The 1017067-nt window shown below is 49.1% G+C and overlaps 1 protein-coding gene across 1 annotated transcript; it reads left to right on the top strand.

Annotated features, from left to right (window-relative positions):
• The first annotated feature begins 52538 nt into the window (after positions 1 to 52538).
• On the top strand, positions 52539 to 939535 carry LOC139264152 (MAM and LDL-receptor class A domain-containing protein 1-like). The gene is made up of 40 exons (XM_070880238.1): positions 52539 to 52704; positions 79204 to 79341; positions 257944 to 258035; positions 258177 to 258338; positions 264085 to 264181; positions 282513 to 282656; positions 291149 to 291306; positions 292214 to 292306; positions 302206 to 302413; positions 314953 to 315099; positions 341221 to 341327; positions 357991 to 358158; positions 367148 to 367271; positions 401453 to 401605; positions 405981 to 406086; positions 406508 to 406875; positions 407840 to 408258; positions 510835 to 510922; positions 519421 to 519600; positions 521192 to 521348; positions 534439 to 534595; positions 535835 to 535945; positions 540549 to 540762; positions 543093 to 543340; positions 580041 to 580332; positions 635448 to 635693; positions 654768 to 654925; positions 765979 to 766159; positions 787260 to 787388; positions 806644 to 806808; positions 816067 to 816224; positions 828266 to 828467; positions 851509 to 851787; positions 870881 to 871006; positions 871142 to 871208; positions 914880 to 914974; positions 915058 to 915169; positions 932094 to 932172; positions 937264 to 937329; positions 939413 to 939535. The coding sequence occupies exons 1-40, from the start codon at positions 52539 to 52541 to the stop codon at positions 939533 to 939535; spliced, it is 6483 nt and encodes a 2160-aa protein (XP_070736339.1).
• Positions 939536 to 1017067: the final 77532 nt, after the last annotated feature.

Consider the following 1017067-nt stretch of genomic DNA (forward strand, 5'->3'; position numbering starts at 1 on the left):
GATGTTATCGAAACGTATAAGATTATGAGGGGGCTTGACAAGGTAGATGCAGAGAGGATGTTTCCACTGATGGGGGAGACTAGAATGAGAAGGCATGATCTTAGAATAAGGGGCCGCCCATGTAAAATAGAGATGAGGAGAAATTTCTTCTCTCAGAGGGTTGTAAATCTGTGGAATTTGCTGCCTCAGAGAGCTGTGGAAGCTGGGACATTGAATAAATTTAAGACAGAAATAGACAATTTCTTAAACGATAAGGGGTAAGGGATTTTCGGAGTGGGCGGGGAAATGGAGCTGAGTCCATGATCAGATCAGCCGTGATCTTATTAAATGGCGGAGCAGGCTCGAGGGGCCTTATGGCCTACTCCTGTTCCTATTTCTTATGTTCTTATGTTCTTATAAGGTTTAATGAGCTTGGGGGTAATATATTAGTAATAATAATAACTTTTATTTATATAGTGCCTTTAACATAGTAAAATGTCCCAAGGTGCTTCACAACAATTTTACACGTTTAAATATTGACCATTGAGAGAAAGAGAGAAAAAGCGGGAGACGGAAGTGTAAAAAGAGGTTAAAGGCTCGGGTCCGAAGATGCTGCCAAAATGCGCACACTGATAAACATAGGCGAAAAAAACGAAAAAAAATAAATTCAAATGTCATTGTAAATAATACAATAAGGAGTATACAATAGTAAAATCAGTATAATAACGATTAATTATAATTAAACAAAATAAATTATATATATCATAATTATAAATTAAGTTAAAATTAGAAAATCAGCAATTGAATCACATTAAATCAGTTATTAGCTGTCGTTAAGATTCATTCCCTGTCCAATGACTCAATTAATACGGAAGAACCGTTGTCAGGGAGACGCTGATGTTTAAATCTCCCTCCAGCTGCTCCAGGCTCATGCTGCCTCCATTGTCAGGGAGCCGGCGCCTCACAACTTGAGCCGCCTCGGGGAAATCCCCTCCGTGCCTTTCAGTTCCGCGCGGAGGGGTTTCCTGTACGGGCTGCTCCTGCACACTCTCAACTTTGCCATCCTCGCCGGCCGTCCGGACAAGCAATGGCGTACCATCTTGCCGTCCGGAGGAGGCGGGGGTCCCCGATGGAGGGCACTCTACGCAGGGGTCCTCCCACTATTCGTCGGGGACTTGGCCTGGAGGGTGGTGCACGGAGCAGTGCCGTGCAACAAATTTTTAAGCCGGTTCACGGACTCCCAGGCCGCCTGCAATTTCTGCGGTCTGGAGGAGTCCGTGTTCCATGTTTTTATGGAATGCACGAGGTTGCAGCCCCTGTTCCATTATTTGAAGGGGCTGCTCCTGAAATTCTGGCTGCACTTCAGTCCCACTCTCCTGATCTTTGGGCACCCTGTGCGGAGGGGAGCGGGTAGGTCCGAAGGCCTCCTCGTAGGACTGCTCCTGGGCACGGCCAAGGGTGCCATCAGCCGGTCCAGGCAGCGGGCGGTCGAGGGGGTCGTTCAACCTGACAGCCTGCCTCTCTTCCGCTCTTACATCCGGTCCAGGGTGTCCTTGGAGATGGAGCACGCGGTGTCCACCGGTACGCTCGTGGCCTTCCGCGAGAGGTGGGCACCGGAGGGACTGGAGTGCATCATCACGCCCGGCAACCACATTTTAATTTGATTTTACGTTTTTTAAGTTTAATTTGTTTTAATTGCCGGTGCTTTTAGTGTCCCCCTTCCCTTTTATAGGGGGCACTGGGGAAAATTGTGATTTTAGTGCCCAAAAAAAAACCAAAAAAAGAAAAACACAAAAAAAAACAAACAAAAGGGGGGAAAAAAAAAAGGGCCTTGTAAATGTCTGGAGTGTCGCCCAGGTCGTGTGGCACCATTTAATGTTTTATGTTTTGCAGGTGAACTCCAAAAAGAGTTCCATTGTCAGGGAGCCGGCGCCTCACAACTTGAGCCGCCTCGGGGAAATCCCCTCCGTGCCTTTCAGTTCCGCGCGGAGGGGTTTCCTGTACGGGCTGCTCCTGCACACTCTCAACTTTGCCATCCTCGCCTGCTGTCCGGACACGCCATGGCGTACCATCTTGCCATCCGGAGGAGGCGGGGGTCCCCGATGGAGGGCACTCTACGCAGGGGTCCTCCCACTATTCGTCGGGGACTTGGCCTGGAGGGTGGTGCACGGAGCAGTGCCGTGCAACAAATTTTTAAGCCGGTTCACGGACTCCCAGGCCGCCTGCAATTTCTGCGGTCTGGAGGAGTCCGTGTTCCATGTTTTTATTGAGTGCACGAGGTTGCAGCCCCTGTTCCATTATTTGAAGGGGCTGCTCCTGAAATTCTGGCTGCACTTCAGTCCCACTCTCCTGATCTTTGGGCACCCTGTGCGGAGGGGAGCGGGTAGGTCCGAAGGCCTCCTCGTAGGACTGCTCCTGGGCACGGCCAAGGGTGCCATCAGCCGGTCCAGGCAGCGGGCGGTCGAGGGGGTCGTTCAACCTGACTGCCTGCCTCTCTTCCGCTCTTACATCCGGTCCAGGGTGTCCTTGGAGATGGAGCACGCGGTGTCCACCGGTACGCTCGCGGCCTTCCGCGAGAGGTGGGCACCGGAGGGACTGGAGTGCATCATCACGCCCGGCAACCAAATTTTAATTGATTTTACGTTTTAAAGTTTAATTTGTTTTAATTGCCGGTGTTTTTAGTGTCCCCTTCCCTTTTATAGGGGGCACTGGGGAAAAATTGTGATTTTAGTGCCCAAAAAAAAAACCAAAAAAAGAAGGGGGAAAAAAAAAAAAGGGCCTTGTAAATGTCTGGTGTGTCACCCAGGTCGGATGGCACGGTTTAATGTGTTTTGTTTTGCAGATAAACTCCAAAAAGAGTTCCATTGTCAGGGAGCCGGCGCCTCACAACTTGAGCCGCCTCGGGGAAATCCGCTCCGTGCCTTTCAGTTCCGCGCGGAGGGGTTTCCTGTACGGGCTGCTCCTGCACACTCTCAACTTTGCCATCCTCGCCGGCCGTCCGGACACGCCGTGGCGTACCATCTTGCTGTCCAGAGGAGGCGGGGGTCCCCGATGGAGGGCACTCTACGCAGGGGTCCTCCCACTATTCGTCGGGGACTTGGCCTGGAGGGTGGTGCACGGAGCAGTGCCGTGCAACAAATTTTTAAGCCGGTTCACGGACTCCCAGGCCGCCTGCAATTTCTGCGGTCTGGAGGAGTCCATGTTCCATGTTTTTATTGAGTGCACGAGGTTGCAGCCCCTGTTTCATTATTTAAAGGGGCTGCTCCTGAAATCCTGGCTGCACTTCAGTCCCACTCTCCTGATCTTTGGGCACCCTGTGCGGAGGGGAGCGGGTAGGTCCGAGGGCCTCCTCGTAGGACTGCTCCTGGGCACGGCCAAGGGCGCCATCAGCTGGTCCAGGCAGCGGATGGTCGAGGGGGTCGTTCAACCTGACTGCCTGCCTCTCTTCCGCTCTTACATCCGGTCCAGGGTGTCCTTGGAGGTGGAGCACGCGGTGTCCACCGGTACGCTCGCGGCCTTCCGCGAGAGGTGGGCACCGGAGGGACTGGAGTGCATCATCACGCCCGGCAACCAAATTTTAATTTGATTTTACGTTTTAAAGTTTAATTTGTTTTAATTGCCAGTGCTTTTAGTGTCCCCCTCCCCTTTTATAGGGGGCACTGGAGGAAAAAATTTGATTTTAGTGCCCAAAAAAAAAAGAAAAACACAAAAAAAAACCACAAAAAAGAAAAAAAAGGGCCTTGTAAATGTCTGGTGTGTCATCCAGGTCGGGTGGCATGGATTCATGTTTTATGTTTTTCAGATAAACTCCAAAAAGAGTTTCCATTGTCAGGGAGACGCTGATGTTTTGGATAGTATGGATAGAGGATTGGTTAATGGACAGAAAACAGAGAGTCACGATAAATGGGACATTTAGAGTTTGTCAGGCTGTAACTCGTGGGGTGCTGCAAGGATCAATGCTTGGGCCTCAGCTATTTACAATTTATATGAATGACTTAGATGAAGGGATCAAGTGTAATGTATCCAAGTTTGCCGATGGTACAAAATTAGGTGAGAAAGTAAGCTGTGGGGAGGACACAAAGAGCCTAGAAAAGGATATAGACAGGTTAAGTGAGTGGGCAATAAGGTGGCAGATAGAGTATAATGTGGGGAAATGTGAGGTTATTCACTTTGGTTGGAAGAATAACAAAACAGAATATTTTTTAAATGGTGAGAAACTATTAAATATTGGTTTTCAGAGAAATTTAGGTGTCCTCGTACAGGAGAAACAGTGAGTTAGCATGCAGGTACAGCAAGCAATTAGGAAAGCAAATGGCATGTTGGCCTTTAGTGCAAGGGGGTTAGAGTATAAGAGTATGGGAATCTCGCTACAATAATACAGGGCTTTGATGAGACCACACCTGGAGTACTGTGCACAATTTTGGTCTTATCTGAGGAAGGATATATTTGCCTTAGAGGCAGTGCAACAAAGGTTCACTAGATTTGTCATGTATTTCACCATCTTGCAATGACAATAGTTATGTAACTGTAACTCATGCACACTGTACCTGTACCCTTGAAATGCACACCCTGACCACAGCTTGCGGGAGACACTCCTCAGCTGGGTTTCCAGGAATAAATGGGAGGTCCCACCCAGGGTCAGCACTCCTTGGTCCTGGGAATAAAGTGAAGGTCACAGAGCGACCATGTCTGATATATTCAAAAAAGAGTTAGATGTAGTCCTTACTACTAGGGGGATCAAGGGGTATGGCGAGAAAGCAGGAATGGGGTACCGAAGTTGCATGTTCAGCCATGAACTAATTGAATGACGGTACAGGCTCGAAGGGCCAAATGGCCTACTCCTGCACCTATTTTCTATGGTTCTATGTTTTTCTATGCCTCATGTGAGTTTGTAACAAGGTGCAGAGACACTACATTTGGCAACGAGGCTGGTTATTCACCGAACCACGAGGATGGCCACCGGTGGCACAGAGGAACGCTACTGTGTGGGTGAGGACTGGGACGACTTTGTGGAAAGACTCCAGCAGAGCTTTGTCACAAAGGACTGGCTGGAAGAGACAGCGGCTGACAAGCGGAGGGCGCATCTACTGACTAGCTGTGGTCCACAGATGTATGCGCTGATGAAAGACCTGCTCGCACCCCAAAAGCCAGCGGACAAGTCCTTCGAAGAGCTCAGCCAGCTGATCAGTGAGCATCTCAAGCCGGCAAATAGTGTACACATGGCCCGGCACCGGTTCTACTCTCACCGGCGTCGGGAGGGTCAAAACATCTCGGACTTTGTGGCGGAACTGCGGCGTTTGGCCAGTCTCTGTAAGTTCTCCGATACCTGCAGGGGGGAGATGTTAAGGGACTTTTTCATCGAGGTCATTAATTTTGCCAGAATTTTCAGGAAGCTCATAAAGACCAAGGACCTGACTTTAGAAGGGGCGGCATTGATAGCTCAGACCTTTACGGCAGGGGAAGAGGAGACCAAGCTAATTTATGCACGCAACCCTGGTTTTAACATTGCGATGAACCAGGGAGTTAATGTCGTAAAAGTGATACAGAACCTCACAGGCAGGCAAAGGCAATTCGACACTGCCCAGGTAGGCAGGCAACGGCAATTCGACACCGCGCAGGCAGCAACAAGCTCCAGGGTGGGCCCGCAACAGGGACAATGGAAAGGGGATCGGCAATTCATGCCATCACGAGGAGCAATGCATCACGTGATGGGACCATTAACACCCCCCATCAGAGTGCTTAGAAACAGCCAAACGGGCCATCAGAGAGGAATGTCTGGGAATAGTCCTTTTGTTAACAGCAATCTCAGCTCATGTTGGAGGTGTGGGGGTAGACACACTGCCAAAAGCTGCAGGTTCCAGCTTTATAACTGTAGGATTTGTAATGTCAGTGGACACTTGGCCAGGATGTGCAAAAAGGCAGTAGCGAGGCTAGTGTGTGAGACAGAGGAACCAGACGAGGGGTCTGCAATGCAGGATGAGGCCTGGGGAACAACCATGGATGCTGAAGTTCAGAGAGTTCATATGGCTGACATCCACAGCTCATACACTAAAACGCCATCCATGATGATGAAAGTCATACTGAATGGCACATGGAGCTGGATACAGGAGCCAGCCAGTCACTCATGAGTGCCCAACAATTTGAGAGACTATGGCCACACAGAGCTAGCAGACCCAAACTGGAACGCATTGAGACGCAGCTACGTACGTACATCAAAGAGATCATCCCAGTGCAAACTTGGTGGTAACACATAATGGATTACAGAACCGGCTGCCACTCTGGATCGTTCCGGGAAATGGCCCCGCGCTTTTTGGGAGGAGTTGGCTAGCTGAGATGAATTGGAAATGGGGGGATGTGCACGCCATTTCATCCGTGGAGCGAAGTTCCGAAGTTCATGCTCGCAGGTATTGCAAAAATTCGGGTCACTCTTTCAACCCGGTGTCTGAACGTTCAAGGGTACTAAAGTAGTGATACGCATCACTCCGGACGCCAGACCAGTGCACCACAAAACCAGAGCGGTGCCGTACGTGATGCGTGAAAAAATTGAAAGTGAACTGAGCAGGCTGCTCAGAAAGGGCATAATTTCGGCCGTTGAATTCAGCGACTGGGCAAGTCTCATCGTTCCCATCCTCAAAGCAGATGGCTCGGTTAGGATTTGTGGCGACTACAAAGCCACCATCAACCGAGTATCGCTGCAAGACCAATACCCGTTTCCGAGAGCGGAGGACCTCTTTGTCATGTTGGCAGGTGGAAAGCTGTTCACGAAGCTGGACCTCACTTCGGCCTACATGACTCAGGAACTGGCTGAAGAATCCAAGCTTCTGACCACCATCACGACACACAAGGGATTATTTGTCTACAACAGGTGTCCGTTCGGCATTCGTTCGGCAGCAGCTATCTTTCAGAGAAACATGGAAAGCTTGCTCAAGTCCATCCCTGGAACGGTCGTATTCCAAGACGACATCCTTATAACGGGTCGAGACACCGAGGAACACCTCCGCAACCTGGAGGAGGTGCTACGCCGATTGGATCAGGTAGGCTTGCGGCTGAAAAAGGCCAAGTGCGTGTTTTTGGCCCCAGAGGTCGAGTTCCTGGGCAGGAGGGTTTCCGCAGACGGGATCTGGCCCACTGAATCAAAAACTGAGGCGATTCGCCGGGCGCCCAGGCCTGGCAACACATCGGAGTTGCGATCAGTCATGGGACTTTTGAACTATTTTGGGAACTTACTGCCAAACTTAAGCACATTGTTGGAGCCGTTACACATGCTCCTCCATAAAGGGTGTGAATGGTTTTGGGGGGATTGTCAAGAACGGGCTTTCAATAAGGCGAGGAACCTGCTGTGTTCCAACAAACTGTTGACTTTGTATGACCCCTGTAAAAAACTGGTTTTAACATGCGATGCGTCATCCTACGGGTTTGGGTGTGTGTTGCAGCAGGGTAACGATGACGGCCGACTCCAACCGGTGGCTTACGCCTCCAGGTCGCTCTCTCAGGCAGAGCGTGGATACGGGATGGTCGAGAAGGAGGCACTCGCTTGTGTGTACGGTGTGAAAAAGATGCACCAGTACCTTTTCGGTAGACAGTTCGAGCTAGAGACGGACCACAAGTCATTAACATCCCTGTTGTCTGACAGCAAGGCTGTCAGTGCTAACACGTCAGTTCGCATACAGCGATGGGCCCTCACGCTGGCTGCGTATGACTACACCATACGGCACTGGCCAGGCACCGAAAATTGCGTTGACGCACTCAGCAGGCCACCACCGAGGGGGCGTCGGAGCAGAGCGCCGAGATGGTCATGGCCGTTGAGGCTTTTGACACTGCAGGCTCCCCCATCACAGCCCGACAGATCAAACTCTGGACCAACAGGGACCCCCTCCTATCCATAATAAAGAAATGTGTCCTGACTGGGAATTGGGCGCCCGCATACAGGGCGTGCCCCGAGGAAGTCAGGCCGTTTCAGAGACGGATGGATGAACTCTCCATCCAAGCCGACTGCCTGTTATGGGGCAGCCGGGTAGTCATGCCCCAGAAAGGAAGGGAAGTGTTCATCAGGGAACTCCACAGCGAGCACCCTGGCATCGTGTTAATGAAGGCCATTGCCCGGTCACATGTATGGTGGCCGGGGATTGACTCAGACCTGGAACACTGGGTTCGCAGGTGCACGACGTGTGCCCAGCTGGGCAATGCCCCCAGGGAGGCTCCACTCAGCCCGTGGCCCTGGCCCACCAGGCCATAGTCACATATTCACGTAGACTATCCGGGCCCGTTCATGGGGAAAATGTTCCTGATCGTTGTCGATGTATACTCGAAGTGGATCGAGTGCATCATATTGAACTCGTGCACGACATCCATCACTGTGGAGAGTCTGCGCACGATTTTCGCGACCCACGGCTTGCTGGACATCCTGGTCAGCAACAACGGCCCGTGTTTTACCAGCCATGAATTCCAGGAGTTTATGTTGGGCAATGGGATCAAGCACGTCCAGATAGCGCCGTTCAAGCCAGCATCCAATGGCCAGGCGAAACGGGCGGTCCAAGTCATAAAGCAGGGCATGCTACGCATCCAAGGACCCTCCCTTCTGTACCACCTATCGCGCCTCCTACTGGCCTACAGGTCCCGGCCGCACTCGCTCACGGGAGTCCCGCCAGCGAACTCCTCATGAAACGTACGCTCAAGACGTGGCTGTCCCTCATTCATCCAGACCTGGCAGACATTGTTGAGGGCAAGCGCCAGTCCCAAACTGAGCTCCATGATCGAGGCTCAAGGGGGAGGTGTATAGAAATAGATGACCCGGTATTTGTTCTTAACCATACTTTGGGACCTAAATGGCTTGAGGGCACCTTAATTGGCAAAGAAGGAAACAAGGTCATGGTGGTCAGACTAAACAATGGACTGATATGTCGCAAACACTTGGACCAAGTAAAGACAAGGTTCAGCATAGACACGGAGGAACCGGAAGAAGAGCGTGATGAGATAGCACCCACACCACTGCCAGCGTACGAGCAACAAAGACAGCCCTCAGCATGCACAGTCCCACAGTCCCTGCGGCCAGCCCGGACAGGCCGGAATCACCTCAAGTGACAGAGACGCATGCTGAGGCTCAGCCACCAGAGCCACAACTGCAGCGCTCCACGAGAGAGCGTCGACCACCTGACAGATTTAACCTCTGAAACAAAAAGACTTAAGGGGGGAGGTGATGTCATGTATTTCACCATCTTGCAATGACAATAGTTATGTAACTGTAACTCATGCACACTGTACCTGTACCCTTGAAATGCACACCCTGACCACAGGGGGTGAGCTTGCGGGGGATACTCCTCACCTGGGTTTCCAGGTATAAAAGGGGAGGTCCCACCCAGGGTCAGGTCCTGGGAATAAAGTGAAGGTCACAGAGTGACCGTGTCTGATATATACATGCTTTATGTGAGTTTGTAACAAGGTGCATAGACACTACAAGATTGATTCCCGGGATGAGAGGGTTGTCCGATGAGGAGAGATTATGTAGCATGGGTCTATATTCTCTGGTGTTTAAAGGAATGAGAGGTGATCTCATTGAAACATACAAGAATCTGAAGGCGATTGACAGGGTAGATGCTGAGAGGTTGTTTCCCATGGCTGGGGAGTCTAGAACTAGGGGCATAGTCTCAGGATAAGGGGTAGGCCATTTACGACTGAGATGAGGAGAAATGGCTTCACTCAGAGGGTGGTGAATCTTTGGAATTCTCTACCCCAGAGGGCTGTGGGAGCTCAGTTGTTAAGAATGTTCAAGGCTTAGATTGATAGATGTTTGGATATTAAGGGAATCATGGGATATAGGGATAGTGCAGGAAAGTGGAGTTGAGGTCGAAGATCAGCCATGATCTTATTGAATGGCGGAGCAGGCTCGAGGGGTGGGAAAAGTTCCTGACACGCCAGCTTCAATTTCCTTCAGATACATCCATGGGGGCCATGCAAATGCAGGGATGCCCCAAAAGGTTCGCAGTGGGGCTCACACATGACCACCCTAAGACTGGAGCATCTAAGAGCACCCTGGGAGCAAGTCGGAGACACCAAAACCAATTACTCACTTTTTCATACAACGACACATTCTTCACAACTTGAAGCTTTCTGGCTGCTGGTCTCCAAGGCTTCAGGACTGTAGTTAGATGAGTTTCTGGTTCCATCTCCAGTCCTTAGCCCTTCTAGAGGGCAGTCCTGCACTAGGGGGTTGCTTGGGCCATGCTAATGGCTTGGGACACCACAATGGGGTGCAGTGACTTCTTGACCATCACAATGCACTTTGATTGTTCTGTACCTGTACAATGAGGGCGGGGGATGGGGGGGGGGGGGGTGGGGGGGTTAAGAAAATCAGCCCCATATTTTTCTAGAGACCCAACCAGTCCCCATCCATCACCACCCTCCTTCGCTTGGCTGAACTTGTTCTCACTTTGAGCAACTTCTCCTTTGACTCCACTCACTTCCTCCAAATAAAATATATTGCTATGGGAACCTGAATGGGTCCTAGCTAAGCCTGCCTTTTCATGGGATGTGTGGAACATTCTTTGTTCTATTCTAGTCCGGGCCTCTCCCTCACCTCTTTTTCTGGTATATTGATGACTGTATTGGTGCTGTTTTCTGCTCCCACCCTGAACTGGAAAATTTCATTCACTTTGCTTCCATTTTCCACCCATCCCTCACCTTCATATAGTCCATCTCCAACTCTATCCTTTCCTTCCTCGGCTTCTTTGTCTCCATTTCTGAGGATAGACTATCGACCAATATCCACTAAAAGCCCACTGACTCCCACAGCTACCTTTACTATCCTTCCTGCCACCCCACTTGCTGTAAGAACTCTATTCCATTCTCCCAGTTTCTCTGTCTCCGTCGTATCTGTTCGGACGATGCCATCTTCCATACCAGTGCTTCCAATGGGGCCAAACTTCAGCTCCCAAAAAGGACACTTACCGTCAGAAAGTGGCAGCCAAACAGCAGAGTCGAGCGGCCGGCGACTTCTGGGCCAATGACCGCCACCAGTGATATTCAGCTTGGGGGGGGTTTTCTGGCGGTCCCCACATTCGTTCCACTGCTGCCGACCATCCTAAATGTGTCATCAAAAGGCGCACCACCGATCTCTCACACCCTCCATGAAATTTAGCTGCAAAAATCATAAATCTGCCGCGCAGTGCTCCTGACAGCTTTTTCTGTTGGTGCATCTTGCTTCCTTCCTATCTGAGCCATGCCAGAGGGGCGGCTGCCATGTTTTATTTTGCCGGCCGACTTTCCGATCAGCCGGACAATTATGTTCCCGGGTTCAGCCGGGCCACCTACAAGCAGCCTGGCACCCTCGCTTCCCTTTAAATGAGGGCAGAGACGTGGTGACCCACATGCGAACTGACATAATCACCGCTGTGCTGCTGGTTGACAGCGACCCTCTAGAGTACTTACCACTGCATTCCCCCCCCCCCCCCCCTGCCCCTATTATGACTGACTTCCAGTCCGCCTGAAAAAAAACACCAAAGAGCTGAATTTCACGAAAGAGGCCACCTCATCGGAAGCTGCGGTAAAAACACTTTAAAAGCGATAGGTGCGACCCGTTACGTGTGGGGCTGAATTTCAGCCCCCGTATGTCCTCCTTTTAACTCAACCAAGGATTCCCCATTACTGTGATTGACGTGGCCCTCGACCATGTCAATTCCATTTCCCATATTTCTGCTCTCACCCCTTCCACTCCCTTCCAGAACTATGTTAAGGTTCCCCTTGTCCTCACCTTTCACCCCACCAGCCTCCACATTCAACGGATCATCTTCCGTCATTTCCGCCACCTCCCGTGTGATCCCACCACTAATCACATCTTCCTCCCCCCTCCTCTTTCAGTATTCCGAAGGAGCCGCTCCTTCCGTGGCACCATGGTCCACTCCTTAATCACTCCCAATAACTCCTTCCTTTCCCACAGCACCTTTCCATTGAAACAGAGATATACAGGTGAAACAGAGATATACTTGTACTTCTTTCAATTTAGTATACTGTATTCGCTGCTCACGATGCAGTCTCCTCTACATTGGGGAGACCAAATATAGATTGGGTGACCACTTTGCGGAACACCACTGTTTAGTCGGCAAGCGTGACACCGAGCTTCCGGTTGCCTGTCACTTTAATTCTCCGCTCCATTCCCACTCTGACCTCTCTGACCTCAGCCTCCAACACTGTTCCAATGAAGCTTAACACAAGCTCGAGAAACAGCACCTCATCTTTCAATTAAGCAGTTTACAGCCTTCCGAACGCAACATCAAGTTCAGCAATTTCAGATCAAAACTTCTGCCCCCATTTTTTCAGACAGCACATTCTGCGATTCCTATTTACATCTCTTCTTGACTCTTTTATTTCTTTACGTGTCCCATTCCCATCCATTTTTGCTTTGTACTAATCATTCCTTTTGTCATTTAATCTCTCCTGTCTTCCACCCTGTCACAGACCTTCTGTTTTGTTCTTTCCTCCCTCCCCTCCCCCTTTCCCTGTCCCTGCACTTGCTTAAAACCTATGATATCTCTAACTTTTTCCAGTTCTGACGAAAGGTCATTGACCTGAAACATTTGCGCCGAAATTTAGCTTCCCACAAAGGCCATGAACCGCCAGAAAGCGCCAGCCAGGCAGTGGAGTCGAACGGCCGCCGACTTCCGGTCCAATGGCCGCCGCCAGCGAAATTCAGCTTGGGGGCTTTTCTGGCAATCCCCACTTCCGCCCCACTGCTGCCAACCATCCTAAGTGCGTCATTAAAGGGTGCACCGCCGATCTCCCGCACCTCCATCGCACCTCCTGCGAAATTTAGAGGCAAAAATCTTTAACACGCCACGCGGTGCTGCCGACAGCTTTTTCTGTTGGTACACCTTGCTTTCACTCTGTGAGCCATGGCAGTGTGGCGGCCCCTCAAGGGGAGGGCGCACTGCTGCAGCCGCCATCTTTTTTTTTGTGGGCCAACTGCCAGGTTGGGCCAACAATTATGTCCGCGGGTTCGGCCGAGTCGCCAACAGGCAGCCTGGCACTCTCTCTTAGGTGCTAGACTACTGGCCCGGCCGAAACCCTCCCTTGTGGCCCAGCGGACCGAAGTTTCAAAGTGCCAAAGGCTCTCCCCTTTAAATGAAGGGGAGGGCGTGGTGACGCACATGCGTCATGACGTCATCTCCGCTTCACTGCTGACTGACAACTCTGTCCCGCCTCCACTTACCGCCCCCATTATGACCAACTTCCCGTCTGCTGCAAAAAAAAGGGCAAAGAGCTGAACAAAAGAGGCCACCTCATCCAGAGTGGTGGAAAAAACACTTCAGGAGTGGAAGGTGCAACCCGTTTCTGGCAAAGGTAAATTTCGGCCTCATTAACTCTGTTTCTCTCTCCACACATGCTGTCTGACCTGCTGAGTACTTCCATCAGTTTTTGCTTTAATTTCAGACTTCCAGCATCTGCAGTATTTTGCTTTTGTACCCAAATTTTTCTACATGTGTTCAAAGAAAAATTGTTGAACTAAACTGTGACTTAATTATAGAAACATAGAAATATAGAAATTTACAGCGCAGAAGAAGGCCATTTCGGCCCATCGTGTCTGCGCCGGACGACAAAGAGCTCTTGGTCAGTAGCCCTAAAGGTTACATATAAACCTATGAACAATGACGGAGAGCACCCAGCCAACCAGTCCGCCTCACACAACTGTGACACCCCTTATACTGAAACATTCCACACTCCACCCCAACAAGAGCCTTGTGATCTCCTGGGAGAGGCAAAAAACAGATAAAAACCCAGGCCAATTTAGGGAGAAAAAATCTGGGAAAATTCCTCTCCGACCCATCCAGGCGATCGAAACTAATCCCGGAGATCACCCTGGCGGTATTCTATTCCCTGCAGTACTTACCATTAAACCTGTGCCGTCTAACAAGAGGTCATCCAGTCTAATCCCAATTACTAGCTCTAGGTCCATAACCCTGCAGGTTACGGCACTTTAAGTGTCCATCCAACCATCTCTTAAAAGTGGTGAGGGTTTCTGCATCCACCACTCTTCCAGCCAACGAGTTCCAGATCCCCACAACACTCTGCGTAAAGAAGCCCCCTCCTCAAATCCCCTCTAAACCTTCCACTAACCACCTTAAAACTAAGCCCCCTCATTATTGACCTCTCCACCAATGAAAATAGACCCTTACTATCCACTATGTCCAGGCCCCTCAATATTTTGTACACCTCGATGAGGTCTCCTCTCAACCTCCTCTGTTCCAATGAGAACAAACCCAGCCTATCCAATCTGTCCTCATAACTAAGATTCTCCATTCCAGGCAGCATCCTAGTAAATCTCCTTTGCATCCTCTCTAGTGCAATCACGTCCTTCCTATAATCCGGCGACCAGAACTGCATGCAGTACTCCAGCTGTGGCCTAACCAAAGTATTATACAATTTAAGCATAACCTCCCTGCTCTTATATTCTATGCATCGACCAATAAAGCGAAGCATTCCGCATGCCTTCTTAACCACCTTATCCACTTGGCCTGCTACTTTCAGGGATCTGTGGACAAGCACTCCAAGGTCCCTTTGTTCATCTACACAATTAAGTGGCCTACTGCTTAATGTTTATACCCTTTCCTTATTATCCCTCCCAAAGTGCAGCACCTCACACTTCTCTGAATTAAATTACATTTGCCACTGCTCTGCCCACCTGACCAGTAGATTGATATCCTCCTGCAGCCCATGACTTTCCTCTTCATTATCAACCACACAGCCAATTTTAGTATTGTCTGCAAACTTCTTAATCATACTCCCTATATTCAAATCTAAATCATTGATATATACCACAACAAGCAAGGGACCCAGTACTGAGCCCTGCAGAACCCCACTGGAAACATCCTTCCAGTCACAAAAACATCCATCAATCATTATCCATTGCTTCCTACCTCCAAGCCAATTTTGGATTCAACTTGCCACTTTGCTCTGGATCCCATGGGCTTTAACCTTCATGACCAGTCTACCATGTGGGACCTAATCAAAAGCCTTGCTAAAGTCCATATATACTACATCGTACGCACCACCCTCATCGACCCTCTTGGTTACCTCCTCAAAAAATTCAATTAGGTTAGTCAAAAACGATCTTCCCTTAACAAATCCGTGCTGATTGTCCCTAATTAATTCTTGCCTTTCCAAATGCAGATTTATCCTGTCTTTCAGGATTTTTCCCAATAATTTTCCCACCACTGAGGTTAGACTAACAGGCTTGTAATTACTCGGCCTATCCCTTTCTCCCTTCTTAAACAAGGGTACTACATTAGCAGTCCTCCAATCCTCCAGCAGCATGCCCAGATCCAAAGAGGACTGGAAAATGATGGTCAAGGCCTCTGCTATTTCCTCTTTTACTTCGCTCAACAGCCTGGGATGCATTTCATCTGGGCCTGGGGACTTATCTACTTTCAAAGCTGCTAAACCCCTTAATACTTCCTCTCTCACTATATTTATTTCATCCAGAATATCACACTCCTCCTTGATAGCAGAATCTGCATTGCTTCTTTCCTTTGTGAAAACAGATGCAAAGTATTCATTAAGAACCTTACCAACATCTTCCACCTCCTCACAAAGATTACCCTCATGGTCTCGAATAGGCCTTACCATTTCTTTAGTTACCCCCTTATTCTTAATATATTTATAGATAATCTTAGGGTTTTCCTTAATTTTACTGGCCAAGAATTTCTCGTGCTCTCTCTTAGCCTTCCTAATATCCTTTTTAATTTTGTCTCTTAACTTTCTATATTCCTCTAAAGATTCTATAGTATTTAGCTGTTGGTATATGACATAATCGTCCCTTTTTTTCTTAATCCTCCCCTGTAAGTCCCTAGACATCCAGGGGGCTTTAGAATTATTTTTCCCAGCCTTTTTCTTTAAGGGCACATGTTTGGCCTGAGCCTTCCGGATCTCCTCCTTGAATGCCTCCCACTGTTCTGACACTGATTTACCCACAAGTAGCTATTTCCAGTCCACTATGACAAATCACTCTTTAGCTTAGCAAAATTAGCTTTTCTCCAATTCGGAACTTTTATTCCAGGCCTATTTTTATCCTCATCCATAACCAACTTGAATCTTATGGTCACTGGCACCCAAGTGCTCTCCCACTAATACCCCTTCAACCTGTCAAGCTTCATTTCCCAAAACTATAAAAATTATTTTCTTTAATGTTACACATAGAATAAAATACGCATCATGTACGTCAGCATTTCTGTCCAAAATTCCTGTCAGTTGTCACTAGGTAGCAACATTATTTTATTTGAATTATTTCTAAGTTGAGGAAAGCATCAATTGCTACTATGCAAAGAAAAATGTTCAGAAAGAATATTCCTGACATTTAAATAATTAACAGGTCTTTGGCAATGGGCCTAAAATTCTGATCGGAGGCTTCCTTTGGACAAACGCCTCTGACCCGAAAGTTTTTTACAAAAATACCTGGTGGTCCCGGAGGCACCTTTGATTCCGGTCGGAGGCCTTCATTCCACGCGTATCACAAAAAAGCTGGAGTCACGTGGGCCTGGACCACCCATTACTCTGCAGTATTCTCATTGATAATAATGGGAACTCCGTTTTTACGAGTTCCCATTATTATCAATGAGAATAAACCCCTAAAACAAGGAACATAACACAATAAATAAATAAAACACCTCACATATTTAAAATCAATAGAAATTAAATTTAATTAAATGTTTTAGAAAATTTTTTTTTAATGTGTTTTAATACATTAACTTATCTTAATGAACAGGGTCTTTACTATAAAAACGTGTACTTAAATTACATTTTTATGTTTTAAAACTCTTACACTGGTAAAAGTAAGCTATGTGCCTGCTTTCACCAGGCGTGAGAGTTTGAAGGATATTTGCTGGGCAAGAGTTGGGCAAATAGTCCAATCTCACCCGCGCGATCGTCCTTCTCCCGGGGATGCGGAGGATCTGTTAAGAGTAATCTTGACAAATTAGAAAAGCCGGTTTTCAGCGCATGTGCATCGCACTCCAAATAACGGCTTTTGTAAGGCCTCGCTGGGTCCGTGCGCACGTTGTACAGACCAGTGTGGCTGGAATTATAGCTCCATTATGTCCTGCCTTCAATATTTACATATCAATACTTTATGTGCGGAAGCAAATTACCTTTCGTCGATAATAAAGCAGTTTTAGGGAATTTATGAAACTCTGAGCAGATTTCCTCACCAGTTTACATCCTGCATCTCTTTTCTAATGGTTTACAGGATGAGGAAAATGTAGACCGTGAGTTCAACCAGCCAAATCAATCTAGTTTTATATCTCCCTCAACAATTTGATTCTGGAGAATTTAATAGCTCAGTTGGCATTGTAGATTGAGTTTACTAGAAGTGGTTGCACTCAATCAAGCAACTTGCTAGTTTGTATTTAATTTAGCTTCAGGGCAAACCTGTCATGCTTTTAATAACTTGGCGGATGTCATGAAAAGTGATGGAATTATTTTTTTGCTGATGACACCACAATCTATAGTGAATACTCCATTGAGCCAACAATTTGCACTGAATCACTACAAACAAACATTGCTCGAATCAGAAAGGGGACAGATTAATCTTCATCTGACAATAGTTTTAGGGAGTAGTCTGACTGTAATGGTGCCTGCTCTCGTCTCTTTCGTAAAAGTTCCAAGGTCACTTCGGTTACAATCTGTCAGATCCTTCCTTTATTGAAATTACATTAGGCAAAGCAGGCAATGAAGGCAGCTGGAAACACTGATAAGAGAGAGGGAGTCCATGAAAAAATGCTGTGCTATTTTCTACAGGTGACGGTATTAGCCTTCTACAAGGTCTTTATATTAGGCGCAGTAGCCTTCAGGGTCAGCTATTAAAGGTGGAAGTGAGGAGTTGCTGACAAAGAAGGTTATTATATAATATCGTCTAATATTGCCTCTTCCTTTGAAGACCCCTTAATCATTTGGGTCCTGCGACAGTGCATTGTTACTTGCATAAACATGTTTTCTCTCTTGTTACTCCAAATTTATCCCCAGTAAATTGAAGTCTTCCAAGGCCAATGTGTTTAATCTCCATACTTTCATAATTTGAGTATAAAGTGGGAGAAATTGAGGAGCACCCATCGGGCCGCTAACTTTTAAAAGTAGGAAAAATTAGCGCCAGGCACTACTCTTTTTCTACTTTAAAAAAATTTTGGGGTAGCACGGGAGGAAGGAAGTGGAGCGCTAAATCAAGTGCTCCACTTTCTTCCTGGATCGTAAGAGACAGCAGGCGGGGCGGTAAGTCGAGCAACACTGCACACTGGGCCATGCAGCACTGCCACATTGAAAGGGTCCTTCCCTCCCTTAAAAGGAAGGGCCATCGCTGCAGGCTCTGCAAAATAATAACTTACCTTCTGTTAAGTATGGAAGAACTCCACAAGACTGAGTACTGGGAGCTAAAACTGATGTGACCTCAGTCTCTTTAATACAACTCCAGAGTGTCGAAGCAGCATGGCAGACAACCTTTTATACTCCCTTGCACAGGGGGATCAAGGGGTATGGTACATGTTTTGCCGTGACGCCGGGTTTCCACATGATTATTTAGATCCAGGTGGACTAGGGAGAGCCTGGTTCTGAGTGCTCTCTTTATTAACATAGAAACATAGAAACATAGAAAATAGGTGCAGGGGTAGGCCATTCGGCCGAACGAGCCTGCACCGCCATTCCATGAGTTCATGGCTGAACATGCAACTTCAGTACCCCATTCCTGTTTTCTCACCATACCCCTTGATCCCCCTAGTAGTAAGGACTTCATCTAACTCCTTTTTGAATATATTTAGTGAATAGGCCTCAACTACTTTCTGTGGTAGAGAATTCCACAGGTTCACCACTCTCTGGGTGAAGAAGTTTCTCCTCATCTCGGTCCTAAATGGCTTACCCCTTATCCTTAGACTGTGTCCCCTGGTTCTGGACTTCCCCAACATTGGGAACATTCTTCCTGCATCCAACCTGTCCAAACCCGTCAAAATTTTAAACGTTTCTATGAGGTCCCCTCTCATTCTTCTGAACTCCAGTGAATACAAGCCCAGTTGATCCAATCTTTCTTGATAGGTCAGTCCCACCATCCCGGGAATCAGTCTGGTGAATCTTCGCTGCACTCCCTCAATAGCAAGAATGTCCTTCCTCAAGTTAGGAGACCAAAACTGTACACAATACTCCAGGTGTGGCCTCACCAAGGCCCTGTACAACTGTAGCAACACCTCCCTGCCCCTGTACTCAAATCCCCTCGCTATGAAGGCCAACATGCCATTTGCTTTCTTAACTGCCTGCTGTACCTGCATGCCAACCTTCAATGACCAATGTACCATGACACCCAGGTCTCGTTGCACCTTCCCTTTTCCTAATCTGTCACCATTCAGATAATAGTCTGTCTCTCTGTTTTTACCACCAAAGTGGATAATCTCACATTTATCCACATTATACTTCATCTGCCATGCATTTGCCCACTCACCTAACCTATCCAAGTCACTCTGCAGCCTCATAGCATCCTCCTCGCAGCTCACACTGCCACCCAACTTAGTGTCACCCGCAAATTTGGAGATACTACATTTAATCCCTTCGTCTAAATCATTAATGTACAATGTAAACAGCTGGGGCCCCAGCACAGAACCTTGCGGTACCCCACTAATCACTGCCTGCCATTCTGAAAAGTACCCATTTACTCCTACTCTTTGCTTCCTGTCTGACAACCAGTTCGCAATCCACGTCAGCACACTACCCCCAATCCCATGTGCTTTAACTTTGCACATTAATCTCTTGTGTGGGACCTTGTCGAAAGCCTTCTGAAAGTCCAAATACACCACATCAACTGGTTCTCCTTTGTCCACTTTACTGGAAACATCCTCAAAAAATTCCAGAAGATTGGTCAAGCATGATTTCCCTTTCACAAATCCATGCTGACTTGGACCTATCATGTCACCATTTTCCAAATGCGCTGCTATGACATCCTTAATAATTGATTCCATAATTTTACCCACTACTGAGGTCAGGCTGACCGGTCTATAATTCCCTGCTTTCTCTCTCCCTCCTTTTTTAAAAAGTGGGGTTACATTGGCTACCCTCCACTCGATAGGAACTGATCCAGAGTCAATAGAATGTTGGAAAATGACTTTCAATGCATCTGCTATTTCCAAGGCCACCTCCTTAAGTACTCTGGGATGCAGTCCATCAGGCCCTGGGGATTTATCGGCCTTCAATCCCATCAATTTCCCCAACACAATTTCCCAACTAGTAAAGATTTCCCTCAGTTCCTCCTCCTTACTAGACCCTCCGACCCCTTTTATATCCGGAAGGCTGTCTGTGTCCTCCTTAGTGAATACTGAACCAAAGTACTTGTCAATTGGTCTGCCATTTCATTTTTCCCCGTTATGACTTCCCCTGATTCTGACTGCAGGGGACCTACGTTTGTCTTTACTAACCTTTTTCTCTTTACATACCTATAGAAACTTTTGCAATCTGCCTTCATGTTCCCTGCAAGCTTCTTCTCGTACTACATTTTCCCTGCCCTAATCAAACCCTTTGTCCTCCTCTGCTGAGTTCTAAATTTCTCCCAGTCCCCAGGTTCGCTGCTATTTCTGGCCAATTTGTATGCCACTTCCTTGGCTTTAATGCTATCCCTGATTTCCCTTGATAGCCACGGTTGAGCCACCTTCCCTTTTTTATTTTTACGCCAGACAGGAATATACAATTGTTGTAATTCATCCATGCGGTCTCTAAATGTCTGCCATTGCCCATCCACAGTCAACCCCTTAAGTATCATTCGCCAATCTATCCTAGTCAATTCACGCCTCATACCTTCAAAGTTACCCTTCTTTAAGTTCTGGACCATGGTCTCTGAATTAACTGTTTCATTCTCCATCCTAATGCAAAATTCCACCATATTATGGTCACTCTTCCCCAAGGGGCCTCGCATAATGAGATTGCTAATTAATCCTCTCTCATTACACAACACCCAGTCTAAGATGGCCTCCCCCCTAGTTGGTTCCTCGACATATTGGTCTAGAAAACCATCCCTTATGCACTCCAGGAAATCCTCCTCCACAGTATTGTTAGCCCAATCTATGTGCATATTAAAGTCACCCATTATAACTGCTGCACCTTTATTGCATGCACCCCTAATTTCCTGTTTGATGCCCTCCCCAACATCACTACTACTGTTTGGAGGTCTGTACACAACTCCCACTAACGATTTTTGTCCTTTGGTGTTCTGCAGCTCTACCCATATAGATTCCACATAATCCAAGCTAATGTCCTTCCTAACTATTGCATTAATCTCCTCTTTAACCAGCAATGCTACCCCACCTCCTTTTCCTTTTATTCTATCCTTCCTGAATGTTGAATACCCCTGGATGTTGAGTTCCTAGCCCTGATCATCCTGGAGCCACGTCTCTGTAATCCCAATCACATCATATTTGTTAACATCTATTTGCACAGTTAATTCATCCACCTTATTACGGATACTCCTTGCATTAAGACACAAAGCCTTCAGGCTTGTTTTTTTTAACACCCTTTGTCCTTTTAGAATTTTGCTGTACAGTGGCCCTTTTTGTTCTTTGCCTTGGACAATTCTGCAGGGGGAATCCCAGTGAGCGAGTGGGGTCGCATCCGGTAGCAAAGCAGAAACCGAGATAAGCGGGTCTGCAAGGAGCCTTCTGTCACGTATTTCAAGCTCTGCTTGATCATTTGGACTGCCTGTTCCGCTTGGATGCAGGCTTAAACGGGGCAGACCTGATATGCTTGATGCCATTGCGGGTCATAAGCTCATTGAATTCCGAGCTCGTGAAACACGGTCCATTGTCACTGACAAGGACGCCGGGCAAGCCATGGGTGGCAAATATAGCCCGGAGGCTTTCAATGGTGGCAGTGGATGTGCTGGATGACATGATTACGCATTCAATCTATTTAAAGTAAGCGTCCACTACAACTAAAAATATCTTTCCGAGAAAGGAGCCAGCAAAATTTACGTGGATCCTGGACACGGTTTGGAGAGGCATGACCACAGACTCAATGGAGCCTCCCTTGGTGCATTGCTCAATTGTGAGCATGTGTTACACTGGTGTACGCATGACTCTAAGTCCGAGTAAATTCCGGGCCACCAAACATGTGACCTGGCTATAGCCTTCATCATGACTATACCTGGGTGGGTATTGTGTAGGTCGCATATAAACGTTTCCCTGCTTTTTTTTGGCAAAACCACACAATCAGCCCATAAGAGACAATCCGACTGGATGGACATTTCAACTTTGCATCGGTGAAACGGCTGAATTTCATCTTGCATTTCCCCGGGAACGGCCGACCAGCTCTCATTGAGGACGCAACTTTTTACACATGATAGCACAGGATCCTGGCTGGTCCAGGTCCTGATCTGGCAAGCAGTGACAGGTGACCCCTCGATCTCAAAAGCATCCATGACCAGAAGCAAGTCTGCGGGCTGCGCCATTTCCACCCCGGTAGTGGGCAATGGTAGCCAACTGAGGGCATCGGCACAGTTCTTCGTGCCTGGTCTGTGGTGGATAACAATGTTAGGCCCATCTTTGGATGCGGGACGAAGCATTGGTGTTTATACCTTTGCTTTCTGAAAACAGCGAAATGAGCGGTTTGCGGTCGGTTTCAAGCTCAACTCAAAGTCCAAATAGGTATTGGTGCATTTTCTTAACCCCATATACACATGCTAATGCCTCTTTCTTGACCATACTGTCGGCTCTTTCAGCCTTAGACAGACTTCTAGACGTGTATGTAGTTTGAAGTTTGCCCGATACATTGGTTTGCTGTAACACACAGCCAACCCCGAACGAAGATGCATCACAAGCTAGCACTAATAATTTACACGGGTCATACAGTATAAGTAACTTATTTGAACAAAGTAGGATTCTGGCCTTCTCAAAGGCTGTTGCTTGAAATTTACCTCAAACCCAGTCATCACCTGTACATAGCAACATGTGCAATGATTCCAGCAAAGTGCTTAACCCGGGTAGAAAGTTACCAAAATAGTTGAGGAGTCCCAGGGACGAACTCAGCTCCATCACATTCTGTGATGTGGGTGCATTCTTGATGACCTCTGTCTTTGAGTCCGTGGGTCTGATGCCGTCTGCCGCCATCTTTCTCTCCCAAAATTCGACTTCTGGCGCCAGGAAAACACACTTGAAGCATTTCAGCCTGAGTCCCACTCTGTCTCGTCGACTTAGAACCTCTTCCAGGTTGTGCAGGTGTTCGGTGGTGACACAACCAGTGATCAGGATGTCGTCTTGAAACACAACGGTGCACGGAACCGATTTCAGCAGACTCTCCATGTTCCTCTGGAAGATGGCAACAACCGAGCGAAACCCAAAAGTGCACCTGTGGTATATAAACAGTCCTTTGTGCGTGTTGATGCATGTCAATCTTTTCGAAGATTCAGCCAGCTCCTGTGTCATGTAGGCGGAGGTTAGGTCCAACTTAGTGAATGACTTCCCCCCTGCTAACGTTGCGAACAGGTCATCTGCCTTGGGTAGCGGGTACTGGTCCTGTAACGAGACTCTGTTGATCGTTACCTTGCAGTCTCCACAGATTCTGACCATGCCATTGCTTTTCAACACCAGAACAATCGACTGGCCCACTCGTTGAACTCGACTGGCGATATGATTCCCTCTCATTGAAGTCTGTCCAGCTCGATCTCAACATTCTCTCGCATTATATATGGACCTGCTCGGGCCTTGTGATGAACGGGCCTTGCATCGGGGACTAGATGGATCTGCACCTTGGTGCCTGCGAATTTGCCGATGCCTGGTTCAAACAGTGACTGAAACTTGCTCAGCACTTGGGCGCATGAGGCATCATCTACTGAAGATAGTGCTTTGATGTCGTCCCAGTTCCATTGAATCTTTTCCAGCCAGCTTTTGCCGAATAGCGTTGGGCCATCACTTGGTACAATCCACAGTGATAAATCATGCACAGCTCCATCGTACAATACCTTAACTGCCGCAATGACTGATATGAACTCTTTGGTGTAGTTGTGCAGCTTTATGTGAATCGGGCTCAGTTTGGGCCTTTGTGTCTTGTTGCCCCACAATTTCTCAAAAACCTTCTGGCTCATAATTGACTGACTCGCCCCCGTGTCCAACTCCATTGATACCAGAATACCATTCAATTTGACTTTCAGCATAATAGGAGGGCTCTTGGTGGTGAAGATGTGTACCCAATACACTTCTTCATTAGGTTCAATTGTCTCTCTTGTTTGTTCTGCGTAACCCATGCTGGATCGATCATCCTCTGCCGACTCTGCCACCTGGTGAGTCACAGCACTCTTGCACATTCACTGGAGGTGCCCCATTGTTTCGCAGCCTTTGCACACGTCGTGCTTGAATCAACATTGATGGGCTTGGTGATTACCCCGCAGTGCCAACATGGTGCTAATGGATTCGCATTCACGCCCGATGGTGGACTCTGAGTCATCCTAGGTCTTGCAGTTGCAGACGTGTAGGCCCTGCCATATGTAGTTCTGCCTACTAGCGATGTTATTTTATGCACAGTACTTGCTGGTGAGCTTCAATGCTGGGAAGATAGCTGTCTGGTATTATCGCTCGTGGATATGAATGCCTGGGCTATCGTGATGGCCTTGCTCAGGTCTAGGGATTCGGCGGACAGCAGCTTGCGAAGAATGAACTTGTGGCCGATGCTAAGCACAAAAAAGTTCCGCAGCATTTCCCCCAAAAATCCAGCAAATTCACAAGTTCCCGCAAGGCGTCTCAGGTCGGCGACATAACTCGCTATGTCCTGGCCCTCGGAGCGGTGGTGCGTGTAGAAGCGATACCTGGCCATTAAGATGCTCTCCTTCGGCTTGAGGTGTTCCCAAACCAGCGTACACAACCCTGTGTATGTCTTCTCCGCTGGTTTCTCCGGTACTAGCAAATTCTTGATGAGGCCGTATATTGTGGACTCACATACGGTGAGGAGAATCGCTTGTATGTATGTAACCATTGTAACTGTGTCAGACTTGCCACCAGAGGGCGCAACTGTTGGAGGCCCAAGGGTCACCTGCACACCTCGTGCAAGGGAGCATAAAAGGATGTCTGCCTTTTCGCTTTATTGTCCCCATCCAGGTCGTTGGCCATGAACTACTGGTCGAGCTGCTCAGTGAAAGCTTCCCAATCATCACCCTTTACAAATCTCTCTAAAATACCAACGGCAGCCATGACTGTTCATAATCTGTTACTCGTCGCCAATTGTTAAGTATGGGAGAACTCACAAGACTGAGTACTGTGAGCTAAACAGATGTGACCTTAGTCTCTTTAATAAAACTCCAGAGTGCCTAAGCAGCATGGCAGACATCCTTTTATGCTCCCTTGCACGAGGTGTGCAGGTGACCCTTGGGCCTCCAACAGTTGCGCCCTCTGGTAGCAAGTCTTACACAGTTACAATAGTTACATACATAACACCTTCTCCCCGAAGGCAGCTGCAATCTGGCCCGATCAGTCCGATGCACTGAAGCACCGTGCCGGGCTGATCGATTGCAGGTAAAGAAGAGTGGCAACAAACCTGAAAGAGGGCAGTTACATTTTTTTTAAAAACTTACCTCGGCCACCTGGCCTTTAAGCATCACCCCCGAAGTATCCGGCCACCTGATCAATGGCTCCTGCAGCTGTCGGTGTTTTCGTCTGCCGATGCTGCAGGGGGCGGAACCCAAGAACGTGTCCCGGGCGTTACCGAGGTGATGCACACGGTGATGACGTCACGATTTCCAAAGGAGATCAGGGTGCAATGTTGTACCGCCGCCACATACTTCCCATCCAATATGGCGAAAGTTGATGTTGTCGCCGTGGCCGGTCGGAATTTGGTTCGCACCTCGTATTGTCCCCAAAGGCGATAACTGGAGGCGCTAAGCAGGCTAATTTCTAAGCCAAAGTTTTGGGTCTAATGTCTCTTGCTAATCTAGTGACCTGTAACAAAATCTAATTATTAGTTTCTAATTATTTAATTCAGTCCACAATGCTTCCAACTCATCCGCAGCCAATTCTAATGTGTCCTCTTTTTGGTCACAGTATCCTCTTTAATATAAAGAATCATCCCCTGTTTGAGGTGGTCACGGCTCTTAAAGAAAGGGTGAATTTTGGCCCCCCAAATTTTTAATTTCTCAATTTTAAATCTGTTCCAAACAGACTGCGATTTTCCATATAATGTGTGAAACACCCTCTGTCTCAGAAACCTCTCCCAGTGGGATAACTTGGAGCTTGCCTTATTCAGTGAAAAGAACACGCTGCATCATACTGATCTGAGGTAAAGTAAATCCACTCACCCACCAGCTCGCACCACGCCCTCGGCTTCTCCTGTGCATTTTAAAGGTTCTGCCCTCTGGTCAGTCTCTATTAGCTGAAACATGGGGTCAGGTGACTCATTCTCCCAGTGTGCAGTGCAGCTCGAGCTATCGATGAGGCCTTTTTTTCCACCGTGCTGCATTGTGGGAAGGCGGGGCCTCCATCGTCACCTCCATTCAACCGGCTCCTGGAATCTGTTCCTGAGCTCAATCCAGGCAGGAACAGGTGAGAAGTTCCCCCCTGGGTTGCTGTAAATGCGTGTTTAACAAGCAAAGATTGAATTTTTCCAGTTAATCCAAAGAAATAGTTAAAATCCAACTCCTGCCGACCAGCGGACCAATGAATATGGCTCTATTTGAGGACGAGTTTACTGAACCGGGAACTCTCCCGGGGATGTTGTTTGCCTGGGGACATAATACCTCATCTGGGGTCATAGGGTCAGCCTAACCTAAAATGAACTTCAATTGACATTATCTGAACATCTGGAAATCTGGGTTCAGGACATTAGAATGGGCCCGATGTTCCACAAACTCAGCGCCCTCCTTTGGAAGGGCCTGGGACAAGATTAGGTTGGAAATCCAACTCCTTTAACTCAACTTTCAGGTTCAATTCAGATTGAAGGTCAGCCATTCCTACTGGTAAGTGAAAAAGAAAGAAGTTGCATTTCATTACATCCTCAAGGTGCTCTAAAACACATCACATCCGAAGAATGATTTTCAACTGCAGTTGTTAAAATCCCACAAACAACAAATGAGATCAATTATGTTCATCAGTTTTTCTTTTGATTGAGGGAGGTATGTCGGCCAGGGTACCAGGAGAGCTCCCTTTTTCAATAGAGTCAAGGGATCTTTATGTTTACCTAAGCAAGCAGGTGGGATCTCAGTTTAATATCTCAAAAATGCTACCATCAACAGAGCAGCCCTCCTTCAGTGCTGCGCTTAAGCATAAGTCTAGATTATGTGCTCAAGTCTTGGCATGGGACTTGAACCCACAATTATGTGACTCAGTTCAATATTCTGATTTCCTGTGTTGTTTTATTTGACAGTCAGCCAGTAATATTTAGGATCACTAACTGCCACTATGTCACTGAAAAACATCTGTAGCTATTGTCTACCTGTATAAAATAATTGCATTATTTTGGAGGAAGACAATGGGTCTACTTTTGTGGTTGAGCAGACAGGGACACAGAGTAGACAATCAAGACTGCCACATTCAAAAATCTGCTGGGAGCCAAGTTTTATGAGAGTGCAGTTAATTGTCGAGGAGAGACGGAAAATAGAGCAATGGGGTATGTGAATGGGGGCTGGAGGAGAGAGGAAGACTGGGGAATAGAGGTCAGGGGATGCGAGTACAGTTAAATGTGGTTATTAGTTATTGAAAATTGGACTGTCAGGAATATACTTTTAGTCATGTATCCATAATTCTGTAACACTCCTAGTTTGGAGTTGTTTAGACTGCAAAACATTTGGCCGATGTGCTATAATTTCTCCCACTGAAGAAACTGAACTGAAACTACTACTGGATTGTTACTCCTCCAAAATACTGGCCCCAAAGTTTTTTTAAATTTTGTAGACAGTACATGCATATTATCCATAACGTAAATTTAAATCATAAATTAAGACCGAGCCCAAGTTACAGTCCATATTTTAGGAGGAAACTGGGACCTCCAGATTTCAACTTTGAACAGTGTATGATGCACCAGACAACAGATCAGTTCTTCATGGCAGGATTCATCACTGGATTACAATGTCAAACTCAGCTGTGTTAGGATTTCCGATTGGTCCCTATAAAAAGCACTGGGTTAAAACTTTGATTGTGTAGTGCCCGTTGTTTGGGTGCTACGGGGGCCATTTTTGGTCGAATGTGCAGTTGGTGTGTGATCATGCTCAGCATGTCATGATGGTGAATGCCCGGTATCCTGGCAACAGTCATCATGCTTTTCTTCTGTGCCAGTCCTCTTTCCCTTCAGTCTCTGAGCCACCAAGACAAACCAGAAGCTGGCCTCTGGGCGACAAGGGCAATCCACTGACCAATATGAGCCATGCTGCCACATGAAATCTGATAGGGAAGATCACTGGCAACCTTAAGCAACGTTTCTGCTGCTGGACCGCTCTGAAGGAGCCCTGTAGTACTTACCAGAGAGTGTCTCAAGATTCATCATGGTCTGCTGCATGCTCCACAACCTCACCATCATGAGGGCACAGCCTTTGCCACCCAGTTAAGGGGGAGAAGGAAACGGAAGAGGACAAGGAAGCAGAGGAGGAGGAAGCTGAAGGGAAGAGGCATCCCAGACAGCCCTTTTCTGCCGAACTGTCCGTGATCAACTCATCCGACTGTGGTGAGTGAACGCAACGCCAATTCCCCATTGAACAATAGTCCTACAACTTACCATCCCACTGTCACTGACCATCAAGGTGTCCTCTTGGCCATAATTCTGAAATAAAAGCTACCACAAAAGAAACATTCCAATCCGACTTTATCAATTAATCCATCCAATATAATCAATGGGAATGAGAGGAAAACTCTCCACTGGTTGGAGTCATACCTCGCACAAAGGAAGATGGTTGTGGTTGTAGGAGGTCAATCATCTCAGCCCCAGGACTTCACTGCAGGAGTTCCTCAGGGCAGTGTCCTAGGCGCAACCATCTTCAGCGCTTCATTAATTACTTTCCCTCCATCATAAGGTCAGAAGTGGGATGTTCGCTGATGACTGCACAGAGTTCAGTTCCATTCGCAACATCTCAAATAATGAAGTAGTCCATGCCCGCATGCAGCAAGACCTGGACGACATTCAGGCTTGGGCTGATAAGTGGCAAGTAACATTTGTGTCACATAAGCACCAGGCAATGAACATCTCCAACAAGCTAGAGTCTAGCCACCGCCCCATGACACTCACCAACATTACCATCGCCGAGCAGTGTGTGAGGCTTGTGGTGCAGTTTGTGGGATATGGCATATGAAGATGAATTCACCAACCTTAATTACTCCTGTGAGGTCATTAAATTTCTTCCTGCACTGCGTCAAGGTCCTCGGGAAGGCACTGCTGGCATTCACCACAATAGCTATCTGCACCCACTGTATTTGCTCTGTTGCCTGGAGGGCCTCCTGGCTCCCTGTGAAAAGAGGACCTCTCTCCTCCTATTGATCTCCTGCACTAAGGCCTCCAGTGTTGCATCAGAGAACCTTGGTGGACACTCTCTGCCATGTTGTAGCATCATTAAAATGAGCAGGCGGCACAAAGTTTGCGTCCTGCCTGCAGTCCTCCGAACGAGTGCGGATTGCTAGTGCATCATGATCCCCGCCCCTGATTTCAGGGGTAAACACATTTCTAGGCCACTGGCACTTCAGAAACTGTCTGATCAATTCAAACATTACTTGCTGCTTCGAGAAGAAAAGGTTTCCAACAGTTGACCGAGAGCGTTAACCAAAGGCTTTCAAGGCCGTTGTGCTGGAAACCAGATGATGAGTCTGAAGCAGACTTTTTAACAACACAAAACTGGAACTTCCTGTGACAATATTAGTAGATGATTCAAATTTAAGAAAGTAAGAATTCTTTTAGGAACAGTGAAAGGCCAATTGGCTCAAACAAGTTGTCAAATGAGATCATTTGCATGATTAGCATAGCTGTAATTTCATTGATACAAGTTGCAGCAAACTGGAGTCACAAAGGTTGTTGCATATACGTTTGCCATCCACCATCATCCCTTTTGTCATTTAATCACTCCTGGCTTGAACCCTATCACAGGTCTTCCCTTTTATTCTTTCCTCCCCTCCTGCCCTGCCTCACTTTCCCTGCCTCTGTACTTGTTACGTCTGTAACGTTTTCCAGTTCTGATGAAAGGCTATCGACCCGAAACGTTAACTCTGTTTCTCTCTCCACAGATGATGATTGACCTTCTGAGAATGTTCTCTTTTTATTTGTTGCATATAAGTACTTGAGAATGGGAGAGATCACTTGGGCTCTGACTCTTCTGTCACATAGAAAATGAGGGTGCTAAGGCTCAGGCTCCCATCAGATTGGGCATAGAGGCTCTCAGCCCATTCTTCACTCTACGCAATAAGCACATGGAAATGCAGAAGAGCCAAGGGCACAAGTAGCCTGCGAACCAAATGTGTGCAAGGTGGAGCAAGAACCCACATTTAATGCAAGTTAGCACGTCTTTTCATAATGTGACTGAAGCAGCTGAGCAGCACGCAACATGACTCGCAAACATGGCCTCCAACAGCCAATCCCTGAAAACAGACTGAAGTCACCACTGCGTAACATTAAGTTTCTCATATACTGTATTCCAAAATATTATTTTCTGAATGAAATCTACCTAATTTTTTCTCTCTGATTTGACATTGAATCCACCGCCTTTAATTCACCCTCCATCTTAGCCCTTCCTGTGTTTATTTCCAAATCCTTACATCTCATTTGTTAAGGTGATGCCCTGTTGGTTGCCTTGTTCACTCAGGTCCCAGGTGCCCTGTTTCCCTCACTGCACCGTTATCTCCTCACACTTTCAGCAACATTGTGGGCAAAATCTTTTGAGCTGAAGGGTGCAGGAACTAGACACAGTTAAATGCTCTGCTGCAGCAAAATCTGGCCCATTATTTTCGCAGATTGCTTTTGAATTTACTCCCCCCCACCACCCCTCCCTACCAGCGCAGGCACTGTCCTCTGGTTCTACTGTTCTGGACAAGGTGAGACAGCTTGTCATGGTCTACATTATCTAGTTCTTTAGAATCCACAAACGGCAATCATATCACCTCTCAATCTTCTCCTTTCCAGTGAGAACATGCCCAATTTAAATAACCACTCCTTATAATCCAATCCCTCCAGCTCCTCAACCATTCCGGTTGCTTTCTTCTGCATCCTTTGAATGGCTGTACTATCCTTTTTGTACTGTAGTGACCGGACCTGCACAGTGCTCCAAGTGTAGTCGCACCAGTGATTTATAAAGTGTCAGGATTACATCACTAATTCAGCCAAATATTGACCTTTTAATATTCTCAACATCTGACATCTTTTCGGCAACAAGGCAGGCATTGAGTACAAATCAATTCACTGTGACAGCAGGAAATTCAATGCCGCCGTGCCTATTTTCAGGAGCTGTGCTTCAGATATGATGGCAGGAAGTTCGCGCTCATTCGGAGCCGGAAGTATGCCACCCACCATTTTGATACAGGCAAAAAAATAGGCATCCAGGGCCTGTGCCTGAAACAGACATTGGATATTTTACATTTACAAATAAGGGGCGTAACTCCAGTGCGATGCCCCCTGTGCAAAATAGGGTTGCCCTGAACGTAGTCGGTGAGAGGCTAGCACCGTTCAGGAAATCCAGGTCTACATGTGACTGAAGCGTAGGTCCTTACAGTGAGTGCTGTAGGCCACCATTAAAAAGGTACATTTAAAAGAAAATACTTACCTGAATGTGGAGCAGTGCTCCTCCCAGCTTCACATTAAAACCATTGGCTGCTGCCAGCCACTACTTGCCGCTCCCTCCTGAATTACCTTCCTGTGCCGATGACCCAACAGCCCCGGTCGCCACCCCCTCTCTCAATCGACCAATTGACCCTCGACCGGTTTGCCACCCCATTTTCTGGTTGCCCCCTCCCTCCCAAATTGCTTCCTTCCCACCCAACCCCCATCCTCACCATTGAAGACCTACGTGAGCGGCCCGAAACTCAAGAGACCTTCACTGGCAAGTTGCCTGGGGACAACCTGCAGGTGTCCCAGTCGGATGTTAAGGAGGCCAGAGGCCCAATATCAGCTCCACAACCAAGGGATGGGGAGTAGAAAAGGCTTAATTGTGCAAACGCAAAGGTGGGGTCCTGCAGCACTGTGTTTCTTCCTATCATGATTCACCCCATCATAAGCTGCCTCACACACATTGCAAATTGAAAGCCTTTGCCCAGGTCACATATTTGCCCACTTCCAATCCACATAGGATAAGCTTGCACACAATAGGAGGGAGATGACCAGCACAGGAGAAGGTCCTGCTACTCTACAAACATTCCCCTGTGGAAGAGGCTGCCTTTGACAATATAGGAAAGAGCCAGCAATGGAGCTAGCAAAGGTGGAGGCCTAGATTTAGAAATTAATTCACACTGGCCTGCTTTCAATCTGTACTGTGTATGAGCCATGCTACCATGGTGTGGATGATGATAGGTAGAAGCAGCAAGTGAGGCCAAGATGGAGAAGTATTGTGAAGGCAGTACAGGTAGCAGCCTTTGAGGGAGTGAATGAAAGCAGAAGAGAGATTCAGTGGAGGCTTCTTGCTGACTTCTGGACAACCAAGGCAAGTGAAGAAGGCAAGGATTAAATTGTGCAGATATAAAGGTAGGGTCCTGTTGAACTGTGCCTTAATTGGAGATCATTAGTTTGCTTACTGCAGCCAGATTCTGCTATAAATGCTGCACTCATTTCAAATGCTGTGACACCTCTTGCTATGCCCATTCATCAATTTGCTTTGCCACCTGCCAGTCAACGCAGAGGAGGAGGCCTTCTTTCCAGTCAAAAACTTGTTCCAGACTGAATTTAATACCTCATGGCTTTATTGGAACTCTTCTTGACCCCAAACATTTTCCTGGAGCTCACTGACATGCTTTTCTTGTTTGGCTGCAATACAAAAAAATCACCTTCACTTAAGAATCTCTTAATTTAAGATTTCTCACCTCCTGAACAACATTCATCTCCCCCCTTGGAGATGAAGTTCAAAAGCAGTCGCTCTGCGGGAGGCGGGGAAGAAACCATTGTTGAAAGGATTATCTGCAGAGAGTTTGATGAGCAATTTACTAAACAACACATAATTAGATAGAAACTTCAGAAGCTTGTTTTTTTTCATGGTATTGAATCATTCATTCTCTCTCTCTGTTCTACTCTTTCTGTCTCTCCCTTCAAGCAAGCCCTGGAGGGATAGGCTTCAATGAATTCCCATTACAGTAGCACATCTTCTCCTTTGATTTCCTTACCATTTGGAAAGCTCTGGTTCATTCACATGAAATTTGTGTAATACTTTAATTTGCTGAATTTAGGGAGCTTGGAGTTAAATTTAAAAGTAGGACCTCAAAGGTAATAATCCCAGGATTGCTACCAGTGCCACGTGCTAGTCAGAGTAGAAATAGCAGGATAGTTAAGATGAATATGGCTTGAGGAATGGTGCAGAAGGGAGGGATTCAAATTCCTGGGACATTGGAACTGATTCTGGGGGAGGTGGGACCAGTACAAACCGGACGGTCTGCACCTAGGCAGGACCGGAACTGATGTCCTAGGGGGAGTGTTTGCTAGTGCTGTTGGGGAGGGTTTAAACTAATATGGCAGGAGGATGGGAATCTATGCAGGGAGACAGATGGGGGCAGAAGCAAAAGGTAGAAAGGAGATAAGGAAAGGTGGAGGGCAGAGAAACCAAAAAGGGCCACATTACAACATAATTCTAAAAAGACAAAGTGTGTTAAAAAACAAGCCTGAAGGCTCTGTGTCTCAGTGCGAGGAGCATTCGTAATAAGGTGGATGAATTAACTGCTCAGGTAGCTGTTAATGGATATGATGTAATTGGGATTACGGAGACATGGCTCCAGGGTGACCAAGACTGAGATCTCAACATCCAGGGGTATTCAATATTCAGGAAGGATAGACAGAAAGGAAAAGGAGGTGGGGTAGCGTTGCTGGTTAAAGAAGAGATTAACGCAATAGTAAGGAAGGACATTAGCTTGGATGATGTGGAATCTGTATGGGTGGAGCTGCGGAATGCCAAAATGCAGAACACGCTAGTGGGAGTTGTGTACAGACCACCAAACAGTAGTAGTGAGGTTGGGGATGGCATCAAACAGGAAATTAGGGATGCATGTAATAAAGGTACAGCAGTTATCATGGGTGACTTTAATTTACACATAGATTGGGCTAATCAAACTGGTAGCAACATGGTGGAGCACGATTTCCTGGAGTGTATAACAGATGGTTTTCTAGACCAATATGTCGAGGAACCAATTAGAGAGCAGGCCATCCTAGACTGGTTCCTGTGTAATGAGAGAGGATTAATTAGCAATCTGGTCATGCGAGGCCCCTTGGGGAAGAGTAACGATAATATGGTAGAATTCTTCATTAAGATGAAGAGTGACACAGTTAATTCAGAGACTCGGGTCCTGAACTTAAAGAAAAGTTACCTCGATGGTATGAGACGTGAATTGGCTAGGATAGACTGGTGAATGTTACTTAAAGGGTCGACGGTGGATAAGCAATGGCAAACATTTAAAGATCACATAGATGAACTTCAACAATTGTACATCCCTGTCTGGCATAAGAATAAAAAAGGGAGGGTGGCTCAACTGTGGCTAACAAGGGAAATTAGGGATAGTGCTAAATCCAAGGAAGAGGCATATAAATTGGCCAGAAAAAGCAGCAAACCTGAGGACTGGGAGAAATTTAGAATTCAGCAGAGGAGGACTAAGGGTTTAATTAGGAGGGGGGAAATAGAGTATGAGAGGAAGCTTACAGGGAACATAAAAACTGATTACAAAAGCTTCTATAGATATGTGAAGAGAAAAAGATTAGTGAAGACAAATCTAGGTCCCTTGCAGTCAGAATCGGGTGAATTCATAATGGGGAACAAAGAAATGGCAGACCAATTGAAAAATACTTTGGTTCTGTCTTCACTAAGGAAGACACAAATAACCTTCCCGATGTACTAGGGGTCCGAAGGTCTTACGAGAAGGAGGAACTGTAGGAAATCCTTATTAGTCAGGAAATTGTGTTATGATAATTAATGGGATTGAAGGCCAATAAATCCCCAGGGCCTGATAGTCTGCATCCCAGTGTACTTAAGGAAGTGGCCCTAGAACTAGTGGATGCATTGGTGATCATTTTCCAACAGTCTATAGACTCTGGATCAGTTCCTATGGATTAGAGGGTAGCTAATGTAACCCCACTTTTTAAAAAAGGAGGGAGAGAGAAAACAGTGAATTATAGACCGGTTAGCCTGACATCGGTAGTGGGGAAAATGTTGGAATCAATTATTAAAGACGTAATAGCAGCGCATTTGGAAAGCAGTGACAGGATCGGTCCAAATCGGCATGGATGTATGAAAGGGAAATCATGTTTGACAAATCTAAAATTTTTTGAGGATGTAACTAGTAGAGTGGACAAGGGAGAACCAGTGGATGTGGTGTATTTGGACTTTCAAAAGACTTTTGACAAGGTCCTACACAAAAGATTAGTGTGCAAAATTAAAGCACATGGTATTGGGGGTAATGTATTGATGTGGATAGAGAACTGGTTGCCAGACAGGAAGCAAAGAGTAGGAATAAACAGGTCTTTTTCAGAATGGCAGGCAGTGACTAGTGGTGTACCGCAAGGTTCAGTGCTGGGACCCCAGTTATTTACAATATACATTAATGATTTGGATGAAGGAATTGAGTGTAATATCTCCAAGTTTGCAGATGACACTAAGCTGGGCGGCAGTGTGAGCTGTGAGGAGGATGCTAAGAGGCTGCAGGGTGATTTGGACAGGTTAGGTGAGTGGGCAAATGCATGGCAAATGCAGTACAATGTAGATAAATGTGAGGTTATCCACTTTGGTGGCAAAAACAGGGAGGCAGAATATTATCTGAATGGTGACAGATTAGGAAAAGGGGAGGTGCAACGGGACCTGGGTGTCATGGTACATCAGCCATTGAAAGTTGGCATGCAGGTACAGCAGGCGGTGAAGATGGCAAGTAGCATGTTGGCCTTATAGCGAGAGGATTTGCGTATAGGAGCAGGGAAGTGTTTCTGCAGTTGTACAGGGCCTTGTTGAGGCCACATCTTGAACATTGTGTACAGTTTTTGTCTCCTAATCTGAGGAAGGACATTTTTGCTATTGAGGGATGCAGCGAAGGTTCACTAGACTGATTTCCGGAATGACAGAACTAACATATGAAGAAAGACTGGATCGACTCGGCTTATATTCACTGGAATTTAGAAGAATGAGAGGGGATCTCATAGAAACATATACAATTCTGACGGGATTGGACAGGTTAGATGCAGGAAGAATGTTCCCGATGTTGGGGAGGTCCAGAAGCAGAGGTCACAGTCGAAGGATAAGGGGTAAGTCATTTAGGACTGAGATGAGGAGAAACTTCTTCACTCGGAGAGTTTTGAACCTGTGGAATTCTCTACCGCAGAAAGTTGTTAAGGCTAGTTCGTTGGATATATTTAAAAGTGTGTTAGATGTAGCCCTTATGGCTAAAGTGATCAAGAGGTACGGAGAGAAAGCAGGAATGAGGTACTGAAGTTGCATGATCAGCCATGGTGGTGTAGGCTCGAAGGGCCGAATGGCCCACTCCTGCACCTATTTTCTATGTTTCTATGTTTCTATTTTTAAGTGAGCGGGCAACATAACTGGAGAACGTCAAATAACACTGTCATGCTATTTTGAACAGCAAGACATACATGCCCTTGATTGGTTTCTCAGTAGCTAAGTGCACCCTGCTGATACTTAAAAGTCGTGGGGGCAAATTTTCAGCAAGGCCTCTGCCTGCCCAAGTGCCGCCCAAAGTGCTGCCGATGACCGCCGAGGTACCGGACGGTACTTTGGGCGGGATATTCATCACTGAGGTCTCTCGAAGGTCGGCGGGCGGCAAATGGAAGACGTATGCTGCCAATCTGGGCGACAGCAGGTGGGAGGTCACATTCTCGGCGGCAGAGGCGCTTGCCGCTCAAGTGCCGCCGAGGATGTAGTTGGGCCCACGGCGGGTCGAAAACCTGAAAAAAACATTGCAGAAAATAAAAAAAAGACCTTCAGGGGACCCCATCCAGGTAAATCGCTGTTGAAAAAAATTATTAAAATATTTACTTACCTTTTTTTCAGGTTCTTCATACTTACCGTCGGGGACAGACAAGCCTCCAGTCAACGGTCCACCCTTGTTCTACCACCGAGTCCTACCGACTCCCGCCCTAGGAATCTGGGAGCTCGGCAAGCGGGAGCTCAGTTGCGCCACGCGGCCGTCCGCTAACGTCAGCGGGCGGTTCCCGGTGGCTCTCCCCTCCTGCCTGCTCCAGGCCACTCCGGAAATGGCACTGAGTGGATCTTCAGGAGGAATGTCGGCAGCAGTGGGCGGCAGCAGGCGGTGAGGTGCTGAAAATTGGCCCCATGATCTATTTCTCGTTAAATATTTTTCTAATGACCTTATATTCATGTCATTATTTCTGTGGCATGAATTAGCCACCTAGGTAAGAAACAAAAAACTTACATTTTTAAGCATTATTTACGACATCCGAATGCCCAAAGTGCTTCGCAACCAATGAATTGTTTATGAAGTGTTGTCGCTGTTGTAATTTAGCGAAATGCGGCAGCCAATTTCTGCACAGCAAGATCCCATTAACAATAATGAGATAAATGACCAATTAAACTGTTTTAGTGTTTTTGGTTGAGAGCCAAATGTTGGCCAGCATATTTGGAGAATTTCTAAGTAGCAATCAGGAAAGGGTTAAATGGCAGACGTGATATGAACATGAGATAATATGAGGCAGAATGAGAGAAATAGACATATACAAGACACAGAGAGTGTGTGGATAGCTAAATGGAGAGGGAATCGGCAGGTGAAAGAGAAGCATGAAAAACCTGCTGAGCAGAGCAGTCTCTATTGGCCCAGGAGCCAGCTAGAAGAATAAAGCAGGTCAACACCAACGGTGCTGGGGGAATAGAGGCTGGATGAGTAGAATAATAATACAATATTTATTTTTGAGGTTAGTTGAAACACTCAAGCGCTGTTGAATAACAACAGATAATAGTCTGTGCACAGACTTGCCAAATATGCTAAATGATTAATGGACTCAACCTTTAATCTTATGCTTCCAGTTTGGATTTAGCAAGAAAAAAAGAAAGACTTGAATTTATATCGCACCTTTAATGACCTCAAGACACCCCGAAGTGCTTTACAGCTAATTAAGTGCTTGTCGTACAGTCACCTTTTGTAATATCGGAAATGCGGCAGCCAATTTACAAACAGCAATGAGATAAATGACAAATTAGACTCCTCTGCTATTCTTCAAATTGTGCCATGGGACCTTTTATGTCCATGAGGGCAGGCAGGATTTTCCGTTTAACAACTGATCTGAAAAACGGCACCTCCGACGGTGTAGCACTCCCTCAGTACTGCACTGTCAGCCTAGATTATGTGCTCAGGTCCTGGAGTGGAACTTGAACCCATAACCTTCTGATTTAGAGGTGAGAGTGCTACCACTGAGTCAAGATTGATAATTAATCTAAAACAGATGTTAATTTCCAGAGCAAACAATGGGAATGGAAGAAGTTAATAAACGCAATGCAAGGTGCAGCTTCTCTGCTCAATCAAACAAATCATTTCTCAAAAATTAACAAGAAGCAATAAAGAATGCACACTGTAAGCTGAATTTCCAATTGTGATCTGCTAAGTGTGGAATATATTTGTCTCATATGATAAAATCACTCATTAATTTTTCTTACATATTCGAAGGATGAGTGCTAAACATTCTCTGTCAGTTCACTTAAATAAGTTCAATATTATCAGCCTGGCACAGGGAAAAAGCCCATGAGGGACCTCTTCATTGACATCTGTGCCAATTTACTCAACGTCAACATCTGTCATTTCCAAGCAGAAAGAGTATTTTACTAAAATACTTTAATTAGAAGATGGGAATAGTATAAGGCAAGCTTTCTGAAAATAAATTATATGTTTGCTTGAATCTCCTAAGTGTTAGTGATGAGACTAATTAAACACACCTGACCATGATTTGCACAATGTTAAAAAATTCTTCATTACTTTTTTCTTAATTATGGAGAAGAGGAATTTATAACTCATTAAGGTGAAAGATGTAATTAATCACCAGATAATTAGAATTAACACAAATTAAATGTCCTTGATGTTCAGCGCAAGGACATTGTAGCATATTTTTACTCGGTTAAGAATGTATAAATTATAAACGAGAAGTGCCTTACTTATTTCAGTTATAGAACAATGGACTCTCAACCAATGGATTGTAAGGTCAAATCAACCTTTATTAAAACTCAAGTTTGCCCCTACTCATTGGGAGAGTATGAGATATTCCGGTAAAGAGTGTATGGTGTAGATTCCTCCATATTATAATGAATGAAAAGCTGGCAGGGATCGCCTAAGAGCTTAGCTTAGTTGATAGCACTCTATCCTCTGAGTGAGAATATTATGGGTTCAAGCTTCACTCCAGATCTTGAGCTCCAGGTACTGGAGATGCCATCCTTTGATAAGTTTTCTGACTTCACACTCCTGACGTGGATCCTCACTGGAAATTTGGTTGACACTGTCCATAATTTTTCAACCATTAATTTGAAGTGGTTGAGACATTGTAAGCAGCGTGTGTTTGCATTTCTGATATTTGCTGCAGTGAGAGAAGCTTCCCGCAAGGTGCATGAAGTCAGGTAATTATCCCAGAGATATTTAGCCGAGGTGCACTGTGACTGTTCTGTTGGTTCAGGTGGGTGTACTATATAAATGTAAGCATTTTTCTTTAAATGTTAATAATATCCCTTGTAGCAATTCCATGGGCTAGACCACTTGACTAATAGTGGAAGCAAAAGTTTCCTTAATTAGTGCCTTCTCCAACCGAACTCAACATCTATCCCAACCATCATTAAAGTACTGTTCCTGCAGTATGACCTAGCTATAGGATATACCGCAACATTTTACCAAGGTTATTATGCCAGCATCTCCTAGGATCTCTACCACCAAAAAGGACAAGAGCAACAATGTCATTGGAACTTCATTAATTCTGCGTTCCCCATCAAAGCACACACCATCTTGTCTTGGACATGTGTTGTCATTTATTCATCATCATTGGGTCAATATTCTGGAATTCCCTATTTGGTACCAGGTATGATACTGATGCATCCTGGAAACACACTGCACAATCCGAATTAAACTCAACAAATCACTGCTCCGGGCAAAAATATTAACTTTTTGGGAAAGGCTGAGGCCTTCAAGTAAAACTTTCAATGAAAGCATTGAAAGGAGCAGAACACAACTCAATTAGTAAATTTAATCATGCTATTGAGAAAAATGAAATTCAAAACATTTGTTTAAACCGTTATTTTGGACATTATGACGTCTATGTCATGAGGAAAAAAATCAGATAGTATTTTGAGTGATTTTTTTGAATCTGGTCACCCAATCACTGGACTTCAACTCATATCATCATAAGCAGTCCCTCGGAATCGAGGAAGACTTACTTTCATTCTTAAAATGAGTTCTTAGGTGGCTGAAAAGTCCAATATGAGAACCACAGTCTCTGTCACAGGTGGGACAGATAGTCGTTGAGGGAAAGGGTGGGCGGGACTGGCTTGCCGCATGCTCTTTCTGCTGCCTGCGCTTGATTTCTGCATGCTCTCGGCGATGAGACTCGAGATGCCCAGCGCCCTCCCGGATGCACTTCCTCCACTTAGCACAGTCTTTGGCCAGGGACTCCCAGGTGTCAGTGGGGATGTTGCATTTTATCAGGGTGGCTTTGAGGGTGTCCTTGTAACGTTTCTGCTGCCCACCTTTGGCTTGTTTGCCGTGACGGAGTTCCGAGTAGAGCGCTTGCTTTGGGAGTCTCATGTCTGGCATGCAAACTATGTGGCCTGCCCAGCGGAGCTGATCAAGTGCGGTCAATGCTTCAATGCTGGGGATGTTGGCCTGGTCGAAGACACTAACGTTGGTGCGTCTGTCCTCCCAGGGGATTTGTAGGATCTTGCGGAGACATCGTTGGTGGTATTTCTCCAGCGACTTGAGGTGTCTACTGTACATGGTCCATGTCTCTGAGCCATACAGGAGGGTGAGTATTACTACATCCCTGTAGACCATGAACAGTTTTGAGGGCCTGGTCTTCAAACACTCTTTTCCTCAGGCGGCCGAAGGCTGCACTGGCGCACTGGAGGTGATGTACTGCACCCCAGTTATCAAGATACATGGCACGGCCTGGACACTGTGGACTACTTCCCATACCTCGGGAGCCTGTTATCAACAAGACTTCAACTATAAAATAGCAGCTATTGCTTATCCCAGGTGTCACAGGCAGCTGTGTCTCTGCGACTTTTTCTTATAGTCTTCTTTCCTTTAAGAAGAGAGGTGATATGATGTGGTGAGGTAGAGAAAACAACCACCAATAACTGCAGGCTGCATTTGGGGTGAGGTTGTGGGGAAAATGGGGTCTGTGTCCAGTCACTTCCCATCCCCCCCAGTCATTTTTGATTCCAAAACTCCTTCACACCCATCGTGCCCCCTACTCTTACGCTTTTCCACTTCCCCGTTCCTTGCCTACTGCTCCCTCACTTCTATCACTACCTCTGCCATTTCCCCTTTGCACTCAACCATTGTACCTGCCAATCCCCTTGTTCCTCGCTTCACCCACAATTCTTCATGCATTCCCCCTCCCACATGCTCACTGCAATGGATTAGGCCAGAGCTCCCTTCACCATCAACCATTTATCTCCTCACCTCTACCCTCTCTTTCTATCTGTTCCCCTCATTGATTTTGCTTACTTTCAAAATTCAACTTAAAAAAAAATCAATTACAATGAGAAAATAAACTATTTATCTGCCTTACTTTCTCTTTGTGTCTTTCTCTCTGTCTCTCGAGTGCTAGCAATCAGAATCTCGGTTCCACACGAGTATACAATTATAATGATCTTTTCGGTCAACAAAACTGAGGTGGAGATAATTAGTTGGCTTCAGAATTGAGTTATGTTTTTTTTTGAAAATTGAAGTAATACAAGTTTAACAATGCTTTGTATTTTTATAAATCCCCATTAATGTAGCAAAACATCTCAAAGTGCTTCCCAGAACTATAGTGAAAACTAGAAACTGAGCAAAGGGAGGAGATATTTAGAAGGGGTCCAAAGGTTTGAGCCAATAGGATGGAGTATAAAAGTAGGGAAGCCCTGCTATAACTGAGGCGAGACCACACCTGGAGTGCTGCAAACAGTTTAGTCTCCTTATTTAAGGAGGGATATAGTTGCATTGGAGGCAGTTCAGAGAAGGTTCACAAGGTTGATTCCCGAGATGAGGGGGTTGATTTATGAAGAAAGGTTGAGCAGGTTAGGCCTATAATCATTGGAGTTTAGAAGAATGAGAGGAGATCCTATGGAAACGTGTAAGATTCTGAGGGGGCTTGACACGGTAGATGCAGAGAAGATGTTTCCCCTTGTGGAGAAAGCTAGAACTAGGCTGTTTGAGAACATTGGAAAAATCGGAGCCGCAATACAAGATGCAATGTGATGCAAGGACCAAGAATTTCTTACAGGATGAAGTGGAGGCACTTGTGATTGAGGCCAGATGGCAGGAGCTGGACACCAGCAGATGTCACATAAAAGTACTACCCAAAGAAATGAAGAAACTTGCAGAAGATTTCTGTGCAATGCTGACCACCCCGAGATCTGGAGGCCAGTGCAAAGAGAAGTGGCAGGACCTTGGTCAAATAGTTAGTGTAAGTAATATTTTCATTTATTCAATGCAATTGCAATTGTAATGTAAATGTGACCAGCTGTATATGTCCCACCCAGCTGAAAGACACCCTCTCTAAAAAGTTGTATTTTCTTCTTTGCAGAGGAAAGTGGCATATAACAAAAGGGAAAGAACTTGAACAGGAGGAGGCCCAGCAAATCTGCACCCACTGACACACTTGGAAGACAGGGTCACTGCTTTGATGGATCCTGCCTGGAGAAAAGCAACCACCACTGCACAAGCTGGGCCCACACTCGAGGGAGAGGGTAAGTCCTGCAAATTTCACAGTCTGGCTTTGCTAAATGTTAAGTACTGCGCAGGCTAGCCATGCTTCGGTTCATGGGGATGTCTCCGCCAGCTACATTTGGGTTGATGCAATGTTCTATCATTCATTGTGGTCCTTCAAATGAACCTGCTGCCTGTGCTGTGTGAGCCTACTCATGCCACTCTCCCTGCCCCCTCCTCTGCTGCTAATCATTTGTCTGTTCTGTTATTTTTGCAGAACTTGAGACCAACCCTGACGATGTAGAAGAAGATTCAGATGAGGACGAGCCTAAAGAGGAGGACATCTTCCAATCCCACCTTCCAGACCAAGAGCAAGGGGGTGAGGGGGAGGGGACGGATGAAGCCCCCACTGTTGTACTCACTTTTGAGGAGGTCCAGGTGCTGCCCATTAAGGTGCCAGCCGCTTCCCTGACTAATGGTTTGAGTGTTGGTGGGACATTCCATGGTTTCCCAGGGTCCGAGGCTGGGGATTCCAGTGGGGTGCAGCGAGGCACAACCAGGGTCCCACCGTCCGAGGCTGTGGGTTCCAGTGGGTTTCAGTGAGGCACACTCAGGACCCCATCATCCCAGACTGCGGGTCCCAGTGGAATGCAGCAAGGCACACCCAGGACCCTACCTCCAAGGCTGCAGATCCCACTTGGATGCTGCGAGCCACAGTCAGGCTGAGGAGAGATCACTTTCCTCGACCGCGCTCTCCTGAGGTACAGGATCTAACAGATGCAGTTCACATGATGGCAATGAGTGCGGGGAGCATTGACTTTATGCGATCACTCCTGGACACCATCAGTGGGGTGGCTGATGAGGTATCGGGACTGTTGGGAGAAGTAACAACACTCTCATGAGAAATGGTAACGATATCCAGGACCATGTGAGGGAATATCTCAGTCAGCTGAAACCATGTCAGTGACCATGACGGAGGGAATGTCACTCTCAGTGAACATGAGGGAGGGAATGTCACAGGTAGTTCAGACACTCTCAGTGAACATAAGGGAGGGAATGTTGCAGGTAGTTGAGACACTTTTGCTTAACATGAGGGAAGGAATGTTGGAAGTCGTTGAGACTATTTCAGGGCACATGAGGGAGGGCATGTTGGAGTTAGCTGCTGCAACAAGGGAACACGCCCATTGACAGAATCAACAGCCACTCCCACTCCAATGCCCAAGCCGGGCCCTCCACATTGCCACCTGCCCCCACCTCCCCCCCATCCCTCAACAGGTGCGCATTACCCGAGATGTTAGAATGAATAAGCTTGGTAGTAACCGCAGAAACACTGCGGGCAAGGATAGTGGAGTCACCAAGACCAAGCACGGCAGGCGGTCTTAGAATAAGGTGAGGACAGATGGGTGCAGCCTTTCTTTGTTGCTGTTGTTGTTGTTATTATTATTGTTGTTATTGTTGTAACTATTGTTCTCAACTTAAAAGTTTTTGTAAGTTATGTAAATTCACAAGTTTAAAGTTAGAAACGTGAAAACACAGAAACAAGAAATTTACAGCACAGAAGGAGGCCATTTCGGCCCATCGTGTCTGCACCGGTCGACAAAGAGCCACACGGCCCTTGGTCAGCAACCCTAAAGGTTAAATATAAACCCATGAACAATGACGGAAAGGCAAAGAGCACCCAGCCCAACCAGTCCGCTTCACACAACTGTGACACCCCTTATACTGAAACATACTACACTCCACCCCAACCAGAGCCATGTGATCTCCTGAGAGATGCAAAAACCAGATAAAAAACCAGGCCAATTTAGGGAGAAGAAATCTGGGAAAATTCCTCTCCGACCCATCCAGGCGATCGAAACTAGTCCAGGAGATTACCCTGGCCGTATTCTATTCCTTGCAGTACTTACCCTTATATCTGCGCCATCCAACAAAAGGTCATCCAGTCTCATCCCAATTACTAGCTCTAGGTCCGTAACCCCGCTGGTTACTGCACTTTAAGTGCCCATCCAACCATCTCTTAAAAGTGGTGAGGGTTTCTGCATCCACCACTCTTCCAGGCAGCCAGTTCCAGATCCCCACAACCCTCTGTGTAAAGAAGCGCCCCCCCTCAAATCCCCTCTAAACCTTCCATCAACCACCTTAAAACTAAGCCCCCTCATTATAGACCCTTCCACCAATGCAAATAGCCCTTTACTATCAACTATGTCCAGGCCCCTCAATATTTTGTACACCTCGATGAGGTCTCCTCTCAACCTCCTCTGTTCCAATGAGAACAAACCCAGCCTATCCAATCTGTCCTCATAACTAAGATTCTCCATTCCAGGCAGCATCCTAGTAAATCTCCTCTGCATCCTCTCTAGTGCAATCACGTCCTTCCTATAATATGGCAACCAGAACTGCACGCAGTACTCCAGCTGTGGCCTAACCAAAGTATTATACAATTTAAGCATAACCTCCCTGCTGTTGTATTCTATGCCTTGGCCAATAAAGACAAACATTCCTTATGCCTTCTTAACCACCTTATCCACCTGGCCTGCTACTTTCAGGGATCTGTGGACAAGCACTCCAAGGTCCCTTTGTTCATCTATACTATTAAGTGGCCTACCATTTAATGTGTATACCCTTTCCTTATGTGCATCACCTCACACTTCTCTGAATTAAATTCCATTTGCCATTGCTCTGCCCACCTGACCTGTAGATTGATATCCTCCTGCAGCCCATGACTTTCCTCTTTATTATCAACCTCAAGCCAATTTTAGTGGCATCTGCAAATTTCTTAACCATACTCCCTATATTCAAATCTAAATCATTGATATATACTACAAAAAGCAAGGGACCCAGTACTGAGCCCTGCAGATCCCCTCTAGAAACATCCTCCCAGTCACAAAAACATCCATCAATCATTATCCTTTGCTTCCTACCTCCAAGCCAATTTTGGATCCAACTTGCCACTTTGCCCTGTATCCCATGGGCTTTAACCTTCATGACCAGTCTACCATGTGGGACCTTATCAAAAGCCTTGATAAAGTCCATATATACTACATTGTACACACTACCCTCATCGAACCTCTTGGGTCCTTCTCAAAAAATTCAATCAGGTTAGTCAAACACGATCTTCCCTGAACAAATCCGTGCTGACTGTCCCTAATTAATCTTTTCCTTTCCAAATGCAGATTTATCCTGCCTTTCAGGATTTTTCCAATAATTTTCCCATCACTGAGGTTAGGCTGACAGGCCTGTAATTACTCGGCTTGTCCCTTTCTCCCTTCTTAAACAAGGGTACTACATTAGCAATCCTCCAATCCTCCGGCACCATGCCCATATCCAAAGAGGACTGGAAAATGATAGTCAAGGCCTTTGCTATTTCCTCTTTTACTTCGCTCAACAGTCTGGGATGCATTTCATCTGGGCCTGGGGACTTATCTACTTTCAAAGCTGTTAAACCCCTTAATACTTCCTCTCTCACTATATTTATTTCATCCAGAATATCACACTCCTCCTCGATAGCAGTATCTGCATTACCCCTTTCCTTTGTGAAAACAGATGCAAAGTGTTCGTTAAGAATCCGACCAACATCTTCCGCCTCCACATTACCCTCATGGTCTCTAATATGCCCTACCCTTTCTTTAGTTACCCTCTTACTCTTATTTCTCGTGCTCTCTCTTAGCATTCCTAATATCCTTTTTAATTTTACCTCTTAACTTCTTATATTCCTCTAAAGATTCTAAAGTATAGTAAGTGATCTTAACTGAAAACTTTAAAGTTTGATACAAGAATATTTTTATTTAAGTTAAGTACAAATGTTTATTAAACTTTTGTATAAAATATATTTTAAATTATAATTAAATCATTTACATTATTTGTTCCATTATTAGCACAACTTTTGAAGTAAACAAGAATAATTTCCATCATTTGTTCCATTAACACAACACTACATTATGGAACAAGTCCAAACGGTAAACATGGACCATGGGGAATAGTTGCCGCTGAGCCTTCAGGCAGCAAAGCGTTCATGGATGAGCTGCTGGTGCAAGGCTTAAGCAATCATTAAAGGGGCATGATGGCCTGCCCTCCTCCGCCATCGTGCTCCGGGTTCAGGCGCTTGCATGGCTTCCTCATCCTCATCCTCCTCCTCCTCCTGCAGCTCATCATCATTAGCCACTCTCACCACAGGTGGGTCTTCTACTATCATCTGCTGCTGCCTCATGATGGCTAAGTTATGCTGCATGCAGCACACAACAGTGAACTGAATGACAATCTCAGAGGAGTATAGCAAGTAGCCTCCAGAATGGTCCAGGCATAGTAAATGCTGTTTCAAGATGCCAATGGTCCTCACTATGATGCTGCATGTCGCAATGTGCGACACATGTTGTATTCCCGGTCTGCTTCTGTCCGGGTTACGTGTAGGGGCATCATGAGACAGGTGGTGAGGCTGAACGTTTGACTCCCCTTCTGGCTGCTGTTGAAACGTGGCAGATATAATGCTCTTGCGTAGGATGAATGTATCATGGGTGCTCCCCAGGTATCTTGCATCAACTGACATGATGCGATGCATGTCGTCACACACGAGCTGCACATTAATTGAGTGGAAGCCTTTTCTGTTCCTGTACATCTCGGAATCCTCCAAAGGTGCTCGCAAGGTGATGTGGGTATAATCAATGTAGTCCTCTACCTTTGGGAAGCCAGGAATCCTGGAGAAGTCCACAGCCCTTTCACGCATTGCCTGGGTGGACATGAGGAACTTTATGTAGTCATTCCTCCAGGCATATAGTGCAGCAGGCTCCTGCTGAATGCAGACATGTACTGCATGTTGAGAAATGGTGCACACATCCCCAGTTGCAGCTTGGAATGATCTGGATGCATAGAATGAAAATGCAGATGTAACCTTCACTTTAACTGACAAAGCAGTCCTCCTGACACTTCTAGGTTGCAGGTCTGCTTTCACCAACTCACAGATCTCAGTTACAACTTCTTTGTGGAAACGCAGCCTTCTGACACAGTCTGCATCACTCAGGTGCAGGTACGAACGCCTGTCTCAATATATCCAACGTGGGTAAGGCCTCCTGCCCAGCACCCTACAAGCTCTGAGGTTCGTCATGTGGTGACGTTGAATCAATTGTCTCCTCCGCAGCACCATGATGTAGAAGGCTCACAAAAGGTGTGGCATTGTCAGTATTGCCCCCTTGCTTAAATTTTACCTTTGCAAGAAGCTCAAAATGGCAGGAAGGCAGGACAGATTCATTGTTCTCTCTCCCCAAGGTCTGTATGGACCACACCCAGGTCTGAGCAAGTGCAGTGATCAGGATCCCCCTTCCCCGGGCTTAGGACAGTTTTGTGACATCTTACAATCGCGTTCAACAGCACCTCCACAGCCCTCCCCCCCCAACCATGCGGGCTCATTGCAGTCTTGTGATTTCTTCTGATCGCTTTCAACAGCACCTTCCAACCCTCCGCCTCGCAAACCCCCCCTGGATCATTTGATGCCTAGTACAGTCTTCTGATCGCTATTTCCCCCCCATCCCCGAACTTGTTTTGCAGCTGAGCCCCGAGCCCCTGTGTCCGGGCGCAGGGCTGATTCTGCCGGCCAAAGCTCCGATACTCCAGCGCTGTTTGAAGATGTTCGGTGGTGGCGTGTGAGTAAAAAAAAATGAAAAGTTCAGAATTCCATCGAACTTCCATCTACTCCATAGTAAGGTAAAAAAAAAAATCTTTATTATGCAGATTTAAAGTGTTCTTATCTCCCTCCAAAACTTGGATGAAAAACGATGGTATCTTTCTGCGCCGATTTTTCAACGTATGCTGCTTTCTCTTAACTTACCAAAAGGTTTTTTGGGAGTGGCCAGATATGGTGACCTAGGATAATTTTTTAGGGGGGCAAGCTTTGAAAAATGATAAAAGCTGGTCCAGACACGAGGTAACGCCCCCTATGACATCAAAAAAAATGAACCTAAAAAAAATTGTAACTGACTCAGTTACGCTGGCACAGATTCCTTGGGGAAACTTTAATTTAAAAACTTACGCCAAAAAAAGCGGTGCGCGCCAAAAAAACGGCGCAAATGACCAAGGAAAATTGAGCCCATGGACAGCAAGGTTTGGGATGAGCTGAAGTTTATGAAGTGTGAAGGATGGGAGGCCTTCTAGCATTGGCCATATAGAGAGTATTGGAATAGTTGAATCTGGAGCCAACAAAAGCATGAGTGAGGCTTTCAGCAGCAAATTGGCTGATAGAGAGGGGCAAAGGTGAGCAGCAGTAAATAAATAAAGCAACCTCTCACTCTGTTCCTCTCATCCTCCCAATTCCTCTCATCCTCCCCTCTTATTTGGACTTTAGTGTCTCCACCTCTCACTCAGTTCACACACTTTTTAAGGTTTATAGAATACAAAAAAGAAGCTACAACAGATATTTTATCAGAACACTAATATTTCTCTTTCTCTTTGAAACACAAGCCCAGAGTTGCTCGGTTTCTTATTTTTAAAAGCACTAAATATAAGTATTACAACAACAACAGTGCCTTTAATGTAGCAAAAGGTCCCAGGGCGCTCTTTAGAGCATTACCACTTCAAATTGGACACTGAGCCACAGGATGAAATATCAGGACAGAAAAGAGGTGGTTTTTAAGGAGCATCTTAAAGGAGGATAATCATAGAAATTTACAGCACAGAAGGAGGCCATTTCAGCCGATCATGTCCGCGCCGGCCAACAAAGAGTTATCCTGCCTAATCCCACTTCCCAGCTCTTGATCTGTAGTCCTGTAGGCTACGGCACTTCAAGTGCATATCCAAGCACTTTTTAAATGTGGTGAGGGTTTCTACCTTCAGACAGTGAGTTCCAGACCACCACTACCCTCTGGGTGAAGAAGTTTCTTCTCAAATCCCCTTTAAATCTCCTGCCTATTACTTTAAATCTATGCACCCTGGTTCTTGAACCCTCTGCTAAGGGAAATAAGTCCATCCTACTAATTTTATTCACCTCAATAAGGTCTCCCCTCAGCCTCCTCTGTTCCAAAGAAACCAAAACCAGCCTATCCAAACTTTCCTCATAGCTAAAATTCTCCAGTCCAGGCAACATCCTCGTAAATCTCTTTTGCACCCTCTCTAGTGCAGTCACATATTTCCAGTAATGTGGTGACCAGAACTGCATGCAGTGCTCTCCTGTGGCCCAACTAGTGTTTTATACAGTTCAAGCCTCCCTGCTCTTGTATTCAATGCCTTGGTTAATAAAATCAAGTATTGCATACGCCTTCTTAACCACCTTATCTATCTGGCCTGTTACTTTCAGGGATCTATGGACCTGCATTCCAAGGTCCCTCTCTCCCTCTACCCTTCTCAGTGTCCTACCATTTAATGTTTAATCCTTTGCCTTGTTAGCCCTCCCCAAATGCATGATCTCACACTTCACCTGATTGAATTCCATTCGCTAATGTTCTGCCTACCTGACCAGTTCATGATATCGTCCTGCAGTCTACAGCTTTCTTATTCATTATCAACCACACAGCCGATTTTAGTATTATCTGCAAACTTCTTAATCATAGCCCTTACATTCAAGTCTAAATCATTGATACATACCACAAAAAGCAAGGGACCTAGTACTGAGCCCTGCGGAACCTCACTGGAAACAGCATTCGAATCAGAAAATCACCCTCTGTTCCTGCCTCTGAGCCAATTTTGGATCCAAATTGCCACTTTGCCCTGGACCCCATGGGCTTTTACTTTCATTCTCAGTCAGCCATGCGGGGAAGTGGAGCTGAGTCCATGATCAGATCAGCCATGATCTTATTGAATGGTGGAGCAGGCTCGAGGGGCAGTATGGCCTACTCCTGTTCTTATGTTCTTATGTTCTTCTCAAAAGCCTTGCTAAAATCCATATACACTACATCAAACATACTACCCGCATCGAAACTGCTTGTTACCTCCTCAAAAAATTCAATCAAGTTAGTCAGACACGACCTATCCTTAACAAATCCACGCTGACTCTCCTTGATTAATCCGTGTCTTTCTAAATGAAGATTTATCCTGTCCTTCAGAATTTTTTCCAATAATTTTCCCACCACGAGGTTAGGCTGACTGGCCTGTAATTCAGTTTATCCCTTTCCTCCTGGAGGTAGAGAGGTGGAGAGGTTTAGGGAGGGAATTCTAGAGCTTCGGGCCAAGGCAGCTGAAAGCACGGCCACCAATGGTGGAGCGATTACAATCAGGGATATGCAAGAGGCCAGAATTGGAGGAGCACAGAGATCTCAAAGGTTTGTAGGGCTGCAGGAGGTTACAGAGATAGGGAGGGGCGAGGCCATGGAGGGATTCGAAAACAAGCATGAGGATTTCAAAATTGAGCCATTGTTGGACACAAAAAGTCAGCTGGTAAATATTAGTCATATGTCATTTTCTGGACTTTTGAAAAATTTTGCTCCAACTCTTATTTCACACATTCAAAATTTCAGTTAATGAGATAAAAATAGAGCATGGAAAAATTCAGAAAACATTTTGAACAATTTGTGGGAACCCAGTGGTTGGATTGAGGAATCACAGGGTATATACACTTACTACAAACTAACAGCTGATGGGCCAGAATTTGCAGTGGGTAATAATGGCAAACTAACAGCGTTTTTACCTCTTTGAAACTGACTGCAATTTCAGGATGTACCACATGCGCATCTAAACGCAGAAATCTATTTTGGACTGTCGCCGAAGCCCTTCAGCCTTGATGGCGAAATGCTGGGAAGAACTGCGACATACCAAATGGATTACTTATAGAGGGCCCCTTGAAGGATCAAACCTTCCTCGCAAACAGTGGACAATCATCAACCACCTCAGAACCAGTCATGGTAGACGCTGCCACCTTCTCCATAGATGGAAGATTAAAGCATCTCCATCATGCGACTGTGGAGCCCCTAATCAGACCCTGGAGCATGTCATTGAGCACTGCCCTCAGAGGAAATTTGCAGGCATCCTACAAGATATCCACGCTGTTACACCGGAAACTTTGGCCTCAATATCTGACTTAAATATTGATATTTAATTTGTTTTTTGCTACTATCATATGAAAGAAGAAGATAACTAAGTTGAAATCAGAGCTTAGACTGGTATTTGGATCCACGATGATGTGGATGTGAATCTGATGCTGTACAGGAGAACTATCAGGCCAGCACTACATTTACAACTGTAAGATTTGAATTACCTTTTCCAATAGTTCACCTGGAGCAGTTACTGAAATAAAATACACAATATATTTTATTAAGATGGCAACGTCATAAACAATTGCATTTGAGTGATGATCTAATGCAAATTCAATTATTTTGAAATCCAGTACTATGGTTATGCTATAATTGGCATGACTCATTCGGTGATAACAGAAAAGATAAAGATCCCTGGTTAAATATTTCTTGAGGCAGATATTGTGAAGTCAGGTGAAGTTTATAATCCTTCCCAGAACAGCAGGATACTGTGCAATGAATGTTCTATGCAGTGCTTATATATCATGCTTACTTCTGGATGTTTGTTGTTATTCATAAAGGAGATAGCTGTTTAGTGGAAGAAGTCTTTCTAAAAATACACGGAGAGGATTGCAGATACTTCATTGCATATCCAATGAACAGACGCTGGAAAATACTGTTTGGACTAACTTCTGTGATTTTCTTATTGGTGAGACCATGCACAGGAGCTGAATTCCAATGCACTAGAGGATCTTATGTGCCTCCTGATAATGTGTGCGATTTTACAGATCAGTGCGGAGACAACAGTGACGAAAAAGAATGTAAGTACTTGTAGTGTGTTTCCTGATAGTAATACATAGTTCCCGGTCTTTGATTTATAATTTCTCTTAAATTCTAATTTCTTTAAGTACAGGTATAATGAATATAGCCTCATAGTATTTCTGTTTTGAGAAGACATATTTAAAAAACAACTTAGAACTTGTTTGGATGGTTGAAAGGCTGATTAGATCACGAGGGGAAAAAATTTCTCCAACTGTTACGTTTATTCCATGCACAACCTGAGTGTTAATATGTCAGAGTTTGTGGATTTTATCTTAATGAGGTAAGTACTATGGAGCCATGTAGGCTCCGAGATGAAACACATGGGCTCAATTTTGCCCAAGCCCATTTTCTGGTATATTGCCAGGGTTTCGGCGGGTTTTTAGATCCAGAAATGCGCAATAAATAATTGTACAAACTTTCCCCGATCTGTAAATGGAATCCAGAGCCACGCAGCATGTCCAGTTGCCTCAGGGGGTGGAGCCTGCTGTTTGCGCCGAAAAACGAAGCCGGGCCTTCTGCGCATGCGTGGGAACAAAAACTTATGCTTTTGACGTCGCTGCAATGGACGCACATGCTCAGTACAGCTGGAATTTGGCAATCGGCCATTTTTAATGCTCTGACAACAGTGAGGGAGATCAGCGAGGCCTTTGCTGGCTAACGCATTGAAGGTTTCTTATTGGTGTCACAAGCTCTGGAAATCTCTGCGTAGTTACTCGCAAAGTGGCATCAATATCGGGAGATAGCACAGTTCCCCCTGGCAGGAAAACAGAGCCAATCCTGCAGTGAGCGTATATTGCATTGGAGGGGCACCACTGTAAACGCAGTTTATTGCGAAGCACAAAGAGATCAAGAAATAATGTTACGACTTCATGTTCAGTCTAAATAAATAGTTATCACCACTCATTTTCATTGCATACGGATCAATTTGTGCTGTTTGGTAAAGCTAATACTTCTTGCTATGTGCTGGGGGCCTGTTACATCAACCAGCTTGCTGATGTCCAGCAGAGCAGCAAATTTGTTTGGCTTGCTTGTTAAGCAATAAAGAAGCAACAGTTGCCAACTCAGTTGTTCTGAGAGGTTTCTGTTTTCCATTACCATTTGTATTTTTGAAAATGAAGCTAATCACATACACACTCCTGATGATAATATTTTGCTCTAACTTACTTTATTACCATTCTATCCTTTGTCCCCATCAATTCTCCCTGTGCCTTGCACTATTTCCGAATGTGTTGATCATCTGGAGACCTTCTGCTAGGCTTCTGACAATGTTGCTCTGCAGAAAGCCACCAAGAGATGCATGAGATCATCCCGAGGACTGTGCCCCAAGTGCTCTCCCGATCCGCTGCTCGACCCTAACCCAGGCCGAAGTGATTAACAATCTGATCCGCTCTCTCCCCCGCCGACCCTGGCCTCGAGTATCTTCCCGGTCCGCTCCCCGCCCTTAGCCCAGGCCGAAGGGCTTGCTGATCCACTTCCCCTGTCCGACCCTAGCCCGAGTGCACTACCAGTGTGCTCCCTGCCCCTAGCCTAGGTCGAATGGCCTCCTCCGATTTACTTAACTGTGCCGATTTCTTTAACTCTCCGCAAGGGTTTTCTGGAGAGGCCATGTACGCAGGCCTAAGCAGAAATGGAGTAACTATCAGCTGGCCAAAGTTCCCTAAACGACCAGAATTGGCGTAAGCGGTTGGTTACGCCCCCTTTGGCTGAAAATAAAACTTACCTAAAAGAATCATAACTTATTGAATTACGCTGGTGCAAATTGTAGATTTTTAACTTAGGCCAAAAAAAGCAGCCTGCTCCAAAAAGATGGCACAAATACTGGGGAAAATTGAGTCCACAGTTTCCAGACTTCGTAACCCAATTTCAACAGCAGGCAGATTTGCAGTTTTCCAAGGCACTGCTGATGGTTGGCCAGCGAGCCGGGCTCATTAATGGAACCTGGTAAGGTAGACCTATCACAGGGGGCTGGATTCTATCTATGCGGTTCAAGATAACCATGTAAGCTGCTACCCTATTGGCTACTTGGACAAGCAGCACAAAACTGACCAGTGGTCTGTGCTGGTGAGCTGTGTGGTTTTAGCTCGTGAATTTCTTAGGAGTCCCTATGCTTTGACTCTCAGCATCTAAGCTTGCTTGACTTGGGTGAGGGATAGAATGTGCAGTCTGTATCAGGCAAATAGGGTTCTTAGTCATTTTATTTGGTGATTCTTAAACATTATGAAGGGTTTTTGCGTGTCATACATCTGGCTGGCTAAAAGAAAGCACTCACAAAATATTGGTTAACTTGAAACACTTCTAAAATTCTTCCCTTGCATAATGTGATGTAACGAACTGTAATGGAAATTCCTGGCAAGTAATGTTTTGTCGTTTAAGCTCTTATATAAGGCATCTCGTGCAAATTTCCATGTCAGAGAAAGAAGATCAAGGGAGGTTGTCTAAAGCATCATAATCTAGCAATAGTTCATGCAGTGGATAAACTACAACAAAGGGAGCTAACCAGGCTTCACAGGCAATCAAAACATGAAAAGGCTGTTGCTGGTCTCCACCATCTAATAGAACAAGACTAATGATACATAAATCACATTGTAGTAAAATCTCCCCCCACCCCCACCCCCATAAACATCACCATAATGGCATTCAATTTATATTCTGCACAGTTCTTTCAATCATACGTAGGAGATAGCTCTCGGGTCACTCACATTTCAGGATTCTTTGTCCATTTTTTCACAGAACCTAGGTGTGAATTATTTTTAAAAGTGTTTAATTTAAAACTTGCTTTAAAGGAGTTTGTTTCTCAGAACAGCCCAGGTAAGTCAGGTTGTTAATATGCTAATTCTAATCTATTTTTCACAGAGACCAATAGGTCTTTTAGTGTGTTTGGAAAGGCACCTCTCATAATTGTGCTGGAAAAAAAATGTGATTTCTGTTGGTGAGGTGGGAAGTAGAAGAGGGACATGGAGTGGAGAAATTTGGTTGAGTAGTGCTCCTCGCGATGGGCACTACAAGGGCATTAAAGGGTTTATAGCCGCGAGCGCCGGCATTAGCGCCGCTCGGCAAATTCAGTGTGCCGGTACCGGCGGCGCTGAGCAGTATTGCCCGGGAGCGCAGCGCTGGTGCGCAATGCCCTGGTATTGATATGGATGCAAAATTTGGTTTGCACTGCACACGTAGCGCCCCGTAATAACACCATCAGAGAAAGCTGGCATGCAATGCTGTCCTGGGGCACTATGGGAAGGAATGACTGCATGAGGTAAGTGTGATTGATATTTTTTTTTGATGATTTAACTTTATATAAGGTGAGTAATGTAGAGGGAATGTTTTTTGTGTTTTTTGTTCCGATTCTTTTTCTTGTAGGGAGACCTCTCTTAGGGCGCTACAAAGCCGGCTCTTTAGCACGGGATATTCAGTTGCTCACCCGGCCTAGCACCCTAAGAGAAGTGTGGAATGCTCCCCTTAGCGCTCCACTCCACTGTCACAGTTTTTGACACAATGCAAGAGGCCTTTAAACATCAGAACACGGGTAATAAAAAGGCAGTTTGACTTTGGGGAAGTGGGATGCAGCAGAGGCAGTCAGGCAGCAAAAGACTTTGAAGATAGAAGGTTCTGCTCCAGAACTGTAGTTCAGAAAGTTGATGAATTATTCTGTTTAAGTTAAGTAAGATAAGCCCACTAAAGCGAGATAGTATTGCGTATTCATTATTATTATATAATTACACAAATCCAAGTTGTATCAATTGATCTAAGCTTTGTACATTTCATCTTACTGTGGAATAAAGCAGCTAATGATTCAAACCAAACTTCGGTTCATCTTGTGTTAACTCAGTCCTCCTTCAAAGCGATTGAAAAGATAAATGTGCAAAAGGTACAAGTATCTCGTCCAGATCACATGGGGATGCTATTATTACATCAAAGGATTATATAATCATTTAAGTAAATGTAGAACATAAGAACGCAAGAAATAGGAGCAGGAGTAGGTCATATTGTCCCTCGAGCCTGCTCCGCCATTCAATAAGATCATGGCTGATCTGATCATGGACTCAGCTCCACTTCCCCGACCAGTCCCCATAACCCCTTATCCCCTTATCGTTTAAGAAATTGTCTATTTCTGTTTTAAATTTATTCAATGTCCTAGCTTCCACAGCTCTCTGAGGCAGTGAATTCCACAGATTAACAACCCTCAGAGAAGAAATTTCTCCTCATCTCTGTTTTAAATGGGCGGGCCCTTATTCTAAGATCATGCCCTCTAGTTCTAGTCTCCCCCATCAGTGGAAACATCCTCTCTGCATCCACCTTGTCAAGCCCCCTCATAATCTTATACGTTTCGATACGATTACCTCTCATTCTTCTGAATTCCAATGAGTAGAGGCTCAACCTACTCAACCTTTCCTCATAAGTCAATCCCCTCATCCCCGGAATCAACCTAGTGAACCTTCTCTGAACTGCCTCCAAAGCAAGTATATCCTTTCGTAAATATGGAAACCAAAACTGCACGCAGTATTCCAGGTGTGGCCTCACCAATACCTTATATAGCTGCAGCAGGACTTCCCTGCTTTTATACTCCATCCTCTTTGCAATAAAGGCCAAGATACCATTGGCCTTCCTGATCACTTGCTGTACCTGCATACTATCCTTTTGCGTTTCATGCCCAAGTACCCCCAGGTCCCGCTGTACTGCAGCACTTTGCAATCTTTCTCCATTTAAATAATAACTTGCTCTTTGATTTTTTTTCTGCCAAAGTGTATGATCTCACACTTTCCAACATTATACACCATCTGCCAAATTTTTGTTCACTCACTTAGCCTGTCTATGTCCTTTTGCAGATTTTTTGTGTCCTCCTCACACATTGCTTTTCCTCCCATCTTTGTATCGTCAGCAAACTTGGCTATGTTACACTCGGTCCCTTCTTCCAAGTTGTTAATTTAGATTGTAAATAGTTGGGGTCCCAGCACTGATCCCAGCGGCACCCCACTAGTTACTGGTTGCCAACCAGAGAATGAAGCATTTATCCTGACTCTTGGTTTTCTGTTAGTTAGCCAATTCTCTGTCCATGCTAATATATTACCCCCAACCCCGTTAACTTTTATCTTGTGCAGTAACCTTTTAACCTGCTGCACTGAACTTCAGCAACAAAAAAGATAAAAGCATACAAGGCATTATTGGCTGTTTACATATAGCTACATGCACAAGACAATTTTGTAACTCGACAGGAAAGATTTTTCTCTATGAATGTGAAAATCATGCATGCTACATGGAGGGACACTCCTGACACCTGCACTCTCAGACACTCTTACAAGTTGCACTTCCTCCAAGGGGAAAGAAGGTGACAAGATTTCAGGAAGACCTTTGTTACATGATACCAATGGCTGATTGCACTGCTTTGACATGCTCAATCCACACTTGGGATATTTGGAGTGCTCAAGGAAGACCTGTAATATAGCCCGGAGAAGGTTTCCAGTGGTAGTATGCAATGTACTGAAAATACTCTGTAAAATATTACTGTTAACCGAGGCTTCGTTGTGAAATTTGCTGAGAAGCAGCAAAAAAAAATCCAAGAACAAGAGTTGATAAAGCACAAGAGTCACCAGTAGCAGCGCAATCAAGATGTAAGACTGGTACATTATGATTTAAATCAGAGGTGGGCAAAATACGGCCTGCTGGATGGGACAGAAATAGAATGTGAGCCGGAGCTCGATCTGCACATTAGTCTATCCACTTTCACTTCTTGTGGGCCAGAGACAGATCCAAACTGCAGCCCAGCAACACTGCAATAATTCAATTTATCAATTCGCAAAAGCAATTCTCCCCGGCCCGATCTTAAAAGGATCCGACATTAATGATTTAATGGGCACAAAGGTATTTCTGATGACATCATTGCCTGATAGGAGCAGCGTCTTCTGAATGGGTCTTTGTTTTAGCCTCTTAATGGAGGTGTGCAACTCTGAAAGTCAGTCACACGAGAAATGAAATCCACTTTTATTCCCATTGCTTATTTAATCGCAACCAATTCTGACCATCGCTTCGTAACAAATCGGGTGTATTGCCAGGCATCAGCTCACAGAGAGAAAAAAATGATTTTTCTTGTCAGTTGTGGTTGAAATGTAAGTATCGTGTAAACACGATTCCAAAGATAGAATCCAATCCCTCTATTTCTTTTTTCCTTTTTTTAAAAGTAAAGGTATTTTCTCCCCTTCCACGTTTGGTCTTTGTGGTCTATACTATTTGTTCAAGTTATAAAGCAAATGATTTGCAAATAATCCACCCACGCATCAGAAGGAGCAATAAATCCTCATCAAACTGGTATGATGACTTGGTCAAAGAGAGCACAGATTGACATTTAATGAGTTCAAATTAAGAGCCTGTTTATTCGATGAATAAACCCATCCCCTTAAGCTAACACTGCTCCACAGTTAAACTTGTCCTAGTTCAAACCTTTTATGTACCCCATTTCCCAAAAAACAAGTATGCTCACTCATTCTTGCTTTTTTTCATTTTCACTTGAGCACACAAGGGGAAGCCCTAATGCTGAGGTTCCTGGTATTTCGTCACACCAGAATGGGGAGCCCTTGATAAATGTAGCTCATGCAAAGGCAGAGAAACATTGCAAAAAGGAGAGAATTTAAAAAAAACTACCTGCTCTGAGAAATTGTACACCAAAGCATTATATATTTTGCAATGAAGACAGGAACTTAAAAATAAGTGATCAAGTAAAGTTTAAATGGGATCAAGTACTCCAGACAAATCTAGTTGGTATTGCTGCTGGACTTCAAAATAAGAGATGAGGCTCTCTGCAAATAATTTGCAAAAGTAAAAATCTCTTCCAGCGCCAGGAGCAGGAATTATCTGTCCTAGAGAGCTATGGAGGCTGGGTCATTGAATATATTTAAGGCGGAGATAGACAGATTTTTGAATGATAAGGGCGTCAAGGGTTATGGGGAGCGGGCAGGGAAGTGGAGCTGAGTCCATGATCAGATCAACCATGATCTTACTGAATGGCGGAGCAGGCTCGAGGGATCAAATGGTCTACTCCTGCTCCTATTTCTTATGTTCTTATGAGCTGGTGAGAGGCCTACATGGGACCTCGCGATTGGTGTGTGGCTGCGCACCTTAGGGGGAACATTGGTATGCTGCTCTCAACAACTCACCAAAATTTGGTAATTGGCCCTCCAGACCAAATACTTGCCCACCCCTGATTTAAATGCTGGTTTCTTCACTTGAGCCCTGTACATTATGATTACAGCATTTGTCTTCACGGATTTCCTAACTTTGAAGTTCTAGTTGCTCATTTTGCTCTGCCATTTATGTATGCTATGTTAACATTTCTAATGCAGTTGACTACCTTACTGATAAGTCTACGAAAAGGACGATTCGCATCTTATATTGGAAGTGCATCGTTATATTTGTGTAATAATGCATACAGTGACTGCTTGTACACCTGAACAATCAGGAAATAAGCCCACTACCTTCTCAGGGCAACCTGGGATGGGCAATACATTTTACCTTGTCAGTGTTGTTGACATCCCCCCTAAAATGCATACTCCTAAGTGATTTTCTGATTGAAGGAGTAAGTATGGTGGGTGGATAAGGTCTCCTTGTGAGCCATTGTTATTCCATAGCTCCATGTGCCAGTGACTCAGAAGGCCTTGTCTCTGTGTCAGGAATGACTGATGCTGTCCTCACTGTGGGTGGCTCTTGTACTTGTACAAACATGTGTCGCCATGACAGCCAAACAGCTGTTTCTGTTCTGCTGCATGTGTGCAACTGACAGAGTCATACACTCAAACACTGGTCTCTGCAATTGTATAACTATTGAATACCCACAAGGTCTCTTGAGTCCCTTGTTTCTATTATCATGTATTGGTTATCACAGAAAAATACTAGCACAAGGAAGGAGAACATTCATGAAAAATGCATCTACTGTGCTTCTCATCTGCATGCCTGAGGTTTCTACTGCAGATGCCACTGATGTAATGACATGCTTAATGTGTACTGCAGCATTACAATTCCACTCAGGTTAGATTTGCAGTATCAGCTCAGTTTTGTTTTTACTTGTTCATGGGATGTGGGTGTCACTGGACCCATCTTAATTGCCCTTGAATCACTGCTGACTTTGTCATAGCAATTTTGTGCAACTGAGTGGCTTGTTCAGCCATTTCAGAGGGCAGTTAAGAGTCAACCACATTGCTGGGGTCTGGAGTCATATATAGGGAATGTTTTCTTCATTAGTGAACCAGTTGTTTTTTTTAAGAAACATTCCAGTCATTTCATATTAGCATTTTAATTCCAAATTTATTTAATGAACCCAATTTAAATTGTGTTGGGATTTGAACTCACATTTCCAAATTATTAGTGCCGGCCTCTAGATTACGAGACCAGTAACATAACCACCACACTATCATATCCCTGTTGCTAACACACCTCTGGGTCAGAAGGCCTACATGTTGTTGTGCAGCAGGCGGAGGATGGTGCCGAACTTTTGGGGGCATCCAAAACGGAGGAGGACGCTCCATAGACCCTCGCCTCCAGTGCGCCAGTGCAGCCTTCGGCCACCTGAGGAAAAGAGTGTTTGAAGACCAGGCTCTCAAAACTGCCACCAAGCTCATGGTCTACAGGGCTGTAGTAATACCTGCCCTCCTGTATGGCTCAGAGACATGGACCATGTACAGTAGACACCTCAAGTTGCTGGAGAAATATCACCAGCGATGTCTCCGCAAGATCCTACAAATCCCCTGGGAGGACAGGCGCACCAACATCAGCGTCCTCATGCGGGCTAACATCCCCAGCATTGAAGCACTGACCACACTTGATCAGCTTCACTGGGCAGGCCACATAGTCCGCATGCCAGACACGAGGCTCCCAAAGCAAGTGCTCTACTCGGAGCTCCTTCACGGCAAACGAGCCAAAGGTGGGCAGCGGAAACGCTACAAGGACACCCTCAAAGCCTCCCTGATAAAGTGCAACATCCCCACTGACACCTGGGAGACCCTGGCCCAAGACCACCCTAAGTGGAGGAAGTGCATCTGAGAGGGCGCTGAACACCTTGAGTCTCAATGCTGAGAGCATGCAGAAATCAAGCGCAGACAGAGGAAAGAGCGTGTGGCAAACCAGTCCCACGCACCCCTTCCCTCAACGGCTATCTGTCCCACCTGTGACAGAGTCTGTGGCTCTCGTATTGGACTGTTCAGCCACCAAAGAACTCATTTCAGGAATGGAAGCAAGTCTTCCTCGATTCCGAGGGACTGTCTATGGTGATGATGGGTCAGAATGTTGTGGTTCAAGTCCCACAGCTGAATATTAAAACACCTGGGTGGTTGACTCCCCACTATATCCAGGGCACTTTGCAGCATGTGATGCACGGAGACACATGACTTGCTTAGACATTCATGCAAATATACCTGTCCTGTATTTGAAATTTAGCCTCATGAACTCTGAATCAAAATGCAATGCAGCAGAACCTGCTAACCTTACACCGGGTGACCAGCTTCAGGTTCTTGCAGTTTATGAAAAGAGGAAATTGCACTTTTTGAGTACATAGTCACTCTTATTCATTTGCTGAAGTATGTTCAGTATTATCAGGACGCTTGCAAATGTTACAGTATGTAAATGTAATGGTAATAAGTCGGGTCCTTGGCTACATCCTCCAACTTCCTTTTCTTTCATCCCCTCTAAGACCCCCTTGCCAATAATCTCCACTACAGACTCCTTGAAAAGGTTAAGACTGTCCTATGGGGCACGTTCACCAGTTTGCAGCTGCTTGAATCTTCAGACAACCACCCGCTCCTGCAAGAGCAGTGTATATTGATTTGTGTTCACTGGCACTGGAAGCCTGTAGTATAATTTCTCTGACATTGCGGATGGCCTTGCTAGCAATACTTATATAATGTGACTGCCTACATTTGTATTGCCAGTATGCACAAATATTTAGACATAGACAGGAACCATCCTGGCAATTTCCTATCATGTTTATATATGTCATAGGGACAGGATTAGGCCATTCAGCCCCTCGTACCTGTTCTACCATCCAGGTAGATCATGGCTGATCTGTACCTCAACTCCATTTACTTGCCTTCGTTCCATATCACTTGATACCCATGCCGAACAAAACTCTACCACTCTCAGTCCTGAATTCTGATGAAGGGTCATCGACCTGAAACGTTATCTCTGCTTTTCTCTGCACAGATTCTGCCTGACCTGTTGAGTCTTTCCAGCATTTTCTGCTTTTATTTCAGATTTCCAGTGTCTGCAGTATTTTGCTTTTGTACAAATCTATCACTCTCAGTTTTGAAAGCTTCAACTGAGCTCGCATCCACAGCCTTTTGGGCGGAGGATTTCAGATTTCCATTGATTCCAGCCATTGTGTGAAAAAATGCTTCCTGATTGCACTCCTAAATGGCCGAGCTCTCTTGTTCTGGATTCCCCACCAGAGGAAATAGTTTATCTGTACCTACTCTATTGAACCCCTTAGTTATTTTAAATAACTCAATTAGATCAACCTTCTAAACTCAAGGGAAGACAAGGCAAGTTTATGCAAAATGCCTTCGTAATTTTATCCTTTAATAACTGGTATAATTCTGGTGAATCTGCACTGTACCCCTTCCAAGGCCAATATACCTTTCCTAAAGTTCGATGTCCAAAACATAATGCAATACTCCAGATGGGATCTGGCCATGGCTCTGTATAACTAAGACATCACTTCACTATTCTGATACCTCATGTTAATCATCTTTAGTAAATTTTGGGCTGGAAATTTGGTTGAAGATTTTTAAGGCGCTAATGTCAGGCGGGTGCTAAATTTAGCGCTGGAAAATGGTTTGCAATGGCAGGCAAAATATTCAGTGGTTGAAATGGAGGTCTAAGGGGAGCGTTCCACACTTCTCTTAGGGTGCTAGGCCTGGTGAGCAACTGAATATCCCGTGCTAAAGAGCTGGCTTCATAGCACCCTAAACATTCCCTGTACATTACTCACCCCAAATAAAGTTAAATCGCAAAAAAACTATATCAATCATACTCACCTCATGCAGTCATTCCTTCCTTTAGCTCCCCGGGACAGCTCTACACACCAGCTTTCTCTGGCGGTGTCACTATGGGGCGCTACGGGTGCAGCACAAACCAAATGTTGCATCCGTGTCGATATCGGGGGCATTGCACACCGGCGCTACGCTCCCGGGCGATACTCCTCAGCGCCGCCAGTACCGGCCACTGAATTTTCCGATTGCCGCAAATGTCGAGGCTCGCGGCTGCAAATCCTTTAGTGCCCCTGTTCCAACCCTCGCAAGGGGCGCTGTCTAAATGAATTTCTAGCCCTTAGTGCTTCATTTCACTTGAAAAATTCTTAACAGTCTCTTTGTAAAGCTACTCAACCAAATATGTTTTCACCTGCTGCATCCTGACATCTATATATAACCTTTTCAAATACATTTAAAAAAGTAATCAAGAAGGCGACTGGAATGTTGGCCTTTATCTCAAAAGGATTGGAATGTAAAAGTGAGGAAGTGATGCTTCCTCATTTAGTTTATTTCCTACTATGCCTACTGAATAAGTAACAGTGTTCACCTTTACTGTTGCTGACTGCCATACCTGATGTGCCCTTTGACTTTTGGTGGGAGGCACTGCTGCCACGAAGAGGACTTTTCACTACTCCATCATGCTGTCCATAAGAACTTGAAAGGCCTCTTCATCAAAACTATTGGCCCCATCTGCTCCTTTCACAAACGCCTTCTCTGCTGCCTCAATGCACACCATTATGGACTTCACAGCTGGATTTGGGAACTATGAGCCTTTTATCCTTTTATCTTCGATAAGTGGCTCATTTGATATTTAACCCAGTGCGCAGCAGTATTATTGCAGGTGCTCCTGGCTGGTTCACTAGTTGTATGTACATTTTAGCAACACCAATTTCCTGGAATCACACTGTCCAAAATAACACATGAATATAAGGTCCATGACAATACCAAAGGAAAAAATACACTTTTTCACCCCGAGATGAGTTCGTAGTAAACATTAAAGAAAAATCCTTAGAAGATTGGAGTAGTGTTTGTGGATCAAACTATATAACAAAATATTAGCAATTTTCAATCTTCTAGTTTATTCCAAGAATATTCCAAATTCAGAAACATTTTACAGTGCGTTTCCATGCGTCCATAAAGCACACTGTATCATCATCATAGGCGGTATCTAGAACGAGGATGACTTGCTTCCACATGAGTTCACAAATATTTCAATGAAGGACCCAATATTCCAATCCTGAACTCGATTTGAAGGGGTGGATTTTTTAACGTGTGGTGACTGTTGCACCTCAGCCACCACACGGGCTTGACGGTGCTAGGTCTCTATCCAGTGGCAAGAGTTAACCAGGACGACTGCAGACCTGCTCTGCTGCACAGACCTAGAGCGCGCACATATCACAGTGTAGGCTGGCCCGTGCTACCTCTGGGCCCTCGGCTCTTCTGGGCCCTGTACCTTCATTTGCCGCACCTCCGCCACGATCTCTCGCCGCTCCTCAGCCACAAACATTCGCTGCACCTCCGCCCCGATCTCCCACCGCACCTCCATACCAAACATTTGCCGAACCTCCGCCACAATCACCCACCGAATCTCAACCACGATCCCTCAACACTCCTCCGCCTCGATCACTCACCGTACCTCCACCACTACTTTCGCGCTCCTCTGCTTTACCAAGGCCCCGCCGATGCTCCTGCCCACACTCCAAACAGCAACCTGGGTCCTGATGACGTCACCCAGTCGTCTACCTCGAAGCTGTTGCACACTTGGAGCAGCTCACGGTATACCTCTCGGTGAATGCCAGCACGGGAAGCCAAACAAGGGGTTTAAGTGTTGTCAAAAACAGCAGCAGCAAAACGAGAAATTATTATATGTGTTTTCTGAACCGTGAGATTGAATTATGTCTTAAATTCACTAATGTGTATCTGGCATCATTTATAATCTACAGCTATTTTTGGTGAGTGTTTTTTAATTGTAAAACATTTTTACTTGAAGGCGGAGAGGGAGCGAGGGAGGATGGGAAGACCGGGTTTCCCTCAGGTTCTGCTGAATTTAACAGCGGGACCTGATTAACATTTCCGCCCCCCCAACCCCCCCGCACCCCTCCCTCCCTGCGCCCCCCATTTCCCGGCGGCAGTCAGCCACAAATTGAGAGGCTGGCTGGTTGTCGGACGGGATGGCCTCTAGCACAAGGTCGCAGCCGGGGAATGGAGAGGAGAGAGGGTGGAATCAAAGGCTGGGGAGAGGTGGGAGATCGGAGGCCAGGCCGGGGGTGGGGGGGGAGATCGGAGGTCAGGGTGAGGGGCAATATTCCATCGAATATATTTTCATGCGCAGTCCCTTTAATGTTGCACGGTCAAGCATGCGAGGTGCTGGTGAGCGGCCTGCGTGAGACCTCGCCATTGATGCGGGCCATTGGGGGAAAATGGAGAGGGGATGAAGTTACAGCAGACGATCAAGAGAAACTCTGAGGACATTCCTGGCATACAGACACTGATTGTATGTGTCATTACTATCAGTTATTGACACTGAAGGAAGGTTAACAATATCAATTGTAATCATTTAAAGTATGTGTCATCAACATCAGATATCGTGTGTCATCAATATCAGTAATGCTCATTGAAGATAGGTTATCAATATCAGTTATAGACACTGAAGATAGGTTATCAATATCAGTTATAGACACTGAGGTATTTTTTCATCTATATCAGTTATAGGGCTAGATTTTACACTTTTGTGCAGATCGCCCAAAAATGGGCGTTATTTCCGGCATGGGTGGTAAAAATGGGTTTTCACATTGCCGGCTTCTCGCCCATTCTCAAAGCCCCTAGTCTCCATTTTTGAAATTGGGCGCTGCCATGAGCGATATGAAATGGGCGTTAGCATTAAATCTCTCTGGCTTTCTACCATAAAGTGTCGTCGTCCTTAGCAATGGCATGGCAACACGCGATTCCCGTGATTCAGGAGGTCAAGGACCATCAGGACATGCGCCGAAGAGGAGACAGAGAGAGAGGGAGCTGAGAGGGACTGAAAGCGTGTGTGCATGTGGTGTGTGCTTGTTTGGCTGTTGTGGGAGGCACGAGGGAGATTCACCAATAGCAAAAAGCCTACTAAGCACCAAGAACACAGTTGGCACCGAGTTTTTGTCCAACAATCTCATTGTGCGAGGCCCCTTGGGGAAGAGTGACCATAATATGGTGGAATTCTGCATTAGGATGGAGAATGAAACAGTAAATTCAGAGACCATGGTCCAGAACTTAAAGAAGGGTAACTTTGAAGGTATGAGGCGTGAATTGGCTAGGATAGATTGGCGAATGATACTTAGGGGGTTGACTGTGGATGGGCAATGGCAGACATTTAGAGACCGCATGGATGAATTACAACAATTGTACATTCCTGTCTGGCGTAAAAATAAAAAAGGGAAGGTGGCTCAACCGTGGCTATCTAGGGAAATCATGGATAGTATTAAAGCCAAGGAAGTGGCATACAAATTGTCCAGAAATAGCAGCGAACCTGGGGACTGGCAGAAATTTAGAACTCAGCAGAGGAGGACAAAGGGTTTGATTAGGGCAGGGGAAATGGAGTACGAGAAGAAGCTTGCAGGGAACATTAAGGTGGATTGCAAAAGTTTCTATAGGTATGTAAAGAGAAAAAGGTTAGTAAAGACAAACGTAGGTCCCCTGCAGTCAGAATCAGGGGAAGTCATAACGGGGAACAAAGAAATGGCAGACCAATTGAACAAGTACTTTGGTTCGGTATTCACTAAGGAGGATACAAACAACCTTCCGGATATAAAAGGGGTCAGAGGGTCTAGTAAGGAGGGGGAACTGAATGAAATCTTTATTAGTCGGGAAATTGTGTTGGGGAAATTGATGGGATTGAAGGCCGATAAATCCCCAGGGCCTGATGGACTGCATCCCAGAGTACTTAAGGAGGTGGCCTTGGAAATAGCGGATGCATTGACAGTCATTTTCCAACATTCCATTGACTCTGGATCAGTTCCTATGGAGTGGAGGGTAGCCAATGTAACCCCACTTTTTAAAAAAGGAGGGAGAGAGAAAACAGGGAATTATAGACCGGTCAGCCTGACCTCAGTAGTGGGTAAAATGACGGAATCAATTATTAAGGATGTCATAGCAGTGCATCTGGAAAATGGTGACATGATAGGTCCAAGTCAGCATGGATTTGTGAAAGGGAAATCATGCTTGACAAATCTTCTGGAATTTTTTGAGGATGTTTCCAGTAAAGTGGACAAAGGAGAACCAGTTGATGTGGTATATTTGGACTTTCAGAAGGCTTTCGACAAGGTCCCACACAAGAGATTAATGTGCAAAGTTAAAGCACATGGGATTGGGGGTAGTGTGCTGACGTGGATTGAGAACTTGTTGTCAGACAGGAAGCAAAGAGTAGGAGTAAACGGGTACTTTTCAGAATGGCAGGCAGTGACTAGTGGGGTGCGCAAGGTTCTGTGCTGGGGCCCCAGCTGTTTACATTGTACATTAATGATTTAGACGAGGGGATTAAATGCAGTATCTCCAAATTTGCGGATGACACTAAGTTGGGTGGCAGTGTGAGCTGCGAGGAGGATGCTATTAGGCTGCAGAGTGACTTGGATAGGTTAGGTGAGTGGGCAAATGCATGGCAGATGAAGTATAATGTGGATAAATGTGAGGTTATCCACTTTGGTGGTAAAAACAGAGAGACAGACTATTATCTGAATGGTGACAGATTAGGAAAAGGGAAGGTGCAACGAGACCTGGGTGTCATGGTACATCAGTCATTGAAGGTTAGCATGCAGGTACAGCAGGCGGTTAAGAAAGCAAATGGCATGTTGGCCTTCATAGTGAGGGGATTTGAATACAGGGGCAGGGAGGTGTTGCTACAGTTGTACAGGGCCTTGGTGAGGCCACATCTGGAGTATTGTGTACAGTTTTGGTCTCCTAACTTGAGGAAGGACATTCTTGCTATTGAGGGAGTGCAGCGAAGATTCACCAGACTGATTCCCGGGATGGTGGGACTGACCTATCAAGAAAGAATGGATCAACTGGGCTTGTATTCACTGGAGTTCAGAAGAATGAGAGGGGACCTCATAGAAACGTTTAAAATTCTGACGGGTTTAGACAGGTTAGATGCAGGAAGAATGTTCCCAATGTTGGGGAAGTCCAGAACCAGGGGTCACAGTCTGAGGATAAGGGGTAAGCCATTTAGGACCGAGATGAGGAGAAACTTCTTCACCCAGAGAGTGGTGAACCTGTGGAATTCTCTACCACAGAAAGTAGTTGAGGCCAATTCACTAAATATATTCAAAAGGGAGTTAGATGAAGTCCTTACTACTCGGGGGATCAAGGGTTATGGCGAGAAAGCAGGAAGGGGGTACTGAAGTTTCATGTTCAGCCATGAACTCATTGAATGGCGGTGCAGGCTAGAAGGGCTGAATGGCCTACTCCTGCACCTATTTTCTATGTTTCTATGTTTCTATGTAAATAATATATAACATGGAAAGGATGGAGGAGGACCTGGAGCTGGTGGCAGAAGGCTCCCAGTGGTGCCAGAGCGTGACACTGCACCCCAAGGTGCCGCACCGCCATTGCCAACAACACATGAGAGCCAGGAGCAACAGCTTGCTTCTGGCTCGGAGCACGTTCCCACTCGGAACGTGAGACCGTCCTCTCCCGCATCTGTCCAAGCAGTGGTTCGGCCGTTTTCCACCCCTCCACCCCTCCCAATGAAGCATCACCTGAGCAGCTCCTCGGCCAGGTGGCTTGGTCTCAGGAGGGGAAGGGGAAGGGGTAGAGGTGGGGAGGAGAAGCTGGGGGGGGGGTGGGGGGAAGGTTTGGTTTTTACAGATATACTTATGTTTTCAGACAAATGTTCGGTTTAAGTGTTTTTTATTGAACAAAACCTTGTTATGCATTGGCTCAGATAGCTGCACCATTACATACTGGTGATTCCTTGACATGAAAGGGTATAAGAACATAAGGACATAAGAAATAGGAACAGGAGTTGGCCATACGGCCGCTCGGGCCTGCTCCACCATTCAATAAGATCATGGCTGATCTGATCATGGACTCAGGTCCACTTCCCTACCCACTCCCCATAACCCCTTGAGAAACTGTGTATTTCTGTCTTAAATTTATTCAATGTCCCAGCTTCCACAGCTCTCTGAGGCAATGAATTCCAGAGATTTACAACCCTCTGAGAGAAGAAATTTTTAAATGGGCGGCCCCTTATTCTAAGATCATGCCCTCTAGTTCTTGTCTCCCCCATCAATGGAAACATCCTCTCTACATCGACCTTGTCAAGCAACCATAATCTTATACGTTTCGATAACATCGCCTCTCATTCTTCTGAATTCCAATGAGTAGAGGCCCAACCTACTCAACCTTTCTTCATAAGTCAACCCCCTCAACTCCGAATCAACCTAGTGAGCCTTCTCTGAACTGCCTCCAAAGCAAGTATATCGTTTCATAAATATGGAAACCAAAACTGCATGCAGTATTTCAGGTTGGCCTCACCAATATCTTGTATAGCTGTAGAAAGACTTCCCTGCTTTTATACTCCATCCCCTTTGCAATACAGGCCAAGAAACCATTGGCCTTCCTGAACACTTGCTGTACCTGCATACTACCCTTTTGCATTTCATGCACAAGTACCCCCAGGTCCCGCTGTACTGTGGCACTTTGCAATCTTTCTCCATTTAAATAATAACTTGCTCTTTGATTTTTTTCTGCCAAAGTGCATGACCTCACACTTTCCAACATTATACTCCATCTGCCAAATATTTGCCCACTCACTTAGCCTGTCTATGTCCTTTTTCAGATTTTTGTGTCCTCCTCACACATTGTTTTTCCTCCCATCTTTGTAGCATCAGCAAACTTGGCTACATTACACTCAGTCCCTTCTTCCAAGTCGTTAATATAGATTGTAAATAGTTGGGGTCCCAGTACTGATCCCTGCTGCACTCCACTAGTTACTGGTTGCCAACCAGAGAATGAAGCATTTATCCTGACTCTTGGTTTTCTGTTAGTTAGCCAATTCTCTATCCATGCTAATATATTACCCCCAACCCCATGAACTTTTATTTTGTGCAGTAACCTTTTATGTGGCACGTTGTCAAATGCCTTCTGGAAGTCCAAATACACCACAGCCACTAACATAAGAACATAAGAACATAAGAATTAGGAACAGGAGTAGGCCATCTAGCCCCTCGAGCCTGCTCCGCCATTCAACAAGATCATGGCTGATCTGGTCGTGGACTCAGCTCCACTTACCCACCCGCTCCCCATAACCCTTAATTCCCTCATTGGTTAAAAATCTATCGATCTGTGACTTGAATACATTCAATGAGCTAGCCTCAACTGCTTCCTTGGGCGGAGAATTCCACAGATTCACAACCCTCTGGAGAATAAATTCCTTCTCAACTTGGTATTAAATTGGCTCCCCCATATTTTGAGGCTGTGCCCCCGAGTTCTAGTCTCCCCGACCAGTGGAAACAACCTCTCTGCCTCTATCTTGTCTATCCCTTTCATTATTTTAAATGTTTCTATAAGATCACCCCTCATCCTTCTGAACTCCAACGAGTAAAGACCCAGTCTACTCAATCTATTATCATAAGGTAACCCCCTCATCTCCGGAATCAGCCTAGTGAATCGTCTCTGTACCCCCTCCAAAGCTAGTATATCCTTCCTTAAGTAAGGCAACCAAAACTGCACGCAGTACTCCAGGTGCGGCCTCACCAATACCCTATACAGTTGCAGCAGGACCTCCCTGCTTTTGTACTCCATCCCTCTCGCAATGAAGGCCAACATTCCATTCGCCTTCCTGATTACCTGCTGCACCTGCAAACTAACTTTTTGAGATTCATGCACAAGGACCCCCAGGTCCCTCTGCACCACAGCATATTGTAATTTCTCCCCATTCAAATAGTATTCCCTTTATCTGTTTTTTTTTCCCAAGGTGGATGACCTCACACTTTCCGACATTGTATTCCATCTGCCAAACCTGAGCCCATTCGCTTAACCTATCTAAATCTCTTTGCAGCCTCTCTGTGTCCTCTACACAACCCGCTTTCCCACTAATCTTTGTGTCATCTGCAAATTTTGTTACACTACACTCTGTCCCCTCTTCCAGGTCATCTATGTATATTGTAAACAGTTGTGGTCCCAGCACCGATCCCTGTGGCACACCACTAACCACCGATTTCCAACCCATAAAGAACCCATTTATCCCGACTCTCTGCTTTCTGTTAGCCAGCCAATTCTCTATCCATGCTAATACATTTCCACTGACCCCGCGTGCCTTTATCTTCTGCAGTAACCTTTTGTGTGGCACCTTATCGAATGCCTTTTGGAAATATAAATACACCACATCCATCGGTACACCTCTATCCACCCTGCTCATTATATCCTCAAAGAATTCCAGTAAATTAGTTAAACATGATTTCCCCTTCATGAATCCATGCTGCGTCTGCGTGATTGCACTATTCCTATCTAGATGTCCTGCTATTTCTTCCTTAATGATAGTTTCAAGCATTTTCCCCACTACAGATGTTAAACTAACCGGCCTATAAGTTACCTGCCTTTTGTCTGCCCCCTTTTTTAAACAGAGGCATTACATTAGCTGCTTTCCAATCCGCTGGTACCTCCCCAGAGTCCAGAGAATTTTGGTAGATTATAACGAATGCATCTGCTATAACTTCCGCCATCTCTTTTAATACCCTGGGATGCATTTCATCAGGACCAGGGGACTTGTCTACCTTGAGTCCCATTAGCCTGTCCAGCACTACCCCCCTAGTGATTGTCTCAAGGTCCTCCCTTCGCACATTCCTGTGACCAGCAATTTCTGGCATGGTTTCTGTGTCTTCCACTGTGAAGACCGAAGCAAAATAATTGTTTAAGGTCTCAGCCATTTCCACATTTCCCATTATTAAATCCCCCTTCTCATCTTCTAAGGGACCAACTTTAGTCACTCTTTTCCGTTTTATACATCTGTAAAAGCTTTTACTATCCGTTTTTATGTTTTGCGCAAGTTTACCTTCGTAATCTATCTTTCCTTTCTTTATTGCTTTCTTAGTCATTCTTTGCTGCCGTTTAAAATTTTCCCAATCTTCTATTTTCCCACTAACCTTGGCCACCTTATACGCATTGGTTTTTAATTTGATACTCTCCTTAATTTCCTTGGTTATCCATGACTGGTTATCCCTTCTCTTACCGCCCTTCTTTTTCATTGGAATATATTTTTGTTGAGCACTATGAAAGAGCTCCTTAAAAGTCCTCCACTGTTCCTCAATTGTGCCACCGTTTAGTCTGTGTTTCCAGTCTACTTTAGCTAACTCTGCCCTCATCCCACTGTAGTCCTCTTTGTTTAAGCATAGTATGCTCGTTTGAGACACTACTTCCTCACCCTCAATCTGTATTACAAATTCAACCATACTGTGATCACTCATTTTGAGAGGATCTTTTACGAGGAGATCGTTTATTATTCCTGTCTCATTACAGAGGACCAGATCTAAGATAGTTTGCTCCCTTGTAGGTTCTGTAACATACTGTTCTAAGAAACAATCCCGTATGCATTCTATGAATTCCTCCTCAAGGCTACCCCGTGCGATTTGATTTGACCAATCGATATGTAGGTTAAAATCCCCCATGGTTACTCCCATTCCTTTTTCACATGCCTCCATTATTCCCTTGATTATTGCCCGCCCCACCATGAAGTTATTATTTGGGGGCCTATAAACTACGCCCACCAGTGACTTTTTCCCCTTACTATCTCTAATCTCCACCCACAATGATTCAACATTTTGTTCATTAGAGCCAATATCGTCTCTCACAACTGCCCTGATATCATCCTTTATTAACAGAGCTACCCCACCTCCTTTCCCTTCTTGTCTATCTTTCTGAATCGTCAGATACCCCTGTATGTTTAATTCCCAGTCTTGGCCACCCTGCAACCACGTTTCTGTAATGGCCACCAAATCATACCCATTTGTAATGATTTGTGCCGTCAACTCATTTACTTTATTTCGAATGCTGCGTGGTTCCCCTTTATCTACCCTGTTCATTACATCCTCGAAGAACTCCAGCAAATTTGTGAAACATGACTTCCCCTTCATAAATCCATGCTGACACTGCCTGACCGAATTTTGCTTTTCCAAATGTCCTGCTACTGCTTCTTTAATAATGGACTCCAACATTTTCCCAACCACAGATGTTACGCTAACTGGTCTATCGTTTGCTGCTTTTTGTCTGCTGCCTTTTTAAAAAAGGGGCGTTACATTTGCAGTTTTCCAATCTGCTGGGACCTCCACAAAATCCAGGAAATTTTGGTAAATTACAACCAATGCATCCACAATCCCTGCTGCTACTTCTCTTAAGACCCTAGGATGCAAGCCATCAGGTCCAGGGGATTTATCTGCCTTTAGTCCCATTATCTTACTGAGTACCACCTCCTTAGTGATTGTGATTGTGTTAAGTTCCTCCCTCGCTATAGCCCCTTGACTATCCACTGTTGGAATATTGTTAGTGTCCACTACCGTAAAGACTCAATCAGCTCCGCTGGCCAGACACAAGAATCCCAAAGTGAGTGCTCTACTCGGAGCTCCCTCATGGAAAACGAGCCAAAGGTGGTCAGCGGAAACGCTACAAGGACACCCTCAAAGCCTCCAGTAAAGTGCGACATCCCCACTGACACCTGGAAGTCTCTGGCCCAAGACCGCCCTAAGTGGAGGAAGTGCATCCGAGCGAGCACTGAGCACCTCGAGTCTCAACGCCAAGAGCATGCAGCAATCAAGCACAGACAGAGGAAAGAGCGTGCAGCAAACCAGTCCCACCCAACCCTTCCCTCAACGACTATCTGTTCCACTTGTGACAGAGTCTGTGGCTCTTGTATTAAACTGTTCAGCCACCAAAGAACTCACTTCAGGAATGGAAGCAAGCCTTCCTTGATTTCGAGGGACTGCCTATGATGATGATGATGATAGGATGAAAGACTGATATAAAATATTTGTTCAGAGTTTCTGCCATCTCCATGTTCCCCATTACTAATTCCCCAGTCTCATCCTCTAAGGGACCAACATTTATTTTGGCCACTCTTTTCCTTTTTATATACCTATAGAAATTCTTGCTATCTGTTTTTATATTTTGCGCTACTTTACTTTCATAGTCTATCTTCCCTTTCTTAATCATTTTTTTAGTCGTTCTTTGCTGGCTTTTAAAAGCTTCCCAATCTTCTGTCCTCCCGCTAGTTTTGGCCACTTTGTGTCCCCTTGTTTTTAATTGGATACCTTCCTTAATTTCCTTAGTTAGCCACCGATGGCTATCTTTTCTCTTACACCCTTTCCTCTTCACTGGAATATATTTTTCTTATGAGTTGTGAAATATTTCCTTAAGTGTACACCACTGTTCATCAACCGTCCTACACTTTAATCTATTTTCCCAGTCCACTTTAACCAACTCTGCCCTCATACCTTCATAGTTACACCTAACTTCAATCAACTGAAACTTTAACTGTCACCAAGGTGATGCCCACCATTGATGTATGACCTGCACACCCAGCAGTGTGCTAGCCTTATAAATACCACCAACGTACTTTCAGGCAAAGCGCTCATTGATGAGTTCCTGACATAAGAGTCTTGCAGCTATCATGCCACCACGGGCCTTTTCATGCAGTCTACAGGAGGGCAGGGGCATGGCTTCCCCAATAACTCCTCCTCTTCCTTTTCCTCTTTCTGGTGAGATGGACTGTCAGACTCTTCTGGCAATTCTTGTCCCCTCCTGATAGCCAAGTTGTGCAGCATGGAGCACACCACCACAAATTGAGGTACCTGCTCAGGGTGGTATTGGAGCTCGCCGCCTGAGTGGTCCAGGCATCTAAAGTGCTGCTTAAGCACTCCGATGGTTTTCTCCACGATATTGCGAGTGGCTCTGTGGCTCTCATTGTATCGCCTCTCGGCTTCGGTGTGGGTGTCATGCAAGGTGGTCATCAGCCAGGTGGTGAGGCCCTATCCTTTGTCACCAAGCAACCAGCATTGACCTTGTGGCTGATTGTTAAACAAGTCAGATACAGTGTTCTCACGCAGGATGTGAGCATCATGGATGTTGCCCGGAAATTTAGCATTCACTACCAGTAGAATTTGCTGGTGGTCGACAACGAGTTGCACATTCAGGGAGTGGAATCCCTTGCGGTTCCTGAAAACCGCTGCATCCTGAAAAGGTGCCCGCATCGCGATGTGCGTACAGTCTATTGCTCCCTGCACCTTCGGGAAGTTAGCAATTCGGTAGAATCCTAGAGCCCTCTCAGTCTGAGCCTCCCTGGTCATAGGGAAGATGATAAGGTCCATCCTGCCTGTATACAGGGCCTCAGTGACCTGTCTAATGCAGCAATGTGTGGCATGCTGAGAGAGATGCAAATGTCGCCAGCTGAGGCCTGAAAAGAAGCCAACGCATAGAACGACAGTGCCGCGGTGACTTTGACCTCGACGGACAGTGCAGTACTGATGGTATTGGCAAGCTGCAGATCTCCCTTATGAGCTGGCATACCTCAGTGATAACCTCTTGGTGGAAGCGCAGTCTCCGAAGGCAGGTGGTGTCAGATAAGTTGAAGTTAGACCGCTTCTCCCTGTACTTGTGGGGGTGTAACGTCTGGCCCTCCTCATCAGTCTGGCACGTCTTACATTGGGCACATAATGCTGTGGAGCGTACCTTCGGCCATCTCGAGTCTGTAGCATGTAATTGGTCATCAAGAGAGGGTGAGAAAGGACAGGCCCCATTGCAATAGCTCTCTGTTTTCCACCGATTGGTCACAAAGAATGAATGTCCCGACGAAGACAACTATTAAATTCCAATCCTTCACAGTATGATAAAGATGTTTGCACAGATGTTTACATCACCTCCAAAGACCACCAGAGTACATCCAAACTCCCCAAGGTTGAAGCAGAGTAGCCTTTTAAACGATGCAACATGTGATGTAGCACATGGCGTCCATAATGCTGTGATTAGTTCCGGTTAGTTCCACTTTTTCCAGGTGGAGTTTTGGGCGAGCGATATCGTGGGCGATATGTGTGCGAGGTGGTGAACGTGACCCTGGGCGATCTGCTGGGCGTTAGTTTCGGCAAATGTGATCTTTACGACAAGAAAAAGTGGGCGGTCAGTATTATTGAATCTCAGCGTTAATTACGTGTGGAAACTAACGCTGGCCGATATTATGGGCATTGATTTTCCCCATTCTGATGATTCCGCCCAAAAAAGGAGGGCGGGCGGTATTATTTTTTCCCGGCGTTACGCACATGGGGAAAGTAACGCTCGGCGATAAGTGTCCGAAAAATGCCCGCCAGTTTCCATATTGTGGCTAAATGGCGCTATCTTGGCGTTATATGTCATTTCAGCGGTAAAATGGACGTTAAGTGGGCGGTAAGCATGCAAAAAAAGTGGAAAATCTAGCCCCATAGTCACTGAAGGTATGCGTTATGAATAGCGGCCATAGTCTGCGTCATCAATATCAGGTATAGTCACTGACAATATGTGTCATGCACGTCAGTTCGTAGCAGAATACAAGAAAATATACTACACATGGTGGGGCCGAAATTCACCGTCCCCGAAGGTCGGGTGATTTTCCCTCCCCGAGCCATATTCAGCTCAGCGGGGGATTTGAGCTGTGCGCACTTCCATCAGAAATGGCGGGGTGAAGCGGGTGTAAAGGTAACCTTCCAGCGGTGAGCTCTGCTGAAAAGTGGCAAGGATAGGGATTTTCAGCTGCACAAAGGTGAGACTTTTCCCGGCGGTGCCCCTGCGAGGTATTCGATGTGATGCTCCAATGCAACACCGCTGGAGTGTTGCCATGATCGGGGACCTTTGTTAGGGAAATCATTTTATTAATTTTAATGTTTTTATTTCAGATTCCAGCATCCACTGGATTTATCTTTTCATACAATTTTATTAATTATTGGTGTTTTTATGTGAGATTACATCATGCACTGTATTTATATTTTCATATAGTTTTATTAATTATTAGTGTTTTATGTGAGATTATATCATCCACCCTATTTATCTTTTCATATAGTTTTGTGAACTTGCTGAGTGCTGCTCAGAGGTTTGCACATACTTTTGTACAACTTTCAGGTCTGACTCTTTAGTGGAGGCCTGTGGGCTGCAGAGACCTGCTTGGCAGGGTTCACCCTGAGGATGGGAGGAGTGTTGGGATGATGACACCTGGTACATCTGCTCAGAAGCAGGGCGGCACACAGGAGAAGGCATCAGTGTCTGCACCGTGCAGAGAGGCAGTGGGCAAGGGAGGCAGCAGCCTTGATTCATTCATTCTGTGCCAGACCAGTGTACCCGCAGTCTTAACCGGCCAGAATCAGGATTGCGGTTGGCTGCTTGGGGACAAGGGATATCCCCCATCACCCTTGGCTACTCACTCCACTGTGGAACTCAAGAACAGTGCCAGAGCATGCTTACAATGACGCTCATTGTGCCACCAGGTGTATCATCGAACAGTGCATAGACATCCTTAAGCAGAGGTTCCGGTGCCTGGACCACTCTGGTGGCACCTTGCAGTACTCTCCTCAACGGGTTTCCCTCATCGTCATGGTCTGCTGCATGCTGCACAACCTGGCCATCATGAGGGGACAGCCGCTGGAGGTCAAGCCAACAGTACCACCTGAGGAGGAGGAGGAGGCACAGGATGAGAAGGAGGATCCCCGTCGCCCCAGAGCTAGGAGGCGTCGACCCATCCTCACCCTGGAAGAGTCGGGTGCAGACTGGCCAGCACCCTCCTGGGAGGGTGCGTCCTGACATACATGGAGATGCCTGACACCTCCCCTGCAATCTCCCTCCATGCATTATGTACTGGCGGTCTGCCAGGTCTCCCACCGTCAGCGAACAGTATTCTTCTTCTGTCCTCCACACCATCCATCAGTGTCTCCAGCTCCATATCAGTGAACCTGTTGGCTCTCCTTGCACCTCTTCCACCAGTCATCCTTCCAAACTCCTTCCAAACTCATTCCAAACTCCTTCGAAACTCCTTCCCCCCTCAGGGCTTTGCTGCAAACACTGGCCTTTAAAAAGGCCAGGGAGCAGCTGGCTCATTAGAAACCTTTACCTGCATGCTGAATTTCTCAGTGGTGATATCGCTCAAATTAAGAGAGCCACACCGCTGAAAAATCCACTTTGGAAGGGTTCATTAGCACTGGAACCCATTTGTTCACTTTTGGAGCTGAATATGGGGTGGCTAGCCATGAAAAGATTTTGGCGCTAATGGCCCCAAAAAGGTGCCGGGGGGGGGGGGCACCAGCTTTCCAGCGGTACTGAATTTCTGGCCCTATATTTCTTCATAATTGGCAGCATTACAAAGTTACAGGAATATTAAATGATTGGAAATGTGTGAAAGTGGCATTCAGTACCCATGAAGCTTATAACTGTTAATAATGAACAATGATCTGTTTTTAATGGAAGTTAAGCTGTTGTTAAGTAAACATATCTTTTTCATTTGCATTTTTTGAAAAGGCTCTTCATATGAAAGATGTGATTTTGAGACCGGTTTCTGTAACTGGTCTAATGATTGGGAGTCACGGACGAGATGGACCTGGAGGAATAGTGAGAGCGGCATTGGGCCAATGAGAGACCACGTAGGCAATCAGTCTGGTATGGAATTGTAAAGATTTGCCACTATCTTGTTTTCAACTAGCATTTAAAACAAGTTTAAGTAGTCAAAAAACATTACACAGATAGTTTAAAAAAAAAGCTGGGATATTGATAAGATTATACCTGTTATTTGTGTTAAGTTATAGAAAAACAAAATGATTGTCTTATTCTAAGGCTTCTAGTCTTATTTTTTAAAACAATTGTATATTTAGTTCTGGGACATTATGCCTCAAATTAATTCCTGTTTATTTGACCAATACCTTAAAATATGTTTTTTGCTGAAGTCCCCACTGAACTGTCTGCTTTGCAATTTCTTTTGGAAATTAGATTGTAGGAACAGTGCCCTGTAAATTGCCGAAGGTTGAGTTTGTGGGGGAATTGCCCTAAAAGGAGTTTTAACTCGAAAACTGACCCCAAAAAATGAAGTTCATCTGTTGAACTGAATGCTGGCAATAAAGACTTTTAGCTAATGAAAGTTCTCAGCTTGTTGAAACCATCTCCCAGGCTTTAGGCCATGGAGTTTCCTAGAAAGTGTGGACATTAATTTTCCTAAACTAAAGGTCATGCACTAAATAAAACCATAAAACATCTAGGTACATTTTTTTTTAATTCGTTGTGGGATGTGGGTGTCGCTGGCAAGGCCAGCATTTATTGCCCATCTGTAATTACCCTTGAGAAGGTGGTGGTGAGCCGTCGCCTTGAACCGCTGCAGTCCTTGTGGTGAAGGTACTTCCACAATGCTCTTAGGGAGGGAGTTGCAGGATTTTGATTAGCGACGATGAAGGAACGGCAATATATTTCCAAGTCAGGATGATGTGTAACATGGACGGTAACTTGCAGGTGATGGTGCTCCCATGCGCCTGTTGCCCTTGTCCTTCTAGCTGGTAGAGATTGCGGGTTTGGGAGGTGCTGCTAAACAAGTCATGGCGAGTTGCTGCAGTGCATCTTATAGATGGTACACACTGCAGGCATGATGCAGCGGTGGTGGAGGGAGTGAATGTTGAAGGTGGTGGATGGGGTGCCTATCAAGTGGATTGCATTGTCCTGGATGGTGTTGAGCTTCTTGAGTGTTGAAGGAGCTGCACTCATCCAGGCAAGTGGAGAGTATTCCATCACATTCCCGACTTGTGCCTTGTCAATGGTGGAAAGGTTTTGGGGAATCAGGAAATGAGACACTCGCCACAGAATACCCAGCCTCTGACCCGCTCTTCTTGCCACAGTATTTATGTGACTGGTCCAGTTAAACTTCTGGTTAATGGTGACCCCCAAGATGTTGATGGTGGGGGATTCGGTGATGGTAATGCCGTTGAATATCAAGGGGAGATGGTTAGACTCTCGTTTGTTGGAGATGGTCATTGCCTTTTGTGGCGCGAATGTAACTTGCCAGTTATCAGCCCAAGTCTGAATGTCATCCAGGTCTTGCTGCATGTGGGCATGGACTGCTTCATTTTCTGAGGAGTTGCAAATGGAACTGAACACTGTGCAATCATTAGCGAACATCCGCAACCTCTGACCTTATGATGGAGGGAAAGTCATTGATGAAGCAGCTGAAGATGGTTGGGCCTAGGACACTGCCCTGAGGAACTCCTGCAGTGATGTCCTGGGGCTGTGATGATTGACCTCCAATCACCACAACCATCTTCCTTTGTGCTAGGTATGACTCCAGCTAGTGGAGAGTTTTCCCCCTGATTCCCATTGACTTCAGTTTTATGAGGGCTCCTTGATGCCACACTGAGTCAAATGCTGCCTTGATGTCAAGGGCAGTCACCTATATACTAGACCAGGTAAGGACAGCAGATTTCCTTCCTTCCCTAAAGGACATGAGTGAACCAGATGGGTTTTTACGACGATCCGGTAGTTTAATGGTCACCGTTATCAGCTGTGTGGTCGTGGAGATTAGTGGGAACATTGATTATCTGTTTCTGTGGATTTTGGACACGTTGGCCAGTCATTTATGTATATAAAACAGGTCGGTTTGTATTCCTCTATTGAACGGAATCACTTTGGGATTGATCTGGCTGTAAGATTTGGTGATGCGGGATAGGAACCAAGCTTTGAAGTTACAACACAGAAACTGGCCATTCGGCTCAAGAATCTATGCTGGTGCTTATGCTCCACATGAGCTTCTTCCCACTCTATTTACTTCATCTAACACTATCAGCATATCCTTCTATTCCTTTCTTCTGCATGTACTTATCTAGATTCCTTTTAAATGCATCCATGTCATTCATCACAGCCACTTCATGTGGGAGATAATTTCATATTCTAACCACTTTCTGGGTAAAGAGGTTCCTGCGAAGTTCCCTATTGGATTTATGGCCCCTAGTTTTGGACACCTCCACGAGTGGAAATGTCTTCTCTGTGCCCAACCTGTTTAATACCTTCATAATTTTAAAGACCTCTATGAGGTCACCCCTCAGCCTTTTTTTTTAGTGAAAGAGTCCATTCACTGGTGCCCTCCCCAATCACCCCATTCACTGGTGCCCTCCCCAATCACCCCATTCACTGGTGCCCTCCCCAATCACCCCATTCACTGGTGCCCTTCCCAATCACCCTATTCACTGGTGCCCTCCCCAATCACCCCATTCACTGGTGCCCTTCCCAATCACCCCATTCACTGGTGCCCTCCCCAATCACCCCATTCACTGGTGCCCTTCCCAATCACCCCATTCACTGGTGCCCTCCCCAATCACCCCATTCACTGGTGCCCTTCCCAATCACCCCATTCACTGGTGCCCTCCCCAATCACCCCATTCACTGGTGCCCTCCCCAATCACCCCATTCACTGGTGCGCTCCCCAATCACCCCATTCACTAGTGCCCTCCCCAATCACCCCATTCACTGGTGCCCTCCTCATGAGTAAGCGATATTTAATTTTTAATTATGTTCCCTATTATTGAACATTTTCTGATTGAGAAGAAACTATATATTTCCTCATTATTGGCAGTAGGTGACCTATCCTCCACTTGCTATTGTTGAGCATTTATTGTGAACAACACAGATTGAAGTTTGAGGTTACAGTAATACAATACAGTCAGCTCCACAATGCACAAGAGCACTGTTAATGATGGACCAACAAGGGTGGTTCAACAGTAGGATCTGGAGAGAAGGTCTTGGCGCAGTGGAGGTGGGATCCTCCCCAGTCGGCTCCAGATAACCCTGCAATCCAGCGACATAATGAGTCGGGTGGTCCTATCTCGATAAGAAACAGGAAGCTGTGTGTTGCTCTATAAGCTGGCACTGGTCAACCAGAAAGGGTATCAAACATGTGGCACTCTGGTCAACTAGAGAGGGTATCAAACATCTGGCAGTCTGGTCAACCAGAGAGGATATCAAACATCTGGCAGTCTGGTCAACCAGAGAGGGTATCAAACATCTGGTACTCTGGGCAGAGACTTTGCTGGTGAGTGTCGAGTATGTGATGTACACAATGGCTGTGGTCACGATGACCTCTCTGACCTCTCCTCCTTCCTCAAAATGGACCTGTGACCTTCCCAATGCCTGCTCTCAGCCAGGTCGCGGATCGCTTACAATCTCACCTAAGGGCGCTGCTCAATGCCGAGCTTTCGGCCCGCATCTTGCCGTAAGCAATAGGCTCAGGCAGCAGTGCCTGGTTTCCAGTCGTCTTGGACCCCCTTGCCACTGGACCAAGACCTTGCTCAGCTAAGCCCGTGTGGTAGCTGGTGTGCAACGGCCACCCCACATTAAAATAACTCATGAACAGGCACCTTCCACCCTTCAAACTGAAGTTTGGGACCTGGAATGTCAGGACCCTCATGGACAACTCCAACAGCGACAGACCAGAGTGCCACACCGCCATAGTTGCCCGGGAACTTAAGACGCTTCAATGTCAACATCGCCGCCCTAAGCGAGACCTGGTGGGCAGGGGAAGGCCAGTTCAAGGAACAAGGTGGAGGTTACACCTTCTTCTGGAAAGGCAAACCAGAGGAAGAACGCTGCCTCCAAGGAGTCGGTTTCACTAACAAGAATGAGCTGGTCAACCGCCTCAGAGACTCCACCTGCGGGATTAGCGAACGTTTCATGACTCTCCGACTCACCCTATCTTGGAACTAGTGCACCACAGTTATCAGTGTGTACGCCCCAACACTCGACGCATCATCATCATAGGCAGTCCCTCGGAATTGAGGAAGACTTGCTTTCACTCTTAGAATGAGTCCTTAGGTGGCTGAACAGTCCAATACGAGAGCTGCAGTCCCTGTCACAGGTGGGACAGGCAGCCGTTGAGGGTAAGGTAGGGTGGAACAGGTTTGCCCCATGTTCTCTCTGCTGTCTGCGCTTATTTTCTGCATGCAGTCGGCAATGAGACTCGAGGTGCTCAGCGTCCTCCTGGATATTCTTCCTCCACTTAGGGCGGTCTTTGGCCAGGGACTCCCAGGTGTCAGTGGAGATGTTGCACTTTATCAGCGACGCTTTGCAATGCAACAGATGAGACCAAAGAGGGCTTTTACTTCAGCCTCGAACAATCCCTGTCCCACGTCTCTACGAACAACAAACTGATCCTTCTCGGCGACTTCAATGCAAGGGTTGGTAAGGACACGGACCTCTGGGAAGGTGTGATCGGAAGAGAGGGGGTCGGTAAAACCAATTCCAGCGGTACCCTGCCCCTGACAAAATGCCTAGAACATGACCTTGTCATCACTAACACCTTGTTCCACCAGAGGGACAAGTACAAGGCATCATGACAACACCCTCACTCCAAACACTGGCACCTGCTCGACTATGTCATCGTTCAAGTCAGGGATGGCAAGGATGTGCGCATCACCCACGCCATGACAGGAACTGATGACTGCTGGATGGACCACCGCCTAATCCGTTCCATCATCAACATCAACATAGCCCCAAAGCAGCAACGGCAGCAGAAGCAGTGCCGCAAAAAAATCACCACCGGGGCACTCAAAAACCCAGCTAAGAGAGCCCTATACAGCCAGCGCCTCACAGCTAACCTGGTGTGCCTTGACGACCCCAAGATGCAGAATGCCCACAGCGATCGGCGTGCCCTCCAGGCCACCATAACCAGTGCCTGCAAAGAGACGCTCGGTCACTCAACCAAGAAACACCAGGACTGGTTTGATGAGAATGACCAGGAGATCCAAGAGCTAATAAATCACAAGCGCAGGGCATTTCTGAACCTAAAACAACAACCCAACTCGGAAGCAGCAAAGTAGCTTTTCAGACGGCTTAAGGCCGAGGTCCAACAAAAAACCCGCGACCTAAAGAATAGATGGTGGGTGGAGAAACCACAGGAGATTCAGCAGCTGGCCAAGAGCCATGATGTGCGAGGATTCTTCACCGCAATCAAGGTCACCTACGTCCCAAGCACACAAGGCCCCATCCCACTGTTGGCCAAGAACGGGGAGACACTCAACAAAGACACTGAGGCAGCCAGGACCCACTGGAAGGAGCACTTCAAAGATTTCCTTAACCGAGACTCTGCCTTTGACTTGAGTGTCCTCGACTTCATCCCACAGCATGCTACCCACCACCATCTCAGCAAAACACCAGCCCTGCACGAGGTAGAAAAGGCAATCCACCAGCTCAAGAACAACAAGACAATGGGAGTGGATGGAATCCCTGCTGAGGCACTAAAGTATGGCAGAGAGGCACTATTGGCACAAATGCATGACCTCATTTCTCTCATCTGGAAGGAGGCGAGTGTTATGACTGTAATGCACTTATGAATGCCAGTTGTTATGTCTGTAATGCAATTATGAATGACTCCATGAGGAGTCATCTGTTGTACTTAAACTGTAGTGACCTTGGTCCTTTATTCGTAACTCCAGAGTGAGGCACAAGCATGGTGGGCAGCCTTTTATACTGGGCCCTGAGCACCTATACAGGTGACCCTCAGGTCTTCCCTCTGGTGAACAGCCTCTGCCACAGGGGCAGGAAACCCCGGTCTCCAACAGTTGCACCCTGTAGTGGTGCCAGCATAGTATCTACACAGTATAAATCTTATTGATAGTACATCAGGTAACAAGTGTCGATATAATGAAACTATACAGTAACTACACAGAGAGTATATCTATAGTCTGCATATATAACAGAGAGCATGCCGGGAGATCTCAGAGATGCGGTAATCGTGACCATCTTTGAAAAAGGGGACAAGTCCAACTGCGGCAACTGCAGAGGAATTTCCCTGTTTTCAGCCACTGGGAAAGTCATTGCTAGAATCCTCCTCAACCATCTTCTTTCTGCGGCTGAGGAGCTCCTCCCGGAGTCACAGTGCATATTTCGTCCACTACGGGGTACAACGGACATGATCTTTATGGCGCAACAACTGCAAGAGAAATGCAGGGAACAGCACCAATCATTGTACATGACCTGCTTTGACCTTACTGTTGCATTTGTGGACTTGTATTTACTCCGTACAGCCACCAGAGGGCTCATCCCCTGGAGTCCCAAGGGATCCCATAATCCCTTGGGAGCACAGGTATTTAAGGAGGCTTCACAGGTTGGAGAGGCACTCTGGAGACCTGCAATAAAAGACTAAGGTCACACTTTACTTTGAGCTCACAGTGTTCAATCTGACTCTTTCTCCATACACAACACTTATAAAGGCCTTTGACACTGTCAACCATGAGGGATTATGGAGCGTCCTCCTCCGTTTCAGCTGCCCCCAAAAGTTTGTCACCATCCTCCGCCTGCTCCACGATGACATACAAGCCGTGATCCTGACCAACGGACCCTTCACAGACCCAATCCATGTCTGAACCGGGGTCAAGCAGAGGTGTGTCATCATGCCAACCCTCTTCTCGATCTTCCTCGCTGCAATGCTCCACCTCACACTCAACAAGCTCCCCGGCTGGAGTGGAACTAAACTATAGAACCAGTGGGAACCTGTTCAACCATCGTCTTCTCCAGGCCAGATCCAAGACCGTCCCAACCTCTGTCGTCGAGCTACAGTATGCGGACGACGCTTGCGTCTGCGCACATTCAGAGACTGAACTCCAAGTCATAGTCAACATCTTCACTGAGGTATACGAAACCAGGGGCCTTACACTAAACATCTGTAAGACAAGGTTCCTCCACCAATCTGACCCCGCCACACAGCACTGCCCCCCAGTTCCATGGCGCGGCCCTGAACAACGTGACCACTTTCCATACCTCGGGAGCTCAACGACAAGGTTTAACACTGCCTCCAGTGCGCCAGCGCAGCCTTCGGCCACCTGAGGATAAGAGTGTTTGAAGACCAGGCTTTACATCTGGCACTAAGCTCATGGTTTACAAGGCTGCCCTCCTGTATGGCTCAAAGATGTGGACCATATACAGTAGACACCTCAAATCTCTGGAGAAATACCACCAATGCTGTCTCCGCAAGATCCTGCAAATCCCCATGGAAGATAAATGCACCAACATTAGCATCCTCGATCAGGCCAACATCCTCTGCATCGAAGCACTGACCACATTCGACCAGCTCTGTTGGGCGGGCCACATTGTTCGCATGCGTGACACAAGACTCCCAAAGCAAGCGTTCTATTCGGAACAGCAAGCGAGCCCCAGGTGGGCAGAGGAAATGTTTCAAGGACACCTTCAAAGTCTCCTTGATAAAATGTAACATCCCCACTGACACCAGGGAGTCCTTGGCCCAAGACTGCCCTAAGTGGACGGCGTTGGACACCTCGAGTTTCGTTGCCGAGAGCATGCAAAAAGCAAACGCAGGCAGCGGAAGGAGCGTGCGGCAAACCAGTCTTCCCACCCACCATTTCCTTGAACGATTGTCTGTCCCACCTGTGACAGAGACTGTAATTCCCATATTGGACTGTACAATCATCTGAGAACTCACTTTTAGAGTGGAAACAAGTCTTTCTCGATTTCAAGGGACTGCCTATGATGATGATGACTCTGGGCAACCAGAGAGGGAATCAAACATTGGGATTGGGATTGGGAATACATCTGCACCTGACTTTTTCAAATAAAGTTGCTGGCTGCTTGGTCATCCAGCAGTTAAACTTTGTGTTTCACTACGAGGTGAAGGAGGGAACGAGTTTTCAAAAAAGAATCTTTACAAAACATTCAACCAACGTTTCAAAGCATTAAACTAGTTCAAGACCATCGAATTAGGAATCTACAAAGAAAAGTCTGCATAGGACAGACATCAGTGTGTGTGAGAACATCCATTCACAGGAGAGAAGGAACCCATTAGGGTGGAGACAATTAAACATCAAAACATCAAATCCACAACATAACACCAGCATCTGTGAGTAAAAGCAGAGATCTCTGTGTTCTAACACATTGTGTGTTTATCACCAGGGCTCATTGTCCAAAACAATTGGTTTCAAACAGATTATTTTCACACTGAGCTGAATTTATAAAGAATTCAGGAACAACAAATTTACTCTGTATTTCGAAAATGAATTGACAATTCAAAGGCTACTTTTGGAGATTTAAAGAATTACAGGCTGGTAAGGGGAGAAAGGAGATATAGAAAGTAAACCGATAGCAAGAATAAAAGTAAAAATCTATCAGTAAGCAGCCTGAGACTCTGAACCAATAGTGTGTTAACCATAAACAAATACATTTAGTCTCAAAGGAGAAGAGAAGCATTTGAATTCAGGTAAAATGGTGACCGAGACAATGGAACGTTTGATGGGCATGATTATGAACTTACTTTTTGTTGAAGATGAATTTGTTAAAATTAGACTATCTGAGTCACAGCGAAAATTAGGAATTAGCAATCATGAAATCGTACTTACATTCTGTCGTAGGTATCTTACCAAAAACAAATGGCCAATGGTACAATGCTCTACCTTACTAATGGCTATGACATTGATAGTTGGCTAATGAGCCAAAGGTGAACAGAGGAAACGTTACAAGGACACCCTCAAAGCTTCTCTGATAAAATGCAACATCCCCACCAACACCTGGGAGTCCCTGACCAAAGATCACCCTAAGTGGAGGAAGTGCATCCAGGAGGGCGCTGAACTCCTCGAGTCTCATCGCCGACTGCATGCAGAAGACAAGCGCAGGCAGCGGAAAGAACATGCGGCAAACCTGTCCCACCCTCCCTTACCCTCAACGGCTATCTGTCCGACCTTTGGCAGGGTATGTGGCTCTCGTATTGGAGTGTTCAGCCATTCTAAGAGTGGAAGCAAATCTTCCTCGATTCCAAGGGACTGCCTATGATGATGATGATGATGATGAGTAAAGGACAACCTTGAACATTTACGCCAATCATTGGCAAAAAAACTAAACAAATTAGCTTTGATGGACATGACCAGATTGGAGAATATGACTATTCAACATCAGGAAGCAGCAAGTAGACTCCTGGTTAGTCTGGGTCGCAGGTTTCCCATTCCTATTTTCAAGCATATACATTCAGTGTGCCAACCATGGACCCAAACACATGTCCACGTAGTGCTGAGCAAACGTGCAATGCACGGTACCTCGATTTAAGCCTGTCTTGAAAACCATGCTCACTATGTTTCATAAAGTAACAGATGGGGAAATAACAAGGACTCTCTGTGTTGCATGGGGTCTTTTTAGTGACAGCATTCTAGAATACCTGACAAACACACACAGAACCTCAAAACCTACACTGAAGAAGAAGACATTCTTCTATGAGATTTATGTGTGTAGGGAGAGCAGAGAGAGATGAGTGGTTGGTGAAAGCAACCACAGTTTGTCACGCAGAGTGTGTCAGGTGATATCACGTTACCTGTTGCCCTGGCCATGACTCTCCCCTGCCCGTGATGACCAGCACGTTTTCTTTGAGGGGGGAGAGTGTATGCAGGTGGGCTCAGCTTTCTCCAATGGCAGCCACCTCTCCTGCGAGCTTCTCCTGCACAAAAGGAGTGTGGTAGTGATATCCTTATGCATTGTTCAGAGAATGTGCCTATCACAGTGGAATAGCTGGTAAGCAACTTTAAAAAAGACTTGCATTTATATAGTGCCTTTCAGGACCACTGGGCATCCCAGAGCGCTTTACAGCCAATTAAGTACCTTTTAAAGTGTATTCATTGTTGTAATGTAGGAAACACGGCAGCCAATTTTTACACAGCAAGCTCCCAAAAACAGCAATATGATAATGACCAGATAATCTGTTTTAGATTTGATTGAGGGATAAACATTGGCTAGGACACTGGGGATAACTCCCCTGCTCTTCTTCAAATAGTGCCTTGAGATTTTTTTATGTCCACCTGAGAGAGCAGACTGAGTCTCTGTTTAACATCTCATCTGAAATGGTACTTGAACTGACAAACTTCAGAGACAAGAGTGCTACCAACTGAGCCACAGTGTAAGATGTGAACTGCAGGGAAGTGAGATTTGCAATAGTAGCGAGTGTGAGAGTCTGAGGAGAAGGAGATGGACTGAAGTGTCGCACAGCGATCATAAGAACATAGGAACATAAGAAATAGGAGCAAGAGTAGGCCATTTGGCCCCTCGAGCCTGCTCCGCCATTCAATAAGATCATGGCTGATCATGGATTCAGCTCTACTTCCCTTCCCATTCCCATAACCCTTTACTCCCTTATCACTCAAAAATCTGTCTAACTCCGCCTTAAATATATTCAATGAGCCAGTCTCCACAGCTTGGGGCAGAGAATTCTATAGATTACAACACTTTGAGAAAATAACTTTGTCCTCATCTCAGTTTTAAATGGGCGGCCCCTTATTGTGAGACTATGTCCCCTAGTTTTAGTTTCCCCTACGAGTGGAAATATCTTCTCTGCATCCACCTTGTCGAGCCCTCTCATTATCTTACAATTTTCAATAAGATCACTTCTCATTCTTTTGAAGTCCAATATGTATAGGCCCAACCTACTCAACCTATCCTCATAAGTCAACCCCCTCATCTCCAGAATCAACTAGTGAACCTTCACTGAACAGCCTCCAATGCAAGTAAATCCTTCCTCAAATACGGAGACCAAAACTGTATGCAATACTCCAGGTGTGGCCTCACCAATACCCTGTGCAGTTGTAGCAGGACTTCTCTGCTTTTATACTCTATCCCCCTTGCATTAAAAGCCAACATTCCATTTGCCTTCCTGATTATTTGCTGTACCTGCATACCAACTTTTTGGTGTTTCATGCACAAGGGTCCCCAGGTCCCTCTGTACTGCAGCACTTTGCAATTTTTCTCCATTTAAATTATAATTTGCTTTTCTATTATTTCTGCCAAAGTGGATAACCTCACATTTTCCCACATTATACTCCATCTGCCAAATTTTTGCCCACTCACTTAGCCTGTCTATATTCCTTTGCATATTTTTTGTGTCCTCCTCACAATTTGCTTTCCTACCCATCTTTGTATCATCAGCAAACTTGGCTACATTACACTCGGTCCCTTCATCCAAGTCATTAATATAGATGTAAATAGTTGAGGACCCAGCACTGATCCCTGCGGCACCCCATTAGTTACTGTTTGCCAACCGGAAAATGAACCTGTTTTCTATTAGTTAGCCAATCCTCTGTCCATGCTAATATATTACCCCCAATCCCATGAGCTTTTATCTTATATGGCACCTTATCGAATACCTTTTGGAAATCCAAATACACCACATCCACTGGTTCCCCCTTATCCACCCTGCTCGCTACATCCTCAAAGAACTCCAACAAATTTGTCACACATGATTTCCCTTTCATAAAACCATGCTGACTCTGCTTGATTGAATCATGCTTTTCCAAATGTCCCGCTACTGCTTCCTTAATAATGGGCTCCGGCATTTTCCAAAGGACAGATATTAGGCTAATTGGTTTATATTTTGATGCTACAAAATGAAAGAAAGCTGGGGAGGGAAATATTGAATAGTGAGGCTGCAGATGGTGGAGGTGTGAGGAAAGAGTACCTTGACAAGTTGTGACTTGGAATCGTGTTTAATGCATGACTTGTGGTATGGCTTCTTCCTTGATGATTTGGCAAGAGTTAATGACCTCACTCAGCAGCTTAAGGGTAACCTAACCGAGGGTTAGTATATTAAATTAATTTTGATCCAAACTGGGTTAAATGTCAAACAGTTTGGGAACCAAGTCAAGGATCATTCATCCCTAAACCTAGGCTGGGAGGTAAAATCCCAGACAGATCCTTGGTGTCGAGTTAAAGGTTGAAATTAAGATTTGTGTGCTCCCTCGGCATGTATTTGTGTGGAGGAGCGGCAAGAGATCGGGGTGGAGGAGCGGCGGGAGATCGGGGCGGAGGAGCGGTGAGAGATCGGGGTGGAGGAGCAGTGAGAGATCGGGGCGGAGGAGCAGCGAGAGATTAGGGTGGAGGAGCGGTGAGATATTGGGGCGGAGGTGCGGTGAGAGATCGGGGTGGAGGAGCAGTGAGAGATCAGGGCAGAGGAGTGGCGAGAGATCGGGGTGGAGGAGCGGCGAGAGATCGGGGCGGAGGAGCGGCGAGAGATCGGGGCGGAGGAGCGGTGAGAGATCGGGGCGGAGGAGCGGTGAGAGATCGGGGCGGAGATGCGGCGAGAGATCAGGGCGGAGGAACGGCGAGGAATTGGGGCGGAGGAGCGGCGGGAGATCGTGGTGGAGGAGCGGCGAGAGATCGTGGTGGAGGAGCGGCGAGAGATCGTGGTGGAGGAGCGGCGAGAGATCAGGTGGCGAGAGATCGGGGCGGTGAGATATTGGGGCGGACGTGCGGTGAGAGATCGGGGTGGAGGAGTAGTGAGAGATCAGGGCAGAGGAGCCGCGAGAGATCGGGGCGGAGGAGCGGCGAGAGATCGGGGCGGAGGAGCGGCGAGAGATCGGGGCGGAGGAGCGGGGAGAGATCGGGGCGGAGTAGCGGCGAGAGATCGGGGCGGAGTAGCGGCGAGAGATCGGGGCGGAGGAGCGGCGAGAGATCGGGGCGGAGGAGCGGCGAGAGATCGGGGCGGAGGAGCGGCGAGAGATCGGGGCAGGGGAGGGGTGAGAAATCGGGGCGGAGGAGCCGGGAGAGATCGGGGCGGAGGAGCGGCGGGAGATCGGGGCGGAGGAGCGGCGAGAGATCGGGGCGGAGGAGCGGCGAGAGATCGGGGCGGAGGAGCGGCGAGAGATCGGGGCGGAGGAGCGGTGAGAGATCGGGGCGGAGGAGCGGTGAGAGATCGGGGCGGAGGAGGGTTGAGAGATCGGGGCGGAGGAGGGATGAGAGATCGGGGCGGAGGAGCGGTGAGAGATCGGGGCGGAGGAGCGGCGAGAGATCGGGGCGGAGGAGCGGCGAGAGATCGGGGCGGAGGAGCGGCGAGAGATCGGGGCGGAGGAGCGGTAAATGAGGGTACGGGGCCCAGAACAGCCAAGGGCCCAGGGGCAGCACGGGCCAGCCCACACTACGATATGTGTGCGCACGAGGTCCATGCAGCAGAGCAGGTCTCCAGTCATCCTGGTTAACCCTTTGCACTGGATAAAGGCCGAGCTCTGTCAAGCCTGTGTGGTGGCTGGTGTGCAATGGTCACGACACGTTAAAAAAATTCACGCACAGGCATTTTCCACCCCTTCAATTGAAGTTCAGGACTGGAACAACGGGTCCTTCATTGAAACATCTGTGAACTCATGTGGAAGCAAGTCATCCTCGTTCGAGGGACCGCCTATGATGAAGATGATGATTCATCAGCATACCAAAGCCAAGCTTTCTTGGAACACTGCGATGTGAAATTTTATTTCGAGAATTAAAATTGAAATTAAATGAGTTACAGATAAGAATATAAGCTTACATCACCTAGATACTAGTGGGAGCTTATGTCAATGAAAGGATTAAAATGGAAGTTCATGTAGTACTCTGAATAAGATTTATTAGAAGGAATTGACTGGCTGGTTTGGACATTACCGAGAAAAATGTACTGCACAGAGTACAGAGCAGTTGCATGTACACAGGCAGGCACCAAATGAAAGATCAAAGTCTGTGCTTGTGATTCATGGTGTGCTTTGTTTGCAGAACTCACTGATAACACATTTCTTCACTCCTGAAACTTTTACTTATGAAACATTGCCTAACGACTGAACTTACCTAATAATTCAAGCAAGGGCATGGGCAGATTGTAAGTAGTAATACTTAAACTACTAGGAAAGCTAAAGCACCTCTTGTGGCAAGGTGGCTCCATACTAGTTATGCTCAGTGAAGCACCTTGGGATGTTTTCCTACGTTAAAGGCATTATATAAATGCAAGTTGATATTCATCTGAAAATTTTTAACAGCATTCTTCCAATGAAATGCCTCAAATTATTTACTCGGAATTGTTGGAAGGTATAGACAAAAACAGCAGCAAATCCTGAACAGAGCAAAGATTCCAAAGGTCGATCAGAATCTATTTTTGATTTTCCCCTTGAATGCAGGTCCCTTTAAAAATGGTACAACGTGTATTCAGAAAACATTATGTTGACTTTTATTCCTCTTCTGCATATGCATTGTCATCCTCAAAGTTTCAACTGATGTTTATGCATTTGTCTGTTTAATGAGCTGATTTTGGGAACAACACTTAGCAGTGAGTAGCTGACAGCTTTTAAAACAAAACGTAACAGGCCCAAAATTGCCGAAGAGTTACTCTGTTTTTTTTGGAGCACTTGATTTTTCTCGAGTATATTAAAAATCCTCATTTTGCACATTCAATTTGCGGCAGTGTAAGTGAGTTGTTAGGATTTTTTTTCGTTTAGTTTAGTTTTTTTCAAAAGGGGGCGTTACCAGCCACATATGCCAGTTTTGGCCATTTAAGCCACTTTGGACAGCTAATAGTTGCTCCAAACTAACTTAGGCCAACATATGTGGCTGCACAGAAAACCCTTGCAGAGAGTTAAGAAATCAGCGCAGGTAGCCAGAAACGGAGAGGACCTTGCAAAGCACTAAACACCTTTACAACAACATTCTAGAAGCATAAAAAACATCAATAATAAATAAAAAATAAAACTTAAGACTGACCGTCCGAACTCGGCCCGGGAAATCAGCAGGCCACCTAGGACTCTCCCACCGACTCACCCTCCGACTCACCCTCCGTCTCTCCCTCCGTCTCTCCCTCCGTCTCTCCCTCCGACTCTCCCTCCGACTCTCCCTCCGACTCTCCCTCCGATTTTCCCTCCGACTATCTCTCAGACTCCCTCTCCGACTCTACCTCCGTCTCTGATTCTCCCTCTGACTCTCACTCCGACTCTCCCTCCGACTCTCCCTCCGACTCTCTCTCTGACTCTCTCTCCGACTCTCCCTCCGACTCTCCCTCCGACTCTCTCTCCGACTCTCTCTCCGACTCTCCCTCCGACACTCCCTCCGACTCTCTCTCCGACTCTCCCTCCGAATCTCTCTCCGACTCTCTCCGTTCTCTCTCCGACTCTCTCTCCGACCCTCCCTCCGTCTCTGAATCTCCCTCTGACTCTCCCTCCGACTCTCCCTTCGTCTCTGAATCTCTCTCCGACTCTCCCTCCGACTCTCCCTCCGAATCTCTCCGACTCTCCCTCCGACTCTCTCTCAGACTCTCCCACCGACTCTCTCTCCGACCCTCTCTCCGACCCTCTCTCCGATTCTCTCTCCGACTCTCCCTCCGACTCTCCCTCCGACTCTGAATCTCCCTCCGACTCTCCCTCCGAATCTGAATCTCCCTCCGACTCTCCCTCCGACTCTCTCCCCGACTCTCTCTCCGACACTCCCTCCGACTCTGAATCTCCGACTCTCCCTCCGAATCTCTCTCCGACTCTCCCTCCGACTCTCCCTCCGAATCTCCCTCCGACTTTCACTCCGACTCTCCCTCTGACTCTCTCTCCGACTCTCTCTCCGACAATCCTTCCGACTCTCTCTCCGACTTTCACACCGACTCTCACTCCGACTCTCCCTCCGACTCTGATTCTCCCTCCGACTCTCACTCCGACTCTCACTCCGACTCTCACTCCGACTCTCACTCCGACTCTCTCTCCGACTCTCTCCGACTCTCCCTCCGACTCTCCCTCCGACTCTCACTCCGTCTCTGATTGTCCCTCCGACACTCCCTCCGCCTCTCCCTCCGACTCTTTCTGACTCTCCCTCCGACTCTCCCTCCGACTCTCCCTCCGACTCTCCCTCCGGCTCTCTCTCCGACTCCCCCTCCGACTCTCCCTCCGACTCTCCCTCAGGCTCCCCGTCAGGCTCTCTCTCCGACTCTCCCTCCGACACTCCCACCGGACTCTCCCTCCGACTCTCCCTGAGACTCTCCCTCAGACTCTCCCTCCGACTCTCCCTCCGATTCTCCCTCCGACTCTCTCTCAGACTCTCTCCCCGACTCTCTCTCCCCGACTCTCCCTCCGACTCTCCCTCCGACTCTCCCTCCGACTCTTCCTCCGACTCGCTCTCTGACTCTCCCTCCGACCCTCTCTCCGCATCACCCTCCGTCTCTGACTCTCCCTCCGACTCTCTCTCCGACTCCCCCTCCGACTCTCCCTCCGACTCTCCCTCCGACTCTCCCTCCGACTCTCTCTCTGACACTCCCTCCGACTCTCCGTCCGACTCTCTATCCGACTCTCTCTCCGACTCTCCCTCCGACTCTCTCTCCGACTCTTTCTCCGACTCTCTCTCCGACTCTCCCTCCGAATCTCTCTCCGACTCTCTCTCCGTTCTATCTCCGACTCTCTCTCCGATCCTCCCTCCGTCTCTGAGTCTCCCTCCGACTCTCCCTCCGCATCTCTCCCCGACTCTCTCTTCGACACTCCCTCCGACTCTGAATCTCCGACTCTCTCTCCGACTCTCCCTCCGAATCTCTCTCCGACTCTCTCTCTGTTCTATCTCCGACTCTCTCTCCGATCCTCCCTCCGTCTCTGAGTCTCCCTCCGACTCTCCCTCCGACTCTCTCCCCGACTCTCTCTTCGACACTCCCTCCGACTCTGAATCTCCGACTCTCCCTCCGACTCTCCCTCCGACTCTCCCTCCGAATCTCTCCGACTCTCCCTCCGACTCTCCCTCCGACTTTCACTCCGACTCTCCCTCCGACTCCGACTCTCCCTCCGACTCTCCCTCCGACTCTCCCTCCGACTCTCACTCCGACTCTCACTCCGACTCTCTCTCCGACTCTCTCTCCGACTCTCCATCCGACACTCCCTCCGACTCTCTCTCCGACTCTCCCTCCGAATCTCTCTCCGACTCTCTCCGTTCTCTCTCCGACTCTCTCTCCGACCCTCCCTCCGTCTCTGAATCTCCCTCTGACTCTCCCTCCGACTCTCCCTTCGTCTCTGAATCTCTCTCCGACTCTCCCCCCGACTCTCCCTCCGAATCTCTCCGACTCTCCCTCCGACTCTCTCTCAGACTCTCCCACCGACTCTCTCTCCGACCCTCTCTCCGACCCTCTCTCCGATTCTCTCTCCGACTCTCCCTCCGACTCTCTCTCCGACTCTGAATCTCCCTCCGACTCTCCCTCCGAATCTGAATCTCCCTCCGACTCTCCCTCCGACTCTCTCCCCGACTCTCTCTCCGACACTCCCTCCGACTCTGAATCTCCGACTCTCCCTCCGAATCTCTCTCCGACTCTCCCTCCGACTCTCCCTCCGAATCTCCCTCCGACTTTCACTCCGACTCTCCCTCTGACTCTCTCTCCGACTCTCTCTCCGACAATCCTTCCGACTCTCTCTCCGACTTTCACACCGACTCTCACTCCGACTCTCCCTCCGACTCTGATTCTCCCTCCGACTCTCACTCCGACTCTCACTCCGACTCTCACTCCGACTCTCACTCCGACTTTCTCTCCGACTCTCTCCGACTCTCCCTCCGACTCTCCCTCCGACTCTCACTCCGTCTCTGATTGTCCCTCCGACACTCCCTCCGCCTCTCCCTCCGACTCTTTCTGACTCTCCCTCCGACTCTCCCTCCGACTCTCCCTCCGGCTCTCTCTCCGACTCCCCCTCCGACTCTCCCTCCGACTCTCCCTCAGGCTCCCCGTCAGGCTCTCTCTCCGACTCTCCCTCCGACACTCCCACCGGACTCTCCCTCCGACTCTCCCTGAGACTCTCCCTCAGACTCTCCCTCCGACTCTCCCTCCGACTCTCCCTCCGACTCTCCCTCCGACTCTCCCTCAGACTCTCTCCCCGACTCTCTCTCCCCGACTCTCCCTCCGACTCTCCCTCCGACTCTCCCTCCGACTCTCCCTCCGACTCTTCCTCCGACTCGCTCTCTGACTCTCCCTCCGACCCTCTCTCCGCATCACCCTCCGTCTCTGACTCTCCCTCCGACTCTCTCTCCGACTCCCCCTCCGACTCTCCGTCCGACTCTCCCTCCGACTCTCCCTCCGACTCTCCCTCCGACTCTCTCTCTGACACTCCCTCCGACTCTCCGTCCGACTCTCTATCCGACTCTCTCTCCGACTCTCCCTCCGACTCTCTCTCCGACTCTTTCTCCGACTCTCTCTCCGACTCTCCCTCCGAATCTCTCTCCGACTCTCTCTCCGTTCTATCTCCGACTCTCTCTCCGATCCTCCCTCCGTCTCTGAGTCTCCCTCCGACTCTCCCTCCGCATCTCTCCCCGACTCTCTCTTCGACACTCCCTCCGACTCTGAATCTCCGACTCTCCCTCCGAATCTCTCTCCGACTCTCCCTCCGACTCTCTCTCCGACCCTCCCTCCGTCTCTGACTCTCCCTCCGACTCTCCCACCGAATCTCTCCGACTCTCCCTCCGACTCTCCCTCCGACTTTCACTCCGACTCTCCCTCCGACTCCGACTCTCCCTCCGACTCTCCCTCCGACTCTCACTCCGACTCTCACTCCGACTCTTTCCGACTCTCCCTCCGTCACTCCCTCCGACTCTCCCTCCGACTCTCCCTCCGACTCTCTCTCCGACACTCCTTCCGACTCTCTCTCCGACTTTCACTCCGACTCTCGCTCCGACTCTGATTCTCCCTCCGACTCTCACTCTGACTCTCACTCCGACTCTCACTCCGACTCTCCCTCCGACTCTCCCTCCGATTCTCCCTCCGACTCTCCCTCCGACTCTCTCTCCAACTCTCCCTCCGCCTCTCCCTCCAACTCTTTCTGACTCTCGCTCCGACTCTCCCTCCGGCTCTCCCTCCGGCTCTCTCTCCGACTCTCCCTCCGACTCTCACTCCGACTCTCCCTCCAACTCTCTCTCCGAATCTCCCTCCGACTCTCCCTCCGACTCTCCCTCCACCTCCGACTCTCACTCCATCTTCGACTCTCCCTCCGACTCTCCCTCCTACTCTCCCTCTGACTCTCCCTCCGACTCTCTGTCAGACTCTCGCCGACTCTCCCTCCGACTCTCCCTCCGACTCTCCCTTCGTCTCTGAATCTCCCTCCGACTCTCCCTCCGACTCTCCCTCCGAATCTCCCTCCGACTCTCCCTCTGACTCTCTCTCCGACTCTCCCTCCGACTCTCCCTCCGACTCCCTCTCCGACCCTCTCTCCGACTCTCCCTCCGACTCTCCCTCCGACTCTGAATCTCCCTCCGACTCTCCCTCCGACACTCCCTCCGACTCTGAATCTCCGACTCTCCCTCCGAATCTCTCTCCGACTCTCCCTCCGACTCTCTCTCCGACCCTACCTCCGTCTCTGACTCTTCCTCCGACTCTCCCTCCGACTCTCCCTCCGACTCTCCCTCCGAATCTGATTCTCCCTCCGACTCTCCCTCTGATTCTCCCTCCAACTCTCACTCCGACTCTCACTCCGACTCCCTCCGACTCTCACTGACTGTCCCTCTGACTCTCCCTCCGACTCTCCCGCCGACTCTCCCTCCGACTCTCACTCCGACTCTCTCGCCAACTCTCCCTCTGACTCTCACTCCGTCTCTGATTGTCCCTCCGACTCTCCCTCCGCCTATCCCTCCGGCTCTCTCTCCGACTCTCCCACCGACTCTCCCTCCGACTCTGTCTCCGAATTTCCCTCCGACTCTCCCTCCGACTCTCCCTCCATCTCCGACTCTCCCTCCGACTCTCCCTCCGAATCTCTCTCCGACTCTCCCTTCGTCTCTGAATCTCCCTCCGACTCTCCCTCCGACTCTCCCTCCGACTCTCCCTCCGACTCTCTCTCCGACTCTCCCTCCGACTCTCCCTCCGACACTCCCTCCGACTCTGAATCCCCGACTCTCCCTCCGAATCTCTCTCCGACTCTCCCTCCGACTCTCTCTCCGACCCTCCCTCCGTCTCTGACTCTTCCTCCGACTCTCCCTCCGACTCTCCCTCCGACTCTCCCTCCGACTCTCCCTCCGACTCTCTCGCCAACTCTCCCTCTGACTCTCACTCCGTCTCTGATTGTCCCTCCGACTCTCCCTCCGCCTCTCCCTCCGGCTCTCTCTCCAACTCTCCCACCGACTCTCCCTCCGACTCTGTCTCCGAATCTCCCTCCGACTCTCCCTCCGACTCTCCCTCCATTTCCGACTCTCTCTCCGACTCTCCCTCCGACTCTCTCTCTGACTCTCTCTCCGACTCTCCCACCGACTTTCCCTCCATCTCCGACTCTCCCTCCGACTCTCCCTCCGAATCTCTCTCCGACTCTCTCTCCGACTCTCCCTCCGACTCTCCCTCCGACTCTCTGTCAGACTCTCTCTGACTCTCCCTCCGACACTCTCTCCGACTCTCTCTCCGACTCTCTCTCCATCTCTGAATCTCCCTCCGACTCTCCCTCCGACTCCCTCTACGACGCTCTCTCCGACTCTCCCTCCGACTCTGAATCTCCCTCCGACTCTCCCTCCGACACTCCCTCCGACTCTGAATCTCCGACTCTCCCTCCGAATCTCTCTCCGACTCTCCCTCCGACTCACTCTCCGACCCTTCCTCCGTCTCTGACTCTCCCTCCGACTCTCCCTCCGAATCTGATTCTCCCTCCGACTCTCCCTCTGATTCTCCCTCCAACTCTCACTCCGACTCTCACTGACTGTCCCTCTGACTCTCCCTCCGACTCTCCCTCCGACTCTCCCTCCGACTCTCACTCCGACTCTCTCGCCAACTCTCCCTCTGACTCTCACTCCGTCTCTGATTGTCCCTCCGACTCTCCCTCCGCCTCTCCCTCCGGCTCTCTCTCCGACTCTCCCACCGACTCTCCCTCCGACTCTGTCTCCGAATTTCCCTCCGACTCTCCCTCCGACTCTCCCTCCATCTCCGACTCTCCCTCCGACTCTCCCTCCGAATCTCTCTCCGACTCTCCCTTCGTCTCTGAATCTCCCTCCGACTCTCCCTCCGACTCTCCCTCCGACTCTCCCTCCGACTCTCCCTCCGACTCTCCCTCCGACTCTCTCTCCGACTCTCCCTCCGACTCTCCCTCCGACACTCCCTCCGACTCTGAATCCCCGACTCTCCCTCCGAATCTCTCTCCGACTCTCCCTCCGACTCTCTCTCCGACCCTCCCTCCGTCTCTGACTCTTCCTCCGACTCTCCCTCCGACTCTCCCTCCGACTCTCCCTCCGACTCTGATTCTCTCTCCGACTCTCCCTCCGATTCTCCCTCCGACTCTCACTCCGACTCTCACTCCGACTCCCTCCGACTCTCCCTCTGACTCTCCCTCTGACTCTCCGTCCGACTCTCCCTCCGACTCTCCCTCCGACTCTCTCGCCAACTCTCCCTCTGACTCTCACTCCGTCTCTGATTGTCCCTCCGACTCTCCCTCCGCCTCTCCCTCCGGCTCTCTCTCCAACTCTCCCACCGACTCTCCCTCCGACTCTGTCTCCGAATCTCCCTCCGACTCTCCCTCCGACTCTCCCTCCATTTCCGACTCTCCCTCCGACTCTCCCTCCGACTCTCTGTCAGAATCTCTCCGACTCTCTCTCCGACTCTCCCTCCGACTCTCTCTCTGACTCTCTCTCCGACTCTCCCTCCGACTTTCCCTCCATCTCCGACTCTCCCTCCGACTCTCCCTCCGACTCTCCCTCCGAATCTCTCTCCGACTCTCTCTCCGACTCTCCCTCCGACTCTCCCTCCGATTCTCTGTCAGACTCTCTCTGACTCTCCCTCCGACACTCTCTCCGACTCTCTCTCCGACTCTCTCTCCATCTCTGAATCTCCCTCCGACTCTCCCTCCGACTCCCTCTACGACGCTCTCTCCGACTCTCCCTCCGACTCTGAATCTCCCTCCGACTCTCCCTCCGACACTCCCTCCGACTCTGAATCTCCGACTCTCCCTCCGAATCTCTCTCCGACTCTCCCTCCGACTCACTCTCCGACCCTTCCTCCGTCTCTGACTCTCCCTCCGACTCTCCCTCCGAATCTCTCCGACTCTCCCTCCGACTCTCCCTCCGACTTTCAATCCGACTCTCCCTCCGACTCTGATTCTCCCTCCGACTCTGATTCTCCCTCCGACTCTCCCTCCGACTCTCCCTTCGTCTCTGAATCTCCCTCCGACTCTCCCTCCGACTCTCCCTCCGAATCTCCCTCCGACTCTCCCTCCGACTCTCTCTCCGACTCTCCCTCCGACTCTCCCTCCGACTCCCTCTCCGACCCTCTCTCCGACTCTCCCTCCGACTCTCCCTCCGACTCTGAATCTCCCTCCGACTCTCCCTCCGACACTCCCTCCGACTCTGAATCTCCGACTCTCCCTCCGAATCTCTCTCCGACTCTCCCTCCGACTCTCTCTCCGACCCTACCTCCGTCTCTGACTCTTCCTCCGACTCTCCCTCCGACTCTCCCTCCGACTCTCCCTCCGAATCTGATTCTCCCTCCGACTCTCCCTCTGATTCTCCCTCCAACTCTCACTCCGACTCTCACTCCGACTCCCTCCGACTCTCACTGACTGTCCCTCTGACTCTCCCTCCGACTCTCCCGCCGACTCTCCCTCCGACTCTCACTCCGACTCTCTCGCCAACTCTCCCTCTGACTCTCACTCCGTCTCTGATTGTCCCTCCGACTCTCCCTCCGCCTCTCCCTCCGGCTCTCTCTCCGACTCTCCCACCGACTCTCCCTCCGACTCTGTCTCCGAATTTCCCTCCGACTCTCCCTCCGACTCTCCCTCCATCTCCGACTCTCCCTCCGACTCTCCCTCCGAATCTCTCTCTGACTCTCCCTTCGTCTCTGAATCTCCCTCCGACTCTCCCTCCGACTCTCCCTCCGACTCTCCCTCCGACTCTCCCTCCGACTCTCTCTCCGACTCTCCCTCCGACTCTCCCTCCGACACTCCCTCCGACTCTGAATCCCCGACTCTCCCTCCGAATCTCTCTCCGACTCTCCCTCCGACTCTCTCTCCGACCCTCCCTCCGTCTCTGACTCTTCCTCCGACTCTCCCTCCGACTCTCCCTCCGACTCTCCCTCCGACTCTCCCTCCGACTCTGATTCTCCCTCCGACTCTCCCTCCGATTCTCCCTCCAACTCTCACTCCGACTCTCCCTCCGACTCTCCCTCCGACTCTCTCGCCAACTCTCCCTCTGACTCTCACTCCGTCTCTGATTGTCCCTCCGACTCTCCCTCCGCCTCTCCCTCCGGCTCTCTCTCCAACTCTCCCACCGACTCTCCCTCCGACTCTGTCTCCGAATCTCCCTCCGACTCTCCCTCCGACTCTCCCTCCATTTCCGACTCTCTCTCCGACTCTCCCTCCGACTCTCTCTCTGACTCTCTCTCCGACTCTCCCTCCGACTTTCCCTCCATCTCCGACTCTCCCTCCGACTCTCCCTCCGAATCTCTCTCCGACTCTCTCTCCGACTCTCCCTCCGACTCTCTCTCCGACTCTCCCTCCGACTCTTCCTCCGACTCTCTGTCAGACTCTCTCTGACTCTCCCTCCGACACTCTCTCCGACTCTCTCTCCGACTCTCTCTCCATCTCTGAATCTCCCTCCGACTCTCCCTCCGACTCCCTCTACGACGCTCTCTCCGACTCTCCCTCCGACTCTGAATCTCCCTCCGACTCTCCCTCCGACACTCCCTCCGACTCTGAATCTCCGACTCTCCCTCCGAATCTCTCTCCGACTCTCCCTCCGACTCACTCTCCGACCCTTCCTCCGTCTCTGACTCTCCCTCCGACTCTCCCTCCGAATCTGATTCTCCCTCCGACTCTCCCTCTGATTCTCCCTCCAACTCTCACTCCGACTCTCACTCCGACTCCCTCCGACTCTCACTGACTGTCCCTCTGACTCTCCCTCCGACTCTCCCTCCGACTCTCCCTCCGACTCTCACTCCGACTCTCTCGCCAACTCTCCCTCTGACTCTCACTCCGTCTCTGATTGTCCATCCGACTCTCCCTCCGCCTCTCCCTCCGGCTCTCTCTCCGACTCTCCCACCGACTCTCCCTCCGACTCTGTCTCCGAATTTCCCTCCGACTCTCCCTCCGACTCTCCCTCCATCTCCGACTCTCCCTCCGACTCTCCCTCCGAATCTCTCTCCGACTCTCCCTTCGTCTCTGAATCTCCCTCCGACTCTCCCTCCGACTCTCCCTCCGACTCTCCCTCCGACTCTCCCTCCGACTCTCTCTCCGACTCTCCCTCCGACTCTCCCTCCGACACTCCCTCCGACTCTGAATCCCCGACTCTCCCTCCGAATCTCTCTCCGACTCTCCCTCCGACTCTCTCTCCGACCCTCCCTCCGTCTCTGACTCTTCCTCCGACTCTCCCTCCGACTCTCCCTCCGACTCTCCCTCCGACTCTCCCTCCGACTCTGATTCTCCCTCCGACTCTCCCTCCGATTCTCCCACCAACTCTCACTCCGACTCTCACTCCGACTCCCTCCGACTCTCCCTCTGACTCTCCCTCTGACTCTCCGTCCGACTCTCCCTCCGACTCTCCCTCCGACTCTCTCGCCAACTCTCCCTCTGACTCTCACTCCGTCTCTGATTGTCCCTCCGACTCTCCCTCCGCCTCTCCCTCCGGCTCTCTCTCCAACTCTCCCACCGACTCTCCCTCCGACTCTGTCTCCGAATCTCCCTCCGACTCTCCCTCCGACTCTCCCTCCATTTCCGACTCTCCCTCCGACTCTCCCTCCGACTCTCTGTCAGAATCTCTCCGACTCTCTCTCCGACTCTCCATCCGACTCTCTCTCTGACTCTCTCTCCGACTCTCCCTCCGACTTTCCCTCCATCTCCGACTCTCCCTCCGACTCTCCCTCCGACTCTCCCTCCGAATCTCTCTCCGACTCTCTCTCCGACTCTCCCTCCGACTCTCCCTCCGACTCTCTGTCAGACTCTCTCTGACTCTCTCTCCGACACTCTCTCCGACTCTCTCTCCGACTCTCTCTCCATCTCTGAATCTCCCTCCGACTCTCCCTCCGACTCCCTCTACGACGCTCTCTCCGACTCTCCCTCCGACTCTGAATCTCCCTCCGACTCTCCCTCCGACACTCCCTCCGACTCTGAATCTCCGACTCTCCCTCCGAATCTCTCTCCGACTCTCCCTCCGACTCACTCTCCGACCCTTCCTCCGTCTCTGACTCTCCCTCCGACTCTCCCTCCGAATCTCTCCGACTCTCCATCCGACTCTCCCTCCGACTTTCAATCCGACTCTCCCTCCGACTCTGATTCTCCCTCCGACTCTGATTCTCCCTCCGACTCTCCCTCCGACTCTCTGTCTGACTCTCCCTCCGACTCTCCCTCCGACTCTCCCTCCGACTCTCCATCCGACTCTCTCTCCGACTCTCCCTCCGACTCTCCCTCCGACTCTCTCTACGTCTCTCTCTCCGAATCTCTCTCCGACTCTCTCTCCGTTCTCTCTCCGACTCTCTCTCCGTTCTCTCTCCGACTCTCCCTCCGACCCTCCCTCCGTCTCTGAGTCTCCCTCCGACTCTCCCTCCGACTCTCTCCCCGACTCTCTCTCCGACACTCCCTCCGACTCTGAATCTCCGACTCTCCCTCCGAATCTCTCTCCGACTCTCCCTCCGACTCTCTCTCCGACCCTTCCTCTGTCTCTGACTCTCCCTCCGACTCTCCCTCCGAATCTCTCCGACTCTCCCTCCGACTCTCCCTCCGACTTTCAATCCGACTCTCCCTCCGACTCTCCCTCCGACTCTCCCTCCGACTTTCACTCCGACTCTCCCTCCGACTCTGATTCTCCCTCCGACTCTCCCTTCGACTCACACTCCAACTCTCACTCCGACTCTCACTCCGACTCCCTCCGACTCTCACTCTGACTCTCCCTCCGACTCTCCCTCCGACTCTCCCTCCGACTCTCACTCCGTCTCTGATTGTCCCTCCGACTCTCCCTCCGCCTCTCCCTCAGGCTCTCTCTCAAACTCTCCCACCGACTCTCCCTCCGACTCTGTCTCCGAATCTCCCTCCGACTCTCCCTCCGACTCTCCCTCCATTTCCGACTCTCCCTCCGACTCTCCCTCCGACTCTCTGTCAGAATCTCTCCGACTCTCTCTCTGACTCTCTCTCCGACTCTCCCTCCGACTCTCTCTGACTCTCTCTCCGACTCTCCCTCCGACTTTCCCTCCATCTCCGACTCTCCCTCCGACTCTCCCTCCAAATCTCTCTCCGACTCTCTCTCCGACTCTCCCTCCGACTCTCCCTCCGACTCTCTATCAGACTCTCTCTGACTCTCCCTCCCACACTCTCTCCGACTCCCTCTCCGACTCTCTCTCCGACTCTCTCTCCATCTCTGAATCTCCCTCCGACTCTCCCTCCGACTCCCTCTCCGACCCTCCCTCCGACTCTCCCTCCGACTCTGAATCTCCCTCCGACTCTCCCTCCGACACTCCCTCCGACTCTGAATCTCCGACTCTCCCTCCGAATCTCTCTCCGACTCTCCCTCCGACTCTCTCTCCGACCCTTCCTCCGTCTCTGACGCTCCCTCCGACTCTCCCTCCGAATCTCTCCGACTCTCCCTCCGACTCTCCCTCCGACTCTGATTCTCCCTCCGACTCTGATTCTCCCTCCGACTCTGATTCTCCCTCCGACTCTCCCTCCGACTCTCTCTCTGACTCTCCCTCCGACTCTCCCTCCGACTCTCCATCCGACTCTCTCTCCGACTCTCCCTCCGACTCTCCCTCCGACTCTCCCTCCGACTCTCTCTGCGACTCTCTCTCCGAATCTCTCTCCGACTCTCTCTCCGTTCTCTCTCCGACTCTCTCTCCGACCCTCCCTCCGTCTCTGAGTCTCCCTCCGACTCTCCCTCCGACTCTCTCCCCGACTCTCTCTCCGACACTCCCTCCGACTCTGAATCTCCGACTCTCCCTCCGAATCTCTCTCCGACTCTCCCTCCGACTCTCTCTTCGACCCTTCCTCCGTCTCTGACTCTCCCTCCGACTCTCCCTCCGAATCTCTGCGACTCTCCCTCCGACTCTCCCTCCGACTCTCCCTCCGACTCTCCCTCCGACTTTCACTCCGACTCTCCCTCCGACTCTGATTCTCCCTCCGACTCTCACTCCGACTCTCACTCCGACTCTCACTCCGACTCTCTCTCCGACTCTCCCTCCGACTTTCCCTCCGACTCTCCCTCCGACTCTCCCTCCGAATCTCTCTCCGACTCTCTCTCCGACTCTCCCTCCGACTCTCCCTCCGACTTTCTGTCAGACTCTCTCTGACTCTCCCTCCGACTATCTCTCCGACTCTCCCTCCGTCACTCCCTCCGACTCTCCCTCCGACTCTCCCTCCGACTCTCTCTCCGACACTCCTTCCGACTCTCTCTCCGACTTTCACTCCGACTCTCCCTCCGACTCTGATTCTCCCTCCGACTCTCACTCTGACTCTCACTCCGACTCTCACTCCGACTCTCCCTCCGACTCTTCCTCCGATTCTCCCTCCGACTCTCCCTCCGACTCTCTCTCCAACTCTCCCTCCGCCTCTCCCTCCAACTCTTTCTGACTCTCGCTCCGACTCTCCCTCCGGCTCTCCCTCCGGCTCTCTCTCCGACTCTCCCTCCGACTCTCACTCCGACTCTCCCTCCGACTCTCTCTCCGAATCTCCCTCCGACTCTCCCTCCGACTCTCCCTCCACCTCCGACTCTCACTCCATCTTCGACTCTCCCTCCGACTCTCCCTCCTACTCTCCCTCTGACTCTCCCTCCGACTCTCTGTCAGACTCTCGCCGACTCTCCCTCCGACTCTCCCTCCGACTCTCCCTTCGTCTCTGAATCTCCCTCCGACTCTCCCTCCGACTCTCCCTCCGAATCTCCCTCCGACTCTCCCTCCGACTCTCTCTCCGACTCTCCCTCCGACTCTCCCTCCGACTCCCTCTCCGACCCTCTCTCCGACTCTCCCTCCGACTCTCCCTCCGACTCTGAATCTCCCTCCGACTCTCCCTCCGACACTCCCTCCGACTCTGAATCTCCGACTCTCCCTCCGAATCTCTCTCCGACTCTCCCTCCGACTCTCTCTCCGACCCTCCCTCCGTCTCTGACTCTTCCTCCGACTCTCCCTCCGACTCTCCCTCCGACTCTCCCTCCGACTCTCCCTCCGAATCTGATTCTCCCTCCGACTCTCCCTCTGATTCTCCCTCCAACTCTCACTCCGACTCTCACTCCGACTCCCTCCGACTCTCACTGACTGTCCCTCTGACTCTCCCTCCGACTCTCCCTCCGACTCTCCCTCCGACTCTCACTCCGACTCTCTCGCCAACTCTCCCTCTGACTCTCACTCCGTCTCTGATTGTCCCTCCGACTCTCCCTCCGCCTATCCCTCCGGCTCTCTCTCCGACTCTCCCACCGACTCTCCCTCCGACTCTGTCTCCGAATTTCCCTCCGACTCTCCCTCCGACTCTCCCTCCATCTCCGACTCTCCCTCCGACTCTCCCTCCGAATCTCTCTCCGACTCTCCCTTCGTCTCTGAATCTCCCTCCGACTCTCCCTCCGACTCTCCCTCCGACTCTCCCTCCGACTCTCTCTCCGACTCTCCCTCCGACTCTCACTCCGACACTCCCTCCGACTCTGAATCCCCGACTCTCCCTCCGAATCTCTCTCCGACTCTCCCACCGACTCTCTCTCCGACCCTCCCTCCGTCTCTGACTCTTCCTCCGACTCTCCCTCCGACTCTCCCTCCGACTCTCCCTCCGACTCCCTCCGACTCTGATTCTCCCTCCGACTCTCCCTCCGATTCTCCCTCCAACTCTCACTCCGACTCTCTCTCCGTTCTCTCTCCGACTCTCTCTCCGTTCTCTCTCCGACTCTCCCTCCGACCCTCCCTCCGTCTCTGAGTCTCCCTCCGACTCTCCCTCCGACTCTCTCCCCGACTCTCTCTCCGACACTCCCTCCGACTCTGAATCTCCGACTCTCCCTCCGAATCTCTCTCCGACTCTCCCTCCGACTCTCTCTCCGACCCTTCCTCTGTCTCTGACTCTCCCTCCGACTCTCCCTCCGAATCTCTCCGACTCTCCCTCCGACTCTCCCTCCGACTTTCAATCCGACTCTCCCTCCGACTCTCCCTCCGACTCTCCCTCCGACTTTCACTCCGACTCTCCCTCCGACTCTGATTCTCCCTCCGACTCTCCCTTCGACTCACACTCCAACTCTCACTCCGACTCTCACTCCGACTCCCTCCGACTCTCACTCTGACTCTCCCTCCGACTCTCCCTCCGACTCTCCCTCCGACTCTCACTCCGTCTCTGATTGTCCCTCCGACTCTCCCTCCGCCTCTCCCTCAGGCTCTCTCTCAAACTCTCCCACCGACTCTCCCTCCGACTCTGTCTCCGAATCTCCCTCCGACTCTCCCTCCGACTCTCCCTCCATTTCCGACTCTCCCTCCGACTCTCCCTCCGACTCTCTGTCAGAATCTCTCCGACTCTCTCTCCGACTCTCTCTCCGACTCTCCCTCCGACTCTCTCTGACTCTCTCTCCGACTCTCCCTCCGACTTTCCCTCCATCTCCGACTCTCCCTCCGACTCTCCCTCCAAATCTCTCTCCGACTCTCCCTCCGACTCTCCCTCCGACTCTCTATCAGACTCTCTCTGACTCTCCCTCCCACACTCTCTCCGACTCCCTCTCCGACTCTCTCTCCGACTCTCTCTCCATCTCTGAATCTCCCTCCGACTCTCCCTCCGACTCCCTCTCCGACCCTCCCTCCGACTCTCCCTCTGACTCTGAATCTCCCTCCGACTCTCCCTCCGACACTCCCTCCGACTCTGAATCTCCGACTCTCCCTCCGAATCTCTCTCCGACTCTCCCTCCGACTCTCTCTCCGACCCTTCCTCCGTCTCTGACGCTCCCTCCGACTCTCCCTCCGAATCTCTCCGACTCTCCCTCCGACTCTCCCTCCGACTCTGATTCTCCCTCCGACTCTGATTCTCCCTCCGACTCTGATTCTCCCTCCGACTCTCCCTCCGACTCTCTCTCTGACTCTCCCTCCGACTCTCTCTCCGACTCTCCATCCGACTCTCTCTCCGACTCTCCCTCCGACTCTCCCTCCGACTCTCCCTCCGACTCTCTCTGCGACTCTCTCTCCGAATCTCTCTCCGACTCTCCGTTCTCTCTCCGACTCTCTCTCCGACCCTCCCTCCGTCTCTGAGTCTCCCTCCGACTCTCCCTCCGACTCTCTCCCCGACTCTCTCTCCGACACTCCCTCCGACTCTGAATCTCCGACTCTCCCTCCGAATCTCTCTCCGACTCTCCCTCCGACTCTCTCTTCGACCCTTCCTCCGTCTCTGACTCTCCCTCCGACTCTCCCTCCGAATCTCTGCGACTCTCCCTCCGACTCTCCCTCCGACTCTCCCTCCGACTCTCCCTCCGACTTTCACTCCGACTCTCCCTCCGACTCTGATTCTCCCTCCGACTCTCACTCCGACTCTCACTCCGACTCTCACTCCGACTCTCTCTCCGACTCTCCCTCCGACTTTCCCTCCGACTCTCCCTCCGACTCTCCCTCCGAATCTCTCTCCGAATCTCTCTCCGACTCTCCCTCCGACTCTCCCTCCGACTTTCTGTCAGACTCTCTCTGACTCTCCCTCCGACTATCTCTCCGACTCTCCCTCCGTCACTCCCTCCGACTCTCCCTCCGACTCTCCCTCCGACTCTCTCTCCGACACTCCTTCCGACTCTCTCTCCGACTTTCACTCCGACTCTCCCTCCGACTCTGATTCTCCCTCCGACTCTCACTCTGACTCTCACTCCGACTCTCACTCCGACTCTCCCTCCGACTCTTCCTCCGATTCTCCCTCCGACTCTCCCTCCGACTCTCTCTCCAACTCTCCCTCCGCCTCTCCCTCCAACTCTTTCTGACTCTCGCTCCGACTCTCCCTCCGGCTCTCCCTCCGGCTCTCTCTCCGACTCTCCCTCCGACTCTCACTCCGACTCTCCCTCCGACTCTCTCTCCGAATCTCCCTCCGACTCTCCCTCCGACTCTCCCTCCACCTCCGACTCTCACTCCATCTTCGACTCTCCCTCCGACTCTCCCTCCTACTCTCCCTCTGACTCTCCCTCCGACTCTCTGTCAGACTCTCGCCGACTCTCCCTCCGACTCTCCCTCCGACTCTCCCTTCGTCTCTGAATCTCCCTCCGACTCTCCCTCCGACTCTCCCTCCGAATCTCCCTCCGACTCTCCCTCCGACTCTCTCTCCGACTCTCCCTCCGACTCTCCCTCCGACTCCCTCTCCGACCCTCTCTCCGACTCTCCCTCCGACTCTCCCTCCGACTCTGAATCTCCCTCCGACTCTCCCTCCGACACTCCCTCCGACTCTGAATCTCCGACTCTCCCTCCGAATCTCTCTCCGACTCTCCCTCCGACTCTCTCTCCGACCCTCCCTCCGTCTCTGACTCTTCCTCCGACTCTCCCTCCGACTCTCCCTCCGACTCTCCCTCCGACTCTCCCTCCGAATCTGATTCTCCCTCCGACTCTCCCTCTGATTCTCCCTCCAACTCTCACTCCGACTCTCACTCCGACTCCCTCCGACTCTCACTGACTGTCCCTCTGACTCTCCCTCCGACTCTCCCTCCGACTCTCCCTCCGACTCTCACTCCGACTCTCTCGCCAACTCTCCCTCTGACTCTCACTCCGTCTCTGATTGTCCCTCCGACTCTCCCTCCGCCTATCCCTCCGGCTCTCTCTCCGACTCTCCCACCGACTCTCCCTCCGACTCTGTCTCCGAATTTCCCTCCGACTCTCCCTCCGACTCTCCCTCCATCTCCGACTCTCCCTCCGACTCTCCCTCCGAATCTCTCTCCGACTCTCCCTTCGTCTCTGAATCTCCCTCCGACTCTCCCTCCGACTCTCCCTCCGACTCTCCCTCCGACTCTCTCTCCGACTCTCCCTCCGACTCTCACTCCGACACTCCCTCCGACTCTGAATCCCCGACTCTCCCTCCGAATCTCTCTCCGACTCTCCCACCGACTCTCTCTCCGACCCTCCCTCCGTCTCTGACTCTTCCTCCGACTCTCCCTCCGACTCTCCCTCCGACTCCCTCCGACTCTGATTCTCCCTCCGACTCTCCCTCCGATTCTCCCTCCAACTCTCACTCCGACTCTCACTCCGACTCCCTCCGACTCTCCCTCTGACTCTCCCTCTGACTCTCCCTCCGACTCTCCCTCCGACTCTCCCTCCGACTGTCTCGCCAACTCTCCCTCTGACTCTCACTCCGTCTCTGATTGTCCCTCCGACTCTCCCTCCGCCTCTCCCTCCGGCTCTCTCTCCGACTCTCCCACCGACTCTCCCTCGGACTCTGTCTCCGAATTTCCCTCCGACTCTCCCTCCGACTCTCCCTCCGACTCTCCCTCCATTTCCAACTCTCCCTCCGACTCTCCCTCCGACTCTCTGTCAGAATCTCTCCGACTCTCTCTCCGACTCTCCCTCCGACTCTCTTTCCGACTCTCTCTCCGACTCTCCCTCCGACTTTCCCTCCATCTCCGACTCTCCCTCCGACTCTCCCTCCGAATCTCTCTCCGACTCTCTCTCCGACTCTCCCTCCGACTCTCCCTCCGACTCTCCCTCCACCTCCGACTCTCACTCCATCTTCGACTCTCCCTCCGACTCTCCCTCCTACTCTCCCTCTGACTCTCCCTCCGACTCTCTGTCAGACTCTCGCCGACTCTCCCTCTGACTCTCCCTCCGACTCTCCCTTCGTCTCTGAATCTCCCTCCGACTCTCCCTCCGACTCTCCCTCCGAATCTCCCTCCGACTCTCCCTCCGACTCTCTCTCCGACTCTCCCTCCGACTCTCCCTCCGACTCCCTCTCCGACCCTCTCTCCGACTCTCCCTCCGACTCTGAATCTCCCTCCGAATCTCTCTCCGACTCTCCCTCCGACTCTCTCTCCGACCCTCCCTCCGTCTCTGACTCTTCCTCCGACTCTCCCTCCGACTCTCCCTCCGACTCTCCCTCCGACTCTCCCTCCGAATCTGATTCTCCCTCCGACTCTCCCTCTGATTCTCCCTCCAACTCTCACTCCGACTCTCACTCCGACTCCCTCCGACTCTCACTGACTGTCCCTCTGACTCTCCCTCCGACTCTCCCTCCGACTCTCCCTCCGACTCTCACTCCGACTCTCTCGCCAACTCTCCCTCTGACTCTCACTCCGTCTCTGATTGTCCCTCCGACTCTCCCTCCGCCTATCCCTCCGGCTCTCTCTCCGACTCTCCCACCGACTCTCCCTCCGACTCTGTCTCCGAATTTCCCTCCGACTCTCCCTCCGACTCTCCCTCCATCTCCGACTCTCCCTCCGACTCTCCCTCCGAATCTCTCTCCGACTCTCCCTTCGTCTCTGAATCTCCCTCCGACTCTCCCTCCGACTCTCCCTCCGACTCTCCCTCCGACTCTCTCTCCGACTCTCCCTCCGACTCTCACTCCGACACTCCCTCCGACTCTGAATCCCCGACTCTCCCTCCGAATCTCTCTCCGACTCTCCCACCGACTCTCTCTCCGACCCTCCCTCCGTCTCTGACTCTTCCTCCGACTCTCCCTCCGACTCTCCCTCCGACTCTCCCTCCGACTCCCTCCGACTCTGATTCTCCCTCCGACTCTCCCTCCGATTCTCCCTCCAACTCTCACTCCGACTCTCACTCCGACTCCCTCCGACTCTCCCTCTGACTCTCCCTCTGACTCTCCCTCCGACTCTCCCTCCGACTCTCCCTCCGACTCTCTCGCCAACTCTCCCTCTGACTCTCACTCCGTCTCTGATTGTCCCTCCGACTCTCCCTCCGCCTCTCCCTCCGGCTCTCTCTCCGACTCTCCCACCGACTCTCCCTCCGACTCTGTCTCCGAATTTCCCTCCGACTCTCCCTCCGACTCTGTCTCCGAATTTCCCTCCGACTCTCCCTCCGACTCTCCCTCCATTTCCAACTCTCCCTCCGACTCTCCCTCCGACTCTCTGTCAGAATCTCTCCGACTCTCTCTCCGACTCTCCCTCCGACTCTCTTTCCGACTCTCTCTCCGACTCTCCCTCCGACTTTCCCTCCATCTCCGACTCTCCCTCCGACTCTCCCTCCGAATCTCTCTCCGACTCTCTCTCCGACTCTCCCTCCGACTCTCCCTCCGACTCTCCCTCCACCTCCGACTCTCACTCCATCTTCGACTCTCCCTCCGACTCTCCCTCCTACTCTCCCTCTGACTCTCCCTCCGACTCTCTGTCAGACTCTCGCCGACTCTCCCTCCGACTCTCCCTCCGACTCTCCCTTCGTCTCTGAATCTCCCTCCGACTCTCCCTCCGACTCTCCCTCCGAATCTCCCTCCGACTCTCCCTCCGACTCTCTCTCCGACTCTCCCTCCGACTCTCCCTCCGACTCCCTCTCCGACCCTCTCTCCGACTCTCCCTCCGACTCTCCCTCCGACTCTGAATCTCTCTCCGAATCTCTCTCCGACTCTCCCTCCGACTCTCTCTCCGACCCTCCCTCCGTCTCTGACTCTTCCTCCGACTCTCCCTCCGACTCTCCCTCCGACTCTCCCTCCGACTCTCCCTCCGAATCTGATTCTCCCTCCGACTCTCCCTCTGATTCTCCCTCCAACTCTCACTCCGACTCTCACTCCGACTCCCTCCGACTCTCACTGACTGTCCCTCTGACTCTCCCTCCGACTCTCCCTCCGACTCTCCCTCCGACTCTCACTCCGACTCTCTCGCCAACTCTCCCTCTGACTCTCACTCCGTCTCTGATTGTCCCTCCGACTCTCCCTCCGCCTATCCCTCCGGCTCTCTCTCCGACTCTCCCACCGACTCTCCCTCCGACTCTGTCTCCGAATTTCCCTCCGACTCTCCCTCCGACTCTCCCTCCATCTCCGACTCTCCCTCCGACTCTCCCTCCGAATCTCTCTCCGACTCTCCCTTCGTCTCTGAATCTCCCTCCGACTCTCCCTCCGACTCTCCCTCCGACTCTCCCTCCGACTCTCTCTCCGAATCTCTCTCCGACTCTCCCACCGACTCTCTCTCCGACCCTCCCTCCGTCTCTGACTCTTCCTCCGACTCTCCCTCCGACTCTCCCTCCGACTCTCCCTCCGACTCCCTCCGACTCTGATTCTCCCTCCGACTCTCCCTCCGATTCTCCCTCCAACTCTAACTCCGACTCTCACTCCGACTCCCTCCGACTCTCCCTCTGACTCTCCCTCTGACTCTCCCTCCGACTCTCCCTCCGACTCTCCCTCCGACTCTCTCGCCAACTCTCCCTCTGACTCTCACTCCGTCTCTGATTGTCCCTCCGACTCTCCCTCCGCCTCTCCCTCCGGCTCTCTCTCCGACTCTCCCACCGACTCTCCCTCCGACTCTGTCTCCGAATTTCCCTCCGACTCTCCCTCCGACTCTCCCTCCATTTCCAACTCTCCCTCCGACTCTCCCTCCGACTCTCTGTCAGAATCTCTCCGACTCTCCCTCCGACTCTCTTTCCGACTCTCTCTCCGACTCTCCCTCCGACTTTCCCTCCATCTCCGACTCTCCCTCCGACTCTCCCTCCGAATCTCTCTCCGACTCTCTCTCCGACTCTCCCTCCGACTCTCCCTCCGACTCTCCCTCCACCTCCGACTCTCACTCCATCTTCGACTCTCCCTCCGACTCTCCCTCCTACTCTCCCTCTGACTCTCCCTCCGACTCTCTGTCAGACTCTCGCCGACTCTCCCTCCGACTCTCCCTCCGACTCTCCCTTCGTCTCTGAATCTCCCTCCGACTCTCCCTCCGACTCTCCCTCCGAATCTCCCTCCGACTCTCCCTCCGACTCTCTCTCCGACTCTCCCTCCGACTCTCCCTCCGACTCCCTCTCCGACCCTCTCTCCGACTCTCCCTCCGACTCTCCCTCCGACTCTGAATCTCCCTCCGACTCTCCCTCCGACACTCCCTCCGACTCTGAATCTCCGACTCTCCCTCCGAATCTCTCTCCGACTCTCCCTCCGACTCTCTCTCCGACCCTCCCTCCGTCTCTGACACTTCCTCCGACTCTCCCTCCGACTCTCCCTCCGACTCTCCCTCCGACTCTCCCTCCGAATCTGATTCTCCCTCCGACTCTCCCTCTGATTCTCCCTCCAACTCTCACTCCGACTCTCACTCCGACTCCCTCCGACTCTCACTGACTGTCCCTCTGACTCTCCCTCCGACTCTCCCTCCGACTCTCCCTCCGACTCTCCCTCCGACTCTCACTCCGACTCTCTCGCCAACTCTCCCTCTGACTCTCACTCCGTCTCTGATTGTCCCTCCGACTCTCCCTCCGCCTATCCCTCCGGCTCTCTCTCCGACTCTCCCACCGACTCTCCCTCCGACTCTGTCTCCGAATTTCCCTCCGACTCTCCCTCCGAATCTCCCTCCGACTCTCCCTCCGACTCTCACTCCGACTCTCTCGCCAACTCTCCCTCTGACTCTCACTCCGTCTCTGATTGTCCCTCCGACTCTCCCTCCGCCTATCCCACCGACTCTCCCTCCGAATCTGTCTCCGAATTTCCCTCCGACTCTCCCTCCGACTCTCCCTCCATCTCCGACTCTCCCTCCGACTCTCCCTCCGAATCTCTCTCCGACTCTCCCTTCGTCTCTGAATCTCCCTCCGACTCTCCCTCCGACTCTCCCTCCGACTCTCCCTCCGACTCTCTCTCCGACTCTCCCTCCGACTCTCACTCCGACACTCCCTCCGACTCTGAATCCCCGACTCTCCCTCCGAATCTCTCTCCGACTCTCCCACCGACTCTCTCTCCGACCCTCCCTCCGTCTCTGACTCTTCCTCCGACTCTCCCTCCGACTCTCCCTCCGACTCTCCCTCCGACTCCCTCCGACTCTGATTCTCCCTCCGACTCTCCCTCCGATTCTCCCTCCAACTCTCACTCCGACTCTCACTCCGACTCCCTCCGACTCTCCCTCTGACTCTCCCTCTGACTCTCCCTCCGACTCTCCCTCCGACTCTCCCTCCGACTCTCTCGCCAACTCTCCCTCTGACTCTCACTCCGTCTCTGATTGTCCCTCCGACTCTCCCTCCGCCTCTCCCTCCGGCTCTCTCTCCGACTCTCCCACCGACTCTCCCTCCGACTCTGTCTCCGAATTTCCCTCCGACTCTCCCTCCGAATTTCCCTCCGACTCTCCCTCCGACTCTCCCTCCATTTCCGACTCTCCCTCCGACTCTCCCTCCGACTCTCTGTCAGAATCTCTCCGACTCTCTCTCCGACTCTCCCTCCGACTCTCTTTCCGACTCTCTCTCCGACTCTCCCTCCGACTTTCCCTCCATCTCCGACTCTCCCTCCGACTCTCCCTCCGAATCTCTCTCCGACTCTCTCTCCGACTCTCTCTCCGACTCTCCCTCCGACTCTCCCTCCGACTCTCTGTCAGAATCTCTCCGACTCTCTCTCCGACTCTCCCTCCGACTCTCTTTCCGACTCTCTCTCCGACTCTCTCTCCGACTCTCTCTCCATCTCTGAATCTCCCTCCGACTCTCCCTCCGACTCCCTCTCCGACCCTCTCTCCGACTCTCCCTCCAACTCTGAATCTCCCTCCGACTCTCACTCCGACACTCCCTCCGACTCTGAATCTCCGACTCTCCCTCCGAATCTCTCTCCGACCCTCCCTCCGACTCTCTCTCCGACCCTTCCTCCGTCTCTGACTGTCCCTCCGACTCTCCCTCCGAATCTCTCCGACTCTCCCTCCACTCTCCCTCCGACTTTCAATCCGACTCTCCCTCCGACTCTCCCTCCGACTCTCCCTCCGACTTTCACTCCGACTCTCCCTCCGACTCTGATTCTCCCTCCGACTCTCCCTTCGACTCACACTCCAACTCTCACTCCGACTCTCACTCCGACTCCCTCCGACTTTCACTCTGACTCTCCCTCCGACTCTCCCTCCGACTCTCACTCCGTCTCTGATTGTCCCTCCGACTCTCCCTCCGCCTCTCCCTCCGGCTCTCTCTCCAACTCTCCCACCGACTCTCCCTCCGACTCTGTCTCCGAATCTCCCTCCGACTCTCCCTCCGACTCTCCCTCCATTTCCGACTCTCCCTCCAACTCTCCCTCCGACTCTCTGTCAGAATCTCTCCGACTCTCTCTCCGACTCTCCCTCCGACTCTCTCTCTGACTCTCTCTCCGACTCTCCCTCCGACTTTCCCTCCATCTCCGACTCTCCCTCCGACTCTCCCTCCGAATCTCTCTCCGACTCTCTCTCCGACTCTCCCTCCGACTCTCCCTCCGACTCTCTGTCAGACTCTCTCTGACTCTCCCTCCGACACTCTCTCCGACTCTCTCTCCGACTCTCTCTCCATCTCTGAATCTCCCTCCGACTCTCCCTCCGACTCCCTCTACGATGCTCTCTCCGACTCTCCCTCCGACTCTGAATCTCCCTCCGACTCTCCCTCCGACACTCCCTCCGACTCTGAATCTCCGACTCTCCCTCCGAATCTCTCTCCGACTCTCCCTCCGACTCACTCTCCGACCCTTCCTCCGTCTCTGACTCTCCCTCCGACTCTCCCTCCGAATCTCTCCGACTCTCCCTCCGACTCTCCCTCCGACTTTCAATCCGACTCTCCCTCCGACTCTGATTCTCCCTCCGACTCTGATTCTCCCTCCGACTCTCCCTCCGACTCTCTCTCTGACTCTCCCTCCGACTCTCCCTCCGACTCTCCCTCCGACTCTCCATCCGACTCTCTCTCCGACTCTCTCTCCGACTCTCCCTCCGACTCTCCCTCCGACTCTCCCTCCGACTCTCTCTACGTCTCTCTCTCCGAATCTCTCTCCGACTCTCTCTCCATTCTCTCTCCGACTCTCTCCGTTCTCTCTCCGACTCTCTCTCCGACCCTCCCTCCATCTCTGAGTCTCCCTCCGACTCTCCCTCCGACTCTCTCCCCGACTCTCTCTCCGACACTCCCTCCGACTCTGAATCTCCGACTCTCCCTCCGAATCTCTCTCCGACTCTCCCTCCGACTCTCTCTCCGACCCTTCCTCCGTCTCTGACTCTCCCTCCGACTCTCCCTCCGAATCTCTCCGACTCTCCCTCCGACTCTCCCTCCGACTTTCAATCCGACTCTCCCTCCGACTCTCCCTCCGACTCTCCCTCCGACTTTCACTCTGACTCTCCCTCCGACTCTGATTCTCCCTCCGACTCTCCCTTCGACTCACATTCCAACTCTCACTCCGACTCTCACTCCGACTCCCTCCGACTCTCACTCTGACTCTCCCTCCGAGTCTCCCTCCGACTCTCCCTCCGACTCTCACTCCGTCTCTGATTGTCCCTCCGACTCTCCCTCCGCCTCTCCCTCAGGCTCTCTCTCAAACTCTCCCACCGACTCTCCCTCCGACTCTGTCTCCGAATCTCCCTCCGACTCTCCCTCCGACTCTCCCTCCATTTCCGACTCTCCCTCCGACTCTCCCTCCGACTCTCTGTCAGAATCTCTCCGACTCTCTCTCCGACTCTCTCTCCGACTCTCCCTCCGACTCTCTCTGACTCTCTCTCCGACTCTCCCTCCGACTTTCCCTCCATCTCCGACTCTCCCTCCGACTCTCCCTCCAAATCTCTCTCCGACTCTCTCTCCGACTCTCCCTCCGACTCTCCCTCCGACTCTCTATCAGACTCTCTCTGACTCTCCCTCCCACACTCTCTCCGACTCCCTCTCCGACTCTCTCTCCGACTCTCTCTCCATCTCTGAATCTCCCTCCGACTCTCCCTCCGACTCCCTCTCCGACCCTCCCTCCGACTCTCCCTCCGACTCTGAATCTCCCTCCGACACTCCCTCCGACTCTGAATCTCCGACTCTCCCTCCGAATCTCTCTCCGACTCTCCCTCCGACTCTCTCTCCGACCCTTCCTCCGTCTCTGACTCTCCCTCAGACTCTCCCTCCGAATCTCTCCGACTCTCCCTCCGACTCTCCCTCCGACTCTGATTCTCCCTCCGACTCTGATTCTCCCTCCGACTCTCCCACCGACTCTCCCTCCGACTCTCTCTCTGACTCTCCCTCCGACTCTCCCTCCGACTCTCCATCCGACTCTCTCTCCGACTCTCCCTCCGACTCTCCCTCCGACTCTCCCTCCGACTCTCCCTCCGACTCTCTCTGCGACTCTCTCTCCGAATCTCTCTCCGACTCTCTCTCCGTTCTCTCTCAGACTCTCTCTCCGTTCTCTCTCCGACTCTCTCTCCGACCCTCCCTCCGTCTCTGAGTCTCCCTCCGACTCTCCCTCCGACTCTCTCTCCGACACTCCCTCCGACTCTGAATCTCCGACTCTCCCTCCGAATCTCTCTCCGACTCTCCCTCCGACTCTCTCTCCGACCCTTCCTCCGTCTCTGACTCTCCCTCCGACTCTCCCTCCGAATCTCTGCGACTCTCCCTCCGACTCTCCCTCCGACTCTCCCTCCGACTTTCACTCCGACTCTCCCTCCGACTCTGATTCTCCCTCCGACTCTCACTCCGACTCTCACTCCGACTCTCACTCCGACTCTCTCTCCGACTCTCCCTCCGACTTTCCCTCCGACTCTCCCTCCGACTCTCCCTCCGAATCTCTCTCCGACTCTCTCTCCGACTCTCCCTCCGACTCTCCCTCCGACTTTCTGTCAGACTCTCTCTGACTCTCCCTCCGACTATCTCTCCGACTCTCTCTCCGACTCTCTCTCCGACTCTCTCTCCATCTCTGAATCTCCCTCCGACTCTCCCTCCGACTCCCTCTCCGACCCTCTCTCCGACCCTCCATCCGACTCTGAATCTCCCTCCGACTCTCCCTCCGACACTCCCTCCGACTCTGAATCTCCGACTCTCCCTCCGAATCTCTCTCCGACTCTCCCTCCGACTCTCTCTCCGACCCTTCCACCGTCTCTGACTCTCCCTCCGAATCTCCCTCTGAATCTCTCCGACTCTCCCTCCGACTCTCCCTCCGACTTTCAATCCGACTCTCCCTCCGACTCTCCCTCCGACTCTCCCTCCGACTTTCACTCCGACTCTCCCTCCGACTCTCATTCTCCCTCCGACTCTCCCTTCGACTCACACTCCAACTCTCACTCCGACTCTCACTCCGACTCCCTCCGACTCTCACTCTGACTCTCCCTCCGACTCTCCCTCCGACTCTCCCTCCGACTCTCCCTCCGACTCTCACTCCGTCTCTGATTGTCCCTCCGACTCTTCCTCCGCCTCTCCCTCCGGCTCTCTCTCCAACTCTCCCACCGACTCTCCCTCCGACTCTGTCTCCGAATCTCCCTCCGACTCTCCCTCCGACTCTCCCTCCATTTCCGACTCTCCCTCCGACTCTCTGTCAGAATCTCTCCGACTCTCTCTCCGACTCTCCCTCCGACTCTCTCTCTGACTCTCTCTCCGACTCTCCCTCCGACTTTCCCTCCATCTCAAACTCTCCCTCCGACTCTCCCTCCGAATCTCTCTCCGACTCTCTCTCCGACTCTCCCTCCGACTCTCCCTCCGACTCTCTGTCAGACTCTCTCTGACTCTCCCTCCGACACTCTCTCCGACTCTCTCTCCGACTCTCTCTCCATCTCTGAATCTCCCTCCGACTCTCCCTCCGACTCCCTCTCCGACCCTCTCTCCGACTCTCCCTCCGACTCTGAATCTCCCTCCGACTCTCCCTCCGACACTCCCTCCGACTCTGAATCTCCGACTCTCCCTCCGAATCTCTCTCCGACTCTCCCTCCGACTCTCTCTCCGACCCTTCCTCCGTCTCTGACTCTCCCTCCGACTCACCATCCGAATCTCTCCGACTCTCCCTCCGACTCTCCCTCCGACTTTCAATCCGACTCTCCCTCCGACTCTGATTCTCCCTCCGACTCTGATTCTCCCTCCGACTCTCCCTCCGACTCTCCCTCCGACTCGCTCTCTGACTCTCCCTCCGACTCTCCCTCCGACTCTCCATCCGACTCTCTCTCCGACTCTCCCTCCGACTCTCCCTCCGACTCTCCCTCCGACTCTCACTACGACTCTCTCTCCGAATCTCTCTCCGACTCTCTCTCCGTTCTCTCTCAGACTCTCTCTCCGTTCTCTCTCCGACTCTCTCTCCGACCCTCCCTCCGTCTCTGCGTGTCCCTCCGACTCTCCCTCCGAATCTCTCTCCGACTCTCCCTCCGACTCTCTCTCCGACCCTTCCTCCGTCTCTGACTCTCACTCCGACTCTCCCTCCGAATCTCTCCGACTCTCCCTCCGACTCTCCCTCCGACTCTCCCTCCGACTCTCCCTCCGAATCTCCCTCCGACTCTCCCTCCAACTCCGACTCTCCCTCCATCTCGGACTCTCCCTCCGTCACTCCCTCCGACTCTCCCTCCGACTCTCCCTCCGACTCTCTCTCCGACTCTCCCTCCGACTCTGAATCTCCGACTCTCCCTCCGAATCTCTCTCCGACTCTCCCTCCGACTCTCTCTCCGACCCTTCCTCCGTCTCTGACTCTCCCTCCGACTCTCCCTCCGAATCTCTCCGACTCTCCCTCCGACTCTCCCTCCGACTCTCCCTCCGACTCTCCCTCCGACTCTCCCTCGGACTTTCCCACCGACTCTCCCTCCGACTCTCCCTCCGACTCTCCCTCCGACTCTCTGTCAGACTCTCACTCCGACTCTCTCTCCGACCCTCCCTCCGTCTCTGAGTCTCCCTCCGACTCTCCCTCCGACTCTCTCCCCGACTCTCTCTCCGACATTCCCTCCGACTCTGAATCTCGGACTCTCCCTCCGAATCTCTCTCCGACTCTCCCTCCGACTCTCTCTCCGACTCTGATTCTCCCTCCGACTCTGATTCTCCCTCCGACTCTCCCTCCGACTCTCCCTCCGACTCGCTCTCTGACTCTCCCTCCGACTCTCCCTCCGACTCTCCATCCGACTCTCTCTCCGACTCTCCCTCCGACTCTCCCTCCGACTCTCCCTCCGACTCTCACTACGACTCTCTCTCCGAATCTCTCTCCGACTCTCTCTCCGTTCTCTCTCAGACTCTCTCTCCGTTCTCTCTCCGACTCTCTCTCCGACCCTCCCTCCGTCTCTGCGTTTCCCTCCGACTCTCCCTCCGACTCTCTCCCCGACTCTCTCTCCGACATTCCCTCCGACTCTGAATCTCCGACTCTCCCTCCGAATCTCTCTCCGACTCTCCCTCCGACTCTCTCTCCGACCCTTCCTCCGTCTCTGACTCTCCCTCCGAATCTCTCCGACTCTCCCTCCGACTCTCCCTCCGACTCTCCCTCCGACTCTCCCTCCGACTCTCCCTCCGAATCTCCCTCCGACTCTCCCTCCAACTCCGACTCTCCCTCCATCTCGGACTCTCCCTCCGATTCTCCCTCCGACTTTCCCACCGACTCTCCCTCCGACTCTCCCTCCGACTCTCCCTCCGACTCTCTGTCAGACTCTCACTCCGACTCTTTCCGACTCTCCCTCCGTCACTCCCTCCGACTCTCCCTCCGACTCTCCCTCCGACTCTCTCTCCGACTCTCCCTCCGACTCTGAATCTCCGACTCTCCCTCCGAATCTCTCTCCGACTCTCCCTCCGACTCTCTCTCCGACCCTTCCTCCGTCTCTGACTCTCCCTCCGACTCTCCCTCCGAATCTCTCCGACTCTCCCTCTGACTCTCCCTCTGACTCTCCCTCCGACTCTCCCTCGGACTCTCCCACCGACTCTCCCTCCGACTCTCCCTCCGACTCTCCCTCCGACTCTCTGTCAGACTCTCACTCCGACTCTCTCTCCGACCCTCCCTCCGTCTCTGAGTCTCCCTCCGACTCTCCCTCCGACTCTCTCCCCGACTCTCTCTCCGACATTCCCTCCGACTCTGAATCTCCGACTCTCCCTCCGAATCTCTCTCCGACTCTCCCTCCGACTCTCTCTCCGACCCTTCCTCCGTCTCTGACTCTCCCTCCGACTCTCCCTCCGAATCTCTCCGACTCTCCCTCCACTCTCCCTCCGACTCTCCCTCCGACTCTCCCTCCGACTCTCCCTCCGAATCTCCCTCCGACCCTCCTTCCAACTCCGACTCTCCCTCCATCTCCGACTCTCCCTCCGATTCTCCCTCCGACTTTCCCACCGACTCTCCCTCCGACTCTCCCTCCGGCTCTCCCTCCGACTCTCCCTCCGACTCTCTGTCAGACTCTCTGTCAGACTCTCACTCCGACTCTTTCCGACTCTCCCTCCGTCACTCCCTCCGACTCTCCCTCCGACTCTCCCTCCGACTCTCTCTCCGACTCTTCCTCCGACTCTGATTCTCCCTCCGACTCTCCCTCCGACTCTCACTCCGACTCTCACTCCGACTCTCACTCCGACTCTCCCTCCGACTCTCCCTCGGACTTTCCCACCGACTCTCCCTCCGACTCTCCCTCCGACTCTCCCTCCGACTCTCTGTCAGACTCTCACTCCGACTCTCTCTCCGACCCTCCCTCCGTCTCTGAGTCTCCCTCCGACTCTCCCTCCGACTCTCTCCCCGACTCTCTCTCCGACATTCCCTCCGACTCTGAATCTCCGACTCTCCCTCCGAATCTCTCTCCGACTCTCCCTCCGACTCTCTCTCCGACCCTTCCTCCGTCTCTGACTCTCCCTCCGACTCTCCCTCCGAATCTCTCCGACTCTCCCTCCACTCTCCCTCCGACTCTCCCTCCGACTCTCCCTCCGACTCTCCCTCCGAATCTCCCTCCGACCCTCCTTCCAACTCCGACTCTCCCTCCATCTCCGACTCTCCCTCCGATTCTCCCTCCGACTTTCCCACCGACTCTCCCTCCGACTCTCCCTCCGACTCTCCCTCCGACTCTCTGTCAGACTCTCACTCCGACTCTTTCCGACTCTCCCTCCGTCACTCCCTCCGACACTCCCTCCGAATCTCCCTCCGACTCTCCCTCCAATTCCGACTCTCCCTCCATCTCCGACTCTCCCTCCGATTCTCCCTCCGACTTTCCCACCGACTCTCCCTCCGACTCTCCCTCCGACTCTCCCTCCGACTCTCTGTCAGACTCTCACTCCGACTCTTTCCGACTCTCCCTCCGTCACTCCCTCCGACTCTCCCTCCGACTCTCCCTCCGACTCTCTCTCCGACTCTTCCTCCGACTCTGATTCTCCCTCCGACTCTCCCTCCGACTCTCACTCCGACTCTCACTCCGACTCTCCCTCCGACTCTCTCTCCGAATCTCCCTCCGACTCTCCCTCCGACGCTCCCTCCACGTCCGACTCTCCCTCCATCTCCGACTCTCCCTCCGATTCTCCCTCCGACTTTCCCACCGACTCTCCCTCCGACTCTCCCTCCGACTCTCCCTCCGACTCTCTGTCAGACTCTCACTCCGACTCTTTCCGACTCACCCTCTGTCACTCCCTCCGACTCTCCCTCCGACTCTCCCTCCGACTCTCTCTCCGACACTCCTTCCGACTCTCTCTCCGACTTTCACTCCGACTCTGACTCCGACTCTCCCTCCGACTCTGATTCTCCCTCCGACTCTCACTCCGACTCTCACTCCGACTCTCACTCCGACTCTCCCTCCGACTCTCCCTCCGACTCTCCCTCTGACTCTCTCTCCAACTCTCCCTCCGCCTCTCCCTCCGACTCTTTCTGACTCTCCCTCCGACTCTCCCTCCGGCTCTCCCTCCGGCTCTCTCTCCGACTCTCCCTCCGACTCTCTCTCCGAATCTCCCTCCGACTCTCCCTCCGACTCTCCCTCCACCTCCGACTCTCCCTCCGACTCTCCCTCCGACTCTCCCTCCGAATCTCCCTCCGACTCTCCCTCCAACTCCGACTCTCCCTCCATCTCGGACTCTCCCTCCGATTCTCCCTCCGACTTTCCCACCGACTCTCCCTCCGACTCTCCCTCCGACTCTCCCTCCGACTCTCTGTCAGACTCTCACTCCGACTCTTTCCGACTCTCCCTCCGTCACTCCCTCCGACTCTCCCTCCGACTCTCCCTCCGACTCTCTCTCCGACTCTCCCTCCGACTCTGAATCTCCGACTCTCCCTCCGAATCTCTCTCCGACTCTCCCTCCGACTCTCTCTCCGACCCTTCCTCCGTCTCTGACTCTCCCTCCGACTCTCCCTCCGAATCTCTCCGACTCTCCCTCCGACTCTCCCTCCGACTCTCCCTCCGACTCTCCCTCGGACTTTCCCACCGACTCTCCCTCCGACTCTCCCTCCGACTCTCCCTCCGACTCTCTGTCAGACTCTCACTCCGACTCTCTCTCCGACCCTCCCTCCGTCTCTGAGTCTCCCTCCGACTCTCCCTCCGACTCTCTCCCCGACTCTCTCTCCGACATTCCCTCCGACTCTGAATCTCGGACTCTCCCTCCGAATCTCTCTCCGACTCTCCCTCCGACTCTCTCTCCGACTCTGATTCTCCCTCCGACTCTGATTCTCCCTCCGACTCTCCCTCCGACTCTCCCTCCGACTCGCTCTCTGACTCTCCCTCCGACTCTCCCTCCGACTCTCCATCTGACTCTCTCTCCGACTCTCCCTCCGACTCTCCCTCCGACTCTCCCTCCGACTCTCACTACGACTCTCTCTCCGAATCTCTCTCCGACTCTCTCTCCGTTCTCTCTCAGACTCTCTCTCCGTTCTCTCTCCGACTCTCTCTCCGACCCTCCCTCCGTCTCTGCGTTTCCCTCCGACTCTCCCTCCGACTCTCTCCCCGACTCTCTCTCCGACATTCCCTCCGACTCTGAATCTCCGACTCTCCCTCCGAATCTCTCTCCGACTCTCCCTCCGACTCTCTCTCCGACCCTTCCTCCGTCTCTGACTCTCACTCCGACTCTCCCTCCGAATCTCTCCGACTCTCCCTCCGACTCTCCCTCCGACTCTCCCTCCGACTCTCCCTCCGAATCTCCCTCCGACTCTCCCTCCAACTCCGACTCTCCCTCCATCTCGGACTCTCCCTCCGATTCTCCCTCCGACTTTCCCACCGACTCTCCCTCCGACTCTCCCTCCGACTCTCCCTCCGACTCTCTGTCAGACTCTCACTCCGACTCTTTCCGACTCTCCCTCCGTCACTCCCTCCGACTCTCCCTCCGACTCTCCCTCCGACTCTCTCTCCGACTCTCCCTCCGACTCTGAATCTCCGACTCTCCCTCCGAATCTCTCTCCGACTCTCCCTCCGACTCTCTCTCCGACTCTCCCTCCGACTCTCCCTCGGACTTTCCCACCGACTCTCCCTCCGACTCTCCCTCCGACTCTCCCTCCGACTCTCTGTCAGACTCTCACTCCGACTCTCTCTCCGACCCTCCCTCCGTCTCTGAGTCTCCCTCCGACTCTCCCTCCGACTCTCTCCCCGACTCTCTCTCCGACATTCCCTCCGACTCTGAATCTCCGACTCTCCCTCCGAATCTCTCTCCGACTCTCCCTCCGACTCTCTCTCCGACCCTTCCTCCGTCTCTGACTCTCCCTCCGACTCTCCCTCCGAATCTCTCCGACTCTCCCTCCACTCTCCCTCCGACTCTCCCTCCGACTCTCCCTCCGACTCTCCCTCCGAATCTCCCTCCGACCCTCCTTCCAACTCCGACTCTCCCTCCATCTCCGACTCTCCCTCCGATTCTCCCTCCGACTTTCCCACCGACTCTCCCTCCAACTCTCCCTCCGACTCTCCCTCCGACTCTCTGTCAGACTCTCACTCCGACTCTTTCCGACTCTCCCTCCGTCACTCCCTCCGACACTCCCTCCGAATCTCCCTCCGACTCTCCCTCCAATTCCGACTCTCCCTCCATCTCCGACTCTCCCTCCGATTCTCCCTCCGACTTTCCCACCGACTCTCCCTCCGACTCTCCCTCCGACTCTCCCTCCGACTCTCTGTCAGACTCTCACTCCGACTCTTTCTGACTCTCCCTCCGTCACTCCCTCCGACTCTCCCTCCGACTCTCCCTCCGACTCTCTCTCCGACTCTTCCTCCGACTCTGATTCTCCCTCCGACTCTCCCTCCGACTCTCCCTCCGACTCTCACTCCGACTCTCACTCCGACTCTCCCTCCGACTCTCTCTCCGAATCTCCCTCCGACTCTCCCTCCGACGCTCCCTCCACCTCCGACTCTCCCTCCATCTCCGACTCTCCCTCCGATTCTCCCTCCGACTTTCCCACCGACTCTCCCTCCGACTCTCCCTCCGACTCTCCCTCCGACTCTCTGTCAGACTCTCACTCCGACTCTTTCTGACTCTCCCTCTGTCACTCCCTCCGACTCTCCCTCCGACTCTCCCTCCGACTCTCTCTCCGACACTCCTTCCGACTCTCTCTCCGACTTTCACTCCGACTCTGACTCCGACTCTCCCTCCGACTCTGATTCTCCCTCCGACTCTCACTCCGACTCTCACTCCGACTCTCACTCCGACTCTCCCTCCGACTCTCCCTCCGATTCTCCCTCCGACTCTCCTTCTGACTCTCTCTCCAACACTCCCTCCGCCTCTCCCTCCGACTCTTTCTGACTCTCCCTCCGACTCTCCCTCCGGCTCTCCCTCCGGCTCTCTCTCCGACTCTCCCTCCGACTCTCACTCCGACTCTCCCTCCGACTCTCTCTCCGAATCTCCCTCCGACTCTCCCTCCGACTCTCCCTCCACCTCCGACTCTCCCTCCGACTCTCCCTCCGACTCTGAATCTCCCTCCGACTCTCCCTCCGACACTCCCTCCGACTCTGAATCTCCGACTCTCCCTCCGAATCTCTCTTCGACTCTCCCTCCGACTCTCTCTCCGACCCTCCCTCCGTCTCTGACTCTTCCTCCGACTCTCCCTCCGACTCTCCCTCCGACTCTCCCTCCGACTTTCACTCCGACTCTCCCTCCGACTCTGATTCTCCCTCCGACTCTCCCTCCGACTCACACTCCAACTCTCACTCCGACTCTCACTCCGACTCCCTCCGACTCTCACTCTGACTCTCCCTCCGACTCTCCCTCCGACTCTCCCTCCGACTCTCCCTCCGACTCTCACTCCTTCTCTGATTGTCCCTCCGACTCTCCCTCCGCCTCTCCCTCCGGCTCTCTCTCCGACTCTCCCACCGACTCTCCCTCCGACTCTGTCTCCGAATCTCCCTCCGACTCTCCCTCCGACTCTCCCTCCATTTCCGACTCTCCCTCCGACTCTCCCTCCGACTCTCCCTCCGACTCTCCCTCCGACTCTCCCTCCGACTGTCTGTCAGAATCTCTCCGACTCTCACTCCGACTCTCCCTCCGACTCTCTCTCTGAATCTCTCTCCGACTCTCCCTCCGACTTTCCCTCCATCTCCGACTCTCCCTCCGACTCTCCCTCCGACTCTCCCTCCGAATCTCACTCCGATTCTCCCTCCGAATCTCCCTCAGACTCTCTGTCAGACTCTCTCTGACTCTCTCTCCGACTCTCTCTCCGACTCTCTACATCTCTGAATCTCCCTCCGACTCTCCCTCCGACTCCCTCTCCGACCCTCTCTCCAACACTCCCTCCGACTCTGAATCTCCGACTCTCCCTCCGAATCTCTCTCCGACTCTCCCTCCGACTCTCTCTCCGACCCTTCCTCCGTCTCTGACTCTCCCTCCGACTCTCCCTCCGACTCTCTCTCTGACTCTCCCTCCGACTCTCTATCCGACTCTCTATCCGGCTCTCTCTCCGACTCTCCCTCCGACTCTCCCTCCGACTCTCCCTCCGACTCTCCCTCCATTTCCGACTCTCCCTCCGACTCTCCCTCCGACTCTCCCTCCGACTCTCCCTCCGACTCTCCCTCCGACTGTCTGTCAGAATCTCTCCGACTCTCCCTCCGACTCTCTATCCGACTCTCTATCCGGCTCTCTCTCCGACTCTCCCTCCGACTCTCACTCCGACTCTCCCTCCGACTCTCTCTCCGAATCTCCCTCCGACTCTCCCTCCGACTCTGAATCTCCGACTCTCCCTCCGAATCTCTCTCCGACTCTCCCTCCGACTCTCTCTCCGACCCTTCCTCCGTCTCTGACTCTCCCTCCGACTCTCCCTCCGACTCTCTCTCTGATTCTCCCTCCGACTCTCTATCCGACTCTCTATCCGGCTCTCTCTCCGACTCTCCCTCCGACTCTCACTCCGACTCTCCATCCGACTCTCTCTCCGAATCTCCCTCCGACTCTCCCTCCGACTCTCCCTCCACCTCCGACTCTCCCTCCGACTCTCCCTCCGACTCTGAATCTCCCTCCGACTCTCCCTCCGACACTCCCTCCGACTCTGAATCTCCGACTCTCCCTCCGAATCTCTCTTCGACTCTCCCTCCGACTCTCTCTCCGACCCTCCCTCCGTCTCTGACTCTTCCTCCGACTCTCCCTCCGACTCTCCCTCCGACTCTCCCTCCAACTTTCACTCCGACTCTCCCTCCGACTCTGATTCTCCCTCCGACTCTCCCTCCGACTCACACTCCAACTCTCACTCCGACTCTCACTCCGACTTCCTCCGACTCTCACTCTGACTCTCCCTCCGACTCTCCCTCCGACTCTCCCTCCGACTCTCACTCCGTCTCTGATTGTCCCTCCGACTCTCCCTCCGCCTCTCCCTCCGGCTCTCTCTCCGACTCTCCCACCGACACTCCCTCCGACTCTGTCTCCGAATCTCCCTCCGACTCTCCCTCCGACTCTCCCTCCGACTCTCCCTCCGACTCTCTCTCTGACTCTCTCTCCGACTCTCCCTTCTACTTTCCCTCCATCTCCGACTCTCCCTCCGACTCTCCCTCCGACTCTCCCTCCGAATCTCTCACCGACTCTCCCTCCGACTCTCCCTCCGACTCTCACTCCTTCTCTGATTGTCCCTCCGACTCTCCCTCCGCCTCTCCCTCCGGCTCTCTCTCCGACTCTCCCACCGACTCTCCCTCCGACTCTGTCTCCGAATCTCCCTCCGACTCTCCCTCCGACTCTCCCTCCATTTCCGACTCTCCCTCCGACTCTCCCTCCGACTCTCCCTCCGACTCTCCCTCCGACTCTCTGTCAGAATCTCTCCGACTCTCACTCCGACTCTCCCTCCGACTCTCTCTCTGACTCTCTCTCCGACTCTCCCTCCGACTTTCCCTCCATCTCCGACTCTCCCTCCGACTCTCCCTCCGACTCTCCCTCCGAATCTCACTCCGACTCTCCCTCCGAATCTCCCTCCGACTCTCTGTCAGACTCTCTCTGACTCTCTCTCCGACTCTCTCTCCGACTCTCTACATCTCTGAATCTCCCTCCGACTCTCCCTCCGACTCCCTCTCCGACCCTCTCTCCAACACTCCCTCCGACTCTGAATCTCCGACTCTCCCTCCGAATCTCTCTCCGACTCTCCCTCCGACTCTCTCTCCGACCCTTCCTCCGTCTCTGACTCTCCCTCCGACTCTCCCTCCGACTCTCTCTCTGACTCTCCCTCCGACTCTCTATCCGGCTCTCTCTCCGACTCTCCCTCCGACTCTCACTCCGACTCTCCCTCCGACTCTCTCTCCGAATCTCCCTCCGACTCTCCCTCCGACTCTCCCTCCACCTCCGACTCTCCCTCCGACTCTCCCTCCGACTCTGAATCTCCCTCCGACTCTCCCTCCGACACTCCCTCCGACTCTGAATCTCCGACTCTCCCTCTGAATCTCTCTTCGACTCTCCCTCCGACTCTCTCTCCGACCCTCCCTCCGTCTCTGACTCTTCCTCCGACTCTCCCTCCGACTCTCCCTCCGACTCTCCCTCCGACTCTCCCTCCGACTTTCACTCCGACTCTCCCTCCGACTCTGATTCTCCCTCCGACTCTCCCTCCGACTCACACTCCAACTCTCACTCCGACTCTCACTCCGACTCCCTCCGACTCTCACTCTGACTCTCCCTCCGACTCTCCCTCCGACTCTCCCTCCGACTCTCCCTCCGACTCTCACTCCGTCTCTGATTGTCCCTCCGACTCTCCCTCCGCCTCTCCCTCCGGCTCTCTCTCCGACTCTCCCACCGACACTCCCTCCGACTCTGTCTCCGAATCTCCCTCCGACTCTCCCTCCGACTCTCCCTCCATTTCCGACTCTCCCTCCGACTCTCCCTCCGACTCTCCCTCCGACTCTCCCTCCGACTCTCTGTCAGAATCTCTCCGACTCTCACTCCGACTCTCCCTCCGACTCTCTCTCTGACTCTCTCTCCGACTCTCCCTTCTACTTTCCCTCCATCTCCGACTCTCCCTCCGACTCTCCCTCCGACTCTCCCTCCGAATCTCTCTCCGACTCTCCCTCCGACTCTCCCTCCGACTCTCTGTCAGACTCTCTCTGACTCTCTCTCCGACTCTCTCTCCGACTCTCTACATCTCTGAATCTCCCTCCGACTCTCCCTCCGACTCCCTCTCCGACCCTCTCTCCGACTCTCCCTCTGACTCTGAATCTCCCTCCGACTCTCCCTCCAACACTCCCTCCGACTCTGAATCTCCGACTCTCCCTCCGAATCTCTCTCCGACTCTCCCTCCGACTCTCTCTCCGACCCTTCCTCCGTCTCTGACTGTCCCTCCGACTCTCCCTCCGAATGTCTCCGACTCTCCCTCCACTCTCCCTCCGACTTTCAATCCGACTCTCCCTCCGACTCTCCCTCCGACTCTCCCTCCGACTTTCACTCCGACTCTCCCTCCGACTCTGATTCTCCCTCCGACTCTCCCTTCGACTCACACTCCAACTCTCACTCCGACTCCCTCCGACTCTCACTCTGACTCTCCCTCCGACTCTCCCTCCGACTCTCCCTCCGACTCTCCCTCCGACTCTCACTCCGTCTCTGATTGTCCCTCCGACTCTCCCTCCGCCTCTCCCTCCGGCTCTCTCTCCGACTCTCCCACCGACACTCCCTCCGACTCTGTCTCCGAATCTCCCTGCGACTCTCCCTCCGACTCTCCCTCCATTTCCGACTCTCCCTCCGACTCTCCCTCCGACTCTCCCTCCGACTCTCCCTCCGACTCTCTGTCAGAATCTCTCCGACTCTCACTCCGACTCTCCCTCCGACTCTCTCTCTGACTCTCTCTCCGACTCTCCCTTCTACTTTCCCTCCATCTCCGACTCTCCCTCCGACTCTCCCTCCGACTCTCCCTCCGAATCTCTCTCCGACTCTCCCTCCGACTCTCCCTCCGACTCTCTGTCAGACTCTCTCTGACTCTCTCTCCGACTCTCTCTCCGACTCTCTACATCTCTGAATCTCCCTCCGACTCTCCCTCCGACTCCCTCTCCGACCCTCTCTCCGACTCTCCCTCTGACTCTGAATCTCCCTCCGACTCTCCCTCCAACACTCCCTCCGACTCTGAATCTCCGACTCTCCCTCCGAATCTCTCTCCGACTCTCCCTCCGACTCTCTCTCCGACCCTTCCTCCGTCTCTGACTGTCCCTCCGACTCTCCCTCCGAATGTCTCCGACTCTCCCTCCACTCTCCCTCCGACTTTCAATCCGACTCTCCCTCCGACTCTCCCTCCGACTCTCCCTCCGACTTTCACTCCGACTCTCCCTCCGACTCTGATTCTCCCTCCGACTCTCCCTTCGACTCACACTCCAACTCTCACTCCGACTCTCACTCCGACTCCCTCCGACTCTCACTCTGACTCTCCCTCCGACTCTCCCTCCGACTCTCCCTCCGACTCTCACTCCGTCTCTGATTGTCCCTCCGACTCTCCCTCCGCCTCTCCCTCCGGCTCTCTCTCCAACTCTCCCACCGACTCTCCCTCCGACTCTGTCTCCGAATCTCCCTCCGACTCTCCCTCCGACTCTCCCTCCATTTCTGACTCTCCCTCCGACTCTCCCTCCGACTCTCTGTCAGAATCTCTCCGACTCTCTCTCCGACTCTCCCTCCGACTCTCTCTCTGACTCTCTCTCCGACTCTCCCTCCGACTTTCCCTCCATCTCCGACTCTCCCTCCGACTCTCCCTCCGAATCTCTCTCCGACTCTCTCTCCGACTCTCCCTCCGACTCTCCCTCCGACTCTCTGTCAGACTCTCTCTGACTCTCCCTCCGACACTCTCTCCGACTCTCTCTCCGACTCTCTCTCCATCTCTGAATCTCCCTCCGACTCTCCCTCCGACTCCCTCTACGACGCTCTCTCCGACTCTCCCTCCGACTCTGAATCTCCCTCCGACACTCCCTCCGACTCTGAATCTCCGACTCTCCCTCCGAATCTCTCTCCGACTCTCCCTCCGACTCACTCTCCGACCCTTCCTCCGTCTCTGACTCTCCCTCCGACTCTCCCTCCGAATCTCTCCGACTCTCCCTCCGACTCTCCCTCCGACTTTCAATCCGACTCTCCCTCCGACTCTGATTCTCCCTCCGACTCTCCCTCCGACTCTCCCTCCGACTCTCTCTCTGACTCTCCCTCCGACTCTCCCTCCGACTCTCCCTCCGACTCTCCATCCGACTCTCCCTCCGACTCTCCCTCCGACTCTCCCTCCGACTCTCTCTCCGACCCTCCCTCCGTCTCTGAGTCTCCCTCCGACTCTCCCTCCGACTCTCTCCCCGACTCTCTCTCCGACACTCCCTCCGACTCTGAATCTCCGACTCTCCCTCCGAATCTCTCTCCGACTCTCCCTCCGACTCTCTCTCCGACCCTTCCTCCGTCTCTGACTCTCCCTCCGACTCTCCCTCCGAATCTCTCCGACTCTCCCTCCGACTCTCCCTCCGACTTTCAATCCGACTCTCCCTCCGACTCTCCCTCCGAGTCTCCCTCCGACTCTCCCTCCGACTCTCACTCCGTCTCTGATTGTCCCTCCGACTCTCCCTCCGCCTCTCCCTCAGGCTCTCTCTCAAACTCTCCCACCGACTCTCCCTCCGACTCTGTCTCCGAATCTCCCTCCGACTCTCCCTCCGACTCTCCCTCCATTTCCGACTCTCCCTCCGACTCTCCCTCCGACTCTCTGTCAGAATCTCTCCGACTCTCTCTCCGACTCTCTCTCCGACTCTCCCTCCGACTCTCTCTGACTCTCTCTCCGACTCTCCCTCCGACTTTCCCTCCATCTCCGACTCTCCCTCCGACTCTCCCTCCAAATCTCTCTCCGACTCTCTCTCCGACTCTGTCTCCGACTCTCCCTCCGACTCTCCCTCCGACTCTCTATCAGACTCTCTCTGACTCTCCCTCCCACACTCTCTCCGACTCCCTCTCCGACTCTCTCTCCGACTCTCTCTCCATCTCTGAATCTCCCTCCGACTCTCCCTCCGACTCCCTCTCCGACCCTCCCTCCGACTCTCCCTCCGACTCTGAATCTCCCTCCGACTCTCCCTCCGACACTCCCTCCGACTCTGAATCTCCGACTCTCCCTCCGAATCTCTCTCCGACTCTCCCTCCGACTCTCTCTCCGACCCTTCCTCTGTCTCTGACTCTCCCTCCGACTCTCCCTCCGAATCTCTCCGACTCTCCCTCCGACTCTCCCTCCGACTCTGATTCTCCCTCCGACTCTGATTCTCCCTCCGACTCTCCCTCCGACTCTCCCTCCGACTCTCTCTCTGACTCTCCCTCCGACTCTCCCTCCGACTCTCCATCCGACTCTCTCTCCGACTCTCCCTCCGACTCTCCCTCCGACTCTCCCTCCGACTCTCCCTCCGACTCTCTCTGCGACTCTCTCTCCGAATCTCTCTCCGACTCTCTCTCCGTTCTCTCTCAGACTCTCTCTCCGTTCTCTCTCCGACTCTCTCTCCGACCCTCCCTCCGTCTCTGAGTCTCCCTCCGACTCTCCCTCCGACTCTCTCCCCGACTCTCTCTCCGACACTCCCTCCGACTCTGAATCTCCGACTCTCCCTCCGAATCTCTCTCCGACTCTCCCTCCGACTCTCTCTCCGACCCTTCCTCCGTCTCTGACTCTCCCTCCGACTCTCCCTCCGAATCTCTGCGACTCTCCCTCCGACTCTCCCTCCGACTCTCCCTCCGACTTTCACTCCGACTCTCCCTCCGACTCTGATTCTCCCTCCGACTCTCACTCCGACTCTCACTCCGACTCTCACTCCGACTCTCTCTCCGACTCTCCCTCCGACTTTCCCTCCGACTCTCCCTCCGACTCTCCCTCCGAATCTCTCTCCGACTCTCTCTCCGACTCTCCCTCCGACTCTCCCTCCGACTTTCTGTCAGACTCTCTCTGACTCTCCCTCCGACTATCTCTCCGACTATCTCTCCGACTCTCTCTCCGACTCTCTCTCCATCTCTGAATCTCCCTCCGACTCTCCCTCCGACTCCCTCTCCGACCCTCTCTCCGACCCTCCCTCCGACTCTGAATCTCCCTCCAACTCTCCCTCCGACACTCCCTCCGACTCTGAATCTCCGACTCTCCCTCCGAATCTCTCTCCGACTCTCCCTCCGACTCTCTCTCCGACCCTTCCACCGTCTCTGACTCTCCCTCCGAATCTCCCTCTGAATCTCTCCGACTCTCCCTCCGACTCTCCCTCCGACTTTCAATCCGACTCTCCCTCCGACTCTCCCTCCGACTCTCCCTCCGACTTTCACTTCGACTCTCCCTCCGACTCTCATTCTCCCTCCGACTCTCCCTTCGACTCACATTCCAACTCTCACTTCGACTCTCACTCCGACTCCCTCCGACTCTCACTCTGACTCTCCCTCCGACTCTCCCTCCGACTCTCCCTCCGACTCTCCCTCCGACTCTCACTCCGTCTCTGATTGTCCCTCCGACTCTTCCTCCGCCTCTCCCTCCGGCTCTCTCTCCAACTCTCCCACCGACTCTCCCTCCGACTCTGTCTCCGAATCTCCCTCCGACTCTCCCTCCGACTCTCCCTCCATTTCCGACTCTCCCTCCGACTCTCTGTCAGAATCTCTCCGACTCTCTCTCCGACTCTCCCTCCGACTCTCTCTCTGACTCTCTCTCCGACTCTCCCTCCGACTTTCCCTCCATCTCAAACTCTCCCTCCGACTCTCCCTCCGACTCTGAATCTCCCTCCGACACTCCCTCCGACTCTGAATCTCCGACTCTCCCTCCGAATCTCTCTCCGACTCTCCCTCCGACTCACTCTCCGACCCTTCCTCCGTCTCTGACTCTCCCTCCGACTCTCCCTCCGAATCTCTCCGACTCTCCCTCCGACTCTCCCTCCGACTTTCAATCCGACTCTCCCTCCGACTCTGATTCTCCCTCCGACTCTCCCTCCGACTCTCCCTCCGACTCTCTCTCTGACTCTCCCTCCGACTCTCCCTCCGACTCTCCCTCCGACTCTCCATCCGACTCTCCCTCCGACTCTCCCTCCGACTCTCCCTCCGACTCTCTCTCCGACCCTCCCTCCGTCTCTGAGTCTCCCTCCGACTCTCCCTCCGACTCTCTCCCCGACTCTCTCTCCGACACTCCCTCCGACTCTGAATCTCCGACTCTCCCTCCGAATCTCTCTCCGACTCTCCCTCCGACTCTCTCTCCGACCCTTCCTCCGTCTCTGACTCTCCCTCCGACTCTCCCTCCGAATCTCTCCGACTCTCCCTCCGACTCTCCCTCCGACTTTCAATCCGACTCTCCCTCCGACTCTCCCTCCGAGTCTCCCTCCGACTCTCCCTCCGACTCTCACTCCGTCTCTGATTGTCCCTCCGACTCTCCCTCCGCCTCTCCCTCAGGCTCTCTCTCAAACTCTCCCACCGACTCTCCCTCCGACTCTGTCTCCGAATCTCCCTCCGACTCTCCCTCCGACTCTCCCTCCATTTCCGACTCTCCCTCCGACTCTCCCTCCGACTCTCTGTCAGAATCTCTCCGACTCTCTCTCCGACTCTCTCTCCGACTCTCCCTCCGACTCTCTCTGACTCTCTCTCCGACTCTCCCTCCGACTTTCCCTCCATCTCCGACTCTCCCTCCGACTCTCCCTCCAAATCTCTCTCCGACTCTCTCTCCGACTCTGTCTCCGACTCTCCCTCCGACTCTCCCTCCGACTCTCTATCAGACTCTCTCTGACTCTCCCTCCCACACTCTCTCCGACTCCCTCTCCGACTCTCTCTCCGACTCTCTCTCCATCTCTGAATCTCCCTCCGACTCTCCCTCCGACTCCCTCTCCGACCCTCCCTCCGACTCTCCCTCCGACTCTGAATCTCCCTCCGACTCTCCCTCCGACACTCCCTCCGACTCTGAATCTCCGACTCTCCCTCCGAATCTCTCTCCGACTCTCCCTCCGACTCTCTCTCCGACCCTTCCTCTGTCTCTGACTCTCCCTCCGACTCTCCCTCCGAATCTCTCCGACTCTCCCTCCGACTCTCCCTCCGACTCTGATTCTCCCTCCGACTCTGATTCTCCCTCCGACTCTCCCTCCGACTCTCCCTCCGACTCTCTCTCTGACTCTCCCTCCGACTCTCCCTCCGACTCTCCATCCGACTCTCTCTCCGACTCTCCCTCCGACTCTCCCTCCGACTCTCCCTCCGACTCTCCCTCCGACTCTCTCTGCGACTCTCTCTCCGAATCTCTCTCCGACTCTCTCTCCGTTCTCTCTCAGACTCTCTCTCCGTTCTCTCTCCGACTCTCTCTCCGACCCTCCCTCCGTCTCTGAGTCTCCCTCCGACTCTCCCTCCGACTCTCTCCCCGACTCTCTCTCCGACACTCCCTCCGACTCTGAATCTCCGACTCTCCCTCCGAATCTCTCTCCGACTCTCCCTCCGACTCTCTCTCCGACCCTTCCTCCGTCTCTGACTCTCCCTCCGACTCTCCCTCCGAATCTCTGCGACTCTCCCTCCGACTCTCCCTCCGACTCTCCCTCCGACTTTCACTCCGACTCTCCCTCCGACTCTGATTCTCCCTCCGACTCTCACTCCGACTCTCACTCCGACTCTCACTCCGACTCTCTCTCCGACTCTCCCTCCGACTTTCCCTCCGACTCTCCCTCCGACTCTCCCTCCGAATCTCTCTCCGACTCTCTCTCCGACTCTCCCTCCGACTCTCCCTCCGACTTTCTGTCAGACTCTCTCTGACTCTCCCTCCGACTATCTCTCCGACTATCTCTCCGACTCTCTCTCCGACTCTCTCTCCATCTCTGAATCTCCCTCCGACTCTCCCTCCGACTCCCTCTCCGACCCTCTCTCCGACCCTCCCTCCGACTCTGAATCTCCCTCCAACTCTCCCTCCGACACTCCCTCCGACTCTGAATCTCCGACTCTCCCTCCGAATCTCTCTCCGACTCTCCCTCCGACTCTCTCTCCGACCCTTCCACCGTCTCTGACTCTCCCTCCGAATCTCCCTCTGAATCTCTCCGACTCTCCCTCCGACTCTCCCTCCGACTTTCAATCCGACTCTCCCTCCGACTCTCCCTCCGACTCTCCCTCCGACTTTCACTTCGACTCTCCCTCCGACTCTCATTCTCCCTCCGACTCTCCCTTCGACTCACATTCCAACTCTCACTTCGACTCTCACTCCGACTCCCTCCGACTCTCACTCTGACTCTCCCTCCGACTCTCCCTCCGACTCTCCCTCCGACTCTCCCTCCGACTCTCACTCCGTCTCTGATTGTCCCTCCGACTCTTCCTCCGCCTCTCCCTCCGGCTCTCTCTCCAACTCTCCCACCGACTCTCCCTCCGACTCTGTCTCCGAATCTCCCTCCGACTCTCCCTCCGACTCTCCCTCCATTTCCGACTCTCCCTCCGACTCTCTGTCAGAATCTCTCCGACTCTCTCTCCGACTCTCCCTCCGACTCTCTCTCTGACTCTCTCTCCGACTCTCCCTCCGACTTTCCCTCCATCTCAAACTCTCCCTCCGACTCTCCCTCCGAATCTCTCTCCGACTCTCTCTCCGACTCTCCCTCCGACTCTCCCTCCGACTCTCTGTCAGACTCTCTCTGACTCTCCCTCCGACACTCTCTCCGACTCTCTCTCCGACTCTCTCTCCATCTCTGAATCTCCCTCCGACTCTCCCTCCGACTCCCTCTCCGACCCTCTCTCCGACTCTCCCTCCGACTCTGAATCTCTCTCCGACTCTCCCTCCGACTCTCTCTCCGACCCTTCCTCCGTCTCTGACTCTCCCTCCGACTCACCATCCGAATCTCTCCGACTCTCCCTCCGACTCTCCCTCCGACTTTCAATCCGACTCTCCCTCCGACTCTGATTCTCCCTCCGACTCTGATTCTCCCTCCGACTCTCCCTCCGACTCTCCCTCCGACTCGCTCTCTGACTCTCCCTCCGACTCTCCCTCCGACTCTCCATCCGACTCTCTCTCCGACTCTCCCTCCGACTCTCCCTCCGACTCTCCCTCCGACTCTCACTACGACTCTCTCTCCGAATCTCTCTCCGACTCTCTCTCCGTTCTCTCTCAGACTCTCTCTCCGTTCTCTCTCCGACTCTCTCTCCGACCCTCCCTCCGTCTCTGCGTCTCCCTCCGACTCTCCCTCCGACTCTCTCCCCGACTCTCTCTCCGACATTCCCTCCGACTCTGAATCTCCGACTCTCCCTCCGAATCTCTCTCCGACTCTCCCTCCGACTCTCTCTCCGACCCTTCCTCCGTCTCTGACTCTCCCTCCGACTCTCCCTCCGAATCTCTCCGACTCTCCCTCCGACTCTCCCTCCGACTCTCCCTCCGACTCTCCCTCCGACTCTCGCTCCGAATCTCCCTCCGACTCTCCCTCCAACTCCGACTCTCCCTCCATCTCGGACTCTCCCTCCGATTCTCCCTCCGACTTTCCCACCGACTCTCCCTCCGACTCTCCCTCCGACTCTCCCTCCGACTCTCTGTCAGACTCTCACTCCGACTCTTTCCGACTCTCCCTCCGTCACTCCCTCCGACTCTCCCTCCGACTCTCCCTCCGACTCTCTCTCCGACTCTCCCTCCGACTCTGAATCTCCGACTCTCCCTCCGAATCTCTCTCCGACTCTCCCTCCGACTCTCTCTCCGACCCTTCCTCCGTCTCTGACTCTCCCTCCGACTCTCCCTCCGAATCCCTCCGACTCTCCCTCCGACTCTCCCTCCGACTCTCCCTCGGACTTTCCCACCGACTCTCCCTCCGACTCTCCCTCCGACTCTCCCTCCGACTCTCTGTCAGACTCTCACTCCGACTCTCTCTCCGACCCTCCCTCCGTCTCTGAGTCTCCCTCCGACTCTCCCTCCGACTCTCTCCCCGACTCTCTCTCCGACATTCCCTCCGACTCTGAATCTCCGACTCTCCCTCCGAATCTCTCTCCGACTCTCCCTCCGACTCTCTCTCCGACCCTTCCTCCGTCTCTGACTCTCCCTCCGACTCTCCCTCCGAATCTCTCCGACTCTCCCTCCACTCTCCCTCCGACTCTCCCTCCGACTCTCCCTCCGACTCTCCCTCCGAATCTCCCTCCGACCCTCCTTCCAACTCCGACTCTCCCTCCATCTCCGACTCTCCCTCCGATTCTCCCTCCGACTTTCCCACCGACTCTCCCTCCGACTCTCCCTCCGACTCTCCCTCCGACTCTCTGACAGACTCTCACTCCGACTCTTTCCGACTCTCCCTCCGTCACTCCCTCCGACACTCCCTCCGAATCTCCCTCCGACTCTCCCTCCAATTCCGACTCTCCCTCCATCTCCGACTCTCCCTCCGATTCTCCCTCCGACTTTCCCACCGACTCTCCCTCCGACTCTCCCTCCGACTCTCCCTCCGACTCTCTGTCAGACTCTCACTCCGACTCTTTCCGACTCTCCCTCCGTCACTCCCTCCGTCACTCCCTCCGACTCTCCCTCCGACTCTCCCTCCGACTCTCTCTCCGACTCTTCCTCCGACTCTGATTCTCCCTCCGACTCTCCCTCCGACTCTCACTCCGACTCTCACTCCGACTCTCCCTCCGACTCTCTCTCCGAATCTCCCTCCAACTCTCCCTCCGATGCTCCCTCCACCTCCGACTCTCCCTCCATCTCCGACTCTCCCTCCGATTCTCCCTCCGACTTTCCCACCGACTCTCCCTCCGACTCTCCCTCCGACTCTCCCTCCGACTCTCTGTCAGACTCTCACTCCGACTCTTTCCGACTCTCCCTCTGTCACTCCCTCCGACTCTCCCTCCGACTCTCCCTCCGACTCTCTCTCCGACACTCCTTCCGACTCTCTCTCCGACTTTCACTCCGACTCTGACTCCGACTCTCCCTCCGACTCTGATTCTCCCTCCGACTCTCACTCCGACTCTCACTCCGACTCTCACTCCGACTCTCCCTCCGACTCTCCCTCCGATTCTCCCTCCGACTCTCCCTCTGACTCTCTCTCCAACTCTCCCTCCGCCTCTCCCTCCGACTCTTTCTGACTCTCCCTCCGACTCTCCCTCCGGCTCTCCCTCCGGCTCTCTCTCCGACTCTCCCTCCGACTCTCACTCCGACTCTCCCTCCGACTCTCTCTCCGAATCTCCCTCCGACTCTCCCTCCGACTCTCCCTCCACCTCCGACTCTCCCTCCGACTCTCCCTCCGACTCTGAATCTCCCTCCGACTCTCCCTCCGACACTCCCTCCGACTCTGAATCTCCGACTCTCCCTCCGAATCTCTCTTCGACTCTCCCTCCGACTCTCTCTCCGACCCTCCCTCCGTCTCTGACTCTTCCTCCGACTCTCCCTCCGACTCTCCCTCCGACTCTCCCTCCGACTTTCACTCCGACTCTCCCTCCGACTCTGATTCTCCCTCCCACTCTCCCTCCGACTCACACTCCAACTCTCACTCCGACTCTCACTCCGACTCCCTCCGACTCTCACTCTGACTCTCCCTCCGACTCTCCCTCCGACTCTCCCTCCGACTCTCCCTCCGACTCTCACTCCTTCTCTGATTGTCCCTCCGACTCTCCCTCCGCCTCTCCCTCCGGCTCTCTCTCCGACTCTCCCACCGACTCTCCCTCCGACTCTGTCTCCGAATCTCCCTCCGACTCTCCCTCCGACTCTCCCTCCATTTCCGACTCTCCCTCCGACTCTCCCTCCGACTCTCCCTCCGACTCTCCCTCCGACTGTCTGTCAGAATCTCTCCGACTCTCACTCCGACTCTCCCTCCGACTCTCTCTCTGAATCTCTCTCCGACTCTCCCTCCGACTTTCCCTCCATCTCCGACTCTCCCTCCGACTCTCCCTCCGACTCTCCCTCCGAATCTCACTCCGATTCTCCCTCCGAATCTCCCTCCGACTCTCTGTCAGACTCTCTCTGACTCTCTCTCCGATTCTCTCTCCGACTCTACATCTCTGAATCTCCCTCCGACTCTCCCTCCGACTCCCTCTCCGAACCTCTCTCCAACACTCCCTCCGACTCTGAATCTCCGACTCTCCCTCCGAATCTCTCTCCGACTCTCCCTCCGACTCTCTCTCCGACCCTTCCTCCGTCTCTGACTCTCCCTCCGACTCTCCCTCCGACTCTCTCTCTGACTCTCCCTCCGACTCTCTATCCGACTCTCTATCCGGCTCTCTCTCCGACTCTCCCTCCGACTCTCACTCCGACTCTCCCTCCGACTCTCTCTCCGAATCTCCCTCCGACTCTCCCTCCGACTCTGAATCTCCGACTCTCCCTCCGAATCTCTCTCCGACTCTCCCTCCGACTCTCTCTCCGACCCTTCCTCCGTCTCTGACTCTCCCTCCGACTCCCTCCGACTCTCTCTCTGACTCTCCCTCCGACTCTCTATCCGACTCTCTATCCGGCTCTCTCTCCGACTCTCCCTCCGACTCTCACTCCGACACTCCCTCCGACTCTGAATCTCCGACTCTCCCTCCGAATCTCTCTTCGACTCTCCCTCCGACTCTCTCTCCGACCCTCCCTCCGTCTCTGACTCTTCCTCCGACTCTCCCTCCGACTCTCCCTCCGACTCTCCCTCCGACTTTCACTCCGACTCTCCCTCCGACTCTGATTCTCCCTCCGACTCTCCCTCCGACTCACACTCCAACTCTCACTCCGACTCTCACTCCGACTCCCTCCGACTCTCACTCTGACTCTCCCTCCGACTCTCCCTCCGACTCTCCCTCCGACTCTCCCTCCGACTCTCACTCCGTCTCTGATTGTCCCTCCGACTCTCCCTCCGCCTCTCCCTCCGGCTCTCTCTCCGACTCTCCCACCGACACTCCCTCCGACTCTGTCTCCGAATCTCCCTCCGACTCTCCCTCCGACTCTCCCTCCGACTCTCCCTCCGACTCTCCCTCCGACTCTCTCTCTGACTCTCTCTCCGACTCTCCCTTCTACTTTCCCTCCATCTCCGACTCTCCCTCCGACTCTCCCTCCGACTCTCCCTCCGAATCTCTCACCGACTCTCCCTCCGACTCTCCCTCCGACTCTCACTCCTTCTCTGATTGTCCCTCCGACTCTCCCTCCGCCTCTCCCTCCGGCTCTCTCTCCGACTCTCCCACCGACTCTCCCTCCGACTCTGTCTCCGAATCTCCCTCCGACTCTCCCTCCGACTCTCCCTCCATTTCCGACTCTCCCTCCGACTCTCCCTCCGACTCTCCCTCCGACTCTCTGTCAGAATCTCTCCGACTTTCACTCCGACTCTCCCTCCGACTCTCTCTCTGACTCTCTCTCCGACTCTCCCTCCGACTTTCCCTCCATCTCCGACTCTCCCTCCGACTCTCCCTCCGACTCTCCCTCCGAATCTCACTCCGACTCTCCCTCCGAATCTCCCTCCGACTCTCTGTCAGACTCTCTCTGACTCTCTCTCCGACTCTCTCTCCGACTCTCTACATCTCTGAATCTCCCTCCGACTCTCCCTCCGACTCCCTCTCCGACCCTCTCTCCAACACTCCCTCCGACTCTGAATCTCCGACTCTCCCTCCGAATCTCTCTCCGACTCTCCCTCCGACTCTCTCTCCGACCCTTCCTCCGTCTCTGACTCTCCCTCCGACTCTCCCTCCGACTCTCTCTCTGACTCTCCCTCCGACTCTCTATCCGACTCTCTATCCGGCTCTCTCTCCGACTCTCCCTCCGACTCTCACTCCGACTCTCCCTCCGACTCTCTCTCCGAATCTCCCTCCGACTCTCCCTCCGACTCTCCCTCCACCTCCGACTCTCCCTCCGACTCTCCCTCCGACTCTGAATCTCCCTCCGACTCTCCCTCCGACACTCCCTCCGACTCTGAATCTCCGACTCTCCCTCCGAATCTCTCTTCGACTCTCCCTCCGACTCTCTCTCCGACCCTCCCTCCGTCTCTGACTCTTCCTCCGACTCTCCCTCCGACTCTCCCTCCGACTCTCCCTCCGACTCTCCCTCCGACTTTCACTCCGACTCTCCCTCCGACTCTGATTCTCCCTCCGACTCTCCCTCCGACTCACACTCCAACTCTCCCTCCGACTCTCACTCCGACTCCCTCCGACTCTCACTCTGACTCTCCCTCCGACTCTCCCTCCGACTCTCCCTCCGACTCTCCCTCCGACTCTCACTCCGTCTCTGATTGTCCCTCCGACTCTCCCTCCGCCTCTCCCTCCGGCTCTCTCTCCGACTCTCCCACCGACACTCCCTCCGACTCTGACTCCGAATCTCCCTGCGACTCTCCCTCCGACTCTCCCTCCATTTCCGACTCTCCCTCCGACTCTCCCTCCGACTCTCCCTCCGACTCTCTGTCAGAATCTCTCCGACTCTCTCTCCGACTCTCCCTCCGACTCTCTCTCTGACTCTCTCTCCGACTCTCCCTTCTACTTTCCCTCCATCTCCGACTCTCCCTCCGACTCTCCCTCCGACTCTCCCTCCGAATCTCTCTCCGACTCTCCCTCCGACTCTCCCTCCGACTCTCTGTCAGACTCTCTCTGACTCTCTCTCCGACTCTCTCTCCGACTCTCTACATCTCTGAATCTCCCTCCGACTCTCCCTCCGACTCCCTCTCCGACCCTCTCTCCGACTCTCCCTCTGACTCTGAATCTCCCTCCGACTCTCCCTCCAACACTCCCTCCGACTCTGAATCTCCGACTCTCCCTCCGAATCTCTCTCCGACTCTCCCTCTGACTCTCTCTCCGACCCTTCCTCCGTCTCTGACTCTCCCTCCGACTCACCCTCCGACTCTCTCTCTGACTCTCCCTCCGACTCTCTATCCGACTCTCTATCCGGCTCTCTCTCCGACTCTCCCTCCGACTCTCACTCCGACTCTCCCTCCGACTCTCTCTCCGAATCTCCCTCCGACTCTCCCTCCGACTCTCCCTCCACCTCCGACTCTCCCTCCGACTCTCCCTCCGACTCTGAATCTCCCTCCGACTCTCCCTCCGACACTCCCTCCGACTCTGAATCTCCGACTCTCCCTCCGAATCTCTCTTCGACTCTCCCTCCGACTCTCTCTCCGACCCTCCCTCCGTCTCTGACTCTTCCTCCGACTCTCCCTCCGACTCTCCCTCCGACTCTCCCTCCGACTCTCCCTCCGACTTTCACTCCGACTCTCCCTCCAACTCTGATTCTCCCTCCGACTCTCCCTCCGACTCTCACTCCGACTCTCACTCCGACTCCCTCCGACTCTCCCTCCGACTCTCCCTCCGACTCTCCCTCTGACTCTCACTCCGTCTCTGATTGTCCCTCCGACTCTCCCTCCGCCTCTCCCTCCGGCTCTCTCTCCGACTCTCCCACCGACACTCCCTCCGACTCTGTCTCCGAATCTCCCTTCGACTCTCCCTCCGACTCTCCCTCCATTTCCGACTCTCCCTCCGACTCTCCCTCCGACTCTCCCTCCGACTCTCTGTCAGAATCTCTCCGACTCTCACTCCGACTCTCCCTCCGACTCTCTCTCTGACTCTCTCTCCGACTCTCCCTCCTACTTTCCCTCCATCTCCGACTCTCCCTCCGACTCTCCCTCCGACTCTCCCTCCGAATCTCTCTCCGACTCTCCCTCCGACTCTCCCTCCGACTCTCTGTCAGACTCTCTCTGACTCTCCCTCCGACTCTCCCTCCGAATCTCTCTCCGACTCTCTCTCCGACTCTCTACATCTCTGAATCTCCCTCCGACTCTCCCTCCGACTCCCTCTCCGACCCTCTCTCCGACTCTCCCTCCGACTCTGAATCTCCCTCCGACTCTCCCTCCAACACTCCCTCCGACTCTGAATCTCCGACTCTCCCTCCGAATCTCTCTCCGACTCTCCCTCCGACTCTCTCTCCGACCCTTCCTCCGTCTCTGACTCTCCCTCCGACTCTCCCTCCGAATCTCTCCGACTCGCCCTCCGACTCTCCCTCCGACTTTCAATCCGACTCTCCCTCCGACTCTGATTCTCCCTCCGACTCTCCCTCCGACTCTCCCTCCGACTCTCCCTCCGACTCTCTCTCTGACTCTCCCTCCGACTCTCTATCAGACTCTCTATCCGACTCTCTCTCCGACTCTCCCTCTGACTCTCCCTCCGACTCTCCCTCCGACTCTCTCTACGACACTCTCTCCGAATCTCTCTCCGACTCTCTCTCCGTTCTCTCTCCGACTCTCTCTCCGACCTTCCCTCCGTCTCTGAGTCTCCCTCCGACTCTCTCCCCGACTCTCTCTCCGACACTCCCTCCGACTCTGAATCTCCGACTCTCCCTCCGAATCTCTCTCCGACTCTCCCTCCGACTCTCTCTCCGACCCTTCCTCCGTCTCTGACTCTCCCTCCGACTCTCCCTCCGAATCTCTCCGACTCTCCCTCCGACTCTCACTCCGACTTTCACTCCGACTCTCCCTCCGACTCTGATTCTCCCTCCGACTCTCCCTCCGACTCTCACTCCGACTCTCCCTCCGACTCTCCCTCCGACTCTCCCTCCGACTTTCACTCCGACTCTCCCTCCGACTCTGATTCTCCCTCCGACTCTCACTCCGAATCTCTCTCCGACTCTCTCTCCGACTCTCCCTCCGACTCTCCCTCCGACTTTCTGTCAGACTCTCTCTGACTCTCCCTCTGACTCTCCCTCCGACTATCTCTCCGACTCTCTCTCCGACTCTCTCTCCATCTCTGAATCTCCCTCCGACTCTCCCTCCGACTCCCTCTCCGACTTTCACTCCGACTCTCCCTCCGACTCTGATTCTCCCTCCGACTCTCCCTCCAACACTCCCTCCGACTCTGAATCTCCGACTCTCCCTCCGAATCTCTCTCCGACTCTCCCTCCGACTCTCTCTCCGACCCTTCCTCCGTCTCTGACTCTCCCTCCGACTCTCCCTCCGACTCTCACTCCGACTCTCACTCCGACTCTCACTCCGACTCTTTCCGACTCTCCCTCCGTCACTCCCTCCGACTCTCCCTCCGACTCTCCCTCCGACTCTCCTTCCGACTCTCTCTCCGACTTTCACTCCAACTCTCACTCCGACTCTCCCTCCGACTGTGATTCTCCCTCCGACTCTCACTCTGACTCTCACTCCGACTCTCCCTCCGACTCTCCCTCCGATTCTCGCTCCGACTCTCCCTCCGACTCTCTCTCCAACTCTCCCTCCGCCTCTCCCTCCGACTCTTTCTGACCCTCCCTCCGACTCTCCCTCCGACTCTCCCTCCGACTCTCCCTCCCACTCTCTCTCCAACTCTCCCTCCGCCTCTCCCTCCGACTCTTTCTGACGCTCCCTCCGACTCTCCCTCCGACTCTCCCGCCGACTCTCCCTCCGACTTTCACTCCGACTCTCCCTCCGACTCTGATGCTCCCTCCGACTCTCACTCCGACTCTCACTCCGACTCTCACTCCGACTCTCTCTCCGACACTCCCTCCGACTTTCCCTCCGACTCTCCCTCCGACTCTCCCTCCGAATCTCTCTCCGACTCTCTCTCCGACTCTCCCTCCGACTCTCCCTCCGACTTTCTGTCAGACTCTCTCTGACTCTCCCTCTGACTCTCCCTCCGACTATATCTCCGACTATCTCTCCGACTCTCTCTCCGACTCTCTCTCCATCTCTGAATCTCCCTCCGACTCTCCCTCCGACTCCCTCTCCGACTTTCACTCCGACTCTCCCTCCGACTCTGATTCTCCCTCCGACTCTCCCTCCAACACTCCCTCCGACTCTGAATCTCCGACTCTCCCTCCGAATCGCTCTCCGACTCTCCCTCCGACTCTCTCTCCGACCCTTCCTCCGTCTCTGACTCTCCCTCCGAATCTCCCTCTGAATCTCTCCGACTCACCCTCCGACTCTCCCTCCGACTTTCAATCCGACTCTCCCTCCGACTCTCCCTCCGACTCTCCCTCCGACTTTCAATCCGACTCTCCCTCCGACTCTGATTCTCCCTCCGACTCTCCCTTCGACTCACACTCCAACTCTCACTCCGACTCTCACTCCGACTCCCTCCGACTCTCACTCTGACTCTCCCTCCGACTCTCCCTCCGACTCTCCCTCCGACTCTCCCTCCGACTCTCCCTCTGACTCTCACTCCGTCTCTGATTGTCCCTCCGACTCTCCCTCCGCCTCTCCCTCCGGCTCTCTCTCCAACTCTCCCACCGACTCTCCCTCCGACTCTGTCTCCGAATCTCCCTCCGACTCTCCCTCCGACTCTCCCTCCATTTCCGACTCTCCCTCCGACTCTCCCTCCGACTCTCTGTCAGAATCTCTCCGATACTCTCTCCAACTCTCCCTCCGACTCTCTCTCTGACTCTCTCTCCGACTCTCCCTCCGACTTTCCCTCCATCTCCGACTCTCCCTCCGACTCTCCCTCCGAATCTCTCTCCGACTCTCTCTCCGACTCTCCCTCCGACTCTCCCTCCGACTCTCTGTCAGACTCTCTCTGACTCTCCCTCCGACACTCTCTCCGACTCTCTCTCCGACTCTCTCTCCATCTCTGAATCTCCCTCCGACTCTCCCTCCGACTCCCTCTCCGACCCTCTCCGACTCTCCCTCCGACTCTGAATCTCCCTCCGACTCTCCCTCCGACACTCCCTCCGACTCTGAATCTCCGACTCTCCCTCCGAATCTCTCTCCGACTCTCCCTCCGACTCTCTCTCCGACCCTTCCTCCGTCTCTGACTCTCCCTCCGACTCTCCCTCCGAATCTCTCCGACTCTCCCTCCGACTCTCCCTCCGACTTTCAATCCGACTCTCCCTCCGACTCTGATTCTCCCTCCGACTCTGATTCTCCCTCCGACTCTCCCTCCGACTCTCCCTCCGACTCGCTCTCTGACTCTCACTCCGACTCTCCCTCCGACTCTCCCTCCGACTCTCCCTCCGACTCTCCCTCCGACTTTCACTCCGCTCTCCCTCCGACTCTGATTCTCCCTCCGACTCTCCCTCCGACTCACACTCCAACTCTCACTCCGACTCTCCCTCCGACTCTCCCTCCGACTCTCCCTCCGACTCTCCCTCCGACTCTCACTCCGTCTCTGATTGTCCCTCCGACTCTCCCTCCGCCTCTCCCTCCGGCTCTCTCTCAGACTCTCCCACCGACTCTCCCTCCGACTCTGTCTCCGAATCTCCCTCCGACTCTCCCTCCGACTCTCCCTCCATTTCCGACTCTCCCTCCGACTCTCCCTCCGACTCTCCCTCCGACTCTCCCTCCGACTCTCCCTCCGACTCTCTGTCAGAATCTCTCCGACTCTCACTCCGACTCTCCTTCCGACTCTCCCTCCGACTTTCACTCCGACTCTCCCTCCGACTCTGATTCTCCCTCCGACTCTCCCTCCGACTCTCACTCCGACTCTCACTCCGACTCTTTCCGACTCTCCCTCCGTCACTCCCTCCGACTCTCCATCCGACTCTCCCTCCGACTCTCCCACCGACTCTCTCTCCGACTTTCACTCCGACTCTCACTCCGACTCTCCCTCCGACTCTGATTCTCCCTCCGACTCTCACTCCGACTCTCACTCCGACTCTCCCTGCGACTCTCCCTCCGATTCTCCCTCCGACTCTCCCTCCGACTCTCTCTCCAACTCTCCATCCGCCTCTCCCTCCGACTCTTTCTGACTCTCCCTCCGACTCTCCCTCCGACTCTCCCTCCAACTCTCCCTCCGACTTTCACTCCGACTCTCCCTCCGACTCTGATTCTCCCTCCGACTCTCCCTCCGACTCTCACTCCGACTCTCACTCCGACTCTTTCCGACTCTCCCTCCGTCACTCCCTCCGACTCTCCCTCCGACTCTCCCTCCGACTCTCTCTCCGACAATCCTTCCGACTCTCTCTCCGACTTTCACTTCGACTCTCACTCTGACTCTCCCTCCGACTCTGATTCTCCCTCCGACTCTCACTCTGACTCTCACTCCGACTCTCCCTCCGACTCTCCCTCCGACTCTCCCTCCGACTCTCCCTCCGACTCTCTCTCCAACTCTCCCTCCGACTCTCCCTCCGACTCTCCCTCCTACTCTCTCTCCAACTCTCCCTCCGCCTCTCCATCCGACTCTTTCTGACTCTCCCTCCGGCTCTCCCTCCGGCTAATCTCTCCGACTCTCCCTCCGACTCTCCCTCCAACTCTCCCTCCGACTCTCTCTCCGAATCTCCCTCCGACTCTCCCTCCGACTCTCCCTCCACCTCCGACTCTCCCTCCATCTCCGACTCTCCCTCCGATTCTCCCTCCGACTTTCCCGCCGACTCTCCCTCCGACTCTCCCTCCAACTCTCCCTCCGACTCTCCATCCGACTCTCTGTCAGACTGTCTCCGACTCTCCCTCCGAGTCTCCCTCCGAATCTCTCTTCGACTCTCCTTCCGACTCTCTCTCCGACTTTCACTCCGACTCTCACTCCGACTCTCCCTCCGACTCTGATTCTCCCTCCGACTCTCCCTCCGACTCTCACTCCGACTCTCACTCCGACTCTTTCCGACTCTCCCTCCGTCACTCCCTCCGACTCTCCCTCCGACTCTCCCTCCGACTCTCTGTCAGACTCTCTCCGACTCTCCCTCCGACTCTCCCTCCGACTCTCTCTCCGACACTCCTTCCGACTCTCTCTCCGATTTTCACTCCGACTCTCACTCCGACTCTCCCTCCGACTTTGATTCTCCCTCCGACTCTCACTCTGACTCTCACTCCGACTCTCCCTCCGACTCTCCCTCCGACTCTCCCTCCGACTCTCTCTCCAACTCACCCTCCGCCTCTCCCTCCGACTCTTTCTGACTCTCCCTCCGACTCTCCCTCCGGCTCTCCCTCCGGCTCTCTCTCCGACTCTCCCTCCGACTCTCACTCCGACTCTCCCTCCGACTCTCCCTCCGAATCTCCCTCCGACTCTCCCTCCGACTCTCCCTCCACATCCGACTCTCCCTCCATCTTTGACTCTCCCTCCGACTCTCCCTCCGACTCTCCATCCGACTCTCCCTCCGACTCTCTGTCAGACTCTCTCCGACTCTCCCTCCGACTCTCCCTCCGAATCTCTCTCCGACTCTCCTTCCGACTCTCTCTCCGACTTTCACTCCGACTCTCACTCCGACTCTCCCTCCGACTCTGATTCTCCCTCCCACTCTCCCTCCGACTCTCACTCCGACTCTCACTCCGACTCTCACTCCGACTCTCCCTCCGATTCTCCCTCCGATTCTCCCTCCGACTCTCCCTCCGACTCTCTCTCCAACTCTCCCTCCGCCTCTCCCTCCGACTCTTTCTGACTCTCCCTCCGACTCTCCCTCCGGCTCTCCCTCCGGCTCTCTCTCCGACTCTCCCTCCGACTCTCACTCCGACTCTCCCTCCGACTCTCTCTCCGAATCTCCCTCCGACTCTCCCTCCGACTCTCCCTCCACCTCCGACTCTCCCTCCGACTCTCCCTCCGACTCTGAATCTCCCTCCGACGCTCCCTCCGACACTCCCGCCGACTCTGAATCGCCGACTCTCCCTCCGAATCTCTCTCCGACTCTCCCTCCGACTCTCTCTCCGACCCTCCCTCCGTCTCTGACTCTTCCTCCGACTCTCCCTCCGACTCTCCCTCCGAGTCTCCCTCCGAATCTCTCTTCGACTCTCCTTCCGACTCTCTCTCCGACTTTCACTCCGACTCTCACTCCGACTCTCCCTCCGACTCTGATTCTCCCTCCGACTCTCCCTCCGACTCTCACTCCGACTCTCACTCCGACTCTTTCCGACTCTCCCTCCGTCACTCCCTCCGACTCTCCCTCCGACTCTCCCTCCGACTCTCTGTCAGACTCTCTCCGACTCTCCCTCCGACTCTCCCTCCGACTCTCTCTCCGACACTCCTTCCGACTCTCTCTCCGATTTTCACTCCGACTCTCACTCCGACTCTCCCTCCGACTTTGATTCTCCCTCTGACTCTCACTCTGACTCTCACTCCGACTCTCCCTCCGACTCTCCCTCCGACTCTCCCTCCGACTCTCCCTCCGACTCTCTCTCCAACTCACCCTCCGCCTCTCCCTCCGACTCTTTCTGACTCTCCCTCCGACTCTCCCTCCGGCTCTCCCTCCGGCTCTCTCTCCGACTCTCCCTCCGACTCTCACTCCGACTCTCCCTCCGACTCTCCCTCCGACTCTCCCTCCGAATCTCCCTCCGACTCTCCCTCCGACTCTCCCTCCACATCCGACTCTCCCTCCATCTTTGACTCTCCCTCCGACTCTCCCTCCGACTCTCCATCCGACTCTCCCTCCGACTCTCTGTCAGACTCTCTCCGACTCTCCCTCCGACTCTCCCTCCGAATCTCTCTCCGACTCTCCTTCCGACTCTCTCTCCGACTTTCACTCCGACTCTCACTCCGACTCTCCCTCCGACTCTGATTCTCCCTCCCACTCTCCCTCCGACTCTCACTCCGACTCTCACTCCGACTCTCACTCCGACTCTCCCTCCGATTCTCCCTCCGATTCTCCCTCCGACTCTCCCTCCGACTCTCTCTCCAACTCTCCCTCCGCCTCTCCCTCCGACTCTTTCTGACTCTCCCTCCGACTCTCCCTCCGGCTCTCCCTCCGGCTCTCTCTCCGACTCTCCCTCCGACTCTCACTCCGACTCTCCCTCCGACTCTCTCTCCGAATCTCCCTCCGACTCTCCCTCCGACTCTCCCTCCACCTCCGACTCTCCCTCCGACTCTCCCTCCGACTCTCCTTCCGACTCTCTCTCCGACTTTCACTCCAACTCTCACTCCGACTCTCCCTCCGACTGTGATTCTCCCTCCGACTCTCACTCTGACTCTCACTCCGACTCTCCCTCCGACTCTCCCTCCGATTCTCGCTCCGACTCTCCCTCCGACTCTCTCTCCAACTCTCCCTCCGCCTCTCCCTCCGACTCTTTCTGACCCTCCCTCCGACTCTCCCTCCGACTCTCCCTCCGACTCTCCCTCCGACTCTCTCTCCAACTCTCCCTCCGCCTCTCCCTCCGACTCTTTCTGACGCTCCCTCCGACTCTCCCTCCGACTCTCCCGCCGACTCTCCCTCCGACTTTCACTCCGACTCTCCCTCCGACTCTGATGCTCCCTCCGACTCTCACTCCGACTCTCACTCCGACTCTCACTCCGACTCTCTCTCCGACACTCCCTCCGACTTTCCCTCCGACTCTCCCTCCGACTCTCCCTCCGAATCTCTCTCCGACTCTCTCTCCGACTCTCCCTCCGACTCTCCCTCCGACTTTCTGTCAGACTCTCTCTGACTCTCCCTCTGACTCTCCCTCCGACTATATCTCCGACTATCTCTCCGACTCTCTCTCCGACTCTCTCTCCATCTCTGAATCTCCCTCCGACTCTCCCTCCGACTCCCTCTCCGACTTTCACTCCGACTCTCCCTCCGACTCTGATTCTCCCTCCGACTCTCCCTCCAACACTCCCTCCGACTCTGAATCTCCGACTCTCCCTCCGAATCTCTCTCCGACTCTCCCTCCGACTCTCTCTCCGACCCTTCCTCCGTCTCTGACTCTCCCTCCGAATCTCCCTCTGAATCTCTCCGACTCACCCTCCGACTCTCCCTCCGACTTTCAATCCGACTCTCCCTCCGACTCTCCCTCCGACTCTCCCTCCGACTTTCAATCCGACTCTCCCTCCGACTCTGATTCTCCCTCCGACTCTCCCTTCGACTCACACTCCAACTCTCACTCCGACTCTCACTCCGACTCCCTCCGACTCTCACTCTGACTCTCCCTCCGACTCTCCCTCCGACTCTCCCTCCGACTCTCCCTCCGACTCTCCCTCTGACTCTCACTCCGTCTCTGATTGTCCCTCCGACTCTCCCTCCGCCTCTCCCTCCGGCTCTCTCTCCAACTCTCCCACCGACTCTCCCTCCGACTCTGTCTCCGAATCTCCCTCCGACTCTCCCTCCGACTCTCCCTCCATTTCCGACTCTCCCTCCGACTCTCCCTCCGACTCTCTGTCAGAATCTCTCCGATACTCTCTCCAACTCTCCCTCCGACTCTCTCTCTGACTCTCTCTCCGACTCTCCCTCCGACTTTCCCTCCATCTCCGACTCTCCCTCCGACTCTCCCTCCGAATCTCTCTCCGACTCTCTCTCCGACTCTCCCTCCGACTCTCCCTCCGACTCTCTGTCAGACTCTCTCTGACTCTCCCTCCGACACTCTCTCCGACTCTCTCTCCGACTCTCTCTCCATCTCTGAATCTCCCTCCGACTCTCCCTCCGACTCCCTCTCCGACCCTCTCCGACTCTCCCTCCGACTCTGAATCTCCCTCCGACTCTCCCTCCGACACTCCCTCCGACTCTGAATCTCCGACTCTCCCTCCGAATCTCTCTCCGACTCTCCCTCCGACTCTCTCTCCGACCCTTCCTCCGTCTCTGACTCTCCCTCCGACTCTCCCTCCGAATCTCTCCGACTCTCCCTCCGACTCTCCCTCCGACTTTCAATCCGACTCTCCCTCCGACTCTGATTCTCCCTCCGACTCTGATTCTCCCTCCGACTCTCCCTCCGACTCTCCCTCCGACTCGCTCTCTGACTCTCCCTCCGACTCTCCCTCCGACTCTCCCTCCGACTCTCCCTCCGACTCTCCCTCCGACTTTCACTCCGCTCTCCCTCCGACTCTGATTCTCCCTCCGACTCTCCCTCCGACTCACACTCCAACTCTCACTCCGACTCTCCCTCCGACTCTCCCTCCGACTCTCCCTCCGACTCTCCCTCCGACTCTCACTCCGTCTCTGATTGTCCCTCCGACTCTCCCTCCGCCTCTCCCTCCGGCTCTCTCTCAGACTCTCCCACCGACTCTCCCTCCGACTCTGTCTCCGAATCTCCCTCCGACTCTCCCTCCGACTCTCCCTCCATTTCCGACTCTCCCTCCGACTCTCCCTCCGACTCTCCCTCCGACTCTCCCTCCGACTCTCCCTCCGACTCTCTGTCAGAATCTCTCCGACTCTCACTCCGACTCTCCTTCCGACTCTCCCTCCGACTTTCACTCCGACTCTCCCTCCGACTCTGATTCTCCCTCCGACTCTCCCTCCGACTCTCACTCCGACTCTCACTCCGACTCTTTCCGACTCTCCCTCCGTCACTCCCTCCGACTCTCCATCCGACTCTCCCTCCGACTCTCCCACCGACTCTCTCTCCGACTTTCACTCCGACTCTCACTCCGACTCTCCCTCCGACTCTGATTCTCCCTCCGACTCTCACTCCGACTCTCACTCCGACTCTCCCTGCGACTCTCCCTCCGATTCTCCCTCCGACTCTCCCTCCGACTCTCTCTCCAACTCTCCATCCGCCTCTCCCTCCGACTCTTTCTGACTCTCCCTCCGACTCTCCCTCCGACTCTCCCTCCAACTCTCCCTCCGACTTTCACTCCGACTCTCCCTCCGACTCTGATTCTCCCTCCGACTCTCCCTCCGACTCTCACTCCGACTCTCACTCCGACTCTTTCCGACTCTCCCTCCGTCACTCCCTCCGACTCTCCCTCCGACTCTCCCTCCGACTCTCTCTCCGACACTCCTTCCGACTCTCTCTCCGACTTTCACTTCGACTCTCACTCTGACTCTCCCTCCGACTCTGATTCTCCCTCCGACTCTCACTCTGACTCTCACTCCGACTCTCCCTCCGACTCTCCCTCCGACTCTCCCTCCGACTCTCCCTCCGACTCTCTCTCCAACTCTCCCTCCGACTCTCCCTCCGACTCTCCCTCCTACTCTCTCTCCAACTCTCCCTCCGCCTCTCCATCCGACTCTTTCTGACTCTCCCTCCGGCTCTCCCTCCGGCTAATCTCTCCGACTCTCCCTCCGACTCTCCCTCCAACTCTCCCTCCGACTCTCTCTCCGAATCTCCCTCCGACTCTCCCTCCGACTCTCCCTCCACCTCCGACTCTCCCTCCATCTCCGACTCTCCCTCCGATTCTCCCTCCGACTTTCCCGCCGACTCTCCCTCCGACTCTCCCTCCAACTCTCCCTCCGACTCTCCATCCGACTCTCTGTCAGACTGTCTCCGACTCTCCCTCCGAGTCTCCCTCCGAATCTCTCTTCGACTCTCCTTCCGACTCTCTCTCCGACTTTCACTCCGACTCTCACTCCGACTCTCCCTCCGACTCTGATTCTCCCTCCGACTCTCCCTCCGACTCTCACTCCGACTCTCACTCCGACTCTTTCCGACTCTCCCTCCGTCACTCCCTCCGACTCTCCCTCCGACTCTCCCTCCGACTCTCTGTCAGACTCTCTCCGACTCTCCCTCCGACTCTCCCTCCGACTCTCTCTCCGACACTCCTTCCGACTCTCTCTCCGATTTTCACTCCGACTCTCACTCCGACTCTCCCTCCGACTTTGATTCTCCCTCCGACTCTCACTCTGACTCTCACTCCGACTCTCCCTCCGACTCTCCCTCCGACTCTCCCTCCGACTCTCTCTCCAACTCACCCTCCGCCTCTCCCTCCGACTCTTTCTGACTCTCCCTCCGACTCTCCCTCCGGCTCTCCCTCCGGCTCTCTCTCCGACTCTCCCTCCGACTCTCACTCCGACTCTCCCTCCGACTCTCCCTCCGAATCTCCCTCCGACTCTCCCTCCGACTCTCCCTCCACATCCGACTCTCCCTCCATCTTTGACTCTCCCTCCGACTCTCCCTCCGACTCTCCATCCGACTCTCCCTCCGACTCTCTGTCAGACTCTCTCCGACTCTCCCTCCGACTCTCCCTCCGAATCTCTCTCCGACTCTCCTTCCGACTCTCTCTCCGACTTTCACTCCGACTCTCACTCCGACTCTCCCTCCGACTCTGATTCTCCCTCCCACTCTCCCTCCGACTCTCACTCCGACTCTCACTCCGACTCTCACTCCGACTCTCCCTCCGATTCTCCCTCCGATTCTCCCTCCGACTCTCCCTCCGACTCTCTCTCCAACTCTCCCTCCGCCTCTCCCTCCGACTCTTTCTGACTCTCCCTCCGACTCTCCCTCCGGCTCTCCCTCCGGCTCTCTCTCCGACTCTCCCTCCGACTCTCACTCCGACTCTCCCTCCGACTCTCTCTCCGAATCTCCCTCCGACTCTCCCTCCGACTCTCCCTCCACCTCCGACTCTCCCTCCGACTCTCCCTCCGACTCTGAATCTCCCTCCGACGCTCCCTCCGACACTCCCGCCGACTCTGAATCGCCGACTCTCCCTCCGAATCTCTCTCCGACTCTCCCTCCGACTCTCTCTCCGACCCTCCCTCCGTCTCTGACTCTTCCTCCGACTCTCCCTCCGACTCTCCCTCCGAGTCTCCCTCCGAATCTCTCTTCGACTCTCCTTCCGACTCTCTCTCCGACTTTCACTCCGACTCTCACTCCGACTCTCCCTCCGACTCTGATTCTCCCTCCGACTCTCCCTCCGACTCTCACTCCGACTCTCACTCCGACTCTTTCCGACTCTCCCTCCGTCACTCCCTCCGACTCTCCCTCCGACTCTCCCTCCGACTCTCTGTCAGACTCTCTCCGACTCTCCCTCCGACTCTCCCTCCGACTCTCTCTCCGACACTCCTTCCGACTCTCTCTCCGATTTTCACTCCGACTCTCACTCCGACTCTCCCTCCGACTTTGATTCTCCCTCTGACTCTCACTCTGACTCTCACTCCGACTCTCCCTCCGACTCTCCCTCCGACTCTCCCTCCGACTCTCCCTCCGACTCTCTCTCCAACTCACCCTCCGCCTCTCCCTCCGACTCTTTCTGACTCTCCCTCCGACTCTCCCTCCGGCTCTCCCTCCGGCTCTCTCTCCGACTCTCCCTCCGACTCTCACTCCGACTCTCCCTCCGACTCTCCCTCCGAATCTCCCTCCGACTCTCCCTCCGACTCTCCCTCCACATCCGACTCTCCCTCCATCTTTGACTCTCCCTCCGACTCTCCCTCCGACTCTCCATCCGACTCTCCTTCCGACTCTCTCTCCGACTTTCACTCCGACTCTCACTCCGACTCTCCCTCCGACTCTGATTCTCCCTCCCACTCTCCCTCCGACTCTCACTCCGACTCTCACTCCGACTCTCACTCCGACTCTCCCTCCGATTCTCCCTCCGATTCTCCCTCCGACTCTCCCTCCGACTCTCTCTCCAACTCTCCCTCCGCCTCTCCCTCCGACTCTTTCTGACTCTCCCTCCGACTCTCCCTCCGGCTCTCCCTCCGGCTCTCTCTCCGACTCTCCCTCCGACTCTCACTCCGACTCTCCCTCCGACTCTCTCTCCGAATCTCCCTCCGACTCTCCCTCCGACTCTCCCTCCACCTCCGACTCTCCCTCCGACTCTCCCTCCGACTCTGAATCTCCCTCCGACGCTCCCTCCGACACTCCCGCCGACTCTGAATCGCCGACTCTCCCTCCGAATCTCTCTCCGACTCTCCCTCCGACTCTCTCTCCGACCCTCCCTCCGTCTCTGACTCTCCCTCCGACTCTCCCTCCGACTCTCCCTCCGACTCTCCCTCCGACTTTCACTCCGACTCTCCCTCCGACTCTGATTCTCCCTCCGACTCTCCCTCCGACTCACACTCCAACTCTCACTCCGATTCTCACTCCGACTCCCTCCGACTCTCACTCTGACTCTCCCTCCGACTCTCCCTCCGACTCTCCCTCCGACTCTCCCTCCGACTCTCCCTCCGACTCTCACTCCGTCTCTGATTGTCCCTCCGACTCTCCCTCCGCCTCTCCCTCTGGCTCTCTCTCCGACTCTCCCACCGACTCTCCCTCCGACTCTGTCTCCGAATCTCCCTCCGACTCTCCCTCCGACTCTCCCTCCATTTCCGACTCTCCCTCCGACTCTCTCTCCGACTCTCTCTCCGACTCTCTCTCTGACTCTCTCTCCGCCTCTCCCTCCGACATTCCCTCCATCTCCGACTCTCCCTCCGACTCTCCCTCCGAATCTCTCTCCGACTCTCTCTCCGACTCTCCCTCCGACTCTCCCTCCGACTCTCTGTCAGACTCTCTCTGACTCTCCCTCCGACACTCTCTCCGACTCTCTCTCCGACTCTCTCTCCGACTCTCTCTCCATCTCTGAATCTCCCTCCGACTCTCCCTCCGTCTCCCTCTCCGAACCTCTCTCCGACTCTCCCTCCGACTCTGAATCTCCCTCCGACTCTCCCTCCGACACTCCCTCCGACTCTGAATCTCCGACTCTCCCTCCGAATCTCTCTCCGACTCTCCCTCCGACTCTCTCTCCGACCCTTCCTCCGTCTCTGACTCTCCCTCCGACTCTCCCTCCGAATCTCTCCGACTCTCCCTCCGACTTTCACTCCGACTCTCCCTCCGACTCTGATTCTCGCTCCGACTCTCCCTCCGACTCTCACTCCGACTCTCTCTCCGACTCTCTCTCCGACTCTCCCTCCGACTCTCTCTCTGACTCTCTCTCCGACTCTCCCTCCGACTTTCCCTCCATCTCCGACTCTCCCTCCGACTCTCCCTCCGACTCTCTCTCCGACACTCCTTCCGACTCTCTCTCCGACTTTCACTCCGACTCTCACTCCGACTCTCCCTCCGACTCTGATTCTCCCTCCGACTCTCCCTCCGACTCACACTCCAACTCTCACTCCGACTCTCACTCCGACTCCCTCCGACTCTCACTCTGACTCTCCCTCCGACTCTCCCTCCGACTCTCCCTCCGACTCTCCCTCCGACTCTCACTCCGTCTCTGATTGTCCCTCCGACTCTCCCTCCGCCTCTCCCTCTGGCTCTCTCTCCGACTCTCCCACCGACTCTCCCTCCGACTCTGTCTCCGAATCTCCCTCCGACTCTCCCTCCGACTCTCCCTCCATTTCCGACTCTCCCTCCGACTCTCCCTCCGACTCTCCCTCCGACTCTCTGTCAGAATCTCTCCGACTCTCTCTCCGACTCTCCCTCCGACTCTCTCTCTGACTCTCTCTCCGCCTCTCCCTCCGACATTCCCTCCATCTCCGACTCTCCCTCCGACTCTCCCTCCGAATCTCTCTCCGACTCTCTCTCCGACTCTCCCTCCGACTCTCCCTCCGACTCTCTGTCAGACTCTCTCTGACTCTCCCTCCGACACTCTCTCCGACTCTCTCTCCGACTCTCTCTCCGACTCTCTCTCCATCTCTGAATCTCCCTCCGACTCTCCCTCCGTCTCCCTCTCCGAACCTCTCTCCGACTCTCCCTCCGACTCTGAATCTCCCTCCGACTCTCCCTCCGACACTCCCTCCGACTCTGAATCTCTGACTCTCCCTCCGAATCTCTCTCCGACTCTCCCTCCGACTCTCTCTCCGACCCTTCCTCCGTCTCTGACTCTCCCTCCGACTCTCCCTCCGAATCTCTCCGACTCTCCCTCCGACTTTCACTCCGACTCTCCCTCCGACTCTGATTCTCGCTCCGACTCTCCCTCCGACTCTCACTCCGACTCTCTCTCCGACTCTCTCTCCGACTCTCTCTCCGACTCTCCCTCCGACTCTCTCTCTGACTCTCTCTCCGACTCTCCCTCCGACTTTCCCTCCATCTCCGACTCTCCCTCCGACTCTCCCTCCGAAACTCTCTCCGACTCTCTCTCCGACTCTCCCTCCGACTCTCCCTCCGACTCTCTGTCAGACTCTCTCTGACTCTCCCTCCGACACTCTCTCCGACACTCTCTCCGACTCTCTCTCCGACTCTCTCTCCATCTCTGAATCTCCCTCCGACTCTCCCTCCGACTCCCTCTCCGACCCTCTCTCCGACTCTCCCTCCGACTCTGAATCTCCCTCCGACTCTCCCTCCGCCACTCCCTCCGACTCTGAATCTCGGACTCTCCCTCCGAATCTCTCTCCGACTCTCCCTCCGACTCTCTCTCCGACCCTTACTCTGTCTCTGACTCTCCCTCCGACTCTCCCTCCGAATCTCTCCGACTCTCCCTCCGACTCTCCCTCCGACTTTCAATCCGACTCTCCCTCCGACTCTGATTCTCCCTCCGACTCTGATTCTCCCTCCGACTCTACCTCCGACTCTCCCTCCGACTCTCCCTTCGACTCTCTCTCTGACTCTCCCTCCGACTCTCCCTCCGACTCTCCATCCGACTCTCTCTCCGACTCTCCCTCCGACTCTCCCTCCGACTCTCCCTCCGACTCTCTCTACGACTCTCTCTCCGAATCTCTCTCCGACTCTCTCTCCGTTCTCTCTCCGACTCTCTCTCCGACCCTCCCTCCGTCTCTGAGTCTCCCTCCGACTCTCCCTCCGACTCTCTCTCCGACTCTCTCTCCGACTCTCCCTCCGACTCTCTGTCAGACTCTCTCTGACTTTCCCTCCGACTCTCTCTCCGACTCTCTCTCCGACGCTCTCTCCGACTCTCTCCATCTCTGAATCTCCATCCGACTCCCTCTCCGACCCTCTCTCCGACTCTCCCTCCGACTCTGAATCTCCCTCCGACTCTCCCTCCGAATCTCTCCGACTCTCCCTCCGACTTTCACTCCGACTCTCCCTCCGACTCTGATTCTCGCTCCGACTCTCCCTCCGACTCTCACTCCGACTCTCTCTCCGACTCTCTCTCCGACTCTCCCTCCGACTCTCTCTCTGACTCTCTCTCCGACTCTCCCTCCGACTTTCCCTCCATCTCCGACTCTCCCTCCGACTCTCCCTCCGACTCTCTCTCCGACACTCCTTCCGACTCTCTCTCCGACTTTCACTCCGACTCTCACTCCGACTCTCCCTCCGACTCTGATTCTCCCTCCGACTCTCCCTCCGACTCACACTCCAACTCTCACTCCGACTCTCACTCCGACTCCCTCCGACTCTCACTCTGACTCTCCCTCCGACTCTCCCTCCGACTCTCCCTCCGACTCTCCCTCCGACTCTCACTCCGTCTCTGATTGTCCCTCCGACTCTCCCTCCGCCTCTCCCTCTGGCTCTCTCTCCGACTCTCCCACCGACTCTCCCTCCGACTCTGTCTCCGAATCTCCCTCCGACTCTCCCTCCGACTCTCCCTCCATTTCCGACTCTCCCTCCGACTCTCCCTCCGACTCTCCCTCCGACTCTCTGTCAGAATCTCTCCGACTCTCTCTCCGACTCTCCCTCCGACTCTCTCTCTGACTCTCTCTCCGCCTCTCCCTCCGACATTCCCTCCATCTCCGACTCTCCCTCCGACTCTCCCTCCGAATCTCTCTCCGACTCTCTCTCCGACTCTCCCTCCGACTCTCCCTCCGACTCTCTGTCAGACTCTCTCTGACTCTCCCTCCGACACTCTCTCCGACTCTCTCTCCGACTCTCTCTCCGACTCTCTCTCCATCTCTGAATCTCCCTCCGACTCTCCCTCCGTCTCCCTCTCCGAACCTCTCTCCGACTCTCCCTCCGACTCTGAATCTCCCTCCGACTCTCCCTCCGACACTCCCTCCGACTCTGAATCTCTGACTCTCCCTCCGAATCTCTCTCCGACTCTCCCTCCGACTCTCTCTCCGACCCTTCCTCCGTCTCTGACTCTCCCTCCGACTCTCCCTCCGAATCTCTCCGACTCTCCCTCCGACTTTCACTCCGACTCTCCCTCCGACTCTGATTCTCGCTCCGACTCTCCCTCCGACTCTCACTCCGACTCTCTCTCCGACTCTCTCTCCGACTCTCTCTCCGACTCTCCCTCCGACTCTCTCTCTGACTCTCTCTCCGACTCTCCCTCCGACTTTCCCTCCATCTCCGACTCTCCCTCCGACTCTCCCTCCGAAACTCTCTCCGACTCTCTCTCCGACTCTCCCTCCGACTCTCCCTCCGACTCTCTGTCAGACTCTCTCTGACTCTCCCTCCGACACTCTCTCCGACACTCTCTCCGACTCTCTCTCCGACTCTCTCTCCATCTCTGAATCTCCCTCCGACTCTCCCTCCGACTCCCTCTCCGACCCTCTCTCCGACTCTCCCTCCGACTCTGAATCTCCCTCCGACTCTCCCTCCGCCACTCCCTCCGACTCTGAATCTCGGACTCTCCCTCCGAATCTCTCTCCGACTCTCCCTCCGACTCTCTCTCCGACCCTTACTCTGTCTCTGACTCTCCCTCCGACTCTCCCTCCGAATCTCTCCGACTCTCCCTCCGACTCTCCCTCCGACTTTCAATCCGACTCTCCCTCCGACTCTGATTCTCCCTCCGACTCTGATTCTCCCTCCGACTCTACCTCCGACTCTCCCTCCGACTCTCCCTTCGACTCTCTCTCTGACTCTCCCTCCGACTCTCCCTCCGACTCTCCATCCGACTCTCTCTCCGACTCTCCCTCCGACTCTCCCTCCGACTCTCCCTCCGACTCTCTCTACGACTCTCTCTCCGAATCTCTCTCCGACTCTCTCTCCGTTCTCTCTCCGACTCTCTCTCCGACCCTCCCTCCGTCTCTGAGTCTCCCTCCGACTCTCCCTCCGACTCTCTCTCCGACTCTCTCTCCGACTCTCCCTCCGACTCTCTGTCAGACTCTCTCTGACTTTCCCTCCGACTCTCTCTCCGACTCTCTCTCCGACGCTCTCTCCGACTCTCTCCATCTCTGAATCTCCATCCGACTCCCTCTCCGACCCTCTCTCCGACTCTCCCTCCGACTCTGAATCTCCCTCCGACTCTCCCTCCGACACTCCCTCCGACTCTGAATCTGCGACTCTCCCTCCGAATCTCTCTCCGACTCTCCCTCCGACTCTCTCTCTGACCCTTCCTCCGTCTCTGACTCTCCCTCCGACTCTCCCTCCGAATCTCTCTGACTCTCCCTCCGACTCTCCCTCCGACTTTCAATCCGACTCTCCCTCCGACTCTAATTCTCCCTCCGACTCTGATTCTCCCTCCGACTCTCCCTCCGACTCTCCCTCCGAATCTCCCTCCGACTCTCTCTCTGACTCTCCCTCCGACTCTCCCTCCGACTCTCTATCCGACTCTCCCTCCGACTCTCCCTCCGACTCTCCCTCCGACTCTCTCTCCGACTCTCTCTCCGACTCTCTCTCCGTTCTCTCTCCGACTCTCTCTCCGACCCTCCCTCCGTCTCTGAGTCTCCCTCCGACTCTCCCTCCGACTCTCTCCCCGACTCTCTCCGACACTCCCTCCGACTCCGAATCTCCGACTCTCCCTCCGAATCTCTCTCCGACTCTCCCTCCGACTCTCTCTCCGACCCTCCCTCCGTCTCTGACTCTCCCTCCGACTCTCCCTCCGAATCTCTCCGACTTTCCCTCCGACTCTCCCTCCGACTCTCCCTCCGACTTTCACTCCGACTCTCCCTCCGACTTTCACTCCGACTCTCCCTCCGACTCTGATTCTCGCTCCGACTCTCCCTCCGACTCTCACTCCGACTCTCACTCCGACTCTTTCCGACTCTACCTCCGTCACTCCCTCCGACTCTCCCTCCGACTCTCCCTCCGACTCTCTCTCCAACACTACTTCCGACTCTCTCTCCGACTTTCACTCCGACTCTCACTCCGACTCTCCCTCCGACTCTGATTCTCCCTCCGACTCTCACTCCGACTCTCACTCCGACTCTCACTCCGACTCTCCCTCCGACTCTCCCTCCGACTCTCACTCCGACTCTATCTCCAACTCTCCCTCCGCCTCTCCCTCCGACTCTTTATGACTCTCCCTCCGACTCTCCCTCCGACTCTCCCTCCGACTTTCACTCCGACTCTCCCTCCGACTCTGATTCTCCCTCCGACTCTCCCTCCGACTCTCACTCCGACTCTTTCCGACTCTCCCTCCGTGACTCTCTCCGACTCTCCCTCCGACTCTCCCTCCGAATCTCTCTCCGACTCTCTCTCCGACTCTCCCTCCGACTCTCCCTCCGACTCACTGTCAGACTCTCTCTGACTCTCCCTCCGACTCTCCCTCCGACTCTCTCTCCGACTCTCTCTCCGACTCTCCCTCCGACTCTCCCTCCGACTCTCTCTCCGACTCTCTCTCCGTTCTCTCTCCGACTCTCTCTCCGACCCTCCCTCCGTCTCTGAGTCTCCATCCGTCTCTCCCTCCGACTCTCTCCCCGACTCTCTCTGACACTCCCTCCGACTCTGAATCTCCGACTCTCCCTCCGAATCTCTCTCCGACTCTCCCTCCGACTCTCTCTCCGACCCTCCCTCCGTCTCTGACTCTCCCTCCGACTCTCCCTCCGAATCTCTCCGACTCTCCCTCCGACTCTCCCTCCGACTCTCCCTCCGACTTTCACTCCGACTCTCCCTCCGACTCTGATTCTCCCTCCGACTCTCCCTCCGACTCTCACTCCGACTCTCACTCCGACTCTTTCCGACTCTCCCTCCGTCACTCCCTCCGACTCTCCCTCCGACTCTCCCTCCGACTCTCTCTCCGACACTCCTTCCGACTCTCTCTCCGACTTTCACTCCGACTCTCACTCCGACTCTCCCTCCGACTCTGTTTCTCCCTCCGACTCTCACTCTGACTCTCACTCCGACTCTCACTCTGACTCTCCCTCCGACTCTCCCTCCGATTCTCCCTCCGACTCTCCCTCCGACTCTCTCACCAACTCTCCCTCCGCCTCTCCATCCGACTCTTTCTGACTCTCCCTCCGACTTTCACTCCGACTCTCCCTCCGACTCTGATTCTCCCTCCGACTCTCCCTCCGACTCACAATCCAACTCTCACTCCGACTCTCACTCCGACTCCCTCCGACTCTCACTCTGACTCTCCCTCCGACTCTCCCTCCGACTCTCCCTCCGACTCTCTCGCCAACTCTCCCTCCGACTCTCACTCCGTCTCTGATTGTCCCTCCGACTCTCCCTCCGCCTCTCCCTCCGGCACTCTCTCCGACTCTCCCACCGACTCTCCCTCCGACTCTCCCTCCGACTCTCTGTCAGAATCTCTCCGACTCTCTCTCCGACTCTCCCTCCGACTCTCCCTCCGACTCTCCCTCCGACTCTCTCTCCGACTCTCTCTCCGACTCTCCCTTCGACTTTCCCTCCATGTCCGACTCTCCCTCCGACTCTCCCTCCGACTCTCCCTCCGAATCTCTCTCCGACTCTCTCTCCGACTCTCCCTCCGTCTCTCACTCCGACTCTCAGTCAGACTCTCTCTGACTCTCCCTCCGACTCTCTCTCCGACTCTCTCTCCGACTCTCTCTCCGACTCTCTCTCCATCTCTGAATCTCCCTCCGACTATCCCTCCGACTCCCTCTCCGACCCTCTCTCCGACTCTCCCTCCGACTCTGAATCTCCCTCCGAATCTCTCTCCGACTCTCCCTCCGACTCTCTCTCCGACCCTTCCTCCGTCTCTGACTCTCCCTCCGACTCTCCCTCCGAATCTCTCCGACTCTCCCTCCGACTCACCCTCCGACTTTCAATCCGACTTTCCCTCCGACTCTGATTCTCCCTCCGACTCTGATTCTCCCTCCGACTCTCCCTCCGACTCTCCCTCCGACTCTCCCTCCGACTCTCTCTCTGACTCTCCCTCCGACTCTCCCTCTGACTCTCTATCCGACTCTCTCGCCGACTCTCCCTCCGACTCTCCCTCCGACTTTCCCTCCGACTCTCTCTCCGACTCTCTCTCCGACTCTCTCTCCGTTCTCTCTCCGACTCTCTCTCCGACTCTCTCTCCATCTCTGAATCTCCCTCCGACTCTCCCTCCGACTCCCTCTCCGACCCTCTCTCCGACTCTCCCTCCGACTCTGAGTCTCCCTCCGACTCTCCCTCCGACTCTCTCCCCGACTCTCTCTCCGACACTCCCTCCGACTCTGAATCTCCGACTCTCCCTCCGAATCTCTCTCCGACTCTCCCTCCGACTCTCTCTCCGACCCTCCCTCCGTCTCTGACTCTCCCTCCGACTCTTCCTTATAATCTCTCCGACTCTCCCTCCGACTCTCCCTCCGACTCTCCCTCCGACTTTCACTCCGACTCTCCCTCCGACTCTGATTCTCCCTCCGACTCTCCCTCCGACTCTCACTCCGACTCTCACTCCGACTCTTTCCGACTCTCCCTCCGTCACTCCCTCCGACTCTCCCTCCGACTCTCTCTCCGACACTCCTTCTGACTCTCTCTCCGACTTTCACTCCGACTCTCACTCCGACTCTCCCTCCGACTCTGATTCTCCCTCCGACTCTCACTCTGACTCTCACTCCGACTCTCCCTCCGACTCTCCCTCCGATTCTCCCTCCGACTCTCCCTCCGACTCTCTCACCAACTCTCCCTCCGACTCTCCATCCGACTCTTTCTGACTCTCCCTCCGACTTTCACTCCGACTCTCCCTCCGACTCTGATTCTCCCTCCGACTCTCCCTCCGACTCACAATCCAACTCTCACTCCGACTCTCACTCCGACTCCCTCCGACTCTCACTCTGACTCTCCCTCCGACTCTCCCTCCGACTCTCCCTCCGACTCTCTCGCCAACTCTCCCTCCGACTCTCACTCCGTCTCTGATTGTCCCTCCGACTCTCCCTCCGCCTCTCCCTCCGGCTCTCTCTCCGACTCTCCCACCGACTCTCCCTCCGACTCTCCCTCCGACTCTCTGTCAGAATCTCTCCGACTCTCCCTCCGACTCTCCCTCCGACTCTCCCTCCGACTCTCTCTCCGACTCTCTCTCCGACTCTCCCTCCGACTTTCCCTCCATGTCCGACTCTCCCTCCGACTCTCCCTCCGACTCTCCCACGAATCTCTCTCCGACTCTCTCTCCGACTCTCCCTCCGACTCTCCCTCCGACTCTCTGTCAGACTCTCTCTGACTCTCCCTCCGACTCTCTCTCCGACTCTCTCTCCGACTCTCTCTCCATCTCTGAATCTCGCTCCGACTATCCCTCCGACTCCCTCTCCGACCCTCTCTCCGACTCTCCCTCCGACTCTGAATCTCCCTCCGACTCTCCCTCCGACTCTCCCTCCGACTCTCTCTCCGACTCTCTCTCCGACTCTCTCTCCGTTCTCTCTCCGACTCTCTCTCCGACCCTCCCTCCGTCTCTGAATCTCCCTCCGACTCTCCCTCCGTCTCTCTCCCCGAATCTCTCTCCGACACTCCCTCCGACTCTGAATCTCCGACTCTCCCTCCGAATCTCTCTCCGACTCTCCCTCCGACTCTCTCTCCGACCCTCCCTCCGTCTCTGGCTCTCCCTCCGACTCTTCCTTATAATCTCTCCGACTCTCCCTCCGACTCTCCCTCCGACTCTCCCTCCGACTTTCACTCCGACTCTCCCTCCGACTCTGACTCTCCCTCCGACTCTCCCTCCGACACTCCCTCCGACTCTGAATCTCCGACTCTCCCTCCGAATCTCTCTCCGACTCTCCCTCCGACTCTCTCTCCGACCCTCCCTCCGTCTCTGACTCTTCCTCCGACTCTTCCTCCAACTCTCCCTCCGACTCTCCCTCCGACTTTCACTCCGACTCTCCCTCCGACTCTCCCTCCGACTCACACTCCAACTCTCACTCCGACTCCCACCGACTCTCACTCTGACTCTCCCTCCGACTCTCCCTCCGACTCTCCCTCCGACTCTCCCTCCGACTCTCCCTCCGACTCTCTCGCCAACTCTCCCTCCGACTCTCACTCCGTCTCTGATTGTCCCTCCGACTCTCCCTCCGGCTCTTTCTCCGACTCTCCCTCCGACTCTCCCTCCGACTCTCCCTCCGAATCTCTCTCCGACTCTCTCTCCGACTCTCCCTCCGACTCTCCCTCCGACTCTCTGTCAGACTCTCTCTGACTCTCCCTCCGACTCTCTCTCCGACTCTCTCTCCGACTCTCTCTCCGACTCTCTCTCCATCTCTGAATCTCGCTCCGACTATCCCTCCGACTCCCTCTCCGACCCTCTCTCCGACTCTCCCTCCGACTCTGAATCTCCCTCCGACTCTCCCTCCGACTCTCCCTCCGACTCTCTCTCCGACTCTCTCTCCGACTCTCTCTCCGTTCTCTCTCCGACTCTCTCTCCGACCCTCCCTCCGTCTCTGAATCTCCCTCCGACTCTCCCTCCGACTCTGTCCCCGAATCTCTCTCCGACACTCCCTCCGACTCTGAATCTCCGACTCTCCCTCCGAATCTCTCTCCGACTCTCCCTCCGACTCTCTCTCCGACCCTCGCTCCGTCTCTGGCTCTCCCTCCGACTCTTCCTTATAATCTCTCCGACTGTCCCTCCGACTCTCCCTCCGACTCTCCCTCCGACTTTCACTCCGACTCTCCCTCCGACTCTGACTCTCCCTCCGACTCTCCCTCCGACACTCCCTCCGACTCTGAATCTCCGACTCTCCCTCCGAATCTCTCTCCGACTCTCCCTCTGACTCTCTCTCCGACCCTCCCTCCGTCTCTGACTCTTCCTCCGACTCTCCCTCCAACTCTCCCTCCGACTCTCCCTCCGACTTTCACTCCGACTCTCCCTCCGACTCTCCCTCCGACTCACACTCCAACTCTCACTCCGACTCCCACCGACTCTCACTCTGACTCTCCCTCCGACTCTCCCTCCGACTCTCCCTCCGACTCTCTCGCCGACTCTCCCTCCGACTCTCACTCCGTCTCTGATTGTCCCTCCGACTCTCCCTCCGGCTCTTTCACCGACTCTCCCACCGACTCTCCCTCCGACTCTATCTCCGAATCTCCCTCCGACTCTCCCTCCGACTCTCCCTCCATTTCCGACTCTCCCTCTGACTCTCCCTCTCACATTCCCTCCGACTCTCTGTCAGAATCTCTCCGACTCTCTCTCCGACTCTCCCTCCGACTCTCTCTCCGACTCTCTCTCCGACTCTCTCTCCGACTCTCCCTCCGACTTTCCCTCCATCTCCGACTCTCCCTCCGACTCTCCCTCCGAATCTCTCTCCGACTCTCTCTCCGACTCTCCCTCCGACTCTCCCTCCGACTCTCTGTCAGACTCTCTCTGACTCTCCCTCCGACTCTCTCTCCGACTCTCTCTCCGACTCTCTCTCCATCTCTGAATCTCCCTCCGACTCTCCCTCCGACTCCCTCTCCGACCCTCTCTCCGACTCTCCCTCCTACTCTGAATCTCACTCCGACTCTCCCTCCGACACTCCCTCCGACTCTGAATCTCCGACTCTCCCTCCGAATCTCTCTCCGACTCTCTCTCCGACTCTCTCTCCGACCCTTCCTCCGTCTCTGACTCTCCCTCCGACTCTCCCTCCGAATCTCTCCGACTCTCCCTCCGACTCTCCCTCCGACTTTCAATCCGACTCTCCCTCCGACTCTGATTCTCCCTCCGACTCTCCCTCCGACTCTCCCTCCGACTCTCTCTCTGACTCTCCCTCCGACTCTCCCTCCGACTCTCCCTCCGACTTTCACTCCGACTCTCCCTCCGACTCTGATTCTCCCTCCGACTCTCCCTCCGACTCTCCCTCCGACTCTCTCTCCGACACTCCTTCCGACTCTCTCTCCGACTTTCACTCCGACTCTCACTCCGACTCTCCCTCCGACTCTGATTCTCCCTCCGACTCTCACTCTGACTCTCACTCCGACTCTCACTCCGACTCTCCCTCCGACTCTCCCTCCGATTCTCCCTCCGACTCTCCCTCCGACTCTCTCACCAACTCTCCCTCCGCCTCTCCATCCGACTCTTTCTGACTCTCCCTCAGACTTTCACTCCTACTCTCCCTCCGACTCTGATTCTCCCTCATACTCTCCCTCCGACTCACACTCCAACTCTCACTCCGACTCTCACTCCGACTCCCTCCGACTCTCACTCTGACTCTCCCTCCGACTCTCCCTCCGACTCTCCCTCCGACTCTCTCGCCAACTCTCCCTCCGACTCTCACTCCGTCTCTGATTGTCCCTCCGACTCTCCCTCCGCCTCTCCCTCCGGCTCTCTCTCCGACTCTCCCACCGACTCTCCCTCCGACTCTCCCTCCGACTCTCTGTCAGAATCTCTCCGACTCTCTCTCCGACTCTCCCTCCGACTCTCCCTCCGACTCTCTCTCCGACTCTCTCTCCGACTCTCCCTCCGACTTTCCCTCCATGTCCGACTCTCCCTCCGACTCTCCCTCCGAATCTCTCTCCGACTCTCCCTCCGACTCTCCCTCCGACTCTCTGTCAGACTCTCTCTGACTCTCCCTCCGACTCTCTCTCCGACTCTCTCTCCGACTCTCTCTCCGACTCTCTCTCCATCTCTGAATCTCCCTCCGACTATCCCTCCGACTCCCTCTCCAACCCTCTCTCCGACTCTCCCTCCGACTCTGAATCTCCCTCCGACTCTCCCTCCGACACTGAATCTCCGACTCTCCCTCCGAATCTCTCTCCGACTCTCCCTCCGACTCTCTCCGACCCTTCCTCCGTCTCTGACTCTCCCTCCGACTCTCCCTCCGAATCTCTCCGACTCTCCCTCCGACTCACCCTCCGACTTTCAATCCGACTCTCCCTCCGACTCTGATTCTCCCTCCGACTCTGATTCTCCCTCCGAATCTCCCTCCGACTCTCCCTCCGACTCTCCCTCCCACTCTCCCTCCGACTCTCTCTCTGACTCTCCCTCTGACTCTCTATCCGACTCTCTCGCCGACTCTCCCTCCGAATCTCCCTCCGACTCTCTCTCCGACTCTCTCTCCGACTCTCTCTCCGACTCTCTCTCCGTTCTCTCTCCGACTCTCTCTCCGACCCTCCCTCCGTCTCTGAGTCTCCCTCCGACTCTCCCTCCGACTCTCTCCCCGACTCTCTCTCCGACACTCCCTCCGACTCTGAATCTCCGACTCTCCCTCCGAATCTCTCTCCGACTCTCCCTCCGACTCTCTCTCCGACCCTCCCTCTGTCTCTGACTCTCCCTCCGACTCTCCCTCCGAATCTCTCCGACTCTCCCTCCGACTCTCCCTCCGACTCTCCCTCCGACTCTCCCTCCGACTCTCCCTCCGACTTTCACTCCGACTCTCCCTCCGACTCTGATTCTCCCTCCGACTCTCCCTCCGACTCTCACTCCGACTCTCACTCCGACTCTTTCCGACTCTCCCTCCGTCACTCCCTCCGACTCTCCCTCCGACTCTCTCTCCGACACTCCTTCTGACTCTCTCTCCGACTTTCACTCCGACTCTCACTCCGACTCTCCCTCCGACTCTGATTCTTCCTCCGACTCTCACTCTGAATCTCACTCCAACTCTCACTCCGACTCTCCCTCCGACTCTCCCTCCGATTCTCCCTCCGACTCTCCCTCCGACTCTCTCTCCAACTCTCCCTCCGCCTCTCCCTCCGGCTCTTTCTGACTCTCTCTCCGACTCTCCCTCTCGCTCTCCCTCCGGCTCTCTCTCCGAATCTCCCTCCGACTCTCCCTCCGACTCTCCCTCCGACTCTCCCTCCGACTCTCTGTCAGACTCTCTCTCCGACTCTCTCTCCGTCTCTGAATCTCCCTCCGACTCTCCCTCCGACTCTCCCTTCGTCTCTGAATCTCCCTCCGACTCTCCCTCCGACTCACCCTCCGACTCTCCCTCCTAATCTCCCTCCGACTCTTCCTCCGACTCTCTCTCCGACTCTCCCTCCGACTCTCGCTCCGACTCCCTCTCCGACCCTCTCTCCGACTCTCCCTCCGACTCTCCCTCCGACTCTGAATCTCCCTCCGACTCTCCCTCCGACACTCCCTCCGACTCTGAATCTCCGACTCTCCCTCCGAATCTCTCTCCGACTCTCCCTCCGACTCTCTCTCCGACCCTCCCTCCGTCTCTGACTCTTCCTCCGACTCTCCCTCCGACTCTCCCTCCGACTCTCCCTCCGACTTTCACTCCGACTCTCCCTCCGACTCTCCCTCCGACTCACACTCCAACTCTCACTCCGACTCCCTCCCACTCTCACTCTGACTCTCTATCCGACTCTCCCTCCGACTCTCCCTCCGACTCTCCCTCCGACTCTCTCGCCAACTCTCCCTCCGACTCTCACTCCGTCTCTGATTGTCCCTCCGACTCTCCCTCCGCCTCTCCCTCCGGCTCTCTCTCCGACTCTCCCACCGACTCTCCCTCCGACTCTGTCTCCGAATCTCCCTCCGACTCTCCCTCCGACTCTCCCTCCATTTCCGACTCTCCCTCTGACTCTCCCTCCGACTCTCTGTCAGAATCTCTCCGACTCTCTCTCCGACTCTCCCTCCGACTCTCTCTCCGACTCTCTCTCCGACTCTCTCTCCGACTCTCTCTCCGACTCTCCCTCCGACTTTCCCTCCATCTCCGACTCTCCCTCCGACTCTCCCTCCGAATCTCTCTCCGACTCTCTCTCCGACTCTCCCTCCGACTCTCCCTCCGACTCTCTGTCAGACTCTCTCTGACTCTCTCTCCGACTCTCTCTCCGACTCTCTCTCCGACTCTCCCTCCGACTTTCCCTCCATCTCCGACTCTCCCTCCGACTTTCCCTCCGAATCTCTCTCCGACTCTCTCTCCGACTCTCCCTCCGACTCTCCCTCCGACTCTCTGTCAGACTCTCTCTGACTCTCCCTCCGACTCTCTCTCCGACTCTCTCTCCGACTCTCTCTCCATCTCTGAATCTCCCTCCGACTCTCCCTCCGACTCCCTCTCCGACCCTCTCTCCGACTCTCCCTCCTACTCTGAATCTCACTCCGACTCTCCCTCCGACACTCCCTCCGACTCTGAATCTCCGACTCTCCCTCCGAATCTCTCTCCGACTCTCCCTCCGACTCTCTCTCCGACCCTTCCTCCGTCTCTGACTCTCCCTCCGACTCTCCCTCCGACTTTCAATCCGACTCTCCCTCCGACTCTGATTCTCCCTCCGACTCTGATTCTCCCTCCGACTCTCCCTCCGACTCTCCCTCCGACTCTCCCTCCGACTCTCCCTCCGACTCTCTCTCTGACTCTCCCTCTGACTCTCCCTCCGACTCTCTCTCCGACACTCCCTCCGACTCTGAATCTCCGACTCTCCCTCCGAATCTCTCTCCGACTCTCCCTCCGACTCTCTCTCCGACCCTCCCTCCGTCTCTGACTCTCTCTCCGACTCTCCCTCTGACTCTCCCTCCGACTCCCTCTCCGACCCTCTCTCCGACTCTCCCTCCGACTCTCCCTCCGACTCTCCCTCCGACTTTCACTCCGACTCTCCCTCCGACTCTGATTCTCCCTCCGACTCTCCCTCCGACTCTCACTCCGACTCTTACTCCGACTCTTTCCGACTCTCCCTCCGTCACTCCCTCCGACTCTCCCTCCGACTCTCTCTCCGACACTCCTTCTAACTCTCTCTCCGACTTTCACTCCGACTCTCACTCCGACTCTCCCTCCGACTCTGATTCTCCCTCCGACTCTCACTCTGAATCTCACTCCAACTCTCACTCCGACTCTCCCTCCGACTCTCCCTCCGATTCTCCCTCCGACTCTCCCTCCGACTCTCTCTCCAACTCTCCCTCCGCCTCTCCCTCCGGCTCTTTCTGACTCTCTCTCCGACTCTCCCTCCGGCTCTCCCTCCGGCTCTCTCTCCGAATCTCCCTCCGACTCTCCCTCCGACTCTCCCTCCGACTCTCCCTCCGACTCTCTGTCAGACTCTCTCCGACTCTCCCTCGAATCTCTCTCCGACTCTCTCTCCGACTCTCTCTCCGACTCTCTCTCCGTCTCTGAATCTCCCTCCGACTCTCCCTCCGACTCTCCCTTCGTCTCTGAATCTCCCTCCGATTCTCCCTCCGACTCACCCTCCGACTCTCCCTCCGAATCTCCCTCCGACTCTTCCTCCGACTCTCTCTCCAACTCTCCCTCTGACTCTCCCTCCGACTCCCTCTCCGACCCTCTCTCCGACTCTCCCTCCGACTCTCCCTCCGACTCTGAATCTCCCTCCGACTCTCCCTCCGACACTCCCTCCGACTCTGAATCTCCGACTCTCCCTCCGACTCTCTCTCCAACTCTCCCTCCGACTCTCTCTCCGACCCTCCCTCCGTCTCTGACTCTTCCTCCGACTCTCCCTCCGACTCTCCCTCCGACTCTCCCTCCGACTTTCACTCCGACTCTCCCTCCGACTCTCCCTCCGACTCACACTCCAACTCTCACTCCGACTCCCTCCCACTCTCACTCTGACTCTCCCTCCGACTCTCCCTCCGACTCTCTCTCCGACTCTCCCTCCGACTCTCTCGCCAACTCAGTCTCCGACTCTCACTCCGTCTCTGATTGTCCCTCCGACTCTCCCTCCGCCTCTCCCTCCGGCTCTCTCTCCGACTCTCCCACCGACTCTCCCTCCGACTCTGTCTCCGAATCTCCCTCCGACTCTCCCTCCGACTCTCCCTCCATTTCCGACTCTCCCTCTGACTCTCCCTCTGACTCTCCCTCCGACTCTCTGTCAGAATCTCTCCGACTCTCTCTCCGACTCTCCCTCCGACTCTCTCTCCGACTCTCTCTCCGACTCTCTCTCCGACTCTCCCTCCGACTTTCCCTCCATCTCCGACTCTCCCTCCGACTCTCCCTCCGAATCTCTCTCCGACTCTCTCTCCGACTCTCCCTCCGATTCTCCCTCCGACTCTCTGTCAGACTCTCTCTGACTCTCTCTCCGACTCTCTCTCCGACTCTCCCTCCGACTTTCCCTCCATCTCCGACTCTCCCTCCGACTTTCCCTCCGAATCTCTCTCCAACTCTCTCTCCGACTCTCTCTCCGACTCTCCCTCCGGCTCTCCCTCCGGCTCTCTCTCCGAATCTCCCTCCGACTCTCCCTCCGACTCTCCCTCCGACTCTCCCTCCGACTCTCTGTCAGACTCTCTCCGACTCTCCCTCCGAATCTCTCTCCGACTCTCTCTCCGACTCTCTCTCCGACTCTCTCTCCGTCTCTGAATCTCCCTCCGACTCTCCCTCCGACTCTCCCTTCGTCTCTGAATCTCCCTCCGATTCTCCCTCCGACTCACCCTCCGACTCTCCCTCCGAATCTCCCTCCGACTCTTCCTCCGACTCTTTCTCCGACTCTCCCTCTGACTCTCCCTCCGACTCCCTCTCCGACCCTCTCTCCGACTCTCCCTCCGACTCTCCCTCCGACTCTGAATCTCCCTCCGACTCTCCCTCCGACACTCCCTCCGACTCTGAATCTCCGACTCTCCCTCCGAATCTCTCTCCGACTCTCCCTCCGACTCTCTCTCCGACCCTCCCTCCGTCTCTGACTCTTCCTCCGACTCTCCCTCCGACTCTCCCTCCGACTCTCCCTCCGACTTTCACTCCGACTCTCCCTCCGACTCTCCCTCCGACTCACACTCCAACACTCACTCCGACTCCCTCCCACTCTCACTCTGACTCTCCCTCCGACTCTCCCTCCGACTCTCTCTCCGACTCTCCCTCCGACTCTCTCGCCAACTCTCCCTCCGACTCTCACTCCGTCTCTGATTGTCCCTCCGACTCTCCCTCCGCCTCTCCCTCCGGCTCTCTCTCCGACTCTCCCACCGACTCTCCCTCCGACTCTCCCTCCGAATCTCCCTCCGACTCTCCCTCCGACTCTCCCTCCATTTCCGACTCTCCCTCTGACTCTCCCTCTGACTCTCCCTCCGACTCTCTGTCAGAATCTCTCCGACTCTCTCTCCGACTCTCCCTCCGACTCTCTCTCCGACTCTCTCTCCGACTCTCTCTCCGACTCTCCCTCCGACTTTCCCTCCATCTCCGACTCTCCCTCCGACTCTCCCTCCGAATCTCTCTCCGACTCTCTCTCCGACTCTCCCTCCGACTCTCCCTCCGACTCTCTGTCAGACTCTCTCTGACTCTCCCTCCGACTCTCTCTCCGACTCTCTCTCCGACTCTCTCTCCATCTCTGAATCTCCCTCCGACTCTCCCTCCGACTCCCTCTCCGACCCTCTCTCCGACTCTCCCTCCTACTCTGAATCTCACTCCGACTCTCCCTCCGACACTCCCTCCGACTCTGAATCTCCGACTCTCCCTCCGAATCTCTCTCCGACTCTCCCTCCGACTCTCTCTCCGACCCTTCCTCCGTCTCTGACTCTCCCTCCGACTCTCCCTCCGAATCTCTCCGACTCTCCCTCCGACTATCAATCCGACTCTCCCTCCGACTCTGATTCTCCCTCCGACTCTGATTCTCCCTCCGACTCTCCCTCCGACTCTCCCTCCGACTCTCCCTCCGACTCTCCCTCCGGCTCTCTCTCTGACTCTCCCTCTGACTCTCTATCCGACTCTCCCTCCGACTCTCCCTCCGACTCTCCCTCCGACTCTCCCTCCGACTCTCCCTCCGACTCTCTCTCCGACTCTCTCTCCGTTCTCTCTCCGACTCTCTCTCCGACCCTCCCTCCGTCTCTGAGTCTCCCTCCGACTCTCCCTCCGACTCTCTCCCCGACTCTCTCTCCGACACTCCTTCCGACTCTGAATCTCCGACTCTCCCTCCGAATCTCTCTCCGACTCTCTCTCCGACTCTCCCTCCGACTCTCCCTCCGACTCTCTGTCAGACTCTCTCTGACTCTCTCTCCGACTCTCTCTCCGACTCTCTCTCCGACTCTCCCTCCGACTTTCCCTCCATCTCCGACTCTCCCTCCGACTTTCCCTCCGAATCTCTCTCCGACTCTCTCTCCGACTCTCCCTCCGACTCTCCCTCCGACTCTCTGTCAGACTCTCTCTGATTCTCCCTCCGACTCTCTCTCCGACTCTCTCTCCGACTCTCTCTCCATCTCTGAATCTCCCTCCGACTCTCCCTCCGACTCCCTCTCCGACCCTCTCTCCGACTCTCCCTCCTACTCTGAATCTCACTCCGACTCTCCCTCCGACACTCCCTCCGACTCTGAATCTCCGACTCTCCCTCCGAATCTCTCTCCGACTCTCCCTCCGACTCTCTCTCCGACCCTTCCTCCGTCTCTGACTCTCCCTCCGACTCTCCCTCCGAATCTCTCCGACTCACCCTCCGACTTTCAATCCGACTCTCCCTCCGACTCTGATTCTCCCTCCGACTCTGATTCTCCCTCCGACTCTCCCTCCGACTCTCCCTCCGACTCTCCCTCCGACTCTCCCTCCGACTCTCCCTCCGACTCTCTCTCTGACTCTCCCTCTGACTCTCTATCCGACTCTCCCGCCGACTCTCCCTCCGACTCTCCCTCCGACTCTCCCTCCGACTCTCTCTCCGACTCTCTCTCCGACTCTCTCTCCGTTCTCTCTCCGACTCTCTCTCCGACCCTCCCTCCGTCTCTGAGTCTCCCTCCGACTCTCCCTCCGACTCTCTCCCCGACTCTCTCTCCGACACTCCCTCCGACTCTGAATCTCCGACTCTCCCTCCGAATCTCTCTCCGACTCTCCCTCCGACTCTCTCTCTGACCCTCCCTCCGTCTCTGACTCTCCCTCCGACTCTCCCTCCGAATCTCTCCGACTCTCCCTCCGACTCTCCATCCGACTCTCCCTCCGACTTTCACTCGGACTCTCCCTCCGACTCTGATTCTCCCTCCGACTCTCCCTCCGACTCTCTCTCCAACTCTCCCTCCGCCTCTCCCTCCGGCTCTTTCTGACTCTCTCTCCGACTCTCCCTCCAGCTCTCCCTCCGGCTCTCTCTCCGAATCTCCCTCCGACTCTCCCTCCGACTCTCCCTCCGACTCTCCCTCCGACTCTCCCTCCGACTTTCACTCCGACTCTCCCTCCGACTCTGATTCTCCCTCCGACTCTCCCTCCGACTCTCACTCCAACTCTCCCTCCGACTCTTTCCGACTCTCCCTCCGTCACTCCCTCCGACTCTCCCTCCGACTCTCTCTCCGACACTCCTTCTGACTCTCTCTCCGACTTTCACTCCGACTCTCACTCCGACTCTCCCTCCGACTCTGATTCTCCCTCCGACTCTCACTCTGAATCTCACTCCAACTCTCACTCCGACTCTCCCTCCGACTCTCCCTCCGATTCTCCCTCCGACTCTCCCTCCGACTCTCTCTCCAACTCTCCCTCCGCCTCTCCCTCCGGCTCTTTCTGACTCTCTCTCCGACTCTCCCTCCGGCTCTCTCTCCGAATCTCCCTCCGAATCTCCCTCCGACTCTCCCTCCGACTCTCCCTCCGACTCTCTATCAGACTCTCTCCGACTCTCCCTCCGAATCTCTCTCCGACTCTCTCTCCGACTCTCTCTCCGACTCTCTCTCCGTCTCTGAATCTCTCTCCGACTCTCCCTCCGACTCTCCCTTCGTCTCTGAATCTCCCTCCGACTCTCCCTCCGACTCACCCTCCGACTCTCCCTCCGAATCTCCCTCCGACTCTCCCTCCGACTCTCTCTTCGACTCTCCCTCCGACTCTCCCTCCGACTCTCCCTCCGACTCCCTCTCCGACCCTCTATCCGACTCTCCCTCCGACTCCCCCTCCGACTCTGAATCTCCCTCCGACTCTCCCTCCGACACTCCCTCCGACTCTGAATCTCCGACTCTCCCTCCGAATCTCTCTCCGACTCTCCCTCCGACTCTCTCTCCGACCCTCCCTCCGTCTCTGACTCTTCCTCCGACTCTCCCTCCGACTCTCCCTCCGACTCTCCCTCCGACTTTCACTCCGACTCTCCCTCCGACTCACACTCCAACTCTCACTCCGACTCCCTCCCACTCTCACTCTGACTCTCCCTCCGACTCTCCCTCCGACTCTCCCTCCGACTCTCCCTCCGACTCTCTCGCCAACTCTCCCTCCGACTCTCACTCCGTCTCTGATTGTCCCTCCGACTCTCCCTCCGCCTCTCCCTCCGGCTCTCTCTCCGACACTCCCACCGACTCTCCCTCCGACTCTGTCTCCGAATCTCCCTCCGACTCTCCCTCCGACTCTCCCTCCATTTCCGACTCTCCCTCTGACTCTCCCTCTGACTCTCCCTCCGACTCTCTGTCAGAATCTCTCCGACTCTCTCTCCGACTCTCCCTCCGACTCTCTCTCCGACTCTCTCTCCGACTCTCTCTCCGACTCTCCCTCCGACTTTCCCTGCATCTCCGACTCTCCCTCCGACTCTCCCTCCGAATCTCTCTCCGACTCTCCCTCCGACTCTCCCTCCGACTCTCTGTCAGACTCTCTCTGACTCTCTCTCCGACTCTCTCTCCGACTCTCTCTCCGACTCTCCCTCCGACTTTCCCTCCATCTCCGACTCTCCCTCCGACTCTCCCTCCGACTCTCCCTCCGAATCTCTCTCCGACTCTCTCTCCGACTCTCCCTCCGACTCTCCCTCCGACTCTCTGTCAGACTCTCTCTGACTCTCCCTCCGACTCTCTCTCCGACTCTCTCTCCGACTCTCTCTCCATCTCTGAATCTCCCTCCGACTCTCCCTCCGACTCCCTCTCCGACCCTCTCTCCGACTCTCCCTCCTACTCTGAATCTCACTCCGACTCTCCCTCCGACACTCCCTCCGATTCTGAATCTCCGACTCTCCCTCCGAATCTCTCTCCGACTCTCCCTCCGACTCTCACTCCGACCCTTCCTCCGTCTCTGACTCTCCCTCCGACTCTCCCTCCGAATCTCTCCGACTCTCCCTCCGACTCTCCCTCCGACTTTCAATCCGACTCTCCCTCCGACTCTGATTCTCCCTCCGACTCTGATTCTCCCTCCGACTCTCCCTCCGACTCTCCCTCCGACTCTCCCTCCGACTCTCTCTCTGACTCTCCCTCCGACTCTCCCTCCGACTCTCTATCTGACTCTCTCTCCGACTCTCCCTCCGACTCTCCCTCCGACTCTGTCTCCGACTCTCTCTCCGACTCTCTCTCCGACTCTCTCTCCGACTCTCTCTCCGACTCTCTCTCCGTTCTCTCTCCGACTCTCTCTCCGACTCTCCCTCCGACTCTCCCTCCGACTCTCTGTCAGACTCTCTCTGACTCTCCCTCCGACTCTCCCTCCGTCTCTCCCTCCGACTCTCTCCCTGATTCTCTCCGACACTCCCTCCGACTCTGAATCTCCGACTCTCCCTCCGAATCTCTCTCCGACTCTCCCTCCGACTCTCTCTCCGACCCTGGCTCCGTCTCTGACTCTCCCTCCGACTCTCCCTCCGAATCTCTCCGACTCTCCCTCCGACTCTCCCTCCGACTCTCCCTCCGACTTTCACTCCGACTCTCCCTCCGACTCTGATTCTCCCTCCGACTCTCCCTCCGACTCTCACTCCGACTCTCACTCCGACTCTTTCCGACTCTCCCTCCGTCACTCCCTCCGACTCTCCCTCCGACTCTCCCTCCGACACTCTGTCAGACTCTCTCCGACTCTCCCTCCGAATCTCTCTCCGAATCTCTCTCCGACTCTCTCTCCGACTCTCTCTCCGACTCTCTCTCCGACTCTCTCTCCGTCTCTGAATCTCCCTCCGACTCTCCCTCCGACTCTCCCTTCGTCTCTGAATCTCCCTCCGACTCTCCCTCCGAATCTCTCCGACTCTCCCTCCGACTCTCCCTCCGACTCTCCCTCCGACTTTCACTCCGACTCTCCCTCCGACTCTGATTCTCCCTCCGACTCTCCCTCCGACTCTCACTCCGACTCTTTCCGACTCTCCCTCCGTCACTCCCTCCGACTCTCCCTCCGACTCTCTCTCCGACACTCCTTCTGACTCTCTCTCCGACTTTCACTCCGACTCTCCCTCCGACTCTGATTCTCCCTCCGACTCTCACTCTGAATCTCACTCCAACTCTCACTCCGACTCTCCCTCCGACTCTCCCTCCGATTCTCCCTCCGACTCTCCCTCCGACTCTCTCTCCAACTCTCCCTCCGCCTCTCCCTCCGGCTCTTTCTGACTCTCTCTCCGACTCTCCCTCCGGCTCTCTCTCCGAATCTCCCTCCGAATCTCCCTCCGACTCTCCCTCCGACTCTCCCTCCGACTCTCTATCAGACTCTCTCCGACTCTCCCTCCGAATCTCTCTCCGACTCTCTCTCCGACTCTCTCTCCGACTCTCTCTCCGTCTCTGAATCTCTCTCCGACTCTCCCTCCGACTCTCCCTTCGTCTCTGAATCTCCCTCCGACTCTCCCTCCGACTCACCCTCCGACTCTCCCTCCGAATCTCCCTCCGACTCTCCCTCCGACTCTCTCTTCGACTCTCCCTCCGACTCTCCCTCCGACTCCCTCTCCGACCCTCTATCCGACTCTCCCTCCGACTCCCCCTCCGACTCTGAATCTCCCTCCGACTCTCCCTCCGACACTCCCTCCGACTCTGAATCTCCGACTCTCCCTCCGAATCTCTCTCCGACTCTCCCTCCGACTCTCTCTCCGACCCTCCCTCCGTCTCTGACTCTTCCTCCGACTCTCCCTCCGACTCTCCCTCCGACTCTCCCTCCGACTTTCACTCCGACTCTCCCTCCGACTCACACTCCAACTCTCACTCCGACTCCCTCCCACTCTCACTCTGACTCTCCCTCCGACTCTCCCTCCGACTCTCCCTCCGACTCTCCCTCCGACTCTCTCGCCAACTCTCCCTCCGACTCTCACTCCGTCTCTGATTGTCCCTCCGACTCTCCCTCCGCCTCTCCCTCCGGCTCTCTCTCCGACTCTCCCACCGACTCTCCCTCCGACTCTGTCTCCGAATCTCCCTCCGACTCTCCCTCCGACTCTCCCTCCATTTCTGACTCTCCCTCTGACTCTCCCTCTGACTCTCCCTCCGACTCTCTGTCAGAATCTCTCCGACTCTCTCTCCGACTCTCCCTCCGACTCTCTCTCCGACTCTCTCTCCGACTCTCTCTCCGACTCTCCCTCCGACTTTCCCTCCATCTCCGACTCTCCCTCCGACTCTCCCTCCGAATCTCTCTCCGACTCTCCCTCCGACTCTCCCTCCGACTCTCTGTCAGACTCTCTCTGACTCTCTCTCCGACTCTCTCTCCGACTCTCTCTCCGACTCTCCCTCCGACTTTCCCTCCATCTCCGACTCTCCCTCCGACTCTCCCTCCGACTCTCCCTCCGAATCTCTCTCCGACTCTCTCTCCGACTCTCCCTCCGACTCTCCCTCCGACTCTCTGTCAGACTCTCTCTGACTCTCCCTCCGACTCTCTCTCCGACTCTCTCTCCGACTCTCTCTCCATCTCTGAATCTCCCTCCGACTCTCCCTCCGACTCCCTCTCCGACCCTCTCTCCGACTCTCCCTCCTACTCTGAATCTCACTCCGACTCTCCCTCCGACACTCCCTCCGATTCTGAATCTCCGACTCTCCCTCCGAATCTCTCTCCGACTCTCCCTCCGACTCTCACTCCGACCCTTCCTCCGTCTCTGACTCTCCCTCCGACTCTCCCTCCGAATCTCTCCGACTCTCCCTCCGACTCTCCCTCCGACTTTCAATCCGACTCTCCCTCCGACTCTGATTCTCCCTCCGACTCTGATTCTCCCTCCGACTCTCCCTCCGACTCTCCCTCCGACTCTCCCTCCGACTCTCTCTCTGACTCTCCCTCCGACTCTCCCTCCGACTCTCTATCTGACTCTCTCTCCGACTCTCCCTCCGACTCTCCCTCCGACTCTGTCTCCGACTCTGTCTCCGACTCTCTCTCCGACTCTCTCGCCGACTCTCTCTCCGACTCTCTCTCCGTTCTCTCTCCGACTCTCTCTCCGACTCTCCCTCCGACTCTCCCTCCGACTCTCTGTCAGACTCTCTCTGACTCTCCCTCCGACTCTCCCTCCGTCTCTCACTCCGACTCTCTCCCCGACTCTCTCCGACACTCCCTCCGACTCTGAATCTCCGACTCTCCCTCCGAATCTCTCTCCGACTCTCCCTCCGACTCTCTCTCCGACCCTGGCTCCGTCTCTGACTCTCCCTCCGACTCTCCCTCCGAATCTCTCCGACTCTCCCTCCGACTCTCCCTCCGACTCTCCCTCCGACTTTCACTCCGACTCTCCATCCGACTCTGATTCTCCCTCCGACTCTCCCTCCGACTCTCACTCCGACTCTCACTCCGACTCTTTCCGACTCTCCCTCCGTCACTCCCTCCGACTCTCCCTCCGACTCTCCCTCCGACACTCTGTCAGACTCTCTCCGACTCTCCCTCCGAATCTCTCTCCGAATCTCTCTCCGACTCTCTCTCCGACTCTCTCTCCGACTCTCTCTCCGACTCTCTCTCCGTCTCTGAATCTCCCTCCGACTCTCCCTCCGACTCTCCCTTCGTCTCTGAATCTCCCTCCGACTCTCCCTCCGAATCTCTCCGACTCTCCCTCCGACTCTCCCTCCGACTCTCCCTCCGACTTTCACTCCGACTCTCCCTCCGACTCTGATTCTCCCTCCGACTCTCCCTCCGACTCTCACTCCGACTCTTTCCGACTCTCCCTCCGTCACTCCCTCCGACTCTCCCTCCGACTCTCTCTCCGACACTCCTTCTGACTCTCTCTCCGACTTTCACTCCGACTCTCACTCCGACTCTCCCTCCGACTCTGATTCTCCCTCCGACTCTCACTCTGAATCTCACTCCAACTCTCACTCCGACTCTCCCTCCGACTCTCCCTCCGATTCTCCCTCCGACTCTCCCTCCAACTCTCCGTCCGCCTCTCCCTCCGACTCTTTCTGACTCTCTCTCCGACTCTCCCTCCGGCTCTCCCTCCGGCTCTCTCTCCGAATGTCCCACCGACTCTCCCTCCGACTCTCCCTCCGACTCTCCCTCCGACTCTCTGTCAGACTCTCTCCGACTCTCCCTCCGAATCTCTCTCCGACTCTCTCTCCGACTCTCTCTCCGTCTCTGAATCTCCCTCCGACTCTCCCTCCGACTCTCCCTTCGTCTCTGAATCTCCCTCCGACTCTCCCTCCGACTCACCCTCCGACTCTCCCTCCGAATCTCCCTCCGACTCTCCCTCCGACTCTCTCTTCGACTCTCCCTCCGACTCTCCCTCCGACTCCCTCTCCGACCCTCTATCCGACTCTCCCTCCGACTCCCCCTCCGACTCTGAATCTCCCTCCGACTCTCCCTCCGACACTCCCTCCGCCTCTGAATCTCCGACTCTCCCTCCGAATCTCTCTCCGACTCTCCCTCCGACTCTCTCTCCGACCCTCCCTCCGTCTCTGACTCTTCCTCCGACTCTCCCTCCGACTCTCCCTCCGACTCTCCCTCCGACTTTCACTCCGACTCTCCCTCCGACTCACACTCCAACTCTCACTCCGACTCCCTCCCACTCTCACTCCGACTCTTTCCGACTCTCCCTCCGTCACTCCCTCCGACTCTCCCTCCGACTCTCTCTCCGACACTCCTTCTGACTCTCTCTCCGACTTTCACTCCGACTCTCACTCCGACTCTCCCTCCGACTCTGATTCTCCCTCCGACTCTCACTCTGACTCTCACTCCGACTCTCCCTCCGACTCTCCCTCCGATTCTCCCTCCGACTCTCCCTCCGACTCTCTCACCAACTCTCCCTCCGACTCTCCATCCGACTCTTTCTGACTCTCCCTCCGACTTTCACTCCGACTCTCCCTCCGACTCTGATTCTCCCTCCGATTCTCCCTCCGATTCTCCCTCCAACTCTCACTCCGACTCTCACTCCGACTCCCTCCGACTCTCCCTCTGACTCTCCCTCTGACTCTCCCTCCGACTCTCCCTCCGACTCTCCCTCCGACTCTCTCGCCAACTCTCCCTCTGACTCTCACTCCGTCTCTGATTGTCCCTCCGACTCTCCCTCCGCCTCTCCCTCCGGCTCTCTCTCCGACTCTCCCACCGACTCTCCCTCCGACTCTGTCTCCGAATCTCCCTCCGACTCTCCCTCCGACTCTCCCTCCATTTCCGACTCTCCCTCTGACTCTCCCTCTGACTCTCCCTCCGACTCTCTCTCCGACTCTCTCTCCGACTTTCCCTCCATCTCCGACTCTCCCTCCGACTCTCCCTCCGAATCTCTCTCCGACTCTCTCTCCGACTCTCTCTCCGACTCTCCCTCCGACTTTCCCTCCATCTCCGACTCTCCCTCCGACTCTCCCTCCGAATCTCTCTCCGACTCTCCCTCCGACTCTCCCTCCGACTCTCTGTCAGACTCTCTCTGACTCTCTCTCCGACTCTCTCTCCGACTCTCTCTCCGACTCTCCCTCCGACTTTCCCTCCATCTCCGACTCTCCCTCCGACTCTCCCTCCGAATCTCTCTCCGACTCTCTCTCCGACTCTCCCTCCGACTCTCCCTCCGACTCTCTGTCAGACTCTCTCTGACTCTCCCTCCGACTCTCTCTCCGACTCTCTCTCCGACTCTCTCTCCATCTCTGAATCTCCCTCCGACTCTCCCTCCGACTCCCTCTCCGACCCTCTCTCCGACTCTCCCTCCTACTCTGAATCTCACTCCGACTCTCCCTCCGACACTCCCTCCGATTCTGAATCTCCGACTCTCCCTCCGAATCTCTCTCCGACTCTCCCTCCGACTCTCACTCCGACCCTTCCTCCGTCTCTGACTCTCCCTCCGACTCTCCCTCCGAATCTCTCCGACTCTCCCTCCGACTCTCCCTCCGACTTTCAATCCGACTCTCCCTCCGACTCTGATTCTCCCTCCGACTCTGATTCTCCCTCCGACTCTCCCTCCGACTCTCCCTCCGACTCTCCCTCCGACTCTCTCTCTGACTCTCCCTCCGACTCTCCCTCCGACTCTCTATCTGACTCTCTCTCCGACTCTCACTCCGACTCTCCCTCCGACTCTGTCTCCGACTCTCTCTCCGACTCTCTCTCCGACTCTCTCTCCGACTCTCTCTCCGTTCTCTCTCCGACTCTCTCTCCGACTCTCCCTCCGACTCTCCCTCCGACTCTCTGTCAGACTCTCTCTGACTCTCCCTCCGACTCTCCCTCCGTCTCTCCCTCCGACTCTCTCCCCGACTCTCTCCGACACTCCCTCCGACTCTGAATCTCCGACTCTCCCTCCGAATCTCTCTCCGACTCTCCCTCCGACTCTCTCTCCGACCCTGGCTCCGTCTCTGACTCTCCCTCCGACTCTCCCTCCGAATCTCTCCGACTCTCCCTCCGACTCTCCCTCCGACTCTCCCTCCGACTTTCACTCCGACTCTCCCTCCGACTCTGATTCTCCCTCCGACTCTCCCTCCGACTCTCCCTCCGACTCTCACTCCGACTCTCACTCCGACTCTTTCCGACTCTCCCTCCGTCACTCCCTCCGACTCTCCCTCCGACTCTCCCTCCGTCACTCTGTCAGACTCTCTCCGACTCTCCCTCCGAATCTCTCTCCGACTCTCTCTCCGACTCTCTCTCCGACTCTCTCTCCGACTCTCTCTCCGTCTCTGAATCTCCCTCCGACTCTCCCTCCGACTCTCCCTTCGTCTCTGAATCTCCCTCCGACTCTCCCTCCGAATCTCTCCGACTCTCCCTCCGACTCTCCCTCCGACTCTCCCTCCGACTTTCACTCCGACTCTCCCTCCGACTCTGATTCTCCCTCCGACTCTCCCTCCGACTCTCACTCCGACTCTCACTCCGACTCTTTCCGACTCTCCCTCCGTCACTCCCTCCGACTCTCCCTCCGACTCTCTCTCCGACACTCCTTCTGACTCTCTCTCCGACTTTCACTCCGACTCTCACTCCGACTCTCCCTCCGACTCTGATTCTCCCTCCGACTCTCACTCTGAATCTCACTCCAACTCTCACTCCGACTCTCCCTCCGACTCTCCCTCCGACTCTCCCTCCGATTCTCCCTCCGACTCTCCCTCCGACTCTCTCTCCAACTCTCCGTCCGCCTCTCCCTCCGACTCTTTCTGACTCTCTCTCCGACTCTCCCTCCGGCTCTCCCTCCGGCTCTCTCTCCGAATGTCCCACCGACTCTCCCTCCGACTCTCCCTCCGACTCTCCCTCCGACTCTCTGTCAGACTCTCTCCGGCTCTCCCTCCGAATCTCTCTCCGACTCTCTCTCCGACTCTCTCTCCGTCTCTGAATCTCCCTCCGACTCTCCCTCCGACTCTCCCTTCTTCTCTGAATCTCCCTCCTACTCTCCCTCCGACTCTCCCTCCGACTCTCCCTCCGAATCTCCCTCCGACTCTCCCTCCGACTCTCTCTCCGACTCTCCCTCCGACTCTCCCTCCGACTCCCTCTCCGACCCTCTCTCCGACTCTCCCTCCGACTCTCCCTCCGACTCTGAATCTCCCTCCGACTCTCCCTCCGACACTCCCTCCGACTCTGAATCTCCGACTCTCCCTCCGAATCTCTCTCCGACTCTCCCTCCGACTCTCTCTCCGACCCTCCCTCCATCTCTGACTCTTCCTCCGACTCTCCCTCCGACTCTCCCTCCGACTTTCACTCCGACTCTCCCTCCGACTCTCCCTCCGACTCACACTCCAACTCTCACTCCGACTCCCTCCGACTCTCACTCTGACTCTCACTCTGACTCTCCCTCCGACTCTCCCTCCGACTCTCCCTCCGACTCTCCCTCCGACTCTCTCGCCAACTCTCCCTCCGACTCTCACTCCGTCTCTGATTGTCCCTCCGACTCTCCCTCCGCCTCTCCCTCCGGCTCTCTCTCCGACTCTCCCACCAACTCTCCCTCCGACTCTGTCTCCGAATCTCCCTCCGACTCTCCCTCCGACTCTCCCTCCATTTCCGACTCTCCCTCTGACTCTCCCTCTGACTCTCCCTCCGACTCTCTGTCAGAATCTCTCCGACTCTCTCCCCGACTCTCCCTCCGACTCTCTCTCTGACTCTCTCTCCGACTCTCCCTCCGACTTTCCCTCCATCTCCGACTCTCCCTCCGACTCTCCCTCCGAATCTCTCTCCGACTCTCTCTCCGACTCTCCCTCCGACTCTCCCTCCGACTCTCTGTCAGACTCTCTCTGACTCTCTCTCCGACTCTCTCTCCGACTCTCTCTCCGACTCTCCCTCCGACTTTCCCTCCATCTCCGACTCTCCCTCCGACTCTCCCTCCGAATCTCTCTCCGACTCTCTCTCCAACTCTCCCTCCGACTCTCCCTCCGACTCTCTGTCAGACTCTCTCTGACTCTCCCTCCGACTCTCTCTCCGACTCTCCGACTCTCTCTCCATCTCTGAATCTCCCTCCGACTCTCCCTCCGACTCCCTCTCCGACCCTCTCTCCGACTCTCCCTCCTACTCTGAATCTCGCTCCGACTCTCCCTCCGACACTCCCTCCGACTCTGAATCTCCGACTCTCCCTCCGAATCTCTCTCCGGCTCTCCCTCCGACTCTCTCTCCGACCCTTCCTCCGTCTCTGACTCTCCCTCCGACTCTCCCTCCGAATCTCTCCGACTCTCCCTCCGACTCTCCCTCCGACTTTCAATCCGACTCTCCCTCCGACTCTGATTCTCCCTCCGACTCTGATTCTCCCTCCGACTCTCCCTCCGACTCTCCCTCCGACTCTCCCTCCGACTCTCTCTCTGACTCTCCCTCCGACTCTCCCTCCGACTCTCTATCCGACTCTCTCTCCGACTCTCCCTCCGACTCTCCCTCCGACTCTCCCTCTGACTCTCTCTCCGACTCTCTCTCCGTTCTCTCTCCGACTCTCTCACCGACCCTCCCTCCGTCTCTGAGTCTCCCTCCGTCTCTCCCTCCGACTCTCTCCCCGACTCTCTCCGACACTCCCTCCGACTCTGAATCTCGGACTCTCCCTCCGAATCTCTCTCCGACTCTCCCTCCGACTCTCTCTCCGACCCTCCCTCCATCTCTGACTCTCCCTCCGACTCTCCCTCCGAATCTCTCCGACTCTCCCTCCGACTCTCCCTCCGACTCTCACTCCGACTCTCACTCCGACTCTTTCCGACTCTTCCTCCGTCACTCCCTCCGACTCTCCCTCCGACTCTCCCTCCGACTCTCCCTCCGACGCTCTGTCAGACTCTCTCCGACTCTCCCTCCGAATCTCTCTCCGACTCTCTCTCCGACTCTCTCTCCGACTCTCTCTCCGTCTCTGAATCTCCCTCCGACTCTCCCTCCGACTCTCCCTTCGTCTCTGAATCTCCCTCCGACTCTCCCTCCGAATCTCCCTCCGACTCTCCCTCCGAATCTCCCTCCGACTCTCCCTCCGACTCTCTCTCCGACTCTCCCCCCGACTCTCCCTCCGACTCCCTCTCCGACCCTCTCTCCGACTCTCCCTCCGACTCTCCCTCCGACTCTGAATCTCCCTCCGACTCTCCCTCCGACAATCCCTCCGACTCTGAATCTCCGACTCTCCCTCCGACTCTCCCTTCGTCTCTGAATCTCCCTCCGACTCTCCCTCCGACTCTCCCTCCGACTCTCCCTCCGAATCTCCCTCCGACTCTCCCTCCGATTCTCCCTCCGACTCTCCCTCCGACTCTCCCTCCGACTCTCTCTCCGACTCTCCCTCCGACTCTCCCTCCGACTCTGCCTCTGACTCTCTCTCCGACTCTCTCTCCGTTCTCTCTCCGACTCTCTCTCCGACCCTCCCTCCGTCTCTGAGTCTCCCTCCGTCTCTCCCTCCGACTCTCTCCCCGACTCTCTCCGACACTCCCTCCGACTCTGAATCTCCGACTCTCCCTCCGAATCTCTCTCCGACTCTCCCTCCGACTCTCTCTCCGACCCTCCCTCCGTCTCTGACTCTCCCTCCGACTCTCCCTCCGAATCTCTCCGACTCTCCCTCCGACTCTCCCTCCGACTCTCCATCCGACTCTCCCTCCGACTTTCACTCCGACTCTCCCTCCGACTCTGATTCTCCCTCCGACTCTCCCTCCGACTCTCACTCCGACTCTCACTCCGACTCTTTCCGACTCTCCCTCCGTCACTCCCTCCGACTCTCCCTCCGACTCTCCCTCCGACTCTCCCTCCGACGCTCTGTCAGACTCTCTCCGACTCTCCCTCAGAATCTCTCTCCGACTCTCTCTCCGACTCTCTCTCCGACTCTCTCTCCGTCTCTGAATCTCCCTCCGACTCTCCCTCCGACTCTCCCTTCGTCTCTGAATCTCCCTCCGACTCTCCCTCCGACTCACCCTCCGACTCTCCCTCCGAATCTCCCTCCGACTCTCCCTCTGACTCTCTCTCCGACTCTCCCTCCGACTCTCCCTCCGACTCCCTCTCCGACCCTCTCTCCGACTCTCCCTCCGACTCTCCCTCCGACTCTGAATCTCCCTCCGACTCTCCCTCCGACAATCCCTCCGACTCTGAATCTCCGACTCTCCCTCCGACTCTCCCTCCGACTCACACTCCAACTCTCACTCCGACTCCCTCCGACTCTCACTCTGACTCTCCCTCCGCCTCTCCCTCCGTCTCTCTCTCCGACTCTCCCACCGACTCTCCCTCCGACTCTGTCTCCGAATCTCCCTCCGACTCTCCCTCCGACTCTCCCTCCATTTCCGACTCTCCCTCTGACTCTCCCTCTGACTCTCCCTCCTACTCTCTGTCAGAATCTCTCCGACTCTCTCTCCGACTCTCCCTCCGACTCTCTCTCCGACTCTCTCTCCGACTCTCCCTCCGACTTTCCCTCCATCTCCGACTCTCCCTCCGACTCTCCCTCCGAATCTCTCTCCGACTCTCTCTCCGACTCTCCCTCCGACTCTCCCTCCGACTCTCTGTCAGACTCTCTCTGACTCTCCCTCCGACTCACCCTCCGACTCTCTCTCCGACTCTCTCTCCGACTCTCCCTCCGACTCTCCCTCCGACTCTCCCTCCGACTCTCCCTCCGACTCTCTCTCCGACTCTCTCTCCGTTCTCTCTCCGACTCTCTCTCCGACCCTCCCTCCGTCTCTGAGTCTCCATCCGTCTCTCCCTCCGACTCTCTCCCCGACTCTCTCCGACACTCCCTCCGACTCTGAATCTCCGACTCTCCCTCCGAAGCTCTCTCCGACTCTCCCTCCGACTCTCTCTCCGACCCTCCCTCCGTCTCTGACTCTCCCTCCGACTCTCCCTCCGAATCTCTCCGACTCTCCCTCCGACTCTCCCTCCGACTCTCCCTCCGACTTTCCCTCCGACTCTCCCTCCGACTCTGATTCTCCCTCCGTCACTCCCTCCGACTCTCCCTCCGACTCTCCCTCCGACTCTCTCTCCGACACTCCTTCCGACTCTCTCTCCGACTTTCACTCCGACTCTCACTCCGACTCTCCCTCCGACTCTGATTCTCCCTCCGACTCTCACTCCGACTCTCACTCCGACTCTCACTCCGACTCTCCCTCCGACTCTCCGTCCGATTCTCCCTTCGACTCTCCCTCCGACTCTCTCACCAACTCTCCCTCCGCCTCTCCATCCGACTCTTTCTGACTCTCCCTCCGACTTTCACTCCGACTCTCCCTCCGACTCTGATTCTCCCTCCGACTCTCCCTCCGACTCTCACTCTGACTCTCCCTCCGACTCTCCCTCCGACTCTCCCTCCGACTCTCCCTCCGACTCTCTCGCCAACTCTCCCTCCGACTCTCACTCCGTCTCTGATTGTCCCTCCGACTCTCCCTCCGCCTCTCCCTCCGGCTCTCTCTCCGACTCTCCCACCGACTCTCCCTCCGACTCTCCCTGCGACTCTCTGTCAGAATCTCTCCGACTCTCTCTCCGACTCTCCCTCCGACTCTCCCTCCGACTCTCCCTCCGACTCTCTCTCCGACCCTGGCTCCGTCTCTGACTCTCCCTCCGACTCTCCCTCCGAATCTCTCCGACTCTCCCTCCGACTCTCCCTCCGACTCTCCCTCCGACTTTCACTCCGACTCTCCCTCCGACTCTGATTCTCCCTCCGACTCTCCCTCCGACTCTCCCTCCGACTCTGAATCTCCGACTCTCCCTCCGACACTCTGTCAGACTCTCTCCGACTCTCCCTCCGAATCTCTCTCCGACTCTCTCTCCGACTCTCTCTCCGACTCTCTCTCCGACTCTCTCTCCGTCTCTGAATCTCCCTCCGACTCTCCCTCCGACTCTCCCTTCGTCTCTGAATCTCCCTCCGACTCTCCCTCCGAATCTCTCCGACTCTCCCTCCGACTCTCCCTCCGACTCTCCCTCCGACTTTCACTCCGACTCTCCCTCCGTCACTCCCTCCGACTCTCCCTCCGACTCTCCCTCCGACACTCTGTCAGACTCTCTCCGACTCTCCCTCCGAATCTCTCTCCGACTCTCTCTCCGACTCTCTCTCCGACTCTCTCTCCGACTCTCTCTCCGTCTCTGAATCTCCCTCCGACTCTCCCTCCGACTCTCCCTTCGTCTCTGAATCTCCCTCCGACTCTCCCTCCGAATCTCTCCGACTCTCCCTCCGACTCTCCCTCCGACTCTCCCTCCGACTTTCACTCCGACTCTCCCTCCGACTTGATTCTCCCTCCGACTCTCCCTCCGACTCTCACTCCGACTCTCACTCCGACTCTTTCCGACTCTCCCTCCGTCACTCCCTCCGACTCTCCCTCCGACTCTCTCTCCGACACTCCTTCTGACTCTCTCTCCGACTTTCACTCCGACTCTCACTCCGACTCTCCCTCCGACTCTGATTCTCCCTCCGACTCTCACTCTGAATCTCACTCCAACTCTCACTCCGACTCTCCCTCCGACTCTCCCTCCGATTCTCCCTCCGACTCTCCCTCCGACTCTCTCTCCAACTCTCCGTCCGCCTCTCCCTCCGACTCTTTCTGACTCTCTCTCCGACTCTCCCTCCGGCTCTCCCTCCGGCTCTCTCTCCGAATGTCCCACCGACTCTCCCTCCGACTCTCCCTCCGACTCTCCCTCCGACTCTCTGTCAGACTCTCTCCGACTCTCCCTCCGAATCTCTCTCCGACTCTCTCTCCGACTCTCTCTCCGTCTCTGAATCTCCCTCCGACTCTCCCTCCGACTCTCCCTTCATCTCTGAATCTCCCTCCTACTCTCCCTCCGACTCTCCCTCCGACTCTCCCTCCGAATCTCCCTCCGACTCTCCCTCCGACTCTCTCTCCGACTCTCTCTCCGACTCTCCCTCCGACTCTCCCTCCGACTCCCTCTCCGACCCTCTCTCCGACTCTCCCTCCGACTCTCCCTCCGACTCTGAATCTCCCTCCGACTCTCCCTCCGACACTCCCACCGACTCTGAATCTCCGACTTTCCTCCGAATCTCTCTCCGACTCTCCCTCCGACTCTCTCTCCGACCCTCCCTCCATCTCTGACTCTTCCTCCGACTCTCCCTCCGACTCTCCCTCCGACTTTCACTCCGACTCTCCCTCCGACTCTCCCTCCGACTCACACTCCAACTCTCACTCCGACTCCCTCCGACTCTCACTCTGACTCTCACTCTGACTCTCCCTCCGACTCTCCCTCCGACTCTCCCTCCGACTCTCCCTCCGACTCTCTCGCCAACTCTCCCTCCGACTCTCACTCCGTCTCTGATTGTCCCTCCGACTCTCCCTCCGCCTCTCCCTCCGGCTCTCTCTCCGACTCTCCCACCAACTCTCCCTCCGACTCTGTCTCCGAATCTCCCTCCGACTCTCCCTCCGACTCTCCCTCCATTTCCGACTCTCCCTCTGACTCTCCCTCCGACTCTCTGTCAGAATCTCTCCGACTCTCTCCCCGACTCTCCCTCCGACTCTCTCTCTGACTCTCTCTCCGACTCTCCCTCCGACTTTCCCTCCATCTCCGACTCTCCCTCCGACTCTCCCTCCGAATCTCTCTCCGACTCTCTCTCCGACTCTCCCTCCGACTCTCCCTCCGACTCTCTGTCAGACTCTCTCTGACTCTCTCTCCGACTCTCTCTCCGACTCTCTCTCCGACTCTCCCTCCGACTTTCCCTCCATCTCCGACTCTCCCTCCGACTCTCCCTCCGAATCTCTCTCCGACTCTCTCTCCAACTCTCCCTCCGACTCTCCCTCCGACTCTCTGTCAGACTCTCTCTGACTCTCCCTCCGACTCTCTCTCCGACTCTCCGACTCTCTCTCCATCTCTGAATCTCCCTCCGACTCTCCCTCCGACTCCCTCTCCGACCCTCTCTCCGACTCTCCCTCCTACTCTGAATCTCGCTCCGACTCTCCCTCCGACACTCCCTCCGACTCTGAATCTCCGACTCTCCCTCCGAATCTCTCTCCGGCTCTCCCTCCGACTCTCTCTCCGACCCTTCCTCCGTCTCTGACTCTCCCTCCGACTCTCCCTCCGAATCTCTCCGACTCTCCCTCCGACTCTCCCTCCGACTTTCAATCCGACTCTCCCTCCGACTCTGATTCTCCCTCCGACTCTGATTCTCCCTCCGACTCTCCCTCCGACTCTCCCTCCGACTCTCCCTCCGACTCTCTCTCTGACTCTCCCTCCGACTCTCCCTCCGACTCTCTATCCGACTCTCTCTCCGACTCTCCCTCCGACTCTCCCTCCGACTCTCCCTCTGACTCTCTCTCCGACTCTCTCTCCGTTCTCTCTCCGACTCTCTCTCCGACCCTCCCTCCGTCTCTGAGTCTCCCTCCGTCTCTCCCTCCGACTCTCTCCCCGACTCTCTCCGACACTCCCTCCGACTCTGAATCTCGGACTCTCCCTCCGAATCTCTCTCCGACTCTCCCTCCGACTCTCTCTCCGACCCTCCCTCCATCTCTGACTCTCCCTCCGACTCTCCCTCCGAATCTCTCCGACTCTCCCTCCGACTCTCCATCCGACTCTCCCTCCGACTTTCATTCCGACTCTCCCTCCGACTCTGATTCTCCCTCCGACTCTCCCTCCGACTCTCACTCCGACTCTCACTCCGACTCTTTCCGACTCTCCCTCCGTCACTCCCTCCGACTCTCCCTCCGACTCTCCCTCCGACTCTCCCTCCGACGCTCTGTCAGACTCTCTCCGACTCTCCCTCCGAATCTCTCTCCGACTCTCTCTCCGACTCTCTCTCCGACTCTCTCTCCGTCTCTGAATCTCCCTCCGACTCTCCCTCCGACTCTCCCTTCGTCTCTGAATCTCCCTCCGACTCTCCCTCCGAATCTCCCTCCGACTCTCCCTCCGAATCTCCCTCCGACTCTCCCTCCGACTCTCTCTCCGACTCTCCCCCCGACTCTCCCTCCGACTCCCTCTCCGACCCTCTCTCCGACTCTCCCTCCGACTCTCCTTCCGACTCTGAATCTCCCTCCGACTCTCCCTCCGACAATCCCTCCGACTCTGAATCTCCGACTCTCCCTCCGACTCTCCCTTCGTCTCTGAATCTCCCTCCGACTCTCCCTCCGACTCTCCCTCCGACTCTCCCTCCGAATCTCCCTCCGACTCTCCCTCCGATTCTCACTCCGACTCTCACTCCGACTCTTTCCGACTCTCCCTCTGTCACTCCCTCCGACTCTCCCTCCGACTCTCTCTCCGACACTCCTTCTGACTCTCTCTCCGACTTTCACTCCGACTCTCACTCCGACTCTCCCTCCGACTCTGATTCTCCCTCCGACTCTCACTCTGAATCTCACTCCAACTCTCACTCCGACTCTCCCTCCGACTCTCCCTCCGATTCTCCCTCCGACTCTCCCTCCGACTCTCTCTCCAACTCTCCGTCCGCCTCTCCCTCCGACTCTTTCTGACTCTCTCTCCGACTCTCCCTCCGGCTCTCCCTCCGGCTCTCTCTCCGAATGTCCCACCGACTCTCCCTCCGACTCTCCCTCCGACTCTCCCTCCGACTCTCTGTCAGACTCTCTCCGACTCTCCCTCCGAATCTCTCTCCGACTCTCTCTCCGACTCTCTCTCCGTCTCTGAATCTCCCTCCGACTCTCCCTCCGACTCTCCCTTCATCTCTGAATCTCCCTCCTACTCTCCCTCCGACTCTCCCTCCGACTCTCCCTCCGAATCTCCCTCCGACTCTCCCTCCGACTCTCTCTCCGACTCTCCCTCCGACTCTCCCTCCGACTCCCTCTCCGACCCTCTCTCCGACTCTCCCTCCGACTCTCCCTCCGACTCTGAATCTCCCTCCGACTCTCCCTCCGACACTCCCACCGACTCTGAATCTCCGACTTTCCTCCGAATCTCTCTCCGACTCTCCCTCCGACTCTCTCTCCGACCCTCCCTCCATCTCTGACTCTTCCTCCGACTCTCCCTCCGACTCTCCCTCCGACTTTCACTCCGACTCTCCCTCCGACTCTCCCTCCGACTCACACTCCAACTCTCACTCCGACTCCCTCCGACTCTCACTCTGACTCTCACTCTGACTCTCCCTCCGACTCTCCCTCCGACTCTCCCTCCGACTCTCCCTCCGACTCTCTCGCCAACTCTCCCTCCGACTCTCACTCCGTCTCTGATTGTCCCTCCGACTCTCCCTCCGCCTCTCCCTCCGGCTCTCTCTCCGACTCTCCCACCAACTCTCCCTCCGACTCTGTCTCCGAATCTCCCTCCGACTCTCCCTCCGACTCTCCCTCCATTTCCGACTCTCCCTCTGACTCTCCCTCTGACTCTCCCTCCGACTCTCTGTCAGAATCTCTCCGACTCTCTCCCCGACTCTCCCTCCGACTCTCTCTCTGACTCTCTCTCCGACTCTCCCTCCGACTTTCCCTCCATCTCCGACTCTCCCTCCGACTCTCCCTCCGAATCTCTCTCCGACTCTCTCTCCGACTCTCCCTCCGACTCTCCCTCCGACTCTCTGTCAGACTCTCTCTGACTCTCTCTCCGACTCTCTCTCCGACTCTCTCTCCGACTCTCCCTCCGACTTTCCCTCCATCTCCGACTCTCCCTCCGACTCTCCCTCCGAATCTCTCTCCGACTCTCTCTCCAACTCTCCCTCCGACTCTCCCTCCGACTCTCTGTCAGACTCTCTCTGACTCTCCCTCCGACTCTCTCTCCGACTCTCCGACTCTCTCTCCATCTCTGAATCTCCCTCCGACTCTCCCTCCGACTCCCTCTCCGACCCTCTCTCCGACTCTCCCTCCTACTCTGAATCTCGCTCCGACTCTCCCTCCGACACTCCCTCCGACTCTGAATCTCCGACTCTCCCTCCGAATCTCTCTCCGGCTCTCCCTCCGACTCTCTCTCCGACCCTTCCTCCGTCTCTGACTCTCCCTCCGACTCTCCCTCCGAATCTCTCCGACTCTCCCTCCGACTCTCCCTCCGACTTTCAATCCGACTCTCCCTCCGACTCTGATTCTCCCTCCGACTCTGATTCTCCCTCCGACTCTCCCTCCGACTCTCCCTCCGACTCTCCCTCCGACTCTCTCTCTGACTCTCCCTCCGACTCTCCCTCCGACTCTCTATCCGACTCTCTCTCCGACTCTCCCTCCGACTCTCCCTCCGACTCTCCCTCTGACTCTCTCTCTGACTCTCTCTCCGTTCTCTCTCCGACTCTCTCTCCGACCCTCCCTCCGTCTCTGAGTCTCCCTCCGTCTCTCCCTCCGACTCTCTCCCCGACTCTCTCCGACACTCCCTCCGACTCTGAATCTCGGACTCTCCCTCCGAATCTCTCTCCGACTCTCCCTCCGACTTTCACTCCGACTCTCCCTCCGACTCTGATTCTCCCTCCGACTCTCCCTCCGACTCTCACTCCGACTCTCACTCCGACTCTTTCCGACTCTCCCTCCGTCACTCCCTCCGACTCTCCCTCCGACTCTCCCTCCGACTCTCCCTCCGACGCTCTGTCAGACTCTCTCCGACTCTCCCTCCGAATCTCTCTCCGACTCTCTCTCCGACTCTCTCTCCGACTCTCTCTCCGTCTCTGAATCTCCCTCCGACTCTCCCTCCGACTCTCCCTTCGTCTCTGAATCTCCCTCCGACTCTCCCTCCGAATCTCCCTCCGACTCTCCCTCCGAATCTCCCTCCGACTCTCCCTCCGACTCTCTCTCCGACTCTCCCCCCGACTCTCCCTCCGACTCCCTCTCCGACCCTCTCTCCGACTCTCCCTCCGACTCTCCCTTCGTCTCTGAATCTCCCTCCGACTCTCTCTCCGACTCTCCCTCCGACTCTCCCTCCGAATCTCCCTCCGACTCTCCCTCCGATTCTCCCTCCGACTCTCCCTCCGACTCTCCCTCCGACTCTCTCTCCGACTCTCCCTCCGACTCTCCCTCCGACTCTCCCTCTGACTCTCTCTCCGACTCTCTCTCCGTTCTCTCTCCGACTCTCTCTCCGACCCTCCCTCCGTCTCTGAGTCTCCCTCCGTCTCTCCCTCCGACTCTCTCCCCGACTCTCTCCGACACTCCCTCCGACTCTGAATCTCCGACTCTCCCTCCGAATCTCTCTCCGACTCTCCCTCCGACTCTCTCTCCGACCCTCCCTCCGTCTCTGACTCTCCCTCCGACTCTCCCTCCGAATCTCTCCGACTCTCCCTCCGACTCTCCCTCCGACTCTCCATCCGACTCTCCCTCCGACTTTCACTCCGACTCTCCCTCCGACTCTGATTCTCCCTCCGACTCTCCCTCCGACTCTCACTCCGACTCTCACTCCGACTCTTTCCGACTCTCCCTCCGTCACTCCCTCCGACTCTCCCTCCGACTCTCCCTCCGACTCTCCCTCCGACGCTCTGTCAGACTCTCTCCGACTCTCCCTCCGAATCTCTCTCCGACTCTCTCTCCGACTCTCTCTCCGACTCTCTCTCCGTCTCTGAATCTCCCTCCGACTCTCCCTCCGACTCTCCCTTCGTCTCTGAATCTCCCTCCGACTCTCCCTCCGACTCACCCTCCGACTCTCCCTCCGAATCTCCCTCCGACTCTCCCTCCGACTCTCTCTCCGACTCTCCCTCCGACTCTCCCTCCGACTCCCTCTCCGACCCTCTCTCCGACTCTCCCTCCGACTCTCCCTCCGACTCTGAATCTCCCTCCGACTCTCCCTCCGACAATCCCTCCGACTCTGAATCTCCGACTCTCCCTCCGACTCTCCCTCCGACTCACACTCCAACTCTCACTCCGACTCCCTCCGACTCTCACTCTGACTCTCCCTCCGCCTCTCCCTCCGTCTCTCTCTCCGACTCTCCCACCGACTCTCCCTCCGACTCTGTCTCCGAATCTCCCTCCGACTCTCCCTCCGACTCTCCCTCCATTTCCGACTCTCCCTCTGACTCTCCCTCTGACTCTCCCTCCTACTCTCTGTCAGAATCTCTCCGACTCTCTCTCCGACTCTCCCTCCGACTCTCTCTCCGACTCTCTCTCCGACTCTCCCTCCGACTTTCCCTCCATCTCCGACTCTCCCTCCGACTCTCCCTCCGAATCTCTCTCCGACTCTCTCTCCGACTCTCCCTCCGACTCTCCCTCCGACTCTCTGTCAGACTCTCTCTGACTCTCCCTCCGACTCACCCTCCGACTCTCTCTCCGACTCTCTATCCGACTCTCCCTCCGACTCTCCCTCCGACTCTCCCTCCGACTCTCCCTCCGACTCTCTCTCCGACTCTCTCTCCGTTCTCTCTCCGACTCTCTCTCCGACCCTCCCTCCGTCTCTGAGTCTCCCTCCGTCTCTCCCTCCGACTCTCTCCCCGACTCTCTCCGACACTCCCTCCGACTCTGAATCTCCGACTCTCCCTCCGAAGCTCTCTCCGACTCTCCCTCCGACTCTCTCTCCGACCCTCCCTCCGTCTCTGACTCTCCCTCCGACTCTCCCTCCGAATCTCTCCGACTCTCCCTCCGACTCTCCCTCCGACTCTCCCTCCGACTTTCCCTCCGACTCTCCCTCCGACTCTGATTCTCCCTCCGTCACTCCCTCCGACTCTCCCTCCGACTCTCCCTCCGACTCTCTCTCCGACACTCCTTCCGACTCTCTCTCCGACTTTCACTCCGACTCTCACTCCGACTCTCCCTCCGACTCTGATTCTCCCTCCGACTCTCACTCCGACTCTCACTCCGACTCTCACTCCGACTCTCCCTCCGACTCTCCGTCCGATTCTCCCTCCGACTCTCCCTCCGACTCTCTCACCAACTCTCCCTCCGCCTCTCCATCCGACTCTTTCTGACTCTCCCTCCGACTTTCACTCCGACTCTCCCTCCGACTCTGATTCTCCCTCCGACTCTCCCTCCGACTCTCACTCTGACTCTCCCTCCGACTCTCCCTCCGACTCTCCCTCCGACTCTCCCTCCGACTCTCTCGCCAACTCTCCCTCCGACTCTCACTCCGTCTCTGATTGTCCCTCCGACTCTCCCTCCGCCTCTCCCTCCGGCTCTCTCTCCGACTCTCCCACCGACTCTCCCTCCGACTCTCCCTGCGACTCTCTGTCAGAATCTCTCCGACTCTCTCTCCGACTCTCCCTCCGACTCTCCCTCCGACTCTCTCTCCGACTCTCTCTCCGACTCTCCCTCCGACTTTCCCTCCATGTCCGACTCTCCCTCCGAATCTCTCTCCGACTCTCTCTCCGACTCTCCCTCCGACTCTCCCTCCGACTCTCTGTCAGACTTTCTCTGACTCTCCCTCCGACTCTCTCTCCGACTCTCTCTCCGACTCTCTCTCCATCTCTGAATCTCCCTCCGACTATCCCTCCGACTCCCTCTCCGACCCTCTCTCCGACTCTCCCTCCGACTCTGAATCTCCCTCCGACTCTCCCTCCGACACTCCCTCCGACTCTGAATCTCCGACTCTCCCTCCGAATCTCTCTCCGACTCTCCCTCCGACTCTCTCTCCGACCCTTCCTCCGTCTCTGACTCTCCCTCCGACTCTCCCTCCGAATCTCTCCGACTCTCCCTCCGACTCACCCTCCGACTTTCAATCCGACTCTCCCTCCGACTCTGATTCTCCCTCCGACTCTGATTCTCCCTCCGACTCTCCCTCCGACTCTCCCTCCGACTCTCCCTCCGACTCTCCCTCTGACTCTCCCTCTGACTCTCTATCCGACTCTCTCGCCGACTCTCCCTCCGACTCTCCCTCCGACTCTCCCTCCGACTCTCTCTCCGACTCTCTCTCCGTTCTCTCTCCGACTCTCTCTCCGACCCTCCCTCCGTCTCTGAGTCTCCCTCCGACTCTCCCTCCGACTCTCTCCCCGACTCTCTCTCCGACACTCCCTCCGACTCTGAATCTCGGACTCTCCCTCCGAATCTCTCTCCGACTCTCCCTCCGACTCTCTCTCCGACCCTCCCTCCGTCTCTGACTCTCCCTCCGACTCTGATTCTCCCTCCGACTCTCCCTCCGACTCTCCCTCCGACTCTCACTCCGACTCTTTCCGACTCTCCCTCCGTCACTCCCTCCGACTCTCCCTCCGACTCTCTCTCCGACACTCCTTCTGACTCTCTCTCCGACTTTCACTCCGACTCTCACTCCGACTCTCCCTCCGACTCTGATTCTCCCTCCGACTCTCACTCTGAATCTCACTCCGACTCTCCCTCCGACTCTCCCTCCGCCTCTCCCTCCGGCTCTTTCTGACTCTTTCTCCGACTCTCCCTCCGGCTCTCCCTCCGGCTCTCTCTCCGAATCTCCCTCCGACTCTCCCTCCGACTCTCCCTCCGACTCTCTGTCAGACTCTCTCCGACTCTCCCTCCGACTCCCTCTCCGACCCTCTCTCCGACTCTCTCTCCGACTCTCTCTCCGTCTCTGAATCTCCCTCCGACTCTCCCTCCGACTCTCCCTTCGTCTCTGAATCTCCCTCCGACACTCCCTCCGACTCACCCTCCGACTCTCCCTCCGAATCTCCCTCCGAATCTCTCTCCGACTCTCCCTCCGACTCTCTCTCTGACCCTCCCTCCGTCTCTGACTCTTCCTCCGACTCTCCCTCCGACTCTCCCTCCGACTTTCACTCCGACTCTCCCTCCGACTCTCCCTTCGACTCACACTCCAACTCTCACTCCGACTCCCTCCCACTCTCACTCTGACTCTCCCTCCGACTCTCCCTCCGACTCTCCCTCCGACTCTCCCTCCGACTCTCTCGCCAACTCTCCCTCCGACCCACCCTCCATTTCCGACTCTCCCTCTGACTCTCCCTCTGACTCTCCCTCCGACTCTCTGTCAGAATCTCTCCGACTCTCTCTCCGACTCTCCCTCCGACTCTCTCTCCGACTCTCTCTCCGACTCTCTCTCCGACTCTCCCTCCGACTTTCCCTCCATCTCCGACTCTCCCTCCGACTCTCCCTCCGAATCTCTCTCCGACTCTCTCTCCGACTCTCCCTCCGACTCTCCCTCCGACTCTCTGTCAGACTCTCTCTGACTCTCTCTCTGACTCTCTCTCCGACTCTCTCTCCGACTCTCTCTCCGACTCTCCCACCGACTTTACCTCCATCTCCGACTCTCCCTCCGAATCTCTCTCCGACTCTCTCTCTGACTCTCCCTCCGACTCTCTCTCCGACTCTCTCTCCGACTCTCTCTCCATCTCTGAATCTCCCTCCGACTCTCCCTCCGACTCCCTCTCCGACCCTCTCTCCGACTCTCCCTCCTACTCTGAATCTCACTCCGACTCTCCCTCCGACACTCCCTCCGACTCTGAATCTCCGACTCTCCCTCCGAATCTCTCTCCGACTCTCCCTCCGACTCTCTCTCCAACCCTTCCTCCGTCTCTGACTCTCCCTCCGACTCTCCCTCCGAATCTCTCCGACTCTCCCTCCGACTCTCCCTCCGACTTTCAATCCGACTCTCCCTCCGACTCTGATTCTCCCTCCGACTCTGATTCTCCCTCCGACTCTCCCTCCGACTCTCCCTCCGACTCTCCCTCCGACTCTCTCTCTGACTCTCCCTCCGACTCTCCCTCCGACTCTCTATCCGACTCTCCCTCCGACTCTCCCTCCGACTCTCCCTCCGACTCTCTCTCCGACTCTCTCTCCGACTCTCTCTCCGTTCTCTCTCCGACTCTCTCTCCGACCCTCCCTCCGTCTCTGAGTCTCCCTCCGTCTCTCCCTCCGACTCTCTCCCCGACTCTCTCCGACACTCCCTCCGACTCTGAATCTCCGACTCTCCCTCCGAATCTCTCTCCGACTTTCCCTCCGACTCTCTCTCCGACCCTCCCTCCGTCTCTGACTCTCCCTCCGACTCTCCCTCCGAATCTCTCCGACTCTCCCTCCGACTCTCCCTCCGACTCTCCCTCCGACTTTCACTCCGACTCTCCCTCCGACTCTGATTCTCCCTCTGACTCTCCCTCCGACTCTCACTCCGACTCTCACTCCGACTCTTTCCGACTCTCCCTCCGTCACTCCCTCCGAATCTCCCTCCGACTCTCCCTCCGACTCTCCCTCCGACTCTCTGTCAGACTCTCTCCGACTCTCCCTCCGACTCTCTCTCCGACTCTCTCTCCGACTCTCTCTCCGTCTCTGAATCTCCCTCCGACTCTCCCTTCGTCTCTGAATCTCCCTCCGACTCTCCCTCCGAATCTCTCCGACTCTCCCTCCGACTCTCCCTCCGACTCTCCCTCCGACTCTCCCTCCGACTCTGATTCTCCCTCCGACTCTCCCTCCGACTCTCCCTCCGACTCTCACTCCGACTCTCACTCCGACTCTTTCCGACTCTCCCTCCGTCACTCCCACCGACTCTCCCTCCGACTCTCTCTCCGACTCTCTCTCCGACTTTCACTCCGACTCTCACTCCGACTCTCCCTCCGAATCTCTCCGACTCTCCCTCCGACTCTCCCTCCGACTCTCCCTCCGACTTTCACTCCGACTCTCCCTCCGACTCTGATTCTCCCTCCGACTCTCCCTCCGACTCTCACTCCGACTCTCACTCCGACTCTTTCCGACTCTCCCTCCGTCACTCCCTCCGCCTCTCCCTCCGACTCTCCCTCCGACTCTCTCTCCGACACTCCTTCCGACTCTCTCTCCGACTTTCACTCCGACTCTCACTCCGACTCTCCCTCCGACTCTGATTCTCCCTCCGACTCTCACTGACTCTCACTCCGTCTCTCACTCCGACTCTCCCTCCGACTCTCCCTCTGATTCTCCCTCCGACTCTCCCTCCGACTCTCTCACCAACTCTCCCTCCGCCTCTCCATCCGACTCTTTCTGACTCTCCCTCCGACTTTCACTCCGACTCTCCCTCCGACTCTGATTCTCCCTCCGACTCTCTCTCCGACTCACACTCCAACTCTCACTCCGACTCTCACTCCGACTCCCTCCGACTCTCACTCTGACTCTCCCTCTGACTCTCCCTCCGACTCTCCCTCCGACTCTCTCGCCAACTCTCCCTCCGACTCTCACTCCGTCTCTGATTGTCCCTCCGACTCTCCCTCCGCCTCTCCCTCCGGCTCTCTCTCCGACTCTCCCACCGACTCTCCCTCCGACTCTCCCTCCGACTCTCTGTCAGAATCTCTCCGACTCTCTCTCCGACTCTCCCTCCGACTCTCCCTCCGACTCTCTCTCCGACTCTCTCTCCGACTCTCCCTCCGACTTTCCCTCCATGTCCGACTCTCCCTCCGACTCTCCCTCCGAATCTCTCTCCGACTCTCTCTCCGACTCTCCCTCCGACTCTCCCTCCGACTCTCTGTCAGACTCTCTCTGACTCTCCCTCCGACTCTCTCTCCGACTCTCTCTCCGACTCTCTCTCCATCTCTGAATCTCCCTCCGACTATCCCTCCGACTCCCTCTCCGACCCTCTCTCCGACTCTCCCTCCGACTCTGAATCTCCCTCCGACTCTCCCTCCGACACTCCCTCCGACTCTGAATCTCCGACTCTCCCTCCGAATCTCTCTCCGACTCTCCCTCCGACTCTCTCTCCGACCCTTCCTCCGTCTCTGACTCTCCCTCCGACTCTCCCTCCGAATCTCTCCGACTCTCCCTCCGACTCACCCTCCGACTTTCAATCCGACTCTCCCTCCGACTCTGATTCTCCCTCCGACTCTGATTCTCCCTCCGACTCTCCCTCCGACTCTCCCTCCGACTCTCCCTCCGACTCTCCCTCCGACTCTCTCTCTGACTCTCTATCCGACTCTCTCGCCGACTCTCTCTCCGTTCTCTCTCCGACTCTCTCTCCGACCCTCCCTCCGTCTCTGAGTCTCCCTCCGACTCTCCCTCCGACTCTCTCCCCGACTCTCTCTCCGACACTCCCTCCGACTCTGAATCTCGGACTCTCCCTCCGAATCTCTCTCCGACTCTCCCTCCGACTCTCTCTCCGACCCTCCCTCCGTCTCTGACTCTCCCTCCGACTCTCCCTCCGAATCTCTCCGACTCTCCCTCCGACTCTCCCTCCGACTCTCCCTCCGACTTTCACTCCGACTCTCCCTCCGACTCTGATTCTCCCTCCGACTCTCCCTCCGACTCTCCCTCCGACTCTCCCTCCGACTCTCCCTCCGACTCTCACTCCGACTCTCACTCCGACTCTTTCCGACTCTCCCTCCGTCACTCCCTCCGACTCTCCCTCCGACTCTCTCTCCGACACTCCTTCTGACTCTCTCTCCGACTTTCACTCCGACTCTCACTCCGACTCTCCCACCGACTCTGATTCTCCCTCCGACTCACTCTGAATCTCACTCCAACTCTCACTCCGACTCTCCCTCCGACTCTCCCTCCGATTCTCCCTCCGACTCTCCCTCCGACTCTCTCTCCAACTCTCACTCCGACTCTCCCTCCGACTCTCACTCCGACTCTCCCTCCGATTCTCCCTCCGACTCTCCCTCCGACTCTCTCTCCAACTCTCTCTCCGCCTCTCCCTCCGGCTCTTTCTGACTCTCTCTCCGACTCTCCCTCCGGCTCTCCTTCCGGCTCTCTCTCCGAATCTCCCTCCGACTCTCCCTCCGACTCTCCCTCCGACTCTCTGTCAGACTCTCTCCGACTCTCCCTCCGAATCTCTCTCCGACTCTCTCTCCGACTCTCTCTCCGACTCTCTCTCCGTCTCTGAATCTCCCTCCGACTCTCCCTCCGACTCTCCCTTCGTCTCTGAATCTCCCTCCGACTCTCCCTCCGACTCACCCTCCGACTCTCCCTCCGAATCTCCCTCCGACTCTCCCTCCGACTCTCTCTCCGACTCTCCCTCCGACTCTCCCTCCGACTCCCTCTCCGACCCTCTCTCCGACCCTCTCTCCGACCCTCTCTCCGACTCTCCCTCCGACTCTCCCTCCGACTCTGAATCTCCCTCCGACTCTCCCTCCGACACTCCCACCGACTCTGAATCTCCGACTCTCCCTCCGAATCTCTCTCCGACTCTCCCTCCGACTCTCTCTCCGACCCTCCCTCCGTCTCTGACTCTTCCTCCGACTCTCCCTCCGACTCTCCCTCCGACTCTCCCTCCGACTTTCACTCCGACTCTCCCTCCGACTCTCCCTCCGACTCACACTCCAACTCTCGATGCGACTCCCTCCCACTCTCACTCTGACTCTCCCTCCGACTCTCCTTCCGACTCTCCCTCCGACTCTCCCTCCGACTCTCTCGCCAACTCTCCCTCCGACTCTCACTCCGTCTCTGATTGTCCCTCCGACTCTCCCTCCGCCTCTCCCTCCGGCTCTCTCTCCGACTCTCCCACCGACTCTCCCTCCGACTCTGTCTCCGAATCTCCCTCCGACTCTCCCTCCGACCCACCCTCCATTTCCGACTCTCCCTCTGACTCTCCCTCTGACTCTCCCTCTGACTCTCTGTCAGAATCTCTCCGACTCTCTCTCCGACTCTCCCTCCGACTCTCTCTCCGACTCTCTCTCCGACTCTCTCTCCGACTCTCCCTCCGACTTTCCCTCCATCTCCGACTCTCCCTCCGACTCTCCCTCCGACTCTCCCTCCGAATCTCTCTCCGACTCTCTCTCCGACTCTCCCTCCGACTCTCCCTCCGACTCTCTGTCAGACTCTCTCTGACTCTCTCTACGACTCTCTCTCCGACTCTCCCTCCGACTCTCCCTCCGAATCTCTCTCCGACTCTCTCTCCGACTCTCCCTCCAACTCTCCCTCCGACTCTCTGTCAGACTCTCTCTGACTCTCTCTCCGACTCTCCCTCTGACTCTCTCTCCGACTCTCTCTCCGACTCTCCCTCCGACTTTCCCTCCATCTCCGACTCTCCCTCCGACTCTCCCTCCGAATCTCTCTCCGACTCTCTCTCCGACTCTCCCTCCGACTCTCCCTCCGACTCTCTGTCAGACTCTCTCTGACTCTCCCTCCGAATCTCCCTCCGACTCTCTCTCCGACTCTCTCTCCGACTCTCCCTCCGACTCTCCCTCCGACTCTCCCTCCGACTCTCTCTCCGACTCTCTCTCCGTTCTCTCTCCGACTCTCTCTCCGACCCTCCCTCCGTCTCTGAGTCTCCATCCGTCTCTCCCTCCGACTCTCTCCCCGACTCTCTCCGACACTCCCTCCGACTCTGAATCTCCGACTCTCCCTCCGAAGCTCTCTCCGACTCTCCCTCCGACTCTCTCTCCGACCCTCCCCCCGTCTCTGACTCTCCCTCCGACTCTCCCTCCGAATCTCTCCGACTCTCCCTCCGACTCTCCCTCCGACTCTCCCTCCGACTTTCACTCCGACTCTCCCTCCGACTCTGATTCTCCCTCCGACTCTCCATCCGACTCTCACTCCGACTCTCCCTCCGACTCTCCCTCCGATTCTCCCTCCGACTCTCCCTCCGACTCACTCACCAACTCTCCCTCCGCCTCTCCATCCGACTCTTTCTGACTCTCCCTCCGACTTTCAGTCCGACTCTCCCTCCGACTCTGATTCTCCCTCCGACTCACACTCCAACTCTCACTCCGACTCTCACTCCAACTCCCTCCGACTCTCACTCTGACTCTCCCTCCGACTCTCCCTCCGACTCTCCCTCCGACTCTCTCGCCAACTCTCCCTCCGACTCTCACTCCGTCTCTGATTGTCCCTCCGACTCTCCCTCCGCCTCTCCCTCCGGCTCTCTCTCCGACTCTCCCACCGACTCTCCCTCCGACTCTCCCTCCGACTCTCTGTCAGAATCTCTCCGACTCTCTCTCCGACTCTCCCTCCGACTCTCCCTCCGACTCCTCTCTCCGACTCTCCCTCCGACTTTCCCTCCATGTCCGACTCTCCCTCCGACTCTCCCTCCGAATCTCTCTCCGACTCTCTCTCCGACTCTCCCTCCGACTCTCCCTCCGACTCTCTGTCAGACTCTCTCTGACTCTCCCTCCGACTCTCTCTCCGACTCTCTCTCCGACTCTCTCTCCATCTCTGAATGTCCCTCCGACTATCCCTCCGACTCCCTCTCCGACCCTCTCTCCGACTCTCCCTCCGACTCTGAATCTCCCTCCGACTCTCCCTCCGACACTCCCTCCGACTCTGAATCTCCGACTCTCCCTCCGAATCTCTAACCGACTCTCCCTCCGACTCTCTCTCCGACCCTTCCTCCGTCTCTGACTCTCCCTCCGACTCTCCCTCCGAATCTCTCCGACTCTCCCTCCGACTCACCCTCCGACTTTCAATCCGACTCTCCCTCCGACTCTGATTCTCCCTCCGACTCTGATTCTCCCTCCAACTCTCCCTCCGACTCTCCCTCCGACTCTCCCTCCGACTCTCCCTCCGACTCTCTCTCTGACTCTCCCTCTGACTCTCCCTCTGACTCTCTATCCGACTCTCTCGCCGACTCTCACTCCGACTCTCCCTCCGACTCTCCCTCCGACTCTCTCTCCGACTCTCTCTCCGACTCTCTCTCCGTTCTCTCTCCGACTCTCTCTCCGACCCTCCCTCCGTCTCTGAGTCTCCCTCCGACTCTCCCTCCGACTCTCTCCCCGACTCTCTCTCCGACACTCCCTCCGACTCTGAATCTCGGACTCTCCCTCCGAATCTCTCTCCGACTCTCCCTCCGACTCTCTCTCCGACCCTCGCTCCGTCTCTGACTCTCCCTCCGGCTCTCCCTCCGAATCTCTCCGACTCTCCCTCCGACTCTCCCTCCGACTCTCCCTCCGACTTTCACTCCGTCTCTCCCTCCGACTCTGATTCTCCCTCCGACTCTCCCTCCGACTCTCACTCCGACTCTCCCTCCGACTCTGATTCTCCCTCCGACTCTCACTCGGAATCTCACTCCAACTCTCACTCCGACTCTCCCTCCGACTCTCCCTCCGATTCTCCCTCCGACTCTCCCTCCGACTCTCTCTCCAACTCTCCCTCCGCCTCTCCCTCCGGCTCTTTCTGACTCTCTCTCCGACTCTCCCTCCGGCTCTCCCTCCGGCTCTCTCTCCGAATCTCCCTCCGACTCTCCCTCCGACTCTCCCTCCGACTCTCTGTCAGACTCTCTCCAACTCTCCCTCCGAATCTCTCTCCGACTCTCTCCCCGACTCTCTCTCCGACTCTCTCTCCGTCTCTGAATCTCCCTCCGACTCTCCCTCCGACACTCCCTTCGTCTCTGAATCTCCCTCCGACTCTCCCTCCGACTCACCCTCCGACTCTCCCTCCGAATCTCCCTCCGACTCTCCCTCCGACTCTCTCTCCGACTCTCCCTCCGACTCTCCCTCCGACTCCCTCTCCGACCCTCTCTCCGATTCTCCCTCCGACTCTCCCTCCGACTCTGAATCTCCCTCCGACTCTCCCTCCGACACTCCCACCGACTCTGAATCTCCGACTCTCCCTCCGAATCTCTCTCCGACTCTCCCTCCGACTCTCTCTCCGACCCTCCCTCCGTCTCTGACTCTTCCTCCGACTCTCCCTCCGACTCTCCCTCCGACTCTCCCTCCGACTTTCACTCCGACTCTCCCTCCGACTCTCCCTCCGACTCACACTCCAACTCTCACTCCGACTCCCTCCCACTCTCACTCTGACTCTCCCTCCGACTCTCCCTCCGACTCTCCCTCCGACTCTCCCTCCGACTCTCTCGCCAACTCTCCCTCCGACTCTCACTCCGTCTCTGATTGTCCCTCCGACTCTCCCTCCGCCTCTCCCTCCGGCTCTCTCTCCGACTTTCCCACCGACTCTCCCTCCGACTCTGTCTCCGAATCTCCCTCCGACTCTCCCTCCGACCCACCCTCCATTTCCGACTCTCCCTCTGACTCTCCCTCTGACTCTCCCTCTGACTCTCTGTCAGAATCTCTCCGACTCTCTCTCCGACTCTCCCTCCGACTCTCTCTCCGACTCTCTCTCCGACTCTCTCTCCGACTCTCCCTCCGACTTTCCCTCCATCTCCGACTCTCCCTCCGACTCTCCCTCCAAATCTCTCTCTGACTCTCTCTCCGACTCTCCCTCCGACTCTCTGTCAGACTCTCTCTGACTCTCTCTCCGACTCTCTCTCCGACTCTCTCTCCGACTCTCCCTCCGACTTTCCCTCCATCTCCAACTCTCCCTCCGACTCTCCCTCCGAATCTCTCTCCGACTCTCCCTCCGACTCGCCCTCCGACTCTCTGTCAGACTCTCTCTGACTCTCCCTCCGACTCTCTTCCGACTCTCTCTCCGACTCTCTCTCCATCTCTGAATCTCCCTCCGACTCTCCCTCCGACTCCCTCTCCGACCCTCTCTCCGACTCTCCCTCCTACTCTGAATCTCACTCCGACTCTCCCTCCGACACTCCCTCCGACTCTGAATCTCCGACTCTCCCTCCGAATCTCTCTCCGACTCTCCCTCCGACTCTCTCTCCGACCCTTCAACCGTCTCTGACTCTCCCTCCGACTCTCCCTCCGAATCTCTCCGACTCTCCCTCCGACTCTCCCTCCGACTTTCAATCCGACTCTCCCTCCGACTCTGATTCTCCCTCCGACTCTGATTCTCCCTCCGACTCTGATTCTCCCTCCGACTCTCCCTCCGACTCTCCCTCCGACTCTCCCTCCGACTCTCTCTCTGACTCTCCCTCCGACTCTCCCTCCGACTCTCTCTCCGACTCTCTCTCCGACTCTCCCTCCGACTCTCCCTCCGACTCTCTCTCCGACTCTCTCTCCGACTCTCTCTCCGTTTTCTCTCCGACTCTCTCTCCGACCCTCCCTCCGTCTCTGAGTCTCCCTCCGTCTCTCCCTCCGACTCTCTCCCCGACTCTCTCCGACACTCCCTCCGACTCTGAATCTCCGACTCTCCCTCCGAATCTCTCTCCGACTCTCCCTCCGACTCTCTCTCCGACCCTCCCTCCGTCTCTGACTCTCCCTCCGACTCTCCCTCCGAATCTCTCCGACTCTCCCTCCGACTCTCCCTCCGACTCTCCCTCCGACTCTCCCTCCGACTCTCCCTCCGACTTTCACTCCGACTCTCCCTCCGACTCTTATTCTCCCTCCGACTCTCCCTCCGACTCTCACTCCGACTCTCCCTCCGACTCTGATTCTCCCTCCGACTCTCACTCGGAATCTCACTCCAACTCTCACTCCGACTCTCCCTCCGACTCTCCCTCCGATTCTCCCTCCGACTCTCCATCCGACTCTCTCTCCAACTCTCCCTCCGCCTCTCCCTCCGGCTCTTTCTGACTCTCTCTCCGACTCTCCCTCCGGCTCTCCCTCCGGCTCTCTCTCCGAATCTCCCTCCGACTCTCCCTCCGACTCTCCCTCCGACTCTCTGTCAGACTCTCTCCAACTCTCCCTCCGAATCTCTCTCCGACTCTCTCCCCGACTCTCTCTCCGACTCTCTCTCCGTCTCTGAATCTCCCTCCGACTCTCCCTCCGACACTCCCTTCGTCTCTGAATCTCCCTCCGACTCTCCCTCCGACTCACCCTCCGACTCTCCCTCCGAATCTCCCTCCGACTCTCCCTCCGACTCTCTCTCCGACTCTCCCTCCGACTCTCCCTCCGACTCCCTCTCCGACCCTCTCTCCGATTCTCCCTCCGACTCTCCCTCCGACTCTGAATCTCCCTCCGACTCTCCCTCCGACACTCCCACCGACTCTGAATCTCCGACTCTCCCTCCGAATCTCTCTCCGACTCTCCCTCCGACTCTCTCTCCGACCCTCCCTCCGTCTCTGACTCTTCCTCCGACTCTCCCTCCGACTCTCCCTCCGACTCTCCCTCCGACTTTCACTCCGACTCTCCCTCCGACTCTCCCCCCGACTCACACTCCAACTCTCACTCCGACTCCCTCCCACTCTCACTCTGACTCTCCCTCCGACTCTCCCTCCGACTCTCCCTCCGACTCTCCCTCCGACTCTCTCGCCAACTCTCCCTCCGACTCTCACTCCGTCTCTGATTGTCCCTCCGACTCTCCCTCCGCCTCTCCCTCCGGCTCTCTCTCCGACTCTCCCACCGACTCTCCCTCCGACTCTGTCTCCGAATCTCCCTCCGACTCTCCCTCCGACCCACCCTCCATTTCCGACTCTCCCTCTGACTCTCCCTCTGACTCTCCCTCTGACTCTCTGTCAGAATCTCTCCGACTCTCTCTCCGACTCTCCCTCCGACTCTCTCTCCGACTCTCTCTCCGACTCTCTCTCCGACTCTCCCTCCGACTTTCCCTCCATCTCCGACTCTCCCTCCGACTCTCCCTCCAAATCTCTCTCTGACTCTCTCTCCGACTCTCCCTCCGACTCTCTGTCAGACTCTCTCTGACTCTCTCTCCGACTCTCTCTCCGACTCTCTCTCCGACTCTCCCTCCGACTTTCCCTCCATCTCCAACTCTCCCTCCGACTCTCCCTCCGAATCTCTCTCCGACTCTCCCTCCGACTCGCCCTCCGACTCTCTGTCAGACTCTCTCTGACTCTCCCTCCGACTCTCTTCCGACTCTCTCTCCGACTCTCTCTCCATCTCTGAATCTCCCTCCGACTCTCCCTCCGACTCCCTCTCCGACCCTCTCTCCGACTCTCCCTCCTACTCTGAATCTCACTCCGACTCTCCCTCCGACACTCCCTCCGACTCTGAATCTCCGACTCTCCCTCCGAATCTCTCTCCGACTCTCCCTCCGACTCTCTCTCCGACCCTTCAACCGTCTCTGACTCTCCCTCCGACTCTCCCTCCGAATCTCTCCGACTCTCCCTCCGACTCTCCCTCCGACTTTCAATCCGACTCTCCCTCCGACTCTGATTCTCCCTCCGACTCTGATTCTCCCTCCGACTCTGATTCTCCCTCCGACTCTCCCTCCGACTCTCCCTCCGACTCTCCCTCCGACTCTCTCTCTGACTCTCCCTCCGACTCTCCCTCCGACTCTCTCTCCGACTCTCTCTCCGACTCTCCCTCCGACTCTCCCTCCGACTCTCTCTCCGACTCTCTCTCCGACTCTCTCTCCGTTTTCTCTCCGACTCTCTCTCCGACCCTCCCTCCGTCTCTGAGTCTCCCTCCGTCTCTCCCTCCGACTCTCTCCCCGACGCTCTCCGACACTCCCTCCGACTCTGAATCTCCGACTCTCCCTCCGAATCTCTCTCCGACTCTCCCTCCGACTCTCTCTCCGACCCTCCCTCCGTCTCTGACTCTCCCTCCGACTCTCCCTCCGAATCTCTCCGACTCTCCCTCCGACTCTCCCTCCGACTCTCCCTCCGACTTTCACTCCGACTCTCCCTCCGACTCTGATTCTCGTTCTGACTCTCCCTCCGACTCTCACTCCGACTCTCACTCCGACTCTCTCCGACTCTCCCTCCGTCACTCCCTCCGTCACTCCCTCCGACTCTCCCTCCGACTCTCCCTCCGACTCTCCCTCCGACTCTCTGTCAGACTCTCTCCGACTCTCCCTCCGACTCTCTCTCCGACTCTCTCTCCGACTCTCTCTCCGTCTCTGAATCTCCCTCCGACTCTCCCTCCGACTCTCCCTTCGTCTCTGAATCTCCCTCCGACTCTCCCTCCGAATCTCTCCGACTCTCCCTCCGACTCTCCCTCCGACTCTCCCTCCGACTCTCCCTCCGACTTTCACTCCGACTCTCCCTCCGACTCTGATTCTCCCTCCGACTCTCCCTCCTACTCTCACTCCGACTCTCACTCCGACTCTTTCCGACTCTCCCTCCGTCACTCCCACCGACTCTCCCTCCGACTCTCTCTCCGACACTCCTTCTGACTCTCTCTCCGACTTTCACTCCGACTCTCACTCCGACTCTCCCTCCGACTCTGATTCTCCCTCCGACTCTCACTCTGAATCTCACTCCAACTCTCACTCCGACTCTCCCTCCGACTCTCCCTCCGATTCTCCCTCCGACTCTCCCTCCGACTCTCTCTCCAACTCTCCCTCCGCCTCTCCCTCCGACTCTTTCTGACTCTCTCTCCGACTCTCCCTCCGGCTCTCCCTCCGGCTCTCTCTCCGAATCTCCCTCCGACTCTCCCTCCGACTCTCCCTCCGACTCTCCCTCCGACTCTCTGTCAGACTCTCTCCGACTCTCCCTCCGAATCTCTCTCCGACTCTCTCTCCGACTCTCTCTCCGACTCTCTCTCCGTCTCTGAATCTCCCTCCGACTCTCCCACCGACTCTCCCTTCGTCTCTGAATCTCCCTCCGACTCTCCCTCCGACTCTCCCTCCGACTCTCCCTCCGAATCTCCCTCCGACTCTCCCTTCGACTCTCTCTCCGACTCTCCCTCCGACTCTCCCTCCGACTCCATCTCCGACCCTCTCTCCGACTCTCCCTCCGAATCTCTCTCCGGCTCTCCCTCCGACTCTCTCTCCGACCCTTCCTCCGTCTCTGACTCTCCCTCCGACTCTCCCTCCGAATCTCTCCGACTCTCCCTCCGACTCTCCCTCCGACTCTCCCTCCGACTCTCCCTCCGACTTTCACTCCGACTCTCCCTCCGACTCTGATTCTCCCTCCGACTCTCCCTCCTACTCTCACTCCGACTCTCACTCCGACTCTTTCCGACTCTCCCTCCGTCACTCCCACCGACTCTCCCTCCGACTCTCTCTCCGACACTCCTTCTGACTCTCTCTCCGACTTTCACTCCGACTCTCCCTCCGACTCTCCCTCCGACTCACACTCCAACTCTCACTCCGACTCCCTCCCACTCTCACTCTGACTCTCCCTCCGACTCTCCCTCCGACTCTCCCTCCGACTCTCCCTCCGACTCTCTCGCCAACTCTCCCTCCGACTCTCACTCCGTCTCTGATTGTCCCTCCGACTCTCCCTCCGCCTCTCCCTCCGGCTCTCTCTCCGACTCTCCCACCGACTCTCCCTCCGACTCTGTCTCCGAATCTCCCTCCGACTCTCCCTCCGACCCACCCTCCATTTCCGACTCTCCCTCTGACTCTCCCTCTGACTCTCCCTCTGACTCTCTGTCAGAATCTCTCCGACTCTCTCTCCGACTCTCCCTCCGACTCTCTCTCCGACTCTCTCTCCGACTCTCTCTCCGACTCTCCCTCCGACTTTCCCTCCATCTCCGACTCTCCCTCCGACTCTCCCTCCAAATCTCTCTCTGACTCTCTCTCCGACTCTCCCTCCGACTCTCTGTCAGACTCTCTCTGACTCTCTCTCCGACTCTCTCTCCGACTCTCTCTCCGACTCTCCCTCCGACTTTCCCTCCATCTCCAACTCTCCCTCCGACTCTCCCTCCGAATCTCTCTCCGACTCTCCCTCCGACTCGCCCTCCGACTCTCTGTCAGACTCTCTCTGACTCTCCCTCCGACTCTCTTCCGACTCTCTCTCCGACTCTCTCTCCATCTCTGAATCTCCCTCCGACTCTCCCTCCGACTCCCTCTCCGACCCTCTCTCCGACTCTCCCTCCTACTCTGAATCTCACTCCGACTCTCCCTCCGACACTCCCTCCGACTCTGAATCTCCGACTCTCCCTCCGAATCTCTCTCCGACTCTCCCTCCGACTCTCTCTCCGACCCTTCAACCGTCTCTGACTCTCCCTCCGACTCTCCCTCCGAATCTCTCCGACTCTCCCTCCGACTCTCCCTCCGACTTTCAATCCGACTCTCCCTCCGACTCTGATTCTCCCTCCGACTCTGATTCTCCCTCCGACTCTGATTCTCCCTCCGACTCTCCCTCCGACTCTCCCTCCGACTCTCCCTCCGACTCTCTCTCTGACTCTCCCTCCGACTCTCCCTCCGACTCTCTCTCCGACTCTCTCTCCGACTCTCCCTCCGACTCTCCCTCCGACTCTCTCTCCGACTCTCTCTCCGACTCTCTCTCCGTTTTCTCTCCGACTCTCTCTCCGACCCTCCCTCCGTCTCTGAGTCTCCCTCCGTCTCTCCCTCCGACTCTCTCCCCGACGCTCTCCGACACTCCCTCCGACTCTGAATCTCCGACTCTCCCTCCGAATCTCTCTCCGACTCTCCCTCCGACTCTCTCTCCGACCCTCCCTCCGTCTCTGACTCTCCCTCCGACTCTCCCTCCGAATCTCTCCGACTCTCCCTCCGACTCTCCCTCCGACTCTCCCTCCGACTTTCACTCCGACTCTCCCTCCGACTCTGATTCTCGTTCTGACTCTCCCTCCGACTCTCACTCCGACTCTCACTCCGACTCTTTCCGACTCTCCCTCCGTCACTCCCTCCGTCACTCCCTCCAACTCTCCCTCCGACTCTCCCTCCGACTCTCCCTCCGACTCTCTGTCAGACTCTCTCCGACTCTCCCTCCGACTCTCTCTCCGACTCTCTCTCCGACTCTCTCTCCGTCTCTGAATCTCCCTCCGACTCTCCCTCCGACTCTCCCTTCGTCTCTGAATCTCCCTCCGACTCTCCCTCCGAATCTCTCCGACTCTCCCTCCGACTCTCCCTCCGACTCTCCCTCCGACTCTCCCTCCGACTTTCACTCCGACTCTCCCTCCGACTCTGATTCTCCCTCCGACTCTCCCTCCTACTCTCACTCCGACTCTCACTCCGACTCTTTCCGACTCTCCCTCCGTCACTCCCACCGACTCTCCCTCCGACTCTCTCTCCGACACTCCTTCTGACTCTCTCTCCGACTTTCACTCCGACTCTCACTCCGACTCTCCCTCCGACTCTGATTCTCCCTCCGACTCTCACTCTGAATCTCACTCCAACTCTCACTCCGACTCTCCCTCCGACTCTCCCTCCGATTCTCCCTCCGACTCTCCCTCCGACTCTCTCTCCAACTCTCCCTCCGCCTCTCCCTCCGACTCTTTCTGACTCTCTCTCCGACTCTCCCTCCGGCTCTCCCTCCGGCTCTCTCTCCGAATCTCCCTCCGACTCTCCCTCCGACTCTCCCTCCGACTCTCCCTCCGACTCTCTGTCAGACTCTCTCCGACTCTCCCTCCGAATCTCTCTCCGACTCTCTCTCCGACTCTCTCTCCGACTCTCTCTCCGTCTCTGAATCTCCCTCCGACTCTCCCACCGACTCTCCCTTCGTCTCTGAATCTCCCTCCGACTCTCCCTCCGACTCTCCCTCCGACTCTCCCTCCGAATCTCCCTCCGACTCTCCCTTCGACTCTCTCTCCGACTCTCCCTCCGACTCTCCCTCCGACTCCATCTCCGACCCTCTCTCCGACTCTCCCTCCGAATCTCTCTCCGGCTCTCCCTCCGACTCTCTCTCCGACCCTTCCTCCGTCTCTGACTCTCCCTCCGACTCTCCCTCCGAATCTCTCCGACTCTCCCTCCGACTCTCCCTCCGACTCTCCCTCCGACTCTCCCTCCGACTTTCACTCCGACTCTCCCTCCGACTCTGATTCTCCCTCCGACTCTCCCTCCTACTCTCACTCCGACTCTCACTCCGACTCTTTCCGACTCTCCCTCCGTCACTCCCACCGACTCTCCCTCCGACTCTCTCTCCGACACTCCTTCTGACTCTCTCTCCGACTTTCACTCCGACTCTCACTCCGACTCTCCCTCCGACTCTGATTCTCCCTCCGACTCTCACTCTGAATCTCACTCCAACTCTCACTCCGACTCTTCCTCCGACTCTCCCTCCGATTCTCCCTCCGACTCTCCCTCCGACTCTCTCTCCAACTCTCCCTCCGCCTCTCCCTCCGACTCTTTCTGACTCTCTCTCCGACTCTCCCTCCGGCTCTCCCTCCGGCTCTCTCTCCGAATCTCCCTCCGACTCTCCCTCCGACTCTCCCTCCGACTCTCCCTCCGACTCTCTGTCAGACTCTCTCCGACTCTCCCTCCGAATCTCTCTCCGACTCTCTCTCCGACTCTCTCTCCGACTCTCTCTCCGTCTCTGAATCTCCCTCCGACTCTCCCACCGACTCTCCCTTCGTCTCTGAATCTCCCTCCGACTCTCCCTCCGACTCTCCCTCCGACTCTCCCTCCGAATCTCCCTCCGACTCTCCCTTCGACTCTCTCTCCGACTCTCCCTCCGACTCTCCCTCCGACTCTCCCTCCGACACTCCCTCCGACTCTGAATCTCCGAATCTCCCTCCGAATCTCTCTCCGACTCTCCCTCCGACTCTCTCTCCGACCCTCCCTCCGTCTCTGACTCTTCCTCCGACTCTCTCTCCGACTCTCACTCCGACTCCCTCCGACTCTCCCTCCGGCTCTCCCTCCGACTCTCCCTCCGACTCTCCCTCCGACTCTCCCTCCGACTCTCTCGCCAACTCTCCCTCCGACTCTCACTCCGTCTCTGATTGTCCCTCCGACTCTCCCTCCGACTCTCCCACCGACTCTCCCTCCGACTCTGTCTCCGAATCTCCCTCCGACTCTCCCTCCGACTCTCCCTCCATTTCCGACTCTCCCTCTGACTCTCCCTCTGACTCTCCCTCCGACTCTCTGTCAGAATCTCTCCGACTCTCTCTCCGACTCTCCCTCCGACTCTCTCTCCGACTCTCTCTCCGACTCTCCCTCCGACTTTCCCTCCATCTCCGACTCTCCCACCGACTCTCCCTCCGACTCTGTCTCTGAATCTCCCTCCGACTCTCTCTCCGATTCTCCCTCCATTTCCGACTCTCCCTCTGACTATCCCTCCGACTCTCTCTCCGATTCTCTCTCCGACTCTCTCTCCGACTCTCTCTCCGACTTTCCCTCCATCTCCGACTCTCCCTCCGACTCTCCCTCCGAATCTCTCTCCGACTCTCTCTCCGACTCTCCCTCCGACTCTCCCTCCGACTCTCTGTCAGACTCTCTCTGACTCTCCCTCCGACTCTCCCTCCGACTCCCTCTCCGACCCTCTCTCCGACTCTCCCTCCGACTCTGAATCTCCCTCCGACTCTCCCTCCGACACTCCCTCCGACTCTGAATCTCCGACTCTCCCTCCAAATCTCTCTCCGACTCTCCCTCCGACTCTCTCTCCGACCCTTCCTCCGTCTCTGACTCTCCCTCCGACTCTCCCTCCGAATCTCTCCGACTCTCCCTCCGACTCTCCCTCCGACTTTCAACCCGACTCTCCCTCCGACTCTGATTCTCCCTCCGACTCTGATTCTCCCTCCAACTCTCCCTCCAACTCTCCCTCCGACTCTCCCTCCGACTCTCCCTCCGACTCTCTCTCTCACTCTCCCTCTGACTCTCCCTCTGACTCTCTATCCGACTCTCTCGCCGACTCTCACTCCGACTCTCCCTCCGACTCTCCCTCCGACTCTCTCTCCGACTCTCTCTCCGACTCTCTCTCCGTTCTCTCTCCGACTCTCTCTCCGACCCTCCCTCCGTCTCTGAGTCTCCCTCCGACTCTCCCTCCGACTCTCTCCCCGACTCTCTCTCCGACACTCCCTCCGACTCTGAATCTCGGACTCTCCCCCCGAATCTCTCTCCGACTCTCCCTCCGACTCTCTCTCCGACCCTCGCTCCGTCTCTGACTCTCCCTCCGGCTCTCCCTCCGAATCTCTCCGACTCTCCCTCCGACTCTCCCTCCGACTCTCCCTCCGACTTTCACTCCGACTCTCCCTCCGACTCTGATTCTCCCTCCGACTCTCCCTCCGACTCTCACTCCGACTCTCCCTCCGACTCTGATTCTCCCTCCGACTCTCACTCGGAATCTCACTCCAACTCTCACTCCGACTCTCCCTCCGACTCTCCCTCCGATTCTCCCTCCGACTCTCCCTCCGACACTCTCTCCAACTCTCCCTCCGCCTCTCCCTCCGGCTCTTTCTGACTCTCTCTCCGACTCTCCCTCCGGCTCTCCCTCCGGCTCTCTCTCCGAATCTCCCTCCGACTCTCCCTCCGACTCTCCCTCCGACTCTCTGTCAGACTCTCTCCAACTCTCCCTCCGAATCTCTCTCCGACTCTCTCCCCGACTCTCTCTCCGAATCTCTCTCCGTCTCTGAATCTCCCTCCGACTCTCCCTCCGACTCTCCCTTCGTCTCTGAATCTCCCTCCGACTCTCCCTCCGACTCACCCTCCGACTCTCCCTCCGAATCTCCCTCCGACTCTCCCTCCGACTCTCCCTCCGACTCCCTCTCCGACCCTCTCTCCGATTCTCCCTCCGACTCTCCCTCCGACTCTGAATCTCCCTCCGACTCTCCCTCCGACACTCCCACCGACTCTGAATCTCCGACTCTCCCTCCGAATCTCTCTCCGACTCTCCCTCCGACTCTCTCTCCGACCCTCCCTCCGTCTCTGACTCTTCCTCTGACTCTCCCTCCGACTCTCCCTCCGACTCTCCCTCCGACTTTCACTCCGAGTCTCCCTCCGACTCTCCCTCCGACTCACACTCCAACTCTCACTCCGACTCCCTCCCACTCTCACTCTGACTCTCCCTCCGACTCTCCCTCCGACTCTCCCTCCGACTCTCTCGCCAACTCTCCCTCCGACTCTCACTCCGTCTCTGATTGTCCCTCCGACTCTCCCTCCGCCTCTCCCTCCGGCTCTCTCTCCGACTCTCCCACCGACTCTCCCTCCGACTCTGTCTCCGAATCTCCCTCCGACTCTCCCTCCGACCCACCCTCCATTTCCGACTCTCCCTCTGACTCTCCCTCTGACTCTCCCTCTGACTCTCCCTCTGATTCTCTGTCAGAATCTCTCCGACTCTCTCTCCGACTCTCCCTCCGACTCTCTCTCCGACTCTCTCTCCGACTCTCTCTCCGACTCTCTCTCCGACTCTCCCTCCGACTTTCCCTCCATCTCCGACTCTCCCTCCGACTCTCCCTCCGAATCTTTCTCCGACTCTCTCTCCGACTCTCCCTCCGACTCGCCCTCCGACTCTCTCTCCGACTCTCTCTCCGACTCTCCCTCCTACTCTGAATCTCACTCCGACTCTCCCTCCGACACTCCCTCCGACTCTGAATCTCCGACTCTCCCTCCGAATCTCTCTCCGACTCTCCCTCCGACACTCTCTCCGACCCTTCAACCGTCTCTGACTCTCCCTCCGACTCTCCCTCCGAATCTCTCCGACTCTCCCTCCGACTCTCCCTCCGACTTTCAATCCGACTCTCCCTCCGACTCTGATTCTCCCTCCGACTCTGATTCTCCCTCCGACTCTCCCTCCGACTCTCCCTCCGACTCTCCCTCCGACTCTCTCTCTGACTCTCCCTCCGACTCTCCCTCCGACTCTCTCTCCGACTCTCTCTCCGACTCTCCCTCCGACTCTCTCTCCGACTCTCTCTCCGACTCTCTCTCCGACTCTCTCTCCGTTCTCTCTCCGACTCTCTCTCCGACCCTCCCTCCGTCTCTGAGTCTCCCTCCGTCTCTCCCTCCGACTCTCTCCCCGACTCTCTCCGACACTCCCTCCGACTCTGAATCTCCGACTCTCCCTCCGAATCTCTCTCCGACTCTCCCTCCGACTCTCTCTCCGACCCTCCCTCCGTCTCTGACTCTCCCTCCGACTCTCCCTCCGAATCTCTCCGACTCTCCCTCCGACTCTCCCTCCGACTTTCACTCCGACTCTCCCTCCGACTCTGATTCTCCCTCTGACTCTCCCTCCGACTCTCACTCCGACTCTCACTCCGACTCTTTCCGACTCTCCCTCCGTCACTCCCTCCGTCACTCCCTCCGACTCTCCCTCCGACTCTCCCTCCGACTCTCCCTCCGACTCTCTGTCAGACTCTCTCCGACTCTCCCTCCGACTCTCTCTCCGACTCTCTCTCCGACTCTCTCTCCGTCTCTGAATCTCCCTCCGACTCTCCCTCCGACTCTCCCTTCGTCTCTGAATCTCCCTCCGACTCTCCCTCCGAATCTCTCCGACTCTCCCTCCGACTCTCCCTCCGACTCTCCCTTCGACTCTCCCTCCGACTTTCACTCCGACTCTCCCTCCGACTCTGATTCTCCCTCCGACTCTCCCTCCGACTCTCACTCCGACTCTCACTCCGACTCTTTCCGACTCTCCCTCCGTCACTCCCACCGACTCTCCCTCCGACTCTCTCTCCGACACTCCTTCTGACTCTCTCTCCGACTTTCACTCCGACTCTCACTCCGACTCTCCCTCCGACTCTGATTCTCCCTCCGACTCTCACTCTGAATCTCACTCCAACTCTCACTCCGACTCTCCCTCCGACTCTCCCTCCGATTCTCCCTCCGACTCTCCCTCCGACTCTCTCTCCAACTCTCCCTCCGCCTCTCCCTCCGACTCTTTCTGACTCTCTCTCCGACTCTCCCTCCGGCTCTCCCTCCGGCTCTCTCTCCGAATCTCCCTCCGACTCTCCCTCCGACTCTCCCGCCGACTCTCCCTCCGACTCTCTGTCAGACTCTCTCCGACTCTCCCTCCGAATCTCTCTCCGACTCTCTCTCCGACTCTCTCTCCGACTCTCTCTCCGTCTCTGAATCTCCCTCCGACTCTCCCACCGACTCTCCCTTCGTCTCTGAATCTCCCTCCGACTCTCCCTCCGACTCTCCCTCCGACTCTCCCTCCGAATCTCCCTCCGACTCTCCCTTCGACTCTCTCTCCGACTCTCCCTCCGACTCTCCCTCCGACTCCATCTCCGACCCTCTCTCCGACTCTCCCTCCGACTCTCCCTCCGACTCTGAATCTCCCTCCGACTCCCTCTCCGACCCTCTCTCCGACTCTCCCTCCTACTCTGAATCTCACTCCGACTCTCCCTCCGACACTCCCTCCGACTCTGAATCTCCGACTCTCCCTCCGAATCTCTCTCCGACTCTCCCTCCGACACTCTCTCCGACCCTTCAACCGTCTCTGACTCTCCCTCCGACTCTCCCTCCGAATCTCTCCGACTCTCCCTCCGACTCTCCCTCCGACTTTCAATCCGACTCTCCCTCCGACTCTGATTCTCCCTCCGACTCTGATTCTCCCTCCGACTCTCCCTCCGACTCTCCCTCCGACTCTCCCTCCGACTCTCTCTCTGACTCTCCCTCCGACTCTCCCTCCGACTCTCTCTCCGACTCTCTCTCCGACTCTCCCTCCGACTCTCTCTCCGACTCTCTCTCCGACTCTCTCTCCGACTCTCTCTCCGTTCTCTCTCCGACTCTCTCTCCGACCCTCCCTCCGTCTCTGAGTCTCCCTCCGTCACTCCCTCCGACTCTCTCCCCGACTCTCTCCGACACTCCCTCCGACTCTGAATCTCCGACTCTCCCTCCGAATCTCTCTCCGACTCTCCCTCCGACTCTCTCTCCGACCCTCCCTCCGTCTCTGACTCTCCCTCCGACTCTCCCTCCGAATCTCTCCGACTCTCCCTCCGACTCTCCCTCCGACTTTCACTCCGACTCTCCCTCCGACTCTGATTCTCCCTCTGACTCTCCCTCCGACTCTCACTCCGAATCTCCCTCCGACTCTCCCTTCGACTCTCTCTCCGACTCTCCCTCCGACTCAACCTCCGACTCCATCTCCGACCCTCTCTCCGACTCTCCCTCCGACTCTCCCTCCGACTCTGAATCTCCCTCCGACTCTCCCTCCGACACTCCCTCCGACTCTGAATCTCCGACTCTCCCTCCGAATCTCTCTCCGACTCTCCCTCCGACTCTCTCTCCGACCCTCCCTCCGTCTCTGACTCTTCCACCGACTCTCCCTCCGACTCTCACTCCGACTCCCTCCGACTCTCACTCTGACTCTCCCTCCGACTCTCCCTCCGACTCTCCCTCCGACTCTCCCTCCGACTCTCCCTCCGACTCTCTCGCCAACTCTCCCTCCGACTCTCACTCCGTCTCTGATTGTCCCTCCGACTCTCCCTCCGACTCTCCCACCGACTCTCCCTCCGACTCTGTCTCCGAATCTACCTCCGACTCTCCCTCCGACTCTCCCTCCATTTCCGACTCTCCCTCTGACTCTCCCTCTGACTCTCCCTCCGACTCTCTGTCAGAATCTCTCCGACTCTCTCTCCGACTCTCCCTCCGACTCTCTCTCCGACTCTCTCTCCGACTCTCCCTCCGACTTTCCCTCCATCTCCGACTCTCCCACCGACTCTCCCTCCGACTCTCTCTCCGACTCTCTCTCCGACTCTCCCTCCGACTCTCCCTCCGACTCTCTGTCAGACTCTCTCTGACTCTCCCTCCGACTCTCTCTCCGACTCTCTCTCCGACTCTCTCTCCATCTCTGAATCTCCCTCCGACTCTCCCTCCGACTCCCTCTCCGACCCTCTCTCCGACTCTCCCTCCGACTCTGAATCTCCCTCCGACTCTCCCTCCGACTCTCCCTCCGACACTCCCTCCGACTCTGAATCTCCGACTCTCCCTCCGAATCTCTCTCCGACTCTCCCTCCGACTCTCTCTCCGACCCTTCCTCCGTCTCTGACTCTCCCTCCGACTCTCCCTCCAAATCTCTCCGACTCTCCCTCCGACTCTCCCTCCGACTTTCAACCCGACTCTCCCTCCGACTCTGAATCTCCCTCCGACTCTCCCTCCGACACTCCCTCCGACTCTGAATCTCCGACTCTCCCTCCGAATCTCTCTCCGACTCTCCCTCCGACTCTCTCTCCGACCCTTCCTCCGTCTCTGACACTCCCTCCGACTCTCCCTCTGAATCTCTCCGACTCTCCCTCCGACTCTCCCTCCGACTTTCAATCCGACTCTGATTCTCCCTCCGACTCTGATTCTCCCTCCGACTCTCCCTCCGACTCTCCCTCCGACTCTCCCTCCAACTCTCTCTCTGACTCTCCCTCCGACTCTCCCTCCGACTCTCTCTCCGACTCTCTCTCCGACTCTCTCTCCGACTCTCTCTCCGTTCTCTCTCCGACTCTCTCTCCGACCCTCCCTCCGTCTCTGAGTCTCCCTCCGTCTCTCCCTCCGACTCTCTCCCCGACTCTCTCCGACACTCCCTCCGACTCTGAATTTCCGACTCTCCCTCCGAATCTCTCTCCGACTCTCCCTCCGACTCTCTCTCCGACCCTCCCTCCGTCTCTGACTCTCCCTCCGACTCTCCCTCCGAATCTCTCCGACTCTCCCTCCGACTCTCCCTCCGACTCTCCCTCCGACTCTCACTCCGACTCTCCCTCCGACTCTCTCTCCGAATCTCCCGCCGACTCTCCCTCCGACTCCCCCTCCACCTCCGACTCTCCCTCCATCTCCGACTCTCCCTCCGATTCTCCCTCCGACTTTCCCTCCGACTCTACCTCCGACTCACCCTCCGACTCTCCCTCCGACCCTCTGTCAGACTCTCCCTCCGACTCTCGCTCCGAATCTCTCTCCGACTCTCCTTCCGACTCTCTATCCGACTTTCACTCCGACTCTCCCTCCGACTCTGATTCTCCCTCCGACTCTCCCTCAGACTCTCACTCCGACTCTCTCTCCGACACTCCTTCCGACTCTCTCTCTGACTTTCACTCCGACTCTCACTCCGACTCTCCCTCCGACTCTGATTCTCCATCCGACTCTCCCACCGACTCTCCCTCCGACTCTCCCTCCGACTCTCCCTCCGACTCTCTGTCAGACTCTCTCCGACTCTCCCTCCGACTCTCCCTCCGAATCACTCTCCGACTCTCTCTCCGACTCTCTCTCCGACTCTCTCTCCGTCTCTGAATCTCCCTCCGACTCTCCCTCCGACTCTGAATCTCCCTCCGACTCTCCCACCGACACTCCCTCTGAATCTCCCTCCGACTCTCCCTCCGACTCTCCCTCCGAATCACTCTCCGACTCTCTCTCCGACTCTCTCTCCGACTCTCTCTCCGTCTCTGAATCTCCCTCCGACTCTCCCTTCATCTCTGAATCTCCCTCCGACTCTCCCTCCGACTCTCCCTCTGAATCTCCCTCCGACTCTCCCTCCGACTCTCTCTCCGACTCTCCCTCCGATTCTCCCTCCGACTCCCTCTCCGACCCTCTCTCCGACTCTCCCTCCGACTCTCCCTCCGACTCTGAATCTCCCTCCGACTCTCCCACCGACACTCCCTCCGACTCTCCCTCCGATTCTCCCTACGACTCTCCCTCCGATTCTCCCTCCGACTCTCCCTCCGACTCTCCCTCCGACTCTGATTCTCCCTCCCACTCTGATTCTCACTCCGACTCTGCCTCCGACTGTCTCTCCGACTCTCTCTCAGACTGTCTCTCTGACTCTCCCTCCATCTCCGACTCTTCCTCCCTCCATCTCCGACTCTCCCTCCGACTCTCCCTCCGACTCCTCCTCTGACTCTCCCTCCGATTCTCCCTCCGATTCTCCCTCCGACTCTACCTCCGACTCTCTCTCAGAATCTCTCTCACACTCTCCCTCCATCTCCGACTCTCCCTCCGACTCTCTCTCCGACTCTCTCTCCGACTCTCCCTCCGACTGTCTCTCCGACTCTCCCTCCGACTCTCTCTCTCACTCTCCCTCCGTCTCCGACTCTCTCGCCGACTCTCTCTCCGACTCTCCCTCCATCTCCGACTCTCTCTTCGACTCTCCCTCTCCCTCTGACTCTCCCTCTGACTCTCCCTCCGACTCTCTCTCCGACTCTCTCTCTGACTCTCCCTCCGTCTCCGACTCTCCCTCGACCCTCTCTCAGACTCTCTCTCAGACTCTCCCTCCATCTCCAACTCTCCCGCCGACTCTCCCTCCGACTCTCTCTCCGACTCTCCCTCCGACTGTCTCTCCGACTCTCCCTCCGACTCTCTCTCTCTCTCTCTCTCTCCCTCCGTCTCCAACTCTCCCTCCGACTCTCTCGCCGACTCTCTCTCCAACTCTCCCTCCATCTCCGACTCTCTCTCCGACTCTCCCTCTGTCTCTGACTCTCCCTCTGACTCTCCCTCCGACTCTCTCTCCGACTCTCTCTCCGACTCTCTCCCCGACTCTCCCTCCGTCTCCGACTCTCCCTCGACCCTCTCTCAGACTCTCTCTCAGACTCTCCCTCCATCTCCGACTCTCTCCCCGACTCTCCCTCCGTCTCCGACTCTCCCTCGACCCTCTCTCAGACTCTCTCTCAGACTCTCCCTCCATCTCCGACTCTCCCGCCGACTCTCCCTCCAACTCTCCCTCCGACTCTACCTCCGACTCTACCTCCGACTCTCCCTCCGACTCTCCCTCCGTCTCCGACTCTCTTTCCGACTCTCCCTCCGACTCTCCCTCCGACTCACCCTCCGACTCTCCCTCCATCTCCGACTCTCCCGCCGACTCTCCCTCCGACTCTCCCTCCGACTCTCCCTCCGATTCAAACTCCGACTCTATCCGACTCTCCCTACAACTCTACTTCCGACTCTCCCTCTCCCACCGACTCTCCCACCGACTCTCCCTCCGACTCTCCCTCTGACTCTCTCTCCGACTCTCCCTCCGACTCTGACTCTCCCTCCGACTCTCTCTCCGACTTTCTCACCGACTCTCCCTCCGACTCTCCCTCCGATTCAACCAGCGACTCTCCCTCCGACTCTTGCTCCGACTCTCCCTCCATCTTCGACTCTCCCTCCGACTCTCCCTCCGACTCTCCTTCCGACTCTCTGTCAGACTCTCTCCGACTCTCCCTCCGACTCTCCCTCCGAATCACTCTCCGACTCTCTCTCCGACTCTCTCTCCGACTCTCTCTCCGTCTCTGAATCTCCCTCCGACTCTCTCTCCGACTCTCCCTCCATCTCCGACTCTCCCGCCGACTCTCCCTTCGACTCTCCCTCCGACTCTCCCTCCGATTCAAACTCCGACTCTATCCGACTCTCCCTACAACTCTACTTCCGACTTTCCCTCCGTCACCGACTCTCCCACCAACTCTCCCTCCGACTCTCCCTCTGACTCTCTCTCCGACTCTAACTCTCCCTCCGACTCTCCCTCCGACTCTCTCTCCGACTCTCCCTCCGACTCTCTCTCCGAATTTCTCTCTGACTCTCCCACCGACTCTCCCACCGACTCTCCCTCCGACTCTGACTCTCTCTCCGACTCTCTCTCCGACTTTCTCTCCGACTCTCCCTCCGACTCTCCCTCCGATTCAACCAGCGACTCTCCCTCCGACTCTTGCTCCGACTCTCCCTCCATCTTCGACTCTCCCTCCGACTCTCCCTCCGACTCTCCCTCCGACTCTGTCAGACTCTCTCCGACTCTCCCTCCGACTCTCCCTCCGAATCACTCTCCGACACTCTCTCCGACTCTCTCTCCGACTCTCTCTCCGTCTCTGAATCTCCCTCCGACTCTCCCTCCGACTCTCCCTTCGTCTCTGAATCTCCCTCCGACTCTCCCTCCGACTCTCCCTCCGAATCTCCCTCCGACTCTCCCTCCGACTCTCTCTCCGACTCTCCCTCCGACTCTCCCTCCGAATCCCTCTCCGACCCTCTCTCCGACTCTCCCTCCGACTCTCCCTCCGACTCTGAATCTCCCTCCGACTCTCCCACCGACACTCCCTCCGACTCTCCCTCCGATTCTCCCTACGACTCTCCCTCCGATTCTCCCTCCGACTCTCCCTCCGACTCTCCCTCCGACTCTGATTCTCCCTCCGACTCTGATTCTCACTCCGACTCTGCCTCCGACTGTCTCTCCGACTCTCCCTCAGACTGTCTCTCTGACTCTCCCTCCATCTCCGACTCTTCCTCCCTCCATCTCCGACTCTCCCTCCGACTCTCCCTCCGACTCTCCCTCCGACTCCTCCCCTGACTCTCCCTCCGATTCTCCCTCCGATTCTCCCTCCGACTCTACCTCCGACTCTCTCTCAGAATCTCTCTCAGACTCTCCCTCCATCTCCGACTCTCCCTCCGACTCTCTCTCCGAATCTCTCTCCGACTCTCCCTCCGACTGTCTCTCCGACTCTCCCTCCGACTCTCTCTCTCACTCTCCCTCCATCTCCGACTCTCCCTCCGACTCTCCCTCCGACTCTCTCGCCGACTCTCTCTCCGACTCTCCCTCCATCTCCGACTCTCGCTTCGACTCTCCCTCTCCCTCTGACTCTCCCTCTGACTCTCCCTCCGACTCTCTCTCCGACTCTCTCTCTGACTCTCCCTCCGTCTCCGACTCTCCCTCGACCCTCTCTCAGACTCTCTCTCAGACTCTCCCTCCATCTCCAACTCTCCCGCCGACTCTCCCTCCGACTCTCTCTCCGACTCTCCCTCCGACTGTCTCTCCGACTCTCCCTCCGACTCTCTCTCTCTCTCTCTCCCTCCGTCTCCAACTCTCCCTCCGACTCTCTCGCCGACTCTCTCTCCAACTCTCCCTCCATCTCCGACTCTCTCTCCGACTCTCCCTCTGTCTCTGACTCTCCCTCTGACTCTCCCTCCGACTCTCCCTCCGATTCAAACTCCGACTCTATCCGACTCTCCCTACAACTCTCCCACCGACTCTCCCTCCGACTCTCCCTCTGACTCTCTCTCCGACTCTAACTCTCCCTCCGACTCTCCCTCCGACTCTCTCTCCGACTCTCCCTCCGACTCTCTCTCCGACTTTCTCTCCGACTCTCCCACCGACTCTCCCACCGACTCTCCCACTGACTCTCCCTCCGACTCTAACTCTCTCTCCGACTCTCCCTCCGACTCTGACTCTCCCTCCGACTCTCTCTCCGACTTTCTCTCCGACTCTCCCTCCGACTCTCCCTCCGATTCAACCAGCGACTCTCCCTCCGACTCTTGCTCCGACTCTCCCTCCGACTCTGATTCTCCCTCCGACTCTCCCTCCGACTCTCTCTCCGACTCTCCCTCCGACTCTCCCTCCGACTCTCCCTCCGACTCTCCGACTCTCCCTCCGATTCTACCAGCGACTCTCCATCTGACTCTCCCTCCGACTCTCTCCGTCCGACTCTCCCTCCGACTCTACCTCCATCTCTGATTCTCCCTCCGACTTTCCTTCCGACACTCTCTCTGTCTCTGATTCCCCCTCCGACTCTCCCTCCGACTCTCCCTTTGACTCGGACTCTCCCTCCGACTCTCCCTCCGACTCTCACTCAGACTCTCTCTCCGACTCTCTCTCCGACTCTCCCTCCGACTCTCCCTCCGACTCTCCCTCCGACTCTCTCTCCGACACTCCCTCCAACTCTCCCTCCGACTCTCCCTCCGTCTCCGACTCTCCCTCCGACTCTCTCTCAGACTCTCCATCCGACTCTCCCTCCGACTCTCCCTCCGACTCTCTCTCCGACTCCCTCTCCGACTCTCCCTCTGACTCTCCCTCCGACTCTCCCTCCGACTCTCTCTCCGACACTCCCTCCGACTCTCCCTCCGACTTTCCCTCCGTCTCTGAATCTCCCACAGACTCTCCCTCCGACTCCCTCTCCGACTCTCCTTCCGTCTCTCCCTCCGACTCTCCCTCCGACTCTCCCTCCGTCTCTGAATCTCCCTCCGACTCTCCCTCCGACTCCCTCTCCGACTCCCTCTCCGACTCTCTCTCTGACTCTCTCTCTGACACTCCCTCCGACTCTCTCTCCGACTCGCCCTCCGCCTCTCCCTCCGACTCTCCCTCCGACTCTCCCTCCAACTCCCTCTCCGACTCCCTCTCCGACTCTCTCTCCGACTCCCTCTCCGACTCCCTCTCCGACTCTCTCTCCGACTCTCCCTCCGACTCTCCCTCCGACTCTCTCCCTCCGACTCTCTCCCTCCGACTCTACCTCCGACTCTACCTCCGAATCTACCTCCGACTCTCTCTCTGACTCTCTCTCCGACTCTCTCTCCGACTCTCCCTCCGACTCTCCCTCCGACTCTCCCTCCGACTCTCTCCGACTCTCCCTCCGACTCTCCCTCCGACTCCCCTTCGACTCTCTCTCCGACTCTCCCTCCGACTCTCCCGCAGACTCTATCTCAAACTTTCTCTCAGACTCTCCCTCCATCTCCGAATCTCTTTCCGACTCTCCCTCCGACTCTCCCTCCGACTCTTCCTCCGACTCTCCCTCCGACTCTCCCTCCGACTCTCTCCCTCCGACTCTCCCTCCGACTCTCCCTCCGACTCTCCCTCCGACTCTACCTCCGACTCTCCCTCCATCTCCGACTCTCTTTCCGACACTCTCTCCGACTCTCCCTCCGACTCTCCCTCCGACTCTCCCTCCATCTCCGACACTCTCTCCGACTCTCGCTCGGACTCTCAATCCGACTCTCAATCCGACTCTCTCTCCGACTCTCTCCGACTCCCTCTGACTCTCCCTCCGACTCTCACTCCGACTCTCACTCCGACTCTGCCTCCGACTCTCTCTCCGACTCTCTCTCCGACTCTCTCTCCGACTCTCCCTCCGTCTCCGACTCTCCCTCCGACTCTCTCTCCGACTCTCTCCGACTCTTCCTCCGACTGTTTCCGACTCTCTCTCCGACTCTCTCTCCGACTCTCTCTCCGACTCTTCCTTCGTCTCCGACTCTCCCTCCGACTCTCCCTCCGACACTCTCCGACTCTCCCTCAGACTCTCTCTCAGACTCTCCCTGCGACTCTCTCTCTCCGACTCTCCCTCCGACTCTCCCGCAGACTCTATCTCAAACTTTCTCTCAGACTCTCCCTCCATCTCCGAATCTCTTTCCGACTCTCCCTCCGACTCTCCCTCCGACTCTTCCTCCGACTCTCCCTCCGACTCTCCCTCCGACTGTCTCTCCGACTCTCCCTCCGACTCTCTCTCTCTCTCTCTCCCTCCGTCTCCAACTCTCCCTCCGACTCTCTCGCCGACTCTCTCTCCAACTCTCCCTCCATCTCCGACTCTCTCTCTGACTCTCCCTCTGTCTCTGACTCTCCCTCTGACTCTCCCTCCGACTCTCCCTCCGATTCAAACTCCGACTCTATCCGACTCTCCCTACAACTCTACTTCCGACTCTCCCTCTGACTCTCCCTCCGACTCTCCCTCCGACTCTCTCTCCGACACTCCCTCCGACTCTCCCTCCGACTTTCCCTCCGTCTCTGAATCTCCCACAGACTCTCCCTCCGACTCCCTCTCCGACTCTCCTTCCGTCTCTCCCTCCGACTCTCCCTCCGACTCTCCCTCCGTCTCTGAATCTCCCTCCGACTCTCCCTCCGACTCCCTCTCCGACTCCCTCTCCGACTCTCTCTCTGACTCTCTCTCTGACACTCCCTCCGACTCTCTCTCCGACTCGCCCTCCGCCTCTCCCTCCGACTCTCCCTCCGACTCTCCCTCCAACTCCCTCTCCGACTCCCTCTCCGACTCTCTCTCCGACTCCCTCTCCGACTCCCTCTCCGACTCTCTCTCCGACTCTCCCTCCGACTCTCCCTCCGACTCTCTCCCTCCGACTCTCTCCCTCCGACTCTACCTCCGACTCTACCTCCGAATCTACCTCCGACTCTCTCTCTGACTCTCTCTCCGACTCTCTCTCCGACTCTCCCTCCGACTCTCCCTCCGACTCTCCCTCCGACTCTCTCCGACTCTCCCTCCGACTCTCCCTCCGACTCCCCTTCGACTCTCTCTCCGACTCTCCCTCCGACTCTCCCGCAGACTCTATCTCAAACTTTCTCTCAGACTCTCCCTCCATCTCCGAATCTCTTTCCGACTCTCCCTCCGACTCTCCCTCCGACTCTTCCTCCGACTCTCCCTCCGACTCTCCCTCCGACTCTCTCCCTCCGACTCTCCCTCCGACTCTCCCTCCGACTCTCCCTCCGACTCTACCTCCGACTCTCCCTCCATCTCCGACTCTCTTTCCGACACTCTCTCCGACTCTCCCTCCGACTCTCCCTCCGACTCTCCCTCCATCTCCGACACTCTCTCCGACTCTCGCTCGGACTCTCAATCCGACTCTCAATCCGACTCTCTCTCCGACTCTCTCCGACTCCCTCTGACTCTCCCTCCGACTCTCACTCCGACTCTCACTCCGACTCTGCCTCCGACTCTCTCTCCGACTCTCTCTCCGACTCTCTCTCCGACTCTCCCTCCGTCTCCGACTCTCCCTCCGACTCTCTCTCCGACTCTCTCCGACTCTTCCTCCGACTGTTTCCGACTCTCTCTCCGACTCTCTCTCCGACTCTCTCTCCGACTCTTCCTTCGTCTCCGACTCTCCCTCCGACTCTCCCTCCGACACTCTCCGACTCTCCCTCAGACTCTCTCTCAGACTCTCCCTGCGACTCTCTCTCTCCGACTCTCCCTCCGACTCTCCCGCAGACTCTATCTCAAACTTTCTCTCAGACTCTCCCTCCATCTCCGAATCTCTTTCCGACTCTCCCTCCGACTCTCCCTCCGACTCTTCCTCCGACTCTCCCTCCGACTCTCCCTCCGACTGTCTCTCCGACTCTCCCTCCGACTCTCTCTCTCTCTCTCTCCCTCCGTCTCCAACTCTCCCTCCGACTCTCTCGCCGACTCTCTCTCCAACTCTCCCTCCATCTCCGACTCTCTCTCTGACTCTCCCTCTGTCTCTGACTCTCCCTCTGACTCTCCCTCCGACTCTCCCTCCGATTCAAACTCCGACTCTATCCGACTCTCCCTACAACTCTACTTCCGACTCTCCCTCCGTCACCGACTCTCCCACCGACTCTCCCTCCGACTCTCCCTCTGACTCTCTCTCCGACTCTAACTCTCCCTCCGACTCTCCCTCCGACTCTCTCTCCGACTCTCCCTCCGACTCTCTCTCCGACTTTCTCTCCGACTCTCCCACCGACTCTCCCACCGACTCTCCCACTGACTCTCCCTCCGACTCTAACTCTCTCTCCGACTCTCCCTCCGACTCTGACTCTCCCTCCGACTCTCTCTCCGACTTTCTCTCCGACTCTCCCTCCGACTCTCCCTCCGATTCAACCAGCGACTCTCCCTCCGACTCTTGCTCCGACTCTCCCTCCGACTCTGATTCTCCCTCCGACTCTCCCTCCGACTCTCTCTCCGACTCTCCCTCCGACTCTCCCTCCGACTCTCCCTCCGACTCTCCGACTCTCCCTCCGATTCTACCAGCGACTCTCCATCCGACTCTCCCTCCGACTCTCTCCGTCCGACTCTCCCTCCGACTCTACCTCCATCTCTGATTCTCCCTCCGACTTTCCTTCCGACACTCTCTCTGTCTCTGATTCCCCCTCCGACTCTCCCTCCGACTCTCCCTTTGACTCCGACTCTCCCTCCGACTCTCCCTCCGACTCTCACTCAGACTCTCTCTCCGACTCTCTCTCCGACTCTCCCTCCGACTCTCCCTCCGACTCTCCCTCCGACTCTCCCTCCGTCTCCGACTCTCCCTCCGACTCTCTCTCAGACTCTCCATCCGACTCTCCCTCCGACTCTCCCTCCGACTCTCCCTCCGACTCTCTCTCCGACTCCCTCTCCGACTCTCCCTCCGACTCTCCCTCCGACTCTCCCTCCGACTCTCTCTCCGACACTCCCTCCGACTTTCCCTCCGTCTCTGAATCTCCCACAGACTCTCCCTCCGACTCCCTCTCCGACTCTCCTTCCGTCTCTCCCTCCGACTCTCCCTCCGACTCTCCCTCCGACTCTCCCTCCAACTCTCTCTCCGACACTCCCTCCGACTCTCCCTCCGACTCTCCCTCCGTCTCCGATTCTCCCTCCGACTCTCTCTCAGACTCTCCATCCGACTCTCCCTCCGACTCTCCCTCCGACTCTCCCTCCGACTCTCTCTCCGACTCCCTCTCCGACTCTCCCTCCGACTCTCCCTCCGACTCTCCCTCCGACTCTCTCTCCGACACTCCCTCCGAATCTCCCTCCGACTTTCCCTCCGTCTCTGAATCTCCCTCCGACTCTCCCTCCGACTCCCTCTCCGACTCCCTCTCCGACTCTCTCTCTGACTCTCTCTCTGACACTCCCTCCGACTCTCTCTCCGACTCGCCCTCCGCCTCTCCCTCCGACTCTCCCTCCGACTCTCCCTCCAACTTCCTCTCCGACTCCCTCTCCGACTCTCTCTCCGACTCTCCCTCCGACTCTCCCTCCGACTCTCTCCCTCCGACTCTCTCCCTCTGACTCTCTCCCTCCGACTCTACCTCCGACTCTACCTCCGAATCTACCTCCGACTCTCTCTCCGACTCTCTCTCCGACTCTCCCTCCGACTCTCCCTCCGACTCTCTCCGACTCTCCCTCCGACTCTCCCTCCGACTCCCCTTCGACTCTCTCTCCGACTCTCCCTCCGACTCTCCCGCAGACTCTATCTCAAACTTTCTCTCAGACTCTCCCTCCATCTCCGAATCTCTTTCCGACTCTCCCTCCGACTCTCCCTCCGACTCTTCCTCCGACTCTCCCTCCGACTCTCCCTCCAACTCTCTCCCTCCGACTCTCCCTCCGACTCTCCCTCCGACTCTCCCTCCGACTCTACCTCCGACTCTCCCTCCATCTCCGACTCTCTTTCCGACACTCTCTCCGACTCTCCCTCCGACTCTCCCTCCGACTCTCCCTCCATCTCCGACACTCTCTCCGACTCTCGCTCGGACTCTCAATCCGACTCTCAATCCGACTCTCTCTCCGACTCTCTCCGACTCCCTCTGACTCTCCCTCCGACTCTCACTCCGACTCTGCCTCCGACTCTCTCTCCGACTCTCTCTCCGACTCTCTCTCCGACTCTCCCTCCGACTCTCCCTCCGTCTCCGATTCTCCCTCCGACTCTCTCCATCCGACTCTCCATCCGACTCTCCCTCCGACTCTCCCTCCGACTCTCCCTCCGACTCTCTCTCCGACACTCCCTCCGAATCTCCCTCCGACTTTCCCTCCGTCTCTGAGTCTCACTCCGACTCTCCCTCCGACTCCCTCTCCGACTCCCTCTCCGACTCTCTCTCTGACTCTCTCTCTGACACTCCCTCCGACTCTCTCTCCGACTCGCCCTCCGCCTCTCCCTCCGACTCTCCCTCCGACTCTCCCTCCAACTCCCTCTCCGACTCCCTCTCCGACTCTCTCTCCGACTCTCCCTCCGACTCTCCCTCCGACTCTCTCCCTCCGGCTCTCTCCCTCCGACTCTCTCCCTCCGACTCTACCTCCGACTCTACCTCCGAATCTACCTCCGACTCTCTCTCTGACTCTCTCTCCGACTCTCTCTCCGACTCTCCCTCCGACTCTCCCTCCGACTCTCTCCGACTCTCCCTCCGACTCTCCCTCCGACTCCCCTTCGACTCTCTCTCCGACTCTCCCTCCGACTCTCCCGCAGACTCTATCTCAAACTTTCTCTCAGACTCTCCCTCCATCTCCGAATCTCTTTCCGACTCTCCCTCCGACTCTTCCTCCGACTCTCCCTCCGACTCTCCCTCCGACTCTCTCCCTCCGACTCTCCCTCCGACTCTCCCTCCGACTCTACCTCCGACTCTCCCTCCATCTCCGACTCTCTTTCCGACACTCTCTCCGACTCTCCCTCCGACTCTCCCTCCGACTCTCCCTCCATCTCCGACACTCTCTCCGACTCTCGCTCGGACTCTCAATCCGACTCTCAATCCGACTCTCTCTCCGACTCTCTCCGACTCCCTCTGACTCTCCCTCCGACTCTCACTCCGACTCTCTCTCCGACTCTCTCTCCGACTCTCTCTCCGACTCTCTCTCCGACTCTCCCTCCGTCTCCAACTCTCCCTCCGACTCTCTCTCCGACTCTCTCCGACTCTTCCTCTGACTGTTTCCGACTCTCTCTCCGACTCTCTCTCCGACTCTCTCTCCGACTCTTCCTTCGTCTCCGACTCTCCCTCCGACTCTCCCTCCGACACTCTCCGACTCTCCCTCAGGCTCTCTCTCAGACTCTCCCTGCGACTCTCTCTCTCCGACTCTCCCTCCGACTCTCCCGCAGACTCTATCTCAAACTTTCTCTCAGACTCTCCCTCCATCTCCGAATCTCTTTCCGACTCTCCCTCCGACTCTCCCTCCGACTCTTCCTCCGACTCTCCCTCCGACTCTCCCGCAGACTCTATCTCAAACTTTCTCTCAGACTCTCCCTCCATCTCCGAATATCTTTCCGACTCTCCCTCCGACTCTCTCCCTCCGACTCTCCCTCCGACTCGCCCTCCGACTCTACCTCCGACTCTACCTCCGACTCTCCCTCCATCTCCGACTCTCTTTCCGACACTCTCTCCGACTCTCCCTCCGACTCTCCCTCCGACTCTCTCTCCGACTCTCTCTCCGACTCTCTCTCCGACTCTCCCTCCGTCTCCGACTCTCCCTCCGACTCTCTCTCCGACTCTCTCCGACTCTTCCTCCGACTGTCTCCGACTCTCTCTCCGACTCTCTCTCCGACTCTTTCTCAGACTCACTCTCCGACTCTCCCTCCTTCTCTGATTCTCCCTCCGACTCTCCCTCCGACTCTCCCTCCGACCCTCGCTCAGACTCTGCCTCCGACTCTCTCTCCGACTCTCCCTCCGACTCTCCCTCCGTCTCCGACTCTCCCTCCGACTCTCTCTCTGACTCTCTCCGACTCTTCCTCCGACTCTCTCCGACTCTCTCTCCGACTCTCTCTCCGACTCTTCCTTCGTCTCCGACTCTCTCGCGGACTCTCCCTCCGTCTCCGACTCTCCCTCCGACTCTCTCTCAGACTCTCCATCCGACTCTCCCTCCGACTCTCCCTCCGTCTCTCTCTCCGACACCCTCTCCGACTCTCCCTCCGACTCTCCCTCCGACTCTCTCCGACTCTCTCTCCGATTCTCTCTCAGACTCTCTCTCCGACTCTCCCTCCGACTCTCTCCGACTCTCTCTCCGACTCTCTCTCAGACTCTCTCTCTGACTCTCACTCTGACTCTCTCTCTGACTCTCTCTCTGACTCTTTCTCAGACTTTCTCTCCGACTCTCCTTCCTTCTCTGATTCTCCCTCCGACTCTCTCTCCGACTCTCTCTTCGACTCTCTCTCCGACTCTCTCTCCGACCCTCTCTCCGCATCTCCCTCCGTCTCTGACTCTCCCTCTGAATCTCTCTCCGACTCTCTCTCCGACTCTCTCTCCGACTCTTCCTCCGAAGCTCCCTCCAAAGCTCCCTCCGAATCTCTCTCCGACTCTCTCCCCTACTATCTCTCCGACTCCCTCTCTGTCTCTCCCTCCGACTCTCCCTCCGACTCTCCCTCCGTCTCTCCCTCCAACTCTCCCTCCGACTCTCCCTCCGTCTCTCCCTCCGATTCTCCCTCCGACTCTCCCTCCGACTCTCCCTCCGTCTCTCCCTCCGATTCTCCCTCCGATTCTCCCTCCGACTCTCGCTCCGACTCTCTCTCCGACTCTCTGTCTGACTCTCCCTCCGACTCTCCCTCCGATTCTCGCTCCGACTCACTCTCCGACTCTCTCTCCGACTCTCTGTCTGACTCTCCCTCCGACTCTCCCTTCGACTCTCCCTCCGACTCTCCCTCCGACTCTCCCTCCACCTCCGACTCTCTTTCCGACTCTCCCTCCGACTCTACCTCCGACTCTCTCTCTTACTCTCTCTCCGACTCTCCCTCCGACTCTCCCTCCGACTCTCCCTCCGACTCTCCCTCCGACTATCTCTCCGACTGTCTCTCCGACTCTCCCTCCGACTCTCCCTCCGTCTCTGATTCTCCCTCCGACTCTCCCGCAGACTCTCTTTCAAACTTTCTCTCAGACTCTCCCTCCATCTCCAAATCTCTTTTCGACTCTCCCTCCGACTCTCCATCCGTCTCGGACTCTCTTTCCGACTCTCCCTCCGACTCTCCATTCATCTCTGACTCTCCCTCCGACTCTCCCTCCGACTCTCCCTCCGACTCTCCCTCCGACTCTGATTCTCCCTCCGACACTACCTCCGAATCTCCCTCCATCTCCGACTCTCCCTCTGACTCTCCCTCCGACTCTCCCTCCGACTCTTTCTCCGACTCTCCCTCCGACTCTCCCTCCGACTCTCCGACTCTCCCTCCGATTCAACCTGCGACTCTCCATCCGACTTTCTCTCTGATTCTCCTCCGACTCTCCCTCCGACTCTCCCTCCGACTCTGACTCTCCCTCCGACTCTCCCTCCGACTCTCCCTCCCACTCTCTCCCTCCCACTCTCTCCCTCCGAATCTCTCCCTCCGACTCTCTCCCTCCGACTCTCCCTGCATCTCTGATTCTCCCTCCAACTTTCCCTCCGACTCTCTCTCTGTCTGTGATTCTCACTCCGACTCTCCCTCCGACTCTCCCTCCGCTTCTCCCTCCGACTCTCCCTTTGACTCTGACTCTCCCTCCGACTCTCCTCCGACTCTCCTCCGACTCTCCCTCCGACTCTCCCTCCGTCTCTGAATCTCCCTCCGACTCTCCCTCTGACTCTCCCTCTGACTCCCTCTCCGACTCTCCCTCCGACTCTCGCTCCGACTCTCTCTCCGACACTCACTCCGACTCTCCCTCCGACTCTGAATCTCCCACCGACTCTCTCTCCGACTCCCTCTCCGACTCTCCCTCCGAATCTCCCTCCGACTCTCCCTCCGACTCTCCCTCCGACTCTCCCTCCGTCTCTGAATCTCCCTCCGACTCTCCCTCCGACTCTCCCTCCGATTCTCCCTCCGACTCTCCCTCCGATTCTCCCTCCGAATCTCCCTCCGACTCTCTCTCCGACTCTCCCCCCGATTCTCCCTCCGACTCTCTCTCCGACTCTCCGTCTGACTCTCCCTCCGACTCTCCCTCCGACTCTGATTCTCCCTCCGACTCTGATTCTCACTCTGACTCTACCTCCGACTCTCCCTCCATCTCCGACTCTCTTTCCGACTCTCCCTCCGACTCTCTCCCTCCGACTCTCTCCCTCCGACTCTCCCTCCGACTCTACCTCCGACTCTACCTCCGACTCTACCTCCGACTCTACCTCCGACTCTCCCTCCGTCTCTGATTCTCCCTCCGACTCTCCCGCAGACTCTCTCTCAAACTTTCTCTCAGACTCTCCCTCCATCTCCGAATCTCTTTCCAACTCTCCCTCCGACTCTCCCTCCGTCTCCGACTCTCTTTCCGACTCTCCCTCCGACTCTCCCTCCGACTCTACCTCCGACTCTCCCTCCGTCTCCGACTCTCTTTCCGACTCTCCCTCCGACTCTCCCTCCGACTCTCCATTCATCTCTGACTCTCCCTCCGACTCTCCCTCTGACTCTCCCTCCGACTCGGATTCTCCCTCCGACACTACCTCCGAATCTCCCTCCATCTCCGATTCCCCCTCCGACTCAACCTCCGACTCTACCTCCGACTCTACCTCCGTCTCCGACTCTCTTTCCAACTCTCCCTCCGACTCTCCCTCCGACTCTGATTTTCCCTTCGAATCTCCCACCGACTCTCCCTCCGACTCTCCCTCCGACTTTCTGATTCTCCTCCGACTCTCCCTCTGACTCTCCCTCCGACTCTGACTCTCCCTCCGACTCTCCCTCTGATTCTCCCTCTGATTCTCCCTCTGACTCTCCCTCCGACTCTCCCTTCGACTCTCCCTCCGACTCTCCGACTCTCCCTCTGATTCAACCTGCGACTCTCCATCCGACTCTCCCTCCGACTCTCCCTCCGACTCTCCCTCCGACTCTCTCTCCCTCCGACTCTCTCCCTCCGACTCTCTCCCTCCGACTCTCCCTGCATCTCTGATACTCCCTCCAACTTTCCCTCCGACTCTCTCTCTGTCTCTGATTCTCACTCCGACTCTCTCTCCGACTCTCCCTTTGACTCTGACTCTCCCTCCGACTCTCCTCCGACTCTCCTCCGACTCTCCTCCGACTCTCCCTCCGACTCTCCCTCCGTCTCTGACTCTCTCTCCGACTCTCTCTCCGACCCTCTCTCCGCATCTCCCTCTGTCTCCGACTCCTCCCTCTGACTCCCTCTCCGACTCTCTCTCCAACTCTCTCTCCTTCTCTCATTCTCCCCCCGACTCTCCCTCCGACTCTCCCTCCGACTCTCTCTCCGACTCTCTCTCCGACTCTCTCTCCGACTCTCCCTCCGTCTCTGACTCTCTCTCCGACTCTCTCTCCGACCCTCTCTCCGCATCTCCCTCTGTCTCCGACTCCTCCCTCCGACTCCCTCTCCGACTCTCTCTCCAACTCTCTCTCCGTCTCTCATTCTCCCTCCGACTCTCCCTCCGACTCTCCCTCCAATTCTCCCTCCGACTCGACCTCCGACACGACCTCCGACTTTCTCTCAGACTCTCTCTCAGACTCTCCCTCCATCTCCGACTCTGCCTCCGACTGTCTCTCCGACTCTCCCTCCAACTGTCTCTCTTACTCTCCCTCCATCTCCGACTCTTCCTCCCTCCATCTCCGACTCTCCCTCCGACTCTCCCTTCGACTCCTCCTCTGACTCTCCCTCCGATTCTCTCTCCGACTCTACCTCCGACTCTCTCTCAGAATCTCTCTCAGACTCTCCCTCCATCTCCGACTCTCCCTCTGACTCTCGCTCCGACTCTCTCTCCGACTCTCCCTCCGACTGTCTCTCCGACTCTCCCTCCGACACTCTCTCTCACTCTCCCTCCGTCTCCGACTCTCCCTCCGACTCTCCCTCCGACTCTCTCTCCGACTCTCCCTCTCCCTCTGACTCTCCCTCTGACTCTCCCTCCAACTCTCTCTCCGACTCTCTCTCTGACTCTCCCTCCGTCTCCGACTCTCCCTCGACCCTCTCTCAGACTCTCTCTCAGACTCTCCCTCCATCTCCAACTATCCCGCCGACTCTCCCTCCGACTGTCTCTCCGACTCTCCCTCCGACTCTCTCTGTCTCTCTCTCCCTCCGTCTCCGACTCTCCCTCCGACTCTCTCGCCGACTCTCTCTCCGACTCTCCCTCCATCTCCGACTCTCTCTCCGACTCTCCCTCTGTCTCTGACTCTCCCTCTGACTCTCCCTCCGACTCTCTCTCTGACTCTCTCTCCGACTCTCTCTCCGACTCTCCCTCCGTCTCCGACTCTCCCTCGACCCTCTCTCAGACTCTCTCTCAGACTCTCCCTCCATCTCCGACTCTCCCTCCAACTCTCCCTCCAACTCTCCCTCCGACTCTACCTCCGACTCTACCTCCGACTCTACCTCCGACTCTCCCTCCGTCTCCGACTCTCTTTCCGACTCTCCCTCCGACTCTCCCTCCGACTCACCCTCCGACTCTCCCTCCATCTCCAACTCTCCCGCCGACTCTCCCTCCGACTCTCCCTCCGACTCTCCCTCCGATTCAAACTCCGACTCTACCTCCGACTCTCCCTACAACTCTACTTCCGACTCTCCCTCCGTCTCTGACTCTCCCACCGACTCTCCCACCGACTCTCCCTCTGACTCTCCCTCTGACTCTCTCTCCGACTCTCCCTCCGACTCTGACTCTCCCTCCGACTCTCCCTCCGACTCTCCCTCCGACTCTCTCTCCGACTCTCCCTCCGACTCTCTCTCCGACTTTCTCTCCGACTCTCCCACCGACTCTACCTCTGAGTCTCTCTCCGACTCTCCCTCCGACTCTGACTCTCCCTCCGACTCTCTCTCCGACTTTCTCTCCGACTCTCCCTCCGGCTCTCCCTCCCATTCAACCAGCGACTCTCCCTCCGACTCTTGCTCCGACTCTCCCTCCGACTCTTATTCTCCCTCCGACTCTCCCTCCGACTCTCCCTCCGACTCTCCCTCCGACTCTCTCTCCGACTCTCCCTCCGACTCTCCCTCCGACTCTCCCTCCGACTCTCTCTCCGACTCTCCCTCCGACTCTCCCTCCGACTCTCCGACTCTCCCTCCGATTCTACCAGCGACTCTCCCTCCGACTCTCCCTCCGACTCTCCCACCGACTCTCCCTCCGACTCTACCTCCGACTCTACCTCCGACTCTACCTCCGACTCTCTCCGTCCGACTCTCCCTCCGACTCTACCTCCATCTCTGATTCCCACTCCGACTCTCCCTCCGACTCTCCCTTTGACTCCGACTCTCCCTCCGACTCTCCCTCCGACTCTCTCTCCGACTCTCTCTCCGACTCTCTCTCCGACTCTCCCTCCGTCTCTGACTCTCTCTCCGACTCTCTCTCCGACCCTCTCTCCGCATCTCCCTCCGTCTCCGACTCTCCCTCCGACTCCTTCTCCGACTCTCTCTCCGACTCTCTCTCCGTCTCTGATTCTCCCTCCTACTCTCCCTTCGACTCTTCCTCTGACTCTGACTCTCCCTCCGACTCTCCCCGACTCTCCCTCCGTCTCTGACTCTCTCTCCGACTCTCTCTCCGACCCCCTCTCCGCATCTCCCTCCGTCTCCGACTCTCCCTCCGACTGCCCCTCTGACTCTCCCTCCGACTCTCCCTCCGACACGACCTCCGACTTTCTCTCAGACTCTCTCTCAGACTCTCCCTCCATCTCCGACTCTCCCTCCGACTCTCCCTCCGACTCTCTCTCAGAATCTCTCTCAGACTCTCCCTCCATCTCCGACTCTCCCTCCGACTCTCCCTCCGACTGTCTCTCCGACTCTCCCTCCGTCTCCGACTCTCCCTCCGACTCTCTCTCCGACTCTCCCTCCATCTCCGACTTTCTCTCCGACTCTCCCTCCGTCTCTGACTCTCCCTCTGACTCTCCCTCTGACTCTCCCTCCAACTCTTACTCCGACTCTCTCTCCGACTCTCCCTCCATCTCCGACTCTCCCACCGACTCTCCCTCCGACTCTCCCTCCGACTTTGATTCTCCCTCTGACTCTCTCTCCGATTCTCCCTCCGACTCTCTCTCCGACCATCTCTCTGCATCTCTGACTCTCCCTCCGATTCTCCCTCCGACTCTCGCTCCGACTGTCTCTCCGACTCTCTGTCTGACTCTCCCTCCGACTCTCCCTCCGATTCTCGCTCCGACTCTCTCTCCGACTCTCTCTCCGACTCTCTGTCTGACTCTCCCTCCGACTCTCCCTTCGACTCTCCCTCCGACTCTCCCTCCGACTCTCCCTCCACCTCCGACTCTCTTTCCGACTCTCCCTCCGACTCTATCCCTCCGACTCTACCTCCGACTCTACCTCCGACTCTCTCTCTTACTCTCTCTCCGACTCTCCCTCCGACTCTCCCTCCGACTCTTCCTCCGACTCTCCCTCCGACTCCCCTTTGACTCTCTCTCCGACTGTCTCTCCGACTCTCCCTCCGACTCTCCCTCCGTCTCTGATTCTCCCTCCGACTCTCCCGCAGACTCTCTTTCAAACTTTCTCTCAGACTCTCCCTCCATCTCCAAATCTCTTTCCGACTCTCCCTCCGACTCTCCATCCGTCTCGGACTCTCTTTCCGACTCTCCCTCCGACTCTCCATTCATCTCTGACTCTCCCTCCGACTCTCCCTCCGACTCTCCCTCCGACTCTCCCTCCGACTCTGATTCTCCCTCCGACACTACCTCCGAATCTCCCTCCATCTCCGACTCTCCCTCTGACTCTCCCTCCGACTCTCCCTCCGACTCTTTCTCCGACTCTCCCTCCGACTCTCCCTCCGACTCTCCGACTCTCCCTCCGATTCAACCTGCGACTCTCCATCCGACTTTCTCTCTGATTCTCCTCCGACTCTCCCTCCGACTCTCCCTCCGACTCTGACTCTCCCTCCGACTCTCCCTCCGACTCTCCCTCCCACTCTCTCCCTCCCACCCTCTCCCTCCGAATCTCTCCCTCCGACTCTCTCCCTCCGACTCTCCCTGCATCTCTGATTCTCCCTCCAACTTTCCCTCCGACTCTCTCTCTGTCTGTGATTCTCACTCCGACTCTCCCTCCGACTCTCCCTCCGACTCTCCCTCCGACTCTCCCTTTGACTCTGACTCTCCCTCCGACTCTCCTCCGACTCTCCTCCGACTCTCCCTCCGACTCTCCCTCCGTCTCTGAATCTCCCTCCGACTCTCCCTCTGACTCTCCCTCTGACTCCCTCTCCGACTCTCCCTCCGACTCTCGCTCCGACTCTCTCTCCGACACTCCCTCCGACTCTCTCTCCGACTCGCTCTCCGACTCTCTCTCCGCCTCTCCCTCCGACTCTCCCTCCGACTCTGAATCTCCCACCGACTCTCTCTCCGACTCCCTCTCCGACTCTCCCTCCGAATCTCCCTCCGACTCTCCCTCCGACTCTCCCTCCGACTCTCCCTCCGACTCTCCCTCCGTCTCTGAATCTCCCTCCGACTCTCCCTCCGACTCTCCCTCCGATTCTCCCTCCGACTCTCCCTCCGATTCTCCCTCCGAATCTCCCTCCGACACTCTCTCCGACTCTCCCCCCGATTCTCCCTCCGACTCTCTCTCCGACTCTCCGTCTGACTCTCCCTCCGACTCTCCCTCCGACTCTGATTCTCCCTCCGACTCTGATTCTCACTCTGACTCTACCTCCGACTCTCCCTCCATCTCCGACTCTCTTTCCGACTCTCCCTCCGACTCTCTCCCTCCGACTCTCTCCCTCCGACTCTCCCTCCGACTCTCCCTCCGACTCTACCTCCGACTCTACCTCCGACTCTACCTCCGACTCTATCTCCGACTCTCCCTCCGTCTCTGATTCTCCCTCCGACTCTCCCGCAGACTCTCTCTCAAACTTTCTCTCAGACTCTCCCTCCATCTCCGAATCTCTTTCCGACTCTCCCTCCGACTCTCCCTCCGTCTCCGACTCTCTTTCCGACTCTCCCTCCGACTCTCCCTCCGACTCTACCTCCGACTCTCCCTCCGTCTCCGACTCTCTTTCCGACTCTCCCTCCGACTCTCCCTCCGACTCTCCCTTCATCTCTGACTCTCCCTCCGACTCTCTCTCTGACTCTCCCTCCGACTCTCCCTCCGATTCTCCCTCCGACTCTCCCTCCGACTCCCCCTCTGACTCTCCCTCCAACTCTCCCTCCGATTCACTCTCCGACTATCTCTCCGACTCTCCCTCTGCCTCCGACTCTCCCTCCGACTCTCCCTCCGACTCTCCCTCCGACTCTCTCTCCGACTCTCTCTCCGACTCTCTCTCCGACTCTCCCTCCGAATCTACCTCCGACTCTACTTCCGACTCTCCCTCCGACTCTCTCTCCAACTCTCTCTCCGACTCTCCCTCCATTTCCGACTCTCCCTCCGTCTCCGACTCTCCCTCCGACTCTCTTTCCAACTCTCCCTCCGACTCTCCCTCAGACTCTCTCTCCGACTCTCCCTCCGACTCTCCCTCCGACTCTCTCTCTCTGACTGCCTAGCATGCATCGTGAGGTCACTTGGCCTGACATAGGGGCAGAACGCATCGGGTCCCACGCTGCAGCATGGCTGGGAGCAGGAGCTACGGCACATGTGCGAAACCACCAGTGCGCCTGCGTTGAGCTGTCAACACTGTTTTTCACGCAGATCCCTAGCTCCGCCCCCAATGGACAGCCCACACCGCGCCAAGCCATGGGAGAGGCCACAGAGTGGCCAGAATCCGGGGAGATCTTTTCGGCACCGTTTCCACCCTAGGAAGTCGCCGCATCTCCGGTGAGTGCGCCGAAAAAATGGGAGTGCCAAATTTAGGCCCAATGGATGAAATTTATCTTGGGTGTCGTGCAACACGGGCAATAATATGTCTGCAGCCTGTTTTTATCTCCATTCTTTCCTATTGAAGTGAATGAAATGGAAAAATGTGCTGCGGGTAATTCAGACCTCTAATGCACGATGGCCCATTTTGCGCTTCGGCTCAAGTCGAATTTCACCTCAGCCATTTTCATCGAATGATAGTTTCTGCCATCCATCCAGCAAAGTTGTTGGGCTAGTGAGGGGAGTCAATCCACAATCCCTCGTGGATCAGTGAGGGTATATCTCCGTTTTCTAGTGCTTTAGTGTTTATGCATGCCGCTGATTCAGGATGAAGATGGCACTCTCTGTGCGGTATTGAATGCAGATTCCCATCACAGCTATTGATTGCTTCGAGCAGTCATGCTGAACAGGAATGGGGCAAGAACACAACCTTGTTTAACACCATTAGTGACGACAAATTGCGATGACATGTGATCTTGGTCAATTACTTGGGTCAAGTTGCTAACTGACCAAGCAGAAATCTTGGAATGCTGGGCCAGCTATTTTAACCAAGTTTTCAACTGTCCTCTGTGGTGTCTACATAGAAACATAGAAACATAGAAAATATGTGCAGGAGTAGGCCATTCAGCCCTTCGAGCCTGCACCGCCATTCAATAAGATCATGGCTGATCATGACTTCAGTACCTCTTTCCCGCCTTCTCTCCATACCCCTTGATCCCCTTAACCGAAAGGGCCATATCTAACTCCCTCTTGAATATATCCAACGCACTGGCATCAACAACTCTCTGTGGCAGGGAATTCCATAGGTTAACAACTCTCTGAGTGAAGAAGTTTCTCCTCATCTCACTCCTAAATGGCCTACCCCTTATCCTAAGACTATGTCCCCTGGTTCTAGACTTCCCCAACATCGGGAACATTCTTCCCGCATCTAACTTGTCCAGTCCCGTCAGAATCTTATATGTTTCGATCAGATCCCCTCTCATCCTTCTAAAGGCCAGTGAATAAAGGCCCAGTTGATCCAGTCTCTCCTCATATGACAGCCCAGCCATCCCAGGAATCAGTCTGGTGAACCTTCACTGCAACCCTCAATAGCAAGAATGTCCTTCTTCAGACTAGGAGACCAAAACTGAACACAATATTCCAGGTGAAGCCTCACTAAAGCCGTGTACAACTACAGTAAGATCTCCCTGCTCCTATACTCAAATCCCCTAGCTATGAAGACCAACATACCTTTGCCATCTTCACCGCCTGCTGTACCTGCATGGCAACTTTCAATGACTGATGAACCATGACACCCAGGTTTCATTGCACCTCCCCTTTTCCTAATCTGCCGCCATTCAGATAATATTCTGCCTTCGTGTTTTTGCCCCCAAAATGGATAACCTCACATTTATCCACATTATACTGCATCTGCCATGCATTTGCCCACTCACCTAACCTGTCCAAGTCATCCTGCAGCCTCTTAGTGTCTTCCTCACAGCTCATACCACCACCCAGTTTAGTGTCATCCTCAAACTTGGAGATATTACACTCTATTCCTTCATCTAAATCGTTAATGTATATTGTAAAGAGCTGGGGTCCCAGCACTGAGCCCTGTGGCACTCCACTAGTCACTGCCTGCTATTCTGAAAAGGACCCGTTTATCCCGACTCTCTGCTTCCTGTCTGCCAACCAGTTCTCTAACCACGCCAGTACATTACCCCCAATACCATGTGCTTTGATTTTGCACACCAATCTCTTGTGCGGGACCTTGTCAAAAGCCTTTTGAAAGTCCAAATACACCACATCTACTGGGTCTCCCTTGTCCACTCTGTCTCCCTTGTCCACCCTTCTCAAAAAATTCCAGAAGATTCATCAAGCATGATTTCCCTTTCATAAATCCATGCTGACTTGGTCCGATCCTGTCACTGCTTTCCAAATGCGCTGCTATCTCATCCTTAGGTTGTTTCCACTGGTAGGGGAGACTAGAACTAGGGGGCACAGCCTCAAAATACGGGGGAGCCAATTTAAAACCGAGTTGAGAAGGAATTTCTTCTCCTAGAGTGTTGTGAATCTGTGGAATTCTCTGCCCAAGGAAGCAGTTGTGGCTAGCTCATTGAATGTATTCAAGTCACAGATAGATAGATTTTTAACCAATAAGGTAATTAAGGGTTACGGGGAGAGGGCGGGTAAGTGGAGCTGAGTCCACGGCCAGATCAGCCATGATCTTATTGAATTGCGGAGCAGACTTGAGGGGCTAGATGGCCTACTCCTGTTTCTAATTCTTATGTTCTTATGTTCTTATTAATGATTGATTCCAACATTTTCCCCACTACTGATGACAGGCTAACCGGTCTATAATTACCCGTTTTCTCTCTGCCTCCTTTTTTAAAAAGTGGTGTTACATTAGCTACCCTCCAGTACATAGGAACTGATCCAGAGTCGATAGACTGTCGGAAAATGATCACCAATGCATCCACAATTTCTATGGCCACTTCCTTAAGTGCTCTGGGATGCAGACTATCAGGTCCTAGGGATTTATCGGCCTTCAATCCCATCAATTCTCGAACACAATTTCCCGCCTAGTAAGGATATCCTTCAGTTCCTCCTTCCCACTAGACCCTCGGTCCCCTAGTACATTTGGAACATTATTTGTATCGTCCTTCGTGAAGACAGAACCAAAGTATTGGTTCGATTGGTCTGCCATTTCTTTGTTCCCCATTATAAATTCACCTGAATCCGACTGCAAGGGACATATGTTTGTCTTTACTAATCTTTTTCTCTTCACATATTTATAGAAGTTTTTGCAGTCAGTTTTTATGTCCCCTGCAAGCTTCCTCTCGTACTCTATTTTCCCCCTCTTAATTAAACCCTTAGTCCTTCACTGTTGAATTCTAAATTTCTCCCAGTCCTCAGGTTTGTTGCTTTTTCTAGCCAATTTTTATTGACATGTTAAGCAACATCAATGGATTTGGACACCCTGGCAGATTTGTTACATTGTTCAACAATTACATGTTTTTGTGATTTCCCGAGTAATAAGTTATAAATGCTTAACACAGTCATATCAAGTTCCTGTCTCCTCTATTTTAACAAAGATTATTTTTTTGAAATGCGAAATGAGAGAGGAAGCTTGCAGGGAACATTAAGACAGACTGCAAAAGTTTCTATCGATATGTAAAGAGAAAAAGGTTAGTAAAAACAAACGTAGGTCCCCTGCAGTCAGAATCAGGGGAAGTCATAATGGGGAACAAAGAAATGGCAGACCAATTGAACAAGTACTTTGGTTCGGTATTCACTAAGGAGGACACAAACAACCTTCCGGATATAAAAGGGGTCAGAGGGTCTAGTAAGAAGGAGGAACTGAGGGAAATCCTTATTAGTCGGGAAATTGTGTTGGGGAAAGTGATGGGATTGAAGGCCGATAAATCCCCAGGGCCTGATGGACTGCATCCCAGAGTACTTAAGGAGGTGGCCTTGGAAATAGCGGATGCATTGACAGTCATTTTCCAACATTCCATAGACTCTGGATCAGTTCCTATCGAGTGGAGGGTAGCCAATGTAACCCCACTTTTTTAAAAAGGAGGGAGAGAGAAAACAGGGAATTATAGACCGGTCAGTCTGACATCAGTAGTGGGTAAAAAGATGGAATCAATTATTAAGGATGTCATAGCAGTGCATTTGGAAAGAGGTGACATGATAAGTCCAAGTCAGCATGGATTTGTGAAAGGGAAATGATGCTTGACAAATCTTCTGGAATTTTTTGAGGATGTTTCCAGTAGAGTGGACAAGGGAGAATCAGTTGATGTGGTATATTTGGACTTTCAGAAGGCTTTCAACAAGGTCCCACACAAGAGATTAATGTGCAAAGTTAAAGCACATGGGATTGGGGGTAGTGTGCTGACAAGGATTGAGAACTGGTTGTCAGACAGGAAGCAAAGAGTAGGAGTAAATGGGTTCTTTTCAGAATGGCAGGCAGTGACTAGTGGGGTACCGCAAGGTTCTGTGCTGGGGCCCCAGCTGTTTACACTGTACATTAATGATTTGGACGAGGGGATTAAATATAGTATCTCCAAATTTGCGGATGACACTAAGTTGGGTGGCAGTGTGAGCTGCGAGGAGGATGCTATGCAGCTGCAGAGTGACTTGGATAGGTTAGGTGAGTGGGCAAATGCATGGCAGATGAAGTATAATGTGGATAAATGTGAGGTTATCCACTTTGGTGGTAAAAACAGAGAGACAGACTATTATCTGAATGGTGACAGATTAGGAAAAGGGGAGGTGCAACGAGACCTGGGTGTCATGGTACATCAGTCATTGAAGGTTGGCATGCAGGTACAGCAGGTGGTTAAGAAAGCAAATGGCATGTTGGCTTTCATAGCGAGGAGATTTGAGTACAGGGGCAGGGAGGTATTGCTACAGTTGTACAGGGCCTTGGTGAGGCCACATCTGGAGTATTGTGTACAGTTTTGGTCTCCTAACTTGAGGAAGGACATTCTTGCTATTGAGGGAGTGCAGCGAAGGTTCACCAGACTGATTCCTGGGATGGCGGGACTGACATATCAAGAAAGCCTGGATCATCTGGGCTTGTATTCACTGGAGTTCAGAAGAATGAGAGGGGATCTCATAGAAACGTTTAAAATTCTGACGGGGTTAGACAGGTTAGATGCAGGAAGAATGTTCCCAATGTTGGGGAAGTCCAGAACCAGGGGTCACAGTCTAAGGATAAGGGGTAAGCCATTTAGGACTGAGATGAGGAGAAACTTCTTCACCCAGAGAGTGGTGAACCTGTGGAATTCTCTACCACAAAGTAGTTGAGGCCAATTCACAAAATATATTCAAAAAGGAGTTAGATATAGTCCTTACTACTAGGGGGATCAAGGGGTATGGTGAGAAAGCAGGAATGGGGTACTGAGGTTGCATGTTCAGCCATGAACTCATTGAATGGCGGTGCAGGCTCGAAGGGCCGAATGGCCTACTCTTGCACCTATTTTCTATGTTTCTATGTTTATATGCTTCCATCAAAATAGCATAAATTAGAATTAAGCACTTACATGATAACATTGCCCATTGTAATTTTGAAACTTTTTCCCTCCTTGTTGACATTTAAGACATATTTCAGGAAGTAATTGTATATATCCATGATTTGGGTGGTCTGTATATAAACTGCATGATGGTGTAGCTGAATACATTGGATGCACTGTTAGTTTGGTTTTGCGGACTTGGCAGGGAGCAGTGCATACTAAAGGATGAGGCCATTTGTTTGATCGCAACTCCTGCCAATCAGTTGTGTCAGAGGGCATGAGAGTGTTGCCTATGTTGATTAGTAGTCAAAAATAGGAGCTGCATCTTTGGAGAGAGCAGACCAGTTCATGTTTTGAGTGTGCAAACTCTTCATCAGAACTGGAAAATTATCACAAATAAACAGCATTTAAAAAGGAACAGGACAAGTAGAGGGGCAAGAATTTATAAAAAGCCACACAAACAGAGAAATAAATAGAATAAAGTCTATAAAGTGCTTAAGTAGAAAACAGGAGATGGTTAAATAGTAGAAGTAATATGAGACAATATGAGGCATAATGAGAGAAATAGACATATACAAGACACAGAGAGTGTGTGAATAGCTGAAAGGAGAGGGAATAGGCAGGTGAGTGGGAAGCATGAGAAACTTGCCAAGCAGAGCAGTCTCTATTGGCCGGTAGAGCCAGGTACAAGAATACATTGGACACCCCCAGAATAAAGCGGGTCCAAGTGCACTGGGGGAATGAGGGTTGGATGTGTAGTACAATAATACAATATTTAATTTAGTGGCTAGTTAAAACACTCAAGCGCTGTTGAATAGCAATAAATAATGGACTATGCACGCAGTCTTGTCAGATTGAGAATAAGTTAAATGATTAATGGATTCGACCTTTGATCTCACCCTTCCAGTTTGGACTTTGTAAGAAAGTATACTTACATGTCTCTTGCTTTTGTAACATCAGGTTATTTACACATTTTGTCTTCAACTTGCCATGGCAGTTCCAAGATTGGTGAAAGCTGTGAGAAAGATGAAATATCAGCCAACGATTGCTAAATTCTGACCAAGGGATGATTCGGGCCAGAGATGATCTTCAACAATAAGGCATTAAGAAACAAAATTACAGCTTAAGTTGAAATTCTGACTGCTGGCTGATTTCATGAACAAACTGTGACAAGAATAGATATCATTCTATAACCCTGTGGTCGCCATGGAGACGCAGTGAAAAGTGACGAAATGTAATCCAAATTTATCATCAGTTTGCATGCAGGAAACGGTGCAGTTATTAGTTTTGAAGGGACGGTAAAACCAGGGAAAGAATAAGGTGGAAATTAAATACAACAAGCCAGCGAATGCTGGAAGTGATTGTGTCATTAGAAATCCACAACTGTGAATTTTTTCCCAAAAATGTGTTTTTCCCCAAGTCCCTGGATTTTTTGGAAGATTTTTACAAAGTGCAGATACCAAACCTCGATTTATTTTGTTGCTGTTGCCAACTGTCTTCAATTTATGCTGAAAAAATGACCCGACTGCATGGGTCAATTCGAAATGAGGATGGATGGCTCACATCCTAACAGACGAGAAAAGGCAGTGTGTTAACCATCGAGTTTGCCTGTGTGTCCACTCTATTCCAGTTGCAGTTGGCTCCACTTATTGGGGCCAAGTTTCGGCCTGAGTTGCTCCTGTTTTTTTGGAGCAACTGGAGAAATTGCAATTCTCGGCATTTAGTTTGTTCCAGTTCAAGACAGTTAGAACAGTTTCAGTTCGGAACAGATTTTTCTTTTCAAAAGGGGGCGTGTCCGGCCACTTACACCCGTTTTGAAAGTTTAGGCAGTGAAAACTTACTCCAAATTATCTTAGAATGGAGTAAGTGTAGATTTTTGTACACTCAGAAAAACCTTGCCTAAGCTTAGAAAATCAGGAATGGGGGGGGGGGGGGGTTTAAAGGGAAGTTTACAAACAGTAAACACTTCAGTTTTAAAAATAAAGAGCCATCATCAATAATAAATGATAAATACATCAATAAATCAACCAATAAATCAATCAAAAAAAATAATTAAAAATTAAAAAAATTTAAAAATCAATAAATAAAACATTTTCTACTCACCGACTGCAGCACCGAGAGCCCTCCAACAGCGTGCTGACAGCGAGGGGAGGTGGGGGGGAGGGAGTGTAGGAGGAGGAGGGGGAGGAGGGGGGTAGGGGGGAAGGAGGACGACAGGTGGAGGAGGATGGGGAGAGGAGTGGGTGGGGAGGAAGGGAGAGGAGGGAGGGGCAGAGGAGGAGGGGGGAGGAAGGGAGAAGTGGGGAGGAGGAGGGGGGATGAGGAGGGGGGTAGGAGGAGGGGGGTGGGGAGGGAGAGGGAGGGATGGGGAGAGGGAGGGAGAAGGAGGGATGGGGAGAGGGAGGGAAGGGAGAGGGAGGGAGAGGGAGGGAGGGAAGGGGAGAGGAGAGGGAGGGAGGGAGGGGGAGCGGAGAGAGAGGGAGAGCGGGGAGAGGAGAGGGAGGGAGAGAGGGAGGAGAGGGAGGGAGGGGGAGAGGAGAAGGAGGAGGCTGAACTGGCCCGGCCGATGTGAAGAAGCCGGGCCCAAGACTTCGGGCGGGGTCCGCCCCCAGCAAGATGCCGGGCGGGCAGGCCCCGCCGAAGGAAGAGGGAGCGGAGCGCAGGTAAAGGAAGGTGGCCGGGGGAAGCTGGAGCTAGGGGGTGGGGGGGTCATCGGAGCTGGGTGGGGGGGGTCGTCGGAGCGGGAGCTCGGGGGGGTCATCGGAGCGGGAGTTGGGGGGGAGCGGAGCGGGAGCTGGGTGGGGGAGCGGAGTGGGAGCTGGGGGGGGCTCAAAGCGGGAGCTGGGAGGGAAGCGGAGTGGGAGCTGGGGGGGGCTCAAAGCGGGAGCTGGGGGGGAAGCGGAGTGGGAGCTGGGGGGGGGAGCGGAGCGGGAGCTGGCGGGGGGTCGGAGCAGGAGCTGGGGGGGGTCTGAGCGGGAGCTGGAGGTGGAGCGGAGCGGGAGCTGGGGAAGGGTCGGAGTGGGAGCTGGGGGGGTGGGGTGGGGGGGTTGAGAGAGCCAGCTGAACAGGGGAGGAAGCTGGAGCCAGAGCAGGAGCTGGACGAGGGAGGTGCAGCCTGATCTTCGCCGCCCCAGTGAGCGGCGTGCTTCGGGCCCCTCCCACACAGTTTCAGGCGCCTGGAGCTACTGCACGTGCGCGCCCACTGTAGCGCCTGTGCAGAGGTCCCGGCACTGATTTCAGCGCAGGGACCTGGCTCCGCCCCCCACAGCTCGTGCTGTGCTGCGCCAAGCTCCAAAGGACCTGCAGGGAGCCGGAGAATCTGCAGGTATTTTTTAGGAGCTCTTTCGGGCGCGAAAAACGAGCGTCCAGGTCGGGTCTGCGCCGTTCTAGGCGCGGCCCGAAACTTGGGCCCATAAGAGGCACACTTATAGCAGGCAATTGCATTTAGGCAATTGTACATCAGTCAAATCCTGAGAATCCAGTTGTGGTAATGTTAAATCCTCATATAAATTATCAGAACATAAGAGCATAAGAAATAGGAGCAGGAATAGGCCATTTGGCCCCTCAAGCCAGCTCTGTCATTTAATAAGATCATGGCTGATCTGATCACGGACTCAGCTCCACTTCCCTGCCCACTCCCCATAACCCTTTATTCACTTATCGCTCAAAAATTTGTCTATCTCCACGTTAAATATATTCAATGACCCAGCCTTCACAGCACTCTGGGGCAGAGGATTCCACAGATTTACAACCCTCTGAGAGAAGAAATTCCTCCTCATCTCAGTCTTAAATGGGCAGCCCGTTATTCTGAGACTATGTCCCCTAGTTTTAGTTTCCCCTATGAGTGGAAATATCTTCTGCCTCCACCTTGTCGAGCCCCCTCATTATCTTATATGTTTCGATAAGATCACCTCTCATTCTTCTGAATTCCAATGTATCAGCCCAACCTACTCAACCTATCCTCATAAGTCAACCCCATCATCTCCAGAATCAACCTAGTGAACCTTCTCTGAACAGCCTCCAATGCAAGTATATCCTTCCTTAAATACGGAGACCAAAACTGTACGCAGTACTCTAGGTGTGGCCTCACCAATACCCTGTACAGGTGTAGCAGGATTTCTCTGCTTTTATACTCCATCCCCCTTGCAATAAAGGCCAACATTCCATTTGTCTTCCTGATTACTTGCTGTAGAATTTCTTCTCTCAGAGGATTGTGAATTTACGGAATTCTCTGCCCCAGAGAGCTGTGGAGGCTGGGTCTTTGAATATATTTAAGGTGAAGATAGACAGATTTTTGAGCGATAAGGGAGTAAAGGGTTATGGGGAGCGGGCAGGGAAGTGGAGCTGGCTCCATGATCAGATCAACGATGATCTTATTGAATGGCAGAGTAGGCTTGAGGGGCCAAATGGCCTACTCCTGCTCCTATTTCTTAAATTACTTGCTGTACCTGCATATTTACTTTTTGTGTTTTTTGCACAAGGACCCCCAGGTCCCTCTGTACTACAGCACTTTGCAATTTTTCTCCATTTAAATTATAATTTGCTTTTCTATTTCTTCTGCCAACCTCACATTTTCCCACATTATTCTCCATCTGCCAATTTTTTGCCCACTCACTTAGCCTGTCTATATCCATTTGCAGATTCCTTGTGTCCTCCTCATAATTTGCTCTCCCAGCCATCTTTGTATCATCAACAAACTTGGCTACATTACACTCGGTCCCTTCATCCAAGTCATTAATATAGATTGTAAATAATTGAGGCCCCAGCACCGAGCCCTGCAGCACCCCACTAGTTGCTGTTTGCCAACCGGAAGATGACCCATTTATCCCGACTCTCTGTTTTCTGTTAGTTAGTCAATCCTCTATCCATGTTAATATATTATTCCCAACCCCGTGAACTTTAACTTGTACAGTAACCTTTTATGTGGCATATTATCGAGTGCCTTCTGGAAATTCAAATACACCCCATCCACTGGTTCCCCCTTATCCACCCTGCTCATTACATCCTCAAAGAACTCCAACAAATTTGTCAAACATGATTACCCTTTCATAAAACCATGTTGACTCTGCTTGATTGAATCATGCTTTTCCAAATGTCTTCCTTAATAATGGACTCCAGCATTTCCCAATGACAGATGTTAGGCTAATTGGTTTATAGTTTCCTGCTTTCTGTCTGCCTCCTTTTTTAAATAGGGGTGTTACATTTGCGGTTTTCCAATCTGCTGGGACCTCCCCAGAATCCAGGGAATTTTGGTAGATTACAACCAATGCATCCACTATCTCTGCAGCCACTTCTTTTAAGACCCTAGGATGCAAGTCATCAGGTCCACGGGACTTGTCCACCTTTCATCGTCAAAATCAATGTCAAAAACAGTCAAATTCTGATCATTGCTCCTCATTATTAACTCTAAATGGAATCAGGGACAAGTATTTTTAATCTTTCCATCACAAAAGTTTATGTGTACTTGATACAAAATATCAATGTCAACCGGAGATTGACATTGTTCGAAATGATCATTATCTGGTACTTATATATGTAAGTTTGATCTATGTGCTCTTTTGATCAATAAATGTAATTTATTTTAAGTCAAGCAAAAAATATTAGGCTAGATTACTGTTGTGTTACAAACAGTTAACACTGTGCCCCAGGGAGAGGAGACAGAGAAATAAGGTAGACACAGTTTTGGATATTAATGGAATCAAGGGATATAAAGACAGTGCAGGAAAATGGAGTTGAGGTAGAAGATCAGCCATGATCTTATTGAATGGTGGAGCAGGTTCGATTGCCCAAATGGGCTACTGCTGCTCCTATTCCTTATGTTATGTAGTTGGAAAGGCAGGAGGGAGAGGAAGACAGCCCTTGAGGGGAATGCGCAAGTCCAGTTGAGGAAAGGAAGAGAATGGCATCCTACTTAGGGTGTAGGGAGGGGGGAGAGAAGGAGAGAAACCATTGTAGCCATCCCGTTGAGGAGGGACAGAAAGTGACAGAGATAAATCCAATTAGGGAAGAGATAGAAAGAGACAGAGGGAGAGAGAGAGAGAGAGAGAATCTCTGTTCAGCAAAGTGGTGAAGGAGCAAGAAGAGAGAGGGAGAGATGCCATGTTACGGGGGTGGATGGAGAAAGAGATGCTGTTGAGTGGGGAATACTCCATAGAAGAAGAGGCAGAGAGACCCAATTGAATTACGGGAGGGTAAAATATTATAGAAGAACCCTATTCTTGGCCAAGACCCATTGCTGGCTCTCCTGGGAGTGAGAGGGATGATTGCTGTCAGGACTTAGAAATTCCATTTTATTAAACAGTGTATCTTCCAGCTCACTGGGAGAAATTCACTGGGAGAACTGCCAATATTATAAAACATTTCTTGTGTAAAGTAGCGATGAATAATCTCTTTCTATTTTTCTACAGCTTATTATCTATCAGTATTACGCGAAGATGATCCAAAGCATTTTGCAACCCTACGCAGTGTTGTTTTCTTCCCATCAACAGATAATTGCCAGGTAGTTTGTTATAAGTTTTTTCTTTTGAAGAAAATTAGAGGAAAATATCCAAAAAAGTTAATTATTCAATTACTGTATTGAATTTAATTGTCTCTTCAAAATTAATAGAAAAATAAATGAATGTTGCCTTTTTCTTGATAGATGAGGTTTTATTATCATTTTGGACAAGTGAGTGGAATACTAAAAGTCGGATTGCAGCAGCAGTACAATGGACCTTTAATTGAAATTTGGAAGCAGTCAGTTGCACAAGAAAGCCAATGGAACAGAAAAGTTATCACAATCAACAGCATAAGCAAATTTCAGGTTTGTGTTTCCAACGGCATTTTAGAAAACCTTTCTGATTGATCCTCTTATAGAAGAGGTTGAGGGGGTCAGGGGTCAGGGTGCGGGGACCTGAGCCTTTCCCCCAAAGCCAGATTTTCCATCCAGATGTGGTAGGCGGGATCACCCCATGCAGATTGGGGTGCCCTCCCCACTGACCCTGCAATCTCATGTCCTGAGGAACTTCAAAGTCAGAACAGGATAAGGCCTTGGGGATATGAGTAATGGGAGAGTGCCACTTGGTGTGGGATAGGGATACGGGCCACAGAGATTAAGCTCTGGATTGGGAGGGTGAAGGATGGAAGGCTGGCCAGGAGAACCTGGGAATAGTCGAGTCTGGAAGTAACTAAGGCATGGATGAGGGTTTCAGCAGCAGGTGGGCTAAGGTTGGGTGGAAGTGGAGATGGAAACAGGTGGTCTTTGTGATGGAGAGTATATGGGGCTCTTATAGTTGCAAACAGTCTGATTCATCCTGAGACAGTGGGTGGGGCTGGAGATTGGAATCAATGGCAAGAGCATAGGTTTGTGTCAGTGGCCATAGCTCTGGTTTTTTCCATATTTAGCTGGAAGTAATTGTGACTAATCTGAGATTGGATGTTGGACAAGCATTCTGATAGCACAGAAGGACGTAGGACCAGGAGTAGGGCATTTGGCCCTTCACTCCTGTTCCACCATTCTATTAGATTATGGCTGATCTGTATTTCAATTCCATTTAATCTGCTTTGATCCATATCCCTTGATACCCTTATCAAACAAGAACCTATTGTTCTCAGTCTTGAAAGTTCCAATTATTCTAACGTCCTCAGCCTTTTGGAGATGGGAGTTTCAGATTTCCACTACCTTTTGGTGCTCCTCTGGGCCCCAAAAGAATGTTTGGGCCACCGCCAACCAGGTTCCTCCCACCTTGCAAAACCCTTCCAACCACCAACTTACTGTCGGGCTGTCGGGCTGGGCTGCCTCTCCAACAGGGAACGGCCTCCGGATGCCCATTTTGGGCAGACAGTTGGCCGGCAAAATTCAAATGATGTCTGACTGTTAAAACGGATCAGGCCTCCCGCTATAGGGAGACTGCAACAACTTGTCGGCTTTCTTCCCAGGAGTTAAAATCCCCCCTTTAGAGTCAGTTTTGTGGACGGAGTGAGTCCAGGAAACATCAAAAGCCACCATGCAGGACAGGGGCGAAGCTGAGATAAACATATGGAGTATCAAAAAGATAGGGAACACCTCAAGTTGTCCTGCTGAGAAAATGATTCACATGCTACAAATATCACCATCATCTGCTGCTCCTCTCCAGCTTCATGCTGCTCCTCAATTTATTCCTCTGGGCGGCCTCTGACTATGACTAAGTGATGTAACATACAACGCACTACTACACCATGTCTGGCTACGACTGTAATGTGTTCCTGACCGATCTAAGTATCTGAAACATTGCCTCATTACCCCACAATCTACTGAGTCAATTAATATGCTGTAATTTTAATCTCCAGAATAGGAATTAGAGAAGACATTCAGGAATGTGATGGGTTTCCTTTTCTCGTGGCTCGCAATTTTTTTGAGTGACAGTGAAATAAGTGCTTAAATGTTGCCTGGGTTCATTGCTTTTTATTGAATGTTAAGTTTAGCCAATCAGCATATTTCATAGCCTATGGACACATGGGACATTTGCCTAAACCCTTCTGAGCATATCATCCAAACAGATGCAAAACGTGTCACTTTTATGGATAGGGGTATGCTAGTAGAAAGCAGCTTTTAAGTGTGCATATATTAACTATAAAACAAATGGCAGACAGTGAGCTGAAACTGGAATAGAATTTTAGTATTGTAATGATATAAACTGCCTGAGCTTCACTTGCCTGGATTTTGATATTATTTGAACCTTTCATTAAATTTACAGGCTTCGAACTCACTGCAGATATCATTTATCCTGCATTTATTTAATACAATATAATTGACAGTGATTATCACTATGACATATTGGAGGCCGAAGACAGAGGTTGTGAGGCTTCACTGCCAACTTGGAGCTTTGCTACACATGAGCATGGGGACAGGGGATAGAATTGGGACCATGGTATTGTGGACATATCTCTGACCTGCACTCACACCTAGTGTAGCGTCACATCATCAGCAGAGCCTAACAACCTCTGCCCTCCAGTATCAGTGTGGTTGATTTATTCAGTCGCTATGAATCATAGAATCATAGAAATTTATAGCACAGAAGGAGTCCATTTGGCCCATCGTGTCCATGCTAGCCGACAAAGAGCTATCCAGCCTAATCCCACTTTCAAGCTCTTGGTCCGTAGCCCTATAGGTTATGGCAATTCTGGCACTTTTTAAATGCTATGAGGATTTCTACCACCCTTTCAGGCAGTGATTTCCAGACTCCCACCACCCTCTGGTGAACATATTTCTCCTCGAATCCCCTCTAAACCTTGGGTACCAATTACTTTAAATCTATGACCCTGGTTATTGACCCCTCTGCCAATGGAAACAGGTCCTTCCTATCCACTCTATCTAGACCTCTCATCATTTTATACACCTCAGTTAGGTCTCCCCTCAGCCTCCTCTGTTCCAGAGAAAACAATCCCAGCCTATCCAATCTTTCCTCCTAGCTAAAATTCTCCAGTTCAGGCAACATCCTTGCAAACCTCCTCTGTACCCTCTCTAGTGCAATCACATATTTCCTGTAATGTGGTGATCAGAACTGCACACAATACTCTAGCTGTGGCCTAACTAGTGTTAGAAACATAGAAACATAGAAAATAGGTGCAGGAGTAGGCCATTCGGTCCTTCAAGCCTGCACCACCATTCAATAAGATCATGGCTGATCATTCACCTCAATACCCCTTTCCTGCTTTCTCTCCATACCCCTTGATCCCTTTAGCCATAAGGGCCATATCTAACTCCCTCTTGAATATATCCAATGAACTGGCATCAACAACTCTCTGCGGTAGGGAATTCCACAGGTTAACAACTTTCTGAGTGAAGAAGTTTCTCCTCATCTCAATCTTAAATGGCTTACCCCTTAACCTTAGAACTGTTTTATACAGTTCAAGCATAACCTCATTGCTCTTATATTCTATGCCTCAGCTAATAAAGGCAATTATCCCGAATGCCTTCTTAACCACCTTATCTACCTGTCCTGGAACCTTCAGGGATCTATGGACATGTATTCCAAAGTCCCTTTGTTCCTCTACATTTTTCAGTGTCCTACCGTTTATTGTGTATTCTCTTGCCTTGTTAGCCCTCCTCAAATGCATTATCTCACACTTATCCGGATGAATTCCATTTGCCACATTTCTGCCTACCTGACCAGCCCATTGATGTCTTTCTGCAGTCCACAGCTTTCTTCTTCATTATCATCCACACAGCCAATTTTTGTATCATCTGCAAACTTCTTAATCATAACCCCTACTTTCACGTCTAAATCATTGATATACACCACAAAATGCAAGGGACCTAGTCCTGAGCCCTGTGGAACCCTACTGATAACAGCCTTCCTGTCATAAAAACACCCATCGACCAGTACCCTTTGCTTCCTGCTTCTGAGCTAATTTTGGATCCAACTTGCCACTTTGCCTTGGATCCCATGGTCTTTTACTTTTGTGACTAGTCTGCCGTGTGGGACCTTATCAAAAGCCTTGCTAAAATCCATATGCACTACATCAAATGCACTACCTTCATTGACCCTCCTTGTTACCTCCTCAAAAAATTCAATCAAGTTAGTCAGACACAACCTTCCTGTAGCAAATCAATGCTGACTGTCCTTGATTAATCCGTGTGTTTTTAAATGAAGATTTATCCTGTCCCTCAGAATTTTTTCCAATAATTTTCCAAGCACCGAGGTTAGGTGGACTGGCCTATGATTACTTGGTCTATCCTTTTCTCCCTTTTTAAACAATGGTACAATATTCGCAGTCCTCCAGTCCTCTGGCACCACACTTGTAGCCAGGGAGGATTGGAAAATGATGGTCAGAGCCTCTGCTATTTCCTCTCTTGCTTCTCTTAACAGCCTGAAATATATTTCATCCAGGCCTGGGGGTTTATCCACTTTTAAAGCTGCTAAATCTCTTAATACTTCCTCTCTGATATGGGTATTTGACATTGTAAACAAAGGTGAGAAGATAGTCTCTGGTCGGTGATCTGGTGAAATTATAAAAATTCATGATTTTGCTAGAGATATCAACCAGAGCAAATATTCTAGTCACTGGAAGAAATTATCCCCGCACTGTTTTAGACCTTATCTCTGAGTGTATGACAAACCCTAATAAACAAAACTAACATGGCTGATAATATGATGGCAGCTGACCCAGGGAATGGGGCACGGAAACCTGAAAACTGAAGCACATCCAAGGGGCCTCTTGTACTCCCCAGTCACTTACTGGTTGCTAACACCCGATACTGTGACCCTAGCTTTCTTAGCGTGTTATGAGCGAGGCACCATTGATAAATAAGGAAATTTGACTGATCTTGCATCATCCACTGATTTGTACCCACGTGAGCATTATTGGCTTCAACATGGAGGGAAGACTTTCAATGTTCACTATTAATATGAACATCACAAATGTGTTCTTTATACACTTTTATGATTTCATTATGAATAGCAAACAGCGGAAATCTTCCCCATAAATATCTGTTTACATAAAGCATTTCTTTAAAAAAAATAAACAATTTTATTGCATATATTCTGTGAAGTAAATGAGAGTCAGTGAGTTCCAGGTACTGAAATTTTAGGGTTCAGAAGACACAAGATGCTTTATATATTTTTTGGATCATGATTCCAGTAGAAACCCTTGATTGATCACAAGTTTGTAACTTGTTCAGAGCCTGTTGTTTTAGCAATTGTAATGCAATTGCAGAATCATCACAGTTTAATTGTTAACATTTTTTTTGGAAAGCTACTCACCCATTCAAACTTGTAAAGCTCACGTTGAACATTTCATGGAACCATTTCCGAGTTCTCTTCACCAGACTAGTCTGTTCTCTGGTTTTTGAAATGCAGTGAAAATATTAAACAAAAGTTCTCCCGTTACGTTCAGTTCAACTGGCTTTATGAGAGGCAAGTGATTTTGAGGGGGAAAAAAAGCTTACAGAAAATTAAACTCTACTTCTTTACTTTTGAGCGGATGCATCTTACACTGTCAGATCAGCCTGTCTGTAAATGGGGTGGAGGTGGGATGAGCGCAGGCCCGAGCAAGTCACCTCCTGCATTCAAATGAAAGTTGTTGAACAATTGGTGAGTGGAGGAACTAGACCTCAGCGTCCTTTCCATGCCATTACGTATCCTTACCATACCAAGCAACCATGGTCATAATTTAGTAATGATGTCCCACCTGTCAGAACTTCAGGAAATGCTGTGGAGGTCAATCCCCCACCCACAAATTAATATTTAAATAAAGGACCCACCTGTTTGAGGCGGGGGCTTCTTATATCTGGGAATTCCACAGGAAACTGCACATGACGCAAAATGGGTGACTATCCAGATCTATACCCACCCGATCAGAAAGACCTGCTCAGACAGTCTAGGTGCACAGATATACGAAGTCCCAGAATTATTCAACCTGAATTCAGTTTAATATTTGTTGCGTTTGACACTCCATGACTATTTTAACATTTTGATACAGTTTTACAAAGCAGATCTTCAATAAGTATATATTTTTTGTATTTGCTGTGTCTTTGATTTTTCAGGTATACTAGTTTCTAACTTTGTATTTGCTATGTAAATGCACAGGTTATACTTCAGGGCAGTATTTTTGCCAATAGTCAGCCGAGTGAAGTGCTTGCTGTTGATGACATTTCCTTCAGTGATGGCTGTCTCCCAGCAACAGGTAAGATTATAACCATTTTAACCATCATGTAAATGATCGTTGAAGTTTAGAATCCAAAGCTGTTGCTAGTTGCTTTCCAATTGTAACATTTATTGTACAGTTACTATTTATACAGTCAGGTACAAATAAGATAACCTTGTGTCTTAGTTAAAAACATTAAGAATGCTAGCAATATATACAAATTGATGGGTAAATTCACTGACCCTACACTCCCAGTGCGAAGTTCTATTTGAGCGGAACACGGGTCTGAAAATCGAAGTTGGTGTTGTAGCTCGGCCCCGATCAGCGCTCATTGAATGTGTGTTCCCACTAGGAGTGGATGATTGTCTAATTCATCCATAAATGTGAATTGGATTTGTATCCAGCACAATTACAACTCCAATGGTAATGATCAGCTGTGGCCTGAAACATGGCTCCACCTCCTTGTAGACATGCTGCAATGCTGGTGCTGTAGAGTGGCACAGCGCCTCATGCAGCATCATCTCCACTTCAGTAGCCATCAAGCAGAGGGTCAGTTGTTGGTCTGCTCTGTACCTTGCCTGCAGACACATGACTGCATCTTAGCTTTCCTTGTGCTTCATTTTTGCCTGTCGCCTTTTAGTCCTCTCTACTTACAAATTTGAGTTGCATACGGCCAGATCTAGGTTAGATGTCAGGAGGTGGTCCTTTTCCCAGAGAATAATAGACCTCTGGAACAGGCTTCTGCCTCGTGTGGTGGATGCAGACTCGTTGAATTCCCTCAAGCGAGAGCTGGACCTGTTTCTGGCTAGGGTGGAGGTCACCTCTGACAGAAGGTAGGTACTGTGATATATTCTTTATGACATCACAAACACACACATGCACAAGATGGCTCTGCAGGAACTTGTCATGTGACCTTGTATTTACATCAGCAGTTGCATTACCACAGTAGTCCACTAGGTGGAGCTCTATATTACACTTCTCCCTCCTTAATGAAAAAGTAAGCATAAAATAATCATTATACATAACGCATAGTTATACACAACAAAAAATATGGACTTACTTTGCCATATTTACAAATCAAACTTAACAACTTGTTTTCTGTTTCAAAGAGGATGTCTTCACTCTTGAACAGAACTTTCTAAACATGGTGTCGAACTTAGGCTCATTCTAGGCTGAGCCTGAGGAGAGTTTTTCTCCAAGGGCAACCCGTGATCTACATTTTGACTCTCTACAACTTCAGACTGTTTGTCTGCCTGACTCGGACTCAGACTTAAATTCTGACTTTCTCTTGGACTTGTTTCTGATACATCTGATGTAGGATTTGCTACTGGTACTCTACTTGTATCAAGACTATCTAACTCATCAGAAATAATCGAATCATTCAAACTTTCTACTCGTTCTACATCTGTAGGTAAAATATGATCAAACCTAACCTTTCCATGATCAAACATCTTGACCAAATATGTGCGAGGACCACATATCTTCAGTACTCTTCCTGGTACCCGCTTTAACCATTTATGATGATGGCTCTTCACTCTAACCTTCTGATTCAATCGCACATTTCTCTCTCTGACTTTACCTCTATCATAATTCTCTTTCTGTCTTAATTGTTTCTCTTCTATTGACTGTGCCAAGTTCGGCTTTAAAAACAAGAACCTAGTTCATGGCTGTTGTTTGAGAAACAACTCTGCTGGTGTTCTACCAGTAATTGTATGAGGAGTATTACGATAAGTAATTCGAATATTTACCAATTTGTGGTCCAATGACAACTGCCGTTTCTTTGGATTTGGATCCAATATTTACTTGATGAGGGTATGTTTTACAATTTGTACTGTGCGTTCTGCTACACCATTTGAAGCAGGGTGCTACGTTGGAACATTGGTATGTTTCATACCATTTCTGCTCATGAACTATGCAAATTCTTCTGAACAAAATTGTGGCCCATTATCAGACACAATTTCTTCTTGGAGGCCATAGGAAGAAAACATTCTTTGCAAATTGTCTAGTGTTTTACCTGTTGTTATTTTCCATATCAGAAACACTTCTACCACTTCGAATGGCTATCATTCACAATGAACAATTGCTGTCCATCTCGCTCAGCAAAATCTACATCTAACCTTTGTCACACCCTGGGAGGCCATTTCTTTGTCTGCAATGGTACTGATGGTGCTTTATTGTTTATCGATTGACATGTTGTACATTGACTAATGATGTACTCTATTGGCCTAAACTTGGTGGCCTTACTGCCCGATGCCACCGGCTACTGCCGAATTGTTTCGGCGGTCTCCCCTCAGTGCCAGTTTCCACTAGGCCTCCTGTCGACAGGAGGGAAGGAACGCTGGGAACCGCCCACTGACGGCCGCTAGCGTGCAAGGCGAGTAAGTGACCTCCCGCCCATCGAACTGCCAGATTACCCCGAGCGGGAGTCGGCGGCAGCAGGGGGAAAGATGGCTATGTGGAGGCATGTCTAACCCCAACAGTAAGTATGAAGACCTGCAAACAAGGGTTAGTGAACTTCTTTAATTTTTTTTTTTCAGCAATTTATGTGGATAAGGTTCCCTGAAGGTCTTCCAGTGGGCTTTTTTTATTTTTATGTGCTCCCCCCTCCCTGTGCCTGACTCAATCCTCGGCTGTCCAGATTCATGGTGTAAGTCCCTTTTTTGCCTTCGGGCAATCTTTCAAGGGCTTTTTCACAAAACTCCTGACCAAAGTACCATCAGGTATCTAGGCGGTCCTTTGGGTGGCATTTGGGCAGAACTTACCTTCCACCAAGTTCGGGCCCTATATCTTTATCTAGACCTGGACACCATAAGTAACTGCATACACAACTCTTGGTCAAGCACATTCCCAGGTGCTGGTTATGTAGATCTCCTATTAATTTGGACCTGAACTACTCTTGCACCCCACATTATACGATCTTTATCCACTAATAATTCATTCCTACAAATGAAGTATGGATGAATATCTTTCTCTGATACCTGGTTTGGACAGCTATTTGCTATGTAATCTTACACATTTGACATAACTGGGTCACATTAGGTTGCTCTACCCATATCTTCAGCTGTGACTGGTAGCTCATCCAGGTATGAAAACTAGAATGCTTCTTCCCTATTGTGTGTAACTTGTTATGGGGATGACAACCTGGACATAGCATTAGCATTACTGTGATCAACATTACTTAGATCTACCTTAGAGTTAATGTTCTCAGTTTCTCGTCTTTTAAGTTCTTGCTCAACTTCCTCCTTGTCTCCTGCCGCTATTATGAGAGTCAAGCTCTGAAACTGATCTTTGTATTTCACCAGTACGGTGATACGTCCTACCACAGGCATTTGCTCTCCTGAATAGCCTCACAGTTCTATCTTTGACTTCTCCAGTGGGAACTCACTCAAATTGTCGAGATATAGTGATTCCGGTACTATGCTCATGGATGCATGAGTGTCGATTTCCATGGGTATCCTGGTTCCTGCAATGTCTACTTGGATGATGATACATTGCAAATCTTTGTTAGCTACCCTCGTGCTCCTGCTGACATGTATCTCCAGAACCTCCTCGTCCTGTTGCTTCTCTTCAATGCTATGCAGTCTCTAGTGATTGCTGCTTTTAGCATTGAACATCGGTTTATTCTTCAGTCAGCATGGCTTCACAAGATATCCAGTTTTCTTGCAGAAGAAACACTCTGCCTTCACATACGGACAGTTTTGAGCAATGTGTTGTCCCAGGCACTGATAGCATGACTTAAATATACTGTTACCTTGGCCAGTTGCTGAGGCTTTGGGGCCCAACTGCCTTTTACTTTTAACCTGCAGGTGATTCACCTCGGTTGTCCGACGACAAGAAATGACACTAAATTCTCGGGAGTATTCGTAGGCCATATCCATTGACATAGCTATCTGACAAGCTAAATCAAAAGTCAAGTTAGGGGATGTCAACAACTTTCTTCTGATCGCTTCATTTTTCATCCCACAAACAAAGCGGTCACACAACGCTTGGTCCTGAAAGCTTCTGAAATAACAGTGAATGGATAGCTTTTTTAAAGCTACAATGTACTGATACTTTCTTCATGTAATTGATTTCCTATTCCAAAACGATAACTTTCAGCAATTTCCAGACACTCAGGACTGTAGTGCTGTTCTAACTTGGTTAGAATCTCTGTCAGCGGCATGTCCTTTGGCTTGATGGGAACAAGCAAATTTTTTAGGATTTCATACACCTCAGGGCCTGCTTCAGTCAGGAAAATAGCCTGTTTTCTTTCTAACACCACCCGATAATGGTTTTTATCATCCGGGACTTCGACGATAGTATTTGTGGTGAAAAACATTTCTAGCCGCTCCACATACACTCCGAAAGTCTCTCAGTCGTGATGAAACTCACCCAAACACCCAATTATTCCCATATGCACGCAATTGTAATTGTAAAACATGTAATTTTGTACATGGATAGCTGGTAAACTAGAGACAGTGCATAAACAGCTCTCTGTCACTCTTATACTGAAAGGGAGAGAAGCTGGAAAAGTTACTTTGACGTCTATGCACAGTACACACAGCATGTGCATGGAAACAGCAATAATAATGAAATTATCATGATAGAGAAAAGAAAAGAGAAACTAAACAATGAAGAGAATGAGTAAAACTGAAAGAAAAAATTGAATCTTGCCATCCTAAATAGGGAAGGCTAAAGAGAAACTAAAGTTCTCGTTTTTAATAAGATTTATGCCACTGGAAGGTTTATCTGCATCTATCTGACACCTCATCCAACCTCTCGATTCAGTCAGCTTTTTTTCCTCCCTGTTCTGTGCCTGGGAATAAAAGGGTGATGAATCTTTGGGGGCTAGGATTGATTAGATTCGGGGATTGACTGCCTCTGTGGAGGCATTACATTTATCATCACCTCAGAGCCAATAAAAATGGAAGACTTCAGTAAAAACCTTGAGAGATATGTTCAGATTAAATTCTGTTTGTAATTAATCTTTTCACCAGTAAATAAAATCAATCTTCCCAAGGTACCACTGTCATTCTTAAATCAGGTCTAGAAATGTTCAAATCCAAATTAAGGTCAGCTCCATTTTGTGAAACTTGCAGTTTTTTTTACATGCTATAAATATGATTTTTCGTTTGTATTTTTAAGTTGCAAAGTCCTGATTTTGCAAGGTCCTGCTGGTCATGTGAGGCCCTTACATGCAACAGACACGGGTTGAAAAATTGGGTACCTGACATTGTGTGACTGATTTGTGCGGCAATATTCCAAAGGCCATGTGGGGGAAATTATGAAGCAGTACTTTCTTCATGTGAGGTTTATTTTACCATGTAAATACCATGATAAAGGCTCCCACAATATACTTTACATTTTCAGTTGAGGAACTGTGCACAGTGTGAATCTTGCGCATAAGAAGGAGAGTCTTAGGACATAGGAACAGGAGTAGACCTTTCAGCCCATCGAGCCTGTTCTGCCATTCAATTAGATCATGGCTGATCTGTATGGTAACTTTGTTTACCCACCATTGTTCCATATCCCTTAATACGCTTGCCTAACAAAATATATCAATCTCAGTTTCGAAGAAAGTTTGAGATTTCCAATATCCTTTGGGGAAGAAGTGCTTTCTGACATCACTCCTGAATGACCTAGCTCTAATATTAAGGTTATGCCCCCTTGTTCTGGACTCCCCCACAGGAAATAGTTTATCTCCATCAATTCCTTTAATCATCTTAAACACCCCTTAATCTTCCATATTCAGGTGACCATTAACCTAGTTTATGTAACAAATGTACCTTGTCTGCTAAAGCAAGTGGCAGAAAGTGGGTTTTACATGATTTAAAAGAAAATGTTTTTTTATAGATTTTACTACATGTAGCATTTTGTCTTTGTTGCTTTGGCTGAGCAGGTTTCTATTATTTCCACTATTGCATTTTTACCCTACTAATATTGACATTAAAACTGCAATTGGGATCCTACAACCAGTGTAGGACTACGATATTTAAACAGCCTCCCATCTGTTTTGCATGCGATTGCTGGCCATTCATGTAAAAGCCTGCCTGAAAATTCAATCAGGCCAGCAAATGGGGGAACATAGTTTTCCACCAGATTCTCCCCTGTTGCTCGCTTGTTTTTCAGGCGAGAAATGGATGGCCAGTAGTTACTGGGTGAATGGCTCTTAGGAGGACAGTACTGTATTCTGCATCTGAAGCTGCTGACCTTGCTGAGAAAGCCCTTAACAGCAGGGGAGCACCTTTGCCTGGGAAACCTCTGCACCTGTTCACCGTTCCTTGGCTGCCACTCCCAGCTTCAAGAAAAGTTTATCATGCAACTTTGGCACAATGAATGAGTGGGTGCAAGGTGGCAATGGCTATGCCCAATACTTAAAATGGTACCTACCAGAGAGTATGGCCATTCCCAGCTTAGGTTTTATGCCTTGATACATGAACAACAACAACAACTAAGGATGTTATGATTGATGGGCTGCACAAGAAATATAAAAGTGAGGAAGGAGCACACACACGAATAGTCTGTTGTTACCAACACACCTCTTCTTCACTTTCAGCCAGGTTCAAGAGAACTAGGTGATTGACCCAGGTGCTGCCCTCCCACCATGCAGCCTGCAGATGTGCTTTCACTGGAGCCTCCTTCAGCCTCCACCTTTGGTGTGCCTCCTGTAGCAGCACTGTTGTGGAATATTTCAAAATACTCGACACAAGTCTGATATCGAGAGTTCAAACAGTCTTTAATCTTTAATCGCACACGTGGGGCGACAACATGCTTTCTGTCCTTAGCCAAGTCTCTCCGAATTGATACAGAAATTTACAGATATTTATAGTCATAAATGACACATTGTACAATGTCCTCGCCTACTTTCTAGATTACATCATTAGTCTTAATTCTTGTTTACTACCAGATGTTCACCTTAGTTTCGATAACAGTAAGACAATAGGCAGTTACATTATAGAAAACTTAGACAGTTACTTTATAAACAGTTGTGGTCAGCAGTTAGTCTGACCTATGACACATATTGTTGCAACTGATTTACTACTGGCAGTTGGGGTCAGCAGATTTAGCTTAAACACATTTTGCTTTATCTTGTTTAGCCTTGTCTATTGTTTTACCATTCAAGCTATTGTCCAAAATATCCTTGGTTTTCCTGCCACCCAAGCTATTCCCAGGCTCCCCTTTCAAGCACCTTTCCAGCATCCAAGGAAACATTGTAGCTCATGGCCTAGAAATTGAATGGCGCTGTACCCATTTGTCGGATGCTTCAATTGATGCCTAAGCATTCAATATGGTGGGTTGGAAGTGCACGCTCATTACGAGCCAGAAGTGTGCCGCCCGACATATTGGCGTAGGCAAAAAAGTAGATAGCCAGGCCTAATCTGCAATAGTTCGCTGTACTAAATTTAACTAGCGTTGGTCTGACTATGTTTAGGAACCAAGTCTACTTGTGGCGTAACAAGTGTCATCCATGCCTCAGTTGGTAGCACTCTTGCTTCTGAGTCCAAAGTTTGTGGGTTCACGTCCCACTCCAGGGACTTGTGCACAAAAATCTAGTCTGACACTCCAGTGCAGTACTGAAGGAGTGCTGCACTGTCGGAGGTGCAGTCTTTCAGATGAGATGTTAAATCGAGGCCCTGTCTACTCTCTCAGGTGGACGTAAAAGATCCCATGACACTATTTCAAAGAAGAGCAGGGGAGTTATCCCCAGTGTCCTGGCCAATATTTATTCCTCAATCAACATAACAAAAACAGATTATCTGGTCATTATCACATTGCTGTTTGTGGGAGCTTGCTGTGTGCAAATTGGCTGCCATGCTTCCTACATTACAACAGTGACTACACCCCAAAAATATTTCATTGGCTGTAAAGTGCTTTGGGAAATCCGATGGTCGTGAAAGGCGCTATATAAATGTAAGTCATTGTCTTCTTTCTTCCACAAGGAGTCCTTAAAGGGACTACTGCAGGCTGCAACCAACAAAGTAAGCATTTACAATATACTTACCTGAATGTGGAGCCGGGAGGAGTAGGAGTGCTCTTCCAAGCCCTACATTCAAGCCAAGTGTACGGCTGGGGTGTCGATCAAGCTGGCTGCTTTGAGTTTGGTTGCAGCTGTACTCATTAATCCAGGCCTCTGGACCTGGGGAGGAACAGTAATCATGGAGTTTGCCATTGAAATTATGGTCTATGCTGATAAATTATCAGCAGCATGAAAAACATATAATTAACAAATAATTTGGTAATAAAGCGAAAACAAATGCAGAAAAATAATTTAAGAAAATGAAAACAATCCAATTTGTTTAAAGCTGGCAGTAAGAATTTATCTTGCAGTTAAATGGTTATTGAATAATCTTGAGAGATTCCTTGTGAGCCCTGAGGTGCACCACAAAAATAGCTTGGACTGCCCCTGCTCGGGCTTTCCAACCTTCCCCACCACTCCACCGAGCCCCCCACCACCCCATCCTAAGTTCTTATTACCATGCCAGGGACCGTTTCCATGGGTCCACAGAGGCTGGTCCCTTAACAATTTTGATCCCATCCACTGGCAGTGATGTCATTCTTAATGGCTGCAGAAACATAGAAACATAGAAAATAGGTGCAGGAGTAGGTCATTCAGTCCTTCGAGCCTGCACCACCATTCAATAGGATCATGGATGATCATTCCCTCAGTAACCCTTTCCTGCTTTCTCTCCATATCCCTTGATCCCTTTAGCCGTAAGAGCCTTTAGCGGTAAGGGTCATATCTAACTCCCTCTTGAATATATCCAATGAACTGGCATCAACAACTCTCTGCAGTCGGGAATTCCACAGGTTAACAACTCTCTGAGTGAAGAAGTTTCTTCTCATCTCAGTCCTAAATGGCCTACCCTTTATCCTAAGACTGTGTACCCTGGTTCCGTACTTCCCCAATATTCTTCCTGCATCTAACCTGTCCAATCCCGTCAGAATCTTATAAGTTTCTATGAGATCCCCTCTCATCCTTCTAAACTCCAGTGTATAAAGGCCCAGTTGATCCAGTCTCTCCTCATATGTCAGTCCCGCCATCCCGGGAATCAGTTTGGTGGACCTTTGTTGCACTCCCTCAATAGCAAGAATGTCCTTCCTCAGATTAGGAGACCAAAACTGAACACAATATTCCAGGTGAGGCCTCATCAAGGCCCTGTACATCCGCAATAAGACCTCCCTGCTCCTATACTCAAATCCCCTAGCTATGAAGGCCAACATACCATTTCCCTTCTTCACCGCCTGCTGTACCTGCATGGCAACTTTCAACGACTGATGAACCATGACACCCAGATCTCATTGCACCTCCCCTTTTCCTAATCTTCCGCCATTCTGCCTTCGTGTTTTTGCCCCCAAAGTGGATAACCTCACATTTATCCACATTATACTGCATCTACTGTGCATTTGCCCACTCACCTAACCTGTCCAAGTCACCCTGCAGCCTCTTAGCGTTCTCCTCACAGCTCACACCGCCACCCAGTTTAGTGTTATCTGCAAACTTGGATATATTACACTCAATTCCTCATCTAAATCATTAATGTATATTGTAAAGAGCTGGGGTCCCAGCACTGAGCCCTGTGGCACTCCAGTAGTCACTGCCTGCCATTCTGAAAAGGACCCGTTTATCCCGACTCTCTGCCTCCTGTCTGCCAACCAGTTCTTTATCCACGTCAGTAGATCACTCCCAATACCATGTGCTTTGAGTTTGCACACCAATCTCTTGTGTGGAAACTTGTCAAAAGTCTTTTGAAAGTCAAAATACACACATCCACTGGTTCTCCCTTGTCCACTCTACTAGTTACATTCTCAAAAAATTCCAGAAGATTTGTCAAGCATGATTTTCCTTTCATAAATCCATGCTGACTTGGACCGATCCTGTCACTGCTTTCCAAATGCGCTGCTATTTCATCTTTAATAATTGATTCCAACATTTTCACCACTAATGATGTCAGGCTAATCGGTTTGTAATTAGCCATTTTCTCTCTCCCTGTTTTTTTAAACTGTGGTGTTACATTAGCTACCCTCCAGTCCATAGGAAGTGATCCAGAGTCGATTGACTGTTGGAAAATGATCACCAATGCATCCACTATTTCTAGGGCCACTTCCTTAATTACTCTGGGATGCAGACTATCAGGCCCCGGGGACTTATCGGCCTTCAATCCCATCAATTTCCCTAACACAATTTCCCGCTTTATAAGGATATCCTTCAGTTCCTCCTTCTCACTAGACCCTCGGTCCCCTAGTATTTCCGAAGGTTATTTGTGTCTTCCATCGTGAAAACAGAACCAAAGTATTTGTTTAACTGGTCCGCCATTTCTTTGTTCCCAATTATAAATTCACCTAAATCTGAACGTACGTTTGTTTTCACTAATCTTTTCAGGCAGGAATCAATGCTGGGACATGGACACTCTCCCGGGCCTCAATCTCAGGGGGCAGACAGTTCGCTCATGTCCCTGATTCCCAGTTAAAATGTGCCTTGTGTTTCTACTGATGTTAATACAGTGTTCACATATGGTTAGGATCGGTAACTCCTTTCAACCACTTCTCCATATAATGTGATGAGTGCTCACCATTTAATTAAAACAACTCAGGGCAATAGACAGGGGAAATATATTTAAATTTATTCTACTTCTTTGTAACTTTGATCTTTTTGATGATGAGATTTGCCCAAAGGAGATTAATTATTTGAACATCAGTCTTTATCAAAAATGTTATGTAAAATTCTCCCTTCTCCTCATTATAATCCAAATCCTCACACATGGGCCATGCATCAGTCAAAAAAAATGGATGATTTTCTCTCTTTGGGTTTTCAAAGAACTGTGATTTGGCTCAAAGTCAGCCTTTTTAATTCTAACGACAATGAGGGTCAAGTTTATCAGAGAAATAAAAGGTTTGCCCTTAATTGAAGGTTGCTTAATGTCTCTACTGGTGATACAATGTTACTTAGAACTCAAAAGAACATACAAATTCCTTTAATGAAGGTCAGACTATTGAACCCTTTGAGCCCTTGTACCATCTACCCTCTTCAAGGCTTTACGCCACCTCTTCAATCTCCTCAGTGGAAGCATTGTGTACTTAATCCTTGGTCCCAAAGTTAAACAAGTAAAACTCCAGGCTATCCACCTTACCACCCTGGCTAGCTGGCTGTCTTTCACAGATGATTACCGACCTCCTCCTCCTACAGCCACTGTCCTAGCAGTATAAGGATCATAATCCAAAATACAGTATTTCATCTCAAAAGTTCTTTAAAACTCAAATCCATTCATAGGAATATAGAACCAGAACTGCTTTATTCAACCCACCCAGCTTGCTGCAACATCTTAAATAAAAACAGAAAATGCTGGAAATACTCAGCAGGTCAGGCAGCATCTGTGGAGAGAGAAACCGAGTTAGTGTTTCAGGTCGATGACCTTTCATCAGAACTCTGCTGGGTCATCCCACAAAGCTTTTCTTCCTCCATATGGTTTAATACCCTTGGTTTCCATGTAAGGATCAATCTCTCTTTTAAAACCCTCAATTGACTCTACATCAATGGATTTCTGGGAATGTACATTTCAATCCCACAAACTTTTTGTGAATTTGCTTTTCCTGGGATTAATTTAAGTCGGCTTGCATTGAATTCTGGAAATTTTCAATTCGAGATGTTGCCAGACCAGGAGCCAATGTAGGTCAGCGAGCACAGGAATGATGAGTGAACAGGACTTGGAGCGAGGTAGGACACAGGCAGCAGAGTTTTGGATGAGATCAAGTTTACAGAATGTGGAAAGTGAGAGGCCGGCCAGGAGAGTGTTGGAGCAGTCGGGTTTGGAGCTAACAAAGCATGGATGAGGGTTTCAGCAGAAGATGGGCTGAGGCAGAGGCAGAGGCAGAAGCAGAGATGGGGACAGGCTATATTACTGGACACCAACAGCCAGCCTTTTACATAGAGACTGCAATTCCAGTGGCAGCCAAATTCACCACTGCCCTCAACCTTTCAGCCTCCAGCTCCTGCTAAGCTAGCAGAGGGATCATCTGCAGTATCAGCCAATGTACTGCCCATCCTTCTATCAAATAGATGACTGATGCATTGGTCAGCATGGCCAGCATTTTCATTCCCTTTCCAAAGACATTTCTCATAACACTTAGGATGGAAACCTTCTTGGCCTAGAGATGTATTTGCCTTCAATTCCATTGTTGATCTATTAAAATTTTTCTGCTTAGAATATTCCCTGTAAATGTTTTCCCTCTCATCTTCCTGGCACCATATTCCACCCACTATTCCACTGCAAAGTCCAAAGCAATATCTGACCTAATATGAAAAAAAAAATTCATAGCAGCGAAGCAGAAATTTAATTCAGAAACAGGGGAGAAAAACTTTTTTGTCCCTGTAGTGTGGGTGGAAGAGGTCTCAATAAGGAACAGCGATCTATTCTATTCTTTGACAAGCCGGTCGCAGTCTGCTGCCATCACATTGATCATCTCTTACAGTCGGGACAGCAGCTTAGTTATGGTTGACCTGCTGGTCCCTGATAGACTTCCTGTTTGAACAGAAATAAATAACAAAGTCCAGTGAAGCAAAAACACATTTTATTACCCTGTCACGATGCCGAGTTTGTCACAATCCTATTAAAAATTAAATATAATTTTTTTTACATCAAAACAAATACAGATAGTGGACAACCTTTGCAAGTTAACAAAATAGTTTGACAATGTGTCTTAATAATTGCTCCTTCAATGAAGTATTTTTCTGAGACATAGATTGTGAAAAATAACAGGAACAATAAAGCAATCCATGCTTCATCAAACAAATGTAGTAGGTTGTGACTGTAGGAGGGCTCAATTCCAATCCGAGGTCAGGGCAAAGAACATAACGGAACGAAAGCCACATTAAAGGCTGCATTGGTGATAATAAGTTCAGACTGTTGAAACTGTTACTTCGGAGCTGTAAGAAGGAACAGTTGATCTCAGTCAATCAGATGGCAGTGCCTCCCCGTATTTCCATGATGCATGTTGTGTGCCTCCCACGACGCCACACTGTACCCCTCTAATGTTTCATTAATACTCTGTGCCCTTGGTCATAAAATCATATAGAAAATTACGACACAGAAAGAGGCCATTTGGCCCATCGTGTCCGTGCCGGTCACAAAAGAGCTACCCAGTCTAATCCCACCTTCCAGCACAAGGTCTGTAGCTCTGTAGGTCATGGCTCTTCAAGTGCACAGCCAAGTACTTTTTAAATGTGATGAGGGTTTAAAGCCTCTACCACCCTTTTAGGTAGTGAGTTCCAGATCCCTACCACCCCCTGGGTGAAATTTCTTTCCTTATCTCCCCTTTAATCCTTCTATCAACTACTTTAAATCTATGCCCCTGGTTATTGACCCCTCTGCTAAGGGAAACAAGTCCTTCCTATCCACTCTATCTAGGCCCCTCATAATTTTATACACCTCAATGAAATCTCCCCTCAACCTCCTCTGTTCCAAAGAAAACCCCAGCCTCTTCAATCTTTCCTCATAACTAAAATTTTCCAGTCCTGGCAACAGCCTCATAAATCTTCTCTGTACCCTTTCTAGAGCAATCACATCCTTCCTGTAATGTGGTGACCAGAATTGCCCGCAGTACTCAAGCTGTGGCCTAACTAGTGTTGTATACAGTTCTAGCATAATTTCCTTGCTCTTATATTCTATGCTTCGGCTAATAAAGAAAAGCATTCCATATGTCCTTTTAGCTCCCTTATCGACCTGCCCTGCTACCTTTAAGGATCTGTGGACATATATTCCAAGGTCCCTCTGTTCCTCCACCGTATCCTTCCATTTATTGTGTATTCCCTTGACTTGTTGCCCCTCCCCAAATGCATTACCTCATATTTTTCCGGATTGAATTCCATTTTCTACTTCTCTGCCCAACTGACCAGTTGATTGATATCTTCCTGCAGTCTAAAGCTTTCCTCCTTGTTCTCAACCACACGGCCAATTTTTGTATCATCTGCAAATTTCTTCATCATGCCCCTTACATTTACGTCTAAATCATTAATATATACTACAAAAAGCAAGTGACCGAGTAATGAGCTCTGTGGAACCCCACTGGAAACAGCCTTCCAGTCGCAAAATCAACTGTCAACCATTACCTTTGCTTACTGCCACTGAGCTAGTTTTGGAACCAATTTGCCACTTTGCCCTGGATCCCATGGGCTTTTACTTTTTTGATCAGCCTGCCATGTGGGATCTTGTCAAAAGTCTTGCTAAAATCCATGTAGACTACATCAAACGCACTGCCCTCGTCGACCCTGCTTGTTATCTCCTCAAAAAATTCAATCAATTTAGTCAAACATGACCATCAAATCCATACAGACTGTCCTTGATTAATCTGTGTCTTTCTAAATGAAGGTTTATACTGTCCTTCAGAATTGATTCCAATAATTTTCCCACCACTGAGGTAAAACTAACTAGCCTGTAATTACTCGGTTTATCCCTTCCTCCCTTTTTAAACAATGGTACAATGTTATCAGTTCTCCAATTCTTTGGCACCACTCCTGCAACTAGGGAGGATTGGAAAATGATGGTCAGAACCTTCACAATTTCCTCCCTTGCTTCTTTTAATAACGTAGGTAATTTATCTACTTTCAAAGATGCTAAACCCCTTAATACTTCCTCTCTTACTATCCTTATCCCAATCAATATTTCACAGTCTTCCTTCTTAACTTCAACGTCGGCATCCTTCCCATCTTTGTGAAGACAGCCGCAAAGTATTCAGTAAGTACCATACCCACATCCTCCGCCTCCACACATAATTCACCATTTTGGTCCCTAATAGGCCCCACTTTTTCCTTAGTTATCCTCTTGCTCTTTATGTAATTATAAAACACCTTTGGGTTTTCTTTGATTCTACTTGCCAATATTTTTTCATGCCCTCTCTTTGCTTTCCTAATTTCCTTCTTAATTTCATCCCTACACTTTCTATACTCTTCCAGGCTTTCTGCAGTATTGAGCTCTCGATATCTGATATAAGCTTCTCATTTTGCCTTATCTTACCCTGTATGCACCTTGTCATCCAGGGAGCCCCAAATTTGATAGTTCTACCTTTTTTCTTTGTGGGAATATATTTACTCTGAATGCCAGGTATCTCCCTTTTGAATGCCTCCCACTGCTCTGGCACGGATTTACCTTCAACCAGCTCTTTCCAGTCCACTTTTGCTAAATCGTCTCAACCTTGTAAATTGGCCTTCCCCCAATTTAAAACCTTTACTCCTGTTTTATCTTTGTCCTTATCCATAATTATGCTAAAACAAACTGAATTATGATCATTACCACAAAAATGCTCTCCCACTGATACTCCCTCCACCTGCCCAGCTTCATTCCCAATTCCAGAACAGCCCCCCCCGCTCTTGTTGGGCTTATTACATACTGGCTAAAAAAGTTCTCCAGAATGCAATTTAGGAATTCTGTGCCTTCTATACCTTTTACTCTGATAATATCCCAGTTAATATTGGGTTACTTGAAATCCCCCACTATTACTGCCCTATTGTTTTTACACTTGTTAGAAATTTGCTGACAAATTTGGTCTTCTATCTCCTTCGGACTGGGGGTCTATAATACACTCCCAGCAGTGTGATTGCCCCTTTTTTGTTCTTTAGTTCAACCCATATAGACTTATTTGATGATCCTTCTAACATATCATTCCTTCTCACAGCTGTAATTGCTTCTTTAACCAATACTGCCACCCCTTCCTTTTTTAACCCCCTCTCTATCTCGTCTGAAAACCCTGTTGAGCTGCCATACCTGCCTTTTCAGCCATATCTAATAGCAACAATATCATTCTGCCATGTGTCTATCTGTGCCCTTGGCTCAGCTCCTTATTTCCTAGACTCCTTGCTTTAAAGTGTATACCATTTAACATTGTCAAACTTCCTAGTTTTCTATTTTCTAGCCTTTGTTTCCTCTGCCTTCCAAACTCGCTTACTATTTGCCTGCTTTCTTTTGTTCTCCAAGTGACAGTACTACACTTACTGAGCAGCACTGATTAGATGTAATAATCACTTACCCTGGTATAAAAATGTGGGCCGTGATTTCCCATAGAAGTTCTGGTGCACTCCTATCACAAGGTGGGTGGAACTGCAGTGGAAGTCTCAGGTAATAGGCCTTCCTTCCACCCCAAGCAAGGTCATCCACAACAGGATGTGACTGAGGGAAGAAAACGCCCAGGCCAGGTTTTCGCCCAACCCGCTGTATCCACTCTTACCTACCCTGCCCCCTACGTTTCCGCCATCAGGAGTCATTCCAGCACATGCGAGGTCGTTGAGGGACTTTAACCGGGCTGAAAATCGGAATAAAAGCTCCCACTGAAGGCCTCAGCTGAGACCAGAGTTTACAGCAGGTAAGTGTTTGGAGTTGACTGGCAGGAGGGGAAATGCCCTTTGCCTCCACTGGGGGAAGCACAGGGCCTTTACCACTGCTCCCCAGAGCCTACCACTGCCTTTCACATGGCAGCCTCGAGAAGCGGCGGTAACTGAGGCGGAAGGGGGAAAAATCCACCAGAAATCTGGGTCCTGCCTCTCTCACCGCCACTTGCATGCAGTAGGTTCTATAAATGCAAGTTGTTGTTGTAGGTGGGGAAGGAGCGGTCAGCAGCTGTCTCGATTTTGGGTGGGATCATAGAGGAAAATTCCCTCCCCTCCATGTCTCATTTATTGTGGGCAACTTTAACTTTTATCGCTGGGGTATGATGGGTGATAGCAAAACGGCAGCTTGTTTTACACCACAGCTCATTTTTCCACCTGGCAATAATAGTTAAAATCGGCATTTTGTGATGCTCAGAGAACTGTTGCCTTTACCCCTCATGTTGTATATTTAAAATGCTGCCAGATGCAGGCGCTATCAGAGAGAAACCTATCTCAGACAATGGAGGATCCCTTTGGCCTCCTGTGCACCCTCCTTCCTCTATTCTACTATTGGTGGGAAAACTTCCTGCCATCTCCACTCTACTCCTTGAACCTCCCTTCCTTAACCCCTGAACCTTGATATTTTCTCTCCTCGCCATTTAAAGGCCTTCTCAAACCTTTCTTTCTCACCATGCTTTCAGTCGTCTTCCTAAACTTTTCTATTACCACTCAGCATGCATTCCTGCTCTGTCAAGTGTCTTCGGATGTTTACTATGTTAGAAAAATGCAAGTTGTTAAGCAAATAAAAGCAGCTGTAAGGGCTGAACTTCTGTAAACAGCTCTCAAATGTTTGTATTTTGAGTTGAAACTCAAGAGCAAGTCTATTTTAGGACCTTATCCTGAAGTATGTATTTCATTAAATACCCTTAAATCATTAGCACGTTTTGGTGGTGCATGCAATAAAGAGTGATAATCCTGTGTGAAATAAGCCAACATGAGTTTACTAGCTCAAATTTAAAAATTACACATTGGCTCAAAATTTGCTGTCAAAATAATGGTGAGGCTAATAGCACTCCCCATTATTTATGAGCAAATACCACAGCAATTTTAGGCGAGGACAGATGCGTGATTAAATTGCTGTCTGAGATGCAGGACTCCGCTGTTTGCTTTGTGAAAACGGCATCTCACTGTTTGGTTCCCCATTCACATGCATTGGCGTGAAGTTCCTGCATTTGCGCAATAGCTATGAAGTAAACTCGCCACAGAAAATTAAGTCAAGTCATTTCAAAGCTAAGCACAGTTTTAAAGATGTGATCAATGTTAATTACTACCACTCAACCTCTCTAGCACTGAAAATTACAACTATTACAATTGTGGAATTTCATTTCTTCAGGTTTTAATTGTTGTTGGAGACTATTTTTAAAATTAAAATTCGAGTTTCTTTTTACTTTCTTTCTGTCTGCTTTTTAATCTCTCTCCCTTTTAATCCAATCTTTCTTTCATTCTTTATTTCTCTTTCTGTACCTGATTTGACATTGAATTCATCCGCTCTCATGTAGACTTCCTTCTCAGTCCTTGCGCTGTTAATTTCACAAACCTTCAATCTGATTGGTTAAGGAGATATACAGTTGCCTGCCCTGTTCACTCAGGTCCCAGATGCCTTGTAGAGGGTGCCACACCATTTCCATCTTGCACTTCCAGTAATGTGCAACGCAAAACATTGTCGAAAATATACAGGCAAGGGCAAATCTAACTATTCATTGGTCTGCCACAGAAAACTTTGGGTCATTTCTGTTTACTTAAATGAATTAAAGTTACAGATTTGGAGTGGTGGATAAGTCTGTCTATGATTTCATATGCATGTACATATAAAAATAATAAAACTGGTTTGCAAGCTCGCAGATAGCAAGTTACCCACAAGATAATAATTTCAGGTAAGGAAGCTGACTGTTATCTCAATTGCTACCTCTTGATTAGAACTTCATGTGCTGACTTGATGAACTTTAATTGTTTCCTCTATTTTTGTTCCTATTTTAGCTCCAACTTGTGATTTTGAATCTGATTTATGTGGATGGCACACTGAAGGGACACAAAATGCTGTTGCATGGCTGCACATTCGAGCTGGTAATCCTGCAAGTGGTACAGCTCCACTGAAGGATCACAGCACTGACTCTTCACTGGGTAAAGTCAAAAAATTTAATAAACTGCAGGTTATACATAGAATTGTTAATGAGACTGTAAACATGTAACTAATAAAAATTTATGCATCGAGATCTCCTGATAAATCAGTTGGTAATTTAACTACACAGTGTGGAGGTGAGACACATAGAGCAAGAAAGACCTAATTTTGAGCTTCAGTGTGCACTGAGACAACTGGTCTCGGCCATGACAGGACACTAAACCTGCCTCAGTGACCCAGATGTAGGGAATTAAAACAAATATCAATCAGAGGTAACTTCTCCTCATATGTAAGTCTAAAGCTGGAGTTTCATCAAGTTGCTGTATCATGTTTAGTATCACAGGCTGACTTTCTCGGCGAGATCATTGATTTTTAAGCTCCCTAGACCAGTGTTACTTAACCAAGTTATCACACCCCAGGAAGCAGCAAATTTAACACCGGGCAGAAGCAACTTCCTGGATGGAATGGCTCAGCACCACACCATGCAACATATTTACCCACTGAACCAGCGTCAAGGTGTTTTTAAGAGCAAGCTTGGTACTTCGAACACGCTACTGTAAAAACTGCTGACTGATGACCCTGTTGCCCACTGGGACATGTTTGTGGTGTGGTAGATGCTGTCTCTGCTGCAGCTCAGACTTTTGTAATACAGGGGGAGGTTTTCCTGCTCTGCACCCATGTGCGTTGGATTTCCTCGGCTCAGTCAATATCAGGTTGGAGTGCATGCCTCTAAAAGAACTCGTCCAAACTTCCTTCCATTTGAATTAGACCCAGGTGTAGGCCCAGGATAATCTCCCCTACAGTGTTTCAATTCTGACCTTTAAGTTAAAACAGTTATATCACAGTGTCCTGGTACAGCTCCTTCCATATAAATGCTGCAACATGTGAAGCCATTTTTATCAGATGTTTCGATACTTTAAGCTATGGTAGCCTCCACTGTAAATTTGTCACAAACACTATAGCCGCTAACATAATATACATTGTTCGGCGAGGAGCGGGAGGAGCGGAGGTCGACGAGGTGCGGCAGGCCCGGAGGTCAGCGAGGAGCGGAGTTTGGGACCAGCGAGGCCTGGAGGTGGGAAGCGGTGAGGTACGGAGGATGGGGCCGGTGATGTCGGGGCCCAGGAGTGGTGCAGCATGGAGCAGCAGTGGGGTCGGCACCCAGGGAAGGAGCAGCACGGGTCAACAGCGAGGTTGTGAGGCCACCACTGCGTCTTATGAATCCCAGGGAGAGAGGACCTGCGGGAAAAAGAAAGGAGGACAGTAGGAGTATGTGTGTGTGTACATACTAGGCCCATGCAGCGGAGCCTGGTCATCAGTCATCTTGGATCCCCTTGCCAATGGACCAAGACCTTGCTCTGCCAAGCCCATGTGGTGGCTGGTGTGCAACGGCCACCGCACATTAAAAGAATTCACGCACAGGCATCTTCCACCCTTTAAAATGAAGTTCATGACCTAGAATGTCAGGACTCTCATGAACAACCCCAACAGCAACAGACCGGAACGTCACACTGCTATAGTTACCCGGGAATTCAGGTGTTTCGACGTAGATATCGCCGCTCGAAGCAAGACCCAGCAGGCAGGAGAAGGCCAGCTCAAAGAACAAGGTAGTGGTTACACCTTCTTCTGGAAAGGTGAACCAGAAGAACACCACCTCGATGGGGTTGGATTTGCTACAAAAAATGAGCTAGTGGGCCGTGTTAGAGACTGCCCTTGTGGGATAAACGAACGCTTCATGAATCTTCGGCTCACCCTAGCCCGGAACCAGTGCGCTACGGTCTTCTGTGCGTATGCCCCAACACTGGAAGCTACAGACGAGACCAAAATGGAATTCTACTCTAGCCTTGAACAATCCTTGTCTCGAGACTCAACAGGTGACAAGCTGATCCTCCTTGGCGACTTCAATGCCAGAGTTGTAAAGGACAGAGATCTCTGGGAAGGTGTGATTGATAGAGAGGGGTAGGGAAAACCAACACCAATGGCACCCTCCTCCTGACAAAATGCTTAGAAGATGGCCAACACCTTGTTTTGTCAGAAAGACAAATATAAGGCATCATGGCAGCACCCCCGCTCCAAGCACTGACATCTGCTAGACTACGTCATCATCCGAGCGAGGGACCACAAGGACGTACGCATCACCTGAGCCATGACAGGAGTTGACGACTGCTGGACGGACCACTGTCTAATCTTCTCATCATCACCATCACCTTAGCCCCAAAACAATGATGGCAACAGAAACAATGCCACAGAAAAATCAATGCTAGAGCACTCAAAGACCCTCCTAAGAAAGCTCTATTCAGACAGCGCCTCAGTGCCAATCTGACGACTTTCAGTGACCCAGAGACATAGAGTGTCCACAGCACCTGGTCTGCCCTCAAGGCCTCCATAATTAGCACCTGTGAAGAGACACTTGGTCACTCGACTAGGAAACACCAAGACTGGTCCAAAGAGAACGATCAGGAGATCCAGGAGCTAATAAGTCGCAAGCGCAAGGCATTTTTGAACTGGAAACAGCAACACAACTTGAGAGCAAGAAAGCAGCTCTACAGATGTCTGAAAGCCGAGGCTCAACAAAAATACTCGCGACCTAAAGAACAGATGGTGGGTGGAGAAAGCGCAGGAGATCCAGCAACTAGCTGACAACCACAATGTGCGAGGATTCTTTAGCGCAGTCAAGATGACCTACGCCCCAAGCACCCAAGGCCCTATCCCACTACTGCCCAAGAACGGAGAGGTGCTCATCAAGGACACCGAGGTAGTCAGTGCCCACTGGAAGGAGCATTTCAAAGATCTCCTCAATCGAGACTTTGTCTTCGACGTATGTGTCCTCGACTCCATCCCGCAGCATGCTACCCGCCACCACCTCAGCACAACCCCAGCCCGGCATGAGGTGGAAAAGGCCAACTGACAACTGAAGAACAACAAGGCCTCAGGAGCAGATGGAATCCCCGCTGAAGCACTAAAACATGACGGAGAATCACTATTGTTGCGAATACATGATCTAATTTCTCTTATTTGGAAGGAGGAGAGCATGCCAGGGGATCTCAGAGATGCTGTAATCGTGTCCATCTTCAAGAAAGGCGGAAAGTTCGATTGCAGTAACTACAGAGGAGTTGCCTTGCTGTCTGCCACAAGGAAAGTCATTGCAAGAAACCTCCTCAATCACCTTCTCCCAGTGGCTGAAGAGCTCCTCCCAGAGTCGCACCACTAAGGGGGGTACAATGGACATTATCTTCACCATGCCGCAAATCCAAGAGAAATTCAGGGAACAGCACCAACCCCTGTACATGACCTTCTTTGACCTCACAAAGGCCTTCGACACTGTCAACCATGAGGTATTGTGGAGCATCCTCCTCAAATTCGGCTGCCCTCAAAAGTTTGTCACCATGCTTCGCCTTCTTCGCGATGACCTGCAAGCCGTGATCCTGACCAACGGATCCACCACAGGCACAATTCACGTTCAGACCGGGGTCAAGCAAGGCTGTGTCATCAATGCTCTTCTCGATCTTCCTTGCTACAATGCTCCATCTCACCCTCAGTAAGCTCCCTGCTGGAGTGGAGCTAATCTACAGAACAAACAGGAAACTGTTCAACCTCCGCCACCTCCAAGCCAGATCCAAGGTCATCCCAACCTCCATCATTGAATTACAGTATGCAGATGACACTTGCGTCTGCGCACACTCGGAGGCAGAACTCCAAGCCATCATAAACACCTTCACTGAAGCTTATGAGAGCACGGGCCTTCCACTAAACATCCGTAAGACAAAGGTCCTCTACCAACCTGCTTCCGCCACGCAGCACTGCTCCCCGATTATCAAAATCCACGACGAGGCCTTGGACAATGTGGACCATTTTCCATACCTTGGGAGCCTACTGTCAACAAGGGTAGACATCGATGACGAAGTCCAACACTGTCTTCAGTGTGCCAGTGTAGCCTTTGGTCCCCTGAGGAAGAGAGTGTTCGAAGACTAGGACCTCAAACCCGGCACCAAGCTCATGGTCTACAGAGCAGTAGTGATACCTACCCTCCTTTATGGCTCAGGGACATAGACTATGTACAGCAGGCACCTCAAAGCACTGGAGAAGTACCACCAACGCTGACCCGCAAAATCCTGCAAATCCATTGGCAGGATAGGCGCACCAACGTCAGTGTTCTCGCTCAGGCCAGCATCCCCAGCATCGAAGCATTGACCACACTCGATCGCTCCGCTGGATGGGCCACATCGTCTGCATACCCGACATGAGATTCCCAAAACAAATGCTATACTCGGAGCTTTGACATGGCAAGTGAGCGCCAGGTGGACAGAGAAAACACTTCAAGGACACCCTCAAAGCCTCCTTGAAAAAGTGCAACATTTCCACCTTCCCCTGGGAATCCCTGGCCCAAGACCGTTCAAAGTGGAGGAAAAGCATCTGGGGAGGTGCCGAACACGTCGAATCTCTTCGCCGGGAGCAAGCTGAAGCCAAGCGTCGACCGTGGAAGGATCGCACGGTAACCCAAGCCCCTCATCCACCCGTTCCTTCAATCACCGTCTACCCCACCTGTGACAGAGACTGTAGGTCCTGCATCGGACACATCAGACACCTGAGAACTCATATTAGTGTTGTAGCAAGTCATCCTCAACTCCGAGGGACTGCCTAAGAAGGAAGATACATTGTTTGTGGCTCCTTACACGATGCACCTTAAAATACAATTTCAGTTTTTTACTTTTGTTTTCTAATGCTGGTATTTTTTGTGTAAGTTCACCATTTCCTCGATAGTTTTATATTTTTTCCTGTCCACTTGACCAGACACCTGCAGGGGTCAACCAGGTGACCAAGCCCCTTGATATTGTCATGCTCAATGCTGGAAAGCTCCCATCAGCTCCACACTGTGGCTCTCTGCTCAATCTAACTTGGATTTCAAATTGAGTAGATAGAATAGTCTGCATCATCCTACACTATGGCACTGGGCATTACCGTGCTCACACTCAGTCCCAGTGTGTCAATGTCTAATGAATAATTTCAATAGGCGAGATTACACAAACTAGGGTTGTATTCCCTGGAACTTAGAAGGTTAAAAGATGATTTGATTGAAGTTTTCAAGCTATTAAGGGGAACTGATAGGCCTAGATAGAGAGAAACTATTGCTGCTGCTTGGGGAGTCTAGGACTTGGGGACATAGCCTAAAAATTAGAGCCAGCAAAGGGTGTTAGATGCTTGGAACTCTCTTCCGCAAACGGCAATCGATGCCAGGTCAATTGTTCATTTTAAATCCAAGATTGATAGATTTTTGTTAACCAAAGGTATTAAGAGACATAAGACAAAGGCGGGTATATGGAGTTAGGTCACGGATCAGTCATGATTTCATTGAATCGTGGAACAGGCTCGAGGGGCTAAATGGCCTACTCCTGTTCCTATGTTCCAGCGACCCAGAAAAGCATTTGAGAGAGTGTCACAAATTACACCTAGAGATTGCAGAATGTCAGGAGAAGGTGAGAGTTCTGCAAAGGGTGAGAAAATCTAATTGAGGAACAAGGTTTGCAGGAAAGATTTGTTATTTGCTTATAGACATTAGCCTAGAAATTGTTAATACATGTTTCACGGATACACAGTGAGTTAGTAAAAGTTTTTGGGAGAATTTACACTTGCTAGTTTATACAAGATGTTGGCCCTGAAATTCCAAAGTCCCAGGCCCATACGAAGTTTCTACAAACCCGGGAAGACATCGGAAAAGCTGGTTTTCCGCACACAATGCGCATGCGCTGAAAACCGGCTTTTCCGACCTGTCAAGCTGGAGCTTGACAGGTCTTCCCCATGCGTTAGGGAACTATGAGTTCTCGAGAAAAATTCCGAATTTTAGAGATCTTCCGCCCAGGATTAGGGCACGAAAGTTCTGCACGAGATAAAGCGGGCGTACAGCCTGCATTCTGTGTGCATCTGCATCACCTGAAACTTTGCTTCAAACAGCTCAATAGCCTTCAGCATAAGCAGCAGTTGATGCTGAAGAGTTCTGTAAAGTAAAAGCTTAACACAAACTAAATAAACAGCAGGAAATGGAAACAATCAGCTTCCTCTCAAAGTAATGAGAGATTCAAATCTTCCAACTTTTATAACATTTGAGGTACCGTGTTGTCTATTGCAGCTTGCTTGTAAAATATAATCAACTTTATGCAAGTGTGCACGGGTGTCAACAGTAAATTGGGTGAAATCGATACTCTATACTAAACTATTTCAACTTTATTTATGCTGATCAACTAGTTTTTTTAAATATGGAGATGGGAAACCTGCACGAATTGTTTAGCTCTTCTACTTTTGTGGATTTGTAACGTGTTGCTCCGCCCTGTGCTCAGACCCGATACCTTAGATCGGGAGCGTGGCCTATGTAAATGAGCTCCTTTTGGCAGCTCCTGTGGGCGGGGACAGACTCCGAAAGAAGCCACAGGCTTCGCGTGCGCTGCGTTCCCGCGCGGCGTGAAGTCATACGCTGCCCGGGAATCTTCATCACAGAATCGGAAGTTCAAGAGGGCGCAGGAGAGAAAGGTAAGTGCGCATTTATTTTCTTTATTTTACCAGATTGCTCACGGGAATGGTGTTACAGGAATTTCTGGGCCATTGTTGTTTTCAATCAGTGGTCAAAAACTGGTCAATTCTCCCACACAAGTAGCTCAGCAATAAGGCATAGCAACACTAAATCAGTTGTGACTTGGAATAAACCACGAGACAAAGTTATTAAACCTAAAATAAATAAAGGAACAGCACTCTGTGGCATATTTACAGAAATTATAAACTTTTCGTAATCTCCTCAAATTGTCAAAAACAAAAAAGATGCAGAAAAATAAACTGAGTAACTATAGACCAATGAGCCTAAAGTTAGTTGCAGGAGAACTCCAAGAATTTGAGATTAAGTTAGTGAGCATTTATAAATGCATGGATTAATCAAGGGCAGCCAGCATGTAATTGTTAAAGGTAAATTGTATTTGGAAAAAGGTAACAGTTTTTTTAAGAACTGACCAATTGGATGGATAAAAGCACTGCAATAGATATTTATAGATTTTCAGAAGACATTTGATAAGATGCTTCACAGGCGACTTGTTATTAACCCCCTCATGAATTATAGCAAGGACAGAATGCTATAAATAATCCATCACAGACAAAAATACTTCATCTTTGTCACAGTTGGTATCAATATACTTAATAGCTTTTCACCAGTGTTATGCCCTTTAGTTCAAAGAATCATTCCTCCATTTCCAGGTTATGGATTGGAGCAGTCAGCGATCAGAAATGATATGCTAAGCCAGTGTCTTGATTTTTCTGACTAGTCTCTTCTGATTATCATCAGTAGCAGCCCATTATTATGACATTAAAGTGTTGTTGGTTAACAAAGGTGCCGGTGGGGATGTTGCACTTTATCAAGGAGGCTTTGAGGGTATCCTTTAAACGTTTCCTCTGCCCACCTGGGGCTCGCTTGCTGTGTAGGAGTTCCGAGTAGAGCGCTTGCTTTTTGGAGTCTCGTGTTGGGCATGCGAACGATGTGGCCCGCCCAACGGAGCTGGTCGAGTGTGGTCAGTGCTTCGATGCTGGGGATGTTGGCCTGATCGAGAACACTGATATTGGTGCGTCTATCATCCCAGTGGATTGCAGGATCTTGCGGAGGCAACCCTGGTGGTATTTCTCCAGCGCTTTGAGAGGTCTACTGTATATGGTCCACATCTCTGAGCTATACAGGAGGGCGGGTATCACTACAGCCCTGTAGACCATAAGCTTGGTGCCAGGTCTTCAAACACTCTCTTCCTCAGGCGACCAAAGGCTGCACTGGCGCACTGGAGGCAGTGTTGGACCTTCCTGGTACCTGGGAATCCCTGGCCAAAGATCAGCCTAAGCGGAGGTAGAGCATCCAGGAGGGCGCTGAGCATCTTGGGTCTCGTCGCCGAGAGCATGCAGAAACCAAGCGCAGACAGCGGAAGGAGCGTGCGGCAAACCAGACTCCCCACCCACCCTTTCCTTCAATGACTGTCTGTCCCACCTGTGACAGAGACTGTAATTTTACCCGTATTGGACTTTACAGTCACCTGAGAACTCACTTTTAGAGTAGAAGCAAGTCTTCCTCGATTTTGAGGGACTGCCTATGATGATGATGACGATGGTTAGCAAAGGGCTTGACAGGGTAGATGCTGAGAGGCTGTTTCCCCTGGCTGGAGGATCCAGAACTAGGGGTCATTGTCTCAGGATAAGAGGTCAGCCTGAGATGAGGAGACATTTCTTTACTCAGAGGGTTGTGAATCTTTGGAATTCTCTACCTCAGCGGGCTGTGGATGCGGAGTCATTGAGTATATTCAAGACTAAGATAGATAGATTTTTGAGCACTAAGGGAATCAAGGGATATGGGAATAGGGCAGAAAAGTGGAGCTAATGTAGAAGTTCAGCCATGATCTTATTGAATGACGGTGCAGCCTCGAAGGGTCATATATTCTACTCCTGCTCTTATGTAACTCTGTCTCATTTTATTTCACAGGCCATTATGTCTGGATAGAGGCCAATAACATCACATTCTCCCGTACTGCTCTCTTTAATAGTTCTGTGCACCACAACTCGGGGCGGAACTGCCATTTTGAATTCTTCTATCAAATCAGTGGGAGAAATGTACTCACAGTAATATTACAAACCCAAGAGGTAAGTCAAAACAATGGTTATTTTACTAGTGAACAACAATGAATCTTTCATCGGAAATTTGAGTAACAAGAAGCTCAAATCCATTCATTTCTGACTGATATCAATCACCATCCCTTTCACCTTCTCACAATATCTTTGAATCCCAACTTTCTCCAGAAACACAGATTGGGCAATATTCTCCCCTTTTTCAAAAAGGGTGTTAAACTCCCTTTTTTCATAGATTTTACAGACCCACTATTAAAATGACAAAGGCTATGATTTCATGAGAGATCATTCAATGCCACTCTATTCTGATAGCAGAACAGCAGAAAACTGACCAATCATCATATACCTGTAATAATGATCCTTTAACATTTCTGAATAAGGATATGACCCCTCGTAGGCATCATCATCATAGGCAGTCCCTCGAAGCGAGGATGACTTGCTTCCACACCAAAAAGGGATGAGTTCACAGGTGTTTCAATGAAGGATCTAATACTCCAGGTCCCGAACTACATCTTGAAGGGCAGAAGATGCCTGTGCGTGGATTTTTTTAACGTGTGGTGGCCATTGCACCCCAGCAATGACCCACATAATCAGTAAAAAAAGCAGGTTAATAATTATGTTAAAACAGCACAAATAGGAATTGATATGAAGGTGTTAACCAGTGCATTGAAAAGTTCCAAGCAGCATATCCACATAGCAACTGTGTCCAGTGGAATTGGCTTTTTCCTCTGTCCTGTAGAATTCCTGTTAACCCTGATGCTGATTGTCATAAGATTTCTGCATGTAGATATAATAAAACTGATTGGCATAATAAAACTGATTGGCAAGCTAGCAGCGCAAGGCTAAAGAAAATATACATTAACCTCCTGTTTAATAATATGCCATTACTTCACTTTCAAATATTTTCATGCTGTAACTCCAGGGAGAAATGATGCTGTGGGAAGAACAGACACCAACTGGAAACCAGTGGATCAAAGGGGAAGTGCGGCTGCTTACTTGCCTGAGTCAATTTCAGGTAGTCTAATTTATTGACAGAAACATTTGCACCGTGGTAAAAGTTTGATATTGCTGCTTGATGGTGTGGCACTTAATGCATTCTGCTATGCATTTCTAAAAGAGATGCTCATACACTTTCCTTTCCATTGTAACTCACTTCTGTTAACATTTTAGCATTGACATGAAACTTAAAATGACTGGAAACCCAACATCTCAAAGAGGGCTGGAATACAAAGGAGTGGATGTTATGTTACAGTTATATAAAGCTCTGGTTAGACCCCATTTAGAGTACTGTGTTCAATTCTGGGCATTGCATATTGGCTTTGGAGGGGGTGCAGTGTAGATTTATCAGAATGATGCCTGGGCGAAAAGGGTTACGTTAGGAGAACATAGATCAGGCTTGTATTCCCCTCGAGTATAGTGTAGAAGATTAAGGGGTGATCTAATTGAGGTGTTTAAGATGATTAAAGAAATTGATAGGGTAGATAGAGAGATACTATTTCCTCTGATGGGGGACTCCCGAACGAGAGGGCATAACCTTAAAATTAGAGCTTGAGGAGCTGAATGGCCTATTCCTGTTCCTACCTTCCTATTATTTCCTTCTGCTACTACAGAGTGAAACTACACCAAATTTCTGAAGATCTGTGTAGTATAGATACATATGTTATATGAATATTCAAAGGAAATTTTATGATACCGATCTTGTTACACTGGTTACAATGCAGCACATTGTGAAATCTAAGGCACGGATAAATAGGCCCAGAAAATCTATTGGCCTTTCCAGTGCACTCGTGTAAGTCTTCCGGGAGTGTGACAGTAAACCTGGCTACTAGGCTGGTACCTGCATTACCTAGGTGCTGGCCTGTGCTGGAAGATTCCTGGTGTGGCATGTTTGGGGCGGAACCTCTGTCCACTCCTGATACTCATTGGCAGAGGTTCCTGGGGGCGCCAATCCTGATGCTTCTGCCTGGATCAAAGGCCCACAGATATTTGGGGCCAGTAAGGTATACCTCAGCTGCTCTTGTGATATCAGTTAAGTGGATTGATTGCAGTAGAAGCAGTGGAGGGCATGAACTCACAGGCTTGAGAGCTGCTCTCGAGTTATCTGACCATGGGAAATCATGGGGCTAATTGTTACCTAATCGGCCCATGGGAAACCGATGGGATCGGATCCGTAGCCCATTTTACACACTGCCCAATTTTACTTTCCATTGACTTCAGCCAAGATGACAGCTCTGACAGCTTCCATAACAGCTGACACTGGTGTCATGGAAGCTCAAATGGCTGCCACCTTGGCTCTGAGGGTCAAAGTTGACGGCGACTTCCAGAGTGTCACATCACCCCTGCATTCAGTTCTCTAGCAGTGCCACAGGAGTGGTGCTGAGTCACAATCCCAGGAGAGTGGCCTTGGCTCCATGGGAGAGGCACCTGGTGTTCTCCCTCAGGACGACAGCATGCTTGCTCCACCACCGTCCATTCTGTCAGTGCCCTTGTTAGTGCTACATAGGCAGCTGGGCTGGACTGTCCTGGCCCACACTGAGATGCTGCAGTCTGCAGCCGGGCCCTCAAGGTCCAGAACTGTTCGAGGTTGGCCACCACGGGCATCTGAAATGTCCTCAGTGGAAGTTTAGCATTCTTCTAGCTCCCAAACTATAGCCATGGGCGAAACGCTTTGTAGGAGCACTAGGATAGGTTAACAAGCACCCAAGGCAGGCACTAAGAGCTGTGATTCTTAATTATTTAAAAAAATATTATACACAGATGGCACTGAGTTGTTGAATTAATATATATATTTTCTAAATTTGGTGTTGGTTTTAATATTTGTAGTAAAGTGAGGGCAAGACTGAACTGAAGTGAGGCTGGACTGAAGAAAAGCAATGGGATGGTGGTAGGAAGGATGGTTGTGCTGAGGATTGCAGGATTGTTGGTATATTGAGGATGGGAGGGATGATTTATACGAAGCACTCTTGGATGAGCTTCTCTCTGAGACCTCTGGCAGCTACTGGCACTGGCCGATGCTGCTCATGCTCTTCTTACTCTTCATGTTGCTTTTCCTCCCAGTCCTGCTCTTGCTCCTCCTCCTGCACTTCTTGCTGCCCAGGTGGTGTTAGGGGCTGCCCAGGGCTGTACTGCAAAGCTCTTCTCCAATGGTCCAGGCATCAAAAGCGTTGCTTGAGCACAGCAATTGTCTGCTTACTGACATTTCTGATGCTGGCATGGCTCTCGTCTGCCAGCTAGGCAACTGTGCCCACATTCCTGACCGGAGTAGTGAGCCATGCCTGAAGGGGACACCCCTCGTCAGCCAATACCCAGCCTGTGACCTGATGGCCTGGTTGAAATAAAGACGGTATGGAAGACTGTGCAGGATAAATGCATCAATGACCACTGCCGGGAAACTAGGCACAGACCGGCATGATGCGTTGCCTTTAGTTGTAAACTAGCTGGATATTGAGGGAGTGGAATCCATTTCTACTCGGAAAGCTGCAAAGATGGTGACCTGGAGCATGCAAGGTGATGTGGGTGCAGGCCTGGGCCTGGGGAAAACCTGCAGTGCAAGTGAAGCCTAGTGCTCTCTTGTCTTTTCTACTGGGAAAGTGATCCAGGTGTTCCTCCTAGCGTAGAGAGCTTCGAAGACCTCCCGGATACAGTGGTGGCGTGTAAACTGGGAGATGTCACTCATATCACTTGCTGTTGTCTGGAAGGAGCCCGTTGCCTAAAGGCTGAGAGCCAAGGTGTGCTTGATAGCTACAGGCAGTGCAGTCCATACCTTGGTTGCAGGTTTCCACCAAGAGAGCCAGCAGAGCTGGTCTCCGGTCATCTTGGTTAGTCCTTGCCACTGGACCAAGACCTAGCTCTGTCGAGTCCATGTGGTGGCTGGTGTGCAACGGCCACCACACATTAAGAAAATCCACGCACAAACATCTTCCACCATTCAACATGTAGTTCGGAACCAGGAATGTTAAGTCCTTCATTGAAACACCTGTGAACTCATTGCTTTTTTGCGTGGAATCAAGTCATCCTCAACACAAGGGACCACCTATGATGATGATGATGATGGCGGTTCCAGTTGCAGCAGGTGACACAGCTCGGGGACTGGCTCCTTTATGAAGCCATGATGCCTGACACATTGCTCCTCAGTGAAGTTGAGGTACAAGAAGTGCTGCCTGAAGACACACTGTGGTATTGTGGCCTTCTGCATTCCTCCCTCTTCTCCAGCCCCAAAGACAGGCCTGCCAGACCACCCATGACTGCAATAAAACTGTTTTGAAGACAGATGATAGCAGTCCATCACCAGCAAAAGCTTGATAACAGAAGTCGGAATTCAGTTGCGGAAGGCAGAAAATAAGCAACAACAAAAAACTGCGCTTAAGTTAAAAGGGCAATTCAGCAACTAAGCTACATGACAGCGACAAGGCTTTTAAATAGCGCTGCTGCAGGGTTTTGCTGCCTGTTAGCGCCACGATTTGCTGAGCGGGTTTATCACGCGACGTCAGGCGCTGGGGCAAACCAATTTTACAATTCCTGCAACAAGGACTTTTATTTAAATATTATAATGAGCGTTTTTAATCCTGGACACCGATGGAGGAGCCTGATCCGATATCGGGGCGTAGCACTTCCGGTGCGGAATGAGCGTGTGGCTGCTGACCCCCCATATTGAATCCTTTGGTACACATTTTGCACCTATAAAATGGGCCCAGCGCAATTGAATTTCGAGGCCATTATTTAAATTCAAGTTGCGTTTTGTTGTAGTAATGTGCTGTTTACCAAATTTGCGATGTTCCCGATAATGAAGCAAAGGACTCGACTCCACCCCATAGCACAGCAACACTTATACAGCCTTGGCTTCATTAGCACTTGGAAACCCCACAATCGGCTTTCTCCAATGGATGGTCATTTTGCCATTATGTTGTAATGGAGATCCTAATCAGTGAAATGTAGTGTGTTTATGCTAAGAGAAGCAGCTAATTTGCAATTTCAAATATATTTGATTTGGCTTGTATTCAGTTCTGGTGTGATTAGTACAAAAGGCAAAACAGAATTAAAGGGATTGCAAGAAATTGAGTTTGTCAGATCTTTTATTCCATTTGGGAGAAGAAGCCAGAAGAATTATGAATATTTTTCATCATGATATTACTGCTCTTTGAATTCATTGTTTATGTGACATGTAAAATCCAATCGTGGCATTTTGATCAAAGTTAATCCCTTCAAATAGTAGAAATGGTTGGAATATTCTCGGGGGATCTGGCCCAAATCTTCGACCGATGTGTTCTCTGCACAGTTGCTGACTGACCTGTTGTGTGTTTGAAGAATTTTCTGTATTTGTTACAGATTTCCCGCCTTTGCAGTGTTGTGCTTTCTATTTCTAACATTGTTGATTTATCACGTGTAGAGGGATAGTTACCGACAAACTTTCCATGTTAGGGAATGAGTGTGGGCCTTCGGAAAACTTTTCATTTGAAAGCAGATGGGGATGAATTTGTCTGTTATTTTGGAGAAACATTGGGAAAAGTTCTGTTAAGCAGGACTGTCGGAAAATATATTCAAGCATCTGTGTAATTTGGCACTCATCCAACTTGTTAAATGTATGTGGAGCAGCTAATGCAATATTAATCAAAAGAATTACAATAATGTAATTCAGCAACATTAACTCTTAATGGAGTTGATTAAAGCTGTAGGAAAAAGCTTAAACCTCTGCAAAATAATTATTGGGGCAAATATATGTTTGAGTTTGGGCTGAATTACATTGTGATGCAATCATAGGTTGTTTAGCATTAGAAACATAGAAACATAGAAAATAGGTGCAGGAGTAGGCCATTCGGCCCTTCGAGCCTACGCCACCATTCAATGAGATCATGGCTGATCATTCCCTCAGTACCCCATTCCCGCTTTCTCTCCATATCCCTTGATCCCTTTAGCCATAAGGGCCATATCGAACTCCCTCTTGAATATATCCAATGAACTGGCATCAACAACTCTCTGCAGCAGGGAATTCCACAGGTTAACAACTCTCTGAGTGAAGAAGTTTCTCCTCATCTCAGTCTTAAATGGCCTACTCCTTATCCTAAGACTATGTCCCCTGCTTCTGGCCTTCCCCAACATCGGGAACATTCTTCCCGCATCTAACCTGTCCAGTCCCGTCAGAATCTTATAAGTTTCTATGAGATCCCCTCTCATCCTTCAAAACTCCAGTGTATAAAGGCTCAGTTGACCCAGTCTCTCCTCATATGTCTGGAATCAGTCTGGTGAACCTTCGCTGCACTCCCTCAATAGCAAGAACGTCTTTCCTCAGATTAGGAGACCAAATCTGAGCACAATATTCCAGGTGAGGTCTCACCAAGGCCCTGTACAACTGCAGTAAGACCTCCCTGCTCCTATACTCAAATCAACTAGTTATGAAGGCCAACATACCATTTGCCTTCTTCACCGCCTGCTGTACCTGCATGCCAACTTTCAATGACTGATGAACCATGTCACCCAGGTCTCGTTGCACCTCCCCTTTTCCTAATCTGCCGCCATTCAGATAATATTCTGCCTTCGTGTTTTTGCCCCCAAAGTGGATAACCTCACATTTATCCACATTATACTGCATCTGCCATGCATTTGCCCACTCACCTAACCTGTCCAAGTCACCCTGCAGCCTCTTAGCATCCTCCTCACAGCTCACACTGCTACCCAGTTAAGTGTCATCTGCAAACTTGGAGATATTACACTCAATTCCTTCATCTAAATCATTAATGTATATTGTAAAGAGCTGGGGTCCCAGCACTGAGCCCTGCAGCACTCCACTAGTCACTGCCTGCCATTCTGAAAAGGACCCGTTTATCCCGACTCTCTGCTTCCTATCTGCCAACCAGTTCTCTATCCACATCAGTACATTACCCCCAGTACCATGTGCTTTGATTTTGCACACCGATCTCTTGTGTGGGACCTTGTCAAATGCCTTTTGAGAGTCCAAATACACCACATCCACTGGTTCTCCCTTGTCCACTCTGCTAGTCACATCCTCAAAAAATTCCTGAAGATTCGTCAAGCATGATTTCCCTTTCATAAATCCATGCTGACTTGGACTGATCCTGTCACTGCTTTCCAAATGCGCTGCTATTTCATTCTTAATGATTGATTCCAACATTTTCCCCACTATTGATGTCAGGCTAACCGGTCTATAATTACCTATTTTCTCTCTCCCTCCTTTTTTAAAAAGTGGTGTTACATTAGCTACAATACATAGGAACTGATCCAGAGTGGATAGACTGTTGGAAAATGATCACCAATGCATCCACTATTTCTAGGGCCACTTCCTTAAATATTCTGGGATGCAGACTATCAGGCCCCGGGGATTTATCGGCCTTCAATCCTATCAATTTCCCTAACACAATTTCCCACCTAATAAGGATATCCTTCAGTTCCTCCTTCTCACTAGATCCTCGGTCCCTAGTACATCCGGAAGGTTATTTGTGTCTTCCTTCGTGAAGACAGAACCAAAGTATTTGTTCAATTGGTCTGCCATTCTTTGTTCCCCATTATAAATTCATCTGAATCCGACTGTAAGGCTTTTGTCTTCACTAATCTTTTTCTCTTCACATATCTATAGAAGCTTTTGCAGTCAGTTTTTATGTTCCCAGCAAGCTTCCTCTTGTACTCTACTTTCCCCCTCTTAATTAAACCTCCTTTGCTGAATTCTAAATTTCTCCCAGTCCTCAGGTTTGCTGCTTTTTCTGGCCAATTTACATGCCTCTTCCTTGGATTTAACACTATCCTTAATTTCCCTTGTTAGCCACGGTTGAGCCACCTTCCCCGTTTTATTTTTATTCCAGACAGGGACGTACAATTTTTGAAGTTCATCCATGTGATCTTTAAATGTTTGCCATTGCCTATCCACCGTCAACCCTTCAAGTATCATTTGCCAGTCTATTCTAGCCAATTCACGTCTGATACCGTCAAAGTTACCTTTCCTAAGTTCAGGACCCTAGTCTCTGAATTAACTGTGTCACTCTCCATCTTAATAAAGAATTCTACCATATTATGGTCACTCTTCCCCAAGGGGCCTCGCACAACAAGATTGCTAATTAGTCCCTTCTCATTACACATCACCCAGTCTAGGATGTCCAGCTCTCTAGTTGGTTCCTCGACATATTGGTATAGAAAACCATTCCTGATACACTTCAGGAAATCTTCCTCCACTGCATTGCTACCAGTTTGGTAGCCCAATCAATATGTAGATTAAAGTCGCCCATGATAACTGCTGTACCTTAATTGTACACTTCCCTTATTTCTTGTTTAATGCTGTCCCCAACCTCACTACTACCGTTTAGTGGTCTGTCCACAACTCCCACTAGCGTTTTCTGCCCTTTGGAATTCCACAGCTCCACCCATACCGATTCCACATCATACAGGCTAATATCCCTCCTTACTATTGCATTAATTTCCTCTTTAACCAGCAATGTCATCCCGCCTGCTTTTCCTTTCTGTCTATCCTTCCTAAATGTTGAAAACCCCTGAATGTTGATTTCCCAACCTTGGTCACTCTGGAGCCTTTTCTCCTTGATGCCAATCACATCATATCTGTTAACTACTATCTGCACAGTTAATTCGTCCACCTTATTCAGAATACTCCTTGCATTGAGGCACAGAGCCTTCAGGCTTGTCTTTCTAACACACTTTGCCCCTTTAGAATTTTGCTGTAATGTGGCCCTTTTTGTTTTTTGCCTTGGGTTTCTCTGCCCTCCACGTTTACTATTCTCCTTTCTATCTTTTGCCTCTGTCTCCATTTTATTCCCTCTGTCTCCCTGCATAGGTTCCCATCCCCCTGCCATATTAATTTAACTCCTCTCCAATAGCACTAGCAAGCACTCCCTCTTGGACATTGGTTCCGGTCCTGCCCAGGTGCAGACCGTCCGGTTTGTACTGGTCCCATCTCCCCCAGAACCGGTTCCAATGACCCAGGAATTTGAATCCCTCCCTTCTGCACCACTGCTCAAGCCACATATTCATCTGAGCTGTCCTGCGATTCCTACTCTGACTAGCACGTGTCACTGGTAGCAATCCTGAGATTACTACTTTTGAAGTCCTACTTTTTAATTTAGCTCCTAGCTACCTAAATTAGTCTCGTAGGACCTTATCCCGTTTTTTACCTATATTTTTGGTTCTTATATGCACCACGACAACTGGCTGCTCACCCTCCCTTTTCAGAATGTTCTGCACCCCCTCCGAGACATCCTTGACCCTTGCACCATGGAGGCAACATACCATCCTGGAGTCTCGGTTGTGGCCGCAGAAATGCCTATCTATTCCCCTTACAATCTAACCCCCTATCACTATAGCTCTCCCACTTTTTTCCTGCCCTCCTGTGCAGCAGAACCACCCATGGTGCCATGAACTTGGCTGCTGCTGCTCTCCCCTGATGAGTCATCCCCCTCAACAGTACCCAAAGCGGTGTATCTGTTTTGCAGGGGGATGACCGCAGGGGACCCCTGCACTACCTTCCTTGCACTGCTCTTTCTGTTGGTCACCCATTCCCTATCTGGCTGTGTACCCTTTACCTGCGGTAAGACCAACTCGCTAAACGTGCTATTCACGTCATCCTCAGTATCGTGGATGCTCCAGAGTAAATCCACCTACAGCTCCAGTGCCGCAATGCGGTCTGTCAGGTGCTGCAGGCGGATGCACTTCCCACATATGTAGTTGTCAGGGACACTTCCTTCCCACATATTACAGGAGGAGCATAACACGTGTCCGAGCTCTCCTGCCATGACTTAACCCTTAGATTAACTTAATTTGGCAACAACAATGCTAAAGGTTACTTACTGATAAAGGAAAAGGAAAAGAAAAACTACTCACCAATTACCAGCCAATCACTTACCCCTTTGGCTGTGACGTCACCTTTCGATTTCTTTCTACTACTTTTTACCTCCCTGCTGCAGCTGCACCAGCTGGCCTTTATAGGCCTCTCGACGCTCCCTGGACTGCCCGAACTTCTCCGACTGCCGCCTCTCCGACGCGCTGGGCCTTTATAGGTCTCTCGACGCTTCCTGGACTGCCCGAACTCCTCCGACTGCCGCCTCTCCAACACGCTGGGCCTTTATAGGCCTCTCGACGCTCCCCGGACTGCCCGAACTCATCCGACTGGTGCCTCTCCGACGCGCTGGACCTTTATAGCATTGCTTCTGCCCTCCACTGCACTTCTTTTAAGAGATGATTGGGAAGCAAGCTCAAGTTGCTTGCTTGAAAGGCAGTTATGGTCATTATTATATCATCACCTCAGGTGTGCCATTGTATCTAATCCAAATTCACTTTCTACTATGTTCAGAGACAAAATAAAATAATAGTTATATTTTAGTATTTGTTATTGGGAAATGGGCGTCGCCAGCAAGGCCACATTTATTGCCCATCCCCAGTTCCTTGACAAAGTCCATGAACCGTTGCAGTCCTTGTGGTGATGGTGATCCCATGATTATGTTGGGTAGGAAATTCCAAGATTTCCACCCAGCGATAATGAAGGAACAGCAGGAGATATCCAAGTCAGGACGGTGTGTGACTGAAGATGATAGTGTTCCCATTATCTTGCTACTCTTGTCCTTCTAGCTGGTAGAGACCTCAGGAGCGGGGAAGTATGTATAATACATTTTAGAAGTTAACAAAGGAAGAAATTAAATTCGGAAAACATACCCAAAAAGAGTTTGCCCCAAACAAGGCCCAGTGGAAACTGATGGGGAAGGCGAGGACCCAGATATCCTGTTTCTTGGCCTAATTTCCAAGCATTTAGCCATACGTCTATTGGACTTACAGTGGGAGTGCATTGGATAGGCTGTGGATTTTCATTCCCTCAGTCACTGAAAACGAATTATGTTCGTATGCTTCAATGTAAAGCAATTGTCATGTTTTACTCAGTTTCTGATGAATGCCCCTATGTTTCTACAGGTTACATTTGTCGGTGCTATTAAAAGCAAAGCAGGGTTCTTGGCTCTGGATAGTTTGCAATTAAACGACTGTGAAGAGACAATTTTACCAGAATCCTGCCCATCTTCAACATTCACTTGTGGAACAGGTCACTGCATTCCTATGAGTTCAGTCTGCAACTTCCAGGCTGACTGCTGTGATGATGCAGATGAAGAAGAAGCTGTCTGCTGTAGGTTACTCATTTTTCTTTGGTCAGATATTAAATTTTTGCTTTTTGTTGGTTTTAATATTTCACCCCATGAAAGTGTGCTTGAATAATTTTCCAGGATTTATAGGATTAATGTAGGAAAAATCTTAAAATGTACTGATTACATTTCCATCCCTGAATCATGCAGCCCTCAATCCATGGAAGCATTTGGAGGCAAATATTCTCCACGAGCACATAAATAGTGAACATTATATACAGCCATTTCCTGATTTTTCTTCTATACTTTCATCCATTCAGAAATGTGTTGCTCATAAATGCTTTTTATGAATTTGTTAAAAGTAATGTACAGAGAAAAGTATAGGGGATTAAATTAATTACTGAAAATTCATTACCATTATATTAATGTCGGGGTATGGTTGATGCAATGGGTATTATCCTTTCATCTATAGAGTCTATGTTCAAATTGAATTTGGATTGCTGGAAGGCCTACTCCTATGATGGCTACAAGGGTCCTAAGGAAATACGTTTTGTCTACCAGGCTTCTTTGTCCCTTGTTATGTTGTGATTTTCACATTGAATACACACCTCTGCTGTTGTAAATTCACTGTGCATATTTGAATGGAAAATAGCTGAACTGCAGCTAAATCAGTTGCTCCACCTCTAGTGTAACCCATCCAGCAGGTGTGGAACTGCGCTAGCACTCTGTCAACCCCAGTACAACACGTGAAGCCAATGTATATCATAATGCTGTTAGTGCATTGAAATTGCAACATCAACTGCGCATATGTAAGTAGGTACACACTAATATCTGCCTGTGTATATACAGAAGTGAATATAGGAAAATAGAACTTAGAGGACAGCAAAAGGCTACACAGCCCATCTGACCAGTCCCAAAATCATTCATCCCCATCAAATAGCTACTTCATTCCCCTTAATTTTCCACCCCCACCTCCCTGGACACTCCATTCCACATGTTCACCACCCTCTGCTTAAAGTAACGGAATTTATTAACTGCGCACTATTCCCTCTTCCAAGTTTGAGTCTGTGTAACCTGGTTCTAGAATTTGTGGTGATCTGTGATCTATAATATCTCCCCCAAATTTTCTCTCTGGAGTAAACAATCCTAGGCTCTTTACCCTCTTCTTCTAACCACATGTTTTAAGCATGGTATCAGTCGGTTGCCCCTTTTTACACTGCCTTGAACAGCTGGATATTCTTGTTGTAAAACAGTGATTATCATTCTATACATTACTCCAGCTGTGGCTGTACCAGTCCCTTTTACAGATTCATTAGCCTCGTTTATAATTCAGGGCGGAATTTAGGTGGGTCGGGACTGAGGTAGGTGGCAAACAGTCTTGATTTTGGCAGTGTGATGCCCAAGAGATTTTAAATCCCAGGCCTCATCGGCATGTCCTTGACCTGTTCCCATCCTAAACCAGTGGGAGCAGGAGGGCACCACCAGAGATTGACAGATTGGTCCTTTGCACACAGATAAGTCATGGGGAGGGTGTGTCAGGAAGGATTCACAATCAAAGGATGGGGGCGGGGAGGGGAGGTGGGGTGGGGAGCCTGGAGCAGAGGAGACCTCAATTTTCCTTGTGGGACACTCATGCTCCTTCGGCTCACACACAGAACGTCAAAAAAAGTAAAAACACTTACCTTTTTGGAACTCTTCTGGCTCCAACTAGCAAGCGCGTCCTGATGATGTAATTGGAGTGGAATTTGCATATTTAAAGAATGATTCCATGAGTTTCTGGTGGGTGACTTGCCTGCTGCTCATAAGAGAACGTTAAATCATGGTTTTTCAGGATTGGTGTGGGACGTTGGCGGCGAGTCTTGTCGACGATTTTAGCAGATGGTTTCCACTGAGTGAGCATGATTAAAATCGCCGCATTATCTGCTTTAAAAATTGTACCGTTTTCCCTCCAAGTTTTGTCCCTCTAACTGTCTATTCCTGTCCGGCTTCATTAACTACTTTCTCGTTCCCCCAAAGTCCAACTTCCTAAAATTGAGAATCTGTATTTTATTTCCCACCAAACCCATTTATGTTTCCATCTCTGTTTCCATGATGTTCCCTAACCTTAACTTGCTCAATCATTTCCGATTTGTAGCAGAAAATCAGATCTAGAATTGCCTCCCCCTCCTCACGTGCTCCTTAACCATCTGGAAAAAAGCAGTCCATGGCAAGAAGGTGAATCTCTGCTTCTGCTCCCACTATAACTGGAAAAATTACCAACACATAGATATCACAAAAAAATAAGGACAAGGATTATTAATGTGCCCATCTTTATAATTTTGCATGCACAGCCAGATTTATTGTCAGTGGTATACCTCATTAACTCCAGTGTTAGGTATGTGCACCTGTAATCCAAGTACATGCATATCTTAGATAGTACAATAAGGACAATTCATTGTGTTGCTGCCAAGTTTGACTACATGCGTAATATAAGATAGATGTATTCGAAAGATCATCTTTGTTTTTAGCATTTCTGATTGTTCATGGCCTGATACTCATTTTGCTATTGGTCATACTTTTCATTTTGTAATATTTTTTGTAGAATTGGTTTTTGTGTCTTTTAAAACCATCAGTAAAGTTTTACTTGAAGGTCTCAGCCTCTTCCCCAAAGGCCTGGGCTTGGCTTTGATATTTTTGCTCAGCGAGGTGACTTCAAGCTGAAAGCAAGTCCTGCAGTCTGAGCACGTGCAGTGTGTGCAATTTCCCAGCATATATCAATAGCATTTAAGCAAGCCAAATGAAAGACTGCATCTCTGTGACAAAACGTATCGAGTTGCTTTTCAAAATTATTTGAAGACAAGCTAGAGGAGATATTTAAAAGCTTCTTTCAAGTGAATTTATATTGAATTTTTTTTAAACAGAGAAGGTGTCTGTGTCTCAGTGAAAGAAACAAGCACAGCAGACTTACATAGGAGTACATAGGATTACATCGGATATACGGCACAGAAACAGGCCATTCAGCCCAACCCGTCCATACCGGCGGTTAAGCTCCACTCGAGCCTCATCCAAATCTATCCGCATAACCCTCCATTTCCTTCTCCCTCATATGTTTGTCTAGCCTCCCCTTAAATGCATCTATACTATTTGCTTCAACCACTCCCTGTGGTAGCAAGTTCCACATTCTCACCACTCTTTGGGTAAAGAATTTTCTTCTGAATTCACTATTGGATTTCTTGGTGACTATCTTATATTGATGGCCTCTAATTATGGCTCTTCTCTACAAGTGGAAACATTCTCTCTCTATCCACTCTATCAAAACCTTTCATAACTTTAAAGACCTCTATTAGGTCAGCCCTCAATCTTCTTTTTACAAGAGAAAATAGACCCACCCTGTTCATCCCTTTCTGATATGTATACCCTCGCATTTCTGATATCATCCTTGTAAATCTTCTCTGCACTCTTTCCAGTGCCTCTATATCCTTTTAATAATGTGGACATACTTCCCTATGTCTACCTATTACTTCCTTTGAGGACTGGTGATCAGCCCATACACGAACATTGAAGTAGCCCATGATAATGAGCTTGTTCATTCTAGGAAACCATGAGATGATAGGTTCTAGATCTTCATATAACTCACTTTTGGTTTCATCGGAGTTTCCCATGGTTGGTACATAGCTGCTAGTAATGGTGACATAATTCATATGAGATAGTGAAAGCCTCTTTGTCATCAGGTGGTCACTGACTCCTGCAGGAAGACTTCCAAGCTTAGATAACATGTTGGATTTCACAGCAAAGCCAACCCCAGCTTCTCACCGCTCCTCTTTGATGTGCCATATCCAGAAGAAGGTGTATGCCGCACCGTCATCTTTCAACTGAACTTCTTCAGCTAAACGGGTTTCACTGAAAGCAGCAAAGTCGATATTATAGCATCTTATTTCCCTACCAGTCAGCGCATATCTCCTTTCAGGTCTATCTGTTGACTCAGTGTCTGAGCTACTATATTTAGGTGTTTGGTTCGAATATTGTTTTGACCACTTATGTGGGATTTCTGTCAGCTGCAGTAAGTGCAGGAGTTAGTGAAGCAGGTATTGTTTAGTGCACCTTTTATAGACTCTCACGTTAAGGAGGTGAGCAGCGCGATCCTAAATTGGACTAAAAATCAGCCATGATCTTATTGAATGGCAGAGGAGGGTTGAAGGGTCCTATGGCCTACTCCTGCTCCTAATTCTTATGTTCTTAGCAGAGTTTAGGGCCTCAGTCACCGAAGGTACGGTTGCCAATGGTGGAGCGATTAAAATCGGGGACGCGCAAGAGGCCAGAATTGGAGGAGTGCAGACATCTCGTGGGCTGTAGTTTACAGAGATCGAGGGGGCGAGGCCATGGAAAGATTTGAAAACAAGGATGAGAAGTTTAAAATCAAGGTGTTGCTCAACCAGAAGCCAATGTAAGTCAGTGAGCGCAGGGGTGATGGGTGAACGCAATGATGAGCTTAAGGTTATGGAGGATGGAAGATAAAAATGGATCGTAAAGACCTGTGATGAAGGGGTAGTGGTGAATCAGATTTACTGGAAGCTGTAGTTGTGAAATCTGCACACTGGCAGCCCAGGGCATAGGGTCACTGCCCATTGGAGTTCAGCAGTCCCGAGTGACTGAACAGTCATAGGAACATAAGAATTAGGAGCAGGAGTAGTCCATAGGACTGTCGACCCTCCTCTGCCATTCAATAAGATCATGGCTGATTTTTAGTCCTATTTGGGATCGTACTGCTCACCTCCATAACATGAGGGTCTATAAAAGGTGCACTAAACAATACCTGCTTCACTAACTCCTGCACTTACTGCAGCTGACAGAAATCCCACATAAGTGGTCAAAACAATATTCGAACACCTAAATATAGTAGCTCAGATTCTGAGTCAACAGATAGACCTGAAAGGAGATATGCGCTGACTGGTAGGGAAATAAGATGCTATAATATCGACTTTGCTGCTTTCAGTGAAACCCGTTTAGCTGAAGAAGTTCAGTTGAAAGATGACGGTGCTGCATACACCTTCTTCTGGATAGGGCACATCAAAGAGGAGCGGTGAGAAGCTGGGGTTGGCTTTGCTGTGAAATCCAACATGTTATCTAAGCTTGGAAGTCTTCCTGCAGGAGTCAGTGACCGCCTGATGACAAAGAGGCTTTCACTATCTCATATGAATTATGTCACCATTACTAGCAGCTATGTACCAACCATGGGAAACTTCGATGAAACCAAAAATGAGTTATATGAAGATCTAGAGCATGTCATCTCATGGTTTCCTAGAATGAACAAGCTCATTATCATGGGCTACTTCAATGCTCATGTATGGGCTGATCACCAGTCCTCAAAGGAAGTAATAGGTAGACATAGGGAAGTATAACAGTAATAGAACACTGCTCTGTAGGATGTGTACAGAACATAATTTGACCATCACCAACACACTCCAGGCAAAGCTTACACGGATGTCATCTCAAACATCGGCACCTTATTGACATCTCTCTGGTGTGCCATTATGTAGCCAAAGACCTTAAGATAATGCAAGTAATGAGGACAGCTGAGTGTTGGATGGACTACAGACTCATCCAAGTGAAACTTGATCTCCATACCACAGAGTGAAAAGTCCCTGACCAGATTAAATGTCAGCAAACTTAAAATAACAGGAGTAGAAGATTAGCTCTGTCAAACGGTGGAAGATTATATCAGCACTGTCAACACAGATTCTGGCATCATCTCAATGGACTGGAGCAACTTAAGTGAAGCCTTATACTATGCAACCAATAAGACCCTTGGGCTAAAAATTATAGAAGCACCAAGACTGGTTTGATGAGGACGACACGGAGATCATTGAATTGGACAGTAGTTCTGTTACTGGACTAGTAATCCAGAGGCCTGGACTAATGATCCAGAGACGTGATTTCAAATCCCACCACGGCAGCTGGGGAATTCAGATTCAAATAATTAAATAAATCTGGAATAAAGAACTAGTATCAGTAATGGTGACCATGAAAACTACTGGATTGTTGTAAAAACACAACTGATTCACTATTGGTTGTGACATGAAAAAGCGGCAAAAGATGATTCCCAATGACTCGACAAAGCTTGAAGCAAATCGTATCCAGCTGGCTGAAGAAAAGTGGGCCCAAAGAAAATCAAGGAACGATCAGCTCTTAGGTCAACCTGACATCCGATGTCCTGTGTGTGGGAAAACATTCTTTACAAATATCCTTCTAAATCCTTTCAGTAGAGACCTGGGGATGAAATTCCACATGGGCTTCTCCTGATTGACTGCCCTCACTTTGACAGAAGAGCTGCAGGAACCCCAGGAAAATGGCATTTGTGGAAATTATGAATAACGTGTATAAAACACTGGTTTGGCCTCAACTGGAGTATTGTGTCTAATTCTGGGCACCGCACTTTAGGAAGGATGTGAAGGCTTTAAAGAGAGTGCCGAAAAGATTTACGATTGATTCCATGGATGAGGGACGTCAGTTACGTGGATGGACTGGAGAAGCTGGGGTTGTTAACCTTAGAGCAGAGAGGAGATCTGATAGAGGTGTTCAAAATCATGAGGGGTCTGGACAGAGTAGATAGAGAGAAACTGTTCCCATTGGCAGAAGGGTTGAGAACCAGAGGACACAGATTTAAGGTGATTAGCAAAATAACCAAAGGCGACATAAGAAAAACTTTTTTACGCAGCGAAGGGTTAGGATCTGGAATTTACTGCCTGGAAGGGTGAAGGGTGATTGGGGAAGATTAAATCATGGCTTTCAAAGGGGAGTTGGATAAATACCTGAAAGAAAAAAATTTGCAGTGCTACAGGAAAAGGCTGAGGGAGTGGGACTAGCTGAAGCACTTTCGCAGAGAGCCGGTACGGGTTCAATGGGTCGAATGGCCTTCCGTGCTGTAACCATTTTATGATTCTATGGTATAAACACCTCTTACATAATTTTTCCCATGTTTTTGCGACTCATCCACTGTAGTTGCAGTGGAAAATGGGGAGAACCTCCCTTGGAAGTTCACTCGCCATGAACACCACCCTCCTCCCCTCCTTCCAACAACATAACTGTCACGTTTGTAACCTTCATGTAACTGTAACCTTCATGTAACAACACTGCATAGTGTATACACCTAAGAAATGCACACCTTGACCACAGGGGGTGAACTTGTGGGAGACACTCCTCACCTGGTCATTCAGGTATATAAAGGGAGGTCCCACGCAGGGTCATCACTTCTTGGTCCTGTGAATAAAGGTTAGGGTCACAGAGTGTCCTTGTCTGCAGAATGTGCCTCGTGTGAATTTATAGTAGTGTGTAAGGACACAACATTTGGCGACGAGAAACGGGAATCAACGACTAATGAGAATGGCCACTGGTAACACAGAGGAATGGTACTGTGTTGGTGAGGACTGCGATGATTTCGTTGACAGGCTCCAGCAGAGCTTTGTCATGAAGGATTGGCTGGGAGAGGCAGCGGCTGATCAGCTGTGGACCTAAGATGTACGCGCTGATGAAAGTCCTGCTTGCACCCGAGAAGCCGGCAGACAAAACCTTTGAGGAGCTCAGCAAACTGATCGGTGAGCACCTCAAACCAGTGAGCAGTATACACATGGCCCGACACTGATTCTATACGCACCGACGTTGGGAAGGACAGAGCCTACCGGACTTTGTTGTGGACCTTTGGAGCTTGGCCAGCCTCTGTAAGTTCACAGTCGCCTGCAGTGGGGAGATGTTATGGGATTTCTTCATTGAGGGTATTGGTCATGCTGGGATTTTCAGAAAGCTAATTGAGACCAAGGACTTGACCTTGGAAGCAGTGGCGTTGATGGCTCAAACCTTCATGGCGGGGGAGGAGGAAACCAAGATAATATACGTGTGCAACTCTGCTTCCAACGTGGTGATGGAGCAGGGAGTTAACATTGTAAACGCGACTCAGAACCCCGCAGGCAGCCAAGGACAATTCGACACCAACCAGGCAGTAACAGACTCTAGAGTGGGTCCTCAACAGAGACAATGGCAGGTTGAACGGACATTTATACCATCACAAGGGGCACTACGTCCCGGGATGGGGCCATTGGCACCCACTAATAGAGTGCTCAAGAGTAATCAAAGAGACAATCAGAGAGGAATGCCTGGTAACAGCTCTTTTGTTCACAACAATCTCAGCTCATGCTGGAGGTGCGGGGGCAGACATGCTGCAAAAACCTGCAGGTTTCAACAATTCATCTGTAGAAATTGTAACTTCAGTGAACATTTAGCCAGAATGTGCAGGAAGCCCGCAGTGAGGCTAATTTACGAGGTAGATGAACCACAAGAGGGGTCTGCAAGGCAGGGTTATGCTTGGGACGCAGCAATGGACGCTGAAGTTCAGCGGGTTCAGGTGGAAAACATCACAGGGCATATACAAAAACGCCATCTATGATGATGAAAGTACTATTAAACGCATAGAGCTGGACATAGGGGCCAGCCAGTCACTTATGAGTGTCCAACAATTCGAGAAACTATGGCCACTCAGAGCTAGCAGACCCAAACTAGAACGCATTGACACGCAATTACGGACGTACACCAAAGAGATCATCCCAGTGCTAGGCAGTGCAATGTTGGTGGTCACACATAATGGATCAGAGAACCGGCTGCCACTCTGGATTGTCCCAGGAAATGGTCCCGTGCTTTTGGGGAGGAGCTGGCTAGCCGAGGTAAACTGGAAATGAGGGGATGTGCACGCCATTTCATCTGTGGAGCGAAGTTCATGCTCACAGGTCCTACAGAAATTTGAGTTACTATTTCAACCTGGTGTCGGGACTTTCAAAAGTAACAAAGTAGTGATACGCATCGCCCCGGACGCCAGACCCATGCACCATAAAGCCAGAGCTGTGCCGTATGTGATGCGGGAGAAAATTGAGAACGAGTTAGACAAATTGCTAAGAGAGGGCATAATTTTGCCCATTGAATTCAGCGACTGGGCAAGCCCTATCGTCCCTGTCCTAAAAACGGATGGCTCAGTCAGGATCTGTGGCGACTACAAGGCCACTATCAACCGAGTGTCACTACGAGACCAATACCCGCTTCAGAGAGCGGAGGATCTTTTTGCCACGCTGGCAGGCGGCAAGCTGTTCACCAAGTTGGACCTCACTTCAGCCTACATGACCCAGGAACTGGCTGAAGAATCCAAGCTACTGGCCACCATCACCACGCACAAGGGGCTGTTTATCTACAACAGGTGTCCGTTTGGCATTCGTTCAGCAGCCGCTATCTTTCAAAGGAAATGGAAAGCCTACTCAAATCCATCCCTGGAACAATCGTATTTCAGGACGATATCCTTATCACGGGTCGAGACACCGAGGAACACCTCCACAACCTGGAGGAGGTGCTACGCCAACTGCACCGGGTAGGCCTGCAACTAAAGAAGTCCAAGTGTGTGTTTTTGGCCCCAGAAGTCGAGTTTTTGGGCAGGAGGTTTTGCCGCAGACGGGATCCGGCCTACCGAATCCAAAACGGAGGCGATTCGTCGTGCGCCCAGGCCCGACAACACATCGGTATTGCGTTCATTTCTGGGACTCTTGAACTATTTCGGGAATTTCTGCCGAACTTAAGCACATTGTTGGAGCCTCTACACACATCCTGCATAAGGGTTGTGAATGGTTTTGGGGAGACTGTCAGGAACGGGCTTTCAATCGGGCGTGGAACCTGCTTTGTTCTAATAAGCTATTGACCCTGTACAACCCCTGTAAGAAATTGGTTTTGACATGTGATGCATCATCCTATGGGGTTGGGTGCGTGTTGCAGCAGAGTAATGATGAGGGCCAACTCCAAGCTGTGGCTTATGCCTCCAGGTCACTCTCCAAAGCAGAAAAGGGATATGGGATGGTTGAAAAGGAAGCACTCGCACGTGTCTACAGGGTGAAAAAGATGCACCAGTACCTTTTTGGCAGAAAGTTCGAGTTAGAAATCGACCACAAGCCATTAACATCCCTGTTGTCAGACAGCAAAGCTGTCAATGTCAATGCGTCAGCTCGCATACAGCGATGGGCTCTCACGCTGGCTGCATATGACTACACCATACGGCACCGGTCAGGCACCAAAAATTGCACTGACGCGCTCAGCAGGCTTCCACTGGCCACCACTGAGGGGGCAGCAGAGCAAAGCACTGAGCTGGTCATGGCTGTCGATGCTTTTGACAGCGCAGGCTCCCCCATCACAGCCAAAATCTGGACCAACAGAGATCCCCTCCTATCCTTGATTAAGAAATGTGTCCTGACTGGGGATTGGGCACCCGCACACGGAGCATGCCCCGAGGAGGTCAGACCGTTTCACAGACAATGGATGAACTCTCTGTCCAAGCCGACTGCCTACTATGGGGTAGCCGGGTAGTTATGCCCCAGAAGGGAAGGGAAGCATTCATCACAGAACTCCACAGCGAGCACCAAGATATTGTGCTAATGAAGGCCATTGCCCAGTCACATGTATGGTGGCCAGGGATTGACTCAGACTTGGGACACTGTGTTCGCAGGTGCACGACGTGTGCCCAGCTGGGCAGTGTCCCCAGGGAGGCCCCACTCAGCCCATGGCTCTGGCCCACCAAGCCATGGTCACGTATTCACGTAGACTACACGGGCCCGTTCTTGGGAAAAATGTTCCTCATTGTTGTTGATGCGTATTTGAAATGGATCGAGTGCATCATATTGAACTCGTGCATGGCATCCACAACTGTGGAGAGTCTGCGTGCGGTCTTTGCGACCCACGGCTTGCCGGACATCCTGGTTAGCGACAACGGCCCGTGCTTCACTAACTATGAATTCCAAGAGTTCATGTCGGTAATGGCATCAAACATGTCAGGACAGCACCGTTCAAGCCGGCTTCCAATGGCCAGGCGGAACGTGCAGTCCAAATCATAAAACAAGCCATGCTCCGGATTCAAGGACCCTCCCTTCAATGTTGCCTATCGCGCCTCCTGCTGGCCTATCGGTCCCGACCGCATTAACTCATGGGAGTCCCGCCCGCGGAACTACTCATGAAACATGCACTTAAAACTCGGCTGTCCCTCATTCATCCAGTCCTGTCAGACATTATTGAGGGCAAGCGCTAGTCCCAAAATGAGTGCCATGACCGTAACTCAAAGGGGAGATGTATAGAAATCGATGACCCTGTATTTGTTCTTAATCACGCTTTGGGGCCCAGGTGGCTTGAGGGTACTGTAATTGGCAAAGAGGGGAATAGGCTCATAGTGGTCAGACTTAACAATGGACAAATATGCCGCAAGCATCTAGACCAAATAAAGAAAAGGTTCAGCATGGACACTGAGGAACCCGAGGAAGATCATGAGATGCTACCCACACCTCCGCCAGTGAACGAGCAACAAGAACCTTCAGCAGCATGCACCGTCCCTGCGGTCAGCCCGGACGAGCCGGAATCACCACAGGTGACAAAGACGCATGCCAAGGCTCAACAACCAGAGCCCCAACTGCGGCGCTCCACAAGAGAACGTCGACCGCCCGAAAGACTTATCTTTGACCCCATAAGACGTTGGGGGGGAGGTGATGTCATGTTTGTAACCTTCATGTAACTGTAACCTTCATGTAACAACACTGCATACTGTATACACCTAAGAAATGCACACCTTGACCACTGGGGGTGAACTTGTGGGAGACACCCTTCACCTGGTCATCCAGGTATATAAAGGGAGGTCCCACGCAGGATCATCACTTCTTGGTCCTGTGAATAAAGGTACAGGTCACAGAATGACCTTGTCTGCAGAATGTGCCTCGTGTAAATTCATAGTAGTGTGTAAGGACACAACAATAACCTCTGACTTAGCATGAACAATGTTAAATCCACAAGTGTTTTATTACACTATTAAAAGACATTAAAGTTTTAATGCCTTGTTACATTTCACATTTCTTACTTGGCTGGGTTTAAACTTCAACCAATTTTAGCTTGAGCACTGAAACATATGTGCCACAAATGAGTGAAGAGCAGTTATGCAAACAGATTTCAAGGCAGTAATTCAGTTTAGCTGTTCTAACCTTGTCAGAACCCTACGACTAAATTACTACCTGAAATACATTGCCAACTATTAGTTCATTATATTACAGTCCATAGTTTATTCATCATTAGATAACACATGTTTTGTGTTTAACTTTGTACTGCAGAGCCTGGCACCACCAGTGCAATATTGGTTAATGGGTAATGATGTGGCATCATTTCACTGCTCATATATTATGAGGACCTTATTTTGGCAAAGAGTTGCCAAAGAGTAAACTACGCCCTCTATATGATCCAACGGTACTGGCGTGTACACAGTACACAAGTCTAACACAGTATGTAACATGAATAACATTTAGATCTCTCATTAAAAAATAAAAGGTAACATTTTGTTGCATTTGTTTCCTGGCAGAATTGTGTTTGTGCCCGATTTTAAGGATCAAATGCTAAAATAGATGTAATTTTAACTGTTCCTTCCTTTTATTTCCCGTAGTCCATCATTTTTACAGTGTACCATAAAAGGGAGATGGGGACCACCTCGGCGCAATGTTGAGAAGCTCTCTGAATGTGTTATCGTTGTCCCATTCTCTTGCTTTTTGTTTTGCAGCAAATTATAGCTTGTGCAGCTTTGAGTCCAGTTTCTGTGAGTGGAAGCAGCTGAACGCAGATGGCTCTGTATGGGTTAGAGGACAGGGACAAACATCCTCAGGGTCAGGATTACCTATTACAGACCACACCACTAATACCAACCAAGGTGAGTACTCACTGCTATCACTTTGTTACTCACTGACATGTCATGGGAAACTGAGCATTCCAAAAGCTTGCCAGTCATATTAATGTGATGACAGGTAAATGTCTGATCTACCAGTATTGTCGAATGTTTCAGAGTACTTTCAAAGGAAGAGAGAAGAATGGAAAGCTGGAAATGGAGTGGGGAGGTGTTGGAAATGGGAACTAAGAGCATGGTTGAGGGGTTAGATTTTCAAGAGACTTTTATAAGAACATAAGAAATAGGAGCAGGAGTAGACCATACGGCCCCTCAAACTTGCTCCACCATTCAATAAGATCATGGCCGATCTTCTACCTCAAATCCATTTTCCCGCCCTTTGCTCATATCCCTTGAATCTCAGTGTCCAAAAATCCATCAATCTCCAATTTGAATATACTCAATGACTGAGCATCCAGAGCCCTCTGAGGTAGAGCATTCCAAAGATTCACAACATTACAGAAATTTCTCCTCATCTTAGTCTTAAATGGCCAACCCTTTATCCTGAGACTATGCCTCCTAGTTGTAGACTCTTGTGACAGGGGAAACACCCTCTCAGCATCTACCCTATCAAACCTGCAAAGAATTTTAATACGTTTCAATGAAATCACTTCTGATTCTTCTAAACTCCAGAGGATATAGGCTCATTCTGTTCTCATAGGACAACCCTCTTATTCCAGGAATCAATCTAGTGAACAACAACAACAACTTGTATTTATATAATGCCTTTAACATAGTAAAACGTCCCAAGGTGCTTCACAGGAACATTATATAACAAAATTTGACATCGAGCCACCTAAGGTGATATTAGAGCAGATGATCAAAAGCTTGGTCAAAGAGGTAGGTTTTAAGGAGCATCTTAAAGGAGGAAAGCAAGCATAAACTTCCTTAGGTAAGGAGACTAAAAATACATAGTACTCCAGATGTGATCTCACCGAAGCCCTATATAATTGCAGCTGAGGAGAGCTGAGGTAATATGACAAACATGATGTAATTTTGTCTAAGTTTTGGTTTAATGACTGCCCCTTTAAAGCTCAGTCATTTATGCAGTTTGACAGCTCGCTGAAGACAAAGTCTTGCATCAAGCTGATCCCAGTCCAATGCTGCAAAATTTGTTACATAGGGACTAACACACAAAATTGTCAAATATATACAGACTTCATAATGTTCAATTTGTATTTTACTGGCAGTTTCTTTTTAATTTGAGAGGCAAGTTTTCTAAATCCATGAAGTCCCAATTGCTTTTTTTCTGGATATAAAAGTAAGAAAAATTCTCATTAAAAAACATAAACAGTTGGCAATTAGAAACATTTTCAAAGAAGAACAGTTTGAAAATCTCACAGAACCAAGAAACTGTTTGTAAATCTAAGATGAAGCAGGCTAATCTTCTTCAAAGAGAAATATTGGGCTCGATTTTTCCTACTGGGTCAGGAGAGAGGTGGGCATCGTCCGGGACGGGCTGCGACCCCGCTCCTGGCTCCATGTCGGCCCCCCCCACGACTTTCGCCTGACTGGCCTTGTTAAGCCCGCCTTGCGACATTCCCAGCCAATTAAAAGGAAGTGGGTCCAATTTCCTTAAAGGGACCACGCCCACATTCATTTTGACAGTTGTGCTGTCAGTGTTCTACAACATTGAGGTGCTGCAAACATTGACAAGCACTGCACAGAGGTGCATGGCTGCACCTAGGTGGTCCCATGATTCCCTCCATTTGCTTATGGAAGAAGTCACAGCACGCATGGAGGTCCTCTTCCCTTCCTATGGGCAGAAGAGACCTCCCAGGACACCAACGCAGCTTGGTTGCACATTTTACAGGAGGGCACAAGCAGCGATGTCGTCAGGAAGACCTGGCTGCAGTGGTGCAAATCTTTCAATGATCTTAGTTGGATCATGAAACATTACTGAAAAGCCACACTCAACCTCATCCTGCTGTGTCACTCATCACATCCCCTTAACTTTGCCTTCCCTACCCTACCCATCCTTACTCACACCAACTTAACTTGCACCTCCACCCATCCCTTTGACACTATCTACATTATCACTAGCCACCACTCATACTCACCCTCATCCTTGTCCAATCATACCAACTAACAACCCACAAGGGTTGGCACTTGGATGTTATTGCTCATGCTGATGTAAAGTTGTTGCTGATGCGTTGTCAAACATTGAAATCTTTATTTTCAACACTTTGCCTTCTTGGACAGATCTGTGCACCTTTGGAAGTGGCTCAGTGAGTTGCTGTGAATGGTGAGACATAACGGTAACCATCCCCCCCACCCCCCAATAGTGATGAATGTGAAAGGAATGACTTGGAAATAATACGAATGCTTTATGGTCTTGTTGTGGGATGGTGCCAACCTGATGCATCATGTGACAGTCAGGATGTACAGCAGCAAGTGAAGCAAATGTGACAATGGTGAGGCCATCATTGGTCTCCCGGGCAGAAATGTGGTTGGGTGCTGATACCCTGTGTCCTGTGCAGCATCAGGTGATTGTGGAGAAGGTTGGTGTTGTTGTTGGTGATGCTGGTGTGCCTGGTGATGTTGATGTTGGGGCTGATCATGATGGGATTCTGAGGACCAAGGTGAGTTTTTTTCAACGCTCCTGATGCTGCTGGAATAGATGGCATCTGAAGTTGAGATGACAGAAGCAATCTGTCAATTGTGAGATCGGTTGCTCCAAGGAGGTGACACTGGATATAGAGTTCACTGCAAACACTTCAAACCTCCATAAAGCTGAATAGTGTATTCCAATCCTGAAGGCTCCAGCTTCTAAGATTGGAAAGTGAACAGCTGTGAAATGGTAGCTTTTATATGGTATGTGGGATGGTTTCTTGGAACAATACATTGTGGAACCAACCAGGGAGCAAACTATTTTAGATCTGGTAATGTGTAAAGAGTCTGGTCTAATTAATGATCTTGTAGTGAAGGATCCTCTTGGGAAGTGATCATAACATAGTCAAATTCAAATTCAGTTTGAGGATGAGAAAGCTAGGTCTCAAACTAGTGTCCTGAACTTAAATAAAGGTAATTACAAAAGTATGAAGGCAGAACTGGTTAAAGTGGACTGGGAAAATATTTTAAAAGGTAGGACTAGAAAAGCAGTGTCAAATATTTAAGGAGATATTCCATAACTCTCAGCAAAGATTTATTTCAGTGAGAAATAAAGATGCTAAGAGAAGGATGAACCATCCGTGGCTAACTAAGGGAGTAAAGGATGGTATCAAATTGAAAATAAAGGCACACAATGTTGCAAAGAACAGTGGAAGGCCAGAGGATTGGGACATTTTTAGAAACCAGCAAAGGATGACTAAAAAAATGATAAAGACAGAGAAGATAGCATTTAAGATTAAACTAGCAAGAAATATAAAAACGGACAGTAAGAGCTTCTAAAGGTATATAAGGAAACGAGTAGCTGAAGTAAACATTGGACCCTTAGAGGATGGGACTGGAGAATTAATTATGGGAAACAGGGCAATGCCAGAAACTTTGAACACATATTTTGTATCGGTCTTCATGGTAGAGGACACTAAAAACATCCCAATAATTGATAATCAAGGAGCTATTGCGGCGGGGTTGTGGGGGGGGACTTAACACAATCATTTTCACTTGAGATAAAGTACTAGGCAAACTAATGGGACTAAAGGTGGACAAGTCCCCTGGACCTGATAGCATGCATCCTAGGGTCTTAAAAGAAGTGACTGCTGAGATAGTGGATGCATTGGTTGTAAGCTACCAAAATTCCCTGAACTCTGGAGAGGTCGCCACAGACTGGAAAACTGCAAATGTAACATCCCTGTTTAAGAAAAGAGCGAGACAGAAAGCAGGAAACTATAGACCAGTGAGCCTAAAATCTGTCATTGGGAAAATGCTGGAGTCCATTATTAAGGAAGCAGTAGCAGGACATTTGGAAAAGCATAATTCAATCCAGCAGAGTCAGCATTGTTTTATGAAAGGGAAAACATGTTTGACAAATTTGCTGGAGCTCTTTGAGGATGTAACGAGCAGGGTGGATAAGGGGGAACCAGTGGATGTGATGCATTTGGATTTCCAGAAAGCATTCAATAAGGTGCCACACAAAAGATTACTGCACAAGATAAGAGCTCATTGGGTTGGGGGTAATATATTAGCCTGGATAGAGGATTGGCTAACTACAGAAAACAAAGAGTCGGGGTAAATGGGTCATTTTCAGGTTGCATTTGGCATCTCAGCAAAGCAGTAGTGATTTAGGGCAATCTAGTTTTACAGGGTTGTTGACTATCCCAAGGTCAAGGGTGCACCACATCGCCTCGTGAATTCCTACAGAAAAGTCCCTCAACTACTTCAACAAGAAGGGCTTCCACTCCTGAATATATAGATTGCATGCAACAACATGCAAAGGAACCTGCATGCCAATAGAAGATGTACCAGAAGTTGTCACAGTGCATTTATGCTTCAAAATTTGGCTCGATCTGACCTCTTCAGGGAAGAAAATTATGTCAACAGATGGTTTGCAGTGCCAAAGCCTACCCCCTGCTCTCAGGATAATACCTCATTAAGTGGCCTAAACAGCAGCAGAGGAGAGCTGCAAGGAAGCACATTGGCTCGACTAGATCAATCACTGAGAGCACGTAAAGGCATGCTTTCACCGCTTAGTCAGGTTTGGGAGTGTCTCTACAATATGCTTCAGATCGTGTCACATATACTTATAATCTGATGTGTCCTGCACAACATCACCACACATAAAGATTTAGACTTGTATTTGGTATGAAGATGGCCGTAGCTGCGTGAGAGCCAGAACTACATGGAGAAGCGCATTAGAATGATCTGCATTCAGAGGACCCTCAATGACTGCAACAAGGGGTATTAGAACATATCTCATCACTGAAGTCTTCTCTTCTGTATAACACTGTCAACCTTAGGCAACTGTGTCTTACGTTCTCTCCCACCTTCAAATAAAAGAAAATTCCCTCAGTCTTAGAACATGACATCACATCAGGTTGGGGGTGGTAACCTCTCCCTGGCTGGAAATTCTGTGCCCGGTGCAGAAGTCCTGCCCTGGAAGCAAAATTTGGGTTATTGCCTCTCTTGGGGCGGGATCGGGGGCGCTATCCAGGCAAATTGTGGGGCGCTATGCAGCCTTTCCACGTAGCGTTGATGGGTTTCAACACCACTCCCCTTCCATTAAAGGGAAGGGATGCTGCAAGCCCTGTGGGTCCTTTGATGGCTTCCACTGGACTACCAGGGATGTGGGGTGCCGTGACCACAGCCCAGAACCGAAATGGAGTGCGGGGCCTGGACTTCGCAAAAACATCGCACAACGGCCCGACCGCTGAGTCGGGGAAGAAAAAAAATGGTGGTGCGCAGTGCACCTCCACTTTAAGTTTCAGCCCGCGATGGTTGTGTGGCCTGGTTCATGACCCACGAGGCTGGCACTGACTTCGCCCATGGTGGCCTCATGGTGATGACGTTATCGCATTACTACTACATTTGCGCCTCCGCTAACTCCTGCACAATTTTGCAGGAGCCAGGAGCCGACGGCGACCCCGCCCCCCCCACCCTCCCCCCACCATTAGTGTCTCTAGAGGCTCCAACAGGAGGCGCACAACAGGGGAATTTCGGCCCCCATCTCTTTTTGTCCTGATATGAGCTTGCCAATGATCATCACCTGATTGATTAATTCAGCACCAAATAAGTACACCCTTTCCGGTATAACTAAACTCGATGACTAATAAAGCATGATAAAAGTGCACTTTCTATTTTATTACAACAAAGTCCAAAGTATACACAGCCCAACCTAAGGTGTCAGCCTTGACTCATTGGTAGCACTATTGCCTCTGAGTCAGAGGTTGTGGGTACAAACCGATACGTGCTTACTATACAGTATAAATGCACACGAGGCCCATGCTTGAGAGAAGGTCAGTCTGTGACCTGTCCTTTATTCCATAGCACTCAAGTGATGGAAGTGGGTGGAGCTTCCCCTTTTATACCTGAAGGTCTAGGTTAGGCGTGTCTCCCACAAATTCACCACCTCGTGGTCATTGTTCTCACAGTGTACAACTTAGGTCAGATTATACATGGGTTACAATGCTGGTTGAATATATGACATCACCCCGCCCCCTGCCCCCCTAAAGTCTTATTGGGATCACAGGTTGAGTCTCTCTGGTGGTTTACACTCTCTTGTAGAGCGCCTGAGTTGGGGCTCCGGTTGTTGGGCGTTGGCCTGAGTGTCTGCTGTTTGCGGTGCCTCAGGCCTGTCCGGACTGCCCACAGTGACTGGGCTCTCCTCCCTTTGGTTCCTGTGTTCGGTCACCTGTGGAGGAGTGAACTCTATATCGTGTTCTTCCTCTGCTTCTTCTATGGGGTTGTTGAACCTCCTTTTTGTTTGATCCACATGTTTGCAGCAGATTTGTCCATTGGTAAGTTTAACTACCAGAATCCTATTTCCCTCTTTGGCAACCACAGTGCCTGCAAGCCATTTGGGTACTGCAGCGTAGTTGAGGACAAAAACAGAGTCGTTTACATCAATACATCGCGCCCTCGCATTCCTGTCATAGTAGTCATATTGTGACTGGCGCCTGCTCTCAACAATTTCTTTCATGGTGGGGTGTATAAGGGATAACCGGGTTTTGAGCATCCTTTTCATTAGCAGCTCTGCGGGTGGAACCCCTGTGAGCGAGTGTGGTCGGGATCTGTAGGCCAACAGGAGGCGTGATAAGCGGCATTGTAGGGAACCCCCTTGGATTCTGAGCATCCCCTGTTTGATTATCTGCACTGCTCGTTCTGCCTGGCCGTTTGAGGCCGACTTGATCGATGCCGTTCTGACATGGTTAATTCTATTGCCTGCCATGAAGTCCTGGAATTCGGTGCTTGTGAAGCACGAGCCATTGTCGCTGACCAAGATGTCCGGTAGACTTTGGGCGACGAACATTGCCCGTAGACTTTCTACCGTGGTAGAGGATGTGCTTGAATTTAAAATGTCACACTCGATCCATTTGGAGTAGGCGTCTACTACAACCAAAAACATTTTTCCCATGAAAGGACCTGCGTAGTCCACATGGATGTGTGACCAAGGCTTGGCGGGCCATGGCCAGGAGCTAAGGGGGGCTTCCCTGGGCGCATTGCCCAGCTGGGCACACGTGTTGTACCTGCGAACACAAAGTTCCAGATCTGCGTCTAACCCTGGCCACCAAACGTGTGACCTGGCAATTGCCTTCATCGTGACAATGCCCGGGTGCTCATTGTGGAGATCTCTGATGAACACCTCTCTGCCCATCTGGGGCATGACTATGCGGTTTCCCCACATTAGGCAATCGGCCTGAATCGAGAGTTCATCCCTGTGAAATGGTTTAAATTCCTGAGGGCATGCCCTGTACATGGCTGCCCAGTCCCCTTTCAGGACACATTTCTTGACTAGAGACAATAGCGGGTCTCTATTTGTCCAGATTTTAATCTGACGGGCTGTCAAGGGTGAGCCTTCGCTTCCGAAAGCTTCAATAGCCATGACCATCTCAGCAGCATGCTCGGTAGCCTTCTCAGTGGTGGCTAGTGGGAGCCTGCTGAGTGCATCGGTGCAGTTTTCGGTGCCCGGTCTGTGCCGAATTGTATAGTCATAGGCGGCTAACGTGAGTGCCCTTCTCTGTATGCGGGCCGATGCATTTGCATTTATGGCCTTGTTGTCAGCCAAAAGGGACGTTAGGGCTTTGTGATCTGTCTCCAGCTCAAATTTCCTGCCAAACAGGTACTGGTGAATTTTCTTTACTGCATATACACATGCGAGCGCCTCCTTTTCTACCATCCCGTAACCCCTTTCTGCCTGGGACAGACTTCTGGAGGCATAAGCTACCGGCTGTAACTGACCCTTGGCATTGACATGCTGCAACACTGACCCGACACCATAGGACGACGCATCGCACGTTAACACAAGTTTCTTACATGAGTCATATAGCGTTAACAGATTGTTGGAACATAACAAATTGCATGCTCTATTAAAAGCCCTTTCCTGGCTGTCCCCCCAGACTCATTCGCGACCTTTGCGTAGGAGCACGTGTAGCAGCTCGAGCAGCGTGCTCAATTTGGGAAGAAAGTTACCAAAATAGTTCAGGAGCCCCAGGAATGAACGCAGCTCCATCGTGTTATGGGGTCTGGGTGCTCTCTGGATTGCTTCCGTCTTGGACGCAGTAGGGCTGATCCCGTCTGCTGCTACCCTCATCCCCAGGAATTCTACCTCTGAAGCTAGGAAGACGCACTTCGCCTTTTTCAGTTGCAGCCCTACCCGGTCCAGTCTGCGTAGCACCTCCTCCAGGTTGTGGAGGTGTTCTTCAGTATTGTAATCCGTGATGAGGATGTCGTCCTGAAAAACCATCATCCTTGGAATCGACTTGAGGAGGCTTTCCATATTTCGGCGGCCGAGCGAATCCCGAACGGACATCTGTTGTACTCAAACAACCCCTTGTGTGTCGTGATGGTGGTCAGCTTCTTTGACTCACTTGCCAGCTCCTGGGTCATGTAAGCTGAGGTCAGGTCCAATTTTGAAAAAAGTTTGCCACCGGATAGCGTCGCAAAGAGGTCCTCCGCTCTCGGTAGCGGATACTGGTCTTGGAGTGACACCCAATTGATGGTGGCCTTGTAATTGCCACATATCCTGACCGACCCATCCGCCTTGAGCACCGGCACAATCGGCCTCGCCCAGTCACTGAATTCGACTGGCGAGATGATGCCTTCCCTCAGCAGGCGGTCCAATTCGCCTTCCATCTTTTCCCACATCACATATGGCATCGCTCTGGCCTTGTGGTGTACTGCCCTGGCGTCCGGGTTTATGTGAATCACTACCTTGGCCCCCATGAAAGTGCCAATGCCAGGTTGAAATAATGAGTCAAATTTGTCCAGGATCTGTGAGCATGATACTCGCTCCACAGAGGAAATTGCATTGACATCGCCCCATTTCCAGTTCATGACAGCAAGCCAACTCCTCCCCAGTAGTGCGGGACCATCCCCCGGGACAACCTAGAGTGACAACCTGTTCTCCGAATCTTTGTGGGTCATGACTACCGTGGCGCTGCCTAGCACCGGAATGATCTCCTTTGTGTATGTCCGTAGCTGTGCGTCAATCGGCGATAATTTTGGCCTCCTGGCCTTGGACGCCCACAACTTTTTGAACTGTTTGTTACCCATCAGGGTCTGGCTGGCCCCTGTGTCGAGCTCCATTGATACTGGGATGCCATTGAGGAGCACTTTCATCATTATCGGTGGCGTCCTGGTGTATGAACTGTATACGTGCTCCACATGAACTCGCTGAACTTCAGCTTCCAGCAATTTCCCCCAGCGTTCATTTCTGCAATTTCTGCAGGTATTTTGCTCATCTCTGCAAACTCCGGCTGAGTGTGTGCCTCCACGCCTCCAACATGAGCTGCTGTTTGAAACAAAAGATTCCCTTGCCAGTTGATCGTCCCTGACTGCCCCTGTTATTGTCCTTGAGTGCGCCATTAACAGGTGTTGATGGCCCCATTACTGGTCGCATTGTCCCTTGCAATGGCGTGAATCGCCGTTCAGCTTGCCATTGTCTCTGTCGAACTCCCTCTCTGGGTTCGACTACATGTTGGGGCATGCCCGATTGACCTTGTCTGCCTGGAGAACTGTGTCTGCTTTAACAATGTTGAATCTCTGTCCCAACCATTCCTTAACACAGTACCTCTCGTCTGTTCTGCTCGTGGCCATGCTCGCATGGTTTAAATCCCAGTTTCTTGTCGCCATTGATACGTCCTTACTATACAGTATAAATGCACACGAGGCCCATGCTTGAGAGAAGGTCAGTCTGTGACCTGTCCTTTATTCCATAGCACTCAAGTAATGGAAGTGGGTGGAGCTTCCCCTTTTATATCTGAAGATCTAGGTTAGGAGTGTCTCCCACAAGTTCACCACCTAGTGGTCATTGTTCTCACAGTGTACAACTTAGGTCAGATTGTACATGGGTTACAATGCTGGTTGAATACATGACACAAACCCCACTCCAAAGGCTTGAGCACATAATCTTGGTTGACGCTCCTATGCAAAAATGAGGTGTGCTGTACCATTGGAGGAGCCATCTTTTCGATGAAATGTTAAACCGAGGTCCCATCTGTCCACTCAGGTTAATGTAAAAGATCTCATGGTACTATTCGAAGAAGAGCAAGGGGTGGCTTGGCCAACATTTATCCCTCAACCAGCATCACAAAAATAAAAGTTTAATTGGTCATTCATTTCATTGCTGTTTGTGGGATCTTGTTGTGCACAAATTGGCTGCCACATTTGTCTACGTTACAACAGTGACTCCTCTTCAAAAATACTTCATTGGCTCTGAAGTGCTTTTGAGATGCCCTGAGATCATGAAAGGTATAAATGCAAGTTATTCCTTTCCGAGCACCATGCTCCCCCTGAGTGGCTACATGTGGCTTTCTGTCACCTATTATAGTGCTTCTTCCAAGTACAACCCGAGGACCAGTATTACCAGAGCTGGTTGGCTGATTATGCTGTGCAAGAGGGTCCTGGGACTGAGGTGGCCCTTCTATCATAGAAGCTGTCTCCTGGTGGGGAGCTGCTGCTTGCTGCATCTCTGGAGATTGTTGTTGGGCAACCAACTGTTGCCTTCTAAATTCCAGTGACATGGGCCGGAATTACATAGGATTATGTTGTGTATGCAAATAAACAGACTAACTGAACCAGGAGTAAAGTAACTTAACTGTGTCCTTTATAGCAACACCCAAAATGATGTCCTAATACCAGCATGAACCAGAATGTTTACTGTTGTGTATGCAATAACTCAATCGACTGAATACTGTAAACTCTGAACAGGTACAAACCTGGCTCTACTTTATTCGGGCCCAAAGTGATTACATTACAAGATGGCTGGCCTTTTATACCTGGGCCTCACACACGTGCACATAGCCAAATGACCTCCGACAGTGGCGCTACCTGGTGACTAGTAAACTCAAGCATGCATACATGATGATATCCCCCTTTAAGATATTAGTAACGGTCTTTTTACAAATTGAGATGGTCCGGAGCTTTCTGCACCCGAGTTGAACGTCTCAGTTCAACTCCAGCCTTGGGCATGTGTTCTGAGTCTGTTATGACTAGGGGCTGGGTAGCCAATCTGATGAGAGTGGCAATGACCACGTCAGGGATTGAAAGTTCAGATTCAATGATGACAGCGGAGTCCTCTGATGACTGAGGGTAGGTTGGTTGGTCACTGATTGTGTCTTCCTCAGACTGTGCCGGTTCATCCGTGTGCCGCAGCTTTATCTGATTGACATGTTTCCTGCATATCTGCCCATTCTTGAGCTTAACGATAAACACTCTGTTACCCTCCTTGGCCGTAACAGTACCAGCGATCCATTTGGGACCTTGACCATAATTCAGTACATACACAGGATCATTAACAGAAATGTCGCGTGACACAGTAGCGCGATCATGACACCCTTGCTGACTCTGACACGATTATTCAAGTCAAGGTGGACAAGAGAGAGCCTGGTCTTGAGACGTCTCTTCATCAATAGTTCAGCAGGGGAGACCCCGGTAAGCGTATGGGGCCTTATCCTGTAACGAAGCAATATGCCTGACAAGCGAGTTTGCAGTGAACCTTGAGTTACACGTTTCATACTCTGCTTGATGGTTTAGATCACATGCTCTGCTTGTCCATTGAATGTGGGTTTGAATGGTGCTGACCTCACATGTTTGGTACCATTGAGTTTCATGAACTCTTGAAACTCCATACTGGTGAAGCAAGATCCGTTGTCACTTACAACGATGTCAGGCAGACCATGCATAGCAAACATGACACGAAGGCTCTCAATGGTAGCTGTGGATGTGCTGGATGACATGATTGTACACTCTATCCACTTGGAATAAACATCCACCATAACTAAGAACATTTTTCCCAGGAAGGGACCTGCAAAGTCGATGTGGATCCTGGACCATAGCTTAGATGGCCACGACCACAGACTCAGAGATGATTCCGCTGGTGCTTTACTAAGCTGCATGCAAGTGTTGCACTGATGCACACATGATTCCAAATCAGAGTCAATTCCAGGCCACCATACATGAGACCTGGCAATGGTTTTCATCATGATGATACCGGGATGCATGCTACGTAGATCATGCACAAATTTCTCTCTGTCTTTCTTGGGCATAACAACACGATTAACCCACAGTATACAATCTGATTGAATGGATAGTTCGTCTTTGCGACGGATGTTAGGTTTGGTCTCCTCACACATTTGGTTGGGTATGGCAGACCAATCACCACTAAGGATACAACATTTCACAACCGATAATATCCAGGTCTTAACTTGTTAGGCCATGACAGGGGTTCCTTCACTTTCAAAAGCATCCATGATTAACAGTTGGTCTGCCGGTTGCGGCGTTTCCACCTCCGGTGTGGGCAACGGCAGACGGCTCAATGCACCGGCACACTTCTTGGTGCCAGGTCTATGGCGAATTACATAATCATAGGCAGATAATGTCAGCGCCCACCTCTGGATGCGGGACGGTGCATTGGTATTGATACCTTTGTTTTCCAAAAACAATGAAATGAGTGGCTTGTGATCTGTTTCCAGTTCAGACCGAAGACCAAACAGGTACTGATGCATCTTTGTAACCCCATACACACAGGCTAGTGCTTCTTTCGCTACCACGCTGTAGGCTCTTTCCGCCTTTGACAAACTTTTTGAAGCATATGCAACAGGTTGTAATTTGCCCGTCTCATTAACCTGTTGGAGCACGCAACCAACTCCACATGATGAAGCATCACAGGCCAATACTAGACGCTTACACGGATCATAATGTATCAGCAACTTGTTAGAGCAAAGCAGATTGGTAGCGTTCTCAAAAGCTCTATCTTGAGCTGCACCCCAAACCCAGTTGTCGCCGTTTCTTAGCAGCATGTGCAGTGGTTCTAATAAGGTGTTCAATCTAGGTAGGAAATTACTGAAGTAGTTGAGTAGACCAAGGAACGAATGCAGCTCCAACACATTCTGAGGCTTGGGTGCATTTTTGATGGCCTTGGTTTTCGAGTCTGTAGGCCTGATACCGTCAGCAGCAATTTTCTTCCCCAGGAATTCGACTTCCGGTGCCATGAAGACACACTTCGAACATTTCAGTCTGAGTCCCACTTTGTCCAGACGATGTAGAACCTCTTCCAGGTTATTCAGATGTTCACTAGCATCACGACCTGTGACCAGTGTGTCATCTTGGAACACGATGATCCTGGGGACGGAATTCTGCATATTCTCTATCTTCCTCTGAAATATGGCTGCAGCCAAGCGAATTCCACAAGGGCACCTGTTGTAGATGAACAGTCCTTTATGAGTGTTGATGCATGTAAGTTTCTTCGATGTATCGACCAGCTCCTGTGTCATGTAGGCCAACGTCAGATCCAGTTTTGTGACCGATTTCCCCCTGGCTAGCATTGCAAACAGGTCATCAGCCTTCGGTAATGGGTATTGATCCTGGTTCAAAACTCGGTTGATCTTAACCTTGTAGTCTCCACAAATCCTGACAGTGCCATCACCTTTCAACACTGGAACAGTGGGGCTGGCCTATTCGTTAAATTCGACTGGTGATATGATCTCTTCACACTGGGGTCTGTCCAGTTCGATTTCGACATTCTCCCTCATCATGTACGGAACTGCCCGAGCTTTATGATGGACGGGTCTTGCATCCGAGTCCACGTGGATGTGTATCTTGGCTCCCATGAAATTGCCGATGCCTGATTCAAACAGCAAGGGGAACTTACTCAGCACTTGAGCACATGGAGTATCCTCCTCCGACGACAATGCTTTGATCTTGTTCCAGTTCCATTTGATTTTTTTCTTAACAATTCCTGCCAACACTGTTTGGCAGGAATTGGTTAGAAAAAATCAAATGGAACTGGAACGAGATCAAAGCATTGTCATTGGAGGAGGATACTCCATGTGCTCAAGTGCCAAACAGTGTTGGACGATTGCCTGGAACAATTCATAACGGTAAATCGTGAACCACACCATCATACTGCACCTTGATTACTGCACTACCAATCACCATTATGAGTTCTTTAGTGTACGTACGCAACTTGGCATTGACTGGACTCAGCTTAGGCCTCATAGCCTTAGTATCCCACAGCCTGTCGAATGTCCTCTGGCTCATTATTGATTGACTCGCACCCGTGTCCAATTCCATAGATACGGGCACACCATTAAGTTTTACATTAATCATTATCAGTTGGCTCTTTGTTAGGAATGAATACAGTCCATACACTTCCTCTTCTGGTATCTTGGATTGCATATCCAGATCCACGCTAGACTGGTCATCATCCTCCATGGTGATGTGTCACAGCACGCTTGCTCAGTTGCAGACCCATGCGCTGGAGATGCCCAACTCTCGAACAACCTTTACAAATATACTGTTTAAACCAACACTGATGATGCCAATGAATTGCCCCCACAACGCCAACACAGTGATATCGGATTCATTCCCATTGGTGGACTTTGAGCAGCCACGGGTTTTGCGTACGCAGTCGGGTAGGCCCTGCCATATGCAGCTCTGCCAAACGACGATACTATCTTGTTTACAGTACTTTCTGAGTTCTGATTTTTCAATTATATCTGCTTTAAGCTTTTGTCCGTTATCATGCATGCCTGGGCAATCGTGATGGCCTTGCGCAAATCCAGCTTCTCCGCCGCCAGTAGCTTATGCAGGATCACCTCGTGGTTGATGCTGATTACAAAGAAGTCCATAGCATGTCTGACAATGCAGTTTTGAACTTTCACGGTCCAGCTAGACGTCTTAGGTCGGCAACGAATTCCGATAAATCCTGGTCCTCAGAACTAATGTGTTTTTTGAATCGATATCTTGAGATGATAATGCCTTCATCTGGTTTGAGGTGGTCACGTAACAGAGCACACAATGTTTCATAGCCCTTGTCCATTGGACTTAAGGGCGAGAGGAGATTCTTTATGAGTCCATAGATTTTCAGACCGCAAACCGTGAGGAGGACCGCACAGCGCCGAACTACATCTGCTTCTTTCTCCATTTTGTTGGCCACGAAGTACTGGTTCAAGTGGGCTACAAAGTCTGCCCAATCTTCTCCCTCCACGAATCGCTCCAGAATTCCAATTGTGCTCATTTTTGCATGCGAAGGTTCTTGTTTCCTTGTCGCCAAATGTTGTGTATGCAATAACTCAATAGACTGAATACTGTAAACTCCGAACAGGTACAAACCTGGCTCTGCTTTATTAGGGTCTAAAGTGATTACATTACAAGATGGCTGGCCTTTTATACCTGGGCCACACACACGTGCGCACAGCCCAATGACCTCCGACAGTGGCGCCAGCTGGTGGCTAGTAAACCCAAGTATAAATACATGGCATTTACAGCAATTGTGAATAGCTCCCGCAGTGTCCTAATGCCTGTCCAGTGACCGGTAACAAACAAATAGAGTATGAACACAACAGATTACATAGGATATACGACACAGAAACAGGCCATTCAGCCCAACGTTTAAATGTAGCATTTATGCTCCGCCTGAGCCTCCTCCTGTGTTTCCTCATCTAAATATATCAGCATAACTCTCTAGTCCCTTATCCCTCAAATGCTTGTCTAGCCTCCCCTTAAATGCATCTATACTGTTCGCGACAACCATTCCCTGTGATAGCGAGTTCCACATTCGCATCACTCTTTGGGTAAAGAAGCTTCTTTTGAATTCCCTATTGGATTTCTTAGTGACTATCTTATATTGATGATATCTAGTTATGGTTTATCCCCACAAGTGGAAACATCCTCTCTGTATCCATTCTAACAATATCTTTCATAATTTAAAAGACTTCTATTAGAGCACCCTTCAGCCTTTTTTCAAGAGAAAAGAGACCCAGCCTGTTCATCCTTTCCTGATATGTATACCCTCGCACTTCTGATATCATTCTTGAAAATCTTCTCTGCACCCTCTCCAGTGCCTGTATATCCTTTTTATAATATGGCGACTAGAACTGTACGCAGTTCGATAGGTTCGATAGGACCACTGCACATGTGGAGAGATGCCTCCCTGTAAGTTCTGGTGAGTAAGGGCACACAGGGAGATCCTCTTTCCTGGCGATCGATGAAGACGACCATCCAAAGACACAAAAATGGCATTGCTGGAGATGGCAGAGGAGGTCAGTAGCAGGGATGTGGTCAGGAGGACGTAGATCCAATGCCGGAAAAGATTCAAAGATCTAATGAGGTCAGGAAAGGTGAGTGCAATGCCACACTCACCCACAAGCTGATGTGCCTGTCACTAAAACCCCATCACTGTGCTTTCCCAAGCTTACATCTGCACATCATTCCTCACACCAACAAAACCGCCCATCCCTCTCTGTCTATGTACTTATTCACATCCCCATCTGACGAACCACCCCTGACACTCACCCTCATCCTAATGCAATCCTAGCCATAACACCACAGAAGGAGACAATTTGGCAATGTCACACCACTCCCTCATAGTCACCCTCTACAGATGTAGCCCATCCATTCCTTACACTCGTTCCATTACCCTCACTCAAAGTTCTCTTCTTTCCCTCCATGCAGGAGAAGAGAGCCCAGAACAATAGGGAGAGGGAGAGAAGCGCAGGTGGCCCTCCGGTCTTCACTCAATTGACTCCAGCAGAGGAGGCGGCCCTGGAGATCTCTGGAGTTACAGAGCTGCTGACAGTGGGGGACATCCCAACAACCTGGCGACAGAATTACATCTCATACAGTCACATGGCATACAGCAGTCACTCATATGGTGACTGATGTCAGCAGCCAGTGAAATGTCATCATGTGCATAATGGTAACATTAGCCATTCTCAATATAACACTTCTAATTAATCTCTTTACTCTCCCATAGGTCCATCAAGAGCCCCTCCCCCAACCCCCCACTGTCCAGCTGAAGGAGGCAGACGACTCCTCAGAGGAAGCTCCATTCTCTGAGGGCGCAGTGTAAGCAGACCCAAGCCCAGCCAGCACCACACAGATACACATATTTCAGTGAGTCCTGTGAGAGATAGAGTAGTGTTGTCACCTGGTTTCTCTCATATCACAAGTGAGCAAGAGAAGATGGTGTGGACAGGGACAGCAGTGGAGACTTCTCGCCGGAGGGTGCAGGGTGCTCTAAGTTCTGCGGATCTTCTACAGATGCTGAGCCTCGGAGGCCATCGAGAAAGAGGGCGATCCTGGAGGGGCAGCAACAATTGCATGAGGCTCTGGCAGCTTTTGCAGTTGCGATGTCTGCAAATGTCCAGAGAATGGAGGAGTCCATCTTCAACATGAGCACCACCACCTTGTAGGTGATGGTGATGATGTGCTGTTCCATGGAAAGGGTGGACACCTGCACAGAGCAGCAAATGTGCCAGTCACATGAGAATATGCTTGCAGAAATTCATAGATCTCATCTCGAGGAGGGATATAAATGTAGCCTTGGGCCTGCATCGCCCCACTGATATGCAGCAAGATGCTCTCCAGCTCCTTGCCAGCAGGGAAGTGTGGGTAGCTCATGAGAGAGATGAAGGTGAGAGGTGAGAGGGGACATGGAAGGGTGGGGGTCTTCTCAAAGCACTCCCACTTCTACCCCCTTGCCTCCTCCTCAGTCAGAGCCCCACATGCTTCCTCGGATGTCGATGGCTGAGTCAGCCCCTGTGCAGTTGCATGAGGAGCAGGCTTTGGCGGGGACCTCACAGGCTCCAAAACCCAAAGGACATCAGAAAAAGTGTCTCACCAGTCGCAGGGAAGTGAGCAGCCTGCCTCTACCTCTGCTGAAGCCACAGGAGTGGAACCTCATAGAAGCACTCGGAAAAAAAAAGACACAATCCGAGATGCACAAAGGTATGCACATGAGTGCATAAAAAAATGTTAGTGATAAGTTTCAGTTATATTTATGGCACAGATAAATGTATTTCTTTGCACCATTTCCCAGTCTTGTCCAGTTGTGCCTTCTACCTGGGAAGAGGCTTTTTCACTTGGAGTGAATGGTGAGACATTATTAACCTTGAGCTATGGGGTTTGGGTGAGAGGAGTGGCATGGTCATTATAGGGCTGCTTTATGGTGTTGTTGGGGGTGGGAACTTAGTACAGCATGTAACAGCCATATGGGTGCATTGGAGCAAGTTAAGTAAATCTGGCCATTATAAGGCCATCCTAGGCTTCCCGGGCAGCAATGCACTGGTGCCATCCCCCCCAAAGTCTTATTGGGATCACAGGTTGAGTCTCTCTGGTGGTTTATGCTCTCTTCTGGAGCGCCTGAGTTGGGGCTCCGATTGTTGGGCGCTGGCCTGAGTGTCTGCTGTTTGCGGTGCCTCAGGCCTGTCCGGACTGCCCACAGTGACTGGGCTCTCCTCCCTTTGGTTCCTGTCTTCATTTACATGTGGAGGAGTGAACTCTATATCGTGTTCTTCCTCTGCTTCTTCTGTGGGGTTGCTGAACCTCCTATTTGTTTAATCCACATGTTTGCGGCAGATTTGTCCATTGGTAAGTTTAACTACCAGAATCCTATTTCCCTCTTTGGCAACCACAGTGCCTGCGAGCCATTTGGGCCCTGCAGCATAGTTGAGGACAAAAACAGGGTCATTTACATCAATACATCGCATCCTTGCATTCCTCTCATGGTAGTCATATTGTGACTGTCGCCTGCTCTCGACAATTTCTTTCATGGTGGGGTGTATAAGGGATAACCGGGTTTTGAGCGTCCTTTTCATTAGCAGCTCTGCGGGTGGAACCCCTGTGAGCGAGTGTGGTCGGGATCTATAGGCCAACAGGAGGCGTGATAAGCGGCATTGTAGGGAACACCCTTGGATTCTGAGCATCCCCTGTTTGGTTATCTGCACTGCTCGTTCTGCCTGGCCGTTTGAGGTCGGCTTGAACGATGCCGTTCTGACATGGTTAATTCTATTGCCTGCCATGAAGTCCTGGAATTCAGTGCTTGTGAAGCACAAGTCATTGTCGCTGACCAAGATGTCTGGTAGACCTTGGGCGGCGAACATTGCCCGTAGACTTTCTACCGTGGCAGAGGATGTGCTTGAATTTAAAATGTCACACTCGATCCATTTGGAGTAGGCGTCTACTGCAACCAAAAACATTTTTCCCATGAAAGGACCTGCGTAGTCCACATGGATGTGTGACCAAGGCTTGGCGGGCCATGGCCAGGGGCTAAGGGGGGCTTCCCTGGGCGCATTGCCCAGCTGGGCACACGTGTTGCACCTGCGAACACAAAGTTCCAGATCTACGTCTAACCCTGGCCACCAAACGTGTGACCTGGCAATCGCCTTCATCGTGACAATGCCCGGGTGCTCATTGTGGAGATCTCTGATGAACACCTCTCTGCCCATCTGGGGCATGACTATGCGGTTTCCCCACAGTAGGCAATCGCTGCGCCTGTGAAATGGTTTAAATTCCTCAGGGCATGCCCTGTACGTGGCTGCCCAGTCCCCATTCAGGACACATTTCTTGACTAGAGACAATAGCGGGTCTCTATTTGTCCAGATTTTAATCTGACGGGCTATCAAGGGTGAGCCTTCGTTTCCGAAAGCTTCAATAGCCATGACCATCTCAGCAGCATGCTCGGTAGCCCCCTCAGTGGTGGCTAGTGGGAGCCTGCTGAGTGCATCGGTGCAGTTTTCGGTGCCCGGTCTGTGCCGAATTGTATAGTCATAGGCGGCTAACGTGAGTGCCCACCTCTGTATGCGGGCCGATGCGTTTGCATTTATGGCCTTGTTGTTGGCCAAAAGGGACGTTAGGGCTTTGTGATCTGTCTCCAGCTCAAATTTCCTGCCAAACAAGTACTGGTACATTTTCTTTACCGCATATACACATGCGAGCGCCTCCTTTTCTATCATCCCGTAGCCCCTTTCTGCCTGGGACAGACTTCTGTAGGCATAAGCTACTGGCTGTAACTGACCCTTGGCATTGACATGCTGCAACACACACCCGACACCATAGGAAGACGCATCGCAGGTTAACACAAGTTTCTTACATGGGTCATATAGCGTTAACAGATTGTTGGAACATAACAAAATGCGTGCTCTATTAAAAGCCCTTTCCTGGCTGTCCCCCCAGACCCATTCGTGACTTTTGCATAAGAGCACGTGTAGCGGCTCGAGCAGCGTGCTCAATTTGGGAAGAAAGTTACCAAAATAGTTCAGGAGCCCCAGGAATGAACGCAGCTCCGTCGTGTTATGGGGTCTGGGTGCTCTCTGGATCGCTTCTGTCTTGGACGCAGTAGGGCTGATTCCGTCTGCTGCTGCCCTCATCCCCAGGAATTCTACCTCTGGAGCCAGGAAGACGCACTTCGCCTTTTTCAGTCGCAGCCCTACCCGATCCAGTCTGCGTAGCACCTCCTCCAGGTTGTGGAGGTGTTCTTCAGTATCGTAACCCGTGATTTCGTCCTGAAAAAACACCGTCCCTGTAATCGACTTGAGGAGGCTTTCCATAATTCGTTGGAAGATCGCGGCGGTCAAGCGAATCCCAAACGGACATCTGTTGTACTCAAACAACCCCTTGTGTGTCGTGATGGTGGTCAGCTTCTTTGACTCACTCGCCAGCTCCTGGGTCATGTAAGCTGAGGTCAGGTCCAATTTTGAAAAAGGTTTGCCACCGGATAGCGTCGCCCAAGAGGTCCCGCTTTCGGTAGCGGGTACTGGTCTTGGAGTGACACCCAATTGATGGTAGCCTTGTAATCGCCACATATCCTGACCGACCCATCCGCCTTGAGCATCGGCACAATCGGCCTCGCCCAGTGACTGAATTCGACTGGCGAGATGATGTCATCCCTCAGCAGGCGGTCCAATTCGCTTTCTATCTTTTCCCACATCACGTACGGTACCGCTCTGGCCTTGTGGTGTACCTGCCTGGTGTCCGGGTTTATGTGAATCACTACCTTGGCCCCCATGAAAGTGGCAATGCCGGGTTGAAATAATGAGTCAAATTTGTCCAGGATCTGTGAGCATGATACTCGCTCCACAGAGGAAATTGCATTGACATCGCCCCATTTCCAGTTCATGACAGCAAGCCAACTCCTCCCCAGTAGTGCGGGACCGTCCCCTGGGACAATCCAGAGTGGCGACCTGTTCTCCGAATCTTTGTGGGTCACGACGACCGTGGCGCTGCCTAGCACCGGAATGATCTCCTTTGTGTATGTCCGTAGCTGTGCGGCAATCGGCGATAATTTTGGCCTCCTGGCCTTGGACGCCCACAACTTTTTGAACTGTTTGATACCCATCAGGGACTGGCTGGCCCCCGTGTCTAGCTCCATTGATACTGGGATGCCATTGAGGAGCACTTTCATCATTATCGGTGGCGTCCTGGTGTATGAACTGTATACGTGCTCCACATGAACTCGCTGAACTTCACCTTCCAGCGATTTCCCCCAGCATTCATTTCTGCAATTTCTGCAGGTATTTTACTCATCTCTGCAAACTCCGGCTGAGTGTGTGCCTCCACGCCTCCAACATGAGCTGCTGTTTGAAACAAAAGGTCCCTTGCCTGTCGATCGTCCCTGACTGCCCCTGTTATTGTCCTTGAGTGCGCCATTAACAGGTGTTGATGGCCCCATTACTGGCCGCATTGTCCCTTGCAATGGCGTGAATCGCCGTTCAGCTTGCCATTGTCTCTGTCGAACTCCCCCTCTGGGTTCGACTACATGTTGGGGCATGGCCGATTGCCCTTGTCTGCCTGGAGAACTGTGTGCTGCTTTAACAATGTTGAATCTCTGTCCCAACCATTCCTTAACACAGTACCTCTCATCTGTTCTGCTCGTGGCCATGCTCGCGTGGTTTAAATCCTAGTTTCTCGTCGCCATTGATACGTCCTTACTATACAGTATAAATGCACATGAGGCCCATGCTTGAGAGAAGGTCAGTCTGTGACCTATCCTTTATTCCATAGCACTCAAGTGATGGAAGTGGGTGGAGCTTCCCCTTTTATATCTGAAGGTCTAGATTAGGAGTGTCTCCCACAAGTTCACCACCTCGTGGTCATTGTTCTCACAGTGTACAACTTAGATCAGATTATACATGGGTTACAATGCTGGTTGGATACATGACACAAAGGGACTTCAAAGTCACAGGAAGAGGAATAAGAGATAGCTGGGATTATTATGAGGCAATAATCTCATCACAGGGTTCATATTGAGGAATAGATGTTTTAATTACTGCTGTTGGCACAGAGCTTCAAGCAAAATAAATGGACAGAAAGTCATGCGGGACAGCTGAACTCCACGCTCAAGTTCCCAATATGTGCTCCCATTGTGCGAAGCTATGTGCCAGAAGATCTCATTCGTAAAATCTACCCCCAGTGTTTACACTGAAAATGTGATGACCTTTAATTTTTTTACCATAACATTAGGGCATGGGGCAACTGTGCCTATATTAGGAGTACGGTAGCATAGTGGTTATGTTATTGGACTAGTAATCCAGAGGCCTGGACTTCTGATCCAGATGTGAGTTCAAATCCCACCACAACAGCTGGGGATATTTCAGTTAATTAAATAAATCTGGAATCATAAAGCTAGTATCAGGAATAGTGACCATGAAACTATTGGATTGTTGTAAAAACCCATCTGGTTCACAAAGGCATTCCTTTAGGAATGGAATGTCTTTAGCCAGTCTACATGTGACTCCAGACCCACAGCAATGTAGTTGACTCTTAAGTGCCCTCCTAAATTACTACGACAAAGTTAGCACTGTGGGAGTACCTTCACCACACAGACTGCAGCGGTTCAAAAAGGCGACACCACCACCTTCTCAAGGGCAATTAGGAATGGTCAATAAATGCCGGCCTTGCCAGCAATGTCCACATCCTGTGAACGAATTTAAAAAAATTAAAGTCTATGCGACCAGACTGACTCTTATCCGATTAGACGTTGTGTAATCGTGATGGATGTTCTATTTATTTTATCTGCTGTGGGAGCCAGTTTAGGATAAACTACTTGAACAGTGTATCTTCTTTCCTAGTCTCAGCAACTTAAAACTGAACAAAAGTTTCAGTCGACACTGCTGAAAAGTTGAAAAGCTGACACTGCTTTCTCAACACACTGCTGGAAGAAGGTTTTATTCAGTCTGAAAGACATCTTTTTAGCAATATCATGACTGAATAAGTCAAGGTCCATTTTTATGACATGGAATTATGATATTTGTATTCCATAATTCTGCCCATTTATCATTATAGCCACTAGTTACGGTGACTGAATCAGTTAAGCTCTATTTCAATTTCATGGGATTTTCCAGATTTCGATTAAAATTTTGGGGAATTGTATTCTCCAATTCCATCCAATTTTCTATGAAAACTGCAAATCAATTACCTTGGATAGCTTCAGTGGTTGTGGCTGCTTTAATGAACGAGTTGATGAAATGCTGAGTACTATTAGGAGTAAAATTTAACTTTGGGGATGCAAAGCAGGCAGTAGCGGATTGGCTGCTCGTTATACACACCAGCTCATTTTCCTTTGAAATGCGGACAGGTAGGCGGGGCCTGGGCTCCTCCATTTCCCTCCCATTCGCCACACCGATATCCAGGCCACCTTACGATAGTCCCTGGAGTAACAACGGGAAAGTCCCAAATTCGCCATTTCAGCCCAATCTCTCCCTTGCTGAGGACCTATGTCCTAAAAAAAATTAGATGTAGCCTTTGGGGATCTTCTGTCCATTTAAGTGGTCCCCCCTCCTATTTGGGTGCTGTAGTAGTGCTTCCACTGCAGCATAGCAGAATTATTTGCTGTGGCACTGTCAGGCTCCCACTTGCTGTCAGGGATCCCGCTGGGAGCCCCCCTGCATATGTCCCCCAAGGACTATTCTTGGCCCCCTTCTATTTCTCATCTACATGTTGCCCTTTGCCGACATCATCCGACAACACAGCATCAGTTTCCACATGTACGCTGATGACACCCAGCTCTACCTCACTACCACTTTTCTCGACCCCTCCTCGGTCTCTAAATTGTCAGACTGCTGGTCCGACATCCGGTTCTGGATGAGCAGAAATTTTCTCCAATTGAATATTGGGAAGATCAAAGCCATTGTTTTCGGTCCCCATCACAAACTCCGTCCCCTAGCCACTGGCTCCATCCCTTTCCCAACTTCTGTCTGAGGCTGAACCAGACTGTTTGCAACCTTGGTGTCATATTTAAGCTTGAATTGAACTTTTGAGCCCATATCCACAGCATAACCAACACCGCCTATTTCCATCTCCGTACCATCGCCCGTCTTTGCCCTTGCCTCAGCTCATCCGCAGCTGATTCCCTCATTCATGCCTTTGTTACCTCTAGACTTAAGTATTCCAACACATTCCTGGCTGGACTCCCACATGCTACCCTACGTAAGCTAGAGGTGATCCAAAACCTGGCTGCCTGTGTCCCAACTCGCACTAAATCCCGCTCACCCATTACCCCTGTGCTCGCTGACTTACATTGGCTCCCAGTTAAGCAACGCCTCGATTTCAAAATTCTCATCCATGTTTTCAACTCCCTCCATGGCCTCGTTCCCAATTATCTCTGAAATGTCCTCCAGCCCCACAACCCCCCGAGATGTCTGCGCTCCTCTAATTCTGCCTGCTTGAGCATCCCTGATTATAATCGCTCAACCATTGGTGGCCATGCCTTCTGTTACCTAGGCCCTAAGCTCTGGAACTTCCTGCCTAAACCTCTCTGCCTCTCTTTCTCTCTTTCCTCCTTCAAGGCGCTCCTTAAAACATACCTTTTTGACCAAGCTGCCCTAATTTCTCCTTATGTGGCTCGGTGTCAAATTTTTTGTCTCCTTGTTCTGCTGTGAAGCGCCTTGGGATGTTTCACTATGTTAAAGGCGCTATATAAATACAAGTTGTTGTTGCTGTTGACCCAGGAAGATAGGTTGGGTTCCTGTTAGAGTCAGGATGGCAGGCGGAAGTCCCTGGGGCCCAAAATTCACAAAGCGTTTTTTGGAGCTAACTTAATTTTGCAAGTTTCGCCAATGGTATAATGCCGTCCTTAACAGATAACGGACGTTTTTTCTAAGTATCATTTTTCTGACGTCACTCGAGGTCACAGCCACCCATAATGCCATTTTTGCCCATTTTTGTAAATTTCGTCAATAAGGATATTTTTAAGGACAGCGCTAAGGACCACGTTTTAAAACCTTACCTTGCCAAGTCGGAGTTTGATCGCAATTGGCATTAAACAGGGCTTATGATTGATTAGTTGTGTTGATCTGTATTTATTATGTTCTTATTGAATGCAGTGATGCAATATTATCTTTGAATTACTTCATTATAAAAGAAAGTTATTTTATTTTTAAGGACTTAATATTTACTGTGATAAAACACTCGGCGGGCCATTTGGCCAGGGATAGGGTCGGCCGCGGTGGACCATTTGCGAGCCGTTGGCAGAGTCCGGTAGCTCGGAAGGGGAGTTCACGTTTCAGCAACAAAACAGTCCCAGGGCAGGTACAGCACTGGTTAGCTACAGAGTAAAGTTCCCGCTACACAATGATATAAAAGCAGCCCTCAGCCCTCAGTTCCTTCCTCCCACGGGAACCGAAGAGAGACAGCTCATTCCCTCCCATTGTGCCTTGCGTTACCCTGGAAACCTAAATGCTTAGGCATGCGCAGAACAGGTCTCACTTTTTCGGCGCAAAAAATGAGCTCCACCCTCAAAACCAGAGGTGTTTCTGCGCTGCGCCAAAAATGACAAATTATTTTGCCAAAATGTTGGACTTTTTTTTAGCATTATTTCGGACTAAAAAAACAGCCGTTAAACTGAAATAATGTCAAAAAACGGCAATGTGGGATTTTGGGCCCCTGGTCCTGGTGCCTAGAACAGTTTGGTACAGCTACCCTGGTGGTGCGGGAAACTTGATGAAAATTCACATGTCTGTGTACAAGTCGAACAAATTGTACAGCATTTGGAAACCCAAACTTTAATATTAGATACTATTTTATTCTGGTATTATCGCTTGGTATTTGGTTCCAGATAGTGGGTGAAAACATCATGTTAGCTCACTCACTAAATAGCAAATAGTTAGCAATGGTCCTGCGGCACTGCAAACCGAGGATTAGCGAACATTATTTTTTGAAATGTATGTTGTACGAATCAGATGGCTTTAAAATGACATAAGTAAATAGTTGTTTTTGCATTCTCTTATATGGTAGGAATGTTCATCTATTTCAAAACGACTTCACAACATCAAGCAACGAATACAATTCAACTTGGCAGTCCTGTTTTAAAGAATCAATTAATCAAGGGTTTTCCATGTCAGGTAATTATGTATCAGTCATTTCTAAAATGCAATTTGTTTAACTATGAAACATGACATGAAGAAAATAAAACAAATTACACATTCAACTAAGGTGCAACCTAAACACTCAAAGGCTCCAACAATTAATAAGCCAAATCACTGCAGCATGTAAATATTGAAGATTTTGTTGGCTTGAGCTAGTCCTCAAAGGTTTTGCAGCAGATGGTGGTGGGAATCTACCTCTCGTATCACTTGCCATCCCTGTTATCTGGTATCCAGGTCTTGTTCCCACCCCTATTTATGTTGGATATGGGGGTGAATTCCCTTGGGACTACTCAGGTACAGCTGCCGTAACGTTGATGGAAGTTCGTCCATAAACGGAGATTCCGCTTACTTTCTGCAAAAGTTACAAGGCAGTGCCGGGAGAACCCCGAAGAACTTTACACCCGATGTGCTTTTCTCCTGGAGATAAATGTGTTCCATGGGATGAAGACATGTCTACCATGATCTGTCATGAAATAAAGTTAGTCATACCAACAAACATGTTGTACAAATTCAGTCTTCCTCCAGCATTCTGTAGAACAAATTTAAAATGGCTGTGTGTATTAGGGCAATGCTCCTCAAACTTTTTCAGGTTGAGCTTCACCGAATAATGTTCATTGCTTTTCAGGCCCCTCTAGATATCAGTAAGTCTGCAAACAAATACATCTGCAATGCTCACCTTGTCATTACGTTTACTCTTCTCCGTTACTTCCTTTCTCACTGTTCTCGTTCATTTCTATTTTAATTTCTTCTTTTCTCAGCCGCTACTGTTTTTAGCTCTTACTCTTGTTTATGTGCAAAAATTTCCCTCTATTTCTTTTACATTTGTGCAGCCACATGGGAAGAATGCAGAGTTCGGAAAGGACAGGATGTTGAAGGTTGTTAGAGACCCAGGTGGAGGAGGTGAAAGTCAGCAGTGGCCATCTAAAATTAAAAAATAACAGCCTTGAAACCATGCCAAGTGATACTAACCTATAAGTATTTAGTGTGTTTGTCTGAAATTCCTCTCTTTGCTGTTTTAGCAGAGGGTTCAACCCAATGAGAAGATTTTGAGACAGAAGTGATAAGTGCTTGTGCACCATTATCCTTCAGCACAATTTAAGAACATAAGAAATAGGAGCAGAAGAAGGCCATACGTCCCGTCGAGCCTGCCCTGCCATTCAATAAGATCATGGCTGATCTTTTACCTCCATTCCACTTTCCCGCCCTATCCCCATTTCATGGCCAACTTTTTACTTGAACACAGTGCATCAAGTAAGTCATTCAAGGCTTCTAGATAAAACATCTGTTGGGATGTCAAATGTCTGAAGATTATTTAAATATAGGAATAGTAGAGCCTCTGCACATTGAAGAACTTTAGCTACTTTAAAATAAAGAAGCAGGCAGTTTGGGTGAGTACTTGCTGCACAAAAGGATTGCTGAACATGTACAATAAGGATAGTTGTCTGTCTTGCCACTGGTGTCCTCAGTAATGCATTACAGACATCCTTCCACATGATTGTTAGCACTATTGCTTAGATTAAGTACAGGAGGCTAGAAATTGTGTAGTGTTATGTATGTAACTATGTAATACTTGCCACCAGAGGGCGCAACTGTTGGAGTCCTAATCGTCACCTGCACACACATGCAGGGCCAGTATAAAAGGTTAGCTGCAATGTTGTTTAGGCACTCTGGAGTTGTAATAAAGAAGACTAAGGTCACACTAAGTTTAGCTCACAGTACTCAGCCTCGTGGAGTTCTTCTATACACAATAATTGGTGACGAGTAACAGAATACAAACCTTCACGCAACCATGACTGCCGTTGGAAAGACTGGATCGATTAGGCTTATATTCACTGGAATTTAGAAAAATGAGAGGGGATCTCATAGAAACATATAAAATTCTACGGGATTGGACAGGTTGGATGCAGGAAGAATGTTCCCGATGTTGGGGAAGTCCAGAACCAGGGGTCACAGTCTAAGGATAAGGGGTAAGCCATTTAGGACTGAGATGAGGAGAAACTTCTTCACTCAGAGAATTGTGAACCTGTGGAATTCTCTACCACAGAAAGTTGTTGAGGCCAGTTCGTTAGATATATTCAAAAGCGAGTTAGATGTGGCCCTTACGGCTAAAGGAATCAAGGGGTATGGAGAGAAAGCAGGAATGGGGTACTGAAGTTGCACAATTAACCATGATCATATTGAATGGTGGTGCAGGCTCGAAAGGCCGAATGGCCTACTCCTGCACCTACTTTATATGTTTCTATTAGAGAGATTCGTAGAGGGTGATGATTGGGAAGCCTTCGTCGAGCGTCTCGGATAGTACTTCGTGGCCAACGAGCTGGAAGGAGACACTAACGCGGCCAAGCGCAGGGCGGTTCTTCTCACCGTCTGTGGGCCTAAAATATATGGCCTCATCAAGAATGTGCTTGCACCGACAAAAGCAACGGAGAAGGAATATACAGAGTTGTGCATGATGGTTCGGGACCACCTCAAGCCGAAGGAGAGTATCCTCATGGCCAGATATCGTTTTTACATGCACCATTGCTCCGGGGCCAGGACATGGCGGATTATGTTGCTGACATGATACGCCTCGCAGGACATTGCAATTTTGGAGCTGCGTTGGGGAAAATGCTGCGGGACGACAAAACCAAACAGATATCTTCTCAACATCAAAGCTGACCGGCAAGTACTGTGCATAAAATGACATCGCTAGCAGACTGAACTGCATATGGTAGGCCCTATATGTCTGCGGCTGCAAGACCTGTGATGTTCGCCATTAGGGGTGAATGTGAATCCATTTACACCGTGTTGGCGCTGTGGGGGTAATCACTGGGCCCATCAATGTCAATTCATGCACTACATGTGCAAAGGCTGCGCAACAATGGGGCACCTCCAGTGAATGTGCAAATGTGCTGCGACATACCATGTGGCAGAGGATGATCGATCCGGCGCGGATCACGCAGCACAGGCAACTCAACCCGAAAAAGAAGTGTATGGGGTACATACCTTCACCACCAAGAGCCATCCTGTAATGCTGAAAGTCAAATTAAATGGAGTTCCAGTATCCATGGAGTTGGACACGGGTGCGAGTCAGTCAATAATGAGCCAGAAGGCTTTCGAGAAACTGTGGGGCAATAAAGCAAAAAAGCCCAAACTGAGCCCGATTAATGCAAAGCTGCGTACCTACACCAAAGAACTCATACCAGTCATTGGAAGTGCGGCAGTGAAGGTATTGTATGATGGAGCTGTGCATGACCTATCATTGTGGATTGTTCCAGACAATGGCCCAGCGCTGTTCGGCAGAAGCTGGCTAGAAAAGATTAGATGGAATTGGAATGACACCAAAGCACTATCTTCAGTAGATGACACCTCATGTGCTCAAGTGCTGAGCAAGTTTCCCTTGCTATTCGAACCAGGCGTCGGCAACTTCACAAGCACCAAGGTAAAGATCCATCTCGGCCCCGATGCACGGCCCTTCCATCACAAGGCTCGGGCAGTTCCATACATGATGAGGGAGAAAGTCGAGATCGAACTGGACAGACTCCAACACGAAGGAATCATATCGTCAGTCGAGTTCAACGAGTGGGCCAGTCCAATTGTTCCGGTGCTGAAAAGCGATAGCACAGTCAGAATCTGCGGAGACTACAAGGTAACAATTAACTGAGTCTCACGACAGGACCAGTACCCGTTACCCAAGGCGGATGACCTATTCGCAACGTTAGCGGGGGGGGTGGGGGGGGGGAAGTCGTTCACCAAGTTGGAACTAACCTCCGCCTACATGACACAGGAGCTGGCTGAATCTTCGAAAAGACTGACATGCATCAACACACACAAAGGGTTGTTTATATACCACAGGTGCCCTTTCAGGATTCACTCGGCTGCAGCCATTTTCCAGAGAAACATGGAGAGTTTGCTGAAATCTGTTCCGCGCACCGTTGTGTTTCAAGACGACATCCTGATCACTGGTCGTGACACCATCGAACAGCAACACAACCTGGAAGAGGTTCTAAGTCGCCTAGACAGAGTGGGACTCAGGCTGAAACACTCCAAGTGTGTTTTCCTGGCACCAGAAGTTGAATTTTTAGGGAGAAAGATTGCGGCAGACGGCATCAGGCCCACGGACTCAAAGACAGAGGCCATCAAGAATGCACCCAGACCACAGAATGTGACGGAACTGCGTTTGTTCCTGGGACTCCTCAACTATTTTGGTAACTTTCTACCCGGGTTGAGCACATTGTTAGAGCCTTTGCACATGTTGCTATGTAAGGGTGACGACTGGGTTTGGGGCAAATCTCATGACGCAGCCTTTAACAAGGCCAGAAACCTGCTATGTTCAAACAAATTACACTATGACCCATGTAAGCGTTTAGTGATAGCTTGTGACGCCTCATCGTATGGGGTCGGCTGTGTGTTACAGCAAGCCAATGTATTGGGCAACCTCCAATCAGTTGCATATGCATCTAGAAGTCTGTCTAAGGCTGAGAGAGGCTATAGTATGGTCGAGAAAGTGGCGTTAGCATGTGTATATGGGGTTAAGAAAATACACCAATATCTATTTGGATTTTGGTTTGAGCTTGAAACTGACCACATGCCGCTCATTTCACTGTTTTCAGAGAGTAGATGGGCACTAACATTATCCGCCTATGACTATGTTATCTGCCACAGACCAGGCACTGAAAACTGTGCCGATGCTCTCAGCCGGCTATCATTACCCACCACTAGGGTTGAAATAGTGCAGCCCGCAGACTAGCTACTGGTCATGGATGCTTTTTGAGAGCGAGGGGTCACCCGTCACAGCTCGCCAGATCAGGACCTGGACCAGCCAGGATCCTGTGCGATCATTAGTAACGAGTTGCGTCCTAAATGGGAACAGGTCGGCCATTCCCGGGGAAATGCAAGATGAAATTAAGCCGTTTCACAGACGCAAAGATGAAGTGTCCATCCAGTCGGATTGTCTCTTATGGGTTAATCGCGTGGTTTTGCCAAAAATAGGCAGGGAAACGTTTATACGCGACCTATGCAGTACCCACCCAGGCATTGTCATGATGAAGGCAATTGTCAAGTCACATGTTTGGTGGCCTGGCATTGACTCGGACTTGGAGTCATGCGTGCATCAGTGCCACACTTGCTCGCAACTGAGCAATGCACCAAGGGAGGCTTCACTGAGTATATGGTCATGGCCCTCCAAACTGTGGTCCAGGATCCACGTAGATTTTGCTGGCCCCTTTCTAGGAAAGATGTTTTTAGTAGTTGTGGACACTTACTCCAAATGGATTGAATGTGTAATCATGTCATCCAGCACGTCCACAGCCACCAGTAAAAGCCTCCGGGCCATGTTCGCCACCCATGGCTTGCCCGACGTCCTTGTCAGCGACAATGGACTGTGTTTCACCAGCTCAGAATTCAACGAGTTTATGACCTGCAATGCTATCAAGCATGTCAGGTCTGCTCCGTTTAAGCCCGCGTCGAACGGTCAAGCGGAGCGGGCAGTCCAAATAATCAAGCAAAGCATAAAACACGTGACGGACGGCTCCTTGCAGACCCGCTTGTCTCGCATTCTGCTCAGTTACCGGATACAACCCCACTCGCTCACCGGAGTTCTCCCGGCAGAATTGTTAATGAAAAGAGCCCTCAAAACCAGGCTCTCCCTAGTCCATCCGGATTGTAATGATCACGTGGAAACCTGGCGACACCGGCTGACATGTACTACGATCACGTGGCTGTTTCACGTGACATTGATGTTAACGACCCTGTGTTTGTCCTGATTTATGGTCATGGTCCCAAGTGGGTTGCTGGAACAGTTTTGGCCAAGGAAGGGAATAGGATGTTTATAATCAAACTGTTAAATGGCCAAACGTGCAGAAAGCATTTAGATCAGACCAAATTGCGATTTACTGACAACCAGGAATGACTTGAAGAGGACATCACCATCGACGATCCACCAACACACACCCAACTTGCAATTGACCTCGCTGTCAATCACAAGGACGGACCCATCGTTCCTGACATTCCGGTCAGACCAGCCACAGTGCAATGCAGCAATCGTCCGGCCAACTCACACATGCTAGGGTTTGAACTTAGACGATCAACCAGGCAGTGAAGGGCTCAGGATTGCCTCAACTTGTAAATGATTTGTACCGAAGACTTTGGGGGGTGGGGAGTGATGTTATTTATGTAACTATGTAATACTTGCCACCAGAGGGCGCAACTGTTGGAGTCCGAATGGTCACTTGCACACACGTGCAAGGCCAGTATAAAAGGATGGCTGCCATGTTGTTTAGGCACACTGGAGTTGTAATAAAGAAGACTATGGTCATACTAAGTTTACCTCACAGTACTCAGCCTCGTGGAGTTCTTCTATACACAACATGTAGCGTCCCATTTGGGGTGATAACTTTTGAAGGAGTGCAAAATTATCGCCAGGCGAAAACGATTTGCTGCTTCCTGGAACTTCTGGTTTAACGCTCCCTGAGGGAAGTGGAGTGCTAAATCAAGCGCTACCACTTCCCTTTGAGCGCTAAAGTGTGTGAGAGGGGTGATAGCAGCAGAGCACTGAGCAATGTTCAGTGCAGCATTGCCTTCCTTACAGGCTTCTTCCCTTGCTTAAAGGGGAGGGCCAATGGTAGGTTCAATCAATCTTCATGCTCTGTCTGTGGGGTCACGGGACCTGCGCTAAGTGGATAGCAGCCCCAAGTACTCTAAGACAGTGCAGGGCTGAGGAATCATGGGTGTCAAAATAAATCAGAAGGCACCAGACTAGGGAGAGTAATAAAGTTTGCACTACCTGACCACCACTCACTTTAAATATCGCTCCCCAAGCGGCCAGCTGAGGTGACCAGGCCTCCTGCTTCTGCCGTTGTTGACGCCCAGCGATGCTGCAGGTGGCAGAACCGAATATCACATCCGGGTTTCTAACGGGCGCTGTGCACCGGGTGACGTCACGATCTATGGAGCGCAAGATAGCGAGACGGTAAGTGTTAGTGCCAGCGCAAAATCGCCAGCGAAGTACGTGGGCGTTGGTAAATTCACCATGTCAAGTCAGTAAACCCTTAGCGCCCAGTTACCATCCCCGCAGGTGCAAACCAGGCAAATTTCTCCCCTATGGACTGCACATGCACCATACACTCTAGTATCAGTATTTAGGAATATGAACTAGAATGCCCAGAAAGTGATAGACCTGGCCACATGGCACCACCAGCTTTGAGCTGCGTTTTTTAAACTTGTCCAGAATTCTTTTTGCTTCATATTTTGTCTTAGTATATGTACAGCCAGGGATCGTTATGTTCTAAACCTTGGTTTTATTGGACCCCACCCATAATCCTCCTTCAAGCATTAGCCTGGAATGGGAATGTTCTCTGTTATCATGTGCAGGAACGTCATTCTTTGCAAAATTAGGCCTGAAGCACAGTAAAAGTGTGTAACAAAACATGAGAGAAAGGAACTCTTATTAGAATTGAAAGTTAAAGTTGTGCAATCTGATATATATTGTGCATGAATTGCTCCCTTCTTCAATTACACCTTATTAACAGGACGGTTTTGAATAACATTGGCTGTAAGAATTTTATAAGTTTTTACTATAGAGTTTTGAGTATTCTCAAACATCAAAAGCTTCCTGTTAAATAAAGTGGTGTGTTTCATTTGAAACTGATGAAACATGAAATTGATAAAATAAGAACATTCCATGGCATACGCTAGCTAATATTTTTGTGACTAGTTTCTAAGTGTATTGTCGTGTATTCAATTATCATTGTAACCCATGTATAAGCTGACCTAAGTTGTAGACCTTGAGAACATTGACCACAAGGGGGTGAACTTGTGGGAGACACTCCTAACCTGGACTTTCAGGTATAAAAGGGGAAGCTCCACCCACCTTCATCACTTGAGGTCTTGGTAATAAAGGTAACTGGTCACAGAGTGATCTTCTCTCAAGTATGGGCCTCGTGTGCATTTATACTGTATAGTAAGGACATATCATTGGCGACGAGAAACTGGGATTTAAACCAGGCGAGCATGGCCACTAGCAGCACAGAAGAGAGGTATGCGTTGGTGATGATTGGGATGATGTTATTGAGAGACTACAGCAAAGTTTTGTCACTAAGGAATGGTTGGGACAGGATTTGGCTGACAAACGCAGGGCTCATCTGCTGACGGTTTGTGGATCCAGAACGTACTCCCTGATGAAGGACCTTCTAGCGCCAGTTAAGCCGGCAGATAAGACATTCAAAGAGCTCAGTAAGTTGATCGTGGAACACCTTAAACCAGCGAGCAGCATGCACATGGCGAGACACCGGTTTTACACGCACCGACGGCGAGAAGGGCAAAGCGTTCCAGTTTTCGTGGCAGATCTCCGGCGACTGGCGAGCCTATGTAAGTTCCCAGATGCATGCAGAACAGAGATGCTGCAAGACTTTTTTATTGAGGGCATCGGGCACACTGGGGTTTTCAGGAAACTGATTGAGATCAAAGACTTAACCTTGGAAGCGACGGCTCTGATAGCCAAGACATTTATCTCACGGGAGGAAGAGACCAGAATGATGTATGACAAAAATCTTGGCTCAAATGCAGCAATCGACCAGGGAGTCAACATTGTTAACGTGACACACAGTTCTCTAGGCAGACAAGGGCAATTGGACGTGCCCCAGCATGCAGTCAAACCCAAAGGGGGAATTCAACAGAGACAATGGCTAGCTGAACGGTGACTCATGCCATCGCAATGGACAATGCGGCTAGTAATGGGGCATCAACACCTGTTAATGGTGCGCTTAAGGACAGTTACAGAGACAAAGACGATCGACTGGTAATGGACCTTTTGTTTCCAACAATGGGGCCTCCAGCTCATGCTGGAGGTGTGGAGGCAAACACCCAGCCAGAGCTTGCAGGTATCAGCAATATACCTGCAGAAATTGCAACGTCAGCGGTCACTTGGCGCGTATGTGCAGGAAGCCTGCAGCCAGGTTGATGTACGAGGAGCACGGGCCCGATATAAGCCCTATGAGGCCAAATGAATACTGGGGGAAATTGCCGGAAGCTGAAGTTCAGCGAGTTCATGTGGAGCACATATACAGTTCATATACCAGGACGACACCGATAATAATGAAAGTGCTCCTCAATGGCATCCCAGTATTAATGGAGCTAGACACGGGGGCCAGCGAGTCCCTGATGAGTATCAAACAGTTTGAAAGGTTGTGGGTGTCCAAGGCCAGGAGGCCAAAATTATTGCCGATTGACGCACAGCTACGGACATATACAAAGGAGATCATTCCGGTGCGAGGCAGCGCCACGGGAGTCATGACCCACAAAGATTCAGAGAACAGGTTGCCACTCTGGATTGTCCCGGGGGATGGTCCCGCACAACAGGGGAGGAGTTGGCTTGCTGTCATGAACTGGAAATGGGGTGATGTCAATGCAATTTCTTCTCTGGAGCGAGTATCATGCTCACAAGTCCTGGATAAATTTGACTTATTATTTCAACCCGGCATCGGCACTTTCATGAGGGCCAAGGTAGTGATTCACATAAACCCGGACTCCAGGCCGGTACACCACGGTGCCGTACGTGATGCGGGAAAAGATAGAATGCGAATTGGACCGTCTGCTGAGGGAAGGCATCATCTCACCAGTCGAATTCAGTGACTGGGCGAGCCCGATTGTGCCGGTGCTCAAGGCGGATGGGTCGATCAGGATATGTGGCGATTACAAGGCCACCATCAATCGGGTGTCACTCGAAGACCAGTACCCGCTACTGAGAGCGGAGGACCTCTTTGCGACGCTATCCGGTGGCAAACTTTTTTCAAAATTAGACCTGACCTCAGTTTACATGACCCAGGAGCTGGCGAGTGAGCCGAAGAAGCTGACCACCATCACAACATACAAGGGGTTGTTTGAGTATAACAGATGTCCATTCGGGATTCGTTCGGCCGCCGCGATCTTTCAGCGAAATATGGAAAGCCATCACAAGTCGATTCCAAGGACGGTGGTTTTTCAAGACGATATCCACATCACGGGTCACGATACTGAAGAACACCTCCACAACCTGGAGGAGGTGCTACGCAGACTGGACTGGGTAGGGCTGCGATTGAAAAAGGTGAAGTGCGTCTTACATAAGAACATAAGAATTAGGAACAGGAATAGGCCATCTAGCCCCTCGAGCCTGCTCCATCATTCAACAAGATCATGGCTGATCTGGCCGTGGACTCAGCTCCACTTACCTGCCCGCTCCCCATAACCCTTAATTCCCTTATTGGTTAAAAATCTATCCATCTGTGATTTGAATACATTCAATGAGCTAGCCTCAACTGCTTCCTTGGGCAGAGAATTCCACAGATTCACAACCCTCTGGGAGAAGAAATTCCTTCTCAACTCGGTTTTAAATTGGCTCCCCGTATTTTGAGGCTGTGCCCCCTAGTTCTAGTCTCCCCGACCAGTGGAAACAACCTCTTTGCCTCTATCTTGTCTATCCCTTTCATTGTTTTAAATGGTTCTATAAGATCACCCCTCATCCTTCTGAACTCCATCGAGTAAAGACCCAGTCTACTCAATCTACCATCATAAGGTAACCCCCTCATCTCCTGAATCAGCCAAGTGAATTGTCTCTGTACCCCCTCCAAAGCCAGTATATCCTTCCTTAAGTAAGGTGACCAAAACTGCACACAGTACTCTAGGTGCGGCCTCACCAATACCCTGTACAGTTGCAGCAGGACCTCCCTGCTTTTGTACTCCATCCCTCTCACAATGAAGGCCAACATTCCATTCGCCTTCCTGATTACCTGCTGCACCTGCAAACTAACTTTTTGGGATTCATGCACAAAGACCCCCAGGTCCCTCTGCACCGCAGCATGTTGTAATTTCTCCCCATTCAAATAATATTCCCTTTTACTGTTTTTTTTTCCAAGGTGGATGACCTCACATTTTCCGACATTTTATTCCATTAGCCCATTCGCTTAACCTATCTAAATCTCTTTGCAGCCTCTCTGTGTCCTCTACAAACCCGCTTTCCCACTAATCTTAGTGTCATCTGCAAATTTTGTTACACTACACTCTGTCCCCTCTTCCAGGTCATCTATGTATATTGTAAACAGTTGTGGTCCCAGCACCGATCCCTGTGGCACACCACTCACCATCGATTTCCAACCCGAAAAGGACCCATTTATCCCGACTCTCTGCTTTCTGTTAGCCAGCCAATTCTCGATCCATGCTAATACATTTGCTCTGATTCCGCGTACCTTTATCATCTGCAGTAACCTTTTGTGTGGCACCTTATCGAATGCCTTTTGGAAATCTAATTACACCACATTCATCGGTACACCTCTATCCACCATGCTCGTTATATCCTCAAAGAATTCCAGTAAATTAGTTAAACATGATTTCCCCTTCATGAATCCATGTTGCGTCTGCTTGATTGCACTATTCCTATCTAGATGTCCCGCTATTTCTTCCTTAATGATAGCTTCAAGCATTTTCCCCATTACAGATGTTAAACTAACTGGCCTCTAGTTACCTGCCTTTTGTCTGCCCCGGATGTAGCTCTTAGCTCTTAGCTCCAGAGGTAGAATTCCTGGGGAGGAGGATAGCAGCAGACGAAATCAGACCTACTGCATCCAAAACGGAAGTGATCCAGAGAGCACCCAGACCCCGTAACACAACGGAGCTGCATTTATTCCTGGGGCTCCTGAACTATTTTGGTAACTTTCTTCCCAAATTGAGCATGCTGTTAGAGCCGCTACACGTGCTCCTACGCAAGGGTTGCAATTGGGTGTGGGGGGACAGCCAGGAAAGGGCTTTTGATAGAGCACGCAATTTGTTATGCTCCAACAAACTGTTAACATTATATGACCCGTGTAAGAAACTTGTTTTAACGTGCAATGCATCATCCTATGGGGTTGGGTGTGTGTTGCAGGATGTGAATGCCAATGGTCAGTTACAGCCGGTAGTTTATGCCTCCAAAGTCTGTCCCAGGCAGAAAGGGGCTACGGGATGGTAGAAAAAGAAGCGCTAGCATGTGTATATGCAGTAAAAAAAATGCACCAGTACCTGTTTGGCAGGAAATTTGAGCTGGAGAAGATCACAAACCCCGAACGTCCCTTTTGGCCGACAACAAGGCCAGAAATGCGAATGCATCGATTAGCATACAGAGGTGGGCACTCACGTTAGCCACCTATGACTACACAATTTGGCACAGACCGGGCACTGAAAACTGCGCCGATGCACTCAGCAGGCTCCCACTAGCCACCACTGAGAGGGCAACCGAGCATGATGCTGAGATGGTCATGGCTGTTGAAGCTTTCGAAAGCGAAGGCTCACCTGTGACAGCCCGTCAGATTAAAGTCTGGACAAATACAGACCCGCTACTGTCTTTAGTTAAGAAATGTGTCCTGAATGGAGACTGGGCAGCCACGTATGGGGCTTGCCCTGAGGAATTTAAACCGTTTCTAAGGCGCAAGGATGAACTCTCGATTCAGGCCGATTGCCTACTGTGGGGAAACCGAATAGTCATGCCCCAGAGGGGCAGAGAGGTGTTTATCAGAGAACTTCACAATGAGCACCCGGGCATTGTCATGATGAAGACAATTGCCAGGCCACACGTTTGGTGGCTAGTGATAGATGCAGACCTGGAACTTTGTGTTCGCAGATGCAACACGTGTGCTCAGCTGGGCAACGCACCCAGGGAAGCCCCCCTTAGCCCCTGGTCCTGGCCCGCCAAGCCGTGGTCATGCATCCATGTGGATACACAGGTCCTTTCATTGGAAAAACGTTTTTGGTTGTAGTAGACGCCTACTCCAAATGGATTTCGTGTGCCATTTTAAATTCAAGCACATCCTCTGCCACGTTAGAAAGTCTACGGGCAATGTTCGCCGCCCATGGTTTACCGGATGTCTTGGTCAGCGACAATGGCCCGTGCTTCACAAGCACTGAATTCCAGGACTTCATGGCAGGCAATGGAATCAACCATGTCAGAACGGCACCATTCAAGCCGGCCTCAAACGGCCAGGTGGAACGAGCAGTGCAGATAATCAAACGGGATGCTCAGAATCCAAGGGGGTTCTCTACAATGCCACTTATCATGCCTCCTGTCGGCCTACAGATCCCAGCACACTCGCTCACAGAGGTTCCACCCGCAGAGCTGTTAATGAAAATGACGCTCAAAACCAGGTTATCCCTTATACACCAGACTATGAAAGAAATTGTTGAGAGCAAACGTCAGTCACAATGTGACTACCATGACAGGAATGCGAGGGCGCGATGTATTGATGTCAATGACCCTGTTTTTGTCCTTAATTACGCTGCAGGCCCAAATGGCTTGCAGGCACTGTGATTGCCAAAGAGGGGAATAGGGTTTTGGATGTTAAACTTACCAATGGACAAATCTGCTGCAAACATGTGGATCAAATTAAAAGGAGGTTCAGCAGCCCCATAGAAGAAGCAGAGGAAGAACACGACGTAGCGTTTACTCCACCACAGGTGACCGAACACCAGAACCAAATGGAGGAGAGCCCAGTCACTGTGGGCAGTCCGGACAGGCCTGATGCACCGCAAACAGCAGACACTCAGGCCAGCGCCCAACAACCGGAGCCCTAACTCAGGCGCTCTACAAGGGAGCATAAACCACCAAAGAGACTTAACCTGTGATCCCAATAAGACTTTGGCGGGGAGGTGATGTCATGCATTCAGCTATCATTGTAACCCATGTATAAGCTGACCTAAGGTGTACACCTTGAGAACATTGACCACTAGGTGGTGAACTTGTGGAAGACACTCCTAACCTGGACTTTCAGGTATAAAAGGGAAAGCTATACCCACCTTCATCACTTGAGGTCTTGGTAATAAAGGTAACTGGTCACAGAGTGACCTTCTCTCAAGTATGGGCCTCGTGTGCATTTATGGTGTATATTAAGGACATATCATGTATCTTATGATATTTGAAATAATTTTCAATCAAAACTTGAAATTTTTTTTCTTGGTTTTGCTGTTGTTCCCAGTCCAATTTCACAATGAATTGCATGTGTTCAATTGTCTATGTTAATTCTCTCCAGCTCAATCTTGTACAGCAGTAAAAATGTAATGTGTACTTCATTGACATCCAACAAAAAAGGACTTTTGTACATAAGAAAATCCAAATGAAAAGTTAGTTTGTATGCTGCGCATGTACAATTGTAAGAAAGATTGTAAAGCGAGTTCATTTTAGTTTTACAAAATAAAATTAGGGTTAGCAAGAGTAGATTTACAATGTAAGCCAATTACTCCGTCTCCATAGAAACATAGAAACATAGAAAATAGGTGCAGGAGTAGGCCATTCGGCCCTTCTAGCCTGCACCGCCATTCAATGAGTTAATGGCTGAACATTCAACTTCAGTACCCCATTCCTGCTTTCTCGCCATACCCCTTGATCCCCCTAGTAGTAAGGACCTCATCTAACTCCTTTTTAAATATATTTAGTGAATTGGCCTCAACAACTTTCTGTGGTAGAGAATTCCACAGGTTCACCACTCTCTGGGTGAAGAAGTTCCTCCGCATCTCGGTCCTAAATGGCTTACCCCTTATCCTTAGACTGTGACCTCATGATGATGATATAAAATCTTCATTTCCATATTATCACATACTTCCTGAAATATATTATTTAGCTCTCCCTCCCAGAATCTAATACTTGATCCATAAATTTCTGAACATAATGAAGCTAATTGTTTAATCTCAGTCGGTCAAAGCAAACTTTGATCCCAATCTCTTTCAAATGGTGGAATGATTGTATAATTAATAGCTAGAGAGGTACATCTAAAACGTTCAAGTCTTGGAAGGAACATTATTCAGTGATCTAGTGTAGTTTGCTCAGGTTCACAAGTAAGGACATTCCTTTATGGATGCGTTTATTTGTATTACTGAATTGCAGCCATTTCGCTGATTGGCTCTTCATTATCACTTGACCTATTGCTGATTGGTCTCCTTGGAGGATAAGCCGCACCGTGAAGTTTCTTTGGAATGTGTAAATGGAACCGCCCAGCCTAACTTTGCGCATTGTAACATGATCCATTTGGACTTCGGAAGTCAGAAAGGACACATCCCTCCCCAAGCCAAAGTTCCTTACCCCAGCATAATTGCTGCCTCCCCCAGCCGGTTCCTCCTTAATCTAGTGCAAGTGCATCCCCCTTACCCCAGTGCAAGTGCATCCCTCCCCCAGCCTAAGTCCCTTACCCAAGCATAAATGCATGAACGTACGCCCCCCCTCCACCCGCCCCTCTGCCATCCCACCTGCCCCCCCACCATAGATGGGGCATTGTGTGTGGATTGTTAACAGGTTTATTGGGTATGGAGTGTCAGTGTCGTGACTTCTGGATTTCATCCACTCCAATGATGTCGGGTGTAAAAGGGGTTGGAAGAACGTAGTTTGTCTTCCCTGTGTTCCCTCTCTCCCAAGCTCCCCCCCACCCCATTCTCTCTCTCTCCCACCCCCACCCCCACCCCCAAAACCAGGCTCTCTCTCTCTCTCTTTTCCCCCCCTCCCCCCGGTCGCCCGCTGACTCTGCCCATTGCTCTCCCCCAGCTCAGGGCTCAGTGGCGGCTGGCCCAGTGGGGGGCTCAGGAACCAGCTGGGGGCTCGGGGCTCAGAGGCCCAGCGGGGGGCTCAGGAACCCAGTGGGGAACTCGGGTCTCGGGGCCCAGCTGGGAGCTCGGTGCTCAGAGGCCCAGCGGGGAGCTCGGGGCTCAGAGGCATAGCGAGGAGCTTGGGGCTCAGCGGGGAGCTCGGGACTCGGGGCCCAGCGGGGAGCTCGGGGCTCAGAGGCCCAGCGGGGAGCTCGGGGCTCAGAGGCCCAGTGGGGAGCTCGGTGCTCAGAGGCCCAGCGGGGAGCTCGGGGCTCAGAGGCATGGCGGGGAGCTCGGGGCTCAGCGGGGAACTCGGTGCTCAGAGACCCAGCGGGGAGTTCGGGGCTCAGAGGCATAGCAAGGAGCTCGGGGCTCAGCGGGGAGCTCGGGACTCGGGACCCAGAGGGAAGCTCGGGGCTCAGAGGCCCAGCAGGAGCTTGGGGCTCAGTGGGGAACTCAGGGCTCAGAGACCCAGTGAGGAGCTCGGGGCTCAGCGGGGAGCTCGGGACTCGGGGCCCAGCGGGGAGCTCGGGGCTCGGCGGCCCAGCGGGGAGCTCGGGGCTCAGAGACTCAGCGGGGAGCTCGGGTTCCAGCGAGGAACTCAGGGCTCAGAGGCCCAGCGGGGAGCTTGGGGCACGGGGTTGGAGACCCAGTGGGGAGCTCGGGGCTCGGCAGCCCAGCGGGGAGCTCGGGGTCGGAGGCCCAGCGGGGAGCTTGAGGCTCAGAGGCCCAGTGGGGAGCTCAGGGCTTGGCGGCCGGCGGCTCAGCAGGCAATGTGGTGTTCCGTCACATGCACAGAAAAGGGTTAGTGTAAATTGCGCTGCGGGAGCGGAGTCAGAGACTATTTGTCCTAACTCTCGCATCTGCACATGTGTCGGGAGACTCATGCGCAGAAGTACAAGTTAGGACAAATGGTCACTCCGTTCCTTTATACTAGATATTCCCAACATATTAATTCGTGAAGCAATTACTCCATAGATTCAGAAGAACATGTGTTATGTCGATCAGGAATTTTTCGACACTACAATACATGATTGATTTTTTAGAAATTCTGTTATTATTCTAAGAATTCTTTTTCATTTTGAATCAGATAAGGTTCTGGTACCAGATGTCAGAAGGAGCGAACCTGTCAGTATATACTAGGACCGCAGCTGGCGGGCATATGAGAAGAGTTACTGACCTCACTACGCCTACAAGCAGAAGTTGGACTATCGTGGAGATTCCTGTGGAGCCAAGTGTGGCAGAGACCACTTTCCAGGTGAGGAGATAACTTTCCAGGTGAGGAGATCAAGGTGGTGATAAACAAAAATGCCAGTAGCTGGAATATGCTATTAGTTTTCACTGCTGCTGTGTTTAATGTACTGGACAATCTGAACTTTGCTTTGTTTATACAAGTCAAAAGTGAGGCAGTTGAGAGTAACAAAGGAAGTCAGGTGGAATGATTTTTGACATATAATATAATTAAGCTGTAGAATAAGGTACCAAACAAGGCCATTGAAGCAGACCATAAAATGCGTTTTACAGACAACTGTAAGTGTTCCTGAAGAGAAGAAAGATTGAGGGGTATGATGAAATTGACTTCTTGAACCAAATTGCTTTTCCTGTTTTTATATATATATTTTCTTAATTTTTTAATAACGTGTTACAGCTAACAAAATTCTCAAGTTCATGTTTCTATTGGCGAGAAAGCAGGAAGGGGGTACTGAAGTTTCATGTTCAGCCATGAACTCATTGAATGGCGGTGCAGGCTAGAAGGGCCGAATGGCCTACTCCTGCACCTATTTTCTATGTTTCTATGTTTCTAACCTTCATGTATATGTCTGCATGTGTTTTTAAGTATCTGTATTGAGTATCAGCTCGGCTCAGTTAATAGTATTCTAGCTTCTAGGTTCAAACCCCATTTCAAGGTTTGAGCTCATAATCTAAGGTGAAAGTGCTGAATTGTTAGAAATACTCTCTAGTGAATGAGACATTAAACTTGTTCCAGCTCGAGTGGGTGTTAAAGGTTCTCTGGCACTATTGGAAGAGGTGTTGTGGCCAAATATCCCTCCCTCAACCATTGTCACTAAAACATAATAACTGATCCTTCACCTCATAGCTGTTTAAGGAATGTTGTTAGTACAGATTGGTTGCATTTATTTACATAACAATAGTTGTTGAACTCCAAATCATTGATTGTACAAAGCTTTTTGAGATGTGATAAGATGGCATATAAAGGCAAGTATTAATTTATTTTCTTCTCTTATTTAGTTTCTGCCATCTAGCGATCTTCTCTCCAATGTGAAAAGAACTTCAGTAACTATAGAGATTTTTAGCAGCACCCAAACACTTCTATGTTTGTAGAAGTAACATTCCACTGTATTTGTTGTAAAGAGAGGCCATAAGAACATAATTATTTTTTAGAAACAGAGAAAAGGCCATTAGGTGCAAACAAGCTAGTTTCCCTTTGATAGATCATAACTCCCACCTACCTGACATGTCACCATATCCCACAGTCTCTTCTCTCTCCAGAGATGGATCCAAATGCTATTAAATTGCTTAATTTGCCTCTCCTCAGAAATTATTCCAAGGTCTGTTATCCTTTTGATATAAGAAATAGTTTTGCTACTTACTCCCTAATGTTTAACTTGTGGCCCCTGGTATTTAGGACATAATTATCATCATAGGCAGTCCCTCGGAATCGAGGAAGACTTGTTTCCACTCTTAAAATGAGTCCTTTGGTGGCTGAACAGTCCAATACAAGAGACACAATCCCTGTCACAGGTGGGGCAGATAGTCGTTGAGGGTAAGGGAGGGTGGAACAGGTTTGCCGCACGCTCTTTCCGCTGCCTGCGCTTGATTTCTGCATGCTCTCGGCGATGAGACTCGAAGTGCTCAGCGCCCTCCTGGATGCACTTCCTCCACTTAGGGCGGTCTTTGGCCAGGGACTTCCAGGTGTCAGTGGGGATGTTGCACTTTATCAGAGAGACTTTGAGGATGTCCTTGTAACGTTTCCTCTGCCCACCTTTGGCTCGTTTTCCGTGAAGGAGTTCCGAGTAGAACGCTTGCTTTGGGAGTCTCGTGTCTGGCATGTGGACAATATGGCCTGCCCAATGGAGCTGGTCAAGTATGGTCAGTGCTTCAATGCTGGGGATGTTGGCCTGGTCGAGGACGCTAATGTTGGTGCATCTGTCCTCCCAGGAGATTAGTAGGATCTTGCGGAGACATCATTGGTGGTATTTCTCCAGTGACTTGAGGTGTCTACTGTACATGGTCCATGTTTCTGAGCCATACAGGAGGGCATAAGAGCAATACATGAGAGCATAAGACATAGGAGCAGGAGTAGGTCATACAGCCCCTTGAGCCTGCTCCGTCATTCAATATCATGGCTGATCTGATCTTGGCCTCAACTCCACTTTCCCGTCTGTTCCCCATAACCCTTGATTCCACTATAGTTCAAGAATCTGCCTATCTCCGCCTTGAATGTATTCAATTTCTCAGCTTCCACAGCTCTCTGGGGCAGAGAATTCTAAAGACTCATGACCCACTGAGAGAAGAAATTCCTCCTCATCTCCTTCGTAAATGGGCGACCCCTCATTCTGAAACTATGCCCCCTAGTTCTAGATTCCCCCATGAGGGGAAACATCCTCTCTGCATCTACCCTGTCAAACCTTCTCAGAATCTTATATGTTTCAATATGATCACCTCTCATTCTTCTAAACTCTACGAGTACAGGCCCAACCTGCTCAAACTTTCCTCATAGGGCAACCCCTTCAACCCAGTAATCAACCTAGTAAACCTTCTCTGAACTGCCTCCAAAGCAACTGTATCCTTTCTTAGTAAGGAGACCTAAACTGTATGCAGTACTCTAGATGTGGTCTCACCAACACCCTGAACGGTTGTAGCAAGATGTCCGTTCTTATATACTCCATTCCCCCTTGCAATAAAGGCCAACATTCCATTTGCCTTCCTAATTACTTGCTGTACCTGCATACTAACTTTTTGTGTTTCATGTATGAGGACGTACAGATCCCTCTGTACTGCAGCATTTTGTACTCTCTCCCCATTTAAATAATTTGTTTTTTATGTTTCCTACCAAAGTGGATAACCTCACATTTTCCCACATTATACTCCATCTGCCAAATTTTTGCATATTCACTTAGCCTATCTATATCCCTTTGCAGACTTTTTGTGTTCTCCTCACAACTTGCTTTCCCACCTATCTTTGTGTCATCAGCAACTTTGGTTTAATACACTTGGTCCCTTCATCCAAGTCATTCATATAGCTTGTAAATAGTTGAGGCCCCAGCACTGATCCTCGTGGCACCCCACTAGTTACAGTTTGCCAACCGAAAAATTATCCATTTATCCCGACTCTCTGTTTTCTGTTAGTTAGCCAATCCCCAACACCATGAGCTCTTATCTTGTGTAGTAACCTTTTATTTGCACCTTTCACCACAGTAAGCCATTTGTCTCGATCAACTTTGATAATCCTATTTGTGCAAGGAAGCAGGAATCCTGTCTTGAATTTTTTTGAGTTGAATGTGTGACTGGAACTGGCAAAAGGCCAAATGGATTGGGAATAGCATTTGAACCTTTGTGAATTGTGATGTGGGAGAATATTAAATGCTTGAATTGTTGCTACTGAGCCTGAAAATTTTTTATTTTTTTATTCATTCATGGGATGTGGGCGTCACTGGCAAGGCCAGCATTTTATTGGCCACCTTAATTGCCCTTGAGCAGACGATGGTGATCCATCTTCTTGAACCACTGCAGTCCATGTGGCGATACTGCTTTGTAGTTGTTTGGTACAACTGAGTGGCTTGCTGGGTCATTTCAGAGGACAGTTAAGAGTCAATCACATTGCTGTGGGTCTGGGGTCACATATAGGCCTTTCTAGGTAAGGACAGCAGATTTCCTTCCCTAAAGGACATTAGCGAACCAGATGGGTTTTTTACGACATTCCAGTAGTTTCATGGTTACCATTACTGATACTATCTTTTTATTCCAGATTGATTTAATTAACTGAATTTAAATACCCCAGCTGTCATTATGCGATTTGAACTCATGGCATTCAGATTATTTGTCCAGGTCTCTGGATTACTAGTCCAGTAACATAGTCCAGTTCTTCTCTCAGAGGGTTGTAAATCATTGGAATCCTCTACCCCAGAGAGCTGTGGAGGCTGGGTCATTGAATATATTTAAGGTGGAGATAGACAGATTTTTGAACGATAAGGGAGTAAAGGGTTATGGGGAGCGGGCAGGGAAGTGGACCTGAGTCCAAGATCAGATCAGCCATGATCTTATTGAATGGCGAAGCAGGCTCGAGGGGCCAAATGGCCTACACCTGCTCCTATTTCTTATGTTCTTATAACCACTATGTTATCATGCTGTATTACTGCACACAAAAAAATAGAAATGGATGACTCAGTGGACCAGGGCTCCTGCTTGCAATGTTTACTGGGTTTCCAATCTCAGTTGCATCATTCTGAAGTAGTGAGCAGTGCATCCACACAAAAGGTGCATGAAAATCAGAGAGAGGCATCTCTACGTCATTCTGGAACACCTCCTCCTACTGGTTGGTCCAGAGAAGTAGAGGCAGGCACCCCGGGAGTAGGTCACTTACTCACTCTTTCAACTGTAATTGGTGTGTGATCTTGAAGGCTGGGGAATGGGAAGAAAAATCGAGGCAGTTCTACAATCAAATTAAAGAGAAAGATAATAATTGAAGAACAAAAAACAAAATAACTAAGAAAGACAGAAGTAGAGTCACTACAAAATACCCTGAATTCTGGAAAGATCCAGGCTACTGGAAAACCGTAAATGTAACGCCTCTATTTAAGAAAGGAGGGAGACAGAAAACAGGAAACTATAGACCAGTTAGCCTAACATCTGTCAATGGGAAAATGCTGGAGTCCATCATTAAGGAAGTAGTAGCAGGATATTTAGAAAATCATAATGCAGTCAAGCAGAGTCAGCATGGTTTTATGAAAGGGAAATCATGTTTGACAAATTTGCTAGAGTTCTTTGAGGATCTAACAAGCAGAGTGGATAAAGGGGAACCAGTAGATTTGGTGCATTTGGATTTCCAGAAAGCATTCGACAAGGTGCCACACAAAAGGTTACTGCACAAGATAAGATCTCACGAGGTTGGGGGTAATATATTAGCGTGAATAGAGGATTGGCTAACTAACAGATAACAGAGAGTTAGAATAAATGGGTCATTTTCAGTTTGGCAAACAGTAACTAGTGGGGTACCACAGGGATCAGTGCTGGGGCCTCAATTATTTACAATTTATGTTAATGACTTGGATGAAGGGACCGAGTGTAACGTAACCAAATTTGCTGATGATACAAAAATAGGTGGGAAAGCAAGTTGTGAGGAGGATGCAAATAAACTACAAAGGGATATAGACAGGCTCAGTGAGTGGGCAACAATTTGGCAGATGGAGTATAATGTGGGAAAATGTTAGGTTATCCACTTTGTAGGAAAAATAAAAAAGCAAATTATTATTTAACTGGGGAGCGATTACAAAATGCTGTAGTAAAGAGGAATCTGGGGGTTCTTGAACATGCAATGCAAAAGGTTAGCATGGAGGTACAGCAATAATCAGGAACGCAAATGGATTGTTGGCCTTTATTGCAAGGAGGATGAAGTATAAAAGTAAGGAAGGCCTCCTCCAACTGTACAGGGCATTGGAAATACCACACCTGGAGTACTGTGTACAGTTTTGGTCTCCTTATTTAAGGAAGTACTTTCATTGAAGGCAGTTCAGTGAAGGTTCACGAAGTTGATTCCTGAGATGAAGAGGAAATTAATGCAATAGTAAGGAAGGACATTAGCTTGGATGATATGGAATCGGTATGGGTGGAGCTACGGAATACTAAAGGACAGAAAACACTAGTGGGAGTTGTGTACAGACCACCAAACAGTAGTAGTGAGGTTGGGGACAGCATCAAACAAGAAAGTAGGGATGCGTGCAATAAAGGTACAGTGATAATCATGGGTGACTTTAATCTATATATTGATTGGGCTAACCAAACTGCGAGCAATGCGGTGGAGAAGGATTTCCTGGAGTGTATTAGGGATGGTTTTCTTGACCAATATGTCGAGGAACCAACTAGGGAGCTAGCCATCCTAGACTGGGTGATGTGTAATGAGAAAGGACAAATTAGCAATCTTGTTGTGCGAGGCCTCTTGGGGAAGAGTGACCATTATATGGTAGAATTCTTTATTAAGATGAGGAGTGATACAGTTAATTCAGAGACTAGGGTCCTGAACTTGGGGAAAGGTAACTTCGATGATATGAGACGTGAATTGGCTAGAATAGACTGGCGAATGATACTCAAAGGGTTGATGGTGGATAGGCAATGGCAAACATTTAAAGATCACATGGATGAACTTCAACAATTGTACATCCCTGTCTGGACTAAAAATAAAACGGAGAAGGTGCTCAACCGTGGCTAACAAGAGAAATTAAGGATTATGTTAAATCCAAGGAAGAGGCATATAAATTGGCCAGAAAAAGCAGCAAACCTGAGGACTGGGAGAATTTTGTAATACTGCAGAGGAGGACAAAGGGTTTAATCAGGATGGGGAAAATAGAGTATGAGAGGAAGCTTGCTGGGAACATAAAAACTGACTGCAAAAGCTTCTATAGATATGTGAAGAGAAAAAGATTAGTGAAAACAAACGTAGATCCCTTGCAGTCAGATTCAGGTGAATCTATAACGGGGAACAAAGAAATGGCGGACCAGTTAAACAAATACTTTGGTTCTGTCTTCACGAAGGAAGACACAAATAACCTTCCGGAAATACTAGGGAACCGAGGGTCTAGTGAGAAGGAGGAACCGAAGGAAATCCTTATTAGGCGGGAAATTGTGTTAGGGTAATTGATGGGATTGAAGGCTGATAAATCCCCAGGGCCTGATAGTCTGTATCCCAGAATACTTAAGGAAGTAGCCCTAGAAATAGTGGATGCATTGGTGATCATTTTCCAACAGTCTATCAACTCTGGATCGGTTCCTATGGACTGGAGGGTAGCTAATGTAACACCACTTTTTAAGAAAGGAGGGAGAGAGAAAACAGGGAATTATAGACCAGTTAGCCTGACATCAGTAGTGGGTAAAATGTTGAAATCAAGTATTAAAGATGAAACAGCAGCACATTTGGAAAACAGTGATGGGATCGGTCCAAGTTTGCATGGATTTATGAAAGGGAAATCATTCTTGACAAATCTTCTGGAATCTTTTGAGGATGTAACTGGTAGAGTGGACAAGGGAGAACCAGTGGATGTGGTGTATTTGGACTTTCAAAAGGTCCCACACAAGAGATTGGTGTGCTAAATTAAAGCATATGCATTGGGATAATGTACTGACGTGGATAGAGAACTGGTTGGCAGACAGGAAGCAGAGAGTCGGGATCAACAGATCCTTTTCAGAATGGCAGGCAGTGACTAGTGGGGTGCCGCAGGACTCAGTGCTGGGACCCCAGCTATTTACAATATACATTAATGATTTGGATGAGGGAATTGAGTGTAATATCTCCAAGTTTGCAGATGACACTAAGCTGGGTGGCAGTGTGAGCTGTGAGGAGGACGCTAAAAGGCTGCAGGGTGACTTGGACAGGTTAGGTGAGTGGGCAAACACGTGGCAGATGCAGTATAATGTGGATAAATGTGAGATTATCCACTTTGATGGCAAAAACGCGAAGGCAGAATATTATCTGAATGGCGGCATATTAGGAAAAGGGAAGGTGCAACGAGACCTGGGTGTCATGTTACATCAGTCAGTGAAAGTTGGCATGTAGGTACAGCAGGCGGTGAAGAAGGCAAATGGTATGTTGGCCTTCATAGCTAGGGGAGTTGAATATAGGAGCAGGGAGGTCTTACTGCAGTTGTACAAGGCCTTAGTGAGGCCTCACCTGGAATATTGTGTTCAGTTTTGGTCTCCTAATCTGAGGAAGGACATTCTTGTTATTGAGGGAGTGCAGCGAAGGTTCACCAGACTGATTCCCGGGATGGCAGGACTGACATATGAGGAGAGACTGGATCGACTGGGCCTGTATTCACTGGAGTTTAGAAGGATGAGAGGGGATCTCATAGAAACATATAAAATTCTGACAGGACTCGACAGGTTGGATACAGGAAGAATGTTCCCGATGTTGGGAAAGTCCAGAACTAGGGGACATAGTCTAAGGATAAGGGGTAAGCCATTTAGGACTGAGATGAGGAGAAACTTCTTCACTCAGAGAGTTGTTAATCTGTGGAATTCCCTACCGCAGAGAGTTGTTGATGCCAGTTCATTGGATATATTCAAGAGGGAGTTAGATATAGGCCTTAAGGCTAAAGAGATCAAGGGATATGGAGAGAAAGCAGGAAAGGGGTACTGAGGTGAATGATCAGCCATGATCTTCTTGAATGGTGGTGCAGGCTCGAAAGGCTAAATGGCCTACTCCTGCACCTATTTTCTATGTTTCTATGAAGGGGTTATCATATGAAGATAGGTTGAGCTGTTTGGGCCTATACTCATTGGAGTTTAGAAGAATGAGAAGTGATTTTATTGAAACATATAAGATTCTGAGCGAGCTTGACAGGGTAGATGCAGAGAGGATGTTTTCCCTCATAGGGGAATCTAGAATTAAGGGGGTATAGTTTCAGAATAACGTTTCGCCCATTTATAACAGAAATGAGGAGGAATTTCTTCTCTCAGAAGATCATGACTCTTTGGAATTCTCTACCCCAGAGAGCTGTAGAGGTTGGGTCTTTGAATATATTTAAGGTGGAGGCAGACAGATTTTTGAATGATAAGGTAGTCAAGGGTTATGGGGAACAGGCGGCGAAATGGAGTTGAGGTCAGGATCAGATCAGGCATGATCTTACTGAATGCGGAGCAGGCTCGAGGGGACAAATGGCCTACTTCTGCTCCTATTTCTTATGTTCTTATGTTCTTTTGAACTCTCATACAACTCTAAGTGGCTTAAGTGTTGACATTGACAGACACCTCAAAGCAGATTGCCCATAGAACTTCTCAACCACACTCAGTTAATTGGTCAAGGGTGGTAGAGAATAAAAGGGGTAAAAGAGAAGTGTAAAGAATAGAATAACTGAAATTTAACTGAGATGCACCTTATTACTTTAAAGGTACCATATAAATGCAAGTTGTTGCATAAGGTGCAGTACTGTAAAATTGGTGACTTTGCAATTTACAGTGCTTCATAGTTAGAAATATTGGTTTGACCAACTGTTTCTCATGTTCTTTTATTATAGATTATTCTACAGGGCAATGTCTCGACAATACCCAATGCATTTTTTGCTATTGATGACATCAGTTTAACTCCAGAGTGTGCAGTATCTAACACAATGCTCCCTACTTCCATCACAGAACGCAAAGGCAAGTATTTAAAGATCATTCATTTTAAGTATTGAATTAACTATCAAGTCAAAAAAAAGCAGTTAAAGCAATCATGTTTCTTTTGTTCAGACAGATTATGGCAAGTTTCTTTTTCTTGCCAAGAGCCTGCCCACTATTCAAAATTAGATGTCAACAATAAGGCATTAAGGAAAACATGGGATATGGGGATCGGGCAGGAAGGTGGAGTTGATGTAGACGATCAGCCATGAATTTATTGAATGGCGGAGCAGGCTGAAGGCGTCGTATGGAGTACACCTGCTCCTATTTCTTATGATCTTATTTTTGAGTCGTCATTGTTGACCCTTCTGTTGTTTTTATACTTTACTCACCTGGCGTATCCGAATATTACAGAAACAACCTTTCTTAAATCCACTTTAAAGAGTGACTTTTATTTATTCCATTCTCTCTCAGACAGACTCATCCACTGAAATAGAATTATTGGTCAAGCAAGCACTATTCAGTAATACAGATACAATTCAAGCCACATTTTAGGTATTGAAAAATAAATATTTGGTGGGGTATGATGCCCTAGAAGCAGGTAGCCTTCCAAGTCATTACAGCCGATCAACACTTATTAGCAGAGGATGATGGGTCAGAGAGATTCAGAGAGGAGTCCAGCTGGAAAATACAACCAGGATCAGTTTTAAATTGTTTTTTTCTTTCTGAATTAGTTTCATTTGTTTTAATTTTCTATGTCACTTAATATACTTTCACATGGTAACATATAGAAGCCATTTGCTGCGTATTAATCGAGGCCTTTGAGTGATCCTGTGCCTATGCAGATTGCCACCTTGTATATGATCTGTTAAATTCTCTGGTTATCTGCACAGAATTCCTAGATGGTTAATCAATAGAATAGTGAATCTTTGGAGAAGCATTGAACATATGAATTGGATTGCAAAATACTTTGTTCTTTGACATTTAAAAAGACAATAGGGTAGACTTTCCTTTGGAGCTAGGCCCAGTGTAGCAAACGGGTGGGGGTGGGGAGGAGGGGGGGAGCGGGGTGGGTGGGGGGGGGGGATGGGGGGACTGGAAGAGAACTTGTGCAGGGAGCTATTCTGCATCTCCTTATCACTTGATCCCACTTGTCAGTGTGGGCTGACATATTGCAATGAGATGCAAATGCCAGGAATATGTCGTACAACGTATTTCCCATGATTTGCGCCGTAGTAACACTGGGCGCGAGGAATACCATCGCCGTCAATTCATCGCCCTGGCTTTCCAATTTTAATTTTCGGGGGGAGACCCCGCCTCCACCTCACCCCGCCCCCCCCCCCCCCCCCCATTGCCGGGGAATAGTGGCCATGAAACACTGCGGCAGCCGAATGCAGAAAGTCCGGGGGTGAGTGGGAACCCCCAGAAAAAAAATTTAAGTGCCCCTGAGAAAATTAATTCTTTTAATCACAAATGTCTCCTTATTTCCCTCTTGTATTTATTAGTAACTCTCTTGTATTTATGGCTCCTAGTTTTGGATTCTCCCACAAGTGGAAACATTCTCTCCACATCTACCCTGTTTAACTTTTCATAATTCTAAAGTCATCAGTTCGCCCCTCAGTCTGCTCTTTTCTAGAGAAAAGAACCCCAGCCCGTTCAATCTTTACTGATAGTTATAGCCTCTCAGTTCTGGTATTATTCTCGAAAATCTTTCTTGCATCTTCTCAAGTGCCTCAATATTCTTTTTATAATATGGAGACCAGAACTATTCACAGTACATCAAGTGTGGTCTAACCAAGGTTCTACACACATTTATCACAACTTCTCTTCTTTTCAATTCGATCCTTCCAGAAATGGACCGTGGTGCTTTGTTTGCTTTTTAAAAATTGACCGATTAACCTGCGCCGCTGCTTTTAGTGATTTATGATTGCTTGGGATCAAACACATGTCTGCAATGTATGCACCTGTGTGTATGCTCACAGGGTTAGTTGTAGAGCCGTTGAGGGGTCTGTGTTCCATGTTTTTATTGAATGTGTGAGGTTGCAGCCCCTCTTCCAATATCTGAAGGGGCTGCTCATCAAATTCTGGTTGAACTTCAGTCCCACACTCCTGATCTTTGGGCACCCTGTGCGGAGGGGAGCGTTGGTCGGAAGGCCTCCTCGTAGGACTGCTCCTGGGCACGGCCAAGGGGGCCAGCAGCCGGTCCAGGCAGCGGGCGGTCGAGGGGATCATTCAGCCCGACTGTCTGCCTCCCTTCCGCGGTTACATCCAAGCCAGGGTGCCCCTGGAGATGGAGCACGCGGTGTCCACCGGTACTCTCGCAGCCTTCCGCGAGAGGTGGGCACCGGAGGGACTGGAGTGCATCATCACCCCCGGCAAGCAAATTTTAATTTGATGTTTTTTGTCTAAAGTTTTATTTGTTTATTGTGCCGGTCTTAGTGCCCCCCACTCTTTTAGCCAGGTGGCACTTGTATAATTTGTGTTTTTAGTGCACCCCAAAAAAAAAAACCACAAAAAAAAACAAGGGGGCACTTGTTTGAAAGTGTTTGGTGTGTTCACCCCACCCCCTCCCCCACCCTTTAATCAGGGGGCACTTGACTTTGATTTAATGATTTTTATTGTTCACAACAAAATAATTGTAGAGCCGTTGAGGGGTCTGTGTTCTATGTTTTTGTTGAATGTGCGAGGTTGCAGCCCCTCTTCCAACATCTGAAGGGGCTGCTCCTCAAATTCTGGTTGCACTTCAGTCCCACGCTCCTGATCTTTGGGCACCCTGTGCGGAGGGGAGCGGGCAGGTCGGAAGGCCTCCTCATAGGACTGCTCCTGGGCATGGCCAAGGGGGCCAGCAGCCGGTCCAGGCAGCGGGAGGTCGAGGGGATCATTTAGCCCGACTGCCTGCCTCTCTTCCGCGGTTATATCTGAGCCAGGGTGTCCCTGGAGATGGAGCACGCAGTGTCCACCGGTACTCTCGCGGCCTTCCGCGAGAAGTGGGCGTCAGAGGGACTGGAGTGCATCATCATCCCCGGCAACCAAATTTAAATTTGATTTAAGTTATGGTAAAAAGTTAATTTGTTCAATTGTCGGTTTTAGTGCCCCGCGTTAATAAGGGGGCACTTGATTTATGGATTTTACAGAATAGTTGTAGAGCTGTTGAGTTGTGAGTGGCTTAGCCAGTCACGTATTGTTCACAAGACTCCATAAAACCCCAGCCAGTTGGGTTCAGGGGATCCACGATGAGGTATGTGGTTGTGAGCCCGGTGGATGAACTGGAAATGTAATTGTTAAACATTTGCTAATAAACCAAGTAGTTCTTAGGAGCAATGTGTTGCTATGAATTCTTAAGCAAAGAACCCATGAAGCAAATACATTACAATGTCTATTCACCTTATAAATATCAGGGTTCTTACTATGCAAAACAGAAGACCTTATTGGGTTCAGGTGGGTACATAAGTGTACGTGTTTTTATGCGGTGGAAAGGGGATCTAGTTGCACCCATTTTACAGAGATAAGAGGGGCACAGTAGGGCCTAATTTTGAGGTGAAACATCCTGTGCTCCAAGGAGGCCTGAAAAATATCTGACCCATAATTGAGTCGTCCATTTTTCAGTCATCTGAATTGACCATTACGTTCATTGCATATGTTAACAAGGGGTCTAACATTTGCTTTAGGACACCTCTGCCAAATTGATGTGCTCCTGAGTGCAGCAGACTTTGGGCCTGCTCCACTCAGGTTTTCTGGAGCAAGCATGCTCCTCCCAGCACTCCAGCACTTCTGTCCTCCCCCACCCCTCCCCACCATCAACCCTACCTCCGCTGTTCACCCTACTCCACCTACACCCGCGCTTGCCTGAGAGCTGCTGGCAGCCATGCATGCAAACCAAAATTCTTCAGGCAGGTGAGCTGCCTGTGGAGAGACGACAGGCACCGGCAGCTCGCCGCAATTGTGTGGATGAGGCCCGGGGAACAATTTGTTGTGATCCTCGGGCTTCCATCTTTGAGAGCAGGAATAATTTCCTGTAACCATTTGCCGCTTTAAATCTGTCCGAAACTAATTTCTAAGTCAATGTGTCCATGCGACGAGAGGCTGGCAGTATTCCCTGTGATCTTCTCTAACTTCTGGTCCTCATGTTCCAACAGTATGGAAATAGCCTAGAAACTGGATCATACTGTGCCCATTTTACAGGCATAAAACAGGCACCTAAGCATTAAATATAGCGGCGGCCTGCATGTGCTCATTCCTAGATAGAAGTATACCACCTACCATATTGATAAAGACTCCTCTCTAGACGTCATGGGTATGTGCCTAAAACGGGCATTGGGCCTTTCACCTATGCAAATAGGGGGTTTGAGGCCCCTGTTGCAAAATTCAAGTGTGCATGACCGTGTCATGTGAGTTTCTTCAGGCGCTTGGCAGCCAAATAAGGGGGCCTTAAAGGGACCGCTGGAGACTGGGATCGGAAATGTAAATTTAAACTTTTTTACTTATCTGATTGTGGTCCAGAGAGGCGCAGGAATGTTCCTTTTGGCTCCACATTAAATCTGTGGGCCGCTGCTTGCCTTCACCCAATTGCCTCATTCCTGGGCTCAGACACCAGCCAATCTTGCTGCCACGGTCAGATTAGGTTAACATCAAATATTCACTGTGCTCCCAGTATTGGATTTGGGCTATCTTTAAAAAGAAATATTGATGTCCTCCCACACAAGGAATGATTTAACGAATTTGCGCTAACAGTGAAGAGCCTTGCCCACCTCGCACTTCTTGGGAGATCATGGGCATGCTGCCAACTATTTTCTGTCTATTAAAAATGAAGGACAGAAAATTATAGACCGCACTTAGGATCTCCTGATCTTCACAGCCGGCAATTAATTCTCCACAGCCAACAACACACATTCATAAAATTAGTCCGAGGCAACAAAATATTTATTGTTGCATGTAAAGCAACAATCTCTATTATCCATCACAAGTTTCCCCACTATCTTAATGGATGGCAGGCCAGCTGGTAGTATGCAGTTGGACTTAGACTGATTTAGGTAGGCATCTTTTAAAACAAGTTTTACTTGTCTTTTCCTTTATTCGTTCATGGGATGTGGGCGTCGCTGGCAAGGCCAGCATCTATTGCCCATCCCTAATTGTCCTTGAGAAGGTGTTGAGCCACCTTCTTGAAGCGCTGCAGGCCATGTGGTGAAGGTAATCCCACAGTACTGGTATGGAGGGAGTGCTCGGATTTTGACCCAGTGATGATGAAGGAACGGCAATATATATTTACAAGTCAGGATGGGGTGTGACTTGGAGGTGGTGGTGTTCCCATGCGCCTGCTGCCCTTGTCCTTCCAGGTGGTACAAGTCGCGAGTGTGGGAGGTGCTATGGAAGAAGCCTCAGAGAATTGCTGCAGTGCATCATATAGATGGTGCACACTGCAGCCATGGTGCACCTGTGGTGTAGGGAGTGAATGTTTAAGGTGGTGGATGGGGTGTCAATCCAGTGGGCTGCTTTGTCCTGGATGGTGTCAAACTTCTTGAGTGTTGTTGGAGCTGCACTCATCCAGGCAAGTGGAGAGTATTGCATCACACTCCCGACTTGTAGATGGTGGAAAGGCTTTGGGGAGGCAGGAGTGAGTCACTCAGCACAGAATACCCAGCCTCTGACCTGTTCTTGTAGCCACGGTATTTATGTGGCTAGTACAATTATCTTTTTGGTCAATGGTGACCCCCCAAGATGTTGATGGTGGGGGATTCGACAGTGGTAATGCTGTTGAATGTCAATCGGAGGTGCTACTTGCGACTTATCAACCAAGCCTGAACATCTTGCTGCATGTGGGCATGGACTGCTTCATTATCCGAGGAGTTATGAATGGAACTGAACACTGTAGTCATCAGTGAAAATCCCCACTTCTGACCTTATGTTGGAGGGAAGGTCATTGATGAAGCAGCTGAAGATGGATGGGCTTAAGACACTGCCCTGAGGAACTCCTGCAGCGATGTCCTGGGGCTGAGATAATTGACCTCCAACAACCACAATCATTTTCCTTTGTGCTAGGTATACTCCAGCCAATGGAGAGTTTTTTTCCCTGATTCCCATTGACTTCAGTTGTACTCGGGCTCCTTGATGCCACACTCGGTCAAATGCTGCCTCTTTTGTCAAGGGCTGTCACTCGCACCTCACCTTTGGAATTCAGCTCTTTTGTCCATGTTTTGACCAAGGCTGTAATGAGGACTGAAGCCGAGTAGTCCTGGTAGAGCCCAATCTGAGCATCGGTGAGCAGGTTATTAGAACACAAGAACATAAGAAATAGGAGCAGGAGTAGGCCATTTGGCCCCTCGAGTCTGCTCCGCCATTCAATAAGATCATGGCTGATCTGATCATGGACTCAGCTCCACCCCCCTGCCCGCTTCCCATAATCCTTTATTCCCTTATCACTCAAAAATCTGTCAATCTTCAACTTAAATATATTCAATGACCCAGCCTCCACAAATCTCTGGAGCAGAGAATTCCATAGATTCACAACCCTCTCAGAGAAGAAATGTCTCCTCATCTCAGTTTTAAATGGGCGGCCCCTTATTCTCAGACTATGTCCCCTAGTTTTAGTTTCCTCTATGAGTGGCAATATCCTCTCTGCATCCACCTTGTCGAGCCCCCTCATTATCTTATATGTTTCGATGAGATCACCTCTCATTCTTCTGAACTTCAATATGTATAGGCCCAACCTATTCAACCTATCCTCATAAGTCAACCCCCTCATCTCCAGAATCAACCGAGTGAACCTTTTCTGAACAGCCTCCAATGCAAGTTTATCCTTTCTTAAATACAGAGACCAAAACTACGCAGTACTCCAGGTGTGGCCTCACCAATACTCTGTACAGTTGTGACAGGACTTCTCTGCTTTTATACACTATCCCCCTTGCAATAAAGGCCAACATTCCATTTACCTTCCTGATTACTTGCTGTACTTGCATACTATTTTTTTGTGTTTCATGCACAAGGACCCCAAGGTCTCTCTGTACTGTACTTTGCAATTTTTCTCAATTTAAATTAAAATTTGCTTTCTATTATTTCTGCCAAAGTGGATAACCTCATATTTTCCCACATTATACTACATCTGCCATATTTTTGCCCAGTCACTTAGCCTGTCTATATCCCTTTACAGATTTTTTGTGTCCACCTCACAATTTGCTTTCCCACCCATCTGGTGAATAAGTGCTGCTTGATAGCACTGTCATAGAAACATAGAAACATAGAAAATAGGTGCAGGAGTAGGCCATTCGGCCCTTCTAGCCTGCACCGCCATTCAATGAGTTCATGGCTGAACATGCAACTTCAGTACCCCATTCCTGCTTTCTCACCATACCCCTTGATTCCCCTAGTAGTAAGGACTTCATCTAACTCCTTTTTGAATATATTTAGTGAATTGGCCTCAACAACTTTCTGTGGTAGAGAATTCCACAGGTTCACCACTCTCTGGGTGAAGAAATTCCTCCTCATCTCGGTCCTAAATGGCTTCCCCCTTATCCTTAGACTGTGTCCCCTGGTTCTGGACTTCCCCAACATTGGGAACATTCTTCCTGCATCTAACCTGTCTAACCCCGTCAGAATTTTAAACGTTTCTATGAGGTCCCCTCTCATTCTTCTGAACTCCAGTGAATACAAGTCCAGTTGTTCCAGTCTTTCTTGATAGGTCAGTCCCGCCATCCCGGGAATCAGTCTGGTGAACCTTCGCTGCACTCCCTCAATAGCAAGAATGTCCTTCCTCAGGTTAGGAGACCAAAACTGTACACAATACTCCAGGTGTGGCCTCACCAAGGCCCTGTACAATTGTAGCAACACCTCCCTGCCCCTGTACTCAAATCCCCTCGCTATGAAGGCCAACATGCCATTTGCTTTCTTAACCGCCTGCTGTACCTGCATGCCAACCTTCAATGACTGATGTACCATGACACCCAGGTCTCTTTGCACCTCCCCTTTTTCTAATCTGTCACCATTTAGATAATAGTCTGTCTCTCTGTTTTTACCACCAAAGTGGATAACCTCACATTTATCCACATTATACTTCATCTGCCATGCATTTGCCCACTCACCTAACCTATCCAAGTCGCTCTGCAGCCTCATAGCATCCTCCTCGCAGCTCACACTGCCACCCAACTTAGTGTCATCCGCAAATTTGGAGATACTACATTTAATCCCCTCGTCTAAATCATTAATGTACAGTGTAAACAGCTGGGGCCCCAGCACAGAACTTTGCGGTACACCACTAGTCACTGCCTGCCATTCTGAAAAGAACCCATTTACTCCTACTCTTTGCTTCCTGTCTGACAACCAGTTCTCAATCCATGTCAGCACACTACCCCCAATCCCATGTGCTTTAACTTTGCACATTAATCTCTTGTGTGGGACCTTGTCGAAAGCCTTCTGAAAGTCCAAATATACCACATCAACTGGTTCTCCCTTGTCCACTCTACTGGAAACATCCTCAAAAAATTCCAGAAGATTTGTCAAGCATGATCTCCCTTTCACAAATCCATGCTGACTTGGACCTATCATATTACCTCTTTCCAAATGCACTGCTATGACATCCTTAATAATTGATTCCATCATTTTACCCACTACCGATGTCAGGCTGACCGGTCTATAATTCCCTGTTTTCTCTCTCCCTCCTTTTTTAAAAAGTGGGGTTACATTGGCTACCCTCCACTCCATAGGAACTGATCCAGAGTCAATGAAATGTTGGAAAATGACTGTCAATTCATCCACTATTTCCAAGGCTACCTCCTTAAGTACTCTGGGATGCAGTCCATCAGGTCCTGGGGATTTATCGGCCTTCAATCGCATCAATTTCCCCAACACAATTTCCCGACTAATAAGGATTTCCCTCAGTTCCTCCTCCTTACTAGACCCTCCGACCCCTTTTATATCCGGAAGGTTGTTTGTGTCCTCCTTAGTGAATACCGAACCAAAGTACTTGTTCAATTGGTCCGCCATTTCTTTGTTCCCAGTTATGACTTCCCCTGATTCTGACTGCAGGGGACCTACGTTTGTCTTTACTAACCTTTTTCTCTTTACATATCTATAGAAACTTTTGCAATCCGTCTTAATGTTCCCTGCAAGCTTTTTCTCGTACTCCATTTTCCCTGCCCTAATCAAACCCTTTGTCCTCCTCTGCTGAGTTCTAAATTTCTCCCAGTCCCCGGGTTCGCTGCTATTTCTGGCCAATTTGTATGCCACTTCCTTGGCTTTAATGCTATCCCTGATTTCCCTTGATAGCCACGGTTGAGCCACCTTCCCTTTTTTATTTTTACGCCAGACAGGAATGTACAATTGTTGTAGTTCATCCATGCGGTCTCTAAATGTCTGCCATTGCCCATCCACAGTCAACCCCTTCAGTATCATTCGCCAATCTATCCTAGCCAATTCACGCCTCATACCTTCAAAGTTACCCTTCTTTAAGTTCTGGACCATGGTCTCTGAATTAACTGTTTCATTCTCCATCCTAATGCAGAATTCCACCATATTATGGTCACTCTTCCCCAAGGGGCCTCGCACAACGAGATTGCTAATTAATCCTCTCTCATTACACAACACCCAGTCTAAGATGGCCTCCACCCTAGTTGGTTCCTCGACATATTGGTCTAAAAAACCATCCCTTATGCACTCCAGGAAATCCTCCTCCACCGTATTGCTTCCAGTTTGGTTAACCCAATCGATGACCCTTTCCATTTCTTTGCTGATAATTAAGAGTAGGCTGATGGGGCAGTAATTGACCGGACCAGATTGGATTTGTCCTGCTTTTTGTGGACAGGACAGACCTGGGCAGTTTTTCACTTTGTTAGGTAGATGCCAGTGTTGTAGCTGGCTCGAGGCATTGCTAGTTCTGGATCACACGTCTTCAGCATTACAGCCGGGATGTTGTCGGGACCCATAGCCTTTCTGTATCCTGTGCGCTCAGCCATTTCTTGATACCACATGGAGTGAATCAAATTGGCTGAAGACTGACTTCTGTGATGGTGGGGACCTCAGGAGGAGGCTGAGATGGATCATCCACTTGGCACTTCTGACTGAAGATTGTTGCAAACGCTTCAGTCTTCTATTTTGAACTCACCGTGCTGGGCTCCACCATCTTTGAGGCTGGGGATGTTCATGGAGCCTCCTCCTCCCATTAGTTGTTTAATTGTCCACCACCATTCATGATAGGATGTGATAGGATCTTTGATCTGATCCGTTGGTTATGGGATCGCTTAGGTTAGTCTGTAGCATGCTGCTTCCACTTTTTAGCATGCATGTGTTGCAGCTTCCCCAGGTTGGCACCTCATTTTTAGGTATGCCTGATGCTGCTCAAGGCATGCTCTTCTACATTCCTCATTGAACCTAGGTCCTTTGGCTTGATGGTAATGGTAGAGTGAGTGATATACCGGGCAATGAGGTTACAGATTGTGGTGCTATACAATTCTGCTGCTGATGATGGCCCACAGCGCTTCATGGACACCGAGTTTTGAGCTGCTAGATATGTTCTGAATCTATCCCATTTAGCATGGTGGTAGTGCCACACAACACGATGGCCGGTGTCCTCAGTGTGAAGACAGGATTTTCTCTCTACAAGGACTGTGCAATGGTCACTGCTACCAATACTGTCATGGACAGATGTATCTGCACCAGGTAGGTTGGTGAGGACGAGGTCTAGTAGGTTTCTCCCTCCTTTTGATTCTCTCAAAACCTGCTGCAGTCCCAGTTTGGCAGCTATGTCCTTCAGGACTCAACCAGCTCGGTCAATAGTAGTGTTGCCGGGCCACTCTTGGTGATGGACATTGAAGTCCCCCACCCAGAGTACATTTTGGCCCTTGCTACTCTCAGTGCTGCTTCCAAGTGGTGTTCAACACAGAGAAGTACTGATTCATCAGCTGAGGGAAGGCAGTGGATAGTAATCAGCAGGAGGTTTCCTTGTCCATATTTGACCTGAAGCCATGAGACCTCATGGGGTCTGGAGTCAATGTTGAGGCCTCCCTGGGCCAGTCCCTCCCGACTGTATATCATTGTGCCGCCACCTCTGGTGGGTCTGTCCTGCCGGTGGGACAGGTTATATCCAGGGATGGTGATGGACATTCGCTGATAGATATAATTCTGTGAGTATGACTATATCAGACTGTTGCTTGATTAGTTTGTGGGACAGTTCTCCCAATTAGAAACATAGAAACATCGAAAATAGGTGCAGGAGAAGGCCATCTGACCCTTCGAGCCTGCACCACCATTCAATAAGATCATGGCTGATCATTCCTTCAGTACCCCATTCCTGCTTTCTCTCCATGCCCCTTGATCCCTTTAGCCGCAAGGGCCATATCTAACTCCCTCTTGAATATATCCAATGAACTGGCATCAACAACTGTCTGCGGTAGGGAATTCCACAGGTGAACAACTCTCTGAGTGAAGAAGTTCCTCCTCATCTCAGCCCTAAATGGCTTACCCCTTATCCTAAGACTATGTCCCCTGGTTCTGGACTTCCCCAACATCGGGAACATTCTTCCTGCTTCTAACCTGTCGAGTCCAGTCAGAATTTTATATGTTTCTATGAGATCCCCTCTCAACCTTCTAAACTCCAGTGAATACAGGCCCAGTCGATCCATTCTCTCCTCATATGTCAGTCCTGCCATCCCAGGAATCAGTCTGTGAATCTTCGCTGCACTCCCTCAATAGCAAGAATGTCCTTCCTCAGATTAGGAGACCAAAACTGGACACAATATTCCAGGTGGGGCCTCACCAAGGCCCTGTACAACTGTAGTAAGACCTCCCTGCTCCTATACTCAAATCTCCTAGCTATGAAGTCCAACATACCATTTGCCTTCTTCACCGCCTGCTGTACTTGCATGCCAACCTTCAATGACTGATGAATCATGACACCCAGGTCTCGCTGCACCTCCCCTTTTCCTAATCTGCCGCCATTCAGACAATATTCTGCCTTTGTGTTTTTGCCACCAAAGTGGATAATCTCACATTTATCCACATTATACTGCAACTGCCATGTATTTGCCCACTTGTCTAACCTGTCCAAATCACTCTGCAGCCTCTTAGCATCCTCCTCACAGCTCACACCGCCACCCAGTTTAGTGTCATCTGCAAACTTGGAGATATTACACTCAATTCCATCATCCAAATCATTAATATATATTGTAAAGAGCTGGGGTCCCAGCACTAAGCCTTGCAGCACTCCACTAGTCACTGCCTGCCATTCTGAAAAGGACCCGTTAATCCCGACTCTCTGCTTCCTGTCTGCCAACCAGTTCTCTATCCAAGTCAGTACATTACCCCCAATACCATGTGCTTTGATTTTGCACACCAATCTCTTGTGTGTGACCTTGTCAAAAGCCTTTTGAAAATCCAAATACACCACATCCACTGATTCTCCCCTGTCCACTCTACTAGTTACATCCTCAAAAAATTCTAGAAGATTTGTCAAGCATGATTTCCCCTTCATAAATCCATGCTGACTTTGACCAATCCTATTACTGCTTTCCAAATGTGCTGCTATTTCATCCTTAATGATTGATTCCAACATTTTCCCCACTACTGATGTCAGGCTAACTGGTCTATAATTACCCGTTTTCTCTCTACCTCCTTTTTTAAAAAGTGGTGTTACATTATCAACCCTCCAGTCCATAGGGACTGATCCAGAGTCGATAGACTGTTGGAAAATTATCACCAATGCATCCACTATTTCTAGGGCCACTTCCTTAAGTACTCTGGGATGTAGACTATCCGGCCCTGGGGATTTATCGGCCTTCAATCCCATCAATTTTCCTAACACAATTTCCCGACTGATAAGGATATCCTTCAGTTCCTCCTTCTCACTAGACCTTCGGACCCCTAGTACATTGCGAAGGTTATTTGTGTCTTCCTTTGTGAAGATAGAACCAAAGTACTTGTTCAATTGGTCTGCCATTTCTTTGTTCCCCATTATAAATTCACCCGAATCCGACTGCAAGGGACCAACGTTTGTCTTCACTAATCTTTTTCTCTTCACATATCTAGAGAAGCTTTAGCAGTCATTTTTTATCTTTCCGGCAAACTTCCTCTCGTACTCTATTTTCCCCCTCTTAATTAAACCCTTTGTCCTCCTCTGCTGTATTCTAAATTTCTCCCAGTCCTCCGGCTTGCTACTTTTTTTGTCTAATTTGTATGCCTCTTCCTTGGAATTTAACACTATCCTTAATTTCCCTTGTTAGCCACGGTTGAGCCACCTTCTCCGTTTTATTTTTACTCCAGACAGGGATTCTTGAAGTTTGTCCATATGATCTTTAAAGGTATGCCATTGCCAATCCACCATCAACCCTTTAAGTATCATTTGCCAGTCTAATCGAGCCAATTCGCGCCTCATAACATCAAAGTTACCTTTCATTAAGTTCAGGACCCTAGTTTCTGAATTAACTGTGTCACTCTCCACCTTAATAAAGAATTCTACCATATTATGGTCACTCTTCCCCAAGGGGCCTCGCACAACAAGATTGCTAATTAGTCCTTTCTCATTACACATCACCCAGTCTAGGATGGCCAGCTCTCTGGTTGGTTCCTCGACATATTGGTCTAGAAATCCATCCCTAATACACGCCAGGAATTCCTCCTCCACCACATTGCTACCAGTTAGGTTAGCCCAATCAATATGTAGATTAAAGTCGCCCATGATTACTGCTGTACCTTGATTGCACACATCCCTTATTTCCTGTTTGATGCTGTCCCCAACCTCACTACTACTATTTGGTAGCGTTTTCTGCCCTTTAGTATTCCGCAGCTCCACCCATACCGATTCCATATCATCCAAGCTAATGTCCTTCCTTACTATTGCATTAATTTCCTCTTTAACCAACAACGCCACCCCGCCTCCTTTACCTTTCTGTCTATCCTTCCTAAATATTGAATACCCCTGGAAGTTGAGTTCCCAGCCTTGGTCACCCTGGAACCATGTCTCCGTGATGCCAATCACATCATACTCGTTAACTGCTATCTGTGCAGTTAATTCGTCCACTTTATTCCGAATACTCCTCGCATTGAGGCACAGAGCCTTCAGGCTTGTCTTTTTAACACACTTTGACCCTTTAGAATTCTGCTGTAAAGTGGCCCTTTTTGTTTTTTGCCTTGGGTTTCTCTGCCCTCCACTTTTACTATTCTCCTTTCTATCTTTTGCTTCTGTCTCCATTTTATTCCCCTCTGTCTCCCTGCATAGGTTCACAACCCCCTGCCATATTAGTTTAACTCCTCCCAAACAGCACTAGCAAACACTCCCCCTTGGACATTGGTTCTGGTCCTGCCCAGGTGCAGACCGTCCGGTTTGTACTGGTCCCACCTCCCCCAGAACCGTTTCCAATGTCCCAGGAATTTGAATCCCTCCCTTCTGCACCACTGCTCAAGCCACGTATTCATCTGAGCTATCCTGCGATTTCTACTCTGACTAGCACGTGGCACTGGTAGCAATCCTGAGATTACTACTTTTGGCACAAGTCCCCCGGTATTAGTAAGGAGGACTGTGCAGGGTCGACTGGACTGGGTGTGCTATTGTCGCGTCCGTAGCCGGTGCTGAGGTCAAGGTACAACTGAGTGGCTTGCTAGGCCATTTCAGAGAGCAGTTAAGAGTCAACCACATCGCTGCGGGTCTGGCGTCACATATCGGCCATTCCGGATGGCAGATTTCCTTCCCTAAAGGACGTTATGAACCAGATGGGTTTTTACGACAATCTGGTAGTTTCATGGTCACCATTACTGATATTAGTTTTTTCTTCCAAATGTATCTAATTAACTGATTTCAATTAATTTAATCTGTTGGAATCTAATAAGGACACTCAGTTCCTGGTGGCATCAGTGTATACTCAGTCCCTTTTTGGACTTCATTGTTAATTCTTTAAAACATTCACCTGAGTGCTGTTGTGCACTTTACTTACCGGCTGAGGGTGGCAGATGGTCTATCATTTGGTCTTCTGCCAAAACTGCTCTGCTGCTGTTAGGTTTCATTGCCTTTGTTCTTATGTCCGAACTTAATTGGTTTGCCCAAGTGAAAGTACTAAGTGTAAATGCCTCGTTCTGTATTCAGCAGCTGGTAATCTGGTCTCCAGAGATTGGTCCCAGCCTTTCATTTCAGAACCAGCAATTGTTTATACAAATTTCTGTTGTACTGTCAGACTCAGTTGTGTGTCGTGGTGGAAGTTAAACTGACAAACTGGAGCCAGTGAAAGTGGTGGGTTCTGCCTTAAATCAGCAAATTATTACCCATTGTATTTTTATTTGGCAATGTCTTTAAAAAGAGACTGCTTTTCTGAAAGAAATTAAGGGGTTGAATTTAGTTTGTGGTTCTCCCAATCAATCACCATAGCTTCGGCAGAAGATCTCCATGAAAACTAATTGTTCAAGTAACTAAAATGTGGGTTTATCTGTCGATCAGTTGGAGGTGAAATGGGACCTCTATGCGCTGGTATGCAATAACTCAAAAGGCTTAGTACCGTGAACTCATTCAGGTGTGACCTGACTCTACTTTATTAGCTCTCAAAGTGGTGATTAAACATGGAGGCTTTCTTTATATACAAAGACTGCACATGTGTGTCTGTGGCCCAATGACTTCCGACGGTCGTTCCCCCTGGTGGCAGATAAACCCAGGCATACATACATTACATCATTCCCCCCAAAATCTTGCTGAAGTTGCATCATCAGCCATGATCATATTGAATGGTGGTGCAGGCTCAAAGGACTAAATGGCCTACTCCTGCACCTATTTTCTATGTTTCTATGCTTCTATGTATCAGTCCAATTTACAAATTGAGACGGTCCGGGGCTTTCCGCTCCCTAGTTGATCGTCTCAGTTCAATTCCAGATCTAGGTGAGCTCTCCAAGTTATTCATGACTTGAGGCTGGGTAGCTGATCTAATGGGAGTGGCAGTGTCCATGTTGGGGATGAAGGTCCAGATTCATTGGCAACAGCAGGGCCTTCTGATGGTTGAAATGATCGTTTGGTCATTGATGGTGTCTTCTTCAAGCTGTTCCGGTTCGTCTGTGTGCCGCAATTTCGTCTGATCAATATGTCTCCCGCATGTTTGCCCATTAGTGAGCCTGACAATAAGCACCCTGTTATCGTCCTTGGCCGTAACAGTGCCAGTGACCCACTTGCTGCCTTGACCATAATTTAGCACATACACAGGATCATTAATAGAGATGTCGCGTGACACGACAGTGCGATCATAATACCACTGCTGATGTTGACGTCTGTTTTCGACGTGATCGTTAAGATAAGGGTGGCCAAGCGAGAGCCTGGTCTTGAGACCCCTCTTCATCAACAGTTCAGCAGGGGGGACCCTGGTACGCGTGTGGGGTCTCGTCCTGTAACTAAGCAGTATGCATGACAAGCGAGTCTGCAAAGAACCGTGAGTTACGTGTTTCAGGCTCTACTTGATGGTTTGGACGGCCCATTCCGCTTGACCATTGGACACGGGTTTGAATGGTGCTGACCTTACGTGCTTGATACCATTGAGTCTCATAAACTCTTGAAACTCCAAACTCGTGAAGCATGATCCGTTATCGCTTACAACAATGTCGGGCAGACCATGAGTGGCGAACATGCATGAAGGCTCTCAATGGTGGCTGTGGATGTGCTGGAATACATGATTACACATTCTATCCATTTGGAATACGCATCCACCACCACCAAAAACATTTTGCCCAGGAAAGGACCTGCATAGTCGATGTGGATCCTCGACCAAGGTTTGGATGACCACGACCACAGACTTAGCGGAGATTCCACTGGTGCATTGCATAATTGCATGCAAGTGTTGCACTGATACACACATGACTCCAAATCAGAGTCAATGCCAGGCCACCAAACATGAGACCTGGCAATGGTCTTCATCATCAAAATACCAGGATGGGTACTGTATAAATCTCGTACAAATATCTCCCTGCCTTTCTTGGGCATAACAACACGATTACCCCATAGCACACAATCAGATTGAATGGATAGTTCATCTTTGTGATGGTTGTAAGGTTTGGTCTCATCACACTTCCCTGGGAATGGCCAACCAATCACCACTAAGAACACAATGTTTTACAACTGATAAGAACGGATCCTGGCTGGTCCAGGTCCTAACTTGTTGAGCAGTGACAGGCGACCCTTCACTCTCAAAGGCATCCATGACCAACAGTAGATCTGTGGGCTGTGGCATTTCCACCTCTGGGGTGGGCAACGGTAAATGGCTCAATGCACCAGCACAATTCCTGGTGCCAGGTCTATGGCGAATGACATAATCATAGGCAGATAATGTCAGCGCCCACCTCTGGATGTGGGACGACGCGTTGGTATTGATACCTCTATGCTCTGAAAACAAAGATATGAGCGGCTTGTGATTGGTTTCAAGCTCGAAACGAAGCCCAAACAGATACTGGTGCATCTTTTTAACCCCATATACGCAGGCTAAAGCTTCTTTCTCTACCATGCCATAGGCTCTTTCTGCTTTAGACATGCTTCTCGACGCGTACGCAACGGGTTGTATTTTGCCCGACTCATTGGATTGTTGGAGCACGCAACTATCCCCATGTGATGAAGCATCACAGGCCAATACTAAACGCTTGCACGGGTCATAATGTACCAGCAATTTGTTGGAACAAAGCAGATTTCTAGCCTTCTCAAAGGCCCTGTCTTGTGATACACCCCAAACCCAGTTGTCGCCTTTTCTGAGCAGCATGTGCAGTGGCTCTAATAATGTGCTCAATTTAGGTAAGAAATTACCGAAGTAGTTGAGAAGAGCAAGGAACGAACGCAGCTCCATCACATTCTGGGGTCTGAGTGCATTTTTGATGGCCTCTGTTTTCGAGTCCGTAGGCCTGATGCCGTCTGCAGCAATCTTCTTTCCCAGGAATTCGACTTCCAGTGCCATAAAGACGCACTTTGAATGTTTCAGCCTGAGCCCCACTTTGTCCAGACGATGTAGAACTTCTTCCAGGTTGTGAAGGTGTTCAGCAGTGTCACGACCTGTGACCAGAATGTTGTCTTGGAACACCACAGTTCTGGGGACGGACTTCAGTAAACTCTCCATGTTTCTCTGAAATATGGCTGCAGCCAAGCGAATTCCGAAAGGACACCTGTTGTAAATGAACAGCCCTTTATGCGCATTGATGCATGTAAGTTTCTTCGATGATTCGACAAGCTCCTGTGTCATATAGGCCAACGTCAGATCCAATTTGGTGAACGACTTTCCCCCGGCGAGCATTGCAAACAGGTTATCAGTCTTTGGTAACGGGTACTGATTGTGTTTCGAAACTCGGTTGATCGTAACCTTGTAGTCTCCATAAATCCTGACAGTACCATCACTCTTCAGCACAGGAATAATGGGACTAGCCCATTCGTTAAATTCGACCGGTGAAATTACCCTTGCACGTTGGAGTCTGTCCAGTTCGATTTCGACCATCTCCGTTATCATGTATGGGACCACCCAGGCTTTGTGATGGAGGGGTCTTGCATCCGAGTCCAGGTGGATCTGCACCTTGGCTCCCGTGAAGTTGCCGATGCCTGGTTCAAACAGTGAGGGAAATTTGCTCAGCACTTGAGCACACAAAACGTCATCCACCAATGACAAAGCTTTAATATCGTTCCTGTGACAGTTGGAACTGGTGCTCTCCACTCTCCCATCCTGTGACAGTTGGAACTGGTGCTCTCCACTCTCCCATCCTGCGACAGTTGGAACTGGTGCTCTCCACTCTCCCGTCCTGCAACAGATGGAACTGGTGCTCTCCACTCTCCCATCCTGCAACAAATGGAACTGGTGCTCTCCACTCTCTCTCCTGCGACAGTTGAAACTGGTGTTCTCCACTTTCCCGTCCAGATATAAATCAATAATTAACTTTTAGCATTGTTGTTGCCAATTTAAGTGTATCTAAGGGTTAAGTCATGGTAGGAGAGCTCGGACACGTGTTATGCACCTCCTGTACTATGTGGGAAGTCAGGAGCACTTCCGGTGGCCCTGACGACTACGTGTGCGGGAAGTGTATCCGCCTCCAGCTCCTGACGGGCCGCGTTGCGGAGCTGGAGCTGCAGGTGGATTCACTCTGGAGCATGTACAATGCTGAGAATGACGTGAATAGCACGTTTAGTGAGTTGGTCTTTCCACAGGTAAAGGGTCCACAGCCAGATAGGAAATGGAAGACCAACAAGAAGAGCAGTGCAGGGAAGGTAGTGCAAGGGTCCCCTGTGGTCATCCCCCTGCAAAACAGATACACTGCTTTGGGTACTGTTGAGGGCGATGACTCATCAGGAGCGGGCAGCAGCAGCCAAGTTCATGGCACCTTGGCTGGCTCTGCTACACAGGAGGGCAGGAAAAAGAGTGGGAGAGCGATAGTGATAGGGGATTCAATTGTAAGGGGAATAGATAGGCGTTTTTGCGGGCCGCAACCGAGACTCCAGGATGGTATGTTGTCTCCCTGGTGCAAGGGTCAAGGATGTCTCGGAGTAGGTGCAGGACATTCTGAAAAGGGAGGGTGAACAGCCAGTTGTCATGATGCATATAGGTACCAACGATATAGGTAAAAAACGGGATGAGGTCTTACGAGACGAATTTAGGGAGCTAGGAGTTAAATTAAAAAGTAGGACCTCAAAGTATTAATCTCGGGATTGCTACCAGTGCCACGTGCTACGCAGGATAGCTCAGATGAATATGTGGCTTGAGAAATGGTGCAGAAAGGAGGGATTCAAATTCCTGGGACATTGAAACCGGTTCTGGGGGAGGTGGGACCAGTACAAACTGGACGGTCGGCACCTGGGCAGGACCGGAACGAATGTCCTGGGGGATTGGTTGCTCGTACTGTTGGAGATGAGTTAAACTAATATGGCAGGGGGATGGGAACCTATGCAGGGAGACAGAGGGAAATAGAAGTGAGGCAGAAGCAAAAGATAAAAAGGAGAATAGTAAAAGTGGAGGGCAGAGAAACCCAAGGCAAAAAGCAAAAAGGGCCACATTAGAGCAAGATTCAAAAGGGGCAAAGTGTGTTAAAAAGACAAGCCTGAAGGCTCTGTGCCTCAATGCGAGGATTATTCGGAATAAGGTGGATGAATTAACTGCGCAGATAGCAGTTAACGGGTACGATGTGATTGGCATCACGGAGACATGACTCCAGGGTGACCAAGGCTAGGAACTCAACATCCAAGGGTATTCAGCATTTAGGAAGGATAGACAGAAAGGAAAAGGAGGCGGGGTGGCGCTGTTGGTTAAAGAGGAAATCAATGCAATTATAAGGAAGGACATTAGCTTGGATGATGTGGAATCGGTATGGGTGGAGCTGCGGAATTCCAAAGGGCAGAAAACGCTAGTGGGAGTTGTGTATAGACCACCAAATAGTAGTAGTGAGGTTGGGGACAGCATCAAACAAGAAATAAGGGATGTGTGCAATCAAGGTACAGCAGTAATCATGGGCGACTTTAATCTACATATAGATTGGGCTAACCTAACTGGTAGCAATGCGGTGGAGGTGGATTTCCTGGAGTGTATTCGGGATGGTTTACTCGACCAATATGTCGAGGAACCAACCAGGGAGTTGGCCATCCTAGAGTGGGTGATGTGTAATGAGAAGGGACTAATTAGCAATCTTGTTGTGCGAGGCCCTTTGGGGAAAAGCGACCATAATATGGTAGAATTCCTTATTAAGATGGAGAGTGACAAAGTTAATTCGGAAACTAGGGTCCTGAACTTAAGGAAAGGTAACTTCGACGGTATGAGGTGTGAATTGGCTAGAATATACTGGCAGAGGATACTTAAAGGGTTGATGGTGGATAAACAATGGCAAACATTTAAAGATCACATGGATGAACTTCAGCAATTGTACATCCCTGTCTGGAGTAAAAATAAAACTGGGAAGGTGGCTCAACCATGGCTAACAAGGGAAATTAAGGATAGTGTTAAAACCAAGGAAGAGGCATATAAATTAGCTAGACAAAGCAACAAACCTGAGGACTGGGAGACATTTTGAATTCAATAGAGGACTAAGGATTTAATTAAGAAGGGGAAAATAGAATACGAGAGGAAGCTTGCAGGGAACATAAAAACTGACTGCAAAAGCTTCTATAAATATGTGAAGAGAAAAAGATTAGTAAAGACAAACATAGGTCCCTTGCAGTCAGATTCAGGTGAATTTATAATGGAGAACAAAGAAATGGCAGACCAATTTAACCAATACTTAGGTTCTGTCTTCACAAAGGAAGATACAAATAACCTTCCGAATGTACGAGGGGACAGTGGGTCTAGTGAGAAAGAGGAACTGAAAGATATCCTTATTAGGCGGGAAATTGTGTTAGGGAAATTGATGGGATTAAAGGCCGATAAATCCCCGGGTCCTGATAGTCTGCATTCCAGAGTACTTAAGGAAGTGGCCCTAGAAATAGTGGATGCATTGATGATCATTTTCCAACAGTCTATCGACTCTGAATCAGTTCCTATGGACTGGAGGGGAGCTAATATAACGCCACTTTTTAAAAAAGGAGGGAGAGAAAAAGCAGGTAATTATGGACCGGTTAGCCTGACATCAGTAGTGGGAAAAATGTTGGAATCAATCATTAAGGATGAAATAGCAGCCCATTTGGAAGGCAGTGACAGACCGAGTCAGCATGGATTTATGAAGGGGAAATCATGCTTGACGAATCTTCTGGAATTTTTTGAGGATGTAACTAGTAGAGTGGACAAGAGAGAACCAGTGGGTGTGGTGTATTTGGATTTTCAAAAGGCTTTTGACAAGGTCACACATAAGAGATTGGTGTACAAAATCAAAGCGCATGGTATTGGGGTAATGTACTGAAATGCTTAGAGAACTGGTTGGCAGACAGGAAGAAAGAGTCAGGATAAACGGGTCCTTTTCAGAAAGCAGGCAGTGACTAGTGGAGCGCCGCAGGGCTCAGTGCTGGGACCCCAGCTCTTTACAATATACATTAACAATTTGGATGAAGGAATAGAGTGTAATATCTCCAAGTTTGCAGATGAGACTAAACTGGGTGGCGGTGTGGACTGTGAGGAGGATGCTAAGAGGCTGCAGGGTGACTTGGACAGATTAGGTGAGTGGGCAAATACATGGCAGATGCAGTATAATGTGGATAAATGTGAGGATATGCATTTTGGGGAAAAAAAAAACGAAGGCAGAGTATTATCTGAATGGCGGCAGACTAGAAAAAGGGGAGGTGCAACGAGACCTGGCTGTCATGGTTTATCAGTCACTGAAAGTGGGCACGCAGGTACAGCAGGCGGTAAGGAAGGCAAATGGTATGTTGGCCTTCATAGCTAGGGGATTTGAATATAGGAGCAGGGGAGGTCTTACTGCAGTTGTACAGGGCCTTGGTGAGGCCCCACCTGGAATATTGTGTTCAGTTTTGGTCTCCTAATCTGAGGAAAGACGTTCTTGCTATTGAGGGAGTGCAGCGGAGGTTCACCAGACTGATTCCAGGGATGGCTGGGCTGTCATATGAGGAGAGACTGGATCAACTGGGCCTTTATTCACTGGCCTTTAGAAGGATGAAAGGGGATCTCATAGAAACATATAAGATTCTGACGGGACTGGACAGGTTAGATGCGGGAAGAATGTTCTCGATGTTGGGGAAGTCCAGAACCAGGGGACATAGTCTTAGGATAAGGAGTAGGCCATTTAGGACTGAGATGAGGAGAATCTTCTTCACTCAGAGAGTTGTTAACCTGTGTAATTCCCTGCCGCAGAGAGTTGTTAATGCCAGTTCATTGGATATATTCAAGAGGGAGTAAGATATGGCCCTTACGGTCACGGGGATCAAGGGGTATGGAGAGAAAGCAGGAAAGGCGTACTGAAGGAATGATCAGCCATGATCTTATTGAATGGCGGTGCAGGCTCGAAGGGCCGAATGGCCTACTCCTGCACCTATTTTCGATGTTTTTATGTGCCCAAGTTTCCATATGATTTGCGCCTGATTTTTAGGAGCAACTGGTGGAGAACGGACTATCTTAGAAATCGCAATTCTCCACATTTTTTTTTCTGCAGTTCTAGTCAGGTAGAACAGTTCTACTTTGGAACAGAATTTTTTCTTCAAAAGGGGGCGTGTCCGGCCACTGACGCCTGATTTGAAAGTTTCCACAGTGAAAACGTACTCCAAACTAAAGTAGAATGGAGCAAGTGAAGATTTTTGTATAACTGAAAAAACCTGTTCTACACATTAAAAAATCAGGCACAGGTTACAAATTAGGTGTCCAGAACGAGGTGGTGCGGTGGGGGGGGAAGGGAAGTCATTAAATTCTATAATAAATCCTTATTTACACTTCTACAAATATTATACAAATAAATCCAACCTGAATAAACATTTATAAGCAAAGAAAAGATTAAATAAACCATCTTCCTACCTGTGTGAAAGTGCTTCGGGCAGGCCTTTCGGGACCGAAGGCTGAACGGGCCGGCCCGAGACTTCGGGCAGGGCCTGTCCCCAGCACCAGATTTACAGGTAGGTGGTGTTGGGTTGGGTCGGGCCGGGGAGGTTCGGTTCGGTTCGGTTCAGTTCGGGTCGGGGGGCGGGGAGGGAGAGAGAGGGGGGGGTGAGGGAGGGAGAGAGAGGGGGGGGGCGGAGGGAGAGAGAGGCGGGGGGGGAGGGAGAGAGAGAGAGGGGGGGATGGAGAGAGAGGGAGGGGGGGAGGGAGGGAGAGAGAGGGGGGGAGATGGAGAGAGGGGGGGGAGGAAGAGAGAGAGAGGGGGGGAGCGAGGGGGAGAGGGAGGGAGGGAGGGAGGGAGGGGGGAGGTCAGGTCGGATCCAGTCCGGGAGCGGGAGTCGGATCGGGTCCAGTGGGGGGGGGTCGGGTCGGGTCGGGGGACGGGAGCGCGGGTCGGGTCGGGTCCAGTCGGGGAGGCGGGGAGCGGGAACAGGAGCACGGGTCGGGTCGGGTCCAGTCGGGGGGGCGGGGAGCGGGAACAGGAGCTTGAGTCGGGTCAGGTCAGGTCCAGTCGGGGAGCGGGAACAGGAGCGCGGGTTGGGTTGGGTCGGGTCGGGTCGGGTCCAGTCGGGGAGGCGGGGAGCGGGAACAGGAGCATGGGTCGGGTCGGGTCGGGTCCAGTCGGGGGGGCGGAGCGGGAACAGGAGCGCGGGTCGGGTCGGGTCCATTCGGGGAGGCGGGGAGCGGGAACAGGAGCGCGGGTCGGGTTGGGTCCAGTCGGGGAGGCGGGGAGCGGGAACAGGAGCGCGGGTCGGGTCGGGTCAGTCGGGGGGGGGGCGGAAGCAGGTGTCGGGTCTGGTCCGGAGGCAGGGGGGGGGGCAGGGAGCGTGTGTCGGGCCTGGTCGGCGAGGGGTGGAGCAGGAGCTGGCCGTGGGAGGAGCCTTATTCACACAGCCCCAGTGAGGCCATTGGGCCAGGGCTTGGGGCTGTGTGCTTCGGGCCCCTCCCACACAGTTCGGCGCCTGGAGCTACTGCACTTGCGTGCCCACTGTAGCGCGCATGTGCAGAGGTCCCGGCACTGTTTTCAGCGCAGGGACCTGGCTCCGCCCCCCCACAGCTCGTGCTGGCTGCGCCGAGGGCCAGAGGACCGACAGGTAGGTGGAGAATACCGAGGATTTTTTTAGGTGCACTTTGTGGCGCGAAAAACAGGCGTCCAGATCGGGACTGCGCCGTTCTAGGCGCGTGTGGAAACTTGGGCCCTATGTTTCTATGTTTCCAGTTCCACTTTTTTTTTCGAGCCAACTCCTGCCAAACAGCATTGGACCATCGCCTGGAACATTCCACAGCGATAGATCTTGAACCGCCCCATCTTGACTGCTGCACTGCCAAATACTGGTATGAGCTCTTTGGTGTAGGTACGCAATTTTGCTTTTACTGGACTCAGCTTGGGTTTCACGGCCTTGGTGTCCCACAGCTTTTTGAAAGTCCTGTGACTCACAATTGACTGACTCGCACTCGTGTCTAATTCCATAGATACCGGCACGCCGTTCAATTTTACTTCAATCATTAGTGGTTGGTTCTTTGTCAGAAACGAATATACACCATACACTTCCTCCTCGGGTATCTCGGGTTGCATTGCCAGATCCGCTCCGGATCAGTCACCATCATCCATGTGGTGTATCGCAGCACGCTTGCTGAGCTGCGGACACATTCGCTGAAGGTGCCCCATTTTTGCACAGCCTCTGCAAATATACTGCCCGAAATGGCACTGAAGAGACCAATGATTGCCTTCACAACGCCAACAAGGTGAAATCGGATTCGTGCCCAATGGCGGACTTCAAGCAGCTGCAGGTTTCACAAACACAGTCGGGTAGGCCCTGCCAGCTGCAGCTCTGCCAACCGACAACACAATCTGGTGCACAGTACTTGCCGTGGAGTTCCAACTCTGCGAGGATATCTGCTTTGTGCTATCGACTGTGGTCAGGCAAGCCTGGACGATCGTGATGGCCCTGCTCAGATCCAGTATCTCCGCAGCCAGCAGCTTCCGCAGGATCACCTCATGGTTTATGTCTATTACAAAGACGTCGCGCAGCATGTCTTCCAACACGATTCCAAACTTACACGGCCCAGCGAGACGTCTCAGGTCGGCAACAAATTCTGCCACATCCTGGCCCTCAGAATGAACATGCTTGTAAAAGCGATATCTCGAGATAATGATGCCTTCTTTAGGTTTGAGATGGTCCTGAATCAGAGCACACAATTCCTCATAGGTCTTTTCTGTTGGACGTGCAGGTGAGAGCAGATTCTTTATGAGGCCATAGATTTTTGGACCTCAAACGGTGAGGAAACTGCGTCAGCGTCTTCATCCATCTTGTTGGCCACGAAGTACTGGTCAAGGCAATCTGTAAAATCCTCCAGTCTTCTCCCTCCACGAATTGCTCCAGGATTCCAACGGTGCTCTTGTTTTTGTGCGTGAAAGTTCATATAGTGCCTTGTCGCCAAATGTTGTGTATGCAATAACTCAATGGGCTTAGTACTGTGAACTCAATCAGGTGCAACCTGACTCTACTTTATTAGCTCTCAAAGTGGTGATTATGCATGGAGGCTTTCTTTATATACAAGGGCTGCACGTGTGTGTCTGTGCACCAATGATCTCTGATGGTCGATCCCCCTGGTGGCAGGTAAACCCAGGCATACATACATTACAATTTTCCAGGCAGAAAATGAGGACACAGAAGTCCAGTTTAGAGAGCCAACCTCCTGCCCCACCCAAGAAAATGAACATCAGTGTTTAAGAAGCAAAAATGCAAGTGAACTCTGAACTATAACACATTTTCACCTGTACGAAAAGCCATCAACGAGAATTACCATTAAATTCAAATTACCTTCACGCTGAGAGTTCGCGAATCTCAGTTTAAGACTCTTTGAAGCCAGATCTGAAATTGTCATCCGAAGTAATCTCAGCATTTATTTCTACTTGAAAGAATTCTTTAATCTCCTTGATGTCTGTATTGGTTCAAAAGGGTTCTACAACTTCAAAGAGAAATTTCTCTTTGCATTTGAGTTTCAGAATGAAAATTCTGTGCTGCAGTGTCTTACCAACGCTGAGTTTGTTGGGAAGGATCAAGAAAAAAGGATAAATGTGAGAGATCATGAAATATTAAGGTGAGTTATTGTCAATTGCACAAATATGCTGTGCAGCAAATTACAGCTCAGTGTTGCTAAGTTTGTTTTTGAGGCATGGCCAGTGCATTTTCCATTTCCATTAATTGGTGCTTAGGACGTTCTATTGCACCACTTTCTGTGATACGGTTAAGTTCAGCTGTAACAAATTTTTTTAAAAACGTATAGCTGTAATGAAAAAATATTGGGCAATGTACTTTTTAATAGTTTATAAACATATGAAGCAATTATATACATCCCAGAAATACTGCATCTTCATTTATTTGATATAGTCAATAAAACTGTGCTCATGACATGACATGTGGATGATTTGGGGCCTAAATTGCAACAACTTGTATTGATAGCACACTTTTAACAAACAAAAACATATCAAAGCATTTCAGAGACATAATCAGAACAACTGACACTGAGCCAAAAAAAAGAGAGTTTAAAAGGGGTGATCAAAAGCTTGGTCAAAGAGGTGGGTTTTAAGGAAGGTCTTATGGGAAGAGGGGGAGGTGGAGAGGCAAACTGCTTCAAGAGCATTGGGCTTCACTGGCCGGAGGCACAGCTGCCAATGGTGGGGCGAAAGGAGGGAATGTCAGAAGAGTGGAGAGTTTTGGAGGGAAGGCAGTGGAACTGCAAGAGGTTACAGAGATAGGAAGGGGTGAAGTCATGAAGGGATTTAAACATGAGGATGAGAAATTTTAAATTGGAGATGTTGGAGGACCACGAGCCAATGTGGATCAGCGAGGACAGGTGTGATGGGCAAGTGGGGCTCGATACATGATAGCATATGGACATGATAGCAGAGTTTTGGATAAGCTGAAGTTTACGAAGGGTGGAAGATGGGTGGCCATCCAAGAGTCCAGTCTGGAGATGAAAATGGTGTAGCTGAGGGTTTCAATGCAGGTGGACTGAGGAGGGGGCATTGCAAAAGAGGTGGAAATAAGTGGTTGTAGTAATGGAGAAGATACGGGGTCAGAAACTCAGCTCAGGATCAATTAGGATGCCGATGTTGCAAATAGTCTGGTTCAAGCTGGGAAAGTGCCTGGGGGAGGGAATTATTTCTTGTGCAAGACTGGATGTTAGACAAGCAGCCTGACAGCACAGGGACAGTGGAGAGTGGTGTGGGCAGCTCGAGCTGGATGTCATCAGCATAAATGTAGAAGCTGACTTAATATCTGCGGATGATGTCAAAAAGGGATAGCATATAAAGAAGAGGAAGCGTATGGGACTAAGGATAGATCTTTGGGGGACTCCTTCACAATGTTCCCTCTAATTATTTTTTTGTGTGTGGTCCTTTTAACTGGCTGCACGGCCCATTCAAAATTTTGCATGTGTGCAGTTCCTTCCTTATAAAAGCCGGTGAGTAGCCTGCGCGGGACCTCCAGGCTGGTGTGCAGCCCCACAGCTTAACGGGAACGTTGCTCCTAAGGTAACAGTGCAGGGGCAGAAAGAGAAGATTTGTCAGTTCCTAATCCTCACCGATGTCTCACAGCAGCCTAGACATGACAGCAATTAATACAGCTAATTTACTGAAGCAATTTCTTACATGACCGAGACATGCTAGACATGTTACTGATCCTGAAAGGTTCAGGGGGTTAAATTCGATAGCCTCCGAAAACAGGTGCAGAGTTCGCGATGCATGATTAACCCGTGCTCATTGGTTCCAATGCAGGCAGCCCACAAACTTTATGCTGCCCGCTAATTTAAATGATTACAGCTTGCATCCCAGTGCTAAACGCACTGGAGTGGCTGCATGCCTCAACACGGGGCCCATATTCGTAAGAGGCTAGCGCCACGTATAGCTAGCCTGCACTACTTAAAGCAACCCTGCACCTCTTAAAGGGGAGGTGCATTCTGGCTGGATGAGGCTCGGGAAGAGAGTCTGAGCTGGAAGAAGAGTGACTAATGGTGCAACAGGGAGAGACCATGCTCCAAGGTTCTCAGACGCTGCACTGGATGTCTTGGTGGAGGAGGTGGACAGAAGAAGAGATGTGCTGTATCCATCGGGGGCCAGGTGGCCCTCTAAACAAACTTTGTGAAGGCAGTGGGAACAGGTAGCCGTGATGGTCAATGCCAGGACTCAAGTCCCAAGAACCTGGATGCAGTGCCGCACCTCACTTGAGTGGTCAAGCTCAGTGAATTCATCTTCAAATGCCATAGCACGCCAACTACACCACTAATCTCACACATTGCTCAATGCATCACATCCCCATCACTCACCTACCAACAATCTCTTTCAAACAGGACTCATACCTCACATTCATAGATTCATCTCATCCTCACACAACTGTTGCATCCCTCACACCCACATCTAACATTTTGCACAAACTGCCAGTTATTCAACCATGGCAGCCACATTACCTAACACATTGCACCACATTCACTGAAACACTTCCATCTCTCTTGCAAGACAAGTTGGTACACAATCGGAGGCAGCAGGAGTTAACGGTGGGGGAGAGGCAAGCTTGCATCACCTTACCCTGACTGGGGAGACAACGGTATCCATCATTGGAGCAGCCATCACTCAACCCATGGCCAGCGGCGGGGCTGAAACTATTGAAGGTGGCAGTATTCTCATACCTAATCCTCCTTCTCATATCCCACTCATCCCACAATGCCTTTTGATTTAAAAGCTGCAGCTGCAGCTGGTGTAAGCACACACCTCTTCTCCCATCACCGCCCGCCCGCACTGCAACCTATTCTTGTGCCTTTCTCTGATCAGATACCCAAGAGCTGCCACCTGACCAGGCCATGGTGGAACAGCAACAGGTGGAAGAGGAAGAAGGCACTGATGATGAAAACACCGCACTATCGCTCGATTTCACACACGCCGCCATTAGCTGAAATACAGACACTCCATGTGATTTAGAGGATAGGTTAGAGGCGGGATCTGCACAGAGTGAGTCACTGGGCACGAGTGACCTGCAGCCAGAGCAGGAGGAAAGGGTAGCGCAGGTGCCAGCGCCCTGGAGGGTGAGGTTGCACTCAGTTCTACTGCAAAGGACTCAGATCAGGACTTCGATAGAGCAGCCCACAGAAGAAGGCTGATGAGTATGCACAATGAAATGCTTGGTACATTGGCAGGTCTGTCAGAAAGCCTGAGTGCAATGTCAAGGAGCATGGAAGAGTCTGGCACCAACTTGGCACAAGAGTTTGTGCAGAGCTTAGAGCCCATCCTTTCCAAAGTGGAATTGTTGGCCAACTCCTTAGCACAGTTGTGGACCCAACCAGGGTGCAGCATCTGATGGCCAATGTCACAGCATCCATTGCAGCACAAGTAGAAGCCAGCCAACATCTAGTGGCTGCAGTGAAAGCTCAGACTGCTCTCATGCAAGCTCAGACTGCTGCCTTCATGGCTGCGATTTCCAGTGTTCAAAGGGGCTTGCAGAGTTTCACAGCAGACCAGAATCTGTCCTCCAACAGATTACTAGGATTCCTGAGGCGCCGCCCCGGAGGAGTGCCAGTGGCTCCATAGAAGACGAACAAGCTCTCCTCTCTCAGGATGACAGCATTCGTCCTCCCACCACTGCCACTCCACCAGTCCCCTTGTTGTTGCTGTCAGCCAGCCAGCCCGGACTGCTGCTGCCCATGCTAAGGTGGTGCAGTCTGCTTTCGGGCCTTCTTGGTCCAGAGCTGCTCAAGGTTGTCCTCCAAGGTCATCTGCAGTCTTCCCCACTGAAAGTCAGCAGCCTTCCACCAGCCATGTGCAGCCACTGGGTTAGCACTGTATAGGAACACTAGGTCAGGCAAAGGCCTACAGAAGACAGGCACGAAAGGAATGCACAAGGATGATGAGTTGACATTTGTATGCAATATGGCATGGTTTGATTTATAAGTTTGTTTTGGAATGTTTATTTTGTGTTGGCTTTTATTTTTGCGTTGTGACCAAGCAGACGCTGTGTTGGTCAGTGACACAGGGAAGGTGTGGGACTGTTGGTGAATGGGGAATTGGGTTGTATTTACTGGTATCGCAGCCGGATGAGTCAGTTACAGACAGATCGACCAGAAAGGGGCTGTCTGGGTTGCTTGCTCCCTTCCTCCTCCTCCTCCTGGGCTGGATACCGTATAGCTGGTGGCATGGTCTGTGCCATCATGATGAGTTTGTGCAGCACGCAGCAGACCAGGAATCTCGCCACCTGCTCTGCCGAGTATTCTCTCTGGCCAGAGAGCAGCAGGCGGAATCCTGGCAGCAGTCACAAGTATCACAGGGCTCCCCCAGAGCAGTCCAGGCAGCAGAAGCATTGCATCAGCACGCCAATGATCTGCTCGATGATATTGCGTGTGGCAACATGGCTTTCCTGGTGTGAATTTTCAGTTTCTATTATGGCTAAAGGGATCAAGGGGTATGAAGAGAAGGCTGGGGTGGGATACTGAGGTTGAATGGTCAGCCATGATCATATTGAATGGCGGTGCAGACTCGAAGGTCCGAATGGCCTACTCCTGCACCAATTTTCTATGTTTCTATGTTTCTATGTTTCTAAAGCTGCCCACATGTGTGTGGTTTGTGCAGAGGAGTCATGTTGTGAACGGATAGCCCTCGTCACCCAGTAGCCACCCTCTGGTTTGTCGTAGTGGCTCAATTGCAGATGGCACAGTGGACTGCCACATAATGAAGGCATCGTGACTGCTGCCAGGATACCAGGCATTGACCTGCATCAGTCTCAACGCAGCTGAACATTGAGGGAGTGGGGAAGCCTGCAGTCTGCGTGAAGCCATGTGCACATTCCGCCTGCTGCTCTCTGGCCAGAGAGATTGAAATGTATTCAGCTCTCTTGGGATACCTTATGCAACAGTGAATGGCAAACTGGGTGATGTTGCAAATATCTCCTGCTCCAGCCTGCAAGGAGCACGACGCATAAAAGTTCATGGCCAGCGTGACCTTCACAGCCACTGGCAATGTGGTCCTTGCCCCGCTCTGAGGTTACCGTTGTGACTGCAACACGTGGCAGATTTCAGTGATGATGTTCTTAGTGACGTGCAGACGACTGATGCACTGTTCCTCACTGAGGTTCAGGTAGGAGTCTTGCTCCCTGAACATCCTGGGCAGATAAGGCCTCCTGCTGAGAGCCCGTCTCCCCCTCCTCCTTCATCTTCCAGCTCTGTGTTGCCTCTGCTCATTCTCCCAGTTACGCTATAGGCCATGGAATTTCTACTAGTGCATCCATGCCTTGGAGCAAGTGGACTGTGCAGAGTCCTTGAAGTCAGGACAATGTCTGTCAGCAGCTGCCACACCTCTTCCAGTAACTTTAAATAACTCTAGGAACCACCAAATACTTCAACAAACACGGCAAGAGCCAGTAGAAATCAATCAGCAACTAACCTGTAAGTAGTCGATAATTCCTTTAAATAGTGCTCGTAGGGGGATCTTCCTGTTGCTGAACGTTTGTTCAGCTGTGCGAGCTTAACAGTGGGTGTTAACTGGAGCGTTGAGCTCCAAAATGGCAGGGCTGGCATCAATTCAGTATTACACAATCTGCCTACTCTGCATACTTCCAGCACATGCTCACTGCACCCACGTTAATGCCCTACCCAAGATGGCGTCCAGCACACCCTGCACCAGAAGTATGTGCGCGCGGCACGGGCGCCATTTTGGAACCATGACGGCACTTGTAGCGTCGAATGGGCTCTAAGAAGCCGAATTTTGTGGCCTCACAGTCTTACAGGTACAAGGGTACATTTTCTTCTTCATTCACCCGGGGAAAGGAAAGCTCAGTTGCTGGGTGCAGTGAAGCAGAAATGACGACAGTGAATTGTTGTGTCAGGTTTCTGTTAGCGCAAAGCTGCCTTGAGATTTCTGGAAATTCTGAAAATGAGCGGGATTGGGCCTGCGTTTATTAGAATGCTAATTAAGCAGGACAATACTTTTCTGTCTCTCCCACCTCACCTTCCTCTCACTGTGTCCCCGGGATACACAAAGGATGGATGCTCTAAAAATAACTGGCGGTAAGATTTGCAATAGGACTCACCATGTAACCAAAGGGAGGCCAGGGGTCCCGGGAATCCCCCCCCCCACAAAGATCAAAGGAGACAGCAGGGGTATTTTCTGTTATGTTTTTGGTACATCATTGATTTTCTTGGCTATTTTCTCCAATCCACAAGTGAGTTCTGCCTTCAATGACATCTTCCCACTGGTGGAGTAGTCATTTCAAACGTCTTGCAGCTGTCTGAAGCCGCAGTGCACCTTCCCATTAAGAGCTACAGGCTGCCTTTAAGTGATGTCAGAGAAACCCAATTTCCTGTCCCCATAAACAGGCATGCAGCCAGTAAACAGCACAGGTAGCAATGGCTGCACACCCGATACAGGGCAATGAGCTGCCAGCACCAGTTTCATGGTCTCTGTGCCGTTATGAACAGGCGTGTGCGGTGGGCATCCTGACCCGCGTGTGCTCGATTTTCAGATGCAATCAAATTTCTTGGCCAAGATGTCATGGAAGGTAACACATATTGAAATAAAAATATCTACCTAATCCAGATTCAAAGGTGAATCATATTAAAATGTTTTAAATTGTGATAATTAAGACATTAATCAAAATAAATCCAGGTAATTATGGTATATATTTCCTTTTGTGGCTCATTCCCAGCTCCAGTACTAATAGTTCTGTATTGTACGCTTTTGGTCCTTAAAGCAAGGTTCCCATTCTGTCCACATTGTACTCCCACATGGAGTAAATCAAAATGAAAAAGAATGAACCAAGTACAATACAGTGAATACAGAGTACAATACTGGTGCAGCTCTGAAGAAACACCTTGCTACAGTTGTACAGGGCCTTGGTGAGGCCACACCTGGAGTATTGTGTACAGTTTTGCTCTCCTAACTTGAGGAACGACATTCTTGCTATTGAGGGAGTGCAGCGAAGGTTCGCCAGACTGATTCCCAGGATGGTGGGACTGACATATCAAGAAAAACTGGATCAACTGGGCTTGTATTCACTGGAGTTCAGAAGAATGAGAGGGGATCTCATAGAAACGTTTAAAATTCTGACGGGTTTAGACAGGTTAGATGCAGGAAGAATGTTCCCAATGTTGGGGAAGTCCAGAACCAGGGGTCACAGTCTAAGGATAAGGGGTAAGCCATTTAGGACCGAGATGAGGAGAAACTTCTTCACCCAGAGAGTGGAGAACCTGTGGAATTCTCTACCACAGAAAGTTGTTGAGACCAATTCACTAAATATATTCAAAAAGGAGTTAGATGAGGTCCTTACTACTAGGGGGATCAAGGGATATGGCGAGAAAGCAGGAATGGGGTACTGAAGTTGCATGTTCAGCCATGAACTCATTGAATGGTGGTGCAGGCTCGAAGGGCCAAATGGCCTACTCCTGCAACTATTTTCTATGTTTCTATGTTTCCTGTTAATCGAATGTGTAATATTAAGTCGGGTCTGTGGCCCACAATAACCCTCCTCCTTGGAGATTGGAGGAAACAAATCTGCCAAGGGTAGAAAAGAAAAGAGGTTAATGGAAACAATCCTGTCAGGTAACCACCTCTGCAGGGTTTCAACCTGAAGTGATATGGGTATGGAAGAATGCGTTGAACCCCTCTGTTACAATTTTTCTCTTGAATTTAGCAATTGTGATGGGGTATTGCTTGTTGAAGAAGGACTTGAAGGAACTGGAAATATATAATAAACTGCAATAGTAGTTTGCACAAGAATATAACATTCTTCAACTGTTTGTGTGTTGCAGCTTCGACATGTACCTTTGAAGAGAATAGCTGTGGTTGGTCTGAGAATGTATTGAACGATAACTTTGATTGGATCAGAAGCTCCAGCAGTGTTTTACCTTCAAATATCAAGGATCAGGCCCCAGCTCTTGATCACACCACTAACACAGCTGATGGTAGGTGGCTGGAATTCATTGTGTGAGATCTCTGAACTTTACAGCTTTTTTGCTTTGCGATAATCCAATTGCCTCATATCCACCACCCCCATCCCATAGACATACAGCAGTCTCTCAGAGCACCCACTGGTCAATTCTCTGTCACTTCTCAACAATTGTCTTCATTATTTTCATTGTTTTTTTCTAATTGCAGCTGAACGATAGTAAAGCACATGAAAGAGCCTGCCAAATTATATTCAGTTAACGATCCTATAAAAGGGTAAATGCTGAGATTGTTTCACTTGTTTTCTAACCATGTTATTTTGCCTGGTTTTGGAAGCCAGGATATATGTGGCGGCTGCTTCCAAGAGTTTTGAGTTTGTATAACAGTAAAAATTGGAAACATAAACCCTTTCCAAGTCTTGACAAATGGCTGAAGCAATTTCTACCATATTTCTTTGAACATTTTACTGTTTCTTCCATATTGCTTTTGCAGCACAGGCAGAGGGTAGCTACAGAGGCAATTCTCACAGCGCTCCTCTGAGTATCAGTTGCAGTTGGAGACACAGGTCCCTCTGCTACGCTGTGGTCCCACAGTTCTGATGAAGAGCCACACTCGAAACATAAATATCTTTTCTCTACAAATACTAACTTTTGTGTTGTGGATTTCCAGCACTTTTGTTATTGATTCTAAAATTTGTCTGTTTCTATTGGGCAACTCCAAGGGACACACATTTGAATGTGTATGCCGCATAACTGGTTTAACCTTTCATCGCCGGATGTGACTGGACCACATCAAGCACTACTAGACCCTGCTTGTTATGTATTTAACCCCTTGTAACCTGCATCACACCTGTCCACCAGAGGGCCTACCTGTTGGAGTCCCAAGGGATGCTAGGATCCCTTGGGAGCACAGTATATAAGCAGGCCACCCACGAGGAACCTGCAATATAGGATCTAAGGTCACACTTGCGCGTTACACACAGTACTCGGTCTGATCATTTATTATGAGTGTAACACTGCCAGAAATGCTCACTATTCCAGGATCACCCTGGAGTGCAAAGATAATCTCCAGCCTCTATTCTCCACAGCCAACCATCTCCTTAGACCGCTCTTCCTTGCCCCCTTCACCTTCGCCTCCAACAATGAGGAGCGTGTGGACTTCTTTGTCACCAAATTGTCAGCTGTGGCTCAGTGGGTAGCACACCTGCCTCTGAGTCAGAAGGTTCTGGGTTCACGTCCCACTTGAGCACATAAATCTAGGCTACTTCTGCAGTGCAATACCAAGGGAGTGCTGCACTGTCAGCAATGCTGTCTTTTGGATGAGATGTTAAATCGAGGCCCTGTCTGCTCTCTCAGGTGGACATAAAAGATCCTGTGGCATTATTTGAAGAAGAGCAGGGGAGTTATCCCCGGTGTCCTGGCCAATATTGATCCCTCAATTCACATAACAAAAACAGATTATCTGGTCATTATCATATTTCTGCTTGTGGGAGCTTGTTGTGCACTGAGCGCAAATTGGCTGCTGCATTTCCCACATTACAACAGTGACTACACTCCAAACCGCTTTGAGAAGTCCAGTGGTCGTGAACGACGCAATATAACATCCAAGCCTTTCTTTCTTTCTAAGTCTGAGACTATTCGTTCAGCTGCCTCTGCTGCATGACTCTCCTCTGCTGCCCAGCTGGGTGGGACTGTTAACATCTGGTTCCACTCTCACCTATACAGTGATTGCCAGAGACTCTCCTGCAATGCCTTCTCTCTCACCCCAGATCAGTTACCTCTGGAGTCCCCTAAGGATCTATCCTTGGCCCCCTCCTTTTTCTCATCTACATGCTTAAGTGGAGATAGACATATTTTTGAATGATAAGGGAGTCAGGGTCATGGGAAGCGGGCAGAGAAGTGGAGTTGAGGCCAAGATCCGATCAGCCATGATCTTGACTTGACAGGCTCGCGGGGCCAAATGGCCTATTCCTGCTCCTATTTCTTATGTTCTTATGTTTTTATGGTGTCCCTCAGTAACATCATCCAAAAACACGTCAGGTTTCCATATGTACGCTGGTGACACCCATCTCTACCTAACCACCACCTCTCTTGACTCCTCCACTGCCTCTGTTTTGTCTGTTTGTTTGTCTGACCCCTGGTCCTGGCTCTGCCAAAATTTTCTCCAATTACACATTGGGAAGACCGAAGACATTGTCTTCAGCCTGCGCCACAAATTCAACTCCCTAGCCATCAAATCTATCCCCTCCTTGGCCACTGCCTCAGGCTGAAACAGACTGTTTGCAATTTCAGCCTCCTATTTGACCCTGAGCTAAGCTGAGCATCCGCCCCCATATCTTCTCCATCATTGAGACCGCCTACCTCTACCTCCATGACATCACTTGTCTCTGCCCCTGTCTCAACTCATCTGCTGCTAAAACAGTTGTTCATGCTTTTGTTACCTCCAGACTCGACTATTCCAATGCTTTCCTACTTGGCCACCCATCTTCCACCCTCCAGAAACTTGAGCTCATCAGAAACTTTGCTACACATATCCTAACTCTCACAAAGTCCCGCGCACCCACATCTCGCTAAACTACATTGGCTTGCAGTTCACCATTACCTCGACTTTAAAATTCTCATCCTCATGTTCTAATCCCTCCATAGTCTCAGCCCTCCCTATCTCTGTAACGTCCTACATTCTTCCGCGAACTTTACGTTGCTGCAATTCTGACTTCTTGTGAATCCCCTCTATTGGTGGTCCTGCCTTCAGCTGTCTACACCCTAAGCTCTGAACTCCCTCACTAAACTTATCTGCCTCTCTACCCCGCTCTCTTCTGTCAAGATGCTCTTTCTACCCTACCTCTATGAGCAAGCTTTTACTCACCTATAGAATCATAGAATGATACAGCACAGAAGGAGGACATTCAGCCCACTGTGCCTGTGCTGACTCTTTGAAAGAGCTATTCAACTATTCCCACTCCCCTGCCCTTTCCCTATGGCCTTGCAAATTTTCCCAATCAAGTGTTTATCCAATTTCTTTTTGCAAGTTATTATTGAAACTGATTCCACCACGTGCTCAGGAAGTACATTCCAGATTATAACAACTCGCTGCATAAACATGTTTCTCCTCATGTCGACTCTGGTTCTTTTGCCAATTACCAATATTTCTGCCATTGTAAACAGTTTCTCCTTATTGACTCGATCAAAAAAAAAATTATTAAATTCACAGGATGTGGTCATCGCTGGCAAGGCCAGCATTTATTGTCCAGACCTAATTTCCCTATGAGAAGATAGTGGTGAACCGCCTTATACAACTGACTTGGTTTGCTGGGCCATTTCAGAGGGTAATTAAGAGTCAACCACATTGCTGTGGGTCTGGAGTTACATATAGGCCAGACTGGGTAAGGACGGCAGATTTCCTTCCCTAAAAGACATTAGTGAACCAAATGGGTTTTTACAACAATCCAATGGTTTTCATGGTCACCATTGCTGATAGTATTTTTTTTAAATTCTGGATTTATTTACTTAATTGAATTAAAATTCCCCAGTTGTCATGGTGGGATTTGAACATGTCTCTGCATTATTAGACAAGATCTCTGGATTACTAGTCGAGTATGCTACCGATCCCTGATTTTGAACACATCTATTAAATCTCTCCTTAATCTTCTCTGCTCTAAGCTTCTCTTGTCTCACCATGTAACTGAAGTTCCACATCCCTGGTACCATTCTAGTAAATCTCCTCTGCACCCTCTCCAAACCTTGACATCCTTCCTAAAATGGAATTGGACACAATACCCCAGCTAGGGCCTAACCAGTGATTTATAAAGATTTAGGATGACCTCCTTGCTTCGGCCCGAATTATAACACCAGGTGGATTCCCCACTCAGGCCTGAGTTAAAATTACAGTCAGGTCTCAATTATGTCATCGGACTGCAACATGCATATGTAAAGAAGGACCCTGTTGGCTCTGAGCACGTGTTGTTGCTGCCTGCTCGGGAGAGCCGGTTAAAATTGCAGATGTTGCGATCGTGGTGCCTTTCGGACACCCCCTACCCACCTGCCAGGTTTCTGCTGAGCAAGTAAGGTTAAAATCGTGACTCTGTTTATAAAGCCAAGGATGCCGTATGCTGTTTTTAACAGTCTGCTCTGCTTGTCTTGCCACCTTCAAAGATTTGTGTTCATACACCCTCAGGTCTCTCTGTTCCTGCTCCCCCTTTAACATTATCCAATTATCTCCTTTGTTGGCTCAGTGTCAACTTTAAAAAAATTTGATTAAGCTCCTGTGGAGTACCTTGGGACATTTTACTGCGCTAAATGCTTTATATAAATGCAAGTTGTTGTTATATTGCGTGGTCATATAAATTATTTTTTTCAAAAATGCAGCTTTGGAATTATCTGCCTTTTTTTGCAGGACACTTCATGTTTATTCTGAACAACAGAAGCAGTTTTTTTCAGAGTGCAGAACTGAACAGCCCTCAATTCAGTCAGTCGGGAACCGGATGTACAATGTCCTTTTGGTAGGAAATAATTTCTTGACAGAATGTGGAGATGATTTTGTGGAAAGTATCAGATCCCTCTACCACACATTAAACTCATTTTTTAAAGTTGCTGGTACTCATACTAAAGTCCTATACAGTTTGAGCTTATTTTATACACATCATTAACAAATCTGTAGTAGGAAGGAAAAGCTTTAAGGGTAGTTTTGTCCCTTGCACACTCCCAGCTTCACCTGAAAAATGTACCCTTTTATTCACTGGAACAAAATTTAGGCTAAAATTGCATGGTAATTACTATAATTTTAAACAGCTATTTCACTCAAGCCAGCTTTTTTTTAGCTGATTTTAATCCCAATGTGATACTTTAGTCACAACTGAGTTGTTATTTTTTGAACATATTTAATATCTGAACAAATTATCTGCCATTTTATATCTCCTACAGGTATTATAATTACGGGCAGGCTGTAGGGGCAGCGAAAATGTACCTGGAGGTCGAGGGGTTCCAAAGTCGTACTGTGGTTTGGTGGACTTACAACACTCAAAACAATCAGTGGTTGCGAGGCTCTGTGCAGCTTGGGCGGCTAACACGACCCTTTCACCTTACACTGGTCAAAGTCAGCCTGGGTGTTTATGATGGTGTGGCAGCAATGGATGACATCATGTTTGACAACTGCTCCCTCCCACAAGCTGTAGGGAACTGCGAAGGCACAAAGCGGTTTTGGTGTGAAGTAACCAGAGCTTGCATTGACCGTTTACAAGTATGTGACCTCGTGGATGACTGCGGTGATGGTTCTGATGAAGACAACTGTGGTAAGTGGATGTTGTTCGCTCATCCAAGAAGTTTATGTTTAACCTGAAAAGAATAGTTGAATGAATTATTTTACAGACACATACATAAATGTCCAGATTTATCATTCTTTAGCTTAATCACTATTTGCTTACAATGATAATTAATATTGTGTGAAGTGTGACTTGCCCAAAATTCTGTAAATCAGGCAGCAGTGCGGCCCATGGGTTGGGAATTAGGCCAGGACCCAGATATGATATGCTGGGTCCTGGACTTGCTCACCAATTTCTGCAGGACCTTGTTTAGGGCAGAGCCTTCAACCACCCTCCAACACCACCCATCCCCTCAATAAAAAAGTCCCCCATATCAGAGGTGGGAGAAGACTCCCAGACCAGGAGTTTCCTCAGCCCAGCCTGGTGGCTGGTATGCTGAGCAGATGAAGGCGGACCAGCCTTGCCCATGGTGGAAGCAGGGCCCATCTGTAGATGCAAACTTTGGTCTGAACTTCCAAACACCCTGGCTGTCAGATTTCACAAATTTCACCATTCCCCGCGCCCCCCCCCCCCCCCACACATTTTTTACAAGGGGGCTGATGGGCATCAATCACAAAGCTTCTGGGGCTGGAGCTGCATGAGTCCTTAGAAGCATTGGGCATCTGCCTTTATTTCTTCACCTATACTATGGCACTCGTTGCACCCCTGGTACCCTGGGTACCCACTGGATATTTTGTAGTTGGGGACCCTCCTTTTGACTCCAAATACTCTGGTGGGGTCAATGGAAATGAAAATCCAAAGAGAAGTATAACCATCACCCAAAGTCAAAATTATGCATTTACCGATCGGAGGGCGGGAAGACACTTGGAGAACGTTTGCAGCCGCCTCCTCTTAAGTTGGCTGATATTAGAAAACAATTTCCAACTTATAAATGGCTGCAGATGATTATACATTTCAGTAATTAATCGAATATTTTTTTTCCCGCCTTTGACAGCACAAGATCTGCTCTGTAATTTTGAAAATGGGTCGTGTAACTGGCAGCAAGCTAAGGGAGATGATTTTGACTGGACAAGAAACAAGGGACAGACGTCAACAGTCAACACAGGACCATCAAAAGACCACACATTCGGAACAGCAGAAGGCTGCTACCTTTACATAGAGGCTTCTGACCAACAATTTGGCAATGCAGCTGTTCTCCTCAGTCCAATCCTGGATGCCACAGTCAATCATGTCAACAAGACCTGCATCTTCCGTTTTCATTATCACATGTTTGGCAAACAGATTTTTAGGCTGGCAGTGCACAAAAGAACATACCGGAATACAAAGGGGGAGCAACTTTGGGCAAAATATGGTAACCGTGGCGACGTATGGCTGAGAGAGACTCTATTTATTAATAGTTCTCAACCATTCCAGGTAAGCATAGTTTAATAATACAGTATCCTTCGGCGTTAAAAAAAGAAGAATGGATCACGTATAATCAAGTGACTAGCTATTGGGTAGTTTTAAGAATCAGTTATGAGCGATGCAGTTTTGTTATATTATGGAGTTTTGTGGCTGGAGCATTTGTATTTTATACAATGTTCTTTCAATTGCATCATTATCTCAGTAGAAAATCACTACCTCAAGAAATATATTAAAATTCTTATTAAATTAAATAACAAGTTAATGTATACATGCTGCAGTGGTATCACTAGCTTTTTTTGTTTTTTTAATTGTTTAATTGGTGTATGTGTATAGGAGAAGAGGTGGAATATTTCAGAGCTGTCCTTATCCAGTCCTATGTCATTTGTAAGATCCAACAACAACTTACATTTATATAGCGTTTTTAACATGGCAAACTATCCCTAGACGCTTCATAGTAGCATAATCAGACAAAAATTGACATGGAGTCAAATAAGGATACATTAGGACAGGTGATTAAAAGTTTGGCCAAAGAAGTGGGTTTTAAGGAGCATCATGGCCATCAACGGTGGGGCAAAGGAAGTGGAGTTGCATAACAGGCCAGAGTTGGAAGAAGGCAGAGTTCTCGGAGGGTTGTAGGGCTGGAGGTTACAGGGATAGGGAGTGAGTTCATAGAGGGATTTGAACATGAGGATGAGACTTTTAACTTCGGGACTGTATTGTATTTACTTTATGGGTTCTTTGCTTAAGAATTTCTAGCAACATATTGCTATTAAGAACTAGTTGGTTAATTAGCAAAGGTTTAACAATCACACTACACATTACCAGTTCGTCCACCAGGCTCACAACCACCTACCTCATTGTGGAACCCCTGAACCCAACTGGTTGGGGTTTTATTGAGTCTTGTGAACATCACGAGACTGGCTAAGCCATTCCCAACTCAATAGCTCTATAACTATTTTGTTGTAAACATTAATCAAGTGGTCCCTGATTAAAGGGGGGGGGGGGGGGTGGCGGGGGCACACTCCAAAACCTTTTCAAGTGCCCCCTTGGTTTTTTTTGAGGGCACCAAAACACAAATTATACAAGTACCCCCTGGCTAAAAAGGAGGGCACTAAAACCGACAAACTTAGACAAATTAAACTTTGAACATGTGGTTCAAATTAAAATTTGGTTGCCGGGGTTGATGATGCACTCCAGTCCCTCTGGCGCCCAATAGCTCGACAACTCTTTTGTTGCAAAAACAAAATCAATTAAATCAAGTGCCCCCTGATGAAAAGGGGGAGACATTCCAAACAGTTTTCAAGTGCCCTTTTTTGGGGGGATTTTTTTGTGCTTTTTTTGTGTTTTTTTGGGGGCACTAAAACCACAAATTATACAAGTGCCCCCTGGCTAAAAGGGAGGGGACACTAAAACCCAGCACTATTGTGTTCCTAACACAGATGAGGCTGCACACAGGGAGGTTAAAGTAACAGTGACCTCAGTCTTTAATAAGACACTCCAGAGTGAGGAACAGGCCTCAGGGGTCGGCTTATATTCAGTGCTCCCAAGGGATTCTGGGATCCCTTGGGACTTCAGGGGATGAGCTCCCTGGTGGCGGAACATGGGAGTGCATGCTTTACAACATCACTCTCCCCCATCAAAGTAAAAGTGAGGCGGTCGGGAGCCTTTCTTTCCCTGCTGGACCGCCTCGGTACAAATGCTATTTCCGTCTTTAGCTATCGCTGTGCCCACGATCCACTTGGGACCATGTCCATAGTTTAGCACATACACAGGGTCATTCAGATCAATTTCCCGTGACACAGTGGCGCGACCATCGTTGACATTTTGTTGCTGCCGCCTGCTCTCTACCTGATCATGCAGGTTGGGGTGAACCAGCGAGAGTCTGGTTTTAAGTGTCCTTTTCATGAGTAGCTCAGCTGGGGGCACCCCTGTGAGCGAGTGGGGTCTCGTGCGGTAGCTGAGCAGTACTCAGGGCAGGCGGGTTTGAAGTGAGCCTTCTGTGACTCGTTTAAGGCTCTGTTTGATGGTTTGTACTGCCCGCTCTGCCTGCCCATTGGAGGCTGGTTTAAACGGGGCCGAGGGGACATGTTTGATCCCATTGCGGGTCATGAATTCTTTAGATTCGGCACTGGTGAAACATGGCTCGTTGTCACTGACCAGTATGTCAGGCAGGCCGTGGGTGGCAAACATGGCCCTCAGGCTTTCAATGGTGGCGGTGGCGGTGCTTCCCAAAATTATTTCACATTCAATCCATTTTGAAAAAGCATCCATCACCACCAGGAACATTTTACCAAGAAACGGGCCCGGATAGTCGACATGGATCCTCGACCATGGTCTGGAGGGCCAGGACCACAAACTTAGTAGTGCCTCTCTGAGCATACACGCTGCATTGCTGTACACAGGACTCTAAGTCAGAGTCGATACCGGGCCACCACATGTGGGATCTGGCTATCGCTGTCATCATTACTATACCCGGATGTGTGCTGTGGAGATCCGAGATGAACGTCTCCCTGCCCTTTTTGGGTAGCACTATGCGGTTACCCCACAACAGGCAGTCTGCCTGAATGGACAGCTCGTCCTTTCGCCGCTGGAATGGCTTGATTGGCTCTTGCATTTCAACGGGGTTGCTGGCCCAATTCCAAGCAGTACACAGTTTTTTACTAGGGACAGCAGAGGACCTTGGCTGGTCCAAGTCCTAATCTGGTGGGCCATGACAGGTGATTTATCATTTTCAAACGCTCCCATGACCATCAACAAGTCTGCGGGCTGCGCCACCATCAACAAGCTTGCAGGCTGCGCCATTTCCAACCCCTTGGTGGGCAATGGTAGCCAACTGAGAGCATCTGCACAGTTCTCGGTGCCTGGCCTGTGGCGGATGGTATAGTTATATGCTGATAGCGTGAGTGCCCACCTTTGTATGCGGGTTGGGGCATTAATATTTATCCCCTTGTTTTCAGCGAACAGGGATGCGAGGGGCTTGTGATCGGTTTCCAGCTCAAATTTGAGGCCAAACAGGTACTGATGCATTTTCTTTACCTCGAACAAACACGCTAATGCCTCTTTCTCAATCATGCTGTAGGCCCTCTCGGCTTTAGACAAGCTCCTAGAAGCATAGGCGACATGTTGCTACTTCCCCGCAACATTAGCTTGTTGTAATACACACCCGACTCCATACGACGACGCGTCACATGCTAGCACAAGTCTTTTACACAGATTATACAATACAAGCAGCTTGTTGGAGCCTCTGTCTTGGCGTCTATGGGCCGAATGCGGTCCGCCGCTATCTTTCACCCCAAAAACTCCATTTCTGTTGCCATGAAGACGTATTTCGACCTCTTCTGCCGTAGCCCTATGCAATCCAGTCGCTAAAGAACCTCCTCCAGGTTTTGTAGGTGCTCAGCGGTGTCCCGACCCGTGACCAATATGTCGTTCTGAAAGACCACCGTGTGTGGTACTGACTTGAGTAGGCTCTCCATGTTTCTCTGGAAGATCACTGCAGCTGACCGCATTCCAAACGGGTATCTGTTGTAGATGAACAGTCCCTTGTGCATGTTGATGCAGGTGAGGCCCTTCGAAGACTCCTCCAGCTCCTGCGCCATGTAGGCCGAAGTCAGGTCGAGCTTGGAGAACATCTTGCCTCCTGCCAGCGGCGCAAATAGGTCGTCTGCCTTAGGTAGCGGGTATTGGTCCTGTAGCGAGAAACGATTAATAGTTACTTTATAATTGGCGCAAATCCTGACCGTGCCATCACTTTTGAGTACTGGAACAATCGGGCTGGCCCACTCGCTGAATTCCACTGGGGAGATGATGCCCTCGCGTTGCAGCCTGTCCAGCTCAATTTCCACTCTCTCCCTATCATGTGAGGTACCGCTCGCGCCTTGTGGTGAATGGATCATGCCTCTGGGACCAAGTGGATCTGCACCTTCGCCCCGGAAAAGTTTCCAATGCCTGGCTCAAAAAGGGAAGGAAATTTGTTAAGAATCTGGGTACATGAGGCCTCATTGACATGTGATAGCGCTCGGATGTCATCCCAGTTCCAGCGGATTTTGCCCAGCCAGCTCCTTCCAAGCAGTGTGGGGCCATCGCCTGGGACAATCCAGAGTGGCAGTTCATGCACCTTGCCCTCGTGTGGATGGGGCTCAGGGCTGTTCTGAATGCCTTGTTGCACCACAGTCTCTCAAACATCTTTTTACTCATGATGGATTGGTTAGCACCCCTGTCTAGTTCCATGGCTACGGGTAAGTCATTCAATTTTACGTTTAGCATTATAGGTGGACATTTCATCGAAAATGTGTGCACTCCGTGTACTTCAGCATCTGCCTCCTCTCTCTGAGACTCGAAATTGCTTTGATCCACCATGGATCAATCTTCCTCTGCCACGTGGTGGTTAGCAGGTTTTGCAGAGCTTGCAGCTCGTCTGCAAGCTCGTTGGAGGTGCCCCATTGTTCCACAGCTCTTGCAAACATACCCTTTGAAGCGGCATGAGTAGGCTGAATGGAAGCCTCCACAACGCCAACAAGGTGTGAATTGCCTTGCATTCATCCTTTGTTGGGGACTCTGAGCCATCTGGGTCACCTGAGGCCTGCTGGCAGTTGCAGACTCGTGGGTTCTGCCCTGTGCATTTCTGCTCGCAAACACAGTTCCAGTTAATTTATGAACATTGCTAGCACTTGTGTGCTGAGATTTGTTTGGTGTTATCACTGGTGGACATAAACGCCTGTTCTATCGCAATGACCCTACTGAGGGTCGGTGTCTCTACAGTCAAAAGTTTTCATAGGATGGTCTCGTGGCCAATGCCCAGTACAAAAAAGTCTCTGAGCATTTGCTCCAGGTAGCCATCAAACTCACATTGTCCTGCAAGTCGCCTTAGATTGGCGACGTAGCTCGTCACTTCTTGACTTTCAGATCGCTGGCACGTGTGGAACCGATACCTCGCCATCAGCACGCTCTCCCACAGATTAAGATGTTCCCGAACCAGTGTACACAGCTCCTCATACGACTTATCTGTGGGTTTCACCGGAGCCAGAAGATTCTTTCATGAGGCTGTAGGTCGGTGCCCTGCAGACCGTGATGAGGACCACTCTCCTTTTTGCAGCGCTTCCTTCTCTGTCCAGCTCGTTGGCTACAAAGTACTGGTCTAGCCGTTCAACATAAGCTTCCCAGTCCTCACCTTCCGAGAACTTCTCCAGGATGCCCACAGTTTGCTGCATCTTTGCGTTGGATTCGTATTCTCGTCGGCAGTTATTGTGCTCCTTACACAGATGAGGCTGCCCACAGGAGGTTAAAGTAACAGTGATCTCAGTCTTTAATAAGACACTCCAGAGTGACGAACAAGCTTATATGCAGTGCTCACAAGGGATGCTGGGATCCCTTGGGACATCAGGGGATGAGCCCACTGGTGGCGGAACATGGGAGTGTATGCTTTACAGATACACAACAGGCACAATAAAACAAATTAAACTTTAAAACATATAAAATCAAATGAAAATTTGGTTGTCGGGGGTGACAATGCACTCCAGTCCCTCTGGCGCCCAATAGCTCTACAACTCTTTTGATTGGAGACAAAATTAACCAGTTAAGTCAAATGCCCCCCAATCTGGGGGACACTGCAAACATTTTTCAACTGTCCTTTTTTTGGTTTTATTTTGTGATTTTTTTTGGGCAATAAAATCATATAATTTACAAGTGCCCCCTATAAAAGGGGAGGGGGACACTAAAACCCAGCAATTAAAACAAATTTAACATTAAAACAAATAAAATCAAATTAAAATTTGGTTGCCGGGGGTGACAATGCACTCCAGTCCCTCCGGCGCCCAATAGCTCTACAATTCTTTTCGGGTGGGGGGGACAAAATAAACATTACAGCTCCACAACTCTTTTGGAGTAAAACATAATTATCATTAAATCAAGTGCCCCCTAATCTGGGGAACACTCCAGCCACTTTTCAACTGCCCTTTTGTCCAATAGCTCTACAAACCTGTGAGCATATTCACAGGTGCATACATTACAAAGACATTGTTGGACCAGGAGCCAATGTAGGTCAGCAAGTGCAGGGGTGTCGGGTGAATAGGACTTGGTGCGGGTTAAAATATGGGAAGCAGAGTTTTGGATGAGCTCAAGTTCATGGAAAGGGTGGAAGATGAGAGGCCAGCAAAGAGAACATTGGAATAGTCAAGTCTAAAGGTAATAAAAGCATGGATGAGGGTTTCAGCAGCAGATGGACTGAGGCAAGGGCACAGACAAACGATATTACGGAGGTGGAAGCAGGCAGTCTTGATGATCGAGATGCAATTTTATATGATTGAAAGTCTCACAGCTGTTGCGAATTTACATGGAGAAGTTGCTTAATGTTCATGAATAGAATTAATTTTCTAAATATTTAGCTTCATCACGATGTATTGACACTGGTACATTAACACTATTACATCACACTGTTTGAGCCTGATACTTGCTTTAGAATGGTGAAAGTAGGCAGCACTGAGTTATACTGTTTTATTAGTTCTTGTGATGGGGTCAACACTGGCAAGGTAGTATTTATTGCCCATGTCCTGGTTGCCCTAAGAGCCAATCACATTGGGGGAAATTTTAACATGGGCGAGCATCTGGATTAGGTGCGAGCGGGGGCTTAAATGGGGAAGAATTCCGAGTGCAGTGGGACGTTGGCTCCAACCCGCCTCCTTCCGGGTTTTACCGAGATGGAACAAGGGTCAACCTGCTCCCAGGAGATGGGCTGGCAATTTAAATATGTTAATGAGGCTAGGAGCCTCTGATTTAACCTGCTTTGCATATTAAATATTTAATAATAATGTTTAAAAGCTAAACTACAGTTGGATAAAGCCTATTTAGTGTGGTTACCTTCTTGAGGTTAGCTCACCTGAGATGGAAACTCAGTTTGGCTTCAGTTAATTTGTTACTGCTGTGAAGTGAAAACTGATACAAAATGTGCTCGAAAAGACAATATGGTGCATCAGGGTCACAAAGAACTGAAAGTTTATGGAGTTAGTTTATTTAACCATATCAAGGGCTCTATTTTCCCCAAAGCTGCTTTTTGGCATACTTGGAAGAGTTACGCCTGTTCTTTGGGGCCCAAGTACGGCAAAAAAAAATTCATCCAAGTTTCCCCGTTTGAATTCTTCATTTTGGCGCCGCCCAGCCAATCGTTTAGTTTTGGGGGTGGAGCCTAAGATTTGCAGCAAATAAATCAGGTTGCCATGGTAACCAGGGACACAATGTGGGCTGAGGCTGGAAAATGAAACATACAGCCAGCTCACAGTAACCTGCACAAGTACATTGCAGCAACTTACCAAGCACATTAAATATTGCTGCAACTTATCTCCATTAAATTATTAAAATCATCACCCCCCCCCCAATGCTAGTCACGGTCCCCGCTCCTATACCTGGCTGAATGGCCTCCCCCTCCCAGTCCCCCGTTCCTATCCCTGGCCGAATGGCCCAACCCCCGGTCCCGTCCCGGTCCCACCTATCCCTGGCCAAATGGCCTCCCCCTCCGGTCCCCGCACCTATCACAGGCCGAGTGACCAACTCCCTCCCAGTCCCCGCAACTATCCCTGGCTGAATGGCCACCCCCCTCCCAGTCCTCGTTCCTAACTATGCCCAAAAGGCTTCCCCCGCCCCCTCTCACCCACTCCTCTCTTATCTCTCCTGCTGCTGCTATCCAGGCATCTGCTGCGCTGATTTGCTTACCTGCGCCGATTTTCTTAACTCACAGAAGGTTTTTCTACAAAGGCCACATACGCCGACCTAAGAAGAATTGGAGTAAATCGGAGCTGGCCAAACTTGCCTAAATGACCAGAATTGGCACAGGTGGCAGGTTACTATGACTCAAAAAAAAAAATGAATCTAAATAAACTAGTAATTGACTGAGTTACGCTGGTACACATTGTTTGGAGAAACTTGTATTTTTTGACAGGCCAAAAAAAAGTGGGATGTGCCAAAAAAATGGCGGAAATCACTGGGGAAAATTGAGCCCCAAGAGTTGTACACACATCAGGGTGACCCTCCATCTAATACTGAGAGGTCCACTATTGATTTTTTTTGTTCTGCATAGTCTCATAGAAATTAAAACAAAAAAGGTGGCTGTTTAGCCCATTGTATCTGTGTTGCTGTTAGCTCTCTCAACCATAGTTATCTGTTCAATTGTTATTTCTCTGTATCCTTTTATTTCCTGGAAATTAATTTTAATGGCAAAAAAATAGGGAGCGCAGTGAATCTGGCTCACTGACATCTTTGCTTGATTCTCCTATTAGCGCTCCTGTTGAACAAGAATCCACACCAGGAGCAAAATCTTGGTGCTTTAAGACTATTATATGAATCTCCTTTTGATCAGCGAAGCAGTTCACTGACAGTTATCCAGTGTAATGTCACAAAACCCATTTACATAAAGAAAGCATTTTGTGAAGGACTTGGGTACTTAACACAAGATGTTAATGTGTGCAGATGTTTGCAATGTTCAATCCATTTTGTGAGCATGTTACAAAGGCCCATTGAAACACTTTATTGCAGTGGGATTACAACATGAGTCTTTTCAAATTTGATATTAATAACGGGAATATGTCCTGCAATTAATAACACTCAAACGGATCATTGGTGTTGTCTCAGTCGTGCTTAGATTCAAATAACATAAAAAGGTTGAGACTGGTTAGCTCGCCTTTTGTAGCTTGCATGCTGTTTGTATTCGAAAGCATTGATTACTTGCTATATATGTTTGTCATTTATACATAGCTCAAGAAATTGTGGTACAGTGCAATAATATATCTCACAGAGCAATAGCAGTACAAATTGCTACTCTTGCAATGAGCACTCTTACTCCATTTTGACTGCAGTAGAAAATCAATTACAGAAAAATTTCTGTTCATCGGAGGAACAAACTCAGCTTTAATGTTTCTCTGAACTGAGTCATTCTGCTCCCGATTAGAAGTATTTGAAATTGCCTTTGTTCCAGTAATAGCAAATTGCGGCTCAATGTCTTCGAAAAAAATACATCAAGGATAAAGGGCACCCACAGTAATGACAAGTTAAACCTGAGTAAATTCGATTAATCTTTCTGATCTAACTAATTCTGTAATTTTCTGCTCTAACCATATCTTTAATTTTCAAATCTCTGCACATTATTAATATGCTTTTAAAATACATCTTACATGGAATATACCTGCAAACTTCAGTTTACCAGTAGTTTGTTGTACTGTCCAATTGGCGGGCAATTCAATCTTGTAATCTATCTTTTGCTGTCTGTAGGACCTTGTTGTGTGCAAAATCACTGCATTGCTTGCCCATGTAACAACGACAAAAGTAATTAGTTGATTGCGAAGCACTTTGGGCATCCTGATGCCATGATAAGGTGCTACAAAAATGCAAATCTTTCTTACCTAACCACAATCAAAAATCCCCAGGTACACACATTTTCAGATCAATTGCATTTTACATTCCCTCTTTAATCTTGCCTAAAGTGAATAGAATTGAGATCTGTAGTGTCATTTACAAAGTGCCATCTTAAACAAAGAAAAGAAAATTGCTTCATTCATTAGTAATTTGGTAAGTGTATCAGGAAATCTTTCCATGGTCGGTTGCTCAAATGCTACCTGATCTTAATCTATCATTATTGATCCCTTTCTAACAATTTCTGACAGTGTCCTGTAATGGTGTATCGCATACATGATTATCTGCCTAGATTTGATCAAATGATTCAATGCACATAAGGTTGGATTTTTGGCTGATTTGCGCCCCATTTAGCGCCTCAGTGTTAAATCCAAGGAAGAGGCATATAAATTGGCCAGGAAAAGCAGCAAACCTGAGGACTGGGAGAAATTTAGAATGCAGCAGAGGAGGACAAAGGGTTTAATTAGGAGGGGGAAAATAGAGCATGAGAGGAAGCTTGCTGGCAACATAAAAACTGACTGCAAAAGCTTCTATAGATATGTGAAGAGAAAAAGATTAATGAAAACATACGTAGATCCCTTGCAGTCAGATTCAGGTGAATTTATAATGGGGAACAAAGAAATGGCGGACCAGTTAAACAAATACTTTGGTTCTGTCTTCACGAAGGAAGACATGAATAACCTTCCGGAAATAATAGGGGACCGAGGGTCTAGTGAGAAGGAGGAACTGAAGGAAATCCTTATTAGGCGGGAAATTGTGTTTGGGAAATTGATGGGATTGAAGGCTGATAAATCCCCAGGGCATGATAGTCTGCATCCCAGAATATTTAAGGAAGTAGCCCTAGAAATGGTGGATGCATTGGTGATCATTTTCCAACAGTCTATCGATTCTGGATCGGTTCCTATGGACTGGAGGGTAGCTAATGTAACACCACTTTTTAAGAAAGGAGGGAGATAGAAAACGGGTAATTATAGACCGGTTAGCCTGACATCAGTAGTGGGGAAAATGTTGGAATCAATTATTAAAGATGAAATAGCAGCACATTTGGAAAGCAGTGACGGGATCGGTCCAAGTCAGTATGGATTTATGAAAGGGAAATCATGCTTGACAAATCTTCTAGAATTTTTTGAGGGTGTAACTGGTAGAGTGGACAAGGGAGAACCAGTGGATGTGGTGTATTTGGACTTTCAAAAGGCTTTTGACAAAGTCCCACACAAGAGATTGGTGTGCAAAATTAAAGCACATGGTATTGGGGGTAATGTACAGACGTGGATAGAGAACTGGTTGGCAGACAGGAAGCAGAGAATCGGGATAAATGGGTCCTTTTCAGAGTAGTGGGGTGCCGCAGGGCTCAGTGCTGGGACCCCAGCTATTTACAATATACATTAATGATTTGGATGAGGGAATTGAGTGTAATATCTCCAAGTTTGCAGATGACACTAAACTGGGAGGCAGTGTGAGCTGTGAGGAGGACGCTAAGAGGCTGCAGGGTGACTTGGACAGGTTAGGTGAGTGGGCAAACGCGTGGCAGATGCAGTATAATGTGGATAAATGTGAGGATATCCACTTTGGTGGCAAAAATACGAAGGCAGACTATTATCTGAATGGCGGCAAATTAGGAAAAGGGGAGGTGCAACGAGACCTGGGTGTCATGGTATATCAGTCATTGAAAGTTGGCATGCAGGTACAGCAGGCGGTGAAGAAGGCAAATGTTATGTTGGCCTTCATAGCTTGGGGGTTTGAGTATAGGAGCAGGGAGGTCTTACTGCATTTGTACAGGGCCTTGGTGAGGCCACACCTGGAATATTGTGTTCAGTTTTGGTCTCCTAATCTAAGGAAGGACGTTCTTGCTATTGAGGGAGTGCAGCGAAGGTTCACCAGACTGATTCCTGGGATGGCAGGACTGACATATGAGGAGAGACTGGATCGACTGGGCCTGTATTCACTGGAGTTTAGAAGGATGAGAGGAGATCTCATAGAAACATATAACATTCTGACGGGACTGGACAGGTTAGATGCAGGAAGAATGTTCCCGATGTTAGGGAAGTCCAGAACCAGGGGACACATTCTAAGGATAAGGGGTAAGCCATTTAGGACTGAGATGAGGAGAAACTTCTTCACTCAGAGAGTTGTTAACCTGTGGAATTCCCTACCGCAGAGAGTTGTTGATGCCAGTTCATTGGATATATTCAAGAGGGATCAAGGGTTATGGAGAGAAAGCAGGAAAGGGGTACTGAGGTGAATGATCAGCCATGATCTTATTGAATGGTGGTGCAGGCTCGAAGGGCCAAATGGCCTTCTCCTGCACCTAGTTTCTATGTTTCTATGTTTCTATGTTTCAGCGGGCACAAAAATGATTTTTTTGGGTGAGAAACGAGGTGCACAAGATTTTGCGCCCGGATGGAACTTTCGCCAATGATTTTGCGGCGGCCCTAAAGCATACCGTCCCAACCCTGTGTTGACCGTTGGGATGGCGTAAATCGTTGTGCATCGCCCCAGGTGGAACTGTCGTGCATTTCATCCGATTTAGCGTCTGCCCGAGGACCCGCCCAGAAAAACCAGACGACCCAGGGCGCACCAGGCACTAATGGCGCCACGTTGAAAGCAGAGGAGAAAGTCACAGTTATGAGTGATTAAAAGGATTAGGAGAAGAACGCTGTGTTACTGCATACTTTGTGAAGTTTATGTGAGTTTCTGGTTTGTTTTATAAAGGACATTTAAGGACATTTTATAAGATGGGGGCCATGCTAGGTCGGGAGCCAGTAATCCTGGCTGCTATTGCCATACAGCTTCAAGCTGGAAGAAAACTTATTGTTGATCATTTGCAACGTAATTGAAAAGGTCGCAGACGTATAGAGAGGAGGCCTTTGCCCCCCCCACCCCCCCGACGAGTTTACAGGGAACATCACTCATGTAAGGGGAGCTTGGGGTGTGGGTTCGAATCCACACTCCCCTTGGGTTCTGTACGTGCGATTTATGAGGGTGGGTGAGTAATGAGGCACCAGACACAGTGGGTAAGAGTACAAAATGGCTAATGTTATTTATTTAGAATAGCAAACACAAAGATAGAGGGCATAGGAAGAGGTCATAAAATAGCAGTAATGGCAAAATCTCATTCAGCAACCCGAAAAATCTCGCAACAGGGAAGGGGAAAAACAAGAGGTTAAAACATCCCACTCACACACAACCACACCTCCCACTCCCACCCTTCCTACCAATTCCTATCCTAAATTGAGTCTGTGAGGGGGTTTGGGCTATACTTACAATCTTATCAACTCCGGGGTTCTGGGGGCACTTATTTCAGCTCAGGGTCCCTCTGGGGTGGGTTTTACGTTGTTGTTCGGTTTTCCTCTTCGATGTTGCGTCGGTTTCTTCTATCTGCCTCTCGGTTATTGTCAGACTACAGCTGTGAATCCAGGTTATTGAACCAGGTGTCCAGGTCTGCACAGCTCTGCATGCCCCAGCCTGATGCTTCGGCTATTCTCACCCTGTCCAGTGTGTTCAGGGCTAACAGCAGCATCTGCTGCCACTTACTAACCAGGTTAGCTCGTGGGTTTTTAGTCTCGACCAAAATCAAAGTTTGCAAAACTCTCTCAGCTCCTTTCCGCCAGCAGCCAGCAGCCCTTTCAAGAACTGACCCCAAACTGTTTTTCTCCACAACTCCTGCAAGTCTTTTCCTCTCCACACCTTTCCTCCCCTGTGAACTCTGCCCAGCTCCTTTTTGGTCCACAACTCCCTTTTTCCACAACTTCTTTTCTCCACAACTGCTTTTCTCCACAACTGCTTTTTGGTGGTTCTGTGTCCTATATTTGTATTCAATTCAGTTCTGGTCTTTTCACGCTCAAACCCAGTAGGTGGTCCATTGTGTAAGTTTGGGCGGGGAGATAGCTTTGAATATTTAATCAGAAGATGTCACAGGTACACGCAGGTGTGAGGACCAGGGTATTGTTTCAGTGCACATAGGTGCCTGAAAGTCTGTGGGTCCTTTGTTATAGTCCTGAGAGTCAGTGGGCCATTCCTGCAGTGATTCATAGTTTTGATTTAGAGCTATTGTCCATATTAATTAGGTAGATAATGGCCCACATTCGTAGTTTGATTTGGGGGGGGAGGGAGGAGTCATTTTCAAACTGGGCCGGGGAGTCCTTATTGGTTGAAGATTTCCTCACTTCAGGCCCGACTCGAACCCTGATTGGCCTGCCAGAATGCACTATTCCCCCATTGGCCAGTGCCTTGGTCTCGCTTGTGAGCCAGACTCCACAATGTCTGTATCCGCCCACACGTTTTCCCAGCCTGCTTTTACTTGGCCAAAAATGTTCATTTAGTGTATGGAACGATCCCATGTTAGTTTTCTTGTCCTTACAGTGTTTCAAATGCGGCCGTGGATTTTCGAACCTTACACTCATACCTCCAACTCTCTGAGGTACAGTGCGTTAGAAAGCTATGCTTCCAAAAAGAAGAGCTGACAGAGATATGCCAGCTCCTACAGGCAGACCTACAGACTACCAGCGGCAACAGGATTTCACTGCCCGTAGAGGTGAAGGTGACTGTGACACTTGCCTTCTATGCCTCCGGCTGCTTTCAGGCATCAGATGGAGACATTTGCTCCATGTCGCAGCACGCCACACATTGCTGTATTCGCCAGGTGACTAATGCACTGTACGCATGCAGAATGGACTTCAGAACCTTCCCAATGACCAGGGAGATCCAAACTGAGAGGGCTGGAGGTTTTGGACGATTTGTTGACTTCCCCAAGGTTCAGGGTGCCCTTGACTGTACGCACATCGCCCTGCGAGTACCTTTACAGGAGCCAGAGGTTTACCGAAACTGAAAGGGAGTCCACTCCCTGAATGTACAGATTGTCTGTGACCATACTCAGCGCATCATGGCAGTCAATGCCCAATATCCAAGGAGCATCCATGATGTTTTCATCTTGCGTGAGAGCACTGTCTCATACATGTTTGAGCGTCAGCCACAAGGCCAAAGCTGGATGCTGGGGGACAAAGGTTACGGCCTCGCCAACAGGCTCATGACCCTCCTCCGGAACCCTCAGACAGAAGCCGAGCATCACTATAATGTGAGTCATGCAGCCACACGCAACATCATTGAACAGGTAATTGGAATGTTCAAGCAGCGCTTCCGATGCCTGGACCACTGGTGTCTGCCTGCAATACTCCCCTCAGCAGGTCTCTGAGTTCATTGTGGTGTGCTGCATGCTACACAACTTAGCCATCATGAGGGGACAGGAATTGGCAATGGGGATTGCAGAACCACCTCAGGAGAAAAAGGAGGAGGAGGAGCGGAAGACCAGCAAGAGGAGCCTGGCGAGGAACTCATGCCACCACCACCACTACTACAACCACAGGGGAGGCATCATGGAGCTTTCGCCACTGCAAAAGCCTTATGTCGGCAGCTCATAATTGAACGCTTTGCTTGAAGTGTGAATGGCACGTTTGAGTGTTGCCTGGCCACTCTATCCCGCCATGTTGACTATTCCCCCTCTTATTCTGCAAATGAGACACTACCCAGGAATGATTAAGGTGAACAAAAAAATGTATTAAACATTGTAATATTGTAAACTTTGTAACATTATTTATTGTGAAGTAAATTTAAAAAAATGAGATGCATCCAGCAATGTGATAATTGAACACCATTATCAGAACATAATTCAGTGCGATACTGTAACTTAATCTGTAACATAATCATCATCATAGGCTGTCCCTCGGAATCGAGGAAGACTTGCTTCCACTCTAAAAATGAGTCCTTAGTTGGCTGAACAGTCCAATACGAGAGCCACAGTCCCTGTCACAGGTGGGACAGATAGTCATTGAGGGAAAGGGTGGGTGGGACAGATTTGCCACATGCTCTTTCCGCTGCCTGCACTTGTTTCAGCATGCTCTCACCGATGAGACTCGAGATGTTCAGCTCCCTCTCGGATGCACTTCTTCCACTTAGGGCGGTCTTTGGCCAGGGATTCCCAGGTGTCAGTGCGATGTTGCACTTTATCAGGGAGGCTTTGAGGGTGTCCTTGTAATGTTTCTGCTGCCCACCTTTGGCTCGTTTGCCACGAAGGAGTTCCGAGTAGAGCACTTGCTTTGGGAGTCTCGTGTCTGGCATGTGAACTATGTGGTCAGTGCTTCAATGCTGGGGATGTTGGCATGGTCGTGGATACTAACGTTGGTGCGTCTGTCTTCCCAGGAATTTGTAGGATCTTGCGGAGACATCATTGGAGATATTTCTCCTGCGACTTGAGGTGTCTACTGTACATGGTCCATGTCTCTGAGCCATACAGAAGGGCAGGTATTACTACAGCCCTGGAGACCCATTAGCTTGGTGGCAGATTTGAGGGCTTGGTCTTCAAACACTCTTTTCCTCAGGTGGCCGAAGGTTGCACTGGCACACTGGAGGCGGTGTTGAATCTCGTCATCAATGTCTGCTCTTGTTGATAAAAGGCTCCCGAGGTATGGTAAATGGTCCATGGTGTCCAGGGCCGCACCATGGATCTTGATGATTGGGAGGTAGTGCTGTGCAGCGAGGACAGGCTGGTGGGGGACCTTTGTCTTACGGATGTTTAGCGTAAGGCCCATGTTTCGTATGCCTCAGTAAATACATTGACTATGACTTGGAGTTCAGCCTCTGTATGTGCACAGACGCAGGCATCATCCGCGTACTGTAGTTCGATGACAGAGGTTGGGGTGGTCTTGGACCTGGCCCGGAGATAACGAAGTTTGAACAGGTTCCCACTGGTTCTGTAGTTTAGTTCCACTCCAACGGGGTGCTTGATGACTGTGAGGTCGAGCATGGCAGTGAGGAAGATTGAGAAGAGGGTGAAAAAGCATAATAATACTGTAACATAAAACAAGTTTTACCCTTGCCCCTATGAAGCAAGATTTGCTACCTAAGCACCAGAGTTTTAGAAAAAGATGGCTGCAAGCTAAGTCCTGAGGAAATCACTAATGATTCATGGGGTATTGAAAATGTAATTGTGTAGCAGATTTATTGGTCAAGACAAAAATAGTTTTGTGTGCTGTGCCATAAACTGCAGTGATGGTCAACTTGTATGATCCTTCAAAATTATGTCTGAGGGGACAAATAGAATCAAACCAAATGGAAGGTTTTTGCTAATGAAACTAATAAATTGTCAGTGCATCAGCAGAAAATCCTCAATGAGTCAGCTGGTGAAGCAATACATTTTGTAAATTTAGTGGAAAAGCTACCCAATAAATACAATCCACAACTGTAATGTATTTGCTTCATGGGTTCTTTGCTATTAAGAACTAGTTGGTTTATTAGCAAAGGTTTAACAATCACACTACACATTACCAGTTCATCCACCAGGCTCACAACCACCTGCCTCACCGTGGAACCCCTGAACCCAACTGGTTGGGGTTTTATTGAGTCTTGTGAACATCACGTGACTGGCAAAGCCACTCCCAACTCAACAGCTCTACCACTACTTTGTTGTGAACAATTAAACCATTAAATCAAGTGCCCCCTGATTAAAAGGACGGGGGGGCACTAAAACAGAAACTTTTGTAGAATTTACCAATATCTCGCAAAGATTCCAGGTACCTTTCCCCTACAGAGGAGAAAAATCCCTTTCTGGGCTTTTAAAATGAGTTTAAATGGGCAGACGAAGCCTGCGGGGGATAAAAGGGGATGCATTCATGGAGACCCCCCCAGTATTTGGACTCATAAGAAAGGAAATTCAAAATGGACCTAAATTACAGAAGCTTGAGGTCCCCTAAACATCTATGGGAAGGAGCATATCAATTTTAAGATTCTACAACATTTTGGCTGCGAAAAAGAGTTACCAAATACAGGAGGTGGAGCCAACATCTGAAGCAAATTCGTGTATTAAAGACCCCAGACTGTCTGGGGGAACTATTCACCCTCTAAGAGATAATCGAATTACCCAATCAAGCACAATGGAAATCATGGTCAAGAAACTGGACAATCCTAAAACAATGCAAAACCAGTGATAGCACATTCTCACACCCTAATCGAGTTACTGCTGACAAAGGAGACATTTGAAAATCAATGGACAGTACAGTTTAAACAGAGCCCAAGAGATTTGATGGGAGATAACGGAGCCTTTTTTTGGGATATATCTATCCCCCAGTTTTTACAAGGAGAGTAGCAGCATGCAGACTGGCAGAACACAGGAAAACTAGCAGAACTCAAAGCTAGCAGAACACAGAGACTGGAACTCGCACAGACTCGAAAGGAACACAGACAGACACAAGCAGCTTGCTTGCTCTACAGTGAAGAAATGGAATAGTGAAGGAAACTACCAGAACTCATCAGGAACCGACCGAGCACGAGGCCCACGAAACGGAAGGTTTTCAGCAACCAAATTGACAACCTGGGCCACCACAACCAGCGAAACGACCAACCGAAACCAACTCAGCAAAAACCGAAGAATCGACCTTTACTTCCACTCTACAATCTACTTCTGAATGACCCAGCGGGTGAGAAATTACCAAAAGGGACTAGCTAAAACTATTCCTAACCAACGAAAGTGGGTACTTATCCCAAACATCCAAAACGCAACTTACCGCATCAACGGACGCACCCCAACCGAAGACTACGCAGTCCGAAGTCCTCTCCTCCAGGGTACGGCTCGCCTAGAAGGCCAAGTGCAGCGAACCCCGAAACCGTGATTTACCGGCAACTGTCTAAAGGGATTGGTGAGCATAGCCCCTGAATCCTCAGAGCTATAACTTAGTTAGTTAGGGGAATTGGGAGGGGGGAGGCTGGGATAACTTGTGTAAATGTATCTGCATTCTCCTATTTACCCCATTTAGAGTTTAAGCTGTATTCTTTTCCCCACAGGTTGTAATTTGACATTTTATTCAATGTGTTGTACCCTTCAGTGTGTATTGGTCTGTGTGTGTGTGTTATTAAAGGTGGGCTTTTTATTTCTTTTTAAACACAATAAAGCCGTACCTGCTTCCTACCTTGAAACCGATTGTCTGTCCAAGTCTGTCACAGTCCCTTCATAATTCCAGTGTCTAGAACCAAGGGTGTGGGAGCGATTCGGAACCGCTCATATAAGGTCAGAAGGGAAAGCTGACCCCCTGCAAACCACCCCTTACACTTTCAATTAAGTGCCCCCTTGTTTTTTGATGGGCTTTTTTTTTGAGAGCTTCAAAATACAACTTATGCAACTGCACCCTGATTAAAAAGTGGGGGTTGGGGGGGGGGGGGGAACACTAAAATTGGCAAATTAAACAAATTGAATTTTAAATTTTAATGATCAAATTAAAATTTGGTTGCCGGGGCTGATGATGCACTCCAGTCCCTCTGGCGCCCACCTCTTGTGGAAGGCCGCGAGCGTACCGGTGGACACCGCGTGCTCCATCTCCAGGGACACCCTGGCTCAGATGTAACCGCAGAAGAGAGGCAGGCAGTCGGGCTGAACGACCCCCTTGACTGCCCGCTGCCTGATCCGGCCGATGGCCTCCTTGACCATGTCCCCGAGCAGTCCTACGAGGAGGCCTTCTGACCTGCCCGCTCCCCTCCGCACAGGGTGCCCAAAGATCAGGAGTGTGGGACTGAAGTGCAACCAGAATTTGAGGAGCAAATATTAGAAGAGGGGCTGCAACCTCACACATTCAACAAAAACATGGAACACGGACTCCTCTAGACCGCAGAAATTACAGGCAGCCTGGGAGCCCGTGAACCGACTTAAAAACTTATTGCACGGGACTGCTCCGTGCAACAACCTTCAGGCCAAGTCCCCAATAAATAGAGGGAGGACTCCCACATGGACTGCACTCCATTGGGGACCCCCACCTCCTCCGAATGGCAAGTTGGTGCGCCATGGCTTGTCCAGACGGCAGACGCGGATGGCAATGTGGAGAGTGTGCAAGAGCAGCCCGTGGAGGAATCCCCTCCGCGCAGAACTGAAAGGCACAGAGGGGATTTTCAACAGCTCTACAACTATTTTGAGTCGTATCAGTAATCAAGTGCCCCCTGATTAAAATCTTTCTTTCTTTTCCTGTTAGTTTACAGGATTCACAGCAGGCAAGCGATTATAATTGTTGTAACGTATGCACCTGTAAGTATGCTCACAGGTTTGTAGAGCTGTTGACCTCTCCGTGCCTTTAAGTTCCCCATGGAGAGGATTCCTGTATGGGCTGCTCTTGCATACTCTCCACTTTGCCATCCTCATCATCCATGAAAAAGATGGTTCATTTTTTCAATGTGTGAATGAGTGTGCAACTATATTTATACTAATTGGTGTCTCTGGTTCTCATATTGGACTGCCTATGATGATGAATTGGATTTCAGTTGCTCAAAGGAAGTAATGCTACAAAACCTAGTCCATCCAACAAGTTTATTCAGATAAGCTATTTTAGAAGTGAAACATAGAAACATAGAAACATAGAAAATAGGTGCAGGAGTAGGCCATTCGGCCCTTCGAGCCTGCACCACCATTCAATATGATCATGGCTGATCATGCAACTTCAGTAACCTATTCCAGCTTTCTCTCCATACCCCTTGATCCCTTTAGCTGTAAGTGCCTCATTTAATGCACTTTTGAATATATCTAATGAACTGACCTCAACAACTTTCTGTGGTAGAGAATTCCACTGGTTCACAATTCTCTGAGTGAAGAAGTTTCTCCTCATCTCAGCCCTAAATGGCTTACCCCTTATCTTTAGACTGTAACCCCTGGTTCTGGACTTCCACAACATCGGGAACATTCTTCCTGCATCTAACCTGTCTAATCCCGTCAGAATTTTATATGTTTCTATGAGATCCCCTCTCTTTCTTCTAAATTCCATGAATATAAGCCTAATCGATCCAGTCTTTCTTCATATGTCAGTCCCGGGAATCAGTCTGGTGAACCTTCGCTGCACTCCCTCAATAGCAAGAATGTCTTTCCTCAGATTAGGAGACCAAAACTGCACACATTACTCAAGATGTGGTCTCACCAAGGCTCTGTACAACTGCAGTAAGACCTCCCCGCTCCAATACTCAAATCCCCTCGCTACGAAGGCCATAATGCCATTTGTTTTCTTTACTGCCTGCTGCACCTGCATGCCTACCTTCAATGACTGATGAACCCTGACACCTAGGTTTCATTGCACCTCCCCTTTTACTAATCTGTCTGCATTCAGTTAATAATCTGCCTTCCTGTTTTTGCCACCAAAGTGGATAACCTCTCACTCATCCACATTATATTGCATCTGCCATGCATTTGCCCATTCACCTAACCTGTCCAAGTGCCCCTGCAGCCTCCTAGCATCCTCCTCGCAGCTCGCACTGCCACCCAGCTTAGTGTCATCTGTAAACTTGGAGATATTACTTTCAATTCCTTCGTCTAAATCATTATCGTATATTGTAAATAGCTGGGGTCCCAGCCTGAACCCTGCGGCACCCCACTAGTCACTGCCTGCCATTCTGAAAAGGACCCGTTTATTCCTATTCTTTGCTTCCTGTCTGCCAACCAGTTTTCTACCACGTCAATATATTACCCCCCAATAACATGTGCCTTAATTTTGCACACTAATCTCCTTTGTGGGACCTTGTCAAAAGGCTTTTGAAAGTTCAAATACACCACATCCACTGGTTCTCCCTCATCCACTCTACTAGCTACATCCTCAAAAAACTAGAAGATTTGTGAAGCATGATTTCCCTTTCATAAATCCATGCTGACTTGGACTGATCCTGTCACTGCTTTCCAAATGCAACTGCTATTACATCTTTAATAATTGATTCCAGCATTTTCCCCACTACTGATGTCAGGCTAACTGGTCTATGATTCCCTGTTTTCTCTCTCCCTCCTTTTTTAAAAAGTGGGGTTACATTAGCTATCCTCCAATCCATAGGAATTGAACCAGAGTCCATGGTATGTTGGAAAATGACCACCAATGCATCTACTATTTCTAGGGCCACTTCTTACTCTAGGATGCAGACTATCAGGCCCTGGGGATTTATCGACTTTCAGTCCCTTCAATTTCCCTAACACCATTTCCTGACTGCTGAGGATTTCCCTCAGTTCCCCCTTCTCGCTTGACCCTCGGTCCCCTAGTATTTTCGGGAGGTTATTCGTATTTTCCTTAGTGAAGACAGAAACAATGTATTTGTTCAATTGGTCTGTCATTTCCTTGTTCCCCATTATGAATTCACCTGATTCTGACTGCAAGGGACCTACATTAGTCTTCATTAATCTTTTTCTCTTCACATATCTATAGAAGCTTTTGCAGTCAGTTTTTATGTTCCCTGCAAACTTACTCTCATACTCTATTTTCCCCCTCCTAATTAAACCCTTAGTCCTCCTCTGCTGAATTCTAAATTTCTCCCAGTCCTCAGGTTTGCTGCTTTTTCTAACCAATTTATATGCCTCTTCCTTGGATTTAAGACTTTCCCTAATTTCCCTTGTTAGCCATGGTTGAGCCACCTTCCTTTTTTATTCTTACGCTACACAGGGATGTACAATTGTTGTAGTTCATCCATGTGATCTTTAACTGTCTGCCATTGCCTATCCACTGTCAACCCTTTAAGTATCATTCACCAGTCTATCCTAGCCAATTCATGTCTCATACCGTTGAAGTTTCCTTTCTTTAATTTCGGGACCCTAGTCTCTGAATTAACTGTGTCACTCTCCATCTTAATGAAGAATTCTACCATATTATGGTCACTCTTCCTCAAAGGCCCTGCACGACCAGATTGCTAATTAATCCTTTCATTACACAAGACCCAGTCTAGGATGGCCTGCTCTCTAGTTGGCTCCTCGACATATTGGTCTAGAAAACCATCTCTTATACACTCCAGGAAATCCTCTTCCACAGTATTCCACCAGTTTGGTTAGCCCAATCAATATGTAGATTAAAGTCACCCATGATAACTGCTGTACCCTTATTGCACGCGTCCCTAATTTCCTGTTTGATGTCATCCCCAACCTCCCTACTACTGTTTGGTGGTTTGTACACAACTCCCACTAACAGTTTCTGCCCTTTGGTGTTTTGCAGCTCTACCCATATAGATTCCACATCATCCACGCTCGTGTCCTTCCTTACTATTGCATTAATCTCCTCTTTAACCAGTAATGCTACCCCACCTCCTTTTCCTTCCTGTCTATCATTCCTGAATATTGAATACCCCTGGACGTTGAGTTCCCAGCCTTGATTACCTTGGAGCCAGGTCTCCGTAATCCAAATTACATCATATCCGTTAACAGCTATCTGCGCAGTCAATTCATCCACCTTATTACGAATGCTCCTCACGTTGAGACTCAGAGCCGTCAGGCTTGTTTTTCTAACACTCTTTGTTCTTTTAGAATTAAGTTGTAATGTGGCCCTTTTTGATTTTTACCCTTGATTTCTCTGCCCTCCAATCTTGCTTTTCTCCTTCCTACCTTTTGCTTTTGCCACCATTTTACTTCCCTCTGTCTCCCTGCATAGATTCCCATCCCCCTGCCATTTTAATTTAAACCCTCCCCAACAGCACTAGCAAACACTCCGCCTAGGACATCGGTTCCGGTCCTGCCCATCTGGTTTGTACTGGTCCCACCTCCCCCAGAACCGTTTCCAATGTCCCAGGAATTTGAATCCCTCCCTTCTGCACCACTCCTCAAGCCACGTATTCACCTTAGCTATCCTGCAATTCCAACTCTGACTAGCACGTGGCACTGGTAGCAATCCTGAGATAACTACCTTTGGGGAGGGTTTAAATTAAAATGGCAGGGGGATGGGAATCTATGCTGGGAGACAGAGGGAAATAAAATGGGGGCAAAAACAAAAGGTAGGAAAGAGAAAAGCAAGAGTGGAGGGCAGAGAGATCAAGGGCAAAAATCAAAAAGGGCCACATTACAACTTAATTTAACTCCTAGCTCCCTAAATTCAGCTTGTAGGACCTCATCCCATTTTTTACCTATATCGTTGATACCTATATGTGTTATGTATTGTCCATGTACATTAAATGTATAGTTACAATGGTGCGCCACAAGGGGCACTGTGGTGGGAGACCTGAAAGTACCTGCGAGGACAGAGTATAAAAGGCTGCCCACCACACCTGAGAGGCACTCTGGAGTTACACAATAAAGGACCAAGGTCACAGCAGTTACTACAACATCAGACTGTGTGGAGTCAGCGATTTGAGTGCTACATACATCACAAATTGGCGACGAGAACACGGACGAGCTCTTCACGCAACCATGGCTACTTTGGGCACGCTAAAGGATTTCACAGAGGGTAATGACTGGGATGCCTATACGGAAAGGCTCGAGTACTATTTTATAGCAAATGACCTGACAGGGAACACGAACGCACTGATAGAGGAGCGTAAGGCGATATTGCTGTCCAGTTGTGGCAATGAGGTTTACCGTCTCGTCAGGGATTTGCTGGCACCCGCGAGCGCCAAGGACAAGTCATATGAGCAGCTGATTGAACTCATTCGTAACCAACTGAAACCGAAGGAAAGCATCCTCACAGCCAAGCACAAATTCTACCACCACTGCAGACCTGAGGGCCAGGATGTCACTAAATATGCTGCAGACATCAGGAGACTTGCGGCGCCGTGCGATTTTGGCACACACCTTAACGAGGCGTTGCGAGATGTCTTTGTTATGGGGATTTTCCATAAGGGTCTCCTTCACAAGCTGCTATCTACTGAACCTACAGTCAGCCTGCAGCAAGCCATCAACATCAGTCGGGCATTTATGACCTCGACTTGCAGCACCAAGCAGATGATCCACACAGTCTCGAACCCGGCAGGTACTATTCACAGGATAGCGTCCGTCACGGACAAAACTGCAGAACGTGGCTCTGCCCAGGGCAGAGAGCATGGACCTCAGGGTCCTGGAATTCAGAGTCTGCTGAGGTGGGCCAATCAAGCAGCACCATGCTGGCACTGCGGAGGAAGCCATGGGGCTCACTGGTGCAGGTTTGCGGAGTATACGTGCAATACCTGCCACACGAAAGGCCACCTTCTGCGTATGTGCAAAAGAAACACGACTCACCGTGTGGCTGAGGACATGGTAGATGATCTGCTGTCCAGCGAGGAGCATTGCGGTTTGGCTCGACGGGCATCCCAGCCCCAGGTAGAAGAAGAGGATGCGTTTGGACTGTATATGTGTACCGATGATTCTGCCCCAGTGATTATGGAAGTCAAGATTAACGGAGTCCCAGTGAGTATGGAAGTGGACACGGGGTCGAGTCAGTCGCCGATGAGTCAGGAAACTTTTGATAAACTGTGGATCAGCCCAGCTGCATGACCCAAGCTGGTCCCGGTCATGGCGAAGCTGTGCACCATACCAAGGAACTGATACCTGTTCTTGGCAGAGCGGATGTGCAGGTATCTCACGGTGACGAGACGCACGGTTTACCTTTGTGGGTCATTGCAGGTGATAGGCCGACGCTACTCGGCCGGAGATGGATGGGGAAGGTCCATGGGAGTTGGGAAGACTTCATTCCTCCACAGACTGCTGTCCCCCGTGTTCACAGGCAGAGCAGGCCTCCACCTTCGGATCGGATGGCAGTGAAGGAAGCGTGTGTGGGGTTGGGCAGAGCAACAGTGGCCGTCGACTCTCCCCTGCAAAGTCTGAGAGTGAGAAAGAGGCACTGGAACCAGCAGCGGCGCCGACCGAGCTGGAGAAGAGAGAAGGGTTTTGACAGGCTGCTCCAGCAGGCAGAGGCGGCTGTTCACGGGGCTTGCAGCGGGAGGAGCGGTGAATCGGCAGTTTCGGGAGCGGGACTCGCTCAGCGACGTCGCGAGGGCTGGTGCTCCGAGGTGCGGGACTCGTCCAGGATTGGCTGTGGCAGTGAGGAGGTCGGCTCCGGAGGACGTGTGTGTGTGTGGCGGCTCCCGGGCAAAAAGGTCAGCTGCGTGGGATGCTCCGGAGAATGCGGCGGTGCGGGGGCCGGTGCATTGTGGCTCCCGGGTGCATTCAGAGTGTGGCAGCTCTCTCTCTCTCTCTCTCTCTCTCTCTCTCTCTCTCTCTCTCTCGAGAGAGAGAGAGAGAGAGAGAGGGAGAGCAGGCAGCAGCACAGCAAGTTCAAGATGGCGGCAAGCCTGGTGGCAGCAGAGTTCTGCAGAGAGAGGCAGGCAGGCACCAGCAGAGCACCTAAAATGGCGGCGCCCAGTAGAAACCTCGTGGGAAAAACAAAATGGCGTCTTAAAAGGGAAATGTACCCGGGAGTCTTAAAGGGGCCTTACACTGTTGGCAGTCCCCACAAAGACTTTTGTAAGGGCAAGAGTGAGTCACAATGATTACTGTGATTTGTATGATGACGTGATTTATGATAAGAGTTAATATTTTGATGCTAAAATGATTAGTGATTAAAATGATTGAGATGATTGGTGAAAAGAGTTAATATCACAATGCACAGTTAAAAGGGTTAATGGATCTGTGACTAACATGACTAATGGATTAATGTGATTTCTGATTTTATGTGATTTATGCAATTGTTCAGCGGTTGCAGACAAGCCGCAAAGGCAACCAATTTCTGAGAACAGAGGCAACGCACTAGTTGCCATACCCTGTCTCAGCGCAGCCCATTACCTCGGGCAAAAAGGAGCAGTATGCCGCCACCATGCCTCACCCAGTGGAGCTGGGATTTAATAACTTTTCAGTGTAACTGCAACCTTTTGATATAAATCTTCAACGCATCTATATGTATCATACAAATGTACTGTCTATGTGTACCTGCTTTCTACTGGAGATTATGTTTGTGTACTCACCCTTGCAAGGACTGCAAATACCACATGCTTGCACTGGATCGCAAGCATAATCTCGACATGGGGGGGAATAGGGAAATGGATGGTCATGGACTTACACTCACAAATCAACCAGGACGAACAAGGCCGGGATTACCGGCAATTTGCTTTTTGAATTGGGGGGGGGGGTGAGATGTTATGTATTGTCCATGTACATTAAATGTATAGTTACAATGGTGCGTCACAAGGGACACTGTGGTGGGAGACCCGAAAGTACCTGCGAGACATAGAAACTTAGAAAATAGGTGTAGGAGTAGGCCATTCGGCCCTTCGAGCCTGCACCGCCATTCAATGAGTTCATGGCTGAACATGCAACTTCAGTACCCCATTCCTGCTTTCTCGCCATACTCCTTGATCCCCCTAATAGTAAGGACTACATCTAACTCCTTCTTGAATATATTTAGTGAATTGGCCTCAACAACTTCCTGTGGTAGAGAATTCCACAGGTTCACCACTCTCTGGGTGAAGAAGTTTCTCCTCATCTCGGTCCTAAATGGCTTACCCCTTATCCTTAGACTGTGTCCCCTGGTTCTGGACTTCCCCAACATTGGAAACATTCTTCCTGCATCTAACCTGTCTAAACCCGTCAAAATTTTAAACGTTTCTATGAGATCCCCTCTCATTCTTCTGAACTCCAGTGAATACAAGCCCAGTTGATCCAGTCTTTCTTGATATGTCAGTCCCGCCATCCCGGGAATCAGTCTGGTGAACCTTTGCTGCACTCCCTCAATAGCAAGAATGTCCTTCCTCAAGTTAGGAGACCAAAACTGTACACAATACTCCAGGTGTGGCCTCACCAAGGCCCTGTACAACTGTAGTAACACCTCCCTGCTCCTGTACTCAAATCCCCTCGCTATGAAGGCCAACATGCCATTTGCTTTCTTAACCGCCTGCTGTACCTGCATGCCAACCTTCAATGACTGATGTACCATGAAGGTTGCCCACCACACCTGAGGGGCACTCTGGAGTTACACAATAAAGGACCAAGGTCACAGCAGTTACTACAACATCAGACTGTGTGGAGTCAGTGATTTGAGTGCTACATGCATCACAATATGTAGCACAACAGCTGGCTGTTCACCCTCCCCCTCCAGAATGTGCTGCAGCTGCTCCGAGACATCCTTGACCCTTGCACCAGGGAGGCAAAATACCATCCTGAAGTCTCATTTGAGGCCGCAGAAACATCTATCTATTCCCCTTACAATATAATCCCCTATCACTATAGCTCTCCCATTCTTTTTCCTGCCCTCCTGTGCAGCAGAGCCACCCTTGGTGCCCTGGACTTGGCTGCTGCTGCCTTCCCCTGATGAGTCATCCCCCCCAACAGTACCCAAGGTGGTGTATCTGTTTTGGAGGGAGATGACCGCAGGAGATCCCTGCACTACCTTCCTTCCACTGCTCTGCCTGGTTACCCATTCCCTATCTGGTTGTGTAACCTTTACCTGCAGTGTGACCAACTCACTAAACGTGCTATTCACGACATCCTCGGCATTGCGGATGAACCACAGTGAATCCATCCGCAGCTCCAGTGCCGCAATGTGGTCTGTCAGGAGTTGCAGCTGGATACACTTCCTGCACATGTAGTCGTCAGGGACACTGGAAGCGTCCTTGACTTCCCACATAGCACAGGAAGAGCATGACACAGGCCTGGGCTCTCCTGCCATGACTTAACCCTTAAATTAACCTAATTGGTAACAACGCCAAAGATTTCTTACTAATAAGAAAAGAAAAAGAAAAAGATTAAATACTCACCAATCCATCAGGCAATCACTTACCCGCTTGGCTGTGACATCACACTTCAATTTCTTTTTGCTTCTTTGTTTACCTTCTGCCCCTGCACCAGCAGATTCTCCCGCCTTCTGGGCCCCTTTTATGGGCCTCGCTGTCCCGACCTGCTCCGCTGCGACCTCCGCTGTGAAGTAACAATTGAAAGCATGGTTATGTTATATGAGGGTCAATTAATGTGATGGTAAGCACATGATGTGCAGAAGTACATCAGGCAGCCACTCCAAGTATTACTGGGTTTGAAGCAATGTCCCATTTTCTTTTGTTGTGCGGGTCCTTTAACTGACTGCATGGCCCTTTCAATTTTTCATGCATGCGCGGTTATTCACTGAAAAGCCCATGAGCGGCCTATCCGGGACCGCCAGACCACTGCGCAGCTTAGCAGGAACGTTGGCTTGAAGCTCAGAAACCTTCATTGCCCTTAGGACTCTGTGCTACCAATGTAGATGGCTTGCTCAAAGGCTGCTAGGAGCCAGCACATAAAACCCTGGGCACAGCTCATTCAGACCGTGAAAAATATTAAAATGCATCTCCCTCATGCGCATGGAGTGTCAGAGCAGTGTCCAGGTGTATTACCGGGAGGCCACACCTTTCTCTCCTTCCTCATGGTTCATTCCCAGTTCTTTACAGGCAGCCAATAGCCCTTCACTGGCTGTCTCCGCCATCTGTGTTTCACAAGACAGAGTCGTGCCATCTGTTGCACTATGGCCTGCACGCGACATCTGGACAGCTCACCCATCGAAACTAAGTTTACTACAGTGTGAAGCTTTCATAAGAAATTGGAGCAGGAGTAGGCCATTTGGCCCCTCGAGCCTGCTCTGCCATTCAATGGCCTCAACTACACTTCCCTGCCCGCTCCCCATAACCCTTGACTCCCTTACCCTTCAAAAATCTGTCTATCTCCACCTTAAATATATTCAATGACCCCACATCCACAGCTCTCTGGGGTAGAGAATTCCAAAGATTCACGACCCTCTGAGAGAAGAAATTCTTCCTAATTTCCATTTTAAATGGGCGACCCCTTATTCTGAGACTATGCCCCCTAGTTCTAGATTCCCCCACAAGGGGAAACATCCTCTCTGCATCTACCCTGTCAAGCCCCTTCAGAATCTTATACTGTTTCATGCTGCTAGACCTTTCCAAGCCACCCCATGCGGCACCTACATTAGGCGATATTCCAGATCCAGTTTCCTCATGCTCCCAACTCATTCTCAGCAATGTGCTGAGCCTGCCAGAAAGATATTCGCTGGCAAGATCAGTTCCGTGTATATAGGCGCAAATAATGCCAGAAGGGAAACAGCCCCAGTAAATGTCCACTTTTGCTATCAATCCCCAAAAATGTATCTGGAAGCTGTAGCACAGATACACGCTAGAAATTGTATCTCACTATCTTATTGAGTTTCTTTAGGTGATAGTGATAAATCTGGGCAGAAGTATAAACTTATGGCTCAGTTTTCTCAAATAGCCAAAGGTCTATGACAAAGGCATTTCTTTCACAGGCACTGCTACCGAATAGCTAGGTTTAATCACTTTCTTGTAAATGTTGGAATTTTTATATCTTTATTATGTTGTGGATCGTGGGGTTGGTAAAAAGAGCCCTGCGCTACACTGACACTAAGATCTGACCTTCGAAGCATAGTGTCTGTCCATGTCCCAGGCACGTCCCTGCCTGATGCGGTGGATACTTCATGGAGTGGCTTGGAAGGATCCAGCAGTTTAAAAGCTCCATACTCCAGTAACTTTCTTTGCCAGATGTAGGCTGCAGGTCACTGTGCAGCAGATCACACGACTCTATGGCATCGTAATGTGGAGGTGACAAAGACAGAGCTGCTCTGAAATGTTAAAGTAGAAGTCCCGAAGTAGTGACAGGTGTGGCCAAAACATCTTTCTGGTCATTGCAGTTTCATTTATTGGCACCTCACAAACTCCTGTTCCTCATCTCAATTGTGCAATGCATTCTGAAACCCCAAAGGAATACCCTTCTTCACCACTTTGGAAGAAGTGACATCATACAACCTGAACCCAGTGTGGAAAATTGGAGCTTTATTGCTTTCTCCTGTAGAATGGTGCCTCTAATAGACATCCGCCATTCTCATGCTGTGTGAACTACAGGAAGAGCGCCCGATTAGGCTTCCATTTTGAACTTGTGTCCACAGCTATCTTGTGACAAATATATAATTTAATGCAACTTTGCTGCACCATTTCTTATTTTTCTTTCATTCTGCTTCCAGCCTCTTAAAATGGCTTTACTGACACTTTTGGGACAAGGTGCGGAGGCGGGAGGGAGAGGGGGTGGGGTGGGGTGGAGATTTTAACCATCAGGACAGATGGGAGAGGGGCAGCGGGGAATGGTGTTAAAAATTCAACAGTGGGAATCCAGGCCTAACCCGCTTCCAACACAGCCACTTCGGGTTTTAACCAAGACGGGTTGGAGGGTAGGCGACTGACTTGCTCTCCAGACGCGGGCCTGTCATTTAACATTTTTAATGACGTTGCATACATCCAATTTTAGATTGTTTAAAAATTTCAGCCGGTCTGGGTTTCCCAGGGCTCGGGAAAACCTGTCAGCTAAAGGGAAGTGAGAACAGCTGGACCGCGATCAATCCACAGCCCCCCCCCGATCTATCCACCCCCCCGATCTATCCACACCCCCCCCCGATCTATCCACACCCCCCCCCGATCTATCCACACCCCCCCCCCGATCTATCCACCCCCCCGATCTATCCACACACCCCCGATCTATCCACAACCCCCCCGCGATCAATCCACAACCCGCGATCTATCCACACCCCCGATCTATCCACACCCCCCCGATCTATCCACACCCCCCCCCGATCTATCCACAACCCGCGATCTATCCACATCCCCGATCTATCCACACCCCCGATCTATCCACACCCCCCCGATCTATCCACACCCCCCCGATCTATCCACAACCCGCGATCTATCCACATCCCCGATCTATCCACACCCCCCCCGATCTATCCACACACCCGATCTATCCACACCCCCCCGATCTATCCACACCCCCCCGATCTATCCACACCCCCCCCCGATCTATCCACACTCCCCCGATCTATCCACACCCCCGATCTATCCACACCCCCCCCCGATCTATCAACACCCCCCCCCCCCGATCTATCCACACCCCCCCGATCTATCCACATCCCCTCCCGATCTATCCACCCACCGATCTATCCACACCCTCCCCCAATCTATCCACACCCCCCCGATCTATCCACATCCCCTCCCGATCTATCCACCCACCGATCTATCCACACCCTCCCCCAATCTATCCACACCCCCCCCGATCTATCCACGCCCCCCCCGATCTATCCACCCCCCCGATCTATCCACACACCCCCCCGATCTATCCAGCCCCCCCGATCTATCCACACCCTCGATCTATCCACACCCCCGATCTATCCACACCTCCCCGATCTATCCACACCCCCCCAATCTATCCACACCCCCCCGATCGATGCACACCCCCGATCTATCCACACCCCCCCGATCTATCCACACCCTCCCCCCCGATCTATCCACACCCACCCCGATCTATCCACACCCCCCCCGATCTATCCACCCCCCGATCTATCCACACCCTCCCCCAATCTATCCACACCCCACCGATCTATCCACACCAACCCCGAACTATCCACACCCCCCCCCGATCTATCCACACACCCGCGATCTATCCACCCCCCCCGATCTATCCACACCCCCCGATCTATCCACAACCCCCCGATCTATCCACCTCCCCGATCTATCCACACCCCCCCCGATCTATCCACACCCCCCCAATCTATCCACACCCCCCTGATCGATCCACACCCCCGATCTATCCACACTCCCCCGATCTATCCACCCCCCCCAATCTATCCACACCCCCCCGATCTATCCACACCCCCCCCGATCTATCCACACCCCCCCCCGATCTATCCACCCCCCGATCTATCCACACCATCCCCCAATCTATCCACACCCCCCCGATCTATCCACACCCCCGATCTATCCACACCCCACCGATCTATCCACACCCCCCCGATCTATCCACAACCCCCCGATCTATCCACCCCCCCGATCTATCCACACCCCCCCCGGATCTATCCACCCCCCGATCTATCCACACCATCCCCCAATCTATCCACACCCCCACGATCTATCCACAACCCCCCGATCTATCCACCCCCCCGATCTATCCACACCCCCCCCCGATCTATCCACCCCCCGATCTATCCACACCATCCCCCAATCTATCCACACCCCCCCGATCTATCCACACCCCCGATCTATCCACACCCCCCCCCATCTATCCACACCCCCGATCTATCCACACCCCCGATCTATCCACACCCCCCCGATCTATCCACAGCCCCCCCCGATCTATCCACACCCCCCCGATCTATCCACACCCCCGATCTATCCACACCCCCCCGATCTATCCACAGCCCCCCCCCGATCTATCCACACCCCCCCGATCTATCCACACCCCCTCCCGATCTATCCACCCCTCGATCTAGCCATACCCTCCCCCAATCTATCCACACCCCACCGATCTATCCACACCCCCACCGATCTATCCACATCCCCCCCCGATCTATCCACCCCCCCGATCTATCCACACCCCCCCGATCTATCCACACCCCCCGATCTATCCACCCCCCCGATCTATCCACACCCCCCCCCCCGATCTATCCACACACCCCCGATCTATCCACACCCCCGATCTATCCACACCCCCGATCTATCCACACCTCCCCGATCTATCCACACCCCCCCAATCTATCCACACCCCCCCGATCGATCCACACCCCCGATCTATCCACACCCCCCCGATCTATCCACACCCACCCCCCCCGATCTATCCACACCACCCCCGATCTATCCACACCCCCCCCGATCTATCCACACCCCCCCCCCGATCTATCCACCCCCCGATCTATCCACACCCTCCCCAAATCTATCCACACCCCACCGATCTATCCACACCCCCCCGATCTATCCACAACCCCCCCCGATCTATCCACAACCCCCCGATCTATCCACACCCCCGATCTATCCACACCCCCCAGATCGATCCACACCCCCGATCTATCCACACCCCCACGATCTATCCACACCCCCCCCCGATCTATCCACACCCCCCCGATCTATCCACACCCCCCCGATCTATCCACAACCCCCCCGATCTATCCAAACCCCCCCGATCTATCCACACCCCCCGATCTATCCACCCCCCCGATCTATCCACACCCCCCCGATCTATCCACACACCCCCGATCTATGCACCCCCCCGATCTATCCACACCCCCCGATCTATCCACAACCCCCCGATCTATCCACCCCCCCGATCTATCCACACCCCCCCGATCTATCCACACCCCCCCCGCGATCTATCCACCCCCCCGATCTATCCACATCCCCCCCCGATCTATCCAGCCCCCCCGATCTATCCACACCCCCGATCTATCCACACCCCCGATCTATCCACACCTCCCCGATCTATCCACAACCCCCCGATCTATCCACTCCCCCGATCTATCCACATCCCCCCCGATCTATCCACACCCCCCCCGATCTATCCACACCCCCCCCAATCTATCCACACCCCCCCCCGATCGATCCACACCCCCGATCTATCCACACCCCCCCGATCTATCCACACCTCCCCCCGATCTATCCACACCCCCCCCGATCTATCCACACCCCGCCCCGATCTATCCACCCCCCGATCTATCCACACCCTCCCCCAATCTATCCACAGCCCCCGATCTATCCACACCCCCGATCTATCCACACCCCCCCGATCTATCCACAACCCCCCCCGATCTATCCACAACCCCCCCGATCTATCCAAACCCCCGATCTATCCACACCCCCGATCTATCCACACCCCCCCGATCTATCCACACCGCCCCCCCCGATCTATCCACACTCCCCCGATCTATCCACACCCCCGATCTATCAACACCTCCCCGATCTATCCACAACCCCCCGATCTATCCACCCCCCCGATCTATCCACATCCCCCCCGATCTATCCACACCCCCCCCGATCTATCCACACCCCCCCCCAATCTATCCACACCCCCCCCGATCGATCCACACCCCCGATCTATCCACACCCCCCCGATCTATCCACACCCCCCCCCCGATCTATCCACACCCCCCCCGATCTATCCACACCCCACCCCGATCTATCCACCCCCCGATCTATCCACACCCTCCCCCAATCTATCCACATCCCCGATCTATCCACAACCCCGATCTATCCACACCCCCCCGATCTATCCACACCCCCGATCTATCCACACCCCCCCGATCGATCCACACCCCCGATCTATCCACACCCCCACGATCTATCCACACCCCCCCCCGATCTATCCACACCCCCCCGATCTATCCACACCCCCCCCGATCTATCCACACCCCCCCGATCTATCCACAACCCCCCCCGATCTATCCACACCCCCCAGATCTATCCACACCCCCCCCGATCTATCCACACACCCCCGATCTATCCACCCCCCCGATCTATCCACACCCCCCGATCTATCCACAACCCCCCGATCTATCCACCCCCCCGATCTATCCACACCCCCCCCGATCTATCCACACCCCCCCGCGATCTATCCACCCCCCCGATCTATCCACACCCCCCTCCCCCCGATCTATCCAGCCCCCCCGATCTATCCACACCCCCGATCTATCCACACCCCCGATCTATCCACACCTCCCCGATCTATCCACAACCCCCCGATCTATCCACCCCCCCGATCTATCCACATCCCCCCCGATCTATCCACACCCCCCCCGATTTATCCACACCCCCCCCCCAATCTATCCACACCCCCCCCGATCGATCCACACCCCCGATCTATCCACACCCCCCCGATCTATCCACACCCCCCCCCCCGATCTATCCACACCCCCCCCGATCTATCCACACCCCTCCCCGATCTATCCACCCCCCGATCTATCCACACCCTCCCCCAATCTATACACAGCCCCCGATCTATCCACACCCCCGATCTATCCACACCCCCCCGATCTATTCACAACCCCCCCCCGATCTATCCACAACCCCCCCGATCTATCCACAGCCCCCCCGATCTATCCACACCCCCGATCTATCCACACCCCCCCCGATCTATCCACATCCCCGATCTATCCACACCCCCCGATCTATCCACCCGCCCGATCTACCCACAACCCCCCCGATCTATCTACACCCCCCCCCCCCCGATCTATCCACCCCCCCGATCTATCCACACACCCCCGATCTATCCACATCCCCCCGATATATCCACACTCCCCCGATCTATCCACACCCCCAGATCTATCCACACCCCCGATCTATCCACACCCCCCCGATCTATCCACACCCCCCCCCCGATCTATCCACACCCCCTCCCGATCTATCCACACCCCCTCCCGATCTATCCACCCCCCGATCTAGCCACACCCTCCCCCAACGTATCCACACCCCACCGATCTATCCACACCCCCCCCGATCTATCTACACCCCCCCCCCCCGATCTATCCACCCCCCCGATCTATCCACACCCCCCCGATCTATCCACACCCCCCGATCTATCCACCCGCCCGATCTACCCACAACCCCCCCGATCTATCTACACCCCCCCCCCCCCGATCTATCCACCCCCCCGATCTATCCACACACCCCCGATCTATCTACACCCCCGATCTATCCACACCCCCCCGATCTATCCACAACCCCCGGATCTATCCACCCCCCCGATCTATCCACACCCCCCCCGATCTATCCACACCCCCCCCGATCTATCTACACCCCCCCCCGATCTATCCACCCCCCCGATCTATCCACACCCCCCCGATCTATCCACACCCCCCCGATCTATCCACACCCCCCGATCTATCCACCCCCCCGATCTATCCACACCCCCCCAGATCTATCCACACACCCCCGATCTATCCACGCCCCCTATCTATCCACACCCCCCGATCTATCCACAACCCCCCGATCTATCCACCCCCCCGATCTATCCACACCCCCCCCGATCTATCCACACCCCCCCCCGCGATCTATCCACCCCCCCGATCTATCCACATCCCCCCCCCGATCTATCCAGCCCCCCCGATCTATCCACACCCCCGATCTATCCACACCCCCGATCTATCCACACCTCCCCGATCTATCCACAACCCCCCGATCTATCCACTCCCCCGATCTATCCACATCCCCCCCGATCTATCCACACCCCCCCCGATCTATCCACACCCCCCCCGATCTATCCACACCCCCCCCAATCTATCCACACCCCCCCCGATCGATCCACACCCCCGATCTATCCACACCCCCCCGATCTATCCACACCCCCCCCCGATCTATCCACAGCCCCCCCGATCTATCCACACCCCACCCCGATCTATCCACCCCCCGATCTATCCACACCCTCCCCCAATCTATCCACAGCCCCCGATCTATCCACACCCCCGATCTATCCACACCCCCCCGATCTATCCACAACCCCCCCCCGATCTATCCACAACCCCCCCGATCTATCCAAACCCCCGATCTATCCACACCCCCGATCTATCCACACCCCCCCGATCTATCCACACCGCCCCCCCCGATCTATCCACACTCCCCCGATCTATCCACACCCCCGATCTATCAACACCTCCCCGATCTATCCACAACCCCCCGATCTATCCACCCCCCCGATCTATCCACATCCCCCCCGATCTATCCACACCCCCCCCGATCTATCCACACCCCCCCCAATCTATCCACACCCCCCCCGATCGATCCACACCCCCGATCTATCCACACCCCCCCGATCTATCCACACCCCCCCCCGATCTATCCACACCCCCCCCGATCTATCCACACCCTACCCCGATCTATCCACACCCCCCCGATCGATCCACACCCCCGATCTATCCACACCCCCCCGATCTATCCACACCCCCCCGATCGATCCACACCCCCGATCTATCCACACCCCCACGATCTATCCACACCCCCCCCCGATCTATCCACACCCCCCCCGATCTATCCACACCCCCCCCCGATCTATCCACACCCCCCCGATCTATCCACAACCCCCCCCGATCTATCCACACCCCCCCGATCTATCCACACCCACCCCGATCTATCCACACACCCCCGATCTATCCACCCCCCCGATCTATCCACACCCCCCGATCTATCCACAACCCCCCGATCTATCCACCCCCCCGATCTATCCACACCCCCCCCGATCTATCCACACCCCCCCGCGATCTATCCACCCCCCCGATCTATCCACACCCCCCCCCCCGATCTATCCAGCCCCCCCGATCTATCCACACCCCCGATCTATCCACACCCCCGATCTATCCACACCTCCCCGATCTATCCACAACCCCCCGATCTATCCACCCCCCCGATCTATCCACATCCCCCCCGATCTATCCACACCCCCCCCGATTTATCCACACCCCCCCCCAATCTATCCACACCCCCCCCGATCGATCCACACCCCCGATCTATCCACACCCCCCCCCCCGATCTATCCACACCCCCCCCCCCGATCTATCCACACCCCCCCCGATCTATCCACACCCCTCCCCGATCTAACCAACCCCCCGATCTATCCACACCCTCCCCCAATCTATACACAGCCCCCGATCTATCCACACCCCCGATCTATCCACACCCCCCCGATCTATCCACAACCCCCCCCCGATCTATCCACAACCCCCCCGATCTATCCACAGCCCCCCCGATCTATCCACACCCCCGATCTATCCACACCCCCCCCGATCTATCCACATCCCCGATCTATCCACACCCCCCCCGATCTATCCACACCCCCGATCTATCCACACCCCCGATCTATCCACACCCCCCCGATCTATCCACACTCCCCCGATCTATCCACACCCCCCGATCTATCCACACCCCCGATCTATCCACACCCCCCCGATCTATCCACACCCCCCCCCCGATCTATCCACACCCCCTCCCGATCTATCCACACCCCCTCCCGATCTATCCACCCCCCGATCTAGCCACACCCTCCCCCAATCTATCCACACCCCACCGATCTATCCACACCCCCCCCGATCTATCTACACCCCCCCCCCGATCTATCCACCCCCCCCGATCTATCCACACCCCCCCGATCTATCCACACCCCCCGATCTATCCACCCGCCCGATCTATCCACACCCCCCCGATCTATCTACACCCCCCCCCCCCCGATCTATCCACCCCCCCGATCTATCCACACACCCCCGATCTATCCACACCCCCGATCTATCCACACCCCCCCGATCTATCCACAACCCCCGGATCTATCCACCCCCCCGATCTATCCACACCCCCCCCGATCTATCCACACCCCCCCCGATCTATCTACACCCCCCCCCGATCTATCCACCCCCCCGATCTATCCACACCCCCCCGATCTATCCACACCCCCCGATCTATCCACCCCCCCCGATCTATCCACACCCCCATCCGATCTATCCACACACCCCCGATCTATCCACACACCCCCGATCTATCCACACCCCCCCCATCTATCCACAACCCCCGGATCTATCCACCCCCCCGATCTATCCACACCCCCCTGATCTATCCACACCCCCCCCGATCTATCCACACCCCCCCCCGATCTATCCGCCCCCCCGATCTATCCACACACCCCCCTGATCTATCCACACCCCCCCGATCTATCCACACCCCCCCCGATCTATCCACCCCCCCGATCTATCCACACCCCCATCCGATCTATCCACACACCCCCGATCTATCCACACCCCCGATCTATCCACACCCCCCCGATCTATCCACAACCCCCGGATCTATCCACCCCCCCGATCTATCCACACCCCCCCCGATCTATCCACACCCCCCCCGATCTATTCACACCCCCCCCGATCTATCCACCCCCCCGATCTATCCACACACCCCCCCGATCTATCCACACCCCCCCCGATCTATCCACCCCCCCGATCTATCCACACACCCCCCCGATCTATCCACACCCCCCACGATCTATCCACACCCCCCCCGATCTATCCACCCCCCCGATCTATCCACACACACCCCCGATCTATCCACACACCCCCCCGATCTATCCACACCCCCCCCGATCTATCCACACCCCCCCCGATCTATCCGCCCCCCCGATCTATCCACACACCCCCCGATCTATCCACACCCTCGATCTATCCACACCCCCGATCTATCCACACCTCCCCGATCTATCCACACCCCCCCAATCTATCCACACACCCCCGATCGATCCACACCCCCGATCGATCCACACCCCCCCGATCTATCCACAACCCCCGGATCTATCCATCCCCCCGATCTATCCACACCCCCCCCGATCTATCCACACCCCCCCCGATCTATCCACACCCCCCCCCGATCTATCCACCCCGCCGATCAATCCACACCCCCCCGATCTATCCACACCCCCCGATCTATCCACCCCCCCGATCTATCCACACCCCCCCCCCGATCTATCCACACACCCCCGATCTATCCACCCCCCCGATCTATCCACACCCCCCGATCTATCCACAACCCCCCGATCTATCCATCCCCCTGATCTATCCGCACCCCCCCGATCTATCCACACCCCCCCGATCTATCCACACCCCCCCCCCGATCTATCCAGCCCCCCCGATCTATCCACACCCCCGATCTATCCACACCCCCGATCTATCCACACCTCCCCGATCTATCCACACCCCCCCAATCTATCCACACCCCCCCGATCTATCCACACCCCCGATCTATCCACACCCCCGATCTATCCACACCACCCCGATCTATCCACACCCCCCCCCGATCTATCCACACCCCCCCCGATCTATCCACACCCACCCCCGATCTATCCACACCCCCCCCGATCTATCCACCCCCCCAATCTATCCACACCCCCCCGACCTATCCACAACCCCCCCCGATCTATCCACACACCCCCCCGATCTATCCACCCCCCCGATATATCCACACCCCCCCGATCTATCCACACCCCCCCGATCTATCCACACACCCCCCCGATCTATCCACCCCCCCCCGATCTATCCACCCCCCCGATATATCCACACCCCCCCGATCTATCCACACCCCCCGATCTATTCACCCCCCCGATCTATCCACAGCCCCCCCACCGATCTATCCACAGCCCCCCCATCGATCTATCCACACCCCCCCCCGCCGAACTATCCACCTCCCACAATCTATCCACAGCCCCTCCGATCTATCCCACACCCCCCCCCGAACTATCCACAGACCCCCGATCTGTCCACAGCCCCGCCGATCTATCCACAACCCCCGATCTATCCACCCCACCCCCGATCTATCCACAACCCCCCGATCTATCCACACAACCCCCGATCTATCCACCCCCCCCGATCTATCCACACAACCCCCGATCTATCCACCCCCCCAATCTATCCACACCCTCCCCCGATCTATCCACACCCCCCCGATCTATCCACACCCCCCCCCGATCTATCTACACCCCCCCGATCTATCCACACCCCCCCCCGATCTATCCACCCCCCCCCCGATCTATCCACCCCCCCCCCCGATCTATCCACACCCCCGATATATCCACACCCCCCCGATCAATCCACACCCCCCGATCTATCCACCCCCCCGATCTATCCACAGCCCCCCCACCGATCTATCCACAGCCCCCCCATCGATCTATCCACACCCCCCCCCCCCGGCGAACTATCCACCTCCCACAATCTATCCACAGCCCCTCCGATCTATCCCACACCCCCCCAGAACTATCCACAGACCCCCGATCAATCCACAGCCCCCCCGATCTATCCACAACCCCCGATCTATCCACCCCACCCCCGATCTATCCACACCCCCCCGATCTATCCAACCCCCCCCGATCTATCCACCCCCCCGATATATCCACACCCCCCCGATCAATCCACACCCCCCGATCTATCCACCCCCCCGATCTATCCACAGCCCCCCCACCGATCTATCCACAGCCCCCCCATCGATCTATCCACACCCCCCCCCCGGCGAACTATCCACCTCCCACAATCTATCCACAGCCCCTCCGATCTATCCCACACCCCCCCCCGAACTATCCACAGACCCCCGATCAATCCACAGCCCCCCCGATCTATCCACAAACCCGATCTATCCACCCCACCCCCGATCTATCCACACCCCCCCGATCTATCCACACCCCCCGATCTATCCACCCCCCCGATCTATCCACACCCCCCTGATCTATCCACCCCCCCGATCTATCCATACCCCCATCCGATCTATCCACACACCCCCGATCTATCCACACCCCCGATCTATCCACACCCCCCCGATCTATCCACAACCCCCGGATCTATCCACCCCCCCGATCTATCCACACCCCCCCCGATCTATCCACACCCCCCCCCGATCTATCCACACCCCCCCCCGATCTATCCACCCCCCCGATCTATCCACACACCCCCCCGATCTATCCAGCCCCCCCGATCTATCCACACCCTCGATCTATCCACACCCCCGATCTATCCACACCCCCCCGATCTATCCAACCCCCCCCGATCTATCCACCCCCCCGATATATCCACACCCCCCCGATCAATCCACACCCCCCGATCTATCCACCCCCCCGATCTATCCACAGCCCCCCCACCGATCTATCCACAGCCCCCCCATCGATCTATCCACACCCCCCCCCCGGCGAACTATCCACCTCCCACAATCTATCCACAGCCCCTCCGATCTATCCCACACCCCCCCCCGAACTATCCACAGACCCCCGATCAATCCACAGCCCCCCCGATCTATCCACAACCCCCGATCTATCCACCCCACCCCCGATCTATCCACACCCCCCCGATCTATCCACACCCCCCGATCTATCCACCCCCCCCTGATCTATCCACCCCCCCGATCTATCCATACCCCCATCCGATCTATCCACACACCCCCGATCTATCCACACCCCCGATCTATCCACACCCCCCCGATCTATCCACAACCCCCGGATCTATCCACCCCCCCGATCTATCCACACCCCCCCCGATCTATCCACACCCCCCCCCCCGATCTATCCACACCCCCCCCGATCTATCCACCCCCCCGATCTATCCACACACCCCCCCGATCTATCCAGCCCCCCCGATCTATCCACCCCCCCGATCTATCCACACCCCCCCCGATCTATCCACACCCCCCCCGATCTATCCACACCCCCCCCCGATCTATCCACCCCCCCGATCTATCCACACCCCCCCGATCTATCCACACCCCCACCCCGATCTATCCACACACCCCCGATCTATCCACCCCCCCCGATCTATCCACACCCCCCGATCTATCCACAACCCCCCGATCTATCCATCCCCCTGATCTATCCGCACCCCCCCGATCTATCCACACCCCCCCGATCTATCCACACCCCCCCCCCGATCTATCCAGCCCCCCCGATCTATCCACACCCCCGATCTATCCACACCCCCGATCTATCCACACCTCCCCGATCTATCCACACCCCCCCAATCTATCCACACCCCCCCGATCTATCCACACCCCCGATCTATCCACACCCCCGATCTATCCACACCACCCCGATCTATCCACACCCCCCCCCGATCTATCCACACCCCCCCCGATCTATCCACACCCACCCCCGATCTATCCACACCCCCCCCGATCTATCCACCCCCCCAATCTATCCACACCCCCCCGACCTATCCACACCCCCCCCCGATCTATCCACACACCCCCCCGATCTATCCACCCCCCCGATATATCCACACCCCCCCGATCTATCCACACCCCCCCGATCTATCCACACACCCCCCCGATCTATCCACCCCCCCCCCGATCTATCCACCCCCCCGATATATCCACACCCCCCCGATCTATCCACACCCCCCGATCTATTCACCCCCCCGATCTATCCACAGCCCCCCCACCGATCTATCCACAGCCCCCCCATCGATCTATCCACACCCCCCCCCGCCGAACTATCCACCTCCCACAATCTATCCACAGCCCCTCCGATCTATCTACACCCCCCCGATCTATCCACACCCCCCCCCGATCTATCCACCCCCCCCCCCGATCTATCCACCCCCCCGATATATCCACACCCCCCCGATCAATCCACACCCCCCGATCTATCCACCCCCCCGATCTATCCAGAGCCCCCCCACCGATCTATCCACAGCCCCCCCATCGATCTATCCACACCCCCCCCCGGCGAACTATCCACCTCCCACAATCTATCCACAGCCCCTCCGATCTATCCCACACCCCCCCAGAACTATCCACAGACCCCCGATCAATCCACAGCCCCCCCGATCTATCCACAACCCCCGATCTATCCACCCCACCCCCGATCTATCCACACCCCCCCGATCTATCCAACCCCCCCCGATCTATCCACCCCCCCGATATATCCACACCCCCCCGATCAATCCACACCCCCCGATCTATCCACCCCCCCGATCTATCCACAGCCCCCCCACCGATCTATCCACAGCCCCCCCATCGATCTATCCACACCCCCCCCCCGGCGAACTATCCACCTCCCACAATCTATCCACAGCCCCTCCGATCTATCCCACACCCCCCCCCGAACTATCCACAGACCCCCGATCAATCCACAGCCCCCCCGATCTATCCACAACCCCCGATCTATCCACCCCACCCCCGATCTATCCACACCCCCTCGATCTATCCACACCCCCCGATCTATCCACCCCCCCGATCTATCCACCCCCCCCTGATCTATCCACCCCCCCGATCTATCCATACCCCCATCCGATCTATCCACACACCCCCGATCTATCCACACCCCCGATCTATCCACACCCCCCCGATCTATCCACAACCCCCGGATCTATCCACCCCCCCGATCTATCCACACCCCCCCCGATCTATCCACACCCCCCCCCGATCTATCCACACCCACCCCCGATCTATCCACCCCCCCGATCTATCCACACACCCCCCCGATCTATCCAGCCCCCCCGATCTATCCACACCCTCGATCTATCCACACCCCCGATCTATCCACACCTCCCCGATCTATCCACACCCCCCCAATCTATCCACACACCCCCGATCGATCCACACCCCCGATCTATCCAAACCCCACCGATCTATCCACACCCCCCCCCCGATCTATCCACACCCCCCCCGATCTATCCACACCCCCCCCCGATCTATCCACCCCCCGATCTATCCACACCCTCCCCAATCTATCCACACCCCACCGATCTATCCACACCCCCCCGATCTATCCACAACCCCCCCCGATCTATCCACCCCCCCGATCTATCCACACCCCCCCGATCTATCCACACCCCCCGATCTATCCACCCCCCCGATCTATCCACACCCCCCCCGATCTATCCACACACCCCCGATCTATCCACCCCCCCAATCTATCCACACCCCACCGATCTATCCACACCCCCCCGATCTATCCACAACCCCCCCCGATCTATCCACACCCCCCGATCTATCCACCCCCCCGATCTATCCACACCCCCCCGATCTATCCACACACCCCCGATCTATCCACCCCCCCGATCTATCCACACCCCCCGATCTATCCACAACCCCCCGATCTATTCACCCCCCTGATCTATCCGCACCCGCCCCCGATCTATCCACACCCCCCCCCGATCTATCCAGCCCCCCCGATCTATCCACACCCCCGATCTATCCACACCCCCGATCTATCCACACCTCCCCGATCTATCCACACCCCCCCAATCTATCCACACCCCCCCGATCGATCGACACCCCCGATCTATCCACACCCCCCCGATCTATCCACACCCCCCCCCGATCTATCCACACCCCCCCCGATCTATCCACACCCACCCTCGATCTATCCACACCCCCCACCGATCTATCCACCCCCCCAATCTATCCACACCCTCCCCCGATCTATCCACACCCCCCCGATCTATCCACCCCCCCCCGATCTATCCACACCCCCCCCCGATCTATCCACCCCCCCGATATATCCACACCCCCCCGATCTATCCACACCCCCCCGATCTATCCACACCCCCCCCCCGATCTATCCACCCCCCCGATCTATCCACCCCCCCGATATATCCACACCCCCCCGATCGATCCACACCCCCCGATCTATCCACCCCCCCGATCTATCCACAGCCCCCCCCACCGATCTATCCACAGCCCCCCCATCGATCTATCCACACCCCCCCCCGCCGAACTATCCACCTCCCACAATCTATCCACAGCCCCTCCGATCTATCCCACACCCCCCCCCGAACTATCCACAGACCCCCGATCTATCCACAGCCCCCCCGATCTATCCACAACCCCCCGATCTATCCACACAACCCCCGATCTATCCACCCCCCCCCCGATCTATCCACACAACCCCCGATCTATCCACCCCCCCCGATCTATCCACAACCCCCCGATCTATCCACAACCCCCGATCTATCCACCCCCCCCGATCTATCCACCCCCCCTGATCTATCCACATTCCCCCCCGATCTATCCACACAGCCCCCCCCGATCTATCCACATTCCCCCCCGATCTATCCACACCCCCCCCGATCTATCCACACCATTCCCCCGATCTATCCACGCACCCCCGGTCTATCCACAGCCACCCCCCCGATCTATCCACACAACCCCCGATCTATCCACACCTGCCCCCGATCTATCCACACCCCCCCCCGATCTATCCACCCCCCCGATCTATCCACCCCTCCCCCGATCTATCCACCCCCCTCCGATCTATCCACACAACCCCCGATCTATCCACCCCTCCACGATCTATCCACAACCCCCCGATCTATCCACACAACCACCGATCTATCCACCCCCCCCGATCTATCCACCCCCCCCCCCCGATCTATCCACACCCACCCCCGATCTATCCACACTCCCCTGATCTATCCACACCCCCCCCAATCTATCCACAGCTCCCCACCGATCTATTCCCCACCCCGATCTATCCACCCCCCCGATCTATCCACACCCCCCCCAATCTATCCACACCCCCCCCGATCTATCCACAACCCCCCCCCCCGATCTATCCACCGCCCGATCTATCCACACCTCCTCTGATCTATCCACCTCCCACCGATCTATCCACCCCCCCGATCTATCCACAGCCCCCCCGATCTATCCACAGCCCCCCCTCCGATCTATCCACAGCCCCCCCACCGATCTATCCACACCCCCCCGATCTATCCACACCCCCCCCCGATCTATCCACCCCCCGATCTATCCACACCCCCCCCCGATCTATCCACCCCCCGATCTATCCACACCCCCGATCTATCCACACCCCCGATCTATCCACACCCCCCCGATCTATCCACAACCCCCCCCCGATCTATCCACACTCCCCCGATCTATCCACACCCCCCCGATCTATCCACACCCCCCCCCGATCTATCCACACCCCCTCCCGATCTATCCACACCCCCTCCCGATCTATCCACCGCCCGATCTAGCCACACCCTCCCACAATCTATCCACACCCCACCGATCTATCCACACCCCCCCGATCTATCCACACCCCCGATCTATCCACACCCCCCCGATCTATACACACCCCCCGATCTATCCACCCCCCCGATCTATCCACACCCCTCCCCCGATCTATCCACACACCCCCGATCTATCCACACCCCCGATCTATCCACACCCCCCCGATCTATCCACAACCCCCGGATCTATCCACCCCCCCGATCTATCCACACCCGCCCCCGATCTATCCACACCCCCCCCGATCTATCTACACCACCCCCCCCGATCTATCCACCCCCCCGATCTATCCACACCCCCCCGATCTATCCACACCCCCCGATCTATCCACCCCCCCGATCTATCCACACCCCCATCCGATCTATCCACACACCCCCGATCTATCCACACCCCCGATCTATCCACCCCCCCGATCTATCCACACCCCCCCCGATCTATCCACACCCCCCCCCGATCTATCCACCCCCCCGATCTATCCACACCCCCCCGATCTATCCACACACCCCCGATCTATCCACACCCCCCCGATCTATCCACACACCCCCGATCTATCCACACCCCCGATCTATCCACACCCCCCCGATCTATCCACAACCCCCGGATCTATCCACTCCCCCGATCTATCCACACCCCCCCCCGATCTATCCACACCCCCGATCTATCCACACCCCCCCGATCTATCCACACCCCCCCCGATCTATCCACACCCCCCCCGATCTATCTACACCCCCCCCCCCGATCTATCCACCCCCCCGATCTATCCACACCCCCCCGATCTATCCACACACCCCCGATCTATCCACAACCCCCGGATCTATCCACCCCCCTGATCTATCCACACCCCCCCCGATCTATCCACACCCCCCCCGATCTATCCACACCCCCCCCGATCTATCCACCCCCCCGATCTATCCACACACCCCCCTGATCTATCCACACCCCCCGATCTATCCACACCCTCGATCTATCCACACCCCCGATCTATCCACACCTCCCCGATCTATCCACACCCCCCCAATCTATCCACACACCCCCGATCGATCCACACCCCCGATCTATCCACACCCCCCCGATCTATCCACAACCCCCGGATCTATCCACCCCCCCGATCTATCCACACCCCCCCCGATCTATCCACACCCCCCCCGATCTATCCACACCCCCCCCAATCTATCCACCCCCCCGATCTATCCACCCCCCCGATCTATCCACACCCCCCGATCTATCCACAACCCCCCGATCTATCCACCCCCCTGATCTATCCGCACCCCCCCCGATCTATCCACACCCCCCCCGATCTATCCACACCCCCCCCCGATCTATCCAGCCCCCCCGATCTATCCACACCCCCGATCTATCCACACCCCCGATCTATCCACACCCCCCCGATCTATCCACACCCACCCCCGATCTATCCACACTCCCCCGATCTATCCACACCCCCCCCAATCTATCCACAGCCCCCCACCGATCTATTCCCCACCCCGATCTATCCACCCCCCCGATCTATCCACACCCCCCCCAATGTATCCATACCCCCCCCGATCTATCCACAACCCCCCCCCCCCGATCTATCCACCCCCCGATCTATCCACACCTCCTCCGATCTATCCACCTCCCACCGATCTATCCACCCCCCCCGATCTATCCACAGCCACCCCGATCTATCCACAGCCCCCCCTCCGATCTATCCACAGCCCCCCCACCGATCTATCCACACCCCCCCCGATCTATCCACACCCCCCCCGATCTATCCACCCCCCGATCTATCCACACACCCCCCCGATCTATCCACCCCCCGATCTATCCACACCCTCCCCCAATCTATACACAGCCCCCGATCTATCCACACCCCCGATCTATCCACACCCCCCCGATCTATCCACCACCCCCCCCCGATCTATCCACAACCCCCCCGATCTATCCACAACCCCCCCGATCTATCCACAGCCCCCCCGATCTATCCACACCCCCGATCTATCCACCCCCCCCCGATCTATCCACACCCCCGATCTATCCACACCCCCGATCTATCCACCCCCCCCCGATCTATCCACACCCCCCCCCCGATCTATCCACACCCCCTCCCGATCTATCCACACCCCCTCCCGATCTATCCACCGCCCGATCTAGCCACACCCTCCCACAATCTATCCACACCCCCCCGATCTATCCACACCCCCCCCGATCTATCCAGCCCCCCCGATCTATCCACACCCCCGATCTATCCACACCCCCGATCTATCCACACCTCCCCGATCTATCCACACACCCCCAATCTATCCACACCCCCCCGATCGATCGACACCCCCGATCTATCCACACCCCCCCGATCTATCCACACCCCCCCCCGATCTATCCACACCCCCCCCGATCTATCCACACCCACCCTCGATCTATCCACACCCCCCACCGATCTATCCACCCCCCCAATCTATCCACACCCTCCCCCGATCTATCCACACCCCCCCGATCTATCCACCCCCCCCGATCTATCCACACCCCCCCCCGATCTATCCACCCCCCCGATATATCCACACCCCCCCGATCTATCCACACCCCCCCGATCTCTCCACACCCCCCCCCGATCTATCCACCCCCCCGATCTATCCACCCCCCCGATATATCCACACCCCCCCGATCTATCCACACCCCCCGATCTATCCACCCCCCCGATCTATCCACAGCCCCCCCCACCGATCTATCCACAGCCCCCCCATCGATCTATCCACACCCCCCCCCGCCGAACTATCCACCTCCCACAATCTATCCACAGCCCCTCCGATCTATCCCACAGCCCCCCCCGAACTATCCACAGACCCCCGATCTATCCACAGCCCCCCGATCTATCCACAACCCCCGATCTATCCACCCCACCCCCGATCTATCCACAACCCCCCGATCTATCCACACAACCCCCGATCTATCCACCCACCCCCCGATCTATCCACACAACCCCCGATCTATCCACCCCCCCCGATCTATCCACAACCCCCCGATCTATCCACAACCCCCGATCTATCCACCCCCCCCGATCTATCCACCCCCCCTGATCTATCCACATTCCCCCCCGATCTATCCACACAGCCCCCCCCGATCTATCCACATTCCCCCCCGATCTATCCACACCCCCCCCGATCTATCCACACCATTCCCCCGATCTATCCACGCACCCCCGGTCTATCCACAGCCACCCCCCCGATCTATCCACACAACCCCCGATCTATCCACACCTGCCCCCGATCTATCCACACCCCCCCCCCCGATCTATCCACCCCCCCGATCTATCCACCCCCCCCCCGATCTATCCACCCCCCCCGATCTATCCACACAACCCCCGATCTATCCACCCCTCCACGATCTATCCACAACCCCCCGATCTATCCACACAACCACCGATCTATCCACCCCCCCCGATCTATCCACCCCCCCCCCGATCTATCCACACCCACCCCCGATCTATCCACACTCCCCTGATCTATCCACACCCCCCCCAATCTATTAACAGCTCCCCACCGATCTATTCCCCACCCCGATCTATCCACCCCCCCGATCTATCCACACCCCCCCCAATCTATCCACACCCCCCCCGATCTATCAACAACCCCCCCCCCCGATCTATCCAGCGCCCGATCTATCCACACCTCCTCTGATCTATCCACCTCCCACCGATCTATCCACCCCCCCCGATCTATCCACAGCCCCCCCGATCTATCCACAGCCCCCCCTCCGATCTATCCACAGCCCCCCCACCGATCTATCCACACCCCCCCGATCTATCCACACCCCCCCCCGATCTATCCACCCCCCGATCTATCCACACCCCCCCCCGATCTATCCACCCCCCGATCTATCCACACCCCCGATCTATCCACACCCCCCCGATCTATCCACAACCCCCCCCCGATCTATCCACACTCCCCCGATCTATCCACACCCCCGATCTATCCACACCCCCCCGATCTATCCACACCCCCCCCCGATCTATCCACACCCCCTCCCGATCTATCCACACCCCCTCCCGATCTATCCACCGCCCGATCTATCCACACCCCCCCGATCTATACACACCCCCCGATCTATCCACCCCCCCCGATCTATCCACACCCCCCCCCCCGATCTATCCACACACCCCCGATCTATCCACACCCCCGATCTATCCACACCCCCCCGATCTATCCACAACCCCCGGATCTATCCACCCCCTCGATCTATCCACACCACCCCCCCGATCTATCCACACCCCCCCCGATCTATCTACACCCCCCCCCCCCGATCTATCCACCCCCCCGATCTATCCACACCCCCCCGATCTATCCACACCCCCCGATCTATCCACCCCCCCGATCTATCCACACCCCCATCCGATCTATCCACACACCCCCGATCTATCCACACCCCCGATCTATCCACCACCCCGATCTATCCACAGCCCCCCCGATCTATCCACACCCCCCCCCGATCTATCCACCCCCCCGATCTATCCACACCCCCCCGATCTATCCACACACCCCCGATCTATCCACACCCCCGATCTATCCACACCCCCCCGATCTATCCACACACCCCCGATCTATCCACACCCCCGATCTATCCACACCCCCCCGATCTATCCACAACCCCCGGATCTATCCACCCCCCCGATCTATCCACACCCCCCCCCCGATCTATCCACACCCCCGATCTATCCACACCCCCCCGATCTATCCACACCCCCCCCGATCTATCCACACCCCACCCGATCTATCTACACCCCCCCCCCGATCTATCCACCCCCCCGATCTATCCACACCCCCCCGATCTATCCACACACCCCCGATCTATCCACAACCCCCGGATCTATCCACCCCCCTGATCTATCCACACCCCCCCCGATCTATCCACACCCCCCCCGATCTATCCACACCCCCCCCGATCTATCCACCCCCCCGATCTATCCACACACCCCCCTGATCTATCCACACCCCCCGATCTATCCACACCCTCGATCTATCCACACCCCCGATCTATCCACACCTCCCCGATCTATCCACACCCCCCCAATCTATCCACACACCCCCGATCGATCCACTCCCCCGATCTATCCACACCCCCCCGATCTATCCACAACCCCCGGATCTATCCACCCCCCCGATCTATCCACACCCCCCCCGATCTATCCACACCCCCCCCGATCTATCCACACCCCCCCCCAATCTATCCACCCCCCCGATCTATCCACCCCCCCGATCTATCCACACCCCCCGATCTATCCACAACCCCCCGATCTATCCACCCCCCTGATCTATCCGCACCCCCCCCGATCTATCCACACCCCTCCCGATCTATCCACACCCCCCCCCGATCTATCCAGCCCCCCCGATCTATCCACACCCCCGATCTATCCACACCCCCGATCTATCCACACCCCCCCGATCTATCCACACCCACCCCCGATCTATCCACACTCCCCCGATCTATCCACACCCCCCCCAATCTATCCACAGCCCCCCCCCGATCTATCCACACACCCCCGATCTATCCACACCCCCGATCTATCCACACCCCCCCGATCTATCCACAACCCCCGGATCTATCCACCCCCTCGATCTATCCACACCACCCCCCCGATCTATCTACACCCCCCCCCCCCGATCTATCCACCCCCCCGATCTATCCACACCCCCCCGATCTATCCACACCCCCCGATCTATCCACCCCCCCGATCTATCCACACCCCCATCCGATCTATCCACACACCCCCGATCTATCCACACCCCCGATCTATCCACCACCCCGATCTATCCACACCCCCCCGATCTATCCACACCCCCCCCCGATCTATCCACCCCCCCGATCTATCCACACCCCCCCGATCTATCCACACACCCCCGATCTATCCACACCCCCGATCTATCCACACCCCCCCGATCTATCCACACACCCCCGATCTATCCACACCCCCGATCTATCCACACCCCCCCGATCTATCCACAACCCCCGGATCTATCCACCCCCCCGATCTATCCACACCCCCCCCCCGATCTATCCACACCCCCGATCTATCCACACCCCCCCGATCTATCCACACCCCCCCCGATCTATCCACACCCCACCCGATCTATCTACACCCCCCCCCCGATCTATCCACCCCCCCGATCTATCCACACCCCCCCGATCTATCCACACACCCCCGATCTATCCACAACCCCCGGATCTATCCACCCCCCTGATCTATCCACACCCCCCCCGATCTATCCACACCCCCCCCGATCTATCCACACCCCCCCCGATCTATCCACCCCCCCGATCTATCCACACACCCCCCTGATCTATCCACACCCCCCGATCTATCCACACCCTCGATCTATCCACACCCCCGATCTATCCACACCTCCCCGATCTATCCACACCCCCCCAATCTATCCACACACCCCCGATCGATCCACTCCCCCGATCTATCCACACCCCCCCGATCTATCCACAACCCCCGGATCTATCCACCCCCCCGATCTATCCACACCCCCCCCGATCTATCCACACCCCCCCCGATCTATCCACACCCCCCCCCAATCTATCCACCCCCCCGATCTATCCACCCCCCCGATCTATCCACACCCCCCGATCTATCCACAACCCCCCGATCTATCCACCCCCCTGATCTATCCGCACCCCCCCCGATCTATCCACACCCCTCCCGATCTATCCACACCCCCCCCCGATCTATCCAGCCCCCCCGATCTATCCACACCCCCGATCTATCCACACCCCCGATCTATCCACACCCCCCCGATCTATCCACACCCACCCCCGATCTATCCACACTCCCCCGATCTATCCACACCCCCCCCAATCTATCCACAGCCCCCCACCGATCTATTCCCCACCCCGATCTATCCACCCCCCCGATCTATCCACACCCCCCCCAATCTATCCACACCCCCCCCGATCTATCCACAACCCCCCCCCCCCGATCTATCCACCCCCCGATCTATCCACACCTCCTCCGATCTATCCACCTCCCACCGATCTATCCACCCCCCCCGATCTATCCACAGCCACCCCGATCTATCCACAGCCCCCCCTCCGATCTATCCACAGCCCCCCCACCGATCTATCCACACCCCCCCCGATCTATCCACACCCCCCTCCGATCTATCCACCCCCCGATCTATCCACACCCCCCCCCGATCTATCCACCCCCCGATCTATCCACACCCTCCCCCAATCTATACACAGCCCCCGATCTATCCACACCCCCGATCTATCCACACCCCCCCGATCTATCCACCACCCCCCCCCGATCTATCCACAACCCCCCCGATCTATCCACAGCCCCCCCGATCTATCCACACCCCCGATCTATCCACCCCCCCCCGATCTATCCACACCCCCGATCTATCCACACCCCCGATCTATCCACACCCCCCCGATCTATCCACACCCCCCCCCCGATCTATCCACACTCCCCCGATCTATCCACACCCCCGATCTATCCACACCCCCCCGATCTATCCACACCCCCCCCCCCGATCTATCCACAACCCCTCCCGATCTATCCACACCCCCTCCCGATCTATCCACCGCCCGATCTAGCCACACCCTCCCACAATCTATCCACACCCCACCGATCGATCCACACCCCCCCCGATCTATCTACACCCCCCCCCCCCGATCTATCCACCCCCCCGATCTATCCACACCCCCCCGATCTATCCACACCCCCGATCTATCCACACCCCCCCGATCTATCCACACCCCCCGATCTATCCACCCCCCCGATCTATCCACACCCCCCCCCCCGATCTATCCACACACCCCCGATCTATCCACACCCCCGATCTATCCACACCCCCCCGATCTATCCACAACCCCCGGATCTATCCACCCCCCCGATCTATCCACACCCCCCCCCCGATCTATCCACACCCCCCCGATCTATCTACACCCCCCCCCCCGATCTATCCACCCCCCCGATCTATCCACACCCCCCCGATCTATCCACACCCCCCGACCGATCTATCCACCCCCCCGATCTATCCACACCCCCCCGATCTATCCACACCCCCCGATCTATCCACCCCCCCGATCTATCCACACCCCCATCCGATCTATCCACACACCCCCGATCTATCCACACCCCCGATCTATCCACCCCCCCGATCTATCCACACCCCCCCCGATCTATCCACACCCCCCCCCGATCTATCCACCCCCCCGATGTATCCACACCCCCCCGATCTATCCACACACCCCCGATCTATCCACACCCCCGATCTATCCACACCCCCCCGATCTATCCACACACCCCCGATCTATCCACACCCCCGATCTATCCACACCCCCCCGATCTATCCACAACCCCCGGATCTATCCACCCCCCCGATCTATCCACACCCCCCCCCGATCTATCCACACCCCCGATCTATCCACACCCCCCCGATCTATCCACACCCCCCCCGATCTATCCACACCCCCCCCGATCTATCTACACCCCCCCCCGATCTATCCACCCCCCCGATCTATCCACACCCCCCCGATCTATCCACACACCCCCGATCTATCCACAACCCCCGGATCTATCCACCCCCCTGATCTATCCACGCCCCCCCCCGATCTATCCACACCCCCCCCGTTCTATCCACACCCCCCCGATCTATCCACCCCCCCGATCTATCCACACACCCCCCTGATCTATCCACACCCCCCGATCTATCCACACCCTCGATCTATCCACACCCCCGATCTATCCACACCTCCCCGATCTATCCACACCCCCCCAATCTATCCACACACCCCCGATCTATCCACACCCCCCCGATCTATCCACAACCCCCGGATCTATCCACACCCCCGATCTATCCACACCCCCCCCGATCTATCCACACCCCCCCCGATCTATCCACACCCCCCCCGATCTATCCACCCCCCCGATCTATCCACCCCCCGATCTATCCACACCCCCCGATCTATCCACAACCCCCCGATCTATCCACCCCCCTGATCTATCCGCACCCCCCCCCGATCTATCCACACCCCCCCCGATCTATCCACACCCCCGATCTATCCACACCCCCCCGATCTATCCACACCCACCCCCGATCTATCCACACTCCCCCGATCTATCCACACCCCCCCCAATCTATCCACAGCCCCCCACCGATCTATTCCCCACCCCGATCTATCCACCCCCCCAATCTATCCACACCCTCCCCGATCTATCCACAACCCCCCCCCCCCCGATCTATCCACCCCCCGATCTATCCACATCTCCTCCGATCTATCCACCTCCCACCGATCTATCCACCCCCCCCGATCTATCCACAGCCCCCCCGATCTATCCACAGCCCCCCCTCCGATCTATCCACAGCCCCCCCACCGATCTATCCACACCCCCCCCGATCTATCCACACCCCCCCCCGATCTATCCACCCCCCGATCTATCCACACCCCCCCCCGATCTATCCACCCCCCGATCTATCCACACCCTCCCCCAATCTATACACAGCCCCCGATCTATCCACACCCCCGATCTATCCACACCCCCCCGATCTATCCACCACCCCCCCCGATCTATCCACAACCCCCCCGATCTATCCACAGCCCCCCCGATCTATCCACACCCCCGATCTATCCAACCCCCCCGATCTATCCACACCCCCGATCTATCCACACCCCCGATCTATCCACACCCCCCCGATCTATCCACACCCCCCCCCGATCTATCCACACTCCCCCGATCTATCCACACCCCCGATCTATCCACACCCCCCCGATCTATCCACACCCCCCCCCCCGATCTATCCACACCCCCTCCCGATCTATCCACACCCCCTCCCGATCTATCCACCGCCCGATCTAGCCACACCCTCCCACAATCTATCCACACCCCACCAATCTATCCACACCCCCCCCGATCTATCTACACCCCCCCCCCGATCTATCCACCCCCCGATCTATCCACACCCCCCCGATCTATCCACACCCCCGATCTATCCACACCCCCCCGATCTATCCACACCCCCCGATCTATCCACCCCCCCGATCTATCCACACCCCCCCCCCGATCTATCCACACACCCCCGATCTATCCACACCCCCGATCTATCCACACCCCCCCGATCTATCCACAACCCCCGGATCTATCCACCCCCCCGATCTATCCACACCCCCCCCCCGATCTATCCACACCCCCCCGATCTATCTACACCCCCCCCCGATCTATCCACCCCCCCGATCTATCCACACCCCCCCGATCTATCCACACCCCCAGATCTATCCACCCCCCCGATCTATCCACACCCCCATCCGATCTATCCACACACCCCCGATCTATCCACACCCCCGATCTATCCACCCCCCCGATCTATCCACACCCCCCCCGATCTATCCACACCCCCCCCGATCTATCCACACACCCCCGATCTATCCACACCCCCGATCTATCCACACCCCCCCGATCTATCCACACACCCCCGATCTATCCACACCCCCGATCTATCCACACCACCCCGATCTATCCACAACCCCCGGATCTATCCACCCCCCCGATCTATCCACACCCCCCCCCGATCTATCCACACCCCCGATCTATCCACACCCCCCCGATCTATCCACACCCCCCCCCGATCTATCCACACCCCCCCCGATCTATCTACACCCCCCCCCCCGATCTATCCACCCCCCCGATCTATCCACACCCCCCCGATCTATCCACACACCCCCGATCTATCCACAACCCCCGGATCTATCCACCCCCCTGATCTATCCACACCCCCCCCGATCTATCCACACCCCCCCCGATCTATCCACACCCCCCCCGATCTATCCACCCCCCCGATCTATCCACACACCCCCCTGATCTATCCACACCCCCCGATCTATCCACACCCTCGATCTATCCACACCCCCGATCTATCCACACCCCCCCGATCTATCCACACCCCCCGATCTATCCACCCCCCCGATCTATCCACACCCCCCCCCCGATCTATCCACACCCCCCCCAATCTATCCACAGCCCCCCACCGATCTATTCCCCACCCCGATCTATCCACCCCCCCAATCTATCCACACCCTCCCCGATCTATCCACAACCCCCCCCCCCCCGATCTATCCACCCCCCGATCTATCCACATCTCCTCCGATCTATCCACCTCCCACCGATCTATCCACCCCCCCCGATCTATCCACAGCCCCCCCGATCTATCCACAGCCCCCCCTCCGATCTATCCACAGCCCCCCCACCGATCTATCCACACCCCCCCCGATCTATCCACACCCCCCCCCGATCTATCCACCCCCCGATCTATCCACACCCCCCCCCGATCTATCCACCCCCCGATCTATCCACACCCTCCCCCAATCTATACACAGCCCCCGATCTATCCACACCCCCGATCTATCCACACCCCCCCGATCTATCCACCACCCCCCCCGATCTATCCACAACCCCCCCGATCTATCCACAGCCCCCCCGATCTATCCACACCCCCGATCTATCCAACCCCCCCGATCTATCCACACCCCCGATCTATCCACACCCCCGATCTATCCACACCCCCCCGATCTATCCACACCCCCCCCCGATCTATCCACACTCCCCCGATCTATCCACACCCCCGATCTATCCACACCCCCCCGATCTATCCACACCCCCCCCCCCGATCTATCCACACCCCCTCCCGATCTATCCACACCCCCTCCCGATCTATCCACCGCCCGATCTAGCCACACCCTCCCACAATCTATCCACACCCCACCAATCTATCCACACCCCCCCCGATCTATCTACACCCCCCCCCCGATCTATCCACCCCCCGATCTATCCACACCCCCCCGATCTATCCACACCCCCGATCTATCCACACCCCCCCGATCTATCCACACCCCCCGATCTATCCACCCCCCCGATCTATCCACACCCCCCCCCCGATCTATCCACACACCCCCGATCTATCCACACCCCCGATCTATCCACACCCCCCCGATCTATCCACAACCCCCGGATCTATCCACCCCCCCGATCTATCCACACCCCCCCCCCGATCTATCCACACCCCCCCGATCTATCTACACCCCCCCCCGATCTATCCACCCCCCCGATCTATCCACACCCCCCCGATCTATCCACACCCCCAGATCTATCCACCCCCCCGATCTATCCACACCCCCATCCGATCTATCCACACACCCCCGATCTATCCACACCCCCGATCTATCCACCCCCCCGATCTATCCACACCCCCCCCGATCTATCCACACCCCCCCCGATCTATCCACACACCCCCGATCTATCCACACCCCCGATCTATCCACACCCCCCCGATCTATCCACACACCCCCGATCTATCCACACCCCCGATCTATCCACACCACCCCGATCTATCCACAACCCCCGGATCTATCCACCCCCCCGATCTATCCACACCCCCCCCCGATCTATCCACACCCCCGATCTATCCACACCCCCCCGATCTATCCACACCCCCCCCCGATCTATCCACACCCCCCCCGATCTATCTACACCCCCCCCCCCGATCTATCCACCCCCCCGATCTATCCACACCCCCCCGATCTATCCACACACCCCCGATCTATCCACAACCCCCGGATCTATCCACCCCCCTGATCTATCCACACCCCCCCCGATCTATCCACACCCCCCCCGATCTATCCACACCCCCCCCGATCTATCCACCCCCCCGATCTATCCACACACCCCCCTGATCTATCCACACCCCCCGATCTATCCACACCCTCGATCTATCCACACCCCCGATCTATCCACACCTCCCCGATCTATCCACACCCCCCCAATCTATCCACACACCCCCGATCGATCCACACCCCCCCGATCTATCCACAACCCCCGGATCTATCCACCCCCCCGATCTATCCACACCCCCCCCGATCTATCCACACCCCCCCCGATCTATCCACACCCCCCCCGATCTATCCACACCCCCCCCCGATCTATCCACCCCCCCGATCTATCCACCCCCCCGATCTATCCACACCCCCCGATCTATCCACAACCCCCCGATCTATCCACCCCCCTGATCTATCCGCACCCCCCCCGATCTATCCACACCCCCCCCGATCTATCCACACCCCCCCCCGATCTATCCAGCCCCCCCGATCTATCCACACCCCCGATCTATCCACACCCCCGATCTATCCACACCCCCGATCTATCCACACCCCCCCGATCTATCCACACCCCCCCCCCGATCTATCCACACCCCCCCCGATCTATCCACACCCACCCCCGATCTATCCACACCCCCCCCGATCTATCCACCCCCCCAATCTATCCACACCCTCCCCCGATCTATCCACACCCCCCCGACCTATCCACACCCCCCCCCCGATCTATCCACCCCCCCCCCCGATCTATCCACCCCCCCGATATATCCACACCCCCCCGATCTATCCACACCCCCCGATCTATTCACCCCCCCGATCTATCCACAGCCCCCCCACCGATCTATCCACAGCCCCCCCATCGATCTATCCACACCCCCCCCCCCGCCGAACTATCCACCTCCCACAATCTATCCACAGTCCCTCCGATCTATCCCACACCCCCCCCCGAACTATCCACAGACCCCCGATCTATCCACAGCCCTCCCGATCTATCCACAACCCCCGATCTATCCACCCCACCCCCGATCTATCCACAACCCCCCGATCTATCCACACAACCCCCGATCTATCCACCCCCCCCGATCTATCCACCCCCCCCGATCTATCCACAACCCCCCGATCTATCCACACAACCCCCGATCTATCCACCCCCCCCGATCTATCCACAACCCCCGATCTAATCCACCCCCCCCGATCTATCCACCCCCCTGATCTATCCACATTCCCCCCCGATCTATCCACACACCCCCCCCCGATCTATCCACATTCCCCCCCGATCTATCCACAACATTCCCCCGATCTATCCACACCATTCCCCCGATCTATCCACGCACCCCCGGTCTATCCACAGCCACCCCCCCGAGCTATCCACGCAACCCCCGATCTATCCACACCTGCCCCCGATCTATCCACAACCCCCGGATCTATCCACCCCCCCGATCTATCCACACCCCCCCGATCTATCCACACCCCCGATCTATCCACACCTCCCCGATCTATCCACACCCCCCCAATCTATCCACACACCCCCGATCGATCCACACCCCCCCGATCTATCCACAACCCCCGGATCTATCCACCCCCCCGATCTATCCACACCCCCCCCGATCTATCCACACCCCCCCCGATCTATCCACACCCCCCCCCGATCTATCCACCCCCCGATCTATCCACCCCCCCGATCTATCCACACCCCCCGATCTATCCACAACCCCCCGATCTATCCACCCCCCTGATCTATCCGCACCCCCCCCGATCTATCCACACCCCCCCCCGATCTATCCAGCCCCCCCGATCTATCCACACCCCCGATCTATCCACACCCCCGATCTATCCACACCTCCCCGATCTATCCACACCCCCCCAATCTATCCACACCCCCCCGATCTATCCACACCCCCGATCTATCCACACCCCCGATCTATCCACACCCCCCCGATCTATCCACACCCCCCCCCCCGATCTATCCACACCCCCCCCGATCTATCCACACCCACCCCCGATCTATCCACACCCCCCCCGATCTATCCACCCCCCCAATCTATCCACACCCTCCCCCGATCTATCCACACCCCCCCGACCTATCCACACCCCCCCCCCGATCTATCCACACCCCCCCCCGATCTATCCACCCCCCCGATATATCCACACCCCCCCGATCTATCCACACCCCCCGATCTATTCACCCCCCCGATCTATCCACAGCCCCCCCACCGATCTATCCACAGCCCCCCCATCGATCTATCCACACCCCCCCCCCGCCGAACTATCCACCTCCCACAATCTATCCACAGTCCCTCCGATCTATCCCACACCCCCCCCCGAACTATCCACAGACCCCCGATCTATCCACAGCCCCCCCGATCTATCCACAACCTCCGATCTATCCACCCCACCCCCGATCTATCCACAACCCCCCGATCTATCCACACAACCCCCGATCTATCCACCCCTCCCCGATCTATCCACAACCCCCCGATCTATCCACACAACCCCCGATCTATCCACCCCCCCCGATCTATCCACAACCCCCGATCTAATCCACCCCCCCCGATCTATCCACCCCCCTGATCTATCCACACACCCCCCCCCGATCTATCCACATTCCCCCCCGATCTATCCACACCATTCCCCCGATCTATCCACACCATTCCCCCGATCTATCCACACCATTCCCCCGATCTATCCACGCACCCCCGGTCTATCCACAGCCACCCCCCCGATCTATCCACACAACCCCCGATCTATCCACACCTACCCCCGATCTATCCACAACCCCCGGATCTATCCACCCCCCCGATCTATCCACACCCCCCCGATCTATCCACACCCCCCGATCTATCCACCCCCCCGATCTATCCACACCCCCCCCGATCTATCCACACCCCCCCCCCGATCTATCCACACAACCCCCGATCTATCCACACCTGCCCCCGATCTATCCACAACCCCCGGATCTATCCACCCCCCCGATCTATCCACACACCCCCGATCTATCCACACCCCCGATCTATCCACACCCCCCCGATCTATCCACACCCCCCCGATCTATCCACAACCCCCGGATCTATCCACCCCCCCGATCTATCCACACCCCCCCGATCTATCCACAACCCCCGGATCTATCCACCCCCCCGATCTATCCACACCCCCCCCGATCTATCCACACCCCCCCCGATCTATCCACACCCCCCCCCGATCTATCCACCCCCCCGATCTATCCACACCCCCGATCTATCCACACCTCCCCGATCTATCCACACCCCCCCAATCTATCCACACCCCCCCGATCGATCCACACCCCCGATCTATCCACACCCCCCCGATCTATCCACACCCCCCCCGATCTATCCACACCCCCCCCGATCTATCCACACCCACCCCCGATCTATCCACACCCCCCCCCCGATCTATCCACCCCCCCAATCTATCCACACCCTCCCCCGATCTATCCACAACCCCCCGATCTATCCACACCCCCCCCCCGATCTATCCACACCCCCCCCGATCTATCCACCCCCCCGATATATCCACACACCCCCGATCTATCCACACCCCCCCGATCTATCCACACCCCCCCCCGATCTATCCACCCCCCCCCGATCTATCCACCCCCCCGATATATCCACACCCCCCCGATCTATCCACACCCCCCGATCTATCCACCCCCCCGATCTATCCACAGCCCCCCCACCGATCTATCCACAGCCCCCCCATCGATCTATACACAACCCCCCCCCGGCGAACTATCCACCTCCCACAATCTATCCACAGCCCCTCCGATCTATCCCACACCCCCCGCCGAACTATCCACAGACCCCCGATCAATCCACAGCCCCCCCGATCTATCCACAACCCCCGATCTATCCACCCCACCCCCGATCTATCCACACCCCCCCGATCTATCCACACCCCCCGATCTATCCACCCCCCCGATCTATCCACACCCCCATCCGATCTATCCACACCCCCCCGATCTATCCACACCCCCCGATCTATCCACCCCCCCGATCTATCCACACCCCCCCCGATCTATCCACACCCCCCCCCCGATCTATCCACACAACCCCCGATCTATCCACACCTGCCCCCGATCTATCCACAACCCCCGGATCTATCCACCCCCCCGATCTATCCACACACCCCCGATCTATCCACACCCCCGATCTATCCACACCCCCCCGATCTATCCACAACCCCCGGATCTATCCACCCCCCCGATCTATCCACACCCCCCCGATCTATCCACAACCCCCGGATCTATCCACCCCCCCGATCTATCCACACCCCCCCCGATCTATCCACACCCCCCCCGATCTATCCACACCCCCCCCCCCGATCTATCCACCCCCCCGATCTATCCACACCCCCGATCTATCCACACCTCCCCGATCTATCCACACCCCCCCAATCTATCCACACCCCCCCGATCGATCCACACCCCCGATCTATCCACACCCCCCCGATCTATCCACACCCCCCCCGATCTATCCACACCCCCCCCGATCTATCCACACCCACCCCCGATCTATCCACACCCCCCCCCGATCTATCCACCCCCCCAATCTATCCACACCCTCCCCCGATCTATCCACAACCCCCCGATCTATCCACACCACCCCCCCGATCTATCCACACCCCCCCCGATCTATCCACCCCCCCGATATATCCACACACCCCCGATCTATCCACACCCCCCCGATCTATCCACACCCCCCTCCGATCTATCCACCCCCCCCCGATCTATCCACCCCCCCGATATATCCACACCCCCCCGATCTATCCACACCCCCCGATCTATCCACCCCCCCCGATCTATCCACAGCCCCCCCACCGATCTATCCACAGCCCCCCCATCGATCTATACACAACCCCCCCCGGCGAACTATCCACCTCCCACAATCTATCCACAGCCCCTCCGATCTATCCCACACCCCCCGCCGAACTATCCACAGACCCCCGATCAATCCACAGCCCCCCCGATCTATCCACAACCCCCGATCTATCCACCCCACCCCCGATCTATCCACACCCCCCCGATCTATCCACACCCCCCAATCTATCCACCCCCCCGATCTATCCACACCCCCATCCGATCTATCCACACACCCCCGATCTATCCACACCCCCGATCTATCCACACCCCCCCGATCTATCCACAACCCCCGGATCTATCCACCCCCCCGATCTATCCACACCCCTCCCGATCTATCCACACCCCCCCCCGATCTATCCACACCCCCCCCGATCTATCCACCCCCCCGCTCTATCCACACAGCCCCCCGATCTATCCAGCCCCCCCGATCTATCCACACCCTCGATCTATCCACACCCCCGATCTATCCACACCTCCCCGATCTATCCACACCCCCCCAATCTATCCACACACCCCCGATCGATCCACACCCCCGATCTATCCACACCCCCATCCGATCTATCCACACACCCCCGATCTATCCACACCCCCGATCTATCCACACCCCCTCGATCTATCCACAACCCCCGGATCTATCCACCCCCCCGATCTATCCACACCCCCCCCGATCTATCCACACCCCCCCCGATCTATCCACACCCACCCCCGATCTATCCACACCCCCCCCCGATCTATCCACCCCCCCAATCTATCCACACCCTCCCCCGATCTATCCACACCCCCCCGATCTATCCACACCCCCCCCGATCTATCCACACCCCCCCCCGATCTATCCAGCCCCCCGATATATCCACACAACCCCGATCTATCCACACCCCCCCGATCTATACACACCCCCCCCCCGATCTATCCACCCCCCCCCGATCTATCCACCCCCCCGATATATCCACACCCCCCCCGATCTATCCACACCCCCCGATCTATCCACCCCCCCGATCTATCCACAGCCCCCCCACCGATCTATCCACAGCCCCCCCATCGATCTATACACAACCCCCCCCCCCGGCGAACTATCCACCTCCCACAATCTATCCACAGCCCCTCCGATCTATCCCACACCCCCCCCCCGAACTATCCACAGACCCCCGATCAATCCACAGCCCCCCCGATCTATCCACAACCCCCGATCTATCCACCCTACCCCCGATCTATCCACACCCCCCCGATCTATCCACACCCCCCGATCTATCCACCCCCCCGATCTATCCACACCCCCATCCGATCTATCCACACACCCCCGATCTATCCACACCCCCGATCTAACCACACCCCCCCGATCTATCCACAACCCCCGGATCTATCCACCCCCCCGATCTATCCACACCCCCCCCGATCTATCCACACCCCCCCCGATCTATCCACACCCCCCCCGATCTATCCACCCCCCCGATCTATCCACACATCCCCCCGATCTATCCAGCCCCCCCGATCTATCCACACCCTCGATCTATCCACACCCCCGATCTATACACACCTCCCCGATCTATCCACACCCCCCCAATCTATCCACACACCCCCGATCGATCCACACCCCCGATCTATCCACACCCCCATCCGATCTATCCACACACCCCCGATCTATCCACACCCCCGATCTATCCACACCCCCCCGATCTATCCACAACCCCCGGATCTATCCACCCCCCCGATCTATCCACACCCCCCCCCGATCTATCCACACCCCCCCCCGATCTATCCACACCCCCCCCGATCTATCCACCCCCCCGATCTATCCACACACCCCCCCGATCTATCCAGCCCCCCCGATCTATCCACACCCTCGATCTATCCACACCCCCGATCTATCCACACCTCCCCGATCTATCCACACCCCCACAATCTATCCACACACCCCCGATCGATCCACACCCCCGATCTATCCACACCCTCCCCAATCTATCCACACCCCACCGATCTATCCACACCCCCCCGATCTATCCACAACCCCCCCTGATCTATCCACCCCCCCGATCTATCCACACCCCCCCGATCTATCCACACCCCCCGATCTATCCACCCCCCCGATCTATCCACACCCCCCCCGATCTATCCACACACCCCCGATCTATCCACCCCCCCGATCTATCCACACCCCCCGATCTATCCACAACCCCCCGATCTATTCACCCCCCTGATCTATCCGCACCCCCCCCCGATCTATCCACACCCCCCCGATCTATCCACCCCCCCACCCGATCTATCCAGCCCCCCCGATCTATCCACACCCCCCCCCGATCTATCCAGCCCCCCCGATCTATCCACACCCCCGATCTATCCACACCCCCGATCTATCCACACCTCCCCGATCTATCCACACCCCCCCAATCTATCCACACCCCCCCGATCGATCCACACCCCCGATCTATCCACACCCCCCCGATCTATCCACACCCCCCCCCCGATCTATCCACACCCCCCCCGATCTATCCACACCCACCCCCGATCTATCCACACCCCCCCCCGATCTATCCACCCCCCGAATCTATCCACACCCTCCCCCGATCTATCCACACCCCCCCGATCTATCCACCCCCCCCCGATCTATCCACACCCCCCCCCGATCTATCCACCCCCCCGATATATCCACACCCCCCCGATCTATCCACACCCCCCCCGATCTATCCACACCCCCCCCGATCTATCCACCCCCCCCCCAATCTATCCACCCCCCCGATATATCCACACCCCCCCGATCTATCCACACCCCCCGATCTATCCACCCCCCCGATCTATCCACAGCCCCCCCCACCGATCTATCCACAGCCCCCCCATCGATCTATCCACACCCCCCCCCGCCGAACTATCCACCTCCCACAATCTATCCACAGCCCCTCCGATCTATCCCACACCCCCCCCCGAACTATCCACAGACCCCCGATCTATCCACAGCCCCCCCGATCTATCCACAACCCCCGATCTATCCACCCCACCCTCGATCTATCCACAACCCCCCGATCTATCCACACAACCCCCGATCTATCCACCCCCCCCCCGATCTATCCACACAACCCCCGATCTATCCACCCCCCCCCCGATCTATCCACAACCCCCCGATCTATCCACACAACCCCCGATCTATCCACCCCCCCCGATCTATCCACAACCCCCCGATCTATCCACAACCCCCGATCTATCCACCCCCCCCGATCTATCCACCCCCCCTGATCTATCCACATTCCCCCCCGATCTATCCACACACCCCCCCCCCGATCTATCCACATTCCCCCCCGATCTATCCACACCCCCCCCGATCTATCCACAGCCACCCCCCCGATCTATCCACACAACCCCCGATCTATCCACACCTGCCCCCGATCTATCCACACCCCCCCGATCTATCCACAACCCCCGATCTATCCACCCCCCCCCGATCTATCCACCCCCCCCGATCTATCCACACAACCCCCGATCTATCCACCCCCCCCGATCTATCCACCCCTCCACGATCTATCCACAACCCCCCGATCTATCCACACAACCACCGATCTATCCACCCCCCCCGATCTATCCACCCCCCCCCCGATCTATCCACACAACCCCCGATCTATCCACCCTCCCCCGATCTATCCACCCCTCCACGATCTATCCACAACCCCCCGATCTATCCACACAACCACCGATCTATCCACCCCCCCCCGATCTATCCACCCCCCCCCCGATCTATCCACACCCACCCCCGATCTATCCACACTCCCCCGATCTATCCACACCCCCCCCAATCTATCCACAGCCCCCCACCGATCTATTCCCCACCCCGATCTATCCACCCCCCCGATCTATCCACACCCCCCCCAATCTATCCACACCCCCCCCGATCTATCCACAACCCCCCCCCCCCGATCTATCCACCCCCCGATCTATCCACACCTCCTCCGATCTATCCACCTCCCACCGATCTATCCACCCCCCCCGATCTATCCACAGCCCCCCCGATCTATCCACAGCCCCCCCTCCGATCTATCCACAGCCCCCCCACTGATCTATCCAAAGTCCCCCCCGATCTATCCACAGCCCCCCCACCGATCTATCCACAGCCCCCCCACCAATCTATCCACAGCCACCTCACCGATCTATCCACAGCCCCCCCATCGATTTATCCACAGCCACCTCACCGATCTATCCACAGCCCCCCCATCGATCTATCCACACCCCCCCCCCCGAACTATCCACCTCCCACAATCTATCCACAGCCCCTCCGATCTATCCCACACCCCCCCCCGAACTATCCACAGCCCCCCCCCCCGATCTATCCACAGCCCCCCCCGATCTATCCACAACCCCCGATCTATCCACCCCACCCCCGATCTATCCACAACCCCCCGATCTATCCACACAACCCCCGATCTATCCACCCCCCCCGATCTATCCACAACCCCCGATCTATCCACACAACCCCCGATCTATCCACAACCCCCGATCTATCCACCCCCCCCCCCCCCGATCTATCCACAACCCCCCGATCTATCCACACAACCCCCGATCTATCCACCCCCCCCGATCTATCCACAACCCCCGATCTATCCACCCCCCCCCCCCCCCGATCTATCCACATTCCCCACCGATCTATCCACACACCCCCCCCCCGATCTATCCACATTCCCCCCCGATCCATCCACACCCCCCCCGATCTATCCACACCCCCCCCGATCTATCCACACACCCCCGATCTATCCACACCTGCCCCCGATCTATCCACACCCCCCCACCCGATCTATCCACACAACCCCCGATCTATCCACACCTGCCCCCGATCTATCCACACCCCCCCACCCGATCTATCCACACAACCCCCGGTCTATCCACAGTCCCCCCGATCTATCCACCCCCCCGATCTATCCAACCCCCCGGTCTATCCACAGCCCCCCCGATCTATCCACACCCCCCCACCGATCTATCCACCCCCACCGATCTATCCACCTCCACCGATCTATCCGCACCCCCACAGATCTATCCAACCCCCCCCCCCGATCTATCCACACTCCCCCCGATCTATCCACACCCCCCCCCGATCTATCCACACCCCCCCCCAATCTATCCACACCCCCCCGATCGATCCACACCCCCCCGATCTATCCACACCCCCCCCCCGATCTATCCACACCCCCCCCCGATCTATCCACACCCCCCCCCGATCTATCCACACCCCCCCCCGATCTATCCACACTCCCCCCGAACTATCCACACCCCCCCCGATCTATCCACAGCCCCCCGATCTATCCACACACCCCCAGATCTCTCCACATCCCCCCGATCTATCCACAGCCCCCCCGATCTATCCACGCCCCCCCAACGATCTATCCACAGCCCCCCCCCCGATCTATCCACACCCCCCCGATCTATCCACACCCCCCCCCGATCTATCCACACCCCCCCCCCCGATCTATCCACACCCGCCCCCGATCTATCCACCCCCCCCGATCTATCCACACACCCCCAGATCTCTCCACATCCCCCCGATCTATCCACAGCCCCCCCCGATCTATCCACGCCCCCCCACCGATCTATCCACAGCCCCCCCCCCGATCTATCCACAGCCCCCCCCCCGATCTATCCACACCCCCCCGATCTATCCACACCCCCTCCCCGATCTATCCACACCCCCCCCGATCTATCCACACTCCCCCCGATCTATCCACACCCCCCACGATCTATCCACACCCCCCCCGATCTATCCACACCCGCCCCCGATCTATCCACCCCCCCCGATCTATCCACACACCCCCAGATCTCTCCACATCCCCCCGATCTATCCACAGCCCCCCCCCGATCTATCCACGCCCCCCCCACCGATCTATCCACAGCACCCCCAACCCGATCTATCCACACCCCCCCCGATCTATCCACACCCCCCCCGATCTATCCACACCCCCTCCCCGATCTATCCACACCCCCCCCGATCTATCCACACTCCCCCCGATCTATCCACACCCCCCCCCGATCTATCCACACCCCCCCCCGATCTATCCACACCCCCCCCGATCTATCCACACCTGCCCCCGATCTATCCACCCCCCCCGATCTATCCACACACCCCCAGATCTATCCACACCCCCCCCGATCTATCCACAGCCCCCCCCCCGATCTATCCACGCCCCCCCACTGATCTATCCACAGCCCCCCCGATCTATTCACCGCCCCCTCCCCGAGATATCCACGCCCCCCCCCCCACCCGCCACCATCTATCCATGCCCCCCACCCCCCTCCCCCATCTCCCTTCTTTCTCTCCTGTGGCCTGGTTCCATCAGACAGCAGCTTCTCAAGCTGGCTGGCTGCCGGCCGAGAAATGGATTAAACATTTTTAAATGAGATCCTGTTGTTAAAATTCAGCAGGACCTCCGGGATCCCCGGGATCCCCAGCCGCTACACCTCAGCCATGTTTCCCCTCCGCTTCCCCCGTAACTATCGGAGCATTTATTCAATTATCCATTATGACCCTCACTGAGTCTCCTAAGTGCCTCCAGCCTTGTCACAAACAAAGCTGCCTTTCTCTCCTGTTGCCATCCATGTAAGAATACATGCCTAGAATTGCCAGTCCTGATTGCTATTCACTATCTTCTACCGAAAATAGTGAGGACATGGTTAAGCTTAACTGTGATGCCAACATAGTCAAATAGCATGTTGACACCCATCGTTTGTTTGAACATTAAGAATGGCCATGAGTGGGTTTGCAGCAGGTTGTCATTGTCACTGTCCATGGAACCAAATGCTAGCATGAGTCAGTTTCCTCAAGAGAAAAAGACAGATTATTCAAAGGGGGAAATAACAACAAAAGAAAATTGAAGAAATAGAAAAAACGCTTAAAAGAAAAAGCATTAGTATTGATCTGGTGCCTTATCATAATCATACCAAGTATCCCACATAAAGTCATTATCTTTTGAAGCACGGTCACATTTCTAAGGTAGGTAAACCTTTGTTCTGATCTTTCTACAAATCAAACGCAACATTCATTCTTCGTGAGGACTCAAACCATTCCCACTGAAATCCATTCTCTGATATCCTAAATGTTCTTAGAGTGATGTAGCAAGGTATGTGTTTGTGCATTTTCACTTTTCAGAGCATTAGAAATGTAGGCCAGGATTTTCCTTACCTCGGCGGGCAATGTCGGTGGCAGGTCACAGCCCCATTGCTAGCTCTATCCCTCTTATCACATTCCCATCCCTACCCTACACATCCTTACTCACACCAACTTACCTTGCACCCCTGCAAACTCACTCATGGCCACTCTTAGGGGTCAAGTTTCGGCCTGAGTTGCTCCAATTTTTTTGGAGCAACTGGTTTAGAATGGAGTATCTTAGAAATTGCAATTCTCGGCATTTAGTTTGCTCCAGTTCTAGTCAGTTAGAACAGTTTAATTTTGGAACAGATTTTTTGTTCAAAAGCGGGTATGTCCAGCCACTTACGCCTGTTTTGGAAGTTTAGGCAGTAAAAACTTACTCCAAATTAGCTTAGAATGGAGTAAAGCTGGATTTTTGTACGCTCAGAAAAACCTTGCCTACACTTTAGAAATCAGGCGTAGGTTACAAATCAGGCATAGGGAAATGGGCGGGGGTGGGGGGGGAAAGGGAAGTAATTAAATTTTACAAGCATTCAACAGTCTTAATTATACAAATAAAGAGCCATCCTGAATAAAAAATTATAAACAAAGCAAAGACAAAATATTGAATATTCCTACCCGTGTGAAGCAGCAGCAGCCTTCGAGCTGCGGTGCTTCAGGCAGGCCTTCCTTCCATGTAGGAGACAGGGGCGGTGCCAGTGACTCGATGGCAGCCAAAGACACAGCAAGCAGCCTTCGAGCTGCGAGGGAAGCTGAGGCCATTCGGCCACGGGATAGGGAGAGGCAGCCAGATAGCCAGTTTGAAACTTAAATTTGTAATTGCAGAATGGGTGCTGCATTATCAACACCACGGATTATGCAATAGTTCTCCATCAATTCACTGCATTGGAGAGAATTGATTAGAGCTCACCGCACCAGGAACGTCATAGCCCGTAGGCTGAAGGGCAGGAGGCCTTACCCACGTTGGCAATATCGAGCCAGGCGCTCGTACCTGGACATGAGCAAGGCTGATTGTGTCAAAAGGCTGTGTTTCCGCAGAGAAGTTGTCGTTGAGATCTGTGATATGCTGAGAGCAGATTTGCAGCCAAGAAGCAGAACGCCAACTGCCTTGTCTGTTGAAGTGAAGGTAACAGCTGCACTTGCCTTCTATGCCTCGGGATCATTTCCGTCTATAACTGGAGAATGACTTCATCAATTTCCCAATGACCGCACAAGCGATCCATGAGAGAGCTGTGGGCTTCTTCAGGATTGCTGGCTTCCCAAAGGTACAGGACTGCATTGATTGTACCCACATAGCCTTGCGAGCACCTGTGGAGGATTCCAAGCATTACAGGAATAGAAAAGGTTTCCACTCCATCAATGTGCACCACGTGTGTGACGACAAGCAGCGCATCATGTCAGTCGATGCGTGATACCCTGACATCACCCATGATGCGTTCAGCCTACGCGACAGCGTTATATCTGACGTGTTTGAGCAGCAGCCAGAAGGGCAGAGCTGGCTACTGGGAGACAAAGGGTACGGCCTGACCAGCTGGCTCATGATGCCCCTACGCGTGACACGGACAGCAGCTGATCGTCAATACAACATTGCGCACATTGCGATGCGCAGGATCATTGAGAGGACCATTGGCATATTGAAACAGCGATTCCGATGCCTGGACCATTCCGGAAGCCACTTGCAATGCTCTCCTCAGATTGTCGGGCACTTCACTGTTCTGTGCTGCATGCTCCATAACTTAGCCATCATGAGGCAGCAGGAGTTGGTAGTGGAACCAGAAGACCTACGTTAGGGTCCAGTGCATGATGATAGTATTTTGGAAGAGCAGGATGAGGATGATGACGACGACCAGGAAAGCATGCAAGTGCCTGATGCCGGAGCACGAGGTCGGAGGAGGTCCTTCCATTGTGCTCCTTTAACGATTGTTCGAGCCTTGCGCCAGCAGCTCACCCGTGAACGCTTCAACTACTGATGCCTGAGGGCTCTGCGACCACTGTTGTGCATGAACATGTTTATTCTTTGGAGTTATTCCTATGTTGTGTTGTGTTAATGGAAGATGATTCAGTTTTAATGAAAAAATATTTTATTGAAAAGTTAACGTCACTGTAATAAAATATTTGTTGTATCAAACTTTAATTTTTAATATGACTCTTGAAGATCACTTAAAAACTTGTAAAGTTACAGAACAATTTCAGTGTGAAAAATCTTACACTCTGCAGATCACTTAAACTTCAAGATCACTTTTAGGTGCAAAATTAAATAAGATAGAAAATGTGAGAGCATTTACACTTTAAGATCACTTAAAAACCCTAAGATCACTTATAAGTTGTAAAGTTACAAAACTTACAAAACGATTTCAATTTGAAAAATGCAACTACATCTACATCAAGAACAAGAACAAAAGCAGCAAAGAAAGGCTGCAACCATCTCTCATCTATATCTCAGTGAATGTTCACTTCTTCATGGGGGTGTCATTTGATTGGCCGGGCTGTGTGCCCTTATTGCATCAGCTACCTCCACGAGGGCCTGTGCCGTCACTTACATGCCCTCCCTGATGGTCTGCGCCGTCGATTTCACTCCCTCGGACATTCCCTCCCTAAGTTCCCATGTCATTACTGCTATTTCTTCCGTCAGGACCACCACCTCTTCACCCACTGCACTGACGCCACCGATGAGTGATCGGGTAAGCTCATTGGTCTCCATACCCAATGCCACAACCTGAGCCGCATCTGTTGCACGCTGCATTTCAGGAGAGCATGTCTCCAATCTCCTTCTCCTCTGCCTGGGTCTGCCTCGCGGCACCACTACACTGGGAGGCGTGGGCTGGGATGGTGGGGTGCTCGGTGTTCCAGACAACAGCACTCGAGTGTGAGCCATGGGCTGGGATGGTGGGTGGATGGGTGTAAACTGCTCCAAAGAAATGGCAGACCAATTGAAAAAGTACTTTGGTTTGGTATTCACTAAGGAGGACAAAAACAACCTTCCGGATATAAAAGGGGTCAGAGGGTCTCATAAGAAGGAGGAACTGAGGGAAATCCTTATTAGTCGGGAAATTGTGTTGGGGAAATTGATGGGATTGAAGGCCGATAAATCCCCAAGGCCTGATGGACTGCATCCCAGAGTACTTAAGGAGGTGGCCTTGGAAATAGCGGATGCATTGACAGTCATTTTCCAACATTCCATTGACTCTGGATCAGTTCCTATGGAGTGGACAGTAGCCAATGTAACCCCACTTTTTAAAAAAGGAGGGAGAGAGAAAACAGGGAATTATAGACCGGTCAGCCTGATATCGGTAGTGGGTAAAATGCTGGAATCAATTATTAAAGATATCATAGCAGCGCATTTGGAAAGAGGTGACATGATAGGTCCAAGTCAGCATGGATTTGTGAAAGGGAAATCATGCTTGACAAATCTTCTGGAATTTTTTGAGGATGTTTCCAGTAGAGTGGACAAGGGAGAACCAGTTGATGTGGTATATTTGGACTTTCAGAAGGCTTTCGACAAGGTCCCACACAAGAGATTAATGTGCAAAGTTAAAGCACATGGGATTGTGTGCTGATGTGGATTGAGAACTGTTTGGCAGACAGGAAGCAAAGAGTAGGAGTAAATGGGTACTTTTCAGAATGGCAGGCAGTGACTAGTGGGGTACCGCAAGGTTCTGTGCTGGGGCCCCAGCTGTTTACATTGTACATTAATGATTTAGATGAGGGGATTAAATGTAGTATCTCCAAATTTGTGGATGACACTAAGTTGAGTGGCAGTGTGAGCTGCAAGGAGGATGCTGTGAGGCTGCAGAGTGACTTGGATAGGTTAGGTGAGTGGGCAAATGCATGGCAGATAAAGTATAATGTGGATAAATGTGAGGTTATCCACTTTGGTGGTAAAAACAGAGTGACAAACTATTATCTGAATGGTGACAGATTAGGAAAAGGGGAGGTGCAACGAGATCTGGGTGTCATGGTACATCAGTCATTGAAGGTTGGCATGCAGGTACAACAGGCGGTTAAGAAAGCAAATGGCATGTTGGCCTTCATAGCGAGGGGATTTGTGTACAGGGGCAGGGAGATGTTACTACAGTTGTACAGGGCCTTGGTGAGGCCACACCTGGAGTATTGTGTACAGTTTTGGTCTCCTAACTTGAGGAAGGACATTCTTGCTATTGAGGGAGTGCAGCGAAGGTTCACCAGACTGATTCCCGGGATGGTGGGACTGACATATCAAGAAAGACTGGATCAACTGGGCTTGTATTCACTGGAGTTCAGAAGAATGAGAGGGGATCTCATCGAAACATTTAAAATTCTGACGGGTTTAGACAGGTTAGATGCAGGAAGAATGTTCCCAATGTTGGGGAAGTCCAGAACCAGTAGACACAGTCTAAGGATAAGGGATAAGCCATTTAAGACCAAGATGAGGAGAAACTTCTTCACCCAGAGAGTGGAGAACCTGTAGAATTCTCTCGCACAGAAAGTTGTTGAGGTCAATTCACTTAATATATTCAAAAAGGAGTTAGATGAAGTCCTTACTACTAGGGGGATCAAGGGGTATGGCGAGAAAGCAGGAATGGGGTACTGAAGTTGCATGTTCAGCCATGAACTCATTGAATGGTGGTGCAGGCTCGAAGGGCCGAATGGCCTACTCCTGAACCTATTTTCTATGTTTCTATGTTTCTATATCACCAGCACCACTGGGACCCGCAACGACGGAATTAAAACCATGGAAGATGGAACCAGAACCTATGTGAGTGGGAAGTGCAGGCTCGGACGGTGGTGCACTGGCTGTGAACTACTGCATTACACCAGCAGCACCACTGGGACCCGCAACATCGGCATCAAAACCATGGAAGGTGGAATCAGAACCTCTGCAAGGGGTTGAAACTCTGATGCCCCTTAATGGGGGCTCAAAAACATTAATTTGGAATTTCAGTCATCGCCGCCATTATCCAGTCTGGATCGTCCGCATCTGGTTGCATTGGTTCTTGTTCTGTATCTTCAGGATCCTCAGGATTGGCAGCATCATCATCATCATCATCATCATCATGTTCTGCAAAATACATCAGAACAGTCAAATGTTTAACAGCAAGGGAGGGGGCCGGATGTGTGGTATGAGTACTCTCACACATAGCAGGCCAGGCAGCAGGTTGATTTGAAGGGCCATGATGCATTTTCAGGACTTACCCTCTTCCTCGCGTGCGGGCCCAGCTTGTGCTGTACTGATTGCTTTTCTCCATGTACGACTCATCATAGCAGCTACCCTCTGTTCCAAGGGTGTCAGTGGATGCAGATTGGGCGTGCCTCCTCCTGTCCAAGTTGCTTCTCTTTTGTTGTGGGCCAATTTCTACTACAAAGAGTAAAATATAACTTTTTACAGAGTGTGTCTTTCTGCAGGGTGGGACATACAGATAGTCATGTTACAATTACGATTACATTAAAAATTGAAAATATTACTTACACTAACTACTTGACCAAGGTCCTGCCATTTCTTTTTACACTGGCTTCCAAATCTCATGGTATGCAGCACTGCGCAGTAATCTTTTGCAACTTGGTTCCAACGTTTCTTCATTTCTTTAGGTGGCACTTTTATGCGACCTCTGTTGCTGGTATCTAGCTCCTGCCATCTCTGCTCAATGACGTTGACTAATATCTCCACTTCCTGATGCAAGAAATTTTTTGTTCTTGGTGGACGTTGTTCCATTGCTGTATTGAATTGACACTCTTATTTTTCAAAATACACAGTCCTTACTTTGCATGCACCTTTGCAGCACTTGTTCTGGAAGTTTAGCAGTAAAAAGCAGCACTCACTGATTTCAGCAGGTGATTTCTTCAACAGTGCTGCTAAAAGCACTCCTTCACACATCAAAAAAATCACCAAAATCCAATCCCAAGCCTTTCCAGGGGTCCACGAGACAAATCAGCACTTTTCTTTAAGTTCTTTAAACATGGCCGAGTGTTAATGTTTCTGGACTACTGCGCGTGCAGAGCTGTCGGCATGACGTTCCCTCATTTGACTTAGCCCCGCCCCCCTCCACTTGCAGAATCGGCGCGCCTCTGTGGCTCCGCCCCCCCGGTGTTGTTTGCGTGCCGCGCCGAGCTCCCAGGGACCAGCAAGGAGCCCAAGAATTACGAGAGAGATTTTTGTCGCGCTTTTATGCCCGAAAAACGGGCGTCCATGTCGGGGCTGTGCCGTTCTAGGCACAGCCCGAAACTTTACCCCTCAATGTGTCAATCAAACGAGTGGGTGTCAGCATGCTATTTGAATATGTTACCATCCCTCTATCTACATTATCACATCCCCATCTCACTAGCCACCCCTCACACATACACCATCATCCTTGTGCAATCATACCAATTATCAACACACAAGGGTAGCCATTTGGGTATTTTATCTAATGTGTATGTAAAATTTCTAATAATGTGCTGTAAAACATTGAAATTTTTATTTGCAACACTTTACGGTCACAGACAGATTTGTGCGCAATTTTGGAAGTGGCTTAGTGAGTTGCAGTGAATGGTGAGACATAACGGTATCCCCTGCAATGGTGATGAGTGTGAAAGGAATGGCTTGGGCATTGTCGGGATGCTTTATGATGTTGGTGTGGGGTGCTACCAACCTGGGTACATTATGTGACATTAAGTGAAGTAAAGTTAGTCATGGTGAGGCCATCCCTAGCCTCCCGGGCAGCAATGTGCTCAGGCGCTGATGCCTTGTGCAACATTAGATGATTGCGGAGAAGGTTGGTGTTGTTGTTGGTGCTGCTGCTGTGTCTGGTCATGTTGGTGTTGGGGCTTATTGTGGTCCGATTCCGAAGACCAAGGTGAGACTGTGTAAATGGTACCCATTCTGATGGAATAGATGGCAGGTGAAGTACAGATGACAGAAGCATTCTGTCAAAGGTGAGGGAGGTAATAGGTGAGATTGGATGGAGACTTGTGGAAAGAATTGCAACATGCTAAATATGTTGTAGAAATGCAGTGTGGAACAGCTTGTGGCTGAGGAAAGTGATCTCTGTCAGGTGGGAGCTTTTACTGTACATTTGAAGCTGTCATGTAATCAGCTGGAGCAATGGCCACTGAACTCACACCTCACATTGACACTCGTGTTCACCGAACAGCGTGGTTCTCATGGCCATGAAGTTAAAGTTTAAAAAGTAAGGTAAAAAGGCCTGCTAAGGGTCTGCTAAGTATATTACAATGAGTTTAATTGGATCGCCCACTGCTTCCTGTCGGGTCTGCTCAGACCTGACAGACCTGACATTCCTGGTCAAATAACGCCTCGATTTCAAAATTCTCATCATTGTTTTCAAATCCTTCCATGGCCTCACCCTTTCCTATCCCTATAATCTCCTCCAGCCCCACAACCCAGCAAGATGTCTGCACTCCTTTATTTCTGCTCTCTTGAGCATCCCTGATTATAATCGCTCAACTCCCTGCCTAAACCTCTCCGCCACTCTACTCTCTTTCCTCCTTTAAGACGCTCCTTAAATCCTATCTCTTTGACCAAGCTTTTGGTCATCTGCCCTAATGTGGCTCAGTATCAAATGTTTTCTCTTATAATACTCCTGAGGAGCGCCTTGGGATGTTTCACTATGTTAAAGGCACTATATAAATACAAGTTGCTGTTGTTGAAAGGCGCATTGTGGTGGGTTGACAGCGGGTTCCTGAACCACTGCCAAAAAATATTACTTTCCCACCCGATCTGCCACTGATCCCGCCTGCTGACACCCCGGAAAATTCCAACCGTAATAGCAACTATTGGCCATAGGAAATCTAAATTTGTTCCCATTCAAACTATGTGGGCTTTCAGTGCATGGAAATAATTAACTTAGTAAAAGGGACTAATGAATTCCGAAAGTTTTGTCCTTGATACGAGCAATTTATTATGCAACCCCTGACTTTCATAATCTTTAAAAAATAAGCTTCTATTATGCATTCAGTATAATGTTTCATCCTTAGATATACAAAATGCATCTTCAAAATTAATCTTTTCAATTCTACACCATATAAAACCTTTTATGAACTTGAGATATTGCAGTTTCCTTTTGAGGTTAATGAAAAGTCACAATCAGCGGAGTGGTAAGTCTAACTACATAATACATTTTGAAGAGGCAGCCTTATGATTAAGTCAATAGCACTAAACTAAACTGTTGAGAACAATAAATTGCTTGTATTATGAGTAAGTGTACCCAGTAAAAGGTTATCACCAATTTCCATTGTAATTACATTTTGTAAAAGTTTTTCCTATTGCTATCCACATCTATTAATTACAGTAATTAAAATCTGTAGCACTAGTTAACATGACCTTGGCAAGAGATGCCTCAAGATACATAGTTATATAATTGCATTGCACCGGCCGGCCCGCTGACTTCCTGGGCCAAATTTTTATTTATTATTGATGGTTGTGCTTTATTTAGTGAGGAGAGTTTTGATGGCGGGGTGGGGGGGGCAGAGGAGAAGAGTTTTGATTATGAGGGGGGAAGAGTTTTGATCCGGGGGAGAGTTTTGATGGGGGTGGGGGGGAATTTTGATGGGGGGGGGGAGAAGAGTTTTGATGGGGGGGGGGAGTTTTGATGGAGGGGGGAGTTTTGATGGGGGGGGTGGAGTTTTGATGGCAGGGGGGTGGGGTGTGATAACTGTGTAGCCAGTAATTTTAATGAGATTAGTTAAGACTTTCCTTAATCCTGTTGATGAAAATACTTTCCTATGTAAAAACGTAAGAAATACGAGCAGGGGGTACTTCTATTTTTTATTTGGATATTTTGAAAAAAATTATGTAAATATGTTTTGTCTCTTTACTTCTTTTATTTTTGTAGTTTGAGCTTCCATGAATGCTTCTGTTGTATAGTAAATTAACGTTGCGAAGTTTGTCATAGGTTCTGTATAGCTGTTTGATCCTATTCACATCTTTTTGTGAAGTCATTAAGTACCTACCTGCGCTGATTTCTTAACTCTCCGCAAGGGTTTACTGTGTGGCCACAAGTGGCCACATACGCTGGCCTAAGTTAATTTGGAGCAACTATTAGCTGTGCAAAGTGGCTTAAATGGCCAAAACGGGCGTAGGTGGCTGGTAACGCCCCCTTTTGAACAAAACTATAAACTAAACGAAAAAAATTCTAACTAACTCACTTACACTGGCGCAAATTGAATGTGCAAAATGGGGATTTTTAAGATACTCCAGAAAAATCAAGTTGCTCCAAAAGAAACGGAGCAACTCCTGGCCAAATTTGTGCCCACGTGTACATTTACTTAAGAACATAAGAAATAGGAGCAGGAGTAGGTCACCTGGACCTTTGAGCCTGCTCCGCCATTTAATAAGATCATGGCTGATCTGATCATGGACTCAGCTCCACTTCCCTGACCACTCCCCATAACACTTTATTCCCTTATTGTCTATCTCTGCCTTAAATATATTCAATGACCCAGCCTCCACAGCTCTCTGGGGCAGAGAATTCCATAGATTTACAACCCTCTGAGAGAAGAAATTCTTCCTCATCTCAGTTTTAAATGTACGGCCCCTTATTCTGAGACTATGGGTTAGAAGCTCCACTTTTCTTACATGCTTAATGCCCACTTAATGCCCATTTTACCACTGAAATGACATATAACGCACATATATCGCCCATTTTGGCACAAAATGGAAACCGACGGGCATTTTTAGAAAACGTATCGCAGAGCGTTACTTTCTCCATGTGGTTAACGCCGGGAAAAAATATTAGTGCCCGCCCACTTTTTTGGGCGGAATGATCAGAATGGGCGAAATCAACGCCCATAATATCGCTCAGCGTTACTTTCCGCACGGAATTAACGCCGAAATTCAATAATACCGCCCGCCCACTTTTTTTTGTCGTAAAGAGCACATTTGGCGAAACTAATGCCCAGGAGATCACCCACCATCATTTTCGCCATCTCGCACACATATCGGCCACAATATCGCTCGCCCAAAAAAATGCCCACAAAAAGTGGAACTGTTCTGAACGAACACCAGCAGTGTGGCTGGCATTTTTAAAATCCCACTCTTATGTGAGGAGCTGAAATCTGAACGATTTGCCTGAATGAGCGCTGATGTGAGTGACAACGCTGACACACTGATGTGTGCGCGCAGCTAAGATATCAATGGTGCCCATCAACTTGGTGCCAGTTAAAGTTTACGTTGATTGATGTTAAGTTATATTTAACCTTTTCATGTTAAGGCATCAACAGTGTGTAATGGTACAGCTATCTGAGACATTGCGCAACGAGGTTATGTTCAGTAACAACAATTTTATACCAATATTGATCTGAAATCATAAGAATCACAGGCAATAACACCCAACCCCCGCCCACACCCAACCCCCGCCCACACCCCACATGTTCAACATGTCCAGCAAGACAGAATACAAACGCAAAGCAGGAGCGTGGTCTCCAGCCTCCATACATTGCAATAAATTGCATACACCCAGATGGAGATATAACACAGCCATCACCTGCGGACATGCACCTCACTTTCCTTCCCCCCTCCCCTTCTTCTCCCCACCTCTACCTCTTCCCCTCCTCGCTCCATGGCGCCTGGCCGAGGAGTTCCACAGGAGGTGCCTCCTTGTGGGGGATGAAGGCAGATGCGATCGTTGCACGGGTACGGGAGCGGGGAGTGCCGAGGGGGAAACATTCTCTGATGCAGAAACAGGATCTTGGTCCTTGCCCTCATCTGTCATTCGCAGTGGTGGTGCGGAACCTAGGGGTGGAGTGCTGCGCTCAGGGACCACAGGGAGGCTTGTGGCAGCAGTGTTCCTGGCTATCGCATCCAGGGCCTCTGCCATCCATGGTGGCCAGCTGTCGGGATATGCCCCCCAATGCTTCGATGAGCTGGTCGCCAATGTCTACAGTCCTCCTGGACAACTGTAGCATCTCTCTGCTGTCATGTGGTGCTCGTGGAACAGACCTGCCGCATCCACGGGCCCTCCGCAGGGTCGGCACCTTCCTGGGGACAAATGGGGTGCCCTGTGGGGAGGTGCTTGGGGCCGGTACCTCCAGAGTGGAGGAGGGAATGACCGGAGGACCACTAGATGGCCTTGGGGTGGAATGGCTTCTGGAGCGTGGCGATTCAGGTTCCTCGAAATCCACGCTCTCATCTGTGAACAGACCCAGTGGATTGACGGGCGGCAATCAGAGCTCCTCAGCACCAGATGTTGGATCGTCTGCCGACTCCTGCCCCACACCCCCACCTTCTGGCCTCTGTGGCCTTGCCTGGGGCCGTGCTGCTGGCTGAGCTGAAAAACATAAATGAGCTTATTAGGCGAGAAGTGGTTGCTAGGGTCACAAGGTGAGTCCAGCGCTACACACAGCATATGCACGACAAAAGCACCACCTCTATCAAAATCATCGCAGACATCGCTTTTCATGACCATCAACACATTTGCATTCCAATGATTTTCATTAGGCTATCATTATTTCTATGACAATTTAAGAAATCATCCATCATATATCATTGTTTGTATATGAGTGGGTGTGGCATTTATTGACTTTACATTATGCAATGGTGTAAGCTTTACTCGCATGGCATCACTTCAGGGTCTGCAGATGCGTCCATGGCTGTCCGAGGATGCTTCACCATGAGTGTGAGCACACGCTCCTCCATCTCAGTGATGTCGCTGGGGACTGGTGGCCCCCCACCTGTTCGCCTCTGCATGGAACTCATCGTCGATAGCTTCTTCTGTAAAAGGTGACAGGACGACATGGCATGAGATCATTGCTAGGTACTGTCACAGAGACTGATACAACACATAACTGACAGATGTAATCATCATTATAATGAAAATTATCCTTCTTTACCGAAAGACATACACCGTGACCGCAGGCTTTGAGTAAAACATTCCCGGTTAAAGTGAAAGACCTCACATCTGATGATAGTCACTCATGACTGTTACAAATCAAATTATATAAATACATAAGTACATGTAAATCAGTGTAATACTTACTCTTGCATAGAAATATAGAAATTAGGTGCAGGAGCAGGCCATTTGGCCCTTCGAGTCTGCACTGCCATTCAATTAGATCTTGGCTGATCATTCAACCTCAGTAGCCCTTTCCTGCTTTCTCTCCATACCCCTTGATCCCTTTGGCCTAAAGGGCCATATCTAACTCCCTTTTGAATATATCTAATGAACTGGCCTCAACAACTTTCTGCGGTAGAGAATTCCACAGGTTAACCACTCTCTGAGTGAAGAAGTTTCTCATCATATCGGTCCTAAATGGCTTATCCCTTATTCGTAGACTGTGACCTCTGGTTCTGGAACTCCTCAGCAATGGGAACATTCTTCCTGCCTCTAACCTGTCCAATCCCATCAGAATTTTATATGTTTCTATGAGATCTCTCTCATTCTTCTAAACTCCAGTGGATACAAGCCCAGTTTGATCCAGTCTCTCCTCATATGTCAGTCCTGCCATACGGGAATCAGTCTGGTGAACCTTCGCTGTACTCCCTCAATACCAAGAACGTCCTTCCTCAGATTAGGAGACCAAAACTGAACACAATATTCAAAGTGTGGCCTCACCAAGGCCCTGTACAACTGCAGTAAGACTTCCCTGCTCCTGTACTCAAAACCTCTAGCTATGAAGGCCAACATGCCAGTTGCCTTCTTCATCGCCTGCTGTACCTGCATGCCAACCTTCAATGACTGATGTATCATGACACCCAGGTCTCGTTGCATCTCCCCTTTTCCTAATCTGTCACCATTCAGATAATATTCTGTCTTCCTGTTTTTGCCACCAAGGTGGATAACCTCACATTTATCCACATTATACTGCATCTGCCATGCATTTGCCCACTCACCTAACCTGTCCAAGTCAACCTGCAGCCTCTTAGCATCTTTCTCACAGCTCACACCGCCTCCCAGTTTAGTGTCATCTGCAAACTTGGAGATATTACACTCAATTCCTTCATCTAAATCATTGATGTATATTGTAAATAGCTGGGGTCCCAGCACAGAACCCTGCGGCACCCCACTAGTTACTGCCTGCCATTCTGAAAAGGACCTGTTTATCCCGACTCTGCTTCCTGTCTGCCAACCAGTTCTCTATCCACGTCAGTACATTACCCCCTATACCATGTGCTTTAATTTTGCACACTAATCTCTTGTGTAGGACCTTATCAAAAGCCTTTTGAAAGTCCAAATACACCACATCCACTGGTTCTCCCTTGTCCACTCTACTAGTTACATCCTCAAAAAATTCTAGAAGATTTGTCAAGCATGATTTCCCTTTCATAAATCCATGCTGACTTGGACCAATCCTGTCATTGCTTTCCAAATGCGCTGCTATTTCATCTTTAATAATTGATTCCAACATTTTCCCCACTACCGATGTCAGGCTAACCAGTCTATAATTCCCTGTTTTCTCTCTCCCTCCTTTTTTAAAAAGTGGTGTTACATTGGCTATCCTCCAGTCCATAGCAACTGATCCAGAGTCAATAGAATGTTGGAAAATGATAACCAATGCATCCACTATTTCTAGGGCCACTTCCTTAAGTACTCTGGAATGCAGCCTATCAGGCCCTGGGAATTTATCAGCCTTCAATCCCATCAATTTCCCGAACACAATTTTCTGACTAATAGGATTTCCTTCAGTTTCTCCATTTTGCTAGACCCTCGAACCCCCAGTATTTCAGGAAGGTTATTTGTGTCTTCCTTAGTGAAGACAGATCCAAAGTATTTATTCAATTGGTCTACCATTTCTTTGTTCCCCATTTTAAATTCACCTGATTCTGACTGAAAAGGATCTACATTGGTCTTCACTAATCTTTTTCTCTTCACATATCTATTGAAGCTATTGCAGTCAGTTTTTATGTTCCCTGCAAGCTTCCTCTCATATTCTATTTTCCCCCTCCTAATTAGACCTTGCGGATCCCACAAGGTTCTTCCATCGTTTGCGGCATTGGTTGCCCTCACGCACCTCATTGGTCGCTGACGAGACCACCTCTGCTATCTCGATCCATATCTTCTGGTATGTCTTTGGGGTGGGTTTCCCATGCACTCCCTGTGTCAAATCACCCCTTCGTAACTCGACCTCATGCATTCGCCTCATCCGAGAACCTCCTGGCTCTTTTGCGCCCTCCAAAGTGCTCCTCTCCCAGCTCACTGCTCTCTCCAGTGCCAGTTTCCACAGCATGCTGTGATGCCTCCTCCTCTCTATGTGGCTGGTAACAGCTACTTTTTGTTTGCCTACTTGCTGTGACCCTCCCAAAGCAACCACACCACACCCAGCTATGCCTTCAGTCCCTCTGAGCTCCTTCTCTCTCTGTCTCCTCTTCTACGCATGTCATAATGACCCTTGACATCCAGAATAGTGGGAATCGAGCATTGCCATGCCATTGGATAGAGGTGTACCGATGGATGTGGTGTATTTAGATTTCCAAAAGGCATTCGATAAGGTGCCACACAAAAGGTTACTGCAGAAGATAGAGGTACGCGGAGTCAGAGGAAATGTATTAGCATAGATAGAGAATTGGCTGGCGAACAGAAAGCAGAGAGTCGGGATAAATGGGTCCTTTTCGGGTTGGAAATCGGTGGTTAGTGGTGTGCCACAGGGATCGGTGCTGGGACCACAACTGTTTACAATATACATAGATGACCTGGAAGAGGGGACAGAGTGTAGTGTAACAAAATTTGCAGATGACACAAAGATTAGTGGGAAAGCGGGTTGTGTAGAGGACACAGAGAGGCTGCAACGAGATTTGGATAGGTTAAGCGAATGGGCTAAGGTTTGGCAGATGGAGTACAATGTTGGAAAGTGTGAGGTCATCCACCTTGGGAAAAAAAACAGTAAAAGGGAATATTATTTGAATGGGGAGAGATTGCAACATGCTGAGGTGCAGAGGGACCTGGGGGTCCTTGTGCATGAAACTCTTTTGGAGTTTACCTGAATAAACATTAACATTAAACCATGCCACCCGCCCTGGATGACACACCAGACATTTACAAGGCCCTTTTTTTCTTTTTTGTGGTTTTTTTTTTGAGTTTTTCTTTTTTTTTTGGGCACTAAAATCAAATTTTTCCTCCAGTGCCCCCTATAAAAGGGGAGGGGGACACTAAAGGCACCGGCAATTAAAACAAATTAAACTTTAAAACATAAAATCAAATTAAAATTTGGTTGCCGGGCGTGACGATGCACTCCAGTCCCTCCGGTGCCTACCTCTCGCGGAAGGCCGCGAGCGTACCGGTGGACACCGCGTGCTCCATCTCCAAGGACACCCTGGCGCAGATGTACGTGCGGAAGAGAGGCAGGCAGTCAGGTTGAACGACCCCCTCGACCGCCCGCTGCCTGGACCGGCTGATGGCACCCTTGGCCGTGCCCAGGAGCAGTCCTACGAGGAGGCCCTCGGACCTACCCGCTCCCCTCCGCACAGGGTGCCCAAAGATCAGGAGAGTGGAACTGAAGTGCAGCCAGAATTTCAGGAGCAGCCCCTTCAAATAATAAAACAGGGGCTGCAACCTCGTGCATTCCATAAAAACATGGAACACGGATTCTTCCAGACCGCAGAAATTGCAGGCGGCCTGGTTGTCCGTGAACCAGCTTAAAAATTTGTTGCACGGCACTGCTCCGTGCACCACCCTCCAGGCCAAGTCCCCGATGAATAATGGGAGGACTCCCGCATAGAGTGCCCTCCATCGGGGACCCCCGCCTCCTCCGGATGGCAAGATGGTACGCCATGGCGTGTCCGGAAGGCCGGCGAGGATGGCAAAGTTGAGAGTGTGCAGGAGCAGCCCGTACAGGAAACCCCTCCGCGCGGAACTGAAAGGCACGGAGGGGATTTCCTCGAGGCGGCTCAAGTTGTGAGGCGCCGGCTCCCGAGGGAGGTTCCGGGGTTTGGCGCCGATGAGGAATTCCGTCCGGACGGGGGTCAGTTCGGACGGGATCTCCCCACGTGCTTGAGCCTCCTCGATGCACCTAACGGAGTCAGGGCCCAAAGCTGTTTTTAGCGACTCGATGGCTTCAGCCGCGCGGCAGACGTTGGCTGAATTTAGGCGCCGCGCCAGCGTGCCTGGCGCCATCCAGCCCGCTCCTCCACCATCGAGCAGGTCGCTGACCCTGGTCACCTCACCAGCCACAGCCCTCTCTTCCGACCGCCACATAAAACCTCGGTCGTGGAGGTACGGATTCCCGAGCAGCGGCTCCTGCAGGACAGCCGCCACTCCAGCCGGCGGAGAGCTGCGCTTGGTGGAGACTTTGTTCCAGACCCTGATGAGTTCCTTGTAAAAGACAGGCAGCTCCTGGAGGGCGGTCCTGACACCCCCTAAGTTCACAAACAGGAGCTGCGTGTCGTAATTGAGGTCGCGCTGCTGGCAGAAGAAATACGTCGCCAGAGCACACCACCTAGGAGGGGGCTCGACGTAAAGGTATCTCTGCAGGGTCTGAAGACGGAAAGTCGCGAGCTGGGCGCTGACGCACACCAACGACTGACCGCCTTCCTCAAGCGGGAGACTCAAGACCGCGGCAGAGTCCCAGTGCTTCCTGTTGTTCCAGAAGAAGTCCACCAGCTTCTTCTGTATCTTGGCGACAAACGCAGGGGGAGGGGTCAAAGTGACCAGCCGGCACCACAACATTGCGGCCTCCTGCTGGTTTATGACTAGCGCTCGACCCCTGTAGGACAGCACTCGGAGCAGTCCTGTCCAGCGCCCTAGGCGAGCGGCGACCTTGGCCTCCAGCTCCTGCCAGTTCGCCGGCCAGGCTTCCTCGTCGGGGCTAAGGTAGACTCCCAGATAGAGGAGATGGGTCGTGCTCCAGGCAAAAGGCCTGAGCTCCTCCGGCAGGGAGTCCACCCGCCACTGACCCACCAGGAGTCCGGAACATTTTTCCCAGTTGATTCTGGCGGAGGATGCGGCCGAGTAAATCTCCTGGCACTCACGCATTCTCCGCAGGTCAGCGGGATCCTCTACCGCGAGGAGCACGTCATCGGCGTAAGCCGAGAGGACGACCTCCACGCCCGGCCCTTGCAGAGCCAGTCCCGTCAACCTCGTCCGCAGAAGGCGCAGGAAAGGCTCCACGCAGATGGCATATAACTGGCCGGACATGGGGCATCCCTGGCGCACCCCTCTCCTAAAGCGAAGGGGCGCCGTCAAGGACCCGTTAACCTTAATCAGACACTCCGCGGCGGCATACAAAAGTCGGATCCGGGCGACGAAATGCGTCCCGAACCCGAAAGCGCGCAGAGTTCCGAGCAGATAGTCGTGATCCACCCTGTCGAACGCCTTCTCTTGGTCGAGGGATAGGAAGGCGACCGACAGACCAGCCTCCTGGGAATGATGGATGAGGTCCCGGACCAGATGGATGTTATCGTGGATTGTCCGGCCCGGGACCGTGTAGGACTGGCCGGGGTGGATCATGTGGTCCAGCACGGTGCCAAGGCGAGCAGACATCGCCCTGGCGAAGATTTTGTAGTCCGTGCTGAGGAGGGAGACCGGGCGCCAGTTCTTAAGAAGGCGGAGATCGCCCTTCTTAGGCAGCAGGACGATGACTGCCCTGCGCCAAGAGAGGGGCATCTCCCCGGTCGCCAGACTTTCCCCCAGGACCCGCACGTAGTCGCTCCCCAGGACGTCCCAGAACGCCCTGTGGAACTCCACGGTCAGCCCGTCCAGCCCCGGGGATTTTCCCCTCGAGAGCCGGTCGAGGGCACCGGTCAGCTCCGCCAGGCTTAGCGGAGCTTCCAAAATTTCACCGCCCTCCGGGTGACTTTCGGCAGGTCCTCCCACAAAACTCTACGCGCTTCCTCGCTGGACGGATCCGGAGAGAACAGAGCCCCGTAATATTCACGGGCCCTGTTGTTGACGCCCTCCGGATCCGAGACGAGAGAGCCGTCGTCGGCCAGCAGCATCAAGAGCTGCTTACGGACACTCTGCCTTTTTTCCAGCGAGTAGAAGAAGGGGGAGCCGCGGTCCAGATCCCGCAGGAACCGGATCCGCGACCTCACGAACGCGCCTCGGGACCCGACGAGCTGCAGGTCCTTCAGCGCGGCCTTCTTAGCTTCGTACACCGTCCGCAGGGCCGGGTCCTCGACGACTTGACCGAGACGGGATTCCAGGTCGAGCACCTCTTTTTCTAGGCGCCCGACCCTGGCCGCCCGCCTCTTGGTCGACCCGCTCGCGTACTCTTGACAGAAGACGCGGACGTGAGCCTTGCCCACGTCCCACCATAGCCTCAAGGAGGGGAAGCCCCCCTTCTTCCTTCTCCAGTCGGCCCAGAATCGACGGAACGAGTCCTGGAACCGCACATCCTCCAGCAGCCGGTTGTTAAAGTGCCAGTACGCGGACCCCGTCCTCGCGCGGAGCGAAGCGAGCTCCGCCCACACCAGGTGGTGGTCCGAACACGGCACCGGCCGCATGGAGGCCGCCGGGACGCAGGAAACGTACGCCCGAGACACGTAAAGGCGTTCGACTCTGGACCATCCTCCTCCAGGCCTCACCCAAGTAAAGGCGCTGGAGTCGGGGTGGAGATTTCGCCAGATGTCCACCAAGTCGAAGAACCCGACCAGGTCCCTCAACTTCTCCATCGCCGTCATGCTCTGCGGGGCACCAGAGCAGTCCCTCGCCTCGAGGGTGCAGTTAAAATCCCCCCCGAGGACAATGCAGTCGCCGATGTCGACGGAGCCAAAAAGAGCGGACACTTCTTCGAAGAAGCGCGCCTGCTGCGGGCCGGGCTGAGGGGCGTACAAGTTCACGAGATGGAGCGGCACGTCCTCCAGGTGAACCGTTACGTGCAGCAAGCGGCCTGGCACGGGCTCCTCGACCCCCAAGATCTCCGGCTGAAAATGCGGGCCCAGCAAGATGGCCACCCCACTAGAAGTGGCGGTGAGGTGGCTCATGCGGACCTCTCCTTGCCATTCCAGGAGCCACGTGGCTTCGTCTCCCAGAACGGTGTGGGTTTCTTGCAGGAAGCACACCGCATCTTTCCCCTCCCGCAGGAGCGAAAAATTGTCAAATCTACGGCGTGCCCCTCTGCCGCCGTTGATGTTGAGGCTGGCTATGGTTATCTTCATGGCAAAAGCATAGTGCAACCTCTACCTTAACCTATTGCGGGGGAGGGAGCGGAGTCTTTTGTTGACCTCCACTCCTTCAGCAGCCCAGCGAGGAACTTTTTGAGCCGGCGCAGCTCAAGGCCTTGCGCCCTTGATAAGGGCCCGCCCGCGGCCATGGTTTTAGCGGCGACGCGGACGGAAGCGATGAGCAGCCCCGGCTCGGACCATCTTTCCCGGGCCAGATGGGCTCGGTTGCGGCGACCCTGGCTCTCGACCAAAAAGTCCCGGAGATCCTCTACGGGAATGAGGGGGGACTCAGCGGCGGGAACGAGGAGATCCACCGCCTCACTGGCGATGGACTCGAGATCTTCACCCACGTCCTCCACTGAGTCCCCGTCCTCCTCCGGGAGGTCGCCGCTAGCAGCCGGCCCGTCGACCGCACGAGGTACGGCAAACGGCCCGGCCGCTCCATCAGGCCCTGTCTCTGCCCCGATCCCACCCCCAGGATCGTAGGCAGAGGAGTCCCCACTGGGCTCTTTTAGAATTGGTGCTGGGTCGGGAAGCGACAGCGGAAGGGGTTCCTCCTCCGCCCCAGGAACCGGGGAACAAGGAGAGACCCAGCCATAGAAAATCCCCAGGCCCTCCAAGCGCTCCAGCTCCAAAGTAGGGGGCGAGGGTGGGTGTTCCTCCCCCTCCCCGCCGCCACCCCCCGGCCCAGCATCTACAGTGTCATTAAAAGTGTTAATATTTTGTATTTCTGCCGAGTCGAGCAAATCCCGGGGGAAGTTGGATATTGGCTGGGCGGGCTCAGGTTCGGCCTTTTCGGCCCCGCCCGCCTCAGTCCCCGGGACGCCCGACCCGGCGGCTATGCATTCTTCCGCTGGCCCCACGCCCCCCACGACAGGCAGATCTTTCACGCCATCCCCGGGAGGCAGCGGCTGGGCAGCCTCGACTGCCTCACCCTCCCCGGGGACAGACTCCTCTCGCCTACAGCGCAGTTTGGGGGCGACGGTGGGGGACGCGGGACACGCGGCGGGCACCGACTCCTCCGCGGAGGGATGTTGTTCCCCCCCCGCCTCATTGGAGCGGCGCCTCCTTTTTTTCCTGGGGGGGCACGGAGACAGGGAGACACCCGTGTCTGCCGGGGCCTCCCGCTCCACTCCCCCCTTTTTCTTATCTTGCCCGCGCCCGAACCCCTCTGCGGTATTAGTCAAGGGCACGGGCTCAGGGCACCCCGCGCTCGCCGGTGACGGGGTTGGGCCGAGCGCGGTGAACAGCTTGTCTGGTGCACTAAGGGGACCCGCTTCTAGGTGTTTCGCCTTCTTCCGCGCCTTCTTTCCGGCCGGACGCTCTCCCTCCCCCCCGCCGGAGGCCGTGAAAACAAAGGCCCCCGACGATGCCCGCGCACCCACAGCTCCCGGCATGCGGACGCTACTAGGGGGAGGGGTGGCGGCGGCGCCAGCCTTGTCCGCCCTCGGTGGTTTGGCGGCTTTGGAGGCGGAGCAGTTCTTGCGAACGTGCCCCACCTCCCTGCAGGCATGGCACCGCACGCCATCCGACGTCCAGAAGACGCGGTAGGCAGTCCCCTCGTGCACCACATTAAAATTGCCCTCTGTCGTCTCTTCCCGCGCCAGCCGGACAAAGAGCTGGCAGCGGAAGGAGAACACATGGTGCAGGCTGTTCTTCCTGAGGCCAAGCGGTATGGGGTTGATCCCCGACCTTACCTCCCCCGGTTGGTGTAGGTGAGGGAGGAGAAGTTCAGCGGGAACAAAGGTCGGGACGTTTGATAGAATGACCCTCTGTGCGGTGGCCTCGAGAGGGTCCACCGGCAGGAACGCCCCGCCCACCGTGAGCCCCTTTTCAATGGCCAGGGACACCGCCCGCTCCGACCCCAGGAAGAACATGGCCTTCCCAGACATCTTGGAGGCTGCGACAATGGCCGAGGGGCCGACTACCCCAGCCATCGCCCGCACGCACTCCTCAATGCTCATTGTGGGGTGAGTGTAGCTCTTGACCCCGTGTTTCGTAGTTATAAGTCTGAATGGTGGCAGGGCAGCAGGTGGCGCAGGAGGTGCCGTGGATGTGGATGCCGCCTGTGCATAAGTCCTAGCTGGCCCTGCCACCGGCGTAGATGGGTTCCCTTTAAGGGCTACACCCACCCCAAAGTCACAGGCCTTAATGGTCTTTAAATGGCCTCGTTTAATAGACTGAGCAGAGGAGCTCTTAACGAGGCACACCTCTCCCCTAGTTGACAATTGGGGAGGGGCCTTGCTCCCTCTGCTCAGTTGTCTTAAATGTTTTATATTTTTCCAATCAATTTGGGAGGAAAAGGGCTCTCAGAGAGAGAGGGGAGAGACAGAGAGTAACAGAGAAAGAGAGAGGGGGTTGGGAAGGGGGAAAACTGCGAGGGCAGGTCTCCCCTCGCAGCTGTGGGTGGGTGCAATCCCCAGATGGCAAACAAAAATAGTCTTTGGGGTGGTCTTCGGGTGAGGGGAGAAGATGTCTTCACCTGGTGCAGCTGGAGCCACACAGGCACACACTCCCAACGATGTTTAATTAGGGTGGATTAATTGTTTCTTCAGCCTGGTAGCTCCAGCTATCCCAGGCTATACAATGGGGGAGGGGTGCTTCAAAGGTGTGTGGGGCCTAGTTGTAAGCAAGGCCCCCACACACACTTCCACACACACACCCCCCGCGATGTTCCGGCCCCCGACTGGTCTTCTTTCCTCCCCCCACTGATACACAAAGTCTTTTAGGGACTGCACTAATACACCCACCTGTAGAATGGTAGAGTCTCCCTCCTTCCACACTGGATGTTGTTGTTGGTCTTTCCCCCTCTCTCCAACTCTTTGTAGAAATGGTGAAGTTGTTCAAGTTTTCTGCTTTCTCCTCATCTCCCTCTGGGTGAAAGTTGGTGGTGAAGCCCCTTCCTTCCTTCCTTCTCTTCCTGGGCTGATTCACAGGCCCAGCCAGGAGCAAAAGCAGCAGCTCCTTCTCTCACTGCTCACAGCTCCAACTGTTTAGGCCACGCCTCCACTGCTCCACAATTGGCCCTTGTGCATGAAGTTAGTTTGCAGGTGCAGCAGGTACTCAGGAAGGCGAATGGAATGTTGGCCTTCATTGCGAGAGGGATGGAGTACAAAAGCAGGGAGGTCCTGCTGCAACTGTATAGGGTATTAGTAAGGCCGCACCTGGAGTACTGTGTGCAGTTTTGGTCACCTTACTTAAGGAAGGATGTACTGGCTTTGGAGGGGGTACAGAGACGATTCACTAGGCTGATTCCGGAGATGAGGGGGTTACCTTATGATGATAGATTGAGTAGACTGGGTCTTTACTTGTTGGAGTTCAGAAGGATGAGGGGTGATCTTATAGAAACATTTAAAATCATGAAAGGGATAAACAAGATAAAGGCAGAGAGGTTGTTTCCACTGGTAGGGGAGACTAGAACTAGGGGACACAGCCTCAAAATACGGGGGAGCCAATTTAATACCAAGTTGAGAAGGAATTTCTTCTCCCGGAGGGTTGTGAATCTGTGGAATTCTCTGCCCAAGGAAGCAGTTGAGGCTAGCTCAGTGAATGTATTCAAGTCACAGATAGATAGATTTTTAACCAATAAGGGAATTAAGGGTTACGGGGAGAGGGCGGGTAAGTGGAGCTGAGTCCACGGCCAGATCAGCCATGATCTTATTGAATGGCGGAGCAGGCTCGAGGGGCTAGATGGCCTACTCCTGTTCCTAATTCTTATGTTCTTATGTTCTTATGTTCATTGCTAAGGACCGCCACACTTTACGGCAGAAGGTCTAAAACTTTTAACGCTACCGCCCATTTGATATCGCTCGTGGTAATGCCCATTTTCAAAAGTGGAGATGAGGTGGTTTGAGAATAGGCGAGAAGATGGCGATCTAAAAATCCTTTTTTAACGCCCACGCCGGAAATATCGCCCAAAAAAGTGGAGGTTCTAGGCCATGGTCCCCTAGTTTTAGTTTCCCCTATGAGTGGAAATATCCTCTCTGCATCCACCTTGCGAAGCCTCCTCATTATCTTATATTTTTCGATTAGATCACCTCTCATTCAATTGAGTATAGTATAGCAATGAGTATAGACCCAACCTACTCAACCTATCTTCACAAGTCAAGCCCTTCATCTCATGAATCAACCTAGTGATCCTTCTCTGAACAGAATGTAATGCAAGTATATCCTTCCTTAAATACGGAGACTAAAACTGTACGCAGCACTCCAGGTGTGGCCTTACCAATACCCTGTACTGTTGTAGCAGGACTTCTCTGCTTTTATACTCTATCCCTCTTGTAATAAAGGCCAACATTCCATTTGCCTTCCTGATTGCTTGCTGTACCTGCATACTAACTTTTTGTGTTTCATGCACAAGGACCCCCAGGTCCCTCTGTATTGCAGCAGTTTGCAATTTTTCTTCACTTAAATAATAATTTGCTTTTCAATTTTCTCTGCCAAAGTGGATAACCTCACATTTACCAACATTATACACCAAATGCCAAATTTTTGCAAACTTACTTAGCCTGTCTATATCCCTTTGCAGATTTTTTGTGCCTCTTCATAATTTGCTTTCCCAGCTATCTTTGTATCATCAGCAAACTTGGCTACATTGCACTCAGTCCCTTCATCCAAGTCATTAATATAGATTGTAAACAATTGAGAACCCAGCACCGATCCCTGCGGCACCCCATTAGTTATGGTTTGCCAACCGGAAAATGGCCCATTTAACCTGACTCTGTTTTCTGTTCGTTAGCCAATCCTCTATCCATGAACATTTATCTTGTGCAGTAATCTTTTATATAGCACCTTATCAAATGCCTTCTGGAAATCCAAATACCCATCCACATCCACTGGTTCCCCCTTATCCACCGTGCTTGTTACTTCCTCAACGAACTCCAACAAATTTGTCAAACATGATTTCCTTTTCATAAAACCATATTGACTCTGCTTGATTGAATTATACTTTTCCAAATGTCCTGCTACTGCTTCCTTAATAATGATCTCCAGCATTTTCCCAATCACAGATGTTAGGCTAACTGGTCTATAGTTTCCTGCTTTTTGTCTGCCTCCTTTTTTAAATAGGGGCGTTACATTTGCGGTTTTCCAATCCACTGGGACCGCTCCAGAATCCAGGGAATTTTGGTAGATTACAATCAATGCATCCACAATCCCTGCAGCCACTTCTTTTAAGACCCTAAGACCCTAAGATGTAAACCATCAGGTTAGGGGACTTGTCTGCCTTTAGTCTCATAGAATTTTAGATAGGATCACTGCCTAGAATTTCTTGGAAAGCAGTGACAGGATCGGTCCAAGTCAGCATGGATTTATGAAAGAGAAATCATGCTTGACAAATCTTCTGGAATTTTTTGAGGATGTTACTAGTAGAGTGGACAAGGGAGAACCAGTGGATGTGGTGTATTTGGACTTTCAAAAGGCTTTTGACAAGGTCCCACACAAGAGATTAGTGTGTAAAATTAAAGCACATGGTATAGGGGGTAATGTACTGACGTGGATAGAGAACTGGTTGGCAGACAGGAAGCAGAGAGTCGGGATAAACAGGTCCTTTTCAGAATAGCAGGCAGTGACTAGTGGGGTGCCGCAGGGTTCAGTGCTAGAACCCCAGCTATTTACAATATACATTAATGATTTAGATGAGGGAATTGAGTGTAATATCTCCAAGTTTGCAGATGACACTAAACTAGACGGAGGTGTGAGCTGTGAGGAGGACGCTAAAAGGCTACAGGTTGACTTGGACAGGTTAGGTGAGTGGGCAAATGCATGGCAGATGCAGTATAATGTGGATAACTGTGAGGTTATCCACTTTGGTGGCAAAAACACGAAGGCAGAATATTATCTGAATGGTGGCAGATTAGGTGCAATGAGACCTGGGTGTCATGGTACATCAGTCATTGAACATTGGCATGCAGGTACAGCAGGTGGTGAAGAAGGCAAATGGTATGTTGGCCTTCATAGCTAGGGGATTTGAATATAGGGGCAGGGAGGTCTTACTGCAGTTGTACAAGGCCTTGGTGAGACCTCACCTGGAATATTGTGTTCAGTTTTGGTCTCCTAATCTGAGAAAGGACATTCTTAGTATTGAGGGAGTGCAGTGAAGGTTCACCAGATTGATTCCCGGGATGGCTGAACTGAGATATGAGGAGAGACTGGATTGACTGGGTCTGTATTCACTGGAGTTTCGAAGGATGAGAGGTGATCTCATAGAAACACATAAGATTCTGACGGGACTGGACAGGTTAGATGCACGAAGAATGTTCCTGATGTTGGGGAAGTCCAGAACCAGGGTACATAGTCTAAGGATAAGGGGTAAGCCGTTTAGGACTGAGATGAGGAGAAACTTCTTCACTCAGAGAGTTGTTAACCTGTGGAATTCCCTACCGCAGAGAATTGTTGATGCCAGTTCATTGGATATATTCAAGATGGAGTTAGATATTGCCCTTACGGCTAAAGGCCCTTACGGCTAAAGGGATCAAGGGTTATGGAGAGAAAGCAGGACAGGGGTACTGAGGAAATGATCGTCCATGATCCTATTGAATGGTGGTGAAGGCTCCAAGGGCCGAATGGCCTACTCCTGCACCTATTTTCTATGTTTCTATATTTCTTCAGAGCTGCTCCTGCTCTGTTGTCGTACCTTCGCCAGTAAGGTGGTAGAAATCCCATTTGCACACATCAGTGGAGTTTCTGCTGTACTTCAGGCAAAGTTACAGTGCTAGAATGCCAGACATTATCAGGAAATTGCAGGCCATGGAATGTTACAGCACAGTAAGAGGCCATTTAGCTTATTGCGGCAACTCTCTGTAAGAGCCACCACTTCCTCCCATCCCCTGCTCATTGTTCAGATGCTTTTAAGTTTTTATCTTTCAGAAATGTTATCCACTTACCTTTTAAAAGCTGTTATGGATTATGTTTCTGGTAGCTGTTTCCATGTTCTAACAAACCACTATGTAAAACATTTTTCTTATCCTCTCTCTTCATTCTTTTGATGATGATCTTAAATGCTGGTGGCATGGGGCTTTTCGAAATATACTTTTTATTGTCTATACATTAGGTGGATAAACAGGATTCCTGCCGCTCAAGGAAATTTCTGCCCTAGAAAAAAGGGCAGAGGTATAAGGGTTAGCACATAAAGAAAAGGGTAAGCAGCAGCAGATGAGTGGCAGTGCAATGCAGCAGCAGGTTGTTATGCTGAGAGTGCATGTGCTGTGTATGAGTTACATTGCAATAGAAAAGGAAGGGAAGCTCCAAAACACAAAATGCTGTCTACCAATGAAGTTGATGGCCACCTCCTCCATTGGTGTCTATTTTTATCAGTACAACTCACAAACACACTCACAACCTTAAGATGGCAGAACTCTTCGGAACTCTAGTCAGGTGACCTGTTCCCTCTTTATTTGTACACAGCACTGGCTGCAGTGCCACAGGAGTCCACAGGTGGAGCTATATATATTATACTTCACCCTCCTTAATGAAAAAGTAATTATAACAAAACAATCATCATACATAACTTGCATGGTTATACATAACAAAAGATATGGACTTATTTTGCCATATTTAAAAATCAAGCTTAACCACTTGTTTTCTGTTTCGAAGAGGATACCTTCACTCTCAAACAGGACATTCCAAACATGGTGCCGAATTTAAACTCATTCGAGGCTGACCCTGAGGAAAGTTTTCCTCCAAGGGATGCCCTTGATTTCCATTTGAGCTCTCTCTAACTTCAAACTGTTCATCTGCCTGACTCGGACTCAGACTTAAATTCTGACTTTCTCTTGGATTTGTTTCCAGTACATTGGATGTAGGATATGCTACTGGTATATCAAAACTATCTAATGTCAGAAATAATTGAATCATTCAACTACTTTCACATAGGTAAAATATGGTCAATGTGAACAAATCTAACCTGTCCATGATCAAACACTTGAACAAATATGTGCGAGGACCACATATCTTCACCACACTTACTGGTAAACACTTTAACCATTTATGGTGATGGTTCTTCACTTTCACCTTCTGATTTAATTTCACACTTCTCTCTTTTACTCTACCTCTATCATGATTCTCTTTCTGTCTTAATTGTTTCTCTTCTACGGACTGTGCCAAGTTTGGTTTTAATGAGAATCTGGTTCCGACTGTCGTTTGAGAAACAACTCTGCTGGTGTTCTACCAGTAGTTGTATGAGGAGTATTATGATATGTATTAGAAAATTAGCCATTTTGTGGTCCAATGACAACTGTCATTTCTTTGGATTTGGATCCAACTTCTGTTTAATGAGCGCACTCTGCTGCATCATTTGAAGCAGGATGGTACGGTGGAACCTTGGTATGTTTCACACCATTTTTGCTCGTGAACTGTGCAAATTCTTCTGAACGAAATTGTGGTCCATTATCAGAAACAATTTCTTCTGGGAGGCCAAATGAAGAAAATAATCTTCGTAAAATGTCTAATGTTTTACTTGTTATTTTCCACATTGGAAACACCTCGATCCACTTCAAATGGCTATCAATCACAATGTACATTTCTGTTGTCCTTCTAGCTCAGCAAAATCAATATGTTAACTTTACCACACTTGGGAGGCCATTTATGGTTACTTTATAATCACCACACAATCTTACCTTACCATCGGACTTTGGTACAACAACAATGGGTATAGCCTAATTACATAGATCTATCTTTGAAATAATGTTCTCAATCTCTAGTCTATTGAGTTCTTGCTCAACTTTCTCTTTGAGTGCATATGGTACGGAACATGGCTTGAAGTAAACCGATCTAGCTTCCTTCTGTATCCTTGCACTCGCCTTGAAGCCTTGGATCGGACTGCCCGTTTCGCAGAACACCTTCGGATAATTCTTGATGACATCATCCTTTGATGCAAATCTCATTTCAACACAAAAAAATCTCACTCCAATCCAGCTTCAGTGATCCCAATCAATTTCTTCTTGAATGGCGGAGTAGGCTGCTCCTATTTCTTATGTTCTTATATTCTTCCTAGTAAGGCAGGCTTGTCTCCTGCCACTACTAATAGAGGCAAGCTCTGAAATTGATCCTTGTATTTTACCAGTACGGTGATACGACCTACTACAGGAATGTTCTTTCCCAAGTAGCCTCGCAGCTCTATCTTGGATTCCTCCAGTGGGAAATCACACAATTTGTCGAAGTATAGCGACTCCGGTACAACACTCATGGACGCATCAGTGTCGATTTCCATGGGCATCTTGGTTCCTGCAACATCTATGTGGATTATGATACTTTTCGAATCATTGTTAGTTAATCTCATGCTCCTAATGATGTGTAGCTCTCATCATCATCATAGGCAGTCCCTCGAAACGAGGATGACTTGCTTCCATGCCAAAAAAGGATGAGTTTACAGGTGTTTCAATGAAGGACCTAATATGCCAGATCCAGAACTATATCTTGAAGGGTGGAAGATGCCTGTGCGTGGATTTTTTTAACGTGTGGTGGCCGTTGTACACCAGCTACCACACGGGCTTGACAGAGCTAGGTCTTGGTCCAGTGGCAAAGGTTATGCAAGATGACTGGAGACCTGCTCTGCTGCACGGGTCAGGTGCTCACACATATCGCAGTGTGGGCTGTTGTTTTTCTTCCAAGCTATGTAGTCTCTGGGGATTTCTACTTATAACTTTGAAAGCTGGTTTACCCTTCATTCGGCATGCCTTCGCAAGATGCCCAGTTTTTCTGTAAATGAAACACTCTGCCTTCACATATGGACAACTTTGAGCACTGTTTTGTCCCAGGCACCCAGGCAGGACTTCAATGCTCTGTTAGCATTGCCAGTTTCTGAGATCTTGGGGCCCAACTGCCTTTTACTTTTAACCTGCAGGCGATTCACCTCGGTTGTCTAATGACTGGAAATAGTATGCAATTCTCGGGAATATTGGTCAGCCATGTCCATTGACATCGCTGCCTGACAAGCTAAATCAAAAGTCAAGTTAGGTGTTGTAAATAACTTCCTTCTGATCGCATAATTTTTCACCCCACAAACAAAGCGGTCATGCAATGCTCAGTCTTGAAAGTTTCCAAAATTACAATGAATAGATAGCTTTTTTAATGCTACAATGTACTCACTGATATTTTCTTTGGTTAACTGATCTCGTATTCTGAAAGGATAACTTTCAGCAATTTCCAGGGGTTATGAGTTCTGTCCTTTGGCTTGACAGGCACAAGCAGTTTTTTTAGGGTTTCTTACACTTCGGGCCCTGCTTCAGTTAAGAAAATTGCCCATTGTCTTTCCAACACCACCCAGTTATGGTTTTCATCATTGGGGACTTTGATGGTATTATTTGCGGTGAAAAACATTTCTAGCCACTCCACATACGCTCTGAAACTTTCACGGTCACATTGAAACTCCCCCAAGCACCCTATTATTCCCATAGGTGCGGCTATCTGGACTCTGGCAGTTCAGACAAGTGTGCTTGTAATTTCCCTTGGATTTGTAGCTGTTAATCAAAACAGAGAAGCTCTCAAAGTCTTTCTGTTGGTTGGCTGAATCCTCCACCAAAACAAATTGCAGCGTTTTTTTTCCCCTTTATCTTATCTTCATTGCCATTGTTATAACTTCAGTGCAACTCACAAACATACTCACAACTTTAAGATGGCAGAACACTCCGGAACGCTAGTCAGGTGACCTGTTCCCTCTTTATTTGTACACAGCACTGGCTGTAATGCCACAGTAGTGCACAGGTGAAGCTATATATATTACAGTGTCAGAGTTTGCAGTATATTGAGACCTCCTCTTGTTCTTGTACTCACCCTTCGGTGTTGTGTCAGCTTGTCCTGCAAGAAGAGTAGAGCATGTCACGTTAAAGGGATTTGAAAATGTGTCGGGCATCTTGACATCATGTACATACTGAGAGCAAGAAACAAGTGTGGGCAATGTCGGGGGCGCGGGGAGGGTTGCAGTTGAGAGGGCAGATCCTGAGTTTGTGAGTGCAAGCAGAAGCAGATGTTGTGAAGTGCCTTGTGATTGGAGGTGAGGCATGGGAAGTAGTGGAGGGAAGGATTGATCATTTTGGGGCTAAGCTGGGATGATGCAGGGCTGTTGAAAAAGTAAGAGTTGTTTAATCGCTCCACCATTGCCGGCTGTACTTTCAGCTGCGTAGGCCCTAAGCTCTGAAATTCCCTCCCTAAACCTCTGCATCTCTCTATCTCTCTCTCCTTCTTTAAGACACTCCTTAAAAACTATCTCTTTGACTTAGCTTTTGGACATCTGTCTTTATTCTGTTTATGTGGCTCGGTGTCGAATTTTGTTTGATAACGCTCCTGTGAAGCATCTTGGAATGTTTTACTAAATTAAAGGAGCTATATAAATGCAAGTTGTTGTTGAGAGATGGGAGCCATACCATGGCAGCCCTTGTCAAGTGTTCCTTTTGCACTGCAGCCAGGTCCTTGGAACAATGCTGCTGGCAGTGACCTGCATTACCACCTATTACTGCTGGCGAATTTCACAAAGCAGCCATCGCTCATTGCAGGAGAAGAGATCCTCCTTCCTATTGCTCACTTGCTTTATGAACATCTCCATGACTACATCAGAGATACATGGGGCCTTGGAAAATGTCATGTTGTCTTCCCTTCAGACACTTTCTCTCCATTGATCACCTTTGAAAAGGTCACTAACCCTTGAAGGGGATGCCGACTGCTTTTAATTAGCGGCTGTCTTGGCATATTTCCTGAGCCACTCAATCGGCGAGCTTCCTATAAGGAGCACAATTAGCGCCAGAAACTGGCTTGTTCAATGTGAATGATGCTTGACAGTGAAAATTGATTGGGATTTCTCAATCAGATGGGCAGAGTGGACGATCTGCTCACCACTCGCCAAATATGTGCTAGAAACGCAAATCGCCCCCGAGTAATCACGTAACCATTGAGTAAAAGTCAATTAATCTGACATTAATGAAAATGGATTTACTATGGCTCCCTGCTTGTTATTTGGAGGAATTTCAGTACCAATATTATAACTGGTTTGTGCTATCTCAAGTGCATGTGAGTACTCTAGATGCTTACCAACTGACGAGGATTTCAGAAGTTAACCATTTATGAGCCATCTATTTCCATCTTTTTTTAAATGAAACACTTAAATGAAGTGCTAAAGGGTTGAAAAGAATAGGAGACAAGAGAAAATAAATCAAGTAGTGGTTAGGTGCTGCCAAGCTTGTATGTAAAAGCTTGTAGATGTTGAAGGAAGTGAAGACTGATGAAGGTTAGGATTTACACAATTGAAGGTTTATGTTGACACTATAGCTGTAGCAGAGGAAATCATCTGCCTCCATTGTTGTGAAAATTGTCAAATTTGGCAAAATGAAATAATATGGGTCACAGCCAGTAGGAAAAGTAAAATTTGTAGAGATCTCTTTTTTCAAGTGATTAGTGAATGTAATGCAATCCGCCTTTAAAGTAGGATTTGGTAGTTGTAAATGAACAATGCATTCCAATGACTGATATAATAACACAGAAAAGTTGGTATCTGGATTAGTATGATGATGATGTTTCTGTTTGTATGTTTTGTAACAGATATTAGTGGAAGGTACTGTGGGAGATAACTTAGGAGGAGACATTGGAATTGATGACCTGTCCTTCATGGATTGTGCTCTCTATAATGGTGAGTGTATTATTTATTGTTCAATTTTAAAAGTAGTTTCAGAGGCATTTATTAACATTGAGGATTTGACCTCCTTTAAGTGCCCCTTGCACTGTTACACTTTGAACTGAAAGGTACTGTTGGAAAGAATATAACTGCAGTGTGGCTAAAGGGAGCAGGCAATTTGTCATCATTCATTGTATGGTTAACAGTCAAGGAATTTATAACCCGAATAGAGACAGTTGGTAGTAAGATTGTATTTAATGCCACATAAACCTAAAGCAAGTGTTAAGCATGGACCTTGCACAATATTTCAAAAAGTAGCATTGATAGACGATAATATATATCGATCGAAGAATCAAAACCAGATAACACAACAACAATTTTCATTTATATAGCGTCTTTATTGTAATTAAATGTCCCAAGGCACGTCACAGATGAATAATCAAACAAAAATTTACACCCAGCCAAAGAAGGAGGAATTAGGACCGATGACTAAAAACATAGTCAAAGAAGTAGGTTTTAAGGAACATCTTAAAGGAGGATGCAGGGGAAAGAGGTGGAGAGGTTTCGGGAGGGAATTCCAGAGCTTAGAGCCAAGACAGCTGAAGAAATTGGAAGAAGCAGTGTTCCCCAGATGCCAGAGTTGGAGGAATGCAGAGTTCTTGGAGGGTTGTAGGGCTGAAAAAGGTTACAGAGATAGGGAGGGGCGAAGCCATGGAAAGATTTGAACACCAGGATGAGAATTTTATAATTGAGGCATTGATGGTCTGGGAGACATTGTAGGTTAGTGAGCACAGGGCTGATGGGGAATGGGACTTTGTGCGATATGGACAGAAACAGCATAACAATTAGACATCTAAGAAAGGGAAGATTGAAAACCACTTTCAAAATAATTTCTACAAAAGTATTTTTACGTAGATTAATTTTGTATAAGCCATACTAATTGCATTATCTGCTAGTAATGATCTGACGATTATTAATGGATGAAGCTTCAGTGATTACTTTCTATCATTAATTCTTCAGTGTGGATGTTGTGATGGATCAATGACATAATGACATTGAACACATTGGCCATCACAGGCCTGCCATGACCATTGCTTCCAGCTAAGAATATTATAATAATACCCCTATAGTGAATTTCACAACATATACTACAAGGTATTCCTGCCTTAACTTCGCTCCACTTCAGGTTTTCCTAACCACATGCCAATCGAATAGGTTGAGTGCAGGATCTATTCTTGGACCTCTTCCATTAACTGACTCTTAGCAGGTACACAACTGCAGTCTAGAGCCATCCTCTGGTATCCATCACCCATTTCCCCAGGAGGAGAAATAGGGAAGTGTTCTCTGCTCTTTCCACAACATTGTTCCTGAGACGGAAATCATTTGGCTACGAGGATTAAATGCTTGCTATGGTGAAGTTGTATGTCATCACACTGCCACACCCTGGAGTCATTTCATGACTGAGACACATCTTGATGTGACAGTCCTTATTGTCTATTTATCAGCTGTCATTTATCCTTCATTAACCTATTGCCATTCAATACTGTATTGTAACCCATAAAGTTACAGATCCAATCTGTACATTTGGTGCCTGATTGTTACTTGACTCTCACTGAATTTTTAAAAAATCACAATTAAAAAAACTCATGAACCAATTTACCACTTAATTAATGATGATTGGAGGCATCATCCTTGTGTGTTCTATATTATCGCATTTTAAAATTACTTGGCTCTTTCATAATATTTTTTAAAACACAAATTTAAATCATTTACTAATCTCTCATTAAACAAAAAAGGTCTCAAGGAAATCTTTCCCACTTCTACAATGTTTGCAAATGATTTTTAGTTTCAGACTTTTCTCGGAAATGACATTAAGGGTTGTGTTTTATATCGCTTCACCTGTCAGTCATTGTAAAGCGTCTGGAACAGGTGCTTCAAACATGACTGTGAGTGTCAGAATGAAAATCAAGGTTTTAGCCTTCAGTGTGGAAGTAATAAAATGAGTATAGTATTAAATGTAAAGAACTGAGATGGCAGCAGAGAAAGAGAAGATCACTGAATTTAACACTATTCAGAGGCAGTTTGCAGACCTCTGAAGAGCCTACGCTATTCCATCAACCGCCTTGAGCGATTGGGTAATGTCTGGAACAGGCTGGAATGAGAAGAAGACCAACAACTGCATTTATAAAGCATATTTAATGAACAAAAGAATCCCAATGCGCTTCACAGAGGCGTAAAGAAAGTATGCACTGAGCCAAAAAGAAAAGATTAGGAGGGCATCCAGAATTCTGGGGTTACTGTATTAAAATAAGTGGAGCAATTTTCAGAGTGAGCCAGGTTTTCAGCCCCATATGTACCAAAACATCCAATGCCATGATACATTATAAATAAAAATGCTTCATTTCTGTCACAAGCAATCCCTGTTGCATCTGTCAGTTTTCTTACAGCTCTCATCTTCTGGTATCAATGGAACAGCGTTCTGTTGAAAGTTAATGGGCTTAATTTTCCCCAGTGATTGGCGCCGTTTTTTTGGCGTACGCAGCTTTTTTTGGCGTAAGTTGAAAAATGTAAGTTTCCTCAAGGAATGTACACCAGTGTAACTTATGGAAGTTTTCCAAAAAAGATGTCTCCTTGGTCGGCGTATGTGACCACTCCCGAGAAATCTTCTGGTGAGTTAAGAAAAAGCAGCGTACCATTGAAAAATTGGCACGCCTTTGTTTTTCAGCGAAGTTTTGGAGGGAGTCAAGAAGACTTAAATATGCAAAATAAAGATTAATATTTTTTTACCTTAAAACGCAGTAAATGGAAGTTTGATGGAATTCTGTAAGTTTTCATATTTTCTGAACTCACACACCACCACCGAATGTCTGCAAACGGGGCTGGAGGGTCGGAGCGTCAGACGGCAGAATCAGTCCCGCGCCCAGACATGGGGTCGGCTGCAAAAGAAGCCAGGGGATGAGGTGGGGGGCTGTGGAAGGCAATTGGAAGGCATCAGAAGACTACACTATGCATCAAATGTAGCCTGGGAGGTTGGGTAGTGGGGGGCGTTGGGCTTCCCTAACACTGCGCCTGCTCAGACCTAGGCGTGGTCTATACCAACCTGTGTGGAGAGAGAACAAAGAACCTTATCCTGCCTGCCTGCCGTTTTGAGCTTCTTGCAAAGGTAAAATTTAAGCATGGGGGCAACACTAACAATGTCATACCTTGTGCAAGCCTTTTGTATGATGGTGCTGCGGAGGAGACAATTGATTCGACGTCATCACATGACGAACTTCAGAGCACAGAGGGTGATGGGCAGGAGGCCTTACCCACATCGGGTATATCGAGACAGGCATTCGTACCTGCACCTGAGTGATGCAGTCTGTGTCAGAAGGCTGCGTTTCCGCAAAGAAGTTGTAACAGAGATCTGTGAGTTGGTAAAAGCAGATCTGCAACCTCGAAGCATCAGGAGGACTGCTTTGTCAGTTGAGATGAAGGCTACAGCTGCACTTTCATTCTATGCATCCAGATCGTTCCAAGCTACAATTGTGAATGTGTGCGCCATTTCTCAACATGCAACACATATCTGCATTCGACAGGTGACTGCTGCACCATATGCCCGGAGGAATGACTGCATAAAGTTCCCCATGACCGCCCAGGCAATGCGTGACAGGGTTGTGGGCTTCTCCAGGATTGCTGGCTTCCCAATGGTACAGGGCTAAATTGATTGTATCCATATTGAAGTTGCATGTTCAGCCATGAACTCATTGAATGGTGGTGTAGGCTCGAAGGGCCAAATGGCCTACTCCTGCACCTATTTTCTATGTTTCTATGTTTCTATCTATATCACCTTGTGAGCACCTTTGGAGGATTCTGAGATGTGCAGGAACAGAAAAAGCTTCATTATTGTGCAGCTCGTGTGTGACGACATGCATCGCATCATGTCAGTCGATGCAAGATACCCCGGGAGTACTCATGCTGTTCATCCTACACGAGAGCGTTATATCTGCCATGTTTCTGCAGCAGCCAGAAGGGCAGAGTTGGCTGCTGGGTGACAAAGGGTACAGCCTCGCCACCTGGCTCATGATGCCCCAATGCATAACCTGGATGGAAGCTGACCGGGATTACAACATGTGGCACATGGCGATGCACAGCATAATAGAGAGGACCATTAGCATCTTGAAACAGCATTTCCGCTGCCTGGACCATTCCGGAGACCACTTGCAATGTTCCTCTGAGATTGTCGGTCAGTTCACTGTTGTATGCTGCATGTTGCATAACTTAGCCATCATGTGGCAACAGCAGCTGGTAGTAGAAGACTCACCTAAGGTGAGAGTGACTGATGATAATGATGAGGAAGATGCAGATGACGAGGAGGAGGAGGAGAATGAGGATGAGGAAGCCATGCAACTACCTGAACCCGGAGCATGATGGCGGAGGAGGGCGGGCTGTCATGCTCCTTTAACGATTGCTTGAGCCCTGCGCCAGCAGCTCATCCGTGAACGCTTTGCTGCCTGAAGGCTCAGCGGCAACTATTCCACATGGACCATGTTTACTGTTTGGACCTGTTCCATAATGTAGTGTTGTGTTAATGGAACAAATGATGGAAATGATTCTTGTTTACTTCACAAGTTGTGTTAATAATCAAACAAATGATGGAAATGATTCAGTGATAATTTAAAATATATTTTATTCAAAAGTTTAACAAATATTTGTTTGTACTTAGCTTAACTTTAATAAACATATTCTTGCATCAAACTTTAAAGTTTTCACTCAAGATCACTTACAAACTTTAAGATCACTTACTAACTTTTAAACTTGTAAATTTACGTAACTTACAAAAAACTTTTAATTTGAGAACAGTTACAACAGTAACAACAATAATAATAACAACAACAACAGCAGCAGCAAAGAAAGGCTGCACCCATCTCTCCTCCTCCTTATTCTAAGACCGCCCGATACGCTTGGTCTTGGTGACTCCACCCTTGCCCACAGGTGATGGTGCAGCATTTCTTGGGTTGGTACCAAACTTACTCTTTCGAACATTTCAGGTAATGTGCACTTCTTGATGGGGGTCGGGGTGGGCGGCAGCCGGTAATGTGGAAGGCCAGCCTGGGGATTGGAGTGGGAGTGGCAGTTGATTCTGTCAATGACCACGGGGTCTGGGCTTGTTACCTTATTGCAGCAGCTAACTCTGACATTCCCTCTCTCATGTGTCCTGACAGTGTCTCAACTACCTCCAATATTTCTTCCCGCATGTTTGCTGCCAGTGCCTCAGCTACCTGCGACATTCCCTCCCTCATGTTCATCAACTGTGTCTCAATTACCTGCGACATTCCCTCCCTCATGTTCCCGGACAGTGTTCCCATTTCCCTTGAGAGTGTTGTTACTTCTCCCGACAGTCCCGATACCTCATCACCCACCCACTGATGGTATCCAGGAGTGATCGTGTAAGGTCAATGCTCTTCACACTCATTGTCATCATCTGAACCATATCTGTTAGATTCTGCACCTCAGGAGAGCAGTGTCGATCTCTCCTTCCCCTCCTCACGCTGGGTGAGGCTCGCTGCATCCCACTGGGACCCGCAGCCTCGGATGGTGGGGCCCTGGGTGTGTCACGCTCCGCCCCACTGGAATCCCCAGCCTTGGACTGTGGGAAACCATGGAATGTCTCACCAACACTCAAACCATTAATCAGGGAAGGGGCTGGCACCTCCACAAAATTGAGTACAACAGTGGGAACTTCATCCATTCCCTCCCCCTCCCCCTCCCCCTCCCCTTCACTCCCATGCTCTTGTTCTGGAAGGTGGGATTGGAGGATGTTTCCTCTTTAGGCTCGTCCTCGTCTGAATCATCTTCTGCATCATCAGGGTTGGCCTCAGCTTCTGCAAAATATAACAGAACAGACAACTGGTTAGCAACAGAGGAGGGGGCAGGGTGGGTTCCATGAGTAGGCTCACACAGCACAGGCAGCAGGCTCATTTGAAGGACCACAATGAATGATAGCACATTGCATCAACGGAAGCGTAGCTGACAGACATCCCCATGAACCGAAGCATGGCTAGCCCACGCAGTACCTAACATTTGGCAAAGCCAGACTGTGGAATTTGAAAAACTTACCCTCTCCCTCGAGTGGGGGCCCAGTTTGTGCAGTGGTGGTTGCTTTTTTCCATCAAAGCGTGACCCTCTCTTCCAAGGGTGTCAGTGGGTGCAGATTTGCCAGGCCTTCTCCTGTTTGAGTTCTTTCCTGTTTGTTGTGTGCCACTTTCCTTTGCACAGATGAAAATATAACTTTTTAGAGAAGGTGTCTTTCTGCTGGGTGGGACATACAGATGGTCATATTTACAATTGCAATGCCAGTGAATAAATGAAAATATTACTTACACTAACTACTTAACCAAGGTCCTGCCACTTCTTTTTGCAGTGGCTTCCAGACCTCGGGGTGGTCACCATTGCATAATAATCTTCTGCAAGTTGGTTCCTGCATTTCTTCATTTTTCACTCTACTCTGATTCTTAAACCTCAGAACTTATAGTGGGAAAGGACAACACATGGCATAAAATTTAGGCTTAACCCAGTGTCAGTTTTATTACACACAAAAACTGCCTAAAACTACAGGACTAGACTTCTGAGAGAAATCAACTGAAAACATACAATCACCTTCCTGGCTGTAGCTATTGTAGGTTCGTGGCCATTGGTTCCATGACCAGTTGATTCTTCTTGTGGAACTATTATGTGACCTCTGCTGGTGTCCAGCTCCTGCCATCTGCCCTCAATCACAGTAACCAGTGCCTCCACTTCATCCTGTAAGAAATTCTTGGTCCTTGCGCCGCGTTGCATCTTGTACTGCAGCTCCGATTTTTCCAATGATAATTAAAGTTCTCACACATGTAAGGTTATGAACCTTCAGAAAAGCACAAAAAGAGACCATGAACTAAAAATTGATTAATACAAACTTTTGGAATTTAATTTAAGCTTTTGCAATTAAGTTGGACAATTAATGACATTCTATGGTCAGGAACCAAAACTGACTTCATGCATAACAACAATAGAGTTGTTACATGAGGCCCTGAACTTGATTGACCAGGATGGGGAAAAACAAGCTCACTGGAGACACCAAGTCTGTAAAAAAGACTGGACAACAAAGGAATCACACCAGGTGCACATTTTTTGGGAACGAGGTGTTAAGATGAGAAATCAACTTGAGCCTTGCAGACTCAGTGTGCAGATGGGAAAACAGACGAGTCTATTACTGCAGTCAATCAACCAAGGGGACCACCAAACAATGTATCGATGCAAACACATTATCAAAACCGCAGTGGCGGGAGATCAGTCATAACGTGGATATGAATATGCGAGCTAGAAGCAGCTCAGGAGACCACAAGGGGACCAGTTCCATCAGTCGGGCTAGAAGCAGTCCAGAGCCACCAGTTCCATCAGTCGAGCTAGAAGCAGTCCAGAGCCACCAGTTCCATCAGTCGAGCCAGAAATAGCTCAGAGGTTACTCCATCAGTCGTCCAGCATCGTTCAGTGGGAAACGGAAGAGAGGTACCAAAGCGAAGTGAGGTACGGAACATACACGGAAGGAACAACACTGCAGAGAACAGCCAGAAGAAGAACCAACTGGTCACGGAACCAATGACCACGAACCTACAATAGCTACAGCCAGGAAGGTGATCGCATGTTTTCAGTTGATTTCTCTCAGAAGTCTAATCCTATAGTTTTAGGCGTTTTTGTGTGTAATAAAACTGACACTGGGTTAAGCCTAAATTTTGTGCCACGTGTTGTCCTTTCCCACTATAAGTTCCAAGGTCTAAGAATCAGAGTAGAGTGAAAAACAAACACCCTACACATATCACTCAAAGTTCTCACATGCACAACTGGCTCTTTAAAAATGGCTGATTGCAGACCGGGAGCTGTACTGCGCATGCGCGCCCATAGGAATCTTGTCAAAAATGTCCTTTTTTTTGCGCATGCGCAGAAGGGGTGGCATCATTTTTTCGGCGCAATCAGTTGGCTCCACCCCCCCCCCCCCCTCCTCGAGGCGACAGGACAGGCTGTGTGGTGTCAATTTTGAAAAATAGAGCGGGGAAACTTGTAACATTTATTTTTGGTGTAGTTCTGGTCTAGAAAAATGGGCAATACGCCAAAAAACGGCTTGGGGCAAAATTGAGCCCAATGTGAGCTTCCAACTAAGATAGGTCAACAGTCTGTTGAAGAAGAACTCTAAGGGGATCATGGTTTTGCATGTATTACCGTGGTTCTCTTTCCATCTGCCATTGTCCAGTGACAGCTCAGAAAGTTTAACGGTGCTATTTATTCCAGAGCTTGAATTCTAAGATGTGGAAACAGAGATAACAGAAACAGTAGTTCACAGATTTCCAGTGTATGTCCAGAATAGGGAAGGGATTCAGAGGGCGGCGGGGGGGGGGCTGATGGGGGTGGATAGAGAGGGAGCTTCTTTCTTCTTCTGCAGTTTATACAAAAATCCATTTCAGAACCAGAATAACTCTATAATTATTGATCTTGTTCAGGTGATTTACCAGCAACAGTTCCAACAACACCATCAGGACCACCAAGACCTTCCACACTTCCACCCAATAACTGCACGGTGAATGAATTCATTTGTAAAACAACCGGGGAGTGTGTTGACATCATCAAAAAGTGTGATTTCAGGGAAGATTGTTCTGACAAGACAGATGAATTGCCCTGTAGTAAGCATCCAGTTTTTTTTCGATACATAAATTATATATTGAAAGATAACATGGGAGAATTGAACAGTAAAATGTTAACCTCAGAAAATGCGTTTAACATGGAGAATTACAAAAATACAAATGATAGCAAAATAATATTTTGAAACAGAAATCAGATGATGTCAATATCGCCACTTAGATTAATATTATTGGAATCTCCTGTCTAGATCAGCTTACTATTTTTCACTGTTATGAAAATTTGAATGCAAACAGGTTTTCCATATGATTTTTATTCTCTCCTCTTTTCCTTAGTCTCACACTGATTTTTATCTTTTTCCTTGTCTGTTCTTTTTACTCTATTTCTCTTTATATGCCTAAATTGTTATTTTATTTAACTTTCTTTTCCCCACTCCATTTTTTAAAACTTATTTTACATTATCAGTCCCCTTTCTTCTTCCATTTATTTTATTGTCTCCATACACTTCTAATCTCTGTGATCTGCTTTCCCCATCAAATAGCTATCCCCGTATTCTCCCAGCAGTGTGAAAATTGGCTTCGATGGGGTAGAGAGTGCTATGCATTGCACCCGTTTTCAGGTGTACAATGGGTGCAAAACATACCAATTTAGCAATGGGAAGGCCTGAGGTAAATCTGCGCAGGCATTGGTCCAACTGCTAAATTCATGGGTCCCTATTATTTTAGGCGTCCCAAGCAGGTGCCTATAGCAAGCATTATGCCCCTTAAATATGAACGTTAGAGACCTCACACCTGTTGAAGGACCCAGTCAAGAAATTTGTTGTCACTGAGTGGAGCAGGCCTCGGGCCCGCCTCACTCAGGATTCTTCAGTGGTCTCCGCACCACCAATGAAAGATAGGTTTAAAGCAAAAAAATCTTTTTTTAAAAAGTTCGATTAGAGCTAGGAGGAGCAGGAGCTTCTCTGATTCCACATTAGTTGCAATGCCCCCCCCTCCCCCCACCCTCCAGTAGGCCTCCAGGGACTTGCCTGACATTGACCTCTTTGCTCGGGTGAGCTGCCTGTGGAAACACGGCTAGCACCTGAACTCTCACCCAGTATGCTGACCAGGCCCGAGGACCAATTAACATTGAACCTTCGCCCTCTCGGTTCAGGCACCCGCTGATTCTGGGCCCGAAAATCTACTCCTACATGTCTTTACTGCCCCTGTGGTACCACAGGTATCTGCTTAATGGTGGTGCTTACGTTTAAAAGTGTGGCAAGCCTATAACATGGAGTTGGACTGATGGTTTTGCACATATGCAAAGCTCCACTCACCAGCAACCCAACTGCTGTAACCTTTTTATTATGGAAAAGTCAATTCTTTGCTAACATTACCAAGTTTAAAAATAAAGTTTAATATACACTTCACAGTGAAATCAAAACAGTGGGAGACTGCTTACTCGAGGTAGTTTCACACTGCTTTTGCTAAAGTGAATCATACAGAGATTGTTCCACAATTCGACTCAATTTATTCCAAAATCTACAATAGGATTCTGCAGAGTGTTTTGTGTAGATTTATTAGAAATATTTCTGTAAGCAACAGTAGTAACGAGCCACAAGCTACAATGGAAAATTCTGCTATTTTCTCTCTACAGTTAGTAAGGTCTGTGATTTCGATAATGGGATCTCATGTGGTTGGAAACAGCAGATAGATTCATCAGCAACTGAAACTATCTTTCAATGGTTCACAGGACAAGGTTGTGCTATACATCCAGGCGAAGAGGGTAACAGACCAGCTACAGATCACACAATGTATGGGCTATATTTTGGTTTGGCTTAACGTTGATATGAACCCTATCCCCTGCTTTGATATTTTTATTTTACTCTGAACCCTAAGCAAAGACCAAGGCCAATAGTGCACCAGGGTTATAAAGAATAGGAGAGGACACAAGGTACCATCAACACTTATATGGTATGTAGGAAACGGTTTTAGACTATTTTACAGAGGAGTTGAAGGAGGACTCAAGCAGGCGATGGAGAATATTGGGATTGCTAGGTTCCTGGACTCTGTCAGAGATAATTTAGATTTACTGGAATTTGTGAAGCAAAATGGAGGGGATACAGCCCAGAAAAACATTGGAGAAATCAATTCTTGAGGCAATGAAGACACGCATGAGAGCTTCAATTGTAGAAGGAGACATATATTGGCACAGGCAGATGATGTTGCAAAGATGGAAAACTGGAGTCCGTCTAAATGTCCAGACATGTCAGCGCACCAAGCTCAATGTTTTGCACTACTAAACTCTCAACTAAGAAGTTTTCTAGAGTTGGAGTTGGAACCAGATACCTGTATTGGTTGGGATTGAAGAAGATGATATCAGCTTTCTGCTACTTAATGTAAGAACATTTAAACTCATCCAAAATTTGACAGAGGCAATTTTCAACTGCTGACTACCCGTTTCTTGCCTGTAAAGTGGAGGGCCAACAATTGAAGATCGGGGGGCAGGGTGGGCAGCTTGGCCACCCCATTAATGCCCAAGGCCTGCCCATTGTAAATGTACAAGCAGCCCACCTGAAAAGTTGGAAGACCGCAGACGTACACCAGTTGTAGCACCCCGATTGCAATTTTCGAGTACAAATGGGAAGATAATTTTTACTGTGTACATTTTGGCCATTTGTATCAGATGGTGAGCGGCCTAATTAGCGATCCATAAAGAGATGACTAAGGCCCACACAAAACACAGCCCAGGAAACCTATAATTTTGTTTGTTGGTTGGCCCAGGAGAAGCAGGACGGCTCATCCTGAGCCTCCAAAATGAAACCCAGCCTACTGCCCATTCAAGGCCCACAAAAGATTTGCCTCTCCCCTCCCTCCCTCTCCCCGTCTGACCTGCCGACTCAGCGTATGAGCAGGACAAGTTCCCGTGCTCCCAGAACCAGAACTGTGGTGGAGCAGTTGTTTGGCACCCACAGCTTGCTGGCGTCATACCACTGAGGCCTGGGCCTCAAAATGGCTCAGACATCAAGTCGGCACAAATGGAGGGGCGGAGCAGCTGCTCCACTGACTTGCAGCCCATTTCAGGTGCTACTTTCAATTCGCCTTGATATCTGGCTGACAGCTGGATAATATGGCAACAGCCTTGGAATTAATGGTGGTGGCAAAGAGTTATAGTTGGGTGTTATCTGATAATGTTTCTGGACAATGTCCATGAAGGATAGCATGTAGTGGATATATAAAAGGGAGGGGAAAGGATGGAACGCTGGAGAATGATGCAGGTGATTGTATGGGTGTAGCATGAGAAACCAATCCAAGAAATGCAAAAGCAATATTGGGACAGATAGACAGGAAAGAAGTATTGATTGTAAGATGAAGAGAAGACTTGAGAAAGGTAAGGAGTTTAACAGTTTTGAGGTCCTAAGAAAGGATGGGGTAGAGTAGAGTCGTTGTAAAAGATAATAATAGCAATGTGGATTGAAAATATCAACCACCATGGTTCTGGTTATTTCCCATCACCAATAATCCGGTAAATAAAAGCTTGGTTACGAAGAAACAGTCATTTTCTAAATTCTGGAATGGCCTGTTCCAATAAGATAAGGAGTGAGTCTACTGCAGCACACTTGGCAAAGGCCCAGATGCTATCAAGTTACCAGCAAATTTACAAAAAATCTATTTCCCAATTATTTGACTCGAGTCTAGAGGTTCTCAATTTGAAATGATTTTTTCAGTCGGTAATTGCTTCATAGCTTCCTTTTGTCTGCTGCAGCAATTCCAGTAGCCACAAAACCTCCATGAATATAAATGTTAGTGAGCTTATCGTGATCAGCACATTGAAGGGTAATTTCAGGTAGTGTACGTCCTGCATTTCTCTAATTGAAGAAACCTGTTGTTGTTTTCTGAGACTCGGTATGACGAAATGAACTGACTTGCCAGCCTGCAAGTAACACATTTAAAAGGGCTATACTCAGAGGCCTTTTGGGCTCCCAAGGTGGATCCTCCACTATGATAGTTACTTTGGAAGTATCTTGCTATGAGTTCTATTTAGTTTTGAGCTATGGCAAACTAACATTCATAATTTATCACTAAAGTAGCAGGCTGAAAAGTTGAAGCTGTCCCAGCTCGCGAACCTTTACATATGTCAAAGGAAAATGAGGTATCTTTGAAAAAGTTGTAATTCTCTTGATTCCATCAGGATGCTTTGCATAAGGCGATTTTAATTATGTCAAAAATTTATAAAGCATCTTTGAAACTGTTGACACTGAAATTAATGTAACAGTTCAAAGACTAAGCGTTTTTAATGTAGTGGCTGGGTTTTTAAGGTTTTACATCCAATAGACACTGTCACAGTTTCCTTTGTGTCACAGAACCGTAGCTTCCTCATCAAAGCTATCGATTCTAATCTCGTTTCCTTGCCATTACTAAAAAGATAGTACAGAGCCTAACTAACTGTTGGAGCCATTAGGTCAATATGACCATCGAATGACCTCTCCTTGGGTCCAGGCGTATTGGGAAATAGATGACATCGATGAAGCCAAACTATTCCAAACCAAAGCATTCAGTAGGCTGCTCTCTCTTCCTTCATGAAATTTATATTAAAAAAACATAGCTATATAAGCATTCTAACTGATAGCACCAATGCAAATTCTTAAGTTCAATTCCTGGAGTAATTGTGGCCCCACCAACCCGACGATGGGTATATTTTGGGATTACTGCTGAGATGCATCTGTTGCAAAATTCCACCATTCACCCTGGGGCACTTTCCAGATCAAGTAGAGGTTCCTGATTTGGGTCTCAGTAGTGAGCACCTATACCACTAGGGGTACATTTGGGAAGCATCCCCCCCCCCCCCCGCCCCCGCAAAGAGGCTGGGAAGATGTGGACCAAACGTGGTGTGGCTTTGAGGGGAGAGGGGGGGGAGCAGTTAACATTTTTTAAGAATTCGCTTTGTTCTTCTGTGGAGCAGGAATAAATCATAACCTAGACTTCCAAGTGGTCCCCACATCCCAGACTGTGAAGGCTCGAGATGTGAGACCTCCTGACATAAGGAGTCCCCACCTCAACCCCACCACCCATGAGGATGTCCAATGTTTGAGGCAGAAGAAGCTTCCTCCCCAACAAGCCATAGAGGAATCCCCAATGTAAGCTGGAAACCTGGCATAACCAGCTCCCTGCCTAGTTGCAGCCAATCCAGCAAGCTCCTGCTGCAGTTACTGTAAGGATACATTAAAACCACCACGGATTTACAGGGTTTCAATTCAAGTTTTTAAAGTAGCCCTGTAGAGTTAATTTGGAGCAGCATCTACATGGTTGTAAGTAAAGGTATGTTTATGTACCAGGTCAAAGATTAATAGACACATTGCACATGTCCTTATTTTATGACACTGGGAAAATAGAGAAATTCAGGACTTTATTCTTTTGGGTGCTTTGCAAATATACGCCTGCAGACTTCCTGTGAATTAGCAACGATTGATTTTTATGCTAATGAAAACATGGGAATATACAAACTGGAACCATGCAATTCCTGTGAGAAAGATTTTGTGAATGGTAATGAACTAATATTAGCCATTCACGATACTCCTGCACTAATGATCCTTTAGCACTTCTCAAGCATGAGTCACTTAAGTGAACGGACTCCCTCCAATTTGTTAATTCAGCTGCGAAGTAGTCAATTATGTCACAAAATGGTTCAAGTGCAAGTAAAAATAAATGATATTTCACTGACAATGTGCGGCAAGCTCTCATGAGCAGTGTAATAGAGCAGCACAATGACATTTTGTTGGAAAAAAAGGGTTCCAAATATGCAGAAGATATGGGAAAGAAGAAGGGAAAAAAAATGTACTCAGCTATTGCTGGGGGCCCTATTAGGGTGGAATGCAACTTGGACTGCAGAAATACTAGCCCCGATATTAACACGGGGGACAGGAATGGGGCAAAGTGGGAGGCAATAGCATTTATTTTTACTTGCACTTGAACCATTTTGTGACAATAATTGACTACTTCGCAACTGGATTAGCAAATTGGAGGGAATCCGTTCACTTAAGTGACTCATGCTTGAGAAGTGCTAAAGGATCATTAGTGCAGGAGTATTGTAAATGGCTAATATTAGTTCATTACCATTCATAAAATCTTTCTCACAGGAATCTCACAGTTCTACTTTGTATATTCCCATGTTTTAATTAGCTTAAAAATCAACCGCAGCAATGATATATTCACAGGAAGCCTGTAGGCGTATATTTGCAATGCACCCAAAAGAATAAAGTTCTGAATTTCTCTATTTTCCCAGTGTCATAAAATAAGGACATGTGCATTTAAAAAAGGAGGGAGAGAGAAAACAGGGAATTATAGACCGGTCAGCCTGACCTCAGTAGTGGGTAAAATGATGGAATCAATTATTAAGGATATCATAGCAGTGCATTTGGAAAGAGGTGACATAATAGGTCCAAGTCAGCATGGATTTGTGAAAGGGAAATCATGCTTGACAAATCTTCTGGAATTTTTTGAGGATGTTTCCAGTAGAGTGGACAAGGGAGAACCAGTTGATGTGGTATATTTGGACTTTCAGAAGGCTTTCGACAAGGTCCCACACAAGAGATTAATGTGCAAAGTTAAAGCACATGGGATTGGGGGTAGTGTGCTGACATGGATTGAGAACTGGTTGTCAGACAGGAAGCAAAGAGTAGGAGTAAATGGGGACTTTTCAGAATGGCAGGCAGTGACTAGTGGGGTACCGCAAGGTTCTGTGCTGGGGCCCCAGCAGTTTACACTGTACATTAATGATTTGGACGAGGGGATTAAATGTAGTATCTCCAAATTTGCGGATGACACTAAGTTGGGTGGCAGTGTGAGCTGCGAGGAGGATGCTATGAGGCTGCAGAGTGACTTGGATAGGTTAGGTGAGTGGGCAAATGCATGGCAGATGAAGTATAATGTGGATAAATGTGAGGTTATCAACTTTGGTGGTAAAAACAGAGAGACAGACTATTATCTGAATGGTGACAGATTCGGAAAAGGGGAGGTGCAACGAGACCTGGGTGTCATGGTACATCAGTCATTGAAGGTTGGCATTCAGGTACAGCAGGCGGTTAAGAAAGCAAATGGCATGTTGGCCTTCATAGCGAGGGGATTTGAGTACAGGGGCAGGGAGGTGTTGCTACAGTTGTACAGGGCCTTGGTGAGGCCACACCTGGAATATTGTGTACAGTTTTGGTCTCCTAACCTGAGGAAGGACATTCTTGCTATTGAGGGAGTGCAGCGAAGGTTCACGAGACTGATTCCTGGGATGGCGGGACTGACCTATCAAGAAAGACTGGATCAACTGGGCTTGTATTCACTGGAGTTCAGAAGAATGAGAGGGGACCTCATAGAAACGTTTAAAATTCTGATGGGGTTAGACAGGTTAGATGCAGGAAGAATGTTCCCAATGTTGGGGAAGTCCAGAATCAGTGGACACAGTCTAAGGATAAGGGGTAAGCCATTTAGGACCGAGATGAGGAGAAACCTCTTCACCCAGAGAGTGGTGAACCTGTGGAATTCTCTACCACAGAAAGTTGTTGAGGCCAATTCACTAAATATATTCAAAAAGGAGTTAGATGATGTCCTTACTACTAGGGGGATCAAGGGGTATGGCGAGAAAGCAGAAATGGGGTACTGAAGTTGCATGTTCAGCCATGAACTCATTGAATGGCGGTGCAGGCTAGAAGGGCCGAATGGCCTACTCCTGCACCTATTTTCTATGTTTCTATGTTTCTATGTTTCTATGCAATGCGTCTATTAATCTTTGACCTGGTGCATAAACATACCTTTACTTACAACCATGTAGATGCTGCTCCAAATTAACTCTGGGGCTACTTTAAAAACTTGGATTGAAGCCCTGTAAATCCATGGTGATTTTTATGTACGCACAACACGTGAGCAATTTCAAGGGGGATGTCTTATCATAATTTTACCTCCGGGTTTCACGCCTCCAATGCGCGTGAGCAGACGTGACGTGGACCTGCATAAAGCAATTTCACCTCGACTATTTAAAGGACCAGTTGACAGATGCAATGGAGGAGGAGGTTTGAAGGTTGGAAGGTTGTCACTTTGGATTTGAGGGACAAATGTAAGAGTCATGGATGGAAAGAGAGCAACAGTTGTGTCCATGTTTAATGAGTTGCCCCTGGATGTTCTGCTGTGTGCTATCCTACCAATGGGAAAAAGAAACCTCTGACCATCACAAAGAAGGTATGGCTGGAGGCGGTCCAAGAAGTGAACAGCAAGAGGGTGATTATGAGGACCTAGATCCAGTAGAGGAAGCATTTTAATGACCTAACCAGGTTTGGAAAGGTGTGCATAGTTGCTGATTCACCTATAACCTGTAGTGCATCCTTCTCACTCTGTCTTGTCAAATGTATTTCATTCACATCACTCCTCACACCCATATCACTTTCAACACCACCCATCGTTCCATTTCAATGCACATCTTCACCTCCCCCTTCCTCCATCCACCACGGGGAGCCGCTCCAATCCTCAGGTAATGTGATACCACCTCTATCAGCTCCCCTGATTCTCAGCACACGTTCTCAAATGACCCCATCAGCACGTTCCTCAAATGCATGCCAGTCTGACTCGTGACGCATCTGCTGGATTGTTACCCTCACCGAAGGCACGACATCCATCGGATGCACATGCTAGCAGGAGAAGAGAACACAGAATTCCAGGGAAAGGCCATGAAGCTGAGGCGAACCATCACAGATCATGGAGCTGAACCCAGCCAAAGAAGCAGCATTGGAAACAAGTGGCATTAGAGATGGTGAGATTGGTTGTGCGTTGCAGCAGGGTGACAGCATTAATCTCTCAGACCATAAGGTAAAGTTGCCTTGATTGTCTTCAACACTTAATGAAATATGATCACCTTAATCATGTGCATTTCAACATTTATACTGTCCCATATCTAAATCATATCCTTTCTCTCTCCTTTCATGTGCCCGTTCATGTGCCTATCATCAATCCGATGACACACCTACATTATTCTAACAATGTAAATGATGTGCTTTTTCTGTCAGAAATAATGCTTGTCAATGTACATTTCCCGCGAGTGCTCTTCATGCTTTCATCATGTGAAGAAAATGAGCCCCACAGATGAAGAGGACTCCTCAGAGGAGCTCATTCCTGCGGTGCACCATCACAGGACTCGTGCATTGCAGGCACCAGCGCAGATACGAGCACATTGGTGGGTCCCCTTAGACAGTTAGGTAGGATGTTACCAGGTGAATCGCCATCAAGCAGAGAGTAGTGATGGGGACAGCTGTGGAGAGTCTGCATCGGAGGGCACAGTGCTCAGCTGGACACAGATGCTGAACCCAGAGGGCGATCAATGGAAAGGAAAATGATGGTGGGCCAGCAGCAGCTGTGCGAGGTACTGGGCAATCCTAAAGGCCACACTCTCTGTTATGTAAACCTCACCAAAATGTAAGACTTGCCACTAGAGGGCACACCTGTAGGAGACCTAAGGGGCCACCTGTGCACCCTGGGGCAAGCAGGTATAAAAGGTGATTCACTATGCTGCTTCCCCACTCTGGATCTGAATAAAGAGACTAAGGTCACAACAGTTTGAGCTTGCGATATAGTCCTGTGGATTTATTCTGAACATAACAAATTGGCAACGAGTAACGGATCACGAACTCTCACGCGGCAGTGGCTGCCGTTGGTATTCTTGAGAGAGTTGTTGAGGATGATGATTGGGAAGCCTTCGCTGAGCGCCTCGACCAGTACTTTGTGGCCAACGAATTGGACATGGCTGAAACAGAGATCAAGCACAGGACGATTCTCCTCACCGTATGTGGGTCATCGGTATATGGCCTCCTTAAAAATTTGCTGGCACCAGCCAAACTAACAGACAAATCTTACGCACAGCTGTGTACGCTGGTCAGGGAACATCTCAAGGCAAAGGAGAGCATCCTGTACCGCTTTTATACGCACCATTGCTCCGAGGGCCAGAACCTGGCGAGTTTTGTCGCCGACCTAAGACATCTTGCGGGACAGTGCGACTATGCAGGATCCTTGGGGGAAATGTTGCGGGACTTTTTCATGCTTGGAATTGGCCATGAGGTCATGCTTTGCAAACTGTTGTCTGTCAAATCCCTAGCTCTGAGCAAGACCATCACAATAGCCCAAGCCTTCATATCCACGAGCGATAACACGAAACAGATAGTCGAAGCTCACCGGCAAGCACCGTGCACAAAATAATGTTTTCAGCAGGCAGAACGGCACAGGGCAGGATCCACACGATTGCAGAGGCCAGACCTAGGCCTAGAGTGACTCAGAATCCGCCGTGGGGCGTGAATGCGTATCCATTTGCACCATGTTGGCGCTGCAGGGGTAGCCATAGAGCTCATCAATGTTGATTCAAGCCCTATGTGTGCAAGGGCTGTGGAACAATGGGGCACCTCCAGAGAATGTACAAATGATCTCTGCCTCACCATGTGAGAGGACGATTGATCCAGCAAGGATCATGATGAATGAGCAGGAGAGGCAACTGAGGATGAAGAGGAAGTATATGGGATACACACCTTCACCACCAAAAGCCCTCCTATAATGTTAAAAGTTGAACTTAACGGCACTCCAGTCTCCATGGAACTTGACTCGCCCCCGTGTCTATCAGTTATGAGCCAGAAGGCATTCGAGAGGCTGTGGAGCGACAAAGCACAGCAACCCAAGCTGATCCTGATTCAGGCAAAGCTGCACACCTACACCAAGGAACTGATACCAGTTATTGGTAGTGCGGACATAAGAGTATTCCATGAGGGAGCGGTGCACGATTTACCACTATGGATTGTTTCAGATGATGGGCCAACGCTGCTTGGTAGAAGGTAGATGGGAAAGATTCGATGGAAGTGGGAAGACCTCTGCGTACCTTCTCCGGCGAACGATGTCTCCCTTGCTCAAAGGCTGAGCGAACTCCCACCTTCAGCTGAACCAGGCATCGAAGTGCAGATCCATTTGCAGATCCCTGAGGCACAGGCCACTCATCACGACCACGAAGAGGTAAAAATCAACCAAGCAGTGGACAGGCGCCGTACCCACCACCTGATGCCGACGACCTCTTTGCGACGATGGAAGAGGCTCCAGGTCGACTATGTGGAATGGGACTCCGGCCGAAATGATCTGACTGCGTCTTCCTGATGCCAGAGGCAAAATACCTGGGGAGGAAGATCAAGGCAGTCGGCATCACTGACACGTATGAGAGGGCACCCAGACCACGGGACGAGAGAGCATCCAGACCATGGGATGAGAGACCGTCCAGACCATGGGAGGTCGCCACAATGGAACGGAGGAATGCGTCGCCCAGCAAGGAAGATGACTGGGTTTGGGGCAAAGGTAAAGGGGCGGCCGCTGTGAAGGCCAGGACCCACAACGCTCCAATAAATTGTATGCACTATGTAACCCTTGTAAGCAGGTTTTCGTGGCCAATGATGTACCATTATATGGGGTTGGAGGTACCATACAGCAAGCCAAAGTAGCGGGCGAACACCAACCGGTCTTATATGTATCTGACAAAGCATTTGTAACAAGTGATATGTTATCACATAGGGTCGGGTGTGTTGTACAGCAAGCCAAAGTAGTGGGCGAACCCTAACCAGTTGTATATGTATCTAATGAAGTATTCGTAGCAAGTGAGATGTTCCCACACGGGGTCGGGAGTGTTGTGCAGCAAGCAAAAGTAGCAGGCAAGCCCCAAACATGTATCCAATAAGTTAAACAAAGCAGCATCCAGTGTTCACGGGACTATAGAGACGTATCAAAGAGTGTCCCAAAATGTGCTCGAGTCAGACAAGCTGCTCATCCCACAAGCTTGGGAGAGCAGAGGCACCATTATCGATGCGTTGTTTCGAGAAGGCCTAACACTGTCTGTGCACTGTAACATGTCCCGCTATGGGCCAGGCACTGAGAACGGCACTAATGCTCTCAGTTGGCCACTGTTGCCCACCACAGGGGTGGAAACGGTGCAGCCTGCAGACCCACTCGTGGTCGTGGAAATGTTTGAAAGCAAGGGGTCAACCATAACAGCCCCCCAGCTTAGCACCTGGGCCTGCCAGGATCCCACGTTAACACCTGGCAAAGGTGAACTGCTAGACAGCATGTGGCAACCTATCCGTCGCAGAGACAAAAGACCCATCTCAATGTTGCAAAGTAAGGCAGGGTGGCTACACACAGTCGGTGGTCCGGGGCCCCCATACTATGGCCCAGGGTCCATGAGGACCACTAGGCCTCCCGCCACTACCGAAAGTCTCAAGGCCATTGCGGCCATCCGGGGCTTGCTAGACCTCAGGGTCAGCGACAATAGCCCGGAGCAGGCAGCCCAAATCACTAATCCTAGTACCACTAGTGTCACGGTAAACTCCCTACAGACCCAGCTATCCTGGGTGCTACGCAGTCACCAGACGGAATCACTCAGAACCGAGCCTTCCATATGCCATCAGCAGAGAATGCACTATAAATGCACGGTCCCTCCACGTGACATCAGAATAAGTGATGTAGACCATGTTCAGGGCCCCAGTTGGCTGCTAGCACCACATTAGCCAAGGGGGGAATGGAGTGTATATGATGAAAATGGAGTGTTTATTTGTGAAACCACAGATAACCAGGAATCACCGTGAAAGGACCTGGCCCCCAGCGACCCACCAGCACGATCAATCTCGCCATCGACCACAAGGATGAACCCACCATGCCAGGACTTCAACCCAGGCGATCGATCTGGGAACGCAGGGTGCCAGATCACCTCAACTTACAAATAACTTGCACATAAGACTTTGGGGGGGAGTGATGCTATGTATGTATGTAAACCTTATCAAAATGTAAGACTTGCCAATAGGGGGCACACCTGTGGGAGACCTAAGGGTTGCCTGTGCACCCTGGGGAAAGCAGGTATAAAAGGTGATTCACCATGTTGCTTCTCCACTCTGTAGTCTGAATAAAGAGACCAAGGTCACAACAGTTTGAGCTTGCGATACAGTTCTGTGGATTTATTCTGAACATAACACTCTCCACAATGGCAGAGGATAGAGGAGCGAGCTCAAACATCTGTGGAGTGATGTCCCAGGGCCTTTCAAAGATACAATGTTCCATTGAGAGTCTGGCCACCTCGAAGGAACTTGAATCATGGCTCACAAATGGGTCTTTGCAGGCCCGACGGCAGCCTTGCGACCTTTGACCACCGACATGTCTAACAGTTTCTACATGCTGGCAGATAGATCAGACATGGGCTTTCAAGACATCACTGATCTCCTCCATTTTCTTTTCTCTCTTTATTCAATTTTTTGGAGATACTTCTGCTCCCAGCAATATTGTGAAGCATACAGCATACTATAATTTTGCTGAGCTCCACAGCCTGGGCCTCGCTAAGCAAATCATGTCTCTGATAACTAAGACCCCTGGTTCACATACGGGCATAATGGTATCTGTTCTCCACTGTCCTTTAGGGGGCTGTGCAGATATGTCATTACCCGTGGTTGCATTACAAAGCACATATCACCATGGAGATGGGCATTCATCCCTCTTTCATCCTTGAAAAGCTCTGTTACATCTGTTTGCCTGACAGCGTCAGAGTGAAAGCATGAAGTGCACCCCCGGGACCTTGACATGCATTATTTTCTAACAGATAAAGCACATAATTTACATTGATGGAATAATGTAGGTTTGTCACTGGATGGATGATAGGCACATGAACGGTTACATTGATACAGCCAATGATGCTGTGTGGTACACTCATAATAAAGGATAAAACTGAGTACTGTGTACAATGAACAAGTGTGACCTTAGCTCCTTTAATAAGACTCCAGAGTGCAGGTACCTCGTGGGTGACCTGCTTATATACTGTGCTCCCAAGGGATGCTGGGATCCGTTGGGACTCCAACAAGTGGGCCCTCTGGTGGTCAGGTGTCATACAGGTTACAAGGGGTTAAATACATAACATCGTGTACCTTGGTTCAATCCTTGCCACTGGACCAAGACCTAGCTCTGTCAAGCCCGTGTGGTGGCTGGTGTGCAACGGTCACCACACGTTAAAAAAGTCCACACACAGGCATCTTCTATGCTTCAACATATAGTTCGGGACCTGGAATATTCGGTCCTTCATTGAACCACCTGTGAACTCATCCCTTTTTGGCGTGGAAGCAAGTCATCCTCGATACGAGCGACCACCTATGATGATGCTGATGATGTACCTTGGTGAAGTCAACAAATTAGAACAGTTGCTGGGGTGGCCGCATGGCGCAATACACAGAAAACTGGTCAGGAGCAAACACAGAAAAATCCTTCTTGCTGTACTATTCCATAACATCTGTGATGACACTTTAAAGATCTCCACTAACTTCCTTCGTAAAATCCACAATGTTATGTAATTGTGCAGAAACTTTTCATTATTGGCCGTTAGGGAGGCTTTAATAAGAACAAAACTTTTTTTTCCAAATTTTTCACTAATATTTTATTAATCCATTTTTGAAAGGGATTGTATCCCTCACAAATGTTTTAAAACAATGTCCAAATGGTCTTTGAACTCTTTCTTTGCAGATTCCACCACTCCTCACTCGTGCCTACATTTTCATGTTCAACAAAGTCCCAAAGTACTTCATGTAATATTATCTGCAGTTAGTTATATGGTCAGGTTTTCAGTTTATCTAAATCCTTATATATATAAAATATTGTGCAATTGTATTGTTTTACAGCTCAAGGCCAAAAGTTATTCATTGAGCCATTGGACAATAATGGGGAATTATAAAGCAGCATCTGTATTGTATACTAGAACCATTGATCAATTTATATGTTACATGAAAATGCACTTACATCATAGAAAAAGCACTTTAAAATGCATGACAGTGGAAAATTTGAACAAACTGGCTTTAAACATTTAACTTACACCTGCAGGGGGACGGAAAAAGGCTGGTACCTTTACGCTGATAGTTCAAATGGAGAATTTGGTCACTCAGCTGACATTCTCACTCCAACAATATCCCTTACTGGTCCACAGTGCAAATTGGTCTTTTGGTACCACATGAGTGGAGTTACCATTGGGTCATTGCAGGTATTACTTTTCTTACTGAAATAAATCAATATTTTTCTTCAATATTGTTTCCAGATTACATCTCAGCTGATGAAGAATTAAATTCCTAAATGCACAGATCTAAATTGTGATTTAATAGTTTCTGGTTTATATTTATTAAAAGAGCAAAAGGGTTGGGATTTATTTGATTAAACTGGAGAAATTCAGCAAAAATCAAATCACTGACTTCCAACAGTGTGTATATTTTGGATACCTTGGGGCCGAAATTTGGCCTCCCAATAAGGCCTGTTACCGCCGGAAAGCGGATTTTTTGTCAAATGTCCACTACTCGTGAAATTCTCCTCGGTGGCTTTTACGGTGGTCCCCACTTCCGTCCCACTGCTGCCAAACCCTCCCAAGTGCATCATGACAGCATGCATCGCCGATCTCCCGCCCCTCAAGCAAAAGTCACGTAAAAAAAAATCTTTTGGCCGGCAAAAGATTTTAGAAACACAGATGTCTCTTGCAGGACATAATGAAGAGACTGGCTGTGATTAAAACTATGGTTTCTGATCATGGTGGGCCACCCTGACCTGTGAGAGAACACTACTGCAGCTTTTTCTGTCGGTGGACTGTGTTTGCAGTGTGTGCAAAATGGCGGTGCAGTCGCCATTAAAGGGGAGGGCGCACTGCCGCGGCCACCTTCTTTTTTTTTTTGTCGGCCGACTGCCAGGTCGACCCGACAATTATGCCCCTGGGTTCGGCCGGGCCACCAACAGGCAGCCTGGCACCCCCTCTTGGGTGCCAGACCGCTGACCCAGCTGAAACCCTCCCTGTGGCCCAGTGGATCAAACTAAAATAATCGCAGAGCTCACAGCGGCTCTCCCCTTTAAGTGAAGGGGAGAGACATGGTGACATGCCAGCGTGATGACGTCATCAGCGCCACACTAACAGCGGCGGACACTCCGCCTGCCCCCACTTCCGCCCCTCTTTTGACCGACTTCCGCTCCGCTCTAAAAAAAAGACAAAGAGTTGAATTTTACACAAGAAGCCACCGGGCCGGTAAAAACATAGGGAAAATGGTAGGTGCAACCCATTTCCAGCGGGGGTGAATTTCTTCCTCCTTAAATGTTCAGTTTTGGAAGAATTACCTATCTGCAGTTTCTCAATATACAGACAGCCTAAATGATGCAAAACAATAAGGAGTTGTTGATTTTGGTTATAAAAAAACCATCAAAATCAGACCATAGTGCCAATGGTTACAATTTTGTTTCCCTTAAGGTCTTCAGTAAATATGGAAATTCAACACAGTTGCTCTGGTCACAAAGTGGTAGCCAAGGTAACCATTGGAGGCGGGGAGAAGTATTTCTTGGCGTTCAGTCTCATTCTCAGGTGATGGATTTATTTTTCTAACCATCGAATTAAATCAATGAGGTACAGTAAAAGAATCATGCCATTCTTCAGAGATTTGCTTGTTAATTGGCCAGAAATGTAATCTTGTTCTGTTTCAGGAAATCCCACAAGAATCCACATTTGTGTAACACATTTGCTTATCAACAATATTGTTCTATTTAACTAAAAGGCCAAAATGCCAGAAAATCATAAATAATTTATTTAACTTTCACTTTGTTTGCCAAATTAGAAACACAGATGTCTCTTGCAGGACATAATGAAGAGACTGGCTGTGATTAAAACTATGGTTTCTAATCATGGTGGGCCACCCTGACCTGTGAGAGAACACTACCGCAGGTCGGGAGTTTAAAGAGCTGGAGCATGCCACTGCAGCTTCCCGCGCAAGTCGTCCCAAGTGTGCGATGACTTTGAGATGGGCAACTGGGTGACATCATCAAGGCCCAGGTCGCCGGTTAGAGCATGGGCTGGAACATTGGCAGGGCCCAGGCACAGTGGAGGAGTGGGAAGATCGTAGCGGAGGTGTGGCAAATGAGGGGATGGGGCCCAGAAGAGCCGAGGGCCCAGGGGCAGCACGTGCCAGCCCACACTGCAATTTGTGTGCGCTCTAGGTCCGGGCAGCAGAGCAGGTCTCCAGTCGTCCTGGTGAACCCTTGCCACTGGATAAAGGCCTAGCTCTGTCAAGCCCATGTAATGGCTGATGCGCAATGGTCACCACACATTAAAATAAATCCACGCACAGGCATCTTCCACCTCTGGATTTCAGGACTGGACTATCGGGTCCTTCATTGAAACATCTATGAACTCATCCCTTTTGGTGTGGAAGCAAGTCATCCTCGTTCGACGGACCGTCTATGATGGGTTTCTAAAATATTCATATGTGCAACTGTTCAAAAAGATTGGCCCAGAAATTCCAGTCGAAGGTTTCCTTCGGACAAACACCTCGGACCCAAAACTTCTCCACGAAAATACCTAGTGGTCCTGCAAGCGCCTTCGATTCCGGTCGGGGGTCTTCCTTTCCCGTGCTTCACAGTGCGTCCACGTCTTGGGGATACGGATGGAGCAGCTGGAGTCACGTGGGACTGGACAACCAATCATGGTACAGTATTCTCATTGATAGTAATGGGAACTCCGTATCTCTGAGTTCCTATTGCTGTCAATGAGAAAAAAACACCTAAAACACCCAAACACAACATAATAAAAAAAAACACATATTTAAAATTAATTGAAACTAAAGTTTTGGAAAGAAAATATATTTGGGGAATTTTTTTTAATGTGTTTTAATAGGATTTAAAATAAACTTACCTTAGTGGACACGGTTTTTACTATAAAAATATGTATTTAAATTTTATTTTTATATGTGTTAAAACTCTTACGCCAGTAAAAGTAAGCTATGCGCTTGCTTTTACCTGACGTAAGAGTTTGAAGGACATTCGCTGGGCAAGAGCCCACTCTCACCCACGCGGATGTCCTTCTCCCGGGGATGAGGAGGATCTGTCAAGAGAAATTGCGTGAAAACCGGCTTTTGTGAGGCCTCGCCGGGTCCATACGCATTCCGTACGGATCCGGCAAGGCCAGGATTTCAGGGCCAATATGTTAGACAATTAAGAAGAATGAATGAATGGGATATCTTAAATTGTATTCAAGTAATCAAATGATTATTAGTTAGAATCATAGCATCGAAGGGGGCCATTCGGCCTATCGAGTCAGCACCAACTCAGTCGAAGAGCAATCTAGTTAGTCCCACTTCCCATATCCCTACAATTTTAAGTATTTATCCAATTACCTTTCGAAGTCTACTAGTAAATCTGTATCCACCACCCTCTCAGACAGTGCATTCCAAATCCTAGCCACTCGTTGCGTAAATTATTTTTCCTTATGTTGCCTCTGGTTCTTTTGCCAATCACCTTAAATCTGTGCCCTCTGGTTATCGACCCTTCAGCCATTGGAAACATTTACTCTTATCTAAACCCTTCATGATTTTGAACACCTCTATCAAATCTCCTCCTAGCCTTCTCTGAACTAAGGGAACAACCCCAGCTTCTTTAGTCTATCCATAAAACTGTAAGCCCTCATCCCTATAGCCATTCTAGTAAATCTCTTCTGCATCCTCTCCAAAGCCTTCATGTCCTTCCTAAAGTGCGGTGCCCAGAATTGGACACAGTACTCCAGTTGGGGCTGAACTAATGTTTTATAAGGTTTGGCATAAATTTGTAGCTTTTATACTCTATGCCTCTATTTAGAAACTTAATGTGCTTTGTTAACAGTCCCAGGTCTCTTGCACCCCCTTTAAAATTGTACCATTTAGCATGTATTGTCTCTTCTCCAGCTTCTTACTAAAATGTATCAACTCACACTTTTTGCATTGAATTTCATCTGCCATGTGTCTGCCCATTCCACCGCCATGTGATCTAACAGATTCTTTCACCTAATCTGGCAGCTGAAAGAAAGCACTGTGCAAAATATAGTTGAGCATTTAAGGGCTAATATAATTATTTTATTAAACTCAAATGAACCTTCCTCGATGATTTGGGGAGTTTATCCCTTGTTCCTCACCTGAAGGTGTTGGCTCCTTCCTGCAGTTATGGATCCCTGGGTGCTGTATGATCTCCAAACACTTGCCCCAGAGATCAGTCCTCATGGCTGTGCCTTGGTAATGCTATTCTACCAAAGGGGCTTCACAGCTGATCACAGTAGTGTCCTCACCAGATGCACATACAAACACTCTCTCAGCAGGGATTCTGGATTGTAATCACGGGGCAGGAAGCATGGATGATTTACTCTTCCATAATCCAGAGGCAGTAAGCCCATTGTAGCACCACTACCACTGTGTTAGTAGAGATCAGCAGTATCCTGTGATTGGCACAGGGACCCTCCTCATCTGTACGACTCAGCTGCTAACTGCTTTAACCTACTGAGCTGCCAGGAATGGACAGATTTATTTTCTTGAAATAGCAGAATAGCAATTTAGAGCTGAATAACTCTTTAAAGTAATCAATGATCAAACATCGCTTCATAGCATTCAGATTGAATCTTAGAGAAAGTTTGACAAACTAAAATACATTAGATGGAAAGGCTGTGAAATATCATTTTGATTTCTAATGGATAATGATTGGTTAGTTAATACATAGTTAATCCACACGGAAGTTTATCAGAATGCAATTATCATCGCCTAATGAAAATACAAATGTTGATAGTTTGGTGGAACCAAGTTAAAATTATGTGCTTGGACACAGACTTGGATAGGCCCAAAATGCCTTCTTTAGCTACTTTTTTATGCACATTTTCTTCACATCCCCTCTCCCAAAGCTGGGGTACAGTCCCAGGGGTGAAAGTGTTCTGTGGTACCTTGATCACCAGGCCATTCTTCTTGCGCAGGCCACGATAATAAAGGCCCCATTCCTCTTGCCACTCTTTTAAAATCCTTATTGTCTACTACCTACCAAGCCCCACACTGAGTTTCTCCTTGGCTTTTTTGCCATCCTCAGCCTCTCCACTGAGCAACTCCTCATCTCAGCTCTTTCCTTCGAATTCACTGCCCTCTTCTTCCTAATCCACTCCTCCCATTTAAAACACATCAATCCATATTCATGACCACTTCCTTGATCCCGCCATCTCTCTATTCTCGTGCTCTCAATGAATGACAAGGCCAGCTTTGACCAGTATCTTTCACCACCTACATCCTCCTACCCCCTTCTAATCCCACTTCCTTCTGTGTCTTTCCCTGGAAAAAAAGCTGCCCTCCATGTAATTTACAACTGCACATTCAACTTCCCAATTGCACAGCCCTTGGCCCTCTGTTTGCCCAATAGTTGATTTACAGAACCGCTCTCTGAGCTCCACTTTCGATGTCTGTGTTCTGGCAAAACCTTCACTTTCTCCCATCACAGTTGTTCTTGCAATACAGCTGTCATCTTCACAACCTCAAGTCGAAGGGGAGCAGACTTGATGGTATCTGACTGAGACATCCATCGCCAGATCTGGCTGAAGCACATGAAGCTTTGCCAGGTCACACTCTCCCCTGCCAAAACCACCCACTTCCCACTTCTCTAGGATCACAGCTAACCCCAGACTTCTTTTCTCCACCATCAAATACCTCCTTTAATGCCCCCCTCCTGCTCCCTCCACCCTGACCCCTAACAGCAAGTGCAAAGAGCTCAGGAATTATTTGTCACCAAGTTGATTTAGCTGTCTCTGCTGCTTCCCTTTGTCCTGCCCCCCACCCCCCCCACCGCTCCACCGCATACTCCACCGCATATACCTGAACACTCATCTTTCCCTAGTTTTTCTGCCATATCACCCCCTCCCCATTTCCTCACTCAGCCTTCTTTCTGAACCCCATTCCCATTAAACTTCTGACCACCCAACTTCCCAATGAACGCCCGAGGTTGCCCGCACTTGCTGAAGATGAAGAAGAGGCAAATACTGGGGAAGAAAAGTGCACAAGTGCGGTTGCCAATAGTAAACATAGCCTATGCATTTTGAAAGCAAGAAAACAAAATGAATTTAATTTAGGCTTCTTATATGTCATCATGAATAAGCAATGGATTCAAATTATATTTGACTGCTTGTTCAATCTTTACAGGTTTTCTTAAGAGCCAAGCGGGGTGTGAGTTACATGGGTGATATTGCGGTGGATGACATTTCTTTTGAAAATTGTGCTCCTCTTCTGATCCCAGACCGACAGTGCAGCTCTGATGAGTATGCATGTGCCAACAAGTTTTGTATCCCTAAAGACCGACTCTGTGACTTCACCAATGACTGTGCTGATCATTCTGATGAGCATCCAGTCATCTGCAGTAAGTAATTCTTCAAGCTTGGGTGAACCATGCAGATTTAATCTTCAGTCAATTGTAAAAAGCCGTTCATTACATTTCCAGATACTATTATTTTGATAACTGTGATACAGAGAAGATTTATTGTTTTGTTTTATGTCTTGAGAATAGAACAAAAAGAGACTCTGCCAAATGACATTGATCTGTTCACAATGAATATTGGCCGGATGACAAGACCAGTGATTACTCTGCATGAATTTACCTGACATTTACTCCTTCAGCTATAGTTTGATGATTTTGTTCAGTGTTCAGCTCTTGTGTGTATAACTAAGCCAACCTTGATTTATATTCAGATCAGTTCAGTTCAATCCAAACTAATCCAAGTCTATTGTATCCAGAGCCCAACAGAAACTATTACTAACATTGGTGTTTAAATCAATAGGACAAGTAAACAACCTAGCTAACTTGGATTGGAATTTTTATAGATTGGGTAATTTCACTAGTCCATACAAAGCTGAGTCCGAAACAAACACAATAGGGATCTGGGACTGAATGATGAAACTGAGTATGCTGGGGTTAGTTTAGTTGAAGTTTAAGTTTGTGTTCACCCTCATTCAGCTGCTTGGTGGCATGGGACACAAGAACATAAGAACTAGGATCAGGAGTAGGCCATACGGCCCCTCGGGCTTGCTCCACCATTTAATATGATCATGGCTGATCCGATCATGGACTCAGGTCCACTTCCCCGCCCGCTCCCCATAATCCCCTATAACCACTTACATCTTGAGTGGAGACACAGGAAGATGTGCTCACACCTTCCTTTGTTTGAGCACCGTGTTGATACTATGAAGTAAACATCTCATTTCACTTCTACCGCTGAAGAAGGTTACCTGCAGACGAAAATCCTTGAGATACAAAAATCACACTCAAATATAACAAACCAAGAGTGACCATGTTATTGAGTTCTGTTGAAGTATAACACTCATTGGAGCTTCTATTTTAACAATTCATCTGGTTTGTTTCAAATCAAGACAAAAACTCATTTTGAACCTTATTATTAGTAATTTATATAATTAAATAATTAATTACCTGACATTAGTAACAAACAAGTAATAATTATCACAAATGTCTCAGGTTCAAGGTGATGTCTAAATGTGGTTCAGTTCTTTTAAGAATTTTTTTAGGTGCAGACTGGGAAATGCACGTAACAACTGAGCTTTCGAGAGATCTTAGAAGATCTTTTTAAAGCAACAATAAAGTAGACTGATGACATTTTAAAGCATTTTCATTGCTGACTCTGCAGCCATAAACTGCTTGTACTGCAAAAAGAAAGAAAGACTTGCATTGATATAGCACCTTTCCCAACCTCAGGATGTCCCAAAGCATTTAATGTCCGACATCCCAAAGTAGGTGCCACGATGTGCCTACTGGAAATATCTGCCACTAACCTTGCCAGACATACAGGGTTCAGAGCTTATTCCCTCATTAGAAATTCAATGGTGGGCATCTATACTTTTAAGTGCACATCTTTTGCATCCTTCAGAAAAGAAAGGAAAGTGCAGTACTAGCCAACTGTTCCCCACCCTGCCAGCCTCATTGGTGCAGAAGACGGCAAAGATTAGTAACCGCATAGGTCAAGCCAGGAGTGTGACGGAGTGGCCTGCAAATCGGCCAGGACCCAAATATGTTGGGTCTCGGTCATCGCTGCCAGTCTCTGCAGGACCCTGGCCTGGTTGGAACAAAAGAGATGTGAGGATGGGTGAGTATCCTGGAATTCCATGATTAGCTTTGAGGATCACGGAGTTCTTATGCAGCATTTTGCCTCGGAAGATTAAAGTGGTGTTTTCCTACTTTGCAATTCTGGTAGAGAGCAGAGACTAGAAATTTGGACGCATGCCACTTGTGATTTTCCACCCATTTATTTAAATATCGGAATGATTGGAAATTTGGACATACTCTGCACCAACCCTTCGTTAGATAGTAAGAATCAACAATAAACGCCTTCAGTGGGTAAGGTGCCCTTCAGAATCATGAAGACAGAATATCAGCTCTTGAATGTGCGTGATTGAATCCATAACCAGGTAAATTGTAGATGGTCTGTGGAAGAAATGGGCTTAATGCAATAAATGGCTTTTTCTTCATTTAAGCATTTTTATGTTCTATGATTAAGAACATAAACATATAGATTTCAATTAAATAGAATCTATAGTGATGCTTAACTCGTATTGTAAAAGCCAGTCATAAAGGATATTATAATGCACAGATTGAATTAATAACATAATATTAAAAATGGCACATTCAGTAAAAACAATGAAATTATTACAAAAATGTAATTGGACTTATTTCATTCACAGGTACAATTTTGGGGCACTGTGATTTTGAATTTGACCTGTGCTCCTGGAGGCAGTGGAGAAATGATAACTTTGACTGGATCCTTAAACTAGGGAATACACCAACATTGGGTACAGCTCCAGCTACTGACCACACACTGAGAAATCCAGCTGGCCATTACATTTATATCGAAAGTCCATTCCCACAGCTACCTGGACATGTAGCAAGGATTTCTGGCCCATCCATTAGCAAGAGAAGCAAAGACTGTAAGGTACTAAAGATTTTATTGGCTGATCTTCTTGGGGTATCACCCTTATGTAATAGAGATCTTCAGCAATATTGTAACATAAGGCATTGCATTTAGAAAATCTAACTTCTGCCATTAGTTTTGTGACAGTTGATGAATGGTGGGTATCATAATACTTGTGGAAATATGTTTATGGTTAATGAGTAACAATAGAAATTACAGAATGATTGTGGATTTGTTTTAATGGATCTTGGCCCCCTCCACCGCCCTCCCGCCCCCACCCCCCACCACCAAAGACCAACTCACACCCACACCGCCTATAGTTAGATAATTCAATGGTTGCCAATACAGAAACCAGTTGCTCAGCTCACCAGGAGGTGTGATTCATTTTCCCAGATGATGCTTCTTGTCTGTGGAGAGCCTGAGAACAAATATCAGTTGAGGCTGGGACTCAAAGTATTTCAGTTGTGAGACATGCACTAGCTTTGTAACTACTGGGCTGCCTATGAAAACAAAGCCTGTGGTATAGACAGCAATGAAGACATCAACCCTCAGGCCTCCACAATAGAGGCTTATGAACTCGTATATAGCCACTATACTATTATTATTATCAGTCGAAACCCTGCTTCTAAAAGTATTTGCATGTTGGACATGAATACCACTGTTACATCAAGGATCCAGCTGTGACATTGTAAAAAAAACCTCCAGAGATCTGCTTTGTGTGTGTCTGCACATGCGGTGTGTGGTTTGAATGTTTATGTAGGTCTGGAAATAGTTTATTTTGACGGGCTGTAAATTTATTTTGACTTTCCCCTTACAAGAAGGAAGAAAATAAGAATACTACATCCAAAGAGTATCCAGAGATGAAAAAGTGCTAACAGGAGGGAATAGATACTACTGAAATAACTCAGATTTATATAGCACCTTTAATGCAGAAAACCATCCCAACGCACTACACAGAAGTGTAATCAGACATAAATTGATGCTGATCAAAAGGAGATAAGAGGAGGGGTGACTAAAAGCTTGGTCAAAAAAGATGGGTTTTAAGCAAGTTCTTAAAAGAGAAGAGGGGGTGGAAAGGCAGAGAGGGAATTGCAAAGCATAAGCATAGGGCCTAGCCTGTTAGATGTAAAGCCACAATTGGTGGAACAAAGAAAGTGGGAGATGTGCACCTGGTCAGAGTTGGAAGAACACAACAAAACCCTGCAGTATTGCCCACCTAGAGTCTATTCCACCCGAATGTAAATGGAGGTAGGTAGGTGAGGCCAAGGTCCTCCATGCAATTTCTCCCGATTGTCACCAAAATATGGCATCACGGAAGATGTTTGCTTCCAACATGTTTATAGCAGGGTTTACAGAACTAGATGGTCTTTGAATTCTCTGCCAGTTAGTGCTTCAGAAGGCTGCACTTGCCCGCTGGAGGCTGTTGGGGAGTTATGTTAGCTGTTGACTAAAGACTGTCAGCCCACTTCAGTCAGGAGAATAGCACTGTCTGTATCAGTTAAAGTCACCATTCCCTTGAATTTCTTGACACTGTATTTTTACAGGCAGCATCAGATAACCATTGTCACATCAGCTCACTATTTCGGTAAGAAATCCCGCCTCACCACTAACCCAAGAATCTGAGGGTCAGTGCACATGGGAGAGGAAACAAGTAGCAATGGCAGAGGAGGAGTGGGATCCAGCAGTTCTGTACATTTTTAACAATTACTGAACTTTTCTGACACCTCAACTTACCCTTTAGTTGCAGGCTGTGGGCTTTGAAGAGTTGCTGGATTTTCCACTCCCCGGTCAAGTGTGCTAAAGGCATAACTCTCAGTTCAAGGTTTTCATGTGTTAATATCCTATTCAAATTAGAGGCAAAGACTCCCAACAGGCTACTCAGTCCCGGCCACAGTGAACCTGCACCATGAGCCAGCTCAAGCCCATTTTGCTCAAGGACAGTTAGGGCTATGGAGCTTTCCTTAGACCACTCCCAAGGGGGCAAAGCGTTGTTCAGTACGATCCCATCAAATATGGATGGATAACTGCACTATACTGAATTTAAATGTATTATAAGGCTAGTTTTGTACTCTCATGCTCCCAATGGGGGAGCTGCTGGGCAGGGAATGGAACATTACGAGTTGCGCACCATTCTTTCTTACTATGTGCTCTCTGTGAGCGACCAAACCCAATCGCAGAATCCATCCTTATATTGAAATGCCCATATTAGGCCATCCTAAAAGGCTGGCTGGAAGATTGCACTCAGCACCAATGGTATAAATCCAGCCATTTAAATGTGTAGCTTGGTTTTTAGCCTCTGATTGCTTAATTCTGCTCCTGCTCCAAAGGCCATGGCAACCAGAAAATACATGCTTAATTCGCTTCAGGTTAAAAAGGTGAGGGAAGACACTGGGTATTAAAATGTTCTTTTAAAGATGTACAACTTTAGGTCAGATATTTTTTCAATAAAGTTTTGAATGTTTGCTGCCCTTCCTCAAGCAATTTGATAGCCTTGCTTTGAGAAAAGGCTAAAACTGAAAAAAAATAGATGAAACAACAATATATTAAAAAAGTGCTGCTTCTGGTATTTGGTGAAAGATTGTTTTTTCTGCAATGGACAGTGATTGATTATACCCGACAGTGATTGAGTACAACTGAAAAATGTACTTGCATGGCAGATCCAGATCTTTGTTAATGCGTCAAATGAACAAAATATGTAATAGCTCTTGTTTAACTGATGCAGCAATCTTTTCCTGAATTCGAAGTATGGTCAGGTTTACAACAGGCAGCTTCCACCCCTTTTCAATAGATTGCAGATAGAGTGCAGAAGGTCTTCAAATACCTATTCAATGTGAGACGTACAGTTGTTCTGGGTCATGGGTCTGTTTATAGCATCGTGAACTCGCTGTTAAAGGTGCATTGTGAACTTGTTTGTCAACAGTGCTTTGCGGAGAAAACAAATGACAGCATTAACAGCATGTAATGCTTTGTTCTGAAAGTAATGAGGGTTTCGACCATATATTTAATGGTTTTGCTTAGCAGCAAGCAGGACAAACTTTAGTTATCTGTGAATTTTGTGGTCGTAGAGGAACCCGAACTCAAGAGGAGCCCGAGCAGAGGTTAAAGTGCACACGGTCTAATTCCTGGCCAATCTTTGGTAGGGAATGGGAGCAAATTGAGGCAAGTCTCCCCATAGGTGGAAACACTCGGGTGAGGAATTAGTAAGATATATTTCCTCCTCCCCGCAAATGTTTTCCTCATTGGTTATTCCCTCAGTCAATGGTAATCACAAAGATAATTACAAATGAGGGATGCAATTCAATCCATCTTGCTCACTTGTCCCTGGACACCTGGCTGCCCCACGATGCATCAGGTTGGCACCACCTCACACCAGCATCATAAAGCATCCCTGCAATGCCCAGGCCATTTCTTTCACACTCATCACCATTGTGGTGGGTACTGTTATGTCTCACCATTCACTGCAACTCACCAAGTCACCTCCAAAGGTCCACACAAATCTGTCCAAGAACGCAAAGTGTTGAAAATAAAGATTTCAATGTTTGACAGCACATTTACAGAAACTTTACATGGACATTGGTGAATACATCCACATGCCTGCCCTTGTGTGTTGTTAGTTAGTATGCTTGCACTAGGATGATTGTGAGTGTGAGGGATGGTTAGTGAGATGGGGAAGTGATAATGTAGATAGGGTGAGAGGGATGGGTGGAGGTGCAAGGTAAGTTGGTGTGAGTAAGGATGTGCAGGAGTATGGTAGGAAAGGAAGAATGTTCGGGATATGATGAGTGGCTCAGCAGGATAAGGTTGAGTGTGGCTTTGCAGTTACATTTCGTGATCTACTGAGATCATTGAAAGGTTTGTGCCACTGCAGCCAGCTCCTCCTGACAACATCCCTGCTTGTGCCCTCCTGTACAATGTGCAATCAGGCTGCGTTGGTCACCTGAGGAGATCTCTTCCACCCACTGGAAGGGAAGAGAACCTCCCTGCATGCTGTGACTCCCTCCACAAGCATGGGAGTCATGGGCGAGCCTGGGTGCAGCCATATACCTTTGTGCATTACTTATCAGTGTTTGCAGCACCTCAATGCTGACACCTCGATGTAGAACACTAACAGCACAACTGTCAAACTAAAATTGTGCATGGTCCCTTTAAGGAAACTGGTTGATGACACGTCATAAAATGACATCATCAGACCCACTTCCTTTCAATTGGCGGGAACCTCGCTGGGTGGGCTAAACAAGCCCAATCAGGGGACAGTTGTGTGGAGACAGTAGCAGGTTCACAGCTTGACCGCGTTTTGACATTCACATTTAACCTCATCGCCAAATTCCCCTTTTGCTGTGTCACCCAGGTCGGGTGGCATGGTTTTAATGTTTTATGTTTTTGCAGGTTAACTCAAAAGAGTTTCAGACCCCGTGCCGAGAGCTCCTGCCTGGAGAGCCCTGAGACCAGCCCAGGAAGAGAAGGAAGGAAGGGGCTTCACCACCAACTTTCACCCAGAGGGAGAGGAGGAAGCAGAAAACATTTCCAACATTTTTACCATTCTGCAAAGTGTTGGAGAGAGGGGGAAAAGACCAACAACATCCAGTGTGGAAGGAGGGAGACTCTACATTTCTACAGGTGGGTGTTGGTGCAGTCCCAAAAAAGACTTTGTTGAATCGGTGGGGGGAGGAAAGAAGACCACCGAGGGCCGGAACATCGCGGGGGGTGTGTGTGTGTGGAAGTGTGTGTGGGGGCTTTGCTTCCAACTAGGCCCCACACACAACTGAACCCCCCCCCCCCTCCAATTGCCTAGCCTGGGATAGCTGGAGCTACCAGGCTGAAGATTTCTTTTCCTTAAATACCCTATTAAACATCATTAGGAGTGTGTGCCTGGTGGCTCGAGCTGCCCCAGGTGAAGACATCTTCTCCCCTCACCTGAAGACCACCCCAAAGACTTTGTGTTTTGCCATCTGGGATTGCACCCACCCACAGCTGCGAGGGGAGACCTGCCCTCGCAGTCCCCCCCCCCCTTCCCACCCCCCTCTCTCTTTCTCTGTTACTCTGTTTCTCCCCTCTCTCTCTGAGGCCCCTTTCTCCCAAATTAATAAAAAAAAAACAATTAAGACAACTGAGCAGAGGGAGCAAGGCCCCTCCCCAATTGCCAACTAGGGGAGAGGTGCCTCATTAAGAGCTCCTCTGCTCAGTCAAATCAAACGAGGCCAATCAAGACCATTAAGGCCTGTGACTTTGGGGTGGGTGTAGCCCTTAAAGGGACCCCGTGATGGCGACCCCATCCACGCCGGTGGCAGAGCCAGCGAAGACGTATGCGCAGGTGGCAACCGCTTCCACGGCACCTCCTGCGCCACCCGCTGCCCTGCCACCATTCAGATTAATCACCAGAAAACACGGGGTCAAGAGCTACACTCACCCCACAATGACCATCGAGGAGTGCGTGCGGGCGATGGCTGGGGTAGTCGGCCCCTCGGCCATTGTCGCGGCCTCCAAGATGTCTGGGAAGGCTGTTTTCTTCCTGGGGTCGGAGCGGGCGGTGTCCCTGGCCCTCGAAAAGGGGCTCACGGTGGGCGGGACGTTCCTGCCGGTGGACCCTCTCGAGGCCACCGCGCAGAGGGTCATCGTTTCAAACGTCCCGCCCTTTGTTCCCGCTGAGCTCCTCCTCCCTCACCTACACCAACTGGGGGAGGTAAGGTCGGGGATCAACCCCATACCGCTCGGCCTCAGGGAGAGCAGCCTGTGCCACGTGTTCTCCTTCCGCCGCCAGCTCTTTGTCCGGCTGGCGCGGGAGGAGACGACGGAGGGGAACTTTAATGTGGTGCACGAGGGGACTGCCTACCGCGTCTTTTGGACGTCGGACGGCGTGCGGTGCCATGCCTGCAGGGAGGTGGGGCACGTTCGCAAGAACTGCCCCGCCTCCAAGGCCGCCAAACCACCGAAGGCGGCCAAGGCTGGCGCCGCCGCCACCCCTCCCCCTAGTTGCGTTCGCGTGCCGGGTGCCGTAGGTGCGCGGGCATCGTCGGAGGCCTTTGTTTTCGGGGCCTCCGGCGGGGGGGAGGGAGAGCGTCCGAACGGAAAGAAGGCGCGGAACAAGAAGAAACATCTAGAGGCGGGTCCCCTCGGTGCGCCAGAAAGATTGACCACCGCGCTCAGCCCAACCCAGTCACCGGCGAGCGCGGGGTGCCCTGAGCCCGTGCCCGAGCCCTTGACCAATACCGCAGAGGGGCCCGGGCGCGGGCAAGAAAAGAAAAAGGGGGGGCGGAGCGGGAGGCCTCGGCAGACATGGAGGTCTCCCTGCCTCAGCGCACCTCCAGTAACAAAAGGAGGCGCCGCTCCGTTGAGGCGGAGGGGGAACAACATCCCTCCGCGGAGGAGTCGGTGCCCGCTGCGTGTCCCGCGTCCCCCACCAGCGCCCCCAAGCAGCGCCGTAGGCGGGAGGAGTCTGTCCCCGGGGAGGGTGAGACAGTCGAGGCTGCCCAGCCTCTGCCTCCCGGGGATGGTGTGGAAGATCTGCCTGTCGTGGGGGGCGTGGGGACCGCGGAGGAATGCATTGCCGCCGGGCCGGGCGTCCCGGGGACTGAGGCGGGCGGGGCCGAAAAGGCCGAACCTGAGCCCGCCCAGCCAATACCCAACTTCCCCCGGGAGTCGCTCGACCCGGCAGAAACACAATATATTGATTTTAATGAAACTGTAGATGCTGGGCCGGGGGGTGGCAGCGGGGAGGGGGAGGAACACCCACCCTCGCCCCTTACTTTGGAGCTGGTGCACTTGGGGAGCCTGGGGATTTCCTATGGCCGGGTCTCTCCTTGTTCCCCAGTTCCTGGGGCGGAGGGGGAACCCCTTCCGCTGTCATTTCCCGACCCAGCACCATTTTTAAAAGAGCCCAGTGGGGACTCCTCTGCCGACGATCCTGGGGGTGGGATCGGGGCAGAGCCAGGGCCGGTTGGAGCGGCCGGTTCATTTGCCGTACCTTCTGCGGTCGATGGGCCGGCTGCTGGCGGCCACCTCCCGGAGGAGGACGGGGACTCGGTGGGGGACGCGGGTGAAGACCTAGAGACCACCGCCAGCGAGGCGGTGGATCTGCTCGCGGCCGCCGCCGAGACCATCCTCATTCCTGCAAAGGAACTCCGGGACTTTTTGGCCCAGAGCCGGGGTCGCTGCAACCAAGCCCGACTGGCCCTGGAAAAATGGTCCGAGCCAGAGCTGATCAAGGGGTCCGTCCGCGCCGCCGTCAAAACCTTGGCCGCGGGCGGGCCCTTGACAAAGGCGCAACACCTTGAGCTGCGCGAGCTCGAGGGACTCATCGCTGGGCTGCGGAGGGAGCGGAGTTCAACAAAAGACTCCGCTCCCTCCCCCACAATAGGTTAAGGTAGAGGTTGCACTATGCTTTTGCCATGAAGATAACCATAGCCAGCCTCAACATCAACGGCGGCAGAGGGGCACGCCGTAGATTTGACAATTTTTCGCTCCTGCGGGAGGGGAAATATGCGATGTGCTTCCTGCAAGAAACCCACACCGTTCCGGGAGACGAAGCCACGTGGCTCCTGGAATGGCAAGGAGAGGTCCGCATGAGCCACCTCACCGCCATTTCTAGTGGGGTGGCCATCTTGTTGGGCCCGCATTTTCAGCCGGAGATCTTGGGGGTCGAGGAGCCCGTGCCAGGCTGCTTGCTGCACATAACGGTTCGCCTGGGGGACGTGCCGCTCCATCTCGTGAACGTGTACGCCCCTCAGCCCGGCCCGCAGCAAACGCGCTTCTTTGAAGAGGTGTCCGCTCTTCTTGGCTCCGTCGACGTCGGCGACTGCATTGTCCTCGGGGGGGGATTTTAACTGCACCCTCGAGGCGAGGGACCGCTCCGGTGCCCCGCAGTGCATGACGGCGATGGAGAAGTTGAGGGACCTGGTCGGGTCCTTCGACTTGGTGGACGTCTGGCGAAATCTCCACCCCGACTCCAGCGCCTTTACTTGGGTGAGGCCTGGAGTAGGATGGTCTAGAGTTTACGTGTCTCGGGCGTACGTTTCCTGCGTCCCGGCGGCCTGCATGCGGCCGGTGCCGTGTTCGGACCACCACCTGGTGTGGGCGGAGCTCGCTTCGCTCCGCGCGAGGACGGGGTCCGCGTACTGGCACTTTAACAACCGGCTGCTGGAGGACGTGCGGTTCCAGGACTCGTTCCGTCGATTCTGGTCCGACTGGAGAAGGAAGCAGGGGGGCTTCCCCTCCTTGAGGCTATGGTGGGACGTGGGCAAGGCTCACGTCCGCGCCTTCTGTCAAGAGTACGCGAGGGGGTCGACCAAGAGGCGGGCGGCCAGAGTCGGGCGCCTAGAAAAAGAGGTGCTCGACCTGGAAGCCCGTCTCGGTCAAGTCGTCCAGGACCCGGCCCTGCGGACGGTGTACGAAGTGAAGAAGGCCGCGCTGAAGGACCTGCAGCTCGTCGGGTCCCGAGGCGCGTTCGTGAGGTCGCGGATCCGGTTCCTGCGGGATCTGGACCGCGGCTCCCCCTTCTTCTACTCGCTGGAAAAAAGACAGAGTGTCCGTAAGCAGCTCTTGACGCTGCTGGCCGACGACGGCTCTCTCGTCTCGGATCCGGAGGGCGTCAACAACAGGGCCCGTGAATATTACGGGGCTCTGTTCTCTCCGGATCCGTCCAACGAGGAAGCGCGTAGAGTTTTGTGGGAGGACCTGCCGAAGGTCAGCCCGGAGGGCGCCGAAAATCTGGAAGCTCCGCTAAGCCTGGCGGAGCTGACCGGTGCCCTCGCCCGGCTCTCGAGGGGAAAATCCCCGGGGCTGGACGGGCTGACCATGGAGTTCCACAGGGCGTTCTGGGACGTCCTGGGGAGCGACTACGCGCGGGTCCTGGGGGAAAGTCTGGCGACCGGGGAGATGCCCCTCTCGGCGCAGGGCAGTCATCGTCCTGCTGCCTAAGAAGGGCGATCTCCGCCTCCTTAAGAACTGGCGCCCGGTCTCCCTCCTCAGCACAGACTACAAAATCTTCGCCAGGGCGATGTCTGCTCGCCTTGGTGCCGTGCTGGACCACATGATCCACCCCGACCAGTCCTACACGGTCCCGGGCCGGACAATCCACGATAACATCCATCTGGTCCGGGACCTCATCCATTGTTCCCAGGAGGCTGGTCTGTCGGTCGCCTTCCTATCCCTCGACCAAGAGAAGGCGTTCGACAGGGTGGATCACGACTATCTGGTCGGAACTCTGCGCGCTTTCGGGTTCGGGACGCATTTCGTCGCCCGGATCCGACTTTTGTACGCCGCCGCGGAGTGTCTGATTAAGGTTAACGGGTCCTTGACGGCGCCCCTTCGCTTTAGGAGAGGGGTGCGCCAGGGATGCCCCATGTCCGGCCAGTTATACGCCGTTTGCGTGGAGCCTTTCCTGCGCCTCTTGCGGACGAGGTTGACGGGACTGGCTCTGCAAGGGCCGGGCGTGGAGGTCGTCCTCTCGGCTTACGCCGATGACGTGCTCCTCGCGGTAGAGGATCCCGCTGACCTGCGGAGGATGCGTGAGTGCCAGGAGATTTACTCGGCCGCGTCCTCCGCCAGGATCAACTGGGAGAAATGTTCCGGACTCCTGGTGGGTCAGTGGCGGGTGGACTCCCTGCCGGAGGAGCTCAGGCCTTTTGCCTGGAGCACGACCCATCTCCTCTATCTGGGAGTCTACCTTAGCCCCGACGAGGGAGCCTGGCCGGCGAACTGGCAGGAGCTGGAGGCCAAGGTCGCTGCTCGCCTAGGGCGCTGGACAGGACTGCTCCGAGTGCTGTCCTACAGGGGTCGAGCGCTAGTCATAAACCAGCTGGTGGCCGCAATGTTGTGGTACCGGCTGGTCACTTTGACCCCTCCCCCTGCGTTTGTCGCCAAGATACAGAAGAAGCTGGTGGACTTCTTCTGGAACAACAGGAAGCACTGGGTCTCTGCCGCGGTCCTGAGTCTCCCACTTGAGGAGGGCGGTCAGTCGTTGGTGTGCGTCAGCGCCCAGCTCGCGACTTTCCGTCTTCAGACCCTGCAGAGATACCTTTACGTCGAGCCCCCTCCTAGGTGGTGTGCTCTGGCGAGGTATTTCTTCCGCCAGCAGCGCGACCTCAATTATGACACGCAGCTCCTATTTGTGAACTTGGGGGGTGCCAGGACCGCCCTCCGGGAGCTGCCTGTCTTTTACAGGGAACTCATCAGGGTCTGGAACAAAGTCTCCACCAAGCGCAGCTCTCCGCCGGCTGGAGTGGCGGCCGTCCTGCAGGAGCCGCTGCTCGGGAATCCGTACCTCCACGGCCGAGGTTTTATGTGGCGGTCGGAAGAGAGGGCTGTGGCTGGTGAGGTGACCAGGGTCAGGGACCTGCTCGATGGCGGAGGAGCGGGCTGGATGGCGCCAGACACGCTGGCGCGGCGCCTAAATTCTGCCAACGTCCGCCACGCGGCCGATGCCATCGAGTCGCTAAAAACAGCTCTGGGCCCTGACTCCGTTAGGTGCATCGAGGAGGCTCAAGCACGTGGGGAGATCCCGTCCGAACTGACCCCCGTCCGGACGGAATTCCTCATCGGCGCCAAACCCCGGAACCTCCCTCGGGGGCCGGCGCCTCACAACTTGAGCCGCCTCGGGGAAATCCCCTCTGTGCCTTTCAGTTCCGCGCGGAGGGGTTTCCTGTACGGGCTGCTCCTGCACACCCTCAACTTTGCCATCCTCGCCGGCCGTCCGGACACGCCATGGCGTACCATTTTGCCATCCGGAGGAGGCGGGGGTCCCCGATGGAGGGCACTCTACGCAGGGGTCCTCCCACTATTCATCGGGGACTTGGCCTGGAGGGTGGTGCACGGAGCAGTGCCGTGCAATAAATTTTTAAGCCGGTTCACGGACTCCCAGGCCGCCTGCAATTTCTGCGGTCTGGAAGAGTCCGTGTTCCATGTTTTTATTGAGTGCACGAGGTTGCAGCCCCTGTTTTATTATTTGAAAGGGCTGCTCCTGAAATTCTGGCTGCACTTCAGTCCCACTCTCCTGATCTTTGGGCACCCTGTGCGGAGGGGAGCGGGTAGGTCCGAAGGCCTCCTCGTAGGACTGCTCCTGGGCACGGCCAAGGGTGCCATCAGCCGGTCCAGGCAGCGAGCGATTGAGGGGGTCGTTCAACCTGACTGCCTGCCTCTCTTCCGCTCTTACATCCGGTCCAGGGTGTCCTTGGAGATGGAGCACGCGGTGTCCACCGGTACGCTCGCGGCCTTCCGCGAAAGGTGGGCACCGGAGGGACTGGAGTGCATCATCACGCCCGGCAACCAAATTTTAATTTGATTTTACGTTTTAAAGTTTAATTTGTTTTAATTGCCGGTGCTTTTAATGTCCCCCTCCCCTTTTATAGGGGGCACTGGAAAAAATTTTATTTTAGCGCCCCAAAAAAAAAAAAAAAAAAGGAAAAAAAAAAGGGGCCTTGAAAATGTCTGCTGTGTCACCCAGGCGGGTGGCACGGTTTAATGTTTGTGTTTATTTTCAGATGAACTCAAAAGAGTTTCAGACCCCGTGCCGAGATCTCCCGCCTTGCCCCACCTCGGTAGACGAAATCGCAGTCAGTGGCTTGACTTGCCTTGGCCACCCTTGTGAGGTTATTGAACTTCTTCCTGCACTGTCTGGCAGTTCTTGGGGTGGTGGAGATTACATTGACTACTTTAACAACTTCCGCCCATATGCAACCTCCTGCCCTCAATCCCCCAAAGTCTTTCGCTTCTAGCCATTACTTCAGCAGGAAAACATCATTAGATGAATCTGGGAGTCCTTCCCACTGCTGACCCCTCCTCTCCCCCGAGACTGCTGCTCTCCAAAAGGACATGTCCCCCTTTAATTAGCTGCTGCACCAACACTCTATTTCCCTCAACCCCAGTGGTGCTAACCCAAATAAGGAATGGTATTACTGTTCCTAGCACATGCCAAAGGACTAATTTAGGAATCCCACAGGAAGAAAGCTAGCAAGTTAACAACATAGTCCTGTGAGCTGGCAAAGTCTCTCCTCCCACTAGTCTGCCAGCGAGAGGAGAATCACGGCCACCATATCAAAGGGCTTTCCAGCTTCCACTAGGGATGCCTTCCTTAATAATGGCAAAGAGGTTGGTTGGGCATGATCTATCATTATGAAACCATGTAGGCTGTCACTTATCAGGTTATTTTCATGCAGGTAATTCTAAATATTCTTTCTAATTCTCAATTCCATTAATTTGTCAGGTATTGATGCAAGATTATTGGGCCTGTTGCTACCCAGGTTAACTTTATTGCCTTTCTTCAAAATAGTTACAACATTAACTTGTTTCCAATCCAGTGGGACCTCCCCTATATAGTCTCATGATATGTTCCCTGTACATATTTTTCCCCAGTCTCACTTGGCACCCTTGGGTATATATCATCTGTCCATGGGGGAGTCACTGGTTTTAAGCTCTTTGAGACTATTTAGGCTGTTCATGTAAGTGGCATCAAAGTCATTTAGTTTAGTTACATAACCTCCTATGATTGGTGGCATGCTAATAGCCAGCTAATATTCTCGAGTGAATATCTCAAGGAACTAATTGTTTGGTATATATCTGTTGACTATTTTTGGTCAGTTTCAACCCCGTATGCATCCTTAAAGGATCTCAATCCTCCTTCAATAACCCTCTTGCTGTTAATACAGAAATATTTCTTACTGTCATGGTTGGCTTCCGCAGCGATGCTCATTTCTAGGGCCCTCTTTGCCCTTCTGCCTTTTGTACTATATTTTAAAGGTCCTAGTAGTTTCCCACAATTTTCTCTCGAAAAAATAAGTTGTTTTTCTTACTTGCTTTGCTTTTTGCCTTGTCTTACTTTTACTGCCCTATATCGACTTCTAGGATTCAGAAAGTCAGGGATTTAACAATAGCATCTCCTTGTGATAAGGAATAGATATTGATGTCTCTTGCATATGTACTTCTTGAATTTTTCCAAAAGCAGACTGAGGAAACACTTGGTGAGGCGAGGCTTAAATTATGAAGGGATGGAACAGACTGTGATTATAGGGACATTTTGATGAAAGGGTGAAAACAGGTGCTGTGCTAATAAGACATGCCTGTTTGAAGGTCTGGTGTTAGCACAGTTTTTGGACCTAATTGCTAATTACCTGCTGAACTTGCCTGGAGGTGCTACAGCAGACACCGATAGTTTTAGCATTCAAGCTCTGATTAGACACAATATTTGTGCAGCAGTATATGTGGGCTCCATGCACCTACTTTCACTGAAGGTGTGGAGTGCACTAGCTGACAAACAATGGCTCAGGGACTGAGTGAGAGGGTGCACAGGTTCTCGAAAATGGCACTTGAGGTACTGATGGATGAGGTCCAGAGGAAGGTTCTTAATGAATACTTTGCATCTGTTTTTACAAAAGAAAGGGACAATGCAGATATTGCTATCGAGGAGATGTGTGATATTCTGCATTAAATAGATAGAGTGAGAGAGGAAGTGTTAAGGGGTTTAGCAGCTTTGAAAGTAGCTAAGTTCCCAGGCCTGGATGTAATGCATCCCAGGCTGTTGAATGAAGTAACAGAGGAAATTGCAAGAGGCCGTGACCATCATTTTCTAGTTCTCTTTGGATTGGGCACGGTGCTGGAGGATTGGAGGACTGCTAATGTAGTACCCTTGTTTAAGAAGGGAGAAAGGGACAGGCCGAGTAATTACAGGCCTTCAGCCTAACCTCAATGGTGGGAAAATTATTGTAAAAATTCCTGAAAGACAGGATACATCTACATTTGGAAAGGTAAGGATTAATTAGGGACAGTCAGCACGGATTTGTTCAGGGAAGATCGTGTTTAACTAACATGATTGAATTTTTTTAGAAGGTAACCAAGAGGGTCGATGAGGGTAGTCCGTACGATGCAGTGTATATGAACTTTAGCAAAGCTTTTGATAAGGTCCCACATGGTAGACGAGTCATGAAAGTCATGGGATCCAGGGCAAAGTGACAAGTTGGATCCAAAATTGGCTTAGAGGTAGGTAGCAAAGGGTACTGGTTGATGGATGTTTTTGTGACTGGAAGGATGTTTCCAGTGGGATTCCGCAGGGCTCAGTATTGGGTCTCTTGCTTGTTGTGGTATATATCAACGATTTAGATTTGAATATAGGAAGTATGATTAAGAAGTTTGCAGACGACACTGAAATTGGCTGTGTGGTTGATAATGGAGAGGAAAGTCATGGGCTGCAGGAGGATGTCAATCTACTGGTCAGGTGGGCAGAGCAGTGGCAAATGGAATTTAATTCAGAGAAGTGTGAGGTGATGCACTTTGGGAGAGCTAATAAGGAAAGGGTAAACATATTAAGCAGTAGGCCACTTAATAGTGTAGATGAACAAAGGGGCCTTGGAGTGCTTATCCACAGATCCCTGAAAGTAGCAGGCCAGGTGGATAAGGTGGTTAAGAAGGCATACGGAATGCTTGCCTTTATTGGTCGATGCATAGAATATAAGAGCAGAGAGGTTATGCTTAAATTGTATAATGCTTTGGTTATGCCACAGCTGGAGTATTGCGTGCAGTTCTGGTTGTTGTATTATAGTAAGGATGTGATTGCACTCGAGTGGGTGCAGAGGAGATTTACCAGGATGCTGCCGAGAATGGAGAATCTTAGTCATGAGGACAGATTGGATAGGCTGGGTTTGTTCTCTTTGAAACACAGGTGGTTGAGAGGGGACCTCATTGAGGTGTACAAAATATTGAGGGGCCTGGACATAGTAGATAGTAAGGGCCTATTTCCATTGGTGATTGGGTCTATTATGAGGGGGCATAGTTTTAACGTGGTTGGTGAAAGGTTTAGAGCGGATTTGAGGGGGGGGCTTCTTTACGCAGAGGATTGTGGGGATCTGGAACTCATTGGCTGGAATAGTGGTGGATGCAGAACCCTCACCATGTTTAAGAGATGGTTGGATGCGCACTTAAAGTGCCGTAACCTGCAGGGTTACAGACCTAGAGCTGGTAATTGGGATTAGACTGGATAACCTTTGTTGGCCAGCGCAGATATAATGATAAGTACTGCAGGGAATCAAATAAGGCAAGGGTGATCTCCTAGAAACATAGAAACATAGAAAATAGATGCAGGAGTAGACCATTCGGCCCTTCGAGCCTGCACCACCATTCAATATGATCATGGCTGATCATTTTTGCAACTTTAGTACCCCATTCCTGCTTTCTCTCCATACCCCTTGATCTCTTTAGCCATAAGGGTCACATCTAACTCCCTTTTGAATATATTTAACAAACTGGCCTCAACAACTTTCTGTGGTAGAAAATTCCACAGGTTCACAGTCCTCTGAGTGAAGAAGTTTCTCCTCATCTTGGTCCTAAATGGCTTACCCCTTACCTTTAGACGGTGACCCCTGGTTCTGGACTTCCCCAACATCAGGAACATTCTTCCTGCATCTAACCTGTCCAATCCCGTCAGAATTTTATATGTTTCAATGAGATCCCCTCTCATTCTTTTAAATTCCAGTGAATATAAGCCTAGTTGCTCCAATATTTCTTCATATATCAGTCCTGCCATCCTGGGAATCAGTCTGGTGAACCTTTGCTGCACTCCCTCAATAGCAAGAATGTCCTTCCTCAGATTAGGAGACCAAAACTGTCATGTATCTTACATTATTATACATAACTGTACCCAACATGCTATACATGACTGTAATAAGATATGACCTGTAACCACCAGCATACTTTACCACCGGGGGTGCACTTGCAAGAGACAGGTATATAAGCACAGGTCTCAAGCAAGTACAGCATTCCAGAGCTGTGAAATAAAAGGTGCAGGTCCAGAGTGACCTTGACTTCACTACATGCCTCGTGTGAATCTGTACTGAGGGGACAGGACTTTACAGTGGCGACGGGTTACGGGATTACAGAATTCACAGAACAGCGAACAACGGATCAGATGAAAAGTACAATGTGGGAGACAATTGGGAGGACTTTAAAGAAAGGCTCCAGCAAAGCTTTGTAACGAAAGACTGGTTAGGCGACGATACAGCAGACAAGAGAAGAGCCCATCTCTTGACCAGCTGTGGCTGGAAAACATACGCTTTAATGAAGGATCTGTTGGTACCTGAGAAACCAGCAAGCAAGTCGTTTGAAGAATTGAGCACACTGGTAAGAGACCACCTGAAGCCAGCGAGCAGCCTACACATGGCCAGACACAGGTTCTATAACTACAGACGCTGTGTGGGCCAGAGCATACCCGACTTCGTGGCGGAACTTCGGAGGTTGGCTAGTTTATGTGAATTCTCCGATGAACAGAGGAGAGAAGTACTGAGCGACTTTTTCATTGAAGGAATAGGCCACGCAGGCATATTCCAAAAGCTCATAGAGACCAAGAACCTGACCTTAGAGGCAGCAGCACTGGTTGTACAGACATTCTTGGTAGGGGAAGAAAAAACGAGGTTGATTTACAATGCAGGTACGACAACTAACGAAATAATGGAACAAGGAGTTCACAGCATTAGAAAAGCTGCTACCCCCACACACAGACAAAACCGGCAGAACAGGCTTTCGACAGCAAGCAGTGGCAACAGAAGCCATCAAGAGCCACAGGAACGGCCGTTCACACCTCATCAACCCACAATGCGAGCAATCAACTACAAACTGAGAGAAGCTCAAGAGAGATCAGCCAGACGCAGCTCATTCTTTGCAAGCAGTCTGTGCTGGAGGTGTGGGGATGGGCACTCGTCAAGAGAATGTCGATTTCAGCAGGCTGTTTGCAGGAACTGTGAATATACAGGGCATTTGGCCCGCATGTGCAAAAAAACGGCAGCTCGGCTGGTATACGAATCGGATGGGTCGGAAAGCGGACCAGAAGATGGTGGGGACAGTACCCGGGACACCGATGTACAGCGGGTCAACACGATCAATGGCCGCTGCTCCTACGACAGGACGCCTCCTATAATGATGAGGGTCCTACTCAACGGGATATCTGTCAACATGGAGCTGGATACAGGAGCGAGTCAATCTCTCATGGGCGCTCAACAATTTGAACAACTGTGGCCGCATAAAAGAGACAGATCAAAACTCACAAGGGTCGACACCAAACTAAGGACCTATACCAAAGAAATCGTACCAGTCCTTGGCAGCGCCATGCTCTCTGTCACACACAAAGGGACAGTGAACCGACTTCCCCTGTGGATTGTCCCCAGAGACCCCCCAGCACTGCTGGGGAGAAGCTGGCTGGCAAAACTAAACTGGAAATGGGATGATGCCCATGCCATGTCATTAGAGGAATGGACCTCCTGCTCAACAGTTATAAAGCGATTTGAACATCTCTTTCAGCCAGGTGTGGGCACTTTCAAAGGGGCCAAAGTCAAAATCTACATCACACAGGATGTTAGACCGGTCCATCACAAGGCCAGACCTGTACCCTATGTGATGAGGGAAAAGATTGAACACGAACTAGAAAGGCTTCTGCGGGAAGGCATTATATTACCTGTGGAATTTAGCGACTGGGCAAGTCCCATCGTCCCAGTCATGAAGCCTGATGGATCCGTACGAATCTGTGGGGACTACAAATCTGCCATAAACAGAGTCTCCCTACAGGACCAGTACCCGCTGCCCAGAGCGGAGGACTTATTTGCCACATTGGCTGGAGGTAAACGTTTCTCAAAATTAGACCTCATATCTGCATATATGACGCAAGAATTGACCGAGGAATCCAAGCTACTCACCACCATCAACACACAACGAGGCCTTTTCATGTACAATCGATGCCCATTCGGCATCAAGTCGGCAGCTGCCATATTCCAACGCAACATGGAGAGTCTGCTCAAGTCCATCCCGGGGACGGTTGGATTTCAAGACGACATACTTATCACGGGCAGGGACAGCGACTCCCATCTCCGTAATTTGGAGGAAGTACTAAAGCGGTTGGATCGGGTAGGCCTACGAGTCAAGAAATCCAAGTGCCTGTTTCTCGCACCCGAGGTTGAATTTTTGGGCAGAAGGATTGCCGCTGATGGAATCTGCCCAACAGAGTCCAAAACAGAAGCAATTCGCCTGGCACCCAGGCCCCGGAATGTCTCAGAACTGCGCGCCTTTCTCGGGCTACTCAATTACTTTGGGAACTTTATGCAGAACTTAAGCACGCTGCTGGAGCCTCTCCACGTGCTACTCAGGAAGGGGTGCAATTGGTTTTGGGGGGACGCCCAGGAACGCGCCTTCAATAAGGCACGCAACCTTCTGTGTTCCAACAGTGCTTTGACTTTCTTTGACCCAGGTAAAAAGCTAGTTCTCACATGCGATGCGTCAGCGTATGAGGTCGGGTGCGTTTTGCAACATGTCAATAGTGCGGGCAAATTACAACCCATAGCTTATGCCTCCAGGTCACTTTCGTGGGCGGAGCGCGGGTATGGAATGGTAGAGAAGGAGGCGCTCGCGTGCGCGTACGGTGTCAAAAAGATGCACCAATACCTTTTCGGGGCCAAGCTCGCATTAGAAACCGACCACAAGCCCCTCACGTCCCTCCTATCCGAGAGCAAGGCAATAAATGCCAACGCCTCGGCGCGAATTCAACGGTGGGCACTCATGCTGGCGTCCTACGGCTATACCATAAGGCACAGACCAGGCACAGACAACTGTACCGACGCTCTCAGCAGGCTACCCCTGGCGACCACGGAAGGGTCTGACGAACAGGACTTTGAGATAGTTATGGCAATCAATGCCTTTGAGTCTACAGGTTCGCCCATGATGGCTCGCCAAATCAGAGCCTGGACGGCCAGCGACCCCATGTTATCCTTGGTAAAAAGATGTGTCCTAACCGGTGACTGGGCAGAGGCTCGCGATGCCTGCCCCGAGGAATTAAAACCCTTTCACAGGCGCATGCATGAGCTATCACTACAAGCAGACTGCCTGATGTGGGGCAGCCGAATAGTCATGCCTCTGCGAGGCAGAGAGGCATTTGTCCGGGAGCTCCACCGCGAGCACCCGGGGATCGTTCTCATGAAGGCCATAGCCAGATCCCACGTCTGGTGGCCTGGTATTGACGCAGACTTGGAGCTCTGCGTCCGAAGGGGCACCATTTGTGCCCAACTCAGCTATGCCCCCAGGGAGGCTCCACTGAGCCCCTGGCCCTGGCCTACCAAATCATGGTCGCGGGTGCACGTAGACTATGCGGGCCCATTCATGGGCAAAATGTTCCTCGTAGTTGTCGATGCATTTTCAAAGTGGATCGAATGCATCATTTTAAACTCGAGCACAACCTCCACCACTGTGGAGAGCCTCGCAACCATGTTTGCAATGCACGGAATCCCTGACATATTAGTCAGTGACAATGGTCTGTGCTTCACCAGCGCAGAATTCCAAGACTTTATAATTGGCCACGGCATAAATCACGTCAAGACGGCACCGTTCAAGCCGGCCTCCAACGGCCAGGTGGAGAGAGCAGTGCAAATCATTAAACAAGGCATGCTTAAAATCCAAGATCCCACGCTGCAGGGTCACCTGTCACGACTGCTGTTGGCATACAGATCTTGTCTGCACTCACTGACTGGGATCCCCCCCCGCGCAACTGTTGATGAAAAGGACTTTAAAAACAAGGCTCTCATTAATCCTCCCAGACATGCATGAAATTGTTGAGGCAAAGCGCAGTAAGCTGACTGAGTACCATGACAGAAATTCGAGGGGGAGATGGAATGAGATAGGGGACAAAGTGTTTGTACTAAATTATGGCAGGGGTTCCAAATGGCTTGCAAGGAAGGAAACAGGCTACTGGTAGTACAAATGGACAATGGCAAAACCTGCCAGAGGCATGTAGACCAAGTCAAAAGCAGATTTACCAACAGCACTGCGGAACCAGAGGCAGACTACAATGTGCAACTCGCACCACAGCTGGTGGACAGACAGAGGGAACAACCTGAGGAAAGGGCAATCCCAACAGACAGCCCAGGCGAGTCAACAACAATCACACCAATCGAAACAGACAGCCCAGGCGAGATACCAGCAACCACACCCAAAGAAAAACAGACACCAAGGCAAACAACTGAACCACAACTCAGACGCTCCACGCGAGAATGTAGACCACCTGAGAGACTGAACTTATAAAGACAATAAGACCTTGGGGGAGGGTGATGTCATGTATCTTACATTATTATATATAACTGTATCCCAACATGCTATACATGACTGTAATAAGATATGACCTATAATCACCAGCATACCTTACCACCGGGGGTGCACTTGCATGAGACAGGTATATAAGCACAGGTCTCAGGCAAGTGCAGCATTCCAGAGCTGTGAAATAAAGGTGCAGGTCCAGAGTGACCTTGACTTCATTACATGCCTCATGTGAATCTGTACTGAGGGGACAGGACTTTACAAAAACTATACACAGTATTCAAGGTATACAGTTTTGATTGCCTGGATGGGTCAGAGAGGAATTTTCCCAGATTTTTTTCCCTAAATTGGCCTGGGTTTTTATCTGTTTTTTCCCTCTCTCAGAAGATCACCTGTTTGGGGTGGAGTGTAGAATGTTTCCTTGTAAGGAGTGTCACAGTTGTGTGGGGTGGACTGGTTGGGCTGGGTGCTCTTTACCTTTCCGCAATTGTTCATTGTTCATAGGTTGATATGTAACCTCTAGGGCTGCTGACCGAGGGCCGTGTGGCTCTTTGTCGGCTGGTGCGGACACAATGGGCTGAAATGGCCTCCTTCTGCACTGTAAACTTCTATGTTTCTATGAAGAGGGATGTCCTGTACCCACAGGGAGGAAAGAGTCCACCTCGCCCTCCTGTCCCTCTTTGCTGCAGCAACTGGTGCTGCTCTGCCTGGTCTCATGTCCTCCTCCCATTCCTCCTGCAGTCCAAGGGAAATCCCTCACAAGATGTCAATGACCAAGCATTCCCTTTCTCCTGGTGACTCCTTAAACAACTCCAATAAGGTACAGTAGCACAGCGCATACTCTTTTTTGGTGAAGTCCTCAGAGAATTTCCAGAATAAATGTTGATAGAGTGTTGGTGAAGTCTTGACAAAGTGTCCAGAAAGTCTTGTGATGTATTTCAAATGTCCTCTTCAAACCTCCAGCAGCAAGTGAACAGTAAAAGGTGATATACCTTTAAGTAGTGCTTGAAAACCTCTGCAACGATTTGTTTACTTCCAATTAGCTGGTTGCTGTTTGGAGAGGGCATTGGTTCAAGTGCTTGCCACCAAAATGCCATGCAGTCTCCTTAATGAGCGCGAGCAGGCAATTTAAATGGCAATCAGCTCCTTAATGTTATTCCAAGCCGTTGTTCCTAGCACTTTCTTCAACTCCTTTCCCAAGATGGTGTCTTGCACTAAATGCGGGCTGAACTGGTGCTTCAACTTAAGACCCCATCTTAGCTACCTCAGAAGCTGTTTAACACTAAAAGTGTCTGAGGAAAATCACCCCCAAAAGATTAAATATAAGAGATTTGGAATTGAGAGCAGGAGAAATCTTTTTACACAGAGTTGTGAGGCTGTGGAATACATTAGCAGAGTTAGTGATTGAAGCAAAGATTAAGATAGGTGGTTGAAGGAAAGGGGAGTAATAAAATATGTGAACAGGGTAGGCATATGACTACTACTCATGTGAAGCATAAACATTAACACGGATTGGTTGGGCCGCATAGCCTGTTTCTGTGCTGCAACTTCTATCTAAGTAGAAGATAGGAGGAGATAGACCACGTGGGAGATAGTCAAACAGATGACCAAAAGCTTGGTCAAAGAGGTAGGTTTTAAGGAGTGTCTTAAAGGAGGAAAGAGAGGAAGAGAGGTTTAGGGAGGAAATTTCCGAGCTTAGGGCCTAGGCAGCTAAAGGAATGTAGTGGAGTGGTTAAAATTAGGGATGCACAAGAGGCTAGAATTGCAAGAGTGCAGATATCTCAGAGGGGTCTGGACTGGAGGAAGTTACAGAGGTGGGGAGGGACGAGGCCATGGAAGGATTTGAAAACAAGGATAAGAATTTTTAAATCGAGGCGTTGCTGGATTGGGAGCTAATGTCGGTCAGTGAGCATGTGGCGGTGGGTGAATGGGACTTGGTGTGAGTTTGGACACAGGCAGCAGAATTTTGGATGAGCTCAAGTTTATGTAGGGTGCAATGTAGGGCCGTCCAGGAGAGCATTGGAATAGTCAAGTCTGGAGGTAACAAAGGCTTGGATGAGGATTTCAGTAAATGAGCTGAGGCAGCATATCTAACTTTTTTGTCTCAACAACAGCTTTTCCTTTAACAAACCTGACTGTTCACATGTGGGACTTTGTTTCCCTCCAACTTTTCCCCATAGGAAGTTGGATTTGGTTCCGACCCTTTCCCTTGTTTGTCATCCTGGCTTCAATATCTGGCTTTAATACACATTCAGCAAATGCCTGAAGCATGTGACCGTCCTGTTTGAAGCCTGTATAAATCTACTTTGTTTGAAAACCAATCTTAAAAGTAACTCTTTGGGGGAGAAATTCACTATCGCCCCGTTTAGGGAGCTAATTATTAAAAGTTTGAAAAGTTAGCTTCAGGTGCTAACGATTTCAAACTTAAAAAAAATTTGCCGTTTGCATTCCAAAAAGGAAGTGCAGTGCTTGCTCCACTTCCTGCTTGGAGTGCAGTCAGCAGCAGGTGGGGCGGAGACTTCAGCAGCACTGCACGCTGGGCCATGCAGCGCTGCCGCGTTCAAAGGCTCCTTCCCTCCCATAAAGGGAAGGGCCATCGCTGCAGGCTCTGCAAAATAAAAAGTACTTACCTGGACCACTACGGTAGCCGCAATCCCATGCAATGTGCCCAGCATTCAAGCAGCGTGCCAGGCTGATCAATAGCAGGAAAGAACTTGGGGGGAAAATAACTTGAATAAAAATGGTAAGTTTTTTTTTCACATACCTCGGCCACCTCATGTTTGAGCCCCGCCACGACTTTAATCTACATATAGATTGGGCTAGCCTAACTGGTAGCAATGCGGGGGAGGAGGATTTGCTGGAGTGTATTCGGGATGGTTTTCTAGACCAATATGTCGAGGAACCAACCAGGGAGCTGGCCATCCTAGACTGGGTGATGTGTAATGAGAAGGGACTAATTAGCAAGCTTGTTGTGCGAGGCCCCTTGGGGAAAAGTGACCATAATATGGTAGAATTCCTTATTAAGATGGAGAGTGACAAAGTTAATTTGGAAACGAGGGTCCTGAACTTAAGGAAAGGTAACTTCGACGGTATGAGGCGTCAATTGGCTAGAATAGACTGGCAAACGATACTAAAAGGGTTGACGGTGGATAAGCAATGGCAAACATTTAAAGATCACATGGATGAACTTCAGCAAATGTACATCCCTGTCTGGAGTAAAAATAAAACTGGGAAGGTGGCTCAACTGTGGCTAACAAGGGAAATTAACGATAGTGTTAAAGCCAATGAAGAGGCATATAAATTGGCTAGAAAAAGCAACAAACCTGTGGACTGGGAGAAATTTAGAATTCAACAGAGGAGGACTAAGGGTTTAATTAAGAGGGGGAAAGTAGAGTATGAGAGGAAGCTTGCAGGGAATATAAAAACTGACTGCAAAAGCTTCATAAATTTGTGAAGAGAAAAAGATTAGTAAAGACAAACGTAGGTCCCTTGCAGTCAGATTCAGGTGAAATTATAATGGGGAACAAAGAAATGGCAGACCAATTGAACCAATACTTCGGTTCTGTCTTCACGAAGGAAGATACAAATAAACTTCCGAAGGTACTAGGGGACAGTGGGTCTATTGAGAAGGAGGAACTGAAGGATATCCTTCATAGGCGGGAAATTTTGTTAGGGAAATTGATGGGATTGAAGACCGATAAATCCCTGGGGCCTGATAGTCTGCATCCCAGAGTGCTCAAGGAAGTGGCCCTAGAAATAGTGGATGCATTGGTGATCATTTTCCAACAATCAATCGACTCTGGATCAATTCCTATGGACTGGAGGGTAGCTAATGTAACACCACTTTTTAAAAAAGGAGGGAGAGAGAAAACGGGTAATTATAGAATGGTTAGCTTGACATCAGTAGTGGGAAAAATGTTGGAATCGATCATGAAGGACGAAATAGCAGCGCATTTGGAAAGCGGTGACAGGATCGGACAAAGTCAGCATGGATTTATGAAAGGGAAATCATGCTTGACAAATCTTCTGGAATTTTTTGAGGATGTAATCAGCAGAGTGGACAAGGGAGAACCAGTGGATGTGGTGTATTTGGACTTTCAGAAGGCTTTTGACTAGGTCCCGCACAAGAGATTGTTGTGCAAAATCAAAGCACATGGTATTGGGGGTAATATACTGATGTGGATAGGGAACTGGTTGGCAGACAGGAAGCAGAGAGTCGTGATAAACGGGTCCTTTTCACAATGGCAGGCAGTGACTAGTGGGGTGCCGCAGGGCTCAGTGCTGGGACCCCAGCTCTTTACAATATACATTAACGATTTGGATGAAGGAATTGAGTGTAATATCTCCAAGTTTGCAGATGACACTAAACTGGGTGGCGGTGTGAGCTGTGAGGAGGACGCTAAGAGACTGCAGGGTGACTTGGACAGGTTAGGTGAGTGGGCAAATGCATGGCAGATGCAGTATAATGTGGATAAATGTGAGGTTATCCATTTTGGGGGCAAAAACATGAAGGCAGAATATTATCTGAATGGCGGCAGACTAGGAAAAGGGGAGGTGCAACGAGACCTCGGTGTCATGGTTCATCAGTCACTGAAAGTGGGCACGCAGGTACAACAGGCGGTAAAGAAGGCAAATGGTATGTTGGCCTTCATAGTAGGTGATTTGAGTATAGAAGCAGGGAGGTCTTACTGCAGTTATACAGGGCCTTAGTGAGGCCTCACCTGGAATATTGTGTTCAGTTTTGGTCTCCTAGTCTGAGGAAGGACGTTCTTGATATTGAGGGAGTGCAGCGAAGGTTCACCAGACTGATTCCAGGGATGGCTGGGCTGTCATATGAGGAGAGACTGGATCAACTGGGCCTTTATTCACTGGAGTTTAGAAGGATGAGAGGGGATCTCATAGAAACATATAAGGTTCTGACGGGACTGGACAGGTTAGATGCGGGAAGAATGTTCCCGATGTTGGGGAAGTCCAGAACCAGGGGACATAGTCTTAGGATAAGGGGTAGGCCATTTAGGACTGAGATGAGGAGAAACTTCTTCAATCAGAGAGTTGTTAACCTGTGGAATTCCCTGCCGCAGAGAGTTGTTGATGCCAGTTCATTGGATATCTGCAAGAGGGAGTTAGATATGGCTCTTACGGTTAAGGGGATCAAGGGGTATGGAGAGAAAGCAGGAAAGGGGTTCTGAGAGAATGATCAGCCATGATCTTATTAAATGGCGGTGCAGGCTCGAAGGGCCGAATGGCCTACTCCTGCACCTATTTTCTATGTTGCTATGAAGCGGCTGGCCCCCCGATCCACACCGCTGTTTTTGCCCGGCGCTGCTGCAGAGGCGGAAGTCAATTTTGTGTCCGGGCCGCCATTGGGGCGATGTGCAAAGCGATGATGTCACGATCTCTGGGCGCGGGGCGCAACACCGTAGTGCTGCCGCAAAACTCCCGCCTAATATGACAGGAGTCGATGTCATCACTGCGCCCGGTCACAGGGGGCGCTAGCGGGAGAAGCAAATGCACCCAATTTCACCCCATTTATTTCCAATCCTTTCTGTAGAGAATTGGTTCAAAAATCCTGGCATGTGGTATTCGCAATCTTTTACTTGTGCTCACCAGTCCTTTCTATGGGGTCAAGTTTCAGCCACACGCTAGAACGGTGCACATCGCAGAGGCCCGCCTAATTTATAGAACAAAAATTGCACCGACTACTTAGCTCGAGATTCTCAGATAGCTGTAGGCCCAATTCCACCTCGGTGCAGCGCAGCTGGAGCTGCTGGGGGCGGAGCTACAGCCCTGCGCCGAAAACAATGCTGGCAACTGCGCGTGTGCAGTAGCTGCCAGCGTCCTGTCTCTGAGGCAATGACCCTATCCCAGGCCGAAGGGACGTCGCCCCTATCCCCGGCCGAGTGGCCTGCGCATCTTACCTCGGCGGCGGGGCCCGCCCGCTTGGCCGCTCGCTGGGGCGGGTCCTGCCCGCTTGACCGCTCGCTGAGGCGGGTCCTGCCCGCTTGGCCGCTCGCTGGGGCGGGTCCTGCCCGCTTGGCCGCTCGCTGGGGGCGGGTCCCGCCCGCTTGGCCGCTCGCTGGGGGCGGGTCCTGCCCGCTTCGCCGCTCGCTGGGGCGGGTCCTGCCCGCTTGGCCGCTCGCTGGGGCGGGTCCTGCCCGCTTGGCCGCTCGCTGGGGCGGGTCCTGCCCGCTTGGCCGCTCGCTGGAGCGGGTCCCGCCCGCTTGGCCGCTCGCTGGGGCGGGTCCTGCCCGCTTGGCCGCTCGCTGGGGCGGGTCCTGCCCGCTTGGCCGCTCGCTGGGGGCGGGTCCCGCCCGCTTGGTCGCTCGCTGGGGCGGGTCCTGCCCGCTTGGCCGCTCGCTGGGGGCGGGTCCCGCCCGCTTGGTCGCTCGCTGGGGCGGGTCCTGCCCGCTTGGCCGCTCGCTGGGGGCGGGTCCCGCCCGCTTGGCCGCTCGCTGGGGGCGGGTCCTGCCCGCTTGGCCGCTCGCTGGGGCGGGTCCTGCCCGCTTGGCCGCTCGCTGGGGCGGGTCCTGCCCGCTTGGCCGCTCGCTGGGGCGGGTCCTGCCCGCTTGGCCGCTCGCTGGGGCGGGTCCTGCCCGCTTGGTCGCTCGCTGGGGCGGGTCTCGCCCGCTTGGTCGCTCGCTGGGGCGGGTCCCGCCCGCTTGGTCGCTCGCTGGGGCGGGTCCCGCCCGCTTGGTCGCTCGCTGGGGCGGGTCCCGCTCGCTTGGTCGCTCGCTGGGGCGGGTCCCGCCCGCTTGGTCGCTCGCTGGGGCGGGTCCCGCCCGCTTGGCCGCTCGCTGGGGGCGGGTCCCGCCCGCTTGGTCGCTCGCTGGGGCGGGTCCCGCCCGCTTGGTCGCTCGCTGGGGCGGGTCCCGCCCGCTTGGTCGCTCGCTGGGGCGGGTCCCGCTCGCTTGGTCGCTCGCTGGGGCGGGTCCCGCCCGCTTGGTCGCTCGCTGGGGCGGGTCCCGCCCGCTTGGCCGCTCGCTGGGGGCGGGTCCCGCCCGCTTGGTCGCTCGCTGGGGCGGGTCCTGCTCGCTTGGCCGCTCGCTGGGGGCGGGTCCCGCCCGCTTGGTCGCTCGCTGGGGCGGGTCCCGCCCGCTTGGCCGCTCGCTGGGGGCGGGTCCCGCCCGCTTGGCCGCTCGCTGGGGGCGGGTCCCGCCCGAAGAGTCGGCGGCGGCAGTGGCCTGGCATCGGCTGCGTCATCTTCTCTCTACCCCCCATCTTCCTCTCTTCTCCACCCCCCCAATCATCTGCTCTTCCCCCACCCCCATCTTCTTCTCTTCCCACCCTCATCTTCTTCTCTTCACCCCCTTCCCCCCCTCTTCTCCCCCCTTCCCCCCCCTTCCCCCCCTCTTCTCCCCCCTCTCTTCTTCCCCCCCACCCCCTCTTCTCCCTGGTGCTGCAGTAGGTGAGTAGAAATACTTTTTTATTTATTAAGTGATTTTTAATTTTTAATTTTTTAATTTATTTGGATTGATTTATTGGTTTATTTATTGATTTATTCATCATTTATTATTGATGATGGCTCTTTATTTGTAAAAGTGAAGTGTTTAACCCCCCCACCCCCTCGTTCCCTACGCCCGACTTGTAACCTACGCCTGATTTTCTAAGTGTAGGCAAGGTTTTTCTGAGCGTACAAAAATCTACACTTACTCCATTCTAAGTTAGTTTGGAGTAAGTTTTTGCTGCCTAAACTTGCAAAACAGGCGTAAGTGGCCGGACATGCCCCCTTTTAAAAAAAAAATCTGTTCTAAAATGAAACTGTTCTAACTCACTATAACTGGAGCAAACTAAAGGCTGAGAATTGCAATTTCTAAGATACTCCATTCTAAACTAGTTGCTCTAAAAAAAATAGGAGCAACTCAAGCCGAAACTTGACCCCTATGTGTATATGTATTCTGCACACTGAGTAGAATGTCCTTAAAGGCATTATGTTTGTTCTTAACTGAAATTTCCTTGAGTATTTCCTCCAGTTGATTTGTTTAAGCTCCTCTGGCATCCCTTGAAGTTGGCCCTTTTAAAGTTATATGCCTGAGTATTAGTTTACAAAATTGGTGTATTGCAGACTATGTTAAATTTGAAGCTTGTTATGGTTACTGTTATGCACTGATGCCATTACTTTCAGTCTCAGTATGCTAACTGGGTCACTTGCCATTACCAGATCAACGTGTAAGCTACCATTTGTCCAATGCAGTCGATCAGAATAAAGTCATGCATTACATTCACTCGCTCAGTTGCTAGGATGCTTCGCATTCCCAATTTATATTAGGTCTATTATAGTCCTCCAATAGTCTGACCTTTCTGTTCACATAGGCCTTTCTTATCTCCTCTTAGAGTAACCTGCCTTTATATTTATTTTGACCTAATGCTCCCTTTGCACATCAAACTTGAAGTCAAGAAATCTTGCTCGAAACCTTTCCCTGCACCATGGAAGTAATACCTGTTGTATACGTAAATAAACAGACTAACTGAAACAGGAGTAAAGTAACTTAACTGTGTACTTTATAGCAGCAACCCAAAACTGGTGTCCCAAACCAGCATGAACCAGAATGATGACAATAATTGTGAATAGCTTCCGCAGGGTCCTAATGCCTGTCCAGTGAGCTGTAACAAACAAATAGAGTATGAACACAACATATTTCCTCCCTTTTGAAAAAACAGTCTATAAATAGACAAAGTCCATCGGGTTCGCCCAGTTACCGCCCATTTTAACCGCTGAGATTGAGTTTAACACCCATATTTGATTAAAAATGGAAACTAACGCCCAATTATCGCCATCGTAACTTTCAGCATACAGGTAACGCCGAGAATTAGCTGAACTGCCTGCCCAAATTTTTTTTAATTCCGAGGTCATCACTTGTGCACCACCCAGAAGACTATTTATAATGGAAACAAACGCCCAAATACCGCCCAGAAAATCGGCATGCGTTACTTTCGGCATCTTGCCCATATACCACCCAAATGATCGCTCGCTCGCTTTTCGTTGATGTTCCGAAATCTGGGATGCAAGTGTGGTTATCTTTAGCTGGATGTTTGAGAATGTCCAGGAGCCAGTGAAGATTCCACCCAATCATGAGCTCAGCAGGTGTCTTCCCCGTTAGCGAGTGCTTTGTCAAACGATATGTGCGGAGAATGGTTTGAACCGCTTTGTCGAATGTTTGGCCTGCTGCGAGGTTGGCTTTCAAACCTTCTTTGATGATGCAGTTAAATCGCTCAATACCTCCGTTGCTTTGAGGATTGTACCGAGCAGTAAGGCGATGCTCGATAGCATGATGAGTGAGGAAATCTGCAAACTGTGGTCCATTGTCAGTGATTATGACCTCTGGGAGGCCCCACTTCGTGAACATACACGACTGAATAGTGATGACTGTTGATGAAGTCACTGAACTTGTAGCGATTTCTGGCCATTTGGAATGCAGGTCACGTACTACAACAAGAAAACGCTGGTGCTGTGGAGCTGCTTCAATTGGACTGAAAATATCCAACTGAAGTTGTTGCCATGGTCTTTGTGGCCATGGAATGGGCTTCATTGGCACTGGTTGGATGTTTGTGGTCTTTTCGCTCAGACTGCGTGCTTCGCAATGTGAGACAAACTCCTCAATGCGAGTGTCAATCCCAGGCCACCAAACTGAATCACGACATCTCTGCTTCATGCAGACAATGTCAGGGTGTCCATCATGTGCCAATGAGAGAAGGTGCTGTTGAAGTGACTTGGGAATTACTGCCCTCTGACCATGAGTTAGGCAGCCATCGTTCCAAACGGAAAATTCATTGCGAAGTCTGAGGAATGTTTTCAGCTCTCCCGGAATTTGCTTAGGCCACTCAGTCTGGAGGAAGTGGCACATGTGTTGGAGCATAGCATCACTCTGTGATTCGGTTTTGAGTTCGTTGCAGGAGACAAGGTTTCTGATGGACTGAGTGATGATCGACGTGACATATTTGTCATCATCTGTCAACAAGTCAGCACCAGAGTCCAAAGCAGGTGTTGAGTGGCTAAGCATGGCAGCTACATGGTTGCGACTGCCATCGCTTTAATGTACATCAAAGTTATACTGATGAAGGCGATCTGACCATCGGTTGATTCTTAGTGGTCTGTACCCAGATCCAGTTGTAGTTAGTGTAGTTAGAGCTTGATGATCCGTATGGAGGGTAAATTTCCTGCCGAAGTGGTAGATGTGCCAGCGTTCACATGCGTAGATGCAAGCGAGTGCTTCGCGTTCCCCTGTAGAGTATTTACGTTTTGCAGCTGAGAGCGTGTGAGAGGTGAAGGCTACTGGGCATTCCAGGCCATCAATCCATTGCGAGAGCACAGCATCCATGGCAGTGCCTGATGCATCAGTGGTGACATACGTAGTGGCATTCGGATCAAAGTGCATGAGGATAGGAGGGGATGTGATTTTCTCCTTAAGCATGGTGAATGCCTGAGCCTGGGAATCTGTCCATTCCCAAGGGACATCCTTGCGCAGCAACTTGTGAAGTAGTTCGGCAATGTGTGAGTAGTGCAGGACCAACTTCAGATAGAAGTTGCAAGTGCCGAAGAATGATGAAAGTTCATTGACGTATCTAACCTTTTACCTGTTTGATCCAGCACACAGCTCCAGGAGAAATCCTGAGATTACTACCTTTGAGGTCTGACACTTGAACCGAGAATTTAACTCCTCAAATTCCCTCTGCAAAACTTCCCTGCTACTATTTTCTATATCATTGTTTCCTAAATGAACTGGATTTAGGCTTTCCTTTTTATCCACTTGATATCAGGAAGGCAACACATTTAGGACTCCTAATCATGGCTGAAAATCAGGTTATTCTGATTTGCAGCAATGACCAGGTGTCAGCCTTGGGTCAGTGGTAGCACATGTCTCTGAGTCAGAACATTTTGGGTTCAAGGTCTACTCCAGAGATTTGAGCACATAATCTAAGCTGGCATTTCAAGCGATAAGAATTTGATATTTGGGGGGTCTAACAGTGTGGCTAACTAATGTATTGCTCTATTGCTGTAGACTTGTCTGCAAAATTAAAGCAATGGGATTAAAAGGACAGTGGCAGCATGGATACGAAATTGGCTACGGGACAGAAAGTAGAGCGTCATGGTGAACGATTGTTTTTCAGACTGGAGGGAAGTCTTCTTCTTAGGCGGTCCCTTGTATCGAAGATGACTTGTTTCCACACCAAAAAGGAATGAGTTCACAGGTGTTTCAATGAAGGACCTGATATTCCAGGTCCCGAACTATTTTGAAGGGTGGAAGATACCTGTGCGTGGATTTTTTTAACGTGTGCTGGCCGTTGCACATCAGTCACCACATGGGCTTGACAGAACTAGGTCTTGGTCCAGTGGCAAGGATTAACCAAGATGACTAGAGACCAGCTTGGCTGCACGGACCTAGTGCATACACATAATGAAGCGTGGGCTGGCATGTGCTGCCCCTGGGCCCTCGCCTCAGCTGGGCCCTGAACGCACGCCTCTCCTGGGCCCCGATCACGTCGCTCTGCAATCTCTCGCCGCTCCTGCGTCCTGACCTCGCCACTCCTGCTGTACCTGACGGCACTCCAATCACCGACCTGGGTTATGGTGACATCCAATCCAATCGCCTTCCTCCAAGATGTCACTCTCCTGCAGGATCTTGCGGCGATTTCGTTGGTGGTATCCCCTGCGAGGACAGACGCACCAACGTTAGCGTCCTCAACTTGGCCAACATCCCAAGCATTGAAGCACTGACCACACTTGATTAGCTCCGCTGGGCAGGCCACATTGTTCTCATGCTAGACACGAGACGCCCAAAGCAAGCACTCTACTCGGAACTCCTTCACGGCAAACGAGCCAAAGGTGGGCAGAGGAAACTTTACAAGGACACCCTCAAACCCTCCCTGATAAAGTGCAGCATCCCCACTGACACCTGAGAGTCCCTGGCCAAAGACTGCCCTAAGTGGAGGAAGTGCATCCAGGAGGGCGCTGAACACCTCGAATCTCATTGCCAAGAGCATGCAGGAATCAAGTACAGGCAGCGGAAAGAGCGTGTGGCAAACCAGTCCCACCCTCCCTTTCCCTCAATGACGATCTGTCCCACATGTGACAGGGACTGTGGTTCTCGTATTGGACTGTTCAGCCACCTAAGGACTCATTTTTAGAGTGGAAGCAAGTCTTCCTCGATTCTGAGGGACTGCCTATGATGATGAGGACTCTTCTGCACCAACTCGCACTGCTCCCTGAGGTGGTACGCCACCACACTGCTTCCAGGGCCCGCTGCTCCACTCCGCGATAAAGTGGTTTTCCCCAGATTTCAAAGATATGCTCAAAATCATGAAGAATTTTGATAGAGTAAATAAGTAGAAACAGTTACCAGTGGCAGAAGGGTCAGTAACTGGAGGACACAGTTCAGGTAATTGTCCAAAGAACCAGAGGTGACATGAAGAATTTGTTTTTTGCAGTGATTTGTTGTGATCTGGAATGCTTCACCTTAAAGGGTGGAGAAGCAGATTAACGTAAGAAATAGGAGCAGGAGTAGGCCATTTGGCCCCTCGAGCCTGCTCCACCATTCAATAAGATCATGGCTGATCTGATCATGGACTCAGCTCCACTTCCTTGCCCATAACCCTTTACTCCCTTATCGCTCAAAAATCTGTCTCTATCCGCCTTAAATATATTCAATGACCCAGCCTCCACAGCTCTCTGGGGCAGAGAATTCCATAGATTTACAACCCGCTGAGAAGAAATTCCTCCTCATCTCAGTTTTAAATGGGCGACCCCTTATTCTGAGACTACGTCCCCTAGTTTTAGTTTCCCTGATCAGTGGAAATATCCTCTCTGCATCCACCTTATCAAGCCCCCTCATTATCTTATATGTATCGATAAGATCCCCTCTCATTCTTCTGAACTCCAGTCAGTATATACCCAACCTACTCAACCTATCTTCATAAGTCACCCCCCACATCTCCAGAATCAACCGAGTGAACCTTCTCTGAACAGTCTCCAATGCAAGTATATCCTTCCTTAAATACGGAGACCAAAACTGTATGCAGTACTCCAGGTGTGGCTTACCAATACCCTGTACAGTTGTAGCAGGACTTTTCTGCTTTTATACTCTATCCCCCTTGCAATAAAGGCCAACATTCCATTTGCCTTCCTGATTACTTGCTGTACCTGCATACTAACATTTTGTGTTTCATGCACAAAGACCCCCAGGTCCCTATGTACTGGATCACTTTGAAATTTTTCTCCATTTAAATTATAATTTGCGTTTCTATTTTTTCTGCCAAAGTGGATAACCTCACATTTTCCCACATTATACTCCATCTGCCAAATTTTTGCCCACTCATTTAGCCTGTCTATATCCCTTTGTAGATTTTTTGTGTCCTCCTCACACATTACTTTTCTTCCCATCTTTGTGTCATCAGCAAACTTAGCTACATTACACTCGGTCCCTTCATCCAAGTCATTAATATAAATTGTAAATAGTTGAGGACCCAGCACCGATCCCTGCGGCACTCCACTAGTCACTGTTTGCCAACCGGAAAATGACCCATTTATCCTGACTCTCTGTTTTCTGTTCGTGAGCCAATCCTCTATCCATGCTAATATATTACCCCCAACCCCATGAACTTTTATCTTGTGCAATAACCTTTTATGTGGCACCTTGTCAAATGCCTGCTGGAAGTCCAAATACACCACATCCACTGGTTCCCTTATCCACCCTGCTCGTTACTTCCTCAAAGAACTCCAGCAAATTTGTCAAACATAATTTTACTTTCATAAAACCATGCTGACTTTACTTGATTGAATTATGCTTTTCCGAATGTCCCGCTATTGCTTCCTTAATAATGGACTCCAGCATTTTCCAACAACAGATGTTAGACTAACCGGTCTATAGTTTCCTGCTTTATGTCTGCTTCCTTTTTTAAATCGAGGCTTTACATTTGCGGTTTTCCAAACCGCTGGGACCGCCCCAGAATCCAGGGAATTTTGGTAGATTACAACCAATGCATCCACTATCACTGCAGCCACCTCTTTTAGGTCCAGGTGATTTGTCCGCCTTTAGTCCCATTATTTTACCGAGTACACTTCATTAGTGATAGTGATTGTATTAAGTTCCTCCCTCCCTACAGCCCCTTGATTATCCACTATTGGGATGTTTTTAGTTTCTACCGTGAAGACCGATACAAAATATTTGTTCGTCTCTGCCATTTCCCTGTTCTCCATTATTAATTCCCCAATCTCATCCTCTCAGGGTTTTTCCCTTTTATGTACCTGTTGAAACCTTTACTGGCTGTTTTTATATTTTGTGCTAGTTTACTTTCATAATCTGTCTTCCCTCTCTTTATCATTTTTTTTAGTAGTTCTTTGCTGGCTTTTAAAAGTTTCCCATAATTCCCAATAACATCTTTCAAAAGGGAATTGGATAAACACTTGAAGGGAATTGTTTTTATAGTGCTGTGGTGAAAGCAGGGGATAGGGACTAATGGATAGCTCTTTCAAAGAGCTGGCACAGGCACGATTGGCTGACTGGCCTCCTTTTGTGCTGTAGCATTCTATTATGGGCTAGAAATTGCGCAGCGCCCAGTTTGGGGCAATAACTTTTGCGGGAGCGCAAAACTTCCGGTTTAGTGCTCCAGGAGGGAAGTAGAGCAGTAAATCAAGTGCTACCACTTCCCTTGGAACGCTAAACCAGGCAAGAGAGGCGGTAGCAGCACAGCGCTGCACAATGTCCCGTGCAGTGGTGTTGGGATCGGTGGCTCCTTCCCTCCCTTAAAGGGAAGGACCATTGCTGCAGGCTCTGCAATAAATGGAATCCCTGCTCGTTGACGGCACCTGTACACTGCGACGATCAGCCCCAAGCTCTCTAACAGAGTGCACGGCTGATTAATTGCAGTAAAAGTCAATGTTAAAAAAATGCCCTATGGGCTAAATAAAACTTTTTCCCCTACCTCACCGGCTATACCTTTAAATACCGCTCCCCAAGCAGCCGGCCTACCTTACAATGCCTCCTGCAGCTGCTGGTGTTGTCGCCTGATGATACTGCAGGGGGTGGAACCAAAGTTCGCATCCGAGGTGGTACTGGGGAGCTGCGCACCGAATGACGTCACAATCTCCAGGGCGCAAGAGATCGTGGCGTTAGGGATTACCAACGCCGCTAACCTGCAAAGCAAGTTAGCGGGTGTCGGTACTCTTGTCACGCCCGGTCGCAGAGCCTGTATGCCACATTAATGCCCCCCGGAGGTGCTAATGGGAGGCATTCCTTTGTAAAAGTGATGTCATTAAGCAAAGGAGGCCAATTTCTCCCTCTATGATTCTATGGGGCTGAAATTGCCCCTTTCTGTAAGAGCCGTGACGAGCTCAAAGAGGTGGCCATGGGTCGCTAAGCACTCACCCCTCGGTCGGCACGGAGAGGCTGTCATTTTGAAAATTTCCCTCGTGGATTTTCCCGGTAGAGAACATCTCCACTGCGCCCATGTTGTCGACCCGTCGACCCCTTGCCGACCAGCAGCGACACCCCATCCACCCCGTGCGGGAAATTGCCCCGCGGGATCGGATCGGCCACCGGTCGGTGCCACAGACAGCTTTTACCGGCGGGAAGCTTTTTGTGGCTGGGCGGCACTTCCGCCAATAAAGGGGAGTGTGCACTGCCGCGGCCGGCATTTAATATTAATTGTCGGCCGACTGCCAGGTTGGCTCGACCTGACAATGACGGCTACAGGTTCGGCTGGGCCGCCAACAGGCAGCCCAACACCCCCTCTTGGGTATCAGACCGCTGGCCTGACGAAACCCTCCCTGTTGGCCCAGTGTTTTCCACTAAAGTGGCTGCAGAGGTCGCAGCGGACCTCCTCTTTAACTGAACGGGAGGTACGTTGTGACGCATCAGCGACGCGCTGACATCATCAGTGCGGCACTGATTACTTGAGCGACGGCCGTTCCAAACTGCTCGCACTTCCACCCCACTGATGACACCACATCCGTCCCGCTCTAAAAGAAAAACAAAGAGCTGAATTTCCCCAGATTGTCCTCCCCATGCATTGGGGTCATTGGAGCACTTAAAAATTGGTGGCTGCGCCCCATTTCGGGCAATTTCGGCCCCGATGATTCTATGGTGACCTTTCTACACATTAAATATGGAAACTGTAGCACTATATTAAAAAAATGCGTGCGAGTCAGTGTCAGAATTTTGTGTGTGAGAATACGTAAGTGAGAAAGTGTGTTAAATAAGAGCGTATAAAAAGATTTTGATCGAATATGTAAGAGAATTGTAATTGTGTCAGAGTGAGTTTGCAAGAGTAGGGAACATGGCTGAATCGCTCGGCCATAAGATCGAACGCCACCTGTTCCTTCCAAGCGTGCTACACTTACCGCATGTCAGGTCTCAAATTACTCAGATACTGTGTTGTTTTCGGCAAGAAATCTATCGAATTTGAATTTGAATGAATCAATGCTAACTGCTTCCATCTCTCTAGGCAGCCTGTTCCATAGATTGACCACTCGCTCACTGAAATATTGTTTCTGCAGATTAGTTTTGAATTTACCCCCTCTCAAGCACAGGCTGTGACAGTTGGTTTTACTGTTCTGGACAATAATTGCAATATGTAAATTGTGCTGCTGTTACACATATTGCTTTATTAACCATTATGCAAGTACTCAAACTCATTGTTCACAAAGTTCTCCAATTGACAATGCCATTGTTTTATCTTACAGATTTTTTTCCATTACCATATGGCAGGAGATATTATTGGATCATTAGTGGTATACCAAGTAACCTTATCTGATTATCGCGCATTACCTTTCAACTTAACTGGGGACCAAGGCCATTACTGGCAGCGAGCACAAATCACTTTCAGTGCTGATGAAGACTTTGAGATAATGTTTGAAGGACGGGTCGGGAAGGGGTCAAAAGGAGTCATAGCACTTGATGACATCACCTTCACAAAGGAATGCATCAGTTCCTCCATTGCATTTCATAAGGAACCCACTCCACTTCCTCTAACAGGTACGTGATAGTCAATTAATTAAACTATGTTTCATTGAGATTTCCATGTTAATTTAAACAAGTAAGCTAGCATAGGCATTCAGCATATCTGGTGCATATTAAAATTGGACTGTGGGACCAATGGACTGCCCAGTGCTTTCAGTGCAAAGGACTGGATTTCAAAAAGTTTTTGTTGCTTCATATATTGTGAAACTTTGTTGTTGTTGGAGTTGTAGAAGCCATACAAATATATTAAAGTCTTGAGAAACACATAAATATTAATCGCACAAAAAATAAAAATATTTATTTATTTGATTTTGACCATTTGCCTCTTGATGTTTTAGTACCTTTGACCCTGATTTTCAAGTTTCTGGATTGAGTAGGATGGCTGTGCTCCTCGGTGAAGGTGCAGACATGCCAGCACAACTAAAAGCTTAAATATTCATATTGCAGCTTTAAAGCATTCTTGCAAACCTACCCCATACTGAGCCAAAAAATACAATGTCATGATATGAAGCCATCACTCTATGTAGCACAATATATTTTTTACAAAAGATGCATACCAAGAGATGTGCAATCCCATAGATCTGAAGCATGCTTTATAATAAAGCAGCATCAGTGGGTAGCGTGCAGAAAATGCAGATTTTATTGAAGTGCAAGAGCACAAACAATTAAATGTTGTAATTATCTAGAATTTCAAAAGTGTCCTGCCATAATCCATCCTGTGACCTGATTTATTCTGGTTTAAATAACTTTGGGGCTAACTTTCTACCCTCTGCTCAATTTAGCGGAAAAGTGGATGAGTTACAAAGTGGTGTACAATCAGGAGGAAGCGTCAGCAGACCACCGTCTGTGTTCAGTGCTGCGCTGAGGATTCTTCCCCCTCCAAGAAAGGAATAAAAAGATTAAATATAAAGTGCAAAAAGACCTGATTTCTTTTTATCCATGTTAAAGTCAGAAATTATGAACTCATACAGCATTTCATAGCGGAAGTCAAATTGAAAAGCGGATGTTTTACTGCAGGTCAGACTGCCAGTTAGTGAGATTAACAAAGAGGTAACAAGGTCCAATTTTTACCACGTGCTGTGTTCGAGAACCAGAATTTGTCTTTGGTATCACTGGGGAATAGTTCTGACATTTGCGGTACCAGGATGGGGTTCTGCAGCAGTGGACTGGGGGTTCTGGGGCTTGGCAGTATGGTGAGCTGTTGGGCAACACGGTGGATGTGGCATAACTGGGGGTTGAACATTAGGTTGATTCATTCATTGACGGGTTCATGGAGGGTGATTTTCAATAGTCAGCCATCACATTTACAATTGTGTGGCAGGTGAAAATGGTAGGGAAGCCGTGGCCACACCTTGGATGCCCATAGTCTACTTGGTGCAATTTGCAGGCGGGCCTGTAGATGGACACAAAGATGAGAGGCCTGGAAACTCTCAGTGATGAAATTATATGGGAGTGGCCTGCCTCTGACCTGTGACCAATAAGACAGAGGAAAACTCGTTCTAGGTCGCAGTGATGTCTCTTGATTCCTCATTTGCATGGAAACACCTCTCAGAAGCACAAAGAAACAAGCTCCCAGCATCAAAGCATTGCCCAATCTTTCCTCTGGTGTATGTCCAAAAAATAGTCGTAATTGGGACATCCAGAGTAGGACAATCAATTGTAATAGCTTTTATATGAAGCCTACTCAAATTTATCATTCAATGTATCAAAATCATTTTAAAAAAAAACTTAAATATTTTATGCATTGTTTGCTGTTAATACCCTTTCTCCCTCCAAATGACTCACTGTCTCCCACCTTTATCATTCCCCAGCACAGTCTCCACATTCTTTCCGTCAAGTCAAAGGGCCATAATTGAGCATTCGTGGCACTACTGGTCAAGTCATTCATCATGATATTTGGCTTAGCCATGTCATGTATTATTGTGTCATGTTCTCTTCAACCAAAACCATCTAATAAGAACATCGGAACATAACAAATAGGAGCAGGAGTAGGCCATACGGCCCCTTGAGCCTGCTCCACCATTCAATAAGGTCATGGCTGATCATTGACCTCAACTCGACTTTCCCGCCCGATCTCCATAATCCGTTGATTCCCCAAGACTCCAAAAATCTACCTATCTCCGCCTTAAATATATTCAAAGACTCAGCATCCACAGCCCTCTGGGGAAGAGAATTCCAAAGATTCACAACCCTCTGAGTGAAGAAATTCCTCCCCATCTCTGTCCTAAATGGCCAACCCCTTATCCTGAGACTGTGCCCCCTAGTGCTAGACACTCCAGCCAGGGAGAAACAACCTCTCTGCATCTACCCTGTCAATCCCTTTCAGAATCTTCTATGTTTCAATGAGATCACTTCTTATTTTACTAAACTCCAGAGAGTATAGGTCCACTCTACACAATCTATCATCATAAGACAGCCCTCTCATCCCTGAAATCAATCTACTAAACCTTCGTTGTACCACCTGCAAGGCAAGTATATCCTTCCTTAGATAAGGAGACCAAAACTGTGCTCAGTACTCCAGGTGTGGTCTCACCAAGGCCCTGTACGATTGTAGTAAGACTTCCTTACTCTTATACTCCAACCCGTTTGCAATAAAGGACAACATGCCATTTGCCTTCTTTATTGCTTGCTGTACCTGCATGCTAGCTTTCTGTGTTTCTTGCACAAGGACACCCAAATCTCTCTGAACACCAACATTTAAAAGTTTCTCCCCATTTAAAAAATATTCTGTTTTTTTCTGTTCTTCCTTCCAAAGTGAATAACCTCACATTTCCCCACATTTTACTCCATCTGCCACCTTACTGCCCACTCACTTAGTCTATCTATATCCCTTTGTAGATGCTTTGTGTTCTCCTCACAGCTTTCTGTCCCACCTAGCATTGTATCATCAGCAAACTTGGATACATTACACTCGGTCCCTTCATCTATGTTATTAATATAGATTGTAAATAGCTGAGGCCCCAGCACTGATCCTTGCAGCACCCCATTAGTTACTGCCTGCCAACCTGAAAAACACCCTCTTATCCCTACTCTCTGTTTTCTATCCATTAATCAATCCTCTATCCATGCTAATACATTACCTCCAATCCCATGAGCCCTTATCTTGTGTAATAATCTTTTTTGTGGCACCTTATCGAATGGATTTTGGAATTCCAAATATACTACATCCACTGGTTCCCCTTTATCTACCCTGCTAGTTACATCCTCAAAAAACTTTAATAAATTTTTCAAACACGATTTCCCTTTCATAAAACCATGTTGACTCTGCCCAACCAAGTTATGATTTTCTAATTGCTTTGAATAGTGATGTTACATTTGCTACATTCCAATCCACTGGGACAGTTCTAGAATCTAGGGATTCTAGATGCATCCACTATCTCTGTAGCCACCTCTTTTAGAACCCAGGATGTAGGCCGTCAGGCCCAGGGGATTTGTTGGCTTTTAGTCCCATTAGTTTCTCCAGTACTTTTTCTCTACTTATATTAATTACATTAAGTCCTTCACCCTCATTAGACCCTTGATTCCCCACCATTTTAGGTAAGTTTTTGCATCTTCTACTGTGAGGACAGATACAAAATATGTGTTTAACGTTTCTGCCATTTTCTTATTCCCCATAATAATTTCTCCTGCCTCAGTCTCTAAGGGACCAATGTTTACTTGTACTACCCTCTTCCTTTTTACATATTTGTAGCTCTTACAATCTGTCTTTATATTTCTTGCTCGTTTTCTCTCATAGGCCTAGGCTTTCCACCTTTTTTGCATCGATACCGCTCACTTAACGTCCATTTTAACGCTGAGATGAGTTCTAACGCCCAGATATTGCCCATTTAGCAACAAAATGGAAACTAACGCCCATGTATCGCTCACTTATCAGCTAGCGCTACTTTCGGCATGTAGTTAACACCGAGATTTTATAATACTGCCCGCCCACTTTTTTTTGCCGTAAAGATCAGAATAGCCGTAACTAACACCCATAATATCGCCGAGCGCTACTTTCGGCACCTCGCCCACATATCCCCGAAAATATCACTTGCTGAAAAAAACGCTGAGAAAAAATTGCTCTCACCTGAACTAAACCCAGTGCTATGGACGCCATTTTGTAAATCGGAGGTCGGTTCATATAGAAAGCTGCTTCAACTTCTGGGGAATTTTGATGTATTGTGGAGGACTTTTAAGGTGATTTGAACATCTGAACAAACATCTTATCATACTGTGGACGATTTGAATTTATTTTAGGTGTTTTAGTCGGTAAATTTATTGTTTGTGAATAATAGGTGTAATACAGATTGTTATTGTAATGGGGCCTGTAATTTCTCAGCCTGTCTTGATGACTACACACATGCTGCAGACTAGAGATGGCAGAAGGTATATTCAAGAGCATTATGTGCCCAATCAAAGAGGTGGCAGACTGCTGAGGAGAACGAGAACTTACACCCCACGCACTTACAGGGAGAAGCGGTCTTACCTGAACTTGTCCGATAACATGAGCCTTAGGAGACCGCGCTTCCGGAAAGAGGTTATCAGTGAGATATGCCAGCCTGCCAGCACCATCAGGACCGCACTGTCCGTTGAGGTCAAGGTCACTGCGGCACTTGCCTTCTACGCATCGGGTTCCTTTCAGGCCTCAGCTGGCGACATTTGCTATATCTCAGCATGCCACACATTGCTGCATTCGACAGGTGACTGAAGCCCTTTACACACGCAGGATGGATTTTATCAGCTTCCCTATGACCAGGGAGGCACAGACTGAGTGGGCTCTAGGATTCTGCAGAATTTCTAACTTCCCCTAGGTGCAGGGAGCAATAGACTGTATGTATATCACCATGCGGGCACCTTTTCAGGATGCAGAGATTTTTCAGAACCGAAAGGGATTCCACTCCCTGAATGTGCAACTCGTTGTCGACCACCAGAAAATTATAATGGCAGTAAATGCAAAATTTCTGAGCAGCATCCATGATGCTCACATCCTGCGTGAGAGCGCTGTCTCTGACATGTTTACCAGTCAGCCACAAGGTCAATGCTGGATGCTTGGTGACAAAGGATATGGCCTCGCCACCTGGCTGATGACCCCCCTCCGGAACACCCACACAGAAGCCGAGAAGCGATACAACGAGAGCCACATAGCCACACGCAATGACGTTGAGAATACCATTGGCGTGCTTAAGCAACATTTTAGATGCCTGGACCACTCAGGAGGCGAGTTACAATACCACCCTGAGCAGGCGGTGGTGTGCTCCATGCTGCACAACTTGGCTGTCAGGAGGGGACAAGAATTGCCAGAAGGGACTGCCGGTCCACCTCAGGAGAGAGAGGAAGAGGAGGACGAGGAAGTGGACTCTGACCTCGGGGCAGACAAACAGGCTGATGATGAAACCATGCCACTGCCGCCCCCCCCCCCGCCCCCTCTAGACTGCAGGAAAGGGCCCATGGTAGCTACATAGTTGCAAGACTCTTACGTCAGCAGCTCATAAATGAGCGCTTTGCTTGAAATAACGTTGGTGGTATTTACAAAACTGCAAGACTGCTGTGTCCGCAGCTCATACACGAATGGTGTGCATTACCTTGGTGACAGTTAAAGTTTGAGTTGATTCAAGTGACATTGAATTATCCCCTTTCATGTTAAGGAATCATCAGTGTGTAATGGTGCAGCTATCTGAGACAATGCGCAACAAGGTTATGTGAAATAAAAAACATTTAAGAACATTTGTATAAAATCATAACTATAACTGTAAAAAACACCCCACCCCACTCCCACCCCACCCCACAACAAATTGATGACATTTATATCATTCATAAAAGTGTTCACATTTCAAATAAAACTTCACAATCAAAGAACATAAATGCAAAAAAACAAGGTACCCCTCTGCCCTTCCCCCAAACTGTCCAACAAAATAGCAACCACAACATAAAAATACTGTGACCAATATAACTCCTGCGGCTATGCACCTCACTTTCCTCCCCCCCCCCCCCACTTCTCCTCCCCACCTCTACCCCTTCCCTTTCCCCTCCTGACTCCAAGCCACCTGGCCGAGGAGCTGCTTCATTGCGGGGGATGACGGCAGAACCGCCGGTTGGCCCGATACGGGAGAGGACATCCTCCAGGCCAGAAGCAAGATCTTCCTCCTGGCTCTCATGTGTCATTGGCAATTGCGGTGCGGCACCTTGGGGTGCAGTGCCACATTCCGGGGCCACTGGGAGCCCTCTGCCACCAGTGTTCCTGGCTATCATCTCCAGGGCCTCCGTCACACGCAGCACGTACTCGTTCATGGTGGTGGACATGCTGGCCAGCTATTGGGATATGTCCTCCATTGTAGGATCTGCTGACCTATGTCATCACTCCTCCTGGACAAGCGTATCATGTCCCCGCTCAGATCTGCCGCTCATGGAGTAGACCTGCTGCGTCGAACCAACCTGCGCGGGGTCGGCGCCATCATGGAGACACCTGGGGTGCCTTGCGGCAAAGTGCTTGGGCCAATACCTCCACGGTGGAGGAGGGAATGGCCGCAGGAGCACTAGATGTAATCGGTGTCGAATGCATTATGGAGCGTGGCGATGCACGCTCCTCGAAGTCAGCACTGTCATCAGTGGAGAAGGCACCCTGCAGCTCCACGGGCGATAATCGGGGCTCCTTAGCACCAGATGTCCGGCAACTCCGACCCCGGACCCCCAGCTCCTGGGCTGCATAAGGCCGCGCTGCCGGCTGAGCTACAAAAGATAAATGATGTTATTAGAGGGGAAGTGGGTGCTAGGGTCACAAGGTGATTCAAACTCCACACACAGCATATGCACGACAAAAACACTATCACTATCAAAATCATCACAGACATCACATTTCATGACCATGTCAAAATTCTGCATTGCAATGATTCTCATGAGGCCATCATTATTTATATAACACTTTTATCAATCATCTATCATATATTATTGGTCTGATATGAGTGGGTGTGGCATCTATTGACTTTACATCACGCATTGGTGTATACTTTACGCACGTGGCATCACATCAGGTTCTGCTGCTGTATGCGTGGCCGAGCGGGGGTGGCTCCCCACTAGTGCCAGCGCCTGCTCCTCGATGTCGGTGAGTTCGATGATGACTGCTGGCCCGCCACCCGTTCGCCTCTGCTTCTTCAAAGCTTCTTCTGTAAAAGGTAACACCAGCATGACATGGCATGAGATCATTGCGTGAGATCATTGCTAGGTACTGTCAGAGAGGCTCATACAACACATAGTATAGTATAGTATTATGCAGTCCCTTGTATTGAGGATGACTTGCTTCCACACCAAAAAGGGATGAGTTTACAGGTGTTTCAATGAGGGACCTGATATCTCGAACTACAGACTGAAGGGTGGAAGATGCCTGTACATGGATTCTTTTAACGTGGGTGGCCGTTGCACACCAGCCACCACAAAGACTTGACAGAGCTAGGTCTTGGCAAGGGTTAACCAAGACGACTGGAGACCAAGCTCTGCTGCACGGACCTAGTGTGCACGCATGCTCCTACTATCCATAGATCGCAGTGTGGGCTATTCCATGCTGTCCCTGGGCCCTTGCCTCATAACCAACAGATGTAATCATGATTATTACAAAAATTATCATTATTTACCTAAAGACGTACACCATCAAGTCAGGCTTTGAATAAAACATTCCCGGTATAAGGGCAAGGCATCACATTTGATTTGAATCACTATTACACTTACAATTCAAATGATATAAGTATATAAGTACATGTAAATAAATGTAATACTTACTTTGGCGGATGCGACCAGGTCGTTCCAGCGCTTGCAGCACTGGTTGCCCTCACACACCTCGTTCGTCACCGACGAGACCACCTCAGCTATGTCGGCCCATATCTTCTGATAGACCTTTGGGGTGGGCTTCCCACCCACAATTAACTCAAGTGTGACTCCACCTCCTGCAGGAGGGAGGCATTTGCCTCATTGGAGAATCTCCGAGCTTGTTTTCGTCCTCCCAATAGTTCCTGTCCCACCTCACTGCTTTTGCCAGCGTCCTTAGTCTCCACAGCGTGCTGTGTCGTCTCCTCCATGCCTTCCATCGTAATTATATTTTTTTTGCCAAAATCTCCGTGCACGCAACGTTATTTGTGCTCTGAATTCTTTTTGCTGCTGGTAAATCTCCCTCCCACCTTCCACAACAGCCAAACAACCACACAACACACCCATACAGGCTTTCAGTTCCTCTCTGCTCCTATCTCTCTCTCTCCTCTTCTGCGCATGTATTGATGACCCCTGACCTCTTGAAATGTGGGAAACGACCATTGCCATGGCATTGCTATGGATGCCGGCACTTTACGGCAAGTCAAAAAATTTTACACTAATGCCCATTTCAGATCGCTCGCTGTAATGGCCATTTTATATAATGGAAAGTTGGGGTTTTGAAAATGGGCGATAATCCGGCGATCCCAAATCCCATATTTACCGCCAACGCTGGAAATAACGCCCATTTTTGGGTGATCTGCACAAAAGTGCAAAGTCTGGCACATAGTCTATTTTTTTCCTTTTTATCCATTTTTTGGTCATCCTTTGCTGGTTTCTGAAATTCTCCCAATCTTCAGGCTTACAACATTATAAACTTCTTCTTTCAATCTAATACTATCCTTAACGTTTTTAGTTAGCCATGGATGGATCACTTTTCCTTTGGCGTTTTTGTTCAGGAAGGCGAATGGAATGTTGGCCTTCATTGCAAGAGGGATGGAGTACAAAAGCAGGGAGGTCCTTCTGCAACTGTACAGGGTATTGGTGAGGCCGTACCTGGAGTACTGCGTGCAGTTTTGGTCACCTTACTTAAGGAAGGATATACTAGCTTTGGAGGGGGTACAGAGACGATTCACGAGGCTGATTCCGGAGATGAGGGGGTTACCTTATGATGATAGATTGAGTAGACTGGGTCTTTACTCGTTGGAGTTCAGAATGATGAGGGGTGATCTTATAGAAACATTTAAAATAATGAAAGGGACAGACAAGATAGAGGCAGAGAGGTTGTTTCCACTGGTCGGGGAGACTAGAACTAGGGGGCACAACCTCAAAATACGGGGGAGCCAATTTAAAACCGAGTTGAGAAGGAATTTCTTCTCCCAGAGGGTTGTGAATCTGTGGAATTCTCTGCCCAAGGAAGCAGTTGAGGCTAGCTCATTGAATATATTCAAGTCACAGATAGATAGATTTTTAACCAATAAGGGAATTAAGGATTTTGGGGAGCGGGCGGGTAAGTGGAGCTGAGTCCACGGCCAGATCAGCCATGATCTTGTTGAATGGCGGAGCAGGCTCGAGGGGCTAGATGGCCTACTCCTGTTCCTAATTCTTATGTTCTTATGTTCTTATCTTTCTCAATGGAATATACTTTTGTTGAGAATTATGAAATATTTCTTTAAATGCTAGCCACTGCTTATCTACTGCCATATATTTTAATCTATTTTTCAAATCTACCTTAGTCAACTCGCCCTTCCTACCTATATAATTGGCTTTAAGTTTAAGACTCTAGTTTCGGAATTAGGCAAGTCATTCTCAAACGCAATGTGGAATTCTATCGTATTCTGATCACACTGCTGCAGCAGATCCTTTACTATGAGATTGCTGATTAACCATGTCTCATTGCACAATACAAGATCTAAAATAGCCTGTTCCCTGGTTGGTTCCATGACGTATTGTTCTAGGAAACTGTCCCAAATGCATTCCATTAATTCGACCTCCTGACTACCTTTACCAATTTGATTTGTCCAGTCTATATGAAGATTGAAGTCCCCCACAATTATTGCATTACCTTCGTTACAAGCTCCTAATACTCCAGGATCAGCCTGGAGGACAAGGACAAACCTAAGCTCCTTCTCTCTCAATTAGCCAACAATCTGAAACTCTTTTCCTCCACAGTCATATCTGAAACTAATTGCAAAGGGCTCTTTATCTCAATACTGAGACCAGCAGTGCAGAGAAGGCCAGTACCTGGTATATTTAGGTCCTGAATAAATTTACGTCCTATCCATTGCATTCTCGAATGATATGCACTAGAGTGCAGCACTAGGGTGTTGATTTCCAGAGGCCAATTTTTTTTCCCATTAATTAAATAATACAATGTTTGTGAGTTCAATATAAACCAGAGTTGTAAACATTGTGTCATATTTGTCATAATTGAAGTCTCGTCTGTGTCTGTTTATCTCTTTCTCTTTTTCACACACATACGTACACACATACATGCTTGGACACAAAGGGCTCAAGTTTCGGCTCGAGTTGCTCCTAGTTTTTTAGATCAGCTAGTTTAGTAAGGAGTATCTTAGAAATTGCAATTCTCGGCATTTAGTTTGCTCCAATTCTAGTTAGTTAGAATAGTTTTGTTTTAGAACAGTTTTTTTTTCAAAAGGGGGCGTTACCAGCCACTTACGTCTGTTTTGCAAGTTTAGGCAGCGAAAACTTATTCCAAACTAACTTAGAATGGAGTAAGTGTAGATTTTTGTACGCTCAAAAAAACTTTGCCTACATTTTAGGAATTAGGCGCAGGGAACGAGAGATATGGCGGGGGGGAAGGGAAGTTAGAGGGAAGTTAAGGGATTTTACAAGCATTAAACATTTCACTTTTACCAATAAAGAGCCATCATGAAATGATAAATAAATTAATTAAAAAATAAATTAAATGTTCCTACCTCTCCAAAGCAGCGGCAGCAGGCACCGAGCTGCGATATTTCGGCCGTTCGGCCAGGGGTTAGGGGAGGCCTGAAAAACACCGGGAGGGAGAGAGAGCCAGCCAGCCAGCCAGAACCTTTGAAAATGTAATTTTTACTTCAAGTATGGGTGCTGCAATATCAACACCACGGATTATGCAATAGTTCTCCATCAATTTGCTGCATAGGAGAGAATTGATTAGAGCTCACCGCACCAGGAATGTCATAGCCCGTAGGCTGATGGGCAGAAGGCCTTACCCACATTGGCAATATCGAGCCAGGTGTTCGTACCTGGACATGAGCGAGGCTGATTGTGTCAAAAGGCTGTGTTTCCGCAGAGAAGTTGTCGTTGAAATCTGTGATATGCTGAGAGCAGATTTACAGCTGAGAAGCAGAACGCCGATTGCCTTGTCTGTTGAAGTGAAGGTTACAGCTGCACTTTCCTTCTGTGCCTCTGGATCGTTTCAAGCTACAACTGAAGATGTATGCACCATCTCTCAACGTGCAATACATGTCTGCGTTTACCAGATCATGGCTGCACTGTATGCGCGGAGGAATGACTTCATCAAGTTCCCAATGACCGGCCAAGCAATGCATGACAGGGCTGTGGGCTTCTCCAGGATTGCTGGCTTCCTAAAGGTACAGGGCTGCATTGATTGTACCCACATCGCCTTGCGAGCGCCTTTGGAGATGCTGAGCAGTACAGGAATAGAAAAGGTTTCCATTCCATTAATGTGCGGCTCGTGTGTAACGACAAGCAGTGCATCATGTCAGTTGATGCAAGATACCCTGGCAGTACCCATAATGCGTTCATCCTTCGCGATAGTGTTATATCTGACATGTTTGAGCAGCAGCCAGAAGGGCAGAGCTGGCTACTGGGAGACAAAGAGTACAGCCTGGCCACCTGCCTCATGATGCCCCTACATGTAACACGGATGGAAGCTGACCATCAATACAACATGGCGCACATTGCGACGCGCAGCATCATAGAGAGGACCATTGGCACATTGAAACAGCGTTTCCGATGCCTGGACCATTCCGGAGGCCACTTGCAATACTCCCCTGAGATTGTTGGTCAGTTCACTGTTGTGTGCTGCATGCTGAATAACTTAGCCATCATGAGGCAGCAGGAGCTTGTAGTGGAACCAGAAGCCCCACATGAGGGGCCAGTGCCTGATGATAGTAATTTGGAAGAGCAGGATGAGGATGATGACGACGATCAGGAAAGCATGCAAGTGCCGGAACATGAGGTCGGTGGAGGGCTGTCCATCATGCTCCTTTAACGATTGCTCGAGCCATGCGCCAGCAGTTCATCCATGAACGCTTCAATTACTGTTGCCTGAGAGCTCAGCGACAACTGTTCCGCATGGACATGTTTGTTTTTTGGAGTTGTTTCCATGTTGTGTTGTGTTAATGGAACATGATTCAGTTTTAAGGTAAAAATATTTTATTGAAAAGTTCACATTAGTGTAATAAAATATTTCTTGTATCAAACTTTACTTTACTATGACGCTTTACTTATAAACTTGTAAAGTTACAAAAGTTGCAAAACAATTTCAATGTGAAAAATCTTCCACTCTTAAGATCATTGAAACTTCAAGATTACTTTTTAGGTGCAAAATTAAATAACTTACAAAATGTGAGAACATTTACACTATAAGATCACTTATAAGTTGTAAAGTTACAAAACTTACAAAACAATTTCAATTTGAAAAAAGTTACTATAGTTACATCAAGAACAACAACAAAAGCAGCAAAGAAAGGCTGCAACCATCTCAGTAAATGTTCACTTCTTCATGGGGGTGTAATCTGATTGGCCGGGCTGTGTGCCCTTATTGCAGCAGCTACCTCACCCAGGCCCTCCCTGACGGCCTGTGTCGTCCCTTGCACTCCCTCTGACATTCCCTCCCTCATTTCCCGTGTCATTACTGCTATTTCTCCCATCAGTACCGTTACCTCTTCACCCACTGCACTAACGCTGCCCACGAGTGATCGGGTAAGGTCATTGGTCTCCACACCCAATGCCACAACCTGAGCCGTATCTGTTGCACGCTGCATCTCAGGAGAGCATGTTTCGATTCTCCTTCTCCTCTGCCTGGGTCTGCCTCGTGGCACCACTCCAGTAGGAGGCGCAGGCTGGGACGGTGGGGCCCTGGGTGTTGCTGCCGGCACCTCTCCAGTGGGAGCCACGGGCTGGAATGGTGGGGCCCTGGGTGTAAACTGCTGCACGACAATAGCAGCACCACTGGGAGCTGTCGGAATCTGTGAAACCATAGAATGTCGGACCAGAAGCTATGTGTTACACTCATAATAAATGGTGAGACTGAGTACTGTGTGTAATGAGCAAGTGTGACCTTAGCTCCTTTATTAAGGTTCCAGAGTGCAGGTACCTCGTGGGTGGCCTGCTTATATACCGTGCTCCCAAGGGATGCTGGGATCCCTTGGGACTCCAACAGGTGGGCCCTCTGGTGATCAGGTTACAAAGGGTTAAATATGTAACATCACTCCCCCGTGAAGTCAACCGTACATTATTTACAAGGTGAGACAATCTGGGGCTTTGCACCCCCTTGTCAATCGTCTCAGTACAAATGCGGGTGTGGGTGGGTTGGTCAGTTCTTCACTGGGCTGTTGGGCAGCCGGCCTTGCCGGGCTGCTGGGGATGGAGAGTTTGGTTTCGTGGTCAACTATGATGTCAGTTGCCACTTGTGTGTATGTTGGAAGGTCAAAGTTGGTGGTGTCCTCTTCAGGTTGTTCGTAGCTGTTGGTGAGCCGCAATTTGATTTGGTCCAAATGTTTTCTGTGCGTTTGTCCATTGGTCAGTTTGACCTGAAACACCCTACTTCCCTCTTTGGCTGTGACCGTACCAGCGAGCCATTTGGGACCATGTCCATAATTGAGCACAAACATAGGATCAGTGATCTCAATATCGCGTCACAAATTTGCGCGGTCATGGTACATACTTTGTTGATGCCGCTTATCCTCCACATGATCATGTAGAGCGGGGTGGACCAGAGAGAGCCTTGTTTTAAGCGCCCTTTTCATGAGCAGCTCAGCTGGGGGAATCCCTGTGAGTGAGTGGGATCTGGTGCGGTAGCTGAGCAGGACTCGGGATAGGCGGGTCTGCAAGGAGCCTTCCGAAATGCGTTTCAAGCTTTGCTTGATAGTCTGAACTGCCCGTTCTGCCTGGCCTTTGGATGCGGGCTTGAACGGGGCAGATGTGACATGTTTGATCCCATTGCGGGTCATGAGTTCCTTGAATTCAGCACTGGTGAAGCACGGTTCATTGTCGCTGACTAGGACATCAGGCAAGCCGTGCGTGGCAATAATGGCTCATAGGCTTTCAATGGCGGCCGTGGATGTACTTACAGACATTATAGTACATTCAGTCCATTTTGAGAAAGCGTCCACGACAACCAAAAACATTTTGCGTAGGAATGGGCCCGCATAACATAGAAAACATAGAAAACATAGAAAATAGGTGCAGGAGCAGGCCATTCAGCCCTTCTAGCCTGCACCGCCATTCAATGAGTTCATGGCTGAACATGAAACTTCAGTACCCCCTTCCTGCTTTCTCACCATACCCCTTGATCCCCCGAGTAGTAAGGACTTCATCTAACTCCCTTTTGAATATATTTAGTGAATTGGCCTCAACTACTTTCTGTGGTAGAGAATTCCACAGGTTCACCACTCTCTGGGTGAAGAAGTTTCTCCTCATTTCGGTCCTAAATGGCTTACCCCTTATCCTCAGACTGTGACCCCTGGTTCTGGAATTCCCCAATATTGGGAACATTCTTCCTGCATCTAACCTGTCTAAACCCGTCAGAATTTTAAACGTTTCTATGAGGTCCCCTCTCATTCTTCTGAACTCCAGTGAATACAAGCCCAGTTGATCCAGTCTTTCTTGATAGGTCAGTCCCACCATCCCGGGAATCAGTCTGGTGAACCTTCGCTGCACTCCCTCAATAGCAAGAATGTCCTTCCTCAAGTTAGGAGACCAAAACTGTACACAATACTCCAGGTGTGGCCTCACCAAGGCCCTGTACAACTGTAGCAACACCTCCCTGCCCCTGTACTCAAATCCCCTCGCTATGAAGGCCAACATGCCATTTGCTTTCTTAACCGCCTGCTGTACCTACATGCCAACCTTCAATGACTGATGTACCATGACATCCAGGTCTCGTTGCACCTTCCCTTTTCCTAATCTGTCACCATTCAGATAATAGTCTGTCACTCTGTTTTTACCACGAAAGTGGATAACCTCACATTTATCCACATTATACTTCATCTGTCATTCATTTGCCCACTCACCGAACCTATCCAAGTCACTCTGCAGCCTCATAGCATCCTCCTCGCAGCTCACACTGCCACCCAACTTAATGTCATCCGCAAATTTGGAGATACTACATTTAATCCCCTCGTCTAAATCATTAATGTACAATGTAAACAGCTGGGGCCCCAGCACAGAACCTTGCGGTACCCCACTAGTCACTGCCTGCCATTCTGAAAAGTACCCATTTACTCCTACTCTTTGCTTCCTGTATGACAACCAGTTCTCAATCCACGTCAGCACACTACCCCCAATACCATGTGCTTTAACTTTGCACATTAATCTCTTGTGTGGGACCTTGTCGAAAGCCTTCTGAAAGTCCAAATATACCACATCAACTGGTTCTCCTTTGTCCACTTTACTGGAAACATCCTCAAAAAATTCCAGAAGATTTGTCAAGCATGATTTCCCTTTCACAAATCCATGCTGACTTGGACCTATCATGTCACCATTTTCCAACTGCACTGCTATGACATCCTTAATAATTGATTCCATCATTTTACCCACTACTGAGGTCAGGCTGACCGGTCTATAATTCCGTTTTCTCTCGCCCTCCTTTTTTAAAAAGTGGGCTTACATTGGCTACCCTCCACTCGATAGGAACTGATCCAGAGACAATGGAATGTTGGAAAATGAATGTCAATGCATCTGCTATTTCCAAGGCCACCTCCTTAAGTACTCTGGGATGCAGTCCATCAGGCCCTGGGGATTTATCGGCCTTCAATCCCATCAATTTCCCCAACACAATTTCCCGACTAATAAAGATTTCCCTCAGTTCCTCCTCCTTATGAGACCCTCTGACCCCTTTTATATCTGGAAGGTTGTTTGTGTCCTCCTTAGTGAATACCGAACCAAAGTACTAGTTCAATTGGTCTGCCATTTCTTTGTTCCCCGTTATGACTTCCCCTGATTCTGACTGCAGGGGACCTGCATTTGTCTTTACTAACCTTTTTCTCTTTACATACCTATAGAAACTTTTGCAATCCGCCTTAATGTTCCCTGCAAGCTTCTTCTCGTACTCCATTTTCCCTGCCCTAATCAAACCCTTTGTCCTCCTCTGCTGAGTTCTAAATTTCTCCCAGTCCCCGGGTTCGCTGCTATTTCTGGCCAATTTGTATGCCACTTCCTTGGCTTTAATACAATACCTGATTTCCCTAGATAGCCACGGTTGAGCCACCTTCCTTTTTTATTTTTACGCCAGACTGGAATGTACAATTGTTCTAATACATCCATGCGGTCTCTAAATGTCTGCCATTGCCCATCCACAGTCAACCCCTTAAGTATCATTCGCCAATCTATCCTAGCCAATTCACGCCTCATAACTTCAAAGTTACCCTTCTTTAAGTTCTGGACCATGGTCTCTGAATTAACTGTTTCATTCTCCATCCTAATGCAGAATTCCACCATATTATGATCACTCTTCCCCAAGGGGCCTCGCACAATGAGATTGCTAATTAATCCTCTCTCATTACACAACACCCAGTCTAAGATGGCCTCCCCCCTAGTTGGTTCCTCGACATATTGGTCTAGAAAACCATCCCTTATGCACTCCAGGAAATCCTCCTCCACCGTATTGCTTCCAGTTTGGCTAGCCCAATCTATGTGCACATTAAAGTCACCCATTATAACTGCTGCACCTTTATTGATGCACCCCTAATTTCCAGTTTGATGCCCTCCCCAACATCACTACTACTGTTTGGAGGTCTGTACACAACTCCCACTAACGTTTTTTGCCCTTTGGTGTTCTGCAGCTCTACCCATATAGATTCCACATCATCCAAGCTAATATCTTTCCTAACTATTGCATTAATCTACATGGATGCTCGACGACGGTTTGGATAGCCACGACCACAAATTTAGCGGTGCCTCTCTGGGTGCACAAGAACATAAGAACATAAGAATTAGGAACAGGAGTAGGCCATCTAGCCCCTCGAGCCTGCTCCGCCATTCAACAAGATCATGGCTGATCTGGCCGTGGACTCAGCTCCACTTACCCGCCCGCTCCCCGTAACCCTTAATTCCCTTATTGGTTAAAAATCTATCTATCTGTGATTTGAATACATTCAATGAGCTAGCCTCAACAGCTTCCTTGGGCAGAGAATTCCACAGATTCACAACCCTCTGGGAGAAGAAATTTCTTCTCAACTCGGTTTTAAATTGGCTCCCCCGTATTTTGAGGCTGTGCCCCCTAGTTCTAGTCTCGCCGACCAGTGGAAACAACCTCTCTGCCTTTATCTTGTCTATCCCTTTCATGATTTTAAATGTTTCTATAAGATCCCCCCTCATCCTTCTGAACTCCAACGAGTAAAGACCCAGTCTACTCAATCTATCATCATAAGGTAACCCCCTCATCTCCAGAATCAACCGAGTGAATCATCTCTTTACCCCCTCCAAAACTAGTATAACTTTCCTGAAGAAAGGTGACCAAAACTGCACGCAGTACTCCAGATGCGGCCTCACCAATACCCTATACAGTTGCAGCAGGACCGCAATGCTTTTGTACTCCATCCCTCTCGCAATGAAGGCCAACATTCCATTCGCCTTCCTGATTACCTGCTGCACCTGCAAACTAACTTTTTGGGATTCATGCACAAGGAAGAGGTGGGCACCGGAGGGACTGGAGTGCATCATCACGCCCGGCAACCAAATTTAATTTGATTTTACGTTTTAAAGTTTAATTTGATTTAATTGCCAGTGCTTTTAGTGTCCCCCTTCCCTTTTATAGGGGGCACTGGGGAAAAATTGTGATTTTAGTGCCCAAAAAAAAACCAAAAAAAGAAAAACACAAAAAAAAAAAGGAGAAAAAAAAAAAAGGGGCCTTGTAAATGTCTGGTGTGTCACCCAGGTCGGGTGGCACGGTTTAATGTCTTATGTTTTATAGGTAGACTCTAAAAAAGAGTTTCATGCACAAGGACCCCCTGATCCCTCTGCACCGCAGCATGTTGTAATTTCTCCCTATTCAAATAATATTCCCTTTTACTGTTTTTTTTCCCAAGGTGCATGACCTCACCTTTTCCGACATTGTATTGCATCTGCCAAACCTTAGCCCATTCGCTTAACCTATCTAAATCTCTTTGCAGCCTCTCTGTGTCCTCTACACAACCCGCTTTCCCACTAATCTTTGTGTCATCTGCAAATTTTGTTACACTACACTCTGTCCCCTCTTCCAGGTCATCTATGTGTATTGTAAACAGTTGTGGTCCCAGCAGCGATCCCTGTGGCACACCACTAACCACCGATTTCCAACCCGAAAAGGACCCATTTATCCCGACTCTCTGCTTTCTGTTAGCTAGCCAATTCTCTATCCATGCTAATACATTTTCTCTGACTCCACGTACCTTTATCTTCTGCAGTAACCTTTTGTGTGGCATCTTATCGAATGCCTTTTGGAAATCTAAATACACCACATTCATCGGTACACCTCTATCCACCATGCTCGTTATATCCTCAAAGAATTCCAGTAAATTAGTTAAACATAATTTCCCCTTCATGAATCCATGTTGCGTCTGCTTGATTGCACTATTCCTATCTTGATGTCCTGCTATTTCTTCCTTAATGATAGCTTCAAGCATTTTCCCCACTACAGATGTTAAACTAACTGGCCTATAGTTACCTGCCTTTTGTCTGCCCCCTTTTTTAAACAGAGGCGTTACATTAGCTGCTTTCCAATCCGCTGGCACCTCCCCAGAATCCAGAGAATTTTGGTAGATTATAACGAATGCATCTGCTATAACTTCCGCCATCTCTTTTAATACCCTGGGATGCATTTCATCAGGACCAGGGGATTTGTCTACCTTGCGTCCCATTAGCCTATCCAGCACTACCCCCTCATAGCGATAGTGATTATCTCAAGGTCCTCCCTTCCCACATTCCCGTGACCAGCAATTTTTGGCATGGTTTTTGTGTCTTCCACTGTGAAGACCGAAGCAAAATAATTGTTTAAGGTCTCAGCCATTTCCACAGTTCCCATTATTAAATCCCCCTTCTCATCTTCTAAGGGACCAACATTTACTTTAGTCACTCTTTTCCGTTTTATATATCGGTAAAAGCTTTTATTACCTGTTTTTATGTTTTGCGCAAGCTTACTTTCGTAATCTATCTTTCCTTTCTTTATTGCTTTTTTAGTCATTCTTTGCTGTCGTTTAAAATTTTCCCAATCTGCTAGTTTCCCACGAACCTTGGCCACCTTATACGCATTGGTTTTTAATTTGATACTCTCCTTTATTTCCTTGGTTATCCATGGCTGGTTATCCCTTCTCTTACCGCCCTTCTTTTTCACTGGAATATATTTTTGTTGAGCACTATGAAAGAGCTCCTTAAAAGTCCTCCACTGTTCCTCAATTGTGCCACCGTTTAGTCTGTGTTTCCAGTCTACTTTAGCCAACTCTGCCCTCATCCCACTGTAGTCCCCTTTGTTTCAGCATAGTATGCTCGTTTGCGACACTACTTCCTCACCCTCAATCTGTATTACAAATTCAACCATACTGTGATCACTCATTCAGAGAGGATCTTTTACGAGGAGATCGTTTATTATTCCTGTCTCATTACACAGGACCAGATCTAAGATAGCTTGCTCCCTTGTAGGTTCTGTAACAAACTGTTCTAAGAAACAATCCCGTATGCATTCTATGAATTCCTCCTCAAGGCTACCCCGTGCGATTTGATTTGACCAATTGATATGTAGGTTAAAATCCCCCATGATTACTGCCGTTTATTTTTCACATGCCTTCATTATTCCCATGATTATTCCCTGCCCCACTGTGAAATTATTATTTGTGGGCCAATAAACTACACCCACCAGTGACTTTTCCCCCTTACTATCTCTAATCTCCACCCACAATGATTCAACATTTTGTTCATTAGAGCCAATATCGTCTCTCACAACTGCCCTGATATCATCCTTCATTAACAGAGCTACCCCACCTCCTTTCCCTTCTTGTCTATCTTTCCGAATTGTCAGATACCCCTGTATGTTTAATTCCCAGTCTTGGCCACCCTGCAACCACGTTTCTGTAATGGCCACCAAATTATACCCATTTGTAATGATTTGTGCCGTCAACTCATTTACTTTATTTTGAATGCTGCGTGCGTTTAGGTGCAGTGTTTTAATACTAGTTTTTAAACCATGATTTTTAGTTTTGACCCCTCCTGCAGCCCCTTTATATTCATACATATTGTCCCTTCCTATCACCTAGTGGTTTACACTTACCCCAGTGCGTTGCTCAACTAAGAGCAAGTGTTGCACTGGCGCACGCATGACTCTAAATCTGAGTCGATGCCAGGCCACCACACGTGAGGCCTGGCTATGGCTTTCATCATTACGATACCTGGGTGGGTGTTGTGCAGTTCGCAAATAAATGTGTCTCTGCCTTTCTTGGGCAAGACCACGCGATTGCCCCACAAAAGACAGTCCGCCTACAGGGACAACTCGTCCTTGCGTCTGTGGAACGGCTTAATTGCTTCCTGCATCTCCACTGGGACACAGGACCAGCTCCCATGGAGGACACAGTTTTTTACCAAGGACAGTAAAGATCCTGACTGGTCCAGGTCCTGATCTGGCGAGCCGTAACGGGGGACTTCTCGTTCTCAAATGCCTCCATGATCATGAGCAAGTCCGCTGGCTGTGCCATTTCCACCCCTGTGGTGGGCAATGGTAGCCGACTGAGAGCATATGCACAGTTCTCTGTGCCCGGTCTATGGCGGATTACATAGTTGTATGCCGTCAGCGTGAGAGCCCATCTTTGGATGCGGGCAGAGGCATTGGTATTAATCCCTTTGCTCTCAGAGAACAGCGATATGAGCGGCTTGTGGTCAATTTCAAGCTCGAACTTGAGACCAAATAAGTACTGGTACATTTTTTTTTTACCCCGAAAAAACACGCCAGAGCCTCTTTTTCAACCATGCTGTAGGTCTTTTCGGCCTTGGACAAACTCCTGGATGCATACGCAACCGGTTGCAAAATCCCCTAATCATTAACCTGTTGTAACACACATCCGACCCCGTATGACGACGCATCGCAAGCTAACACTAATCCTTTACATGGATTATACAGGACAAGCAGTTTGTTAGAACACAATAAATTTCTGGCTTTCTTAAAGGCAGCCTCTTGTGAATTCCCCCATTACCCAGTCGTCTTCCTTGCGCAGTAGCGCATGTAGGGGTTCTAGCAAGGTGCTTAACCCAGGTAGGAAATTACCGAAATAGTTAAGGAATCACAGGAACGACCGCAGCTCCATCATGTTCTGTGGTCGCGGCGCGTTCTTGATGGCCTCCGTCTTGGCGTCGGTGGGTCTGATGTCATCTGCTGCGATTCTCCTTCCTAAGAATTCAACGTCCTGTGCCAGGAAAACAGACTGAGCGTTTCAGCCTGAGCCCCACGCGATCCAACCGACTAAGAACTTCCTCCAGATTCTTCAATGCTCCATGGTGTCCCGACCTGTAATCAGTATGTCGTCCTGGAAGACCACTGTGCAAGCAACCGACTTTAGCAGGCTCTCCATGTTCTGCTGGAAGATCGCCGCGGCAGACCGAATCCTGAACGGCCACCGGTAGTAGATAAACAAACCTATGTGCGTGCCGATGCAGGTGAGGCCTTTCGAAGACTCCTCTGTCATGTATGTAACCTTCATGTAACAACACTGCAATACTGTATATACTTGAGAAATGCACACATTGACCACAGGGGGTGAACTTGTGGGAGACACTCCTCACCTGGTCATCCAGGTATATAAAGGGAGGTCCCACGCAGGGTCATCAGTTCGTGGTCCTGTGAATAGAATGTGCCTCGTGTGGATTTGTGGTATTGTGTAAGGATTTTACAGTGGCGACGAGAAACGGGAATCAACGACCCACGAGAATGGCCACCGGTAACACAGAGGAATGGTACTGTGTGGTGAGGACTGGGCTGATTTCATTGAGAGGCTTCAGCAGAGCTTTGTCACGAAGGACTGGCTGGGAGATGCAGCGGCCGACAAGCGAAGGGCTCATCTGCTGACCAGCTGTGGATCTAAGACTTACGCGCTCATGAAAGACCTGCTAGCACCCGAGAAGCCGGCGGACAAAACCTTTGAAGAGCTCAGCAATGCTATTCAGTGAGCACCTCAAACCGATGAGCAGCATACACATGGCCCGACACAGATTTTATACCCACCGACGTTGGGAAGGACAGAGCATACCGGACTTCGTTGCGGATCTCCAGCGCTTGGCCAGCCTCTGTAAGTTCACAGACGCCTGCAGGGGGGAGATGCTAAGGGATTTCTTTATTGAGGGCATCGGTCATGCCGGGATTTTCAGAAAGTTAATCGAGACCGAGGACTTGACCTTGGAAGTGGCGATGTTGCTGGCTCAGACCTTTATGGCGGGGGAGGAGGAAACCAAGATAATATACGCGCGCAACTCTGACTCCAGATGGATCACGGGGTCAATATCATAAATGTGACTCAGAGCCCCGCAGGCAGGCAAGGGCAGTTCGAGACACCCCAGGCAGCAATAGACCCCAGAACAGGTTTTCAGCACAGACAATGGCAGGCTGAATGGACATTTATGCCATCCCAGTGGACAATGCGTTCCGGGATGGGTCCATTGACACGCACTAACAGGGTGCTCAAGAGCAGTTAAAGGGGCAATCAGCGAGGATACTCCCCACCTGGTCATCCAGGTATATAAAGGGAGGTCCCATGCAGGGTCATCACTTCTTGGTCCTGTGAATAAAGGTGCAGGTCACAGAGTGACCTTGTCCATAGAATGTGCCTCGTGTGGATTTGTGGTATTATGTAAGGACTTTACATCCCCCAGCTCCTGCGTCATGTAGGCCGAGGTCAGGTCCAGCTTAGTGAATGTCTTCCCTCCAGCCAGGGTCGCAAATTGGTTGTCTACCTTGGGTAGCAGGTACTGGTCCTGCAGCAAAAAACGGTTAATCGTTACTTTATAGTCCCGCAAATTCTAACCGTACCATTCTCCTTGAGTATCGGGACAATCGGACTGGCCCAGTCGTTAAATTCCACCGGCGCGATGATGCCTTCACGATGCAGCCTGTCCAGCTCAATTTCCACTTTTGCACGCATCATGTACAGTACCGCCCGTGCCTTGTGGTGGATGGGTCACGTACTGGGAACCAAATGGATCTGCACTTTCGCCCCTGAGAAGCTTCCAATGCTTGGCTCGAATAACGATGGGAACCTGCTCAGAACCTGGGTACATGAAGTGCTGTCGACGGACGAGAGCGCTCGAATGTCGTCCCAGTTCTAGCGGATTTTCTCCAGCCAGCTTCTGCCAAACAACGTGGGGCCATCCCGTGGCACAATCCACAGCGGGAGTTCGTGTACTGCTCCATCATAGGAGACTTTGACTTCTGCACTGCCAATTACAGGGATTAATTCCTTGGTGTAAGTCCTTAGTTTAGTGTGAATGGGGCTGAGCTTGGGCCTGTGTGCCTTCTTTCCCCACAGCCTGTCGAAGGCCTTTTCTCTCATTATGGACTGACTTGCCCTCGTGTCCAGTTCCATAGATACTGGAATACCGTTGAGTTCAACTTTCAACATTACTGGTGGGCATTTCATCATGAATGTGTCTGCCTCCTCAGTACGAGTCTCCAATTCAGCCTGATCCACTGTGGATTGATCTTCCTCTGCAACATAGTGGTTTGCAGGGTTTGCAGGGTTTGCAGCTCGCCTGCACATTCCTTGGCGGTGTCCCATTATTCTGCAACCATCACACGCATAGTGCTTAAAGCTGCATTGATGGGGCCTAAGATCACCCCCGCAGCGCCAACAGGGTGTTAACTGCCTCACATTAACAGATGATGGCGGACTCTGGGTCAATTGAGGTCGGGTTACAGCAGCCGGCGCGTATGTTCTGCCATGTACATTTCTGCTTTAAACCGTTACTTTCTGCACAGTACTGGCCGAAACTTCTTTGTTCTGCAAAATCTGCTTGGTGTTGTCGCTGGTGGACATGAATGCCTGGGCTATCGTTATGGCTTTACTCAGATTCGGAGTTTCTACAGTCAACAGTTTGCGAAGGATTGTCTCATGTCCGATGCCCAGTACAAAAAAGTCTCTGAGCATTTGTTCTAGGAATCCCTCAAACTCACAATGTCCTGCAAGGCGCCTTAGTTCGGCGACGTAGCTCGCCACTTCCTAGTCCTCTGATCGTTGACACGTGTAGAACTGATATCTCACCATCAAACGCTTTCCTTAGGATTTAGGTGCTCCCAGACCAGCGTACACAATTCTTCATAGGATTTCTCTGTTGGTTTTGCCGGGGCCAGGAGATTCTTCATGAGGCCATAGGTTGTTGCCCCATAGAGAGTTAGGAGGATCGCCCTTCGTTTGGTGGCATTCTCGTCACCTTCCAGCTCATTGGCCACAAAGTATTGGTCGAGTCTCTCCATGAAGGCCTCCCAATCGTCCCCTTCTGAGAACTTCTCCAGTATGCCGACTGTTCTTTGCATTTTTGCGCGGCTGTTCATTACCTCGTCGCCAATTGGTACACTCATAATAAATGGTAAGACTGAGTACTGTGTGTAATGAGCTCCTTTATTAAGGTTCCAGAGTGCAGGTACCTCATGGGTGGCCTGCTTATATACTATGCTCCCAAGGGATGCTGGGATCCCTTGGGACTCCAACAGGTGGGCCCTCTGGTGGTCAGGTGTAATGCAAATTACAAAGGGTTAAATACATAACACTGTGGAAGTGGGAAGTGCAGGCTGGGATGGTGGGGCACTGGGTGTAAACTGCTGCATTGCACTATCAGCACCACTGGGACCTGCAACGTCGGAATCTGTGAAACCATAGAATGTGGGACCAGAACCTACGCAAGGGTTTGAAACATTGATGTCCGTTGATGTGGGCTCATAAATATTAAGTTCTAAGGTTTCCTCGGAAGATATTTCAGTCAACCCCTGCAGTCACCCTTGGTCTGGATCGTCCGCATCTGGTTCTTCTGGTTCTTCTTCTGTATGTTCAGGATCTTCAGGATTGGCATCATCATCATCATCTTCTGCAAAATATATCAGAACAGTCAAATGGTTAGCAGCACAGGAGAGGGCAGGATGGGTGGCATGAATACTCTCACACATAGCAGGTTGATGTGAAGGGTCACGATGCATTTTCAGGACTTACCCTCTTCCTCGCGTGCGGGCCCAGCTTGTGCTGTACTGATTGCTTTCCTCCATGTACGACTCATCATAGCAGCTACCCTCTGTTCCAAGGGTGTCAGTGGATGCAGATTTGGTGGGCCTCCTCCTGTTCGAGTTCTTTCCTTTTTGTTGTGGGCCAATTTCTTCTGCAAAGATTAAAATATAACTTTTTACAGAGTGCGTCTTTCTGCAGGGTGGGACATATACAGATGATCACCTTTACAATTTAGATTCCATTGAAAAATGAAAATATTACATACACTGACTACTTGACCAAGGCTGTGCCATTTCTTTTTACACTGGCTTCCAGATCTCATGGTATGCATCACTGCGCAGTAATCTTCTGCAACTTGGTTCCAACGTTTCTTCATTTCTTTGGATGGCACTTTTATGCGACTTCTGTTGCTGGTATCTAGCTCCAGCCATCTCTGCTCAATGACATTAACTAGTGTCTCCACTTCCTCATGCAAGAAATTCTTCATTCTTGCTGGATGTTGTTCCATTGCTGCATTGAATTGACACTCAGTGATTTTTCAAAACACACAGTCCTTATTTTGCATGCACCTATGCAGCTAGAGTACTGCGTGCAGTTCTGGTCACCACATTACAGGGAGGATGTGATTGCACTAGAGAGGGTACAGAGGAGATTTACAAGGATGTTGCCAGGACTAGAGGATTTTAGCTATGAGGAAACATTAGACAGGCTGGGCTGTGTTTTTTTCCTTCAGAGGAGGCTGAGAGGAGATTTAATTGAGGTGTATAAAATTATGGGAGGCCTAGATGGATAGTAAGTGAATACGAAGGACCTGTTTCTCTTAGCCAGGTGGCCAATAACCGTGGGGGAATGAGGGGCGTTGAGAATAATTATTTTCACCCAGAGGATGGTTGGGGTCTGTAACTCACTGCCTGAAAGGGTGGGTATAGGCAGAAACACTCATCACATTTAAAAAGTACTTGGATATGCACTTGAAGTGCCGTAAGGCTACAGACCAAGAGCTGGAACGTGGGATTAGGCTGGATGGTTCCTTTTCGACTCGCACGGACATGATGGGCCAAATGGCCTCCTTCTGTGCCGCACACTTTTATTCTATGATTAAGATGTTTATTTTGGTGGATGATGATGAAAGAGCAGGGAGAGGGAACTATTTACAGTGTCAATTAGCATGGGAGCCAGGAAAGGAAATTGGATGATCAGTTTGGAAATGGGGATGAGGGAGAAGAAGATGAATCCCATGACTTTTAATAGATAATATAAATAGATGTAGTTGTAAGAATATGGGATGAAATCCTGTAGATCTTCACCTGATTGTCTGCCATAACTTTGGTGAAAAAGCCCCAGAAACTGCGGAAAAGAAGAGTACATACTATTTCCTCTGTTTTTCTGGGGTATCCATGACTCATCCACTGGGATTACGATGGACCAATGGGAGAACTCCCACAGAAATTTAACCCCCATAATTAACTAACTTAAAAATAATTTAGTTATGGCTTAATTTAAGCATAGTCAGGTTAATAAACACACAAAACCAGTAGAACCATTGAGGTTTAACATTAGCTGTTTTTCTGACAGTTGAACGAGGAGAAATGTGTTGCAATGAATACTATCATAGTGTTTTCTTGACATTTTGCATTACCATTGCATTACTATATCACAATGGTAATATTTTTCCACATATTCTGGTACATCTAACTCATAGAAAACCAAACTGTATTTTACTGACATTACTCCCAGTTCCGTTTACACTGGTAGTGTTGTTCTAATTTTGTGGGTTAACTGTTTTACTAAGGATGTTAGTAAAGCAGAATCAGTGTGAGTTGAGAGGTTAGTGCTGCTTTAAATGACCACCTGGGCACTCCAACACATTGAGAACTGTGATAAACTAAATGTTAATAATCAGAATGAATAAAACCCAGATGCAGGCTGAGAAGGGTTAAGGTCTCAGGAGACCTTCGCAGTAGTCAGCCAATTAATCTGTTCTCAAAAGAACAAGATTTCATTCTGTTGCCCATAGAAACATGTGTGTAAAAATAAGCGGGTTTGATAGACTCCTGTGCAAAGTGTGTTACTGTCGTTAATGGCTATTCGATTGCAAAAAAGCAAATTCCATAGTGGCTTCCGTCTTATTCTTTGTAAAACATTCTAAGGAAAGGCTGAATAATTATTGATATGGGGGAATATTAAAAGAGGCATTTTTCAGGTTATACTGAGCTCTAGCAGATTTGTAAACCCAAACTAAAATGAAGTACGACAACAACAGCAAACCGCCTTGGTGGAGAGCTTGATTGAGATTGACATTGACCATGTAAGATCATGGGTCAGATCTGATAGGTCAAATACCTTTCATGAATAAGCTATTAGAACTCTGTTACTGGGAAGAGCAGTCAATTCAAACAGTGAAACAAGCTAAGTGTGACAAAACTGCAGCATTTGTAACTCTCCAAAGGCATTGGCAATTTTAGCACATTGTATGGAGGAGGTTTTGGTTAGATGTACCTCTATTGCTTCTTGTTTAGTTGTAGTATCGGTTATGTCTCAAATGAAGCAATGTGACTGAGCACTTTGAGTAAGTGTGACCTTAGTCTCTTTATTCTGACTCCAGAGTGCTGGCACAGCATGGGAGGCCTGCTTATTTGCAGTGCTCCCAAGGGATGCTGGGATCCCTTGGGACTCCAACAGATGCGCCCTCTGGTGGCAGTAGAATGCTGGTTACAAGATGTTGTATACATAACATCGCTTCCCCCCAAAGTTAATAGTACACTTATTTACAGGGTGAGATGATCTGGGTCTTTACACTCCCTAATCGATCGTCTCGGTACAAACACAGGTACGGGTGAGTTGGTTGGGCCTTCGCTGGGCTGCTGCACAGCTGGCCTTGCTGGGCTGCTGGGGATGATGAGTTCAGCTTCATGGTCAACCGTGATGTTGGTTGCCACTTGTGTGTGTATCAGAGGGACGAAGTTGGTGATATCCTCTTCAGGTTGCTCGCAGTTTGGTCCAAATGCTTTCTGCAAGTTAGTCCATTAGCCAGCGCCAGCAAGCCATTTGGGACGATGTCCATAGTTGAATACAAATACAGGGTCATTGACTTTAATATCGCGTGATAAATTTGCGCGATCATGGTAAATGCTTTGTTGATGCCACCTGCCCTTGACATGATCATGGAGGTCAGAGTGGACTAGAGAGAGCCGTGTTTTGAATGCCCTTTTTATCAGTAGTTCGGCAGGGGGAACCCCGGTGAGCGAGTGGGGTCTTGTGCGGTAGCTGAGCAGGACTCGGGACAGGCGGGACTGCAGGGAGCCTTCCGACATGCGTTTCAAGCTTTGCTTGATGGCTTGGACTGCCCGTTCTGCCTGGCCATTAGATGCGGGCGTGAACAGGACAGATGTGACGTGCTTGATCCCATTGCGGGTCATGAATTCCTTGAATTCAGCGCTGGTGAAGCATGGCCCATTGTCGCTGACAAGGACATCAGGCAGGCCAAGCGCAGCAAACATGGCTCATAGGCTTTCGATGGTGGCAGTGGACGTACTTACAGACATTATTACACACTCAATCCATTTTGAATAAGCATCCATAACAACCAAAAACATTTTGCCTAGAAACGGACCAGCGAAGTCAAGGTGGATCCTAGGCCACGATTTGGAGGGCCATGACCACAAACTTAGCGGTGCCTCCCTGGGTGCATTGCTCAGTTGAGAGCAAGTGTTGCATTGGCGCACGCAAGAATCCAAATATGAGTTGATGCCGGGCCACCACATGTGGGATCTGGCTATAGCTTTCATCATTACTGTTGTGTCCGGCTCGTCCAGGCTGACCGCAGGGACTGTGCATGCTGCTGATGGTTCTTGTTGCTCGTTCACTGGCGGAGGTGTGGGTAGCATCTCATGATCTTCCTCAGGTTCCTCAGTGTCCATGCTGAACCTTTTTTTTACTTGGTCCAGATGCTTGCGGCATACCTGTCCATTGTTAAGTCTGACCACTATGAACCTATTCCCCTCTTTACCAATTACAGTAACCTCAAGCCACTTGGGCCCCAAAGCGTGATTAAGAACGATTTCTATACATCTCCCCTTTGAGTTAAAGTCATGGCACTCATTTTGGGACTGGTGCTTGCCCTCAACAATGTCTGACATGACTGGGTGAATGAGGGACAGCCGAGTTTTAAGTGTGCGTTTCATGAGTAGTTCCGCTGGCGGGACTCCCATGAGTGAATGCGGTTGGGACCTGTAGGCCAGCAGGAGGCGCGATAGGCGGCATTGAAGGGAGGGTCCTTGAATCCGGAGCATGCCTTGTTTTATGATTTGGACTGCACGTTCCGCCTGGCCATTGGAAGCCGGCTTGAACGGTGCTGTCCTGACAAGTTTGATGCCATTACTCGACATGAACTCCCGGAATTTATAGTTAGTGAAGCACGGGCCGTGGGTCGCAAAGACTGCATGCAGACTCTCCACTGTGGTGGATGTCATGCACGAATTCAATATGATGCACTCGATCCATTTCGAGTACGCATCAACAACAATGAGGAACATTTTCCCCATGAACGGGCCCGTGTAGTCTACGTGAACACGTGACCATGGCTTGGTGGGCCAGGGCCACGGGCTGAGTGGGGCCTCCCTGTGAGCATTGCCCAGCTGGGCACATGTCGTGCACCTGCAAACACAGTGTTCCAGGAATGCATCAATTCCTGGACACTATACATGTGACCGGGCAATGGCCTTCATTAGCACAATGCCTGGGTGCTCGCTGTGGAGTTCCCTGATGAATGCTTCCCGTCCCTTCTGGGGCATGACTACCGGGCCGCCCCAAAGTAGGCAGTCGGTTTGGATGGCGAGTTCATCCATCCATCTGTGAAACGGTCTGACCTCTTCAGGGCATGCTCCATGTGCAGGCGCCCAATCCCCAGTCAGGACACATTTCTTAATCAAGGATAGGAGGGGATCTCTGTTTGTCCATGTTTTGATCTGGTGGGCTGTGATGGAGGAGCCTGCGCTGTCGAAAGCATCGACTGCCATGACCATCTCAGCGCTTTGCTCTGCTGCCCCCGCAGTGGTGGCCAGTGGAAGCCTGCTGAGCGCATCAGCGCAATTTTCGGTGCCTGGCTGGTGCTGTATGGTGTAGTCATAGGCAGCCAGCGTGAGAGCCCATCGCTGTATGCGAGCTGATGCACTGGCATTGACAGCTTTGCTGTCGGACAGCAGGGATGTTAACGGCTTGTGGTCCGTTTCTAACTCGAACCTTCTGCCAAAAAGGTACTGGTGCATCTTTTTCACCCCGTAGACAGCGAGTGAATCCTTTTCAACCATCCCATACCCCCTTTCTGCTTGGCAGAGCGACCTGGAGGCATAAGCCACAGGTTGGAATTGGCCCTCATCATCACTCTGCTGCAACACGCACCCAACCCCATAGGATGATGCATCACATGTCAAAACCAATTTCTTACAGGGATTGTACAGGGTCAATAGCTTATTGGAACAAAGCAGGTTCCGCGCCCGATTGAAAGCCCGTTCCTGACAGTCTCCCCAAAACCAATCGCAACCCTTATGCAGGAGCACGTGTAGCAGCTCCAACAATGTGCTTAAGTTCGGCAGAAAGTTCCCGAAATAGTTCAATAGTCCCAGAAATGAACGCAACTCCGATGTGTTGCCGGGCCTGGGCGCGCGATGGATCGCCTCCGTTTTGGATTCGGTAGGCCGGGTCCCATCTGCAGCAACCCTCCTGCCCAAAAACTCAACCTCTGGGGCCAAAAACACACACTTAGACTTCTTTACTCGCAGGCCTACCCGGTCCAGTCGGCGTAGCACCTCCTCCAGGTTGTGGAGGTGTTCCTCGTTGTCCCGACCCATGATAAAGATGTCGTCCTGAAATACGATTGTTCCAGGGATGGATTTGAGCAGGCTTTCCATGTTCCTTTGAAAGATAGCGGCTGCTGAACGAATGCCAAACCGACACCTGTTGTAGACAAACAGCCCCTTGTGCGTGGTGATGGTGGTCAGTAGCTTGGATTCTTCGGCCAGTTCCTGGGTCATGGAGGCTGAAGTGAGGTCCAACTTGGTGAACAGCTTGCCGCCTGCCAGCGTGGCAAAAAGATCCTCCTCTCTCCGAAGCGGGTATTGGTCTTGTAGTGACACGCTGTTGATAGTGACCTTGTAGTCGCCACAGATCCTGACCGAGCCATCCGTTTTTAGGACGGGGACGATGGGGCTTGCCCAGTTGCTGAATTCGACGGATGAAATTATGCCCTCTCTTAGCAACCTGTCCAACTCACTCTCAATTTTCTCCCGCATCACATACGGTACAGCTCTGGCTTTATGATGCACTGGTCTGGTGTCTGGGGTGATGCGTATCACTACTTTGGGACCTTTGAAAGTCCCGACACCAGGTTGAAATAGTGGCTCAAATTTCTGTCGGACCTGTGAGCATGAACTTCGCTCCACAGATGAAATGGCGTGCACATCCCCCCATTTCCAGTTCATCTTGGCTAGCCAGCTCCTCCCCAAAAGTGCAGGACCATTTCCCGGGACAATCCAGAGTGGCAGCCGGTTCTCTGATCCATTATGTGTGACCACCAACATTGCACTGCCTAGCACTGGGATGATCTCTTTGGTATACGTCCGTAATTGCGTGTCAATGCGTTCTAGTTTGGGTCTGCTAGCTCTGAGTGGCCATAGTTTCTCGAATTGTTGGACACTCATAAGTGACTGGCTGGCTCCTGTGTCCAGCTCCATGAATACCGGGATGCCATTTAACAATACTCTCATCATCATAGGTGGCGTTTTTGTATATGAGCTGTGGATGTTTGCCACCTGAACCCGCTGAACTTCAGCGTCCATTGCTGTGTCCCAAGCATAACCCTGCCTTGCAGATCCCTCTTGGGGTTCATCTGCTTCGTAAACCAGCCTCACTGCGGACTTCCTGCACATTCTGGCTAAATGTCCACTGAAGTTACAATTTCTGCAGATAAATTGTTGAAACCTGCAGGTTTTCGCAGCATGTCTGCCCCCGCACTTCCAGCAGGAGCTGAAATTGTTGTGAACAAAAGAGCTGTTACCAGGCATTCCTCTCTGATTGTCTCTTTGATTACTCTTGAGCACTCTGTTAGTGGGTGTCAATGGCCCCATCCCGGGACGTATTGTCCCTTGTGATGGTGTAAATGTCCGTTCAACCTGCCATTGTCTGTTTTGAGGACCCACCCTAGAGTTTGTTACTGCCTGCTTGTTGTCGAATTGCCCTTGCCTGCCTGCGGGGTTCTGAGTTGCGTTTACTATGTTAACTCCCTGCTCCATCGCCACATTGGGAACAGGGTTGCACATGTATATGATCTTGGTTTCCTCCTCCCCCGCCATGAATGTTTGAGCCATCAACGCCGCTGCTTTCAAGGTCAAGTCCTTGGTCTCAATTAGCTTCCTAAAAATCCCGGCATGACCAATGCCCTCAATGAAAAAATCCCGTAACATCTCCCCCCTGCAGGTGTCTGTGAACTTACAGAGGCTGGCCAAGCGCCGAAGGTCCGCAACAAAGTTTGGTATGCTCTGCCCTTCTCGACGTCGGTGCATATGGAATCGGTGTCGGGCCATGTGTATACTGCTTGCCGGTTTGAGGTGCTCACTGATCAGTTTGCTGGGCTCCTCAAAGGTCTTGTCCGCCGGCTTCTCGGGTGCGAGCAGGTCTTTCATCAGCGCATATGTCTTAGGTCCACAGCTGATCAGTAGATGCGCCCTTCGCTTGTTGGCCACTGCCGCTCCCAGCCAGTCCTTCGTGACAAAGCTCTGCTGGAGCCTCTCAATGAAATCATCCCAGTCCTCACCCACACAGTACCGTTCCTCTGTGCTACCGGTGGCCATTCTCGTGAGTCGTTGATTCCCATTTCTCATCGCCAAATGTGTCCTTACACTCTACTGTAAATCAACACAAGGCACATACTGGAGACAAGGTCACTCTGTGACCTGTACCTTTATTCACAGGACCAAGAAGTGATGACCCTGCATGGAACCTCCCTTTATATACCTGGATGACCAGGTGAGGATTGTCACCCACAAGTTCATCCCCTGGGGTCAAGGTGTGCATTTCTTAGGTGTATACAGTATACAGTGTTGTTACATTTACAATTACATGAAGGTTACATACATGACAATTACTATGCCTGGGTGGGTACTGTGTAGGTCGCGTATGAACGTTTCCCTGCCTTTCTTAGGCAAAACCACGCGATTACCCCACAAAAGACAGTCCGCCTGTATGGACATTTCATCTTCGCGTCGCTGGAACGGCTTGATCTCTTCATGCATCTCCGGTGTGATGCTGGACCACCTCCCATGGGGGAGAAAGTTTTTTACAAGGGACAGTAAAGGATCCTGGCTGGTCCAGGTCCTGATCTGGTGGGCCGTAACGGGTGACTTTTCGTTTTCAAATGCATCTATCACCAAGAGCAAGTCGACAGGTTGTGCCATTTCCACCCCGATGGTCGGGCAATGGCAGCTGACATAGAAACATAGAAACATAGAAAATAGGTGCAGGAGTAGGCCATTCGGCCCTTCGAGCCTGGACCGCCATTCAATGAGTTCATGGCTGAACATGCAACTTCAGTATCCCATTCCTGCTTTCTCGCCATACCCCTTGATTCCCCCTAGTAGTAAGGACTACATCTAACTCCTTTTTGAATATATTTAGTGAATTGGCCTCAACAGCTTTCTGTGGTAGAGAATTCCACAGGTTCACCACTCTCTGGGTGAAGAAGTTTCTCCTCATCTCGGTCCTAAATGGCTTGCCCCTTATCCTTAGACTGTGACCCCTGGTTCTGACTTCCCCAACATTGGGAACATTCTTCCTGCATCTAACCTGTCTAAACCCGTCAGAATTTTAAACATTTCTATGAGATCTCCTCTCATTCTTCTGAACTCCAGTGAATACAAGCCCAGTTGATCCAGTCTTTCTTGATATGTCTGTCCCGCCATCCCGGGAATCAGTCTGGTGAACCTTCGCTGCACTCCCTCAATAGCAAGAATGTCCTTCCTCAAGTTAGGAGACCAAACTGTACACAATACTCCAGGTGTGGCCTCACCAAGGCCCTGTACAACTGTAGTAACAGCTCCCTGCCCCTGTACTCAAATCCCCTTGCTATGAAGGCCAACATGCCATTTGCTTTCTTAACCGCCTGCTGTACCTGCATGCCAACCTTCAATGACTGATGTACCATGACACCCAGGCCTCGTTGCACCTCCCCTTTTCCTAATCTGTCACCATTCAGATAATAGTCTGTCTCTACGTTTTTACCACCAAAGTGGATAACCTCACATTTATCTACATTATACCTCATCTGCCATGCATTTTCCCACTCACCTAACCTATCCAAGTCACTCTGCAGCCTCATAGCATCCTCCTCGCAGCTCACACTGCCACCCAACTTAGTGTCGTCTGCAAATTTGGAGATACTACATTTAATCCCCTCGTCTAAATCATTAATATACAATGTAAACAGCTGGTGCCCCAGCACAGAACCTTGCGCCCCAGCACAGAACCTTGCGGTACCCCACTAGTCACTGCCTGCCATTCTGAAAAGTACCCAATTACTCCTACTCTTTGCTTCCTGTCTGACAACCAGTTCTCAATCCATGTCAGCACACTACCCCCAGTCCCATGTGCTTTAACTTTGCACATTAATCTCTTGTGCGGGACCTTGTCGAAAGCCTTCTGAAAGTCTAAATACACCACATCAACTGGTTCTCCCTTGTCCACTCTACTGGAAACATCCTCAAAAAATTCCAGAAGATTTGTCAAGCATGATTTCCCTTTCACAAATCCATGCTGACTTGGACCTATCATGTCACCTCTTTCCAAATGTGCTGCTATGACACCCTTAAAAATTGATTCCAGCATTTTACCCACGACCGATATCAGGCTGACCAGTCTATAATTCTCTGTTTTCTCTCTCCCTCCTTTTTTAAAAAGTGGGGTTACATTGGCTACCCTCCACTCCATAGGAACTGATCCAGAGTCTATGGAATGTTGGAAAATGACTGTCAATGCATCCGTTATTTCCAAGGTCACCTCCTTAAGTACTCTGGGATGCAGACCATCAGGCCTTGGGGATTTATCGGCCTTCAATCCCATCAATTTCCCCAACACAATTTCCCGACTAATAAGGATTTCCATCAGTTCCTCCTTCTTACTAGACCCTCTGACGCCTTTTATATCCGGAAGGTTGTTTGTGTCCTCCTTAGTGAATACCGAACCAAAGTACTTGTTCAATTGGTCTGCCATTTCTTTGTTCCCCATTATGACTTCTCCTGATTCTGACTGAGAGCATCAGCACAGTTCTCTGTGCCTGGCCTGTGGCGAATTACATAGTTACATAGAATTACATAGCCCTCTTGTATGGCTCAGAGACATGGACCATGTACAGTAGACATCTCAAGTTGCTGGAGAAATATCACCAGCGATGTCTCCGCAAGATCCTACAAATCCCCTGGGAGGACAGGCTAACCAACATCAGTGTCCTCATTCAGGCTAACATCCCCAGCATTGAAGCACTGACCACACTCGATCAGCTACGCTGGGCAGGCCACGTAGTCCGCTTGCCAGACACGAGTCTCCCAAAGCAAGTTATCTACTCGGAGCTCCTTCACGGCAAACGAGCCAAAGGTGGGCATCGGAAACGCTACAAGGACACCATCAAAGCCTCCCTGATAAAGTGCAACATCCCCACTGACACCTGGGAGACCCTGGCCCAAGACCGCCCTAAGTGGAGGAAGTACATCCGAGAGGGCGCTGAGCACCTCGAGTCTCAACGTCGAGAGCATGCAGAAATCAAGCGCAGGCAGCGGAAAGAGTGTGCGGCAAACCAGTCCCACCCACCCCTTCCCTCAACGACTATCTGTCCCACCTGTGACAAAATCTGTGGCTCTTGTATTGGACTGTTCAGCCACCAAAGAACTCACTTCAGGAATGGAAGCAAGTCTTCCTCGATTCCGAGGGACTGCCTATGATGATGATATATGCAGACAGCGTGAGCGCCCATCTTTGGATGCGAGCAGAGGCATTGGTATTAATACCTTTGCTCTCAGAGAATAGCGATATGAGCGGCTTATGGTCAGTTTCTAACTCAAACTTAAACTCAAACAAATACTGGTGCATTTTTTTCACCCCGTAAATGCATGCAAGAGCTTCTTTTTCAATCATGCTGTAGGCCCTTTCGGCCTTGGACAAACTCCTGGACGCATAAGCGACCGGTTGCAATGTTCCTGATTAGTTTGCTTGTTGTAACACGAACCTGCCCCTGTACGAAGACGCATCGCAAGCTAGCACTGAACATTGACATGGGTCATACGGTACAAGCAGTTTGTTGGAACATAACAGATTTCTGGCTTTCTCAAAAGCAGTCTCTTGTGATCTCCCCCATACCCAGCCATCTCCCTTGCGTAGCAACACATGTAGAGGTTGTAGCAAGGTGCTTAACCCAGGTAGGAAATTACCAAAATAATTGAGGAGTCCCAGGAACGACCGCAGCTCCGTCACATTCTGTAGTCTCGGCGTGTTCTTGATGGCCTCCGTCTTGGCGTCGGTGGGTCTGATGCCGTCTTCCGTGATTCTTCTCCCTAAGAACTCGACCTCTGGCGCCAGGAAAACACACTTCGAGTGTTTCAACCTGAGTCCCACACGATGAAAAAGACTGTCCGCAACCTAGGTGTCATATTTGACCCTGAAATGATTTTCAAGCCACATATTCGCGGCATAACTAAAACCGCCTTTTTCCATCACCGTAACATTGCCTGCCTCTGCTGCTGCCTCAGCTCTTCTGCTGCTGAAACCCTCAATCATGCCTTTGTTACTATTGTGCTCCTAACACAGATGAGACTGCACACAGGGACATTACAGTAACAGTGACCTCAGTCTTTATTAAGACACTCCAGAGTGAGGAACAGGCCTTAGGGGCCTGCTTATATACAGTGCTCCCAAGGGATGCTGGGATCCCTTGGGACTTCAGGGGATGAGCTCCCTGGTGGCGGAACATGGGAGTGCATGCTTTACAGATACACATCACTCCCCGCCAAAGTCAAAGTGAAAATTATTTACAAGGTGAGGCGGTCGGGAGCCTTTCTTTCCCTGGTGGACCGCCTCGGTACAAATGTCTGTTCTGGTGTGTTGGCTGTGCCCTCGCTGGGCTGGCGTGTTGTTGGCCCTGCAGGACTGCTGGGTGAGCCTGGCCTTGCTGGGCTGTTGGGCGTAATGGGTTCAATGTCCAGGTCCGGGGTGGTGTTGTTGATCCTTTGGGTGTGTGTTGTGGACTCGAGAAAGGTGGTGTCTGCTGTGGGTTGTTCAGGGCAGTCTGTGAACCGCAGCCTCGTTTGGTCCAGATGCTTTCTGCAAATTTGTCCATTGTCTAGTTTGACTACAAACACCCTACTCCCTTCTTTAGCTATCACCGTGCCCACGATCCACTTGGGACCATGTCCATAGTTTAGCACATACACAGGGTCATTCAGATCAATTTCCCGTGACACAATGGCGCGACCATCGTTTACATTTTGTTGCTGCCGCCTGCTCTCTACCTGATCATGCAGGTTGGGGTGAACCAGCGAGAGTCTTGTTTTAAGTGTCCTTTTCATGAGTAGCTCAGCCGGGGGTACCCCTGTGAGCGAGTGGGGTCTTGTGCAGCAGCTGAGTAGTACTCAGGACAGGCGGGTTTGGAGTGAACCTTCTGTGACTCGTTTAACGCTCTGTTTGATTGTTTGTACTGCCCACTCTGCCTGCCCATTGGAGGCTGGTTTAAACGGGGCCGAGGTAACATGTTTGATCCCATTGTGGGTCATGAATTCTTTAGATTCGGCACTGGCACGTTGTCACTGACCAGTATGTTAGGCAGGCCGTGGGTGGCAAACATGGCCCTCAGGCTTTCAATGGTGGTGGTGGCGGTGCTTCCCGACATTATTTCATGTTCAATCCATTTTGAAAAAGCATCCACCACCACCAGGAACATTTTACCGAGAAATGGGCCCGCATAGTCGACATGGATCCTCGACCATGCTCAACTGAGCACACACGCTGCGTTGCCGTACACAGGACTCTAAGTCAGAGTCAATACCAAGCCACCACATGTGGGATCTGGCTATCGCTTTCATCATTACTATACCCGCGTGTGTGCTGTGGAGGTCCGAGATGAACGTCTCCTTGCCCTTTTTGGGTAGCACTACATGGTTACCCCACAACAGTTTGCCTGAATGGACAGCTCGTCCTTTCGCCGCTGGAATGGCTTGATTAGCTCTTGCATTTCAACGGGGATGCTGGCCCAGCTCCCATGCAGTATACAGTTTTTTACTAGGGACAGCAGAGGATCTTGGCTGGTCCAAGTCCTAATCTGGCAGGCCATGACAGGTGATTTATCATTCTCAAACGCTTCCATGACCATCAACAAGTCTGCGGGCTGCACCACCACCAACAAGTTTGCAGGCTGTGCCATTTCCACCCCCGTGGTGGGCAATGGTGGCCGATTGAGAGAATACGCACAGTTCTCGGTGCCTGGCCTGTGGCTGATAGCGCGAGTGCCCAACTTTGTATGCAGGCTAAGGCATTAGTATGTATCCCCTTGTTTTCAGTGAACAGGGATATGAGGAGCTTGTTGATCGGTTTCCAGCTCAAATTTGAGGCCAAACAGGTACTGATGCATTTTCATTACCACGAACACACACGCTAATGCCTCTTTCTCAATCATGCTGTAGGCACTCTTGGCCTTAGACAAGCTCCTGGAGGCATAGGCGACAGGTTGCAACTTCCCCGCAACGTTAGCTTGTTGTAATACACACCCAACTCCGTACGGCAATGCGTCACATGCTAGCACAAGTCTTTTACACGGGTTATACAATACAAGCAGCTTGTTGGAGCATAAAATGTTTCTGGCTTTCTCAAAAGCAATTACTTGTTTTTTTTCCCCATACCCAGTTCTCACCTTTACGCAATAACACATGTAGGGGTTCTAAGAGGGTGCTTAACCCAATAGGAAGTTACCAAAATAGTTGAGGAGTCCCAGGAACGACCGCAGCTCATGACGTTCTGTGGCCTGGGCGCGTTCCTGATAGCTTCTGTCTTGGCGTCTGTGGGCCGAATGCCGTCCGCTGCGATCTTTCTCCCCAAAAACTCCACTTCTGTTGCCATGAAGACGCATTTCGACCTCGTCACCCGCAGCCCTACACGATCCAGTCGTTGGAGGACCTCCTCCAGGTTTTGTAGGTGCTCGGCGGTGTCCCCACCCGTGACCAATATGTTGTCCTGAAAAACCACCGTGCGTGGTACCGACTTGAGTAGGCTCTCCATGTTTTTCTGGAAGATCGCTGCAGCCGACCGATTTCCAAACGGGCATCTGTTGTAGATGAACAGTCCCTTGTGCGTGTTGATGCAGTTGAGGCCCTTCGAAGACTCCTCCAGCTCCTGCGTCATGTAGGCTGAAGTCAGGTCGAGCTTGGTGAACGTCTTGCCTCCTGCCAGTGTCGCAAATAGGTCGTCTGCCTTAGGTAGTGGGTATTGGTCCTGTAGCGAGAAACAATCAATAGTTACTTTATAATCGCCGCAAATCCTGACCGTGCCATCACTTTTGAGTACTGGAACAATCAGACTGGCCCACTTGCTGAATTCCACTGGGGAGATGATGCCCTCGCATTGCAGCCTGTCCAGTTCGATTTCCACTCTTTCCATCATCATGTGATGTACCGCTCGCGCCTTGATGTGAATGGGTCGTGCCTCTGGGACCAAGTGGATCCGCACCTTCGCCCCGGAAAAGTTTCCAATGCCTGGCTCGAAAAGGGAAGGAAACTTGTTAAGAACCTGGGTACGTGAGGTCTCATCGACATGTGATAGCGCTCGGATGTCATCCCAGTTCCAGTGGATTTTGCCCAGCCAGCTCCTTCCAAACAGTGTGGGGCCATCGCCCGGGACAATCCAGAGTGGCAGTTCATGCACCGTGCCCTTGTAGGTGACCTTGACCATGGCGCTGCCCAGGACAGTGATGAGCTCTTTGGTGTACGTTCTCAGTTTCGTGTGGATGGGGCTCAGGCTGGTCTGAGTGCCTTGTTGCACCACAGTCTCTCAAACATCTGTTTACCCATGATGGATCGGCTAGCGCCAGTGTCCAGTTCCATGGCTACGGGTAGGCCATTCAATTATACATATAGCATTATAGGTGGACATTTCGTCGAAAATGTGTGCACCCCGTGTACTTCAGCATCTGCCTCCTCTCTCTGAGGCTCAAAATTGCTTTGATCCACCATGGATCGATTTTCCTCTGCCACGTGGTGGTTAGCAGGTTTTGCAGAGCTTGCAGCTCGTCTGCAAGCTCATTGGAGGTGCCCCATTGTTCCACAGCTCTTGCAAACATACCCTTTGAAGTGGCATGAATAGGCTGAATGGAAGCCTCCACAATGCCAACAAGGTGTGAATTGCCTTGCATTCATCCTTTGTTGTAGACTCTGAGTCATCTGGGTCACCTGAGACTTGCTGGCAGTTGCAGACTCGTGGTTTCTGCCCTGTACATTTCTGCTCGCAAATACAGTTCCAGTTAATTTATGAACATTGCTAGCACTTGTGTGCTGAGAGATTTGTTTGGTGTTATCACTGGTGGACATAAATGCCTGTGCTATAGCAATGGCTTTACTGAGGGTCGGTGTCTCTACAGTCAAAAGTTTTCGTAGGATGGTCTCATGGCCAATGCCCAGTACAAAAAAGTCTCTGAGCATCTGCTCCAGGTAGCCATCAAACTCACATTGTCCTGCAAGTTGCCTTAGCTCAGCGACGTAGCTCGCTACTTCCTGACCTTCAGATCACTGGCACGTGTAGAACTGATACCTCGCCATCAGCACGCTCTCCCTCAAGTTAAGATGCTCCCGAACCAGTGTACACAGCTCCTCATATGACTTATCTGTGGGTTTCACCGGAGCCAGAAGATTCTTCATGAGGCTGTAGGTCGGTGCCCCGCAGACCGCGAGGAGGACTGCTCTCCTTTTTGCAGCGCTTCCTTCTCTGTGCAGCTTGTTGGCTACAAAGTACTGGTCTAGCCGTTCGACATAGGCTTCCCAGTCCTCACCCTCCGAGAACTTCTCCAGAATGCCCACAGTTTGCTGCACCTTTGTGTTGGATTCGTATTCTTGTCGCCAGTTATTGTGTTCCTAACACAGATGAGACTGCACACAGGGAGGTTAAAATAACAGTGACCTCAGTCTTTATTAAGACACTCCAGAGTGAGGAACAGGCCTTAGGGGCTGGCTTCTATACAGTGCTCCCAAGGGATGCTGGGATCCCTTGGGACTTCAGAGGATGCGCTCCCTGGTGGTGGAACATGGGAGGTCATGCTTTACAGATACACAACAGTTCCCTCTAGACTTGACTACTCCAATTCACTCCTGGCCTGCCTCCCACATTCTACACTATGTAAACTTGAGGTCATCCAAAACTCAACAGCCCATGTCCTAACTCGCACCAAGTCACGATCACCCATCACCCCTGTGCCGCCTGACCTACATTGGCTCCCATTTAAACAATGCCTCGATTTGAAAATTCTCATCCTTGTTTTCAAATCACTCCATGGCCTCGCCCCTCCCTATCTCTGTGATCTTTTTCAGCCTCACAACCCCACAAAATGTCTGCGATCTTCAAATTCTAGCCTCATGAACATCCTCACTATAACTGCTCAACCATCAGTGGCCGTGCCTTCAGCTGTTTGGGTCCTAAGCTCTGGAACTCCCTCCCTAAACCTCTCCGCCTCTCTACTTCTCTTTCCTTCTTTAAAATGCTCCTTAAAACCTACCTTTTGAAATAAGCTTTTGGTCAGCTGCTTTCTTCTTTTAATTTCTTCTTTTGTGGCTCGATGTCACATTTATCTGTTTTGTTTTGCAACACTGCTGTGAAACACCTTGGGGCGTTTTACTACATTAAAGACGCTATATAAATAAAAGTTATTATTATTATCAATAAAGATGGGGAGATAAACATTATAGTAATGCTTAGAAACTCTAAACTGTAATATGACAACAATATGCACATTGATAGTGGAATGAGAAATCCACCACTTTATCATATGTTTATACAGAAGCTTCTAGATCATGCTTAAGGCTCAAATTATTGGATTGTGGATGATGTCAGAAAATCATATTCAAAAGCAATTTTGATCAATGTTCATATGGTTATGGATGATGGACAGTGCTGATTATGTCCTACTATGTAGATTTAATTGCTGGTATTATGTGGTAGAGTGCCCAATTGTAAAATTACAGCTAAAATTTGCAAGCCTCATTTTAAACCAATTATGAAGCTTTGGATCATTGTTTTAAACTAGATTTTCCATATTTTTGCATGCATACCGCCCACTTAACTTCCATTTTAAAGCTGAAATGAGATATAACGCCCATATATCGCCCATTTAGCCACAAAATGGAAACTAACGACCAATTTTCGGTCACTTATTGCCGAGCGTTACTTTCGGCATGTATGTAACACCGATAAACAATAATACCGCCCGCCCACTTGTTTTAGGTGGAAAGATCAGAATGAGCGAAACCAACGCTCATAATATCACCCAGCATTACTTTCGGCATATAATTAATGCCGAGATTTAATAATACTGCCAGTACACTGTTTTTTGTCATAAAGGTCACATTTGCCGAAACTAACGCCCAGAAAATCGCCCAGCATTACTTTCAGCACCTCGCACACATCTCACCGACAGTATCGTTCACCGAAAAAACGGCTGTGAAAAAGTTGCTCTCACCTGAACTAATCACAGCGGTATGGACGCCATTTTCTAAATCGCAGGTCGCTTCATTTAAAAGGCTGCTCTGCTTCAACTTCGGGGGAGTTTGGATGTACTCTGGAGGTCTTTTAAGGTGATGTGAACATCTGAACAAACATCTTATCATACTGTGGATGATTGGAATTTACTTTAGGTGTCTTAGTGGGGACATTTATTGTTTGTGAACAATCGATGTAATACTGATAGTTATTGGAATGGGGCCTGTCATTTCGCAGCCTGTCTTGATGAATACGCACATGCTGCAGACTAGAGATGGCAGAAGATATATTCAACAGCATTATGTGCCCAATCTAAGATGTGCCAGACTGATGAGGAGGACCAGACCTTACACCCCCACACTTACAGGGAGAAACAGTCTTACCTCAACTTGACCAATAACACCTGCCTTAGGAGACTGCGCTTCCACAAGGAGGTTATCAGTGAGATATGCCAGCTCATCAGGGGAGATGCGCAGCCTGCCAGCTCTATCAGGACCGCACTGTCCGTCGAGGTCAAGGTCACCGCGGCACTTTCGTTCTACCTGTCGGGTTCCTTTCAGGCCTCAGCTGGCGACATTTGCGCTATATCTCAGCATGCCACGCTGCTGCATTAGACAGGTCACTGAAGCCCTTTACGCATGCAGGATGGACTTTATCAGCTTCCCCATGACCAGGGAGGCTCAGACTGAGAGGGCTTTATGATTCTACCGAATTGCTAACTTCCCCAAAATGCAGGGAGCAATAGACTGTATGCACATCGCGATGCGGGCACTTTTTCAGGATGCAGAGGTTTTCAAGAACCACAAGGGATTCCACTCCCTCAATGTCCAACTCATTGTCGACCACCAGAAAATTATTATGGCAGTGAATGCTAAATTTCTGGGCAGCACCCATGATGCTCATATGCTGTGTGAGAGCACTGCATCTGACATGTTTACCAGTCAGCCACAAGGCCAATGCTGGATGCTTGGTGACAAAGGATATGGCCTCGCCACCTGGCTGATGACCCCCCTGTGTGACACCCACACCAAAGCCGAGAAGCGATACAACGAGAGCCACAGAGCCACTCGCAATATCGTCGAGAAAACCATTGGAGTGCTTAAGCAGCGCTTTAGATGCCTGGACCACTCAGGAGGAGAGCTCCAATACCACCCTGAGCAGGTAGTTCAATTCGTGGTGGAGTGCTCTATGCTGCACAACTTGGCTATCAGGAGGGGACAAGAATTGCCAGAAGGGTGTGACGGTCCACCTCAGGAGAGAGAGGAAGAGGAGGACAAGGAGGTGGACGCTGATCTAAGGCCAGACAATCAGGCTGATGCTGAAACCATGACCCACTCTAGACGGCAGGAAAGGGCCCGTGGTGGCTACATAGCTGCAAGACTCTTACGTCAGCAGCTCATAAATGAGCGCTTTGCTTGAAAGAACATTGTTGTTATTTACAAAGTTGCAACACTGCTGGGTGTGCAGGTCATACATCAATGGTGTGCATCACCTTGGTGACAGTTAAAGTTTAAGTTGATTCAAGTTAAGTGTAATTATACCCTTTGATGTTAAGGAATCACCAATGTGTAACGGTGCAGCTATCTGAGACAATGCGCAACAAGGTTATGTTAAATAAAAAACATTTAATCCGACCATTTGTGTGAAATCATAATTATAACTGTAAAAAACACCCCACCCCACAAAAAATGTATCACATTTACATCATTCGATTAGTCACCATTTTCAGCAACACAGAACACAAATGCAAACCAGCAAGGTCGCCCCCTTGACCCTTCCCCCGACCCTCCCACCAAAATAGCACCAACAACATAAAAATATGCCCAAGACAACACCTGCGGCCATGCACCTCACTTTCCTTCCCCCCACCGCTTCTCCTCCCCACCTTTAACCCTTCACCTTCCTCTCCTGACTCCAAGTTGCCTGGCCGAGGAGCTCCTCAGGCGCTGCTTCATTGGGGGGGATGACAGCAGAACCGTTGCTTGGACGGATACGGGGAGAGGACAGTCCTGAGGCGGGAACGTCCTCTGGGCCAGAAGCAAGATCTTCCTCCTGGCTCTCATGTGTCATTGGCAATGGGGGTGCGGCACCTTGGGGTGCAGTGCCGTGCTCCGGGACCACTGGAAGGTCTCTGCCATCAGTGTTCCTGGCTATCAACTCCAGGGCCTCCGCCATCTGCAGCACGTACTCCATCATGGTGGCGGCCATGCTGGCCAGCTGGAGGGATATGCTCCCCATTGTCTGCTGGATCAGCTGACCTATGTCAACACACCTCCTGGACAAGTGTACCATGTCCCCACTCAGATCTGCTGCTCGTGGAGCAGACCTGCCACGTCGAACCAACCTCCGCTTCGTCGGCGCCGTCCTGGAGACACTGGGGTGCCCTGCGGCAAGGTGCTTGGGCCCGGTACCTCCACGGTGGATGTGGGAATGTCGCAGGAGCACTCAATGTCATCGATGTTGAATGGATTATGGAGGTTGGGGATGCAGGCTCCTTGAAGTCGGCACTGTCATCCATTGAGAAGGGACCCAGCAGATGCACAGGTGAGAATCGGTGCTTGTCAGCACCAGATGGAGGAGAGTCCGGCGAGTCCTTCCCCGCGCCCCCACCTTCTGCGCTCGGTGTTCTTGCATGGGGCCGCGCTGCTGGCTGAGCTGCAGAACATAAATTAGGTTATTAGAGGAGAAGGGGATGCTAGGGTCACAAGGTGAGTCCAGTGCTACACACAGCATATGCACAACAAAAACAACACCATTATCAAGATCATCAAAGACACCACATTTCATGACCATCACAAAATTCTTCATTGCAATGATTCTCATGAGGACATCATTATTTAGAGAAGAATTTTATGATTCATCTATCTTATAATATTGGTCAGATATGAGTGGGTGTGGCATCTATTGACTTTACATCACACAATGGTGTATACTTTACTCAAGTGGCATCACATCAGGCTCTGCTGCTGCTTGCGTGGCCGACTGGGGGTGGGTCCCCACTAGTGCCAGCACCCGCTCCTCGATGTCGGTGAGGTCGATGATGATTGGTGGCCCCCCATCCATTCGCCTCTGCTCGGCACTATTGCTCGAAAGCTTCTTCTGTAAAAGGTAACAACAGCACGACATGGCATGAGATCATTGCGTGATATCATTGCTAAGTACTGTCAAAGAGACTGATACAACACATAACCTGTCATGTATTCAACCAGCATTGTAACCCATGTATAATCTGACCTAAGTTGTACACTGTGAGAACAATGACCACTAGGTGGTGAACTTGTGGGAGACACTTCTAACCTGGACCTTCAGGTATAAAAGGGGAAGCTCCAGCCACTTCCATCACTTGAGTGCTAAGGAATAAAGGACAGGTCACAGACTGACCTTCTCTCAAGCATGGGCCTCGTGTGCATTTATACTGTATAGTAAGGACATATCAATGGCGACAAGAAACTGGGATTTAAACCACGCGAGCATGGCCACTAGCAGAACAGACTAGAGGTACTGTGTTATGGAATGGTTGGGACAGAGATTCAACATTGTTAAAGCAGCACACAGCTCTCCAGGCAGACAAGGGCAATCGGGCATGCCCCAACATGTAGTCAAACCCAGAGGGGGAGTTCGACAGAGACAATGGCAAGCTGAACGGCGATTCACGCCATTGCAAGGGACAATGCGGCCAGTAATGGGGCCATCAACACCTGTTAATAACGCACTCAAGGACAGTCACAGGGGCAGTCAGGGACGATCGACTGGCAAGGGACATTTTGTTTCCAACAACAGCTCATATTGGAGGCGTGGAGGCACACACTCAGCCGCAGTTTGCAGAGATGAGCAAAATACCTGCAGAAATTGCAGAAATGAACGCTGGGGGAAATGGCTGGAAGCTGAAGTTCAGCGAGTTCATGTGGAGCACGTATACAGTTCATACACCAGGACGCCACTGATAATGATGAAAGTGCTCCTCAATGGCATCCCAGTATCAATGGAGTTAGACATGGGGGCCAGCCAGTCCCTGATGGGTATCAAACAGTTTGAAAAGTTGTGGACATCCAAGGCCAGGAGGCCAAAATTATTGCCGATTGACGCACAGCTATGGACATACACAAAGGAGATCATTCCGGTGCTAGGCAGCGCCACGGTAGTCGTGACCCACAAAGATTCGAAGAACAGGTTGCCACTCTGGGTTGTCCCGGGGGACGGTCCCGCACTACTGGGGAGGAGTTGGCTTGCTGTCATGAACTGGAAATGGGGCGATGTCAATGCAATTTTCTCTGTGGAGCGAGTATCATGCTCACAGATCCTGGACACATTTGACTCATTATTTCAACCCGGCATTGGCACTTTCATGGGTCCAAGGTAGTGATTCACATAAACCCAGACGCCAGGCCAGTACACCACAAGGCCAGAGCATTGCCGTACGTGATGCGGGAAAAGATAGAATGCGAATTGGACCGCCTGCTGAGGGAAGGCATCATCTCGCCAGTCGAATTCAGTGACTGGGCGAGCCCGATCATGCCGGTGCTCAAGGCGGATGGGTCGGTCAGGATATGTGATGATTACAAGGCCACCTCAATCAGGTGTCACTCCAAGACCAGTATCCGCTACCGAGAGTGAAGGACCTCTTTGCGACGCTATCCGGTGGCAAACTTTTTTCAAAATTGGACCTGACCTCAGCTTACATGACCCAGGAGCTGGCGAGTGAGTCGAAGAAGCTGACCACCATCACGACACACAAGGGGTTGGTTAAGTACAGCAGATGTCCGTTCGGGATTCGCTCGGCCGCCGCGATCTTCCAACGAAATATGGAAAGCCTCCTCAAGTCGATTCCAGGGACGGTGATTTTTCGGACAACATCCTCATCACAGGTTACGATACTGAAGAACACCTCCACAACCTGGAGGAGGTGCTACGCAGACTGGACCAGGTAAGGCTGCCACTGAAAAAGGCGAAGTGCATCTTCCTAGCTCCAGAGTTAGAATTCCTGTGGATGAGGGTAGCAGCAGACGGGATCAGCCCTACTACGTCCAAGATGGAAGTGATCCAGAGAGCACCCAGACCCCGTAACACGACGGAGCTGCGTTCGTTCCTGGGGCTCCTGAACTATTTTGGTAACTTTCTTCCCAAATTGAGCACGCTGCTAGAGCGCTACACATGCTCCTATGCAAAGGTCGCGAATGGGCCTGGAGGGACAGCCAGGAAAGGGCTTTTAATAGAGCACGCAATTTGTTATGTTCCAACAATCTGTTAACGCTATATGACCCATGTAAGAAATTTGTGTTAACGTGCGATGCGTCGTCCTATGGTGTCGGGTGTGTGTTGCAGCATGTCAATGCCAAGGGTTGCTTATGCCTCCAGAAGTCTGTCCCAGGCAGAAAGGGGCTACGGGATGGTAGAAAAGGAGGCGCTCGCATGTGTATATGCGGTAAAGAAAATGCACCAGTACCTGTTTGGCAGGAAATTTGAGCTGGAGACAGATCACAAACCCTAACGTCCCTTTTGGCCAACAACAGGGCCATAAATGCAAACGCATCGGCCCGCATACGATTTGGGCACTCACGTTAGCCGCCTATGACTATACAATTTGGCACAGACCGGGCACCGAAAACTGCGCCGATGCACTCAGCAGGCTCCCACTAGCCACCACTGAGGGGGCTACCGAGCATGCTGCTGAGATGGTCATGGCTGTTGAAGCTTTCGGAAGCGAAGGCTCACCTGTGACAGCCCGTCAGATTAAAGTTTGGACAAATAGAGACCCGCTATTGTCTCTAGTCAAGAAATGTGTCCTGAATGGGGACTGGGCAGCCATGTACAGGGCATGCCCTGAGGAATTTAAACCATTTCACAGGCGCAGGGATGAACTCTCGATTCAGGCCGATTGCCTACTGTGGGGAAACCGCGTAGTCATGCCCTAGATGGGCAGAGAGGTGTTCATCAGAGATCTCCACAATGAGCACCCGGGCATTGTCATGAAGAAGGCAATTGCCAGGTCACACGTTTGGTGGCCAGGGATAGACGCAGATCTGGAACTTTATGTTCGCAGGTGCAACACGTGTGCCCAGCTGGGCAATGCGCCCAGGGAAGCCCCCCTTAGCCCCTGGCCATGGCCCGCCAAGCCTTGGTCACGCATCCATGTGGACTACGCAGGCCTTTCATGGGAAAAATGTTTTTGGTTGTAGTAGACGCCTACTCCAAATGGATCGAGTGTGACATTTTAAATTCAAACATATCCTCTGCCACGGTAGAAAGTCTACGGGCAATGTTCGCCGCCCACGGTCTACCGGACATCTTGGTCAGCGACAATGGCCCGTGCTTCACAAGCACTGAATTCCAGGACGTCATGGCAGGCAATGGAATTAACCATGTCAGAACGGCACCGTTCAAGCTGGCCTCAAACAACCAGGCAGAACGAGCAGTGTAGATAATCAAACAGGGGATGCTCAGAATCCAAGAGGGTTCCCTACAAAGCCGCTTATCACGTTTCCTGTTAGCCTACAGATCCCGACCACACTCGCTCACAGGGGTTCCACCTGCAGAGCTGCTAATGAAAAGGATGCTCAAAACCCGGTTATCCCTTATACACCCCACCATGAAAGAAATTGTTGAGAGCAGGCGCCAGTCACAATATGACTACCATGACAGGAATGCGAGGGCGCGATGTATTGATGTAAATGGCCCTGTTTTTGTCCTCAACTATGCTGCAGGGCCCAAATGGCTCGCAGGCACTGTGATTGCCGCAAACACGTGGATCAAACAAAAAGGAGGTTCAGCAACCCCATAGAAGAAGCAGAGGAAGAACATGATATAGAGTTCACTCCACCACTGGTGACCGAACACCGGAACCAAAGGGAGGAGAGCCCAGCCACTGTGGGCAGTCCGGATAGGCCTGAGGCACTGCAAACAGCAGACACTCAGACCAGCGCCCAACAACCGGAGCCCCAACTCAGGCGCTCTACAAGAGGGCGTAAACCACCAGATAGACTCAACCTGTGATCCCAATAAGGCTTTGGGGGGGAGGTGATGTCATGTATTCAACCAGCATTGTAACCCATGTGTAATCTGACCTAAGTTGTACACTGTGAGAACAATGACCACTAGGTGGTGAACTTGTGAGAGACACTCCTAACCTGGACCTTCAGGTATAAAAGGGGAAGCTCCACCCACTTCCATCACTTGAGTGCTAAGGAATAAAGGACAGGTCACAGACTGACCTTCTCTCAAGCATGGGCCTCATGTGCATTTATACTGTATAGTCAGGACATATCATAACCGACAGAAGTAATCATGATTATCATGAAAATTATCATTCTTTACCGAAAGATGTACACCGTGAACGCATGCTTTGAGTATAACATTCCCGGTATAATTGCAAGACATCACATCTGATTTTAATCACTCATTACACTTACAATTCAAATTATATAAATGTATAAGTACACGTAAATAAATGTAATACTTACTCTGGCGGATCTGACAAGGTCGTTCCAGCGCTTGCGGCATTGGTTGCCCTCACACACCTCGTTGGTCGCCGACGAGACCACCTCGGCTATCTCAGCCCATATCTTTTGGTAGGCCTTTGGGGTGGGCTTCCCACGCCCTCCCTGGGTCAATTGACCCCAGCTTGACTTGACCTCCTGCATGAGGGAGGCATTTGCCTCATCAGAGAACCTCCTTGCTCTTTTGCGTTCTCCCAATTGTTCCTCTCCCAGCTCACTGCTTTTGCCAGCGTCCTCAATCTCCACAGCATGCTGGGTCGCCTCCATCCCTTCCATGTTAAATATTATTTTTTCCACAAAAACTCAGTGCCAACTACCTTATTTGTGCTTAGTAGGCTTTTTGTTGCTGGTGAATCTCCCTCATGCCTTCCACAACATCCAAAGAAGCACACACCGTACCCACACGCGCGTTCAGTCCCTCTCTGCTCCCTCTCTCTCTGTCTCCTCTTATGCGCATATAATGATAACCCAATACCTCCTGAAGCATGGGAAATGAGCATTGCCATGCCATTGCTATGGTCGGTGACACTTTATGGCAGAAGGTCAAAAAAATGTAATGATAACTCCCATTTCAGATCGCTCGCGGTAACACCCATTTTCAAAAATGGAAAGTTAGGGTTTCTCAAAACAATCTCAAAACCCATTTTTACAGCCCACATTGGAAATAATGCCCATTTTTGACCGATCTGCACAAAAGTGGAAAGTCTCGCCCCATCTCTTTAATTGATAGAAACACAGGATTTTCAGAATAGATATCAGTATGAATTTACTTAAATTTGTGCAGCAAAAGTAGGATATTTTTATGTTTTTTTGTATAATCATTATGCAATAAAACATTGTACAAAGTAAAACTGGAGAGCAGATTTAGAAAATGGGAATGTCAAATGACCTGTTATACTTGGTGTGCTATTGGGCATGAAAAACCTCAATTAAAAAGATCAAAAATATTGAAATGTTCAAGAACACGAAGAAATGATCCATGATTTTTATTTTAAAAGTGCATATAACATAATGGGAAAGATTCCCCTTTGTTGAGGCTAGATGGCAAAGAGCTATTATCGGAGAGCCTGGCATTGGGGCCCAGACTGGGGCTTTCCATGGACCTGAGGGTCTGTGGGGATCCCGGGGGCAACCTGAAGACACCTAGAGGCCGAATGCAATTTCAAGATGCCCCTCCCCCAGGATGAGGAGCTCAGAGTCTCAAAAAAAATGTGCATGAAACTTATTTGATCCTTCTCCAGAGAGCACTATAAAAACATGTAAATATAAAGTAACACTTGTGAATAAGTGAACAACATGGTATTGCCTTACAGATGAGGAAGGTCCCAGGTTTGATATGTAGTATATTCTGAGTTACTGGATTTCAGCTGGGATGCCAGTAGGGACACTAAGATTAGTCTCTGTGTCCCAAGGCGACAAACCATTAAAATTGACTAAGGACCCAACATCGATGCCTGCTGGAAAGTATCAGCAGTAGATGAGGACAGGATCAGGCTCGGCTGGATTTACTCCGTCGTCAAATAGCCTGACATTGCTTGCTGCCAAGGAAAAATGCTTACGTTGGTGAGGTACCAGAAGTTTGATATTAAACCTTCAAATCATCCAAACTACTTCTCTAATAGAGCAGAGGGTCCTGCCATTTTAGGCATTGCCGAGGAGGGCAGTTTAGTCATATTGCAAGTGTGTGGGTGGCAAGCAGAATTTCCTCCAGCTGCTGTGCCTTTAATTTCTATGGGCTAGAGCCTCCACCTTTTTTGCATGTTTAACGCCTGGCGACTGTTTTTTGTCATATAGAGCATATTTACCCAAATTAGTGGCCTTGGAGATCAGCCATCGTCAATTTCAAGACCGGGCGTACGTATCGCCCACAATATCGCTCACTCAAAAAACCGGCCATAAAAAGTGGAACTAACCATAACGAACGCCAGTGGTGTAGCTGGCATTTGTTAAATTCCACTCTTGCGTGAGGAGCTGATATTGGAAAGATTTGCCTGAAAGAGCACTGATGTGAGTGACAATGCTGACACATTGCTGTGTGTGTGCAGCTCAGACATCAATGGTGCCCATCACCTTGGTGCCAGTTAAAGTTTACATTGATTGATGTTAAGTTGTATTTAACCCTTTCATGGTAAGGAAGCACGAGTGTGTAACGGTCCAGCTATCTGAGACAATGCGTAACAAGGTTATGTTCAATAACAAAATTTTAGTATCAACATTGGTCTAAAATCATAAGTATCAGGGCCAATAACACCCAACCCCCGCCTAGACTCCACTTTTTCCACCATTGACATAAATCACATGTTCAACATGTCCAACAGCACAGAATACAAAGGCAAAACAGGAGCATAGTCCCCAGCCCACATTCCAAGAAATTGCATACACCCAGATGGAGATATAACACAGCCATCACCTGCGCACATGCACCTCACTTCCTTTCCCCCGTCTCCTTCTTCTTCCCATCTCTACCTCTTCCCCTCCTCACTCCACGGCGCCTAGCCGAGGAGCTCCTCAGGCGGTGCCTCATTGGGGGGATGAATGCAGATGCGGTCATTGCACGGGTACGGGAGCGGGGAGTGCCGAGGGGGCAACATTCTCTGATGCAGAAGCAGGATCTTGGTCCTTGCTCTCATCTGTCATTCGCAGTGGTGGTGCGTAACCCAGGGGTGGACTGCCGCGCACTCAGGGACCACTGGGAGACCTGTGGCAGCAGTGTTCCTGACTATCGCACCCAGGGCTCTGCCATGGCGGCCAGCTGTCGGGATATGCCTCCCAGTGCTTCGATGAGCTGGTCACCAATGTCTACAGTCCTCCTGGACAACTGTAACATCTCTCCACTCTCATGTTGCGCTGGTGGAACAGACCTGTTGTGCCCATGAGGCCTCCGTGGGGTCGGCGCCATCCTGGGGACAAATGGGGTGTCCTGTGGAGAGGTGCTTGGGGCCGGCACCTCCAAGCCACTCTCTCTTTCACTTTCTCTCTCTCAATCTCTCTCTCTTTCTCTCTCTCTCTCTCTCTACGCATCATAGACATCACATTTCATGACCATCAACACATTGTGCATTGAAATGATTTTCATTAGGCCAGCATTATTTCTATGACACTTTTAGAAATCATCTATCATATATGATTGGTCGGATATGAGTAGGTGTGGCATCTATAGACTTTATATGACGCAATGTTGTAAGCTTTACTCACATGGCATCACTTCAGGGTCTGCAGATGCATCTGTGGCTGTCCGAGGATGCTTCCCCACGAGTGCGAGCACTCGCTCCTCCATCTCAGTGATGTCGCTGGGGACTGGTGGCCCCCCACCCGTTCGCCTCTGCACAGACCTCATCGTCGATAGCTTCTTCTGTAAAAGGTACCAGGACGACATGGAATGATATCATTGCTAGGTACTGTCACAGAGATTGATACAACACATAACCGACAGATGTAATCATGATTATTATGATAATTATCATTCTTTACCTAAAGACGTACACCATGACCGCAGGCTTGAGTAAAACATTCCTGGTAAAAGTGCAAGACCTCACATCTGCTGATAGTCACTCATTTGTTACAAATCAAATTATATAAATATATAAGTATATGTAAATCAATGTAATACTTACTGTTGCGGATCCCACAAGGTCGTTCCATTGTTTGTGGCATTGGTTGCCCTCACGCATCTCGCTGGTCGCCGACGAGACCACCTCTGCTATCTCAGTCCATATCTTCTGGCATGCCTTTGGGGTGGGCTTCCCATGCCCATCCTGTGTCAAATCACCCCAGCATAACTCAACCTCCTGCAGGAGGGAGGCATTTGCCTCGTCCAACAACCTCCCCGCTCTTTTGCAGCCTCCAATGTGCTCCTCTCCCACCTCACTGCTCTCTCCAGCATCAGTCTCCACAGCGAGCTGTGATGCCTCCTCCTCTCTCTCCATTATTAGGCAAATTCAGTCAAATATGTGGCTGGTAACAGCTAATTTTTGTTTGCCTACTCGCTGTGAAGCTCTGAAGTCTCCCTCCTTCCTTTCAAAGTAGCCACACCACACCCAGCCACGCCTTCAGTCCCTCTGAGCTCCCTCTCTCTCTGTCTCCTCTTCTGCATATGTCATGATGACCCTTGACCTCCTGACTCGCAGAAATCGAGTGTTGCCATGCCGTTGCTAAGGACGGCCACACTTTACGGCAGAAGGTCAAACAATTTTTACGCTACTGCCCATTTGATATTGCTCGCGTTAACGCCCATTTTCAAAAATGTAAACTAGGTGTTTTGAGAATGGGCGAGAAGCCGACGATCTGAAAACTCTTTTTTAAACACTCACACCGGAAATAACGCCCATTTTTGGGCAATAAGCACAAAAGTTAAGGTTCTAGCCCTATGAAATTAAAAATTCCGAGCTATGATTGTTTAATCTAAATGGGTCATTATAACATTTCATCATAAAGTGAAATAATTGCTGGAATTTTACATTTTTTAAGTCACAATACCGTTTTTTAAGTCGTTATATGTGAACACAATAAAGAAGATTCTGTGGTAAGAAGTTTTAAAGATAACACTGTGAATAAGAATTTTCCTTTGGAGATTCCCCTTTGTTGAAGGCATTCAATGGAATAAAGAGCCCTGAACTATAATAGATGTTTCAGTGGAACGAACTTCCACTGAAGGCTACCACAGATCAACATCTATTGTCGGTGACTCTTCAGTGATTCTTTCATATCCTTATTCATGGGAATTCCTTTTTTTTTGCAGGTTCCTGCCCACATGGTTATTTGGAATGCCAGAATGGAAATTGTTACCAACCAGAACAGAGTTGTGATTTTGTCAATGATTGCAGTGACAATACAGACGAGAAAGAATGTGGAACATCGTGCACCTTTGAGGCAGGCCAATGTGGTTGGAAAAATTCCTTGGCAGATAATTTTGATTGGATCTTGGGACAGGGTTCATTTCAGAGTCTACGACCTGCAAGTGATCAGAGTCTAGGAAATGAGAATGGTAATTCAGTAACTTATGTGGAATTCTAATATACTATACTAGTATAAAGGAAGGAAATAACTGTTTGAACCCTGTCATTATTGGCTATGCTTGGCAAACCTTCTGCATTTGTTTGCCAAGCACTTGATGTGATGGCACAATTTATGCCAAATCTTGTGTCACAATTATATGAGAGCTATTCGTGTGGAATGTCAGTGTAACAAAAAGTGATATCTGACTATTCTTCCTCTCAACAATGACAATAACCATTTGAATATTCACCTGCATACATTTTATCATATCACAACATGATAGTTAATGAAACAAAAACATTTAAATACAGCATAGAAGGTTGGGTTTAATATGATAACTAGTGATGGGAATCGCAAATCAACAGCCAAGCTCAAGGATATGTTTTGGTAAACAAAACTAGATATGATTCTCGTATTGTTATTACCTCCACTATTAAACAAAGAAACTTTCGCCCCATGTTTTCAGTAAATCACCATAACCAAAATGGTAATTATTTCAATTTAAATATGGCCAAATTAATTCTCATCCCACCAAATTTTCATAAAAATCTCTAAAGCCAGTAATCATGACCTAGAAATTTGATGGTGTTGCACCCATTTTCGCAGGCACTAGCTGGTGCCTAACCCTCTAACATGACAGGCACAAAGCACATGGTTATTACGATCTGGAAGTGCGCCATCTGCCATATTGGTACAGGCAAAACATAGAAACATAGAAAATAGGTGCAGGAGCAGGCCATTCGACCCTTTGAGCCTGCACCACCATTCAATAAGATCATGGCTGATCAGTCACCTCAGTACCCCTTTCCTGCTTTCTCTCCATATCCCTTGATCCCTTTAGCCATAAGGGCCATATCTAACTTCCTCTTGAATATATCCAATGAACTGGCATCAACAACTCTCTGTAGTAGGGAATTCTACAGGTTAACAACTCTCTGAGTGAAAAAGTTTCTCCTCATCTCAGTCCTACAAAGCTTACCCCTTATCCTTAGATTATGTCCCTGGGTTCTGGACTTCCCCAACATCGAGAACATTCTTCTTGCATCTAACCTATCCAGTCCCGTCAGAATTTTATATGTTTCTATGAGATCCCCTCATCCTTCTAAACTCCAGTGAATACAGGCCCAGTCGATCCAGTCTCTCCTCATATGTCAGTCCTGCCATCCCGGGAATCAGTCTGGTGAACCTTCGCTGCACTCCCTCAATAACAAGCACATCCTTCCTCAGATTAGGAGACCAAAACTGAATACAATATTCCAGGTGAAGCCTCACCAAGGCCCTGTACAACTACAGTAAGATCTCCCTGCTCCTATACTCAAATCCCCTTGCTATGAAGGCCAACATACTATTTGCCTTCTTCACCACCTGCTGTACCTGCATGCCAACTTTCAATGACTGATGTACCATGACACCCAGGTCTCATTGCACCTCCCCTTTTCCTAATCTACCGCCATTCAGATAATATTCTGCCTTCGTGTTTTTGCCACCAAAGTGGATAACCTCACATTTATCCACATTATACTGCATCTGCCATGCGTTTGCCCACTCACCTAACCTGTCCAAGTCACCCTGCAGCCTTTTAGCATCCTCCTCACAGCTCACACCACCACCCAGCTTAGTGTCATCTGCAAACTTGGAGATATTATTCTCAATTCCCTCATCCAAATCATTGTAAATAGCTGGGGTCCCAGAACTGAGCCCTGCGGCACCCCACTAGTCACTGCCTGCTATTCTGAAAAGGATCCATTTATCCCGACTCTCTGCTTCCTGTCTGCCAACCAGTTTTCTATCCACGTCACTACTCTACCCCCAATACCATATGCTTTAATTTTGCACATTAATCTCTTGTGTGGGACCTTGTCAAAAGCCTTTTGAAAGTCCAAATACACTACATCCACTGGTTCTCCCTTGTCCACTCTACTAGTTACATCCTCAAAAAATTTTAGAAGATTTGTCAAGCTGGATTTCCCTTTCATAAATCCATGCTGACTTGGACCGATCCTGTCATTGCTTTCCCAATGCACTGCTATTTCATCTTTAATAATTGATTCCAACATTTTCCCCACCACCGATGTCAGGCTAACCGGTCTATAATTACCCGTTTTCTCTCCCTCCTTTCTTAAAAAGTGGTGTTGCATTAGCTACCCTCCAAAATAGGTGTCCAGGGTCCATGCCTGAAACAGGCATTAGGCCCTGTCCATATGCAAATAAGAGGCCTAACACCTGCTTGAGGCCCTCTCTGCCATAGTGGTTTGCTCTGAGGCAGTCAGCATTGGTGCTGTCCTGCATTCGAAAAAATGAGGTCCATATACATCCTAACAGGTGATTCTTAAAGAAACCGCTGCATACCACCATCAAATACATACGTTTGTTAAAATACTTACCTGAATGTGGAGCTGGGAGCTGCAGCAGTGCTCCATCTGGCTACACATATGGTTTACAGCTAGCTACTGCTCCTCCCCGCCACCCCCCCCCACTCTTTCCCGATTGCTGGCGCTGTCACCCCACCCGATCTTGGACACCTCTAATCTCCCTTCCAGTCCCCCCACCCCATTCCCATTCATCCCTCTTCACTTTAAGAACTTACTTTTGGCGATAATGAGGCTCAATACATGCACCTTGGGCCTATCCATTCAGGCGCAGGGAACGATCTCTGCGCCCTCCGTGTGCCCATTTTGGGTGTGAACAAATTTTTTCCCTATGTCTCAAACCAAAAGAAATTGGCGTAATATTGATTTTTACTACTCTGGCAAGCCTCATCATTCTTCTCCCATAAACTCCATCAAATGATCAATTAGCAGCTGAACAACATACTGAATTCTAGACCTGCTCTTTTAGACGCAATGTAAACCATTTATAGCAAACTGAGTTGTGCATAGGTGTTACGTGTGATAGAAACAGCCGTTTGAAATATCCCCCTGGGGAGTGTGATAATTAGAATAAGAAAGATGATTAGATGTTCCTTGCCTAACGCAAAGCAGAGGTTTCTAACGCAGTTGCAAGCTGCCCCTTGAAATATGCTTCTGTGTCAGTGAGAAGAGTGCATGCTGACACAAGAGCATGTTTCAATAGGCAGGTCATGGCGGCCTTCGCAAGCTCTGTGTTGCTTAGGTTCCTGCTGGAGCTGTCCACTTCCAACTGTTAAAGCCACAAATCGATGGGGCGTGATGTGTGTCCATGCTTTGGTCAGGAGGATGGCAGCAGTGCTCTGTGCTGTTCAGCTATAAGGTGTTAGCTGGTTAAACTCTGTTTGTACTCGTGCTGTCACTTGAGGATTCCTAATCCTTGGCTGTACCAGTCTATGCGTAAGCTCTCTGGACTTGGGTAAGTTGTGTTTTCTATGCAGGGAGGGGGCAAAGAGGAACTAGTTTTGAAGATTCTTAAACAATTGTATGGTTTCTGCATATATCAGACATGTGGCTAATCAAAATATAAAAATAACATCTTGTAGATTAGAAAACCTTCCATTACAGCCATGATCCACCCATTTTGAGTACTGAGGAGAGAGCAGTTTGTGTGCTGAATGTAAAAGCAACTGATGACTGTGCTAGCTGTTTAGCAAACGCTGCACTCACCAACACAGCACAGGAGCAGGCTTCAACAGGCAGGTGCTGAATGCAGCGAGATGCTGTGCCTTACATTTAAAATCCAGAGCTAGGTACAATCAACTGCTTTCTGCTTTCAGTCAACTCCATTACTTTTCTCCATTTAAATTTATTAACGTCTGGTAAAAACAACATGGCAGCATGGTTAAGGCTCCAGTTAAGGTTTTGGCGACTTCTCTGAATAACTGATCATTTACTGTGAATGCAGCCAAGTATAGTTATGCTTTCTCTTTGCATCTTTTCTTCACAATTCTGTCACATGATCAGCGGGGCAGGTGGAGCATCTCACGTTTAATTGTGAGATTGACTGTCACTCGCAAGCCTCTCACAATCCTGCTCTGTGAATGTGTGCAGCAATGGCCCAAGATAGCTCTCCTGAATTTCTGCCCCTTCCTTTATGGAAGTTGCCTGACTTATTGGCTGATTCTTAACCATTCACAGGTCCAGAGAAAGTGCTGCTTCAGGCTGTGAGCTAGGCCTTTGCATGGACCTCGATCTATTTTCTGCATTGGATGGTGATTGTGAGATGGACTGCTACTATCTGCAGCTGTAAAAGATTGTATACTTATACAAAGCTTAATTAAAAGAATCAGTCATTGCACAGACAATGTGTGCCATATGACTGACAGCACATTCTCATTGACCTGTGAAGTGCTCTTTACGTGCTGAAAAATGGAACAAAGTAATGAGTGGGTAATAGCTTCACAACACAAGTATCATTCAGGTGTATAGCCTCGGAATTGAGATATTGGACATATTGATTATAAATAGTTTCACTACATCGGAATTCACCTCAGCAGATTCCTCTGTATATAAGGAAGGATAAAGTAAGCTTTTGAATTTGTACTATGCTCCTGATAATTTGTTCAGATAAATTAGATTGTCTGGAAGTATGGTACAGTTTTCTAGACTATAATCTTGCATCTTGGGACAATTGTTGTTATCGTTGTAGAGTCTGAACACAGGACTGGAAGACATAAGTTTGACAAATCTAATATCTGTCCTATTTAATACCATGGGAGTCTTTGTACTATTGTACTATTATCTCTTCCCGCTCTTTGGGAATACAGCGGGCAAGCAGATAAAATGGTGCAGGTTCATTTCCTGCTGATTTCCGATTTTAATTCCTCTAGTTGTATCTGCAGAAGAGGCTCCTGACAGACTTGGGTAGGAGCTTTGTGCATAAATACTAATTAGGGTCCATCAGACCACGCTGGCATTTATCTTCGTCCTGACAATGGAGTTTATTTGGACTTCCAGATGCCTTTGACAAGCTCCACACAGAAAAATACTAATCAAGCTAAAATGAATGGGACTATCTAAAGGTTATCATCACAGGTGTGTGAAAACTCGGGAGCAGCAAAGCAGCATTAAAGGCTAAGGTCCAACAAAAAACCCGGGACCTAAAGAACAGGTGGTGGATGGAGAAAGCACAGGAGATACAGCAGCTGGCCGACAGCCATGATGTGCGAGGATTCTTCATTGCAGTCAAGGCCACCTACGGTCCAAACACCAAAGGCCCCACCCCGCTGCTGGCCAAGAATGGGGAAACACTCATCAAGGACACCAAGGCAGTCAGGGCCCACTGGAAGGAGCACTTCGAAGATCTCCTCAATCAAGACTTTGCCTCTGACTCGAGTGATCTCGACTCCATTCCGCAGCATGCTACCCGCCACCACCGCAGTGAGATGCCAACACTGTACGAGGTAGAAAAAGCCATACGACAGCTAAAAAAAACAAGGCTACGGGAGTGGAATCCCTGCTGAAGCACTGAAGTATGGCGGAGAGGCATTGCTGGCGCAAATACACAATCTCATCTCTCTCATCTGGAGGGAAGAGAGCATGCTGGGTGATCTTAGAGATGCAGTGATCATGACCATCTTTAAAAAAGGGGACAAGTCCGACTGTGGCAACTACAGAGGAATCTCCCTGCTATCAGCCACTGGGAAAGTCGTCGCGAGAGTCCTCCTCAACTGTCTTCTCCCCATGGCCGAGGAGCTTCTCCTGGAGTCACAGTGCAGATTTCGTCCCCTCCGGGGCACAATGGACATGATTTTTGCAGCGCGACATATACAGGAAAAATGCAGGGAACAGCGCCAGCCCTTATACATGGCCTTCTTCAACCTTACAAAGGCCTTTGACACTGTCAACCGCGAGGGTCTGTGGAGCGTCCTCCGTTTCGGATGCCCCAAAAGTACGTCACCATCCTCCGCCTGCTCCACGACGACATGCAGGCCGTGATCCTTACCAATGGTTCAATTACAGACCAAATCCACGTCGGGACCAGGGTCAAGCAGGGCTGCTTCATCGCCCCAACCCTCTTCTCAATCTTCCTCGCCGCCATGCTCCACCTCACAATCAACAAACTCCCCGCTGGAGTGGAACTAAACTACAGAACCAGTGGGAAGCTGTTTAACCTTCGCCGTCTCCAGGCCAGGTCCAAGACCACTCCAACCTCTGTTGTCGAGCTACAGTACGCGGATGACGCCTGCGTCTGTGCACACACAGAGGCTGAACTCCAGAACATAGTCAACGTATTTACCGAGGCGTATGAACGCATGGGCCTTACGGTAAACATCAGTAAGACAAAGGTTCTCCATCAGCCTGTCCTCACCGCACAGCACTGCTCCCCAGACATCAAGATCCATGTCACTGCCCTGGACAACGTGGACCACTTCCCTTATCTCGGGAGCATAGAAACATAGAAAATAGGTGCAGGAGTAGACCATTCGGCCCTTCGAGCCTGAACCGCCATTCAATGAGTTCATGGCTGAACATGCAACTTCAGTACCCCATTCCTGCTTTCTCACCATACCCCTTGATCCCTCTAGTAGTAAGGACTACATCTAACTCCTTTTTGAATACATTTAGTGACTTGGCCTCAACAACTTTCTGTGGCAGAGAATTCCACAGGTTCACCACTCTCTGGGTGAAGAAGTTTCTGCTCATCTCGGTCCTAAATGGCTTACCCCTTATCCTTCTATCAACAAGAGCAGGCATTGACGACGAGATCCAACTCCGCCTCCAGTGTGCCAGTGCAGCCTTCGGCCGCCTGAGGAAAAGAGTGTTTGAAGACCGGGCCCTCAAAACTGTCACCAAGCTCATGGTCTATATTGTGTTCCTAACACAGATGAGGCTGCACAAAGGGAGATTAAAGTAACAGTGACTTCAGTCTTTAATAAGACACTCCAGAGTGAGAAACAGGCCTTAGGAGCCGGCTTATATATAGTGCTCCTAAGGGATGCTGGGATACCTTGGGATTTCAGGGGATGAGCTCCCTGGTGGCAGAACATGGGAGTGCATGCTTTACAGATACACAACATCACTCCCCGCTGCAAAGTCAAAGTGAAAACTATTTACAAGGTGAGGAGGTCAGGAGCCTTTCTTTCCCTGGTAGACCGCCTCGGTACAAATGTCTGTTCTGGTGTTGGCTGTGCCTTCGCTGGTCTGGCGTGTTGTTGGCCCTGCAGGACTGCTGGGTGAGCCTGGCCTTGCTGGGCTGTTGGGCGTGATGGGTTTGATTTCCTGGTCCGGTGTGGTGTCGTTGATCCTTTGGGTGTGGGCTCGAAAAAGGTGGTGTCTGCTGTGGGTTGTTCAGGGCAGTCTGTGAACCACAGCCTTGTTTGGTCCAGGTGCTTTCTGCAAATTTGTCCATTGTCCAGTTTGACTACAAACACCCTATTCCCTTCTTTAGCTATTAACCTGCCCGCGATCCACTTGGGACCATGTCCATAGTTTAGCACATACACCAGGTCATTCAGATCATAAGAACATAAGAACATAAGAATTAGGAACAGGAGTAGGCCATCTAGCCCCTCGAGCCTGCTCCGCCATTCAACAAGATTATGGCTGATCTGGCTGTGGACTCAGCTCCACTTACCCGCCCGCTCCCCGTAACCCTTAATTCCCTTATTGGTTAAAAATCTATCCATCTGTGATTTGAATACATTCAATGAGCTAGTCTCAACTGCTTCCTTGGGCAGAGAATTCCACAGATTCACAACCCTCTGGGAGAAGAAATTCCTTCTCAACTCGGTTTTAAATTGGCTCCCTCGTATTTTGAGGCTGTGCCCCCTAGTTCTAGTCTCCCCGACCAGTGGAAACAACCTCTCTGCCTCTATCTTTCATTATTTTAAATGTTTCTATAAGATCACCCCTCATCCTTCTGAACTCCAACAAGTAAAGACCCAATCTACTCAATCTATCATCATAAGGTAATCCCCTCATATCCGGAATCAGCCGAGTGAATCGTCTCTGTACCCCCTCCAAAGCTAGTATATCCTTCCTTAAGTAAGGTGACCAAAACTGCATACAGTACTCCAGGTGCCGCCTCACCAATACCCTGTACAGTTGCAGAAGGACCTCCCTGCTTTTGTACTCCATCCCTCTCGCAATGAAGGCCAACATTCCATTCGCATTCCTGATTACCTGCTGCACCTGCAAACTAACTTTTTGGGATTCATGCACAAGGACCCCCAGGTCCCTCTGCACCACAGAATGTTGTAACTTCTCCCCGTTCAAATAATATTCCCTTTTACTGTTTTTTTTCCCAAGGTGGATGACCTCACATTTTCCGACATTGTATTCCATCTGCCAAACCTTAGCCCATTCGCTTAACCTATCTAAATCTCTTTGCAGCTTCTCTGTGTCCTCTACACAACCCGCTTTCCCACTAATCTTTGTGTCATCTGCAAATTTTGTTACACTACACTCTGTCCGCTCTTCCAGGTCATCGATGTATATTGTAAACAGTTGTGGTCCCAGCACCGATCCCTGTGGCACACCAATCACCACCGATTTCCAACCCGAAAAGGACCCATTTATCCCGACTCACTGCATTCTGTTAGCCAGCCAATTCTCTATCCATACTAATACATTTCCTCTGACTCCGCGCACCTTTATCTTCTGCAGTAATCTTTTGTGTGGCACCTTATCGAATGCCTTTTGGAAATCTAAATACACCACATCCATCGTTACACCTCTATCCACCATGCTCGTTATATCCTCAAAGAATTCTAGTAAATTAGTTAATCATGATTTCCCCTTCATGAATCCATGTTGCATCTGCTTGATTGCACTATTCCTATCAATTTCCTGTGACACAGTGGGGCGACCATCATTTACATTTTGTTGCTGCCGCCTGCTCTCTACCTGATCATGTAGATTGGGGTGAACCAGCGAGAGTCTGGTTTGAATTGTCCTTTTCATGAGTAGCTCAGCCGGGGGCACCCCTGTGAACGAGTGGGGTCTCGTGCGGCAGCTGAGCGGTACTCAGGACATGCGGGTTTGAAGTGAGCCTTCTGTGACTCGTTTAAGGCTCTGTTTGATTGTTTGTACTGTCTGCTCTGCCTGCTCATTGGAGGCTGGTTTAAACGGGGCCGAGGTGACATGTTTGATCCCATTGCGGGTCATAAATCTTTAAATTCGGCACTGGTGAAACATGGCCCGTTGTCACTGACCAGTATGTCCGGTAGGCCGTGGGTAGCAAACATGGCCCTCAGGCTTTCAATGGTGGCGGTGGCGGTGCTTCCCGACATTATTTCACATTCAATCCATTTTGAAAAAGCATCGACCACCACAAGGAACATTTTACCGAGAAACAAGCCCATAGTCGACATGGATCCTCGACCATGGTCTGGAGGGCCAGGACCACAAACTTAGTGGTGCCTCTCTGGGCGCGTTGCTCAACTGAGCACACACGTGGCATTGCCGTACACAGGACTCTAAGTCAGAGTCGATACCGGGCCACCACACGTGGGATCTGGCTATCGCTTTCATCATTACTATACCCGGGTGTGTGCTGTGGAGATCCGAGATGAACGTCTCCCTGCCCTTTTTTTGGTAGCACTACGCAGTTACCCCACAACAGGCAGTCTGCCTGAATGAACAGTTCGTCCTTTCACCGCTGGAACGGCTTGATTGGCTCTTGCATTTCAACGGGAATGCTGGCCCAGCTCCCATGCAGTACAGTTTTTTACTAGGGACAGCAGAGGATCTTGGCTGGTCCATGTCCTAATCTGGCAGGCCGTGACAGGTGATTTATCATTTTCAAACGCTTCCATGACCATCAACAAGCCTGTGGGCTGCGCCACCAACAACAGGTTTGCAGGCTGCGCCATTTCCACTCGCGTGGTGGGCAATGGTAGTCGACTGAGAGCATCCACACAGTTCTCGGTGCCTGGCCTGTGGCAGATGGTATAGTTACACGCTGATAGCGCAAGTGCCCACCTTTGTATGCGGGCTGAGGCATTAGTATTTATCCCCTTGTTTTCAGCGAACAGGGATGTGAGGGGCTTGTGATCGGTTTCCAGCTCAAATTTGAGGCCAAACAGGTACTGATGCATTTTCATTACCACGAACACACACGCTAATGCCTCGTTCTCAATCATGCTGTAGGCCCTCTCGGCCTTAGACAAGCTCCTGGAAGCATAGGCGACAGGTTACAACTTCCCCGTAATGTTAGCTTGTTGTAATACACACCTGACTACATACGACGATGCGTCACATGCTAGCACAAGTCTTTTACATGGGTTATACAATACAAGCAGCTTGTTGGAGCATAAACTGTTTTTGGCTTTCTCAAAAGCAATTACTTTGTTTTTTCCCCAGACCCAGTTCTTACCTTTGCGCAATAACACATGTAGGGGCTCTCAAAGGGTGCTTAACGCTCGCAGGAAGTTACCAAAATAGTTGAGGAGTCCCAGGAACAACCGCAGCTCTGTGACGTTCTGTGGCCTGGGCGCGTTCCTGATAGCCTCTGTCTTGGAGTCTGTGGGCCGAATGCCGTCCGCCGCGATCTTTCTCCCCAAAAACTCCACTTCTGTTGCCATGAAGATACATTTCGACCTCGTCACCCGCAGCCCTACACGATCCAGTCGTTGGAGGACCTCCTCCAGGTTTTGTAGGTGCTCGGCGGTGTCCTGACCTGTGACCAATATGTCGTCCTGAAAGACCACTGTGTGTGGTACCGACTTGAGTAGGCTCTCCATGTTTCTCTGGAAGATCGCTGCAGCCGACCGAATTCCAAACGGGCATCTGTTGTAGATGAACAGTCCCTTGTGCGTGTTGATGCAGGTGAGACCCTTCGAAGACTCCTCCAGCTCCTGCGTCATGTAGGCCGAAGTCAGGTCGAGCTTGGTGAACGTCTTGCCTCCTGCCAGCGTCGCAATTAGGTCGTCTGCCTTAGGTAGCGGGTATTGGTCCTGTAGTGAGAAATGATTAATAATTACTTTATAATCGCCACAAATCCTGACCGTGCCATCACTTTTGAGTACTGAAACAATCGGGCTGGCCCACTTGCTGAATTCCACTAGGGAGATGATGCCCTCGCGTTGCAGTCTGTCCAGTTCGATTTCCACTCTCTCTCTCATCATGTGAGGTACCGCTCGCACGTTGTGGTGAATGGGTCGTGCCTCTGGGACCAAGTGGATCCATGCCTTTGCCCCGGAAAAGTTTCCAGTGCCTGGCTCAAAAAGGGAAGGAAATTTGTTTAGAACCTGGGTACATGAGGCCTCATCGACATGTGATAGTGCTCGGATGTCATCTCAGTTCCAGCGGATTTTGCCCAGCAGTGTGGGGCCATCGCCCGGGACAATCCAGAGTGGCAGTTCGTGCACCGTGCCCTCGTAGGTGACCTTGACCATGGTTCTGCCCAGGACAGTGATAAGCTCTTTGGTGTACCTTCTCAGTTTCGTGTGGATGGGGCTCAGGGCTGGTCTGAATGCCTTGTTGCACCACAGTCTCTCAAACATCGTTTTACTCATGATGGATTGGCTAGCGCCAGTTTCCAGTTCCACGGCCATGGGTAAGCCATTCAATTTTACATTTAGCCTTATAGATGGACCTTTTATCGAAAATGTGTGCACCCCGTGTACTTCAGCATCTGCCTCCTCTCTCTGAGGCTCGAAATTGCAGGTAGCAGTTAACGGGTATGATGTAATTGGAATCACGGACACATGGCTCCAGGGTGACCAAGGCTGGGAACTCAACATCCAAGGGTATTCAGCATTTAGCAAGGATAGACAGAAAGGAAATGGAGGTTGGCTGGCGTTGCTGGTTAAAGAGGAAATTAATGCAAAAGTAAGGAGGGACATTAGCCTGGATGATGTAGAATCAGTATGGGTGGAGCTGCGGAAATCCAAAGGGCAGAAAACTCTAGTGGGAGTTGTGTACAGACCACCAAACTGTAGTAGTGAGGTTGGGGACAGCATCAAACAAGAAATAAGGGATGTGTGCAATAAAGGTACAGCAGTTATCATGGGCGACTTTAATCTACATATTGATTGGGCTAACCAAACTGGTTGCAATGCGATGGAGTAGGATTTCCTGGAGTGTATTAGGGGTGGTTTTCTCGACCAATATGTCGAGGAACCAACTAGAAAGCTGGCCATCCTAGACTGGGTGATGTGTAATGAAAAGGGACTAATTAGCAATCTTGTTGTGCGAGGCCCCTTGGGGAAGAGTGACCATAATATGGTAGAATTCTTTATTAAGATGGAGAGTGACACAGTTAATTCGGAACTAGGGTCCTGAACTTAAGGAAAGATAACTTCGACAGTATGAGACGTGAATCGGCTAGAATAGACTGGCAAAGGATACTTAAAGAATTGACGGTGGATAAGCAATAGCAAATATTTAAAGATCACATGGATGAACTTCAACAATTGTACATCCCTATCTGGAGTAAAAATAAAACGGGGAAGGTGGGTCAACCGTGGCTAACAAGGAAAGTCAAGGATAGTGTTAAAGCCAAGGAAGAGGCATATAATTTGACTAGAAAAAGCAGAAAACCTGTGAACTGGGAGAAATTTAGAATTCAACAGAGGAAGACTAAGGGTTTAATTAAGAGGGGGAAAATAGAGTACGAGAGGAAGTTTGCAGGGAACATAAAAACTAACTGCAAAAGCTTCTATAAATCTGCGAAGAGAAAAAGATTAGTGAAGACAAACGTAGGTCCCTTGCAGTCGGATTCAGGTGAATTTATAATGGGGAACAAAGAAATGGCAGATCATTTGAACAAATGCTTCGGTTCTGTCTTCACGAAGGTAGACATAAATAACCTTCCGAATGTACTAGGAGATAGTAGTCTAGTGAGAAGGAGGAACTGAAGGATATCCTTATTCGGCGGGAAATTGTGTTCGGGAAATTGACGTGATTGAAGGCCGATAAATCCCCGGGGCCTGATAGTCTGCATCCCAGAGTACTTAAGGAAGTGGCCCTAGAAATAGTGGATGCATTGGTGATCATTTTCCAACAATCTATTGACTCTGGAACAGTTCCTATGGACTGGAGGGTAGCTAATGTAACACCACTTTTTAAAAAAGGAGTAAGAGAGAAAATGGGTAATTATAGATCGGTTAGCCTGACATCAGTAGTGGGGAAAATGTTGGAATCAATCATTAAGGATGAAATAGCAGCACATTTGGAAAGCATTGACAGGATTGGACCAAGTCAGCATGGATTTTTGAAAGGGAAATCATGCTTGACGAATCTTCTGGAATTGTTTGAGGATGTAACTAGCAGAGTGGACAAGGGAAAACCAGTGGATGTGATGTATTTGGACTTTCAAAAGACTTTTGACAAGGTCCCATACAAGAGATTGGTGTGCAAAATCAAAGTGCATGGTATTGGGGGTAATGTACTGACGTGGATAGAGGACTGGTTGGCAGACAGGAAGCAGAGAGTCGGGATAATTGGATCCTTTTCAGAATGACAGGCAGTGACTAGTGGAGTGCCGCTGGGCTCAGTGCTGGGACCTCAGCTCTTTACAATATACATTAACGATTTAGATGAAGGAATTGAGTGTAATATCTCCAAGTTTGCAGATGACACTAAACTGGGTGGCGGTGTGAGCTGTGAGGAGGACGCTAAGAGGCTGCAGGGTGACTTGGACAGGTTAGGTGAGTGGGCAAATGCATTGCAGATGCAGTACAATGTGGATAAATGTGAGGTTATCCATTTTGGGGGCAAAAACTCGAAGGCAGATGCCTGCACCGCCATTCAATGAGATCATGGCTGATCATTCCCTCAGTACCCCTTACCCCTTGATCCCCTTAGCCGTAAGGGCCATATCTAACTCCCTCTTGAATATATCCAATGAACTGGCATCAACAACTCTCTGCGACAGGGAATTCGATGAGTGAAGAAGTTTTTCCTCATCTCAGTCCTAAATGGTCTACCCCTTATCCTAAGACTATGTCCCCTGGTTGTGGACTTCCCCAACAAGCTCGTTGGCTACAAAGTACTGGTCTAGCTGTTCGACATAGGATTCCCAGTCCTCACCCTTCGAGAACTTCTCCAGGATGCCCACAGTTTGCTGCATCTTTGCATTGGATTCGTATTCTCGTCACCAGTTATTGTGTTCCTAACACAGATGAGGCTGCACACAGGGAGGTTAAAGTAACAGTGACCTCAGTCTTTAATAAGACACTTCAGAGTGAGGAACAGGCCTTAAGGGCCGGCTTATATACTTGCTACCAAGCGATGCTGGGATCCATTGGGACTTCAGGGGATGAACTCCCTGGTGGCGGAACATGGGAGTGCATGCTTTACAGATACACAACAGTCTACAGGGCCGCACCCTCCTGTATGGCTCAGAGACGTGGATCACGTACACCTCAAGTCGCTGGATAAATATCACCAAAGATGTCTCCGCAAGGTCCTACAAATCCCCTGGGAGGATAGACGCACCAACATTAGCGCCCTCGTGCAGGCCAACATCCCCAGCATTGAAGCACTGACCACACTCGATCAGCTCCGCTAGGCAGGCCATATAGTTTGCATCCCAAAGCAAGAGCTCTACTCGGAACTGGTCCACGACAAACGAGCCAAAGGTGGGCAGAGGAAATGTTACAAGGACACCCTCAAAGCCTCCCTGATAAAGTGCGACATCCCCACTGACACCTGGTAGTCCCTGGCCAAAGACCGCCCTAAGAGGAGGAAGTGCATCCGGGAGGGCGCTGAGCTCCTCGAGTATCATCGGCGAGAGCATGCAGAAATCAAACGCAGGCAGCGGAAGGAGCGTGCGGCAAACCAGGCTCCCCGCCTACCCTTCCCTTCAACCACTCTCTGTCCCACCTGTGACAGAGACTGTGGTTCTCGTATTGGACTGTACAGCCACCTAAGAACTTATGCTAAGAGTAGAAGCACGTCTTCCTCGATTCCGAGGGATTGCCTATGATGATGATGTGAAAAATATTCTTCCACAGCAGAAATATCGAGTAGCATTAGGGGGAAAAGCTAGCCCAGGAATGCTTGTAGTTTAGCTCGTCAACAAATGCCCATATTCTCATCTCTGTGAGATATTTAATGGAGGAAGAAGTATGGGTAAATTGGTGAGGAAGGCTTTGAGTTAGTGCTAATGAAGCTTCCATTATCAACCCGTGTGCCTTCTGTGCTTAAAAATTATTGGAAACATAAATAAAAAAGATTTTTGCCTTGTTGATCTTCATAGAAATATTGAAGATTTCTCAGCTTGTGGCAACACAAATAAGTTAATCGATTTACTTACAGCAGGCTTATAAGTAATGTTTGGATGGGCAAGCTGTAGAAGTTTCAACGCTACATCTAACAGAATAGTGGCAGTTTCAAGATGAATATATTGGATATGGCAGCATCTCGCCCCTGTTAACCTACCTCACAAAAAAACGCAGTGTAATTGAGCCAGAAAAACAATAATGCTTCTGAGTTCCTCCTTTCTTGTATAATGTTATACTGAAGGAATAGCTGCAATTTGGCCAAGGTACAGAATGGCCAATTAAGGGAAATGCAAAAGCATCGAAGGGCATTTGAAAGGCATCTAGTAGTTTAAAAAAATAATAACCACTTAAAATATCAATCCAGAACAATTTTTATTGTGATTGCAACAGTATGACAGTAATCACATATTTTTCATTAATGAAGCAGTAGAACAACAGACAATCTCAGCCATGTGGTGTAGTAGCACTAATACATCGCCAGCATTGATGTCAAAGGCAAGAGTGTGTCTCATAGAATTGCAACACAGTCAATGCACGGGATGAAATAATGAATACAACCTCCTAGAAGGTCCTGTACTGGGTACACTGCAAAGTGGTAATCCAGGACAAATGTATCAATTATAAATCTGCTTTGGTTTTTTTTGAAATAACAAAATGATTCTCTTTTGCAAAAAAACACACAATACAAATTTAAAATCAAACCTGTTAAAGCTAATTTTATAAAATGCAAAATGAATGGAAAGAAACAGTGAGATTGTATGCCTGAATTCCCAATATATGATCCCATAAGAACATAAGAAATAGGAGCAGGAGTAGCCCCAACGGCCCCTCCAGCCTGCTCCGCCATTCAATAAGATCATGGCTGATCATCGACCTCAACTCCACTTTCCCGCTCCATATTCCTTGATTCACCTGGACTCCAAAAATCTATATATCTCAGCCTTGAATATATTCAGAGACTCAGCATCCACAGCCCTCTGGGGCAGAGAATTCCAAAGATTCACAACCCTCTGAGTGAAGAAATTCCTCCACATCTCTGTCTTAAATGTCCGACACCTTATCCTGAGACTGTGTCCCCTAGTTATAGATTCTCCAGCCAGGGGAAACAATCTCTCAGCATCTACCCTGTCAATCCCCTTCAGAATCTTGTATGTTTCAATGAGATCACCTCTCATTCTTCTAAACTCCAGAGAGTATCGGCCCAATCTACACAATCTCTCATCATAAGACAGCCCTCTCATCCCAAGAATCAATCTATTGAACCTTTGCTGCACCGCCTCCAAGGCAAGTAGATCCTTCCTTAGATAAGGAGACCAACACTGTGCACAGTATTCCAGATGTGGTCTCACCAAGGCCCTGTACAATTGTAGCAAAACTTCCTTACTGTTATCCTCCAACCCCCTTGCAATAAAGGACAACATGCCATTGCCTGCCTTCTTGCTTGCTAGCGTTCTGTGTTCCTTGCACAAGGACCCCAAATCTCTCTGAACACCAGCATTTAAAAGTTTCTCACCATTTAAAAAATATTCTGTTTTAAATTGCTCCCTGACTGAAAGTTGGCGCAGATACCGTTTTTGAAGATTTTTCTCCACCCCAATCCATGGGATGGAGAGTAGAGCGAAATTGAGGACTGTAAAAAAATGTTCATCCCCGGGTGATGTTCAGGTTGGCCGTGGTGCGGAAGTGCGTGTGGAGCGGGTCGGTGTCAGCACGGCGCAGACATACCATGGTGGGCTGACGTGTCACAACGTTCCTCCCCTTCAGTTAAATGTGAGAACCGCTGTAAGCTCTGCATGGTGTTTAATTAGGCCCACTGGGCCACCAGGGACAGTTTCGGCCGGGCCAGAGGTCCGGTACCCAAGAGGGAGTGCCGGGCTGCCTGTTGGCGGCCCAGCTAAACCCGTGGCCACCATTGTCGGGCCGACCTCGGAGTCGGCCAACAATTAAAATAAAATGGAAGCATCAGCAGCACGCCCTCCTCTTTAAGGACGGACACGCCACCCAGGCACACACAGCTTCCCGCAGGGAAAAGCTGTCAGTGACACCGACTGGCGGCCGATCCACTCCCGCGGGGCAATTTCCCATGGGACAATCTGTGCCAGGCGTGACAGGAGATCGACAACGCCCAAATATGGGCGGACATGTTGTCATGATATGCAAATGATGAGAATACATTCGGAAATATATTTTTGTCGTTTGAGCCATAGCAATGCTGCTTACTACGAATGGCGCTGTGTTCCAGATTTGCAACAGCGGTAGGAGGAATTTATAAATTAATGGCTGCCGCAGTTTCTGATCGCATAGGCAAAAGTTTTATTTTTTTTAATAAATTCTTCATTTGGGGGCTATGTTGAGGCAAGTGCCTGAGGCCTGCTGCAGTCATTCTGTAACTATTCTCAGTTTACCACACCACCTAAAATATGGAAAATACCCTAACCCTGGAAAATAGGTTGTTGTCAACAGCAGGTCATTGCGGTCCCAAATAAGATGTGTACCAAAGCAGAAAATCTCACCAATGAGTTTACAAAATTGGTTCGCAACATTTCCTAGCCGACCTCTATGATGTAGCTTTTGGTCACTTGTCCTAATGTCTCCTCCTTTGGGTCGGTTTTTGTCTGATTCCGCTCCTGTGAAACATCTTGCGACATTTTACTGTGTCAAAGGTACTGTATAAATGTAAGTTGTTGCTGCTGCAGTATATCTGCAACGTGTTCAAATCAAAAGTCAGCACATCATCTTCTACTTTATCTGCTTCTTTCCTCGAACTTCAAAACTACAACTCCTTCCCTCTCAGTCTTCACTTCCCCCGATGATCAACAGGCTTTTAAAGCACAAGCCTGTTGTTACCGAGGTACTATTTCTTAATTTATCTTACTCGTTTTCCTCCTTGGTGCTGAATTTCTTTATGTGCTTTTATTATTCACTTTAGTGCTTCAAAAAGAAGCAATCCTGAATGTAAAGTATCAAGAGTCATTGTGTTATGATTGAAGTTAATTTTCATTTCTTTTTCTCAATTAAAAGTTCATTTTTCTTTCTTTCTTCCCCAACTGAAATAAATTCAACGTCTACCTAACGATACCTGTTTCTTTGTATCATTTATTCTCATAGATCTATTTGAAATCTCTGACATACACTTAAAAATATAGCAAAAACCATTTACAATGCATTTGGAGTAGAGAAGCTCCATTGATAGAAAGACAAAAATCCAATGTCCCAATCAATAATTAAAGTGAAAGGAATTATTCCAGAATGATATGAAAATGTGCCAAAAAAAATCAATGACTTAAAAAGCGATACAGATTTAAATGCTTATGACATCCTGAGTGCTCCCTCTTGATATTATAAAGCAGGTTTATGCTGAGAAAGGAGTTTAACATCATTGCTCAGTATGTTCGAATGGTACAGGGCATTGATAGGCACTCATTTTTTCTTGTTTTCTTATAATGCAGCTGGAAGCTGGGCTGGGTGATCAAGTTGTCTTTTCTCATTCATGAAATTCATATATTTTTTATGTATAATACAGACATTCAGAGTTGCCAAATTAATGTTGAATTCCCTACAATCTGGTGTTGTGCCACCATTGTGTGGCATAGATTACTAACTGCAGTTCTGAGATGCTAGTTCCCTAACCTTGGCCAGGTTACTAAAATGAGGTCCAGAATGGAAGCTGGACACTTCGTGGAGAGGTAAAAATTCAGTTGGAGTGACTGTTAGACATCCTCACTTATCAGCTAGTTAAAGAGTGACCCTTGCAGAAGTCTGAGCACAAGATTCCTAACTGTCCTGTGGGTCAAGAATTTGTAAGCGGTGATGTGAAAGTACCAAATGGTGGAAGGAGAGAAAAATGAGGGAGGGGTCGAAAGCTGAATTGTGCTGTTTGCTGTTTTATATCACACCGCTACTACTGGAAGATAACTGTAGTTGTAATATTTTACTGACAACTTCTCAATCTCCTAATTATTAAAAATGTATTCTTTACAGGTCACTTTATATATCTTGAAGCTATTCCTGGAGGTTTGAGGGGTGACAAAGCCCATATGAGGAGTTCAATGTGGAAGGAATCAAGTGCCAAATGCACTCTGTCATTCTGGTATTATATGTCACGAAAAGCTACAGGCCTTATAAGAGTTCTTATTCAGGTAAGGGTTTGGCCATAGTAATGTATGAAAGTGGACATGGAATTTAACCAATACCGTTTAGATTGCAGTGTCTCAAGGGAATCAGATAGATATTGAGCATCACACCTAATCATGATTCATTCAACATTGCAATCCCATAAATGTATTTCAGTTCCACAGTACAACTTGTAGTTCTCTAACAGATTAGGGCCTTCAATGGAGCCTCGCCTGTTTCTCAGGCATAACATGGGTGCCTAAGCATCCAAAATGGAGGGTGGGGCTCAATATGCGCGGAAAGTGCATGACACTCCCGATCCCTACCTCACTCCCTCTCCCGATCACTGCCTCACTCTCTCATCAATCATTGTCTCACTCTCTCTCCCGATCTCTGCCTCAGTCCCTCTCCCGATCGCTGCCTCACTCTCTCTCCCGATCACTGCCTCATTCCCTCTCCCGATCACTGTCTCACTCTCTCACCAATCGTTGTCTCACTCTCTCTCCCGATCGCTGTCTCACTCCCTCTTCCGATCACTGCCTCACTCGCTCTCCCGATCACTGCCTCACTCCCTCTCCCGATCGCTGCCTCACTCTCTCTCCCAATATCTGCCTCACTCCCTCTCCCGATCGCTGCCTCACTCTCTCTCCCGATCACTGCCTCACTCTCTCACCAATCGTTGTCTCACTCTCTCTCCCGATCGCTGCCTCACTCCCTCTTCGGATCACTGCCTCACTCGCTCTCCCGATCACTGCCTCACTCCCTTTCCCGATCACTGCCTCACTCTCTCACCAATCGTTGTCTCACTCTCTCTCCCAATCTCTGCCTCACTCCCTCTCCCGATCGCTGCCTCACTCTCTCTCCCGATCACTGCCTCACTCCCTCTCCCGATCACTACCTCACTCTCTCTCCCGATCACTGCCTCACTCTCTCTCCCGATCGCTGTCTCACTCCCTCTCCCGATCACTGTCTCACTCTCTCTCCCGATCACTGCCTCACTCCCTCTCCCGATCGCTGCCTCACTCCCTCTCCCGATCACTGCCTCACTCCCTCTCCCGATCGCTGCCTCACTCCCTCACCCGATCACTGTCTCACTCTCTCTCCCGATCTCTGCCTCACTCCCTCTCCCGATCGCTGCCTCACTCCCTCTCCCGATCACTGTCTCACTCTCTCTCCCGATCGCTGCCTCACTCCCTCACCCGATTACTGTCTCACTCTCTCTCCCGATCTCTGCCTCACTCCCTCTCCCGATCACTGTCTCACTCTCTCTCCCGATCGCTGCCTCACTCCCTCTCCCGATCACTGTCTCACTCTCTCTCCCGATCACTGCCTCACTCTCTCTCCCGATCACTGCCTCACTCACTCTCCCGATCACTGCCTCACTCCCTCTCCCGATCGCTGCCTCACTCTCTCACCAATCGTTGTCTCACTCTCTCTCCCGATCTCTGCCTCACTCCCTCTCCCGATCACTGTCTCACTCCCTCTCCCGATCACTGCCTCACTCGCTCTCCCGATCGCTGCCTCACTCCCTCTTCGGATCACTGCCTCACTCGCTCTCCCGATCACTGCCTCACTCCCTTTCCCGATCACTGCCTCACTCTCTCACCAATCGTTGTCTCACTCTCTCTCCCAATCTCTGCCTCACTCCCTCTCCCGATCGCTGCCTCACTCTCTCTCCCGATCACTGCCTCATTCCCTCTCCCGATCACTGCCTCACTCTCTCACCAATCGTTGTCTCACTCTCTCTCCCGATCACTGCCTCACTCCCTCTCCCGATCACTACCTCACTCTCTCTCCCGATCACTGCCTCACTCTCTCTCCCGATCGCTGCCTCACTCCCTCTCCCGATCACTGTCTCACTCTCTCTCCCGATCACTGCCTCACTCCCTCTCCCGATCGCTGCCTCACTCCCTCTCCCGATCACTGTCTCACTCTCTCTCCCGATCGCTGCCTCACTCCCTCACCCGATCACTGTCTCACTCTCTCTCCCGATCTCTGCCTCACTCCCTCTCCCGATCGCTGCCTCACTCCCTCTCCCGATCACTGTCTCACTCTCTCTCCCGATCGCTGCCTCACTCCCTCACCCGATTACTGTCTCACTCTCTCTCCCGATCTCTGCCTCACTCCCTCTCCCGATCACTGTCTCACTCTCTCTCCCGATCGCTGCCTCATTCTCTCTCTCGATCACTGTCTCACTCTCTCTCCCGATCACTGCCTCACTCCCTCTCCCGATCGCTGCCTCACTCCCTCTCCCGATCACTGTCTCACTCTCTCTCCCGATCACTGCCTCACTCTCTCTCCCGATCACTGCCTCACTCACTCTCCCGATCACTGCCTCACTCCCTCTCCCGATCGCTGCCTCACTCTCTCACCAATCGTTCTCTCACTCTCTCTCCCGATCTCTGCCTCACTCCCTCTCCCGATCACTGTCTCACTCCCTCTCCCGATCACTGCCTCACTCGCTCTCCCGATCGCTGCCTCACTCCCTCTCCCGATCACTGTCTCACTCTCTCTCCCGATCACTGCCTCACTCGCTCTCCCGATCGCTGCCTCACTCCCTCTCCCGATCACTGTCTCACTCTCTCTCCCGATCACTGCCTCACTCGCTCTCCCGATCGCTGCCTCACTCCCTCTCCCGATCACTGCCTCACTCGCTCTCCCGATCGCTGCCTCACTCCCTCTCCCGATCACTGCCTCATTCGCTCTCCCGATCACTGCCTCACTCCCTCTCCCGATCACTGCCTCACTTGCTCTCCCGATCGCTGCCTTACTCCCTCTCGCGATCACTGCCTCACTCCCTCTCACAATCACTGCCTCACTCGCTCTCCCGATCGCTGCCTCACTCCCTCTCCCGATCACTGTCTCACTCTCTCACCAATTGTTGTCTCACTCTCTCTCCCGATCGCTGCCTCACTCCCTCTCCCGATCGCTGCCTCACTCCCTCTCCCGATCACTGCCTCACTCTCTCACCAATCGTTGTCTCACTCTCTCTCCCGATCGCTGCCTCACTCCCTCTCCCGATCACTGCCTCACTCCCTCTCCCGATCACTGTCTCACTCTCTCACCAATTGTTGTCTCACTCTCTCTCCCGATCGCTGCCTCACTCCCTCTCCCGATCACTGTCTCACTCTCTCACCAATTGTTGTCTCACTCTCTCTCCCGATCGCTGCCTCACTCCCTCTCCCGATCGCTGCCTCACTCTCTCTCCCGATCACTGCCTCATTCCCTCTCCCGATCACTGCCTCACTCTCTCACCAATCGTTGTCTCACTCTCCCGATCGCTGCCTCACTCCCTCTCCCGATCGCTGCCTCACTCCCTCTCCCGATCGCTGCCTCACTCTCTCTCCCGATCACTGCCTCACTCCCTCTCCCGATCACTGTCTCACTCTCTCACCAATTGTTGTCTCACTCTCTCTCCCGATCGCTGCCTCACTCCCTCTCCCGATCACTGTCTCACTCTCTCACCAATTGTTGTCTCACTCTCTCTCCCGATCACTACCTCAGTCCCTCTCCCGATCACTGCCTCACTCTCTCTCCCGATCGCTGCCTCACTCCCTCTCCCGATCACTGTCTCACTCTCTCTCCCGATCACTGCCTCACTCCCTCTCCCGATCGCTGCCTCACTCCCTCTCCCGATCACTGTCTCACTCTCTCTCCCGATCGCTGCCTCACTCCCTCTCCCGATCGCTGCCTCACTCCCTCTCCCGATCACTGTCTCACTCTCTCTCCCGATCGCTGCCTCACTCCCTCTCCCGATCACTGTCTCACTCTCTCTCCCGATCTCTGCCTCACTCGCTCTCCCGATCACTGTCTCACTCTCTCTCCCGATCGCTGCCTCACTCTCTCTCTCGATCACTGTCTCACTCTCTCTCCCGATCATTGCCTCACTCCCTCTCCCGATCGCTGCCTCACTCCCTCTCCCGATCACTGTCTCACTCTCTCTCCCGATCACTGCCTCACTCCCTCTCTCGATCACTGCCTCACTCCCTCTCCCGATCGCTGCCTCACTCTCTCACCAATCGTTGTCTCACTCTCTCTCCCGATCTCTGCCTCACTCCCTCTCCCGATCACTGTCTCACTCCCTCTCCCGATCACTGCCTCACTCGCTCTCCCGATCGCTGCCTCACTCCCTCTCCCGATCACTGCCTCAGTTGCTCTCCCGATCGCTGCCTTACTCCCTCTCCCGATCACTGTCTCACTCCCTGTCCCGATCACTGCCTCACTCCCTCTCCCGATCACTGCCTCACTCGCTCTCCCGATCGCTGCCTCACTCCCTCTCCCGATCACTGCCTCACTCCCTCTCCCGATCACTGTCTCACTCTCTCACCAATTGTTGTCTCACTCTCTCTCCCGATCGCTGCCTCACTCCCTCTCCCGATCACTGTCTCACTCTCTCACCAATTGTTGTCTCACTCTCTCTCCCGATCACTACCTCACTCCCTCTCCCGATCACTGCCTCACTCTCTCTCCCGATCGCTGCCTCACTCCCTCTCCCGATCACTGTCTCACTCTCTCTCCCGATCACTGCCTCACTCCCTCTCCCGATCGCTGCCTCACTCCCTCTCCCGATCACTGTCTCACTCTCTCTCCCGATCGCTGCCTCACTCCCTCTCCCGATCGCTGCCTCACTCCCTCTCCCGATCACTGTCTCACTCTCTCTCCCGATCGCTGCCTCACTCCCTCTCCCGATCACTGTCTCACTCTCTCTCCCGATCTCTGCCTCACTCGCTCTCCCGATCACTGTCTCACTCTCTCTCCCGATCGCTGCCTCACTCTCTCTCTCGATCACTGTCTCACTCTCTCTCCCGATCATTGCCTCACTCCCTCTCCCGATCGCTGCCTCACTCCCTCTCCCGATCACTGTCTCACTCTCTCTCCCGATCACTGCCTCACTCCCTCTCTCGATCACTGCCTCACTCCCTCTCCCGATCGCTGCCTCACTCTCTCACCAATCGTTGTCTCACTCTCTCTCCCGATCTCTGCCTCACTCCCTCTCCCGATCACTGCCTCACTCGCTCTCCCGATCGCTGCCTCACTCCCTCTCCCGATCACTGCCTCAGTTGCTCTCCCGATCGCTGCCTTACTCCCTCTCCCGATCACTGTCTCACTCCCTCTCCCGATCACTGCCTCACTCCCTCTCCCGATCACTGTCTCACTCTCTCACCAATTGTTGTCTCACTCTCTCTCCCGATCGCTGCCTCACTCCCTCTCCCGATCGCTGCCTCACTCCCTCTCCCGATCACTGTCTCACTCTCTCACCAATTGTTGTCTCACTCTCTCTCCCGATCGCTGCCTCACTCCCTCTCCCGATCGCTGCCTCACTCCCTCTCCCGATCACTGCCTCACTCTCTCATCAATCGTTGTCTCACTCTCTCTCCCGATTGCTGCCTCACTCCCTCTCCCGATCACTGCCTCACTCCCTCTCCCGATCACTGCCTCACTCCCTCTCCCGATCACTGTCTCACTCGCTCTCCCGATCGCTGCCTCAATCCCTCTCCCGATCGCTGCCTCACTCCCTCTCCCGATTACTGCCTCACTCTCTCTCCCGATCACTGCCTCATTCCCTCTCTCAATCACTTTACCTCCGTTCCGGTCGCCCCCTCCCGTCAATGGCTCTATCAATGTCCCTTTCACTCCCAATCATCCCCCTCCTGCCCAATCACTTTAGAATCGCTCCCACTCATTCCTTTACTTCTGATCACTCCCTCTGTCTCCCAGTACTTACCTGAGAGCTGCTATCCGCGACAGCGATCTGAAATTCAAATCCTTTTCGCTGGCGAGTCACCTGGGGCCACCCAGTGGCTGTCTGCAGTTGGCCGGCCATATGTAACTGAAGCCCAAAGTCCTATCTCTGGTATGCCTCGGGTCTACTTGTTCCGGCCAAGTTTGTTTCTGAAAGCCGACACATACCAATTCTAGGCCCGAATTCTCAGTGAAATTCTACTTCAGCTTATTTTATGGGAAATATTTAGGGGGCGGAATTACCCTGCACCCCGATTGAGAGGTGATAACCTGCTGGTGCCGGGACTTCCTGCGCAGAACTCCCGCCCCACCGCTGAATTAGGCTAACCACCCCTCAAAGGAAGTGAAGCGCAATATCGCACGCTCCACTTCCTTTAGCGGCAGGTCCCGGGGGAGTACTGGGGCAAGTACTGCAGTGCTACATGGATGCTCCTTTAGCACTGACACGTTTCAATGCCCCGCCCCTTCACTTAATGCTGTGCACTCTTCAAGGCCTCTGAAGGCCTCCACGAGGCTACCAAGGCACTGTGAGACTGGGACCGCAGCCCGGCACCCAAAACAGAGTGCATGGTGGTGGCCCGGACCAAGCTAGGAACCAGTTACTGCAGCCGAGCCGAGAGGCGACAAAGCACTTAAATGGCAGTACAGGCGACCTACCCTCTAACTTCCGCCCCGCGAGTGGATCTCAGCCAGTTTCGCAACCCATGAGGCTAGCGTTGACATCCGCTCGCAACAGCCTCATGGGCCGCAGGGTGGTTTCCCGTGTGGGGCGGAAAGGGGTCGGTGCGCGGCGATGACGTCACGGCAGTTGCGCGGTGGCTCAGGGCGCCTCCGCAAGTTCCTGGGCAATTTCCCAACAGCAGGTAGCGCCCCCTGCCCCCTCCCCCCACCCCACACCCAGGCGAAAAGTGTTTTCCGTCTCGTTCGTGCCTCCTGGCGGGGCTAACAAGCCTCTGAAAAAGGAGCAATTTCTCCCCCTCAGTGTTTTGGCTCCTGTACTGAACTCTGAACCTGCCTTCTAATTGGAACCAATTCTTAAAACTGACAGTCATCTGTGATCTGACCTGCTTCAATGCTCCACCCCTTCAGAACATAAGTATTTTTCTCTGCATACGTTCTAGTATGCAGTAACTTGATTGGTATCTTACAAATACTGGTAGGTTGCAGAAAGAAGGATAGAAAAATATGCATTTCTAAGGCGGAGTGTGCATAATTAAAATCATTTTGAGTACAAAGATTACCCATTGATCACCAACAGACCTGAAAAATTACTAAAGTGCCAAACAGCAAAATCATAATTTAAAAAAATGTATTAAAGTACACCAGAATCTTCAACTTCCCACCAATCATCAGGCACACTTGTATCTCTTTGTGAAAATGATTAAAATATTGTGAAAAATGATGCTGCTGGGTATAATTTTTATGTGATGAATCAGTTAATTTGATTTGCTGGCAGTGAGCTGATAATAAACTGATATAATGATCCTCGAAATCCTTGCTTCTGTTCTAATCTCTACATTTAATCAGCACCTGGGTGTTTATTTTCTGATTAAAGCATCTTCCCTTTTAATATCCAACAAAATGAGATCTATTGGATGTTTTTTATGCCAAACAATATTTGCTTTTTATTGCAGTAAAGTTTTATTTACTCTGATTGCTAAAAGTTGCTTTATTCGGTGAAATGTTAGAGAAGTAATAAAAAGTGGAAATGAATAATACAATTCTTCTGTGGTACCCCATAACATCGACTGATGCTGTACAATATCAGCCAGGAAGCTTAAGCATCAAGATATTGTTATAGTAAAATGAATCGAGTTATTGGCTGAGAAATTTGACTTTTTATTTATTCTCGGGATGTGGGTATCGTTGGAGAAGTTGGCATTTATTGCCCACCCCGAGTTACCCTGAGAATAATCGCAGCAGTTTGATACAAATGAGTGGCTTGCTCGACCATTTTAGAGGGCAATTAAGAGCCAACCTCGTTGGTGTGAGACTGGAGACACATAATAGGCCGGATGGGGTATGAACAGCAGGTTTTCTTCCCCAAATGAGCTCGTTGGGTTTTGACAGCAATCCGACTGTTTCGTGGTGACAAGACGGACACAAAGCAGGCGGAGGGGCAGGTCAGTCACATCAGGCTTCAGTTAAATGCCACCGGCGAGCTGGAGGCAGCGAATGGGCATCCCGCTGCAGCTCGCCAATCAGGAAGGGCAGGAAATCATCTGGCTCCGGTGATGCGGCGACCAACAGGCAGGTCGGGTCAGGAGGGCAGGGACAGCAATCCGGGGGAGGCCACGAACATGTTGGCAGTGGGCTGGACGGAGTCTTTATCTTGCCCCAGGAGGAACACTCCTGCAGCTCCTGTGTTAATTGTATTCAGGTGGTGTGGGGATTGTATTGGGGACTCTCTTGTGTGCATCTATATATATATATATATATGAGAGCAGGCCCGAGCAAAAAGGAAGCTTATCGTGGGGGTACACGGTACGTAATGTGCGTCTCTGTAAATAAAGGCTTATAAGCGACTAAAGACTGAGCACTAGTATTCTATACTTCACCACTTGGCTATCCTGGGTCCGCAACAATATAACCTCAAAATTTCATGGGTCCTGTTTTTTGAGTGGTATCCAGCAGTCCCTTTAACGATCGCTGGTTTGGCCACACAACTCCTGGCACAACTAGACAGAGTGCGTGACGCAAGCTCTTCCTATTTGTAACTGAATTTCATATTCAGGGTCCTACAATCGGCGTAGGAACTCTAACTCTAAATATTTGCATATTTATGGAATTTAATGTCAGTTAGGTGGCTGGCCTGGATATTAAGAGTCACCTGAACCAATATGGTCTCCGGCGCACTTTGACCATAGCAGGTGCTTACATAAAATTGGCTGTTAAAAAGAAAGACTTGGATTTATTTAGCACCTGTCACGACCACCGGACATTCAAAGTGCTTTACTGCCAATAAAGTACTTTTGGAGTGTAGTCACTGTTGTAATGTGGGAAATGCGGCAGCCAATTTGCACACAGCAAGCTCCCACAAACAGCAATGTGATAATGACCAGATAATCTGCTTTTGTTACGTTGATTGAGGGATAAATATTGTCCAGGACACCGGAGATAACTCCCCTGCTCTTCTTTAAAATAGTGCAATGGGATCTTTTACATCCACCTGAGAGAGCAGACAGGGTCTTGGTTTAACATCTCATCTGAAAGTCAGCACCTCCAACAATGCAGCACTTCCTCAGCACTGCACTGGAGTGTCAGCCTAGATTTTGGTGCTCAAGTCCCTGGAGTGGGGCTATGAACCTACAACCTTCCGACTCAGAGGTGAGTGTGCTACCCACTCAGCCACAGCTGACAAACTGTTAAGGCTAGTTTTGCTGGGAAAATGGCAGCTGTATCGGTTCCGGCATGGACCGGGGCAGCTGCCATTTTAGGCAGATCGGCAGTGCTGCTGTTGCCTGCGCTCATAGCCCGCATTTAAATGATGCAGATCATGATGTCAATCGTGTGCAATGCCTGAATTGACGCACAACTGTGATTTTGGATGTCGCTGCTCTTGATACCGCCCTTTCCAAACCACGCACGGAAGAACATGCCTGCAGCAGCACTGCAGAGATGCTGCCAGCACTCCTTAAAGGCACACACACATCTTTCAGGTAAGTTTTGATTTTTGATTCTGGACTCGTTTTTTTTGAACATTTTATTGGTGTTGTGGCTCGGTGCAATATATATGTTGTTAAAGCATGCAGGGAGTCCTACTGGATGTTTGCAAGACTTTGGCTGTTAAAGGAAGGCCTCTGAGAACATCATTTGCTCCAGGCCTGGGGGCTCTAGTTGCAGGTTCCCTTGGGCTGCAACATCACATGGCGATGAAGCAGAGACAGCAAAGGAGACAAGTTGCTCACAGAGGGCAGAGGAGGAAGCAGTAGAGGAAAAAGAAGAGCGTTAAGCAGAAAGTGGAAGGTAGGAGTCATCCCAGGCAGCCCCTTTCAGGCCGGAATATCCAGGATCGAATCATCCGTCTCAGTAACCACAACCCCAATTCCCCTTTCAAACTTAGCCCCACACCATACCTTCCCTCTGTCACTGACCATCATCATCATAGGCAGTCCCTCGGAGTCAAGCATGACTTCACTGACCACCTTGTCCTCTTGGCCACAATGCTGAAATAAAATCCAGTGCAAAGCAAACTTTCCAATCCAACTTAGCCATATATGCATCCAATATTACATCAAAAAATCAACTAATCTCTCTTGTGCATTCCCTTAGAGACTGTCTTGAATGTGCCTTTGACTATCCTACTGATGTCACGCAGTGCTACCCAGAGGCTGCAGCATGGCTGTGGAAGGCTGCTGACCTTCAGTGGGGGACACTGCAAATGGCCTTGCAGGATAACCTCGAGGAGCTGGTGGCTGGGAGTGTGAAATTGAGGGACAGTGTGTCTTCATCTTCACTCTCCTCTCCCTCTTCTTGGTCACCCATTGGCTGGGAAGGCTGAATTTCTTGCGTGTCTAAAATGAGGAAGTCACAAGGGTAGGGTTGTGGTGAGGGAAGTGGGTAAGCAAGAGGTGCATGCGAACACCATGTGCAGCTTGTACATCAGAAGAGATTGTAGGATGAGGATTAAGTGGGATATGAGAAGGAGGATAATGTCTGAGGATACCAGTATCTTGTACTCTTTCAGCCCTGCTGAAGAACTCAGCCATGCCCCTGTCAAAATTGGTCAGCACCGTCTCCTCCAAAGGGATGAGCTGAAACTCGGAATCTGAGGTGTGCCTCGTGTTTGGTGGCGATTGTTGCTTGCTGTGTCAGAGCGATTGTTTTGGGAGTCTAGTATTGGGCATGCAGACAATGTGACCCGTCCATCGGAGCTGATCAAGTGTGATCAATGCTTCGATGCTGAGGATGTTGGCCTGAGCGAGAACACTGGCGTTGGTACACCTATCCTGCCAATGGATTTGCAGGATCTTGTGGAGGCAGCATTGGTGGTGCTTCTCCAGTGCTTTGAGGTGCCTGCTGTACATAGTCCATGTCTCTGAAGCATACAGGAGGGCGGGTATCACTACTGCCCTGTAGACCATGAGCTTGGTGCCAGGTTTGAGGGTCTGGTCTTCAAACACCCTCTTCCTCAGGCAACCGAAGGCTGCACTGGCACACTGGAGGCGGTGTTGGATAGAGATGGGCAGAGGAAACGCTTCAAGGACACCCTCAAAGCCTCCTTGAAAAAGTGCAACATCCCCACCCGACACTTGGGAATCCCTGGCTCAAGATGGCTCAAAATGGAGGAGAAGCATCCAGCAAGGCTCCGAACACCTCGAATCTCTTCGCCAGGAACACGCGGAAGCCAAGCACAAACAACGGAAGGAGCGTACGGTCACCCAAGCACCCCACCCACCCGTCCCTCCAACCACCATCTGCCCCACCTGTGACAGAGACTGTAGGTCCCGCATTGATCTCATCAGTCACCTGAAAACTCATATTAGTGTGAAAGGAACTCATCCTCGACTCCGAGGAGCTGCCTAAGAATAATAATAATAATAACTTTTATTTATATAGCGCCTTTAACATAGTAAAACATCCCAAGGCGCTTCACAACAATTTTACAGCACATTAGATATTGACCATTGCGGGAAAGAGAGAAAAAGCGTGGGAAGGAAGTGTAAAAAGAGGTTAAAGGCTCGGGTCTGAAGCGGCAGCCAAAATGTGCACACAGATAGACACAGGTGAAAAAACTAAAAAAAAGAAATTCAAATTACATTGTAAATAATACAATGAGGAGTATACAATAGTAACATCAGTATAATAATGATTAACTATAATTAAACAACAGTAAATAATATATACCATAATTATAAATTAGTAAATCAGCAATTGAATCAAATCAAATCAAAAGGAAGAGGTTGTTGGTAGATGGGGCAGGGTCGTGCATTGATCAGTGTATGAGGCTAGTGGTGTAGTTGGTAGGAGACGGCTTTTTATGATAAGTTTTTTAAAATTAGTTCCTGGGATATAGGCGTCGCTGGCAAGGCCAGCATTTATTGCCCATCCCAAATTGCCTTTGAGAAGGTGGTGGTGAGCCGCCATCTTGAACCGCTGCAGTCCGTGTGGTGAAGGTACTCCCACGGTGCTATCAGGGAGGGAGTTCCAGGATTTTGACTCAGCGACGATGAAGGAACTCTGCTGCCCTACCCTTCTAGGTGGTAGAGGTTGTGGGTTCGAGAGGTGCTATTGACGAAGCCTTGGCAAGTAGCTGCAGTGCATCATGTAGATGGTACGCACTGCAGCCATGGTGCGCTAGTGATGGACCGATTAAATGTTTAAGTTGGTGGATGGAGTGCCAATCAAGCGGGCTGCTTTGTCCTGGATGTTGTTGAGCTTCTTGAGTGTTGTTGGAGCTGCACTCATCCAGGCAAGTGGAGAGTATTCCATCACACTCCTGACTTGTGCCTTGTAGAGGGTGGAAAGGATTTGGGGAGTCAGGAGGTGAGACGCTCACCACAGAATACCTAGCCACTGACCTGCTCTTGTTGCCATAGTATTTATGTGGTTGGTCCAATTAAGTATCTGGTCAATGGTGACTCCCAGGATGTTGATGGTGGGGGATTTGGCGATGGTAATGCTGTTGAATGTCATGGGGAGGTGGTTAGACCCTCTCTTGTTGAAGATAGTCATTGGCCGTCACTTGTGTGGTGCGAATGTTACTTGCCATTTATCAGTCCAAGCATGAATGTCGTCCAGGTCTTGAACTGCTTCATTATCTGAGGAGTTGCAAATTGCACTGAACACTGTGCAATCATCGGCAAACATCCCCACTGTTGACCTTGTGATGGAGGGAAGATCATGGATGAAGCAACTGAAAATGGTTGGGCCTAGGAAACTGCCCTGAGGAACTCCTGCAGCGATGTCCTAGGGCTGAGATGATTGACCTCCAACAGTCACTACAATCTTCATTTGAGGTAGGTATGACTCCAGCCAGTATAGAATTTTCCCCCTGATTCTAATTGACTTCAGTTTTACTAGGACTCCTTGATGCCACACTCGGTCAAATGCTGCTTTGATGTCAAGAACAATCACTCTCACGTCACTTCCGGAATTCAGCTCTGGACCATTCGTCTGAGATTATGAGACTTCTTTACGCACTGGGGCCAGGTCCTGGGCTATTGCTGGCATTGATGGCGTAGGCAATCTGATCCCACATCCTTCTTTCTGGAGGGCCTCCTGATCCCCTATAGAGTATCTGTCTTTAAGTGTTTATCCCCTGCACAAAGCTGGAGTGCTGCATCCGAGACCCTGGGTGCCCTTTTCCTGGCCTGTCATGCAATTTAAGTTAGTACAGAAGGCAGTTTTGCTTTAAGAGCTGCAGACTGCCTAGTTTTAAAGGATTATCATTTTTTTGCAAATGGCAGTTCTGCTTTAAGAGCTAGAGACTGCCTTGAAAAGGAGCAGGGTAGCTTTAAGTAAAGCCAGCCACGCTCCAGCGATGCGAACTTGGGCCCCCTGCCGAGCACTCAACCATGATAATTAGCAGGCAGCACCAAATTAATGTGCTGCCTGCTAATTATCATGATAGCAGTGCACAGCCTAGCAACTAACACACTGCTTTCTCACCAGGCGCGAGCATATCTCGCAACGCAATGCCCGTGCCCATTTGTTGAGGCCTTAATGAATTTCACCCTCTCAGTGCTCTGACGATGAGAAAATAGATGACAGTGAGTTGAAGTTCTCCCCCACTATGTTCTGACTTTAGATTTGTAAATGTAACAGTTTATTTGATTGCATCCAGAAATACATTACACAAAATGATTGGTCTTTTTGTAAGTTTTTTGATTGCATTGAAATGAAAAGAAATCCCAATGCCATGTTCAATTTTGGTATAACTCTGATAAAGAGCCATTTATATCTTGCCACCCAGATGTCTGTGGTGGAGAAATAGAACCCACCTGGTGCCAAGTAAGGTTTTTTCTTTGGTTTTGTTTGAACTGTTTAGCCATTTTGGGACTATTTATATTTACTTTAGATTTCTACTGCAGTAGCTACAACCTAGAATCTGACTGGTGTATTGATGCCTCCATAGATTGTATAATCACATCACGATTAATACTCTTGTCACTGCTTTTTTGACTTGAAAGGATGGAACTCTGTCCGTCGATCAATACGAGGTTACTGAAACACTGTGACATAGGATTAAAGAACATCAAAGATTACTGACCTGGAACCAGTAAAACTAACCTTCTTTAGCTCCTGTAGCCAAAACACATTTTAACTGCTGTCAATATTAGCTCCATAGACCTGGTTTGACAGTGAAGGGTATTTCTGCCTTAACTTTTCCTCCACACACATATCAAAAGGAACCCAGTGTCATTGGCAAGATTTCAGCTATCTCCCAATGCGGGCAATTTTCGCCCCCATTGGGCGCCGTTTTTCTGACCAACCCAGCGATTTTTTTGGAGTAATCGGTATTTTTGAAATTTTACACAAAGTTTTGACGCCGACGCCGACTGTCAGTGTCAGATTTTTAAGCCTTTACAAGGGATTCGTGCTGTTTCTGGCCATTTATGCCAGTTTCCCCAACAACGATTTTCTTTCAAAACGGCGCAGAGTGATCTTAGTACCGTTCTAAAAAAAAAACAACTTAACTTAAGGAAATCGGTGCTCAGGCCCACTGCAATCCCGGGCCGAATGGCCTCCCCGTTCCCGGCCTGATGCAAAATGTAACTTCACTCCTCGCAGAGCGATGGGAATTGGGAGGGTAAATATTACCAGCACAGGCTTTTAGCTGGTGCCTGGAGAAAGTGTTCTAATTTCAAAACATGTGCGCATATGTTTGTGTGGAGATTCCACAAAAGCTCCCCTGCCTATGTGAAGAAACCTTTGTTTCTTCCATAATTCTCCCTTTTATGTGTCGCTGCATCGATTTTGTGTTCATCATCATAGGCAGTCCCTCGGAATGGAGAAAGACTTGCTTCCGCTCCCAAAGTGAGTTCTTTGATGGCTGAACAGTTCAATACGAGAACCACAGACCCTGTTGCAGGTGGGACAGACATTCGTCGGGGGAGGGGGTCGGTGGGGCTGGTTTGCCGTGCGCTCCTTCCGCTGCCTGTGCTTGGCCTCTTCACGCTCTTTGCGTTGAGACTCGAAGAGCTCAACGCCCTCCCGGATGGACTTTTTCCACCTCGGGCGGTCTGCGGCCAGGGTCTCCCAGGTGTCAGTGGTGATGTCGCACTTTACCAGAGAGGCTTTGAGGGTGTCCTTATAACGTTTCCGCTGTCCTCCTTTGGCTCGTTTACCATGAAGGAGCTCCGCATAGAGCAATTGCTTAGGGAGTCTCAGATCTGGCATGTGAACTATGTGGCCTGCCCAGGGAAGCTGATCGAGTGTGGTCAGTGCTTCAATACTGGGGATGTTAGCCTGGTCGAGGACACTGATGTTGGTGCACCTGTCCTCTCAGGGGATTTGCAGGATCTTGTGGAGACAGAATGGGAGATGGGTGATTCGTTGGCGCTGAACCCGTGGTCACTCTACAAAATTGCCCCTTCACATCCTGGCACCAGACTTAAACCTATAAACTAAAACATTCTTATTCACTCACGCCTGGTTAACAAAAAAGAAATCCTGGCCTCCCTAGTCATTTTTCGGAGAGTTATTTTGGTGAAAGCACAAAAGAAAATCCTTGTCTAACTCCCTGAAGGGAGAGAATTGTTCTGGGTGCTGCATGTTATGTTCCAGTGAATTTGCGTCCTTTTTTTCCAGCACATGCGCAGAGATTTTTCGGCGCGCACTACAAGCTCCGCCCCCAGAATTGACTTTGGGTAACGCGGTGCTAAAATTAACTTTTGCTTTGTGGGGGGGGCGCAAACGGGGTGAAAAAAAGTACATTATCGTACGTGGGCGCCAAAAATCAAAAAGGTGGAAAATAGGGGCCCAAGTCAGGTAAATCTGATTCTTGAGGTGGTTCTGGTGCTAACACACTAACACCAGATTCAAATCTGAATAGCATTTTGTAATTGTATTTGAAAATCTTGCGCAATATGGCAATGAAAATGTTTCTAATTTCCTGTCATCATCAGAGCAAACATGTAATATTAATATTTTGAAACTTGTGTTTCATAGAAAGCAACTAGATATTTTTATGATGTAATTGTGCATTGGTTTTTGGAAGTTGGAGAGACATGGTTAATCTGAAGTTGCAATTTGTTTTACAGTAATACAGAATCTGATCAAGAAATGCTGTATCACCAACATTTTGGGGGATTTTTTGACCACCTTGACTGAAAGGATTTGGAAAAAAGTTACATTTAAATGTTTTATTTTAAAGAAAATTGTATTCACACAAATTTAAAAGATAGCACTGAGACAAAAGTTGGTTAAAATTCTAATGGACTATATATTGAAGTTGTTTCCCCAAATACCAAAAGCAATACACAGTTCATTAGACTATCTCAGTAGTCGATAAACACCTCACACCCGTTGTGTTGGGAAGTTTCTCTTCCTCAACAGGGGTTGGCTGGTGTCGGCTCTCTGGTTGTGACCACAGGGAGATAAAATAAGGACAGTAACAGAGACTGACAGCCATCTTTTCTGCCTCCTAGCAATGCCCAGCTCCCATCTTTGGATGCCTCTGCCTGTTCCTTCACTTGAAGATATGTTTCAAATGTGCCACAATATCACTCATGAGCCAGTCATTATAGCTCCTCAACAGTCAACACACTGTGCCAAACATGCCCATACTAACCATTGCTCCCTCAGCTTGCTGCTGCACCGTTTAGCCATTCTTAGCTTTTTAAAGTCTACATTCCCGCTGTTATTTCTAAGCCCTATTCCACCCCCTCCCCCATGTATTGTACCTGTGTCACACAAGAGTTGCACTAAACCACCAATGACTAGTTAAAAGAGCCAATCCTCTACTGGAGACAATTGACAGGTGGGAGTTCTATTCCACAGCAATGAAGTGGACCCCTAAAATTTGCAGGCCAAGGTTTAGGCACCCACACGAAGAATAGTCACTTGGTGAGGTAGCTAAGACCCAGGGAACCACACCTCAGTATTTGAGAAGGGTGGGGAGAAATCCATATTGGTGATCTTCATGGGTCAAGTTTGCACCAGTAATGGTGTGAATCTGTGCCATTTCACACACACATGTTCACTGTCTTTTCCTGTATATACAACAAACATGCTTATATTTAACATTTATAGCATACATTTAGCCATAATAACATTTTTCATTTGAGTCACAATATAAGACTCAAGATGCTTTCTAAGCTTAACAACTTAACTAAGCAATATATCCAGGTTTTTCAACATCCCTTATAACTAGCCTTAAGCTCAATATCAGATTGGTTGCTCTTTTCTGCACACCTTCTATTGCTTTGATATTCTTGCTAGACTACGATGAATAAATGTATACACAGTAGTCCAGGAATGGCCACACCGTGCCTTGTACAGGCTCATTATCGATTCCTGGGATTTGTGCTGCAGCCGTCTAGCTTTCCCGAGTGCTGCTGTACCCTGCGCTGTTGGTTTCAGTGAGCTATCCATTAATACCCACAGACCCAATTCCCATTTTGTGATCTGTAGTCTAGAGCCATTTTATTTATCCTTGGAAGTATTGGAATATATAAACAAAACAAACTGAATTTCAGTTCTCAAAGTCAATGTTGTGCCATTTTGACCTTAATAATATGATTACAAATAGCAGGGTAGATTTTCTGATCAGCTTCACCAGTTGTGTTAGTTTGCATTGGGCAGACAGGGATCAGGAAACCGGGCAAACATACTGTAATGTATTTGATTCATGGGTTTTTTGCTTATGAATTTATAGCAACATTTTGCAATGAAGAAATAGCTGGTTTAATAAGGTGGATGAATTAACTGTGCAAATAGATGTTAACAAATATGATGTGATTGGGATTACGGAGACGTGGCTCCAGGATGATCAGGGCTGGGAACTCAATATCCAGGGGTATTCAACATTCAGGAAGGATAGAATAAAAGGAAAAGGAGGTGGGGTAGCATTGCTGGTTAAAGAGGAGATTAATGCAATAGTTAGGAAAGACATTAGCTTGGATGATGTGGAATCTATATGGGTAGAGCTGCAGAACACCAAAGGGCAAAAAACGTTAGTGGAAGTTGTGTACAGACCTCCAAACAGTAGTAGCGATGTTGGGGAGGGCATCAAACAGGAAATTAGGGGTGCATGCAATAAAGGTGCAGCAGTTATAATGGGTGACTTTAATATGCACATAGATTGGGCTAACCAAACTGGAAGCAATACTGTGGAGGAGGATTTCCTGGAGTGCATAAGGGATGGTTTTCTAGACCAATATGTCGAGGAACCAACTAGGGGGGAGGCCATCTTAGACTGGGTGTTGTGTAATGAGAGAGGATTAATTAGCAATCTCGTTGTGCGAGGCCCCTTGGGGAAGAGTGACCATAATATGGTGGAATTCTGCATTAGGATGGAGAATGAAACAGTTAATTCAGAGACCATGGTCCAGAACTTAAAGAAGGGTAACTTTGAAGGTATGAGGCATGAATTGGCTAGGATAGATTGGCGAATGATACTTAAGGGGTTGACTGTGGATGGGCAATGGCAGACATTTAGAGACCGCAGGGATGAACTACAACAATTGTACATTCCTGTCTGACGTAAAAATAAAAAAGGGAAGGTGGCTCAACCGTGGCTATCAAGGGAAATCAGGGATAGTATTAAAGCCAAGGAAGTGGCATACAAATTGACCAGAAATAGCAGCGAACCTGGGGACTGGGAGAAATTTAGAACTCAGCAGAGGAGGACAAAGGGTTTGATTAGGGCAGTGAAAATGGAGTACGAGAAGAAGCTTGCAGGGAACATTAAGACGGATTGCAAAAGTTTCTATAGATATGTAAAGAGAAAAAGGTTAGTAAAGACAAACGTAGGTCCCCTGCAGTCAGAATCAGGGGAAGTCATAACGGGGAACAAAGAAATGGCAGACCAATTGAACAAGTACTTTGGTTCGGTATTCACTAAGGAGGACACAAACAAGCTTCCGGATATAAAAGGGGTCAGAGGGTCTAGTAAGGAGGAGGAACTGAGGGAAATCTTTATTAGTCGGGAAATTGTGTTGGGGAAATTAATGGGATTGAAGGCCGATAAATCCCCAGGGCCTGATGGACTGCATCCCAGAGTACTTAAGGAGGTGACCTTGGAAATAGCGGATGCATTGACAGTCATTTTCCAACATTCCATTGACTATCGAGTGGAGGGTAGCCAATGTAACCCCACTTTTTAAAAAAGGAGGGAGAGAGAAAACGGGGAAGTATAGACCGGTAAGCCTGACCTCAGTAGTGGGTAAAATGATGGAATCAATTATTCAGGATGTCATAGCAGCGCATTTGGAAAGAGGTGACATGATAGGTCCAAGTCAGCATGGATTTGTGAAAGTGAAATCATGCTTGACAAATCTTCTGGAATTTTTTGAGGATGTTTCCAGTAGAGTGGACAAGGGAGAACCAGTTGATGTGGTATATTTGAACTTTCAGAAGGCTTTCGACAAGGTCCCACACAAGAGATTAATGTGCAAAGTTAAAGCACATGTTATTGGGGGTAGTGTGCTGACGTGGATTGAGAACTGGTTGTCAGACAGGAAGCAAAGAGTAGGAGTAAATGGGGACTTTTCAGAATGGCAGGCAGTGACCAGTGGGGTACCGCAAGGTTCTGTGCTGGGGCCCCAGCTGTTTACACTGTACATTAATGATTTGGGCGAGAGGATTAAATGTAGTATCTCCAAATTTGCGGATGACACTAAGTTGGGTGGCAGTGTGAGCTGCGAGGAGGATGATATGAGGCTGCGGAGCGACTTGGATAGGTTAGGTGAGTGGGCAAATGCATGGCAGATGAAGTATAATCTGGATAAATGTGAGGTTATCCACTTTGTTGGTAAAAACAGAGAGACAGACTATTATCTGAATGGTGACAGATTAGGAAAAGGGGAGGAGCAACGAGACCTGGGTGTCATGGTACATCAGTCATTGAAGGTTGGCATGCAGGTACAGCAGGCGGTTAAGAAGCACGTGTAGTGAGTTGGTCATACCGCAGAGAAAGGGTCCACAGTCAGATAGGGAATGGAAGACCAACAGGAAGAGCAGTGCAAGGAAGGTAGTGCAGGGGTCCCCTGTGGTCATCCCCCTGCAAAACAGATACACTGCTTTGGGTACTGTTGAGGGGGATGACTCATCAGGGGAGGGCAGCAGCAGCCAAGTTCATGGCACCGTGGCTGGCTCTGTTGCACAGGAGGGCCGGAAAAAGAGTGGGAGAGCGATAGTGATAGGGGATTCAATTGTAAGGGGAATAGATAGGCGTTTCTGCAGCCGCAACCGAGATTCCAGGATGGTATGTTGCCTCCCTGATGCAAGGGTCAAGGATGTCTCGGAGCGGGTGCAGGACATTCTAAAAATGGAGGGAGATCAGCCAGTTGTCGTGGTGCACAGTGGTACCAACGACATAGGTAAAAAAAGCGATGAGGTCCTACGAAACGAATTTAAGGAGCTTGGAGCTAAATTAAAAAGTAGGACCTCAAAAGTAGTAATCTCGGGATTGCTACCAGTGCCACGTGCTAGTCAGAGTAGGAATCGCAGGATAGCGCAGATGAATACATGGCTTGAGCAGTGGTGCAGCACGGAGGGATTCAAATTCCTGGGGTATTGGAACCGGTTCTGGGGGAGATGGGACCAGTACAAACCGGACGGACTGCACCTGGGCAGGACCGGAACCAATGTCTGAGGGGGAGTGTTTGCTTGTGCTGTTGGGGAGGAGTTAAACTAATATGGCAGGGGGATGGGAACCAATGCAGGGAGACAGAGGGAAACAAAAAGGAGACAAAAGCAAAAGACAGAAACGAGATGAGCAAAAGTGGAGGGCAGAGAAACCCAAGGCAAAGAACAAAAAGGGCCACTGTACAGCAAAATTCTAAAAGGACAAAGGGTGTTAAAAAAACAAGCCTGAAGGCGTTGTGTCTTAATGCAAGGAGTATCCGTAATAAGGTGGATGAATTAACTGTGCAAATAGATGTTAACAAATATGATGTGATTGGGATTACAGAGATGTGGCTCCAGGATGATCAGGGCTGGGAACTCAACATCCAGGGGTATTCAACATTCAGGAAGTATAGAATAAAAGGAAAAGGAGGTGGGGTAGCATTGCTGGTTAAAGAGGAGATTAATGCAATAGTTAGGAAAGACATTAGCTTGGATGATGTGGAATCTATATGGGTGGAGCTGCAGAACACCAAAGGGCAAAAAACGTTAGTGGGAGTTGTGTACAGACCTCCAAACAGTAGTAGTGATGTTGAGGAGGTCATCAAACAGGAAATTAGGGGTGCATGCAATAAAGGTGCAGCAGTTATAATGGGTGACTTTAATACACACATAGATTGGGCTAACCAAACTGGAAGCAATACGGTGGAGGAGGATTTCCTGGAGTGCATAAGGGATGGTTTTCTTGACCAATATGTCGAGGAACCAACTAGGGGGGAGGCCATCTTAGACTGGGTGTTGTGTAATGAGAGAGGATTAATTAGCAAACTCGTTGTGCGAGGCCCCTTGGGGAAGAGTGACCATAATATGGTGGAATTCTGCATGAGGATGGAGAATGAAACAGTTAATTCAGAGACCATGGTCCAGAACTTAAAGAAGGCTAACTTTGAAGGTATGAGGCGTGAATTGGCTAGGATGGATTGGCGAATGATACTTAAGGGGTTGACTGTGGATGGGCAATGGCAGACATTTAGAGACTGCATGGATGAACTACAACAATTGTACACTCCTGTCTGGCGTAAAAATAAAAAAGGGAAGGTGGCTCAACTGTGGCTATCAAGGGAAATCAGGGATAGTATTCAAGCCAAGGAAGTGGCATACAAATTGGCCAGAAATAGCAGCGAACCCGGGGACTGGGAGAAATTTAGAACTCAGCAGAGAAGGACAAAGAGTTTGATTCGGGCAGGGAAAATGGAGTACGAGAAGAAGCTTGCAGGGAACATTAAGACGGATTGCAAAAGTTTCTATAGATATGTAAAGAGAAAAAGGTTAGTAAAGACAAACGTAGGTCCCCTGCAGTCAGAATCAGGGGAACTCATAACGGGGAACAAAGAAATGGCGGACCAATTGAACACGTACTTTGGTTCGGTATTCACTAAGGAGGACACAAACAACCTTCCGGATATAAAAGAGGTCGGAAGGTCTAGTAAGGAGGAGGAACTGAGGGAAATCCTTTTTAGTCGGGAAATTGTGTTGGCGAAATTGATGGGATTGAAGACCGATAAATCCCCAGGGCCTGATGGACTGCATCCCAGAGTACTTAAGGAGCTGGCCTTGGAAATAGCGGATGCATTGACAGTCATTTTCCAACATTCCATAGACTCTGGATCAGTTCCTATGGAGTGGAGGGTAGCCAATGTAACCCCACATTTTAAAAAAGGAGGGAGAGAGATAACAGGGGATTATAGACCGGTCAGCCTGACATTGGTAGTGGATAAAATGATGGAATCAATTATTAAGGATGTCATAGCAGTGCATTTGGAAAGAGGTGACATGATAGGTCCAAGTCAGCATGGATTTGTGAAAGGGAAATCATGCTTGACAAATCTTCTGGAATTTATTGAGGATGTTTCCAGTAGAGTGGACAATGGAGAACCAGTTGTTGTGGTATATTTGGACTTTCAGAAGGCTTTCGACAAGGTCCCACACAAGAGATTAATGTGCAAAGTTAAAGCACATGGGATTGGCGGTAGTGTGCTGACATGGATTGAGAACTGGTTGTCAGACAGGAAGCAAAGAGTTGGAGTAAATGGGGACTTTTAAGAATGGCAGACAGTGACTAGTGGGGTACTGCAAGGTTCTGTGCTGGGGCCCCAGCTGTTTCCACTGTACATTAATGATTTAGACAAGGGGATTAAATGTAGTATCTCCAAATTTGCGGATGACACTAAGTTGGGTGGCAGTGTGAGCTGCGAGGAGGATTCTATGAGGCTGCAGAGCGACTTGGATAGGTTAGGTGAGTGGGCAAATGCATGGCAGATGAAGTATAATGTGGATAAATGTGAGGTTATCCACTTTGGTGGTAAAAACAGAGAGACAGACTATTATCTGAATGGTGACAGATTAGGAAAAGGAGAGGTGCAACGAGACCTGGGTGTCATGGTACATCAGTCATTGAAGGTTGGCATGCAGGTACAGCAGGCGGTTAAGAAAGCAAATGGCATGTTGGCCTTCATAGCGAGGGGATTTGAGTACAGGGGCAGGGAAACATAGAAACATAGAAAATAGGTGCAGGAGTAGGCCATTCGGTCCTTCTAGCCTGCACCGCCATTCAATGAGTTCATGGCTGAACATGCAACTTCAGTACCCCATTCCTGCTTTCTCACCATACCCCTTGATTCCCCTAGTAGTAAGGACTTCATCTCACTCCTTTTTGAATATATTTAGTGAATTGGCCTCAACAACTTTCTGTGGTAGAGAATTGCACAGGTTCATCACTCTCTGGGTGAAGAAATTCCTCCTCATCTCGGTCCTAAATGGCTTCCCCCTTATCCTTAGACTGTGTCCCCTGGTTCTGGACTTCCCCAACATTGGGAACATTCTTCCTGCATCTAACCTGTCTAACCCCGTCAGACTTTTAAACGTTTCTATGAGGTCCCCTCTCATTCTTCTGAACTCCAGTGAATACAAGCCCAGTTGATCCAGTCTTTCTTGATAGGTCAGTCCCGCCATCCCGGGAATCAGTCTGGTGAACCTTCGCTGCACTCCCTAATAGCAAGAATGTCCTTCCTCAGGTTAGGAGACCAAAACTGTACACAATACTCCAGGTGTGGCCTCACCAAGGCCCTGTACAATTGTAGCAACACCTCCCTGCCCTTGTACTCAAATCCCCTCGCTATGAAGGCCAACATGCCATTTGCTTTCTTAACCGCCTGCTGTACCTGCATGCCAACCTTCAATGATTGATGTACCATGACACCCAGGTCTCTTTGCACCTCCCCTTTTCCTAATCTGTCACCATTCAGATAATAGTCTGTCTCTCTGTTTTTACCACCAAAGTGGATAACCTCACATTTATCCACATTATACTTCATCTGGCATGCATTTGCCCACGCACCTAACCTATCCAAGTCGCTCTGCAGCCTCATAGAATCCTCCTTGCAGCTCACACTGACACCCAACTTAGTGTCATCCGCAAATTTGGAGATACTACATTTAATCCCCTCGTCTAAATCATTAATGTACAGTGGAAACAGCTGGGGCCCCAGCACAGAACCTTGCGGTACCCCACTAGTCACTGCCTGCCATTCTGAAAAGTCCCCATTTACTCCTACTCTTTGCTTCCTGTCTGACAACCAGTTCTCAATCCATGTCAGCACACTACCCCCAATCCCATGTGCTTTAACTTTGCACATTAATCTCTTGTGTGGGACCTTGTCGAAAGCCTTCTGAAAGTTCAAATATACCACATCAACTGGTTCTCCCTTGTCCACTCTACTGGAAACATCCTCAAAAAATTCCAGAAGATTTGTCAAGCATGATTTCCCTTTCACAAATCCATGCTGACTTGGACCTATCATATTACCTCTTTCCAAATGCACTGCCAGGACATCCTTAATAATTGATTCCATCATTTTACCCACTACCGATGTCAGGCTGACCGGTCTGTAATTCCCTGTTTTCTCTCTCCCTCCTTTTTTAAAAAGTGGGGTTACATTGACTACCCTCCACTCCATAGGAACTGATCCAGAGTCAATGGAATGTTGGAAAATGACTGTCAATGCATCCACTATTTCCAAGGCCACCTCCTTAAGTACTCTGGGATGCAGTCCATCAGGCCCTGGGGATTTATCGGCCTTCAATCCCATCAATTTCCCCAACACAATTTCCCGACTAATAAGGATTTCCCTCAGTTCCTCCTCCTTACTAGACCCTCCGACCCCTTTTATATCCGGAAGGTTGTTTGTGTCCTCCTCAGTGAATACCGAACCAAAGTACTTGTTCAATTGGTCCGCCATTTCTTTGTTCCCCGTTATGACTTCCCCTGATTCTGACTGCAGGGGACCTACGTTTGTCTTTACTAACCTTTTTCTCTTTACATATCTATAGAAACTTTTGCAATCCGTCTTAATGTTCCCTGCAAGCTTCTTCTCGTACTCCATTTTCCCTGCCCTAATCAAACCCTTTGTCCTCCTCTGCTGAGTTCTAAATTTCTCCCAGTCCTCGGGTTCGCTGCTATTTCTGGCCAATTTGTATGCCACTTCCTTGGCTTTAATGCTATCCCTGATTTCCCTTGATAGCCACGGTTGAGCCACCTTCCCTTTTTTATTTTTACGACAGACAGGAATGTACAATTGTTGTAGTTCATCCATGCGGTCTCTAAATGTCTGCCATTACCCATCCACAGTCAACCCCTTCAGTATCATTCGCCAATCTATCCTAGCCAATTCATGCCTCATACCTTCAAAGTTACCCTTCTTTAAGTTCTGGACCATGGTCTCTGAATTAACTGTTTCATTCTCCATCCTAATGCAGAATTCCACCATATTATGGTCACTCTTCCCCAAGGGGCCTTGCACAACGAGATTGCTAATTAATCCTCTCTCATTACACAACACCCAGTCTAAGATGGCCTCCCCCTTCGTTGGTTCCTCGACATATTGGTCTAAAAAACCATCCCTTATGCACTCCAGGAAATCCTCCTCTACCGTATTGCTTCCAGTTTGGTTAACCCAATCTATGTGCATATTAAAGTCACCCATTATAACTGCTGCACCTTTATTGCACGCACCCCTAATTTCATGTTTGATGCCCTCCCCAACATCACTACTACTGTTTGGAGGTCTGTACACAACTCCCAGTTACGTTTTTTGTCCTTTGGTATTCTGCAGCTCTACCCATATAGATTCCACATCATCCAAGCTAATGTCCTTCCGAACTATTGCCTTAATTTGCTCCTTAACCAGCAATGCTACCCCACCTTCTTTTCCTTTTATTCTATCTTTCCTGAATGTTGAATACCCCTGGATGTTGAGTTCCCAGCCCTGATCATCCTGGAGCCACGTCTCCGTAATCCCAATCACATCATATTTGTTAACATCTATTTGCACAGTTAATTCATCCACTTTATTGCGGATACTCCTTGCATTAAGACACAAAGCCTTCAGGCTTGTTCTTTTAACACCCTTTGTCCTTTTAGAATTTTGCTGTACAGTGGCCCTTTTTGTTCTTTGCCTTGGGTTTCTCTGCCCTCCACTTTTCCTCATCTCCTTTCTGTCTTTTGCTTTTGCCTCCTTTTTGTTTCCCTCTGTCTCCCTGCATTGGTTCCCATCCCCCTGCCATATCAGTTTAAATCCTCCCCAACAGCACTAGCAAACACTCCCCCTAGGACATTGGTTCCGGTCCTGCCCAGGTGCAGACCGTCCGGTTTGTACTGGTCCCACCTCCCCCAGAACCGGTTCCAATGCCCCAGGAATTTGAATCCCTCCCTGTTGCACCACTGCTCAAGCCACATATTCATCTGCGCTATCCTGCGATTCCTACTCTGACTATCACGTGGCACTGGTAGCAATCCCGAGATTACTACTTTTGAGGTCCTACTTTTTAATTTAGCTCCTAGCTCCTTAAATTCGTTTCGTAGGACCTCATCCCTTTTTTTACCTATGTCGTTGGTACCAATGTGCACCACGACAACTGGCTGTTCTCCCTCCCTTTTTAGAATGTCCTGCACCCGCTCCGAGACATCCTTGACCCTTGCACCAGGGAGGCAACATACCATCCTGGAGTCTCGGTTGCGGCCGCAGAAACGCCTATCTATTCCCCTCACCATTGAATCCCCTATCACTATTGCTCTCCCACTCTTTTTCCTGCCCTCCTGTGCAGCAGAGCCAGCCATGGTGCCATGAACTTGGCTGCTGCTGCCCTCCCCTGATGAGTCATCCCCCTCAACAGTACCCAAAGCAGTGTATCTGTTTTGCAGGGGGATGACCACAGGGGACTCCTGCACTACCTTCCTTGCACTGCTCTTCCTGTTGGTCTTCCATTCCCTATCTGGCTGTGGACCCTTTCCCTGCGGTACGACCAACTCGCTACACGTGATACTCACGTCATTCTCAGCATCGTGGATGCTCCAGAGTGAATCCACCCTCAGCTCCAACTCCGCAACGCGGCCCGTCAGGAGCTTGAGGTGGACACACTTCCTGCAAATATAGTCGTCAGGGACACTGGTGTCGTCCCTGAGTTCCCACATGGTACAGGAGGAGCATAACACCCGACCGAGCTCTCCTGCCATGACTTAACCCTTAGATACACTTAAATTGGCAACAACAATGTTAAAAGTTACTCACTGATATAGAAGAGAAAAAAGAAAAACTACTCACCAATCACCAGCCAATCACTTACCCTCTTGGCTGTGACGTCACCTTTTGATTTCTTTCTACTTCTTTTTTGCCTTCTCCCTGTAGCTGCACAAGTCACGCCTTTTATAAACCTCACCACGCACCTCCGACGCTGCTCCCGACTGCCGCCGACACTGGGCCCCGGACTCCCTGCTGTGCCTTTTATCGGCCTCACCACGCACCTCCTCGACGCTGCTCCCGACTGCCGCCGACACTGGGCCCCGGACTCCCTGCTGTGCCTTTTATAGGCTTCACCACGCACCTCCTCGACGCTGCTCCCGACTGCCGCCGACACTGGGCCCCGGACTCCCTGCTGTGCCTTTTATAGGCCTCACCACGCACCTCCTCAACGCTGCTCCCGACTGCCGCCGACACTGGGCCCCGGACTCCCTGCTACAGTTGTACAGGGCCTTGGTGAGGCCACACCTGGAGTATTGTGCACAGTTTTGGTCTCCTAACTTGAGGAAGGACATTCTTGCTATTGAGGGAGTGCAGCGAAGGTTCACCAGACTGATTCCCGGGATGGTGGGACTGACCTCTCAAGAAAGACTGGATCAACTGGGCTTGTATTCACTGGAGTTCAGAAGAATGAGAGGGGATCTCATAGAAACGTTTAAAATTCTGACGGGTTTAGACAGGGTAGATGCAGGAAGAATGTTCGCAATGTTGGGGAAGTCCACAACCAGGGGTCACAGTCTAAGGATAAGGGGTAAGCCATTTAGGACCGAGATAAGGAGAAACTTCTTCACCCAGAGAGTGGTGAACCTGTGGAATTCTCTACCACAGAAAGTTGTTGAGGCCAATTCGCTAAATATATTCAAAAGGGAGTTAGATGAAGTCCTTACTACTAGGGGGATCAAGGGGTATGGCGAGAAAGCAGGAAGCGGGTACTGAAGTTGCATGTTCAGCCATGAACTCATTGAATGGCGGTGCAGGCTAGAAGGGCCGAATGACCTACTCCTGCACCTATTTTCTATGTTTCAATGTTTATTAACAAAGATTTAACAATCACACTACACATAATCAGTTCATCTACTAGGCTCACAACATAGACCCAACCGACTGGGGTTTTATTGTGTCTTGTGAACATCATGTGACTGGCTAAGCCACTCATAATGCAACAGCTCTACAACTATTTTGTTACAAGACTATAAATCAAGTGCACCCCTACTAGAGGGGCACTAGAACTGATAAATTAACAAATTAAACTTTGGACCATTGAACAAATCAAATTAGAATTTTGTTTGCCAGGGATGATGATGCACTCCAGTCTTCCGGTGCCCACCTCTCATGGAAGGCCGCGAGCGTACCAATGGACATCGCATGCTCCATCTCCAGGGACACCCTGGCGCGAACGTAAACGAGGCCGGCAGTCGGGTTGAACAACCCCTTGATCGCCCTCTACCTGGACCTGTTAATGGCCTCCTTGGCCAGGCCCAGGAGCAGTCCTTTGAGGAGGCCCTCCGAACTGCCTGCTTCCCTCCGCACAGGATGCCCAAAGATCAGGAGTGTGGGACTGAAGTGCAGCCAAAATTTGAGGAGCAGCCTTTTCAAATAATGGAATAGGGGCTGCAACCTCACACATTCTATATCTACATGGAACACTGACTCTTCCAGACTGCAGAAATTGCAGGCAACCTGGGAGTCCGTGAACCGACATAAAAACTGATTGCATGCAACTGCCTCCAGGCCAAATCCCCAATAAATAAAGGGAGGGCTCCCGCACAGAGAGCACTCCACTGGGGACCTCCGCTCCTCCTGACGGCAAGATGGTGCGCCATGGCGTATCTGGACGGCAGACGAGGATGGCAAAGTGGAGAGTATGCAAGAACAGCCCGTACAGGAATCCCCTCCGTGCACACTGAAAGGCTAGGAGAGGATTTCCCGGAAGAGACTCAAGTTGTGAGGTGCCGGCTCCCATGTGAGGTTTTGGGGCTTGGGAAACAGCTCTACAACTATTTTTAGCTGTATCAGTAATCAAGTGCCCCCCTGATTAAAGGGGGGACACACACTCCAAAAAGTTTCCATGTGCCCCTTTGTTTTTTTTTTGAGGGCACTAGAAACACAAATTATACAAGTGCTCCCTGGCTAAAAGCTGGGGGGGCACTAAAACCAACAAACTTAAACAAATTAAACTGTGGACATGGTTCAAATTAAAATTTGGTTGATTGGGGTGATGATGCACTCCAGTCCCTTCGGCGCCCACCTCTCACAGAAGGCCGTGAGCGTACCGGTGAACACCACGTGCTCCATCTCCAGGGACACCCTGGCTCGGATGTAACCGCGGAAGAGAGGCAGGCAGTTGGGCTGGATGACTCCCTTGACTGCCCGCAGCCTGTACTAGCTGATGACAACCTTGGCCATGCCCAGAATCAGTCCTATGAGGAGGCCTTCCGACCTGCCCGCTCCCCTCCGCACAGGATGCCCAAAGATCAGGAGTGTGGGACTGAAGTGCAACCAGAATTTGAGGAGCAGCCCATTCAGATATTGGAAGAGGGGCTGCAACCTCGCACATTCAATAAAAACGTGGAACACGGACTCCTCCAGACCGCAGAAATTACAGACGGCCTGGGAACTGACTTAAAAACTTTTTGCACGGGACTGCTCCAGGCCAAGTCCTCAATAAATAAAGGGAGGACTCCCGCGTGGAGAGCACTCCATTGGGGACCTCCGCCTCCTCCAGGTGGCAAGATGATGTGCCATGGCGAGTCCGGATGGCAGACGAGGATGGCAACATGGAGAGTGTGCAAGATCAGCCCGTACAGGAATCCCCTCTGTGCAGAACTGAAAGTTACAGAGGGGATTTCTCAGAGGAGGTTCAAGTTGTGAGGTGCCGGCTCCCGAGGGAGGTTTCGGGGCTTGGGCAACAGCTCTACAAACCTGTGAGCATACTCACAGGTTCATACAATACACATACCTTCTTCAATTTTTTGCCCAATTCTCAGAAAGTGTGATTATCCTGTTGACAGGCTTTGGAATCTAAGAGGCTCACGAGCTCTTTTGTTTTTAGTTTCTGCAGTTTGTGTGAGAGAGCGGTGAAGAAATTTGCCTGTTTTTTCCATCTCAATATTTCCGAGAGTTGCAATTGTTTGTTGCAGCAACCTAAATCTGAAAATGATAATTGCTCTGGGAGTTCCCTTTCTAACTCAAGCAATTTGGATGGGGAAAGAGATTATGTTAGGAGAGCTCAGTAGTAGAATTGCTTACATTAGATCTAGTCTACCTTCTGTTGCCCAAAGAGCAAGGCACAGGTATCTGGGTATACCAGGGGAGATCTTCTTTCATAGTCTATGTCTCCTGCAGTTGGACCTTGAGAGAACTTCTAGGATGGTGACTCTTGCTAGTGGATATAAATATGATTACGTCTTTGAACCTTTATAGCACCAGATCATTTCATACCACCTGATATACTACCTGCCAAATGAGTCAATCAGCAGTGCATCAATGCGATCAACAGGGGACAGGTAATGTTGTCAGGGAAATGTCTTTCATCACTTCCCCCACGAAAGCCACCAGAAGAAACTACAAAGACTTCAGACTACCTTTTCTTGTTTTGAAACGGACAGACTAGTCCATGGGGTAAAGATTCATCCTCACTGCCTGGGCAGTAAGCTGATGGAGTGGAGCACTCATGTGTTGTAGGAGCCACTAGATTTCCATTCCATTGATTTTCCTGTCTCTTTAGAAAAAAAAACAACTTCTGCAATGAGCTTACGGAACAGGTTACCACCCAGCATAGTGAATATTGATTCAGTTCAAATATTTATAAAAGGAAAAGTCTTGAATCAATATGGAGGCGAGGAATAGAGGATTGGTGCCAAAACAGGAGAGAGAGTGAGGTTTATGCATGTCCTGAGCATGGACTTAAGCAATGGGCAAGTGAAATGACCTATCGAATCTTGGTTAGACCACACTTAATTATTATAAAAAGAATATGCAGGCACTGCAGAGGGTGCAGAGATGATTTACAAGGATGTTACCAGAAATGTGAGAGTATACATATCAGGAAAGGATGAACAGGCTGGGTTTCTTTTCTCTTGAAAAAAGAAGGCCGAGGGGGTAACCTAATAGAGGTCTTTAAAATTATAAAAGGTTTTGATAGAGTGGATACAGAGAGAATGTTTCCACTTGTGGGGAACAGCATAACTAGAGGCCATCAATATAAGATAGTCACCAAGAAATCCAATAGGAAGTTCAGAAGAAACTTATTTCCCCAAAGAGTGGTGAGAATGTGGAACTCACTACCACAGGGAGTGGTTGAAGCGAATAGTATAGATGCATTTAAGGAGAGGCTAGACAAGCATATGAGGGAGAAAGGAATAGAGGGTTCTGCTGATAGATTTAGATGAGGAAAAACAGGAGGAGGCTCGAATGGAGAATAAATGGCGGCATGGACTGGTTGGGCCGAATGGCCTTTTTCTGTGCCATATATCCCATGTAATCCTATGGCCTTAGCGGCCATTTCACACTTCTACATTCTTTTTTTCCTCTTTTAATTTTTCACTAACAAAATGAGCCTTGACAGACCATATGTAAAGCAAAATGTGATGTAGGACCACTGTCTGTTTCTAGCAGACTGTGACTTTCTATGCAAAGCATTTAGTATAGATATCTTGCATGGATTTGCTGGAATTCTTTGAGGATGTAACGAACAAGGTGGATTCTGGACTCTGGGGAGGTACCAGCGGATTGGAAAGCAGCTAATGTAACGCCTCTGTTTAAAAAAGGGGGCAGACAAAAGACAGATAACTATAGGCCGGTTAGTTTAACATCTGTAGTGGGGAAAATGCTTGAAGCTATCATTAAGGAAGAAATAGCAGGACATCTAGATAGGAATAGTGCAATCAAGCAGACGCAACATGGATTCATGAAGGGGAAATCATGTGTAACTAATTTACTGAAATTCTTTGAGGATATAACGAGCATGGTGGATAGAGGTGTACCGATGGATGTGGTATCTTTAGATTTCCAAAAGGCATTCGATAAGGTGCCACACAAAAGGTTACTGCAGAAGATAAAGGTACGCGGAGTCAGAGGAAATGTATTAGCATGGATAGAAAATTGGCTGGCGAACAGAAAGCAGAGAGTCGGGATAAATGTGTCCTTTTCAGGTTGGAAATCGGTGGTTAGTGGTGTGCCACAAGGATTGGTGCTGGGACCACAACTGTTTACAATATACATAGATGACCTGGAAGAGGGGACAGAGTGTAGTGTAACAAAATTTGCAGATGACACAAAGATTAGTGGGAAAGCGGGTTGTGTAGAGGACACAGAGAGGCTGCAAAGAGATTTAGATAGGTTAAGCGAATGGGCTAAGGTTTGGCAGATGGAATACAATGTCGGAAAATGTGAGGTCATCCACCTTGGGAAAAAAAACAGTGAAAGGGAATATTATTTGAATGGGGAGAAATGACATCATGCTGCAGTGCAGAGGGACCTGGGGGTCCTTGTGCATGAATCCCAAAAAGTTAGTTTGCAGGTGCAGCAGGTAATCAGGAAGGCGAATGGAATGTTGGCCTTCATTGCGAGAGGGATGGAGTACAAAAGCAGGGAGGTCCTGCTGCAACTGTACAGGGTATTGGTGAGGCCGCACCTGGAGTACTGCGTGCAGTTTTGGTCACCTTACTTAAGGAAGGATATACTAGCTTTGGAAGGGGTCCAGAGACGATTCACTAGTCTGATTCCGGAGATGAGCGGGTTACCTTATGATGATAGATTGAGTAGACTGGGTCTTTACTCGTTGGGATTCAGAAGGATGAGGGGTGATCTTATAGAAACATTTAAAATAATGAAGGGGATAGACAGGATAGAGGCAGAGAGGTTGTTTCTACTGGTCAGGGAGACTAGAACTAGGGGGCACAGTCTCAAAATACGGGGGAGCCAATTTAAAACCGAGTTGAGAAGGAATTTCTTCTCCCAGAGGGTTGTGAATCTGTGGAATTCTCTGCCCAAGGAAGCAGTTGAGGCTAGCTCATTGAATATATTCAAATCACAGATAGATAGATTTTTAACCAATAAGGGAAATAAGGGTTATGGGGAGCGGGTGGGTAAATGGAGCTGAGTCCACGGCCAGATCAGCCGTGATCTTGTTGGGTGGCGGAGCAGGCTCGAGGGGCTAGATGACCTACTCCTGTTCCTAATTCTTATGTTCTTATGTTCTTATTAATGTTGGGGAAGTCCAGAACCAGGGGTCACGGTCTAAGGATAAGGGGTAAGCCATTTAGGACCGAAATGAGGAGAAACTTCTTCACCCAGAGAGTGGTGAACCTGTGGAATTCTCTACCACAGAAAGTTGTTGAGGCCAATTCACTAAATATATTCAAAAAGGAGTTAGATGTAGTCCTTACTACTAGGGGGATCAAGGGGTATGGCGAGAAAGCAGGAATGGGGTATTGAAGTTGCATGTTCAGCCATGAACTCATTGAATGGCGGTGCAGGCTCGAAGGGCTGAATGGCCTACTCCTGCACCTATTTTCTGTGTTTCTATGTTTCTATAAAGGGGAACCAGTGGATGTGGTATATTTGGACTTCCAGAAGGCATTTGACAAGGTGCCACATAAAAGGTTACTGCACAGATACAAGTTCACAGGGTTGTGGGTAATATATTAGCATGGATAGAGGATTGGCTAACTTACAGAAAACAGAGAGTCGGGATAAATGATTCATTCTATGGTTGGCAATCAGTAACTAGTGGGGTGCCGTAGAGATCAGTGCCGGAACCCCAACTATTTACAATCTATATTAACGACTTGGAAGACGGGATTGAGTGTAACGTAGCCAAGTTTGTTGACGATACAAAAATGGGAGGAAAAACAATGTGTGAAGAGGACACAAAAAATCTGCAATAGGACATAGACAGGCTAAGTGAATGGGCAAAAATTTGCCAGATGGAGTATAATGTTGGAAAGTGTGAGGTCATGCACTTTGGCAGAAAAAATCAAAAGCAAGTTATTATTTAAATGGAGAAAGATTGCAAAGTGCTGCAGTATAGTGGGGTACTTGTGCATGAAACACAAAAAGATAGTATGCAGGTACAGCAAGTGATCAGGAAGGCCAATGGAATCTTGGCCTTTATTGCAAAGGGGATGAAATATAAAAGCAGGGAAGTCTTGCTACAGCTATACAAGGTATTGGTGAGGCCACACCTGGAATACTGCGTGCAGTTTTGACTTCCATATTTACGAAAGGATATACTTGCTTTGGAGGCAGTTCAGAGAAGGTTCACTAGGTTGATTCCGGAGATGACGGGGTTGACTTATGAGGAAAGGTTGAGTAGGTTGGGCCTGGAATTCAGAAGAATGAGAAGTGATCTTATTGAAACGTATAAGATTATGAGGGGACTTGACAAGGTGGATGCAGAGAGGATGTTTCCACTGAGGGGGAGACTAGAACTAGAGAGCATGATATTAGAATAAGGGATCGCTCATTTAAAACTGAGATAAGGAGAAATTTCTTCTCTCAGAGGGTTGTAAATCTGTGAAATTCGCTGCCTCAGAGAGCTGTAGAAGGTGGACATTGAATAAATTTAAGACAGAAATAGACAGTTTCTTAAACGATAAGGAAATAAGGGGTTATGGGGAGCGGACGCGGAAGTGGAGCTAAGTCCATGATCAGATCAGCCATGATGTTATTGAATGGCGGAGCAGGCTCGAGGGGCCGTATGGCCGACTCCTCTTCCTATTTCTTATGTTCTTATGATATAAAATATGGACATATTAAATGCAGAGCATATTCTTGTACATGCAATAAAGGAAACTGATCGGCTGCAAGAGTGACTGTGTAATTTGAGACCCATTGTCATTTCTATTAATGGTGTCGACTCATGCTGAAAGGATTGTAGTGCAGATGTATCATGCTGTGAATAACAAAAATAAGCACATTTTTTGTTCCACACAATGATGTTTAACACAATCTCAAGTGCCGTGGCACTAAAAACCTATTTTACTCACTGTTAAAATGTTGGAGGTCAGCAGAGTGGCCTCACACATCACAAGAAATTTATGGAGCCACTTCTTCCTTCTGACCATGGGATCAATGCCTTGAAAGGACTGTCAGTGTGAAGCATTACACTGGGAACACTGAACTACAGGGGGCAGCATTGTCAGCATCTGATGCAATGCTCATTCACCGCATACTTCCCGACACAAAGTCACAAAAATGAACTGCGAGCACTGTTGCATTCAAATTGCGTGGAACATCAATTAAGGGGCCAGAGTAGATATTAAAGGTAATCAAAACAGAAAATGCTGAAATCTCGGCGGGTCAGGCAGCATCTGTGGAGAGAAAAACAGAGTTAACATTTCAGGTCGATGAATCTTCATCAGAACGTTTGATACCGTTCTGTCTGATAAAATTCACAAATTGCGTGGACCAAAATTGCAGCCCATTATCTGACACCATTTCTTCTGGCAGGCCATGGCATGCAAAAATATCCCATAATTCATCCAATGTACGCTCTGTAATCATAGATGACCCCATATGCCGTACTTCCAGCCACTTCGAATGGCTATCGATTAGAACTAGAAAATTATCACTGCCCCTCTCGCAAAAATCAATTTCCACACTGATTTAATGCTGAGATTCAATAATACCGCCTGCCCACTTTGTTTTGTCTTAAAGAGCATATTTACCGAAACTAGCGGCCATGAGCTCACCCAGCGTCACTTTCACCACCTCGCACACATATCGCCCACAATATCGCTCGCCAAAAAACGCCCAGAAAAAGTGGAACTAACCGGAATTAATTACAGCGTAATGGACGCCATGTTCGACATCACATGTCGCATCCTTTAAAAGACTGCTGTACTCCAATCTCGGAGGAGTTCGGATGTACTCTGGAGGTCATTGGCGTTGATGTGAACATCTCTACAAACATCTTGACCATACTGTGACCGATTGGAATTGAATAGGTGTCTTCGTCGGGACATTCATTGTTTGTGACCAATCGGTGGAAAACAGAGAGCTACTGCAATGGGGCCTGTCCTTTCTCACCCTCTCGTGATGGCCAATTACATGCAGCAGACTCAAAATCACCGAAGTTACGCTCCACAGCATTATGTGCCCAATGTAAGACGTACCAGACTGATGAGGAGGACCAGATGTTACACCGCAAGTACAGGGAGAAGCAGTCTTAACTCAACTTGCCCAACACCACCTGCCTTCAGAGACTGCGCTTCCACAAAAAAGTTATCACTGAGGTATGCCAGCTGATAAGGGGAGATCTGCAGCCTGCCAGCACTCTCAGTACTGCATTGTCCGTCGAGGTCAAAGTCACCGCGGCACTGTCGTTCTATTTTCAGGCCACAGCTGGCAACATTTGCGGACTTTCTCAGCATGTCACACATTTCTGCATTAGACAGGTCACTGAAGCCCTGTACGCACACAGGAGGGACTTGATCAGCTTCCCTATGACCAGGAAGGCACAGAGTGAGAGGGCTCTAGTATTCTCCAGAATTGCAAACTTCCCCAAGGTGCAGGAAGCAATAGACTGTACGCACAGCGCGATGCGGGCACCTTTTCAGAATGCAGAGGTTTTCAGAAACCGCAATGGATTCCACTCCCTGAATGTCCAACTCGTTGTCGACCACCAGCAAATTATACTGGCAGTGAACGCTCAATTTCCGGGCCTGCGTGAGAGCACTGTATCTGACTTGTTTAACAATCAGCCACAAGTTCAATGCTGGATGCTTGGTGACAAAGGATATGACCTCGCCACCTGGCTGATGACCCACCTGCATGATACCCATACCAAAGCTGAGAGGCGATACAACGAGAGTCACAAAGCCACTCGCAATATCATGGAGAAAACTATTGGCATGCTTAAACAGCGCTTTAGATGCCTGGACCACTCAGGAGGCGACCTCCAATACCACCCTGAGCAGGTAGCTCAATTCGTGGTGGTGTGCTCCATGCTGCACAACTTGGCTATCAGGAGGGGGCAAGAATTGCCTGATGAGTCTGACAGTCCACCTCAGCAGAGAGAGGAAGAGGAGGACGAGGAGGCGGACGCTGACATCGGCCCACACAATCAGGCTGACGCTGAAGCCATGCCTCCACCCCACTTGTAGACCGCATGAAAGGGCCCATGATGGCATGATAGCTGCAAGAGCTTTATGTCAGGAGCTCATCAATGATTGCTTTGCCTGAAAGAACGGTGTTATTTACAAGGCTGACACACTGCTGGGTGTACAGGTTATACATCAGTGGTGGGCATCACCTTGGTGCAGTTAAAGTTTAAGTTGATTGAAGTTCAGTGTAATTATACCCTTTGATAAGGAATCACCAGCGTGTAACAGTGCAGCTATCTAAGCCAATGCGCAACAAGGTGTTGTTAAATAAAAAATATTTAAACTGAACATTTGTCTGAAATCATTAGTATTTCTGTAAAAAACAACCCTTCCCCCCTCCCACCCCCCACCTCCCCCCCCCGCTTCTCCTCCCCACCTCTTCCTCTTCCCCTCCTGACTCCAAGCCACCTGGCAGAGGAGCACCTCAGACGATGCTTCATTGGAGGGGGAAGGATCACAGCTGAAATGCTGCTTGGACGGATACAGGAGAGGACGGTACCGAGGTGGGAACGTGCTCCAAGCCAGAAGCAAGATGTTGCTGTCAGCTCTCATGTGGTTGGCAATTGGGGTGCAGTGCCGTGCTCCGGGACCACGGGGAGCCTTCTGCCACCAGTGTTCCTGGCTACCAGCTCCAGGGCCTCCACCATCCCTTCCATGTTGTATCTTATTTGTTGGACAAAAACACGGTGCCAACTATGTTCTTGGTGCTTAGTAGGCTTTTTGCTGCTGGTGAATCTCCCTCGTGGCTTCCACAACAGACAAACAAGCACACCCCACAGCCACACACATCTTCAGTCCCTCTCAGCTCCTCTCTCTCTGTCTCCTCTTCTGCGCATGTCATGATGAACCTTGACATCCTGAATCGCGGGAATCGAATCTTGTCATGCTGTGCTAAGGACGGCGACACTTTACGGCAGAAGGTCAGCGAGATTTAACGTTATCACTCATTTCATATCACCCATGGTAACGCCCATTTAAAAAAATGGAGACGAGGTGCTTTGAGAATGGGCGAGAAGCCGGTGATCTGAAAACCCTTTTTTACCGCCCACACCGGAAATAACGCCCATTTTTGGGCGATAAGCACAAAAGTGGAAAATCTAGCCCCATGTTTTTATCCAACCCAGGCCAATGAACAAAACTTCGGGCCACTGCTTTCATGCCTATGATGCCAGTATGTTTACTGTGAAGTTCCATCGACCTGAAACGTTAACTCTGTTTTTCTCTCCAGAAGGCTACCTGACCCGCTGAGATTTCCAGCATTTTCTGTTTTTATTTCAGATTCCAGCATCCACAGTATTTTGCTGTTGTATTAGCTACTAAAGGGAGTGGCTCACATTGCTTCAGTAACACATTGTTGGCGTGATGTGTTAATCTTGCCCAGATAGAACAGACATAAGTGGGGAGGATGCACAGAGAAACCGAGCTTATACACATTGGAGTTTGGAAGAATGAGAGGTGATCTTATTGAAACTTATAAGATTCTGAGAAGGCTTGACAGGGTAGATGCTGAGAGATTGATTCCCTTGGCTGGAGAGTCTAGAACTAGGGGGCATAGTCTCAGGATAAGGGGTTAGCCATTTAGGACTGAGATGAAGAGTAATTTCTTCACTCAGGGTTGTGAATCTTTGGAATTCTCTACCCCAGAGGACTCAGTTAGTGAGCATATTCAAGGCTGAGATTGATAAATTTTTGGATACTAGGAAATCAAGGGATATGGGGATCGACCAGGAAAGTGGAGTTGAGGTCAAAGATCAGCCATGATCTTATTGAGTGGCAGAGCAGGCTCGAAGGGCAGTATGGCCTATTCCTGCTGCTATTCCTTATGTTCTTACTATCTTGTGTGTTAAGTATGGAAGGAATCCACAAGACTGAGTACTGTGAGCTAAAACTGATGTGATCTTAGTCTCTTTTACACAACTCCAGAGTGCCTAAGCAGCATGGCAGACAACCTTTTATATTCCCTTGCATGAGGTGTGCAGGTGACCCTTGGGCCTCTGGTGGCAAGTCTTACACATTTACAATGTTTACATACATAACATCACCCCTCCCAAAAGTCTTTGATACAAATTATTTACAAGTTGAGACGATCTGGAGCCCTACACTCCCTGATTGATCGTCTGAGTTCAAACTCTGGCATTGATGAGTTGCTTGGACCATTGCTGCACTGCGGCGCGGCTGATCTGACAGGACTATTGGGAATGGTGGGTTCATCCTCTTGATTGACAGCGAGGTCTATTGCTGGTTGGGTGTGTGTTGGTGGATCGATGATGATGATGTCCTCTTCAGGTTGTTCCTGGTTGTCGCTGAACCGCAGTTTGGTCTGATCCAAATGCTTTCTGCACGTTTGTCCATTCAATAGTTTGACTATAAAAACTCAGTGCCATTTAGGACCATGACCATAATTAAGGACAAACACAGGGTTGTTAACATCAATGTCACGAGATACAGCCGCGCGATCGTGGTACATGTTTTGCCGGTGACACCGGGTTTCCACATGATCATTTAGATCTGGTGGACTAGGGAGAGCCTGGTTTTGAGTGCTCTCTTCATTAACAGTTCTGCAGGGGGAACCCCGGTAAGTGAGTGGGGTCGCATCCAGTAGCTGAGCAGAACCCAAAATAAGCAAGTCTGCAAGGAGTCTTCCATCACACGTTTCAAGCTCTGCTTGATAGTTTGGACTGCCCGTTCCGCTTGACCATTGGATGCGGGCTTAAACGGGCAGACCTGACATGCTTAATGCCATTGCGGGTCATAAACTCATTGAATTCCGAGCTGATGAAACACGGTCCATTGTCACTGACAAGGATGTCGGGCAAGCCATAGGTGGCAAACATAGCCCGGAGGCTTTCAATGGTGGCAGTGGATGTGCTGGATGACCAGATTTCGCATTCAATCCATTTAGAGTAAACATCCACTACAACTAAAAACACCTTTCCGAGAAAGGGGCCAGCAAAATCTATGTGGATCCTGGACACGGTTTGGAGAGCCAAGACCACAGACTCAGTGAAGCCTCCCTTGGTGCATTGCTCAATTGTGAGCACGTGTTGCACTGGTGTACGCATGACTCTCAGTCCGAGTCAATGCCGGGCCACCAAACATGCGACCTGGCTATAGCCTTCATCATGACTATGCCTGGGTGGGTATTGTGTCGGTCGCGTTAAACGTTTCCCTGCCTTTTTTTGGCAAAACCACACGATTACCCCATAAGAGACAATCCGACTGGATGGACATTTCCTCTTTGCGTCGGTGAAACGGCTTAATTTCATTTTGCATTTCCCCGGGAATGGCTGACCAGCTCCCATTGAGGACGCAACTTTTTACAAGTGATAGCACAGGATCCTGGCTGGTCCAGGTCCTGATCTGGCGAGCAGTGATGGGTGACCCCTTGCTCTCAAAAGCATCCATGACCAGAAGCAAGTCTGCAGACTGCACCATTTCCACCCTGGTAGTGGGCAATAGTAGCCGACTGAGGACATCAGCACAGTTCTCCGTGCCTGGTCTGTGGCGGATAACATAGTCATATGCGAACAATGTTAGGCCCATCTTTGGATGCGGGACGAAGCATTGGTGTCTATACCTTTGCTTTCTGAAAACAGTGAAATGAACGGTTTGTGGTCGGTTTCAAGCTCAAACCGAAGTCCAAATAGGTATTGGTGCATTTTCTTAACCCCATATTCACATGCTAACGCCTCTTTCTCAACCATACGGTAGGCTCTTTCAGCCTTAGACAGACTCCTAGACGCGTATGCAACCGATTGAAGTTTGCCCAATACATTGGTTTGCTGTAACACACAGCCGATCCCGTACGAAGATGCATCACAAGCTAGCACTAATCGTTTACACAGGTCATACAGTACAAGTAACTTATTAGAACAAAGTAGGTTTCTGGCCTTCTCAAAGGCTGTCGCTTGAAATTTACCTCAAACCCATTCGTCACCCTTACGTAGCAACATGTGCAACGGTTCCAGCAAAGTGCTTAAACTGGGTAGAAAGTTATCAAAATAGTTGAGGAGTCCCAGGAATGAACGCAGCTCCATCACATTCTGTCGTCTGGGTGTATTCTTGATGGCCTCTGTCTTTAAGTCCATGGGTCTGATGCCGTCTGCCGCAATCTTTCTCCCCAAAAATTCGACCTCTGGCACCAGGAAAACACACTTGGAGCGTTTCAACCTGAGTCCCTCTCTGTCTAGTCGACTTAGAACCTCATCCAGGTTGTGCAGGTGTTCGGTGTTGTCACAACCGGTGATCACGATGTCGTCTTGAAACACAACAGTGCCCGGAACCGATTTCAGCAGACTCACCTGGAAGATAGCAGCAGCCGAGCGAATCCCAAAAGGGCACCTGTGGTATATAAACAGTCTTTTGTGCATGTTGATGCACGTCAATCTTTTCGAAGATTCAGCCAGCTCCTGTGTCATGTAGGCGGTGGTTAGGTCCAACTTGGTGAATGACTTCTCCCCCGCTAACGTTGCGAACAGGTCATCTGCTTTGGGTAGCGGGTCTTGTAACGAGACTCGGTTGATCGTGACCTTGTAGTCTCTGCAAATTCTGACCATGCCATTGCTTTTCAACACCGGAACAATCGGACTGGCCCACTCGTTGAACTCGACTGCCAATATAATCCCCTCTTGTTGAAGTCTGTCCAGTTCGATCTTGACTTTCTCCCTCATCACATATAGAACCGCTTGAGCCTTGTGATGAACGAGCCTTGCATCGGGGAACTGATGGATCTGCACCTTGGCACCTGTGAAGTTGCCAATGCCTGGTTGAAATAGCGACGGAAACTTGCTCAGCACTTGGGCGCATGAGGCATCATCCACTGAAGATAGTGCTTTGATGTCGTCCCAGTTCCATCGAATCTTTCCCAGTCAGCTTCTGCCGAATAGCGTTGGGCCATCGCCTGGTACAATCCACAGTGATAAATCATGCACAGCTTCATCGTACGATACCTTAACTACGCACTGCCAATGACTGGTATGAGCTCTTTGGTGTAGGTGTGCAGCTTTGTATGAATCGGGCTCAATTTGGGCCTTTGTTCCTTGTTGCCCCACAGTTTCTCAAAAACCTTCTGGCTCATAATTGACTGACTCGCCCCCGTGTCCAACTCCATCGATACCAGAATACCGTTCAGTTTAACTTTCAGCATGATAGGAGGGCTCTTGGTGGTGAAGGTTTGTACCCCATATACTTCTTCCTCGGGTTGAGTTGCCTCTCTTGTTGGTTCTGCATGATCTGCGCCGGATCGATCATCGTCTGCCGACTCTGCCATGTGGTGAGTCGCAGTACTCTTGCACATTCGCTGGAGGTGCCCCATTGTTTCGCAGCCTTTGCACACGGAGTGCTTGAATCGACATTGATGGGCTCGATGATTACCTCCGCAGCGCCAACATGGTGCTAATGGATTCACATTCACGCCCGATGGCGGACTCTGAGTCATCCTAAGTCGTGCAGCTGCAGACATGTAGGCCCTGCCATTTGCAGTTCTGCCTGCTAGCGATGTTATTTTATTCACAGTACTTGCCGGTGAGCTTCGATGCTGGGAAGATATCTGTCTGGTATTATCGCTTGTGGATGTGAATGCCTGGGCTATCGTGACGTCCTTGCTCAGGTCTAAGGATTCGGTGGACAGCAGCTTGCAAAGAATGAACTTGTGGCCGATGCCAAGCACAAAAAAGTCCCGCAGATTCTTGAAGAGGCCGTATGGTGAGGAGAATCATCCTACGCTTGATCGCTTTATCGTCCCCATCCAGCTCGTTGGCCACGAAGTACTGGTCGAGACGATCAACGAAGGCTTCCCTGTATCACCCTCTACAAATCTCTCTAAAATACCAACGGCAGCCATGACCGCGTGAAAGTTCGTAATCTGTTACTCATCGCCAATTGTTAAGTATGGAAGAACTCCACAAGACTGAGTACAGTGAGCTAAAACTGATGTGACCTGAGTCTCTTTAATACAATTCTAGAGTGCCTATGCAGCATGGCAGACAACCTTTTATACTCCCTTGCACGAGGTGTGCAGGTGACCCTTGGGCCTCCAACAGTTGCACCCTCTGGTGGCAAGTCTTACACAGTTACAATGTTTACATACATAACATTGTGTACTTTCATAAGATCGCCTCTCAGACATCTCCTTTCCAGGCTAAAAAGCCTGAGTTACCAGTTTTCCTCATAACTCAGGCCCCTGATGACAGAGATCAGACTTGCGGTTCTTCTTTGCAGTATGGCCAGTGATTAGTGACCAAAATGGGACACAATGTTTGACACAAGGGGCTGGATTTTCGGAATTGTGGGATTTTGCCTGTTTTTGGATGCAACTCATGGAGAAATACATTTTTTAGTACCGGGTTAGTATTAGTACTAGAGCACGCAACTTTCACCAAACACCAATGAGCATTAGTGTTAGGCTAACTCCGGCATTGCACAACAGAAATTGTCCGCCGGAGCCGAAAGTTCCACCGTGGAAAAAAAAAATCGAACCTTCTGTGCGCGCTCCAATTTTTTTTTTCTTTTTCTTCCCGCACTTCTGCTCAGCTGTCCAATCACAAACGCTAATGCAGGCAGGGAGCGCTCGCGTGCATGCGCAGTACACCCGGGGCTCAATCAGCCATTTGAGTTTTGATTTCGACCATGGAGCAGCACAGAGACATCGAGGAAGATAGGCAACAGGCCAGGAGGTTCACTATGGAGGCAAACGCGACACTGGTTACTACTGTGGAGAGCAGATGTGGAGATCTACGTAGGAGGGGTGGAAGTAGGCCCCTCCCAGCAATGTTTTGAACAATCTGGGTGGAGATTGCATAGGAGGTCTCTTCCTCCGGAACTGTAGCAAGAACGGTGGACCAATGTAGAAAAAATGTTAAAGATCTCACAAGGGTTGTCAGAGTGAGTACCATTTTCATTTATGCACTCCTTCATTACTGACATTATAAATCTGACACACTTTTGTTCTGATTCTGTTGCTGGGTCTCAGCACTCTGTGGGTTGCCTCCTAAAATGCATGACACATAGGTAGGCTTAGTTTGGCACCCTATTTGCCATGAATCACAATGATCTTTACACATTATTAAGATTGCTTTCTGAGATCTCGTAAGGTGTTTCCGTACTTCAATGTCCTCCTGATGAACCACGTGCAACTTCCAAGGCAATTAAACAGAGGATTGTATTACATGCACACAGTATGGTATAAGTGCTTCGGTGGCTATCTGTGTGTGCCACAAGAGCAGATGAACATTCCCATTTTCATCTTCACAGGCAAAGAAGTCGCACAATAGGTGGGAGCAGCAGCGCACAGGCGGTGGTCGGGTTCGCACCCTGCCACTCACCGACATGCAAGAGCAAGTGGCAGGTCTCATCGGTGCCGACAGTCGGGCAACTGCCTGTGGGGGTGCTGATCCCTGACTGGAAAATTATGGTAAGTCCTACACACATCCTGGGCTGGGTTGGGGCAATGTGATGCAGTGTCTCTGCACTAGGGTTGGGGAAATGTGATGCAGTGTCTGTGGACTAGGGTCGGGGCAATGTGATGCAGTGTCTGTGGACTAGGGTTGGGGCAATGTGATACAGTATCTGTGGACTAGGGTTGGGGTAATGTGATACAGTGTCTGTGGACTTGGGTCGGGGCAATGTGATGCAGTGTCTGTGGACTTGGGTCGGGGCAATGTGATGCAGTGTCTGTGGACTAGGGTTGGGGCAATGTGATGCAGTGTTTGTGGACTAAAGTTGAGGCAATGTGATGCAGTGTCTGTGGACTAGGGTTGGGGCAATGTGATGCAGTGTCTGTGGACTAGGGTTGGGGCAATGTGATGCAGTGTTTGTGGACTAGGGTTGGGGCAATGTGATGCAGTGTCTGTGGACTCGGGTTGGGGCAATGTGATGCAGTGTTTGTGGACTAGGGTTGGGGCAATGTGATGCAGTGTTTGTGGACTAGGGTTGGGGCAATGTGATGCAGTGTGTGTGGACCAGGGTTGAGGCAATGTGATGCAGTGTCTGTGGATTACGGTTGGGGCAATGTGATGCAGTGTCTGTGGACTAGGGTTGGGGCAATGTGATGCAGTGTTTGTGGACTAAAGTTGAGGCAATGTGATGCAGTGTCTGTGGACTAGGGTTGGGGCAATGTGATGCAGTGTCTGTGGACTAGGGTTGGGGCAATGTGATGCAGTGTTTGTGGACTAGGGTTGGGGCAATGTGATGCAGTGTCTGTGGACTCGGGTTGGGGCAATGTGATGCAGTGTTTGTGGACTAGGGTTGGGGCAATGTGATGCAGTGTTTGTGGACTAGGGTTGGGGCAATGTGATGCAGTGTGTGTGGACCAGGGTTGAGGCAATCTGATGCAATATCTGTGGACTAGGCTTGGGGCAATGTGATGCAGTGTTTGTGGACCAGGGTTGGGGCAATGTGATGCAGGGTCTGTGGACTAGGGTTGAGGCAATGTGATGCAATATCTGTGGACTAGGGTTGGGGTAATGTGATGCAGTATTTGTGGACTAGGGTTGGGGCAATGTGATGCAGTGTCTGTGGACTAGGGTTGGGGCAATGTGATGCAGTGTCTGTGGACTAGGGTTGGGGCAATGTGATGCAGTGTCTGTGGACTCGGGTTGGGGCAATGTGATGCAGTGTCTGTGGACTAGGGTTGGGGTAATGTGATGCAGTGTCTGTGGACTAGGGTTGGGGCAATGTGATGCAGTGTTTGTGGACTAGGGTTGGGGCAATGTGACGCAGTGTCTGTGGACGAGGGTTGAGGCAATGTGATGCAGTGTTTGTGGACTAGGGTTGGGGTAATGTGATGCAGTGTCTGTGGACTTGGGTCGGGGCAATGTGATGCAGTGTCTGTGGACTAGGGTTGGGGCAATGTGATGCAGTGTCTGTGGACTAGGGTTGGGGCAATGTGATGCAGTGTTTGTGGACTAGGGTTGGGGTAATGTGATGCAGTGTCTGTGGACTTGGGTCGGGGCAATGTGATGCAGTGTCTGTGGACTAGGGTTGGGGCAATGTGATGCAGTGTCTGTGGACTAGGGTTGGGGCAATGTGATGCAGTGTCTTTGGACTAGGGTTGGGGCAATGTGATGCAGTGTCTGTGGACTAGGGTTGGGGCAATGTGATACAGTGTCTGTGGACTAGGGTTGGGGCAATGTGATACAGTGTCTGTGGACTAGGGTTGGGGCAATGTGATGCAGTGTTAGTGGACTAGGCTTGGGGCAATGTGATGCAGTGTCTCTGGACTAGGGTTGGGGCAATGTGATGCAGTGTTTGTGGACCAGGGTTGGGGCAATGTGATGCAGTGTCTGTGGACTTGGGTTAGGGCAATATGATGCAGTGTCTGTGGACTAGGGTTGGGGCACTGTAATGCAGGGTCTGTGGACTAGGGTTGAGGCAATGTGATGCAGTGTTTGTGGACTAGGGTTGGGGCAATGTGATGCAGTGTCTGTGGACTAGGGTTGAGGCAATGTGATGCAATATCTGTGGACTAGGGTTGGGGCAATGTGATGCAGTGTCTGTGGACTAGGGTAGGGGCAATGTGATGCAGTGTCTGTGGACTAGGGTTGGGGCAATGTGATGCAGTGTTTATGGACTAGGGTTGGGGTAATATGATGCAGTGTCTGTGGACTAGGGTTGAGGCAATGTGATGAAATATCTGTGGACTAGGCTTGGGGCAATGTGATGCAGTGTCTCTGGACTTGGGTTGGGGCAATGTGATGCAGTGTTTGTGGACCAGGGTTGGGGCACTGTAATGCAGTGTTTGTGGACTAGGGTTGAGGCAATGTGATGCAGGGTCTGTGAACTAGGGTTGAGGCAATGTGATGCAGTGTTTGTGGACTAGGGTTGGGGCAATGTGATGCAGTGTCTGTGGACTAGGGTTGGGGCAATGTGATGCAATATCTGTGGACTAGGGTTGGGGCAATGTGATGCAGTGTTTGTGGACTAGGGTTGGGGCAATGTGATGCAGTGTCTGTGGACTAGGGTTGAGGCAATGTGATGTAGTGTCTGTGGACTAGGGTTGGGGCAATGTGATGCAGTGTCTGTGGACTAGGGTTGGGGCAATGTGATGCAGTGTCTGTGGACTAGGGTTGAGGCAATGTGATGCAGTGTCTGTGGACTAGGGTTGGGGCAATGTGATGCAGTGTCTGTGGACTAGGGTTGGGGCAATGCGATGCAGTGTTTGTGGACAAGGGTTGGGGCAATATGACGCAGTGTCTGTGGACTATGGTTGAGGCAATGTGATGCAGTGTCTGTGGACTCGGGTTGAGGCAATGTGATGCAGTGTCTGTGGACTAGGGTTGGGGCAATGTGATGCAGTGTCTGTGGACTAGGGTCGGGGCAATGTGATGCAGTGTCTGTGGACTAGGGTCGGGGCAATGTGATGCAGTGTCTGTGGACTAGGGTTGGGGCAATGTGATACAGTGTCTGTGGACTTGGGTCAGGGCAATGTGATGCAGTGTTTGTGGACTCGGGTTGAGGCAATGTGATACAGTATCTGTGGACTAGGGTTGGGGCAATGTGATACAGTGTCTGTGGACTTGGGTCAGGGCAATGTGATGCAGTGTTTGTGGACTCGGGTTGAGGCAATGTGATGAAATATCTGTGGACTAGGCTTGGGGCAATGTGATGCAGTGTCTCTGGACTAGGGTTGGGGCAATGTGATGCAGTGTTTGTGGACCAGGGTTGGGGCACTGTAATGCAGTGTTTGTGGACTAGGGTTGAGGCAATGTGATGCAGGGTCTGTGAACTAGGGTTGAGGCAATGTGATGCAGTGTTTGTGGACTAGGGTTGGGGCAATGTGATGCAGTGTCTGTGGACTAGGGTTGAGGCAATGTGATGCAATATCTGTGGACTAGGGTTGGGGCAATGTGATGCAGTGTTTGTGGACTAGGGTTGGGGCAATGTGATGCAGTGTCTGTGGACTAGGGTTGAGGCAATGTGATGCAGTGTCTGTGGACTAGGGTTGGGGCAATGTGATGCAGTGTCTGTGGACTAGGGTTGGGGCAATGTGATGCAGTGTCTGTGGACTAGGGTTGAGGCAATGTGATGCAGTGTTTGTGGTCTAGGGTTGAGGCAATGTGATGCAGTGTCTGTGGACTAGGGTTGGGGCAATGTGATGCAGTGTCTGTGGACTAGGGTTGGGGCAATGTGATGCAGTGTTTGTGGACTAGGGTTGAGGCAATGTGATGCAGTGTCTGTGGACTAGGGTTGGGGCAATGTGATGCAGTGTCTGTGGACTAGGGTTGGGGCAATGTGATGCAGTGTTTGTGGACTAGGGTTGAGGCAATGTGATGCAGTGTCTGTGGACTAGGGTTGGGGCAATGTGATGCAGTGTCTGTGGACTAGGGTTGGGGCAATGTGATGCAGTGTTTGTGGACTAGGGTTGGGGCAATGTGATGCAGTGTCTGTGGACTAGGGTTGAGGCAATGTGATGCAATATCTGTGGACTAGGGTTGGGGCAATGTGATGCAGTGTCTGTGGACTAGGGTAGGGGCAATGTGATGCAGTGTCTGTGGACTAGGGTTGGGGCAATGTGATACAGTGTCTGTGGACTTGGGTCAGGGCAATGTGATGCAGTGTTTATGGACTAGGGTTGGGGTAATGTGATGCAGTGTCTGTGGACTAGGGTTGAGGCAATGTGATGAAATATCTGTGGACTAGGCTTGGGGCAATGTGATGCAGTGTCTCTGGACTTGGGTTGGGGCAATGTGATGCAGTGTTTGTGGACCAGGGTTGGGGCACTGTAATGCAGTGTTTGTGGACTAGGGTTGAGGCAATGTGATGCAGGGTCTGTGAACTAGGGTTGAGGCAATGTGATGCAGTGTTTGTGGACTAGGGTTGGGGCAATGTGATGCAGTGTCTGTGGACTAGGGTTGAGGCAATGTGATGCAATATCTGTGGACTAGGGTTGGGGCAATGTGATGCAGTGTTTGTGGACTAGGGTTGGGGCAATGTGATGCAGTGTCTGTGGACTAGGGTTGAGGCAATGTGATGCAGTGTCTGTGGACTAGGGTTGGGGCAATGTGATGCAGTGTCTGTGGACTAGGGTTGGGGCAATGTGATGCAGTGTCTGTGGACTAGGGTTGGGGCAATGCGATGCAGTGTTTGTGGACTAGGGTTGAGGCAATGTGATGCAATATCTGTGGACTAGGGTTGGGGCAATGTGATGCAGTGTTTGTGGACAAGGGTTGGGGCAATGTGACGCAGTGTCTGTGGACTATGGTTGAGGCAATGTGATGCAGTGTCTGTGGACTCGGGTTGAGGCAATGTGATGCAGTGTCTGTGGACTAGGGTTGGGGCAATGTGATACAGTATCTGTGGACTAGGGTTGGGGCAATGTGATGCAGTATTTGTGGACTAGGGTTGAGGCAATGTGATGAAATATCTGTGGACTAGGCTTGGGGCAATGTGATGCAGTGTCTGTGGACTAGGGTTGGGGCAATGTGATGCAGTGTCTGTGGACTAGGGTTGGGGCAATGTGATACAGTATCTGTGGACTAGGGTTGGGGCAATGTGATACAGTGTCTGTGGACTTGGGTCAGGGCAATGTGATGCAGTGTTTGTGGACTAGGGTTGAGGCAATGTGATGAAATATCTGTGGACTAGGCTTGGGGCAATGTGATGCAGTGTTTGTGGACTAGGGTTGGGGCAATGTGATGCAGTGTCTGTGGACTAGGGTTGGGGCAATGTGATGCAGTGTTTGTGGACTAGGGTTGGGGCAATGTGATGCAGTGTGTGTGGACTAGGGTTGAGGCAATGTGATGAAATATCTGTGGACTAGGCTTGGGGCAATGTGATGCAGTGTTTGTGGACTAGGGTTGGGGCAATGTGATGCAGTGTCTGTGGACTAGGGTTGGGGCAATGTGATGCAGTGTTTGTGGACTAGGGTTGGGGCAATGTGATGCAGTGTGTGTGGACTAGGGTTGAGGCAATGTGATGAAATATCTGTGGACTAGGCTTGGGGCAATGTGATGCAGTGTCTGTGGACTAGGGTTGGGGCAATGTGATGCAGTGTTTGTGGACCAGTGTTGGGGCACTGTAATGCAGTGTTTGTGGACTAGTTTTGAGGCAATGTGATGCAGGGTCTGTGAACTGGGGTTGAGGCAATGTGATGCAGTGTTTGTGGACTAGGGTTGGGGCAATGTGATGCAGTGTCTGTGGACTAGGGTTGAGGCAATGTGATGCAATATCTGTGGACTAGGGTTGGGGCAATGTGATGCAGTGTTTGTGGACTAGGGTTGGGGCAATGTGATGCAGTGTCTGTGGACTAGGGTTGAGGCAATGTGATGCAGTGTCTGTGGACTAGGGTTGGGGCAATGTGATGCAGTGTCTGTGGACTAGGGTTGGGGCAATGTGATGCAGTGTCTGTGGACTAGGGTTGGGGCAATGCGATGCAGTGTTTGTGGACAAGGGTTGGGGCAATGTGACGCAGTGTCTGTGGACTATGGTTGAGACAATGTGATACAGTGTCTGTGGACTCGGGTTGGGGCAATGTGATGCAGTGTTTGTGGACTCGGGTTGGGGCAATGTGATGCAGTGTCTGTGGACTAGGGTTGGGGCAATGTGATGCAGTGTCTGTGGACTAGGGTTGGGGCAATGTGATGCAGGGTCTGTGGACTCGGGTTGGGGCAATGTGATGCAGTGTCTGTGGACTAGGGTTGGGGCAATGTGATGCAGTGTCTGTGGACTAGGGTTGGGGCAATGTGATGCAGTGTTTGTGGACTAGGGTTGGGGCAATGTGATGCAGTGTGTGTGGACTACGGTTGAGGCAATGTGATGAAATATCTGTGGACTAGGCTTGGGGCAATGTGATGCAGTGTCTCTGGACTAGGGTTGGGGCAATGTGATGCAGTGTTTGTGGACTAGGGTTGGGGCAATGTGATGCAGTGTCTGTGGACTAGGGTTGGGGCAATGTGATGCAGTGTCTCTGGACTAGGGTTGGGGCAATGTGATGCAGTGTTTGTGGACTAGGGTTGGGGCAATGTGATGCAGTGTGTGTGGACTAGGGTTGGGGCAATGTGATGCAGTGTGTGTGGACTAGGGTTGGGGCAATGTGATGCAGTGTCTGTGGACTAGGGTTGGGGCAATGTGATGCAGTGTTTGTGGACTAGGGTTGGGGCAATGTGATGCAGTGTTTGTGGACTACATATAATGGAGTCGCTGCGGTCCTTCAAATGAGCCTGTGCTATGTGACCTTACTCATGTCACCCTGCCCCCTCCCGTGCTGCTAACCACTCGTCTGTTGTTTTCTACTTCCAGATGAAGAGCCACAGGCGCCGCATGCGTCCTATGAACCCTCCACATAAGGCAACATGTGAGGGGGGGCGGGGGTGCAGCGAGGAGGAGGAAGGAGCCGACTGCGTAGATGCACTCCACACCTCGTTTGGCACTGGGAAACATGTCGTCCGAGAATGAGCAAACTTTCTCAGGCTTTGACAGATCCGAGGCTCCTGGGATTAGTAGCATGCAGCAACACAGTTCTGGGATCGAATCCCATGCACCGTCTCTCTGGAGGGTGAGTCGGCAAAGTCGGTCTGTTCACACACAGGCAGTCGTCCAACTGGACATGGTGTCACTGTCGAAGGAAAGTGTCCAGCTCACCCGACAGCTCCTTGAGTTCCTGGGTAGGATTCCCGTGAGCATCGCAACATTCACTGTGACTATTATGGAGGTGGGGTTGCAGATTGTCCATGCGGGCCACGAAACGTGCGAGGCTGTCAATGCCCACGCGCTATTGATGGCCTTCACCAGTGACACTACATTAGAGTCGCCAGTGTGACACCCAGACCCATACCACCTGTGACTGGCAATGCCGAGCAAGAGGCTCATCACTCAGAAGCCTGGCCTTCCATACCCCGAGCATCTCCAGTTGATCTCCACGGTGCCTCCAAGGTCTCTCCCACCATATCAGCAGCACTCTGGTCACCTTGCTGCACGAACTGCTGCCACTTTGGGAAGTGGAAGCAGGCGAGGGAGGAATCAAGGGGTTAGGGTGAGGGGGGGGAAACACCCAATGCTAAAAGATGTTGGGGTAAGGGTTGTTGTGTTGTTATTGTTGTTCTTCTTGTTGTTGTTCCTGTTGTTATTTTATTAAGGTTTTAAAAGTTTTCAAATTATGTTAATGTTAAGTTAGAAATGTTTTCAATGTTTATTAAAGTTAGGTTATAACATATACAAAGTTGGAAAAGTTTATATTTTTGAGAAAATCTGGTGTTTACCTTAATGACTCCTGTGTAATGACTCATTTGCAGAATAAGAGGTGGAATAGTCAACATGCTGGGATAGAGTGGACAGGCAATGGTGAAACATGCCATTCAATCTTCAAGCAAAGCGCTCAATCAGCTGCTGACGTAAGGCTTTTGCAGCGGCCTCCCCTGTTGTTGTGGTGGGGGTGGTGGTGGCATGGGTTCCTCGCCAGGCTCCTCTTCCTCGTCCTCGTCCTCCTCCTCCTCAACCTCCCGCCCCCCCCCCTCGCTCTCCTGAGGTGGTCCTGCAACCCCCATTGGCAATTCCTATCTCCTCATGATGGCCAAGTTATATAGCATGCAGCACACCACAATGAACTCAGAGACCTGCTGAGGGGAGTATTGCAGGCAACCTCCAGAGTGGTCCAGGCATCAGAAGCGCTGCTTGAGCACTCCAATTGTCCGTTCGATGATGTTGCATGTGGCTGCATGGCTCTCATTATCGTGATGCTATGCTTCTGTTAGAGGGTTCCGGAGGGGGGTCATGAGCCAAGTGGCAAGGCCATAACCTTTGTCCCCCAGCATCCAACTCTGGCCTTGTGGTTGATGCTGCAACAGGCCTGAGACAGTGTTCTCACACAAGTAGAAAGCATCATGGATGCTTCCTGGATATTGGGCATTGATTGCCATGATGCGCTGAGTATGGTCGCAGACGATCTGAACATTCATGGAGTGGAATCCCTTTCGGTTTTGGTAAACTTCTTGATTGTGTAAAGGTGCTTGCAGGGCGATGTGCATACAGTCAAGGGCATCCTGAACCTTGGGTAAGCCAGCAAATTGTCCAAAACCTACAGCCCTCTCATTCTGGGCCTCCTTGGTCATTGAGAAGTTTATGAATTCCATCCTGCATGCATACAGTGCAGTAGTCACCTGGCGAATGCTGCAATGTGTAGCGTGCTGCAAGATGATGCCTGAAAGGAGCCGGAGACATAGAAGGCAAGTGCCGCAGTCACCTTCACCTCGATGGGCAGTGCAGTCCTGTTGCTGCTGCTAGGCTGTAGGCCTGCATTTATGAGCTGGCATATCTCTGTCAGCACTTCTTTTCGTAAATGCAGCCTTCGAACGCACGAAGAGCTGCAGGTATGAGCGCTGTTCCCTGTAAACTCGTGGGGGTAAGGACTCCTCGCTATATGTCTGCGACCTCTTCGATTACGTTGAAAATGATCATCAATAAGCCTTCTTGCATCTCGATGCTATATAAATGTAGCAGCCAGGAATAATGGCTAACATAGTAGAGCCCCCATCTTTTAAAATATCCTTAAATGTCCTTTACAGCAAACCATAAACTGACAATTGTAAACTATAAATTATTCACTTCACTATGATAAACGTAGCCTCCTTCTCCGAATCCTTTTTGATACTGAGTTAGTCAAGACAGCAATGGCCACTATATAATTGGCTTATGTCCCAAGACAATGACAGATGGTTTAGTGAACCTTCTAGAAATTGCACACGTATGGATGATGAGTGACAACAGGATGCACCTGGCCTCCCACTCACTTTCACTAGATGAAGAAAATGGAACATTATAAACGGGTCTGCAGATCATAAAGGTCTCAGGCTTAACCCACTTACCTGAGCGAAGTTTGCTGATCTCAGCCATGACAGTGGTGAGTCTTTATTGGCTTTGAAGAGAAGAAAATAGGCCAGTAATGCCAATGAAGTGAGCAATATCTGTTTGTCAGAGTGATCCATAAACACAAGAAAAAATTTGCTCAGAACAGAAAATTTAACAACCTATCATTAGTCACTAAATGATTAGGTCCGTGCAGCAGAGCTGGTCTCCAGTCATCTTGGTTCAATCCTTGCCACTGGACCAAGACCTCGCTCTGTCAAGCCCGTGTAGTGGCTGGTGTGCAACAGCCACCACACGTTGAAAAAAATCCATGCACAGGCATCTTCCATCCTTCAATATGTAGTTTGGGACCTGGAATTTTAGGTCCTTCATTGAAACAGCTGTGTACTCATCCCTTATGGGCATGGAAGCAAGTCATCCTCAATACAAGAGATTGCCTATGAAAAAAGTGACATTATCTATTCCTTCCAAATACCAAGGATATACTCAGGTATTGAGTTACAGAAAAAAATATCAGCCCTGTAGTAAAATTCAAATTTTTATTAACTTCAACAATTTTATATCCTTAGAAAACAGCATTAAACTTATCTATCCTCGGTTTTCAAGAAGCACCGGGTACAACCTGGTTGCAACTACTGTTTGCCGGCGGGTTCCTGGGCGGACGCTAAATCAGGGGATATGCTCGAAAATTCCACCCGGGGCACTAGCACAGCGTTGTATGACGATTGACATCATCAAAACGGTGAAAACATCGGGCGGGCACTAAGTTTTAGCACTGCTGCAAAACCACTGCCGAAAGTTCCGCCCCATCGCTAAATTTTGTTTGCCTCATTTTAGCACTTCACTCAAGCGCTAAAATGGTCACAGACTCCTCGAATATCCAGCCCAAGGTGTGAACTGACTGAGTATTGTACAGTTTAATCACAATTTCATCAGACTTAAATTATTTTGTTTTAGCACTGTTTAACATTCTATTGGCTTTGTTAATTGCTGCTCTGCACATGTTGGGTATGTTTAGTGTCAACTCCATTAAGACCCCTGGGTCATTTTCCACTTCATCCGTAGCTATTTTGACACAATTAATGGAGTATTTCTGCAGGTTATTTCTCCTTCCTACGTGCAATACTCTGCACATGTCTGCAATAAATGTCATCTGCCATTGATCGGCCCACATTGTTTGTGACTCTATAATTTCAGAGCTGCTTCACTTAAATCCACTGCCTCTCTCAGTTTAGTTTCATCAGCAAGATTGATAATTTCTTTATTGAGTTTCTGGACCCATGTAAATGGGAAACAGCAGTGCTTCCACTAAGCCTGAAATAACTCCTGTAACAAGTACCTTCAGTTAGTTTCTTATCCATTCTCAGGGTTGTCCTGAGTCCCCACAACTTTGAATTTGACTTCTAGCCTTTCATAGGCCTATATTCTCTGGTGTTTAGAAGAATGTGAGATTATCTCATTGAAATGTAAAACATTCTTAGAGGGCATAACAGGGTAGATGCTGAGAGGTTGTTTCCCCTGGCTGGAGAGTTTAGATCTAGGGGTCATAGTCTCAGGGTAAGGGGTTGGCCATTTAGGACTGAGTTGAGAAGAAATGTCTTCACTCAGAGGGTTGTGAATGTTTGGAATTCTCTACCCTAGAGGGCTGTGGAGGCTCAGTCATTGAATATATTCAAGACTGAGGTTGATCGATTTTTGGACACTAATGGAATCAAGGGATATAGGGATAGAGCAGGAAAGTGAATTTGTGGTAGAAGATCAGCCATGATCTTATCGAACGCTGTAGCAGACGTGAGGGGCCGTATGGCCTACTCCTACCCCAATTTCTTATGTGGGGCTTTGTCAAATGCTGTTTGGAAATCTGGGTACACTAAGTCATAGAGTTTTCCATAGCCTGCTTGGATTGATACTTTCTCAAAAAAGTCAAGGAGCTTGGTCACACCTTCTCCCTCTGAATCCATATAGTCTGTCACTTTCATTTTTTTTAAATTTGTTCTCATGATGTGGGAGATGCTTACAAAGTTGAATTTATTGCCCATCCCTACTTGCCCTGACAGTGGGCCTTCTCCTTTGAACTACTGCAGTTCTTGCTGTGATGATGCTCCCACAATGGTATTGAGTAAGAAAATCCACAATATTGACTCAATGACATTGAAGGAACAATGATAATTGTCCAAGTTAGGATGGTGTGTGACTTGGAGGTGGTGGTGTTGTGATGATATTGCTGCTGTAGTCCTGCTCAGTGGTGGAGGTCGCAGGGAAGGGAGGTATTGTTGAAGTAACCTTGGTGAGTTTTTACAGTGCCTTCTATAGATGATACATGCTGCAGCAACAGTGCACTGCTGATGTAGAGGATGTATATTGCATGCAGTGGCAGTGTCATTGATCAAGAAACTGCTCTGTTCTGGATTGGCATTGAGATTCTGGAGTGTTGTTGCAGCTGCACCCATTCAGGTGAGCGTTGAGTATTCCATCACATTCCTGACTTGAACATTGTGGATGTTGGAGAAGCTTTGAGGGGTCAAGAGGTGAGCCACTCGCCACAGTCTCCAGCCACTGCCCTTTCCTTGTAGCCTCGGTGTTGATATGACTGGTCCCAGTTCAGCTTCTGCTCAATGGCGATCCCCAAGATGTTGATGATGGGGGACTCAATGATAGTGGTGCATTTGAAGGTCAAGGGTAGACGTCTGGGATTTCTCTTGTTCACGATGGTCATTACCTAAAATGATGTGGCATGAATGTTACCTGCCATTTGTCAATCGAAGCCTGGATGTTACCCAGGTCCTGCTGTAGGCTGCTACATTAACAGAGGAGTTATGAATGGAACTGAACACTCCACAATTGCCAGCAAACAGCCCCAGTCCTGACTTTATGACAAATAAAGCTCATTGATTAAGCAATCGAAAGTAGTGGGAAAGACACTAGAGAACCCCTGTTATAATGACTGGCCTCATACAAAGCCAACTATCTATTTTACCCTTTCACCCCCATTGTTTTCAGTTTTGCTAGTACTCGTTGGTACATTACTTGGTTGAATGGTGCTTTGATGTCGAGGGCATCACTTTTCTGAGATTCATATTTTGAATCCATGTCTGTATCAAGGCTTTAATGAGCTGCTAGTGGTTCTAGCAGAACCCAAATAGAGTGTCAGTGAGCAGGTTTTTGTGATTAAGTATTGCTTGATGGCACTATTGATGACTCATTCATCACTTTATTGATGAGTGAGAGGATAGGCAAGTAATTAATGAGATTAGATTCATCTTGATTTTTGTAAAAAGGACATATTTGGGCAATTTTCCACATTGTTGGGTTGATAGCATCTTTGCTGTACTGAATTCCTTGGAGCAGTACTACAGTACTACAACTATTTTAGTTGCATCCGTAAATCAAATGCCCCCTTATTACAGAGGTAAATTAGATGGTAAATTTTAATACAAGTGCCCCCTGGCTAAAAGAGGGGGGCACTAAAACCGATAAACTTAAACAAATTAAACTGGAGACATGGTTCAAATTTATATTTGGTTGCCGGGGAAGATGATGCACTCCAGTCCCTCCGGCACCTTTTCAGTACTACAGCCAGGATGTTGTCAGAGCCATGGCCTTTGCTGTGTCCAGTGCTTCTTAATGCTGTGTGGAGTGAACCAAATTGTGGGACTCTGGTGCAGCTTGGTTCTGCGCAGCCTGTTTCTTTTAATGCAAGGTCCCTTTAAATTTCTGCACATGTGCGGTATTTATAAATACAAAAGCAAAGTAATGCGGATGCTGGAATCTGGAATAAAAGCAGAAAATGCTGGAAATCTCAGCAGGTCAGGCAGCATCTGTGGAGAGGAAGCAGAGTTAACGTTTCGGGTCGATGATTCGGTTCTGATGAAGGGTCATCGACCCGAAACGTTAACTCTGCTTCCTCTCCACAGATGCTGCCTGACCTGCTGAGATTTCCAGCATTTTCTGTTTTTATTTACAATGTAAAGGCCAGTAAGAGGCCTGTGCGGGACCTATCACAGCTTAAAGGGAACATTGCTCTGGTATCTATGATGGTGGGGACCGTGGGAGGAAGCTAGCATTGCACGCTGATTTGACGCCAGTGGTGCCATTTTGGAGGTCAACACTCCAGCCGATGCCCTCTCTCAACCTCACACAGGTGAACATGTGTTAAGCAGCAGGAAGGATCCCCCACCAGCACTATTTAAAGGGATCATCAACTACTTACAGGTTAGTTGCTTGTTGATTTCCTCTCGCTGTTGCTATGATTCTTCAAGTGTTTGGTGCTTTCCATAATTTTATCAAGTTGAGTGGTGTGGCAGGTGCTGAATGACTTTTTGCTGACTTCAAGGCTTCTGCACAAACCAGTTGCCTCCAGACATGGGTGCACATGTAGGAATTCCCCTTGGACAATAGCATGACTGGGAGAATGAGCAGAAGCCATGCTAGAAGCTAGAAGAGGGAGGAGGGGGAGAAGGGCTCTCAGCAGGAGGCCATATCTGCCCAGGATGTTCAGGGAGCAATTCTCCTGCCTAAACCTCAGTGAGGAACAGTGCGTGAGATGTCTGTGCTTCACTAAGGACTTCCTCGCTGAAATCTGCCTCCTGCTGCAGCCATAATTGTAACCTCCGAGCAGGGCAAGAACCGCATCACCATTGGCTGTGAAGCTGATTGTGCGATTAACCTTTATGCATCTAGCTCCTTCCAGGCTGGAGCTGGACACAGTTCGCAGCTTGCCATCCACTGTTGCATATGGGAGGTCACTGAGGCTTTCTATTCAAAGAGAGCAGACGGAGCAAGCACACGGCTTTGCCAGGATTGCAGGCTTCACCATGGTGCAGGGTGTCATTGATTGCACCACATCGCTTTGTGGGCGCCGCATGTCAACTCTGCCCTATACCGGAACTGAAAAGGATTCCACTTCCTCAACGTCCAGCTGGAGTGCGACCACAGGCAGCGAATCATGCCGGTCAATGCCCAGCAGTCATGATCCCTTCATTATACAGCAGTCCGCTGTGCCATCTGCATTTGAGCCACCAGGGCAAACCAAAGGGTGGGTATTGGGCGACAAGGGCTATTCACTGATGACATGGCCCATGACTCGGGTGCACAAGCACCTATGCGCAGCATCGATACAATGAAAGCCAGGCTGCCACAAGAAATTTAATAGTGCAGACCACTGGAGTGCTGGAACAACACGCCTGCAGCCTGGACCATTCTGGAGGAGCCCTGCAGTACTTGGCAGAACAGGTGTCAAGATTCATGGTCCTCTGCTGCATGATTCGCAACCTCGCCATCATGAGAAGTCAGCCCTTGCCACCAGCTTTACGGTGACCAGCTGAAGAGCAATAGGAGGCGGAGGAAGAAGAGGAAGGGAGGAAGCAACCTCGACGGCCCCTTCCTGCCCGGGCTGTCGGTGAAGAACTAAGTCGAGTGCGATAACAGTAACCGCAGTCGTATTTCCCCATTCACCGACTATCCCACACTTTACCTTCCCTCTGTCACTAACATCACAGCGTCCACTTGGCCACATTGCAACAATATAAGCCACCACAAAAGAAGCATTCCAAACCAATATATAAATAAAATCGTGCCATATTGCATACAAATGTAAACTAATCACCCTTATGCATTCCCTTAGTTCATATACAGTAGACACCTCAAATCGCTGGAGAAATACCACCAGCGTTGTCTCCACAAGATCCTGCAAATCCCCTGGGAGGACAGATGCACCAGCATCAGTGTTCTCGATCAGGCCAACATCCCCAGTATTGAAGCACTGACCACACTTGACCAGCTCCGTTGGGCGGGCCACATTGTTCACATGCCTGACACAAGACTCCCAAAGCAAGCGCTCTACTCGGAACTCCAACACGGGAAGCGAGCCCCAGGTGGGCAGAGGAAACATTTCAAGGACACCCTCAAAGCCTCCTTGATAAAATGCAACAACTCCACCGACACCTGGGAGTCCCTGGCCAAAGACCGCCCTAAGTGGAGGAAGAGCATCCGATGGGCATTGAGCACCTCGAGTCTTGTCGCCAAGAGCATGCAGAAACCAAGCGCAGACAGCGGAAGGAGCGTGCGGCAAACCAGACACCCGACCCACCCTTTCCTTCAATGACTGTCTGTCCCACCTGTGACAGAGACTGTAATTCCCGTATTGGACTGTTCAGTCACCTAAGAACTCACTTTTAGAGTGGAAGCAAGTCGATTTCGAGGGACTGTTTATGATGATGACATGATGATTGTCTGTCTCCATGATGGCAGCAGTCTGAGCTTGCATGGCAGTAAGCTGAGCTTGCAATACAACAGTTTGAGCTTCTTCTGCAGTACTCAGATGTTGGGTGACTGCTGCTTGTGCTGCAATGGCAGTTGCGACTTCAGCCATCAGACGCTGCATCCTCAAGTGTGCTAATGGAGTTGGCCACTACATCCATGCTGGAACACATGGGCTCCAAGCTCTGCGCAAAGCTCTGTGCCAAGTTGGTTCCAGACTCCTCCATGCTCCTTGACATCGAATGCTGGCTTTCTGGCAGGCTTCACAATGCACCAAGCATTTTGTTGTGCATACCCATCAGCCTTCTTCTCTCGGCTGCCCCATCAAAGTCCTCATCTGAGTCCTCTGCAACAGAACCCATCTGCGACCTTGCCCTCCGGCGAGCTGGCACCTGCGCTATCCATGCCCCCTGCCCTGGCTGCAGTTCACTTGCGCCCGGTGTCTCACCACGTGCAGATCCCGCCTCTAATCTATCCTCTCAGCTATGCATAGTGTCAGTATCTGAGCTGGTGGCTGCAAGTGTGAAATCGAGTGTCTATATCATCACTCTCCTCTTCGTCTTCCTCCGCTGCTGGGCCAGGTCGCAGTTCTTGGGTATCTGAAAGGAAAAAGGCACAAGGGTAAGATTGTGGTGAGGGGAGGGGGGAATGTAAATTACACCATCTGCAGTTTGTAAATCAGAAGAGATTGTGGGATGAGGGGGAAGTGGTAAGTGCGAAGGAGGATTAGGTATGAAGATACCATCATATTTAAGAGTCAGAAGGTTGTGGGATCAAGCCTCACCATTGGCCACGGCCTCAGCAATGATCATTCCAATAATGGCCAACACTGTCTCCTCCATGGGCATTAGGAAATGCAAGCGAGACTTTCCCTTCAGCTCCTGTTGCCTCCAGTTGTGTGATCTATTGGGTGATGTGGCTGTCATGGTTGAATAGCTGGCAGGGTATGCAAGCTGTGAATTGTGGGTGTGAGACTTGCAGCTGTGCTAAGTGTGTCAGTGTGCGGTGGAGCATATGAATGTTATGTATGAGTTTTAATTGATAGAGATTGTGGGTAGGTGAGTGATAGGGGAGTGTGAATTGGACAGTGGCTGAGGCTAGTGGTGCAGTTGGTAGGACATGGCATTTGAAGAAGCATTCATTGACCTTGACCAATCATGTGAGGTCATTGAACTTCTTGCGGCACCTCATTCAAGTCCTCTTAGCTGGACTCCTGCATTGGCCTCCATGACTATCTATTCCCATGACTATCTGTCAGCCATGGCTCAGTTGCTACCAATCTTGCCTCTGAGTCAGAAAGTTGTGGGATCAAGTCCCACTTGAGTACAAAAATCTAGGCTGACACTCCAGTGCAGTACTGAGGGAATGCTGCACTGTCAGATGTGCCGTCTTTTGGATGAGATGTTAAAGCGAGGCCCTGTCTGCCCTCACAGTAACGATCCCATAGCACTATTTTGAAGAAGAGCAGAGCAGTTATCGCCAGTGTCCTGGCCAATATTTATCCCTCAATCAACATCACACAAGAAGATTACCTACTCATTATCACATTGCTGTTTGTTGTGGCTTGCTGTGTACAAATTGGATGCTGCATTTCACACATTGCAATGGTGACTATACTTCAAAAGTACTTCATTGGCTGTAAAGTGCTTTGGGATGTTGTGAGGTCATGAAAGGTGCTATATAAATGCAAGTATTTCTTTTTTTTCTTTCACTGCCTTTTGACCATGTGTCAGGAGGGCCTCTTGCTCCCCTGTGAATACAGGATATATTTCCTCCTTTCCACCTCCTCCAACAAGACCTGTAGTGCAGCATCCAAAAGCCTTGTTGTGACTTTCCTCATTGTTTCCCAGGACAGATTCCTGCATGACTCCCAGCACTGCTCCAGCCACAATGCATCTCTTCTTTAAGATGTGCAGGCTGGCTTTAAGTGGTGACAGGAAGTTACAATTTTGGGCTCCTGCTGGTGCATGCAACAGCACGGTTAGCGCTGGCTGTACGCTGAAATCATTTCAATCAACAGGCATAGGTTCATCATGCACTGCAATCCTCATGCCCCTTTTTGAGAGCTATCCAATTTAGCCCCCAATAATAATTACATAGCTGAACACATTCAATATTTCAACCACTATTGTACCATTTATAATAAAACAGGATAATTCAATGTAACAATTTTTAAAGTGGTTGTAACACAGAATCTACCATGTTATGTGCATATTTCTGTTTATTCAGCAGATACAAATATATATCTATTGTCATTTACAATGCTTCAATGGGCAAAAAAACATCACTTTTCTCTCCAGAGAGCATTGACACTTTTTTGATACTTTATCCAAGGGCCCTCTCTTCACATGTTGGCCAAGACAATGACTGGTCATGGGTTATTCAACCAAATAAGGCACAGAGCGGAACCTGATTCTGCCCTCCTACAGCATCCACGCACATTCACTTTTCATAGGATAGGATTTAGGAGTTAGAGCCCCAGCAGTTTTTCCCCTCCGTAGCTGAGATACACTGAAGCCATTGAAGGGTCCTTGCTGCCACCCAGTTGAGTTTAATTCCAAAGACTGGAAGTACATTTCATCATAATCATCATAGGCAGTCCCTCAAAATTGAGGAAGACTTGCTTCCACACTAAAAGTGAGTTCTCAGGTGACTGAACAGTCCAATACAGGAATTACAGTCTCTGTCGCAGGTGGGACAGACAGTCATTGAAGGAAAGGGTGGGTGGGGAGTCTGGTTTGCCGTACACTCCTTCCGCTGTCTGCGTTTGGTTTCTGCATGCTCTCGGCGACGAGACTCGAAGTGCTCAGCGACCTCCCGGATGCTCTTCCTCCACTTAGGGCGGTCTTTGGCCAAGGACTCCCAGGTGTCGGTGGGGATGTTGCACTTTATCAAGGAGGCTTTGAGGGTGTCATTGAAACATTTCCTCTGCCCATCTGGGGCTCGCTTCCCGTGTAGGAGTTCTGAGTAGAGCGCTTGCTTTGGGAGTCTTGTGTCGTGCATGCGAACAATGTGGCCCACCCAACGGAGCTGGTCGAGTGTGGTCAGTGCTTTGATGCTGGGGATGTTGGCCTGATCGAGAACACTGACGTTGGTGCGTCTGTCCTCCCAGGAGATTTGAAGGATCTTGTGGAGACATAGTTGGTAGTATTTCTCCAGCGATTTGAGGTGTCTACTGTATATGGTCCACAGCCCTGTAGACCATAAGCTTGGTGCCAGACTTGAGGGCCTGATCTTCAAACACTCTCTTCCTCAGGCGACCGAAGGCTGCATTGAACCTCGTCGTCGATGTCTGCCCTTGCTGATAATTTGCCACCTCACGCTCAACAAGCTCCCCGCTGGAGTGGAACTAAACTATAGAACCAGTGGAAACCTGTTCAAACTTCCTCACCTCCAGGCCAGATCCAAGCCCGTCCCATTCTCTGTCGTCGAACTACAGTACGCGGATGACGCTTGCGTCTGCGCACATTGAGGCTGAACTCCAAGCCGTCATCAACACCTTCATCGAGGCGTACGAAAGCATGGGCCTTACAATAAACATCTATAAGACAAAGGTCCTCCACCAACCTGACACCGCCACACAGCATTGCCCCCCAGTCATCAAGATCCACGGCGTGGCCTTGTACAACATGGACCACTTTCCATACCTCGGGAGCCTATTATCAGCAGTATAGTTAATTACTAAACCACTATGGAAGTCATCAGTGTTCCGAATGCAAAAGACAAGAGAACAAATGAGAGCTGATTCTGAGTGCTCCCTGTACATGGTACATGGCCGCTTGCCCTTCCTGTTGACCATTTCCTTGTAGTCTCCATTTTCAAAGCTTTTCAATGAGCTGGGAAAAGAAATCTCACTTTGGGATAGGAGGTATTTTGCAGTTTGAAAAGGGAGCTAACTCTATTTTTGAATGCAGTTAAACTTCTTGTTGAATACTGCATGTAACTAATTAGCTGAGCTATACAATGAGAGCTATCAAAAGGCCCCTTGCTGTATAAAAGTGGTTTGCGTCATAATTATGAATAAAAAAAAGTGAATGCTGTGTTATACCCTAAGAAGTCCTGCAATTCTTTTAAAGGCTTTCCAAAGCCTATTATTGTGAAATCACCATGCTCCTATTGGTGAATATGATCAGATATTAAAGAATTGGGGGTGAATTTCCAACAGTTTCTATTCTCTCCTTTGTCGCAGTATGATGGATCGCAGGCTGGAAAAAGGACAGCCTTTGAGGACAAATAGTTCCTCAGCAGGCTTGCAATTAGTTTTGTTACTATGGTGGGCTGACACGATTGGATATTCTGAAGGCATTTCAAACGGAGAGCAGCAGAGCAGGCTTTCCCCCCCATTGCCCATTAAAAGAATCACTTTGTTATATTCATGATTAAACCATTTGAAAATCCCCTGCAGTATTTAATCACTTCACAACTCATCAGTTATGGATTAAAGATCATACTCAGGTCATCACACATACCTAGTCACGTGCTAGATTGCAGCAGTGACACATCACGTGCAGAAGCTGAGGTAGAGGCTCGGCTCCAGACACTCAAATACAATTTATTTTTTTCGTAATGTTCACTTTTGTTGCTGAATTTCAGAGGTATCCTGTGACAATCTGTCACCCAGGAACCACACAGCTGCTGTAACTGTCATTTCACTGCTGTACATTATCTGTGCAGATTTACTTAAGGGATTACGCAAAGGTTCCAAGACTGACCTTTTTTCCTTCACAGATAAAAATCGAGTTAATAGGAGCCTAGGTAACTGGGTCAGCCACTGGTTTGCCTTTCACATCACTCTTTTTATAGTGCTTCAGATTTTAGAAACTGCTTGACTTCAATACAAAATCTACTGAGAAATACAAAAAATTGAACTGTAATTTCAAATGTCTATGTGCTTAACTTCCTACAAAACAATTGGATATTCCTGACTTCCTGTAACAAATGAATAGGGCTTTACAAAAGCTTGGGTTGAGAAATCTGAAGTACCAGAGCATAGAACACACTTTCTTCTGAGGTTAAAGATAAATTGTCAGGCTGTTTCTGTGTCCTATAAATAGTAAAGTAGAGGCTTACATGAGAAACCCTCTACAATTCATGTTTATTGTTGCTGGTGTGAATAATAATTGGACAATTAAAGAGGATATCCATTTGATAACCATGACCCACAGTGCACGGAAAATTTATAGATAGGGCATTTACCTTTGTTTCTGTATTTCAGCTATTTTACCAAATTTGTTCAGATAACAAACAGATCTCCTGTTGAATTGTGGATCATGAATTTTCCTCCAGTGGACGGATGTAAACATGTGGATTTGACTTTATTCCTGCTTCACAGATGTAACAAAGACTAAGGGGGAGAAATTGGGTGCATTTGTGCCTCCCATAAGTGCCCCTAGGGGGCGCTAATGGGGCGTAAATTACTTTGCGATCGGGTGCAGCGCCACTAGCGAGAGTTTAACAGTGGCGCTACGGCATTGCACCCTGATCTACCATGCCCGGAGATTGTGACATCTGCGCCTGGCGCGTTAGCCTCCCGGCCCCTAAATGGGGTGTCGCCCCCTGAAGCTGATAACAGCGGCAACTTCAGAGGATGCGTATCGGGTGGCCGGACGAAATTGAAAGGGGAGGTGGCTGGCTGCTTTGGGAAAAAGTCTGCCGTTTTCCTTGCCGCTCCAGTCGCGCTTTGTTCACGGAGGGTCGGTGCCACAATCGCTCAGCTCGGTGCTCTGCTTGAAGCCGAACTGATCGATGCAGCACCCCTGCTCCCCGATGGTCTAGGTAGGTGGGTTCTTATAATGCAGAGTATGCAGCTGGGCCCTTCCCTTTAATTGAGGGGAGCCCCTCGTACGCAGCAGTGCTATGTGATCCAGTGCGAAGCATCGCTGAGGCCAGCGGCCCGTTATTGCCCCAGGAAGGAAGTGGAGCACTTGATTTAGTGCTTCCGGGGGCGGTAACCCGACTTTAGCGAGCAGGGCACGATTAACGCACCTGCCATAAATGTCCCGCCTCCCGGATGTTACCGGCCCCAAATGGGACGATAATGAATTTCTAGGCCTCAGAATGTTTCCCTCTGTTCTAGTCTCCACAGCATCTCTCACCAAGTTTATCTCAGTACCAGCTCTCGAACCTGCTGGGAATTTGGGTTCGTAAACCTTCGGTTCTTAGAATCATAGAATCATAGAAATTTACAGCACGGAAGGAGGCCATTTCGGTCTATCGTGTCCGCGCCAGCCGACAAAGAGCTATCCAGCCTAATCCCACTTTCCAGCTCTTGGTCCATGGCCTTGTAGGTTACCGCACTTCAAGTGCCCATCCAAGTGCTTTTTAAAAGTGGTGAGGATTTCTGCCTCTACCACCCTTTCAGGCAGTGAGTCCAGACCCCCACCACCCTCTGGGTGAAACAATTTCCCCTCAAATCCCCTCTAAACCTTCTACCAATTACTTTAAATCTATGACCCCTGGTTTTTGACCTCTCTGCTACGGGAAATCATTATCATCATCATAGACGGTCTCTCGTATCAAGGATGACTTGCTTCCACGCCAAAAAGGGATGAGTTCACAGGTGTTTCAATGAAGGACTTAATATTCCAGGTCTCGAACTACATTTTGAAGGGTGGAAGATGCCTGTGCGTGGATTTTTTTAATGTGTGGTGGCCGTTGCACACCAGCCACCACACGGGCTTGACAGAACTAGGTCTTGGTCCAGTGGCAAGGTTTAACGAAGATGACTGGAGACCAGCTCTGCTGCACGGACCTAGTGCGCACACACATATCGCAGTGTGGGCTGGCCCGTGCTGCCCCTGGGCCCTCGCCTCTTCTGCTTCACCTGCGCCCCGATCAAGTCGCTCCACGATCACTCGTCGCTCCTGCGCCCCAACCTTGCCGTTCCTGCTGTACCTGCCCACGCTCCAATCAACGACCTGGCTTATGGTGACGTCCAATCCAGTCGCCCTCTTCACAGCCGTTGCTCTCCAGCATGCGCTGTACCTTGAAATAGTATGCTCCTTTAAAGGCCCCGACCTGCTGATGGTCCTTGCAAGGATATGTTGCCTGTTTCGTACAGAAACTCAATTCAACTCAATCAATCTCTCATAATTTTACAGGCCTCAATAAGGTCTCCATTCATCCTCCTCTGTTCCGAAGGAAACAAACCCAACCGATCCAATCTTTCCTCGTAGCTAAAATTCTCCAGTCCAGGCAACATCCTTGTAAATCTCCTCTGTATCCTCTCTAGTGCAATCACATCTTTCCTGTAATGTGCCATACCCACTTCTTTCGCCTCCACACACAGATTACCTTTAAGTTCTCTAATAAGCCCTACTCTTTCTTTAGTTATCCTCTTGCTCCTAATGTATTTATAAAACATCTGTGGATTTTCCTTGATTTTATTTGCCAGTAAATTTTCCTGCTCTCTCTTTGCTTTCCTAATGTCCTTTCGAATTTTACCGCTGACTTTCTATATTCCTCTATGGTTTCTGCAGTAGTGAGCCCTCGGTATCTGTCATAAGCCTCCTTTTTGTTTCTTTATCCTACCTTATATGCCCCTTGACATCCAGGGGGCTCTAGATTTGCTAGTCCCACACCTTTTCTTTAAGGGGACATACTTACTCTGAACCCTCAGAATTTACCTTCCAGTAGCTGTTTCCAGTCCACCTTGGCTAAATCACAAGCCAGTAAAATTGGCTTTCCCACAATTGAGAATTTTATTCTTGGTCTATCTTTGTCCTTTTCCAGAATTACCCTAAATCTAACTGAATTATGATCAATAGCACTAAAATCCCACTGATACCCCTTCCACCTGCCCAGCTTCATTCCCCAAAACCAAGTCCAGTACCGCCCCCTCCCATGTTGGGCTTGTTATGTGCTGGCTTAAAAGTTCTCCTGAATGCCGGTTAGGAATTCTGCACACTCTGTACCTTTCACACTAATTCTATTCCAGTTAATATTAATGTAGTTGAAATCCCCTACTATTACTTCCCTATAGTTTTTGCACTTCTCAGAAATGTTCCTATATATTTGCTCTTCTATCTCCCTCTAACTATTTGGGGATCTATAGTACACTCCCAGCAGTGTGATCGCCCCTTTTTTGTTCTTCAACCCATATGGCCTCATTTGATGATCGTTCTAACATATCATCCCTCCTCACAGTTGCAATTGTTTCTTTAATTTCTATTGCGACTCCGCCTCCTTTTTACTCCCCTCTCTATCCCGTCTGAAAATCCTGTAACCAGGAATGTTGAGTTGCCATACCTGTCCTTCTTTCAGCCATGTCTCAGTAATAGCTATAATATCGTACTCCCAAGTGTCAATCTGTGCTCTCAGTTCATCTCTCTTATTCCCTAGACTCCTTGCATTGAAGTATATACCATTTAGCACTGCCAAACACCCTTGTTGTCTATTTTCTGTCTGTTTCCTCTGCCTTCCAAATTCACTTTCTAGTTTCCTGCTTTTCAATTCCGGCTTTGCTTCTCTCCCTTATGAATCTACTCCCAGGTGCCCATCCCCCTGCCAAGTTAGTTTAAACCCTCCCTAACAGCACTAGCAAACCCTCCCACGAGAATATTGGTCCCGGCTCTGTTGAGATGCAACCCGTCCGGCTTGTACAGATCTCACCTCCCCCAGAAATAGTCCCAATGCCTCAGGAATCTAAAGCCCTCCCTCCTGCACCATCTCTCCAGCCACGTATTCATCTGCTCTATCCTATTTCTGTACTCATTAGCACATGGCACCCGTGCTTTGTAAATGTAATTCAGAATGTCAAAATCAGAGATGAAGCACTTTGGTGCTCAAGGTTTCAGCAATTAATTTGCAAAGCTACAAAAATATATTGGAATGCTTGTGCAGATCAGCTCTCCTGTAGTTTACCTCGGGACCAGCTCTTCATCCTGTTGGGGATTAATACATCTCTGCTTTGCATGCCTGACTTGTATATTAAGCAAGAATTTTTTGTTACCAAGTAAGGTGTAGGTACCATGTTGTACATCCTTTGCTTGTATCAGGTATTGTGTTATTGCTGTTAAATACCCTTCGTTGATGATGGACATTTCTTCTTCTGACGTAGTTCTTATATCATTAGTGAATAGCAGGAGCCTGCCTAGTCAGCCAGGGGAATGGATTCTTCTGTGAGCAGTCCTGCTGCAGACATGTACAGAAACACCACTTATCATGCAGTGTAATACATTAAACACAGAGTCTTAGCACTCAAGGTTACAGAAGTTCAGTTAGATTGTTATGAAATCATACTGAATGCTTGGGCAAATCACTGAAGTATATCTGGAATATTGAATAAATAATGTCAATATTTAAATAATAGCAATAGCAAAGTAAGACATAACAGTTTCTGCTTTGGGCACAGTCGATGATCCTGGCCCAAAATTGCACCTGCTTTCAGGAGTTTTTGTTCTCTCTCGAGTTTCAGCTCAAACTCATTTGCATACTAATGCTAAATCACCCATGTATCAGAACAATCGGGCAGCATTTTAAAATGTGGCTTTTTTTTTCAAGAATTTTGCTTTAAAAAATATTCCTTGATATATTTTAAAATGGTAACTTGGTGCAGTTTGACTAATACAGCTGAAAATGGGTTTATCATAAAACATAAGCATTCTAAGCACACTGTCAATCCACACCTGTGAGTAACCTGATTTTAAATTACTGAAAATGACTTTATAACAAAATATACACAACCATTTCCTAGTTCTATTGGGGTAGAGTAGTCAATTTCTTAGTAACTTAAAAAAAAATTAAATCCAAAACCTTTTAAAAGGTACCTAATAGTGTTCTTGCACCCAAAAAAACAGCCTAATTTTTGAGAGCCTCCTCCAAGGCCTGCAAACGAATGCAATTAGCAGAAATTCCCAATGGTGATTAATTTATCCTGGGGGCGTGGCCAATTTTGTAGACATGGCCGGCTTCTTGCGCAATATTTTTAAAACTAACGCTAAAGATTGCAGAAACTCGATTTGCGCTGAACGTAATTTACACTTTTCCTTGATGGAATCGGAGGTAAGGTTTGGGGATCGGGTCCTCGCTGAATAGCATTCATTACCTCTCCCACTACAACGGGTGGAGAGGCTATCGCATCAAGTCCTTCCTCTTGCAGTACCAAAGGTTGGGGGTGGGGTGGATCAGTTTCCTTGCCCCAAGAAATCTGTTGTCGGTGTACCATGCTCATGCTCCGAGGTTGCTTATCTGTAGGCTTGAAAAGCTTCATTTAGAAACATAGAACCATAGAAAATAGGTGCAGGAGTGGGCCATTCGGCCCTTCGAACCTGCACCACCATTCAATAAGATCATGGCTGATCATTCACCTCAGTACCCCTTTCCTGCTTTCTCTCCATACCCCTTGATCCCTTTAGCCATAAGGGCCATTTCTAACTCCCTCTTGAATATATCTAACGAATTGGCATCAACAACTCTCTGTGGTAGAGAATCCACAGGTTCACAATTCTGAAGTTTCTCCTCATCTCGGTCCTAAATGGCTTACCACTTATCCTTAGACTGTGACCCCTGGTTCTGGACTTCCCCAACATCAGGAACACTCTTCCTGCATCTAACCTGTCCAGTCCTGTCAGAATTTTATATGTTTCTATGAGATCCCCTCTCATTCTTCTAAACTCCAGTGAATACAGGCCCAATTGATCCAGTCTCTCCTCATACATCAGTCCCACCATCCCGGGAATCAGTCTGGTGAACCTTTGCTGCACTCCCTCAATAGCAAGAACGTCCTTCCTCAGATTTGGTTAATCTGGATCCACTTAATCTGTTTTTCCAACCGGACGGCATATATCATTGGATTAGCTTTTCCACAATATCACACGGCTCCCTATACAGAGGTTGGAACACTCCTACCCTTGTATAATTCCGGACCATCACTTGGCTCCCGATTTCCCATTCCTGGGGTTGATCCCAATTCATTAAAATACATGGTTTGGACGGGTCCCACTTTGAATCATAAGGATTTTGCTACAGCGCCAATCACTCATTTTCCCGTAAAACGCCCTAGTGGCCCCAATTACAGGACCATGGGGACATCTTAGGAGAGTGAGAGAGTGTATAACGGTGCTTGAGAACACTGTGTCAACTAGGTAGTCTCCCCAAACTCCTTCAATTATGAAGTCTATGCATGGTCTCCCCAATTGTCGTACCTGAGTGGGCACAGGTACCCGGGCTTGGCACGGTGCCTTCAATCATGACCTAATGGTTCTTCCCCCTTTCCTGACCAAATATTTCCATCCTTTTGTTTTAAATACTCTGATAGTAATCTCATTACAGGCTGGAGCAGTGGGGGTCTCTTCTTTAGTTTGTTCTGGTTGCACCACCCCCCCCCCCCCTCACCCCAGCAAAATGTCCTTTCCCCCCACAATTATAACATCCCAAAATTCTGGGTTTATAATTTCCTTCCTGTTGCCAACTCTTGGTCATCCCGAGTCTTATTTTGCACACTTTCCCTTTACCTTTGTGCACAGTGCTTGTATTCTTTTTCTCATTTTGTCAGACCTCAAATCTCAACATCATTTTCCTCAGTACCCAGTATTAGTCTCATCTTCAGGGTCAAAATCGAGCATGCCACTTGGAGGTACGTGAGACTACGGGATATTAAGACGCATAATCTGTGGTTTCGCAGACCCCCCCCCTACTGGATTCAGTCTAACAAGCACTCCTCTCCTCCCATGGCCACATTATATATTGGCCATAATCTGTCCGCGAATGCCACTGGGCCTTAGTTGGGGTTTTGCTTCATCTCGGCCATCACTTTAAACAGGTCCCCTTTCTCTTGACCCAGCATCTGGCCAATCCTGAGCTTTAAGGCCTCATAATTTCCTCCCCCTCTTTTGCTTTCTATCAGAAGATCTGTATAAATTCCTGGACTCAAGATGAAAAATAGTAATCTTTTCTTTTCTTCTTCGTCCAGGTTATTCAAACCTGCTGATTTTTCGATGTCTAACACGTGACCCTGAAGATCACCGCCTATTTCGAGTTTTTCTAATTGTTTGGATATTTTTCCCAATTGTTCGGAATTGAATGGGGTCTCGTACTCAGCGATAAGTGCTCCCGGCCTCCCAACCCTGACAGCAGGAGCGTTATACCTTCTGGTACATAGAGGATTCATGGGCAGGACAGGGTTTGTGGGTGGGGGTTGTCCCATTTCCTTGGGATGCTCTCTGCATTCCTCCTGTGTTATATCATCTTCCTCATCTCCATCACCTACCCAGGACCGCTCGTGTCCAGAGGGCCTTCACTTCCCCTCAACATACAGACTACGCTTTTCTGGACCTGCAATTTATCTTGTAAGTCTTTAATTGTTCTTCTACACTCAGTATGATCTCCCCTGTCCTCACCTTCCATACATCTTTCCTCTGTACAACTCTATCGACTGCCTTTAATTCCTCATTATCCTTCTCAGCCTTGTCAGCTTTGTCTCTCTGTTCTTCTTCCCTTCTGGACCACATATCACACTGATTTTGGTGATTTAAACACTGACTTTCCAAAAATGTTCCTTATTGTGCCACCTTTCCTTTTCCTTTTCCAACCTGGCTCGTAACGTTTTATTCTCATCCCTTTCTACTTGCAACTGTTCCTGTAGCCTATCGACTACTAAACATTTTTCTTCTAACATTTTTCTTTGTAACATATTTTTTGTTTCCCCATTTTTAAACTGTTGTTGATATGCCATCAGCCAAATGGCTTCCATAAGGAGGTGGCCTTGGAAATAGCGGATGCATTGACAGTCATTTTCCAACATTCCATTGACTCTGGATCAGTTCCTATCGAGTGGAGGGTTGCCAATGTAACCCCACTTTTTAAAAAAGGAGGGAGAGAGAAAGCAGGGAATTATAGACCGGTCAGCCTGACCTCAGTAGTGGGTAAAATGATGGAATCAATTATTAAGGATGTCATAGCAGCGCATTTGGAAAATGGTGACATGATAGGTCCAAGTCAGCATGGATTTGTGAAAGGGAGATCATGCTTGACAAATCTTCTGGAATTTTTTGAGGATGTTTCCAATAAAGTGGACAAAGGAGTACCAGTTGATGTGGTATATTTGGACTTTCAGAAGGCTTTCGACAAGGTCCCACACAGGAGATTAATGTGCAAAGTTAAAGCACATGGGATTGGGGGTAGTGTGCTGACGTGGATTGAGAACTGGTTGTCAGACAGGAAGCAAAGAGTAGGAGTAAAAGGGTACTTTTCGGAATGGCAGGCAGTGACTAGTGGGGTACCGCAGGGTTCTGTGCTGGGGCCCCAGTTGTTTACATTGTATATTAATGATTTAGACGAGGGGATTAAATGTAGTATCTCCAAATTTGCGGATGACACTAAGTTGGGTGGCAGTGTGAGCTGCGAGGAGGATGCTAAGAGGTTGCAGAGTGACTTCGATAGGTTAGGTGAGTGGGCAAATGCGTGGCAGCTGAAGTATAATGTGGATAAATGTGAGGTTATCCACTTTGGTGGTAAAAACAGAGAGACAGACTATTATCTGAATGGTGACAGATTAGGAAAAGGGAAGGTGCAACGAGACCTGGGTGTCATGGTACATCAGTCATTGAAGGTTGGCATGCAGGTACAGCAGGCGGTTAAGAAAGCAAATGGCATGTTGGCCTTCATAGCGAGGGGATTTGAGTACAGGGGCAGGGAGGTGTTGCTACAGTTGTACAGGGCCTTGGTGAGGCCACATCTGGAGTATTGTGTACAGTTTTGGTCTCCTAACTTGAGGAAGGACATTCTTGCTATTGAGGGAGTGCAGCGAAGATTCACCAGACTGATTCCCGGGATGGTGGGACTGACCTATCAAGAAAGACTGGATCAACTGGGCTTGTATTCACTGGAGTTCAGAAGAGTGAGAGGGGACCTCATAGAAACGTTTAAAATTCTGACGGGTTTGGTTGCAGGAAGAATGTTCCCAATGTTGGGGAAGTCCAGAACCAGAGGTCACAGTCTAAGGATAAGGGGTAAGTCATTTAGGACTGAGATAAGGAGAAACTTCTTCACCCAGAGAGTGGTGAACCTGTGGAATTCTCTACCACAGAAAGTAGTTGAGGCCAATTCACTAAATATATTCAAAAGGGAGTTAGATGAAGTCCTTACTACTCGGGGGATCAAGGGGTATGGCGTGAAAGCAGGAATGGGGTACTGAAGTTGCATGTTCAGCCATGAACTCATTGAATGGCGGTGCAGGCTAGAAGGGCTGAATGGCCTGCTCCTGCACCTATTTTCTATGTTTCTATGTTTCTATAATACCAGGCCTACATGTGGATTCTATCATCCACTGTTCTGCCTCATATACCAGATCATTATGACCCATCTATAATGACCCAGATCCAACCCTCCTTCAAGGGTAGTTTCCTTGCCACATACTTAATGACGAATTCATCCATAGTTTTCTCTGTTTTGTTCGAAGGTGCCATTACTTTCACTTGCCTTGGCTCCCTGTATGGGCGCCAAATCTGTAAAACGTTTCACTTCGGGACATCACAGGTTTAAGATTCTGACCCGAGAGTTATAAGTGAATAATTGACACAAACGCGGATTCCAACTTAACTTTATTGAGACGTCAGAGATCAAGGGTTACAATACAATGTCAAAACTAAACTTATTGCAATACAATGCACGTCACCATTAACAAGTGTTGCAGATAGGATATACATACAATCACCCACGGATGGTTAATTTATGTTGATTGTAGGTTCTTTGGGCCAACCGACCAAGTCACATTCCTCTTCTGACTGCAGCTCTATCCACCGAAAAGATTTCATCACTGCAGTCGGAGGGGGTGGCCTGGCCAGTCATCTCGCCTACTAGCCAGGCCACCTCCTCCGACTGCAGTGATGAAATCTTTTCGGTCCTTGTCTTTTATTCTTCTCAGGAAGTCACTCTGTGTGCTGCAAAGGAGCGGTCCCTCTTTTCTCCGGTATATGGAAGGAGTTGGTCGAGTTGGCATTCTTTCATTGAGTCCTGTGTTTACTGGCTATTTTGTCAGCTATTAACGTTTTTATCTCTTATCAGACTTGAGGTCACTTAAACAATGTCTGAGAGGGTTGCAAAGTTTGCAGAGGTGATCAGCAACACAATATGCATTGTGCAAAGGTCATTGAAGTGTCCTGTCTTGCTGGTCTCCTTTCAGCTGCATATGTCTTGATTGTCATCATCACAGGCAGTCCCTCGAAATCGAGAACATAATAAGAACATAAGAATTAGGAACAGGAGTAGGCCATCTAGCCCCTCGAGCCTGCTCCGCCATTCAACAAGATCAAGGCTGATCTGGCCGTGGACTCAGCTCCACTTACCCACCCGCTCCCCGTAACCCTTAATTCCCTTATTGATTAAAAATCAATCTATCCGTGGCTTGAATACATTCAATGAGCTAGCCTCAACTGCTTCCTTGGGCAGAGAATTCCACAGATTCACAACCCTCTGGGAGAAGAAATTCCTTCTCAACTCGGTTTTAAATTGGCTCCCCCGTATTTTGAGGTTGTGCCCCCTAGTTCTAGTCTCCCCGACCAGTGGAAACAACCACTCTGCCTCTATCTTGTCTATCCCTTTCATTATTTTAAATGTTTCCATAAGATCACCCCTCATCCTTCTGAACTCCAACAAGTAAAGACCCAGTCTACTCAATCTATCATCATAAGGTAACCCCCTCAACTCCGGAATCAGCCTAGTGAATCGTCTCTGTACCCCCTCCAAAGCTAGTATATCCTTCCTTAAGTAAGGTGACCAAAACTGCACACAGTATTCCAGGTGCGGCCTCACCAATACCCTATACAGTTGCAGAAGGACCTCCCTGCTTTTGTATTCCATCCCTCTCGCAATGAAGACCAACATTCCATTCGCCTTCCTGATTACCTGCCGCACCTGCAAACTAACTTTTCGGGATTCATGCACAAGGACCCCCAGGTCCCTCTGCATCGCAGCATGTTGTAATTTCTCCCCATTCAAATAATATTCCCTTTTACTGTTTTTTTTCTCAAGGTGGATGACCTCACACTTTCCAACATTGTACTCCATCTGCCAAACCTTAGCCCATTCGCTTAACCTATCTAAATCTCTTTGCAGCCTCTCTGTGTCCTCTACACAACCCGCTTTCCCACTAATCTTTGTGACATCTGCAAATTTTGTTACACTACGCTCTGTCCCCTCTTCCAGGTCATCTATATATATTGTAAACAGTTGTGGTCCCAGCACCGATCCCTGTGGCACACCACTAACCACCGATTCCCAACCCGTGGAACTTGCTTCCACTCTAAAAGTGAGTTCTCAGGTGACTGAACAGGCCAATACAGGAATTACAGTCTCTGTCACAGGCGGGGCAGACAATGGTTGAAGGAAAGGGTGGGTGGGGAGTCTGGTTTGCCGTATGCTCCTTCCACTGTCTGCGTTTGGTTTCTGCATTCTCTTGGCGACGAGACTCGAGGTACTCAGTGCCCTCCTGGATAATCTTCCTCCACTTCGGGTGGTCTTGGGCCAGGGATTCATTCCCAGGTGCTAGCTGGGTTGTTGCACTTTATCAAGGAGGCTTTGAGGGTATCCTTGAAACATTTTCTCTGCCCACCTGGGGCTCGCTTGCCATGTCGGAGTTCCAAATAGAGCACTTGCTTTGGGAGTCTTGTGTCGGACATGCAGATGATGTGGCCCATCCAATGGAGCTAGTTGAGTGTGATCAGTCCTTCGATGCTGGGGATGTTGGCCTGATCGAGAACACTGACATTGGTGCATCTACCTTCCCAGTGGATTTGCAGGATCTTGCAGAGGCAGCGCTGGTGATATTTCGCCATCGATTTGAGGTGTAGTACTGTGGTCCCACCCAGTCTGATCTCAGTATCTGGTAACAAGATTATTCTCAGAATGTTTCAGACCAGCAGGTTTACCCATGAACATGGCTTTCAGTCTCTTAAGGCACACTGGTCCATTACAATTCGGTCAAGCATTTTTACAGCCAACCTAAATCAGCAAAAGACATTTTGCTACAATCTTATGTGCCAGTTATACTGATTTTGGGCGAATGGCGCCAAAGAGAACCCACCACCTCTCTCCCCCGGCCACTTCTCTCCTCCGGCCACCTCTCTTTTCCCCCCTCCCCGCTGGCTTTCTCCCCCGGGCCACCTCTCTTTCCCCCCCTCCCCGCTGCCTTTCACCCCAGCCAACTCTCTCCCCCCCGCCGCCCGCAGGCTCGGAGGAACAATGTGATCAATTGCCGAGCCCCACTTCCGGTTCCGGTTTTGGGTGGGGACGGAGTCCAGAGGACACAGGCACAGAAGGAACAGAAAAGGATTAGTACAAATGATGTTACCTTTCAATTTTCAATGTTTTTACATTACATTCTTTGCAGTTTTTAATCTTTTTTCTTATTTCATATCTTTCATACACAATACATTTAGCTGACATACTTAATCATGCCTCTGCCATTTCCAGTTTGTAAATAAACTAATCTGTGGTACAAAAACAAAAGGAGCGTATAGCTGAACCTTTGTCTGGTTGTTTTAAGGACCAAAAGTTAAATTAAATCGGAAATAGGACCTCCAGCAACTCTTGGCAATTTTTTACATTGGGTGCGACCTTGCGACCTTACCTTATCAATATGTTCCAATTATGATAATTATGAACCACTCCTAACAAGCAATTACATTTTCTAAGACTATGTAATGCTGTTGTTCTATGAATGTTCAACCAAAGTACTAGATCCAGGCTGTCTGAGAGTGGGGCATCTCCAGCGCAAGTGTCCGCAGATGAGCAAGCGTGGTGCGACACACCACGTGGAGGATGAGAGTCAGACTAGCGCGGATCCAGATACGCAATCCGAGATGTCAGAGGAGGAAGTGTATGGACTGTACTCCTTCATAACCAAGAGTCAACCAATTTTGATCAATGTGAAGTTTAACGGGATATCGGTATTGATGGAACTGGAGACGGGGGGCGAGTCAATCAATCATGAACGAGAGGGCATTTTATAAGCTGTGGGATACTAAGACTGTGAGGCCCAGGTTGAGCCCTGTTAACGCCAAGCTGTGCACGTACACCAAAGAACTGATAAAGGTGATTGGCAGTGCACAAATTAACGTGTCATATAACGGTGCGGTTCATGAGTTACCGCTGTGGATTGTTCCAGGCAATGGCCCAACGCTGCTCAGCAGGAGCTGGTTGCAGAAAATCAGATGCGACTGGAACGACATAAAGGTCTTGTCATCAGAGGAAGATACATGTGCCCAAGTATTGAGCAAGTTCCCCTCACTGTTCGGCAACTTCACGGGAGCCAAGGTGCAGATCCACGTGGACTCAGATGCAAAACTTGTCCATCATAAAGCTCGGGCAGTGCCATATGATGAAAGAGAAGGTTGAAATTGAATCTGGACAGACTCCAGGTTGAAGGGATCATATCACCAGTCGAATTTAATGAATGGGCCAGCCCCATTGTTCCTGTGCTGAAAAGTGATGGCACAGTCAGAATCGGTGGAGACTACAAGGCTACGATCAACAGGGTTTCGAAACAAGATCAGTTCCCATTACCGAAGGCTGATGACTTGTTTGTGATGCTAGCCGGAGGGAAGTCGTTCATAAAACTGGACAACGTCAAAACATTGCGTACTATCCCACTGTGCCTCTTTAGTGCCCCAGTAGTGCTGTCTAAAGCAACAAATGATGGCCTTGGCTGTTGGTGCCTCAATTGTTGGTGCTGTTACTGTATAAATCCGATTATGTCATATTGACCTGCAATCTCTTTGTTTACACTTCCATGGGTCATAGGTCAGGTGCTGCTTGCCCCCTAGATAAATTGAATGGTACGAGGCAAGAACATTAGCCTTTTAGTCACCAACATTCAGGAAGCCACTGTGGTTTGAAACTTCATCATTTTGAGGCAAATTTAAGCCAAATCTTTACTTAAAAGGCTGTTGAGGTCTCAGTTACCTTCCAACCTTACATGTCACCAATCAGAAACTGCTTAATGGCTGTGCCATTAAGGGTAGCACCATACTTGTGCCACCTGGAGAAGAGAGGAAGGAGGAAGATGACAGGGAAGCCATGGTTGATGCAAGGGACGAGAGGTAGCACCAGAGGAGGAGGTTAAAACAGGATGTACAGGCCCTGGCGGATATTCTTATAGCTGTCAGAGGGACAATGAATCTGTAGACCAGAGAAATGATGACAGAGGGAGGATCTGCAGCCTCAGTGCAGTACTGGTACCATTCTTCCTGTCGCTGTGGAAGTTTACTATGAACTTCTTTGCTGCAGGAACTTTTCAGGAGCTGACATGGGACACGGCCTTCTCCCAGTCAGTGGTGCACTCATGTTTTGGCCAGGTCACAGATGCACTGTTTCAAAGAGCACACAGGTGTTTCACCTTCAACATGGATGCCCAGGGACAACAAGCCAGAAACTTTGGGCTTTTGCTAAATGTTTGGAATCCCAAGGGTCAGGTGCAGTAGAACACACCAATGTCACACTGATGTCCATGTTGGGGGCTAAGAAAGGGTTTCTTACTATAAAAAATCTACAGTGCGAAAACACCACCACAAGATTGAGAAGGGCAGCTCACCCGATGCCTTCATCCTGAAACAATCCACCCATCCCCCCTTATTCCAGTGCAGGGATGAAGAGTTGTATGCTGGGAAACCAGGCGTTTCCACTCATACCCACCTTTGTAATTCCACTTCCACTGCAAGAGAAAGTACAATGAAGTGCATGCATCAACCAGGTTATGTATTGAGAATACAGGTTGAGCGTTTGAAATCCGTAGTTCTGAAATTCAGAATGTTTCGGAATCCGGACACCGGGCCGATCCACGGCGGGGCCGTCCAGAATCCGGAAAATGCTCCGACATCTGGTCCCCTGCCAAACCGATCACCGCCGTGAGCCAGGACCAGGGAAATTCCAAAAAACAAACACTCACAAAACACTCACGAAAATCAAAACACAAAATCTCCAACCCACCTCTTCTTGCAGGTCTTCACACCCACAGGCACCGCTGCTCCTGGGTCCGTAACGCAGGTCCCGCCAGGTGTCTTCCCTCGGCCAGAACACGGGTATGCCAAAACTCCAAAGCACGGCGACTGCGGCACCACCAGCCTTTGCATGCCGGCCGGCCGGCCGCCTAAAACCGCCAGCGCAAAACCCCGGTGAAACTCCGCAAATGGCACTTCCCAAATGGCACAACAAAACAGCCATCCGAAAATCAGACACACACAGCGCCATCGTGCAGGATCGGCTCCTCAAACCAGCCAGCCCCTGCCCCCAAATCAAATCATGCATATAGGAAGCTATGATCAGATCGCAACACCCCATGGCCCCAAACCGAGCCGACCCAACCTCACCTGACCCAAGTAGATCAGACTAGCTTCAAACAGATTCAGGAGACTCTGGATTAACAAAAACACAAGTGAAGGAGAGCAGCAAAGGACTACAGAAAGACATTCCGAAATCTAGAAATACCCGAACCTCGGCCCAGGCATTTCCGGATTCGGGACATCAGAAAGACGTTCCGAAATCAAGAAATACCCGAAATCCGGAATGGCTTCGGGATCCTTAAGCAGAAATTTCCATGCCTTGACTGAACTGGAGGAGTTTTACAATATTGTCTCATTATTGAGGCATGCTGCGTCCTCCATGCTATTACCATTGACAAAAGCCCCAACTCAGAAGAACCATTAATAGAGTAGCTGGAAGAAGACCATGAAAATTCAAAGCTGAGCAAAGAGAGAGCCCCCATACAATCAGAAATAACAACCAGGCAGACAGCTATCACAAACATCTTTTCCTGAATATCTCCATCCAGTTATTAACATTCCAATTTCCCACAAAATAAATAGAGTCATGCAATTGAAAACTGCAGAAAATCAATTAACAGAACAGAATAAACTCACACAAGTAATTCCAATGCATGAATGCTATTTATTAACCACAAAACCTATCAGTGAGCCTGCATCTATGTCCTCTTTCCCCGGGACCTAACCTTCCGATCATTTTATGGTTGATGTGCTCTACTATCTATAATAATGCTCCTTCTTTCTGCATCCCCTGTGAGAGGAGCAGAGCAAGAGGCAGGCAACCTCTGTTATAAAAAATTAGATAGGCTGGTGTTGTTTTCTCTGGAACAGAGGAGGCTGAGGGGAAACTTAATTGAGGTGTATAAAATTATGAGGGGCCGAGGGGAAATAAAGTGCTGAAGTGATTGGGAGAGGCTGTGAGCATTAACGTAAGATATAATAAGGTATTAGGTGGGGTCAAACTAAGAGAGAATATAAGATGGTCTAAGATGGGTTTGCAGTGTATATATGTGAACGCATGAACCATAGTAAATAAGACAAGTGAGCTGCAGGAACAAATAGTCACATGGGAATGATGCTGTGACAATAACTGAGACCTGGCTCAAAAAAGGGCAAGATTGGATATTAAATATTCCTGGTTATATGGTGTTCAGGAAAGATAGGGAAGGAAATGTAGGAGTTGGTGGGGCAGTATTGGTTAAAGAGAATGTTACAGTGCTGGAGAGGGAGGATGTCCTGGAGGGGTCAAGGACAGAATCTATATGGCTAGAGTTAAGAAATAATAGAGGGGCCATTGCAGTACAAGGGGGTCAAAATTCGGTTGCTAACACCTGATAACGCTGGTGTTAGGTGTTAACTGGACATTAGGCGATTCAGACTGGCACTGGGTGCTGTTAACGCCTACTGCGAAATTCAGCGTTCATTTTTTAAGGGTGCTAAAACGTAACATTTAGCTAACATCATGGAAATCATGACATCAATACATGTACAACGCCTCCTTAGAGCCGTTTTCGACACATTCACTTTTGCCATCTCACTTAATGGCTGGTGTCGATGACACCTGAAAAAGTTGGACAGCACAAGGCGGAGAAAGTAATCCGGGGCGTTATTTAAAGGGAGTTGCAGCCGGGGCTTAGAGGTCTCGGTCAGTGCTGCGTTTGATGCTCGCACAGAGAGTAAGATTTTGGCATTGTACTGCTGTTGACTCATCAGATTGATTACTCGTATCTGGGACACATTGTCGGGTTCAATATCGGAAAAATGTGAAAGTTGCATTTCGCTGTGACCTCTGCAAAGTTATGGGGCAGTGATCGCAAACCACGTTGTCCTGCGGCGATGAATTGAAAGGTCCCAGCTGCAGAAACAGCTTAGGGCAAACGTGGATCCTTCCCAGAGGAGGCACCCCAGACAGAGAGGAAGGAGGCCGTACGGACGCAGGGTTTACCGCGTGCATTACTCTTATCTTGAGATGTCCGAGGAGCAGAGCTTAAGAAGGCTGAGGCTCTTCAAGGAGGTGGTCACGGAGCTTTTCAATCTTCAGCAGACAGATGACATCGGCACCAGGACTTCGCTGTCAGTGGCAGTGAAAGTGACAGCAGCACTCAACCTCTATGCTACCGGCTCCTTCCAGTCTCCTGTATGCAACATCTTGCAGTATGCAGTACATTGCTGCATTTGCCAGATTATCGGCGCTCTCTACAGCAAATGAATGGATTACATCAAGTTCAGCATGTCCAGGGAAGACCTGGATGAGCGCTCCGGTGACTTCGCCAGGATAGCGTGCTTCCCCATAGGTTCAGGGGGCCATTGATTGTACGCATGTGGCGTTGAGGGCCCCGCCTCACCTGGCCAGCCTCTTCACTTGGCCATTTGCTGAAGACATTCCATCTCATCCTCCAAGCCTCCGTGCATACAAACGGCAACACAAGATTGTGACAAATGAAACAAATTTTTATTTACAGAAAACACCATAGTGTGTTGTAAAGAAGCATTAAAGGATGCCATCATTCACAGCAAACAATAATTGAAACCTGTCCCCTTGAAACATTATCACCCACATGCGCATGCAACTATTCACATTACTTCATCATGGAATAAGGACAGCATCTCTCATCAGCATCACACAATTCTTTATTGGCTCGTCCAACTGCAACTATTTACCTTAGTTCACATTCGAGCAAGATCACCATTTCTGGCCATAAGCACACACATATTTATTGGCTCTTTCTCAGTGCTTTCCCACCCCTTCCCTTCTCCCCCCTCCCAGGCCTACTGCTCCTCCTCAATGGGGTCTCAGTGACTGCAGCAAGGCTGGTAAAAGGTTGGTGTGTTGGCGCTGCTGCCACAGCTGATGACCTAGTAGGATGTTCCACACCACCTCGGGCCCTGGAAGGCCGGCTGTGGACTGCATCACCGCAGCATGGGTGGCAGCACTCTGTGGGATGGGTTGCAGAGAGCGGCAGGGGCAAGGGCAGAATGATGTCATCCTGAGAGAGGACATCACACTCCAACAGGCCCGACACAGTGCTATTCCCCTGGGGCACAGCCCCAGCATCAGAAGCTATCTGGCTGAGCACAGATTGCTGCCGTGCTTCTCCAACGTTAGTTCCCGTGCAACTGATGGGGCCCCAGACACGATGGCAGCGGTCAGTGCCTGCATGGGTTCAAGTTGGCTCTGCATCAGGACAGTCTGCGACTGCAGAACACCACAGAGCTGATTGATGCCACCATGCACTGTGGACATGACAGTCTGCAGGCCTACCATAGCGTCGGCCTGGTGCTCAATGGCTACCGCCACATCAGCCATAGCCCGTGCCACCCATGGGACCCCATGGTCACTTGAAGCATCCAACATCCATTGGTATCTATCATGGATCAGCTTGATGGGCTGCTGAGATACAAATACAATGATTGAGGTGGCCTCCACCACACCCAAAGCAAGTGCATCGACACTCTCGGGCACCCTTGACAAAACACCCAGCAGATTGCGAAGCATCTGCAATGACTGTCTTGCAAAATCCTCTAATTGGGCCTCATCATTAGAGTGCTGCTGAGCATCACTTAGGCACGCACTCACCCTCCGGGGAGCTGGCCCCCTGATCTCCCTGTTGCTGCAGGTCACTGGGTCCCGGAGCATCACGCATCTCCATCTCTCCAACCACGCCTTCTGACAAATAGTTGTTGGCTCCACTCTGTGAGGATGCTGGACCCTCTGTCCCATCCAGAGAGGTGTCCTCCGCCACCTCATCCTCTCCGCCGTCACCCGCAGTGGAAGGCTGACGTGCAGGTCCCTGGCCGTCTGAGTCAACATCTGAAAGCACAAAGCCAGAGAAGAGTGGTTACCTCCAGAGGAGGGCGCCAGGAGCGGGAAACGCATTCGAGAATTCCAGTCTCATGGAAAGAGTTGAAGGATTGTGGTGTCAGGCCTAAGTGTCCTGGCAGATGCTGCAAAGGAACTCAACATGCTGCCACTTTCCCCAGGGGTGTCGGCCACACCCACCACCATGGTAACAACTTGAACGGCTATCGAACGAAGTCAGGTCATGGAGTTCAGACTCCCCTCCTGCAGTCCGCGTCTGCTCCCTGCAGTTGTGGGCAAGCTTGTTGTGTGAGATTAAAGAGAACGTCTGAGTTGGAGCCCTTCTATCATTGTGTCCCAAGTGCCTTACATAGTTTAGTAGATGTAACTATATAAGATTCTTCACATTTCGATGTAACTTCCATTTGCTGCATGATCTTGCTGCAGCAATGCTTGAATTAGGACCTAACAGTAATAGGGAGGCTACCGCCTTCGAGACACATATGATGGCTGAGGAGTCACCAACATCAGGGGTGTGTCTGCACAACCGAGTAGCAAGGTTAATAGCGCATGCAGGCCCTTGCAGTGGGTGAGGCTGCAAATGGGAACCTTGTATCTGGCCTCACGCATATAGAGCATGTTTGCCAATATACTACATTGAGCAGAGAGTGCACATTGAGCTCAGAGCTTAGCAAGTTGATGGTTCAAATTTAAGATAGTCACCCATACCAGTTGCATCATCTCATTCCACTTGCGTAGGCATTGAGTGGCTGTCCTGGCCACCGTGTCACTCGCAGAAACTTGTTGTGAAATTTCCCTCCATAGGCCTCTGTGAGTTGTTCCATGCCGCCTCCCCAGGGCATCAAGGAGTGCATCCAGGGCAGCGTCAGAGAATCGACGGGCACGCTGAGGAGTTGCTGCTGCTTGGTCTGCCATGCTCACCGTCTGAGTGAGTGCGTAGGAAGTGAATATACCCACGAGGCATTAAGGCAGCCAATCAACGCCTCAATGGAATCCAGGTGGCGTCATTATGTCTGTGGCATAGCTCCAAATGTTGCCTAACTCCCGGATATTGAGCCCATGCTCAATGGCCCACTTAGCGCTGCGTAGCGCCTCCAGGTAAGTATGCAACTCCATGATTTAATGCTGCAGGTCGTACTGCAGTTGTACAGGGCCTTGGTGAGGCCTCACCAGGAATATTGTGTTCAGTTTTGGTCTCCTAATCTGAGGAAGGACGTTCTTGTTATTGAGGGAGTGCAGCAAAGGTTCACCAGACTGATTCCCAGGATGGTAGGACTGACATATGAGGAGAGACTGGATCAACTGGGCTTTTATACACTGGAGTTTAGAAGGATGAGAGGGGATCTCATAGAAACATATAAAATTCTGACGGGACTGGACAGGTTAGATGCAGGAAGAATGTTCCCGATGTTGGTGAAGTCCAGAACCAGGGGTCACAGTCTTAGGATAAGGGGTAAGCCATTTAGGACCGAGATGAGGAGAAATTCTTCACTCAGAGAGTTGTTAACCTGTGGAATTCCACACCGCAGAGAGTTGTTGATGCCAACTCGTTAGATATATTCAAGAGGGAGTTAGATAAGGCCCTGATGGCTAAAGGGATCAAGGGGTGTGGAGAGAAAGCAGGAAAGGGGTACTGAGGTGAATGATCAGCCATGATCTTATTGAATGGTGGTGCAGGCTCGAAGGGCTGAATGGCCTACTCCTGCACCTATTTTCTATGTTTCTATGTTTCTATGTTTCCACTCTTTAGGCGGCAAAACTTACTTTCTCATTTGGGGACTGCGCCTGATGCCTGGTGTTAAAAATTCTCTCAGCCGGTGACAACGCCTCAAAAATGATGGTACCGAATTTCGATCCTTAGGTGTATTCTCTCGACCACCAAATAGTGGGAAACATATGGAGGAGCAAATTTACAGAGAAATTACAGAGCAATGCAAGAACTATCGAATATTAATAATGGGCGACTTCAACTATCCTAATATAGACTGGGATTGTAATAGTGTTAAGGGCAGAGAAGGAGAAGAATTTCTGAAGTATGTTCAGGAGAACTTTCTTGATCAGTATGTTTCTGGCCCGATGAGGGAGGACGCATTGCTGGATCGTATTCTGGGAATAAAGTAGGTCAAGTGGAACAAGTGTCAGTCGGTGAACATTTAGGGAACAGTGATCTTAGTATCATAAGGTTTAGATTAGCTATGGAAAAGGACAGAGAGCAATCTAGAGTAAAAATGTTTAACTGGGGGAAGGCCAATTTCAGTGGAATGAGAATGGATCTGGCCTGGATAAAGTGGAATCAAAGATTGGCAGGCAAAACTGTAATGGAACAATGGGCTGTCTTTAAAAGGGAAATAGTTCAGATACAGTTGAAATACATTCCCACTAGAGGGAAAGGTAGGGCAACTAAAGTCAGGGGTCCTTGGATGATGAAACAGATAGAGAATATGATGAAGCAGAAAAAGTGTGCGTATGACAGATGTGCGGTTGAAAATACATTATACAGAATCAGACTATATATAGAAAGGTCAGAGGAGAAGTGAAAAAGAAAATAAGAGGGGCAAAGAGAGGGTATGAGAATAGAATGGCAGCTAACATAAAAGGTCATCCAAAAGTCTTCTCTATGCATATAAATAGTAAAAGGGTGGTAAGAGGGGTGGGGCCGATTAGGGACCAAAAAGGAGACCTATGCATGGAGACAGAGGGTATGGCTGAGGTACTAAACGAGTACTTTGCATCTGTCTTCACCAAGGAAGAAGATGCTGCCATAGACATACTGAAGGTGGAGTTAGTGGAGACACTTGATAGGATAAAAATTGATAAAGAAGAGGTATTAGAAAGGCTAGCTGTACTTAAAGTAGATAAATCACCAGGCGCAGATGGGACAGAAATCGTGGAGGTACTGTCCATAATATTCCAATCCTCCATAGATACGGGAGTAGTGCCAGAGAATTGCAAATGTTACACCATTGTTCAAAAAAGAGTGTAAAGATAAACTCAGCAACTACAGGCCAGTCAGTTTAACCTTGGTAGTGGGGAAGCTCTTAGAAACAGTGATCAGGGATAAAATTAACAGTATTTGTTAAAGGCAAATCATTTTGAACCAACTTGATCGAGTTTTTTGATGGGGTAACAGAGAGGGTTGATGAGGGTAATGCGGTTGACGTAGTGTATATGGATTTCCAAAAGGCGTTCAATAAAGTGCCACAAAAATTTTAGACTATGCCTTCTAGTCTTAGAATCCCCAACTAATCATCAACCTGCCCACCTACCTATTCTATTATCCTGCTACCACCCCGTTTTTAAGCTCAAACAGAGCAGTAAGGACACAAAAATTGTCCTTAGATTTTGTATCATTCATGTATTTTATGTAAAGTAAACCAGAACACAAAACTTGGAAGTATAGTGAACGGTGAGGAGGATAGTGATAGACTTCAAGATGACATAGATAGGCCAGTAGAATGGGCAGACACGTGGCAGAGGAAATTTAACACAGAAAAGTGTGAAGTGATACATTTTGGTAGAGGGAGAATGAGGAGAGGAAATATAAACTAAAGGGTACAATCCTAAAAAGGGTGCATAAACAGAGAGACACAGGGTATATGTGCACAAACCGTTGAAGGTGGCAGGGCAGGTTGAGAAAGCGGTTAAAAAAAGCTTACGAAATCCTGGGCTTCATGTATAGAGGTATAGAGAATGGAAGCGTAGAAATTATGAGGAACCTGTATAAAACACTGGTTCGACCTCAAGTGGAGTTTTGGGCCTGAAATCGCACTCTCTATGGGTGCGTACAAGATGCGCACACGCCCCTGGAGTCCCTGCAAGTTCTGGGTTTAGGTATGCGAAGCGCATGCGCCTAAACCCGGCACAAATCTGTCAAAAATTCTGTTGCCAGATCGCACGCAAGTGAAACTAAAGGCCTCCCCGGGCGGAGAGTTGGGATATTTGCCCAACTCATGCCCAGCGAATGTCCTTCAAATTCTTATGACTGACAAAAGCATTAAATTTTTAAAGTACAGAAAAATACATGTTTTTTAAATAATTTAAGCATTTTAAATCCTGTTAAGTAGGTAAGTTTATTTTTAGACCCTTTAAAAATGTAAAAAAAAATTTTTTGATTAAATTTTTGTTTTAAATAATTAATTCAATTCCATTTTTATTCATTTGAAATATGTGTGAGGGTTTATTTTTTAGTATTTTTCAGTGTTTCTGTGTTTTTGGAGGTATTCCCATTCATACTTATACGGAATCACCATAAGTATGAATGGGGATCCCCCTGCTCTGATAGGTTGGGCTGGCCCATGTGATCCCATTGATGCGTATGAAACCCTTACTATCCTGGGATACATGTACGTCTACGAAGGCCTTCGCATAGAGGGCCAGGACCAGAAGTCTCCGAACCTCCGGGACCTCCAGATAGATTCATAAAGATTTTTCAGGTCAGAGGCATCTGCCCATGGGAAGCCTCCGACTGCAATTTCTGGGCCATTGTGTCCAATTCTGGGCACCGCACTTTAGGAAGGATGTGAAGGCCTTAGAGAGGGTACAGAAAACATTTATGAGAGTGATTCTAACGATGAGGGACTTCAGTTACATGGATAGACTAGAGAACCTGGGGTTGTTCTCCTTGGAGCAGAGAAGATTGAGAGGAGATTTGATAGAAGTGTTCAAAATCATGAGGGGTCTGAACAGAGTAGATAGAGAGAAATTGTTCCCATTGGCAGAAGGGTCGAGAACCAGTGGACACAGATTTAAGGTGATTAGTAAAATAACCAAAAGCAACATAAGAAAAAAAGTTTTACACAGCGAGTGGTTAGGATATGGACAGGGTGGTGGAGACAGACTCAATCACTGCTTTTAAAAGTGGAGTTGGATAAGCACCTGAAAGAAAAAAATTTGCAGGGCTATGGGGAAAAGGCGGGGGAGTGGGACTAGCTGAAGTGCTCTTGCAGAGAGCCAGCACGGGCCTAATGGCCTTCTTCCGAGCTGTAAACATTCTAGGATCTATGATTCTAGATCAAGTAGATAGGAAGGACCTATTTCCCCTAGCAGAGATGTCAATAACCAAGGGTCATAGATTTAACGTAATTGGTAGAAGGATTAGAGGGGAGTTGAGGAGAACGTTTTTCACCCTGAGGGTAGTGGGGATCTGGAACTTACTGCCTGAAAGGGTGGTAGAGGCAGAAACCCTCATCACATTTAAAAAGTACTTGGACATGCATTTGAAGTGCTGTAACCTACAGGGCTACGGACTAAGAACTGGAAAGTGGGATTAGGCTGGATAGCTCTTTTTCAGCCAGCACAAATACGATGGGCTGAATGGCCTCCTACTGTGCCGTAAATTTCTATGATTCTATGACGACATATTTGTAGAGTAGCAAGACATCCTAAAGCATTTCATGGAGTTATGGGGAAAAATGGACACCGAGTGAAAGAAGAAAGATAAAGCCGACTATCAGAAGAGGGCTCCTGGGAGAGAAGTGGCTCTCAATTTACCTGTGCTTGGGACCTAGACAGGCCTGTTTCAGGCTGCAGTTACTCAAAGCGAAAAAATGTTGTCTGCAGCAGTGTTGCCAGCTGGAGAGCATTCAGTGTTCGCCATGGAACCCTTGTCTCATTCCAATTGCAGCCTCCATGCTACATTGCATTGTATCTGTCTGAGTATTCATAAGAGATACGCAGAGATGGCGTTAATACATCAGAAGCCATCGGCTGTGCTAGAGATGGATCCAGGAGCTGAATGCCTTGAATGACCTGAATGCCTTGAAGTAGACCCCCACACATTTAGCTGGTAGATTCCTCCACACTTGTCCGCCCTGTGTTGAAAACTGTGAGAAACATCCTTCAAAGACTGCAGCAATCTGTTGTGCTCTAAGAGCACTCTTCATTTGAGAGTGCTCAAGATCTGGAGCCCGACATATCCGGATTTTGGCCTAAATTCCAACCCTGCTGGCAAAATCCTTATAGTGAGAGTGCACTGGGAGGGCTGTGGATATGTCTTTAACCTACATTGTCAAAAATCTATTGAAAATAACTTCTACAGCAAGGGAGCCTATAAACATCTCTTTCATGAAATAAATGCACATCAGACAAATTTTCAATTTCTAGACTTTCAGAGTCCCACCATTACTCACCCACACTGTGCTGATAAGGCAGGGCTGCTGATGGTTCATCGGCACACACAACAGCTTAATCCCAAGTAAGCTGCTTGCTGCCACTGAGACTTATCAATAATTTGAGGAGTGATGTAAACATTCACTAAATGAAGTTCTATATTGATTCTTAGTATGAATGTGTAATGTACCCCTGTGTCTCTGCAGGGTAAGTTTTGAAAAATTATTATTTGTTAATATAAACAGAGAACATCAGACGTACACAGCTGTCAATAGCTGAAATGAGAAAAAGATCATGGGGGTAATTTTGTTTAGTTATTTCATACTTGTGCTAACTTACATTCTAAACCCTGACAGTCCTCCACTTTATCTTCAGGCCAACCAGAACAATTAAGGGATAGTGAGCCTATAGGACATGATTTTCATTGAATGCTTTAGGCACTAAAGAGCCTCTGATGTGGCCAAGCTGGGGTCTTGAGCTAAAGCATCGGTCTATCTCTCCTTTAGCGCAAGACGCCATCTTGGTAAAGGAGCTGAAGCCAGTATTAGGAATGGCCATCCAGAGGCTCATTAAACAGCATGTCTGCCACTTAAAATGCTTGCTAGATCTCATTAAAGAGGCTGCACAGCAATTTAGTGGCTAGTGCTTCAACTAACGCCCTCCCCTAACAGCGATCAACTATTTGGGAATAAAAAAGCCTTTTATGTCAATTTCACCTGCTACTTAAATGGATACACACCATTTCATGTTCATTGCTGCTGGAGCTGTGAAGAGAACCTCTGAAACACATCGGGAGAAGTTCTGGAACACTTTGTCAAGACTTCACCAACACTTGAGCAACATTTATTCTGCAAATTCTCTGAGGACGTCATCACAAATGTGGAATCGCTGAGCTACTCCACCCCGCTAGTTAAGAAAGGTGGGAGAGAGAAAATGGGGAACTACAGAACAGGTAGTCTGACATCAGAAGGGAAAATGCTAGAATCAAATTCAGTTTTTGGTGATATCGGTGTTTTTCCGTTATTTACGGAAAAAGTACCACGAAAAACTTCGCCATTTTTTAAGTGGATAAAATTGGCAAAAAAATGCACCCAACTGTAAAAATCAGCGTTGCACGAGGATTTGCGGTCCTCGTCAACTTTAGCCCGATGCATATCACCACCAAAAATACAGGCCCTGGGAGGGGAAAAAACACAAAAAATAAATTGCAAAAATAAAAAAATAAAAAATCAGACAATATTCACTATACACTTAACTAAAGAATCGCTGAAAAAGAATTTAAAAATAAAAACTTCAACTTAGCTTTTTTGTAGATCATACTGACCGCTGTTTCTGGGGCTTCAATGCAGGCGTATTTTCTCAGGCGTATTTTTTCCACTCTGAGTACAGGTTTGCCGAACGGCCAATTTTAAGCAGTGCGGGGTTTTTTTGGCGTTGCACGTGGTCAAACTGCTTTTCGGCAATATTTTAAAACCACCATTCATTAACTTTGGCCAATATAGGTGAGTACTGGCAAAAAAGGCGAAATATCGCCGAAAAAATGTGCACAAGGCAGGCCAATTTCTCTCCCGTGGTAATAGGGCACTTAGAAAATAATAATAGGATTGGGCAGAGTCAACATGGATTCATTAAAGGGAAATCATGTTTGGCAAATCTGTTAGAGTTTTTTGAGGTTGTGACGAACAGAATAAATTAGGGGAGACCAGTGGATGTGGTGTATTTGGTTTTTCAGAAGGCATTCGATAAGGTGCCACACAAGAGGTTCTAAACAAAATTAGGGCTCATGGGATTGGGACTAATATACTAGCATGGATTGAGGATTGGAAAACAGAGAGTAGGAATAAACGGGTCATTTTCGGATTGGCAGGCTGTAACTCGTGGAGTGCCGTAAGGATCGGTGCTTGGGCCCCAGTTATTCACAAACTATATCAATGATTTAGATGAGGAGACCAAATGTAATATATCTAAGTTTGTTGATGATACAAAGTTAAGTGGGAATGTAAGTTGTGAGGAGAATGCAAAGAGATTTCAAGGGGATATAAACAGGCTAAGTGAATGGGCAAGAACATGGCAAATGGAATATGATGTGGAGGAATGTGACATTATCCACTTTGGTAGGAAAAATAGAAAAGCAGAGTATTTTTTAAATGGTGAGAGATTAGGAAATATTGGTGTTCAGAGAGACCTGGGTGTCCTTGTACACAAATCACTGAAAGTTAACATGCAGGTACAGCAAGCAATTAAGAAATCAAATGGTATGTTGGCCATTATTACAAGAGGATTTGAGTATAAGAGTAAAGACATCTTACTACAATTATACAAGGCCCTGGTGAGACTGCAGCTGGAGTATTGTGTACAGTTTTGGTCACCTTACCTAAGGAAGGATTTACTTGCCATTCAGGGAGTGCAACGAAGGTTCATCAGACTGATTCATAGAAACATAGAAACATAGAAATTAGGTACAGGAGCAGGTCACTTGGCCCTTCGAGCCTGCACCGCCATTCAATAAGATCATGGCTGATCATTCAACCTCAGTACCCCTTTCCTGCTTACTCTCCATACCCCTTGATCCCTTTGGCCGTAAGGGCCATATCTAACTCCCTTTTGAATATATCTAATGAACTGGCCTCAATAACTCTCTGCGGTAGAGAATTCCACAGGTTAACCACTCTCTGAGTGAAGAAGTTTCTCCTCATCTCGGTCCTAAATGGCTTACCCCTTATTCTTAGACTGTGACCCCTGGGATGGGGGGATTGTCCTATGAGAGATTGAGTAGACTAGGCCTATATTCTTTAGAATTTAGAAGAATGAGAGGTGATCTCATTGAAACATACAAAATTCTTACAGGGCTTGACAGGGTAGATGCAGGGAGGATGTTTCCTGTGTCTGGAGAGTCTAGAACCAGGGGGGTCACAGTCTCAGAATAAGGGATTGGCCATTTCAGACTTAGATGAGGAGAAAATTCTTCACTCAGAGAGTGGGGAATCTTTGGAATTCTCTACCCCAGAGGGCTGTGGAAGCTCAAGTCTTTGAGTATATTCAAGACAGAGATCAATAGATTTTTGGATATTAAGGGATCCAGGGATATGGGGACAGTGCAGGAAAGTGGAATTGAGATAGAAGATCAGCCATGATCTCATTGAATGGCGGAACAGGCTCGAGGGGCCAAATGGCCTACTCCTGCTACTAATTCTTATGTTCCTATTGGAGACCTTATAGGGGTCAACAGGAGAAAAGGAGTGCGTGGTCATGGGAGTCCCCCTTGGTCTGCAGGAGGAATAGGATGAGGCCATGAGGCCAGGAAAAGCAGCACCAGCTGCTGCAGGAGAGAGAGAGAGGAGGGTAAACTGGCTTCCTCCAGATGACCTCCACCTGAATTTCCAGTGCCGTATCCGATAATCCATGTGCCCTCTCCCTTGGTCCTTAAGCCACCCTGCAACATGCCGCTGCGTGTCAGCCAGAGCCCTCCACACCTTCAGTGGAAGTGGGTGCGAGGAGCACATGCATAATGCTCCACGGAAATTGCACCTAATCAGCACTTGAGTGCTAAACCTACAGGTTTCTTGTTTGGTACCTCCAGGCTAGTTCAAATGATGGTAATCAGCAATTAGGACTAAAATTGTGTGCTAAATACAGACTTTCAAACAGGCTAGTCTTATTAGCGTTGTGCCCATTTAGCGTCTGTTTAAACTTTTGGCCTGGAACTTAGTCTAGTTGTTCAGGCACAGAACAAGCAGCTCAAAAACACACTAGTTGATGTATACAAAAAATAATTCCACTTCTAACTAAAATAGTCCATTAGAGGGACGTTGTTGATGGTGGCCTAGACCATTATCGGTGTTTTGGAGCGTGGGCAGGAACATCGGCAGGACCCAGGTTACAGAGGAGTGGGAAGGTCGGGGCGGATGACGGGTGAGTGTTTGTGGCAAGATGCAGTGAATGTTTATGGCGGAGGAGCGGCAAGAGATCGTGGCAGAGGTACGACAGATGAGGGTATGGGGCCCAGAAAAGCTGAGGGCCCAGGGGCAGCACGGGCCAGCCCACTCTGCGATATGTGTGCGCACTAGGTCCGTGCAGCAGATCAGGTCTCCAGTCGTCTTGGTTAATCCTTGCCACTGGACCAAGTCCTAGCTCTGTCAAGCCCGTGGTGGCTGGTGTGCAACGGTCACCACACGTTAAAAAAAATCCACGCACAGACATCTTCCACCCCCTCAATTGGAGTTCAGGACTGGAACATCGGGTCCTTCATCGAAACACCTGTGAACTCGTGGAAGCAAGTCATCCTCGTTCGAGGGACCGCCTATGATGATAAAACCCTTTGGCCATCACTATGCACTGGTAGATAAACAGTATCTGGCTGCAAACAATCAGAAGTATGCAGCTCTTGTTCCATGAGCCCAGCCACGTGCGCATTGTGGCCAAAGCTGGGAGCAGGATCCATTTGCCATGATGCTTTGTGACCAACTTGATCTGACAACAGTGACAAATAAAAGTATAGTACTCCTTTAAATTGTATAGGTGCATACAGATTAATATGTTTCCTAATGACGATACTATAAATGTTTCTGAGAATTGCTAGTTCCATGGCATTGATTCCTGTGTATTTATTTCTCCCCATTATCTACACTCTACTATCCTTTTCTTTTGAACGTGACTCATGCATGAGCACAGCTCTACGGGCATCAATAATCATCCAAATGAACTTAGGCATTGAGTGTTACATGGAAACTATGGCCTCAAGTTTCCACACGCGGTGAAAAAAGCGCACCTCAGAGCTGGACGCCTGTTTCTCGCGCCGAAAACGGCGCCTGAAAAAAAGTGCGGTATTCTCGAGCTCCTTGGAGCTCGATGTCTGCTTGGCGCGGCGCAAAGGGGGCGGAGCCTACCACTCGCGCCGATTTTGTAAGTAGGAGGGGGCGGGTTCAATTTAAATGAGGCTTCTTGGTGCCGGCAACCCTGCGCGTGCGGGTTGGAGCGTTCGCGCACGCGCAGTCTGAAGTAAACATTGGCACTCGGCCATTTTAAAAAGTGCTGCAGAAAAAGTGAAAATTTGTTTCTTGGACCCCTGCAAAGGCTTGTATTTTAATTTTCTTGATATTTCTGTGTGTGAGGGAGTGCTTTTAGCAGCACTGCTGCATAAATCACCTGCTGAAATCAGTGAGTTCAGCTTTTCACTGCTAAACTTGCAGAACCGGTGCCTGCAAATTAAGAACTGTGTGTTTGGAGAAATAAAAGTGCCAATTCAACTTTGCAATGGATCAACTTCCACCAAGAACAAAGAATTTCTTGCATAAGGAAGCAAACCATTGCATAATATGTGGTGCACCCATTCTGCAAATTTAAATATAAAGATGTCGATGTGGCTGCCTCTCCCTGTCCAAATGGCCTCAGTCCCCCTCACAGCTCGAAGGCTGCTGCTTCTCCCGGCCAGCCACTGATGCCGCTGCAATCCCATGGCCGAATGGCCTCAAGTCCATCCGGGTGCTGCATCTTCGCGGGGAATGAAGGCCTGCCTCAAGCACCACAGCTCAGCTTGAAGGCTGCTTGCTACCTGCCCCTGCCGTTGAGACACTGACACCACACCGCTGCCTGAAAGGCCTGCCTGAAGCACTTTCACACAGGTAGGAACATGGTTTATTTAATCTTTTATTTGCTTATAAATTTTTATTCAGGTTGGATTTATTTGTATAATATTTGTATAAGTGTAACTAAGGATTGATTGTAGAATTTAATGACTTTCTTTCCCCCCCCTCCCTCCCCCGCCCCCCACCTCGTTCCCTACGCCTAATTTGTAACCTGCGCCTGATTTTTTAAAGTGTAGACAAGGTTTTTTCAAGCGTACAAAAATCTTCACTTGCTCCATTCTAAGTTAGTTTGGAGTACATTTTCACTGTGGAAACTTTCAAATCAGGCGTCAGTGGCCGGACACGCCCACTTTTGAAAAAAAAAATTCTGTTCCAAAGTGAAACTGTTCTACCTGACTAGAATTGCAGAAAACTAAATGTGGAGAATTCCGATTTCTAAGATACTCCGTTCTACACCAGTTGCTCCTAAAAATCAGGAGCAAATCATGTGGAAACTTGGGGCCATAGAAACATAGAAAATAGGTGCAGGAGTAGGCCATTCGGCCCTTCGAGCCTGCACCACCATTCAATAAGATCATGGCTGATCATTCCTTCAGTACCCCTTTCCTGCTTTCTCTCCATACCTCCCATGATTTGGATGAAGGAATTGAGTGTAATATCTCCAAGTTTGCAGGTGACACTAAACTGGGTGGCGGTGTAAGCTGTGAGGGGGACGCTAAGAGGCTGCAGGGTGACTTAGACAGCTTAGGTGAGTGGGCAAATGCATGGCAGATGCAGTATAATGTGGGTAAATGTGAGGTTATCAATTTTGGGGGCGAAAATGCGAAGACAGAATATTATCTGAATGGTGGCAGATTAGGAAAGGGGGAGGTGCAAACAGACCTGGGTGTCATGGTTCATCAGTCATTGAAAGTTGGTATGCAGGTACAGCAGGCAGTGAAGAAGGCAAATGGTATGTTGGCCTTCATAGCTAGGGGATTTGAGTATAGGAGCAGGGAGGTCTTACTGCAGTTATGCAGGGCCTTGGTGAGGCCTCACCTGGAATATTGTGTATAGTTTTAGTCTCCTAATCTGAAGAAGGACATTCTTGCTATTGAGGGAGTGCAGCAAAGGTTCACCAGACTGAGTCCTGGGATGGCGGGACTGACATATGAGGAGAGGCTGGATCAACTGGGCCTTTATACACTGGAGTTTAGAAGGATGAGAGGGGATCTCATAGAAATGTATAAGATTCTGACGGGACTGGACAGGTTAGATGCAGGAAGAATGTTCCCAATGATAGGGAAGTCCAGAACCAGGGGACACAATCTTAGGATAAGGGGTAGGCCATTTAGGACTGAGATGAGGAGAAACCTCTTCACTCAGAGAGTTGTTAACCTGTGGAATTCCCTACCGCAGAGAGTTGTTGATGCCAGTTCATTGGATATATTCAAGAGTGAGCTAGATATGGCCCTTACGGCTAAAGGGATCAAGGGATATGGAGAGAAAACAGGAAAGGGGTACCAAGGGAATGATCAGCCATGATCTTATTGAATGGTGGTATAGACTCGAAGGGCCGAATGGCCTACTCCTGCACCTATTTTCTAGGTTTCTATGTTTCTATTTCAAGGCACTTCACAGGAGCGTTATAAAACTAAATTTGACACTGAGCCACATGAGGAGATAATAGGACGGATGTCCAGAAGCTTGGTCAAAGAGGTAGGTTTTAAGGAGTGTCTTAAAGGAGGAAAGAGAGGTAGGGAGGTGGAGAGGTTTAGGGAGGGAATTCCAGTGCTTAGGGCCTAGACAGCTGAAGGGACAGCCACCAAACGTGGAGCAATTAAAATTGGGGATGCTCAACAGGCCAGAATTTGAGGAACACAGATATCTCAGAGAGTTTTGAGGCTGGAGGAGATTAAAGAGATAGGGAGGGATGAGGTCATGGAGCCATATCTAACTTCCTCTTGAATATATCCAATGAACTGGTATCAACAGCTTTCTGCGGCAGGGAATTCCACAGGTTAACAACTCTCTGAGTGAAGAAGTTTCTCCTCATCTCAGTCCAAAATGGCCTACCCCTTATCCTAAGACTGTGTCCCCTGGTTCTGGACTTCCCCAACATTGGGAACAATCTACCCGCATCTAACCTGTCCCGTCCCGTCAGAATCTTGTATGTTTCTATGAGATCCCTCTCATCCTTCTAAACTCCAATGTATAAAGGCCCAGTTGATCCAGTCTCTCCTCATATGTCAATCCGGCCATCCCGGGAATCAGTCTAGTGAACCTTCGCTGCACTCTCTCAATAGCAAGAACGTCCTTCCTCAGATTAGGAGACCAAAACTGAACACAATATTCCAGGTGAGGCCTCACCAAGGCCCTGTACAACTGAGTAAGACCTCCCTGCTCCTATACTCAAATCCCCTAGCTATGAAGGCCAACATACCATTTGCCTTCTTCACTGCCTGCTGTACCTGCATACCAACTTTCAATGACTGATGAACCATGACACCCAGGTCTGTTTGCACCTCCCCCTTTTCCTAATCTGCCACCATTCAGATAATATTCTGTCTTTGCGTTTTCGCCCCCAAAATTGATAACCTCACATTTACCCACATTATACTGCATCTGCCATGCATTTGCCCACTCACCTAACCTGTCTAAGTCACCCTGCAGCCTCTTAGCGTCCCCCTCACAGCTTACACCGCCACCCAGTTTAGTGTCATCTGCAAACTTGGAGATATTACACTCAATTCCTTCATCCAAATCATTGCAGCCATGCTTAGCATTGCCCTCACCCAGGCTACAAATGAACCACTTATCACTGGGTAGTGAAGTGGAGTGGTCACCCTGGATAATTTCATTTCCACCTCTTTATCCTGAGAAAACTGACACCACTTAGAGTGCCGTGTTCCCTCCCATTGCCCAGCTGAGATCAGGAATTCAGCAATCAAATGTAAGGGCCGAGAAATGTCATTAGTCCAGAAAACAGTTGGGACCACAGCGGGCTGAGGTTGGCGGCCGCCCGTAAAAAGAGTGCAGGCAGCTCCGGTATTTTGGGTTTGCCTGCTGATTTACATGAGCGTAGCCCAGAATCTCCTGTGCAACATGCTCTTTATGGCATTGACCTCAGCAGGAGGCCAGAGGTCGCGTCTCATGGATCGGTGCCGCATTCTCAGGCATTGTCCGGTTTGGGTGACGGCTCCTGGGTTTTGCTGGGTCAGGAGGTATCAAGTCCGCTGATGGCCCTTGTAGGGTTGGAGCATTGTCCGTCGTGGCACATTGGGAGGCTTTTGTTTGTCCATGACTCCCCGCTTACTTTGTCAGACATTTTCTCTGGGTCTTGTGTGGGGACCACAAATGGGTGCCAGACTGCCTGGTAGTCCCAACTTCGCTGGCTGCCATACATCCACAGATGTTTCCCCAGATGTTTGCGAAGTAGAGGTTTGTGTTTCACCATGGTGATTGAGGGGGAGGGGGATGTACCATCTTGCAGCTAGCAGTGACAGTGCACTAGCCTGCATATCACACAAGGGATTAAATCCATGGCCAGTAGCCCTTAAAGCACAGGCTCAGATCTGGAAGGACTGTGACTGGAAACACCACATAAAGACTGGCATAGATGTCCTTAAAGAGTTGCATGAGAAATCAATTAAAATATATATTTTTTAAAGGGGCAACATGAACCTCTTGGTCAGACGTTTACTGGTGTAAATGTTTAACAACTGCAAACGTTTGAAGAACTCTTTGTAAGAATATGGCGTTAAGACTTCCAGAGGACAAAATTGCCCCTTTTCCAGAGGTCCGTTAGTGTCTCTGGGGGGCACTAACGGGCGCAAGACACTTTTCGCTCGGGGGGGCTGGGGAATGGGGGGGGGCACTGCCGGCTCCCGTTAAATTGCCCGTGGGTTTGTGAAGGCGCTGCCACGGCAGTCCCGCACCCCGCAGGTAGCACCCCGGGCCACCGCGCAACCAGCGACTACGTCATCGCCATACGCGGTGACCCCTCAGCGCCACGCACTGACTCTTTTCCGGGCCCACAAGGCTGACGCGAGCAGATGTCAACGCCATCTTTGCGAGTCGTGAAGCTGGCCGACAGCCACTCGCAGGGCGGATGTTAAAGGTGAGGTCGGCTGCGCCCCCCCGCCAGCATCTTTAAACTTGAATGTGCATCCCGCCATTGTGCAGCCCAGCACTCCGGTTTGTGTGCAGGTGCAGGCCCCGTACCAGGCTGCCTTGGTGGTGCAGTGGAGGCCATCAGAGGCCTTGCAGAGTGCGCAACGTCCCTCCCCTTCAAGGAAAGGCATTGAAGCGCACAACTCGCCCCAGCACTGCCCCGGGACCTGCCACTAAAGCAAGTGGAGCGCTTGTGATTGCACTCCACTTTTTTTGAGGGGTGGTAAGCTCCATTTAGAAGCTGGGATGGGACTTCTGCATCAGGCGTAGGAAGTCCTGGCCCCAGCAGGTTACCGCCCCCAATTGGGGCGCAGGGCAATTTCGCTCCCACCCCCCCGAAACTTTGCATCTTATTTTATCAGTTCGTAGTCTAGAAAACCTGATGTATAAAGTTTTATAGAAATGCAGCTTTGATTTTTTTCCTGAGATTCTTACAACTGATGTACAGTATAGTTTATTTTAAAAGTATTTACCTCATGTAATGTTTGACTGACCAGGGGGGAGATTGGATGCATGTCTTTGGAAGCAGTGTTCACTCCAATGACACAGACTGATCTCTCCATAGTTACCCGCTGTTAATGGCTGCATGCATGGGCGTGCTTTGGAGTAGGCGGTAAGAGAAGCGGCAAGCTCCAAAATGGATGAGCGTGCATCAATTCAGCACTGCACGGCGAATAACGTCACGCTCCTGGTAATTAAAATATGGCGGCGACCGCAGGCAGCAGCAGCGCTGCCGACCTGCCAAATATGGCGCACGCCACATTCTGTGCCAGGAGTGAGGTGGCAGCCATTTTTTTCTACAAAACCGACCTTAATGGCTGATGTTAAAGCATCGAATTTAGGCCAGGACATTTCTGTACTGTGTTGCTCAGTAACACAAGGAGCTTCATGTTTTTTTAATAGATTTCAATTGCTGGCTTTCTTAGCTTGGGGGCATGCAATGTATAAAATACTGAAGTTCTGGCATTATACACTTTGACTATAAATGCATGTGCAGACCCTGTCAATTTACTGCTAGTCTTGTCCAGTCTAGACCCCAGATGGCTGAAAGAAAAGTATGCACAACTTTAAAAGTCAACAGCAGTGATGGAATTTGGGTTTGGAATTGATTTAGAAAGGAGGCTATGTACAATTTACTGAAAGAACTGTCTTTCTATGGCATGTGCTCCAAGTTTTAAATATCTATGGGATGAACAAGTGTTCAAACCATACAGATCAAGCATTTCAACCTGGGAATCATTAAACTGTACAGAAATAAAATTAAATTGCTTGGCAATGAGTTGCAACAGGATTAATGAACTGAGCAGTCGGTTGCCCAAGCCTTAATTATTTTCTTAAACTTAAAGGGGGCGACATTTGTGTGTTTAGCGCCACACATTAGTGCCATGAGATGGTGCTAAAATGCCGGTCAGTGTTCTACCGCCAGCTGATGACAGTTCTTGCGGTGCGTAGTGCAAGCATGGAGATCGTATCGTCAGTGAATGTGCAACACTCACATGATGCCCAATCTCCCAATTTCATTTTGCCCATTGCAGTTACCAGCTGGAGAAAGCATCGACATGTAGAGGTGGCGGCAGCAGCAGGAAGCTGGCTCCAGCGACGATAGTTAAAAGAATCATCACCAATCGTTTTGCACTTTGAGTGGCTGTGTGCTACTTCCTGCAACTGCAAGAGTTTTCTTTAGTCATTTCAAAGTTAGTTGGTATCAGGGAGTGTTTTGGCAACGCTTTGAAATGCTTCAAACTACAACACTTGCTAAAAGTCATGGGTGCTGTACTGGCAGTCGACCTGGCCCTCCAGGATCTACGTTGCCACATAAGTAGAAATTAATGCAGGTGAAAGGTCTGAAAGAGGCAAGGGGTTCCAGAGCTTGGGGCCTAGGTAACAGAAGGCACGGCCACCAATGGTTAAGCGATTATAACCAGGGATGCTTAAGAGGGCAGAATTAGAGGAGCACAAACATCTCGGGGGGTTGTGAGGCTGGAGGAGATTACAGAGATAGGAAGGGGTGAGGCCATGTAGCATTTTGAAAATAAGGATGAGAATTTTGAAATCAAGGCGTTGCTTAACCGGGAGCCAATGTAGGTCAGCGAGCACAAGGGTGATGAGTGAGCAGGACTTAGTGCGAGTTAGTACACAGGCAGCCGAGTTTTGAATCACCTCTAGTTTACGTAGGGTAGAATGTGGGAGACCAGCCAGGAGTGTGTTGGAATAGTCAATTCTAGAGGTAACTAAAGCATGGATGAGGGCTTCAGCAGCAGATGAGCTGAGGCAAGGGCGGAGATAGGCGATGTTACAGAGGTGAAAATAGGCAGTCTTAGTTATGCTGCGCTTATGTGGTCGAATTCCTCCTCAAGATGAGGTCAAAGAGAGTCTGTTGTTCACAGCGAGCGTGTTCTCATATGACTGGCACTTTTGCAACTCCATGCAGGTGGCCATCCTTTCCATGGAACATAATAACATCACCATCGCCTACGAAATGGTGGTGCTCATGTTGGAGATGGACCCCTCCATTCTCTGGACATTTGCAGACATTGTGACTGCAAAAGATGCCAGAGCCTCATGCAATTGTTGCTGCCCCTCCAGGATCACCCTCTTTCTCAATGGCCCCCGAAGCTCTGCACCTGCAGTAGCTCCACAGAGCTTGGAGCACCCTGCACTCTCCTGCAAGGAGTCTCCACTGCTGTCCCTGTCCACACCATCCACATCATTGACAGTGAGGAGGGAAGCTTTAGACTGCAGGAAGATATCGATGGACTAGTCAGTTGGGCAGAAAAGTGGACAATGGAATTCAATCCAGAGAAGTGTGAGGTAATGCATTTGGGGAGGTGCACAAGGCAAGGGAATACACACTAAATGGGAGTATACTGAGAGGTGTGGAGGAACAGAAAGACCTTGGAATGTATGTCCACAAATCCTTAAAGGTAGCAGGACATGTCGATAAGGTGGTACAAAGACATACGGAATGCTTTCCTTTATTAGCCGAGATCTAGGGCCTGAGTTTGGTGAAAGCTAAGTTCCACCCAAGTACCGTCCAAAGGATCGCTAAGATCCTGATGGTACTCTTGGCGGAAGTTTCATGAAAAAATGTGGGAAAGACTGCCCGGCAGCAAAAATGAGCCTTTCACGACGATTTTGGGTGGCAGCAGACGGTAGGTCCCATTCTGGGCGTCAAATGCGATCCTCGGCAAAGTACCGCCGAGTATAGAGTCGGGCCCAGGCAAGGGGGGAAGGGGACTGATAAAATAAGAAGTTTTCAAACCAATAAAAAACCCACCAGAAATCGTTCAACGGACCCTATCATCCTAAATCCCTGCAAAAGAAATAAAGAAAAGAAGTGCACTAACCTTTTTTTGCAGGTCTTCATACTTACCGTTGAGGTAAGACCTGCCTCCATGCGGCAGTCTCTTCTGTTGCTGGAGCGGGGGACCGCCCGGACCAAACTGGGGACTCAGCAGGCGGGAGGGCTTTTGTGGGCGTTGCACACCGGCACATGCCAGCGGACGCCCCCACAGTGGTCTTATCTCCCAGCCGGCGTGTGGACCCGATGAAGCTTGCTCGGAGGAGCGAGCGCCCAAAAACCATTGAGACCACCAAGAAAAATCGGCTGCAGCCAACGGTCAGTCAACCAAATTCAGGCCCATAGAATATAAGAGCAGGGAGGTTATGCTAGAACTGTATAAAACACTCGTTAGGCCACAGCTTGTGTAATGCGTACAGTTCTGGTCACCACATTACAGGAAAAATATGACTGCACTAGAAAGAGTACCAAGGAGATTTACGAGGATGTTGCCAGGACTGGGGAATTTTAGCTATGAGGAAAGATTGGATAGGCTGGGGTTGTTTTCCTTGAAACAGAGGAGGCCGAAGGGAGACCTCATTGAGGTGTATAAAATTCTGTGCAGTCTAGATACAGGAAGGATCTATTTCCCTTAGCAGAGGGGTCAATAACCAGGGAACACAGATTTAAAGTAGTTTGTAGAAGGATTAGAGGGGAGATGAGGAAAGAAATTTTCACCCAGAGTGTGGTGGGAATCTGGAACTCACTGCCTGAAAGGGTGGTAGAGGCCGAAAACCTCATCACTTTTAAAAAGTACTTGGATGTGCTCTTGAAGTGCCATAAACTACAGGGCTACGCACCTTGTGTTTGAAGGTGGGATTAGGCTGGGTAGCTCTTTATCGTCCGGCACGAACACGACGTAAATTTATATCAGGGTAGTTGAAATCGCCCATGTGTTGTAAATTTTTCTATGATTCTATTCTATGATCTTCTCTTGCTCACTTGTGATGTGAGAGACACCAGGTGACAACACTACTCTATCTTGCACAGGATCCACCGAGATGTACATTTCTGCACTGGTGCTGGCTGCGCTTGGGTCTTCTGATGCTGCCCCTCAGAGAATGGAGCTTTCTCTGAGGTTGTCTTCCTCCTTTGGCTGGACAGTGGTGGGATGGGGTGGGGTGGGAGGAGTATCTCTTGATGGACCTAAGGGGTGTAAACAGATTAATTAGAAGTGTTATATTGAGAATGGGTAACGTTACCATTCTGCACATGATGAACATTCACTGGCTGCTAACATCAGTCACCATATGAATGACTGCTATATGCCATGTGGCTGTATGAGATATAATTCTGTCAGCAGGTTTCTGGGATGTCCCCCTCTCTCTATCTCCCACCGTCAGCAGCTCTGCAACTCTAGAGATCTCCAGGGCCGCCTCCTCAGCTGGAGCCAATTGAGTGAAGACCGGAGGGCCACCCGCACTTCTCTCCCTCTCCCTATTGTTCTGGGCTCTCTCCTCCTGCATGGAGGGAAAGAAGTGAACTTTGAGTGAGGGTGATTGAATGAGGGTAAGGAATGGATGGGTAACATCTGTAGAGGGTGACTATGAGGGAGTGGCATGGCTTTGCTAAATGGCCTCCTTTTGTGGTGTTACGGCTAGGATTGCATTAGGATGAGGGTGGTTATTCAGATAGGGATGTGAGTATGTACATAGACAGAGACGGATGGTGGACCTGCAAGGTTCATTGGTGTGAGGAATGATGTGCTGGAGCAGGCTTGGGAAGGCAGAGTGATGAGGATGTGGTGACAGGTTGTGGGTGAGTGTGGCATTGCACTCACCTTTCCTGACCTCATTAGATCATTGAATCTTTTCCGGAACTGGATCTATGTCCTCCTGACCACATCCCTGCTACTGACCTCCTGTGCCATCTTCAGCCATGCCCTTTTGGTGTCTTTGGATGGTCGCTTTCATCGATCGTCAGGGAAGAGGATCTCCCTGCGTGCTCTTCATGGCCGCACCAGAACTTACAGGGAGGCATCATTGAATCTTGGTGCGGCCCTCCGCCTTGTCTCCATGTCCCCCAGTTTTATGTTTTATGATGCTACTCAGACTTCTGGAAACCACCTTATGCACTTCAAATGAGATGTATGCAAGGCTGCTTTAAAAATCCACTTTGAAAATGAGTCATCGATAACGTCATCAGACTTGTTCCATTTAATTGGGCCGGGACTGGTTTAATGGGGCCATTAAGCAAAAGTCACACTGCAGAATGCGCTGTTCACATCTTCGGGTTCCTGACCCGCGACACGGCCCGCACGCACGCAACCCAACCCGTAGGTAAAGATTCAGAGAAATCAGGACTGGGTATAACATACTTAGAAAAGATAGAGAGGGAAAAAAGGAAGGTGGAGTAGCTGTACTTATTAGGGATAACAATGGTAGTAGAAAAAAGTGACGCAGCTATCAGCAAGACAAAAATAGAATTCATATGGATCGAGATAAAAGATAATAAAGGATCAGTCACACTAATAGGTGTAGTCTACAGACCACCTAATAGTGGAAAGGAGGTGGAGGAAGAAATATGCAGATAAATTAGAGAAATGAGTAAAAATCATAGAATAATAATCATGGGCGATTTCAACTACCCTGATATTAATTGGACAGAAGAGGTAGGTAATGGGGATAAGGGAATGGAGTTCCTACAATATGTACAGGACTTCTTTCCAACCCAATATATAAAAAGCCCAACAAGGGAGGATTTTTTGTGTTACGGAGGGAGGATTTGCTATTGGATCTAGTAAGGGGGAGTGAACCGGAGCAGATAATCTATGCAGCATCTCTCAATTTGCTGCACATCGCTGCAATGTGACACACACTTGTACAGACGGAGAATGGCCTTCAATACTGCCCTCGACAAGTGTCGCTCTTCATTGTGGTGTGCTGTATGCTGCACAACTTGGCCATCATGAGGGCCCAGGTATTGCCAGTAAAGATTGTAGCCCCACCTCAGGAGGAGGAAGAAAAGGAGCCTGGCGTGGCCCCAAATGGCCAGCCACACCAGGAGGAGGAGCAGCGGCAGCAACCACGGAGAAGGCACCGTGCCAATAATGCCGGTACAAAGGCCACACGTCAGCGGCTTATCTTGAATGGAGGAAGCTGACGGATGTAGATGATATTGGCCGGACTATGTGCTATGATATTACTCTTATACTCCAAACCCCTTGCAATGAAGGACAAGATGCCATTTGCTTTCCTTATTGCTTGCTGTACCTAGCTCTCCCACCTAACTTTGTTTCATCAGCAAGCTTGGCTACATTGCACTCAGTCCCTTCATCTAAGTCATTAATATAGATTGTAAATAGTTCAGGCCCCAGCACTGATCCTTGTGGCACCCCATTAGTTACAGCCTGCCAACCTGAAAAAGACCCGTTTATCCCTACTCTCTGTTTTCTGTCCGTTAACCAATCCTCTATCAATGCTCATGCATTACCTCCAATCCCATGAGCCTTATCTTGTGTCATAATCTTTCATGTCGCACCTTATTGAATGCCTTTTCGAAATCCAAAATATACTGTACCAATAGCAGGCGTCAAACAACAGCAACAAGATATTTACAATGATATTTGCAGAATGAAGGCATGACTCCATGGTGGGCAAAGCCTTTATTGAGACTCGCTCAGCAATTTGCCACCCCTTCCCACGCCTACTGCTTCTCCTTAATGGGGTCACAGTGCCTGCAGCAAGGCTGCTTGAGGACTGCTGTGTCTGTAAGGCAGACACTACAGATGGCTTAGCAGGATGCCCTGGACCAGCTCTGGGCCTGGAAGGCCCGGCTGCAGACTGCACTACCTTAGCATCGGTGGCAGCAGTCTCGGATGGCTCGGGTGTAGACCGCGGTTGGTGCAAAGGCGGAGTGGCAGTGGTGGGAACCGGAATGCTGTCATCTTGAGCAAAGACAGCCCCTTCCATTTCCAGCGACCCGCTGCCACTCTCCCGGGGCAGAGCCTCAGCATCCGGAGCAATCTGTGGGAAGACAGATTGTTGGGCTGCTTCGGCAGCAGTCTGAGAACTGATGCCAGCAATCAATGACTGCATCACACCACCAAGGCCTTGCATGGCTTCGGCCTGTGATGCGATAGCTGCTGCCACGTCAACCATGGCATGTGCCATTACCTCTGGGACTCCACTGCCGCTTGTTGAGTTCATCTCGCTCTGTAATCGAGCAAGGTTGGGCTCGGTGGGCTGCTAAGTAGCTCGGGCAATGCTTGAGTTGACCTACACCAACCTCAGAGCAAGTGCATCCATGCTCTGTGGGACCCTTTTCAATGCACCCATAAACTCACGGTGCATTACCATGAACTCTCTCAACATAACCTCCAAGTCCTGGTCCACATCTAAGTGTTTCTGAGCAGGACCCATGGGCCGACTCACCCTCCGGGGAGCTGGCCCCCAAGCTTCACCTCGCGCTGGGTGTTGCTATAGGTCACTGGGGCTGGGAGCCTCAGGATCTTCGAAGCCCAGGAATGGCATGTCTTCCACCGAGGTGGTGTCCCCACTCGGTGCAGCTGATGTAGGGCCCCGCTCTGTCACTAGACTTTGGTCCCCTTCCTCCTCGTCTCCCCTGTCGTTCGATGTGGAGGGCTCACGGGCAGGCTGCTGTGCTTCTGGCTCAGCATCTGTAACCACAAAGCAACAGAACTGTGGTTAGCAGCAGGGGAGGGGGCAGAAAAGGAAGAAGGAAATGGCATTGGACATTTATATGTGTAGTGGATAAGGCATGTGGTAACAAGGTAAAGGGTCTCACATAAAACGCAAATGGCATTAACATACCGTCGCTGTCGCCAATGGGCTCATCTTGGCCGACCGCTACCACACCGACTGGTGTGCCCATGAGGGTGGATACTCGCTCCTCCACCTCTGTGAGGTCCTGGAAGTCAGGCTCCCCTCCTCCGGTGAGCCTCTGTTCGCGCCTGTTGTGCGTCAGTTTCGACTGCACTAACAAACACAAGGAGGTGTCAGTAAATGAACAGCTCATCATGTGCCGCATGTGTCTTCCATAGTTCAATAACTGCTACTGTCTGGAAGTGTCAGATCTCCATCTGAATCTGCGTGGATGCGCAGAGTGGATGTGTGAATGGTGGGATTAGGTGAGAACCACCTGAGATGAAGGATGAACGAACACATAACAAGAGTGAAAGTTTAGTGCGAGGAGGGGTCAGGCTGAGTAGGGAAGAAGAAGCTCATCATCATAGGAAGTCCCTCGAAACGAGGATGACTTGCTTCCATGCCAAAAAACAGGGTGAGTTTATAGGTGTTTCGAATGAAGAACCCGAACTACATCCTCAAGGATGGAAGATGCCTCTGTGTGGATTTTTTTAACATGTGGTGGCCGTTGCACACCAGTCACCACACAGGCTTGACAGAGCTAGGTCTTGGTCCAGTGGCAAGGATTACCCAAGACAACTGAAGATCTGTTCTGCTGCGCGGACCTAGTGCGCACACATATCGCAGTGTGGACTGGCCCTGAGCCTCTGGCCCCGAACTCACGCCTCCCCTGGGCCCCGATCACCTCCCTCCACAGTCTCTCACAGCTCCTTCACCCCGATCTCCTGCTGCATCTGCCCACGTTCCAATCACCGACCTGGACCTTGCTGATGTCACTCTTCGCTATCGTTGCCCAGCTCGTGCTGTACCTTAAAGTGTATGCCTCCACGCTGTCCTGGGGCCGCACACCGCTCCTTTTATGGCCCTGACCTGCCACTGATGGTTCCTCGCAGGTCGAGGCCTCCACGCTGTCCAGGGGCCGCACGCCATTCCTTTTATCGCCCCGATCCCCCGCTGATGGTTTCTCGCAGGTCAGGGCCTCCACGTTATCCAAGGGCCAGGGTAATATAAACAGAGACTGGGTCCAACTTTGCAGAGGCCATCCTCACCCTTCCATCTCTGCCATTACACACAATGAAGAAGTTGGTAAGCGCCGCTTGAATGGTCTCCAGTTGAATGGCCAGGGCATGGCTGCTGAACTACGTCTGAACTTTTATGGTGTCTTCACCAATGAAGACCATGGCCTTATACACATAGTGAAGGAGCAGGTGCTGCAAAGACTTGACATTGTGTGAGACAGTGAGGTTCACATTATGGCATTGCAACGTTAATATAAAGGGGACTCACCCTCATGGACCTAGTGAGGTCATTGAACTTCTTGTGACATTGTGTTGCAGTTGTGGCCACTGTGTTCTTGGCAGAGACTTGCTGGGCCACCTCCCTCCATAGCTTCCTGAAGATTCTAGGAGTGGGCCTCCTTCCAGGGGAAGGTTGGAGCACGTTCCAGCGCCTCTCCACTCCCGCTCAGCCGAGAATAGTGACCTCCTTCCTCCTCCATTTTCCTGCTCTGAGCAGCCTGAGAAGTTGGAGCTGCGCATGCGCATACTTATCTTACCAAGTATTGAAGATTCGGCTGTCCACGGGATGTATAGCGGCGTTCGCAACAAGTGCATTCGTTCTGCAAATTTACCACCGGGATTTTTGGTTTCACTATCCTAAGAGAATTGTGCAATGACTGATTTAGCGCTCCCTTTGCCTCTTGGGACGCAGAAACCTAATTTTGCAGCAGGCGCGCAAACTTTCAAGGGACGCTATATTTACCCCCCTGACAGGATTAACGCCTCAAAATGGGCAATACCGAATTTCTAGCCTTTATTGTCTGGCATTTCATCTAATCATCCCTCCGTCCGAATAGGAACCTATGAACAGGAGTAGTTGATTCAGCCCCTCTAGATTGCCCCATTCAATGAGATCAAAGCTGATTTGTTACCTAACTCCATATACGCACCTTTGGCACATATCCCTGAATACCTTTGATTTAAAATTAACAATTGATGTGGTATCAATTGCCGTTTGCAGAAGAGAGTTCCAAATTTCTACCACCCTTTGCGTGTAGAAATGTTTCCTAATTTCATTCCTGAAAGTTCTGGCTCTAATTTTTAGACTATGCTCCCTAGTCCTAGAATCCCCAACTAATCATCAAACTGCCTACTGACTTATTCTATTATCCTGCTACCACCCCGTTTTTCAGCTCAAACTAAGTGGTAGGGACACAAACATTGCCCTTATATTTTGTATCATTCATTTATTTTATGTAAACTAAACCAGGTTATAAATTAATAATTGTGTCTTGTCTCATTGAAGTGCTTTACAATCTCTCTTCTGTAAAGACAGGAGAATGCACATGATGGCATGTGCATGATTACAATAGGTAGTACACACAACGGTTCTATATTATGATCCCTGGGTCACACTATTGCAGCAAAGATTCAGTATGGATTGTAGGTTAAAATATCCCGGGCCTCATTTCAGGAGCAGCGGATGTGTTGCTAACTCCCACCTGTAGCTCACCCGCCAAAAACCAGCCCAGAGTTAGAATTGGAGCCCTAGTGTTTATTACAAGGAGCTTTTAAAAAAAAACTCCTTTTCATATTGTAACTTTATGACAAGTTAAATTGGATGGATATCAGTGTGCGGCAGGAGTGCATGATACCAGGGCTTTTGAAATTGTTTATCGCACTATTAATTTGATGCTTTATAATAACTTTTTTTTTTGCAGACAGATAAAGACCTTACTGAAGTATGGAATAAAACTGGGAACCAGGGTGATAGGTGGAACAAGGCAGTGATACATTTGAGGAGGATGCGTAACTTTAAAATCACATTTGAAGGAATCCGGACCAAGAATTTTGGAGGTGGAGCAGCTATTGATGACATTCAGTTTAAAAACTGTGCCCCAGGTCTGTAACAGAACTCTCTATAAGCTCTAAAGTTTTAGTCCCAATTTAAGTTAAAAATAAGGATATGAGCCTGTTCATCGAGCAGGATCTAAACAGTTCATGTTGTATCCCACTGAAAAATGTTGCTTTGGACAAAAAACCCTGCAATCTTTCAAATAGTACTTTACTGTTTAATTTTGTGAGTTGTATATGAGAAATACAACATGAACGAAAATACTTTTGTATATGATATACTTTGGAGGGCCTTTTGTATAATTCTAGCACAGGGGACTGGAATTTGGGGTGTATGTCAGGTGTACCAGACTTATTCCATTTCTGATTCACCAGAATAACACTAGGGCTTAAAAGGTTAAATTCTGAGGACAGGTTTCATAAACTTGATTTGTATTCCCTTCAGTTTAGACGGTATAGCAGTTATCTAATAGAGGTTTATAAAATGATAAAGGGATTCGATATGGTGGAAACAGAGAAACTCTGTCTGGAATCCAGAAGAAGGGGGCATAATCTGAAAATTAAAGCCTGGCCAATTAAGAGTGAAATCTGGTTGCACATTTTTCACACAAAGGGTAGTGGAAATCATGACCTCGCTCCCCCAAAAGCCTGTGGATACTGGGTCAATTAAAAATGCCAAGACTTTAATCAATTGATTTTTGTTAGGTAACGTTATCATGGGATATGGAGTGAAGGCAGTTAAATGGAGTTGAGGTACAAATCAGCCATGATCTAATTGAATGGCAGACCAGGCTCAAGGGGCACAATGGCCTACTCCTATTCCTATGAAATACACTGTAATTTCCGATAAAGTTGGCTGCGGACCCCTAAAGTAGCGCATGTATTCTAATGGCAGGATAATGAGGTCCAAAGCTGCTGTCCCAGAAATTCTTTCATTTAACACCAATATTGCACCTGACTTAAGATAAGAGTGTAGAAAAGTGTTACACATCTGACTTGTCAAACCAGAAAAATTGATTTGAGATCATAAGCTTTGAATGTCTCCAAATTTTGAAACATCAGCTGAAACTGAAGCAATTAGAAAAATCTTGAAGGTGAAATTGGTCTTTGGCATTCGCACAAAATGGGTGTGAATGAATCAGCAGACCATTTTACACCCCGGCTGATTTACTTTTCCATTAAAAGATGGCATTGGACTTCACGATGACTCCTGTCATTTGTCTTTGGTCCTGCAAGATGGTCTTCAGTGCTTCCATTTGAGTGTGATTCTCAACCTTTTTAGAGCAATAGCCCAGAGATCTGATTCTGCAGGCTCGGGAGCCAGAAGCTGACTTCTATAGAGCGTCCACAACCCCTCCCCCACCTCAATGTCAGATTCTGCTTTCACCTTTGACTCCTCTGGCTCTGTGAAGGTATTGAATGATGGAATTCCACACATATACAGATTCTACAAGTAAGGGCCAGGGGGAGCATGGAGCTTACCTTAGCTGCTCTGGTGAGGTTGCTAAACTTCTTCCTGCATTGCAAAAGAGTTCTTGGATTAAGGAGATGACACTCACTGCCACAGCCACATCTCTCCTCAAAATGCACACCACATTCTTGGTAGATTTTTAGCGCCCCCCCCAACCCCAAACTTCTCTCCTGCTCCATACCATCATTAGGAGGACATGCAGGTCTGGCTACTTGAAGTTGTCCACTTATTTCTTCGTGTTGGCTGCCATCCTTGTCTTCCTCCAGTTCTGCCATTTCCTATTTAAGTAGCAGCAGGTTTTGTAACCTAGTTATGCACCAGAACTCTGCTTGTCCTGCAGGTAATTACACAGCCTTCATGCCTCTGGTTATCTAAATTGTCTGACTCTACAACTTACAGTGGGATCAGTACCACAATCACAAGGCAGATGGAAGTCCCTCAGCAATGAAGCCTGAAACCTTCAGAATTTCACCACAACAATTTGCTTTTACGTAATATCATTACTGTAAAATAAAAATCCCAAAGTGCTTCACAGGGACATAATCAGAAAGCAAATGAACACTAAGACAAAAAAGGAGATATTAAGAGGGATGAACGAAAGTTTGATCAAAGAAGTGGGTTTTAAAGGAGGGTCTTAAAATAGGAGAAGGAGGTGGAAAGACGACTGGGTTTGGGGAGGGAATTCCAGTGTGTGGGGCCTAGGTGGTTGAAGGCACGGCCACCAATGGTGGAGCGAAGGGAGGGGATATACACAAGGAGCCAATTAATCTTGTGTCTGTTCATTTTATATTCATGCCTTTAGTTATGCACTTACAGTCTGTGTTAAATAATGGGGTAGATTTTTGTCTACACTGCCACAATAGTAATCTGGCAGAGCTGATTGCTCATTCTTTATAGAATTAGTTGATTTTCATGCCATTATACACAGCAGGAGGCTTGTACACTGATATTTATTTATTACAAAATTACTTTAAATAGTTGGTTACGCACATCCTATTCTCCCTGCTCCATTTTCCTTAATGCCCACACAATCTTTTACACACAAGTGCATTAAGAGGAATATCTGACCCATTGTGTGAGAGAACTGTCAAGATACCAGGATGTATTTTCCTCATTTGCAGAGGAAGGAAGAAAACCTTTATTTGATAGATTTAAATAATTGCCGATTATGATAGCTTTTGAGTGCGACCTTCCTGCAGGCAATGTTGTGAAATACCAATTCATTATTATGAATAACAGAAAAATAGCCAATCAGCTGTAATGGTCCATAAAAATATTCCTTTCAAATATCTGAAACAACTAAATTGCCAATAGCTAAATAACAATTTCTGTACTCCAGTTTTGCAGCGCTCAATATTTTAGCATAATGCTCAAAAAATTGAGAAAATCCCAATTTACCAAAAACATTCACTATTCAGTGATGCAACCACCAACAATTATGATTGGGACACCGAGTGCTGCTTGTGAGGAAAGGGCATTAGCACAAAGGTGGTTGATGAACTCCCCAACAACTTTGCCATTCTGCTGCACCCATGGATTAATATCTTAGTACAATAATCTACTCACCGATGGATAAATGAATTCCAATGCACAGTAACCCTGGTTTGTTTCAATCTCTGAATTTGTTTATTGGTGAGGGGCTTGAAGAAGTTTAAGGTGGGGTAATTAACAGCAGAGTAGGGAGAATGCAGAGATTGAGTGGATAGTTAAAGAGAAGAGGTAAGAGTAGTAATAGGAATGCAGGGGTGATAGGAAAGAGAATGGGAAATGGGAAGTTGGAAGGGTACACCACTGAAGGGGCATCTAGGATAGGCCAGAAAGTCCAGTAATAGTACCCGGGTGGCCGGGTTGTTGGGATCCTGCTGGAAACAAGTTATAGCTGTCCCTGTGGCTCCTTAAAACTGTTCCAAAATATTCGGGGTCCAGGATGCAATCCAAATCTGAAACTATCCCTTGTGGTTAGAGAGGGATATCTGGATTGACAATGTGCACCTCTGCCTACTATTGCCAGGGACGAATGAACTCCCAACATAGGGAGACCCCTCTACAATGATGGTAAAATTTGGGGTAACAGAAGCTCTGCCTCCGACAGGCTATCACACAAACCCAGGACCCGGCATATCCAGGTCGTGGCCGTGTTTCTGGCCATACTAGCCTGAATGGATGTAAATGAATAATTCAAAGTTAGGGCTGATTCGAGATGAAAAAGGATCCTCCATGGATGCAGGATGAAGGAATGACGAATATTTTAATGAATACCTGCCTTTGCTTTCACAGAAGAGTGTGATAGTGGAAATGAAAAGATGTAAGAGGAGGAGATGGAACAATTAAACAGAATAGCAATAGATAAAGAAATAGTACTGAAAAAGCTGGTGCAACAGAGAGGAGACTAGAACTAGAGGGCATGATCTTAGAATAAGGGGCCGCCCATTTAAAACAGAAATGAGGAGGAATTTCTTCTCTGAGAGGGTTGTAAATTTGTGGAATTCGCTGCCTCGGAGAGCTGTGGAAGCTGGAACATTGAATACATTTAAGACAAAAATAGACAGTTTCTTGAGCGATAAGGGGTTATGGGGAGCGGGTGGGGAAGTGGAGCTGAGTCCATGATCAGATCAGCCATGATCTTATTGAATGGCGGAGCAGGCTCGAGGGGCCGTATGGCCTACACCTGTTCCTATTTCTTATGTTCTTATTAACTCAAAGAAAAAACACTGATCTCTGACAACATGCATAGAATCACAGAATAGTACAGCACAGAAGGAGGCCATTGGCCCATCGATTCTGTGCCGGCTCTTTCAAAGAACAATCCAGTTAGTCCCACTGCCCCCCACCCCCCTCCCACTCTTTCCCCTTATCCCTGCGCATTTTTTTCCTTCAAATATTTATCCAATTCCCTTTTAAAAGCTACTATTGACTCTGTTTCCACATCCCTATCAGGCAATGCATTCCAAATCTTAACTGAGAAATGTTTTTCCTCATGTCGCCTCTGGTACTTTTGACAATCGCCTTGAATTTGTGCTCCCTCGTTATCGACTCTTCAGCAATTGGAAACAGGTTTTCTTTATTTATCTAAACCCTTCATGATTTTGAACACCTCATGGACATGCCAGGTCCTGGGTTTGCGTGCAAATATCCATGATAGCGTGTCCTCTTAGCCTTCTCTGCTCTAAGGAGAACAACTCCAGCTTCTCCAGTCTATCCACGTAACTGTAATCCCTTATCCTGGAACCATTCTAGTAAATCTCTTCTGTACCCTCTCCAAAACCTTCACGTCCTTCCTAAAGTGTGGTGCCCCGAATTGGACACAATCGGACATGGTTCTGATGAAAGGTCATTGACCTGAAACATTAACTTTGTTTTTCTCTCCACAGATGCTGCCTGATCTGCTGAGTATTTCCAGCATTTTCTGTTTTTATTTCAGATTTCCAGCATCTGCAGCATTTTGTTTTTGTATTGGACATAATATTCCAGCTCGGGCAGAACAAGTCTTTTATATAGGTTTAGCATAACTATTTGGCTTTCCTACTCTATGGGCTGAATTTTAACAGCCAAAAAATGGGTGAGTTGGGGGTCAGGACAGATGTTTAAATTTAAAAAATCTCAAATCCAACCCCAACCATTTTCCAACCTGTCCACTTCTGGGTTTAACAGAGGTGGGACAAGAGGCGGGCAGCCAACCCACTCCCAGGAGGCACGTTGTCAATTTAAATATGTTAATGAGGCTGGCAGCCTCTAATTTAACCTGCTTTGCAGGTTTTACTGATCAGGTTTCCCAGGCTTTGGGAAACCCGACCAGCTGAAGGGAGGCGAGGACAACATTGGGGAGAAAGTAAGTGACTTTATAGCATTGCTGGTGGGCTAAGAGGAGCAGGGGTGCTACCCCCAATCCCCCAAGCTCCTTCCATCTACCATCCCCCATACAAATACCCCCAGGGTCAGACCCCCAGGGTTAAGGATCAAATCTTCCTCCGGGGTTCTGCACTGGACCTATCTGCTCCTGCAGTCTGCTCTGGAGTCCTTCCTGCCTGACTAGAATCAAAGCTTGTCAATCAGGCAGAATTCTGGGCAGAGAACCTGTCAATGACAAAAGACGCATGCTGTGGTATTCCGGACTTCCGGGTATTCCGTCTGAAACTCCGTCCCCCTGCCTGCATAATCTGTCCAGGCCTATGCCTCTATTTGAAAAGCACAGAATCCCATGTTTTATCAACTGCTTTGTTAACCTGTCTTGCCACCTTCAAAACACCTCAGGTCTCTCTGTTTTTGCATCCCCTTTAAAATTGTACCATTTAGATTGTATTGTCTCTCCTCATTTTTCCTACCAAAGTGTATCACCTCACACTTTTCTGTATTGACTTTCATCTGCCATATGTCCACCCATCCAACTAGCCTGTCTACATCCTCTTGAAGCATATTACTATCTTTCTCACTGTTTACTACACTTCCAAGTTTTGTGTCATCTGCAAATTTTGAAATTGTGCATTTATCCCCAAGTCCAAGTCATTAATGGATATCAAAAACAGCACTGGTCCTAGTACTGAATCCTGGGCAACACCACGGTGTACCCCCATTCACCACAACTCTCTGTTTTCCATCTCTTAGCCAATTTTGTATCCATGCTGCTACTGCCCACTTTATCCCATGGGCTGCAATTTTGCTAACAACCCTAATATGTGCTACTTTATCAAACGCCTTTCGAAAGTCCATATAGTGGCGTTGGATCCAAAATTGGCTCAGAGGCAGGAAGCAAAGGGTTATGGTTACTGGGTGTTTTTGTGACTGGAAGGCTGTATCCAGTGGGGTTCGCAGGGTTCAGTGCTGGATCCCTTGCTTTTTGTGGTATATATCAATGACTTAGACTTAAATGTTGGGGGGGTGACTAAGAAGTTTGCAGATGACATTAAAATAGGCTGTGTGGTTGATAATGAAGAAGAAAGCTGCAGACTGCAGGAAGATATCAATGTACTGGTCAGGTGGGCAGAATAGTGGCAAATGGAATTCAATCCAGATAAGTGTGAGGTAATGCATTTGGGAAGGTCTAACAAGGCAAGGGAATACACATTAAATGGTACGACACTGAAATGTGTCGAGGAACAAAGGACCTTGGAGTGCAGGTCCACAGATCCCTGAAGGTAGCAGGCCAGGTAGATAAGGTGGTTAAAAAGGCATATGGAATACTTGCCTTTATTAATCGAGGCATAGAATACAAGAGCAGGGTGGTTATGCTTGACTTGTATAAAACGTGGTTAGGCCGCAGCTGGAGTACTGTGTGCAGTTCTGGTCTCCACATTACAGGAAAGATGTGATTGCACTAGAAAGGATGCAGAGGAGATTTAAAAGAATGCTGCCTGGACTGGAGAATTTTGAGTACGAGGAAAGATTGGAGATGCTGGGTCTATTTTGTTTGGAACAGAGGAGGCTGAGAAGAGACCTGATTGAGATGTATGAAATTATGAGGGGCTTGGATAAAGTGGATAGGTAGGGCCTGTTTCCCTTGGCTGAGGGCTCAACAACCAGGGGGCATAGATTTAAAGTAATTGGGGAGAGGTTTAGAGGAGATATGAGAGGAAATTTCATCACCCAGAGGGTGGTGGGGATCTGGAACTTACTGCCTGAAAGGATGGTAGAGGCAGAAAGCGTCCCAAGTTCCACCCAAATTCCATTACCCCAGCGCAAATGCATCCCTCCCTCAGCCAAAGTCCTTTACCCCAGCGCAAGTGCATGAACTTACCACCCCTACCATAGATGGGGCATTGTGTGTGGGTCACGGATTGTTAACAGGTTTATTGGGTATGAAGTGTATAGTCTCCAAGCTTTCTGAGAAATCTGGTGTGGGTGTAAAAGGGGTTGGAAGAACGTGATCTGTCTTCCCTGAGTACCATCTCTCCCCTCCAATCGCCTCTCTTTCAACCCCCCCATGTCTCTCTCTCTTTCCCTCCTGTGTGACTCTCTCTCTCTCCCCCGCCCCGTATCTCTCTCTCCCCCCGTGTCTCTCTCACTCTCTCTGCCCCCCGTGTCTTCCTCTCTCTTCCCCTCCATGTCTCTCTTTCTCTCTCTCTCTCCCTCCTCGTGTCTCTCCCTCCCCGCCGCCTCTCTCCCCGCTGCCCGTGGGCTCGGTCAAACAACATGGGCAATTGCGGGGCCACACTTCCAGTTCGGACCCCACTTCCAGTTCCGGTTTCAGGCGGCAGGCATTGGGGGCGGAGTACAGAGGATGCAGGCACAGAAGGACAGAAAAAGGACAATACTAATAGTTACTCTATACTTTTATACTCCATCCCCCTCGCAATAAAGGCCAACATTCCATTTGCCTTCCTAATTACCTGCTGTACCTGCATACTAACTTTTTGTGTTTCATGTACAAGGAGCCCCAGATCCCTCTGTACCTCAGCATTTTGTAATTTCTCCCCATTTAAATAATAATTTGTTTTTTTATGGTTTCCTACCAAAGTGGATAACCTCACATTTTCCTATATTATACTCCATCTGCCAAATTTTTGCACACTCACTTAGCCTGTCTATATCCCTTTGCAGATTCTTTGCGTCCTCCTCACAACTTGCTTTCCCACCTTATCTTTTTTATCATTAGCAAATTTGGCTACATTGCACTCAGTTCCTTCATCCAAGTCATTAATATAGTTTGTAAATAGTTGAGGCCCCAGCACTGATCCCTGTGATACACCACTAGTCAACGTTTGCCAACCTGAAAATGACCCATTTATCCCAACTCTCTGTTTTCTGTTAGTTAGTCAATCCTCTATCCATGCTAATATAATACCCCCAATCCTGTATTATGGTCACTAGAAGCTTAGCCATACTGATGTTAGGCTCACTGGTTTATAGGTAACTCTTTCTCCTATGTTGAACAACGTGCTACATTGGCAACCATCCAGTCATTTGGTACAACTTTCATATGCAAAGGATGTTTGGTCAAAGTCTGTACAATTTTTTCCCTGAATTCCCTTAGCATTCTAGGTTGCTGAAGGGAGTTAAAGGTAGAAATTGCAACGGTGCTGGCCATAATTTTCCATTCCTCCTCAGATAGAGGGATGGTGCCAGAGGACTGCAGGATTGCAAATGTTCAAAAAAGGGCAGAAGGATAAACCTGGCAATTACAGGCCAGTTTAACATCAGTGATGGAGCAACAATAATGCAGGAGAATATTAGCAGCCACTTGGACAAACATGGACTAATAAAAGAGAGTCAGCAGGGATTTGTTGAGGGGAATTCATGTTTGACTAACTTGTTTGAGTTTTTTGATGAGGTAACAGAGAGGGTAGATGAGGGCAATGCGGTTGATGTTGTGTATATTATAGAATGATAGAAATTTACAGCACGGAAGGAGGCCATTTCGGCCCATCATATCCACGTTGGCCGACTAAGAGCTATCCAGCCTAATCTCACTTTCTGGCTCTTGGTCCGTAACCCTGTAGGTTACGGCACTTTAAGTGCACATCCAAGTATTTTTTAAATGTGCTGGGGTAATGGACTTCGGCTGGGGGAGGGATGCACTTGCGCTTGAGTAATGGCCTTCAGCTGGAACTTGGGAGGCTTTTGCTGGGTTGGTGGAGATTTATCCTCTCTGGCTTCTGAAGTCAAAATGGATCGAATTACAATTTGCAAAATCAGTCAGAAATTGGGCTGGATGATTCCAGTTACACATTCCAGAGAAACTTCAGGTGTGGCTTATCCTCCAGGGGACCAATCAGCAATAGGTCATGTGATAATGAAGAGCCAATCAGAGACAATGCGACCATTTTGGCAGTACAAATAAACACGTCCATAAAATTAGGGAAGTCCTGCTACAACTGTACAAGGCGTTGGCTGGAGTACTACATTCAGTATTGGTCTCCTTATTTAAGGAGGGATACACTTGCATTGGAGGCAGTTCAGAGAAGATTCACAAGGTTGATTCCTGAAATGAAGGGGTTGTCTCATAAAGAAAGGATGAGCAGGTTGGGCCTATACCAATTGGAGTTTAGAAGAATGAGTGGTGATCTTATTGAAACATATAAGAGACTGAGGGGGTTCGACAGGGTAAATGCAGAGAGGATGTTTCCCCTCGTGGGGGAATCTAGAACTAGGAGGCATAGTTTCAGAATAAGTGATCACCCATTTAAAATGGAAATGAGGAGCAATTTCTTCTCACAGAGGGTCGTGAATCAATGGAATTCTCTACCCCAGAGAGCTGTGGAGGCTGGATCATTGAATATATTTAAGGTGGAGATGGACAGATTTTTGAACGATAAGGGAGTCGAGGGTTATGGGGAGCGGGCGGGGAAATGGAGTTAAGGCCAAGATCAGATCAACCATGATCTTATTGAATGGCAGAGCAGGCTCGAGAGGCCAAATGGCCTACTCCTGCTCCTATTTCTTATGTTCTTATGTAGAACAAATTTAATGCAGAATTAGAAAGACACCAGTTCATTAAGAACAGCCTATGCAGATTTACAAATACCAAGTTAAATCTTAGACAAAGATGTTTCATTTTATCACAGATTAATCCTATTATATTCAATTGGTTATAGGCACAGAATTGTGTATAAGGGATGGCCATATCACTATTTAAAACACCATTCTTTGCTTCTTGGGGGTTTTCGATGATCTCAGCTCCTGCAGCAGCCTGTTTTAAGAAAAAAAAAGACCTTGCATTTATATAGCACCATTCATGCCCTCAGTATGTCCCAAAATTCTTGAAATCATTTTCATTCCCAACACTGTTATTGTGTAGGAAAATACAATGGCAAGGTCCTACAAAGAACAACAAGATAAATGATCAGTTAATTTATTTCAGGTATGTTGGTTGAGGAGTAAGCACTGGCTAGAATATTGGGAGAACTCCTCTGCCCTTCTTCAAATCATGCCATGGAATTTGTAATGTTTACTTAAGTTGAGAGGGTCTTGGTTTAAGGTCCCATCCCAACAGTACCACCAACAGGACAGCACTGAAGTGTTATCCTTGATTATGTACTTGAGTCACTGGAAAGGAGCTTGAACCATTGACATCCGACTCAGAGAAAAGAATGCTACCACTAAGCCAAGGCTGACACTTTGCTGTCAACCTCGACATATTATTAGCAAGGCAGTCAACTTTAAAGAATAAACTCATTGATCCCACTCCCCCAGCAGAGTATGTCACTCAAAGGATCAGCAGGAAGGCAGGAATGAGTTAGGGCTCCACACCATAGCACCAATTCCCTGATCTGCAATGGTTGGGAGTGCTTTTCTAGGAATTAAATACACATGCAGCACAAATCTTTAATAAATCGTTTATCTCGGCTTTTATGGGAAAATGCTGCAATCCATTGTTATTAAGTGGTAACAGGGCATTTAGAAAATCATAATATGATTAGGCAGAGTCAAAATAGTTTCATGAAAGGGAAATCATGTTTAACAAATTAATTAGAGTGGTTTTGAGGATGTAACCAGCAGGTTAGATAAAGGGGAACCAGTGGATAGAAACATAGAAACGTAGAAAATAGGTGCACGGGAAGGCCATTCGGCCCTTCGAGCCTGCACCGCCATTCAATGAGTTCATGGCTGAACATGAAACTTCAGTATCCCATTCCTGCTCTTAGCGCGAATGTTTTCCTGCAAGAATCACTCGACACTCTGGGTCAGTTCCAACGCCAAAGTGGCCTTTATTATGCCGGCAGGGAGAGAGCCTCTGGTCAACTCCAGGCACTCCACTCTCCACCGAACAAAGAAATTCATCGATATTTATATGTTTTACAATAGTTCATTACAGTTACTCAACCCACTTCAGCTGGACACAATCCAATCATAACGATTATAGATTACATATAGGTTTCTTTTACCCAATAGAATTCCCCCGATACCTCAGGGGCTGTATGTTCGGTTCTTGTCAGCTCGGGCTGATTAATGACCTCGTTATGTGAGGTAGGCCCCCCCTTATCTCTGTTCCTCGGGGCTCTGCTGTACAAAGTTCTTGATTAAGGACATTCCATACCAGGTACTATAATGGTTTGTTATAGTTATCTTGACTCAAGCGGATGATCCAAGGCATTCCCGGTAGTGGGCCTCACTAGGTCATTGCTCGGTCAGCCTCAGTCAACAGTTCATTGCTTGACTAACTGAATTCCCATCATGCTTGGGCAGCCATTTTATATGTGGCCACTTTAAACCCATATGAGTTTAGATATATTCAGCAGGTGCCTAATGCCTAGTGTTTTGATATATTCAGCAGGTGCCTAATGCCTACAACACTACTTTCTCGCCATACCCCTTGATCCCCCTAGTAGTAAGGACTACATCTAACTCCTTTTTGAATATATTTAGTGAATTGGCCTCAACAACTTTCTGTGGTAGGGAATTCCACAGGGTCTCCACTCTCTGGGTGAAGAAGTTTCTCCTCATCTCGGTCCTAAATGGCTTGGCCCTTATCCTTAGGCTGTGAGCCCTGGTTCTGGACTTCCCCAACATTGGAAACATTCTTCCTGCATCTAACCTGTCTAAACCTGTCAGAATTTTAAACTTTTCTATGAGATCCCCTCTCATTCTTCTGAATTCCAGTGAATACAAGCCCAGTTGATCCAGTCTTTCTTGATATGTCAGTCCCGCCATCCCGGGAATTAGTCTGGTGAACCTTCGCTGCACTCCCTCAATAGCAAAAATGTCCTTCCTCATGTAATATACTTGGATTTCCAAAAGGCATTTAATAAGGTTCCACATAAAAGGTTGCCAGACAAGATAAGGCTCATGGGGTTGGGTGTAATATATTAGCATGGATAGAGGATTGGTTAACAGACAGAATACAGGGGTCGAGTTTCGGTCTGAGTTGCTCCTATTTTCTTGGAGCAACTGGTTTAGAATGGAGTATCTTAGAAATTGCAAATCTTGGCATTTAGTTTGCTCCAGTTCTAGTCAGTTAGAATAGTTTCATTTTGGAACAGATTTTTTTTTTCAAAAGGGGGCGTGTCCGGCCACTTACGCCTGATTTAGAAGTTCAGGCAGCGAAAACTTACTCCAAACTAACTTAGAATGGAGTAAGTGTAGATTTTTGTACGCTCAGAAATACCTTGCCTACACTTTAGAAATCAGGCGTAGGTTACAAATCAGGCGTAGGGAATGGTGGGGGGAGCGGGTGGGAGGGGGGGAAGGGAAGTAATTAAATTCTACAAGCATTCAACAGTCTTACTTAGACAAATAAAGAGCCAATCTGAATAAAAAAATTATATACAAAGCAAATAAAAAATATTGAATATTCCTACCTGTGTGAAGCAGCAGCAGCCTTCGAGCTGTGGTGCTTCAGGCAGGCCTTCCATGTAGGAGACAGGGGCAGCGTCAGTGGCTCTACGGCAGGCGAAGAAACAGCAAGCAACCTTTGACCTGCGGTGGAGGCTGAGGCTGAGGCCACAGGATAGGGGCAACGTCAGTAGCTCGACAGCAGCCGAAGAAACAGGAAGCAGCCTTCGAGCTGAGAAGGAGGCTGAGGCCATTCGGCCAGGGGACAGGGTAGGTGTGCAAAGCACTGGGAGGGAGAGCCAGCCAGCTAGCCAGTTTAAAACTTAAATTTGTAATTGCAGTATGGGTGCTGTATTGTCAACACCACGGATTATGCAATGGTTCGCCAGCAATTCACTGCATAGAAGAGAATTGATTAGAGCTCACCGCACCAGGAACATCATAGCCCGTAGACTGATGGGCAGGAGACCTTACCCATGTCGGCAATATCGAGCCAGGCGCTCGTACCTGGACATGAACGAGGCTGATTGTATCAAAAGGCTGCGTTTTCGCAGAGAAGTTGTCGTTGAGATCTGTGATATGCTGAGAACAGATTTGCAGCCCAGAAGCAGAATGCCAACTGCCTTGTCTGTTGAAGTGAAGGTAACAACTGCACTTGCCTTCTATGCCTCGGGATCGTTGCAGGCTGCAACTGGAGATGTGTGCGCCATCTCTCAACGTGCAATACATGCCTGCGTTTACCAGGTCACAGCTGCACTGTATGCGTGGGGGAATGACTTCATCAAGTTCCCAATGACCGCACAAGCAATCCATGAGAGGGCTGTGGGCTTCTTCAGGATTGCTGGCTTCCCAAAGGTACAGGGTTGCATTGATTGTACCCACATAGCCTTGCGAGCACCTGTGGAGGATTCCGAGCAGTACAGGAATAGAAAAGGTTTCCACTCCATCAACGTGCAGCTCGTGTGTGACGACAAGCAGCACATCATGTCAGTCGATGCAAGATACCCTGGCAGCACTCATGATGTGTTCATCCTACGCGACAGCGTTATATCTGACATGTTTGAGCAGCAGCCAGCAGGGCAGAGCTGGCTACTGGGAGACAAAGGGTACGGCCTGACCACCTGGCTCATGACGCCCCTACGCGTGACACGGACAGAAGCTGACCGTCAATACAACATGGTGCCGATTGCGATGCGCAGCATCATTGAGAGGACCATTGGCACATTGAAACAGCGATTCCGATGCCTGGAGCATTCCGGAGGCCACTTGCAATACTCTCCTCAGATTGTTGGTCACTTTACTGTTTTGTGTTGCATGCTGCATAACTTAGCCATCATGAGACAGCAGGAGCTGGTAGTGGAACCAGAAGCTCCACATGAGGGGCCAGTGCCTGATGATAGTAATTTGGAAGAGCAGATGAGGATGATGACGACGATTAGGAAAGCATGCAAGTGCCTGATGCCAGAGCACGAGGTCGGAGGAGGGCCGTCCATCGTGCTCCTTTAACGATTGCTCGAGCCCTGCGCCAGCAGCTCATCCGTGAATACTTCAATTACTGATGCCTGAGGGCTCTGCTACAACTGTTGCGCATGGACATGTTTATTTTTTGGAGTTGTTCCTATGTTGTGTTGTGTTAATGGAAGATGATTCAGTTTTAATGAAAAAATATTTTATTGTAAAGTTAACGTCACTGTAATAAAATATTTGTTGTATCAAACTTTACTTTTTAATATGACTCTTGAAGATCACTTAAAAACTTTAAGATCACTTATAAACTTGTAAAGTTACAAAAGTTACAAAACAATTTCAATGTGAAAAATCTTACACTCTTAAAATCACTTAAACTTCAGGATCACTTTTTAGGTGCAAAATTAAATAAGCTACAAAATGTGAGAGCATTTACACTATAAGATCACTTAAAAACACTAACATCACTTATAAGTTGTAAAGTTATAAAACTTACAAAACAATTTCAATTTGAAAAACGCTACTACAGCTACATCAAGAACAAGAACAAAAGCAGCAAAGAAAGGCTGCAACCATCTCTCATCCACATCTCAGTGAATGTTCACTTCTTCATGGGGGTGTCATTTGATTGGCGGGGCTGTGTGCCTTTATTGCAGCAGCTACCTCCATGAGGGCCTGTGCCATCGCTTGCATGCCCTCCCTGACGGCCTGTGCCATCGCTTGCACTCCCTCGGACATTCCCTCCCTAAGTTCCCGTGTCATTACTGCTATTACCCACTGCACTGACGCTACTGATGAGTGATCGGGTAAGCTCATTGGTCTCCACACCCAATGCCACAACCTGAGCTGCATCTGCTGCATGCTGCATCTCAGGAGAGCGTGTCTCCAATCTCCTTCTCCTCTGCCTGGGTCTGCCTCACGGCACCACTACACTGGGAGGTGTGGGCTGGGATGGTGGGACGCTCGGTGTTCCAAACGGCAGCACTAGAGTGAGAGGTGTGGGTTGGGACGGTGGGACGCTCGGTGTTCCAGACGGCAGTACTAGAGTGGGAGGCGTGGGCTGGGATGGTGTGGCCCTGGGCCTTGCATCCGGCAGCACTCGAGTGCGAACCGTGGGCTGGAATGGTGGGTGAATGGCTGTAAACTGTTCCATTATATCACCAGCACCACTGGGACCCGCAACATCGGAATCAAAGCCATGGAAGGTGGAACCAGAACCTATGCAAGGAGTTGAAACTCTGATGCCCCTTAATGTTGGCTCATAAACATTAATTTGGAAGGTCTCCCCTGTAGACATTTCAGTCATCGCCGCCTACATCCAGTCTGGATCGTCCGCATCTGGTTGTATTGGTTCTTGTTCTGTATCTTCAGGATGTTCAGGGTTGGCATCATCATCATCATCATCATGTTCTGCAAAATATATCAGAACAGACAAATGTTTAACAGCAAGGGAGGGGGCAGGATGTGTGGCATGAGTACTCTCACATATAGCAGGTTAGGCAGCAGGTTGATTTGAAGGGCCACGATGCATTTTCAGGACTTACCCTCTTCCTCGCGTGCGGGCCCAGCTTGTGCTGTACTGATTGCTTTTCTCCATATACGACTCATCATAGCAGCTACCCTTTGTTCCAAGGGTGTCAGTGGATGCAGATTGGGCGTGCCTCCTCCTGTCAGAGTTGCTTCCCTTTTGTTGTGGCCCAATTTCTTCTGCAAAGAGTAAAATATAAAGAGTGCGTCTTTCTGCAGGGTGGGACATACAGATAGTCACATGACAATTACGATTACATTAAAAAATGAAAATATTACTTACACTAACTACTTGAATGGTCATGCCATTTCTTTTTACACTGGCCTCCAGATCTCATGGTATGCACCATTGCACAGTAATCTTCTGCAACTTGGTTCCAGCGTTTCTTCATTTCTTTAGGTGGCACTTTTATGCGACCTCTGTTGCTGGTATCCAGCTCCTGCCATCTCTGCTCAATGACGTTTACTAATATCTCCACTTCCTCATGCAAGAAATTTTTTGTTCTTGTTGAACGTTGTTCCATTGCTGTATTAAATTGACACTCTTATTTTTCAAAGCACACAGTCCTTATTTTGCATGCACCTATGCAGCACTTGTTCTGGAAGTTTAGCAGCAAACAGATTAGCGAGGATGTCGTGCCGGCAGCCCTGCGCGTGCGCTCCAACGCGCACGCGCAGGGCTGCCGGCACGACATCCTCGCATCTAAGTTAGCCCCGCCCCCCTGCACTTCCAGAATCAGTGCGATGCTGTGGCTCCGCCCCCCGCTGATCTCTGCGTGCCGCACCGAGGGATCTGCAGGGAGGCCGAGAATTCCAAGGTAAGTTTTTGTCGCACTTTTGGGCGCGAAAAACGGGCATCGATTTCAGGGCTGCGCCGTTCTAGGCATGGCCTGAAACTTGATCCCACAGAGAGTAGGGAAGAATAGGTAATTTTCCGGTTGGCAGGCTGTAACTAGTGGGGTGCCGCAAGGATCAGTACTGGGGCCTCAGCTATTTACAATCTATATTAATGACTTAGATGAAGGGACTGAGTGTAATGTATCCAAGCTTGCTGATGATACAAAGCTAGGTGGGAAAGTAAGCTGTGAGGAGAACATAAAGAGCCTGCAAAGGGATATAAATAGGTTAAGTGAGTGGGATATAATGTGGGGAAATGTGAGGTTATTCATTTTGGTAGGAAGAATGGGGAAATAGAATATTTTTTAAATGGTGAGAAACTATTAAATGTTGCTGTTAACAGATATTTAGATGTCCTCATACAGGAAACTCAGAAAGTTAGCATGCAGATACAGTAAACAATTAGGAAGGCAAATAGTATGTTGATCTTTATTGCAATGGGGTTGGAGTAAACGCATAAGGAAGTCTTGTACAATTGCACAAGGCATTGGTGAGACCACACCTGGAGCACTGTCCTTATTTGAGATAAGATATACATGCCTTAGAGGTGGTGCAACGAAGATTCAATAGATTGATTCCTGGGTGAGAGGGTTGTCCTATGAGGAGAGATTGGGCCTATTCTCTATGAATAGTGAGGGGTGATCTATTTGAAACATATAGGATTCTGAGGGGAATTGACAAGGTAGATGGTGAGAGGTTGTTTCCCCTGTCTGGAGGGTCGAGAACTAAGGGGCATAATCTCAGGATAAGGGGTTTTAAGACAGAGATGAGGAGGAATTTCTTCACTCAGAGGATTGTGGATCTTTGGAATTCTCTGCCCCAGTGGGCTATGGATGCTGAGTTATTGAGTATATTCAAGGCTGAGTTGGATAGATATTTGGAATCTAGGGGAATCAAGGGATATGGGGATCGCCAGGAAAGTGGAGTTGAGGTTGAAGATCAGCCATGATCTTATTGAATGGCGGAGCAGACTTGAAGGGCCATATGGCCTAATCCTGCTCCTAATTCTTATGTTCTTATTAAAAGTAAAATCAAACATTAATTTGTCGTGGAAGGCATGACTGATGATACAATGGAGTTATTGTTCAGGTAATCATTTCTTCTTGCATCCATCTGTTTACATATAAGATAAAAGGAGTGATTTTCCTCACAGCCTCTACGATGGTGTGATTCTCTTAGGGCGGGAATTCCGCCCGCCACAGGGCTGATTTCCTGGGATCAGGCTCATTTGAATATTTTCATTGGAATTACAAAGGGTTGGCAGTCTCTGGGGAGACGGGAAACAAATTCTACAAGCCTTGGGAGACTGCAGCTACGTAACTTCGGGCAGAGGAAGTGTATTGACAGCACTGTGATTGACTACATTCCCTGGGAGCCCAAGAATTTAAACCACTCCTCCGCATGCCATAGTAACGCTATTGTTATGTAATGATGTGTGTATCGTCCTAGTACCTTAAATGTAATGTAAGTACTATGCCACACCACAGAGGGCGCTGAGGTGGGAAACCCTGGTAGCACCTGTAACAAGGACTATATAAGGCTGACCACCACACCTGGGAGGCACTCTGGAGCTGAACAATAAAGGATGAAGGTCACAGCAGTTAGACTTACACCAGACCGTGTGGAGTCAGTGATTTGTGTGCTACATACACCACATTGGCAATGAGGAAGCGGACGAACTCCACGCAACCATGGCTACTCTGGGCTCGCTAAAGGATTTTACCGTGGGCAATGATTGGGAGGCCTTTATGAAAAGGCTCGAGTACTACTTCACAGCAATTGACCTGACGGAGGACACATACGCAATGAGAGAGAAGCATAAGGCGATATTGCTCTGCAGTTGTGGAGATGAGGTTTACTGTCTCATCAGGAATTTGTTGGCACCTGGGAGCGCCAGGGACAAGTCATACGAGGAGCTGACTGAACTCATTCGTGACCAGTTGAAACCGAAGGAGAGCATCCTCACGGCCAGATACAAATTTTACCATCACTGCAGACCTGAGGGCCAGGATGTCACCAAATATGCTGCGGACCTCAGGAGACTCGCGGCGCCGTGTGATTTTGGGGCACACCTTAACGAGGCTTTGCGGGACGTTTTCGTTATGGGGATTGGCCACGAGGGCCTCCTTCACAAGCTGCTGGCCACGGAACCCACAGTCACTCTGACAAAGGCCATCGCCATCAGCTGAGCATATATGACCTCGACTTGCAGCACCAAGCAAATAATCCACACAGTCTCGAACCCGGCAGGCACTGTCCACAGGATAGCGCCCACCACGGACAAAACTGCAGAATGTGGCTCTGCCCGGGGCAGAGAGCACGGACCTCGGGATCCTGGAGCTCAGAGTCCGCCGAGGGGGGCCAATCACGCAGCACCATGCTGGCGCTGTGGAGGAAGCCATGGGGCTCACTAGTGCAGGTTTGCGGAGTACACGTGCAATACCTGCCATGTTAAAGGCCACCTTCAGCGTATGTGTAAAAGAAATTGGACTCACCATGTGGCTGAGGAGATGGGGGATGATCCACTGTTCAGCGAGGAGCAGGTAGAAGAAGATGAGGTGCTTGGACTGTATACGTGCACCGACGATTCGCCCCCAGTGATAAGTGAAGTAAAAATCAACGCAGTCCCAGTGAGTATGGAAGTGGACACGGGCTCGGGTCCGTCGTTGATGAGTCGGAGAACTTTTGATAAACTGTGGATTAACCCAGCTACACGACCCAATCTGGTCCCAGTCACTGCGAAGCTGCGTACCTACACCAGGGAACTAATACTTGTTCTTGGCAGAGCGATGGTGCAGGTATCCCACGGGAATGAGATGCACACTTTACCTTTGTGGGTCGTTGCAGGTGATGGGCCGACACTCCTCGGCCGGAGGTGGATGGGGACGGTCCGTGGGAGCTGGGAAGACTTCATCACTCCACAGGCTGCTGCTCCCCGGGGTGCTGCCGTGCCCCGGGTCCCCAGAGAGCAGCGCCGACCGAGCTGGAGCTGCAGCCTCAATCCCCCCACAGGCAAGTCCCAGGCCCGGACCTCACACAGAGACCCTGCAGCCTCAGTCCCCACAGGCAAGTCCCAGCCCCGGATCTCACACAGAGACCCTGCAGCCTTAATCCCCACAGGCAAGTCCCAGGCCTGGATCTCACACAGAGACCCTGCAGCCTCAGTCCCCACAGGCAAGCAGCCCTGCACAGAGGGGCCTAGTGGGGGGAAGGTGAACCGGCGGGGCGCTCCAGGCGGGGTGCTGAGGGATCCAGGGGCCGGCGGTTCGGAAGAGCCGCGCAGAAGAAGAGGCAGTTGGGCGGGCCCTTCCGAGAAGCTGGTAGCGTCGGGCGGCCATGGCAGCCGCAGGGGAGGCCGCTACGGAGTTCGCGGGGGACGCGGCAAGTGCGGCCGCTGGAGAGGCCACAACGGCCGCAGGAGAAGCGGCAAGTCAGGTGGCAGCGGAGGGGAGCGGAGGCTGCGATGGCGAAGGGCATTCGGAGCGGCGGAGAAGAAGATGGCGGTGGCATCGTGTCGGAGCTGCAGAGCATCAAAAATGGCGGCGCCCAAGGAGAAGCCTCGTGGAATCCTCCTGCATCAAAGATGTCGCCATAAAAAGGAAATGCACCTGGGAGCCTTAAACGGGCCTTACAAAGAGGTGGTCCCCACAAAGGACTTCTGTTTGGCAGAGCAAGTTTAAAATGAGCTATGTTAATGTGAGATAGTGAATTTATAATAAGAATTACTTTTTTTATGCTGAATGGCCACTGTATTTGTGTAAAATAATGGATGAAGTACAATTAATGATAACGGCTAACAAGGAAATCAAGGTTCCGCTACCAGTCAATAACCAGTTAATGTACCAGATAATATGTACCATACTAACGCACTGTCTATGCCCACCTGCCTTCCATTGGACAAGTGTGATGTTATGTAATGATGTGTGTATCGTTGTCCTGCTTCCAGGTGGGGGGGGGGGGGAAGCTGATGTTATGTAATGATGTGTGTATCGTCCCAGTACCTTAAATGTATTGTAAGTACTATGCCACACCACAGAGGGCGCTGCGGTGGGAAACCCTGGTAGTACCTGTAACAAAGGCTATATAAGGCTGACCACCACACCTGGGAGGCACTCTGGAGCTGAACAATAAAAGACGAAGGTCACAGCAGTTAGACTTACACCAGACCGTGTGGAGTCAGTGATTTGTGTGCTACATACACCACAGCTATATACAGGAATAAACAGCATTTTGACCAAGTAGCATTGCTGTGATGCAAATAACAGGAAACACATCATATAACATATACCAGTGATTTGCACCTTGTCAATACATCCACTCATGTTTGGGTAGATGAATTGGAAGCTTGTTGTTACTTTTGGTGGGAAATCCAGGAATGGGACCTTAAAGAATAATTCCTCATCCAATTTCTCCCCCCATCAACATAACTGTAGGAAATTCAGTCCCTTTGTGTCTTTCCAGAAGCATTAGTTTTAAGACTAAACCCTTTTAAGCGAGAGTAGGTAGGATTTGGTTACAATTTGCAGGCACATTCAAGTTTGCTGAATCTTGATTTAACTGTGTTTATTTACAATGTTTCAGATGGCAGTTTATCAGGCTTTTGTCCAGCTATCACAGATTACATCTGTCAAAATGCCAAGTGTATTGAGTCTGACCTGGTTTGTGACTACAAATCAGACTGTGAAGATGGATCAGATGAACTTGACTGCTGTAAGTAGGTTTACTTATTCTCAGTTAATTTTCAATGTAACCCATTACTTAGTCAAGACAGAAAACATGATGTGCACATATCAATTATTTTGGGCACGAATGGCAGATGTCTTGCCCCCCCACCCCCCGCCCTTTGCTCTTCAATCAATCTTCCTAGTTTTCTGTAATATGAATTCTGAGCTATAATGTCAAAACTCTTCTAAATAAACTTGCTACACTTTGAAGAAAGGATAGCCATGTAATAAATTGTGATCGTTGTCTGGTTCTGAAGTTTTCATTAGTGGGTCTAAGTTTTGATTTTCAGATGATTTTTCAACCTCACACTCCATTGACTCTACATTTGAACATGTACATATGACAATGATGTGAAAAATATGTAAAGACAGTTTCAATTTTTGTGCATTAGGATCAATTATATTCAGGTATTATTGATGACAACTTTGATGAAACCTCATCTCATATACTTAAATTATTAAAATGGGAGCAATTTGGCTGATTCTATTAAATGAAAAGCTTTCCTCTCTGACTTTATCAGATATATGATACTATGTAATATATTCCTCTGCCACTTTAAAGCCTTGGTGCAAAATGATATAGTATTTCACCATTGCACAGACGTGCCTTCCAATATCTGAGTGAAGAATCTTTGCAACAGTCTGATTGAATGCATGCGTACATTTATTGGCAATTACTCATTTGCAGCACTACGACACCAAGAAGAGGAGAGGCCCTACTGGCAGGTTATAGGAATTCTCCCTTGCTGTTTACCTGTTCCTGTTTATACCTTCTGTGACAAAAATGGTTGAGACATTGGAATGAACTTTGACCTTCAGCATTAATTTTGTTTTGTTTTAAATCATTGACACGTAAGATGGCAGGTCATTTAATGAAAAAACATGGGCATTGTGGTTTTACCATTGTATAAAATACTTTATCAAAGGGTGTACTAAATTGCATTTTGTGTCAAAATTGGCCCCAAACTGCATCCCTTTTTGCCAGTTATTGAACCTTGTAGAACTAGTGCAATGATCAAATCAGTTATCGACCCTACCGTGGAGGTTTACACACTGATGGTAACGTGAACTTTAAGTGATGGTGTAAAACAGGTGATATCGGATGCAAATTAATGGAAAGAAAAATCAGGCGGAGTGTATTATGGGCAGCCCATCCAATCTCACCTGTTTTACTATCACTGAAAGTTAAACTGACCCCCACAATATTGACAGTGACTAGGACCCTTTATAATTTCTGTATTAGCTCTCTGTATTCACTTTTACAAATTTCTATTGTTTTCATTAGGAGCATTTTGAGTTGGTATTTGTGCAATCTGCTGCCCCCAAAGAACACAGGTCAGAGAATTGGGGTACAAATTTGTAGCTCAATCCATGACTCTTGCTACTTCTGAGTGCAGTTTCCTACTGGCAGCTCAGGATCAGAGCGGCATAGGCTTTGAGCATGTAAAACGTCATCATCCTTTGCCATGGTTACGGGGAGGGTGTGTAGAAGAAATACCAGGTACAAATGAACCAAAAGGAAGTCCAATTGGGGGACTAAAATGGTGTCTTGTACCTTAACCTCTGCTTGATGGTTGGCAAAGTGGACACACTACTGTATAAGGTGGGTCTGGGGAAGGTAATTTGGCAAACAGGGCACCCTGCCAGAGAATAGCAATGTACCTTGCCTGGCATAGGATGACAGTCAGGCTCAACAATTCATACAGTACATGAGTGCCTTGTACAATGTTCTGCACTCTTATGATCCCTGAAACCGGGCAAAAGCTCTGGGCCATGTCGAGCTGATGCCTCCTTTCCACAAGGAAAGTGATAAATATGTTGCCCTGCGTTGACAGAATCTGTGTCGCGTGATGCTTCTGGACACTGATTTGTCATATATCACCAATTTCATGCAGTCATGGCCTTTGCGCACATGGGGAAAATGGTCCTTGTAGTACAAGTTATCTTCAGGTTGGCCTCCAAGAGATGGATTAGTATGTAGCAGCTTACTTGGCAATTGGAAGTGCTAAAGTCAGGTATCCTATTATATGTCTGGGAAGAACTGTCTGGAGCAATAATTGCAGGTCCTCGTGTAAGGATTAGTTTGTCGCTAAAACATGAGATGTAATCACTTCTGCATTTCTGGAAGCTCAGCTTTGTTCTTCCTCATCTACAGATACACGGGAGGGATTTTAACCTAAAAGAACGGGTGAGGGGTAATGATTTTGTTACAAATCAGAATCCCGACCTGAACTTCCATCCAACCCGCCCATTTTAACGGAGGCGGGAAAGGGTGACGAGATGGGGACGGGCAGCCAACCTGCTGCCAGGAAGCGGATGTCAATTTAAATATTACAATGAGGCTGAAAACCTCTTCTTTAACCTCCCTTTTGTTTTTATCTGTAGCTGGTCGGGTTTTACACACGTCTTAAAACCCGACAGTTACAGCAAGGCGAGGACTGCTGCCTCCCTTCACTGTGTGGCCTGGAGCCAGCCAGCCTCTCCCGCTGACTGGCTGCGGGCGGGAAACAGAGGCTTCAGATGCAAATCAGGCCCTGTCGTTCTCCCGGGTTTCCTGCCCGCATCAATGACCCCCGGCTCAAACCTGCCTTCCCTATAAAAATCCAGCCCATGGATTCAACCCTTATGGGGCTGGCTTATAAAAGAAAGTTATTATCTGAGTATGATCAAATCATAGACTAATTTAAGGCTGACCAAAGCATTGCCGATGGAAGACTCCACTTGCTACAGCTGTGAAGTCATATAGAAAGACCTATGGATACTGCAGTCTTCTGGCGGTGCAGGATAAGGTAGCAGCTGATCCAAAGATGGGCTTTCATCATGCTTGAAGTAGTACAGAGAACACTATTAGGGATTATTATGTATAGAATGACTCCATGAGTCTGTGTACTGTGAGTTAAAACTACTGTGACCTTGGTCTACTTTATTACAACTCAGAGTGCAAAACACCATGGCAGCAAACCTTTTATACTGGCCCTGCACGTGTGTGCAGGTGACCACGAGGACTCCAACAGTCACGCCCTCTGGTGGCAAGTATTCACGATTACATACATAACATCACTCCACCTCCAAAGTCTTCGGTACAAGTTATTTACAGGTTGAGGCGATCCAGACCCCTTCGCTCCCTGGTTGATCGTGGAGGAGTCGGTCGAACCATTGCTGCACTGCACCACAGCTGGTCTGACCGGCCTGTCAGGAACGGTGGGTTCATCTTCATGATTGGCAGCAGGGTCAATTGCTGTGTGTGTGTATGGATTATCGATGGTGAGGTCCTCTTCACATTGTTCCTGGTTGTCCGTAAAACGCAATTTTGTCTGATCGATATGCTTTCTGCACTTCTGGCCATTTAACAGTTTGACAATAAACACTCTATTCCCCTCCTTGGCCAAAATCGTGCCAGCAACCCATTTGGGACCATGACCGTAATTCAGGATAAACACAGGGTCCTTAACATTAATGTCATGTGATACAGCCGCGCGATCGTGGTACATGTTCTGTCGGTGTCGCCGGGTTTCCACATGATCATTGAGATCTGGGTGGACTAGGGAGAGCCTGGTTTTGAGGGCTGTCTTCATTAACAATCCTGCCGGGGCACTCCGGTGAGCGAGTGGGGTCGCGTCTGGTAACTGAGCAAAATGCGAGACAAACGGGTCTGCAGGGAGCCGTCCGTTACGCGTTTCAGGCTCTGTTTGAATGTTTGGACTGCTCACTCTGCTTGACCGTTGGATGCGGGCTTAAATGGGGCAGACCTGACATGCTTGATGCCATTGCGGGTCATAAACTCATTGAATTCCGAACTGGTGAAACACGGTCCATTGTCACTGACAAGGATGTTGGGCAGGCCATGGGTGGCGAACATAGCCCGGAGGCTTTCAATGGTGGCTGTGGATGTGCTGGATAACATGATTACACATTCAATCCATTTGGAGTAAGCATCCACAGAAAGGGGCCAGCAAAATCCAAGTGGATCCTGGACCACAGTTTGGAGGGCCATGACCACAGACTCAGTGGAGCTTCTCTCGGTGCATTGCTCAGTTGCGAGCAAGTGTTGCACTGCTGCACGCATGACTCCAAGTCCGAGTCAATGCCAGGCCAACAGACATGCGACCTGGCTATAGCCTTCATCATGACGATGCCTGGGTGGGTATTGTATAGGTCACGTATAAACGTTTCCCTGCCTTTTTTTGGTAAAACCACGCGATTACTCCATAAAAGACAATACAACGGGATGGACATTTCAGCTTTGCGTTGGTGAAACGACTTAATTTCATCTTGCATTTTGGTGGGAACTGCCGACCAGTTTCCATTAAGGACGTAGCTTTTTACTAGTGATAGCCCAGGATTCTGGCTGTTCTTGCGAGCCATGACGGGTGACCCCTCGCTCTCAAAAGCATCCATGACCAGAAACAAGTCTGCGGGCTGCGCCATTTCAACCCCGGTAGTGGGTAATGGTAGCCAGCTGACAGCATCGGCACAATTTTCGGTGCCTGGTCTGTGGCGGATAAGAGAGTCATAAGCGGACAATGTTAGGCCCATCTTTGGATGCGGGACGAAGCATTGGTGTTTATACCTTTGCTTTCTGAAAACAGCGAAATGAGCGGCTTGTGGTCCATTTCAAGCTCAAGCCACAGTCGAAATAGATATTGGTGCATTTTCTTGACATCAAATAAACATGCTAACGCCTCTTTCTCAACCATGCTATAGGCTCTTTCAGCCTTAGAGAGACTTCTAGATGCGTATACAACCGGCTGGAGTTTGACCAATATATTGGTTTGCTCTAACACACAGCCAACCCCATACAAAGATGCATCACAAGCTAGCACTAATCGTTTACACGGGTCATACACTATGTAACTTATTAGAACAAAGTAGGTTTCTGGTCTTCTCAAAGGCTGCAAAAGGTCAAAATTCACGAGAATCACCCCCAGTGTTTAGCCTCATTGGAAAGGAAATTTAATTTGGGACTATCTACTGGAAAATTTGAAATCCTAACGTGCTTATGGAAGAAACTACAAACTTTAATCAAATTTTGGACTTTTACAAGACAAATTCAAGTCGGTGGGCGGGCCTAAAGAACTAAAGGAGCCAACTTGATTATTGGAACTGTCTGGGTGTTGGGACGAAGGTAAATTGTCTGGAGAAATGGATACTCGAAAACCCTCTCCACAAGAGACATTAACATTACAACAATAACTCAGAGATGGCCAGCCATCGAACTGAACCGAGAAAAGCCATCTTCAGCATGAATAAGATCAAAGGGCCCACTACAGCTTGTATGCAAAAGAACATTGCAATTACCAAGCTAATATTTCCATCAGGAAACAGATTTAGAAGAGCAACCCACCCAAGACATATTAACTTTTAACAAGCCTGCCAAAATATTACAAAGAAATGTCAAGCCCGCCAAATTTAAACAAAGAATCCTGGACTGATTTGGCACAAAGATTAGGACAACATAAACCGTATAACTGGCCCCCTGTTTTAACAGAGGATATGCCATACTTCGTCTGTGCCATACTGTGACTATGCCATCAAGAAGGGAGAGAAACCAACGCAACAGTTGAAAACAAACTTATCCAGCCTCGAAGTCCTGAAGTCCAAAAGGGAGGAAAGAACATCACCATTGCGGCAGCAACCAAACACAGCCAACGAGGTACCACTAAAACCACCGCGATCGACCAAACTCGAAACAAAACTCCAACAGAAAGAAACCGAAGAATCTAAAGGTTCCACTCGACAAGCTGTTCCTGAGTTACCAATGGGTAAAACATTACCTAAAGAACTGTAAAAACCTACTTTTAACGAAAGAAAATGGGCACTTATCCCACAACTCCAAAACGCGCCTTACCGCATCAGCGGACTCAACCCAACTGAAGATTGCCCAGTAAAAAGTCTCCTCCGACGTTCGGGGTACGGCAAGCAGAACCAACAGAATTCAACAAACCCCGAAATCGCAAACTACCGCTATTTGACTAGAAAGGATTGGTAAGCATAGTCCCTGCCTACCCTGGAGTCTAACCTAGCTAGGATTAGGTATTGGGAGGTGGCAGGTGTAATTTTTACTGTAACCCCCTTTGAATGTTCTTTATTAGAGTGCTTATAAGTTTGACATTGTATTTCCTTGTCTGTAATAAAATCAAAGTTCCTTGCATCAAACCAGTTGTCCTTTGCACTTTACCACACCCCCCAGAGTCTAGAACCCAAGGGAGTGGGAGCGATTCGTACTGTTCAAGTAGGTAAGAGGTGAACCAGACCCCCGGGACTACAACTTACAGCTGTCTCTTGAAATTTCCCCCAAACCCAGTCGTCACCCTTACGTAGCAACATGTGGAAAGGTTCCAGCAAAGTGCTCAACCCGGGTAAAAAGTTACCGAAGTAGTTGAGGAGTCCCAGGAACAAACGCAGCTCCGTCACATTCTGGGGTCTGGGTGCACGCTTGATGGCCTCTGTCTTTGAGTCCGTAAGCCTGATGCCGTCTGCTGCAATCTTTCTTCCCAAAAATTCGACTTCTGGCACCAGGAAAACATACTTGGAGCGTTTCAACCTGAGTCCCATTCTATCTAAGCGACTTAGAATCTCGTCCAGGTTGTGTAGATGTTCGATGGTGTCACAACCGGTGATCAGGATGTCGTCTTGAAACACAACGGTGCGCGGAATGGATTTCAACAAACTCTCCATGTTTCTCTGGAAAATGGCTGCAGCCGAGCGAATCCCAAAAGGGCATCTGTGGTGTATAAACAGTCCTTTGTGTGTGTTGATGCACGTCAGTCTTTTCGAAGATTCAGCCAGCTCCTGTGTTATGTAGGCAGAGGTTAGATCCAGCTTAGTGAACGACCTTCCCCACAGTAACGTTGCAAACAGGTTATCCGCCTTGGTGGCGGGTACTGGTCCTGTAACAAAACTCGATTGATCGTTACCTTGTAGTCTCCACAGATTCTGACCGTGCCATCGCTTTTCAACACCGGAACAATTGGACTGGCCCATTCCTTGAACTTGACTGACGATATGATTCCTTCATGTTGGAGTCTGTCCAGTTCGATCTCGACTTTCTCCCTGTTCATGTACGGAACTGCCTGAGCTTTGTGATGGACGGGCCGTGCATCGGGGCCTAGATGGATCTGCACCTTGGCGCCTGTGAAGTTGCCGATGCCTGGTTCGAATAGCGAGGGAAACTTGCTCAGCACTTGAGCACACGAGGTGTCATCCACTGAAGATAGTGCTTTGATGTCATTCCAGTTCCATCAAATCCTTTCTAGTCAGCTTCTGCCAAACAGCGTTGGGCCATTGCCTGGAATAATCCACAATAAGACATGCACAGCTCCATCGTATATACCTTCACTGCCGCACTTCCAATGACTGGTATGAGCTCTTTGGTGTAGGTTCGCAGCTTTGCATTAATCGGGCTCAGTTTGGGCCTTTGTGCCTTGTTGCCCCACAGTTCCTCGAAAGCCTTCTGGCTCATTATTGACTGAGTCGCACCCGTGTCCAACTCCATGGATACTGGAACTCCATTTAATTTGACTTTCAGCATTATAGGAGGGCTATTGGTGGTGAAGGTATGTACCCATATACTTCTTTCTCGGGTTGAGTTGCCTGTGCTGCGTGATCCACGACAGATTGATCATTCTCTGCCACGTGGTGTGTCATAGCATGTCTGCACATTCGCTGGAGGTGCCCCATTGTCGCGCAGCCTTTGCACATGTAGTGCTTGAATCGACATTAATGGGCCCGATGATTACCCCCGCAGCGCCACCGCGGTGCTAATGGATTCACATTCGCCCCCGATGGCAGACTCTGAGTCATCACAGGTCTTGCAGCAGCAGATGTATAAGCGTTGCTATATGTAGTTCTGCCTGCTAGCGTCAATATTTTATGCATAGTACTTGCCGGTGAGCTTCAATGCTGAGTGAATATCTGTTTGGTGTTATCATCCGTGGACATGCATGCCTGGGCGACCGCGATGGCCCTGCTCAGGTCTAGGGTTTCGGCAGCCAGCAGCTTCTGAAGAATGGCCTCGTGGCTGATGCCCAACACGAAAAAGTCCCGCAGCATTTCCCCCAACGCAGCTCCAAAATTGCAAGGTCCGGCGAGACGTCTCAGGTTGGTGACATCGCTATGTCCTGGCCCCCGGAGCGATGGTGCGTGTAGAAATGATACCTGGCTATGAGGAGGCTCTCCTTCAGCTTGAGGGGGTCCCGAAGCAGCGTACACAACTCTGGGTATTCCTTCTCCATTGGTTTTGTTGGTGCGAGCAGATTCTTGATGAGGCCGTATATTTCAGATCCACAAACGGTGAGGAGGATCGCCCTATGCTTGACTGTGTTGGCAGTTCCTTCAGATCTTTGGCCCGAAGTACTGGTCGAGGCCAAATCGTCACCCTCTACAAATCTCTCCAATATTCCAATGGCAGCCATGGTTGCATGAAAGTTCATATTCTGTTACTCGTCGCTAATTATTATGTATAGAATGACTCCACGAGTCTGTGTACTGTGAGCTAAAACTACTGTGACCTTAGTCTACTTTATTACAATTCAGAGTGCAAAACAACATGGCAGCAAACCTTTTATACAGGCCCTGCACGTGTGTGCAGGTGACCACTAGGACTCCAACAGTCGCACCCTCTGGTGGCAAGTGTTACATACAAAATAGTGATCATGTAATGGGCCACTTCATAGTGCACAGGTGGATAGGTCTGCTATTAAAATGAGTGGGAAAGGTATTTAGGTCAGTCAGATCATGGCTAATCTGTATTATAACTCCAGTTATCCATCTCTGATCCATATCCCTTGATACCCTTACAACAACAACAACAACTTGCATTTATATAGCGCCGTTAATGTAGTAAAACATCCTACAGGGCTTCACAGGAGCGTTAACAAACAACATTTGACACCGTGCCACATAAGAAGATATTAGGGCAGAAGAAGTAGGAGTGTCTAAAAGGAGGAAAGAGAGGCGAAGAGGTTCAGGGAAGGAATTCCAGAGTTTAGTTCCTTGGCAGCGCCACCAATGGTGGAGCGATTAAAATCGGGGATGCGCAAGAGGCCAGAATTGGAAGAATGCAAACATCTCGGAGGGTTTTGGGCTGAAGGATGTTACAGAGATAGGAAGGGGTGAGGCCAAGAAGGGATTTGAAGACAAGCATGAGAATTTTAAAATTAAGGAATGGCTTAATCGGGAGCCAATGTAGGTCAGCGAGCATAGGGGTGATGGGCGAGCGGGACTTGGTGCGAGTTAGGATTCGGACGCAGAAAGCTGCGGAACCTATGAGTTTTTAGATGTTACTCACCTGGAACTCTTGGTGCGGTGAGTCGATCCATTTTCAGGACTTTTAATTTTTATCCTACCGGAAATGGATCATAATGGCGGTGGACCTTAGACTCAAAGCCAGGCTGACTGACTGAAAATGGGTCGTAAGGCCCGCCCGCCGCTGTCAATCAGCATGGTGACGTCACAGCGTGTGTGCGTCACCACGCTCTCTCCCCTCAATTAAAGGGGAGAGATGCGATCATTTTTTAACTTTTGCCACTGGGCCACCAGGGAGGGTTTCGGCCGGGCCAGCGGCCTGGCACCCAAACCTGGAGCGCGTATTTTGCCAGCCAATCGGCAAGTCGGCCAGCAAAAATTCTTGCAATGCAGTCGAAGCAGTGGCCATCCCCTTTATGGGCGGCCGCGTTGCCAGCCCGCAGTCACTCTGCAGAGGTGCACCGACAGAGAAATTGTCGGGGGCACCGCGCGGCAAGGCATCCACGGAGTGAGGTGAAAATCTCTGGGTAAGTATTTTTATTGTTTTTTTTATTGATTTTATTGGCAGTGATACCACTTGGGCGGTATGGGGTCCAGGCCGAAAAATCCCCGACCTGAATTTAGGTCGGGTCAGCCAGTTGACCCCAAAGAGACGGCCATTCGATTTTTGGAATGACCACTGCAAACGGGCACTAACGGGTATCTGTGAGACCCTGAATTTTGGCTCCCTGGTATAATTCTGCTCAATCTGTGATGCACTCCTTCTAAGGCCAATATATCTTTCTTGAGGTTTGGTGCCCAAAGCTAAGCGGTTATGGAAACATAGAAAACATAGAAATTTACAGTGCCATTTCGGCCCATCGTAATGGGCCGGCTGACAAAAAGCTGCACGGACCTCGGTCAGCAGCCCTGAAGGTTACATACAAACCTATGAACAATGAACAATGGCGGAAAGGCAAAGAGCACCCAGCCCAACCAGTCCGCCCCACACAACTGCGATACCCCTTATGCTGAAAAATTCTACACTCCATTCCAACCGGAGCCATGTGATCTCCTGGGAGAGGCTAATTACCAGCTCTAGGTCCATATGCCTGCAGGTCACGGCACTTTAAGTGCCCATCCAAACACCTTTTAAATGTGATGAGAGTTTCTGCATCCACCACTCTTCCAGGCAGCGAGTTCCAGACCCCCACAACCCTCTGCATGAAGAAGCCCCCCCTCAAATCCCCTCTGAGCCTTCCACCAACCACCTTAAAACTATGCCCCTTCATAATTGACCCCTCCACCAATGGAAATATGCCCTTGCTATCCACTATATCCAGGTCCCTCAAAATTTTGTACACCTCAATGAGGTCTCCTCTCAACCTCCTCTATTCCAATGAGAACAAACCCAGCCTATCCAATCTGTCCTCATAGCTAAGATTCTCCATTCCAGGCAGCATCCTAGTAAATCTCCTCTGCACCCTCTCTAGTGCAATCACGTCCTTCCTATAATACGGCGCCCAGAACTGCAAGCAGTACTCCAGCTGTGGCCTAACCAGAGTATTAAACAATTTAAGCATAACCTCCCTACTCTTGTATTCTATGCCTCAGCCAATAAGGGCAAGCTTTCCGTATGCCTTCTTAACCACCTTATCCATCTGTCTTGCTACTTTCAGGGATCTATGGACAAGCACTCCAAGGTCCCTTTGTTCATCTCCACTATTAAGTGGCTTACCGCTTAATGCGTATACCCTTTTTTTATTAGCTCTCCCCAAGTGCATTACCTCACACTTCTCGGAATTAAATCTATTTGCCACTGGTCTGTCCACCTAACCAACAGATTGATATCCTCCTGCATTCCATGACTTTCCTCTTCATTATCAACCACACAGCCAATTTTAGTGTCATCTGCAAACTTCTTAATCATACTCCCTATATTCAAATCTAAATCATTGATATATACCATAAAAAGCAAGGAACCCAATACTGAGCTCTGCGGAACCCCACTGGAAACAGCCTTCCAGTCATAAAAACATCAATCAACCATTAGCCTTGCTTCCTACCTCTAAGGCAATTTTGGATCCAACTAGCCACATTGCCCTGGATCCCATGGGCTTTAACCTTCATGACCAGTCTACCATGTGGGACCTTATCAAAAGCTTTTCTAAAGTCCATATACACTACATCGTATGCACTACCCTCATCGACCCTCTTGGTTACCTTCTCAAAAAATTCAATCAGGTTAGTCAAACATGATCTTCCCTTAACAAATCTATGCTAACGATCCCTAATTAATTCCTGCCTTTCCAAGTGTAGATTTATCCTGTCTTTCAGGATTTTTTTCCAATAATTTTCCCACCACTGAGGTTAGGCTGACAGGCCTGAAATTACTCAGCCTATCCCTTTCTCCCTTCTTAAACAAGGATACCACATTAGCAGTCCTCTAATCCTCCAGCACCATTCTGAGGAATGTCGGCCAGGACACTGGGAGAATTTCCCACTCTTCAAATAATGCTAGAAATCTTTTATATCCACCTGAAACAACAAGATATAGGTTTGACATCCTATTTGAAGGACAGCACTCCTGACAATGCAACATTTCCTCAGTACTGCATTAAAATATCAAACTAGATTGTAGAAACATTTCCGCTAATGGATTCCCAGAACATTGCATGCCAAGGGCATATATCAGAATATTAGATGCATCCATAACACAACCCAGCCGTTTAGTCCTGGATCACCTGGAGCAAAAGATTTTGGAAAATCGGATGGATTGGAGAGCATACCTATAAAGCAGGGGTCGCAATCTTTTTGCTTTTGAGGCCCCCCTCCCATGTTATAAAAATTCCACGGACCCTCTGCAACAAAACATGTCATTTTTTTCTGTATAAAAATTAGTTATACAATTAAACTTATGTATTTATTATTATTTTTCTTTTATTCACAGCTTGACCGTTATCTTCTAGTCTTTCCCCTTCTGGCCTGAGATTTTCTCCAACTGACCAGAGACATTTCATAATTATCCTTCTAATTTGCAAGTTCTTTGTACCTTAAGCAAACTTTTTTTTAAATGCATATACTGTATAAATATGGTACTGGATACAATTCTAAGTCGCAATGGTACAGCAGACAGTAACTCAATTGCAACTTTCCCACTCTTGTAAATTCACTCATAGAATTACAAAATCATAATATACATATACGGCCCGGATTTTATGGGACCAATATGTGTACACCGTAGTAAGCCCTCAGAATGGCCCCGCAAGTTCTAGGTTTCCACATGCATGAAAACCCAGAACTTGCGATCTGTCAAGGTTAAAATAAATGTTGAATTAAAATTTTTAAAATGATTAAAACATACAAACGCATTTAAAATGAGTTTATGTAAATTTTGGACCGGTTTAAAATGTTCAAAATTATTTTTCAAAAAATTACACTTTTATTTTAAATGCTTAATTAAAGGGGCTTTTAATTAATTTTGAACATGCAAACATTATTTTTATTTCAGTTGTGCTAATTATTTATTTATTTGGGGATTTTCATAAGCTTATGGGGATTCCATTCCGAACCATCTGCGTCCCAGGGATCCGTGGGTCATTATGCAGGTGTATGCCTGCAGGCCCAGGACCGAAGAATCCGAAGCCCGGGAGCCAGCAGATACGTTTGTATTTTTGTTCGGGTCGGAGGCGTAGTACAGAAGTATGCTTCCGACCGCAGATTTCGGCCCAATAACTACATTAATGATTTAGTTTAATACAATTCAGTTGCACAGAATTGTAACAAGCCCGCTCTTAACCAATGTTTTTCCATTCAAATGGCACATGCCTATACTGACACCAAAGACATATAAACACTTCTTCAAATGTTGGATCTCCTAGTAAAGGATCCTATAGGAATGAGTGACCATAATATGATTGAATTTCAAATTCAGTTGGAGGGAGAGAAAATTGGATCTCAAACCAGTGTCCTAAGCTTAAATAAAGGAGACTACAAAGGTATGAAGGCAGAGTTGGCTAAAGTGGACTGGGAAAATAGACTAAAATATGGGACAGTTGGTGAGTAATGGCAAACATTTAAGTTGATATTTCATAACTCACAACAAAAATATATCCCAATGAGAAGGGATAACCATCCGTGGTTAACTAAGGAAATAAGGGACGGTATCAAATTGAAAACAAGGGCATACAATGTGGCCAAGACTAGTGGGAGGCCAGTGGATTGGGAAACTTTTATAAGCCAGCAAAGAACTACTAAAAAAATAATAAACCGAGGGAAGTAGATTATTGGGTCAAAATTGGTGGAGGTCCCGCCCGCAGCCTCCAAGTTTGCACCAGAAATCAAGTTTTTTCGACGATTCCTCTGTGCCGCCCATGTTCTGCCCACCGCTAGATTGGTCGCGTAGCATAGGTTCTGCCGGCGCGCCGTCCTGCCGCCCGTCCATGCCGGGGACTGCAAATCCAGCATTTTCCTCATCAACGACCATGTAAGATCGCCCTGCCGCCCGCCAAAAGGACCGCTGGGAAAGAGCTGGTCTGAGCTGGTTGTGAGTCGGGCGGCAGCACTGCACTTCCCAGATTTAATGCTACCACCCATTTTATATCGCTCGCGGTAACGCCCTTTTTCAAAAGTGGAGACTAGGTGCTTTGAGAATGGGCGAGAAGCCAGCGATCTGAAAACCCTTTTTAACGCCCACGCTGGAAATAATGCCCATTTTTGAGCGATAACCGCAAAAGTGGAGGTTCTAGCCCCTAATCTTTATCTAAATCTGGCCACCATTAGTAACTGCATGCAAAACTCTTGGTTTAGCACATTCCCAGGTCCTGGTCATGAAGATCTCCTAACAATTTGGACCTGAACTTATTTGCACCCCACATGATACAATCTTTATCCACTGACAATTCATTCCTATGAACGAAGTATGGATGAATATCTTTCTCTGATAACTGGTTTGGCCTGCCATTTGCTATGTAATCATACATCTTTGACATAACTGGGTCATGTTTGGTTGCTCTACCAATCTCTTCAGCTCATCAATGTAAGAAACATAGAAATATAGAAACATAGAAAATAGGTGCAGGAGTAGGCCATTCGGTCCTTCGAGCCTGCACCACCATTCAATATGATCATGGCTGATCATGCACTTCAGTACCCCATTCCTGCTTTCTCTCCATACCCCCTGATCCCTTTAGCTGTAAGGGTCACATCTAACTCCCTTTTGAATATATCTAATGAACTGGCCTCAACAACTTTCTGTGGTAGAGAATTTCACAGGTGCACAACTCTCTGAGTGAAGAAGTTTCTCCTCATCTCGGTCCTAAATGGCTTCCCCTTATCCTTAGACTGTGACCCCTGGTTCTGGACTTCCCCAACAGCGGGAACATTCTTCCTGCATCTAACCTGTCCAATCCCGTCAGAATTTTCTATGTTTTTATGAGATCCCCTCTTATTCTTCTAAATTTTAGTGAGTATAAGCCTAGTTAATCCAGTCTTTCTTCATATGTCAGTCCTGCCATTCCGGGAAACAGTCTGGTGAACCTTCGCTGCACTCCCTCAAAAGCAAGAATGTCCTTCCTCAGATTAGGAGACCAAAACTGTACACAATATTCAAGGTGTGGCCTCACCAAGGCCCTGTACAACTGTAGTAAGACCTCCTTGCTCCTATACTCAAATCCTCTCACTATGAAGGCCAACATGCCATTTGCCTTCTTCACCGCCTGCTGTACCTGTATGCCAACTTTCAATGACTGATGTATCATGACATCCAAGTCTCATTGCACCTCACTTTTTACTAATCTGTCACCATTCAGATAATAATTTGCCTTCCTGTTTTTACCACTAAATTGGATAACCTCACATTTATCTACATTATACCACATCTGCCATGTATTTGCCCACTCACCTAACCTGTCCAAGTCACCTTGCAGCCTCTTAGCATCCTCCTCACAGCTCACACTGCCACCCAGCTTAGTATCATCTGCAAACTTGGAGATATTACATTCAATTCCTTCGACTAAATCATTAATGTATGAAAAATAGAACACTTCTACTTTAGAGATAATGTTCTCAGTCTCTAGTCTTTTGAGTTCCTGCTCAACTGTCTCCTTGAGTGCATATGGTACGGGGTGCAGCTAGCAGTAAATTGGTCTAGCATCCTTCTGCAGTCTGACACTTGCCTTGAAGTCTTGGATCGGACTGCCTGTTTCGCGGAACACCTTCGGATTCTGCTTGAAAAATCACATTCCAATCCAGCTTCAGTGATCCCAACCAATTTCTACCTATTAAGGCAAACTTGTCTCCTTCCACTACTAAGAGAGGCAAGCTCTTAAACTGACCCTTGTATTTTACCGGTATGGTAATATGTACTACAACAGGGATTTGCTCTCCTGACTAGCCTCGCAGCTCCATCCGGATATAAAAGGGGTCGGAGGGTCTAGTAAGGAGGAGGAACTAAGGGAAATCCTTATTAGTCGGGAAATTGTGTTGGGGAAATTGATGGGATTGAAGGCCGATAAATCCCCAGGGCCTGATGGACTGCATCCCAGAGTACTTAAGGAGGTGGCCTTGGAAATAGTGGATGCATTGACAGTCATTTTCCAACATTCAATTGACTCTGGATCAGTTCCTATGGAGTGGAGGGTAGCCAATGTAACCCCACTTTTTAAAAAAGGAGGGAGAGAGAAAACAGGGAATTACAGACCGGTCAGCCTGACATCGGTAGTGGGTAAAATGATGGAATCAATTATTAAGGATGTCATAGCAGTGCATTTGGAAAGAGGTAATATGATAGGTCCAAGTCAGCATGGATTTGTGAAAGGGAAATCATGCTTGACAAATCTTCTGGAATTTTTTGAGGATGTTTCCAGTAGAGTGGACAAGGGAGAACCAGTTGATGTGGTATATTTGGACTTTCAGAAGGCTTTCGACAAGGTCCCACACAAGAGATTAATGTGCAAAGTTAAAGCACATGGGATTGGGGGTAGTGTGCTGACATGGATTGAGAACTGGTTGTCCGACAGGAAGCAAAGAGTAGGAGTAAATGGGGACTTTTCAGAATGGCAGGCAGTGACTAGTGGGGTACCGCAAGGTTCTGTGCTGGGGCCCCAGCTGTTTACACTGTACATTAATGATTTAGACGAGGGGATTAAATGTAGTATGTCCAAATTTGCGGATGACACTAAGTTGGGTGGCAGTGTGAGCTGCAAGGAGGATTCTATGAGGCTGCAGAGTGACTTGGATAGGTTAGGTGAGTGGGCAAATGCATGGCAGATGAAGTATAATGTGGATAAATGTGAGGTTATCCACTTTGTTGGTAAAAACAGAGAGACAGACTATTATCTGAATGGTGACAGATTAGGAAAAGGGGAGGTGCAAAGAAACCTGGGTGTCATGGTACATCAGTCATTGAAGGTTGGCATGCAGTTACAGCAGGCGGTTAAGAAAGCAAATGGCATGTTGGCCTTCATAGCGAGGGGATTTGAGTACAAGGGCAGGGAGGTGTTGCTACAATTGTACAGGGCCTTGGTGAGGCTACACCTGGAGTATTGTGTACAGTTTTGGTCTCCTAACCTGAGGAAGGACATTCTTGCTATTGAGGGAGTGCAGCGAAGGTTCACCAGACTGATTCCCGGGATGGCGGGACTGACCTATCAAGAAAGACTGGATCAATTGGGTTTGTATTCACTGGAGTTCAGAAGAATGAGAGGGGACCTCATAGAAACGTTTAAAATTCTGACGGGGTTAGACAGGTTAGATGCAGGAAGAATGTTCCCAATGTTGGGGAAGTCCAGAACCAGGGGACACAGTCTAAGGATAAGGGGGAAGCCATTTAGGACCGAGATGAGGAGGAATTTCTTCACCCAGAGAGTGGTGAACCTGTGGAATTCTCTACCACAGAAAGTTGTTGAGGCCAATTCACTAAATATATTCAAAAAGGAGTTAGATGAAGTCCTTACTACTAGGGGAATCAAGGGGTATGGTGAGAAAGCAGGAATGGGGTACTGAAGTTGCATGTTCAGCCATGAACTCATTGAATGGCGGTGCAGGCTAGAAGGGCCGAATGGCCTACTCCTGCACCTATTTTCTATGTTTCTATGTTTCTATCTTTGATTTCTCCCGTAGAAAGTCACGCAAATTGTCGAGCTGTAGCGATTCCGGTACTACACTCATGGATGCACGAGTGTCGATTTTCATCGGTATCCTGGTTCCTGCAATGTCTACTTGGATGATGATATGTCATGACTCATTGTTAGATACCATTGTGCTCCTGATGACATGTATCTCCAAAACCTTCTTGTCCTGTTACTTCTCTTCAATGCTATGTAGTGTCTGGCAATTTCTACTTCTAGCATTGAACATCGGTTTACTCTTCAGTCGGCATGCCTTCACAGAAGAAACACTCTGCCGTCACATATGGACAGCTTTGAGCGATGTGTTGTCCCAGGCACCGATAGCGTGATTTCAATTCACTGTTACCCGGGCCAGTTGCTGAAGCCTTGGGAACCAACAACCTTTTACTTTTAACCTGCAGGTGATTCAGCTCGATTGTCTGACGACTGGAATGGCTCAAATTTCTCGGGAGGATTGGTCGGCCATATCCATTAACATAGCTGTCTGACAAGCTAACTCAAAAGTCAAGTTGAGATTGTCAACAACTGTCTTCTGATTGTTTCATTTTTCATCCCACAAACAAAGCAGTTACGCAATGCTCGGCCGTGAACGTTTCCGAAATGATAGTGAATTGATAGCTTCTTTAAAGCTACAATGTACTCAGTGATACCCTCATCATTTAATTGATCTCGTATTCCAAAATGATAACTTTCAGCAATTTCTAGTGGCTCAGGACTGTAGTGCTAATCTCCGTCAGTGGCGTGTCCTTCGGCTCGATGGGTACAATTACATTTTTCAGGATTTGATATACTTCGGTGCCTGCTTCAGTCAAGAAAATAGCCAGTTTCCTTTCTAAAACCACCCGGTTACACTTTTCATCATCAGGGACTTCGACGATACAATTTTCAGTGAAAAACATTTCTAGTCAATCCACATATGCTCCGAAAGTCTCTTGGTTGTGATGGAACTCACCCAAGCGCCCTAGTATTCCCATAGGCGCAGTCATCTGGACTTTTCAGTTCAGCCAAGTGTGCTTATAATTTACCTCGGATTTTTAGGTGTTCTGCAAAACAAAGAAACTCTCAATATCTCTCTGTAGGTAGGCAGGAACATCCACCAAAACGTTTTCAGCTCGGGAATCCAGAAATCCCATCTTACATCGCCAAATGTGATATATTCCTTACGACATCACTAACAAACACACTATACAAGATGGCTCCAATACATCATGTGACTATATCATATGACCCTTTTATTATCTACAGTAGTAGTTGCCTTACCACAGTAGTCCACTAGATGAAGCAGTAGTCCGCTAGGTGGAGCTTCACCAGGCAAAGCCTCAATGTCTCTCTTATCCAAGCTGCTTAATTCAATGCTGCCAATCTCTCTCATACTCCATCACTTAGTAAAATAGCTGGATGTTATTAGGAATTTTTGTAATATTACTATATGTGACCTATTTCATATTAATGAGTGATTGTGCAACAGGGAGTCCGGCAGAATTTTGCTTTGCTTTGCCTTGATCGTAACTGTCCAAAGAGGCTTGGGTAATTTGATTCCCATCAGTTCTTCATTAGATGTGAGGTAGCTATCGGCTGCTTGACTTCAGTCTCACAAGCGTATGCCAAGAATTTGCTTGGGGGATCTCCTGAATGGCCGTTGTAACTTCAACAGGAGATTAGCAGAAATCCCTTTTGTGCCTTTATCTGGGCTTTCCGCCAATCTTCCGTCGAGGTTACAGTGGCCAATTGGGAGAACTTCCCAGGAAATCTGCAGCGATATATTACACAGAAAGCAGGCGGCGAGAGGATTCTTGTAATGGTTGCTTTTTGTACGCAAGTTTTAAATGATTTGGTCAATTCCACAATAGAATGTATTAAAATGAGTTTTTGTTTTTGTTTCTTCAGCACAGTTTGTTAACATTCCAGGAAGCTGCAACTTTGATGGTCCAATGGAAAGGTCTTGGATCACTAACTGTAACTTAATGCAAAACAAAGATGATGGCTTTGACTGGACTATAGGAAACAAAAGCATCACTGCAGGAACTGGTCCGGTAACTGATCACACACCTGGTAAATACATATGCTTTACGGATCACAGAGCAGCATTTCAGAGCACTTTATAGCTCTGAGGGAATAAATTATTTTTTTCCATTCACTCATTTTAAGTGAAGAATAATTCATTTTAACCCATGTATAATTTTCTGCAATTAATCTTTCCTTAAAATGAAAGCGAATCAATGTCCAAGTATCTTGTGTTTTCTTTTTCTACCCATTGCTATTTTACTCTTACTGTAGTTGTTACTTAATCCAAGGCTGCAGTCTGTTTTCGTTCTTCATGATAAGTGCACTGACCAGCATCTTAACAAAGCAAATCCATGATTTGGTCATGATGGTCGGACAAGAGGCAAGCAGGCCTTAGGCATTTTTATCATTTTACGCGCAGAGAGCATATTTGGTCATATTTGAAGCACGTAGGCGGTGGCACATTTCATGTAATGCCTCATCAAGATCTCCAATAAGTACTCTAATTCATATAATGTGCCTAATGTCAACATTTTCTGAGTGTATTTACTGGAATGGCACTGAAGTCATTGAGAATCCATTTAAAACACATACTGGAGGGATGGTGAAAGCTGTTAGTACCTTCACAAATTAATTGTCCTACAATGTTCAGTTTGTAATCAGATTTCTTGAGCATTTTCTGTTTTATGAGCTTCTGGTTTGGCTTTGGGCCTACACTTCGAGTTGCTCAAGTACTGTTTCGGTTAGGAGGCAGATTCTGTGTCTGTGGCTTGTTGGCAGCTACAATTTAAGTTGCTGCAACCACCATTACGAAGCTAGATATCCAGATAGTTGACATACCTATTTACTCATTTGGGAAAATTTATAAAAGAGGATCTGCACAGAAATGAGAGAGAAATTTGTTTAAAACTGACTCCTGGCATAACCATTTGAATTCGGCCCATCATCCCTTTTGTCTTTCTAATCTTTCTTGTCTTCCACCCTATCACAAACCTTCCTTTTTGTTCTTTCTTCCCCTCCCCCTTTCAGTGCTTGTTCGCAATCTGTTCTTTCCGAACGCTCTCCAGTTCTGATGAAGGGTCCTCGACCCAAAACGTTAACTCTGTTTCTCTCTCCACAGATGCTGCCTGACCCGCTGAGATTTCCAGCATTTTCTGTTTTTATTCCAGATTCCAGCATCCACAGTATTTTGCTTTTCATTTACAACTGAGTCAGGCCATACTGCCCATACCTAACCACCTGTGTCTACAGGCGAAACTGCTACTCCCTGGACATTTTCCTTTCCCGCCTATGCTTTACCAGTCATGGAATTATAGAGCCAAAACTATAGACAATGTTCCATTATTAGGGACAGCTGGTGACTGTCAAGTTTCTTAATTTTAATGTATACTGGATCATTTGGGTATGGGATATATACCAAACAAATTCAATCAGGTGACAGACAGAAATAACTTGCATTTATCTAGCACCTTTCATATTCTCAGGATGTCCCAAAGTGCTTCGCAACCAATGGCTTAGTTTTGAAGTGCTGTCACTGTTGTTATGAAGGCAAAGATGGCAGCTAACTTGTGCACAGGAAGGCCCCATAAGCAGCAAATTATTTACCTTGTGTGGTGTTGGTTGAGTAGGAAATTTGTTCAGGATAATTCCCTGCTCCTCTTCAAATAGTATTTCCAACTGCGCAGTCAGACAGTGTCTTGGTTTAATATTCTATATGAAAGGTAATACCTCCAACAATGCAGTCCTTCCTCAGTACTACACTGAAGTCTCAGTCTAGATTTTGTGCTCAGGTCTGTAGTTGGGCTTGAACCCACATCCTTTTAACTGAAAGAGGAGAGTACCACCATCTCAGTCAAGCTGACATGATGCAAGATGCCTTGTCTGCAAGGCAAAATCCTTCATTACTTTCTTCTTAGAACAAGGGAGCATTGCACTTATTGCACTTTTATCCCCATATGGCAGGTTTCCTCAAGGTGTAGACATTATTGATGTCACAAATGTTGCCATATAGACCTTGGAGTCATGGTGCTGGCCTATATGGCTACATGTGTTACAGGATATGTAGTCATATAGGGCTACGTGTGTGAAAGGAGTTCTATTCCACAGACACAAAATTATATAAATAAATGGTCATCACCCTGATAGCACTTTCATTTCTGTCAACATTATATGAAAGCCCAAGAAAACTAAGTCATGGCTCACGAGACCAAGAACATCTTCGACCCTGTCTTATGAACCATTGCTGAACTCTCACAAGAAAGAGCAAATAATAGTATACATTCATAAAGTAAAAATGTAAACAGAGCAGACCTTTGGCCTGCTAAAGAAATATTCCAATTCCTGGAGTGCTCTGCTGTTACTGTGCAATAGCCTGGAGCAAGTTGACAAAATAGTTGCTGAATGTTGCATGCTGCACAATATTACTATTGAAAGGGACAGGTTTGCTTGGCAAAGCACAGCTGTAACAAGGCAGACCACAGCAAGATAATGATAGGTAATATGAACCCATGCAGCATTAGATATATTCAAAAGGGAGTTAGATGTGGCCCTTACGGCTAAAGGGATCAAGGGGTATGGAGAGAAAGTAGGAATGGGATACTGAAGTTGCATGATCAGCCATGATCATATTGAATGGTGGTGCAGGCTCGCGGGGCCAATTGGCCTACTCCTGCACCTAATTTCTATGTTTCTATGTTTCTATGAGGCCCACTGGAGTTCAAAGGCCAGGAGAGTGTGAATGTTGGCCTTGGCATTATCGAAGAGGGTGTTCTTGGTCTCGTGAGTCATGACTTAGTTTTCTTGGGCCTTCAAATAATGTTGACAGAAATGAAAGTGTAATGAGGGTGATGACCATTTATTTATATAATTTTGTGCCTGTGGAATGGAACTCCTTTCACACATGTAACCCTAAATGACTACATGTCCTGTCACACATGTAGCCATATAGGCCAGCACCTCTACTCCAAAGTCTATATGGCAACATGTGTGACATCAATAATGTCTACACCTTGGGAAAACCTGCCATATGGAGATAAAAGTACTGGAATTTTCACATATTTATTTTAGTATATTTTAAGATTAATTAGTTTTATTTTACTTCATTTTAACAGTGCAGAAGATTTTGGCAAAGGAAGTGGAACAGCAGAAGTCTTGGTTCATGTTGAATCCAATGATATAGGAATAAATAGAATTGAGGTCCTGCAAAGGGATTTTTCAGCAATTAGAAGATAGATTAAAGTGAGGATAACCCACAGAGCAAGATGCAACTGTTTTATAAAGAGCTATTCAACTCACATTTTTTGTGATGGAGTAAGAGAGCTCTCAGGCAATTTACAACTGGCCATCTTATGTGTGAATGTAGAGTCTTTGTTTTATTAATATTTCCAAGAAGTGGCAGATTTTCTTACTTAGAGTTGGTGTATGTGGGCACAGTCTTTGTCCTCCTCACATGGCATGCTTGGCCAGCACCCCAGGCAGCAACAGGTGCATGGCCTTCGGGATTTTCCCGGAGGTGATGGTCGAGCGCTTGTTGTAATGAGCCTAGTGGGATGCCTCAGAGGTGATGCCATTTACTGTAAAGATGTTAATTAGTTAACGAGAAACTGGAGCAGTGACACTAACTTGTTTTCAAGGGATCCCAATCTCAATTAGGAGATTGGATAGTTTAGGTGAGTGGGCAAATGCATGGCAGATGAAGTATAATGTGGATAAATGTGAGGTTAACCACTTTGGTGGTAAAAACAGAGAGACAGACTATTATCTGAATGGTGACAGATTAGGAAAAGGGGAGGTGCAACGAGACCTGGGTGTCATGGTACATCAGTCATTGAAGTTTGGCATGCAGGTACAGCAGGCGGTTAAGAAAGCAAATGGCATGTGGCCTTCATAGCGAGGGGATTTGAGTACAGGGGCAGGGAGGTATTACTATAGTTGTACAGGGCCTTGGTGAGGCCACACCTGGAGTATTGTGTACAGTTTTGGTCTCCTAACTTGAGGAAGGACATTCTTGCTATTGAGGGAGTGCAGCGAAGGTTTACAAGACTGATTCCCGGGATGGTGGGACTGACATATCAAGAAAGACTGGAGCATCTGGGCTTGTATTCACTGGAGTTCAGAAGAATGAGAGGGGATCTCATAGAAACGTTTAAAATTCTGATGGGTTTAGACAGGTTAGATGCAGGAAGAATGTTCCCAATGTTGGGGAAGTCCAGAACCAGGGGTTACAGTCTAAGGATAAGGGGTAAGCCATTTAGGACCGAGATGAGGAGAAACTTCTTCACCCAGAGAGTGGTGAACCTGTGGAATTCTCTACCACAGAAAATTATTGAGGCCAATTCACTAAATATATTCAAAAAGGAGTTAAATGTCGTCCTTACTACTAGGAAGATCAAGGGGAATGGCGAGAAAGCAGGAATGGGGTACTGAAGTTGCATGTTCAGCCATGAACTCATTGAATGGCGGTGCAGGCTCGAAGGGCCGAATGGCCTACTCCTGAACCTATTTTCTATGTTTCTATGTTTCTATGTAAGAAACGTCTTTACCGAGAGAGTGATTAGAATGGGGAACTTGGTCCCACAAGAGTAGTTAAGGAGAATAGTATAGATGCCTTTAAGGGGAAGCTAGATAAGTAGATGAGGGAGAAAGGAATATAATGATCGGGTCAGATGAAGTAGCGTGGGAGGAGGCTAGTGTGGAGCATAAACACCGGCTTGGACCAGTTGGACTGAATGGTCTGTTTATGTGCTGCAAATTCTGTGTAATTCAATCAGTATATTTCTCAAGGGCCACTCTGAGGAAAATTGAAATGTACTGGATCACAGAGCAATGAGACATGAGTTCCCAAACAGTGAGCTCATGACTTCAATCGTTCTAGTGCAAGCAGTTGCCAAGTTGAGCCTTGACACTTCACGAAAGAAGAGAAAAAAATTCTTTAGGACCAATAGTTTTATTAAATAGTTCTATTTAAATAGTCAAGCCGAATGGAACTGCACTCGCCTGGTTCCATTCTTATCTAATCACAGCCAGAGAGTCACTTGCAATGGCTTCTCTTCCTGCTCCTGCACCGTTAGCTCAAGGATCTATCCTTGGCCCCTTCCTGTCTCTCATGTTGCCGCCTCGGCAAAACCATCCAGATGTACGCTGACAACACCCAGCTCTACCTCACCACCACCTCTCTCGACACCTCCATTGTTTCTAGATTGTCAGACTGTTTCTCCGACATCCAGTATTGGGTGAGTAGAAATTTCTTGCTACTAAATATTGGGAAGACCAAAGTCATTGGCTTCGGTCCCCACCACAAACTCCGTTCTCCAACCACTGACTTCATCCCTCTCCCTGGCAACTCTCTGAGGTTGAACCGGAATGTTCACAACCTTGATGTAATATTTGACCTCAAGATGAGATTCCAACCACATATCCAGGACATCACTAAGATGGCCTATTTCCAACTCCATAACATCGCCCAACTCCGCCCCTGCCTCAGCTCATCTGCTGCTAAAACCCTCATCCATGCCTTTGTTACCTCCAGACATGACTTTCCAATGCACCCCTGGCCAGCCTCCCACGTTCTATCCTCCATAAACTTGAGATCATCCATTCACCCATCACTCCCATAATCGCTGACCTATATTCGCTCCTGGTTAAACAACACCTCAATTTTAAAATTCTCATCCTTGTTTTCAAATTGCTCCATGACCTCATCCCTCCCTATCTCTTTAATCTCCTCCAGCCTCAAAACTCTCTGAGATATCTGTGTTCCTCAAATTCTGGCCTGTTGAGCATCCCCAATTTTAATTGCTCCACGTTTGGTGGCTGTCCCTTCAGCTGTCTCGGCCCTAAGCACTGGAATTCCCTCCCTAAACCTCTCCACCTCCCTACCTCTCTTTCCTCCTTTAAGACACTCCTTAAAACCTACCTTTTTGACCAAGCTTCTGGACATCCGTCCTATTATCTCCTCATGTGGCTCAGTGTCAAATTTAGTTTTATAACGCTCCTGTGAAGTGCCTTGAAATAGAAACATAGAAACCTAGAAAATAGGTGCAGGAGTAGGCCATTCGGCCCTTCGAGTCTATACCACCATTCAATAAGATCATGGCTGATCATTCCCTTGGTACCCCTTTCCTGCTTTCTCTCCATATCCCTTGATCCCTTTAGCCGTAAGGGCCATATCTAGCTCACTCTTGAATATATCCAATGAACTGGCATCAACAACTCTCTGCGGTAGGGAATTCCACAGGTTAACAACTCTCTGAGTGAAGAGGTTTCTCCTCATCTCAGTCCTAAATGGCCTACCCCTTATCCTAAGATTGTGTCCCCTGGTTCTGGACTTCCCTATCATTGGGAACATTCTTCCTGCATCTAACCTGTCCAGTCCCGTCAGAATCTTATACATTTCTATGAGATCCCCTCTCATCCTTCTAAACTCCAGTGAATAAAGGCCCAGTTGATACAGCCTCTCCTCATATGTCAGTCCCGCCATCCCAGGACTCAGTCTGGTGAACCTTTCCTGCATTCCCTCAATAGCAAGAATGTCCTTCTTCAGATTAGGAGACTAAAACTATACACAATATTCCAGGTGAGGCCTCACCAAGGCCCTGTATAACTGCAGTAAGACCTCCCTGCTCCTATACTCAAATCCCCTAGCTATGAAGGCCAACATACCATTTGCCTTCTTCACTGCCTGCTGTACCTGCATACCAACTTTCAATGACTGATGAATCATGACACCCAGGTCTGTTTGCACCTCCCCCTTTCCTAATCTGCCGCCATTCAGATAATATTCTGCCTTTGTGTTTTTGCCCCCAAAGTGGATAACCTCACATTTATCCACATTATACTGCATCTGCCATGCATTTGCCCACTCACCTAACCTGTCCAAGTCACCCTGCAGCCTTTTCGTGTCCTCCTTACAGCTCACACCGCCACCCAGTTTAGTGTCATCTGCAAACTTGGAGATATTACTCTCAATTCCTTCATCTGAATCATTAATGTATATTGTAAACAGCTGGGGTCCCAGCACTGAGCCCTGCAGCACTCCACTAGTCACTGCCTGCCATTCTGAAAAGGACCTGTTTATCCCGACTCTCTACTTCCTGTCTGCCAACCAGTTCTCTATCCACGTCAGTACATTACCCCCAATATCATGTGCTTTGATTTTACACACTAATCTCTTGTGTGGAACCTTGTCAAAAGCCTTTTGCAAGTCCAAATACACCACATCTACTGGTTCTCCCTTGTCCATTCTACTAGTTAAATCCTCAAAAAATTCCAGAAGATTTGTCAAGCATGATTAACTGCATTAAAGGTGCTATATAAATACATATTATTGCTGTTGTATTTTATTAAGACCCTTTAACTTGCTGTATGGTAACTAAGATGGGTTCCACCAGGACTACTCAGCTCCAGACCTCATTACAGCCTTGGTCCAAACATGGATAAAAGAGCTGAATTCCAGAGGTGAGGTGAGAGTGACTGTCCTTGACATCAAGGAGCCATAATAAAACTGAAGTCAATGGGAGTCAGGGAGAAAACTCTCCACTGGCTGGAGTCATACCAAGCACAAAGGAAGATGGTTGCGGTGGTTGGAGGTTAATCATCACAGCCCCAAGACATCACTGCAGGAGTCCCTCAGGGAAGTGTCCTAGGCCCAACCATCTTCAGCTGCTTCATCAATGACCTTCCCTCCATCATAAGGTCAGAAGTGGGGATGTTCGCTGATGACTGCACAGTGTTCACTTCCATTCGCAACTCCTCAGAAAATGAAGCCATCCATGGCCGCATGCATCAAGACCTGGATGGCATTTAGGCTTGGGCTGATCAGTGGCAAGTAATATTCGCGCCACACATCTACCAGGCAATGTCTATCTTCAGCAACTGAGAGTTTAACCACTGCTCCTTGATATTTAACGGCTTTACCATCACCGAATCCCCCACCATCAACATCCTGTGGGTCATCATTGACCAGAATCTTAACTGGACCAGCCACATAAATACTGTGGCAACAAGACAGATCAAAGGATGGGTATTCTGCGGCAATTATATCACCTCCCAACTCCCCAAAGCCTTTCCACCATCAACAAGGCACAGGTCAGGAATGTCATGATGGAATACTTTCCATTTGCCTGGATGAGTGCAGCTCCAATAACAGTCAAGAAGCTCAACACCATCCAGGACAAAGCAGCCCACTTGATTGGCACCCCATCCACCATCTTAAACATTCACTCTCTCCACCATCGATGCACCGTGGCTGCAGTGTGTACCATCTACAAGTTTCACTGCAGCAACTCGCCAAGGCTTCTTCGGCAGCACCTCCCAAACCTGGGACCTCTAGAAGGACAAGGGCAGCAAGTGCATGGGAACACCATCACCTCTAAGTTCCACTCCAAGTCACACACTATCCTGACTTAGAAATTTATTGCTGTTCCTTCATCGTTGCTGGGTCAATATCTTGGAACTCCCTCCTTAACAGCACTGTGGGAGTACCTTCACCACACAGACCACAGCAGTTAAAGAAGGCATCTCACCACCACCTTCTCAAGGGCAATTATGGATGAGCAATAAATGCTGGCCTTGCCAGTGACGCCCATGTCCCATGGACGAATTAAAAAAAAATAACCTTGCATTTTCATAGCATTTCCTTTCTTCTCTGAGTTACAGCTATAGTCAAAATACCACAGTCATCAAGCTTGAAATATAGCTTCATAGATACAGAAAGCCACAAATCTGCTGTGGGGCACAGGTTAAGGGGAGGGTGATAGCCAACTAATATTCCTCTGAGCTATATTCTGAACAAAACACTAAACTAAGGCAACTGGATGGTAAGCAATATGAAAAAAAACTTAGGCTAAAATATTCAGGCACAAAAATAATTTTGTTTCTTAGCGAACAAATGAAATTCTTCCAACATGTATTAAAGAAAATACAGCAGGTTACTTTCATCGACATTCTAAACACGTCTGTGCTTTGTTCCACAAGACCAGGAAAATACATTAATCTGTATAATTTCCATTAATGTGGGAATTCATTTGTCAAATTCTACCTTCCCTGGTGAAGTGGATAATTATTTCTTTCGGTTAGTTCCTGAGCTCACAATGCTGGGCACAGATTAATGATTTTATGAGGTTGATATGAGTGATGCCTTTTTACTGTTGATATAAACATGAAGGCAACTTATTATGCAATGTCTGCATGCAAGTAAACATAACTGCATACATTTGCACTGTTTGTGATCTGCCAATTGTTACTTGCCAGCTCTATTGATGCTGAGAAATTCAATAAAATACATAATGGTATTTGTTTCCTTTGAAGGGATTAGAGGAATGTTTCTGTACATTAATTCTGCAGCCCAGCGTGAAGGTGACATTGCAAGAATAGCCACCACCCATCCATTCCCGGCAAGCGTTGGCGTCTGTCACCTGCGTTTCTGGTACTATATTTGTGGTTCAAAAGAAATGGGAACTCTAAAGGTAAGGGAAACGTTTACAGAAGTACTGTTGCTGACTGATCCTAAAACTAAATCAGACAAGTACTAATATCCTTAAACTCCTGTAGATAGTTAGGTGGCGCTTTGCATTAGTTCATTCTTCTTTCACCACAGTGACCTGGTTACCAGCTATTCCAGATGAACAACTAAGTCTTCTCTCTCTGTTAACTGTAGCCCTCCTGCCTCTGTTAGTTGTAACGACATTTAGCTGGGACAATGACAACCAGTTCCCAATGTGTGAGAATCCACAGGACAAAGCTCCTAATGTTTTGAAACTAATTGATACTAAATTCAAAGTGATAGGTCAAAGTTTTGTCATATCTATCTAAGTAACACTATTTCATGATACTTGCCTATAATTGTTTACTTTTGAGAGAAAAATCTGGAGAGTGATCGAATGGAAGCAATTGAGAACAAAATATAAAATTGCTTTGAAAAGCTTTTTTCAATCGTTCCTATATTGCAGGAGAAATTAATGTTACAGCTCAGTTTTTATACTTTCCTGTAAGTCACCATTATAGGTCTTGTACTTACCACACAGCCAATCGGCAGACATCAACGAGTGATGCCTATTGGTGAATGGTTCCATAGGTGTCACTCAGACAGAGTTATAACAATAAAATAAAATGGTTAATGCTGGTAACTAAGATAGATTTTCAGGAATTTATCATTCCAAAAGAACTCTGGTCAAGATCCTTGCAAGTAACATATGTGTTATGAACTACAAGCATTCGAAAGAAGTACAACAAATTCAGAAAATGTGATAGAATGTCATCCCCGGGAACTGTATTTGTGCTGTAACCCTGTGGATACAGTGGCCATCTTTGCCAAGTCCAAAGCTGGGCAGAGCAGGGCAGGTAAAATAACTACAGGCATAAAATAAACACATCGGGCCCAAACACTGTGGATCCAGAATACCAGCGTAAGTGTGGCAGATCGGTCATCTTACAAAATTAAGTAACTAAAGTACATTTTTGAGGGACCCAGGCTGGACCACTCCCTACACGTGGGCCCCACATGGTCAGCCAGAAAGACTTTATGCATTGTTCCTCCCAGCAGCTGGACTGTTCAACAGATCCTTGACCAGGACGAATGTAACGTCTGGTCAACGAAGCCCCTCCCCCGACCAAACTACCAACTAATGCAAGGTTTCAATCAGATGGAGAATCTGCTGCAGAAAATGTGCAGAAAACAGAATCTTTACTTGAACAACTCACTTCAGATTTTATCAACAGTTAACTGCAATAATTAAGAATCACCCTTGTGCAACCCTTTAGTGCATGCCTTGTGTGCTTGTTCGCCTATCCTAGTGCCCCTATGAGGTGTATCCCCAGTGGCTACAGCTTGGGGAGTGGAAAGCTGCTGAACTTCCTTTGAGGACACTTTAGATGGCTTCGAACAGTTTTGGGCCTTGAAGGCCCGGCTGCAGAATGTAGCATCTCAGCGTGGGCTTGGGCAGTCTGGTCCAGTTGGCTGTGTAGCACTAACAAAGGAACTGGCGGAGTGCGTGGTGGAGGAGAAGGCATGCTGTCATCCTGAGAGAGAGCAGTAGGTGCCAAGCTCCCATGAAGCTAAGACCACACTTCTGGGACTGCACCTCCGCCATCCTATGGCTCTGCTCTAATCTCTGGCAGCCCCTGTGAACACTGGCCTTCAGAGCCAAGGTGGCAGCCGCCTGGGCTGTACGAGCAGTGTGAGCTGTCATGGAAGCTGTTCGCAGAGGCACCACCATGGTGGGTGCGACGGTCGCATTGATGGAGCTGACCACTCAGTCCATGTTAACTCTGTTGCTCTCTCCACATATGCTGCCTGACCTGCTGATTATTTCCAGCATTTTCTGTTTTTATTCCAATTTCGCAATGGTCTCTGCGTCCACATGAACAGACGCATGCAGTGCATGCCTGGCCCCTTGCATGTCCATTTACGGACACAATCGAATTTCTAGGTCAGACTATCCAAGCTATGTTGTCATTGTAGTATATGGAGAAAGAGTCAGACTGAACACTGTGAGCTCAAAGTAATGTGTGACCTTAGTCTTTTATTGCAGGTCTCCAGAGTGCCTCTCCAACCTGTGAAGCCTTCTTAAATACCTGTGCTCCAGGGGATTATGAGATCCCTTGGAACTCCGGGAAATGAGCCCTCTGGTGGCTGTACAGAGTATATACAAGTCCAGATACAGAACAATATTCCCCCCTAAAGTCAATAGTTTAACTATTTACAATGTGAGTCGATCTGGGGCCCTTCTTGCCCTGGTTGATCGTCTCGGTGTGAAAGCTGGTGTTGTTGAATCATTTGTTGGGCCCTTGCTGGGCTGCTGTGCAGCTAGCCTTGCTGGGCTGCCTGGTGTGTTGGGCCCTGCAGGGCTGCTGTGGATGATGGGTTTTGCTTCGTGGTCAAACGTGGTGTCGGTTGCCACTGGTGTGTATGTTGGGGGATCAAAAAAGGTAGGGTCCAAGGTGGGTTGCTCAGGGTAGTCCATGAATCTGACTTTGATTTGGTCCAAGTGTTTCCAGTGAATGAGTCCATTTGAAAGTTTGACCCGAAACATCCTGCTCCCCTCTTTGGCCATGACAGTGCCGGGAAGCCACTTGGGACCTTGCCCATAATTTAATATAAATACAGGATCATTGACCTCAATCTCGCGTGACACATTTGCGCTATCATGGTGTGCACTTTGTTGAAGTCGCCTGCTCTCTACCTGTTCATGTAGATCAGGGTGAACTAACGAGAGCTTTGTCTTAAGTGCTCTTTTCATGAGCAGTTCAGCAGGTGGGATCCCAGTGAGTGAGTGTAGTCTTGTGCGGTAGCTAAGCAGGACTCGGGATAGGCAAGTCTGCAGTGAGCCTTCAGTTACCCTCTTCAAGCCTTGCTTGATGGATTACACTGCTCTCTCTGCCTGACCATTGGACGCTGGTTTAAACGGGGCAGATGTGACATGTTTGATCCCGTTACGGGTCATGAATTTTTTGAACTCAGCACTGGTAAAACATGGCCTGTTGTCGCTCACCAGGACATTGGGTAAGCCATGTGTGGCAAACATGGCCCACAGACTTTCAGTGGTGGCAGCGGACGTGCTGGCCGACATTACCTCACATTCAATCCACTTGGAGTACGTGTCTACAACCACAAGGAACATTTTACCCAAGAACGGGCCTGCATAGTTGACGTGTACCATAGACCACGGTTTGGAGGGCCAAGACCATAAACTTAGCGGCACCTCCCTGAGTACATTGCTGAATTGCGAGCATGTATTACATCTGTGAACGCAGGACTCTAAGTCCGCATCGATACCAGGCCACCACACATGGGATCTGGCTATCGCTTTTATCATTACGATGCTTGGAAAGGTACTATGGAGGTCATTGATGAAGGTGTCTCCACCCTTCTTGGGGACCACTACTCGATTGCCCCACAGAAGGCAGTCTGCCTGTACAGACATTTCATCTTTGCACCGTTGGAACGGCTTTATCTCTTCCTGCATTTCCACTGGGACACTGGACCAGCTCCCGTGAAGCACACAGCTTTTGACTAGAGATAATAAGGGGTCCTGGCTTGTCCAGGTTTTGATCTGCCGCGCAGTGGCGGGTGATTGCTCACTCTCAAATGCTTCCATAACCATGGTGAGATCTGCGGGCTGCGCCATTTCCGCCGCCGTGGTGGGCAATGGCAGCCTACTGAGAACATCGGCACAGTTTTCTGTGCCTGACCTGTGGCGGATGGCGTAGTTGTATGCGGACAACATGAGTGCCCATCTCTGGCTGCGGGCCGATGCGTTGGTATTTATCCCTTTGCTCTTGGAAAACAAGGATATAAGTGGCTTATGGTCAGTTTCCAATTCAGATTTTAGCCCAAACAGGCATTGATGCATTTTCTTTACCCCATAGACACACGCTAACGCTTCTTTTTCAATCATGCTGTAGGCTCTCTCGGCCTTAGACAGACTCCTGGATATATAAGCAACTGGTTGCAGTTTCCCAAAATCATTGGCTTGTTGCAATAGACACCCGACGCCATATGACGATGCATCACATATCTAACTCCCTCTTGAATATATCCAATGAACTGGCATCAACAACTCTCTGCGGCAGGGAATTCCATAGGTTAACAACTCTCTGAGTGAAGAAGTTTCTCCTCATCTCAGTGCTAAATGGCCTTCCCCTTATCCTAAGACTATGTCCCCTGGTTCTGGACTTGCCCAACATTGGGAACATTCTTCCCGCATCTAACTTGTCCAGTCCCGTCAGAATCTTATACATTTCTATGAGATCCCCTCTCATCCTTCTAAACTCCAGTGAATAAAGGCCTAGTTGATCCAGTCTCTCCTCATATGACAACCCAGCCATCCCTGGAATCAGTCTGGTGAACCTTTGCTGCACTCCCTCAATAGCAAGAATGTCCTTCTTCAGATTAGGAGACCAAAACTGTACACAATATTCCAGGTGAGGCCTCACTAAGGCCCTGTACAACTGCAGTAAGACCTCCCTGCTCCTATACTCTAATTCCCTAGCTATGAAGGCCAAGATGCCATTTGCCTTCTTCACCGCCTGCTGTACCTGCATGCCCACTTTCAGTGACTGATGAACCATGACACCCAGGTCTCGTTGCACCTCCCCTTTCCCTAATCTGCCGCCATCCAGATAATATTCTGCCTTCGTGTTTTTGCCACCAAAGTGGATAAACTCACATTTATCCACATTATACTGCATCTGCCATGCATTTGCCCACTCGCCTAACCTGTCCAAATCACCCTGCAGCCTCTTAGCGTCCTCCTCAAAGCTCACAGCACCACCCAATTTACTGTCATCCGCAAACTTGGAGATATTACACTCAATTCCTTCATCTAAATCGTTAATATATATTGTAAAGAGCTGGGGTCCCAGCACTGAGCCCTGCGGCACTCCACTAGTCACTGCCTGCCATTCTGAAAAGGATCCGTTTATCCCGACTCTCTACTTCCTGTCTGCCAACCAGTTCTCTATCCACGTCAGTACATTACCCCCAATACCATGTGCTTTGATTTTGCACACCAATCTCTTGTGCGGGACCTTGTCAAAGACTTTTTGAAAGTCCAAATACACCACATCCACTAGTTCTCCCTTGTCCACTCTGCTAGTTACATTCTCAAAACATTCCAGAAGATTCGTCAAGCATGATTTCCCTTTCATAAATCCATACTGACTTGGTCCGATCCTGTCACTGCTTTCCAAATGTGCTGCTATTTCATCCTTAATGATTGATTCCAGCATTTTCCCCACGACTGATCTCAGGCTAACCGGTCTATAATTACCCGTTTTCTCTCTCCCTTCTTTTTTAAAAAGTGGTGTTACATTAGCTACCCTCCAGTCTAGAGGAACTGATCCCGAGTCGATTGACTGTTGGAAAATGATCACCAATGCATCCACTATTTCTAGGGCCACTTCCTTATGTACTCTGGGATGCAGACTATCAGACCCCGGGGATTTATCGGCCTTCAATCCCATCAATTTCCCTAACACAATTTCCCGCCTAGCAAGGATATCCTTCAGTTCCTCCTTCTCACGAGACCTACTGTCCCCTAGTACAATCGGAAGGTTATTTGTGTCTTCCTTTGTGAAGACAGAACCGAAGTATTTCTTCAATTGGTCTGCCAATTCTTTATTCCCCATTATAAATTCACCTGAATCTGACTGCAAGGGACCTACGTTTGACTTCACTAATCTTTTTCTCTTCACATATTTATAGAAGCTTTTGCAGTCAGTTTTTATGTTCCCTGCAAGTTTCCTCTCATTCTCTATTTTCCCCTTCTTAATTAAACCCTTAGTCTTCCTCTGTTGAATTCTAAATTTCTCCCAATCCTCAGGTTTGTTGCTTTTTCTAGCCAAATGATATGTCTCTTCCTTGGCTTTAACACTATCCTTAAGTTCCCTTGTTAGCCATGGTTAAGCCACCTTCCCCATTTTATTTTTACTCCAGACAGGGATGTGCAATTGCTGAAGTTCATCCATGTGATCTTTAAATGTTTGCCATTGCTTATCCGCTGTCAACCCTTTAAGTATCCTTTGCCAGTCTATTCTAGCCAATTCACGCCTCATACCGTCGAAGTTACCTTTCCTTAAGTTCAGGACCCAAGTTTCCGAATTAACTGTGTCACTTAATAAAGAATTCTACCATATTATGGTCACTCTTCCAAGGGGCCTCGCACATCAAGATTGCTAATTAGTCCCTTCTCATTACACATCACCCAGTCTTGGATGGCCAGCTCTCTAGTTGATTCCTTGACATATTGGTTTAGAAAACCATCCCTAATACACTCCAAGAAATCCTCCTCCACCACATTGCTACCAGTTTGGTTAGCCCAATCAATATGTAGATTAAAGTCGCCCATGATAACTGCTGTACCTTTATTGCACACATCCCTTATTTCTTGTTTGATGCTGTCCCCAAACTTACTACCACTGTTTGGTGGTCTGTACACAACTCCCACTTGCGTTTTATGCCCTTTGGAACTCCGCAGCTCCACCCATATCGATTCCACATCATCCAGGCTAATGTCCCTCCTTACTGTTGCATTAATTTCCTCTTTAACCAGCAACGCCATCCCACCTTCTTTTCTTTTCTGTCTATCCTTCCTAAATGCTGAATACCCTTGGATGTTGAGTTCCCAGCCTTGGTCACCCTGGAGCCATGTCTCCGTGATGCTAATGACATCATACCCTTTATCTGCTATCTGTGCAGTTAATTCGTCCACCTTATTCCGAATACTCCTCGTATTGAGGCACAGAGCCTTCAGGCTTGTCTTTCTAACACACTTTGCCCCTTTAGAATTTTGATGTAATGTGGCTCTTTTTGTTTTATGCCTTGGGTTTCTCTGCCCTCCACTTTTACGAATCTTCTTTCTATCTTTTGCTTCTGACTCCCATTTTATTTCCCTCTGTCTCCCTGCATAGGTTCCCATCCCCCTGCCATATTAGTTTAACTCCTCCCCAACAGCACTAGCAAACACTCCCCCTTGGACATTGGTTCCGGTCCTGCCCAGGTGCAGACCGTCCGGTTTGTACTGGTCCCACCTCCCCCAGAAGCGGTTCCAACGTCCCAGGGATTTGAATCCCTCCCTTCTGCACCACTGCTTAAGCCACGTATTCATCTGAGCTATCCTGCGATTCCTACTCTGACTAGCACGTGGCACTGGTAGCAATCCTGAGATTAGTACTTTTGAAGTCCTACTTTTAAATTCAACTCCTAGCTCCCTAAATTCATCTCGTAGGACCTCATCCCGTTTTTTACCTATATTGTTGGTATCTATATGTACCACGACAACTGGCTGTTCACCCTCCCTTTTCAGAATGTCCTGCACACGCTCCGAGACATCCTTGACCCTTGCACCAGTGAGGCAACATACCATTCTAGAGTCTCAGTTGCGGCCACAGAAATGCCTATCTATTCACCTTACAATTGAATCCCCTATCACTATAGCTCTCCCACTCTTTTTCCTGCCCTCCTGTGCAGCAGAGCCACCCACGGTGCCATGAATTTGGCTGCTGCTGCTCTCCCTTGATGAGTCATCCCCCTCAACAGTACTCAAAGCGGTGTATCTGTTTTGCAGGGGGATGACCACAGGGGACCCCTGCACTACCTTCCTTGCACTGCTCTTCCTGCTGGTCTTCCATTCCCTATCTGGCTGTGTACCCTCTACCTGCAGTAAGACCAACTCACTAAATGTGCTATTCACGTCATTCTCAGCATCGTGCATGCTCCAGAGTGAATCCACCCACAGCTCCAGTTTTGCAATGCAGTCTGTCAGGAGCTGGAGACGGATACACTTCCCTCACACGTAGTCGTCAGGGACACCGGAAGCGTCCCTGACTGTCCACATGGAACAGGAGGAGCTTAACACTTGTCCGAGCTCTCCTGCCATGAGTTAACCCCGAGATAAACTTAAATTGGCAACAACAATGCTAAAGGTTACTTACTGATAAAGAAAAAAGAAAAGAAAAGCTACTACCAATCACCAGCCAATCACTTACCCCCTTGGCTGTGACGTCACCTTTTGATTTCTTTCTGCTTCTTTTTTGCCTTCGCTCGCTGCTGCAGCTGCACCAGCTGGCCTCCTCTCCGACTGCTGCCTCATCGACACGCTGAGCCTTTATAGGCTTCTCGACACTCACCGGACTGCCCGAACTTCTCCGACTGCCGTCTCACCGACGCGCTGGGCCTTTATAGGCCTCTCGACACTACCCGGACTGCCCAAACTCCTCCGACTGCCGCCTCACCGTTTCTCTGTTTCTCTGGAATATTGCCGCCGATGATCGGATTCCAAACGGGCAAACAAAAAGACCTTTGTGCATGTTGATGCAGGTGAGGGCCTTTGATGATTCCTCCAGTTCCTGCGTCATGTAGGTTGAAGTCAGATCCAGCTTTGTGAACGTCTTTCCTCCCGCCAGCATTGCAAAGAGGTCGTCGGCTTTTGGAAGTGGGTATTGGTCCTGCATGGAGAAACGATTAATAGTTACTTTATAATCGGCACAGATTCTGACGGTGCCGTCTTCCTTGAGGACTGGGACAATAGGACTGGCCCATTCGCTGAACTAGATCGGTGAGATGATGCCCTCTCTTTGTAGCTGGTCGAGCTCGATTTCTACCCTTTCTCTCATCATGTACAGTACTGCACTCACCTTGTGATGGATGGATCGCGCTCCCAGAATTAGGTGAATCTGCACTTTTGCTCCTTGGAATTTCCCGATGCTTGGTTTGAACAGCGAAGGAAATTTGTTTAAGACCTGTGCACACGAATGTCGTCAGCGGACGATAGCGCTCGGATGTCGTCCCAGTTCCAGCGTATCTTTGCCAGTCAGCTCCTGCCAAGCAGCAAGGGACCATCACCCGATACCACCCAGAGTGGTAGCTTGTGCACCATTCCATTTTAGGAGACCTTTACTGTAGCACTGCCGATTACAGGAATCAGTTCTTTCGTGTAAGTTCTTAGTTTCGTGCGAATTGGAGTTAAGACTAGCCTTGAGGTCTTATTGCACCACAACCTTTCGAAAGTCTTTTTGCCCATGATGGACTGGCTCGCGCCCGTATCCAGCTCCATTGACACAGGGAGTCCATTTAGTTCAATCTTCAGCATTATTGGGGGACAATTCGTGGTGAATGTGTGCACCCCATGTACCTCTGCCTCCTCTATCAGAGGTTCTGTTTCATCGTGATCTTCCGTGGATCTGTCCTCCTCTGCAACGTGGTGGTTTTCAGGATTAGCAGGCCTAGCAGCTCGCCTGCACACTCGTTGGAGGTGTTCCATTGTTCCACAGCCTTTGCAAATGTATCCTTTGAATCGGAATGAATGGAAACGATGATCACCCCTGCAGAGCCAACAAGTTTTTAATGGCTTTGCATTCATCACCCTTGATGGTGAACTCTGAGACATCTGCGGACGTGTAGCTGCAGGTATGTGTGACCTGCCCTGTCCGTTACTTTCAAAAACAATATCACTTTGTTCACTGTACTTGTAGCAGCACTTGGGTGCTGAGAGATTTGCTTACAATTGTCACCGGTGATAATGAACACCTGGGCTATCGCTATGGCCTTACTCAAGGTTGGGGTCGCTACAGTCAAAAGTTTGCAAAGTATGGTTTCTTGGCCAATGCCAAGTACAAAAAAGTCTCTGAGCATGTGCTCCAAATGTCCTTCAAATTCGCAATGTCCTGCAAGGCGTCTTAGCTCGGCGACATAACTCACCACTTCCTGGCCTTCAGATTTTTTTTAGGTGTAGAACCAGTACCTCGCCATCAGAACGCTTTCCTTTGGGTTCAAATGCTCTCGGACCAGTGTGCACAAATCGTCGTACAATTTCTCCGTGGGTTTCGCTGGAGTGAGCAAATTCTTCATGAGGCCATAAGTTAGTGCCCCACAGATGGTGAGGAGGATCGCCCTTCGTTTGGCAGCACTCTCTTTCCCATCTAGCTCATTGGCCACGAAGTATTGGTCAAGTCACTCCACAAAAGTTTCCCAATCATCTCCCTCTGAGAATTTCTCCAGAATGCCCACTGTTCTCTGCATCTTTGGGTTCGCTATCTGTGTCTCGTCACCAGTTGTGTATGGAGAAAGAGTCAGACTGAACACTGTGAGCTCAAAGTTGGGTGGCAGTGTGAGCTGCGAGGAGGATGCTATTAGGCTGCAGAGTGACTTGGATAGGTTAGGTGAGTGGGCAAATGCATGGCAGATGAAGTATAATGTGGATAAATGTGAGGTTATCCACTTTGGTAGTAAAAACAGAGAGACAGACTATTATCTGAATGGTGACAGATTAGGAAAAGGGAAGGTGCAACGAGACCTGGGTGTCATGGTACATCAGTCATTGAAGGTTAGCATGCAGGTACAGCAGGCGGTTAAGAAAGCAAATGGCATGTTGGCCTTCATAGCGAGGGGATTTGAATACAGGGGCAGGGAGGTGTTGCTACAGTTGTACAGGGCCTTGGTGAGGCCACACCTGGAGTATTGTGTACAGTTTTGGTCTCCTAACTTGAGGAAGGACATTCTTGCTATTGAGGGAGTGCAGCGAAGATTCACCAGACTGATTCCCGGGATGGCGGGACTGACCTATCAAGAAAGACTGGATCAACTGGGCTTGTATTCACTGGAGTTCAGAAGAATGAGAGGGGACCTCATGGAAACGTTTAAAATTCTGACGGGTTTAGACAGGTTAGATGCAGGAAGAATGTTCTCAATGTTGGGGAAGTCCAGAACCAGGGGTCACAGTCTGAGGATAAGGGGTAAGCCATTTAGGACCGAGATGAGGAGAAACTTCTTCACCCAGAGAGTGGTGAACCTGTGGAATTCTCTACCACAGAAAGTAGTTGAGGCCAATTCACTAAATATATTCAAAAGGGAGTTAGATGAAGTCCTTACTACTCGGGGGATCAAGGGTTATGGCGAGAAAGCAGGAAGGGGGTACTGAAGTTTCATGTTCAGCCATGAACTCATTGAATGGCGGTGCAGGCTAGAAGGGCTGAATGGCCTGCTCCTGCACCTATTTTCTATGTTTCTATGTGACCTTAGTCTTTTATTGCAGGTCTCCAGAGTGCCTCTCCAACTTGTGAAACACTCTTAAATACTTATGCTCCCAAGTGATTATGAGATCCCTTGGAACTCTGGGGAATGAGCCCTCTGGTGGCTGTACAGAGTATATACAAGTCCAGATACATAACAGTCATCACTGGGGAAAAAGTAATTACCCTCAGTAGTTGTGCTGCTTTTGGCTTTGCCAATGATAAATTGTGCCCCAAAGCTATTAAAAGTTGTCAGAACAAGAACCCTAGGATAGATTTTCCAAGTCCTTGCCTGCTACCAATGTGTATCAAAAGAATCATGGGCATCACCCGCAATTTTCCGATATGTGCTGGTTGCACTGGAGAAGTCTGGAAAGACTCCCCTTGTCACAACTTCCTAATTTCAGTACATTTTATTTCAAGACAAATTTAGAAGCCTATTTTTCTGGACCTTAGAGCTTATTTGCTTATCATTCACAGGCTGCTTTTCTTTTGTGATGAGGTAAATTATTTCTATTTTCTATTGATTTTACTGGCTGAAATATTGGGAGCCATGAATTGGATGCACTGAGCTCCATGGCCAGTTCACTGATCTGTGCTTCTGGCAAGTGAGTCTCTATCAGGAGCAAATTTTTGCAATGTTGGGGCTAATGTTTAAAAGTAACCAATATCTATTTGAAATGTTGGCTTCCTGAAAATAAGTACTAAAGCCATACAGAGCAATTGTATTATATTTTCTTGTAGTCCATTCGTTCATACTTGTTGGTCTGGCACAAAAGTAAAATGGGTAATGTCCAGCTTCAGAGCTCCCAGGTTGACACATCCGATAAAATGTGACTAGTAGCTCTTTTGATGTTTCAGAAAAGCTTATTTCTGAAGCAAATAGCTCCGAAGCAAGAAAAACTATATGTAAAGCAGTGACCCAAAAATGAAAAATGAGAAGATCCATCCTGCTTTCTGTCAGCTCGGTTATGTTTTGGGAAATATTTCTCTCTTCCAGGTATACAGTGCCGGAGAGCGTGGAATGCCCCTGTTGATGTGGTCAGTGACTGGGAACAAGGAGGACAACTGGATTTATGCCAATGTGATTGTCTCCAATAACTATCCATTTGAAGTTGTGTTTGAAGCTGAAGTGGGTGGAGATGACCTCACAGACATTGCAATTGATGACATCTCTTTTAGCCTGGAATGTGTTGCTGGAGGTACTGTACCATGAAACCTGCTCTTCAGTGCACATTAATGAGTGTGAGCAATAGCGCAGAGAGTTTGCTGACACAAGACACTCACCCCTTTATCACCTTGTAACCTTTTTTAGAGAGGGCCAGAGGTTCTTTCTGCATTGTAACCTTCAATTAGACTCTGCTTAAATGGATGAGTTTGCAAATTAACCCTTAGGCTGCTAGTGGGTCCTAGAATTACAGTCTCCCTGCACTGAAGATTTAAACACATCTGCAGCTCACAATCTATATATAGCACTGAAACAAATCTGATATTACAGCAATAAAGGTACCTGAAATGTCAGGACTAAATATAATATTTTAACTGCCATATTAATTTTTTCAAGGTCTGCAACAGTAACGTGTAAAAAGAGAATTTATATTGTAGTTATTTTTTTCCCTTTGTTTTTTTCCCCTTATTCTTCCTGTCAAGGAGACAGTGGCCCATGTTGGGATATCATTCCCCAAATAAGGGATCGGCCATTTAAGACTGAGATGAGGAGAAATGTTTTCACAGAGGGTGGTGAATCTTTGGAATTCTCTGTGGAGGCTGTGGAGGCTCAGTCATTTAGTATATTCAGGACAGAGGTCAATATTAAGGGAATCAAGGGATCTGGGGATAGTGCAGGAAAGTGGAGTTACAAAAGAACATAAGAAATTGGAGCAGGAGTAGGTCATTTGGCCCCTCAAGCCTGCTCCGCCATTTAATAAGATCATGGCTGATCTGATCATGGAATCAGTTCCACTTCCCTGCCCTCTCCCCATAACCCTTCACTCTCTTATCGCTCAAAAATCTGTCTATCTCTGCCTGAAATATATTCAGTGACCCAGCCTCCACAGATCTCTGGGGAAGAAAATTCCACAGATTTACAACCTTCTGAGAGAAGAAATTCCTCCTCATCTCAGTTTTAAATGGGCGGCCCCTTATTCTGAGACTATGACCTTTAGTTTTAGTTTCCCCTAGAGTGGAAATATCCTCTCTGCATCCATCTTATCGAGCCCCCTCATTATATTATATGTTTTGATAAGATCACCTCTCATTCTTCTGAACTCCAATGAGTATAGGTCCAACCTACTCAACCTATCTTCATAAGTCAGCCCCCTCATCTCCAGAATCATCCTAGTGCACCTTCTCTGAACTGCCTCTGAAGCAAGTATATCCTTCTTTAAATAAGGAGAAGAAAACTGTACGCAGTACTCTAGGTGTGGCCTCACCAATACCCTGGTTTTATACTCCATCCCCCTTGCAATAAAGGCCAAAATTCCATTTGCCTTTCTGATTACTTGCTGTACCTACATACTAACTTTTTGTGTTTCATGCACAAGGACCCCCTTGTAATACAGCACTTTGCAATTGTTCTCCTTTTAAATTATAATTTGCTTTTCTATTGTTTCTGCCAAAGTGGATAACAACACATTTTCCCACATTGTACTCCATCTGCCAAATTTTGCCCACTCACTTAGCCTGTCTATATCCCTTTGAGATTTTTTGTGTCCTCCTCACAATTTGCTTTCCCATTAATTTTTGTATCATCAGCAAACTTGGTTACATTACACTCAGTCCTTTCATCCAAGTCACAGAAACATAGAAACATAGAAAATAGGTGCAGGAATAGGCCATTCAGCCCTTTGAGCCTGCACCGCCATTCAATGAGTTCATGGCTGAACATGCAACTTCAGTACCCCATTCCTGCTTTCTCGCCATACCCCTTGATCCCCCTAGTAGTAAGGACTACATCTAACTCCTTTTTGAATATATTTAGTGAATTGGCCTCAACAACTTTCTGTGGTAGAGAATTCCACAGGTTCACCACTCTCTGGATGAAGAAGTTTCTCCTCATCTCGGTCCTAAATGGCTTACCCCTTATCCTTAGACTGTGATCCCTGGTTCTGGACTTCCCCAACATTGGGAACATTCTTCCTGCATCTAACCTGTCTAAACCCGTCAGAATTTTAAACGTTTCTATGAGATCCCCTCTCATTCTTCTGAACTCCAGTGAATACAAGCCCAGTTGATCCAGTCTTTCTTGATATGTCAGTCCCGCCATCCCGGGAATCAGTCTGGTGAACCTTCCCTGCACTCCCTCAATAGCAAGAATGTCCTTCCTCAAGTTAGGAGATCAAAACTGTGCACAATACTCCAGGTGTGGCCTCACCAAGGCCCTGTACAACTGTAGTAACACCTCCCTGCCCCTGTACTCAAATCCTTTCGCTATGAAGGCCAACATGCCATTTGCTTTCTTAACCGCCTGCTGTATCTGCATGCCAACCTTCAATGACTGATGTACCATGACACCCAGGTCTCTTTGCACCTCCCCTTTTCCTAACCTGTCACCATTCAGATAATAGTCTGTCTCTCTGTTTTTACCACCAAAGTGGATAACCTCACATTTATCCACATTATACTTCATCTGCCATGCATTTGTTCACTCACTTAACCCAGCCAAGTCACTCTGCAGCCTCATAGCATCCTCCTCGCAGCTCACACTGCCACCCAACTTAGTGTCATCCGCAAATTTGGAGATACTATATTTAATCCCCTCATCTAAATCATTAATGTACAATGTAAACAGCTGGGGCCCCAGCACATAACCTTGCGGTACTCCACTAGTCACTGCCTGCCATTCCGAAAAGTACCCATTTACTCCTACTCTTTGCTTCCTGTCTGCCAACCAGTTCTCAATCCACATCAGCACACTACCCCCAATCCCATGTGCTTTAACTTTGCACATTAATCTCTTGTGTGGGATCTTGTCGAAAGCCTTCTGAAAGCCCAAACACACCACATCAACTGGTTCCCCCTTGTCCATTCTACTGGAAACATCCTCAAAAAATTCCAGAAGATTTGTCAAGCATGATTTCCCTTTCACAAATCCATGCTGACTTGGACCTATCATGTTACCTCTTTCCAAATGCACTGCTATGACATCCTTAATAATTGAATCCATCATTTTACCCACTACCGATATCAGGCTGACCGGTCTATAATTCCCTGTTTTCTCTCTCCCTCCTTTTTTAAAAAGTGGGGTTACATTGGCTACCCTCCACTCCATAGGAACTGATCCAGAGTCTATGGAATGTTGGAAAATGACTGTCAATGCCTCCGCTATTGCCAAGGCCACCTCCTTAAGTACTCTGGGATGCAGTCCATCAGGCCCTGGGGATTTATCGACCTTCAATCCCATCAATTTCCCCAACACAATTTCCTGACTAATAAGGATTTCCCTCAGTTCCTCCTTCTTACTAGACCCTCTGATCCCTTTTATATCCAGAAGGTTGTTTGTGTCCTCCTTAGTGAATACCGAACCAAAGTACTTGTTCAATTGGTCAGCCATTTCTTTGTTCCCAGTTATGACTTCCCCTGATTCTGACTGCAGGGGACCTACGTTTGTCTTTACTAACCTTTTTCTCTTTACATATCGATAGAAGCTTTTGCAGTCCATTTTAATGTTCCCTGCAAGCTTCCTCTCGTACTCTATTTTCCCTGCCCTAATCAAACCCTTTGTCCTCCTCTGCTGAGTTCTAAATTTCTCCCAGTCCCTGGGTTCGCTGCTATTTCTGGCCAATTTGTATGCCACTTCCTTGGCTTTAATACTATCTCTGACTTCCCTTGATAGACACGGTTGAGCCACCTTCCCTTTTTTATTTTTACGCCAGACAGGGATGTACAATTGTTGTAGTTCATCCATGCGGTCTCTAAATGTCTGCCATTGCCCATCCACTGTCAACCCCTTAAGTATCATTCGCCAATCTATCCTAGCCAATTCACACCTCATACCTTCAAAGTTACCCTTCTTTAAGTTCTGGAACATGGTCTCTGAATTAACTTGTTCATTCTCCATCCGAATGTAGAATTCCACCATATTATGGTCACTCTTCCCCAAGAGCCTCGCACAACGAGATTGCTAATTAATCCTCTCTCATTACACAACACCCAGTCTAAGATGGCCTCCCCCCTTGTTGGTTCCTCGACATATTGGTCTAGAAAACCATCCCTTATGCACTCCAGGAAATCCTCCTCCACCGTATTGTTTCCAGTTTGGTTAGCCCAATCTATATGCATATTAAAGTCACCCGTGATAACTGCTGCACCTTTATTGCATGCACCCCTAATTTCCTGTTTGATGCCCTCCCCAACATCACTACCCTACTTTTTGGAGGTCTGTACACAACTCCCACTAGCGTTTTCTGCCCTTTGGTATTCCATAGTTCCACCCATACAGATTCCACATCATCCAAGCTAATGTCTTTCCTTACAATTGCATTAATTTCCTCTTTAACCAGCAATGCCACCCCGCCTCCTTTTCCTTTCTGTCTATCCTTCCTAAATGTTGAATACCCTTGGATGTTGAGTTCCCAGCCTTGGTCACCCTGGAGCCATGTCTCTGTGATGCCAACCACATCGTATTCGTTAACTGCTATCTGCACAGTTAATTCGTCCACCTTATTCCGAATACTCCTTAATTAGTCATTATTATAGATTGTAAATAGTTGAGATCCCTGCGGCACCCCACTAGTTACTGTTTGTCATCTGGAATATGACCCGTTTATCCCGACTCTCTGTTTTCTGTTAGTTAGCCAATCCTCTATCTACTTGAGGTAGAAGGCCAGCCAGGATCATTGAATGGCGGAGCAGGCTTGAGGCATCGAAAGTTCTACTCCTGCTCCTATTTCTTATATTCTTAAGTTCCATGGGCACCGACTGCCCGCTGCTATCTTACTCAAGTGGTGCTTTTAAGCATGTCAAATAACTTATTCTATGAATGTAGGTTGCCTTGTCCAGTCTGTGAGGCAGTCAGCAACTGCTGCCTCCCATGGGACTGCCACTACTTGCAGGCCATCAAGTGTATGTGAAGGTAGATTTTTTTATCAATCCTGTTAAAAAGGCTTATTTACTTATTTTCAGGCGTGCAAAAGCTGCTGAATGTGCTGTTGACAGTAAGTCTAGACCTAACACAATCAGGCATTGTTGGGATTCAATGTTTTGTCGTGGTTACTGTGATAGGCAGCTTTAGAGGTTATTTACTCAGACACCTATTACCTATGCACATATAATAATTATGGTTGTCCTTAAAATTAGTGCCGCATTTCCCCAAAAATTAACCCTCGCTTTCCTAACAGTGCATTTCAAAGGCCCTTGGCTCTGTTCACTGCATTTCTTCCCCAGCTCTCAATGTGGAATAGCACAGGAGAACCCAGTTGGCACTTGTGTCAGCAGCCTTTTGTGCAATCATGTTGCCCTGTACAAGCAACAGTTCTGAAAGCAACAAGAAAGTAGTTCGGCAGCTCACCAGTGAGCTATGCAGCTAATCTCTCAGCTAAGGGAACACGCAATAGCGCGTATCCACAATTAGGACGAAGAAATTCATGACGTGCAGAAAACAAATCATGCATATACACAACTAGTACCCTACTGCTGGCCAAGAACGGGAATCACTCATCAAGGACACCGAGGTAGTCAGGGCCCGCTGGAAGGAGCACTTTGAAGATCTCCTCAGTCGAGACTTTGCCTTTGACTCGAGTGTTCTTGACTCCATCCCGCAGCATGCTACCCGCCACCACCTCAGTGAGACCCCAACACTGCACAAGGTAGAAAAAGCCATAAGATAGCTTAAAAATAGCAAGGCTACGGGTGCGGACGGAATCCCTGCTGAGGCATTGCAGTATGGCGGAGAGGCACTGCTAGCACGAATACACGACCTCATCTCTCTCATCTGGAGGGAGGGGAGCATGCCGGGGGATCTCAGAGATGTCGTAATCGTGACCATCTTTAAAAAAGGGGATAAGTCCGACTTTGGCAACTACAGAGGAATCTCCCTGCTATCAACCACTGGGAAAGTCGTCGCTAGAGTCCTCCTCAACCGTCTGCTTCCCGTGGCTGAGGAGCTCCTCCCGGAGTCACAGTGTGGATTTCGTCCCCAAGGGGGCACAACAGACATGATTTTTGCAGCGTGACAGCTACAGGAAAAATGCAGGGAACAGCGCCAGCCCTTATACATGGCCTTCTTCGACCTTACAAAGGCCTTTGACACTGTCAACCGCGAGGGTGTATGGAGCGTCCTCCTCCGTTTTGGATGCCCCCAAAAGTTCATCATCCTCCGCCTGCTCCACGACGACATGCAGGCCGTGATCCTTACCAACGGATCCATCACAGACCCAATCCACGTCTGGACCGGGGTCAAACAGGGCTGCGTCATCACCCCAACCCTCTTCTCAATCTTTCTCGCCGCCATGCTCCACCTCACAGTCAACAAGCTCCCCGCTGGAGTGGAACTAAACTACAGAACCAGTGGGAACCTGTTCAACCTGCGCCATCTCCAGGCCAGGTCCAAGACCATCCCAACCTCTGTCATCAAGCTACAGTAAGCGGACGACGCCTGCGCCTGCGCACATACAGAGGCTGCACTCCAGGACATAGTTTACGTATTTACTGAGGCGTACGAAAGCATGGGCCTTACGCTAAACATCCGTAAGACAAAGGTCCTCCACCAGCCTGTCCTCACCACACAGCACTGCCCCCCAGTCATCAAGATCCACGGCGCGGCCCTGGACATTGTGGACCACTTCCCATATCGTGGGAGCCTCCTATCAACAAGAGCAGACATCGACAACGAGATCCAACACCGCCTCCAGTGCGCCAGTGCAGCCTTCGGCTGCCTGAGGAAAAGAGTGTTTGAAGACCAGGCCCTCAAAACTGCCACCAAGCTCATGGTCTACCGGGATGTAGTAATACCTGACCTCCTGTATGGCTCAGAGACATGGACCATGTACAGTAGACACCTCAAGTTGCTGGAGAAATATCACCAACGATGTCTCCGCAAGATCCTACAAATCCTCTGGGAGGACAGGCACACCAACATCAGCGTCCTCATCCAGGCTAACATCCCCAGCATTGAAGCACTGACCACACTCGATCAGCTTCGCTGGGCAGGCCACATAGTCTGCATGCCAGACACGAGACTCCCAAAGCAAGTGCTCTACTCGGAGCTCCTTCACGGCAAATGAGCCAAAGGTGGGCAGCGGAAACGCGACAAGGACATCCTCAAAGCCTCCCTGAAAAAGTGCAACATCCCCACTGACACCTGGGAGTCCCTGGCCCAAGACTGTCCTAAGTGCATCCAAGAGGGCGCTTAGCACCTCGAGTCTCAATGCCGAGAGCATGCAAAAATCAAGCGCAGACAAGAGCGTGCGGCAAACCAGTCCCACCCACCCCTTCTCTCAAAGAGTATCTGTCCCATCTGTGGCTCTCGTATTGGACTGTTCAGCCACCAAGAACTCACTTCAGGAGTGAAAGCAAGTCTTCCTTCATTCCGAGGGACTGCCTATGATGATGATGATGACACAAAACTGAATCAAATTAATTCACCTTCATATCTCTTGCACTCTGTCATTTTTTCACTCTGTAGAAATTGAACCGTTAGCCCCAAAACTAAAAAGAATAGCCAACTCCAGTAACATCCCATGAGTATCTGAAAGGAAAACAGAAAATGCTGGAAATCTCAGCAGGTCAGGCAGCATCTGTGGAGAGAAACAGAGTTACCGTTTCGTGTCAACATACCTTCGTCAGAACTGCTGAATGTTTGATAAGAACACATTCTTAAGAAGCACTGAAAGGGGGAGGGGAAGAAAGAACAAAAGGGAAGGTCTATGATAGGGTGGAAGACAGGAGAGAATAGAGAGACAAAAGGGATGATGGGCCGAGTTGAAATTGTAATGGCAGGAGTGAGAAAAGGTTAGTCAAGATAAGGTGTGAATGGTGGAATAATGATATAAGCTCGCGGGGGCTGGGGGAAGTGGCGTGGCAAGGGAGCTATAGATAGTCAGAGGTTATGCTCTGAAATTGTTGAACTCGATGTTGAGTCCAGAAGGCTGTTAAGTGCCTAAATGAAAGATGAGGTGCTGTTCCTTGCATTGAGTTTCTTTGGAACAGTGTAGGAGTCCGAGGAGAGAGATATCAGAGTGTAAGTAGAGTGGAGAATTAAAGTGACGGGCGACTGGAAGCTCAGGGTCACACTTACGGAATGAATGGAGATGTTAAGCAAAGCGGTCACCCAATCTGCACTTGGTCCCTCTAACCTGAAATAATAATTTGAAAGGTCCCTGTAGCAAAGAGACATTCCCACTCTCTGGATTGTGCTAGTGGCCGTAAATTCATCAACGCACCCAAGAACCAAAACCCACAACCTCATATTAGGAACATAAGAACATAAGAATTAGGAACAGGAGTAGGACATCTAGCCCCTCGAGCCTGCTCCGCCATTCAAAAAGATCATGGCTGATCTGGCTGCGGACTCAGCTCCACTTACCCGCCCGCTCCCCATAACCCTTAATTCCCTTATTGGTTAAAAATCTATCTATCTGTGATTTGAATTCATTCAATGAGCTAACTTCAACTATTTCCTTGGGCAGAGAATTCCACAGATTCACAACCCTCTGTTTTAAATTGGCTCCCCTGTATTTTGAGGCTGTGCCCCCTAGTTCTAGTCTCCCCGACCAGTGGAAACAACCTCTCTGCATCTATCTTGTCTATCCCTTTCATTATTTTAAATGTTTCTATAAGATTACCCCTCATCCTTCTGAACTCCAACGAGTAAAGACCCAATCTACTCAATCTATCATCATAAGGTAACCCCCTCATCTCCGGAATCAGCCTATTGAATCGTCTCTGTACCCCCTCCAAGGCTAGTATATCCTTCCTTAAGTAAGGTGACCAAAACTGCACGCAGTACTCCAGGTGCGGCCTCACCAATACCCTGTACAGTTGCAGCAGGACCTCCCTGCTTTTGTACTCCATCCCTCTCGCAATGAAGGCCAACATTCCATTCGCCTTCCTGATTACCTGCTGCACCTGCAAACTAACTTTTTGGGATTCATGCACAAGGACCCCCCGGTCCCTCTGCACCGCAGCATGTTGTAATTTCTCCCCATTCAAATAATATTCCCTTTTACTGTTTTTCTTTTCCAAGGTGGATGACCTCACATTTTCCGACATTGTATTCCATCTGCCAAACCTTAGCTCAATCTCTTTGCAGCCTCTCCGTGTCCTCTACACAACCCGCTTTCCCACTAATCTTTGTGTCATCTACAAATTTTGTTACACTACACTCTGTCCCCTCTTCCAGGTCATCTATGTATTTTGTAAACAGTTGTGGGCCTCACCCCCGATCCCTGTGGCACACCACTAACCACCGATTTCCAACCCGTAAAGGACCCATTTATCCCGACTCTCTTCTTTCTGTTAGCCAGCCAATTCTCTATTCATGCTAATACATTTCCTCTGACTCCGCGTACCTTTAACTTCTACAGTAACCTTTTGTGTGGCACCTTATCGAATGCCTTTTGAAAATCTAAATACACCACATCCATCGGTACACCTTGCCATGTATCTTACATTATTATATTTAACTGTATCCTAACATGCTATACATGACTGTAATAAGATATGATCTGTAACCACCAGCATACCTTACCACCAGGGGTGCACTTGCAAGAGACAGGTATATAAGGACAGGCCTCAGGCAAGTGCAGCATTCCAGAGCTGTGAAATAAAGGTGCAGGTCCAGAGTGATCTTGACTTCACTACATGCCTCATGTGAATCTGTACTGAGAGGACAGGACTTTACACACCTCTATCCACCATGCTCGTTATACCCTCAAAGAATTCCAGTAAACTAGCTAAACATGATTTCCCCTTCATGAATCCATGAATGTTGCGTCTGCTTGATTGCACTATTCCTATCTAGATGTCCCGCTATTTCTTCCTTAATGATAGCTTCAAGCATTTTCCCCACTACAGATGTTAAACTAACCGGCCTATAGTTACCTGCCTTTTGTCTGCCCCCTTTTTTAAACAGAGGCATTACATTAGCTGCTTTCCAATTCGCTGGTACCTCCCCAGAGTCCAGAGAAAGGACGCACAAATCTCTTTTGAAGATTAATTATAGCATTCTAGCTTTTAAATTATTAAAAATGTACAGAGATTACTTTACTGCTTAATTTAAATAATTTCTGCAAAGTCTGGAAGTAAAAAATGAGTTGTTGGAGTGAATATAAAAATTTCTAAATTAACTTTTATCCAGACTCTATTGATTTTCCTCCCCTAACCAAAAAACGTGGCTATTCAGATAAGACCTGCTGATTGGATTGGTCCATCATATGTGCTATCGTATAACTAGATTCCATGCAAGGGCAATGGGTGGCACAGTTATAGAATCATACAATTTCACATTACAGAAGGAGGGCATTCAATCCACCATTCCTGTGATAGGGTGCATGAGTCAGAGATAAGGTGACAAAACTGTAGAATCTTTTCACTGGCCCACATTCCCTTCGATCTGAGAGCACAGGGACAGTGAATTAACCTTTAAAGCCTTTCAATGGACCGCTTAATAGCTTTTTAAAATTAGTTTTCAGCCAATACGGACAAAGTCTTTTTTTTAATTACTCCTATCTCCAAAATGGACAGTGGGATCCATGAATAAGAAGAAAATAGCAACCGGTAGTAACATTTGAAAAAAAATAGAATAGCTAGCTAGATGATATTTAATTGAAGAATAAATATTGGCCAGGACTCAGGGACAACTCTGCTACTCTTCTTTGAATAATGCCATTGGATCTTTTATATCTACCTCAAAAGGTATATAGGGTCTCAGTTAAATGTCTCATCCAAAATACAGCAGCTCCTAAGTGTCAGCCTAGATCATGTGCTCAAGTCTTAACTGCCACCCATAGTTGACACTGATTATTTCACATAAACACCAGACTAATACACAATTTGCTTTACTATGAGACATCAGCAGGCTATTGCCCCATTTGATTTACTGCTGATGTCAGCTCTCATTTCAATGACAAGATGGCAAAGTAAACAAAGCAGTACTGGCTACCTCTTGAGGTTCCAAGGTTCAAAACTTAAGGCACGTGGGGCTGAAATTCATGGTCCGGATAAGGCCCATTACCGCCAGAAAGCGACGGCCAGGCGATGAAGTCGAGCGGCCGTCGACTTTTGGTCCAATGGCTGCCACGACCCAAATTCAGCTCGTGGATTTTTCTGGCGGTCCCCAGTAGCGCCCCGCTGCTGCCGTATGCCCCAAGCGCGTCATCAAAGCATGCACCACCGATCTCCTGCACCTCCATCCCACTCCATGCGAAATTTATGTCCAAAAATCCTAAATATGCCGCGCGGTGCCCTCGACAGCTTTCTCTGTCAGTGCGCCTTGTTTTGTGTGTGTGAGCCACGGCAGCATGGCGGCCCTTCGAGGGGAGGGCACACTGCCGCGGCCGCCATGATTTTTTTTCTGACAGCCAACTTCCCGATCGGCCGGACAATTATGCCCTTGGGTTCAGCCGGGCTGCCAACAGGCAGCCTAGCATCCCCTCTTGGATGCCAGGCTGCTGACCCGGCCAAAACCCTCCCTGGTGGCCCAGTGGTCGATCCTAATTATTCGCTGCTTCTCTCCCTGTTAAAGCAGGGGAGAGACGTGGTGATGCAGACGTGCAATGACATCACCATCACTCCGCTGCTGAGTGACAGCGGCGGAGAATCCGTCCTGCCTCCACTTCCACCCCTCACCACCACTTACCGCCACACTTCTGCCCCCATTATGACCGGCTTCTGGTCTGATCCGAAAAAAACGGCAAAGAGAGCCCGCCTCATCGCGCCCGATGGTAAAAACTTTTAAAAAACAGAATGTGCGCCAGCTTTCTGATGGACATGAATCTCGGCCCCATGATATTAAGGAGAATGTAACAGATGGATAGAAGAAGGGTTAGAAATAAGAAATAAAGCTGTAGGGTAAATTATGTTTTTCAGATTGGAGGGAAATGAGTAGTGGTTTGCCTCATGGATTTTGTTTCCCACTGATTTGGACATAAGCAGAAGGCAAATCACATTAAAGTTTGTTGTTACAATCAAATTTGGGATACAGAAAACTGAGAGAAAACAAAAGTAAAAGAGTGCCAGAGAACACAAACAAGGAAACAGAGAGGGCAGCTAGATGGCAGATGCAGTTCAATGCAACAAAATGTGAAGTAATATATATGTGAAGTATAAAGAAAGAAAGGAAGAATACTCTAAATGGTAAGACTCTTAACACAGTGGAGAAACCAAGTGATACAACATAGCACTTTAAAAGTGGGAGTACAGAAAGAAGAAAGTAAGGTGAATTTGTACAAAACATTGATTAGGTCAGAGTTGGAATATTGCATGTGGATCTGGACCCCGTCATAGGAAAAATATTAAAACCATGGAAAGGGTACAGCAAAGATTCACTAGAATTATATCGTTATGAAAAAAAGACTCAGAATTGTTTCACTAGAATGAAGAAATGAAGAAGGGATCTCATAGAGATTTACAAAATTGTAAAAGCTATTGAGCAGGTAAATAGTGAAAGATTGTTTTATAGGTTGCTTTATCAATAATAAGGGCACTTAAATCCAGATTATCACTAGAAGAATGAAGGGGAAGTTAGAAGAATTACTCTGCAGAAGACTGGGAAGCTTTTAAAAGCCAGCAAACAATGACTAAACAAATGATTAGGAAAGGAAAGATAGACGATGAAAGTAAACTAGCACAAAATATAAAAACAGATAGCAGGAGTTTCTATAGGTATATAAAAAGGTAAAGAGTGGCTAAAGTAAATGTTAGTCCTTTAGAGGACGAGACCGGGGAATTAATAATGGGGAACATGGAGATGGCAGAAACTCTGAACAAATATTTTATACCAGTCGTTACAGTAGCGGACACTAGCAATATTCCAAAAGTGGATAGTCAAGGGGCTATGGGGGGGAGGAACTTAACACGATCACAATCACTAAGGATATGGTACTCAGTAAGATAATGGGACTAAAAGAAGATAAATCCCCTGGATCTGATGGCTTGCATCCTCGGGTCTTCAGAGATTTAGCGGCAAGGATTGTGAATGCATTGGTTGTAATTTACCAAAATTCCCTGGATTCTGGGGAGGTCCCAGCAGATTGGAAAACTGCAAATGTAACGCCCCTATTTAAAAAAGGAGGCAGACAAAAAGCAGGAAAATATAGACCAGTTAGCCTAATATCTGTGGTTGGGAAAATATTGGAGTCCATTATGAAAGAAGCAGTAGCAGGACATTTGGAAAAGCAAAATTTGGTCAGGCAGAGTCAGCATGGATTTATGAAGGGGAAGTCATGTTTGACGAATTTGCTGGAATTCTTTGAGGATGTAACGAACAGGGTGGATAAAGGGGAACCAGTGGATGTGGTGTATTGGACATCCAGAAGGCATTTGACAAGGTGCCACAAAAAAGGTTACCGCATAAGATAAAAGTTCACAGGGTTGGGGGTAATATATTAGCATGGATAGAGGATTGGCTAACTAACAGAAAACAGAGAAGTCGGGATAAATGGTTCATTCTCTGGTTGGCAACCAGTAACTAGTTGGGGTCCCAGCAGGGATCAATGCTGGGACCCCAACTATTTACAATCTATATTAACGACTTGGAAGAAGGGACTGAGTGTAATGTAGCCAAGTTTGCTGATGATACAAAGATGGGAGGAAAAGCAATGTGTGAGGAGGACACAAAAAATCTACAAAAGGACATAGACAGGCTAAGTGAGTGGGCAAATATTTGGCAGATGGAGTATAATGTTGGAAAGTGTGAGGTCATGCAATTTGGCAGAAAAAATCAAAGAGTGAGTTATTATTTAAATGGAGAAAGATTGCAAAGTGCCGCAGTACAGCGGGACCTGGGGTTACTTGTGCATGAAACACAAAAGGATAGTATGCAGGTACAGCAAGTGATCAGGAAGGCCAATGGGGTCTTGGCCTTTATTGCAAAGGGGATGGAGTATAAAAGCAAGGAAGTCTTGCTGCAGCATATAGGGTACTGGTGAGGCCACACCTGGAATACTGCGTGCAGTTTTGGTTTCCATATTTACGAAAGGATATACTTGCTTTGGAGGCAGTTCAAAGAAGATTCATTAGGTTGATCTCGGAGATGAGGGGGTGACTTATAAGGAAAGGTTGAGTAGGTTGGGCCTCTACTCATTGGAATTCAGAAGAATGAGAGGTGATCTTATCGAAACGAATAAGATTATGAGGGGACTTGACAAGGTGGATGCAGAGAGGATGTTTCCACTGATGGGGGAGACTAGAACTAGACGGCATGATCTTCGAATAAGGGGCCGCCCATTTAAAACTGAGATGAGGAGAAATTTCTTCTCTCAGAGGGTTATGGATCTGTGGAATTCGCTGTAGAAGCTGGGAGATTGAATACATTTAAGACAGAAATAGACAATTTCTTAAACGATAAGAGAATAAGGGGTTATGGGGAGAGGGCAGGGACGTGGAGCTGAGTGCATGATCAGATCAGCCATGATCTTATTGAATGGTGGAGCAGGCTCAAGGGGCCGTATGGCCTACTCCTGTTCCTATTTCTTATGTTCTTATGTTCTTATCATGCAAAGTTCAGATGAAAGCGTAACTACAAAGTAAAAGTGAAATAGTGCACAATTAGTTAATGTTTGCATGAACCTTGCAATCTATTACTATTAATTAGTAACAGGAATGCTACGAGCACAAAAAGGTCGGCATGGATTAGCTGAAACCAGCTTTTGAATGTTAGGTGGCTGCGGTTCTATTCATTTTCTCTTGATTTTTTGCCATTTTATTTCTTAATGTTCAACATTGTCTTCTCTGATCCCAGCAAAGTTCTAAAAAGGCACTGTAAACATTGCAACCGAAGATACAAAGCCAGTCCCATTCTAATGGCCCAAATTTGGTGAAGGACCCCGCCCGCCCAAGGGCTGCCCAAAGGACCGCCGATGGGTGGGGTTTTCATCACCCAGGTCCCTTGAAGGTCAGCGAGGGGCAAAGCAGTGACGCACGCTGCCAATCTGGGTGGAAGCCAGTGGGAGCTCTCATTCTTGGCGGCAAAGGCACTTGCTGCACAAGTGCCGCCGAGGATGGAGTCGGGCCCATGGAAGGTCGAACTCGTAAAAGTAAAAAGCATTAAAAAAAACATCTGACGACTTTCAGTGAACCTCATCCATGTAAGTCCCTGTAAAGAAATACATTTTTTAAATGTCACAAACCTGTTTTCCCACGCTTACCTTTGAGGACAGAGCTGCCTGCACTCGGCGGTCCACTGCCATCATGCCGCTGACTCCAGCCGACTCTCTCCCGCATGAATATGGCATCTCGGCGGGTGGGAGCTTACTTATGCTCATCGGCCGTCTGCTGACGTCGGCGGGAGCTTCCCGCCGGCTCTCCCCTCCCGCCTGCTCCAGGCCACGCCGAAAGTGGCAGTGGGCGGTTTGAGCAGAGGAATGTTGGTGGCAGTGGGTGGCAGTCCGTGGCAGTGGGCAGTGAGACCATCAATTTCGGGCCCTAAGAACTTCATCAAACATGGATGTTCCCTCGTGCCCATTCAAAATGCGCTTTGAAGGCAAATAGCATAATGTCAGCATAAAAAGCCAGGATATTGCATCAAATATTCATTTCAATATTTGTTGCGTGCATTTCGGAGTATTAATGAGGCAATGGCATGAAATGTGAATAAGCACTATAGCCTACAAGATGCACCTGGTCAGAAATTACAGGCAGAATGAATTGGGCAAAGATCTGTCAAAGACCTGCTCGCTCAATTGTGCTATTCCCACTGCATCCATTCTATGCCCACATAGTTATTTGGAAAAACTATCCTCAGATTTATTATAGGTATTGTCATCCTTATGAAAAATACATAGGGGCCAAGTTTCGGCCTGAGTTGCTCCTGTTTTTTTGGGGCAACTGGTTTAGAATGGAGTATCTTAGAAATTTGAATTCTCGGCATTTAGTTTGCTCCAGTTCTAGTCAGTTAGAACAGTTTCACTTTGGAACTGAATTTTTTTTTCAAAGGGTGTGTGTTTGGCCACTTGCGCCTATTTTCAAAGTTTAGACAGTAAAAACTTACTCCAAACAAACTTAGAATGGAGTAAGTGAAGATTTTTGTACGTTCGAAAAAACCTTGTCTACACTAGAAAATCAGGCGTATGTTAGGCGTAGGGAATAGGTGTGGGGGGGGGGGAGAGGTGGAGCGGGGGGAAGGGAAGCCATTAAATTCTACAATCAATGCTTAGTCATACTTATACAAATATTATACAAATAAATCCAACCTGAATAAAAATTTATAAGCAAAGAAGCAACATGCACGCAGCTTTCGAAGGGGGTTGAGGCCATTCGGCCATGCAATAGGGGCGGTGTCAGTGTCTCGACGGCAGCCGAAGATACAGCAGCAGCCTTCGAGCTGTGAGGGGACTGAGGCCGTTTTGCCACGGGATAGGGGCATCATCAGTGACTGGACGGCAGGCAAAGACACAGCAATCAAGCAGCCTTCGAGCTGTGAGGGGGATTGTGGCCATTTGGACAGGGAGAGGCAGCCACATAGACAGTTTTATACTTAAATTTGCAGAATGGGTGCTACATTGTCAACACCACGTATTATGCAATGGTTCGCCATCAATTCACTGCATAGGAGAGAATTGATTAGAGCTCACCGCACCAGGAACGTCGTAGCCCGCAGGTTGATGGGCAGGAGACCTTACCCACATTGACAATATCGAGCCAGGTGCTCGTACCTGGACATGAGCGAGGCTGATTGTGTGAAAAGGCTGCGTTTTCGCAGCGAAGTTGTCACTGGGATCTGTGATATGGTGAGAGCAGATTTGCAGCCCAGAAGCAGAACGCCAACTGTCGTCTGTTGCAGTGAAGGTAACAGCTGCACTTTCTTTCTATGCCTCGGGATCGTTTCAGGCTACAACTGGAGATGTGTGTGCCATCTCTCAACGTGCAATACATGCCTGCATTTACCAGGTCATGGCTGCACTGTATGCGCGAAGGAATGACTTCATCAATTTCCTAATGACCGCACAAGCGATCCATGAGAGGGCTGTGGGCTTCTTCAGGATTGCCAGCTTCCCAAAGGTACAGGGCTGCATTGATTGTACCCACATAGCCTTGCGAGCACCTGTGGAGGATTCTGAGCAGTACCGAAATAGGAAAGGTTTCCACTCTATCAATGTGCAGCTCGTGTGTGACGAGATACCCTAGCAGCACCCACGATGCGTTCATCCTACGCGACAGCGTTATATCTGACATGTTTGAGCAGCAGCCAGAAGGGCAGAGCTGGCTACTGGGAGACAAAGGGTACGCCTGACCACCTGGCTCATGACGCCCCTACGCGTGACATGGACAGAAGCTGACCGTCAATACAACATGGCGCACATTGCGACGCGCAGCATCGTTGAGAGAACCATTGGCATATTGAAACAGCGATTCCGATGCCTGGACCATTCCGGAGGACAGTTGCTATACTCTCCTCAGATTGTCGGTCACTTCACTGTTGTGTGCTGCATGCTTCATAACTTAGCCATCATGAGGCAGCAGGAGCTGGTAGTGGAACCAGAAGACCTACGTGAGGGTCCAGTGCATGATGATAGTATTACGAACAGCAGGATGTGGATGATGACGACGATTAGGAAAGCATGCAAGTGCCTGATGCCTGAGCACGAGGTCGGAGGAGGGCCGTCCATCGTGCCCCTTTAACGATTGCTCGAGCCTTGCGCCAGCAGCTCATCCGTGAACGCTTCAACTACTGATGCCTGAGGGCTCTGCGACCACTTTTGCGCATGGACATGTTTATTCTTTGCAGTTGTTCCTACGTTGTGTTGTGTTAATGGAACATGAAACAGTTTTAATGAAAAAATATTTTATTGAAAATTTAACGTCACTGTAATAAAATATTTGTTGTATCAAACTATACTTTTTAATATGACTCTTGAAGATCATTTAAAAACTTTAAGATCACTTATAAACTTGTAAAGTTACAAATGTTACAAAACAATCGCAATGTGAAAAATCTTACACTCTGAAGAACACTTAAACTTCAGGATCACTTTTTAGGTGTAAAATTAAATAAGATACAAAAAAATGTGAGAGCATTTACACTATAAGATCACTTAAAAATCATAAGATCACTTATAGGTTGTAAAGTTACAAAACTTACAAAACAATTTCAATTTGAAAAACGCTACTACAGCTACATCAAGAACAAGAACAAAAGCAGCAAAGAAAGGCTGCAACCATCTCTCATCCACATCTCAGTGAATGTTCACTTCCTCATGGGGGTGTCATTTGATTGGCTGGGCTGTGTGCCCTTATTGCAGCAGCTACCTCAACCAGGCCCTCCCTGGCGGCCTGTGCTGACACTTGCATGCCCTCCCTGATGGCCTGTGCCGTCATTTGCACTCCCTCGGAAATTCCCTCTCTAAGTTCCCGTGTCATTACTGCTATTTCTCCCGTCAGGACCGTCAATTCTTCACCCACTGCACTGATGCCACCGATGAGTCTCCATACCCAATGCCACAACCTGAGCTACATCTGTTGCATGCTGCATCTTAGGAGAGCGTGTCTCCAATCTCCTTCTCCTCTGCCTGGGTCTGCCTCACTGGGAGGCGCGGGCACAGACGGTGGGACGCTCTGTGTTCCAGACGGCAGAACTAGAGAGAGAGGCTCGAGCTGGGATGGTGGGGCGCTCATTGTTCCAGACGACAGCACTCGAGTGCGAGCCATGGGCTGGGATGTTGGACAAATGGGTGTAAATTGCTCCATGATATCAGCAGCAGCACTCAGACCCGCAGCGTCGGAATCAAAACCATAGTAAGTGGAACCAGAACCTATGCGAGAAATACCCCTTGATGGGGGCTCATAAACATTAATTTGGAAGCTCTCCCCTGCAGACATTTCAGTCATCGCTGCCATCATCCAGTCTGGTTCATCCGCAGCTGGTTGTACTGGTTCTGTACCCTCAGAGTCCTCAGGGTTGGCAGCAGCAGCAGCAGCATCGTCATCATCATCATCATGTTCTGCAAAATACATCAGAACAGTCAAATGTTTAACAGCAAGGGAGGGGGCTGGATGGGTGGCATGAGTACTCTCACACATAGCAGGTTAGGCAGCAGGTTGATTTAAAGGGCCACAATGCATTTTCAGGACTTACCCTCTTCCTCGCGTGCGGGCCCAGCTTGTGCTGTACCGATTGCTTTTCTCCATGTACGACTCATCATAGCAGCTACCCTCTGTTCCAAGGGTGTCAGTGGATGCAGATTGGGCACGCCTCCTCCTGTCAGAGTTGCTTCCCTTTTGTTGTGGGCCAATTTCTTCTGCAAAGAGTAAAATATAACTTTTTACAGAGTGTGTCAGTCTGCAAGGTGGGACATACAGAAAGCCAGGTTACAATTACGATTAAATTAAAAATGAGAAATATTACTTACACTAACTACTTGTCCAAGGTCGTGCCATTTCTTTTTACACTGGCTTCCAGATCTCATGCTATGCACCACTGCGCAGTAATCTTCTGCAACTTGGTTCCACCGTTTCTTCATTTCTTTTGGTGGGACTTTTATGCGACCTCTGTTGCTGGTATCTAGCTCCTGCCATCTCTGCTCTATGACATTGACTGATATCGCCACTTCCTCATGCAAGAAATTCTTTGTTCTTGGTGGACGTTGATCCATTGCAAAATTGAATTGGCACTCTTATTTCTCCAAACACACAGTCCTTAATTTGCATGCACCAATGCAGCACCGGTTCTGCAAGTTTAGCAGTGAAAAGCTGAACTCATTGATTTCAGCAGGTGATTTATTCAACAGTGCTGCTAAAAGCACTCCCTCACACACAAAAATATCACAAAAATTAAATTACAAGCCTTTCCAAGGGTCCTAGAGACAAATCTTCACTTTTTCTCCAGTCCCTTTAAAAATGGCCGACTGCCAATGTTTGTTTCACACTGTGCGTGTGCACATGCTTCATTGTACACGCGCAGGTTACCGGCACACCGTTGGCTCATTTGAATTAGACCCGCCCCCCACTGCTTAGAGAATCGGCGCGAGTGTCTGGCTCTGCCCCCCGCTGTGATATGCGCGCCGCGCCAAGCTGAGTTAGAGCTCCGAGGAGCCGGAGAATCTCGCAGTTTTTTTCCTGCGCACTTTTAGGCGCAAAGAACAGGCGTCCAGCTCGGGCTGCGCCATTTTCGGCACGGCCCGAATCTTGGGGCCATGGAACTTACAACACGTGCACGCACCAACCATTTCTAATCTCAAATGACAATCGGAGTCCTCGAGCCCCAATTTGCATCTTAAAAGGGGCTTACCCCTTGAAACAGGCAGGCACTTAGTGGTAGGCCCTTTTCAAAATTGCCATGACCCTATCGTCGGGGTTAGCGGAGCGATAAGGCTATCAACCCCATTTTGAGTTCGGCACAGCTCCGTTAATGCTAGGAGGTTAAATCGACCCCTCCGTATGAAAAAGTTTGGCTGCCCTCAGTTCTAAATCTCTTAGATTTAACCTTGTAGCTATGGCCCCTCATTCCTGAAGGGATTCCACTTCCTCAATAGTCAGAAAGTGGAGTAATTTTGACTTTGGGCAATAATTTAAAATGGGTGATATCAATTCAGCTGCTCCCAATTGATGTCAGTGGAAATCGGGAGAGATATCTAATCAGAGGGCTGAAAATTGGTCTTTTGGTGATATTGGTATTTTTTCGATATTTAAAATACCGCTATTTTTTAAAGGCCTAAAATTGGCAAAAAAAATGCGCCTGATGGTAAAGATCGGCGTTGCACGAGGATTCGTGGTGGAAACCGTGATCCCCGCCAACTTTAGTCTGAGGCCGATTACCGCTAAAAAGACAGGCCCTGGGAGAAGGGAAAACACAAAAAAAAATTGCAAAAAACAAAAAAAAAAATCACAAAACATTCACAAGACCCTTATCTAGCGAATCGCTGAAAAAGAATTTTAAAATAAAAACTTTAACTTACCATTTTTGCAAGACTTCATATTTATCGCTGTTTCTGGGGCTGCAATGCTGGCTTTTCTCGAACGTTTTTTTTCACCCAGAATACGGGTGCGATGAACGGCCAATTTAAAGCGATATTGCTTTTTTTTGTCTTGCACCACGGCGGTCCACTTTTCAGCAGTATTTCAAAACCACCAGCACACAACTTCCATCAAAAAAGGCAAAAAACTATCACCAAAAAACAAGCGCAAGACTGGTCAATTTCTAGCCCATAGAAATTGACAGCACAGAAGGAGGCCATTTCGGCCCATCATATCTGCGCCGGCCGACCAAGAGCTATCCAGCCTAAACCCACTTTCCAGCTCTTGGTCCGTAGCCCTCTAGGTTACGGCACTTTAAGTGGCTTTAAGTGCACATCCAAGTATTTTTTGAATGTGGTGAGGCTTTCTGCCTCTACCACCCTTTAAGGCAGTGAGTTCCAGACACCTACCACCCACTGGGTAAAGAAATTTCCCCTCATAGCTCCTCTATACCTCCCCCCAATTATTAAATCTATGCCCCCTGGTTGTTGACGTCTCTGTCCAGGCCCCTCATTATTTTATATTCCTCAATCAGGTCGCCCCTCAGCCTCCTCTGTTCCTAAGAAAACAGACCCAGCATTTCCAATCTATCCTCATAGCCAAAATTCTCCAGTTCAGGCAATACTCTTGTAAATCTCCTCTGCACCCATTCCAGTACAATCACTTCTTGTAATATGGTGACCAGAACGGCACACAATATTCCAGCTGCGGCCTAACTAGTGTTTTATACAGTTCAAGCATAACGTTCTTGCTCTTGTATTCCATGCCTCGACTAATAAAGGCAAGTATTTCATATGCCTTATTAACCAACTTATCTACCTGGCCTGCTACCTTCAGGGATCTGTGGACCTGCACTCCAAGGTCCCTTTATTCCTTTACACTTTTCGGTGTCGTACCATTTAATGTGTATTTCCTTGCCTTGTTAGACCTCGCCAAATGCATTACCTCACACTTATCCAGATTGAATTCCATTTGCCACTGTTCTGCCCACCTGACCAGTACATTGATAGCTTCCTGCAATCCACATTCTTCTTCATTATCAACCACACAGCCTATTTTAGTGTCATTGGCAAACTTCTTAATCGTACCCTTAACATTCAAATCCAAGTCATTGATATATACTACAAAAAGCAAGGGACCCAGCACTGAGCCCTGCGGAATCCCACTGGATACAGCCTTCCAATCACAAAAACATCCATCAACCATTACCCTTTGTTTCCTGCCTCTGAGACAATTTTAGATCCAACTTGCCACTTTGCCATGGATCCCATGGGCTATTACTTTCGTGACCAGTGTGCCATGTGGGAACCTATCAGAAGCTTTACTAAAATCCATATACATTACATCATACGCACTGCCTTCATCGACCCTCCTTGTTACCTCCTCGAAAAATTCAATCAAGTTAGTCAGACACGACCTTCCCTAAACAAATCCATGTTGACTGTATTTGATTAATCCATGTCTTTCCAAATGAAGATTTATCCTGTCCCTCAGGATTTTTTCCAATAATTTTCCCACCACTGAGGTTAGGCTGACTGTCCTGTAATTACTTGGTCTATTCCTTTCTCCCTTTTTAAACAAAGGTGCAACAGTAGCAGTCCTCCGGTCCTCTGGCACCACACCTGAGCCAGAGAGGACTGGAAAATGATGGTCAGAGCCTCTGCTATTTCCTCTTTTGCTTCTCTTAACAGCCTGGGATACATTTCATCTGGGCCTGGGGATTATTCCACTTTCAAAGCTGCTAAGCCCCTTAATACTTCCTTTCTCACTATGTTTATCTCGTCTAATATTTCACACTCCTCCTCCCTCATTACAATGTCTGTATCGCCCCTCTCTTTTGTAAAAACAGATGCAAAGTGTTCATTAAGAATTATATCCACGTCTTCTGCCTCCACATACAGATTTCCTTTATGGTATAATGGGAGGCTGAATCGATATCACCCATTTTATAATATCACACCAAGTCAAAATTACTCCCATGGATTCTTGTTGAGCACGTCAATCTCTAACCAGATAGTTGGGGAAGATAAAGATTTCTTTAGTGGTTGCTAGGGAACACAATATAAAGAAAATGTTTAAATCCAGGGCAGTCTTACAAACACTTGCAGTTCCTGATAGTGTTTTCTCCTCCCATAGGACCACTTACACCTCTACCAGTGACCTGTTCCCCAGACTCCTTCCAGTGCCTGCATGTGCACGAGTGCATCCAACAATCATGGAAATGTGACGGGGAAGGAGACTGTGTAGATGGAAGCGATGAATCAAACTGCTCAACTATGATTCCAGGCACCCTGCCTCCTCAGGATCAATGTGGAGATAAAGAATTCCAATGTTCTAACAGAGAATGTATTCCATCACTGCTCAGGTGTGATGGAGTCCCAGACTGTTCTTCTGAAGAAGATGAATTTGGCTGCTGTAAGTCCCATTTAATTGCCCATTATGATGTATTTTAAAGTCACCACACAGATGTTGCTACTAAATATTAGCTTTTTTCAGTTATGTCAAAAACAACCTGGCACTGCAGACATTGTGGCCTAGAAATTTAGTGGGTTCAAGGAATGATTGGTGTGCCTGAATAGGTAGGCCCGAGGTGCATCTGATATTGGGCCTCATTTAAATGAGACTGACAAGTTGCGGACACCTGCTGAGCATCCCCAGTCTGCTGGCAAAGAGGCTTTGAATTCTGTGCCATTGCGGCCCTCAGATCATTAAAGGGGAATGGGATGCAATCAGGGGTGTAAGGGTGGGGGGTGAGGGGGGGCGGGGGGGGGGGCGATGAGGAAAGGAGGGCAAGTTTGTTCTCAGACCTTATAGCACTGATATTTCTTTTCTTTTTGCTTGGAGAATACTCAGTTCAGTGGAGCGAAGGAGTGTAAAAAGGAACAAAGACCAATGATGCTCAGTCTCTGCTCCCTTTACATTTCCCTGGGATTTCCCTGAAGGGCAGATGGGTTACCTGTATCTACACAGGCGCAGAAATAGAAATTACTTGGAAATTTGGGGAGGGGCCTAATGGCACCTGGGAAGGCAAGTTGGGCACCCATTTGAATAGAGTCTTTGGAGCTGGAGGCCTTCTGATGCTATTTTGTATAGCAGAAAGTGGGCCCCAACATCAGGAGCCATTCCGCCACTGTAGGCCTCTCAGACATAGGGCACTTACTGTATTTCCACCTCCATTTCTAGGCATTGGAGGCGTGAGGGTGGGGGGTGTGATCTGCAGTACTGGTGACATGCCAGGGACATGATAATGACCTGAGTTCTGAAATGCAGGTGTGTTAGTACATTTGAAGGAGAACAGCGATTGTGTGCCTGCTTGATACCCCTGTGGGTGGGCAGGGGGTGGCAAAAGAAAGCTTCTATAACATCTTTGTATGGCATAGTGCCTCACCATCTGATACATTTGCCCAATGCCCATTGAACTATTGCAAAGATCTGTAGCTAGCTCTTAAAGAATATGACACATATATGCAACAGGTATACTCTGGGTTTTATCAATGCAGCCCTGGTGCTAGTGTACATTTGTATGGTTTCTGTTTTATGAGCCTTTATGAATACAGTTCATTGAATGTTTATGGTATTCACCTTTATTTCTGAATGTGTGAGTACCATTTTAACAAAATCCTTACACTCAAATATTTACATTTTTTCTGTACCATTTAACAGTGTATTTCTACACCAAACGTAACTCATTATTGGATAGGTACCTTTACTCAAATATTTTCTCTGTTGAATCCAACTAGCAGCCCAGTTGCTGACTTGTTACCAATCATTCCCTCCTCTGTATATTATTATCTTGTTAAAAGATCTATCCAATTACAGATTCATTATGCTCTGCTGTTTCCAGAAGGTTTTGTTCATGCAGTTGTTCCAGATAAGCAGACTGTAACACTCCTAATACAAACACACAAAATTACTTTTTATGAATAGAATAAAAGGCATCATCAAAGCACAGATAAACTTTGAAAGATTAGCGCATAGTGGCACTTCTGCAGATAATGAGCCACATTATCCAACAATATATGATAGCAATCAAGCAACAGAAAATATCCATAGCTCTTCAGAACGCTGAAACAGAACTATTTCAAGGAAACATCCTGTTGAGTTTGTGCACTGCTGCTGTACCATGCAACAGAAAACTACTTAGATCATATCGTTTAAAATTCATTTTACTTGTCTCTTCCTGTCTTATTGTCCAGCTTCAAATAAACATTTTGTGGAGGTCCCGTTAAAGGAATTAGGTGGCTGACAAACTATGAAGGGATCTGTATGTGCAGAGGATCATAAAGTTAGCCTTATGGTACAAATGAATCCAGTAAATCCTGTCAAGGATGGAGGTGATGAAAGTGTGGGCGAGAATCCAAGCTGGAGCACTCTGAAAGAGGTGTGGTTTATTGAGAGTAGAAGTAAGGAGGCTGCCAGAGCCTTTTCCATAAATCAAGCCTCAACAATGGAATGGTTTAGGTTTTCAGCAGACATGGGGGAGAAAGAGGGGTGGAGGCAAGCAATCTTTCAGAAGAGAAACAAAGCAACCTTCATATGTGGAGAAGAAAACTAAATTTGAGATGGAGCAGTGCCACAAGGGACACACCTTCAGCTTAGCCCGAGGTGGCAGTTGGGAAGGTTGACGGAATAGAGATCGAAGCATACGGTTTTGCCAATGTTTAGCTGAAGGAAGTTTTTGGCTTATCTAGGGCTCAATGTCAGACAAGTTGTCAATAGTCCTGAATAGATGGAGAAGATGTATAGGTAAAGCTGATTGTCATTGTTGTATAAATTAATCCCATACTCCTGGCTCATGTCACCAAGAGATAGAATGTAAATAGGTGAGTAAGCTGTAAGATATCAAATCTTAGACAGGGTAGTTAAAGAAAGCACAAAGGAGAACACAAAGGGTTTAATGATTTGAGGAAATGAGGAGGAAAAAGATTCTAAAAGCAAAGTTAAAAATCCTGAACAGATAATCGGAAATAAAAAGGGAAAAATTGATGGATGTTAGAGAAAATGAAAATAATTTTTTGGGATGTATATAAAAGGAAGAGGTGACACACTGAGAAAGGAAAGCCTACTAAGGATCTTAAGGATTTCAACAATGTCTCCAAGGAGGACAATAAGGTGATCAGGAAGGTATTTAAATTTATGATTTTTAGAAAGCTGGAAAGATTTGGGGAATCTATGATAGAGTGATAAATAAAACTAGACTAAAGCATCAGATGCAGCAACAGAATTTTTGATAGGCTCAAGGAATATAGGAGCAGACCAGAGGATTGAGAGATTGCTAACATGATTCCACAGCTTAGCAAAGGTCACAACAACAACAACTTTTATTTATATAGCACCTTTACTGTAGTAAAATGTCCCAAGGTGCCTCACAGCAGTGTTATAAGATAAAACAGATACATTTGATGCTGAGCCACATACGAAGAAATCACGGCAGTTGACCAAAAGCTTGGTTAAAGAGGTAGGTTTTAAGAAGCATCTTAAAGGAGGAAAGAGAGGTAGAGAGGTGGGGAGATTTAGGGAGGGAGTGCCAGAGCTTAGGGACCAAGCAGTTGAAGGCACGGCCACCGATGGTTGAGCAGTTATAATCAGGGATGCTCAAGAGGGCAGAATTTGAGGAGTGCAGACATCTCATGGTGTTGTGAGGCTGAAATAGATTACAGAGATAGGGAGGGCAAAGCCATGGAGGGATTTGTAAACGAGGATAAGAATTTTGAAATCAAGGCGTTGTTTAACTGGGAGCCAATGTAGGTCAGCGAGCACAAGGGTAATGGGTGATCATGACTTGGTGCAAGTTAGGACTCGGGCTGCCAAGTTTTGGATGACCTACAGTTTACGTAATGTAGAATATGGGAAACCAGCCAGGAGTGCATTGGAGTAGTCAAGTCTTGAGGTAACAAAGGCATGGATGAGGGTTTCAGCAACAGAAGAGCTGAGGTAGAGGCAGAGGTGGGCATTGTTACGGAGGTGGAAATAAGCAGTTTTAGTCATGCCGCAGATATGTGGCCGGAAGCTCAGTTCAGGGTCAAATATGACGCCTAGGTTGTGAACAGTCTGGTTTAGCCTCAGACAGATGCTAGGGAGAAGGATAGAGTCAGAGTCTATGGATCATAGTTTGTGGTGGGGACCAAGGACAATGGCTTTGGTCTTCCCAATATTTAATTGGAGAAAATTTCTGCTCATCCAGTACTGGATGTCAAACAAGCAGTCTGACAATTTAGAGACCATGGAGGTGTCGAGAGAAGTGGTGGAGAGGTAGAGCTGGGTGTCCTCAGCGTACTGACTCTGTGTTTTCGGATGATATCGCCAAGGGGCAACATATAGATGAGAAATAGGAGGGGGCCAAGGATAGATCCTTGGGGGATACCACAGATAATGATGTGGGAGTGAGAAGAGAAGCCATTGCAGGAGACTTTCTGGCTACGATTAGATAGATAACAATGGAATCAGGCGAGTGCAGTCCCACCCAGCTGGACAATGGTGAAGAGACGCTGGAGGAGAATGGAGTGTTCAGCTGTGTCAAAGGCTGCAGACAGGTCCACGAGGACGAGGAGCGATAGTTTACCTTTGTCACAGTCACAAAGGATGTCATTTGTGACTTTCATGAGAGCATTTTCGGTACTGTGGCAGGGGCGAAAACCAAATTGAAGGGATTCAATCATTGAGTTTCGGGAAAGACTGTCACGGATTTGGGAGACGACAACATGTTCAAAGACTTTGGAGAGGAAAGGGAGGTTGGAGATGGGGTGGTAGCTAGCAAGCACAATTGGGTCAAGGGTTGGTTTTCTGAGGAGAGGGGTGATGACGGCAGATTTAAAGGCGAGGGGAACACTACCTGAGGAGAGAGAACCGTTAACAATGTTGGCTAACATAGGAGCCAAAAAAGGAAGTTGGGTGGTCAGCAGTTTAGTGGGAATGGGGTCACGGGAACAGGAAGTGGGTCTCATGGACAAGATGAGCTTGGAGAGGTCTAGAGGGGAGATCAGAGAGAAACTGGAGAAAGATGCGAGTATAGGGCTAGGCCAGGTGGAAGCATCAGAGGAAATTTGGCCCGGTGGGCTAGGGGAAGGAAGGGAACTGGCAGAGGCAGCTGATCGGATGATCTCAATCTTTGAGATAAAGAAGTCCATGGGAACCTCACACTTGTTGTTGAAGGTAAAAGTGGTGGAGATAGGGGAGAGGGGTTTAAGAAGACGATAAGCAGTAGAAAATAGTGGCCGGAGGTTATCTTTGCATTCCAGAATGATACTGGAATAGTGAGCAGTTTTTGTAAACAAGAGTAGGACCCGATAAAGCTTTTTGTGTTCAAACCAGATCTGGCGGTGAATGGCTAAACCAGTTGTCCGCCACATCTGTTCAATTCTGCATCCCTTGGACTTGAGGGAGCGAAGATCAGGGTTGTACCAGGGGGAATGGCCAGGGTGAGAGAGAGTAATGGTTTTAGTATAGACTACGACATCAAAGATGGTGGTGAGGGTGTGGTTGAGCAGATCGGTGTTGCAGAAATGTCATTGTGAAAGGAGAGCCAAAGGTTGGACAGTTTGGAGTATGATTCCAAAAAATATAGGACCTTTATGTGAGATCCAGAATAGAGCAACACTCAAATCCATTATAAAGCAGTGATTAAAAAGCATCCAATAAGAGTTAACGCACTCAGACAAAACCAATAGAGGGGGTTGAGAAATATGGACTTGTTGCCTAGGCAGCGTGGAAATGAGTGTGGTCTGAGTGAGTCTTGTATATTACTTTAAGGTCAGCTAGAGGAGTAGAACAAGACAGCATAAATTGAAATAAGTAAATGTAAGTTGAAAAGAGATTTTAGATAGAAATGCTTTACTCAAACATTTGGAATGATCTGCTGGGTAATATCATGGAATCAAATGTGTTAGAGTTTTCAAGATGCAGTTTGAATACTAGGCTGGGGGAATTGAAATGATCTTATGCAATCTTTTTCACCAATCCTATGAGACAAGGGCCAATAATCAGTGGTTATTTGCTTCCAAAAAAAAACTGGACAAAGATTAAAAGGGCAAGAGATACATTTTCACCTGGCATATTCTTCTAAAAGTGCAACAGATAATATAGCAAAAGGGTGAGGCATGATATAGAAACATAGAAACATAGAAAATAGGTGCAGGAGTAGGCCATTCGGCCCTTCGAGCCTGCACCACCATTCAATATGATCATGGCTGATCATGCAACTTCAGTACCCCATTCCTGCTTTCTCTCCATACACTTGATCCCTTTAGCTGTAAGGGCCACATCTAACTCCCTTTTGAATATATCTAACAAACTAGCCTCAACAACTTTCTGTGGTAGAGAATTCCACAGGTTCATAATTCTCTGAGTGAAGAGGTTTCTCCTCACCTCAGTCCTACATGGCTTACCCCTGTCCTTAGACTATGACCTCTGGTTCTGGACTTCCCCAACATTGGGAATATTCTTCCTGCATCTAACCTGTCCAATCCCGTCAGAATTTTATATGTTCCTATCAGATCCCCACTCATTCTTCTAAATTCCAATGAATATAAGCCTAGTCTTTCTTCATATGTCAGTCCTGCCATCCCGGGAATCAGTCTGGTGAACCTTCGCTGCACTCCCTCAATAGCAAGAATGTCCTTCCTCAGATTAGGAGACCAAAACTGTACACAATACTCCAGGTGTGGCCTCACTAAGGCCCTGTACAACTGCAGCAAGACCTCCCTGCTCCTATACTCAAATCCTCTCGCTATGAAGGCCAACATGACATTTGTCTTCTTCTCCGCCTGCTGTACCTGCATGCCAACTTTCAAACACTGATGTACCATGACACCCAGGTCTTGTTGCACCTCTCCTTTTCCTAATCTGTCACCATTCAGATAATATTCTGCCTTCCTGTTTTTGCCACCAAAGTGGATAACCTCACATTCATCTATATTATACTGCATCTGCCATGCATTTGCCCACTCACCTAACCTGTCCAAGTCATCCTGCAGCCTCTTAGCATCCTCCTCACAGCTCACATTGCCACTCAGCTTAGTGTCATCTGCAAACTTGGAGATATTACATTCAATTCCTTTGTCTAAATCAATAATGTATATTGTAAATAGCTGGGCTCCCAGCACTGAACCCTGCGGTACCCCAATAGTCACTGCCTGCCATTCTGAAAAGGACCTGTTTATTCCTACTCTTTGCTTCCTGTCTGCCAACCAGTTCTCTATCCACGTCAGTACATTACCCCCAATACCATTTGCTTTAATTTTGCACACTAATCTCTTGTGTGGGACCTTGTCAAAAGCCTTTTGAAAGTCCAAATACTCCACATCCACTGATTCTCCCTTATCCACTCTACTAGTTACATCCTCAAAAAATTCTAGATTTGTTAAACATGATTTCCCTTTCATAAATCCATGCTGTCTTGGACCGATCCTGTCACTGCTTTCCAAGTGCGCTGCTATTACATCTTTAATCATTTTCCCCACTACCGATGTCAGGCTAACCCGTCTATAATTCCCTGTTTTCTCTCTCCCTCATTTTTAAAAAGTGGGGTTACATTAGCTACCCTCCAATCATTAAGAACTGATCCAGAGTCTATAGAATGTTGGAAAATGACTACCAATATTTTCATTTAATTTACATGCTGCTTCACTTTACTCCACCACATACCAAGCACCCACATTAAAATGTAACTGCAACAGAGTGCAATAAAACTAGCGTAATGCCAACCAACTGAATTTTAATGCAAGTTTCCAGCAATCTATTTTAACTCTTTTAAGTCTACAGTAGCAATTCTGTACCAAAATAACCAAGTAAAATAAAATAAAATATAATAAAAATGTGCAATAAGAGCTAACTATTTTATTAGTTTGCTTAGAAAAATATGGACATGGAGAGATTCACAACTTCATAGAGTTCTTATTATGTTCAGCGAGAATGATTTACCAACTCATTTACCAGCTGCCGATGCACATTTTTAAAGCTGCAAAGAAGCTCCATTGTTTGAAGGTTATGGCTACATAGAAACATAGAAAGTAGATGCAGGAGTAGGCCACTCAGCCCTTCGAGCCTGCACCACCATTAAATAAGATCATGGCTGATCATTCACCTCAGTACCACTTTCCTGCTTTCTCTCCATACCCCTTGATCTCTTTAGCTCTAAGGGCCATATCTAACTCCCTCTTGAATATATCCAATGAACTGGCATCAACAACTCTCTGCGGTAGAAAATTCCACAGGTTAACAACTCTCTGAGTGAAGAAGTTTCTCCTCATCTCAGTCCTAAATGGCTTACCCCTTATTCTTAGACTATGTCCCATGGTTCTGGACTTCCCCAACATCAGGAACATTCTTCCTGCATCTAAGCTGTCCAGTCCCGTCAGAATGTTATATGTTTCTATGAGATCCCCTCTCATCCTTCTAAACTCCAGTGAATACAGGCCAAGTCGATCCAGTCTCTCCTCATATGTCAGTCTTGCCATCCCGGGAATCAGTCATGAACCTTCGCTGCACTCCCCCAAGAGCAAGAATGTCCTTCCTCAGATTAGGAGACCAAAACTGAACACAATATTCCAGGTGAGGCCTCACTAAGGCTCTGTACAACTGCAGTAAGACCTCCCTGCTCCTACACTCAAATCCCCTAGCTATGAAGGCCAACATACCATTTGCCTTTTTCACCGCCTGCTGTACCTGCATGCCAACTTTCAATGACTGATGTACCATGACACCCAGGTCTCTTTGCACCTCCCCTTTTCCTAATTTGTCACCATTCAGATACAAGAGCTGTAAGATATATATGATATGAGGAACTCAGGCTGGCAGACATTACAACTTTGCATGTGTTTGTACCAATGAAATGGGATTCGATAGAAGTTAGTTAGAGGATTACCCTCACCCCTCAATCCCAAGTCTGCACATCTTCATATACAAATACAACTGTTACATTGAATAACCATGCAACAACAATAATGCACATTTGCATGATTGAATTTTAAAAGGCCAAGCTCAGCATTATTGAGTTGAATGGTATGACGCATTCTGTGGTGAAACCCTTCTATTGAAACATTTCTTGCTTTTCATATACTCTGGCTGTGGCTGTAGGGGGTTGTGTGTAGACAACGTGTTATCATCCTGTATTCTCCCATAAAGGACATCAAAACCTGTATTATTGCTGTACAGCACTTTGCTTTTCTTTGTATAAGAATATAAAAACATAAGCATTAGGAGCAGGATTAGGCCATTTGGCCCCTCGAGCCTGCTCCGCCATTTAATAAGATCATGGTTGATCTGATCATGGAATCAGTTTCACTTCCCTGCCCGCTCCCCATAACCCTTCACTCTCTTATTGCTCAAAAATCTGTCTATCTCTGCCTTAAATTTATTCAATGACCCAGCCTCCACAGCTCTCTGGGGCAGCGAACTTCATAGATTTACGAACCTCTGGGAGGAGAAATTCCTCCTCATCTCAGTTTTAAATGGCCGGCCCCTTATTCTAAGATTATGCCCCCTAGTTCTAGATTCCCCCATGAGTGGAAATATCCTCTCTGTATCCACCTTGTTGAGCCCCCTCATTAATATATATGTTTCAATAAGATCACCTCTCATTTTTCTGAACTCCAATGAGTATAGGCCCAACCTGCTCAACCTATCTTCAAAAGTCAACCCCTTTATCTCCCGAATCAACCTAGTGAACCTTCTCTGAACTGCCTCCAATGCAAGTATATCCTTCCTTAAATAAGGAGAAGAAAACTGTATGCAGTACTTTAGGTGTGGCCTCACCAATACCCTGTTTTAAGTCCTGACTGTTGGTCCCTTAGAAGATGAGAAGGGTGATTTAATAATGGGAAATGTGGAAATGGCTGAGACTTTAAACAATTATTTTGCTTCGGTCTTCACAGTGGAAGATACAAAAACCATGCCAGAAATTGCTGGTCACAGGAATGTGGGAAGGGAGGACCTTGAGACAATCACTATCACTATGGGGGTAGTGCTGGACAGGGTAATGGGACTCAAGGTAGACAAGTCCCCTGGTCCTGATGAAATGCATCCCAGGGTATTAAAAGAGATGGCGGAAGTTATAGCAGATGCATTCGTTATAATCTACCAAAATTATCTGGACTCTGGGGAGATACCAGCGGATTGGAAAGCAGCTAATGTAATGCCTCTGTTTAAAAAAGGGGGCAGACAAAAGGCAGGTAGCTATAGGCCGGTTAGTTTAACATCTGTAGTGGGGTAAATGCTTGAAACTATCATTAAGGAAGAAATAGCGGGACATCTAGATAGGAATAGTGCAATCAAGCAGACGCAGCATGGATTCATGAAGGGGAAATCATGTTGAACTAATTTACTAGAATTCTTTGAGGATATAACAAGCATGGTGGATAGAGGTGTACCGATGGATGTGGTGTTTTAGATTTCCAAAAGGCATTCGATAAGGTGCCACACAAAAGGTTACTGCAGAAGATAGAGGTACACGGAGTCAGAGGAAATGTATTAGCATGGATAGAGAATTGGCTGGCGAACAGAAAGCAGAGAGTCGGGATAAATGGGTCCTTTTCGGGTTGGAAATCGGTGGTTAGTGGTGTGTCACAGGGATCGGTGCTGGGACCACAACTGTTTACAATATACATAGATGACCTGGAAGAGGGGACAGAGTGTAGTGTAACAAAATTTGCAGATGACACAAAGATTAGTGGGAAAGCGGGTTGTGTAGAGGACACAGAGAGGCTGCAAAGAGATTTGGATAGGTTAAGCGAATGGGCGAAGGTTTGGCAGATGGAATACAATGTTGGAAAGTGTGAGGTCATCCACCTTGGGAAAAAAAACAGTAAAAGGGAATATTATTTGAATGGGGAGAAATTACAACATGCTGAGATGCAGAGGGACCTGGGGGTCCTTGTGCATGAATCCCAAAAAGTTAGTTTGCAGGTGCAGCAGGTAATCAGGAAGGCGAATGGAATGTTGGCCTTCATTGCGAGAGGGATGGAGTACAAAAGCAGGGAGGTCCTGCTGCAACTGTATAGGGTATTGGTAAGGCCGCACCTGGAGTACTGCATGCAGTTTTGGTCACCTTACTTAAGGAAGGATATACTGGCTTTGGAGGGGGTACAGAGACGATTCACTCGGCTGATTCTGGAGATGAGGGGGTTACCTTATGATGATAGATTGAGTAGACTGGGTCTTTACTCGTTGGAGTTCAGAAGGATGAGGGGTGATCTTATAGAAACATTTAAAATCATGAAAGGGATAGATAAGATAGAGGCAGAGAGGTTGTTTCCACTGGTCGGGGAGACTAGAAGTAGGGGGCACAGCCTCAAAATACGGGGGAACCAATTTAAAACCGAGTTGAGAAGGAATTTCTTCTCCCAGAGAGTTGTGAATCTGTGGAATTCTCTGCCCAAGGAAGCAGTTGAGGCTAGCTCATTGAATGTATTCAAGTCACAGATAGATAGATTTTTAACCAATAAGGGAATTAAGGGTTACGGGGAGAGGGCGGGTAGGTGGAGTTGAGTCCACGGCCAGATCAGCCATGATCTTATTGAATGGCGGAGCAAGCTCGAGGGGCTAGATGGCCTACTCCTGTTCCTAATTCTTATGTTCTTATGACTCTAATGTACTGAGTTACACGAGACACATGCTGAAGTCAAGGTCACTCAGGACCTGCACCTTTAATTCCAGCTCTCAAGTGTTGCACTTGCCTGAGACCTCCCTTTATATACCTCAGTGGGACAGGTATGGAGTGTCTCCTGCAAGTGCCCCCCTGGTGGTAAGGTATGCTTATTGTTACAGGTCATATCCAGTTACAATCATGTATAGCATGGTAAGAAATAGTTATATACAGTAATGTGAGATACATGATATCACCCTCCCCCAAGGTCTTATTGTCTTTATAGATTCAGTCTCTCAGGTGGTCTGCGCTCTCGCGTGGAGCGTCTTAGTTGTGGTTCAGTTGTTTGCCTTGGTGCCTGTTTTTCGTTCGGTGTGATTGCTGGTATCTCGCCTGGGCTGTCTGTTGAGACTGCCCTTTCCTCAGGTTGTTCCACCTGTCTGTCCACCAGGTGTGGTGTGAGTTCCATGTTGTAGTCTGCCTCTGGTTCTTCAATGTTATCAGTGAATCTACTTTTTACTTGGTCTACATTCCTCCGACAGGTTTGGCCATTGTCCATTTGTACAACCAGTAGCCTGTGTCCCTTTTTGTCTGTTAGTGTCCCTGCAAGCCATTTGGGACTCCGGCCATAGTTTAGCACAAACACTTTGTCCCCTATCTCATTCCACCTCCGCCTTGAATTTCGGTCATGGTACTTAGTTAGCTTTTGACGCTTAGCCTCAACAATTTCATGCATGTCTGGGAGGATTAACGAGAGCCTGGTCTTTAAGGTTCATTTCATCAATAGTTGTGCAGGGGGAACCCCAGTCAATGACTGCGGACGAGATCTGTATGCCAGCAGCAGTCACGACAGGCGGCTCTGCAGCGTGGGATCTTGGATTCTGAGCATGCCTTGTTTAATGATCTGCACTGCTCGCACCGCCTGGCCATTGGAGGCCGGCTTGAAAGGTGCCGTCTTGACGTGATTTATACCGTGGTCTACTATAAAATCGTGAAATTCTGCGCTGGCGAAGCACGGACTGTTATGTAATGATGTGTGTATCGTCCCAGTACCGTAAATGTAATGTAAGCACTATGCCACACCACAGAGGGCGCTGTGGTGGGAAACCTGGTAGTACCTGCAACAAGGGCTATATAAGGCTGACCACCACACCTGAGAGGCACTCTGGAGCTGAACAATAAAAGACGAAGGTCACAGCAGTTAGATTTACACCAGACCGTGTGGAGTCAGTGATTTGTGTGCTACATACACCACACGGACCATTATCACTGACCAATATGTCAGGAACGCCGTGCGTTGCAAAGATGGTTCTACGGCTCTCCACAGTGGTGGAGGTGGTGCTCGAGTTTAAAATAGTGCACTCGATCCATTTTGAAAATGCATCAACGACTACGAGGAACATTTTGCCCATGAATGGGCCCGCATAGTCTACATGCACCCGCGACCACGGTTTGGTGGGCCAGGGCCAGGGTCTTAAGGGGGGCCTCCCGAGGGGCATTACTGAGTTGGGCACAAATGGTGCACCGACGGATGCAGAGCTCCAAATCCGCGTCAATGCCAGGCCACCAGAGATTAGATCTGGCTATGGCCTTCATAAGGACGATCCCCGGATGCTCGCGATGGAGCTCCCGGACAAACGCCTCGCTGCCTCATAAGGGCATAACTACTCGGCTGCCCCACATCAGGCAGTCTGCCTGTAGTGAGAGTTCATGCATGCGCCTATGGAAGGGTTTGACCTCCTCAGGGCAGGCATCGCGAGCCTCTGCCCAGTCACCGGTTAAAACGCATCTTTTAACTAGAGATAACGTGGGGTCGCTGGTCGTCCAGGCTCTGATTTGGCGAGCTGTCATGGGCGAACCTGTGGATTCAAAGGCATTGATTGCCATGACTATCTCACAGTCTTGTTCGTCGGACCCTTCTGTGGTTGCCAGGGGTAGCCTGCTAAGCGCGTCGGCACAGTTGCCTGTGCCTGGTCTGTGCCTTATCGTGTAGTCGTACGCCACCAGCATGCGTGCCCACCGCTGAATGCGCGCCGAGGCGTTGGCGTTGATTGCCTTGCACTCAGATAGTAGGGACGTGAGGGATTTGTGGTCGGTTTCTAACGCAAACTTGGCCCCGAAAAGGTATTGGTGCATCATTTTGACACCGTACACGCACGTGAGCGCCTCCTTCTCAACCATACCGTACCCGCGCTCCGCCCGCGAAAGAGGCATAAGCAACGGGCTGCAATTTACCCGCATCATTGACGTGCTGTAAAACGCACCCGACCCCGTACGCTGACGCATCACACGTAAGGACTAACTTTTTACCTGGGTCAAAAAAGGCCAAAACACTCTTGGAACATAGAAGGTTGCGTGCCTTATTGAAGGCGCGTTCTTGGGCATTCCCCCAAAACCAATCGCACCCCTTTCTGAGTAGCACATGGAGAGACTCCAGCAGCGTGCTCAAGTTCTGCATAAAGTTCCCAAAGTAACTGAGTAGCCCGAGAAAGGCGCGCAGTTCCGAGACATTCCGGGGCCTGGGTGCTAGACGAATCGCTTCGGTTTTGGATTCGGTTGGGCGGATTCCATCAGCGGCAATCCTTCTGCCCAAAAATTCGACTCAGGCACGAGAAACAGACACTTGGATTTCTTAACTCTTAGGCTTACCCGATCCAATCGACTTAGTACTTCCTCAAGATTGCGGAGATGAGAGTCGGTGTCCTTGCCCGTGATGAGTATATCATCTTGAAACACAACCGTCCCCGGGATGGACTTGAGCAGACTCTCCATGTTGCGCTGGAATATAGCAGCTGCCGACCTGATGCCAAATGGGCATCGATTGTACACAAAAAGGCCTCGATGTGTGTTGATGGTGGTGAGTAGCTTAGACTCTTCGGTCAGTTCTCGCATCATATACACAGATGTGAGGTCAAATTTCGAGAAAGGTTTTCCTCCAGCCAACGTGGCAAATAGGTCCTCCGCTCTGGGCAGCGGGTATTGGTCCCGTAGGGAGACTCTGTTTATGGTAGACTTGTAATCCACACAAATTCGCACGGATCCATCAGGCTTCATGACGGAGATGATGGGGCTTGCCCAGTCGCTGAATTCCACGGGAGAAATTATGCCTTCCCGCAGAAGCCGGTCCAGTTCATTTTCAATCTTTTCCCTCATCACATAAGGCACAGCTCTAGCCTTGTGATGGACCGGTCTGGCATTCTGTGTGATGTAGATTCTAACTTTAGCCCCTTTGAAGGTGCCCACACCTGGCTGAAAGAGATGTTCAAAACAGCTTAGAACTGTTGAGCAGGAGGTCCGTTCCTCTGACGACATGGCGTAAACATCATCCCATTTCCAATTAAGCTCTGCTAGCCAGCTTCTCCCCAACAGGGCTGGGAGATCCCCGGGGACAATCCACAGGGAAAGTCAGTGCACCATCCCTTTGTGTGTGACTGAGAGCATGGCGCTACCAAGGACTGGGACGATTTCTTTAGTATAGGTCCTTAGTTTGGTGTCGATCTTTGTGAGTTTTGGTCTGTTGTTTTTGTGCGGCCACAGCTGTTCAAATTGTTGAACGCTCATAAGGGATTGACAGGCCCCCGTGTCCAGTGTGGGTTGATGAGGTGTGATTGGCCGTTCATGTGGCCCTTGATTTTGATGGCTTCTGGCGCCACTGTCTGCTGTTGAAGGCCTGCTCACCTGCCTTTGTCTGTATGTGGGGGTAGTGGTTTGTTTCACAATGTGAACCCCTTGTTCCGATGCCTCGTTGGTTGTCATACCCGAAGTATAGATCAGCCTCGTTTCTTCTTCGCCTGCCAAGAACGTCTGTGCGACCAGTGCTGCTGCCTCTAGAGTCAAGTTCTTAGTCTCTATAAGTTTTCGGAATATGCCTGCTTAGCCTATTCCTTCAATAAAAAAGTCACTCAGTACTTCTCTTCTTAGTTCATCGGGGAACTCACATGAACTAGACAGCCTCCGAAGTTCCGCCACGAAGTCGGGTATGCTTTGGCCCACACAGCATCTGTAGTTGTAGAACCTGTGTCTGGCCATGTGTAGACTGCTCGCTGGCTTCAGGTGGTCTCTCACCAGTGTGCTCAACTCCTCAAATGACTTGCTTGCTGGTTTCTCGGGTGCCAGCAGGTCTTTCATTAAAGCGTATGTTTTCGAGCCACAGCTGGTCAAGAGACGGGCTCTTCTCTTATCTGCCTTATCGTCGCCCAGCCAGTCTTTGGTCACAAAGCTTTGCTGGAGCCTTTCTATAAAGTCATCCCAATTTTCTCCAGAATTGTATTTCTCATCTGAGCTGTTGGTAGCCATTCTGTAGATTCTGTGATCCCGTAACTCATCGCCATTGTTAAGTCCTGATTCTAATGTACTGACTTACACGAGACACATGCTGAAGTCAAGGTCACTCAGGACCTGCACCTTTAATTCCAGCTCTCAAGTGCTGCACTTGCCTGAGACCTCCTTTTATATACAACAGTGGGACAGGTATGGAGTGTCTCCTGCAAGTGCACACCTGGTGGTAAGGTATGCTTATTGCTGCAGGTCATATCCAGTTACAGTTATGTAAAGCATAGTAAGATACAGTTATATACAGTAATGTGAGATACATGACACCCTGTAGAGTTGTAGCAGGATTACTCTGCTTTTATACTCCATCCCCCTTGCAATAAAGGCCAACATTTCATTTGCCTTCCTGATTACTTGCTGTACCTGCATACTAACATTTTGTGTTTCATGCACAAGGATCCCCAGGTCCCACTGTATTGCAACATTTTGTAATTTCTCTCCACTTAAAAAATAATTTGTTTTTTTATTTTTTGTGCCAAAATGGATAACTTCACACTTTCCCACATTATAGTCCATTTGTCAAATTTTTGCCCACTCACTTAGCCTGTCTATATCCCTTTGCAGATTTTTTGTGTCCTCCTCACAACTTAATTTCCCACCCATCTTTGTATCATCAGCAAACTTGGCTGCATTACACTCGGAGAGTATCTACTCAGTGAAAGAGGAAGTAGCAAAGGGTTTAGCATTTTTGAAAGTGAATAAATCCCCAGGCCCAGATGAAATGCATCCTAGGCTGTTAAGAGAAGCAAGAGAGGAAATAGCAGAGGCTTTGACCATCATTTTCCAATCTTTTCTGGCTACAGGTATGGTACTGGAGGACTGCTAACGTTGTACCATTTTTTAAAAAGGGAATAATTACAGGCCAGTCAGTCTAACCTTGGTGGTGGGAAAATTATTGTAACAAATTCTGAGGGACAGGATAAACCTTCATTGAGAAAAACACAGTTTGATCAAGGACAGTCAATATGGATTTGCTGGGGAAGGGTGTCTGATTAACTTGATTGAATTTTTTGAAGAGATAACAAGGAGGGTCAATGAGTGTCGTGCGTTTCATGTAGTCTATATGAATTTTAGCAAGGCTTTTGTTAAGGTCCCACATGGCAGACTGGTCATGAAAGTAAAAGTCCATGGGCTCCAGGGCAAAGTGTCAAGTTAATTCTAAAATTGGCTCAGAGGAAGGAAGCAAAGGATGATGGTCGAAGGGTGTTTTGTGACAGGAAGGATGTTTCCAGTGGGGTTCCACAAGGCTTAGTACTAGGTCCCTTGCTTTTTGTGATATACATCAATGATTTAGACCTGAATGTAGGGAGTCTGATTGAGAAGTTTTTCTGATGATACAAAAATTGTCCGTGTGGTTGATAATGAAGAAGAAAGCTGTAGACTGCAAGAAGATATCAATGTACTGGTCAGCTGGGCAGAACAGTGGCAATTGGAATTAAATCCGGAGAAGTGTGAGGTAATGCATTTGGGGAGGGCTAAAAAGTTAAGGGAATACACAATAAATGGTAGGATATTGAGAAGTGTAGAGGAACAGAGGAACCTGGGAGTGCATGTCCACAGATCCCTGAAGGTAGCAGGTCAGGAAGAAAAGGTGGTTGAGAAGGCATACGGAATCCTTGCCTTTATTAGCCGAGGCATAGAATATAAGAGCAGGGAAGTTATGCTTGAACTGTATAAAACACTAATTAACCCACAGCTAGAATATTGCGTGCAGTTCTGGTCACGATATTACAGGAAAGATATGATTGCACTCGAGAGGGTACAGATTAGATTTACGAGGATGTTGCCTGGGCTGGAGAATTTTCGCTATGAGGAAAGATTGGATAGGCTGGGGTTGTTTTCACTGGAACAGAGGAGGCTGAGGAGAGACCTAATTGAGGTGTGTAAATTTATGAGAGGCCTAGATAGAGTGGAAAGGAAGGACCTATTCCCCTTAGCAGAGGAGTCAATAACCAGGGGGCTTAGATTTAAAGTAATTGATAGGTGGTTTAGAGGAGATTTGACGAGAAATGTTTTGACCCAGAGGATGGTGGGGTTCTGGAACTCACTGACTGAAAGGATGGAAGAGGGAATTTAAAAGATACTTGGATGTGCACTTAAAGTGCCATAACCTACAGGGCTACGGACCAAGAGCTAGAAAGTGGTACTAGGCTGGATAGCTTTGTCGGCTGGCATGGACACGATGGGCTGAAATGGCCTCTTTCTGTGCAGTAAATTTCTATGATTCTATGTTTCGGTGTTGGACTGGTATCAGAAATTGCAGTCATCTTGCACATGGGACTGTGAGACTATATTCTTCTTGCATGGAATAGGCTGGTGACTATTTTTGTCAGTTTGTAATAGACAGTATGACTATGAATGATAAAATTACACTCTGCACATTTAAAGTGCATGTTCATTATTGAAAATTCAATTTTTTTTAAACTCGTACGGCATTTGAGTATTCTGGGACTTAAATTGCCCCTCCTGATAAGGCCACTGGCTGTCTGAAAGCTGGGTACACGGAGCGGCACAGAATGGTTGTCAACTCTCCGCAGAGGGGCCTCCAGTTTGCAAATTGCCCTACATCAGGATCGGAGCGGTGTAGGGGACTGCTCCACTTGTTTTCCCACCGGGGCGTGCATGCGCCGACCCCTTACCGACCGGCAGCGACTGCTTCCCGAAATTGCCCCGTGGGAAATATCCCTTTCGTGGAATTGCCCCGCAGGAGTCGTGCTGCCACCGGTCGGTGCCCCCGACAGCTTTCTGTGTTGGTGCATTCCTTGGTCCTTGTTGGTTGGTGGTGCGACCGCCCTTAAAGGGGAGGTGGCATTGCCGGCGACGCCTTTTCATTTTTTATTGTCGGCCGACTGCCAGGTCGGCCCGACAATAATGCCCCCGGGTTCGGCCAGGCACCCAACAGGCAGCCTGACATCCCCTCTTGGGCCCTGCTGGCGTGGCCGAAACCCTCCCTGATGGCCCAGTGGACCTAACTTAAAAATATGCAGAACTCACAGCAGCTCTCCCCTTTAACTGAAGGAGAACGATGTTGTGACGTGTTAGCGTGACACGGCACATCTGCATTGCGCTGACATCATTAGCGTGGCGCTGATGAGTGATCGGGGCGGCCAAGCCGATGCAGGGCACTTCCGCCCCTCAACCGCGACTACATCTGCACCGAGCAAAAAAAAATACCCAAGTGCCGAATATCCACCACAACCCATGCAGCAGAGAAAAACTACAAAAAACAAAAGTTGCACCCGTTTCAGGCGGAGGTAAATTTCTACCCCTCTATATTTTGCATTATAACGTTCGAGGATCAGGGACTATGTATGATGGTTGTTGCCTTTTGACTTTGGGTGAAGAGAATCCACAATAGAAATTGTGAGGCTCTAGTGCCGGTGCAGAGCCTTTCCATTCGTGAATGTGGGTCAAAGACAATGCTGCAACTCAGATTCTGCAGTCACATCTAACGAGGCTTCACAAGTTCTGTCCTGATATGTAGAAGGAATGGGCTTAAAGGTTCAAATAGAATTATTCCATCTTTTCTTATGTTATTAATAGAAAATATTGTCCTACTGTGCCACAGTAAAATTAAGATGAATTCTCCTTTTTCAGCTACAATACATTGCTTCAATGGTTCTTTGCTCTGTGGCTCCAGTGCACAGTGTATCCCAGTAAAACAGCGATGTGATGGTGACGTTGACTGTGGAGATTTCAAATCAGATGAATCTAGTTGTTCAGGTAGTAAAGCAAATCAGAAACCATTTAATTACAAAGTTGTTTCATTCTATTTTAAATACTTAATTTAATATTATCTCAAACATACTTTGTTGTTTAGTTTTCCATGATATTGGCAATTTTACTCTCTTGTTGCAGAATGTCCAAATGCCTATTGTAAAAATGGAGGAACATGCATCATTGATAACAGAATTGCATTGTGCAAGTAAGTGTTTGTGTGAATGTTACAGGACACTTTATAAATGTCTAATGAGAAATTTTAAAATTCAAGGTTCGTTTCTTTCTGTCATTTATGCAGATTGTCAGAGTAGAGCAAATTGCAGAATGCTGTGAAGCCATCTGTTCTTCTCATTACAAATCCAGTTGTTTGTGGTTTGTATACTTATGCTGCCATAATGTTGCAGATGCCATTGGAGAAAGGAGCCCATTTTAACAATTCTGCAAGCAGGCAACACTGGGTTGTACTGACAACTCTGCACCTTTGTCAAATCAGGGGAAAAGAAAGCTTTGGGCATGCATATATTAAGATCAGCTAACCATTATCTTAATGCTGGTAACATTTTTAATGTCAACATGGAAGCCAGCTGCTCTGTCTTTACTAAGGTTAGAAGCTTGAAAAGCACCGAGCAAACCACTTGGGGACTCTACACTTTCAATTCAAAGTTTTTTTTAATTGGAGTTGCTTTCATGTAGGCTGCAGTTATACTGCAGCCAGTGTGTACCCAAGTGGTGTGAGAGACTTTGGCCTAGAATTTTGAAGTGTTTACGCTGTTAAAGCCCGTTTTGGGGAGAAAAAAATGGGGGCTTCTGTGGTGGCCACCATTTTCGGCAGGTCGGCAATGCTGCAGTTGCCTGCGTTCAGCGAAAGTATTGTAATTAGTCGGAGCGTGATGTCAATCAGCGTGCCATGCCAAGTTGACGCCCACTCATCTATTTTGGATATTGCTCCTCTTGCCGCCCTCCTCTTTCCAAAGCACACCCATGCGTGCAGCCGTTAAAAGCACCTCAGCAGCGCTAACAACCATGAGGACGCTTCAAGTGGCAAATGTAAGACAGCCAGGATAATTATCGCCATATAGCCGTGTTTACATTAATCACAAGCCATGGTATTGATAGCTAACGCTTGAGATTTGTAGATAAAGTTTAATTTTTTTTCGGTGGTTTGCTTATTTGAAATTGTCCTGCCTGAGATTGTAATACTGAATGTAACAAATGGGAAGATGTAGAATATTGCAGGTGATTAACTGAGAGTGACTAGAAGAGTCAGCTTGAGGTTTAGATTAGGAATCCCTATGGAAGTTCATTGTTTCGGTCTCTGAAATCTGAAGTGTGAATTCAAATAATCTAAGTTATCAAATCTGAGTACTCTGTCCTCACCTTGGAACATTAATAAGCTCTCCTAAGCCAGTGACTCAGCACATAAATGAAATGATGACTACAGTGTAACAGTCTCAAAAACTACAAAGCGTTGGATTTGATCATTCCTGTCCTATATCTTTTTGTTCCTGCTTCCTGAAAATTTAAACTAGCATTTAAAATAAAGATCTTGACTTAGTCTCTGTTCCTTCAGAATGAGATGTGTGGGTAAAGTCTTAGGGGAGAATCCTTGAAAGCATTAAATGACCCATCTTGGCTCAATGTAAAAAAAAGAACTGTGTTCCCTTTCAACAACACTGAATGCCGCATGCCTTCTTCAGCGCAATTAGAGGTACAATCTTCTGGTATCTAATTTGCCCTGTTGTACACCCAAACTCTCTCCCTTTCTCCTCTGATCCCAAAAAACATGAAATCCTTCCAGGGCCCCCCCGCTAGCAGTGGGAAGCGATTGCAGAGGAGATCAGTGCCAAGATCTTAGCTGCCAGGGAATGGTGCAATCCAGGAGAAAGTTCAATGATCTCACTAGAAGTGTCAAAGTAAGAATACTACTCTTACTCTCTGCTCACACCTCTACCACTTCCAGCCTCACTACTCACAATATTCTCCTCTTCTGCTTTCTTTTGCTCTCCTACAATCTCTGCACCACATTTCACTCCACTGCCTTCTCATATTCACACACTCACCACTATTGCAATCTTTACTTCCCACAACTCACATCTTACACAGTGCAAGCAAACTATTAGAGAATGACAGGCACATTGTCTAAATGCCTCACACACTAATACTAACACATTCCCTGCTGTTTTGAAGGAGAAGGTTGTGCACAATCTGCACCAAAAGGCTTTCACCGGATGAGGCCAAGCCCACCCGCACACCCTCTCCTTTGTGGAAGAAAGCATACTGGCCATCATAGGCAGGGACTTGAGTCATGGTCGTGGTGATTGGCAAAGCTGCAAGAGACATCAAGTGTGGTTTCTTCACACCTTATCCCCTCTTCATTTTTATATACCTGCAGAAACTCTTACTATCTGTTCTTATATTTTTTGCTAAACTGCAGATGCTTTCACCCGTCACTCATCTTTCGCTGCTCTCCATTTACACTAAAAGCCAATCGTTGTCCCTCTCTATCATTTCAGGTGCTGGTAATATGGACCTACTTCAGGCAGAGGAGGCCAGCCTAGCTGTAGGGGCCGAAATTGCCACTTTATTTAAGAGCCATTACTGCCTCGAAAAGATGGTAACGGGTCAGTAAGCCGACCACTCAGTCAGGGCGGAGGTGCCGACATTTGCGAAATTGCCCGCGCCAACCATGTTCCCGCCCCGCGTGGGCAATTGTTTATGGGAAATTGCTCTGCGGGAAATTGCCCTGCTGGAGTAGATCGGCCGCCGCTCCATGCCTCCGACAACTTTCCCTGGGCGGGCAGTAGCTAGTGGCTGGGTGGCGCGTCCGTCCTTAAAGGTGAGGGCGCACTGCCGCAGCCACCATTTTATTTTAATAGTCGGCCGATTTTGAAGTCGGTCCAACAACGGCGGCCCCAGGTTCAGCCGGGACGCCAACAGGCAGCCTAGCAGCCCCTCTTGGTTACTGGGCTGCTGGCCCAGCCGAAACCCTCCCTGGTGGCCCAGTAGGTCCAATGAAACTTTGTGCAGAGCTCGCAGCGGCCCTCCCCTTTAACTGAAGGGGAGGGATGTTGTGACGAGTCAGCGTGATGCGGCACGTCCACAACATACTGATGTCATAAGCGTCACGGCGCTGACCACCCGCCTTCCGCCCCGCTCCAGAATGACTTCCGGCCCTCAGCCGCCCCAAACACCGCTCCGACAGGCTACCGAAGAAAGCTGATAGACATACACCAGGAAATGCTAGATACACTGGGCCACCTTCCAGTGAGCTTGCACACACTGGTTCAGAGCATGGAGGAGTCCTGCTCCAACTTGTGTCACGGCTTCACACAGAACATGGAGACCATTCTGTCCAACATGGACCAAACGGTCAGCTCCATGTACGCGACAGTAGTGCCCACTGTGATGGAGCCTCTGCTGACAGCTTCCATGTACCTCATGCTGCAAAATCTCTCCACCTTTCTATCTCGCTCTCCTCCTTTAAGTCGCTCCTTAAAACCTGCCTCTTTGATCAAGCTATCGGTCACCAATCTTAATATCTCCTTTTGCGGCTTGGTGTCAAATTTTATCTCATAATGCTCCTGTGAAGCGCCTTGGGACGTTTTAATACATTTAAGAGGGTGGGGGAGATAAACACCAGCATTTATTTTTATGATTGACAGCAATATTGTTCACTCACAGAGCATGCCAGGGCTTCCTATTTATAAATTACATCCCTCTGTCCAGTTTAGCCTTTATAGACAATAGCAGGCCGAGGCCAAGCTGGGACCAGGAATCTGAGAGCTGAGGAGAATAAACAATCCACTCCTTTGAAACATGATGACTGGAAACCAGAAACATGTGATGGAGACAGCAGCAGAAGCTATAATGACAGTGTTGTCATCCTGTGTGAACTATGGCACTTTACAACATGTAAACAGTAAATCAAATAATCATTGTGTAATTATAATACTAAACACAAATCAAATCATAAGACAAATACAAAATGTAATCAATTGGAATATAAATACAGCATATTACATTGGAATACAAACACATTGATTTAACAATGAATGTTAGATTATCTCATCGATTTGTTACTGCTCCAAATTTCCTTTCCAACAACAGTGCCTGACTCCTTCCTCCATCCCAGCATCAGGCCCCATCCTATTAAACTGTTTAAGTGTCTACCTCCAGCTTTCATTCTCTCCCAACACCAGTCTCCTGCCCTCCCACGCTCACATTTTCTTTCATCTGTGTAGTTTGCATCAATTCCCAGATGGCTCCCCTCTCCCACCTGAACACAGTTTGCATAGCCAACGCCATGTTGGTTGTTGTCTTGCGATATGACCTGGCCTTTAACAATAGTGAACAATACCAATTGAGTAAATCAATAAAGCAACCTGTGCGATAGACATACAGTAAGAATGGGAAATATGGAGACCAAACAGTGGAAATGCTTGCACAGATAGGAAGAGAGGAGAAAAAGAGACGGACACAAATAGAGAGATGCAGAGAAATCAGCCCCGATTCTAACTCATGGCGTGAATTGGGTAAGTGGGGAATGAGCCGAGTGGGAAACTCCGCATGACATCACCAGCAGGAGGCCCAGCTGATTTTAACTCCTGCACATCATTTTAATATGATTGATGGGCTGCCGATCTGTTTGTCTATCCACTTTCTGCATGCAATTTCCTGCTGGCCTACTGTAAGATTTGGATCACAGGTCACACACAGATTACCCAAAGGTCTTCGGTGTCATAACCATTACCCAAAAGAGTCTTAAGAGTCATCGGCCATTTTATTAAGGAGTGGTAGTTTAAATATAGTCACATAATCAGGATAGGCATAATAGACATATGACTGTGACAAGCTGCTGGTATCGGTCCCGATCGGACAGATGGCTGGTGTGCGCAAGCAGCTCTTCTCTGCGTCGTCTGTGTTAAAAAGACGTTTAGATATGTCTTTAATTCTCTTTTTAGGGGTGGGTCTGAGGTAGAAGATGGACAGTATCATTCAACCTATAGATGTTGCCCTTAAAACTTGCTGCCCAATGGCATGTCGAGTTCTTTGTCTCAACCCTTAAGGGGTCTCATGTGTTTGTTCACAGGTCTTTCTGAAGGCTCATCCATCTGATTTCCTACTATCTTCCCGTGATTATCCTCCCAAGGTTGGACAAATCAAAGATACAGCCAACAACCTTTGTAGTGCACAAACAACAGATAGCTAGCCTGGAAACAAGGTGCAGAATGTTATAACATCGCTGGGAATCAAAAACATATGCAAATTATAAGCGTGTATCCAGTTATTCGAACACCAGTTTGAAGAAACTTTTTTCTCAGGTTATTTCTTTCATTTCACGTTCCATACACTTGGCCTTACATTCATCACACTCCTGTCCTCATTCCATCTTGCTTCTTCTCAAGCTTTGACCACATGTACAATATGTACACTCCCTACACCGTCTCTTGGAAAGATTACTGGAGCAGGTGGATAGGGGCTTGCTAGGCATCACTCATCTTCTGCAGTCTGCTCTCCTGCAGATCAGGGGAAATGATGAGCCCAGCCCCACGAGAGTGGTAGTGGTACAATGGGAGGGTTATGTATTGCCCTCTCTCGGGATGTCAGAACTTCTGCTCCTTCACCACCCCTTCAACCAATACCCGCCATAGTGCCAGAGAGACAGCTGGTTGAAAATACCCCTGCAGCAGTCAAGGTGCAGCGCTCTGCAGCCGACGTGTGTCAGCTTGAATTCCCAGAAGCAGCCAGCTCCGAGCAGCTCAAGGCTCTCAAATGATCAACTGCAGCCTTCCATCATCTTTGTGAGGCCACCAGGGGAGTATCTTGTAGGAGGAGTAGAGTTAAGAAACCTTAAAAGAAAGACTCCATGAGCTGACACTTGGATGAGAAATCAATGGAAGGCAATTATTGTATTAGGAATTAAATTCATCACCTCTACTACATTTGGTACTTCGATCTGCAGTGTGGTTTTGAGTCAGCGTTGTCAGTATATCTTTGACATAGAAGTTGGCTGATTAGTTCCAATGTTCTTTAATGCAGGTTTAAGAGAGTGTTGAAGGATATAGCAAGGATTGTTAATGCACAGGAGCTTTGTGTAAGTTTTCAGGGCTAGGGAATGAGCAGATTGCCAAAATTGCTAAAGAATTAACTCATCCCTCACGTCCTTTGCTGCAAGGGGTTGAGGTGGTCCTCCTCCTTCTGTTGCCTCCTGGTCTTCCCCATGGCATTGCTCGTCTGACGAGGACTGCTCCTGCTGTTCCTCCCGCAAATGCAGGCCTCCCGTATGATGAGATAGTGCCACTAAGCTCCACTATGATACATGAGACTCTTACTGAGAAATATTTTAGGGAACCCGCAGGCCCGTCAAGACACCTGAACCTCTGTTTGAGCAGTCCAATGGCGTCCTGAATAATCATGCTGGTGGTCCTCTGCCTCAGGTGTGGTAATGGTGTGGGGATGGCGGGGGGGTAGTGATAGTGTCATGAGTCACATGTGTAGTGGGTATCCCTCATCCCTCAGCAGCCATCCTGCCATGTTCTTGGGAGCAGGATAAATGCAATGTGACATCTGCCTGGGTACCTTTGACATACTTGCATGATCCTGTTTGTGTGATGGGAGACCACCTGAAAATTAATTGGAGTGATAGTCTTTTTTATTCACTAATGTTGCTGGATGGTTGTCTAGGGCCCCGAAGGTAATGTGTGTACAGGCAATGATGCCTTGGATGGAAGGGAAGCTAGCCACTGCTGCAAGCCTCCAAACTCTCTTGTGTTGACTGTTGAGGTCAATAAGATCAAGGCTGATCTTCAACCTCAACTCCATTTTCCCACCTGATTCCCATATGCCTTGATTCCCTTACAGTCCAAAAATCTATCGATCTCAGCCTTCAATATACTCAATGACTCAACTTCCACAGCCCTCTGGAGTACAGAATTCCAAAGATTCACAACCCTTTGAGTGAAGAAATTTCTCCTCATCTCAGTCGTAAATGTCAACCCCTTATCCTAAGATGATGCCCCATAGTTCTAGACTCTCCAGCCAGGGGAAGCAGCCTCTCAGCATCTACCCTGTCAAGCCCTCTCAGAATCTTATAGGTCTCAATGAGATCACCTATTATATTCTAAACTCCAGAGAGACCATAGGCCCAGTGTACTCAATCTCTCCTCGTAGGTCAACCATCCTATCCCAGGAATCAATCAAGTGAACCTTTGTTGCAGTTCCTCTAAGGTATGGAGACCAAACTGAGCACAGTACTCCAGGTGTGGTCTCACCAAAGCCCTGTATACTTGCAGCAGGACTTCTTTACTCTTCTACCCCAACACCCTAGCAATAAAGGCCAACATAGTATTTGCTTTCCTACTTGTTTGCTGCACTTGCATGTTAACTTTCTGTGTTTCGTGTACAAGGACACCTAAATCTCTCTGAACACCAACATTTAATAATTTCTCTCCATTTAAAACATTTTCCATTTTCCTATTCCAGTGAATAACCTCACAGTATATTCCATCTGCCACCTCCTTGCCCATTCATTTAACCTGTCTATATCCCTTTGCAGACTCTGTTGAGATGCTGCCGAAGAAGCCATGGTGAGTTGCTGCAGTGCATCTTATAGATGATACACACTGCAGTCACGTTGTGTGGATGGTGGAGCTCGTGAACATTTAAGGTGGTGGATGTGGTGCCAATCAAACGGCCTTCTTTGTTCTGGAAGGTGTTGAGCTTCTTGAGTCTTGTTGGAGCTGCACTTATCCAGACAAGTGGAGAATATTCCATCACACTCCCAACTTGTGCCTTGTAGATGGTGGAAAGGCTTTGGGAATCAGAAGGTGAGACACTCGTCTCAGAGTACCAAGTCTCGGACCTGCTCTTGTAACCACAGTATTTATATGGCTGGTCCAATTAAGTTTCTGGTCAATGGTAACCCCCAGGATGTTGGTGGTGGGGGATCTGACAATGATAATGCCATTGAATGTCAAGGGGAGGTGGTTAGACTCTTTCTTGTTGGAGATGGTCATTGTCTGGCACTTGTGTGGCATGAATGTTACTTGCCACTTATCAGCCCAAGCCTGAATGTTGTCTAGGTCTTGCTGCATGCACACATGGACTGCTTCATTTCCTGAGGAATTGTGAATGGAATTGAACACTGTGCAATCATCAGCGAACATCCCCACTTCTGACCTTATGTTAGGCATTGATGAAGCAGCTGAAGATAGTTGGGCCGAGGTCACTGCCCTGAGGAACAGCTGCAGCAATGTCCTTCAGTTGAGATGATTGGTCTTCAACAACCACAACCATCTATATTCCTTTGTGCTAGGTATGATCCAGCCAGTGGAGAGATTTCCCCTGATTCCATTTGACTTCAATTACACTAGGGCCCCTTGGTGCCACACTCGGTCAAATGCTGCCTTGATGTTAAGGGCAGTCACCCTCACTGCACCTCTGGAATTCAGCTCTTTTGTCCATGTTCGGACCTGCAATGAGGTCTGGAGCCGAGTGGTCCTGACGGAACCCAAGCTGAGCATCGCTGAGCAAGTTATTGGTGTGGAATTGTCGACGCCATCTTCCATCACTTTGCTGATGATTAAGAGTAGGCTGATGGGGCGATAATTGACCGGATTGAATTGGTCCTGCTTTTTGTGGACAGGACATACCTGGGCAGTTTCCTACTTTGTTGGGTAGATGCTGGTGTTGCAGCTGTACTGAAATAAGTTGGCTAGAGGCACGGCTAGTTCTGGAGCACAATTTTCAGTACTACAGCCAGAGTGTTGTCGGGGCCCAAAGCCCCATAATTAAAGGCTGTGCTAATTTTGACAATCAATGGCAAAGTATAGTCCCCTGGTCGAGTAGGCAGCAGGTTGTCAGAGTTCTGTGACACCCTGTCAGGAAAACCACAACCCCCTGAGGCACTGATCTGCAGATAGGTCCAAGAAGCTAACTCTTGGCCTGCACACCCTGGGATAGAAATTGACCTCCGCCTGAAACGTTTTTAGAAGTTTTTCTCCACTGCAGCCCGTGCGGCGGAGATGCCGTCAATATTTGACATTTTTTGGGGCTCAGGGCGGAAGTTGTGGTGGCTGAGAGCTGGAAGTGTCCTTGCAGTGGATTCGCTGCCCCGACCAGCACATTACTGATGACATCAGCACGACATCCCTCCCCTTCAGTTAAAGGGGAGGGCCACTGTGAGTTCTGCAGTTAGGTCCACTGGGCCACCAGGGAGGGTTTCAGCCAGGCCAGTGGCCGATCTAGTAGTCGGCCGTCAAAAAAAAATAACATGGTGGCCGCGGCAATGCGCCCTCCACTTTAAAGGCGGCCGGACCGCCATGCTACAGAGTGTGTACCGACAGCTTACACCGATCGGCGGTATGGCTGCTACCGCGGGGCAATACCAGGAAAGGGGCCATTTCCCCAGAGGCAATTTCGCAAGGGGGTGCCAGCCAGTCGTTAAGAGGTCGACACGTGCACTCTGCGGCGGGAAAACAGGCGGAGCGGTCCCAGACTCACCAGGGGCAATTTACAAAATGACGGTCCCTCTGTGGATGGTCGGCGGCCATTCCGCGCCGCCCCATGGATGCCGCTTTGAGGCGGCCAGAGGCCGTATCGGGAGGGGCTGTGTGCTGGGTATGGTCTCCTACCAGCAGCCCCAACTCCCCTGCTGTCTTCTAATGGGCCCAGCTGCTGCATGTGCTAGTTGCTGAGGCTGTTGTTGTTCCACCAACCATTCCTCCATCCAAATGAAACTCAATGATAGCTCCCACAATAAACAGGTAGAGCTTACTGAGAGTAAGTATGGCGATAGAAGCGATCTTGAACCTGGCAACTTTCTTGGCAATAAAACAGCAACAACTTGCATTTATATAGCAGCTTTAATGTTAGTAAAACATCCCAAGGTGCTTCACAGGAGCGATTATCAAACAAAATTTGATACCAAGCCACATAGGAGATAAAGAATACAAAAGAAACAAATCCTATGATATAAAATATGACAGTACTGGATGAGCAGAAATTTCCTCCAACTAAATATTGGAAAGACCAAATATTGGGCATTGTCTTCAGTCCCTGCCACAAACTCCGTTCCCCAGCCACCAACTTCATCCCTCTCCCTGGCAACTCTCTGAGGCTAAACCAGACTGTTTGCAACCTTGTTGTTGTATTTGACCCTGAGATGAGCTTCCGACCACATACCCGCTCCATCACCAAGACCACCCGACTCCACCCCTGCCTCAGCTCATCTGCTGCTGAAACTCTCATCCATACCTTTGTTACCTCTAGACTTTACTAATCCAATGCTCTCTTGGCCAGCCTTCCATCTTCCACCCTCTATAATCTTGTGCTCATCCAAAACTCAGCTGCCCATATCGTAACTTGCACCGTCCCGTTCACCCACCATCCTTGTGCTCACTGATCTACATTGGCTCCCAGTCCAGCAATGCTTCAATTTTTAAAATTCTCCACCTTGTTTTCAAATCCCTCCATAGTCTCGCCCTTCCCTATCTCTGTAACCTCCTCTAGCCTTACAACCCTCTGAGATATCTGCGCTCCTCCAATTCTGACCTCCTGCACATCCCTGATGTTAATTGGCAGCTGTGTCTTCAGCTACCTGGACCCTAAGCTCTGGAATTCCCTCCCGAAATGAAAGACAAACACAGATTGAGAGAGAAAAACAAAAAGAACTAGGGATTGCTAGATAAGCAGAAACACCGTTATAAAAGTATTAAGGCACAATTTCTTTCTGTGAGTAGTAACACTGAAGATTTATTTGTATATATATTTGATGCATAAAGTAAGACCATTTATCTTGTGACACATTGAATTACTGTTGTAAGATTTATTTTTGATGTTATCACCAAGTGATTGTGAAAAAATGGCCCCTTGGAATTTTTGCAATTTAAAAGGGCTGGTTTCCCTGGCATTCTGCTGTAATATGAATGACACTTCCACAAACAGCATCTGGGGAGATTAAAATAAGGCATTAATATTCATTCAGTGATACTAATCTTCTCTTTAGAAAGCTAAAGAAATTGATTTCCAGCACAGGATGTGTAGAGTTCTCAACTCTAGAACATATTCACATGAGGCATATACCGCAGACAAGGTCACTACATGACCTGCACCTTTATTCCCCGGACCAAGGAGTGCTGAGCCTGCGTGGAACCTCCCTTTAAGTACCTGGCTGACCAGGTGAGGAGTGTCTCCCACAAGTTCACCCCGTGGTCAAGGTGTGTATTTCACAGTTGTATACAGTGCACAGTGTTGTTACATATTGGTTACAGTTATGTGAAGGTTACAAACATGACATCACCTCCCCCCCCAATGTCTTTGGGTCAAAGATTGAGTCTTTCAGGCGGTCGACCCTCTCTCGTGGATCGCCGCAGTTGTGGCTCTGGTGGTTGAGCTGTGGCATGCGTCTCTGTGGCCTGAGTTGTTTCCGGCCTGTCCAGGCTGGCCGCAGGGACTGTGCATACTGCTGACTGTCCTTGTTGCTCGTTCACTGGCAGTGGTGTGGTTGACATCCCATGGTCTATTTCAGGTTCCTCAGTGTCCATGCTGAACCTTTTCTTTACCTGGTCCAGATGTTTGCGGCATATCTGCCCATTGTTTAGTCTGACCACTATGACCCTATTTCCCTCATGCCACTTGGGTCCTAGTGCATGGTTAAACACAAATTCCGGGTCATCCATTTCTATACACATCCCCCTTGAGTTTCAATCATGGCACTCGGTTTGGGACTGCCGCTTGCCCTCAACAATGTCTGCCAGGCTTGGGTGAATAAGGGACAGCCCCGTTTTGAGCATGCGTTTCATGAGGAGTTCCGCTGGCGGGACTCCCGTGAGCGAGTGCGGGCGAGACCTATAGGCCAGCAGGAGGCGCGATAGGCGGTACTGAAGAGAGGGTCCCTGGATACGGAGTGTAAGGGGTGGTTTGCAGGGGGTCAGCTTTCCCTTCTGACCTTATATGAGCGGTTTCGAATCGCTCCCACACCCTTGGTTCTAGACACTGGAATTATGGAGGGACTGTGACAGACTTGGACAGACAATCGGTTTCAAGATAGGAAGCAGGTATGGCTTTATTGTGTTTAAAAAGAAGTAAAAGGCACACCTTTAATAACACACACAGACCAATACACACTGAAGGGTACAACACATTGAATAAAGTGTCAAATTACAGCCTGTGGGGAAAAGAATACAGCTTAAACTCTAAATGGGGTAAAGAGGAAAATGCAGATACATTTACACAAGTTATCCCAGCCTCCCCCTCCCAATTCCCCTAACTAACTAAGTTATAGCTCTGAGGGTTCCGGGGCTATGCTCACCAATCCCTTTCGACAGTTGCCGGTGAATCACGGTTTCGGGGCTCGCTGCACTTGGCCTTCTAGGCGAGCCGCACCCCGGACGGAGGAGAGGACTTCGGACTGCATAGTCTTCGGTTGGGGTGCGTCCGTTGATGCGCTAAGTTGCGTTTTGGATGTATGGGGTAAGTACCCACTTTCTTTGGTTAGGAATAGTTTTAGTTAGTCCCTTTTGGTAATTTCTCCCCCGTTGGGTCATTCAGAAGTCGATTGTAGAGTGGTTGTCAATTTGGTTGCTGACAACCTTCCGTTTCGTGGGCCTCGTGCTCGGTCAGTTCTTGATGTGTTCTGGTAGTTTCCTTCACTATTCCATTTCTTCACTGTAGAGGAAGCAGGCTGCTTGTGTCTGTGTCTGTGTTCCAGTCTGTGCGAGTTCCAGTCTGTGTTCTGCTTCGAGTCTGTGTTCTGCTAGTCTTTCCTTGTAAAACTGGGGATAGATATATCCCAAAAAAGGCTCCGGTATCTCCCATCAAATCTCTTGGGCTCTGTTTAAACTGTTCTGTCCATTGATTTTCAAATGTCTTCTTTGTCAGCAGTAACTCGATTAGGGTGTGAGAATGTGCTATTACTGGTTTTGCATTGTTTTAGGATTGTCCCGTTTCTTGACCATGATTTCCATTGTGCTTGATTGGGTAATTCGATTATCTCTTAGAGGGGGAATAGCCTGGGATCCTTAATGCACGAATTTGCTTCAGAGGTTGGCCCCACCTCCTGTATTTGGTAACTCTTTTTCGCAGCCAAAATGTTGTAGAATCTTAAAATTGATATGCTCCTTCCCAAAGATGTTTAGAGGATCTCAAGCTTCTGTAATTTAGGTCCATTTTGAATTTCCTTTCCTATGAGTCCAAACACTGGTGGGGGGGCGGGGGTCTCCATGAATGCATCCCCTTTTATCCCCTGCAGGCTTCGTCTGCCCCTTTAAACTAATTTTAAAAGCCCAGAAAGGGATTCTTCTCCTCTGTAGGGGAAAGGTACCCGGAATCTTTGCGAGATATTGGTAAATTCTACATTCCCCTCTGATACCATATCACTTATGGTATCATCTTCGAGGTGAGCAAAGTTCCTGACTCCCAAGAGATAACCTTCCCCGTAAATTAGCTAAATTAATACTCAAAATGCATTACACTTATGCAACATCACCATAGATATACACTTTTCCCTTTACAGGTACAAACTTTTTACATTTACACCCTCCCAGCTTGGAGGGGGTTCAATCACTACAATTGCATTTCAGCACAGTTACATTTCATTTCAGTTTCATTATATTCACCAGCATATAGGCAATGTACAACCACATTACAGAAGGAAAAAACCTAGATTAAAATTAAACAACCTCAATTGGTCTCCTGAGGTTTGTCCATCACCCAGTAATGTCTGGATCCTGCCCTTGAGAACTGCTCTCAGGCTGGCTGAAACACAAGACAAACTCAAAATAATCACCTAAACATTACTGCAACATTACCCTCAATTCTAAACTAAACCTTAAAATGTAAAATGGTGCAGTCGGCTGCCTTAATCTAAAATTAGAGCTATGTGCAACCGCCACCCGTCTCCGGGTAGCCTGGTTAGTCCCTGTCAGGCCCATGCCTTGTGCAGCCTGATAGCCGCCTGGATGCTAGGGTTTCCCTGCAGCCGGTGAGCTGAAGACCCTTGTCTCTGGGACAGCTCATTGCTACTGCTCCTGTGAGACCCTCACCGCTGGAGGCGGCTGGCTGGCGGTCCCTACTCTGAGCGGCCTCTGTACTTCTGACCTTCGGCCTTTCCTGTCGGGCTGCCCTTCTCCTCAGGTAGAATCGCTGCGGCTCAGATGCCGGTGACCACGGTATCTTTGGCCGTGGTGTACGGAGGGTCCTTCTCAGGGCTTTGGTTACTGGGGGTGCGTCCGAATCCCAAACGATGGGTGGGATAGCCCCTGCAGTACTGCAATTCACCGTCCCTATAGGTACGGTTTCTGAGCCTGCCACATTCCCTGTGGGCCCTCCACTGTCGGGGGCGGCCAACGGAGGGTCCCTGTCCTGAGGACGGTTCACCCCCCCGACTGCCCTCTGTGCTTAGCTGACCCTGGGTTGTACAGCTTGCACTGTATGATGTGGAACCACTTAGTATGGCGGGGCAGCTTTATGGCATAGGCCATCGGGCTTGCCTTGTCCATAATGCTGTATGGCCCCATATATAATGCTTCAAAAACCCCGACCCGAGCATAGTTCCTCACCATGACCTGGTCCTCTATCTCCAATTCGTGGTGTTTGCTGGGTTCTAGCAGCAATCGGTTCCCCTGATGCTGTCTGCCCATGTTATTAGCAGCCTGCCAGTGAATCTGTTTGAGGTGTTCAAACAGGTTCCTGACAAACCGGTCCCGGTTCACCTCTCTGAGCTGACCTTCTGTGAGCACTGGGGCTAGGACATGGGTCAGGGTCCGCATGATCCGACCAGTCATGAGCTCGTATGGGAAATACCCGGTGCTCTTTGACTGGCTGGCTCGGATCCCCATTAGGACCAATGGTAAGACCTCCACCCACTTTTGGGGTGACTCTCCCGTTTCCTTCCGCAGCCTTTCTTTAATGGTATGGTTAAACGCTCCACAATACCCGATGACTGTGGATTGTGGGCAACGTGCCGTTTCCCCTCAATGCCGAGCACCTTAAGGGTTGCCTGCATTACCTGCCCGGTGAAATGGCTCCCCTGGTCCGACTCCACATACTGTGGGAGTCCCCACCAGGAGAACACTTCCCTCACTAGAATCTTAGCTATCCCTAGGGCGGTGGCTGTTCGGCAGGGGAAGGCTTCAACCCATTTTGAGAACACGTCCACCAGGACTCGGCAGTATTTGTAGCCTCCCTGGGCGGTGGGTAGGGGCCCGATGTAGTCAATTTGGATTGACTGCCATGGTCCATCTACCCTCCTGACGTGTCCTAGGGACACCTTCCTTTTCTGGGGGTCAGGATTGTTCGCAGCACACACCAGGCAGTTAGCACAGAACTCGCGGACGTCCTCCTTGAGTCCCGGCCACCATCCTGCCTGTTCCACCCGTTGCCAGGTGGTCTCAGGCCCGGGGTGTCCCGCTCCTGGATCTCATGGGCCAGTTTTAGGAATTCCCTCTGGTGCTGCTGTGGCACGACCCATTGTCCCTCTTTAAACAGCATGCCTTCCTTAACGGTAATGGCTGCTGTGCCGTACGGACCTTCTACTCTCTCTCCTCTAGCTAGCGCGTTCAGGACAGCTTTCTGGTCTGGGTCCTGTGCCTGAACTGTTTTTAAGTCCGGGGCCAAAGCTATCCCTGTACTCTCTGCTGCCCTGTTCTTATTCTTGACCGCTGCTATGCGGCTGGTGTCATAGGGGTCCCAGAACTTTTTCGGCGGGCACCTTCTTTGGCCAGTTTGTCAGCCTGTTGGTTTCCCTCTGCACGGGGTTCGGTTTTTGAATGGGCCTTCACCTTATGTATGTAGACCTTTCCCTCTTCCCACACCGCTGTCATGATTTTCTCCAGCAGGGGCTTGATTGCCAGGGGTCTCCCGTCAGCGGACGTGTATCCGCGACGGGACCAGATAGCCAGGTACTCCGTACATGAATTGCAGGTGAACATACTGTCCGAGCAAATCGTGTACGGTGTAGGGAATTCCTCAGGATGGGTCACCACGTACATTACGGCGGACAGTTCAGCATGCTGGGCGCTCATGGTGCTGGGGAGCTTGATTGCCAGGGCAATACCTGCCCTTGGGTCATAGACTCCGCACCCAGTAAATCGCTCGCCAGCAGATACCATGCTGGACCCGTCCACGTAGATGTCCCGGCCTGTAGGGTGTAACCCAGCCCGAAGGCCAATGTTCACCTCCCATACCCCTTCCATGGAGCACCTGTGGGCTTTCCCTGGATAGATTAGGTTGGCTGTGAGCCTTGGCTCACGGGGGACTTCTACTCTGAAGTCCATCTGGGAGAGGAGCAGGGTCCAGCGAGCAATGCGGGCACTGCTCACCGTCCCGTCCTTAATCCTCCCATCTAGGAGCATCTGAGTAGATGTGTGGTGGGTTAGGAGTGTTAGAGGAGACCCTCCCGTGAAGATCAAGGATCTTTTCACTGCCTAATGTGTGGCTAGGAGGTGTCTCTCACAGTTGGAGTACCCCTTCTCCACATCTGTGAGGATCCTGGAGGAGTAAACCACCGGCCTCAACTGGCCGTGCCACTCTTGAAGCAGCACTGAGCTCAAACTGTTCCCGCTGGCTGCCACCTCCAGGAAAAACTCCTTTCCTACATCTATCACTCCCAAGGCTGGTGCGGTCTGCAACTCCTTCTTGAGCTGATTAAATGCTGCCTCGCAACCCTCATCCCAGTCCCACTCTACACCCTTGTGTTGGAGCCTGAGCAGAGGGGCTACTGTGGCTGCATAATCCTCAATGAAGTCTCTGCAGTACCCGGTGAGCCCTAGAAAGGATCTTACCCCTGTCACTGTGTTGGGGGCTGGTAACTCCTGTACTGCCTCCCTTCTAGCCTTGTCCATGGCCCTTTCCCCAGCGTGCACAGTCAGCCCCAGGAATTTGACTTCCTTCTGGCCGATCTGTGCCTTCTTGGGGTTTACTTTAAACCCTTCTTCTTTTAGCAGCTCCAGCAGCTCAGCCAGCAGTGGGCCATGCTCCTCCCCCTGATCGGTGAACAGGAGCAGGTCATCCACATACTGCATCAACTGCTGGGGTCTGCTAAAGCCCTTTAAACAGTTCGCCATTCATTGGTGAAAAATGCTAGGACTATTGTGGAAGTCTAGGGGGAGACAGTTCCACGTGTATTGTTGGCCCTTAAAGGTAAAAGCAAACTTGTACTGGTCCTCCCGTTTTAAAGGAATGGACCAGAACCCATTTGAAATGTCCAGCACCGTGAAAGTGGTCGCGGATGCTGGAATACTCCCTATGAGATCCGCTATGGCTGCTACAGTGGGTGCACAGGCAGGGATATTCTTATTTAGTACTCGATAGTCCACAGTGGCCCTCCATGAGTTGTCCGGTTTCTTAACCTGCCACAGTGGAGAGTTCACATGGGTTGTTATCAGTCTTAACACCCCTTGCTCTACCAGTGATCCCAGCGCCATTGTCAGGTCTGCCTCTGCCTCCCTGGGGAAGTTATATTGCTTTTGTGGTCGGGTCAAGGAGTCCCGTACTATACTAACTTCCACCCCCGTTACCCTACCACAGTCATGTTTGTGGGTGGCAAATGCTGCAAGGTGTGCCCGTACATATGCCTGGTACTCCACTGGGGTGTTACTGACCAGTAATTCCAAGTCATAACCCTCCTTTGGCTTCACAGTACACAGTGTTCCCTTGGCCCCTTTTTCTGGGATCACCGCCACCTCACCTTCCCTGTCAGTCACTATGGCTCCCCATAAACAGTGGTTCCTGAGATCCACTAGGATCTGGTGGCCAATGATAAAATCAGCCCCCAGGATACCTTTTCCCTTCTGCTCCCATTTCATCAGGACACACATCCATTTGGTTTTGAGTGTCCCTAACTGAATGGTGAGCGGGATGGAAACGAACCAGTTTGCTCATTGCCTGTGAACCCCACTAGACTGTACGGGACCCCATTCGATAGAGGTGAGGTAGCTGGGTTATCTGCATATACAAGGGTGCTAGAAGCACCAGTATCTAGCAGGTAGGTCCCTTTCACTTTCTCCACCTCCATCGTAACGCACGGTCTCTTCCAGGCATCGTACTCTAGGGAACACAGGTACACAGGCTGCGCTGGCTCTAGTCATGCATCTGGGTGGGTTGGAGCAGAGGGTTTTACCGTACCGGCTACTGCACCAGTTGCGATATGTCCGTTTATGAGTGTCTGTAGGGCGGCTACGAGTGTCTCATATGAGTCGGGTGTTCCTGCCCCGGCCTTACGGGCTGGGGCTGTAGTGGCCTTTCCCTTAGTTCCATGGGTTCCTACAGTCCTTCCTCCAGTGCCCACTTTTCCCACACCCAAAACACTCGCCCCCTTTGTGGGGAGGGTTCCCACCTTCCTGATGCCACTCTCTCTTGCCTTGGCTGGGTTTAATCTCATGGACCCTCCCTTTAGAGGAGGGCTCCTCTGTCTCTCTACTGTTCTGGTAAGCCAGTGTCAACTGTCTGACCACTGCCTCCTCGGTGGTTCTGGGATCTCTTAGATCGAACCAGAACTTGGCTTTTGCCTTTACTCCAGGTAAGCTGTTTGCCACCAGGCTGCGGAGCCAGTGAGCCAGCTCATTAGGGTTCAGATGGGCCCGGTCAAGAACCCCACTACAGGCCCTTTCGTAGACCAGCCACAACCTGTCGGCGAAAGCCTGTGGAGTCCTCCCCATAGAGCTGCACTGTTTTCTCCACTTGGGAGAAAGGACTCCCGTCGTTCATACCCATGGCTCTTGAAACTCCTCCTTAACCGTAACGTACGTGTTTCGTCCCTTTCTGCTGTCTGCAGAGAGGGAATGGCTCAGCTTGGTGTCTAGCGAGAAGAGCAACAGCTTAGCCTGCTCCAAATCGTCGCACCCGTTACTATCCCCTGCGTGTTCCACTTCCAGGAAGTGTATCGAGGGATCCCCCTGTTGGGTGAGCTTACTTAGGTGGCCTATCATAGCCCTCAGTTTTTGGGTGTCGTGGGGGACTACGAAGTTGCTTTCTAGGGGTCCTGCTGCCCCATTGGCATCAGGCGGGCCAAACTTCTGCTGCCGGACCAGGTGCATTGGCCCTGGTTCCGGCCCTTCTTGTATTGGCTTGCCCTCTTTCCCCTGCTGCCAAGCTGAGTTAAAACTCGGGGCTGCCGCTGTTGGTAATTCTCAATCCTTGCCTGCCCCGCACTCTGGCTGACACCCCTGCTGCCCGGGCCATTCCTGGGAGCTACAGGCGGTGACTGAGGGGTTTCTCCTTGCCCAACTAGGTGTTCCTGGGCTAAACCCGGGTTTATCAGGCACACCATGTCTTTAGCCCGGGATAGAGCAAGGTTCAAGCTTTGGATCTGCTGCTGGCAGGGGCCGTGGTCTCCTGCCTCAAATTCCCTGGTACTGGCTACCTTATAGGCTACCTGAATGTCTCTCACCCTCTCCCCGTACTCTTTAACTTGCTTGGCAAGGCAGGAATTCTCTTCCCGCAACGCCCGTTCGCTATTCTTGGCTTCAATAATCTGACACTGTAAAAGGTCCAGTTGGGTTTTGTACCTTTCTTTAGTGAGCTCTCTACTTTCCTTTAACTGTCCCACCTCTGTCCACAGCCTTTCCCCGACTGTGGCCTTTGCACTGGACCTCTCTTCTGCCTGCCTCAATACTCCCTTTAATTTTTCATTCTCCTCATCGAGAAGCCGGATCTATTGCTGAAGGCAAATTAGCCAAATGGCCTTCTCTATCGACTTTTTATGGTCCTTGCTCTCAGTCCATTGAGCTGCAGCATCTCCTGGACGCTCAGCATACAATAGATCGAGTACCCACTCCTTAGCCACATTTACCTTCTTAAACACATACGAGAAAATCGCCTCTTCCATTTTGCTTCGTTTCCTGAAACCAGTCTCTCTCTTATCACGTCACTTGTACCAGTCTCCCACCTGGGTCGCCATGTGGTTTTCAGGGGGTCAGCTTTCCCTTCTGACCTTATATGAGCGGTTCCGAATCGCTCCCACACCCTTGGTTCTAGACACTGGAATTATGAAGAGACATAAGAACATAAGAATTAGGAACAGGAGTAGGCCATCTAGCCCCTCGAGCCTGCTCCGCCATTTAACAAGATCATGGCTGATCCGGCCGTGGACTCAGCTCCACTTACCTGCCCGGTCCCCGTAACTCTTAATTCTCTTATTGGTTAAAAATCCATCTATAAGAACTGTGACAGACTTGGACAGACAATCAGTTTCAAGGTAGGAAGCAGGTATAGCTTTATTGTGTTTAAAAAGAAGTAAAAGGCACACCTTTAATAACACACACAGACCAATACACACTGAAGGGTACAACACATTGAATAAAGTGTCAAATTACAGCCTGTGGGGAAAAGAATACAGCTTAAACTCTAAATGGGGTAAAGAGGAAAATGCAGATACATTTACACAAGTTATCCCAGCCTCCCCCCTCCCAATTCCCCTAACTAACTAAGTTATAGCTCTGAGGGTTCCGGGGCTATGCTCACCAATCCCTTTCGACAGTTGCCGGTGAATCACGGTTTCGGGGCTCACTGCACTTGGCCTTCTAGGCGAGCCGCACCCCGGACGGAGGAGAGGACTTCGGACTGCATAGTCTTCGGTTGGGGTGCGTCCGTTGATGCGCTAAGTTGCGTTTTGGATGTATGGGGTAAGTACCCACTTTCTTTGGTTAGGAATAGTTTTAGTTAGTCCCTTTTGGTAACTTCTCCCCCGTTGGGTCGTTCAGAAGTCGATTGTAGAGTGGTTGTCAATTTGGTTGCTGACAACCTTACGTTTCGTGAGCCTCGTGCTCGGTCAGTTCTTGATGTGTTCTGGTAGTTTCCTTCACTATTCCATTTCTTCACTGTAGAGGAAGCAGGCTGCTTGTGTCTGTGTCTGTGTTCCAGTCTGTGCGAGTTCCAGTCTGTGTTCTGCTTCGAGTCTGTGTTCTGCTAGTCTTTCCTTGTAAAACTGGGGGATAGATATATCCCAAAAAAGGCTCCGGTATCTCCCATCAAATCTCTTGAGCTCTGTTTAAACTGTTCTGTCCATTGATTTTCAAATGTCTCCTTTGTCAGCAGTAACTCGATTAGGGTGTGAGAATGTGCTATCACTGGTTTTGCATTGTTTTAGGATTGTCCAGTTTCTTGACCATGATTTCCATTGTGCTTGATTGGGTAATTCGATTATCTCTTAGAGGGGGAATAGCCTGGATCCTTAATGCATGAATTTGCTTCAGAGGTTGGCCCCACCTCCTGTATTTGGTAACTCTTTTTCACAGCCAAAATGTTGTAGAATCTTAAAATTGATATGCTCCTTCCCAAAGATGTTTAGGGGGATCTCAAGCTTCTGTAATTTAGGTCCATTTTGAATTCCCTTTCCTATGAGTCCAAACACTGGTGGGGGGGCGGGGGTCTCCATGAATGCATCCCCTTTTATCCCCCGCAGGCTTCATCTGCCCCTTTAAACTTATTTTAAAAGCCCAGAAAGGGATTCTTCTCCTCTGCAGGGGAAAGGTACCTGGAATCTTTGCGAGATATTGGTAAATTCTACAGGAGCATGCCTTGTTTTATGACTTGGACCGCACGTTCTGCCTGGCCATTGGAAGCCGGCTTGAACGGTGCCGTCCGGACGTGTTTAATGCCATTACCCGACATAAACTCCTGGAATTCATGGCTGGTGAAACACGGGCCATTGTCGCTGAACAGAATGTCCGGCAAGCCGTGGGTCACGAAAACTGTGCGCAGACTATCCACGGTAATGGATGTCGTGCACGAGTTTAATATGATGCACTCGATCCATTTGGAGTATGCATTGACGACAATCAAGAACATTTTTCCATGAACGGCCCCGCATAGTCCACATGGATGCGTGACCATGGCCTGGTAGGCCAGGGCCACGGGCTGAGTGGGGCCTCCCTGGGGGCATTGTCCAGCTGGGCACACGTCGTGTACCTGCGATCCCAGTGTTCCAGGTCTGAGTCAATCCCTGGCCACCATACATGTGACCGGGCAATGGCCTTCATCAGCACAATGCCAGGGTGCTCGCTGTGGAGTTCCCTGATGAATGCTTCCCTACCTTTCTGGGGCATGACCACCCGGCTGCTCCATAGTAGGTAGTCGGCTTGGATGGAGAGCTCATTCACCTGTCTCTGAAACGATCTGACCTCCTCGGGGCACGCCCCGTGTGCGGGCGCCCAATCCCCAGTTAGGACACATTTCTTTATCATGAATAGAAGGGGGTCGATGTTGGTCCAGAGTTTGATCTGGCGGGCTGTGATGGGGGAGCCTGCGCTGTCAAAGGCATCGACAGCCATGACCATCTCAGCGCTTTGCTCCGCTGACCCCTCGGTGGTGGCTAGTGGAAGCCTGCTGAGCGCGTCAGCGCAATTTTCAGTGCCTGGCCGGTGCCGTATGGTATAGTCATACACAGCCAGCGTGAGAGCCCATCGCTGTATGCGAGCTGATGCATTGGCATTGACAGCCTTGCTGTTGGACAACAAGGATGTTAACGGCTTGTGATCCGTTTCTAACTCGAACGGTCTGCCGAAAAGATACTAATGCATCTTTTTCACACCGTAAACACAAGCGAGTGCTTCCTTTTTGACCATGCCATACCCAAGCTCTACCTGGGAGAGCGACCTGGAGGCATAAGCCACCGGTTGTAGTCGGCTATCGTCATTTCCCTGCTGCAACACACACCCAACTCCATATGATGATGCATCGCATGTTAAAACTAGTTTTTTACAGGGGTCATACAAAGTCAACAGTTTGTTAGAACAAAGCAGGTTCCGCGCCCTGTTGAAAGCCCGTTCCTGACAGTCCCCCCAGAACCACTCACAACCCTTACGCAGGAGCACATGTAACGGCTCCAACAATGTGCTTAAGTTAGGCAGGAAGTTCCCAAAATAGTTCAAAAGTCCCAGGAATGATCACAACTCCGATGTGTTGCCGGGCCGGGGTGCACGGCGATCGCCTCAGTTTTGGATTCGGTCGGCCGGATCCCATCTGCGGCAACCCTCCTGCCCAAAAACTCGACCTCCGGGGCCAAAAACACACATTTGGCCTTTTTCAGCCACAGGCCTACCCGGTCCAGTCGGCGTAGCACCTCCTCCAGGTTGTGGAGGTGCTCCTCGGTGTCTCGACCCGTTATTAGGATGTCGTCTTGGAATACGATTGTGCCTAAACTGGATTTGAGCAAGCTTTCCATGTTCCTCTAGAAGAGTGCGGCCGCTGAACGAATGCCAAACAGATACCTGTTGTAGATGAATAGTCCCTTGTGTGTCGTGATGGTGGTCAGAAGCTTGGATTCTTCAGCCAGTTCCTGAGTCATGTAGGCCGAAGTGGCAAAAAGGTCCTCCGCTCTCGGGAGCGGGTGTTGGTCCTGCAGCAACATTCGGTTGATGGTGGCTTTGTAGTCGTCGCAGATCCTGACCGAGCCATCCGCTTTAAGGACAGGAATGATGGGACTTGCCCAGTCACTGAATTCAACGGGAAAAATTATGCCCTCTCAGAGCAGCCTGTCCAATTCACTCTCAATTTTCTCATGCATCACATACGGCACCGCTCTGGCTTTGTCGTGCACTGGTCTGGCATCCGGGGTGATGTGTATCACTACTTTGGTGCCCTTGAACATTCTGACACCGGGTTGAAACAGTGACCCGAATTTTTGTAGGACCTGCGAGCATGATCTTCCCTCCACAGACGAAAAGGCATGCACATCTCCCCATTTCCAGTTCATCTCGGCTAGCCAGCTCCTTCCCAAAAGCGCGGAGCCATTTCCCGGAACAATCCAGAGTGGCAGGCGGTTCTGTGATCCATTGTGTGTTACCACCAGGTTTGCACTGCCTAGCACTGGGATGATTTATTTGGTGTACATGCGTAGCTGCGTGTCAATGTGTTCCAGTTTGGCCTGCTAGCTCTGTGTGGCCATAGTCTCTCAAATTGTTGGACGCTCATAAGGGACTGGCTGGCTCCCGTATCCAGCTCCATGTGTACCCGGATGCCATTCAATAAAACTTTCATCATCATGGGTGGCGTTTTAGTGTATGAGCTGCGGATGTCAGCCACATGAACCCTCTGAACCTCAGCATCCATGGCTTGGCCCCAGGCATCATCCTGCATTGCAGACCCCTCGTCTGATTCCTCTGTTTCATAGATTAGCCTCGCTGCAGCCTTTTTGCACATTCTAGCCAAATGTCCTTTGGCATTACAATTCCTGCAGGTGAACTGCTGGAACTTGCAGCTTTTAGCAGTACGTCTACCCTCGCATCTCTAGCATTGGCTGAGATTGTTGTTCACAAAGGGGCTGTTACCAGGCATTCCTCTCAGATTGTCCCCTTGATTGTTTCTAAGCTTTCTGGTGGTGGGTGTCAATTGTCCCATCATGGGACGCATTGTTCCTCTTGATGGCTTGAACTGCCGATCCTCCTACCATTGTCTCTGTTGCTGTCCCACCCTTGAGCCTGTTGCTGCCTGGGCGGTGTCGAATTGCCCTTGCCTGCCTGCAGGGTACTGTATCACTTTTACAACATTAACTCCCTGGTTCATCGCAACGTTAAAACCAGGGCTACTTGCGTAAATTATCTTGGTCTCCTCTTCCCCCGCCAAGAAGGTCTGAGCTATCAAAGCTGCCCTTTCCAAAGTCAAGTCCTTGTCCTCAATAAGCTTCCTGAAAATACCGGCATGACTAATGCCCTCAATGAAAAAATCTCTTAACATCTCCCCCCTGCAGGTGTCTGTGAACTTACAGAAGCTGGCCAAGCGCCTCAGATCTGCAACGAAGTCCGAGATGTTTTGCCCTTCCCGACGCCGGTGTGTGTAGAACCGGTGCCGGGCCATGTGTATGCTGCTCGCCAGTTTCAGATGTTCGCTGATCAGCTGGCTGAGCTCTTCGAAGGACTTGTCGGCCAGCTTGAGAGGTGCAAACAAGTCTTTCATCAGCGCGTACGTTTTTGTCCCACAGCTTGTCAGTAGATGCGCCCTCCGCTTGTCAGCTGCTTCTACTCCCAGTCAGTTCTTTGTGACAAAGATCTGCTGGAGTCACTCCACAAAATCGTCCCAGTCCTCACCCACACAGTAACGTTCCTCTGTGCTACCGGTGGCCATCCTTGTGGTGATTCCCGTTTCTCGTCGCCAGATGTAGAGTTCTCAACTCTAGAACATATTCACATGAGGCATATACTGCAGACAAGGTCACTCATGACCTGCACCTTTATTCCCCGGACCAAGGAGTGCCGAGCCTGCGTGGAACCTCCCTTTAAGTACCTGGCTGACCAGGTAAGGAGTGTCTCCCACAAATTCACCCCCTGTGCTCAAGGTGTGTATTTCACAGTTGTAAACAGTGTACACTGTTGTTATATATTGGTTACAGTTATGTGAAGGATACAAACATGACAGGATGCTTCAATTTTCCTTTAGTGTTTTATTTTGCCATTTTATTCGCCACTCTCCAGTTGAGAAATTTAAGTTACCTTTGTCGGATTTTCAGGCATAAAATAGTTGCTGGACCTCCTGAACCTGATTTGCCCTGCAAGCTGGTCGTGATATTTAAAGCGGGCCCCTCATAGGCGTTCGGTGCTCGTGCATATGCAAATTTATATCCTAACGTCGACTGTAGGACCCTTATGCAAAATTCGGGTTAAAAATGGGCGGGGCTTATGCCATGCAAGCTCGGCCTAGTTGTACTAGGTCTTGAGTGGTTTAACTGCTAATCTTTAAAGGAAACGCAGGAGAATGCTCAAGAAATGGCCACAAAGCATTTTTAAAGTTGCATTTCTGTCATGCCAGGAGGAGCAGGAGTGCGCCACAAAATGCTGCTGGCCCGGGCTCATCCCTCCACTTTCCCCCTGCCCTCAGGACCTGCCTGTGGGCCGGATCGTCATGCGGAATTCATCCTCCGCAGGCCACGACAGCGCTGAGCTTTTATCTAATAATTTACTAAAGGTACAAGTCTAGTGATGTCTGAAAACAACTAATTTTCATGTATAGTAAGAATTGGGGCATAGGTCACACATTTGTGCACATTTTTAGAAAGCATAACTTGGGGGTAGGTTTTCAGTGGCACCACTGGGCTAAAGCAAGGAAGTCGTGTCCCGAAAATGGTGAGAAATAGCTTACTGCCCCATTTCCACTCCGGATCTGGCCGGCACTAACTTCATAGAGAGGCCTACTGCTAAAAGGGCGGACTGCCCGCTCGAATCAGACTGTAGGCCCTGTTAATATGCAAATCAGGGTCCTGTAACGTACAGAGGAACCTAGTTACCGTTTTAGGACAGCCCTGGGTGGAGCATACATTGTGTGTGCTGTGCACGGTATCAGCTGGCGATATTGCCGAAGAGGAGCCTGGCCAGGCTATCCAATATGGCGGCAGCTCGTTGTTGGTGACTGCCCCGGGGCACTCGTTCTCTCATTGTACCCGCCGGCACATTACTAACGAGGCCTGGCCCTTAACATGGATAGGGCATCTTATCAGGACTATCAGGCAGCTAGCAGACATGCTCCACTGGTCAGCCCACTGCTGTAAGGAGTGTTAATGATCATTTTATACAGTTTATTTGGCTGCACCACAGAGCCTGACAGTTCTTGATATGCTGTGATTGAACTCATACAACAACAAAGTCCGATTCATTTAAAAATTATTCAATATCGAACACAGAGAAAATGTCAATCATTTAATTTATTAAGAACATTGAAAATTGGTATGCTTTGCATCCGTTTTATGCCCAAAAAAACACAATGCATAACAATTTCTACCATAGCCAACAAATCTACACTTTAACGTTCCATGGTTGTCTGAGTACATTTGGGTATTCTCACTGTTACAAAGAACAGATCTATTAAATTGACTTTTCTTTTCTGAACGAAGTTCATAATAACTAAAAGCAATTCATAAATTTGCAGGGCTATGGTAAAGAGCGGGGGAGTGAGATTAATTGGATAGCTGTTTCAAAGAGCCAGCACAGGCAAAACGGGTCGAATGGCCTCTTTCTGGCCATTGAATGTCAAGGGGCAGTGGTTAGACTCTCGTTTGTTGGAGATAATCATTGCTTGGCACTTGTGTGACGCGAATGTTACTTGCCACTTATCAGCCCAAGCCTTTATGTCGTCCAGGTCCTGTTGCATGCGGGCATGGACTGCTTTATTTTCTGAGGAGTTGCGAATGGCACTAAACACTGTGAAGCTAGTGGAAAGTCCCGTCCCCCCCCCCACACCCCCACCCCACACCCCCACAATTCTCATTGACTTCAGTTTTACTAGGGCTCCTTGATGTTAAGAGCAGTCACTTTCACCTCACCTCTGGTATTCAGCTCTTTTGTCCATGTTTGGACCAAGGCTGTAATAAGGTCTGGAGCCGGGTGGTCCTGTGGAACCCAAACTGGGCATCGATGAGCAGGTTATTGGTGAGTAAGTGCCGCTTGATATCTCAGTTGACGATACCTTCCATCACTTTGCTGTTGATTGACTGTAGACTGATGGAGCAATAATTTGCCGGATTGGATTTGTCCTGCTTTTTGTGGACAGGACATATCGGGGCAGTTTTCCACATTATTGGATAGATGCCAGTGTTGTAGCTGTACAGGACCAGCTTGGCTAGAGGCACGGCTAGTTCTGGAGGACAAGTCTTCAGCACAACAGCCGGGATGTTGTCAAGACCCATAGCCTTTGTTGTATCCAGTGTGCTCAAGCTATTTCTTGATTGCCACAAGGAGTGAATTGAATTGGCTCTGTCATGTGTCCTACATGGTTACTGCTTGTACTATTACAAGGTGTGCCACCAGAGAGCACTGCAGTGGGAGACTTGTAGGTTACCTGTACAGGTGTGCCAGGCCTAGTATAAAAGGCAGGCCACCAGGTGTGATCCTCACTCTGGAGTTATCAATAAAGGACTAAGGTCACTATAGTTCAAGTACAACACATTGCCTCATGGAGTCATTATCAGAGCATCTAAAGACATAACAATTGGCGACGAGATTACAGACCTTCACGCGAAAATGGCTACCCTTGGTACGTTGCAGCAGTTCGCCGACGGTGATGATTGGGACACCTTTGTGGAGAGCCTCGACCATTTCTTCACAGCAAATGACCTGGCAGGCGACAATTCGGCCACACTGGCTGATAAGCTCAGAGCGATCCTGCTAACCAGTTGTGGGCCCTCTGTCTATGGCCTCGTCAGGGACTTGCTGGCACCAGCGAAGACAACGACCAAGACGTACGAGGAGCTTGTAACGCTGATCCAACAACAAGTCAAGCCCAAAGAGAGCATCCTCACAGCCAGACACCAGTTTTATACTCACCGACAGCCCGAAGGCCAGGAAATCGCAAAATATGCTGCAGACCTCAGGAGGCTGGCGGCACCGTGTGATTTCGGCGACCACCTCACCGAAGCTTTGTCATTGGAATCAGCCATGAGGGCTTTCTTCATAAGCTGCTGTCTGCGGATACCACAGTACCACAGTCACACTGCAGAAAGCCACCTCCGTGAGTCAGGCATTCATGACCTCGACCTGCGGCTCTAGGCAGGTGATTCATCCTCAGGACTCAAACCCGTCAAGTACTGTGCACAGAATGGTTCCTTTTAGAGGCTGGACTGTAGAACGTGAACCTTCTCAGGGAAGAGAGAACAGGCTCCCGAGTCCCTTAACTCAGAGTCCGCCGAGGGGGGCTAATCGAGTAGCTCCATGCTGGCGTTGCGGATGGAATCACAGGGCTCACCAGTGCCACTTTAAGGACTATGTGTGTAAAGGCTGCAGCACAAAGGGCCACCTCCAGTGAATGTGCAAAAGAAATATGACTCATTGTGTTGATGAAGTATCTACAGATGGCCATGAATCCAGCGTGGATTATGAAATGATAGAGAGGCAGCTCAGCCCCACGATGAGGTATATAGCATGTTTACCTGCACCAGCGAGTGTTCCCCGTTGAGGATGGAAGTCGAGATAAATGGAGTTCCAGTCTTCATGGAAGTGGACACGGGGGCGAGCCAGTCAGCAATGAATCAAAAAGCCTTTGAGAGGCTATGGGACAATCAAACTGAGCAACCCAAGTTGGTCCCGGTTCAGGCAAAGCTGCGCACCTACACCAACAAACTTATCCCAGTCATTGGTAGTGCGGATGTAAAGGTACTCCATGATGGCGTGGTGTACAAGTTACCTCTATGGATAGTTGCAGGTGATGGACCAACGCTACTCGGAAGAAGATGGATGGAGAAGATCCTTTGTAGTTGAGAAGATTTCATCACTTTAGCGATCGACGTCCCCTGCGCTCAGAGGCAAAATCAAGCCCTCACCTGAGGTTGGATCCGGCACCGGAGAGCAGACCAGCACGGCACCCGAGGCACAGACCGCTCAGCACGACTGCGTGGAGATGATCAGCTGGGACGACCCGAACGCACCTTCCAGGCTCCAGTGACAGGACTCCGGAGGAAGAAAATCAGATCCAGAGGTGACTTCCCAGTTTCGGTGGCAGAACCCGGGGAGAAGAGGATCACCGCAGTCGACATCATGGATGGAGGAAAGATGGCGCCCAAACCATGAGGTGATGCACTGAAGAAAAAGATGGTGGCTGTCATGTATCTTACATTATTATATATAACTGTATCCTAACATGCTACACATGAGTGTAATAAGATATGACCTGTAACCACCAGCATACCTTACCACCAGGGGTGCACTTGCAAGAGACAGGTATAGAAGGGCAGGTCTCAGGCAAGTTCTGCATTCCAGAGCTGTGAAATAAAGGTGCAGGTCCAGAGTGACCTTGACTTCACTACATGCCTCGTGTGAATCTGTACTGAGGGGACAGGACTTTACAGTGGTGACGAGTTACGGGATTACAGAATCCACAGAATGGCGAACAACGGATCAGATGAAAAGTAAAATGCGGGAGATAATTGGGAGGACTTTAGAGAAAGGCTCCAGCAAAACTTTGTAACCAAAGACTGGTTAGGCGACGATAAGGCAGACAAGAGAAGAGCCCATCTCTTGACCAGCTCTGGCTCGAAAACATACGCTTTAATGAAGGATCTGTTGGCACCCGAAAAACCAGCAAGCAAGTCGTTTGAAGAATTGAGCACACTGGTAAGAGACCACCTGAAGCCAGCGAGCAGCCTACACATGGCCAGACACAGGTTCTACAACTACAGACGCTGTGTGGGTCAGAGCATAACCGACTTCGTGGCGGAACTTCGGAGGTTGGCTAGTTTATGTGAGTTCTCCGATGAACTGAGGAGAGAAATGCTGAGAGACTTTTTCATTGAAGGAATAGGCCACGCAGGCATATTCCGAAAGCTCATAGAGACCAAGAACCTGACCTTAGAGGCAGCAGCACTGGTTGCACAGACATTCTTGGTAGGGGAAGAAGAAACGAGGTTGATTTACAATGCAGGTACGACAACTAACGAAATATTGGAAGAAGAAGTTCACAGCACTAAACAAGCTGCTACCCCCACACACAGACAAAACCGGGAGAACAGGCTATTGACAGCAGGCAGAAGCCATCAAGGGCCACAGGAACGGCCGTTCACACCTCATCAACCCACAATGCGAGCAATCAACTACAAACTGAGAGAAGCTCAAGAGAGATCAGCCAGACGCAGCTCATTCTTTGAGAACAATAGAAGCAGTCTGTGCTGGAGGTGTGGGGGTGGGCACTCGGCAAGGGGATGTCGATTTCAGCAGGCTGTTTGCAGAAATTGTGAATATACAGGGCATGTGCAAAAAAACGGCAGCTCGGCTGGTATACGAATCAGATGGGTCGGAAAGCGGACCAGAAGATGGTGGGGACAGTACCCGGGACACCGGTGTACAGCGGGTCAACACGATCAATGGCCGCTGCTCCTACAACAGGACGCCTCCTATAATGATGAGGGTCCTACTCAACGGGATATCTGTCAACATGGAGCTGGATACGGGAGCGAGTCAATCTCTCATGGGCGCTCAACAATTTGAACAATTGTGGCCGCATAAAAGAGACAGACCAAAACTCGCAAAGGTCGACACCACACTAAGGACCTATACCAAAGAAATTGTACCAGTCCTCGGCAGCGCCATGCTCTCTGTCACACACAAAGGGACAGTGAACCGACTTCCCCTGTGGATTGTCCCCGGAGACCCCCCAGCACTGCTGGGGAGAAGCTGGCTGGCAAAACTAAACTGAAAATGGGATGATGTCCATGCATGTCATTAGAGGAATGGACCTCCTGCTGAACAGTTATAAAGCATTTTGAACATCTCTTTCAGCCAGGAGTGGGCACTTTCAAAGGGGCCAAAGTCAAAATCTACATCACACAGGATGCTAGACCGGTCCATCATAAGGCCAGAGCTGTATCCGATGTGATGAGGGAAAAGATTGAACACAGGCTTCTGCGGGAAGGCATTATATCAGCTGTGGAATTTAGCGACTGGGCAAGTCCCATCGTCCCAGTCATGAAGCCTGATGGATCCGTACGAATCTGTGGGGACTACAAATCTACCATAAACAGAGTCTCCCTACAGGACCAGTACCCGCTGCCCAGAGCGGTGGACTTATTTGCCACATTGGCTGGAGGTAAACTTTTCTTAAAATTAGACCTCACATCTGCGTATATGACGCAAGAATTGACCGAGGAATCCAAGCTACTCACCACCATCAACACACATCGAGGCCTTTTCATGTACAATCGACGCCCATTCGGCATCAGGTTGGCAGCTGCCATATTCCAGCGCAACATGGAGAGTCTGCTCAAGTCCGTCCCGGGGACGGTTGTATTTCAAGACGACATACTTATCACGGAGAGGGACACCGACTCCCATCTCCGTAATTTGGAGGAAGTACTAAAGCGGTTGGATCGGGTAGAGCTACGAGTCAAGAAATCCAAGTGCCTGTTTCTTGCACCCGAGGTTGAATTTTTGGGCAGAAGGATTGCCGCTGATGGAATCCGCCCAACAGAGTCCAAAACAGAAGCAATTCGCCTGGCACCCAGGCCCCGGAATGTCTCAGAACTGCGCGCCTTTCTCGGGCTACTCAATTACTTTGGTAACTTTATGCAGAACTTAAGCACGCTGCTGGAGCCTCTCCACGTGCTACTCAGAAAGGGGTGTGATTGGTTTTGGGGGGACGCCCAGGAACATGCCTTCAATAAGGCACGCAACCTTCTGTGTTCCAACAGTGTTTTGACTTACTTTGACCCAGGTAAAAAGCTAGTTCTCACATGCGATGCGTCAACATTTGGGGTCGGGTGCGTTTTGCAACATGTCAATAGTGCAGGCAAATTACAACCCATAGCTTATGCCTCCAGGTCACTTTCGCGGGCGGAGCACGGGGACCGAATGGTAGAGAAGGAGGCGCTCGCGTGCGTGTACGGTGTCAAAAAGATGCACCAATACCTTTTCGGGGCCAAGTTCGCGTTAGAAACCGACCACAAGCCCCTCACGTCCCTCCTATCCGAGAGCAAGGCAATAAACGCCAACGCCTCGGCGCGAATTCAACGGTGGGCATTCATGCTGGCGTCCTACGACTATACCATAAGGCACAAACCAGGCACAGACAACTGTGCCGACGCGCTCAGCAGGCTACCCCTGGCGACCACGGAAGGGTCTGACGAATAGGACTGTGAGATAGTCATGGCAATCAATGCCTTTGAGTCCACAGGTTCGCCCATGACGGCTCGCCGAATCAGAGCCTGGACGGCCAGCGACCCCACGTTATCCTTCGTAAAAAGATGTGTCCTATCCGGTGACTGGGCAGAGGCTCGCGATGCCTGCCCCGAGGAATTAAAACCCTTTCACAGGCGCATGCATGAGCTATCACTACAAGCAGACTGCCTGATGTGGGGCAGCCGAGTAGTCATGCCTCTGCGAGGCAGAGAGACATTTGTCCGGGAGCTCCACCGCAAGCACCCGGGGATCGTTCTCATGAAGGCCATAGCCAGATCTCTTATCTGGTGGCCTGGTATTGACGCGGACCTGGAGCTCTGGTTCCGAAGGGGCACCATTTGTGCCCAACTCAGCAATGCCCCCAGGGAGGCTCCACTGAGCCCCTGGCCCTGGCCTACCAAGCCGTGGTCGCGGGTGCACATAGATTATGCGGGCCCATTCATGGGCAAAATGTTGCTCGTAGTTTTAAATGCATTTTCAAAGTGGATCGAATTCACCATTTTAAACTCGAGCACAACCTCCACCACTGTCGAGAGACTGGCAACCATGTTTGCAACGCATGGAATCCCTGACATATTGTTCAGTGACAATGGTCCGTGCTTCACCAGCACAGAATTCCAAGACTTTATAATTGACCACGGCATAAATCACGTCAAGACATAGAAACATAGAAACATAGCAACATAGAAACATAGAAAATAGGTGCAGGAGTAGGCCATTCGGCCCTTCTAGCCTGCACCGCCATTCAATGAGTTCATGGCTGAACATTCAACTTCAGTACCCCATTCCTGCTTTCTCGCCATACCCCTTGATTCCCCTAGTAGTAAGGACCTCATCTAACTCCTTTTTGAATATATTTAGTGAATTGGCCTCAACAACTTCCTGTGGTAGAGAATTCCACAGGTTCACCACTCTCTGGGTGAAGAAGTTCCTCCGCATCTCGGTCCTAAATGGCTTACCCCTTATCCTTAGACTGTGACCTCTGGTTCTGGACTTCCCCAACATTGGGAACATTCTTCCTGCATCTAACCTGTCTAACCCCGTCAGAATTTTAAATGTTTCGATGAGGTCCCCTCTCATTCTTCTGAACTCCAGTGAATACAAACCCAGTTGATCCAGTCTTTCTTGATAGGTCAGTCCCGCCATCCCGGGAATCAGTCTGGTGAACCTTCGCTGCACTCCCTCAATAGCAAGAATGTCCTTCCTCAGGTTAGGAGACCAAAACTGTACACAATACTCCAGGTGTGGCCTCACCAATGCCCTGTACAACTGTAGCAACACCTCCCTGCCCCTGTACTCAAAGCCCCTTGCTATGAAGGCCAACATGCCATTTGCTTTCTTAACCGCCTGCTGCATCTGCATGCCAACCTTCAATGACTGATGTACCATGACACCCAGGTCTCTTTGCACCTCCCCTTTTCCTAATCTGTCACCATTCAGATAATAGTCTGTCTCTCTGTTTTTACCACCAAAGTGGATAACCTCACATTTATCCACATTATACTTCATCTGCCATGCATTTGCCCACTCACCTAACCGATCCAAGTCGCTCTGCAGCCTCACAGCATCCTCCTCGCAGCTCACACTGCCACCCAACTTAGTGTCATCTGCAAATTTGGAGATACAACATTTAATCCCCTCATCTAAATCATTAATGTACAGTGTAAACAGCTGGGGCCCCAGCACAGAACCTTGCGGTACCCCACTAGTCACTGCCTGCCATTCTGAAAAGTACCCATTTACTCCTACTCTTTGCTTCCTGTCTGACAACCAGTTCTCAATCCATGTTAGTACACTACCCCCAATCCCATGTGCTCTAACTTTGCACATCAATCTCTTGTGTGGGACCTTGTCGAATGCCTTCTGAAAGTCCAAATATACCACATCAACTGGTTCTCCCTTATCCACTCTACTGGAAACATCCTCAAAAAATTCCAGAAGATTTGTCAAGCATGATTTCCCTTTCACAAATCCATGCTGACTTGGACCTATCATGTCACCTCTTTCCAAATGCACTGCTATGACATCCTTAATAATTGATTCCATCATTTTACCCACTACCGATGTCAGGCTGACCGTTCTATAATTCCCTGTTTTCTCTCTCCCTCCTTTTTTAAAAAGTGGGGTTACATTGGCTACCCTCCACTCCATAGGAACTGATCCAGAGTCAATGGAATGTTGGAAAATGACTGTCAACACATCCACTATTTCCAAGGCCACCTCCTTAAGTACTCTGGGATGCAGTCCATCAGGCCCTGGGGATTTATCGGCCTTCAATCCCATCAATTTCCCCAACACAATTTCCCGGCTAATAAGGATTTCCCTCAGTTCCTCCTCCTTACTAGACCCCCCGACCCCTTTAATAACCGGAAGGTTGTTCGTGTCCTCCTTCGTGAATACCGAACCAAACTACTTGTTCAATTGGTCTGCCATTTCTTTGTTCCCCGTTATGACTTCCCCTGATTCTGACTGCAGGGGACCTACATTTGTCTTTACTAACCTTTTTCTCTTTACATATCTATAGAAACTTTTGCAATCCGTCTTAATGTTCCCTGCAAGCTTCTTCTCGTACTCCATTTTCCCTGCCCTAATCAAACCCTTTGTCCTCCTCTGCTGAGTTCTAAATTTCTCCCAGTCCCCAGGTTCGCTGCTATTTCTGGCCAATTTGTATGCCACTTCCTTGGCTTTAATAATATCCCTGATTTCCCTTGATAGCCACGGTTGAGCCACCTTCCCTTTTTTATTTCTATGCCAGACAGGAATGTACAATTGTTGTAGTTCATCCATGCGGTCTCTAAATGTCTGCCATTGCCCATCCACAGTCAACCCCTTAAGTATCATTCACCAATCCATCCCAGCCAATTCACGCCTCATACCTTCAAAGTTAGCCTTCTTTAAGTTCTGGACCATGGTCTCTGAATTAACTGTTTCATTCTCCATCCCAATGCAGAATTCCACCATATTATGGTCATTCTTCCCCAAGGGGCCTCGCACAACGAGATTGCTAATTAATCCTCTCTCATTACATAACACCCAGTCTAAGATGGCCTCCCCCCTAGTTGGTTCCTCGACATATTGGTCTAAAAAACCATCCCTTATGCACTCCAGAAATTCCTCCTCCACCGTATTGCTTCCAGTTTGGTTAGCCCAATCTATGTGCATATTAAAGTCACCCATTATAACTGCTGCACCTTTATTGCACGCACCCCTAATTTCCTGTTTGATGCCCTCCCCAACATCACTACTACTGTTTGGAGGTCTGTACACAACTCCCACTAACGTTTTTTGCCCTTTGGTGTTCTGCAGCTCTACCCATATAGATTCCACATCATCCAAGCTAATGTCCTTCCTAACTATTGCCTTAATCTCCTCCTTAACCAGCAATGCTACCCTACCTCCTTTTCCTTTTATTCTATCCTTCCTGAATGTTGAATACCCCTGGATGTTGAGTTCCCAGCCCTGCTCATCCTGGAGCCACGTCTCCGTAATCCCAATCACATCATATTTGTTAACATCTATTTGCACAGTTAATTCATCCACCTTATTGCGGATACTCCTTGCATTAAGACACAAAGCCTTTAGGCTTGTTTTTTTAACACCCTCTGTCCTTTTAGAATTTTGCTGTACAATGGCCCTTTTTGTTCTTTGCCTTGGGTTTCTCTGCCCTCCACTTTTCCTCATCTCCTTTCTGTCTTTTGTTTTTGCCTCCTTTTTGTTTCCCTCTATCTCCCTGCATTGGTTCCCATCCCCCTGCCATATTAGTTTAACTCCTCCCCAACAGCACTCGCAAACACTCCCCCGAGGACATTGGTTCCGATTCTGCCCAGGTGCAGACCGTCCAGATTGTACTGGTCCCACCTCCCCCAGAACCGGTTCCAATGCCCCAGGAATTTGAATCCCTCCCTGCTGCACCATTGCTCAAGCCATGTATTCATCTGAGCTATCCTGCGATTCCTACTCTGACTAGCACGTGGCACTGGTAGCAATCCCGAGATTACTACTTTTGAGGTCCTACTTTTTAATTTAGCTCCTAGCTCCTTAAATTCATTTCGTAGGAACTCATCCCTTTTTTTACCTATGTCATTGGTACCAACGTGCACCACGACAACTGGCTGTTCTCCCTCCCTTTTTAGAATGTCCTGCACCCGCTCCGAGACATCCTTGACCCTTGCACCAGGGAGGCAACATACCATCCTGGAGTCTCGGTTGCGGCCGCAGAAACGCCTATCTATTCCCCTTACAATTGAATCCCCTATCACTATCGCTCACCCACTCTTTTTCCTGCCCTCCTGTGCAACAGAGCCAGCCACGGTGCCATGAACTTGGCTGCTGCTGCCCACTCCTGATGAGTCATCCCCCTCAACAGCACTCAAAGCAGTTTATCTGTTTTGCAGTGGGATGACCACAGGGGACCCCTGCACTACCCTCCTTGCACTACTCTTCCTGCTGGTCTTCCATTCCCTCGCTGGCTGTGGACCCTTCTCCTGCGGTAAGACCATCTCGCTACACGTGATACTCACGTCATTCTCAGCATCGTGGATGCTCCAGAGTGAATCCACCTTCAGCTCCAACTCCGCAACACGGACCGTCAGTAGCCGGAGGTGGACACACTTCCCGCACATGTAGTCGTCAGGGACACTGGTGTTGTCCCCGTGTTCCCACATGGTACAGGAGGAGCATATCACGTGACCGAGCTGTCCTGCCATGACTTAACCCTTAGATACACTTAAATTGCCGACAACAATGTTAAAAGTTACTGACTAATAAAGAAAAAGAAAAACTACTCACCAATCAGCAGCCAATCACTTACCACGTTGGCTGTGACGTCACCTTTTGATTTCTTTCTACTTCTTTTTTGACTTCTCTCAGCTGGAGCTGCACCGGTACGCCTCTCTCGACGCTCCCCGGACTGCTGAGTCTTTTATAGGCCGCTGCCTCTCTCAACTCCCGCCTCTCTCGACGCTCCCCGGTCTGCTGAGCCTTTTATAGGCCGCTGCCTCTCTCAACTCCCGCCTCTCTCGACGCTCCCCAGACTGCTGAGCCTTTTATAGGCCGCTGCCTCTCTCGACTCCCGCCTCTCTCGACGCTCCCCGGACTGCTGAGCCTTTTATAGGCCGCTGCCTCTCTCGACGGCACTGTTCAAGCCGGCCTCCATCGGCCAGGTGGAGAGAGCAGTGCAAATCATTAAACAAGGCATGCTTAAAATCCAAGGTCCCACGCTGCAGGGTCGCCTGTCGCGACTGCTGCTGGCATACAGATCTCGTCCGCACTTATTGACTGGGATCCCCCTGTGCAACTGTTGATGAAAAGGACTTTAAAAATAAGGCTCTCATTAATCCTCACAGACATGCACGAAATCGTTGAGGCAAAGCGCCGTAAGCTGACTGAGTACCATGACAGAAATTCGAGGGGAGATGAAATGAGATAGGGGACAAAGTGTTTGTACTAAACTATGGCAGGGGTCCCAAATGGCTTGCAGGGACAGTAACGGGCAAGGAAGGAAACAGGCTACTGGTAGTAAAAATGGACAATGGCAAAACCTGCCGGAGGCATGTAGACCAAGTCAAAAGCAGATTTACCAACAACACTGCGGAACCAGAGGCAGACTACAATGTGGAACTTGCACCACACCTGGTGGACAGACAGAGGGAACAACCTGAGGAAAGGGCAATCCCAACAGACAGCCCAGGCGAGATACCAGCTACCACACCCAAAGGAAAACAGACACCAAGGCAAACAACTGAACCACAACTCAGACGTTCCATGCGAGAGTGTAGACCACCTGAGAGACTGAACCTATAAAGACAATAAGACCTTGGGGGAGGGTGCTATCATGTATCTTACATTATTATATATAACTGTATCCTAACATACTATACATGACTGTAATAAGATATGACCTGTAACCACCAGCATACCTTACCACCAAGGATGCACTTGCAAGAGACAGGTATATAAGGGCAGGTCTCAGGCAAGTGCAGCATTCCAGAGCTGTGAAATAAAGGTGCAGCTCCAGAGTGACCTTGACTTCACTACATGCCTCGTGTGAATCTGTACTGAGGGGACAGTGGCGACCAGACCACGAGGTGCAGCGCTGATGGAGCAACACGTAGCACCAAATGGAGAAGAGGATTGGGATAAAGGAGGCCTGCAACCCACCACACTTAAAGGGACAGTTCCACATTCTCAATCAATGTAAGAGCAACTGTGAGTTAGATGTAAAATGTTTCATTGATGATCAGAGCTGTGTACATGCAATAAGCAAAGAAAAGTCGCGCGATCGCAATCGGAGCTACATTATTTACAATGAGTAATGAAACGTTGTGCGATGTAGGATTTCAATTGCATTCAGTCAATGCAGCGGCAGAAACCCATCGGGAGCATACAGGTCCAGCGAGCTACCCAACGCCGTTGCCTGCATCCCTGGGACCAGAGTTATGCACTATGGAGTGTGGCCACAAGCAGCCAATACATACAAGCTGCAGAGCAAGCGATCTCAGGAGGGCAATGGCACTGGTACCGATACCCTGCCCCTGATTGGCTCCACCTCTCAGGCACCCGATGGCACCAACCGCCACGAGCCTGAAAGAGCAAACTGTGCTAAGGCGCAGCCCCCAGACTCTATCGCCACCAAGGTCATACCTGGGAATGAAGGATCACCCGCAACAGTTCTCCCAAATGGGACCGGGACCAGCCAAGATCCCAAACCAAATAACGCCCAGGCTAGCGAGTCAGCAGTTCCCAATGCACTGCTAGACGACTGCTCCTCAGGGAGCAGCAGCGACCCAGGGTGCAAGTAGAGGACAGGAAGGTCACAGGCATCTGTGAACCTGCCCGACGCTAGGAGCAATGACAAAAGCCATGAGAGCAGGCAACTTGAGCCAACCGGGTTCCCACTGCAAGCATTGGGCACCGCACCGCCACCAGACTACCTGGACACCATCCAGCAGTTCTGGAACTTGTTTGTCCTCATGCATCAGCGCTGATCCCAGCACTGACTCCAAGAATATTACAAGCATGTACCACGAATGCAATACTGTAAATGCAAATTTTTTGGGGGACATGAATGTATATGAATGCAATGAGCCAACAAACACCACCTGTATGTGGGGGTTGTGGTGAGAGAATGGAGTGGTCATGGACACACAAACAGAAAGCAGCAGCACTCTACTGCCAATGAAACACCACCCACTCACCCAGGTTGGAAACGACCCGCCAAGGGTCAACCAGATAGAGCTAAGCCCAGAGCACAGTCAATGCAGAGGCGATTTGCACTAAAGACTTAGCGGGGAGTGATGTCCTACATGGTTACTGCTTGCACTATTACAAGGTGTGCCACCAGAGGGCACTGCAGTGGGAGACTTGTAGGTTACCAGTACAGGTGTGCCAGGCCTAGTATAAAAAGCAGGCCACCTGGTGTGATCCTCACTCTGGAGTTATCAATAAAGGACTAAGATCACTGTAGTTCAAGTACAACACATTGCCTCGTGGAGTCATTATCAGAGCATCTAAAGACATAACAGGCTGAAGACTGGCTTCTGTGATGATGGGGACCCCAGGAGGAGGCCGATAAGGATCATCCACTTGGCACTTCTGGCTAAAGATAGTTGTAAATGCTTCAGCCTGAACTAAATGTATGGAATACTTTTAATTTGTTTAAGGTAAATCAATAAACTGTCAGAAAGCACGGATATTATAGCTGTGTTTTCTTTGCAATTGTGTTATTTTTACAAGGATCTATGATGAATTATTTAATTTGGAACTGAGGACCCATAACTAGTAGAATACCTGGATCCATGGGCAGATCCACTTGGAATAGTTGAGGTGAGTAGCATCAATGCATTTAAGGGGAAGCTAGATAAATACATGAGGGAGCAAGGAATAGAAGCTTTTGCTGATAGGGTTAGATGAAGTAGGGTACGAAAAGACTCGTGTGGAGGATAAATACTGTCAGAGACCAGTGGGCCAAATGGCCTGTATCTATGCATACATTCTATGGGCCCAAGTTTCGGGCCGCGCCTAAAATGGCACAGCACGGACCTGGATGCCCGTTTTTCGCGCCACAAAGTGCGCCTGGAAAAAACTTACCTATTCTCCGGCTCCCTGCAGGTCCTCTGGAGCTGGGCATGGCACAGCACGAGCTGTGGGGGGCGGAGCCAGGTCCCTGCACTGAAAACAGTGCCGGGACCTCTGCACAGGCGCGCTATAGTGGGCGTGCATGTGCAGTAGCTCCAGGCGCCCAAAACTGTGGGAGGGGCCCGAAGCACGCAGCCCCTAGCCCTGGCCGATTGGCCTCACTGGGGCTGCATGGATAAGGCTCCTCCCACCTGACTGGACTCGACTCCCGCTCTCCCCCCCCGCGACTCGACCTCTGCTTCCCCCCGCCACCCCCCCCCGGCAACCTGACCTCTGCATCCCTCCCCCCCCACCCCGGACCTCTACGACTCTCTCTCCCCCCACCCTCCGCAACTCTCCTCCCCCCCCCCGGACCTCAGCGACTCCTCCCCCCCCCCCCGGACCTCCGCGACTCTCTCCCCCCACCCCCCAGACCTCCACGACCCCCCCCCCCCCGCCCCCGAGACCCGACGTCACCTACCTGTAAATCCAGCCCGAAGTCTTGGGCCCGGCCGTTCAGCCTCCTTCTCTCCCTTCCCCCCCCTCCGTCTCCTTCCCTCCCTCCCTCCTTCTCTCCCTTCCCCCCCTCCCTCCTCTCTCCTTCCCTCCTTCCCTCCTCTCTCCTTCCCTCCTCTCTCCTTCCTTCCTCTCTCCTTCCCTCCCTCCCTCCTCTCTCCTTCCCTCCTCTCTCTTTCGCTCCCTCCATCCTCTCTCCCTTCTCCCCCTCTTCCCCCCTTCTCCTTCTACCCCCCAGCCCCCCTCCTCCTAACCCCCTCCTCCCCCCCACCCCCCTCCTCCTCCTCCCCCCCATCCCCCCTCTTCCTCCTCCTGCCCCCCTCCTCCTCCTCCTCCCCCCCACCCCCTCCTCCCACCCCACCCACCCTCCTTCTCCCCCACACCCCCCCACCCCATCCCTCCCCCCCCCCACCCCCCCCACGTACAAAAATCTTCACTTACTCCATTCTAAGTTAATTTGGAGTAAGGTTTCACTGCCTAAACTTTGAAAACAGGCATAAGTGGCCGGACACGCCCCCTTTTGAAAAAAAATTCTGTTCCAGAGTGAAGCTGTTCGAACTGACTAGAACTGGAGCAAACTAAACGCCAAGAATTCAAATTTCTGAGATACTCCATTCTAAACCAGTTGCTCCAAAAAAACAGGAGCAACTCAGGCCGAAACTTGGCCCCTATGTAATTCTGTGTAACTTTCCCTCGTGCTTTATAAATGAATGGAATATTCAACTCTATCGCCCTATTCTATGAGTCAGTCAATTCTACTACTGAGCTGAGAAGGCCTGTAATAACCAATGGCATCACATGGCTCCTGTGCCCCGCGCCAGTGCTGCTACTTATAATATGGCAGGTCAGATAATGTTGTGTAAGCATTGCTTTCACTACTAATTCCTTTTGTTATTATTGTGTTGTCCTGTCAAATTACTAATGTGAAGTTATCCACTTTGGTAGGAAAAATAGAAAAGCAGAGTATATTTTAAATGGTGAGAAATTGGGAAATGTTGGTTTTCAGAGGGACCTGGGTGCCTTGTACACGAATCCCCGGAATCAACCTAGTGAACCTTCTCTGAACTGCCTCCAAAGCAAGTATATCCTTTCGTAATTATGACCTCACACTTTCCAACATTATACTCCATTTGCCAAATATTTGCTCACTCACTTAGCCTGTCTATGTTCTTTCTAATCATAGCCAGAGAATCACCTGCTACATTTCTCTTCCCACTTCCGCATTGTTACCTCTGCTGTCCCCCAAGGATCTATCCTTGGCCCCCTCCTATTTCTCATCTACACGTTGCCCCTTGGCGACATCACCTGAAAACACAGCATCAGTTTCCACATGATGCTGATGACATTACCACTTCTCTTGACCTCTCCACGGTCTCTAAATTGTCAGATTGCTTGTCCTACATCCAGTTCTGGATAAGCAGAAATGTTCTCCCATTGAATATTGGGAAGGCCATAGCCATTACTTGCCATTGAGGGAATGCAACAAAGGTTCACCAGCATGATTCCTGGGATGGGGGGGTTTGTCCTATGAGGAGAGATTGAGTAGACTAGACCTATATTCTCTAGAGTTTAGAAGAATGAGAGGTGATCTCATTGAAAGAAACAAAATTCTTACACGGCTTGACAGGGTAGATGCAGGGAGGATGTTTCCTCTGGCTCGGGAATCTAGAACCAGGAATCACGGTCTCAGAATAAGAGGTCGCCCATTTAGAACTGAGATGAGGAGAAACTTCTTCACTCAGAGGGTTGTGAATCTTTGGAATTCTCGATCCCTGTGGCTGTGGAGGGCTGTGGAGGCTCAGTCTTTGAGTATATTCAAGACAGAGATTGATAGATTTTTGTATATTAAAGGAATCAAGGGATATGGGGATAGAACAGGAAAGTGGAGTTGAAGTAGATCAGCCATGATCTTATTGAATGGTGGAGCAGGTTTGAGGGGCCGAATGGCCTACTCCTGCTCCTAATTCTTATGTTCTTACTGCAATAACAATTGTAATCATTAAGAAGTATTCTCTTTCAGTTTGTGCTGTCCCAAGAATATTTTTATTTGTTATAAATGTACTTGCTTTCTAAAATTTTAAAACCCTTTGAAAAAGTGCAGTAAAACTCACCATAGCATACAATAGTCTCCCTGCTCTTATTTGACACAGAGAAATTATAATTATCTGCGTTTTTAATTAATGGAATTTTGAGAGTGCACATTTCTACTGATGCGTATTTCCAATAATTACTGGAGCTTGTTGCTGCCTTTGAGGTTACAAGCTGAGTGGCTGTAGAATGCAACCTGATTGAAGGGTAACTGTCCAACAGTGCTGCCTTTTCTTTGATGTTCCGAGAATCTTGCAATGCTATTATTCCACCTTTCACAGAACTCTCTCATTACAACATTGCTCGTGCACCTTTTTTTCAAATGTGCACATAAGCAAAACATAAAGGAGGTGGGCTACTGTGCATGTATTTGATTTAGTCCTGTTATATTAGCCAGATAGAACAAAGGGTATATTGTGTGATATAATAGCAGAGCCATTGCTCTAAGACAGTTTTTTTTAAAAAGGCCTCTTTTGTCACTAGGCTTTTTATAAAAAAAGAGTGTGCCTTTGAGAATTGTATTTTGAGCTTCCAGATAATGACCTTATTTTCTTCCTCTGCCTGCTTTCCAGGTGTACGAGCCAGTGGAGAGGAAATCGATGCCATCTTAAGGTCAAACCAGCAGCATCACTCAGTCCTGCTCCTGCATCAAATAAAGATGAAAATGGTAAAGAAAAATAACTATTGTTTATATAATTGTCTTCTACCTCCTCCTGCTTGCTAATCATTTTCTTTTCTTTTCGTATCCAGTGTCCATATGGGTAGGACTGGGCGTTGGCTTGGTTTCAGTTGTGCTCGGCCTAGTAGCTGGTTTGGTCATACTCTCTAAGAAGAAAACAAGCAAGTACGTAACACCATGTATGTTTTTACTGTTTTACATTGATAAGCATGTTGGATTTCCTGCACATAAACCTGATGAAATATACAAACTTTTAAAATGTATGAAGTAAGAAAAGGCCATTTGGTCAGCAGAGCTCTTTAATTCATCAGACCATGTATAATTTGGTCTCTAAGTTAATTCTGTAAGCAAGCTGAATAACCAGAGGCAAAGCATACAAGAAGAAAATGTTAAGTGAAATATCTCTCACACCAACATAGTTGAGTAAACATTCTGGGCTATCAATATTACATTAAAGACTTGAATCTATATCGCACTTCAGCATTTCTCTCAAAAATATTTCACATACAATGAATTAGTTTGAAATGCATTGCCTGTAGGCAAACGTAATGGCCATGTTAGGCACAGCAAGATCCCACAAACAGCAATGAGATGAGTTGCCAGTTAATCTGTTTTTAGTCATGTTGATTAAGGAAGAAATGTTGGCCAAGACACTGGGACATTACAACTTTAGTTATTCAGCCCCGACAAATTGCATTCCACAGATGGCATTATTACAGTTCTCAACTACCTAGGAATAAAATTAATCACAACAAAAAGCCCAGTTTGATTGAGATGTAATATGTTTGTTGACAGCTAGCAAAATCATGCCGGGGTAAGTTGCCAACTTCACAGTCCTGACAAGGAGCCTTGCACGCAGACCAAAAATTCAGCACATGGACCTTTCCAAGCATTCGGAAAACTATGTGCACCATGCACCAATTCCTACTCTGCGTTCCAACAAAAATCTAGCCAATATGCAGATTGAGAAATAATCACGGCTGGAAATGTGCCAGTGTAAGGGAAGTGAGACAGAATTTCCACCCGCTGCTCTGATCTGGCTGTGATTCCAACCCAAATCCCAGGGCCGAAGTCATTTTAAATAACGGGGACAAATGCTCACATCTGTAGCAGCGCATTAGGAATGGGTACTGTTATTTCTTGAATAAAGAGTCTAACCAGATACTGTGAGCTCAAAGTAAAGGTCTCAAGAGTGCCTCTCCAGCCTGTGAGGCCTCCTTATGTACAGGTGCTCCCAAGCTATTGTGGGATTCCTTGGGACTCCAGGGGATGAGCTCTCTGGTGGTTAAACAAGGTATTTACAGGTTTACATATATAACAACACTTCCCATCCCCCAAAGTCAATAGTCTAACTATTTACAATGTGAGTCAATTTGGGGCCTTCCTTTCCCTGGTTGATCTTCTCAGTGCAAATGCTGGTTTTGGTGAGTCATTTGTTGGGCCCTTGCCGGGCTGCTGCACAGCTGGCCTTGCTGGGCTGCTGGGGATGGTGAGTCCTGCTGGGCTGCTGCGGGTGATGGGTTCTGCTTCGTGGTCAACCGTTGGGTCGGTTGCCGCTTGTGTGTGTGTTGGAGGGTCGAAAAAGGTACAGTCTATTGTGGGTTGTTCTGGATAGTCCATGAATCTGAGTTTGGTTTGGTCCAAGTGTTTCCTGCAGGTGAGTCCATTTGAAACTTTGACCAGAAACACTCTACTCCCCTCTTTGGCCACAACAGTGCCGGGAAGCCACTTGGAACCTTGCCCATAGTTCAACACAAATACAGGATGATTAATCTCGATTTCGCGTGACACATTTGCGTGATCATGATATGTATTCTGCTGAAACCGCCTGCTCTCTACCTGTTCGTGTAGATCAGGGTGGACTAACGAGAGCCTTGTCTTAAGTGCCCTTTTCATGAGCAGTTCAGCGGGGGGAACCCCAGTGAGTGAGTGGGGTCTTGTGCGGTAACTAAGCAGGACTCGGGATAGGCGAGTCTGCAGTGAGCCTTCAGTTACCCTCTTCAAGCTCTGCTTGATAGTTTGCACTGCTCTCTCTGCCTGACCATTGGACGCTGGTTTAAGTGGGGCAGATGTGACATGTTTGATTCCATTGCGGATCATGAACTCTTTGAACTCAGCACTGGTGAAGCACGGCCCATTGTCACTCACAAGGACGTCAGGCAGGCCGTGCATGGCAAACATGGCCCGTAGGCTTTCAATGGTGGCAGCGGACGTGCTTGCCGAAATTATCTCACATTCAATCCATTTGGAGTATGCATCTACAACTACGGGGAACATTTTTCCCAAGAATGGGCCTGCATAGTCGACATGGACCCTGGACCATGGTTTGGAGGGCCAGGACCATAAACTTAGTGGCGCCTCCCTGGGTGCATTGCTTAATTGTGAACATATGTTACATTTGTGCACGCAGGACTCTAAGTCTGCATCGATACTGGGCCACCACACGTGGGATCTTGCTATCGCTTTCATCATTACAATGCCTGGGTGGGTACTGTGGAGATCACTAATGAAAGTGTTCCTGCCCTTTTTTGGCACCACTACCCGATTACCCCATAGGAGGCAGTCTGCCTGTATGGACATTTTAAATCTGCGCCGCTGGTACGGCTTTATCTCTTCCTGCATCTCTAACGGGACACTAGACACGAGGTGCACACAGTTTTTTACTAAGGACAGTAAGGGGTCCTGGCTCGTCCAGGTTCTAATCTGTCAGCCGGTAACAGGTGATAGCTCACTCTCGAATGCTTCCATTACCAAACTAAATCTGTGGGCTGTGCCATCTCCACCTCTGTGGTGGGCAATGGCTGCCGACTGAGAGCATCGGCACAGTTTTCTGTGCCTGGCCTGTGGCGGATGGCAGAGTTGTATGCGGACAACCTGAGCGCCCATCTCTGGATGCAGGCCAATGCATTTGTATTTATCCCCTTTGCCTCCGTCTTCGAATCGGTGGGCCTGATGCCGTCCGCCGCAATTCTTCTTCCCAGGAACTCCATTTCAGGCACCAGGAAAACGCACTTCAAGCGTTTTAACCTGAGCCCCACATGATTAGGCCGACTAAGAACCTCCTCCAGGTTCTACAGGTGCTCGACGGTGTCCCGACTTGTAACCAAGATGTCGTCCTGGAAGACCACAGTGCGCGGGACCGACTTCAGCAAGCTTTCCATGTTCCTCTGGAATATCGCCACGGCCGATCGAGTCCCAAACGGGCATCTGTTGTAAATGAAGAGACCTTTGTGCATGTTGACGCAGGTGAGGCCCTTCGATGATTCCTCCAGCTCCTGCGTCATGTAGGCCGAGGTCAAGTTTAGCTTCGTGAATATCTTTCCTCCTGCCAGCGTCGCAGATAGATCACCTCTGGCTTTGGTAGCGGGTATTGATCCTGCAGGGAGAAACGATTGATAGTTACTTTGTAATCACCACAGATTCTGATGGTGCCGTCTTCCTTGAGGACTGGAACTATCGGACTGACCCACTCGTTGAATTCGATCGGCGAAATGATGCCCTCTTGTTGCAGTCAGACCAGCTCAATCTCCACCCTCTCTCTCATCATGTACGGTACCGCTCTCATCTTGTGTTGGATGGGTCGCACCCCCGGAATCAAGTGGATCTGCACTTTTGCTCCTTGGAACTTCCTGATGCCCGATTCGAACAGCGAGGGGAACTTGTTTACGACCTGGGCACATGAGGTGTCGTCGACGGACGAGAGCGCTCGGTCGTCGTCCCAGTTCCAGCGTATCTTTCCCAGCCAGCTCCTGCCGAACAGTGTGGGGCCATCGCCCGGTACCACCCAGAGTGGTAATTTGTGCACCGCTCCATCGTAGGAGACATTTACGGTAACACTGCTGATTACGAGAATCAGTTCCTTTGTGTACGTTCTCAGTTTAGTACAAATGGGAGTCAGGACTGGCCTTGAGGCCTTGCTGCACCACAATTTATCGAAAGTTTTTTTGCTCATTATGGACTGGCTCGCGCCCGTGTGCAGCTCCATTGACACCGGGAGTCCATTTAATTCAACCTTCAGCATTATCAGGGGACACTTTGTGGTAAATGTGTGCATGCCATATACCTCTGCCTCCTCAGTCTGAGGCTCTGGTTCATCATGATCCTCCATGGATCTGTCCCCCTCTGCAATATGATGGTTTGCAGGATTAGCAGGGTTTGTTGCTTGCCTGCACATACGTTAGAGATGTCCCATTGTTCCACAGCCCTTGCAAACGTATCCTTTGAAGCGGCATGAATGGAAACGATGATCACCCCCGCAGCGCCAACAATGTGTTAATGGCCTTGCATTCACAACCCTTGATGGTGCACTCTGAGTCACCTGCGGACATGCAGCTTCAGGCATGTGGGTCCTGCCCTGTACATTACGATTTGAAAAAAAAATGTCTTTGTTCACAGTACTTGCAGCAGCACTCGTGTGCTGAGAGATTTGTTTGGTATTGCCACTGGTGGTGATGAACACCTGGGCTATTGCTATGGCTTTACTCAAGGTTGGGGTCTTTACGGTCAAAAGTTTGCGAAGTATTACTTCATGGCCAATGCCAAGTACAAAGAAGTCCCTGAGCATGTGTTCCTTAGCTCGGCGATGTAACACGCCACTTCCTGGTCTTCAGACCTCTTGTACGTGTAGTACCGGTACCTCACCATCAGAACGCTTTCCTTCGGGTTTAGATGCTCCCTGACCAGTGTGCACAAATCATCAAATGACTTCTCTGTGGGTTTCGCTGGAGCAAGCAGATTTTCATGAGGCCATATGTTGGTGTCCCGCAAACGGTGAGGAGGATCGCCCTTCATTTGGTAGCATTCGCTTCTCCTTCCAGCTCATTGGCCACGAAGTATTGGTCGAGTCGCTCCACAAAGGTTTCCCAATCATCTCCCTCCAAAAATTTCTGCAGGATGCCCATGGTTCTCTGCATCGTTGCGGTGGGGTTCGTCATCTGTATCTCGTCGCCAGTTGTTATGTCTTGAATAAAGAATCTGACCAGATACTGTGAGCTCAAATTAAGGTGTGACCGTAGTCCTTTATTACAGGTCTCCAGAGTGCCTCTCCAGCCTGTGGGGCCTCCTTATCTACAGGTGCTCACAAGGGATTGTGGGATCCCTTGGGACTCTAGGGGATGAGCCCTCTGGTGGTTAAACAAGGTATTTACAGGTTTACATATATAACAGGTACCCCATGCACGATACCTTGCCACTCAGAGAGGAAGCCGGAAGTTGCTTGGGCCAAAGACAAAGTGCTGCAAAGCCCTCAAAGAATGTCGCTTGCTGGTTGGTCTACATCCTAGATCTACTGCTGCAAAAACATTCTTCGCTCTTATTGGAGTGAATCAATATGCCGATGGTGGGTTCCACTTGTGGCCTGGAATGCTTTCTAGATTACTTCCCAAGTCAGTAGGAAGGAAAGATATATAAGGGAGCTCAATATTGGCTGCGGGTTGTTTTCAGGAAGAAGGTTTCTATTTTGATGGGCATTGATACCACATCTAGCGAAGATGGAAGCTATTCTGCTAGGACAGGCTACATCTGAACAGGAAGGGAGCTAATATACTGGCAAAGTGGTTAAATAGGGAAGTGAATATCCATTTAAATAATGAAGGAAGGGGGCAGGGAAAATAAAAAGAATCAAAAAGTGCAAATAGAGATGGTAATAATAGAAGAGGTAAATATACAAATAAAGAATAATTTAGCATAAAGGATAGCGTGAAGAAGGATAATGAGATCGGAGGAGGAAAATCAAATCAACCAGTTATAGCAGGGAAAAGACGGAGCTAAAGGAACAAGGCGTTAGCTTGAACAAAAACATCAAGCAAAGTATAGTTTTAAATATGAACAAAAAAAGATAAAATGCTTGTGCTGCAGTACCCAGACTGTGGGAAATAAACTGTGGAATTGGAATCAATTAAGTCAGGGAGATATAGATATCAATAACACCAACAGAAATTTGGCTGCAAACTGGACAGGAGCGGGAAATAAATATATCAGGAGGGACAGAATAGGTAAGAAAGGAGGAGGAGTAGCAATATTGGTGAAGGAGGGAATAAATGTTGTCGAGAGGACTGATGTGCACAATAAGAGTTTCAGACAGAGTCAATATGGTTAGAGATCAAAGATAAAAAAGGGATTGTTACATTAGTGGGATTGTACTACTAATTGCAGGAGAGAAATTGCAGCTGAAATCTATAGACAGATCAGGGAGATGAGTTATTGTTCTAGGAGGTTTTAATTACCCACTCATTGGGGCAAAGAGAAAGGGTAATGGAATTCCTAATATACATGTAGGATGTCTTCGTTATGCACTATGTTCATGTACCTACAAGGAGAGAGGCATTGCTAGATGTGGTTATGAGTGAAAACAATCAACAAGCAAGGTTGGGAAATGGGCAGTGGGATCTGTCCTTCAAAGTTGTAGCTTGAACTAGTAGATCGGGCTAAAATGCATTCACTGTTAGAGACAGGGGAACTTCAACAGTGAAGAGAGGAGATTTGGAGGGGAAGGGCAAAGAATGGCGAGAGATAACCAGATACAGAGCAAAGGAGCTCGGTAAGGAGCTGTCAGCCCAGGAGCCATCTCTTCCCTAATCATTGCATAGAGCAATGTGTTTTCAGTTTGGTCAATCCTGTATGCCTCTGCCAGTGCTGTAACTGGTAAAGGTTAACAGTGGACATTTCACTTACTGAGTACAAATGTTACCCCAAATATCTATTTTAAATAAACCTTTTGTCCCCAGTTTAAACTGATGCAGACTCAGTCAAGATTTAATACTCAAGCAGTGTCCATTAAAAGATAGAAAGGAGAACTAAATGCCTGAGGTCGACTCAAATTCGTATACCAAACATAAAACAACTGCATAAAGTTCACACAACCCACCCCTCCCTTTTGGATGAATGCTGCAGAGGATCTCTCGCTCTCTCTTAGGCAGTCCCTCGGAGTCAAGGATTTCAGCCAGACTAACACGATCCTTTAAATGATTTGATTTTCCCTCATATCCAACCTAGACAGCATTCCAGGATATCACGAAGACCAAACCCAACATTGAGGTCCCTCAGGCCCATTTCTATACTTGCTAAGTCTATGCTGAGGGGTGGAAAGGCTGCCTGGGATGCACAGACTAGCACATTTCAATATGGTGGCAAAGCTGTGCACCCTCCACAAGCATGTGGATTAAGCACCTGTGAAACACAAGCCAGTCAGAGCACGTGATGTACGACGCTGCATAGCGCTGGAAAAGTACCAGATAATCCGAAACACTTTCCTAGAGACCCATACAGGTCCCCGCTCACCAACACTACTTCTCACGAGGAAGGGCTGACTAATCCGAGGCAGATAACGGAAGCTCAGCATGACCACTCTGTCTCAAGTGCACAATAGTGACCCAATCAATAATGCCCCCTTAAAAATAATCTCTGCCCTAATGTCCAAGTCCCCCCCTCCACAGCTGCCCAAGCCATCAGGTGTGTAAAATGACTGTACAAATATGCACAATTCTGCATCCTCCTGTAAATGCTGTATTGAGAAAACATACTGGAAGCACACCAATATATAAATCTTTTTTTAAATAATTTTCAAAATATGTTTGACTGCAAATGGTTAAATGTTTAACTGTTTCCAGTTGGATTTGTAATCACTGACTTCATAAAATCAAATTTTTATGATTGTTAAAAATAGATAGAAAGGTTACAATAGTGAAATACAGAAACTGCTGATTGGCCAGTGCTTGCAGTGCTTGGTGCACCTTACTGACACCACCACGGTTGCAAAGAGAAGGATGCGACTTCACTTTACTTGATTTATTGCATTCCAGCACACAAACACGACATCCATTTAGCTTCTAAAAAGTAGTCTGAATATTACCTTTGGCTTCAAATGGTTTTCTGTTTCCTCCTGCAGCTAGTTAGGCAATAATATACTCTGTGTGTTTTAGACCAGAGCTTTGAGGATATGCCAGACAGCTGGAAAGAAGATCACTAATGGAGTCTTTCAATCGATTGATTTTTCCTCAATTCTTTGCTTCTGTTTGTGCATAAGCTCATCATTGTTATTCAGTATAACTTCAAGATATTAAAAGAACTAACTAGTGACTCCCTGTATTCATCATCAATAGATGCCCCATATAGATCAGGAAGGTCCCAGGTTTTGATTCGCAGCCTGTGCTGAGTTAGCTGATTTCTGCTGGGCAGTGATAGGAATGCTGCAATTGACCAACTGAAATCATTGGGTTAGAAAGGGGAAATTGGTCAAATGTCCCATTCATTGGGCTCAATTTTGGCCCATTTCTTTTGTCGGCACACTTATCAGAGATGCGCCACTTTTCTCCATTCAAAGGTGCGGAAAAAAAATTCCTCCCCACTTTGGCTGCTGTCCGGCCTCCTCCCTGTGGTCGCGCAGCATGGCCAGTCGAGTCAGGGGTGGAGCCAGTATCTTCCGCCGAAAACAGTGCCGGGACATCTACACATGCGCAGTGGAGTGTCCGCGCATGCGCAGTAACTCCTCGCCCCCAGCCTCTCCATGTCTTGTTGCAGCCGCTGTGTGGGAGGGACCCGATGCCGGCCAAATGTTGTTGTGAGTAGGGGTAATTGATTTGAAGCTTTAATCATCTACAAATCACACCGGGAAGCCACTCGGCCAGAGCTAGGGGCGGGCGGGCAGGAGAACTGATAGAAATCATCCAGGCAGGAGCACTATCAGTTCTCTTGCCCGCCCGCCCCTAGCCCTGGCTGAGTGGCCTCCCGGTGTGATCGATCCAGTATAATCATTGCAAACAAATAGTTGTTTAAATTAGTTGTGAGATTAGGGCAATTTAATTCAACTATCTTTTACTTCTTTTATTTTTGTAGTTTAAGCTTGCATGAATGCTTCCATTTTGTAGTAAATTAACTTTGAAAAGTTTGTCATATGATGTCTTGTACAGCTGTTTGATCCTATTCACATTCTTTAGTCATTAAGTTTCTTTATTAGTGACCAAATTAAATTTTAGTCTTTTCAAACTCACTTGGCCAGGACTAGGGGCAGGCGAGCAGGAGAACTGATAGTGTTCCTGCCTGAATGATTTCTATCAGTTCAGCTGGCCTCCCGCCCCTATCCCAGGCCGAATGGCCTCCAATGTACCTACCTGCGCTGATTTCTTAACTCTCTGCAAGGGTTTTCTGAAGTGGCCACATAGGCTGGCCTAAGTAGATTTGGAGTAACTATTAGCTGGTCAAAGTTGCCTAAATGGGCAGAACTGGCATAGGTGGTTGGTAACGCCCCCTTTTGAGAAAAAAAAAATGAAACTAAAAAAATGGTAACTAACACACTTACACTGGTGCAAATTGAATGTGCAAAATGGGGATTTTTAAGTTACGCCAGAAAAATCAAGTTACTCCAAAAGAAACGGAGCAACTCCTGGCCAAAATTGAGCCCATAATCACCGTACAGGGACAGTCCTTTTGTGTTTGAAAGCGGCACTGCCTCGATCACTGCAGAAGACAAAGAGCAGTCCTAGCCATGCATCGTGTTTATCAGGATGATGTCACAACCATCTGATGGGAGAATGACCAGGCAAAAAAAAAATTGTATTTTTAAGTTGATTTGTCACTTTTATTCGTGTTTTGCAAAGAGAGAGAAAAAAACAAATTTGCTGAACAGTTTTCAATCAAGACCTGTATAAGCCCGTTCCAGTACCTCAGACTGCTAGGAGTGCAAGGTGAGGGAGACAGCAAGAATCAAAACAGAGAAATATCTTTTTAGCCCATCATAAGAAATAAGAACATAAGAAATCGGAGCAGGAGTAGGTCAATAAGATCATGGCTGATCTGATCATGGACTCAGCTCCACTTCCCTGCCCACTCCGCATAATTCATTACTCCCTTATCGCTCAAAAATCTGTCTATCTCCGACTTAAATATATTCAATGACCCAGCCTCCACAGCTCTCTGGGGCAGAGAATTCCATAGATTTACAACCCTCTGAGAGAAGAAATTGCTCCTCAGTTTTAAATGGACGTCCCCTTATTCTAAGTCTATGTCTCCTAGTTTTAGGTTCCTCTATGAGTGGAGAGATCCTCTCTGCATCCACCTTGTCGATCCCCATGATTATCTTATAAGTTTCAATAAGATCACCTCTCATTCTTCTGAACGCCAATGTGTATAGGCCCAACCTACTCAACCTATCCTCATGTCAACCCCCTCATCTCCGGAATTAACCTAGTGAACCTTCTCTGAACAGCCTCCAATGCAAGTATATCCTTCCTTAAATACGGAGACTAAAACTGTACGCAGTACTCCAGGTGTGGCCTATACAGTTGTCAGGACTTCTCTGCTTTTATACTCTATCCCCCTTGCAATGAAGGCCAACATTCCATTTGCCTTCCTGGTTACTTGCTGTACCTGCATACTAATTTTTTGTCTGCTCCTTCCATGCATCATTGGATAGAATATATAATTTGGCCTAATTAGTCTGTGCTGGTGCTTATATTTCACACGAGTCCCCTCCCATTCCATTTACTTCACCTCAGCCTTACATAAGAACATAAGAACAGAAGAAATAGGAGCAGGAGTAGGCCATTTGGCCCCTCGAGCCTGCTCCACCATTCAATATGATGACGGATGATCTGATCCTGGCCTCAACTCCATTTCCCCGCTTGCTCCCCATAACCCTTGACTCCCATATCGTTGTAAAATCTTTCATCTTAAGTACGTTCAATGACCCAGCCTCCACAGCTCTCTGAGGTAGAGAATTCTAAAGATTCACGACCCTCAGAGAAGAAATTCCTCCTCATTTCCGTTTTAAATGGGCGACCCCTTATTCTGAAACCATGCCCCCTAGTTCTAGATTCCCCGATGAGGAGAAACATCCTCTCTGTATCTACCCTGTCAAGCCCCCTCAGAATCTTATACGTTTCAATCTTATCCAGATTTGTTGTACAGCTCCCAACAACTCCCAATAACTGTGCTTTTCAGCATATTTTTCTATTCCTTTTCTCTCACATTATCATCTAGTTTCCTTTTGAAAGCATCTAAGCTATTTGTCTCAACACTTTCTATGATAGTGAGTTCCACATTCTAACCACTCTCTGAGTAAGGAAATGGCTCCTTATCTCCCTTACATTTATGCCCTCTAGTTTTGGATTCTCCCACAAGTGAAAACATTCTCTCCACATCTACCCTGTCCAACCCATTCATAATTTTAAACACCTCTATCAGGTCTCCTCTGACAGCCCCAACCTGTTCAATCTTTCCCAATAGCTGTAATCTCTCAGTTCTGGTACCATCCTTGTAAATCTTTTTTGCACTTTCTCCAGTGCTTCTATGTCCTTTTTATAGTATGGAGACCAGAACTGTGTGCAGTACTTTAAGTGCAGCCTGACCAGGGTCCTAAACAAGTTTAACATTACTTTACTACTTTGAATTCTAGACCCCTAGAAATAAATCCTAGTACTTTGTTAGCATTTTTAATTGCTTTGCTGGCCTGCGATGCTACTTTTAATGATTTGTTCCCCTGTATCCCGAGATCCCTTTGCTCTTCGACCTCATTCAGTTTCTTACTTTCTAAGCCGGAGGCGATATTTCTGTTTTTCCTACCAAAGTGCATCACCTCACATTTATCTATGTTAAAGTTCATTTGCCACTTAACTGCCCAGCCTGCAAGTTTTCTAAAGTCTTCTTGTATTATGTCGCACTCTTCCTCGGTTTTGGCTATACCTCTCAGTTTGACGTCATCTCAAATTTTGATATTCAGTTACTTGTTCCTCAGTCCAAATCATTAATGTAAATTATGAATAACAGTGGTCCCAGCACTGATCCTTGTGGAACACTGTTTTCTACCTTGCTCCAATCTGAATAATTACCCTTAGACCCTACATTCTGCTTTCTATTTTTAGTCAATTGGCTATCCATTGAGCTATTTTTTACCTGAGTCCACATGCCCTAACCTTTGCCATGAGCCTTGTGGCCTTGTCAAAGGCTTTTTGAAAAGCTTTGTACAATAAATCATATCATTGACCCATTTAACCTTCTGGGACATAAATTTTGCGAAAGATAATCAAATAAATCTCACATCTCTGCTGTTCTAACCTGGTCTGCTGTCCTTCAAACAGCATCCACCCCAGCAACACAGGAACTGTTTATTGCATGTCATAGAAACATAGAAACAGAAAAAATAGGTGCAGGAGTAGGCCATTCGGCCCTTCAAGCCTGCACCACCATTCAATAAGATCATGGCTGATCAATCCTTCAGTACCCCTTTCCTGCTTTCTCTCCATACCCCTTGATCCCTTCAGCCATAAAGGCCATATCTAACTCCCTCTTGAATATATCCAATGAACTGGCATCAACAACTCTCTGCAGCAGGGAATTTCACAGGTTAACAACTCTCTGAGTGAAGAAGTTTCTCCTCATCTCAGTCCTAAATGGCCTGCCCCTTATCCTTAGACTGTGGCCCCTGGTTCTGGACTTCCCCAACATCGGGAACATTCTTCCCGCATCTAACCTGTCCAGTCCCGTCAGAATCTTATATGTTTCTATGAGATTCCCTCTCATCCTTCTAAACTACAGTGTATAAAGGCCCAGTTAATCCAGTCTCTCCTCATATGTCAGTCCAGCTATCCCTGGAATCAGTCTGGTGAAACTTTGCTGCACTCCCTCAATAGCAAGAACGTCCTTGCTCAGATTAGGAGACCAAAACTAACACAATATTCCAGGTGGGGCCTCACCAAGGCCCTGTACAACTGCAGTAAGACTTCCCTGCTCCTATACTCAAATCCCCTTGCTATGAAGGCCAACATATCACTTGCCTTCTTCACCGCCTGCTGTACCTGCATGCCAACTTTCAATGACTGATGAACCATGACACCCAGGTCTCGTTGCACCTCCCCTTTTCCTAATCTGCCACCATTCAGATAATATTCTGCCTTTGTGTTTTTGCCCTCAAAGTGGATAACCTCACATTTATCCACATTATACTGCATCTGCCATGTATTTGCAAATTCGCCTAACCTGTCCAAGTCACCCTGCAGCCTCCTCACAGCCTACACCGCCACCCAATTTAGTGCCATCTGCAAACTTGGAGATATTACACTCAATTCCATCATCTAAATCATTAATATATATTGTAAAGAGCTGGGGTCCCAGCACCGAGCCCTGCATCACTCCACTAGTCATTGCCTGCCATTTTGAAAAGGACCCGTTTATCCCGACTTTCTGCTTCCTGTCTGCCAACCAGTTCTCTATCCACGTCAATACATTACCCCCAGTACCATGTGCTTTGATTTTGCACAACAATCTCTTGTGTGGGACCTTGTCAAAAGCCTTTTGAAAGTCCAAATACACCACATCCACTAGTTCTCCCCTGTCCACTCTGCTAGTTACATCCTCAAAAAATTCCAGAAGATTTGTCAAGCATGATTTCCCATTCATAAATCCATGCTGACTTGGACCAATCCTATCACTGCTTTCCAAATGCGCTGCTATTTCATCTTTAATGATTGATTCCAACATTTTCCCCACTACTGATGTCAGGCTCACCGGTCTATAATTACCCGTTTTCTCTCTCCCTCCTTTTTTAAAAAGTGGTGTTACATTAGCAACCCTCCAGTCCATAGGAACTGATCCAGAGTCGATAGACTGCTGAAAAATTATCACCAATGCATCCACTATTTCTAGGGCCACTTCCTTAAGTAATCTGGGATGTAGACTATCAGGCCCTGGGGATTTATCAGCCTTCAATCCTGTCAATTTTCCTAACACAATTTGCCGCCTAATAAGGATATCCTTCAGTTCCTCCTTCTCATTCGACCCTCGGTCCCCTGGTACATTAGAAAGGTTATTTATGTCTTCCTTTGTGAACACAGAACCAAAGTACTTGTTCAATTGGTCTGCCATTTTTTTGTTCTCCATTATAAATTCACCTGAATGCGACTGCAAGGGACCTACGTTTGTATTCACTAATCTTTTTCTCTTCACATATCTATAGAAGATTTTGCAGTCAGTTTTTATGTTTCCGGCAAGCTTCCTCTCGTACTCTATTTTCCCCTTCTTAATTAAACCCTTTGTCCTCCTCTGCTGAATTCTAAATTTCTCCCAGTCCTCGAATATTTCATCATCTCAATCTATAACTGTCCCTTTAATCACCAATCCCATTTCCAATCTGATATTTACCCAATTGCTTATGAAAATAATGAATCATCTCAGGAATTGTTGGGAGTCTACACCACATATCCACTACTTCGTGGAGGGGAGGGGGGATTCCTTCTCATCTCTGATACATTAGATTTTATGTTGAACTCTATAAGGAGGACAAAAACTGGTTCCTGAAACCGTAAACAGCAGCATCAGTGCGATAAACGGTACTCATGGTGTAGAGCATCAAGATATAAAGCACTGTATGACGGATTCGCAAGTAACACATTGAGAATCTTGCTGTAATTAACAACCAAATGTAAATACAAGTAGCTCAAGCAGAATACCAATGGGGTCTCCCATTTTCTACAAGATGCATTCGGCTCATATCCAGTCCAGTATATCACACCATAACTTTGGTTTTATGAGTTCTGTGACAGGCACTCAAGAAATAAATGGGGACAGCTCATTAATAATGAAAATAAAGTTGTTGAATTAGAAATCCAGCCAAAACTGCTGTCATTGTCATTACTCCTGTGACTGCACATCGCCATTTGTTTAGTATTTTGTCAAATAAAGCTTTACATTATGTAAAAAAAAATTAAATATTGTGGTACTTCCTATTAACTGCATTCTGTTCCCTAACATCCAGTTTGACATCCAGTTCTGGATGAGCAGAAATTTTCTCCAATTGAATATTGGGAAGACTGAAGCCATTATTTTTGGCACCTATCACAAACTCCGTTCCCTAGCCACTGACTCCAACCCTCTCCCCAACTTCTGTCTGAGGCTGAACCAGACTGTTCGCAACCTTGGTGTCATATTTGACCCTGAAATGAGCTTTCTACCACATATCCGCAGCATAACTAAGGTCGCCTATTTTCACCTCCGTAACATCGCCCACCTCCGCCCCTGCCTCAGCTCATCCACTGCTGATGCCCTCATTCATGCCTTTGTTACCTCTAGACTTGACTATTCCAATGCACTCCCGGCTGGATTCCCACATTCTACCCTATGTAAACTAGAGGTGATCCAAAACTCGGCTGCCCATGTCCTAACTCGTAACAAGTCCCACTCACCCTTCATCCCTGTGCTCGCTGACCTACATTGGTTTCCGGTTAAGCAACGCCTCGATTTCAAAATTCTCATCCTTATTTTCAAATCCCTCCATGGCTTTGCCCCTTCCTATCTCTGTAATCTCTTCCAGCCCCACTACCCCCCGAAATGTCTGCACTCCTCTAATTCTGCCCTCTTGAGCATCCCTGATTATAAGTCACTCAAACCATTGGTGGCCGTGCCTTCAGTTGCCTAGGGCCCAAGCTCTGGAACTCCCTCCCTAAACCTCTCTGCCTCTCTAAATTTCTTTCCTCCTTCAAGATGCTCTTTTAAAACCTACCTCTTTGACCAAGCTTTTGCTCACCTGCGCTAATTTCTACTTATGTGGCTCGGTGTCACTTTTTAAAAATCTCATAATACTCCTGTGAAGTGCCTCGAGACGTTTCACTACGTTAAATGCACTATAGAAATACAAGTTGTTGTTGTTATTGTTGTTAACAGGCGTCTTCAAAGTTTATAGATTTTTGTGGGAGTATTTGAACTGTAGTAATTGAAAACTGTTTTGATGCCAAATACAACAATATGCTTTTGATTTGTAAATAGTTCATAACAATCGAAGAGCAGATGTGTGTGTCTTTTTCTAATGTTGGTTTCACCTGTTCCCTTCCCAAAAATACAATAAAACTTCAGCACGATAAGAGTGCACAAACTGTATGCAAAGTGTATGTTTGGAGTAATTTTATGGGCCCACACTGTCGGCTCACATAGTCTTGGGCAGCAGGCACTCTAATTTGGAATGTGTACTCCCAGCAACATGGCCTCGTAAAATAACCCTTGCTATACCCAATCTACCCTCTGCTAATGATGTGCCCTGGAAAAGCACTCCCTTTGCTACTGATAATGAATTTCCCCACTTCCCACACCAACCACCTTACGTCTTCTTCTCTGAGTGATACTGCCGATCTTATGATAACATTCGTAAAATGTGAACAATTTTGTGCTGTAGCCCCAACCACTAGCAAATGGATTCAGCTGCCCAAAGGGCTCCTTACAACAAGCAGAATGAGAAGACCTTTGCCCTATCAGCCTGGGCTGAATTAAACCCCAAAAGACAGAAGTGAAGGATTAGTGCACTACATTATTTCACCACTCACTCTCCCATTATCATTTTATAACGTTGCCCTGGAGGCATGTTACCGGATAATGGTCTCACTTCAGCATTTGTAACTGTGCACACACACACTTTGGTTTTTTATCAACATCCTAATGAGCATACTAAAACCGCCCTGTAAGAATTGGTAAATCTTTTTTTATTTGTGGAATGAAAGAGTCACGCAATCTTCATGGTACTTTGGTGATAGTGAAGTTGTTCACAAGTGAAACAATGAGATATAATGTGACATGATTTAACTTGTCACATATTCTGTTTGCAAACAAATAGAGTAGACATTTTGTTTCACAAACACACGGCCTGTGTAGCTAGAAAATAAAAGGATGTTTTGCTTACTTTGAGGGGCATTTGCCCTAAAGGCTAGGCTGATCTTTGTTGCCCAGCTGTGACAATTTCTGGCCACAGGTAATAATAGTTCATAATACAAAGCCCTTTTTTTAAACCAGACGTAAGCATTTCGTGGGCATTCGCTGGGAAGCAGTTGGGCAAGTAGTCCAACTCTCAACCAGCAAATGTCCATTTCCTGCGGCTATGGATGATCTGTCAAGCTGAAACTTCACAGATCGTAAGTTCCAGATTTCCGCGCATGCGCAGCTGTGCGTACATGGCCATAGGCCGCAGAAAATCCGGGCCAATATTTTTAAACTGCAGACTTACAATTAAAGCTGTGTTGATGGTCAAACAAGTAGAAGCCGATTGTGGGAAAGGTGTTCGGAATTCAAAAATTGCCTGTGTTTGGGTTGTAATTTAATATTTTATGTGTAACTGTTCAGATTATTTTTTTTAAAGGATACCTTTGTCGCAAACCACATGTGGTCCAATATCCAATATTCTGTATGGTGATCAAAGGGCAAACCTGACTGCAGAGGTAGGTATCATTTTACAAGAGCTCTTGCATCTATTTGGCACAGCTAATCAAAGCAGCAAGGCCATATCGTTAGAAAAAAAACACTTTTTTTCTATTAGAATTAACATTCCATTTAACATTACAGGCCTGAAAATCCTCAGGCCTGACTCACTCCTGCAGCAGACCAGGAATGCTGCTGACCTCTACTCCTGACTCCGAGGTTCCGGGGTCGGGGTGGGCTGACATATTTAACATATTTTGGGTTGGCACCCATGACACTATATGACACATCTTGGGCGCCTGCTAGTGGAGTGGGATGGGGAGGAAGATGGGGTGTTGAATGGACGATTGGGGTAGAGGCTGGTGGACCTGCTCCAAAAGTTAAAGCTCCCCAGCTGATGCTCCCTTTTATGAGAAGGCCAATCAGAAATTGGTAGGCAGCAACTCCAAGGCCTTCCACTCCATGATCTCGGGAGTTCCCACTTCTGTCGCAGCAATGGTATCAACAACAACAAATTGCATTTATATAGCGCCTTTAATGTAGTAAAACATCCCAAGGCGCTTCACAGGAGCGTAATCAGACAAAATTTGACACCAAGCCACATAATGATATATTTGATAGATGACCAAAGGTTTGTTCAAAGAGATAGTTTTTAAGGAGCGTTTTAAAGGAGGAGGGAGAGGTAGGGAGGTGGAGAGATTTAGGGAGGGAATTCCAGATATTGCTGGGCAGAAGTGAGGTGGGAACCTTGGGGACTTCAGCAAGGAGAGCAGCCTCACTGTTGAATTTGCTCAAGGGGTCCTTGTGACATCAGTGCCATGTATGAAGCGGATGGAAGTTCTGCCAGCCCAGGCTTATTGGAAAATCTTAGTTGCCCCTCTTCTGGATGGGAAGCTGGAATTTCTGGGATCCGCCTGATTTCTCTCCCTGCTTTACCCTCCCATTTCGCTCCGCGCCGCAAGGAAATTTGGGGCCTGTTTTGTTTTTCTGTTGTTTTCTTTAAATATTTTTGTTTGAACATTCGGGTAAGAAAGTCCTCTGTGTGCTATTTGAAAGTAATAAGTTTGTGTGTTCAGGTGAAATTCCTCTTTAATAAAGTTGCTACCCCATTTATTTTAAATGGGTTGTCAGCTTTGTTAAAATGGCAATTGTTGAAATTTCTGTCCCAGGTGTGATGTCATCATTGATTGTGCAAGGAAGTTAAATTAATGTCAGCAGATAGACAATTAACCTGGTGGCAGTCATTTCAGCTATGTGTATTGATTCTGCTTCGCCAATGTTGGGCTCAGTACTTCATCAAGGCAGTTCTCCTGCTGATTATGTCAATTGAACTCAATATTTAAAATAAATAATGTTATCAGCAATAAATTTTGTACAATCAATTGTAGGCCGAGAAACTCTGGAGTTCAGCGCCAGCCGTTAAGGCCAGTTTTGATGAAAAAATGGCATCTGACTCTCTTCCACTTGCTTCCGGCGAGTCCCATGATGGCCGCCATTTTCGGCAGGTTGGCAGCACTCGCTAGAGAATAGAAATCAGGCAGATCGAGAAGTCAATGAGTGTGCACGCTGATTTGACGCACGATTTGCCATTTTCCAGCTTGCCGCTCCACTTATGGCCCTCTCTTAATCACGTCCAGCTGATCCAGCGTTCCGAGGAAGGAGCCTCCAGCTGTGCTAATTAATAGGATCATCAATAGCAACTTGCAGCTTCTCAGTTTTACTGGCTCTGTCTAGGTTCCTGCAACTCTTGCAGCTTTCTAAACTTGTTTAAAGTTGCTGAGGCCACAGGTAACGTTGCTGCAAGTGGAGAATGCCTTCATTTTCATTTAAAGGCTTCTGCTCATACCGCTTGCTCACAGTCATTGGGGCTCTACTTGCAGTCCCGCTGGCGCTGAAGTGTTTTCAGGAGAGGGAGCGGAGCAAAGGCTGCCACTCACTTAATGTGCAGTTGTTGTGCTACCATGCCAAATGCATCATGATGATGAATGCCTGCTAAATTGGCAGCAGTCTTGACGCCTTCACCCTGTGCCAGTCCAGTGTGCCAGCAATCTTCCAGTCACTACGTCAAACCTGAGGGTGACTGCTCGGAGATAGGGGCTATCTGCTCTGCGCCTGGGTCATGACTCCCCTCTACAACCCAACCACCTGTGCACAGCACTCATACAATGACAGCCATGCTATCACCAGGAAGATCATCGAACATATCATCGGGGTTCTCAAGCAATGGTTCAGCTGCCTTGACTGCTAGGGAGGAGCCCCCCAGTGCTCACCAACAAGTGTGTCCCATTTCGTGATGGTCTACTGCATACTCCACAATTTGGCCAATATGAGCACAGCCCTTGCCACCAAGGATTGTAGGACCACCTCAGGGGGAGGGAGAGGAGGAGGTGGAAGAGGAAAAGAGCAAGTGGAAGAGGAGGGAGGGAGAGGCAGGCAGTAAATCCCCGTTCCAGTGGGATGTCCGTGAGCGCCTCATCAGACTCCGATACCAGATCCCCATCATACCATCCCTCTGTAATGGAACATCACAGCCTCCTACTGGGCACAACGCTGAAATGAGAGCCACCACAAAACTCACATCCCAAACAAAAATCGTAAATTTATCCAAATGCAATCAAAATGACAACATCAACTATTCACTCGTGTGCTTTCCCTTAGTGTCTGTTTCTCATGTGCCTGTAGCTACTCCAGTGCTCCTACACAGTGCTCCCCCAGTGGCTGCAGCATGGCTGGTGGAAGGCTGCTGACTTTCAGTGGGAGATGATCTCGACCAGCTCTGGGCCCAGAAGGCCTGGCTGGAGACTGCACCACCACAGCGTGGGTGGCAGCAGTCTGGGCTGGCTGGCCAATAGGCAGCGGCAAGGACAATGGCAGAGTAGCAGTGATGGGAGTAGGAATGCTGTCCTCCTGAGAGAGGAGAGCAGGTTCTTGCTCCACGGAGCCACTGCCACTCCCTCCGGACTGTACCTCAGCATTCCTAACAATCTGTTGGAGCACAGATTGCTGGCCTCTTGCAAAACCCAGCAAGCCCCTTTCAACACTTGTAAACCCAGCGATGACGGCAGCAGTCTGAGCTAGCTTGGCAGCCAGCTGAACCTGGAGAACAGTCTGAGCTTCCACTGCAGCACTGAGACAGTGATTCGCTTCTGTGCTACAATGGAAGCTGCAAGATTGCTCATTACACCCAGCACCATCTGTGGGTCCACAAGGCCTGGAGTTGTCTGTCATTTCCATCCTGGAAATCATGGGCTTCAAACTCCACGCGAACCCCCGTCCCGTGTTGGAGTCGATCTCCTCCATGCTCCCTAACACTGACCAGAGACTGTCTGGCAGGCTTACCATTCCCGGGATGGCAGGACTGACATATGAGGAGAGACTAGATCGACTGGGCCTGCATTCACTGGAGTTTAGAAGGATGAGAGGGGATCTCATAGAAACATATAAAATTCTGACGGGACTGGACAGGTTAAATGCAGGAAGAATGTTCCCGATGTTGGGAAAGTCCAGAACCAGGGGACACAGTCTAAGGATATGAGGTAAGCCATTTAGGACTGAGATGAGGAGAAACTTCTTCACTCAGAGAGTTGTTAACCTGTGGAATTCCCTACCGCAGAGAGATGTTGATGCCAGTTCGTTGGATATATTCAAGAGGGAGTTAGATATGGCTCTTATGGCTAAAGGGATCAAGGGGTATGGAGAGAAAGCAGGAAAGGGGTACTAAGGTGAATGATCAGCCATGATCTTATTGAATGGTGGTGCAGGCTCGAAGGGCCAAATGGCCTATTCCTGCACCTATTTTCTATGCTTCCATGTTTCTATGATGCCTACATGTAGTCGCTGGAGAAATACCACCAACGATGCTGCCGCAAGATCCGACAAATCCCCTGGGAGGACAGAGGCACCAACAGTAGTGTCCTCAAACAGGTCAACATCCCCAGCATTGAAGCACTGACCACATTTGATCAGCTCCGCTGGGCAGGCCACATCGTTCGCATACCAGACATGAGACTCCCAAAGCAAGCGCTCTACTCGGAACTCCTTCACGACAACCAAGTCAAAGGTGGGCAGAAGAAAAGTTACAGGGACACCCTGAAAACCTCCCTGGCAACATCCCCATTGACACCTCGGAATCCCTGGCCAAAGACCACCCTAAATGGAGGAAGTGCATCCGGGAGGGCGCTGAGCACCTCGAGTCTCATCGCCGAGAGCATGCAGAAATCAAGCGCAGGCAGCGGAAAGAGCGTGCGGCAAACCTGTCCTACCCTCCCTTACCCTCAACGACTATCTGTCCCACCTGTGACAGGGACTGTGGTTCTCGTATTGGACTGTTCAGTCACCTAAGGACTCATTTTTAAGAGTGGAAGCAAGTCTTCCTCGATTCCGAGGGATGGCCTATGATGATGATGATGATGAAATCGGAGGTCTCTGGTTTGATTTTTGCTTTCTTCTGAATCTGCATTTGGGGCTCTACAATTGGTCCTTATTGTGGCCCTTGGTTTAGGGAAAAATAAAAGATGGGCCTGGCCAGTAACCCCTGCTGGAATGTGAGGGGGTATGGATGTTGTACGAGGATAGAATGAGGGTTTGCTATGTTGCCATCCATGCTCAATAGGAACATGTCACCGCCTGGGCTTCCATATGCAGAATGGTGACATGGTAGCAGAGGCCTGTCAGCAGCCTGCGAGACTGCAGCCAAGCAAGTAGTCATGTCTTCAGGAGAGGAAGCAAGAAAATTGAAAAGAAAAAACAGGCACCTGAAAATAAAACATGCCTTTAAATATCATTGCATTGTATTGGGCGAACAAAAGAAAATCTATTCATCCGTACATTTAATCGATATCTGCAGGATACAAATAACCCTAATTAAATGTGGCAGGATACATGGAAAAAAATACCAAAAAAGTCTTAGTTAAGACTTGTTAAGTTCACAAGACAAATGTTTCTTTGTGTATGAATGGTATCCTGGGACTTGTCCAGTTTTATTCAATAAAAATGTAATTAGTCATGTTGTTCTGTGGTGCTTGTTTTCCTGACAGTTCTCAGTGTGGAACTGTGTGATGTAACTGACTGTTTGCCAAAGCAATGTCATGCTTCTGTGCTGTCTTTTTCAGTTTACAATGGAGGACCTTGTGACAAGTCCAGCTATCAGTGTTTACCCCTGGCACACTCCGTGTAAGGTAAGGTCAGATCTAACTATTGATAAAAAATAGTTTTACTAAGTTGGGGTAAATAAACCGTCCCATAATGTACCTCATTACTAAGACTGTGGGACCATAAAACAGTTAATATTTTTATTGTGTAGTCTATTCTGAAACAAATGTAAAAATGAAATTAAATTCACTGGGCTTGGCAAGAGGATGTTGCTAAATGTAGCCACAAATTCCCAGATATCTCAGATCCATAAATCACTTGATAGTGAAACAAAAAGAGGTTCCAAATATGTTTTCCTAACATCTCCCAAAATGCAGCATTGGCTTAATTTTAATTTGGAGGCGGGTAGGCAAAGCTGGGAGAACAGGATTCGCTCAGGCATGCCAAATTTAACAGCAAGGCCTGATTAGCATTTCAAAGCACCGGTTCCCGCCTGCACCGGCCAGATGAAGAGGCTGACTGGCTGTCGGGCGGGTAGGCCAGCAACACTAGGCCGCACAAAATAGCGATGGAGGCATCATGGGCTGTGGTCGGAGGCCGGAGGAGGAATAGGGGGAAGGCCGGGAGGGCGATGGGAGGGGGGGGGTGGAAGGTGGAGGTTGGATGCCAGAGAGAGGATCAGAGGTTGGAGAGAGTATTAGGAGCCGATGGCCGAGTATCGTGGGCCAGAGGGGGGAGTGGAGGCCTCAGGATGGGTTAGAGGCCTCAGTGGGAGGGAGGTTGGAGGCCTCAGGGGAAGGGGGGGAGGGAAGTCAGAGGCCTTGTGCGGGGGGGGAGGGAGTTTGGAGGCATCGGGGTGGGGTGGAAGTGGTTTCGGAGACCTCAGGCTAGGTTGGAGGCGTCAGGGGGGGGAGGTCGGAGGCCTCGGGGGGGGGGGAGGGAGTTTGGAGGCCTCAGGGAGTGGTGTGAGGGGGGGGAAGGAAATCAGAGGCCTTTGGGGGGGGGAGGGTGTTTGGAGGCCTCGGGGAGGAGGTCTGTGGAAAGATCGGCAGTTTCGGGAGGGGTGGGGGGAAATGTCCAATCACGTGGGCTGGTTAAGACAGAGACACTGGATCCAGCAAATATGTGGAAAGGTATTTACCTCCTGGATCCAGCAGCCCTTGTCTCCCTTTAGCTGGCGGGTTCCTTGAGGCCCGGGAAACCAGCCCACCCACGGTTAAATTTGAAATGGTAGATCACCGTGAGGCACGCCAGCCTCATTATAATATTTAAATAGAAAACCCATCTCCTGGGAGTGAGTTGGTTGCCCACTCCATGTCCCATCTCTGTTAAAACTGGAAGTGGGTGGATTGGAGATGAGTTGGAGGAGAGTTGGGGTCGGGATTCAATGTTTTAACTCTTTAACCTCCCATCTGACCCCAACTCTCCTGTTTTTTGGGGTTAAAATTCTCCTTGTACTGTCTGCAAAAGTTGATAATACTGATTTTGTCTACAGTAAATGAGTTAAGACACCATGATCGCATTTAATTTACCAAAAGGTAATTCTGTCAGTGAACTCCAGATTAGGATTTGACATTTCGTCATTGTTCATCCCACAGATTCACTTAATTTTGTGTTTTTAGCTGTACTTGTGGTCTGGAGCTGGAGAGTATGGGGTGTGAGCACACTTGGGCCTAGAAATTCACTCACACCAGCCTGCTGGTGCGAATTCGGTACAGGAAACAATCCCTGTACCACAACAGGTAGGCCGGAGGCCCAATATTAGGTATGGGGAGCTGCAGACACCTGCTGGGTGTCCCTAGGTAGCTCGCCAGTGGAGATGTCTTGAATTTCTCTGAATTGTTATGGATACGGTAAAAAGTGATGACTATCCTATTTGCCTATCTAGATGAAAATGTTAGCTGAGCTAATTAGCACATGAAAGATCACAGCTAATGTCATAGGGATTTTATAAACTGGAAGAATCATTTTCTCAAGTCTAATCACATAATGAATATCAAAACATGGAATATTCAAACTTCCTGGATTACAGCTAATGGAGGGTAGCTCATGAAAGAAAATATAGATTTTAGGTGTAGCAGACTGTCCCTACATTGGTTCAGGCCAGAAGATAACTCAAGAAAAAATGTTTTTAAGTAGTAAGTTTGTCATTTCTTGTTCATTTTACAGGTGTTTTCTAACGTATCAAATGCACCCATTTCCTTTTCCAACCCTCTGTATGAAGGTAAAACAGGGACCAGGGTGGCACCAAAAGAAGGAATTTCTGGAACTTTGCAAATGGAATCAAATTAATTCTAGAAACAATTAAAATTGAATACACTTGCTTATAAAATTGTGAATCTCAGAACTAAGTTAAAAAAGTGATGATGATGTTCAAAAATGATTTGTACTATAATAAAAAAAAGTAATTGTCTTTCTGACAACAACTGCAGGAATGTTTATTCTGAGTAAATAAATAAGTTAAAGTTTTTTGGTAAACTTCGCTACTTGAAATCATTATGTAAGGAGATTAGGTTTGTGCATATCCATGCAGTAGGATCTGTGACTATTTAATTACGTTGAATTCAAAGGCTTCCCTTGCTGATCATAAATTGAACTGATGTCATGTTTAATGTGAGCATTAAAGAGGACCATGTGCTGTAGTACATATGGAATGTATCATTAAGATAGAGGCTAGAGGAAAATAAAACTGTGCAATGACATAATTCTAAAAATTATATAGTTGGATGTATTCAAGGTGAAGCCGATTGGATAGTAATGTTAACAAATCATCATATTTCTCAATTTACTGCATGTGTCTAATCATATTGTCATTAAGGTGCACCATTAATGTGTGAACAGCACCAACTGTACGTGTATTTGGCAACTTTCAATAATCATAGTCAATACACAGACTCCCATCTCACCCATTTTACCTTGTTGTCTTTTCCATCCTTCTGCCTATGTTATGACCTGCTTTGACAGCTTTGTATTCATTATTATCATAGTGTGTCCTGCCCACCTCAGTGTTTTACTGATACTGCCTGTCCCTTCTTCGTCATCTACTTTCTCTGCTTGCTCTTTCTGAAGCTCCTGTTGCAAACACTTGGTCCACGATATCAACCCAAGTTTCCGGCAGGAATGAGGCTGGTGAGTGCTGGCGACTTACCACCCCATTCCTACCAGAAACTTGTTGACTGCTATTTTAACTCCTGAACTTACTCAAGTGGCAAACACACCCGGCGGAAACAGGTGGAAGACATCATGAATAAATTTAAATCAAGGTCTTATGATATCATTAGGACCCCAATGCAATTTTAACTGGGCAGTCAGAAGTCCCGCCCAGCAGCAAATCCCATCAGTAAGACCGAGCAGGATTGGCTTCAGAAACTGAGGGGCTGAAATTGCCTCTTTTTAAAAGGCCCATCAGCACCCCCCAGCCACTGCTAATGGGTTGATAAATGGTTTCCGCTTGGGGGCAGGCGGCATAAGTGATGTGACCGGAATTGCCCCCAGGATGCTGCGGGCGATAACGGCTTGGCGCTGTGCCCCGTCGTTGACGCCCCTGGGCTCGCCGCACACAGCGATGATGTAATCGGCGTGCGTGCCAACACCTTATCACGCTAAACTCTTGGTGCCCCGAGGGGGAAATTGCCACTGACAGCTTAAAGGGGAGGGCCTAGCGCCGCGGCCGCCATCTTAATTTACTTGTCGGCCTACTCTGGATTGGTCCGACAATGGCGGTCGCTGGTTTGGCCGGGCCACCAACAGGCAGCTCGGCACCCCCGATGGCCTGGCCGAAACCCCCTCCTGGTGGCCCAATGGGCGCCATGGAGCTGGCCCTCGGCTTTGTAGCATCCCTCCCCTTTAAGAGAGGGAGTGGGACGTAGCGACACGTTGTAACTCACAGCGCCGCGCTCCCGCCTCTCCCCCGCCCAGGAGCACCCTGAGCGTGCCTGCATCTTTTTTTTCTGGTAAAGAACCCAATTCCAGCGCTCATGTGTCCTCCTACCGCCGGGCGATTAAAAAATTGGATAAATCAAATTCTGTGCTCCAAACCCAGCACAGGGTACAACTTACTCCCCGAGTGACATGACTACAAGTTGCATTTAAAAGGGACACGCACCTGCAGGCACTCGGGTCATTAGGATCTGCATGTCATTGTGACTGGTGCATATCCAAGGCAGCTCTGAGCTTCCAGTTTGCTTCTTTCTAATTTATTGTCCCATTTCTTACCATCATTAAGCACTCAGTGCTTTTCATGACTGCTGTTGTTGCTTCACTAAGATTGAGACCATCTGTTCAGCTACCCCTGCTATGTTCCTCTCTTCCCCTTGCCCTCCAAGCCAAGCTTTCCCCAAGGTTCCCCCCCTATTCCCACTAAACCACTGACCATCTGACCATCCAACTTCCCTTCCTGGCCACATGCTAACTGACAGGTACTATTCCCTTCGCCTTCATCACCCCCTTCTCAAAAAACCCACCCTTGACCCATGTTCCCTGTCATTTTTTTCAGGCTGCTCATCCCCTTTAAAGGGCCGTGCAGCCCATTCAAAATGCCGCCAATGCGCGGTTTTCCTGTTGAAAAGCTGGCAGGCTGACTGCGTGGGACCCCTGGAGCGCTATGCGGCAGGGAACATTGCCCTTGACCTCAGCCACGAATTGGTTTGAAGGTGAAGGAGAACCCCAATAAGGAGGGACCCAGCACAATTTAGCTAGAGAGACCAGGGAGCAGTTAATAGAGAAGTGCTTTTGGTGACCACCTCAATTCCTTTTACCTGGAAATGCAGAAAAAAACCCTTAGTATCAACAGTTCTTGTTCACCCTTCATCACTCCCTTCATTCTGCAATAGAAGATTGAAACCATTCAGCCAACCGCTATAGCAACGACATTCTAACAATGCAGACTAAGTAGCTGTGATTAAATAAACTATAGACCAAAGTGCCAAACGTGATAAAGGTGTTGATTTTAATTCCAAATACAATATTGCAGTAAATTATTTTGCCATCCAAGGGCTTAACCCATAATGTTTTTCTTAACAGAAGCTTCACTCACTCTATTAGCTCTATGAGCTCCCAATGGAGTTGGTGGAAGATTGCTGTTGCTTATGTCGAAATGCTCATGACTGCTAACTTCTGGGAGCTTGAGCATGTGAGGGCCTGGCTGCAGACTGCTGCACATTGGCTGCTGTAAGGGCAGGCTGGCCCAGCTGGTTTTCTGGCCCCATGTTTGGTATTGCTTATGAGGGAAGCAAGGGAGCAGGCATGCTGCCATCCTGAGAGAGGGCAACCCATAAACCTTCTACTCTATCACTGCCACTCCTGAGAGGCTGGGCTTTTCAGTTCCACTGTTCTGCAGGACAGCAGACTGCGGAAGATGAGTGACTCCTTCAAAGCATCAGTCCGTATGTTCCATCAATCTCTCCAAACTGGATGTCTGTCTCGCCAAGGCAGAGCACAGGTTTGAGCCCAGAGTATGCATCGTTAAACTTTCACCAAAGCTGCAAAGGCTGGTGACACTGACTCCAGTTCTGAGGCCCTGCTGCAGTGTCCTTGGAGGTGGCCACACTCACCAGTGTATACTGCTGAGTGCTGATGCCATGGGGGAAAGTTCAGCCAGGGTTGAAACTGTCCTTCTCAGCAGAACTGGGAGAGGACCGCCGCTCTGGTTAGATGAATCCTGGACTGTTTCTGCCACCAGTATCTGCTGCTGCTCACTAGTGTGGTGCGTGTCACCACGTGCAGAGCCCTATAATTCACTCTCTAACATAGCTGGGGGTGCAAGTGTGAGGACAGGGGTCCTGGAGTCCAGCAGGACGAGGGCAGGGATTCTGTAGGCTTGGGAGGGCAGAGTCTGGCAGTACTGGGATGATCATAGGATGTTACAGTATTGGATGGAAGCATGGTCTAGAAGTCTTGAGAAGAATGGGACCCAAACTGCCCATGACTCCTTTCAGATCATCAGGTGTTACCTTTCCACCACCAACCCTTCCCTTCAACCACTGTCTGCCTCACCTGTGACAGAGACTGTAATTTGCATGTTGGACTGTACAGTCACCTGAGAACTCACTTTTAGAGTGGAAGCAAGTCTTCCTCGATTTCGAGGGACTGCCTGTGACGGTGATGATGATGACCTTCCTGCAGTCCCTGTTGAATTTTGTGAGGAGGTAACGAGGAGGGTCGATGAAGGTAGTGCATTTGATGCAGTTTACATGGATTTTATCAAGGTCTTTGAAAAGCTCCTACTTGACAGGTTGGTCAAAAAGCTAAAAGCCAATGGGATCCTCGAGAAAGGGGCAAGTTGGATCCAAAATGACGGATATTTTCGTGACTGGGAGGCTGTTTCCAGTGGACATCCACAGGGCTCAGTACTCGGTGCCTTGCTTTTTATGGCATATATTAATGATTTAGACTTCAATGTAGGGGGCATGATTTAAGAGTTTGCAGATGATACAAAAATTAGCCGTGTGGTTGATAGTGAGGAAGAAAGCTGTAGACTGCAGGAAGATATCAATGGACTGGTCAGGTGGGCAGAACCGTGGCAAAAGAAATTCAATCCGGAGAAGAAATGTGAAGGCTGACAAGGCAAAGGAATACACAAGATACGGTAAGATGGAGAAATATAGGGGAATAGTGGAACCATGGAGTGCATGTCCACAGATCCTTAAGGTTGGGCAGGACAAGTAAACACTCCTTCCAGGTGAAACAGCGATTTTCTTGTACTTGCAATTTAGTATACTGTATTCGCAGTCAACTCTACATTGGGGAGACCAAACGCAGATTGGGTGACCGCTTTGCGGAACACCTCCATTCAGTCCGTAAGGCTGACCCCGAGCTTCCGGTCGCCTGTCACTTTAATTCTTCGCTCCACTTCCACTGTGATCCCTCCGTTCTCGGCCTCCTTCACTGTTCCAACGAAGCTCAACCTAAACTCGAGAAACAGCACCTCGGGGCCCAAACGGGGCGCACCGAACGTTTAAAAAAAAAATTTTCTCGGCCCCATGGCCGGAGAAATTCAGGACTTGTAAATGTTCTTCCCGTCGGGCCGGACGTTGTGACGGCTGCGAGGTGGAAGTGCCCTTGCAGCCCCAACGAGTCATCAGCGCCGCACTGACGCATCACAACGTCCCTCCCCTTCAGTTGTAGGGGAGAGCTGCTGCGAGCTCTGCAAGAAGTCCAGTTAGGTCCACTGGGCCACCAGGGAGGGTTTCCGGTGGACCAGCAGCCTGGCACCCAAGAGGGGTTGCACGTTGGCGGCCGGGCCGAACCCAGGGGAGAAATTGTCGGGCCAACCTGGCAGTCAGCTGGCAATAAAAAAAAATCATGGCGACCACGGCAGCGTGCCCTCCCCTTTAAGGGCGGATGCGCCGTCCAGCCACACACAGCTTCCCAACCGGCAATACCGGGCGAGGGGCGGAAAGGGGGTCGCCGGTGGTCGATAACGGGTCGGCGCGTGCCCGACACGGTGGGAAAACGGGCGGAGCGGAATCCCGTTCCCGCCGCTTCCGGCTCGGGAGCAATTTCAGTCGGGTCGGCCGATCCGGTCTGTCGGATCAGTCAGGTCTCTCCGCTCCATTCCTGCCTCTTAGGTGCGGTAATAGAACTTATGGAGAGGGCAACTGTGGTCCCCTCATCTTTCGATTAGGCACTTTACAGCCTTCTAGACTCAACATCATGTTCAACAATTTCAGATCACAACTTCTGCCCCTATTTTTCAGGAGGCAGCTGTTTATGATTCTGCCATTCCCATTTGCAACATTTTATTATTCCTGCCTTCCACCCTGTCACAGACCATCCCATTTGTTCTTTCCTCCCCTCTTCCTTTCCCTGTCTCTGCACCTGTTTAAAATCTGCTACATCTCTAACTTTCTCAGTCCTGACGAAAGGTCACGATCTGAAACGTGAACTGTTTCTCTCACACGGATACTGCCTGGCCTGCTGAGTGTTTCCAGCATTTTCTGTTTTTGTATAAAACTGGTTAGGCCACAACTATAGTACTATGTACAGTTCTGGTCACCACATTACAGGAAAGATGTGATTACACGAGAGAGGGTACAGAGGAGATATACGAGAATGTTGCCAGGATTGGAGAATTTTAACCATGAGGACAGATTGGATAGGCTGGTGTTATTTTCTTTGGAACAGAGGAGGCTGAGGGGAGATTTAATTGACGTGTATAAGATTATGAGGGGCCTAGATAAGGAAGCACCTATTACCCTTAGCAGAGAGGTCAATAACCAGGGGCATAGGTTTCAAGTAATTGGTCGAAGGTTTAAAGGGGAGTTGAGAACGTTTTTCACCCAGAGGGTGGTGGGGATCTGGAACTCACTGCCTGAAAGGGTGGTAGAGGCAGAAACCTGCATCACATTTATAAAGTACTTGGATACGCACTTGAAATGCCATAATCTACAGGGCTACGGTTCAAGAGCTGGAAAGTGGGATTAGGCTGGATAGCTCTTTTGGCCGGTGCAGACACGATGGGCTGAATGGCCTCTTTCTGTGCTGTAAATATCTATGATTTAACTGGGCCTCAGGAGACCTGCAGGAAATTGCGTGCAGAAAGTGGATGGGCTGCCCATTTTCCAACGCTATCAGATTGGCAGCCCATCAACCATATTGGAGGTAAAATCGGCTGGACCTCCTGCGGGCAATGTCATGGAGTTTTCCCGCTCGGGCCATTTTCCACTTGCCCGATTCATGCCACGAGTTAAAATCGGGGATAAGGGACAGTTTTAACAAAGAAATATAGAAAAATAGGTGCAGGAGTAGGTCATTTGGCCCTTCAAACCTGCACCGCCATTCAATAAGATCATGGCTGATCATTCACTCAGTACCCCTTTCCTGCTTTCTCTCCATACCCCTTGATTCCCTTAACCGTTAGAGCCATATCGAACTCCCTCTTGAATATATCCAGTGAACTGGCATCAACAACTCTCTGCGGCAGTGAATTCCACAGGTTAACAACTCTGAGTGAAGAAGTTTCTCCTCATCTCAGTCCTAAATGGCCAACCCCTTATCCTAAGACTATGTCCCCTGGTTCTGGACTTCCCCAACACCGGGAACATTCTTCCCGCATCTAACATGTCCAGTCCCGTCAGAATCTTATATGTTTCTATGAGATCCCCTCTCATCCTTCTAAACTCCAGTGAATAAAGACCCAGTTGATCCAGTCTCTCCTCATATGACAGCCCAGCCATCCCTGGAATCAGTCTGGTGAACCTCCGCTGCACTCCCTCAATAGCAAGAACGTCCTTCTTAAGACTAGGAGACCAAAACTGAACACAATATTCCAGGTGAGGCCTCACTAAGGCCCTGTACAGTAAGACCTACCTGCTTCTATATTCAAATCCCCTAGCTATGAAGGCCAACATACTATTTGCCTTCTTCACCGCCTGCTATACCTGCGTGCCCACTTTCAGTGACTGATGAACCATGACACCCAGGTCTCGTTGCACCTCCCCTTTTCCTAGTCTGCCACTATTCAGATAATATTCTGTCTTCGTGTTTTTGCTTCCAAAGTGGATAACCTCACATTTATCCACATTATACTGCATCTGCTATGCATTTGCCCACTCACCTAACTTGTCCAAGTCACCCTGCAGCCTCTTAGTATCCCCTTCACAGCTCACTCCGCCACCCAGTTTAATGTCATCTGCAAACTTGCAGATATTAAACTCTATTCCTTCATCCAAATCGTTAATGTATATTGTAAAGAGCTGGGGTCCCAGCACTGAGCCCTGCGGCACTCCACTAGTCACTGCCTGCCATTCTGAAAAGGACCCGTTTATCCCGACTCTCTGCTTCCTGTATGCTAACCAGTTCCCTATCCACGTCAGTATATTACCCCCAATACCATGTGCTTTGATTTTGCACAACAATCTCTTGTGCAGGACCTTGTCAAAAGCCTTCTGAAAGTCCAAATACACCACATCCACTGGTTCTCCCTTGTCCACTCTGCTAGTTACATCCTCAAAAAATTCCAGAAGATTCGTCAAGCATGATTTCCCTTTCATAAATCGATGCTGACTTGGTTCGATCCTGTCACTGCTTTCCAAATGCGCTGCTATTTCGTCCTTCATAATTGATTCCAACATTTTCCCCACTACTGATGTCAAGCTAACCGGTCTATAATTACCCATTTTCTCGCTCCCTCCTTTTTTAAAAAGTGGTGTTAAATTAGCTCCCCTCCAGTCCATAGGAACTGATCCAGAGTCGATAGACTGTTGGAAAATGATCACCAATGCATCCACTATTTCTAGGGCCACTTCCTTGAGCACTCTGGGATGCAGACTATCAGACCCCAGGGATTTATCGGCCTTCAATCCCATCAATTTCCCTAACACAATTTCCTGCCTAATGAGGATATCCTTCAGTTCCTCCTTCTCACTAGACCCACTGTCCCCTCGTACCTTCGGAAGGTTATTTGTATCTTCCTTCGTGAAGACAGAACCGAAGTATTGGTTCAATTGGTCTGCCATTTCTTTGTTCCCCATTATAAATTCACCTGAATCTGACTGCAAGGGACCTACGTTTGTCTTTACTAATCTTTTTTTCTTCACATATTTATAGAAGCTTTTGCAGTCAGTTTTTATATTCCCTGCAAGCTTCCTCTCGCACTCTATTTTCCCCCTCTTAATAAAACCCTTAGTCCTCCTCTGTTGAATTCTAAATTTCTCCCAGTCCTCAAGTTTGTTGCTTTTTCGAGCCAATTTATATGCCTCTTCCTTGGCTTTAACACTATCCTTAATTTTCTTTGTTAGCCATGGTTCAGCCACCTTCCCAGTTTTATTTTTACTCCAGACAGGGATGTACATTTGCTGAAGTTCATCCATGTGACCTTTAAATGTTTGCCATTGCTTATCCACTGTCAACCCTTTTAGTATCGTTTGCCAGTCTATTCTAGCCAATTCACACCTCATACCGTCGAAGTTACCTTTCCTTAAGTTCAGGACCCTAGTTTCTGAATTAACTTTGTCACTCTCCATCTTAATAAGGAATTCTACCAGATTATGGTAATTTTTCCCCAAGGGGCCTCGCACAACAAGATTGCTAATTAGTCCCTTCTCATTACACAATACCGAGTCTCGGATGGCCAGCTCCCTGGCTGGTTCCTCGACATATTGATCCAGAAAACCATCCCTAATAAACTCCAGGAAATCCTCCTGCACTGCATTGCTACCAGTTAGGTTGGCCCAATCAATGTGTAGATTAAAGTCGCCCATGATAACTGCTGTACCTTTATTGCACATATCGTTATTTCTTGTTTGATGCTGTCCCCAACCTCACTGCTACTACTTGGTGTTCTATACACAACTCCCACTAGCGTTTTCTGCCCTTTGGAATTCTGCAGCTCCACCCATACCGATTCCACATCATCCAGGCTAATGTCCTTCCTTACAATTGCATCGATTTCATCTTTAACCAGCAATGCCACCCCACCTCCTTTTCCTTTCTGTCTATCCTTCCTAAATGCTGAATACCCTTGGATGTTGAGTTTCCAGCCTTGGTCCCCCTGGAGCCATGTCTCCATGATGCCAATCCCATCGTATCCGTTAACTGCTATCTTAACAGTTAATTCATCCACCTTATTCCGAATACTCCTCGCATTGAGGCACAGAGCCTTCAGGCTTGTTTTTTTAACACACTTTGCCCCTTTAGAATTTTGCTGTAATGTGGTCCTTTTTGTTTTTTGCCTTGGGTTTCTCTGCCCTACACTTTTACTATTCTCCTTTCTATATTTTGCTTCTGCCTCCTTTTTATTTCCCTCTGTCTTCCTGCATAGGTTCCCATCCCCCTGCCATATTAGTTTAACTCCTCCCCAACAGCACTAGCAAACACTCCCCCTAGGATATTGGTTCCGGCCCTGCCCAGGTGCAGACCGTCCGGTTTGTACTGGTCCCACCTCCCCCAGAACCGGTTCCAATGCCCCAGGAATTTGAATCCCTCCCTTCTGCACCACTCCTCAAGCCATGTATTCATCTGAGCTATCCTGTTATTCCTACTCTGACTAGCACGTGGCACTGGTAGCAATCCTGAGATTACTAATTTTGAGGTCCTACTTTTAAATTTAGCTCCTAGCTCCCTAAATTCGCCTCGTAGGACTTCATCCCATTTTTTACCTCTGTCATTGGTACCTATATGCACCACGACAACTGGCTGTTCACCCTTCCTTTTCAGAATGTCCTGCACCCGCTCGGAGACATCCTTGCCAACCCGCCTCTTCTGAGGGAGTTGCATGAATGCAGCCTAATGCACTGGAAGAGCAGGTCGGTTTGGGAGCGGGGGGGAGTGGTTAAAGCCGGTGAAATTCACAGCGCATTGGAATGCTGGCTTAAACCCGCCGAGTTCTGGGTTACACTCCAGCACATTAGGCTGCGTGCATGCAACTCCCTCAGAAGAGGCAGGTTGGCAATTAACATATGTTAATTAGAGTGATATTGATACAGATTTTTCAGCTTAATGCGCGATACACGGGTTTCTCGGGCTTCCTGAAACTGGCCAGTGAAAGCAAAGTGAGAACACAGCGGGAATTGAGGGGATCAATCAACCACAGGGAAATATAACACTGTATGCACAATACCCACAACTGCATACACAGTATTCACAGCTGCTTTCCAACCTGCTAGTAGGAAAGGGAGTTCACAGTACTTTTACTTTCTACACTTTGGAAGTTTCTTCTCCACTTTGGAGGTTTGATCTATCAGATCAGGATGGGTGATGCTTGTACTGCCTTCGATTGGATCTCAGATTAGGACCGAGAAGGCCAGCAACACCAGCAGCCTGCTGGTCACAAACCTGTAGCTGCGCAGGAGAGAAGCGTGCAGCAGAGAGGGGAGCAGCAAAGAGGTGCAGCTCACAGGAGGCCATGCTCACTACACAGAGTCTACAGGCAGAGGATCGGCTTCCTCGACTACTTGGAATGGCAGTGTCTCAGGAGGCTCAAGGTGTCGCGTCAGGTGGTGGCAGACATCAGCCGCCTGCTATTAAGATGGAGAGTGACACAGTTAATTCGGAAACTAGGGTCCTGAACTTAAGGAAAGGTAACTTCGACAGTATGAGACGTGAATTGGCTAGAATAGACTGGCAAAGGATACTTAAAGGGTTGACGGTTGATAAGCAATGGCAAACATTTAAAGATCACATGGATGAACTACAACAATTGTACATCCCTGTCTGGAGTAAAAATAAAACTGGGAAGATGGCTCAACCGTGGCTAACAAGGGAAATTAAGGATAGTGTTAAAACCAAGGAAGAAGCATAGAAAATGTAACAAACTGGATGACTGGGAGAAATTTAGAATTCAGCAGAGGAGGACTAAGGGTTTAATTAAGAGGGGGAAAATAGAGTACGAGAGGAAGCTTGCAGGGAACATAAAAACTGACTGCAAAAGCTTCTATAAATATGTGAAGAGAAAAAGATTAGTGAAAACAAATGTAGGTCCCTTGCAGTCAGATTCAGGTGAATTTATAATGGGGAACAAAGAAATGGCAGACCAATTGAACCAATACTTTGGTTCTGTCTTCACGAAGGAAGACACGAATAACCTTCCGAATGTACTAGCGGACAGTGGGTCTAGTGAGAAGGAGGAACTGAAGGATATCCTCATCAGGCGAGAAATTGTGTTAGGGAAATTGATGGGATTGAAGGCTGATAAATCCCCGGAGCCTGATAGTCTGCATCCCAGAGTACTTAAGGAAGTGGCCCTAGAAATAGTGGATGCATTGGTGATCATTTTCCAACAATCTATCGAGTCTGGATCAGTTCCTATGGACTGGAGGGTAGCTAATGTAACACCACTTTTTAAAAAAGGATGGAGAGAGAAAATGGGTAATTATAGACCGGTTAGCCTCACATCAGTAGTGGGGAAAATGTTGGAATCAATCATCAAGGATGAAATAGCAGTGCATTTGGAAAGCAGTGACAGGATCGGTCCAAGTCAGCATGGATTTATGAAAGGGAAATTGTTCTGTATTGATGTGTGTATCGTCCTGGTACCTTAAATGTAATAATAAGCACAATGGTACACCACAGAGGGTGCTGTGATGGGAGACCTGAAAGTACCTGCAAGAGGCAGTATAAAAGGCTGACACCACACCTGAGAGTCACTCTGGAGCTGTTAGATCAACACCAGACCGTATGGTATCATTGATTTGTGTGCTACATATACCACATTGGCGACAAGGAAGCGGACGAACTCCACGCAACCATGGCTACTCTGGGCTCGCTAAAGGATTTTACCGTGGGCAATGATTGGGAGGCCTTTACGGAAAGGCTCGAGTACGACTTCACAGCAAACAATCTGTCGGAGGACACGAACGCGCTGAGAGAGAAGCGTAAGGCGATATTGCTCTCCAGTTGTGGAGATGAGGTTTACTGTCTCGTCAGGGATTTGCTGGCACTTGGGAGCGCCAGAGACAAGTCATACGAGGAGCTGACTGAACTCATTCGTGACCAGTTGAAACCGAAGGAGAGCATCCTCACGGCCAGATACAAATTTTACCATCACTGCAGACCTGAGGGCCAGGATGTCACCAAATATGTTGCGGACCTCAGGAGACTCGCGGCGCCATGTGATTTTGGCACACACCTTGATGAGGCATTGCGGAACGTTTTCGTCATGGGAATTGGCCACGAGGGCCTCCTTCACAAGCTGCTAGCCACGGAACCCTTAGTCACCCTGACAAAGGCCATCACAATCAGCCGGGCATATATGACCTCGACTTGCAGCACCAAGCAAATGATCCACACAGTCTCGAACCCGGCAGGCACTGTCCACAGGATAGTGCCCACATGGACAAAACTGCAGAACGTGGCTCTGCCCGGGGCAGAGAGCATGGACCTCTGGGTCCTGGAACTCAGAGTCCACTGAGGGGGGCCAAACAAGCAGCATCATGATGGTGCTGCGGAGGAAGCCATGGGGCTCACCGGTACAAGTTTGCGGAATACACGTGCAATACCTGCCACCTGAAAGGCCACCTTCAGCGTATGTGTAAAAGAAATCGGACTCACCATGTGGCTGAGGAGATTGGGAATGATCCACTGTTCAGCGAGGAGCAGGCAGAAGAAGATGAGGTGTTGGGACTGTATACGTGCACCGACGATTCGCCCCCAGTGATAATGTAAGTAAAAATCAACGGAGTCCCTGTGAGCCTGGTAGTGGATACAGGATCGGATCCGTCGTTGATGAGTCGGAGAACTTTTGATAAACTGTGGATTAACCCAGTTGCACGACCCAAGCTGGTCCCAGTCACGGCGAAGCTGCGTACCTACACCAGGGAACTGATATTTGTTCTTGGCAGAGCGATGGTGCAGGTATCCCACCGGGGACGAGATGCACGGTTTACCTTTGTGTGTCGTTGCAGGCGATGGGCCGACACTCCTCGGCCGGAGGTGGATGGCGATGGTGCGTGGGAGCTGGGAAGACTTCACCACTCCACAGGCTGCTGCTCCCCGGGTCCCCAGAGAGCAGCGCCGACCGAGCTGGAGCTGCAGCCTCAATCCACCCACAGTCAAGCAGAGCAAGCCCCAGCCCCGGACCTCAAGCCACAGAGATCCCGCAGCCTCCGTGAGCCGGCGGGGAGCTGTGGGGGGGGTGCAAGAGATCCAGGATGGCCGGCGGATCGGAGGGGCCCACGCAGAGGGAGAGTCGGGCGGCGGTAGCAGCTGGAAGTCGGTGGCCACGATGGCCGCAGAGGAGGCCGCTATGGAGGCCGCAGGGGAGGCGGAAAGTGCGGCAGCTGAAGAGGCCACAACGGCCGCAGGGGAGGCAGGAAGTCATGTGGCAGCGGAGGGGAGTGGAGGCTGCGGCGGCGGAGGGCATCCGGAGCGGCGGAGAGTAAGGTGGCGGCGGCCTCGTGTCCAGAGCAGCAGAGCATCAAAGATGGCGGCGCACGAGGAGAAGCCTCGTGGAATCCAAGATGGTGCCTTAAAAAGGAAATGCACCTGGGAGTCTTAAAAGGGCCTTACCACGTGGTGGTCCCCACAAAGTGATTTTTGTAAGGTAAGAGCGAGTCTAAAATGAGCTATGTTAATGTGAGATGACGGATTTAGAATAAGAATTAATATTTTCATGCTGAATGGTCACTGTGCTTTTGTAAAATAATGGATATGAAGTACAATTAATGATAAGAGCTAATAAGGAAATCAGGGATCTGTTACCATGTCACTGCACCTCACCCAGAGGAGCTGGGATTTAATAACTATTTAATGTAACTGCTCAGTGTCCCCGCAATCAGTTGACACAACATCTGTACCAGATAACATGTACCATATAAACGCACTGTCTATGCATACCTGCCTTCCTTTGGACAAACAAGGCCGAGATCCCCGGCAACAGCTTCAGGACTGCGGGGGGAAGTGAGATGTTATGTATCGATGTGTGTATCGTCCTGCGTCCTGGGGGCGGAAGTGAGATGTTATGTATTGATGTGTGTAACGTCCTGGTACCTTAAATGTATAATAAGCACAATGGTACACCACAGAGGGCGCTGTGGTGGGAGACCTGAAAGTACCTGCAAGAGGCAGTATAAAAGGCTGACCACCACACCTGAGAGTCACTCTGGAGCTGTTCAATAAAGGACCAAGATCACAGCAATTAGATCAATACCAGACCGTGTGGAGTCAGTGATTCGTCACAGAAATCATGCTTGATGAATCTTCTAGAATTTTTTGAGGATGTAACTAGCAGAGTGGACAAGGGAGAACCAGTGGATGTGGTGTATTTGGACTTTCAAAAGGCTTTTGACAAGGTCCCACACAAGAGATTGGTGTGCAAAGTCAAAGCGCATAGTATTGGGGGTAATGTACTGACGTGGATAGAGAACTGGTTGGCAGACAGGAAGCAGAGAGTCGGGATAAACGGGTCCTTTTCAGAATGGCAGGCAGTGACTAGTGGAGTGCTGCAGTGCTCAGTGCTGGGACCCCAGCTCTTTACAACATACATTTACGATTTGGATGAAGTAATTGAGTGTAATATCTCCAAGTTTGCAGATGACATTAAACTGGGTGGCGGTGTGAGCTGTGAGGAGGACGCTAAGAGGCTGCAGGGTGACTTGGACAGGTTAGGTGAGTGGGCAAATGCATGGCAGATACTGGATAATGTGGATAAATGTGAGATTATCCATTTTGGGGGCAAAAACACGAAGGCAGAATATTATCTGAATGGCGGCAGACTAGGAAAAGGGGAGATGCAACGAAACCTGGGTGTCATAGTTCATCAGTCATTAAAAGTTGGCATGCAGGTACAACAGGCTGTGAAGAAAGCAAATGGTATGTTGGCCTTCATAGCTAGGGGATTTGAGTATAGGAGCAGGGAGGTGTTACTACAGTTGTACAGGGCCTTGGTGAGGCCTCATCTGGAATATTGTGTTCAGTTTTGGTCTCCTAATCTGAGGAAGGACGTTCTTGCTATTGAGGGAGTGCAGCGAAGGTTCACTAGCCTGATTCCTGGGATGGCAGGACTGACATATGAGGAGAGACTGGATCGACTGGGCCTGTATTCACTGGAGTTTAGAAGGATGAGAGGGGATCTCATAGAAACATATAAAATTCTGATGGGACAGGACAGGTTAGATGCAGGAAGAATGTTCCAGACATTGGGGAAGTCCAGAACCAGGGGACACAGTCTAAGGATAAGGAGTAAGCCATTTAGGACGGAGATGAGGAGAAACTTCTTCACTCAGAGAGTTGTTAACCTGTGGTATTCCCTACCGCAGAGTTGTTGATAACAGTTCATTGGATATATTCAAGAGGGACTTAGATATGGCCCTTATGGCTAAGGAGATCAAGGGGTATGGAGAGAAAGCAGGAAAGGGGTACTGAGGTGAATGATCAGCCATGATCTTATTGAATGGTAGTGCAGGCTCGAAGGGCTGAATGGCCTACTCCTGCACCTATTTTCTATGTTTCTATGTTTCTATGCTAGAAGAGGACCTGCTGCCAGCTGGACCTGGTGCCCGTACTTTACGAGTGGGTGTCAAAAGTCACTGCTACCCACAACTATTTTCAGCCCGAAGTGTATAAGACAGATGACTAATGGCTTGTTCACCAGGGCCGCCAATTACGTTAACTTTGCCTGTGATGACGCCAGTCAGAATGTGCGGGTGCTCGGGTTTGCGTCTCTGGCTGGCTTCCCACAGGTGCAGGGTGTCATCGACTGCACACACATGGTAATCAGGGCACTCCCAGAAATGTTTGTCAGGCTCAAGGGCTTTCACTCCATCAATGTGCAGCTGGTGTGCAACTATCAAGAGATCCTTATGTAAGTATGAACAAGATTCCCGGCCAGCTGCCATGATGTTTTCGTCCTGCGGCAGTCCAACCTATCTGACGTTTTCGCGCCTGGTAGCAGAGTTACCGGCCAGCTGCTCGGAGACACGGGACACCCACTTAAAATGTGTCTGATGACATCTTTCACAAACCCGAGGAATGACGCTCAAGAGCACAACGATCAATGCCATATCACCACCAGATGTGTCATCGAACAAGCCATCGGCAAATCTGCAGGCACCCGTCAGTTCAGTCTCCAGAATGGTCATGGTGTGCTGCGCTCTGCATAACACTGCGCACCAGTGAGATTTGGACCCACAGGAGGACCAAGTCACAGAGAGAAAAAACTTTTCGGAGGATTCCGTGGAGGAGGGGGAAGGTGATGAGGGCAATACACCACAAGCTGTGTACATTGCTGCCCAGGATGCCAGGAATGCTGATTATTGCACGGTTCACTTCGGTCCCACCAGTGGACCCAGCTCAAAACCATATATAACAGCCACTTCGAGTCCCCCACCACCTGTGCCTTCAATAATGCCACTAACAGTCCTGCAAACAGTCTTTCACATCACACCCCCCTCCTCCCATTGGTCGCTGTCAATTCATCATCAAACAACTTAAAAGGCATATGCCAGCTAGCAACCAAGAATGGGCAAGTCATAGAAAAGGATAATATGTGTGTCAAGTAAAGAACAGAAACTTAACAACATAACAATGTCTAAGATATCATGTGCATACACTTGCGCAACTACAAATCTTTAATCTTCCTTTTCCCTGCACTCCTATATAATGCAACCCTTGCAGCTTCACCAGAGGTAGAGACAGGCTGCTCAGATCCCTGCTCTGATGGTTGAGATGCTTTTGGCCGATGTCCTCTGGGTTTTGGAGTCCATGAGGTCCCCACCAAAGACTGCTCCAACTGTCTGATATTTAATTGGGTCACCAGGGACCTAAGAGCTCCCCATCTCCAGCGGCCAGACACACCGAGACGCCACTGATCTCCATCGCCTCCCCCTCTGCACTTGTGAGTTGCGAGATAGCCGGAGGAACACCTCTGATTCTCTCACTCTCCCTGATGTTCTGTGCTCTCTTTTCTTGCAAGGAGGGACCTATCAGTGAGTGAAATGACTTGTGGTTATCCAATGGATGGGGAGCTTTGGTGAGGGTGGGTATCAGGGAGAGGCATGACATTGCATAAGTGTCAGTGGTGAATGGACCGATGGGGATGTGAGGAAGTGCATAGACAGAGAGGGATGGGTGCACCTGCAAGGTAAGTGGGTATGAGGAGTGATGTGATGGAGTAGATTGAAAAGGCAGAGTGAGAGGGTGGGGTAAATGCGCTACAGTACTCACCTTTCCTGACCTGGTTAAGTCATTAAAGCGCTTCCTGCACTGCACCCAGGAGTGTGGCACTATGCTGCTGTTGCTGACCTCCTCGGCAAACTCCAACCACACCTACTTGGCCTCTGTCACAGGTTTCTTCCACCCATTGCTGGGGAATAATATCTCCATCCGGCTCCTCCCAGCTCCCAGCAGCATATCCAGAGAGACATCATTGAAATGGGCCACAGCCTTTGCACATCTAGCTTCCATTCCTCATCTTCCTCCTTTCTCGTCTGGAATTCCAACACCTCCAAATTGCATTTTTGCTGTGCCCCTTTCAATACTGGAATTGAGGGTCCTCATCACGCCCACTGCCGCGCACTGGATGGGAAACCCGGAAGTAAAATAATAACAAGGTAGCTGATTGAAAAAGCCACTGACAGACACGTTCAACATACTTCCGGGTTTCCCATGAGATATTAGTCGAACCCCCCAACCCCACACCACACTCTCAACGCACCTACCAGATAAGATCGGGGCCAACTTGTTAGAATAAAGCACTGAAAACCTGTGTGGTAGAAGCGATGTCTATGGTAACAGGACCAAATTATATTTTTATACATAGCTGTAATAAATCAGCGGAATATTTGATGTGAGGACTGCTCGGTGTTTGGTTCTTGTGTGACAATTGGGAATAGGTAATGTGCTGTAGATGAGGTTCAGGATTAGGATGTGATCATCATTTGTGAAGATGGAGGATTTTCAGGTAATAATACTCTATTCATCTGTAAAAGATCCCAAATCAGTTTGTGTCTGAGCTGTCCAACAGCTGCTGTACCTATTTCAGGTTCTACCACATCAGTAGTGTCATCATCAGGTTCTCTGGCATTCTCTGGGACATTTATCATCAGTCCCTTCCTAATTGTAAACATGTGAAGCACACAACACACTGCTACAATTCACATACAGTGCTAGATACATACTGCAAGGCACCCCTAAGCATATCCAGACACTGGACACCTTTCCTTGAGCTACCTAACGGCTTGCTCAGTTCTTAATCTTGTCTTCATCTGCAGCACTGGTGGTTCGACAAAAAGGCATGATGTGCCATGGAGTAGCAAGTGTCGCTAATCACTCAGCAGCTATCCTAACTGTTGTCCCAACTGTTGAAAAGAGCTGTGACACTGGACTCATGAAGTATATAAGTCATGAATTTATCTGAAAGAAGCAGTGCTTGTCACTGTAAATGAGTTGCACATGTAGAGAATGGAACTCTTTGCAGTTCATATAAATATAGGGTTGGCATTAAGGGCATTGCCACATGGGTGCAATCAATAGCCCCGAACACTATGAGGGATCAAGCAATTCTGAAAAATGTATGGCCCTCTTTGTTTTCTATGTGGGAGCATTGTTGAATTGTAGAAATTGTAGTGCCCAGCAAAATATAATTCGCGACTTGGTTTATAGAGGAGTGTCTGGCAAATTTGTTAATCGGACACAAGTCCCATGTGGCTCTCTGGGATGAGCCTGTGGCATAAAAATTGAGAGCTGCTGTCACTTTCTCTGGCTGAGTCAGAGCTGTATGTGCTGTGGAGCTTGGTTGCAGATCTGGCTGCAGCAATAAACGAAGCTGCTCCAAAGTTTCACGACTGAACCATAGACTCCTGAGCCCGAGCTCCTGGGCAAGATCTCGGAAAGTGCGCCCGGATTGATACACTATGCTGGATGGGTACTGCCTGATTAATCTGACTTCCCTTACAGCCTCCTGGTGCTCCTCTTCCTCTTCCTCCTTTGGCATATAGTTCATGTTCAGATCCTGACAAACTATACCTTTTAAACAGTGCGCACATTCTCATGGGCAGATGGGAAGGTGGAGGTTACAGAATTTAGGATGGGTACTGTCATCCAGTCCTAACTCTGTCATTTGCATGCAGCTGCCATGGTGAGGATGGGTGCTTCTTCTAAAACAGAATGGAAATTATGCCAGGTATCCCACTCCAGGTACTTGAGCACAAAAATCTAGGCAGTGTAGTGCTGAGGGAGTGCTACATTGTTGGAGGTGCCGTCTTTCAGATGAAACGTAAAAGATCCCATGGCGCTATTTCGAAGAAGAGCAGGGGAGTCATCACTGGTGTCCTGGACAATATTTATCCCTCAATCAACATAACAGAAACAGATTATCACATTGCTGTTGTAAGGGGGGGGGGGGGTTTGGGGTATGTTGTGGTATCTATGAGGGGGTCAGGTTCCCTTCTGACCAACTTGAGTGGTTTCGAATCGCTCCTCCTCCCTTGGGTTCTGTACTCTGGATTTATTTAGGGGGTGTGACAAAAGTGCAGAGGACGCCGGTTTGATGCAAAGAACTTTGGTTTTATTACAGTCAGGGTAATACAGGCTTATTACTCTAGTAAGAAAATACACGGCCAAACTTACAATCACTCTAATAAAAAACAATACAAGGAAAGATACAAGGTCAAACTTATAATCACTCTAATAAAGTACCATACACTACACATTCAAAGGGGGTTGCAGTAAAATTATACCTCCCACCTCCCAATACCTAATGCTAGCTAGGTTAGACTCCAGGGCGGCAGGGATTTATGCTTACCAATCCTTTTGATAGTTCATGGTAGATGGTGATGTTCTTCCTTCCTTCAGGACTTCAAGACTTCGAGGCTGGAGAAGTTCATTTTACAACTGTCGCGTTGGTTTCTCTCCTTGTCTTAATGAGGTAGTAGCGACCACCTCTCTCCCCCACTAACCTCTGTTGAATACAGTGGCCAGTTATACGATTTCAGTGTTCTAATCTTGCCGCCCAATCTGTTCACAATCCTTTGTATAATTTTGGCGGGCTTGGTTCTTCTTTGTAATATTTTGTCGGGCTCGTTAAAGTTGATATGTCTTGGGTGGGTTGATCTTCGAAAAACTGTTTCCTGATGGAAATATTAGTTTGGTAATTGCAATGTCCTTTTGTGCTTAGTCTTTCGCATACAGGCTGGATTGGGCCTCTATGTGATGTATATGCTGAAAATGGTTTGTCCAGACCCATGTTGATGGGGAGCTATCTCTGGGTGATACTGTGATGGTAATGTCTCTTGTGGAGGAAGATTTCCAAATACTCATTCTTCCAGACAGGTTACCTCAGTCCTCACACCCAGACAGTTCCAATAATCAAGTGGGCTTCCTTTGTTCCCTAGGTCCGCCCACAGGCTTGAATTTATCTTGTAAAAGTTCATAATTCTATTAAATTCGTAGTTTCTTCCATAAGCACTTTAGAGTTCCAAACTTTTCGGTAGATAATCCCAAATTAAATTTCCTTTCGAATGAGCCCAAACACAGGGAGGGTTCTGGTGAATTTTGCTCTCTGCAGTCCCCCCTGTTGACACTCTACACCCCTTGAGTGTCAAACAAGGTAAGGAAAATTCCTGCTCCCGAGAGTCAACCTTCCCTGCATTTATACTAGCTAACCATTACCCTGCATCCCCCGTTGAAATGCAATGCAATATACAGGCGAATACAGTCATTACAATTCGGTTATAGCATAGAGGGGGTATGATGTCCCTCTTTTACTCGGTTTCCACAGTAAAATAACGGTATACAGTCATATACAACTTCAAGTGAAGTAAAGTGCAAACACATAGTCAAAACACATTCTCAAATCGCATAAAAGGTCCGTAGTCAAATACGTTTTAAGTTCAGTAAGATAAAGGTACATAGTCAAAATATTTAAGTAACACTCTTACAATACTCGCGATGTTGCGGTTTACAGCAGATAAAATCAAACACAAATTAAACATTGTAGTATGGTGTCTCCCCTCCCTGGGCGATTCCCAAGTTTGGTCAAGGAACGTATAGCATCCTTTGGTGCCTGACCTGACGGCCTCTGCGTTTCACTCGGAAAGTGAGACACCATAAGTAAAGTATAATCGCGAGTTGACAAATAACTACAGCGTGGGAAGCAATTCGGATCCAGACTGGGACTTCTATATTTCTGAAAAGGTCCCACCAAGGCGGAATGGTGATCTCAAGAATCTTTTTCCCTATCTCAATGGTTTTCTGTTCTAGAGTATAGAAGTGTTTTTGTGAGATAATTACAGATTTAGCAGAGCGGTGAGATGTTCGGGTAGAGGGGGAATTGCATAGCCAAAATGTACAACATAATCCTGCAGGTTTGTGATGTTTTCCTTCACAGTGAGGTGGACAGTGGAGGGTTCAGGAATGGGGACAATCCGTTCCTGGGCCACTTGAACTGATGCCTCAGGTTTGAAGCAAAAACTACTGTCACTTACCGGACACCAGAAGTGTCCATGTTGGTAGTGGGGCGCCCTGGTGGTGACACAATATGTCCCAGCCCCTATGTATGATCCCTGTGGAGGGACTTGGTCTTGTGCCATTACTTCCATGGTACAGTTAATAGGCTGTGTACCAGCAGCTTTAAACCCACACTGTGACTTAGAATGAGCACTCAAGTACTGGGGACACAGTATTACGTGTGCACCCCGGCTCCGGCACCCGGAGAGGTCAGTACCCATTACAGTGTGCTCCCACTTTATGACATAGGGTGGGACTGCTGCGAAACGAATCTGGGCACTTCCCTGAATAACTCCAATGTTCTCCACCCGGTATACCGGTGCGCGTCGGGCTGTACCACCCATGACCAGTATCCTTAGTACGACTCCCATAATGGTGTGGTTAGATTTCCCACAGTCTACTGGGACAGGGTAGGCTTCAGAGGCTAGGCGGAGCTGGCACGGGCTTAGTGAATTACTGTACAGGTGGAGGGCTGCGAGGTGCTTGTTCCTGATCCAAGAGGGAACGACACCTTGTTTTAAATCCTCCAGGTTGTTGCGGCCCTCGCCCAACAACCATGTCCCATACAATACGCACACCTCGTTCTGTGCAGCCTGGTCAGAAGATTTTCTATCCTCCCGTATGAGTGCATTCACTGCCTGTGCATGTTTTTCCAGCTCAACCACAATTTCTTTTAAATGGACAGTCATAGCCTGGTCCTCGTGTAGCTCTGATCCTACTACTATGTTCTCTTGTTTCAGGATTTTTCTCAATTGAGTCTTCAAACTGTTTATCTGTGTTTGCAGCTCTTTGTCATTTAGGCTATTTATTACAGAGGATGCTGTATTGTAAGTAGTGAAAACGTTGTTTATGATTCCCCTTCTAGGTCTCCCTGAGCCCATGGTGTCCCTAGAGTTTAGGGTGTATAGGTCTGCTTTTTCTACATTTCCAAAGTCTAACTCATAACATTTCTTAACATGTCTCTAAGTAGGGCCTGGTATAGCAGCTCTGTTTCCTTCAGACACCATGCAGGCAGGTGTACCTCGGTAAGGTTTAATATTACTGAAGCTACTGCATAATGTACCCCCTGATATAACACCTTTTCGGTCGGTACCAATACTAATCAATTCGCAGGTCCCTTGTTGGTGGTAGGACACCTTTCTATTACTGTGCGTATTGGCGGGGTTGTGGGCAGGGGTTTCTTAATATCTGCTCTTAGTTCGGTGGCGTTAATTGGGAGTGGGGAGTGTGGGACCGCGCACCCGTGTAGGCTGGAATCCCACACCATTCCTTCCCCTTCATCTTGCCATTGCATGGCGAAGGCGATTGATATGCCTGCGGGACAAATATTCTCTGATCCCCACATGCAAACGTAAATTCCTTGTTCGGATTCCCACCATTTGTCCCAACACACTTTTACTCCTCCCCGTGTCCCCGTGCTGGTGCGGTACATATCATTACCGAGTCTTTCCCAGTCCAATTCCTGGTCCCATGCGTCCTTGCTGAGTTTTCTGAGCTACCACCATCTTCCCAGGGGAATGTTCCCTTTACAAGTCAAACATACACGCTTCCTTCTGTAACACTGACTCGGGCAGCGATGATCCGTATCCGGGGGCATGGAAGTGAGGCCGCCCTGTAGGTAAAACCTTCCTGGCTGGAGCAGCGGGTAGAATTAGTTCCCAGCCACACCGGCCATCTTCCCCCGTGGGTGTAAACGGCGAGTTCTTCCACGTCTCGGGGGCCACCCCCGGCGGTTACGATTGGTGCTCTTTCTCCTGAACACCCGTAAATGAGGGATTCTTCCATGTCTCCTCGGTCGCTGCTGCTCATCCTTATCAGGACGAGCAGGAACAGGATCCTTCTCATGCTGCTCTCTTTCCTATAGGGGCACATGAAACAGATTGTCCAGCCCTGAAAAAGCTCTCTGGCTTGACAAAGGTGACTGAGTTCCAAGTTGTGCTCATAGTCTTTAATTGACTGGCTGTCTTATTCAGTTCCTTGTGGACTGATTGCTTTTAACTTTATCTCACAGTCGTTCTGCTTGTTATCTCACTGGTGCTTCCCTTAATAGCCGTACCGGTAGATTCCTCTTACTCCCGGGGATTACCCGGCCTGTGCTTCTTTTAACAGCTGCACGGATAGATTATTTTCCTTACCCCAGTTAACGAATAAATATATACTTATCATTACACAGATAAATCTTACACTATTCTAAACTTATTCACTAAACATACTTAAATTCATATTGCTAAAGATCCTTAAATTCACATCGCTATATATGTATATCTGCCACCCGTCTCCGAGTGGCCAGGTTAATTCCTGCATTCTTTTTTCTTTTTCTTCCGCTGGTGTCCAGCGAGGTAGGTGATAGATCGGTCTGCACCGTCTAACCCTAAGTACCCTGACCGGACGTGGGTTTGAGTCCCACACTATCGGGGGAACGTCCCCTCCGGTGCTGCAGCACACTGCTCCTTTGGGGATGGCTGCCTGGTTCGTTTCTTCCCCTGGGGGTTCTGTCTGGTGGAGGGCTGACCTTCCGTGAGTACCGGAGCTAACACATGGGTGGGGGTTCGCATGGCTCTGCCGGTCATGAGTACCCCGTGCTCTTTGACTGGCTGGCCCGGATCCCCATGAGGACTAGTCGTAGGACCTCTACCCACCCCTTGGGTGAGCCCCTGTCTCTTTGCACAGCCTTTCTTTGATGGTGCAGTTTAAATGTTCCACAGGCCCGGATGACTGCGGGTTGTGGACGACATGCCATTTTCCTTTGATGCCGAGTATCTTAAGGATCTCCTGCATCACCTGCCCGGTGAAGTGACTCCTTTGGTCGGACTCCACGTATTGTGGTAGTCCCCATCGAGTGAACACTTCTCTGACCAGGATCCTAGCTGTTCCCAGGGCAGTAGCTGTTCGGCATGAGAAGGCTTCCACCCATTTGGTGAATACATCCACTAATACTAGGCAGTACTTGTAACCTCCCTAGGCAGTGGGTAGGGGCCCGATGTAATCGATCTGGATCAACTGCCAGGGTCCCTCTACCCTCCTGATATGTCCCATAGACACCTTTCTTTTCTGGGGGTCGGGGTTGTTGGCCGCGCACACCAGACAGCTAGCACAGAACTCGCGGACGTCTTCCCTGAGTCCTGGCCACCACCCTGCCTGTTCCAAGTGGTCTCAGGTCCGGGGTGTCCTGCTCCTGGACCCTCGTGGGCCAGCTGGAGGAATTCTCTCCCGTGTTTTTGCGGTACTACCCATTGCTCCCCCCTGAACAGCATGCCTTCTTTAATGGCAATTGCTGCGGTGTCGTACGGGACGTTTATCCTTTCCCCTTTAGCTAGCGTGTTCAGGACAGTTTTGAGGACGGGTTCTTGGGTCTAGACCATTTTTAGATCTGAGGGCAAAGCTATCCCTGCCTTCCCTGCCGTCCCTATCCTGCCCCTGACTGCTGCTATATGTCCTGAGTTGTACAGATCCCAGAGTTTGCCCGTGCGGGCCCCCTGCTTGGCTAACATGTCAGCCTGCTGGTTTCCCTCACTACAGGGTTCTGTGGTAGAATGTGCCTTCACCCTTCCTCCCCGACGACTTTCATGATCTGTTCCAGTTGGTGCTTAATTGCCAGGGATCTCCCGTCTGCGGATGTTTATCCGTACATGAATTGCATGTGAACATACTGCCGGAGCAAATCGTGTATGGGGTAGGGAGTTCTTCGGGGTGTGTGACTACATACACCACCCCAGACAGTTCAACGTGCTGGGTGCTCATAGTACTGGGGAGTTTAATCGCCAGGGCAATGCCTGCCTCGGGGTCATAAACTCCGTAGCCTGTGAGTCGTTCATGCTCAGATACTGTCTTTGAACTGTCCACATAGATCTCTCGGCCTGTGGGGTGTAACCCAGCCCGAAAGCCTATGTTAATTTCACATACCCCTTCTATCGAACACGGGTGGGCTGTCCCTGGATAAATCATGTTGGCTGCGAGTCGTGGCTCGCAGAGACCCTTTACCCGTAGGTCCATTTGAGAGAGGAGCAGGGTCCAGCGAGCAATGCGGGCACTGCTCACTGTTCCATCCTTAATTCTCCCATCCAGGAGCATTTGGGTGGGCGTATGGTGGGTAAGGAGTGTGATAGGAGAACCCCCTGTGAAGATCAGTGATCTTTTCACAGCCCAGTGAGTGGCTAGGAGGTGCCGTTCATAGTTGGAGTATCCCTTCTCCACGTCTGTAAGTATCCTGGAGGAGTAGACTACTGGTCTCAGCCGGTCGTGCGGCTCTTGGAGCAGTACTGCACTCAGGCTGTCCCCACTGGCTGCTACCTCCAGGAAAAACTCCTTACCCCCATCGATGGCCCCTAGAGCTGGCGCGGTCTGCAGGTCTTTCTTGAGTTGGATAAATGCTGCCTCGCAACCTATGTCCCATTCCCACTCCACTCCCTTGTGTAGGAGTCGGAGCAGAGGGGCTGCTGTGGCTGCATAATCCTCAATCAAATCTCTGCAGTACCCGGTCACCTAGAAAAGATCTTACTCCTGTTACTGTGTTGGGAGCGGGTAACTTCTGCACTGCTTCCCTTCTAGCTTTGTCAATGGCTCTCTCCCCAGCGCGCACAGCCAGTCCCAGGAATTTGACTTCCTTCAGGCCGATCTGTGCCTTCTTGGGGTTTACTTTAAATCCTTCTTCTTTCAGCAGCTCCAGCAGCTCAGCCAGCAGTGGGCCATGCTCCTCCCCCTCATCGGTGAACAGGAATAGGTCATCTATATACTGCACCAACTGCTGGGGTCTGCTGAAACTCTTTAAACAGTTGGCTGTAAAGTCATTACTCTGCAGCATGAAACCATACGAGGCACATTCCAGGGACAAGGCCACTCTGTGACCTTAACTCTTTATTACAGGACTCCAAAGACGATGACCCTGCATGCGACCTCCCTTTATCTACCTGAGTGATCATGTAAGGAGTGTCTCCCACAAGTTCATCCCCTGTGGTCAAGGTGTGCATCTGTGTTGAGTGTGTACAGTAATACAGTGGTGTTACATTGTAGTTACATACATGACAGCACCTTCCCAAATCCAAAGTCTTATTGGGATCATAGGTTTAGTCTTTAAGGCAGTCTACGCTCCCTCGTGGAGCGCCGTAGTTGGGGCTCTGGTTGTTGGACACTGACGTGAGTGTCTGTCACCTGTGGTGATTCCGGCCTATCCGGACTGGCCTCAGGAACTGTGCATTCCTCTGATTGCTTTTGTTACACGTTCACTGGCGGCAGTGTGAGCTTCATCTCATGGTCTTCTTCAAGTTCCTCCGTGTGATTGCTGAACCTTTTTTTTACTTGGTCCAGATGCTTACGGCATATCTGGCCATTGTTGAGTTTTACCACAATGACCCTATTCCCTTCTTTATCAATTACAGTACCCTCGAGCCATTTGGGCCCCATGGCGTGATTGAGGACGAATGCAGGATCATTTATTTCTATACATCTCCCTGTCGAATTACAGTCATGGTACTCATTTTGTGCCTTACGTTTGCCCTGAACTATATCGGTCAGGACTGGGTGGATGAGGGACAACCGAGTTTTGAGTGTCCGTTTCATGAGTAGCTCTGCAGGCGCAACCCCCGTGAGCAAGTGTGGGCGGGACCTATAGGCCAGCAGGAGGCGCGATAGGCAGCATTGCAGGGACAGTCCTTGAATCCTGAGCATTTCTTGCTTAACGATTTGGACTGCACGTTCCGCCTGGCCATTGGAGGCCGGCTTGAACGGCGCAGTCCTGACGTTGTTGATGCCATTGCCCGACATAAACTCCCGCAATTCATAGCTCGTGAAACATGGGCCATTATCACTAACCAGGATGTCTGGCAAGCCATGGATTACAAAGATCGCACGTAGGCTTTCCACGGTGGTGGATGACGTGCATGAATTCAGGATGATGCACTCGATCCATTTCGAGTACGCATCTACAATGATAAGCAACATCTTCCCCATGAACAGGCCCGCGTAGTCAACATGAATGCGTGACCATGGCCTGGTGGGCAAGGGCCATGGGCTGTGCGAAATAGTTCAACAGTCCCAGGAATGAACGCAGCTCCGATGTGTTACAGGGCCTGGGTGCTCGTCGAATCGCCTCTGTTTTGAATTCGGAGGGCCAAATCCCATCTGCAGCAACCCTCCTGCCCAGAAAATCAACCTCGGGAGCTAAGAACATGCAGTTAGACTTCTTGAGTCGCAGGCCTACCTGGTCCAGTTGGCGCAGCACCTCCTTCAGGTTGTAGAGATGTTCCTCGGTGTCTCGACCCGTGATGAGGATGTCGTCCTGGAATACGATCGTTCCAGGAATGGATTTAAGCAGGCTTTCCATGTTTCGTTGAAAAATCGCGGCTGCTGATTGAATGTCAAATGGGCACCTGTTATAAACGGAAAGTCCCTTGTGCGTGGTGATGGTGGTCAGTAGTTTAGATTCGTCGGCAAGTTCCTGGGTCATATAGGCTGAAGTGAGGTCCAACTTGGTGAACAGCTTGCCGCTCTTGGGAGCCGGTATTGGTTTTGTAAGGACACCCGATTGATGGTGGCCTTGTAGTCGCCACAGATCCTGACAGAGCCATCCGCTTTAAGAACAGGGACGATGGGGCTCGCCCAGTCGCTGAATTCAACAGGCGACATGATGCCCTCTCACAATAGTCGGTCCAATTCGCTCTCGATTTTCTCCCTCATCACATACGGCACCGCTCTGGCTTTGTGGTGCACTGGCCTGGCATCCGAGGTGATGTGTATCACTCCTTTAGTGCCTTTGAAAGTCCCGATGCCCGGTTGGAAAAGTGACTCGAATTGTTGTAGGACTTGTGAGCACGAACTTCGCTCCGCCGAGGACATTGCGTGAACATCCCCCCATTTCCAGTTCATCTCGGCTAACCAGCTCCTTCCCAACAGTGCGGGACCTTTGCCCAGGACAATCCAGTGTGACAGCCGGTTCACTAAGCCATCATCCGTGACAGCCAACATTGCACTGCCTAGCACTGGAATGATTTCTTTGATGTAAGTCCTTAATTGTGTCTCGATACGTTCTAATTTGGGTCTACTGGCTTTGAGTGGCCATAGCTTCTCGAATTGTTGAACACCCATGAGTGATTGGCTGGCCCCCATATCCAGCTCCATGCGTTCTGTGATACCGTTCAATAAAACCTTCATCATCATTGGTGGCGTTTTGGTGTATGAACTGTGAATATTCACCGCATGGACCCGCTGAACCTCGGCATCCATTGATTTGCCCCAAAAGTCATCCTGCCTCACAGAACCCTCTTCTGGTCCATCTGCCTCATATATCAGTCTGGTTGCAGGCTTTCTGCACATACGAGCAAAATGGCCACTGAGGTTGCAGATTCTGCAGACAAACTGTTGGAATCTGCAAGATCTGGCTGAGTGTTTTTCCCCACACCTCCAACATGAGTTAAAGTTTCCATTGTTAGGGGAAAAAGGGCTGTGGTCAGGAATTCCGCGCTGACTGTCCTTTTGACTGCTCTTAAGTACCCTATTAGTATGTGTCAATGGCCCCATCCCGGGCCGCATTGTCCACTATGCTGGCGTGAACGTCCGTTCAGCCTGCCATTGTGTCTGTTGAGGTCCTACTCTGGGGTCTATTACTGCCTGATGAAAGTCGGACTGCCCCTGCCTGCCTGCGGGGCACTGAGTAGCATTGAGGACGTTGACTCCCTGATCCATCGCCGCATTGGAGGCAGAATTGCGCGCGTAAATCATTTCGTCTCTTTCTCCCCCGCCATGAAAGTCCGAGCCAACAACGCCGCTGCCTCCAAGGTCAAGTCCTCGGTCTCAATTAACTTGCAAAAAATTCCCGCATGACTGATACCCTCGATAAAGAAGTCCCTTAGCATCTCCCCCCTGCAGGCGTCTGTGAACTTACAGAGGCCAAACGCCTGAGGTCCGCTACAAAGTCCGGTATGCTCTGTCCTTCACGACGTCGGTGGGTGTAGAATCTGTGTCGAGCCATGTGTATGCTGCTCGCCGGCTTGAGATGCTCCCCAATCAACTTGCTAAGCTCTTCAAAGGTTTTTCCGACTGCTTTTCGGGTGCCAGTAAGTCCTTCATGACCGCATAGGTCTTTGGCCCGCAGCTGGTCAAAAGATGAGCCCAACGCTTGTCGGCCGCTGCATCCCCCAGCCAGTCTTTCGTGACAAAGCTCCGCTGAAGCCTCTCAACAAAATCGTCCCAGTCTTCCCCAACACAGTACCGTTCATCTGTGCTACCGGTGGCCTTTCTCGTGGGTCGTGAATTCCTGTTTCTCGTCGCCAACTCTACAGCATGAAACCACACGAGGCACATTCCAGGGACAAGGCCACTCAGTGACCTTAACTCTTTATTACAGCACTCCAGAAGTGATGACCCTGCATGGGACCTCCCTTTATATACCTGAGTGATCAGGTGAGGAGTGTCTCCCACAAGTTCACCCACTGTGGTCAAGGTATGCATCTGTGTTGAGTGTGTAAAGTAATACAGTGGTGTTACATTGTAGTTTCAAACATGACATTGGCCATACACTGATGGAAAATACTGGGGCTGTTGTGGAAGCCCTGAGGGAGACAGTTCCAAGTGTATTGCTCTCCCTTAAAGGTAAAAGCAAACTTGTACTGATCTTCCCTTCTTAAAGGTATGGACCAGAACCCATTGGAAATATCCAGCACCGTGAAGGTGGTCGCGGAGGCTGGGATACTTCCAATGAGGTCAGCGACAGCAGCAACAGTGGGTGCATAGGCGGGGATGTTACGGTTGAGTACTCGATAGTGCACCGTGGCTCTCCAGGAGTTGTCCGGTTTCTTAATCGGCCACAATGGAGAGTTCACATGGGTAGCTATTGGTCTCAATACCCCCTGTTTAACCAGCGAACCCAAGGCTGTTTCCATGTCTGCCTCCGCCTCCCTGGGGAAGTTGTACTGTTTCTGTGATCGGGTCATGGGGTCCCCATCTATACTAACCTCGACCCCATTTATTCTCCCGCAGCCATGTTTATGAGTGGCAAAAGCTGCAAGGTTTTTCCTCACATATTCTTGATATTCTACAGGGGTGTTACTGACCAGTGCTTCAAGGTCGTAACCCTCTTTTGGTTTCAAGGTGCACACCGTCCCGTTTCCCTGTTTTCCCGGGACAACCATCACCTCACTCTCCTATCCCATACAGACTGACCCCCAAAGACAGTGGTTTCTTAAATCCACTAGGATCCCGTGGCCTTCCTGCTTCCACTTCATCAGGACACGTCCACTTAGTGTGGAGTGTACCTAAATGAATGGAGAGCCGAACGGAGAATGAGCCAGTCTGTTCAGTGCCTGTGAAACCCACCAAGATGTAGGGGACCCCGTTAGACAAGAGGTGAGGCGGCGGGGTTAGCTGCATAGACAAGGATGCTTGAGGCACCGGTGTCCAGCAGGTAAGTCCCTTTCACCTTTTCCACTTCCATCTGTACAGTCGGTCTCCCCCACGCATCATACTCGAGGGCACACAGGTGGACAGTCTGTGTCTGTCCTAGTCACGGTTTTGTTTGGGAGGGGGCAGATGGCTACCTTTCCAGGGCCATCTAACATGGCTCGGATGAATGGGGAGGGACCGGCTTATCTGTCTCGGTCTTTTGGGCCGGGTGCTGGAGAATTCTTTCTGCGCTATTCTTCCAAGGATTTTTACAATCCCTTCTCCAGTGCTTACTCTTTCCGCACCCACAGCAGGTATGTTTTGTATCGGAGGGGTTGCCCCCCTCGTGGCGCCATTCCCTCTTGTCTTCGTTAGGTCGGATTTCGTGAACCCTTCCCTTTTGTGGGTGCTCTTCTGTTCCTCTGCCGTTTCTGTAAGCTAGGATCAGCTGCCTAAGCACTTCCTGTTCTGTGGCTTGGGGATCTCTGGGGTCGAACCAGGCCCCTGCCTTGGTTCTTATTCTGGGTAAACTGTTCGCTACTAGGCTTCGGAGCCAGTGTGCTAATTGGTCTGGGTTTAAGTGATCTCTGTCTATGTCCCCACTACAGGCGCTTTTGTACACCGGCAACAGTCGGTCTGCGAAAGCCTGTGGGGTTTCTCCTGTGAGCTGCACCGTTTTCTCTACTCTAGAGAAGGGACTCCCGTCATTGCAGCCATTGCTTCTAAAATGTCTTTCTGGACAGCAGCAAGTGTTTTCGGTCCTCTTTTGCTCTCAGTCGAGAGAGACTGGTACAGTTTGCTGTCTAGAGATAGGAGAAGCACCTTTGCCATTTCTGCATCATCGCACACATTAATATCCCCTGCCTGTTCCACTTCTACAAAGTGAACCGAGGGGTCTCCCTTTGGAGTTAGCTTTCCCAGGTGGCTTATCATAGCCCTAAGCTGGTGGGAGTGTGGGGGACCACAAACTGACTTTCCAGGGGCCCTGGACCCCTGTTAATGGTGGGCGGGCCAAACTTCTGTTGCCGGACCGGGCACATTGGCCCTGGTTCTGGCTCTCCCTGTTCTGCCTCGCCTCCCTCTCTTCCCTGCAACCAAGCCGAGCTGAAACTCAGCGCTACAGGTGGTGGTGGTTCACAATCCTTGTCCGTCCCGCAACTGATTTGCCCCTCCTGCTGCTGAACCGGTAGTGGCCAGGTAGTTTCTTCCTTCTCTTCCAGGTTTACCTGGGGCGTACCCGGGCTTATTAGAGATACTATGCCTTTTGCCTTGGACAGAGCAAGGTTTAAACTTTTAATTTGTTGCTGGCAGGGACCATGGTCTCCTGATTCAAACCCATTAGTGCTAGCTACTTTATTCGCTGCTTGCACATCTTTTAATCTTTCCTGGAGCTCTTTTACTTGTAAGGCGAGGCGAGTGCTTTCCTCCCTCAGTGACTTTTCGTTACTTTTGGCCTCGGTAACCTGACATTGAAAATAGTCCTGACTGTTTTTAAACCTTTCCATTATTTGGGTCCTTTCCTGTTTTAGCTTACGGAGTTCTCCTGATAATCTTTCTTCTGACAACTCCTTCCTGATAGTTTTCTGCGCATTCCCATAACTGCCAAAATTGTTTCATTCATTCTGTCTAGCAGTTGGACCTGTCGCTATAGACAGACCAACAAAATTGCTTTCTCTACTGCTTCTTTGTGATCTTTACTTGCTGTCCACTGGGCTGCAGCATCAGCCGGACACTTAGCGCGCAATAGACTAAGCACCCATTCCTTAGTTACATTCACTTTCTTATACACATAGGAGGAAATCCTCTCTTCAATTTTGATTCTTTGCCCCAAAACAGCACTCTCTACATCACACCCCGTGTACCAGAGTCCTGCCGCGGTCGCCATTTTGTAAGGGGGGTGTTTTTTGGGGTGTGTTGTGATCTCTGTGAGGGGGTCAGGTTCCCTTCTGACCAACTTGAGCGGTTTCGAATCGCTCCCCCTCCCTTGGGTTCTGTACTTTGGATTTATTTGGGGGGGTGTGACTAAAGTGCAGAGGACGCTGGTTTGATGCAAAGAACTTTGGTTTTATTACAGTCAAGGTAATACAGCTTATTACTTGAGTAAGAAAATACATGGCCAAACTTACAATCACTCTAATAAAAAACAATACAAGGAAAGATACAAGGTCAAACTTATAATCACTCTAATAAAGTACCATACACTACACATTCAAAGGGGGTTGCAGTAACAATTATACCTCTCACCTCCCAATACCTAATTCTAGCTAGGTTAGACTCCAGGGCAGGCAGGGACTTATGCTTACCAATCCTTTTGATAGTTAATGGTAGGTGGTGATACTCTTCGTTCCTTCAGGACTTCAAGACTTCGAGGCTGGAGAAGTTTGTTTTACAACTGTCACAGTGGTTTCTCTCCTTGTCTGATGAGGTAGTAGCGACCACCTCTCTCCCCCACTAACCTCTGTTGAATACAGTGGCCAGTTATACGATTTCAGTGTTCTAATCTTGCCGCCCAATCTATTCACAATCCTTTGTATAATTTTGGCGGACTTGGTTCTTCTTTGTAATATTTTGTCGGGCTCGTTAAAGTTGATATGTCTTGGGTGGGTTGATCTTCGAAAAACTGTTTCCTGATGGAAATATTAGTTTGGTAATTGCAATGTCCTTTTGTGCTTAGTCTTTCGCATACAGGCTGGATTGGGCCTCTTTGTGATGTATATGCTGAAAATGGTTTGTCCAGACCCATGTTGATGGGGAGCCACCTCTGGGTGATACTGTGATGGTAATGTCTCTTGTGGAGGAAGATTTCCAAATACTCATTCTTCCAGACAGGTTACCTCAGTCCTCACACCCAGACAGTTCCAATAATCAAGTGGGCTTCTTTGTTCCCTAGGTCCACCCACAGACTTGAATTTGTCTTGTAAAAGTTCCTAACTCTATTAAAGTTTGCAGTTTCTTCCATAAGCACTTTAGAGTTCCAAACTTTTCGGTAGATAGTTCCAAATTAAATTTCCTTTCCCATGAGCCCAAACATGGGGGGGGGACGGGGGCGTGGGGTTCTGGTGAATTTTGCTCTCTGCACTGTTTGTGGGAATTTGCTGTGCACAAATTGGCTGCCGCGCTTCCCATATTACAATAGTGACTGCACTCCAAAAGTACTTCATTAGCTGTAAAGCGCTTTGAGAGTTCCGTTGGCCATAAAAGGTGCTATATAAATGTTATGTCTTTCTTTTTTTCAGGGCACTCATCTTGCAGAACATTGTCCCTCTCAAACTGTAATTGCTGACTTAGAAAGCTCTCCCAGCTGAGGAATTTTGGGGCAGTTTATTTACAGCATTTACATACTTTACAATCTCCTTGAAATGTCCATACAACAAAGACTCCTCTCCTGCACTAACTCTCAATATAAAATTGATCCTAGAAACAATCGTTCACTGCTGTGGTGAAATTCTATCAAGAAGTCTCTGCCGAGCTCAATATCTCTGCTGGCTTCAGTCTGACTGCCCAGCGGCATAAAATCAGCCATAGATAAATCATTCAAAATCCTTTGAAGGTGTGCTGAAACAAAAGATACAAGGCAACTGTATCTCTCAGAATTACATTCACTTAACAGCCTTTCACAGGCTAGCATGTTGCAGAGGATATTTGTCTACACAAGTACATCTGCTAGTTACAGTAAAGTTCGAAGCCTCCCCCTCTCATTCTGACCACATTGAAATGAATCATAACTACGCAGAAAGGTGGCTAGAGATGGTCCTGAGGAATAATGCACCTGAAGTTACCCCTTTGCAACCCAGGCTGCAAATATACTTGCAGAAACAAAAGTAAACAATATTAACCCCATGATTGCCGTGACTAACAAGAAAGATTCTGACAAATAATCTAACAAGGAAATAGATGCTTAATTTCTGTCACAGAACTCTTTCCATTTACTTTATTTTTCCACCAAACTTTTTTCATGTTGGAAAGGCTCCGTGTCACTTTTATTTCTTTAGTAATAAAATTCTATTTGCCTTAACTGCAGACATATGAAATGACATATTTCTCCATGCTAATTTATCTCATTGTCAGGGTGGAAAGCAATGCTTGCTCTGCTGCAAAAATGCAAATAGAATAGCACATTTTTCAGTGCCAATGCAAAAGCCCATTTTCAGAATAATTGGCATCGAATCATATAAAATTATACCTGTGCCTGGTTCTTTCTTTGTTTGTGAGCAAAATTAAGAACAAATCACATCTGGATGCACAAACGGCATTATCACGGAACAAAGTCTTCACCTTCATTGTATTTAAATGTGAGGGATATTCAATGAGGAATGAATAGAGGCCGCCAAAAAAGATAAATTACATTTCTCCCAATTCTAATTATGAACTTCAGGGTATTACAGCACACACACGCTATTGTTTTACTCTTTCTCTCTCTCTCTCTTTCTCTCTGAGAGAGAACCTCCTGGCACAGCAATGCTCTGACTTTACCAGCTTCTCTTGTGGCTGATCTCGGGAAGAAAAAAGAGTTTCTGTCACATTTTTCTTCAGAAACATGCTTCCTTCGTCCACAAGCCTCCAACAAATACTCCATCCCCAAAGTACATTAGCAATGCAATGCTTTGAAAGTGCCTTAAGAAGTTTTTCTATATTAAATGTGGTATATAAATGGAGGTTCTTCGTGAAAGTGCACATTGAAATTCAAAATGAAATGCCAGTGTGTGGAGGAGATACCGGAGAAATATAATTTCCTGGCACAGGCACGATGGGCAGAATGATCTCCTTCTGTGTTGTATAATTGTAAAATCCAAATGCAAAGCATCTTGTGCATTAGAACTAATAAGAATGTAATGATTTAAGTTTATTTTTCATTTGTTTTCCTGGGTTGTATTCATCTAAATTCCAAATCTTGCATTTCACTGGATTCAAGAACAAGGTTGCAGTATTCATGTAGATTAAAATCTGTCAGGGTGTAATATTACAGGAATATTTTAATATATATTTTTTGGAACAATGTGGCTAGTATTTAATACTTCACCTGTACTGAGAATGCTTTGTGCATATACTGTATACAATAAACCGGGAAGGCATCATCACAGCCAAGTTCAGAACTGTTCATTAACACCTCTGACCTGTCCTCTTACAAGCTTCTGTTAATTGGATGGTGAACTAGATGAATAACAACCCCAATTAATAATTGTTATTCAAGTCACTTTTTTATGAAAATTAGCAAGAAACTGCAAAGTTCAAATTACATTTTGCAAGCATTGACAGAGATTATTGTTCTTGTCTGGCCCTCATTCCAGTTACTGAAATGTAAGTTAGAGATAGGTGGGGCCAGCAGAGCTGAAATAATGTACTGAAGTCCTGACAAAGAGCAAGCACTTGTATCTTTTACCTCATTATAGTTGCTTCAATCTGACATTCAAACACTTTTGCAGCCAGAAATTATTCCGGCTGCCTGCACCTAAATGGGAGATTCTACTTCAAATGAATGCCTCATCCCAAGGCACATTTGTGACGTGGGTTTAAGCCCAGACTTATGGGACAGAAATCTCCTTTCTCTATCAACAACATGAACTAAGTTTGAGTGGTCTCTGACCAGTTCCTGTAGAAGGGAGTCTGCAGCCAATGAGACACAAAGGTGACTCAAGTTTCTCACAAATTGCCAATACATTATCAGTCATGCTCAGAGATACCAGAAGGGTGCTAATGTAAGGTATGAAATATTCATACTGGTGCAGCATGAGTGTGCTTCTGAAGCTAGATAAAAGTGTATTATTGGGGTATAGAAGAATGAGCTTCACTCGGCATTCGAACTGTGCTAGTTCTGCCCTGGGAGTGCTATATGCTGACACAGGATGGTTGAATTGACATCTATCCCATTCATGAGCACAAAATGTACTTGGGGTGGGGGGAAGGAATAAATTATTACTTAACTGTCTATGTATATCAAACCTCTAAACAGATCTTCACGTGTGAAAAATTGTTTGCTGTCACTTTAATCTACGGCTGAAAGAGATAGCAGAAAACATGTACAGTTTAAGGCTGCAGAGATTTAGACATAAGAACATAGGAACATAAGAAATAGGAACAGGCCCTTCTGCTCCACGGGAGGTTTCTGTCCTCCCTGAGCTCGCCTTAGGACACCTGCGTTACAGTGTGACAGGTGTACCGCCCCAGTCAAACTCCCCACCTGCCACTGTCCCCGGAGCGGCCCCTCGAGCCTGCTCCGCCATTCAATAAGATCATGGCTGATCTGATCATGGACTCAGCTCCACTTCCCCGCCCACTCCCCATAACCCCTTATTCCCTTATCTTTTAAGAAACTGTCTATTTCTGTCTTGAATTTATTCAATGTTCCAGCTTCCACAGCTCTCTGCGGCAGCGAATTCCACAGATTTACAACCCTCTGAGAGAAGAAATTCCTCCTCATCTCTCTTTTAAATGGGCAGCCCCTTATTCTGAGATAATGCCCTCTAGTTCTAGTCTCCCCCATCAGTGGAAACATCTTCTCTGCATCCACCTTGTCAAGCCCCCTCATAATCTTATACATTTCGATAAGATCACCTCTCATTCTTCTGAATTCCATTGAGTAGAGGCCCAACCTACTCAACCTTTCCTCATAAGTCAACCCCCTCATCCCCGGAATCAACCTAGTGAACCTTCTCTGAACTGCCTCCAAAGCAAATATATCCTGTCGTAAATATGGAAACCAAAACTGCACGCAGTATTCAGGTGTGGCCTCACCAATACCTTATATAGCTGTAGCAAGACTTCCCTGCTTTTATACTCCATCCACTTTGCAATAAAGGCCAAGATAACATTGGCCTTCCTGATCACCTGCTGTACCTGCATACTATCCTTTTGTATAATACCAGCCCTCCTGTATGGATCAGAGGCATGGACGATGTACAGAAGACACTTCAAGTCGCTGGAGATATATCACCAATGATGTCTCTGCAAGATCCTGCAAATCCCCAGGGAGGACAGGCGCACCAACATCAATGTCATCGCCCAGGCTAACAACCCCAGCATTGACCACACTGGATCAGCTTCGCTGGGCAGGCCACATAGTTCGCATGCCAGACACGAGGCTACCTAAGCAATTGCTCTATGCGGAGCTCCTTCACAGCAAACGAGCCAAAGGTGGGCAGCAGAAATGTTACAAGGGCACCCTCAAAATCTTCCTGGTAAAGTGCGACATCACCACTGACACCTGGGAGTCCCTGGCCGAAGTCCGGCATAGGTGGAGAAAGTGCATCCGGGAGGGTGTTGAGTTCTTTGAATCTCAACGGCGCGAGCGTGAAGCGGTCAGATGCAGGCAGCGGAAGGAGCATGAGGCAAATCAGTCCCCCCCCACCCCCCCCTTCCCCCAACGACTGTCTGTCCCACCTGTGACAGGGTCTGTGGCTCTCGTATTGGACTGTTCAGCCATCAGAGGACTCACTTTAGGAGTGGAAGCAAGTCTTCTTCGATTCTGAGGGACTGCCTATGATGATGATGATGTTTCATGCACAAGTACCCCCAGGCCCCACTGCACTGCAGCACTTTGCAATCTTTCTCCATTTAAATAATAATTTGCTCTTTGATTTTTTTCTGCCAAAGTGCATGACCTCACACTTTCCAACATTATACTCCATCTGCCAAATTTTTGTCCACTCACTTAGCCTGTCTATGCCCTTTTGCAGATTTTTTGCGTCCTCCTCACACATTGCCTTTCCTCCCATCTTTGTATTGTCAGCAAACTTGGCTACGGTACACTCAGTTCCTTCTTCCAAGTCGTTAATATAGATTGTAAATAGTTGGGGTCCCAGCACTGATCCCTGCGGCACCCCACTATTCATTGTTTGCCAACTGGAAAATGACCCATATGTCCCGGCTCTGTTTTCTATTAGTTAACCAATCCTCTATCCATGCTAATATATTACCCCCAACCCCATGAACATTTATTTTGTGCAGTAACCTTTTATGTGGCACCTTGTCAAATGCCTCCTAGAAGTCCGAATGCACCACATCCACTGATTCCCCTTTATTCACCCGGTTTGTTACATCCTCAAAGAACTCCAGCAAATTTGTCAAACATGACTTCCCCTTCATAAATCCATGCAGACTCTGCCTGACCGAATTATGCTTTTCCAAATGTCTTCCGAGTGCTTCTTTAATAATGGACTCCAACATTTTCCCAACCACAGATGTTAGGCTAACTGGTCTATAGTTTCTTGCTTTTTGTATGCCTCCTTTTTTAAATAGTGGTGTTACATTTGCAGTTTTCCAATCTGCTGGGACCGCCCCAGAATCCAGGGAATTTTGGTAAATTACAACCAATGTATCCACAATCCCTGCTGCTACTTCTCTTAACAAACACATAAACACCCAGCCTTTTAATATTTAAGGCATGGTGATCACATGGAGTGTGTCCAATCCCCACACAACCATCAGTCTCAACACACAACAAACGTTTGGTTGAAGACAACACACAATTAAGTTCTTATATTTTTTAATTCATCATCATCATCACAGGCAGTCCCTCAGAGTCGAGGATAACTTGCCTCCACTCTAAAAGTGAGTTCTCGGGTGACTGAGGAGTCCAATGTGGGTCCTCCAGTCTCTGTCACAGGTGCGGCATGCAGTGGTTGAAGGAAAGGGTGGTCGGGGAGCCTGTGTTGACGCACGCTCCTTCCGCTGTCTACGCTTGGTTTCTTCTGGTTCTTGGCGATGGGACTCGAGGTACTCAGCGCCCTCCCGGATGCTCTGCTTCCACTTTGAGCGGTTGTGGGCCAGGGATGCCCAGGAGTCAGTGGGGATGTTGCACTTTGTCAAGGATGTTTTGAGGGTGTCCTTGAAGCCCACCTCGGGCTCGCTTGCCGTGTCAAAGCTCCGTGTAGAGCGCTTGCTTCGGGAGTCTTGTGTCAGGCATGCGGACAATGTGGCCCGCTCAACGGAGCCGATCGAGCATGGTTAATGCTTGGATGCTGCGGATGTTGGCCTGAGTGAGAACACTGACATTGGTGCGCCTATCCTGCCAATGGATTTGCAGGAACTTACGGAGGCAGCGCTGGTGGTACTTCTCCAGCGGCTTGAGCTGTCTGCTGTATATAGTCTACGTCTCTAAGCCATATAGGAGGGTGGGTATCACTACTGCCCTGTAGACCATGAGCTGGGTGCCGGATTTGAGGTCCTGGTCTTCAAACACTCTCTTTCTCAGGCGACCGAAGGCTGTGCTGACACACTGAAGGCAGTGTTGGACCTCGTCGTCAATGTCTGCTCTTGCTGACAGTAGGCTCCTAAGGTATGGAAAATGATGGTTAGCATAAGGCCCATGCTCTCATATGCCTCGGTGAAGGTGTTGACGATCGCTTGGAGTTCAACCTCCAAGTGTGCGCAGATGCAAGCGTCGTCCGCGTACTGTAGTACAAAGTCAGAGGATGGGATGACCTTGGGTCTGGCTTGGAGGCAGCGGAGGTTCAACAGATTCCCATCTGCTTGATAATTTAGCTCCACTCCAGTGGGGAGCTTGCTAAGGGTGAGATGAAGCATTGCAGCAAGGAAGATCGAGAAAAGGGTTGGTGCGATGACTCAGCCTTGCTTGACCCTGGTCTGGACGTGAATCGGGTCTGTGGTGGATCCATTGGTCAGGATCATGGCTTGCAGGTCATCGTGGAGTAGACAGAGGATGGTGACAAACATAGAAACATAGAAAATAGGTGCAGGAGTAGGCCATTCGGCCCTTCGAGCCTGCACCACCATTCAATAAGATCATGGCTGATAGAAACATAGAAACATAGAAACATAGAAAATAGGTGCAGGAGTAGGCCATTCGGCCCTTCTAGCCTGCACCGCCATTCAATGAGTTCATGGCTGAACATTCAACTTCAGTACCCCATTCCTGCTTTCTCGCCATACCCCTTGATCCCCCTAGCAGTAAGGACCTCATCTAACTCCTTTTTGAATATATTTAGTGAATTGGCCTCAACAACTTTCTGTGGTAGAGAATTCCACAGGTTCACCACTCTCTGGGTGAAGAAGTTCCTCCGCATCTCGGTCCTAAATGGCTTACCCCTTATCCTTAGACTGTGACCCCTGGTTCTGGACTTCCCCAACATTGGGAACATTCTTCCTGCATCTAACCTGTCTAACCCCGTCAGAATTTTATATGTTTCTATGAGGTCCCCTCTCATTCTTCTGAACTCCAGTGAATACAAGCCCAGTTGATCCAGTCTTTCTTGATAGGTCAGTCCCGCCATCCCGGGAATCAGTCTGGTGAACCTTCGCTGCACTCCCTCAATAGCAAGAATGTCCTTCCTCAGGTTAGGAGACCAAAACTGTACACAATACTCCAGGTGTGGCCTCACCAATGCCCTGTACAACTGTAGCAACACCTCCCTGCCCCTGTACTCAAATCCCCTTGCTATGAAGGCCAACATGCCATTTGCTTTCTTAACCGCCTGCTGTACCTGCATGCCAACCTTCAATGACTGATGTACCATGACACCCAGGTCTCTTTGCACCTCCCCTTTTCCTAATCTGTCACCATTCAGATAATAGTCTGTCTCTCTGTTTTTACCACCAAAGTGGATAACCTCAGTACCCCTTTCCTGCTTTCTCTCCATACTCCTTGATTCCTTTAGCCGTAAGGGCCATATCTAACTCCCTCTTGAATATATCCAATGAACTGGCATCAACAACTCTCTGCCGTAGGGAATTCCACAGGTTGACAACTCTCTGAGTGAAGAAGTTTCTCCTCATCTCAGTCCTAAATGGCTTACCCCTTATCCTTAGACTATGTCCCCTGGTTCTGGACTTCCCCAACTTTTGAGGGCAACGAGGAGGACGCTCCATAGTCCCTTACGGTTGACAGTGTCAAAAGTCTTTGTGAGGTCGAAGAAGGCCATGTACAAGGGTTGGTGCTGTTCCCTGCATTTCTCTTGTAGTTGTCGCGCGGTGGAGATCATGTCCGTTGTACCCCTTAGTGGACGGAATCTGCATTGTGACTCCGGGAGGAGCTCCTCAGCCACAGGGAGAAGATGATTGAGGAGGATTCTTGCAATGATTTTCCCAGTGGCCAATAGCAGGGCGATTCTTCTGTAGTTACCGCAGTCGGACTTGTCCCCTTTTTTCAAGATGGTCATGATTACAGCGTCTCTGAGATCTCCTGGCATGCTCTCCTCCTTCCAGATAAGAGAAATGAGATCATGTATTCATGCCAAAAGTGCTTCTCCGGCATGCTTTAGTGCTTCGGCGGGAATTCCATCTGCTCCTGTTGCCATTTTATTCTTCAGCTGACGGATGGCCTTTTTTACCTCATGCCGGGATGGGGTTGTGCTGAGATGGTGGCGGGTAACATGCTGCGGGATGGAGTCGAGGACACTCACATTGAAGACAGAGTCTCAGTTAAGGAGATCTTCAAAATGCTCCTTCTAACGGGTACTGACTCCCTCTCTTGATGAGTACCTCACTGTTCCTGGCCAGCAGTGGGGTAAGGCTTTGAGTGCTTGGGCCGTAGGTGGTCTTGACTGTGCTGAAGCATCTACACACGTGGTTCAATCCCCACACAACCATCAGTCTCAACATGCAACAAATATTTGGTTGAAGACAACACACAATGAAGTTGTTAAATTTTTTAAGTACATTACTGACGAAAGGAACGTTATTTTTTCTCCAATATTCACAGGCAAACATTTGGGAAATAATGGTATCTGTATCTAGACCAGTCCCTAGTGGCTACCTCTACACTTTTGTGCCTTGTGCACTATCAATGAAGCAGTTCAGTATATACGTATATTAACTCAGCGCATAGCTGGGCACAATCTGTGTAATTTATGGATATGGATGCCTCTTTGGGTAAAAAATCATTCTGTAATTTGAACACAAGACTAATACATTAGGAGAATTTTTAGCTAGTGAGATTTTGTTTAATAAAATAGATTGGATGCAAAATCCGTAGCGCCCATAGCTAACATTTTGTTGCTCAATGTTCCAGCTTAAAAATGGTCAGCAGCAGGAAGGACTCCCCCACCAGTACTATTTAAAGGGATCATCAACTAATTAGAGATTACATGCTGGTTGATTTCTTTTGGCTGTTGCCAGGAATCTACAAGTGTTTGGTGATTTCCATAGTTGTTTCAAGTTGCAAGCAGCAGGAATGCGGGGACAGCGGAGCAGCCTATAAAGGCCCGTCGTTCAGAGAGGCCAGCCGGTGCAGCTGCAGTGGGGAGAGAAGGCAAAAAAGAAGTAGAAAGAAATCGAAAGGCGATGTCACAGCCAAGAGGGTAAGTGATTGGCTGGAGATTGGTGAGTAGCTTTTCTTTTTGTTTACTATATCAGTAAGTAACCTTCAGCATTGCTGTTGCCAAATTAAGTTAATCTAGGGGTTAAGTCATGGCAGGACAGCTCGGACACGTGTTATGCTCCTCCTGTACCATGTGGGAAATCAGGGACGCCTCCGCTGTCCCTGACAACTACATGTGTGGGAAGTGTATCCGCATCCAGCTCCTAATGGACCGCGTTGCGGAACTAGAGCTGTGGGTGGATTCGCTCTGGAGCATGCACAATGCTGAGAATGATGTGAATAGCATATTTAGTGAGTTGGTCTTACCGCAGGTAAAGGGTCCACAGCCAGATAGGGAATGGTAGACTAACAGGAAGAGCAGTGCAAGGAAGGTACTGCAGGGATCCCCTGTGGTCATCCCCCTGCAAAACAGATACATCGCTTTGGGTACTGTTGAGGGGATGACTCATCATGGGAGAGCAGCAGCAGCCAGGTTCATGGCACCGTGGCTGGCTCTGCTGCACAGGAGGGCAGGAAAAAGAGTGAGAGAGCAATAGTGATAGGGGATTCGATTTTAAGGGGAATAGATAGGCATTTCTGCAGCCGCAACCGAGACTCCAGGATGGTATGTTGCCTCCCTGGTGCAAGGGTCAAGGATGTCTCAGAGCGGGTGCAGGACATTCTGAAAAGGGAGGATGAACAGCCAGTTGTCGTGGTGCATATAGATACCAACGATATAGGTAAAAAATGGGATGAGGTCCTACGAGACGAATTTAGGGAGCTAGGAGTTAAATTAAAAAGTAGGATCTCAATAGTAGTAATCTCAGGATTGCTACCAGTGCCACGTGCTAGTCAGAGTAGGAATCGCAGAATAGCTCAGATGAATATGTTGCTTGAGCAGTGGTGCAGAAGGGAGGGATTCAAATTCCTGGGATATTGGAACCGGTTCTGAGGGAGGTAGGACCAGTACAAACCGGACGGTCTGCACCTGGGCAGGACTGGAACCAATGTCCTAGCGGGAGTGTTTGCTAGTGCTGTTTGGGAGGAGTTAAACTAATATGGCAGGGGGATGGGAACCTATGCAGGGAGACAGAGGGGAATAAAATGGAGACAGAAGCAAAAGATAGAAAGGAGAATAGTAAAAGTGGAGGGCAGAGAAACCTAAGGCAAAAAACAAAAAGGGCCACTTTACAGCAGAATTCTAAAAGGTCAAAGTGTGTTAAAAAGACAAGCCTGAAGGCTCTGTGCCTCAATGCGAGGAGTATTCGAAATAAGGTGGACGAATTAATTACGCAGATAGCAGTTAACGGATACGATGTGATTGGCATCACGGAGACACGACTCCAGGGTGACCAAGGCTGGGAACTCAACATCCAAGGGTATTCAGCATTTAGGAAGGATAGACAGAAAGGAAAAGGAGGCGAGGTTAAAGAGGAAATTAATGCAATTGTAAGGAAGGACATTAGCTTGGACGATGTGGAATCGGTATGGGTGGAGCTACGGTATACCAAAGGGCAGAAATCGCTAGTGGGAGTTGTGTACAGGCCTCCAAATAGTAGTAGTGAGGTTGGGGACAGCATCAAACAAGAAATTAGGGATGTGTGCAACAAAGGTACAGCAGTAATCATGGGCGAATTTAATCTACATATCGATTGGGCTAACCTAACTGGTAGCAATGCAGTGGAGGAGGATTTCCTGGAGTGTATTTTGGATGGTTTTCTCGACCAATATGTCGAGGAACCAACTAGAGAGCTGGCCATCCTAGACTGGGTGATGTGCAATGAGAAAGGACTAATTAGCAATATTGTTGTGCGAGGCCCCTTGGGGAAGAGTGACCATAATATGATAGAATTCTTTATTAGGATGGAGAGTGACACAGTTAATTCAGAAACTAGGGTCCTGAGCTTAAGAAAAGGTAACTCTGATGGTATGAGGTGCAAATTGGCTAGATTAGACTGGCAAATAATACTTAAAGGGTTGACGGTGGATAGGCAATGGCAAACATTTAAAGATCATATGGACGAACTTCAACAATTGTACATCCCTATCTGGAGTAAAAATAAAACGGGGAAGGTGGCTCAGCCGTGGCTAACAAGGGAAATTAAGGATAGTGTTAAATCCAAGGAAGAAGCATACAAATTAGCCAGAAAAAGTAGCAAGCCGGAGGACTGGGAGAAATTTAGAATACAGCAGAGGATGACAAAGGGTTTAATTAAGAGGGGGAAAATAAGTACGAGAGGAAGCTTGCCAGAAACATAAAAAATGACTGCAAAAGCTTCTATAGATATGTGAAGAGAAAAAGATTAGTGAAGGCAAACGTAGGTCCCTTGCAGTCAGATTCGGATGAATTTATAATGGGGAACAAAGAAATGGCAGACCAATTGAACAAGTATTTTGGTTCTGTCTTCACAAAGGAAGACACAAATAACCTTCCGGATGTGCTAGGGGTCCAAAGGTCAAGTGAGAAGGAGGAACATAATTAAGAACATAAGAACATAAGAATTAGGAACAGGAGTAGGCCATCTAGCCCCTCGAGCCTGCTACGGCATTCAACAAGATCATGGCTGATCTGGCCGTGGACTCAGCTCCACTTACTCGCCCGCTCCCCGTAACCCTTAATTCCCTTATTGGTTAAAAATCTATCTATCAGTGACTTGAATACATTCAACGAGCTAGCCTCAACTGCTTCCTTGGGCAGAGAATTCCACAGATTCACAACCCTCTGGGAGAAGAAATTCCTTCTGAACTCGGTTTTAAATTGGATCCCCCGTATTTTGAGGCTGTGCCCCCTAGTTCTAGTCTCCCCGACCAGTGGAAACAACCTCTCTGCCTCTATCTTGTCTATCCCTTTCATTATTTTAAATGTTTCTATAAGATCACCCCTCATCATTCTGAACTCCAACGAGTAAAGACCCAGTCACCTGCCTTTTGTCTGCCCCCTTTTTTAAACAGAGGCGTTACATTAGCTGTTTTCCAATCCCCTTGGTACTTTATTAGGTGGGAAATTGTGTTCGGGAAATTGACAGGATTGAAGGCCGATAAATCCCCAGGGCCTGATAGTTTCCATCCCAGAGTACTTAAGGAAGTTGCCCTCGAAATAGTGGATGCATTGATGATAATTTTCTAACAGTCAATCGACTCAGGATCAGTTCCTATGGACTGGAGGGTTGCTAATGTAACACCACTTTTTAAAAAAGGAGGGAGAGAGAAAACGGGTAATTATAGACCAGTTAGCCTGACATCAGTAGTGGGGAAAATGTTGGAATCAATTATTAAGGATGAAATAGCAGCACATTTGGAAAGCAGTGATAAGATTGGTCCAAGTCAGCATGGATTTATGAAGGGGAAATCATGCTTGACAAATCTTCTAGAATTTTTTGAAGATGCAACTGGTAGAGTGGACAGGGGAGAACCAGTGGATGTGGTCTATTTGGACTTTCAAAAGGCTTTTGACAAGGTCCCACACAAAAGAGTGGTGTGCAAAATCAAAGCACATGGGAGTAATGTACTGACCTGGATAGAGAACTGGTTGACAGACAGGAGGCAGAGTCGGGATTAACGGGTCCTTTTCAGAATGGCAGGCAGTGACTAGTGGAGTGCCGCAGGCCTCAGTGCTGGGACCCCAGCTCTTTACAATATATATTAATGATTTAGATGATGGAATTGAGTGTAATATCTCCAAGTTTGCAGATGACACTAAACTGGGTGGCGGTGTGAGCTGTGAGGAGGCTGCTAAGAGGCTGCAGGGTGATTTGGACAGATTAGGCGAGTGGGCAAATACATGGCAATGCAGTATAATGTAGATAAATGTGAGGTTATCCACTTTGGGGAAAAAAACACGAAGGCAGAATATTATCTGAATGGCGGCAGATTAGGAAAAGGGGAGGTGCAGCGAGACCTGGGTGTCATGGTTCATCAGTCATTGAAGGTTGGCATTCAGGTACAGCAGGCGGTGAAGAAGGCAAATGGTATGTTGGCCTTCATAGCAAGGGGATTTGAGTATAGGAGCAGCGAAGTCTTACTGCAGTTGTACAGGGCCTTGGTGAGGCCTCACCTGGAATATTGTGTTCAGTTTTGGTCTCCTAATCTGAGGAAGGACATTCTTGCTATTGAGGGAGTGCAGCGAAGGTTCACCAGACTGATTCCCGGGATGGCAGAACTGAGATATGAGGAGAGACTGGATCGACTGGGCGTGTATTCACTGGAGTTTAGAAGGATGAGAGGGGATCTCATAGAAACATATAAAATTCTGGCGGGACTGGACAGGTTAGATGCAGGAAGAATGTTCCCAATGTTGGGGAAGTCCAGAGCCAGGGGACACAGTCTAAGGATAAGGGGTAAGCCATTTAGGACTGAGATGAGAAGGAACTTCTTCACTCAGAAAGTTGTGAACCTGTGGAATTCCCTACGGCAGAGAGTTGTTGATGCCAGTTCATTGGATATATTCAAGAGGGAGTTAGATATGGCCCTTGCGGCTAAAGGGATCAAGGGGTATGGAGAGGAAGCAGGAACGGGGTACTGAAAGAATGATCAGCCATGATCTTATTGAATGGTGGTGCAGGCTCGAAGGGCCGGATGGTCTACTCATGCAGCTATTTTCTATGTTTCTATGATTCTATGTTTCGAAGGTCTGCCGGGAGTGATGTGATACATGCTGAAGGACTTTTACCTGACTTCAAGGCTTCTGCACAAACCACTTGCTGACAGATATGGGTGCACTTGTCGATATTTCCCTTAGAATACAGCATGACTTGGAGAATTTTTTTTTATTCGTTCCAGGATTTGGGCGTCGCTGGCATTTATTGCCCATCCCTAATTGCCCTTGAGAAGATGGTAGTGAGACGCCTTCTTGAACCGCTGCAGTCCTTGTGGCGAATGAAGTCCCACAGTGCTGTTAGGGAAGGAATCCTACGATTTTGACCCAGCAACGATGAAGGAACGGCAATATACTTCCAAGTCAGGTTGGTGTGTAACTTCTCGGTGGTAGAGATCGCAGGTTTGGGAGGTACTGCCAAAGAAGCCTTGACGTGTTATTGCAGTGCATCTTGTAGATGGTGTATACTGCAGCCACAGTGCGCCGGTGATAGAGGGAGTGAATGTTTAAGGTAGTGGATGGGGTGCTAATCAAGCAGGCTGCTTTGTCCTGGATGATGTCAGGCTGCTTGGAAGAATGAAAGACTTGGATTTTCTTTCTTGGACTAAAGTAAATGTTGGTCCCTTAGAAGATGAGAAGGGGGATTTAATAATGGGAAATGTGGAAATGGCTGAGACTTTAAACAATTATTTTGTTTCGGTCTTCACAATGGAAGACACAAAACCATGCCAAAAATTGCTGGGCACAGGAATGTGGGAAGGGAGGACCTTGAGACAATCACTATCACTAGGGGGGTAGTGCTGTTAGGGAAGTAATGGGACTCAAGGTAGACAAGTCCCCTGGTCCTGATGAAATGCATCCCAGGGTATTAAAAGAGATGGCGGAAGTTATAGCAGATGCATTTGTTATAATCTACCAAAATTCTCTGGACTCTGGGGAGGTACCAGCGGATTGGAAAGCAGCTAATGTAACGCCTCTGTTTAAAAAAGGGGACAGACAAAAGGCAGGTAACTATAGGCCGGTTAGTTTAACATCTGTAGTGGGGAAAATGCTTGAAGCTATCATTAAGGAAGAAATAGCGGGACATCTAGATAGGAATAGTGCAATCAAGCAGACGCAGCATGGATTCATGAAGGGGAAATCATGTTTAACTAATTTACTGGAATTCTTTGAGGATATAACGAGCATGGTGGATAGAGGTGTACCGATGGATGTGATGTATTTAGATTTCCAAAAGGCATTCGATAAGGTGCCACACAAATGGTTACTGCAGAAGATATAGGTACGCGGAGTCCGAGGAAATGTATAGCATGGATAGAGAATTGGCTGGCGAACAGAAAGCAGAGAGTCGGGATAAATGGGTCCTTTTCGGTTTGGAAATCGGTGGTTAGTGGTGTGTTACAGGGATCGGTCCTGGGACTACAACTGTTTACAATATACATAGATGACCTGGAAGAGGGGACAGAGTGTAGGGTAACAAAATTTGCAGATGACACAAAGATTAGTTGGAAAGCGGGTTGTGTAGAGGACACAGAGAGGCTGCAAAGAGATTTGGCTAGGTTAAGCGAATGGGCTAAGGTTTGGCAGATGGAATGCAATGTCGGAAAGTATGAGGTCATCGACCTTGGGCAAAAAAACAGGACAAGGGAATATTATTTGAATTGGGAGAAATTACAACATGCTGAGGTGCAGAGGGACCTGGGGGTTCTCGTGCATGAATCCCAAAAAGTTAGTTTGCAGGTGCAGCAGGTAATCAGGAAGGCGAATGGAATGTTGGCCTTCATTGCGAGAGGGATGGAGTACAAAAGCAGGGCGGTCCTGCTGCAACTGTATAGGGTATTGGTAAGGCCGCACCTGGAGTACTGCGTGCAGTTTTGGTCACCTTACTTAAGGAAGGATATACTGGCTTTGGAGGGGGTACAGAGACGATTCACGAGGCTGATTCCTTATGATGATAGATTGAGTAGACTGGGTCTTTACTCGTTGGAGTTCAGAAGGATGAGGGGTGATCTTATAGAAATATTTAAAATAATGAAAGAGATGGACAAGATAGAGATGGAGAGGTTGTTTCCACTGGTCGGGGAGACTAGAATTAGGGGGCACAGCCTCAAAATACGGGGGAGCCAATTTAAAACCGAGTTGAGAAGGAATTTCTTCTCCCAGAAGGTTGTGAATCTGTGGAATTCTCTGCCCAAGGAAGCAGTTGAGGCTAGCTCATTGAATGTTTTCAAGTCACAGACAGATAGATTTTTAACCAATAAGGGAATTAAGGGTTACGGGGAGCGGGCGGGTAAGTGGAGCTGAGTCCACGGCCAGATCAGCCATGATCTTATTGAATGGCGGAGCAGGCTCGAGGGGTTAGATGGCCTACTCCTGTTCCTAATTCTTATGTTCTTATGTTCTTATTTATATAGCGTCTTTCACAGCCACCGGACGTCTCAAAGCGCTTTACAGCCAATGAAGTACTTTTGCAATGTAGGAAACGCGGCAACTGTAGGTCCTTACTATACAGTATAAATGCACACGAGGCCCATACTTGAGAGAAGGTCACTCTGTGACCAGCTACCTTTATTACCAAGACCTCAAGTGATGAAGGTGGGTGGAGCTTCCCCTTTTATACCTGGAAAGTCCAGGATAGGAGTGTCTCCCATAAGTTCACCCCGTTGTGGTCAATGTTCTCAAGGTGTACAACTTAGGTCAGCTTATACATGGATTACAATGATAGATGAATACATGACATTACCTCCACCGCAAGTCTTATTGGGATCACAGGTTAAGTCTGTCTGATGGGTTACACTCCCTTGTAGAGTGCCTGAGTTGGGGCTCCGGTTTTGGGGCGCTGGCCTGAGTGTCTGCTGTTTGCAGTGCCTCACGCCTGTCCGGACTGCCCACTGTCACTGGGCTCTCCTCCACTTGGTTCCGGTGTTCGGTCACCTGTGGTGGAGTAAACTCTATGTCGTGTTCTTCCTCTGCTTCTTCTATGAGATTGCTGAACCTCCTTTTAGTTTGATCCACGTGTTTGCAGCAGATTTGTCCATTGGTAAGTTTAACTACCAAAACCCTATTCCCCTCTTTGGCAATCATAGTGCCTGCAAGTCATTTGGTCCCTGCAGTGTAATTAAGGACAAAAACAGGGTAATTGACATTAATACATCACGCCCTCGCATTCCTGCCATGGTAGTCACATTGTGACTGACGCCTTCTCTCAACAATTTCTTTCATAGTAGGGTGTGTAAGGGATAACCTGGTTTTGAGCGTCCTTTTCATTTGCAGCTCTGCGGGTGGAACCCCTGTGAGTCAGTGTGGTCGGGATCTATCGGCTAACAGGAGGCGTGATAAACGGTTTTGTAGGGAACCCCCTTGGATACTGAGCATCCCGTTTGATTATCTGCAATTCTCGTTCCGCCTGGCCATTTGAGGCCGACTTGAACGGTGCCGTTCTGACATGGTTGATTCCATTGCCTGCCATGAAGTCCTGGAATTCAGTGCTTGTGAAGCACGGGCCACTGTCGCTGACTAAGACATCTGATAGGTCATGGGCGGCGAACATTGCCCGCAGATTTTCTACCGTGGCAAAGGATGTGCTTGAATTTAAAATGGCACACTCAATCCATTTGGAGTAGGCGTCTACTACAACCAAAAACATTTTTCCCATGAAAGGACCTGCGTAGTCCACATGGATGCGTGACCATGGCTTGGCGGGCCAGGACCAGGGGCTTCTCTGGGTGCATTGCCCAGCTGAGCACACGTGTTGCACCTGCGAACACAAAGATCCAGGTTTGCATCTATCCCTGGCCACCAAACGTGTGACCTGGCAATTACCTTCATCATGATAATGCCCGGATGCTCATTGTGAAGTTAGAAACATAGAAACATAGAAAATAGGTGCAGGAGCAGGCCATTCAGCCCTTCTAGCCTGCACCGCCATTCAATGAGTTCATGGCTGAACATGAAACTTCAGTACCCCCTTCCTGCTTTCTCGCCATAACCCTTGATCCCCCGAGTAGTAAGGACTTCATCTAACTCCCTTTTGAATATATTTAGTGAATTGGCCTCAACTACTTGCTGTGGTAGAGAATTCCACAGGTTCACCACTCTCTGGGTGAAGAAGTTTCTCCTCATCTCGGTCCTAAATGGCTTACCCCTTATCCTCAGACTGTGACCCCTGGTTCTGGACTTCCCCAACATTGGGAACATTCTTTCTGCATCTAACCTGTCTAAACCCGTCAGAATTTTAAACGTTTCTATGAGGTCCCCTCTCATTCTTCTGAACTCCAGTGAATACAAGCCCAGTTGATCCAATCTTTCTTGATAGGTCAGTCCCGCCATCCCGGGAATCAGTCTGGTGAACCTTCGCTGCACTTCCTCAATAGCAAGAATGTCCTTCCTCAAGTTAGGAGACCAAAACTGTACACAATACTCCAGGTGTGGCCTCACCAAGGCCCTGTACAACTGTAGCAACACCTCCCTGCCCCTGTATTCAAATCCCCTCGCTATGAAGGCCAACATGCCATTTGCTTTCTTAACCGCCTGCTGTACCTGCATGCTAACCTTCAATGACTGATGTACCATGACACCCAGGTCTCGTTGCACCTTTCCTTTTCCTAATCTGTCACCATTCAGATAATAGTCTGTCTCTCTGTTTTTACCACCAAAGTGGATAACCTCACATTTATCCACATTATACTTCATCTGCCATGCATTTGCCCACTCACCTAACCTATCCAAGTCACTCTGCAGCCTAATAGCATCCTCCTCGCAGCTCACACTGCCACCCAACTTAGTATCATCCGCAAATTTGGAGATACTGCATTTAATCCCCTCGTCTAAATCATTAATGTACAATGTAAACAGCTGGGGCCCCAGCACAGAACCTTGCGGCACTCCACTAGTCACTGCCTGCCATTCTGAAAAGTACCTGTTTACTCCTACTCTTTGCTTCCTGTCTGACAACCAGTTCTCAATCCACGTCAGCACACTACCCCCAATCCCATGTGCTTTAACTTTGCACATTAATCTCTTGTGTGGGACCTTGTCGAAAGCCTTCTGAAAGTCCAAATATACCACATCAACTGGTTCTCCTTTGTCCACTTTACTGGAAACATCCTCAAAAAATTCCAGAAGATTTGTCAAGCATGATTTCCCTTTCACAAATCCATGCTGACTTGGACCTATCATGTCACCATTTTCCAGATGCACTGCTATGACATCCTTAATAATTGATTCCATCATTTTACCCACTACTGATAAACACCTCTCTGCCCCTCTGGGGCATGACTACTCGGTTTCCCCACAGTAGGCAATTGGCCTGAATCGAGAGTTCATCCTTGTGCCTATGAAACGGTTTAAATTCCTCGGGACATGCCCCGTACGTGGCTGCCCAGTCCGAATTCAGGACACATTTCTTAACTAAAGACAGTAGCGGGTCTTTATTTGTCCAGACTTTAATCTGACGGGCTGTCACAGGTGAGCCTTCGCTTTCGAAAGCTTCAACAGCCATGACCATCTCAGCAGCATGCTCCGTTGCTCCCTCAGTGGTGGCTAGCGGGAGCATGCTGAGTACATTGGTGCAGTTTTCAGTGCCCGGTCTGTGCCAAATTGTGTAGTCATAGGCGGCTAACGTGAGTGCCCACCTCTGTATGCGGGCCGATGCATTCGCATTTATGGCCTTGTTGTCGGCCAAAAGGGATGTTAGGGCTTTGTGATCTGTCTCCAGCTCAAATTTCCTGCCAAACAGGTACTGGTGCATTTTTTTTACTGAATATACACATGCTAGCGCTTCCTTTTCTACCATCCCGTAGCCCCTTTCTGCCTGGGACAGACTTCTGGAGGCATAAGCTACCGGCTGTAACTGACCATTGGCATTCACATGCTGCAAAACACACCCGACACTATAGGACGACGCATCGCACGTTAAAACAAGTTTCTTACACGGATCATATAACGTTAATAGTTTGTTGGAGCATAACAAATTGCGTGCTCGATCAAGAGCCCTTTCCAGGCTGTCCCTCCAGATCCAATCGCGACCTTTGCATAGGAGCACGTGTAGCGGCTCAAACAGCGTGCTCAATTTGGGAAGAAAGTTACCAAAATAGTTCAGGATCCCCAGGAACGAACGCAGCTCCATCGTGTTATGGGGTCTGGGTGCTCTGTTGATCGCTTCCGTTTTGGACGCAGTCGGTCTGATCCCGTCTGCTGCTACCCTCCTCCCCAGGAATTCTATCTCTGGAGCTAAGAAGACTCACTTCGCCTTTTTCATTCGCAGCCCTACCCAGTCCAGTCTGCATAGCACCTCCTCCAGGTTGTGGAGGTGTTCTTCAGTATCACGACCCGTGATGAGAATGTCGTCTCGAAAAACCACCGTCCTTGGAATCGACTTGAGGAGGCTTTCCATATTTCGCTGAAAGGTCGCGGCGGTCGAACGAATCCCGAACGGACATCTGTTATACTCAAACAACCCCTTGTGTGTCGTGATGGTGGTCACTCGCCAGCTCCTGGGTCATGTAAGCTGAGGTCAGGTCCAATTTTGAAAAAAGTTTGCCACCGGATAGCGTCGCAAAGAGGTCCTCTGCTCTCGGTAGCGGGTACTGCCCAATTGATGGTGGCCTTGTAATCGCCACATATCCTGACCGACCCACCCGCCTTGAGCACCGGTACGATCGGGCTCGCCCAGGTCACTGAATTCGACTGGCGAGATGATGCCTTCCCTCGGCAGGCGGTCCAATTCGCATTCTATCTTTTCCCGCATCACGCACGGCACCACTCTGGCCATGTGGTTTACTGGCCTGGCGTCCGGGTTTATGTGAATCACTACCTTGGCCCCCATGAAAGTGCCGATGCTGTGTTGAAATAATGAGTCAAATTTGTCCAGGACCTGTGAGCATGATACTCACTCCACAGAGGAAATTGCATTGACATCGCCCTATTTCCAGTTCATGACAGCAAGCCAATTCCTCCCCAGTAGTGCGGGACCGTCCCCTGGGACAATCCAGAGTGGTAACCTGTTCTCCGAATCTTTGTGGGTCACGACTACCGTGGCGCTGCCTAGCACCGGAATCATCTCCTTTGTATAAGTCTGTAGGTGTGCGTCAATCGACAATAATTTTGGCCTCCTGGCCTTGGACACCCACAACCTTTTGAACTGTTTGATACTCATCAGGGACTGGCTGGCCCCCGTATCTAGCTCCATTAATACTGGGATGCCATCGAGGAGCACTTTCATCATTATCGGTGGCGTCCTGGTATATGAACTGTATATGTGCTCCACATGAACTCGCTGAACTTCAGCTTCCTACGATTTCCCCCAGTATTCATTTGGCCTCGTAGGGCTTACATCGGGCCTGTCCTCCTCGTAGATCAACCTAGCTGCAGGCTTCCTGCACATACGCGCCAAGTGACCGCTGACATTGCAGTTTCTCCAGGTATATTGCTGATACCGGCAAGCTCTGGCTGGGTGTTTGCCTCCACACCTCCAGCATGAGCTGGAGGCCCCATTGTTGGAAACAAAAGGTCCATTACCAATCAATCGTCTCTGACTGTCTCTGTAACTGTCCTTAAGCGCACCATAAACAGGTGTTCATGGCCCCATTACTGGCCGCATTGTCCATTGTGATAGCATGAGTCGCCGTTCAGCTAGCCATTGTCTCTGTTGATTTCCCCCTTTGGGTTCGACTTCATGCTGGGGCATGTCCGATTGCCCTTGTCTGCCTAGAGAACTGTGTGCCACGTCAACAATGTTGACTCCCTGGTTGTTTGCCGCATTTGATCCAAGATTTTTGTCATACATCATTCTGGTCTCTTCCTCCCCTGAGTTAAATGCCTGGGCTATCAGAGCTGCTGCTTCCATGGTCAAGTCTTTGGTCTCAATCAGTTTCCTGAAAACCCCAGCGTGCCTGATGCCCTCAATAAAAAAGTTTCACAGCATCTCTGCTCCGCATGCTTCTGGGAACTTACATAGGCTCGCCAGTCACCGGAGATCTGCCACGAAGTCTGGCACACTTTGCCCTTCTCGCCGCCGGTGCGTGTAAAACCGGTGTCTCGCCATGTGCATGCTGCTCACCGGTTTAAGGTGTTCCCCGATCAACTTACTGAGCTCTTCGAACGTCTTGTCCGCTGGCTTCTCTGGCACTAGAAGGTCCTTCATCAGGGAGTACATTCTGGATCCACAAACCATCAGGAGATGAGCCCTGCGTTTGTCGGCCGAATCCTGTCCCAACCATTCCTTAGTGACAAAACTTTGCTGTAGTCTCTCAATAAAGTCGTCCCAATTATCACCAACACAGTATCTCTCTTCTGTGCTGATAGTGGCCATGCTCGCTTGGTTTAAATCCCAGTTTCTCGTCGCCAATGATAGGTCCTTACTATACAGTATAAATGCACACGAGGTGATAGTGTTCCCATGCGCCTGCTACCCTTGTCCTTCTAGGTGGTAGAGGTTGTGGGTTTGGGAGGTACTGCCGAAGAAGCCTTGGCGAGTTACTGCAGTGCATCTTGTAGATGGTAGATACTGCAGCCACAGTGCGCCGGTGGTAGAGGGAGTGAATGTTTAAGGAAGTGGATGGGGTGCCAATCAAGCAGGCTGCTTTGTCCTGGATGATGCCAGGCTTCTTGAAAGAAAGAAAGACTTGGATTTATAAAGCATCTTTCACAGCCACCGGACGTCTCAAAGCGCTTTCCAGCCAATGAAGTACTTTTGGAGTGTAGTCACTGTTGTAATGTAGGAAACATGGCAGCCAATTTGCATCCAAGCAAGCTCCCATAAACAGCAATGTGATGATGACCAGATAATCTGTTTTTTTGTTGTGTTGATTGAGGGATAAATATTGGCCAAGACACTGGGAATAACTCCCCTGCTTTTCTTCGAAATAGTGCCATGGGATCTTTTACGTCCACCTGAAGGAGCAGACAGGACCTTGGTTTAACGTCTGATCCAAAAGACGACACTTCCAACAGTGCAGACTCCCTCAGCACTACATTGGAGTGTCAGCCTTGATTCTTTTTTGTGCACAAGTCCTTGAAGTGGGACTTTAATCCACAACCTTCTGGCTCAGAGGTGAGTATGCTACCCACTGAACCACAGCTGCACTCATCCAGGCAAGTGGAGAATATTCCATCACACTCCTTACTGGTGCCTTGTAGATGGTGGAAAAGCTTTAGGGAGTCAGGAGGTGAGACACTCGCCGCAGAATACCCAGCCTCTGACCTGCACTTGTTGCCACGGTATTTATGTGGCTGATCCAGTTAAGTTTCTGGTCAATGGTGACCCCCAGGATGTTGATGGTGGGGGATTCGGCGATGATAATGCATTGAATATCAAGGGGAGGTGTTTGGACTCTCGCTTATTGGAGATGTTCATTGTCTGGCACTTGTGTGGTGCGAATGTTACTTGTCACTTATCAGCACAAGCCTGAATGTCATCCAGATCTTGCTGCATGTGGGCATGGATGGCTTCATTTTCTGAGGAGTTGCGAATGGAACTGAAAACTGTGCAATCATCAGCGAACATCCCCACTTCTAACCTTATGGTGGAGGGTAGGTCATTGATGAAGCAGCTGAAGATGGTTGGGCCGAGGACACTGCCCTGAGGAACTCATGCAGTGATGTCCGGGGGCTGTGATGATTGACCTCGAACAACCACAACCATCTTCCTTTATGCTTGGTAAGACTCCAGCCAGTGGAACGTTTTCCCCCTGAGTCCCACTGACTTCAATTTTACTAGGGCTCATTGATGCCACACTCGGTCAAATGCTGCCTTTGTGTCAAGGGCTGTCGGCCTCACCTAGCCTCGGGAATTCAGCTCTTTTGTCCATGTCTAGACCAAGGTTGTAATGAGGTCTGGAGCTGAGTGGTCCTGATGGAAACCAAACTGAGCATCGCTGAGCAGGTTATTGGTGAGTAAGTGCCGCTTGATAGCACTGTCGACACCTTCCATGCTGATGATTGAGCGTAGAATGATAGGGCAGTAATTGGTTGTATTGGATATGTCCTGCTTTTTGTGCGCCGTACATATCTGAGGAGTTTTCCACATTGTCAGGTAGATGCCAGTGTTGTAGCTGTACTGGAACTGCTTGGCTAGATGCACAGCTAGTTCTGGAGCACAGCTCTTCAGCATGACAGCCGTGATGTTGTCGGGGCCCATAGCCTTTGCTATATCCAGTGCGCTCAGCTGCTTCTTGACATCATGTGGAATGAGGTGACTTGGTTGAAGACTGGTTTCTATGATGGTGGGGGTCTCAGCAGGAGGCCAATATGGATCATCCACTCAGCACTTCTGGCTGAAGATGGTTGCAAATGCTTCAGCCTTGTCTTTTGCACTTGCATGCTGGGCTCCGCCATCATTGAGGATGGGGATATTCATGGAGCCTCCTCCTCCCATTAGTTGTTGAATGGTCCACCATCATTCACGACTGGATGTGGCGGGACGGCAGAGCTTTGATCTGATCCATGGATGTGGGATCGCTTACCTCTGTTTAGAGCATGCTGTTTCTGTTACTTAGTATACATGTAGTCCTGTGTTACTGATTCCCCAGGTTGGCACCTCATTTTTAGATATGCCTGGTGCTGCTCCTGACATGCTCTTCTACACTCCTCATTGAACCAGGGTTGGTCCCTTGGCTTGACAGTAGACTGAGGGATATTCCAGGCCATGAGGCTACAGATTGTGGTGGAATACAATTCTGCTGCTGTTGATGGCCCACAGCACCTCATGGATGCCCAGTTTTGAGCTGCTAGATCTGTTCTGAATCTATCCCATTTAGCCCGGTAGTAATGCCACACAATACGATGGAGGGTGTCCTCAGTGTGAAGACAGGACTTTGTATCCACAATGATTGTGCGTTGATCGCTGCTACCAATGCCATATGGACAAATGCATTTGCGATAAGTAGATTGGGTGAGGACGAAGTCAAGTAGGTTTTTTTCTCGTGCCGTTTCTCTCACCACCTGCCGCAGGTCCAGTCTGGCAGCTGTGACCTTCAGGACTTGGCCAGCTCAGTCAGTAGTGGTGCTACCGGGCCACTCTTGATGATAGACATTGACATCCCCCACCCAAAGTACATTCTGTGCCCTTACTACCCTCAGTGCTTCTTCCAAGTGGTGCTCAACATGGAGGAGTACTGATTCATCAGCTGAAGGTGGGCAGTAGGTGGTAATCAGCAGGAGGTTTCCTTGCCCATGCTTGACCTGAAGCTGTGAGACTTCATGGGGTTCAGAGTCAATGTTGAGGACTCCCAGGGCCACTCCCTCCCGACTGTATACCACAGTACCACCACCTCGGATGGGTCTGTTCTGTCGGTGGGACAGGACATACCCAGGTATGGTGATGGAGGAGTCTGGGACATTGGCTGAACGGTATGACTCTGTGAATATGACTATCAGGCTGTTGCTTGACTAGTCATAGAACAGCTCTCCCAGTTTTGACACAAGTCCCCAGATGTTAGTGAGGAGGACCTTGCAGGGTTGACTGGGCTTGGTGTGCCGTTGTCGTGTCCGAAGCCGGTGCCGAGGTCAATGCCGGGAGGTCCATCCGGTTTTATTCTTATTATTGTTTTCAATATGAGCAGAGGCCACTCAGAGCAGGACAAGCTGCTGAAAGATGGAGGAGGGGGAGGAGGGGGATGAGGGGGAGAAGGGCTCTCACCAGGAGGCCATATCCACCCAGGGTGCTCAGGGAGCAATTCTCCTACCTAAACTTCATCAAGGAACAATGTGCGGGACGTCTACACTTCACTAAGGACATTCTCACTGAAATCTGCCGCCTGCATCAGCCACAGAGCAGGACAAGGACCGCTTTGCCAGTGGCTGTGAAGGTGACAGTGATGATGAACTTTTATGCATCAGGTTCCTTCCAGGCTGGATCTGGAGACATTTGCAACAGCTCGCAGTTTGCCATCCACTGGTGCGCAAGGAAGATCACGGAGGCTCTCTATTCAAAGAGAGCTGACCACATTTCATTTTCTCTTGTCAGAGATGAGCAGGTGGAGCAAGCACATGGGTTTGTTGAATTGCCGGTTCCCCATGGTGCAGGGTGTCATTGACTGCACGTGCATCACTTTGCGAGCATCACATGTCAATTCTGCCCTACAAGAGAACAGAAAGAGATTCCACTCCCTCGACCTCCAGCTGGAGTGTGACCATAGGCAGCGAATTAGGCAGGTTAATGCCCGGCATCCTTCATTCTGCGTCAGTCCGCCGTGCCATCTGTGTTTGAGCCATCACGTCAAACCATAGGGTGGCTACTGGGCGACGAGGACTATCCACTGACGACAGGGCTCATGACTCCGGTGTGCAACCCACGCACACATGGGCAGCCTGCATACAATGAAAGCCAAGCTGCTGCACAAAATGTGACAGGGCAGACCAGTGGCATGTTGAAATGGCAGTACATGTTTACCGTCAACAGACACATTAGTAATTTCATCAAATGGTGAAAAAATAACATAGAGCAGAAAAATGTTAAAGGTACAGCAGCCCGTTTATCAGAAATGATTGCTGCTCTTTAAAATTAGTAATACGGTGCGCAAAATGTTGAAAACAGGGAAGATAGATAATTCTGTAAACATTTAGCTCAGTGCTGGAATATTCCCCTGTATTGTTGTGGCTGGCACAGTCTCATTCATCGACTGCTGAATCATTGCTTAACTGAAACAAAACAAGTTTGTGTTTAGTTCCTGCCGACAATAGCTATCTGTTAAAATCACTGTCGACTATTCTACATAAATAATTCTGTTCTTGACCTCTTTCAGTTCAACCAGCACATGTGACAATTTGGTAATCCCATTTTGGAAGCTTATAGAGAATTCCAGCTTTCCTGTTGTAATATTATTCACTAAGTTTGACTGTGCAATACCCAACATTTCAACAAATACGTCCATTATTGATGTACACCTTCAGCAGCGATGAATTCATGCCAGCAGAACCATTGCTGGTCTCATCATCATAGGCAGTCCCTCGTATTGAGGATGACTTGCTTCCACGCCAAAAAGGTATGAGTTCACAGGTGTTTCAATGAAGGACCTAATATTCCAGGTCCCGAACTACATATTGGAGGGGGGAAGATGCCTTTGCTTGGATTTTTTTAACGTGTAGTGGCCATTGCACAGCAGCCATCACACGGGCTTGACAGAGCTAGGTCTTGGTCCAATGGCAAGGATTAACCAAGACGACTGGAGACCAGCTCTGCTGCACGGACCGAGTGCGCACACATATCACAGTGTGGGCTGACCCGTGCTGTCCCTGGGCTGTCGCCTCTTTTGGGCCTCGAACTCTCACCTCTCCTGGGCCCAGATCACGCCCTCTACGAACTCTCGGCACTCCTCCGCCCCACCTCGCTGCTCCTTTGCCCCGACATCGCCACTCCAGCTGTACCTGCCCGTACTCCAATCAGCGACCTGGATTTGGGTGACGTCAAATCCAGTCGCCCTCTTCAGAGCCATCGTCCTCCTGCAGCAGTACGCGCTGCTCCCTGCAGTGGCATGCTGCCGCACGTTGCTCCCTCTAATGGTCCTGGCCTGCTGATGAACATAAGAACATAAGAAATAGGACCAGGAGTAGGACATTTGGCCCCTCAATCCTGCACTGCCATTCAATAAGATCATGGCTGATCTGATCTTGGGCTCTGCTCCATTTCCCTGCCTGCTCCCCATAACCCGTCATTCCCTTATCGTTTAAAAATTTGTCTATCTCCACCTTAAATATATTCAATGACCCAGCCTCCACAGCTCTCTGGAGCACAGAATTCCACAGATATACAACCCTCTGAGTGAAGAAATTCCTCCTCATCTCAGTCTTAAATGGGGCGACATCTTATTCTTAAACTATGCCCCTTAGTTCTAGATTCCCCCTCTCTGCAATGTCAAAAGCTTGTTCAAAAGGGACAGATGCTCCTCCATGCTGTCGGTTGCCAGTAGTAGGTCGTGTACATACTGCAGCAAGCAGGTAGGGCGGGAAAAGTCTTTTAAAATTGCAGCCATTCTTTTGTGGAATATCGTGGGGGCATTGTGGAACCCCTGAGGCAGGCATGTCCAGGTATAGCTCTGGTCCTCAAATGTGAACACAAATTTGTACTGGTCTTCCCCTTTAACAGGGATACTCCAGAATCCATTGGCGATGTCGAGGGTCGAGAAATACTTGGAACCAGCAGGAATTTGAGATAATATGGTGGGAGTTTCTCTTACTACCGATGAGAAGGCTGGTGTTACAGAATTTAATTTTCTGTAATCAATAGTCAGTCACCAGCTGCTATCAGGCTTTTTAACCGGCCATGTGGGTGAATTGGTTGTGAAAGTGCCTGTCCTAAGAACACCCTGCTCGACTAGGGATTTTATGGTGTCTCGGATGTAAGGGTGACTCTCCCTTGGGATGGGGTACTGTTTAATGAATGAGTGGTGGGGTCCCTAAATAGATTCTTCACCTGCCATTTTTCCACAGTCATGCTTGCATGTGGCAAACATCACTAGATGTTTCTAAATTAATTTTGCCACAGCTTCATTTTTGCTCCCCGGAGGGTCATACTCAGATGGCTTTTTAATAGCAAAAACCGAGTGAGCATCTGAAATTTCTATTACTCCTGCCTTATCTCCCAATCCTATCCAAACACAGTCCTGATTATAAACTATCATCGCACCATACTGATTCAACACATCAGTCCCTACAATTCCTCTTCCATCGGGGGTGGTCATCAGCATCGGCGCTGGGACCTTACAGGTGAGGCCTCCCAACTGAATTTCAGTGGCTTTCCTTGTATACGTGGTGGTTGTATCACCATTAATCCCTTTAAGGGTCATACAACCCTCGCCCGCCGCTGCATGGCATTCAGGGTCTGGAGTGTGGATGATGGTAACGGCTGAGCCAGTATCGATAAGCATAATCTGCTGCCTGCCCCCTTTTAAGACAACAAGGACTACTGGTGTCCTGCTACCATCACGTCAGAACCTCACTTCTGACCAATCTTTGGGGGCTGAACCCTGTCATAAGGTCGATCCTTGAATGGGTCCCTCTACTGTGTGTGCATCGGCCATTGTGTGCACCGGTAAACGATTTTGCATCCTCCCTATGACACTTTAGGTTTGTATGAGGTTATCAACTGGTCCAATCATTGATCTGTACCAGAGGGCTTGGATTCGTCCTTCTTTAGAAGGGTTACTAACTGAGCCAATTGTTGTTCCATCCCAGAGGGTTTGGGTTCATCCCTCGGGAGGTATCTATGCATTGCATCATGGTTCGGTGCCGGTCTGGGTCTGCTGCAGTCTTTTGCTAGGTGGCCTAGCTTCTTACAATTAAAGCACTGTCCCTTAAAGGGCTAGTTTCGAGATCCCTCCACCGTTGACACTGGTTTATTTGCAGTGGGTGGTGACTTCACCTTTAACTGGTCTTTTACCATCTCCCAGGCTCTTTGAGCACTGGTCTCTATATCTGTCCACTGATTGGTGGGCCTCATGGTTATGCCCAGGGTGGTTTTAACTAAAGAGTGAAGTTGGGTCAGGAACATTGATTTAAATTGTTCCTGATTCTTTCCTACTGTAGCATTTGCGGGTGCCTGGTTCTGGGTACATTGGTAGATATCATACAGATGGTTACTGAAGGCTCTCGGGGTCTCTTCTGGGCGCTGCTTGGTCTGATTAAGCAGAACCACTGTTCAAGTTTTGGATCCCTAAATGGTTTAGGATCTCGGTCATGAGTGCATCAGCCACTGTGCCTGGCTGGAGGACTGCATCTGGCAGATTATCTTTTAGGGAAGTGGAACAGGCCAAGATGAGGACTCATGTTAAGTCTCTCTCTTCCAACTCGGGGTGACCCTCCGGAAATTTGCCCACCTCCTATTAACTTCCAGTGGATCGTCCCCATCATTAATGGGCCTCAACTCATGGCTACACGCCGTGGCGTCAGCGTGAGATATGAGCCGTGAGTCGGTATGGTTACTGGTGATGTGACCATTGTATTACGTCATAAATAAGTGGTTACTATGGCTACGATTGGCTCTTATGTCTCCAAGGTATCACCACCACCACCACCAATCAGTGGACAGATATAGAGACCAGTGCTCAAAGAGCCTGGGAGATGGTAAAAGACCAGTTAAAGGTGAAGTCACCACCCACTGCAAATAAACCAGTGTCAACGGTGGAGGGATCTCGAAACTAGCCCTTTAAGGGACAGTGCTTTAATTGTAAGAAGCTAGGCCACCTAGCAAAAGACTGACTGCCTTCGTCTTCCCAATCTGTCCCCTCCTTGTCCCCTTCTGCTGTCCCTGTTATGGCTTCCTGTGTAACTGCGTATACCAGGGCCTGCTGCTCCCCTAACTTACTTTTTAGCCTCACTGGCCCCAAGTTTCAGCCCTCGCCGAAAACGGCGCACCTCCGAGCTGGACGCCTGTTCTTCGCGCGTAAATGTGCGCTCGAAAAAAACTTTGATATTCTCCAGCCCCTCGGAGCTCAATCTCAGCTTGGCGGCGCGCTCTTCACAACGGGGGGCGGAGCCAAACACTTGCGCCAATTCTGTAAGTAGTGGGGGGCGGGTCCAATTTAAATGAGCCAACGTGGTGCCAGCAACCCTGCGCGTGTGTGTTGGAGCGTGCGCGCACGCGCAGTGTCAAACAAACATTGGCACTCGCCCATTTTTAAAAGGACTCGGCTGCCGTTGAGCCACTGACGCCGCCCCTTAAGCATGGCCGAATGGCCTCAACCCCCTTGAAAAGCGGCGTGCGTCTGGTGTTGATCCTTCGGCTGCCGTCAAGCCACTGACGCCGCTCCTATCCCATGGCCGAATGGCCTCAACCCCCTTGAAAAGCTGCGTGCCTCCGGTGTTGATCCTTCGGCTGCAGGCCAGCCACTAACAGAATGAAGGCCTGCCTGCAGCACAGCAGCTCAGCTCGAAGGCTGCTTGCTGCCACTGTTGGGGCTGCCGTCGAGACACTGACGCCACACCCCTGCCTGTCTCCAACATGAAAGGCCTGCCTGAAGCACAGCAGCTCGAAGGCTGCTGCTGTTTCACACAGGTAGGAACATGGTTTATTTAATCTTTTCTTTGCTTATAAATTTTTATTCAGGTTGGATTTATTTGTATAATATTTGTATAAGTATAAATAAGGATTGATTGTATAATTTAATGACTTCCCTTCCCCCCCCCCCCATTCCCTACGCCTAATTTGTAACCGACGCCTGATTTTTTAAAGTGTAGACAAGGTTTTTTCGAGCTCACAAAAATCTTCACTTACTCCATTCTAAGTTAGTTTGGAGTAAGTTTTCACTGCCGAAACTTTGAAAACAGGCGTAAGTGGCTGGACACGCCCCCTTTTGAAAAAATAATTCTGTTCCAAAGTGAAACTGTTCTAACTGACTAGAACTGGAGCAAACTAAATGCCGAGAATTTGAATTTCTAAGATACTCCGTTCTACACCAGTTACTCCAAAAAATCAGGAGCAACTGAGGCCGAAACTTGGGCCCACTATTTCTAGTTGGCACTGGGAGTGGTCTGCCTCCTTATGTGGCTTCTTAATTACTTCCCGTAATGCTCCCATAGCATTTTCTATCTCTTGCTGGAACCCCAAGTTTTCCAATTTACTTTTTTTAACCCTAATTTGTTTTCATTTGCTTCAACGACGGCTGCTGTGGCATTTAAATTTGAGAAGCTTTGTTGTTGAAGCAACGAAGCTGCCTGTTCGGCCCCTCTTTCTAATTGCCTAAGATGTTGGTTTAATTGACCAATTTCTTAACTTAAATGCTGTATTTTCCCTCTTTTAACTGCTTCACAAGTTGGAGGCCTTCTTCCTTTTGTTGTTTTATACCTTGACTCTCTTTTTCTTTTAGTTGAATCTCTTTTACTTACAATTCTTTTAAATCCTGTATCTCTTTTGCCCTTTGTTCATTCACACTCTGAATCTCTTTTACTTGGACTTCTTTTAAACCTTGTATCAAATTGAACTCCTGCCTCATTAAAACCTCATCCCTCTGGGCATACTAAAATACACTGAATGCCAAGAAACCGTTTGCCTGTTTTGGCCTTAGCTCTCCTTGATCTCCTTTCTCCTGGATAAATGCCATGAGCTCCCCAAAGGATGCATGTTGACCCTTACGGAAATACGGTCCCTGTGCCTGTAACTCTTCTATGTCCTTTATGGATACCTTTTTCGACAACTTCTCCTGATAAACTATCTCAACATTTGGCTTTCTGTTCATGACCGATCCCTTCATCCTGTGTCTTTTGAATTTAACGACTGGTGGGTCCCCACTTAAACAGTTCCAACTATCGAGACGACTGCTCCTTAAGACGTGACTTCTCCCGATCCGTTTAATCATTTATAGTTTATACTTCGCAACACAGGTTAGAATCGCAAGTCCTGAAATTTCCAATTGTTCAAAAGAATAATCAAAAACTGTCTCGCCAGATCCCGGAAGAGCCCCCAATTTTTGTAAGATTTCTAAATCTCTGGCATTAAATTGACAGCAAGACTGATTATTTTAAAACAATTTGGAATAGTTTATTAAACACACACACATGCACATCTATCGGCAGTCGTCGGCTATCCTACGGATCGACTTAGTTACAACAGATACAATGTTACAATAATGATTTATAAAAAGGTATAAAAAGGTATTCTTCACTTTCCTTTGGCTGGCTGGCTGAGCACATGGCCTGCTGTTTGGGCTGGTCTCGAGAGGACGGTTTGCCGTGTGCTCAGGAGAGAAGAAGAGAGAAGAGAGTGAGCAAACTTTGTGCTTGCGTTTTTATATCCCTTAAGTCCATTGTTTCTCAGAAAGCCCCAGGATTGGGTCTTGGTTCCAGGGCAGTTCCTTATTGGCTCTCCTCACACATGTGCCTGTCTGGAGAGCCTGGTGCCATTCCTCGATTAGATTAATAGCTTTCCAATTAAGACAATATACAAACAGATCATGCCGGAAGTCCGTGAGCATCCATTTTGTTTCAATGCTGCAGCCTTTCTGTATAATCTACACTTTTAATATTTATATATATACAGAATCAATTTTTGTCATTACTGAACACTTTTATTCTTACATCTGGGTGGGGGACTTCAATGCCCATCACCAAGAGTGGCTCAGTAGCACCACTACTGACCGATCTGGCCGTGTTCTGAAGGACCAGACTGGGCTTGCGGCAGGTGATGAGAGAGCTAACACGATAGAAAATCTTACCTTGTCCTCACCAATCTACCTGTCGCAGATGCATCTGTCCATAACAGCATTGGTCGCAGCGACCAACACACAGTTGTTGTGGAGACAAAGACCCACCTTTACACTGAGGATACCCTCCATTGTCTTGTGTGGCACTACCACCGTGGAAATGTGATAGATTCAGAACAGATCTAGCAGCTCAAAACTGTGGGCTGTGGGCCATCAGTAGAAGCAGAATTGTATTCCACCACAATCTGTAACCTCATGGCCCAGTATATCCCTCACTCTACCATTACCATCAAGCCAGGGGACCAACCCTGGTTCAATAAGGAGTGTAGAAGAGCATAAATAAAAACAGAAAATGCTGAAAATACTCAGCAGGTCAGGCAACATCTGTGAAGAAAGAAACAGAGTTAATGTTTCAGGTCGATGACCTTTCATCAGAACTGTAGAAGAGCATGCCAGGAATAGCACCAAGTCTACCTAAAAATTAAGTGCCAAGCTGGTGAAGCTACAACACAGGACCTCACACATGCTAAACAGTGGAGATAGTATGCAATAGACTGAGTTAAGCGATCCTACAAACAATGGATCAGATCAAAACTCTGCAGTCCTGCCACATCCAGTCTTGAATGGTGGTGGACAATTCAACAATTAGCGGGAGGAGGAGGCTCCATGAACATCCCCATCCTCAATGATGGTGGAGCCCAGCACTTGAGTGCAAAAGGCAAGTCTGATGCGTTCACAACAGTTTTCAACCAGAAGTGCCGAGTGGATGATCTATCTCAGCCTCCTCCTCAGACCCCCACCATCACAGAAGCCAGTCTTCTGCCAATTTGATTTATGTCACGTGATATTAAGAAATGACTGAATGCAGTATATACAGCAAAAGCTATGGGCCCCGACAACATTCCGGCAGTAGTGCTGAAGACTTGTGCTCCATAACTAGCCACGCCTCTAACCAAGGTGTTCTAGTCCACCCAACAATGTGGAAAATTACGCTGTTATGTCCTGTCCACAAAAAGCAGGAAAAATCCAATTCGACCAATAACCGCCACATCAGTCTATTCTCAATCATCAGCATAGTGATGGAAGTTGTCATCACGCAGCACTTACTCACCAATAACCTGCTCACCGATGCTCAGTTTGGGTTCTGCCAGGACCACTCAGCTCCAGACATCATTACAGCCTTTGTCGAAACATGGACAAAAGAGCTGAATTCCAGAGGTGAGACTGACTGCCCTTGACATCAAGGCAGCATTTGACAGAGTGTGGCATCAATGAACTCTAATGAAACTGAAGTCAATAGAAATCAGGGAACACTCTCCACCCACTGGAGTCATACCTAGCACAAAGGAAGATGGTTGTTGGAGGATAATCATGCAGCCCCAGGACATCGCTTTCCTTCAGGACTCAGCCAGCTCAGTCAGTATTGATGCTATCGAGCCACTCTTGGTAATGGACATTGAAGTCCCAGAGTATATTCTGAGCCCTTGCTACCCTCAGTGCTTCTTCCAAGTGGTGTTCAACGTGGAGGAGTACTGATTCATCAGCTGAGGGAAGGCAGTAGGTGGTAATCAGCAGGAGGTTTCCTTGCCCATGCTTGATTGAAGCCATGATACTTAATGGGGTTCGGAGTCAACGATGAAGACTCCAAGAGCCATCCCCTCCTGACTGTATACCACTGTGCCACCACCTCTGGTGGGTCTGTCCTGCTGGTGGGACAGGACATAGCCAGGGATGGTGATGAATTGTTCTAGTTGCTATATGCAACAGCATCATATACTAATTTTGGAATGCATTTACAAGCTCATTGTATGCAGTGACCAGAGCAATCCTTTCCCCATGTCATTGCAACTCCACCAATCCCATTTCTCTTTGACTTGGAACCTTGATGTGTTAAAACATAGATCAATGCATTTTCAGAATGCATTAATATGTCGGTGGGATAATGCAGTTGAGTTTTGGGTAAAGTTATAAAATAATTCTCAGAAGTTAATCGGAAAAAAAGCAATATTCAAAGACACCTGAACAATCAAAAAGTGATATTGACCTGGGAACCTAGGCATTATAGAATCATAGGATGATACAGCACAGAAGGAGGCCATTCAGCCCATCTTGCCTGTGCTGGGTCTTTGAAAGAGCTATCCGATTAATCCCACTCCACGGCTCTTTTCCCATAGCCTGCAATTTTTTCCCCTTCAAGTATTTATCTAATTCTCTTTTCAAAGTTAATATTGAACCTGCTTCCACCATCCTTTCAGGCAATGCATTCCAGATCATAACAACAGCTGGATTTTAAAAATTCCCATCTCCCCGCTGGTTCTTTTGTCAATTACCTTAATGTAGTTTTCCAACTGTCACTAAAAATGTTAGAAGGAATTTGTCTGTATGAAAGAATATTTGGCAAGGTATTCTCTGGGTTTATATATACATTCAAGTTATTATATTGAGCCATAGTGCTTGATAATGCAGTGAGTCAAAATCATACAATTTAATCAGAATTAAGTGACCTTGGTGATTTTGTTTGTAAATAAAGAAACTAAATTTGTCTAAAAAATATTCTGTGAGAACACCGCCCCTTTGAAAAGTAGTCTTGAGCTGTTAACAATTTCTTAGATATTCTTACATTGCCTTCAGTTCTAATCTTTTCAAATTTCTTCTCTTCTGCTTTTTGGCCCCATCCTTTAGTTCCTGGTCTTCCTTCCCACTCGGTCTCCAATTTAATTTTCTCTACACTGTAAAATGTCCGAGGTATTTTGCAGATGGATTATGTGGCAGCGGTATGTGTCAGAATGAAATTGCTACACTTGGAGAATATTGGGGCTACAATTAGATTTGAAATTGTTATTTTTTTCCAGAGCCCTATTTTCCTTGACAAAATTATATCACAAAATCATTTAAACCATTTTAGGCTACAGAGTTATTTTTAGTTCAAAATACTGCTAGTGTGTTAAATAGAATATAGAGTGATGTGATCAATATATCCACTTGTGAAGAACCACTCATGACTTTTGTTACTCAAGAGTCATCCAGTTAGCCTCTATTATGGAGTTATGTCATACAACTAACTATGACATTTGCTGCCTATATCCCACTGATCCATATTTGTTCGCTTGTGACAAATGACATAGGAAGGAAGGATATTTCTTCTGTTGTTGGCTAGAGGTTTTTAAATGTGTTTTTATTTATATCTGATGAAGAATTTCCATTCAGAAGGATTCTTCTTTCTCGTCAATTCCTCGTCTTTATTGTAGTCATGTTATATACCCTGAAAGCATAACATTTGTCACTAGCTGTGTGAGTAATTGGTATCAATGCAAGGTTATTATTATGGATCTTTTTAAAATAATTATAGAAACATAGAAACATAGAAATTTACAGTGCAGAAGGAGGCCATTTTGGCCCATCGTGTCCGTGCCGGCCGACAAAGAGCCACACGACCCTCGGTCAGCAGTCCTGAAGGTTACATATAAACCTATGAACAATGGCGGACAGGAAATGAGCATCCGGCCCAACCAGTCTGTCCCACACAACTGCGATACCCCATGTATCGCAACATTTTACACTCCACCCCACCTGGAGTCATGCGATCTCTGGGAGAGGCAAAAACAGATAAAAACCCGGGCCAGTTCGGGAAAAAATCTGGGCAAATTCCTCTCCGACCCATCCAGGCAATCAAAACTAGTCCAGGAGATCACTCTGGCCATATTAGATTTCATGATGTACTCATCATCGTGTCTGCGTCAGCCAACAAGAGGTTATCCAGTCTAATCGCACTTACCAGCTCTAGGTCCGCAACCCTGCAGGGTATGGCACTTCAAGTGCATATCCAAGCACCTTTTAAATGTGGTGAGGGTTTCTGCCTCCACCATCCTTCCAGGCAATGAGTTCCAAATCCCCACAACCCTCTGCATGAAGAAGCTTCCCCTCAAATCCCCTCTAAACCTTCCACCAACCACCTTAAACCTATGCCCCCTCGTAATTGACCACTCCACCAAGGGAAATAGGCATTTGTTATCCATTATATCCAGATCCCTCAAAATTTTATACACCTCAATGAGGTCTCCCCTCAGCCTCCTCTATTCCAAGGAGAACAAACCCAGCCTATCCAATCTGTCCTCATAGCTAAGATTCTCCATTCCAGGCAGCATCCTCGTAAATCTCCTTATCACCCTCTCCAGTGCAATCACATCCTTCCTATAATACGACGACCAAAACTGCATGCAATTTTCCAGCTGTGGACTACCAGTGTATTATACAGTGTATTACGCATAACCTCCCTGCTCTTGTGTTCTATGCCTCGGCCAATAAAGGCAAGCATTCCGTATGCCTTCTTAAACTACCTTATCAACCTGGCCTGTTACTTTCAGGCATCTGTGGACAAGCACTCCAAGGTCCCTTTGTTCATCTACACTTCTAAGTGGCCTACCGTTTAATGTGTATACCCTTTCCTTATTAGCCCTCCCCAAGTGCATTATCTCACACTTCTCTGAATTAAATTCTATTTGCCACTGTTCTGCCCACCTGACCAGTAGATTGATATCCTCCTGCAGTCCATAACTTTCCTCTTCATTATTAACCACACAGCCAATTTTAGTGTCATCTGCAAACTTTTTAATCATACCCCCTATATTAAAACTAAATCATTGATGTATACCACAGAAAGCAAGGGACCCAGTACTGAGCCCTGCAGAACCCCACTGGAAACATCCTTCCAGTCACAAAAGCATCCATCAACCATTACCCTTTGCTTCCAACCTCTAAGCCAATTTTGGATCCAACTTGACACTTTGCCTTGGATCCCATGGGCTTTTACCTTCATGACCAGTCTGCCATGTGGGACCTTATCAAAAGCTTTGCTAAAGTCCATACACACTACATTGTATGCACTACTTTCATTGACCCTCCTAGTTACCTCCTCGAAAAATTCAATCAGGTTAGTCAAACACGATCTTCCCATAACAAATCCGTGCTGACTGTCCTTGATTAATCTTTGCCTTTCTAAATGTAGATTTATCCTGCCCTTCAGGATTTTTTCCAATAATTTTCCTGCCACTGAGGTTAGGCTAACAGGCCTATAATTACTCGGCTTATCCGTTTCTCCCTTCTTAAACAAGGGTACCACATTAGTAGTCCTCCAGTCTTCTGGCACCATGCCTGAATCCAAAGAGGAGTGGAAAATTATGGTCAAAGCCTCTGCTATTTCCTCTCTTGCTTCGCTGAACAGCCTGGGATCATTTCATCTGGGCCTCGGGACTTATCTACTTTCAAAGCTGCCAAACCCCCCAATACTTCCTCTCTCACTGTGTCTAAAATGGAAGAGTTGTTTTTCTTATTCACTTGTTAAACTCAAAGAAAAAAAATTAACCGATACTTAGTAACTAGCTTCCTATATTTTAGCCAGCGGCCAATAACCTCCTAACATAATCATCAGTGAAAAGAAAATTAATGATCCCTCCAAAGTTATTAATGATTATGATCAGGTCAGACAGATTTCTCACAGTATAGATGAAATGGTAAAAATGGATGAATGCTAGGATTTATCATTAAATCTATGAGCTATGTACAGTGCAAAAACTAAATAAAAGCACCTGATTTTAAAGTGCATTCTCCAAATGCTGAACTCAGTAATCTTCTCCATCGGGGCACTTCTTTCACTTCAATCTACAGCCTGTATTGTCTATCCTCTAATTACAGTTCTTATCTTGTTGTTATCTTTAAATAACAACCACTCAGAAAGCATTGTTATCATTTCCTAAACCATTTTACTTCACAGCATCAGTTATTTATGTAGAACTGATATGAAATCAAAGAGTGTTAGAGCATGTTTCCATACTCATTTCCAACTGCGTTTACAAGTTAGGTGACTTCACATTGACATGTCTAAATTGGCGTTCTTCAATTGCAGTTTGAAAGTGCCATATGCAATGAGTCCCAGTGGCATAATCCAGGCTCAGTACACAAATCTGAGTGAGCACGTTAAATGAATGTCTTCTGCTTATACTGTACTACCTGCTGTCAGTGGCACAGCTCCAAACAGTTATCATTTTAATTGAATGTCTTTGTATGCTACATACTGGTTGCATGTGCATGTTCAATTTTTAAAAGTGTTCCTATGCACAATGGACAAAATGGGTATATGCAAAAAAGGATGTGGCTCTGAACATCATCATCATAAGCGGTCCCTCGTATCGAGGATGACTTGCTTCCACGCCACTGGCTCTGAATAAAATGACCATTTACATTGTTTTTGAATTTGCTTGGCATTTAACCTACAAAAGGAAAGTATCAATACCAGACCACGATCAGCTACCAAAATCTTTGCTGAAATTCGTCATAACCTTGCAATTCTCATAGCTGACACCCATCTGAACGTGGTCCAGATCTGAAAATGTAAATAGCTGCACTAGCAAGTAAAGACTTGAATCAGTATCTGATAGTGTGGGGCAAAAGCAAAATAAGTTGGTAGATCATCCAGTCCTGATGAAAGGTCATCGACCTGAAGCATTAACTCTGTTTCTCTCTCCACAGATGCTGCCTGCCCTGCTGAGTATTTGCAGCATTTGCTGTTTATATTTCTGATAGTATGGGGTTTAGTTAGGCACTTAGGCCCGAGGCAGAGACAGATGAGTATCCTGCTCTCCACCCACAGTACAGATCTATCCAAAAGGAATTTAATGCAAAAGAGACATATTGTGACAAATCCAAGATAACTAAATGTTTTTTTTTATTCATTCATGGGACATGGCCATCACTGGCAAGGCCAGCATTTATTGCCCATCCCGAATAGCCCTCGAGAAGGTGACGGTGAGCTGCCTTCTTGAGCTGCTATAGTCCGTGTGGTGAAGGTACTCCCACAGTGCTGTTAGAGAGAGTGATTCAAGATTTTGACCCAGCAACGATGAAGGAACAGCGATATACTTACAAGTCAGGATGGTGTGTAATTTGGAGGTGAACTTGAAGGTGGTGGAGTTCCCAAGCACCTGTTTCCCTTATTCTCCTATGTGGTAGAAGTCGTGGGTTTGGGAGGTTCTGCCGAAGAAGCCTTGGCAAGTTGCTGCATTGCAACTTGCAGATGGTACACACTGCAGCCATGGTACACAGTGGTGGAGGGAGTGAATGTTTAAGTTGGTGGATGGGGTGCCAATCAAGCGGGCTGCTTTGTCCTGGATGGTGTTGAGCTTCTTGAGTGTTGTTGGAACTGCACTCATCCAGGAAAATGGAGAGTATTCTATCACAATCCTGACTTGTGCCTTGTAGATGGTGGAAAGGCTTTGGGGAGTCAGGAGGTGAGACACTTGCCGCAGAATACCAGCCCCTGACCAGCTCTTATTGCCACAGTATTTATGTGGCTGGTCCAGTTAAGTTTCTGGTCAATGGTGACCCCCAGCATGTGATAGGAATGTCGTTGAATGTCAAGGGGAGGTGGTTAGACTCTCGCTTGTTAGAGATAGTCATAGCCTGGCACTTTTGGATTGTCCTATGAGGAGAGATTGAGTAGACTATGCCTATATTTTCTCGAGTTGAGAAGAATGAGAAGTGATCTCATGAAACATACAAAATTCTTACAGTGCTTGACAGGGTAGATGCAGGGAGGATGCTTTCTCTGGCTGAGGAGTTTAGAACCAGCGGTCATAGTCTCAGAATAAGGGGTCGGCCATTTAGGACTGAGACGAGGAGAAACCTCTTCACTCAGAGAGTGGTGAATCTCTGGAATTCTCTACCCCAGAGGGCTGTGGAGGCTCAGTCTTTGAGTATATTCAAGACAGAGATCGATAGATTTTCGGATATTAAGAGTATCAAGCGATATGGGGATAATGCAGGAAAGTGGAGTTGAGATAGAAGATCAGCCATGATCTCATTGAATGGCAGAACAGGCTCGAAGACAGAATGACCTACTCCTGCTCTTAATTCTTATGTTCTTATGTTCTATGTTCTTTTGTGGTGAAAATGTTACTTGCCACTTATCAACCTAAGCCTGAATGTCGTCCAGGTTTTGCTGCATGCGGGCATGACTGCTTCATTATCTGAGGAGTTGCGAATAGCACTGAACATTGTGCAGTCATCAGCGAATATTCCTATTTCTGACCTTGTGATGGAGGGAAGGTCATTGATGAAACAACTGAAGATTGTTGGGCCTAGGATACTGTCCTGGGACAGTGATGATTGACCTCGAACAACAACAACCCTCTTCCTTTGTGCAAGGTATGACTCCAGCCAGTGGAGAGTTTTCCCCCTGATTTCCATTGACTTCAGTTTTACTAGGGCTCCTTGATGCCATACTTGGTCAAATGCTGCATTAATGTCAAGGGCAGTCACTCTCACCTCACCTCTGGAATTCAGCTCTTTTGTCCATGTTTGGACCAAGGCTGTAATGAGGTCTGGACCGAGTGACCCTGGTGGATCCCAAACTGAGTATTGGTGAGCAGATTATTGATGAGTAAGTGCCACTTGATAGCACTGTCGATGACACCTTCCATCACTTTACTGATGATTGAGAGTGTCTGATCGAGTGGTAATTAGCAGGATTGGGTTTGTCCTGCATTTTGTGGACAGTGCATACCTGGGCAGTTTTCCACATTGTTGGATAGATGCCAGTATTGTAGCTGTACTGGAACAGCTTGGCTAGAGGCGCGGCTGATTCTGGAGCCCATAGCCTTTGCTGTATCCAGTGCATTCAGCCATTTCTTGATATCACGTGGAGCGAATCGAATTGGTTGAAGACTGACTTCTGTGATGGTGGGAACCTCAGGAGGAGGCCAATGTGGATCATTCACTCTGCACTTCTGGCTGAAGATGGTTGCAAATGCTTCAGCCTTGTCTGTGTTGGGTAACTTCAAGATTCTGAATCCAGGCTTGTACATGAAGCCTGAAGAAATGGATGGATTCATGTAAGAATTGACAATTAGAGACTGGCTGGGAGCCTAACTTGTTAGTGATACAGTGAAAATAGATTCTACGTAATTCCAAAAACAAAAGGATTCCATGTTTCAGAGACTGTCATATTTGGGAGAAATCATAAGGATTTGATCAAGACTGTTAAAGTTGTTAATGTAGACAACACAGGGGATTAACTGTTTATGATTGGAGGGTAAGCATTCAGGAACAGAGTTTGTTGAGAATTAATAAAGCCATATTCAGAAACACAGATCTGGTCTAATCAACAAACTATCTAAATATTATATCATTAGGCCTGTTAATGAAACCTGCACTGAAAATTAACTAAGAAAATCCCCTTGCAATGAGAGTTGTGGTAAGTCCTAAATCAGCTATTGATGATATTGGAACTCATATTTGGCAGGGATATTTGACTAGTTGCACCCTGAGAGACAGATTGCAAAAAAAAAATCAGACTTGTGAACTTTGTTGTTGGTGTCCAGGCCAGGCATTTTTTTAATAAGTACATCAAACATTAAGACAATGAGCAGAGAACACCACCTGCGAGAAACAATCCCAGAGGTGTGTTTGTGTGTGTGGCTCGAGTGGGCGGGTGCAATATGGGACTAACTAGTTCCTCTAGTTAATCTGTTTTTTTCCATTGAAATCAATTATAGGGAATACTATAAAAACAGTAACCCTCTCTTATATCCATTATATAAAACAGAAAGAATTTAATGAATATAGGAGAACCCAAGTGGAAGCCTGATGGGTGTGTAAGTGTCATCGATGTGGTGTATCTAGCCAAGGATTTGAGTTAAGCACTTTAACCCTCTCTTGCTCATGCAATTCTTGTGAAAACCATAACATTTTCCAGCACAGAGTGATGATACCCATTGTTACTGTGCCAGGAGCAATACAAAACTAATCCCACTGCCCTGTATCTTCCTCTGTTTCCAATATTTGTCCACTTTCCCCTAAAAGATGCAGTGGTCTCTGCCTCAACCAAACTCTTATATGCTCCTCTGTGTGAAGACATTTCTCTTAAACTCTCTCCTCACTCTCTTAGTGACAATTTTAAATTGAGTATCCTTTGTCACTGACTTCTCAGCTAGAGGAAATGGTCTTTCTTTATTCAGTCGATCAAAATCTTTCACAATTTAAAAAACCTCCAGTAAATTTCCTCTTAACCTCTGCTCCAGTGAAAATAGTCCCAGTAACAAGTCTCTCCTCATGACTATAGTTTTCCATCCTTGGCATCATCCTGGTGAATCTATGCTGTACGCTCTATGGCTTATATCTGGGACTTCATTTCAAAGCCCACCTTATTTTTCCAAACAATATGACGTGTTCCTTATAAATACCGTTTGGAGCACGAGTGAAATGAATTAACTTTCAGCCTAGATCCAAATTAAGTAGAAACAAATCACAATGCTAAAACTATTCACGTGCCTGAAACAAACGATATTGCTCCGAGAGGGCGTATTGACTGTAACTGTTGTATATGCCACACCGCTGCAGTAGAGGGTGCTCTTTTGAAGTTAGAGCTGAGGTGCATTGCTTGGTCAATGTAGTCGAAGCTGTTCGTAACATGGGTAAACGTTTAATTTCTGTTCTCGTTTTAATAATAAATGCTATTAATACAACATAAATCACGTGATATAAGTAAGGAAGCCAAACCGCAAATATAGTAAATACGGTGTGGAAAAGAAATACAAAAT

This window comes from Pristiophorus japonicus, chromosome 5, assembly GCF_044704955.1.
Source record: "Pristiophorus japonicus isolate sPriJap1 chromosome 5, sPriJap1.hap1, whole genome shotgun sequence".
Lineage (NCBI taxonomy): Eukaryota > Metazoa > Chordata > Chondrichthyes > Pristiophoridae > Pristiophorus > Pristiophorus japonicus.

What these genes read in the sequence shown, in the direction of transcription:
- LOC139264152 (XM_070880238.1), top strand. Translation starts at nt 52,539, where the DNA reads ATGAACAGACGCTGGAAAATACTGTTTGGACTAACTTCTGTGATTTTC. An exon ending in TTCTGATGAAGACAACTGTG is followed by an intron (nt 406,876 to 407,839) that starts GTAAGTGGATGT and finishes CGCCTTTGACAG; the next exon opens with CACAAGATCTGCTCTGTAAT. An exon ending in AAGTACGTAACACCATGTAT is followed by an intron (nt 915,170 to 932,093) that starts GTTTTTACTGTT and finishes TTTTTTTTAAAG; the next exon opens with GATACCTTTGTCGCAAACCA.